At 40.2% G+C, this 1,153,433-nt stretch overlaps 5 protein-coding genes, 1 long non-coding RNA gene and 1 pseudogene across 16 annotated transcripts; 4 read left to right on the forward strand and 3 right to left on the reverse strand.

Moving 5' to 3' along the window:
• Positions 1–81,869: 81,869 nt before the first annotated feature.
• CHRM2 (cholinergic receptor muscarinic 2) lies at positions 81,870–83,309 on the forward strand. Its single transcript, XM_028106429.2, has one exon. It carries the CDS (start codon positions 81,909–81,911, stop codon positions 83,307–83,309), a length of 1,401 nt encoding a protein of 466 aa, XP_027962230.1. The 5' UTR covers positions 81,870–81,908.
• A 25,012-nt stretch (positions 83,310–108,321) lies between these two features.
• On the forward strand, positions 108,322–108,537 carry LOC148162546 (signal recognition particle RNA; annotated as a pseudogene).
• Positions 108,538–229,793: 121,256 nt separating this feature from the next.
• PTN (pleiotrophin) lies at positions 229,794–326,627 on the reverse strand. Of its 2 annotated transcripts, none has more exons than XM_028106364.2 (5): positions 326,378–326,627; positions 251,927–252,042; positions 250,883–251,056; positions 248,309–248,470; positions 229,794–230,515 (listed from the first exon to the last, which is right to left on the reverse strand). In XM_028106364.2, exons 2-5 carry the CDS (start codon positions 252,039–252,041, stop codon positions 230,463–230,465), a joined length of 504 nt encoding a protein of 167 aa, XP_027962165.1. In that variant the 5' UTR covers position 252,042; positions 326,378–326,627; the 3' UTR covers positions 229,794–230,462. The 2 variants fall into 2 exon arrangements, with proteins under 2 accessions (XP_027962165.1, XP_027962164.1); XM_028106363.2 differs by having other exon boundaries at positions 229,794–230,518.
• Positions 326,628–364,339: 37,712 nt separating this feature from the next.
• On the reverse strand, positions 364,340–815,649 carry DGKI (diacylglycerol kinase iota). Of its 6 annotated transcripts, none has more exons than XM_088018200.1 (35): positions 815,246–815,649; positions 665,319–665,427; positions 651,373–651,468; positions 629,713–629,787; positions 628,290–628,346; positions 619,593–619,658; positions 602,157–602,228; positions 598,812–598,928; positions 589,807–589,881; positions 589,162–589,260; positions 579,641–579,723; positions 577,709–577,769; positions 568,749–568,862; positions 567,167–567,304; positions 563,493–563,571; positions 546,980–547,035; positions 545,967–546,029; positions 536,051–536,124; positions 534,506–534,617; positions 516,416–516,615; positions 486,989–487,100; positions 476,810–476,814; positions 475,201–475,253; positions 468,888–468,967; positions 466,613–466,657; positions 451,885–451,954; positions 449,675–449,685; positions 448,617–448,744; positions 446,211–446,333; positions 419,741–419,766; positions 393,556–393,593; positions 390,023–390,143; positions 379,747–379,783; positions 377,972–378,071; positions 364,340–373,647 (listed from the first exon to the last, which is right to left on the reverse strand). In XM_088018200.1, the coding sequence occupies exons 1-35, from the start codon at positions 815,647–815,649 to the stop codon at positions 373,531–373,533; spliced, it is 3,216 nt and encodes a 1,071-aa protein (XP_087874326.1). In that variant the 3' UTR covers positions 364,340–373,530. The 6 variants fall into 6 exon arrangements, with proteins under 6 accessions (XP_087874326.1, XP_087874322.1, XP_087874324.1 ...); XM_088018196.1 differs by lacking the exons at positions 475,201–475,253; positions 476,810–476,814 and adding exons at positions 510,583–510,645; positions 590,149–590,271 and having other exon boundaries at positions 449,675–449,715; positions 487,000–487,100; XM_088018198.1 differs by lacking the exons at positions 475,201–475,253; positions 476,810–476,814 and adding an exon at positions 510,583–510,645 and having other exon boundaries at positions 449,675–449,715; positions 487,000–487,100.
• Positions 404,486–406,864, forward strand: LOC148162547 (uncharacterized). The gene is made up of 3 exons (XR_015766708.1): positions 404,486–404,517; positions 405,587–405,688; positions 406,751–406,864. It is a non-coding gene; the product is annotated as an uncharacterized LOC148162547 (long non-coding RNA).
• Positions 815,650–841,571: 25,922 nt separating the features above from the next.
• On the reverse strand, positions 841,572–951,141 carry CREB3L2 (cAMP responsive element binding protein 3 like 2). Of its 2 annotated transcripts, none has more exons than XM_028106362.2 (12): positions 951,032–951,141; positions 887,359–887,575; positions 872,251–872,426; positions 871,071–871,158; positions 867,208–867,392; positions 865,253–865,399; positions 864,123–864,181; positions 862,773–862,841; positions 850,633–850,732; positions 850,241–850,364; positions 848,653–848,869; positions 841,572–847,140 (listed from the first exon to the last, which is right to left on the reverse strand). In XM_028106362.2, the coding sequence occupies exons 2-12, from the start codon at positions 887,486–887,488 to the stop codon at positions 847,065–847,067; spliced, it is 1,371 nt and encodes a 456-aa protein (XP_027962163.1). In that variant the 5' UTR covers positions 887,489–887,575; positions 951,032–951,141; the 3' UTR covers positions 841,572–847,064. The 2 variants fall into 2 exon arrangements, with proteins under 2 accessions (XP_027962163.1, XP_027962162.1); XM_028106361.2 differs by lacking the exon at positions 951,032–951,141 and adding an exon at positions 950,460–950,991.
• Positions 951,142–986,787: 35,646 nt separating this feature from the next.
• On the forward strand, positions 986,788–1,027,890 carry AKR1D1 (aldo-keto reductase family 1 member D1). Of its 4 annotated transcripts, XM_028106375.2 has the most exons (9): positions 986,788–986,880; positions 998,270–998,437; positions 1,001,484–1,001,600; positions 1,007,369–1,007,446; positions 1,011,188–1,011,310; positions 1,016,775–1,016,884; positions 1,017,873–1,018,038; positions 1,025,777–1,025,859; positions 1,027,848–1,027,890. In XM_028106375.2, exons 1-9 carry the CDS (start codon positions 986,788–986,790, stop codon positions 1,027,888–1,027,890), a joined length of 981 nt encoding a protein of 326 aa, XP_027962176.1. The 4 variants fall into 4 exon arrangements, with proteins under 4 accessions (XP_027962176.1, XP_027962177.1, XP_087874825.1 ...); XM_028106376.2 differs by lacking the exon at positions 1,011,188–1,011,310; XM_088018699.1 differs by lacking the exon at positions 1,001,484–1,001,600.
• Positions 1,027,891–1,153,433: the final 125,543 nt, after the last annotated feature.

Consider the following 1,153,433-nt stretch of genomic DNA (forward strand, 5'->3'; position numbering starts at 1 on the left):
TGTACCTTAGTTCCTTCCTTTTATGGCTATTAGTGAAATAAATTGGAGGAGCATAACAAAGTGATTAAACGGTTGACCATGAATGTTTACAAGTGACTCAGACTTTGAACTCAAATGAGACTTCACATCCATTTACAGAGCTTCAGAATGTAGTGTGTTCATAATCATTATGATGAGGAGCTCATCAGCTCCACATTGTAGGCCCACACTGACCACATCTGTGAGGCTCTACATAGCATTTTGAAACTTCAGCTTTCAAGGGGACAGTGTTAAAGCCCTTCAGATTTCTGGGGACAGTGTTAAAGCCCTGCCCCCCTACTGCCCTTATAGACGAGGATACACACCCTTCACACACTAAACCCTGAGCATGTGTAAACTAGGTTTGCATATTAATAGTTTTGGGGAAAAATAGGGTCAACCTTCAATTCACCACACCTTAGATCTCTGTCATTGTTTCTCAGAGCCCCTGCTGCAATATCCTTCCCTGTGTTCACACTCGTGGCCCTCCGTGTTTCCTCGCCCCAGACACAAATGCCTCATCTGCCCACTTCTACCAAAACTTCCCTCCATCCCCTCCACATTTCTCATTTCTGTGATGAACAATTCTCCTTCCGCACAGCTCCTTCCCTGAATACCTCCCCATCTTCACTGACGCCTTACTAGCCCTTGAGGGCACCGCTTTCCTTGCAGCCATCTCAAATGGAGGCTGTGTACGTTTTCACAGCCCAGGGACCTCTGGAGCTGGATGTGGCTGTTGGAATCCTCTGATCTCCCCAGTGAATGCTTCTAGAGCATTACTTCCACACAGTGACATAAAACTCCCTGCTCCCCTGGGGCTTGTGCTGCTGCAACACCAACGCGCACTCTTCTCATTACTCTTACCTGCCAACCTCCAGCTCACCCTTTCTCCTTCAGTGAAGCTCCAACACCTGCCCACGCTCTTTATCTCCACTTCTAGTCTCTTAGTCACCCTGGATGGCTTTAATGTCCACCCACCTAGTAATCTGGTCTCTCAGCCCCTTCTTCTTGTTGTCTCCAGTGAGGTTTGCCTTCACTCATTCCAAGTCACCCAAACCCACAAGACTGTCATCATCTGGAACAGTTCCATCACCTTTTAAAATCCTAAATTCAAACATTCCACACTGTCTACAAGTTTCTGTCCTTCTAGTGCTTTTATTCTAACTACGTGCACTCCTCAACACTGTAAGGACCTTCAACAAGATTTGCCCCTCACTTAACCATATTCCCAGCTTCCTTTTCTCTTCACTACTTTTTCTCACTGATTGCAGTTTCACAACCCATTACTTCAGTGCTACTCATTCCTTCAAATCACTTTCCCCACTGCCTTCAAGTCATGCTCATTCAGGAATATCCCCTTTTTTAATAAAAATAAGTCTGCCTTCTTTGATGCTGTATCCTGTCCGCTACCGACTGGTGCTGTAGACATGTCCCTTCTGTGAAGTTTGGGACCACATAATGTGATGGTCTCTGGTCTCAGCTGGGCCCTTGGAGATGCTCAGGAGTCTTGTTTCCATAGTCAGGGTTGTTATCTGTTCTAGAACTCTCCTAAACCTCATTCACTCAATCACCAACTTTGGTGTCATCCTTGACTCTTTGCTTTCTTTCATGCACCACACCTCATCAATCAGAAATTTTACTTCATAAACACAATATTACTTCTCAAATGTTTCTGCATTTGCACCTTAGTTCATGTCATGTTTCCTCTAGATTATCCTAAGAACATTTTTTTTTTTTTTTTTTTTTTTACCAGTACCTCTCTGGTTCTGCTCTTCTCCATATAGTAAGTAGTTTGATCACTTGGCAATGCACATATGTCCACTGGCTTAAAGATGTTCTTCTTGTACTTCTTAGTAAAAAGCCAAATCTCCTTCATATAACATTTTTCATCCTGTGGGATCTTCTGCCATGGATTATGATCCCAGTTTATGTCTCTCCACCCTCTCTATGTCTACACAGTCCATCTACAGCTCTTCCTGAACTCTGCAGCCATCTTGTTCAGGCTTCTCTCTGTATTCCTGGTGCTCCCCCATGACTTCCCTTGACAGGCTTGGATAATGGCAATGTATCTTTCCATTGTTGAATTTGATGTCATTCCTCTGGGATGCAGTCCTTGACTCTATTCAGCAACTGAGAGCAATTTGAGAGTTTTACTGGCACTCTGATTTTATTACCAAAGACCCTGTATGTTGAGTTGTTGTTTCTTCTCTCCTTGCATTTTTATGCTGAGGTATAGCCTGACAGAAGATCCTTTTTTTCCAGAGAAAAATACCCTTTACAAAATGATGAAAGAAAGTACTCTCTCATATACTTGCCAAATCCTCCAAGTCTCTCTTTACTTACCTGTTGAATAGAGATTATAATAAGATGTGTTAAGAGGAGCACTGTTAAGATCAAATGATTAAATGAACTATCACATGTTAAATACCTGGAAAATATTAACCCTTCAATAAATTGTAATTGCAATGCCATTTTGTAGGTTTGTAGAGCAGAGGGTTTTAGATCATTATTGCAAATCTGATGCCAGATTGTATGTAAAATGTTTCCTTTGAGACATCTTATTCACACATCTGGTAAACACAGAAAATACTAATGGTTCCTAAAAAACTGAGGTCATAAATGATGAAACACACACACACACACACACACACACACACACACACACACGCGCGCGCGCGCATGCACACAAGCAGGTTACCATTTTTTTTCCCACTATGATCAGTAAAGATGTGAGATCTCCAAGCCAGATTTCGAGTTATGGTGATAACAACAGGCACATGTGAGGTCCTTACATTGTTCCAGGAATGTGCTCCTTGCTCTGTCTACACAAACTTATTGGATGAGTCAGGTGTGAAAATTCCTGGTCAGTCAAGCAATTGATGAGTTGTTTCAATCTAATCAGTTGTTTATCTTTAGTCAGCCAGAGTTAGGTTCTGAGAGATGGGTGGATTCTTCAAAGGAATTGGTCATGAATATAGACTCAACACAAAGAGGCTTGCATTACATTAAGGAATCCCCAAAGCTACGTGGTAGGGTCTATGTGCCAACATCTCAATGAGCATGTGCATATACTGTGTATCCTCATGATATTTTCACTAGTGTTGCAACTGACTTTCTCATGTTTTTACTAAAGAAAGGCTTTCATAATTTAAAAAATGAAGTGAAGGGGATTGCATTTTTTTCAGTATTCTCATCTCCTGAAAATTAGGTAGGTTACAAGTAATTTCTCATCTGTTCACCTGAATACAAGGTTCCTAAAGGAAAAATGTGGGGAGGGCAGGGTGTGTGTGTGGTATGTATGTGCGTTATTTCTAAGATCCTATGGATTCTGCCCCATTAATACTTTAGCAAGAGATTCTAGGTTTACCATTACTTTTACATGCTGGGATCAGTTATCATAATATCATAGATTTATCAACGGAATTAACCCAATCAGTTATGTAGGCAGACTCCCCATGCGATGTGGAAATTCCCTCTACCAGCCCTGACCAGTGGTCATCCACGCCATGTCTGACCCCTTCCATGCAGTTTGACCTCTGTGCACCTTCTGCTTCAGGGCCAATTATTATGAAGCTCCTTTTTATGGCAACCCAAATTCTGTTTTTCATAGCTTCCCTCCATTTGTCATGTTTCTGCTTTCTGGAATAACATGGACTATTTGAGAAAAATTCATAACTTTTCACTTATTTTCCTCCAGAGCTATATTGTGTATGGGTGCTATAAAGGGATATAAGGTACATAAGACATGATCCCTTCCTTCAGGTAGCTAACATACAAGTCAATCTATGAATGTCTCTCTTAAAATGTGACAGGCTGAATGGAACATAACCCTACAGATATGTTCTGAGCAAACCCTGCAGATGTGTTCTGAGCAATGAAGACTACAATAAGACTGCTATTTCTCATGATCTGAACTCCTTATTTCTATTAATGAAGTCTTTGTTTGTCTTGGCCTTATCATAGCTGTGTCAGATACTGGGTTTCTGGTCAAATAAAAACTCAAGTCTTTCTTTATCTCAGCTGGCTGAGCAAGGTGCTTTTCATAAATTATGTTTACTCAGGTGTGATTAACCCCATGTTACTTAAGGGGAATTGAAAGCTCAGTAGAGTCGTGCAACATGCTCAAGGTCACAGAACAATTAAGTGATGAGAAAAAGGAAACTTAGCTTCCCAATGGGGATGTTCATTGATGACTTTTTTATTTTTTCATCAAAAGTGGAACAATCTGAAAGCATAAACAGCTTCAAAAAAGTTTGCTATTTGTAGATCCATAATAGAAAATACAGGTGTTTGGTGAAATAGCCTTTTATGCCCCTCCAACATTTTCTAAGTATGGCAGGATTCTTTCATTGACTGGGTGTTGAGAAGCTTATTGTTGGCGCTTCCTGAATCTGCAAAAATGTTCAGGGTTTTTTTATCTAAGAGAGTTCTTGCTTCACTTTCAGGTCTCCTTGTGTTTGGTTCATTGCACTTCCCTTTCCTCTCTTGATTGCATTCCTGACACTGAGTATTTATCGTGACCTAAAACCTCTACCGACTTCCTCTACACTGATGCTTGCCAGATGTAGACATGTCTATTTGCTACCTGGGAGGTAGTTGCCTGCAACTTTTAGATCCCAGTTCCAGGCCTTGATCTGGTTCTGCTAGCTCCTACTTACAATTCGACTCAGATTAATTTACTCAGGACATATTTTTGAACACCTACTATGTGTCAGACAGGGATAGACTGTTGCTCATAGACAGGTAAAGTCATATACACTTTGGTACCATTATTTGGGATGGGATACTGAGCAGTATCTGTCCCAGTGTGGAAATCCAGGCTTTCTTTCCCATTACTTAAATCTGTCCTTAAAATTATCAGATCTTGGACTCTGTACATTTGAGTCTTTCCAACTGGATATTTAAGGTAAATAAGTGAAATAAGGAGCCCCATTATTCCATGTCTCTTCACTGAGGCAGTGGAGTTCAGATTGCCTATAAATGTTGTAGCAGGAAACATTTCAGAGAAAGTGGTGGGAGAGGCCTGAGTCCCAGGAGTCTGTTTTCTCTGCCTCGTTCCTCTCTAGACTTTAGTCGGGACTCTGCTGTGAGCCTTCAGGAACAAGGCAGTTAGTGCGTTTGCAATGCCTCCTGATGGTGTTCCTGCTGCAGCTGTCAGATGTATGGAGACATAATTGATGAAATCCTATTTATACCCTGGGATAAACTTAGAAAACCAAGCCATGCCGCCTAAACTAGCATATTCAGTGGATCCCCTTGCTGCAGTCTCTACCGTTCAAGTGTCAATGCTATACATTTTCTATTTGTCTCAACGTCGCTAATTGGTACATACCTTTGAATACACTAATAGTGCAACAGGGGTGCAGCTTCTGATGTCAGCAGGCCTGGGTTCAAAGTATGGCTCGATTCAGGGTCATGATCGGTGGCAAGTCTATCGACTTCTTCATCAGTAAAATTAGAAGAACAAATAGTGTCCACTTTACAGTTTGGTAGTAAGGATTAAATAGGCCACATTGTGCTAAGATCTTAAAACAGTGCCTACATACACAGGAAGCATTCAAAATTAATTGTTATTTTTATTCTCATTATTACTTTACCTCCAGTTCAGACACAGGAGTGGGTACTATGCCAGAAGGTGACCTGGATCAGGAGCCAGAATACCTGGGTTATGATCTCAGGTGTGCTGCTGGCAAACTATGTGACTGTATGACCTTGGAGAAGTCATTGAGCTTCTCTGAGCCTCAGTTTCCTTGTGTGTAAATAGGTGTATGATACAGTGTTTTAAATGCTAAGGTTCCTTTGAGCCCCAAAAGAGATCATCATCACCATCAGTTGATGGATCCCTAGATAATACAGCTTTAAAAAAAAAAGATAAATATTATTGAGGAAATTATATTTTTAAAGACTCCTCAAGGGAGCATTAAAGCCTATAGGAAATATTTATGCCAGAATATACAAATTATAAAACAAATAATGCTGCAATGCTGCCCCTCTGGGTAGCATTTCCAAAATTATGTTTTTAGTCAGATGACAAGCTATTTGCTGTCAGTGTGGAAAAATGATCAATAGACTTCCATTTCTTAGAAGAATCAGGTAACCCCCCCCCATTGTCACTCTCATCACTAATCAGAAATTTAAATACACGTATATGGCTGGAAATCCTAAATTCTATGCAGAGAATTTCATCATGTCACAGGGATCTTACTTTAAGTTGGTTACCCCTAGAAAGTAGGCTTATCATATCAACCCTGAAAATAGGATTGTGAATTTTGGGGTATTTATCTGATACGCTATAGTGTTTGTGGCACAAAAGATGTCTGTTAGTCTAAGCAGAAATTAGGGTTTATATTCCACATCTCAGCTCTTTTCCCAGAAACAAAACTATTTCTTGTTCTGTGGTGTTGCTGGATAGAACCTTGCACCATGGGGTAGATCAGGGAAGGGAAAAGGAAATGTGTACGAAAAACAACCACAACAACAAAAATAGTCAAAAGGAGAAGAAAGAATAAGTTATTAGTTGCTATAATGGTTAAACCTAGAATCAAATCCCAGCTTACTGAATGTGTGACCTTGGGCAATTTAATTAACCTCTCTGAGCCTCATGGTTCCCGTGAGTAGGTTGAAGATAATAATATTTGGATTTTAAAGTAAATGAAATATGTAAAGTGTCTAGAATAGAGACTGGAAAGTAGTAGATATTTAATAGCTTGTAGTGATTATTTTTGAATATTAAGGGAGAGGTTTGTACACACTATGCTGTGTTGATCCTGGAGCATAGTCACATGCTTCATAATTCTTCAAAACATCAGAAGAAGCTATGTTTTTAATATTCACTCACTTCACTTGTATTCATTGTAAATAATGGAACTGATTGCCTGAGTTAGCAATGTGGCTATTCCAGCTGCTATTTCCTTTTAAATGAGATTATTTAGTAAATATTCTTCAGAGAAGAATTCACTCATGATTTCAAGACTGTAGAGCAAAGGGACTGTAGCTAGACCATTTTTGGCAATGTTATATATTGGTAGGGGCCCATGATTCTGTGATTCAGATACTTTGTTTGAATGCTAACTAAACCACTTACTGGCTGCTGTTTCAGGGGTAAGGCATTTAACCTCTGAGAATAAGATTATCAACTGGAGGTGGAAATGGAAACAAAAACAACACCTATCTCAAAGGGCTGCCGGGAGAGTGGAGTTCAGATAGATGTGGGTGTATTTCTTGAGGGAGTAGAGTGCTGTAAACATTGATGTTGATTATTGGCCATGTCTGACCCAGGATCACAAGGAATAGAGTTTCCCATCCTCTTAGATTCTATTGTGTGCATGCAGGAAGAAGTGAAGGACACTTCTTTCTTCTTTATGAACTGTTTTTACTCCTAACACTTCTGTGGGTTTTTTTCCCCACACCAGCCAGTTCTCTCCAGGTACCAACTGGGTGTCCTACAGTTCAATTCTGACACTACCTCCCCAGAATTAGTGCAGGCTGCACGGGCTAAGGGCTCAGTGTTCAAAGACTTCCACCCACTTCAGATGCTAATCACAAGTGGTAGGCCTTCTGGACCTCTGACCACCTGGTCATAAATCGGGGTTCCCATGACCCGCGCCTCAGGTTCAGTAATTTGCTCTAATGATTCACAGAACTTAGAGAAACACTGTGCTACTACTGGTTTATTATAAAATATATTTAAAAGGATACAAACAAACAGGCAGATGAAGAGGTACATGGGGTGAGGTCCCAAGGATCCCAAGTTCAGGAACTTCTATTCCTGAAGAGCTGAAGTATGCCACCCTCCCAGCATGCGGATGTGTTTATCAACCCAGAAGTTCCCAAACTCTGTTGTTTAAATTTTTTTTTTTTAATGGAGGTGTAATCACAGGCATGATGGAATATTAACTCAATCCCTAGTCCCTCTCCTCTCCCTGGAGGTTAGGAAGTGCTGATGAAAGCCCTAGTTCCTAATCAACATTTGGTCCTTCTGGGTACTAGCCCCTAAGCCTGAAACTATCTCAGGACCCACCAAGAGTTCCCTCAATAAAACAAAAGATGCTCCTATCACCTCTATCACTTAAAAAATTTCAAAGTTTTTGAAGTTCTTGTACAAGGAACTAAGGACAAAGATAAGAACTATGTTTCTTACTATATCACAGGATCATCCCTTTTTCCAGGATCAACAGATTGAAGTATAGAACCTTTAATCGTTTTACTTTTTTCCCCTACCAATTTGTTCCGTGAAAGGAGCCTCAAATTTACTAATTTAAATTTAATAATTTACTGTATTTAATAAATTTACTAATTAAGCCAAACTTCTTAATTTTTTCAGCTTTATCGAATGGAAATCAAGACCACAGTGAGAGCTCATCTCACACCTGTTAGAATTGGCTGTTAGCAAAAAGACGAGACAGCAAGTGCTGGTGAGGATGTGGAGGAAAGAGAATCTTTGTGTACTATTGGTGGGAGTGTAAATTGGCGTAGCCACTGGGAAAACAGTATGGAGGTTCCAAACATCTTAATTTTGGACCACATTAAAAACTGTGGAACTCTCTCTTTGCCTCCAAAGGCACGACAGTTTTTCTGAATCGAGCAAGGAGAAATGTGTATCTTGTCTCCTAATTTTTGTAGACACAGCTGTTCATTTGAGAAGGAGGTTATATGTTCAATCTCAGCCCACCCTTGTTTTCACTGCCAACCCAAAGAAGCTGGAGGATATAAAGATATATAGTAGCTGCTTCCTCACCTCCACCAGGTTACAGGATATCCTCCTTCCGGAAGTTCCGATGTCAGGAAGAAGAGGGAGTCCCACTTCTGAGCACTGCTGCTTTTTCTAGCCCGTTTATTTCCTTCCTCCTTCTTGCCACTCTGAGACTTATCCCTCCCAGACTAGAGCTTCCAAATGGATGGAAGATGATAACCTGTAGGTTAGTTGAACAAAGAAATCTTGGATTATAGAGAGAAGATATTCAAAGAGAATGTAACAGTTGTGGAACTGAAGCTCAGAGCCAGGTGGGGGAGGAGTGGAATATTTGGTATTCTGTTTTCAAAAGGTAGAAAAATATGTTTCTGTTTATTGAGGAACAAAGGTTACTAATTAAGGAGAGGTAATGAACCTCCAAGTTAACAAAGACAAAAGTAGAATGAATAAAATATTCATTAAGTCAGCAAAAATAAGAAAGAGGATAAAGAAGAAACCACAAAGGAGAATAAATAATAATCCTGTAAAATGGAAGGATTAGTACCAAGTCTGTTAGTCATTACAATAAATATAAATGGGCTGAGTCTTCCTTTAAATAATGGTTGTCAGGTTGTATTTTAAATGAAAGCTCAGTACATGCTCTGTATGAGAAACTATTAGAACAAACAAATAAAGGTTGATGATAAAGCGTGGGCACCAGTGGTAGTGATAATCCAGCTGAATTTTAATATCCCATGAGTTATTTCTGTCCATATATCATAAATTTAAAGGATACAGCCTAGGCCAACTGGACTATAGACTTTCTGAACTATATGGTTTATATTTTGCATTGATTTTTTATCGTTTTATTCAACAAATAGTGACTTCCACCATATAGTGGCAAAACTGCATATTGTGACCGAAAGCCTTATTTTATCAGTCTAGGAGATACTTGTGATTGGTTTAGACTCTCAGATCACTGCACCTTTCCTCTTTGTCTACTGCTCTGGCTGATAAGTGAAGCTGCAATCCAGTTGTGTGAGTTGATATGATTTGTTATGTGGCAGTCCCATCGTCTGTTCATTTTTGTGAATCTTATGTTCAATGTAAAGAGTCTGAAATGCATTTTGAATGAGAAGGGACATTATTAATTCAGTAATTAAAATTCCAGATTATTTGCTAGTTGCTTTCTTTTTATCATCTTTAACTTTAGGGCTATAATTTCCTTTTGGTATTTAAAAAGGAAAAACAACTTTTTTCTATTGTCCTTTTCCGAATTGCTATATGCGTGTGCCAACAGCAAAGGTTTCAAAAGGATCTTATTGTGCTTCAACTTCATCTGGGTCCTTTTTGCAAATGCAGATGCTCAGACCCCAGACCTTCTGAATCATAGTCTGCATTTTAATAAGATTCTTAGCTGATTTATTTGCACATTCAAGTTTGAGAAACACTTTTCTAGGAGATTTTTGGGGGCTGATATATTAATTATGCAACTAAAATTATCATTGGTCACACAGTAGAAAATAATGACCAGAAAGGTCTTTATCCCACATTCCCACTTTGCTTTATCTGTAGGAGTCTTGGGATTTAATAGGGTGTTCAGTCACAGAAATTATCTTATCCTGTTTTCTGGTATAATCATTTCTTTATTTACATTACTGGGATATTTTCATTTATTCTTGGTTTCAATGACTGAGATGTATACATGGCTAATGTTTATAAACATCTTCAGAACCTTTTTGGAAGTGGGTATAAATGACAAATAGAAAAAAAATTTAAATGTGTCTTTTCTGATAAGAGAATTAAAGTATGTTGGAAAGTGACAAAACTCTAGCTTTCCGTTCATTTGAACTACTTTGGGCACAAAGACAGAAAGGGATTTTTGTTCCAGCAAATGCACAGCAGGAACAGCTGAAACCCAGAGAGAGATAATGCACTAAGTATAGCAGTTAAGTGATAAAGATTTTGATTCCTAAAGTGGCAATCTCCAAGCATCAAAGCAGCAGGAACAGCTTAAGACAGCAAACAGAAATGGCAAGAATCTCCTGGAGCTATGAGGATGCCTTTGGGCACTGTCAGAGAGGAGGCCAAGTGGGGTACATCCCAAAAGACAGATGATTACAATTGGTGATTATTGATTGTAGATCATGCAAGGCACCGTGTTGAACTAAGATATCAAATGCAAAGATCTTTTCAAAAGTATTTCCTGTTTCCTCTATAACGTTCTGCACTCCTGGACATTCCTATTTTTCCTTCCTTGACTTTGCAGACCTGACATACACTGTCCAGACTTGCCTCCTTGACCTGATACTTCTTTTTAAAAAAAAAAAATTATTTATTTATTTATTTATTTACTTATTTATTTAGAGAGCTGGGGGAGGGGCAGAGGGAAAGGGAAAGAGAATCTCAAGCCGACTCCCCTTTGAGCACGGAGCCCAATAGCCCAACACAGGACTTGATCTCACAATCCTGAGATCATGATCTGAGCCAAAATCAAGAGTCAGATGCTTAACTGCCCCTGAACTGATCCTTTGAAAGCTGCATTTTTTCTTTCCTAACCACTTAAATGTTTTATTTCAATTTTCAGTTCAGAAGTGACCAAAAAAATACATTTCAAATCCAGACATCCAGTTGCTGAAACAAGAATATCCTGGACACACCTAAAATTCAGTAGGTTGGTCAGAAACAAACAAGCAAAAAACAAACTTAATGATGCTTAGCCCTGCATGGAAGACTTTCAGATTGTGTCTGTAGAGTAGTCAGACTTTTTTAGGGTTGTCTCAGGAGCCCCTACAGGGGACAAGGGGGACCATGCCACTGAGGTTTTTGGAGGAGCTCCCTCTTTGTCAGTTTCATATATGTCAGTGGTGCCTCCAGTGTTGACAGAACTGTGACTGTTCAGTTCTTCCCATTACCGGATTCAGGAAAGGAATCCGAGGCCAAAACATTTAACTTTACTTTGAAGTTAAAATAATTTTTTTTTTCAAAACTTTAAGTCCGGTCATATTTATTTCTTTAAGAAGTGAATGTAAGAATACTAAAGTAAAAAAACGATTAAGATAAAGAATTAAAAATGCTTGCTCAGCAATGATTAAGCATCTTTTTCATTTTGGTATTGTACTAAATGCTGGGGATATGATGAATCATAAAGCAAGTCTGTTAGGAGGAATTTACTGTTCACTTAGGGTGATGACATAATCTTTATATTCAAATTTCTGAGAAATCCACTGAAAAACTATTAGATCTGTAAATGAGTTCATCAAAGTTGCAGGATATAGTCAGCACACAAAATAATTGTATTTCTATACACTAGCAATGCAAAATCTGAAATGAAATTAAGAAAATAATCCATTCACAATAACATCAAAAATGATAAAACATTCAGGAATAAATTTAACAAAAGTTCAGAATTTGTACTGTGAAAACTACAAAACATAGTTGAAATAAATGTAATAAGACTTAAATAAATGGGAAGCAGGTAGCTCATGTTCATAGATTGGAAGATTTAATATTGTTAAGATGGTGCTTCAACATAATCTCTATCAGAATTTCAGGTATCTTTTTGCAGACATTGACAAGGTAATCCTAAAACTCATATGGAAATGCAAGGGGCCCAGGATAAGCTAACACAGTATTGAAAAAGCAAAATATAGTTAAAGGACTCATTCTTCCCAATTTTAAAATTTATTAGAAAGCTAGAGTGGTCAAGACAGTGTGGTACTGGCATAACGATAGATACATAATCAAAGGGAATGCCTTTTTGTGATCTTGGGTTAGGTAAAGGTTTCTTAGTTATGACACACACAATCAGTTCCTACCATTTTCCCAAGGCCCAAGCTTTCATTTTTCATCTCTATCATCCCATTGGCACTTAAGTTGTATAGACTAGAGTTGAAAAATGTCTTATGTTTATATGCTCAGACTCTAACAAGGTTCTTAACCTTGCCTGCACATTGGGATCACTGGGGAGCTTCAAAAAATACTCCCTAGGTCTCACGCTCTCAAACTCAGAGCTTCTAATTTCATTCGTATGGGGTGCAGCCTGAGCATCAAAATATTCTAACAGTTTTCCAAGTGATTTTAATATACAATCAAGTTTGAGAAATTTGCCCTAAGTGAACAGTAAATTCCTCATAACAGATTGCTTTATGATTCATCAAATCCCCAGCACTTAGTACAATACCAAAAATGAAAAAGATGCTTAATCATTGCTGAGCAAGCATTCTTTATCTTAATCATTTTTTTTTTTAACTTGAGTTATTCTTATGTTCACTTCTTAAAGAAATATGACCAGACTTAAAGTTTTGGGGGAAGAAATTATTTTAACTTCAAAGTAAGGTTAAATATTTTGGCCTATATTCCTTTCCTGAATCCAATAATGGGAAGAACTGAACAGTCATAGTTCTGTCAACACCAGAGGTACCATTGGTTTCCCATGATCCAGATTGGAGATGTCATCATTGATGCTGGACATCATTGGCTTCGCAGTCATGCCTGATTCTGTCAACTTTTTCTTCCTGTGCTACGCAATGTGGGAATAAGAACACATAAGAAATAGCACTTGTCTTTGAAGAGCTTGCAGTCTACTAAGAGATAGAACTCAATGAGCTAGGGATCTGGAGGCTTTCTGTTTCAGAAATTACATATGTAACACTAGAAGTCTTTTCTTTACTACTGGGAATGAAACCAGGATGTTCACTGTCAATCACAATTGCTTTGACAATGTATAGAGTTCCTGTCCAGCATTATTGAACAAGAAAACAGAAATTAGAAGGTTGAGGCTTAAAAAAAAAAGAAAGAAGAATGAGGCTTAGACAGTAGTAAATAAAACTTATTATTTACAAATAATGTAATTTTTTTTTTACACAGAAAACACAATACAATCTCCAGATAAATTACTAGGAATAATAGAATAGTTTATAGTATGGTGGCAGAGCAAAAGGCTAATATGCAAAAAGGAAGTTGCCTTTCTATGCCCCAGCAACAAGTAACCAGAAACTATAATTGCAAAGAGCACATTATTTACTGTAGTATCAGAGATTATCCATAATCTAGAAATAAACGTAAAAAATTACAAGATGCAAAGGAAAAATCATGGAACTATAAGAGATGTTAATGATATAAATTAATGGAGATTCAATTTATATTCCAGGTTAAGGAGACCGTATTTTAAAGATACCAATTCTCCTTTAGTTGTACTTCAGATTCATTGAAATTCTAATTAAAATCTCTGATAGGAATTTTCATGGAACTTTATAAGCAAGTTCTAAAATTTCCGTGGAAAGATAAAGAGCCAGGGAAACTGGAGATTTCTGCCATACCAGATATCCATCACTGCAGACTGCCAGTCATAGCTAAATCGTTTAAGATCTTTGTGTTTATGTTTCTAAGTGTTATGTATACATCAAAATGAAGAACTGAAGTAACACAGAACTTAAGTACAATTACTACTGTTTTTATTTTTGTTTTCCCTCTCTGCATTTTGTAAACTTTCTACAATCACTTTTTGCTACCTCATAATCAGAAAGAAAATCAATTCTAGTTTTCACATATCTGCAACATGCTTATATAGGTTCTAATAGTGCATTTGGCATTTTCTTCTATAGTACCGCTTTATGTCTCTACTTGCTTTTTTTTAGAAGTTAAAAAGGCTCTAAATTGAGGTGTCTGAATATAGCTGGAGACTTTGTGTCACTGCTCTTCTATAATCTGCTCAGTTTCAAACAGATCAAGGTCACACATGCCTTCAAGCCCCAAGATCAAACCATTTCTATTCAGCCAGTCAACATGAATAGAGTTTCTTATAAGCCCAGTGATTTAAACTAGAAGTACACTGCACTTCATTACATTCTGAATACTAATAAACTTCAGCTTTTCTTATTGTCTCTTGGCCCAAAGACAGAGGTTTTGACTTGAATGAAGATAGGTAGAATTTGATGTTGTTTTTGTGATTTACTCAGTGATCTGTAGAAAGAATGATCATAGTTTTCAATGGCCATGTAAATGAAGGTATCATCCTCATTGACTCAAACATACAGGTCCAAGACAGTTAGAATAACTTTAGAATTACAGAGAATTTAGGCTCTTATAAAAATTCATTTTTTCTCACTTTAATTCCTAGGATAGTTTTCAATGGCCACGTAAATGAAGGTATCATCCTCATTGACTCAAACATACAGGTCCAAGACAGTTAGAATAACTTTAGAATTACAGAGAATTTAGGCTCTTATAAAAATTCATTTTTTCTCACTTTAATTCCTAGGAATGAGCAAGAAGCCCAACTGAACGTAAGAATTAATTTCAGAATTTAGTAAAGCCGTGTTCTTTCTCAATAATTTTTTTGGATACGAATGACTTTTCTGAGATCTATCTTGCATGTAGATTCGCTCTGTTATATAATACATTCATTGATCGTCACCTTTTTTACTCAATAAGCTAAAAATAAGAGATGAGGCAATGACTGATTGCAGTGGACTCTAGCTCCCAGGGTAGAGTCTAAGCAGTTTGAATTGACATTTGTGTCATTGTCAAAAACCAACCGCTTGCCATATCCATTGGTGTAAAACATAACATCTGGTTCCATATAATTAGGTTTTCAAGTTAGTTGATGAGAAAATGAGCCTTGTGCACTTATCCAAATGAAGAAGCATGAAGAATTTTCTTTTGATTGACATAAATATATGATACGAGGTTGAAAAATAGAGAAGCAGGTCTTGGAATCACACTCGACCTCAAACATGACCATTGAGTAGCACTTAGGGAAAACAGAGGACAAATTTTCTTTCATCACCATGCACGTGCTTGGTGATGACATTTCGGCATGAAGTGTCATGGGGGAGGATCTCCTGGGGTTGTTCTCTAGTTGCGTGTTTGTCTCAGAAATAAGAAGGAATCAAGCCCAATGGCTTCACGATGTTGAGTGCAGAAGCCTCGGCATTGGCATGGGCAGGGCTAGGAATGTCACTGGACCACGGGTCTTCACTGTTTGGGAGAGGGGAGTGGAGGGCATCGCTGGAGCTGGGAAGTGGCCCACTGGGCAGAATGGAGTTGAGTGACCTGGCCCTTGCTTCTGCCTCTTGTCAGGATCTGAATACTGTCTGCACACTACTCTGCAATAATCCATTGCTTGGAACGTGGCTCTGTCCTTAGAGTAACCCTGTGGAGCTGTTTAATGAGTAAATTCCAGTTCTGAGAGCAGGACCACTAGAGACAATGATTTAGTTGTGGGAAACTGCCTCCCTGGTTTCCTTTCACAGCATTCTCAAGTTCTGCTCCCATTTGAACTACACTTACTTGGCCATCGGCCATCATAGGCATCCACCTCCTGGTCCCCACAGGGAGGGGGGCGGCAGGAGAAGGGAAACCACCGCACAGGGCCTCTTAAAGAACAATGCAAATCCCATGACTCTTCCCTTTATGAGAAGGAGTCCTGTTTCCTTTTAGAAGAAGGACTATTTTCTCTCTCCTTTTCTAGATTTACACAGGTGTGGAGCCTATTGAAGTGTAATTTCATTCAGAGCTTCACTGGTTTTAATAACAATAATATGTACTTGAGTTAAACAGACTTGAGCTCAAGTTCTAGTTGTGCCCTTTTCAAGTTATGTAGATTTGGGAAATTAACCTCTTTTCAATGTTTCTTTATCTGTAAAATAAAGATAATATTTCTTTTCCCCAACTAATGGGTTGTGAAGACTAAATGGGAAAAAAATGCAAAAGGACTTTTTATAAGGTAGCATTCTGTATAAATGTTACTACATTTTCCTCTTTAAAATACAATTATGGGATTGAAATATCAAGTAAATACTATTAGACGTTCTTTAATTGGACTCTAAAAAAAATCAAAATAAGTATAGCAGGACTAACTACCTACATTTTCCAAGTGAGGAGACAGAACCTCATTAAGTTAAATGAATTAAGAAAAGGTCGTGCACCTGGTACAGTGGATGACTAAAGCTCACATTTTAGTGTATTTTAAATTGGCATTTGGGGAAGTTTCACAGGAGAAATTATACTTTCAGTGAAAACTAAGAATTGTGAAATGTAATATTTATTTAAATGAGTTCATAGCCAGTTATACAGCTATATCCACAGAACGTTGACTGTGTATCAGTGTTTGTCTAGGAACCAGGTCATTAGTTGGGTTTTGTTCTGTACTTGGTTCTTATGCTTTTTAATGCAGTTATTAATGGCTTAGAAGAAACCTAGGGGGAAAAAAAAACCTCAGGAAAAAAAATGGAATAGTTTTATAATTTGGAATCAGAAATCTAAGTACCACCAGTAGGTTTAAAAATGAGCCAAAACTAGATGGTATTCGAGATAATAAGTATAATATTTTACATAAATATTCTAAAAATAAACCAAATAAGAAGAAGTTTATAGCAGTTTGTATGAAAGAGTCACTTAGTTTGGTGACAAAACTCATCTATCTGTGGTGTGATTCAGATGCTATAAAGCCATGAGTACAGTCTTAGAAAGTGACCTGAACGAGACGCCGTAACAGACCACTCCCCGAGAGGGAACCTTGTGTGGTGGCTAAGGATATAGATTCTGGAACCAGACTGATTGCCTGTTAAATCCTAGCTCTGTGACTCTCTTCCAGTTGGTGTGACTTTGGGAAAGTTACTCAATCTGCTTGTGCCTTAGTTTCTTCAACGGCAGAATGGAGTAAACAACAGTACGTGGCTTACGGAGTTTTAAGCATAGCTCAGGTGCTCAGAATGGAGCCTGGCACAAGTCTAGTTAACCATTATGATTACCAGTGCTAATTCTGAATCGCAAACTAAGAAAAGCACTCACAACCTGGAATATTTCCAGAGGAGACAGATAGGATGGCGTGAAGATAATAATTCAATACTATTTATTAAAGATTTTTTAAGCTCCAAATCATGAACTAAAAGCATTTGTATTTAATCCTTTCAAAAACCTTGGGGGTTAGGTATTATTATTTTTACATTGTGTATGAAACAAAGTGAATTAGAAAGGTTATATAACACAACCAGGAAATGATAAGATGTCTGCTTGACTTTGAAATACCTCTACCCGTTAAGTAATGCGCATTTGAGGATCAGCTGACACACGGAGGAAGTTTAACCTGGACAAGCTGAAGGGCTGTCAAGTAGAACAGGGGTTTGACCCTGCCCAGCTAATAATACAGTCCTACAGAAAGGCTCCAGGACAGGGCTCTAGTTCATCTCCTTATCTGCTCAGGCCTGGGTTTATTGCATTAACCTCTTATCTGAACTTCATACCACTAAGCTTTTCTTAGTACAGTTCATCCTGCATCCTGTTATGAGATTAATCTTCCAAAAATACTACCACTATTATATCAGCCTCCGGTTTAAAACCCTTCAGTGCTTCCTCCGTGATATGCAAATAACGTCCAGATACCTTAACTTGGCATTCAGAATCTTGAGCTGCTTTCAACCAACATCTAAAATTGTTTACTTTTTTCATATTTTTAACATTTAAATTTAAATTCTTTAAATTTATTTTTAAAATTCTAGTATAGTTAACATGCAGTGTTTTTTATATATATATATATATTTTTTTTTTTTAAGATTTATTTACTTTAAAGAGAGAGCACAGGGGAGGGGGCAGAGGAAGAGAGAGTTCTTAGGCGGGCTCCTCGCTGAGCACTGAGTCTGACACAGGGCTCGTTCCCACAACCCCGAGATCACAACCCAAGCTGAAACCAAGAGTCGGATGCCTAACCGACTGTACCACCCAGGCACTCCTGCAGTGTTATATTAATTTCAGGTATACAGTATAATGATTCCCCAATTCTATACATTACTCAGTGTTCATCACGACAAGTTTACCCTTCACCTATTAAGTGTACCCTCAATATCCCCTTCACCTATTTCACCCATCTCCCTACACTCCTCCCCTCTGGCAACCACCCATTTGTTCTCATGGATGGATCACAGTTGTTCTCACAGAGGGTATAATGCTAAGTGAAATAAGTCAGTCAGAGAAAGACAAATACCATATGATTTCACTCATGTGTGGAATTTAAGAAACAAAACAAGCAAAGAAAAGAAGAGAGAAAAGTATCATTTACTTCTAAGACCAAAAGTTGCCTAAGGCATAATGTAACCTTGCCCCGTGATTATCATATGAGGAAAATTTAGCTCCCAAAAGTTACAGCTAATTGAGAGAAGAGGGCAGATGATTATCCAGTTTCTATATTATTATTGCAAACAAGATGTTCAAACCAATGACAGTAACTGAAGCAAAGCAAAAGTACATTGACCTGGACAATATGGTAAACTTTCCACATACATTTCTTCCACTCAGAGAGAGGTTTGTCTTTTTTCCCCAATTTTAAAAACTTCATTTTTTAGGAGCAGTTTTAGAGGCACAGCAAAATTGAGAGGAAGGTACAGAGATTACCTGTAAGTCCCCTGCCCGCTCCCATGCATAGCTTCCTTCATTATCAACCTCCCCCTCCAGACAGCACCTTACAATTGATGAACCTGCACCGGCATATCGTAATCACCCAAAGTTCATGGTTTATATGAGGGTTTGTTCACTGGTGGTGTATATGCTGTGGGTTTGGGTAAACACATACAGTTACGTATTCACCATTGTTGTATCATATAGACAGTATTTTTACTGCCCTAAAAATCCTCTGTCCACCTATCTATCCCTTAACCCCTACTCCCCAACCCCCGCAAACCGCCAGATTTTTTTTTTTTTAAGATTTGTTTATTTATTTTAGAGGAGGGGGAGGGAGAGAGAAACCCAAGCGGACTCTGTGCTGAGCACAGAGCCTGACGCAGAACTTGATCTCACAACCTTGAGATCATGACCTGAGCCGAAACCAAGAGTCAAGATGTTTAATCAACTGAGCCACCCAGGTGCCCCAACCATGGATCTTTTTACTGTCTCCATAGTTTTGCCTTTTCTAGAATGTCGTATAGTTGGAATCATACAATATATAGCCTTTTCAGATTGGCTTCTTCCACTTAGTAATATGCATTTTAAGTTTCCTCTGTCTTTTCATGGATTGAACTTTGTGCTTTTACAATCTGTTATTAATGCCTTTCTGTAGCTTTTTTTTGAACCTATAAATACGTCTGGACTGATTTGCTGAAAACATATATATGTAACTCAAGGCAAAGTCAAGGTAAGTACCATGTTTGAGATTTTTTTTTTCTTTTTGTTTGATTTATTATTTGTCATTGTCATCTTTGAGCCCAGGGTAAGGATGGAGAGGTATCCTAGCAGTAGTGGGTGCTTCTCCACAGTTGCCAAAATACACTCATAGTTTAGAGAGACAAGTGCTGGTCCTGGAATCAAACAGTACAGTTTTAACACCTTGACTCTGTCCATTTCTAGCTGTGTGACATTGGGCTAATAAGTACATTTCTTTGAGCCTCACTTTCCTAGGCCTAAACTTGGACCTTTGTAGCTTACTTTTTTTTTTTTTTTGGAATTACTTGCCATGTTTTATTTGTTCTAAACTAAAACTTGCTTGAGTTTTCAGTTCTCCTTGTCTATCTTATTTATCTACTTACTTATTTAGTATTGAAGTATAATTAATATACAGTGTTATATTAGTTTCAGGTGTACAATATGGTGATTCAGCAATTCTATACATCACCCAATGCTCATCATAACGAGGGTACTCTTAATCCCCTTCACCTGTTTCATTCATACCCTTAATCCCCTTCACCTGTTTCATTCATACCCCACCCACCCCACCTCTGGTAACTGCCAGTTTGTTCTTTGTATTTAAAAGTCTGGGTTTTTTTGCCTGTCTCTTTTTTCTTTGTTCATGTGTTTTGTTTCTTAAAATCCACATATGAGTGAAATTATATGGTATTTGTCTTTCTCTGACTGACTTTATTTCACCTAGCATAATACCTTCTAGGTCCATCCATGTTGATACAAATGGCAAGATTTTACTTTTATGGCTGAGTTATTCCACAATATACATATAAACACATCTTTATCTATTCATCTATATCCATAGAATGCATCTATGGATGGACATGGGTTGCTTGCATATCTTTGCTATATAATGTTTCAATAAATATAGGGTTGCAGGGCACCTGGGTGGCTCAGTTGGTTAAGCGCCTGCCTTTGGCTCAGGTCATGATCCTGGAGTCCCGGGATCGAGTCCCACATCGGGCTCCCTGCTCAGTGGGGGGTCTGCTTCTCCTTCTCACTCTATGAGTACACTTGTGCTCTCTCTCTCTCAAATAAATAAATAAAAATCTTTAAAAAAATAAATATACGGTTGCATATATCTTTTTGAATTAGTGTTTTTGTTTTCTCTGGGTAAGTACCTATTAGTGGAATTACTGGATCATAAAGTAATTCTGTTTTTAATTTTTTGAGGACCCTTGTACCTGTTGGTGGGAATGCAAATTGGTGCAGCCACTGCGGAAAACACTATGGAGTTTCCTCAAAAAATTGAAAATGTATCTTACTTTTTTTTTAATTTTTATTGTTATGTTAATCACCATACATTACATCATTAGTTCTTTGTATCTTACTTTTTGAGGCTTGTGAGGTTTTATTGAAAAAATGAATTGAAAACACCTATTTAGCCTTTAGAGGCTGAGCTGAGTCTCAGGAGGAGGTGTCCTTGAGGGTACAAAGAGTCCAGCTATCCTTTGTAGCAATCTTTATTTTGAACACCTCGTATAGGTCTTGGCACATTACCCTAGTGAGATAATGACATAAAGAAATGCAATATTTAAGGTCTGTTGTTTTTCTCTCATCGGGACCCACTGTCATCTTCCTGAAGGTCCTCACCCTCTGGAAGCTGGAGCTGGAAATTTCCATGAGAAGACCCCCGTCCAAATACACCACAGCAAGCTCTTTCTAACTTCTGCTTCATGTAATGGCAAAAACAGGCTCTTGCATCCTGGCAGCTTCCCGAAGCTCATCTTCCTCCATGCCTTAGGAAGTGCTCCTGGCCACTGGTCCTAGAGGACCAGCATCAGTCCTGTTACTCAAAATCAGTAACAAACAGGGACCCCTGCAGGACTCAGTGTTCAAAGTGCCTATTTTGAAAGATAAAACACATTTTAGTCAGGAAGCCCAAAGTGCCTCTCTCTCATTCTTCAGAACCCACATCCTTTCTCTGTGATGTCTGGCATTTTTAGTTCTCTTGTCCCTTTACCCTTTCATTTAACACATCACTCCTTGACAGAGGCTCACCTTCACTGTCGGGGAAGAATAACCCCAGGGCAGGCCGTTTGCTCATCATCCTCTGTAGGGAAGAGGAATGCAGAGAAATAATTTAGTTTTTCCCAAATCTCTTTATCCTCTTTGATTTTTCTCATGCTTTGCTGGTTTGCAGGCACTCACTGGGGCAGCCACAGACAATGCACTGGAGATTTTTGTTGTTGTTGTTGTTCTTTTCTTCTCTCTCTCTTTCTTTTTTTCTCTCCCTTCAAAATCTGTCTTTGTCCTTCACATCATTGTCTAACCTCTGTCAGAGTCTTCATGCCCAGCTACGAAACGCGATGTGTTCACATTTCCATTTTAATCATAGCCTCTGAGGGTTGGAAGGGAACTTGGAGGTCACCAAGCCCAGCTCACACAGGGTCTGTCTTCAGCTCATGTAACAGACAGGCATTTAGCCTTTCTGTGGACACTTCCAGTTTCGGGAAGCTCACTGTTTTGTACTGCAGCCCATCCCATTACGGGAGCACACCCGTCATCAGGGATCTTTCTTATTTTCAGCTGTCATCTGTCACCTGGTGACATCCAACCATTCCTGAGGTTGTATTGGAGCCATACAGAATAAATCTATCACCTCTTAGACATGTTCTCTCTTTTCATGTGCTCTTTTATTGTATGCTTTCAATGATTCCTGATACAGTGTGGCCTCCTGATTTGTTTCTTTAATTTCTGGTGGAAACAGTTTAGCTTATGAATGCTGTTATTCCCCCCAAATTGAAAACAAAGTACACAATAGGAACATAAGTGAGATAGAATTTTTTGTTTCTTTTACTAATGCAGCCTAAGACCCTTTGCATTGTAATATGAATTCTTCAGTTATGTTGCTCTATGCATCTATGATACAGGCTGTTACTACTAGGCTAGAAACAGACCCCAAGTTAATATTTCATTGACCAAAACTCATTTCCTCAATCAGTGATCTTTAACTTGGTATCTTCCAGGAACAAATATTTTAGGGCAAGAGGAAAAGAGTTTTGTGAAGACCAGCCCCCCCCCACAAAAGGCAGCAGTAAGAACCAACAAGCTTTTCAAGGTAGTATCATGTTTTAAATTGATACAGTGTCAGATGATCTCACAGGAACTCAGCTAGAGAATGGAAGAGATTAAGATGGTCTGTGTGCTTACTTACAGAGAACCCAAGATATCTCAAACTACATTCCACAAAAGGAGAGAATGTGCATACTCACAAATACAAGCAAAAACATTGGCTAAGAGACTTCTTTTAGAGAGTTTAATACATATAAACAGCACCTTTTCATGTACACAAAAGGGGATATCTGGACTCCTATTTAAACACAAGGGCAGGACCAAGTTGAAAATCACACATAGCTCTGTGGCAGATAGGACTCTCAGGGTGGCAGAGTCCTCTCAGGGATGTGATTGTGGGCTTAGCAACCATGGCTACAGTAAGAGGACCAACATGACCCTCCAAGTTGGTTTTTTTCCATGGAAACAGGGGCCTCTGACAGCTGGGAATGAAGGAAGCTGGTAGAGAAGCAGTTGCACCTGCCAGACCACCGAGTAGGCTGTGCATTGAGAGATACCTGTGGGTAGGCATGGATTTGCGGGTACACATAAGCACAGAGAGAAGCTCAGAGAGAAGTATGCACAGAGTGGGCAGTGCAAGAAATGGTGGACATGTGGGTAGGGAGGGCTGGGCAGGAGAGAGGACAACTGGAAGAAAGGGAAGAATTAGGAAAACAAAAACATAACAGAAACCCCAATAAACCTTGACTTTGGTATCAGTCACATGTATAGTATGGAGACTCTTCCCAGAGACCTTCTCACCTCAATTTTTTAAGAACATTTTTCCTTGTTTTTATTAATATTAACTATTACATTTCAGCAAACATTTATTGGGCACTTTGTTGTGGACCTGGCTAAAGGCTCGTTTATTTCCTATAGTATCTCAGTTAATCCTTAAAATTCGGTAATCCATTATGCTTTTGTTAGTGAAGAAGATGACAGAGAGCAGAAAGGTTAAATAATTGTCCAAGATTATGCTTCTAGTAAGTCAAACCCAGCTTAGAAATAAGATCAAAGGAAAAAAAAAAAAAAAGAAAGAAAATCAAAGAGTTTAAGCACCATGACATGATGATATATGCTTATTCTTTCATGTTAACCCAAATGACCTCCAGGAGTCAGCTTAATTCTTCTGATCTTGCACAAATTGTATTATATGGAATGAAAAATAGCAATAGGTTGACATGGAAGGAGAACCAGAGTGGGAACTTTGACAGAGATTGTTGTCCCCTTCCTCCTAGCTAAATTCCTCTCAGGTAAATCGTTCAACTCTTAGAATCAGTTGTCTCAGCCAGCAAATGGGAATAACAACCTATCTCAGGGGTTTTCCTATAATCGAGTCATAAAATGCTTGTGAAGGTAAAAAGTAATGTATGAATGCAAAGCATCTGGGTCATGTAATCTCTCACAAGGCCAACAGGAACTTTGAGATTGGAAGCAAAATCCATGATATAAACTGATAAATTATATTAAGTATTGACTTGTAAAGCATTTTTGGAGCACCCACAAATCAGGTGTTGTGCGGAGCAAAAGGAGATACAGAGATATATAAGATATAGCTCTTCCCTCAAAAGGTTTATAGTCTAATAAAAAGCTTTTACTGGTTTATAGCAGAATTAGCTGCTATATTTCAGAAAACTAATTTTATTTCCAGCATGTGTTTGTTTATGTGATAATAAATAGTACTAGTATTCTTGGATTTCTTGTGTGTGAAAACACAGGAAACTGAGATTTTTGGTCTTGGTTTTGGTTTGGTTTGATTTTTATCCACTCTAATACAGAGTATGTACCTTAGCTCAGTACCTCTACTTTTTCTGCTGTATTATATTCAAACTTACTACAAATAGAATGATGGTACTCATTTGTAAATATATCTATAAATCATTTGAATCTGGAGATGCATAGCAATTTTAAAATACTCACATAACAACCTACATTCAAGTTAAAGGCAGAAAGACGTGAAAATTTTTCTGGAGGAAGCAATTTTCTTCAAAAAGGAAGGAAAAGACCTCAAGGGCCACTCCCTGACTCTGTAGAACCCTTTGCATCACTCTTACCAGCTTCTTAATTTTTAGTTACAGACGCAGAGAATGATAAGCAGTAAAATTATTAGAGTTACTTTCCAAGATGGATGGTATGCCCAGGGTGGCAAAAGGTTTAATCACTAGACTCCTATTGAAATTCCTGCCCAAATAAAATCTGCCATTTTATGTCAGCCTAATGGTTTTTGCTTCTTATTCCCAGTGAAAACTTGAGCAAACCATCATTGTCCCAGCAGATTAACCTGAGGAAGGGTTCAGCCCATCTTATGTCTAAAGCCAGAAAGTAGCTGGAAAACCGTGAAATTACTCACTAGAAAAGCAGTTGAGGAGGATTTTTTTTTTTTTTTAAGATGTGGAGGTGATTGAGAAGGAAAAAAATGAAAAACAGACATTTGATCAGAAAAAGGTATGTGTATGCCTCTTTTTCTTAAGTTCTACCATTTTCTCATGATCTAGGTATGGAGAGTATTAGAATGGTAGAAATAATGTTACAAATAGGATGTAAAATTGAGGAGAAAAACAATACAGTATTTGAGGTATTGGAGGTTTTTCTACTTGGATAATAACAACGCTTAATGTAGACATGCAGTAAAGTGATTATCAACTTAAGTAACAATACAGTCTTCTCCATGGAAAACTTACTATAGTTTTTTCATCATTGCTGGTTTGGCCTTCTGCCCAGGAGGTGTCTTCAATTATGTCCTATACCAGTTAACCTGTCTAGAATTTCTGCTAAGGAGCTCTTCTTTTTTAAAGAAAATCATTTTTCCCCAGGATATTATCATTTATAATTTACAGATCAAGACACAGAGATCAAGGACCTTGAGGAGTCTGGAGTTGATGGGATCTGGTGGTGGGGTTGAGTGCCGAGAAGAGGCTTTCTGGCACAGAGTCAGGAGAAAAGATTGGGTATAACTGGAGAGAACTCAGTAGGTGGTGAAGGTGGATGACTAGGGCTTTCTCTATAGCCTTAGTTCCTGACAGTGTAAGAGACTAGAGACAATCATTAGAGTTTGGGGAAATTTGCAAAGAGTAGTGAAGGTTTGAAACAGCTATTGAGAGAGTTTGGATGGAGAGCTGATTCAGGAGAACCCTGGTGAGGTTGGGATCTTGTCTTACTCATGGTTCCAGTCCTCATGGTGGGTGATTGTCTGCAGCAGGGCAGTAGTTAACTCTGCCACGGGAGCAACTGGGACATTTCCCAAGAAGGATTCTACAGAATAGTAAGGAACGAGTGATCCATGTCCACTAGTGGGTAAAGAAACAGACTATGGAGTATTGTCTAGATAGGGATGGAAATGAGGGAAGGAGGTTAGGGAGAAACTTATTAATTAGAAGGAAAATAGAGGGTCTAGTACGGATCTCTCTATAGTTAAGAAGATAGTGCATTGGAGGGAAAGGTAGTGAGCAAGAATACTAAGTTGGAGTCAGCGGAATATTAAAGTTTAAGATTTTAAAGATAGAATAATTCTGAGTTTTAACAAGTTCAAACTTGTGCCAAAGGGAATGGATCACTGAAACTAAGTGGAAATGAGGGCAAATGGAGTTGAAGAGGTCAAGGAAATGTTAATCTAGGACATTGGGTGGGTTAACTGTGTGGACATTTAAATCCCTCAAGGGGCTAGTGGGATCCGAAGTGTAGAAGAATATCATGCATCTAGAGCCAGAATCTTCTGAAAACATGGTCGGGTGTGCATGGATTTGGCTAAATGGAAATAGAAGGGTTAAATGGCAAGAATGTCAAGTTGTTTCTATTTGGTTATGAGTCTGAACAATGAAAGGAAGTGAGAAGTCTCTCCCACACACGCGCACAGAGAGGGAGAAGATGAACAGTCTACAGTGGATAATCCAGGGAGGTAGCATCCTTGGAGATGGGAAGCAAAGGCTAGTCAGTTCACATGGATCCACGGAGTTTGCAGAGCAGGAAGAGAGGGGAGGAGAGCCATGGAAAGTAACAAAGGTGAAATGAAAGAGGGTGGTAACTGGAGGGACTCTGATTTGAGTCAGCGATGAAGGACATCAACAAGTGGCAGGATAGGATTAGCCAACTGGAACAGTGATTTAAAGATGTGTCTGCACTTAGTCACACAGAGACACTGGGTGGTGTCCCCAGCAAGATGGCCTTTGTTGTCTGTGCTGCAAAGAGGCCTATATTACAGAAGGTAAAGAAGACAGATACGAATATTTACTGCACTGTAGACAAATTATGTCATCTAATCTTTATAATAACTCCCATATGTATGCATAATTATCCTCATTTTTTAAAAGATGAAGACACAGAATCTCAGGGAGGTAAAATAATTCTTTCAAGGTTATTAATGCCAACAAGTGCTTAGTATAAAACTCCAAACACAGGTTTGTCTGAACATTCTTTCTCTTGTACCAAGAATTAACATCTAGCTCTGGATCCATACTTTGCTCCAGATGAATCAGTTAATTTCTAAGTCTGATTCTTTATATCAAAAAAAAAATAGCAATAGTATCAACTTTTTCTAACACTGACTTCTTAAATGATCAAGAGAGATACTTGTAAAAACAGTCTGAAATAAACATATAAAACTATACACGTATATATTAACTCCTTCACTCATGAGTGTACTCTTTTTTTTCTATCCTTAAATTCCTATGAATATAGGGAAATAACTCATTTATTCACTAACTTTAAGTGTAATCATGTTTCTATAGTATAAACCCCGACTGAAGAGTTACTAGATGTAGAAAATAGAAATGTTCACCTTTATAAGACTGAATTATTATTTTTTTTTAAGATTTTATTTATTTGACAGAGAGACACCGAGAGAGGGAACACAAGCAGGGGGAGTGGGAGAGGGAGAAGCAGGCTTCCCGCTGAGCAGGGAGCCCGATGTGAGGCTTGATCCCAGGACCCTGGGACCATGACCTGAGCCGAAGGCAGACGCTTAACGACTGAGCCACCCAGGTGCCCCAGACTGAATTATTTTCTAGAAGGGAAAATATCTCCAGCCATGTAGAAGGGATCATGTTCATGCACATTCTTTTGAGCACTTGATGTTGTAATGTTTTGTTGGTGGTGCCAATCTAGTGGTGGTAAAATGGTTTCTCACGGTGGTCTTCACTTGAATTTCTCTGACTGCTACTGAGCTGAGCATCTCTTTCTTTGTTCATTGGTTGTAAATGTTTCCTTTTCTATGAAATGCCGGTTAATATTTTTGCTCATTTATTGCCCTTTTCTATTAAGACCTTCTCATTTCATACATGTTGAGTTTGCAGCAAGAACATGAAATAAGGTTTCCACAGCCACACGGTAAATTGGTGTAAGAGCTCAAGCTAGGACTGAACTGGTCCAGTGCTTTGACACAAATCATGGTCTCCTTTCCACTGAGATCCCTCCTCCTGAAACGAGAGGGAGCACCTGAGTGAGGCTGTTAGCATGGGACCCTGTGGGATATCCAGCTAGGACGGTTCTTGTTACTTCAGCTTTATTCTTCCAACAGAAATGAAACAAAATGTGCCAGACACATCAATATCCAGGGAACCCTGTCAATTTTGATGATACATGGAATTTGTTGTAAAGCAACCACCGATACAGAAGTCCCAGTCTGGAGAGAGGTGGGGGTCAATGTAGATATGATTTGAAGCCTCGTGTAAGATATATGATAGGCATTAGACCAATGACAGTTGGAGCCACAAATATAAAATGTGACTTGCGAGAGAGGCTGGCCGGCTGGTCAGCGTTAGGTTTTATTACTGCAGCCTACTTCCCCTTTGTCTCGTGGTATTTATAACGTCCTTGAGAGTTTGTCATTCTCTCTGTTCTCACTGTGTATGAGAAAAGGGAGAGTGGGGAATTGGCATATGAGGAGACAGAGGGAAATGATTTTCTGTCATTTCCTAATGATATCCTCAAATAATAATTTGAGATCTGGAATGGAAGAACACTGTACAAGTGGAATATTTTAGTGAACTCACTCATTCCTCAATTCATTCATTCTCTCACTCCTTCCCACCCTCCTCATTCATCATTTTAAGCACTAAATCATTTTGCTTGAACAATATGCTGAGTTGAGCTAGAGGGGATCATGTTTTTCTATTGAAATGGCATCCTGTGGTCTATACACATTCTTTGCCTTCCCACCTGCTATCAGTTTCTTGGGTTCTGCCCACCATCTTTCTTGCTTGCTCATTTCTTTCTCCTCCTTATTCAGTGGCTCTTAGATTGGAGAAAATATAGCATCCATGGAGCTTGTTGCATGCAACTGAGGTAATTCTCCTATGAGATACCCAGGGTCTGTGTCTGGGCTGACACCATGGATCTTCAGGGTGGTGGGAGCAGAACACTAGTCCTTGATAAGCCCCAGCACATGTTCTGTGAGATGAGCCTCATGCTGTGGGCTGATTTTCATGCCACGGGCAGAAGTAGATGTGAGGGCTTGTGGGGATGTGGAAAGAGAAGAGGGCGGACAGCCCACGGCAAACTTCTGAAGACATTCATTGATATCTTTCCAATATTTGGTACAGGACAAATAGTTCTTTGTTTCTAATATGACAGCTTAAAATACAATATTTGTAACTGTGCCTTGTTCTATCACTGCAGCATGCAAAATATTCCTCTCAAAGCAATACTTTAATTATCCTACCTCTCTCGTTTTTAATTCTTCATCCTTCCCTCCGCTGTTATTCCCAATTCTCTTTATTGAACTAGTATGAAGATCTTGTAATCCAGCCCTGTCATTCTAGAGAAGAGAAATTGGGGGCCAGGGGCTTTGTTCAGCTTGCTTAAGTTTTTAAATCCTGAAGCTCTGGTCTTCTGTCTTCTAGACTAGTATCCAGTACTCATCGTTTCCAGAGTTGATACTCTAGGAAACTCCCTTGCAGATGACACCTCCAGCAGCCTTGCAGACAGGCTCCCTTTTTTGTTGTCGTTGTTGAGTATTTGGAGACTGAGCTCCTAAATGCCCCAAGGGTTGTTGCCCCATACTGCTGACTTTATGGTATGGACACATGGACCTCGCAGAGACCTTATAGAGTCCTTATCCTCTGTGATATCTTACCAGAATGCAACTCAATACAAAGATAGCTTTTCTGGTATGCTTATTTTCTGGGATTCTCCAAAATCACAAATATCTTGGTTATATGAGGGGTTTACTCTATTTTACCCATCCTTAGGAACCCATATTTAGTAAAATGTCACATCAAACAGGACATTCAATTATGCCACATGCACAATAGTCCATTCAACAAATGCGATCTCTTTGAATACCAGTCATGCGCATTCAACTGAACGGCAGTGAAAATATAGAGGACAGATATGATTTTTATCCTCAGAGAGCTTATAGGCAGTGGCAGAAATGGATATGTAAACCAAAGCTTCAAACCCTGTGCCAGAGCAAGCATCATATATCCTAAGATTTAAAGAATGATCCAGTGTTTTCAGGCAGACGAAGCAAGCCGTAAGGCACGGCGGCATCAGAGAGGCAGTGCCTCTTGCTTGCTGGACCGCTCAGCATGGGTCCATCCACACTGCCCACAGGTGGTGGAGGCAGGAAAACTGAGGACAATCTAGGAAGCAGACTACTGCCTCAGGCACACACAATCTGCCTTTTCCTCTATCCAGTGTCCCACCCAGCCTCTCACCATGACGATGAGAGGGGAGCTTGGGCCGGAGCTGAACTAGTCAACTATGTAACAGGAAACAGATTGTGGTGGGGAAATGGCCTCTTGAACACGGGAGGGCCTCTGGAGCTCTGCTACTTGGGTAAGTCAGAAGCTCGGTGTTCTTCCTTGATTGTAACTCAGTCTGTGGTAAGACTGGCAGGTTCCTAAACTACCAAAGTGGAGGAGGGAATGATGCAAGGCTATCCAGTTTGTCTCTCGTATTCTTTATTATACCCACATCTACATGTTTTCTCTCAGAATGTCATTAGTAAAAGCTGGTGACCTGTCTGAGCAAGTAAGCCAAGTACACGTTTAGTTTTGTGTGAAATCTCAAACTTTCAGCATTCTTTTACTTTGTGTTCATCTTACTTCTAGAATCAAAAGAATCATTCCACAATTCTGCCAGTTTCTCCCTCCATATTATCTGTCTTTCCATAAGATCCTGTAGACTTGTGTATCATCATCTACTAATTCAGCTTGTTTTATTTATTTCGACTAACCCTCGTGCACTTTCCTCTTCATAGTCAGTGGACTCCCTATATGAAGTCCCTTTCTGATTATTTTTCCCCATGAACCACAATGAGTTCATGGAACTCCAAATGACACAGGAAGACTGGAATGTAGGAAAAACACAAAAGACTTGAAAAGATAGGTGTGTTGGATATATTTTATTCTCCACTCTTTCACCTTACTTGGTGCTGCAGGAAGCTGCACCATACGGACCATCTCCATGGGTTCTCTGCTGCCAGTTGGGTTCAGCCGATGGGAGGAACCAGAAGATGATCAGAAGGCAAGAGAAGGGTTAGATTAGGGTATTCATTCCCTCACCTCTCCTCTGCCAGGTCACTATAGATTGCTGCATCCCTCTACTGAAGGCCAAAGTTCCAGTCAGGCAGCCCTTGCCACAGAGTTACATCGTGGTTCCACAAATCTCTTTCTTCTCTTCCTCCTCCAGGCCTAAGGATGTCAATGGACCCTGCTTGTACTGTACCCTAAGTACTGCACTTTCCTTTCTTGGTTCTCTTAGGGCATTCCCATAGATCTGTGTTGTAGGTGGTAGGATCTATGAGCCCGAGGTTCAGAATGGAAGTTCTAGGATAAAAGTATAATTGGCAGTTGACGTTGGAGATGGTGTGCAGAACAGGAAAGGAAAACGGCTGAGGAAAGAAGGTTAGAAAGTGCTCAGAGGTTCTCTAAGGGATGTTTCTCAGTGTTCTTGCCATATTATCCTCTCCCCTTTTTATCCATGAGTATTTCTGCCATTCAAGAATATATATACAATGGCCAAATCATAGCCATGGAAGAAATGAGTGATACTGGGGCGCCTGGGTGGCTCAGTTGGTTGGGCGACTGCCTTTGGCTCAGGTCATGATCCTGGCGTCCCGGGATCGAGTCCCGCATCGGGCTCCCTGCTCGGCGGGGAGTCTGCTTCTCCCTCTGACCCTCCCCCCCCATGCTTGCTCTCTCTCTCTCTCTCTCAAATAAATAAATAAAATCTTAAAAAAAAAGAAGAAGAGATGAGTGATACTTTAATGGGCAAAAATAAAAATCTTTATTTTTTTTAAAGATTTTATTTATTTATTTGAGAGAGAGAGAATGAGAGACAGCACAAGAGGGAAGAGGGTCAGAGGGAGAAGCAGACTCCCCGCTGAGCAGGGAGCCCGATGCGGGACTTGATCCCGGGACTCCAGGATCATGACCTGAGCCGAAGGCAGTCGTTTAACCAACTGAGCCACCCAGGTGCCCAAAAATCTTTATTTTTTTAAAATTTTTTTAAAGGTTTATTTATTTTAGAGAGAGAGAGAGCAAGAGTGGGATGGGGAGAGGGACAAAGAATCTCAAGCAGACTCCACACTAAGCATGGAGCCTGATGAGGGGCTTGATCCCATGACCCTGAGATCAGGACCTGAGCTGAAGCCAAGAGTCGGACACTCAACCGACTAGGCCACCCAGCTGCCCCAAAAGTAAAAATCTGTAAAAAAAATTTTCTTTGATATGTGACAGTCATGGCATATTTGAATCTGTATAATAACAAGTTTTATTATAAATTCTTTAACATGTGCTGTGTATTTATAGAAAGAAATGCTTTAGCTAGACTACTTTTCCCTAATAACATTTCTCACTGGCTGCTTCAGTTGTTTTCTCCTTTTTATGGCACATTAATTTAAATGGAGCAGGCCCTGCTCTCTACGATAATTGTCATTTAGTTGGATGTTAATTATTTTCACAGGCAGAGTAACCACAGGATAAACCATTTTTCACAGTTTCCTTTATTGCTCCAGGAGTCCCAGTTTCCATTTAGCCATGAAAGTTTTAAACGTTTGTGATTTCTTTAATACTGACCAACTCCCCTTTTGAGAAAAACATTCACCTTTCCTCTCAATTTCTCATGACCAAATTCTAAAAATGTGCCCTGACTGCTTCCTTCACTAGCCAAGTCATTTGATACTCCAGTTTTCATAAATTATGTTCCTGGCCCAAATAATAATAATGTGAGTGAAAATGGCACTTTTCGTTACTTTTTGTTTTTAATGTTTCTACCTGGTACATGTTTACTTCCTTGGAATATTCCTGCCTTTAGTCTCTCACCTCCTACTTGACTCATTATTTCCTCAATGGCAAAGTCTCAGTTTCAATGGTAGAATAAAATGGGACACATTCTACTGAATGTAGCATGTCATTCATCAAATTTAAACTTGAGTTGTGTATCCACAGCCGTGATGGAACATGGTTCAGCTTCCCCATTTCACCCCCATGAGGAGTGTCTTGGCCTTTGTTTCCCCCTGTGTTCTTAAGAAGGCACATTGGCTCTGTCAAAATGTTAGAGTCCTAGAAAGTATGGCCACCGGTCTTAGCAGTTGGTTTTGTACACACACCAATATTTGGGAAATTCTTTATGCTCTTTGGTGCTTAGTTTTTTTATTGTTTTGGTTTTTAATATTATCATGAGACAAAATTGGTAACAATGAGGACCTGCTGGGGTGCCTGGATGGCTCCATCGGTTAAGCATCCAACTTGATTTCTGCTCAGATCATGATCTCGGAGTTGTAGGATCAACCCACATCAGGCTCCTCGCTCAGTGCAGAGTCTCCTTGTCCTTCTCCCTCTGCCTGCCCCCCCCCCCGCTTGCTTGTTTGCTCTCTCTCTCTCAAATAAATGAATAAATAAAATCTTTAAAAAACAACAACAACGAGGACCTGCTCTTTTGATGCCTGAATTTCAACTTGGCATGTTAAACATATGTTATCTATGCAAAGTGTTATAAATCACCATATGAACACTAACTATACTTGTATGCATATAGAATGAGTTTTTATTTTATATTTTATTGTAGTTGAATAAATGGGGATAATGCATCAACTGATGATTATTGGGCACCTATTCTCATCCCTATACTGCTCTTGGTGTTAGAATTAACTCAAAAGGAAAAATGTTTGGAATCTCTGTCCACTCTGATGTAGATTTTTGGTGGGAAAAGGAGAGATTCTATAATTGTCATCATAGAGAGTAGAACTTAAAAAGATTTTTGAACAAGGGGGTGAGCTCGTGAAAAGAAGGAGTCTATTTCAGGATTCTGGAATAGCATAGAATATAGCATATGGCCTTTACGAGAAGAAAGAGAAAGGATTGTTAGTCAGTGGCTTTTTGTTTTGATTCTTCCTTAGTTTTTATGCATTCTTTTTATGTACTATTTCTTTTCTGTTTGAACTATTTTCTAGATTATCCTTAATATAAATGTACTGTTTAAGGGGAAATGCCAACTCTTAGTCATCTAGAAAAGCTGTTTCACTCTGACCTAAGATTAATGGGTATAGATAGTAACAAGAAGCGCAGATTGGAAATAGATCTGGTTTTGGAGTTCTCCATTACAGAACACCAATATATTAAATAGATATAAGTGGAGCTTATCAGTTGTAAAGGAGACAGGAAGCCTCTACCCACACCCCACCCCCTTGCCCAGTGGGTTTGAAAATTACTGATGTACTTCTTTTCTGTTGTTAGGCCATCTTCATATTAGCCTTTGTTATTAAATAAATGGGGACTGCTGACACATGAGCCTCAACTCAGATCCCTTTGCTTGTGGTTATATAGTTAGTTGCCAGGAGGGTTGTTTAATGTAAATGGAAGTAACAAATCAATGCAGGCAGGGAGCAGAGAGAGGGAATGGGACCATAAGAAGTGTTTTTCTTTTTCTTTTGTTCTTGCCACACCCATTTTACCAGAAGATATGTGCAAGCAGTAGCATGATGACCCCTTTTCCCACTGACCCTTTGGCAGACACTGGACATGTGCTACTTGGAGGCTATGTCTGGATGATGGGGGCGGTGAGCCCCGCGACCCACTGCCCAGGGGTTTCTCCATCCTCCAGGTCTCCTCACAGAGCACGTAATGGAAGAAGTCAGTATTTCGGCAACCATCTTGGCTGGCCCTATAGACCAAGTGCCAAAATTCCACTTTAATTTGTACTGAGTAGGCAAGTACATAAGCCAGGAACTCATGGGGGCAGGAAGCCAGGGCTTTGAATGGCCACTTCTATGCCTTTTCCAGCCCATCTTTGGAGGTAGCCCATTCCTGTCAACATGAAGGCTGTCATTGTGCTTCCCCCTCCCCCCGCCAAAATAGCTCTATTAAGTAAGGAACCAGGTAGTGTCACTATTGGCATGGCATTCAGTGGGTTCTGATTTCCAAGTTGTTGACTTACTACTGGTCCACTGATTTGATACTCTGCAAATGAACCAGAAGTACAGAATTAAACAAGCTGACAGAGACATAAGTCAGAGAAAGAAAATAAGTAAATTTATTTGCTTTGCAATGACATCCTTAATATTATGAAAAAACTGGATTATTCTTTTGGACTACCGCTTAGTGACACCCAAGAAATGAGTTAGGATCTCTGATGAATGAGGAGCTACCATGGGAAGACAAATATTTATCGGAGAAAAGCCACAAGGCATGTACCAGGACTGAGAGTCTCTGTATTTTTTTTCTTTGTAAGATTTATTCATCTATTTTGGTGAGAGAGAGAAAGCAGGAGGGAGGGGCAGAGGGAGAGGGAGAGAGAATCTCAAGCAAACTCTGCCCTCAGTGCAGAGCCCGACATGAGGCTCCATCCCACAACCCGAGATCATGACCTGAGCTGAAACCAAGAGTTGACACTCAACTGACTGAGCCAACCAGGTGCCCCCCAGTGTCTGTATTATATTAAACATCTAGTGTCTCATCACCCCTCAGTCAGTTGAAAAGGTTTTTGTTTGTTTGTTTGTTTGTTTACTGAATATATAAGATGTTTTGTAGAATTCTGAAACCAATTTAAAAATATTATGACCTCTCAGCAACTTTGGTTACTGTGTAAGAAATCTTCCTATCTAGATTAAAATGTCAAGATTTTATGAAAGCCCCATCTCTAATTAATCAAAACCTGTTATCAATTCAAGGATTAAATCAGTTCACTAGGAAATCAGGTTAATTTTTGTTATTTAATGAACAAAGCTAGACGTGTAATAACTAAATACTTGCCATTTGATCACCTGGTCTGGAAAAATAACAATTACTCCTTGTGGCGGCTTGATATAATGCAGTCTTTCAGTCTGGGGACACATCTTGAAACTGATGACACTGGTGTCATTTAAAAAAAAAAAAATTCTTCCATTTTTTTCTAGTGAGAATTTGGCAAATGATTAGTTAACAGCCTATTTGCATGCTGATGGGAATGAGCCAGGAGAGAGGGAGGAGGGAAGCTAGCAGAGACGTCCTGAGGTAGGTGAGCAAAGGTAGAACCTGCTGAACTGGGGAGACGTTGCCTGCAGCTGGAACACTGGGACTTCATCTCTGGTAGCAGCAGGCCAGGCAAAGCGTTGGGGCCCTGAGGCTCCTAGCTGTAAATGGCACAGTAGGAGCATGTGGACCTGTTCTTTAACTCCTCTGTGTTTTCTCATTGTAAGAACAAGGGACAAGGTCATTGCTGAAAGTGAGAACAGGTGAGGAAGTCCTGGGGCTCAGAAGAGACACGAATGACATGAAGTAGTCTTCTAATGGACATTAGATGTAGATGAGCCACCTGTCGTGTCCTTAATGGCTCTTCGATTGGCAGTAATGTTATTATTCCCAAGATGTAAGAATCAGTGTGTCTGTCTAGTCTGTCTAGTCTCCGTTGTTCCCTTGCCTTTGAAAGATGTCTGGAAAAGGGGCCAAGAGACTGTTTTTATGTTTGTGCTCTGGAGACCCTGAACCTCTTCTAGGGTAGGTGCTGACGGCACGCGAACCACACTGACCCAGGTCCTCGTCTGCCTTCCTCTCATCCCTTTCCTCTGCTCTTCCCTTCGCACCCCCTTTCTTCCACCTTCCTCTAAACCTCCTTTTCCATACGCCTTTCCTCGTCTTCCTCTCACAGTGTTCTCTCTACTTATCTTTCAGCTAAAAATAAAATTGAGATTTTACCCACCAATGAATTTATGTCACTTATAAATAAATCAATATACATCTACTGCTGGACTAATTTTTACATTGAAATATATCCCAAAGTGAATAAATAAAATATATCCCAAAATACAAATTTTAAAGGGGCCTATACCCTTCTGCCCGGGATAAGTGATTTGGGTGAGGGAGTAAAAAGGAATATGTTAAGATGAGGGTGCCTGAGGATGTGGGTCCCAACATCAGTTTCTAGGATTGCCAATCCTACAGGCTCCTTCTGACTCCCTCAGAGTGAAAATGGGGGCACTGATGACGGAGCTGTTAGGAGATCTTCACGGTGTCCCCGGAATGTGGAAGATGTGCTTAAACATGGGGCGCCTGGGTGGCTCAGTCGTTAAGCGTCTGCCTTCGGCCCAGGTCATGATCCCAGGGTCCTGGGAATCGAGTCCCGCATCGGGCTCCCTGCTCGGCGGGGAACCTGCTTATCCTTCTCTCTCCTTCTGCTTGTGCTCTCTCTGTCAAATACATAAAAATCTTAAAAAAAAAAAAAAAGGATGTGCTTAAACATGGTCAGAGACACCAGTGGCACATTTTTCTGGAAATTTTTTTGAAATGGATGATAAAGGACTAGAGCAAACAGTGAAAATGAAATTAAGGATGGGGGCTACCCCACCCCAGTTCCCGGACGCCTCATGTAGTAGAGTTACAGTCCCGGGGGTTCCGGAGCCTCCAGGTGCAGGAGAAGAGACAGCCCCCGAAGGACGGGAGCCGTGTGGCTGTGCTGGAGCCTGGCTCCCAAGCATCTGTGCCTCAGCCTGAGAGGAGTCGAAGGAGTGAGCTATTGCCAGTGGCCGAAGAGAGACAAAACTGCTTCTCTGCAGCTGGGTCTTAGGGGACAGCAAGGGCTGGAATAAAGTGGCTCACTGCCCTAGAAAACCACCCACATCACCCACGCAGAGACTGCCGTGTTAACCACAATCATGTCCACCATGTTGCCAGAAGCCCATGGAATGAGCCGGAAGCTAGGACTGCTTCTTACATAGTACAGGTGTAAAAAATCGTGCAAGAGGATCTCCTCCTCCCTCCTCCCCTTCTTCTGACACCCCCCCCCCCACCCCAGAAGAGCAAGACTCAGGGCAAGGTGGGAAACCACGTCGCAGAGCCACAACACCTCACCCACTCTTTGCAAGGTGCTCGAGTAAGAAGGAGTCAAGTAGATCAAGACCCCACCCTACTCAGAAACTAGAGATACGGTTCCTGCTGGTGATGAGGGAGGTCTTCAAGTAGAGTGGTCATAGGAACTGAAAACATCTGGGATCTCCCTAAGATAACATTAAAGAGCAATTTGGCCAAGCATGACTGAGCCAATGGTTAACAAGATATTGACAGTTTCGTGTTTAAAGCTCACTGTGTTATGCTCAATAAACCAATCACACAAGCACACACAAGCATACAAGTAAACTGAGCTTGGAACCAAACCTTCAAAATGACCGTCCTTTAAAATGTTACCCCAAGATACTTTCAAAATGATGTGTCTTCAACCAAGTTGCTTCCACTAAAAATATTTTCATTGTCTGTTTTTAAGGAAAGCAAACATGTTTCTGTTCAATTAATAAATATAAAAAGCGGTATTTTAAGATACTGTTTCTTTTATTTTTTCATTCTTTTAAGATTCACGATTTGGAGTATATTTTAATGTAAAATTGAGGGCAGGAGTAGATGTAAGGCTAGTCATTTCTTTATAAATTATATAAGTTTATTGGTGAGTAAATTCTCAAACTTTTTAACTGAGAGAGGTATCTAGATACATTTTGTTAGAGGAAAGGCGTAGGAAAAGGAGCCTAGAAAAGGAACACGAGAGGAAGTAGAAGGAAAGAAATGTGAAGATAAAGCAGAAAGGAACTCAGAGAAAGGCTGGCCAGTTATGGGGGAGGGAGGGATGGGGCAGGGAGAAGCAGAGTGAGGTGGGGAGAGGAGGGGTAAAATGAGGGTCACCATTGTTCATGTGACATCAGTACCATTCCCAGAAAAGGTTCAGGGTCCAGGGCACTCTTTCAGACACCTGTAGTAGAAGAACTAGAGGGTCTCAGACTACACTTAGGGGCATATAGCCACGTTTTAAAAACTTTGGAGTAACAATATTATTGTCAATTGAATGGGTGGTAGGGGATAGAGTGCTAGGGGAGAGGGGAAAAAAAATTTTAGGTAGATTTAGATAATCTCTAAATAAGAACAGAAAGCCAAGCCCTGGTCTTGAGGGTCATCCGTTAGGCCATTCATATTTAGAATGTGAAAACATCCTTGCGAGTCAAAGTTCATGGAGAAATATAATTTTTGGAAGAGTAAGAATTTCATTTACTTAGAATCGGTTTGGAAAATAACAGTACAAACTCACAAAGATATGCTTCACCTGCTAGAGCTTGGTATTGTACTGGGAATAAATAGGAGCACCTGGTTGCGAGATCCAGTAAAGGGCTCGTGAAAATCTACATTTATGCAAAGTAGTTTCTGTACTCCTGAGGGGCCGCCTCAAAGTGACTCAGAGTTCATTCACAGAAAAATAATTAAACCCCTGAAAGTCGACAAATATTTATTAAGGACTTGAAAGTATGCTCTATACTGTAGTGGGAATTATGATGAAGATACAGTCCTTAAAGATCTTATCCACTTGTGGGTAAATTGAAGATAGAAATGGCAACATAGGTGTGATACAGTTATGATTAAGAACTTATGCTAGTATTTACAAAGAGAGAATGCTAGCTGAACTTAATACAACTGGATGAATGAGAGAAGGGAGCAGAAGTGTGATGGGGAAGAAAAGAGAGAGAAAATTACTTTGAGGCAAAACATTGTCCAAAGAGGAGCGAAACAAAAATAAACAGGAGGGGAGAGAGCAGAAAGTTTAGACCAGAAGAAAAAAAAGAAAAAATGAAACAGGAATACCCAGAGTAATGGAGACCCCATGTGCCTAGTGCTCTTGCTTGTTCTCTTTACATTTCCCCTTAATTAATACATTTATTGAACAAGCATGCATCTCATCAGCACCAGGCATGGTGATAAAGAATGAAAAAAGAGAGTTAAAGAAAACATTTTCCCTACCTTGGAAGAACTTGCAATGCAGGGGAGCAAAGTTAGTAAAGCGCCGGTTACATCACAGTGGGTGACGGTGCTTTGCCTGAAAAAGGCAAATGGGAGCTCAGGAGGAAGTTAATGGACCTGCAAGATCCCTGTGCTCCAGGATCTCCGATGTTTTGTTTTCAAGGATGAAAACCAAAGGAGGAACATGCTGAAATTAATGTATGACACTGACTTTTCTTTATTCAAGACACACTTCCCCACTAATCTAGTTTAGACAGATCAGCTGTGGTTCATCTGTTCTTACCTAGAGGCACGGTTTTGCTAATGGGGGATCTCAGCCCTGATTTCACAGAGGAATCACCTGACACTGATGCCTGGATCCCACGGCAGAACAATTAAATCAAAGTTACTTGGGCAGAACCTGGGCAAAGGCATTAATTAAAAAAAACTTCTCCAGATGATTCTCATGTGTTTCTGGAGTTGAGAACCAGACACCTACATATAGACCTGAACAGACTCCTGCTATAGCAGTTTACCCAAGGTTTATGACTTGGTCTCAGATGCTATAACGGAGACAGTCTCTTCTTTCGGTGGCACTTATGTCCTCTCTTGAACTTCCCCTTGCATACCGCATTGTTTGGTTGAGTCCATATGACATTTGGTCATTGATGAAATAGATTTTTTTTTTTTTAATTTTTAGGGTGCCTGGGTGGCTCAGGTAGTGAAGTGTCTGCCTTTGGCTCAGGTCATGATCCCAGGATCCTGGGATCAAGCTCCACTCCCTGCTCTGCAGGAAGTCTGCTTCTCCCTCTCCACTGCCTCTCCCCCTACTAGTGTGCGCGCGCACGCTCTCTCTCTCTCTCTCTCATAGGTAAATAAAATCTTTAAAAGAAAAAATTAAATAGATTTTATTTGTGGAAAATTCTTGTTTTAAAAGTTTGGTTGTTTGCAGCTAGGCCATATATATTGGCCAAAATGTGGCTAGCCAAATAATTCTTTCTCAGGTGTATTTTAAAAAAGTAAATTCTGGGGTGCCTGGGTGGCTCAGTCATTAAGCATCTGCCTTCGGCTCAGGTCATGATCCCAGGGTCCTGCGATCGAGCCCCGCATCGGGCTCCCTGCTTGGCGGGAAGCCTGCTTCTCCCTCTTCCACTCCCCCTCCTTGTGTTCCCTCTCTCGCTGTGTCTCTCTGTGTCAAATTAATAAATAAAATCTTTTTTTTAAAAAAAAGTAAATTCTGACAGTATGACATCTTCATGAGAATATAATTTTCAAATAATGTATTAATATCTGTTAATTACAATCTCTAAGAAATGGATAAATATATCTATATGTCAATATATATTTTTAAAGAGGATTTAGGAACAAATTGAGAACATTTCAATGAAATAATCTATATATCATTGCTATTTAACAGAAAACTTCTTCTCCAGCTTGTTCTCGTGCAGATTTTAACTCTTTCCCCTCTACAGATTTTAGAGGCAATGAAGACTAACCCAAATTGTGACATTCTATGACCTCTGTAAGCTTTTTGAATGCTGCCTGCATGTTTTGTATTGCGGTCTTCTGTCGGCGTTGGCAGCTGAAGGGCTGGAAGCAAAACTGTTTTCAGTTGTCTGCCTGCAAAAAATACCAGAAAATATTACGAGACTAGTGAGCATTGTTAAAATGCTTTCTTCTTTCTTTGTCCAGTCTCCCACAGGAAATACAAGATTCCCACCTGCTTTTCCTCCACAGTTAGGAAACAAAGAAAAGAAAGGAAAAGAAAGGAGCTGAAAAGTCCACAAAGATAGAATTGCCCCTGCCTTCATGGGGCACTTAATCCGAGTATCCCGTCCATAGCGGTCTGCGGCCCAGGCAGCCGTGGACCTAGTCTCTTTTCTGTCTGTGGCATCTATTCAGTTTTTTTTTTACCTCTCCTTTCTGACTAATGGAACAACTACATTTAATAAAATAAGTGGTCACGGTTTATTAAAAGTGACCAAAACTAATCACAACTCTCTACTTAAAATTAAGCTCTTTTCCCTTCTGAAACATATATAATTGGAACAAATTAATTCCTAGGTATTATAGAATCTCACAGATATTGAAAAACTTGTTGAGTAGGACTCATGGCTGATCCAATGCCACAGAAGTTATACCTTGTTTAAATAAGACAGGTGCAAGATGAATGGTGGACTTCCTAGGTCAAGAATTATATTAAAATAAATGCAAATATTAAATAATTATGTTGTATACCTGAAACTAATATAGTATTATATGTCAGTTATATGTCCAAAAAAGGAATTATATTCACGTATAGAAATTTACAAATTAATGCAGAGAAGCATTGTGATGAGCCTTTAACTGATGACAAATGAATAGCGAAACAAATTTTGCTATTAAGAAAGCGATACCTTTCTTAATCCAGGTATCCAAGCTGCTATAAAAAGAACATATATTAAGAACGAAGGAATTCAAACATCTACATATTGGTTAGGACTCGATTTCTGCTAAATGGAAATAATCTAAAAGGAAATGTCTTGTTTTACTGTCAATTACATAGTTCAGAAGTTGGAATGGAATTGCCACTCTGGATTTACTTCTCATTGACAAAAGCAAATTGACAGGTGAAATAAAAGCAAAAAGAAATGGTCAGAGACAGTGGCCATGCCATTTTATTGTGCAAAGGAAATTTCAAAACAGAAGAGGCATTGGTAAAATTTCACGTCCAGATACTCTAAAAGAAGGAATAGTTCAAAACAAATGGAGGGGTCCAACAAATAAAATGAGAACACTCTAAAACAGTTGTGATGAAAAAGAAAGAGAAGTTCCTACAGACACACAAATGAATGCAGAAAGAGCTTTCATCTGATTATATCACAGCGCAGTCCTCTGAAATCAGCCCCCCAGGGACCAGCCACCAAAGCTGTCATTACAATGAGTTCATGTTTCGAAGGGAACTTCACGATACATATGAACTAGGATGTGAAGCACAAAAGCAAAAATAAATACAAGAGAATGACATGTCGGAAAGATAGGAATAATATTGGGAGGGAAAATACCCAAATGCACTAAGATGTGTTTAAAAAAAAAAGTGTGGCGCCTGGGTGGCTCAGTCCGTTAAGCATCTGACTCTTGATCTTGGCTCAGGTCATGGTCTCGGGATCGTGCGATCCGGCCCCGTGCTGGGCTCTGTGCTGAGTGTGGAGCCTGCATAAAAGATTCTCTCTCTCCCTCTGCCCCTCCATTCGTGCTCTCTCTCTCTCTCTCTCTCTCACTCTCTCTCAAAAGCAAAAAGAGAGAGAGAGACTGAGGCTGAAGTGGGTGACAAAAGTAACCTTAAGCCTTCGTTTGGAGAAAGCTGAGGGAAAAGCCGGGTCCCCTGCCTTTAGAATATGGTATAATTTTCACAGATTACCAAGGAGAAGTAGGACTTAGAAAATATTGTCTTGCTTCCACATTTTTCTAAGGAAAATATACTGCGAACTAGAAAGGGCAGAAGAATAATCGATGCCAAAAAAGGGAAAGTTGGCACAGGAGAGTCTTGTGGTTTGAATCACTGGCTTCTAAATGTTTGTCTTCTGCAAAATGATAGAATAATAATAGTGAAACAATTTACTTGAATTTATTTTATAAAACTCTGTTTAATTTAAAGGAGTGTCTTTTATTCTGATATTTTCTTCATTTAGTTCTTTTTTTTCAGGTTTCACATATTTTTGTTTTTGTTTTAAGGAAATGATGGCGATGGTGTGTGTAAGTTAGTTGTCCTTATGTCATGAAATAAAAAGTTAGCAATGTTACGTTAGCTCCTGTTAAGTTTTATTGGTTCACAAAATTCAAACCCCTGGGAGTCCCTAGAGATTCTTTTTTCCATTTAAAAAGTTCCTTTGAATAAGGAATAGATGCACATGGTAGAAATTGAAACGGTTTGTATACTCATCCGGTGTTTTGCCTGCCCTTGTCTTCCACACTTGTGCCCTCTCAGTTTCCCTCTGGGAAGGCAACCCTTGTAACTGATTCTGTGTGTAATGCTGCACAAATCCTGGAATTTGCATTAAAATTGCTTGTGCTTTTGACACAAATGACAGCATATACCACTGATCTATACTTAGCTTTTTCCGCAGACTATATATACCCCAGAACATGGCCACCACTATTTTCATTATATTTGGAGTTGAAACTAAATCTAGGTACTAAAATAATTTATTGATATGTTTGTGGAATCAGTATCAAAAGTTCTTGAGAAGTGCTGTATGATGAAAGAAGTGTCATCACACAGGAAAGATGAAAATGTTGGCTGGAGATGTCACAAAGCAGCAAAAGAGTAATTTAAGAACTTACCGGTGAACCTGGTATCAGTAGGAGCAATCTTTGTGCTCAGAGTGATGACTTATGCACATTTGAAAATTAGGGTCCTGTGATGACTGAAACTTACAGTCGTGAGACTATGTAAACAAAAACCGTCATCAAGGTTTCTGAACTGATACAAGAAAAGAATGTCATATATCTTGTACATTTTGATTATAAGTAACCATCTGACAACATTTTTCAAGACCTGTGTTTGTGGCTCTGGAAGGTAGGGAGGATAAAATACAGGATAAAAAAACTGATTGAACGCTTTTATCCAGAAGGGGTTAATTACTACCCCTTGGAGGGACCTTAAAGGTCAACTTACCCAATTAGAACGGTGCAGGGTTTTGCCTATTAGCATTTTATCTATGCATTGATGACAAAGCGGGCATGATTAGCAAATTTGCGAATAATGCAAACAGGGAAGGAAAAATGAATGGATATTGTAATGTAGTCAGAATTTAAAGAGATCTTCACATTATGGAACAATAAACAAATTAGACCAAAATTAAATTTTAAAGAGGTTCAAATATCAGCTGTCTCAGAGCAGGGAAGTAGATCTGGCTTAATAATTTATATAAAGAAAAGCTGTGCATTTTATAAGCTAGCTGCAAACACATCCTCCTTAACACACATCAGTGCCTTCCAACTTGAAGATTGAAACTTTATTTAGATCTAGAAATCTTGTTTTTCTTTTCTTATTTCTGCCTTTATTTTTGTTCTGTGTTTCTGTAATTTCCATTAGACTTTTGTCTCTAACCTTCTCTCTTTCAATTCTTGGGCCCCTTTACACTCCCTGTGTTCACGCTGTGAGCTTAGAGTTGCCCTACACTTATGCTCTGAGTAGTCATATCCTGTGATTTCCTTTCTTTTATGATATGATCCCAAATACTTCTGTCCTTTAAGAATTTTGTAAAATGTGGGGCGCCTGGGTGGATCAGTCGGTTGGGCGGCTGCCTTCGGCTCAGGTTGTGATCCCAGGGTCCTGGGACCGAGCGCCGCGTCGGGCAACCTGCTCAGTGGGAGCCTGTTTCTCGCTCTCCTCCCTGCTTGTGATCTCTCTCTCGCTGTCTCCGTCACCCTCTCTCTCTCAAATAAGTAAATGGGGTCTTTAAAAAGAAGAAGCATTTTGTAAAATGCTGGTACTACTGATAGCTTTCTAGCGCTGCTGTAGATTTCTCTCTCTCTCTCTCTCTCTCTCTCTCTCTCTCTGTCTCTCACACACACACACACACACACGCGCGCGCGCGCGGATAATTATGTTACATCATGGGAATTTGAGAAGGATAAACATCATGTTCACTGCTCTATCTTTATCCAGTATCTATTAACATAAACCAGTAACACCAAATGTGTCAGATGATCACATGAGAGTTAATGGAAATATTGTGCTCAGGAGAAGGGCAGTAATGTACTCATCAGAGCCTATTTGAATATTATATTCAGTTCAATGTATAATAATAGAGAATCTAAGTTATATGAGGAATGTTTGAAGAAAGTAGAGATGTTTTGCTTATAAAGAGACAAGATAGTCATCTTCAGTTATTTGAGGGGATGTTATGTAGAAGTTAAACATTTTAAATATTTGCAGAAAACAGACATAGGATCATTTTTTAAAGAACAAGGTGGTGGACTTTATTTTAGAATAAAGAATAACTTCTTAATAGTTAGGCCTGTACAAAAGTAGAATGAGCTACTTTCATAGTTGAAAGTTCCCCAGTACTAGAAATGTTCAAAGACTGAGGGATGACTTTTCATATATATTTTAAACAATAAAATCGTTATTTATCTACTAAATTTATCTATCTAAATTTCCAATCCCAAATTGTCTGTTTCGTTGTTCCGAATAATCTAGCTGGCCCTGGATTAAGGTTTGTTTCTCTTATTGGATCCATCTGATTCCTAATTATCTACCTGGTTGCTACCTTGCCTTGAACTCTGATTTCCATATGCCTCCAAATTCTTGACTCACTACTTACCCAGTTTTGACCCTGTGCCTTGTTCACCTCTAGACCTTGAAAGCATCCCATCTCAGATGTCCCACTTAATTCCAAAACCTCATCCCCAAGACACCTATCAGGTTTTGTGTATTGTTTTGATTACACCGTAGCCTCTTGCCTGTCTTCTGCTCAGAGCTTTCTTTCATGTTCTGGTTCCCACAAATATTACATCATCTCATTTCATTATTACAAGAACCTTCTAACTGGGCACCGCCACCAATCTATCTTCGTTCTGTTTTGGGCCTCCTTATTTCCCATAAACTAACACGCACCCTTCCAGTACATTAATCTTTCGAAAAGCTACTTCCAATTATTGCTTATCTTCCCAAAACCATTATCTCAAAACAAATGTTTCCCACTAGCTGTGGGATGAAGTGTACATTAGTCAGCTTGGGCTGTTATAAGAAAGTACCACAGACCAGATGGCTCAAACCATATGCATTTTTTTCCTCACAATTCTGGAGGTTGGGAGTTCCAAGATCAAGGTGCCCACCAATTTGGTTGCGGATGAGGATGGTCTTCCTCGCTTGCAGAGAGAAAACAAGCTCTTTTTTGTTTCTTCTTATAAAGGTTCTAATCCCATCATGAGGCATGAAGGCCCCACCCTAATTCCTTCCCAAAGGCCTCATCTCAAACAACCTCACTTGGGGGCTAAGGCTTCCTTCAACATAGGAATTTGGGTGGGAGGGAGGACACAAACCTTCAGTTCAGATCAAAGTGTGTCTTTATGGTCTGGTTCCAACTCTCTTTCTAGTTTTATTTCTTTGTTTGCTTTACATAATTCTTCTACAAGTAAGTCTATTTATTTACCCTTTCTTCATGATACCGTTCCTGCTCTCACAACTCCCCTTGCAAGGTACACCCTCCCCTATTTCTCAAATCCTACCCATCTTTAGCTTATTATATTTCTTCTATTATTCTCTTAAACTGTTTCAACGCTCTATTTTATTTGACCTTCACATGGTGACATGTTGAGGGGGGGATAATTCCTCCACAACTACCTTGTAATTCTTACTGAATTTAGAGACTGTGTCTTAGACTTCTTTGTACTGAGCACACGGGTCTCAAAAAAGATAAGTTTTGGTTCGATTTGCTTTCACTCTTCTATTCATTTGACAACACTTAATGACCACCTACTTTGTGAGAGCAGGCTAAATAGAATTCTCCACCATGTGAACTGAGTCTCAAAATTTTTTACTGTCCCTCAAACTTTCATGTCAATATCTCAGAGAAAAAGGCCATTTCTCTTTTTACCTTTTTTCTTTATAACTTTACAGTTAGACTGCCTTCCTCACCTGCCTCACTGGTGACTCTCAAGAGATATTGCTTGTGCCATAAGCTCAAGATAGCTATCTTTCTTTCCGGTTTCTTTTGGAAAACAGGGAGAGAAGGTGAATATAATGTCCTTTTCGCTTCCTCAACTTTCAAAAGATCTGAGGAAAATAAGTTGAAAAAAATAAGCAAAAAAAAATAATTGCTTTTCTTCTCCCTTCCCTTGGTTAGCCTTAAGCATAGCCCAGTGTCTGGCAATAATAAGCCCTGAAAAAATAGATTGAATGTTGAATGAATTAATTCTCAAGACAATTGCTGATATCTGCCAACAGAGAAGCCAGAACTAGAATTAGGACCAGATCTCAAAGATCATCTAGATCGACTTGTTCATTTTCTGGACAGTGGAATAGAAGTCCACAGAAACTAAAATGTCTGTCTGCAAGTCACACACAGAGTAGCCAACCTGGATTAGAACTCTGATTCTGCCCCATTCCAGCACTGTTTTAACTGTATCTCATGGTCTAGACCACATGCTTCCGTGAGTCTAGGTGGATGACTTAAAGGTATGCTGAAGAAGTTCAGGGAAAATATGACAGAAAAGGATAGTTATAAAAAGACCCAGGAAGAAAAATATAAAATGGAAAAGGATAGATTTACTTTTAAAAAGAAGCACTTGGTGATTGCTCTCTTTTCTTCTATGACTTTGATCAGGTTCTGTGTTAGAACCAAAAGTCAGACTAAAAGAATCTTGTGTTCCTTACAAGCTACAGGATCTTTCTTTTCCATTTCCTTTTTCCCCGCCCTGCATCCACTACTTGCACCTGTATTTTTGGTGTTAATCTCTGAAAGGAAGAGACCATGGTTAAAATCTCCAAACTCTCTGCTTAACTATTGGAAAACTCCTGCTTTGTTTTCATGATTCTAAAAAGGGAAGGATGGTTGGACTGTCCTATTAGTGATGGCTCTGATATTTGGACATTCTGCATTACTGAGTCTTAGAGAAAAAGAAACACAGTCATTTTGGGGAATGTCAGCATGACTCTTTTTTACCCTGGCTTCTTTCCTAAAGTTCAGTAAAGGCCATCTTTCCAAAGCACATAAATCCACTTACAGATAAAACAAAACTAAAGGAATTACTTTCTTTACATGAGAGTAAAATCCTTATTTATTTCTTAAATGCCTCTCCTACTTCCACCTTGGGGGAAGCTTCTGGTATCTGTGTTCATTTTAAGCCTATGTCATCTCCTCCTTCTTTGAATCTCTGCCTTGTTTTGTCCAACCTGGAGGATAACAACGTCTATTGCTTTATATATCTTGTTTCCAGAAACAATAGCCTGTGGCACTTCCATTATTTATTCTCTCTCCTTCTGTCAGTGACATAATGGTCTGCTGCTTTGCCAAAAACTCTGCTTTTCCAGGCCAGTGATTCCATTCCCTCTAGCATTTTCTCAGATTTAATTTCTTGTAAAAGAAAAAAAATATGGCTGGTAGTTCTGCCAAATGGGAACTCAGTTTTGAATGCATTAGGCCGGGCTTTAGCATATGCTTGTGGCCAACATTTGAATTGTTGTTGAAGGTGTAGTGGTGGTCATGATGGTAGTAGGTAATGGTGGTGGTGGTGATGATGGTAGCGATGGTGGTAATGGTTGTGCTGGAAGTGGTGATGGTGGTGATAGTGGTGGTTGTGATGGTGGTGGTAGGTAGAGGTGGTGGTGGTGATGATGGTAGTGATGGTGGTAATGGTTGTAATGGTAGTGGTGATGGTGGTGATGGTGGTGGTGATGTCTACTTGTTGGTCTGCCTTTCCTTCTAAAGAGCTCATTGTTCTTAGGATGAGTTGTTCCCATTGTAGAGTAATAGAGAAACAATATATAACAATAATTTAATAGTCTAACATGACAGCCAATAATTTATGATCACTATTACAATATTTGTCTCATTCTCAAGAATGGAAAATCATTATTACCTTTCTTGAAAATAAAACATTTAGTAATATTATTATTTACTGTCTCTTTGACTGCAGTCTCACACTTTTGTTGATTTTTTTATATGGGAGAGCCCATAATATAAATATAAAAAGTAAAACTGGAGCATGTCTTATGTTTATGTCACCTGAATGAATCTGTTTCTTTATCAGAATGTACTTAATAAGCTTCTTCAAAACACTCAGCACTAATTTTGGGACTGAGTGGGGTATCATGGTCTTTGTTTTCAAGTCAATAGATTTAGGTCAGAAGATATGATATTCATTTATCCTATAATATTTACTGAATACCTTCTGTGTCCCAGACGCTGTGCTAAGAAGAGATGCAATGCTTTCCCCCACACTAATTGAGAACAGAGAATTGCAAACACTGTTGCATTACAAGAAGTTTGTTAGAATGAAAATACATTAAGTATCCTGAAAGTCAGAGGACAAAAAATCAGAAGTTTCACTGGAGTGGTCAAGGAAGGCTTTATCTGAGGAGGAAACATTGTAGGCAAGACTTGGAGGGAAAAATTAAGCATTCAAAGAGAAGGAACAGAATGCATAACAACATACCAGCTTGAATGCAGCTGCCTTATTACAGTAACTTCAGCTACTTTAGTTGTTGCTTTAGTGTATTATTCGGGTAAGAGTATAATGTGGGAGGAGATAGTACTGACTTGAGATGAGGCTTAGCAATCAGGCAGAAGCCATTGCATGAAACGTCTTGTAGGATGGACCATGTTGGGGTTTTATTCTCCCCCAATTACTTTTCAACAGCAGATTGGCATAATTAAGTTGGTAGGTTAGAAAAACCATTGAGTAGAGGGTATATTTGAGTAAGACTGAAGGCGGGGAAGACCCATCAGGGTGGCCTTTGGGGTGAGAACTGATGAGACTCTAAACTAATATAATGATGGTAATAAATCAAAAGCGGTGACTAATACAGAGGGCATAAAAGAAATAGTATCCTAAGGAGTTAATTATTTTTTTAAATGTGGGAAGATTTAAGGATGGTTTCCGTGTTTCTGGTTTATGATATGGGACAAACAATGCAAGACAGTGTATAATTAGTTGCTAAACTATGCAGCTTCGGAAATAAGTACTTTAAAGCTCATAGGAGTAAGCATTAATTGAAGATGACTCCTAGCAGAAGGTGTCAGGATGTAAGCTGAGATATCAGAAAGTAGTACCAAAAAAAAAAAAGGTAGTACATACAGCACTCTGTAAGAAAAGTAATTTTCTTAAGTGACTTAGAATTTGCTTTCTTGTTTCCAACTTGTGTTCTGGAGGGTCACTTGACTCCCACAGAAGAAACCCTCTTCTCCCCTCCACCCTTACTCTGAAAAAGTAAGGTAAATGGTCCACAGCCCTTTCCCAAATAAAATTAAATGTCTAATTAGAAACATAAATTTTCTATCACAGATCCCAATAGGGAAGGACAGAGGAGGAGGGAAGAAAGAAGAAAGGAGCTAATTAGTAATTATTTTCAGAGATAGGGGAGGAGTCAGAGAGTTACTTTTTAGGTTGGGAAAAATTAATCCGTAGTGCCCCAGTAAAACAAAATAAAATCCAACGATAATCACATCAGCATTCTCAAAAATTAAAATGTCATTTTTCACTGTTTCCAAACAAGGTCTATAATACAAAGGAGAGATATTTTCTACTTTATTAGGAGTGCTATAATACTTCCATTTATTTTATCTCTTCCTTAGGCTTTATTTTCCTAAGTTGGGGCAGTGTTTGGGAAAAAAAGCATGTAAGATTAGTGCCCATAATAGAAGAGCCAAGGTACAGAAACAGAACAGGAAAATAGAGTAGGACAGCATATCACCTTTTCCAACAATACTGTAGGTAAATCAGGAAGTTGTAGTCCCCTGAAGAATGAAGATTTCTTGGAAATGTACATCAGCGCGTGCGCGCATGTGTGATGCAGTGTTGTTTTGTTTGGTCCAGAAGATACAGTATCATGATCAAAGAGACAGGAGAATGATCTTTCCAGTGAAGTTCCACTGGACAAGACTCTGAAGAAAGGTTAGAAATCGACTAGTTAAAAAGAAGAAAGAATATATTATGGAAAGGGAACCATAAGTACAAAACCTCAAGGTTAGCCTAAGAGCTAAGCATGGCTTGGGGTATACATAGGAAGTCTCCAAGCTGAACTTTAGGCTGAGTATCAAGGAAGAGTGGGATATGAAGTATTACATGAGATAGACTATTTTCAGGGGTAGGAGTTTAAACTTGGGAAGATCTTAGAAGGTTTTGAATAGGAATAGTGAGTGGCGTATTGCTTTGTGAATGATAATATATTAACATTATTAATACTAATGAGATTAATAATAGCTAGCACTCAGTGCTTATTATAAGTGCCAGACGCCTAATAACTAATTGAATCCTGATCGTACCCGGTGATGTAGACAGTGTTATCCTCAACCCTGTTTTCCAGATTTGTACACTGAGAAAGTGACCAGGCAGCCTGCACAGATGCCACAAGTAGCACATGAGAGAGCAGGTCTGGCATCTTCATCTCTGCCTCAAGTTGGTTATTTGTAAGATAGAATGAAGGGGAAAGCAAAAGCAGAGAAACCACCTTAGGAGCCTATGGTCATCCATCAGGTCTGAGGTTTTGAGGTACTGAGCTTTAGTGACTACAGAGATGAGATCCATACATGAGTCTTTAGTTTTACTTTTACTCGAAGCAAGATGACCGTTCAAGTCAAACTGAAGCTTATTTAAAGAGAGAAACTCTTACGCCCAATTGCAGAGATGGATCTCACCACAGCCCTGAATCTACTTGGATCCTGGAACAATGCCCCTAATTCTCTAAAGGCAGCCTCTAGCAATAGCATTTTTCCCTCAAGGACATCCTTAATTCCATTCATAGAGCTTTGTCTCTAGAAATGTTGCAGTCTATTGACTATGTAAATGGTGTAGTTGCTTTTCCATGAAAATGCATAAAATTCCTATTGTACTATGTACTACTATTGGCTCTAAGGGGGAAAAAAATGCAAGTAGCTCTGCATCATTGTGGGAGACAGAACATCTGTTTGCTTTCGAATCCAAGAGAAACTCTCCACATGGCTTCCCTCTAAAGCAGATTAGTAAGGGACTTGTGAATAAATTATCCCAAGGGCTTTCTTGTCCACGTGAACGAGCGTCTAATATCCCCTAGAACCGATTCCATCATTTTAGCGGTTACATGATAGCCATTTTCTCTGGGATAAATTTCTAATGATAAAGAGAAGCTGTGGTTTCCTCTGATTCCCTAAACCTCTCTCCTCAGGATCTTATTATGTTCTTCCTGATCAGCCCAGTGTCTCTGAGGATATGCTTCCCTGAAATGTTTTTTTGTTTTTCCACTCATCTGTTTACCAGATATTAATTTATCAATTCCATATACAGGGTTTTAGGAGAGGCACTAGGTTTATAATAGGCAAAAAGTGCAGCCAGTTCCTTCAAATAAAAAAAAAAAGAAGTAAAAAGTTGTTAAGTGCTAATGCAGCACTAATTCACAGTATTAAGAAATATCAGAAGAGAGAGACACCCCATGCAGTCTTGAGCTATGAGGAAAGGCTTCCCCCAGGAAATTACTTTTACGATGGGACTTGAAAGGTCTTAACCATCATAGGGACAGGGCTGGAGAGCGAGTGGATTGCTGATGAGAGACGGTCATTCCAGCAGAAGGAACAGTATGTATGAATGTAAGGAGGTATGAGAATTATTGGAATGTCCAGGAAACTTCAATTATATTAATAATTCAAATGCCCCATCAAGTTATTGATTCATTTAGCAAGTGTTCACAAACTGCATTCCATGGCATTTTTTAAAAATAAGATGTTAATATGTATCCTGTGAAAAGAAATGTTCTCTGGTGGAAGAATTTTGAGAAGTATTGAAATAATCTAAATTAATGGTTTCTTTACTGCAGCATTTTTAATACACCCGTGTAAATAGTGACTCACCAAAACAAGAATTGAGGGTGCAACTTTTCCCAAACTTTTTTGACAGTGAAATGGTTTGTTGTACAGAGTGTCTTTTAGCAAATCATGGAACTTGTGTTCTGTAGAACAAACTTTGTAAATAATGGTTTAGCATCATGGTAAGGTGTTGGAGCCCTGACTCCAAATTTTCAACACAGAGTGTTGAGGTGAAATCTGCAGCTGTTAGAATATGTGCATTTCAACCATATGCACCATAGGAGACTGCTTAGAATTATGTTTGGGAAAACCACCTCTTGTATCTGCAATGTCCTGAATCATGACATGGAAGAAACCAATGAAGTTGGTGTCAGCCTAAGATAGGATATCATTTCAGTCTTCCAAGAATGATTCCAAGGCAGAACCTAAATGAGCATCTTAGAGACAGTTCCATGGAGCCTAAACTTATCTTTATACTCAAGACATATTGTAATGTGAGCATTTTCTTTAGTTCTCTGGAGAGGACCAACAGTAAGGTTGATTTGCTGAGCTATACAGAAGTCAATCCAGAAGTGCAACCCACTTTGGATGAACATGTATGGTTACACCAATATTTTCCATATTCATTTGGTAAAGACCAGCTTTCACACTGAGGTCATTTTTAACCAGTGTGTGAGGCCAGCAAAATCTAAGAGCTTTTCCATAGCACAAAGGGTTGTAGAGGGGGGATCTGGAGGAGAGATGACACCTCCTCTTTCTTCTCTTTGATATAAATGGATGGATCCTCAATAACGACATCAAGTGGCTCATCCCTCCCCCATTCTAGAAATAGATGAAAATATAGTCAACTGATTTATGACTCATGTAAGCAGTGATAGAAGTGGAGAGGAGCCCTGAACCAACCCCATGCCTATTTTTTTTTAAGTTGAATCCATGTCTGTGGAAATACCAAAGCACTTTCTTACTTGGGTGGTTTAAAAAAAAAGTAAGTATGAAATAGCCTACCTTTTTTTTTTTTCCATTTCTCTGGTTACTCCATTTTTTTTTTCCCTTCAAAGACTAGGTTATTTATATTGATACTTTCCTACTCTGTCATTCACTCTCCAAAAGGTCTAAGCAATGTGCACATGGACTCCATCGTCTTCTCAACAGATTCTGAGCTACAAGCTCTCACTCCAATATAAGAGCAAAGACAAGCAGAGTATATATTCTGATTCCCCAAGGTCCTGATGGCAGGTTAGTTCAGTTCATTGTAAACTGCTTAAGTCCCTGCTATAGACCTCCTTCCTTCTCATCTCTTTCGTTCATTCATCATGGGTTGGGGCACTTAAGATGAGCCACTTTTGCCCTTCCATGGTTTGCCTGGTCATAATTTTGGTAATGCATATCTTGTTAAAAATTTTGTCTGAATGTCCAAAGATACTCAGCTAAGACAGTGTCAGTAATGCTTTCCTCAGCCTCTGGGGCAGGTCTGTTTTTGATCAGGTTCAACCAGGAGCACCTGTGTAATACTTTATCTGGGCTTCCCTTCTCTGCAGCGACCCTTCCTAGTTGTAGAGTAAGTAGAGGTTTTATGTTGTTCAAAATCTCTCCGATTATATATGAAACACACCCATTATATATTGCATTCAATATGTTTATGAGGACATTCATTCATTTATTAACTTAAATTCTGCTTGTAATCTTATGCAAAATATCTCACCTTGTCTGGAATAAAACCAAACAGGCAAAACCAGAACAAACCAAACAAAAATGGTTTTCTCTTCTACTTGAGAAAATGTACCTTCAATGTCTTAGATGCAGTTCCCAAAGGCTTTCAGGTATTCTTTCTTATTTCTCTTTCTTTTTCTTCACCTCCTTTCTCCTGTCCTCCTTTCCCTGAAGTCCAGGTTCACAGCCTCTCTCCTGCCCTGCTCCAGAGCGGCATCAGGGAACTGTATTAGCACAGGCACAGGAAAACCTGGGTGGCTCAGTCAGTTGAGGCTTGATTTTGGCTCAGGTCCTGGTTTCAGGATCATGGGATCGAGCCCCACCTCAGCATGGAGCCCGCATGGGTTTCTCTCTCTCCCTCTGCCCCTCCCCACCCCATGCCTTTGCTCTCTTCTCTCTCTCTTAAAAAAAAAAAAAAAAAAGCCACAGCCCACATTCAAAACTTCTTTCTTTTGCATTAGACAGTCATTCAGAGGTCCCCTCTCTTGCTTCAGACACATCCTCTGACACAAATCCATCTATATCTTCCACCTGGCCAATTAGAGGTCAGAAGATGGGTCTGGAGAAAATGTCTCTTAAAGCTGTGTCCAGTGTCCCTCCTAGTCATTTGATTACCTTAACACCATTTATTGCTCACTGAGTGTTTACCTAGCATGAACCTAGTGGCTGAAGACAAAAACTCTCAAAGATTCTCCAGTGAGTATATTTGCCACTGCACTTTATAGTGACTACAGCTTTGCCAATGGCCTGAGGTTGGGCAAATGAATGAACTGTACATAGGCATGAATTTATTAATTAGGGCTACTGATGACCGTTTCCAGAAGACTGGCCTCTTAAATTTGCATTCCTCCTTTTTTAGCCATAATCGAATTGCCCTCTTCCAGGCCATGTAAGTGTTCTTTTAAAACATATTCAGGCTTCATTTAAGTCTTTCTCTCTTTCAGGGACTACGTGTAACACTCTTTATTGATCTCAAAAGTTCCAACATTTTTTTACGAGCAAATAGGGAAAAAAAAGGGGGGACACATTAGTATTGTATTAGTATTATTTTTCCCTTCTAGAATGAGAAGAAATACTGTGTCTATAAATCATACAGTTTTTTAAAAAAGATTTTATTTATTTATTTGAGAGAGAGTGAGTGTGCACACACATGTGAAGGGAGGGTGCGGGGAGAGGGCAAAGGGAGAGGGAAAGAGAATCTCCAGCAGACTCCCCACTGAGCATGGAGCCTGATTCAGGACTCCATCTGACAACCGTGAGATTATGACCTGAGCCAAAATCTAGAGTTGGATGTTTAACCAACTGAGCCACCCATTCACATAGAACTCATCACTCTGAAAATGCAAAAAAAAAAAAAAAAAAAAAAAAAAAATTGAAAACAATGTATTATCTTCTGGGAAAGTTTCATTTATAGACAGATAGACCCAGAGAAACTCAGATGTAGTCAGTCATAGTGGTTTGCCATTAAAAAGAAAAGAGGAAGGAAGAAGAGGAAGGGGAAGTCATGGGAGTGGAGGGAAGGGAAGGCAAGGAAGTAGGTTGCATGACAGAATATAATGTGATCGTCTGTAGAAAATGGGATTTTAGTGAATAATCAGCACTTTGTGTACCAATAGCTACCATTTTTGAGTGCTTACAATCTGCTGACCTCTAGCCTCTGCACTCTACATGCATTATCCCGTTTAATACTTAGGACAATTTTTTAATTCCTTCATCTTGTAGAGGAGGTAGCGGAGGCCTGGAGAGCTTAAATAAGTTGTCCAGGGTTACTCAGATCTGAGTTAGAGTCCAGTGGTACCGTCCACCTCAGCCCACACTCTTTACAGCCTCTCTTATAATTGCAACAGTAAGTAGGCAAACATAATTTAGTGGGCAATTAATTCAACTCTGTCCTGAAGCCATTGCTTCCCTGAGAAGAGCAGAAAAGAGAAGTAACTAAATATGTATCTGTATACATTTGTATATGTATATAAGATTGAATATCATTATAGAATACCTTATATATATATGACTGAACTATAAGTCAGCACGATTCTTGTCTTCAAAATGGTTGTGGTTCAGCCAAGTAAATGTCTATATATACATGTATCATATATAGAGAGAGACATAAATTTATGTATTCATAATAATAATTAACACCTATTTGGGACATATTAGGTTTTAGGAAATAATTCAAAACACTTTACATTTGTCATTTCACATAGTCTTCCTATCAGACCTGATGAGCTTGGTACCATTTTCCCCATTATATAAAAGAGAAAATTCAGACATGCAGAGGTTGTCTAACCATGGAGGTCACACAGTTAGGATATGATAGAGCCAGATCTCATCGTCCTCATTAGTCTGACTTGGGGCCTCATTCTCTTGACCACAGTACTATAATGACTCTCCATTTTACTAATTTATTTCTTTACATGTTAGGGGAAAATCTATGCTGGAGTAAATTAATTATTAAGGACTCAATAATATTTAGTTTTATAGTTTTTACTTTCTGCATCTTGCCTTCATATATCTCCTCCCATGTAATAGATCTTCTTTATTTTTATTTAATATTTAAAGAGATGAATGTTAAATTAGTTACTTCATTTCTTCAAGGTTACACAATGATTAATGACTGAAGTGGAATTCAGACTTAGGCCTTGAGGATCTAAGGGCTCTTTCTCTGTGTGACACATGGTAAATGCTAACCTATGCAAATCCAGATGCTTAATTGAGAAACAGTTTACCTAATGAGAGTACAATCTGTCATGTCCTTCAGGCTCACTGCTAAAGATACACATCAGTAATATGCACGGTGGTCTCATTAGCCTTTTGTAAGGAGTTCAAGTCCCTCTGCTTGTTTGAGTTCACACTAATGATAGAAATGTATCTGTTATCTCTGATGACCCCTTCTCTTCATCCCTCACTTCAATCACACATTTTAAAGCCTAGCATCCATTTTCTGGCCCCACCACTTCAGACTGGGTCTGTTCTTTGCCATGGACCATTGCTGTGATCCAGGTACTGGTCTCCCTGCTCTGGGTCTTCTCTCTTCAATTCCAGCCCCTACACAATGGCCTCGTAGATCTACTTAACATACACATGTATTCATTGGGCTGCCTTTTATTTTGACCCTCTTCTCATCAGATCACCACCCGCTATAGCATAAAGTCTGAGTTTCTTTAATGGGGCATGTGAGTGCTCCACAGGTTAACTTCTTTCTGACTCTCAGCTACCTCCTTTGACCTCTCCCAGATTCAATCTTGCACTCGCAGCACCACTGAACTTAGATGCACTGCAATTTCTTCCTCTCTAAATTTGCTCAGACTGCTCCCTTCCACATTATCATGATCATATTTAGTCTTTACAGCAAATTGTTGAGATGGGTACTATAATTATTCCATTTCAGGACATTGCCAGGCTTGGGTTAGCTTTCTGTAGCTACCTTCTAGAGGCCTGGAGGAATGCTCTTCTTCAAAGACATTTATGCAGATGCACAGTCTTCTCCTGGTTTTCTTTTTCTCTGATGGAAATTCTTCCTCTGCCATGTCTACCTGATAGAGTGATATGCATAATCAGTTTTCAATGATGCCGTGTGAGGGGAACGTAGCAAATGCACTGTATCATGAAGGCAAACTATAGTTGCTAAAATAAGTCATTTTACAGACACAAGTTTAAGTTGCTATGAAGTCACAATAATGCTTTGAAGAGATGGATATGTCAGTTCAGATTGAACATCAAATACTATTATGATTTTAAAAATGGCAATTAATCTAGGTTGTCATGTTAGGATGTTTCATTAACTTCAGCCTGAAGAGACCAACCACAGACCAAAGACAAGCTATTTGTTAAGATGTATCTGCTATTCTAAGTCAAGTTGATTCAGCTATCACGAAGAGGGTCCACACACTACCTGAAGCACGTTACTGACTATGTCAAAATGTTCTGAATTTGGACATTCTTCTCGCAGTTGAAAAACAAACCTCTATTCTGATTAGTTCATAGGCTCTTGATCTGTTGACTACTTAAGAGTCAAACTTTGAGTCCTAAAGAAGGAGGGATTGTGAGGGCAGAGGAGGCCAGAGAAACATGTCCCAGAGACTAGCATATTGGTAAGAAAAAGGTAGGAGAGAATGAAGAAGAGAGTAAGACTGACACTGACAAAACACCATTTTAAACACTTGTATTCTGGCTAAAAAAGTTGTAGATCACAGATATATGACAATACATGTATGTTTACATTCTAATTTATGTATAATAATAATGATACGTATGAAATCACATATATAAAGCATGGAAAACTTTCAGTGAATACTTGCCTTACATGCAGTGCTCATAGTTGATAACTGGTAAGAGAAATGAAAGAAACAACACAAATCAATTTATTTGTATGTATAAGCATCTGTTGGCACAAACCAGTGTAAGTCGATTCAGTATTCTCAACAATCAAATGCAACCTGCCAACCATGATTTTGAACTTACATCTAACAACTTGAAATATTTTCCTCATATAATGGGCTAAACTGTAATAAACACAGGTTCAATCTCTCTCTCTGTTGCCTTAATTCAGGTGCACATTTGTAATTATCAAATTAATTCCAGCAAGCTCTACTGTTAAATTGGGCACAATGTTGATATTTTTCACGAGGCTTTCATTTCATTTTCTATCCGGACTCAGTTATTCATAATTAATAAATTAAAATGTCACTCTATTTGGAGTTGTGTTGATATGGTCATTGTATCAGTCAGGGTTCTCCAGAGAAGTACAACCAGGAAGATGTGTGGATATATGTGTATACAGTTGATATACATTATGTGTGGATTCCGTATTTGTGAATTGACATACTTGCTAAAATTTAGTTGTAATCCCCAAATCAACACTTGTGATATTTTCATGGTCATTTCCACGCATGCACAGAAGAGTGAAAATTTGGGTTACATGACATACATGTTTCCAGCTGAGATCAAAGGTGATGCTCTGTCTTCTTGCGTCCTTTTTGTGGTCCATTTAGTGCCACCTGTTTCACATTTTTGTGCTGTCTGTACGTGATTTTGCTGCTTAAAATGATCTTCAAGTGTAGTGTTGAATTGCTATCTAATACATATAAGCACAGAATGCTCTCATGTGCCATATGGAGAAAATATGTTTGTCAACCGGGCATCATTCAAGCGCAGATATAGTGCTGTCGGCTGTGAGTTCAATGTTAACAAATCAACAGTGTATGTTAAATAAGATGTCTTTAAGCAGAAACACATACATACTTAAAACAAGGTTATAAATTGATTAATTGACAAAAATGTTGTGACCAGAGGCTTGCAGGAACCCAACCCTGTATTTCCTCTAGGAGCAATGTGTCAGTATTCACTGATTTAGTGTTCATGTGGACTTTATAGAATATAATTGCTGCAGATAACAAGGATGTACTGTGTATCTTCCTCTATCAATCTATTTATCTGTTCATTTAAATTCATTTGAAAGGATTGACCCATGTGATTGTGGAGACGAGCAAATCTGAAATCTCTAGAACAGGCCAACAGGCTGAAAACTCAGACAGGAGTTGCTGCAGTGTTTTTTAAATTTTTATTTTAATTCCAGTATAGTTAACATACAGTGTTATATTAGTTTCAGGTGTACGATATTGTGACTCAGCAATTTCGTGTATCGCCTGGTGCTCATCAAGACAAGGCACGCCTTCTTCCCCATCACCTATTTAACCCTTCCCCCCCACTCACCTCCCTTCTGGTAACCATCAGGTTGTTCTCTATAGTTAAGAGTCTAGTTCTTGGTTTCTCTTCCTCTCTCTCTCTCTTTTTCCCTTTGCTCATTTGTTTTGTCTCTTAAATTCCACATATGAGTGAAATCATATCTTTTATTGATATGAAATCATATCAGTCATTATCTTTCTCTGATTGACTTATTTCATTTAGCATAATACTCTCCAGCTCCACCCATGTCATTGCAAATGGCAAGATGTCATTCTCTTTTATGGCTGAGTAATAGTCCACTGTATTATATATATACTACCTCTTCTTTATCCATTCATCTATGGGTAGACACTTGGGCTGCTTCCATATCCTGGCTGTTGTAGACAACGCTGCTATAAACAGAGAGTGCATGTATCCCTTTGGATTAGTGTTTTTGTATTCTTTGGGTAAATACCCAGTAGTGCAATTGCTGGATGATATGGTAGTTCTATTTTTAACTTTCTGAGGAACCTCCATACTGTTTTCCACAGTGGCTGCACCAATTTTCATTCCCACTAACAGTGCACGAGGGTTCCTTTTCCTCTACATCCTTACCAACGCTTGTTTCTTGTGTTTTTTATCTTAGCCATTCTGACAGGATTGAGGTGGTATCTCATTATAGTTTTGATTTGCTTTTCCCTGATGGTAAGTAATAATGAGCATCTTTCCATGCATCTGTTGGCCATCTGGATGTCTTCTTTGGAGAAATGTCTTTTCATGTCTTCTGCCCATTTTTGAATTGGCTCATTTATTTTTTCGGTGTTGAGTTGTATAAGTTCTTTATAGATTTTGGATACTAGCCTTTTATCAGATATGTCATTTGCAAATATCTTCTTCCATTCAGTAGGTTGCCTAGTTTTGTTGATTGTTTCCTTTGCTGTGCAGAAAGAAACTTTTTATTTTGATGTAATACCAATAGTTTTATTTCTGCTTTGGTTTCCCTTGCCTCAGGAGACATATCCAGAAAAATGTTGCTATAGCCAACATCAGAGAAGTTACTGTGTATGTTCTTCTCTGGGATCTTGATGGTTTCTGGTCTCACATTTGGGAGTTACTCCAGTTTTGAGGCAAAATGTCTTCTTCTCCCAGAAACCTCAATTATTGTTCTAAAGGCTTCAGCAGATTGGATGAGGCCCACATGCATAATTGAGAGTAGTGTCATTTACTTAAATTCAACTGATTATAGATGTTAACATCTACAAACTACCTTCACAGCAACATCTAGATTCATGTTTGATTATATAACTGGGTACTATGGCCTAACCAAGTTGACATTCAAAATAAATCATCACAGTTTTGATAGATATTGATGAACTTGTAGTGAGCCCAGTTCACTGGTGATTCTGTTTATAGAGGCAAGTTAAAACTGTATTTTCACACATGCACACAAACACAGAGAGAGAAAAACAGCATGTTCCTGCTCTGACAGGTGAGAAGTTTGCATGATCAGAAGTCAAAGCTTCACCATCAAACCTCCTTGGCTTCAAGTCTGAGCACCACCATTAGCTGGCACTGGAAAACTTACTTTCTTGTATCCAAAAGAGAGGATAACAGTAGTACCACCTGTAACATTGGGCTCGTTCTTTTTAGATATTCAAAACATGTTAGCTATTGTCAGTCCTAGCTCCCTGTGAAATGTGGACAGAGCAGTTAGACTGACAGGCACAAACTCCCTTGAAGGTGAAGCCATCGCCCCTTTGCAGGCACATGGAGACGTGCCAGGGATGGCCATCAATGGGAAAGCAGCCAAATGGCTTTCTGCTTGTCACCAAAATAAGGCCAAGCTAAGAAGAGCATGGGAATGGGGTAGGTGCAAGGTTTGGACCGTCTTTCATCAAAAAGAAAAGCTTTCACGTATGTTCCCTGAATTCCAAAGTTCTATGATGGGAAATAAGTAAGCAGAGGGAATAAGTGTGGTGGAGGAAAACAAAGACCCTAAATGCTTTCCATACCTGATTTTTTTTTTCCTCAAAAGAAGAAAGCCCTCACAAAATCAGTCAACAGAGAAATCACAGCCACAGTGAAAAATTCAGTCACTGAGCTTGTAGGCTTGATGCTAAAAAATGGGTGTGCGGATGTTTCCACCACTTGGCCTAAAGGTTGCTCGCTTCTGTGATGGTTGCAATGCCATGTAATTGCAGAAGACTCGAAGATTAAAGGTGAAATCAGGACCTTGCTATTCCAAATGCTCTCTCTGCCTCTCTGAGTGTACCTGCTGCTGGGCTCCAACCCCTTCCCTGACCTCCCCATCACAAAGTGACAGACCTTGGGGAGAATGAGGGGACATTCTAAAACAAAAATAAACCTGTCATTTTTATAGTCAAAAGTGTCAGAGCTCAAACATCAATGGTGATTCAGAAGAGTCAGTAATGTATTTTCTGTCTGCGTCTACTGACATTTAGCGCTTATTCCACCTGAAAGTTATTTGCAAGGTATTCTTGCATTGCCATCTAATCAATATTATTTCTGTAGCTTCAGAAATACAATTTCAACCTTCCTAGACCACACTACGTATGTCACATCAATTCCTTATTTAAGACAGAGGTATTTATTTGGTTATACAATAGTCACTTTCCACAGTGCTTTGTGCTCCTTTCCAACAAAGAGACCCTTAGCTTTATTGTCTTTACACAGATAATTGTCATAATTATTGGATTATTTTTCAAGTTATATATGATTGCAGCAAATGTATTAAGTATTTTATGTCTGAATTTTTTTATTTATAAAAAATATATTTATAAGTATCTTAAATTTTTGGTTGCAAACCAACTTTTGAGTGGGACTAGATTTTATGCAGTCTCTGCTAAATTATAAAGTGAGATAGTTGGTTTAATCAGAAGGACGGACTATGCAGATTTATTTGCTACATTATTTGGGGGGGGGAACCTTTTCAGTTCTATACAGAATAAATTGGGAGGCAAGAAAATAGCCACCAGGTTATTATAACAATCCTTATTCATAGGTGAGAAGGCTGTGGAATAGTACGAACTTCAATGAATATATAAGCATAATTTTTAATTAATATATGCATTATTTGTACATAGAAAGTGGCCAGATATAAAATAACAGCTTTCACATTTAAATATATTCTATTTACATTATGTACAGGTGGCCAAATACAAAGACTACAGTTCATAGTCTATATGAATGATATACATTTTTTATACATCAGAATTAGAAATATAGTGACAATAGTTCCATTCATTGTGCGACTATAAGTAAGATTAGTCTTAGCAAGATATATACAATATACATACACCAACAGGTCTATAAAAATTTCATGTTAGATATATATGAAAAGAACTGCAAGACATCCTAGAGGAACAAAAGACAAAACTGGAATGAATGAAAAACCTTCCTTGCTGGGAAGACTTAATACTAGACAATTGTTAATTTTTCTCAAATTAATTTATCAGAGTCCGATAAAAATACCATAAGGAAAAGGAGTTCACAGAATATTCTAAGGTTTATGTAAAAATAGCATGAAAATACAATAAAGATAATTAAAAACAGTGCACTAACTAAACACATTATACAATTAAAGTAGAAGAAAATGATGTTGCTGGTACAAGGAGAAACCAGATGAAACAGTGGAATAGAATGGAAAGCCCAGAAATAGATGCAGGTTTTCGGAAATATTTAGTAGATGATAGAGTTAGCTTTTCAAATTTGTGGAGAAGGTGTGAATTGTTCGATACATGTTTCTGGAGTGATTTTCAAACTATTTGGAAAAAAATCAATATTAAATCACTTCATACCTTATTTTAAAATACAGTCTGATAAATTATAGTTTCAAGTATAAAATATGTGAAATAGTTAAAAGACATTATCTTAAACATTAACTTATTTGGAGTAGAGAAAGTCTGAATGTTTGAATATGATACCATAAAGTTAAATATTAATAGATACAACACATATCCAAAAGTTTCCCTGTAAAAAGGGCAAATAAAAAATGCCAGTGGTCAGTAAGATGAAAAATGTAAAACTTCACAATCAATAAAATGATAACCAAAACTTCTAACAGAATATTTTACTTAACTGATTTACAGTGTTCTTTAATAACAATTCATATTTTGGTTAACGGCTATGGGAAATAACATAATGATCCACTTGTTGGTGGGATTTTACTATCAAAAGTAGCAAGTGTATATAATTTTAGACAATGATCCAACTTTTAGGAATTTATCCTAGAAAAGCAATTAGCGATCTATAAAAGGAAAAAAAAAAGATGCAGAAAGAAGTTCTCTGCACCATTCTCTGTGAGAGTGAAAAGTGAAAAATTGGAAATGACTTCTGTCCCAAATAGAGGATTATTTAAAGTATAGAATGGCTACAAAATTAAACATTATTTACCCATTAAAATGATGCATTAGAAGATTATGTAACGTCTTCAAAAAATGCCCATGTTTATCTTTCTTTGAAAATGTTATCAGCCTTTCAATGCCAAAGGTCATAAAGCAGGGGCCAACAGGCCAAATCTGTTTACACAGACATATTTTGCTTTCTTGTCAGTATTTTGTCATGTTGAGCCAAGATTTAAAAATTGGAAGAACACACATGAAAATCCAGATTTCCAGCGTATGTTTACAGTTCGGAGTATCTGACAGCTCTGTCCACAATCCCACCTCAGTTGGAGCTGAATGGTGGAGTAACTGGCAGCTACTCCAGTTCAGCTACTCCACCATTCAGCTACTCCAGTTCAGCTACTCCAGTTCAGCTACTGCAGTTCCCCACCTCTCAGAGCCTCCTAGCCACGCATCTCGCCCTTCTCACTCACTCACACCCAGCCTGCTTCCCTGTTTCAGTTCCCTGCCTGACCTCAAGCAGGGAGACAATGGACTGATGAATACCACGTGATCTAAAACTTTTAACAGATGTAAGAAGATAGACAACAAAATTTCAGTAGCCATCAAAGCCACAGGTTTCTCCATCCATCCATACTATAAAGTTTTTGACAACACGAAGCAAGTGAACATTGTTCCCTTTTTTATCCCCTGAAGTTTAGTCAGGAGAAAATTATCTGTTGAATGGTCAAGCAAAGTAAATAGCCCCTTTGGGTCAACTATGAATGATTAAAAATCCGGTTTCTCTTGGTTTACTTTTCTAATGTTCTGACTTGAAAATCATAAAGACAATACACAATAAATTTTATTTTCATCATCCAAGGGCAGAGGGAACTGTGTAAGGAGAGCAAAAATATATCATAAACAAATCTCATGTATTTTTGAAATGAAAAAGATAAACACACCATTCTTAGTGTGTTTATCTTTAGAGACTTAACACAGAAATCTCTGGCACCGAATTCTGCTCTGTAACACAGAACATAATACAAGAGCCAATTTATTCTTGTTTGATTTTGTAATTTTGTTTAGACTTCAGGCTTCCAATGAAAATTGTCAAAATACCCTTCCTTACCCTTTGCAAATTGTTGCATGTCTCAAACACACCCGCTCCAGGAGCCTCATTTCACATCTCGGCCTCCTTGCAGGGATACTTAGGCAGCGATTATAGTAATGCTATAAAACCAGCATGCAAGTCACTGGACGACTATTTCTAGTCCGTCCACTAAACAAGTCCAGGATAAAATCACTGGCACAGAGGTGTCAGCTAATTGAGGAATCAGACAGCCGGAGAGACCAGGCTGGGCAAGAAAACACCCTTATCCCAAGGACAAACCTTTGCTCTGACATTGGAGAGAATACACAAATGAACTTGCCAAGTAAATTGCTTTCCTGCTCTAATATATGATCTCTTGCTCCAGTGCTAACGCCACTTTTTAATGAGTTGGTAGGTAAGTATGGAGCTAGATTGAGAGAATTAGTTCATGCTTGTACGTTTTCAATATTGTGAGTGAAATGAAAATACAGATAGCAATTTGAATCTAATTTTCAAGCTTGCATGGATGAAGGGTCACAGAGGGAAGCTGAGGCGTACCAAGATATTGCGGGTGGGAGACATAGGGATGGTAACAAAGAAAACCAGCTGACACAAAGCAGAAGCCTCTCCAGCAAGTACAGCAGAGCCCCAATAGTATAAATTCAAGAGGGAAAGAGAGAGCATTTTTCTCTGTAGGTATACGCAGTTCAGTAGTTAGGAAAATATAGATCTAAGGCAGAAGTTAGTGACGATCATCTGTGACCTCTCAGTTGGCATCATATGGATCCTAAGAGAAATAAAATTAGAATTCTGGAATGCTTTTAGAGCCAAGAGAGACAGAGGACAAAAATCAAACTCAGGGAGGTTAAATACCAAGTCCAGGATGAGAATGCAGGTGATTTTAACAGCCCAGACCCCTGCTCTTTGTGCGAGTGTAGACCAACACTGCTATCTAAAAACAAACTGATGCTGTGAGAAATGGGTGTGGGTGGAGGGTGTGGTTGTTGGAGGTCCTGAGGAAGACACCATCTTGCACAATTAAACATTTTGTTTTTGAGGTGAAACAGATTCAAAATAAAAGCCCCTCCCACATGGCACCCCCACAGTCCTAAATTAAAAAAGAAAACACACAAACACAGCGACTCAGGCTGAGAAAACAATGGGACCAGCTACTTGTGAGTTAAAAGAGAGCAAAATGGGTGGTTTGCAGGAAAGTAAGGGGAGCAGGGATGTCTCAGATTCGTTCTGCTGCTGCTATCAGACAGTGTCAAGTCCTAAAATTAGAGGAAAATACTCACTGAGATAAATCGATGATTTGGGGCTAAGGCTTATTTCACATGGTAAGTGTGTTTAATTTAGTCGCTAAGTTGTCCCATGAACATTCTTCTATATTCATATCTCCCTTCTCCCATTTGTTTTTCATCATACAGCTTAAAAATGTAAAGCATTTCAATCACCATTAATAATGCCTTTTACTATTTATCAGCCTTCAAAAATGTATTAAAAAATGTATTCATAGTTAAACAAAAGCCGTACAGGACTCCTTTAAGCTCTCGATATTCACAATGTGATGCAATTTGCTCTATTTAACAGGATATGTAGGCAGAGCACCCAGCACTTGCTTGCCTTCCCAATATGTACACTGCGCTGTCTGGCAACTCAGGATCAGTTTCTGATTAATGTTCGTGAACAGGTAACAATTATTAGCATATTTATTTATTATAAACTTGTACAGAGTTGAGTAACAAATGGTGATTATTTGAATGTGAGAGGTTGTGACTTCATGAAAATTGTTCTCGTATGGGAGAAGTAGAGGAACTCTTTGTAATTCCTGTGAGCTTAAGAAATGCAAGAATATATGTTCTAAATAACAACGTCGTCAAATGGCAGTTCCAACAGACCTACTGTACAATTAACAGTTTTACCTACTGTGAAGGTAATTCTCTTTCCACTTCTACTTCCAACCTAGCAAGATCCTTTACTTCAGCCTTTACTGAAGTCTGAGCAAAGGCTGAGAAGCCCAGACCAGGCTCGGTTTAAATCCTTTTGCGAGTATTATTTCATTTAATTCTTGGAATGGATCTACTTGGCAGGTGGTGTCACTACATAAGCAACGAGAAAACTTACTCTTGGAAAATTTAGAAAATTGCTAAAAATCTGGGTGGGCTTACACGCCTAGACTGGAGTTTGTGTGTTGCCAAAGCAAAGACCCTCAACTCATGGTCAGAAAATCAGGTCAAGCGAGGGCTGAATCCAGAGAGAGACAGTGATTGAGACAATGAGGATGGTTGATTTGAAAGTGAAATCCGGTGAAGGCTCTTTGGTAATGAGATGACTCTTAATACCAGCTTGGTCCATGACATCAATAGTTTGTTACAATGTCTGACTTTAAGTGTTCTTCACTGCCATGGGGTTCTGTTTCTAAGACGCCTGAAGTCCTCTGCTGTAACCTACCTTCCTCAGACTCAGTAGATAGGTTTAAAAAGTTTCCTAAACAGCCTGTTCCTTGGTATCTCCCAAATGAATCAAATCTACTGTCACCCCCACCCCTTCCCTCCTCTTTGCAACGCTAACTCTGGGCCATTGTCTCCCCATATGCGCTTCTTTTCTGCTGCCATCAGCTCTTGCATCCCCAATGACACATTGCTCTTAAATCTTGAGACCCTCAGTCGGCAGGGTTTTCTTCTCTTCAGGTTGTCATCCCTATTTTTTTAAGCAACCAGACCAAAAATTTTCAAAGGCCTCTTCTGTTTCCTTCAAATCACCTTTTTTTTCCCCCACTTTGCTTTACCCTTGGGTTACAAGATAGGTGTCTGTCTGTCCAGCTTGCTCCGGTTATCTTTCCAAACACTGAGCAGGCATGAAAGTACACTGCGTGATTTCTTATTCTCTGGGTTTTATAACCAAAGAATTTCCATTTTATTGAAAGTAATTAATAATTTTCTAACTCATTTAATCTCAGCATATGAAAATATTGTTTGGGTTCTATAAATAGGAATGTGCAGTTCATAGTAAGGATAAAGGAGCTAGCTATAGGTTGGGTGTTTAAAAATTTGAAATTATATCAAAACAAATTAAACTCTATTTGAATGGCTGCCTGGTGGAAATCTGAGGTTGTCCCGGGTATTGCTTCAAACATAATGAAAGATCACCCCACCCCACTTCACAATCCCTGTTCCCCCACCATGCCTCCTGATTTTGTCATTTCAGTGGTCTAGCTACTTTCTGCTGCTCCCCTTAGACAGGGCTGTTTCACTGCGGATTTTCTGTTTTATGCACAGTCATTAGTTATTTTAATAACAATACCAAAAAGAAAAAAAAAGTAGCAAAGTGGGTCAGGCTGTCACCTTTCAGCTTTACACTGGGCTTTGAAAGCAGCCAAACAAGGAAAGAGCCAGAGGCAGGCTGCTCACAAGTTACATTCCTAAATGCAGACACAGAGCTGAGGATGTTTTAACATGAAGAACAGAGACGAAGAGGCAGCTGACAAATGAGCCTGTTCTTAACACTTTGGCTAAGTGTTCCCATTCCAATAGCCATACAGAAACCAGAGTGAAGACTGACTGAAAGATGCATAGACCTCATATCTAGGTTCAGGATGAGAATAGCCCCGGGGCATGCTGGAGAGGGCCTGCTTGCGTGGCAGCCTGTAGTGAGCCCTCTGATCCCCAAAAGACTGTCCGAAGAGTAGGTCCAAATCCCTTGTCCTGCTATGGCAGGTCAGGCCTAACCTCCACATGACCCCTGGATTCTAAGATGATGAGGCCACGTCTCTTGTTTGTGGAATAATATTTCCAGATAAAGGTTACATAGTTACCATATCATAAATAAAGTTAAGTGTCTTACTACTAGCCAGTCATGGCAGAAAAGGAATATGACATTAGAGATTAGGAAATTGACCTCTTCTGGGGGTTACATTAGTTTCAGGTACACAGCCAAGTGACTCACAGGTTTCTACATGATCCTGTGCTCACTGCAAGTATAGCTACCCTCTCTCTGTCAGCATATAATACTGTAAAGTGTCAGTGCCTGTATTCCTTATGTACAACAGGAATTTTAAATGGAGGTTTACTTGTCTTTGACCGTGTGACCTTTCAGTTAGGAACAGAATTAGTCACTAACTCTTAGACTGATCTTCCTTGAAGTTTAGATCAAAGATTCTTACCATCTTGGCGTTAAGAATCAGGATACCATTGGGACACCTGAGTGGCTCAGTCGGTTAAGCGTCTGCTCTCGGCTCAGGTCATGGAGCCTGGGGTCCTGGGATCGAGTCCCACATCAGGCTCCGTGCTGAGTGTGGAGTCTGCTTGAGATTCTCTCTCCCCCTCTCCCTCTGTCCCTCCCCACCTCCCATGCTTTCTCTCTCAAAAAAGAACCTCACATTAAATGATAATGAACTTAATAATCCTGACTACTTAATAAGCACCTGCTGGGGGCCTTGTGTATTATATGTATTTTTAAAAAATTCTGAATAGTAAATTTTATTTTCCACCTCTCTCAGATGTGGAAGGGGAGTCAACAGATTTAACTTGACGTAACTAGAAAGTAGCAGAGATAGGTTTTGGTCTCAGGTTTAACACCAAAGCGTTATCTACTGTATCCAGAGAGCCATCCTGGTTATCTGTGGATAACTCATACAGAGAGAAAAGCTAGACCACGCTTACAGGGCAAGGAGGCCAGCCTTTCTGCTTGTATGTCTCTTAGAAGGGTCTCCAGGCTGGTGGGCCTTTGCTGCTGTCTTCCTCAAGGGGAAGTGACATTCATGAAAGAATTTCCCTAGACTTAGATCTTCTTAAGAGCAGAGACATTTTTCTTTCTTTTCTTCCTCAATGTGTCATTATCCCTTCTGCATGAGCTAACACTCTTGGCACACACTTGCACCCACAGTGGTTAGGTGAGGGAGTCCAGGGAAAATTCTCTCAGCTTTCTATTTCCTTTCATTTTGAGTTGTTTGGGGGATTAATTAACCACAGAATTCTACTCTAACATGTTCTCTTCGAGGTCCAGCTGTGCATAAAGTCCTGCCCCGAGAGAACACAGACTAAAACTGCTTTGCTTTGCAGACTAAAACTACGATTGTACTTGAAGGAAAAACCTACCACCCAGCAGATTTGTGCACAAGCCCCCATCCATGCGTAGCCTGTCTATCTGACCCTCTCCCCTTCTCATGCGTTGTTCAGGTACAGACATGGTATTTAAATATCTCAATAATGTGAACTGCTTGAAGTTTAGCTACTTTTTCTTAGACGACAAGGTGGAACACGTAAACTATGCTGGGGATATTTACTAACCAAGACACTGTAATTTGAGAAAGGAAGTGTCATTGTCATGGCTCTCACGCTGGGTGCAGTCAACAGGGAGCCTGCCTCCTGGGGAAAGAGAAAGAACAGGGCTGGCAAATCCAAGCTTAGCCTGAATGAGAGCTCTGATTTTCCAAAGTGTTGAAGAGTCGGAAGGGGTGGGGGAGTGGGTGCTTAAATATTGAAATAGGCTTGAGCTAATGGTGCCTGGAGAGGGGAGGGGCGGGTAGAGGAAGAGAGTAACTAACTACACTACAGACATTCAGTATGGCGCAGTTCCCGTGGCTACCACCAGGAAAGCGGTTTCCTTGCAAGCAGGTAGAAGGATTGACTGTCCTGATTTACCACATAAAACTTGATTCTCTCCGACCAGCTTGCTTGAACTCTAAATTAGTGCTTTAGATACAAAAATCTCTGCTGAGTTGGTGCAGCTTTTTGTGTGTCCCCATCTCATTGCCATTAAATCATTTAGTAAAGACTTGAATCTTCTCTGTGCTCTCATTTCTCACGTTTTCATGGGATAACACGGTGGTCATTTTGCTCCGTTCTAGAAATAGGCTGCAATCAGACTCCGAGGAAACAATCATTTTGTCTTTCGACTGGAAACAATTAAAACGGTTGCCGCGCATTACCCTCTACACTTCATTACTATTTTATTTTTATAGCGTCACAGAGTCTGATGTGAGTCACAGGCATATGAGGCCTGTGTCATTTCTGTCATTGAAAAGCTGAAGAACCCAGATTTACCCTTATGAAGGTGAATTCATTTCTTGGGACTCCGTACCTACCTACATTCTGGGTGTTGCTACCAGAAGAATGATTCTATCTGTTAAGCTTACGCTTACGGGGTACATTTATTTAAAGAGGAAAATTGTGTCTATAAAACGCAGGACACTTTATTTTTCATATGTGTATTTTTATGAAAAGAGCCACACACGCATTGATTTTTTTCCTTTTTGCCCTTAAACAATATAACGTTAAGTAGAGACATGTTTACAATAAATATAGATTCCTAAGTATGACCAAGTGTCTTTTTCTCTACTTGCCTGTTATAAGATGTGTCATTTAAATTTGCATTTTTTTTTGTACTCAGAAGAGAAATTAACTTCTGTGTGTGCCTCCTAATCTTTCCACAATTTCTGGTCCCATTAATTCTTAGCTATCTGAATCTACTCTTCAGAGGAAAAACATTAACTTACAACCCTTTTAGATTCTCCCTGACCCTAAACTGATTCTTCTCTTTTCAAAACTGTCCTTGACCTACTATCCAAAGTTCCATGTTGCCTTGTGTTCTGTCTCAGCTTTTAGTGGAAGGCACGTGCGCCGTTGAAAAGGATCCAAAGGAATGCATTGTTTGCAATTGCTCAGCTTCTCTGGAACAACAGCTTTCATTCTAGAATTTTCTGTCAGAGTCATAACAAGCCTCAACTCCTCTGCAAATTTGATTCACATGTTTAATTCAAAGCAATGAATTAACTAATTTAGAGTTATTAAACCAGCAGCCTGCTGACTTTAGGGAGAAAAAAAAAACAGAACAAAATTTTTAAAAAGCCGACTATACAAATTTCCAACTTCTCAAGACGATGAGAAAGACACAGACATCAACTCAAATACAGCTGCCTAATCATAAACAACTTTCAGTAGCTCTCTGAGGGTTGCATCCATATTCCTTTCACTCTCCTTGTCAGGGCATGATAACCTTTAGACGGGGGCTTTCTCTAGCTTTGCAGCTGTTGGCCCTACAGCACACTGTTGGGTCAGCACCATGTAGGAGATTACGTTCGTCATCGATACTGAGTTCGGTCAGATTCCTAGGGTGCTCCAGTGCTTCCTCAGATGGAATTTCATTTTGAAAAGTCAAAAGAATGGTTTATTCCATAGTGCGTTTCGTTTAGAGTTGTCCAGACCTCTTTTTCTTTTTGGCAGGAGGTACATCGTGTGGAAAAAATAACTAAAATGCGCCACGGACACAAAGGCAAGGACTAGGGTACTCGTTCAACCACTGTAAGGTCTCTTTCCCTCTTAGTCATGACATATTTCTAGAGCAAGTGTTGTTTAGGATGTGTTTTAAGAACGGAAAAGATAGTTTGGCGAACAGGGAGTGGAAGTCTGTCCAGCATCACTAAGAATAGTAGGTTTGACAGGCAGCCAAAATTGTGAACATGTGTACATTGTCATAAGGGCTTGAAAGTTCTTTAAGGTTTTTACATTGGAAAAATTCATGAATTCTCTTGTATTTGTACTGATGTGGGGATCAGATTGCTGTTTCTGCTACTTTCACTCTTTTTCTACCCTTTGCTTTTACATTTTTTCTTTTTTTTTTCACAAAAGTACAACTCACATATAGTGAAGTGCACAAACCTTAAGGATTTGATAGCTTGATAAATGCAATTTGCTTTAAGTGGTGGTCTTTTTTCAGATATTTTACATCATGCATATCCAGTGAAATCTGACGTTCTGTGCTGAACTTTTCTAAATGAGAACAATTCTACACATTGCTTCCAAAATACTTTTGACATATCCTTTGAGATAGAATTAAAAACCCAGTGTAGGTGAGTTCACGGCTAAGTCTTACTCTGTGTCTCAGAACCTACAGCTTGACAGGCTCAGTGCCCTGGAGTGAACACCCCCCATGAGCTTTTCTGAGAAACTTAATATAAGTGCAGAATCTTGAGAACATATATAAATACATATTTATATATGTTATATTTATATTACATATATTATATAACATATTTATTATAATATATTTATATGTATATATATTTATATATGTATTATAATATATAAATGTCACACACAAACAAACAGTGATGGGAAGAAGAAAAAGAGAAAGAGAGGAACGATAGATCTACTCGGAAAGGTATCCAGGAAGCCTTCTGATTTTTTCACCCCAATCTGACCAACCTTCCTGCATAGATTCTGAGTCTTGACATTTACCATTATATTGGCCCAGAGTGGTTTCCGGTGGCTGGAAACCCCATCCGTAATTTGTGTCTCCCTGAGAGTATAAGCTCCTTCTGGACAAGAATGTGTTCAATTTTGTTTGGTCATTCATTCCTCCTTCACTTCCATCCTCTGAAGCCCTTGAAGGCAGATGCAGATCTGTTCACAACAGAAATTTAATGTGGTATTTTAGAATGTTAAAAAAAAGAACAGAGCTAACCCCAGTTTGGAGCAGGACCCCTGTTGCTCCAGTGGCCCCCACCCCACATAGTGAAATTCAGGAGTCATGAAAAAATCTCTTGGTATGTGTACTCCCTTCGTAATGTGTCCTTTGGCAGGGAAGCCTGATTCAAATAAGAAAAAAAGCAGAAATTTACTTCCATTTCTGCCTGATGTTGTCAAAGTACCAGAGGGTGGAATGTCAGTATTCAGCTATCAGAGCTGCACTGTCCGCCGAGCCCCAGGCCAGAACTCTCCCTTACTTGTAGATAAAATTGAAAGACATTCAAGATTTGTAGGGGTCATCATAATATAAGCAAACCTGTTCTCTACTCCATTGGTATCAAAATTGAAACTTTCTACAAAGAAGGGGACTTTGTTGCTCAGACTTCCTTAAAATCTCTCCCGATTTCTGTTGCCTTTCTTTCTTTTTCTCTCCACCACCATTCATGGTAGGCATGATGGATCATTGATGTAGGAACAATCCCAAAGCCTATGCTATTTGTAAACTAGTGGGATTAATTGAATGTGTAAAAGATCTAGAACAAAGGCTCTATGCCCCAGTGGTCATCTCTCCGATGTCAGGGTAATTTTTATAGTTAATACCTCATTCATCAGATTATTATACAATATATTTATTTTTAAATATACAAATTAAAAACAAATAAGCTCCATTTGCTTTCTAACTGGTGATAACACAGGGTAAACTGACGACATCTCATTCTTCAGGCAGAGAGGAGATGATGGGAATGTCTCCACTAGCTCCTCAGTAGTAGGTAGTCTTCCTAATGAGAGTCTAAGGTTTCTCTAGAACACTATATTGTTTCATCCTTACAGTTTTCATGTTTTCTGTAGTAGCAGTATTTTGTGCTGAAAGCTACATAACTCTGCATAATATTATTGAAGTAAACTTTTAATTATCTTAGAATAGACTGCGTGTTTAGCCCTTATACATACAATTTAAAAAGCTGCCATGGGCCTTATTGCTTTATCCGTTGAAGGACATTCAGGCAACCCTGGTGAGGCTCATGATTTTATCCCTCGTGTCTGCTCAACAGTTAGGCTGCGTCTCAGAGCTCAGTGTGAAAGACATGGACAGAGAACACTCAGAACACCCTGCCATTTTTGGTAATGTGTTCAAATAGCAGCAGAAATTAGAAATCTATAAAAAGTAATATACACCAAGATTACATTTGAAAAACAAAAGTTAAATAAATATAAACAATTACAAAGTCAACTTCATGTGACTTCCTCTTGATTTCTTGTTCTGAAATTTTGTTGTATAACTATATATCTTCTCTCTGGATTCTAGTTATCAAACATGGACCTCTGTTTTTTTTCTGACTTTTCTTATTCTTCTAGAAAACTTTTTTTTTTTTTTAATTCAAGTTTCCTGTCATGGGTGACATAGTGGAGTCAGATACCTAAATTTGAACCATGGCCTCAGTACTTGCCAGCTCTCTAATTGTCATCTATAAAACTGGAAAAGACGATAATTCTTTACAGGTTATTGTGATAATTAAATAAAATAACATGCAGAAAATTCTAACACCTAGGTTAGAACTCATGTGTTGATAAATTTATGATTAGCTGATTATACTGTGGTTGCATCTATGAAGATATCATTATATATCAAGCATGCTGCCTGGCTTAGGCAGAGTGTGGGGAAAATCCCATTTTTTTAATTTAATTTCCATTGTGTATCTAAATACATATCAGAATTTATTTTTTAAATCAATTTAATTAGCATTCTTTCTGTAACTTCATAAAAAATGTTACTGAACTTCTTTGTGTAGAACTTCTATATAATTGATATGAATTCTTCAGGGAGAGGTTACATATTAATTCACATGGTGACATATTTTTACGGTGATTGCTTTTAGGAAAATGTTTTAAATCTTAAATTATATGCATTTACATAATCAGGAACCTTACTTACTAATCTGTATCTTACTATGAACAGCTCTTGCCCAAAGTCACAGTTTTAGCCTGGACACGATGATCCTCCTTTGTCTAAACCAAGGACCCAACTTGAATTTGGGGTAAAAGGCTTAGTCATGGCAGGTTAGAGGAATAAATATTTGGGGCACACATTTGCTGCCAAGTAAGATTGCTCCTCAGACAAACAATAAATATTTGTAGCAGAATCTGGAGTCAGGCACTCGGGGTTTGAATCTCAAATAATTTAATTCTTTGATCTTTTGTTCAGGAGTTGCTGTGAAGAGCAACGTGCTCAATACCTATTAATTATTGTCACTATATTGTCATAGATGATTTAATATTATTGCTAACTTAATATCATGGATAAAGATAATTTAGTATTACCATTCCCACTACATCTCTTCACTCTTAGTCTACTTCACCCCCCCCACACACAGTTTCCTGTTAACTATTAAGAAAAGTGATTAATTCATACCCACTTAACAATTTAAATATTAATGGCACTTACTTAAGGTTAACATTTATAGATCATGGTTCAGAGACATTATCTCACTTTGAACTTTCCCACAGCTCCAGAAGAAAAATGGGGTTATTATTATTCTTGTTTGAGAAAAAAAAGAAAATTAAGGTTCATGGACGTTTAGTGACATGATCAGACTCTCACAGCTAATAATTAAGAGCAGAGATTAGCACTCGGAACTTTGCAAGGATAATATTAAACCATGATGCATTCCTCGCTGCTATGTATAGAAACTCAAGTAGTAAAGAAACTAAGGCCCGAAAAATGTTTTTCTCATAAGTTTCCATAATAGTCTCAAAACTTAGTCATATGCTAACATTGTAAAACACCAAATGGGTTGTTAAACACGTGCCATATTCAGATACTGAATCCTGAAGGTCATCTATTGAATCCTGAAGGTCATCTTCATTGTTTACTCTGTTGTGATTGTTGTGATTATGTTATTTCATCACTGATGTCACAGTTTTTGCTTTAATAAAACCCTACGATGCCGCACCAGAAGCAAAAACTTTTTCAGTATGTAAACAGCAGAGGTGGGAAGAGGGTGATGAAAAGACGCTGTTTTCTTTAATAGAAGAGCTGCAGGGCCTTCCATACCTTGTTCATTACATGGGGAGACAGGAACGCCATCCCTCAAACATTTGTGCTTGCCTCTGAGTGAAATGTTTTCCATTCTTACATATGGCCTTAGTATAAACGAGCAAATATTAGAACTCTAAGAATTTAGAGGAGATTGATAGCAACGAAGTATATTATTATATAAATTTGCTATGTTCTACCTGGGTAAGAACTCCAGGTCCCCGAGATAGAATGTGGCTTAGCTAGCAACCTTTGGGTATAGTTCACCATTATACAAATGCTTAACAATTTCACATGGATAAAGTATAATTCTCAAGTGGAGAAGGGAAACAGAGAAAGAGTATCTAACTCAAAGGTAAGGATGTTCATTTTAGTGGCAGACTTTTCGCTCAGTAGCCTTGAAACGGAGAGTGATCACTTCAGCCTCTTTTGTGGCTTCAGCTTCTGTCTTCAGATCAAGGGGGTGATAGGATGTGTTTACATTTTAGAATTGTTAATATAAGATGAGATAACAAAAGTTTGAGTGTCCAAAGACTGGATTTTCTTTTAGCTTTTTGGATTCTTTGTTTTGGGGTTTTTTGTTTGTTTGTTTTTTAGCTGAAATGTAATGCATGTTCATTGTAAACAAGAAGAGGGGAAAAGGAGGAAGGAGGAAAACAAACTAGCAAATAAATAGAATCATACATCACTATATTAGTGTGATATTTTAGAATAATAATAGGTATTATTCTTAGCACAAGCAATGGCAAAGGCCAGACGACTATGGACAAATCACTTACTCTTACCCTTTCTTAATCCACAAAACAAGAGATCAAACTAGTTTATTTTTTGACAAAATGTCATATTCATACATTATTCTCCAGAGGAAGTCACCAGAAGGCTTTTAAAATGAAAATAAATATAGTCCTACATTTTATTAAAATGAATGTGAAGAATGAAGTGTCAAACCAGACATTCAGAAAGTAAATGTTTGGTGTTTTTCAATCAGAATTTATTAAAATGAACAATTTGTGAAACATAAATATAACTCAATTAAAAAACTGTCAATGAATTTAATGAATTGTAAGCTTGCTTACAAAAGCAAGCTTATAAGCAAGTCAGGATTCTGTCTTACAGTTACCTTAGCTAATAAGGAATCATTGGAATCAATGATTGGATTAGTGAGATTGCTTTGTTCAAATAAATTTCATGAATAAACAGCTGTGTGAATCATGACCCAAAAAAAGTGCTGTTAAAGAAAAACGTTATTGGAAAAATTCCCCTGGGTAAGTAGAGATTGAATTAATAATACTAATTGTTAATCCTGTTTTGATTCGATAAACATTTTTGAGCACCAGTTACATTTGAGGCAGGAAGCTGGATGGTAGAGCTAGGAAGACTCAGAAGCCAAAATTCACTGCTTTTCCAGTGGAAGAGGAAAAAAATCCTAGATAAGTGTATCAATCAGTGTCCCAGGGGGCAAGGTATGAACAGAGGATGGACGTGGAAACCTAAGGCCTACTAACTACAGTAGTCCTCCCTTATCTGCTGGGGGATACGTTTCTTTTTTTTTTTAAAGATCTGATTTATTTATTTGTTAGAGAGAGAGAGCATGGGCAAGAGAGAGTGAGCGAGAGAGAGTGAGCAAGGGTACAAGCAGGGGGAGCTGCAGGCAGAGGGAGAAGCAGGCTCCCTGCTGAGCAAGGAGCCTGATGCGGGACTCGATCCCAGGGCACTGGGATCATGACCTGAGCCAAAGGCAGATGCTTAACCGACTAAGCCACCCAGGCGTCCCTGGCGGATACGTTTCAAGATCTCCAGTGGATGCCTATTGTGTTACGCGTTAATAAAACCAAACTCTTCATAATACCCAGTGAGGAACAGAATATTGAAGAAAGTGTTTCCTCCTAAATGTAATACACAAGAGACACTAGGAATGTTTATGTGATGGGTGAGGACCAAGACCAGAGAAATAGGTTGTGGTATACAAGGTGGGGTTGAGACATAAGGAACCAAATTTTAAAAGAGATAACACAGGAGAGGTTTTAGAAATGTTTCCTAACATGGCTTACAGTTCTGAATCCGGAGGTCTGGGGTGAGCCTGGAAATCTGCATTTTGTTTAATTATAAATGGATATATTCATAATGGACGCATTGGGCGGTATTCTGAAGCATCTGATGTCAAAAGTAAAGGACACTTTGTAAGACCCTTTTTCTCTGCGTGGTAACTGACACCTCATGTATGATTTTGGAAGGCAAAATGGTAAGTTGCACTTCATTAACATCATTTCCTTGAGTAAACTCTTCAGTGTTTCCTCAAGACCTACAGATTTGTATCATATTTGTAATCACCTTTCTGCTTAAGTAGAACTCTATTCTATAATATTATGAGTCTTGCTTTGATCATATCATCTTCTAACTGTAATTTTCCACAACAATGCCAGAACACATGTATCTGCTTCTTTGTTTTAACAGCTGCATACTATCCTATAGTAAGAGTATTCCATAATATATTTAACTAATCCTCTGTTGGTGAGTCGTTTTAGTATTTCTAAGGTGTTTTTTTTTTTTGCTATAACATTTCTGAATGAACATCCCTGAGTAGACCTCTGTGCACATTTGTATCTATAGCTGAAATAGAACTTCCTATATGCAGTCTGTCACCAGACTTGGACGATATTGTCTGAAAAATGATAATTATGTTTTTATTGAAACTCGGCAGGGTTTGGCAGCAGAGAGGACACTCAAGTTTCATAAATGCTTCTTTGGCAACCCATGGCTGCCACCAGAGCACATAGATCTCCCATGCAGGGATCTTGTCTTAATCATCACTGAATACCCAGCCTATAGCAAATGCCTAATACAGAGAAGTTGCTCAGTAGGTATGTGAGGACAAAGTGAATGAGTAAATTCTCGAGCAAACTGAGGTTTGTTCATAGTCTTATCTCTGTGATTGACTCGATATGTGACCTTATATAAATTACTGACTCTTTCTGGGCTTCAGTTCCTTCTTCTGACAAACAAATATAAATCCTAGCCTGACTGCATCAGGTTTGGCAGGAAGAACAGCAGAATAATAAATTTGGTAGTGACTTGAAAAGTAAAACATTCAGAAAATTCACATAATCATTGTCAATATGCATTTAATAAATAACTTCTTTTGCAGGGCATAGAATATTGGAAATGCTAGCTATATGATGCTAACTCTTAAGTGTAAAATGGAGATCAGAGGAAAAAAATAGTCTTTGGGGGAAGGGTATTGGCTAATGAATTATTATTATCTTTGTTAGTATCGATATCAGTATCATTATGAGAAAGGCTTAAAGCTTCCAAGTGGAAAGGTGCTATTGACTATAAAAGTCACATACTCAATATTTTAAGTTTTATGCTTTCTTCCTCCCATCGGCTTATTAATTTTTATGTACATACCAGAAACCTCTTGATGCTTTGGAAAGTCTTAGGTGTAACTTTAGTTCATTCAGTTTAATTCATCAATAGTATACTCAGGGGCGCCTGGGTAACTCAGTTAAACACCCGACTCTTGATTTCGGCTCGAGCTCAGGGTCATGAGATCGAGCTCCACATCAGGCTTTGCGCTCAACCCAGGGTCTGCTTGAGCTTCTCTCTCTTCTCTTCCTCTGCCCTTCTCCCCCCGACTCATGTTCTCTCTAAATAAATAAATAAAATCTTTAAAAAACTTTAAAAACTAGTATACTCAGTTAAATTGACTGATACACAGACAGATAATCATATCTAGATATGGACATATTCAAAATATTATCAGATTTCAAATACACTGCCAGCCTGAAAGGATTTTTTGAACCCTCCAGTTAATGTCTTTGTCTTTTATGTGGGGAATCAGGGCAGATAGGCACAATAAACATAGAGGGGAAGGAATGAATATTTTGGAGAAAAAACTGTGGTTCAAAAGGAAGAAAGCTGATATATCTTAACGCAATGATTATATTATATTTGTTAATTTTATTCTGTTTCCCTGCAGGTTTGAATGTGTATTTGGCTACTTGGCTACTGATTAGAGAACACAAAATGAATAACTCAACAAACTCCTCTAACAGTGGCCTGGCTCTGACCAGTCCTTATAAGACATTTGAAGTGGTGTTTATTGTCCTTGTGGCTGGATCCCTCAGTTTGGTGACCATCATTGGGAACATTCTGGTCATGGTCTCCATTAAAGTCAACCGCCACCTCCAGACCGTCAACAATTACTTTTTGTTCAGCTTGGCCTGTGCTGACCTCATCATTGGTGTTTTCTCCATGAACTTGTACACCCTCTACACTGTGATTGGCTACTGGCCTTTGGGACCTGTGGTATGTGACCTTTGGCTCGCCCTGGACTATGTGGTCAGCAATGCATCAGTGATGAATCTGCTCATTATCAGCTTTGACAGGTACTTCTGTGTCACAAAACCGCTCACCTACCCAGTCAAGCGGACCACGAAAATGGCAGGTATGATGATTGCAGCTGCCTGGGTCCTCTCCTTTATCCTCTGGGCCCCGGCCATTCTCTTCTGGCAGTTCATCGTAGGGGTGAGAACTGTGGAGGATGGGGAATGCTACATTCAGTTTTTCTCCAACGCTGCTGTCACCTTCGGTACTGCCATTGCAGCCTTCTATTTGCCTGTGATCATCATGACCGTGTTATACTGGCACATATCCCGAGCCAGCAAGAGCAGGATAAAGAAGGACAAGAAGGAGCCTGTGGCCAACCAAGACCCAGTTTCTCCCAGTCTGGTACAAGGCCGGATAGTGAAGCCAAACAACAACAACATGGCCGGCAGTGACGATGGCCTGGAGCACAACAAAATCCAGAATGGCAAAGCCCCCAGGGATGCGGTGACCGAAAACTGTGTCCAGGGAGAGGAGAAAGAGAGCTCCAACGATTCCACCTCAGTCAGTGCCGTCGCCTCTAACATGAGAGATGATGAAGTCACCCAGGATGAGAACACAGTGTCCACTTCCCTGGGCCATTCCAAAGATGAGAACTCTAAGCAAACATGCATCAGAATTGTCACCAAGACCCAAAAAGGTGACTCATGTACCCCAACTAATACCACCGTGGAGCTCGTTGGTTCTGCAGGTCAGAACGGAGATGAAAAGCAGAATATTGTAGCTCGCAAGATTGTGAAGATGACGAAGCAGCCCGCCAAAAAGAAGCCTCCTCCCTCCCGGGAGAAGAAAGTGACCAGGACAATCTTGGCTATTCTGTTGGCTTTCATCATCACTTGGGCCCCATACAATGTCATGGTGCTCATTAACACCTTCTGTGCACCCTGCATCCCCAACACAGTGTGGACAATTGGTTATTGGCTCTGCTACATCAACAGCACGATCAACCCCGCGTGCTATGCACTTTGTAACGCCACCTTCAAGAAGACCTTTAAACATCTTCTCATGTGCCATTATAAGAACATAGGCGCTACGAGGTAAAACATCTTTGTAGAGAAGGCAGGTGGTGAGGGGAGCTTGGGAAAAAGAAAAGGGATAAAAGAGCTCCCAGTTTTAAAAAATCTCTGCCATTGCACTTTATAGTCTTATTATGGAATGTGCAATTAAGGAGCCTAACAGTGACACTTTTGTCACGCCGATGCTCCGGTTTGAGAAACCTGCACCTTATAAACCCTGTCAGTTTAGGAGCAATGAGACCCTGAAAAAGACATGTTGGAGTAGTGGATTGAAGGGACAATCTACGCTTTCTTGTACTCTCTTGAAGAAGGGCTTCTGAATCTACAATTTTATCTCTGCACAAGAAGAATAACCTCGCTCCTTTTTTTCCCTTTTTTTTTTTTTTTTTTTTGTTGTTGTTGTTGTTCCTGTGTGTCCATACAAGGATGAAATGCCACGGTTACAAGCTAACACGGAGACTTAAACATAAGGAAATAGACATCACACAATGGAGAAGTGAAGAAAGAGAATCAAAACAGGATGTAGAAATGGGCTCCAGAGTGTTAAGCATCTATTATTCTTTTGTTACAGTTTTATTTGGAGAATTGCAACATAATAAATGCTCTTTCCCCTTTACCTTTCCCTTTTCCCACCATCAAAAGAAAGCAAACAAACAAAAACCCTAACTAGATCAGATCGTTATTTTTCTCATTATACCATCGGCTTTTGTACTTCCCTGTTGTACATTGTGTAAGGGCAAAAATCTGCAGGATTTCCAGGAAATACAACCAGACACAGCCTTGAAAGTGGGCCTTTCACCCCTGCCCACTGTGTCGTTTGCATACTTTGGGGGGTATAAAAGCCTATAAACATTTAGCTGGCTTACGATCCTTTGGGTGAAATGTTTTCACCAGCCTGGTTTTCTCCTAAACGAGCTTCTTATGTGAACGGAATAGCCTACCTAATACATAAACATGCTTGAGAAACCAAAGTCATTTTTTAAACTGAGGTTTGGTCAAATTAAGGAGTAGTCATTTTTAGTTGGAGAAAGTTTACCGAGGCCAGATGAATTTTGCAAAAGGCAGATAGAAGGCTGAGAGAATTCTGTTTCAACGGGAATTTGCCTGACCTGTGTATGAAATGCAAACTTGAAAAACATGACCTTCTGGCCTCTGTCAGCCGGACGAAGCTGCTTTACTCGTTCGGAATCCTAAGTAGGATTAACGTACTCTCATGGCACCAGTGACTTCTGCGTCAGTCCCAAGGGAATAAGACCTTCTCTTCAATGCCTGCTAGCAAATGATACTCAATTCATAGTCCGGTGAGGTTGTTTATAGCCATCCTGTGTCCCAGTGGAGAAGGAAAAAGTTCATTAAAAAACATTTCCTGAAACCACCTGTTCCATCTTCCTCAAATTGTCAATTCTCCCTAAAATTTCTTAACTTCAAAATTCTGTCCATAGAAATATAGTAATCTTTGTGGCAGACATGTAGTGGATAACTAACGGAGGCCAAGTGAGATCAGCAAAAGCTGAAGAAAAATGTAGGTAGCGGTGCCGGTGTCACTTCTCATTATTTCTTTAATTCTAGGCCATCAAAAGTCAGATCAGGAACTATTACCCAAATGGTGGCTTTCTATAGAATCTTGTCCATGTAGAGACTTTTTATTTGGTACCCCGGATAAATATCTCATTGTATTGATTCACATTTAGCTATTTTTAATCCCTCAACTTTTCTTACTATATGTGCTATAGTCTTAAAATCAGATTTTCTGAAGATGGTCCAATCAATAGAAATCAAACTTATAAAACTCACTTCAAATTTCCTATTTTGCATTTTAGATTTATGGGCTTATGATATCTTGACCAGTAATATCAATGTAAGTAGCATGATTAATTTTTCAGTATTAAACCTTAGCACTTCAGAGCTGTTTTGTGTGACTTGCCTCATCGATGGCCTCTCAACAATTTTGAAAGTTAAATAAAAAGCACAAGGTAAACAACAACAAAGAAGAACAATTAGTAAGAAGCAAATTGCCAACAATAGTTGTATGTAACTTACCCTTTATAAAAATAACTTTCTGTTTGAATAACTATAGTCATTTCCCCTGAATCTCCTAGGTGTAAACACACAGCATCAGTTTATACAGATTCCTTTACTCTACAGTTACTTCAATGTAAATGTTTACTATTTTAAATCCACATTTACTTTGATTTTATTTCTTCAAATCAGTGAATCAGTTGAATGGAAGGGACATCAAGCCAATGGGCTGTTCGGTTTGCTATAAATGGAACAATCGACTGGCCGAATATTTCACTTATTAACTTGTTGTACTATTATGATGTAGATTCAACTTTAGTTGGGATGAACTCTTTGGATTCAAGGATTAAGGAGTCTGGATTTGGGTGTTTTCTGGTCCACTCTAACAATTCAACTCACCATGAATCAAACAGCCTGTTGCTCTTCATTGCCATTACATCCTCCCTTCCTTCCTTCTGTTCTTGATCTTCGCCATAGCCACCACAACCTTGTTGAAAGAGAAACCATCATGCATTACAGCAAGGACGTGAATATAGACTGACACATCATGGAAGCTTTGTCAACTGGAATCAGAGAAATGAGAAGAATACTGAATGTAGTAGATGATTAGAAAGACACAGATTATATTCAAAGGTTTGCATTAACTGTTGCTGGGTTTGTCTATTTCAGTGGCTCTCATACAGGAACTATTTTGCTCCCCCGGGGACATTTAACAATGTGTGGAGACATTTTTCGTGGTCACAACTTGGGGGAGAGCTACTGGAATCTGACAGATAGAGGCCAGGGAGCCTGCTAAACCGCTCACAGTGCACAAGATAGCCTCCCCCTCACACACACAACTAAGAATTCCTTGGCTCAAAGTGTCAATAGTGCCAAAGTCGAGAGACCATGGTCTATTTTAAGGAATTCTGGAGCTTACTTTGTATACATGGGAAAATAATCCTGTATCACTATTAGAATATCAATGCAAATTGCTCACCTGTTTCAAAAAGGTAATGCTCACCAATTGTGTATCAGACACACTGTCATCTGTGAGTCTGGTGTATTTGTAAATCACAGATTGGGAACACGGGGGACATCGACATATCCAGAATTAACAGACCATGCACATAGCACATTGTCTCCAACATCTTCATGTCCCATTATGATTGCCACAGAGTCCAGTCAATTGAAGTTGCTGGTAATTAGCCATTAAAATGATTGCAGTTGATATGGTCAGTTTCTATCGGAGCTGCCACTTTTCCTTTCAAAAACATTGAGAGCATCTTTCAGAAACAATCTGATTCATCTCCTTTATTTTCACTGAAAAGGTGAATAACTGTCAAGAATTTCTTCTCTCCTCATAGCAATAATGTAAATACTCCAGAGTGGTCTTATAAGAAGAGGAGATTAAGAATGTCAAAAAGCCAGTTCATTTCTTTAAAAAAAAGAAAAGAAATGATTCCTCTTTTACCAGTTTGCATTAATTTAACATCAACTCCCAAATGTTAGGACAAAGTCACCAATATAGGAAGTCACATGGGATAAGTTTTCCCATTTGAATGTGGAAACTGGAGGTCCCACATACTTCTGCTCCTTATCCATTCACTGCTTTTTTGATCCTGGAGATCTGACACTGGGGAAGACTGAAATTCAAAATGGTGGCAACATATACTTAGAAATGCAATCTACTTTTATTTTCTCTTACTTAGTTCACTGGTAGTTGCCTTTCCCCAGTTTGATGATACACCTTTCAACAACCACAGCACTGGTGTTACAAATAGATTAGGGAAGCACCCAAAGCTGGATGAATTGTGCAAAGTGTATTTTCAGCATGTACATATGATACCATGCCTCTTAAATATGCTTCTTTTAAAAGGGTGCACGCTGCAGCATGAACTGTGTGCATATTTAATGTATCTTTCTGGAATATGCTGTATGCTTAATATACATATTCTATAAATAAAGTAATGAACTGTATCATAGAAATACATATTTCTGTATGCAAATAAATATGTTATACACAAAATCTTAATATGCAATATGGTATATGTTGCTTCAGAGAGTAACAAGACTAAATTTCATATGCCCATTTTTTTAAAAGTAGTACTTGCTTTTGAAGGAAGAGGTTTAAGAACAGCCAAAATCCTACCCATATTACGATGAAACCGTTTTATAATCTTTGAAACCATGGCACTGATTTTAAGTATCTCGTGGAGGAATATATTAATAAATCTTTGCTGGTGTCAGCTCACGTGACCAGAATGCTCTTTGCTCCTGTGCTCCCGACTGGCCTGTGACTAGAATCTTTCTGGCTGTTAGTGTTCCAACAGCTGTGTTGCTCTCACGTCTGATTGCCTGATGAGATTGCAACCAATTCATTGACATACAGCTTTGCTCTCCTCCAAATTAACTGATTTTTGTCAAATAAAAAATAATCATACAAGGAAAAAAGGATGACCTTCAGAATGTTTTTCATTCTGAGAAGCAAAGTAAAAACAAAAAAAGTACAGCACTGTATTTTATAAACCATTCTTTTTAGTTTGAGTCCAATACAGCATCCCATACATTAAATGCCAGAAATTTCTAGTGTAGTATAGTGCAGGTTTCTCCAAGAAATGATGAAATAGGTGGTTTGCTTCTGAACGCCCTCCATTTCCTCCATAACACTTCTCTTCCTCTGCTTGTTGCCCACTCAACTACCCACATTCTCCGGAACATTTTCTTTGGCTCATTAGCATGAGTTCCTAGTTAACAAATATTGTTATGATTTTTGTTGATATGGGGCATGCCATCCCAAGAGATACTTGCATTAAAAAAAAAAACAGAAACACTAAACAGCTCCAAGATCCCTATTAGTCTTTAGTTACCAAGGTAGTCAGTGGGAAAAATAATTTTCAGTGAATTCTAGTTTTCTATGCAAATTTTATAACATGCTTCACTGTCTGTCCACTTCCTAAATTTTACCTGTATGTCACAATCCAACCTTGTGCATTGTTATCTCTTATCTGGACCAGAATCATTTCTAGAAAAAACAACTGAAAAAAAAAAAAAAAACAATTGAGTTTTCTATCAGTTCTCTGTTAGTTTCTTATTGGTCTAGTGAAATGTTCTCATTTCATTTTTTAGAAGTTGACTGAATACTCTATCAATGGATTGCCAAATGTTATTCCTGACTAGGTGGCTTTAAATACTGAGACAGGAGAAACATCTTGCCATCATAAAGGAAGAATTTTCCACGTTATAACACATACCAGTCTTTTTCAATCAAAAATTGAAGAAACAGAATGTGGTAAGTTGTGGAATATAGATATTTATTAAATAAGTGACATCCTATACAATCTGTTCTTTGGCTTCCTAAACACACACACAGTAAGTCATGGGAAATTACAGAGGCAAAATGGCACCCATCTTCTGAATTTGCACCACTTACCTAGCAGCTCATCCTAATCCTTAAACTATACCTTTACTGTAAATGTGCATATCTTCAGAGATTATATTGAAGGATTTTTTTTAGAATGAGTATCCTTTTTGAAGTCATCATTATAAGATAAGGGACAGACGGGGTTAGTGAATAAATTGTGTCTGTGTCCAGGAAGAATTACAATGGATTACTGAGGTGGCCAGTTCAAATCTGGATAATAGTTGAACTAGTTGCACAAAAAGACAAACATTGGGGTGCCTAGGTGGCTCAGTCGTTAAGCGTCTACCTTTGGCTCAGGTCCTGGGATCGAGCCCCGCGTTGGGCTGCCTGCTCAGCGGGAAGCCTGCTTCTCCCTCTCCCACTCCCCCTGCTTGTGTTCCCTCTCTCGCTGTCTCTCTCTCTGTCAAATAAATAAATACAAAATCTTAAAAAAAAAAAAAAAAAAGACAAACATTATGATTCACTCTGTCCTTAAAGTAATTTTCTTCACATTGTAAGTTACTGCCTTTGGATATAGAGCAGGTGCCTACATTTGTGACAGTGTGAGTATCTTTGCCAGGGCCATATTACATTATGCCATGGGTCAGTTGTTCTCAAACTTCAGCCTGATAGAGAATCACCTGCAGATTATTGGGCCCCATCAGTGGGTCTGACGTGAGGTCTGAGAATTTTTAAAAATTCTCAGTGATCCTGACGTGAACCACACTTTGAGAACGACTACCTTTTACAGTCTAATGAAAAATTTCACCAAAGCATTATGATAATTAACAAGACATGTGTTACAGACAGTGAAAACTTGACATTTAAAACACTATCCACAGGAGAGAAATTTTTTTCTTAGACATAAAGTTTGTTGCTTACTTACAAATAGGCTCTTCATATTTTCTGTCTCTTGGGAAATTTTTAGTGCCATGATCTCAATGCCAGAGATAAAAAATAACCATATTGATAAGTTTACTTGAAGAACCATTAGCATATCAAAGTTTAAAGACAAATACAACAGAAGCTTGAATTCTGTGATATCTCCAATAAAAGATACTTTAAAAATACATTTTATATTGTCTCCTACATCATATATTTTTGCATAAAATATATATGCAAACGCATTCTCCTGTGAGTATTCAAAATGAATCATTCCATTATTTTGTTTAGAAGCAATGTTAAGTAAAAAATATTTGCATTCTAGAAGGAATTCTTCAACTTCTTAACACACACTCAGGCACATAAACATATGCACACTCACATACACGCACATAAAATTGACACAAACAAAACATACATGCACATAAACACAAGTTTCACCTTATATACCTTGACGGTGCCCAGAGGCACAACCTTTCCACTACTTTCAAAAGCCTTTGGAACTCGGCTAGAGAAGACATTGAGCTCACATCAGCCAAGTGGTACTGAAGAAAAAATTCTGTACTTTGATCAGTAAATTGCAGAATGTTCTCAAAGCTGTTAGGATCAATACATTTTAGCTTTATGTCCGCCACTAACACATCCCAGTCATCTAAAGACAATTTCTCTGAAGGAAGCAATTACATGAAGTCATGGTGAGAAAACACTTGAAATCTATCATAACACCTGGAAGACATATCTACAAATACATGTCTTCATGATAGGTACCCCCAAACACTAAACAACTATACAATATGCTGCTTTCAACCTCAACCAGACTATATGAAGAGCTGCGTGCAAGGAAAAAAGTCATGATTTCTCAGCACATTTCTTCCAAAATCCCTCTCAGCCATTCTTTTTAGGTTTATAGCTCTTTATACCTGTGGATGATATAAAAACACGAGTGATATTTACTCTGAATATGCAACAGATGATCGAACAGTCCAAATGTCTGGTATCCTGAAAAACAAACAAGAAACCAGGAATGCAAGTCTCATCTTGCAGAACAAGTAAGATTACCAACCAGATCATGTTTGCTTTTCTGGGGATTCCCCCCCCCATTCTGTTTATTAATGAAGAAGTGCAAGAGATCATTTAAAGGCCAGATATTAAATGGCTGAATAAAACTATTTTATTTTTTCTCAACCCAGTTGGGTAGCTTAACCTACACAGAAATAATAATCTGAACAACATTGTATTTAAGCAGAAAAGATAACCGTAAGGATAAAATTAAGAATAAAACAGGAGCAATACAAACAGGACCTCCCAGTGAGGAAAAAAAACTCACCCCCAAGCTCTCTCAAAGAAATAACAATAAACATTTAATAGAACTTCTTTTCTTTTTTCCAAGTTCTTTCTATATTTTCCTCCTTCTCTTTTTAGTATTTTTGCTAAAGCCTTTACTACTGTTGTTTTAAAAGTAATTTTTGTAAACGTCCCGAGTGTCGAACACAAAAATGGATGTTCCCCTGGAGCTTGCTTTAAATTTTGTCGTAGTTGACATTGCTACTCCAGAAAGCAAAAGGCATTAAAAAAAAAAAAAAAATACAGCTGCTTACAATGGCATGTGTTTTAAATATCAAAACAAAACAACGTAGCAAACATCTGGACAAAGGGCAAAAATATGGCTTTAAACAACAAAAACAAAAAATCTGTGTACACGATGGCTTCCAAATGTAATTATTTCCAAACAACATGGCATCAGTTTCCTCTGTGGGCCTCCCCGGCACTGTTCACAGCATGGCGGACGTCGGTCCTCGATACCCTGAGAGGAGCTCAGGGCATATCAACATGCTGCTTGAAACCAGGCCCTGTGGGAACGTGAGTGGCATGATCATCAGCTGGGAACTTGTCATGATTAAGTATCAGACCTAAACCAAGCAATTCAAGCCTATTAAGCCCTAGTTGAACCTGCTGTGTGCGAGAAACCACAGTATCACAAACTTGAGCACTGAGGAAGAATAGAATAATTAGAAGTTTCAGACATGATGGAAAAGGGAGCTAAAGCTGATGCTCAGGGTACCCACATCTGTTAGGAAGCACATTGTAACAGACCCTTTAACAGATTCCTTGGCCATGTACGGGTGAAATATTTTATGTCACTGAAAAATTAGGATGATAAGGTTATGTTAGCTGTTAACGACTCCTAAAAACTTGTCATGACAAAGGAACTTGGTATCCTCCTTGTTTCCACTGCTTTGCTTTTTATTGAAGTAAGTAAGAAATACAACATTCATTAGAAATACACAATAGTGTAGAGTCCTAGTCTTTTTAAAATCTTCCATTAAAAGACAGTTATTTAAATGTATGTGAACTTGATAGGCTCTTTAACGATAATCTGATTTAAATTGGATTAAAGATATATATATATAGTATTGCTATAAATTACATATATTTATACAAGTCTTATGCATTTTATTTATAAAAGGAAAGAACGTGTTTAAAGAGATGGTAGTAGGAATTTAATGGAAAGTGATTCACGAATGCAAGGAATGAAGTATGTGCCAGTGGAAAATACTCAACATACCAAAGGAGTGTTGTCTTGATGATCCATGGGTGCAAAAACATTCCAACTTCCTGATTCAGTACGGAGGACATAGTTGGAAGATGCTAATGATGACACGCCATGTCCTGGGATGTGTTTTGGCCAAGGTGTATTCCTAAATAAAGCATTATACCCGTCAGAAAATCCAACAGTAATTTTTTTTTTCAAATACTTCATCATGTCTAGAACACATTTGTGAGCATTTTGGAAGACAGACTCTAAGTACTCCTGGGTACTCTTTAGGAAAGAATACCAACTGGTACAAAGTCCTCTTTTGAAAAAGTACTAATTTTAATGCAATGAGCATGAGCTCTGGCTCTACCCTTGAAAACTGTCACTTCCCTTTGTCAGATGAAAAGTGTTCCAGAGCACTCTTTCTATCCTCTGCTTCCCATTTCTCAAATATCTACTGTATCGGAGAGAGAGATGCCAAATTTGCTCAGGTTTCTATAAATATTCGGTGGGCTAGGTGTGTAGGGAAGCTTTTCTTTTTGTATACGATTTCCCCAAATAATTGACTTCGAGACATTGATCTGGAATCCCTTGTCTCCTTCCAAACAAAGGGAAGCAAGGCAAAACCCACACAAACTAATGCCAAATGTCCTCAAACTACATGAGCCAGGAAGTACCATGGTCAACGAGCTGAGAAGTTACTGTCCTTGCCTGTGAGATAGTGCCAACCTCAGCCAGAGGAAAGGATTTCCTTCAGATATTTTCACACTCAAGCTTCTGGTAAACTTAGATTATTTGATTCTCAGCGTTGGTCCAATGTCATGTGCTACCTATTCACACCTCCATCTAAAAGCATGAATTCTCTGTAGCCTCCACGATGGTCATAAACGCTTCGCTTTATGCCATGGGCAGTTTAAGTTCCTCAAGGCTCCATACTCATCTCTCTCTCACCTCTTTATTCTCTCCTGACCCAATCCCATCCATAACTTCAGCTTTTATTATCATCTTAAATGTGACAAGATGTAAATATCATCTCCATCCCAGTCTTCTCCACCATCTACCTGCACTATTCTCTGTCTACCTCAGAACCCCTCCTGATACCTCAAGTGTACCGGAGGCTTACCATGTCCAAGCTCACATTCACGATTTCACCCACAAAATTGGCCCCATTCTGCTGGTTCTTAGTCCATCACCTACTACGTGCACAAAATGGACACTATGCCATCACCCTGGACTTTCACCACAATCACCCTTCAAGTCCTCCCAATTTTACCTCCTAAGTGTGAAATGTGTCTAGTCTATCCATCAGCTTCTCCCATTCCCACTAGCACCGCTGCATAACACAAGCGACCTCACCGATCTTGCCCCATCCACTCTGCTCCCATGCCATCCGTCTCATACTTGCAGCCACAGCGAGCTTTTCAGAAGACAAATCAGAACACATCACTCCCCTGCTTAAAAACCTGTTAGTGAGTTCTTTTGGCCTATCCACATACCTTTATCTGACTTGTAAGCCCTTCATGGACTGAGTCCCTCCCCCATCTCCATCCTCACCTTCCAGCACACTCCCAGATGATTTCGTTGCTCTTGCCTCATTGCCACAAGCCCCATTCGCCCCCATCATGCCCTCTCCTGCCTGAAGACCTCAGCACAACTTGGCCAGGAAAGCTCTCCTCCACCCCTCACTATCTGGTTAACTCCTAATAATCCTTTAAACCTCAAGTCAAAGACGACACTTTCAGAAATGTCTCCCCTAACCTGTCTGACTACATCAAATCCTCCACGATAGCTCCCATAGCATTTTGCACAATTTCAATTTTATTTGTGCTTGTAGGATTATTTGAATAAATTTTTGTCTTAGTTTGTAGACTGTAAACTTTGTAAGTACAAAAACCACGTTTGCATCTGTCTACCTGAGACAGTGCCTGATACATCGTCACGTTCTCTCTACGTAACATTTTTTTCTCCCCTTACTAGTTACATGACCTTGAGAAAGTCGTTTAATTTCTTCAGATATAGATAATCCCTATTTACATGTATGCAGTATTGCTATAAATTATATATACTTATACAAGGAATATTTAAAAGATTAGAAGTAACCATGTATTTCCTAGCAGACTGCTCAACAAAGAGGGGTACTCAGTAAAAGCGTGTATTTATAACACTTCTTATAGTGAAAAGCTGTGATAGAGACAGAAGATGCCAGGCTGCACTTTGCTGAGCCCTAAATGTCCCGTCAAGCCAATCAGTGCTCTACCAAAACAAATGAGGCCTCTGGACCCTCAGGATCTCCTCTTCCAAGTAGAGAATGAACTTCAAAACACCCAAAATGCAATTGTTCTGTTCTTCAGAGACATGGCTCAAATTCTGTAGTGATTTTTTTTTTAATTTTATTATGTTACGTTAGTCACCATACAATACATCATTAGTTTTTGATGTGGTGATCCACGATCCATTGTTTTCGTATAACACCCAGTGCTCCATGCAGTACGTGCCCTCCTTAATACCCATCACCAGGCTGACCCATCCCCCCTCCCCCCTCCCCTCTAGAACCCTCAGTTTGTTTCTCAGAGTCCATCGTCTCTCATGGTTCGTCTCCCCCTCCGATGCCCCCCCTTCATTTTTCCCTTCCTTCCCCTAATGTCCTCCATGCTGTTCCTTATGTTCCACAAATAAGTGAAACCGTATGATAATTGACTTTCTCTGTTTGACTTCTTTCACTTAGCATAATCTCCTCCAGTCCCATCCATGTTGATGTAAAAGTTGGGTATTCATCCTTTCTGATGGCTGAGTAATATTCCATTGTATATATGGACCACATCTTCTTTATCCATTCATCCGTTGAAGGGCATCTCGGCTCTTTCCACAGTTTGGCTATTGCGGACATTGCTGCTATGAACATTGGGGTGCATATGGCCCTTCTTTTCACTACATCTGTGTCTTTGGGGTAAATACCCAGGAGTGCAATTGCTGGGTCATAGGGTAGCTCTATTTTTAAATTTTTGAGGAACCTCCAAACTGTAGTGTTTTGCTACATATTGTAGTAATAAGATTATTGGGGTCTTAAGGGATCTAGTTCATTTTATGTGCCAGGCATTTTGTTACTTAGATCTGGCGAAAAATCACATGAAAAGCTATGATTATACTCATTTTATAAACAAGGAACCAGAGGCCCCATGAAACCAAGTAATTGCCCAAGGCCATAACTGGTGTTGGTACAGCCAGGACTCAGATCTTAAAAGTGGTTTATCAAAAGCAGGAAGCATATAGAAGCAGCCTGACCTGGTTTCCTGTGTCCAGGCCTGGTTTACACTGACTGCCTGATTAATTAATTATGCATCCTCCCCCACCCCCTGCAAAACTGCCAGCTAGGATAATAAGGTATGTGCTTATCCTTTATTTTGTTGGAGTGGAGGAACCCTAGGGCAGCTAGCAGTTGGAGAATGGTTTCTGATCCTAATTCTACCATTTCTTAGCTATAAAATCTCAGGAAGTCTTGTTTGTTCGGATTAGCCAAAATATCATGTTAACCTAAGTGCTTTGAAGATTAAGCAAATTACTGTCAGAAATATTTTATGGAGGTTAGAATTGATGCTCGGGGTTGATATCTGTAGTCCATGGATGCTTTAAGCAGCTGCCAAGAACTCGTCTGATTTGAGGATTTGAAATTTATCTGTGTGTATCGGTGTTTAGAGTGGGTACACCACTAGGAGAGCATTTCTGAGAATTCGTGCCGTGGAGAATCTTTTCTTTTGTGTAGTAAGTTGAAAGATACATTTAGACAGTTAAGTGGAATGTTTCCTAGAGTAAATTCATTCCTCTTTTCTGCTAAAAATATGACAGAGGCAACATCTAAATAATCTCTAAATAAGTATGAGAGTCTCAAGTAAACAAACAAAAGAGGATGAGAAATGAAGGTAAACTCATTTTGCACTAGATACAAGGAAAAGCAGAGCAATGCACCATCTCCTATTTCAACCAAGACTTAATTTCAACCTCCTAGTTATACTTTGCTGTGTGAGATAGGCATGTTTTGCCCAAGCTTCATATATCTGTTTTCAGGAAGTTTGTGTGTCGGTACTGAAAACAGAAATATAAATAAATTATACAAGAGAGAAAAAAAAAAAGAAATATATATATAGGAGGGACGCCTGGGTGGCTCAGTCAGTTAAGCGTCCCACTCTAGATTTCGTGGTCATGGCTGTCGAGCTCATCATCGGGCTCACGCTGGGCATGGAGCCTGTTTGAGATTCTCTCTCTCTCCTTCTCCCTCTGCCCTTCCCCACTCTTTCTCTTAAAAAGGAAAGAAATACATATTGGAATAACAATATATATAATAATCACACACATGGGACTATCTACCAGATCCCAACAGTTCTTACCATCAGGATCAACACGTGTGGGATGGGACTGAGGGGCAGAGGGTGCTAGGTGGTAGGTCTTTTCCCTTTGGGGCTTTTTGGGTTCCTGAGGAACACAGCTGGGGAACATGGGGACGGGTTGAGGGCTCTTAGGAAAGAGAAAGAGTTCTTACCCCACTAGTATTGCATTCCACAGCACAGTTCTGAGGAGTCTGAAGGTTTTGATAAGGTAGAACAATTATTTTTTTTTTTCCTTTTTCCCCTTAAACCCTCCCATGTGTCTTACAGTTACTGAAATTTGGGGAATTTTTATTAAGATTGTCAGATATTCTGATATTAGTCTTCAAACAGCACAGTTCCTACTAACTTCAAACAAAACAGTGGAAGCATCATTAGTGGAACAAAATGTCCCTTCATAAAATGCCTACTGACTTTTTCAGGGGACGTGACGCATCTCACCAAGCCAATCCTTATACCTACTATTGGAAGCAATCACTGTTATCCCCTTTCCTGGATGAAGAATATGTCAGTTGTGAAGTTAAATGATTTGGCCTACACCAGTTTGATCACCTTTAAATAAGGAAACAAATTGCTCTTTCCCACTTATAGAGCACACTTCAGGCAGTAGAAAATTAGGAGATAATAGCTTTCATACATACCTAATGATACCATACTTTCCTTCCCTAATAAATTTGAGTTTGTAAGGAAAGTCTTTCAGGGACTACTCTCAGGTATGAATCAAAAATTTCAGGATATTGTCACAAGGTAAAGCAATTTGAGGTCATGTCAGTGCAGACCAGTGGGCTATGTCATCCCCAGATGGTGCTGGGTGGGGCCAGCTATAGGTTCCATCGATTTAAATTTCTAATTTATTTCCAAATAGTGTTCCCAGCCAAAGGAGTACTATATTTGCTTTTCAAAATTGTTCAAGAATCATTAAGATCTGTTATGTATTTTCATTAAGATCTGTTATGTATTTTCCTAACTAGAATCCAACTTGCTGCAATTAAAAATCTTTCCTTTTTATTTTTTGGAGAGGTGAAAAAAAATCATAATAATCTTTAGTAATATTCTAGGATAAATTTTGAGAAGCTGCTTGAGGCTTTCAAATTAAATGATTGAATATGAAAGCTGAGACTTTAGTTTTCCATCTCCCTTCTTCGCTTTCAAGAGTTCTAATCATGGTTCTTACACTAACCGCCTTAAGAGTCAGACACCATTTTTCGATTCAAGGTAAAGTCAGACTTGCAAGGCAAGTCCGGTTGAAGAGAGAGCTCAGAGCTGATGACTGGAGCTAAGTGCCCAGAGAGATCCCGTGAATGACTGACACAGAGCCAGAGCAGATGGTTGAAGAGAGCAGCCAATGTAAATCTCTGTCAGGTAAGAGGTTGACCTGTTACGGGAGGCACAGGAAGAAGGAGACTTTATCACTGGTCATTAGGCAAAGTCCTCACACCTGGACTCCTGACAGCATTCAGCTTACGTGATATCTACAGATATCTTTCCGTAGCCTCTCCCAATCCACTCCTTTCCCCATCCTGCTCTGTGGATTCTGAGAAGCTGACCTGTAGGCATTGCATTCACATGTCTGTTCCCTTCTAATTTCTAGTTGGAATGAGTCATCCAGGGGACCTTGCAAGAAGTCAGAGGGTAGGAGGAGAGTGAGATCATAATAAGTGTTTCCCTGAGCTCCCTTCCATTTGATACACCCTAACTTGGCTGTGTCCCTCTACAGGGTACCATATGGGTAGCCTCTCTGGATTCAGTAAGTTACCCACCCTGCACCTTGTTGTTCCAGTGTTGGGGTGGTAATGACTCTTCACCATTACTACTACCACTACTAGAAGACCCGGGGTCGTGTACTAATGTCTGTTGCATTTCCTAAACACCATCCTTACCTTTATATGTAGTGCCTTTAGTAAACTTTCCTCCCAGTATCTGTTGTTAATGGATTGTCTGTTACCTACTGTGTCCCTAAGTGATAAGCACTGGATATTCATTAGAGTAAAAACAGAGTAAATGTCTTTAATTTCCATGAAAGGAATAAAAGTGTAATTTAGGATTCCAGTTCTTAACCAATGGATTCCCAAGGCAGAATAGCCAGACAGGGACTAAGGAATGAGAATCACTGGGTATCCATTGTTTTTTAGAACTATGGTCTAATTTGATGGATTGGCCAAACCAGGAGCCAATTATTATTAATTGTTCCATTTATTCATAATCTCAGTTATTCAGCAAATATTTATGGAGTGGAAACTCTATGCCTCATCTGTATTAGGTGCTTGAGATCCAGAACTATACAGAAAAAAGACAAATTGGTCTCTTCATCATGGAATTAGTATGCCTGAAGTAGAGAATGGACAGAAGTCTGAGAGATGGTCTGTGGAGGCCCTTGTCTATGGAGATGTTAGATAGACCATACTGAAGATTTTCAACTTTCTCCTAAGCTGTTAATGGGTTTTGAGGAGGGATGGCATATGATCAGATTTGAGATTTTAAAACACTGGTCTTATAGTGGTGTAGACAGTGGGTGGTAGACACAGAGAGATCAGTGAGGGGATTATTACAGTAGTTAAGACTTCTGCCTTGAACAAGGGAGTGATTGGAAGTGCTATTTGCTGACATAGTTAATGTTCTTTCTTGTGAAAGTTTGATTTTCACAGACACAGCTAATATTTAATCACTAACCATGGTGACTTTAACTCTCTCCAGCTTGTGCCAGAAATATATTACCTCTAAGAAATAAAATGGTTTTTTTAAATGTTTTGTTGTTCTTGGCATTGTTTCTTGTGAACAATTTTTAATGAAATATATAGAAAAGGAAAAGTTTAAACAAAGTGTCAGTGATTATCAATGAGACTATTTGGAAATACTCATTCACCGTTATAATCTCAAATCACGAAAGTTTAACCTATCTTCCCTAACACAGAAGATAAAGAATGTATTAGCTCTAAACAAACAATAACAATGAATAGAATGAAAGAACAAGGGAAGCACCATTCAAATTTTCCTAAAATGTCTATTGGTGATCTAAAAATCATATGATCAGCTGTTTTGATTGGAAAGTTGAGCAGAGCGATGAAAACCGTAAGAAACCACTGGAAAACTCATGTTTTGAGAATTTGAAGTTATTGCATTATATAAGCAACACATTGATGGTCTCTTAAAAGCCAAACACACTTATTATCCAGTTCAGCAACTATACTCCTGAACACTTAATTCCAGAGAAATGAAGACTTGTGGTCTCACAGAATCCTGTACATGAATGTTTACAGCAACTTTGTAATGGCCCCAAACTAGAAACAAGCCAGATGTCCTTCAACAGGTCCCTGGTTACACAAACTGTGGTATGTCCCCATCATGGGATACTACTCAGTAATAAAAGGAATGAACTATTCAAACACCCAGCAATCTGGATGGATACCCAGAGAATCATACTGCCAGGAAAAAATCTAATCCCAAAGGGTTATAAACTCATGTTTATATAACATTCCTGAAATGACAAAATTGTAGAAATGGAGACCAGGTGAGTGGTTGTCAGGGTTTAAGAAGGAAGTGAAACAAGGGGAACCCTCTTACACTGTTGGTGGGAATGCAAGCTGGTGCGGCCACTCTGGGAAACAATATGGAGATTCCTCAAAAAGTTGAAAATAGAGCTACTTTATGACTTAGCAATTGCACTGCTAGGTATTTACCCAAAGGATACAAACATAGTGATTTAAAGGGGCACCTGCACCCCAATGTTTATAGCAGCAATGTCCACAATAACCGAACTATGGAAAGAACCCAGATTTCCATTGGCAGATGAATGGATAAAGATGTGGTATAAATATACAATGGAATATTACTCAGCCATCAAATAGTGAAATCTTACATTTGCAATCATGTGGTTGGAACTAGAGGGTATTATGCTAAGCAAAATAAGTCAGTCAGAGATAGACAAATACCTTACAATTTCACTCATATGTGGAATTTAAGAAACAGAACAGATGAACATAGGGGAAAGGAGAAAAAATAAAATAAGATGAAATCAGAGAGGGAGACAAACCATAAGAGGCTCTTAGCTATAGGGAGCAAACTGGGGTTTACTGGAGGGGAGATTGGTGGAGGGATGGGGTAATGGGGTGATGGGCATTAAGGAGGGCATGTGATGTAATGAGGACTGGTTGTTGTATGCAAGTGATGAATTACTAAATTCTAACCCTGAAACTAATAATACACCATATGTTAACTAAATTAAATTTAAATTTAAAAAAAAAAGGGAAGGAACTAAAACAGGGGAGAAAGTGACAGGACTATCCCAGGGCAACATGTAGGAAAGTCATGGGTGTGTAAATGTTCCATCTTGACTGTGTCAGTATCAATATTGCAATTGTGATATTGTACTACAGGTATTATCATTGGGGGAAACAGGGTAAAGGGTACATAGGGTCTCTCTATATTATCTCTTAAACTGAATGTGAATCTAAAACTATTTCAAAATGAAAAGGTTACATATGTATTTTTTTCCACAAACATTAGTAGGTGAAACTCATTTCTTCTCTCAGCAAGAGGAAAATCAGTGGTAAGCACCTAGGCCTCTCTTCCACAGTCTATCACTTTAACCACCTGGTCGCCAAATATCGATTTCACTTTCCCTTCCTTTCCTAAAATCGACCAACTTCTTCCCCAAGGAGGACAATCATCCCTTTGAAGCAACTAGCTCAGTGACAAAGATCTCTGCGTGATAGGTAGTCCTTCCTTCTTTATCTGGCAACCTCTGAACCAAAAAAAAAAAAAAAAAAAATCAAATTACCTGCACCCACCTGCTTCAGACCCCTCTCTGCTTCACACATCACAGGTGCCAGGATGGAGTAGAAACAAGATAATCACCACGGCATTCCTGGTAAGTAGGAATGGGGGTGAAGGGGAGGCCCACAGCTATGCTGCAGTCCCCTCGGGCAGCATAAAGACCCTATTGTGATAGAGTGCGACATTCCTAGATTCTGTTCTAAGGGAGAAATTCTCCTGGGCGTTGTTTAACAAGGTACTGGTTCCATCTTCAGGGATGGGCATCCTTGTGTGCTATTTTCCATGGCCTTGTGTAAAATGGAGATGAGCCTGCAGAATTTGTCCTCCCGGGAGCCCGTCTCCTGCCAAGATAGGGAGCTTAAGTTTTTATGTTTCTGTTTTGCATGTCGTTTTGAACAAAGAATTTTTGGTCTGGACTCACAGCCTCTTTGGAAATACAATTCATTCAAACAATGAAAAGGCCTCTCTTCTATGGAATAGTCATTTCCATGGCAGAGTCACCATCCCTGGCATTCTTTTCAATACATTATAAACAAATCTGTTTCTTTTTTTCTTTTCTTCCTTTCTCACTAATGTTATTTTGTTTCTCCATTAAGTCACAGCTAATTTTAAGCCACCTGGGAAAACACGTGAAAAGATCACATCTTATCTTTGTCCTGCATCACTTTATGCAGGTGAGACATTTTACCAGGACTTCACCACTCAAAGCTTTAAGAAAAATGTATTTCTTTTTCCCATTTGGGGCTCTAAAAGCAGCCAGCTTTCCCATCTGCAAAGTCCTGAACTTCTATTCCTTTTTCCTTTCATTTTCTTTCTTTTTTTTTTTTTTAATTTTATTTATTTGACACAGAGAGACACAGCGAGAGAGGGAACACAAGCAGGGGGAGTGGGAGAGGGAGAAGCAGGCTTCCCGAGGAGCAGGGAGCCCGATGCGGGGCTCGATCCCAGGACCCTGGGATCATGACCTGAGCCGGAGGCAGTCGCTTAACGACTGAGCCACCCAGGCACCCCTCCTTTCATTCTCTTACGCACTGGCCAATTCCTTTTGGGCTCACCTCTTTCTAGAAATACTTCACCAACATCGCCAACACACACTAACTCTTTCTAGATTTCCCCTAGAGCTGTGAATTCAAAACATGTGCTTTCTGCCTACGAGTCACTGTAAGCATCCGTTGTTCTCACTGTTTAATGTGAATGTCCCTCTTCCCAGCCCCTGGTATTGGGTTTCCAGCCACTCATGTCTAAATGACTAAATGAGTCAACTGACTTGTATAACTTTATTTTGTCCTCATAATAACCTTTTGGGGTTGGTACTGTTATCCTCACCTCACATTTGAGGAAATTCTGGCTCATCAATATTAAATAGCTTGGCCAAGTTCCCTTAGCTAGTAAATATAAGAGCCAGCAGTCAGTTTCATATTTGTATGGCTTCAGAGAGCCTGATTTTAGTTAACTGTTATTTCCTTGGTCTTCTGAGGCTTAACCTTGAGCTTCTCCATTTTCTTTTCTTGCACAGGCCTTAAAGAATGTTATGTTCTCTCTCTCTCTCTCTCTCTCTTTTTTTCTACACGTCCATTCAATAAGAGATACTGTGAGAGTCTTAAGAAATCACGGAAAGTAAAGGAGAATATAAAAAATATATTTATTATATATAAATGCTAGATAGAAAAGTTTTTCTACATTTTATACGTTTAGAGCAGTATTGCTACATTGATTGTATCATTCATTTGTTTTTTAAAAAGCCCCATAAGGACTAGTTAGCTTATCTCAGTATCATCCTTCCTGGGTTTATTCCAGGACCCACACTTCTTGGTTCTTTAATAGAAGTTTGATGTGGAAAGCCCAAGCAAAGAGAAGGCACTAAAAATACCGGCCCTCAGGGCGCCTGGGTGGCTCAGTCGGTGAAGCATCTGCCTTCGGCTCAGGTCATGATCCCAGGGTCTAGGGATCAAGTCCTGCATCAGTCTCCCTGCTCAGTGGGGAGCCTGCTTCTCCCTCTCCTCCCCACTCGTGATCTCTGTTGCTGTCTCTCTCTCAAAAATAAATAAATAAAATCTTTTTAAAAAACAAACGAACAAAAAATACCAGCCCAGAGAGGTAGCACATCACTTAAAGGTAGCTTAGCAATTAATTACATTGTATCTGTTAATAGGGACAATCTGGCATCAATACTTTGCTGTCGCTGACTTGCATGTTTGCCCTCATATTTACCATCCCTTATCATCAAAGTTTGCTCAAATTTTATAGCTTTTATTTTGGGGTGCAAACATTTTTATACATTGACATGGCCTCTGCCTTCACATTATCAATCTGTAGTCACCAATATCTTTGAACTCTGACTAAAAGTTCACTTCTTTCCAAAAGATTTTTCCAATTACCCACTCCCTTCTGAATATATTGTGCATGCCCCAGGATTTAAGAAATAATCCTCAATTTATGCTGTAACTTTTTGTCAGGTTTTTGCCTACTTTGATATCATTGTTTTTTGTTCCCTTAAGGGCTTGTGTTGACTTTTGTCACTATTATCTATACTATTAGGATTCAACAAACAACTCAGTCATTGCAGAAATAGCCTCTATCGATCGATCTATCTATCATCTTGTTTGGAAGGAAGAAGTATAACATTTTTATCTTCTGTGTCCCTGAAATATGTGAAATTAAACTGTATGTTTTGCAAAACTCAGACTATACACAGATTCTTTCTGCAACATTGTCTAATTTTCTCTTCTTTCTTTGTCACCTTTTGATCTGTGATGGATGGTTGGTGTTGCTTTTTTAAATCCCTATTCACTATAGAAAGTATTGCTTCACTACACTGCCAAATACCTCCATGTCTCAATGCCATTATAAATATTTCATAACGTCCTGTGTGTACACACACTCTTACTCCTTGTCTTATTTTAGTAACCTCCAAAATGTCTGCATGGTTCTCTTTGGGACAATTTTTCTCCCATTTTCAATTTTCTTTCCTACTTTCTACCTACATATCATGAGATCCACCCCCCCCCCCCGAAAATTGCTTCTGTGTGGAAGATCTTACTATCTTGGGTAAAATGGTCAGAAAGTACAAACTGCAATCTGGTCCTTTCTAAGGGGAGATCTAATTACCCAGCTGGTGCTGAAGAATACAAACATTTTCACTCTGGACAATGCCGATCTGTTTTTTGCAAGTACATCACTTTGGAAAGCTACTTGCTCAGCTAATCTGTAAGTGTCATGGAAATGTAATTTTTCCCTCCTCCAAACCAATAACAGGCACCTGGTACGACTGCCTTATGCACCCGAGCATTCAAGTCTAACTGTTTCCATGGAAACCTATAAAACTCCCTCTGCAAGTTTCCCAGCATCCTGCCACATGTCCTTTCTCTCTACTCTGCTCTATCTCTCCATTACTCCAGTGTACTTGTGTGAGATTACATTGCTTTGCAACATCCCGTAATAGACTTCTTTTCCATTCTTGCCATTGTCAGTGATTCTTCCTTGCCATGTTGGAAGGCAGAGACTGAGTCTTTTTCAGATGTGTAGCTTCCTCACAACTTGGTCCTGTGCCTTAGACTTAATGGGCACTCAAAGCATATTGGTTGAATTGCATTGGATTAAGGGCTTATTGTCTTAGTCAGTTTTACTTTTGTGGTATCTGAAACACGCTCACTAAGAGCGTCCTCAGCAGAATAATTGGAAAGATAAAAAAAAGTCTGCTGACTGAATACAGAGTCTAAACCACCAATTTATATAGTTATAAACTAAACATGAATTTTCAGCTCCTCTCAAATCTTGAAAAATTTGTCTATAAAATTTAGAAATAAAGGAAAGCAAATTAATATCTGTTCAGCAACTACTAAATATCAAGCATTTTAATTTTCCTCTCCCTGTGAATTGAGTATTACCATCCATAGGATCTGATTAAAATTTTAGGATGTGCAGCACATGCAATTTATGTTAGGATTTACTTACTTAACCTTATGATCTCCTTAAATATCCATGCTGGCACTGAATTTGTGATCATGTATTTGTAAATGCTTGGGGTTAAGAATATTAAGGGGAAAAAAGGAGTATAAAAGGGGGGCCTTTTTGTATGAAAAGATGAAGCAGTCTGAAGAGATATACTGAAAAAATTTTTAAAGAATTTACTGATAGCAGAAACTATGAAGTGAAAACAGACATTTAGGAGAGACTACCTTAAATTGGAGGTACACCAACATGTAAGAACAATAATTACTACTCGGAAGTGTGAAGCAACAACACACAAGAATGTCCATAATATTGGCAAAAGATGATCGGGGTCAAAGCATTCTAAATCACTAGTATTTATAAGAGAAGGCTCAAAGTAATGATACTGATATTGAAAAAGGGAGGATGATTTGAGATGTTACAACCCCGCTGCATGTTGGGAAGACCATGCTGGGAGTTCCACTTGCACTCAGTAGTAACAAGCATAGTGTCCAAGGAGACCTGGTGGAGGGTAAGTGTTTAGCTCTGCCCAGGGGCAATAAGACCACCTCCTCTAGGAAGCGTCAGCAGATACCACACAGAGAGGCTCTACTTTCATCCCTTCAATGGTAATGAGGTGTCCTTCTCCTTCCCTGCAGAAGGAGTATCAGAGGACACCCAGACCTAGTGGAGAGTCAAGACTTTCATCATTGCTCAGCAGTAGCAAGGACCCCCCCAGGATGTTAGTAGAGGTTAGGTGGGGAAAGGTAATGAGGCATCCCCTCCTAGGCGGATTGGCATTAGTGGAAACCTCACTGGAGCACGAACTCTCAGCCTCACCGAATAGTGACAAGAAGTCTCTCTACCTCAGATGCCAAAAGAGGTTGTGGAGAAAAACTGGACTTCCACCCCCATCTAACATAATGAGGTAATGAGGGGGTGCCTCCCTTCCACCACAGGGGCAGTGTTAGAGGATGCATGCTAAAACAGAATATTTCAATAAAATCCAGAGTCTGATAACATAGTACCCAAACTGTCCAGGTATCAACTGAAAATTACTTGTTACACCAAGAGTGAGGACAATCTCAGAGTAAGAGAAAACAATTAATGGATACCAACACTGAGATGACCGAGATGTTAGAACTAATGAGAATTTTGAAGTAGCCATCATTTTAAAAAGTCCCAACAAGCAGTTATAAACATGTTTGAAACAATTTTTTTAAAGCTCTCAGCAAAGAAACAGAAGATATAAAGAAGGAAAACTAAGTGTCAATCTAATAAATAAAAATGTCTAAAATTAAAAACAAACCAAATATTGGCAAGAAAGCAGAGAACCTGGAATTGTACTGCTTATGGGAATATAAAATGGCACAACCACGTTGAACAAGAGAAATCAAATATTCACCCAGAGATCTGACCATGAATGTTTCTACCAGCTTTATTTGGACTAGTATTAGAAACAATACAAATGTTCATCAACACAGGAACAGTGCATTGTGTCGGTGTCCGAACAGTGGAATACTACTCAGCCATAAAAAGAACCTGTTGATATACACTACAACATGGATGAATGTTAAGATAACTCCGCGAAGTGAAAGAACCCTGACAAAAACAAATACATACTGTACAGTTTCCATTTATATAATATCTGGAAAATGCAACTTCATATACAATGATATAAAACAGATCAGTGCCAGTACGGGAATGGGAGGAAGGCACGAAAAGGTGGCACAGAGAAAGGCTCTTGGTGCATGTGTTAGTTCTCCACGGACCATTTGTGCTGCCCGCCCGGGAAGGCTGGGGTGGTTGTTTCCGGGACGGACCAGTACGGGTTCTGGGCGGGCTCCTGCGGAAGTTTTCAGGCTCCGCTGGGAGGGCCGCCCAGGCGCCTTTTCGCACTTGTTGCCGAGGTCTTCTTCCGGAGCCGGAGCCAGACCAGAGCTCACAGTGGATTCCCGCATGGTCTCCTCAGTGCCTGTGTGGCCTTTCGCCCCGGCGATGTGGCGACAACGCCTGACTGTTGTGCCGGTGAGGTCTGCCAGTCCTTAGTGAAATGTAGGTCTGGAGTAGAAGAAAGATTGCCCCTACAGAAATGGCGTCTGATTTCACGAAGTATTTATTGTCCACGTCATCCTACCTTAAATCTTCAAAGACCCCAGTTAAGCATATTACAGCGTTGTATGGTGACAGATGGCAGCTACACTTGTGGTGAGCATAGCGTAGTGTAGAGATGTTGAATCCCTGTGTTGTCCACCTGAAACTAGTGTAACATTGTGTGTTGATACTCAACGAAATTTTTTTTAAAAAGATATCATTCTGGCAGTTCTGCTCTCTAACCTTCCTTTTATGTAAATTGAAACTTTCTTCAATTACACAAGACTACCAACTCTTAAGGAGATTTTGGCCAGGGAGATTAGCTCCCAGAGTCTTTAAAACTTTGATGTCTCCTACTAGGATCTGCTGTTGTGGGTGACTTTACAGCCCAAAGGACTTTTGATCAGTGGAAATACATACTTCACCTTTGTAACCATAAATGGATTGTGCCTGACAGTGTGTGGGAGATGAGTGATTATATCTAGTTTAGCGAAAATTAGAATTAAAGCCCACTTAGTTCAAAGGGCCTTTGCAAAGTTGGCACCCAATTTTGACAAGCTTGTTGAAAGCTTCCACTTATTGAGGGTTCATTTGGAGAAATGGCATTTAGAGCAACAGATCTGAAAGTGACAAGCGTTACAGAAAGGGCCTGCTTGTGAGCTCATTGTCTACAAGAGCAAATTCAAGAGCGTGAGGAGGAAGTGTGCAGAGATGCCAGTGTAGCAAGAGCTATGCCCAACAGAAGCACAAGGTGTCAGGCAAAGAGAAAATTGACCAACTTCAAAAAGGACTTCTGCTTACTCAGTTAAAGTACCAGAGGGTCTTGGGATAGTTAGAAAAGGGGAACAAAGAATTTTCAAGAACTAGTATTACAGAAAAATGACAAGGGAATCCATCATGGAAAGCTTACAGAATCTTTGATTGATGTATATTCTTGAAGTTCTTGATGTTCTGTCTGATTTTGATGGCTGCTGTAATATACAAGATCATCTACCAAGGACTCCTGTGGTTGAACTCGGGAGGCTAAGGCAGGAGGACTCACTTGGGCCCAGGAGCTCTAGGCTGCAGTGTGCTATGTCTATCAGGTGTCTACTAAATTTGGCATCAGTGTGGTGGCCCCCAGGAAGTGGGGGACCATGGGTTGCCTAAGGAGCAGTGAATAGGCTCAGGTCGGAAAGGGAGCAGTAAAAACCCCCTGCTGATCAGTAGTAGGATTGCATCTGTGAAATCACCACTGCACTCCAGTCTGACTTAAAAAAAAAAAAAAAAGGTGGCATGAGGAAATTTTCTGGGGTGATGGATATGTCTTCGTTGTGGTGATGGTCTCATAGGTGTTTACATATATCAAAACATTAAATTGTAAACTTTATAAATATGTGCAGTTTATTATATGTCAATTACACCTTACCAAAGGTACTATTTTTTCTGTGGCTATTAAGAGCCCTAATTTTTCAATTTAATAAACTAATTTTTGATGAGATCAATTTGTATTCTGTCCTTCATATAGCCTTATTAAAAGATGTCGGAAGGGACCTTAATTTGGAATGATTCCATTGTTTAAAAACTTCTAACTCATCAACAAAAGCTTGATTTTTTTTTTTTCATTCTAGAGATTATCTTTTGTTTCTGTTCTGGGGCTCCACTTAGGTATAACACTGCAAAAATCAAAAGTTCCTAAAAGAGGCCATTGAAAATGAATAGCATCTTGATGTTAAACTTTAATTTTTACCAGAATTGACAACTTTTGTGGCCATAAAAAAAAAAAAAAAAAACACAGGAAGAAAAAGCTTGAGTTGGGGAGGATAGAGAGGGAGCTGATCTTTAAAATTAGAATTAACTCGTGTTGTCTGCCACCTGATGGAAATCTCCAGATGGTCAGACCATGGTATCAAAGGCCAGATTATTTTTTTAAGATTTTATTTATTTATTTATTTGTATATTTATTTGAGAGAGCAGTGGGAGAGGGATAAGCAGACTCCACGCCCAGCTCAGAGCCCAACATGGGGCTCCATCTCAGGACCCTGAGATCATGACCTGAGCCAAAATCAAGAGTTGGACACTTAACCGACTAAACCACTCAGGTGCTCCAAGGCCAGATTACTTTAGCCATCAATGGGAATAAATAACCAACTGACACAAATCAGAATTATAACCAGAAACAAACTTAACCAAGATGTATACTTATCATGGTAGGGTTGAAGTATTGAATTACTGCTCATGAGACTTACCAGAGGAGCCAAGGGAAACTGAGCCCCCGGAAGTGCACAGTTTTATTGGCTGCAGTGTTAGAATTCAGGTCAATATTGCTTTAGTTAAAACTCCAGAAATAAATTATCAAAGGGCCACTCAGAGATACTGAGTTAGTTATATGCATGGTAATAATTTATTTATATAGAGGATGGAGGACGTTAAGCTGCCATCAGTCAGCAAAGGCAAAAGCAGATAGATAAGGAAAAGAAAGAGGGGAAAGCCAGTCTGGGAAAAGTTAGGTTTGCTTTTATGTATTTGCAGCTAGCAAAGAGATCCTTTAGAGCAGAATGATCTTGAGTAGGCTGGCAAGGGTCATCAAAGGAAGACATTTCAGTTCTTCATGGATTCTTCAGGAAGACTTGAGAGGTTAGCTAGAACACGATCAGTGGAGATACAGTTGGTTCTCCTTTGAGTGGAAGATGAGAGCCTTTTTTTTTTTTCTGCTAAGTTCTATATACTCAGTGAAATATAGGATAGAATTGCCATCTGAAGATTGGCTTATGAGGTGAATGCCATAGTGGAATGTAGGGAGAAATTTGATTAGAAAAGGGAAGGTATGAAATTATCATCTTATGAAACTGAAAAGCAGGCTCACTACAGAAATAGGGCAGGATGGAACAGAATTCCCAAATGAATTATTTTTTTAATTCCAGTAAAATTTTTTCTTTATCCTTAATTTTACTGTGAAACCTGTATTTTCCCCAGATATGTTAATTTCAGCTATAATTAAAAAAAAAATCCCAACTATATATATAATACAAATTTCACCATTCACAGTGTTTTAATTCATGTGGTAAGAATTTCCTCTTTGCATCATCCCCTTTATCTCCTGCAACCACCTCTTTGTAGTCATTACCCTGTAATTCTCCTTTTTAAAGGAATCTGTGGCCGTGATGGACCAGCTCTTTCCCATTCCCCTTTATACTGACTTTTTTAAATTAATGTTATATTATCATGACTTTGTTTTTCTTTTTAAAGTAAAGTCATATTTCATAAGTATTATAGATAATTGGTAAACACTTAAAATTCAAATAGGACTAAAATGTGTTCAACAAATGTGAGATTCCTTCCCATCTTTGTCCTTCAGTTTTATCCACTATTCTTAGTTTCTTATTATCCTTCCCCAAACAAGTTGGGAGCAAATATGTACTTGTGTTTGTGTGTGTGTGTGTGTGTGTGTGTGTGTGTGTGTGTGTGTGTGTGTATACAAATAGTCGTGTTTATATAACAAATCATAACATACTATATATAATGTTTGGCATCTTGCATTTTTTATTTAAAAATATATATAAACCCTCATCATAACGTGAGTAGAATACAAATTCAATAAAAAAAAATTCAGTATTGCATGATTAGGGGGTTAATAAAATGACTGGGGTGACACTATCCAGATCCATCTTCAAGGAATAAGGACCTAATCTTTCCTGGTCTCAGTTGAGGTTTCCCCTGCCCTGGTGACAATTTTCTATTTCCACTTAAATGTCTAAAGGAAGATTCTAGGCCCTGTGGCCGGCTAAACTATTCAGTAAAGTGGTAGGGATTCTAGAAATTTTTGGCTCCTGTTTTGTCAACCTGGTCCAAAGGGCTTTGGCCAAGCAAACATAGGGACCAAAGACACTTACCCTCTGCTTTCCAGACTTGAGTTTGCCTGCCTTATCTGTAGCAGGCCCTACTCTCTTCTCACGTCCTCCTCGCTAAGATGGGAAATTCAGTCCACCCATTTTGGGCTGACAGGAAGCCAATAGCTAACAGCCAATCAAATTATATACAAATTACATTTTCCCAGGGCTGTTTATTATTGTTGTTGCTATTTCTAGCTTATCAAGCTTATTATTTAGTATCAGTAAATATAAATACACCTCATTCTTTTAATGGCCACATAGTTCTCTATTGTATAGATGTAGAAAAGGCAGTCCACCAGATAGATTTGTTTTACTTCCCAGACAACATTTCTGAGGCTGATCAATAATGTAGATGTTTTTAATGGTGCAGCTTCTCCAGAGCAGGTTGAGGCTTTTAATATGCCATGTGTATTGTTGCTGGAAATTTATGGATGAGCTTCTCTAGTGTTTAACTTAGAGCATCTATAGTCTGCATTTTGTCAATATTCACAATTATTTCCCTCTCTCTTCCTGTTCCTCTTGAGACCGTTTTTTCTCTAGGCCTGATGTACAGTCAGTCGCCATCTTTAGACCTCTCTCTACCAGCCTCTTGAATTGGATTCATTCTTTTCTGCATCCCATTTCTCTTCAGTTTTGGGTTTGGTAAATGCAATCTCTAGTATCTTCCTAAGGAAAGATTCATGGGAAGATAATTGTTTAAATACCTAAATGTCTAAAAATATGTTTATTCTGTCCTCATACATGATTAATATTAGTTGGATTAGGTATAGGATTCTAGATTGAAAGTAGTTTTTTCCCCAGAATGTTTAAAATACGGACCTATTCTTTGTTGTTGGGTGTGGTCAATTGGCATGTTTATTTTATATTTTTATATTTTTAATTATCTTTTTTTCTTTTTTTAAATAGGCTCCACACCCAGCATGGAGTCCATCATGGGCCCTGAACTCATGACCTAGATACCAAGACCTGAGCGAGATCAAGAGTTGGACACTTAACTTACTGAGCCACCCAGGCGCCCCATTATCTTTTTAATTCCATTTTTATTTTTACCTAAGCACTGCCTGTACATAATAACATATATAATTTTATAAGTCTCCTAACAAAAAAGAGCATTCCCCCACTCCATTCCTGCCCCACCTATCTAATTCCTGTTCCCCACAGTCAACTACTTTCAATTCTTTTAGTTGTTTTTTCTGGTATTTATAGAAACTTCCCTACACTGGGTGGTCTCAGGCTTTTATGTTTATAAGGAGCAGGGAAAGCAGTTCACTTAGGACTGCAATAGTCACTAGAAGCCTGTCAGGCATTGCCAAGGGAGTGATCTTCAATGGTTCCTAATTAAAGAACCAGCTTCTACGTAGATATTAGTTGGTGGAGAAATAGAAGAGGCAATGTAACACAAATATGCCTACACTGATTTATTTAAACACACAGGGAACTGAGCTAGAGAAACAACAGACTGGAGCATGCTAGAAATAATCCAATTTGCATGCTTGGAGTTCTATCTTTATTAAAAACAACAGTAGCAATAACAAAAAGCTCCCCTTTTTTCCATTATTCCTTGTATTACCTCCTCTTTAATTTTCACTGCTACCCAAATGGTCTCATGGTCCTGCCACTTTCATGACTAAATTAGGTTCATTAATTCTCCTTGTATCACCATATCATTATTTCATTGGTTTGTTTGTTTGTTTTTTGGTGTGTGCTAACTGGTTTCCTTCCAAGCTTGTGCAAGCCAAACTATACTTCTATAATCCAAATAATGCAAAGAACTGAATATATAGCTTCTGTGATGTCCTGTAGACACTGGCTGGTTTTAAATTGTCATATATTTTTTCACTGCTTTTGCTGCTGTGTTTAAGTGCAAATATGTCCCTCCTCGTTTGTTTTATGGTCAATTTTTACCGATTTACCATTTTATTATCCAGTGTTCATCTAATAACTCCTATTTCTCAGGCTTAGATATTATCTCTTAATGTCCTAATATGAAAAATGAGAATTTAGAAGCTCACTCCCTATATTCAGAATATAGTTACTGGACCCTTTGGTTATATCAGTATTTACTGTTTATGTTTGAATAACATATAACTGTCGGCTTTCTCTGGTCAGCTGTGACAGTGCCCAGTTGTAGATCTTTTTATCCTTCCTTTCTACATCCCGATAGGATGCAGAGCTCATGTAGAGCAGTAGAGCCATAACTAGTGATGTGGGCTAGGCCTTTGTTACAGAGATGAGGTCTTACACAATTACAGGAGCTTGCGAACATGCCTATGGAAGGCTGCTACCTGTGCATCTCCCAGGGTTGCTGACTTGCTGCAGGCCAGAAGGGCTAGAAGTTGGGAAGAAACACTGAAGGAAAAGCAGAAGACAACAAGGACAAACTTGAACCCTTGAGGAAAATCCATAACCTGATTCTGATCACCTCTGGCCTCAATGACCCATCTGCTGCAGAAGAGCAGGTACCTTTTGCCATACTGCAGATGAGTCTGGCCCAGGACTTAGAGAGTTTGAAGAAAGAGATCTGGCAAAAAACTGGAGGGTCTGTGGCTCAGCAACCACGATTAGGCAGCAGATAACATTTGTGAGCTGCACGGGGTACCCTATACTGATCAACACTAACCCAGGACAATAGAGGAAAGGGAATTCTGGGAAACATAGTTACAACTTAGATTAACTGACAATACAAAAACCACTACAGATATTTGGAGAAACCCCCCCAAAAAATAAAGGATCCATGAAATACAACATAACATTAAAAAAATCAAAGAATTTATTTAAAAAACTTCAGAAAAATAACATGATAGATTTTTGTAATTCAGTAGAATATAAATTTTAGATGTAAAACTCTTCAAAAGAATGGAACAATAAAAGAGAAGAAAAATGGGAGTGAAAAAAAAGATAGAGGATCAAACTAAGATATCCCAACAATTGAATTTCAAGAGAGAGAACAGAGAAAATTAGGAGGAGGAAACCCTCTAGTCTTCAGACAGGAGAAACCATTGACTCCACTGACATTCAAGACCTTACCTCTGCAGAGACAGGGAATTTTGAGTATAAGAAATCTGAGAAATCGTGGAAATCCAGCAAGTGCATTCCCAATTGGTCTGACTGCATAAAAGTCCAAAGAGCTATACCTTTTGCCAGCTTCTGTCTTAGGAGAAGATATGCTCAACTAATGTGGATACCTGCCTTTAAGAAGGCAGACACCATAATAACAAGCAAGCTTAAATATGAGTGTTTCCAGCTACACAATACTGGGTTACAACAATGGAACACAGAAAAAGGAAAACCATAAACAACTCCCCAGCTGAGAGCTCTGCAAGGTCCTTTGTGTAAGTCAGTTAGGACCCTGTGTACTCAACCTTCGCTCTTGGCTATGTTCCCCTTGATCCATAGTTTCCATTACTTGCCGTCAACCTCAGTCCAAGGCAGATGATCCTCCTACTGATGAATCTTCAGAAGGTCAGTAGTAGCCTAATGGTAGGTTGCAGTGCCTACATCATTGACCTGACTTCATTTCACCACACAGGCATTTTTATCATCTCATAGCATTATAAGCAGAAAGGTGAGTACAAAATGAAGATCTTTTGAGAGAGAGACCAAATTCACATAACTTTCATTACAGTATATTGTTAAAATTGTTCTATTTTAGGTATTGTTGCTATTCTCTTACTGGGCCTAACTTATAAATTAAAATTTATCATAGGTAGGTATGTATAGGAAGAAAACAGTATACATGGAGTTCCATCCTGTCAATGGGTTCAGGCATCCACTGGGACCCTGGAACATATTTCCCACAGGTAAGGGGGGGGGGACTACTGTGTTATAGTCTTATGAACCAACTGGTCTTCACTAGCCTCGCCATTCTTAGGATTTCTGTTACCTGCTGAATTCCACATATTTCACAGCAAACTCCTAGTTTTAATCCCAGTGTTCATCAAGTGTGTTCTCAATAGATGGTATTTTTCCAGGCTGACTTCTCAGTTTGTCCCCTCCTGAAGGCTCCTTGGAGCCCCATCACCCTACACAGTGAGCCAGCCCTTTTCCAACTCTCAGAGAACGGGATGGTACCTCTACCTCAAGAATTGATCCCTTGCTTCATGACTAGAATTTTACATGGACTCTTTATACTGAGAGATATATGTCAGAATTTAGGATTTGTAACTCATCAGTTCCCTGCCTGAATTCTAATGGAATGCCACATATATTAATGGCAACTAAATGCTGGCCCCTTCATCAGTGGGGAGGATAACCTGGGTTTGAAGGGAAATGAGACAAATAAGGACATTTAGTTAGCTGGCCACAAATTAAATTTATCCAATTTGAAGATTCTGAAATCATTTTCCCAATTTCTGTTGTAAGATTGCCCTCATTTTATGAAATGATAGAAGTAGTGGTTGGTTGAAATGACCTTATCTGGCTAAATAAAAATTCAGCTGCCAAAAGAGAAAAATAAATGAGCCACCACATATCATTTTTCAAGTATCAAATTCGAAGCCCTGGCGACAGTTGGTCCCCCTCCCCATGACAGGAAGAGCCATCTATTCCTGTATATTATATTTCAAAGCTGAGTGTATTTTTTCCCAAAACTACACAAATTAATCTTAAATATAAATTAAAGTCTGAAATGTAATTGGTTAAAAAGGTATATATAAAACAACCAGGATTTGGACAAGACTTTGTTTTTCAGCTTAAAAAATTCTGTAAGAGATTCTATCTTGATGAACAAGTTATATTTTGTCTTGTTTAGGTAGGGAGAGCCACGCAGAAACCCAGCCTTTAGGGTCTGGCTCTGCCTCTTCACCAGCCGGATTTGGGGTCAATCTCCCCTATCTTCATGAAGCAAAAAAGGCATGGGATTCCTTTCATGTTCTTGAATATACCAAGATCTGTCCCACTTCAGGGCCTTCGCAGAGCTGCTCAGTTTTCTTGAACTACATTTTTTTTTTCAAAATTGTATACTCACTTTCTAGCAGTTTTCCTGTTTCATAATAGGCATATCATAATTGTTTCTTAAATGAGTAAATGAATTGTGGTATATGTCAAGATACGAGCTAGACGACTGATCAGAGGGAAAATGATGATGGGGTTTCAATGGTGTCAGACAGGAAGAGATCAACTATAGGATTATTTCTCGTGTAAATAAGGGTACAAGGTATTATTTACTCTCGACCGGAACAGCTATTGCTAGAGAGAGAGTTTGAAGATTCCCGGCAGATGGGCTGTTTCCTCCACATTTACATATTCTGCCCAGAACCCTTTTAGCTTGTTGGAATTTCTTCTAAGAATTCCAGTTTTCCAGCAATGGTTTTCCAAGCCCACAGTTTTTGCTAACATACATTATAAATACTTTTAATGCCAAGCTCTCATCCTGAGCTGGTGACAATTCTACATCTCTAATTCTGAGTCAGATGGAGGCATTTCACACGCCTGTGTGGCAGCAGTGGGTGTCCAAGCTGTTGAGCTTACTGATCCTTCAGCATTTATCTTCTTATGGAAATTTTAAAAAGCATGAAAATGCTGAAAAAGCCAACCTTTAGGTCTAGCATGGTGATTTCTAACCCCAGATCTGACAATCATTTGTGCCAAAGATTATGGGATGAATTGCTAGGGGCTTTAAAAAGATTGGAAACTTGATGAGTCCCTAAACCTTTCTCCTGGTTTCACGATGAGAATGAGAAGAGGGCACTTTTCTAGGAGAAATTTCACAGCACCCCTAAAGTGCCACCACTTTAATTAGAACAATATTTCAAGTGTCAGTGGATATGACTACGAAATAAAGCAGAAGGATAAGCTGGTGGAGGTGAGAAAGCCCTTGAAGGCATTTTAAGCTCTCTGGAGAAAAAAGAAATGCGTAATATACATCATAGGAGGACAATTAAATATTATTTATATCCCTAGATCTCAATATAATCAAACGTCATCTTATTTTTCTCACTAACGGACTTCTGTTTTGTTTTCAGGGATTGTGTTGACAGTGCATTACATTTTGTAACAGGCAGTGAATTGTTTAGCTTATTTCTTTTTTACATTACCACTTTCCCCACTGTACCTTATGAGGCCTTTAGATCTAGTCCATAGACACGGAAGAGAGATGCTGTTTGCTCTGTGTGGAATATCCTTTCCTCTTTCCTCTACCTGCTGCTTCTTCACCAGGACTAAATCTTGCATGTTCTTTGGAACTCAGCTTAAATCTCCTCCACAAGGTCTTGTTATAATACTGGAATTGTCCTCCCTCAAAATGCCATAACCACAAAGTTTCTTCATGTCCTACGACTTGATGAACTAGGCTGCTCTGTTTATTTCTGAGTTTCTCCCAGGAAGCTCTACGCCCCTATATTGTTGTAGTTAAAAGGTTGGACTTCAGAGCCAAAATAGACCTGTACTGTTTTCTTTGCAGATACCTAGCTCTGTGACCTTGGAAAAGTTACTTAACCTCTCTGCTTTAATTTTTCATCTGTCAAATGGAAAAGATAGCGGTGACTATTTCATAAGGGCTGTCACAATAACAGAATGAGGTAATGCACATAAAGAACTTAATACAGTGCTTGGCCAAGTAAATGGCCCAAAATGTTTTCAGTATTTTTACTATTATCCTTATTTTCCATGAAGACAGGAATGGTGCTTTATACTTAGTGCCTGGCTCATAGTAAAGGCCTGTGACTGTTGAATGAATAAATAACATTTTTTTCACTTCCTATTCAGTAAATAAAAAAAAATCATTTGAAATTAAAAAAAAAATCCCAACAACTAAAAGCAAAGAAAAAACCCTTCCCTCTGCTTCTAGCAAGTTTGAGAATAAAATGGGTAATATATACATAGAAGACACTCAAGTTAGATAGATGTACCTTGCATTAATGTCAATGCAATGAAGACCATTCTCATAAAAATTTATAAAAAGGATCCCTGCCGGGAGGTCTGTTTTTAGGTCATTACAGTGCAATGTCTATATCGGTTGGAATTATTAGTGCTTTCTGAAATATTTCATATACCTGCATTCAAATATGCAGACAGCATTGTAAAGTACTCCATATTTTAGATTTTCTATTTTCTGCTTTTGTTGCATGAATAAATTCTCTCTCCTCACAAGGAGAATCTGTCTGTCCATGACAGGCAAGGCATCCGGAAGTTCTGAGTCATTACCTTAGAGGTTGTTTGTAAATCAGTGATTGCGCTCCTAGTTTGGATACTACTGTGGAAGAGGTATACCTATTTGGGAGGAAAATTGTTTACCAGCAAAAGAGAAATGAATATAAGATTTCCTGTAGCCTTCCTTGTTGTCAGTATGTGAAATTTCCTATTGCTTAGTGCGTTAAGTCTCAGGTTTACCACCTGGTTTTCAAAACCATAATGTTAGTGAGAATTATTTTGCCTTCCATTCACACACTGCTTTGCAATTTGCAGAATTTTTAACAGCAATCAGTTCATTTTCTCTTGGCCTTTCAGCCTGGATGGAGACAAACCATCATAGACCTGCAGACCTAGTGTGGCATCATTGGTCCTGAGAGAATTGCTTTGGATGTATCATGATGTAGCACAATCAGGCTCTGAAAATGTTGGTAAGTTGTTGAGGAGGGTATGTCGGTCACTCTAACAGAATGTTCTATTTTGGAAGACCCACAGAGGAAACTTCTCACTACCATAATCTAGGGGAAAACTGCTTCTCTGGAAGCATATAGACATTGTACACTATGAAATTGATCAGATGCCCTTCTATGTGTTAACTGAGAAAACGATCAAATCCAATTTTGTTGGAAACGAGTAGCAAGGACATAGGGCTTACAGTAGCTGCAATCTTGGTTATCTTACACATCTCCATGCTTTCTTTTTCTCATCTATTTCAAACTTATGGTATCTTGCCACATTTAATGTGTCACTATAAACTACTTTAAATCCTTTTTTAAATAAGGCAGGACATACATTATTAAAGTGTTTTCATGTAGAATATTGTTTGATTCTCATATCAGCCCTGTGAGGTAGGCCTAATACTAACCCAATTTTAACTATCCATCCACGTTTCTCACTATTTTTCCCCCAAACAGGCATTTTCTGCAAAGTTTGAGGCTGACAGAGCAGCCCTGGATCCTGCTTTGTATAATAGATCCCAAATGTAGGCTTATGCAAGCAGGCAACCCAGAATCTATGCCAGGAGTATGTCTCTCCAGCACTGATTAATTCCTGTGTCTAAAAGCCATGTGTTCATTGTGGATGATAAGCTTGTTGCACAAACACAAGCTAACCACACTGAGGAAGTTTGGCATTAGTTCTGCACAAACCCCAGTGAGGATATTTGCCAAAAGGAAGGAGAAAAGTCCTGCCAATTTAGGCATGAATGAAATGTTTTGAGGCATCTGTAGACTTTTACATACTAAATAGAGAAACATACATTTATAACACTGATTAAAATTTATTCAACCAAACTTGTGCTGAGGAATCCCAGATTCTAGGCTTGGGAAGTGGTCTAGACCTGTCCTTAGAAGCAGATGCACACACATACAAATAGATACAAAATCAGTAAAAAGTCAAAACATGCTGCTATTCTAATTCTGCTCCAAATAATCATATACACAGACAATGACACTATTTTGCAGTGTACTCAAATGAGAATTTTGTGGATGTAATAATGGAAGCCTAAAAATTTCTGAATAAACTTTCTCCTCCTTCAGAAGGGAGGGAGGGAAGGAGGGAGGAAAGAATTAAGGAAGGAAGGAAGGAAGGAGGGAGGGAGGGAAAAAAAAGGAAGGAAGGAAGGAAGGATGGCCTTCGTAGAGTGGATCACCTGAATAATCACTCTGTGTTCTAGTTTTACTTTTTGTTTTAACTTAGGACAAATTCTACCCTTTTATCTCTCAAAGAAGATTTATTTTCATATATCTGGAGATAAAAGATGAAGTGAGGCCATGTGTATATGGCCCCATTAGAAACATAGAGTTTAAAGCTTTTGAAGGACTCCTTGAGATTATTTATTGGATCTTCTCACCTGGGGCAGAAAGTCTCCCTGCTGCATCTCTCACATATGGTCATTGAGCTGCTGCTGGAAAACCCCAGCCATGAGAGACTCAGCACAGCCCCACGACCACCACCACCATGAGGGAAGAGGTTTGTCTACCCTACACTACCATCGACAGCCTTTTTTTTACACATATAGAAGTTTTTATCCCGGCCACTTTTGTTTGTTCTTGTTCTTTGGAGCATCAGAGGACAAACCTATCCCTTCTGTTGTGTGACAGTCCTTCAAAGAAATGGAAGAGCTGTAATGACTGCCCTACTGTATTCCTAAGATAAATGTGTGTGTTTTTCTTCGTCTATTCCACATGTAGTATGATTTCCGGAACTTTCATCAGTCTCGTCAGTGTCCACTGAGAAGAATCAACTTGTTCATGTTTCCTCTAAAATGTCATTCTCCAGGTGGGAATGGGTCAGTTCAGGCCTCAGTGGGACTGTGACCTGTGATTAAGTTACACAGTGTCTATTGGTAGCTTCATCAACATTATCTGCTTTTGTGAGAATTAGAGTCATGTAAACTCCCTGAAATGTCTACATTTTCCCATATAAACATTTTTAGTCAATTATAGTTATTTTTTTTACCAAATAATTGATGGGGGGATCGCATGCTAAACGTAATAAAACTTTCCAGAACTGCATGTCAACCAAAGCCCCACTGGCAAGCGAATGCTTGTTTTTCAGCAACAGGTAAATTATCCAGACTTTGTAGATATGTCTTATTTTGAATCATCTTTGTGTGTCCTAAGTATTTCTATGTAACTGAGGAATCTGGGACTGGTGTCTTATTCACACACGGTAGCAATAGTCATCCCTAACTATAATATGCATGTAACCAGGATGTTGAGCAGGGATAACAATGTGAAGATGTTTTCTTTTTATTTTTCTTCATTATTGCTTTATAAACTTCCTCTAATGAATACCTCTTTCATGTCCTTGACAACCCCTTTGACAGCTTCCATAACTTCCCTGTCAGTTTCAACTAATACACATCCTCTTTAAAACACCTTGACACTCCTACTTAAATGTCATCTTCCCTCCCACTAGTGCTGCGTAGGCCTAAGCCTGAGGGACTTGGAATGGGCAGGATGTTTTTTTATTCCTCACTTCTTGGGAGGGGAAACGATAGGAGAGGCAGGGTTGAAGAGGGTGTGGTCTGATTTGGGACACTGATTACCCCCCTGTATCAGTGCCTAACTTCTCTGGTGTTGAGGGCTATTATAGGGAATGATAGAGGAGGAGGGGTGCCATTTACATAATTTCCCATGGTTGTCATTTCTCTGCCTGACATTGAAGCCACATGATGCTCCTGTGAGGCAAGTGTCTACGGGCTGTATCCTTCAAAGAGCACTGCACAATTCCTTCATGTCATGTGGGAGATCTATGTAGCTCAACCTGTTTCACCATGACTTCCTCAGAGATGCCACCATATCACACCATCTTAACTCTTCGCATGCCCTCACCTAGCAGGTAGTCTTCTTGGGTGTGTTTACAGAATGGCTGTAAGTAAGTTCACTCCCCACTTGAACCCTGGAAACATCCTACATCCCTCGTGTGCCAAAGAACAAGCAAGCAGGCCATCTGTTAACAGCTCCCTCTTAACACAGCAAGCCTCTCTCCGGTTATTTTCTAAGGCCTGTTCCTCATGCACTTCAGCAAGTATGTTGCCTGATATAGGTCTACCTGGAGAATGAGAAGCCAGTACCATCTGCTTATAGACATCTCCAATCTTGAGTAAAATTTGTGAAATCTCTTCTCCTTTGATTTGGGAAGGAGACAGCCTCCCCCCCCGCCCCCGGTTTCCCATTGGGAAGAGAGATTTGTCTTCGCTGTACTGTATTTGTCATAAGGACCATGAACTCATGTCTCTCTTGTTTGCTTCTCTCTTATTGTCTACGTGTATAATGAAGGAAGTTCATTGGAGTCATGGAGGTTATTCTGATTTTCTGTGTGTGTGTGTGTGTGTGTGTGTGTGTGTGTAGGGTGTGTCTCTCTTAATCATGTGAGTTTCTCTTTGGGTTGTAAGGTACATATCTTTTGATCATCATCTGTTAGTTCTTCTTGTTAATTCCAAGGAAATAGAAACCAATCAAATCTGCCTGTTCCCTGTCCCAATTGAGCATAAGAATCTGTCATTGCATTTCTTAAAGAAATACACATTTACAATGATTCTAATTCTGTGGTTTTGAGTGGGTCCCAGGAATATATAAGAATTTTTGCTTGCATCTCCACCTTATGGTTCTGAGAAATGTAAGGAACTGTGCTGTGGTAAGCCATTTCTGCTCTACATCTCCTGCTTCTTGGTAGATGCAGGGCAGCTTTACTCCCTTCAGTCTCCTTTGCTGTATCCAGAGAACCCAGGCAAAGACTCTTTTGTCTTCAAAACTGCAGTCTTTGAAAGAGTACTACTGGTATTTGGACAAGTTGTACATGGTGTCCTTTCACAATTCTTTATTTCTTCCATATTTCATATTGGTCTTCATTTTCATACCCAGTCTTGAATATCTTTGTTGTTTGTCTCTTGCTCTCTCTTTTCCTTTCTCTTCCTCTCCCCCTTCTCTCTCCTTATTCAGATCATCTGGATCTGGATAATGCCAGTGATTTAGAAAGAGACCTGTCTGCACTTGAAGGAGCCTGGGGAACTTGTCTCTCAGGCAATCAGAGGGATAAAGCACAGAAGCATCTAGGACTGTGTGTGGTTGAGCACATCAGTTGTCTGTGCTTATGGACTTAGGATACATGCTCGCAATTACAGGCATATTTAGTCTCATCATACTGATTATATTATGCTTAATTTTCAAGAACATATATGAGCATCAAGTGTCTTCTTTAATAAAAAATGTCAGGACTCAGTTGTGTTTTTGAATAATCAGAGCCTAACTTTCTATATGGTTAATTCCTCATCCCGTTATTATTTATTTTCATTCAGTATTTGATAGGCTGTGTCCCTACGTACTGCCTCATCTCCCACAGACAAAAATAGAAGAGGAGGGCATATCTGTGAACATATTTCTGGGCTGTGCCATGTGTAGAGATAGTGTAGAGAATTCTCGTTCACCCTGCAAGTTGTGTAGACTCTTCCTCATTTTCCTCTGACAGCTAATGCTATGTGAGGGATGGTCTGATCTTCACTCAGAGCTCTCTGGTATTGCTCCTCTGGCAGGGGAGCCCTTCTCTTTTTAAACCCTAACGAATCTGATGGACACTAATGGGAGAAGAATGCAAAATATTGACTAATAGGAATAAGAAAGAAGACGTAGCCACAGATACGGAAGAAGTTATAGGTTTAATTGCACATCACGATATCACATGCAACTGTGTTCCAACCCATAGGAAAACCTAAAGGAAATAGTTTCCTAGGAAATTATTATTTAGCAAAATTGACCCAGGTAGAAATAGGAAGCATTTTTAAATAAATCACTTTCAGATAAGAAATTGGAAAGGAGATTCCGATTAGGATATCCATGCCAAGATATACTCCCTGCCAGAACTATCTCCTTGTAGAAAGTGAAATCATTTACAGAGAATCATGCTACAGTAAAACTCTGCTTATGTACAATGAGGCTCTTTGAAATGGAACATCTAGGGCTTCAGAAACATATCCCTCTGTGTGCATTAGCCACAGAGATATTTGAATAAAGAGAGTGTTTGAGATAACCAAGGTTAAGAGTCTCTTAATTCCCTAGTTTAAGTAAAAAAAGCAAGTAAATAAGCTAAGTGTTTCCCTTTTTGGAATTTTCAAGGAAAAAGAAAAGTAGGAGTGTTTATAGTTTGGAACTAGTGAGAAATTGTTACTTGGTGTTTTCTCTAAGAGGTTTTTATATATTTATTTTCTTTTTTAAAGCTAAGTAATATGAAATCCAATTGTTTTAATAAATATTAAAGATTAAATTTTAAGATGAGCTTGCACATTTCCAAAAGTAGCAATTTCCTTTGGACGTAATATGGCACTTTGCTTTAAAGGGTTGCACAGAAAGATATCAAGACAGAGAGCATGAATTTGTAGAGATAGAATTTTCCATGTAAAGCTAAGTGAAAGTGGTAGAAAAGACCAGGACATCCTTCAATTGTCTTTTAATAGGGAAATAATCTTATCTCAGTCACTACTTTTGCAGTCCAACTTGTAAATCAGTCATGAAATGCTTGACATTATCATAGCCTGGCTACTAAATCACCTCTGCCTAGACAGTCCTGCAGAAGCACCTTAGTCTAAAGCCATCTGGGACTCAGTACCGGTCCAGAGCAGATCTGGGTGTGAATTTAATGCTAGTTTGCTCAGGGAGTACCCACCCATCAGGGCTGTTTGCAGCTTTACCCATGTTGGCCACCTCTGTTTTTCTTATAAATCTGTCTGAGGTATTTTATTATTTATTTATGTATGTATGTATGTATTATAGTGTATAATTATAATTATTATCAGTACAGAAAATGTAAGGGAAAACATAACATTTATAATAGTAAAAAATTTTATAGGAATTAACTTAGCAAAAACATGTAGGATTTATCCACAAATCTGTCAACAGAAAATAGCAGAAGATATAAAAGATGACTTGATTGCATGTAATAAAATAAATTACTTTGAATGGGTAACCTTACTATTCTAAATATAAACTTTGGACTCAGATTTATGTATACATTATGCAGTCCTAATCAAAATGTACATAGATTTTGAAGAAAGGTGTATTTGGCAAAATGGTCCTAAATATCATAATAAAATTTAAATGAATAAAAATAATCGGTAAAATTTTGAACAAGAAGAGGGACATACCCAACCAAGCGTTACCAAATATTGCTACAATAAATAAAATCATGTGGTGTAAGAGAAGACAGGTTAATGGAGCAAATATATAGAGGAAAAAAATCAATGTGCATTATGCTAGGTCCTTCATGACACTTTCCATCTGGAAACATATCTTTCAACTCAAGAAATTTTTTTTGAATTATTTTGTTAATAATTTTAGCTTCATTTTTTCCTACTCAGTTTGGAAGTGCTTTTAATTATATGTTGGATCTCCTCTACGCTTCCTCTAGCTTTCTTTTATATTCCCTCTTATTTTCCTGCTCAGCCTTTTTTCCCCTCTACTTTCTAGGTGATCAACTTTATTTTTCATACTTTCTGTTGACTTTTGGATATCTGCTATTATGCATTTACTCTTAAAGAGCTGTTATCTTATTTTTCAATATTCTTCAGTGTTTGTAAAAGCATTCTCTGCTTATTTCATAGTAACAATGTCTTCTTTTGCCTGTCTTCAGATTCAAATTTCTCCTCTTAGATTTGGTTATCCACCTTAACCAAGTGATCAAATTTAACATCATTAATTATTCTTACTGGAGGACTGATCTAAATTTATATGCTCTTCCAACCTGGTATGTAATAAGAACACAAAATATCATCTATAGAGTAGACGTACTTTGAGGACATACAAGAAATAGGGAAATAAGTTAAACGATATCATGATGAATCAGTCAAATCCCGATTATAGAATGTTCTATCTACAAGACAGCTGACCTGGACTCCTCAAAATACTAAACATCACTGAAAACAAGAGAGAGGGACTGTTCTTCAGTAAATGGTCTATAGAGACCCAAAAACAAAATGGAATTTATGAAATCTGATTGCATCTTGGAATAAAATGGAAGCATCAGTAAAAGTCACTTATGGGTACAATGTTGAAGGTCAGTGATAGAGAATTATTAATATTTCTACATGTGAAAATCACATATAGGGCAAGCCCCTCTTTTCAAGAGCTATATGCTGAATTATTTAGGAGTAAAATTTCATGATTCAGCATTTGAGAGAGAGAGAGCACAAACATGGTAAAATATTCATTGTCCCATTCATTCAGCTTTTCTATAGATTTGATACCAAGATAAAGTTGAGGAAAGGGATTCTTTTCCTGTGAAGTCTGTTTCTTCTGTTACCTCTTTTTTTCTGTCTGTTTTCTGTCTTTCATGTTTAGGATTTCCTTGGGTAGCAGGTAAGCCCTGCTTGTCTGCGCCTGTTTAAGAGTAGAAGAACGTGCTGATCATGAACTGTGAACGTGGGTGGGGCTAGCTTACTATGACTGAACTACTGCTTTATCTGTCTGGGCTTGTTTGTTGTGGATGACCATATTGTAAATATTGTTATGGATTTCCTCATGGGCTGGCCAGAATCTCTAGAAGATAGTTTTTCAGTCTCGTATCTGAAAGGTTTAAGCTTGGGTGCCTGGCTGCTAATAAGAAAAACAAGCCAAGAATCTCAACATGTGCCAAGGACATCTGTCCCCCATCCCCTTACTGCAGAGACCCTCCGGTTATCCTCTTCAGAGCATAAATCTCAAGTAGGGAAGAGATTGGGGGGGGAGTTTTTGAGGGGCTCTAATGGACCAGCACAAGCCTCTGGCTATGGTTCCCTCTGTACTTCTGGCATTGTCAGTCCCTCTGCCTACCCAGGATCCCCATTGCCAACTACAATTTTGCTTTCTTGTATTTGCTAAATCAGTTACCACTCACCCATCTGCTTTCAACTTCCAAAAATTTGTTGCCTTTGCCTCTTTTGCAGCTATTTTTGTTCTTGTAGATTCCTGATGCCTTTTAAAAATCCCTTCACTCTCAGTGGAATTTGGAGGGTAGGCCAAAGTACATATGTGTGTATAACCCATCATCTGTAACCAAGATCCCCAAGAATATATGCTGATAAAGAAAAGCATTGAAGATAGATCGCTATGAAAAATAATATATCTTTTTAATTTCCCAAGTTGCCTACAGTAGTCCCAGTTTTATAAGGTTAAGTTGTTTGTGCTTAGAAAGAGTATTGGAAGGACCTACATCTAAATTATAGAGATTAAAAATTGCTAGGGTAGGACTTAAAGCAAATTTTTATTTTATTTCTTTTGCTTATCTCTATTATTTTTTACAGAGACAAATATTAATTTTTTAAAAAATGAAAAAGGCAAATGAAAACTGCATCATAACAAATAGCAAATAACCCATACGTTTTGATGGGTTTCTTAGTAGATGACCAGAATGCCAGAATTCAAAAATTACTAAGAATATGAAATGGAGTTCGTATAATTTCAAGTAATGTTCCCAAGTTTAATTATAAGTTTGTTGTTCCTGAATGACAAGTCCCTTCTTCATTAGGGAATGTATAATATGGTATGACTGTAGTAGAGAACAAAACTCCTCCATAACTCCATTCTAAGAATGACTTGCCATTACCCATCATGTAAACAATGCAAATGTCTAGTCTAACCAGGAAAGCAAACTTACTGTCCATTCCTTAATGGGCAATGAGCTTTTTGTTTTATGCAAACTACAGCTTCCAAACTGTGGCTGCCAGGTAGACAAAAGCTAAATCTGATTTTGAATAGATCTCCATCCATAACGAATTCAGCAACACACTTGGAAGGAGGAAGGGAATCATGAGACCTTTATGTAAAAATTTCAAAGGGCTAATGGCACCCAGTTCTGCTCTCTGATTGTCTGCCAACAAAAGGCTAATCCCAGGGGACACAGAAGTCATGTTCATTTGCCCTCTCACCTGAGCAGAGATGGGCAGATAGGACATGCAGTTTCAAGAACTTGCTGCTGTGTTTCATTATTTCAAGTCTACATCAAAATCTGATAATGATGTGACACTTGGTGAATTGTAAATTTCCAAGAGGAGAGGGTGCCAGGAAATTGAGCTTTCAGATAGCTGGGAGCATAGACTGTATAGAGCTGTGTCAAGAACTACCTTGCTTCCCACCTTATTGCCCTTCAGAGTTAAGGCCGGATGTCCCTGTGGATCTCCACTTCAGATGATCTGACCCGGAATGAGGGAGTAAATCTCTGACTCACAGACTTTTCAGCTTAGCATCAATTTCCATTCTTCCTCTTGATGGCCTGTGTTTTCTGCTGAAGCTTTTTAACTAGTACCTGACTGCTTCTTGCTCCAGATTTTCTGCAAGGCTGCTGATCTTTTAGTTTCCATTCTCTTCCTGTGGTTCCCATTCTAGGCCACCATTTTCCTATACTTTGGAAGTCATGCCGATTTAAATTCCTTTCATCTACCTCTTTCTCTTAGCTGCCTTCTCTGAATATAATCCTAGAGCTGTGTTGTTTACTGAACCATGGCTAAAAGTGACACTCTCTGCCAATGACTTTCTAATCAAGCCCCAAGTTCTAGTTATCTTTGGACATTCCATGTACAATCCTTATATATAAACTCAGAAGAGAGAAGGCAAACATCTCTTTCCTTAGGGCAAATAAACTGGACCAATTCTTATACTTGGATTCCCCTGTTGTAGGTCTTTGAATCCTGCAGCTTCTAGAGGGTAGTCTTTATCAACTGTGTCTAAGCTCTCTCACATTTGGGTAGAATATAGGCCATAAGTCGAACCTGTTGGAGAAGCACTCCATGCATATCCTTGAAACCTTAGCTCAGTTAAGTTTTCAGATTAGGGGCAGCTGGGTGGCACAGTCAGTTGGGCGACCTACTCTTAGTTTTGGCTGAGGTCGTGATCTCGGGGTTATGGGATTGAGGCTCGAGTTGGGCTCCGTGCTCAGCACGGAGTCTGCTTGGGATTCTCTCTTCCTCTCCCTCTGCCCCCCCCCCCACTTGTGCTCTCTCTCTCTCTCTCTCTCTCTCACTCTCTCAAATAAATAAATAAATCTTAAAAAAAAGTTTTCAGATGAGCTATTCTCTACAGCTTTTCCTTATTCGGGACCATGTGGGATCAAGAATACAATGACTGTAGTTCACCAGGAACAAACACCCATCTTTCCAACATCCTGTTGAGTTAACCATATGCCTTACCCCCCTTCCCCCACCCTACCCAATTACCTTCAGTCTTAAAAGTATCCTGATTCAGATAATAAAGTATACAATAGCGGTGCCTGGGTGACTCAGTTAAGTGTCTGTCTTCAGCTCAGGTCATGATCCCGGGGTTCTGGGATCAAGCCCCATGTCAGGCTCCCTGCTCAGTGGGAGTTGGCTTCTCCCTCTGCCCCTCCCCCTGCTCATGTTCTCTCTCTCAAATAAATGAATAAAATCTTTAAAAAAGTAAAGTATACAATAAACTCTTGTTATAGAACCTTATTTTCAATTCTCCGTGTAAATATCCAAAGGCTTTGTCTTTGATCATTGAATCTGAACTCTGATGTATGACTAATCTTGCTATGCCTTAAGAATAAGAAAAATTTATTATTTGAATAAATCAGAAGCCGGGGGGCTCTTGGGTGGCTCAGTTAGTTAAGCGTCGGACTCTTGATTTTGGCTCAGGTCATGAACTCAGGATCATGAGATTGAGCCCCAAGTAGGGCTCCTCGCTGGGTGTGAAGCCTACTTAAGATTCTGTCTTTCCCTCTCCCTCTGCTTCTCCCCCTGCCCCCAACTCCCACTCACACATGTGGGTGCTGTCTTAAAAAAAAATCAGAAGCTGAGATTAGCCTTTATGATATGATCTGGAGGATTTTGGTTAATCAACAATAGATAATTGTTGATGCTTCTTTCAACATATATTTGAAATATTTGTAATGTTCAAAGCAGTTTTCAGAGTAATGAAGTGTTCTATAAATATAAAACAGACACAGGCACACTAATAAGGGGCTAGTAGTCAAAACATTACCAAGTATTTACCAGGATAAAATAAATACTCACTGTACTTATGATTAATACCTTTCTAAGTGTCAGGAACCCGGTAGACATTATCCTAGTTCTCACTACAAACCTGCTAAATAAGGAGTGAATATAAAAAGAGGTTGAGTAACCTAAACAATGAGTACCCCTAGAACATGGTGGAGAGCAGATATACATCTATGTCTCTTTCACGTCAAAACCAGAGATTTTTGATGATTATTAAAAATACTGATTTATAAAAATGTATCAAATACAGAGATGCAATAATAAAGAAAATTAATTGTTCAGAAGACCTTTTCATAAAAAGCCACATTCTCCTTTCCCTACCTATCTCTATCCCAGTTCCAGTCTAATTCCTGTCTTTCCATAGTTTTCTCTGTACTAATTTAATCCTGTATAGATATATAGATAGATAGGTTTCTACTGTGTAAATACTCATTTTGCCAAAATGGAAAGATCTCACAGACTATTTTATGCACCTTGCTTTTCTCACTCAACAAATCTTATAGAAGTCACTCCAGATCATGTAATGTAAATATGTCACTTCTAATTTCCATAAAATATTTTATACATAAATGTGACAACATATATCCAGTAATTCCTCTGTTGGTGGGCATTTGCTTTGTAACTACTTTGACTACTGTAATAAACAACGCTTCTGTAGTAATCTTCAAATACAGATATTTGGAAATTATAACTTATTTTTATGAAGTAGATTCACAAGAATGGAATTATTGGATCAAAATACACGTGTTATTGATGTTAATAGATATTTCCAGGTACTCTTCCAAAGACACAGTAGCACTTCTTTCTTTCATCAGTGAATAAAATTACATATGCACATACTTCCTGGAAATATGTCTTACAGATTTGTGTATATGTTTTGCCAGTATGATATGCACAAAATAATATATTATTTTTCCTTCTATTTCTTTTTATATTTTATTTTTATTTTTACTTTTTCAGAGATTTTATTTATTTATTTGACAGAGAGAGACACAGCGAGAGAGGGAACACAAGCAGGGGGAGTGGGAGAGGGAGAAGCAGGTTTCCTGCAGAGCAGGGCGCCCAATGCGGGGCTTGATCCCAGGACCCTGGGATCATGACTTGAGCTGAAGGCAGATGCTTAATGATTGAGCCACTCAGGTGCCCCTCTTTTTATATTTTAGAGCTTTATTCTATTATATTGTTTTATAAAACAATATATCTGTTTTAAATCTGTACTCTTAAATGTGTAATTATATTGTTTTATAATTTAAATTAATTTAATTTATATTTGTTTAATTTATATTTGTTTTATAATTTAATTTAATTTATATTTAACATAATTACTCATTTAAGAGTACAGTTTGATCAGTTTGGTAGATGTATACAGCCAAGCATTTACCACAAAAGCAAAGTTCTACCTGGGACCAGCTACATCGTTTGTGGGTCCCAGTGTAAAATATAGGCATCTTTGTTCAAATATTTAAAATTTCAAGATGTTGACAGCTGCATGAAACCAAAAGCAAAGCCCTTATGAGCATGAGACTGCCCAGGTCATACCCATGAAGCTAGCCCTGCTTCATCACCTCCAAAAAAACTCCCTTACTCCCTTTCAGCTAATTTCTGGCAACAGGCAACTACAGTTCCACTTTTTGCCCTTATACTTTTGACTTTTCTTGAATTTCATAAAAATGTAATCATATAGTATCTAGTCTTTTGTGTCTGGCTTTGGTTTCATTAATTTCCCCTATTGTTTGTCTACTTTCTTTTGCATTGATTTCCTTTATGATGTTTATTATTTCTTCTACTTCTACTAAACTCCTTAGGTTTAAAGTTTGTTTACAGCTTCTTAATGTAGATGCTGAGATCTTTGGGTTTTTGTTTTTTTTTGTCTTCTAATATAAGCATTGAGAGCTTTAAATATCACTGTAAACACTGCTTTAGCTGAATTTCACAAGTTTGATAAGTTGTGTTTTCATTTCCATTTAGTTCAAGATATTTTCTATTTCCCTTGTGAATTCTTCTTTGACCTCTGGTCTATTTAGAAAATGTGCTTGCTGTTAAAAACTTTCTATATATTTGTTGATTTTCCAGGTTTCTTTTGTTATTGATTTCTAGTTTAATTCTGTTAATTTCCAGAACATATTCCAAATATATTTAATCTCTTTTAACTTATTGGGACATCTTCTCTGCCCTAGCATTTGTTCTATACTGGTAAATGTTCCATGGGTACATGAAAAGGAACCTAATTTACTGTTACTGGGTGTTTGATAGATATGAATTAGGACAACTTGATTGACTGCATTGTTCAAGTCATCTATATGCTTTTTTTTTTTCTTTCAAGTCATCTATATCCTTATTGGTTTTCTATCTACTTGATGTGTCATGGGGGGAGGAATATTAAAATCTTCACTGATTGTTGTCAATTTATTTTTTTTCCTTTTTCTATTCCATTAGCTTTTGTTTCATAAATTTTGAGCTTTTTGTTAGAAGTATATGCATGTTTAATTGTTATATCATCTGCTGTATTGACTCATATTGCTATGGAGTGTCCTTTTTTTGTCATTAGTAATATGCCTTTTCTTAATGTCTATTTTTCAATTTTAATATTGCATATCTAGGTCTTTTATGCTTAGTGCTTTTATGGTATTTTGTCTATCCTTTTACTTTCAAGCTATACTGTTTTTGATGTTAAGCACATCTCTGATAGAGGTGTATAATTAGTCCTTGCTTCTTTAATTCAGTTGAACAATCTCTTTTTTGATTAGACTATTTCGGCCCTTCACATTTAATATTAGTGGTAGTAGTATTATAGCTATATTTCTATTTACATCTGCCATTTTGCTATGTATTTGTCTATGTAAAAAATCCTCAATATGTTTATAAAGGTCACAAGATACAAGATCAATATAAAAACAAGATGCTCAAATCCATAATAGTCAGGGAGATAAAAATATAAGAAGTGACCTTACTTCTGGCAGCTTGATAAGGGTGGGTGATTCTTTTCTGCAAAGAAAAAACATACCCAAAATTACTAAGAATGACCATTGAAGGACACTGGAAAGTGGTCAAATACAGGCAACGGTATGAGAAGTGTTTACTCACTTTTAAACATTAGCAAACTACTGTGTATTAAGCAAAAATGTCATTTGTGACCTACTCTTGGGGTGTTCTCCTCATCCCCAGCTTGCTGAAGGTGGCAGGTTCAGGTCATGGCTCATGGCACTAGGGCTGTTAATGTCAGGGGCAGACTTTGGAAGCTGAGATAACAGATACTCCATATTTCTGGCTGGCTGATACATTATGTGCTCATGTAAGAGATCCCATGGAGCCTGAAGAAAACCTGAAAGTCTGAGGAATCTTACAAACGTTCCATGTCTTTGAATCTGTTTCTTATCAGGCAGCAGAGATGGATACTGTAATAGCTTCAGGTATCTGAGCTATAAAGTCAAAACAAGCAAAGGAAAGAAAGTAAGAATTAGATAGTTGCATGCTGCACATAAGACAAATGTCCCAACTGAATTAAGTCAAGTTAATTGTGTGTTATTCCAATGTCAAAAACCAAAACCAAAACAAACCACAAACCCTCAGAAAAATAAAACAATCCTTAGAGTAAATGCAATATATTATATACCTTAATTTGCCTTCAACCAAAAATTACTAGACATGCAAAGAAACAGGGATTTGGAACGCATACATCAGACTTGGAGACACTGCATTCCTCATAACATTAAGGAAGTAATACCTTCTTCAATTACTTGGAAGGAAATGATTAAATGTGTGTTTTTTAGTTTTCTTTTGTTCCCTAAATTATTTCTGATTCCTTCCAGTATTTTTTGTTTCTTTGCTTAGTTTAGTCTTTCTATTCCATGTTTCTGGCTTTATTCAAACATCTGGCATTCTTTGATCATCCATTTATGTTCAAGAATGAGGCAATGAAACACTGACTCTTGGCTCTCAAATGAAGATGCTGCTCTTTCAACTCTACCCCACCATCCTATAATCTGTATTTATTGATACCTAAGCTCATAAGAGTCTTTCTGGACTTCAGGTTCATGATGATGATAATGGTCAGTGCTCTAGTCTGAATCATTGTGTCCATCCCAAATTCACATATTGGAATCCTCATGTCCAATGATGGTATTAGGATGTGGGGCTTCTGGGAGGTAATTAGGTGATGAGGGCAGAGTACTCAGAAATGGGGTTAGTGCCCTCATAAAAGAAGGCACAAGAATGTTCACTTGCCCTTCCTGGCATGTGGACAGAGCAGGAAGTTTATAGTATGTAACCCAAAAGGGGGCCTTTACCACAACTGGACTGTGCTGGCACCCTGATTGTGGAATTCAGCCTCCAGAACTGTGAGAAATAAATTTCCATTGTTTATAAGCCACCTAGTCTATGATATTCTCTATAGTAGCTTGAATGGGCTAAGACAGTTAGGTAATACTTAAATGGTGGGCAGAGCTGGGAATTTTTTTTTTCCCCTAGACTTTCAGATAACAGAGAAATTGCAGTGTCAAAGACCATGGACTCTCAAACCTAGAATAGATTATCAGAGACAATTTTTTTCCATCCTGCAACTTTTGGGCAGATTCGTTTTAGAAAGATAAAATTTTGTTCTCTTCTGAAAGATATCCAATTTAAGAATTAGTAAGAATAAATGGATTTCATCTGAAAAAGGTTATTTTTTTAATGGCCAAACTAAAACAATATATGGTATTTAGACTATGTATAATTTATCAGTCTTGAAAAAGAAATTACATCTTCCAGTATCTAAACCAATAATTTTTTCTGAATGTAGCTCTCAACACTTCCTGCAGTATATGCATGTGTATTTAATATAGTTGTACTTTTAAAATGGAAGAAATATCTAAGGGAGTGATTCTTCAAAAATGTTTTGCAGAAAAGTAATCCCAGGAGATGATCCTTGAAAGAAAGAGTTCCCTAAGCAATTTACTTTGTTTTTCTCTTGGGACTCACAACGCATACTAACACACTCTACTTAGCTGTCAGTAAACAAACTTGTATCACTTTTAAATTCCTTTCCAAATGGCTTGCCACAATAATCATTTTCAAATGAAAACCCATGAATATGTTTTAGGGCCGTAATATTGAATAGGATTTTATGAAATGCAGATCTAAGTTCATGCTGTGTCCTCGTAAACCAGAGATCTATGGAAACACACAAAAAAGCACAGTTATTAATTATAGTACATGTTGCCGAACAGAAGTTTTCAAAATTTAGGTTGTTTTCGTCAAATCATGTGGAAAAAGATTATCAAAGTCTTCAGCCAAAGCTTCTTGTACTCAGACCCTTAATGACTCAGGTCCTCACTCCCATTCTTGAAAAGAATAGAATTATTTAAGTAATATTTTAAAATCCACAAAAGAAAATAGGCTTGCCAAAATATATAAGAAAATGGACCTTTATTTCTTTAGGAGATAAATATTTTGCTGTCAAAATATCTGCCTAAAATTTTGCTGTTTTATGAATTATAGACATTTTTTGTTTAAAAAATGTGTGCCTGGATAAACATGTCTAAAAAGTGATAAAGGTGAGAAGTGCTCTAGTGAGATATATAGCAGTGAACAGGGCAGCTGGAAATAGTTCTTGTTAAAATAGGTCCTGGCGGATCTAGTTTTAGTATAGGAAGATCGTCTCTAGAGCGGGAAATGGGATTAAGATGAAAATGTCCATTGATGTTCACACTTACTTTTAAGCACCAATACCAGTATTTTCAAAAGAATTCTTACTCAGAATTCTAATAGTTAAAACTGATCAAGGTTGTGCTGGACTGACTAGAGTTAAGTGCCCTCTAGGCTCCTTTGGCTCCTAGCAGCTCCTGCTTCACCCTAAGTCATGGTCCAACAAAATCATCTAGAGAAAACTTTCAAAACTAGAATTCTGCACCTCTTCGGAAATAGCCCTAGGAGTCTGAAGGAAAACAATGGGAGTGTTTAGCGTAACTTGATTTAATTTCAGAAATCCTCTTCTCTTGAAACATTTCTAATATTTGGCAACCTACCCTCTTAAGTAATATGATTTTAATGCTTTCTCCTAATTTGCGTAGTGTAGGTTCCATAGCTGCCGTTCTGGGGGCATCCTCTGGGATGCCTACCTTTAAATGCCAGATTCTTAGACTACTGCAGTAGATTGTTCTGTGCCTTTATGATGTCATTGGGGATTCCATTTGTGCTTCACAAGGACAAAAAGAATGTAATAGCTGTAACAAGGACTACCTAGTCTCGCCTTCAAGAAATCTTCTGCTAATCTCTCCGCCAGAATGAAGTTTAATCATTCTTCTTTTCTGTTTTATCCAGGTATAGCTTATGAGCTCCATTTTTCTTTCATGCTGTTGGGTATAAGCAGTTAGTATCCCCATTAGGTCTAGGACATTCTTGAATATAGAACCAGGCTCCCTATTTCTTTTACATCTTTCAGAGCACAGAGTAGAAAAATAACAGCAATTCTGATTAACTGACATAGCATTGCAATTAGTCTAGTGTCATAAATAGCTCCATTAATAGAAGGAAGATTACATGGGAGCCATAGGATTAGAAAGGTTTAAGATCCAAGGAAATCATCTTTTAAATGGAAATGTTCCTGAAAAGGTTCCTCTCAATTAATCTGGAACATGAAATTCTATTCCAAGAGCACCAGGGAATTCAACTCAGTAAGGAAGACTTCTAGAAAATCCTTATGAAAAGTAACCAAGCCCCTCTGTTTCATTTTGGTTATTTTGTATTTTCATTCTTCAGGATTTTGTTAAACCAAAACCCATCTTTTCACAGCAACTGGAAAGAAGTAGAAAAAAAGAAGGACTAGAAGTGGATTGTTCCTTCCGGTAATAACATAATGAGATTAGAGATTTTCTTCTTCTTGTTGTTTTGTTTTTAATGAGAACATTTTGATTCTGGGCTAAAAGATTCTTCATGACACTAATTGTCTTCTCAGCATGAGAAAATGAATCACTTTCATAAGAGAGAGAGAGAGAGAGAGAGAGTGTGTGTGTGTGTGTGTGTGTGTGTGTGTGTGTGTGTGTGTGTAATCTGTCCCTGCTTGTCATGCCACAGTAAAGACTTTAAAACCATAGATAAAGTCCTGGAAGCAATTCCAGTAAATAATTAGAAAGTGCCCATGTTTACCCTTCAGGGGACAAGAATTTCCAGAGCACCTAGAGACTATAGATCAAGTTGAATTAAAAAGCTGATACTTTAAAAAATTCTTCCTTGTTTTCAGAGTTTTGTATTTCTAAGATGGAAGTTCTCTTCCTGTGGGAAATGACTGAGCATTTAAGTTCTATTTCATATATTTTGCACTTTCTGCATGTCTTCACTCTTGAGGACTCAGCTTTGGTGCCTGCAGGCTTTTTTGAATTTTGTAGGCAGATGTATGTACCTCCATGTCACAGTTACACAGATCTATGTAAATGCTTTCAACTGGCATTTCATATCATATTGTAGTAATCTGGCTTTCTCTGAACAACTGAAACAAAGATCACTGAATAGCACATAGGCGGTTCATCACAATTGTTAATTGTCAGATACTAAGAAAAATGGCATTTTATCTTTGCACATCTTGTTTTCCTAAGAGCTTGTACATTACATTCCCACTTAATTTGTTTGCCATGTGGTGTGATTAGGAAGAGGGAAAAAGGGCACAGTGGCTCTAGAGCAAGAACTAATCACTTCTACTTTCTGTGATGCTTACCTTTGTATTGCTATGGATATTTAATGAAGTTCTCTGATAGCACAATTACTCTGGACCTGAATGCTTCACAAGGCTTACCCGTGTTCTGTTTCCTTTTTCTCTTAAGTACTTCTATTGTTACTATGGTGGGATTTAATGCTCATGATTTAGTATCAATTTCTGATATTGAGTTCTACTTACTGTTGGAGTATAAGCTCCAAACGCTGCCATGACTAAAACTAACTCACATCTAAATCTGTCAAGCTTCTTGTGAAAGCCTTAACTAGAAACAGCTGCTGTTTGTTGAACACTTTAGGCTTTTGAAACAAACAAACAAAAAAGGGATAAATGATTTAAAAACCTAATCACTAAAATGTGGTACTCTTGAGAGTTGAATGTAAGAGGTGGGGTAAATATCTCAGCTGTCAGCTGTTGGGTGCTCCAGAAATCTGATGATGTCTGTCAACTTTGAGAACCACAAAAAGGGCTAAAGAAGGTCATTCACATAAACAATATTTTTCTGGGGCTATATGAGTATCATTTTCAAATAAAGATAGTACACAGCATCCACTGTGTCTGGCAAAAAACACACGGGTCATAATATCTTTATTAAACCAATAATGAAAAAAAAAAAGCCAAGATCATAAAAATGTCCAGGTGCCAAATACCAGTTTAAGAAACAGAATTTGTATCTCATAATTACAATTATTTTTACCTTAATGTGTAGATTCTCAGAACTTGTACAGTTCTTTAACAGGCAGGACTTAGATATGAAGGCTGAGAGGGAAAAAAAAAACCTCACAAACTCAAAAACAAACAAAAAAACCTCACCCCAGTGACACTCTTGTAATAATGAGGACACCTGCTACTCAGATCTTGGCTTCTAAAGACCATATTGCAATAAAAGAAACCAGAGATCCTTGGAGGAATGGAAGATTCTAGGGCTGCGGCATGGAAAATACAAGATGTGCCTAGAGATTCTTGTAATGCCAGAAAGTAAGAAAATGCCCAAGCAAAACAAAGCAAACAAAAACGAACAAAAATGGGGCATATCAAATTGACACAGGAACCAACTTCAAAGTGTTTCCAGTGGCCCACACTGAAACAATCTGAGCAACAAAATAAATACTACTAGTATTATATTAAATCCCCAAACTAAAATAAGTATCCATGCGTCCATACTGATAAAAATAAACAACCGAAGGAATAAATGATGGAGAAGGAACGAATCATCCTTCCAGAAGAATTCCAAAGATAGTTAATTTCCCTCCTCTTGAGTATGAACTGGATTTAGTGACTCAATTCCAGAGAATAGAGTATGGGAAGGAACAAATAATAGTAGTTAGAGTAGGGTGCCTGGGTGGCTCAGTTGGTTAAGCAACTGCCTTCGGCTCAGGTCATGATCCTGGAGTCCCAGGATCCGGTCCTGCATCGGGCTCCCTGCTCAGCAGCGAGTCTGCTTCTCCCTCTGACCCTCCCCCATCTTGTGCTCTCTCTCTTTCATTCTCTCTCTCAAATAAATAAATAAAATCTTAAAAAAAATAGTAGAGTAGAGAAACCTGACATACACCACCTTAACCAAGCCATCAAGTTAACATAATCAGTGATCAGTCATGGTGGTAACATATGCACTCTGATTTGGTGCAGTGAAGAAGAAAACTCACTTCTGTCGTTTTCTTATCCCAAATCCATAACCCTGGTCTAATTATGAGGGAACATCAAGCAAAGCAAATCAATATTGAGTGTGTTCTACCAAACACTTTATGAGCACTTTTCAAAAGTGCCGAAGTCATACAAAACAAGAAAAGACAAGACACTTTCATAGGCGAGACTAGGAAGATGTGTTGATTAAACGCAAAATAGTTTCCTGGATTCTAGCCTGGAACAGAAAAGGGACTCTAGTGGAAAAGTTGGAGAAGCCCAAATTAAGATTCTTATTTAATTAATAGTATTGAAACAATATTAAGATAGGAGTTTTGACAAATAATATTATGTTTAAATAAGATGTTAACATTAGGGGAATCTGGGAAGGGCATATAGGATGTCCCTATTATCTTCTAACTTTCTGTTAATCTAAAATTATGCTGAAATAAAAAGTTAAAAACAACCTTAAGATAGTATTCTTAAGCAGATTATATTTTTTAGTTCCATGTTAGAATAAATGCTTTCCCTATGAAGTGGGAAAGTATTTGCTCTCTCTAGTAACTTTTATTCCTCCCCTCCCAGTTATACTAGAGGACACATATTCCAAGGGCAAGACTGATGTTTATGGTCATAAAAAGGTTTACAAATATGAATAGGTCTACAAGGACTGAACCAATAACCACAGCTAATAGTTCTCAACTCTTACTATGGTTCAGCACCTAGGGTGCTTAAAAAAATACAGAGACTGGGACCACATCCTCAGAGGTTCAGATTCCATTGTTCTGAGGTGAAACCTTAGTATTATTTTAAGATCTTCATAGGGGATTTTATTTTGTAGTCAGGTTTGAGACCCACTGTATCTAATCGATTGAGGCATGTAGAAATTGGGTTTCCAAAAAGATGAGTGGGAAAAAACAAAACAAAACACAAGATACTAGATGTTATCCTAGATCCCTGAAAGAGCCATTGGTTAATTTCAAGGGGGGGGGGAAGCCAAATATGATTGTTCTACTAATAGACAAATTATGCATATATCACAATTACAGGATAAGTATGCGAAGGAGCAGGAATATCAGGATTGCATATAGAACTGTCCTCATAAATTGATGCTAATTTTTCAGCATCGGGGGGGAGAAAGTGAGTCAAAGCACAGCAGAGGAGATGCATGAAAATGAGAATCTATCATTTATTTTGCCCAAGGCTCCCTTATTAGCCTCATCCAATCAGGGTAACTGTCTTTCCTTTATGGCTGGTATCCATTCAGATTAGTATTCAAAGATGGCATTGTTATTGGTAAGTGACTTTCATAGCTTATTAGCTACTACACATACTAATTCAGAGTGATAGAGAAGTGTTAATGTCAGAAAGAATTTGCACTTGTGTTTTTGCCATTTCCAGCTAACTTCATGTGCCTCTGAATATCAAGGACTAGAGAGGAGAGAGAAAGGGGCAGGGTTGGGGAAGGAGGGAGTGGAGTGGGAGCAGAGAGAGAGAGAGGGAGAGAGGAGAAATAACCTAGTTTTTTGGGGGGGGGCAGGTGGAACAGAAATCTCATATGCAACCTTCTGTATTCCTAAACACATATAAATCAGATATAATGGATTTGTTAATAGAAAGGCAACTTTGCTTTCCCTGTGTTTTACAGCCCAGAATTTATTCACTTAACAATTAATCTGGATTAATTGTTAATCTGCTTAACAGGGATTGGGAATCCTTACAGCTCAAAAAGTGCTTTGGTTTTAACCACTGACTTGATGACTTGATCCTAGAGCTTGATGACAAGGTATTTTTTTTTTTAAGATTTTATTTATTTATTTGAGAGAGAATGAGAGATAGAGAGCACGAGAGGAAAGCGGGTCAGAGGGAGAAGCAGACTCCCTGCTGAGCAGGGAGCCCGATGTGGGACTCGATCCCGGGACTCCAGGATCGTGACCTGAGCCGAAGGCAGTCGCTTAACCAACTGAGCCACCCAGGCACCCGACAAGGTATTTTTTTTAAAACACGTTTTGATTGGCTGTATTGCATGTGTTTCATAGCTATCCGACAAATATTTCCTGAGTGCTTGCTATGTGCCAGGCCCTATTCTTAGTCTAGGGGGTTCGGTAATGTGCTGAATAGACAAATTGTTTGTTGTCATGGATTCTGACAATCAGTAGATATTTACATTTATAAGCAAAATCAAATAAAACTGAAATATTCAGTTCACACAATGATTATCAGTAATTTCAGAGATACCATTTAAATGTTTTGCTCTAGGATGACTGTTTCAAATGATCGCTTTCTATATAAAGGCTTTCTTACAGAATACTCATTCATTTATTCGTTTATTTATTCATTCATTTCTTCATGGTTACCATGTGTTCATCAAATATTTATGGAGCTTCTACCAGAGGAATACAAGCTTCGTTGAAGGCATGGAGTATGCTATACTTCCCATTCTATCGCAGTGCATGTCACAATGCCCTTTATATTTGGAGGTGCTGAATACATATGAAGAGGTCGAATAAGAGGTCGAGTATTTACTGGATTAACAAATATGAAGGCAGGACCCCAGCTGTTTGGGCTTCTAGCCTTAGTTAACTTTCATTTGTTTGAGTCTCTTCTCCCGCATGGGTATTTGTATTTCCCTCCAATTATATTGGTTTTTTTTTCTGCAGTATTATTTTCAAGTACTCCTCTAAGAAATTCTCTTAAGTCCTGTGAATGGTAAGAATCAGTGAGATTGTTTTAGTGGGAATTTAAAATATAAACTACAGTCTGATGTTATGAGTCTAATAACCTATTATGGTAGGGTTTTTTTATGAGATTTTATTGAGGAATCATGTTTAATCTGGGTTGTAACTAATATGTCTTACATATATGCTCAGAAAGGAGATATGAGAAGCTCCGTGCTATAAGAAGTTACCACTTTAATGCCTGGATTTTTCCAGAATTTAAAGGTAGAGAGCAATGTCTTTGGCCTTTGATACTGAGATAAAGGGAAGCAGGCATTTAACCTAATTTTAAAACACAGCATCATTGTCCTGATTTTGTTCCTTAAGGAGTACAGCCATTTACAATTAATTTTTAATCATAGCTGAAGAGTTTACTATGAGACTCTCATGCTTGAAATGTAGGGTTTTCCCATTATAGCTGAGGGCATTTACTTGAAAAATCTGAGCAGAATTTTCATCCAGAGAACACTGAAATCTGTAGAAAAAGTTCTCCTTTATGAGTTGTATAGAGTCAGATCCACATTTGGAATATGTGTATAGTTAGAGTGTAGAGGACAGAAGGAGCTAGGTACTAGCATTATTTCCATCTGTCATAGTAGAACTTTGAGGGAGGCATTTAACAGTACCAGCCACTCTGTTTGAAATAAACTTCATAGTGCCTTTGAAGAGCAGATCTGCTCAGAAAGGTGTTGAGGCTTATGTATCATTTAATCCAAGCACAACTGAAGTGTTTATGTTTGATTATGTAATTTTATTTTTAGGGCCCCATGCTTCTGATTTCTTGGTTAACACTGAGTGTGTGAGGTTATTTTGCGTAAAACTGTATGCTGTGTTCTTCACAAGAGTGGTAGAGAAGGTTCTGACACGCATGATATATCCCAAACTCCACAACATCTCTGGATGTCAAGTTGAATATCTCTGAGCAGTTGATGTCTCTGAAACATCCTTGGTTGATAACCTTGACCACCCTCACCACCCTTACTTCTAGCCAGAAAAGAAGGACCTCCAAGAAGGCAACTAGGCCCCTTGATCCAGAGCTGACATTCTGAAGTGCCCTTTCTGAGGAGTCCTTCATTCATATAGTGAATGATTTTGTGGGGACTGCGTATCACAGGAAACAGAGATAAACCCTAAGACTATCTCGTGATACCCCTTGTTTTCTCCCAGGGATGCTGTTAAAATAGCCCAGAATGGAGGTGCCTGGGTGGCTCAGTCGGTTAAGCATCTGCCTTCGGCTCAGGTCGTGATCCCAGGGTCCTGGGATCGAGCCGCACATTGGGCTCCCTGCTCGGAGGGAAGCCTGCTTCTCCGAACTCTCCCTCTGCTGCTCCCCCGTTTGTGTTTTCTCTCTCTCTCTCTCTCTCCCTCTCTCTCACTCACACTCTTAGTCAAATATATAAATAAAATCTTAAAAAAATAGTCCAGAATGGTGATCTTATTTTCTGAAAGATTCAGGGAAAATAATAACCTATCATTTATTTATACCAGGATCCTATGGTCTTGAAATAAGTTAGGGGATTTTTCATTCTGAAAAGAGAAATAATGTTGGCCAGTGCTTCCCCACTATTTTAACCATGTGTTCTTTCCTTCTCTGCTTCCTTCCTTAATTTATCCTTTCCTTCATTCATTTCTTTCCAGGAATGAATAAATGAATGCATTTATCAATCCTTTCTCTCCCCTATTTCTACTTCCCTTCTTTTATCTTTCATTTTCATGCAGATAGGAGAGAGACAGAAAGAAAATGGCAGCTTTGATCCTTCATAAACTTTATGTGGTTCATCTCTGTCTCCCATAAGCTTGCCTTTGCTTCTTGTGTATATCTATGAGATATGAGCCCTTATAATAAATTCTCCATCACTTAAGCTAGCTTGAGGGGGTTTCTGTTTTTTGACAATAAATAGTAACCTATAACTAAGATGATATTCCATTCTGCAACCTGCTTCTGGTTGCTCAAGAAACCAATGTGAACCCCTTTCCATTTCAAGGAAACCCCTCTGGGCTGTAATGGGATAGTACCCCCTTTTATGCATGCATTGTGATTGCTTTTCGTAACAGTGTTTTGTATGATTTAAAATTTTAAATATGAAAATATGTTCCCAAGTAGCACAAGGGAAATACTAAAAGGAGCAAAGAAAATAAAATGCTATCACAATTTAACCACCCAGTGCCCCATTATTAACATGTTGGTATATTTCCACTCCCATTATTATTGTTATTGTTTGTTTCATTGTTTTAGTCCCCACAAGTAATACATTTTCTCTCTTTAAAAATTTAAACTAAGAGCCTTAGAGTCCCCATTAAACCACTCCCAATCCTGATTTTTCAGTCATTAGAATGAGGCCATTTTATTGTGTAATCTTCCAGAATAATTCCCATACATTAACATACATATCCAGGTGCTAGTGAAAGTTGTAAAATATCATCTTGTCTGTGTGTGTAACATATTTGCAAATATATTTTATTCCGTGCATATTATTTTACAACTTGCTTTCTCACATATATTTATTTCATTCATTTCTTTAAATACCTACATAACAATTCATACTTACATAGTTAATGTTGCCTTCCCTGTTATTAGATATTTATATTTTTAGCAGTTTTCTCAATTACAAGTAACAAAGCAATACAATTCCTTGCACATGCCTCTGTATGCAAATATACAAGTGTTTATCTCAGTCTGCACTTACGAGTAGGTCTTAAGATAGATATATTTTTACTTTTAATCACCCACTGTGAAGGTACTTTCTTCAGTAGTTACAGTTTACATTTCCCAGCAGGGAATGAGTGGAACAATTTCCCTGTTTCCCCTCAACACTTTAGATTTTGAGCTTTTACCAGTATAATATGCAAAAAAGATAGAGTGTTATATTTTAATTTCCCTGATTGTTATGGAAGTTGGATGCCTTTTCATAAGTTTCTCAGTCACTGTATTTATTTTTATCCTGGGCCAAGTTTTGTACTTAATCTCTTGTGTTTTTCTTAATGATTACTAAACTCTTTAAATACTCTGGATTCTGATCCTTGGAGTTTATATATGTTGCAAATACATTCTTCCAAACCAGGGCTTGTCTCAACTTTTCCTTTGTGTGGCTTGCCTTCTTGTCTTTCTGCTCTTGTCTTAAGCTTTTAGCACTTGTTTAAAAAGTCCTTTACTGTCCCAATATCATAAGGATATTCTACACTTTTTTCAACCAAAATTTTATAATACTGCTTTTATTATTTAGATGTGTAATTCATTGGGATTTTTTTTTTATGATGGAAGGAACCAATTTTTCCCATACCTCATTAATTACTTATTGAATAATCTGTCTTTTCACTTATGATGTGACATATACCTTTACTATCATTTTATGTTCATATATATGGATCTGTTTCTGATTCTCAACTATTTTCTTTTTTTTTATTTAAGATTTTATTTATGTATTTGACAGAGAGAGACACAGCGAGAGAGAGAGAGCACCAGCAGGGGGAGTGGGAGAGGGAGAAGCAGGCTTCCCGCCGAGCAGAGAGCCTGATGCGGGGCTCGATTCCAGGACCCTGGGATCATGACCTGAGCCGAAGGCAGACGCTTAACAACTGAGCCACCCAGGTGCCCCTAAACTCTTTTCTTATACATGTACCATAATGTTTTAATCACTCTTTTATATAATAAGTCTTGATATTAGGTAAAGCATGTGTGAGAGGGAATGGCCAGTTACTCATCAATCTAAATCCTCTTCCTACAAACACTGAGAACTAAATTTCCAAGTCCCTCCTGGAGTTTGATTTTGGCCACATAGACTACTTTGAGTCAATGGAATGTGGAGATTGTAACAAAATCTCTAGGTGATTCTTCTACATTAGAATTTGAGGAATATAGAATTTGAGGGATACTGATGTACCCTCTTTCATATCTGTCTGGAAATTCTCCTGCCGGATCCTTGACCCTCTCTTTCTGTCCACTATCCTTATGACGGAAATTTTATGACTCTGAATTGGTGACATGACAAATTAGAAAGAATTTGCATACTTGAGTCACTACTTGGAAATGAGCTGACCAAGAGAAGTGCCCAGCGTACATTTGCAGTCTTAAGCTACTGAGATTTACAGCAATCAGTGTACCTTGGAGTGCAGGCATAAAATATGCCTGAGAAATATTAAGCAATCAATACTTATTTTATTATTATTGTTATTTTTAAAGTACGTTCAGAGTCACAGGTTGTTTGTGATATCCAGGGAAAAAGGTGTTGAACTATTTCTTGCCTTAAGAGTTTCAGAATTAAATTATTTTAAAATCAGTTGTACTGAGGCTCCAAAGCATTTCTTCTTTCTCCCTTACCATTATCCCTGTTCCCACCAACAGCCCACGGAAACCACTCATCAGCATCCTATCACCATAAATGTGTTTTGTCTTTTGGATTATTTCAAATAAATGAAAACAATTTCAGCTCTTTTGTGGGTAGCTTTTTTAACTGAGCATAATGTTTTGAGACTCATCCAACTAACTGTATACATATTGGTAATTTGTTCCTTTATTCTTTTTGGTTCTGATATTATCCATTGTTGAATATACCACAACTGGCTTATCATTTACCTGTCTGGAAAAGTTTGGGTTGCTTCCAGTTTGGGCTATTATTATTATTAAAGATGCTATGAATTTTCGGGTACAAGTTTTTGAAGATATGCTTTTATTTCACTTGGGTAAATATCTAGGAGTAGGGTTCCTGGATTGTACGGTAAGTATGTGATCTACTTTTTAAGAATCTGCCCAACTGTTTTCCATAATGGCTGTAACATTTTTGCATTGCCACCAGCAATTTGTGAGTTTTGAGAGCAGCACTTCTTCAAGACTTGATTCTGTCAGTCTTTTTAATTAAGACCATTCTGCCTGTGTATCATGTTTTTTTTTTTTAAAGATTTTATTTATTCGACAGAGAGAGACACAGGGAGAGAGGAAACACAAACAGGGGGAGCGGGAGAGGGAGAAGCAGGCTTCCCGCGGAGCAGGGAGCCCGACGCGGGGCTGGATCCCAGGACCCTGGGATCCACACCTGAGCCGAAAGCAGACGCTCAGCGACTGAGCCACCCAGGCGCCCCGTGTATCATGTTTTGTTAAGGTTGTAACTTGCATTTGTATAATGACTAAAAGTTGTAAACATCTTTTGTGTGTTAGCTATTTGTATCTTTTTTAGCAAAGCATCTGTGCAAGTCTTTGTCCAAATTTTTGTTGTTATTAAGTATACGTATTCTCCTTACTGAGTTGTAAAAATTATACATCCTGGATACAAATCAGATCAAACTATTACGGATATTGTCTCCCAGTCTGTGGCTTCAGCTCAATTTCTCAACAATGATTTTGGAAATTCAAGAGTTTTAATTTCACTGAAGTCTAATATAACATTAATGTTTTGTGCTTTTAGCTTAATATTTGTTCATCTCAAGGTAGCAAAGATTTCCTTACTATGTTTAGTCTAGAAATGTGATAGTTTTAGATTTTACATGTATGTCCATGATCTGTTTGAGTACTTTTTCTGTATGGGGTATATGTCACAATGTTCTCTTTTTTTTAAGATTTTATTTCTTTATTTGACAGAGAGAGAGAGAGAGAGAGAGCACAAGTAGGCAGAGTATCAGGCAGAGGGAGAGGGAGAAGCAGGCTCCCCACTGAGCAGGGAGCCCAACATGGGGCTCGATCTCAGGACCCTGGGACCACAACCTGAGCCGAAGGCAGACACTTAACCGACTGGGCCACCCAGGAGCCCCATCACATAATGTTCTAATGACATTTTTGCCTTATGGATATTCAGTACCTACAGCATGATTTGTTGAAAAGACGGTTTTTGCCCATTGTAAACTTTATGTGAAACCAATTGATAATTGAAAGAGTTTACTCTTGAGATATATCATTCTCTTTTATTGATCTATAGATCTTGATGATTCTAGTTTTATTGTAAATCTCGAACTCAGGCAGCATAAATTCTCCAACTTCATTCTTTTTAGAATTTTTTTTTTACCTATCCTTTGTCCTTTGAATTTACATATAAATATTGTAATAATCTTAACTTATATAAAAATTCTGCTGAGTTTTAAAAATTAATTGTGTTAAATTATGGTTCATTTCCACATGTTCACAGTCCTCTAAAATTCTGACAAATTGTCAGATCCATAGGCTTGCTCATTCTCATGTTCAGTCCCTTCGGTAATACTACAGGTGTTGTGTTGTTTGTGGTTTTTCATCAGGAAGCACATAATATCTCATTCTGTTTTTATGGCATTAGCAGCTGTTGAGTTTAAATGCTTACATCCAATCCATTGGGGTTGCAAAATAGTGATACTGTAGTTTAATAATTAGTTTTATTTCCTAATTAAAATACTTTATAAAACATGTTTACTCTGTTTGATTACAGAATATTCGTACCAGGAAGGTAAGATAAATACTTTGTTTTGCTTTATTTCAGTTTTCAAGTTAATGAATTGGTTCCCTGTTATCCTCTAAACACAATCAGTTAGATTTTAAAAATTGTGTTATTAATTCATGTATTTAAATATATTTGATGGACTTTAACAAATTGAATTTTTTATCCTTTTTGAAAAGCTAATACCATCCTTGGGTATTTATTTTATAATAAAATTAATTTCATTTCACAATGTGAATTGTTAAGATGAACTACCCTGAAGGAGATAATTGTCAGAAATTTACAGTTGTACATGGAGTCACTGAATCCACTGGTTAAAAATATATCGTGGTAAGGGGTGTGTGTTAGTGAGACAAATGCCATAAATTACATTCCTGGCAAGAATGCGTTATCACTCATAAGATGGATGCGAGGTTCATTTTTGTTCTGTTAAAATGCTTCAGAAAGAAAGTGGTCTAGATACTTCCCGGCACCAATGCCTTGTGGATTTTTTAATGCTGAATGTAAAGGCACACTTTTAAGTCGTTTCCACCTCAAATCTTATGGATAAAAGAGACAAAGAAAGAAAGAAAGAAAGAAAGAAACAAAACACGCTTGTTATCTTGAGACTGCGGATACGAGATTCTTCTTTACCAGTGTGTTTCTGTTTGCAAGCCAAGTCATGGATGCTATGAAATGCCTATATTTCAAATAACTGCAGATATTTTCTGCCAAGAGAGCAAAAGGAGAAAGGAACAATATGTTGAGAAGAGTCAATGATATTGCCCTGTAAATAATGACAACAGAAAGTCTTCCCTGGCGATTTCTGATTATTTCTACTTTAGACCTTCAGACTAGATGGAACTTCTGGTACTAGAAAATTCACACTTCATGATTCTGATGCCAGATATCACCTGTGGAGTGATGATTGTTATTTCACAACTTCCCAGGTTGGGGGGGGTCACACATTTTTATAAGCTAAACAAATAAATAGAAGTAGAGAAAATGGAATACATTGTAATATGTCTAGAGATGAAGATTATTTTGTGCCCAGAACACTTCTAATTTCTGAAGTCTTAAACATTGTTATTTTTTCAATATCTTTCTAGAATTTCATTGACTTCAACCTACTGCTCTTATGTGTAGATATTACTTCATTTCATCCATCCATCAATTCACCCATGCCTAATTATCATTCCAAATCCATACCAGTTCATAGTTTAATAGTTTTGAAAGCACAACACTATTTTCTGTTTTTGTACCTATGTTTATATGTGTAGTTTTGTGTCTGTGCATGTGTGTTAACCTCTTGGTATTTGTACGTATATTCACTTGTATGTGGGAGTTAAAATGAGTGTCCAGCTGTCCAGAGTCTAATTATATATGTGTGTATATATGTAAATGTATTTTCTATTGTATTTCATGATGAATGCACATATGTTTTTAAGTAGATATATACACACATGTACAGAATAAAATCAATATAGCCCTTGTCCCATATCTAACATTATTTGTCCATGCATAGATCTCTAACTTTATTGGTATTATTTAAATTTTTACTTAATAATGAACACCTATGAATACAGTGCCCAAACTAAGAACTAAAATATTACCAGTTACTTATATCTACCTATGTGCTCCTCCCATGACACATCTTATATAACCTTCAACCAAATATTGAGTTTATGACCTTTTCCACTTCTTTTTAGTTTATTCCTCTTCCCCCCAAGTTTTTATTTAAATTCCAGTTAGTTAACATTCAGTTAGACTTTTTTACATCATAATTTATAGAGAGAGTTTTGCTAGTTTTGGAACTTTACATAAAGAACCTCCTATTATATGTTTTTTCTAAGGCTTACCTTCTTTACTCAGCATTACATACTTAAAAGTTTTTCTGTGTTGTATGTAGATGGAGTTTATTCATTCTCAATCCTGCATAATATTCTAGTGGGTGACTGTATTAAACTTATTCATTTTCTCTCAATGGACATTTCCTGTTTCCCAGTCTTTTGCTATTATGCACAGGGCAAATATGAATTATTGTACACCTGTGCTAATGTTCAGTTGGGCAGGTAGGAAGGGGAGAGATACCAGGTCACAGTGAATGTTCCTTTTAAAGGAGAAAATCTGTACTTAAACTTCCTATGAAAACAATAACATGCAACAGCACTTGTATTTCTTCCCTTCCAATCTTTATGCCCTTAATTTATTTTATTTATCTTATTCCAATCTCAGACTTCTAATACAGTGTTAAATATAAGCCGTAAAGTTGGGAATCCCTTTCTTGTTCTTAAATCTAGGGGGAATGATTCCAGTGTTCCCCATAATTGCGCATATCGTAGAGGGGGTTTTGTTGTTATCTTCTATCAAGTTAAATTAGTTTCCTTCTGTTTTTAGCTTATTGAATGAGTCTTTAATTTTATCACATTTTTTTCTGTATCAAGATGAGCATATGGCTTTTTCTACAATCTGTTAATGCAGTGAATTACATTTATACATTTTCTTATATTAAAATATTGTTGTATTCCTGAGCTGCATCTAGCTTGTTTACAGTGCATTTTGTGAGGGAATTGAGTTTCTTTTGCTAAAACAGGCATACCTTGGAGATATTGTGGGTTTGGTTCCAGACCACTGCAGTAAAGTGAATATCACAATGAAGCGAGCCAAATGAATTTTTTGGTTTCCCAGTGCACGTAAAAGTTATGTTTACACTATACCACACAACACTATACACTATGCTGACATAATACAAAATAGCATGTCTAAAAAAATGTACATACCTTAATTTAAAAAAACCTTATTACTAAAAAGCATTAATCATCATCCAAGCTTTCAGTGATCACTGATCATAGATCACCATAACAAACATAATAATGAAAAGGTTTGAAATATTGTGAGAATATCCAAACTGTGACAGATGAAATGAGCAAATGCTGTTGAAAAAATGGCGCCGATAATCAGGAAAGGTTGCTGTATTTTGTCAAATGCTTTTTCTGCATCAATTGAGAGGACCATATGGTTCTTCTCTCTCCTCTTATTAATCTGTTCTGTCATATTGATTGATTTGCGAATGTTGAACCACCCTTGCATCCCGGGGATAAATCCCACTTGATCATGGTGGATGATCCTTTTAATGTATTGTTGGATTCTATTAGCTAGGATTTTGTTGAGGATTTGGGAATCCATATTCATCAGGGATATCGGTCTGAAATTCTCCTTTTTGATGGGGTCTTTGCCTGGTTTGGGGATTAAGGTAATGCTGGCCTCATAGAATGAGTCTGGAAGCTTTCCTTGTTTCCATTTTTTGAAACAGCTTCAGTAGAATAGGTATTATTTCTTCTCTGAATGTTTGGTAGAATTCCCCAGGGAATCCATCAGGCCCTGGACTCTTGTTTTTTGGGAGGTTTTTGATCACTGCTTCAATCTCATTACAGGTTGTCAATTTCTTCCTGTTTCAGTCTTGGCAGTTTATGGGTTTCCAAGAAGGCCTCCATTTCATCCAGATTGCTCAGTTTATTGGCATATAGTTGTTGATAACAATTTCTAATATTTGTTTCTATTTCCTTGGTGTTAGTCGTGATATCTCCCCTTTCGTTCATAATTTTATTAATTTGGGTACTTTCTCTTTTCTTTTGGATAAGTCTGGCCAGTGGTTTATTGATCTTATTAATTCTTTTAAAGAACAAGCTTCTGATTTCGTTGATCTGATCTACTGTGTTTCTGGTTTCTAATTCATTGATCTCTGCTCTAATCTTAATTATTTCTCTTCTAATGCATGGCTTAGGCATCGTTTGTTGCTTTTTCTCTAGTTCTTTAAGGTGTAGAGTTAGTTTGTGAATTCGGGATTTTTCTATTTTTTCGAGTGAGGCTTGGATGGCTATGTATTTCCCCTTTAGGACCACCTTTGCAATATCCCATAGGTTTTGGACCAATGTGTTTTCATTCTCATTGGTTTCCATGAATTGTTTAAGTTCTTTGATTTCCTGGTTGACCCACACATTCTTGAGCAGAGTAGTCTTTAGCTTCCAAGTGTTTGAATTTCTGCCAAATTTTTTCTTGTGATTGAGTTCCAGTTTTAAAGCATTGTGGTCTGAGAATATGCAGGGAATAATCTCAATGTTTTGGTATCAGTTGAGACCTGATTTGTGACCCAGTATGTGGTCTATTCTAGAGAAAGTTCCATGTGCACTTGAGAAGAATGAGTATTCTGTTGTTTTAGGTGGAAAGTTCTGTATATATCTATGAGGTCCATCTGGTCCAGTGTGTCATTCAAAGCTCTTGTTTCTTTGTTGATTTTCTGCTTAGATGTTCTCTTCAGAGTATAGGAATATCATCCTCAATGGGGAAAAGCTGAGAACCTTTCCATTAAGATCAGGAACACATCAAGGATGCCCACTCTCACCACTGTTGTTCAACATAGTACTAGAAGTCCTAGCAACAGCAATCAGACAACAAAAAGAAATAAAAGGTATTCAAATTGGCAAGGAAGAAGTCAAACTCTCTCTTTTTGCAGATGACATGATACTTTATGTGAAAAACCCAAAAGACTCCACCCCCAAATTACTAGAACTCATACAGCAATTCAGTAATTTGGCAGGATACAAAATCAATGTACAGAAATTAGTTGCTTTCTTATACACTAACGGTGCAACTGTAGAAAGAAATTAGAGAAATGATTCCATTTACAATAGCACCAAAAACCATAAGATACCTTGGAATAAACCTAACCAAAGAGGTAAAGGATCTATATTCTAGGAACTACAGGACACTCATGAAAGAAATTGAAGAAGACACAAAAAGATGGAAAAGCATTCCATGCTTATGGATCGGAAGAATAAACATTTTTAAAATGTCTATGCTACCCAGAGCAATCTATACCTTCAATGCCATTCCGATCAAAATTCCAATGACATTTTTCAAAGTGCTGGAACAAACAATCCTAAAATTTGTATGGAATCAGAAAAGACCCTGAATCACCAAGGAAATGTTGAAAAAGAAAAACAAAGCTGGGGACATCACGTTGCCTGATTTCAAGCTATATTACAAAGCAGTGATCACCAAGACAGCATGGTACTAGCACAAAAACAGACATATAGACCAATGGAAGAGAATAGAGAGCCCAGATATGGACCCTCGACTCTATGGTCAAATAATCTTCGACAAGGCAGGAAAAAATATGCAATGGAAAAAAGACAGTCTCTTCAAAAAATAGTGCTGGGAAAATTGGACAGCCACATGCAGAAGAATGAAACTCAACCATTCTCTAACACCATACACAAAGATAAACTCAAAATGGATGAAAGACCTCAGTGTGAGACAGGAATCCATCAAAATCCTAGAGGAGAACATAGGCCGTAACCTCTTTGACATCAGCCACAGCAACTTCTTTCAAGATACATCTCCAAAAACTAGTGAAACAAAAGCAAAAATGAAGTTTTGAGACTTCATCAAGATAAAAAGCTTCTGCACAACAAAGGAAACAGTCAACAAAACAAAGAGGCAACCCACAGAATGGGAGAAGATATTTGCAAATGACACTACAGATAAAGGGCTGGTATCCAAGATCTATAAAGAACTTCTCAAACTCAACACCCAAAAAACAATCAAGTCAAAAAATGGGCAGAAGACATGAACAGACACTTCTCTGAAGAAGACATACAAATGGCTAACAGACACATGAAAAAAATGTTCATCATCATTAGCCATCGGAAATTCAAATCAAAACCACATTGAGATACCACCTTACACCAGTTAGAATGGCAAAAATGGACAGGGAAAGAAACAACAAATGTTGGAGAGGTTGTGGAGAAAGGAGAACCCTCTTACACTGTTGGTGGGAATGCAAGTTGGTACAGCCACTTTGGAAAACAGTGTGGAGGTGCCTCAAAAAATTAAAAATAGAGCTACCCTATGACCCAGCAATTGCACTCCTGGGTATTTACCCCAAAGACCAGATGTACTGAAAAGAAGGGCCATATGCACCCCAATGTTCATAGCAGCAATGTCCACAATAGCCAAACTGTGGGAAGAGCTGAGATGCCCTTCAGCAGATGAATGGATAAAGAAATTGTGGTCCATATGTACAATGGAATATTACTCGGCCATCAGAAAGGATGAATACCCAACTTTTACATCAACACGGATGGGACTGGAGGGGATTATGCTAAGTGAAATAAGTCAAGCAGAGAAAGTCAACTATCATATGGTTTCACTCATATGTGGAACATAAGGAACAGCACGGAGGACATTAGGGGAAGGAAGGGAAAAAGGAAGGGGGGAAACTGGAGGGGGGAGATGAACCATGAGAGACTATGGACTCTGAGAGACAAACAGGGTTTTAGAGGGGAGGGTGGGTGGGGGGATGGGTTAGCCCGGTGATGGGTATTAAGGAGGGCACACGCTGCAATGGAGCACTGGGTGTTATACGAAAACAATGGATTATGGATCACCACATCAAAAACTAATGGTGTATTGTATGGTGACTAACATAATAAAATTAAAAAAAAAAAAAGAAAGAAAAAATGGCACCGCTAGACCTGCTGGACGCATAGTTGCCACAGACCTTCAATTTGTCAAAAATGCAGTCTCTTTGAAGTGCAGTACAATGGGGTGTGCCTGTATTCTGTTTAGGATTGTTGAGATCATGAGGAAAATAGGCTATAATATTTGTTATTTTATTTATTTTGTTTGATCTAGTTTTGGGTTGTGTAAGTCAGGGTGTATTATGCTGTGCCACAGTAAGAATGCTCCTAAAATTTAAGTGACTAAACCATCATAGTTTCATTTATTGCATATGCTCCATGCTCATCTCACATCAGTCACACAGGTCTTATGATGACAGAGCTTTCACCCTCTGGAACCTGGCCAGTCACCAGGGAAAGAGGGAAATAACAAAGCATGTGCTGACTGTTGAAGACTTATTTTCTGGACGTCACACAAATCATAACTACTCATGTTTTCTTAGCCAAATCCAGGTCAAATGGCCATGGCTTTCCTCAAAAGATTGGGCAACTGCCATCCTCTCAGGCTTGGAAAAGGGGAATAACTAAAAGATTGGTAAACAGCTCTGATATAGTTCATAGTTCACAATTCTGGTAAGAAAATATTTAGTCCTCTCTCTACCCACATACAAAATATGCAGCCCATCCAAGGGAAGCAAGGCAGAAGTTCTTCCTAGTCATGACATCAATTCCACAACCCAGAGTTTCTAAGGAATTTGGTGGTTTTGTGCAGTATCTTGATGTTAGGTCTGGATGTGGCTTTTCTTGAATTTGAAGGCCTATGAATGTCTCCAAAATCTAATATGCAATAATGGAACCAGGACAGATAACTTCAGAAAACATTCTGGCAGAAGAAGAACTGGGGCCACATAGTCCCACGTAACCCAGTCTTCTCTGTAGCAGTTCTGAAAAGCTTCTTAAAGACATATTAAGGATTCCCCCCAATACCTGGCAGGGAATGATTCCTTTTTTTTATTATGTTATGTTAATCACCATACATTACATCATTAGTTTTTGATGTAGTGTTCCATGATTCGTTGTTTGCATATAACACCCAGTGCTCCATGCAGAACGTGCCCTCTTTAATACCCATCACCAGGCTAACCCATCCCCCCGCCCCCCTCCGCTCTAGAACCCTCAGTTTGTTTATCAGAGTCCATAGTCTCTCATGGTTCGTTTCCCCCTCCGATTTTCACCCCTTCATTCTTCCCTTCCTGCTATCTTCTTCATCTTTTTTTTTTTTAACATATAATGTATTATTTGTTTCAGAGGTACAGGTCTGTGATTCAACAGTCTTACACAGTTCACAGCACTCACCATAGCACATACCCTCCCCGTTGTCTATCACCCAACCACCCCATCCCTCCCATCCCCCACCACTCCAGCAACCCTCAGTTTGTTTCCTGAGATTAAGGAATTGTTTGTTGTTTCCAGTTCCATCCACATCATTGCAAATGGCAAGATTTCGTTCCTTTTGATGGCTGCATAATATTCCATTGTATATATGCACCACATCTTCTTTATCCATTCATCTGTTGATGGACATCTTGGCTCTTTCCATAGTTTGGCTAGTGTGGACATTGCTGCTATAAACATTGGGGTGCATGTACCCCTTTGGATCACAACATTTGTATCTTTGGGGTAAATACCCAGTAGTGCAATTGCTGGGTCGTAGGGTAGCTCTATTTCCAACTGTTTGAGGAACCTCCATACTGTTTTCCAGAGTGGTTGCACCAGCTTGCATTCCCACCAACAGTTTAGGAGGGTTCCCCTTTCTCCGCATCCCCGCCAACATCTGTCATTTCCTCACTTATTAATTTTAGTCATTCTGACTGCTGTGAGGTGGTATCTCATTGAGGTTTTGATTTGTATTTCCCTGATGCTGAGCGATGTTGAGGACTTTTTCATGTGTCTGTTGGCTATTTGGATGTCTTCTTTGGAAAAATGTCTCTTAAATAGGCTCTAGTTCTCCTCCTTGGGAGTAGCTAACTTGTCCAGTTTTCTCCCTGGATTCACACTCTATATAAATCTTTTGTTTGTTTGTTTTACATTATTCAGATACATAGCTGTATCTGAATTGGACATCAGCAATAGGTCTTCTTAGAACCTGGGCAACTTTCTCAGCACACTTCTTAACCTGTATACAGTTGGGAGCCCCAGGATCTTTGTAAGTATCAAATAGTCGTGGTTTATTTTAGTCTGGGTTGTTGATTCTTTGACAGCACAGTTCTCTAAAACATATTTTTGGATTTTCTATCTTATTGCAGTGAGCTCTATGAGGAATGGCTATACCCAAGTTTCTTTTTTAAAAGAATTATTAAGATTTGGGGTGCCTGGGTGACTCAGTCGTTAAGTGTCTGCCTTCGGCTCAGGTCATGATCCTAGGGTCCTGGGATCGAGCCCCACATCAGGCTCCCTGCTCCGCAGGAAGCCTGCTTCTCCCTCTCCCACTCCCCCTGCTTGTGTTCCCTTTCTCGCTGTGTCTCTGTCAAATAAATAAAATCTTTAAAAAAATTATTAAGATTTTATTTATTTACCTGGGAGAGAGAGAGAGAGAGAGAGAGAGAGAACGAGTAGGGGGAGGGGCATAGGAAGAAGGCCAAGCAGATTCTTCGTTGAGCAGGGAGCTGGACGTGGGGCTCCATCCCAGGACCCTGAGATCATGACCTGAGCCAAAGGCAGATGCTTAACTGACTGAGCCACCCAGGCGCCCCCCAAGTTTCTTTTGAGTCACAAATCTTACTGATTATTTCTTGGTTTTCTCTTCCCCTTGCCTCTTTCTTTTTCTGCACTTAGCCACGGATACTTAGAGCCTGTATGAATGCCTCATCGTGCCTGTTAAGTAGTTGTTGCTTTTACCAAAAATTTAACCACTGAGTAATTCTGACCCTCACTCTTCTAGTCTATGATAAATTGTCCTCACGATCTGCCATATAACCCATGAACCCAAAACCGCATATTTAAGGTTGTTTTATGGCACTCCCTATGACAAGGTACCAGTATTTGTATCAGTCAACATGAGCCTAATTTTGCTGTGGTAGTGAACAATCCCCAAATAGTAGTGGTTTAAAATAAGAAAGTTTTATGTCTTGCTTATGATGTGGTATTGGTTGAGACTCTTCTCCACATCATTTTCACTTGGAGATGGGATGAAGAAGGCATCACTAATCACTCTGACAATGGAAGGGGAAGGTTGTAAGTCACATGCTGGCTCTTAGTGGTTTTCACTCTCAACTAATTGGCTAAAGGGAACCATAAATGCTTATGTCTAATGCCAACAGGTGGGGAGGTATAGTATTACCATATGCCTGGAAGAAGAAAAGAACAGGAGAAATTATCATGATGTCTACTATATGTATTAACTTTTTTTTAGTTGAAGAGGCATGGGGAAAAAGAATTAGATGCAAATGTTGACTGAGATTGTTCTAGCTCTGACCATGCTGAAACCCTCAGGCTAATATGAGCATTTGGTCCTTCTGATAGATGGGGTCCTGTCGTAGAGATGGGAGCATCAAGGCATTAGGCCTGATAACACCAAACATTCTCAACATCACACTGACTCATTTTATTTTGATTCATCCTCATTGAATTTCCTCTAATAGATTATCTTTCTATGAAGCTTGCTCACAAGGGGAAAAAAATGCATCAACTATGGAGATGTGAACATTCTGTCCCTTTATGGTCATAATTCCCAATGAAATTTAGTAAATCAGCATTCTGCTTTTATGTTTTGTGTGAGATTTGTTAAGCATGGGTTGGCATCACCAAATCTTTTTTTTTAATTTTATTTTATTATGTTAATCACCATACATTACATCATTAGTTTTTGATGTAGTATTCCATGATTCATTGTTTGCGTATAACACCCAGTGCTCCATTCAATATGTGCCCTCTTTAATACCCATCACCAGGTTAACCCATCCCCCGCCCCCTCCCCTCTAAAACCCTCAGTTTGTTTCTCAGAGTCCATAGTCTCTCATGGTTCGTTTCCTGCTCCGATTTCCCCCCCTTCATTTTTCCCTCCTACTAACTTCTTCTTCTTTTTTTTTTTAACATATAATGTGCTATTTGTTTCAGAGGTACAGGTCTATCATTCATCAGTCTTACACAATTCACAGCACTCACCATAGCACATACCCTCCCCAATGTCTATCACCCAGCCACCCCATCCCTCCCATCCCCCACCACTCCAGCAACCCTCAGTTTGTTTCCTGAGATTAAGAGTTCCTCATATTAGTGAGATCATATGATACATGTCTTTCTCTGATTGACTTATTTCACTCAGCATAACACCCTCCAGTTCCATCCACATCGTTGCAAATGGCAAGATTTCGTTACTTTTGATGGCTGTATAATATTCCATTGTATGTATACACATCTTCTTTATCCATTCATCTGTGGGTGGACATCTTGGCTCTTTCCATAGTTTGGCTGTTGTGGACATTGCTGCTGTAAACTTTGGGGTGCACGTACCCCTTTGGATCACTACATTATCCTTGGGGTAAATACCCAGTAGTGCAATTGCTGGGTCATACAGTAGCTGTATTTTCAACTTTTTGAGCAACCTCCATACTGTTTTCCAGAGTGGTTGCACCAGCTTGCATTCCCACCAACAGTGTAGGAGGGTTCCCCTTTCTCCACATCCCCGCCAACATCTGTCGTTTCCTGACTTGTTAATTTTAGCCATTCTGACTGGTGTGAGGTGGTATCTCACTGAGGTTTTGATTTGGATTTCCCTGTTGCCGAGCAATGTTGAGCACTTTTTCATGTGTCTGTTGGCCATTTGGATGTCTTCTTTGGAAAAATGTCTATTCATGTCTTCTGCCCATTTCTTGATTGGATTATTTGTTGGGTGTTGAGTTTGGTAAGTTCTTTATAGATTTTGGATACTAGCCCTTTATCTGATATGTCATTTGCCAGTATCTTCTCCCATTCTGTTGGTTGTCTTTTGGTTTTGTTGACTGTTTCTTTTGCTGTGCAAAAGCTTTTTATCTTGATGAAGTTCCAGTAGTTCATTTTTGCCCTTGCTTCCCTTGCCTTTGGCGATGTTTCTAGGAAGAAGTTGATGTGGCTGAGGTCCAAGAGGTTGCCGCCTGGGTTCTCCTCTAGGATTTTGATGGATTCCTGTGTCACATTTAGGTCTTTCATCCATTTTGAGTCTAATTTTGTGTGTGGTGTAAGGAAATGGTCCAGTTTCATTCTTCTGCATGTGGCTGTCCAATTTTACCAACATCATTTGTTGAAGAGACTGTCTTTTTTCCACTGGACATTCTTTCCTGCTTTGTCGAAGATTAGTTGACCATAGAGTTCAGAGTCCATTTCTGGGCTCTCTGTTCTGTTCCGTTGATCTATGTGTCTGTTTTTGTGCCAGTACCATACTGTCTTGATGATGACAGCTTTGTAATAGAGCTTGAAGTCTGGAATTGTGATGCCACTGGCTTTGCTTTTCTTTTTCAAAATTCCTTTGGCTATTTGGGGTCTTTTCTGGTTCCATACAAATTTTAGGATTATTTGTTTCATTTCTTTGAAAACAGTTGATGGTATGTTGATAGGGATTGCATTGAATGTGTAGATTGCTCTAGGTAGCATTGACATCTTCACAATGTTTGTTCTTCCAGTCCATGAGCATGGAACATTTTTCCATATCTTTGTGTCTTCCTCAATTTCTTTCATGAGTATTTTATAGTTTTCTGAGTACAGATTTTTTGCCTCTTTGGTTAGATTTATTCCTAGGTATCTTATGGTTTGGGGTGCAATTGTAATTGGGATTGACTCCTTAATTTCTCTTTCTTCTGTCTTGTTGTTGGTGTATATAAATGCAACTGACTTCTGTGCGCTGATTTTATATCCTGCCACTTTACTGAATTCCTGTATGAGTTCTAGCAGTTTTGGAGTGGAGTCTTTTGGGTTTTCCACATAAAGTATCATATCATCTGCAAACAGAGTTTGACGTCTTTGCCGATTCAGGTGCCTTTTATTTTTTTTGTTATCTGATTGCTGTGGCTAGGACTTCTAATACTATGTTGAATAGCAGTGGTGATAGTGGACATCCCTGCCGCATTCCTGACCTTAGGGGGAAAGCTCTCAGTTTTTCCCCATTGTGAATGATATTCGCTGTGAGTTTTTCATAGATGGCTTTTATGATATTGAGGTATGTACCCTCTATCCCTACACACTGAAGAGTTTTAATCAAGAAAGGATGCTGTACTTTGTCAAATGCTTTTTCTACATCTATTGAGAGCATCATATGGCTCTTGTTCTTTCTTTCATTAATGTATCACATTGATTGATTTGCAGATGTTGAACCAACCTTGCAGGCCAGGAATAAATCCCACTTGGTCGTGGTGAATAATCCTTTTAATGTACTGTTGGATCCTATTGGCTAGTATTTTGGTGAGAATTCTTACATCCATGTTCATCAGGGATATTGGTCTGTAATTCTCCTTTTTGATGGGGTCTTTGGTTTTGGGATCGAGGTAATGCTGGCCTCATAAAATGAGTTTGGAAGTTTTCCTTCCATTTCTATTTTTTGGAACAGTTTCAGAAGAATAGGTATTAATTCTTCTTTAAATGTTTGGTAAAATCAAGTATGGATTTTCTTTTTTTTATTTTTTTATTTAAATTCAATAGCCAACATATAATACATCATTAGTTTCAGATGTAGTGTTCAATAATCCTTCAGTTGCATATAACACCCAGTGCTCATCACATCATGTGCTCCCTTAATGCCCATCACCCAAATACCCCATCCCCCCACCCAATAGCCCTGTGAAAATGAGTTTAAGGTAATCCTCATTGGTAATCTTCGGTTGGTGTAAACATATTGATGTGAAATCATCAGAATGTTCAGGTATCTCTAAGAATCATATAAATAATTGTTACTGAACTAAGTTACAATGCTAATTATAATACTTTTAGATGAAAAGTTTAAAAAGTTAATAACGCTTCTTTTTTAATGAGCTTTTCAAGCGTTTGCTTAAAATTTCTTAACCATGAACTGTTATGCAATGTAATGTTTAAATATTAATATAAATGTTGTAATGAAATTCTATACATATTAATTATGCATTTTCTATATTCAGGCTTTAAGAATTTTGGATGTTTTATCTCTTTTCACCCCATAAATATATTGAGTTATTGCTGCTCTGAGAAAAAAAAATAATAAAAATAAAAAATAAATGTTTGGTAAAATTCCCCTGGGAAGCCATCTGGCCCTGGGCTCTTGTTTATTGGGAGATTTTTGATGACTGCTTCAGTTTCCTTAGTGGTTATGGGTCTGTTCAGGTTTTCTATTTCTTCCTAGTTCAGTTTTGGTAGTTTATACATCTCTAGGAATGCATCCATTTCTTCCAGATTATCTAATTTGCAGGCATATATTTGCTCACAATATGTTCTTATAATTGTTTCTATTTCTTTGGTGTTGGTTGTGATCTCTCCACTTTCATTCATGATTTTATTTATTTGGGTCATTTCTCTTTTCTTTTTGATAAGTCTGGCCAGGGGTTTATCAATCTTATTAATTCTTTCAAAGAACCAGCTCCTGGTTTCATTGATCTGTTCTACTGTTCTTTTGGTTTCTATTTCATTGATTTCTGCTCTGATCTTTACTATTTCCCTTCTCCTGCTGGGTTTAGGCTTTATTTGCTGTTCTTTCTCCAGCTCCTTTAGGTGTAGGGTTAGGTTGTGTATTTGAGACCTTTCTTGTTTCTTGAGAAAGGCTTGTATTGCTATATACTTTCCTCTTAGGACTGCCTTTGCTGTATCCCAAAGATTTTGAACAGTTGTGTTTTCATTTTCATTAGTTTCTATGAGTTTTTTTTAATTCTTCTTTAATTTCCTGGTTGACCCATTCATTCTTTAGTAGGATGCTTTTTAGCCTCCATGTATTTGAGTTCTTTCCGACTTTCCTCTTGTGACTGAGTTCTAGTTTCAAAGCATTGTGGTCTGAAAATATGCAGGGAATGATCCCAGTCTTTTGGTACAGGTTGAGACGTGATTTGTGACCTAGGATGTGATCTATTCTGGAGAATGTTCCATAGGCACTAGAGAAGAATGTGTATTCTGTTGCTTTGGGATGGAATGTTTTGAATAATCTGTGAAGTCCATTTGGTCCAGTGTGTCATTTAAAGTCTTTATTTCCTTGTTCTTTTGCTTAGATGATCTGTCCATTTCAGTGAGGGGGTGTTAAAGTCCCCTACTATTATTGTATTGTTGTCGATGTGTTTCTTTGCTTTTGTTATTAATTGGCTTATATAATTGGCTGCTCCCATGTTCGGGGCATAGATATTTACAATTGTTAGATTTTCTTGTTGGATAGACTCTTTAAGTATGATATAGTGCCCTTCCTCGTCTCTTATTATAGTCTTTGGTTTAAAATCTAATTTGTCTGTTATAAGGATTGCCACCCCAGCTTTCTTTTGGTGCCCATTAGCATGGTAAATGATTTTCAATCTGGAGGTGTCTTTGGGTCTAAAATGAGTCTCTTGCAGACAGCATATCAATGGGTCTTGTTTTTTTATCCAGTCTGATAGCCTGTGTCTTTTGATTGGGGCATTTAGAGCATTTACATTCAGGGTAACTATTGAAAGACATGAATTTAGTGCCATTGTATTGCCTGTATGGTGACTGTTTTTGTATATTGTCTCTGTTCCTTTCTGGTCTATGTCACTTTTAGGCTCTCTCCTTCCTTAGAGGACCTCTTTCAGTATTTCTTGTAGGGCTGGTTTTGTGTTTGCAAATTCTTTTAGTTTTTGTCTGTCCTGGAAGCTTCTTATCTCCCCTTCTATTTGCAATGACAGCCTGGCTGGATATAGTATTCTTGGCTGCATATTTTTCTCGTTTAGTGCTCTGAATATATCATGCCCGTCCTTTCTGGCCTGCCAGGTCTCTGCGGATAGGTCTGCTGCCAGTCTAATGTTTCTACCATTGTAGGTTACAGACCTCTTGTCCCAAGCTGCTTTCAGGATTTTCTCTTTGTCTTTGAGACTTGTAAGTTTTACTATTAGATGTCCAGGCGTTGACCTATTTTTATTGATTTTGAGGGGGGTTCTCTGTGCCTCCTGGATTTTGATGCCTGTTTCTTTCCCCAAATTAGGGAAGTTCTCTGCTATAATTTGCTCCAGTATACCTTCTGCCTCTCTCTCTCTTTCTTCTTTTTCTGGGATCCCAATTATTCTAATATTGTTTCATCTTATGGTATCACTTATCTCTTGAATTCTGCCCTCGTGATCCAGTAGTTGTTTCTCTCTCTTTTTCTCAGCTTCTTTATTCTCCATCATTTGATCTTATATATCATTAATTCTCTCTTCTTCCTCATTTATCCTAGCAGTTAGTGTCCCCATTTTTTATTGCACCTCATTAATAGCCTTTTTGATTTCGACTTGGTTAGATTTTAGTTCTTTTATTTCTCCAGAAAGGGTTCCTCTAGAATCTCCCATGCTTTTTTCAAGCCCAGCTAGTATCTTTACAACTGTCATTCTGAACTCTAGGTTCCGACATCTTACTAATGTCCATATTGACTAGGTCCCTGGCAGTTGGTAATGCCTCTTGTTCTTTTTTTTTTTTTTTTTTGAGGTGAGTTTTTCCATCTTGTCATTTTGTCCAGAGGAGAATAGATGAATGTGAGAACAAAATGCTGACAGGGTAACAACGACCTCAGAGAAATACACACTAAACAAATCAGAAGAGACCTTCCAGAAAGTGATCAGTTTTTTTTTTTTTTTAAGAGAGTTGCTACTATTCTTTTCTTTGATTTCCTCTTGAGTTCATAGGTGTTCAGAATGGCTTGATACCTATCTGGATGAATTCCTGGGGACAGATGAAATTTAGATCTCCTACTCCTCCACCATCTTCCTCCTCCTTCAACTGGCATCACCAGATCTGATCAGCTCTGCTATACTGACTTGATCAAACTCAGAAAAGTGGTAAAGTCTAAGGAAAATTGCTAGCAAATCCAGAGGCAGAGAAAATCAAACTGACATTTTCCCCCTCAACTGGAGACCACATGGAACTATTTCTAAAAAACAAAAACAAACAACAAACACAATTTTGTAAATCTTTTTTTTCTTCAAAAAACTCAGAGTGAAAACCATAAGAGGGAATCTTGAAAGGAAGAAGCTTCAAACTGTGGTTGGTACAGAATTGGCTAGAGGCATCTGCTTGCAGGGGAAAAGCTGGACCCTAGATTGGGCACCATAGTTAAAAAATAAAGTTAGAAAACCAACACTAGTACAAACCATAGTGCTGAGTTGCTGAGTCCAGTGAAAATCAGACCAGGCTGATGGAAGAGGCCAAGAGAGGACTCAGAACAGACCTTAGCAGGTCTCTACCTTACAGCAGAGCACACTGCATGGTCCCTGTTCCACTGGCTTTTTTGCTGGTCCTTAATACACAACAAGCTCACCCTTACCTCCCAGATTTTGAATTGATTATTACCTCTGCTTGGAATGCTTTCTCACCAAATTTTTCACCTTAGGTACAAACCTGGCCAAGAGATGGGAAAGCAAATTCTGGCTGTGCTGGCAAGATTCTGTGCGTTCTTGCACCATAAGCGTGATAACGAATGTTCAACACTTATTGAATGAATATGATAGCAAAGAATGGCCAAATCATGTTTCTTTGTTTAGAAGAGCAGGCTGAGTGGTTGCTAAGCTCTTATTAACACAGCATATTAGCAGAAGAGACAGAGGAACAAACAGAAACCTACAGAGATAATATTTTTCTAGGTCAGTCTTAGTGAGCTTAATACTGTGGTAAAACAGAACAAAAAGTAAGAGGCAGGAAGGTCTGAGTTTGCTGATGTTGGTCAGTAGATGGGAAATCAATGCTTAGTGATCACATAAAATACCTCCTATATGTGTGGCTTCACGCAAGTGAGGAAAATATTGCTAGCCTGGAGCAGCACGTGTATCTGGAGCAACATGAGATTGAGGATGAATGTGTGTTCTAAGATGTCAGTCTTCCTGTATTCTACCACTAATTTTTTTTTTTAAGGTTTATGTATTTATTGTAGAGAGAGAGAGGTAGCATACGCAGCGTGGGGAAGGGCAGAAGGGAAGGGAGAATCTCAATCAGACTCCCTGCTCAGCACAGAGCCCAACTGGGGGCTCAATCTCACTACCCTGAGATCATGACCTGAACTGAAATCAAGAGTCGAAGCTTAACTGACTGAGCACCCATGAGCCCCTCTACCATTAGACATCTATAACCATTCCTCACAAAGGGCAATCTCCATTTAGAAGTGAGAAGAAACCACAAATGGATGATCTTTCATGCCCATCAGACTCAGAATAAAAGAAAAAAGAAATATATCAAAAAGAGAGAGGTATATTGCCAGGCATCTGAAAAGTGTAGACCAGTGGTTTTTCACAAATAAAAAGAATTTGTTTAAGATACGAAATTTTTAAAAAATTAAGAAATAAAGAAACAATTGCCTTGGAGAAAAAAGAACTCAACACACCCGAGCTCTCAAATAACAGATAAAATAAGGAGATAAAAATTTAGCTTTCAAATCTCAGAGGAAAAAATAAAAGAGATAAAAAGCACTTGTTACAGAAATGGAAGTGACATTGGAAGGGGAGCAAAAAAGGAACAGAGTAGTTAAACTTGTAGTTAAAAAAAATTTTTTTTTTTAACAAGGAAAACCCCAGGCCTAGATGGCTTCACTGGGGAAGTCAGCCAGTCATTTCAGAAAGAAATATTCATTCCATACAAACTCTTCCAGAAAGCTGAAGTGACAGGATGCCCCTTGTGTTAGTCTGCTCAGGCCGCCATAAAAAATACCATAGACAGGGTGGCTTAAATAACAGATACTTATTTTTCACAGATCTGGAGGCTAAAAGTCCAAGGTCAAGGTGCTGGCGAGGTAGGCTTCATTCTGAGTCCTCTCCTCTTGGCTTGTAGGTTGACAGCATCTCATTGTGCATTCATGGGGGGGAGAGAGAGAGAGAGAGAGAGAGAGAAAGCACACTGGTGCAAGATCTCTGGTGTCTCTTCTTGTAAGGGCATGAATTTCATCATGAGGACCCTACCTTCATGACCCTAATTACCTCCCACAGACACCATCTCCAAATACCATTAAACTGGGGGGTAGGGCTTCAACATATGAATCTGGGGGAGGAGGACACAAACATCCAGCCCATAACACCTCCCAAACTGATTCTATAAAATCAATATTATCCTGATACCAAACTACACAGACATGTAAGAAAAGTACAAATAAATATTCTTTATGAGCATAAATGCAAAAAATTTAATCAATTGGGTCTAATAATATATAAAAATATAATAACATCATGATCAAGTGGAGCTTTCCCAGGAATGCAAGAGTTTATAATTCAAAGGCTCCATCAATGCAACTCACCATACTAACAAACCGAAAAAGGAGAAAATGTCTGATAATCCCAATAGATGCAGAAATGCATTTGAACAAATTCAACTTCCATTTGTGATAACAACTCTTAGCAAGCTAGAACTAGAAGGAAACTTCTGCATTCTGATAAAGGACATCTACGACAAACCTACAGCTCATTGTTATGTGTTATGATTTCGGCTCTGACTTCAGGACTGTATCTCATTACCAACATTCATCTAACTGTTCACTCGAAATGGGTGGATTTCATTTTATATAAATGATACCTCAGTGAAGCTGGGCAAAAGTCATGTTATAAAATCTCTCATGCAGAATATTTTACACCACTTGCTTGTAACTATTATCTGGTCAACACTTCCATATTTCCATTGAAAGTGTCTTCACAAGCACACAGACACAGAAATGATTCCATTTTAAAACAACACAATCATGTTATTCTTTCATCAAGACAAATAGGTGTCCCTGTAGCTTCTTCCTAAGAATCTTCATCCTGTTTTCTTCAGTGACATTGTCCTGCCAACAGTTCATCATATTTTGTTTTAAGACCTTTCTCAATGTGATACATCTTTATGCCTCAACAGTGTTATGATAACTCATTTCTATACATACTCCAAAACTTTCCTCCTCATTATTTTATTTCTTCCTCAATAAACTCAATAAACAAACACCCCTCATAACTTTCAACTGCTCTTCTCCTGGTGAGTTTTACCCACTTGAGTTACACTGCCTCAACAAAATGGTTAGCAAGACTGTCTTATCATTATTACATGATAATGTCCCCACGCAGAACCTGAAGTCTTACTGGAACTAAAACTGGCAGAAACTATTGATATTTTTATCCAGTTGTAGGTGAGACAACAGAGAGATGTCAACAGAAAGAGCTGACGAAGGGTAAGCTGGACTTGTTCATGCAACACAGATGGAGAGTCAAGAGTATAGTCACTGGTACAACAAAAGTAAATAAATAAAAACCAGAGGCTTAGAGGAAGTGTTATGAAAGCCAGGGAGAGAACTAACCTGAGAATGGAGGAATGCAAATAAGACCAACCAAGAATCATGGAGCAGTGTCTACAGAAGTAGAAGAACGTGGGACTGAGAAGTCAATGAATCACTGGAATCTTCAGAATCATACAAAAGTGAAGAGAATGTACTCCCAGGGATTAAGTTTGGGACTGTGTGCCTGGATAAAGGCATTATTTTCAGATAATTCCCCCCAAGTCTCTGTCCACAATCATGAGTTTTCATGGACTATTACTCCTACATGCTTGAACTCACATAGGTCATGCTGACCTCGGAAGCCTTTGGACCACAAAACAGGTGACAGATTATAGAACGAGGGGAGGAGAGCCAGGACAGTATCATGAAATCAGTCCATCCAGTTTAATCCTCATGCCACCCATGTCCAAATCAAGTATCTTTCCTACTTTCAATTTTTGCTTCTACCCTACATTGTACCTATTGTTCTTGGTACCACCTTATGAAACCTTGTTATTGGTTCTCACTTGCTCCTCTCTTGATTCAGTTCCATAGATGGTAGAACCTTGCATATCCTTGACTTCTTACTCAGCCTAGTCCTTACCTCATGGTGGCTGCGGACATCACACTTTGACAAGATACATTGTTTGGAAGACCTTTCTAACACCTACAGAAAGTGCTTGGGAGAGGTATGTCTTCATTGTTAAAAATATTTATTTGTTATTTTTTAAAAGATTTTATTTATTTGAAAGAGAGAGAGCAGAGGAAGAGGGAGAAACAGACTCCCTGCTCAGCGGGACAAACGTGAGACTCCATCCATGGACCCTGGGATCATGACCTGAGCCAAAGGCAGATGCTTAACCAACTGAGCCACCCAGGCTCCCCTGCTGTTAAAATTATCATAAATACAGGAATCGAGTTTTAATAGTATGCCAGAATCCAATAGAATACATTTAGACAACTGGGCTAAGAGCTCTTGTCAAATTGGGTATAGAAGTTTGCCCCAGAATTCACTTGAATAAGACGAAATTCTGAGTACAATAGAAGAATGTGAATTAGGACTGGAAGAGAAGCTCTCATTTGAGAAGCTGTAGAGAGTTCAGAAACACTGAGAAGCCTCAGAGAACATTTGCGTTCTTTGTTCTCCTCCTCACTCCATGATGTACACCTAAACTTGGCTTAAAATGCCATCGTTCATCGCTCTTATTAATATTTTTCCTATTTTGCCATTTGTATGAGTTCTAGTCACACTTAATCCTATTACAGAATCCATTGGCTGGTAGGTTGTTCCAGTTGGGAGGGACATTTCCTTGCAGTTAGTTGAGGTCACTGTCAATACCTGAAACTCAGCAGACATGAGGATTAGGGCCCATTCCACTGGTCTTTGTGCAGGCACGTGCCTATGAGGCCTGTTTATTGAATTGCAGCCCCTGTGTCTAAGGAATGTGCTTTCTGATTAGATGAAAGATAATATTTCTTGGTCTCCCCCACACCCCAAACATACTCAGTTTCCATGATAAAGGTTCGGTAAGACAGTGTTTGGATAATATAGAAGGCATGGGTGTAGTATAATACTGAGCCCATAATAAATGCACAAAGTGCTTCATGGTGAATTAGTCACGAGAGACCCTGCCTCCTGTATCTGAGGGACATTTTTGTAGTTTTACTTGTAAAAATGAAAAATATATGCAGTGGATAGTGAGCTGGAACAGATATTTAAAGGAATAATTTATTTCCATCAAGGGACAAAAAAAAAAAAAAAAAAAAAAAACCCCAGCTAGGAGGCCACAATATTGTTCCTGCCTTTTAATTCCAAAGTCAAATGAGACTATCATATAGTAAATCTATTTGTGATAAAAAATATATATATATACAGTGTTGCTCCGGTTCCACTATTAGTTCCACTAAAAGAAGTGATTCTTTTGAAGGGAGAAGGTAGGAGAGAACCATAGAGAGGAACATTCCAACCTTAGGAGAGCAAAGGGAAACACTGGCAGTAATCTAGTTATTACTCTATTTATGTCTAAAATAAATGCATTCTTACCAAGCAGCGGTCTGTGATAGAGCTGGATTGCAGTTGTAAAGCCTGATGCTGCCGCCGGTCTTCCCTATTCCATTTCTAGAAGTTGTGTTGTTATTATGCCACAACGCTCACAGATGGTTCTAGAGAGTATGGTAGGAGTTAGTTGAGTATCAGCCCTGCCTCACTTATCCCTTAGAATAACCGCAGAACAGAAGCCATGATTAGAGGGTGGAATTCAGTGACCATTATTCCTGCTTGTGTTATTAATTAGGACACTCTACATGTAACCAGATGTGCCGAGGAGCCCGTGATTAATGTAACAGAGAGATCCTTTCAGGATCTGCAAGTTACACGCACGTCAGTTCCCAGTCATTCCCAGAAACTGTTAGAACCCATGGTCAGATTTTTCTCATTTCCCATCCTCTGTGCAGGGCGTGCTGGAATGAGTTACTGAGGGAGCACCGAAGAATAGTAAAACTATTAATTCATGCATGCATAGCACGCTTAACAGCTTATAGAACACATACATACACATTACCTCATCAGCCTTCACAACCATATGAGACAGATCACTAATATTACCACCATTTTTTACAAGTAAGAGAAGGGAGGCTTAGCAAGCACAAGTCACTTGCCAGGGCTCCCCGGTTTTTAAATAATGGAACTAGAACTACAATGAGTATTTTTTTATTGCAAGTTTGGGGGACTATCTACACCAAACCAAAAAGCGACCCGCTAGCTGCACAGCTGGGAAACACCCGTCTATTATTAGGCAGAGCCCTTTCCGAAGGGCACATTATCTTGATGGAACACTAGCTCTCCATCCGTTTGAGGCAGGGAAGCAGAGGGCATTTGGGGCCTTTGCCGTTTCTGAGAGCCACACTCCCCAGAACACGGGCCACAGAACTGGTGCTGGTCTGCTGTTTGTAACTGGTCTGCAGTGTGATAAGTAGCAAAATTGAGAGTAAGCGTTTGGAAAATTTTATAGCAATTGGACAGAGTAATCTTATGTCTGTTGAATAATAAAGAACTGAGACTTGACTTTCGAATGTCCTTTAAAAACAAGTTTTGTTTTTCTACTCATTTGTGCTTATTGTGTCTTACAAAAGGGTGAGTCCGCAACTGATTGTGGAGGAGACTGGTCCCTCTCCAGATTTTGGCTAAGAATCACTGCGTTAGGGAATGCTCACTCTGCCCTACCCCAGGGCCTGTCTGTGTTCAAATTCCTGAGGGCGTCCTTAGCGGGCTCGGCTCCACTCTGTTGAACTGGTTTCTCATGGATTCTGTCTGAGGGGTCCCTTGTCATTGTTTTCTGAAGAAATCTGAGTTTATAGAAGCACATCCTGCAGGGTCTGTAATAAGAGTGGTTGTGTTTTCTATCACTACATCACAAATTAGCACACATTTAGTGGCTTAAAACAACACCCACTTACTATCTCGCAGTTTCTGGAGGTCAGCAGGCTGAGCACCACATAACTGGGTTCTCTGCCCAAGGTCTCACAAGGCTGATAGCAAGGTGTTGGCAGGAATGTGGGCGCCTCTGGAGTGAGAGGCGCTCTTCCAAGCTTGTTCTGGTTTTTGGCAGGATTCAGTTTCCTGTAGGACGGAAGCCCCTGATTCCTTGCTGGCTGTCAGTGGAAGTCACCGCTGGCTCCTAGAAGCTGCCTTCAGATGTTACTTGGGTGGCCCTCCTTCACAGGCCATTCACAACATGTTTGTTTGCTTCCTTCCAAACTGGCAGTGGGGTTTCAACATTTGACTTTCTTTTAAAGGGTTCATCTGATCAGGTCAGGCCCACCCAGAATCATCTCCCTTTGGATTAACTCAAAGTCAACTGATTAGCGACCTAATTACTGGATTGCTATCCTGTCACGTTCACTGTTCCCACCCACACTACAGGAGAGAGAATTGTACAGAGCATGTATGCCAGGGGTGAGAATTTGGGGGTCATTTTAGAATTCCGACAACCACGATAGTCAACACACTGTAGAAAGATGCAAGGAAAACGCATTGCTATAAGGACTTCTCTTATTACTCTCTTTAAAGAGTTTCCCTGAAAATATTACTAATTAAAATGTATAAGATGCTGTTTATGTTGCATTACACCGATTCCAGGCCTGCCTGTGCCCTCATTTTCACAGCAGGTAGAATCATCTGTCCTGAGAGGCATTTTGATCTTCAAGATAACAGAGCTCTCTAATGCCTTCATGCGGCAAATCCAGACCCCTCAATGTTTTCTACTGTGGCTCTGCCAGATTACTGGAAGTCTGCTGACTACAGCCGGTAGTTATGAGACTCTGGGACTACAAATGGAACAGAGCCCATAATCTTAGGATGAGGTCAGGAAAAGTCAGGCTCTGAAACTAACAAAATCAACACCCAGTCCAACCACTCATGACAGCGTCTGTGACTCAGCCTGACGTGTCATTCTTGAGAGAGTTTCCCTCTGAAACTAAGGCACCAAAAATCAAACACAGGAAAAATGAATATAACACAAGCTGCAATCATGGCAATTGCAATAATTTTATCATGAGGTAATGCTATAATGACAGAACACTTTGTTTTGCTCTTTTCCCCATCTTATGTATGTATATATGTATTTCAAGTATAGTTGACACATAGTGTTACGTTAGTTTCATGTGTACAACATAGTGATTGGACAACTCTATATGTTATGCTATGCTCACCACAAGCATAGTCACCATCTATAATGACAGAACACTTTGGACGCTGCTGAGAATGTTGAAGAAGCAGTCATTGAAAATAGACATTTTCTTTCTGCTTGCAATACTACTTAAAGATAACAAAGTCCAAAAATTACTGCCCTTAAAAAATCAGTACCTGTGGTGATTACATCTGCGATGGGAAGAAGTATCACCAGAGTTTTGACGACTGTTCTCTCAATACCATTCAATTTTGTTCATTAACAATAGGAACTAACATTTGTATGGTACTTCCAAAAAACCTCTTTCATTATTTCATAGACATAGTTTTATTTATTCTAAACTTAAAGTCTCAAAACAATCTTCTCATTATGGTTAGTTTTGTCAGGTAGATTATCCTAATTGGAAAAAAAAAAAAGATGCTCTGGGCAATAATCAGAAACAAAAAATTATTAACTAAAATAAGCAAAAAGGGGGGTATTTATTAAGTGGCTAGCAAAGGATAATTCTTAAAAGGGGATAGAACCATGTCTCTTATACAGATAGAATAAACAAGTCAAAGATTTTATTTAACTCCTTAATTAAAGAGGGAAACAATAGCTGTTACAACTGGTTCAAAAGGGAACTCAGAGTACCACGTATTTATAGTCGTACAAAGAATCCTGACACAAATTTAGAAGTGTATGCAGTTACTCTTAGATGAACTGAATAAATGGAATTTTTGAAGTGAGCAACAAAACCCAGACTTCTTGTATTCTACCAAAGTGTAACCAGTTTGTGAGATCCATACAGAAAGAAGGTGAATTATTTTACATGAACATTAATGGGGATTAATTGCATGATTAAATCAGCAATGTCAATGGGCTGGAGGTAAAGGGGGCTTTACAAAATGAAACGAACTCTGTTCTATCAGTCTAGGTTTTGCCAGTTCAGTGATCTCATATATATTAAAGGTTGGATTTTTCTGTTTACTATTTGGTATGCAAACTAGACTTCAAACTTTTCTTTAACTTCCTGACTTCATCCTATTGGAGACCCAAATCAATGTATCTTTTCACCCAGCCTTTGCCTCCCTAAAGACAGCCTTCCTGTTCCAGATTTGCTAACAGAAGGGGACACTGTAGGAACATCTTGATAATTGAGACATCGTTAGTCTAATTACTTATATCACACCCCTGCTTCACCTTCGCCCTCCCCTATTTCTTGGAGAAGCATCTGCTAAATGTCAGTAGTTAAGATGTGTCAGACAGAATCCAGAACTGTATAGCTTAGTTTGTTGGGAGGCAGCCAGAGAAGAGAAGAGGAAGAAAAATATTTCTTTCAAATTCTTTTTTCAGTTGTCCATCCTGATTGTTTTACAAAGAGAGAAGGGTCCAACAAAAATCTAAGGAGAGGATATTTGTGTGCCTGTGTGAGTATGTGTGAGCATATTGTGAGTGTGTGTGTGCAAAAAAGAGAGAGAGGTTTGCTAATCAGCCAAGGGTAAGGGTATACACATATGCTGGAAAAAGCATGACATCATTGGCATGATTTATGTGCCAGTTAATGAGTTAAAGATTTAATGGCTCTTTAAATAGGGTGGAGAGAGGAATACATATAAAACTCAGCATACCACTTATGCCCTGATGGATCAGACACTAAAATCTAGCTACTGAACTAGAGGTCAGTCATCTGTATGTCTGACTATTTGGGGAGGATATCTATTACTAGCTGCAGATAGTCAAAATTATGTATACTATCAATGAAATGCAAAGGTGATATGAAAGCAACAATTCTCTCCTGTCCAATGAGTGTTTCACCCAGTCTCTTTATGTGTGGAATGGGGCTACCACCAACAGTAAAACAGGGATTCTCTCCTCAGCCCCACAGAGGAACGGCTATTTCACAGAAGCAATCAACATTTCAGTATCTGTGGAGGTTTAAGTCATTTGAGGAAGAAAAATCTGTTTGTTCAAACATCACCACTTTATTTTGTAAATAAGAATGTCATCTGCTTGGGGCACCTGGGTGGCTCAGTCGTTAAGCATCTGCCTTTGGCTCAGGTCATGATCCCAGGGTCCTGGGATCGAGCCCCACATCAGGCTCCCTGCCCAGCGGGGAGCCTGCTTCTCCCTCTCCCCCTGCCCCCCGCTCATGCTCTCTCTTGCTTGCTATCTCTCTTTCTCTATCTCTCTCAAGTAAATAAAATCTTTAAAAAAAAAAAAGAATGTCATCTGCAATCATTCATATGTGTTTCAGTCCCATAGATTCTCAACTTGGGGTGCCCCTAGAACCATATAATTCCATTTCAGCCCTACTATGTCAAAACACCCAGACGGGAGGCCCATTTAAAAAAACCCCACAGCTGATTCTCATCTATGCTAGTTTTCAAGAACCACTTTATTTATTTTTTAGTATTTTATTAATTTATTTGAGAGAGAGAGAGAGAGAGAAAGAGCACAAGCAGACGCTTAACCAACTGAGCCACCCACCACCCAGGTGCCCATCAGGAACCACTTTAAGCCAAGATGTCCATCGACAGATAAATGGATAAAGAAGATGTGGTATATATATATACAATGGAATATTATGCAGCCATCAAAAGGAAGGAGATCTTGCCATTTGCAATGACATGGATGGAACTGAGTGAAATAAGTCAATCAGAGAAAGACATGTATCATATGACCTCACTGATATGAAGAATTCTTAATCTCAGGAAACAAACTGAGTGTTGCTGGAAGGTGGGGGGGGTGGGAGGGATGGGGTGGCTGGGTGATAGACATTGGGGAGGTTATGTGCTATGGTGAGCGCTGTGAATTGTGCAAGACTGTTGAATCACAGATCTGTACTTCTGAAACAAATAATGCAACATATGTTAAGAAAAAAGAAAAAGAAGAAGATAGCAGGAGGGGAAGAATGAAGGGGAGTAAGTCGGAGGGGGAGACGAACCATGAGAGACGATGGACTCTGAAAAACACACTGAGGGTTCTAGAGGGGAGGAGGGTGGGGGGATGGGTTAGCCTGGTGATGGGTATTAAAGAGGGCACATTCTGCATGGAGCACTGGGTGTTATGAACAAATAATGAATCATGGAACACTACATCAAAAACTAATGATGTAATATATGGTGATTATCATAACAATAAAATAATAAAAAAAAAAAGAACCACTTTAAAGAAGATTCAGATTGCCATACCTGTAAGATCAGTAACCATAGCTAGCAAATAGACTGGTGTGTTACTAGATGGATACATACATAGGGAAGAAAATTACTTTTGGAAAAATAATCCTTAAAATACAAATCATAAAAACTTTATGATTGGATAGAAACAAAGACCAAAGAAAGGAATATAAATAACTAAGTACACATTATAACCCTCTGCCTAGCTTATAATTTTGAGCAACACTGACCCTTATTTCTCCTCACCAGACTGAGCACGAAGCACTCTATCTCAGTGAGGTCAGGGGCTTTGCAGTACTCTGCCATATCTTCATAGTTCAGAACAATCTTGAGCACAGTGTGTGGACTTAATAAATAATTGTTGAATGAAAGAATCATGTTCTTAGAGTCAGAAATCATTTGGGGATGCAACTGCTTGACTGCTTTTGTTTTTCTGATGCAGGAACATCACTATTCTAGTCACTGATTATAGCACAAATACCTTTCACACCTCACCTCACAATTGCCTATAGCCAGGGCCGTATATGAGCTGTTTTGGTCCAAAAACCCATTCCTCTGCCTCTTAAGTCCAATATCCCCCTGCGTTCCCTAATGGGAGAAACTTTTCATCAAACTGATGTTCCCTGCTCCAAGATCTGAATTCTGTTTTCAGGGGCCAATAACAGTAAGAAAAAAGTAAACTAAAACTGGTTAAATGCACCTTGTTCCTGTCACCATACCTCTTTAATATATTTTTTTCCCATTAGAAAGAGGTTACTTTTGGCCATGAAATCACCCGCTTCTCTTCTACAACTATAGCAGACATTAGCAAAAGTGGAGTTTTGCTTACTTCTCTGGTTTCCATAATTTACTATTTGGCTCAGGCTTTTGGTTGAAACTGCTCTGAATAATTAAAGGGAACAATGTGTTTTCCTTTCTCTAAACATTTTGCATTTAATAGAATAAACTTACTCATTCACATAAAGCTATGTCTATGAACTATAGCTTGATCTCACTCCTAACAGAAAATTAAATTACTGGTGACTCAAGATGCAAAAATCAAATATTTTTAGAAGAAAATATAGGTCATGATTTTTTTTAGTAGATGCTGAGAAAAATCCTTTTCTAGGGCATGACAACAAAAGTAAGGAAATTGTTGAACATTCTCCTGTTTTTTTTTTAAAGATTTTATTTATTTGTCAGAGTGAAAGAGACAGAGAGCACAAGCAGAGAGAGTGACAGAGGCAGGAGAAGCAGGCTTCCTGCTGAGCAGGGAGCCCAAAGCGGGACTCAATCCCAGGACCCCGGGATCGTGACCTGAGCTGAAGGCAGATGCTTAACCGACTGAGCCACCCAGCCGTCCCCATTCTCCTAAGTTTTGAAAGAAGAACAAGAAATCCTACATGGCATAAAATGGCTTAAGAAAGTTAGGGTACAGTTGATAAAATGGAAATATATGTCTTCAACATAATTTTAATAATGATATATATATAACGATATATAGCTACTCTTTTATTAAAATTGTCAAGTGATCTTTGAGCATTTATATACATCAAAATCTATGTATATAACAATTATAGTACTGATTTGTAAGATGATTACTATATATTTACATAAAAATTCATACAGATTGGGCGCCTGGGTGGCTCAGTCATTAAGCATCTACCATTGGCTCAGGTCATGATCCCAGGGTCCTGGGATCGAGCCCCGCATAGCGCTCCCTGCTCCGCGGGAAGCCTACTTCTCCCTCTCCCGCTCCCCCTGCTTGTGTTCCCTCTCTTGCTGTCTCTCTCTGTTAAAAAATAAATAAAATCTTAAAAAAAAATTCATACAGATCAACAACAAGCAAAAAAAAAAGAAAATGTCCCATAGAAAACTGGGTGAAATAGAACAAGTGCTACCTTCTCTCTCCCTCTCTTGCCTACCCCCAACACAACTTTACCATTCATATGTCATCATATACATACAAATTGGCACTAAATAGTAAATAAATAAATAAAAATCTTCACTAGCAATCTAAAACCAAAATTTAAAAAAATTGAAAATGAAGTTATTACTTTTTATCCATCAGACTAACGAAGATTAGGAAAACTATATCTATTTTGAAGATAATGGGAGACATAGTCTCACTGGTACTTTAGGTAAGTATAAATATGTATATTCTTTTGGAGAGTATTTTGGGAACATCAAAGTTTTAGTTGTGTATATTCTCTGGCTCATCAGTGACATCCAGGAATATTTCCTAATTGATGATCAGATAAGCATGTAAATATATAAGAGAATATATAGAGAATTCATCACAGTGTTAACTTACGATATTACAAAGACTAGAAACAATCAGAATCCATTATTATCACATCGGTTAAATATAGTACAGCCATATACCACGGTATTCTTAGCTTAGTTCCAGTTCGTGGCTGGTATCCTGTCACGATTAGAAATTGTGCCCCCTTTTACCCTTAAACTGTCTCATTTTAAAAACTAAATTATAAGATCAGTCGGCTTAAGTATTTTTTTAACCAATACAGTTCTTCATAGTCATTGGAAATGATATTAATCTGTATCATCTGACATTAAACATCACATGTAACACAGTGTTAAGTAAAAAAAAGCAGTGTATAAAACATGTTACAAAATGAAACTACTCTGGGGCTCCTGGGTGGCTCGGTTGAGCGTCGCACTCTCGATTCCAGCTCAGGTGATGATCTCAGGGTCGTGAGATCGAGCCCCACAAGAAGCCCTGCATTGGGCTCTGCGCTCAATGGGGAGTCTGCTTAGGATTCTCTCTCTCCAGATGAACCATGAGAGACTGTGGACTCTGAGAAACAAACTGAGGGTTTTAGAGGGGAGGGGCGTGGAAGGATGGGTTAGCCCGGTGATGGGTGTTAAGGAGGGCAGTACTGCATAGAGCATTGGGTGTTATACGCAAACAATGAATCATGGATCACTACATCAAGAACTAATGATGTAATGTATGGTGATTAACATAACAATAAAAAAATTAAAAAAAAACTAATGTATGGTGACTAACATAATAAAATAAAATTTAAAAAAAAGGATTCTCTCTCTCCCTCTGTCCCTCCCTACCTCTAAAATAAATAAGTCTTAAAAAAAATAGAACTGCTTTATATATATGTATATATATTTGATGCATACTCTATATTTGCTAATAAAATACACTAATAACCCTGGTTGTTGGAATTCAGGAGTATCTTACCTTATCTTTTATATTTCTATAGTTTGAACTTTTATAATAAGCATGCATTATAATTAAAAATGAAGCTATTTTCATTTGGGAAGAAAAGCAAGTCACAAAAGTATAGATATTTGATATGTCAGATAAATAATACACAAAAATAGTAAGTTAAGCAAGTTGCTTTGTGCACCTTAGATATTAAAGTAAACTCTCCAGGCCAAACATTATTTACTATTTTTTTAAAAGATGTATTTATTTATTTGAGAGAGAGAGTGTGGAGTGAGAAGCAGAGGGAGAGGGAGAGAATCCTCAAGGAGACTCCATGCTGAGCGCTGAGCCTGCCACGGGACTCAATCTCACAACCCTGAGATCATGACCTGAGCCGAAACCAAGAGTCAGTCATTAACTGACTGAACCACCTGGGCAGCCCCCAAAATTATTTACTATTAATATCAAAGAGAAATATTCTATGAAAAAAATACAAAGGCTTATAAAATTCAACAAATGCTAGTCTAATTACTAATATTAAATAAAGAGATAGATATATGGATACATAAGCAATGGTTCAAGAACTAAAGTTACCAAGAACTTCATCAAGGGATATTTTGATCATTGTCTTGGGACATTAATTTCTGCTATTTCATAAGCCAGTCTTAAGTCAGTTACTAAATACCAACTACTACTAGATCAATGAAAGCTCTTTTAAACTGGCACTGGTTTCTGCTGTTTAGCTACAAAAGAGTTGAGCGTGGCAGTAGTCTCCATGGAAAGAAAAAGTGAGATAAGAACCTACTCAGATCTGCCTGAATTATCACGCTCCTTTGTCCTGCACCTACCATCAGTGCTTTGGAAATGGTGACAAGAAGGAAATTCTTGAACGGAAACAAAGAAGGACAGGACTGAATTAATTCCCTTTTAGTGTTGCATGCCTAATTACTACTTTTTCCTTTTCTCCATGTACTAGTTTTTTTTTTCTCCTTTTCTTTTATAGAAAGTAAATGAGAGCAGGTGTTAACGTGGAGTAATATGCAGAAACAAAGCCAAAATCATGGCTCTGGCTTTGCCTTTATTACCATTGTTTTTATTTTAGTTTGTTTGCCTGCCAAGTTTTACTTGGAAAGAGCATCATTCCTCAAGGAGAACTATAAAAGTCACCAGTTTTGCAGAATCAGAGACAGTTAGCTCTATAAAAACACTGTCTTTAATTCATTAGTTTCAGTTGGAAAATTTGATACGCAATCCTATTGATTACAATTAACATAAATAGTATCCTTATGTACTTTGATGGCAAATAGGACACATTATTCCTATAAGGTCTGTATTTATAAATTTAAGTGATGAAGGGTCATAGCTTGAAATAACCTAAAATTCTCATGTTAATGCACAAGTTTATATTAAGAGGATTTTCAAAACTAAATATAAACAATTAAACTGAGATGTTCATCTTATAGCAATAAATACATATTTAGCTTACTTGATATCTAACAGCCTAGTTATGATACTAAATGTTATTTTGCAACCTACTTCCCCTTTCGATGCCAGCATTTAATGTTCTGATCTTTCATTTATATTGAAATATAAAACCTCAGTGAAACAGTCAAGTAGTCTCTCTAAAATGTTATGATTCTGTGGTTCTGTTGCAAAATGGTTCTATGACTACATATGGTCCTTTGCTCAGTGCAAATGGAGGAAAAAAGCTTACAAAGTAATTTTTATCTCCTATGAGTGCCTAGCGGGTGTAGGATAGACACGCAAATGCTTGTCTACAATGTTTCCAGCTGCAAGATAAATGAGCATCTATCATGTGCGTTGCCTGACTTACTTAACCAGAAACATCAGCCTTCACAATGAAAAACCATAATCATTAAACTGGCATTTGTTGGCTTTTAAATTTTCAATATGTTGTGGTTTCCTTTCCTTTTCTAAATAAATGCTCATTTTTGTGTCTAATTGGTAATTGTTTTAGTTTGTTTGGCTGTTAAACAAAAATACCATAGACTGGTGGCTTAAAAACATTTATTTCTTAACAGTTCTGAAGGCTGGGAAGTCCAAGATCAAGGCATGGGCAAGTTCTATGTTTGGTGAGATTCCTCTTCCTCATTCATAATCCCATTCACAAGGAGATTACCCCTCGACCTCTATCCTCTGTCCTTATGACCTAATCACCTCCCAAAGGCCCTTCACAACAGAAGGTAGGACGTATGAAATTGGGAGGAACACAAACATCTAGTCCATACAATATTTAAATGTTTCACACCCCATAAAACCTGGATGCTTTCTGTTCCTTTCTACTAATATATCTGTGAGATCCCATGAAACAGTGTATGAGTTCACAACACGATAAAACTGAAGCCACGATTTTTTCCACTATTCTTATAGTTATGAAAAATATAACTTGTACCAAACAGCCACTAAGACACTAGACAGAATACAAGACTTCCTGACTGAATTCTGCCACCTTGTTTGTCCACTTGAACAGTAATCCCCAGAAAGTTAATCAGAAATTTCCTTGTTACATGACGTGGTTTTTATGTTATCAGAATGCTGCTTCCCACCTTATTCAACCCAAATCTGTCTTTCAGCTGGTGGGACACAGTTTCTGGACAACAGTTAAGAAGGAAGTAAGGGGAGGGTGGACAGTGTATTTTGAGAGACCATCAAGAACATCAGGAACAGCCCTCACAGTGGAAAATTCTAGAGATACTATATTTGGTACTTGATCAGTTTGAAGCAGGGAATCTAAACCTGGAGGGTCCAGAGATCCATTGTATGCAAGGAGATGACTGAGATCCAAAAAGTTTATGAACTTCCGATATGGAGAAGAAACCAGGAAGAGAGGGCAAGCCATCACACGTAATGGTAAGAGTAGAGCGTAAGGCCAAACAGCTTGGGTTGGGATCCTGGCTCTACCACTTACCAACTGAGTGATCTGAAAAGGTTGTTCAGTCTCCTGTTCTGCAATTTTCTCATCTCTACAACAGCTACAATAATAATATCTACCTCATAGGGCTTTGGGGAGGGTTGAGTGACTGAAAGACGTAAAGCTCTTGGAACAATGCCGGGCGTATGGTAAATGCTATGTATTTGTTAGCTGTGATGGTGATGATGGTGGTTGTGATGGTGATGATGAAATTCTGCCAGGCACTTGGAACAGAGTTTAAAACTTCTTGCTCCCAACTATAAACCAAAATAGGGATTTGACTTTTTGAAGAAGGAATCGAGATGAGGCATTTTGCTCCTGAAAAGAAAAAATTATCTGGAAGAAAACTCCTACTATTAGATAAGGGGATGGAAAATTAAAACAACAACAAACAACAACAACAACAACGCCAAAAACAAACCCCCACAAACTGCACATGGATACTATAAAATATCAAGCTTAAAAAAAGAGAATTTAAACTGAAATAAACTCAGAAGAGAACATCCTCTAAGATTTATGTGTAGCCAGGAGAAAAAGAAAAAGCAAAAAATGGTGTTTAATTTTCTGAATTTTTCTTTTATGTGGCTTCTGTGAAACAAGTAAGAAATCCAGGAAAAGTCATGAGCTAGTTTAAAGACAAAACAAGGTACAATGTATTAGAAATGAGGGGGATAAGAAATAATTTCACGGACATTAAAAATACAACTGAAAAGAAGAATATTGATGTTCTTCCACAGCAATAAGGGGCAGAATCAGCGATACACCAGACAAACTTGAGAAGTTCCCATAAAGCAGAAGGAAAGGATAGGACAAGAAAACAATGAAGAATACAACAGATAGAAGAATAATGAAGATACTAACTCATAGTTATTCCTGAATGAACAACAGAATAATTGGATCCGAAACAATAAGAAACAAGATTAACGTTTCGTTAGTGAACAAGCAAACAGACAATTAGAAACACATGAGTGTGAAGACAGACTTGGATGATCATATGCTGGAGAATTCAATGAAAAAAAAAATCCACACAACTCTCTTCCTTGTACTTACAATGGCAAAAGAGATTTCTATAGGTATTCAGGATTAAAAAAAAAAACACTAAAAGCAAATGTTAAAAATAGAAAAGCTGGTTATGTTCGAAGAACACAATCTGCCGGTACTTAGAGTGCCTTCTGCAAAATGATGTTAGAAAGCCACAAAGCAAACTCAGTTGCAATTTGAAGATGATAAAATGTGTATCTGGAAACCCAGAAAACAGAAAATGGATTAGGGAAAAGAGAGAGAGAGAGAGAGAGAATTCAGGAAGCAAAAGGGCAGCAGGATGGCCACCCCAGGTTTATCCCATTTTCATTATGGTTATGTATACTGGTTAACATGCCTACAGAATCACTGAAAATTGGCCATACTTTTTATTTTAACTATATTTGGCATTATCAGATACCTCTTCTCCCCACCCATTCCCTCTAGCAATATCATATGAGAAACCAAAATACACCCTTTTTAAAGAGTTCTTGGTATGTTGACAAAGACTGATCATACGCTTTCCCTCAAAAAAAGTCTCATCAAATGTGAAAAAGCAGAAATTATGTCATGAGCTTTGATAACGAGATCATAAAACTAGAAATTAAACCAGGATTTGAACCAAAATAACAACAAAAGCATCTAGAAACTAAAATAAAGTAGTCCCCCCTCCCCCCTTATCCACAGTTGCAATTTTGGTGGTTTCAGTTACTGGTGGTCAACTAGCCTGCAAGCAGATGATTCTCCTTCTAACTGATTGTCAGAGGGTCAAGAGTAGCCGCACGCTGGGACGCAGTGCGCTCGTCATTCACCCCGCTTCCCCTCACCATGCAGGCGTGTTATCACCCTACAGCATGACCAGAAGAAGGGTGAGTACAAGTACAGTGAGATATTTTGAGAGAGAGAGAGAGAGAGAGAGTGCTCACACATTTACATAACCTTTATTGCGATATATTCTTGTAATTACTCTATTTTATTATCGTTGTTAATCTCTTCTGTGCCTAATTCACAAGCTCCACTTTATCACAGGTATGTGTGGGTAGGGAAAAAACATAGCATCTAATATATATATAAGGTTCAGCGTTATCCTCTCTTTCAGACATTTCTTGAGGTCTTGGAACGTATCCCTCTGCAGATAAAGAGGTACTACTCTATTGCTAAGTAACTCTTGTAATACTTCAAAGATTCAAATATAAACTGATGATAAAATCTGCATGAGGAGAAAAATATTCCAAACTGTCTCATTCTCAAGAGAAATGTTTCTGGCCAGCCACCAGCCTCAGCATATCCTCTCTCCTCGGGGATTAGACAGGGCTCTGGCTGGGGTGCCTTCCTTGTGTCCCTGCCAGGTTAGTGATTGATTACACATCTTCATTACCTAATCAGTTTGTGCCCTGAATATGGAATGGATCCAGCAGCCAGAGGAAGAAGTGGAAAAACAAGGTTAATAATTATTTGGGATGTGATAGGACGTAGGTAAAATTTCTGTTTCAAGTCCATAGCAATCTTACTTGGCTCTCCAAAGAGATGACTTCTCTTCCTTTAAATGTGATGCAGAATGCCTAAAACTGAAAAGCGTTCTTTGCAGAAAGATCAGCAGCCAAGTTATCACCTTTTCTCAGATGTCCCCCATAAGCTAAATAGAATGGTCTCATTAACAGAAAACAGTTTGATTTCCCCCTTTCCCTTTCAAAAGGGGTGATTTTGTGCATTACTGAAAGCCACGATAAGCAGCAGTCTGAGAGAAAGGATATGGCAGAATGTCCATACAGCTGGGGAATAAAGTTAGAAAACTATGTTTGGTTGTGTTTTTCCAAAGAACGAAAGAGTAGAAAACTGGTTGTGTTTTCCCAAGAACACCCAAGGCCTGTCACAATGGAAGCTCAGCACTTGGCCTTGGAATGGAGACTATTTTAATAACTGCAAGAAATGGTTGTCAATAGAAAGGATTTAGGACATCAGTCCTAGATCCATAAGGACTATTCCTCACTCCTCAGCAAACAGTGAGATTACGTCTCTTAAAAAATAAACATCCTGAGAGGAGGGAGAACAGAATGTGAAGGAGAAGCATACACTGTTTCCTGCTCGACTTCCCTAGAAAGATAAAAGGAGGAAGGGTTCTTGGAGAGGGCTGGGGGAGAGGGAAATGGATAGAAAGCCGGAATTGGATTTTGGAGAAGATAATTTGTTGCAGGCCACCAATAAGCTTTAAGTTATTCTGATGTTTTAGTTCTGAAGGGTGACATTTGACATAAGAACAAAGATGATCAGCGGGCTAAAGAGATGGCACAGACAGGCACCTGGTGACTGTCCTGAGGGGCCCCTCCTCTGTTGTACTTTAAGCTTAACTCTGTGCTTGTTCCTTAACCCACTGTAATGTAGTAGTTTGAGTATATGCCTATTTCCCTTAGACTCAGAGGGAGGCCACCTGCCTATCTGTTCGTTGTGCGGTGCGTGGTGACAGTAACTGCTTGTTGCAATGACATGGTTATAGAGATGAGAATTAACGCTCCTCCATGTAGCCAGACCTCCCAACTGACAGCAGGCATGCCCCTAGAGCTGGTAATTCAGACTCCTTCAAAAAGCTTCAGTGACAAAGAGCTCATTCCTCAGGTAATCTAAATCGCTGGGCGATTTAATTGGGTAATTTAGATTAATAGGATGTATTAAATCAAAATCTCTCTTCTATGGATTTCACCTTACAAAGCTAAATGGAATATGTGTTCCCCTCTTTAGAATAGAAACCCCACTAGCATCTCTCCCCTTTTGTCGGTATTACCATAAGTGATGTACAGACGCAGGAATCGAGGTTCACATAACTTGCCCAAAGTCAGAATACCAGGTTATTGGTTATTCTGGGGCTTGAACTCAGTTCTTTGATTCTGTCATCTGTGAGCTTAACCACTCTGCTATACTGAAAATAACTACAATTCCTTAAAAATGGATCTTTTTAAAAAAAAAAAAGTAGCTGCTATAGCACTTACCATCTCAAAATGCTCTCTCCGTCTACCATTTAACTTGTCACTGTCTCTCTCAGAATGGAGCCCCAAGATACACGGTGTGTCTCAGGTGTTACCCGGCTAGCAAAGAGGGCAGTGGGACAATGACCAAATTCGATTTGGGCCCGACAGTTCCACTTGAGTAAAATAAAATTGCTTTTGTGTTACCATACTTATATTTGTTTGGTGATAAACAAAAATTCCAGATTTTTAAATATGAATTGCTTCCAAGAAAGGTCTCCTCAATCCGGTTGTAAAGTTCACTGTCTTGACTAAAATGAAAGATCATTAATCTTTGTTAAATGTCATTATTTTGGATTAGGTCTGCCACAATCATTTTAAAAGTTGGTTCTGATATCTGTCATATTAGCTGGCCTCCAAACTTTATGTCATCTGCACATTTGATAGCCATATTTTCTTCATTTAGTCATGTCATTGCTAAAATATTAAAAGGACAAGATAAATCCCAGAGTTTAGCAATATTACATTACAGATGCCCCTGAATATCAAAGAACTAAACATCTCTGGAAAAATTTCTCATTAGTTTGCAGGACAACAATTCAGACTATATTTTACCATATTATTAACCAGGAAATAAGAGTAACCTTTGTTTAAATGCCATGTAGAAATCATTATACCCCACATGTCAATCCTATTAAAACAGGCTAATGTGTTCTGACAAATGCTTAGTGAATCCACATTGGCTCTCGGTAATCACACAATCTTTTCTAAAGGCTCAGAAAGCATACAGTTAATGATATGCCCCGGAATTTTGCAGGGAGGAAATATCTGTGTGTTTTGGGGGGTTCTGTTTCTGGAAAAGGAAAACACGGATCTTTCGGTGAAAGATATGGTGAAAACAAAAGATATTATTTGCAGTACCGTGTTTTTGGATGAGACATGATTAGCTCCCATTTTTCTCAACACACATGCCCTGGTCATTTCAAGTATATGAGCCTACATCTTATGTGTCTGAATATTTTGAAACTCTTATGTAAAATCATAATATTATGTACAATGTTACAGTGTTTTGAAACCAGAAGACATACTGTGTATAGAATCATCTTAGAAATTGGGTAATATTGCCAAAGCAACTTGCCATTTGGAAGACATCTTGTCACTTCAAATCTTCCTGATGACTGATTATACTGGCTTGAATATTCTCCAAAAAGACGAACTCATCATCTCCTCACATTTTATTCAAAATCTCTTTCTCCTCTTACAGTAAAGATTGCTAACAAGTTTCCTGGCCCAAAGTATGAATTTTATACAAAATTATTCTTAAAGCTTTACCATGTGAACCCTGGTTTCAGTATGCCCAGATCTGTATGAGACTCCATTTTACATTTTATGATTTCATTGAATTTGATCATATATTAATCTAGTTATTTTGGTCTTTCTTTTACTTCCCTTGAAATAGTAACTGGCCTTCTCTGAACCTTCTCTGGATCCTCTCGAGGTTGACTGCACCTTTCTTAGGTGTGCTGAGCAGGCGTTCTTGAAGTTTTCTCCCAGTCGGGATGCACTGATGACTTGGTCACTTGAATCCCCGTGCCCCCCCGCCCCCCATGCAGTGGGGACGGAAATCTCACTGCAGTTCCGTCAGGTTCCACATGATGGGGGCCTTGTCTCCGTAAACGGGACTTCAGGGCCCTCCGTGTGCTGGAAGTGTATTGGCCTGTTTCAAGCTCCTGCAAGAAAGCAGCTGTCTGCCCTGCTGAAGGGCTGAGGTTTTCGGCTTGGGATCCACACCTGCGGCCCAGACGCGGGGATGGTGGGCTGTACGAGGGGTACGGAAGAGCAGTGGGAACACCTGAGCACTCTCAAGTGCTGCTGCTTTACACAACTGTGTTTTGGGTTTCATTTTGATTTTTCTGAGGAATGTTTTTCTGGCCCAGTTCAAATTTTGAGGGTGGTGGATGAAGCTGCATCGTGAAAACACGTAATGCTACAGTCTAAATTGAGACCTGCCCTCACTGTGAAATACAAGATTGCAAAGATTTAATATGAAAAAAGACAATATAAAATTATTCTCATTTAAAATGAAAATCATCATAATTTGGCTTACATCGGGTGGGTTAAATAAGGTATATTACTAAAATTAATGTCACCAGTTATTACTTTTTAAAACGTGGCTACTGGAACATAAGAGCTAATATTAATAACTAGGCTGGCTTATACTTTTTAAGCATCTACTAGATGTCACAAACAGTGCCAACTACCTTTCATGGATTATTTCCCAGGAACTCTTTGAGAGGTAATATTATTGTCACTGTTTTGCTTATAGGGAAACTTGGGTTTACTGAGGTTAAGTTCAAAGTCACAGAAGAATTGATTGAAGAAGCTGTGACATTCATCCACGGTGTCTAGTGGCACTATTCCCCAGTCCACTGAGGATAGTACAAAGAAAATTAACTTTCCCTTTTTTATAAAAAGGGAAACATCTCAATCCAAAATGAAACCTCATCAAGGCTCAGAACGAATGCTTCCTTACCTTATGAAATAATTGAATTGACCTCCCAAAAAAGGAAAAAGAGCACTCATCATCATTGCTTGCATAGATTTTTCAGGAACAAGTTACTTTTTGTTTTTAAATTAAAATAGTTTTATTTGCCAAATATTTTCCAAAATTATTTGATCTTGGTTTCTTAAAACATGTTAGTTTCTATAAATTTTAATTTTTTAATTTATTTTTTATTGTTAGTCACCATACATTACATCATTAGTTTTTGATGTAGTGTTCCATGAGTCATTGTTTGTGCATAACACCCAGTGCTCCACGCAGAACGTGCCCTCTTTAATACCCATCACCAGGCTAACCCATCCCCCCACCCCGCTCCCCTCTAGAACCCTCAGTTTGTTTCTCGGAGTCCATCGTCTCTCATGGTTCGTCTTTCCCTCCGATTTCCCCCCTTCATTTTCCCCTTCCTTCCCCTAATGTCCTCCGTGCTGTTCTTTATGTTCCACAAATAAGTGAAACCATCTGATAATTGACTTTCTCTGCTTGACTTATTTCACTTAGCATAATCTCCTCCAGTCCCATCCGTGCTGATGCAAAAGTTGGGTATTCATCCTTTCTGATGGCCAAGTAATATTCCATTGTCTATATGGACCACATCTTTTTTAAAATTAAATTTTATTTTATTTTTTTACTAACATATAATGTATTATTTGTTTCAGGGGTACAGGTCTGTGATTCATCAGTCTTACCCAATTCACAGCGCTCACCATAGCACATACCCTCCCCAGTGTCCATCACCCAGCCACCCAATCCCTCCTATCCCCCTCCACTCCAGCAACCCTCAGTTTGTTTCCTGAGATTAAGAGTCTCTTATGGTTTGTCTCCCTCTCTGGTTTCATCTTGTTTCATTTTTCCCTCCTTTCCCCTATGATCCTCTGTCTTGTTTCTCAAATTCCTCATATCAGTGAGATCATATGACATTTGTCTTTCTCTGATTGACTTATTTTGCTTAACATGATACCCTCTAGTTCCATCCACATCATTGCGAATGACAAGATTTCAATTTTTTGATGGCTGCATAATATTCCTGTGTGTGTGTGTGTGTGTGTGTGTGTGTGTGTGTGTATCACATCTTCTTTATCCATCTGTCAATGGACATCTTGGCTCTTTCCATAGTTTGGCTATTGTGGACATTGCTGCTATAAACATTGGGGTGCACGTGCCCCTTCAGATCACTACATTTGTATCTTTGGGGTAAATACCCAGCAGTACGATTGCTGGGTCATAGGGTAGCTCTGTTTTCAACTTTTTTGAGGAAGCTCCATACTGTTTTCCAGAGTGGCTGCACCAGCTTGCATTCCCACCAACAGTGTAGCAGGGTTCCCCTTTGTCCACATCCTCACCAACATCTGTCGTTTCCTGACTTGTTCATTTTAGCCATTCTGACTGGTGTGAGGTGGTATCCCATTGAGGTTTTGATTTGGATTTCCCTGAGGCCGAGCGATGTTGAGCACTTTTTCATGTGTCTGTTGGCCATTTGGATGTCTTCTTTGGAAAAATGTCTGTTCATGTCTTCTGCCCACTTCTTGATTAGATCATTTGTTCTTTGGGTGTTGCTTGATAAGTTATTTATAGATTTTAGATACTAGCCCTTTATCTGATGTGTCATTTGCAAATTTCTTCTCCCATTCTGTCTGTTGTCTTTTGGATTTGTGGACTGTTTCCTTTGCTGTGCAGAAGCTTTTTATCTTGCTGAAGTCGCAATAGTTTATTTTGCCCTTGCTTCCCTTGCCTTTGGTGATGTGTCTAGGAAGAAGTTGTTGCAGCTGAGGTCGAAGAGGTTGCTGCCTGTGTTCTCCTCAAGGATTTTGATGGATTCCTGTCTCACATTGAGGTCTTTCATCCACTTTGAGTCTAATTTTGTGTGTGGCGTAAGGAAATGGTCCAGTTTCATTCTTCTGCATGTGACTGTCCAATTTTCCCAACACCATTTGTTCAAGAGACTTGCCTTTTTTCCATTGGACATTCTTTCCTGCCTTGTCGAAGATTAGTTGACCATAGAGTTGAGGGTCTATTTCTGGGCTCTCTATTCTGTTCCGTTGATCTATATGTCTGTTTTTGTGCCAGTACCATGCTGTCTTGGTGATCCCAGCTTTATGATATAGCTTGAAATCAGGCAACGTGATGCCCCCCAGATTTTTCTTTTTCAACATTTCCTTGGCAATTTGGGGTCTTTTCTGGTTCCACACAAATTTTAGGATTGTTTGTTCCAGCACTTTGAAAAATGCCATTGGTATTTTGATCAAGATGGCGTTGAAAGTATAGATTGCTCTGGGCAGCACAGACGAGATCTATAAAGAACTTCTCAAACCCAACACCCCCACAAAAAAAATAATCAAGTCAAAAACTGGGCAGAAGACATGAACAGACACTTCTCCAAAGAAGACATACAAAATATCCAATGGAAAAAAGACAGTCTCTTCAATAAATGGTGCTGGGAAAATTGGACAGCTATATACAGAAGAATGAAATTCGACCATTCTCTTACACCATACACAAAATGAAATGAATGAAAGACCCCAGTGTGAGACAGGAATCCGTCAAAATCCTAGAGGAGAACATAGGCAGTAACCTCTTCTTTCAAGACCCTTCTCCAAAGGCAAGGGAAACAAAGCAAAAATGAACTTTTGGGACTTCAAGATAAAAAGCTTCTGTACAACAAGGGAAACAGTCAACAAAACAAAGAGGCAACCCACAGAATCGAGAAGATATTTGCAAATGACACTACAGATAAAGGTCTGATATCCAAGATCTATAAGGAACAAGTCACTTCCAAAGTATATGAGTCACAGGAACAAATACCATATATATATATAGATATATATATAGATATATCTCATAACTTTAATCAAAAGATGAAGGTGTTATATCCACAAAGTTTTCCCCATTCCTTCACCTTTCCCTTTTTGTACTTCTATTTCTTTCTTCATCCCATTTTCTGCTTCAAGAAGGGAAAATCACATGGTGCGTGCTTGTCCAGGAACCCTGGCAAGAAAAGAGTAAACCTATTCAGCCCTGGATCCCAGTAGGTGACCACCAGATAGGAATGGAATGCCTTAGAAAGACTAGGATGGAAACAATGCAAAGATTGAAATCCCTGAGCCAAAGTGACTCCATGAGGTCTGAGGCTTATGTGGGCACATCCCTGAAAAGGCATTGGGTATTCCTGAGACAAGCCATTCTACCTTACTTATTCTTCTAACTCTGCTTTGTGAACTGGGACAAGACCAAGCAAATGCACAGGAGACAAATGTCCCCTGAGAAAATTAGACTTTTTATTTTGACCGTACATCAGGTGTGGATGGAGTGAGGGTCTGTGGCTATCATGTCGGGTTCATATTTACGACTTTTACTGTGTTTTCACAATTTACTATGTCTACTTAACCTCCACGAATAGGACAAAACCCCACTTATTCTTTTTTTTTTTTCCCTCATTAAACTTTTGTTTTAATGGGTCTCAAAATTCTGTGACAGATTTTTGGTCAAGTTGTTTCCATTAAAAAGTACTGATTTTAAAAACTAATAACTTAAAACTGCCACACACACACAAAAAAAACATGGTCCACAAAACATTCTCCTTTCCTTCTGAAGGTTTTACAATGCATTGTTATCATTAACCAGTCTTTTACTATTAAACTTAAATGGCCAATTGACACAAACAGTTCTGAGACCGTTCTTCCACCACTGATTAAGACTGGGGTGGCAGGTATTGGGGATAATATTCATTTAGCCTTCTGAGCTTTCTGGGCAGACTTGGTGACCTTGCCAGCTCCAGCTGCCTTCTTGTCCACTGCTTTGATGACACCCACAGCAACCGTCTGTCTCATGTCACGAACAGCAAAACGGCCCAGAGGAGGATAGTCAGAGAAGCTCTCAACACACATAGGCTTGCCAGGGACCATATCAACAATGGCAGCATCACCAGATTTCAAGAACTTGGGACCATCTTCCAGCTTTTTTCCAGATCGACGATCTATTTTCTCCTTCAGCTCAGCAAACTTGCAAGCAATGTGAGCCGTGTGACAATCCAGCACAGGTGCATATCCAGCACTGATTTGGCCTGGATGGTTCAGGATAATCACCTGAGCCGTGAAGCCAGCTGCTTCCATTGGTGGGTCATTTTTGCTGTCACCAGCCACATTGCCACGACGAACATCTTTGACAGATACGTTCTTGACATTGAAGCCCACATTGTCCCCAGGAAGAGCCTCACTCAAAGCTTCATGGTGCATTTCAACAGACTTTACTTCAGTTGTAACATTGACTGGAGCAAAGGTGACCATCATCCCAGGTTTAAGAACACCAGTCTCGACTCGGCCCACAGGGACAGTACCAATACCACCAATTTTGTAGATGTCCTGGAGAGGCAGACGCAAGGGCTTGTCGGTTGGACGAGTTGGTGGCAGGATGCAATCCAGAGCTTCAAGCAGTGTGGTTCCACTGGCATTCCCATCTTTACGGGTGACTTTCCATCCCTTGAACCAAGGCATGTTAGCACTTGGCTCCAGCATGTTGTCACCGTTCCAACCAGAAATTGGCACAAATGCTACTGTGTCGGGGTTGTAGCCAATTTTCTTAATGTAGGTGCTGACTTCCTTAACGATTTCCTCGTATCTTTTCTGGCTGTAGGGTGGCTCAGTGGAATCCATCTTGTTAACACCAACAATTAGTTGTTTTACACCCAGTGTGTAAGCCAGAAGGGCATGCTCACGGGTCTGCCCATTCTTGGAGATACCGGCTTCAAATTCACCAACACCAGCAGCAACAATCAGGACAGCACAGTCAGCCTGAGATGTGCCTGTAATCATGTTTTTGATAAAGTCTCTGTGTCCTGGGGCATCAATGATGGTCACGTAATACTTGCTGGTCTCGAATTTCCACAGGGAGCTATCAATGGTGATACCACGTTCATGTTCAGCTTTCAGTTTATCCAAGACCCAGGCATACTTGAAGGAGCCCTTTCCCATCTCAGCAGCCTCCTCCTCAAATTTTTCAATAGTTCTTTTGTCGATCCCACCACATTTGTAGATCAGATGACCAATAGTGGTAGACTTGCCCGAATCTACGTGTCCAATGACGACGATGTTGATGTGAGTCTTTTCCTTTCCCATTTTGGTTTAGGTTGAGCGGTGGTTTTCACGACACCTGTGTTCTGGCGGCAAACCCATTGCGAAAAAGCAAAACTCCACTTATTCTAAATTAACAGTTCTCGAGTAACAAAACAACGTTTATGACTACTAATTCCTGGCCCCACACCATCTGATTCGGATTCAGTTGTTCTGAGATAGGTCCTGATATTACTATTTTTGTTTGAATATTTGCTTGCTTTTGCTCTCTAGGTAATCACGATGTGCAGCTAGATTTAAAGACCACAGGTTAAGAAAAAAAAAATACGCTTACTAAGATTTCAAATAATTATTGAGGTGAAGACTAATTTTCTATTGCTCAAAAACTTCTAGTTTATATGGCAAACTAAGCACATATATAGTGATCCCCATTATTCATGAATTCTATATTTGTGAATTTGCCTTCATGCTAAAATTTATAATCTCCAAATACACACAAACAATTGTAGCACTTTCGTGGGCAATGACAGACATGCACATGCTCAGCACGGTGACAACTTTGCCCAACAGGCACATTCCCAGCTGAGGGTGAACAAGATGACTCTGCTGTCAGGTTTTAGCTCTCATACTGTAAACAGCTCTCAAACTTTTAACAGTCTATTTAGTGCCATGGTTTTCACATTTTTGTGCGTGTTAAAAATTTTTATTTTTCATTTTTTTAAGATTTTAATTCCAGTTAACCTACAGTTCTTTGTCAGTTTCAGGTGTATGATAGAGTGATTCAACACTTCCACACAACACCCGGTGCTCATCACAGGTGCACTCCTTCATCCCCATCACCTGTTTTACCCATTCCCCCACTCTTCTCCCCTCTGCAACCATCAGTTCTTTATAATTAAGAGTCTATTTCTGGATTTCTCTCTTATTTTTTTTCCCTTTGCTTGTTGGCTTTGTTTCTTAAGCTCCACATATGAGTGAAACCATATGATATTTGTCTTTTCCTGATGGAGTTATTTCACTTAGCATTATACTCTCTAGATCCATCCATGTTATTGCAAAGGGCAAGATTTCATTCTTTTTTATGGCCAAATAATATTCCTCTGTGTGTGTGTGTGTGTGTGTGTCCGTCCGTCCGTCCGTCTGTGTGTATATACACCAGCTCTTCTTTATCCACTCATCAATTGATGGACACTTGGGTCACTTCCATATCTGGGCTATTATAAAAAACACTGCTATAAACATAAGGGTGCATGTATCCCTTTGAATTTGTGTTTTTGTATTTTGGGGTAAATAGTGCAATTACTGAATCATAGGGCAGTTCTATTTTTTGAGGAACCTCGATACTGTTTGCACAGTAGCCGCACCAGTTTACATGCCCACCAACACCGAAAGAGGGTTCCTTTTTCTCCACATCCTTGCCAACACATACTGTTTCTTGTGGTGTTGATTTTAACCATTACGACAGGTGTAAGGTGATATCTCATTGCAGTTTTGATTTGCATCTCCCTGATGATGAGTGATGATGAGCATCTTTTCGTGCATCTGTTGTTGGCCATCTGGATGTCTTCTTTAGAGAAATGTCTGTTCATGTCTTCTGCCCATTATTTAATTGACTTACTTGGTTTGGGGGTGTTGAGTTGTTTAAATTGTTTATATATTTTGGATACTAACCCTTTATCAGCTATGTCATTTGTCAAATATCTTCTCCCATTCGGTAGGTTGTCTTTTTGTTCTGTTTCCTTGGCTGTGCAGAAGCTTTTTATTTTGATGTAGTCCCAATGGTTTATTTTTGCTTTTGTTGCCCTTGCCTCAGGAGACATATCTAGAAAAATGCTGCTATGGCTGACGTCAGAGAAGTTACTGCCTGTGCTTTCTTCTAGGATTTTTATGGTTTCAAGTCTCACATTTAGGTGTTTAGTCCATTCTCAGTTTTATTTCTGTGTGGTATAGGAAACTGGTCCAGTTTCATTCTTTTACATGCTGCTGTCCAGTTTTCCCAACACCGTTTGGTATAGAGACTGTTTTTTCCCATTGCATATCCTTGTTTCCTTTGTCAAAGATTAATTGACCATATAATCATGGGTTTATTTCTGGGCTCTCTATTCTGTTCCATTGATCCATGTGTCTATTTTTGTGCCAGTACCACACTGTTTTGATGACTACAGCTTTGTAGTATATCTTGAAATCTAGGATTGTGATACCTCCAGTTTAATTCTCCTTTCTCAAGGTGACTTTGGCTATGCAGGGTCTTTTGTGGTTCCACACAAATTGTAAGATTATTTGTTCTAGTTCTGTGAAAAATGCTGTTGGTGCTTTGATGAGGGATTTCATTAAATCTGTAGATTACTTTGGGTAGTATGGACATTTCAACAATATTTGTTGTCCCAAACCATGAGCATGAATTATCTTTCCATTTGTGTCATCTTCATTTTTTAATCATTTTTTTAACCAATCAATTTATAGTTTTCAGAGTACAGGTCTTTCACTTTCTTGGCTAAGATTATTCCTAGGTACATTATTTTTTGGTGCAATTATAAATGGGCTTGTTTTCTTAATTTCCCTTTCTTCTGCTTCACTATTAGTATATAGAAATGGAATGGACTTCTGTGTATTGATTTTTTGTATCCTGCAACTTTATTGAATTCATTTATCAGTTCTAGCACTTTTGGTGGAGTCTTTTGGGTTTTCTATATACAGTAATCATATCATCTACAAATAGTGGAAGTTTTGCTTCTTTCTTACCAATTTGGATGCCTTTTATTACTTTTTGTCTGATTGCTGTGTCTAGGACTTCCAGTAATATGTTGAATGAAAGTCGTGAGAGTGTACATCCTTGTTTTGTTCCTGACCTTACAGGAAAATCTCTGTTTTTCTCCACTGGGGATGATACTAGCTGTGGGTTTTTCATATATGATCTTTATTATGTTGAGGTGTGTTCCCTCTAACCCTACTTTGTTGAGGGTTTTTATCATGCATGGATGTTATACTTTGTCAAATGTTTTTTTCTGCATCTGTTGAAATTACCATATGGTTGTTATTCTTTCTTTTGTTGATGCAATGTATCACATTGATTGATTTGCACATACTGAGCCACACTTGCATTCCAGGAATAAATCCCACTTGGTTATGATGAATTATTTTTTTAATGTATTGTTGCATCCAGTTTGCTAATTTTTTAAAAAGATTTTATTTATTTATTTGACAGAGAGAGAGACAGCGAGAGCAGAAACACAAGCAGGGGAAGTGGGAGAGGGAGAAGCAGGTTTCCCACAGAGTGGGGAGCCTGATGTGGGGCTTGATCCCAGGACCCTGGGATCATGACATGAGCTGAAGGCAGATGCTTAACGACTGAGCCACCCAGGCGCCCCAGTTTGCTAATATTTTGTTGGAGATTTTTATGTTTATGTTTTTTAGAGATATTGGCTTATATTTTTTTTCTTGGTTTCTTTATCTGGTTTTGGTATCAGGGTAACGCTGGCCTCATGGAATAAATTTGGAAGTTTCCTTCCCTCATATATATTTTTGGGAATAGTTTGAGAAGTATAGGTGTTAATTCTTTTTTCTTTTTTAAATTTTATTTAAGCAGTCTCCACATTCAATATGGGGATCAAACCCATGACCCTGAGACCAAGAGTCACATGCTCTTCTGATGGAGCCAGCCAGGTGACCCTATATTAATTCTTCTTTAAATGTTTGGTAGAATTCACCTGTGAAGCTCTCTAAGCAGTCCTTGCTGGTAATCTGTCCATTCAGATTTTCTATGTCTTCCTGATTCAGTCTTGGGAGGTTATATATTTCTAGGAATTTATCCATTTCTTCTAGGTTGTCTAAGTTATTGGCATATAATTTTTCATAATATTTTCTTATAATCCTTTGTATTTCTGTGGTATTGGTTATTCTCTTTCATTTCCGATTGCTTTTTAGTTCTCTTTAATGAGTCTGGCTAAAAGTTTATCAATTTTGTTGATTCTTTCGAAGAGCAAGCTGCTGGTTTCATTGATATATTGCTTTTTTTAGTTCTTATATCATTTATTTCTTCTCTAATCTTCATTATTTGCTTCCTTCTACTGATTTTGGATTTTGTTTGTTGTTCTTTTTCTAGCTCCTTTAGGTGTAAGGTTAAGTTTGATATTGCTTCTTGAGGTAGGCCTGTATTGCTATAAATTGCCCTCTTGGAAGAACTTTTCCTGCATCCTAAAGATTTTGGACTAGGGCGTCTGGATGGCTCAGCTGGTTAAGCGACTGCCTTCGGCTCAGGTCATGATTCCCAGAGTCCTGGGATCGAGTCCCACATCAGGCTCCCGGCTCACTGGGGAGCCTGCTTCTCCCTCTGACCCTCTCCCCTCTCATGCTGTTTCTCTCTCTCTCTCTCTCTCTCTCAAATAAACAAATAAAATCTAAAAAAAAAAGATTTTGGACTGTTTTCATTTTCATCTGTCTCTAGATATTTTTCATTTCCTCTTTGATTTCTTGGTTGACCTATTCATTGTTTAGTAGCATGTTATTTAATCTCCATGTATTTGTGTTCTTTCCAGATTTTTTCTTATGGTCACTTTCTAGTTTTATAAGCATTGTGGTCAGAAAAGATGCACAGTATACATTTAATCTTTTCAAATTTGTTAAGACTTGTTTGTGACCTAATATGTGATCTATTTTGGAGAATGTTCCATGTGATCTAGAAAAGAATGTGTATTCTGCTGTTTTAGGATGGAATGTTCTGAATATCTGTTAAATCCATATACTGTCCAATGTGTCACTCAAAGTCATTGTTTCTTTGTTGATTTTGTTTGGTCTAACTATCCATGTAAGTGTCGTGTTAAAGAATCCTACTATTATTGTATTGATTAGCTCCTTCATGTTTGTTATTAGCTGCTTTATGTATTTGGGTGCTCCCATGTGGATGCCTAAACATTTACAGTTGTTATATCTTCTAATTTCATTGTTCCCTTTATGGTTATATAGCATTCTTCTTTGTCTCTTGCTACGTCTTTGTTTTAAAGTCTTTTTTTCACTATAAGTATTGCTACGTTGGCTTTTTTTTTTTCATTTCTATTTGATAGATGCTTTTACATCTCCTAATTTTCAATCTGCATGTATCTTTAGGTCTCACATGAGTCTTGTAGGCAGCATAGAGATGAGTCTTACTTTTTTATTTATTCCATCACCTTATGTCTTTTGATTGGAGCATTTAGTCCATTTGCATTCAAAATAATTATTGATAGGTATGTACTTATTGCCATTTTGTTTCTTGTTTTATGGTGGTTTTTGTGGTTCTTCTCAGTTCCTTTCTTCTCTCATGATTTGCTGGCTTCCTTTAGTGATATACTTAGATTTCTTTCCTTCTCTCTCTCTCTATTTCTCTCTTTGCATATCTATTACTGGTTTTTGATTTGTGGTTACCATTTGGTTTATATAACATCTTATGCATATGGAAGTCTGTAGTAATTTGATGGTTGCATTCTAAAAACACTAAATTTTTATTCCTCTCCTTTGACATTTTAGGTATATGGTGTCATGCTTTACATCCTTCTATTTTATGAATCCCTTGACTGAGTTTTATAAATATACTTAATTTTACTGCTTCTGCGCTTCCTACTTTTCTTACTCCTGCTTATGGTCTTTCCTTTCCACTTAAAGAGTCCCCTTTAACATTTTTTGTAAGGCTGGTTTAGTGGTGATGAATTTCTCTAACTTCTGTTTGTCTGGGAAACTTTATCTCTCGTATTCTAAATGATAGTCTTGCTGGAGAGAGAATTCTTGGTTCTAGTGTTTTGTTTTGTTTTTTTCTTTCTGCACTTTGAGTATATCATTCCACTTTCTCCCAGCCTGCAAAACTTCTGCTGAAAAATCAGCTGATAGCCTTATGGGGTTTCCCTTGTATGTAACTGTCTTCTTTCCTCTTGCTGTTTTTAAAATTCTCTCTTTAAGGGGCACCTGGGTGGCTCAGTCGGTTAAGTGTACAACTCTTGATTTTGGCTTAGGTCATGATCTCAGGTCGTGAGATCAAACCCCACATCAGGCTCTTCACTCAGCAGGGAGTCTGCTTAAGATTCTCTTTCCCCCTCTCCCTCTGCTCCTCCCCCACTCATGCTCTCTCTAAAATCTTTAAAAAATAAAAATAAATAAAATTCTTTCTCCCTACTTTTAGCTAGCTTAAATGTCTTGGTATGGACCTCCTTGGGTTGAATTTGTTAGGATCTCTCTGTGTCTTTTGGATCTGGATATCTGTTTCCTTCCCCAGATTTGGAAGCTTTCAGCTATTATTTCTTTAAATAAATTTTCTTTTCCCTTTTTGCTTCTGAGATCCCTATAATGCAAATGTTATTACACTTGATATGTCACTGAGTTCTCTTAATCTATTTTCATTTCTTATTATTTTTTCTCTCTTGTGTTCAGCTTGATTACTTTGCATTACTCTGTCCTCCAGGTTGCTGATCCATCTTTCTGCTTCCTCTAGTCTACTATCTGTTTCCTCTAGTGTATTTTTAATTTCAGTTATTGAGTTCTTTATCTCTGTTTGGTTCTTTTTCATGTTTTCTGTCTCTTTGTTGATGATCTCACTGAGATCCTCCACTCTTTTCTCAAGTCCAGTGAGTATCTTTATGATCATTACTTTAAATTCTCTATCAGGCATAGTGCTTATCTCCATTTTGCTTAGGTCTTTTGCTGTGATTTTGTCCGGTTCTTTCATTTTGGGACATACTCTTCTGTCTCCTCCTATCCAACTCTCTCTGTTTCTATGTGTTGGGAAAGTCAGCTATGTCTCCTGCTCTTAAAAGTAGTGGCCTATGAAGAAAAGGTCCTGTAATGCCCTCCAGTGCAATGTCCATTGTTCATCAGAATCTGGCACTTCAGGGTTTCTCCTATGTGTGTTGCATGGACCCTTCTGTTGTAGCTAAGCTGCTTTTGCTTTTAGTCCAGTCATCTGCTACAGCTCTTTTTGCCTGTTGTGGGCAGGGTGTGGTCCCTGTGTTGCTAGTGGGCCGGTCTGAGGCTGCCTTGGGATTGATTTGAGTCAGACCAGGCATTTGCCAGACCTACAATAGTACCAAATTTCAGGGCACTCTCCTTGTGTTGTCCCCTGGGAGGCTTTTGTTGGTGAGTAGTGCCTGCAGTCAGAGCAGATGTCTGCCCCCAGCCTACTGTTGGGGCCACAGTGGGACTGGTGTGTGTGGTTATTTTCCCCTATCCCGGGACAGGAATCACGTTGGAGTGGTGCTGGCCCCTGTTGAGGTTGCTTGCACACTGTCATGCTTGTGGAACTCCTTTGGATGGACTACTGACAAGGCTGAGTTGGAGGGGGCAGGTCCACAGAAGAGCACAGGGGTAGGGCATGTGGTGTTAGCAATGTTTTAGTGAGTCTGCTGTGGGGGGAGATCAGGAGTCAAGGCCTAGCTGGAGGGGGTGGATTTGAGGAAGTTCATGGGGGTAGGCATGTTGTTAGCATGCTAGGTGGAGAGTGTTGGTGTTGTGCTGGTTCCCACTGGTGTCCATGTATCTAGGCTGGGTGATGAAACATGGAAATGGCACTTAACAGTTCTCTTGTTCTTGGAGAAGTCTCCCATTGATCCCTGCTCCTCCAGAACATGCTCTGAGAGTAGTAAACAAATGTCCCCCCTGTATACCTTAGGTGTTTTTCAAACTGCTTTTATGCTATATCTCAGTGGGGCTGTTTGTTATGCTGTTTCTTTAAGGGCATGGATTCAGTTTCCTTTTGCCCTCCAGCTCTTCCAGAGCTGAACCCACTGATTTTAAAGTTCCAGGTGTTAAGCCCCACTGATTGTGAGAACTTGAGAAGTTAAACCCCTTTGGTTTTTTTCAAAGCCAAATGTTATGGGCATTTGTCTTCCTAGTGTGGGTCCCCTGTGCCTGGAGTATCTGGTGTGAGGTTGGCTCCTCTCTCCCCTCTCCATGCCCAAGGCACCCGTCACTCCTACAGACAGTCCTGTGGGTCCATTTGGTTCCCAACTTCATCTCTGTCCTTCCTACCCTCATTGATGTGGACTCTTCTCTACATTTAGCAATGGAGAATCTGTTCTGCCTCTCTTGGAATAATTATTTGGGTTATTTACACTGATGTGGGTAGTATCTAGGAGTATCTGTGGGACAAGATGAGCCCAGGGTCCTCCTACTCTGCCATCCTTCCCAGAAGTCAAATATAAAATAATTTTTAATTTTTTTTCTGGATATTATGCATATTATGACTGGATTCTGTTACAGTTTCCAATGAGGATTTTTGTTTTTTCTAACTTAAAGCTAATCATCTTGCTTAGACGTAAGCTTCCAACTGTCAGGTGGCATCTGATGTTTTATATTTTTTTTTTCAAAGATTTTATTTATTTGAGAGAGAGAGTGGGAGGAGGAATAGCAGGGAGAGGGAGAAGCAGACCCTTTGCTGAGCGCAGAGCCTGACATGGGGCTGGATCCCAGGACTCTGAGATCATGACCTGAGCCAAAACCAAGCGTCAGATGCTCAACCGACTGAGCCACCCAGGTGCCCCTGTGTCTGACATTTCAGTACAGGTCTTTGTTTTTGTTTGTTTGTTTTGTTTGGTTTGGTGAAATGTTTTGAGTCTACCTGATACATGATTCAAGCTTTAGCCAGAGACTTGGGCAGAGATTTACTTAAAGCTTGAGATCCCATCTCTCTGGCTCTTTTCTGTCTAGGTTTTCTCCCTCATTCTTCATTGGCTGTGGTTTCTCAAAACTCTATAGGCTAAAATGAATGTGGATTTTCTAGCAGAGGTTTTGCCATTCTGTATGGTGAAGACTGTGACCTGCCCTAAGGCTAAAAACTATAATAAATGAAAAATTTATCCAATGCCTTTCTCTTCTTTCATGTGTTGTCACCCCTCCCAGATCTCCATGTTTATGTTCACTCTCAAAGGCCTTCAAATAATTATGTTTTAGGCTTTGACCAGGTCTTACAACTGTTGCCTGATGAAGGGCTGGTCCCATGTGATCTTATTCAGTCGGGAAGGAAGTGGATTTTTCTCCCAAATTCTCATTACTTGTTTTGTAAATTTGTGCTTTCTCCCCCTTTAAAGTTTGATTATTTGCTAGTGATTCATTCATGTTGCTTCTTTTCCACCTTCCAGGATTTTTTTTATTAACTTGATGTTAAGTTTTTCTGTTCTCTATTCATTTTTTAAATCTTTAATTTTTTTCCTTCCTTGTGCTTTCTTTTTATCTTCTTATTCTTTTCTAGTTTTTATATTAATAATTTCATTTTGTTATTTTTTAGTTTTTATGTTGATTTATTTTTAATTTTTATTTTCACTGCTGTAACTCTTTAGTGCTTCATGTTTTCCTTTGATTATTGCTTTAAAAATAGCTCCTAGATTCTGATAATGTCATTGATCTGATTTCCATTACTATTATTTTTTTAATTGCTGACATCGTCATCATTCAAGAGTTGTTTAACAAAACTTTTTGAATTTCCAGATTGTATTTGGCCTCAAGAGAAATGTGTGCAAAATTTAGAAGGTGGAAATGAAGTGGCCATTTTTATGCTCAGATGGGTAAGTGAGGAACTTAAGGTAATGTGGTACACATATGCAGTCCCTCATCTTATTCAGCTGTTGACATGGGCAGCATATAACCCAGCTCCTCCAGCTCCCATCAGATCTTCTGGTTTGGTTTCTCAAATCCTGGTGAAGGTGCATGTGCCATTTTATCATAAAAGGTACCAGCTTTTCCTACAGGTCTCCAGCATCATTGAAGTAGTTCAGAGACAGACTCTGGTTCCAGTTTGTCTTTATAGATTCTGGTGCATTTCCACAAGTTACAGATTGCTCTCCCTGTTTCATAACTATGTCAAGCCCAACCCAGCCTCAGAGGTAACAGTTTGCATAGATTTGTCCACAGGTCCCACAATTGGGCATTGTCTATTATTTATAATGTCTTGTCCTATATCACTCATAAAGATAGCTTTTCTGATAAAACCCTGATTTCAAAAATTGGTACTGGAAGTGGTTCCAGAGGAACAAGAATCTTGAAGACGGGTTCTCTGAATTGATTCTGTTATGTGTATATGTTATTTTGTTGTTGTTGATGTTCTGATTAGACTGAAAATCATTAATAATCTTCTTTCCAGTGGTCAAGGAGACATTGATGGTTCATGATATACATTAGCAAAATAGTTACTTATCACCTGTAGACATCTGTAATGATATGCCTGTAGAAGAAGCACAAGTCTGGTAGATCAAGCAATTGCTGCCATAGAACATGTTAGAGAAAATAAGCATAATAAAGTTGGTTGATTGGTTATTTCAATGTTAGTTGAAGAACTTGGGGAAAGAAAATACCTAGTTCAGGTTCTAGTTAGGGGCCAGAATGATTTTATTACATAGCTAACAAAAGTCCCTTATTTTCTGTAGCTTCAAGGCATAGAATTCTGAAAACCAAACTTGATGTTTAATCTTGAAAGTGAAGTAATAGTGACACAAATTGAATTTCCCATCATCTATGGTCTCCTATGTTAAAGTTAGGCTATTAAATGTGAAGGAGGGCTCTCCTACAGGCAGATTCTGATAAAGATGGGGGGCTTTTCCTGCTTTTTGCCCAGTATCCTTTACTCATAAAAGCAGCCACTTATGTCCAGTCAGGGGAGCTGGTCTCCTAAAGAACCTGCAATGACCTACTTTGATCAGAATAATTTCATAATTCCACAAGCTCAGGAACTTATGATCCTCCATAGGAACTGCCCCCACCATGTCTCATTGTTTCTAGTCCTTTAAATAGACTCAAATAGTAGCAGTCCTTAGAGTATAAAGTACTAAGTGTAGCCTTTAAGGAGGTCTAATACACATAAAAAGAATTGTAGATATTTGCAATTAGGATATACTGTTGGATGGGATCTAATATATTGCTATTAGTGAACTAAGACACAATTAAGTATTTAAAACATTGGCATGGGTGATTGGCATGCATCCTAACAGTTTGCTTGCTTTGGTTGACTAAAACTTTTATCCAATATAATGAAGATGAAATGCCAGACTCTCCTTGTTATACTGTTTAAAAAAAGAAGGGGGGTATTCAAAGGTTTAGGAAGATGGAAGTGCTACAGTAGAGTAAGGCTTGCCCATCTACTCCCTAAGTGTATCCCCCAAGAGGGTCCAGAAGATACTTCCCTCACTCGAGGTGGCATCTCGTGGCTCTTCTCTAGAGGCAGGTTCTGTGGTGGGAATGACTGCTGACAAACTGGCTTGTCTGATTTCAGTGATGATGATGGGATTCCGTGGTGGCACTACTCACCAAAGGCAAGAAATATATGAATAGTGGAATGACAGGCAGGGCCAAAATCAGTACTAGGAACAGTCTCACCGGCAGAAGTCTTTGGTATTAGCTAGTAGATCCTTCCGTCTGTAGAACTGATCTACATGGATAGCCTACTAATGTTTTATTTCCTTTGTATAAGTAGAAAGCTCTAGGATTGGTGAACAGAGGACTGAATGAAATCATGGCAGTTACCAAATGGAACAGAAAGTTTAACAGAACCAGGACCGTAAAGGCACCATTCCCAGCTACCTCAGGTTAGGAAGTACCTCTTGTAGTAATGATGTCATGGGGATCAAAACAATCTGCAATTGAAATTAGAAAGCAGTTGCAGAAGGGAACTATTCATGATAGAGCAAAACCCCACACTGGTGGAAGAGCTATTCATCTGGTGGACAAATCATGTCTCAAGGTTATGAGATGGTGCTGCAAATATTACTTATCATGCTGGGTCTGTGAGATCAGGAATTTCTTGGGCATTGCATACATATTGGAGGTCCTGCTGATATGATTACAGACAATGCAAACGGAATATTGAGCAAACTGAAGGATATTAGGAATGGTGGAAAAGACAACATATCTAACCTCACAATCATTGTGGAGCGCTAACATCAGAGACCTGCTGCTTTTGAGGTTGTCAAAACTGCCAGTAAATGAACATTTTCCAGTTGTAGTCTTGGTGAGGACTAGCCCTACTGAGATTTCCCTGTATCCTGATAAACCTTAGGTTTTTTTCATGTCTAATAAATCTTCTATAACTCTTTGAGTATAACCACATGAGTAGTGATTGAAAATTCATTGGAGAGGTCTTTAAGATTTTTCTCAGTATTGAGTATGTATTAAGATCTGATTTCTGTTGAGCCCAATTACCTGATACTTTGATGTAATACAAAAGGTATCAAATGTGTAGTTATCATTATGCAGAAATTAATCTATTGTGGCTGTTATGGACTGCATGTTTGTACCCCCAACTCCTAAAATGCATACGTTGAAACCCTAATCTCCAATGGAATGGTATTAAGAGGTGAGGGCTTTGGGAGGTAATTAGGTTCCAGTGAGATCATAAGGGTGGATGAGATTAATAGCCTCATAAGAGAAAGAGAGGAGAGCCCCCTCCCCTCATGTGAGGATATAGCAAAAACATAGCTGCCTGAAATCTAGGAAGAGGACTCTTACCAGACACTAAATCCACCAGCACCTTGACCTTGGACTTCTCAGGCTCCAGTACTGTACAAAATAATTGCTCATTGTTTAAGCCACCCAGCCTGTGGTAATTTGTCATAGCAGCCCCCGCTGATGAATACAGCAGCATAGGTCATGCTTTGTTCTGTTGGAATATTTATTAAAATAAATAATCACTTAAATAAGAAATTGAAGACAGGATAGTTCAATTTGAGTTCCTGGATAGGAGAAATATGTGAGAGATTTTGCTGGAAAACCCAGAGAGCCAACTCACATTTTTGTGAGCTCTACCCAGTTAATCAAGATACTGACAGAAAGACCACATCTCTTACATATTTTCTACATTGCCAAGATATTTTATTCATTACCCATACTTACTATGCTTAGTGTATATTGGAGTATCACTAAAAATGAGTCCATTATGCAGCAGGATGACAGAAAGAAAATAAATCTCCCTCTGTTGCATGTTACCCATCTCTCCCTACTAAAGTTTCCTTCTCAAGTTGACATTTTAGGTAGCCAGAACATGATCAGACACTTTGATAATGACACAGTCTGTACCCACATATCTATGAGCCTTTATACAGCTCATATAAATACTAGAAGAAATGCCATTCCAGTCTCAAAGATTTTTCTTGACATATAAGAACTCTCCTCTCCCTACTTATCATCTTGAAGTCTCTCTTTTCTCCACTCTCATAAAATGTGAGGAGAGGCTTCTTCCAGAAGATATTGAAGTTTGTTTTGCAGTCCACTGGTTGGGAATGAGATTTCCTGGTGATTTAATTTTGATGTGTTTCCTAACTTAGGTAAAATTCTGTTCATCCCAATAGATGTCAGAGTAAAGAGGTCCGTGTTACTATGACTATGTATTATAGTACTCTGAAGTTGATGATATTTTAAATAATTTAATACAGAGCATTTTCTACTCTAGTAAATTTAATGACCCATATCAACTGTAGAAATTTCGAGAACAGTTGAGTGAAACAGAACTATCACTTGGAAAAGGCAAGCTGTGCACTAGATGTTATCCCATGGGGCAGCATCACACTGACTAATAATATTTCATGGTTCAAGGCTGACCCCAACTGACTCAGAGATGGAGTTATCAGCATACTAATAATGGATACATATGGCAGACTGAACTCAAATTAACCATGTTAGAGAGCTGAAATATAAAATCCTGACCGCCATGTATTAATTATAGTGGTAAAAATAAATATATCTCAGGCTGCAATACTCCCTTTGACATGGCATTGATTTTCTTCCTGTATGTAGACCTAAATTGGGTATGGATATTTCCTCAGTAAGTTCTGGCCTATCAAGTCAGTGGGGTTGGGTGTGGTAGGTAGGTGTTTTTGCTTACGTGTCTCCCTCCCCTGGGCATGCTCATATGGCAATGCTCAGCTCTCCTTTCCCTACACTGACCATCCCCTCTCACCTCCCCCACCACCCCCAGACTCCTAGTTCTGATCAACACACCCTGGTGGGTGACATCAGTCTTGTACCCCTCAATTCCTTGAACTTGTAGCCATGCTTTTTAAGCTGCCTCTGCATGTGCCCAATTAAAACGCTAACTTTGTCGCTTCACTTGCAGATGGTAGGCATTTCTTTTTAAAATATATTCTGAATTTCTTGGAAACTGCCTCTCTGTAGACTCTAACTGCTAGTAATAGGTAAAAATAACTTTACATAATTGATTAGAAATTGAAATATGGTAACTTAAAGTCTGAAAAGGGAAACAACTAGGAATTATAAAGCAAAGTTCATGAAAGTTAGCCATTAAAGAAGCTGAGTTCAGGGTAGATGGCAGGAAAAAAAAAACCATTATCATGATTCTTGGGAAGAATGTGGCTTCTTTTTGGGAACCACACATTTATTACTAAAACTAGACAAAAGACAGAGTATAAAAAGTGAGAAAACCATATGAAAAAACTTTCCCACCCTAGTACTAATTTCTAATGGGGAAAATAAGGGCATCTCAAGCTGGAATAATCACTTTGACATGGAATTAATTTTTCTCTTCTGCAGAGATTAAGATCTATTTCTTCAGACTAAACTAACTTTATCCATCACATAGATAGTAGCTGTGAGCTCCTTAAAGTCTGATGGATAAGGGGCCAGCAGAGCCCAGGGGACTATCAAGAATCCTATTCCAGAGAAGAAATCTTCCTGCTAAGTGGAAGAATCCTAGCCCCAGAAAGTGGACATTAAAACATAAAAACAGGCATTGGGAGGAAAAGTAAAGAATATAAACATTCACCTATGATTCCATTTAATATTTGAATAGAATTCTTTTTTTTTTCTTTTTTCGTCAGATGCTCTAGTGTCCTCTAGACTTACATATCGACATAACCAAGTCCAGCAGCACAGGCGAGTAATCTTCAACAGTCCTGAAATTCATACTACCTAGATTTTTATTTACTTATTTACTTCCTAATTACTTAGATATCTTTCTCTTCATTTCTTTTTCCCCCAATTTTGCCACCGGAAGGCCTAATCTCAAGAGTTGAAATACTATCACGCATCTTGAGGTATCTAAGGGAGAAGTAATCAACAACAAATCATTACAAGGTATCAGTTGGGTAAAGGTTATGAAAACTTCTGAGGCTTCCTTCCTTCCATGTCCTAAACATCTGTTTTCCCTGATTTTTAAAAATTACTATTTTGAGTCAAAGGAACTTTGGATCTTAGCTAGTTTGTCTCTCTCTCTTAACTGCTATCTACAACAGGTAAAGATGCTTGGAAGATATGTTTATTTTCTATTTTTTTCTATATATTATGAAATTGCATAAAAATAATCAAATTTATATTCATTTCTTAAGAAAATCCAGAAGTTTAACAACTCCAAGCATTGACAAAAACAGAGTAATGGAAATTCCCATTCTCTACCAGTGGGGATATAAATTTTGTAAACTGAATCTGCAAGAATTAAGTTGCTTCAGAATCTCAAGGGCCTGTCTTGCAATTCTTCCCCTGGGGTTTGCAATAGCAGCCTACAGTGGTGTGTTTTTTTGTTTTTTTTTTTTTCTCACTGCTGACATACATATTCAGGGCCATACTTTTTGCTTGATCCTAATGCTCAAGCTTCAAGGCTGCTTCTACCAAAGCCTGGCCCTGTTGCTAAGGCCTTTTCTAAATAAGGTTCCGCTCAATGTTGACAGTTCTGTGTCACCTGGTAGATGAGCCAGAGCCGTGTGGAATGTTTTATAAACTCCATGACCCTAAGAGGAAGACCGGGCCCTGTGCTTTCTTTGTTGTAGCAAATGGAAGCTGAAGCCATTGAAGTCTTTTACTTTAGAGTGGTAGATATCCCAGAAGCCCCCTCCCAGTGGACCCCTAAAAACTCCACCAAAGTGTCAGTTCCCTGAGTTTTCATAGGGCTTACCTTTCACTCTCCGGAGCACGAGTGCCTCACCAAGGTCTCCCACATATGAGCCTCCTCTTGTTCCTCCTGCCTGATTTGCAGGGTATCATTGACATAATAGATTGGTTTGATTTATATATATATATATATATATATATATATATATATATATATATATATATAATTTATTTTGACAGAGGGAGACAGTGAGAGAGGGAACACAAGCAGAGGGAGTGGGAGAGGGAGAAGCAGGCTTCCCAGGGAGCAGGGAGCCTGATGCGGGACTCGATCCCAGGACCCTGGGATCATGACCAGAGTCGAAGGCGGACACTTAACAACTGAGCCACCCAGGCACCCTGATTGGTTTGATTTTTGTGGGCTATCCAGGTGGCCCCCATCAGACTACTTCATGACAGACTTCAATACAGTCCTGAAGCAAAACTATGACTGAAGAATGTCAAAGCCATAAATGCAAACTGTTTGATTATCTTTTCGGATTGGAATCAAAAAGAACACATTTGCCAAAGCAGTGGCAGCCCACAGTGTACCCGAGGCATCATTCATCTGCTCTGACCATGATACCAGGTCTGACACAGCAGCTTCGGCTAGGACTTCTCCTTGGTTAAGATCACAATAGCCTACAGTAATTTTTCAGGAGCCATCCTGTCAAAGGAAGACTGGCTAAGTACCACCACCCACTGTATACTTCAGGTTTCTAATGGTGGCACTTATCTTCACTGTCCACCCTGAGGATATAATATTGTTTTTGACTAACAATATTGGCTGTAGGAGGAGGGCAGGGTCAGAGGTTTCCTGTGATACCTTTTACTGGAGGTCAGCGATGCAACATGGGGGTTACTGCCATTGCTAAGTATGTCGATTCCAAGTATTCATTCTGGAATTGGAAAAATGACCACCGGATGGGTCTTGAGATGGAATGGGCCCATTGTGATCTGATTTTTATCCAGGGAACCATGTTTTCCTTGTTCCCTTAAGCCCCCACTCAGGCTGGAGTAGAGGGCTTGATGTTGATGATTTAGATCTCTAAGGATCAATGTCAAGTTAGACACTTTGTCAGTATTTCTCAAAAATGTCTGGGTATTCTCTTATCCTCAGGGTAAAGTCAACCTTTTAAGTGTCTATAGATCCATTTAGGGAAGGACTAAAAGAATCATTAAAGTATTTTCTTGGCACAGTGTTGGCAGAATCTTTCCATCTAGGACCTGGATCTGTCCAGTCGTTGGGTTCTGAATATTAAAATTAGTTCAGATGTAGTAACTGAACAAGGAATCATAACTACTTTGGGGGCAAATGCTCTCAGCCTCCTGCTTTTCTATTCTTACCTTTTCCTGGTTGTAGATATTTAGCATCCCCCTTGTTGACTGCCCTGTCTTAACCATTTGGTCTCTAGGAACACCAGACTCCATTATTATCTCTCAAACTCCCTGAAGGTAAAGTCGAGTTGGCTGTCCCTCTAGCCTTGCTGGCCATTGAGGTAATTGCAACCTTCAGGCTACTGGCTTTTAAGCATTGACATCTGGCCTCTACTACTTGGAGGCCTCACTATCCTCTTGATATTAACCAACCCAGTCTGTGACCAGTGCTAAATCTGGTACCTTAGATGTCACAGAATTCAATGCCAAAATTCCAGAGGTATTGCCCCCAAGCTTGCATATTAGCTGAGATTTAAAAAAGCCATTCCAAAGTTCTGTTGGGCCAGCAGCTTCTGATAATGCTGTTTTAGGACCGACCAATGGATCCTGTGGTCACTTGCCTATTGCAGTGCCTTTATTTTGGCTATAAAGTGGGCCTTTGTATGAGGCAATATTCTGAGGGTTGTAATTCTGGCACTCTGTGAGCCCTTGCATAATGAGGGTGACTGAGAAGGTGAATGCCTATCTAAAATGTGAATCCATCCCAATGAAAATGACTTGGTTATATCCTCCAGGATGTACCGTTTCAATCTTATCTGCCTGCATACTTCAGAGCTGCTGTATATATATGTACACAGAGAATATTTTGGAAGAATACATATGAAAATGTTAACAGTAATTACCTAAAGAAAATATTGGAGGTTTATTAATTTTTCCTAATATATTTTCATTTTGTTCAATTTATGTTAAAAAATGAGAACAGAGCTCCTACAAAGAATCTAGCAAATGTTTATAATACGTTGATAATTTTTTAGGTAGGTTTTCTTTATCTTATTTCCCTGGTCTGCAGTTCCTGGATTAAGCTGATAAAACAATCATTGCGAGGTGCCTGGGTAGCTCAGTCGTTAAGCGTCTGCCTTCGGCTCAGGTCATGATCCCAGGGTCCTAGGATCGAGCCCCGCATTGGGGTCCCTGCTCTGCGGGAAGCCTGCTTCTCCCTCTCCCACTCCCCCTGCTTGTGTTCCCTCTCTCGCTGTGTCTCTCTCTGTCAAATGAATAAATAAAATCTTTAAAAAAATAAAACAATCATTGCTCTTATTGTAATAATAATTTCAGGATTTTGCCTCATCATTTAAGGGAAGACTATTCCTTTATATTTAGAAAAGAGAACAAAAATATTGATAACAAAGTACACATTCTTAACACAATGAGAGATAATACAATAGAAAATATAACGTGCCAAAAATTAGAGCTGTGTAAAAATGTGTAGGTTACTCCTCAGGACCAACTGAGTGTTGGTATTTGCATTTCACCTACAGAAGGCCATTGGGGGATTTATCTTCTTGTTGTTTTATGGCTTTTACTCAATAACTTCCAGAAGTAATTTACATACAAATGGCAGAATGGATTCCAGTGGTCCTTATTTAAACATGGCTAACTATTATAATATATAGCCATATAACTTTGAGTATATAGTATTTTCATTTCATATAATGGGTAGAAAGTGGCTAAAGTGTAACTTGATACAATGCTTTTGTTCTTTAGTACTGTCACTGAACAAGTTATTAACCTGTTTGAATCTTAGTTTGACTATGAAATGAAGGTATTAATAGCCCTTCTCTCTCAGAATTGTTATAAAGAGATAATCCACAGTAAGCACTTATAACAGTGTTTTGCATGTAGTAGGCACTCAGTAAATCAAAGTTATTAAGACTGCTTTCAAAGAGTTCTACATTTTCAAATCCATTACAAGATTTGATCTATAGGAAAGGAAAATTATTATTATTATCCACCTGGCAGAGATTGCTGTATCTGCAAATGTGCACAATATATAATTGTAACTACTAACTTTCTCTCTCTTAAAAAAGGCTGAGCCTGAGAAATGTTGTTATCAGAAGTGAGTATTAAGCAATGAGATGGTAAAGTACAAGAGTGTTAGCTGGGGAATAGATTTTGAATCCAGTCTGGACAGACATGTAACATGCCTTTTTTGTACACTTAAAACCTGTTTGTTGAATTAATGAACAGATCCGTGTATGAGTGAGAGAGTAACAGCTAAAGAAGTGGGAGAGAAGACCACAGTTCCACTGTTGCAAGGAGGTCTAGCATCACACTCAGAAGAAGCAGCAGGGACCCAGGCACCAGGGAGAGAGGATCCAGTGGTGTGTTCGCAGGTTGGCAGGAAGGGCAGCCTAGCTTTGGAGAAGAAAGGCCAATCCTAGCCTGATAAAATAGTGAAAGGGCCACTTTAGGAAAGAATTGACTACAGATTTCCAGCAACACTCGGGGCTTGCCTAGGATTGTGACTTCCATTGGAATAGGGTTCTTAACTAATGGGTACCTGAAGTAAATTTGGGGATCTGTGACATAAACAGGAAAAAAAATCCTGTTTATTTTCACACACATCTCTGAATGGAAATTTGATATTTTCTTCCATGGCAAATATGGGCAACAAGCCCCAACAGCATTAACAGTATTTCAGACTGTGTCACGAATAGAAAGCACAGATTGTCTCATTGTTCCAGCTTTGCAGATATCTACAAGTATCCTTTGTTATGTATCATGTTAGAGATTAGACTGAACTCTCAACCCTGTTATTTAATGGATAAATAGTGAAGCAAACTATTTCTAAATCAAACTTTTTAGTATAGTTACACTGTATTGCAATATAATCGGAATCATTTATAGTCCAAGGTACTTTATTTTAAGCCTAAAAACACTGCTCTGTGAGGGGGTCCATAAAGCCTATGCCAAAGGAGTTCATGGAACAAAAAAATGTTAAGAACCCTAACGTGAGAACAAGCCTCTTGGTTTTAGTGGTCTCAGTGCTCTATCACATTATTCTCTACCAGTCTCCTGGTAAAGGGCTCCGTCCATGAGCTCTCTTCTCCAGGATGCTCACGTGATTGATAGCTAGCACAGCTCCTGTTGGTGCCTGTGTGGCTAAGATAAGGTGTTACATCACCTCTTCTGTTGTTTTTGTACTCTGTCCTGTGCCCATTCTCTTCCATTTAAATGATTTCCCCTATCTTAGCACACACCCGGAGATCAAGGGGATAACGTCAGGCAGGTAGGGATGATTCAGAACGGCTTAAATCTGGAAGCAAAGATCTCCACACAGGGATGGGAGCTGCTGAAAGGAAGGGAAGGAAAGGAAGGTGTTGGGACAGGAGATAGGAGGAGGAAGAGTCCAGCCCAGCAGACAAAACCCAGCACTCAGCGGACAGAGACTATAGGTGTAGGCCACAGGTTGGCCAGAGGCTAGCATCAGGGAAGTCCAGGAAAAAAAGGGAAAATGTTTGCTGAAATGAAGCCCAGAGAATATGGTAGCAAGTACTCTAAGACCAGGCAAAATGCAGACTCCTACCCTAATTCACATCAGACAAGTCTGTCCAGATATGGTAAGAGATTCAGAGCAGGACTACATCTGGATGGTGATGGTGTGGTTGGAAGGGGAGGGTAGAGTTAAAAAAACAGAGCCTAGTTTATAAAGGCCAGAATACTGGGCTGACTTCAAGGGAGTCCATTAAGGACGTGGTGGAAAGGGGTAATAAATTGGAGACTTTATCTCAGGTGTAAGGCATGATTCCGTGTCTTACCCATGGGACACAGTGTGAGTGGCTTGCCGGTGAATATCTTAACTGGTGAATCAGAGGACCGTTAACAAGGTTCATATTGGGACTAAGTCCGCTGGTCAAGGTGACCTCATTCATGCTAATTGGAACGGAGGGCTATGAAATCAGAGAACCAGGAAGTTTGTGACAACCGGTCAGCTTTCTAAATCTGCCTTATTCAGTAAGGGATGGCTATCTGACATTAGGCTCCCAGAGCATGAAGCAAAATGTGTTATTAAATCAGATCTCCTTGGATCACAAAGAAAATAACAAGGCAACAGTGATAGAAGAGAAAAAAAGAGAAAATGGGTGGCCAGAGGAAAAGTGTATGACAGATCCAAGTGTGGCCTTCATTATTTCTCAGTTGGAAAATTCCAATAACTTCCTAAATTTTCTCTCCATCTTAAGTGCTTTGTTATTCAAATTTATCTTATAAACCACTTCTAGGTGACAGACTAATATCCTTCAAGTGTAAGCACTGTTACACCAGTCTCCTACTAAAAATACAAGGAGCTCTTCGTTGTCTAACAGGCTCCTTTTCTTTGCATTCAAATTTTTGTACAATGTGGTCCCAGCCCACGTCAGTGATTAGTTCCTGGTATTCCTTGATTTTAATGGTTTAATATTAAACATAATGAAAATAATTTATGAAAATAATTCTTTTAATGCTTCATTTTTAGTATTTCCTTTTTATTTTTGGCAAATATGCCCATCTTAGAATAATTGCTCTACCTCATTTTTGTGTGCTTCCAATAGGCTGCCAGTCTGGAAACTCCAACATAGTGGGAGTGCCATGTTGCCCAGGTTGGGCCAACCAGAGTCCTGTCCCAGGAGGAATGTCCCATGAATGCGGGAACATAGAGGGACCAAAAATGATTGGAACTGAGTCATGTGAGAAACTCTCGGGCTGCTCAGATGTTCAGAATATTTGTCTTTTTTGTGTTTCTAATGCTCCTCTATCCTCTACCCATCCCTAGCCTCTTCTACACAATTCTTTGAGCCACTGATTATCCTTTCAAAAATTTTCTTTGCACACACACATCTCATTCAGTTTAAGAACAGCAGTTTCTCTTGCTTGCAACCAAAGAACACCGAACGATGCAGAAATTGAGAACGAGAGCATAGGGGAGGCTGTTAGGTGTAGAATAGGGTATAGACCCTTGGAGAGGCTGGAAGTGTGTAGAATTATCAAGCTGAAATGTCATAAAAAGCAATTGAATTGTCATTAACATCCTAAGCTGGGAAATGAAGGGTCCATGATAGAGAGTGAAGAGCTGTTAAATGAGCTTATTGAGGGGACGCTGTGGCTGACACTTTTAGGAACAGGTGGCTTTTGCAGTAGACCCAGCTAAATTAAACCAAAGAAATGATGAGCTGAAATGTTAACATTTTCATTTTGAGGCATGGACTCAAATCCAGAGTCTTCCTGCCACCAAGCATCTCTTACTAGTTGTTATGGGGCTGGGATTGATGAAAACCAAACAGAGATGGGTCATTCAGTTCATTAAATTAAATCAGGTCAAGGGAGAACTTTGCCACATTTGTTATGTGAATCTTGACAATAATGGGATAGGAGTTGTTCAGCAGTTATGTTGGTAAGGATTTGAAGAATCTGAGGAAACCTGAACCTCCAAAGCCCCTGCCAGCCTTTCTACTTTGCCTTCTTGGTTGAGGAAGCAGGGACTCTCACAGGAGAAATTAAACAATTCCTCTGGCACCCACGCCTTACTGGTACTGCCCTCATTCCTGTTACTCTGGTGAGTTCTTCCTCCTTTTCCCTTGGCTTCCTGCATCCACAGGCTCCCTGCTGTTCATGGAATGTGCTGGAAACATCCATCTGGAGCTTTGCACTGGCCCCTTTACAGAGCTCTCTCTGCCTGGAATGCTTTCCCTGCAGGTAACCCCATGACCTGCTCCCTCACCTGCTCCAGGTTTTTGCTGGCTTGAATGTCCCCTTCTCTGGTCACTGTATTCCAAATGGCAGTGTTTACCCAACTCTATGTATTGCCCTTCACGGTTTTATTTTCCTCCATGGAACTTAACACCATCTAATGTGTGTTTTTACTTTTTTGTATATTTTGCGCCCGACGAGGTCCCCAGTGAATCCTGTTTCCTGGGATTCACCCCCTGTGTAGATGCCACCTCTAGAATCTGAGCTGGCCCTGACTCATTTTCACCATTAGAATGGGGCAGAAATGATGCCTGGCCAGTTCCAGCCCTAAGCTTTAAGAAGGCTTGGTGGCTTCCAACTTTGAGCTTTGGAGAGTTCTTTGCTGCCAGAATACCACCATAGTCATGGTCTGGGTCCTCAGCAGGTGTGTAAACTCCATGAAAATAGGTTTTTTGGGGACGGATTTGGGGGTTTGGTTTTTGTTCTTTGCTGCATCCCTAACACCTGTAACAGAGCTGAGCACTTAATAAACATGCTTAATGAAGGAATTCACAAATTAGTTGATGAATTTAAACTAGTCATAGCCTATGGGGTAAAATGTATCATCAGAATTTGGAAGGGACAATATACCCAAAGAGGTTTTCAGGAATTAATTAATCTATATAAATCTATACAAGTAACAATAGTATTTCTTCAGATGCATTTTAGAGATGCACTTCATAGGAGAATGGAATCTGATTTTGGATATCGTTAAGTGTCTTGATAAGGATGCATTCACCAGAAAGGCTGAATTCAATTTCACCAGCACTGGTTAAGTTTCCTAGTTTAATTAATATACACCTAAACCAAATGCTCCCCCAAGAAAACTACCTTAGATGCCCAGGTATTTTTTAGCTTAATGTAGAGGTAAGGAATTCAGAGGTTTCAGAAATGCTTGATGAAAGCGATTATACACATCTTGCCCACTCTTCTGGACACCTCTCAGAACAGGCCTCTCCTCTCTCTCCCTTCGTCCTTGGTACCAGATAGTAGTTTTGCAAATCTCTAAATTGGTAAGAATTTTAATTATTAGTTGTGACTACCCTTAAAGGCATACTTTTGGATTTAGAAGTCTGAAATTCATAACACTCATTGCAAGCATATCAATTTGTTGGTCATTTATCGTAACTATTCATGTAATTCTCAAAGAATCTCATAAACTAAGATGCTCGAAGATGATGACTTTGTCCTGGGCTTAATGGATCTGACAATCAAAAGACAGGAAAAAATAGTTCTCTGTGATTATTATTTTATGTAACCTTTGTATCTCCACTACGGGTAAGTCGAGTGTATGAATATAATCACTATGCCTGCATGGTCTCTAAGGCGATCCCTCTTTCGCAGAAGTTTAGGAATATAATGTCAGGATTTTCTGTTTTCATTCTTTAATGTAAAATGTATGGCTTCCATGCACATTAAAAAAAAAATATGTGGTGATAATCTAAACACGTAATCTTCACCAACCCCATGGGTAACTTAATACAGCAGTTATAATGGTTACATACGTAGGAAGTACATTGAGCAATGCTCTACCTGTTAGGGTTTTTGTCCCCTAAAAGAATCCTTTCACAGAAATCAGATATTGAGAGCTAATTGGATTTTATTGTTCTCTTCAAATTAAAAAAATAAACACATGTAGGAAAAAAGTATCCTCTTGCATTCTTTTTTTTTCTTTAAATTTTTTTGTTATGTTAATCACCATACATTACATCATTAGTTTTTGATGTAGTGTTCCATGATTCATTGTTTGTGCATAACACCCAGTGCTCCACGCAGAACGTGCCCTCTTTAATACCCATCACCAGGCTAACCCATCCCCCACCCCCTCCCCTCTAGAACCCTCAGTTTGTTTCTCAGAGTCCATCGTCTCTCATGGTTCATCTCCCCCTCCAATTTACTCCCCTTCATTCTTCCCCTCCTGCTATCTTCTTCTTCTTTTTTTTTTTCCTTAACGTATATTGCATTGTTTCAGAGGTACAGATCCGTGATTCAACAGTCATGCACAATTCACAGCGCTCACCATAGCACATACCCTCCCCAATGTCTATCACCCAGCCACCCCATCCCTCCCACCCCCCCCACCACTCCAGCAACCCTCAGTTTGTTTCCTGGGATTAAGAATTCCTCATATCAGTGAGATCATATGATACGTGTGTTTCTCTGATTGACTTATTTCACTCAGCATAAAACCCTCCAGTTCCATCCATGTCGTTGCAAATGGCAGGATCTCATTCCTTTTGATGGCTGCATAATATTCCATCGTGTATATATACCACCTCTTCTTTATCCATTCATCTGTCGATGGACATTTTGGCTCTTTCCACAGTTTGGCTATTGTGGATATTGCTGCTATAAACATCAGGGTGCACGTACCCCCTTGGATCCCTACATTTGTATCTTTTGGGTAAATACCCAGTAGTGCAGTTGCTAGATCGTATGGTAGCTCTATTTTCAACTTTTTGAGGCACCTCCATACTGTTTTCCAGAGTGGTTGCACCAGCTTGCATTCCCACCAACAGTGTAGGAGGGTTCCCCTTTCTCCGTATCCCCGCCAACATCTGTCGTTTCCTGACTTGTTCATTTCAGCCATTCTGACTGGTGTGAGGTAGTATCTCATTGAGGTTTTGACTTGGATTCCCTGATGCCGAGCGATGTGGAGCACTTTTTCATGTGTCTGTTGACCATTTGGATGTCTTCTTTGGAAAAATGTCTGTTCATGTCTTCTGCCCGTTTCTTGACTGGATCGTTTGTTCCTTAGATGTTGAGTTTAAGAAGTTCTTTATAGATTTTGGATACTAGCCCTTTATCTGATATGTCATTTGCTAATATCTTCTCCCATTCTGTGGGTTGTCTTTTGGTTTTGTGGACTGTTTCTTTTACTGTGCAAAAGCTTTTTATCTTGATGAAATCCCAATAGTTCATTTTTGCCCTTGCTTCCCTTCCTTTGGCGATGTTTCTAGGAAGAAGTTGCTGCGGCTGAGGTCGAAGAGGTTGCTGCATGTGTTCTCCTCAAGGATTCTGAGGAACTCCTGTCTCACATTTAGGTCTTTCAACCATTTTGAGTCTATTTTTGTGTGTGGTATAAGGAAATGGTCCAGTTTCATTCTTCTGCATGTGGCTGTCCAATTTTCCCAACACCATTTGTTGAAGAGACTGTCTTTTTTCCACTGGACACTTTCCTGCTTTGTCAAAGATTAGTTGACCATAGAGGTCAGGGTCCATTTCTGGGCTCTCGGTTCTGTTCCATTGATCTATGTCTCTGTTTTTGTGACAGTACCATACTGTCTTGACGATGACAGCTTTGTAATAGAGCTTGAAGTCAAGAATTGTGATGCCGCCAGCTTTGCTTTTCTTTTTCACATTCCTCTGGCTATTCAGGGTCTTTTCTGGTTCCATACAAATTTTAGGATTATTTGTTCCATTTCTTTGAAAAAAGTGGATGGTATTTTGATAGGGATTGCATTAAATGTGTAGATTGCTCTAGGTATCATTGACATCTTCACAATATTTGTTCTTCCAGTCCATGAGCATGGAACGTTTTTCCATTTCTTTGTGTCTTCCTCAATTTCTTTCATGAGTATTTTATAGTTTTCTTAGTACAGATCCTTTGCCTCTTTGGTTAGATTTATTCCAAGGTATCTTACAGTTTTGGGTGCAATCGTAAATGGGATCAACTCCTTAATTTCTCTTTTTCTGTCTTGTTGTTGGTGTATAGGAATGCCACTGATTTCTGTGCATTGATTTTATATCCTGCCACTTTACTGAATTCCTGTATGAGTTATACCAGGTGGAGTCTTTTGGGTTTTCCACATAAAGTATCATATCATCTGCAAACAGTGAGAGTTTGACTTCTTTGCCAATTTGGATGCCTTTATTTCTTTTTGTTGTCTGATTGCTGTGGCTAGGACTTCTAGTACTATGTTGAATAGCAGTGGTGGTAGTGGATATCCCTGTCGTGTTCCTGATCTTAGGGGGAAAGCTCTCAGTTCTTCCCCATTGAGAAAGATATTCGCTGTGGGTTTTTCATAGATGGCTTTTATGATATTGAGATATGTACCCTCTGTCCCTACACTCTGAAGAGTTTTGATCAAGAAAGGATGCTGTACTTTGTCAAATGCTTTTTCTGCATCTATTGAGAGGATCATATGGTTCTTGTTCTTTCTTTTATTAATGTATTGTGTCACATTGATTGATTTGTGGAGGTTGAACCAACCTTGTAGCCCAGGGATAAATCCCACTCGGTCGTGGTAAATAATCCTTTTAATGTATTGTTGGATCCTATTGGCTAGTATTTTGGTGAGAATTTTTGCATCCATGTTCATCAAGGATATTGGTCTGTAATTCGTTTTGATGGGGTCTTTGGTTGGGGATCAAGGTAATGGGGCCTCATAAAACGAGTTTGGAAGTTTTCCTTCCATTTCTATTTTTTGGAACAATTTCAGAAGGATAGGTTTTAATTCTTCTTTAAATGTTTGGTAGAATTCCCCTGGGAAGCCATCTGGCCCTGGACTTTTGTTTGTTGGGAGATTTTTGATGACTTCTTCAATTTCCTTAGTGGTTATAGGTCTGTTCAGGTTTTCTATTTCTTCCTGGTTCAGTTTTGGTAGTTGATACATCACTAGGAATGCATCCATTTCTTCCAGATTATGTAATTTGCTGGCATAGAGTTGCTCATATGTTCTTATAATTGTTTGTATTTCTTTGGTGTTGGTTGTGATCTCTCCTCTTTCATTCATGATTTTGTTGATTTGGGTCATTTCTCTTTTCTTCTTGATATGTCTGGCCAGGGGTTTATCAATCTTGTTAATTCTTTTAAAGAACCAGCTCCTAGTTTCGTTGATCTGTTCTACTGTTCTTTTGGTTTCTATTTCATTGATTTCCTCTCTGATCTTTATTATATCTCTTCTGCTGGGCTTAGGCTTTATTTGTTGTTCCCTCTCCAGCTCCTTTAGGTGTAGGGTTAGGTGGTGTATTTGAGACCTTTCTTGTTTCTTGAGAAAGGCTTGTATTGCTATATACTTTCCTCTCAGGACTGCCTTTGCTGTATCCCAAAGATTTTGAACAGTTGTGTTTTCATTTTCATTGGTTTCCATGAATTTTTTAAATTCTTCTTTAATTTCCTGGTTGACCCATTCATTCTTTAGTAGGATGCTCTTTAGCCTCCATGTATTTGAGTTCTTTCCGACTTTCCTCTTGTGACTGAGTTCTAGTTTCAAAGCATTGTGGTCTGAAAATATGCAGGGAATGATCCCAGTCTTTTGGTAGTGGTTGAGATGTGATTTGTGACCTAGGATGTGATCAATTCTGGAGAATGTTCCATGGGCACTAGAGAAGAATGTGTATTCCGTTGCTTTGGGATGGAATGTTTTGAATAATCTGTGAAGTCCATTTGGTCCAGTGTGTCATTTAAAGTCTTTATTTCCTTGTTGATCTTTTGCTTAGATGATCTGTCCATTTCAGTGAGGGGGGTCTTAAAATCCCCCAATATTATTGTATTGTTGTTGATGTGTTTCTTTGCTTTTGTTATTAATTGGCTCATATAATTGGCTGCTCCCATGTTAGGGGCATAGATATTTACAATTGTTAGATCTTCTTGTTGGATAGACCCTTTAAGTAGGATATATTGTCCTTCCTCATCTCTTATTACAGTCTTTGGTTTAAAATATAATTTGTCTGATATAAGGATTGCCGCCCCAGCTTTCTTTTGGTGTCCATTAGCATGGTAAATGGTTTTCCACTCCCTCATTTTCAATCTGGGCATGTCTTTGGGTCTGAAATAAGTCCTTTGCAGACAGCATATTGATGGGTCTTGTTTTTTAATCCAATCTGATAGCCCGTGTCCTTTGATTGGGGCATTTAGCCCATTTACATTTAGGGTAACTATTGAAAGATATGAATTTAGTGCCATTGTATTACCTGTAAAGTGACTGTTACTGTATATTGTCTGTGTTCCTTTCTGGTCTATGTTACTTTCAGGCTCTCTCTTTGCTTAGAGGACCCGTTTCAATATTTCTTGTACGGCTGGTTTGGTGTTTGCAAATTCCTTTAGTTTTTGTTTGTCCTGGAAGCTTTTTATCTCTCCTTCTATTTTCAATGAAGCCTAGCTGGATATAGTATTCTTGGCTGCATATTTTGCTCATTTAGTGCTCTGAATATATCATGCCAGTCCTTTCTGGCCTGCCAGGTCTCTGTGGATAGGTCTTTTGCCAATCTAATGTTTCTACCATTGCAGGTTACAGATCTCTTCTCCCGAGCTGCTTTCAGGATTTTCTCTTTGTCTCTGAGACTTGTAAGTTTTACTATTAGATGTCAGGGTGTTGATCTATTTTTATTGATTTTGAGAGGGGTTCTCTGTGCCTCCTGGATTTTGATGCCTGTTTCCTTCCCCAAATGAGGGAAGTTCTCTGCTATAATTTGCTCCAGTATACCTTCTGTCCCTCTTTCTTCTTCTTCTGGAATCCCAATTATTCTAATGTTGTTTTGTCTTATGGTATCACTTATCTCTCGAATTCTTCCCTCGTGATCCAGTAGTTGTTTCTCTCTCCTTTTCTCAGCTTCTTTATTTTCCATCATTTGGTCTTCTATGTCACTAATTCTCTCTTCTGCCTCATTTATCCTAGCAGTTACAGCCTCCATTTTTGATTGTACCTCATTAATAGCCTTTTTGATTTCGACTTGGTTAGATTTTAGTTCTTTTATTTCTCCAGAAAGGGTTTCTCTAATAACGTCCATGCTTTTTTCAAGCCCAGCAAGTATCTTTAAAATCATCATTCTGAACTGTAGTTCCGATATCTTACTAATATCCGTATCGAGTAGGTCCCTGGCAGTTGGTACTGCCTCTTGTTCTTTGTGTTGAGGTGATTTTTTTCTGTCTTGTCATTTTGTCCAGAGGAGAATAGATGAATGAGAGAACAAAATGCTACCAGGGTAACAATGTCCCCAGAAAATATACACTAAACAAATCAGAAAAGACCTGAAACCAGGGGAAAAGAAAGTGAAGGAAAGAAAAAAGAAAAAAAAAAGATAAAAAGATAAAAACAAACAAAAACAAAACAAAGAAAACAGAATATGATCAAATATGATCAGGCTGGTGCATAGATCAGTGCCACACAGTAGATTTTGGGCATATTTTGGTCTGTTAGAAGAAAGTGCCTCCCAAAATTTTAAAAATGAAGAACTTATATATGTACAAAAATAAGGGTTAATATGATGAAGGGATGGAATATGACGGTAAAGATGAAAATTATAAAAGATTTTATAAAAGGAATTGATACATTGGTTGAGAAAAGAATGAAGAGGATTTAAAAAAAACAACGGCGAATGTGATCAGGCAGGAGACTAGAACAAAGCCATACACTAGAGATTTAGGGTATATTTTGATCTGTTAGAAGGAACTGTATCCCACAATTTTAAAGAGAGACCAACTTATATATATATATATAAGTTATATATATATATATGTTATATATATATATACACACATATATACATATATATATATACACATGTGTGTATATATATATATATATATATACACACACACACACATACCACAATAAGGGTAACTACTACGAAGGGATAGAATATGACTCTAAAAATGAAAAATAAAGATTTTTTTAAAAAGGATTGATAAGTTGGCTGAAAACTGGAAAAAGAAAAAAAAAGTTAAAAAAATTAACTTTGAAAGACTAAAGAATCATGGTAAAAAAGCCATGGATTCTATGTGCAGTATTCCCCTCGTGTTGGAGTTCTGCCTCTCATTGATCGGTAAACTTGGTCTTGGCTGGCTGTTCGTGCTGATCTTCTGGGGGAGGGGCCTGTTGCCGTGGTTCCCAAATGTCTTTGCCGGAGGCGGAATTGCCCCGCCCTTGTCAGTCCGGGCTAAACAAGCTGCTTGGGTTTGCTCTCAGGAGCTTTTGTTCCCTGCAAGCTCTCGGTACAGCTTTGGAGGACGAGAGGGAAAATGGCCTCCCAATCTCCACCCGGAGGAGCTGAGAACTCGGGGCCCCACCCCTCAGTGCGCCCCCAGAGAAAAGCAGTCAGTCACTCCTGTCTCCCCCGTCTCCGGCCGCACTCCGTGCTCACCCGGCCTGTGACCGAGCGTTTCTATCTCTGGCACCCGACCCCGTGTGGAGTCTCCAAACCCAGCAGATCCCTGTGGTGCGCTCCCGCGCCGCTCCTCCCGGGGGAGGAAGTGGAGTCTCCCCAGCTCTGGGGCTTGTTGGGTCCCTGCTGGAGGAGCAGTGGCCCGACTGGGCCGCGGATCACAGTTTATGGCCACCCCGAGCTGAGAGCCCGTGCCTCGGCTCCGTCTCTGCAGCCGGCTTCCCCGCTCCGATACCTGGGAGCTCTGCCGCACTCAGGCACCCCCGGTCTTTCTGTGACCCCAAGGGTTCCACCCCCCGCTTAGGCACTGGAGCGACGTCCCTCCGCGGAGCCGACTTCTAAAAGTTCCGATTTTGTGCTCCGCGGCTCTATCACTTGCCAGAAGCGGCCAACGGAGGCCCCCTCCCCCGCCGTCCATCCTCCCGAATATCGCCTCGGACTCACTTCTCCGCACGTCCTACCTTCCAGAAAGTGGTCGCTTCTCTGTTCAGAGAGTTGTTGCTACTCTCTTCTTCGATCTCCTGTTGAGTTCGTAGGTGCTCAGAATGGTTTGATCCCTATCCAGCTGAATTCCTGAGACCAGACGAAATCCAGGTCTCCTACTTCTCCACCATCTTGCTCCTCCTCCCATTTCGATCATCTGGTTTTTATCCTTTCTCTTATTGATGTGATGTATCAGGTTGATAGGTTTGCAAATATTGAACCACCCTTGCATCCTGGGAATAAATTCCACTTGATTGAGGCAAATGATTTTCTAATGTATTGTTGGATTTGGTTTGTTAGTATTTTGTTGAGGACTTTAGTATCTACGTTCATCAGAGATATTGCCCAGTAATTTTTCTTTTTGTAGTGTCTTTATCTGGTTTTCTATCAGGGTGATACCTCATAGAATGAATTTGGAAGTTTTCCTTCTCCTCTAGTTTGGAATAGTTTAAATAGAATAGGGGTTAAATTTTAGGTAGAATTTGCCTATGAAGTTGTCAAGTCCTGGACTTTTGTTTTTGGGATTTTTTTTTTTAATCAGCCTGCTAGTAATCAGTCTGTTCAAATTTTCTTTTTCCTCCTGATTCAATTTTGGTAGGTTATGTGTTTCTAGGAATATATCCATTTCTTCTAGGTTATTTAATTTGCTGGCACATAATTTTTTGTAATATCCTACAATTGTTTGTATTTCTGTGGTGTTGATTGTTATTGCTTCTCTTTCATTTGTGATTTTCGAGTCCTTTCTCACCCTCCCCCCACTTCTTTTTTGATGAATCTGTCTAGCGGCTTATCAGTTCTGTTGATCATTTCAGAAACCAGCTTCTGGTTTCATTGATCTGTTCTATTTTTTTTAGTTTCTATATCACTTATTTCTGCCCTAATCTTTATTATTTCCTTCCTTCTGCTGGCTTTAGGCTTCACTTGTTCTTTTTCTAGCTCCTTTAGGTATAAGGTTAGATTGAGATTTTTCTTGCTTCTTGAGGTAAGCCTGTATTGCTATAAACTTCCCTCTTAGAACCAATTTTGCTGCATCCCAAAGGTTTTGAGTCATTGTGTTTTCATTTTTGCTTGCTTCCATGTACTTTTTGATTTTTCTGGTTGACCCATTCATTATTTAGTAGTATGTTATTTAACCTCCATGTATTTATGATCTTTCCAGATTTTTTTCTTGTAGTTGACTTCTAGTTTCATAGTGTTGTGGTCAGAAAAGATGAATAGTATGACTTCAGTCTTCCAAAATTTGTTGAGGCTTGTTTTGTGGCCTAATATGTGTTCTATTCTGGAGAACGAATGTTCCGTGTGCACTTGAAAAGAATGTGTATTCTGCTGTTTCAGGGTGGAATGTTCTGATTATATTTATTAAATCCATCTGGTCCAGTGTGTCATCCAGAGTCATTGTTTCCTTGTTGATGTTCTGTTTGGATGATCTGTCCATCAATGTAAGTGGGGTGTTAAAGTTCCCTACTATTATTGTGTCACTATTGATTTGCTCCTTTATGTGTGTTATTAGCTGCTTTATGTATTTGGGTGCATAAATATTTACAATTGTTATATCTTTTTGTTGGATTGTCCCTTTTATTATTATATAGTGATCTTGTCTCTTTACAGACTTTGTTTTAAAGTCTATTTTGTCTCATACAAGTATTGCTACTCTGGCTTTTGACATGATAAATGTTTCTCCATCCCCTCACTTTCAGTCTGCAGATGTCTTTAGCTGTGAAATAAGTCTCTTGTAGGCAGCGTATAGGTGAGTCTTGCTTTTTTATCCATTCCATCACCCTACATCTTTTGACTAAAGCATTTAGTCAATTTACATTCAAAATAATTATTGATAGATATGCATTTATTGCCATTTAACTTGTTTTTGTAGTTTTTCTCCGATCCTTTCTTCTCTTTCTCTCTTTCATGGTTTGCTGGTTTTCTTTATTGATATACTTGGATTCCTTACTCTTTATTTATTTGCATATCACTGTTTTTTTGATTTGTGGTTACCATTTGGCTTATATATAATATCTTCTGCATGTAACAGTCTATATTAAGCTAATGGTCACTTAATTTTGAACTCATTCTTTATTCCTCTTCCCTCCATATTTCAGGTATTTGGTATCATATTTTTACATCCTTTTGTACTTCCCTTGACTGATTTTTACAGATATACTTTATTTTTTTGCTTTCATGCTTCTATTTTTATTTTCACTTAGGGTCTTTTTTTCTAGTCACAGAGTCCCCCTTAACATTTCTTATGGGGCTGGTTTAATGGTCATGAATTCTTTTAACTTTGTCTGCAAACTTTCTCTCTCTCTCTCTCTCTCTCTCTCTCTCTCTCTTTCTCTTCTGAATGATAGTCTCGCTGGATAAAGTATTCTTGGCTGCAGATTTTTTCTTTTCAGCACTGAATACATCATGCCACTCTTCTGGCCTGCAAACTTTCTGCTGAAAAATCAACCAATAGCCTTATGGGATTTCCTTTGTATATAATTGCCTTTTCTCTTGGAACCTTTAAAATTCATTCTTTATCACTATTTTTTTTTTTTTTTTTTTTGCCATTTTAATTTCTATGTGTCTAGGTGTGGATCACCTTGGGTTGAATCTGTTGGGGGAATCTCTTTACCTCCTGAGTCTGGATCTCTGTTTCCATTCCCAGATTTGGGAAGTTTTCAGCTATCACTTCTTCAAATACATTTTCTGTCCCCCTTTCTCTCTCTCCTTCTGGCATCCCTATAATGTGATTGTTATCATGCTGAGTTCTCTAAGTCTATTCTCATTATGCGGTATTTGTTTGTCACCTGTTTAGCTTGATTGCTTTCCATTACTCTATCCTCAGGTCCCTGATACATTCCTTCGCTTCCTGTAGTCTACTACTTACTCCATCTATTGCATTTTTAATTTCAAGTATTAAGTTCTTCATCTCTGATATGTTATTTTTTATCTCTTTGTCAGGGGCCTCATTGATGTTCTCCATGCTTTTCTAAGTCCAGGGAGTATCTTTATGATCATTACTTCAAATTCTGTATCAGGCATATTATTTGTTTCACCTAGACCTTCTGCTCTGATTTTGTCCTATTCTTTCATTTGGGACCTACCTCTCTTGTCTCTTCATTTTGTCTAGTTCTCTGTGTCTGCTTTTCCTGTGTGTTAGGTCAGTCAGCTATGTCTTCTGCTCTTGCAAGTAGTGACTTTATGAAGAGGTCCTGTAGTGCCCCACAGGGCAGTGGCTTCTGTTCACCAGAACCTGGCACTTCGAGTCTCCTACTTGTGTTGCTTGTGTCCTGCTCTTGTGTCTCAATCCCATTACCTTTCAGGCCAGATGTTTGCATGGACTCTCTGTTGTGGCCAGTGCTTGCTCTCTGTGATGTTCGTGAGAGCCAAGCATGTAGGGTCTCAGGAGGCGTGACCACAGAAGGACTCAGGGGCAGGGCAGCAGTGTTAGCAAAATTTGCACTGAGCTGCTGGTCCCAGGTTGTATCCCCTGCAGCCTGGGGGCTGCCCCAGGCAAGTCCTCAGAACTCACGGGCAGAGCACATTGCTAGTGAGGTGGGTAGCAAGTGTCTGTGCCGTGCCACCTCCCTGTGGTGGCTCTGTTTATGCTGGGGGGCGGGGGAGGAAGATAGTGCCTGCCAGCTCCTTTGTTCCCAGAGAAGTCCCCCCAGCTCTCTCTGAATTTACTATAAACAGATCTCCCTCCTGGGGGTTATTTTATGGTTTGTTAGGAATCCTCCTCCACGCCCTGTGAATGAAGGGGATGCCGCGATCATTTACAGGGCTGCTTTTCCTTTGGGAGATTTTGTTCTAGTTTACCTTAGCTCATTACTGATTCATGAGCTGCTATTTTGGTTAAAGGATGATGGAGGAGCAATATTAGGTGAGAGGCTAACAAAATTTGCTACAGACTCTTCCACTATCTCTATCCTTATGGGACTTGCTATAAAAAAACCCTACTCAAGACTTTCTTCTCCTCCATCCCTCCCCATGAGTGCTTTTTTCCTATTAAGGTCCTCTTGTAAAAGGACTGCATTCACGGTTCATGCTTCTGTCATTTGCTCTTTACAAGGTACTCTGCTTTTATTAAGCACCAGTCCATAAAATGTTCTGGGTTTTTCTATTCCCCAATGGCAGTTGATTTTGACTTAGCGGGGAGATAGGAAGCCCCTCAACATTTCTAGCTCAAGTGGAGTCTTTGGTTAGATGGCAGAACAGTTGAGCTTTGAAGGCTCTTTGCTGCATCATTAGACTAGTTTGTAATTATTTTATGGTTAATGCAAGGTATGTTGAAACCATTATTTCTGAAAGTGGACTTGGAGGTTATCTTGGTAGATAGGTGTTTGTTTGAGTCTTATCACTTTGAAATTAGAGGTGGCTTTTTCAAGTGTAATACTAGCTAATCATCTCAGCTGATTTCTGAGGTGTTATTTCTCTGAATAGAAGCATTGACTTATTTAAAGACTGTACTTGGAACCCAGCAGATAAGGGAGTTGCACAGATAGTCCTTGGTAGATACTTGGTACATATAGTAGATAATAGAGTAGGAACTCTTGGCTTATGGAAACCAAGTACAAACTACTATTTTGCATGTGTTACTCTGTTTCTGATTTGGATTACGCGAGCCCACGCAAATTTATTCAATATAGGAGGAGTGTTTGTTTTTCTGTTCCATCAAACTCTAGATTACTTTGGGACTTTTGTTCAATTCCATAGCACTAAATATTGATAGTTAAAAATGTATAGATGTACATCTATATACCTAAACTCTCTATAACTTTTGTGCCCAAGAGTGGTTTTAATTAATTTGTATGATAGCAGGTTGACTGGGGGGAGTGTAGGGGACAGAGAAAGAGGGTTACAATATCAAATCACTGCACACAAAAGCACCCTTTTTCAGCATCACCTTGATTTATTTTCCTAGTCTTTTTTTTCCTCAGAAGGAAAAATAATTTCATCACGAAAACAAATGTTCCTGCCAAAGTGAAAGAATTTCTTTTAATGCTTCTCTTCAAAAAAAAAAAAAACAACATTGAATTAGAGCATGCTGTGCCCCCTTCCCCATTTTGCTGACCAGTTGTTTTTTTTTTTTTTTTAAATCCACTGGCAGAAAACAAGATAGATATTTTCCTCAGATAGGATTATTATATTTTATTGCTGCTTTGTTTAGTATATATTTTTCTCAATTGGGAAAAAAAGTCTAGGTGAAAAAATTAACAAGAAAAGTAGTTTACGTGGTCATAACACATAAATTGCTGCCAAAAGAAAAAAAATGTAAAAAAAAAAGATTTTAAATGTAAAATATCACATAACTTCAAAAAACTTACCTCAATTTTCTACCATGTATCATGTACTATAAGTCAACTTTCTAAATAGGATTACAGTCCTTTATTATAAGTCCCTAGTGGTCCTATGGTATACATTTAAAAAAAACGCTACTACAAAATTTTTCTGTTCTTTTTGTTTCTGCCTATTGTGTACTTAAGCTATAGATAGATAACTTTTGAATAAAAAGCCTACATAGGTATAAATGCAATAGTTAACTGATCCTGTTTGCTGATGTCCTTGTCATGTTCCACAGAAGGTGGCATCGATTAGTCCAGCATCTTCTCCTGTTTCTTCCCTTCCTTTTTCTTTTTCTTAGATTCTGCTGTGATAAAAAATAGAAAAAGAAGCATCGCATTAGTAAACAATGGGGGCACTTTTCTTATACAGTTAACCCTCGAACAACGCTCAGGTTGAGGGCGTCAACCCACCATGCAGTCAAAAATCTGCATGTAACTTTGTACAACCCCCAAACTTAACTATTAACAGCTAACTGTTGACTGGAAGCCTTACTGATAACATACATAGTCCATTAACACATATTTTATGTATTATATACTGTATTCTTACAAAAGAGCAAGCTAGAGAAAATAAATATGTTATTGATATAGTATTTATAAAAAAAAAAAATTCACATCTAAGTGGACCCATGCAGTTCCACTCCTCATTTTTCATGGGCCAACTGTCACTGTCCAGGAATGAAATGATTAGATGGAGAGACAAGGTACAAGTGCATGCCAGGAGAGTGCCTAGAATAGGCAGGAGTAATACAGCCGTCCTTCATGTGAACCTCCTGTAGATGCCTGTCATCTTATTGGTTGCCCCCATCTGATAGAAAAAATACTGTCTGAGGGTCCTACTTAGAAAAGAAAAACAGGGCAGACCTCCCTGAGAGAATACACCAGGATACTCACTGCTCAATGGAGAGCTATAAAAGCTCTGCTTAGCCCCTCACTACCCATATGCCCTTTCCATGGGGCTGTTGATTGATAAGCATTTTTCCTGCCAGTTTGAAAGTGCCTCCTCTCCTGATTCACCCTTTGCTTATATATCTGCCAGCTATTCATATTTGAAGGACCAGCTATGAACCACATGGAGCTTTGACTCTATAGAGTCTCCTAGTCTTGGAGGAAGCAAATGGAATGTACCAACCTGGGCTACACCAGGTAAGTAAAACCATGAGGATTTAAATCAAAACATCCCATCCTTTTCCATTCATTGTGCTGTCTCCCTTTTCCTAGGCAGAGGAGAATGCAGTGTAGAATTGGACATGTCAACTTGGGCTCCAAAGATGAGAATGGTCAGAATCGCTAGGCTACCAAGTGAAAGGATGTTGCTAAATGTTTATAAGATCCTTCCCCCTGTTTGGCCCGCAGTAGTGGTAGAAACATAGGGGTTAGTACAGGCTCCGGAGTCAGACGGCTGGCATGTAAGTCCTAGCTCCATCACTAAGTTACTTTGAGGCTTCCTGAAAGCCAATTCATGTATTTGTGTCTCAGGTCTCTCACTTGTGAATGGGCATACAAATCGTACCACTTTATAGAGTCAATATCCACATTAAATGAGTTGTAGAAAATCGCCTGAGCACAGAACATGGCAAAATAGCCTGCGCTCAATAAAGTTAGTCTATTATCACACTAATGAAACCTGCTAAGAACAAGAGGTCATTTCTCTGTATAATTAATATTCTTCATCCCTAAGACACATTGAGCAGGTCCCTGAATGTGCTGAAAGACAGAGGAATACTGGGACAATGATGATGGCCAGCAGGGATTGTTTACTGGATCACAGGGCCTGTGTCCAAGAGAGGCCTATGGGATATAAATGCCAATCACGTATGTTATAAAAACGCAACCTTATACTTGGGGCAGAGCTTGAACCTTTTTTTTCTTATCCTCATCACTTCTTCTGATAAGTTCGAAAGTCCATTATATACCAGTTGAAATAGTATTTCATACAAAGTTAATTGTCCTAAGCTCCCTTTACTCAAGCTTCAAGAGTACACTGTACACAATTACGTCAGGAGTTGCTAACATCCTGCTAAACCACTGTTCACAGAAGACTGTATCATCTACATCTGTGTCTTCAGTGCCTGGCACATAATAAGGGCTCATGAAATACTTGTTGCATAATAGTGAAGAAATGAACACTTGGATGGGAAACAGTCAATTCATTAGTATATAATTCATTAGTATTTCTCAAGAGAAGTACGAGTGTAAATTCAGTCAAGATCTTGCCATATTTCAGTACTTCTTTAAAGATACTTTATGAAGAAAAAAATTACACATATCCATGAACATTACCAAATTTCTCAACCCTTTTCCTTGTCTTTAAATAAAAGACTGAATTAACTGTGAATAAAAGTTATGTCCCATTTTAGTAGCCTATCAAGCTCACAGGGAAATCTGCTGTGAGCATGAGGGTCATGAATTGGCCTGGAGCAGGACTATACCAGCATAAAGCAAGTAGAGTCGAGTCACATAGCGGCTTTGTAGTAGAGTCACATAGTGGCTACTCTCAAAGGTTTTCAGAGCCATTGTGATCAGTATCCTGATGTCAAACAGTAGGGCACCTTGGTTCACAGTGAAAAGAGCCAAGGCAACGGAAGGAAGTGCACTCATGCCACGCCACATGTCACTCTTCCCCACAGGGATGGAGGCTGTGAAGCTCCAGTGGATACAAACAGGAAGGGAGCCATTGTGGAAATGCAAGCACAAAGGGCACCTGCTGGAAAAGTGTCTGGTTTTGTTCCCTTGGATGATCCCTACTGCGCCATCACTGCATTGAACACTCACGGTGGTACTCTTCATGTGTTTTAACCTCCTGGATGTATAAACCTTCATTCTTTCTCTGGCCAGTTTTTGAGGTGGTGGAGGATAGTATTCATCGTTCTCTCCTGGTATGTGTGTACCTCGTATTACTCGGAAAGAAACAGGTTGTTTTGTTTAAGATATATTTGAAAGTGTTCAGAAAGTCCTAAGACTTAAGAAGAAATACCCTAGAAAGGATCCAGGCTCCTCATATTGCTACGAACCACCTGGAGGGCCATCTTGACTGTATTCTATTTAGAAAACTCAAAATTTGGCCAAGAAAATTCTTGCAGTGCAGAGCATAGTTCTGATGGGAGAGAAAAGAGGCAGTAAGAAAACATAGGGATTAATGTGAGTCATGCTACAATAAATTCTGAACCTATACATTTAAAAAATTCTGATTAGAAAACAAAATCCTTAAGAAGTGGCATATGGCCCTCTGTTTAGTAGGGCAATGAGGAAACAGTGAAATTCTCCTAAAATCATACTAAGAACGAAGTCCTCAAAGAATTAATTCTAATCCAGATCTTCCATTTACCAGCCCTGTGATGTTGGGCAAATTGATCATTTTGCATCTGTTTCCTATAAACTGGGGATAATAACACTTAGTCTGCCCTCCTCAGAGGGCCATCATGAATATCCTGTGAGGTTACCACCTCTAATATCCTATTTGACCACTACTGTTCAAAAAACACTCATTTAGCAAATATGCCCCCATATCCACTATATACCTGGCACTGTTCTAGATGCTGGAATATGATGGCAAACAAGACAAAATTCTGCTTTCATAGAGCTTACAAGATTTCAAGACTGCTGTGAGAGTCTTTCAAAATTGTAAAGTACTCTAAAAGTATGTATTTTTTTAGAGTCATGGCTATGTGACAGCTTATTTTTATGACCTGAATGCCTATTTCTCCTCTTCCTTGTTGACTGTGGCATCACAGATGCATATAGTGTTAAGAGAGTATCCACAGGGACAATTACCAGGGAGAAAAAGAATGTCTATCGGAGAGTTAGCCTGAAGGTAGGACCGACATTCTTCTTAAAAATATTACTTTTCTGGTTTTAGAAGTAATACGGGCTTATATAGAAAGTAAAGAAACAGCTATATGTTAACAGAAATTGCCCATGTTTTCACAATACAGAGATAACACTTTCCACAGTGGGTTCATATGTGTTTCCTTTCAAGGAATATACTTTGAGTAGGTATATATTGACAGTTGATAAAGTATTTTATACTAAAACTTGTTTTTTCCATACCATTGCATGTACTTTGCAGCATGCCCCCGGAGGATTCCTTGGTGACATTCCATTCCACTTGTAACCTTCCCTCTTTTGCTGGTGAGGTAGCTTGTTCTCACTTTTTGTTACCATAAATGATGATGTAATGCACGTTCTGTGGACAAACCACTATACTGTCAAGTGTTGGCTTAGTACAGATTACTGGAAGAGGATCTGCTGGACCGCAGGGCATTTGTAAAAAGCTCTAGATATGTGCTGAGGAATTTCTTTCTGGAAAGGCAGTACTCACTGAAATTCTTAGCGACTTATATTGGATCCTATCACAGCAAACTTGTTCTCAAAAGGCAAATAAGCAAACAGCACGCATCATCTCTTTTTCATCTATCACAGGCCTTTTTAGGAACAGAATTGCCATGCAGTCAGTACAAGTAAACACCTGCTCCCATTTTCAATATTTGGGAAAACTGAGAGAAAGTTGGGGGGGGTGGATGTTGGAAGAAAGATGACAATATAAACGTTTTCAGAGAACTCGAGGGAGATGTTATTTCAAGAAGTAGAGTTGAGAATTCTGGAATAAACTTATCATTTTCTTATCAAAATGTCTTGGTTTGATTCGTTTTTCAGATGGCCTGCCTGTGCCGCCAGAAAACATAAAAAGGGAGTGAGAGGCGAAATTTGAGTGAGTGGAGCCTGGATTTTTACTAAAGTGAGTTCAACTCTGCTACTGACTCCAGTGAAGTAGCTTTGGGTCATTAAACCAATGGCAGGAACTACTGATGTGAATAGAAAAAGATTTGCACCTTCTCACGGGCAGAATTCATATAGGAGGCAGCTATGGACAGTCAGAAACGGACACTGTAGATTCAGAGAGCAGGAGGGCAGGGCCAGCTGGGGCCAAGCCGGAGAGACCACGGAAGCTAGCCTTTGGAGACTCGTGCAAGAAATCATGAAAACTGGGGCCCCTGGGTGGCTCAGCTGATTCGGCTCAGGTCATGATCCCGGGGTCCTGGGATCGAAACCGTGTCGGAGGCTGCTTCTCCCTCTCCTCCCTGTTCCTGCTCTCTCAGCCACTCTCTCTCAAATAAAATCTTTTAAAATCATGAGAACTGAGTGAAGGAAAAGGGTATCACTGTCAAACAGTACACTTACAATGTAAATATGCCCAAAAGGCTGGAAACCACCCACATCCTTTTACTGTTTCATGAACCTATTTAAAAGAACTTGCCTGTGCTTAAGAATTAGCTGCCCACCTACCTGAAAATAGCTAATCCCTCACATCACCTAGCTGTTCCTCAGAACTGGTAATAAGGCTTGTTGAATCCTGAGTATGTAACTCAGTGATCTGCCTAGAATTTGCCTAGGTACTAGATGGCTCAGCTCCTTCATTAAATTTCCCAACATTTCAGTTTAAAGTGGGGTGGCATGTATTAAGTTGCACAACATAGGAAGAATTTTCTATTTAAAAATCAAAAGTATAATCTGTACACTTTTTTTCTTAAATCATTCTCAGATCTCTTTAGTCCAATGTCTGTGCAATTATTCTGTTATTTCTTCTTCGATTTCTTCTTTTGTAATGCCATTTGCTTTGTTTCCTCTTACTGACTCAATGCATTTACTTCTAGGATTATGTATGGAATTCACACATACAAACAACTGCTCCTTGATGCTGCCCACACATTAATACCTGTTCTTTCCCTCACCGTCCATCTTCCTTTTCACTCATCAATTGTGTTGCACAACAATACCTACCTCTCCCACTCAACCATCTGTCCTCCTAACATGTCCTTTCTGCTATCAAGTAGATAGGGCGGTACATGCCAGATAGAAGATAGGATGCATCTGTCTAGACACAGGCTAAACATGTCTGGACTCTGCTGGCAACCTCTGTCTTGCCCCCACTTACTCTGAGACGTGACTCGGCATTTAACTGCATCTCCTCAAAACAAAGTTTAACTATGAAAATGCTGGTGGGTGCTAGAGACTTAACTGCACGTTTAGTGGATTATGTCATCGACCACACAGAGGAAGCTTAATAAAAGTCACTAACCATGTCAGTTACTTTCCAAAGCAACTCACCCAGTATTGGTAGAGTAAACCCCTCTCCCTTCACCCAAGACTCCTCTCTGTAGCCTTTTCAGCCTCTGAGATACCTGTTGGCTTCCCCAGCCAATCATGAAAGGGACCCTTGTTAGGATGCACTTTCTTTACTCAATAGGTCATGAGTGTGTGGGGGTCACTCCCTGATCTGACCTACATGTATGTGATACCGGGAAGAAGATCATCAACATGCCTATGGTATCCTCATGTATTATTAGCTATACCTACTCATTGGTTTGGAACAGCTGAACGTGGGTGTGGATTTTCCCTCTGAGTCACAGGAGAGAAGAGCAGTGAGGAAGGGGATCAGAAGTGTTTCATCTGTAAGGCCTTTAATCCACAGTGTTCTCACTTCTATACTGTTAGAGAAGGAAAACAAAAGCTGTGTGTGGTGGGTGGGGGTTGAATTTGATGTTCACCGGCTAAATTTTGTTTTTAACTACTAAATAAGCCTGAAGAGAGGGAACTATAACTAAGGCAAGGGAAACTGCATGTGCAAGGCGTGCATTTCTGATACCGATGTTAGGGTGTGTGCGCACATGTGCAGTTGGTGTCCCAGTCACTATATGTTGTCACACCTGCTGCTAGTGGGAACTCTAACTTCATTCTCATGTCTTTCAAAGTTTGAAGAACTCTACGGAGTTAGGCAGAGTGATATACGTACATAGGCATGCGCATACACACACACACACACACACACACACACACACACAACCATGGAGGGAGAATTAACTTTGGGTTTCCTATGTTCAGCGAAAGCATCTGCCCCTTCCTCAATCAGTACACCACTCTGAGGACCTTACACTTCTTCCCTGTGACCTCCCCAACACAGATCCACTGACTTCTTCCACCCCCACCACAGGAAAGATATGATATTTCTGCTATCATATGTAAATGTTCAAAAGCTTGTTTCTGCAAGAATGAGGGCCCAGGTAGAAAATCTGTCTTATCAAATCTTATAAATTATATTGGTACCCTAAGCCAGAAATGAAGTGTATTATTAGCACATCATTACTTGCTCTTATCATACCCAATGTTCAACATTACATGACTGGTGCTACTGGAAAATCAAATTTTGATTTATGTCAAAGGGGAAAAGTTTGAAGTCTAGAATATTTAAAATTTCAGTAGGTACAGCTCCATAAATGATTTATTTGCTTCTCCAACTGATTTTTTTTCTTTTGGTCCCAACTGATTCTATGTATCAATTGCTATAATGGGCTGAATTATGTCCCCCTCAAAAATTCATACTGAATTCCTGACCCTCATACCTCAGAATGTGAATATACTTGGAGAGGGTCTCTATAGAGGTAATTAGGTTAAAATGAAAACATCAGCATGGGCCCTCATCCAATATGACTGGTGTCCTTAGAAGAAGAGGGAATTTGAACACAGACGTGCACAGAGCAAAGACTATGTGAAGACACAGGGACAAGATGGCCATCTATGAGCCAAAAAAAAAAAAGAGGTCTGAACAGCTCCTTCCCTCACAACCTTCGGAAAGAATCGACCCTGCAGAAACCTTGATTTCAGCCTTCCAGCCTGCACAACTGGGAGAAGACAGATTTCTGTGGTTGAAACCACACTGGCTGAGGTACTGTGTTGTAAGGAGTGCTAGCGAACCCACACATCAGTGAACTAGTTTTCACGCTTGCATTTCTGTATAGCTTTCAGAGTACCCTCATTAATTACGGAAGTGCAAAATAGATGTCAGTTTACTGTGTCTTAAATGTGTCCCTCAGAATTTTAAATATACATCATTTAAGTACGTGACTTTGGTAGTATGCAATATAGGATTTTATGCCCCCTTAATAGTTTCACGGATGCTCCCTGCAGTCGCCCGTTCACCCATCTGCACGTGTGTCCTCCAGATTTCCCCACCACCCAGTTCCTCTCGCCCCCATGCACCCGGCACTCTGTCTAGGCAGCGGCCAAGGTTAGACTTGAAGAGGTGCCCCCAGACTTCTCTCTCTTCAGAGAGAAGCCTACACAGCAGCTTAATTTAGTGCTTTTCTGCATCTGGGTGAAGATCTGAAAATATGCTTTTCTATGAATGAAAATAATATTCGGAAGCCTTGCAAGACCCGCTCCGGGTCTTGTCCCCTATGTGCCCGAGCAGTAGGACACCAGGAACATTTTTACCTGCTTTCTGCTCTTTGCATTTCTAATGAGCTCTTGTACAAATATTGTTTATCCCTCTAGAAAAAGTCTGTCGTTCTTTTTTTCTTTTCTTTTCCCTGCCTCTTGTGCTGAGCAACAGCTAGCCTGCTGTGATTTCCCTGAGGCTTCCCAGAGGCCTTGCATCAGTGCAAAGCTGGCTGGAGTCCCTGAGAGTACGTGAAGCGTCTCCCCTGGTTCCCAGGACAGCAGAGCCTCAGATCCTTGTGAAGCACCAGAGTCGCTATGACCCTCACCACACCAGGGCGGCAATCCTGAATCCAGCTCAGGGCCCGGCCTGGGAGGCTGCTGGGTAGCAGGCTACGCTGCACTGCTCTGTCTTACTCTACAGGAGTGTAGCCCCTTTAACGGACTCCAGCTTGAGAAATGTAGCACTAAAGGTTATTTGCTTTAGAGCACTTAGTACACAGAGGCTTGAGCCAAAAATGATCTAACACAACTCAATCATCAATGACCCCGAACATGTGTTTTAGGATTACTGTAGAAATACAATCCAAAATTCTTAATTTCTTTCAGAATATCCAAAGAGATGCCATACAGAGCACTCAGTCTGGGAAGCACTGTTATGATAGAAAGAACTCTGGAAAAGGACTGTTCTGAGCTCAAGTTCAAACCTGACCCCTCTCTGGCTTGGTGACCTTCTGCACATTGCAACCTTCGTGTCCTGTTTGCAAAATGGGAATGAAACTCCTTGGAGCTGTGAGGATTGGGACAATGCATGCTAACAACTGAGTGTGACGACAGTCACATCATAAATCCTCAACGGGAACGACTTTGATGTTGCTCAGAAATGCTCATGATGAGCGCTACAACTTAAAACGCAAAGCACACGTTCTCAGTCCAGAAGAAGTCAGAAGGGAGAAATGCAAAAACTGCAGGGGGCAAAGAGAGAAGGTCCCTCAACCCAGGAACTCATTCGTGTGACTCATCCGCTCTTCTATTACGCAGCCTGCCTTCATACTACGATTCTATAGCTGTTGCGTGTGTGCACAGCTCATGAGCCTCTGTGCGTGGACTTTACCAAGGGAGATGCAACCAGACACCCAGAGTGAAGTAAACCCAACAAATATAGTTCCTAGTTCTCACATCTGTCCCAGCTATGAGGACTCAAAATCCTTTCATAAGGATGGGAGTAAAACACCCAGGTGACTCTTCTTGCAGGTGAGCAAACGGTGCCCCAACAGTGATTTCTCTGTCGGTTCGGAGCCAGTGAATGAATGATGTGCTCTAGTGAGCCCGCCCAGGACAACTGGGTCAGATGCTTCAGTGACTGATTGACTGATTGACTGATTGATTCATTCATTCATTCAAATCAGTGCTATTCATTGAATTCCTCTCATGGACTAGGGACTACAAAGGTGAACAAGCTGTGACTCCTGCCCTCAAGAAGTTCAGGGCTGAGAGGCAAAGACACACTCACTACAGAGGAATGGATGAGTATCTTAACAGAACAGCCAGGCCTGCAGAAAGGCAGCAACCTAACACTTGGGAAGGGAAGCCTAGCAAAGTTTTAACCCTGATCTCTTTTCTAGTCCTTGAACAAAACAAAGTCTGTTTGGCCTCTGGGACTTTGAACTTGTCCTTGTTTCATTTAGAAACTAGTATGGCTAGCCCCTGCTCTATATTCAAGACCAAGTTCCAGACTTACTCTCAGAGCGGCTTTCCCTGGTTTCTCTAACTCAGCCGCCCTCCCCACCCCCAGCCACTCGAACACTTGGCTCTTCAGTTTGTAAGACCACTTACTCCAATACGGAGTTATCCTTTTAGTTCGTAATTGTCTTTGTCACTATTATCTACCCACCACCCCCGCTAGAACATAGCAGTAAGAGGGAAGGAAACCTGCTTCATATCACCAGCACCTGACATACTGCCCACTCCACTGTGGTGTGGCTGGGGCAAGGATCAGGCGAGAAGCCAGTCAGGTGATGCCGGAGCATGGTGCGCTTAGGAGCCAAGGTCTGATTCTATTGCTGATGGGAAGCCAGGACGGAAGAGGGAGTTTAGGGCTGGGTCTGAAATTCATTCTTTCTTCGATAAGAAACTGAGATACCTGTATTTGTTTGTATTAGCTGTACAGCCTCATGCAAAGCGTCTAACTTCTCGGACTCAGTGTCCTCATATGTAAAATTAGGAATGATGATGGTAACTATTTCACAGAGTTTTTGTGATTATTCAATGACACAGTATATACTCAATATACTAAAATATCCTCCAAACATACAAGTCTCTCAATAAATATTAACTGTAATTACTACTGTTGTAATGGCCATAAGCTCTTTTGCCTAAAAAGGTATGGAGGGCAACACCCACCTCAAGATTTTCATTTGGAAGAAAGGAAATAGTTTTAAGAATACTGCACATTTACCAAGCATCATTACATATTCACTCCATCTTGACAATTAATGAGGTATTCATTGTAGACTTTAGTTTACAGAAGACAAAACTGTTAGGCTAATAAGAAAGGGGCAGAACTAGATCTTCTCACTTCAACTACAGTATCATGAATGGGAAATACAATACAGATGTTGAAAGACATTTCCACAGCAGAATGAAAACAAAATCAAACCTTAAGACCAAACGGAGCAAGGGTTTCCCTCTGATGAAGAAGGACAAAATTCCCGCAAGGTTCCCGAGGCTCCTCTTTCTGGTCAGATACAAGGGCAGCAACCACCAACCCTGTCGGGGTCTCAGGAGGAAGGGAGCCCATCCCAGGCTCCCCCCACCACCCTCAACACAGCGGAGAGTCTCTCAGCCTAGCAAAATGCATCTGCAGAGTAGTGCCATGCTCCTTGCTAAGGGATGGCAGAGCCCAGAGTCTAGAAAGAAATGTTGGGAACTTCTTTTATCTTTAAAAGAAGCAACAACAACGACAAAATCTCTTGAGCAGGGGAGAAATGAGAATGCTGCGGATATCACTTTACTGACCCCCTTTCTCATTTATAATCAGCTGCCAAGTGCTATGTCCTGCACACAGCTGAGTCCTACACTGAAACAGTTACTGTTCTTTTGATCTTTAAGGATGAATTGTCAAACCTAAGAGAGGGCTAGGCAACTGTCCAAAAAAAAAGAGAGCAGCAAGATGGTAAAGCTTTGAGAAATAGCTGGGAAGAAGTAAAAGGAACTGGGGTTCTCAGGAGCAGGGGAAATGTAACAAGGATCTGGTGACAGTTAATAGTGAGACCATTAACACGGTTCCCTGGCCCACCTATAGCACAGACACACATTCCATTGCTGCCACCTCTTCCTGTCCCAGGCAAACCGGGAGGCTGACACAAATGCCATGTTCACCCATCAGTATCCAAAAAAAAAAAAAAAAAGCACCACCCCTCACAATACCCCTTATTTATGTATCTTGTTTAAATAATGACTAATAATTTCCATTTCGACAATAACTTAAGATTCTAGAATGTTCTAAGATAATCATTAGGCCACATCTTCTGTAGTCCCTAGGAAAATCTCAGCTCGTACAAAGGCCTTCTGCACGAGCCCTGATTCAGCCGCAGCTTAGACTCTGCACACCCGCGGTAACTCCCAGAAGCCTGCTCCACTGTCCTGCACCTGCTCACTCAGATGGGACTGCCTGGAAGGCCACGGCTCTCCCACAGGTGGGCCGTGTTTCCAGTTCCTCTTAGCTTGGCCGTCTTCTCATTCTGTAGTGAGCCCATCCTCCAAGGGCACCACTGAGAGACACTGCGGCTTAGAGACCCGTTCTTTGCCCTCTGAACAGTTCTGTGCTCTAATCGTTTATGCAGCACTTTTGGCATAGACTGGCCATAGTTCCCACTTTCTTCACTTGTCCACAGCTCAATTATCCCTACTTCCCCTCCCCCCAAACTGAAAAGACCATAATGACTTGACAAAAACAAAACAAAACAAAAAAAAAAAACACCAAAAACAAAAAACAAAAAAACTACCGGTGGTTCCAACAAGGAGAGACCTAACTCGCTCTACAGTGGAGGAATTGTCCCGATATGAGATTACTCTTGGCAACTTCTTTTCCAAGAAATATCATCAATGCCTCATCTAGGCAAAAGGAGTAAGGGTTAGGTCCAATGAGGACTTCAATACATTCCAACATTCCTGGACGCTTTCTGGCCAATTGCTCACTACCAATTCAAGACCCACTCGCCTGGGTGGGTCTCTCATATTTATAGGGCGAGTTCTGAAAGTTAAAGATGCATTTCCCAGAGTCCCTCGCAGCAGGATTTTATAGGTGCCCTAGTTTCCAGCAAGCAGGCACACTTTGAGTCTTAGAGGTAGAAGTCAGCAACCAGGAAAAAAAGGGCCAAATTTGGGGAAATTGGGTATTTTGGCAAGAAGGGAGGCAAAAGTTTCTAGTTTCGAGGGAACAGGTATGGTGTTCAATTCTTAGCATATGTGCTGAACTGTGGGTAATTTTAGCAGCAGGGTTTCTGCTCCATCAGTCAACATTTGGCATGATTAGACATTTCTCTTGGATCTGTTGCCTTCTGCTGCAATCCTGCTGGATCCAACTCAAATCCTCTGGCCCTTCTGGAGATTCTGCGAGCTATATAATACCCCTGAATAACCCCTTTCTGCTTAGCTAGCTAGAGTAGACCTTGCTGCAACTAACAACCTGGACAAATACAGGATTTTCTTAATTAACAGTTGTAATTAATACTCTCAATCTCTTTTCCTGAAAAAATTAAAATCTCCAGTGTCCAATGCAATTGCTTGCCAATTTATCCCTGGTAGATTCTGGCAGCAATGAAGCAAATTCCAGTTGCAATCTTTCAATCGCTGACCTCTCCGGAACAATCCTGTCCCCAACCCCAGGAAACCTGTATTCTAGTGAGGCACCTTTCAATTCTTATGTCTACATAAGAATATCAATATTCTCTCTTCTCTGGGTATATAATACTAAAACCTCTTCTCAGAGTAAGTGGAGTTTCAACACAGGAGAATCTTTAGGGAAGAGTTTCCAACTTGATATCTAGTGTCACTGAAATTGTACCAAGGCTAGAGTGTGGAGTTTCTGCAATATTGACATAACAACAAGAAGAACCATTTCTATCCAATGGACTGGAGTGTGGTGAGTTTTAAGGCGATTTTTAACTAAAGCAGGGGGGATAGTTAGTAATCTCCCAGAGTTCAGGTGCCAACTCCGGATATTAAGTGCCCTCTCACCCCCAAGCAAGTCTTTTAAACTTTTGGCCTTATTAGGAATCAAGTCACAGTGATATTCTCCAGACTTTTCTCAATTTAATGCTGGGTAGTCACAGCCTAATCAGGCATCTTAATGTTCCACTCTAAAATTTAAAGAGCATTTTTTCCACCCCAAACGTTATGTCATTTGCATATTAAGCCATTACCATTTTCCAAAACAAAAGAGGACAGAAATCAAACCAAAAAGGTGTATAAAACAAACATACACATAAAAAAAAAAAAGCAGACAAAAGACCAGAACCTGATGATGTGTTTGGTGAGAAGGATGACGATGGAAGGCAAAAAGGTACTTTCTGGCTATGAGCTCAGGGACTGGGTTAAAAAGGCAGAAAATGGCACTGAAAGACAAGAAAGCCCAAAACTGATTCTGCTCCTAAACAACAGGATGGATTTAGGTGAGTCACTGATGTTCTCTGTCCTCATGTATTCCATCAGGGTTACATCAGATGGCAGCAAGGTCCCCAGAAGCTCTACTATTTAGTGATTCTGGACATCAAGATTTATCTAACATGGCCAAAGTTTCATGGGTGTATAACACCGAGACGCAGCACAGTGCAATAGAAAAGGCAGCGGGTCTTTGCTGTCAGTTTGACTCTGAATCTGAATCACCACTTACAAGCCGTGAAGCGTTAGACAAGTTGCTTACCCTCTCTGGGCCTGTGCTTTCTCAAATACAAACTAAGATAAATACATTTTAGTGCACAGAGTTGCTTTGAAGCTAAAATGAGGAGCACCTATCATATCATAGTGCCTGACTCCAAATTAGTGGGTTCCCTACCTCCCTCTTTCCTGAGTTAAAGTAGCTTTAACTCTGATGAGTTACTCTTTCCTGAAGAAAGGGAAAAAATAATTTATAATTGTGTAACTGTATGAAAATATTGCTTAAATGACTTCTTTACTGCAGCTTCCACCAGACTATGATAAATTTAATGTGTGAAACCTTTTTTCTTTTAGCATTTATTTTTTATACATATTCAGCACCTGCTACTCCTCGTTCCAAGCAAAAGGGATGCAGTAGAGAAAGGCACAGGTTAGGTCCCTGCCCTCCTGAAACTTATACTCTGGTAGATGTCTTCCAGAACAGTTTTAGAAATAATATTCGAGAGAGCACAGGCAGTAATTTCTCTAACATCAGTCATAATGACATTTTTCTAGATATGTCTCCTGAGGCAAAGGAAACAAAAGTGAAAATAAACTGTTAGGACAACATCAAGATAAAAAGATTCTGCACAGCAAGGGAATCAATGAAATTAAGACAACTTACTGAATGGCAGAAGATTATTTGCAAATGACATATCCAATGAAGGGTTAGTATCCAAAATATATAAAGAACTTCTACAACTGAATGCCAAAAACCCAAATAATCTGTAAAAAATGAGAAGACATGAACAGATAGTTCTCCAGAGAAGACATCCAGATGGCCAAAAGACACATGAAAAGATGGGCAACATCACTCACCATCCGGAAATGCAAATCAAAACCACAATGAGATTATCACCCCATACCTGTCAGAATGGCTAAAATCAAAAACACAAGAAACAACAAGTGTTGGTGATGATGTGGAGAAAAAGGAACATTCATGCACTGTTGGTGGGAATGCAAACTGGTGTGGCCACTCTGGAAAACAGTATGGAGGTTCCTCAAAAAGTTAAAAACAGAACTACCCTAAGATTCAGTAATTGCACTACTGGGTATTTACCCAAAAAATACAAAAACACTAATTCAAAAGGATATATACACCCCTATGTTTACTGCAGCCTGATTTACAATAGCCAAACTATGGAAGCAGCACAAGCATCCATCCAATTGATGAGTTGATGAAGAAGATATGGTATAGATACACAACAGAATATTATTCAGCCATTAAAAGGAATGAAATCTTGCCATTTGCAATGATGTACATGGATCTAGAGTACAAGGCTAAGCAAAATAAGTCAGAGAAAGACAAATACCATATGATTTCACTCCTATGTGCAATTTAAGAAACAAAACAAGGGGAAAAAGAAGAGGCAAACCAAGAAACAGACTCTTGACTATAGAAAACAAACTGGTTACCAGAGGGGAGGGGTGGGGGGGAGGGTGGAAATAGGTAAAGGTAGTAAGAGTACACTTGTCATGATGAGTCCTGAGGAATATACAGAATTACTGAATCCCTGTATTATACTCCAAAAACTAATATAACACTGTATGTCGCTGGAATTAAAACTTTTAAAAAAGAAGAAATCATGCTCTAGAAAGTGTCTTCCATTTGGGAGTCACCTTTGCACATGGTGTTGGGCTTTACCTAGTGCTGTGAAATACAGAACTCACTCCGGCTAATCCATTTTCAATTAATTATATACCTTAATTTCTGATATAGAAACAAATGACAGAATGTTTACCCACTTGAAATATTTTTACCACCATTTGTCAAGGTGAAAGCCTGACCAGATGAGAAAATGTAAAAAGTCAACAAGCTGCTGGACCAGGTCAAAAGAAGTCCTCACTTAATGTCTTCACCAAATACCCTGAAGGCTCCTTCTGAATCATGTCCCCAAATTGTCCTATTTATTCCAAACTTTTCAGCCCTTTCCGTATCCATCTAGCCCTACCACCACCCACCACCTAATCCCTCTCTTATTTTTTTCCTCCTTATTCATTAGACTGCAGTTTCTCTCACCCACTGGCGAGAACCAGAACAGATTTGTACACGTGTATGCACGCATGCAGGCGTGTACGTGTGTGTGGTCTCTATGAGTTTCATACTAGCACAGCAATTCTTGATTCTGACTGATACTGAAATCTTTTAAGGAACATCTTAATTTTCAAAGCTACTGAGGCTGAGTCAGTTGGTCTGGGTTATGCCTGCGTACTGGGATTTTTATAAGTTCTCATAGGAAATTCTAATTTGCAGCCCAGGTTGAGAACCACTGTGGTAGAGCATGGGGACTTCTTCAATTCCTTTTCTTTCCCATGCTCTATTTATGCTGAATATTTTGGTTCTCTGACTGGCTGAAAAATATATTAATTTGAAAACTGTGTATCTCTGAGTTCTTCCAGTTTTGGAAATGTCCCACTGGATGAATATGGCCGCTAATTTTCATTAGATCTGTATAGTTGTCTTCAGACAAGTAATACTTACAAAGTTGGCCCATACATTCATATACTGACCCCACATCATGCCTTCCAAATACACACTGCAACCAGATTTCCGTGATCTGAAAAGGGCAGCCTGAATCCTAGATGTGCCATCTGCAGGTCTAGCCTGCATCTGGCCACCCTACCGCTGGGGGCAACCATGTCCATGGACAACTCCGTCAGAGACTGAAGAGCTTGGTCTGTGAAATGAGTCCTTTCTGACTATCAGCAGCAAGCCAGCCAATCCTTCTGATTTCTGGAGGTATTTTTTTCCCTATTTTCATTTATTGTGGGCTTCATGTTCATTTTTTTCTGAGTTTCTCCTTATATTTAATCTGGATGGTATGGATTTTCCAGTCCCGTATTCATTTGCAAGAGCTGCCATGCCCCGTACCACAGAGCGGATCGCTTCAACAGTAGGAATTTACTTTCTCAGAGTTCTAGAGGCTAGAAGTCTAAGATCAACTGTCAGCAGGGTTCATTTATTCTGAGGTGGGTCCCGTTGGCTTCTCGATGGCCATCTTCTCACTATGTGTTCATATGGTCTTCCCCCTGCATGTATCTGGGTCCTAATCTCCTTTCTTTCTATGCCAGATTGGCCTGGGACCCACTCATACAGCTTCATTTCACTTTAATGACCTCTTTAAAAGCCTTATCTCCAAACACAGTCACATTCTGAGGTACTAAGGGTTAGAACGTCAACATTTGAATGGAAGGATGGTGGTTTAACAGCATTCAGCCCAGAACAACCCATGAAATAAGAGTGTAATACCTCCTTGTCTTCCCTCAAGTGGGATCCTATTTCTGTGAAACCATAGCCATGCTATTTGTTTCTGGTTCCCTTTCTCTGGCAGGAGAGCAGAGTGTAACTTTCTGGGAATGAACAGAAAGCTCTACATAATTTGAAAATTCATGATGAATGCAGTTGGTAAAAAAGCTAACAACAACAACAACAAATATATATATATATATATAAAAGGCTGAAAGAAGTGGAAGAAATATAGGACCTATCAATTTATGCAGTGGAGAAAGGAAAAATGTAAAATAATGTAGCTGACTTCATGAAAACTGTGTTTGTTGGATAATCTAGGAGAGACCTGATTTTAGATTTTCTGCCTCATGATCTTCATAAATTTGTTCCTACTTGTCAGGATGCAGTCCCAATTTAGGGCTTGGAATATACAGTCACCATACAACAACTGTCTTAATTGGCCTGTTCTGCTAAGTTGTTTATTTGTGCAAGGAGACTGTTCCAATCCCCGCCCCCACGCCCCATCTGTGCAGAGGACTCTGATTTGAACTCATCAATTGCCTGCTGAAAAGCACTGGTGTGATGCTCAACATACAGGGCTTGTTCAATCCCTTTCTTAAGGTAATTCACCTAAGATTTCCTTCCAGAAAATTCGAGTTTCCACATCTGAAGATCCTGCGTGAGTCCATCAACATTTGCACCTGAAAACTGTGGTATAATGACAGGAACCTACCTTGAGGTTTGGGCTTAGTCAGCTTGCCACAGGGCTTGGAGATGGTGACTGTCTTCTGGCAGTCGGCATTGTGGAGGGCTCGCTTCAGACTTCCAGTTCTGGTTTTCAAGGCGGTATTCAGGTCGCATTCTCCCCAGGCCTGAAACTGGTATTTGCACTCCGCTAAAGGCAGGGTAGGACCAAACAGAAATCTTTGAGTTCCTCTAGTAGTGCCATAAAGGTAGACACACTTCTGTTTTTACCTTTTTGTAGAGTCCCATGCAGTTAAAAGAAATAATATGGAAGATCCCTATATCCTTCACCCTATTTCCCCTCAATTGTGATTATCTTGTATAACCAGAGTTCCTGAGCACAACCAGGAAATGAACAGGGATACATCCCACAGAAGTGATTCAGGTTCTGCCAATTTCACACGCACTCATTTGTGGGTATGTGTGCAAGTGCGCATTCAGTTCTGTGCGGCGGCGTCACGTCTGTAGGTATGAGCGAACACCGACAGCATTAATGTGCAAAAGAGCTCCAACACAACAGTCCTTTGGGTTAATCCTGTCATAGCCTTGGCCGAGGCACCTTCCTCCCTTCCCATCTGCTTGAGCCCTGGCCATCACTCATCTCTTTTCCATCTCTATAATTTTTGTTATTTTAAGAATGTTATATAGGGGAGCCTGGGTGGCTCAGTCATTAAGCATCTGCCTTCTGCTCAGGTCATGATCCCGGGGCCCTGGGATCGAGCCCCACATCGGGCTTCCTGCTCCACGGGAAGCCTGCTTCTCCCTCTCCCACTCCCCCTGCTTGTGTTCCCTCTCTCGCTGTCTCTTTTCTGTCAAATAAATAAATAAAATCCTAAAAAAAAATGAACGTTATATAAATGGAATCATGCATACAGTATGTAACCTCTAGAGATTAGCATTTTTTTTTTTCACTCAGCATAATTTCCTGAAGGTCCATCCACTTGGGTGTTTCAACAATCAGTTCCTCTTTATTGCTGAGTCATATTCCATGGTAGGTATGGATCACCGGTTGCTTAACCATTCACCAGATGAGGGATACCTGGGTTGTTTCCAGCTCTTGGCTGTTACAAGTAAAGCTGCTATCTGCTATTCGTGTACAAATTTTTAGAGGAACGTAAGTTTTCGTTTCTCTAGGATAAATGGCCAAGAATGAAACCACTGTATTGTATGGTAAACAGATGTTTATTCTTATTAAAAAAAAAAAAAAACCCTGCCATACTCCTTTTTAATGTGGCTGTACCATTTTACATTTCCATCAGCAAGGTATGAGTGATCTAATTTCTCTACCTCCTCTCTAGCATTTGGTATTGTCATTTTAGCCCTTCTGATAGGTATGTGGTATACAGTGACAAGTCCCCGGTTTTTATTTCCATTTCCCTAACAGAGAACAGATGTTCAACGTCTTTTCCAGTGTTTGTCACCTATATCTCATCTATTGTAAAATATTCGTCCATGTCTTTCACCCACTTTCTAACTGGATTCTTAGTTTTGAGAGTTCTTTATATATTCTAGGCATTCATTCTTTAAGACACACTTTTAAAAACTTTTTGTAGGTGGGTCTTTAGGGAACCCATATATAATTTAAGACCAAATGTATCTGAATTTCACCATGGGCTTATAGAACTTACTACCATTCATAAAAAGTACCCCAAAGATTATAGAGAATGAAAAAGATACAGTGTGTATATTCATTGTCCTTCTTTACTGGCTTATAGGTCAGAATACATTTCTGCCAAGAATAAGAACATTTGGGGCATTGCATACCACCATGGCCAAGAAAGACAAAAAGTCTGGAACGTGGAAGAAACAGGTAATCTGGGTGTTCAGTAGTGGGTTTCAAAGTTGGAAGTGTTGAAGGACTCCTTCCCAGACAGGCAGAGGACGCCAGCAGGAGAATGACAATGGTCAGCGAGAGAAAAGTCTATGAAAAGGGACTATAAGCAGCCTTGCTGGATTTGATAAGTAAATCTATTAACCAGTGTGGATGGTGGGGAAAGATCAAAAGAAAGGGGGGGACTAAAAGTCCCAGAAAGATGTCTGGAGAAGGAGGAGAATAAATAAGAGAAGGGGGAAGGAAGAAAAAAGGAATGAGAACTAGAAGAGGGAGAGAGAGGAGAGTAGATCAATGCACACTTAGGGAGGGATCAAGGGTATATTATGTCGCGAAGGGTACAACAGTGGTTCTCGATCTAGGACTAGTTTGACGCCAGGGATCATCTGGCAATATCTGAAGACATTTTTAGTTGTCACAGTTGGTGGAGATGGGGAGTGCTACTAGAAACCAGTGGAGAGAAGCCAGAGATGCTGCTAAACATCCTACAGTGCACAGAATAATATCCTACATTGCTCTCCCCAACAAAAAACTACATGGCCCCAAATGGTAGTAGCACCAAAGTTGAAAAACCCAGGGGGTAAGGCAAGATATCTGGTTATTCGCGATCTGATAAAATCAACTTATTTAAAATAAATGGTAGTCAAGCTCAAAAAGTTAATTGGTGGAAGAATGCAAGCATTATCCCAGAGTGGAAGATTAAATTAACAGGACAGTAGCGGTGGGAGTTACCTCCAAATTGCTTTTTCCAGTTGCAGGGGATCTTACATCTCTGGGTCTTCATGGTTTGCTTACACTCAGCTCCAGTCCGGGTGCCCTCCCGGGTGCCCAGGCCACAGTCCCCACTGGTGGGCACGCACACACTCCACTGCCATTCCCCACAGTCAGACTTCTTCACTTTTTTTTCTGGAAAAAAGAAAGGCACCGCAGTCAACCTCTGGGAAACCCTGATTCCTATAACAAACTTCATGCCAGGGCACCGTAATTGTGGGGTCTGTGCTTTTGACCTCTGTCTTCACCGTCCAGTGAATCGTAGCACCTTGACACATGTTAGCCAAATGACTGAGTCGGTGAATGATCAAGAGAAGGGAGAAGGAAAACTGAAGGAGACAGAACTCATATTAATTTAACTCTACGTGCTACGGACTGTATAAGGGATCTCATGACATCCCCTTTTAGAAGCAAACACTTCTGTTAAAGACGTTCAAAAACAGTGAAACATGAAAAATAAGGCAACGTTCTTTTAGAAGTAATGGTTGTCAGATTAGCATTTCATTGCAAGTCAATGTTCCTTTCTCTGTCTTGGAGATGGAATAACATAAGCTAAATGTGGTGGATCACAGACGTAAACAGACTCCCAGCTCCACAGCCTACTATTTATGACACGGGAGTGACATAGAAAAGTGGCTGTATCGCTCTGAGCTTCAGTTTCCCCCTTTGTTGATAGGAGATAAAACAAAATTTCCCTGCAGGACTCTTTTTTGAGGAAGAGACTCAACATAAGTAAAACACCTGCTTGCTCATCAGTGTTCTGTACATAGTAGCTACTAATATGATTATGTTAATAATCATCATCTATATTTTAGGACTTATGGCGGGGGGATCAGGGGGGAGGTCACTTAGGTTCCTCTAAGGAAGTAAAAAAGGAAAGGAGAGAGGGAGGGAGGGAGGGAGGAAAGAAAGAAGGAGGGAGGGAGGGAGGACAAAAATCAGGCAGTTTGGATTAGACGGACATTAATCCATGAACAGTCTTGCCTTCATAACCCTACAGCTTACCTGGCTTCTCTTTCTTCCCTGCTTCAGCAGTGTCCACAGCTGCCAAGATGAAAATGAATGCCAGGAAGGCAGCTGCAAATTTTCGACGCGGCTGCACGTACTGTTGGGACTGCATTCTAGTAATAAACAGAAACAGAAGAAAGTGGTGTCAACCTAAGTCAGAGAGGAAGGCTGGTGGAACTCTTTAATGAAGGGTGCCATTTTCCATTTCTGGAATAGATTTTCGGAAGATGTCTATCAGTGCTCTTGGGCAGAGTTCTTTTCTCTCCAACAGCCACTGAAGTAAGTGTTCTTCTGCAATTAGTCAGGTATTCACTGAACAAAAATACAACAGTTCTCCATTTAAGAACTTCACACACAATCACTTGCTACGTATGACTCAAGAATTATGGAAGCAAAAGAATTTTTATGGCATGTTTTTGAATGGACTCCTGCAGTTGATCTTGCTGGTGGGGACACACGGTAATGTCAGTAGCTATGGTCATTCTTTGCAACTCCTGACACTTCCTAGCAACAACCTTGGTGTTGTAGTCCACATGGATAATTTGAATGGACACAGTTAATGGATTATCTGTGCCAGTGTATGGTTTGCCTTTATCTTTAGATGTGTCATAATAACCAACATCTCTGACTTTGTTTCCCATGATCATGATTATTTTATCATCACTGTTCCACCAAAGAGGGAAGCACAAGACAGAAGCTGAACTGGCACACTTTGATTTATATCAAATACATGTGTATGTGTACGCTCACATAAAATCTAAAAATCTTCTCAATTCTAGGATATAAGAAAGAGATTACACTCACTCATAATTTGAAATTATCCACATTTGATATGAATCAAAAATCCCAGAATAACATTAGAAAGACTCCCCTGGAACTTGAAGTCACTCATGACAACTAACTGTCAACACGGTTACCCATGGTCATTAGCTCTGAGGATTTTTTTTTTTTTTCCAGAAGAGTGCTTCACATTCCCTTGAGTGTGAACAATAAAACCTCTCTCACACACACACACACATACACAGGATTGAGATCATTCTGTTCTATAATTTCTCTCGTTCAAAATCATCTATGAAGTGACATCCTTGTCAGTAAATTTGTCTGCCTTTCTCTGTCATGGGAGTGCCATTCTTTATTAGTTTTTTTTTTTTTTTCAATTGATGACTTTGGATTCCATGGTATAAATGAAGCCTATTTCATTTACTAATTAAAATGAATATTTTGGTCATTTGGTCCTTTCACTGATTCGTAAGTCCTAACTAGCTACTCACCAACTCCATCACTTTCTAAAATCTAATACCGGATGCTTTGTTAATCCTCCTAATGCTAAATTTTTATAACTATACCTCACTGAAACGTTCCTATTGATTCTGAGACTTTTCCTCTGCCTTTCCTTGGGCATGAATGATATGAGGAGCCGGTCTAGACTTCCTGGCTGGCAAGACTTCTTGGTGTTGACTACCCTGGTGCATTTATACTGCTATACATTATCATATATTTGAATATCATGTAAAATTAGTAGGTATAAAGTGAATCAAAGTGGAGGTCTTCTGTTGTTTTCTTCAAAGAAGTCCGAAAACCTACTCTCAGTGACTAACCGCTTTAGAGGCAGAGAGTTTTGAGGGTTTTTTTTTAAGGATTTATTGATTTATTTGAGAGAGTGAGAGCCTGCATACAAGCGTGCAAGTGGGGGGAGGGGCAGAGGAAGAGAATCTTCAAGCAGACTCCCCTCTGCTGAGCGCAGAGCCCAATGCGGGGCTCAATCTCAGGACCCATGAGATCATGACCTGAGCCAAAACCAAGAGTCAGACGCTCAACTGGCTGAGACTTCCAGGCGCCCTCATTTGAGTTTTCTTAAAGGATAAGTTAACTTTTAAATTCAAAACTTTTAATGTATTTCTTTCCAACTTAGAATTTGCCTTTGCGTTTAACAATTACCTATGAATACCTGAAGCATTTACATTGTGATTTAGAGTCCTTTGAGAATTCAGAAGTTCCCACTGAGAAAGCACAGCTCATGAGTGAACTTTCTGACCACACAATGGGCTGATCCTTGTAATGCCCTTGGAGCCCCTCTGAAGAACCTTGGCCATCTAGGCAGACACAGTTATTAATAGAAAGGTGCTGTCACGGGCTAATTTTAACCTCAGCATCTCTAGTTTTACATTGCTAAGTTCTTACTTTTATATTTATCTTCAAAAAGCTTTCTCGTACTCAAGTTAAATTCACTTATAATTTCAAGGGGAAAAAAAACCTCACCCAGGGCAGAATGTCCTAAGGATACACTTGTTTTGAGTCATGGGATTATTTTACCCATAGTGGGAGCAGACAGGAAGGAAGGAGAGAGAGGAAGTGGATGAAAGTTGGAGAGTTAGAATGGAAACGTGCCCTCTCTGCTTCTGATATTAATTCAGAACAATTCAGAGCCTGAAGAAGGGGATGAACGGTGCCTTTCAGGTTTAGATGCACTAAGGAAAAATGCACCCTAGTCCCCGTGCACAGAAAGTCGCCTGTGTACCATGTGCCATCAGCAGCGGGGTTGAGTCGGAGTCTTTCTCCTCACCTCCTTCTCCCCTTCCTCCTGCTTTGCTTGCTATCCTGCTTGAGCCTGTATTTTGATAGCTTCGATTTTTCTGGCTGGCGAAAATGAACAAAGATTATTTAAGAGAGTAAGGGGTTTTAGGAAAGGGAGGATTAAAATTAGCCCCAAATTCCAGTGTGCCCAAACAATGCCCAATTAGCACGCTGATGCCTCTGTTGCTGTAGTAAATACTTGAGTAATTAGTACTTGTGTAGCTAACAGTTCCCCGACCTGTGGTATTTGCATCGCTGATTGTTTATTTGGCCTCAGCATCAAGTAAAGGCAGAAGCTCTCTCTGTAAATAGTTTAACCCTGTCCGCTCTCCAGGGGCGTGCTAGATGAACAGAGGCAAGGACCTTGATCACGGCTCATTTTTTGCACTGAAGGAAATAAAACAGGGGAAGACGACGACTTGCTAAATCAGCCGTTCTTCTGAATCATTTCCTTATCTTCACCTCCTCTTACTGCCATTCTTCGTTTGGCTTGCCTGACAGATTGAATTTCATCGGGTTGAACAGTCAACTGGAAAACTGCCATCGATGGATGGTGGTGTCTGGAAATTCCTGTGGCGTTCATCTCAATCAACTAATAAATCTAAAGCTCAGAGATTAAAGGAAATTAAGGTTAAAGAAACCAACTGAATGGAAAATCCTCGTCCCTTCCCTGGAGAAAAAGCTGATGAGAAGGAAAAAGAGAGCTCCCCTTCCATTAGCATTTTAAAAGGCAATCAACCTCTGGGGTAAACACAAGACAAGGATGCTGGAACAGAAATTGGCCCCTTAGCGATCTGTTTGGAAGGACAAACGTGGGACCCTGAGACAGAAGGCTTGGCTCAAACTTCAGCTCCCCCACCTAATTTGGGGGATGTCCTCAGGCAAATCACAACCATTGGCACTTCTGTTCTGACATCGGCCAAGTGGGAGGGATTGTAACAACTACTTGAGAGGCTTGCTGTGAAAATGAAGATGTAGACATACAGCCAATCCAGAATATGAAGAAACGTATTATTAGTTGCTGAATAAAGTTAATTCACCCTTATACTCGTCTTACTTACTACAAGGAAATACTTCCCTTCAGTTTTTTAAATTGAGGTATATTGACATATAGCATTATATGAGTTTTAGGTGGCCAGCATACCGAGTCAATATTTGCATTACGAAACGGTAATGTTGCTTTTTACTGAGAAATTTCTAACAGGCGTCATGCTTTGAACTATCTAATATTATTCAAAAGCAAAAGACAAAACAATGAAACAGAGAAAGAGAGAGAGGGATGATTTGATTGTCAACTAAAGACTTGTTCAGCATTATCAGGGCATAAATTCATTCTGCCCTTTGACTTCTTAGGTTAAAATAAACTCAAGGCCCTTTAACCCCAGTATTTTTCTGGTTCATGGAAGTCAAGAGGTTCCATGTTGAGAATTAGGGAACATGTCAATGCAATTTAATCTGTATGAAATGGGGGGAAACAAATCTCACTTTGCAACGGTACTTTATGCCCTCTGGTTGGAAAAACCATTCCAATCCCCTCTTTCTGTTTTAAATACCTAGGCCAGGGCCCCAGCCCATCGTAGCTGCTCAGTAAACCTTTTGCTAGTGAAAAATACCACCAAAACATGATATCAAACAGAGGAATTAATATGCATGCTCAACTGATTTCTCCATCCTTTGTCTAAGCCAGGGGATATGAAATTTACTGAAGAAGTTGGGCTGGAGACCACAGCCAGAATCTAAAGCAGAGTCATACGTAATCAGTGTATATACCTAGTTACATACTCAGAGTCATCAGTGAATGATGTGTAATGTTTCTGTACCATGTATTACACATCACTAGGCCTTTCTAGGCTTTTTGTGATCTATTTGCCCAAACTCCTGGGAGTTTTTTTTTTTTTTTTTACCTTTTTTATTGTAAAACAAAACACGAGGTATAGAAAACCACACAAAGCAAACATATAACTTAGTGAATTATAAGATAAATTTCCCACTCATATCCAAAGGCTTTACCATGTTCCCCATCCCCATTATAGCCCTGTACCTCCAATACTAATAGGCAGTAATTACTTCTTTGCACTTCTTGAGGCTTTGATTTGAGTGAGCTTCCTTAGACACGTCTAATTTTAAAAACTGATGTCTTTTATTTTTTTTAAACATTTTTTTTAAGATTTTATTTATTTATTTGAGAGAGAGAGAGAATGAGAGATAGACAGCATGAGAGGGAAGAGGGTCAGAGGGAGAAGCAGACTCCCCACTGAGCAGGGAGCCCGATGCGGGACTCGATCCTGGGACTCCAGGATCATGACCTGAGCCGAAGGCAGTCGCTTAACCAACTGAGCCACCCAGGCGCCCAAAACTGATGTCTTTTAAATTGCTTTTATGACGTAGGATTATCCTTCAGCCCCCCTTTTTCTTCCCTTTTCTTGCTTTTCACTTTTTACAAGAACCAGGCCATTTAATCAGCAGTATCCCACATTCTGAATTTTGATGATTGCAAATTCACGATGAATTTCAACATTCCTTTGTTCAGCTGCAAATTGGCAGCTGGACGCAGAGGCTTAATCGGACTCAGGTGTTACCCCTTTGGTGCGACTCTAAGTGGCACTGTGCTGTTTCACCAGGAGCTGCAAAATATTTGTGTTTGGCTCTTCTGTGACGGTAACAGCAATGGGTACTCTACTCAGTGATCACTGGTGGGCTAGTATGGACTGAATATTTGCATCCCCCCAAAACTAGTATGTTGAAGCTCTACCGTTCCTCATCCAAAGGTGGGGCCTTTGGGAGGGAATTAGGATCCAATGAGGTCATGAGGATAGAGCCCTCATGAATGGGATGTGTGCCCTTATCAGAGTCCTAGGAGAGTTTCCTTCCTGTCTCTACTCTCTGTGTGAGGTTACAATGAAAAGCTGGCAGTCTGTGACCCAGAACCCAACGATCCTGGCACCCTGATCTTGGATTTGCAGCTTCCAGAGCTGTGAGAAATAATAATAAAAATAATGAAAAAAAAATCTATCCTGAGTGTTGCTTTAAACCTTGTCTTTAGGTTGTAGTTTTGTTATCTGTCAAGCTGCCCCATCTGTATTTGTGTGAGGATTCAAGAAGGTTCCAAAAATGTCCTGATACCTCCTTCCTCCCCACATTAGCACATTATTTCATTAAGCATCTTTGGGACACCTACCTTATGCCAGCCATTGAGCTACATTCTCAGGATACAACAATGACCAGTGATAAGTTTTTGGTTGTTCTCACGAAGCTTGCACTCCAATAAAGTTTATACTGTCAAATAGCCAATTATGGTTCACTATATTCTGATAAGAACTACAAAATGTCATGAAGTATAAGGGAAGGACAACTCTTCTGCATTTCTCTTTCTTGAAGGTAAACCAAAGACAGGGATTCAGTTGAGGCCAAAGATTTAATTTCCTTTAAGTTCCCCATAAAGCAAACAAAACCACTGATGGTCAGAAATTCTGTTACAGAGTATCAACTATTAATCACGTTCTAGATGATTGCAGTCATAGAATTAAATGTCTATGTTCTTTTATCACAAGTAACTTTAATTTAGAATGAGGGAGATCAGTCAGCTCATATTAGTCAGGAAGATATTCGTTTAGTTAACAAGCATTTATTTATGTGCAAGGACCTGTTTTAAGTACTTTATAAATATTGACTTATGTTAATATTAACTAATACTTGGAATATCACAAATGGTGTATCCATTTACTCAATTATTCAAAAACTCTCTGTATGTAAGAGTTGCATCCTTCATAGCGTAAGTTGGTCTAGGCAGTGGTGACAAGGAGTTGAGGAACATGGACCAGAGTATTGACCCCGTGGGGCTTACACTTAGTGGGCAAAGTCAGAAGATAACACATAAGCAAACAGGCAAGTAAATAAGATAATTTCTGACTGTGGTAAATTTTATGAATAAAATAAAAAGGTGATGTGATAAACTGAGTCGAAGAGGACTAGTTAGGTAGGGTGGTTACAGATGACTGAGAAAGAGCCAGAAGAATATGGTATCTCTTACTGATAAATATTTTGCATCAAGGCCCCTAGTTATCATTTTCACTACTCATTATTGTCTTCTGAGATGGAACAGTCTTAATAGCTTTTATAATTCTTCTGGAATTCAATAATCAGCCATCTGATCCTCTTGACTGACCTTGTTCTCCCCACTCTGCTGCAGTCTCTGGGTCCACTTATGGTTTGACCAACAATCAACCATTTCTCACTCCTGCTGACTTACTAGTAAGCAGTCCAGTCTAAACCTGAAATCTTACCAGCATATAATCTGTATGAATATCTAATCTCATATTTCAAAAAATAAAACCAACCAAATCATTGTTTTAAGACATGTTTACCTTTCCCAAGAAAAATAATGATCACTGTTTATTTAATTTAAACATGATATTCCAGAGTGTTCTTTCCTCCTGTTTTCTGACTCGGTAATATAGCAGGAAACCCATTTTGACTAAAACCATGTAGCCCTCTCACGTATGACCCTTATTAATCTTTACAGGGATGTGTAGGTGTCTTGAAAATGGGTTTCTACTTCAAATTCAACTCTAAATACACAAAAACATTCAGGGATGAGAAAGGAAAAAAAATCAGTAAACTGAAGCAAGTATTCAATGGAAATCCATTTGGTTACCCTTCATGATATGACAAGTGATGTGAAGGTATGCTTATTCAACTATTTTTTGGAGCCACATATTTTTTGGAGCCGCAGAGTTCAAAAGCGACTTGGGTTAGTTGTATTATTCCTTCGCTGCTTTCATTTGTTATAATCAAGAGTAACTGGAGATCGACTTTTAGAATTTTAGGAGATTCTAGTTTCCTCTCAATCCTTTTCGTATGCGTCTGGGGCAATCTGATACAGAGGAATAAGTTAAGGGTTTTGTAGTAAGTCAGCCCTCAGTTAGAATCCCAGCTCTGGCCAGGTAATGAAGCCCTACATTTAATTTCTCTGGAACTTATTTTCTTCAGCTGGAGGCATGCCTGTGAAGCCTGTCCCACCGTGTTCTGAGGTGAGAGAGGAGGCATGAAAAGTTAGCACTGCACTACCTGGCACATGGCAGACCCACCGTGCCTTCTGTCAGGAGGCTTTCTTAACTTCTGTTGCAGCCCCCTTTCCCCTTCATCCTTAACGGTATTGGCGTTTTGGGTGGGATTTTCCTAGAAGAGAAGGTAAACCACTGAATTTCCACTGGGCAAAAATGGCAATCCAATTCTCCTCAGAGCTGACTGTACTACCTCGTAATTCACCTTCTAGCACGAAGTGGCCTTTCTTGCTTCCTTCTGATCTATACTCCCGTAAAGCCAAGGTGTAGACAGAATATCTAGGACATTTGCAAGTCTCTCCTTTTCACAGGAATTCCTTTCACCTGTGCTCTCCCTTCTGCACCCAATGCATGTGTCTTTAGCCGGAAAGACTTCTAACTCTCTAAACTCAAAAACACTGTTTCAGTCAACTGATCCTTTGCTCCTGCCATCCCATACAACTAGAAGTTCTTTCCCACATCTCTCTACCCAGCAAACTCTTATCACCTCCCAAGGTTCGCCATAAGAGATTTCACCTTCAATGAAGCCTTTGCCAAGGCAACATTGTCCTCTTTACCTTGGGAGCTCACTGTGCCATGTCCGATCCATAGGCTCTGCTCACTCGCAAACCCCGAACGTCGGAGTGGCATATTACTGACTCTATAAACGGAAGCATACAAAACTGAAAAATATCATGAGCCCACTACACCATTATATTTAGTAACCATCACTTTGCAAGGCCCCTCTGACTTTTCTTTTGTTACCATCAGTAGCAACTGACTCCCTCTTACAATTATTCCTTTCTTAAAAAACAAAACAAAAAGATACATTCTAATTGTAATGCACAAAGCACGGAGAGAATAAAAAAACTGTAGTCACTGAGCAGTCAATGGAGTCTCCTCAGGTTCCTCACTAGCTAGTTGACTCGCTCCCACACACCAGCCAGGAAGTAAATGCTCGTCTTTGGAAAACTGCCAATGATACAAGCCATGACCCTTCTGAGGTCCTATTAGAATGACTGACATTTAGAATATCCTCTAACGCTGAAGTTCTATCAAAAGCCTTAACATCAGGGGTGCCTAGGTGGCTCAGTCAGTTTAAGCGTCCGATTCTTGCTCTCAGGGTGGTGAGTTCAAGCCCAGCATCGGGCTCCACGCTGGGCGTCGAGCCTACTTAAAAAAAAAAAAAAAAAAAAAAAGGGCCTTAACATCTAGTATAACTTTCGGTGTGCGCATGTGTGATTGAGACTGTGTTTGTGTATTTGTGTATATAATTGTGTGTGTACACAAACTGTATGCATTTTCCTCCAGGAATCCATAGACCTTTTAAGGGATAGGACACTATCTTTTCCTTATGCTCATTTATAACGTTTAGAACAGTGTTTGACACAGAGATGTCACTGATATATTTGTTAAATGAATGAAGAGAATCACATAAATAAGAGAAAAAAATAGCCCGGTGTCCAGTAGGATAACTCACGCCACTGCCCAAAATGGCACCAATTTCACACATGGATGTTCCCTCACCTGGCTTTACATTTTCCTTGGCACAAATCCATGTTGGATGTATTACGTCTTTATTTGTGTTTGCTAATTGTCTTCTCTCCCAAGACAGCAGACCTCTGGAGAAGAGCAGTAGGTTCTGGCCACTGAGATCATACTAAGGCTGGGGTGGGGAAACACACAGAAATGTAAAGACATCCCAGCGGATGTGCTGAGCACCGGGTGTTATCTAGGTGCAATAGTAACAAAAACACATTTGAATTCATGTGTTCCTTGAACAGCTCAAGACCCTTGATTTTGGAGTAGTTTATTATTCTTTAGTTAAGTCAGCTTTCTCCACCTTGCTTGTGAAATGCGGAGTATTCATTAGAGGTAGTTGACTTCTAAAGTTACAAAGACAAAGGCCCAGCTAGACAAATACACCATTGTAAATTTATCTTTCCACATTATACCTGTACTTAATAACGGTGATTTCTTCTGTCTCCTATATTTGAGAGAGATTTGTTTCCACGGGGGGGATTTAGTGTTTTTTTGTTGTTGTTTTTTAAGTATTTATTCATTTGAGAGAGAAAGAGAGAGCACGAGCAGGGAGCAGGAGGGAGGGGAGAAGCAGGCTCCCCACTGAGCAGGGAGCCCAACATGGGGCCAATCCCAGGACCCTGGGATCAGGACCTGAGCTGCTGGCAGAAGCTTCAGCGACTGAGCCACCCAGGCACCCTGGGAATTAAGTGTTTTAATTTTATTTTTCCTTACTTATATGTTCCCTTTATTTTCAGTAACTTTTCTTCAAGTCTAAAATCATCATATTGATTTATTCTCAAATGGTTTGATCATTGCCTCAGATTCCTAAAGTCTCACATAAATAGGCATTATGTCTATAATGAAAGCTATTACTAAATCAGCCCTTCATTTGGGCCTTGTCAAGCTGTCTTATTTAAATACTAAGCCTTGAAAAGAATGTGTCCCAAGCACATGCATGCATAACTTCAGGTGTACTCTGCTCACAGCACAGAACTAAATTCAACAGCGTTCCACCTTTGATTTTAACTAAGTGCATATCAATTAGATTGCTAAAGTAGGGCATTCATTTAATTTTGCATAACTCAATGCCTCAAATACAGGGAACTTTCAGGCCAAAATATTTTTATGGCGTGGTGGCACCTGCTGAAGAAGTGTGATATTTTAGGACATTTTTGTTAGATATCTATTTGCCAATTTTTTAGAGCACCTGCTAAGGGCCGGGTCTCTGATGGGCATGGGAATATGAGAAACGAACATGATATAGCCCTTCCTCAAAACAGTTCTAACTGGGAGAAAAGAGAGATAAACAAGCATGATGATTCACTGTGGTAAATAATGTGGAAAAATTATACACACAGTGCTATCTGAGGGCATAGGCCCAAGTAATAATTTTGCTTAGCAAGTTTGAATGAGGTAGACGGTTGGAGTATTTTTGTCTGTTTTTTGAAAAAAAAAATAGTTGAAGCCTTCTAAGAAAGGAGGCAAAGAAGGGAACTTCAGGCAGAAGAAACCACATAAGCAAATGTGTGAAGATGTTTGTAATATCTGCAGGGGTGAAAAGTGATTAGAATATAGAGTATATGGTAGCAGGTAGCAATGGATGGACCTCAAGAGGAGGGAGGGACAGGAAATGAGTACATCCTGGGAGCTGTGAGAGAGGAATATAAACAGAGTCACTCAGTAGTCTGGAGAAGAGAAGCAAGGGAAGATCACAGAGTGAGGAAAGGCTGCTTGTTGTACAAACATGGCTGAAACTGTAGGTCACTGCCAAGGGATCAACCGCCACACTCAACAGTCCATCCAGATACTCTTTATGTGATCATTCTTTGGCTGTGTTTTTTTGTTGTTGTTGTTGATCAATTTCTAGATGTTTTAGGGACTTCATTTTGGGAGGTTTATTACAAAGGTACTATAATTGGGAGTCAAGAATAAGATCTAAGACTCAAAAACACACACACACACACACACACACACACACACACACACACACACACACACACACACACACACACACCTCCTTCTGATTTTCTTTAGGAAAACAAAGCTGGGCTAAAGCAGTGATTTTTTAGAGCACTGGGGCTTCCACAGAGAGGCATCAAAGGCTGGTGCAAGGCGTTAAGGGCATCCTGAGCAGGTCTGCTGAAGCCTCCCACATCCCTCACATTTATCTCTGCTTTGGCTAGAGCAGCTCTTCTTTCACGACTTTCCTCACTGGTTTCCTTGTAAGTTTCGTTAGTCAAAAATAAAAAATGAATTTAATCATCACCTGTCTAGCCAATCTCATGTCTACACTGGAGGGGATATGCCAATAATACAAAACTATTTGTTTAACAAAAAGAACTGAACAGATGTCTCAAGTATGGTGATGGAAATATTAAATATATTCTGAGTATTCAAAATACCTTGCTTGTGGTATTAAGAGGAATTTATGTAATTCCTGTATGTAAAAATAGAAATTTTACAAGTGTATGTTCCAACTATTCCATACTTTACAAGAATTTGACAGGATTTTATCCTCTTATCAAAGATCAAACACACAGTCTAACAAGTATGATCATAATTATGAGGATAATATAAGAGGAAAGTCATATGGCAATAAAAATTTTGTTTTAATACTATGGAAAGAGAAGAGGCTTTGGAGTCAGCAAGATTTCCTCCACATTGACTCCGTTGTTTATTATATCAGTGATCTGGACAAAGTAGTCAATCTTTTACACTCAATATCCTCCTTTATGGAAACTTACTATGTAGGCTTACGATCTGTTTGAAGATTACAATGAGATAACGGATATGACAGGCACCTTAGGTTCTCCATCAGTGGTAGCTCCAGTGGTCCTTAGAGGAAGATAGTGGGAGTGGAAGAGAGTGTATCTTTGTGAAAGGATACCAGGAACAGCTTAATAAACAGGATGGCAATATGATCTTTTAAGGTGGTTTGGATTCTGATAAGTAAATCTGGAACAAGAGCATTCCAGTGAGAAAAACAGAATTAGCTAAAGTTTTAGGTGGGAAATCAAGAGACCAATTTCAGTAAATAGTTCAATTTACAAGCTATAGTTTACTGTAGTTTTGTAGTAAAAAGAAGAAAGTGTAGTGTAGATAAGCCAGAGTCACAGCAGGCAGAGGTCTGAAAGCCTAATTATTAGTAGTAAATATTTAGTGACCACCTATTACATGCAAGATAATAGGCTATGTTATAAGGGAGATGCAGATGTGAATTATACCTGATCTCATGAACCCTACAAGATTATTAACTCATTATAGAGACCAACGCAATAAAAGTATAGACCATATTTTGTGTGAGATACAAAAATGCTATAGCTAAAAGCAAATGTGTTTATGATAAAAGAAGAATGTCTAATGTTCTTCCAAAATCTCTTCTGAAATAGTTAAAAGGACACTTCTCAATTTGGGGCTGTAAAAATCAAAAGAAAGTCATCTGTATTGATGAACTGAGTTAATTTCTCAATAGTATTAACAAGTCATATAAACAAACGTCCCATGTTGCCTGAAAACATACTCATTCAGCCTAGCTCAGCAAAGCAAACACATGTTCTTGACCTTGATCTGAGCAGTGGTTTCATGGGCACACACATATGCAGAGATTTATTGCAGCTTTCATGTTACTTAAAAAAAAAAAAAAGAGAGCATAAAGTCTCCTTAGGTTAAATAAAAAAGCAATATCCACAAAGCAATCAAAGACAGTTCATTCCAACCTTACACAACTCTCCCAGAGAATAAGAAAAATAAAGAATATTCATTAACTGATATTATGTGGCCATATAACCTTCACGTCAAGACCAGACCAGGAAAATGAGGAAGTAAAAGAGCAGGCCCTTCTTATGAACAGAAATGAAAAAATTCCAAAACAATGTACCACCAAAATCAACCAGGAATTATCATGCTGGGTTTGTTCCCAAAAATGCAAGGTGGGTTTAACAGTCAAAAATCAAGCAACATGATGCCACATAAGAGATTTAGAAGAAAAAAAAAAGTATAAAGATCAAGATCACTACCGTGTTTTCATACTCTTCTCAGTGGGTCAGCACAGCTTTATTAACCACTGAGTTCAGATGGGATCTCTAAGACCTGTTTATTTGTCCACATGAAGTGACTCAATTAAAAACATAATGAACAAAATAGCATGCAGATTTTCATATTCACTAATATACCACTAAACGAATGAAGATTATCCAACAATACTGTGTATTTTGGGGAGGTAAAGAATAAATATCGTATGGCTGTGTGAGGCAGAGAATTCTCAGGGCAGCACTTAGCACCAACTCAGAGAAGAAGCTCTTCTACATTTGCCAAAAGTCAAACACCTAATGAAAGTGCCCCACCTGGGAAGTGAGACTTTTGAAGAGGGACCTAAATTTGTTGATCAGTCTGTCACAGACTATTAAATCCGTACCAGAAAAGGAACTGATTATTACTTTTGACTGCAAAGAATTTACGGAAAATCTTTATCCAGTAAATCTTAATTGTATCTCAAAGGCTGTACCGGGTTTCTCAACTCAAGAACCTAGTACTACACAAGAGCCTGCAAGAAGCAGGATTCTATTCACAATTCAATGGAATTACCCCAAAAAGCTACCAGGACTAACAAGTGAGTTCAGTAATATTGCAGGATACCAGATCAATATACAAATACCAATTATATAACTAAATATTTGCAAAATATGTATCTACCAAAGGAAGTTTATCTAGACTATACAAAAAACATTTACAACTCAGTAACGATAAGAAAATCCAATAAAAATATGGGCAAAAGAATTGAACACTTTCCAAAGAAGATATACAAATGGCAAATAACCACATGAAAGATGTTCAATGTTACTGGGAAAACTTCCATGTGATACTCCTACACACTCCCTCAAGTGACTTAAAGACTGACCAATAGCAAGTGTTGGAAAATGTTGAGTAACTTTAACTCTCTTAATCTTCTGGTTGCAAGCACTTTGGAAGTCATTTTGGCAGTTTCTTAAGAATTGAAACATATACCTACCATACAAACCAACGACTCTACTAATCGGGCACTCTCCCAAGAGACATGAAAACTTAGGGCTACACAAAGACTTATACACAAATATTCACAGAAGCTTACTTTATTTATAATAGCCAAATTGAAAACAACCCAAATGTCCATCAACAAGTAAACTGGTAAATAAACTGCAGCATACCCATGTTATCCTACTAAGCATAAACAAAAAATAATTGATACATGCAACATGTATGAATTTCAAAATTGTGCTGAGTAAAGGAAGTTATTCAAAAAAATAATGTGTACTGTACAATTCTATTTTCATAAAATTCTAGAAAATGCAAATTTATATAGTGACAAAAAAACAGATCATTACTTAGATATGGAATCTGGGGGCATTGGGAAGACCATGAGAAAAAGATTACAAAGAGGCATCAGGAAATTTTTGGAAGTGATGGGCATATTAATTATCCTGATTGTGATAATTTTGCAAGTATATACATAAATCAGAAGTCATCAAATGAATAGATTAAATGTGCAGTTTGTGATATATCAGTTAAATTCAATAAAACTTTAAAAACTGCACATGCCAAAGAATTGTGAAATAGGGCATAATTAAGAGAAACTGCAGTCAACAGAAATAGATTCCAAGCGGCACCTGGGGGCTCAGTTGGTTAAGCATCTGACTCTTGATTTCGACTCAGGTCATTCTCTTGGGGTCATGAGATTGGGCCCCGCATTAGGCTCTGTGCTCAGTGGGGAGTTTGCTTGGGATTCTTTCCCTCTCCCTCTCCGTCTGCCCCTCCCCCTGCTCACACTCTTTCTTTCTCTCTCTCTCAAATAAATCTTAAAAAAAAAAATAGATTCCAAGATGACATAATGTTGGAATTAACTGAGAAGAGCACTGTAGATATATTGTCAATGGTTCCATGAGTAGAAACACGATAATGAGGAATCTTAGCAGAAAAAAGAAAACTGTAAAAAAGGATCAAATGGACATTACAGAACTGAAAAAATACATATGCAATGTTTGCTGGATGGGTTAATGAAAGATTAGATACAGAAGAGAGATTCACTGAACTTGAAAATAGATCAATAGAAATGATCTGAACTCAAAACTTGAGGCATAAAAAAAAAATTAGTGCTTCAGCATCCTGAGAGGCAGCATTAAACAAACAGTCTACCATGCTCCAGGGAAGGAGCCCCAGAAGTAGAGAAGAGAAAGAATGTGGCACCACAAGTATTTGAAGAAATAATCACTGAAAGCTTCTATAGTTTGATTAAAACATCAACCCAGAGAACTAAGAAGCTCAGCAAACCCCAAGCATGATAAATATAAATATACCTCACATAGGCACTTCATATTCAATCTATTGAAAACAAAATTTAAAGAAAATGAACAAAACAAAAAAACCTTCCAAGCAACTACGGAGGGAGGTACACGATGCCGACTCGAACAACAAGGATGACTTTCTGATTTAAACACAGGAAGCAAAAGACAGTGGAAGAACATCTGACAGAAGAAAAAAAAAAATCACAAACTGTAATTATATTTCAAAACTGAGGGCAAATAAATACATTCTCAGGAAAAAAGCTGAAAGAATTAGATGCTGGCAAGTTTTCTTTATAATGAATTCTAAATGCAGTTGTTCAAATTGAAGGGAATAGTCTACATATGTATGTATTACAGATGTTAAAATGTATGTAATAAGTAATTATAGCCATATATATTACATATATGTTATAAATATCATACATTGTAAATAAATTGTAGGGTTTACAGCACATGTATAAGTAAAATGTATGACAATTAAATAAAAATGAAGGAAATGCAATTATACTGTTTTAAGGACTTCTGCATTTTACGTAAAGTGATATATCTGTTCATTTTAAATAGGAAGTTATGTGTCAAAGATACATATTTTAATTAGCCCAAAATAATCAGGAAAAGAGAAGCAAAGGAATAAAGAACAGATGGGATAAAAAGAAATAGCAAGATAGTATATTTAAACCCACACAAATAATTGCATCAAATACAAATACACTAAATATATTGACCAAAACACAGAGATTGTCAAACTAGATAAACAAGCAATACTGAACTGTATGCTCTCTACAAGAGACACATTTTAAATATATACATTTTTAAAAAGGTTGAAAGTAAAAAGATAGGAAAAGATATTCTACCAAATTAGTAATCATAAAAAGGCTGGTGTCTGTAGTCATATTAGTCAATATAGACTTGAAGAAAGAGACAATTAAAATAAGAGGGACATTTTATAATTAGAAAATATATATTAATCTATAAGACATACTACCAAATGGATTTGTACCTAACAAAATTTCAAAAAACATGAATTACTCAATTACTCAGAACTAAAGAAGGAAATAGACCAATCCAGAATCATAATCTGAGGTTTTAAAAATCTGATTAATTAATATAATTAGGAAAAAAAAATTCAGTATAAATGAATTTTACTTGATACCAAAACCTGACAAGGACATTAAGGAAACTGCAGACCAATATTCCTAATGAATATAAACATAAAAATATTTTTAAATACTAGTAAATCAAACCCATACATCAAATATTTAAAAAGCCAATAAATCATCACCAGTGGTGTTTATTCCAGGATACAAGGTTGTTTTAACAATTGAATGCTCATGTATTTCACTGCATTAACAGGAGGCCAGAATAATGGAGAAAAATCATAGGATCATTTCAACAGATGCCATGAAAGAACTGAATCAAGTCCAACACTATTTCTATGTGTAAAATTACGATGCACTAAAGTTTAAAAACTGCTGTAATCATTTTTTTATGGGCATAAAACAGTTACCTAAGTATGTTCAGAGATTTTAAGAAAAACTTCCAAAGAAGATTAATTTTGAGTTTAGTCCCAAATCACAGATGAGGTGAGGGAAGGAAGAACACTCAGGCACAGGCCAGCAGATCTGAGTAAGTGTGATATATTCCAGGAATCAACTATTAGTTAAAGACCGCTCGAGCGTCAGAGAGAAAAGCTTGGAAAAAGAAAAGGAACTGAGAGAAGCCACATTTCTGGGTGTTTCTTCCTTGTGTATAAGGGTCCCGTGAGGACGGCAGTGATGTTTTACCTTGGGACATGTGGAGCTCCGAGGAACCCTCAATCAGCTGTGGTTTCTGAGAGGGCATCCCGTGAGCCATCAGCACAGTGACTGAAGGACACAGGACTGGAGTCAGGGAGGCTGAGAGAAGGCCATCTGACCGAGTCCAGGTGAGGCATGACAAAGGCTTAAAACTGTGACATTGGAAAAGGAGTGAAGGGAGAAAGAAAAGGTACTGAAGAGCTAATACTGACTGGATTTATCAAATTAACTAATCTCCTATGGATGAAGAAATCTCGGCCATCTCCCCAATTCTGATCTTCAATCCAGAGACAGGTGCCAACACACAGAATAGGGGCTCATAGACCCCTTCCTAAGGAATACGGACTATGACCTATTCTAAGGACAGTAGTCTAAGCCTCTGACATGGATTAAATGTGACTGAATTCTCAGCAAATACAATTTAGTTTCTTTTACTATCATCTTGACTTTTCAGATCAGTCATTAAGGCTTAAAGACGTTAAGCGACTAAGGTTAAGAAGAGGTAGGAAAGACCTGTTTGGACATGTTCAGTTTGAAGTGACGGGAGGACATCTGAATTGAAATCGATAGGGGTAATTGATCAGGAAGAGAGCTCTGGTCTGATCAAAATGAAAGTGGAATCAACACAGGCTACTTGAATGAGTGGGAAGCCTTGGGGCTGCGCAGAGACCAGAGAAGAAGACGACACAGAGTAAGAACTGAAGAGGTACTCAAAACGTGAAAACAATTCTAGATTTTATGTAAGTCGGGATAGCAGCAGAAAGGTAAGAGTAACGGGAGTAAGCAAAGGGAGCTGAATCACAGAAACCAAGCAAAGAGGAAGTTTTCAAAAAGTAAAAAATGATGAGCAAAGTCAAAGTCTACAGAGAGGTGGAATTAGCAGTAAGAGGTCACTAGCAATGTCACAGAGATACATTTCAGTTTAACTGTGAAGTTAAAAAAGCAAATAGCTAACTCAGAAACAATCATTAAGTTAAGATAACATTAGTTGAGAGACCGTTTCTGGGCCAGGGAATATCCTGTGTGACTTTGCCAAGTTATTATGTTAGAAGAGCCTAATAAATATTCACTGCGACATAATGAAAGGCTTTGAGAACCGATAACAATATAATGGAAAAGGCTGTCCAAGAGTCAAGGGACCAAATGCCTGCTAAAGGAGCTGGTGTGACTCAAAAGGATGGCGAAGACAATGACTCCTGTTAGAAAGAGAATCTGATGAGACCCTGTCAGGTAAATTTGATTAGAGAGAGGATGCTTTTACTCATAAAAGAATAAGAGAAATAAGAGATCATCCCACTGCTTTTGGTTGTGATTCGAGGAGTCCTAGCACTGGATACTTTGTGTTTTTATAAAGCTCTAAAGATGACATCCACACCCCGATTCTGAAACCCTTACTGCACAAAGTGCTACTGTAGGGCCACGTGGCATCCACCTCACCTGGGAGCATGTTACAAAGGCAGATTCTCAAGCCCCGCCCCAGAACTTGCGAACTAGAATCGACATTTTAACAAGGTCACGATCCCCAGGTAAACTCCTACATAGATGGAAGTTTAATAGACACCTCTTCTGAACCATCATTTCTTCTGAAATAAAAAACTGAATATTGGGGTGCCTGGGTGGCTCCGTCGGTTAAGCGACTGCCTTTCTCAGGTCATGATCGTGGGATCCTGGGATGAAGCCCCACGTCCCCAGCTCCTTGCTCAGCGGGGAGCCTGCTTCTCTCTCTCCTCGCCACTTGCGCTCTCTCTTGCTATCTCTGTCTCTCAAATAAAAAAATAAAATCTTTTTAAAAAATGGAATATTTGCTCTTCTTCCTTCCTTCCTCCAGCTTCTTCAAGTTTAAAGTAGGTTTTAAAGATATATACATTCTAGAAAGATTAAAAAATAAAAATAAAGAAAAAGGCTGAGGAAAAATAAATGTAGGGAAAGATAATAGCCACCATGGATTAAAGACTTTGCCTTTGCTAAGAGCTTTATCTGACTTTTATCCGCACAACTTTAGAAGGCAGTCGATATTACTCCAATTATACAGGTGAGAAAATTTAAGTGAGAAAGTTGAGATAACTTGTCCTAGATCATGAAGTCTGAGAAATGGGGTCGGAACCTAGACCAGTTAAAACCAAATTAGACAGTGCTCTTTCCCACAAAGTGACAATACAAACGCCTGTGACATACTCTTTATGTGCATGCAAATGATTTACCCTGTATTTGGCTCTACACTTTCTAGAAGCTGATGTGAAGGCAGCATATAAGAAGAACATGCACAGAGTTTGTATTTAATGCTTTATCAAAATGTAATATGGTGCAGAAGAGAGCTATCACTTTTTTTTTTAGAGGAGCTATACGTCTTTGTAATAAACTGAAATGCCTACTGACTTAAGGTCCTGTTTCTTAGCTAATATGTATATAAAGTATATCCAGAGAAATGTTTAGATTACAGGAAAATCTTGTACAAACTTTAAATGGATGACTGGTAATATATTATTCTGAACTTGACAATGAGGTGGGAGGCAAGCTGTGGTACAGAAGTAGAACACAGGGTCAGGAACGAATTCCTGGCATCCACTATATTCAGAGAGTCTAGAACCAGAGGCTTTTTGGAAGTCTTCAAAAATGTTTGAAATTTGGAGAAAAAAAAAAAGTCTCTCTAAAACAAGGAAATAGCAAATAGCAAAAATTGCAATTAGTGTTTAATAATGGCCACAAAATAAAGCATGATGTCAACTTCATAAAGTATAATATTTAGCAATAAAAAAATGCACTATGCTTGAAAACCATCTTGAGATTAGATTTTCCAACTTTGCAGGAATTCCTGGATATACTTGGTCTAGAAACGAATTACTTGCAAGCAAATAATTTTCTAAAGCAAAATTACAATTAATTTTGCCCCTCTCCCCACCACGTGTGTATATATGAAGGCAGATATATATCTGAGATATATGTATATACCCATCCCCTGTGAGGGCATTAGAGGTCCCTGCCCTTGGCATAGGTACCAAAGTGAATGGGGCTGCCTGATTTACAGAGCTCCGACTTTCCCCTCTGTCTGTAGTTTAGGCCCTGCGCTAGGCTAGGATGGAACCGGAAATATCAAAGAACATGAGGGCTACCCAGCTTCCCCCCAACCCCATGAGTCAAAGAAAATCCCTTCCTCCACAGTTCCCACACTACCAGGAAGTGTCCACATGGGCACTAAGACACCGCTAGGTAAAGACGTGATGTGTATTTTCTTGGGTTAGCTTGCAAGAGCTGGGTTATTAACGTCTGGTTCCATACTAGGAATGAGTCCTAGGATAATCAAAGAATTGCCCAGGAAGCCATTTGGATTGAAGTTAGCCTTTCCTTCAAGAACGGAAGAGCCAAAACTTGGCCGCTTTGATTTGCATGCCTTTCAGCTACTAGTTCCAGCCAATTCAGTTCATACAACTCCAGCTTTCATTTGGGGCTGAGTTCATTGACTAAAAAAATAAAGAAGAATGGGGGGAAAAAAAGAAAAAAAACCTCACAAGAAAAGAAATCAAGGAAAGGCTTAATTGATTATGCAGAGTGTTGCTTTGGGAAAGGGGAAAATCTTATTAGAAGGCTGGCAAACTCACTTCATTAGGGACCTAGTGACATCTTCTAAAACCAGAACATTACATCAGGTTAGTTTAAAACATCAAATGACCTTGTAGTTTGGTCAGGATACCCCATCCCTATTCATTCTGCCTGGTTCATTCTTTGCATTTTTCATCATACTTTTATTGATGGCGAAAAGGTTGCTACCAAATAAGCTGAATGAAATGGGACTTATAGAAATTAGAAACACTAAAATCAGGGATTGTGATTCTGCTCGCTCACTTTGTCCCCTAAAAGCCCACTTTCTTTTTCTACTTACATGATCATTTGCCCCTCTCCCCACCATCCTTCTCTCTCATACATAGTCCCACTCATTCTCCTTGCACCTGATGATTCTCTGTGTGCAGTGTTGAAATAGATGCAGACATGAGCATCAGATCTCATAAGGGTGTGTGAGAATCCCCCGAAGTGTGCCTGCGTGGTTTCCACACCAAAAAAGGAGGTTATTTAATTGTTTCCTTCCTCTCTTTGGGAGCATCAGATGCCCCACTCATTGAAACCCTCCTGCTTCCTAGAAATAATTAGCCTAAGAGATAAAACTACCATTGCAATTTCTAAAAGAGGAATAAGAGATCAAGATGGTTCAGTCATGCCAAATAAATCTTATTCAGTTATGTGAGAAAGTGGCTAATAATAGTGATCTCATGGCCAGTTTTATTTACCTGCAAGTAATCCCTATCTTGGTTTCAGGCAACATTTGACACACAACTGAGAACATACTTCTGAGTAAGACAATGAAATTCGAATTAGACGGTAATGTTGTAAGGCGGGTACACTTAAAATTTAGGTAACTTCCACTCTGGAAAAGTCAACTGGAGAGATACCTACAAGAAAGTCACAGAAGATTCTCTCTTTAACCTTGTTCTGTAAAACATTGTACGAATAAGCGAAATAAAAGTTAAATGTGCAGGCTACTTCAAATCTGAGCAAATATGAAATTATTTTGATGACAAAACTCAAAATTATATGCTCAAAGTACTGTACCAACTTGAAATAAATTAAAATAGAACAGTGAAGACTGTGAAGTCCTGCATTTGAATGTATTTAAATCAATAACTGAAGCCATCAAAGATAACTTGCTTCATAGTGGTTCACAGGATACCAGGAAGGTTTTACTGCAACCACAAAATTTATACAAATGGTACGTACGAGTGGGAAAATGAAGCTAATGAGCAAATCAGTACATTCCATTTTTGAGAGGCTCCAATTGTTAAAAAGTTCTTCCTTATATGGAGCTGGAATCTATTCACTGTCAATTTCATTTAATTTTTCTCAGAGAGGAATGAAGTTGAGTTCCTGGTAACTCAGATATAGACACCAGGATATAAAATTAACTCTGATTATAATAGGTCTAAATGTGACTATAACAGCAGGGAACAACACTCAAATGGATTAGAGATTATTACCTTGCAGTTGCAAATTTGAACTAGATTTTGAGTAGTTGCAAACCTAGATCATATTTATTTCCTTAAAAACCATACAATAACATCTTATTTTATTGGCATATAAATCCAGCAACTTCATATTTCTAAAACACTATGTCCTATATGTCTTTCTACTCCCACACTTACTAAAGTACCTAAGTACTTGGCAAATATTTAGTGAATGAATGAATAAAATTTAAAAGACTGACCAGCCAAACCTAATGAAACAATATAATGTGGTGGATTCCCTTAGGGAATTAATCACTATCTTTTGAATTATACATGTAATTCTGCAGGCTTGGCTAATTGGTTTTCAGGCCTATAGTAAATTGGAAGGAAAAAAAAAATAAAGGCCATCATCAACTATACTGGTATCAGCATAAAAATAAAGGAAAATAGGGAAATTTTTTAAAAATTCATATGCACATATGGGTCATTTAGAGTAGAGTCAAATAACCCCCACCAATTCAGTTTTCCCTGATTAGAGTGCCCACAGACATCACAGTACTGATAGATATCAGACAGCATCAAGGTACACTTAGGTTTATAAGGCATCATGTGATCAGCAACATAGGAAAGTATGCACGAAGTAGCTTTACAAGACTACACCCACAAAGTTAATAAGTTGAAAAAATTAGTACACAAAGGCGTAAACCTTCAGCTCTCTAAAAATACTCCAGGGCGCCTGGGTGGCTCAGTCGTTAAGCATCTGCCTTTGGCTCAGGTCATGATCCCGGGGTCCTGGGATAGAGCCCCACATCGGGCTCCCTGCTCCATGGGAAGCCTGCTTCTCCCTCTCCCACTCCCCCTGCTTGTGTTCCTTCTCTTGCTGTCTCTCTCTCTCTCTGTTGAAAAATATATAAAATCTTAAAAAAAAACCAAAAACTCCAGACTCCACTACTTGCAGTGACTTGCTTCGCCTGAGCTCCTGAGAGCATCAGTTTGATGACATGTCCAGCAAACCTCCTTAGCAACTTCCGTTATCTTCCAGCAATTCCTGCTTTCACCTCAATTACCCTGACAGCTCAGAGTGGTAGAATGAAGACATTATATCCAGTTTATGGATATGCAAGCCAAATTAACACAAAAGAAAGTCAATCGGGAGAAAGTGAGGCTGGTCTACTCCTCAAACATCAAGATTTTGTTTTTCACTTAATCATTCATGTAGACAGAAAACATTTATGATGTGGATGTGTACTAAATTCTAGACACCAGGCTGGGTGATGCACGTGTGGAGCTAAAGCAACTCTCTTGGGAAAACAAACATATAAATAATTGGAGGAAGAGTTGAGAATGAGTTAAAAATCAGAAGGCCTGATAAGTTTAAAATACCATACACAGTACTAGATGTTTTTCTTTAAAGCACTTTTCCATTTGAAGCTCTAATTAGACTAAGTAACCATTAACTACTTTTCAACCCCAAAAATGATGTGATTCTATCTTGTTCAATTTCACAAAATCACTGTGAAATAACCAATTCAAGCATTGCTAATCTGCAGTTAGTAGACTATGAAATTGAAGATTTTATAGATTGCATAACTTACCCCAAACCACACACCTAGTTAACAGTGAAGCCAGATAAGAAGCTAACTTGATTTGGATCCTAATTAATTATCCTATTATGTAATAAGTGTCATTCATTCATGTTTTATGATAGGAAATCATTACCTGTCCCATTCCATAGACTGAAATCTCACTCTGGTGTTATATTTATGATAAAGCACATCGAATAAATGAGGCTTGTTCCCCGAATGGTGGATGATTTGCTGTTTCGCTAGTAAGGTTTTTCTTTTTCTCCTCTTGGCATTCCACACGGACAATTTGTGTACAAATCCACTGTTATCTCTGCTCATAGTGCTTCTTTTAAATAGCTACTGCTTCCAGAGTGCTTGTAAAAAGCTTATGAATTGCCAAGCTTCATTACTGTGTATATGTAAAGCTTGTCAGCTATTTTGGGGAGGCCATGGAGTTCTTTTCTACTTAGGGTCCTTCAGGATGTGATCTAAGTACAAATAAAATGTGCATTTTTTTCCCGGAGAATTTTAGAAAGAGGAGTGACCTTAAATTGATCCTTCAGCTACTCAATCATCAATGAGAATTTATTTAGTGCTGATATACACAAGATCCCGTGGACATAAAAACAAATACGTGACCTTCATCCTTAGAGAACTTAAACTAAAATTTGAAGATTTTCATGAAAATTTAAGCGTAGTTCCTTTGCTCGATATGACAAGGTGTCCCACAGATTTAAAAGCTTATGCTAAATGTGCTTCTCAAAATGTTTATAGCAAGCACAGTCCACTGGTAAGCCAGGGAGATCTATTAGATGACTTCTTTATTGAAAATTTTCCAAGTTATAAATGGTGGACATGGTAATTAATATCAACTGTGGACTCCCCGCACAGAAGACCAACCAAAAAGATCTACTGACTAAGCAAAGCTAACTTCACTACATCTACAAGAGTAAGAAAGACTGTAACCTTGACTGTGTCTCAGTGTCTCAGGAAGAGTGGGTTCAGGAGGCTATTTTTGGGGCTTTGGGGTCTGATCTCAAGCGGTTGAAGTTCAGTCTTTCAAGGCAAGGAATTGACCAGGAATGAGAAGAGTCTCAATAAGTGAACTGTTGTTTAGTAAGGAAATTGTTTACCCAGGTAAGCAATCTATTGTTCTAGTAGGAGAACAATTTGCTTAGATGAGTAAACCGTGTGTTTGGATATATTAGCTCTCAGGAATTTAATGAAGCAACAAAGTTATGACTTGGTTTTATAGCCCTATCTTCCTGGCCAATATTTTCTAGGATGATGGGAGCTCTGCATGGGTCAAGTTTTTGCCTCACTTCCCATTTTACTTACATGTAAATACGATTTATGATTATTGTTTATACTTTAAAGGATATTCAATCACATTCTAGGGGCCTCCAATGAAAATAGCACATGCATTTATTATCAAATATATTTAATGTTTATTGAAAGCCAATTTTTTTTCAGTTTTTAATTTAGTGTTCTGTATATACTCATTTGCATAGAGGTGGAAAGAAACATTTCTTTGGGGCAAACAAAATCTTCATTGGGAGTTTGCCAAGTTTGGGCCTACTGTTCTTCAAGAAAGCTAAAAATATAAATTACATATTCATTAAAAGTGATATTAGTATGGGATATCACTTTCAGTAAAAGCACTAAAAAGGCAGAGTCAGCCCTTGCTGGTTGGTGGATTTAATTTTAAGAGTCTAAGAGAAAAAAATAACCTAAATCTGCAGTTTCTTTGTTTTCCTCCCCACTGAAGCAATCCTGAGATTGTTATTCATTTTGCACTTAAATGCAGGTGCCCTACTAAAGCTTGTTACACAGGCATTCTTACTTCATAGTCAGACCGCCCTTGTCAAACAGGTAGCATTCACCATTTTACAGGTAGAAAATCAACAGAATCAAACAGAGGACACATGTTGCCCAACTCATACAGGTGTTGGTATATTTGAACTTTGTATATCTGATTTCTTTTCCTTTTTTTTTTTTTTAAGAAAGGGAAAGGGGTGGGGGAGGGGCAGAGAGAACCTGAAGCAGGTTCCATGCCCAGCGCAGAGCCCAACACGGGGCTCCATCTCACGATCCTGAGATCATGACCTGAGCTGAAACCACAAGTTGGATGCTTAACCAACTGAGCCACTCAGGTGCCCCTGTACATCTGATTTCTAAGCCTGTTCTGTTGGCCTGCTAAGAGGAGGTTATCAACATGAAGTTAGAACCGCAGTAATGAAATATCATCTTCCAGCTCTCTAGAATGCAGACCTACTAATGACTCTTGCACTGGGGTGGGGGTGGAGTCTCTTTATTCAGAGAATAAGAGCAGTCCTTTGAATCACTGGGAGAGAAGAACCCTGGATTTGGGGGGTGTGGTGGGCAGAATACTAAGATGTCCCCCAGATTCCCAGCCCCTGGGTACACATACCTTCTCCTAGTTATTCAAGCAAACAGTAATCTAAGTGTTGCTGCAGAGGGATCTCACAGATGCAGTCAGGTCCTACAACAATTGACCTTAAGATAAGGAGACGATCTGGGTGGGCCTGACCTAATCATACGAGGCCACTAAATTAGGGTCATGCGGTCAGAGACCAGGGAAGGGCCACTAAATTAGGGTCATGTGGTCAGAGACAAGGGAAGTGTGAGAAGTATTTGGCACAAGGGACATTCTCCTGCTGGCTTTGAGGGTCACGTGGCCAGAAAGTAGATGGCTTCCAGGAGCTGAAAGTGACCCCTGCTGACAGTGACCCCTGCTGACAGCCACCCAGGAGAGGCAGACCTCAGTCCTACAGCTGCAAGGAACTGAAGATGGCTAACAATCTAAACGAGTTTGGAAGCAGATTCTTCCCCAGACCTCCCAAAATAAACACAGCCCAACCGATACCTTGATTTTAGCCTTAAGAGCCCGATGGGGGAACCCGACCACATCACTGCCCAAGCTGACCTGCAGAAGTGTGAGCTAATAAACCACAAGGTTTATAGTAATTTGTCACATGGCAACAGAAAACAAAAACAAAGGGCTATACAGACTTCTATAAAGCAAGAGTGTTAACTTGTGATTAGAACAGTAATGAGCACTTCTGGTTAGTTTGAAAGTGAGCTTGCCTTATCTGCAAGTAGTATAACCAATTTTCTACAAACACAGTTTCAAGAAAACATCATTGCTGTATAAACAAATGGCAGGTCCATCAAATTCCTCTGGTCATCTAACCATGTGCACATATACATAATAACAATAATATGGAAATAATGATTTGGAGTGTTCAATGTATTTCTGCATTCCCCGTATCATTTGAGCCTTCTTATAAATCAGTGGAGCAGACAAATTATTACTATTATTCCTCCCTATAGCACAAGAAATGAGCATGTAGAAAGGGCAGGTGACTAACTCGAGATCAACCACAGGAATTCGGCGGCGCAATGCTGTGGCCAGTAGGTGACAATCAAGGTCTTCTGATTTCTCTCAAAGCCACATTTCATTCTCAGGGCCGACTAAAACATTTTGGCAAAACAAAGAAGTTATGCTCTCCTTTCCTCTTCTGTTTTAAGAAATAGAAGAATAACTAGATAATTTTATATTTGGAATAATTGCTTTTATTCCCACATCACCTTTCTTACCTGTCACACAATGTGGGTTATTAAAAAACATTTTTTAAACATTTATTTTTATGTCGAAAAACATCTTTGTTCAAAAAAAATTTTTTTACTGTTTTAAAAGAAACAAACTGAATTTGTAAAACTTTGAACTATGCTTCAAAATGATTCAAGCTGTAAGGTAATGATAATTTTTCAATAGCCAATATGGGATTCATTAAATGTGTCTGCGAAATGAAATTCTATGTTCCCATTAAAGTGAGATCTACAGGGGTGTCTGGGTGGCTCAGTCGGTTAAGAGTCTGCCTTCAGCTCAGGTCATGATCCTAGGGTCCTGGGATCGAGCCCCGCATCAGACTCTCTTTTCAGCAGAAGCCTCTCCCTCTCCCCCTGCTTGTGTTCCCTCTCTCGCTGTGTCTCTGTCAAATAAATAAAATCTTTAAAAAAAAATGAAGTGAGATCTACAGTTATCCACATGAAAAATGATATATATTCACACAAGAAGTTGTTGATTCCCTTTGTACTCTACAATCCTATTTTGTAAAAAAAAAACAAAAAACAAAAAAAACAAAAACACACAGGCACGCATCCACACACTGATACATACATATACCAAATTTTTGACAGAGGTCATCTGTGGAATGGAGGCATTTTAATGCTTTTCTAAATTTTCTGCATTTCTTCTAAGTACCACATTTTATAGTGTATTTTTATCCAAAAAAAAAAATCCCACTTTCATTTTTTTACAAAATAATTTGCTTGAAACTCTCAGTCTAGTTGTATTAAAGCAACACGTTTATGATAAAGTATTCAGGAATCTTTATGAAGGTTGGGAATTAACGCTTTGTTCCCATGACCCTAGCTGGGTGTGCTCCCAGACACCCCCCGCTCAGCAGCTCCACCTGCAAGCACGGCTACCCGTGGTGACCGAGTGGCAAGGGCCAATTACCACGGCCAACAGCATCAGAGAGCCGGCCAGGAGCCCCGAGCAGGCAAGTGAGCCTGAGGGAACTCCTACTCCTCCCTGACTCCATGTCTTCAAGGCTCCAAGTGAAGTAAGCCGAGGAGAATTTTCTTCCTTCATTCTCTCCTTCATGGCCTGTGGAACGCCAGACTCTTTAAATGGGGCTTTCAGTCAGGGTTGCACAGACCTATAAATCTGTCGCCAAAGGCAGTGGGATGAAAACGACTGCGAGTTCTTGTGACACACTTAAAAAAGTAGGGGTAACTTGGCCGGGGTTTCCACCAGCCCCTCGCACAGGGACTGCGTCCTCGAGCCCCCTCCTCTCGTGACCTCACGTCACTCAGCCCCCGTGTCCCTCTGTGTCTGAAGAACAAAGCTATGATTCTAATAAAGCGTGGAGACCCTGAGTCCTCCTTTCGCCTGCTCTGAACCGATGAAAATGTACGTGAATTTAATGGTTTTCTGTCCACTGCCGCCCCTAGAAAACGTTCCACTTAGGGTCAAGGGGCTGAGTTTTGGCATCTCGGGAGGGTCATCTTCAAAACAGGGAAAAGAAATAATCACAATGTGGAATAAAACAATAGTTTTTAAAATGTGAAAAAGAAGAAAACCGGATTCCTTTGTCCTGACACCCTACCAAAACTACCGTAATGTTTAATTGTCTTTGGTACTTTACCCAGCTCCGTATTTACCGTCACACAGTCGCCATCTTGGGATACTCACAATTTTTCATTGTTCTCAAAATTTAACAAGCCGTAAGACTTTCTCCATGATTCCAGGTAATATCTTAACTTCTCTTTGCAAGAGGCTGCCATCATTCCTCCCAAGTAGCTGAACCACCGTTTGATACACCAATTGTTTCTCCAAAATGAAGATTCTTGCCTGGATATCAGGCAAAGATGGGCGGGGAGCAAAGTCCCATCATGTGGCCCCGCTCGGGTCTCAGACTAGCTCTGCTCATGTCGCTCCCAGGGCTGCCCTGCTTTCCCAAGCTACTTCCGGTCCTACAAACGGGTTACCATAAGCTGGATCTGACTCACGGGACCAGAAATAAGTAACTGAAACTGGTCTGTGCTGACACGGGGCCGGCATCCTTCCACCTCCCAAATAGTACAGCCACTCACTGGGGAAAAAAGCAAAACGCAAACTCTCCTAAATATATCTACAAGCCATTCATCATGCAATTGATAAAGTTTCTAGGCTAGCATACTTGAAGTGCTAGTGATCAAGGGTGCATTTCTTTGTGCAGGGTGCCAAGGGAAGATAGAAATATTTTATCTTGGGAAACGAAGCTTTGGATGAATCTACCAGATGCAGCACCATGAAGAGGGCAAACTAATGTTCTGAACTTACTTTCTAAATTGAACGATGTTATGAAAATAGAGAGCATGTTAAGAAGGGGCAAAACAATTTGCAACGATGTGGATGGAACTAGAAGGTATTATGCTAAGTGAAATAAGTCAATCAGAGAAAGACAAGTATCATATGATCTCACTGATATGAGGAATTTGAGAAACAAGACAGAGGATCATAGGGGAAGGGAGGGAAAAACGAAACAAGATGAAACCGGAGAGGGAGACAAACCATAAGAGACTCTTAATCTCAGGAAACAAACCGAGGGTTGCTGGAGTGGAGGGGGGTGGGAGGGATGGGGTGGCTGGGTGATGGACATTGGGGAGGGTATGTGCTATGGTGAGCACTGTGAATTGTGTAAGACTGATGAATCACAGACCTGTACCCCTGAAACAAATAATACCTTATATGTTTTAAAAAAAAAATAAGATAGTAGGAAGGGAAGAATGAAGGGAGGCAAATTGCAGGGGGAGATGAACCATGAGAGACTATGGACTCTGAGAAACAAACTGAGGGTTCTAGAGGGGAGGGGGGTGGAGGGATGGGTTAGCCTGGTGACGGGTATTAAGGAGGGCACGTACTGCATGGAGCGCTGGGTGTTATATGCAAACAATGAATCACGGAACACTACATCAAAAACTAATGATGTAATGTATGGTGATTAACATAACATAATAAAATTAAATTAATTTAAAAAAAGGGCAGAACAAGGAATCCTAAGTGTTATTTTTTTATTAGGTGTGATAAGGGTATTGGCAGTATGATTTTTATAAAGCTTTTATCTTGGCAATTTCAGATGAAAGAATAAAACGTCTAGGATTTACTTTAAAATACTTAAGGAAAAGAAAAGCCTTGGCACACCATCCAAGCAAAAATGTTGACAGAGCATTACATGTATATCTTGCATCTGTTCTTTATACGTGTACTTACAGAGTTTCATTGTTTTTTCCTTTTATTTCCTAGAAAGAAATAATAGTCACTCATATTTAGACCAGCTTCAAGTATATTAGGGGCTTCCATATTTTAGAGTTTAGTTATAAATTGCTTTTTCATTACCATTGTTGTTATTTATTTACTTTTTTACAGCTTTCGCAGAAGGGAGCTCTTCCTTCTAGCCATGGCTTGAGTGTTGAACGTGACTACTTAGGTCCTGGAGGTGGCCACCGAGGCTCCATGAAGTGTCCTTGTCCAGAATCTAACAAGGTTCCACTTCCTCTGGGTGAACACGAGCCCCCCCTGCAGGGAACACTGGATATGCATTTTGCTACGCCTGGGTTGGGTGCCTTTGTGCAGAGCACAATTTTGCATCGCGTTGCATGACGTGGAAGAGTCCTGGTCCTGAACACTTAGGGGTTTTTTGGTGTTGTTGTGTTTTGTTTTGTTTTTTAGTCTCTGGCTGCTTGGCTTGGCAGTCAAGTATCTAGTCAGAAGCCAAATTAGGATCACTTGCTCCCCAACGGGACATCTCACGCCCCACCAAGAGAGGTTGGCCTGTTAGCAAGTTTCTCTGCCATCCACCCCGGCCACCAGAAAACAGGCCAAGTTGTAGTTACTGAAAAGCCTATTATCTATTATGTGTTAACATAGCCTCTCAGTGCTTCCAGTTATGTGTGCTGATAGTATTGTACGTGCGTACCTTTTGGAGAAGGTGAGGAGGGCAAATGAAATCTATGCCATTTTCATTAGCCAAATTATTTGGAGTGTGAACGAAGGTAACGGTAGTTGCTTTGGCTAAGTAAGCACGGGAGACGGGTATTTCTGCCGTCTTGTTTCCTCTTTTATAAGGGGACTCAGAGTTTTAAGTTGGAATTCAGGCTTCCAGAGAGCTGGCAAAGAAAAAGAAAAGAATTCACCCCGGGTCATATATCTGGTGACTTAGGTTGGCCACAGAGTCAGTCTTAAATCCCAACAACCTATACCCACCCTGTCTAGCCCAAGAGCCACTAGCCACATGTGGTTGCTGAGCCCGCTCTTCCATGGGGGTAGTCTGCACTGAGATTCTGTGTTGTCAGTGTGAAACGCACACCAGAATCTGCAGATCCGGTATGAAGAAAAAAACAACGTAAAACTATCTAAGAGATAGTGATCTTATTCATTTCATCGATAGTTCCTTCATTCATTCAAGAGCTGGGCACTGTGCCAGTCATCAAAAATAGAGCAAGAAATAAGACCAGTTCAGTCCTAGCCCTCGTGAAGCTTCAAGTCTCGTAGATGTCACGGGAAATTCTCTTCTCTCAGTGGTTGGCCATTCTCATGAATACTAGGACTACGCTCCTGATATTCTCAAAGCAAACACCACAGTTGCCCCACCGCTATGTCAAACACAGGGGTGCGTGCTAGGGGTATGTGCCCATGGCCACCCAGAAAAGGCGCCATTTCTCACTGTTCAACCAAACAGCCACTCCTCCCAAGCGAACGGCTGAAATGTCACTACTCTGAATTTCCACATGCTGGCAATGTAAAAGGCACGTGGGATTTCAAGAACAGGCTGAAAAAATAATGAATATCAACTATTGCCTTCCTATTTTGTATTGATTCCATGATGAAATGATAATACTGTGTATGTGCTGGATTAAATGAAATGGATTATGAAAATTAATCTGACCTGTTTTTTGCTTTTTTAAAGGCGGTTCCAAGAGAAACGAAGAGGACTGTGGCTCACATAGTCATCTGCGCTTCTCTATATGGATATTTTTCCACTCCACCAGTGCAAATAACCAGCCCAGCCGGAGCTTCGCCCCCGGGGAAGCTGTGGAACCACTGATGGAGGAACTTGATCTAACTAGGGTGCTATAAGCTGCCTCCGTTTTCCCTTCTTTTATTTTCTGTTTGAGGATACCTATACCTTGAGTGACTAATGGAGGCAGTGCGAGGCAAGGGAGAGGTACTAGTTCTCAATCAGAAAACTGACTCCTTCGGTCTCAAGAGTTCTTACTGAAAAATCAAGAGCAAATCCTGAGATCTTGCAGAATTCCCATCTCGTTAGGGATAAATATAAAAACAATCTGTCCTATGTCAGATAGAATTGTAGTCAGTGAGATAAATGTATATGAAACCACCTGATAAACCATAACCCATAATGCCATTATCATCATTTATAATAAATACACCCATAAAGAAGAAAATTTTTGAGGTAGAGAAGATTAAAATGCCTTCATTCTGGGAAAATCCCAAAACAAAAATTCAAAGAAAAATATTACAATACTAACGTTTCAGTAGTAAAGTTAACAAGGGCAGAGGTGAGTTAAAGAGGTGGGGACCTCGAATGGAAGCATGTCCAAGAGTTGGAGACAGTTTGGTTTCAGAGCTCACATCTGTATCAACTGCCTGATTCCAAGAGATCACTTTGATATTATTTGCCTTTTGAATGAAAATTCTCTTGTATACACTACTGATTAAAAACCAACCAACAAGCAAACTCACCCTACTTATATTGTGGCCAACTGTTGGAGTGTTTCCGCAGTAACAAAGGTGGGCGGTCAGCCTCTGATTTCACACTGCGTAAGTGGAAGCTTGTTGAAACAGAGGCCACTTTGTACAACTTCTGGCTTAGCAATGCCAGGCACCACACCACTTAGCCCATAATTGCACATGAGTGAAACACAGAGACGTGATTATTTTTCCTGGCGTCTGAACTGGTCCCAACATTCCTGGTCTCCATCAAACCCTAAAAAATCAAGGCAGATCCAATGGCTTCAGAAATCCTACTTTGGTTGTGCTTGCTGCAGTCTAGGAAGCTTTAAACAAAACAAAACAAAACAAAAAGCCCAAACCTGAGTTGTTTTATGCCTGGCTGCACAATAGATTCAAAAAGCATTCCAAATCAGAGCTAATTTGAACCAGTAAATACATTTGCCAGTGCGTATGACAAAGAGGTTGATATCGTGGGGAAATGTATAGAGTTGAAAGAAACAGATTTTTCCTAAAGAAGCTTCCAAAAGACATGATTAGATCATATTGAATAATATTTTTTTAATATACCACGTTATAAAACAGCACATGATCATTTTTTCCAAAGAATCTGGACCATCACTTTCCTTCAGAGCGGCCAGCCAGGGGCACACGGTTAAGCTTGGGTCTAGTGTGGTTTTGTGGCATGAGACGGCGTGGGACACCACACATGTGGAGGTAGGAATGCCACAGCAAGGGTGTTTAAGACCCAGCGAGCAAACCCGTCTGAGGGAACAGAGGTTTCACCTCACGGCATAGCGGCAGAGCAAGGAGAGTCTCAGGAGGACGCAGACGGCGGCATGCTCAAGTGGGTTCTTGGAGGAGAGTTTAATGACTTCATTGTTTAAAATGATGCAAGGGGCGCCTGGGTGGCTCAGTCGGTTAAGTGTCTGACTTTGGCTCCGGTCATGATCCCAGGGTCCTGGGATCGAGCCCCGCGTGGGGCTCCCTGCTCAGCGGGAAGCCTGCTTCTCCCTCTCCCACCTGCTTGTGTTCTCTCTCACTATCTCTGTCACTATCTGTCTCTCTCTCAAATAAATAAATAAAATCTTTAAAAAAATAAAATAAAAAGTTAAACCAAAGCAAAGGTGATACTGAAACATACTAGGGTGAGCAACGGCAAGAGAGGTTTATACCATTAGGTCTAGATGGAAAGTAGAAGGGATTAATTGTCAGAGCCTCAAGAAACAGCGAGAGCTACAGGAAGGGACAGGCCAGAGTCGATCACACTCTGGAAACTCACAAATGAGCAGAGAAGGAGGGACAGAAATAAAGAGCCTGGACTCATTCTTTTCCCCTTTTATGAGCCCTTGACAGTGCCTCTGTGGGCCAAAGCCAACCAAAAGCCAGATGGCAAAGCAATCTGGTTTTCCATGAAGGTCAGCCTCCTGGTATTCAGAGCAGAATAGAGAAGATTGGAGAGGGGGCCTGGAGGGGGAAAATGGAACATATCCCAGAGAGCTGATAAGTTCAATCAAGAGGATTTCGTGGGGCTAGAAGCTTCCCTATGGCTGGCGGGCTGGAATGGGGGAAATGTGCATTTCCCATCTACCCACTCCTGTTGTAAGCTTACCCTCATTCTGGTTCCCATTGTCCAGGAGCTCGTGCTGCAGGCAGCAGAGAACTGGTACAAGCAGCTATTCTATGGGCGTTCAAGAGGAAATACCTACATCAAGGATTAAGGTGCAAGAATGAACAAGAAATAAGTCCACGTGCAACTTTAGGAATATAATAAGAATTCTTAGATATCAAAACATTATTGCTTCTAATCTTGAGCCTTCTACAATCCTGAGATTTGGGTTAATCCAAATTTTGATTAAATTTTGATTGAACTAATCCTAAACTCTGTATTCATTAGCTGAGCAAATATGCTTTGGATTTTCTTTTTCCTGACTTGGCCAGATATTGATCTGAACCGCCTAAAAGCTTACGGAGTCTCTGAGTAGATATTAAACAGAGAGAAGAATCCTAGTCATTTAATATAGCAGATTCTTTAATGAGAATTTTTTTGGTTCAGATTTTCTGATCCTTCCACGGGCTTTAACATAAAAATGTTGGTAATTAAAGAGTTCTAAACCTCTTATTATAATTCACGTTAATAAGTACATGGTCTCTGGGTGGCTGGTCAGGAGACACCGTGAGACCCAGTAAAAATTCTGTGCATACTCTTGGTGGCTCAGCACACCGTATTAAGAACAGATTGTTTTAATAGAAGCCCTGCTTTATTCCCAGCCCTGTTGCCCATAATTATTGTAAAGCAGGACTATTTCCTGCCTTCCTGCCCAAAATAGCAGGAAGCATCCAACTCTTTCAACCCACTTTGCTTATGGCATCACCTCTCTGCAGGGGTTAGGGTTCACTGCCAAGAATTTCAAAAAAGCTAACTCTGTTTTGGTTTCTTATCCAGAACTTAGCTTGTGAGCAGAGAAATGAAGGAGGATCTGTAATATATCCAGGGGTTTAGAGAAATCACATCGCTCCAGGCCTGGTTCAGCGCCCCGAGTAATCGCCAAGACAGCAGCCCTGCTTTTTTCCAGATTCACTGTGGGAATCAGTTCCAGGTGACACCTGGTGAGCCTCTGGCTCATGAGAAACGATTGGGGAACTCGACAGAGTTTCCAGTGCAAAGTGCAAGGCACCAGGAACCTCTGAGCAGTCTCCGAGGGACATGTAATAGCCTCGTGCAGCACAAAAAGTAGCATTCCCAAGGAGACCACCAAATACGGTGGGTAGTTATCTTCAAAGGGGAGGCAGCCCTAAAGAACTCAGCTTCTGACTCTTTTGCCAGAGACCCTATCCTGGCTCTAGAATCATAGTGGCCTCCAAGTAAAAGGTACTCGTTATTTAAAAGGCCAGGGAAACCCCAATTTTACCCAAATCCTCAAAGTCCCCTTCATTAGATCTGAGCTGAAAGTCCTTTTGCAAAGAGACCAGGCCCTTTTACCCTAAGTCTTGCAGTGGAGGCAATGTGGGGACCAAAGACCTCAGGGGAGGTGACTGCCCCACCCAAGGAAGCAGCGTCCCTTCTTCTCTAACCCTTGAATCCTCTTTCTTTCTAGAAAGATGGATAAATGGACGGATGGATGGATAAAACAAACGAACAATGATACTACATAAAAAGTCACTGTTTAAATGCTTTTGTATCTTCTACCCCATTTGGCTCAGAATTTTGTGATCATCAGAATAGCCTTAGGGCTTAAGACACAGGTTACGAAAACAATGAATTGTGGATCACTACATCAAAAACTAATGATGTGTATATATATATATATATATATATATACCACATCTTCTTTATCCATTCATCTGTCAATGGACATCTTGGCTCTTTCCACAGTTTGGCTATTATACAATGGAACATTATGCAGCCATCAAAAGGAATGAAATCTTGCCATTTGCAATGACATGGATGGAACTGGAGGGTATTATGCTGAGCGAAATAAGTCAGAGAAAGACATGTATCATATGACCTCACTGATATGAGGAATTCTTAATCTCAGGAAACAAACTGAGGGTTGCTGGAGTGGTGGGGGGTGGGAGGGATGGGGTGGCTGGGTGATGGACATTGGGGAGGGTATGTGCTATGGTGAGCGCTGTGAATTGTGCATGACTGGTGAATCACAGACCTATACTTCTGAAACAAATAATACATTATATGTTTAAAAAAAAAGAAGAAGATAGCAGGAGGGGAAGAATGAAGGGGGGAAATCAGAGGGGGAGGTGAACCATGAGAGACGATGGACTCTGAAAGACAAACTGAGGGTTCTAGAGGGGAGGGGGGTGGGGGGATGGGTTAGCCTGGTGATGGGCATTAAAGAGGGCACGTTCTGCATGGAGCACTGGGTGTTATATGCAAACAATGAATCATGGAACACTACATCAAAAACTAATGATGTAATGTATGATGTAATATGTAATATTACATGTATATATGTAATGTATAATGTAATATGTAATATTACATGCTGTAATATGTAATGATGTAATATGTAATAAAAAAACTAATGATGTATTGTATGAGGACTAACATGACATAATAAAATAAAATTAAAAAAAAAAGACACAGGTAGCTGATTGCAGCAGTAAATTTGAGAAGCATAAAAATGCATCAGCTATTTCCAGTGAACTTAACAATTTGTCCCTTCTTTCTTCATGCATTCATCTATCACCAAGGGCTTCCTAGATGTCAGCCACTGTAGAGAGCAGAGGCACAGAGCCAAACACAGCACAGTACCTGCCCTCATGGAGATCACAGCCTGATGGAGGAAACTGACAAATAAGTCAACAAAAGCAGAGAGGATATTGGGGCAGTATGGAAACAGAAAAGAGCACGGACCTAACTCTTCCTTGGGAGTCAGGGGTAAGTTAGGGCAGGTGTTTCAGAGACAGTAAAGCCTGGTGGACTCTGGAGGGAATGAGGGGTCATTAGCATTGGCTGATCTCACGGCAGAGACTAGGAAGTTCGATCAAGAGGATATCGTGGGGCTAGAAGCTTTCCTATGGCTGGAGGTGAACCAGCTGGCAAAAATCTGGACTAGATGTTTGAGAGAGGGATAGTGAGCATATTGATCAATCAGATAAATAAGTAATTAATAGAAGGATCCACAGTTTCTCTGCAGGATGCCAAGAGCAGCTGAGAATTACAGACATAGAGTCAATAGAATTGTATAGCAAGCCTGCCTGGGGGCAGAGTGCCATGTGTCACAGAGGTTTAAATTTTGGATTCTTGTGGAAATGTACCAAGGACCTCCCTGACAGATGCAGAATAATCAGAACTCCGGGAACTCAGATTAAAATGAACAAACAAACGAATATGCAAACCATTTTTTTTTTTTTTGTTCTTTGAACTCAACAGAAGTGTGTTTGTCCTGTTTTGTTTTTTCAATGTCTTAATTGAAAAAAATTATCTTAGCATTTGAAGATCAAGACCTAACAAAGTAGGGGGCGCCTGGGTGGCTCAGTCAGTTAAGCGTCCGACTCTCGATCTCAGCTCAGGTCATAACCTCAGGGTCGTGAGTTCGAGCCCCAGGTTGGGTCTACTTAAAGAAAACAAAAACAAAAATGACCTAACAAAGTAGAGGTAACCCCCCAAACCCTTTACTCTGGATTGTCAAAAATCCAGGGTAAGAATCACAACATGAATTACATGTCCCTTAAGAGTTCTAGTAATTTATCATTTTTGTTAATTGGTTTTATTTATTTATTTATTTATTTGACAGAGAGAGAGAGAGAGCGCGCGAGCACAAGTAGGCAGAGCAGCAGGCAAAGGGAGAGGGAGAAGCAGGCTCCCCGCCGAGCAGAGAGCCCGGTGTGGGACTCGATCCCAGGACCCTGAGAGCCGAAGGCAGACACTTAACTGACTGAGCTACCCAGGCACCCCAGTTGGTTTTTTTTAATAGTAAATCCTAAAGGCATTCTTTTTAGAAATATGTATTATATTATACATATTATAAAAAATTTTTGTCTGTGTAAGATAAAAATTATTCCGAGGTTTAAGAGAAGTCAATATGACACAGAAAGAAAGTAAAACCTAATCAGTCCCTACACTGATTTAGTAATTTATGGTTTGCAAAGAATGTGGTACATATTTTCTTATTTGATCCCAGCCATTGTGTGAGGCAAGCAGGGCCATTTATATTATCCCCATCTTCCAGAGGTGAAACCTAATCCCCAAAGAAACTATCAGGAAGAAGTTAACACAGCTAGAAACACAGCAGAGGCAACAAACTTTATCTGCTGATTCTTAGTTCCCCAAAGGCCTGAATGTTGTCCCTACTGTAATGTAGTTTTTAACTACTGGTAAGAGGAAACATTTGCTTGCTTGTAAAATGAAAATAAACAGTTCTGGCAGTCAGGTGAAAGTCAGTGAAAAAATTCCAAAGACAGACTAGATAAAGCAAAGAAAATGCGAATCAGAAATGGATTCAAAGGAGTTGAATTTCCCACCAACCAGTGCCAGGCCTCACGTGGAGTTCTACTGGACCCCAGGGCCCGCTCCCTCTAAGCGCTTCTCGGTTTGCTCTGCAGACTGACATTTTTGACAAAGAATTTTAAGAGGTATCCCTCACTGCTGACTAAACTTTGTAGACAGGAATGCAATAGTGAACTTCAGCTCACACTTACTTGGTGCTTATGATATTGTAAGGCGCTTCCATTTGAATGATCTCATTTTATTGTCTTGGTAGGTGGTTGGAATATATAGCATCAAAATGTCTCAAAAAGCCTATCAGTTCAGCCCTGCTCTCCCTTCCATCAGTAAACTATATACAATGCAGTTCCTTCGTGAAACAATAGCTATTACTTATATGGCCTCAAATAGCGAGCACCTGATGTTCATGTTTATTCATTGTATAGTATTTATTGTGATCATATCAATAAGGCACTGTTTCTCTGGGCCAGCTGCATGAGACACGGAAACAACTTTGTTTTATAACATTCTCTTTGTATTTGTTGTTGTTGTTGTAATGGAATTTGTCATATATGGTGGCTGTGAATTCTACTATGGGTTTCAGACTTGGAGAGTATATTTCCAAGACTCATTCCCTCCTTACTTTCCCTGTGCTGTGATAGCAGTTTCCAAAACAAGTCACACATTGGAATCACAAGTTACAGAGCCCAGGAAGAATTTTTACATTCCCCCCCCACCAAGTGATTCCGAGGACTTCCCAGATTTTAAAAGGACTGTTCTACAGAACATGCTTTTATTTTGTTGTTGATTTGAGTTGAATCACTGTATTCTGAGGATTCCATCTGATTCTTATTGTATTATTAGCATAAAAACCTTTCCCCAGACAAAACTAAAGCCTAATCATATGAAAACCTCCCTTAGTAAGACTCTCAGTTTGTACTTGGACCATTTGCTATAGGCCAAGTAATATCCTAGCATATAAAAAGTGTTTATGATGTCCAAGAAATTCTTAAATCCTCCTTACCGTCTATTCTTTCCACACACAATCACTGAACGCTGCTGAGGTTTGTACTGTGAGCAGAAAGACAAACAGGATGGAGACCAAGCCCTTAAAGTCAGTGGGAAAATTACGGCTTGATTTTGTTGTTAATCCATTTCTCAACAAAATTAAATCTGGAGTGGTACATAGCACCTATGAGTGAAAAACCAAGCAAGTCTCATTCGCTGAACTACTTCTATAAAATTTCTTGCAGTTTAGCCATGAGACAATCACTAACACCCTAAAATAGGCACACTTAAGTGTGTGCATATGTGCAATAGGACACGAATGGCCTCTTGACTGCTGGTCTTGCAAAGTCTCTAAGAAGGGACAATTTAATTTGTAGAGTAACCTCCCACCTCCCAAAAAAGCTTTGATGTTGCACAATAGTTTGCTACCTAAATAGTTTGGAGTAGAGTTGTCTCTAAGATTGGAAGGCTGTAATCTCCTCTGTATAGACTGCACGATATATACCAGGTCCAACCCTTGAGAGGATATGCAGGGCAGTATGAAGCATAACACCTCTTGTGTGTGGAGTCACCAAACACTATCTTAAAAGGCCCTGCAGATATGTTAGCTGACTCCAGGGTCTGCATTCCTCCCCTTCTCTCTGATCTTTCCCTCCTTTTTTTCCTCCCTCCCTGTGCTTTGAGCCTTCTGACAGCTAACGACTTGCAGTTACTTTGGGTTACGATATGTTACCCCCAGTGGAAATCAGAAGCTTTAATTCAAAACGTGACCACTCTTCACCTCTGACCCCAGTGCCTCCCACCCTGCTGCTCCCCTCCATTTTCTGTCTCCATGGAACTGAACAGCCAAGTGGAAAAATGGGAGCAGGCAAAGTCTATAGCTATTCACAGACCACCCCGCTCCCCGTTCCCCTCCCCCCCCAAAAAAAGAGAGAGAGAAAGATGAATGAAACTCATTCATCAATAAGCAGGAGATGAAGAAGAAAGCCTTATTGGCTGAAAAGCAAGCTAAGAAATAGGGAGGGCAAAAAACAAGGAGTGCCAGGAAAGAAATAGAGAGGAATAAGGAACCAGCATGGACCGCAAGTCGTGAGATCTCAAAAAGAAAAACCCCAAAGATGAAAAGCAGCGTTGCACATTTTCTTCCCCCAACTGCGTTATCTGTGAGGGGCCAACTGTTCCCAAACGAATGCCTGTCACTCGCATCACACCTTCTTACAACAAAAGCGCCCAAAGAAGCACCAAAAGGAGAAGGCGCAGTCTCTGGGACTGTCTTTTCTCTAAGCACCGTGGTGGCACCCTGGGGCAGCTGGGAGATATGGAAAGAGAGTACCTGCCAGAGAAAGGGGAACCGAGAACTCCCCTCCAATCCCACGCTCATTCAGAGGAAGAGTTTTTACAAGGCAGAAAGCAGGTTATAGCCATGACAGCTGATGTATTCTTTGGGTTCCTTATATAGTCAATCTTTATTTCAACAGTCATGTCTCAGCAACTGGATGTGCCCAAGGTCAAACTGCCACCTAAGGGAGTGATCCAAATGAGACTGACCAATGGCCTCCCCATCAACCAACTTGCTAACAGCACAGCGGTCAGCAAACCCAAGAGCATTTCCTCCCAATATAAGAACGTTAGATGGGGGTGGGGGGGTGGGAATCAGTATTAAATTCAGGTCAATCTCAAGATAATCTCAAGATAGAGCTTGATATGTCTGCAGCATTCACCATATTTCTCCTTCACCCATGAGAGAGAAACATTTCCTCATATATTAATCATCTGAAGAGCTGTTTTGTTTTTCCCATGTGAGTGCTAAGCTCTGAGATTAGCCCCCCAAAAGGTTCTCAATTTCTGCGCATCGGATGTGAGGGCGATCTGGCTGCGACATCTGTCACCCCATTGATCGCCAGGGTTGATTCGGCTGATCTGGCTGGCTAGGCGGGTGTCCCCTTCCTCCCTTACCGCTCCATGTGTGTCCCTCCCGAAGCTGCGCGCTCGGTCGAAAAGGACGACCTTCCCCGATAGAGGAGAGGACCGTTCTTTGGTCAAGGGTATACGAGTAGCTGCGCTCCCTGTTAGAACCTCCAAACAAGCTCTCAAGGTCAATTTCTGCGCATCATGTGCAACATTGGGCAAGAAGATGTTTCCATCACCCCTCAGTTCATTCCTCCTCCACCAAAGGGACCTTGGTCATATCATTATAGCTCGAAAGGCAGGAAACAGTCTCCCTCCTTCTTCATGGGCAGAGTCCAGCTACTTTCTAATAGAATTCTAAAACTATTTTGCCAGAAAATTTCACCTTAGTCCTCAAGAACTGTTTGCATGCCCCTCGCCACCTTTATTTTGATCTCTGGTGATGCTTGTCTAGCACTGTCAGATTTGAAGCATGAGAATGTGCATGAAGGAGGTGAGGTATTGTCACAGGGAAACAAGAAGGATGAGGCAGATAGTAAAAGTGGCAAATCTACATGAGCTCGAATCATCAGGTGAAAGTTCATGCGCTTCAAGTTCACTAACTTACCACTATGAAGAGCAAGGACCCTGAGCATCTCCGGAAGTCACAAAATGGGACGTAGAGATGAGTGTGGAAGAAGCCCTCACTGAAGAAGCACCCAGAGGCTCTTTGCACTGTCACCAAAGGACAGAGATGACCCTGCGGTAAGTATTGGGGTGGGTGGTTACCCCTCCCCTGGGCTGTTCCCTTACCTCCTCCACTTCCAATTCTGCAGCTTCTCATGAAAAGCAGTGAAATGGGGACTAGAATGCAGAGGCAGAATGGATTCAATTCCTTTTGGGCCTCTGCCAGATTCTCATTAGGTCCTGGACATGTGAGCCAATGCTGATTTCCATGGCTGATCTACCCTAAATCTGCCCTTCCTGAAACACTAGCCTTTGTCCTTCCAGTCACCGTCTCTAAATGGGGATTTGGGTGAGAGCAATACCAAACGGACCGTCATTATACACCCATTATTACGAAATTGATGGGCTCTAAGTCTCTCTGGCTGAAAGCTCTGACAGGGTGAGATCACATCAGATTGTAGAATCATGGCTCTCCCTGGTAAATCGGGTTACAAATGAGAGCTAGAATTGGGAGGGTCAGTAGGAGGATAAAGGAGGAGTGTTTTTCCTCAAATTCACCACACTTCATGCTGGAGTGAGAGGCCATCCATACTCACGAAAAGCTAATTATATAAATCAGATGCCCTGGCTGAGTTTCCAACCCCCTGAGAGCAGGGAGAGCTAGGAATAAATGAGGTCCTCTGCAAAATGAAAGAAACCCTTTGAAAAAATGCCAAAACCAATGGTTATACAGCTTAACTCACAAAAATTTTTTTAATGGAAAAAAGAAAAATCTGGACCAAGGATAACAAAAATAGCTGAGTTTTCATTTTCCAGCAGATTTGGAAATGTACTCTGCATTTGTTTACCCCATTGCCAGTATTTACCGGTCTTAACTTTGGCATCACTAAATATGACTCCTGAGATGCTTAGATTTCTAAATACATGCTCAAAATGAAATCTGACTTGTGTCTTAGGAAGATCACATTTATGTGATGGTATGTCATGGATGTCATGATAATAAACCATTGTTCAAGGAGGAGGCTAACTGTCGTGGGAAAAATCACAGCACTAAGAATGAGGGCTATCAACCTTTAAGTCTCTGCCACTCACTAGCACGCCATCTTGGGCCGTCACTTCCCTTTCGAAGGCCTCAGATTCTACAGATGAAAATAATGGGATTGATGTACACTAGCAACTATCACCACTTAATCTATGATACTAAATATCCATATAGGCCACAAGTTGTCAGCGCTCAGATGAACAACTGAAATTGAATCCAGGTATCAATGGTGCACATGCCACTTAATTTGAATTTCAGGTTTTAAACTGGGGCTTTGATGTTGACATTTACCTTTCTCTATGGATAGTCTCAGCCTGCATGAAAGCGCATTCCTATTCTGTTGCCAACTCACCGACATGGCGTTCTGCAGCATCCACTGAGGTCCAGTGTCTGAGAGCTACTTAATTCCTGACAATGTAAGTTCCTTTTTAGGGCAAGACAGGAAAGATGCCTGGATTCCCGAGCCTGGCACCTAGAAGTCACTCAATTACATTCGTTTATGAACAGAAAAGCCACTTAAATGTTTTTCAGAATGCCTCTAATTGGATGGAGGGCTTATTCACACTGGTTTTGCTTTCCAACAATCCATTTTCCTAATCTTTATTTCTGACCAGATCAACTGATTAAAATTAGTTGCCTGATTAAGAACTCAGACTAAACATATAAGCATAAGTTGTCAAAATCATAGTGATATAAAGAGTGGAACAGATTACAGGGACCATCTGGTCTATCCCATTTTTCAGAGCTACAAGGCTAGGAGAGAGGAGATAAATTTCTTGCTCAAAATCATACAATCATATATATGGCTTGTGGTGGGGCTGAAATCAGAATCCATACTTCAGGATACCTAAGCCAATTCTTTTTCTATCGTATCATATCCTGATTCTATTATATGTTTCTCTTATTTGAATATATATTTATATACAGTGTATATCTACTCAATGTACACGTATAGAGCTTTAATATGTAGTTAAAATATATATTTAACATGGGCCATCCAGGTTGGTGTTTTCTGTGTGTAATATGGCTTATAATTTTGTGATTACCACTCCCAGTGTGCTTTAACATATAGCATTCCACCTGATAATATCAACAACACTGCCCAATAGAAAGAGATGCTGAATAACTGGGCAAGGTCACTGATAAAGGACAGAGTCAGGGCCAGAATATATCTGTGACACCCCTCACACCTCCCCCGCCTCCCCCCACACACAAATGCCCTGCACAGCCACTTCTACTCCTGCCCTTATCCCATGCACAGTGTCAGGGGCTAGAATGAAAGGACATTGCAAGGTTTGCTGTATTCTTTGGAAGTGAGAAATAGCTTCATCTGTTCATGGGATCTCTCAACCATCTAGGATTATATCTTCTGCCCTCTTTTCCTCAAGTTACAAAATCCCTACTGAGAGACACACCTATGTCTTAGCAACCCTTCCCCCTCTGACTTGCTTTTCTTATAGCCTATAAAATCTTTATCTAGCCTAAGGGGAAGAAGCTAGGTCTTCTTCATTGTTCAGTTAATTGTTATGGTTACAACTTTTATGCCCTGAGTCCCCCACGGCTTTCTTTGAAAGCCCCCAAATTGACTGCTACTCAAAAGTCAAAGATTTTGCTCTTTTCTCATGATCTGCTATAACCACTTCCTCTTGAGGGTTGCATTATGGTTTCGTGTGGCTGCTCAAGGGAAAAAGGGATAAAAGAAAACTGGATTTACAAGTAGGGTAAAAATTCAGCTGAGAACTAATTCTTCCATTGTACGTCATTACTTCATAGAAATACATACATACTTATGTACACTCATATATCCTACCAGTGGTGATTAGATTCTCAAATCAGCTGACCAAAGCCTATCGAAATGTCTAGAGAAAACAGCCATCTGCCTCATTTCCTTTTCAATGGTAGATTATGCCCAGTTGCTCATGAGTTCTCATGCTCAGACCTTGGGAAGGCAATATTTGTTAAAGATATCACCATAAGGGCTCTCCATTGGGATGACCAGCTCACGATCACAGTTTATATGCTAAGATAGGTGAGGATTAAAATTTTCGCAGCAAACAGAATGGCCAAGGATAAGATACTCCCAACCCAAATTTCATCTTTCCAGTTCTCTCTAGCACACTGGCTTTCTGTAAGTTCCCTGGAACTCAGACACTATTCTGGGAGTTATAAAGATTAGGGAAGAGCAAGAAAGTTTGAATCAATGGGCTATCTCTACATTTACTGGATTACCCTGAATTGTCTGAGAATGGTATCCTGCCATCTAACAGGCTTGGCTGGGAATTAAGTTACCTCTCCACCTGGGAGGTTGATTTATTCCATCAATTCAAATGGTCATAGGAAGCTGGGACTGAAAGAGAAAGTAAGATGACAGGACACAAAATAGACACTGAAATACATCCTAAAGCAAAGTGAAGAGAGTTGGATAGTTTCTCGGGGAAATGGATGGTTGGAATGCCTAAGGAAACCAGTTTGTATCACTGATTGGCCATGTCACACAAAAGCAGATGGACCTGGTTTTCAGATGTAGGTAGCAACTCTGAAGCTCTAAGAAATCTTTAAAACTTACCAGACAACGCTGACAAGGGAGAAGTGCGATGTCTTCCAATCTGAAGGACGGTTTATTAATTATTGTCTATTTTGGGTGCCAACAGTTTTCAAAGCCAATCTTTAAATTATACTGTTGCAATCATTCTCCAGGGAAAGTGAGGTGTACAGCCATGAGGCAGCCAAATGAATCCATCCCTTTCTTTTTGGGGAGTCTCTGCAGTCTACACTTCTGAGGAGCGTTTCACCTGAAGGCACTTTCCTTGCTTTGCTACCAATGCCAGAGAGCAGGGTAAATGAGACAGGGGACTAGGCTGCGGGATGCCTACCAAAATGGGAAGTGGAAGATGCTCAAAGACAAATACTGCTTGGTTTGACAGTATGTTTGGTTTGTGCTGTATACTGCTTTCCTTTACCTTCTGCTTAGTTATAATCTCTGCCCACTCTTTATCCCGGCTTTCCAATTCAATTTCACTACCTGCCTTCGGAAAGGTTGTGGCAATTGAACTTGCTTTAAAAAAAAATAAAAACAAAAAAACAAACTCCGCCACCCCTTCCTCATATTTAATGAAAAATAGAAGCTATTAACATGAGAGAGATTTTCAACATCTGGTCCATGAGGGAGACCAAAAAAAAAAAAAAAAAAAAGTAGGGTTAGGAAAGGGCTAGAAAATTGTTTCTTTTTATAAAAGTTTTAAATATTAAACTTCAAATAGACTCATACCCTGGTTTAAAATAACTTACCACAAAACAAATGCATAAAAGGCCTGAAACTATAAAACTCCCAGAAGAAGACAGGCTGTAAGCAATTTGACATTGGTCCCAGCAATATTTTTTTGAAGCAGTCTTCGCAAAGGCAAAAAAAAGTTAAAATAAACAAATGGGATTACATCAAACTAGAAAACTTTTGCACAGCGAAGGAAACCATCATAAAACCAAAAGGTAACCTACAGACTAGGAGAAGATATTTGCAAATGATACATCCAAGAAGGGGTTAATATCCCCAAAATATAAAGAAGTTACACAACTTAATATCAAAAAGGAAAAAAAAAACCAACCTGATTAAAAAATGGGCAGAGAGCTTGAATAGACATTTTTCCAAAGAAGACATGCAGATGGCCAACAGACACATGAAAAGATGCTCAGCATCACTCGTCCTCAGGGAAATGCAAATCGCAACCACAATGAGCTATCCCCTTACACCTGTCAGAATGACCAACAGCAACACAAGAAACAACAGGTGTTGGCAATGATGAGAAAAGGGAGCCCTTGTGCCCTGATGGTGGGAATGCAAATTAGTGCAGCCACTCTGGGAAACAGTATGGAGGTTCCTCAAAAAACCTGTACCCTCTTGGAGCATCCCTCTCCTCAGGACTGGATGTTCGTCATGCCCTCTCGTACTGGCCTGGGCCCCAGGCAGATCTGCTGCTTGTCTCTTTAATCAGCTGCTGGATGATGAGCAGCAGGTGGGAAATCACACTATGAAGGCAGAAGAATATCTACTTTGAGGTCACTATCTTTCAGCTATACAACCTAGCCAAAGTTTTCAGAAGGCTATATAATGCCCTAAAACATACAAATCCTAAGACATGCTCTCGAGAATAACGTCTGTACTGAGTACTCCATTAACTAAAGCAAGTTCAGTGGTATCATGGCCCACTATTCTTCTCTACGTTTCTTGACCTACTCTGTTCCATGTCACCATTGAGATACCCACCGTCAATGAAAGATGGACATGTATAAAGATATTTATAGCAGAATGCAAAGTTGGCATTTTAGAAGTGGACCACGTTGTAAGAATACAGACTCTATCTCAGGAGATTTAATAGGCTTAGAAGTCCAGGGCAATTATATATACAAATGTACGATATAAACTATGCCTATTTTTCTCTCTTAGGTCCAAACCCAACCTTCTTTATGCTGCTTTGTGATGCTCCAGGATTCCTTAGTGTTTTATTTTCAGTTATCTAGTTAACTAAATTTATACATAGTTAGCTAATATTCATATTCATTCTGTTAAAATACTTGGTACAGTTTCTCTCTTGGCTGGTCCTAATTGATACAGAAATTGATAGCAGGCGTGAGCTCAGGAATCAGATCCTCATAGGCGGCCTTTAAGATTGGTTTGGTTGTGTCCTTGGGTTTGAACACAGTGATGGGCTCGCCGCCAATGAAAAAGAGCATGCTAATAATTATGTGATGAGACGGCATCACAGTTACTCAAATGAACACCTGTGGAGGACTGTGATCAAGTGCCAACTGAAGAAAGGTCTTGAGGGCCCAGAGGTTGCTGTCCTTGACTATTATGTCATGGTATGAGCACTGTGATGCGAGCTGGATTCTTCTGAGTTCTCTGGAGAGATTACAGAAAGAAGTGATAAGCTCAATTCTAAATTCATATCACAAATCACTGAAGAGAACCTATCTAGCAGCCCTAAAGACTCTTATCTCTTGTAAACTCTGGGCTGATCTCCCTGAAAATCAAGCACAGTATCTACAAGTGTGTGTTACAGAATGACAAACCATGTTGAAGTTAACAACTTGACCGATTCTCTCACGTGCCAGTCAGGACATTATTTGGGAAGTAGATTTCCCGAAATTTGAAAAGAGGAGATCTACCTGGGCTCTGACAAAAATACCCAGGCTCTTGAACCTCTGAGTTACTTGGAGCTTCCCTTTAGCGCCCCTCATTGACAGCTTCACATGGAGCCTTACTGGCAAACAGAAATGTGGTCTGCGGTGTCCCAGGCCCAGAATCACAGGACAGAGCGGAGAAGGGTGGGTGCGGAGCTGGGAGAAAAGAGGGCTGTACCCAGAACGTGTGAGCAGCTCCGCCGTTACGTAAGTAAGCCTGTTCTGCAGTTCTGTGATCTTAAGTCAGTGCCAGCCTCTGTTTCCACATTTGCATACTGAAAAGAAAATACTGGACTCTGTGGTAGTTTCACCATGGTTGTAAGTAGTAAAATCCTATCTAGAACTCTAATATATAAAACGCATAAAAACAAGCTGCTCTGATTAGATCTTGTACCAAAACAGGAGACTCGTGCCTTGCTTCCCTCATCTACCGAGGCTCCTCTTCAGAGCCCTACACCTCTACTGCATATAATCAACTTCTGAAGGACATAATCTCTACAACAGGTAACTGAGGCAGAGATTTTTCTCTTCACGTCTAAGGAAAGTATTCTTAAAGTGAGGTCCTCAGACCAGCAGTGCGTGACCAGGAGGCTTGGTAGAACATGCTCAAGGCCCTGAACTCCAAAGGCCTCTGCCCATGGCTCAGCCTCCCCGCTGGCTTGCTGTGTACCCTCGGGGCAAGGTGCTTACCCTCTGGCTTTCTATCCCTGAAATTCAGATCTTGAAGGCCTGCTGCAGAGGTAGGAAACACAATTCACAGAAGAAAATCCCTTGGGGGCACAAAGTCATGTTCCTGAGAAACTGAGAGCGAGGCCTTTTCCACGACTCCACATGTCAGGTGACGCAAGGGGAAAAAATGTTATAAAGACAGCCCAGGGCCAGCTCGCATTAATAACGGGATTGGGGGGGGGGGCCTCGAGGCTTTCAAACAGGAGGGGACTAATTTCAAAAATGACCGCTGGCAGAGACCAGAGGACGGAGAGAGCCCCCAAGGAGAGTGCAAAGCACTTCCTTTGCTGTAGAAACTGGCCGGCAATTCAGCAAGAACAATAAGCAGGAGACTAAAGGCCTCCTGGGGCACGTGGGGTTGCACAGTGGGTTCCCAAAGCATTACCTTTTCTACAAATGAGCCAGCTGCCAGATTTGGTAAACATCGTAAATCTCTAAGAACAGGGCTGCACTCAGGAGGTGACCCAGGTGTTTGATCATCGAGGATGCTGGAATATGCACGGCCAGCGCTGCTTGTGCCAAACGGGTCACAGCCGCCCCTCTGTGCTGCCCCGTTTCCCAGGCCCCTGCATGGACCGGCTCACAATTCCCTGCTTTGTCTGTCCCCAAGCCCGCCTCTCCACCGGACAGGGGCTTCCTCTCAGTTTGGTGGACCCTCTCCCTCCCGCCCACACGCCTAGCAGCCTTCATCAGAAATCCCATCAGTCAGCTCCAGCTTTCTTGACGCCGAGCGAGCGCATCCATCACTTGCGAGGGGACACCTTACTACAGTGAAATAACTGTTTCTAGAGCACCCAATATATATGTAGCGATGCCTTGTGGGGTATCGTGCTATAGGGAAATTTTTAAAATAGGCATATAGTTTATGGTCTTTGCAGGAAGAGGCATCAACTGAGAAGGTGAGTGACATAGCAAGTGTGGATAAGGGTCGACATGGTTAAGTACCCTTGGAGCTCAAGGAATGGACGGTCAGGTGGGCTGGAGGGTTTAAAGATGACTTTCTGGAAGACATGGACTTGACCCTTTGTTCACAGGAAGTAATCTAGTGGCAGAGAGCCTGCTGGAGATAACATCCTCAACGCGCCAAGAATTTCAGCAACTTGTCCTTCCCAATTTCAGCGACTCCAGACACGTCCAACAACTGGATAGTCAGGGAGAATTACAGATTCCTCTAGATAGCATTTTATCACATGTGACTCCACATTCAATATTAATTTTTATATATATCGGGCTCATCATACATAATTTTAAGGCCACAAATGATAGGCTCTACGCCTTTTAACTTTGTGTTCCTTTCCGGAGACCTGACACGTGGATGTGCGTGCTCCGAAGGAGTGAAGGAATGGCCGCGGGTGTTTCTGGAGGGTGAGCTCCTCCTCCGCCTCTCAGGTGTTTGCTTTCATTCATCCTGAGGCTGGAAACAGCATGGATTCTGGAGTCAGACAACTAGAGTTCCAAATCTAGCCTTCGCCAAGTACTGGCCAGTGATGGAGAAAATGACCTGCCCTTTCTGAGCCCTCATTTTCCTTATGGATAAAATGGGATAGTACCACCTCGCGTGAATTAAGGGACGTGAAGGCAGAAGCAGAGCATCCAATGCTTAGAACTAACTTGCCTCCACCAGCACTCAACTTGGTTCATTCTCTGGTATGTTAGTGACTAGTGTCATTTGTCTCTCTCTTTTGATGTTACGGAAAGGAGACCTTTCTGATCCACATATTTATCAATTAGCTTCCCCCACTAATGTCTAAGCTACAGATGGTATGGATGTCGCGTGTTCCAGAGCAATGCACACACCTGCCATCCAACCTCACCTACTAACCCAAAGACCATGTGCATTTTACTTACTGGCTCTCAGCCTCAACTTTCTCATCTGTAAAATGGGACCAACGGGGTCCCATCTTACAGAATTACTGTCAGGATTCGCTGAAGTCCTATGCATTTAAAGGATTTATCAGAGTTCCTGGCTCAAAAAAATGTTAGGTACTACGAAGGTTAGCATTTCCTCCCTTCCATTTCTTTGCAAGCTGAAGCCTCCGAAGAGGGCATGACTTGAATACCTATAACCAGAGAGCTTTCTTCTGAGTACCTTCTTAAAATTTGACATTGAAGCAAGGCCCTCCAAGGGACTGAAAGCAAATATCTCTTCCTCATTTCACCAAGACAGCAGTGGCCCTCCTCAAACAGCTCACAGGTTTTTTTGTTTTTTTTTTTTTTTTTTTTTTAGCTCTTCAGCTTCCTCCGTAGTGACTGAAATGGAAAACTTCAGGATTTCTCCCCTGTAGGGTTTTGTTTGCCATTTTATCAGAATCTGACTGAGATCCCAGACTGTCCTCTTGGCATCCATAAAGGGTATTCAAACCTGCACAGATGAGGAGGACAAGCCGCCAAGACTGCAGGCCCCAGAGCCTGGGCTCAAGGTCTGTGCTACCTTGAAGCAGGCAGGACACACACAGCCGGTTCCCCAGCCTCTCCGGGTCTGCTGGGACTCAGTGACATTGTAGCTTTCTATATGTAGGGTAGGACTTCAGTGACATCAAAAGGTCAAAAGGGCCGTTAAGATGGTCTGGGCCATTTTTCCAGTCTGTACTCAATACTCCTGGCTTCCTTGATAGGCCCCCTGAATACACTTCCCACCCATTGAAAATCCACATGTCCGTGTGCCCACGATACTCTAAGAGGCAGAAAACAAATCCATCCCTCTTTTCAGCTCTGAAATTCCCTTGCATACCGTATGTATCCCCGATATGTGCTTGCACGCTTGGAAGACACAAACATATGTATTCATATTTGAATGACAGCTTTTGAGCATCCTCAATTTTACTATTATTATTTCATGCCACAGAGGAACAACATAGTCCTCTATTTTCTTTTTCTACTCATCGTTCACTGACATTCACCCATGCACCCCAACACCCTTGCTCACTTGCCTGATAGAAAATTAAGAGCCACGCATTGGCGTGTAAAATCTTTCTCGAACATTTTAGTGTCAAATTTAAAATGTGGACTGCATTTCCTAACTATCCTATCCACTGTACTCAATTAGCAACTAGACCATTTCACACTTCTAGGAAATTTCACACTGCTATTTTTCTCTCAGTGTTTAATACCTGTCTCTGCATTAATAGATATGTATTTATTATAAAGATTATGACCACGTTCACTCCTTCTCAGGCTTAAAGCTGTAGTAGAGAAAGTAAGGGGGGGGAATGTCTAGAAGATGTTTAAATAGGATAAAGAGCTAATACATAAGTGGGGAGTCCTATAGAAAAAAATATGATGCTGGAGACTGAATTGAGAAAAATAAGCAAACTTTTATTACACTATGGGTTGTTGTTTTTTTTCTAGTTTGCACTATACACTTTCTCTTGGTTTTCCAACATGAGCTTGTCAGTTGAATTTTATTCCTAACAGCAACAGCCTTACAAAAACCAGCACCCTGGCTTCTCTGGTCTGTCAGCCCTATAGCCAACCTGCCTCACAGGAGACCTTGTTCCTCTTTGGAGGCCCTGATGTGGCCATTCATCTTACGGAGCAAGCTGGGATTGGGGGAACCCTCCATGCTTTAACTTCAGGCTTTATTTTTCAAAGACTCAAAGTCAGCTTTGAGGTGAAGTGTATGTGCTCTGACTCTATAGTGAGTATTCAGCAAGGCCCTTAGAGTCCACAGGTGTTCAGGGCATCCAAGCTAATGGACAGTTAAGGAAACAATCCAACAGCTGGTGGAACTCCCTTGCTATTGCCAACCTAGTTTCCAAGCTCCAGGCGGCGCTGAATTATGGGACACGTGCACAACTCAGCCAGCAGAGATGCTCCCCGCTCACGCTCTCCCCGCCCATGCAACTCCAAGGTTCATACCACTCATCCAACTGGCTTCAGGGCAGGCTTTCTACCTGCTCACAGCTTGGCTAAGAATCAAAGACATGTTGGTTTTGTCAAAAGAAAATCCTTTAATCAAAATGTGGTTTGGATTTCTGTTTGGCTTCAAAATAGTTCTTAACCAAATACTTTTATATATTTTAATAGATTTCTCTAATTGGTGAAAAATATATATGTTACATATAGTATGTATTCTCAGTATATTTTATCGTTATATTCTCTCTGTATATATTCATATGGTAACAGTGGCAAGATTTCTCTTATCATCAATGTTTTATCATTGATGCCAAGTTCCTAGATGACAGGTGATAAAAGATATTAAATACATGAATTTATAATGTCTCTGAAACAATATTATCTTTGCTAGATATTGACTAAAGCTTCAGGGGTTCTTTTTTTTTTTATGGACATCAGAACATGGTTTCCTCTTCTTGTCCAAACACTATTTAATACCTATTTCTCAGTTGAAGTATGACCACAGCCTTTGGAATTCCAACATAGGATCCAAGAATTCAATATAGGTAATCAGCAGAAAGAAAATATTGTCTAATGCTTAAGTTATGCAAGAAAAAAATTTCATAGTTCTAAGTTAAGGTTCTATTTACAGATTTATGATTTTTTTTATTTGTTTTACTTCAGAGAGGCCACACATGACTAGGATAAGTAAAACAGTATGTTTATTAACTATTTTCATAAAGATATTACACTGCAAGTTACAGAATAAGAAATTTGGACTCGGTCACTGAAACTGAAGGAGATAAAATGTAACAGTGGTTTCATCCCCGCCCAGGGACAGCGTGTGCTGGAAACTAAATAGGCTTCTAGACACCCTCCTTCCCTGGCCCAGGCACCCTCATAATGCGTCTCATTCCCCTCTTTGATTTTCTTCCTAACCCCAACATTAACTGAAATTGCATCTGCTTATTTGGTTCTTCTTCCTTTATCCAGAATGAAAGCTCAGTGAGAGCAGGCACCTCTTGTATTTTCACCCCTGTTTTGCAAGGATTAGAACAGTATGTGAGCATCCTATAAATATTTGAGAAGCAAATAAATGGATGGATGTTTTCAGGTGGTGACCTCTACTCTATTTTAAAAATACAAAATGCATCATCTCATGGTTATTGTTCAGAAGTGACACATACACACACATAGGTAGGCATGGCCTGGCACAGTAGTGCCTAAGTAAAAATGGGCATGCAGACTGAAACCATGGGAAGCAACCTTAATAATCATTAGGAAAAATTATAATTCCTTGAACTTGGAAAATTTTCACCAAATCATTACATTATAAATGCCCTGGGAAATAAAAAATACAGCAAAACTAATAGCATACTGTCATTTACAACGTTAGCAATATTGAGATTTAAAGTGTTTCATCGTTGTTTTTGTAAAATACTTCTCAAGAATCCTCTGAAGAGCTTGCTTTCCTTTTCTCATTGTCTAAATCACAATACAGAGCAAGCATCTTTTCTATGTCTTGGCAAATGTCTGCGCCTTTCTAGGCTGAGATTATTTTATTCTTTTGTTCTTCAGGTTTTCAAGTCTTAGCATCCACTGGAGAATTCCATTCAAGTGAGTTTTTGGCCAGCATCAATCACTTTGGCATATTTTCATCCTGTCTTATCCTTGTTTATATCAAGTTTGCGATCACCTCGTGTTTTGGCTACATATGTGTGGTCTCTCAAAAATGGCAGCATGTCCACATTCCCACCTCCCGTTTCTTCCTATCTCCATTTGGGTGTCATTTTAATTTCACTTCCAGTGGTAAACCACTTTTCATTTCTTGCCCACACTTTCAACGTTATTGGCCAACTTCTTTTTTTAATTATCCATTTTTGGAAAATGTCATGTGGGTTTATACTGGGAGACAAGGAGGCAAGAAGACTACCTTCTTCACTCTCCTTGCAGAATGTGAATGACAGACACAAGGTGACCAATCCAGACAAATGATCAAAGAAGTGATGATTGGTCACCGATTAGAAGGCACATCTGTTACTTATGCAGTGATTTGTGGACTGATGAGCTGGGGTGAAATTGATACTGTGTACAATTACTTATGGTTAATATACTAAAATCTAAATCATGTTATTGGGGGATTAGGGTTAATTAACTAACCCGTAGTAACCAAAATTCATGCATACTGGAACCATGCAAAGTAAAAAGTGCCTATAATTGAAAATTTCATTCCTCTGCCAAGCTTTCCTGTACCCTCCAAATACCTGTGTATGGGAGAAGCTACTTTAGAAACATGGGGAATTGGGGTTTTACCCTCAGAAGTCTTGGATTATAAAGAGAGATTATACTTTTCTTAATGTCTTTCCCTGAGAAACAGACAGCAGCATGTAGTCACAGCCCAGCTCTAGGAAAACAAAATGTAATTATAGAGCAACAGATTTGCATTTACTGGCCAGGATCAGAAATGCTTACACTGGTGGTTCTTAAGTTTGATCATGTATTATAATCACCTGGAGGGCCTATTAAAACACAGCATGCAGACCCCACCCTCAGAGTTTCTGAGTTAGGTTTGAGGTGGTACCTGAGAATGAGTCTTTTCAGCAAGTTCCCAGGTGAAAGTGACGCTGCAGATGAGGAACCCCAATTTAAGAACCACAGATTTAAACATAGTCAGAGGGCTATTCCATGGGGAGAGAGCAAAGTCTCAGGAACCAAAGTCTGGTAGGAGCATAGACATTGAATCCAAGTGCCTAAGGGTATCTTAGCGATCCTTTGGTTAAGGCCCCCTATTTTACAATTAAGGACATGAAAGCCTGCAAAATTCAAATGATTTAATTAAAATATGACGTTAGCCAGTCTTAGAGTCTGGTCTAGAACCTAGAATCTATTTCCAATAATTTCTGGAAGACAGCCAGCATCATAATAGACCCTATTCTCAATAGACATATGGTGATAATATCACACACACACACACACACACACACACTCTCTCTCTCTCTCTCTCTCTCTCTCAAACTTCACTGACTATGAAATGGCCTGGCTAAAAATTGCCGTGCCTAAGCCCTCATCTAAAGGTTCTGACTTCACAGGTGGAGGACGAGGTCCTTTTAGATTGCAACCCCATGATTCAAATGCAGGTGAACTGTTCAAGAAACATTGGCTTACCCAATGTTTTAAGCCAAAGAATCTACACAGAGCAAAGAACAGAATATCAAATGTCTTTGAATTTTTTTTTTTTATAAAATACTTCCCATAGATTATGAAAAATTCCCCAATTCTCCTACAAAGTGGATGAGGTAACATCAATTCTTCCTTCTTGAAGAAACTTTGGACAAGTCTTCCCCTTCCTACAGCCTCCTTTTCTTCATCTGTGTAAGGGATAAAAGTATCTTTTTAAATATTTTATTTATTTATTTTGAGAGAGAATGCAGGGGTAGGGGCAGAGGGAGAGAATCTCAAGCAGACTCCATGATGAGTGTGGAGCCTGACTCGGGGATCGATCTCACAACCAGAGATCATGACCTGAGCCGAAATCAAGTGTTGGATGCTTAACCCACTGAGCCACCTAGGCACCCCAAGGGGTAAAAATATTAAACCTGATCTCATACAACTGGTCTGAGGACAAAATGAGATAGGACCTATGAAAGCAAATTGCAAAGGGTAAAATATTATCGAGATATTAGTTGTTAGCTTCATTACAGAGAAGCCTAAAGAGTACGATTTTTTTTTTTTAAATCAAGTGGGATATCTGTAAAGTGTTTTTTTTTTTAGGATTTTATTTATTTATTTGAGAGAGAGAGAGAGATGCAGTGAGAGAGAGGACACAAGCAGGGTGAGTGGGAGAGGGAGAAGCAGGCTCCCCGCGGAGCAGGGAGCCCGACATGGGGCTCGATCCCAGGACCCTGGGATCATGACCTGAGCTGAAGGCAGACACTTAACCGACTGAGCCACCCAGGCGCCCCAAAAGATTCTTAATTGTATTATAATTGGCTCATCCTGGCAGAAGCTTACTGATTGGCCAAAGGGAACACGTGGCAAAATCTCCATGAAATCACGAGATTCCACCCTCAGAAGCCCCACATTACCTGGCCCAGAATCTGCAGACTAACCTCTAATCTGGAACAATTTTAAGTATAATATATGCAGGGCTACATGGCTTTCTTTGAAAATCTCTTGTCTAATCTCTATCCCCAGGCCATTTCCTGCCTCTTCTGACTCAAACTGGATTGGAAACCAGACAATTGTGACTTTCTGAGCTTTCTTTTCTTTTAGCCAAGGTGCAAAAATAATTTTTAAAGCAGAAAAACGACAACGATCCATTTACCTCCACTCTGCCCTCACCGTGAAGAAGATCCCCGGGGTTGGGTGAAGAAAATGCCAGAAAGGAAGGGAGAGTGCTCCTATCCTAGCAGGCTGTGTGGAGGAAGAGGTGCTGAGTGAGGCCAGCGGAGCACCCATCTTGGTACAACACATCCTCCCCCACAGGAGCCCTTTCAATAAAGAACACAAGAACCTTTCTCCCTTTGATAGCCTGGCTCTTGTTTTTCTCCACATATTTTCATCAAAATGTGTTGAGGCCCAACAGTCTGGCTTTCACGGTTCTTCTGCTATTGCATGTCGGGCTCACCTCTTTCTTCCACTGGCTGCTGAAGTGAAGACTCTACCCAGGACAGGCACAAGATCATACATTTGAGGAAAGGAAAATGAGCGGTTTCAGGCAGAGTGGGCATCTTGGTATGAGTGACCGGTGCTCATCTCAAAGGTGGTTACTTGAATTACAGAAAGCTCTTGGATAACAACCGATCTTTTTTAGAAGATGTGGCTTCAAACCCATTCCTTATGAAATGCGTAGGCCTGATTACAGAGCCTTCTTGAAAGCTGATGCATCCAAGGAAGATTTAAAGCGAGGAGCGAAGGAATCAAAAATATTCCCCAGAAAGTAAAATTGTTAATGGGGTCTTACCTCATTGTAGCTAGAGTGGGTTCCAAGATTTCCTGGGGCAGAAGGTACAGGAAGGAGCCTGGTTACTGCTGACCCCGTGTGACACGCCTGGAGCTCGTGTGCATCAAAAGGCCTCCCCAGACACTGAGGAGGCTCACAAAATTCAGAGAGTCCTGGGACGCGAGGGTCCAGCTCATGCTCAGGTCTGGGGGTAATCCCATCTTGCCATATTTTCTTCAGACCCAGGACATCCACCTCTTCTCCCAAATCAGCCCTTTCTCCAGATGTCTTCTTTCTATCCACGGCACCAGAATTCTCCCAAACTGGTCAGCTTCAATGTCCCATTTTCCGATCACCTTCAAATACCCACCTTCCAACCTAACATCTAGACTTCAGATCACTCTTCTTGTCTCCAGAAAGGATCCCTCCCAAGTACCTCGTTACGCCAAAGGCATCAGAAATTCATTCATTCGGTATTGTGCCCAAGCATTGGGCAAAGAGCTCCACAGATAAGGAAGGGACGGTCATTTAAAAGTAACTGTTCAAGACAAGAATAAAATCAGGATTCACACTATTTTCTCTACCTAGAACGCCCCCTTTCTCCCTTATCTTCTTCAAGCTTTAAACACAAGTCAGGAGACGTGATCTCCTAGAAGCCTGCTTTGAATCCACCCCCAGCAGACTTAGGTGTCCCTCCTACGGACTTGCAGAAGTACGGGTCTAGATCACTGCACGGGCGCTCCACTGATTTGCGTGCCTGTCCCCCAGCCAGTCTGCGGGATGTGAAGACAGAGACGGGCCGTATTCATCTCTGCACTCCTAGCACTTAACGTAGAGCTCAGCACACGGTGTTCATTGCATGTTTTTGAATCAATGAATGAAAACTAGAAATCATAGAAAGTTGGTGAACAGAAAAAGAAGTATTCATTTCAACTGGGGCAGTAAAGACAATTTTCATGGAGGAGATGGTATTTAAGCAAAGCGCTGAAGCATGAACGGGATTTCCAGAATGTGAAAAGATCAAGGGCTTGAGGGGGAGGGCTGGTAACACAGAAGATTATTTTTTAAAACCTAACAGATTCTCTCCGCCTCTAATCTATTACTTTTCTAAAAATCATCTTTCTTATACTCCACTTTTTTTTCCCCCCTTCCTTACTGGTGGACAACCTTCAGTGATTCCTTTCTGTCTAACACAGTGCAATTCAAGCACGTTAGCTTGCATTCAGGGGTCTTGCTCTTGCTGCCCTATGCTTTTTTTCTGCTCCTAACTTTGGTCCTCTGGCCACCTGTGTGCACACATCAGGCCCATCTGCAATCAGTCCCCTGTATCTTGATTTTGTCATCTCCTTGGCTGTCCCCTTTCTTCACCCCTCACCTGGATGCTTCCCCCGCCCCGCCCTTCTCCCACTCTCAACAGCACTCTGTCTTTTTGCAAATCCTACCTCCTCATGTAGCCCCCCTTTGCGGCTCCAGACCAGAACACTTTCTTCCTCTAGGTAACTTGATCGAACTCTTCTTTTACCAATTCATCATATGCTACACTGTATAGTTTTCTAACTACAAGTCTGCTGTGTCCCTCTTAGGAGGACCCAGACAAGGGACCTACAGGCTAAGACAATGGATGGTGTCCCTCTGTAACATGCACAGTGTCTCAGACAAATACTCTACCGGCTAAAAATTCTCACTGAATTAAATACTCCTCTAAGGATCTATGAGGGGTCTGTAATTCGGGCAGATACCTTCTTACTCAGCTACCAGTGGATAGGGTGTTTATGCCAGAAAATTTAATTTAATGAGAATAAAATTCTATTATTCGTTTGTTACGAAATGACTAACTCTGTCTCTGTTACAAAATGAAAACTTCCCACTTCTCTCTTTTGTTGATAAAATTACAGTCACAGTTACTCTTACCTTGTCTACACAGCCAAGGTAATGCCTTTTTTTTTTTTTTCATACTGGGTGACTAGCCCTTTAAGACAGGTGCATCCTTCCCACTGTTTTCATGCCAGCCCTTGTAACTGTGGGACTCCTTCATGCTCTTCAGCCTTCCAGGCTTTGTCCCGAGTCAAACCACATCAATACCAGTCTCAGACCTTAATCATGAAAGATATCGGGAGGCAGAGGGCTCAACATGTCATCCCACACAACAGGCTGTGGGGCATGGAGAATCCATCACCTAACCCTTCCCAGCCTCTGTCCATCTGGGCTCCACTGTTGGATGTCCAGGCTTGACAGGGAATGCTTCCCAATGGGGAACTGTAGCAGGATTTTTTTTCCCCCGTCCTTTGGTCCCTTTGTGTGTTCAGCTGCTGGAGCTAGCTGCTAATCAAAGCCAGAGGCTCTCATACACAAACACACACTCCCCCAGGGCTAGAACACAGCAATCCAACGAACAATTTAGTCAGGCGATAGCAGGCCCAGACAGAGCATCTCCCGGACACCCTCCTGCCTGTGTTCCCCTGTCCCTTCCTCAGCACAAGCCCCTTGAACCACCAGGCCGGGCCAAGTGATGCTTGGGGAGACAATGGAAAATGAACCAATACGTGATAATATGCAGCCAAAGAGGTCTAGCCTAATGACAGACTTCTTTGTCCAAGGGAGGGTATTCTCCCGATTGGAGGGAGGTAGAAATAAATTACACAGTACAAGACCTTATTTCTGGACCCTGGTCAGGGGAAAGAAGGGAATACCGAGCCAAAACCTCTTCAGATACTCACGGGACCCTTGTCCTGGACCAGAGGGAAGGAGGTGGAACAGCATGCTAAGAGCTCTGTGGTCAGAACTATTCGGACTACGATCTTAATTCTACCTCTCACTAGCTTGTGATCTTGGACAAGTTACTTAACCATCCTGAGACTCAGTTTCCTCATTTTTAAACTAAGAAGGAAAAGAGTCTTTCTCCCACGGGGTTGTTGGGAGTATTTAATCTGGAACTGAATGTAAAGTTCTAGCACTGTGTCCCACACATAGAAAGCACCCGACAAAACATTAGATAGCATTATTCGAGCTGGTGGATGGTGCTCAGAAAGGAAAAAGGGGACAAAAATCACACAAAGAGCAAGGTCTGCAGCTTCTAGAAATCACTGATGATAAGGGACAAAGTCTGGCCCTGGACGTTCCCAGAAACAGCACCTCAGAGGTGCTGGCAGGTCCTGAACTTGACTGATTGCCATGTGCCCCCAGAGCACAGCAAGGGAAGTGAGGGATGCCAATGGCCAGCATGAAGCCTGGTTAAAAAGATGCCTCGTCTAACAGCAGAAGGCAGGCCTCTGGGTGTCTGAACATTGAGAGTGGAAATATCCCTGAGTATGAAGGATCGAGGGGAAAAGAAAAGCTGGAGATGCCAAGGAAAACAATTGCTCAGGTCACAATTTGCGGCTAGGGCAGCCAAGTAATATTAAATCTTGCCAGGGTTGGTGGTGGGGGAGGGCAGTGGGGATGGGAGCGGGGGGTAGAAACTAGGTAAAATGTTATCCTAATTCTATGCAGCAAAAATGTGAATTGAGTACCTGGCTCTATGCCAGTTGCTATTTGGGCAGTAATAAAGAGAAAGAACTAGAAATTATTACCCAGCAATAGAGTTTTAGAAAGATGACATTCAGTGACAAGACACATAACCCCTGAAACTCAGAATTAATATAATGATTTCCATTAAATACAAAGGACCAACGATCCAAAATGATTTAACAATTGAAGCATCTTCAGAGGCGTCTGAATGGCTCAATCGGTTAAGCGTCTGACTCTTGATTTCAGCTCAGGCCATAATCTCAGGGTCATGAGATCGAATTCCACCTCGGGCTCCATGCTCAGCAGAGAGTCTGCTTGGGATTCTCTCTCACCCTCTGTCCCCACCTCCCCATTCATGCACACCGGCACACATGCCCTCTCTATATAACAAAAAACAAAAGCTTTTAAAAAAAATGGAAGCATCTTCATATGGAGATCAACAAATGGAAACTGTATCAGATGTTATCTTGAGGAACAGGTCCTAAGATCTGCAGATTTGTTTCAAGAAACACCAGTCAATATTTGTACGTCTTATCCTTTCTAGTATGTACCTCAAGTGTCCCTCCTTGAAGCCTTACTAATTGGTCTGTACTTCGCTGCCACATTTGTTACTTCTTCCAACTCAGAGTTTCCTGGCCTCTCTGCAGGTCTCACGGATATCCGGACCTCACTGCAGCATGATGAGTCATAACAGATACAAATATTTAACACTCTCGAGGGACAGAGTGTGATTTTGTTAAAATTGCACCAAGAATAGAGATAAGCAATCCCTTATCACTCTGGAGTCCATTCCCTTTTGAGAAAAACAGCCTCTAATACTTAGGTTGATCTTCTTCACCAAAGACACATTTAAAATCACAGTAAGAAGAGTAGTTACACTTTCCCCTGATTCTATATTGGTTTTCAAATGTTGCTCAGGTTCTACTGGATGATAATAACCTGGGCCACACCTTGGTGTGAACTTGGAAATCAGATAAGGAAGAGGTCAGTTGGAGGAGGGAAGCAGACAAGGGGATACCAATTTATTCTTTCACATAAAATTGGACTTTTTAATAGAAAGGGCCAAGCCTAAACTTTATTTGATTTAAACAAGATACTTAACATTACCCATTACAGCTGATAAATGGAAGGCAAGGGACAAAACCACCCCAGGAAGCTCAATGGCATGTGTGCAGCCAAGCCATGGGCCTGGAGGATCCTGCTGTGCTCCAGGGCATGAAAGGAGGCCTCTCTGTCTCCTCCTTGATCCCCTTTCATGATCCCTCCTGAGGGTGGAGAACACATGGATGGAGACAGTGGGCTAGAGGACGTGCACCTTTATGGAAGAGTTGGCTCCAGCGACCAAATGGTCTACCTCTCGGTCTTACACCCGAGATTGCTCAGGTCCTACTTGAGACACTGGAATTGCTGCTACTGTTTTGTCTTCAAAAGCTTCCTCTGAGAAGAACAAAGAGGGGCCACGGTTGCTCCACAGAGCTTGACTTCATGGTGTCTTTATAACAAGAGGCATCAAGAGCCCAGGAGATTGGGAAAGCAAACAAGACCAATCCAGCCCAGAGAAGCCTCCTAACAAACCCCACCAGAGCCAGTGGGCTCACTGGCTCCTCCACAGTGAAGGAAACCTCAACTTTATCTAATAGAATTTTCTGGGAGGCCTTAAGTTCCTCTCCCCAAACACAGGGCTTCCGACTATCAGGTTTAGGGATGTTTTCCCTAAGATCTCAAACCAAGTCCACTTCCATTTCTTTTGTCTATTGGTTCTGCTGCCTTTGAAGTTAACCACTCTCATTTTAACCACTTTCAAGAGCACATCACTGGATGAGACGTGAGACACCCAGAGTTAGGCTGCTTTTTGGAAACACGGATCTATTTTGAGAGAAATTTGTTAGAAATCCACCTCTAACCACTAACTCCTGCTGAATTGCTTCTGATCTACTTCTCCAAACCAAATTCATTTATGACAGCCTTGAAGTTACATCTCCAAATCCCCAGATATCACATATCAGAGGGCAAACTCTGTGATCCCTGTCAGACTAAAACGGCTATTTAAAAAAGGCTAAAAATCATTTCAGGCTCAAGTTGGTGGGAATCCCAATACTGGCATAGACAATCAAAGCGTTTAACTACCGCCTGTCCTCTCCAATCAGGAATGCGATGATCAATCGCAAATTTGATCTGACTCACTTTCAACTAGAGCCAATTTGTACCTTAGTCATTCCAAATAACAACAGAGCAAATAAACAACTCCCCACTGGGTACCAACGTATCAAAGAGCCACAGGCTTCAAAAGGTTTGCTGCCCCCGCAGGTTACCCACCTGCAGTGTTTTGGGCTCAGCCTCTCAGCCCCAGAACAGCCCAGAGGGCGCCTAGCCTCCTGGGAGCAGCTAAAGGAGTTAGATGGGCCCTGGGCAAGATCAGGCAGCTGTGACCTCCCCGGGGAGACTTTTACCACCACCCCACCCCCACCCCCACCCCCCGCCCGATATGTATCTGGAAGGGTCCTTAAGGATAGGAATGGAAGATACTGTTTACTCAGCTTGACCTTTAATTGGCACACGCTAAATTCCACAGGATTACTAAATTCCACAGGATTACCTGTTCTCCTTTAAACAGTACATCCTTTGCTGGGACAAAGATTTTGTTTGTTTGTTTGCTTCCAGGGATTATATTTGTTTTCATTTTTCTACTTCCAACTTTATTAGGAGAATCTGTAATAGTAATTGACTAGGCTTTTTTTTTTTTTAGGATTCAAATTTCCCCATATCAAGCTAAATAAATTGAATTTCCATCTTAATTGGCCTACTTAGTAAAAACAAATGCACATGAATGTGTGTAAAGCTATTAAAAATATAGCATGCATTAATTATAATGTTGGTTTTTAAAAGACATATAATTATTCACTCAACTATTTTTTAAAGTTCCATCAGTAGATCCTAAAACTGTAGATGTATATCAGAGTGTTAATAGCAGTATCTCTTTGAAGCAAGTGAGTTTTTCTTCTTTATATTTAAGACTTTGAGCATCTTATACCATGAATATACATTTTTCTAGGAGGAGGAAAAAAATGATGTTTGTTTCAGGTATATATTTCTGTTTTTTTTAATAACAAATATAATAATGAAAAAACTTCATTATTTTTCATATGATTAAAGTGAAGCCACCTTTTCACAAGTTTGACATGCATGGAGCTATATTTGAGATTCTGAATATTGCCAAAGACACTGAATTTAATAGTTAAATGTATGTTGTAAATTAAAAAAGAGGATAGGAATAAAGGCTCTTGTTACAAAATTTAAGTACCTAAATTCGTTAAAATAATCTAATAAACTACCTGCTTCCCTTCCTAGAGCAGTTCAGTCTTCCTCAGTTATACCCCTTGGACCATACATACAGAAATATATTGCACAGAGAAGGCAACATTTTTTTTTTTGTAGAAAATATTTTTTGAACAACAAAATTGACCCTTGCCTAAGAGTCTCCAAAGCTGCAGGGTATTTCTTTTAAGCCAAAGAGCCCACTTCAGGCTTAACATGGACGCCCCATAGGCACCAGCTAGCACATACCCACTTAGAACCCCTCTGGTGTTCTTAGGATCCCAAATGAAGACCACTATCTGCCGAAACTTCAGGGATGATCCTTGAATATTATGGGCAAGAATCCCAGGGCTAGGTTTAGAAAAGCCTACATTATTAGCAAACAAGGAAGGCCAGTATGAAAATATCATTTGAAAACTGTGTGTGGTCTCCATTTGTTTTAGCTTGAGTGAAGATTTTGTTACCCAAGAATGGTACTGAGATATGTTCCTTATTGCTTAAACCTGGCTCTGAGGCAAAAATCTCTGGCTCCTTCTCTGGGGAGCCCAGCGTCTTCTCGGAAGTCACAAAGATGGAGGACACCTGCTCGACTTCCATTACGGTATGGAAGGGACAAAGAGAATCATACTCAAAAACTGAAGCAGAGAATATTCTAGCACCAAGAAAACAAATGATATCCTTTTCATACTAAGAATGAAGTTTCCTAAACACGTCTCACTAGCTTTTAAGGCAAATTAAGGCAGCAGGATTTGGATCACTTGTCCACTCCAGGGAAAGCACTGGAAGGAGACACTTGTACACACCTGGCAGGGGGCCTCTTACTGTAAGGGTCTTCAGCTGAGGCAAGTAGGAATTCAGATGGTGATTGCAAATTTTTATAAACAACCAAACACTGTAAATATTCGGACATGAAGTATAGGCATGAGTAGCTTTTGCATGTAGCAAGAAGGGTTATTGCCCATTACCCTCAATGTTTGTATTAGGCTGTGAATATCATGACCGGAGAGTTCTGATCCCTCTCCGATTCTCTCAAGTTTGTTGATCTCCACCCTGGTGGCTGGCTACTCAAAGTCAGGTCCCCAGGCCAGCAGCCTGGCTATTGCTATCGCTGTAGGAGATGTTCAGGCTCTAAGAGTCTGTCGAATGCCTGCTAAACCAGCCTGCATTTTGGCAAGATCTCCAAGGGACTGAAATGCCCATGAAAGTGTGAGGAGCGCCTGCTACAGTGTAAACAGTGTTGCTATTCAATTGCAAAGACCTAAATTTAGAGAACATAACCGACTGAAAAATTTGGTATGTCTCCTTGACAACTCTTAGGAAGAATTATAATATTTAGTAAAAGAATGCAAAACCATTTCAGTTTAGCCTTTTTTTAGGATTGTCTTCTTGCTTCCCCCCCCCCCCCGACACTCTGACTCAGATTTTTGTTTCTTCATACCCTTCACACATTTCTCCTCCTTCTCACTTCATCAGGTCAAACTTACCTTCGGGCACCTTAAGCATCTCTAGGCATCCTCAGAAAGTGACAATGACAAGCAGCAGAATCGAGGAAAAAGAAAGAACTGGCCCCACAGATTTTATTACGAACCGCTCACATTTAGCGTAAGAGTTTACAGTTTATAAACGTTGGATTGTCACAATGTACCTTTATCACCGAAGGCAAAGCAAGTGATACCATCACCATCCTCACCGACATCTGACAGCTAAAAAATCCTGAGGTTGCATGAGATTCCGTGACACATGCACCATCCCACACTGAACAACAGGCAGAACTGCAAGGAAACCATGTGGGTTTCTGCAGCTTCACCTGGACTCCTTCCTCTGAGCTGATGCTTCCTTGGTGGCAGCAGGAGTCAGGGAGAATGCGGTTATGGGCATCCCCAGTGTCAGCAGTGGGATGGGTGCATTGGACCAGGGGGTGCCCTGAAAGCACAATGCTCTCCTAGACGCTACAAGAAAGGCCACGGTCAGCAGAAGCCTGATTTGGAGACCCCAGACCTTAAGCATGACCACACGTTGCAGGTTTCTTTTCAGAGGAAGGGAATTTGGGAGCTGCCTTTGCAGAGAATGATCTGAGAGTGTGGGGAACAGTAGAAGGGTCTCACCCAGGTTTCAGTCTGCCTGTTTGAGAACCCAACTAGGCCTGAGAAATAAAAGCCGTGGGGGAGCACGGTGTCATTGGGCACAGTGTCATTGTGTCCCCCCGTAATTAGTACCTTCATCATCCCCATCCAACACTCCCGAGCCATCAGACTCTGGGTTCAGGCCTTCATGTTCATTTTCTAGATTAATAGTCATGACAATCCTACAAGGGAAGTATTTGTGCTCCCATTAAAATGAGAAACCAGGCAATTGAAGGAAAACCATGGCATCCGCTGATGGTCACAGAGCTAGTAGTAAGTATTGCTGTGGTTTCTACCTTGATTGCCTTGACCTTGGAGCTCAAATACGGGCGTGTTAGAACTGATATATCTACTGTATCACCAGCATCCAGGTGGCCTGTCACATGTCCAGGTTCCTTGATTCCACCTCTCGAGTCAGAATCTGTAGGCATGGGCCCCAGGCATCTGGAAGCTAGGACATGACTCTAGTTATTCTGATAAGCACTGAAGACAGGGAACCACTACCCTAGGTTATTTGGCCTCTTACTACATATACATTGGAGTTTAGGTTTGATATAAGAGGCAACTGGGACATAAAAATTAATTAGCCAAAGGAAGAAATGGCATTATCTTATAGAGGAGAAGAAAATACCCAAAGTAGGAATTTTAAAACCTTTTTTTTTTTTTTTTTAAGATTTATTTATTTGTCAGAGAGCGAGCGAGCATGAGCAGGGGGAGAGGCGGAGGGAGAGGGAGGAGCAGACTCCCCACTGAGCAGGGAGCCCGATGCAGGACTCAATCCCAGGACCCTGGGATCATGACCTGAGCCGAAGGCAGATGCTTAACCGACTGAGCCAACCAGGCACCCCAAAATCTTTGTTTTAATACTTTCATGGCACTTACTGGGGTCACCTTAACCTCTCTAAGCTTAACTGTATCTGTTTGAAAAAAAAAAAAAATCTTGCTCAGTCTAACTAGAATTGTTACAAAAATATAAAAAAATAAATGTAAAAAGTTCTGAAAAGCAAATGTTTTATAGCCACATTGGAGTTATAATGAAAATAAGTCTCCAAGTGATTAGTCCTATAGCTTTGAATTATATGGTCTGTTAAAGAAGAGGTAAGTCAGATTTCTCTCCCCATTATGGAGGTAGCCATGAGTCAGAGACCATTCAAGGTTTGGGCATAAAGTGGACGACGGGGAGTATGATTAGGAAGACAGGCCACAGAACTGGCAGGCTTAGATGACCCTTGGAATGAAGGAGGTGAAGAAATGAGAGATGGAGAGGCTTTTTATAGAGGTTCGAGGCTGAGAATGGGGGTGCTCAGATTTAAATAAGAAATTGGCACCAGGTGATGCTTAGAGGGATTATGTATAGAGAACAGATCATCAAGGTCTTTGGAGCATGAGAGGCAGAGAGAATGGTATTCAGTCATTTACTTTTTTCACTCATTTGCCAGGCATTATTGGTCATTTTCAATGGTCTGGTGCTAGATATTCTAGGGTTCTTGAGATGAATGGGAGAGAGTCCCTGGCTTTAAGGGCGCATGGTGTGGGTGGGATGGATCTTGTGGTAATGGTGAGTAACTATGACAGGAGAAAGATGAGCTCCTCCAGGGTCAACCCTGCTGGGAAAAGCAAGAGTTAAAAGTCACTTGAAGGGGAGAAGAGAAGAGCAGGGCAGAATCAGAGCTCCACCTAGAGGACAGATTTGCCTGGGAAACCCTCCTTGGGTGCCTTCAACCTCTGACTCACAGTTTCATCCAAATTTCACAGCTGACATGGAGGATTTGCTTTTTTTCCTCCATGCATAGATTTCCACTGAAGGACAGTCATCTCATGTCTGGTATATATTTTCCTGAAGAGGCCATCTACAGCGATGCGTCAAGTCTTTAATATTATATTTATTCCAAATAACTCCAAGTGAATTCTCAGATGTCACTTTCAGTCATTTCCTATCTGCCTTATCACATGGCCAATGTGAAATGAAACCACAAAGGAATCGAGAGTTCAATTTCTCTTCCAGAATAAATGGCAATGAAGTAACCAAAAGACAGTGATGATTCTGAAATAAATATTATCACCTTCTCCGTTTAGCCTTTTTGAGTTAAAGTTCCTCTTTTCTCATTAAAATGTTTTTTTTTAAATTACTTTTTTGCTGGAACTGCTTAGGACAAAAACTTTGTATGTACATATCTTACTGTAACTTGTGTGTAGTTATTTTAATGGTATTCACACATACACTGAGTGGCCCATAAGCTATTTGAAGGCCTATTTATTTTTGTATCCCCTATCACACTCCCTGACATGTAATGGGACAGTCGATATGTGTAGAAGTCTGTTGGGATTAAGAATAAAATAACAAGAAGTCCTTTGCCTCAATCTCCTTCCCCAACTAGGACTGTGCTCAAAGCATCCCCTTTAGTATTCATTTAAAAAAAAATTTTAGGTGTGACACCAAAACTCAATAGAGAATGGAGAGATTTGAGAGTTCTCTCATGAAAATTGAAGTAGAAACTCAGAGTCATGATCAATACTGAAACATCTGGAGAGAGAGGGAGGGGTAGGGGGCGAGATCTGAATATTTGGAAATGAATGTCCACATTTGGAAGTTGAGGGGAAAAGAAGCGGAAAAAAAAATGCTGAGAGGATTGGCCAAGGAAGTTGGAAAAAGTTAATATGTCAGGGAGGTTGCAGTAAAAGATAATCAGATAATCATAAGAAAGCAGTGTTGGCAAGCCATTTGTTTGATGAAATGACCTGTAACTTTTAAAGTGTTTTTCCAGAGATTGGGGGGGGCGGTATAAATGGATTTTCATTGTCTGACATCTCTTTTAAATGTATTTGTAATAAAGGATTTCACAAGTTAGCGCCATTTCCATATACAAATGGAATTGTAAAACTGTAAGCCTTAGAGAAAAGAAACTGTTTTATTTCTTGAGTATATTACATTGTCTAGCACAGTATTAGGGAGCTAGCATTTATATAATCAAAACTGTTTATTATGGTTAAATTGACTCGCCATAGGAGCAAGAAACATTGCATTGCTGAGGGAGGACCTGGGGGGATGGAGGTGAGTAATCCTGGCTCCACTGAAGTTGAGAAACTAGGGGAGAATGAAGCCAACACCTCTCATAGTGACAAAAGCATAAACTGATCCTAGCCAGGGTCTTAATCAAAAGGGAAACAAGCCAGGGGAGTCCACAGAGAGCACATTGGGCCAAAAAACAGATTTCAGTGAACCAGGTCAGAAAAATGTGAAAATTTCAGCTGGAAAGGCCCAGCCTTCCATGCATCCCAAGATATGGGCAACCCTTCCCGATACACAGGTCCATGAAGGTGTATACACCACCACAGATATGGTGAAGGAATTGGGAGAGACACCCTGGGACTTGTCAAATGGGAAATGATGGCGCTGGATGAATAGAAGGGAGTCATGAGAGGCCAGACGAGGGGGATAGGGAAGTGTTAAAGTTGGAAGAAGTGGAAACAAAAGGTTAGGAATACAGCATATGCTATTTGCCTTTTAAGTGACATTTTGGTTTGTACTAAGCACAGTTCTTAGAATTAAGAGTCAGTTACGATGACTCACTTGTTTCAAGATTCATATACAAAATTTAACTTTTTTTTTTAACTAAGTATGATGTTTAGGAATCTAAGAATTCTGCTTTTAGGAAATACATCATGATTTTTTTTTTGATATGTCACTTTACCTAAACCCACTGTGAAGAAATGGTTAAAAAAACAAATCCTAGAAGAAATTAAATTTTATTTCTCAAACTATCTCAAGCATCAACTATTCACTGTATTCTTTGCCTATGCTGAAGAAATAGGGATTCGTGGTGAATGTGATCTACATAATGGAATCCACAATGTTACCATAAATATAACACCCTCTGACGATGTCACATTATAGCTACTCTTTTAAACTACAGACATTTTAACTTTCTTTTTTTTTTTTTACCAAATATTAAAACAAGGCGGAACGAAAGGCTTGTTATATTTGACAACCAAGAAAGATCGTATGACAGAGAACTCTGCCACATACAAGACTGGCATGAAGTGGGTGGAAAAATGGCTCGATGGATGGAAACTTGAATTGGCCATAAACATCAGGAATGAAGAGCAACTTCCCAGAGTCAGGCTGTGGCCCAAATCCCACTTAGGCCAGTTGGGTCTGAATGGAAAAAAGCCGGCCCAGCTCATAAAGAGAAGATCCATATCTGAACATTACTTTACCACAGAGCAAAGGCATGGCCTTGTGCCAAGAGGAGACAGAAGTTCTTCTGATTATTCATTAGAACAGCAGCCTTAACCTTTCAAAGAAGCCCCATTCAGCATCCCAGCAATGGAAGGGCACAGTTGGAGAGCCCGGACTCCCCCCAGGGCTCCAGAGTAAGCCATACCTTAAACTAGACTCCAAGGCACTCAGGTGTAGACCATGCTTGCTCTCTGATCCCCCTGGGTGCTCTCAATGCGGACATGACCTTCAGGAGAGAAGTCAAGGACCACTCCCCATATCCCTACGCTACCATATTAAAAGCAGAAGGGGAGAACTTTAATATATATTCCGAATTTTGACTTCCGGACTTCAATCTGCCGTTAGCTAACCACACATACCATTTAACTCAGTCTCCTGAGAAAATTTTGAAGAGCAATAAAAAAAACAAAAAAAAAACCCCACCACATGTGAGAAAGAGGATCAGAATCCACGAGAGATCATTTACATGAGAAAGCGAGAGTATCTTCAAAGGGGGGAAAAAAGCATTTAAACCTAAAATATTTCATTCCTAAGATTGATTTTATTGATAAAAGTGATTAAACTATTTGGGGACCTTATTTCTCTCAGGTTATTGCCAATTATCAAGTTTCGTGAAAATTCAAACAAGGCAACTGGCTTTACTAGAGGAAAAAAAATGCCGATAAAAAAAGTGTCCTGCTACATATTGCTGTATGTAAAGACCAAATGAGGTGCATTGAAGCTCTCAATAAATTTGCAAATTTATTACTCCAAATATCATGCAAAGAGGTCTAGGAAACCACAGAACTATGTATTATTATATAATATATATATTCTATGTACTGTTAGATTATCCTCATTCTCTGTAATACCTCATTTAAACATCACGTAATACAAGGTATATATTAACAAGATGTTAACTGGGCATTAACACTGCTCCCTCTTGGAAAATACAACGCGGGGAGCCTGGCGGCGCAGTCCACTAAGCAACCCCACCTGATTTCAGCTCAGGTCCTGATCTCAGGATCGTGGGAATGAGCCCTGCGTGGGACTCTGTGCTCAGTGCAAAGTCAGCTTAAGACTCTCTCCCTCTGCCCCTTGCACGCGCTCTTTCCCTTTCTCAAATAAATCAATCTTTAAAACAAAGAAAATACAATGCAGTTGTATCCCCACGTGACCAGCTGAAAGAGAACACCTCCTGTGGTCCTGTATGGCTTCAGGTGGGCACTCCTCACAGATCTCACTCATGAGAAGAAAACTGTCCTAAAGGGGGCCTGGGAACAGTAGGGGTGGGGGTGGGGGGAGATCACCTTCTGAGGATGTAAAGCACAGTTAGAGAACTCACAGCACAAAAGTTTCCTAAAGCACAGAATAATGGAAGTAGGTTATTGTTGTTGTTTAAATAAAATAAAAAAATCTCCTCCTCTAGTTTCAATGAGAAACTACAAGTATTGCCACTCGAAAGGAACCCATAGCCCAAAAGGGGAAAAGAACTAATACCCGCTCTAATTTCCTTTGAATTTAACTGGACTGTGAGTGTTTTTTAATGATTTGGTCTTTAAAGTGCCTAATTTACTTAAAAAGGCACATAATGAAGATGGAAAATGCATGCTTTATTTTGTGCTGGGAGACCCTTCTTTTGTTTCGCTATCAATACCTTGAAATATCTCCACATATCAATTAGTCCCCGGTAATCACGGGGCTAAATGGGCTCTACTGTTTCATCAGCTTCACATTTGCCTGGAATGAAACTGCTTCCTTATGTTACTAGTCCAAAAGCTCTTCTTGGTAGCTCCTCAACCTCCTCCCAGGCCCTTGCTCCCACACTCACAGGCACATACCACCTTTCTCAAGCTGCTAAAGCAACATGCCCACCCAGACGAAAGATGCTCAGAGGGAAACTTTGATGTCCCACCCATTGTTCATTCTCCCTCATCTGCCTCCTCTCCGCCCCCCCGCCACTCCTATTTTTTTCAATGTATCCCCAAACTTACAAAGCAGCTGTTAACATAGATAACAAGAGTTAACAGCAAAGTGTGTATAAACTGGAGGTGTGTGTTCTGTTGTTTTTGTTAAGGAGAAAGAGGTGTGTCTGTGTGTGTTCAAGAGAGGAAGTTTGAGGTTTTGCATGGGAAGGAGGTGAGTACGTTCCTTGCTTTAAAAACGTTAATTTCTTAGAAACTAAGTATCCGGCAAATTAGTAATAAACATAGCCCACCTTTATGTACGTGAGCTGCGAAGTTCAAGTGCCTGCGTCCAGGGCGGTGATTAAAGGTAGCGGTCAAATGAGGAGACGGGTTTAAGGTGTGTCTTTTAAACTTTGAATGTGACCCTTTCTAGAGCCCCTCCCGGTCCGGCGGGCAGGACCAGGAGTGTTGCGGCTCCGTGCGGGATTCTCGCTGTCCCCCGGCCCTCGGAGGAGCAGCCCCCCGCAACGAACCCACGAGAGCCAGCGCGGAGGCCGCCACTAGCAAGCCCAGGTGCGGGCGGAAACGCGGAGAAAGGCCGGGACCCCGAGCCCCGCCGGCTCAGGCGCCGCAGACACACCTCCCAAGGCAGGTTTTACAAAGCGCGAAGCCCCGGCGTGGTGTCCGGCTGGAAGCAGGCGCGCGGTGCACAGGCATGCAAGGCATGACCCAAGCCGCTTCCCTCCCACTCACCTACCCGCACCCTGACTCCCAGACCCGACTCCCCCCGCTCCCCCCGCTCCCCGGCCAGCTATGCCTCAGTTGGCCTCCGGAGCAAATCCGTTTTGGAGGCAGCCCCCTCGCAAGGACTACCAGGCAGCCTCTCTGCCACTCGTCCCGCCATCAGCGGCTGGCACCCGGACAAGTGGGCGAGGGTAAAGGAAAGTCGCCCCGGGCCGCCGCCGAGAATCGCGCGGCTTCCCACTTACTTGGAGTTGCAAACGCCGCACGCGCTCGGACTGTCTTTGTTGAACGCGGCGAGGCTCTGCGCTCGGTCGGTTGCCGGGTGGCCGCTGGCCGCGCGCCGCTGCTGCGCCCTCGCTCCCGGACGGTGACGGCCCGGGCTCCCGCTCCCCTGTGCCCTCTTGGGCTCGTCCTCCGCGTGGCGGCTCCCTCGGCGGGATTTGGGACGGGCAGGCGGGGAACCCGATCCAACCTCGGCCTCCGCTACGCCCTGCCGGGGAGGGAACGGAAGGGAAATGGAGAAGGGGAGGGATGAGCGGAGCGGGCAGGGCGAGGACGCAGGCTGGGCGAGGGAGGGAGCGCGCCTTTCCCTCGCGAGCTGATTGGGAAGCTCATTAAAGGCAGGAGTCTCCAGGGCCGCTTTCTCCCCGCAGGAGCGAGCACACGGGTTTGAACCAAGAGGCCCGGAGATGAAACATTGTTTTGTTGGGAGCAGAGCCCCGCACAACCTTTCTTGTCCAAACTTTCGGCCTGACCTGTGCTTTAGGTGGGTGCGCACCCCGGCTTCACAAGGGGGATCGCTTAAATGGACAGCTGATAGCATTTTAGGATACAATTTGGGCCCCAGGCTTTTTTTTTTTTTCCAAATGATATTCGGGATGAAAGAGCCCAGTCTTCAAAAGCAGCCTCTCATTCCTCCCCACGCGCACACACCCTCCCCTGCACCCAGCTCCAGTTCCTCCAGCTGTCAGTCCCATCCCACCTGCGCGTCACAAATGTGCGAAGTCCTTTCTTGCTCTTGTCAACAAGAGTGACAGATGTCTGGAGGTTCCCAATTAAATGCCACTTTCCTTTAGGCGGTTCTTTCCTTTCTTGGCTTCCTTGGTGCCTTGAGTGACCTACTTAGTGACATGCCTTTGACACCCAAGGGTTTAGAGGCTTAATCAATGTAGCTCAGACTCTGGTCTTAGTGAGACTCAGAGGCTGGGCTGCGTGGCTTTCTGGATTTCCATTATGTTGACTTGAAAGAATGCTAAGGTAATACGGCTAGGGTTGTTTGGATAACCTATAGATGTTTCTGATACAGATGAGATAAAAGTATCGCATAAAATAATTGGGAAGTATAAAACAAATTTCCCCAAACATTTCAAAAAGTAAGTTTTGAGATTTTCTGCTACTCATCAGTTCTTTTGCCTGCTGCCAGTCTTCCTTTTACTTCCTTCCAATTTATCATTCGATGGCATCCTCCTGCAAATGGTTGCAAAATAAACTTCCATTTTCCACAGTTCTGAGGTTATATCCCTTCAATTCAGTTTGGTATTTACCAAATATTAAGTGCCTTAAATAACTCTGAAAATTTACATTTGCTGAGAACCATACTCAACCCCCCAAATTAGAAGCATTGTTTTGTGGCAAGTAGTTCTCAGAGATTTGGGACTCTTATGTTGACTGCTACCTGGACAAATGTCCCAGGAAGGTACCCCCTAGCATCCAAGAGGTGTCTCTACAAGTAGACCTTCTAATCAGTCAACCAACCATTTTTTTTTCAAAAGGGGAGGCATCAGAAATTCACTTACAAACCTCCCATCTTTCCCTATACCCAAACTCTTCATACACATGCCACATATCATCCTAAAGCAGAAATAAATGAATAAGGAGCTGTGTCCCCTCTACTCACAGACTTCATGTGACTTCTTTCCCCCTTGTGATTCCATTTTCCCAGTGATGAAGCAATATTTGTTTTAGTGTGATTTCATCTGTATAAATTAGGGAGGAATGCACATTGTTCTTCATTATTTTTATTTTGCCAAAGCTCTTTTCTGAAAGAGACTCCTCAACATTCACTATCCCTCCTGAAGGGTAGACTTTCTAGGCCTTTTAACCAAGGGGTTATCCATTTTCTATTTCTTCTTCAACTTTATCTTAACATTTACAAATGTAACATGTTGCTACCGGTCATTATGTGCTTAGACTACAAAGGGTTGAAAAAGTAAGCATGATATCCCCCATGATTTCCACTCTATTACATGTCTTATATCAAAAATATGACCCCTTATTCAAATAGGAATATATGAAAATTACTGATATCAGTGGTTCTCAACCAGGAGAGTGTTGCCCTCCAGGTGACATTCAACGATGTCGGGAGACATTTTTGGTTGTGACAGCTCAGGGGAGGGGCTTGCCACTGGCACACCGAGCATAAGTAGAGACCAGGGATGCTGCTGATCACCCTATGATACACAGAACAGCCCCCACAACAAAGAGTTATTTGTCCCAAAATGTTAATAGCGCTGAAATTAAGAAACCCTGACTAAATTATTAACTATCGTACTTTTAAAATATAATGGAAGATTAGAGTCGTTTTAAGGAATGGCAATCTCTGAGGTTGAGATTAGACATAATTTACTTCGACCCAGCATTTACACCAAAGTTCAAATGGAAGATGTGTTCAACTGCACCCCAAAGTGTTCACTCCAAATCCAACCTTCATCCTGCTGCCTCATCATGGATCTGCTGATTCAAGATTTCAACTCATTCTGTTCACTTAGCCAATATCCTTTGAAGACTCAAGTTTTTGAGTGAATAGAGCCATGAGCAAAAACAGATGAAAATCCCTACTGTGCTAGAGCTTAAATTTTTGTTTACATAAATAGACAAGTTTAAGTAGCTAATTAAATTTTTAAAAGATGTGAGGAATGCCATGGGGGGAGGGGGAAGGCAATGAAGGAAGATAAAATTGCCAATTTGGGAGAGGAAAAGCTCCCTGGGGTGAAATTTGAGTGAAAACCTAAAAGAATTGAGGGAGTTGGTCAAGTAAATATTTGGGAGGAGACTCACCAGGCAAAGGGGTCTGTGCAAAGGCTCCGAGGCCTGAACTTGCCCCACGTGTTAGAGGACAAGGAAGGATGCCAGTATGGCAGGAGCTCGGTGAGTGGAGATAGGCATCCAGGCCAGATCATGCACAGCCTTTGTCTAATGTAAGGAATTCCACTTTTGCTCTGAATGAGGTGGGAAGCCTTTGAGAGTGAAAAAAATCTGACTGATTTACTATGGTCCCTCTGTGTTGAATAGACCACAGGTGGGCAAGGACAGAAACAGAGGTCCCAGATAGGAGGCTACTATAGTAATCCACTGTCTGAACTTCTTCTCCCTGTTTCTTGGTGAAAAATAACTAACTGCAAACACCCTTTCGCACTTTTCTCTGCCCCCCAGACCTGCCCCAGTGGTTGCTTCAGCTTACTAATGCTCGCCCTCCCTGCCAGGGACCAGCCTCTCTAGGTGTAATTAATGAGCCCCTGCATGAGGGCTACAGGTGAAAATATAACCCATGCAAGACAATCTGAAACCACAGAAATTATAACATGTCCTAGAGGTGTTCTGAAAATGAGGCCACTGATTTTGCAGTGACAAATACAAGAAGTGTGAGCAGCATGGAGTGAAAAAATGTGAAGGAACTGGATGAAAAATTTGTCGTGTGTCTCTTGGATTGCCTACTTGTCAGGATGTTTAGATTCTTGGTTATCATTCCGAGCGCTGCAATGTCCCTAGAATGCAAAAGGACAAGCCATCAGGCTCACAGAGTTCGATAGAAGTCCCATTAATACACTTCTCTTCCTCTCTCTGAAATATTCCAAAGGTCATAAAATAAAACTTTATTGTTTTGATCACTGTAACTAGATTACAAAATGTACTTCTCTATTAGATAATTTTTGTAATGCTTGTGCTTTTTTTTTAACCAAAAAAACACAAAATTCAACTAAAATGGCTTAAATATTTTGGGACTTTATCTCAAACAAGACAGGTTGGTAAAGTCAGCATTTCAACGTCTTCAAGGACCCCGGTATTTCCACCTTTTGACTCTGCATCTTCAGTTTGTCAACCAAGGCTTTTCAGGATGGTTTTGAGGAGCGTCAGGCATATTTGGCTTAAAGTAAATAAGGCCCAGGTGGGTGGGGGATGGGGCCATATGGTGATGGGCATTAAGGAGCGCACTGGATGTAATGAGCACTGAGTGTTATATGTAACTGATGAATCACTAAATTCTACCCCTGAAACTAATAATACACTATATGTTAACTAAATTGAATTTAAATAAAAAATTTAAAAAAGAAAAATAAAGTAGGCCCAAACCCCAGGGGAGAGTAGATCTAGCCTCCCCAGTCATGTGGCCACACAGACCATGCCAGCAAAAGGAAGAGGTAGACCAGATTTGGGAAGCAACCAACAATGCTTATAAATTTTATAAATTTACACTTTTATCAGTCAAGCTGCTATGAGTCTCAGTAGCTTGACTTAAGCCCCTCAATCTTGTCTCTCTCATCAACAACTGTTAAAATAACAAGGTTCTCAACTGGCCAAGCTGAGGAGCAGGCCTTGAGCCTCCTCCACACTTTCCCAGCAAATCAGGCCTGAAATACCCAAAAGAGTTTGATTACAAGAGTTACAAGAAAACGAAGTCTGCAGACCAATATCCCTCAGGAGAGTAAATGCAGAAGCCCTTAACACATATCATCAAATCAATGCCAGTAATGTGTAAAAGAATACGGCTGTATATCACATTGGGTGTTTATCCCTGGAAAGCAAGTTTGTTTTCCATGCAAAAATCATATAGCATAATTCACTATATTAGCAGACTAATTAGAGGAACAAAAAGAATACGTTTGTATATAGAGGAAAAGGCATTTGAAAACATTCGACACCCATTCATGATAAAAACTCTCAGCAACTTTAAGATTATAACTGAACAACATCCTTGTTCCGATCAGACCTTACTCTGCAGAAAGCGCCCAGCTACCATGGATACTTACTAGTGAAAGTGAATGCTTTCCATCAAAGATTAGGAACAAGGCAAAAATCACCATTGCTATAACTTTTATTGGATATGTACTGGAGATCTTAGCCAGTAAAATAAGGCCAGAAAAAAGAAATAAAAATAATGGCAAGAGGTAGTTTTTATTCCCATATCGCATGAGTGTATATACATAGAAAATTGTAATTTATGGAGAAGCTTCTAGAACTAGGTGCCCTTAGCTAGATACAAGTTCAAATTAAAAAACTCAATTTTATGTCTATATTCTAGCAATTAATCATTGGAAAAACAAATATTAAAAAATGTATCTTGAAAGCATGAATAAGTAGTGAGATAAGTTTAAGAAAAATGTCCAAGACTTAGACACTGAAAAGCACCAGACATATATGATGGAAGCTGTGGAAATAAGCGGGAGAGATTCATTATGTTCATCAATCTGAAATTTTAACACTGCTAAGATGTAAATTCAATCCATATTTATCTAGAGATTCGGTGTAATCCAAGCCACATGCCAATAGATTTTCTAATAGAAATTTACACACTGGTGCCAAAATTTCTATGGCAGTGCAAAGGATCTCAACTAGGCAAAACATTCGTTTTTTATAGTTATTTTTTAATTTTTTATTGTTATGTTAATCACCATACATTATGTCATTAGTTTTTGATGTAGGGTTCCATGATTCATTGTTTGTGCATAACACCCAGTGCTCCACGCAGAACGTGCCCTCTTTAATACCCATCACCAGGGTGACCCATCCCCCAACCTCCTCCCCTCTAGAACCCTCAGTTTGTTTTTCAGAGTCCATCGTGTCTCATAGTTCGACTCCCCCTCTGACTTACTCCCCTTCATTCTTCCCCTCCTGCTATCTTCTTCTTTTTCTTTTTTCTTAACATATGTTGCATTATTTGTTTCAGAAGTACAGATCTGTGATTCAACAGTCTTGCACAATTCACAGCGCTCACCATAGCACATACCCTCCCCAATGTCTATCACCCAGCCACCCCATCCCTCCCACCCCCCCACCACTCCAGCAACCCTCAGTTTGTTTCCTGAGATTAAGAATTCCTCATATCAGTGAGGTCATATGATACATGTCTTTCTCTGATTGACTGATTTCACTCAGCATAACACGCTCCAGTTCCATCCACGTTGTTGCAAATGGCAAGATCTCATTCCTTTTGATGGCTGCATAATATTCCATTGTGTATATATACCACCTCTTCTTTATCCCTTCATCTGTCGATGGACATCTTGGCTCTTTCCACAGTTTGCCTATTGTGGACATTGCTGCTATAAACATTGGGGTGCACGTACCCCTTCGGATCCCTACATTTCTATCTTTGGGGTAAATACCCAGTAGTGCAATTGCTGGATCGTATGGTAGCTCTATTTTCAACTGTTTGAGGCACCTCCATACTGTTTTCCAGAGCGGCTGCACCAGCTTGCATTCCCACCAACAGTGTAGCAGGGTTCGCCTTTCTCCGCATCCCCGCCAACATCTGTCGTTTCCTGACTTGTTCATTTTAGCCATTCTGACTGGTGTGAGGTGGTATCTCATTGAGGTTTTGATTTGGATTTCCCTGATGCCAAGTGATGTGGAGCACTTTTTCACGTGTCTGTTGGCCATTTGGATGTCTTCTTTGGAAAAATGTCTGTTCATGTCTTCTGACCATTTCTTGATGGGATTATTTGTTCTTTGGGTGTTGAGTTTGATAAGTTCTTTATAGATTTTGGATACTAGCCCTTTATCTGATATGTCATTTGCAAATATCTTCTCCCATTCTGTCGGTTGTCTTTTGGTTTTGTGGACTGTTTCTTTTGCTGTGCAAAAGCTTTTTATCTTGATGAAATCCCAATAGTTCATTTTTGCCCTGGCTTCCCTTGCCTTTGGCGATGTTTCTAGGAAGAAGTTGCTGCGGCTGAGGTCGAAGAGGTTGCTGCCTGTGTTCTCCTTTAGGATTTTGATGGACTCCTGTCTCACGTTTAGGTCTTTCAACCATTTGGAGTCTATTTTTGTGTGTGGTGTAAGGAAATGGTCCAGTTTCATTCTTCTGCATGTGGCTGTCCAATTTTCCCAACACCATTTGTTGAAGAGACTTTTTTTCCATTGGACATTCTTTCCTGCTTTGTCAAAGATGAGTTGACCATAGAGTTGAGGGTCCATTTCTGGGCTCTCTATTCTGTTCCATTGATCGATGTGTCTGTTTTTGTGCCCATACCATACTGTCTTGATGATGACAGCTTTGTAATAGAGCTGGAAGTCTGGAATTGTGATGCCGCCGGCTTTGCTTTTCTTTTTCAAGATTCCTCTGGCTATTCGGGGTCTCTTCTGGTTCCATACAAATTTTAGGATTCTTTGTTCCATTTCTTTGAAAAAAGTGGATGGTATTTTGATGGGGATTGCACTGAATGTGTAGATTGCTCTAGGTAGCGTTGACATCTTCACAATGTTTGTTCTTCCAATCCATGAGCATGGAATGTTTTTCCATTTCTTTGTGTCTTCTTCAATTTCTTTCATGAGTATTTTATAGTTTTCTGAGTACAGATCCTTTGCCTCTTTGGTTAAATTTATTCCTAGGTATCTTATGGTTTTGGGTGCAATTGTAAATGGGATCGACTCCTTGATTTGTCTCTCTTCTGTCTTGTTGGTGATGTCTAGGAATGCCACTGATTTCTGTGCATTGATTTTATATCCTGCCACTTTACTGAATTCCTGTATGAGTTCTAGCAGTTTTGGGGTGGAGTCTTTTGGGTTTTCCACATACAGTGTCATATCATCTGCAAAGAGTGAGAGTTTGAGTTCCTCTTTGCCGATTTGGATGCCTTTGATTTCCTTTTGTTGTCTGATTGCTGTGGCTAGGACTTCTAATACTATGTTGAATAGCAGTGGTGAGAGTGGACATCCCTGCCGCCTTCCCGACCTTAGGGGAAAATCTCTCCGCTTTTCCCCATTGAGAATGATATTCGCTGTAGGTTTTTCATAGATGGCTTTTATGATATTGAGGTATGTACCCTCTATCCCTATACTCTGAAGAGTTTTGATCAAGAAAGGATGCTGTACTTTGTCAAAGGCTTTTTCTGCATCTCTTGAGAGGATCATATGATTCTTGTTCTTTCTTTTGTTAATGTATTGTATCACGTTGATTGATTTGCGGATGTTGAACCAACCTTGCAGCCCAGGGATAAATCCCACTTGGTCGTGGTGAATAATCCTTTTAATGTACTGTTGGATCCTATTGGCTAGTATTTTGGTGAGAATTTTTGCATCCATGTTCATCAAGGATATTGGTCTGTGATTCTCCTTTTTGATGGGGTCTTTGTCTGGTTTGGGGATCAAGGTAATGGTGGCCTCATAAAATGAGTTTGGAAGTTTTCCTTCCATTTCTATTTTTTGGAACAGTTTCAGGAGAATAGGTATTAATTCTTCTTTAAATGTCTGATAGAATTCCCCTGGGAAGTCATCTGGCCCTGGGCTTTTGTTTGTTGGGAGATTTGTGATGACTGCTTCAATTTCCTTCGTGGTTATAGGTCCGTTCAGGTTTTCTATTTCTTCCTGGTTCAATTTTGGTAGTTGATACATCTCTAGGAATGCACCCATTTCTTCCAGGTTATCTAATTTGCTGGCATAGAGTTGCTCATAATATGTTCTTATAATTGTTTGTATTTCTTTGGTGTTGGTTGTGATCTCTCCTCTTTCATTCATGATTTTGTTGATTTGGGTCATTTCTCTTTTCTTTTTGATAAGTCTGGCCAGGGGTTTATCAATCTTGTTAATTCTTTCAAAGAACCAGCTCCTAGTTTCATTGATCTGTTCTACTGTTCTTTTGGTTTCTATTTCATTGATTTCTGCTCTGATCTTTATTATTTCTCTTCTCCTGCTGGGTTTAGGCTTTATTTGCTGTTCTTTTTCCAGCTCCTTCAGGTGTAGGGTTAGGTTGTGTATTTGAGACTTTCCTTGTTTCTTGAGAAAGCCTTGTATTGCTATATACTTTCCTCTCAGGACTGCCTTTGCTGTATCCCAAAGATTTTGAACAGTTGTGTTTTCATTTTCATTGGTTTCCATGAATTTTTTTAAATTCTTCTTTAATTTCCTGGTTGACCCATTCATTCTTTAGTAGGATGCTCTTTAGCCTCCATGTATTTGAGTTCTTTCCGACTTTCCTCTTGTGATTGAGTTCTAGTTTCAAAGCATTGCGGTCTGAAAATATGCACGGAATAATCCCAATCTTTTGGTACCGGTTGAGACCTGATTTGTGACCTAGGATGTGATCAATTCTGGAGAATGTTCCATGGGCACTAGAGAAGAATGTGTATTCCGTTGCTTTGGGACGGAATGTTCTGAATATGTCTGTGAAGTCCATTTGGTCCAGTGTGTCATTTAAAGTCTTTATTTCCTTGTTGATCTTTTGCTTAGATGATCTGTCCATTTCAGTCAGGGGGGTGTTAAAGTCCCCCACTATTATTGTCTTGTTGTCAATGTGTTTCTTCGCTTTTGTTATTAATTGCCTTATAAAATTGGCTGCTCCCATGTTCGGGGCATAGATATTTACAATTGTTAGATCTTCTTGTTGGATAGACCCTTTAAGTAGGATATAGTGTCCTTCTTCATCTCTTATTACAGTCTTTGTTTTTAAAATCTAATTTGTCTGATATAAGGATTGCCACCCCAGCTTTCTTTTGGTGTCCATTAGCATGGTCAATGGTTTTCCACCCCCTCACTTTCAATCTGGGGGTGTCTTTGGGTCTAATATGAGTCTCCTGCAGACAGCATATGGATGGGTCTTGTTTTTTAATCCAATCTGATAGCCTGTGTCTTTTGATTGGGGCGTTGAGCCCATTTACATTCAGGGTAACTATTGAAAGGTATGAATTTAGTGCCATTGTATTGCCTGTAAGGTGACTGTTACTCTATATTGTCTGTGTTCCTTTCTGATCTATGCTGCTTTTAGGCTCTCTTTTTGCTTAGAGGACCCCTTTCAATATTTCTTGGAGGGCTGGTTTCGTGTTTGCAAATTCCTTTAGTTTTTGTTTGTCCTGGAAGCTTTTTATCTCTCCTATTTTCAATGACAGCCTAGCTGGATATAGTATTCTTGGCTGCATATTTTTCTCGTTTAGTGCTCTGAAGATCTCATGCCAGTCCTTTCTGGCCTGCCAGGTCTCTTTGGGTAGGTCTGTTGCCAATCTCATGTTTCTACCATTATAGGTTACATATCTCTTCTCCCGAGCAGCTTTCAGGATTTTCTCTTTGTCTCTGAGACTCGTAAGTTTTACTATGAGATGTCGGGGTGTTGACCTATTTTATTGATTTTGAGAGGGGTTCTCTGTGCCTCCTGGATTTTGATGCCTGTTTCCTTCCCCACATTAGGGAAGTTCTCTGCTATTATTTGCTCCAATATACCTTCTGCCCCTCTCTCTCTTTCTTCTTCTTCTGGGATCCCAATTATTCTAATGTTGTTTCGTCTTATCGTATCGCTTATCTCTCGAATTCTGCCCTCGTGATCCTGTAGTTGTTTCTCTCTTTTTCTCAGACTCTTTATTTTCCATCATTTGGTCTTCTGTATCGCTGATTCTCCCTTCTGCCTCATTTATCCTAGCAGTTACTGTCCCCATTTTTTATTGCACCTCATTAATAGCCTGTTTGATTTCGACTTGGTTAGATTTTAGTTCTTTTATTTCTCCAGAAAGGGCTTCTCTAATAACTTCCACGCTTTTTTCAAGCCCAGCTAGTATCCTTAAAGTCATGATTCTGAACTCTAGGTCCGACATCGTACTAATGTCCGTATTGAGGAGGTCCCTGGCTGACGGTACTACCTCTTGTTCTTTTTGCTGAGGTGATCTTATTCGTCTTGTCATTTTGTCCAGAGGAGAATAGATGAATGAGAGAACAGAATGCTAACAGGTTAACAACGTCTCCAGCAAATATACTCTATACAAATCAGAAAAGACCTGAAACCAGAGGAAAAGAAAGGGAAAGAAAGAGAAAGAAAAAAAAAGAGAAAAAGATAAAAACAGAAACAGAACAATACAAAAAAAAACAAAACAGAATATGATCAAATATGATCAGCCTAGTGCATAGATCAGTGCCACACACTAGATTTTGGGCGTATTTTGGTCTGTTAGAAAAAAGTGCCTCCTAAAATTTTAAGGGAAGAAAGACTTATATATGTACAGGACAAGGGTTGATACAATGAAGGGATGGAAGATGACTGTAAAGATGAAAATTATAAAAGATTTTATAAAAGGAATTGATAAGAAGTTGTTTGAAAAAGAAAGAAGAAGATTTAAAAAAGAAAAGAAAGAAAAAGGGAGAGAATGTGATCAGGCAGGAGACTAGAAAAAGCCATACACTAGTGATTCAGGGTATATTTTGATCTGTTAGAAGAAACTGTATCTCAAAATTTTAAAGAGAGAAGAACTTATATATATATGTCAAAAATAAGGGTAACTACTATGAAGGGATAAAATATGACTCTAAAAACGAAAAATAAAAAATGTTTTTTTAAAAAAAGGATTGATAAGATTTTGGTTGAAAAGGGGAAAAAGAAAAATTAAAAAAAAAACAGTTAAAAAAATTAACTTTGAAAAACTAATGAATCATGGTAAAAAAAGTCATGAATTCTATGTGCAGTATTCCCCTAGCGCTGGAGTTCTCCTGTTCTCCTTGATCGGTAAACTTGGTCTTGGCCTGCTGGCTGTTCATGCTGATCTTCTGGGGCAGGGGCCTGTTGCCATGGTTCCCAAATGTCTTTGCCGGAGCTGGAATTGCCCCGCCCTTGTCGGTCCGGGCTAAGCAAGGTGCTCGGGTTTGCTCTCAGGAGCTTTTGTTCCCTGCAAGCTCTCGGTACAGCTTTGGAGACCAGGGTGAAAATGGTGGCCTCCCAATCTCCACCTGGAGAAGCTGAGAACTCGGGGCCCCGCTCCTCAGTGCGCCCCCAGAGAAAAGCAGTCACTCCCATGTCCCCGGTCTCCGGCCGCACTCCGTGCTCACCCGGCCTGTGACCGAGCGTTTCTATGTCTGTGACCGAGCGTTTCAGACATAGAAATGCTCGACCCAACCCCGCGCGGAGTCCCCAAACCCAGCAGATCCCTGCGGTGCGCTCCCACGCCGCTCCTCCCGGGGGAGGAAGGGGAGTCTCCCCGGCTCTGCCGCTTGTTGGGTCCCTGCTGGAGGAGCAGTGGCCCGACTGGGCCGCGGATCACAGTTTATGGCCACCCCGAGCTGAGAGCCCGCGCCTCGGCTCCGTCTCTGCAGCCGGCTTCCCCGCTCCGATACCTGGGAGCTCTGCCGCACTCAGGCACCCCCGGTTTTTCTGTGACCCCGAGGGTCCTGAGACCACACTGTCCCGGGAGGATTCCAACCCCCGCTTAGCCACTGGAGCGACGTCCCTCCGCGGAGCCGACTTCTAAAAGTTCCGATTTTGTGCTCCGCGGCTCTAGCACTTGCCAGAAGCGGCCGACGCAGGCCCCCCCCCCGCCCCGCCATCTATCCTCCCGAATATCGCCTCGGATTCACTTCTCCGCACGTCCTACCTTCCAGTAAGTGGTCGCTTCTCTGTTCAGAGAGTTGTTGCTACTCTCTTCTTCGGTCTCCTGTTGAGTTCGTAGGTGTCAGAATGGTTTGATCCCTATTCAGCTGAATTCCTGAGACCAGACGAAATCCAGGTCTCCTACTCCTCCGCCATCTTGCTCCGCCCCTCCTAGGCAAAACATTCTTAAAATGAAGAACACAATTGGAGGATTCATACGGCTTGATATCAAGTCCCAGAAAGCAAAAATAATCAAGATTATTGTGCAATATTGGCATCAAGATAGACTTTTAGATCAATGGAGAACAAAACCATCAATTTACAAATAAACTCAAAACATATTTCACGGGGAAAGGATTGTCATTCCAAATGGTCCCCCGAGAACTGAATAATCATGGGGAAAAAGTGAATTTTGACACTGTAGAGAAAAATAAACTCAAAATGGATTGTGGCCCTAAGTGCAAAAGTAAATGCTATAAAATTTCTAGGGAAAATAATAGGAGAAAATCTTTGTTACCTTGGAGTAGGCAAAGGTTTCTTAGATAAAATATGAAAAACACGTAAATTGTTATTAAAACATTGATAAATTGAATTTCATAAAGATAAAATTTTGTTCTTTGAATGCTACCACTAGAAACAATAATAAGGCAATCCTGAGAATGCAAATAAATATTCTCAACTACATGTCTGACAAAGATTGTGATCCAGGAAATTAAAGATTTCATGTAACTGAATAATCAATCAACCCAATTTAAAAAATGGTCTCCACAGACACTTCACAGAAGAAAATCCACAAATCCCAATAAGAATACGAAAAAATGCTTTGCATCATTTTCTTTGTCAAGGAAATGCAAACTAAAACCCTAAGGAGATACCACCACATACCTACTGCAGGAGCTAAAATTAAAAAGACTGACAATTTCAAGTGTTGATGGAAATATAAAATGGTACAACCACTATGAAAAACAGTTTGGCAGCTTCTCATAATTAAACATACATCTACCATCTGATGGAGGCTTTTCCCTGTTGGCTATTTACTCCAGTTAAATATATATATATGTGTCCCACACAAAAGTGTACACATAAATGTCCATCACAACCTTATTTATAATTGACCCAAATTGGAAATCCGTCAGTTGATGAATTTGTTAATAAAATCTGGTTGATCCATTCAATGAATATTATTCAGAAATGAAAGAATAAACGTTGATACATGCAACAACATGGATTAACTGCAAAAACATTACACAAAACAAGCCAGACACTTCCGAACACATATTGTATGATTCCATTATATGAAATTCTAGAAAAAACCCACTTAATCTACATTGACAAAAAACAGATTAGTGGTTGTACCTGAGACTTCGAGTTGAGGTTGGGGAGAGGTTGGTAGAACCACCAAATATTCTATTGATGTGGTGTTTACATAGAAATATACATTTGTCAAAAATCATCAAGCTGTATATGTGGGTACATTTTATTGTATGTAACTAAAATTATTAAATGTACCTCAATAAAGTTGGCTTACAAAGTAAAATAAAGAGATAGTGTGGTATAGTGTTTAACAGCATTACTTGCTAATGAATAAACACTCTACCATCATTTGTTACATTAACAAAGACTCTTTAAAATCGCCACACTAAATTCTGGGCTAGACCCTGCATTAAATTGGGAATAGATCCATGTCAAAACAAACTGTATCTTAAGACTTTCAAAAGCCAAGTCCTTTATTTTAAGACATCCATTTTTCTTTGCTTATTTTCCAAAGTAGATTGCCAACTGCTGTTATTAATAGATATTCAGTTGATAGTTAAACCAAAAGGATGTCTGCAGTGCATTGATGCCTGACCAGGCAACTCTCTGAGATTCTGCCTCAGGGCCCACTCACTCACGCAGGGCAGCTAGGGATACACAAACACAGTGCCATGTGTGAAGACGTGTCCCCTGTCCTCAAAGAGCTTACACATACAGCATCACTGATAAAAGTATAGGAGTTTATAGTAATAGGTGGTTTTTCTCAGTTTAGAGGAAAAAGGATCCACATCAAAGGTTAGGAAAAGAAAAAAAAAACAATAGAAATGGAAGGATGTATCTTTGGGTTTTGGAGAATGGGTTTAAAGAAGTGTGGCTGGTGGAGTCAGAGACAGCAATTATTTCAGCGGGTGAAGCCCATGACGTCCAGCAAGAATAATGGGTATGATTCGTGGACCCCTTTGGCTGAAGCAAGGGGCTAGGTCTGGGAGCAAACCTGAGCTGAAGTGAGGTTCATGTGTGGCAGATCTGGAATTTGCCTTTGTGGTGGACAGGACAGAGACGTGGGGGCTTCTAAAACAGATGGACATGGTTCGGGTAATATTTACGAAGAATGATGTATAAAGCATGGAGGCAGCCTCAGTGAAAGAAAGTCTACGAAGAACTTGTCATCTTGTCAATCTCTCATTCCAGAGCCTAAGCTCTGATAGCGTCCGGTAAAATTTATTTGAAAGGCATCCTCTGAAATTTGGCCTTTAATAATGCACTTGATTTCATATTGTCTCCAATGAATTATTTCTACTGTAGCCGGGTAGTTGTCCCCAGTGCTCTCTGTGCACAACGTGCTGCATGACGCCTCATGGGCTCTTGCTCTGTTCTGTAAGATAAGGTCTTCCCTGCTCTGCATTCACTAACACCCTACCCTCCTGCCAAGTTCCTCCTGTAGCATGAAGCCTTCCAGAATGACACAGCCACACGGAGCTGCCCCATCACCATCGCCACCTCTCTCAGAGTTCATAGTTCATTTATCAACAACAGCAAAACCCAGCGAGTTGTCCTTTGTAAGGAATACAGATACAAGAATATGGGGTTAAAGTGAAGAGTGAGATGCCCTCCAGCTGCTGCTGGTTAGTTTCAGACTTCGGATAAATCATGGATGGCTCTCGATCTTGATTTTCTTATCCCTAAAATGTAGTAGGACCAGGAATCTTCAAGCTTCCTGCCATTCTGGGTGTGGGATTAGACATTTTATTACAATTTTTGGAGTTTGGAAGCCCTAACCTGTATTCACAGGAACAAAATCCATCTTTATTTTAATTTCCCCTCTTAAGCAGTGCCATCCCCAAGTGATACGCAACTTCACCCCCTTTGAATAATGTAAGTTTCACGAAGTCTTCCACGTGTATTTTCTCATTGGATACACGTCAGGAACCCTATAAGGATGGGTATCATTGTTACTACTTTATAGCTGGGGAAGCAGAAGTTCAATCCAATAACAAGGAGAGAGGAGGGTGACAGCTTTTCACAAAGACATTTATATATCTTCACTCTCCACCCTTCACTGACTCCCTCTGCCACTCAACTGGTTCGAGAAAATATACATATTTCATATCTGAGATTAATTTCTCACTAATGACAGTTCTGTAATATAACGAAAAGCTTATGCACATGTACCCCATTTAGACCTTCCTTAAGACTTTAATACTTCCTTTCTTGTATCAAAAGGGTTTTTCTTTTTTTTTTTTAGACGAATCAGGCAAAGAGATGTGAGCCTGAGTCATTTTGTTATGATATGTTGGGGCTCTGTGGTTTATTTTAAGATCAGTTGCTATTTAGCAATTCATAGTCCTAGTTTTATTTTGGAAATGACTTTCAGTTTCCATTGCATATGAATATTTAAGACAAGATGATTATTATTTGAGACCAAAGTTTACTCTTTGGAACTCAGCAGAACATTTTCTGAGATTCAAGTAGAATGTGGCTCTGGGACCTATTAGTACGGATGGATTCTGCCAAGCATCCACCACCTACCCTCGGACAAGTACACGATTATTTGCACACACACAAAGAAGGAACAGAAAGGAAAGCTATACACGCAGGTACCCACAAACACACATGTCTAGAAATGGAAGGAAATATGCCCGCAAGTTCTATTTACGAAAATTGCTGCTCCTTGAGATGAAATTTCAGAAGTCATTAGTTCATTCGAGAGGGAGAAAGCAAAAGAAGCCTAAAGATACTGAATACGTTGTTTGGCCAAGGTTAACCCACAGTATCTTATGTCTATAAAGCAATTTTCCTTTCAAGGACACACCAGACTATCCATTTCCTGCTCAATGTGCATAACGAAATAGATACAGATGTTGGATTGCTGAGTTGGAAATGGAAATTTTCTTCTTATTCCAAGGGGTACCAGAGCCCCGAGTCCACAGTCATTTCTGCTTCTGCCCTCCCCCGCCCTGGACCCCCACACGGGCTTGGGTTGTGCATGAAAAGGGAGATTCTGTGACTAATATCAATGAGACAAAGAAATGAAAGCTCTCTAATCCCTGGGCCTGGTGCCAGTCGTCCCCACTATACAGGGCCATTGGCCAGAAATCCCACTGTATGCTGGGCCCAAAGCCAACCAGGATTGGATACAATGAATTTCACAGCCACCTTTTCAGAGCTGACAGCAAATGTCGGGGCACCAACAGCCTTTGATAAGAGCTCCAACTTTCTCTCTAACATTTCTACCCAATAATAATAAAGCTTTTTTTATTTATAAAGTGGTACTCTCTTGAAGATTGCTTAGTGCTTTTAGAGACACTGACTCATTCATCTTAATGCTTATAGTGAGAAGGGGTGGGGCTGGTGGCCAAGACTGGGAAATCAATATTCTCTTCCTGTTTTGAGAGAGAGCAAGAGAGAGAGAGAGAGAGAGACATTACTTTATGCAACAGTTGATGCTATTATTGAAATTTCTAGACAAAGTCTCACATGAATATTCTTCCTTAAATTAAATGTGTTGCTGTGTGATTCTTAATGAGTTGTTTACTTAGAATACCTTCTCTCCTCTTAAGACTGGGGGCTTTTGAAAGGCCAAACACATACACAAACCAGTTAATGCTGGCGCCCTTCATGGAACTTTCTGGCTGTTTCAGATTTAAATATTGATTTCTTTCTCTCACTCTCCCTGTCTCTTCACAATGGCAGCAGCTGTCAGGAAGTTGGGAACTTCGTGCCAAGAAAGTACCCAGGAGAATATGAACGCCATTAAAATATTTTTTACCTTTTACCGTATTGTTGTTTTCCAAAGCTCTTGAGTAGCTCGCCAGATATCGGGTAACCAAGAAGGGCTGTGCTTCCACTGGGGAAACATTGGATCTGATTTCCATTAGGGATTATGAATTATTTAGTGGGACTCGAGTGCCCCAATCAGCTGCTTTCTGAGTAGTTGCCTCACGGCATTCATTCACATCCAGTGTGTGTTGAGGTCTTCTCTTGAAACCAGAGCATTCACAACTGGTCACTGCTTCATTTTCATTTTCTATAGTGTAGGAAAAAAACCCTTACTTTCTAAGAATTAGGTTGAACACAATACATATCTTGTATGCAAAGGGAGGCCTAGATTATTGAAAATTTGAATAATTGCGACTACCTCACTTAATCACCACCTCCTTCTCATTTCCAAATCCTGTCATAATGTATTCTGGCGTGTAATTTCCAGATTTTGCATTCTTTCAAACTGTAAACGGATAGTAATTGCTGTAAGAAGTTAAATTCCTAGCCCTCGCGTTACCTTGCTGACTCATCCTGTTGTGTTTAATGGGTTGACATTTCTGATTGACACCAGTAGAAATTCTGGTGGAAATCCAGACAAGAAAATAAAAGGTTGGGTTGAAGGGAGAAGCCAATGTATAGGTACTCATATAGATAGATATCCCTTTCTATTTCTTGTTTGTTAGAGAGAAATCAAAACTGAGACACAGCAACTGACTACTTATTATATATAGATTTGCCATTTTTAAAATACATAGCATGCTTAGAAAGAGACTATAGCAAACATGTCTGATGAGATGAGCTTGGGTCAGGTCTACGGATAACCTTGCCAACATTCATATGGAAGTTAGAGTTTATTGTATTGTTTTAGGCATTCCTTGGTATGTTGTGAGCTAAGAAGCACCATGTATTGGATTTCCATTTTAAAGGTCTGGTTCTGGCTGCCTGGACAAGGGGGAGTAAAGATGCCGTGGGGATATGGGTAAGGATAATGCAACTGGGAAATCATGGTGGTTGAATAAGTAAGCCAGCAATGATGATGGAGGGACAGCAGATTAGAAAGAAAATAATGGACAAGAATCAGTAGATGACTGGCTCTGGATGGCAAAAGGAAAAAAATGATCAGAAATAACCCCTAGGGGTCACAGAGGGACCAGGGGCGCCTGAGTGTGGCAGAGCTCCCAGGTATCGGAGCGGGGAAGCCAGCTGCAGAGACGGAGCCGAGGCGCGGGCTCTCAGCTCCGGGTGGCCAAAAACTGTGATCTGCGGCCCAGTCGGGCCACTGCTCCTCCAGCAGGGACCCAACAAGCGGCAGAGCCGGGGAGACTCCCCTTCCTCCCCCGGGAGGAGCGGCGCGGGAGCGCACCGCAGGGATCTGCTGGGTTTGGAGACTCCACACGGGGTCGGGTGCCAGAGACAGACACGCTCGGTCACAGGCCGGGTGAGCACGGAGTGCGGCCGGAGACCGGGGACACGGGAGTGACTGCTTTTCTCTGGGGGCGCACTGAGGAGCGGGACCCCGAGTTCTTGGCTCCTCCTGGCGGTGAATGGGAGGCCACCATTTTCACCCTGGTCCTCCAAAGCTGTACGAGAGCTTGCAGGGAACAAAAGCTCCCGAGAGCAAACCCGAGCATCTTGCTTAGCCCGGACTCACAAGGGCGGGGCAATTCCGCCTCCGGCAAAGACTTTTGGGAACCACGGCAACAGGCTGCTCCCAGAGATCAGCACGAACAGCCAGCAGGCCAAGACCAAGTTTACCGATCAAGGAGAACGGGAGAACTCCAGCGCTAGGGGAATACTGCACATAGAATTCATGGCTTTTTTTTTACCATAAATCATTAGTTTTTCAAAGTTAATTTTTTAACTGTTTTTTTTGAAATTTTTTTCCCTTTTTCAACCAACATCTTATCAATCCCTTTTTTAAACAAACATTTTTTATTTTTCATTTTTAGAGTCATATTTTTATCCCTTCATAGTAGTTACCTTTATTTTTGGCATATATATATAAGTTCTTCTCTCTTTAAAATTTTGAGATACAGTTTCTTCTAACAGATCAAAATATACCCTGAATCACTAGTGTATGGCTTTTTCTAGTCTCCTGCCTGATCACATTCTCTCCCTTTTTCTTTCTTTTCTTTTTTAAATCTTCTTTCTTTTTTCAAACAACTTCTTATCAATTCCTTTTATAAAATCTTTTATAATTTTCATCTTTACAGTCATCTTCCATCCCTTCATTGTATCAACCCTTGTCCTGTACATATATAAGTCTTTCTTCCCTTAAAATTTTAGGAGGCACTTTTTTCTAACAGACCAAAATACGCCCAAAATCTAGTATGTGGCACTTATCTATGCACTAGGCTGATCATATTTGATCATATTCTGTTTTGTTTTTTTTTTGTATTGTTCTGTTTCTGTTTTTATCTTTTTCTTTTTTTTTCTTTCTCTTTCTTTCCCTTTCTTTTCCCCTGGTTTCAGGTCTTTTCTGATTTGTATAGAGTATATTTGCTGGAGACGTTGTTAACCTGTTAGCATTCTGTTCTCTCGTTCATCTATTCTCCTCTGGACAAAATGACAAGACGAAAAAAATCACCTCAGCAAAAAGAACAAGAGGTAGTACCGTCAGCCAGGGACCTACTCAATACGGACATTAGTACGATGTCGGACCTAGAGTTCAGAATCATGACTTTAAGGATACTAGCTGGGCTTGAAAAAAGCGTGGAAGTTATTAGAGAAGCCCTTTCTGGAGAAATAAAAGAACTAAAATCTAACCAAGTCGAAATCAAACAGGCTATTAATGAGGGGCAATCAAAAATGGGGACACTAACTGCTAGGATAAATGAGGCAGAAGAGAGACTCAGCGATACAGAAGACCAAATGATGGAAAATAAAGAGTCTGAGAAAAAGAGAGAAACAACCACAGGATCACGAGGGCAGAATTTGAGAGATAAGCGGTACGATAAGAAGAAACAACATTAGAATAATTGGGATCCCAGAAGAAGAAGAAAGAGAGAGGGGGGCAGAAGGTATATTGGAGCAAATAATAGCAGAGAACTTCCCTAATGTGGGGAAGGAAACAGGCATCAAAATCCAGGAGGCACAGAGAACCCCTCTCAAAATCAATAAAATAGGTCAACACCCCGACATCTCATAGTAAAACTTACGAGTCTCAGAGACAAAGTGAAAATCCTGAAAGCAGCTCGGGAGAAGAGATATGTAACCTATAATGGTAGAAACATGAGATTGGCAACAGACCTATCCACAGAGACCTGGCAGGCCAGAAAGGACTGGCATGAGATCTTCAGAGGACTAAACGAGAAAAATATGCAGCCAAGAATACTATATCCAGCTAGGCTGTCATTGAAAATAGAAGGAGAGATAAAAAGCCTCCAGGACAGACAAAAACTAAAGGAATTTGCAAACACGAAACCAGCCCTCCAAGAAATATTGAAAGGGGTCCTCTAAGCAAAAAGAGAGCCTAAAAGCAGCATAGATCAGAAAGGAACACAGACAATATAGAGTAACAGTCACCTTACAGGCAATACAATGGCACTAAATTCATACCTTTCAATAGTTACCCTGAATGTAAATGGGCTCAATGCCCCAATCAAAAGACACAGGCTATCAGATTGGATTAAAAAACAAGACCCATCCATATGCTGTCTGCAGGAGACTCATATTAGACCCAAAGACACCCCCAGATTGAAAGTGAGGGGGTGGAAAACCATTGACCATGCTAATGGACACCAAAAGAAAGCTGGGGTGGCAATCCTTATATCAGACAAATTAGATTTTAAAAACAAAGACTGTAATAAGAGATGAAGAAGGACACTATATCCTACTTAAAGGGTCTATCCAACAAGAAGATCTAACAATTGTAAATATCTATGCCCCGAACATGGGAGCAGCCAATTTTATAAGGCAATTAATAACAAAAGCGAAGAAACACATTGACAACAAGACAATAATAGTGGGGGACTTTAACACCCCCCTGACTGAAATGGACAGATCATCTAAGCAAAAGATCAACAAGGAAATAAAGACTTTAAATGACACACTGGACCAAATGGACTTCACAGACATATTCGGAACATTCCATCCCAAAGCAACGGAATACACATTCTTCTCTAGTGCCCATGGGACATTCTCCAGAATTGATCACATCCTAGGTCACAAATCAGGTCTCAACCGGTACCAAAAGATTGGGATTATTCCGTGCATATTTTCAGACCGCAATGCTTTGAAACTAGAACTCAATCACAAGAGGAAAGTCGGAAAGAACTCAAATACATGGAGGCTAAAGAGCATCCTACTAAAGAATGAATGGGTCAACCAGAAAATTAAAGAAGAATTAAAAAAAATTCATGGAAACCAATGAAAATGAAAACACAACTGTTCAAAATCTTTGGGATACAGCAAAGGCAGTCCTGAGAGGAAAGTATATAGCAATACAAGGCTTTCTCAAGAAACAAGGAAAGTCTCAAATACACAACCTAACCCTACACCTGAAGGAGCTGGAGAAAGAACAGCAAATAAAGCCTAAACCCAGCAGGAGAAGAGAAATAATAAAGATCAGAGCAGAAATCAATGAAATAGAAACCAAAAGAACAGTAGAACAGATCAACGAAACTAGGAGCTGGTTCTTTGAAAGAATTAACAAGATTGATAAACCCCTGACCAGACTTATCAAAAAGAAAAGAGAAATGACCCAAATCAACAAAATCATGAATGAAAGAGGAGAGATCACAACCAACACCAAAGAAATACAAACAATTATAAGAACATATCATGAGCAACTCTATGCCAGCAAATTAGATAACCTGGAAGAAATGGGTGCATTCCTAGAGATGTATCAACTACCAAAATTGAACCAGGAAGAAATAGAAAACCTGAACGGACCTATAACCACGAAGGAAATTGAAGCAGTCATCACAAATCTCCCAACAAACAAAAGCCCAGGGCCAGATGACTTCCCAGGGGAATTCTATCAGACATTTAAAGAAGAATTAATACCTATTCTCCTGAAACTGTTCCAAAAAATAGAAATGGAAGGAAAACTTCCAAACTCATTTTATGAGGCCACCATTACCTTGATCCCCAAACCAAAGACCCCATCAAAAAGGAGAATCACAGACCAATATCCTTGATGAACATGGATGCAAAAATTCTCACCAAAATACTAGCCAATAGGATCCAACAGTACATTAAAAGGATTATTCACCATGACCAAGTGGGATTTATCCCTGGGCTGCAAGGTTGGTTCAACATCTGCAAATCAATCAACGTGATACAATACATTAACAAAAGAAAGAACAAGAATCATATGATCCTCTCAAGAGATGCAGAGAAAGTACAGCATCCTTTCTTGATCAAAACTCTTCAGAGTATAGGGATAGAGGGTACATACCTCAATATCATAAAAGCCATCTATGAAAAACCTACAGCGAATATCATTCTCAATGGGGAAAAGCGGAGAGCTTTTCCCCTAAGGTCGGGAAGGCGGCAGGGATGTCCACTCTCACCACTGCTATTCAACATAGTATTAGAAGTCCTAGCCACAGCAATCAGACAACAAAAGGAAATCAAAGGCATCCAAATCGGCAAAGAGGAAGTCAAACTCTCACTCTTTGCAGATGATATGACACTGTATGTGGAAAACCCAAAAGACTCCACCCCAAAACTGCTAGAACTCATACAGGAATTCAGTAAAGTGGCAGGATATAAAATCAATGCACAGAAATCAGTGGCATTCCTAGACATCACCAACAAGACAGAAGAGAGACAAATCAAGGAGTCGATCCCATTTACAATTGCACCCAAAACCATAAGATACCTAGGAATAAATTTAACCAAAGAGGCAAAGGATCTGTACTCAGAAAACTATAAAATACTCATGAAAGAAATTGAAGAAGACACAAAGAAATGGAAAAACGTTCCATGCTCATGGATTGGAAGAACAAACATTGTGAAGATGTCAACGCTACCTAGAGCAATCTACACATTCAGTGCAATCCCCATCAAAATACCATCCACTTTTTTCAAAGAAATGGAACAAAGAATCCTAAAATTTGTATGGAACCAGAAGAGACCCCGAATAGCCAGAGGAATCTTGAAAAAGAAAAGCAAAGCCGGCGGCATCACAATTCCGGACTTCCAGCTCTATTACAAAGCTGTCATCATCAAGACGGTATGGTACGGGCACAAAAACTGACACATCGATCAATGGAACAGAATAGAGAGCCCAGAAATGGACCCTCAACTCTATGGTCAACTCATCTTTGACAAAGCAGGAAAGAATGTCCAATGGAAAAAAAGTCTCTTCAACAAATGGTGTTGGGAAAATTGGACAGCCACATGCAGAAGAATGAAACTGGACCATTTCCTTACACCACACACAAAAATAGACTCCAAATGGTTGAAAGACCTAAACGTGAGACAGGAGTCCATCAAAATCCTAAAGGAGAACACAGGCAGCAACCTCTTCGACCTCAGCCGCAGCAACTTCTTCCTAGAAACATCGCCAAAGGCAAGGGAAGCCAGGGCAAAAATGAACTACTGGGATTTCATCAAGATAAAAAGCTTTTGCACAGTAAAAGAAACAGTCCACAAAACCAAAAGACAACCGACAGAATGGGAGAAGATATTTGCAAATGACATATCAGATAAAGGGCTAGTATCCAAAATCTATAAAGAACTTATCAAACTCAACACCCAAAGAACAAATAATCCAATCAAGAAATGGTCAGAAGACATGAACAGACATTTTTCCAAAGAAGACATCCAAATGGCCAACAGACACGTGAAAAAGTGCTCCACATCGCTCGGCATCAGGGAAATCCAAATCAAAACCTCAATGAGATACCACCTCACACCAGTCAGAATGGCTAAAATGAACAAGTCAGGAAACGACAGATGTTGGCGGGGATGCGGAGAAAGGGGAACCCTGCTACACTGTTGGTGGGAATGCAAGCTGGTGAAGCCACTCTGGAAAACAGTGTGGAGGTTCCTCAAACAGTTCAAAATAGAGCTACCATACGATCCAGCAATTGCACTACTGGGTATTTACCCCAAAGATACAAATGTAGGGATCCGAAGGGGTATGTGCACCCCAATGTTTATAGCAGCAATGTCCACAATAGCCAAACTGTGGAAAGAGCCAAGATGTCCATCAACAGATGAAGGGATAAAGAAGAGGTGGTATATATACACAATGGAATATTATGCAGCCATCAAAAGGAAGGAGATCTTGCCATTTGCAACGACGTGGATGGAACTGGAGCATGTTATGCTGAGTGAAATCAGTCAATCGGAGAAAGACATGTATCATATGACCTCACTGATATGAGGAATTCTTAATCTCAGGAAACAAACTGAGTGTTGCTGGAGTGGTGGGGGGGTGGGAGGGATGGGGTGGCTGGGTGATAGACATTGGGGAGGGTATGTGCTATGGTGAGCACTGTGAATTGTACAAGACTGATGAATCACAGATCTGTACTTCTGAAAGAAATAATGGAATATATGTTAAGAAAAAAAAAAGAAGAAGATAGCAGGAGGGGAAGAATGAAGGGGAGTAAGTCGGAGGGGGAGATGAACCATGAGAGACGATGGACTCTGAAAAACAAACTGAGGGTTTTAGAGGGGAGGGGGTGGGGGGATGGGTCAGCCTGGTGATGGGTATTAAAGAGGGCACGTTCTGCGTGGAGCACTGGGTGTTATGCACAAGCAATGAATCATGTAACACTGCATCAAAAACTAATGATGTAATGTATGGTGATTAACATAATAAAAAAATTAAAAAAATAAAAAGAAATAACCCCTAGAATTCAAGCTCTGTGGATCGTTATGACAATCTTTGAGACAGGGAACAGGATTGGGCAACTAGAAATAAGTCCACTCTCAGAAATGCTATGTTTGGAGGTTTATGTGAGATTCAAGAGGAGACTGCATGGTTTAAGCAGATTTAAAAGAAGTATATACCTATACCATGGCACAAATTGAGAGTTTTAAATTCACTTTTTATGTATTTTCAAAGCATGATCTAAGCCTCTGGACCACTCACTTTGATTAGTCCATTTAGAATGCCTCTCTAAATCAGTTCATGTAAGAAGCTCTCAACCCCGTAATAAAAATCTTCCCAAACTAGAGTTTGTCCTTTAAAAAGGGGTGTTTAATTTTCAATGCTTCCATTTCTGAAGTGAAAAGGAGAACCTTTGCTAATGACTAATTCTTTCATTTCACCCCTACTTGGAAGCAACCATATTTTGGAGGTTCTTTATATCGGAATGATTAGAGAAATAGGAAGTTGTGTCTTTGTTTAAATGAAAATCTGGTTATCTGCTACATAAGGGACAAATTTGGTAGCTTAACTAAGCCTTATTTTCCACCCCAATTCCCCCTCCCTGAGTGCCCTGCTCTTTTCCATTTAAACAATTATTCTCATGAACATTTAGTACATTTGTAACCAGATTTTTGCTATTGCCCAAGGCCTATAATTTCAATGTCTTAAATCCTACTTGCTTCCTACTTTGTTTTGTGTTGTATGTTTGTGAGTCTTCTTTCTCGTCATATTGTTGTTTTCTTTTGTTTTGGCTCTCTGTGTACACAAGTGAGAGGATCAGAGCCACCCTAACTTCTGCTCCATTCCCCTACCCCAGCTCATTGACATTTCTTGGGTATTGCTTTTATGTGTGTAAGGCTGGGTATCTCCGGTTCCTTTTACGTAGCCATCTTGCACCTTGTTCTCCAAACTTCCCTTATATGACACTAATTTTGGTCCCATCCTACTCAGATGAGTCAGGGAGAGGTTGGTAAGAAGAATGCGCTGGTTGACTTGTGCATAATATCTAAAGTCAGTCTACTGACTACTCAGGAGAAAACTTGGCACCAATGGGAATTTTATCAAAAAGGAAGAATGAGTATATTTAAGAAGTAGATACAGAATAAAGGTTTCCTGAAAAACTGGAAAAGTACAAGTTGATATCAAGGAGATGACTATAAAGTTGAACATTTATTTTGCAAATTCAGGAGTATGTAATAACAAGCCATAATCATCTTCATCTTCCAAGCGCTGAGGTAAGCAATTTACAAAGACCACGTGTAATTCTCACGACAACCCCACGAGGTAAATGACTCATTATTCTTATTTTTCAGATAAAATCACACAGCTTGAGGTGGTCAAGTCGGGGTCTGAGCCAGGTCTGACCTAGAATGTACTTGGACCTTCTTTGGTCATCATCTTCCCAGACTTTTCGTTATCTTTTTGCCGTATTACATAACATTTTGATCTGTGGGAAATAAATCATTATGGTTATTTACCTTTTGAAACTAAACTGTTAGAGAAAAATCATGATGGAATTCAGATGAGAAGATACATTCCTGTCCTAAAGTGTGGCCTCCATTTTTAGGAATAGTTAGGAATGCTTTCAGCTTCAGATAACAGAAAACCTGTCTAGCAATGTCTCACATAACAAGACTTCTGGAAACCTGTGGTCGTTGGCAATGGTTCAGTGTCTCCAAGATTTCAGAGCCCATTTGGTGTCTCTGCCACGCTCTTGTCCTGCATCTCGTGTCTCACAAGATGACTACCTCTCAGGAGTGGTGCTCAGCAGAGGGTCTCTCCTTGAGTATCTCCTTCATGTGGGGAAAAAAAATAAATCCAAGGCCCCCAGAAGACCCTTCCTTGCATACTATTAGCCATGACAGGGTCAGATGTGACCTTTCCTGGAAGAAAGATGAGTAAGTTGGAGATACGATTTTTTTTAGCCTCCATAATGGGAGGCAGGCAGCGGAGATGGAGTTTGCAGAAGGCAAACAGACATCTGCACCAACTCTTCCACGACACAGGCAGACTTTTTCCCCTCGGTATGACGAATAAACTGTAATCACATGATCTCTTCCCCCGAAGACCAAACACTGTTACCTGCACTTAACCTGGGTTTTTGTTGATTTGTTTTAGTTTGTTTTTCTAATGCTGGATTTCAGCTCCTTTATCTGTACTAAGTTTTAGCAACATTTTAATTTCCTGTTTTAATTACCACACGCTTAATAAAAAGCTGTTGTGTGGGAAAATAGTTCTTTTCCTCTTCATCTCCATCAGGTTACTTACTTCTGCCTGTGCAAACAGTCTGTAAGCAGTTCTGTTCTTTTCCTTAGACTTTTCATTTTCTATTTCAGTCTCTTTAGAGTTCTTTGTTGATCTCACCATATAAACTCAGAACTCCTTAGCAGGATCTGCTGAGAACTGGTTCATGTTTCAAGCACTTTTTCTGTCATAATGTTTAGAATAAGAAAACACTTAGAGCTTAAGATAGACTCCCAATAAGTGATACTAATGCCTCATTCAGCCAAATATTTTATCTCTAACAGTGGCACAAAAGATGTGTGTGTGGCCAAATGTTATTGAAGGAGGAAGTTATGCTAAAGAAGATTCTTTTTCCCAACCAGCCGATCATATATCTCTTGTTGATGAATTTTTAGACCCCAATTGTTCCAATTCATAGTTCTTTTCCACTTCCTGGGTGGGAAGACTTGAGGAACAACATGCGATGCCATCCTGTGGGTTGTGTCCTTCTAGAAGCCATAACAGGAAGCCCACTAGTCTTTCCATATGAACCACATTTCCAATATCAGATTTATCATTAATAAAAGCAATATTTTGGGCTCCCATTTGCTTTGTCCTGCTTTATTTGTATTTATTTATTTTTAATGTCTCAATTGGCTTGGAACTTAAACAGTAAGGTGGTGTGTTATTTAATGACTCCTTGAACCCCATCAATAAACAACTTATGATCATAATTCCTTTTCTTTCATACAATACCTATCTGAATTTATACAAGCTACTTAAATCTTAAACCTTGGTTTTTCTCATTTATAAAATGGGATTACTGGTAGGTACTTACTCCAGAAGGTTGTAATGGGGATTAATAATGAAAAAATGAGTGTAATATGTCCTCAGAGCAGATCATGGACTGTAAAAGACATTCAATAAATGGTCATCTCTTCCTGTCCTTTGTATCAGAAGCTGAATAATGCATATAATACAATTAATAAGTACAGGAGGGCCTCATTATCTGAGCATAATTAGAACCTGGAAAATACCTCTTTAGATAAGTGACCAACATTTCATAGTAAATGGGGATTGTTATATTGAAGAATAAAATGAAAATATTCATATTATTTAATAAATTTAGGTTATAATTAAAAATACACACTAATTATTAACCCAAAGAATACATCAAATGTTAATTTATTTTTTACATTTTGTTTCTGTTTTTCCAGCAAATTGTACCACAATATAATATGCCTCATTTCACATTTTAAATCTGAAGCATGATTTCATTTACAATAATTTGTAAAGCTTTCATCAATTTTCCAAGATTCCCCCTTATTCTTTGCAATTCAATTATTCTCACTTCCAGAAACTACACTGCCATTGTTCTATATCTTTTAAAATGTTTGTGATTTATTTTTATAATTTATTTTCCTTGTATTATGTTGTAGCGTTAAGATATCACAACATTCAAAAAATCAGTGAGAGACTGCCCAATAAGATGTTGGTTCAACAGTTGAGGGGAGATGCTAAGTAGAGATTAATTTTGTTAGTGATGTCTTCAAAAGCTAATGGTTCTATGCCACCGCAACTTTTGATCTGTGCATTTGCAACCACAGGAACCTGAATAGTGAAGTGTTGAATAACTAGGATATTACTGGTCAACTATCTTAAGTTTATTGTAAACTGGATAAAATATGTCATAAACAGTTGGGTTTTCTTAACCTCAAAGATGTATCTTAAGAACCTACAGTACAGAATAATTTTTAGTAGCTTTTCTAACCTCACGTTTTGTGATTCCCTTGACCCCATGGCCAGAGGCTTATCAGACCGGCATACCTGGGGTTTAGAAACTCACAAATGATTAGTGTGCACTATCTTCCCCAAGAACCTAAGGTAGCTCTTCATTAGGAGCCAAAAACTCCTCCAAATCATTGAGTGGCTTTTTATAAAAAGAAGGAAGAGAGGAATGTAGGAAGGGAAAGAGAGAAAGAGAGGAGTAAGGGGGAAGGAAGCAGGGAAGGAAGCAGGGAAGGAAGGAAGAAAGGAAGGAAGGAAGGAAGGAAGGAAGGAAGGAAGGAAAGAAAGAAAGATGAGAGGAAGAAAACAAATAAGTTCAAGTGCCTTGAAAGCATGGGACTGCAGCTCCTTAAATGTCCATCAAGATCTGAAGCAGAGTTCTCAAATCAGGGGTCATTGAGGCTGAAATACCATATTATGGAGTGACTGCAGACACAGCTGCTTCTTTATGAAGTGAGAAAGTGGCTGGAAGCTATTTTCCTACTGACAGTTTCTCAGTCCCCTTCACCTCACCTTTCGTCTCAAAGACTTGATTATCAGCATAAACTATGTCCTCTGATATGGATATAGCCATAGATCTGATAGCGTTAGATGAACATTAGCAGAAAAAGTACAGTAAAGCAAACAAATTAATTCACATTAATTTAGCATTAACTATGTTCCAGTGTTGTTAACAGTGGTCTGTGTCCATGAAAGTGTTGGAAACCACTGGAGTCAACATAATGCAGATACTGGGAGAATCATGAGGCTTGACTTCTATTCCTAGTTTAACTTTTGTGGACTCCAGTTTTGTTTTGTTTTGTTTTGTTTTGTTTTGTTTAATTTTCAAAGTGGAGAGTTTGAAAATACAAATAAATACCAGGTGAGGACTGTCCAGCTCCATAATTCTGATTCTATAGTGTGGTATGGGCCACTTCAACGCACAAATTCAATTATTGGTGGGCTAAAAAAATCATGTAACTATTCCCTCTCCTGTCTTCACTAACATAAGGGAATGGATCACAAATGCTCAAGCCAATTGGGCTGTGTCATTTCAGAAGCTGAGACTCTGATTCAGTTATCCATGGCTTTGTTTCAAACCACCCCAAACTTAGTGGCTTTAAAAATCAGCATTTATTTGCTCATGATTCTGCAGTTTGGACTGGACTCATCAGGGCAGCTCTACTCTGCCACACACTGGGACTAGCCCATCCGAGATATCCTCTTCAATCACAAATTGGATGGATGCCTCCACTGGGGTGGCTGAAACAGATCAGGGTTGGCTAGACATCTTTCTCTCTCTGCATGTCTCCCCATGTGGCTAAGTTGGGATTTGTCATAATGGTGCTGGGTCCCCAGAAAGAGTAGACCAGAGGGACAAGCCCCAGTGGGCAAGTGCCTATGAAACCACTACTTGCTTCACACCAGCTAAAAGGGACATTAGCAAAAGGGACAAACCCAAAGTTAATGTGGAAGGGGATTATACAGGGCATCAAGATCAGGAGGCGGGGTTCATTGGGGCCATAAAATAACAGTCGACCAGAGATACCAGTATGGGATCTCTGGTTCAATTTATACTAGTGAGGAGACTGGAACAGCTTCTGTCCAGGCACCCACAGCCTCTGTTTTATTACTTGAAAATAAAAATTACAATATAACTAATAAATTTCTGAAAGATTCATTTTTCTTGAGTGGAGCTAATAAATCAAGTGACTAGGACATTATTCTAGCACGAACCACATGGATGATATTTAGTATTTGTTGCCCATCCAACCTTTACTCCCCATTTCTTTTTAGACAAGATAAATAGAATGAAAACTATGAGTTGGGTTTGGGTTAGAGCAAGAAAATTCCTTTCCTTCAGTATCACCCTACTTGTGACAACCTAAATGGCTATTTCGCATTTGGTAGTTAAGCGTGTACTTTTTACCAGAGGCTACTGCTAACAGAGTTGAGAATCTCACCCCTGATTGCCTCTGTCAGAGGAATGAGTATATTGTTGGCAGACAGAGCAGCTATAATCTCTTCCTGCAATGAGCCAGCCACTCATTGAGCTGGCGCAAACTGCTGCTATTGATTTTTCTATACCGATAATTAAAAACAGCTTGTATGCCTGTATTTCATACCCATCATCAGTGACAATGAAAGGCCTTAATTCCTGCGACTATATCATGGTGTTCATTGCAAACCTTAGGTTTGGGCTGAAGAAGCATTTTCCTTTCTGTGGAGTACAAAAGAAACCAAAACCAAAACCAAAACAAAACAAAACACACACACACACACACACACACACACACACACACACACACACACACAAAACCAACCACAAAACCCCCAAAACCCAAATTCAGAGGAGTCAGACCAAATGTAATTCCAAAGCTGAGAATAAAAGTTACGAATAGAGGACATTTAAAGAGAGGCTCCAGGCAATGGGGCTAGACACAGAAACTGGAACTGAACCCTATGGGTAGTCTGGAGAACATACAGAATATCTCCACAACTTACGCATTGGCAGAGGTTTCAATGTTATGAAAGAACCTTCCGAAGTTTGGCTCTATACCATCTGAATCTGGAAATTTGGTGATTCTCAGAAGAATAAAGACAGTTTTAAAACAGGCAAATTAAAATCAGGAAACTATCCCACGACCTAACCAAATTGTTAACAGGGTTATGTGTGCATGCATATTAGAAGCGACAGCACAGCGGTTTCTTCTTAAACAAACCAGCAATGCCCACAGACTGACATCATATGGAACTCGACTTAGGACAAGCCTATGAATGTTCTTTTCCGTTCTCAGTTCAAGCTTTTGGGTCTATTTATTCCACACTTCTCCCAATTTAAGTTTTCAGAATTGTACCTTATTTATCACCATCAAAGTCTGTATATCTTTAATTTTTAGGGCACCTTTACAAGCCAGAGGGAGTAAAAAGGATTGAGGCAAACTTTAGATTAGGAACTTCCATGTCAGAGTAAACACGATTAAGTATACTAAGTCATCTAAGTTCTGTACAGGCCCTCTCCTTTCACCCATCCCCCACCCCACAGTGCAGGGAAAGTACAAGAAATGTGATAAGCATGTCATCAGTGTTATTCTCCCCAGCATATTTTCATAGGTACAATTGATTGAGCACTTACTATGTGCTAGGCGTTCTAAGTATTTTTCCAGCCAATGTCTCATTTCACGTCCACAAAAATCTATTTGGTTGGTGGTACTGTTTTCTACAATTCCGATGAGGATGCTGAAGCTGAGAAAGAGTGTTACATGACAAAGCTCACCCTGTCTGTAATTAGCAACATAGGTGTCAAACCCAGGGCTGTCCCCAAGGATTCAGACAATGTTAAGCAGAAAAGAAACCCCATGACCTAACTGGATTGGTCAGTGAAGGAGAAACATCCTTGTTATCATTACCATGGCTGCCATGTAGTTATAACACCTAATAGTTACAAGCATTTGTGCTCCATGTAAGTTCTGGTCCTTTCCATCTGTATAAAACCGAGCTAATTATCTTTACACCTCTAACGTGATAGAATGTAGAGTCAGGGAGCTAGCCACCTGTGACTCACTGTACTCATCCCTGAAAATAAACACACATAAAAATTCTCAAGGGCTGGAGCCATAGATATCTTATTAAAAAGGCATTTGTTTTAGATTTTTAAAATGCTGACCAGTTATGAATGCTATGGCAAATAGTGCTCAAACAATATATTTGGGGGATAATTTTAGGAATGTTTTCTGAAGGGAGGACCTTGAATGGAGATCATTTTGAAGCTTTTTCCATCTTTATAATGACCTTCCATTAAAAGATCCTCTTCAGGGAGACCTGAGTGGCTCAGTCGGTAAGAGCCCAACTCTTGGTTTCAGCTCAGGTCATGATCTCAGGGTCGTGGGACGGAACTCAGCATCTGGCTCTGTGCTCAACCTGGAGTCGGCTTGAGAGTCTCTCCCTCTCCCAGGTCCCCTCTCCCCCCACTCTCTTTCTTTTTTTTTTTTTAAAGATTTTATTTATTTATTTGAGAGAGAGAATGAGATAGAGAGAGCACGAGAGGGAAGAGGGTCAGAGGGAGAAGCAGACCCCCTGCTGAGCAGGGAGCCCGATGCGGGACTCGATCCCGGGACTCCAGGATCATGACCTGAGCCGAAGGCAGTCGCTTAACCAACTGAGCCACCCAGGCGCCCTTTTTTTTTTTTTTTTAAAGATTTTATTTATTTATTTGAGAGAGAGAATGAGATAGAGAGACCCCACTCTCTTTCTTTCTCTCTCTCAAGTTAATTAAATAAATAAAATCTTAAAAAATAAATGCCCTTCAGAGCATCTTACTACTTGAGAGAAGAAAGGGGCCCTCTGGAGACCATCAGTTTTACAGGCTCATTCTACCAATGAGGAAAGTTGGACCCAAGAAGAGCAAGAAACATAGCTTCTCAGGAGCAGAGCTGGGCTGAAATCCAGTGCATTCTCTTTGTTTCACCCCAGTAGCTCCTTCAGGCGGCATCTGAAACATTTGAACATGCTATTGCAATACGAGTTGCAAATGGGGAGCCCCTGAGCTTTGGTGAAATCTCCCTGTCACAGTTAGCTATGTGATCTTGAGCAGAATTTTTAGTCTCTTTGAACCTTGGTTTCCTCCTATGTAAAATGAAGTTATTCAACAGGCTTTCTAGAGTCATTTTGCTCCCATAACATGTGACTCTGTGATTTGAATGTATTGGCAAGTTTCTATTTTTCACAAAGCACATGGGCCTTCTTTTTCCTAAGATTCTCCAGATTTCTAATGAAAAATATCACAATCGGAATCCCAAAGTCAGACAAACTTTAAGTAAAAGACGAAACAGCCATTTTCAGACATGCAAGAAGTCAGAGAATTTATTTCCCTAGTGCTTAGTTTTAAGAAGTAATTTGTGACTATACTCTAGCAAATCAAGAAACTAAGAAATATGTGAGTCAAAAGTGATAAGACAAATGCAGGGGCACCAGGGTGGCTCAGATGATTAAGCATCTGCCTTCGGCTCAGGTTATGATTCCAGAGTCCTGGGATTGAGCTCCACATCGGGCTCCCTGCTCAGTGGGGAGCCTGCTTCTCCCTCTCCCTCTACTGCTCCCCCTGCTTGTGCTCTCTCTGTCAAATAAAAAATAAAAATAAAAATAAAAAAAATTTTAAAAAATGATAAGACAAATGCAGAAGTCCAAAGAAGAAAAGCTTACAGTGCTAATTGTACAGCATGACTAGGTTCATCAAAATTAGAACAGGAAGCCAGTGGACTCCAAGATGCCTTCAGAAGAAAGAATGAAATGGACTCCAGAATGACAAGGGAGATCGATGATACTAGAGACATAATGAAAAAATTGTGTGTGTGTGTGTGTGTGTGTTGTATCTTTCAACAAAAACAAAGACAACCAACACCAAAAGAAAGAAAAAACAGTGTCAAAATGTCCAAATATGAAGCAGAGCAATCTAAAAAAATAGTAAGAAAAATGATTTGATCTGAATGACAGAAACATTGTCTTTCATTGGCATTGGGGTCCTGGCCTTGAAAAGCTTCAGAAAAAAATGTAAACATAGCTTAATATTTGCCTCTGAGAAACACATTAACCTGCCATGCTAATAAATGTCCATGTCCTTAACTTTCAAATCTTAGAATTCAAAAAATTGACATGTACAATTTTTAACATCAGTACAAAATAGAATGTAAAATGTATATCTGTAGACTATATCAAAATAAACAGCTTCTGCACAGTGAAGGAAACAATCAACAAAACTAAAAGACAACCTATGAATGAGGAAGATATTTGCAAATGGACATATCTGATAAAGGGTTAGTACCCAAAATATATAAAGAACTTATACAACTCAATACCCAGAAAATAAGTTACCCAATTAAAAATGGACCAAAAACATGAACAGGCATTTATCTAAAGAAGACATCCAGATGGCCAACAGACTCACGAAAAGATGCTCAGCATCACTCATCATCAGGGAAATGCAAATCAAAACTACAATGAGATAAAACCTCACACCTGTCAGAATGGCTAAAATCAAAACACAATAAACAACAAGTGTTGGTGAGAATGTGGAGAAAAAGGAACACTTGTGTACTATTGGTGGGAATGCAAACTGGTACAGCCACTGTGGAAAACAGTATGGAGGTTCCTCAAGAAATTAAGAATAGAACTACCTTACAATCCAGTAATTGCACTATTGGGGGTTTACTCAAGGAATACAAAAAACTAATTTAAGGGATATATGCATCCCTATGTTTATTGCAGTATTATTCACAATAGCCAAACTATGGAAGCAGTGCAAATATCCATCAATAGATGAATGGATAAAGAAAAGGTGGTGTGTGTGTGAGTGTGTGTGTGTTTGTGTGTGTATATGTGTATGAAATATTATTCAGGATAAAAAAGAATGAAATCTTGCCATTTGCAACAACATGGATGGAGCTAGAGAGACTAATGCTAAGCAAAATAAGCCAAAGAAAGACAAATACCATATGATTTCACACATATGTGGAATATAAGAAACAAAACAAAGGAAAACAAAGAGAGAAACAAACCAAGAAACAGACTCTTAACTATAGAGAACAAACTGGTGGTTACCATAGGGGAGGTGGTGGGGGGATGGGTGAAAGAGGTGAATGGGATTAAGAGCACACTTATGTGATGAGCCCCGAGTGATATATAGAATGGTTGATTCACTATGTAGTACACCCGAAACTAATATAATACTGTATGTTAACTATACTGGAATTCAAAAATGTAAAAACATAAAATAAAATGCACATCTGTGACAGGGAATATAGTTAACAGAAGTTGAGAAGTGGAAGAAGGGAGATGAGACAGGATGTGTTAAGATTCACACGAAACCCTTATGGTGATTGCCACTGTGGCCAGAATGGGGAGGAGAAGGGACCAGAGTAGGAAGCAGGAAATTTGTAATGTTTTGTTAAGAAATAAAAAGCTGTGGCCGAGTAGATGGTAGGGGTGCCGCATGGCTCGTGGCAAAGGGCATTATTCCCAGGCAGGTGTGAGCATTGGTCATTGTTCCTTCTCAGCATTTGGGATGGTTCTCCAAAGTCTGGGTGGGTCTCTCTCTGTCTCTCTGTCTCTCCCTCTCTTTCTCTCTCTCTCCCTTTCTCTCCCCCCCCCCCCCACACACTGGCAAGTGTTTTACTGAATACCTAAGTGGGGGTCTCCGCAGATATGTGGGGTTCTCTGTGCACTTTCCTGATACTCCGCTCTATAAGCTCGAGTTGCCTTGGTCTCCCCAACTCAAGAAATCTGCCAGGCTCTCCCTGAATTACCCTTCCCTGAGCCACTGTCTGGAAACTCCAAAGTCTGTAAAATGGTGTAATCATGCAGCCATCTCTTAGGGATCACTCTCTTTTTTTGCCTAATGCCTGGTGTTTTAACAATCACTGTTTTATATATAGATGTTCTTATTTCAGGGGGGAGGGTCAATCTGGCTTCTATTAGTCCATCTTGAAAGAAGAAATATTTTTTTTAACTTCTGCCTTGTCAGGGATCCCTTTTAGTTTCTTCCTTGTCTAACAGCCAATCTTTGCTTAGTTCCTGATATTGAAAATCTAACTTACCCACCGTTAAGGACAGTACTCATACCATCTACGTCTAGCAGACAGTAAGAGAAGAAAGGAAACTAGTTATGTTTCTTAATTTTTATTCTGTACATTTCCACACAATTCACAATACAGAAAAAGTGTCCAAAAAGTAACTGTAACTAGTCAATTTCGTTTTCAGAGATTAGTTCAGTCTCCCAAATTAATTCCGTTGAAAATCTCTGTAGAGCAACACAGTGATCAAGATACTTTATATAAATAGGAAATGCAAGAAAATTAGGGAAAAATACTTTATGACTTTGTTACAAAAAAAATTCCATTCTTCCCTTCCCCCCCTCCCCCCCTCCATTTCATATTCTCTGGATCCCACTTCACCTGGAAATAAAACTTCATCAACTTACTGCCACAGCTGCTACTTTTTTTTTTTTTTTTTTTTTTGGATTCCACCTGCCAGCTGGCAGCTTTGCAAAAGCATGGCTCTGGGATGTGATAGGGCAGAATCAGAAATCATGAAAGAGCCCTTTATAATGTGACTGCAATCCTTCATACAGATGTAGACTCTGAGAGTGAACTACCCACAGCCAAGGGTACTCTGGGTGCCTAAGAATCTTTTCCCACTCAGAAATCACATTCAACGAAATATATTCATTTGTATGGAACTGAGATCGTCCTCTGTTCCTTAACTCTTTACAGGAATGGTTTGCCCCACTTTCAATCAGCTGTGATCCATATTATATTCAGATTCATGGTTGTCACTTAACCATTGGTAATAAATAAATAGTAATTAAAAAAAGACGAGCTAACCTTTACTGAGACTAATTCAGACTCTACCTTCACAAAGATGTGAGTTGCAAAATATTCTATTGTGCTAGAATATTTTATCAAATATTCTATTGTGCTAGAATATTTTGTCTATGAAAGTTCTGAATCTCATTTCCCAGGATAGCAAGAAACCCACACTTCCCAGCCCACAATCAGGATGTTAGCAGGCATAGAACTGAGTTCTAATCGCATTGGAAATTAGGCATGTGGTCAGAGCCTCAGTCCAACCAATAAGGAATGGAGGGCAGGGAATGAAAAATTGAAGAGTTAATAAAACCCAAAAGGTCAGGAATTATTTGGATTCCTTATACAAGGTGCAGTAAATATCAAGCTGGATAGTATCTTAAAAATGATAAATCTCACCAACATATCTCACAGAGTTACCCATAAATTTAAAACAAAATATAGGGTAAACCAATTTAGAGCTGTCATTGATTTATTTTTACAAGTAAAGACAATTTGTAAACATCTCCTATTTTATAATTTTAAGAAGAAAGGTTATATGTAACCCCCAAATAAAAAAAAAAAAGTTAGTCTTTGAATTTTTAAGGATTGAATATATTTAGACTTATGAAAAAACCCTAAGTCGTCCTTATTTCTCTCAAATTTTACCATACAGGATCACAAATCTGTGGACAGGTCTAACCTCCTATAAGCACGTAGAGAAACTCCTTCAACAAACAACCCAGTCCTGAGGAAAGCTCTATTAGATAGTTCTATTATAGGAACTCTCTCCTCCCCTAAATTCCACACATAATTCTTCTAAGCTGCATAGATTGAAAATTTCATGATATTCCTTGAAGCCACTTTGAACAAGTTCAATCTTTTTCTACATCTTCTGAATTTGCTTTTCATGAGGATCAAAGTTTGCTGAGGGTATATATTATTTATGTGTGGGTTGTCATGGCAATTTGTGTGAAGACTGGAGCCTTATTATTGTACTACTCTTGAGAATCTTTTTTGCTCATATCTCTGCTCTTCCTTTACCTTCAGGGGCAAGAGGTGGGGGAGAAGGTGGAGTGGGAGCATTTTCTGAGCAAGAATCCAGATAAGAGTCCATTTTTTAAGACTATCTCAACGGTGCCTTCCATCAAGCCAACCTGAAATCTAGGAACTCAGGTCTTATTATGGAAGAAAGGGAGGACAGGCAATTTAAACTGTAGTCCACAGGGCCCGTGGGTGCCTCAGTCAGTTAAGCGTGGGACTCTTGGTTCGACTGGAGTCGTGATCTCATGGGTTGTGGGACTGAGCCCCACATCAGGCTCCTCACTCAGCGGGGAGTCTGCTTGAAAGAGTCTCTCCCTCTGCCCCTCCCCCAACTCATGCACGCATGCTCTAAAAATAAATAAATCTTTAAAAAAGATTTAAAAAATGGGCTTAAAAAAACTATAGTCCACAAACATTATAGCAACACTAGTCTAGTGATATAAGATTAAGTCCTACCTAATGGCAATAAGTTATAAAAACTGTCTCTATGCCTCTTTACCAGAAAATAGAGATCTTCTGCCCCTTCTCTAAGTCCCAGCCACAACCACATACCCCAAGCAACAAATGGGTAGAAAGTAGGAAAATGGGCACTAGATCCCTTTTTTTCTCTTTGATTATTGAACCTGTGACTGTTCTGCCTTAGTAGAAACACATATCTTACTCAGGAGATTTGGAAATTGGCTAGCAACAGACAAAGAGAGTTTGTGTGTGTGTGTGTGTGTGTGTGTGTGTGCACGTGTGTGCAAACGTGCAGGTGTGTATGTAAGCAAAGCAAATTGTTTTAGGGTCATGAAATACCTGCTTCTCAATGATCTGGGATATATTTGCAATGGCTGGTGTTTTTACAAAAAAGCTTTAATTGCCATCTCCATGGCAGGAACCTAGAGAGGCTTAGGGTTCTAAATGAGTTCTGCTTGTATCCAAAATCACAGAAATCCAAAACTAGAAAGTATCACCGAAGTCTTTTAGTCTAAGCTTCCTCACAGTTAAGGAAGGGCTTTTTCCTGTTCCCTCATTTGGTTAATTTTCACTGAAATACTAGAAAAAAACCCTAGCTGCAGTAAGTCACTTTGTTTTTCAGAAAGCCCCATCCATTTTTCTGGATGTAATGTTTAGGAAAAAAAGAAATCCTTCTAGAAGTAATAAGGCCACCTCCTTTTCATTTCTGTTCTGAACTCTTCTGTCCTTGCTTTCTTCTGCAGATTGTCTGCCCTGGAGAACTCGAATCTCACCATTCTACTTGACCCGTCTCCTCCAGACATTTCTGTTCCTGATCTAACTTTGTCCTCTTTCCAGATCAAACATCCTTCTTCCACACAGTCACTGATCTGTCCGTCGAGGTGCCTTATAAAAGATGAGAGCAGGAATTGAAGAATCTCTCTGGTCTGCTTATTCTTCCCATATCAAGGTCAACAGAACTTCCCACAGGTGTATCAGACCTCTGTGTGTGTGACGGTAGGACAGACATAGCTTTGCATGCCCACCCGCTTAAAGCAAAGAGATCTTGAATGGCAAGCCCATTTTCAACACCTTTTGGTACAGAATTCTAAAATATCATTCCAGTAGTGACTTCCAAGGAGAGAAGACAATACTAACATTTTTAAATGTTGAGCCTCATAGAGAAACCAGGAAGTCATCCTCAGTATTAGCTTCTCGTGAAATCCCCCCCAGCACCAAAACATTTGACCTTTTTCCCCTTGAACTTTGCCCAACCTGATAAGCTTCTGATAGCAAAAACTGATTTTTAACTTCATATTTTCCCTCAGTTCTACCCAACTCTTACTGTGGGATACTAAGTCATTATCTTTTCAAGGAGGCACCTTCTAAATTATGGAAATCTGCATGGTGTAAAACAGCAGTGAAGGCAAGGGTGGGAAACTGTTTACTTAGCCAACATCTACTGTGGACGTGTTAGTCTGCAACAATGTAGAGATGTCAGTTCTGGCGGCATTTCTACCATTTACTAGATGAACCTGCGCAAGTTGGATACACTGTGTTGAGATTTGGTTTATTCATCTAAAATGATCTGCATGATCCACCTCATGGGTTTGTACCGAAGCTCAAAGCTGTCACAAGGGTATTGAAATGTTAAAACACTAAAATTTTAAAAATTACTGAAATTGTAATAAACAGTATAATAACAGTAAGCAGTATACATTCGAGGTGTTTAAACTATTTTCTATTGAAAGCTGTGTTTCACTAAAAGACTGAGAAATAAGATCGTTTCAGTTGTTCCCACCACGAAGGGATCCCTTTCAGATGCCATTTGGCTCAAAATATGAAAACTCTGGAAAACATTCAGAATCATCACTTATCTCCATGGGTGAGTGCTCCCTAGCAGTTATCATGCCCGCCGCAGAAGCAAAGCCATTTTCCATGATTGCCTTTTGTGTCTGTTACTTGGATCCCAAATACCTTTTAGGTAAAATTTTCTTCTGTGGTTACAGATTACATTTAATTGTGAGAATATCAAAAACCGATTTCCAATATGACTTAAGAATGCCTAAGAATATTCATCAAAATCCATGATGCTTCCAGAAGCATTTTGGAGTAAGTTAGACCCCTTAGTATGTTTGCTTTGCACTGTCTCTTAAATTCAGGCTTAGTTGGTTTAAAATTTTTTTAATGATAACCAAAAGTCATTCTCTCCCAGAGTTTTCCTCTCAATGTGTTTTAAAGATTGAAAATCAAGATTTTCATAAATTTAAAAAATGAAGGCCTGCCATTCATCATTTAAAAAAAAAAAAAACAACAACAAAACTTCAAAAACTCACAGCGTCTGATTCCAGCCCCTTGGATAAAGGTCCCTAATCACAGCAACCTTCCAGGTGGTCAGGAAGTCCCTGTTCAAACAGTCCCACGGGCTGAACACATGGAATTCTGTAAGGGTGCCTGCTCCACTATTGGACAATATTTATACTTCATTGTTGTATTCAGTCAAAACCCACTGCAAATTTTGCCTATTGCTTCTAGTTCCACCCTTGAGAAATAGCATGAGTTTTAGCTCTCATTTGAGTTGTATTTCTGTCTCATCTTAAAGTCTTGCTCGCAAATACCTTTTGAAGAACAGGACCAAGACTCTTAGGAAAAGGAAATGCAAAATATCACTTCTTTCATATTCATATTCTCATTTCATATATCATAGAGCCCAAACAGTGCTGGCTGAAGAGTGACTGGCACGATAAAGGCCTGATGGATTCCCCAGGGCACGCTTCCCTGGTACCATGTGCATTTCCCCTAGGTTGCCAGCCCTGTGAAGTCAAGAGTTTTGGCTCTTGCATTCATTCTTAGATCCTTAGCATGTTGCCAGCATCAGAGTAAGGGATAATTTTTTTTAATATAAATGATTAAATATATGAATGTATGCTTGACTCATGAACATATGATTGCATGCAGAATGCCTGAATACATATATAGACTCTGGAATCTGTCTACTATGAGGATACCATTCAATATTCAAATCTCTACTTCAAACGACAATGCTTCAACAACCTAAGAATTATTTCTCCTGCTTTCTTTTTGGGACCAGGTCAGTGCTATGTGTCCTGGGAGAGCAGGTTTTTCCAAGGGCACTTCTCCTTGCTTAGTTCTTATTTTTAGGCTTCTCAGTAAACTGTGGGGAGGCAGCCCAAAATCCATGGATGGCCACTAGGGGTATAACACGTATCTAATCCAGTCATCTAGGTGACTTAGGGGAGTATATGGTTTACGTCACCGGATGTGGAGGAAGCTGCCATGATTGTGGACACCCACGGTGGAACTGAGACAGATGTGTGCTAAACCTCTCTGGCAGATGGCTTCTCAGAATAAGGCATGTTGTAACTCTGTAAGATGATCAAAGTCAGTGGACATCTATTTGTCCTTCAGGCAAAATGGATACTTCTCTCAGAGGGCAATTTCATTCTGATACGTTCTGAGCAGAATACCTGGGGAAGATCTGGGTGTCTGTATGACAAAATGACTGAAGGTGGTGGCTGAAAGTCCAAGAGGACTCTTGTGATGGTCAGAAACTGGAGGGACTAGAGATGAGTCAAGGCCAGGACACAGAAAGGGACGGGGCCAAAGTCCATCTGGGAGACCAGACAGAGAAAAAAACTACAGCAATCAGCTGAACACGGAATTCAGAGAATGAGAAAGTAGACAGACTCAGAGAAGGTTCTAGTGAGACCTGGGCAGAAATGACTTTATACAAATAAATGTTAAAAATCAGTTAGAAAAGTCTCTCCTTTAATAGATGTTCTACTTTTTTCTTACCTAAACTGAAAATAATCCATTTGAGTAGAGCAATTCGTTTTATTTGATGGCTATGATGCGTCATTTCAACAATGATCTATCTTATTTTTAAACAGCAAAACTGAATAAAAGATGGTGCTGTTTTCAGTGATTTTTCATGAGCTACTCCTATTGGAAGGAAGCCAAGCTCCTCAGACCCCGGCCCGTACCCAAGTTCCTACACCTTCCTGGCAGTAGCTTGCCCTCATCAAATATCATTAGGCAATGTATGGAGTGTTAGCCCTGCAAACTCAGCCTTGTAAAGTGGAATGAGCATGACAGAGAAAGAAACTCTCCATCTATGATCCAAAAATAGCACAGACAAGTCTCTGGGCTCAGGTAGGTCTCATGCTTCATGGAAGGTAACATAAAAAATTATAAGACCTCTTGGTCATGGATTTTATGACACAGGCAATAGCAAACACCATGTGTAATTGGAGTGGCTGCAATAAGGGAACTGAACTTAGCAGCAGTAAAAACAACAAAGAATAAATGAAAAATTCCTGTTAGCCTGTCTTTGCCTGTTGGTGTTAACTATACACAGAGAGATGATTAGCATGCCTCTAAAATGTTTTGTCTACTGGAAACCTATGCAATAACGTATGTATATATATTATACATTTGTATATTATGTATACAAATAAATACATTTCTATATGTGTGTGGGGGTGCTGTGTGCACAGAGTCTTTCTGACATAACATACAAGCAACAAAGCTGATCAGTGTTAACACTGTTTATCTCTGGGGTGTGGGACTCAGGTCTCTACACGAGCGCAGAGGAACATCTTGACCTTGCCTGTGATTCTCATCTGTGCTATTAGAACTTTTTTTTTTAATAAAAAGCATGTTCTATCTTTATGATAAAAAATCTAAATATGTGAAATAAAATTGACATGTAAAAAATTAAAACTGCTGCCCCACATATTATAAAACATGGATATTACGAGAAGTCCAGGAAATACATTTCAGAAATCCTTTAGGCAAAGAAATGGTTACAAGGTCCAAATGCAAACTGCCTGTTGAGTATCTCCCAGTGCAAACACATCTGCCTAATTGCTAAGGGCAGCTACTACGATGGGCTAGGGGGGCTGTCACTAATGTCATGGCTGTGTACTTGCCAGCTAAATTCTCTTCTTCAGAAATTGCATGGGTTTTAGGTTATAGCCTCCACAGAGGTAACCAGAACTCTCAAAGTGAGATTTGCGGCCATGGTATTTACTTCCTTCTTGGCTTCTGGTTTTCTTAAACAGTCCTCGAATGTGATAAAGCACAGCCTAACTAGGTGAAGCTGGGTTCTAAACTGGGTTCTATTTCATTAAATGTGTACTCCTGGAATATAGGGCTCTGAAAATGACTACCTTTAAGGTTCTCTCATGTGGTCTTGTAATAACTCTCCATTTCTCATAACCCTCCCCGTCAACCGAACCCACAAATGGAATCCCAGAGCAGACAGCACCAGCCCATGAGGGGCTCTTCTGAGCCAAACACAGAGGATTGGCAGCTAAGCCAGCCATGCTCCAGTACTGTCCCGGGAGGTTTTGCAGAAAATGGTATTTCTGTGACTATACAGTTTCATGTCTTTTAAATTAAACGTTTGTGGGTTTAAAGATCCAGACCAGGGCCAGACCGTTGGCTTCTACCCTTTCTGATGGCCCATTAAAGGGGAGACTCTATGCTTGAGCTGAGCTGGAAACTCTTAGAGCATATGGCCTCAGCTCTTTCTGAAGGCCAGGACTGTCCTACACAGTGATCAATTTTAAAAAATGCTACAGGAGGTAGGTTTAATATTGAATCCATTAAATATGTAACCGTTCCGTTCATTTTTGATGTCCTTTCCTCGGAAACCCCAAGGCCTGAGGGTGTTTGCTTTTTCAAAGAGATATTTGCTTGGTTGTACATGGTTTCCCATCCATAATGTAGAACTTTTTTTTTTTTTTTTTGGCTTGGAATGATTTCCAAATGTACCAGAACCCCTACAGTAGTCATTACCTTATCTATTTTCATACCAGGAATTTACTTGTGACTTCAGTTGGACCTATTTAAATTGGCCTGTAGCCATCTATACCCTAAGTTTTCTCTGGGCTGCTTTGAAGCATCACAAAGAAATATGAGATGGTAGTTGGTGAAAATAGTCCTTTATCCCAGAAATGGCAGCTGGGTAACTGACTGTGTGGCCAACTGTTTGGCTTAATCTAGGGAATGGAAGGCACCATTCAAAGCCAGATTCCAGTCTGTTTTAAGGATTATATTTCTGTCATCACAACATCTCTTTGACAGTCCCACCAACTGAAAGACTCCCAGATGAAGCCCAGTGATTAAATTCTCCTGGAGCCTATTTTTTTCCAGTTTCTGGAAACAATCTATTGCCGTCCTCCTTACCTCCCCATAAAACCCAACAGATAATTCCATTTCTAAGACTGATAGATGGAAGTGAATTACTCATAACCAACCTATTCTCCCCCCGCTGGAAATAACACCAACAGTTGGATTTTGAAAAGGCTAGGGAGGTGCTTCATCCCCACCCACAGAGAAGCTCTTCCTCCTTAATACAGTACTCATATCTGTCCTCTCAAAATGATAGGTGACCAAAATGCAATTCAGGTAAGCAGTGTGTCACCACTGGACCTTTAAAGTAAATGCAGAAAGAAATACGATCATTTATGTGTTCACATGCAGAGACACCAGGGAAGCACTTTGCTTGTGTCTAAGAGCAAAATGGAAGAAAGCTCAGAAGACCTCAGCTTTAGTCTGAAACAACTTTGGATCACCCACTTGTGTTTCTGACTCCTACGCACGTCAAGTAGACCTCTTCACTGAAAGTTAGGAGCCTTTTCCTCCTGCTCTTTTAGTTATCACAGAGTCCCTACTAGAGGGACCTGTAAGTACCAACTGATCCGTGGCAGGATTCGAAGTTGTAATTCCAACGCCAGAGACACATTTCTGGCTCAGCTCCCACAGTGGTTTTGTACTAAGAATTTCCTGGTAGGGGGAAACGGAGAAAAGATTAGACAACCCCGTACGTAAGAAATGGGGTTACAGTGCTATCAGGTACAATCTTGGGACCTGACAAGTAAAAGGTGAGGTGTCCATCGGGAAGATCCAGCCGTCCTGGAAATCCAGCAGTGGAACTCATAAAACAAGGCTTTGTCCTTGGGACAAGGCTTACTCGGGGTAATGAAAACCAAACACTTAGAAGGAAAACCTAAAATGGGCCCCCTCTCACCACTACACCCAAGAGTCTCTACTTATTAGCCTCTGTGCAACATGCCCGCCAACTGTTTTCTTGCTTAAGTGAGTTATTTTGACATATGTTGCTACTTTTGCATTGGCTGTTTTATTTCAAGTCAGTTAGCCTGCTTTCTATTATCACTTGAGAAAGTCTGGAAGGGAACGCAGTCACAGTGCTCCATTTCCTGGAACCACAGTCCCCACACGTGGTTTTCTGCTCAGCACCTTCAACTGCACTTAAAATCCAGCGGTTCCACCAAACCAGCCGAGGGCCTTCGTTTAATCCTGTGTTGGTCTCTTATCGTCTACATCGCAGCAAAAGGCAAAGATGGCTACACGTAGGCAGTATGGGGCTGTGCAAACAGCCCAAGCTGAACCAGTCCTTCATGGCTATCAGCAACAGCCCTGCCCCCAGGGCCGGGCCCTGGGTCCCCTCCCATGCCACCTCACCATACCTCAGAGGTACAGCACACAAGTTGACATTATCCATGTGGCACGTCCCAGCTCCTACAGAATGACAAGGGATGAGGGGGGAGGGCAGGGGAGACATGCAAACAGTCACTAATAGTGTCGGTATATTTCATCTTGGAAACAGAAGCAGCTTTACAGTTGTGTTTCTGCAGGACATCCAGAGGGTTTTCAGAGACCTCCAGCGTGTCTTGTGGTCTTCAAAGGCTGAATGTAGAGAGAGCAAATTGTATTTACTTATTTTTTTTTTTTTGAATGATGGGTAGTTGCAGTAGAATTGTGTGGTACAGAGGAATCGTGAATGCATAGGGGGAGGAGGGAGCAGTGCCATTTGTATGAACATCCTCTGAATCTCGAAAATAAATTATACAGGTGAACACAGAAGTTCATGCTACTTGCTGGAAGCAATAAGGATCAAATTTTGTGGAATGTGTATTCCACAAATCTCCGGGTACCCTGTCTCTTCCTCAGTGGGCTATCGTGTTCTGTTGGACATCCTGGTAGCCCTTAATAACTGGTGGCATGGTCTCAGATAGATTCTTGCAGAGAGAGACAGATTTGTGGATTCCATCAGCTTCTTCCAGGGGAGCTGCCCAGTCGCCGGGAGAGCACAGGTGATACACTTGCTCAGGTTCTCTTTGCAATCTACCAGGGTCAAACAGCAGTTTCCAGGTCCTCGTGGCCAGTGATCTTATAGTTCTGGCGGCTTTCTAGGTATGCAGCCAAATCTGGGTCTCCAGCCTGCTGTGCTCTGTCTTGAGGTGTCTTCCCCTAAAGGTGACAGTGGGAAGGAAGGAGACACAAATACATGGAATGAGATTTATTTTTTTTAAATCATGGAGGTATTCAAAGATTACTCATGAAAGGATTTTTCCATGCTTATGGTTTTAGAGTAGACAAGACGCTTTCAAATCTATTGTCACATTAAACCCATGAGGTAGGTAAGTTCGAGAGAAAGACACGATCGCTTGACAGGTGGGGCTGAGGAAAAGGGGGTTCAGAGTAACAGCAGGAAAGAGTGTGGCACGGTGAGTTTGGGAACCCCAATTCTTTCTGGGAGAAGGGGGATAGAAATCACTGAAGAGAAAAGTAGGAAGTAGGCTTTCGGATGCCCAATGGCAGACTCTTCCTATTACACTAAACACTAAACTCTGGGAAGCAGCAAGCAGAAAATGAGAGGACCAGATGGTTGTAAATGATCTAAAGATGTTTCTTTGCTGGTTTCAAAGTGTTCAGCTAAGATCTCCCAATTCAGAACTATCTCATCTCTCCAAAAAGTGAGTTAATTTCTGACTACAAAAGTGATGGATGTTGATTAAACTTGGAAAAGCACAGAAGTGTAAGGAAGAGAATAAAAATCACCAATAATTCCTATACTACACTAAGATAACTGCTGTTAACCTTCCACAGAGTAGCTATTTTGTCTTTTTCTATGGCTCTACACATAACAATTTTTGTAAACAGAAAACCATACTATGGGGCACCTGGGTAGCTCAGTCGGTTAAATGTCTGACTTCTGATTTCAGCTCAGGTCATGATCTCAGGGTCATGAGATCGAGTCCCGTGTTGGGCTCCATGATGAGTGTGGAGTCTGCTTAAGATTCTCTTTCCTTCTCCCTCTGCCCCTCCCCCTGTTTGCATTCTGTCTCTCTCTCTCTCAAAAAAAAAAAAAAAAAGTCTAAAACAACCCCATACTCTGTTTACATACTATTATATAACACACTTTTTCACTTAACATATCAAACCTTTATGTCATTCAATGTTCTTCTACATCATCTTAAAGAATTGTATCATTTCTTACAGCCTACTATAATGCCGTATGCATGTTTGTACATACACATGATAATTTTGGAATAAGGTCAACGAATAGAATTCAGTAGTAGAAGGAAGGAAGGTCTCCATTCTTTTGGATGCATATAGATATTACATAACGCTCCTTGAAACTTCTAATTTTTGTTCAGTGATAATGGCTTTATCTATTTAAAAAGTAATATAAGGGGCGCCTGGGTGGCTCAGTTGATTAAGCGGCTGTCTTCGGCTCAGGTCATGATCCCAGGGTCCTGGGATCAAGCTCCACATCGAGCCCCACATCGGGCTCCTTGCTCGGTGGGGAGCCTGCTTCTCCCTCTCCCACTCCCCCTGCTTGTGTTCCCTCTCTTGCTGTGTCTCTCTCTGTCAAATAAATAAATAAAATCTTTAAAAAATAAAAAAATAAAAAGTAATATTAAATTCAAAAAGATGGAGGCATGAACATTGTACCAAAGAAATAGCTCCATGTATAAATGCACGCGAGTATTATGAAAATTGCTGAAGGCTTCTCAGCCTGCATCTGAGTCACCGCAATGGAGAGTGTCAAGCTCAATTAAGCCTATAGCTTACAAGGGTATGTGGGTAGAGAATAAAAGGAAAGTAACAGTGGCTCTGAATTCTTTCTAAAATTTTACTTATTTAGCTGGGATTTAATATTGAACCACTAGCTTAAAGTTCCTATAGTAAGTTTTTCCAACTTGTTTATAGTATTAGTAGATTATCTGATCTTCAATATTAATGAGGTTGGAATTACTAGCTTCCAAGTATTCAGAGAGGTGGATTGGAGTGGCCTTTGAGTTGATTTTTAAAGGAACTGTTCTCCATCAAGAGAAATTCTCAAGATACTGCTTCTCCCCCCACCCCCCCAAAAAAATCTAGGAAAAGATCCAGTCATAATTATCATGTTCTGCTTTAACTTAGCATAAAATTACAAAATGGAAAAATTAACAGGTCTCCCAAAAGGATGAAGCATAGACTATTTCATACAGTAAGACCTCTAGAACACAATGTTGGGGGAACATAAGCATTCTATAATAGCATGAATAGTATGACTTCACCGACTTAAAAAAAAATGAGAGAGAAAAACAGGCACACCTACATGTGAAGAGAGATCGTTAAAATTTTAATAGTATATAGGTCTAGAGTGTGAGATTTCTAGTGATTTTTATCTTTTTAGATATTCTTTGCATTGCTTGAGTTTTCTATATAAGAATGCACTGTATTTATAATCATAAAATTAATGAAGCTGTGTTTTGAAAAAAAAAGCACACACACACATAACACAAAAGAGGAAGCAATCTCAAGGCATGTTGAGCCCATTTATCTGATTCAGCAACTTAGAAAGAGAAAAAAGAGCATTCTGCTCAGGGGCCAGGTCTCCTGCCCAGTCTTTTGTTTGTCTCTTTCACGTTGCTCCTCCTATTCTTTTGATTTCCTGAGGTGAGCGTGAGAGCAGTCTTTTGGGTAGTCAATAGGCAATTGCCACGCTGGAGTGTGAGTTGGCCCCAGGCAAGCCAAACCTACCTGAAATCGAGGCCTCCCCTCATCCTGCCTATAGGGTTTGTGTTCCTCCATCGGGTTACACGACAAAGAGTTTAAGCGCAAATATCATCTGGGAAGAATATCACACGGAGCACTTCTCTGCCACTTGAAATCCTATACCCACTTAGCTAACAAGGTAACAGACCAGCCTAACATGTCCCACAGCCCTAGGGAGGAACCCAGGTGGCCCGGTCCCCCCTCAGAGAGCAGGGATCCGACGGGCTGCAGGGGTGTGGAGATGCATGCAACTGGCTCAGAACTGGGGTCGAAGGAAAGAGGTCCACGCAGGAGATAAAGTTATTTTATGGCGCTCACTGCAGTTGGAGGAACCCCAGGGTGAAAACTGCACATAAGCAGTTGCTCGTCCCTTAAAGAAGTCTCATGGGGAATATGTCTGTGTTCCTTGGCTACATTCATCGGCCCCAAACTTAGGCTATTCAGTGCCTTAGCTTAATGAAACACTCATCTCTATATTAAAATTCTTCTCTGCAACCCTCCACAGTTAAATGGTTTGTCCTTTCTTAGCATCTACCCAGGGTGGTTTCTCAGAGCTGCTCAGGCTCCCCTGTGGCACTGAGGTTCTGTATTAACAGTCCCACCCCCCCCCACCCCCCCCCCCGGCGCCCTTCCCTTCTCCTGGGCTGCAGTCCCCGGGCTGCACCACCGAGCTCCACCTCTTCCCTTGCTCCAGCTTTCAGCCCTTTCCTCGGTGCTCTCTGTAAATGAACAATTCACAGTGCAGCCTGATCTCAGGTCTCCTGAACAGAGTTTCTCCTGATGCCTGACCTCTACCTGTTGGCGTCTTTCCGGTCAAGGTCGGCAGGTAGGTCGCGCTATCAGTTTCTGGCCTCACCGCCCTCTCCTTAAGACATTAACATACTTTAAAGCCAGACTGACATGCCTTTTGCTGCAGGGGAACCAACCACATTTCAAGTCACAATGCTGTAAGTACCACTGTAAGGCAAAGGCATGATCCAAACCATTCGAGAAAAACCCACTTCATGACTTTGTTGCCACGCTTCATCCCGTTGGATCCAGGGGGGTGTTCTGTCACCACAGGAGAACAACTCATCTGCTGCGCTGGGTGTCAAAAGAGCTGAATTTGGATTTGGGCTCAGCTCCTGGTCTAAGGGTACAGAGCTTTCTTTGGGTTTCAGTTTCCACATCGATGAGAGAATTCCCACCCTAACTTCAGGGGTTAACTTTCAGGGAAAAATATAAGAAAATAAGTAGGAAGAAACTTCTAAAAATAAAAAGCCAACGTATGGGCACCAGATTTAAGGCTGTTAACCTCTCCAAGTCCAGGCTGACCATCCTGACAGTGACGGCTAATCAATCACCTGGGCACCCATAAACCACAGATCGGGAAGCTACCCCAGATAAAGCCACTGAAGGAGAAATTCCAAAGCAGGCCAATGTCTTCTACGCCTCTCCTAGGGCTCTGAACCTCACCTCCCCACAACTTGGCTGCTGGCATTCGGCAGGACAACCCCAAAGTCCCAAGGCCAGCACATTCAGAGGTTTATAAAGTCCCATAGGCAAGCACACACCCTTCCCTTTGTGCTTATACATTTAAACTACAGTTGCTCTAAATGAAGCACTTTATTTTTTCCTCCTTTTTCCCCAAAGCCCCAGGCACTTCCATAAGCACAGAAAGGATGCCTTTGCTATGGGCACAAGTGAAGGCGATGGTGCCGGTGATCCTGCCCAGGGGGAGGATGTTTGCACTCACTCATCAAGTTACCTTGGAGTCCGTCTTTCTCAGAGATGCCCCCGCATCCACCAGAAGCTGGCACACGGCCCGGTTCCGCTGGCAGGCAGCCTTGTGCAGGGCGGTCTCACCCCTAAAGCAAAGAGGAAATGGGAAACCACCCATAAAGGGGTTGGGGGGGGTGGGAGTGGGGGTGGGGCTGGAGGCTGCAGGGAGGGGGTGAGGGTAGCTTCCTATCCCTGCTGCTGAGGTTCTGGGCTCATCCGCCTCCTTCGGGATCTGCAGCTGAGATCCGGGCACATTCGGGGGGGGGGGGGCGGCAGATGAGGGGGTGTCTAAAAATGCCTTCAGTTAGTCATCAGCGAACCAGAACTCCAATCGCTTGTCTCAACAGCGTTAACTAGGCTGAGTGATTTTGTTTTCAACCACCGATGATGGATTTAGGTAACACTTCATGGCACTGTTCAACAAACTGATGTGTAGAGAGATGGGTCTGAGCACGGTGGAACGATTTTCTCTGTGGACACATGTGGGCAGAACGTAGGGGCACCGGATCAAGTACACACGGGGCAGGGATGGAAAAACCACAGGCCCCAAAGGCACCTCACACGGTTCTTGGCTGACCACCAACTGGCCCTCAGTGGAGTATCTCTGGGGGACTTGGCGTGGAAGGACCAGGTCAACACAAGCCGCCCTACCTGCTGATTTCATGCAAATGGCAGGTGGGAGGGTGCGGGCAGCCACAGAGGACATCTGGGAGAGCTGGGAACACAAGCTGTCCCCTGTTGGCCATAGGCCACTCAGTATAGAAGAAGGCAAAGCAAAGTAGCCATTCCTACCCCCTCTAATGGGCAGTCTAGGGAGGAGGAGGTCTCCATTCTGTGTCCAAAATTGAAAAGATGCTTAATGCCAAAGCGTATGGAAAATCAAATGCAGTTCTTAGAACAAATGGGTTAGTGACAACTTTGCCAATAGGATGTGGTATGTGGACAAACTCTCTGTCATGACAGTGTCTTCCCTGTCTAGTAAGTCATAACTATAGAACTCCACCCTTCCCACTCAGCTTCCATTCTATTCATTTCTACTTTTCCTCCTCCAGACCTACTTAGCTACTCCCCATCCATCTTTATCTCTTTTCAAATGTCTTTGAAGTTTTATAGTGCTTCCTATATGGCTTTCAGGGTGCGATGGTTACCCTTTCTTTGTTCCTACCTGGGGAGTAGGAGCTATTTTGCTGCCCTAGGAATAAAAATGTTGAAAACAAACATTATCAGTTTGGGGACCACCCCAGAGAAGAAGACTTTCTCAACTGGAGTTTCTCTTCTGAGCCACAGAACATAAAATGATTGGATTTACTATATTCTTAATTCTCCAATGGTTGTATATACCTAGTTCCATTCCAGACCCGGTATAGAGGTTTCATTACTAACAAAGGATGCCGTAGGGTATTAGGACTTAATTTTCTCACAAACTCCAGTTGAGAAAGAGTAAATAAAAAGGGTAAATGTATTTATTTAGACTTCTCAGTAGTCCAAGATGCATCAGTGCAAAACTACCTTGCCTCTAGGAAGCTCTAAATGATGAATAGCAATGACTGTGCATGCAATCATTATGATTCTTGTCATCAATTTTTATTGGGTAATTTTTGATTTAGAAGATTAGCCCGGCACAGTTATAAATACAATTGAAAGTGAACTTCTTATCACTGACATTTAAATTATCTGTTGTATGCTCTATAGGCTACGTTCTTCTCCCAGATATGTTCTAAAGAAAATAATCTAGACTATGTAATGAAAGGAAACACTCACGTTTCGCTGTCTGCCATATCCAATAACTCGGGAGGTCCTAAATAAGAGGAAAACAAGATGCCATCACAAGTAAGTTCAGAAACTAAAACATTAAGAAAAAAATCTATAGTCACAGAATTAAAACACGTTGGAAAGCTGAATAAAGTAGAGTCATTTGGTGAAAGGGATATTAAGACCACCTCCCCTGCTCCGCCCCCCCCCAAAAGAAAGGATTTCTCTATTCCCACTCACCAACCTCCCAACCGCCACCAACCGATATGTGTGGAATGATACAGCCTATGCTTTTAAAGCAGCTTTCAATCAGGTTGAAGAAATAAAATTAGTCAGAATAGAATAAGTGAGAAATAACTAAGTTATTTGGGGAATGGGGACACTTCAGTGGGATTTAAGGATTGTTTATCATTCCCCAGAGGCAGGTTGTTTAAGATGGGGTTTTATACAGTATAATTTTAAAGCTACAAGATACCAGAGATATCATCCAGTCCAATATCTATGTTTTAGAAACAGAGTAAAATTATATTTTTCATAAAATTTCCCTTCCAAGACCTGGAAGAAATGTTATGCATAAACACCAAATGATTATAGATGCCTCCTTAGGCACTGAGATGTCTGATGAGTTTGTGCACTGATGATATTCTATTTGTTCACCAATTAAATCATTCAATCTGCAAACAATGCTTGGAATGACCACCTTTCCACCTTCTGCACCACTGATTCCTTCCCCAACCCTCCTGTACTCTAATCAGTCTGCAGGTATCAGCTGAGACACATTTTCCACAAAGCCCTCTACAACCCCCACTCCAAATACTGCATTAAATGTCCTGCCTATGTGCCCCGTCATTTTGTACACTAACCGTATGTCCTGTGGTTGGGAGGGTAACATAATTTATCATCCAAATTGAGACTGTCCCAGACAGGTGGGGATATGTAATTACTTTAGTGATCATGACATTTAAACCATAATAAAACCGCCTGTGGATTTGTCTCTCTCCATAACTAGACTGTGGTAAACCCCCTTGAAGCTGTGGCCTGTGCCTTGTTCACCACTACATCCTTCCTTGGTGCCTGGCATAGAGCCTGGTACCAAGCAGATGCTTACATGTTTGGTTGAATTAATGAATAAATGTGCTTGGACATGCCAAACACAGTTCTAGGTATTGAGCATTTTAGTCTTTAGAAATATGATCCTGTTGATTTGCTGTCTTATTGGATATCATTATAATTGAAAATTTGGCTTTTATGATTTCTTATTACATAAAAAGAAGAAAGGGGAGAGATTAGGACTTCCCAACCATGAAAGTCACTGGCCAAGAAGATGACTAAGATGCCATGGTACCTTCACAATCCTCCTGGTCATCCAAGAGCTGCCTCCTCTTTCCCATCTACTGGTCGTCTAGGCCAGCTGAATCTTCCCTTGCACCCTCTGCCCTATTCGTCTCTCCTCTTTGTCCTATTTGACAAATAGGCTTCCTTATTAGTCTCTGCCTAGAGCATAATTAGCATTCAGAAACAGGTACTAAGAAAAATGAAAAGGTCTCTCATCATTCAGATTTCCAATTCAGCATATTGACTGCTTACTCCCAAGTATTCAACCATGAAAGTTTGCAGTCTTTCACCTGGAATTGCCCTTCCTCAATGTGTTCCAGGTTCCGTTTCTTCATATCAGCTGTGCCATCACCCGCCATCACCAGCTTCTCTCCGGGGCTCTCCCAGCTCAGAGAGCTTCTTCCCTCCACTCCCCCAATCCAGAACAGCCTTCCCTTTTCTAGCCGCATACCTAAATCTGACCTGTCCTGTAAAGTCCAGTCTGTGACGAGGTCTTCTGAAATGACCAGCTTTGACAGAGAGACTCTATCCCTTCTCTCAACTCCTTCTCTCATAACACTTACTTGGTTCCACCCTTGTACTATGTATTTGCTTTTCACTCATATGCCTTGTCTCCCTAAATGAATTATACTAAATCCCTGCCGTGTAAGAATATTTATTATTTTTCTAGCACCTATCCTACATAAAGGATTCAACAAAGACGTAAAGCCTTTATTTTTGTTCCTCAGTCTTGTGGTTCTAAGGAAACATGCATGATAATGCCCACAACAAACACCCAAAGAAGTGCAAGGCAGTATCGTGTAGTGATGGGTACTAGAGCTGAACCTCCTTGCTTCAAAATTCTGGCTCTACCTGCCACTTACTGGATCTCGGGCCAGTTCATTTAATCTCTCGGTCTCTTGATTGCCACGTACATTAAAGAAGGATTGATAATATGTATCTCACAGGATTCTTGCGAGGTTTCATAAGTCAATATAAGTTATATGCTTAAAATGGAAGCTGGCATGCTACATGCAAGTTTAGATTGGAAGTGTCCTATTCTCTGACTTAAGCAGGTTACGCTAAGTGGAGATGTGGAGCATCAGTGGAGGGAGGAAATGTACTGGGCTCTGCACTTATCTCCATTCACTTTTGAAGCCACTTGTTGACTCAAATTCTATGTCCTGAGAACCAATACTCCAACCCCTTCAACTGTTGGCAGGGCATTCTCTACAAGGTCAAGAACAAGGACGCTTACAGTGTCCAGTGGTCCCCAAAGAGAGTGCCTGCCACCTTCAGCCAACCCTTGGAGCCATTCATTTGCACAGGAATTCCAAGAATAGGAGCAGCCCAGCCCCACTCCACTCCACTCCAGCAGCTCTGTTCCCACCATTCACTGCTAAGTGCATGCTTATCTGGGCACCAGAGGCCTCACCCCCTTCCCCCTTCATTCAGCACTCAGAGCTGCACCCACGGTGGGTCCACCAACTCCAGGGTCCATGCCGTCATGTAAGTGAGAGGCTGTGGGACCAGCTACATCGGTGCCAAAGCCGCCATTGTTTGACACTCTGAACATGGGGACAAGGAAGAGAAGGGACCTTGTTCCTCAAGTGTCTTACAAGAATCACCATAAATGCAGCCAACCCAGAGCAATGACAGAGCTGATTATCCAATTTATGAGTCAGGCATGCCTGTATAGCTGCTTATCACCTTCCCCTTCTCTCCTTTTAATCCTCGGTAGCTGACAGAGGTGAGCGGAAGAGGTGCTGCTCCTAAAATGAGACATTCTTGCTCTTAATTAAAACCTAACAAAACTCCAATTACAGGTTTCAGGAATGGAATGGGCTCTGGAGTGATGGACTTAATTAACCCAAACTTTCCTCATCTGCCCATCAATACATATAATCACCAAAGAGCAGAACGTTTTGAATGCTGTCAGGCAAATCGCCAATGAAGAGGCAAGGGTGGCAGCGAACTGATGATAGGCGGGAGTGCGGAGCTATTTTTAATAGTACAGGTACATTTTCTAGTAATGTTTTAACCTGCTTTAAAATAACTGTGTTTGCATAATACTGGCGAGAGGGGGTTGGAGAGGAGGAAATAAGAAGAGGCCTGAGTGCCAGGTGCAGCCCAAGAACAGGGTGGAGGTTCCCTCCCTTCCAATGATCTGCTGGGAGCTCCTTCAATAGTATATTGTGCTGTTTAGTAGTGCTCCGTGCGGGTTAGTAGCATTGATTATCCAATCTTACAATCTGGAGAAAGGGGGCATGGCTAGAGAGACAAAAAAATAATCCTCCCAGACCTCACAAGTTCTCTTTAAAGGAAAAAGTATTTTAAAAAAAATAGCATCTGTGATTTTTGGAAAGTTAATTTGAGTCTCACTGTTAAGGGAGAGCCCAAGAGAAAGAAAAGACGATGGAATTCTTCCAGTTTATATCCATGGTGAATATTTGGATCTAAGGCTTATTGCATATTTTAGGTATGCATATGGTCTGATTGTGGATATCATGCCCTCTCCCTTAGGGAACTGGAATACCATGACTTTGTTAGCAGTGAACTCACATTTATTCCCTGAATATAAAAGCACGTCTTGGTTCTCTGTCCCTCCTAGGGTTTATTACAATGTCCACACTCAGTCCCACAGTTGACGTACACCAGAAAACAACTGTTAAGTCCTGATTGAAGGGACACGTGTGCAAATTTCTCCATGAAACTTGCGATCGATCACGGCCCCTCCACAGCTCTGCACCAGTTGTCACTGGAACCCTGCATATAATACTTCTATCGATCTACCCTGCATTGTGATTGTTTATCCGTGTTTCATTGCCCTCACCAGGTTTTAGAACTATGGAGGGCAGAGACCATATACTACATACAAGTCTTGGCAAGTAACCTAACATCACTATGCTTCAGCTGTCTCCACCTGTCAGATGGAGATAAGAGAGCTCACCATGTGGGATTGTTTTAAGAATTACATATGTTAATACATACAAAGCAATTAGAACCATAAACGTTAGCAGTGACTATCACTATAGTATTTTTTCTCCAAAGTTCATGGGGGCAGAATTCATTTTTTTCTAATAAATGAATGAAGACCTTTAAAAATCAATGTGGATCCCGGCCAGCATCCTGTTTTTTTCAGAGAAAGATCCATAAAGGTACATGGATTCAAAAGACTGTGCTACATAGGGAAATGGTCCTAAAAATAAGGGGGAAAATGTACTAAGAGGATACACACATCAGTATTCGGGCGAAAGCCAGGGAATGCGAGAGGCAGCCAAACTTCACAGAGCTCCCAAAACGAGAAAGTGAACAGCATGGTTAGGCAGTCAAGCCTTCCAAAGGCAGCGAGTTTGCTGCCCGGTGCTCATTCCACTGGCTCTCCCACTGGACACCCCAGCTTTTGCTGGCACAACCCCATCGTCAATACTGTCCTTGTATTCTATATGATGTGTCTTTTGTCACGTGCACCCTTTAGTTTGCTTCCCACATCAAGGCATCCAAATCCCCTTTGCTATTCCTTCCACCTCTCCATGGCCTCTCTCTCCCCGGACCTCATTTCCCATTAGTCTCCCAGACGCTGCCAGCAGACCATTCCAAATCCTCCTCTGCCCCAGGACAAAAGCCGCACAGATGTGGGGAGAGCTGGCTCTGGGAACTCTAACAGCACCGTCATCCTGGCCCAGCGGGGTGGTGGTCGTTTCTCTCGGGGACCAGAGGCTGAAAAAGGGGGGGGTAAAAAAAAAAGAAAGAAAAGAAAGACTAGAGACAGAAAACGAGGGAAGACAAAATAAGCCATTGAAATCAAAAAGGAAATGCATGAGTGAGATTTCTATCAGGACACACGGTAGGGGGGCAAAGGGGTGGGAGTGGGGAGAATAAAAACAAAGGAGCGAAATGTGCGGGGTGGTAAAAGCCTAAAACAACACAAAAGTCTCTTGGAGGGGTACAAGGAGGGAGGAGGGAGTGGGTAGAAAATATGGTTGAAAGGAGCTGAAAAGCAGGAACCACTGGGGGACCCCGGCTGGAACCCCTCGGCATCTTTCCCTCTCCACCCTGTCCCCATGGAATTTTAGCTCTCTTCCTCCTCCATTCTCTCTGCAACCCTCCCAAGGCCCAAATTCCAGTTTTTCATAAAGGAAAACAGCAGGTTGTGCATTGGAGAGAAAGTCCCAAAGAAGATGCAGGACAGAGAAAAATTCAAACTGCCTGCGGCTTGTCGGAGTCTACCACACACTCGTGCCCCTCGCCCCACAGCCTAGTTATAAAGAGCACTTAGATGAGAAATACATTGCTTAGTGTGGTGTCTAGGAAGACAACTAATCTCTCACGACTCCTGTTCAGGGGGCGCCCTCCTGACTGTGGACCCCACTGCTCACCATAAATAACCAGTGAAGAGGGGGGCAAAGCAGAGGGATAGGGGCTCCTGCCTGAGCAAGAATGCAGGGCGCAAACAAGCCCCTACACTCTCAGGCATCTTGAAAAGGGCCCACAGATTTCTCAGAACCCTTGTCAGGAAGCCATCTTTATAGTCGGGGATTTGAACAGATTTTACGATTTATATCATATGAAGCCACAGGAAAGACTTAAACCAAATACAAAAAAAAAAAAAAACCAAAACCAAAACCAAAACCAAAACTAAAACTTCGAAAGATTTGCAGCATTCGAGATCAGGAGGAATGTCCCTCTCCATCTTTGGCACCGTGTAAAATTGTACTCTTTTCCCATTTACATGAGTTCAAATTGATCAGACTTGTCTACCACAAATCTGATGCTGGTTTATAAATACATTGCCACGGGCTGGGATTCATCCTGAATCCCAGCCTCATGGAGGCCTCTTGGAAAAGGCTATTTTCCCTGTCAGACCAAGGGGATTCTAGAGCTGCCATGACATAAAATTGGAGAGATTATTTCGCTGACCAGGGGTCACGTTAAGAGGATTGTTACAGAGCAGAAAAAGTGTTGTGTTTCCTGTGAACTTGTCCCTGCCATCAAGAAAACTGTAATTTACAGGGGTTTCTGTTATTTAAAAGAGACAAATTTTTCTGCAAAAAAAAAATAGTTTACAATCTCAACATGCACAGGCTAATATAAATTGTTATCAGCGACTATAATGTTAAACAGCAACAATGAAAACAGGGGAGCTTGAAGTGCTTAGCTCTTGGGGAACCTGCTGACTTAGGAGGGCTATGTCAAAAGATTTGCATGCATATTCCTGAGTAAGTAGAAATAATGAGATCAATGTTAAGGCTGAAATCAACAGTGCCTATCAGGTTGATAAATGCTAGTTTCAATAAAAAATCAACTGCAAGTTAGTTCTCATGATTTGACTAGAGAACTGAAAGGCTAAAAACTGCCATCCCTCAAAACTGCAGTGATTCTTGGACTGGAGAGCATAATAAGATTTTATTTTCATATAGAAAGATGGAGTGTGCTTCATATCTCTAGTCTCTCTTTCAGGTTTGTACTGGCCAGTGAGGTCCTGGTGAGGCAGGGAGGGAATCAGATGCCTCCCGTGACCTTGACCTTGACCGTGACCATGGGAACTGCTTGCCTGTGAGGGAAGTAAAGGTGAGTGCAGGAATCTCCAGTTGTTTTTCTCATTATCATAAATATTAAACCAACTAATTTATTAAATCTAGCCCCCCAAAAAACTGGAAAAATAAACACTCCCTCCCCCCAAATTAACAGATTGCTTCATGTCCTTCAGTTTTGATAGAGAGAGAGCTGTGTGGTGTGATTCACCCTTTGCAAGAGATGCTGGGGATGGAACAGAGATGATTTTAGTATCGGAATGTCAGGCTTTGGTTATAGCACTAAGACTAACATACCAGCTTGATTTCATGCCAGGCAAAGTACGTGTGCATCAATCCACAGGTGGGGTTAGAACTTGCAACCTTTTAGAGGCCCTATTATTTAAGGCAGTGGAAAAAGGAGTGGGGGAAGTGAACATCTGTGATTTTAGACTAATATCATCTCACGCCTCATCACTCATGCCCCTGGGGGCATGCAACTGAGGACAGGGATTTTGGTTTGTTTTCAGTATAATTATGTCCCAAACATTGCACAGGTCATAGTTAGGCTTAAAAAGGGGGGAAATTGCTGTTGTTGAAGAACTTGCAAATTTAAAGAATTATTGTCGCTAATCAGAACCAAAGGACCCAGAACCAAAGAAAAATATAAAAGCTGAGGTCCAGGGGATTCTAGGTGGGATGGCAGTTCAGGATACTGAGAAGGTAAGTTCATGATTTTCAACTGAAGAAGACAGAGGATAAGGGAGGATGGTAGGTTAAATCTAGCCACAGATTATTTGCAGCTCCTTTCATGGGGCGGTGGGGGCCATTTTGCCCTCCTTTGAGTCAGGGCCAACTCTGTGACCTATTTTAGCTAACAGAATGCTGCAGAGATAATGCAGAACTTTCCAGCCTGGCCTCAGGACATCTGGAAGCATCTATCCTCACCCATCTGGAACCATAGGACTACCATGCTGTGAAGAAGCCTGGGATAAAAGAACAGGTAGAGAGAGAGGCTCAGGTGTCCCGGGCATTCCGGCCATCTCAGCTGAGAGCCCCAAATGTGTGGGGGAGTCCATATTCAAGACAGACTCAATCACAACTGCAGCTCCCTGCAGCCTGGTGAGTGAGACCGAGGGAGACACCAACAGGGGACTAATACAGGGAGGTTTCCAGAACTGTGTGTGTGGGGGGGGGGCACTAGCTCTTCGGGAGAGGTAGACAGAGAGAGAGAGAGCGAGAGAGAGAGAGAGAGAGAGTTCCTGAATGGTGTTAGCACTCAAATAGATGGCCAGTGTCTGATCTAACTCGGGAGAGGGTCTGTGGGTATTGAATAGGTTAAGGTATGCGAGCAAACATTCAATCTCATGGGGTGAAGGACAAACTAGGAAGAAAGGATTGAGAATGGTCAAGAAGACAGCAACCAGGAGTACTTTAACCCAGCTAAAAACAACTAAACTGACAGTATGTATATCTAAAGCTCATCTGCATTCTGGGTGGTAGAAATCCTGAGATCTTTTTGATTAAGAGAAAGATAATCATAGAAGCTCTGTGGCTTTATTCATAGTCTGTGGGGGCTGGATTCTAACATTTGGTTTTGCCTCTCACCAGCCTTTGGAGAAGTCACTATGGGAAAGAAAAAACACCTATGGTTTTTTTGTTTTGTTTTGTTTTTGTTTTTCACAAAGGAGGCAAGCAGAACTTATGCGATCATTGCTTTGTAAGTCTTGCTCCCCCCACCCAAATTCTTTCATTGCAGTGGGTCGAGTGGGTAGGTGAACAGCAGGTGAAAGCACCAGGGAATACAGCTCACCACCTGAGCCTTCCAGCACAGACAGGCTTGGGACTGTCCAGCCCAGCCTACAAGGGGGAAAGAGATGGTCTAATGATCTCCATCCTGCTTTCACATGCTTTCCTTTTCCTAAACTGTTCTCTCCACCATAACTCAGGCCAAGGGTTCAAGCAAACTCATCACGGTGAGAAGGAACTGAAGACAAAACAAGATGAGTCAAATGTACCTGATAGTCTAATACCTACCTTGCAAGGTCCTTGTAAAGATTAAATGATAGGATGTTTAGTATAAGCATCTGAAAATATAGTAAGTGTGTGACAAATGGTAGCTATGTTATCTACCTGTGGCTTTACAATAGGAGTTAAAACATCCATATAGAACCATTTTCAATTTAATTCTGCATACGATTATATGTTTTTTAGCCTCAATTGCCTGAAAATAGTAACTGTATTTTGTGTGTGTGTGTGTGTGTGTGTGTGTGTGTGTGTGTGTGTGTGTGTGTACACACCGGTCTATAACAGGTAGCTCCTGTTAAGCACTCCACAAATATGTGCTGACTGAAAGACATGTTGAAGTGAATAAAAAGAGGAGTGGGGCGCCTGGGTGACTCAGTCGGTTAAGCGTCTGACTTAATTTCGGCTCAGGTCATGATCTCAGGGTTGTGAGATTGAGCTCCATGTTGGGCTGTGTGCTGAGCATAGAGCCTACTTAAGAGTCTCTCTTTCCCTCGCTCTCTTCCTCCTTTGTTCATACACGCATGCTCTCTCTCTCTCCCTCAAAAAAAAGAAAAAAAAAAAAGAGGAGCAAAAAGGACTGTGCACGTCTACAAATACACTTACTCTTTTCAGCCTGGAGCTGGATGCCACAGCTTCACTGCTAGGGCGCAGAGAAAATCCTCCAGGATCTCTGTGTACCTACATCTAGCAGACCTAGAGGCTGCTCCAATCCTTTCCCCCTCAAAGATAGCCAAGCCAGGCAGGTTTTTCCCTTTACTCCCGTTCTTAATTCCTAGAAACACTATGAACATGGGAAGCTGAAAGTACTGGTCAAGATATGGGATCTATCCGTGTGTTTATGCCTCCAAAGGACCATGAGAGAAATATGCTAAGGTACATGCTAGTTCCAGCAACTGTCTAACCACGGAAGATATGGGAGTCCCAGATGTTTTCAAAGAGAATGAAGCATGGCTTAAGTTGAAAAGATGAATGAGATCCAAGCAGAAAAAAAAGAGAGAGAGAGAGAGAGAGAGAGAGAGAGAGAGACAAACCAAAAAACTGGAAAAAACCGTGCTCATGTAATCCTCAGAATGATCAGCTACGAACATGGATTTGGTACCTGGTGCCAACCAGGCAACTTAAAGCGCTTCCCAAAACAATCCAGCATATTATGTCAGGACGCATTTGTTTTTGTCTTTTATTTTTCAATCAATCAGCTCACCAATATCCTGAGAAGACCTGGATATGAGAATTATTTCTAGGAGCCGTTCAGTCACAGCGACCCACATGGGTCAGCGGTCTGTGGTTCCGTCTGCCTCACATCAGCAGGGGGTGTCAGCTCAAAGGTGGGGAGCATTTCTACTGTTCTGAAGACAGCCGGGTTGAGAGCCCGCTTAGACGGTTCAGTTGCTTTGCGGATAAGTGCCCCTTGGTTCGCTGCGCCTACTTACCGTGGTCCAGGATATACTTCACGATCTCCCCGTGGCCGGTTTTGGCTGCGTGGTGGAGGAGGGAGCAGTGGTCCGGCCCCTGAATTAGCAGACTGCCTCCATTTTTATAGCTTTCCATTAGCTGAGAAAGAGACACAGGAAAAGCAGCTCAGGCAGAGTCCGGAACAAGGGAAAGTACAGCTAACCGGTGATAAAATAAGAGTGATGTAGCAAACCACAAATGTTTCTAGCCTCAGAGGACGCTGAGAAGTCAAAGAGATGAAGCAACGTTCCTGCACTGTGTTAGCACTCGGATAGCTGGCCAGTGTCTCCCCTCCCTCTGGAGAGGGTCTGTGGGCACTAAAATGTGGAAGCTGAAACGTGCTGAGTGAGTTATTTCTTTTCTGTTTGATGTCTTTTTCTTTTCTGGGCACTGGTCGCTGTCCTAAGAGAGTGAAGGGCAGCAAAGAGAAGAAACACTTTCCTATGTTGGCTCGGCTTTCTCTGGAGTGAAAGAGTAATTAAGGCCGGAGACAGGAAGAGCTTGGTGTCTGGTAGCTAAGCTCCTTTCCGAGCCTATGGTTTCTCTCCAACCTCTAATGAACCTAGCTACCAAATACAGAAGCTCCTTCCCATTTTCCCGTGGGAGATGGTGGTACACGTGTGTACAGCCTCTTTCTTCTTCCAGATCTGCAACCCAGCCAGCACGCCTTCTGTTAATCATCCAATCCATACCCAGTGAGGCTAGAGATGATCCACAGGACGAGAACCCAAAGGATTCAGAGAATGTGGCAGGGGAAACCTAAAATACCTATATTGTGAGAACAGACTGGAAAATGACCAACAGATTTTGCAGCCCAAGAATCACGTGGCAAAATGAGGATGTGGTCTGATTTCATGAAATACTGAACATTACAGAAAGTGTAAATGGGTCCCTGTTCTCCAAACTGCAGTATAGGAGAACAAAAAGAGTCTTTCTGGAACTTCTAAAAGGTAGTTTCAGGACAAATAAGAATACAATAACCCGGCAGGTACCAAGCAAAAGGAATGGATCTATCACCAAGAAGTTAGAGGGCACACTAAAAAAAAAAAAGAAAAAAAAAAAAGTAAGCCTCTCATAAGGTCACAGAAAGTAAACTCATATCCAGCCATGGAACCGCCATGTGGCAGATGCCAGGGAAACAAAGATATAACAGGACTTGGTCATTGGCTTCAAGACCTCGCCATCCATGGGGAAGACAGACGTCACAAAGACACATACAGGAATGGAGAGGAACATAAGGAGGTTCTCACAGGGTGAAAAAAGAGTCAGGGAAGGCTTCCTAGAAAATAGGCCAAAAAGGACTAGTTGAATGGAAGTAAAGAACATATGGGGACTTTTTCCTTAAACTACAAGGCTATAGGACAGCAAGAGGTAGCTAATAGTTTTCCAGAAAGAATCTAAGCCTATCCAGTACTGTTCAACCTTAGTCTTACACTGACACTCCCTCTCTTCATAGGCAGATCCATAAGGGATTTGGGCTCAATGGAGAAGCACAGACCCAATCCATCAGCTGCCTGGATGCTGCCTTTCTGTGGGGTTTTTGGGACACTGCGGACATGAAGTTAGTCCGTGGGTATCTCATGCAACTCAGGTGCACAGCAGACGCTCCCAACAGCCTTCACACTGGATGGCTCCTGGGGTCTTCGGTTCTCTGCTGTCTGCTGTGTGCTGTCTCTCTTACAGACACACACACAATTTAATATCTAATATTTCTTCTGCTTTCTGCATGGTATGGAATAGACAAACAGAAGAAGGTGGAAAGGAAGAAAGAAAAGGGGAAGAAAAACTTGGGAAGGAAAGAGAAAAAGAATGAGAAAGAAAAACTAAGTCACTGTATTTCATCTTTCCATAAATAAGGTTAAGCAATTTCTTAGGCACTTAGGAAATGATTGTAACAGAGAACGTAATAAGACAACCTACTGAATATGGCAATTTCCCATATTTCAAATAATTCTCTATTAAGTACAAAAAAAGTGGGGTTGTATACACCAGGGACCCAAAAAATATGCTGCCTAGACTAAAAGCATATGTAAAATGAGATAAAAAGATGTCAAACGTACAGTAGTTTGCACATTTTTTTGGCTTAGAAGCTCTGCAAGGGCACGAATCACGCCTTACTGCCCAAAGCATCTAAGATAAGGCCTTGCAGGGAATCTGGGATAATATTGGTTCAATCCACTGCTTGGCAATAGCATCAAACTCCCAGGTACACTGCTTGGAGAGTACTTTTGTCTTGTGGGTGACAATTCTTCGATGTAGACTGTGCCACAGGCACCATTTCCAGAATTAGGTGTCTAAAGATGGCAGTTTATCAAGAAGCTTGCAAGCTTCTCACCATTTCTTTCCTATGAGTAACCTGATAACATTGTAGCACAGAGGTTTCTCAGTTGATTCAACAGACGGGCTTCAAAAAAAGTTGCATGCAAGGTCAGTGCTTCTCAGCTCTCTTTTAAGGCTTTTGGTTTCTCGATCTGCAATGGCACCATACTCCAAAGGCTGGTGAGTAAGGCAGAGCCTCTGTCCCTACACAGCTGCTGATATTATAGAGCAGATCGATGCCAATGTGGGTTATACAGGGATATACAGGCAGTCACGAGTCCCAATGCCTGAAAATGACATGAGACCAAATATAGCTTTTAGAATACTCATGGACTATACTATATAACAAATATTTGCATCTCCACTATGTTTATTAAAAAAACATGGACTAACACTACTAGCTAGCATTTTAGAGTCCCTTCTATGGAATAAAAACAGTCTTAAGAGGTTTACATGTACTGTTACGGTTGATCCTCACAACAAAGGAGAGAGGCAACATTATTCAAGTTTACAGATGAAGAAACTGAGGCACAGAGAGAATCAGATAATTATACAAAGTCACACATACAGTGAATGGCAGAGCCAAGATCTGAACCCAGGCAGTCTGACTCCAGAATGTGCACTCCCTCTAGAGGCAGCAGTGACCACTTCCTTCTCTCTGAACTAAGAAAACATAAGCTTGAATTAAAGTGTTCGAGGGAGATGAGACGGAGCATGTTCTTTTCGTTTAACTGTGATCCCCAGAGTACAAAACTGTAATCATGTTGGAAGCTGTAGGCTCTGGCCTGGAGAATGTATTTCTGGGTGTTGTCCAGATAATACTTACAGATGCACTCATTTCAAGACCTGTCTAAAAAGAAACCTTTAAACTGCAAATATCAGCTTCTAGAGAGCAGGAATTCCCGACACTGTGAGCACTGCATCCAGGGAACGTGCAGCCCATGTTAACGAGTCGAGACAACCAGCATGGTACCCCTGCATACATTCTCCACTGCTGGGAAACGTGGAGATGCTGTGAAGACTCCTCTGGCCCTCCCTGCCCAGTCGTCAAAAGAGCATCCTTCCCCTTCCAAGTCATTTAGCACAGGCAGGGGGATGATACATGACATACGAGAGATCATGAATATTTGGTGAGAAACGATGTTAAAGTTCTTAAAGAATCACCAAAAGTTTGGGTAGGAAGATATCTTACCTTCATAAGATCACCAGCTATTACTGCCTGCAAAATTGCTGTGGGAGACAAAAGAGAGATGTCCCATTAGTAGAAGACCCTCTCATTAAAAAATCCCCAAGGGCTGGATCCATATTTTGTAGAAATAGTCTACATTTGGGGCAGGAATCAGGGAAGGAGAAGCATGCCAAAGGTTGCATCTTGCAACAGGCTAAATAAAGCCTTCTCTTCATCCCTTCGCTACCCGGGCACCCATTCTATCCTACCTGGACACCCCCTCATGAAACTTGGAGCCACAGAGATTAGATTCAAATCTTAGCTCTGACACAAGTTGTGGGTGAATCATGGAAACCCTCTGAGCCCGGTTTCCACATCTGTCAACCAGCAAGTCTAAATCTTACAGAATGACTAAAATGGTCGATGAAATCGTATGGATGTTCTCAACTCATCTGGGAGGTGGACTGGGTGCCTAACCGTGATTGCTTCTGCTCCCTTCTTTCCAGTTCCTTCCACTTTGTCCTCTTGGGGTTCCAAAAATCACTACTAATTTTGCTCTGTAGTGAGAGACAAACACCTACCATTATGGAAATGAAGAGGACTGGAGGTAGTGAGGAAAGAACATGTATGCTTTTTTATGTTCTGAAGAAAATAACCACGCGGTCAGCATCTAATCCACTGGCGACTCTTACGGAAAGAACTCAAAGACTTAGGAAACCTAAACTAATTGTAAAAACATGTAGCTCCAGGGGCAAAAATCGAAGCGCACATACAAGTCACTTGGGAGGTAAAGGAGGGGACTCTCAGAGAGGGCAGGATGTGCGAGCATCTAATGACAGTGTTGGTTCCTGAACGGAACATGTGCATTAGGTTGGAAATGGTCCTTTAGAAAAACAAATACCCAGGTTCTAGGACTACCGAAGAAATAGATTATTGTACGGCTTGAATAGCACAAAATTTTAGAAGTAACTTGAATCTTATTTCTTAAGGTATCATTTTATTTTTATCTTTTTTATGATTTATTTGTTTATTTTAGAGAAAGAGAGGGCATGAGTGGGAGGGGTAGGGGGAGAGAGACTCTAAAGCAGACTCCCCGCTGAGCTCAGAGCCTGACTTGGGGCTCAGTCTCACCACCCTGAGATCATGACCTGAGCCAAAATCAAGAGTTGGACGCTTAACCGACTGAGCAACCCAGGCGCCCCAATACAGTGCCTTTTCACAATACTATAAACTTGATAACCTATAAAGACTATTTCCTTCCCTTTTCTCCAGGCCTTACAGAGCTAGTGGAGCTCTACTGGACAGAGGCCTGGACTGGACACAGGGACCCGCATTATGGTGACAATCAGGCCGCTCACTTGCACACGCATGTGTACTCTCTCTCTCTCCAAATAAATAAATAATATTTTTTTAAAAAGGCACTGGACTTAGAGTCTAATTCTAATCTCTAACTTAGCAGACATGTAAGCTTAACAAGTCAATGTTTCTGAACCAGTTTTCTTATTTGTAAAATAAACAGCTGTCTTGCTCATCTCTCTATCATAAGAACAAAACCGACAAATGAAAGCTTTATAAGTTCGAAACAACAGAGTGCTTACTTTTTCAAGATTATATTGAAACACTTCCCAGAAATGAAAAGAAAAAAGAGAAATAGAGAAAAGAGAGAGAAAAGAAGAAAAATGAGTTCATTAATTTAAAGCACTTCTGCAATAAAATTTGGTGTATATAAGCAGCAAATCAAGACAATAAAGGAATTCCCCAGGACAAAGTCTATTTGAGGAGCAGCAAGAAGAGAAGGGAGAAAAGAAAAAGAAAGGAAAGGAAAAGAAGGGAGGAAGAACGAAAAGAAAGAAAAAATATCAGAAGTTGGGGGAAAACTTATTGGTTAGCTGTGGAGTTCAAAGATTTCTTGGAGGAGGTGAAGTTCAAGCCAACTCTTCCGTGGTAAGTGGAATTAACTAGCAAAGAAGATTTGGAAAATCCTTGCAAGAAGAAGGTAGGATCTGAACAAAGACATGGAAGTTAAGTTGTGATGTCTAAGGGAACCTTCGAAGAGCTGTATATCATCCTCCCTGGGGTGGGAAGTGGCTGCAGATAAGGTGCTGCGGAGTCGGAGGGAGCCCCCCGCCCCGCTAGTGAGCACCTCTTCTGTCAAGATAAGGCACTTGGAGTTTATCCTGCAGGTGGTGAGGAACCATTGCAGAGGTAAAAATACACCAGAGAAGCATATAAATGTCAACCATGCCAGTTTGATCCCACCCTCCCCACTCCTGGAAAGAGAATTATGACCTGCTCTCTGCTCATTTTCTCCGGATTGCCCAATATTATAGCCTCTTTAAATGTCTACCTCAGACTCATTCACAAATACTACTATGTTTGTTGGTTTCCAGCAGCCTCCCGATTTAAAGTCCCCATGAACAGGTAGAAGATCATATAACAGAATCATAACCACAAATAATTTCCAATTGTACTGGAGATGGAAAGCGGGGATATATATTCTGTAGTCAAGCAATACACCCAAGGGTAGCTATTATGCAAACATTATTAGGCTCAAGGCTCACTTCTCTCTCCTGATTAATGTCCTTCCCCATGAACACTGCTGTTTAAGATTTCCTCTGCATAAAGAGAGCTTGAATCTATTAGTATTCAACTCCAGATAATAACCTTCTGAAAGATCAAGCTTCAAAAACAAATAATGAGTTGTTATGATTACAGTATTATTCTTTATTATTTCTTGAGCTCCAAGCTTACCTTCCTGCCTTTTCCAAAACTCTTTCCAACTGGGGAAATCATGATCCCAAATGCAAAGAAGGGAAGTCAAATTGCTGATGGGACGTAAAGGTAATTGAGTAGATGGATAGTAAGTTTCTTGGACAATTAAATCATAGAAACTTATGTAGTTAGGCAGGAGAGTAAGGGAATGGAGAACTGAGAGATCTGTCATTTTTAGAGCTTAGAAGCAGAACCATTAATTCATATGAAATGGTTGATATTTCCTTCAGTGCTCTGCCTTCCAATACAGTGTTATCCAGTAAACATCTTGGGACTGAGAAGTCAGGATTGCCAGAAAGGAATCCCCCATCTTCCTTCTTACTCTCTCCCTCTAGGACCTCGATTCCCAACAGTCTGGATATCCTCAGAAATTGTGCATGAAGGCACAATGGCTATGCACTAGAATCAGGATAGGGACAAAACAATTCATAGGGTCACTGGCTGGCCACCTGCTCCTGCCCTGCCAGGCCCTGTTTGAGGTTCTGGGGATACCTCCGTACCAAGCAAACTCCATCCTCTTAGAGAACTGGCATTTTGGCAAGAAGTCCAAATTAGGAAGGGATACATCATAACTGAGCCAAGAATCAGACTGCCTGTGAGTCCCGGGGAGCACCATGAACTGGCTGTAACCTTGGGCAAGTTACAGTTTACCAACAGTCAGTTCTCTCATTAGAAAAATGAAGATAAAGTCAATACTTTTGGGACTCTGCCTTTCAAATCAGCTCAAGGAACAGAGGACTGACTATTACAGTCTCCTATGTAGAACACCATGGAATCCTGATATTTTTGACCTCATGACACAGAAAAAGAACCATTTCTCACCTATGAAATGAGAAGGTTAGATTAAGGCAATTACAACTGTAGAGTTTGCCATCTGATTACCTCCAAAGGGATAGTTTAAGGTTGCGGTTTTTGCTATGCCAATGAAAATATTTAATAAAATGTATACAGGGCTTGGCAAAGTCACGTATATGAGCTCCCAATAAATCAACTGAAATAACTACATCATATAGTCTCAACTCTGAACACTTAGGTCTATTTTAAAAGTTTAAGCTTTCATGTTATATCTCAGTTCTTAAATTAATATTCTATTTCCAAACTGCTTGTCACCTACTAATAATAGCAGTCACTTAAATCTTTTTTTAAAAAATTTATGGAAGAAAAAAATTAAAAGTACAAACCACCACCATCGAACAAAGAATAGCTTGTAGAGCCCTGGGTTGGGGAAGAAATCAGTTGCTGCACTGAGAAGCATAAATATATATCTGGCTTTGCCAAGTTCTGCATACTTTTTACTCCTAAATATTTGATCCGTGAAGCAAGAAGCACGTCCTAGAACTGTCCCTTCAGAAGCGGTCATATTCTACATTCCAGAGCTATTTTGGGTCCTAGCCTAAACTTCTCATTTCATAGATGAGAAAACAGTCTTGAGAAGTAAATGGACTTTTCCAAGGTCACACAGATAGTTAGCAATCCAGATGACAGAGAGACTCTTATTTTTTTTTCTTTGTTTCTTTTACATTTTCTCTAATGTTATTGCATCTGACCCCTATGTTAGAATTCCTTCCACCATGCTGTTTCCCCTTGAACCTGGAGCAAGGCGGGCAAACACTAAAACAACCCCAAATAAAAGTTTCATGAATGCATCACATGCAAAATGAAGTCAATTTAAGGCTTCAAGGTCCAACACCTTTTATGCCAAAGGAGACACTGCATATCGAGTGCACCCAGGGCAGATGTTGCATTCACAATCCCATTGATCTGATCATGATGGGCATCTTCCTACTTCTCCTTTATTCAGAGTCACTTATTGCTTAGTCACCGGATGGCTTGCATTGTCAGCTGCTCAAGAGCCTACTTCTTTTAGACACCTACTTCTGCAGAGCTTTTCCTGCATTTTCCTTATCAGAAGTATTCTGTCCAATTTTTCTACTCTGTAAGCAGTCAGTCATGGGACATGCACAACAAACAGTGAAGGCTTAGCTCCCCAAAATGGAACTGAGTACAATCATCAGATACAGCAAAGGTAACTAACACTCATTTAATGGTATGGGTAACTACTGTGAATTATGCTAATGAGGCATAAATGAGAAGCAGCTCATGAAAATGACTGTAATTAGTATTATTTTACATAGTCATACACAACAAGGTGAGGTGAGAGGAAGGAGGAATTAGATATTTTGAAAGACCTCTGCATTTTAATATGAGCCTAGAGGAGGTTTTGACAACTGATAATAAGCTATGTGCCAAATTATTTGTTAATAGCTAAAATACTGAGGGTTTTTAATATATTGGAACAAATTCAAGATTATTCTTACAATGACGCACAAATCTGCATCAGCTCTCCATGACTGCATAACTGTTAGGCAGTCACAGAGCTGCATCATCCCAAAACATAGTGGCTTCAAACAAAACAATTACTTTTGCTCAAAAGTCTGCTATTGGGGCCAGGTTCAGCCAAAAGTGTGTCTTCCCTCCACCTGGCATCAGGTGGGGCAGCTCCATTGAGAGCTCAAAGACCCACTTTCAAGATGATTATACACGACAGGAAACTGGGTGCTGGCTTCAGCTGGGAGCTTTTGCTCCCTGAGCATGACATTCCATGGCTTCTTGGGCTTCCTCCCAAAATGGCGACTGGGTTTCAAAAGCAACCATCCCCGGAAAGCTTCGTGGAAGTCACCTCTCCTTGGAAATCATGGGGTGTCACTTCTGCTACAGTCTTAATTAAGTCTGCCCATATTCAAGAAAACCCAGACCCCACATCTCAATGAAAATAATGTCAAAGTCATACTGCAAAAAGAATGTGTGGGATGGGAGCTCATGCTGTGACTGTTTTTAGAAAATTCAGTCTTTCACATCATGCGCTTACATTGTGATGTGCTTTGAGTAAGAGGGTTGACACTGACTTTTGGTTAGCATTGGGAAATGGCCATGAATGGCCTTTGTTACCTGTGTCCGCTATGGACGTGTGTTTTGCATGCAATATCATCTGTTTATGTCACGAGTATCTCAGTAGAAAAATGCAAAAGGCTGACAACTGCTTATTCAAGGATCAGCTTTTTGGAGCAGGAGGAAGAAAGGCGAGTAGATGATGATGCAGACAACAAGTGTTTGTTGAGTTGAATTAAGAATTCTATCTAAGGTAAGCTTTACCCTGAATCTCTCTTTAATAATCAGATGTAAGAAAAAAACACTGTCTCTCCTCTTTTTCCTCCTCCAGTCAAGCAAGCACTCACTTATCTAACTCTAGCCCCATATCCCTCCCACCTGGTCTACCAGCTTCTCCTCCTTTACCAAAATACAGAGTGGAGGACTCAGAGCACACACTTCCAGGATCTCCTCCTCATTGGGATTAATCCATCAGCGGCATCAGAAGGCCATGAAATGCTACAATGGTCTAATATTCAACCACCACCTGTGCCAATGGTGCTCAGAGTGTGTAACCATAGATGGGAGACTTAAATAGGTTTTGTTTTTCTCTAATGACAGGGTTAATCCTCAAATTGAATTAGTCCCTGCTAACTGAATACATGAATGCCTATGGGTTCTTTCCATCTGCTGCAGCAATCCTTTTGAAGCTACTATTGGCATGGAAGGAGTTTCCTGTTTGGAGAAAAAACAAACAGCCCCCTATCCAGTGTTCCCTCCTGGCAGAAAACCTGCACCTTGCTGCCAGAGGACTGGGACATGCTCCTTTCCGAAGCAGTTCGTTCTATTTCTCTTATTTCCCCCCTAGAATTAGCTATAAACAGCGTGGGGACCAGATGTCTCTCCCCGACAGCCCATTTGTTTACCTGTGGTTGTGAAATTGTTCTCTGGTTGTTGCACATGTGGAAACTCCATTTCTGCCCTTAAGCCACAAGCACAGGGGCTGTGTTTTCACTTTTTTTTTTCTCTTTGTTTTATCTACATCCCATCTTTCAATAAAAGCTCTAGTACAAGAAATACATGAAGTGCTTAATAAATACTTGGTTGATACCTGTGGTCTGGTGATTCTGTGAACTATCATGCAATATTCTTCCAACCCCGAATTAAGGAACACATGTTAAGGAATGGAAGAAAGCCCATTTTACTGTCCCCTGCTACACCCGGCAGTCAATTTTGGAGTTGGGAATATTCTCCTATCTTTTCAGGTATCTAAAAGTGTTTATTAGATGCAGCAAAACAACATCGTAAGTATCTCAATAAACCAGAAGTATTTATATTATGGGTCAAATCAGAGCCCTATACTAAGCAATAGTTATTTCCTAGAACATCAGCCGTAAGCCTTGGATCAGTGTTAAGAGAAATTTCATGGGTTAATTTGCTTTGAGCACTGGGCTAGAGAAGCCAAGTTCACAGGTCTTCCTTGGTCTTCCCCAGTCACGGTAGGTTACTTTCAGCCAGCTGAAATATATGCCAATAGTCACAGGAGGGATGAGAGAGGTTCTTGAAGATATCCTCCTGAGAATCTATGCAACTCAAAATTAATATGTTCTCTAGTAATGACATATTAATACTCTGATCTTTGGATGTAGTAGCCAACACTTTTTAAAAAAATAGAGTCCACCTTCTAAAGTAATATCCAAGTATTCCTTTAAAACTAGAAAAATATCAATTCCTTTTTAGTGTCAATATTACAGAATCCCATCAACTATTTTTGTCCAATAACTATTAAGCCTCCACCAACAGGGAAGATTTTTCACATATGTAAAGGGTTTTAATCTGGTTATACTTTATTAAATTCATATTTATGAACCCCAAATAATCATAGTACATAACACTCTTTTGCCTTCTTAACATTTGAATAAAGTAGTACATATTAAAATCCATAGTACACTATATCTGTCTTAGTGATGGAAGAGATTAAAAGAAAATTCTAGCCTTTTCAAAAGTCCCCCATCTCTAGAATGTCGAGAGAATTTAACTTCAATTGATGAAATTTATTTTTGCTTTCCTGGCATTTGGATGATAAAGCTATAACCCTGAGAGGCTAAGAGAAATGGAAGAACTAATAAATAAGGTCCTCCTTCACCTCACAGGTGAGAGGAAGGTGCCAAGTAGAAGCTGGACGTTGTTCCTAATGACTCTGACTGAGGACCTCAGAGATAGCATCAGCGCCTTGGCTTCATCCCACCTTTCAACGTCGGGCCGCCTTCTTCCTACGAGAGGTCTCCTTGAATTCATCTGATATACTGTAGCTGTGTCCTTCAGGACCTCTAAAAGGAACTTAGGTTGAAAACCTGTGCTCATATTTCATTCCGTGACAGCAGTGAGCAGATCTGACGTGGCCTGAAAGTGATGGATGGTAATTGGTTGTAACCAAACATCAAGACTGCATATGGGAAATAGTGTGTAAGGTCAGGATCCAAGTACAACTGAGTGTGCTCTGGAGCTCAGAAAGATGATGGGTGTATGGGTCATCCGGTCATTGGGATGCACAGTAAGTACCTTATCACTGCCTAGCAGCACACTGACCACTCTGGATAAGGAAGGCCTTTTGAACTAAGGACAGGTTTAGCCAAAACACTCCTCACTGAAACACAAGTAAAACCAGGGAGGAGTTAACACAGCAAAGGTCACTTTCAGGGACAAACACCAGCAAAATGCACATAGAGTAAAAGTGTACAATTTTTTTTAAAAAGATTTTTTTTAAAAGTCTCTAGAGCCTGCTTCACTTTAAGTGTAAATATAGACAATTGGTACTTGTAACTAAGTTATAATCAAATGCTAAGTTTGAACCTTCCGCAGATTAGCATAACACTAACTGAAAGCATAGAAAAATAAAGTATTTTACTTCAGAGAAATGAACAATAAGTATTAACTTTCACTTCGACATTACACTAAGTTGACCTAAGCAGTATCACACCTATGAGTAAGAATTCTAAAGTCAATGGTTAGTTCTGAAGCTTGCTCGGAAGATACAAAATAGAATAGGCTTCAGTATATGGACAAATCTTCAATGATATTTACTAAAGAACAGATTTTACCAGTTGCCATGAAGGGAAGTAAAAACTAAACCTTCATTCTTCTTAGGAACTCCTATATTCTTTTTTTTTTTTTTTTTTAAGATTATTTATTTATTTATTTGACAGAGAGAGACACAGCGAGAGAGGGAACACAAGCAGGGGGAGAGGGAGAGGGAGAAGCAGGCTTCCTGCTGAGCAGGGAGCCCGATGCAGGGCTCGATCCCAGGACACTGGGATCATGACCTGAGTCGAAGGCAGACGCTTAACCGACTGAGCCACCCAGGCGCCCCAGGAACTCCTATATTCTTAAGGAAGAAAAAAGTGATCTAGAAAGTAACACGTGTGTCCTTACACATCCACACGGAGCCCCTGACTGCTAAGGAAAGAGAGTGGTGTATGGAATGATGTCTTAGGGAAGTTGTAAGAAATTGTCCATAAAGGGAAGATCTGCATTGGCAGAAAATACGGATGGAGAATTTTCTGTGGAGACGTCCAGCTGGCTGAGAGGCATGGGTAAATAAGTGATAAGCAGTTTCACTTGATAAAGTGGGATGTCAAAAATGGGGGTAGGGAGAAAGGAGGCAGGGAGGGAGTGAAGCTCCCAGGAGAACAGCTTCTAAGACACAGAGAGTGATGTGAGGCCAAAAACTTTTTTTTTAATGTCACTGAAAATCACTCACCAACTCCATTTTCAGAATCCAACTTTGGCCAAGATTATCACTCTCTTTCTCAAATATAAAAGAAGCTTCAATAGAAAGACCCCTGGGAAATCAGAGCCCAAAGAACATCTTGGGGTGAGCCATCCTTTCTGAGAATGAGAAGGAGCCCAGAGAGTTAGGGAAGATATGAGGCCCAGAGGGGCACGTGGTCTTATAAAACCCCACCTCTAATTTTTCTTTTTTCTTTTTTTTTTTTGCAATGGCTAAAATAATTGCCTTTACTTAGTAGGGCACAAGAGCGGACGGAAGTGTCCCCGGACTGCACAAACCTGAGTGGGCTCTGGCTGATTACAAATCCCTTTTTCAATAAGCCCTGGGGCCTCACTTTGTCAGGAGAAAAGCTGGAAACTGCATAATTAAGTAGTAATGTATTTTGTTACCTTGTTAAAGAAAGCTACCAGTGTGAAAGCTGCCTGCAGCACTTATGTACTTGCAAAGCTGATTTTCTCTCTTTTCAGGAGGCGCGTACCTGGTGAGGTATGGAAACAGCAGGGCTGTGTGTGTCATCACAAGCAGAAATAGTAACAGACTGGCACTCCTCTGCAGGCATCCATACGCCTGCCCCATAGAAAGCAGGACATGGGTGTCTCCCAAATACCCTTCCAAAACTGAAGGTGACCTTTTGGGGTTCTCCTCATGTATCTCATTGCCCAGGATTCTTCCGTGCCTCAGAGGCATGAGTCTAGAGGACAGAAGAAGCCTTAAATGGCAGCCAGCTCAGCCTGCTCTCTAAAGAGACCAAGGCCTAAGGGGAAACAATCTGCCCCAGATTCCCCCACCCTGCGGAGAAGAGAGCCAGGGCCTGGCCAGGTCAACACTCTCGTCCTTGCCCGACGCTACCAACCACACTCAAGTGTCCACTGCCCAGAACAAAATGAGTCACTCTGTGCACTGGACTGTAACCTGAAGGACATGTTTGGTTCCAGCAAAGTGAGAAACCAGTACGCTTGAAGAATATCCTAAGTCCATGCAAATATGACATATCGGGTCTATTTATAGAAAAAAGATATTCCCATTTTGGGTATTTGACACTGATAACTTCTCCTGCTCCCTTTGGCACATCTACTCTCCAGCTCTGTCCCTTTCTTTTGTGAATATTTGCAAGTAAACTATGTGCCAGGCATGGAGCTGAATACTCTCGAAATTAATCCTGATACAACTGCTAGATCTGTACTGATAACTGTCATCACCCCCATTTCAGGACAACAAACTGAGGCTTTGTGGGCCGCCCTATTGCCTGGGAGAAGGCACGCTGTGTGTGGCCGCGACCGTGGTGCCCCGACAAGCAGAGCCCCCGAGTGCACCCAGAAGATGACGACTGACTCAGAAGGCTGGCCAGATGAGGCAGCATTTCGTTGACCTCATTAGCTTGAAGACAAGCTGACTGATGGCCATTTCTACAGCTCCAAGGAGCTAGCGCAGACAGTGTGGACAAAAATTCACCCAGAAAAAAAATGCTTCCAACTGGAACATGCCAGGATGGAACATAATACAAACTACCCAAGGCTAATCTTCCAGGAACCGACTGAAAAAGTGTTTTGCACCTGGTAAGCATGATAAGGGAGGCTTGGGCCAAGACCATCATTCAGGGAAAGTGGTGACCAGTACCCACATAGTTCTTTGTGGGAGGAAGGCATCAAAAGAACAAATAAGCTTTCGGTGGAGCTCACTGGGGAAAAAAATGTTCATTGGATCCTGGGGTTTCTCTAGTCAAGTAGGCAACAGACAAATGGAGTAACAATGACACTACTTTCAGGACGGGTACTACCATCACTGTCAATGTATCTGCCCCGCCCCTTGGGGACACGGGTGTAAACACAGCTCAGATCCTATCATCTCATACACTAGAAAGCTTAAGTAAACATAGTATACTTTAAAGAGTAAGCACCATTCGATTCTTCGTTTCTGCTCTTATACATGACTACTTGGAGACCAAGTCAGGCACCTGCCAAGCCCTTTCACACACTTACCTGGGGGACAAGTGACCGATCCGCAGGCATGAAATCTGTGATAGCTTCATCCCCGGCCAGACACACAACCTTCTTTGATGACCTCTTCTGACCCATCCGCGTACAAGTAAACCAGGGGGTTAGCCTTCTCCCCGCCTCTCTCCTTTCTTGTCACTTTCTTATTTCGAGATGTTGTAAAGACTTAGAATATTCTCTGAGGTCAGAGAATCTCAAGCCAAGTTATAGGTAAATCTCAGTAAAGAGCACTCTTCCTCCCCAACACATACTCATCTCTAATGAGGCTTCAAAAAATAATTAGATGATGATCACCAACAAAGCCCTCCAAAGAAACCACAGGATCAAAGGATTATGTGATTATAGCCAACAGTGAGATTTAAGAAAGGGGTAGGAGAGAGAAGAGCAGGGTCAGGACCCACAGAAAGTGATATAACCTGATTCTGGAAAGCCCAGGGGCTTGGGTGTTGTTTTGTTTGCTTGTTCTGTTTTCTTTTGTTTTTTAATCAGCAGTGACTGTCTGTTTTCCCAGGAAATGTGAAAGAAGGCTAGCCAAAGAAAAGCATGCTGTCATTTTTATGCCTTCCCTTTCACACAGTTTTTGGGGAGCACCCAGTGAGACCACCATAAAAGGCCTTTTTTTTTTTTTCAGCACATTACGAACTGAATTTCTTTGGAAAAGGACCAGGACTAACCTATCTTCGACAACAGGGAACAATCTTAATGAGGCTACAATGGAATTCAAAGACGCGTAGTGAGTTTCTGTTTGCCAACCCCACATACCGCAGCGAATGTAACAGTGAGATTTGTATAGAGAAAATCAATTCTGTGCCCGGGCACAGGATAGAATGGGGCAACATCTCTATTCACTGGGTTCGTAGTCAAATAGGAAGGCCAACACCACCCATGGGGAAAAAAATTTGGAATACACTCAAAAAAACAGTAAGTGAATAGGGAAGGGAAAATCGTGGGCATTTGAGTTGTCAGGAAAATTCATCATTGTTTGTCCTTAGAATCTGTGGAGGTGGTTCCAACACGCAGGAATTAATGAGCACCAAAGAGGGGCTTGAATGAAAGACAATGAAGGTGGTCTGCCAGGGAGATGGTAGGAGGTGATACAAACCATATGGCTGGGTGAATATAAAGGAGATGAACCTGGAGAGGGGCCCACAAGCAGGGGAGTAGAAATAATTCACTAAAGCCACATGAACTAAACCAGGGTAAGAAAGGGCCTCAAAAGCGAGCACTAAAATGTTTGAATCTAATTAAAAAGCCAATGGGGGATTCCATAGTCAGAAACAGAACATGGGGCAAAAAAGAACACTCTCGCTACTTAGCATTAGCTAGCCCAAAGTCATTGCAAAGTGACATACTGTGATGGCCGACACTGAAACCTCTTCCCAGAGAGGCAATTCAAGATCTGTGAGGTTTCCATCTGTATCATCAGTTGAGTTTACTTTACTCATTGCATTTTACTAATAAACAACTTATAGAAAATACAGGGAAAAACATCTAACTTTTTAAATCTACATTACTATTCTGGTCATAATATTGTCTTCCTGTTTGTGATATTTCCTTAAGGAAATAGCTACCTTTCAAGAATTCTACCTTTTTAAAAATGGATGTTATTGACAGGAAATTGTTTCCTGGATTAGTTTCCTTGATCAAGGAAATGGTTTCCTTGATTATGGAAGTATGAGGATAGAAGTGGATCAAGAACACACCTTTGAATTGTTCTGTGGAAAGGGTATTGGTCACTGATATGAAAAAATATATATACCTCATTTTTAATGATGATTTACTGCCTAATAATTAGGAGATTTTCATTCAACTGAAAGAATCAAGATTTCCTACTACATGAGCTCAACCCTTCACAATGCTATTGAGGGACTGTATGGAGGAGTGGCTGAAAATGGGACCTGGATCTAGATTACCCGAGTGTAAATCCAAGTTCCAACCTTTACCAGCTGTGCCTGGGACCTTGGAAAATCACCTAAAAGGTCTGTGCCTTAGTTTCCTCATCTGTAAAGTGGGAATTGTAGTATTACTATGATTGTTTTGTAGAATAAATATATCTAAAACATCCGGAGTAGTTGGTTCAGTATATACTAGTTTGGTGTGACCTAAAAGAAAGCATTTAACCTCCCTAAGTCTGAACAGAACATACCTTAGGACAATGCCTGGCACTGATTAAGTTTTAATAAACACTGACTTTTTTTTAAGTTTTAAGTACGTCTAAGAGTATATTAACCCACATAGTTCCAAAGGAGTAGTTGCAATTATTTTGCTGAAACACAAGGACCCAAACCTTAATTAATCCCTCCATTCTGAGTTTCTCAAAAATAAATTATTCTTGTTTTAATTTTTCAATCTCAGGAGATAGCAGAAATTTAAAAATATATATAAGTTCCAAGATGTTTAACTTTTATTTGAATAAAGATGAATATAAGCATCTCTTTTTGATAGTAAGCGGAATCACAGACACTAACCTTCCCTAACAATTTAATCTAAGATGATGGATTTTAAAAAATCAGGAAATATGGGAAGGTGGTGGTAATAGTTGCAGCAGACTTTTTTGTTGTTTCTTTTTTGTCTTTTTCTGAAGTTTTTATTTAAATTCCAGTTAGTTAACATACAGTGTAATATTAGTTTCAGGTGCAGAATTTAGTGATTCATCACAATAAGTGCCCTCCTTACTGCCCATCTGGAACTCCACATAGAGAGGCAGAGAAACTCGGTAAAAGAACCAAAACACATGGTCAATCCTTAAAAGGAGGTAACAAGATATCCTCATAAACTTTAAGATTACAAATGGCTGGGGAGAGGCCATTAACAGCCCAAAGACCTGCATTCTCCCAGTGTCTGCACAGGGAGGCAGTGGGGTGGCTGATGCACCTGACGGCAGGAGTGCCACAAAATAGCCAACAGGTGGTCGTGGAAAAGTCCAGGGCGCCCGTATGAGAACAGCCTCAGAAGCTGTTCCCATTTCCTTGACAAATCCATGCAAGGAGCCCCAGTAAAAACTAAAGTACCCAGAGCATTGCAGCTCCTGGGAACTCTCAAAACTGACCACCTAGGACGCCCCTTCAAGACAGGACCCAAACTGAGGATGAATTTCTGAGTGGAATACACACTGAGCTGAACACAGCTAATAGGAGTAAAGGAAGAGGTCTGGATAAAAGTGAGGCTATGGATCAAAGCCAGGAAGTCTGAGAAAGAAAGCCATCACCTTTCAACAGGACACAAAACCAATAGAAAAAAGAGCCCTCTGAAGTGAGAATAGCTAACTGAACGTATTTTTCTTCCCACAATTCAGAAAAATGAATTTCATATAAAAATAGCAAAGAAAGAAGTAAAATCTCCTATGTAGTTATTTTAGGAAAGAAAAGAATAAAGAACAGAATAAAATCTTAGACGCATGAAAGTGTACCACAAAATCTTGCTCAAAAAATAGTAGCATACTATTTCAAATAAGCTTAGTGGCATTAGTAAAGTGATACACAATATCAAGAATAGCATGAATCAGAATAATTCAGAAATGAGGTGCTGTCATTCAACAAAGAACTAGAAATAAGTGAAAAAATCATTTTCCAATGAAGACAAACTAGAAGAACACAGAAACAAATAAATTCAACCAATAAAGTCTGAAGAAAAGTAGATAAAGAAACTTTTAAAAAAATAAGGAAAGGGGCAAAAAGAATGTGAGAGGAAATGACAAATGTTAAAGATACATAGAGAAGATCAAACATACAAAAGGAGCTCCTGCAGAAGAAAACCAAAGCGAAAGAACAGAACACATAAATACTTTATTCAAGAACACTGTTCTGAATTTCAAAAATGAACCACACATTTAAATGGTGTATCATGTATCTGAGAACAGGAATGTCTCAAAATGATCTACACCAAGGTATATTTTCGGAAAGGTCTTGGATACTAAATAAAAATATCCTGGGGCATCTGGGGGGCTCAGTAGGTTAAGCGTCCAACTCTGGGTTTCCACTCAGGTCATGATTTCAGGGTCATGGGACTGAGCCCTGCCCACATTGGGGAGTGGACTTGTGGATTCTCTCTCTCCCACTCCTCTGCCCCTCCCTCTGCTCATGCCCTCTCTCTAAAATAAATAAGTCTTAAGAAAATATATCCTTTGGGTATCTAGGAAAAAAGAAAAGAATTTTATAAGGAAAATATCCAGACTTTAAAAGCAATGCTTTATGCCACATGTGACATGATGAGTCTGTATGGACCACAACTAATTTTTAAGGGTAAAAGTCCCAGAAAAGCTATTACATGAAACAACTCAAAAAATAAGGTTTTCAAGAGATTTCCCTAAGGGATCTAGTGGAAAATGTGGTTCAGAAAATCAAAATAACCAGAGAGACTTCAACGTAATGACTTGTGATGAGCATTAATTAGTTACTTTTGCAACTAGGTCAAAAATGAAAAAAGGGAGAAATTATAGTATGCAGTGGCTATATGATCTTAATCCCAATATATCATAAATCAATAAAAATGCAAGGAAATATGTTTTAATTCCTTTCAGTAATTCTAATTGAATTGTGTGGGCTAAAATAAAAGATTGAGCACGTATATGTGAATATATACACACATACAGACACACACACACATATATATCCTGAATGCAAATATAACTGTCTTATCTCTGCTCAACCAGAAACAATGAACTAGTAGTATCTAGTGCCCAAATTGTGGTCTTGAAACACTATTTTTCATTGGAAGAATCTAAGAGGTTTTAGAGAAATGACATCTAGGGCAAGAAGCAAGAACTACAAAAGATGAGCCTGAAACATCTTGTAATGCTGGGTATCAAGGAAATTATCTAAGAATATTAGGACAATGTTAGGAAGACTTAGAAGTCAACATGAAGGGACTGCCTTCTTGCCAAAGATAGAAAAATTTAAACTTCAATAAGAATAATAACTGCAATGCACTGAAGCCCATGAAATGTGTTAAAATTCATGGGGTGCCTGGCTGGCTAGATCAGTAGAGTATGCGACTCTTGATTGCATGAGTCGTGAGTTTAAGGCCCACACTGGGCATGGAGCCTACTTAAAAAAAAAAAAAAAAAAAAAAAAAAAAGAATTAGGAATTCATCAAGATTTTTGAACTTGGTCATTTTTTTACAGTGATAAGGAATCAACTAATTATCTTGATAACCAGATAAATAAAAGGACAGACTTGAACATTTATTCTGTTTTCCTGTACGGGCCTGTTTCACTGGGTAATCAAAGAGTAGAGGAGATGAAGTAGCTCTTTATAAAATGACAGAAGTGGAAAACTCCCAAAGGTAGCATTACAACAGCACAATTTTATAACCCCAATTAATAAATCTAGGTACTGGACATCAATTAAACAGTGAAATCCAGACATCACTTGCCCTTGATCAAAGAACACATTCTCACCAATAGACTTGACAAAGAGATCAGACCTGAGTTTGATCGAGCCCCTGTGCGTCAGTGTTCACTCACTCAGCAAAATCCCCCGTGTGAAAGTCTGTAGTTCAAATGGCCTGAGCACTTCAAAGATAAGTTCTAAGTAAAAGAAAGGAATAGATGGAGAATGTGTGTTTGAAAGAGACCTAAAAGACATACTATATTTTTTTTAATGGGCAAGATTAAACTATAGTATCTAGAGTGTGCTAGATAAAATTAGAGTGAGTGATAAGATTTTATAGATATGCAAAAAAAAAAAGAAAAGAAAAGAAAAGAAAAGAAACAAAACAACACATAAAAAACCAGAAGCCAAGATAGTGGTTACTTTTAGAGGCCTGGAGACATGCAATTAGGATGGAGACACATGGAAGGAATTCTGTTTTTTTGGCCTGAGTGATGGTTATGAAGGTATTACCATTATAATATATATATGCCTATATATATATATAAATATAATATGCCAAGCTATATATTGTGTTTCATTTTACAACGAAAATAAAGTAAAGCTCATCATACACACTCACTCCCTGCTCTTAAGAGAGACAGTAAGGAATCCATAAATCCATTAAATAAAGTGAATCCACTGACCCTAGCAGATGAGCAGGTACCCAAACTACCTGATACCCTAAAGGTTTCTGCCACACGCTGAGGATTTTGAGACACTCTTTGATGTCTGTGTGAGACATGGGATACACAGAAGATAAAGCCAGGAACCTGCCCAAATAGAACCCCACATAAAATTGTGCCCCTGAAGAGCTAAATCAGTATAGATGAATAATAAATAAAGCCTATAAGGGATCTAACAAGAAAACTTGATGTTGTGTGGGCATAAAACCAAAAACAAGGAAACTCACGTGAATTTATTGCCATCAACTGAATACTATGCACTCTGAATTAATGTCTCTGTGTTCCCTATGTAGCTTAAACAAGAAACAAACAAGCATACACACACAAACTCACCAATGGAGAATTTAATTTAAATTAATCAAGATTGGTAGTTTTCTTTGGTGACTGGCAAACCTCTCTGAAGGACTTAAAGAATTCTGGTGCATGAAGGTCCAAGGAAATGAGTGGCTCAAAGAATAATCTAAAACATATAAATACAAATCAGTAAAAAACAAGAAAACAACTTTGAAGGAATTATCTAGGCTGCATTCCAGAGAAACAAAGAGAAATAAAATATAAGAGAGAGTAGGACACTTACAGGTTAGCATCAAAAGGTCCATCATGCATCCAAACAGAATTTCAGAAGGAGATACACAGAGAAGAGAAAGCATTCAGGTAACGTTTGTATACTTAAATTGTCTATGTTGGGGGCGCCTGGGTGACTCAATCGGCTAAGCGTCTGCCTTTGGCTCAGGTCGTGATCCCAGGGTCCTGGGATCCAGTCCCTCGTTCGGCTCGCTGCTCAGCGGGGAGCTCATTTCTCCCTCTCCCTCTGCCCCTCCCCGCTGCTCCTGCACATGCTCTCTCTTTCTCTCTCACTCTTTCTCAAATAAAAACCTTTAAAAAAATAAAATAAATTGTCTATGTTAGAAAAAAAGTAGAAAAAAGTAGAAAAATAAGCCAAATGATTAGAATAAAGGAAATTATAAAGATAAGAAACCAATGAAACAGAAAACAAATATATAATAGAGAGGACCATGAAGCTAAAAAACAGTTTCTTGAAAAAAGCTATAAAATAATGAGAGCTCCAAGGCTCTGTGGGGGGGTGAGGGAGGGCAAAGACACAAAAAAAGAGAAGCAGGCAAAAACAATATTAAAAATGAAAAGATAGATGTAACCTTAGATCTCACAGAAATTACACAGATAACAAGATATAAAAAATTTATGCCAAAAATGAAAAAAACTTTAATAGATGAATTCCGAAAAAAAAAAAGTTACCAATACTGATTTAAGGAGAAATAGAGAATCTGACTAGCTCTTTAAACAAATACTATGAATCTGCGATTGAAATTTTCCCACCAAGGAAATGCCATCCCTAGATAGTTTTACTGATGGGATCTTCCAAAGTATTCCAGAGATCGATAAACCAAGTGCTATACAAAGTCTTCCAGAGATTAGAAAACAGGGAAACATTCTCTAATTCCTTTTATGAAGCGAGGTATATCATACATGCTCTGTACAATAGAAAGGAAAATGGAAGGCCAATCACACAGATGACCATGGATGAAAAAATTCTAAATAGAATAGGAGCAAACTGAATCCAACAATATATAAAGGAGATAAATATAATAACCAATTTGAATTTATCTCATGCATATGATACTGGTTTCTACTAGAAATTGAAGCACACCATAACACCAAAGGAAAAAAACCAGTATCTCAAAAGATGAAAAAAAAGTATTCATTTAAATTCTAATGCCTGTTGAATCTAACACATTTGGATGAAAGGGAAAATCCTTAAGAGGCTATCTACAAAATAGGGCTGTTCACCTCCCAGTGAACTTCACACTTATTGGTGACTTATGGATGGCAGCCACTTTGAGATCAGGAAAAATCGATGATGCTGACTCTCTCTACTTCTATTCAATACTGTACTGTTCTAATCAGCACAGAAAGGACCAGAAAGATATATAACAAAGCATAGTCACTGGAAAGAATGAAACAAAATTCTCATTACTTGCAGATGATAATGCCTCTGCAGAATTCCTTCCTCACAAAAGACACTTGAAGTAAAGTTTATGAATTTAAAAAGTTTAGCAGGAGGCTTGACTCAAGATTTTGAAGCAAGAACCTTGAAACAAGGTTCCAAGTGATTTTCACTTTACTGTGCCAACAACGATCATTCAGAAAATACAATTTTTAAAATAGAAAAGATCACCAAAAAGTGTAAAGTGCCTAGGAATATATTTAACAACAGAAGGCCAAACCCTTCAGGAAGAAAATTATGAAATTCTATGGATCATAAACATTTAAATGTAAACAGATATGGTTTGAGATGGAAAGACTTATTGTCATAATATAAATTCTCTTTACACTGATTTTTAGATTCATGCAATTTCCATGAAAATTACAACACAAAACTTGGTCAAGGGCTTCTAAAATGTATAGGAAGGAGCAAAGATCCAATTTAGACATTATTGAAGAAGAACAAATTTTAGAGTATGTGCTCTCCCAGATAGCAAGATTTATACCAAAGTTAGAGCAATTAAAACAATGTGCATTGTACAGGAATTGACATATGGATCAATAAAACAGAAAAGAGAATCTAGAAACTCACATATAGGGGAAGATAGAACAGGCTTTGCAAGTCAGTGAAGGAATTAAACAATAATGACTGGTTATATACATGAAACAAATCAAAATAAAACTGGATGTTTACCTCTCATCAAACCACAAAATCATTTCCAAGATAATGAAGACACAATTGAAGGTGAGCACTATAAAAATAGTAGAAGAGATAATCGGAGAATATCCTTAGGATATTCTATCCTACGAAAGGATTTCTTTAGAGAACCTACCAAAGGTAGACACCATAGAGAAAATACTAATAATTTGATTACATTAAATTAAAGAATAACTATTCCTCAAAAAATGTTTGGAAAGATAAACCACAAACTGGAAAAAATTGCAACACACATAGTCAACAAAAAACCTTTACCTAGAATCCACAGAGATGTTTATGAATCATTAAGAAAAGACAATCCAGTGGGGGGAAAAATGGGCAAAAGAAATAAAGTGACATTTCATAGAAAGGTAAACACAAATGGATTATATAAAAAATGCTTAATCTTATGTGTAATCATTTGACACAAATTAAAACCCCAAGATACCATTTGACACTCCCACTAGGTTCGCAAAATATTTTTCATTAGTTAACATCAAGAGTTGGCAAGGATGTGGGTCAACGGGAACTCTTCTTAACTGCAGTTGTGAGAGTAAACTAGAATGATTACTCTGGAAAACAACTTGTCATTATGTGATAACTTAAATAGGTGTATAACCTACCACCTAACTTTGCCATCCCCAGGTTTAAACCCTAGAAAAATGCTTACATGTGGAAGCTGGAGGAGTTATGAAAAAGAATGTTCATAATGATATTGTTTGCAATAGCAAGAAAACAAACAAAACCAAAAAACCTGGAGTCTATACAAACATTCATCAGAATTTGGATAAATAAATTGGTATATATTATTCATACAATAGGATACTATACAACATGAAAAATTAATGAAATAAATATGGCACTCAACAAGGATACATCAGAAAAACCTTTTGAACAAAAGAAGCAAATCACAGAATTTACAACAGGATTCAATTTATGAAAGTTCAATATAAGCCAATCTATACACACACACACACACACACACACATCTGGAATATATATACACACACATTCATATGTGGAATATATGTATATTCAAAAGAAACAAGGAAATTCTTAGCAAAAAAGCAGAATAGAGGTATCTCCGCAGGAGAGGGAAGGTAATGTAAACAGAAAGGGAAACATGAAGCTTCTAGAGGACTACAAATGTTTTATTTCTTAGGTTGGGGGCTGGGCAAGCAACAGATCCTTTTGGTTATCATTTAAACTGAGCTGGTAAATGTTCTGTACATTTTTATGAATATTATCTATGTCAGTAAAATTGCATGCCTATATATATATATGTTTGTATTGTAGAAAAAAAATCAATCTATGATTTTGAGCCAAGAGATAGTTATTGATATATTAGAGAGCTTTAGGCCACCGCACAATGTGTCGTTTGGGGGTTTTATTTTGTTTTTGTTATTTTGCACAACTACTGCAAAGTAAAACTGCCTCCAAGTCCGGTAGGAGACTCCTCTTTGGGCACTTATGCTAGTGATTGTGGTCGTTAAAATTTTATTCCCGATACACCTGCTACTCCCACCCTTGTCCACTGTGTTACTGTTGCAACAAAAAAGCTACCATATAATGTGAGAGCCCTGTCACTACCAACAGGTCTAGGAGCGAGGACAGGAAGGGGATGCCTGCTTCAGACTGCCAGGGGAAGCAAACAGATGGTTGGCACTGCTGGGCAAGAGTCAGTGACTGTCCTGTATTTGGGAAGTGAGCAGACATTAGCTGGAAGATAATCTTCCAGTGCAGGGCCATAGGTGGCAGGTGGCAGAGAGACATTCTCAGAGGCCCCCAAATAAGCGGGCTAAGATGACAGAACAGAATCTGAGAGCTCAGGCAAAGCAGCCTGGGCATGGGACTGGCTCCTGGGGCCATTTAAATGATGAGGTGATAGGCACTAAATGCTGAGGAAACTCCTAGGGCAGGGCAATCAGTCACTGCCAGGCTTATCTTCTGACAAGGGGTAGGACTCCAGCTTGCAGCTGTAACATTAAAACGTAATGTTTCCACTGGGATTTGGTGTGGCAGGTTTCCCTGAAGCTTCGGTTTCACTCAGTTAACTAATTATGAGAGAATGTGACATTGGTATTTACTTTTTCTACAGGAACAAATCATTCCCAGCAGGAGAGACAGTTTGTTATTTTTGTTCTGTTTTGTTTTGTCATTAAAAAGAGATTACTTACACGGTAGTAAATAAACTCTTGTTAGAGGGAATTTTTTTTTTTCTCTATAATTCTATCACTTCACCTTAATGCTGACAATCATTCCTTTTGGTTTCCAGAGACCTGGTACATAAATGAGCAAGAGGTGGGTATTAGATCTGGGTTTGAAAATTAACTCTACCACTTACTAGTGTGATCTTAAGCAAGTTATTTATTTAAGTACCACGAGCCTGTTTAACACATCTACTGTGTACTATTTGTTCAAGATGAAATGAAGTAACATAGTTGAAGTACTTTAGCACAGTGTCTCTGCATAAAAAAAGTGCTCGATAAATTTTGGCCTTAATTCTTAATGACTCTGATACTATTTTATACAAACAGGAACGTTTTACATTTCATTTTTGCCTTATATGGTCAGTTTTCTATAGGACCTTGCATCTAATCATGAACTGTATCTTCACTTTGTCACTTCAAGCTGCACTGTGTATTAACCATCTTACTCCTCCTCATCCAGATATAAGAAGGCTTCCAATGAAAACACAATATTTAATGGATAACATAGAAGCAAACAGTTTTCTACCCCTCCTCCATCCCCAGTACACCTTTTAACTTCTCAAAGACAGTAGGCAATGCTGAGCAAACATCACTAATCAACTCACATCTCCTCATCCACTCCCTGGACAATAATAGCATTGTGTTTGGGGTGCTTTTAGCAAACTGGAAAGATATTGCACAGATGATCTCCCACTTGAACTCATAATCCCATGAGGTAGGCAGGGTAGGTATGATGAGTTCCACCTTACAGATAAGTGAGTGGTCTAAGAGAGGGTAAAGGACAGAGCCATGACATCCAAACCTATTTTCTGTGAAAGGTAATCTGTGGGAACTGAGAATGCTGGGCATATTGGACTTCAGAAAATTAGATTTTCTCAAGAACAAAGTCTGTTTTGAAGGTAGCCAGAGCAACCGTTATTAGAGAGAAAAGTTAAGATCATTGGTAGTAAGCTAACAAAACAGAAAGTCAAGAGGCATGGGGCTTTATATCGCAATTTCACTATCCCTTTGCCCAATGAGCCTCAGTTTTTCTATCGCCAAATTGGAGAAAGCAAAAATGTTACTTCTTCCAATTCTTGAAAGCACACATACTGTAATATCATTATTGCTTACAAATGTAAGCTTGATAGACTATTCAGGAGGTTTAACGAGAATCACAAAAACATGAACAATTAAAAATGTATAAGCATGAGAAAACATATTTTAAGTGCTAGTAGAAAATCTTGGTGGTAAAAGAAAAGGATAAGAATATTTTACAAGGATACATGGGCTAGAAGCTGATGGGAAATTAGTAAGATTAGACAAGTCAGCACTGAAATTTCACATTACATATTTGAGTAATTTTTGGAATTTGCAGAATCAAACCTAGACGCATGGACATGTAATAACTTCTGAAGCCATGAAAATATAAAAGCCCTCAAATTTGGATAATGTTTCTTTAACTAATCATATATACTAGTTCTTTTTTTTTTTTTTAAAGATTTTATTTATTTATTTGAGGGAGAGAGAATGAGAGACAGAGAGCACGAGAGGGAAGAGGGTCAGAGGGAGAAGCAGACTCCCTGCCAAGCAGGGAGCCCGATGTGGGCTTGATCCTGGGACTCCAGGATCATGACCTGAGCCGAAGGCAGTTGCTTAACCAACTGAGCCACCCAGGCACCCCTATATATACTAGTTCTTAAAATAATTAATTTGGACAGGCTATTCATACTGAGCAAGTCTTTCTGGTGATAGGCATTTTTCAAGGACTTCCAATGATGCTAGCACCTACTCACCGATAGCTCATAATCCCTTAAGAATTCCTAGCAAACTAGAGAATAACAGTTCAGAAGTACCCCCTGCCCCACCCCTTGTTTGGGCACAGGGGACAAGTTCTAATAGATTGGAAGGCCAAAGCAAACAAAAGTCTTTAGGGGAACCATAGATCAAAATAAAAACAAAACACAAGTTTTGAATCAATGGAACTTGGAAGCCCAAGGATCTCTAAACATGCAATAAAAAAACCTAGTCGTACCAACACTGATGAGCAAAAGAGCATGGCATAATAGATCATCATTAGGTGGTTGGTTACCTAATTCTGACTTAATAGGTCTACACATGATTTGCCCTATGATCTTCAGAGAATGTGATACATCTTCATGTCAGTATTATGAGAGATTTTATGATATGGCAGAATATGCCTGCCTAAAACTCCCTCTCTTTGTCCTTAACTCACTCACTTAACAAGCATTTGTTGAATGTTTGCTATTTATTTGTTGGGATCTGTATCAAAGAACTCACAGGGGAGACAGGTAAATCAAGCATCAAATTTATGTGTTAAATTCTAGAAGAAAACTATTTCATGCAAATGGTAAGTGGGTCAGAAAGCTCTCAGAGAGGATGAGATGATTAACAAGGTCTCAAATGGTAAGTGTAAACCATGTATATCGCAAAAGGAGTAGCTTCCTGTCACAAAGAACAGCATGGATAAAAGCAGGAAACGTGAACACATGGTGAGTTCCAGAAACTAGATGCAATACCACATGGCTGGAGCATTCAGCATGGGTAGGAGAAGGGGGAAAAGATGCCAAAAGAAGCAATAAGCAGTAGAAGTAAACAAAGATTCCATCATTTAGGATTTCCATTCCACATTAAAATACAATATTGGAAATCTGAATACAATGATTGGTCTATTGATAAGATTTCAGCCCACAGGCAATGGGAGTAGATTTTTGCTGTAGAACAGTGTGGTGTTATCCAAGTGTACAGTGAACTAGAGGATAGAAAACTAGGGTATGGACACCAGTTTTAAAACAATCTTAAAATCCAAGTAAGACATGGAGAGGTCCTGAGCTACAACAATGGGGGTGGAAAAGAGACCAGAGATAAAAGATATATAAAAACCAGAGTTAATAAAATTTAGTGACCAACTAGAATGAGGGGACGAAGAGGGAAGCTTACAGCCAGCTTTCCTGTGTTATACTTAGCTGGCTGAATGCATAATGGTGCCCTTCACTATTTAGGGACAGCATGAAGAGGAATGCAAGTAGTACTCAGAGTCCTGGTGTATCTCTCTTTTATGAGATTAATCACATTTCACTTTATATTGCAGGAGGTATGTGTCATTCAACCACCCCCTTCACCACTAGACATATAAAGCTCTTTGAGCGGGGAAATTCTGTCATATACCACATTGTCTCTGCGGATGGCCCCAAAAGCGTATTTGTATAACATGATTACATAGTATCACGGACCCACTGTAGACACTTAGTGAACGTTTTGGATGAGTGACTGAATAAATGAACTCCCAAAGTTAGATGTGACAAAACTATTCATTTTATCCTTTGAATGAAATAATTACGTCTTAACTGAATAACTCACCTCAGCTGGGTAACAATTCATACCACTACTGACCAGGTTCATTTCAGTCTTCTAATACTTTTGGCAAATTTCAACATCCAATCTTGAAGGGACTTCTGGGAGTATCTACTACAAACTCTCATTTTAAAGATGAAAATCTATGATCATCCAGAGAAGTTACACGGCTAGCCCCAAGTCACAAAAAGTATCCAGTGATGGGACAGAAATCAGGTAGATACATTAAGCTTCAAACTCTCTGTCAACCAAAATGGTTATAATAGATTTGAAGATACTACAAGATACCACATTTAGCTAGGATTCACTGAGTTTTCAAAAGTGCATGACATGTCACACAAAAAAAATACAAGGCCAATGTCTTAGAAACATTTTCTTGAATAATTCTTTCCTCTGACAGTGAAATGCAAGGAATGGAGCTCAACTTTTAATCTTGAATTAGTATAAGTAAGACAGATTCTTACCGTGATCTTCTGAAGAAACTGGTGACCTAAAACGAGATAATAAGCATGATAAATGTTTTGTAAATGATACTGATAATTATAAATGCAATAATGATCAAGGATAATCTCCTAGAAATAGTACCCCCCAAGTTCAATTAAATAGAAAGTCAATATAGTAGAGAGTGTAATTAATTTGTTGGTCGCATGGTATATTCTAATTGATCACTCCCAAAGCTTACCTGGATTTGTTGGGTGGTTGGGGTTAATAAAATTTCAGTCCACTGCACCATGTCACAGGACTGCAACAAACTTAATTAATTCTGGATTTATGACACACAAATAGAAGTCATAGAAATGTGGTAATGGATGGAATCCTGTGATGTCACCAAAGGCCAGGCCTCCAGAAAATAATAAATAAACAGTGTTAATAAATAAATAGTGTTTAAATAAACACTAGATTGAGTGTAAGTAAAAAGAAACCTACTTGGACAGTAAAAAAATGAGACAGAAGTAAAATAAATGATGTGTACCCTTATCATTATTGTTTTTTGTTTTCACTCTTTGTGGAATTTAAGGTTTAAGTGAGCATGACATAGACCCTCTGTGTGCTGGCCTCATAGCTCTATACCACAATGAGGCAAGAGTGCAACCACTGGAGTCCCACAGAACTTTTATAAATCGATGACTTTTGCACACCATTTGGGGCTCAGCTCCAATTATGTTAGGAAGACACCGATGAAGCATCATATCAATATCAATCAATTTTCACAATAAAAAACCTTTCTTTCTTCCTCAGCTGACCACTAATTGAGTTACTCTGAGCAATACAGATACAGCCTTGAGGATGAATTCCCCTCAAGCTTGAAAGACACAGTCTTGACTCTACCAGCTCATTCTTTCCTTGGGATAAAGTGAGATATATAATTCTGTACTAACAGGTGGTAGAATTTTGAAGGGAAAGGCAAGAAACCAGCCAGGAGGCAACTTCTGTTCTAAATGATCTGCCTGCTGGGGACCATAGCAGGAGGATGACAAAGGGAAATGCCAGAGTTTAGTAATATGCCCATTAATGTAACTAGTGTTGGGGCAAGAATGATTCCATGGATGCACAGCAGTTGAAGGAAGATTTTAGCTACTTCGGAATGCTTGAGAATGCTTTACTTTATCTACTGATCTGTGATATTTTGTCCATTATGTGACTTATCAGTAAAGTATAAGGACACAGCAGTCATGGTGGGAAAGCCTTGAACTTTCCTTAGTGGCAAATTGTCAAATCATTTCAACCTTACCAGTCTCTTCAAGTGAACTTTTGCATGTGAAAACAACAGAGGATCCCCAGATTTGGTAGGGAGAAAACTGGCATCTGGGTGACGGGCACAGGGAGCCCTGAGAGGGAACCTGCCGCAGGCGAAGTCATCCCTGTGGTGTTGGCTGCCTGAGAAGTGCCACTTAGCCTCCCCAAGTGGAGCAGATCTGGACTCTCTTTGGGATTCCCCTGTTTCACACTATCACACACCCCTCCTCCCCACTGGGCTGTGAGCAAATAGAAAACTAGGACCACTTCTTACGTAGTACAGAATGGGCCTCTGATTAACGTTTGTTGAATTGAATTAATGTCAGCACCACCACACTGGTGTTTAGACTCAAACGCATTTTGGAGCGCCTCAAAAAAATCATCATGTTACCTTCAAACCACACACAAGACAGGTTTGCCAAGCTCCTAGGCCAGCCATGAGGGAAGGGCCTAGGGAGTGAGACAAGCTCCAGGGTAGGGATAATGTAAGCACTCCCAAAGCCAAAAGACATCCAATACACCCAGCAACAGAGGCCCACAATCTGCCCTCGTGGTTAGGAAAAAGAAAGGGGCAGAGAGTGCTGAATAGAAGTGAATGGGATTGAAAGGTGAGTCTAATGAGAAACATATATTTTAAATAAGATCATTTCTTAAGATGCCTAGGGCATAAAAAGAAGTCAGCAACAAGGTAACATCTTCAGCCCTGGTGTTTTCTGATGGGAATTAAGCAGAAACACATCTTGGATTGTTGGCAATTAATTTCTCACAGAGCTCTAGGAACAAAGAAAAATCCATGCCAACAGATAACTAAATGTCTCAGGTAGAAGGCTTGCGAAGCAAGGCTTTTGGTGCCTTTTGTGAAAGCAAAGCACTAATATTAAATCTGAAAAATTCCAGATGGCTTCGTTAAAGTCCCGAGAGGATGCAGTTGTCCAGGCAGTGGGGAAGAACTATCCATTTCAGAGTGTTTGCTAAGGATTAGTCATGTTGAGTGTCTGTGCGGAATGTTTCCCACATGCCTGGATTTGTGGAATTTTAAGACATATGGAGTATTTCAATCCTCACTCAGTATTTCACCTTTCACTCTAGCGAGTCACTAAATTACACTACTGAGACATGCACATCATCCATTATTGCTGTAAAGGGGCATAAAAAGTTTTACAGAACTTAGCCCAGGAGAGAGGAAAACTCATGAAATCAGCAAGAGAAGTAGTTATTTTTAAAACAGAGGTTGAACCCCAGGAACAGATAATCTTCCTCAACCTGACAACTGAGGAATGCAGGAGAGTTCACTGCTCATTCCTCCCACTGTACCTGCAAGACTTGTGGTTCTGTTCCAGGCTGTTTACTTCTCCTCCATCTACACTTTATTTCAGGGATAGCATTGTTCTCATAATGCAAATTACAACCAGCATTCAAAGAACCCCAGGATTTAGAGTTCTCGCCTCTTTCCTCAGTACCAGCCTTTTATGACAGTCTATAGAATATTTACACTTGATTCTGCTTCATTTTGTTTTGTGGGTTTTTTTTAAAAAAAATGTTTTTATTTACATTTCATTAAAATTCAGCAAATAACAAAAACAAAGTCCTGGATTTTAAAATCTCTCTCCTGTTTTAAATCTTTCCATTTATGTTGATTCAAACCTAAATAATAATGATTATTTGAGACCCTATTAGGTACCAGGCCCTGTGCCTCGTGATGCGGATACAAAGATGAACAGCTACCAATTTCAAGGAATTCAATCTGGTGAAGGAGAAAAATAGGTAATGATTATAGTGAAAAAAAGTGTAATCATCAAAATATGTATGAAGTGAAGAGGGAGCATGAGAGAGAGACCCATTCTGTTCCAGAAGAGTGGGAGAGACTTCAGAAAGCAAGAACCCTGGGAACTGGGCTTGGAAGGAAAAGCAGAAGCTTGTTAGGTAAGTAAGAAAGGAGAAGAATGCCAGGCAGAAGCACCAGGCATACGACAGGGAATGTGGATAGGAAATTTCATAATACGTTATCAGGCAGACAAGGAACTCAGTGTTGCTAAAGCATAAAGGAGTGGCAAGTTAGGACTGGAGACAGAAGAGGCAGGGGTTGTTTCATACAGGGCCTGGCGGGCCATTTTGATGTGCTGGTAATTTACCTTCTAAGCTAAATGAAGTGAATTTTGGAAACAGTGAGGTCATACATTCTCATTGGTGCTTCTGACCAGGCAGGCTGTGCAGATTAGAAGAAAAAAGCAAGAATAAAGGCAGAAGATAAGTTAAAAACTATTACTGCAAAGCTTCTGTTCTTCTTTTTGAAATTCATGAAAAGTAACAGGGCGAATGAGAAACAGAAAAGGAAGCATCATCTTTGACTAAGCTAGAAGATACCCATAAACCGAAATCATCTATAAAGAAGAGCTACCAAGTGCAGGAAAAACTGGGCCAAGTTTCCGGGAAACAGAGAAAGCATATTTTGATCTGAAAAGATATGAGCTACACCGTGCACCCTAAAATCTAGCAGAAAGCCCTCCACTCTGAGCCAGGTGTCCTGCTAGTCAGAAGTGGAATCAAAACCCTAGAGGTTAGTGCTGTTAAAAAAGAGTTTGAAAACAGACCCAAAGTCAACTTCCAGCAACACACAAACCCACTATCCCTAATTATCCGTTCCAAACTAACAGTTCCAAAAAGAACTCCTCCAAAACAAATATGAGTAATAAAGAAAAAGGAACCAGCATGCTATCTACATGAAAATACTCCAAGAAGAAAGCAGGGTAAGGATCTGCGGACAAACAAAGCTTACAGTAGAAGTACACTAAAAAGATAATGGTGGGGGCAGGTGAACACTATTAACAGACCTCCATGAAATTTAGAAATGGGAAAAGGGAAGGAGGGAAAGAAGGAAGGAGTAAAGGATGGTATAGGGCCTCTGTGACCAGAAACATAAAGAAGAAATACAGTGGTTACAAAATAGTCCTAATACTACAGCAGAAAAAAAGAGCAAACGTTGGTCCAGAGTCTTAGACTCAGTAAATTATAGAAACAGTTTGGTCCATATATACAATGGAATATTACTCAGCCATCAGAAAGGACGAATACCCAACTTTTACATCAACACGGATGGGACTGGAGGAGATTATGCTAAGTGAAGTAAGTCAAGCGGAGAAAGTCAATTATCATATGGTTTCACTTATTTGTGGAACATAAGGAACAGCACGGAGGCCATTAGGAGAAGGAAGGGAAAAATGAAGGGAGGTGGAATCGGAGGGGGAGATGAACCATGAGAGACTATGGACTCTGAGAAACAAACAGGGTTTTAGAGGGGAGGGGGGAGGGGGAATGGGTTAGCCCGGTGATGGGTATTAAGGAGGGCATGTACTGCATGGAGCGCTGGGTGTTATATGAAAACAATGGATCCTGGATCACTACATCAAAAACCAATGATGTATTGTATGGTGACTAACATAACATAATAAAATTTAAAAAATTAAAAAAAAAAGAAAGAGCTTGAGGACTCTTTCTGCTTTATCACCACTGCATTGGGAAAAGACTATTAAGAGGAGGTAAAAGATCCATAATAACTAAAAATGTATTAAGATATAAGCCACTGATTTATTCATCCATTCAAGTAACTGCTTTGTAGAAGTGTCTTGCTGTTTTTCAGTTTGATTTACTTTTCTGTGAATTTTTTTTGGCTTTTTAAGTTTTTATTTTAATTCCAGTTAATTAACATACAGTGTTATATGAGTTTCAGGAGTACAGATATAGTGACTCAGCAATTCCCTACATCACCCTGTGCTCATCACAACAAGTGCACGCATTGACCCCCATTACCTATTTACCCCCTCCTCACCACCCACCTCCACTCCGTAACCATCCCAGTTTGTTCTCTGTAGTTAAGAGTCGGCTTCTTGATTTGTTTCTCTCTCTCTCTCTATTTTCCCTTTCCTCATTTGCCTTGTTTCTTAAATTCCACACAAGTGAAATCATATGATATTTGTCTTCCTCCAACTGACTTATTTCACTTAGCATTATACTCTCTAGCTCCATCCATGTTGTTGCAAATAGCAAGATTTCATTCTTTTTTACAGCTGAATAATAGTCCATTGTAGATATATACCACTCCTTCTTTATCCTTTCATCTATCAATGTACACTTGGGTTGCTTCCAATAGTTTGGCTATTGTAAATAATCCTGCAATAAACATAGGGGTGCATCTATCCTTTCAAATTAGTGTTTTTGTATTCTTTGGGTAAATACCCAGGAGTGCAATTACTGGATCATATGGTAGTTCTATTTTTAACTTTTTGAGGAACCTCCATACTGTTTTCCAGAGTGGCTGCACCAGTTTGCATTTCTACCAAGAGCACACGAGGGTTCCTTTTTCTCCACATCCTCTCCAACAACTGTTGTTTCTTGTGTTTTTGATTTTAGCCATTCTGACAAGTGTGAGGTGGTATGTGATTGTGGTTTTAATTTGTATTTCCTGATGGTGAGTGATGTTGCCCATCTTTTCATGTGTCTCTTGGCCATCTGGATGTTTTCATTGGAGAAATATCTGCTGTTGTCTTCTGCCCATTTTTAAATTAGCTTATTTGTTTTGGGGTGTTGAGCTGTATAAGTTCTTTATGTATTTTCCATATGAAACCTTTATTGGCTATGTCATTTGAAAATATCTTCTCCCATTCCATAGGTTGCCTTGCCTTTTAGTTTCATTGATTGTGCAGAAGCTTTTTTATTTTGATATAGTTCCAGTTTATTTTTGCTTTTGTTTCCCTTGCCTCAGGAGACATATCTAGAAAAAAGTTGCTACAGCCAATGTCAGAGAAGTTACTGCCTGTGTTCTCTTCTAGGACTTTTATGACTTCATGTCTCACATGTAGGTCTTTAATCCATTTTGAACTGATTTTTGTATATGGTATAAGAAAGTAGTCTGGTTTTCCCACCACCATTTGTTGAAGAGACTGTCTTTTTCCCACTGGATGTTCTTTTCTGCTTTGTTGATGATTAATTGACCATATAGTTGTAGGTTTATTTCTGGGTTTTCTATTCTGTTCCATGGATCTACGTGATTGTTTTTGTGCCAGTACCATAGCGTTTTGATTACTACAGTTTTGTAAAATAACTTGAAGTATGGAATTATGGTGTTTTGAGCTTTGTTTTTCTTTGTCAAGATTGCTTTGTCTCTTGGAGGTCTTTTGTGGTACCATACAAATTTTAGAACTATTCTAGTTTTTTTGAAAAATGCTGTTAGTATTTTGATAGGGATTGCATTAAATCTGTAGATTGCTTTGGGTAATATAGACATTTTAATAATATTCATTCTTCCAACCCATGAGCATGGAATGTCTTTCCATTTCTTTGTGTCCTCTTCAATTTCTTTCATCAGTGTCTTATAGTTTTCAGAGTACAGGTCTTTCACCTCGTTGGTTAGGTTTATTCCTAGGTAACTTATTATTTTTGGTACAACTGTAATTGGGATTGTTTTCCTAATTTCTCTTTCTGCTGCTTCACTATTGGTGTATAGAAATGGAACAGATTTCTGTACCTTGATTTTGTATCCTGTGACTTTGTTTATCAGTTCTAGCAGTTTTTTTTTTTTTTTTTTGTGGACTGTTTCAAGTTTTCTATATGTAGTACTATGTCATCTGCAAATAGTGAAAGTTTTAATTTTCCTTGCCAATTTGGATGCCTTCTATTTCTTTTTGTTGTCTGATTGCTGTGGCTAGGACTTCCAGTCCTATGGTAAATAAAAGTGGTGAGAGTGGACAAATTTGTCTAATGATATAATGTATGGTGATTAACATAATAAAATTAAATTTAAAAAAAATCTCTACATTTTTCCCATTAAGGATGATGTTAGCTGCGAGTTTTTCATATGGCCTTTATTATGTTAAGGTATATTCCCTCTAAACCCACTTTGTTGAGGGCTTTTATCATGAATGGATGCTATACTTTGGCAAATGCTTTTTCTACATCTATTGAAATGATCAGATGGTTTTTACCCTTTCTCTTATCGATGTGATGTATCATGTTGATTGATTTGTGAATACTGAACCACCCTTGCAACCAAGAAATAAATCCTACTTGATCATGGTGAATGATTTTTTTAATATATTGTTAGATTGGGTTTGCTAGTATTTTGTTGAGGAGTGTTGCATCTATGTTCATCAGGGATATTGGCCTGTAGTTTTCTTCTTTAGTGACTTCTTCATTTGGTTTTGGTATCAGGATAACACTGGACTCATAGAATGAATTTGGAAGTTTTCCTTCCTCTTCTATTTTTTGTAATAGTTTGAGAAGAATGGATATTAACTCTTCTTTAAATGTTTGGTGGAATTCACCTGTGATGCCATCTGGTCTTGGCCTTTTGTTTGTTGGGAATTTTTTGATTACTATTTCAATTTCTTTTTTGGTGATAGGTCTGTTCAAATGTTCTATTTCTTCCTATTTCAGTTTTGGTAGTTGATATGTTTCTAGGAATTTATCCATTCCTTCTAGGTTATCTAATTTGTTGGCATATAGTTTCTGATAATATTCTCCTATAATTATTAGTATTTCTGTGGCATTGGTTGTTATTTCTCCTTTTGCATTTGTATTTTATTTATTTGAGTCCTTTGTCTTTTTTTTTTTCCTGATAAGTCTGGCTAGAGGTTTACCCATTTTATTGATCTTTTTCAAAGATTCAGCTCCTGGTTTTATTGATCTGTACTATTTTTTTTTTTTTTTAGTTTCTATGTCATTTAATTCTGCTCTAATCTTTATTATTTACTTCCTCCTGTTGGTTTTAGGTTTTGTTTATTGTTCTTCTTCTACCCCTTTTAGGTATAAGGTTAGATTGTTTGAGATTTTTCTTGATTCCAGGCCTATATTGCTATAAACTTCCCTCTGAGAACTGCTTTTGCTACATCCCAAAGGTTTTGGACCCTTGTGGTTTCGTTTTCATGTGTTTCCACGTACTTGTTAATTTCTTATTTCCTGGTTGACCAATTCATTGTTTAGTGGCATGTTATTTGACCTTCATGTATTTGTGGTCTTTCTAGATTTTTTTCTTGTGGTTGACTTCTAGTTTCATAATGTTGTGGTCAGAAAAGGTGCATGGTATGACTCTAATCTTGAATTTGTTGAGGTTTATTTTGTGGGCTAATACGTGATTTATTCTGAAGAATAACTCATGTGTGCTTGAAAAGAATGTGCATTCTGTTTTAGGATGGAATGTTCTGAATTTATCTATTAAATCCATCTGGTCCAGTATGTCCTTCAAAGCCATTGTTTACTTGTTTATTTTCTGTTTAGATGATATGTCCATTGATGTAAGTGGGGTGTTTAAGTTCCTTACTATTATTTTATTATTATCAATTAGTTCCTTTGTGTTTGTTATTAACTGTTTTATGTACTTGGATGCTCCTATGTTGGGTGCATAAATATTTACAATTGTTATATCTTCTTGTTGGATTGTCCCCTTTATTATTTTATAGTGCTCTTGTCTCTTGTTATAGTTTGTTTTAAAGTCTATTTTGTCCAATATAAGTATTGCTACTCCAGTTTTCTTTGACTTCCATTTGCACGGTAGTTGTTTCTCCATCCTCTCACTTTCAAACTGCAGGTGTCTTTAGATTTAAAATGAGTCTCTTATAAGCAGCATTTAGATGGGTGTTTGTTTTTTTTTAATCCCATCTGTCACCCTATGTCTTTTGATTAGAGCAGTTAGTTCATTTACATTCAAAGTAATTACTGATAGCTATGTATTTATTATCATTTTATTATTTGTTTTGTGGTTGTTTCTGAAGATTTCTCTGATCTTTTCTTCTTGTCTTTCTTTCATGTTTTGCTGATTTTCTTTAGTGATATATTTGGATTTGTCTTTATTCTTTGTATATTTATTAGTGGTTTTTAATATATGGTTACCATTACATTTGTATATAACCTCCTCTGCATATAGTAGTCCATATTATGTTGATGCTAGTTTAAATCTGAACACATTCTTTTCTCCTCTCATCCCCATGTTTTAGGTATGTGTTGTTATATTCGACATCCTTTTATTTTGTGCGTTCCTTGACTGATTTTCTTTTTTACAGAAATACTCGTTTTTACTGCTTTTGTTTCCTACCTTTATACTGTCACTTTTGGTCTCTCCTTTTCACTCAAAGAGTCCCCTTTAATGTTTCTTGTAGTGCTGTTTCAATGGTCATGAATGCCTTTAGTTTTTGTTTATCTGGGAAACTCTTTATCTCTCCCTCTATTCTGAATGATAGTTTTGCTGGATAGAGTATTCTTGGCTGCAGATTTTTCCCATTTAGCACTTTGAATATATCATGCCATTCCCTTCTGGCTTTGAAAGTTTCTTCTAAAAAATCCCCTGCTAGCCTTACAGGTTTTCCCTTCTAAGTTACTGTGTTCTTTTGTCTTGCTGCTTTTACAATTTTTTCTTTACTGCTATATTTTTGCCATACAATTTGTCTTGGTGTGGATCTGCTTTTGTTGATTTTGATGCAAGGTCTCTGTGCCTCCTGGATCTGGATATCTGTTTCCTTCCCCAGATTAGGGAGGTTTACAGCTATTATTTCTTTGAATATATTTTCTGCCCTCCTTTTCTTTCTTCTTCTTCTGGAACTTATATAATGTGAATGTTATTACATTTGTTGGGAGTCACTGAGTTCCCTAAGACTATTCTCATTTTGCATAATTCTTTTTGCTCTCTTTTGTTCAGCTTGATGACTTAACATTACTTTGTCTTATAGATCATTAACTCATTCCTCTGCTTCTTCAGCCTGCTGTTCATTCCAAGTGTGTTTCTCATTCATTTATTGAGCCCTTTATCTCTCTCTGTTATTCCTTATCTCTGTGTTAAAAGTCTCACTCCTATATTCCACTCTTTTCTCAAGTCCAGTGAATATCCATATGATCATTGCTTAAAATACTCCATCAGGAATGTTACTTACATCTATTTCACTTAGATATCTGGCCATGGCCTCATCCTGTTCTTTAATTTGGGATAAATTTCTCTGTCTTCTCATTTTTGTCTAAGTCTCTGTGCCTGTTTCTCTGTGTTAGGAAAGTCAACTATATCTCCCGTTTTTGTGTTTTTTTTTTTAAGATTTTATTTATTTATTTATTTAATTTATTTATTTGAGAGAGAGTGCTCGGGGGAGGGGCAGAAGAGGCGGGAGAGGGAGACAGAATCTCAAGCAGATTCCATGCTGAGCCCGATATGGGGCTCCATCCCACAACCCTGAGATCATGACCTGAGCCAAAACCAAGAATTGGATGCCTAAAATGACTCAGCTGCTCAGGTGCCCCTACATCTCCTGTTTTTGAAGAAGAGGTCCTGTAGTGCCCTACCATGTATGTCCCCTGTTCTCCAAGGCCTGGCACTTCCAAGAACGTCTCCAATGTGTGTTGCCTGCACTCTGCTGCTTTGTCCTGGTCACCTTATCCTTCAGGCCAGTTGTCTGCAGAGGCTCTCTTTGCCTGTTTTGAGCACTGTTTGGTCCCTGGACTGAATGTGGCATATTTTAAGTAGGTTTGCTCGGTCTGTTTATGAAATGAGACCTGTCACCACTACCCCCAAAACTGAGGCTCTGCAAAAGTCCCCTGTTGGGAGACATAGTGTGAGTAGGGTTTTAGGCTGGTCTTCTGGGGGTAGGGAGGCCCCCTGTGCTGGGACTGAGGAAAGTGTGACTGGGAGGGGCAGTTCCAACAAAGGGCAGGGCTTGATGTAAGCAAGTTAGGCAGTGAGTGTTTGCCTTGCACCTATGCTGAGGGATGGGGAAGGGAAATGGCGCTGGCCACTTTGTTCCCAGAGGGGTCTCCCTTCGAAAGCTGATCCTCTGGGACATGCTCCAAGATGAGTGAATAACCTCCCCATTGTAGGTCCTAGGTGCTCTTCAGATTACTGTTTCCATGCTGTATGTCTGCAGGCTGTTTGCTCTGCCTTTTCTCCAAGAGCAGTACAATGTTCTCCAGGCTCTATCCCAGCCAAGCCTGCTGACCTTTAAAACTTCAGGCTTTAAGACCTGCTGGTTGCAAGAACTCATGACATTTGGCTCTTCTCGCTTACCAAGCCAAATGCAACAGGGATTCATTCTCCCCATGCACTCACTCCCTGTTAGTCTGTCTCTTGCCCTTCCCCACAACTGTGGCTCCCTCCTTTCCACAGAAGCTATGTGTTTATCTCCCAAACTGTGTTTCCTACCTTCTTCATTGTGGCCTCTTCTCCTCCTTTAATTGTGGGATTTATTCTGCCATTCTTCAGGTCAATTTCTGGGGTATTTAGGATGATTGATAGTTATCTAGTTACATTCATGGGACAAGGCAAGTCTAGGGTCCTCCTACTCCACGGCTATCTTCCTGGGATTACATCTACTTTTTATAAATTTTGATTTGAAGGTTTGCTGGTGAAAGTCCTCTTTCCAATGTTAACCATGCTAAGCAGAATATTCATACTGTTCTCTCCTTTTAAATGAAGGTAACACTTCTCAAACTAGGATATACAAAGGAACTTGAAAATAAGGGAAGCCCCCAGGAAAAACAACACACTAGTTTTAGATGAGGGATTATATAATTTAACTGGTAAAAATTAAAATATTTTTTATTGAAATCGGCACAGACATATAGAGTCCCAAAGCAAAAGTCACTTGACTTCTTAAAAATCAAACAACAAACTTAAAGAAAAAAAAAATCTGTGTTTGAGGCAGTTAGTCTCAGGCAATGTCTCTAAGGCCTCAATGGGGTGAATTTGTTCTCCACCAGAATAGGAGTGTTTCCTAGGAAAAAGTCTGAAAACATGAAAATATACAGAGCTATAACATTTTGGAATAAATCATTTTATCAGATTAATGTATGTACATATTAAGAACCTGAAGGAATGAGATATCAGGCACACATTGGCTAGCTGCTACTATATTGAACAGCACAGCATAGAGTCCCTGTCGTCAGTCACTAAAACACAAGGAATCTCTAAGAAAATCAAAGATAGTTATTTAGATTGCCTTCCATCAGCAAGTTTCCCTTCAAGGCCTCTAATCTTTCAAGTAGATCAATTGCAAGGCTTAAAGACATTGGAAAATATGCCCAGTTTTCAAAGAGCAAAATAACACGTAAGAGCCAAAGAGTGATATATTTATGAAGGCAAAGTCTTTAACAAGTACTACACTTCTTGTGATGTCTTGTTGTTTTAATCAATAAACCTAGAACTGAGATGATGAGCATCATAACTACTCAGCCTGTAGGACATGGTATGATCTTTGCAATACATTTCAGATGAATGTTTTTTCTTGGCGACCTCCATGAAATGCTCTAAACCTATAAGCTCATCCTAACACAAGATCTTTTTATTTGACTAATACTGTCCTATTTTTTCAAGCCTCCTTACAATATTTTGCTTTTATTTTCATTTTGTGGCTTAAATCAATAGCATCCATGGCTTTCCTACTTGGCCCTTCCTCAGAATGTCTGTATCGTTTCCTTCCTGGGAGGTAGGTAGGAGATCAAGACTGTCTAGTTTAGATGAAGTCTTTCTTAAAGACAGATGGGATGAATATTGGGGACCCATGTACTTTTTGGAGAGAATCATTCACAAATAAATGTCAATGTCCCTTCCCAGTGTCCCCAACCCAAATACCCTCTACTTAGCATTTCTAAACCATCACCTGATGGAGAGTGGGCCAAGGGATAGGGTTACCAGACAGAGGTGAACATGGAATAAACAAACAGAACAGGTATAAGAACTAAGTCTCAATAGACACAAAGGCAGAGATCCAGATTCTGAAAATACTCAGCAAGAGAATATTTCTCTGTGGACGGGGCAAGGAAGCTCTGACATATTCATACCAACTCACAGGCCTGGCCAGAAGAGCCAGGGCCCCTTTATTTCCTGGTTACTAACATGGAATTATAATAGAAAGCAAACGAAGAATGGCAGGTTGAACTAGAAGCTCTGCTACCCCACAGTCCACTCGGCACACTACGAATAAATAAACCGTTTCCTGGATGTGAAGTCCTCATGGGGAAGACAGCCCATGCCCTCACATTGAAAGCAGCTCTATGAGTATTTTGTCAATGTTCCTTTTTCTATCTGCCTTCCCTCTTTTACCCTCCAGCTTTAGGGATGAGGACCATAGCAAAAACACCACCTTCAATAAGCAAAGGTGACCATCCATCCTACTCAGGAAGAGGAAGAGAAAATCGAAGTCTCTGGTTTCTAGCTATTTATATCAATTCTGAATGTTCTTCCCCTCTCTCTTTCATCATTCTCCTTTTATTTCTCTTTCCTTCTCCTTACTGCAGCCCTGAGCGTCCCCTGGGTTTATCTCACCCACCTTCCTCACACTTTGGTAGAACCCAGTCTCTCTGTAAAACAGCCTCCCATCATGTGCTAATTAATGCTCTTGTTCCAACTGAAGAACACCAGGAACATTCAGGTGTGGGCCAAGTTCTCTGGGTCGGATGCTGTTTCCTGCCTGTTCCAGTACTGCTAGTTGCCTGTTACCAAACTCCTGAGAAGTAGCCTAAATGGAAACTGATTTCCCAGCTGGATACCTCTTCCAGGCACATTTCAAGAGTCTACATCACTGCTGCAGAAACACCAACTTTATTTTTCCATAGTTTTACCTTGAAGTAATGATGCTACACAAATTCAATTTGTTTCCTGAAACTGTTGATAGATAAAGAATTTTAAGTAAGCCAAGGGATGATTTAATGTGATTTGAAAGCATGGGTGTAGATGATCATCTCTGGCAATAGCTTTTCTCCCTTGAGATTCCCTCAAGGACATGCACTGCCTGGAGTACTGTTATGTCCACCCTGTGACATCACTGAGAGCTCGAGGGAGAAATAATGAGATCACAGATCTAGGTGACAACTTCATGACCATTAACTCTCACACCAGAGCATCCCTAACTAGGTAAAACAGAACCAGAAATCCCTCAGGACTGAGAATCTCCATCAAAGAAACAATCCTCTTTTTGTTTGCTTTTCCTCCCTCTAATTATGAATATTGCTTTTAAGACAATAAACAAAGCACATACAGTAAAAGAGCTACGGAGAATGGGAGCCAGAGAGATGAAAGTTACAGCAACCATACAAAGTGGCATTGAGATGAGAGAGACAAACCCATTCTCTATTCAAGTGGTCACAAACCCATTCAGGGAATGCCAAATAGCCTCAAAGGTAACATTCACCACAAATGAGGTGGGGGTGTGTGTGTCTGTTGGGGGGGGGTTGTGCTGCGAAAAGAGCAAAATCGAAGGAAGGAGAGAGAGATGGGTATTTGTGTGGAGGTAACGAAATAAGACCCAGAACCTAAATAATAAAGGCTGTTTGGTAATTTCTCCATTTGATGTAAATTTCCTCTAATTCCCTTCAGGCTTCTAATTTCCTATTCTTTGAGAGTCTCCTAACCAAATATATACCCGATGATCCCCACACGAGCTGTACTTGAAATAATTTCTGGGTTTTTTAAAATAAGTTCCTGCATTTAGTTGGCATTTAAAAAATACCACTGTTTTACCACTGGCTTGTAACGATTCGATTTCTCCTACCCATCCTCCACAATCAGTTTGCTGAGGAGGAAGCCCCTAAGGGCCCTTTGAGCTTGAAATTGTACTGCCACCTAATGTTCGTGCCTGAGAACTGCAACAAAATGAGTGGAAAGGCTTTTTGAAATCTGAGGGGAAAGATGAGGACAAACGGGCAAAAAGTGGGCAGTAGACACAGGGAAGAAACAGATAGAGATGGTGTTGAAGAAACCAACACTGACCAAGTTCATTCAGCATGAAAACTTGACCATCACACTTTGTTACCTAAAATATGAACATTCCTGGGAAACATTTTAGCGTTTTTGAAGACAAGAAAATAATTGTTTATTAGACACAGCGCAGCCGTGCAGGTACAAAAGATGTGATACTTCACATTAGAAATCAGTTTTTGCAATATAGTTGCCTGCTTAATTTTTTAAAAAAAGGGGGAGGGAGAGTAAAGGAACAGAAAAGGCATGTTATTCTGAAATCAAACCAAAGGAGATACACCTGCAGAGAGCCAATAGGGAGTATCAGTAGGGAGAACCTGTTAGCAAAAGCCACTGGCTTGGGCGCCTGAGGGGCTCAGTCATTAAGCGTCTGCCTTCGGCTCAGGTCATGGTCCCAGCGTCCTGGGATCGAGGCCCGCATCGGGCTCCCTGCTCCGCGGGAAGCCTGCTTCTCCCTCTCCCACTTCCCCTGCTTGTGTTCCCTCTCTTGCTGTCTCTCTGTCAAATAAATAAGTAAAATCTTTTTTTAAAAAAAAAGGCCACTGGCTCTAGCTTAGTGACTCAATGAATGCTGGTCAACAGCTCCTGTTGAAGCACAACTGACCTGGAGTTTTGTGAATGTGGACTTTTTTTTTTTTTTTTTAAGTGTAAATTGAAATGAAGCTCTGGGATCTGAAGGCAAATTGTTTAGTGTTAACACAAGAAACTTCCATGCAAGGCTATCTCACATATAACAATATTCAGGAGAAGCAGTATCTACCTTGTGGGGTCAAGTTAATTGGGCAAAGGCTTACTCACAACTAATTTTTATTTTTATCAAATAAGGACTTCTGAATCCAGCTTTAGACAATGGAAGAAAAAAAGAGGTGGGGTTGGAAGCTGCTTTGGCACTTCTGAAGATAACTGTGATATATTCCAGAAGTTTTCCTATCAACATCTCCCACCTCACCTACTTCCCAGAAAAGGGAATTCATGTTCAAGATACTGGCATGGGAAACAGAATCTGAAAAGGGTCTGTCTCCTCCCCACGCTTCTGTGTCCAAGGACAGGACAGTTTCTAGGTAATAATTACAAAGAACCCAAAATAGTAAAGGAACTCTATGAGAAAATGAAAAATTAATACAAATGAAGCCCAGCAAAAATGAGAACAAGAAGTGAAAGTGGGCTCCACAGACTCTATCTTTGAGAATAATAAATTCCATATGTGAATATCAGTCATGGCTATAAACTTAATTCCACTCCGGGAGTTGTCGGAGATAGAGAAGTTACATTTTATCCCACTTTTAAAGAGACTCTAAGGGATTTATGGAGTGAGACTAACATCAAAGAGAGAATTGGAGAAACTGTAAAGCAATGCTGTTGATGTTCTTATGCTTGGTGATTAGCACAAGAGCCAGAAAGGTTAGGAAAAGGGAAAACGTAGTCCTTGTCTCCCTGAATTCCAAGCAAGTAGTTTCTCCATGTTACAGAGTTGTTTCTTGTGCTGGTCTCCTCAGGGCTGTGGGCTCAGGGGTCCCCAGAGGTTCATGAGAGAAGTTCCACACTCTATACCCACCCCTTCATTTCCAAAAGCAATAAAGCGACCCCTTCTCACCCTGACCCCACACCTGCACATACCAGGCAATTACTAGTCAACATCCCTCCGACCTGAGATTCGTGGGCAAATATTTTTGGAAGGATTTCAAATTTATCACTCCTACTTTAAATCAATTTAATCAAATTACTCATCTAAGGCAGATGCATTGAGAAAAGAAGAGCTTGGGTGGCGGTTTGAGAAAGAAGCAAAAGGCTGAGCAGGGTAGTGTGGAGGTAAGTAAACAGGAGGCGGGTGAAACCTTGAAACGGACCCTTGAACACTGCAAGCCGTGTCCTCGGAAGGAGCAGGACAAATGGGGTGAGGAGGGGAAGGGCAGGAGGCTCGCTAGGACTGCCCTGCTCTCCCCAGCCCCTCTCCCTCTGTGCTGCCTGAGTGCTCTGCCCCTCTGTGGAGGTAAGGAGGAGGGCAAGAGGCAGCCAGTACTGAGCTGACTCCTCAGGGACCTTCAGAGGAACGAGGGGAGGAGGGCAGCCGGTGGTCAGGACAGAGGACTTACCTGCATCAACACTTCAGGTCATGGGTAGGTGTACCTAAATCATATTCAGGAAAAACTACAGCCTCTTCTCTCTACTCCGATTGTTAAAATTAAAAACAAATATTTAGGGGCTGAGTCGGTTTAGGCATCTGACTCTTGATTTTGGCTCAGGTCATGATCGCAGGGTCGTGAGATGGAGTCCCACGAGGAGCCCTGAGTGGGACTCTGTGCTCAGTTCAGAGTCAGCTTGAGATTCTCTCTCTCTCTCCGCCCCTCCCCCACTCACGCACGTACGTGCCCTCTAAAATAAATTAATTAATTAAACAAATATTGAGTTCCGATCTCATCAGGCACCCTTACTTGTAAAGTGATCATCTACGGGAAAGTTGCCTCCCACCTTCCCTCCTGTTGCCAAAACCTGCTATGGATGCCCAAGGATGCAGCACACGTCCCAGGGAACAAGGACTCCACAGGATGGGACCCTCTGGGAATAACGTGACAGAAGACCCCACTCTGGATTCTGCACCCTTCCTTTCACAAAGGAAGAAGAGATCACCGAGAGAGTCCCCAGACACTGTACAATCGCCTGACAGCATGGACATTTTCCCAGCAGGCTCTGGGAGACGATTCTTCTCATGCCTGATTACATTTTAATCTTGATGCTTAGAAAAAGTGGGACCTCAAGGAGAGATGTGCCATCATTTTGTAGGATTAACATCCCCTACACCTATGTCAGTTGTTTTTTGTTTGTTTGTTTGTTTTGTTTCGTTTTTGAAGCTTGGATCCCATTCAACACACCCTAAATCCCTCCTCTACCAGACTGATGAGATTTCAATGTCAAGCCCTTAAAGAAGATCCAGGGACTGGTTCAGAAAAGAGAGGACCAACTGAGCAAAAATGGACTGAGTAGTGAGCCAGCCACGAGCACACAGCTACTCCCAGGGGACACAAGACAGAGGAATGAGAGAAGATTCCCCCTTGCACAACGGTCTCCATCTCTGGCACAGCCCCTGAAAACAAAGAACAATTCTCATTCCTCTATTGGCTTAACAATACCTGCTCTCACTTTTGGAGCACAGAGGGAGATGGAGTTATTTCCCTAGTTTTAGAATGGTAAGTGCTTTTGTCACAAAAGACTGTCACCTTAGACCAGCTTTCCGTAAGGCCCTAAGGCAGAAGGTATTGTTGGAAGGAGAGAGAAATCTCCTTTGTTTTGTTGAAGACTGATGATTTCCTGAGGTCCTTCTAACTGCTCCCTGCTTGTTAAGGGAACTCAAGAAAAGTGCTTTCCTTCTGTACATCTTGCCCCCATATTTTCTCATGCTCTGGCTCTGTCTTGTCTCTTTGGGTTGGAAATCCTTAGGAAATCCCAGAATTCTCTTCCATCCATAAAAGTTGATGCTTTATGGTTTCCCACTTGCCAATGTTCTTCCCCTCCATCCAAAGAACATCCAAAGCCTCCTCAAGTACTCAACTTACTGATATAACCCAAAGAATCCAGAGATCTGACACAGGAAACATGTTGGCATCTCAGTGCACGGGGTTCTAGATGGGGTTCTTCCCTGTCACCCCCTGTCCCCATCTCACCTTTGTGCTCATCATCAGTGCCTACAATTCTCTATACTCGCCATCGTTGCCTTCTAGTTTCTCACTTGTAAAACAGCAACCTCTCTCTGAGTGAGGGAATTTAAGGCATCTTTATTATTTTAATGCAAATTCCCTGGGTCAAACAGATCTATATTAAAATTTGAAATATATAAATGGATTCCACAACCTAACAAAAACGTCTAACATTTAATGTATCATTTTGTTACATTTGTGGGTGTGTATGTGATTAGAACTGGGTTTGCTGCAGTATTATAAATAGACATCTCTATTTTCATTAGATAGAGTACCCTCTCTCTAACATCCCACATTCACCCATTCATCCAACAAGCCTGCCTTATGGACATCTGGTATACCAGCTACAGTGCAAAGGGCTGTGGATGTGGAGTGAGCAGTACAGTTTGTCCATCCAAGGAACTCAGATGCTTTAAAGAAGGATCTGATAAACTTTCCCTCATTCACCATGTTCCTCAAGCATGAGTAGGTAAGGCCACCACATCCTTTACAAATGAAAAGAGAGAGCCCTTCAAGTAATATTTCCTCAGATTGTAATCACCGACCAAACCTGAACTCATCAGAATGGAAGGGCAGAATTTCTTGGCATCATTTTAAATCAAATGGATGTTTAATATTAGAGCTTATTTACCTTAGCAAGATTTTTCTTCCAAGTGGGTCAAAATGAGATATGATATCTAAAGAATTCTATTCTGGCGCTGCCCCTAACTCGGCTTGGAAATGGAACTCCGTATCTGACAAAAGGTTTAGGACCCCCATATGCCTAACTGTTTGAGGAGCAATTATAAGAAGAGAGCAAAATTTCTTATTAAATATTTTGCACACCCAAAGGAACAGAGTTATCGTGTGCTTGGCTAAATAGGGTGGGGAACAACTGGAGGGAGGTAGGGCAGGGAGAAAAAGAAGAAAGGAAGATGTATGTCAGATAAACTGGAGCTCTTCCAGCTTCAGTGATTAGGCAGGGAGAACAAGATTTAGACCAAAGGTAAGCAGGATGGGAACCAACCATCTTAGTGAAACAGACGCAAGGGACTCCATCCAGACAGCACTGATTTCATCTCTAAGACAGATTCCAGCAAAACCCACATCCCACTAAGATTAATTTTCTCCCTCTTATCAGATTGTGATGCTCAAAGAATATTTCCACAACCCAATCACTGCCCTATGGTCTGTCCTCCTGGTGAGAATTTGGAGCCGTGACAATAAGCACAATTATCCTTTTTATTAGAGTCAGGCCATCACTGAATGTTCCCAAAGAAACTGGGTAAGGGAAATAGTTGGGAGACAAGAGGGGAATCTGAAGCTCTTACTCCTTCTCACTCCGAGAGTGACTCTGAGTTTGTGTAAGGGGGAGGTTTCAGGATAATCTTCTTGATATGGTGATTCAGAATTTTAGACTACCTGAAAAAGCCAATTTTTTAAAGTATTATTAGGTGTTTCGGATATCCCTAAATAACTTGCTACTTGTACAAACTTCCTTAAGCACACATCAGGTAGAGTGATGCTAAACTGAGTACTGAGTACATTAAATTATTCAGGGAGCATTTCTGGTTATATAATGGTGAAAAGCAGATACTTATCTGCTCATGTACAAAGGTGGAAGAAAATAAGCTTGGAGTCCTTAAAAAGCCTCTTTCCTTTAAGGCTAAATTTTCATTATTTCTTTAAATACTCATTCTTTTCATATTAAAATAAAAAAGTGAAATCTGGAGGCAGCAGCAAACCCTATTCCTCTTGTTTCCAGAATACTTTATGCATCTATCCATTACAGCACTTAGCAGAGAGAACTCTAATAATTGATTTGTGGAATATTTCCCCTTTGAATGTAAGCTCTTCAAAGGCAATAATAATTTCTCGTTGAGTTGTATATCTTCGGTGCCTAGGTATGTAGGAGAGTGTGTATCTATATATACATCTAATAGATACACAGTTCCTACCTAGAAGGTGCTCAATATTTATTTGCTCAATAAATGAATGAATGAATTCATTCACTCAACCTGTTTCTTGGAATCCTAATGAAAATAATCAGACCAGATAAATTATAGTTTGATTTTTGATAACATAATCTCTTCGAGACTGCAGATCATATAAACCCATTAGCTCTGCTTAGCTGATCAGGTAACAAATACTTGCCTAGACACAGATGTCTGGATGGAATGTCTGCCTTCGGGTGGTTCTCAACACTCTTCCCCCTTGTCTTAGTCCTGTGACAAGATATTCTCTTTTCACCTGTGTGACCTTTATCTTAGTTCTTTCAGATTTAGGATTTGGAGACACTAAGAAAAAGTGAATCTCTTTCAGTTAGTTTCGGGGGTTTCACATAAACAAACAAAAAAGAACTAGAAAAGATTATTATTTTTCAGAAACTAAATACCTCCCAGTCCCTTTACCTGTTTTCCCTTAACCCATCTGACTCAGGTTAAGTCTGTCCTTCTCAAAAAATTACTTGTTAGGAATATACTAGAGTTTTCAGTCAGTGCTCTTTTTTTTTTTTTTTAAGTCTCAAAGATCCTGAAGTTGAGAAAAGTCTGCCTTAGGACTGAGATTCTGTTTACTAAAATTTCAGTTAATTCCTCCCTTACAAATCTTCTGCCAAAATGAAATACAGGCTTGTCACTAATTTTGGTGGTATAATTAATGATGAGAGCAAACGTGTTTCTAGAATATTATTTTAAGTAGAATTTTCTTAAACACGGAAAACATTTTTGAACCTAAAGACAAATTCATTATGGTTCTAGCATTAGTAATACGAATCAACCACCTCTTGCCAATTTATCTCAGAATTGGTTCTTAAAGATTGTTTTTTACTATGTTCACAGGTTTTGAAGACTGTATATGTGTGTACATCCTTCTTTGGAATGATACTCTCTCTTAGAGGCCTTGTGTATAATTGGACTATCATACCTTCTTTATAAAATTATGATGTTTCTAAATGGAGTTACAATATAAAGGTAACCAGTTCCAGTAATAATAGAAATCTAATTCATTCTCTTTGTTCATTCCATCTCACTCTCCCTGAAGTAGAAGGGAGGGTGATGGCTCTTAGAAATAAAAGTGAAAATGAGGAGAACTCTGAGGAGACCCCCAGGGGGTTGGGTCATATAGAGTTTGGAGGGGAAAGGGTCACCTTGAGCAGGTGCATACCAGGTGCTGTGGAGGAAGAATGAGGTAGTAAAGCATTGCAATTACATTCCTTTCTGTTTCCCATATTTACTATTTTTAAAGTCACTCTTCTCAGGATTTTGTCTCTTACCTGCCTTTTTATTAAAGAATCGATATTTTAACATTTGAGTCTCGGTTAATCATTTCTTTGTTTTATTCTCCTCGTCAGTGATTTCTGTCTTTATTATTATTCTTCCCTCTTGCTTCTTTGTTTTCTACTCTGGGATTCTTTTTCCAGTTTATGAAACTGAATGCTTTATTTGTATGAATCATTTCTCCTTTGATAAGTGAATTTAGAGTCATAAATCATCCTGTGAGTAAGACGTTAGTGGTTTCTGCAGACTCTGATAGTTGTTTTCCGTTTTAAGAATTTAAAATTTCCCTTTTGATCTTTTTATATAGTGAGTTATTTAATATTGTGAACATGATGTTAAACTTGGACCTTTCCTATCTCCAAGCTGACTGGAGCTTTAAAGCTGAAAGCAGCAGATGCCGGTAGTATCTGAAATGTTAACAATAATTCTTCAGGTCTTTTTTTTACATACTTGTTTTTCATATTCCTGCTGGGAATATTAAGCAAAGTTGAAACTGCACATACACCCTGCAACACAGGACCCATGCCCCAGGGTATTTGCTGCATTTTTTAAATAACATTAGAAATCGCTATCAAAATCGAGAAATAAGTTATGGAGTATTAATGATGCAATATTCTATACCAATTAGAGTTAATTAAAAACCACATATATCAATATGAACACACTTTAAAAATATGACCGTTGAATGAAATGGCAAGTCTGAAAAGCGTATACATTGTTCAATACAGGTAATGAAAAGTAGAAAGATAATACAAACAAAAAAATCCATAAAATATATATATATATATATATATATATACATATTTGTATGTTACTGTATGTTGTTTATGGACTGAAAGACCTAGTGCAAATAATAACATAAAACAACATAATATATCAGGGTGTTTGGCACATGAGTACCCTTCATATAATTTTTTACAGATTTATTTAAATTCCAGTTAGTTACCATACATGTAAAATTAACTTCCAGTGTACAATATAGGGATTCAACACTTCCACACAACACCAGGAGCTCATCACAAGTACCCTCCTTAATCCCCATCACCTGTTTCACCCATCCCCTCTCCCACCTCCCTTCTGGTAACCATCAGTTTGTTCTCTATAGTTAGGAAGTCTGTTTCTTGGTTTGCCTTTTTTTAAAAAACTTTTTTAAGTTCAATTTAATTAACATATACTGTAATATTAGTTTCAGAGATAGAATTCAGTGATTCATCAGTTGCCTACAACACCCAATGCTCATTACATCAAGTGCCCTCCTTAATGCCCATCACCCAGTTACCCCATCCCCCACCTCCCCTCCAGCAACCCTCAGCTTGTTCCCTATACTTAAGAGTCTCTTATGGTTTGTCTCCCTCTCTGTTTTCCTCTTACTTTATTTCTCCTTCCCTTCCCCTATGTTCATCTGTTTTGTTTCTTAAATTCCACATATGAGTGAAATCATATTGGTGTTTGTCTTCCTCTGACTCATTCTACTTAGCATGATACCCTCTAGTTCCATCCACATCATTGTAAGTGGCAAGATTTCATTCTTTTTGATGGTTGAGTAATATTCCATAGTGAGTGAGTGAGTGTGTGTGTGTGTGTGTGTGTGTGTGTGTGTGTGTGTGTATCTCACATCTTCCTTATCCATTCACCTGTCAATAGACATCTGGGCTCTTTCCATATTTTGGTTATTGTGGACACTGCTGCTATAAACATCGGGGTGCACATGCCCCTTTGGATCACTACATTTGTATCTTTGGGGTAAATACCCAGCATTTGGCTGGGTCGTGGGGTAGCTCTACTTTTAACTCTTTCAGGGAACTCTATACTGTTTGCCTCTTTTTTTCTCCCCCTTTGCTCTTATGTGGAATTTAAGAAACAAAACAAATGACCTTTCGAATAATTTTTGTGCTTATTTAGATTGGGGCAAATTTAATATATATTTAATAATTTTTAAATAAAAGTCTATCTTTTTAAACATTTCAATCTCTTTTTAAAGATTCCCCAGACACTTTACAAATGCTAAAATAAATAGAAGCCAAGGTAAACCTTTCTTGGGCCATGGGGCTGTAGGCACCATGTCTTTGCACCAGCCCTTCAGGAAGATAGTACAGTATGGTCAGAAAAAGCATGAAGTCAGAAGTCAAGCCAACCTGACTCAGACCACAATTCCCACTCTTGCTGTCTTGTGTGATCCAAGATGAATATTTTAAACTCTGTAAGCCTCAGTTACTCACTGTTAAGCAATGACAAGATTTAAAAGTTGTTAAAAGAATTAAAGATAATTTAGCTATGATACAAAGCAAGTAGGAGACATTCTATCTAGCTATTACTAACATGGTATATAATATCCATGTATTATATAATTGAATTATTCCATGACTGCAATTATACCTCTTTGCATCAGAGATGATCTCTGAAGGAAATAAAGAGATGTTCTTTCTAAGGAATTAATGGACACAGTAATAATAATAAAAAAATTAAAGAATTAATGTGCAAATTGAGGTAGGGTACAGTACTTACTTATTTTTAGTGATTTAAAACAACTCTTTTATTATGCTCCTATATTCTATGAGTCAGGGATTCAGGCAGAACTTGGGGGGGGGGTGACTTGTCTCTATTTCACAATGTGCAGAGATTCAGCTAGACAGACTCAGAGGCTAGGGGTGAGTGTTTGAGTGTTACTTTGTTTTCGAGTGATTTGGCAGGAAAAAATTTTAAAGTTAATTGCTCTAGTGCACTAAGAGCTAAGGTAGTATAAATGACCAAGACCACTGACAACTGCCAAGTAAAGATCAATAAAAAATTAAGAGAAATCTCTGAAAGGGTAATAGAACCCAAATGAAGAATAAGAGTTGATTTTTATATAGAACATGGCTATTACATGAAGTAGTATGTATATTTGTGATTTGGGAAGAATATTTATTACCTTACACTTCACATATCATGATATATACTTTAATATACTCCACACAGAAAAATCAGGGAACAGGAAACCAGAGCGAGATCACTCTACTTTTTGGAAATGGCTTGTCTGTAAGAACAACTACAATACTCATCTGGTTTGTCTAGGCATAATTCCTATGTCTGGGGCACCTGGGTGGCTCAGTCATTAAGTGTCTGCCTTCGGCTCAGGTCATGATCCCAGGGTCCTGGGATCAAGCCCCGCATCGGGCTCCCTACTCCACGGGAAGCCTGCTTCTCCCTCTCCCACTCCCCTTGCTTGTGTTCCCTCTCTCGCTATGTCCCTCTCTGTCAAATAAATAAATAAGGTCTTAAAAAAAAGTCCTCTGTCTGTGTCTAAAGTCTAATTTTTCAAATAAATCTGCCCGCAGCTAGGTGGCCACATTTTTAGCCATCAGTGGGTGGCTGACTCATTGTGGTTCATAAGCAACAATTCCATATAAAAAAGAAATGGAAAAACACCCTGAGTTGTAAGCGATCAAAATGTGATCAAAATCTAACTTGGTTTGATTAAAAAGGAAAATCCACAGTAATTCACTTTCTCCTTTCTACTCTTCACACAACAAAGTAAGAGGTAGTACAGAGAAGCAATTAAAATGAAATTGCCTTTTGCCCCTGGGATATCTGAGTAGAACCTTCCCACCAATGAAGTATTTAGCTCCAGATTTCTCGCTTTTCCCCCCTTTGCCATACCAAAATTGCTGTGGTCTTCCTTTAGAAACAATGTCTATTCGGTTAACCCTAGGCTTCTGAGACTCTTAATCTTTTTATTTTGTAAAAATTGTAAGACTGCGCAGAAACAAGGCCCTATTCAGTTAGGACCTTGGATAGGATTGGAAACTAGCCTAATATCATGAATTGCAACAAACTTGTATAACCTCTGAAATGGGGTGAAAGAATGTATCCATGACCACTGACCACACCTAGAATCTGCTCCTGCAAGGAGATATCACAGGAAGAAAAGAGTGTGCAGACATAAATGTGCCAACACTGTTGCAAAACTCCAACATTCACCCTCCTTTCTGACCATGGTCAGACCTCAGAAACAAACACACTTACTATTCCGACCTACGAACAAAAGCTTCATCACTTACCCAGAGACCCTGAGTCAGGTGAGCCCCTCCACTTTAGCCAACAAAACCACCTGACTACTACAGGACTGGAGACCATGAAACAGAATTGTACCAGCAAGAGAAAATGTTGCCACAAATGAAAAAAACTCTATGTCACTTCCAGACTCTTCATGATCTCTCTCATGCATGTCTTCACAATGCAGCAAACACAGGGACATCTAGTAAATACTGGATTCCAGTAAAGCAAACAATGGTGAGCTTCAAAGTATGTATAGATACACACGTGCAGTCTCAGTGCGGCTCGGGAGCAGAAGAAATGGAAAGTGAGGCTCCATTGGGAGCTTGGGGCTGGGAAAAGTGAGCCAAGTGAGGAAGATGGGGGAGCACAGAGCGGCACAAGAGACAGTTGGGAGCACCACTGAAAAGGGACCCCTCGCCCCTGGTGAGGTAACCCGGCACTCCTCCCCCGGCGATCACAGGGTCACAAAGGACAGAGAGAGCGCTCTTACTGTAGCACACGGGAGTGGCTGAGATCTCTCAAATCCGAGTCCTCATAATGTGGGGTTATCGTTCCCAGCCCGCTGTCGCTCAGCATGCGCTTCCGTAGGGTGGGATTCCACCAGTCGGACATTCTGGGAGAAAGCAGGGCACCAGGCATTTAGGCATTCAAAGCCAGCACGGCACTTACTCTGCTCTGTCTCAAGATGATTCTTGTCTAGATGTGAGATGGCAAACTAATACTAAACTGGGTATTTACTAGTTACCTCTTCACATTCGTTATTTAATTTTCTCAAGTGTCATGAACTATTTGTGTGCTTCTGCCCTCTACAGATGAGAAAACTGCCTTTCCAGATTAAGTACTTTTAGGGGCGCCTGAATGGCTCAGTCAGTTAAGCATCTGCCTTCGGCTCAGGTCATGATCTCAGAGCCCTGAGATCAGCCCCACGTTGGGCTCCCTGCTCAGCGGGGAGTCTGCTTCTCCCCCTCCCTCTCCCTCTGTACATGCGTGCTCTCTCAAATAAAAAAATGAAATCTTAAAAAAAGATTAAGTAATTTTAAATGTGATGTAAATAAGAAGTAATGGGACCTGATGTAGAAATGGAAATTAGGAAATAACAAAGCCCATCCTTTCTCACTGCTTTCCTGTCCTTGTTCATTTCCAAAAGGGGCAACTGACCAGAAATAAGAAAGGGACTGATTGAAGTGCTAATGGATTTTCAAGCTACTTTGGGCTACTTTATTTTTGGAGCTAGGGCTAATAGAGGATTAGCCCAGGATAAAGCCATTTCTTTTGGTCAATTATTGATATAGAGAGAGGGCAAAGAGCAGGGTGAGTGTGGTAGAACGGGTTTACTCTTTACCAGATTGAAGACTGCAGCCAAGATCATGTTGGGCAAGAGGACAGCAAGACTCTAATGCCCACTGCCCCTGCAGGATGATCCAGCATCTCACTAGCTTTCCCCACAGCAGACAGGCTGGATTTACAGACATGGACTGTGAAGATGGGCTTCTCCACCACCTTCTGGGACACCCGGGGATACACATTTGATATCACTAGCTCTGGCTTTCCTAAACGCCGCTATATACCTGCCCCATCCTGCCACTTTTGTCTTCTCTGGACTTGATACATACCACCGGTACCAGCCGGCCTTGGCAGAGTGAGAAATATTCAGAAATGGCAGCAATGACCAAATAAATTAGTGCACAGGGGTAAACAGGCATAAGGTTACCTCAGGTGAACATGTCTACGTGTGTGTGTGTGTGTGTGTGTGTGTGTGTGTGTGTGTGTGTGTGTGTACACAATTCGCAAATGCTATTTGAGTGCCTGTGTGTGTGTGTGCTTTCCAGGGAAATCCTTATTTTAACTATTTGGCCTCCATATACCAGTAAGACAGCAAAATTCATCAGACTTTACAAGGGCAGAAATTTTCATTTTTTTATTTTTGCACTGTTGTTTCCTAAGGGCTGCTACTAGTAGCTGGCACCTAAAAAGGTTTCTAAATAAGTATTTTGGAATTGCTGAAATAACCTAGAAATACTAATAATATTTTGGTGGTTCAACATAGTGATTAAATGCACGGGCTTTGGCATAAAACCTGGGACCAAATCTCAATTTTGCCATTCATTTTCTGTGCAATGGTGGCAAAGTTAAAGAACCCTCTGAGCCTCAGTTTTGTTATCTGTGGATTTAGGATAATAATAGTACCAGACATGCAGGGGCACTGTGACAGGACAGTGATGATGATGATGTTTTAATAACACCATATTGAATGAGTATCTACCAAGTATCAAGAACTATCCTAAATACTTCACACGTATCAACTGATTTAATTTTCAAACAATTCTCTCTGTAGGCTTCATTTCCATTTTACAGATCAGGAAATAAGCACAGAGCACTTCCAATGACAAGGTAACTATGAAGTGGTGGTAGGGATATAAGACAGGCATTTAGGACTCATAGTAAGTGCTTGGTACGTCATAGTTATTATTATATCATCTATGTCTCAGGCTGCCTGGATATAGCAAAAAAAGGGAGGAGGAAGTGGTAGAGAAGAAAAGTAAGAGTCAAACCACCTGTGCCCATTTTCCTTTAGATGATACAAGCATTATAGATATATATGCACAAATGCAAATACTCATACTTTATAGTTTGGTAAGAAGTATGGATGTGGTGGTTAAAGAAGGCTCAGACATGGTACAAATCTTGGTGGGAAAGAGTAATTCTATGCAGCCATTCAAAAGACAGACACAGAATGGAACCAGTTATGCTACACGCTAATGAAACCCAGCAAGAAAAAGCTGTATTTCAAGATAGTTCAATGTCATTGGAAATGTCTACTGCAAAGCCACATCAGACACGGATGTCACGCTGTGGCCAGCCTCACTACCACATCACCAAAGAAGGGCGCACTCACCCTGAGGCTTGCTCCACCACCAGGTCAGGCATTCCTGGAGGTGTCCCCGCCTGCTGTGACAACACCATATCTGGATCCAGAATAAAAATCTCGTCTTGGGAAATCTCCATCACAAAGTGCAAATGTTCCTAAGGAAGAAAAAAGAAGTCTGTCAAAGGATGGACAGGATGCTCAAATCTATCATCTGATAAGTGACAAAACAAAGCATCCTTGGTCTTGAGGGATAATGAAAGTCGATGGCATATCCAAAGACCACAGTGTATTTTCAGAGGCCTGACCAGTGGATACCATCCCTGAAGCGACAGGGTAGCAAGAGGCTGGTGAGGGGAAGAGGAGAATCCTTCTTGGTTTGGGATTCCTACTCGACCAGGATCTTGTCAGGTGTAACCAGAGATGGGCTTCCCTCTTCTTCCCAAATACTTTCAAAGAAGCGACACCCCACTTGTGGCTTCGTTCCAGCATGAATTGTGCAGTAAGCTGGACTTGGACCCCCAGGATCCGGCCAAAGCTAAGCGGCATGATTAACTGGTTTTATCACTGGATTCCATGCTGTATTATTATTTCTTCTCCTTCTTCTTCTTCTTCTTCTTCTTTATTGCAGGAGAATTTGGACAGTAGGAACATTTATTATCATTGAGCAGAAGCATTTTTTTTTTTTCTCATTAGAAAATTCTGGGAAGTGATGAGTTGGAACTGAGTAGCATAAATATACACCTGAGGTGTCAAACTTGCTAACCAAAATAAACTGAAAAAGCCATAAAATGGACCTAGGAAGTAGTAAAAGTAGCAGTGTGCGAGAAAATTTAGAGTGCAGGCTGGTGATAACATCTATAAGCCTAGTTATTTTCTGTACTCATTTGCAAGGTCAAATCTTGAGTCCACAAATCACAAAATGTGTGAAGACAAATAAAAAAACTCATAACTTAGGCTATGAGTACCATTCCGGAATGTGCAAATGTTTTAGGGTTTACATTTGAGAAATGTATAAGATTAGCTACCAATAAAGTCTATTGATTTGGGAATTTTTCTCTTTTACAAATAGGCTCAAGAAAGCTTACCTGAGATCTGTCTATTCGGTAAAAGCGATCAGCAGAAGTTGCTAGGAAAGAAAAATGTATATATGGCATTCAGAGTCCTGTGATCTAGCACCAAATTTACAACCTTCTCTCCTATTATACCACTCAAAATCTTTGCATTCCAGGCGTGCCAGCCTGCTGGCCAGTTCCTAAATTTAGAAAAACTCAGAACTCCCATGTCTGCTACGGCTATGCCCCAGCTTAGAAAACCCTTCCCCATTACATGTCCCTAACTAAATCTTATTTGTATCTTAAGGACCAACTTAAATGCTGCCTCCTCTGAGAAACATTCTTCCATCCCATCTTCCCTACTCTGGATAGAATTCATTGCTCCTACTTTTAGGCATATTCACATTTTTTTATACTTCTTGTAGACACCATCTTCATAAATAACTAGGAGACAGAGATATCTGCCTCTTTAAAGGTCTGTGTTTCATCTGCTCTTTTATGCCTGCAGACATTAGCACAGGACCTTAAACAGAGCTGGGACTCAGTATGTATTTATTAAGTAAAGAAAGTTGTTGTTGTTGGGCGGGGGGGGGGGGGGGGGCGGGGGGCGGGAACCTGTAGGTAGCCAGACTTCCCAAGGAAGTGATTCTCATTTAGAAAAAAAAGCTTGAAGATGCAGAGCCAGGGACCACATCTGGTACTGAAGGATTCATTTCACTTCAAGACTGAATTCCTAAGCCATGTCTAAAGAAAGCCAAAACAGTAAAAATAATTATTTAAGCATTCCTAAAAGGAACTGGGTTGCATCTGTGGTTTGGGGGGAAAAAATTGAGAACTTTGGGTTTGTAGACACTATTCTGATTATTCTTAATACTCAAAAGAATTATGTTCCTCCTCACTTAAATCTATCTAACAGAGTCCAAATATTATAAAAAGATTTTCTACAAAGTACATAGTCCTAGAGGGAATAACTCAAAATGCAAATAATCATTCAAAAATCATAACTATTTAATGAGTAGCTTCTTTCCAAAAGGAAATGAGCTGAGAAACAAGACAATCACGGTCCCTCCCCGCTAAAAGCAACAAAGGAATAAAATCTGAGGACTTAAATCTACTTTCGTTCTTTTTAACCTTAAGTGTGATCACTTTTAAAGGTTTATCTATCTATAGAATATAACTAACATCACACTTGTAATTTTATCTAGGAATGTATATAGAACAGACTGTATATAGAACAATTCATACAAACTTCTAAGATTTTCTCAAATATAAGTTGTTTCCCTGTGAATTCAGTAAAAAAACACATGATTGTGCTTTCCATCACAAGGGAATAAAGGAGCTGGAGGAAAGTAGTGTCAATTATCTTCAGAGTAGGTGATGAGCTACTAGTGAAAACCTAGGTCATGATTCACTTGGGTTAGATCTGACATAAATACAAGTGTTCATCTTCATAGTACTGTTCACATACTCACACGTCCTGTTGCACTCTTGTCCACATTTATATCTGCATCCCCAGATCAACCAAAGAAATGTCTACAGTGAAAACCACATGTCCACATAGACAAGAGAGATACCGGGTAGTTGATACACTGGGCAGTAGATAAGCAGGAATGTACTGTAATATGGTTAACTAACTGATAGAAAAACAGGATTAGGCAGCATCTAGGGAGTGAGGGATGCTTGCAATGGAAAATGAACCCATTAACCAATCAGAAAATAACTGAAATACATTCAATAGGCCATGCTCAGCTGAGCAGATCTGAATGCAACTGAAAATTTCTACATTTTTGCAAAAATGTATACTCATACTGAAATGATGGCTAATGGAAATATACAAAAGTTACAATAAGCAAACAACAGAGAATTAGCACCTGTCCGTTGTGTACTGTATCCATCTACTGGCCTGAATTTAAGATAAGCCCTCAACATTGTTTCAGGAAAAGTGTGTGTGTTGGGGGGGGGGGGGGCGGGCAACAGAAAGGGAAATGTCAGTTTGAGCAATTTGATGCTGAGTTCAGCCCAAGTTAACCAACTTTCTCTGAAAAACATGACTTCAGGAAAGTATGTTGCAACATCAGTGAGTCCGCATATTTTGAGATGCAAATACCAGTCACACAGAGCCACATAAAGGCTTTCTGAATAATCCCTTGGAAAATCAGGGTCCACTCCACCCCATCGATCAGGGCATTGTTGTCCTGCTGCTCCTCAATCCCCACTGTTCCATGAAATAGAGAAACACTCACCATCTAGAAAGCACCACCGTGGGGAGAGTCTCTGAGCTGAGAGCGCCCTGGGGAAGGAGGTTTCGTGGTCCTGGAAAGAGACACATACATCCTCCTGACTCCATTTGAATGACCTGAGGGATTTAACCTCACTGTACCATATCGACTACTTCTAAGAGTGAGCATCCTTTCCTAAACCAAGCACTGGTGAGAGGCCAAATCATATTCTTACTAGAAAGAGAGGCTGTGCTTTGAAATAAATTACTTCACATGGAACCTTCTAAAACAACTCCCACATACAATTTCCGTGAAGTTCTCAACTACTCTATTAAGCATTCATAAATGACATAACTGGGGACATTTACCTCGTTTAGGGAATTTCTTTGCTTTTGTGAGGCTAAGGAAGTAGGGGCAGCTGGCTGTCATTTACACTTTGATTCCCCACATAGGTATCAGGAAGGCACTAGCACAAAATGGGAAGGAGTTGAGCCTCATCTACTGGCCAGAATGGACTCGCAGCATTGAAGAAACACAAGAGGCCATCCAGCTGCAGTGTCAAATCCCCATAACTAGAATAGCATCTGTTATACAAGGCAATTTGTCTGCATGAAAGCAAAGAAAATCAGCATCACATATTGAGGCCATCATTACCTCAACTTATCCACTGAACCTGACTGCAGAGCCGCGCACAAAGAGGGAGAACGTCCTGCCAGGCTGGCTGGTGACAAAATCACCTGTCCAACACGGACTTAGCCAACGATGTACTCATCCGCCTTAGCATTCTCCAGCTCTCTAGCTTCTAAGATGCCCGATCCTTCCCCCCCTCTTATGTGTGAACTCAAGGCCATCTGCTAGCCTCCATCTCCTCTCCTTTAGCCTTAGATAAAAAGGATTTTTTCCTATTCAAAGCTAACCACTTCATCTAGTCTCCAGATTACTCTCTTCTTCCCTTTCAAACTTTACTTCCGTATTCTTACTGAAATCCTCTCCTCTACCTGGAAATTCATTAATTTTTCTGCTTTCAATGGCTCCCCCTCTCTAAAACAAATTCCCCTCAATTGATCTTGTTACATCATCTGAAAATTAATTTTTCCTTCCTTGCCCTGCCAAATCCCTGAAATATGCCTCTAGTATCTCCTGCCTCCAACTTCCCCTTAGCCATTTTGGCCCGAGCTCTAGAAGGCTGGCTTCTGATGCATCATTCTTCAAAAGCTGCCCTTCCAAGAGATCACCAGGACTGGCAACCTTCCTGATTTAATACTACTATCAGTTCCCAAGATTTCCAGAAGTCTCCTGAAACTTTTACTTCTTACAAGGAATTAAGGCCACATCACAGAAGAACAGACTAGGGAACTGGCAGATTGAAAGCAGAAGGGATTATCTCTTTATAATTCCCAACTTTCAAAAACTGAAAATCTCCCCTAAGAGAAACTCTGTCAATGATAATTTAAAAATAAAAAGCGCATTCTAGTTTACAACACATGACTTGGAGCATTCTAGCCCTGGCTTATAATGAAATTGAAATCGTTGACAGAAACAGGACAAATGAGGAGGGAGGCTAGGTCTCTGTGGGGAGGGCAGTCGTTTGACCCACATTAGGGATTTGAGATGTTTTAACATAGGTAGCATCCCTAGAGTGCAGCCGGGTGTGGCTGATCCGTGGGTACCGGAGGGGGACAGGAGAGGAGCTAGGAATAACATAGGACAAACAGTAAGAGAAATAATCAGAGGTTGCACTGACTTCTTTGGGGTTTTGATCAACACTTCCTGAGGCCTCACTTGCTCCTCAGGCAAAGCCTATGCTTAGATCAGCGGGTCTCAAAACGTGAACCATGGAAGAGCAGCATCGGCTAGGAACTTGTGAGAAATACAAACTCCCCGGCACAACCACAAGTTTATAGAAACCCTGGGAGTGGAACCCTGTAATCTTTCAGGTGAAGGTGATGTACACTAGAGGTTTAAAAGCATGGACCTAACAAAAGGGATCTGTTTTATTATAAGAAACCTTGACTACATGGAATTTTTAATATGAATGGATTCTGCAAAGTAAATAATTGAGAGAGAAAAAAACTGGTCTCGGGTCTGGCACCAAAAGTTTATATTTATATGTGTAGAATTAATATAGCTATGGATAGGCAGATAAATACATATCTCTATGGATATTTATGTAGCTGTGAACACAAGATATTTCTCTCTTTTCTGAACTGGCTTTGCCATCCTGCTGGTTGCACTAAATGAAATCGTGATATGTGCTCAGTACCTATTTGTATGAAAATCACATGTCACATTTCAAGAAGTACATTTTGACACATGATATACTGTTTTAAAGAAACTTAAGGTTCTTACTGTATTTTTATAAAACATGTAAAGTCACCAACATGTCCGTTTAGTGTCAAATGTAAGTCAGGAGATTCAAATGGGATTTGAAATATTTAGTGCCAACTATGAAAGCTCCTAAATAAAAATACTAAACAGGACCATGGCTGTCTTCTCTAGAAATAAAGACGGCTTAGACACCAAGGACAGTTTCTGAAATCTGATGTCAAATGTGCTACAGAGAGCCCCACACACAAAAATGAAATTTCCCTAGGTAAAAATCTACTCTGAAAGAACGCAGAAGTGCTTAATTTATCATTTTAAAAACCTAAAGCTTAATAATGTTATTGTTGGAGTATTCAAATTAGAGAACATCGGATATTGTTTAGTCTCGTTTAATAAAATGCAGATTGAAAAAAATAAATAAAATGCAGATTGATATACTGCCTCAATCATGTCACTAGCTTACCACAGGATGGCAAAATAATATTGGTATAATTGTATACATTTTTATGTATGCGTGTTTGTGTGTCAGGAGAGTTTTATGGATGGGCCTAACTATTTATTTTGTATATTTTCTGTTTGTTTATTTTCTCTACACCTTAATTCACAGGCATTTGCTACAACTTAATTTCCTTAAAGAAGTTTTATTTAAAGAGAATGTTACCAGTTTGCTCTGTGAAAACACACTGGCTGCCAAAGAATAGAGATCTTTGAAACACTTCAAATAGGTCCAAGTGGACCCTCGACTAAGTTCAACAAGCCTTAACTCCCTGAAATTTTATGCTAAATTCAGTGTGTCTAGTGGAGGTGCATGTTTCACTGCTTTCTATAGGTTATCAAAGTGATCTGGAATCCCAAGAAACTCATGAGAAAAATGTCATTGAAAAATAGTTGGACCCTCTCTTGGTCACGTGCAGATTAACCCGGCGTCTTAGGAGATGGTTACAAGTGCACAGGGAGAGCCCTAACTTGTCTGATGTAGCTCCCCTGAACTAGGTTTGCATCCTCTCCCTCCTTCTACAGAACTCCTTCAGCCTTGTTCATAAAAAAATTGTCAGCTCTTAAAAAGAAAATTATTAATATAATGAAGTCCTATGTTAAAAGGCATTTGAGGAGTGCCTGGGTGGCTCAGTCAGTTAGGTGTCTGTCTTTGGCTCAGGTCATGACCTTGGGGTCCTGGGATCGAGCCCTGCGTCAGGCTCTCTGTTTAGCAGGGAGTCTGTTTTATCCTCTCCCTCTGCCCCTCTCCCTACTTGTGCTCTCTCTCTCTAATAAATAAATAAATAATTTTTTTTAAAAAGGTATTTGAATTCCAAAATAAAAATGCAATTAGCACCTACACCAATCCGGGAAGGATTTATAATGCAATGCAATTAAACTACTTATTTCAAAATTTTACATGTCAAAAAGATATATAAAAGCAGTCAAGTCTCAACAAAATTTTCCCCTTGGATCTAATCTAGCCCACACATATATATGCAGATGAAAGGATCTCACTTGCATTAGGACCCTACAAGTTGGAGATTACCTATAATCAGTGTTAAAATGATGTTTCACTGCAGCAGATGGACGAAATGTAAAAACATACCCACAAAATATAGCAACAATCTATAAAATAAGACACAAAGAAATCCAGCTAATCAGCACAGCTGGGTGCTAGGACGACATCTAAAAGATCCAGGGGAGAACAGGAGGTAAAGAGCAGGCGAAGGATGGGAAATCTGGTGGTGGTTGAGGCTGTTGTATTTCACTTGAGCTGAAAACAGAGCCAAAAACACTTTTAATGAGAAAGTCTGCTTTGGAAAACTGATTTTGTGTGTGTGTTCCAATACAAGTTTATTTATGGACACTGAAATTTAATTTCATATAATTTATGTGAATTATAAAATATTCTTTGGGTTTTTTCCCAAACATTAGAGTATCTGAAAACCATTCTTAGTTCACAGGCTGTGCAAAAGATAAATAGGCAGCACACTAGAGGTGGCACTTGAGGTATAGTTTTTCAGATCTGTGGTGTCAATCATTACAAGAGTGCTTGATTTGTGATTATATTACATTTAGATCTAATAGGAGCTGTGTTCCCCAACAGGTCCATGTTTTTTTAATCTGATCTTGTGAATTATCATGTCATTGCTGCCCCATCAAAGGTTGCTCTGTTTGAAAATTTTGTAAGTGGAACTCAGGAAGAAGACATACTTCAGCTAAGAAAATCTCTTATGCTGAATCTGGTCCATATAGTACCAGGAGCTTTTCACTGGTAACCCTTCAGTGATGAAACCCCAAAAATAGCAGTAGATAATCACACTATAAATTCTTAACATCTAAAAGTTAAGTCAAATGGCGTAGGGGTAGGTTTTCTGGAAAACTCATATTTTTGTAGGATGACATCATCAGACTAAGAAATGAGATGACAAGAGAGTCTCTGTCCTAGAGGTGTTTAGGAAAGGCAGTTCTATGGATGAGAAGGAATAACAGTGCAATCGATGGTACATGATCCAGCCTCAAGTATCAAACCCAGAGGCAGCAGAATTCTGGTGGCCGAGAAGACCAGCTTGTGAACAGGACAATCTTGGGGCTTCACCACCTACTAACTGAGATTTTAGGCAAATTTCTTATCTACTCTGTACCTTGGCTACCTCATTTGTAAAATGGCTACCATGCTATCTCTTATAAAGGGTTCTTTTGAGACATAAGTGAAAGGACACGTGGAATGCTTAACCCATGTGTTGGCACACGTAGATATGCTGATATTGTTATGCTACACAAATAATGTTGGGGCATCTGGGACTTTTTTTTTTTTTTTAACCTAAAACAATTATGACCTTTAACCACCTTTGGGGCTCACAGAACATAGGCCACATTTCGGACTGGATCATTCAGATGGTGCTACACCAACACAAAACTATTTTATCCATAAACATCTTTGTGCTCAGAATCTGGATTTCACAGAAAACAAATGGGACAGATTTGTATGCACGGACACAAAAAAGAAATACAGCAAACCAAGACGGAACTCAAGCCATTGTTGGTTTGGTGCTTGCACCCAACACCTCTTTTCACACTATCAGATTCTAGATAGTTGCCTTAAATACAGGGTATTGTCTTCAAGGCTGAGTGTCTTCTGTCACCAAAAGCAATATTTTTCAGGACACTGCACTTTACTGTCCTCTTCCCATTCAATAATATTCCCCATTCAATAGTAACTGTGCTTGATATTTGCTTAGTTTCACCAAAATTGCTATCTTTTCTTTTGCTGACTTGGATCGTCAGGTGTCACATTGCTACATATTACTCTTATTCCTTTGACACAATTGTATTTAGTCTTTTCAACTAGTATTGATTGGAGCTAATGAGGTGCAAGGCATGTGATGTGAGGGTCACAAAGAAGAACAAAGCACGGGCCGTGTCTTCAGAGGGTATCTACCTCACTGAGAACCGCCGGGGTGCTTACCTTCTCACCATTTTTGGAGTTGTTATAGGTCTGATTTACCAGATTTCAACATTTTTTTTTCAAGAGACGGCTATTTTAGTTATGATTTTATTTCCCAGCTATTGTCAAAAGCCATTGATTTGGGGAAAAGGATCCTGAGTCGGCTCCCCACAGAACGGGAGCCTGGTAAGGAAAACAGCAGAAGATATTAATAGCTCGGAAAGCACGTGGAAGGGTCAGCTCACATTTAAGAAGGCCCTTTCGTTTCAAGTCTGAAATGTGGGGCTAGCAATCTTTGGTCTGGGCCAGCGGTTTTCAGGTAGTCCTGACACTGATGGAGAGCTAGGACGTGCCGATAGGCACAATCCTGAATCATGCAATCCACTTACACAAAGGCCAGTGGCCAGGATGTCAAGCAGAGCAGCAGGTTGCTGACCCTTGCTCTCCTTCATCCCTTCCTGCTACGTTAAGTCGTCCACCTACAGCTCCCGCCCAGACTCATCTCCATTGTCTGGCATTAAAGGATATGGAACAATAATCTCAGCAAGCTGTCAACTACTCAGGGAGTAACAGTGGGTGACTGGTAAACTTTCCTTCCTTTACCTCCTTTTATAGTATGCTCCTTTTTTACTTCTGAGAATTTTCCATAAACATAACTCTATTTCCGCATTCCTTGGTGGTTCTGTATTAAATAAAATTTAGACCACCAGTCTTTTTATGTTATTGCATCTACTTAATATTCTATGTTGGAAAAAATATCCCCTCGAAGCCTATGTATGGGAGAGATTACGATCAAGGTTCACAGAACCATCTCTCTTGGATTTAGGGTTACCCGGCCACCACCACAGAGTTCAGTTAGGAATATTAGGCTAACATCCTATTTGGTAGGTTGATTTGAAGCCATATTCTTATGGCATATCCATTCTGTCATTAGAAAACTACATAATCTAGCTCCATCTACCTCTCCTTAATCTATCCCCACTATTCTTCTTGAACTTCTTCTCCAGCATCTAAAAGTGAGCCATAAATGAAGAGAAGAGGCTTTGGGAATTTAAGTAAACTCTCACAAGTATCCAGCCTAGTGCTGGGGTCGCAATTCAAATGCAGGCCTCCTTTACTTCAGAAGTTATGATCGTATATACTCAGTTTTATAGATTCTTGAGGAATCAGAACCAGTGGGGGGTTTTGAAGGATGGGTGGACTTTGTGTAAGTCAAGTCAGGCAGAAGTTGTTATTTAACTCAGCTCAAGCAAAAACATGAAGAAAGCAAAAGCTAAAATAATCGTAATGGTTAATAAAACCTTCCTTTGCCTCTGGCATTCAAGGATATTTCATAGTTTCAGTTTTCATTAACTGTCAAACTAATCTTCCATACTTCTTATCAGAGTTCACAGCCTGGTAAATCAGAATTTTCCCTCTCCCAAATTCTCCAGTTACATTGCTGGCACACTTTCCCCTCCCATGGTCCCATCTGCTTGAGAATCCCACGGGAATATGGCAATCAGTGCAAACAATAGTGAACCACAATTCAGAGTAGAGAAACTGAAACGAGATTCATATAAATTCTGATTACATAAGTTTAAGATAACTTTGCTGTGTTACACGGTTACAATTCTCAACTCCATACAAGTGACCAAGTTGTTTAGCATGTGATGTGATTATCACTTCTGTTACAGCTTTATTTTCAAATCTGCACAACTATGCTTACTGCAATTTTGTTTAGACAAACAATGGCAAAAAGTGCATATAACGTAAATGTCTATCCAGAGAGACAGGGTTAAATATATACCACAGAGTAGAGCGGTAGTTTTAAAAAACTGAGTTAGAGCTTCATTTATTAGCAAAACATAATCTTCATGGTATATTACTATTAAAAATGAGTTGTGGTATAATATATATGTAGTGAGTGTACAAAGGATGCAAATCCATTTTTATTAAAAAGAAAAAAAACAAATGTGTATCCATGTATGTCTTTATGTATAACTTTTACAGATTTGCAGAAAGTTACCAAAAGGTACACACTAGAAAGATGTCGTCCTAAGGTCTACTTTGAGTGGGGAGTTAAAAACCAAAGAGAAGTCTAGAATTATACACAATTGGAAAATTAAGATAAGCCAAGATTATAAAACCTGGCAGACTTCACAACACAAGTGGCTAATGAAAGGCAAGAGAAGTACCTCAAGGACCTTAATATCGAAGACAAATGCATATGTGGATGGATTAAAATTGGAACAGGAATAAAGAAAAGATTATTGAAAAAGAATTCACAGTGACTTAAAGCCATGGTTCATAAAATCCCTTATATACTGACATTTTTAACTAATGATGACCACATAGGTGATTAGGTGACCAGGGTTCATGTACTTCCTACATCTTGTCTCTCTATGCCCCTTTCTCTCCTACTCAAAAAAAGAGAATCAAAATATGAGTGACGGTGATGTCAGTAGAGAGATACTATTGATTGAAATAATTGTGTTTTAAATAACTGGCATTGCTAGCACACTGTGGGTGATGTACCTCCCGTCAGGTAAACAGCTGACTGTCTCCTCACACTGGGCCTGGCACACAGGGAGAGTGGGTGACCCCGGCCTTAAGGGATCCTGGATTCAGGGGTGGCAGGAGGGTCACGAACAGTGCAGCGAGGACTATGAATCGGACTGGAGCTGAAAAGGGGAAATGAGAAAAAAAGAAGAGCCCCTCACAGGAAACCGAATACTGACCATCCTTAGCTTCGTGGACCGCTGGGGTGAACACAGCAACATCCATGCCACTAAGCAAGAGCGGCTGGAAGTGTTTGCTTTGCAAACACTGCACATTAAAATAAATGTAAGGAGACTTAATTTCTGATGGAACCAAAAATGAGCCAAAAAATACGCACCTTTCAAAAGTGATCTGACTATAGACTTAAATGCACTTGTGTGAGCGCACCTGGGTTGCAGGGGGGAGTTCACGTCAATAACTGAGCCGCACCACTCACAAGGACACTGATGCTTTCGGGGCTAATTTAGGGCTCCCAGTCCCCTCAGTCCTCTCAAGTTACATAATCAAATCTACAGTCCACCAAAGAGATAGAATACTTGCTCATTTTGTGAGCTGTTATTTTTCTTCATATAAATGGTGTGATTTAGATGACTACGACTGTCCTTGTTCTATAACATAGGCAGAATCATGTATCTTGGACAGACCAGGCTCCTTTCCATTTTAAATATAATAATCATGTAAAACTGCATGCTCTTTAAATGAATACTACTAACAAACTTATTTCAAAAATCCGTGATATGTGAATTTTTTTTTTTTACCATATGCTACTGGAAAATCAGTTTCTCATGCTAAAAATATAGCTGCACGCACAAAAGCAAAGCTGTTATTTCTCATATATATTTTTTAAAGGCAACTGGCATCAACTCTATGTAATTGATAAGGAAATTATCTGAACCACTATTTGGCACACATAAGCCAAACTTGCCCTTAATTTACATTCAATTACTCATAGCTGGTGCACACATAATTTAATGAAAGCCCAGCAGCTCCATTATACCCTCCAGTAGGTAATTCAATTAAACAGTATTCACCTAGCATTTAACTATACCATCACTGTGAATGAAACTTTTTTTCTTTCATAAAACTGAAGGAAGATGTAAAAGACAAGGAGGCAAAACAGAAGTCCCTTTGGATTGGGAATCCCTGCTTCATTCAATAATGTCCAGTCAGTAGCCACTTTACTTTTAAATTGATCTCTTGTTTACCCACCCACATTTCTCATCTGCCTGCCCAACCCATCTATTCATTTTGTTTTCTTTCCGGTCATCACCAAGTTGTATAAACATCTCTTTATCCTTGGTGAACAGATCCACCAGGGATGGGTAGAAACTATGTGTTTACACATCTCTGTCCAACTATAAGCCTCCTTAAGAGACTTGCTGCTATTGTTTTTGTCTTTCAAAACTCTTTTTCCTGAAACCTACTTCACCACCCCTAACTCCCGTGGCAGCTGAATATAGAAATGGGATGCCCATTTCCAAAAGCAGCTCTGAAAAAATGAAGAAATAATGATAGTGTAGTAAAAGATGAAAATGAGAGATAGTATGCAGTTTTAGGAACTCTTGTGTGTGAGAATGTCCTCTATCAACAACAACCACTCTGTGTGTGTGTCTGTGCGTCTGTGTTATTAGCAGTAATGCCTTCACTTGCAACAGACCTGGCCCCAGGCAAGTCTTCTTTTAATTCCTTTTCTGATCCATTTGATCCATTTCTGACAGCTCTGATCTAGCCCAAAGGAACAACACTCTACTAAGTTCCTAGCTAACCCCTGTCCTTCTCTGAGACAAGACAAAGTAATTCTTGGGACGACTCCCTTAAACTTGTTTCAACCCATTCACTGAAAGACTTCGAAAATCCAGGAAACAAATTAAGGAGGAAGAGGCTACAGAGAAAGAAGAGAGATGAATAAGGATAGTCAATATGAAGAGAAAAGAAATAGATCAAGTATTTATGAGCAAATGCTGTTTGCCGAGGACAGCACTCTGATGGAGTATATAGATCCATCTCCCAGAAGATCAGGTCGTTATGTAAAGTAGGGAAAGGGATCAGAGGATGAACAAATTGATACAGACGCAGATCTGATCAGGAGTTTTTTCTTAGGAAAGACGTCTCTAAAAATGGAAGAACTTTTTGAAAATGGTCTATCTATTTTGAAATACCCCAGCCATTCTAGTGTTAGTTTTAAGTAAATAAATTCTTAAAGGAGAAGAATCACCTGGATGGATTCCTTTTTTTTGCAGCTACCATTGAATCCTACTGTGGTCTTTAAAAGCTCAAATTCGTAGCTCATCATATTCTGGAAAGCATACCTCTGTGTGCCAACTACGTCAGTCCTCCACAGAGCAAGCACTACACGGGGGAAACAGGGTGTCCACAAAAAACCTTACCTGCTCCTGGTTCCATTATCCCTGGTTCTCTGTTCTTCTCTTCTGCCCTAGCCACAGATGCCTCTGTTCCCCTGCACTATTTTTTTCTCATCCTGCTCTTCCCTCTATGCCTCTCCTCATCGAGGACTTAACATCTGCCTGTGATCCTCAGGAATGTCTTGAGAGCCATCAGAATGACTCAGGTTCACAAGGCTCTCACTATTGACATTAGGGGGCTGGATAATTCCTTGCTGTGGGAGGGCTGTCCTGTGCATTCTAAGATGTTTAGCAGCATCGTTGGCCTTTACTCAACAGATATCAGGAGCACTGCCTCTCCTACTTGTGACATACAAAAATGTCCAGATTGCCAAATGTCCTATATATAGGAGCAAAATCTCCCCCCTCCCCCGCGCCGTTGAGAATCCCTAGAACAGTTGTACCTGCTTCTACTCCTTAACTTAAAGACTTGGGGTGAAAAGGGGATATAATGAAGACCAGAGAGGGAACACGGAAAGAATTATCTTATTGTAGATGGCCTCAAGAAGCATTTCTATCAAATAGGGAGGCAGAGTCCAATTTCTCTATGACTTCTACCTTATCTGTCAAGCTTCTCAAGAATATCCTGAATCCGCCAACACAGTGCATTTATCAGTTACAGGTTACAAGAGATGCCGTTAAGATCGAGGGGCCTTTGTATTTTGACCTCAGAGGTAGTGTAGGCAGGAATTTTCAGCAGGCTATAAATATCGAACGCATTCTTGTATAACCCGTAATGCCTTGTTAGGTTAATATAAGGTGTCATTTTAGAGCCTTAGTGCTTTGTTGGCAATTCACTATAGATTTGGGAAAGGAAGAAACCAAAGCAATGACATGCTTAAATGACTAGGAACTGCCATATGGCTCACTAATAAGGTGACTTGGGCCCTCATACACCTTTCTAAATACTGGTTTTCTCTTGAGTTTTTTCTAGCCTTAGAAAACAGTCAGCTAAAATGTCAGCCGCCAGTCAGTGAGCTGATAGGAATTTCTCAACTTTTTTTCCCCTTAACTTACTGGTATTTATTCATGCCATCGCAGTTAATTCTCCCAGCTTATTGTGTATTATCCCATGCACAAGAAAGTCCATTTAAATGCATTTAAGGCACTTTGTGGTCCGTGTTTCTGACAGGTCTTTCTCTTACATCGCCCCCAAGCCCCCCACGCCGAGACAGACTAGAGAGTGTGATATGATCGGTTTCTGCATGAGGAAACACAGATTTAATATTAAATTTCCTGCCAGTTGGTTTGGTCACTTTCTTTGTAAAGCTAATAGCACTTCTATGCTATGGTTTTTCTATGCGTCCTCAGAATACTACAGAATTCAATCTACTTCATCTCAGCCTCTCCACAGAGCTGACACATTTCACTGCTTCCTCCTCTGAAATACATTTCACTCTTGGCTTTCATGATACTACCTTCTCCTTGATTTCCAGTTTTCCTGCTGCTCATCTCAGTTTCCATGACCCTTCTTGACTGATGGTTCTCTTAAACTTGTGCTCTTTTTGACCCATTAGTACAAGCAGGTGTGACTTCAAGCCTTCTTCATTATCTAAGCTCTCCCTGGGTGATTGCCTCCAGCCTTATAGTTTTAAGTACCATCTACTTCCTAATGACCCACAAATTTCTATCTCCAGACCTGAATTTTTCAGTGAGCTTTAAAATTCACAGATCTCATTTTCTACACACCAAAACCTCTTGGATCTAATAGGCATAACAAAATTAGGGTGGCTAAAACAGAATTCTCTATTCACCATCCCTCTCACTCACTTCTCCTCTTCGTGACTGCCCAAGGTCCCAGCCATATGTGAATGTTTATCTTCCCCCAACTCCTTGCCTCAAGCAGCTCTCCTTTGCTCCACTCAGGAAATTTCCTCACCACCCTCTTTCTACTCCGTGGCCATGTTAATTCAAACAGTCTCCTTCAGGTAAACTTCTTATTACATGAGCAGATCTTGGGCTGCCCTAGATTTCCTTTATTCCATTCATTCCTTAATACCCAAAGGCCCCTGTTTTTTATACCTCTGCAAGGAGGGGTGTGGGCACAGTAGTACTCCTGACACTCAGGTTTGGTCACTGAATTGGTTATCCTATGTCTCAGTACATAAAACCTTCTGACATGACATTTATAATGCAGCAGTTTTGACACCAAAGTTTGACTTGACTGCAAGGAACCCAAAAAAACACAATAAGCTTTTGATATAGTTAGATAAATACCACAAATTCTTCTGCATGTTTCTGTTACAAAATAACTATGGAAACGAATACCCTTCTCATATTCTGGAGTCTCAACCATCTCCTGATCTCTGGGAAAACATGGACAAATATGGTATAAAGAAAACATGGTACAAAATATCCACCTACCAAAACTCTCACACCAAAATGACAACATCAAATAAGCCAGAATAATAAATAGATGTATTAGTTTCATAAAACTACTTAGAAAAAAATATCTGAACTGTCTTGATAAAAATGCAAAGATGCAAAATGTTCATGAGTGAAGAATAAAAACTCTTGAAGAAACCAGACAAATTCATAACTCTTATACACAATAGGGTCAGTTTTCAAAGACTAGAGATCAGCCCCAGCCTCTAAAAGTACCAAACTTTTAAAAATAAAATTAAACTTAGTGGCTTCAGGTAAATATGCAAATAACCAATGGGAGGAATGTTGTGCTCTATCTAAAAAAATAAAGTGGAAATTAGTCTTTTAATGGTTGATAAAAAAGTCTCAGAAGTAGAGTTTACTTTCTCAGTGTAAACAAACCCTAAGTGAATTCTTATCCTTTTTATTGTGGCCAGACGGAAAAAAAGATTCTTGACTGGTGGGGTATTTTGTTTGAAACATAAACCTACAAACAAGTAAGAACACCAAGGCTGTTCCTGTCGTTAAGCCTCAGGATAATGAGGCTGCCTTGGCTGAAGGTGTAGGGTATCCACCAGCAGACAGAGAAGCTACCTAGAGGTTACAAGATAAAGTTTCAAAAAATTGTTGTTTAAAAAAAAATGTTTTTTATACGAGAGGATGCTTAGGGTGTAGCAAAAAAGAAACCAAAAGCAAATGTGAGGTGCTAAACCAGGATTCACAGATTGAGACATCTTTAAACACCTGTCCCCCACATGGAGATATGAAAGGGTCTAGGACAGGATTTATTTATGGAGGGAGTCTTGGCATGCTCTGACTCCCACACACCTCTCTAGTAGGGGAGGGAAATGGCTTCTCAGAGAAAAGGGCTTTACTGGGACCACTCAGAGCTTCATGTTTGCCCCTTACAGTTTGGGGTAGACTGTACACCGGGATCTGAACCATGCCTGAGAAATCTAATTTGTAAGAGGATGGCTAGAGAGTGCAACAGATTCAGGACAGGGAAGTGGGGAGATAATTGTCCTCCCAAAGATTGTTGGGGCAAAGGATATCTGAGTGTTCTCCTGAGGACTTGGTGTGGGTCACGAGAGGCAGGCTGGATTTCTCAGATCTTGTCCAAAAGACCAAGATGTGCTAGTCAGACTGCATTTTAGAACAGTTGCTTGATGGTTGTGGGAAACAGAGAACTCACTTTTCTGGATGTGAAGAAGAAACATGCAGCCCTGGTTACTAATGGTAGCCATCTTGGGCACGGAAACATCTAGTTCAGAGGTGAAATTGACAGACAAGGGGAACAGAGCAGAAAGACCAGCAGAAAACTGAAGCATGAAGCTTGACCAACGGTACGTAAAATCCACCTTTGATCTGAACTTTTCGCTGATGTGAACAAGTAAGACTTTCCCTGTCAAGCTAGTTTCAACTGAGTTTCTAGTATTTATCATTGAAAGCACTTCATTTTGTAATCTTTTCTAAATGATCTGGGAGAAAATCCACAGTCCAAATTTGTGCTAGAGTAGTCCAAAACCAGGAATATATAAAAGAATCAGAATGTCCACTTCACTCGGTTCTTCATGTGAACTCTATCCTTAGGGAAGATGTGGCCTCTAATCCAAATGAAGTATTGATTGAAAGATGGACCTTCTTTTTGTGGGGGAGCTAAGAAAACAACCACGGGGGGTCAATTATGTGTTACCTGGTAATGAACTCTCTGGTAGCCAGAAGAAACTGACTGCAGGTCCTAATGAGAAAATGGAAAAAAAAAAAAAAATCCATACCTTAAGATTAGTTTGGACAAGCTGTCTCTATAACTCTATCAACTGAACCCCCAATTTAGTATTATTAAACTCATCTAGGAAGTATCTATAACTCTTTCAAATTCATCAAGCTGAGACAAAGAAGATAATGCCCAAAATAACAAAAACACACCAACCTGGAATGAGAGAAGAAAGGCCATTTAGCTACTGAAACCTATATATCCTAAATAGTTTTAGAGGTGAGTGATACAGTTTCAAGGATCAAGAAGACCAAAAGTAAAAACCAGGCAATTTCGTTTTAATAAATGGGGCCATATTTAATTTGCACCTGAACTTTTGGCTTATGAAGAAAGCTTCTAAAATCCTTTTAAGTACTTAGAAAGAATTTATTGATCTTAGACCAAATACAAACTGTCCAAGTAATTGTGTTTCTACTGCTATGTGCTTGGCAAACACAGGTTTTCATAGATAGCCAAGAGAAAATCACTGGCCACCTCTGCACGATCATGAAGTGCAAATTAGTAGCGTTGAAATTAATGAGGTTTTACTGGCAGATTCGGAGAGTCTGGCTCTCTTTATAAAGTTTTATAACTAAGTTGTCACCATGATCATGTCCTGAAGCCTTCCTTGTTAATGAGGGTAGTGATTCTATTCACAGATGTCAGCAATCCTGGGTACCTTTGTCCTCATACCTGCTTCCCACAGGGCTTTACCAACCTACTCTCTGTGCCCAACTTAGTTTTAAAACGTTTCCTCTTTGAGTTCATTCATTCATTCTTTTTTCTCTTTTTTTTAAGAATCCCGCTTTTAGTTGAATATTGATATTACATGCATGCCAATAAGTTAGTTTTCAACAAAGTCAATTCATCAGTCATGTCATGCACTACCGTGAAATCTTAAGTTACCCAAGAGTTTAAAAAAAAAAAAAGGTTTTGTATCATTTATGATTTGCCTTTTTATTGCAGGTTTTTTGGGGGAGATTTCACAATAAAACAAAAAGATTATTTGGAAAAATGAGATACTGTGGTATTCGAGGACTATCGATTTGACCCTGAGTCACACACTACTAAGTCCACAAATTTTAACATGTTAAAGTGTCTTTGGGAAAAAAAAAAAATCCATATGAAGCCACAAAGTGTAAAATTTGCTGATTTTACTTCTCTCACCCATATCAGTATTCAAAGTTTGGTCTCTACCTCAAAATATATTGTGTTTACAATTCCATCTCTATCCTTAAAAATGCTGAAAAGGAAACTTAATAATTTTTCATATTACTTTATGTCTCTTACCTGAATTTATTGCCACCAAGAGAACTAGAATTTCATGTTTAAAGCTAAGTGGCTACAACCTGATGGTATTTTAAGCATTATATATCTTCTTTATTTGTGGTATTTACTTATGGAGAACGTGTCATCTAGAAGAGAGTTGTTCATCTTGTGGTATCTATAAGAATTACCCAATAGCTTAAAAAATACAAATGTCTAGACCACATCCAGGAAAAAATGATTTTAATCTTTAACATCTTTCATCAAGAAAAAATGATGAAGAAGTGGCTATTTATGCTTTTCATCATTTGTAAAATGAAGACAGAGAATACTCCCTCTCAAAGTTTGGCAAAAACAATCAATAACCACCACAGTGATGGGTCTGGGTCTCCTGACTTGGCTGGTGCAGCTCAAATTCGTGGGAATGGCATATATGAGGTCTCTTCCATTGTCTTTCTCTATGGTAAACCAGACTGAGGAACCAACTAGTGTATTCTTCTGTGTTCGGACACACATTCCTAGGAAGGATAGAAGGTCTTTCTTTCCTGTGAAAGTTATATTTTTAAAAAATGTAGTGATCTCTGGCCGAAGTCTGTGGTAGATACAAAACATTAAATAACCTAACTCTCTGTTCTCCTTCATTATTGATCAGGACCCTTTGAAATTTATATAGCTCAAAAAACACTGGATGTAGTCTGGCAAGAAGACAAGAAGTTCCAAGCTATAGTTATGGATCACACTAGAGCAATGTCCTTTCCCATTTCAACCACCTGAGGAGGGAAAATAGCAGTGGGGGTCGGGGAGAGAGATGTGGTCAATGCTTAAAGGACAAGGACACCACGCTTCCATTTTCTCCCCAGATGCAGCATTTCAGAAGTAAATATATATGGCTGGTAATTGTTTATAAAAATGGAAAACTGAAAATAAATAATTGGCTAAAGAAACTCACCTCCTGTAGGCGGTCTATGTACATACGGCAAGTCTCCAAATCACAGTCTCCGCGCACAACTAGAATACCCAGAGGGATAGCTAAGGGTGAAGGAAAGAGAAAAGTCTAAAATAACATATTTGATTTTTCTAGATTGGCATAAATGTGTTTCTTAGGGTTAAAAAAGTATCTCATAAATACTATTAGTGTTTTGGACATTTCAATATCCAAAATTCTCCTCAAACCTCCCCTGGGACCCAAACTCTTTACTGTGAATGCTTTCCTTGCATGAGTCATATTGTCCCTTGCCACCTGGCCAGACTTCATTTTGTCTCAGTGGCCCTGATATGAAGTGTAATGTCATGAGAACAGTGAGACATGGCTGGGAGGCGACTCACAGCCAGCTAATAATTTATGCCTGCATTTTCCATAGTCAATGTACCGCCAGAGAGGAATTTAAGAATCATGATTCTGGACCCTTACTCCTTTCCCTCCTGAATGCATGGGGTTTAATCTTTCTGTCAGTTTGCAACGGTTCCCTATTTAAGAGACTTGAGCTACTCAAGGCACTGTTGCTACCTGGTGGCCAACACCAGAACTAACTAGGCATGAAATGTTTAAAATAAATAAAAGCTTCTAGAAGGTTTGCAGCTTAAAAATCCCACTGACTTTAAACATGGTCAATGTAAATGTGGTAGCAGCAGGGCTTCAGGGAACAGTTAGGAAAAGCTGTTACGTGTCTTAAATACCCTCTATTTAGGTGGTGGTAAACGTTCCACAATGGCTTTAATGGATAGAACTTCCTAGGTCAGAGATCACTGGAAGATTCCTGAAAAATTGTCTCCTTCCCAAAACTTCAAAAAATATATTGCCTATTTCTAATTGTAAAAGTACAGTTGTACTATTAAATCCATAATTTAGCCAAAAAAAATACCCTTTGAATTTCTGAGTTATCCAACTAAGTCTAGCAAGCACATGACAGGACAGTGGTGTTCACTAAAGATTTTCTGAAATCTTTCATTCATTGAATTTTTAAAGTCTCATCATCAATAAATGGGTCTGAAAATGCAAAATGCATTAAAATTAATAATACAGAGCATAAAATACATATAAAATGCATGGAGAAATCTTGGGGAACTCACGAGGAACTCATCTTCATAGAAAAGATACATATAAACAATAATAACTGTAGCATAGGCTACATTAAATGTATGAGCTTAGTCATTTGAAAACTATAGGAGAGAGGGACTACTTCTTGCCTGGAGGGCAATTTAAGCCTCTCTGTAAGATATGAGGTCCCACTGGCTCTTTTACTTAGAGAAGTGAGGATAGTCTGAAGAAAAATAGTTTCTCATTATAAGCCTTGGATTGGCAACCTAAAGGAACAGGGTATGGTATTGATGTCTCTAATGGAAAACAAAGTCCTACATACATAAAGCTTGAAAGCATCCATCGTTGTGTATAACTATGTAAACATGTGCATAAGTGTGGACTCTCTCACCAAGAATGTCTTGTTTACCTTCACAACCATAATGTCTGATAGAGCAGTGGTAGACCGTCAATAAGAGTTTGTAAAAAGGGGGAGAAGGGCTTAGAGTGTGTTCAAGTGTCAAAGAGAAAGTACATCTTCAAGGGCTAAGTCAGCTTTCCAGGTGAGGCAAAAAAACAAAGGTTTGGAGCAGGAGACAGAGCATGCTTTGGATTGGAGTAAAGGGGGCAGTAAGTAAAAGGGTAAGGAGCCCTGCAAGTGTTACGTGTTTAGTTTAATAATCTGGAAAAATAGTTTTTCTCTTCTTTTTGAATATAATCAGGAACATCAAAAAAGTCATCAGTATGGTAATCACGCATCTTTAAAAGGAATGGAAAGGAAATTCAGTGAGATTCCTAAAAGTACTGATTAAAATAATCATCCTCAGCTAGACTTCTACCTAGACACAAATAAGGTTATCCACTGAAGTAAAGAAAGATTAAAGATTTCTGACACTTAAGGAATGAGTAGGAAAAGCTAGAATTTTGGCCTAGAAAGTCAGTCAAATGTTGTGGAAATAGAATATAACTAACATGAGAGCCCATGTTAGAATCCTACTTAGGGATGTTTAGTCTTAATTTCAAATGTGCCAGTGTAGAGAAATGAAACTTGATCGATACTCATCTATTTACTTAAATTAGGAGACACATATCACAGGAATCCTGTCAACATCTCTGATTTCCTTCTATTATCAATGCTTGGAGTTAATCTGGTCATAAATTCCATGTACTTGGTAGCAGATATTTTAAACTACAATTAAAGAATAGATATTCCAGACCTAGAATCAAGAAGGTAGAGCTAGGAAAAAGTTTTCAAAGACGAGTCATACATTTCCTACTATAAGTATAAAATCAGCTACTTTGCAATATTCCTCAAGAAGTCAATTAAGAGAAAGAGTGCTTTTGATTGATGTTAGCTATTAATTGGGCTTTTAAAAAAGCATTCTCTACCACAATTTCATATCATGATTACTGACAATTGCTGTCAAATCTATCCTATGAAAGTAGCAGTATGCAGTACAAAGGATTTATAGTCATTCTCTCTCGGATCCAAATCCCAACACTGCTTTAATCTTATGAATTACTCACATTAGCTCTTTGGTCCTGTAAATTACTCAATTCCTCTGATCCTTAAAGTGAAGACTATGGTATTTAGGATAGGTACCCTCTAGAATTTTGTGAAGATTAAATATAACACTATATTTAAAAATGAATAACCAAAACATCAATGTTCTTTCTCCTGTACTCCCTTTATTATCTTTTGAGCAACTTCAGCTAGAAAATGAACACATCTCATCATATATCTTTCAGCTTATCATAATACTGTAAGGATTAGCTGGTAGTTCCATAAATTATATTCCTGTTTTCTTAAAACAAACTTCTACTCTTTCTGTGATTAGAAAAATAACTGTAATATAAAAATACTATGATCTGACAGTTTCATTTGGAGCTTGACATGGCAGAGAAAGCAGAAATTTGTGGAAAATTATCACCTTCCTTTTACAATAGTGACAATTACCACTTCAGTGAAGTTTCCTTCATATTAATTGGGAACAATGAAAGTAGTTGTCACTTGAACGTTAGCATCATTATCCCCGATCCTGATGACTCATCTTATTTTGGCATTAGAGATATTACTTGATTCCCATAAGCAACAGCCAACACTCAACCTTCATAATGGAACTTTTATTGCAGGGATCAAATGGAATTTATAAGTTCTAAGCAATAAAGAACAAGCTGGTTTCCTAGTTAAGATGGCAGATTTAACACCTTCTTTTCTCTTACCAGAAATACTGCTAAATTACACTAAATGGATTTTTTAAAGACATAAACCAAGAAAAAAGAGGAGAAACAGTGAGCAGACAGTAACAGATGAAGCAGATAGAAAACTGGTAAATGACCCAGAGCTCCTATAGAGTCCAATCCTAAACCATGGGTGGGATTGATGAGAACCAATACAATTTATACAGCAAAACTCTCAGAAGTCTTGCAAACTGGCAGTATCAGATGCCTCACAAACTGAGGATGGAGGGGGTAGCCAAAATAGATGACTAGATTCCACCAACCACTCTTGGCAGGTGCAATTACTTTGCAGACAATGGGGATTAACTGACCATCTAAAGAATGCAGAGATCCCCAAATTTCTTCCCTCACTAGGCTCTCCAAAAGTTGGCAGCCAGAGCCCTACCTTTTTGGAAAGCGATTTGAAGCCTCTTCTCTAGGGAATCCTCAGAGAGTTAAAAGAAAATATTCCACCCATGAAATATAAACAGAGTATATAAAAGAAGATAAAGAATATGAGGAAGAAAAAGGAGAAGGAACATCATTCAGATGTTTTTTGTCTCCTCAGACAAAAAAATTCTTGAAAATAAAAAAATTGATAGAATAAATAGAGTTTAATAGAATAGAAGACAAAGTTGAGAAAATCTCCATAAAAGTAGAGCAAAAATAAAAGGAGGCATAAAATACGAGGGAAACACAAAGAAAAATAAGGCTGGGCCAAGTGGTCCAACATTCAAATAATAGGAGTTCCAAAAACCAGAGAAAAGAGAAAGGAGTAATTATCAGAAATAAACAAAATAAAAAATATTTCTTAGAACTGAAGAACATTCGCTGCAAACTGAAATTGCCCGGCAGCTGCCCAACACAATAACAATAAAACAATAGGAAGACATTTTATTTTAAAATTTAAGAATACTGGGGACAAAGAAGCGTCTATGAATTTCTAGAGAGGAATAACTGGATGACATATAAAGGATCAGGGATTAGATGGTTTTAAGTGGTACAGGCAACTACACAGTCATGCAGGCAATGAAACAAAGCCTTCAACATTCTAAGACTTTTACACATAATCCAAGCTTTCAAACAATTCCAAGCATTGAATAAAGGACACACCTTCTATCAAGAAGCTACTGTAGTACTTCCCCAAACAAAAGTTGAGTTTGCAACAAGGATGAGGAATGCATGCAATATAACATATGGGGAACGCAGCAAACAAGAGGAGCAAAGGAAACTTCCAAGGTGGGCTAGACAAGCCTAGGACGACATATGCAATGAGCTGCCAAACAATATATACAGGAGCACTGTGACTCAAGAGACTGCTATGTGGACAGTTGTCATCATTGAGATATTCACAATACTTGGAGCTTTTTTTCAACCCAAGGATACAACCCAGGCAAGTCCTAACCAGTTTCTTATATATAACAACACTGTATCACCCCAGATATACTCTTCCTTAACCTGTCTCTGAGAGCAAGAGTCAGGTTATGATGAAGCAGAAAGTTCAGAAGTTCATTCCCTCTAACCCTATTTCTGCTTGATACCTACAACCCACCCTGTAACACCTTGACAAATGTTTCTCAGAATTCAATCACTACCTGGCCCCCAAAATCCTCTTAGAATGGGCTCATGTGCATTCTCAGGGAAGCTGAAGCCAGACATCAGTGCAGAGACTCTTTTCAGCTCTCCTGAGAGCCTTCCTCTAAAAGTGAAATCATCATCTTTTCCTTATATGGGGAGGTTTAAGTCAGTCAGTTTGTCTCTATCTCTCTTTATTACAGTGTAATTCCTATTAGAACAGGACTGCAGCTGACTGGGGCTGCTAACCTATTCAAAACACAAACAAAACTATCTCCAATGGGATCATTAAAAGAAGGTGTGTGACCTTAGAGAAAAGCTTCTCAGAAACTGCAAAGATTTGCAAAGACTGGGTTTTAAGCTCTAAATATATACATAAAAATGTTAGAATTGCCGAGTCTTGAGGCTGACTAAAAACAATGTCACTTCCTGAAAAGAATAAATCAGAGTTAAAAATTCCTAAAATAGGGAAGTATTTTGAACAATATGGTAAATCATCAAAAATATAATCTTAGAATGAATTTATTTTATGTTAACACTATTAAAAGATACCCTTTTTAAAACTTAACATTTCCTTAAGCATCAATTGTAGATTTACTGACATAATCAATAGGGTTTATGTCCAATACTCATTCTCTTTGTATCAACTTATATGCAGTCTTGAGAAACCAATAGGCTGAAAAAAAGAAAACTGTTCCCTGGAAAATAACACAGGTGAAAATCTAGGCAAGCCTGTGTTTGGCAATGAACAGTTGAGGTACAGCACCAAAAGTGTGATCCATGAAAGAGAAAAGTGATAAGCTGGACTTCATTGAATTAAAACTTTTGCTCTGTCAAAGACACTGTTAAGGAAATGAAAAGACCAGACAGACCGGAAAAAAAATTCTTTGCAAAACGCATATCTGATAAAAGACTGGTGTTCAAAATATGCAAAGGACTCTTAAAACGCAACAGTAACAGTCAATTAAAAAGTAGGCAAAGATCTGAAGAGATATCTCACCAAAAAAAACCACAAAGATGGTAAATAAGCACATGAAAAAGGTACTCAACATCATATGTCATTAGGGAACTGCAAATTAAAACAATGAGATACCATATATACCTATTAGAATAGCTGAAATTGAAACAAACAAACAAATAAACGGACAACACCAAATGCTGGTGAGAAGGGGGAGCAACAGGAACTTTTATTCATTGCTGATGGGAATGCAACATGGTATAGCCACTTTGGAAGATGGCTTGGCAGTTTCTTACAAAACTAAACAAATTTTTTAAAAAGATTTATTTATTTATTTATTTGACAGAGATAGTGACAGCGAGACAGGGAACACAAGCAGGGGAACTGGGAGGGGGAGAAGCAGGCCTCCTGCCGAGCAGAGAGCCTGACGCGGGGCTCGATTCCCAGGACCCGGGGATCATGACCTGAGCCAAAAGGCAGACACTTAACAACTAAGCCACTCAGGCGCCCCAAAACTAAACAAATTCTTACCAGCAATAGTACTCCTTGGTATTTACCCAAATGAGCCAAAAATTATGCCCCCACAAAAATTTGCACATGAATATTCATAATTGGCTTTATTCATAATTGCCAAAACTTGTAAGCAACCAAGATGTCCTTCAATAGGCGAATGAAAAACAAACTTAACATCATATGATGGGACGTTTTTGGCAACAAAGAGAAGTGAGTTTTCAAACCACAAAAGACAATGGAGGAAGCTTAAATGCATATTGCTAAATAAAAGAAGCCCGTCTGAAAAGGTCACGTGCTGCATGATTCCAACTACATGGTGTTCCGGAAAAGGTAAAACTATGGGGAGTAAAAAAAAAGCCAGTGGTTGCTAAGGGTTACAGGAAAGGGATGGATGAATAGGTATAGCCCAGGGTGTACTTAGTGCAGCAAAACTACCCTGAATGATACTGTCATAGTGGATATGTGTCGCACATCTGTGAAAATCCATAAAACTGTAGAACACAAGCATGAATCTTAATGTAGAAATGCGGACTTTAGTTAATAACAACGCATTAACATTGGCTCATCAATTGTAGCAACAAATGTATCATGCTAAAACAAGATGTTAATAGTAAGGGAAACTGTATGTGTGGCTGTGCGGGGGCGTGCATTGAGGGGATATAGGGAACTCTCTATACTTTCCACTTAAACTTTTTGTAAACCCAACAATGCTCTAAAAAATAAAGTCTACTAATATAAAAAATAGAAAAGCAAAAGAAAAGAAAAAACAGGCTCTGAGTTTCCTATAGACAGATATTTTGCTCACATCTGAGAATCTGCTTATATAAAGAAAAACAAATGTTACTTACTTTCTTGGCCATAGTTTTAACAAGAAGTCATAAGATGATGGGAAGAAGGGACTAGAAGTAAAAATCAGGGTGGGGAGGCAGGAGACTAGAGAAAGGAAGGAAAGTCCTAAGGAGGATGGGAGGGGGCAAGTGGAATTTTCTTATGGTCCTCATGAGTTTTGAATGTGTCAGGTTGATCAGGGAACTAAAGTTCTAACTCGATGGTTGACAATAATTAGAGAATGAGTTGGCAATGTTTAAATCCAACCCCCCCCCATGTGACACAGGTCCATTTTACAACAACTTGTCATCATTAACTGCCACAGCTCAATGGAACCAACAGGGGAAATTAATAGGTATATTAGCATTCAAAAGGATACACAGTATCCTAAGAACTTTATGCTGCACCACACCATAGCTGGGGTCTGTAAAGGGTTTCATGAACCCTGGTTCTTGCTATTAAAAGTGATCCTAGAGTTTGTACTCCATAGCTTGAGCCAAACCTTCCCATAGGTTGTTCAAAATGTCACCCACAACATAAAAGTCAAGTAGGTAGTTTTCACTGCATTCTATATGAGGATAGTATTTTGGAGGTGTGCTTTCTAGCAAGTAGCAGTTTCTCTACAAATCCGGGTTTCAAAGCACAATCAAATTCTGCTTCTTATCCTAATAGTAAACTAACTGGGAGGGCAACCCAAGGGACATCCAACTCACTTTTTTAAAAAATCCTCTTAAACGCTTTGTCATTTTTAATCTCAAACAACCACTCCTGGTATTCATTTTCACTTAACTGGGCAATTGTGTTTCAGATATATACATATATAAGGAATTGTACAAAAATACCTCAGGTCTACAAAGTCATCCACTTAATCATCCAGCACACAAGTTTTAAGGATTTTCTTGTGCCAGAGACAACTGTAGTGCTAGGAGACGAGGATGCAACACTGAGTAAGACCCAGTAACTGCCCTCAAGGTGTTACAGACCGGGAAAAGAGGGATATTAAAGATACCCTCTTGATTATATACCTTGTGATTGGAATTCAAAGATCCAATACTCTTATAATAATAGAAAACAAAGGTCCAGATGAAACAGTTCTATGAAATGACATAATCTTCCAACTTAATATGAAAGTTTACCAACAATGATGTAAATTTCTAATTTTGATGGAGAGAACTTCATTTCAATGAAAATTCCTAATGTCACATTCAATGAAATTCTTGCACAACAAAATGTGTTATAAAATTCCTTGGGATTTATTCCCAGGGTAAAACGTAACAGCAACTTTCAATGGTGAGGTTCTAGAATGTACTTGACAAGGGGCACTGGAAAACAGAATTTTTTCCCAGGTGCATTTATCGGTAAGGTAGTATTTGCAAAATGCCTACATATAGAGAAGAACCGCCAGTGATAATTTACCAGAGTCAGTGCTCTAGTAATTAGGAGATAACAAATACTTGGTTATGACATCAGAATCTTGGCTACATGGCCAGCCAAATAAATATGAAAGTCAAAGGTAATATTAAAGGCCCAAAAGCAAAGATTCACAACTGTACCCAAAACTTAAATACTCAAAACGATGGTTAGAGACACTAGTTCAAATACTTTTCTACAATTTCAACATCACACTGTGTCTCTGCACCATTCGGTGATGGACAAGGTCATCAATAGATACGGAGGACACAATCAGTCATGCAGCTCTGAATTTCTGAGTTCATTGGATACATGTAGAGAATTAATGACAGAAAGATTTCCTAAAATCTTCTGAAGAGGCCTCAATCTCTTTCTGTAAGCAAAAAGAGTAAACAAATTACATGTAGACAGCTGCCAAGTAGAGATGTGAAGCAGAGCAGATTTAAGCAAACACATCCTTAGAATCTGACAACCCAGGGGACTCTCTAATTCTGTTTATCAGTGATTCCAGAAGAGTGCCATGGATCAGTGATTCAGGAAGCCCACTAAGTATTAAGAAAGAATGCTTTACCCAGTATGAACTATGAAAAATCTACAGCTTTTCCTTGGGTTGGGAGCACATAAAGTTGTTATTCCGAGTCAATCTGTAAAGAGGTTATTTTCAGATTAGCACACATTTCTGTCCTTGATTCTATTCAGTTCAATATCTTTACCAATAAATTGGAAGAACACATAAAGAAATGTCCACCTTGTTGAAGATCAAACTCTGGAGTTGTCTCTGACTACAACATCGGGCTAGAAATAGCCTGAAATTTAGATTGCCTTGCATTCATGTTTCCAATTTTAATCACTCAAATTCCAAGTGAAGAATATTTGGCTTTAATAATAGCTCATGTCGAAAAGAACTTTTAAGAAAAGGTCATCATTAACATTTTGAGTTTTTTTGGCTAATTCTGACACATCTAAAGAAGGTAACTGATATTCCAATTCCCTGAATTTGGAATAGTAGGGGGGTCAGGTCAAAAAAATACAAATTAAAATTTGGAGGCTAGTGGTCATATGAGTCTAATCCCTAGCACCTAGAACAGTGCTTGGTACATGGTAGGTATTCAATAAAGAGTTTGCTTCCTTCCAGGTGACAGCCTGACCTGCATCTAACAATCCTTGCTTCCCCTGGGATAACCCTAAAAGGCCATCCCAGATGCAAATGTCCCTGTGGGAGGCGTCTGTTGCAACTGTATTACAGCTTGACATCTTCCTCTGCCCTACGCCGATGCTACTTTCCTCCCTCTTCCCAACTGTTGTTCCCTCTTGGAGAGTCCCCAACAAACCTCCTACATAGAAAATTCAATAGCCTCAGATTCTATTTCTGAGGAAACCCAACCAATAACAAAAGCTATTATCTTAACACACATTTCTACAAATGCACAGCTATGTCTTTACAAAGAAGTAGACCTGTGTATTAGGAAAGTGCACTGGATTAGGAGAGAGATGTAAGCTCCTAGTAATATCCTCTCACAGCAATGTGACCCCGGTGAGGCAATCTTTCTAAGTGTCCCTGTGATAACAAATGCATAGAGCATATATGAACGCCCTCTGTAAGGCATGAAGCAGTGTGCGAACACTAGGTGTTTTAATTATGAAATATGATGCTTTGATTGCAGTTGCTGACCCCCCCATCACTCACATGTTAACACGATGAATAAAAAAGCAACAATTTTATACAAGGCCCCTAGCAGGAAGTCTTTAAAGTGAAACCTAACTGCCATCTGAGTTGATATGCTAGAGTCAACCTGGGAAGGTACCAACAAAATGAACTAGGTTGGTGTACAAACAGTAAGAACTGGTCATTATTGTGTGTGCACAGAATAAACTAATGAAAGTGAAAACTATTCCTCTGGGCAGGGACGTGAGGATAGACCTACAAAGGGTGGTTCTCATTACCAAAAGCTGAGTTTTACAATGAAAGAAGGATCAGATATCAACACTTGAGGCTTATATCCTTTCTGAGACCTATCGTCATCAGCATCTAATTCACCAAAGCTCTGGAAGCACGCATTTTCTTGTAAACAAAGCAAGGCTTTGGATCATAAACAGAATTAGGTTGCAAAGGGACTGATGTTTAAAATAAGATCATCATCTTCCAGCCCAATACTCTCCTGGCATCTGAATCTTTGAAGCTGGAAAGCAAGAGAGTGTACTCATTTGTAAGTCAAGACCCTTAGGAACTGACGGGTCAGGCTCTACGCACTTACGAAAAACCAGTGAATTCAGTGATCCATATCTAAAGTGCTGCTCAGCAATTCTGCCTGGGCTGTGATTTGTGTTGCTCTTCAAATTGATTATTTCCAACTTTCTCTGCTCTTCCTGAACACTGATACCCTCCTGCCCTGCTGTGAGCTAGTAGGCTTGCTTCTTATTTCACTGAGAAAGTAAAAGTCATCAGAATAGAACTTCTGCTTCTCCCTAGTACCCAAACCCCCAACTCACCTGTCTCTCTATCGTTCCTCTGCCTTTCGGCTCTGTGCCCTGCAGAGCCTGCCCCCACCCCTCCACTGGGCATTGGGTCCCATCTCTACCCCTTTCAGAGGCATCACCCCTGCAACTGACCCTCTCTTCTGAATTGAGTTCTCCCTCTCTAGGAAATGGGTCCCGTCAGGAGAGACAGCTATACTATCTGACAAAGTAGAAAAAAATCCTCCCCAGATTCCATGTCCCCTTCCAGCCACCATTCCATTCTCTCTTCCCCTAAAAAGAGCAACCTCCGCAGACTCACTTCCTTCGCTCCCATGTTCACACGTGCCCATTCTATTCACCTTCACCTTTTCACTCTTCAACCTCTTGTGCTGTGACTATCACCACCCTCTGCCCAAATCCGATGACTAGTTCTTAGCATGCAGTCCTCACTCCACTGCTCCCACTCTGGGGCATTTGGCAGAGTTCTCACTGTTCTCGCATAAAACATTTTTCTTCTCTTGGCTTGCAATCAACAGGCTCTCCCTTTTTTTCCTAGCTCACTGTGTGCCACTTCTTGGTCACGGTGGGTCCTCTACATCTCCCTACCTCTATTTACCAAGTTGCTCAGGCCAAAACCACAGAGGTTTTTGGGAGGATTAAATTATATGACAGGAGTAGAAATGTTAAGACATTTCCTTGCTCACAATAATGGTGCAATATGAGTTAACTGTTATTTTATTACATTTTAAATAAAAAATATACAATACAGACAAAAGATAGGGAAGAACAGTAGGAGAAACTAAACACAAAACTCTGGATAAATGTCAACTCATGAAAAACAGGAAAAGACAAACACGCTCCCAAAGGGATGGACAGTTCCCTTCAGAGAATAGACTGACATCATTTAACTGCTCAGACAGATTTCAAAATGGAACACCTACCTCCACCAAATGGAGGCCTAATCTCTACTGAACAGCCCAGTTGTCAACTTGTTAAATGAGGGGGGTAAGATTCAATTTTAGATGAAGCAATCAACAGGAAAAAAAAATCAGTACTTACAGCAAATTCATGAAGCAAAATGCATTTACACAATTTTCTAATGTTCACACTCGTTATGAGCGATGCGTGTGCTTTAAAAACTTCACTAAGGAAATACGTCAGGAGGAAAAATGTTAAACCCTAGGTAATTTCTGTAGGACTAAACATTTATTATAATATAGTAGTTCTTAGGAAACACCTAAGTTAACCACTGCACAGAGCAGATAAGGCAAATGAAGCCTGAAGAGGATAAATGTATTGCCCGAGGTCGTACCACTAATCAGTAGTTAGACTGGCTTTTCTCATTCTTGCTTATATATTCCCATCCCTTTCTTTAGTCATTTAAGTGATGTTTGCTAGGAAAATACATACCTAGTGTTTCCATAGCCCTATTGGAATTCTCATCACGTGAGAAAAAAGCTCCAGTGAATCAGGGACTATTTCTGTTTTCCCCCCACCACCACTGTTTGCTAACAGTAAGTGCTTAATAGTTGTGTACTGAATAATTGTGTTAAATGTCCCAGTTTCATCTTCCAATGCCTACCATCTAACGTGGTATCTAGCATATAATTGTTGCCAGTATATAGTTTTTGGAAGCATGGATGCATCTGAGTGAATGGCTCCACTTTGACATGTGTTAAATTAAATTCACTTGAGGTCAGATATGGAAACTAGAAATGATGAAAACCCCAGTGATCCACCTCCTCCTCTGTTTGAAGATGGGCTAAACATAGTGACTCACAAAAAACAGCATCGGGAAAGGAAAAAAATTAGTAACTTTACAGTGGAGAAACCTAGCAAATACAACCTTAACCAAGTGATCAGGTTACCATCATCACGGATGTCATGTGGATATCAGGTTACCCCTGATATAATGGAATAAAAAAGGAGACCTCACCTTTCCAGTATTTTTTTTTTCAAGAACCTATAACCCCACTCTTATTATGTGTTAAACAGCAGACAAACCCAGATTGGGGGATATTATACAGGATACCTGGCCAGTATTTCTTAAGACCATCAAGGTCATGGGGGGAAAAAAAAAGTCTCAGAAACTGCCACAGACAAGATTGGGAAGACGTGCCCACCCGATGCCATGTGATGTCCTGGATTGGAATCTGGGATAGAAAGTCCAGAGTTTAGTTAATAGTAATGAAGCACTATCTGTTTCTTTGAAAAAGTTAGCACAGGAATATAAAATGTTCAACAATAGGGAAAACTGGGTGAAGGGTACACGGGAAATCTCAGTAGTAACTTTTGTAGTAACTTTGTAACTTTTTTAGAAATCTAAAATTATTCCAATAAGGTTTTTTAAAAAGATGTATTTGTTTTATTTTTAAAGGTTTGATTTACTGATTTATTTTTTTTAAAGATTTTATTTATTTATTAGAGAGAGAGCACATGAGAGGAGGGAGGGTCAGAGGGAGAAGCAGACTCCCCGCTGAGCAGGGAGCCCGATGCGGGACTTGATCCAGGGACTCCAGGATCATGACCTGAGCCGAAGGCAGTCGCCCAACAACTGAGCCACCCAGGCGCCCGATTTACTGATTTATTTGAGAGAGAAAGAGAGAAAGAAAGCATGAACAGGAGGAGAAGCAGAGGGGGAGGGGAAAAGCATCTGAAGCGGACTCTATGCTGAGTTTGGAGCCCCACTGGGGCTCGATCCCACAACCCCAAGATCATGACCTGCGCTGAAGCCAGGAGTGGGACAGTCACTAAACTGACTGAGCCACCCAGGCACCTCTTCATTTATTTATTTGAGACAGAGAGAGAGAAGGAGAGCACGAGTAGGGGGAGGGGCAGAGGGAGAGAGAAAGCAGAGCGTGGAGCCTGACGCAGGCCTCCTGGGACCCAGAGATCAAGACCTGAGCAGAAACCAAGAGCCAGACACTTAACCGGCTGAGCCATCCAGGTGCTCTTAAAATAAGAAGTTAAAAAAAAAAAAAAAAATCAGTGCCGAGTACCAGATGATGCACATAGGAGGCTGTCTTAGGACTGAAGAAAGCCACGTGCAGATATGTGGTCAGATCACCAAATATGGGCATTCAGTGTTCACACGTCTCACAGTTTTAAATATCCTGCCATCAGAGCCGTCTCTTGCAGGGGCAGACAAAATACATATAAATTAAGTGATTAATTATGTTCTCTTCCCATAGTCTTCCTGTGGTATTTATCAGTGTTTTCAACACTGCTTTTGAAAGTGAGAACGTGAGTTGGAAGGTGGTAGCAGGTGTACTTGGAAGTGAGAGCCGTGAGTGGAGGAGGTTGGCTGGCTTCGGGACCTGCAGACCGCAGGGCAGCCAGTGTGCCTATAGTGTGTCTTCAGCAACAGCAATCACCACAATCCGAGCTCCCGCTTTTGGGGAGCATGCTAGCATGCCAGACTTGGCCCCGGCGGTTTCATCTACGAGATTACATTTCACCCTCTTAGTCTAAGAGGCTGCAATGATAGTCTCATTTTAGAGGTGAGAGGTAGGATCATCAGAGAGATGAATTACTTGGTCAAGGTTGCAACTGTGATTCAAACACACACATTTCTGACTCTTTCACCACGTCAGTAAATAAAAGGCACCTCTTAATATCATTCATCTTTGCCAGAGAATAATACACTGAGATATTATATATTATACATTATATATACCTCTAAATATCCATATAATTCCCATTACACTGAGAAAATGTAAAAGTGTCGTTGAACACTATATTTGATGTACAACAAATGTTAGTCCTCTCCTTCCTTTATAGGCTACACCTATTTTCGATTAGTTCCAAACTGGTTTTGGCTTGTGTTTCAGGGCCTAGGCTTGTGTGAATTATCAGGGCAATTCAAAAGCGCAGAGTAAGCTCACGCCAGAAGTCAATTTTAGTCCGTTTACATGGGATAGAGTTAAATCTTGGCCAGGATCAAGTTTTTCTAGATATAAAAATACATGTTGTATCAGTGAAACTCCTTTGGAGTTAGAAATATAACAGATTTTCAAAAACTAACCACCCTCTACCTAGACTATATGATTACGTGCTTTATTAAAGGCTCATTTATATACTTCATTCAGATTATGGGAGTGAGTTTCTGCTATCATTATGGATTGACTTTATGGATCTTTTTAAACATTTCTCTTTATGTTCTATCTTTTAAGCTGAATAGACTTTCTTCTTGGACATCATAACCATTATCCTGAGGGTTAATAATTCATAAAGCCAGTGATGAGAGCCTAATTATTTTGAGTAAGTCTGAAATTTACTGGCAAGCGCTGGAGGAAGGGACTGGCAAAGACTAACCCTCTTCATGCTATTATTTTAGGGGGAATTTCCCCGGGCAAGTTGGAGCTAAATGGAAGGGGGATGGTAAATCTTTGAAATAGTGTCGTCATCTTTCTCTATGCTAAAATAAGCAAGGTAATTAAAAGGGCTGCCATCCTGTAATTACCAAGGAGTCCTGCCTTATGGACGGAAGTGGGGCTTTGTTAGACAACAAACATTCGAGCTTGTAATCTAATATGAATAATGATCCAGACACATGAGCAAGATCTATTAAACAGTGATGGCAAACAGCCACATGCTGCCTGGATGAATCACTCAGTGCATCATCCAGAAAGGGAACTAATTTTTTTAAGCCCAGTAATGCAGTACTGCTCTGGTTTAGGGTTTGTAAGGTTGACAATCAATAGATGGCCTAAGAGGATTCACTCCCTTTGGGATGCAGGTCAGAGTGCAGTCCTCAAATCCCTTCTATCTAGATGTGTCCTATGCATTTTGTTTAATTAATGCTTCTGAAATAACAGATCTATTTTGGCATTGAATGTCACATATGGACTTGAACTGGTTTTTGTCTTTATACTCTGTTTGAGCTCTGCCAGACCTGCCTGTGAATGTGTAGTTGGTTGAAAGTTGGAATCAGACAAGAGAGCAAAGGTAAGAATCAAATATATAACCCTGAAGGACAAACTTCCCCGAGCAACCACAGTTTAGAAGCATCACAACTATATATTAAATGTGGAATGCCTGACTTGGCCATCTTTACTTCTAATTAATATATTGTTTCCTTTGGACTCAATCTTTAGAACGAGCTAACTCCTTGATTCCCTCTTTGAGTGTTTCTTTGTCTTTCTGAGACCCAAAGACACTGCTGAATTTACTGGATTTATATTTATACCAAGTCCCCTCCCCCAATTTGATATAAGAAGTTTCCTTACAGAGAAGTTTTATCACGTAAGATACGATGAGTAAAGCACTTGCTAGGAAATGTCATCTTCTTGTAAAAACTCAAATCACAATTACCTCTGGCAATGGTGGACAGATAGTGCCATGGAAAAGATAGAACAGACAATTGAAATCCACCAATAAGCCTCAAATCTCATTCCAGCCCCAAATTTCAAATGCTTCCCTACTCCCAACTGACTTTCTTCAGAGTCGAAGGTATGCTGAAAAATATGAACTGACTTGAGATACATTCGTTCTTTTTTAGTTTTCAAAAATTATAAGCTATTTGTCTATAACTTTGAGATGAGAAAAGATATAAAACACTCTTCTTTATAAGTAGCCTTTAAAAAGTCAGTTTAACTCACACTGTAGCTACACATCCCAATGCAAACATGTATGTCCATCATGTTATGAGTTAAATTAGATTTTGTGCTAGTCTGTAACTTATAATCTCATTTATATTAGAAAATATAATTGGTCATTTATAGAGGGGAGAAATGTAGAGGTTCAGGGAATTGCTCCTTCCCCACTTCAAAGTTTCCCACCAAAGGAAATGAGAGAGAAGAACAGATAGGGGTAAGGCAGGGGAGCAGCTAGAAGGTACTGATGTTTAAGGAAAAGAACCAGAAGGGCTAAGGAAGCTGAAGCTGCAGAGAGAATTGAGAGACAGGAAATTTCACACAGAATTCTCTGGGCGGTTCAGTGATTGGGCTACCAGGGAAATGGACCCTTCCTCATTGCCACATCCAGATCACCCTGCCCTCACCCCTGAGACTGAGCCTGGATTTCAGGATTTCCATCCACTAAACCCATTCCAGATCACAGGTCAAGAATCAGAGCTTGGAAGTCATTATCCCAGGAATGTGTCCCTTCTCAATTCCTGCCAGTTTTAGCCATTCGTGTCTTCCACAACACTAGATAGGTCCATATTGGAACCGGTTGGTGGTCTTAAGTTTATAAACCTCTGGTTCTCTATCAAACTCCTCCTGTTCTGTTGGCATCCCTGCCTGTGCCCTCGGATACTGGTCCTGATTTTCTCTGACTTTACTGCATTTGACTATTGGCCTCCACAATTATGACAGAGGCCAGAACCCTAATATCTAACACACCTGCAGTCTTAACATCTTCTGGCTTACTTTACCCAGTTACCTCATTTATCACAGTATAGACAGGGATCTAACTTAGTGAATGGGATATAAAAAGTGCCCAATAAATACTGAATGATAGATAAAATGAACTAAAAATCAGCTATGCATTTAAAGAAGCATATGGAAAATATGAACATTGAGAAGTATTCATATGTGGAGTCGATTTAAGATTTCAGGAACCATGTCACCTCATCAGCTGTGAATCACTTTATCATGACAGTGAGTATTCCGTGGGCCTGATATTTATGCAATCACATAATAGCTAGATGTGTTGGACATGTTTTTTGCGGATAACTCTGTCACACCTTCAGGAAGAATGAGAAGAGTATTTGGTAATGTAGACTCCAGGAAGAGACTTGCACTGTCTCGAGAGTTTTCTAGACATTATGATACCTTACGACATTCGCCAACTTTCTGCTTTCTCATCTTAGGTAAACCTGAGACAAAAGTGGTTAATAAACCAAGAGATCCTAACTTGGCCTCTTCAGCATAATAATTTTCTTCTGCTGTTTTCCTTTGCCCAGTTCCATTTTCTTCAGTCCATAAATCATTGCTTGGGGTTCACATGGTTACTATGCTTCCCTTCATTTCCCTAACCATTGTTTTCAGACACAAGATGAATCTATCCATCAACCCAAGGAGGATCAAGCAACTGAAGATAGGCTGATCACATGAGATCAACCAGGCACTTCCAACTTACAAGCTTCCCGAAGTTTCTCTTTGTCATAGTGGAATCCTTCATAGTCTTGTAAACTGATTTTGTTCACCCGGATCCTCAGGCGGTCTGGGACAGACTGGGGACTGCAAAACAAGAATCGAGTAGTCAGACAAATGAGTGAGTGGAATTGCGAGTCACATGCACCTGGAAGGACTAACGGCAATAATGTCTCTTCATGCTTGGAAGAAAAAGTTCTCATTTAAACCAGAATTGTAGGTTCTTGACCAGAATACGGCCATTAACTGGAGAATACATCCCCAGAAACCTCAAGTTTCTGGAATTTAGGTAAGAACGTGGAAATGGGCAGAAAAAAGCTTCTGGAAGCTATGCATATCCTGTTTACTATTAACTTATTAAAAGTTCTAGTAAGATCATGTGTTTAGCTTCACAATAAATTAGACACAGTTAATCTGAAACAGTGAGACATGGCGTAGAGCTGTAAAAAACTGCTCTAGGAAAATATGCCCCTATCAGCCAAATACAGCAGTTTGACCCTCAGAAGAGACAAAAACAAACAAACAAACAAACAAATAAAAAAACCTTCTAAAAAGCAGACCAAGAACTGAAAAAGCACAGGATTGAGATCGAAATACCTCTACGTATCCCAACAGTCTGAGAGCACCTCTCAAAGCTTATGACGCCTGTGACGGTGATTTTGAGGGCCTCAAAATGATGAAAAAAAATTTAATATATGCATGATGTACTTTCTTTAGAAAGGGAATGAAGTTGTAATTCATTTTAAAAAAAAGTCAATCCAAACTGGTTCAGGATACATGTCAAACAATTAAAAGAGGGTGGCACCAAGCTTTCTGAAGCATCCTGTTCACTCACAGAATGTCCATGGATTGTACAAAATATTTTCAAAATAGTCTAATCATCAGCATTAGTTGAGTGAAACAATTTTCATCATCACCACTATGGATCAATGCATTTCTTCAATGTATCAATATAACACAATCCCCACTTGTCCTTCAGTAGTATTACCTTATACTTAGATTTCATTGGTTCAGATAATTTTAGCAAAAACAGGATTGCTTCTCCTTTCTCATGTTAATTGGATAAAAGTCACTATTGACCAAAGTAGAAAGAATAGCATTACTCTTCTATTCGTTTCAGTAAAGGAGGGAAGGACTGGAAGAGGGAAAAGGGAAAGAAAGAGAAGAAAGAGTGAGAAGGAAGAAGAAAAAGATAGATGGCACGAGGGAGGGCTAAGATACTGTCAGGACCCCCACCTCAAACACACACATGTGTGAAATTTCACTGCAACTCTGAAAGGAGGGAAAAATAATTTAATCTCATTCTCTTGCCTAACACCTCATCTTAGGGCAAAGTATAGTAACTCCCTCCATATAGACTCCCACGCTAAGACCCCCAAAACAACATATAGATCCAACTATGGATGCATATGTGCACACCCGTACATACTTCTCTTCCTCCTCCCACACAAAGATATTTAGATACAAGTGCATAAATTCTAAAAAGAGATGGTGGACAAATAAAAATGTCTGAGGTTCACTGGGTTAAAAACTAAGCCAATACGAAATACAAGATGGATAATTCTGAGGGAAAGTTTTGAGAAGACAAATCAATAGACTAGTCCATTCAAAGTGTGTCTGTGGGGTGTCCACTTTGTATTGGGCATTGTACCGGACATGGAATAGGCGTTGATAAATAAAATGGGCATAAGCTGTGATGGGAAATAGGATTTGAAGGCATGTTTTGAGTTAGTGTTAACTATAAACCTTAAATATCACATGTATCCTTACATCATTTACAGACAGGGAAGCTGAGGTTCAGAAAGGTAAAGTGATTTTATGGTCACATAGCTGGACATAGTGGCAGAGCTGGGAGCAGAGTCTCAGACTCTTCACTCATCAGTTTCATGCTTGTTTTATTGTATGGTGCCAAGAATCCCATGGATTTGACAATAAAACCACAGAGCCTGAATTAACAAAGTCAAATGATCTCTATGTGGTGTTCAGACTCCTATCGATAAGCAATCAACTGGGGGATAGTTAAGTAAACTGTGGTACGCTGAAACAAGAAAACACTGGGCAAATATTACAAATGAGTGTGTAGATCTACATCTTTTTAGAGGGAAGTCCCACTATAACATTGTGACATTGTTCAGTGAAAAAAAAAAAGTCATGGAAAATTATATCTGGAATAATCTCCTTCATGTAAACTGTGGAATTTCAGCATTTGTATATGTACACAAGTGTCTAGAGAGAAATTCGGTGAGCTATCCCAAGCAGTTATCTCTACATGACGGGATTTAAGGATTATTTTACATCGAGAATCATCATTTTTAGAAAAAGATCTTAAAATTATGTCAATATGTAAATAAATGATAACTCAGAACCAGAGTAAAAATAAGAGTTACAGCAAAGAATGTTAGGTATTAGATGTGAGTGGGTAGGAAAGGATAGGAAAGAATTTAAGCAATTAACGGTGACCATACAGTGTACAAGATGCTTATCCTGAAATTAAGAGGGTTCTGATCCTTTTATTTTCAAGTTCACCCTAGTGACCTGAAAAGATTGTAATTAAGAAATATTTCCCCACAAGTACATCAGGTAAGAGGGAAGCGGGAAGCACAGAATGTGGTGGCCCACCATACCCTCTGATGGGAGATGGGGGGAGGACAGAGGTTGAAGGAGCTCTACTTCAATACATTTTGAGATGACAGTAGGTCTAATGACAGTGAGCTCTAGCATTCTCCAGCGGGCTAGAGACATCAGGAGTAAGACCTGGTTCCAGCAGTAGCTGTAGAGTAGAAAATAGGGTTCAGAGAATGAATACAGACCAGTCACTGTACATCTTTCTCCCAGGAGCTCCCCACTAGCTAACCAGTGCGCACCGCCTTTCTCACGGTCCGTCCGTGCCCGTTCCCTGCCCACATGCTTCTACCTCCCAGCTTTGCATCTGTGCCCACCAATTCCAGACACACACTGCTGCCTCCTGAGCCACAGCCTCCACCAATCTTCCTTACAGGTGGCACACCATGGACATACAACAGGAACTGTCATTTGAATGGAACTTTCCAGAATCCAAATGAACTCATGTACTATCGCACTTCACCTCCAGAGCGATCGGCTAGGTAGGAGACAAGAAAACGGAGACTCAGTAACTGCTTGTCACTCTCCCCCATCCCACCTTCTTATACACTCACTCGCTCGCCCTCAGCGCCCATCTGTTCCTGGCGACCAGCAATGCATCCCATGTTCCCACCAGCAGCAGCTGGCTTAAACCCACTCTTCTGATGAGGGTACCTGGTGTTTGGCCTGCTGTCAAGTGTTGGGGCCCATCCACAAATTTTAGGGCAATCCCGGGGTCCATGATGGAAATCTCCTTCAAATTCTTTTGGATCCTGGTGTAAAGACTAGGCAGCTCAGCAGAGTGCAAGAGCTCAGGCTCTGAGTCAGATTGCCTAGCCGTGAAGTACACTTCTTCCACCGGTTAATCAGGAAACCCTGTGCTTCAGTTTCCTCCTGGGTAATGTAGAGATAGGAACAGGATCCACTTCACAGAGATACTGGGAGGATGAAATGAGTCAATACAGAAAAGTGCCTGGCACATTGTAAGTGCTCAGTAGACACTAGCTATTATCAGGACAATCATTATTCTGAAAGCTGCTCCCCTAACATACGGTTCTGCTAATAAGCAGTAGCATCTGCTGCTGCCAGGTAGTGGGAGAAGTTTAGGGTGCGTGCTGGGGCCGCCCTAGGCCTTCTGACCCACTGCTGGGCTTCCTCAGAGGAGAAACGGTCTGGTCTGGACAGTGCCATCATTCTCCTGGACCTTCTCGCATAGGTATTTTACAGGCCAACCAATAACATGAAAACAGACAACTAGAAGGTGGGAAAGATAAAATACACAGATACTAAGTGAAAGCCAAGTAATTCAATTGGGTCCCTTTATGTCAAAATATATTAATGTCCCATTAATGGCTGAGTGGAGGCGGATGATGACAAAGCTGTTCCTTGGAGTCTGCGGAAGAGCAGTGCCACTAGTTTTCTAAAATTGCATTTTCCCAAGAAAGTTAGTAGAGCATAGAAGAGATGAACATCCTGGATAAAAATGGATTTGCCTCCATGCCAACATCTACCACCAACTATCCCGATACTGATGCAGGCTCTGTAGCAGGGGTTCTAAACCAGACTTCCTTGGAATCACTCAAGGTTCTGAAAAGGAACTCAACAATCTTGGAATTCCCTTTGAAATCAAGACAGTGACCTCAACCTATCACTTCCTCACAAATTTCCTCTGAAATGTCAAGACTGAGTTTTTTGTGCATGATGGAATTTCATGGCTCTGGACATAACTCCCAAATGTCCCCATGACAACTCCCTCAAGAACTACCATAAAGCATCTCATTAAGTTCACGCACTTGGGCTCCAGACCACACCTTCCCATATCCACATTACACACACCTGTTACCTTGAGGTGCTGGAGGGGCAGGGGCGAGGTGGAGCATCATCCAGACAACTCTCAGAACACTCACTGCTACTCAACTTACATCTTCCTTACTACACAGGTTTCTCTCAGTCCTCATAACACACTCTGCTCATTCCAGCCTTCTCACATGGATACCCGTTACGGACCAAGACAATGAGTTGGGGGCTTTTGTTCCCCAAGGTCACTTCACAGCCAGCAACACCACATTAATTCCCTCTTTTCACTGGAAACATGAATCACCTGGGAATAATATCCTTTAATATTAAGACACTAAAACACAGTGTGTAATGCAAGACGCAAACTCAGAAGAATCTTAGTTCCAATCCGAACTCTGTCAATTAACACATGGTTGACATTGAGAACTCTGAAGTTACCTTGGCTAAACTATTTTCTGATCTGAAAATGGAACTGATAATAGGAATATGTGAGCATTAAATGGGAAAATACATGTAAGGCAGTTAGCATATCCCTGGTAAATAGTGTTAAGTTATTGTTGTTCTATTTTTATTAATACCCTGATGCTTCAACTTCCATAAGCCTTTTTTAGAAAATTTAATCCTAGATAATATCATAGCAGAAGGCAGAGTTACAGTTGTAAGTAGCAGTTAGTAGATACCAAACCTTAGCAGAATGACAGTTTGATGACACAGGCAGGGAGACAAAGATTCAGAGTTACGTAGCCATCTTATAGTCCGTGGGATGAGAAAGCAAGTGGGGCCCGCGAATGTTGACAAGATATCTTAAAGATACTGAGAATATAAATCCTCATTCATGTTACAGGAGGCCCTTAAAATTCTATAATTACTCTACATTTTGTACTTTGTAAATGTCCAATTTTCATTAACATTTTTAAATGCTTCAGGGTAAGATCTGCCCCTTAAAACACTCGTGTAGATTCACTGATTTTTATGATGAATTCTAATTTAACCAGGAATTTGCTACTCATATATAAAGAGTTAGTTTTCCTTTGCAAGGCAGAAAACATCACAACTTTGTCTGCCTTTCTCCTTCCAGGCCTGATTTAATCGGGATACATTGCTTTAATTTCTTTCAAGCAATGTAAATGTGAGATTCTATCTGATCATAAACTTGATGTAATAAAGTATATTTCTAACTAATCTTTAATAGGATTCATTTGAACGGGCCCTTGTTTTATGAATGGACTTTAGTGTGAAGTCATGGCACAAACCACTATTCCTCTTCTTTACAACTCCAGCACCTAAAAGAGTCTGGCCCATGTTGTTTACAATAAATGTTTTTAAATAAATAAACGAATGAAATGCAGGAAAGCTGAATTCCTCTGGGACAACACATGGCCCTTTAGCACAGTTTGACATCATCTGAGCCTCTCCACAACCGTTTTTCTCTTTGTGAGCCCTAGGCAAACCCTGATTGGGTTGTCCATTTCTGTCCTTTTTCTGTCCAGCTCTCTGAGATCTGGAGGTAAATCCATGCTGGATTATGCTCCTTTGCATCTTATCTCTAGGGGGATCTGCACAAATCGAAAAGAACATACAAATGGTAGATGTCCCTACCAGAAAAGTATGTATACCATTTCAGGACTGCCTGTTCTTCAATTAAATAACAGTGAACCAGAAACATTTACCACAACCTTTCATCAGCTATCAAGCTGGGCCTTATTTAGATATAATTATACTCAATAGCTTCCTTTAGCAACTTCCTAGAAATTGCTGCAATTTACCCTGGGACATTTTCAAGCTGCCACTGACAATAACCTATCCAAAAACACATCCAAGTGGGCCTCTTTGCATTGAGCAGTAAAATCAAATTGAATCAAAGCTTCTGAACAGAGATTTAAAATGGATTTCTGACACCTGCCGAGTTCACAGAGAACTCTTATAATTCAGTTGCCTTCTGCCTAGAGTAGAGAACAATGCCTCTGATACGTGAAAAAAAATTTAAAGGACTTTTTGAATTTGGAACCAAAGATAAGCCAAAATCACACTAACAGCAATCATGAGTTCCCACTGTCCAACATGTTCTGCTCCAGAAAGTACTTTTTTCCCCCACTTCCAAAATAGAGAAAGTACTTTTAAAGGTTGTTAATTCTTTTTCAATAGACGTTGTTGGGGTGCCTGGGTGGCTCAGTCTTGATTTCGACCCAGGTCATGATCCCAGGATCCTGAGATAGAGCCTGGTGTGGGGTTCCGCATTCAGCAGGGAGTCTGCTTCTCTTCCTTTCTCTGCCCCTCCCACCACTCACAATCTCTCTCTAAAATAAAGAAATAAATCATTTAAAAAAAGATTCTCTCTCTCTCTCTCTCTCTCGCCCTCTGCCCCTCCCCCGCTTGTTTGCTCTCTCTAAAAAACAAAAACAAAAACAACCCTTAAGTTAATTAAGTTCTTGACTTAAGACATCCATTTGTGATATGTCATAGTTACAAATTATTTGAGACAGCTATCCCTCTAGATCTCTAATAAGATAATGGAATTAAAGCATTGCAGAGTTGGGAGAAAACTTAGATGTTCACTAATTCACTATTTGCTATTCTATCTGATTGTCCATTACTCTATGATTGCATCTATGGCTGTTCCATCTCTGCTTGACCCTCCTCAAGTGTGGAAGGTGCAGGATAGAAGTGCCCTATTCTTTGTTTAGACTACTGTAAGCATTTATAAATTCTTCCTAAGGAATCTGTATCTCTCTCCATAATGTATTGACTTTTCTTCTACCATTCAGGTCAGAATTGGGTTTTAAGTCACTGGGATAATCAACCACAGACACTAATGGCAAAAGAATGTAAACCTGAAGCACCAAAGCTAGACACCTACTAAAGAAACCATTTGCCGATTTAGTGGCTAATAGATTAAAAACAGGTTTTAAGTTCCAAATATCAGAGAACTTTTATGCAATTTGTGGAAACAAAAAAATTTTTTTAAGTTTTCTGGAGATCTTCAAATATATACTAACACACACATTTTCATGCTTTCTAGTGAAATACATTTTTATGTTTCTGAAATTGCAAGAAAGGAATATGCAGCAGAGTGAAATTAGCATGTGGTCATTACAGACAGTCTCTTCTGCTGGGCGTGAGGTTCCTGGCATGCCAAGGAGAAGCAAAGACAAAGAACTAGTAGTGGCTTCGCTTGGTGGCACCTGCAAACAGCTCAGCAAGTAGAGCAGCTTCATTTCTGCTTGAAAGGAAAAGAAACAGGCCAATGGCCTTGGTCGAGATTTCAAGGTCTCCTGACCATCCAGTTCTTTTTGTGATAATGAACGTCACAGCTATCACTGGCCCAGTCATCAACTCTGATGTGACTTTTATGTGCCCCCGCATATATATAACGTTACAACTTCTAGGTACCAGAAGCATAGATTTATTTTTTAAGTTGCAGACCCTCAAACTTTCCTCTACATGAGATCACACTGTCCCTTCACCTTCTCCTTTCCCTCTATTCATGCTCATTAAATCCACTTCTCAGTCCACACTCAAATGCCCCCTTCAGTAGCATTCCTCACTCTGGTTAACTCCTGAAGCACTTTTCTCTGGATTTCAGCTCAAAAGACTCTTCTGACTTTCCACCTGCTCCTTCTTTCTCCCCCCTGTAAGTCATCCTCCTTTAAATAGTGTTCAACTATGTATGCTTCTCTACCCCCTCTGGAGCACCCCCACAGACCAAGCTACTATCATCTTGTACCTAGACTGAGTGCTGTAGACTGAGCAGTCAGTGTGAAATGTAAATGTGCTCATGACATCGTGATTTTTCCCCCATTAAATCATGAACTCTTTGAGGACAGGATGCCCAGCCATATCTATCTTTGTTAAGCTGCTGCTCCCATATGGACTTACTAATTTTGAAATGAGAACTATTTTCCATGACAACGAACTACATTCTTCATCCCACCCACCTAATCATGCGTGCATCACTGGCCAGGATGGGGACCAGTCAACAGAAATTGCTTCAAGGGAAAAGTCAAATCCCATTACTGAACAAACAAACAAACAAACAAACAAATCTCAAGGCTCATGCTATCCTCACACATGGGGTTGATTCTCTGGTTTTCCTCCGGTTAATACAAATGGAGAAAAATTTCTACTTGTCTTTAGATACAACCTACAGGTTTAAATCTCCCGAGAGTCTCCTATCCTAGTATTTGCTGAATTTTCAGGCAATTAGAGATGACAACCGTTCAGAAAACTTTACAGGCGCTTCAGACCTTAAGTTCCCACTTACACTCTTTTTATATTGTTTTGTGTTTAAAGAGTATAGGAGCTGGACAAATATCATGATGAAAGGCAAAGGAAGCAAATACCCCCAGGAAATACAGAGGGTTAGAAATTAGAGGTAGAAAATACAAAATGCCTTTTTGTAGAATCCTGCAAATTCAAGCTGCTGAATGAAGAACAGTCAAGAACAGCTGGGATGGGAATAAGAACTCAAGGCTGGTCTTTCGTCATACCAGGCGAGAATCATTTCTATCTCATGAGATAAGTCCATTTAATGGAGGCTTCCTGGCTATTAAAAATGACTAAAGATTCTATCATAAACTACTAATATGGACTACTTTTAATAGCATAGCCTGCAGTGGCTTGGAGAATTCTTTTGCTGCTCTGATTGTACAGAGGTCCATTAATTACTATCCGCAGTGGAGTAAGGCACCACTGGGCCTGAACCAATGAGACAGAATCGGATAATGTTACTCTCAAGCCATCCAAATGGCTTCAGAGCTCATGTGCTCAGAAAGAGAGACTTTTTTTTTTTACTTCAGGTTTCAATTTCTACATATCAAACAAAAGGAAAATCCAACATTTATTGGCTGTTTAAATGCTAAAATCTTCCTTTGGGTTTGCAGTCACAAGCTGTTGGAATATCCTGTTCTTATCTGGAACTGATAAAGAAACTGACTTTCTTTGCTGGAAAGGAGTGTAGAGCAAGTACTGGGATTTGTATAGTCTAAAAAGTGTCATTTCAGGGCACCTGGGTGACTCAGTCGTCAAGCGTCTGACTCTTGATTTTAGCTCAGGTCATGACCTCAGGGTCATGAGATCGAGTCCCAGGTAGGGCTCCACGCTCCGCGAGGGAGTCTACTGGAGATTCTCTCCCTCTCCCGTTGCCCCTCCCCCCCCACTCAAATGCTCTGTCTCTCTCAAATAAATAAATCTTTAAAAATTTTTTAAATAAAAATTAAAGTGTCATTTCACAAAAGAAAACACTGCAGCCCTTCACATATATCATAAAGGACTAAAATGGGCTACAACTACTCGCATATTTGCTCATCTTCTAGGAACCCTGTGCACTTTGATGAATAAAGTTGTGGTATTTGAGTGAGGGTAACATTTATTAAAAAAAAAAACAAATCCTAGAGTACATGTAATTTTTAAATATTGAACACTTATTTCACCTCTGATCCTATAGGAAAAAAATAAAATTGAGAATTTTTTTTAAGGAAAAATAACCAACAAAGCAGAAGCCAAAACTGCATAAGGCAATAATGATGTGAAAATAAATGTGGCCATCTTATTAAGGTGGAGAGACGTAACCCGACTTAATCTGAGCAAGGACCGAACACATGAACTACCAGATGTGTTCCTACTGAAAACCACAGAGCAAAGGAAGTGGTTCTGCCTCCCCTAGGAAACATGCTCGGTAAGAAGAGGATTCCATATTTGGTTCATATCAAGAAAATTAAAAAGTAAGTATTGGCCTAACAATAAATGGCATTACATAAGAAATGCTTCCTTAAATGGTTCCAGCTTTCTGTATAAAACATTTTACGGAAGGACACAGATACTTTCTTAAAATCTGGGGATTTAAGAAAATTCACAAAACCATTTTTCGTATTAGGTATTTGGTATTTTATCGTGTTGCATTCTGACTCATGTTCCCCTCCAGGTTGACCGTGGCTTGCCAAGGTCTGGAATACTCCGTGGTGATGCATCCGGCTCCCAGGAGTGGGGGGGACACCACCTCTTTCCTATTCATCGGCGCACCGCTGGGGGAAAAACTACATCCCCCACTCAAAGCACAGATGTGCTCCTGCAGCCTCCTGCTTGCTTGTCAGAGATCCATGAACAAATCAGAGTCCCCAAACCTGACTCCCCTGTCCAAGTCAGTAAATTTAGCCAATTAGGCAGAAACTGTCCTCACCACTCTCTAATACCTAACCCAATAACGAAGGGAATTTTTTGTTTTTTAATCATTCTTCTTGTTGGTGTCAAAAATGGACAGAACAAAGGGCGCCTGGGTGGCTCAGATGGTTAAGAGTCTGCCTTCGGCTCAGGTCATGATCCCAGGATCCTGGGATCGAGCCCCGCAGCGGGCTCCCTGCTCAGTGGGGAGTCTGCTTCTCCCTCTGCCTCTCTCTCTCTCTGTCTCTTATGAATAAATAAATAAAATCTTAAAAAAAAAAAAAGGGACAGAACAAAGACACCCTGCTAGAACAGGACTTGTAAAAATCATATAGTTCTATCCCTACAACCTCTAGTCAACAAAAATAACTATAAGATTTGATAGTAAACTTGAGGAAAAAAAAGTTCCTTAAGTTATACATTTAGTGCTAGACTAATAAATCGCTTGGGTGATGAAGAGCAAACACAAATTAGTTAAAATACTAATTAGTTACCAAAACTAAAAAGAAAATAATGGAAGAGAGAAGAAAAAGGATGGTTTCTGCAGAGAATGTCATGATAGAATAAGAAAATAATTCAGGGTACTTTTGCTGGGGTACTTTTCCCTCTCTCCTCTCACTTACCGTCTTCCAGAGCAAGCGTCTACCGGAGGCAGTATTTTAACATTTCATAAGCCAAGAACCTCTCATCAAGGAAACATTTAATTGTTTTACTTTGCCTGAGCAACAAAATATCATCAGACCGAAAGATTTATATCCCAATTAAAGAACATAAATCACCTCTCTTGAGAGCAGGAGAGTCTACATGATGAAGAAAAAGAATATCCTTACGGTTCTCTATAATATAAAGCTGAAAACTTTGGCCTTTTTGTTCCATTTATAATCCTTCCAACACTACTTTCATTTCAGTCAAATATCTTAGCTATAACTTTGGAACTTGCTGAATTCATGTTTAGAATTTCATTTTCTGACACAAAATTTGGTAAGTTCTGGGGACTAATTAAGTGTAGCATCAACAAGGATTTTCCCTTTCTGCCTTTAACAATGTACTTCCTTTTTATTTCCTGTAAGTGTTTCAGGGCATTATGACAGATTGGGAAGCTAAAATCACATTGGTATAATTAAATTAAAAATCTACAAATGGAATGTGCATTGCAATTTATTATTACCTCAGCAAAACAATCCAAAATAAATACCCTCTTGGACTGCTCCAAAGAAATGTCTAGATTTCTTGGTTTTTGATATGTTCTTCCTACCCTATGGTGGAATAGAATATCAGTTATTATTGTAATACTGGAGTAAAAACTGAAATGTTTCTCTTTTTCTCTTTGAATGCAGTAAATCCATTAATAACACCATAGATTGCAGTTTATCTAAGATATAAATAACTACTTTCCAGAAGTATTTAGGGTTTTTTCCCTACATGGAGTGTCCATTTGTAAATAAATCTTTTGTTCACAAACACTAGCAAAATTACTCCCTTCCCTTTCATTTATAGCCTGTATTTCTATAGTTGCTTTTATTACAGTAATACTTTAGAAATTCATATATGAACAAAAATTTAAAGTTCATATTATTTGATCACCTTATTTTACAGAAATTGGATTTGGGTCCAGAGAGGTCAACAACAACCTTATTGCACCCAAATAGTTAATATCCACACTCTGCTATAAATAAAAGAGCAATACTCTTTAGCCCTTCTCGTACCTTTTAATAAAAAAGATTTTAAAGAATTAAACCATACATACAAGTCATATACACAAAGTTCAGTCTTCACACAGTTGGTGACAGGAAAAGAAATAAAACTAAAATTCAGTCAAATTTATCTAGTATGATGCTGTTATGGGCTGGGTTGTGCACCCCCCTCCCAATTCATATGCTGAAGTCCTAACCCCAGTATTTCAGAATGTGCCTGTACTCGAAGACGGATCTTTAAGGAGGAATGAAGTTAAAATGAAGTCGTATGGTGGACCCTAATCCAATCTGCCTGGTGTCCTTATGAAAGGAGATTAGGACAGACACACACACAGAAGGAAGACCACCAGAAGACAACCACCAGCTATAAGCCAAGGACAGAGGCGTCAGGAGAAACCAACCCTGCCAACACCTGGATTTCAGACCTCCAGCCTCCAGACTGTGGGGAAGTAAATTTCTGTTGTTTAAACCAGTCAGTCTGTGGTACTTTGTTACGGAAGCCCAAACTACACAGATGCCTACTCAAGAGACTCACTAGAACAAATACATTTTACTTTTGTCCTACAACTACTGATTATAAAAAGATCACATAAATAGAAGAATGAGGAATCTCATTTTTTTACTTTCCCAAATTCCTACCTGGCTTAGAAGTCTCTGCTGGCTTGATGTTACTGTTTAGGATATTCAGACCTTAATTTCTACTTCTCCTAAAACTCAAGGTACATAGAATAATCTAAAAAGTTAATAATATATATACATATACACACACATATATATACATACATATATAGTTGTGTTATTGAACTAATATTACCTCTAAAGTCATTTTTAAATTTTGATTTCTTAAAATTTATTTTGATTAAATAAACAAAGAAATTCATAAATTTTCATACATTCATAAATTAAAAAAATTCATAAATTTTCTTCCTCCTTTGCCCTGCCCAATGGGCCTGGAGCACACACTGTACCTGAACCTTCCTACAAACTCGCCCCATGCCCCTGAAGCTGACTTGTGCAGTCGCCTCCTCAGGCCCTGCACCTCAAGCCAACAACACCTGAGTAAATATTCCCTTCAGTTCTGAGGTGACCTTTTACTCTACGAGAAGTGCTGACTCGTAAGTGTAAGACTGTTTCTACACCTACGCAGACATGAATAATTCATCTCCAAAAATAAATTTTAAAAGCAACGAGATATAATTTTAAATGTTGAGGGAGTCCTAAATGTATTTTGCCTTACATAACTGTACCAGACGCTGTCATCTGTGTTTACCTTTGCTAAGAGAAGAACACAGGCTCCATCCATCCACCATAGCTGTGGGCATGACCCTTCCTTAGGAGCCACGTTGACAGACCAAACACCATTACGAACAGTTTCAAAAGACTCCCCGGGTCCTTTAGCTATACTAGAACTTATTTTTAACTGGGGTTTGTCGTTCTGACATTTTTCTTATAATAACACTTGAACTACAAACCTGTACTACTAGAGTCACAAGTTGAAACACTCAAAACTGAATTCTAAGTTATTATTTCTAAGTTTTCTTAAAAAAGGAAGAAGTTAATCTAGTGTGACTGAATAAAATATATAAATCATATATGTGAAAATAAACACACATACAGGAAAATGATCAGAGGTTAGATCAACAGTGGCGTTTAGGGTCTTAAATGCCATCTCCAAAGCAGAAAGCCCTGGGTGTGAACTTTATCACTTTCTGACATATACTCTTAGTTAAGTTTCCTAATATTTCTTATTCTCAGTCTTCTCATCTATGGAATGGGAATAATGACAATTGTTACCACAAACAGTTACTGAGATACGAAATTTGATCACAAGTCAAGGTGCTGATTAGTATAATATCAGACACATACTACCTTTCTGGCTAAATGAAAAAAATCCACTTGGATTCTTATGGAGAGCGAGGAGAAACAGCAATTAAATGTACTAAAGCAGTACAGGGCCTGGCTTCCCTGATCAGTCCTAAGGATAAAGGATGACCCTGTCACGTGCCATGGTAAGTCTTGCCTGCTTCAAGTCTTAGATCCCTTTGGGGCAGATTTTCATATACCCTAGGGTCATGTCCTGAATTTTAGCATAACAGAACTTCAGAGCTGATAGAAATCCAGGGGAACAACTGCATTTCATTTTTAATATTTGAAAAACTAAAATGCAAAGAGGTTAATACTTGGTTAATGTCATACAAATGAAAGCAGAGCGCCCCCTAGATCCTCAAAACAGCAGCATGTTACCATGGGAGTGCTACAGAATAAGGAGGAAGACACCCCAGTGAGATATCTACATCTGCTCCTGATACCCCTTTTCTTTAAGGGCCTAGACCCCTGTGGCCATCTGAATGGGGATAAAAGCTCAGGTGGATTGGGGAAACTCTTAGGGGAAAGTTGCAGAGCATAGGGGAGAAAACCACCATCATTCCTGTTGTAGCCTGGGCTCAAGTTTGAAAAGTGATAGGAGATGAAGCTCAAGCAACTCTTACCTACTTTTCCTTGGAATTCTCAGTTCGGTATATCTGTTTTATGCAACCAGGAGAGAGGGTGCCATAAGAAGGGAGGAAAGCATGACATTATGACATTATTAAAGATCAAGAAACTGGACAGTGGAAACTAAAATCACTAGGACGGTAACCCAGAAAATGTGAGAGTTGGGAGTAAGAGAAAAGAAAGAAGATGGGTTAGCAGTTTCCTCTGCTCAGTGGTTGAGTGAACAAATGGTTTTGTATTCCAGCCAGCCTGAAGCCAACTCTGATGTTTCCTTATCTGACTCTGAGCTTCATTAAATGCCATTTTTTTTCTGTTCTGTGGATATAGCCATTCTCTCCTGTCCTTTTAAAAATATGAACTTCTACTTTTCTCCCTTTATGGAAGTAATGCATGCTTACTAAAATCAATCAGAAAATACAGAAAGCCTAGAAAATATTATCCATAATCCTGTTACTCAGAGATAATCACTCTGAGATACAATAACAACGAAAACCTTAACAAGACATATATTTATAATTTCCTGAGTGCTTAGACACTTTTGGTATCCTTGCAATTGATCTGGGGGTCTAGAAACTATGACCTAAAAATTGTAATCTGTGAATCAGAATCTGAACAGATTTCTGCCCCCGACATGAAGCAGTCTTTTGGAGGCTCAAGAGGTCCGACAGGAGTGCTTTTCATCCTGCCATTCTCAAGAAGGTTTGTGTGTTAGCCACCATCAGCTTTATTCATTCTCAGGCAAAGTAAGTATGATGGATCTTCTTGGCCACTTTAGAGGTAACCTCTCACAGTTTACAGAGGCATACATGTAAATTTCTACTTTGGCAATGTTTTTGCTACTCCCAAATAGTGTAGCTTGTAGTAAAACAGAGTTTATAGATAAAGAACAAAGGAAAAGAGAAAGGACCCGAATAGAGCACATCAAGTCTTACTTTCTAACTAAAGGGCCAATATTAAATAAACGAAATAAACAGACCCTTGACAGCACATTCGACAAATTCATAAAAATGTTAAAACAAAAAATTATGTGACTAGTTGGAGAGTAGAATTACAGCATTTTTAGAAAGCACTTCCAAAGATCAGCTAGTTTACTTTGCTGGCCAGCACACAAATGTTAAACTACCTATGACCAGTTTGTGTTTTCTTCAATCATGAAGACCGAAGATTCTGATAGTTTCTCAATAGTAAACTTCTTAAACTCAACCCAAAATGGAACCATTAAAAAAAAAGACCTATCAAAAATACTTCTCTTTCTCTTACTAAAACTCCCTCTCTTCTTGGAACAAAAATCAATGTACTTTCATCCTTTACCATGAAGACTTCATTTATGGAAACCAATTTTAGAGTGTTGAATCATATTCAGCTTGTAGTCAAACATGACAGTTTATGCCTTTTTCATGGATCCATGTCCAACTCTACCTTTCCCAAGGTAACAAGCAAATCTGCACAACTTAGCAGTGGGAAATATCTTGTTTATGTTTACGTTGTAACAGTTGTGAAAGATGGCATATTACATTGAACATATGTTGATTGTAGTTCAAAATACAGTGGTTTCTCTGCAGATTTGTTTTGCTGAGTTTAGCTATAGTACTAAACTACAGTGGGAGAGTAGCGGATACGGTGTCATAGTTCTCTGCTTTTAAAAGGCAGCAGAGAACTTCTGGTTGTGGGCAAGGTAAGTAAGCACATGCCATTCTTTCTCCCCCCAGTGAATGCAGTTATAAAGTCTGGACAGGATTCATAAAGCAGCTATTTGAGAACTCTGAAAAGTAAATGAGAGCAGAAGATTAGAGAAGAAGATCAGAATATAAAATACTGTCAAATAGGGGTGAGCTCTCTCTTCTTTTTCCCTCCAGTAAACCCTGGTGTGGACTCCAGAGAAGCACAAAGCCTGAAATGAACATCAAATGCAGGTAGAGAAAGCTCTAAGAGAGCCCTTGAGCTCTGGCTTAAGGAAAAGAAAGGGATTCTGAATGCTCAGAAAAATTCAGATCTATCTTCCCCTTACCATTTTCTTACACCCCAGCATTCCCCACAGCAGCAATGATAAATGCCTTCAGGGACTTAGAATTGTGATGGAAGAGAGCTCTCCTCTCTGATAAAAGAAGCGGTCATCCCAAGAAGATGGGATAAACCAACATTGCTTTTATTCCCCCTCTTTCTGTCATATCATTGCTTGGTCCTGGACATGAACACAGTTGCAGGAAATATGCAGTAGAGCAAGGTAACTAAAACCTTAGATTTCTGGCTGAAAGACCAAAAAAGGGAGCCCTAAGGAACAGCAAAGGCCTGGGATGACAACAGAGAAGGAGGGGTGCAGGAAAACAGCCCCATAAAGATGCTCATGAACTCTCAGGTCCATCTTTAGGCTGTAAATGGGTGAATCTGGCCCTAAATACCTGTACAGTAGATGTTAGGAACTAAACTACAGGATAGTACAACCCAGATCCCACATTGGTAACTTGATGGTGCATACACACCAGACAGAGATATGAATAGCACTGCAAAGACTTTGAAAACAGAATTAACACTGTAACTGCAACTTTCAGAAGATGAGTCATAACTTGTGGCCTGAACTCAATTGAGTCAATTGCCTACTTAAATAATTAAGCTTCTCGGGGCACCTGGGTGGCTCAGTCGGTTGAGTGTCTGCCTTCGGCTCAGGCAATGATCCCAGGGTCCTGGGTTGGAGCCACAAGTCAGGCTCCATGCTCATCAGGGAGTCTTCTTCTCCCTCTCCCTCTGCCCTTCCCTGAACATCTATATGTATCTCTCTCAAATAAATAAATAAAATCTTAAAAAAAATTAAGCTTCTCCTTTAAAGAACTGGGGTGGGGGGGGTGGGTACAAAATAAGCCCAAAGCAAGCAGAAAAAAAATAACATAAAGACATAAATCAATGAAATAGCAATCAGAAAGATAATTGTGAAAAATCAATAAAAACAAAAGCTGATTTTTCAAAAAAAATTAATAAAATGGATAAGCCTTTACTAAGAATGACAAAGAGAGAAAATCCAAATTACTAATAATAGGAATAAAAGGGAACTATGAATGCAGACCCCAAAGACATTAAAAAGATGAGAAACACTACCAATAATTCCACATATATTAACAACTGGAATAAAATGGGCAACTCCTCAAAAACTTCAAAAAACTACAACAACAACAACAAACCCACTGAAACTCACCTACAAAGAAAGAGATAACCTGAGTAGTCCTATAACTCCTAAAGAAATTGACATGGTTAAAAGGGGAAAAAAGAAACCTTGAAACCCAGATGATTTGTTGGCAAATTCTAACAAACATGTAGAGGACAAGTAACTCCAATTCTTCCTAATGTTTCCCAGATATCCTAATAAAGTACTTTAACAAATAAATCTACAACTAACAATCATACTCCATGGTGAAAAAATGGAATGGTTTCTCCCTAATATTAGAAGCAAAGCCAGGATAGCCACTGTAACCACTTCTATTCAGCATCATACTAGAAATCCTAGCTACTGCAATAAGGCAAAAGAAAAAAATAAAAGGCATATGGATTGGGAAGAAAGAAAACCACTCCTACTCACAGTTAACAAGTGTGACTATTTAGAAAATCCCAAGGATGCAACCAAACTCCCAGAACTAAAAAGTGACTTCAGTAAGGCCACAGGATACAAGGTCAACACATGAAAATCCATTGTAGTTTTATATACCAGCAACCAAAATTGAAAACCAAGACATATCTAACAGATATGTACAAGACCTGTATTTTGAAAACTACAAAACAATGATGCACAAAATAAATAAATGGAGAGACAATGCAGTATTCATGGATTGGAAGTCTCATAATAGTAAAGATGTCTACATTCCCCAAGTTGATCCATAGATTCAACACAATTCCAAAGTTCTAGTAGAATTTTTGGAGATATGGCAAGCTTATTTTAAAATTTATGTGGAAAAGTAAAGGAACTTGAATAGCCAACACAATTATTTTTCTTTTAGCCAACACAATTTTTAAAATAAAGAATAAAGTGAAAAAATAACACAGCTAGATTTTAAGATTTAAAAGTACAATAACCAAAAGAACATGGCACTGACAAAGACACAAATACATAGATCAATGGAAAAGAATAGAGTGTAGAAATCGATACTTATCTATCCATATATATCCATCCATAAACCCCCAAATATACATCCAATTGATTTTTGATAAGTCTGTAAAGGCCATTCAACGGAAAAAATAGTCTTTTTAACAAATGGTGCTGGAACTATTGAACATCTAATGCAAACAAAACATTAACCTAAACCTCACATCTTATACAAAAATTAACTCAAATCATAGAATTGAATGCAAAATGTAAAACTCTATAACTGCTAGAAGAAAGCAAAGGAACAAATATTTATGACCTGAGATTAAACCAAAAGTTCTTGAATATAACACCAAAAACACATATACAGAAAAATTTGATAATTTGGACTTTGTAAAGAGAATGAGAAGACAAGATATATACTGGGGAAAAACATTGGCAAAACACATCTCTAACAAAGGACTTGGATCCAGAATATATGAGATACTCTCAAAACTCAACAGGAAAAAGCAAACAGCCCAATTTAAAAATAGGCAAAAGACTTGGGCAGATGCTTCATCGAGTAGTATATAATAGATGGCAAATAATGAAAAGACACTCATTAAAATGATTCAACGATTAAAATTTTAAAGGGCTGGCAATACCTAGTGCTGGCAGGGATGTAGAGCAAATGGAACTCTCTCTCATACACTGTTAGTAGAAATGCAAAATTTGCACTCTAGAAAATGGTTTGTCAATTTCTTATGAAGTTAAACATACACTTACCATATGACCCAGGAATTCCCTTCCTAGGTGTTTAACCTAGAGAAATGAAAATTTATATTTACACAAAACTTGTTCATCAATGTTGATAGCAGCTCTATTCATAACTGCCTAAAACTGAAAATGACCCAGATGCCCTTCAACAAGTAAATAGGTAAATAAATGGAAGCATCCATACAATAGAATACTACTGAGCAATAAAAAGGAACATGTGATTGATGTAGGCAACAACTCTGATAAATCTCAAAGATGTTATGTTGAAAGAAGTCAGTTGGAAAGGGTTACATATTGTATGATTCCATTTATGTGGCAATCTCAAAAATACAAAACTATAGCGATTGGTGGTTGCCAGAGGTTGGGATGGGAGATGCAGGGGTCAGGCAGCTTTCTGGGGTGGTAGAACAGTTCTGTATCCTGATTAGGGTGCTGGTTATATGAACCTATACCCATCTTAAAACTCCCAACTGCATACCAAGAAAGTCAATTATTGTATGTTAATTTTAAATACTAAAAAAAAAAAAATAAAACAAATGTAATAAATACTTAAATAGTCATTCACATGGAAATACAACCAGAATCTGTAGTTGGATGCTTATCACATGGCATTGTGACTGTATTGCAAGTAACAGAATAGGTCTATCCCTGGCATGTCCATTTCTCTAGGACAGAAACCTTAGCTTTACAATCTCTGTATCTCCAGGATCTCACAGAACCCCTGGTATTTAAAGAAGGCACTCAATATTTTTTCAAAGATGAAAAACTGACTAAATTAGGTATAAATGGTTTACATTATTTCATTTGATGGAGAACAGGCATAAATTGGAATTTAATAAGCAGTTAGTGAAGGATAAAAGTTCTAGAAAGATATTTTACAATTTTATACCTTTGTTATTTTTGGCATTAGCTGAACAGGAGCTGGTAGTTGGAACATTTAGAATGAATATTCATGATTTTATAAAATTTATAATATTCATGAATTTATAAAATTCAGTGTGCATAGGTGCCCTTCAGCGAGGACTTTACTATGAAGTCACTTAATTATAAAGATTTTTTAATTGAAGTATTCCTCCAATAATCCATTAAGCTACATGCACAAGATTTGTGGTGAAATATTCTATTTGTTTAGTTTTGTTCTATTGGATAAAGCACTAAATAGTTTTCAATAAAACTCAGGCTTTGTATGTGGTCATATATGACCAAAAATAAAATTTCAGAATTCTTTGTATAAAGATGAAATTTCCCACGTGCAGAGACACTAGTAGTATGTTGCAATTCCTAAGAACCCATACGTTACATTGTTACTGCCATGACCTTCTCCCAACCAAAAAAAAAAGGTTTTAGAAAGCTAGAGAGAAAGAAAGACTGTGCAAGTTGCTTTAAGAAACCAACATTTACTACAGGAACAGGAGAAAGAGGGGCTTCTCCCCAGAAGAGATCATCTATAGAAGAATTTTTCTGAGCAGAGAATGGCTGACCAAGAGTCAAAAAAAAAAAAAAAATCAGACAAGCTGAATCCAAGATACTGGGGTCCTGACTTTCATGAGGACCAAAGCAACATTAATGTGATTATTAAACATTGCTGAAAATAGCAAATAGCATGAGAGGGGGTCAAAACTCTAAACCACTGCTGTAATATGTAAAGACACTGCTTGTTCTCGGGTTTTTCTCCAGGCTCCTTCACAGTGTTTTCCTTTTTTAAATAGTCTAATTTAGGGGCGCCTGGGTGGCTCAGTTGGTTAAGCATCTGCCTTTGGCTCAGGTCATGATCCCAGGGTCCTGGGATGGAACCCCACATCATGGAGCCTGCTTCTCCCTCTCCCTCTGCCTCTCCTACTGCTTGTGTTCTCTCACTCTCAAATAAACAAATAAAATCTTTAAAAAAATAAATAATTTAAAAATTAAAAATTAAAATACTCTAATAAGTTTTATTACATAAATATTTCAGAGATATGTAAATATAAAATCTATAATATGTAATATTTAATATATCATATATAGATATAAAATATTTTAGATCAACATTCAAGTTTTAAAGTGGCCACACCTAGGTGTTCTGCCTGTTACACCTTATCACAACAGTGACAGTTTACCTTATTGTAGTATACACACCTGGAACCAACAAAGAAGAGCCTTGTTTAAATTATACAACTAAAACTGTGATAGAAATGAGACAAATTCCACATGCATCTCTATTGTTGGTATTCTCGATTCTTTGAACTCTATCAATATAGCCTCTGAAAATCACTGAAAGCCATTCCTTGGGCTCCAATTTACTGAACAGGCCTTTTGTAGAATGTAGGATATACCCCCAGAATAACCTCCAAATTGAAAATTAAGTGTTATTTTCCTATTGATTTTCTGGCCAATTTTAAGTTCCATGAAGGCAGCTCTCTATTGTGCACAAAATGGTGGACATAGAGCAAGTACAAGATAATGTTTTTGAAAAATGAATGAATAAATGTGTATTTGAGAGACTAGGACTGAAAGTAGATTATATGATTGAACTTCAGGAATCGTTTTGGCCTATTCCTAGATGATAGACATTGCACAATTCAATAAGACATGTATCTTTCATTCCTTCATTCTGCCAACCAATGACTCCGTTTGGTTTCAGAATACTTTTTGTTAAGATCTGTGATCAGGGCTGGGGAACACAAAAATTCCATAAGAAGATATGGTCATTGGGTGCCTCGGTGGCTCAGTTGGTGAAGCAACTGCCTTCGGCTCAGGTCATGATCCTGGAGTCCCAGGATCGAGTCCCACATCAGGCTCCCTGCTCAGCAGGGAGTCTGCTTCTCCCTCTGACCTTTCCCCCTCTTGTGCTCTCTCTCTCATTCTCTCTCTCTCTCAAATAAAATCTTTAAAAAAAAAAAAAGATATGGTCATTGATCTCAAGTAGCCTAAGTCTAATGCACAACACACACACATAGAGCTAATGTAATTAATACCAGACTATTAAACCTTGAGAACTATAATAAATGTATCAATAGTGAACTCCAGTGAGAACATAACTAATACGAAAAGAATCAACAAAGAATTCCTTGAAAAGCCAATGATTCAACTAGGGCTTAAGAGATACATAGGTTCCTCATAGGTGAAAGGTGGCAGAATGTAAATTGTTAAAGGTGTGAACTTTGAAGCCAAGCCATCTGAGTTTGCCTCCCAGTCTACCCCTTGTTAGCTGTGTGACCTTGAGCAAGTTACTGAACCGCTTTGTGCATCAGATTCCCCACAAGACCACGGCTGGAGATAACAGCAAATGTGCCATAGGGCTGTTGGGGGAGTAATTAGTTAAGCAGTTAATGTCAAGCACCTGAACCAGTACCTGAACCAGAACAAAAGCTAAGCATCGGGAAGAGAAAGAAAGGGCAAGACAGAGGCAACAACTTTTTTATGTAAAAGAAGTCCTAAAGTGCTAAAGCAATTCTTTTTCACCAGAAAAAAATAAAAACATAGAATACATTAAGTACAAATTATTAACTACGGATGAAGCGTGTTTTGCTGACTCAGAGATAGTTTTCGGTCATTCATCTTTTATTACAATCATGGATTCTCCACCCAAATAATGCCCGGATGCATGTGCATGCACTCAAAACTCCACACATAATTTTTGGGGTCCGTTCACAAAGCAAGGACAACAGGCACCCTCCTTCGACCTCATCCCTGAGTTACATGTAATGGAATGGTCTACGGCCATTACAAACATTCCATAAGAACCAATGCTTAGTATGGAGTTTTATACAACCCCATGCGATCATGGGCCCTAAAGTAACGCATCAAAAACCTACACCTGAACGCTTAGAGGACTGAGACAGATAGAACACAAAGAACCAGACAGCTCCATCTCAAATGACGGAGGGACAAAGAAGGCAGTTAGGGCTGGCGGGTCCTTGTCTGAGAAGCAGACCTGTGAGGGAAAAGGAGGCGGGTAGTCTAACCCTGAGGAGGACAGGAGGGTGCTAGACAAAATGGAGAAACGGACCGGCTTTGTACTCACGTGGTGAAGGAGCCCGGGGGAGCAGACACTCTCCGCAGGTCGGCAGCTGCCACCTGATGGATGCTAGAGGCAGCAGGGAATGAGCAGCGAAGACAGTCAGCACAACAGCGTGGACAGACAGGGAACAAGCCAGGAGAGAGAAAGAGAGACACACAAAATTTAAACAGAAATTAAATGAGCGCATCACCAAACAGTGAATGAAAAGAAAAGGAAAATCCAGCCAGCCACGGACATAATCCAAAAAGCCGGTGACAGTAATGAAGCCAACAGGACACATGGCGAGGCCTGGCTCTAAGGCAAGCCAGGGACCGACCCGCAGGGCAGCGTGGGGTGCGGGCAGATGCGGCGGGAGTGCAGACACCGGGCAGGGCTGCAGGCGGGCGGGAGCACCCTCATGTTCCTCTCTTGCTCTAGGTCATCTGAGACGTCCAAGGAGAGGATGCGTGCGTGTACACACACACACACACACACACGCACACACTAGAGAGGAGTAGGCTGGCATAGTAAACTCATCTTTGAGAAGAGTCAAGGTAAATTTAATCCTTTAACATAGACCTCTTGATTCCAGAGCTCTGTAGGAAATTTGTGTCAAAAGACAGCCATCTTGAAAAGCGTGGCTCAACAAAACCTGTAATGACTGCAGGTAATACCAAGAAAGCCTAGAGTCATCATATGACGCCACAATTTCACTCATACTCCTGGTAGAAAAGGGAAGCCATAGACTTCACCCTTTTCTCTCTTCTTTTATAATGGAAAAAACCGGAGCACCTGGGTGGCTCAGTCGTTAAGTGTCTGCCTTCCGCTCAGGGCATGATCCCAGGATCCTGGGATCGAGTCCTGCATCCAGGCTCTCTGCTTCTCCCTCTCCCACTCCCCCTGCTTGTGTTCCTTTTCTCGCTGTCTCTCTCTGTCAGATAAATAAATAAAATCATTTAAAAAAAAAAAAGAACCGTCAGTAGCTATTAGAAAAGGTGAAATATAAAATTTAAGAAACTAAATCCAAAATGTGTTGTCACATTTACAGAATTATTCTCTCTCTCAGAGGATTTGAAGAGCTTCACTGTAACTGTAATAGGCACAGCACCCCTATCCCTCTTTTTTGCTGGGTATGTAAGTTCTCACATAAAGTCACCCATGAATCAACTCCTTGTTTTCCTCAAAGGACTAGCAATTCCAGGATGACGGAATCCAATCAACGAGTTGTCCAATTCAAAGCTTACCAACTAGAAATCTTGCCCCTGAATAATATGATTGCCCTTCACCGTGTAGTCTTAATTACCAGTGAGCTCAGGATTTCAGCTAGCTTAAGATCTCCCTAAGCACCTGAGAAATTTTAAATTTCTGATCTCTTTCAAAGGTGCCTTTTGAATAGTATCATCAAATTTATGTGGGTACCATGTTACTAGTACATGAATATGAACCTAGGCAAAACTCTTCTATTACTTTATGGGGCAATGATAGTTACTGCAGCTCTTATTTTGAATAGATTCATAAGCCATGATAAAATGAGATATGCTCTTGTCCCAGTAGGGTGGGGGTCTAGTGAACACAAGTCTAGCCCTTCAGTTTCTATATAGTAATAGCAAATGGGATTATAGACCAAGAAATATATTTTTTTGGAAATAATTTTTTTTTGGTATAAATGAAGATGTAGTGGCATCATGAAGGCCTACTATTTAACCATTTCTCATGGGATTTCCCCCACCTATCCAATCCATGTGAACCAGATCTTGAAATTTTTAAGTATGTATCTTCCATTTATTCCAAGACATCATCTCCATTACTTTTATATTCATGGATTTTAGATCTATGTTATTTTAGATGCAATCTCAGAGCAATGTTAACAGATAGAGGATTATCGATCTGATCTATGTTCAAGCCACTGATTCAACACATAATCATGTCTTAGACGTACTGGTAGGCACTGAGGACCCTAAGAGGAAAACTCTAAGCTGGGAGGAGAGACAAGTAAACCAAGAACTATATTATTCTTGATAAATGGTGTGATGAACATAACCTAGAACACTAACAGGAGTATCTAACAGCTAGAAGTAGATCAAAAAGGATTCTTAGGGAAAATGATATTTCAATGGGGTCTTGAACTTGAGCAAGAGTTAACCGACAAAAAGGCAGGAAGGAAGGCAGTGCAAAAAGAGCAAGAGAAGTGCCAAAGAGTGAGGATGCACGAGGCAGGCCAGTGCTCCAGACGAGCAATGATCTTTGGGGCGCAGGAGGACGACGACAGCAATGATCAAAAAGCTCTGCAAAGCTAAGGAATATCAGTTTAACTTTTCGAGAAAGATCCTTCTAAGTACTAATTACTAATCTACTGGAAAAAGCATTGTGTGAAGAGCAGTGACGCAGGAAGCAAGGAAACATGAGCATAATTTAGTGATGCTGTGGTGAGGTAACTTAGATGGCCTTTGGACACAGGCTGTATTACTAGCAGAGTGGGTAGGTGGCATGAGTCAAAGACACGGGAGATAGGGGCACCTGGGTGGCTCAGATGGTTGAGCGTCTGACTCTTGGGTTCAGCTCAGGCCATCATCTCTGGGCCATGGGATCAAGCCACATGTCGGGCCCAGCACTCAGCGGGGAGTTTGCTTGAAGATTCTCTCCCTCTGCCCCTTCCCCCACTCTCTCTTTCTGAAATAAATAAATAAATCTTTACCCCCCCCCAAAAAAAAAGATGTGGGAAATAAATAGAAGGAGCAGGTGACTGCAAGGACTCCATGGCTGGAACATGGTGAATGGGTAGATGGTTCCATGCAGACAAATGTGAATGAGGAGGGCTCACTGGCCGATAAGCAGAGAAAGCAAAGGGAGCAGAGTTAACAAGCCCATTTTCAGCCTGCAGTCTGAGGTTGTTGGGGGTATCCAGGTAAAGATGTCAGCTGAGATATCTGGATATGAGTCTCTGGCTTTTGGAAGGAACGCCGGGAGAGACGACACAGATGTGAAATTTATTCCCTTATCAGTCATAGATGAAATCTGGGGTACAGATGTGATCTCCCAGAGAAAGGCAAACCTGTGAGGAGCACCACTGCTCGAGTGGAAAAGGAAGCCAGTTGTTTAGGGAACCACAGTACTTGATTCTCAGATATTCACAGTTAACTCCCTCCCCCCACCCCCCAATCCTCATCACACACAGAGGTTTCTAAATGAATTCTCCAGACATTTTAAACCAGTTCTCTTTCTTCTGAAAGAAGATGGGCAAATGGAACAGAAGTAACAGTCGCAGAAAACAAGGACTGCTGAGAGAAAGAGAGAGAGAGAGAGAGAGAGAATGAAGGAGGAAAACAGGGAAGGAAGGAAGAAAATAAAGAAATATCTTTCGATTATCTCTCTGCCTTGGCTGCAAAATGAACTTGGCCCAACCGTGGCCGAAACAGAAAAGCCTAGAGGACTTAGAAGGTTGAAGAAAACTTGTGGAAAGGTCTTAATGGCCAGGCAACCCTCAAACTAGAAACTCCACCTGGAAATCCAGTGGAAGAAGTCAGATTTCAAAACAAGGATTTCTAGTAAAATAGAAAGAGGAAATCTAATTGCAGAGGGTGAAAAAGAGCAGTCAGGGAGAGCAATTGAGGTGTAGTGAACACACGTGACAAGATAAGTGGGTGTTTGGTTTTCCTCTGAAAATGTGGTATCTGTATTGCTTTCCTAAAAAATATAGTGTTTTGATAGTTATTCATCATCAGTAGTAATAAATATCTTTGCTAAGTTTTACAAGTGTCCTTTTTGGAACTGAAAAGCACATTATTGTCCTTCAGAGGTTTCCTGAGGCCAGAGGCTGCTTAGGTGGACGCACCACTGCCCCCTGGTGGGAAGGAACTATTTTTGAGTTGAGGCTGTTTCCTCGAACACCCTGCAGCTAAATCTATGCCACCGCATCATCTATCTGCCATATGTAGTCTAAGTATGAAAAGAAAACAACTATTTGTATTTGTTTTTATATGTGAAGAAGGCCCAAGTGAATTCTTAAGAATACAGTTGCCGACAATGAATCATGGAACACTACATCAAAAACTAATGATGTAATGTATGGTGATTAACATAACAATAAAAAATTAAAAAAAAAAAAAAGAATACAGTTGCCGAGCAGATACAAACTCTTTCTCACTTCAAGGGCAAGAGCTGTTTGAAACTAAGCACCTGGAAACAATTTCGTGTCTGGTAAGGTTATTAAATATAGCACCACCAGGCAGGAGGACGGGAGCTCTTTGCCTGCAGATATTAAGAACTTTTAGTTTTATTATAGCTTCTTAATGATCTACAAGTGGCCCCAAACAACCTGAGCTACCATACTATCTCCAAGGTAGCTTTTCATTTAGTTCAGAGCTTTCTCCCTGACCACTGGTTCATGGATTAACACTAACATTTCTAGAGAGCATATGGTCAACCATATACTGTTGTTGACATCCTACCTTTTTAACATAAACTTGCCAGCTGTATATTTAGCCTAATAGAAGCTAGAGGCAAGGAGAAAAGAAAACCATTGGGAATGAACCAGGAGTTTCACTAGCTGCAAAATGTAAACAAAATAAGGAATACAACTGAACAATGGATAATGGTCTGGGGAAATGGATAATGGCCTGGATAATGATCTGGGGAAAGTGCTGAGCGACTCTGATGTCCAGAGAGACTCTAGGAGAGGAACTCTCACGCCAGCTTCAGACTTAGAAGTGGATGCCAAAAATGCAAACACTTTAAGAGCCCTGTCTAATGCTATTCCTCAACATATGCCATCTCAGAAAGAGAGGTAAAGTGAGGTTCTGGCAGGGAGCTACGGCACCTCTGTCACTGGTCTATTCTAGGCACTTCTGTCGATTGTAACAGTGACTCCATAAATACGTGGCAAAGCATGCCCTGCTTCACAGGCACCGCAGGAAGCCAGCCATTCAGGACATATCAGTAACCATGCACCACAGGCCACAAACATGAGTAGCACCTTGGGGGGGGGTCCCTCGCTGTGACAGAATAATGACCCGAGGCTGAGCCATAAATGGCCCTATCTTGAGCTAGACCAGGCATATGGGCATTATATACAGAAGATACTCGGAAAGAGGCCCCAAATCCCCATTCTTCTCCATCCCTTTCTCCAACCCCAGATAGACATCTCCATTTAAAAAATTAGATGAAGGGGTGCTACAATGAACACACACTCTGAATATCTAGTTATTATCTCCTTATCTCAAATCAGTTTATCAAAACACCTAAGAAAAGAAAGGGTCCAAGAGGGATACATCTTATTTAGATATTGAATAGTGAGCTAGGTTGTATCTAGACAATAGGATGCCACTCAGAATGGCAAAATTGAGTTGAAGCACCAGAGTCCATGGGACCCCAATGTGGGGGCATCAGGAAAGTGATAACTCACTAACAGGCAGAAGGGGATGCAACGTGGAGAGAGGTGAGCTCCGAATATCCAGCTCTGCCAGCCTCCTGCTATTGGGGAAACCAACACTCTCCAAGTGACCTGGGTAAAAAGGAGGCCAATAGCATTCCTTCTTAAAACACAACAGAACATATTTATCTTGATGTGTTTTATGACCCTAGAATCACTCTAAATGATTTTCTCTTGTTCCCAATAAATATAGACCAAAGTGGTCAATGAAGAAGAGTTATCTCATATACAATACGGTAGTTATTTCTAAAAGAAGAGTGTGGTCACTGTGTAATAAACATGAAGAAAAGTATGTCAGAGAGACCAAGGAACTCCTGTTTCTTGGACTTTGTTCCTTTCTTAACACAGCAAGGCCCCTAGACCATGCACATGCTTGGTGTTCTCTTCATGGTCTTTGTGTTCACAAAGGTAGGCAAGGGGCAGACTCACTCATTGAGTAAAGGCATGGATGTTCTCCTCTTGCTCTTCTGTACCATGTTGGCTTGATTCCTCAAGGAGATCCGAATCATAGCTGGGGCCAACCTACAGGGCTCCCCATCCACTTGCATGGGGATGGATTTGTAAGTGAGCAGCATGACCTCCCGACACTGGTGTAGCCTTTCCCCGTGGCCTCCAACTTGCAGTGCAGCCTGTGAATTCAAGAGTCCAAAGGAAGCTGGAAGTTAGTTCTTAAGAGTCAGGAAAGCTAGAATCCCCAAGTGCACGCTGAATAACCCAAAGGCCTTTGATAAACATAGTGAAATTTGCTAGCCAGGAGTAGAATGGGAAACCTTGGGTAAATCACCTTAACAAAAATAAACTAAAATTTCTCAACTTTTGATGAGCTTGGCCAAAAATTCTCGATAGCTAATTTTCAGTGTTACGTATTTTCAGTCTTAATTTAATCACATTACTTTAATACAGAAGTTGTTCTCTGTGCGATTTATTCCCATAGAATAACCAATATAAGGAGGAAAAAAAAGACTATAAAAGACATAAAGCACAGTTTAAAGCAATTTTTGTACTAATTTAAATATAAATATATATTATATATTATTTAAATATAAATACATAATATAGTTACACAACATATATATGTATATATAACATATATCTTATATACATACATGCTATCATATGTAACTATATATTACATATGAAATTATATTTAAATTGGCAGCGCACTCTTGGTTAATTTTCAAACTTGGGCAGGTTTCTCCTTTTTACCAAAAACCTCCTCAAGCTACTTCTAATCTGTATAAGATCAATGAAATGCAAAATAATATTAATTACTCAATTACAAACATTATGAAAGGTAAAGCAAAGGATCAAAATCAAACACAGAGCTCAATCCACCACGGTGGCCACAAAATGGAAAAGTCAATCTAAAATGAAAAGCCCGTTGTTAAGGACAACAAATTAACATAACTTTACTGCATTAGTTAAAACATATATGTATATGCACACATATATATTTATATATGTTAAATTAATACACTATACATTTTTATGTTGTGTATGTTATTACATATTTAGTATCATTTACCTTTTAGGGATGAATGGAAATCATACACATTTGGTTATAAAAGAGTACACAAATTATACAACTTGATGAGTGTCTTTATATACATATGTGAATCACCATCCAGATCAAGCTTTAGATAATTTATAGTTTTCCACGTGCTCCTTCCCAATCTTTTCATACTCCTCCCACAAGCCAGTTAGCAACCAATACTCTGACTCCTATCACCACAGATTCAATTTGTTTGAACTTGAACTTCACATAAACCATAGTAGATAATTCTTTTGTGTCTGACATCTTTTGTTCATTACTATTTTTTAAGTACTATATAGCAAAATATATTTAATTGCTCTTCTGCTGGTAAACATTTGGTTGTTTCCAGTTTGTAGCTACCGTTGATGTAAACTTTCTTATAAATATCGCTTGGTAGATACTCGCTTGCGTACGTACAATGAGAAGAGTTGCTATGCCATTAAGCTGAGATGTATAATTAACTTGAATAGATACTGCTAAATAATTTTTCAGCAAGGTTATATTATGTATTTTGAGTTATCAATTAGCTTACAATAAATATAAAAAAAAGGAGTCAGGTTGTAACTTGTTCAAAATCTAAAAGATTAAAACATACTATCAACCTGTTTCCGTATGTCTCATTTCCATGAATGAGGAATAAACTTTGTTAACTGATATTTGTGAAGCCAACCTCCCCTTATTTGGTTGCCAGATATTTATATTTATCCGAGGCGTTGCATTTCTTTTTTTGTACTTGCATTAATTTGAACAAAAGAAACTTGATTATCTATAAATGCAAAAAGAAAAGAAACACAAAGGGGCAAAAGGGACAGAAAGAAAAAAGAATAAAAACTGAGAAGAACTACTTATTGAACACCTGTAATGTTGAAAGCATTCCGTTGGGTGCTTTACATACAATTTTAAAGATTTTTTTTATTTTTATTTTTTATTTGAGAGAGAGAGAATGAGAGATAGAAAGCACGAGAGGGAAGAGGGTCAGAGGGAGAAGCAGACTCCCCGCCGAGCAGGGAGCCCGATGCGGGACTCGATCCCAGGACTCCAGGATCATGACCCGAGCCGAAGGCAGTCGCTTAACCAACTGAGCCACCCAGGTGCCCCTACATACAATTTTATTTAGTTAGTTGGGAGAACAAAAAAGCAGAGGAGAATGCAGTGAGAATTTACTAAAATTCTTTTTGGCCTATTCCCCGATCCTCTGTTATTCAGCTGAAAGTTTTTCTTGGCTGTACTCAAATGATCCACTTAAATCCATTAGCGGATCCACTTAGATTATGAGCCACTATCTCATGTCCACTAAGATCCACTTAGATTAGAGCCACCGTCTCATGTCCAGAACTTTTCTAATATATTTCCCTCGCCTGCAAGTACTTCTCAGCTGAGAACTCTACCCCTTCATCCACTGTTCTGGAAATACCATTTCTTCTTCTCCCCCTCAGCCACCTTTGACTAGGCCCAATCACAAATAAAAATGCAGAACCTGCCAGGTGAGAACTTCTTCCTTGGAGTTTAACAGAACTGAAAACGGTTTTAAATACTTTCCAACCCCTTGGTATGAGAAGGCGTACACGCTACTGTAGAGCACTTTTAAGTCATCTTCCCAGCCTCAAAAATACAGCAACAGCAATACCACAAACATGTAAACAGCTGTCCCGTTGGCATTTCAAAATCAATCCAAGATCACTGCGCAGGCACAGGAGGAATTACGGTAAATAGCTTTTCAGGGTAAAGACAGTTCTTCTATTGTTAGCATAGCCGCAGTGTTTTGGGAACAAGTTAGAATAAAGGTAATTTTTTAAATGCTCATTAGAAATACTTATTTTTCATCACTCAGGGTGGTCTAGGCTTAACCACAAATAACCCCAAGATTTGCTAGAAGGAATCATTTACTGGTAATAATATGGTGATTTATTAGTGACAGAGATTCAATTATCTGTTCAATCTAGGATCTATTACTCTTGTGAAAATTTCAAATATTGCCTTTCTGATAGCATGGGCCCTGATAGGAAAACAAAGACATCCCCTGAACTAAGTGCATCCACTGCCATTTACTGCCCTGTTGCCCAGACCACAACTTCCCTTCATGTCACAGGTGTGGCTTGAGATCCTGTGACTTTCCACACTCTACTCCTCCCTGTGGTACTTGTCTCCATCTTCCTCCATGCCTCATCCTCTTTCTTACCACTCAAGCCCCTATTCTACTTGCTGTCAGATGGGAAGGATGGACAATCCTGGGTTGGTGGGAGCGGAGAAGAAAACATAGAATAGTTAGGAACAAAATCAGCAAAGGGTATGCAAGAACATGAAAACCAGGCTGAAACTATGAAATATAAAACTTTGCTAAGAGAAATGAAAGAACAGCTAAATGGAGAAAGACATAGTTGTAGATTGGAACACTAAATACTGTTAATATGTCAATTCTCCCTAATCTATAGAATCAAAGCAATCCCAATTAAAATCCTAGTTTTTTTTTTTTGTCAACACAGTCAAACTGATTCTAAAATTTATATACAAATGCAAAAGACAGAATAACCAAAACATTCTTAGAAGGGCAAAGTGGCATAATTCATATTACCAGTTTGAAGACTTACTATGAAGCTATAGTAATCAAAACAGTGTGGTACTGCCATAGGATAAAGAAATAAACCAATGAAACAGGATAGAGTCCAAAAATAGAGCCACATACAATCGAAGGGCAAAGGCACTAAGGTAATTCTATAGCAAAGTCTACTCAACAAATAATGCTGGGAAAAATTGAAAAAAATGTATTTTTAAAAAATGAATCTTCATATGTCCTTTACACAATCCACATAAATTAATTTGGACTGAATTAAATACTTATACAGAAAGCTAAAACTATAGATCTTCAAAACTCAAACACAGGAGAATATTTTCCCAACCTTTCTTGGAATAAGGTTTCTTAAGAAGGGCACAGAAAGCCCTCACATGAAATAAGCCTACCTCATAGAATTGGAATTCAGAAGAATGTTTAAAGTTCTTCTTTGACAAATGCTTGTCAAAACAGACACTAAGAAAATAAAAAATCAGAATAGACAGAGAATATATTTGCACTAAATATATCTGTCAAAAGACTTGTATTCGGAATATATAAATAACTCCTGAAATTCAACAATAAAAGACAAACAACCTATTAAAATATGCAAAAAACACACCTCAAAAAAACAAAAAACCACACAAGGTAACAATAAAGTTGAACAACAATGTGTCCTTACTCTCATTTTTTGCTGTTTAAGAGGACATCATGGGATGGACAAAACAGGCATGATTTCTTTCTTTCTTTCTAGGGATGAAATTTTATTCTCGTCTCTCCTTCTGTTTCATCAGGTGTAATATTTAATAGCTTTTTGTTTCTATCTGTGAACACATTTCCAGCACCTGTGGGATATTACTTCTTAACAGGTATTCATGCACATTGCTGTTGGGCAAGTAAACAGAACAAAATTTCTAGAAAGCAGTTTTATAACTGTTATTAAGAGGCTTTAAAATATGTCATTGACAGTAATTTCTTCTGTGGGGATATGTCATCGGAAAGGATTTTGAAATATGAACAGAGGTTTATGAGCAATTATTACAGGATTATTCACACCCACCAAACATCCAAAAACCTCAACATTTCATAAAGGAAGCTTTTCATAAAGGAATAATTATTATATAAATTGAGATATTTATATATGAAAGAGTAGTCAGCCATTTGTGGTATGGGTTTTACTTATAATACGATTTCCTATATGTTTAAAAACAGAAATAAAGCAATTGGAAAAAAACACATCAAAATATAAATAGTTACAGATTATTTAACTATGACTGATATTTTTACTTTTAGTTCTTATGTGTACTATCAAAATAAGCCCACATTTAATATTTTTTCCTAAAAAAATAAAGAATACACTCTCTGGTATGTATAAAACCTCAGCCCTGGGAATTTCCCCATGTGATTTTTCTCACCAAATAACATTTAGCTTTTCTAATTCATAAACATAAAAGAGCTTACATATTTTAATTTCAATGAACATAAAGAAAACTGGCTCTACTTTCTTTAAAGTTTAGGAGACTGAAATCTCTGGATTTCATACTGCATAGCAAATTTGGTGACCAATGCCTCAATCTGTATAATGCTTTGGACTGTCTTAAAGAGTTTTAGATTACTTAGAAACAGACTCAACATGAAAAGACCTTCAAAACCATACAGGCAAAAAATTGTGGCAGAAATAAATACAAATTACAGTGTCTGATTATGGTCTGCATAGAATCCAAAAAGGTAATCAGGGGGCGCCTCGGTGGCTCAGTTGGTTAAGTGCCTGATTCTTGGTTTCAGCTCAGGTCATGATCTCATGGTGGTGAGATTGAGCCCCTGAGCCCCTGTCAGGCTCGCACTCAGCAGGGAGTCTGCTTCAGATTCTCTCTCCTTCTTCCTCTTCCTCACCCTCTGCCCCTCACCCCACTTGCTCACACGTTCTCTCTAAAATAAATAAACAAAATCTTAAAAAAAAAAAAATGGTAATCAGGTTACCAAGCACCCAGCGAAGAATCATCTGAATTTGTAGGAATGCATTTCAACCAGGGAAATGAATTGAAAACTACTGTTTTGAAATTTGCAATCACAAGATAAAGAGTCTAGTTTCAAGAAACATAAACACAAGTCCTGGAAATGAAATTCTTTCTTCTAGAACAATAGTGCACTGTTATATGAGCAGTCAGGTAAGATGTGAATGAGAATAGAGAAACATATGCCCATATTCTTCAGAGAGCATAGGATGTTCAAAACTGTGCAGTATGCACTACATTTAACTATGCTTTCTTGAAGTAGAATTTTTTTTAATCTTGGAAGCAATCTAAAGTCATTAGAATCTGAGATCCACATTTGAGGCTAGCTGCTATGCATTTTTACATGATTCATATATAAAGAGAAAAAATAATTGACATAATTTTAGTATTCCATTTTCTCTTCGCCAGCTTCCATCAACTATTATTCTTTTCCTTTTCCTACCAATGATGGGACGGGAGAGAAGGAAATCTGATAGACCCCCAGAACCTTCTCTCCCAACCTGGAAGGATCCCGTGAACCCTAAACATGTATTTCAAATTGCCTCTATCTCCCTAGATGCTTTACAGGGGTTTCAAATTTAACTTACATAAATTGAGCACTGGGTAATATATAGAACTGTTAAATCACTATATATTATGTTTTATCTAGAGAGAACCATTAAATCACTATATATCTATATATCACAATATATAGAACTGTTAAATCACAATACATAGAACTGTTAAGTCACTATATTGTCCATCTGAAACTAACTTAACACTGTATATTAACTAGACTGGAATTAAAATAAAAATTTAAAATATGGTAAAAAAAAACACAATTCATTTTTTGGCGATATTATCTTTCTTTTATATTCCCCCCCCCCACAACGTATTCACCATTTACCTAATGGCCTCCGCTAGCCAGCCAGGGTTCATGTGTACTCCTTTTTCACCCTTCAAAATAAGTCACCGTGTCTGAATAACTCTTGAACTTGCCTATCCCCCCACCTTCATTACCACTTTCTTCCCCGGATTCCAGGCCTCCTCATTTCTGCACCTGGACTTCGGTACCAACATCTTGCTTTGTCTCTGTGCCTCCAGCAGAGAGATTCTGGTCACCTTCCACCCAGACATCCAGGCCATCTTTCTAAACCACCATTCTGATTCTGTCTCATTCCACCTCTGCCAACCTCCCTGCTTCACAGTTACAAACAACTGTTCCTGGCCTCTCCTTTCTCCACACCAGTGTCTTTCTTCCCCGTCTGTGTCATCACTGAGCCACCATGAGTGCTCTAGGATACCATGCTCTCTCAGGTGATTCTCCCACAGAATGGACGCTCACAATCGCATCCGTAAGTACTCCTGCCTCCTCTGCGCAATTTTTGCTGATTTCCCCAATTTACAAACACTGTTTGGTTTCACTTCTTCTTCCTATCTCCACACATGCCTTTCTCCTAGAATTTATGATGCCAGACCGCAATTGCCTGTGTTTTTTGTGTCCTCGCATAACACTGAACTGTGGGCACCCTGAGGACAGGGCTTGTCTCTGGGTCCATTTCATAACTGTTTTACATAGCAGAGTGCCATTTCTGAATTCAGTATTTGTGGGTTCAATAAATGTTCAATAAATATTTATGACTGACATTAAATGAATGAAAGCAGGGAGACATTTTAAATTATGAATATTATCTGGAATTTATAAAATTCCTATTAATTAGAGACCATCAGTATGACCTGTATTGCCCATAGGCTGCATGGCCTTTCATGATCCAGAACCCCAAGTTACCCAGGGTCACTTCCACTATACCAGACTTGCCAAGTATTTGTAAGCCCACCCAGATTCGAGGGGAGGGTACAGAGACCCAAACTTAGAATGGCAAGTGTCCAAAAAAACTCAAATCCATTTAAACCAATGATCACCAACAGAAGATGCTATTACTTATTTTGAAAACATATAAATAAAAATAATCTGTTATCCTGCTTTCCCTATACCAATTATGTAACCAAGTAGCCAAATAATAGGTGAAATTACTCTTTATAGAAATACTCCAGTTAATCAGTGAAAAGGGACAGAATTAGAATATGACTGCTCTGCCAACCTCTAATGATCACTGGATCCAGACAATGCTCATCAGGGACTATTAGTCAAAAAAGAGAGACAACGAGATATTACCTATCCTCTTTTGGAAGAAGAAAACACTACTCACAGAGTAGATTTGGGGGACTGGGGAGACAGAAGTGCTGTATCTACATCCAACTATCAATTTAAAGGAAACAGCAAGAGAGAAGAGCATGCTAATTGACACTTCCGGAATATTATCAGCACAATTCAAACGCAGGGAAACTTTACAGGATGAATAGCCTGGTTTCTTCAATAAATAAATGAAGAAGTTAAAGAGATGGACAGAAACCTATAGATACATAAGAGTCACATTAATCAATTACAGTGAATAAATTTTATTTGGATCCTGGTTCAAACTCACAGAGCATAAGAAAACAAAGGACATTTGCAAGACAACTGGAAATTTGAGCACTCAGTAAACAGTAATACTCAGATGCTACTGTCTTAATTTTTTCAGATATAAGGCATATAGCTATGTTCATAAAGGTCTTATCTTTTAAAAACACATTCAGAAATATTTATAAGTGATAAAATGCCAGAGATATGCTTCACACTAATATAAGGGATGTGGTCATAGGTGGGGACAGATAGAAGATTGCCCAATCTTCTATCTATTGAACATTATAGAAGCTAGGTAATGGCACATGAGGGTTCAATATATTATTTTGTCTATTTTTATATTGGACTTTTCTCATAATAAATACTTCCTTAAAAGCACACTTTACTAATTCCCCAGTGACCCTGGAATAAAGTCAAAACCTCTAGACAAATCCTGTAATCACTCCATGATCTGGTCCTTGCCTACCACTCTCAATTTTCACCTCCATAAAATGAATTACAGTTCCCACGGAGGACTAGAATCCCTCATACCGCTGAGCGTATGTACATTTCTCTTTCTATAGAATGCCCAATCCCATTCTTCTTCTCCTGGCAAAATGCATTCACTCTGCCACGTTTTCTCAAGCCAGCTACTTGTATCAGTCTCTGCTATGTGGAAGACACACATTGGAGTGATGGATACCCACGACCTGCCACTCCTGGCTGGCACTACATCCTTTCCTACCCTCCTTCTTGCCCTGTGAGCCTGACCCACTCAGACTATATCAGTAGCTGCTTGTCCCCTGGCTTCTGGTCAGACTTCTCCAGAGGGAGGCACCAGTGGAAGATCTACTGGGCCAAGAAGAGTAAGGTAACTATATCTAGGGCTCTGGCTCCCTCCCTGACAGGTTGGCACTGGCTCACTGCTTCCACTTAGCAAACACTACCCCTATGAGGTAGTCCTTCCCAAACAGTCCTTCTTCGGGTGCAGGTGACTGCTTCGTTACCTCTGCACCTTCAGCTCAGGAATATGCCACCATCCATCGTTCCTTCTCAGAAACCTAGTTCACTATTTGTCAAGTCCCTCCACAAACTCTCCTCCAGTTATTGAGTGTCAGTCTGCTATCTCTTTCATGTCCAGACATTGTGCAATTGTCAACAAAAATAACCCAAGCAAGACTCTAAAAAGGACCTGACATAGATATGGGCTGAGAAGTTACAGAAGATGGAGAGTCAGAGAACATTTTAGAGAGAAAAAGCATGTGCAACGGTCCTGTGGTGCAAAAGCAACAAGAGATGTTCCAAGCTAAGCTTGACTTGAGAGGCTACTTGAGCTAGAAAGCAAAGAGGGCAGTGGAAAGGCTAGAGAATCAGAGAGAAACTCAGTCTTGCAGGCCTACATTTCGATTTTCATCCTGAGAGCAATGCAGAAGAATCTAATATTCTCTTTGCTCCCCCCCTCCACCCTCCCCCACCCTGCCCAAGCCTAGGTGAAGGATCATCTTCTCCTCCACATTCCCTGACAGACTTCTGCCACATAGTCAGGAGTAGGAAGCTCTGGCACACTGGTGAACATTCAATAAATGTTCACTGAATCCACGAATAAATGAATGAGTAAAACACATGTGGCCAGATTTGAACCTTTTTTGACTGCTTCCAAGAATTCTTCCTTGCACACATCCTTCTTGAGTTTATTACTACATTTGCTCTCAGCTGAGTCTTTGCCTGTAATTAGCTAACAGACCTTTGGAAAGAGCAGGACGTGAACTACGACCTGAAAATTAGATCAATCCCAGACCAATCTTCAACACTTAACAATCATTTCGTCCCAGAGAGGGCAGATTTCATTAGCAGCATCACCATATCAGGTGATGGACATTTGCCACAATCACAAGAGGCTATTCTCTCTGATCTCAGCAACCTGAGGTGATTGAGGAAAAGTCAGTAGGAATCCACAGGATGAGTGACCAAGAGAGCTGCTCTGGCTTGTTTAGAGCAAGAAATGCAACCTTCTTACCCTCAAGCATAAGGTGTAGCACAAACCAAGTGCTAACCATGGGTTGAAAGGAGATTTTTTTAATTCATTTTATAAACTGATAGGGTGGCCTGATTTACACAAGATGATAAACATAATTTTTAATTGGTTTCCTCATCATTCAATAATAAGTTGAAATACATAGCTAAAACCTGCTTGAGGAGATTTGTTTCAGTATGTGCTGGGCAAGAGGGACTCTGGGCACTAGCTCCCACTCTGTATTGACGCCCTTTTATCTCAGTCCTCCCAACAACCCCTTGTTATGGGTTAGCTTGTGTCCTCCAAAGAGATATATTGCCATCCTAACCCCCAGTACCTTAGAATGTGACCTTATGGATGTAGGAGCAAGATGGCGGAGGAGTAGGAGACCTGGATTTCGTCTGGTCCCAGGAATTCAGCTGGATAGGGATCAAACCATTCTGAACACCTACGAACTCAACAGGAGATCGAAGAAAAGAATAGCAGCAACTCTGAACAGAAAAGCGACCACTTTCTGGAAGGTAGGACGTGCGGAGAAGTGAATCCGAGGCGATATTCGGGAGGATAGACGGCGGGGGAGGGGGCCTTCATCGGCCACTTCTGGCAAGTGATAGAGCCGCGGAGCACAAAATCGGAACTTTTAGAAGTCGGCTCCGCTGAGGGACGTCGCTCCAGTGGCTAAGCGGGGGGTGGAACCCTCGCGGGACAGTGTGGTCTCAGGACCCTCGGGGTCACAGAAAGACCGGGGGTGCCTGAGTGCGGCAGAGCTCCCAGGGATCGGAGCAGGGAAGCCGGCTGCAGAGACGGAGCCGAGGCGCGGGCTCTCAGCTCGGGGTTGCCATAAAATGTGATCCGCGGCCCAGTCGGGCCACTGCTCCTGCAGCAGGGACCCAACAAGCCACAGATCCGGGGAGACTCCCCTTCCTCCCCCGGGAGGAGCGGCGCGGGAGCGCACCACAGGGATCTGCTGGGTTTGGGGACTCCACACGGGGTCGGGTGCCAGAGATAGAAATGCTCGGTCACAGGCCGGGTGAGCACGGAGAGCGGCCAGAGACCGGGGACACGGGAGTGACTTCTTTTCTCCGGGGGCACACTGAGGAGCGGGGCCCGAATTCTTGGCTGCTCCGGGCAGAGATTGGGAGGCCGCCATTTTCCCTCTCGTCCTCCAAAGTTGTGTGGAAAGCTTGCAGGGAATAAAAGCTCCCGAAAGAGCAGATTACTTAGCCCGGACCTGGCAAGGGTGGGGCAATTCCGCCTCCGCAAAGACATTTGGGAACCACAGCAACAGGCCCCTCCCCCAGAAGATCAGCAAGAACAGCCAGCCAAGGCCAAGTTTACTGATCAATGAGAAACGGCAGAACTCCAGCACTAGGGGAATACTGCACATAGAATTCATGGCTTTTTTACCATGATTCTTTAGTCATTCAAAGTTAATTTTTTTAACTCATTTTTTTTTAATTTTTCTTTTTCCCTTTTTCAACCAACATCTTATCAATCCTTTTTTAAAAAACATTTTTATTTTTCATTTTCAGAGTCATATTCTAACCCTTCATAGTAGTTACCCTTTTTTGTGGTATATATATACATAAGTTGTTCTCCCTCTAAAACTTTGAGATACATTTTCTTCTAACAGATCAAAACATACCCTAAATTCTAGTGTATGGCTTTGTTCTAATCTCCTGCCTGATCACATTCTCTCCCCTTTTTTTTAATCCTCTTTTTTCAACTTCTTATCAATTCCTTTTATAAAATCTTTTATAATTTTCATATTTACAGTCATAGTCCATCCCTTCACCACATTAATCCTTATTTTTGTACATATATAAGTTTTTCTTTCTTTAAAATTCTGGGAGGTACTTTCTTCCAGCAGACCAAAATACACCCAAAATCTAGTGTGTGGCACTGATCTATGCACCAGCCTGATCATATCTGATCATATTCTGTTTTTTTTTGTTTTGTTCTGTTTTTGTTTGTTTTTATCTTTTTCTTTTTTTTCCTTTTTCTTTTTTCTTTCCCTTTCTTCCCCCTGGTTTCAGGTCTTTTCTGATTTGTTTAGTGTATATTTTCTGGGGACATTGTTACCCTGGTAGCATTTTGTTCTCTCATTCATCTATTCTCCTCTGGACAAAATGACAAGATGGAAAAAATCACCTCAACAAAAAGAACAAGAGGCAGTACCGACTGCCAGGGACCTACTCAATACGGACATAAGTACGATGTCAGAACTAGAGTTCAGAATGATGATTTTAAAGATACTAGCTGGGCTTGAAAAAAGCATGGAAGTTATTAGAGAAACCCTTTCTGGAGAAATAAAAGAACTAAAATCTAACCAAGTCGAAATCAAAAAGGCTATTAATGGGGTGCAATAAAAATTGGAGGCTCTAACTGCTAGGATAAATGAGGAAGAAGAAAGAATTACTGGTATAGAAGACCAAATGATGGAAAATAAAGAAGCTGAGAAAAAGAGATAAACAACTACTGGATCACGAGGGCAGAATTCGGGAGATAAGCGATACCATAAGATGAAACAACATTAGAATAATTGGGATCACAGAAGAAGAAGAAAGAGAGACAAGGGCAGAAGGTATATTGGAGCAAATTATAGCAGAGAACTTCCTTAATTTGGGGGAGTAAACAGGCATCAAAATCCAGGAGGCACAGAGAACCCCTCTCAAAATAAATAAAAATAGGTCAACACCCCGACGTCTAATAGTAAAACTTATGAGTCTCAGACACAAAGAGAAAATCCTGAAAGCAGCTCAGGAGAAGAGATATGTAACCTACAATGGTAGAAACATTAGATTGGCGGCAGACCAGAAAGGACTGGCATGATATATTCAGAGCACTAAATGAGAAAAATATGCAGCCAAGAATACTGTATCCAGCTAGGCTGTCATTGAAAATAGAAGAAGAGATAAAAAGCTTCCAGGACAAACAAAAACTAAAGGAATTTGCAAACACAAAACCAGCCCTACAAGAAATATTGAAAGGGGTCCTCTAAGCAAAGAGAGAGCCTAAAACCAACATAGACCAGAAAGGAACACAGACAATATACAGTAACAGTCACCTTACAGGCAATACAAAGGCACTAAATTCATATCTTTCAATAGATACCCTGAATGTAAATGGGCTAAATGCCCCAATCAAAAGACACAGGCTATTGGATTGGATAAAAAAACAAGACCCATCAATATGCTGTATGCAAGAGACTCATTTTAGACCCAGAGACACCCCCAGATTGAAAGTGAGGGGCTGAAAAACCATTGACCATGCTAAGAGACGTCAAAAGAAAGCTGGGGTGGCAATCCTTATAACAGACAAATTAGATTTTAAACCAAAGACTGTAATAAGAGATGAGGAAGGACACTATATCCTACTTAAAGGGTCTATCCAACAAAAAGATCTAACAATTGTAAATATCTATGCCCCTAACATGGGAGCAGCCAATTACATAAGCCAATTGATAACAAAAGCAAAGAAACACATCAACAACAATACAATAATAGTGGGGGACTTTAACACTCCCCTAAATGAAATGGACAGATCATCTAAGCAAAAGATCAACAAGGAAATAAATACTTTAAATGACACACTGGACCAAATGGACTTCACAGATATATTCAGAACATTCCATCCCAAAGCAACAGAATACTTATTCTTATCTAGTGCCCATGGAACATTCTCCAGAAAAGATCACATCCTAGGTCACAAATGACGTCTCAACTGCTACCAAAAGATTGGGATCATTCCCTGCATATTCTCAGACCACAGTGCTTTGAAAGTAGAACTCAATCACAAGAGGAAAGCTGGAAAGAACTCAAATACATAGAGGCTAAAGAGCATCCTACTAAAGAATGAGTGGGTCAACCAGGAAATTAAAGAAGATTTAAAAAATTCACGGAAACCAATGAAAATGAAAACACAACGGTTCAAAATCTTTGGGATGCAGCAAAGGCAGTCCTGAGAGGAAAGTGTATAGCAATATAAGCCTTTCTCAAGAAACAAAAAAGGTCTCAAATACACAACCTAACCCTACACTTAAAGGAGTTGGAGAAAAACAGCAAATAAAGCCTAAACCCAGCAGGGGAAGAGAAATAATAAAGATCAGAGCAGAAATCAATGAAATAGAAACCAAAAGAACAGTAGAACAGATCAATGAAACTAGGAGCTGGTTCTTTGAAAGAATTAACAAGATTAATAAACCCCTGGCCAGACTTATCAAAAAGAAAAATGACCCAAATCAACAAAATCATGAACGAAAGAGGAGAGATCACAACCAACACCAAAGAAATACAAACAATTATAAGAACATATTATGAGCAACTCTATGCCAGCAAATTAGATAACCTGGAAGAAATGGATGCATTCCTAGAAATGTATCAACTACCAAAACTGAACCACGAAAAAATAGAAAACTTGAACAGACCTATAACCACTAAGGAAATTGAAGCAGTCATCAAAAATCTCCCAACAAACAAAAGCCCAGGGCCAGATGGCTTCCCAGGGGAATTCCACCAAACATTTAAAGAAGAATTAATACTTATTCTTCTGAAACTGTTCCAAAAAATAGAAATGGAAGGAAAACTTCCAAACTCGTTTTATGAGGCCACCATTTCCTTGATCCTCAAACAAAGACCCCATCAAAAAGGAGAATTAAAGACCAATATCCTTGATGAACATGGATGCAAAAATTCTCACCAAAATACTAGCCAATATGATCCAACAGTACATTAAAAGGATTATTCACCACGACAAAGTGGGATTTATCCCTGGGCTGCAAGGTTGGTTCAACATCTGCAAATCAATCAATGTGATACAATACATTAATAAAAGAAAGAAGAAGAAGAACCATATCATCCTCTCAATAGATGCAGAAAAAGCATTTGACAAAGTACAGCATCCTTTCTTCATCAAAACTCTTCAGAGTATAGGGATATACTTTTATGATATTGAGGGTACATATCTCAATATCATAAAAGCCATCTATGAAAAACCCACAACAAATATCATTCTCATTGGGGAGAAACTGAGAGCTTTCCCCCTAAGGTCAGGAACGCAGCAGGGATGTCCACTATCACCACTGCTATTCAACATAGTATTAGAAGTCTTAGCCACAGCAATCAGACAAAAAATTAATAAATAAATAAAAGGCATCTGAATCAGCAAAGAAGAAGTCAAACGCTCACTCTTTGCAGATGATATGATACTTTATGTGGAAAATCCAAAAGACTCCACCCCAAAACTGCTAGAATTCATACAGGAATTCAGTAAAGTGCAGGATATAAAATCAATACACAGAAATCAGTGGCATTCCTATACACCAACAACAACCCAGAAGAGAGAGAAATTAAGGAGTCAATCCCATTTACAATTGCACCCCAAACCATAAGATACCTAGGAATAAATCTAACCAAAGAGGCAAAGACTCTGTACTCAGAAAACTATAAAATACTCATGAAAGAAATTGAGGAAGACACAAAGAAATGGAAAAACATTCCATGCTCATGGATTGGAAGAACAAATATTGTGAAGATGTCAGTGCTACCTAGAGCAATCTACACATTCAGAGCAAGCCCCATCAAAATACCATCCTCCACTTTTTTCAAAGAAATGGAACAAATAATCCTAAAATGTGTATGGAACCAGAAAAGACCCCGAATAGCCAGAGGAATGTTGAAAAAGAAGAGCGAAGCTGGCGGCATCACAATTCCAGACTTCCAGCTCTAGTACAAAGCTGTCATCATCAAGACAGTATGGTACTGGCACAAAAACAGACACATAGATCAATGGAACAGCATAGAGAGCCCAGAAATGGACCCTCAACTCTATGGTCAACTCATCTTTGACAAAGCAGGAAAGAATGTCCAATGGAAAAAAGACAGTCTCTTCAACAAATGGTGTTGGGAAAATTGGACAGCCACATGCAGCCACATGCAGAAGAATGAAACTGGACCATTTCCTTACACCACACATAAAAATAGACTCAAAATGGGGGAAGACCTAAATGTGAGACAGGAGTCCATCAAAATCCTAAAGGAGAACACAGGCAGCAACCTCTTCGACCTCAGCCACAGCAACTTCTTCCTAGAAACATCGCCAAAGGCAAGGGAAGCAAGGGCAAAAACGAACTATTGGGACCTCATCAAGATAAAAAGCTTTTGCACAGCCAAAGAAACAGTCCACAAAACCAAAAGACAACTGACAGAATGGGAGAACATATTTGCAAATGACATATCAGATAAAGGGCTAGTATCCAAAATCTACAAAGAACTTCTTAAACTCAACACCCAAAGAACAAATGATCCAGTCAAGAAATGGGCAGAAGACATGAACAGACAGTTTCCCAAAGAAGACATCCAAATGGCCAACAGACACACGAAAAAGTGCTCCACATCGCTCGGCATCAGGGAAATCCAAATCAAAACCTCAATGAGATACCACCTCACCCCAGTCAGAATGGCTAAAATTAACAAGTCAGGAAACGACAGACATTGGCGGGGATGCGGAGAAAGGGGAACCCTCCTACACTCTTGGTGGGAACGCAAGCTGGTGCAGCCACTCTGGAAAACAGTATGGAGGTTCCTCAAACAGTTGAAAATAGAGCTACCATACAATCCAGCAATTGCACTACTGGGTATTTACCACAAAGATACAAATGTAGGGATCCGAAGGGGTACGTGCACCCCAATGTTTATAGCAGCAATGTCCACAATAGCCAAACTGTGGAAAGAGCCAAGATGTCCATCGACAGATGAATGGATAAAGAAGATGTGGTATATACACACAATGGAGTATTATGCAGACATCAAAGGGAATGAGATCTTGCCATTTGCAACGATGTGGATGGAACTGGAGGGTATTATGTTAAGTGAAATAAGTCAATCAGAGAAAGACATGTATCATCTGATCTCACTAATATGAGGAATTCTTAATCTCAGGAAACAAACTGAGGGTTGCTGGAGTGGTGGGGGGTGGGAGGGATGCGGTGGCTGGGTGATAGACATTGGGGAGGCTGTGTGCTACGGTGAGCGCTGTGAATTGTGCAAGACTGTTGAATCACAGATCTGTACCTCTGAACCAAGTAATACATTATATGTTAAAAAAAAAAAGAAGAAGAAGATAGCAGGAGGGGAAAAATGAAGGGGGGGAATCGGAGGGGGAGACGAACCATGAGAGACGATGGACTCTGAAAAACAAACTGAGGGTTCTAGAGGGGAGGGGGGGTGGGGGGATGGGTTAACCTGGTGATGGGCATTAAAGAGGGCACGTTCTGCATGGAGCACTGGGTGTTATACGCAAATAATGAATCACGGAACACTACATCAAAAACTAATGATGTAATGTATGGTGATATAACATAATAATAAAAAATAAAAATAAAATTTAACAAAACCTGCTTGAAATTGCCCTTACACTATAATTCACAATTTAATGCAAGCAAACAAAATTAAAATGCAAAGGTGATTTCAATGCTATAGCAAATGAATATTCATCATTGTCACAATAATGATGTCTTTCTTTATTCAGGTATTTTGTGATAATGGAGATATCCACCTCATTTTTAAGTAGGCAAGATAAAGATGCATACAAATGACCACCTTCCTTTCTACCTAAACAAAGGTAGGTCCTCAGTGAAACAAAAAGGTATCAAATGGCAAGGTTTCTGCATTAATGCTGAGGTATTTCTGGGACATAATACTCTTTAATTTCCATAAAAATGTTGCATTTTGTTCTGGTAGAAAATTAATCAGGAAAATTAACAAATAATATTTATTTTTGAAATTCAAACAATTGTGCATCAATTTCCTGAGTGACACAAAGAATTATCTTCTGTTCTTGTTTTCCCCAGTCAATTCTATACTGCATAAAGTTTATAAATTGGTAAAATAGGAGAGAAAATTAAAGGCCAAAACCCAAAAATCTATGAGATGAATAAACTCTGGAACTAAAATGTATTTCATTTCAATAAAATATTGCATTGCTCACCAAAGATGCCATAGTGAATCCAATGACTTCAATATAACCATCATCATGACGCTGAGGTTCAAAATCATGGTGATCTCCTGGGTTCCCCCAGGGCATTGTGCCAGCACAATATCTGCAAGACAAGATTAAAAACAGAATTAAATTTATTCCATTGCTCTCCCAATTGTCATAAGGTATTACCTTACAGTGAGATCCAACATGTATCTCACCTAAGATCAGTTTTCTATTCTTGGTGCACACCTTCTGATAGAAAAGAAAATGGTCTTATCATTTCCAAATACCCATCTGTGAAAATGGGCCACAACTTTATAACACAAGCGTCTCTTGGTGCCCAACTATCCCCTAACTCATTATTGTTAACACTTCTCACTCAGTGATCCATTATGTCTGTTTTCTATGACATGCCATAAGTTACCCATAGGCGGTTCCAGAATTTGGTCTTGGAGGAAGACGTTGCATTCCAGCAGAAAAGGGCCAAGAAACCGAGGTGGGTACACAGTGGTCATTATGTGCATAACTAAGATAATAAATAACCACCAGGAAGGTAAGCAGAGAAAGGTAGCTGAGGAAGAGTGAGAAAGCTATGAGGAAAAGATAAGAGATGAAGAGAAAGAAGTAAAGGAAATTGGAAAAGGAATGGAGAGACAGGGAGCAAGAAGAAAAACAGAGGGCAAAAAATTAAAGAAGCTAATGTTTCCTGAGAAAATAATGTTTCCCGAGAATCTAGGTCTTTTATGGAAATAATGAAGATGAAAATCCTTCTGGAATAGGATTGTAGGTGACTACCCTGAGTACTGCCAAAAGTAATCAGGAGACTATGTTTTCCTAGCCATAGATTTACATACAATTCTCATTTCAATTAAATTCAGTCTAAATAGAACCTATCTGCAGATTTTGTGTCTTGAGTCGTGTGGTTTGCAAGTAACAAAGGGTCATAGATTCATCCCCTCGAAAATCTTGGCTTGGGAGCCCAGACTCTAATTTTGTACCACTGAGATAATGTGCTTATTTTGAGTCTAGTTAATCTTAAATATCCCTTTCTCCTGAGGAACATAATGGCACCAAAGAGAGTTGACATCCTGGCTAGAAAATACTACTCTAATTGAGCCTATTTTTTCAAAGCAATCATCTAGCAACAATTTTGAATGAGTTCCATGCTAAAATCAGGTTGGATGGTTTCCTAACAGCTTTTGGGAAACTGAGAACAGGGATTTATTCAAGTCTATTATTCTTGGGAGGGAGAGGGAATCAGTAAATAAGAATTATATTAAAATGTTCCAGTAAATAGGGGCGCCTGGGTTTCTTAACGATGGATAAGTGTATACTACGCATGCCACATTGGATAAAAACCACCCACCCACCACCTGGAACACTAAACAAACTGAGGAGGAGAACAAAATGATCAGACCTGGAAACCCCTAATGAGCCAGTAAGATAACTTACTTTCACTGTTTGTACCCTGGACATTTTCTATAATGAAACCCGATAACCTCAAGTCAAACGGAGTTCACATCAAACCAAAGAAAAAGGATGAACAGAGCTTACCTGGGTATATTTAAAAATACTATACACTGGAACTTCAGTTCCTGAATCTTTGGAGTGAGATCTGTTCCATCACACTGCAACAATCAAAGTAGAAAAAGGGTTTTGAAGTAGTCACAAGTCTAATATATATTATGTATTATGCATATATATAATATATAATATATATCCTGGTCTTTCCCTTGCCCTCAACTCGCTTAAGTGAATGCCTTATGACTAAAAATGCATTCTGATTATAACTTTAGCAGACCCAGGGTTCAGAGCATGGTTTTGTTTTGGTATAAAAACAAAGCTGCCATTTGACCAAAATAGTTTTTCTCTGGCTTTATAAGCAAAGGAACTGCCATCATTCTTAACCTTGGAATATTAGATATTTTAAATTGTAGTATCAACCTTAAAAGATTTATGAACATTTAAAGGAATAAAAAGTTCAGGCAGTAGGGATCTCCACCACAGTTATCTGGGATAGTTACTTGCTTTCTGAGATCAATTTTTATTTTGAAAACACCAAACATAACATTTTGAAAACTGTTTAAGAGGACTATATATTGCAAGCTTTTAAAAAACTATCATAAATCAGTGGTATCTCCATTAGGGATTTGCTCTTACACATTTAATGTCTTACAGACGTTGACTGGTCCTCTGAGATAAACTGCTTTCCTGGACCTGGACGTGACCCTGGGTGTCTCAAGGGCCTCAGTCTGGCCTGGCCTCAATACCTCTGTATGGAGCTTCCCTCACCGGTTAGCACTTCCCTTGAGCATACTCTGACTAATCAAAGAAAAGGCTTTCATTTCCCTTTCTCATTTCCCATTGGTGACAAAAGTCAAAAGAAGAAAACTCTAGTCATGACTATAGACTTCTCAATGTCAAAGGTGTACTTTTGTATTTGCTCTCCCCAAACCCTCACCACAGAATTCCCCATTATCTTCTCTTTTGGTGAGCGGAGTAATGCATTTCCAAGCTTCCTGCAAATTTTTAAAGACTTCTTTAAAAAGAGTGTTCAGGCTAAGAACAGTGAGTCTCGTTGTTTTCCCAGCTCATCTTAATGAAGTCCAATTTTCATGAGTATGCTCCAAAAATGTTTCCAGGAAATAATATAGCCCCAAATAAACAAATTACTTTAAAATGTTACATAGAAAGGAATCAAATTCTAGATATTGATTGAAGGTGTTTTTACAATATCCTCAGACACTAAGAAAACATGCAGTCTCCCAATTTAAGCACTTGGAATGAGTTGATGGATGACTATACCAAGGAAAATATCTTAAATTACCAAAATTGAGTGTTGTAACTAAAACTTTAAAAATAGGATGTGATATATGAAGAGCATACAAAGCAGTACTGTTTACCTTACAAAAAAAGAAACTATAAAATTATTGTATTTAGAACAGAAATCTTTTTAAATTTTCTACTTTTTCTTCCTAGGAAACATGTCAGTGATTCTGGGAATTTATCAAATTATAAAAGAGTGCAATACACCATGTATCATGCTTCACAGAGTTTTCTTACATATTACTGCCTTTAAATTTTGTATGTCTTTAGAACAGCACCTGGGTGGCTCAGATGGTTAAGCAACTGCCTTTGGCTCGGGTCATGATCTCAGGGTCCTGGGATGGAGCCCTGAGTCAGGCTCCCCGCTCAGCTGCGAGTCCGCTTCTCCCTCTGCCTCCTCCCCCCTGCTCCTGCTCGCTCTCTCTCAAATAAATAAATAAAATCTGGGAAAGAAAGAACAGCAGCTTTTAACCTTTCTCCTATTTCAAACACATGAAGGAAAATATCTGCACATAAAATATGTTCCTATACACAAGCTCATGTATTAACAAATAAAAAGAAGAAAACATAGGAAGGAGGAAAAATAATGCTGTACAAAGGATTTTGTTATTGTCCTATGCTTTTCTGATGTAGTATTCATACAAACTACGTTTATGTGAGAGATTAACTACTACCTCAGAAACACTGACTTCACACTGTGGCAAAAATGAGATGGTCTGTTGTTATCTATACATTGAATTGCTCTAGCTAATCTACTGTCCGTTCCATTTCTCACTCAAAAAACATACAGTGATGTCCTTATAGAAATATCCTGTGTCCCTGCGTGACACATCACATTATTATTATTATTATTATGCCTGTTTTAAATGAGGAAAGCAAACTCTTCTGAAAGGTTACATGATACCCCCAAAGTCATATACCTCATAAAGGTAGACCTAGGAATGAATCCTAAATATTTAGATTTTATTTCTAATGTTTTTTTTCTCATCTCACACACACACACACACACACACACACACACACACACACACACACACACACACAGATAGGATTACACAAACCAATTCACCTGAAATCTTGCCTGTATTGGCTGATACCAAGTCTTTCCTAGTTGTCTGGCAGCCATTTTGGCCTCTTTGCATTTGGATTATTAGATATTTTGACTTGTAGTATCAACCTTTTTTTTTATTATGTTAAGTTAATCACCATACATTACATCATTTTTAAAAATTTTTATTGTTATGTTAATCACCATACATCATTAGTTTTTGATGTAGTGTTCCATGATTCATTGTTTGTGCATAACACCCAGTGCTCCATGCAGAACGTGCCCTCTTTAATACCCATCACCAGGCTAACCCATCCCCCCACCCCCCTCCCCTCTAGAACCCTCAGTTTGTTGTTCAGAGTCCATCGTCTCTCATGGTTGGTCTTCCCCTCTGATTTCCCCCCTTCATTCTTCCCCTCCTATCTTTTTTTTCTTAACATATATTGCATTGTTTCAGAAGTACAGATCTGTGAGTCAACAGTCTTGCACAATTCACAGCACTCGCCATAGCACATACCCTCCCCAATGTCTATCACCCAGCCACCCCATCCCTCCCACCCCCCCACCACTCCAGCAACCCTGTTTGTTTCCTGAGATTAAGAATTCCTCATATCAGTGAAGTCATATGATACATGTCTTTCTCTGATTGACTTATTTTGCTCAGTGTAACACCCTCCAGTTCCATCCACGTCGTTGCAAATGGCAAGATCTCCTTCCTTTTGATGGCTGCATAATATTCTATTGTGTATATATACCACATCTTCTTTATCCATTCATCTGTCGATGGACATCTTGGCTCTTTCCACAGTTTGGCTATTGTGGACATTGCTGCTATAAACATTGGGGTGCACGTACCCCTTCGGATCCCTGCATTTGTATCTTTGTGGTAAATACCCAGTAGTGCAATTGCTGGATCGTAGGGTAGCGCTATTTTCAACTGTTTGAGGAACCTCCATACTGTTTTCCAGAGTGGCTGCACCAGCTTGTATTCCCACCAACAGTGTAGGAGGGTTCCCCTTTCTCTGCATCCCCGCCAGCATCTGTCGTTTCCTGACTTGTTAATTTTAGCCATTCTGACTGGTGTGAGGTGGTATCTCATTGAGGTTTTGATTTAGATTTCCTTGATGCCGAGCAATGTTGAGCACTTTTTCAACATCATCAGTTTTTGATGTAGTGTTCCATGATTCATTGTTTGCATATAACACCCAGTGCTCCATGCAGAACGTGCCCTCTGTAATACCCATCACCAGGCTAACCCAACCTCCCACCTCCCTCCCCTCTAGAACCCTCAGTTTGTTTCTCAGAGTCCATAGTCTCTCGTGGGTATCAACCTTCTTTTAATCCCTGCTATATAGCCACCCATGAGTGAGATATTCATCATCGGGGGACTGCTAGATGCAGGAGATAAGTTGTTAGGGAGTATACAGAGGTTAATTTCACTGCAGCTGATTTGAACAGTAAATGCCATTCAACATGGCATTGACCCCTGAGCAGGTGCCACCACCATTCTTCTCAATGTGAAAAGACTGTTGAATCACAGATCTGTACTTCTGAAACAAACAACGCAACATATTTTAAGAAAAAAGAAAAAGAAGAAGATAACAGGAGAGGAAGAAAAGGGGAGTATGTCAGAGGGGGAGACGAACCATGAGAGATGATGGACTCTGAAAAACAAACTGAGGGTTCTGGAGGGGAGGGGGTGGGGGGATGGGTTAGCCTGGTGAAGGGTATTGAGGAGGGCACGTTCTGCATGGAGCACTGGGTGTTATGAACAAACAATGAATCATGGAACACTGCACCAAAAACTAATGATGTAATATATGGTGATTAACATAACAATAAAAAAATTAAAAAAAAACATATGGATGGAAAACAAGCACATGAAAAATATGCTTAGCATACTTAGTCATTAGGGAAATGCAAACAAAAAACCATGAGATACAATGGCTAAAATAAAATATAAAATATAAAAAGAAAAAAAAATACTGGAAAAGTAGGGCAAGTTTATTTTTGGTTGGGTTGCCAGCAGCTGAAGAAACAGGGAGGTTGCCGTTACTTTAATAGGCATAATTTTATCAATAAAAGACCTTCATAGTTCAGGGGACCACTGTCTTTCTTGCCTCCAGCTTTAAGAAAGCAGTACTTGTGCTTTCAAGAGTCTCTATTACTAAAAGATGCTTGTTTTCACTGCAATTGTATGAGACCTGAACTACCTGAAAGCGATGCCAAGGGTTATTGACACCGGTGGTAAGGGCCTCTGTCTCTTCTTTCAGCTGAGTCAGGAGATTGATGTCTCACATGTGCTTTACTAATTGGTGATTACACATTTTTCTTACTGAAGTATACTTCACATACAGTGTTATTAGTTTCAGATGTACAATGTGATGATTCAATATCTCTGTACATTACTCAGTTCTCACCCAGTGAAGTCATCATCTGTCTCCAAATACCATTTTTATAATCTTACTGACTATATTCCCTATGTTGTCCTTTTCATGTCCATGACTTATTTATTTTTTAACCGGAAGTTTGTACCTCTTAGGCCCCTTTATTTCGCCCCTCTCCCCACCTACTTCCCCTCTGGTAACCTCCTGTTCAGTCTCTGTATTTAAGAGTCTTTTGTTTGTTGTTTTTCTTCATTGTTCATTTGTTTTCTTAAATTCTACATAGGACTGAAATCATATGGTTTCTGACAGACTTATTTCAGTTAGCTTTGTACCTTCTAGGTCCATCCATGTTGTTGCAAATGGCAAGATTTCATTCTTTTTAATGGCTGAGTAATATTCCATTGTGTGTGTGTGTGTGTGTGTGTGTGTATGTATGTACACACACACGTATACATACATACATATATGTATACCCCATCTTCTTTATCCATTCATTTATCAATGCACACTTGGGTTGCTTTCATATCTTGGCTATTGTAAATAATGCTACAATAAACATAGTGGTGCATATATCTTTTCAAATTAGAGTTTTCGTTTTCTTTGGGTAAATATCCAGTAGATCCAGAATTACTGGATCATATAGTATTTTTATTTTTAAATTTTTGAGGAAACTCCATACTGTTTTCCACAGTGGCTGTACCAATTTGGATTTCCACCAATAGTGTACAAGGATTCCTTTTTTCCTCCAAATCCTCACCAATACTTATTTCTTGTCTTTTTGATTCCAGTCATTTTGACAAGTGTGAGGTAATACCTCACTGTAGCTCTGATTTGCATTTCTCAGATGATTAATGATGTTAAGCATCTTTTCATGTGGCTGTTGGCCATCTGTACATCTTCTTTGGAAAAATGTCTATTCAAGTCCTCTGCTCATTTTTCAGTTGGATTTGTGTGTGTTGGGTAAATTCCTTACATATTTTGGATATTAACCCCTTATCAGATATATCATTTGCAAGTATCTTCTCTCATTCAGTAGGTTGCCTCTTTGTTTTGTTGATGGTTTCTTTCACTGTGTAAAACCTTTTTATTTTGGTGTAGTCCCAGTTTATTTTTGCTTTTGTTTCCTTTGCCTCAAGAGACATATCTAGAAAAATGTTTCTATGGCCAATCTCAAAGAGATTACTGCCTATGTTTTCTTTCAGGAGTTTTATAGTTTCAGGTCTCATATTTAGGTCTTTAATCCATTTTGAGTTTATTTTTGTGTGTGGTGTAAGAAAGTGGTCTAGTCTCTTTGGTATGTAGCTGTCCAGTTTCTCCAGCACTATTGTTGAAGAGATAGTCCTGTCCCCATTGTATATTCTTGCCTCCTTTGTCATAGATTGACATATAAGCATGGGTTTATTTCTGGGCTCTCTATTCTGTTCCATGGATCTATGTGTCTATTTTTTTTTAATTTTTTTATTGTTATGTTAATCACCATACATCATTAGTTTTAGATGTAGTGTTCCATTGTTTGTACATAACACCCAGTGCTCCACGCAGAACGTGCCCTCTTTAATACCCATCACCAGGCTAACCCATCCTCCCACTCCCCTCCCCTCTAGAACCCGCAGTTTGTTTTTCAGAGTCCATCATCTCTCATGGTTGGTCTCCCCCTCCGATTTCCCCCCCTTCATTCTTTCCCTCCTGCCATCTTCTTCCTCTTTTTTTTCTTAACATATATTGCATTAGTTTCAGAGGTACAGAACTGTGATTCAACAGTCTTCCACAATTCACAGCATTCGCCATAGCACATACCCTCCCCAATGTCTATCACCCAGCCACCCCATCCCTCCCACCCCCCACCACTCCAGCATCCCTCAGTTTTTTCCTGAGATTAAGAATTCCTCATATCAGTGAGGTCATATGATACATGTCTTTCTCTGATTGACTTATTTCACTCAGCATAACACCCTCCAGTTCCATCCATGTCATTGCAAATGGCAAGATCTCATTCCTTTTGATGGCTGCATAATATTTCATTGTGTATGTGTCTATTTTTGTGCCAGTTTGATATTGTTTTGATTACTGCAGCTTGGTAGCATATCTTAAAATATGGAATTGTGATAACCCCAGCTTTTTTTTTTTTTTCAAAAAAAAAGATTTTATTTATTTGAGAGAGAGAGAGAGAGACAGAGGTGGCAAAGAGAGAACATGAGCTGGAGAGGAGGGGCAAAGGGAGAGGGAGAAGCAGACTCCCCACTGAGCAGGGAGTCAGATGTGGGCTTAATTCCAGGACCCCTGGGATCATGACCTGAGCCGAAGGCAAATGCTTGACTGAATGAGCCACCCAGGTGCCCCTAGCTTTGTTCTTCTTTCTCAAGAAAGGCTATTTGGAATTTTTTTGTGGTTCCACACAAATTTTAGTATTATTTGTTCTAGTTCTGTGAAAAATGCTGTTGGCATTTTGATAGGAATTGCATTAAATCCAAAGATTGCTTTGAGTAGTATGGACACTTTAACAATTTGGTTCTTCCAGTCCATGAGCATGGAATATCTTTCCATTTGTGCCATCTTCAATTTCTTTCATCAGTGTTTTACAGTTTTCAGAGTGCAGGTCTTTCCTTTCCTTAGGTGCAGTCGTAAATGGAATTGTTTTCCTAATTTCTTTCTGCTACTTCATTAATGTATAGAAATGCAACTGATTTCTGTATATTAATTTTGTTTCCTGTGACTTTACTGAATTCATTAATCAGTTCTAGTAGTTTTTTTGTGTGTGGAATCTTTAGGGTTTTCTATATATTCATTATGATGTTATCTGCAAATAATGACAGTTTTACTACTTCTTCACCAATATAAATGCCTTATTTCTTTTTTTTTTTTTGTCTGATTGCTGCAGCTAGGACTTCCTGTACTATGTTGAATAAAAGTGATGAGAATGGATATCCTTTTTTTGTTCCTGATCTTAAAGGAAAAGTTCTGTTTTCACCATTGAGTATGATGTTAGCTGTGGGTTTTTTTGTATATGGCCTTCATCATGTTGAGGTGTGTTCCCTCTAAGCCTACTTGTTGAGAGTTTTTACCATAAAAGAATGTCGTACTTTATCAAATGCTTTTCCTGCATCTGTGAGATGATGTGATTTTTTCCATTTCTCTTGTTAATGTGATGTATCATGTTGATTGATTCATGAATACTGAACCACTCTAGCATCCCTGGAATAAATCCCACATGACTGTGAATATTTTTTTAATGTATTATTAAATTCAGTTTGCTAATATTTTGTTGAAGATTTTTGCATCTGTGTTCATCAGAGATAGGAGCCTGTAGTTTTCTTTTTGTGTGGTATCTTTGGTTTTGGTAACAGAGTAATGCTGGTCTCATAGAATGAATTTAGAAGCTTTCCTTCCTCAACTATTTTTTGGAATAGTCTGAGAATAGTATTAACTCTCCTTTAAAAGTTTGGAAGAATTCACACCCCGAAGCCATCTGGTCTTGAACTTACGTTTGTCAGGAGTTTGATTACTGATTTAATTTCATTGCCAGTAATTGGTCTGTTCAAATTTTCTCTCTTCCTAATTCAGTTTTAGAAGCTTATATGTTTCTAGGAAAGGATCCATTTCTTCTAGGTTGTCCAATTTGTTGGCATATAATTTTTCATAATATTCTCTTAAAATCCTTTGTATTTCTGTGGTGTTGGTTATTATTCCTCCGCCTTCATTTCTGACTTTATTTATTTGAGTCTTCTCTCTTTTTGTCTTGATGAGTCTGGCTAAGGGTTTACCAATTTTGTTTATCTTTTCAAAGAATCAGCTCCTGGTTTTATTGATCTTTTCTATTACTTTTTTAGTCTCTATTTCATTTATTTCTGCTCTAATCTTTACTATATCCTTCCTTCTACTGGCTTTGGGCTTTGTTGTTCTTTTTATAGCTCCTTTAGGTGTAAAGTTAGGTTGCTTGAGATTTTTCTTGGTTTTTTTTTTTTTTTTGAGATAGGCTTGGCCTCAATTGCTATAAACTTCCCTCTTAGAACTGCTTTTGCTGCATGGTGATTACAAATTTTAATTTGTATTCCTCTCCTGCTCCTCTATACACCCATGTATATTTTTCTGTATTTCTGTCTTCTGATGTATTTCTGTTGTTCTGTCCCCTCTCATCACATATTCTATTCTTTATCTATGCTATGATAAATTCAAGCATTTCTATATCACATTCCTTCTACATCATATTTTTTCTTTTTCTTTCTCCTTAGACTATAATGTACAATAGTCATGTTTGCTCCTTTTAACTTGGTTGCTATAAGGAAGCATTTTATGTCTTTCTTAATAACTAATGATACGCTATTTTATTTTTTTAAATATTATTTATTTATTTATTTATGAGCAAGAGAGAGAGAGAGAGAACAGGCATGCATGCAGAGGGGCAGAGGGGGAGGGAAAGGGGAAAGGGAGAGAATCCCAAGCAGATTCTGCCCTGGGCGCAGAGCCTGACTTGGAGCTCAGTCTCATGACCCTGAGATCATGACCTGAGCAGAAGCCAAAAGTCAGGTGCTTAACCAACTAAGCCACCCAGGTGCCCCTAAAGATATGCTATTTTAAAGTACAGCTCCTAGAGGAAAGGTAGTATTCCCTCTCTCAGTGTGTGTCTAAAAACCTGGGATAGAAACCCCAGAAGAAATAGCACCAAAAACAAACAAACCATTCAGTGGTGAAGAAACCTGGCCAGCCTACAGAGTGAATCAGCACAAAAAAATAAAATTAATGCATTTTTCTAAAATGGAGAGTCCTCAAGTAGCCATGAAATAAAGATATTTGTTGGGTGAGCACCTATTTCTATGTCAAGACCCAGCTCATCACTTCTTTGATGTAAGTTTCCCTGAACCCACCACAGTCAGTTTCCATTTCCCTCTTTGTGCCACCACCATACAGTGTACATAGTCAACAATATTAACTACAGTGTTATGCAATGACTTACATGCCTGTCTCTGCGATTCAACTGTGAGTTCCTTCAGGAATGAAACTAGCTGTCTGTCCATCCCCAGCAACTAAGACAGTTGCCAATACAGGTCTATATTCTCAGAAATGTTGGCTGAATGAACTACATTAAATGATCTCTGGAATTAATGCAACCCATTGATTAATCTAAGTACATAAACTGGTATTTGGTGTATGATTTTTGCAGCATATACATATTTATATTCAAATGAACTGAGTCAACACGTTCAATACTTACAACAACTTTAACATGTTTGGATAGATCTCTAGAACTTCTCTGTAGGAAATCAGAAAAAGCCGCCTATACCACAAGGAAATAAAGGGAGAAAAACCAAACTTAATCACATGGTTATGCCAAACCCTTGCTTCCATATTATAAATAGTTCCTAATGCTTCTAAATTATTCAAAATACAAAGAAGTTCTTTTCTTGCTAACTGCAAAGCAAAATGCAGTGCCTGTCAAGTTGAAAACTCTCTTTGTTTTCAAACTATAACCTATAATAAAATTTAAGAACACAGTAGAAAAGTTAAAAAGTAGGTAATTCCAAGGGTCAGTTGGAAGATTTATTCTGATGACCTTTCCTGACCTCCTACTTGACCATGGGGTGCTGATATCATCTTTAACTTGCCACTAAGAATGTCTTGCTTCACCTCTCCCCTTTTATTTCAGTTCTCTCTATCCAGTGGTCTAAATTTAAACTACACTTTTTTTAAATCAGTAATTTGGAGGCCTTTCTACATACCTCCCCCCCTTTTCTAGCCATTCATCCCCAGGGATGTCCCTAAGGAGAAGGAAAAAAAGACCTCCTTTACTCACATATATGCTTCCACAAGAAACTGCCCATTCTCTGCCAATTTCTCCTCCAAACACTGATGCGTATGTACTCCTGTACAAACCACATTCTTACCCAAGACTTTCCATACATCTTTCGGTCTGCCTAACTCCCCCATTCTCTAGATTGCCTTTGATGTTTCTCTTATCACTCCTTGAATATCATCCCCTCCGTATGACAGGAAGCCTTAAAACTTTAAAGTTCAAAGATGATGAACACCAGCTCCCTTTCTACCAACTTAAATACCTCTTAATTGTAAACCAAGACATTAAACTGTAATCATACATAGAAATATTTAGAAACATCTGAGATGGATAATGATTTTTCATATAGTTAGTATCCTTATTACCACTGAGCAATTAGTATTTAATTAGTATTAAATAATACATAATAATTATAAAATAGAACATATACTTACTCCTGCATAGAACATTTTATTTCGAAAACGACTGTTGAATTTCTCAGGATTTGCTTCTGTGAAAGGAAACAGGTAGTTTTGTTATGGAGACCTCATTAAAGGTAGTGACTTCCATTAACACTCTTCTTCCCCCTCCCTCCCCATCCCACAGATCCAATAGAGTCAACAGCCTTATTATCATCTTTCCCTTAGTTACAGGCCAGTTGGTATAGTTGTCCAGTGCTACAAAAGTGTAGCCCCAAAATGGCAGCATCAGCATCAACTGGAAGTTTGTTAGAAATGCAAATTATTAGCTCTATTCCAGACCTGCTGAATTATAATGTATAGGGGGTGGTGTCTAGGAATCATGATTTAACAAGCTCTCCAGGTGATTAACATTAAAAGTTGAGACACTCTGGACTCTATTCAGAATAGAGGGCTGGCAGGGATCCAAGGCAAAGTTGACAGGACAAAGGAGGGTGATGAGGGGTGATTATCTGCTTTGACCTCCATCGGGCACATCTCCTGTAAACTATATATGCAGCTTCCAAATGTAATTAAATATGGGAAATTTGGATAAAAATTAATAGAGAATTTGCTTTCACATTTTACCAAACCTCTTAACTACTATCTGTGCTTTTGTTGGTAACAGGCCTTAAAAAATTGATTTATTGGATTATTTGTTCTTTGGGTGTTGAGTCTGATAAGTTCTTTATAGATTTTGGATACTAGCCCTTTATCTGATATGTCATTTGCAAATATTTTCTCCCATTCTGTCGGTTGTCTTTTGGTAGAAATTCAAATGGCCAACAGACACATGAAAAAGTGCTCAACATCACTCGGCATCAGGGAAATCCAAATCAAAACCTCAATGAGATACCACCTCACACCAGTCAAAATGGCTAAAATTAACAAGTCAGGAAACAACAGATGTTGGCGGGGATGCGGAGAAAGGGGAACCCTCCTACACTGCTGGTGGGAATGCAAGCTGGTGCAACCCCTCTGGAAAACAGTATGGAGGTTCCTCAAATAGTTGAAAATAGAGCTACCATACGATCCAGCAATTGCACTACTGGGTATTTACCACAAAGATACAAAGGTAGGGATCCGAAGGGGTACGTGCACCCCACTGTTTATAGCAGCAATGTCCACAATAGCCAAACTGTGGAAAGAGCCAAGATGTCCATCGACAGATGAATGGATAAAGAAGATGTGGTATATATACACAATAGAATATTATGCAGCCATCAAAAGGAAGGAGATCTTGCCATTTGCAACGACGTGGATGGAACTGGAGGGTGTTACGCTGAGCGAAATAAGTCAATCAGAGAAAGACATGTATCATATGACTTCACTGATATGAGGAATTCTTAATCTCAGGAAACAAACTGAGGGTTGCTGGAGTGGTGGGGGGGTGGGAGGGATGGGGTGGCTGGGTGATAGACATTGGGGAGGGTATGTGCTATGGCGAGTGCTGTGAATTGTGCAAGACTGTTGACTCACAGATCTGTACCTCTGAAACAAATAATGCAATATATATTAAGAACAAAAAAAGAAGAAGAAGAAGATGGCAGGAGGGGAAGAATGAAGGGGAGTAAGTCGGAGGGGGAGATGAACCATGAGAGACGATGGACTCTGAAAAATAAACTGCGGGTTCTAGAGGGGAGGGGGTGGGGGGATGTGTTAGTCTGGTGATGAGTATTAAAGAGGGCACATTCTGTTTGGAGCACTGGGTGTTATGCACAAACAATGTATCATGGAACACTACATCAAAAACGAATGATGTAATGTATGGTGATTAACATAACAATAAAAAAATTTTTAAAAAATGATTTACTGGAGATACATAAATATACATATATGCAGGTGAAGTGCTAAATGGACTCAGGGCATATGACAGCAAAGGCTGTGGGTGAAAAATGGTTTGAGTATGGTCCTGTTTGTTATATAGGTTGAAGACCACAAAAAAGGTTAAACAAGAATCTGCATCAGAGAATGTTCACACAAATATAAGGGATTATAAAATCCCCAAGTGAAAAATTACTTCCTTACATTCTTCCTAATAGAATTCCAAGACATTCCAATGGGACCGTCAATGTTTTGCCTTCTGCTATTTTATCCCGTATGCTCATTAATCCCCTCTTAGGGCAAGGTCTCTCTTCAAATTGTTTCTCAACAGACAGCTGGATGACTAGCTGAAACTGTTCAAGTCCTGGCCCTATGTTTGAATGGCAAATCTCAACAATTGTCTAGATGAAGAAAAGTAGCAAAGAGCTCCTTCACTAAGATGCCGCAGAGTAAGAGCTACACAATCTCAGGGAATAATCCTAGACCTAGGATCGTTAGATTACTTTCATGATTATTAGAATATAATATTAGCGCATAACATGGAAACTGGGTGAAAGCTTGCAAACTTTAAAAAAAAATAAGGTCGTATGTTGTAATTTGACTTGAGTTTTTACATATTTAAGTTTCTGTATCTCATACCTCTCCTTAAACATTCCCTCTATTCTATTGAATTAAGTACTCTGAACCCTAGAAACAAAATCAAACAAAAGTTAAACGTTAATTTATAGGCTAGACTAAAAAAAAAAGGTGATAAAAGTGGTACTTAGTGCTCTATCTCCCTGGTCCCCATTTATGGACCCAGAATTCACCATTTTTACAGTATGGGCCTTTAGGATAAATTTGGCTGCTAAGTAACATTTTTTGTTTGTTTGTTTTTTAACCTTTCTTAACCCAAATTTGGCTGGGTACCATTTTCAGTTGCATTAACTCTTGCTTTATGGAACCAGAGGCAAAATTAGAATTTCTGTTGCTATGCAATTTATCATGGGTACATAATCCCTATTTAAAAAAGAATGAAAGAAAGAAGGTCAGATTTTGCTATTGGGCAAGTTATAATAAAAAAGTGGAAAATGGCACCCACAGTTCTGGCATAGAACTTTTTCAGGGCACTAACATCTGTAGCTATCAAGTGAATCATGCATCAACTATTAACATGTACTTTTTAGAACATTACTTTATGGTTTGGAAAAGATTCACATTCTTAAGGGGTTTTCCTATGAGCCTAAGGTTTTTTTTTTTTTTTCCCCTTTAAAGAAATAGTTTTCTCTCAAGAGATCGAAAATGTTTTGTAAGAACCAAAAGAGTAGAATAAAATAAATAAACTGAGTTTTTGGTGATTTTACTGACACAGCTGATGAAAACAGTCACTTCAGATGTAATTTAACTAGATAAAATTCAATTAATAAAACTAAACAAGATTAAGACACTAGCATTTAGAGAGGTGTCAGAAAGATAACAATGTAGGAGAGTCACACATATTCCTTAGCCCTGAAAACAGAAAAGATGGAGGTAAATTCTGTTATCTCTGCTAATAGTATAATGGTATTATACTCCTGACTCCCTGATTAAGGCTGCCTTGATGATTAAACACTTTTTCCATTTTAGTATCTACCCTGCTCCAAAGAGCCTCAGAAACAAAGGTTGACTGGAGCTGAGAGAGATGTTGGGTAGTATTAGAGCTTTCCTACTCCCAGCAGACGCCAGTCCCTAAGAAAGCAAGGGACAGTCTGCAAATAATAGTACTTAATCATTCCTTATTGGCTTTTAAAATGTTGAGTGGCTGAATATGTCTTTGTGTATGTATAAGAACTGACAGGTCTTTTTTCTTTAATTTTTTATTGTTATGTTAATCACCAGACATCACATCATTAGTTTTTGATGTAGTGTTCCATGATTCATTGTTTGTGCATAACACCCAGTGCTCCATGCAGAACGAGCCCTCCCCAATACCCATCACCAGGCTAACCCATCCCCCTACCCCCCTCCCCTCTAGAACCCTCAGTTTGTTTTTCAGAGTCCATAGTCTCTCATGGTTCGTCTCTCCTTCTGATTTCCCCCCCTTCATTCGTCCCCTCCTGCTATCTTCTTCTTTTTTTGTTCTTAACATATATTGCATTATTTGTTTCAGAGGTACAGATCTGTGATTCAATAGTTTTCCATAATTCACAGCACTCACCATAGCACATACCCTCCCCAATGTCTATCACCCAGCCACCCCATCCCTCCCACCCCCCCACCACTCCAGCAACCCTCAGTTTGTTTCCTGAGATTAAGAATTCCTCATATCAGTGAAGTCATATGATACATGTCTTTCTCTGATTGACTTATTTCACTTAACATAATACCCTCTAGTTCCATCCACATCGTTGCAAATGGCAAGATCTCATTCCCTTTGATGGCTGCATAATATTCCATTGTGTATATATACCACCTCTTCTTTATCCATTCATCTGTCGATGGACATCTTGGCTCTTTCCACAGTTTGGCTATTGTGGACATTGCTGCTATAAACATTGGGGTGCATGTACCCCTTCGGATCCCTACATTTGTATCTTTGTGGTAAATACCCAGTAGTGCAATTGCTGGATCGTATGGTAGCTCTATTTTCAACTGTTTGAGGAACCTCCATACTGTTTTCCAGAGTGGCTGCACCAGCTTGCATTCCCACCAACGGTGTAGGAGGGTTCCCCTTTCTCCGCATCCCCGCCAACGTTTGTCGTTTCCTGACTTGTTAATTTTAGCCATTCTGACTGGGGTGAGGTGGTATCTCATTGAGGTTTTGATTTGGATTTCCCTGATGCCGAGCGATGTGGAGCACTTTTTCGTGTGTCTGTTGGCCATTTGGATGTCTTCTTTGGGAAACTGTCTGTTCATGTCTTCTGCCCATTTCTTGACTGGATCATTTGTTCTTTGGGTGTTGAGTTTAAGAAGTTCTTTGTAGATTTTGGATACTAGCCCTTTATCTGATATGTCATTTGCAAATATATTCTCCCATTCTGTCGGTTGTCTTTTGGTTTTGTGGACTGTGTCTTTTGCTGTGCAAAAGCTTTTTATCTTGATGAGGTCCCAATAGTTCATTTTTGCCCTGGCTTCCCTTGCCTTTGGTGATATGTTTCTAGGAAGAAGTTGCTGTGGCTGAGGTCGAAGAGGTTGCTGCCTGTGTTCTCCTTTAGGATTTTGATGGACTCCTGTCTCACGTTTAGGTCTTCCCCCATTTTGAGTCTATTTTTATGTGTGGTGTAAGGAAATGGTCCAGTTTCATTCTTCTGCATGTGGCTGCATGTGGCTGTCCAATTTTCCCAACACCATTTGTTGAAGAGACTGTCTTTTTTCCATTGGACATTCTTTCCTGCTTTGTCAAAGATGAGTTGACCATAGAGTTGAGGGTCCATTTCTGGGCTCTCTATGCTGTTCCATTGATCTATGTGTCTATTTTTGTGCCAGTACCATACTGTCTTGATGATGACAGCTTGGTACTAGAGCTGGAAGTCCGGAATTGTGATGCCGCCAGCTTTGCTCTTCTTTTTCAACATTCCTCTGGCTATTCGGGGTCTTTTCTGGTTCCATACACATTTTAGGATTATTTGTTCCATTTCTTTGAAAAAAGTGGAGGATGGTATTTTGATGGGGCTTGCTTTGAATGTGTAGATTGCTCTAGGTAGCACTGAAATCTTCACAATATTTGTTCTTCCAATCCATGAGCATGGAATGTTTTCCCATTTCGTTGTGTCTTCCTCAATTTCTTTCATGAGTATTCATGCCACTGATTTCTGTGCATTGATTTTATATCCTGCACTTTACTGAATTCCTGTATGAGTTCTAGCAGTTTTGGGGTGGAGTCTTTTGGGTTTTCCACATAAAGTATCATATCATCTGCAAAGAGTGAGCGTTTGACTTCTTTGCTGATTCAGATGCCTTTTATTTTTGTTGTTGTTGTTGTTGTCTGATTGCTGTGGCTAGGACTTCTAATACTATGTTGAATAGCAGTGGTGATAGTGCACATCCCTGCCACGTTCCTGACCTTAGGGGGAAAGCTCTCAGTTTCTCCCCATTGAGAATGATATTCATTGTGGGTTTTTCATAGATGGCTTCTATGATATTGAGGTATGTACCCTCTATCGCTATACTCTGAAGAGTTTTGATCAAGAAAGGATGCTGTACTTTGTCAAATGCTTTTTCTGCATCTCTTGAGAGGATCATATGATTCTTGTTCTTTCTTTTGTTAACGTATTGTATCATGTTGATTGATTTGCGGATGTTGAACTAACCTTTCAGCCCAGGGATAAATCCCACTTGGTCGTGGTGAATAATCCTTTCAATGTACTGTTGGATCCTATTGGCTAGTATTTTGGTGAGAATTTTTCCATCCATGTTCATCAAGGATATTGGTCTGTAATTCTCCTTTTTGATGGGGTCTTTGTCTGGTTTTGGGATCAAGGTAATGGTGGCCTCATAAAATGAGTTTGGAAGATTTCCTTCCATTTCTATTTTTTGGAATAGTTTCAGAAGAATAGGTATTAATTCTTCTTTAATGTTTGGTAGAATTCCCCTGGGAAGCCATCTGGCCCTGGGCTTTTGTTTGTTGGGAAATTTTTGATGACTGCTTCAATTTCCTTAGTGGTTATAGGTCTGTTCAGGTTTTCTATTTCTTCCTGGTTCAGTTTTGGTAGTTGATACATCTCTAGGAATGTATCCATTTCTTCCAGGTTATCTAATTTGCTGGCATAGAGTTGCTCATAATATGTTCTTATAATTGTTTGTATTTCTTTGGTGTTGGTTGTGATCTCTCCTCTTTCGTTCATGATTTTGTTGATTTGGGTCATTTCTCTTTTCTTTTTGATAAGTCTGGCCAGGGGTTTATCAATCTTGTTCATTCTTTCAAAGAACCAGCTCCTAGTTTCGTTGATCTGTTCTACTGTTCTTTTGGTTTCTATTTCATTGATTTCTGCTCTGATTTTTATTATTTCTCTTCTCCTGCTGGGTTCAGGCTTTATTTGCTGTTTTTTCTCTAGCTCCTTTAGGTATAGGGTTAGGTTGTGTATTTGAGACCTTTCTTGTTTCTTAAGAAAGGCTTGTATTGCTATATACTTTCCTCTTAGGACTGCCTTTGCTGCATCCCAAAGATTTTGAACTGTTGTGTTTTCATTTTCATTGGTTTCCATGAATTTTTTAAATTCTTCTTTAATTTCCTGGTTGACCCATTCATTCTTTAGTAGGATGCTCTTTAGCCTCCATGTATTTGAGTTCTTTCTGACTTTCCTCTTGTGACTGAGTTCTAGTTTCAAAGCATTGTGGTCTGAGAATATGCAGGGAATGATCCCAATCTTTGGTACCGGTTGAGACCTGATTTGTGACCTAGGATGTGATCAATTCTGGAGAATGTTCCATGGGCACTAGAGAAGAACATGTATTGGGATGGAATGTTCTGAATATGTCTGTGAAGTCCATTTGGTCCAGTGTGTCATTTAAAGTCTTTATTTCCTTGTTGATCTTTTGCTTAGATGATCTGTCCATTTCAGTGAGGGGGGTGTTAAAATCCCCCACCATTATTGTATTGTTGTCAATGTGTTTCTTTGTTTTTGTTATTAATTGCCTTATATAATTGGCTGCTCCTATGTTAGGGGCATAGATATTTACAATTGTTAGATCTTCTTGTTGGATAGACCCTTTAAGTAGGATATATTGTCCTTCCTCATCTCTTATTGCAGTCTTTGGTTTAAAATCTAATTTGTCTGATATAAGGATTGCCACCCCAGCTTTCTTTTGGTGTCCATTAGCATGGTAAATGGTTTTCCAGCCCCTCACTTTCAATCTGGGGGTGTCTTTGGGTCTAAAATGAGTCTCTTGCAGACAGCATATCCATGGGTCTTGTTTTTTAATCCAATCTGATAGCTCGTGTCTTTTGATTGGGGCATTTAGCCCATTTACATTCAGGGTAACTATTGAACTATATGAATTTAGTGCTATTGTATTGCCTGTAAGGTGACTGTTACTGTATATTGTCTGAGTTCCTTTCTGGTCTATGTTGGTTTTAGGCCCTCTCTTTGCTTAGAGGACCCCTTTCAAGATTTCTTGTAGGGCTGGTTTTGTGTTTGCAAATTCCTTTAGTTTTTGTTTGTCCTGGAAGCTTTTTATCTCTTCTTCTATTTTCAATGACAGCCTAGCTAGATACAGTATTCTTGGCTGCATATTTTTCTCATTTAGTGCTCTGAATATATCATGCCAGTCCTTTCTGGCCTGCCAGGTCTCTGTGGATAGGTCTGTTGGCAATCTAATGTTTCTACCATTGTAGGTTACATATCTCTTCTCCCGAGCTGCTTTCAGGATTTTCTCTTTGTCTCTGAGACTCATAAGTTTTACGGTTAGATGTCGGGGTGTTAGCCTATTTTTATTGATTTTGAGAGGGGTTCTCTGTGCCTCCTGGATTTTGATGTCTACTTCCTTCCCCAAATTAGGGAAGTTCTCTGCTATATTTTGCCCCAATATACCTTCTGCCCCTGTCTCTCTTTCTTCTTCTTCTGTGATCCCAATTATTCTAATGTTGTTTCATCTTATGGTATCGCTTATCTCTCGAATTCTGCCCTCGTGATCCAGTAGTTGTTTATCTCTCTTTTTCTCAGCTTCTTTACTTTCCATCATTTGGTCTTCTATATCACTGATTCTCTCTTCTGCCTCATTTATCCTAGCAGTTAGTGCCCCCATATTTGATTGCACCTCATTAATAGCCTTTTTGATTTCGACTTGGTTAGATTTTAGTTCTTTTATTTCTCCAGAAAGGGTTTCTTTAATAACTTCCATGCTTTTTTCAAGCCCAGCTAGTATCTTTAAGATCATCATTCTGAACTCTAGGTCTGACATTGTACTAATGTCCATATTGAGTAGGTCCCTGGCAGTCAGTACTACCTGTCGTTCTTTTTGTTGAGGTGATTTTTTCCATCTTGTCATTTTGTCCAGAGAAGAATAGATGAATGAGAGAACAAAATGCTAACAGGGCAACAATGTCCCCAGAAAATATACTGTAAACAAATCAGAAAAAACCTTCCAGAAAGTGGTTGCTTTTCTGTTCAGAGAGTTGTTGCTATTCTTTTCTTCCATCTCCTGTTGAGTTCGTAGGTGTTCAGAATGGTTTGATCCCTATCCAGCTGAATTCCTGAGACCAGTCGAAATCCAGGTCTCCGACTCCTCCGCCATCTTGCTCCCCCCAAAACTGACAGGTCTTTGAGAAGGTCCAAGGAACGTGGTCCCCAACTATATCAAGAAAAGGGGGCTTACAGAATTGGGAAAGGACCAGTAAGAAAGTTTAAGCATTCTTGTTCCCTAAGGAAGTTGTATTTGTTAATTGGTATGAGGTCAACTATGAAAGGCCATTCTCAAGGAATGCCAATAATACTCAAATTATCCCAAGATCCCAATAGTGGAAGCACCCATGGCTTACTGTTACAGTTCCTCTATTGCCCATCTTCCTCTTCCACAAAGACAGGGTATAACCAAGTGAAATCTAAATGCTCACTGTGTATGTCTAGGCCATTAGCCTATTTATAATCTGATTGGACACCAACATTAATTGTATTTGTTTTCTATTCCTGAAAACGTGGCAGCTTAAAACATCCATTTATTTTCTTATTCCCTAGGCCAAAATCTGGACTGGGCTCTCCTGAGTCCTCTACTTAGGGTCTTCCAAGGCCAAAATCAAGCTGTCAGCCTGCAGGACTCATCTCTGGGGGCTCTAAAAAGGATTCACTTTCACAGGTGCCTGGGTGGGCTCAGTTGGTTAAGCTTCCAACCCTTGATTTCCTCTCCGGGCGTGATCTCAGGGTCATGAGATCAAGCCCTGTATTGGGCTCCACACTCAGCAGGGTCTGCTTGAGATTCTCTCTCTCCCCATCTTCCTTTGCCCCACCCCCACTCACACATGCTCTCTAAATAAATAAATAAAATCTTAAAAAAAAAAAAGGATTCACTTCAAAGTTTATTCAGATAGTTGGCAAAACCTATTTCCTTGCAATTGGAGAAGTGAAGTTCTTTTCCTTGCTGGCTGTTGGCTAGGGTTCATTCTCAACTTCTCGAGCCCTCCTGGAGTCCTTGGCTTGGGATGCCCTCCACTGTCAAAGCCAGCAGGGGCACATCAAGTGCTTTTCACACTTCAAATCTATCTGACTCCCCTTCTGCCACATCTCTTTGACTTCCTATTTAACTTTCCACTTACGCTTTGAAGGGCTCATGGTATCACATTGGGCCCACTCAGATAACCCAGAATCATCTTCCTGTATAAGGTCAGCTAATTATTGACCTCAATAACACTAAAAAAAGTCTTTTTGCCATGTAAAATAACCTAACCAACAAGAATCACACCAATAGCAAAGGTCATAAAGGCCAAAATTCTACCTACCACTGCCCACCATCTGACCCCTATGATTCATATCTTTCCCATATGAAAAACATTCATTCCTTCCAAGGTCCCCAAAGGTCTCATCCCCATTAGGGCATCAACTCAAAACCCAAAAATCTCACCTAAATCTTATTAACACAAACTTCCCAAATCTCATCATCTAAATCACCTAAGTGATTTGGCTCTAGATATAATCCAGTTATGATGATGATAATAAGGTTCTGGATAACTTCCATTCCATTGAGTTAATATATTAATCCTATTTTTATGTACAACACAATAACATCTGTGCCATCAGAATAGGACCCTAAACTCTACTTTTGTCTGTCATTGGTCTGGCATATTAGAAGAGATATTCATAAATACAAGTTCAACTCTATGTTTATAAAAATCAATAAGCAATTTGAACTGCACAAAACTCACATTTTCCACATTCCTCTGCATTAGGTATGTACCTAATCTTAAGACTTCAGTTATATATACATAAACAATCCCAAAATCTATGCCTACAAGTAACAATGCCACCTTCAATTCAAATTGTATATATCCAAAAAAAATCTTATCTTCCAACATCATCTCCCATTAAGGACAAATAGTTTTACAAACATTATCCATTTTTCTAACACCGTTGCAAAACTCTTTCATTATGTATTAATTGGTCATCCCATCTTTATCACAAGCTCATTTGTCCCTCTATACTTTGCTGTCTGAAATGCCCTCACCCACTTTACTTCTTTTCTACATATTTCACACTCCTCCTTTATCTCTCAGCTCCCTCTTACCCTTTCTGGAAAATTTCCCCTGATAGGTTTTCCCTGCCAAATTCCTATATTATTTACTGCCTATACAACTAATCTTAGCCCTACTATATATTCCTTTCTATTGTTACCTTTTATATTATATATGGGGCCTATCCTCTGGTTACACTCTCCATTACTGTAACTTACACTTATTGAGATAGCCATGGACTTGGCAAAGGGAATATAAGAAGATATGGTGTTGCTCAGTTCCTTCGCCGCCCCAGGTCCCTGACTCTCAGAGGTCGACAAGTGGCGCCCGAACAGGAACCTGAAGCCCCCATCGAGGAGTGATCGGCCAGCGATAGGAACCCTACAGAAGGTGATGGATCCAGTCGAGCAATTTGGATACCTCTTTGGCAAGTCCGGCCCAGGAGCGGTGATAAAACAGAAGAGGTCTTTCAGCCACTGCAGGGATTGACCACCCAATCCCCTGTCTGAGAGATGGCAACACTCTCCTTGAAGAGACCTTAAAAATGAAACTTGCCCCCAGCAACACCCTCAATTTGGGGGCAACTGAAGACCCTCACTCAGAGGGTGGAGCGAGTCCTGGAGATGACGACCAGATCTACCAAAAGCCCTGAACATTTGTTCCTGGCTATGTTAGTGGTGGTGACATGCGCCTCTGCACAGTATGGATTCCATCCTTCTCCAAGCCCGTAAGGGGGTCTGGATCCCGTATACTGTACCCTCAAACAAATGAATGCCCAAAACCTGCATCAGAGTGCTTATGGCAGCGGCTAATTTGAAAAAAAAGGGGGAGCTGTAGGAAACAGAACTCCACAACAACCAGTGGTGCATTCGCGCAGACTCCGAGATCTCTGAGAAAAACTCGAGATTGCAGGGTTAAAAATAACCCAAAGGATCAGAGTGAAATGCCCTTAGAACTGACCACACACGTTCCAAAGTACGCAGAAGATGTTTAGTAGATAGGAAGCCAGCTGTTTGTAAACAGCACACAGTGCACTCCCCTCTTTGTTAGCTTGTCCTGTAAATTGTTTCAAAGATTCTTACGTGCTTGACTACTCCTGTATACATGGGGGAATGTGCCTTAACTACGCCCCTGCTGTAAACCATTATAGATCTATATCGCTGTAGAAAGTATACAAGAGTATGGAAAATAAACCTCTGTGCCTCAGGCTGTTTGCTCAGGGTCCCTTGGGAAAAAAAAAAAAAAGAAGAAGATATGGTCTTTTGCCTGCATGAGTTTAGAGTGGAGATAAATTTGAAAATCAAAGAATAACATCCTTTTGTATGTGCCATACAAAGATGCCTATATCAGATGAAGTGAGAGTCACACATAAAGGGAATGATCAAAAGTGTTCCAGAGGCAGGTACACTTAAATCTTGAATGAAGGGTAGATGCCATGCAGAGGTTCAAAATGGAAAAAAAGTTTATAGACAGAGAACCTTGGACCGTGAGAGTTTCTCAAATGTTTGAGTCTCAGTACCTAGACCTAAGACTGACAGTGTGTCCTTTGCAGTGATGGTGATGATGAAATTTAGCAAGCCACTGAAACATCTTTTTAAAGAAATCTGATCATTCTCCATATGAATCATGAAACATTCATAATCCTTGGAAATATGCTGATCTGCATGTCTCTGTATATTCAGTGAAAATAGTAAATTTTAAATCAAATTTAAATACTGCTTCCTCAAGAATCATAATTGTATTTCCCTGACCTTGTAGTGTAAGGTTCAACTCCTCTGAGTGAGTAATTTCAGCGAGGCAGTAAAATTTAAGCATCCAATCTCAGGCTAAATGTTTGAGGTGCTTAATATCGTTCATGTCCAAAAAAATGACAATCTAATTCATATAGCTGGCAAAGTGAGACCTAACTTTGCCGCCTGATAACCATAATCATTGTCAACATGGCTATACATTATTAGATGGGAATATTTTCAATGTACTTGCTCAAGCACTGTCATAATGCAATAATTATTAAAGTTCTGGGCAAGACTCCTGCTGAAAATTAAATTGCCAATTCTGTTACGTCTCCAAATCCTGTTCCAAAAGATTGCACTTTCTGATATGCAAGCAACAGTTCAACCATGCATGGTTTGGCCACTTTAATAAGAAGAAAGCATCTCTATTTTCTAATCAAATGAACTAAACCTACTTTCTGATCAAATATAGAAACCCAAATTATTCAAATGTTTGCATTCTTTTTATACAAAGTCAATCAAAATGTTAAGACTATCTTTACTCCTCGCTTGATTTTCTACTGGTAATTCTAAAAGTATTTAAACAGTAATACCACCAATAAACTATCTCAAATGTCTTTAATTGTCCCCTCTATTTGATGGGCTATTTCACATCTATGCCAAAAATTGCTTCTGCAATTACATTTTTAAAGATTCTGCCTTAGTGAGATTTGTATTTATTACCCCCTTCATATAGATAGATTAGAATAATTCCCTAAGTACACACACACACACACACACACACACACACACACACCCCTTTTATTAATACCTAATGGGGGTTATTCTATACAAGCTCATTTTTTTATAATGGCTCTCATGAGGCTTTTTTTATAATGGCTCTCATGAGGTCACCCTCTAAGTATTTCATGGCAAATGATACAAGTTTTGTCATGATGTCTCAAACTGTGAGTGTCTGCATTTGAGAACAGTTTGAAGTGTTCTTGGCTTGAGAATAGCCACTTAATACCAAAAGGAATAAGTCTGCCCCTATTGAAAATGCAGCCATACTATCTTTTCCCTTTACAGGTGAGCTTGAGATTTCTTGATTATCCAGGTAAAAATATGGGGAAAATCCAAATAAACAGAAAATAGTAAAAGGAAAAAAAGAAAATTAGCTTGTGTAATTTTACTTTTCATCATAAATTAATGCAAAGTGAATAGATTAACAGGTACTAAGAAGTCCACACCTCTGGTATAGGCATATCAACCAAATCTGTTTCCAACATTTTGGAATGTTGGAAATACCATCTTCATGAATATTGCAGCTATTAGTCTCAGTCAACATCAGTTTTCCCTTATCAGCTCTTCAGTGACTGGTTTTCCTCAAGGGCTCTAGCTTACCTGCAGGCCAAATGTCTGCAATTCCATTTCATACTGCTTGAAAGCACTTACACTAAGCCTCAACAATAATCTACACAAAGACTAATGCTTTGCATCTTTTAACCAATTGTTTTATAATCACACATATATTATACTATGTGTGTGTATATGTATGTGTGTGTGTGTGTGTATATATACACACACAACACACACACACACACATATATATATCAGTTTGCATATTCCTTTTCAAATGAAATAGTCCCACAACTTAAAAAAAAAAATCACTTTCCTTCAAGAATTCTCTTCTAAGCCTGGTCTTTTCCCCTTGATGTCTCTCTGTGTTCCCTTCACTCTGAGACACAAAAGTTTCATCATAGTACAAGGAAATGTATCATTAGGAGATTGTCAGATTAAGTAGACAAAATATTAGTCTCCCTTGAATGAGCTCATTGTCTGCCACTTACTCATTTAGGCCTCTTTTCATGCCAGGATGTCTATTTTGGAAGATGCACGCATTGGTGATAATTATAAGTATTGTTAAGAAACTAAAGGATTTTGGGTGCCTGGTGGCTCAGTTGGTTAAGCAACTGCCTTTGGCTCAGGTCATGATCCTGGAGTCCCGGGATCGAGTCCCACATTGGGCTCCCTGCTCAGCAGGGAGTCTGCTTCTCCCTCTGACCCTCTTCCCTCTCGTGCTATCTCTCATTCTCTCTCTCTCAAATAAATAAATAAAATCTTAAAAAAAAAAAAAAGAAACTAAAGGATTTTATTAGGAAGCCCAGAGCCAGAGTCTCCTGAAGAATATGAGGGGAAAAAATGGGTTAAGAAATGAGGAAAGTAATCTCCATTTACTTCCCCAAATTAAGTCTCCTAAAATATAGGGAGACCAACAGACTATAAATGTGGGCCCTAAAGTAGGACTCCCTGAATATCTACCTCTAAGAGCTGTCCATGGCAGTGAAATGGGAAGGTGATGGTGTTTCTGATCTGGGTATTTGATATTTGTGGTTCTGTTATCAACCAGCCTTTCAGAGGGAAAAGTCAAACTATGGCTTTCTCTTTGATCAGCATCACTTTTATTTTATTTTATTATTTAATTTAAATTCAATTAGCCAACATACCATTTACATCGACATGGATGGAGGATGGAGAGTATTTTGCTGAGTACTGCTTTTATTTGACACAGCATTTGACCCTCAAAGCCTTATGAAAGCAGGAAGGCAAAGCCTACCAAAATTGCTGATCTCAGTAAGAGAATTACAGGTTTGGACTTCACTTATATTTTGTATTCTAACACCCTTAATCCTACTACTCCACTCTTGACCTTTAGTGCATAAAAGTGTTATCAGAATTTCCTCTGTGTTATTACTAGAATCTGGACATTTGAATTCTAACTTTTAGGTCTCTACTTCAAATTCCAGGAGTTAAAACCACTGATGCTCTTGAAGAATCTGGAGGAAAAGATGTAAAATAATCCTCTCATGTATAGACTTTTATCTCACAACACACTCACTAACCTACTGCCCGGCATGATTTTGGTTATATATTAACATTCACAAGAGACTAGGTACAGAGGTAGATACAGGCAAAGACACAGATGTATATAGTTACATTAATAAGAGATTTTGAGAGATGAAGAGACACCAGGTGAGTGAGCATGAACACAGAAGACTGGGGCTTCAAAACCTAAGCCCAGATCCTAAACTTTCTCAGCTCTGAATGGCATAAGAAATGTTGTGATGAAGTATATAACTGCATGCCATTATTTCATCTTATTTCTTTCAAAAATGGTTTTGTTCCCCAATCTTGCCACCATCTCTTTTGGCCCTTGACATGACACTGGCTCTCATTCACCCCTCCAGCTTGTCCGATGGGCATTCCCAGTACCTCCACCCCCAATCCAATCACCACCCTTTCTTTCCACCTAATGGGCATTCCCAGCACCTCCACTCCCAATCCAATCACCACCCTTTCTTTCCACCTAAACCACCGATCAGCTCCCCTACTGTTCTAAGATGACTGCTGTCTCTTTTCTGCACCCAGGGAGTACTTGTATGTTTTTGTTGCCAGATTTCAATGGCCCTGGTTTATAAAGTGCTGGACTTTAACAATCGGTGGTTCAAGAAGCTGTAAATATCCTAATGACTCAAATGAAAGAAACTTTATCACTTCCTAGTAGTTCACTAACCTCAAAGTTTCTAGTCAAACTTAAAAATTAGCAGTCTGAGACCTGGAACATCCATCTGGTGTCATCCTTTACATCTCTGAGACCCTAAACAACTAGGTCTCAGGGTCCTATCTGTAACAAGTTCCTATCTTGTCTAGCTCCCAGGGTCTTCACAAAAGTTAAAATGAACAACACTGATGCACACTGTCAATATACTTAAGTGATATGCAAACAGAAGGGAACATGCAAAACACCTGCTGGAAACTTCCTCCCTGGGAGATGGGAATGGGATGTTGTCCTCACCTCTGGATTCATGGAACTCCAGTGTGACGTGGGCATCAAATCCAAGGCTGAAGTAATTATTGAAAACATTCAGAGGAAGCTGCAATGAGGAACAAAGTAGAGGTGAAGTGGTGCGTAACCAGGCAGAAAGAATAAAATGAAGCCTAACACCAGACACCTTCTCTCAGGCAGTCCCTGGGAAAGAGATAAGTCACAGCCCGAGGCAGAGGGTGTTTGCTGAGAAGGAACAGGGGATTTTTGAATTCATTAGTGAAAGCTCAAATCAAATAACACTCCCAAGAATTTTAAGTAGTATAGGAAACAAGTGATGCAAATACAAATTATTAAATGGGAACTATTCTTGTGGATATTAATAAGAGAGCCCAATTTAGCTGAGGGAAGCACATGCCCAAAAGTTTCAAAGAATGACTCACTAAGCAAACTTAGAAAGTCAATTCGAATGGAAGGATCATGTGTAAGCTAATCAGTGAATATACATTTTGAGAATTTATGTCCAGCATATTAATATTGCAACTCCAAATGAATAATATTTAATATGTTTACCCTTCCATTTTTTAAAATATATTTTTGACATAAGTCATAAGCAATAGGGCAGAGGGAAACATTTGGCTACCCCTGATCTACAAGGGAAAAAAATATATATGTGTATATACATATTTGTCAGTATTATTCAAATTTTGATTTAGTCTATCAGACTTTGTATCTTTAATATGACCATGAAATATGTAGACATAGATGCGGGTACACACACAAGCCTTCCTAGAGTCCTCTGGGTCCCTGGCTGTTACCACTGCAAGCTTAGTAAAGGAGAGGACTATGCAACCTAAAATCCTTCATCAGAACTGCAAAATTCATGTGCTTTTAAGGCTTCAATGTTAGAACAATGAGAAAAGCCCATGGAAAATGCTAGAGAGGAAATTGTGGCTCTTCCATTTTCCCTTCTGCAACTCAGGTTGGAAGGTAAATATTAAACTAAATAGAGAAGCAATTTCATCTCAGCTTGGATAATGTTTCCAGATAATTATCAGGCTTAGCCTCCAGATAGAAATCTACTTCTCTTCTGTTAGAAGTACGTGTTTAACCCTCAAGATCTCAAAAGTAAATTTATTACAGGGTTTCATATGCGCCTTGACTAGTAAGATTTTGTTTGACTAGAGTGAGGACCTCAACCCATTAAGAGAGAAATGAAATGAGAGGGAGAGTAACAGAGAGATGTTAATACAGAAGGAAAGAAAACGGATGGCCTTAGTTTCCAATGGAAATAAGGAATGAACCCTCCATGGAGGCCCTGAGTCAGAGCTTATCATGAATTCGGAGGTCAAATCAGCCCCCTTTAGAAATGTTTACAACTGACTGGAGAACAGGAGAGAAACGAAACACAGAACAATGCCAAAATCATGTCTCATTCTCCTGGTTTCATATTTGAGAATGTCCAGTTCCTGCACTTTAACAAAATACCAAGCCTTAGTAATGACAGCAAGGGTTGGTGATCTTGCCAAAAGCACAGATATGTTCATCCCTACCATTTATGTTTTCTTGGCTACAATTCTAACCCATTTCTTAGCATTCACTGATAGCTTTAGAACATTTGGTCACCATCCCCTAAATAATATCCCAATTTAGTCTGTTATTAAGTTCTTACTCATATTTTCCAGGAAAAATTGCCCAATTTCCTACATATCTCCTCAAAAATCCAATTTTTCAAAGCCCTTTAATTATCTGGATTAATGTTCCCTGGCTGTACCAAGGAGTCTTTCCATTTCTTAAGCTGTTGGGAAGAGATTTAAATAGAGATTTCTACTGAGCGCCTAAGCATTCTTTTTTTTTTTTTTTAAAGATTTTATTTATCCGACAGTGAAAGACACAGTGAGAGAGAGAACACAAGCAGGGGGAGTGGGAGAGGGAGAAGCAGGCTTCCCGCGGAGCGGGGAGCCCGATGCGGGGCTCGATCCCAGGACCCTGGGATCATGACCTGAGCCGAAGGCAGACGCTTAACGACTGAGCCACCCAGGCGCCCCGCGCCTAAGCATTCTAAGTTTGGTGGGGAAAGGACCTTAAAATTTCCATATGGTATAATTCTTTTCACTTTGACTATATCCTACCCAGTTTCTGTGGGTCGAACACATCAGAAAGAAGTATATCCCAAGATGATACCTGTGGTTTCAAACAACACTGTGACATTATAAATGCAAATCTACTGAGCAGTCACGATATCTAACAGAAACCTTGTGATTTCTGGATTATTGTTTAGGGGCAAAATGTGAAGACAAGATAAAACATGTTTTAATCTATTTTAGCCAAATAATAAACTTGAGTGTTTATCATAATCGGTCAGGATCATGCTGCTAATGAATAACTGGTTTTGGTTTGGTTTAGAAGGATATCTGGTTCAATTTATTTTAAAGTGAAAACGCCCATGACAATGTTGGCTCACTCAATGGCATAATCCAATAAAGCAGGGATGCCATTTATTTTATTATTATTTTTAAAAGATTTTTTTTAAAGATTTTATTTATTTGTCAGAGAGAGACAGAGCACAAGCAGGGGGAGAGGCAGAGGCAGAGGGAGAAGCAGGCTCCCCGCTAAGCAAGGAGCCTGATGTGGGACTCGGTCCCAGGACCCTGGAACCATGACCTGAGCCGAAGGCAGCCGCTTAACCGACTGAGCCACCCAGGTGTCCCTTTTAAAATCTTTTAAAAGATTTTATTTATTTATTTGACACAGAGAGAGAAAGACACAGCGAGAGAGGGAACACAAGCAGGGGCAGAGGGAGAGGGAGAAGCAGGCTTCCTGCAGAGTAGGGAGCCCGATGTGGGGCTCAATCTCAGGACCCTGGGATCATGTCCCAAGCCAAAAGCAGACGCTCAACAACTGAGCCACCCAGGCGCCCCAGGATGCCATTTAAAGTACAGATCCAGGGCCTTAACCCTGCATTTACTTGATCAGAATCAATGGGGACTGGGCCCCATAATCTGCACATGAATGTTCTTATGCACGCAAAACTTTGAAAACACTATCACAGAAGAAAAATGGAAAGTAATATGCAGGAAATGGCTACTTGGCAACGTGTCAGATTTATCTGAAATTGAGATCAGAACTTAGAACCAAATGTTCTGCTGAGGCTCTGCACTAATGTATGTATAATTGGTCTCTTGATTTGTCTTGGGTGGAAATGAAAGCTCAATCACTGAAGGAAAAATACTAAGTCAAAATATTTATTTAGGCATCTTCAAGTCCCAACCCAGTGATGAAACTGACTTAGTTAAGTGTCACTTCCTACACATAAGAGATATTTAGTAGGAGACTACAAATCTCAGGAGGTTATCTTTCCATTGAAAGACCATATGCCTAATGCTTCAGAACATTCGTATTTTTCACCTTCTCATGGGTTATGAGTTTGCAATGCTTGAAAGATTAGAAAATGAATATGTTCTTTCTGGTGTGGAAGTTGAGGATGAAGAACAGCTCCCTGAGCTCTGGAAGCAGGTAGGAAGTCTGTGGGGCAGAATCACGGAGTAGTGTTACACTTGTAGGCCCAGTAGCCATAAACTCAAACATCATCCTGTGATCTCATAGGAAGCAGTCAGCATATGATCCTCCAGCCAGGAGTGTGTTTCCTGTGGCTCAGGTACATGCTCCAGGCTTCCCTTCTGTGGAAGAAAGAACTCTCTCACCTTACAGACGCCATCTTCAAGTTCTTCTGGAGGCAAGTCTGGGTTTCTTTCCACATGGAGGTTCCAGCGATCTAGCTGTACAATTGTCCCATCTTCCACTTGGCAAAGGATCTTAGAGACGGGTTCATCAGTGTAGCCCTAAGGAATCAAAGAATATATGCGTTGCTGCCTGGAGCAGTGAACAGATTAACCAAAGGCATTTCACGCAAGCAAGAGCCCTTTTGCTATAGCTCTCTATTCATTTTGCAATTAGCAAGGCTGGGCAAGTAGATCGGTTTCCTTGCAGTACTTGGAATCTAAGACAACAGTCCCAGGTATTGTGCATAGAAATACTGCTCTAACTGGTTTGAGGTGAGGAGTAATTTTCACCAGCACCAAGAACCAACAGTCACTGGTAGGCATTTGAGGGCCATGCTGGAGGGTCGCTTCTGTCAAAATGAAAACAGGACTCCCCAGGCCTCCTACTAGAGGAATCTGACAGATACAGAGAACAAGTGTATATGGAAGAGGAGGAAAAGAATCATGGTGGCAGAGGATAGACAACTTTTTCTATTAACCTTCCACCTCATTCACCTCTCCTAACCTTGTAGAGGGACACTACTAAGGCAAGTCTGTCTGAGGCACTGCCCTATTAGGCAACCACTTACTCCTTAAGCATGTGTTATTGGCAGCATGATTATTAAGGATAGTCAAGTCACTGATGTGGAGGAGAAGAGTTAACAGTGATAAACATATTCACATGAAGCAACTAATGTATTATCATTTCTACTATGCCCACTTGAAAAAATAAAAAAGACCTGTAGGAGGTTAATTCACCCAATACCGAATGAATATCTGCTAATATCCCAAGATAATTATCACCCAAGGGAGGTTAATTCACACAAAGGTCAAATTCATATCTGCTAATAGCTGAAGATAATTTTCATGGAGCCCAGCCCAATCTCTCCTATGAATAGATAAAAAGCTGGTGGGGCCGCATATGTTAGCAAATTGTGCCTTCTTACTATCTTAACACTGTAAGAAAAAGTTAATAAAATGGCTGGTTAGTGACAGGTAAACTTCTTTCACTAAGCTTGCCTGAAGTTGGCTCTCTGGTGGAAAGGACAGCTGGCTACCTGTGTAACAAAGCCACGATGACACCAACCAGAAAAACAAAATGCTCCAGAAAAGCCATAACTCTCCCAAAGTAAGGATTATGATCTGAACCAGATTTGCTATTCTGGCCAGGGGCTAAGGGTCAAGATCAATCAGGTCTTTACACGAAGACTTGAGGCCAACCCACCCAACTGCCTCTCAACGGAAGACTTGAGGCCAACCCACCCAACTGCCTCTCAACGGATACCTCAAGAAGCCCCAGGCCTATATACTAACCCCCATTTTTATACCACACTTTCTTCTCTAGAGGATTCTAAGTTTAAACTGAAAAAGGTCCCAGATGAAATCGTGATGCACGGGCACCCTGATCCTCAATTCTAACTTATTCTTTGGACAACAGTAGCATATTGCCCTTCCATTAGAACATCTGTGGGTTCACGGCTCCTTCTGCCTGACGGTCCAGGCAGCCCCTGAGAGCAGTTCTTACCCCTCCCCAGTTGAGAGTTCGAGCCAGGTCATTCCCAGTCCCCAGAGGAAGGACCCCGACGGGAGGCTGAGGGCTCAGCTGTAGTTCATCCAGAATAGAAAGGATCCAGCCCACCTACAGACATTTCGGGGGCCAGAAGAGACACAAGAAAGATAGATAAGTGACAAAGACAACCTGAGAGAAGAAAGCTTTAAACAGCAAATGAAATGGTTTGATTTTTCTTTAAAACATATATGTTTTAATCTCGTGGCCAGGAAACAGACCACTTATCTGAAGCAGTTGCAAAATGGCAAGTCTCTTGTAGGGAGAAGGACCGTTTTGCGTCTGCAGTCATGTAAGCAAAACTAGACCCACTCATCTGTATGTTTAACTTGAGATCTACCTTAAAATTTAGAACAGTTTAAAATTTTTAGGGAGGTTTATAACATAGGCACTGGAGACAATACAAGACTCAGAATCAGACTGAATTTCAATTCTGGCTCAAATTGGCTACATAATCTTATTTAACCTCACCGAGATTTATTTACCTGATTTTCAAAATGGAGATAATGCCTACCTCACAAGATTGTTTACAGATTAAATTAAAATGTATATAAAGCCCTTGATATAGTCCCTGTAAGCATTCATTAAATGGTTACCCTCCAAAGCATCATCGTAGAAATTAGTAGCATTTTCCTAAATATCCCTATATTCTTCTTAATGAAACATTAAGAAAACATAATTATGGATGGTCCTAGTACTTATTATAAGTTGAGGCAGAAAATAGATACTTATATACTAGAATCATATTCCCACTCAATCTTTTTCTAAGATAAATAATACTTTAGGTTTGGTCTTGTGACTATTTAGAATTTTCACCCCAAACTTGGAAATAGCAAAAAGAAACTTGCATATCCTCACAATGTCATACTAAAGTAGTGTTTCACAGGCCTAAGAACTTTATGACTGCAGGTTAACAGGAAGATTTCTGTCCTGTGGAGATACAAATGTCGACAATAGAAGATTATGTTAAAGGTTTGGTTTTATTCCCCCATAAGGCGATAAACCGATTATGTCTCAAATATAGAAAAATTATTTTGGTATAAACTACATAATCCTTTTCCTCTATTTCTCCAATAAATCAACTTTATCCTCTTGCTGGTTCCTTCATTAAATAGCTAAATAAATTTGACATGCATTTATTTATTCTATATTTGTATGAGTCCTATTTAAAATCTTTTTTTAAACTGTACTTTAACAGTACATTTATTGAACACTACTACATATAAAACACAGAACTAAGCAACTGAAATAAGATGAATGAGCTGGTCTAAGATAAGTAAGGTAGATGGCTGCTTTCAAGGAGCTTATAATGAACAAAGAGAGGGATATACCATTGCTTTCTAGGTGCTGATCCCTGAGCAAAGTTCTGTAATTATATTATTAAGGTTCAAAACAATTCTGTAAGGTAGGAATAATTCTCCTCTCCATTTTATCAGTAAGGAAGGCAAAACTTGGAAGATTCAATGACCTCCTTAATATCCTATCATTTATGCAGTACAGCCGGCATTCAAAGTCACGGATGCCAAACACCAAGGCTAACCTCTTAGCCACTCTGGTGCAGGGAGCCTTTAAATAAAGACCTAAATCCCATTCTGGATATTGCCTGATCATGCTGGAGACAGCGGTATGTACTTTTGGAATCTTTGGAATGCTGGAGAAACCTTAGAAATTGCTCAATCAAATTCAGTTAATTTGCATATTTCTTAACTTAGGTGCAAAGAGGTCATGAAATTTTCTCAAGACTAAATAACGAGGAGTGTCAGTGTCAGAATCATATCGGGTCTCTTGATTCCATTTAAAGATTCCATCGTTTCTCCACCACAATATTTCTTCCCAGGATGTAAAACTTGCCCGTGCATCAAGAAGCCTAAAATTGCATTTACCTTCTAGAAAGGCATACCACCATGGTCACCCAATACGATGAACTAAAACTCCAGATCTAAAGAAGTATCCAGAAGTCCCTCAAACTGGACAAGTCACTCCTAGATGACTCCTTAGATTCTGACCCCACATGTTCTTAGTTTTTACAGATGGTATTAACAAGGCTTGCTGTTGAAGTGTAGGTCAGATGCTAAAGAGTTCTGATGCCTTTGTTAGCCCTGTGCTGCTAAAAACACAAACTGCACACAGAAGTAGATCCCCTCTAATAAACTACGACAAGACATGAAAACTCAGCAACCCCAGCAATCAGGGATCACCGACTACAGATGCAAACAGCCCTGCATAGACCCAGAGACTCTCAGAGACACAATGGAACTCAGTGGAAATGGAATCCAACATCTCCTATAAAGAAGGTAATCTCTTTAGAACTCCTCCAAGAGATGAACCCTCAGTCTCCCCCTTACGAATTGTACTCACAAGTCAGTCTACTTTCTTTCAGGTGGATTTAAATTCGAAATTTTTTTCTTATGCTCAGGTGAAACAGGTCTCTCTTTTCCTGGTAAAGATAATGCCATGTGTTCACATTTCCAATACCCACTGCACTCTAGGCACAATGATAGGAAAAATAAATCTTCAGGGACCAGAAGCAAACCAAACACAAAATGGCAAGCCGATAAAGCCAGGAGTTCAGCTTCTGTCTGATAATAGGGAGTAAAAGGTCACACCTCCCGGCAGGAGACCATGTATGAATGAGGCTCCCTGTTGTCCAGTAGGAGAGAAGCTGGAAAAGAGCGTGAAGGAGCCCTGCCCAAGGCCATAGCCCAAAGACAGTGGAGAGCCGTTGAAGCTGGAAGGAGGAAGACTCTTGGTGGGCCCACCTTCCCACTGGCTCACTGACAGACCTCCAACATAGGACATATCCCCAGGATGGGTGCCTGAGTCACCTAGAGAAAACCCACTCGAGTCACAGAGTCCTGGAAACCATGCAAACGATGAGGAAGGAATAATGAAAGGAGGGAGACAAAGTAAAGGGAAAGACAAAACACAACAGAATAACTTCCTCCAAAGAGAAGCCTGCAAAGAAAACTTCCAGATTGCAGGAAGAACGCTAATACCAAGGTGGATGGGAAGGTTAGGGGATTAGTCCACAGTGCAGGAAATACAAATACGTTTCAAATGACTGAAATGAGTGTCCTGTAACTCCCATGAATTGATGAGGTATCTTCCAATAATCCTTTAATCAGTATAATAGCCTTCATTCAAACTTTCTGAAGGGGTTCCTGTTTTCTCAAAGAAAGTGACCAAGAATCCATGTGATCCTGTGCCATGGGAGGCAGGAGCCTCAGGACACCTGGACTTCTCACCCTCTCTCTTTCTCTCACACTTGGCCTAAGCAGAAAAGGAAAATGTATAACTGATTTGAATGAAAGGACCTTCCCCTTTCTTAGCAATTGATTTAAGAACCACATAAATATATTCTACCTTCTTTTTCCAATGGCCAAATATACCATTTTTCCCTGAATACAATCAGGTAGGTTTAGTATTCCATCATCACATAACCCTGGAGTCATCAGATGTCACCTGCCTTTCATAGCCAAGATGTGTCGTGAAATTCTCTCAAATGCCATCAGTGTTAAACTAATAATAGTTCTTTGGCAGAGGTGGGTCTGTTTCTTTGCACCATCCTTAAGAGTTTTTCTCATCCAAGAGATATATGACTCAACACCAGCTTCCTCCAAAGGCAACAGAAGGTAGGGCTGAAGAGGGAAACAGAGCCCATCACACACCGGCTGGGCAAATTTAAGTAAGCCACTCAATCTCTCCAAGTTCCTAAGACTCTTAGGGTTATGTTATCAGTTAAATGACACGTAGACATGACAGCATATGCCTTACAACAGGAAATGCTTAATTAACATTAGCTGCTATGATTAAGGTTTAGTTTTCTTCCTCTTCACTTCCTCTATGAAGGTCCAGTTTCCAAGTAGCAAAATGCCCTCTTCCTGCCTCTCCACTTAAAGCTGAACCTCAGGGTCACAAATCAATGCCACCTTTGACTGCCATCAATCACAAAGTCTTCAGAGACTATCCAAAACAGAAAAGCCAAGCTCTACTGAAGCAGAAAAGCACTAGAAAGAGAAAGAGAAAGAAAGAGAGAGAGAGAGAGAGAGAATGTAAACAAATACATCTACAATAGCAGGAGACATAAAAGATCTTGAGTAATAACCTATATCTGTCCTTATAAAAGCAAAACTATATAAAAGATCTTCAGGCCCAAGACTGTTACTGGGGCCTCTCCCTTACCAGAAACCTGTTCCTTCAGGAAGCCTGGGCTTCAGGTTCGTGGCAGGGATTGTGTTTGCTGGGCTTTCGCATTTACCCAATTCATCTCCACCAGCTCATCCAGCACTCCTTCAGTTAAATGTAATTAATTGCAAAACACAGCACTTGGCATTTTTTCCACCAAAACTGAAGAAAACGATCTAGACTGGGTGAAATCATTTCCCAGTTTGCAACGTTTCTTCCTGCCTTTGTGTTAGAAAGAGCAGGCCTGCCAGATCTGTAAGGCCAGGCTCCTGGGCTTTGTCCCCGAGCCAAGCAGCCTGGCCGGTGAGTGCTGCCCACAGCTGGTGAGTGCTGCCACCACCTGTCCACCTGTCTGTGGGGCACCCTAGCCATCACCCAATGTTTGCCCGTTACGTGCTGAGCAGTATTTTCATTCTGCAATGTACTAACATTAGAGGTGGCTGAGGGGTGGGAAGAGCAGTGAATTGACACTTTCTTTGAACAGACCAGGTATACGTTGCATCGCCTTATATGCTGGCAAAAAGTGAAGGATGGGCATATTGAGAAATCAAAAGGAAACAAGGCTAACATTTCTGAACTGAAAGATCATCAAGATAGCATTTAATGCCTGGGTGTCCCTTTTGAATGTGTACACTACGATTCTTCCTTTTGATACTTTAATTTATGTTTGTACTTCATAGCTTACAAGTCGCATGTGTTAAAAGAAATGTTTAAAGTCAGCCCTAAAGAAATCAAGATAGAAGGTGAGGGAGATGGGGGGTGGGTAGAGAGATTGAGATAAGCTGAGGCTTTGGGAGGAAAGGGGCTTGGAATGATGTGCTTGCCACTGTCAGTTAAAGGGAAATACCACTTTCTTCCCTGTGGTGGCTGTAGTAAGTCAGGGCACAGAGATGCCTACTGTTTAGGGTGTATCCTCACCTAGGGAAGCCAAGTGATCAAGAAATAAGCATGAAGTGGATGGCCAAGTAGTTTAATTCCAGGCCTTCGGATAGACATTAACATGGTCAAAGGAGGACCAGCAGATCCAGCCCAGTTACCAAGGTCAGGAGCCAGATAGGTCGGGATCACATTACACCTTGAGAAGCCATCAGGAGGGGAGGGTTGCCTCTGGGGTCTTGGTTCACATACCCTTCAATATTTAAGCAGAGGGATGGCTATGGGGAGCCGGACAGGTAGCAATGTGGCCACGGAAGGGAAAGAGTATACAATCGCCACATGGCCAAAAGGCAACTAGTTTATAAACATGAAGGTCTGAGACCATTCTTGAGTTAGGGGAGTTTTCTTTCAGCCTAGAGATCAAAGGTGAGACAAGCCCATCCAATAGCTGCTATGTGACCACCTTAGGACTGTGCTAACCAGTTCCAAAGAGACCACACCTGCACTGTCCGCTAAAGCATCCACTGGCCACAGGCAGCGATTGAGCGCTGGAATGTGTCTAATATAAACTGGAGATGATGGAAGTAGAAATATATGCCGGATTTTGAAGACAGCACACATTGAACACAAACTATCTCATGAGTGATTTTTCTATGATTGCATGTTGAAATGGCAAATGTATCCCTTTGCAGACTTAGAAGGTCTCAAAGGAGGGTTAGAAATCTGCTGAAAGTCACAGAAACACAGGCACCCAACCAGTTCCAGGTGCAGTGCTGGGAGATGGGTTATTTAAAAGTGCAAGGAGGCAGAGCGACACAGAACTAGCAGCGAGGCCAAAGAACTTGTTTCCAAATTAATGCGAGACATCTACACATGAAATAATACTTTGTGCACAAACTAATGCCATTAAGGGTTAATATATCCTCCTCCTAATCAGGCAAAAAAAAAAAAAATTCCATTCCTGATTCTCCCTGGGACCTTGTCACTATACTGACAGAATTCTGACAGCTTCTACGGTGATGGATATGCTCCCCGGGTAAAGGCTGAATGCCTTATGTCAAATGTATAGCTGACACTCTCAGGAATTATTCTTCACTTGCCTCAAGCCAGCAAGCCTTCTTCATAAATCCATCAGGAGGCCTCGCCTTTATAGAAACTCTGTTCCTACTCAAAATTAAAAGTTTCATATTCTAAACTAATCAGATTAAAAATATCAATCACTTACCTAGAGAAACATTTCATCAACTCTAGGCCTCTTTCACAACACATCCATTTTAACCAAGTAAAGTAAAATAAAATAAAACCTGGTTTCATATAAGGTACAAGATAAGCCAAGCCAAGTCTTGGTTCTGAGTGATTAAACTACAGAGGTTACCATTGAGAAAATAATTAGTACAGAAGTATGCACCAAGCCTCGGGTATATCTACTACTTTCCTTAGGAGCATGCCTGTTGCAAGGGACCTGAGTATAAATGTCAAGTGCATTTGTAAATTATGTGGAAGGATGTGAAAACCAAGCCAGGAACATAGATACAGTCCCTTGGAGGAAAAACTACCTAGAACATAAAAGAAAAGTAATATCTAGCCTTGCTGAGTACCTATTAATTATGGTATACTTAAAGAAAGGAGGCTAGAAAAGACAGGCTAAGTAGGAGAACTAGGTAGTCTTCATGTCAAAAAGGTGTTATTAATGGTACCAGGGCATATTCACAGATATCCAACACCGTAATTGGGTCTGGTCTTTAGGATTCATTAGCCATCTACCAAGTCTCACTTGCTTGTCATTCTGGTTTTGTCCCAGACACGCCACTGAGATGGTTTTCTTTAAAAACCACTAGTTATCTCCTCGTCTCCAAAATCAACGATAATTCTCCAGTCTCTCCTTCAAGATATAACCACTGCCTCTTTCTTGAAACTCCTTTGTATTTTGTTTTTGTTTTTTTTTCTTGACAGAATAGACTACAAGGGGTCCTTTCTACCTCGATCTTTTCATTTTCCTTTGGAACTTTGGCCCGGATTCCCTAATTGCAGCTGTGTCACAAGTGTCTGGACTCGGTTCTCTTCTCTTTGTCCTTCAGGCTTTAAAACCCCAGGTTTTCAAATACTTCTCTAGTTGCAGAAAATGCCTCAAAACCGCATAACCTAGAACGTGCTTTCTACACCTTCCCAGTGAGTAAAGTAAAGGAAAAAGAAACGAGAAGCGAGAGGGAGCTGCCAGGAGGCTCCGGGAGGATGCAAGAAATTTGGAAGGGGTGGCACTCAGTCAATGGTGAAGCCCAAGATGTAGAGATGGAATGGGAAGTGGACGTGGGTTTGAGGTCACGGTCACTTTGGTTGAGCCATGAAGAAAGGCTAAGAACCATGAATTCAGGACAACAGGCATAGCCTCAACTTCTCTGCTATCACTGTGATTGAGAGAGGGAGAAAAGATGGGAGCAAATCTGAAGTCATATAGAAAGATAAGGAGATTCTAAAATCAGGAAAAGAACTGTAGTAAAGGGTCACAATAAGTTTATATTTTAAGATAACTAACCTGGGGACAGCTGAGCTAAGAACACTGTGTGTGTGTATATGTACGTTACACATAATAAATATACTAATATACATTTAATATACTTACATATGCAAATATATATATATATACACATATATACATACACACACATACATGCACACATACTATTTACTAAATACAAATATATCCCCAGAGGAGGATTTGTTTTGATATAATTCTACTAAAAAAGTTGGGAAAATTCCAAACCAGCCTATCCCTTAGTATATCTCCCTAGAACACTACAAATGATTGAACTTTTAATTGGTATTGTGGCAGAAAATATTCCATGGTCAAGTAGTTTTGGAAAACACTGGGTTAAATAAAGTGAAACAGGTTTGGCTTCTCAGCTGTAAAATTTTATAATTAATTTCATAAGCTAATAATGTGCATTGTGAATCTTGACAAAGGTAAACACTATTTTCCCAACTGAAAAATGTTTTCACCTTCAGGGAGTAACTTAAGGGACCAGTGGAAACTCTGTTCTGTTTTTTTCCAGTTGCATTTATTGGTATATAATGTGTATCCAATGCTGCATTAAGTGCTATGAGAGGTAGTTAAAAGATTTTGTTGCTACCTTCAAGAATAAAACATTCTAATTAGGGAGATTAGAGAAAAGCCAAAGATGATTCATAATAAAAATTCTAGGTCTTAGAGAGCACACTCCAAATACAGAAGAAAAAGACACTGGGCAGCAGAGTCTAAATGTCATGGCTCTCACCAATTCTTTGCCTTTGCTAAATATACCAACATAAGTAGAGGGCAAATGGGGAAACAGATGAGACAAATAGAGGAAAATGTACTCATCATATTAAACTTCAGCACAATTTCATCTTTTCTTCAAAAATGAATGCAAAGGAAACCAATCAATGATCTTTAAGGTAAACCCCTGCCAGTATTCTAAGTTTTATCTCCACTCATAAAAGAATAAATGCAGTAATTTTGTCCATATACTTCCCCTTAGTGACTGTAACCAATTATTAAGAACCAAAGGAAATAAGTTATTATTTAAGTTAAGAACTTAGTCATCTATAACCTTCATTCTAATGATCTGACCCCTTCTTACCTTGTAGAACAGGAAGGGATACAGTATGGCTGAGGGAATAGAACATAATTTAAGAATCCATGAGACAATAACAACATCTCTTCTAAGGCTTTGTGGGCTATGATTCTCATGACAGAGACCTAGGTCTTAGGGGACTGGAAAGAGGTGAGGTGGGAGTGAATAAAGAGAACTGTCATACGGAGAGCAAAAGAAAGATGGAAGAAATAAGGGAGAGAGCTTGATTCTATCTCGAGGACCTACCGTTCCATCCCCACCACAGGCCAGAATTCGCAGATTTGGTACTTTCCTATACAACTCAAGCCTGTAGAGGAAAAAGAACATGAAGTAAACAAAAGAGCTCATCACTGGCCATCGCAGAGAGAAAACATGAGCAAAAGAGGCGAGGGGATGTCCGCTGGAGAAAATGTATAATCATGAGGATAATGATGTCATCAAAACTAGTTACCAAGTTATCACAAGGGGATGGACCCCAACAACTGGATCAGAGGTTGGCAGCAAAAATCATTTTTAAATGGCCGGCATTGGAATGGGATTTCAGGATGTCCCAGAGTTTTATTTCCCATAATCCCTATTAATGCATCAACTCACACGGTTTTCCTAATGAATTTAGACTTCCCTTTCTTTTCCCATCATACTCCTTCTTCCTTTCTCAAAGAAAATCCTCATTAACTGGTAGTCAGTAGTCATTATATGTCTCCTCCTTATTTTTTGTCAGCTTTTCCTGGATTTGCTTTTCAAACTTATACTTTCCACTCTTAATCCCAGTAAACCTTTTCCGAGAGACGGGGTGGCGGGAGGATGCCCAGCATTACCACACACTTACAATTCTAGTTCTCTCTCCACTCATTCACTAACACTCGAACCAAATTTATACCCCTCAGCCCAAAGAGCGAAGATTTACTGATTTTTCTTTATTTAAAATTTGTCTGCTTAAAATTAGATCATTTTTCATGTTGTCTTTTGAGAAAACACAACTATAGCACCCCTGCTAAAACATTTCCTTAAGTGAAACTGTCAATGCCTCTGTTCTCAAAAACATCATCTTCCAAAGCAAGCATTTTTTTTCTGGAAACATCTCCTATCTGGCCACATTCTTTAGGATGACCTATGAAGGCTCTGCCTAAAGCTTAACCAAAGTGATAAGATTTTAAGGAAAGCATCTAAAAGGGCAAAAGCCAGGGTAGCAGATTTGCCTTAGTCCAACCGAATACAGAGAAAAAAAATACAGAAGTTTTATAGCGAACTCTAGTGGTGAAGAAGTTCATAGATTAAAAGAATGATGGCAGAAATGAATTTTTATATTTAATGTTCTCCTGAATGCTTCAAATATATGATTTATTAATTCCATACAGGAATATTATTTCTCTAGAAATTATCTGAGCTGGTTACTTTGCCTTTGATATTGTTACTTATTTAAAAATAATTAGTATCCCTTAAGTTCTGCTTATCCAATGACATCCGAACTATGTTAATACATGGGTTTTAAAAAGGGAATCCAACAGTAGCAGAAACAGTCCTGCTCCTTCCCACCACATACAGGACCACCGCCACCAAAGGGAAGATACAGGATACATGTCACCTACGTCTAAACTTTATTTTCAGCACTTCTAACAAAAACAGAATGAAACTTCTGAGAACTTCAGAAAAAGGGATTGAGCAGGAATTAAAATGTCTTCCCATTCTGGTGTGGAATCTATAGACATAATCAATTAATCTGTCTCAAATGGACACAGGTGCACACACAAACCTCTTATTCAAATACACAAACACATTCATAAACAAATATGGCCACTCTCCAAAGATATACTTAACATTCTCACTAATGTACATCTCCCAAGCTGTACATGCATAAGTAGAAAAAGGACAAATCCTTTCTCAGTGCAGACTTGTAAATAATCTACAGTTGCATGCACATGAGCAGCAAACACACAAGAAGTATGCCCTAAGTTAACAACTGCGTAGCTAGTTTGGAAGGGAATTAGCCCAAAGAAGAGTCGGAGGAGAAACATCAGATGAAGGTTTAAGGGAGGTGACTACAGTTGAGAAAGTCAATGAGGGATGGTCAGAAAATATTTCACAAGGTAATCTAATAATGAAGCTTGACTTCACAGCAGAAGTCCTTCTTGCTTGCCTAAACCAGTGTGGACCACAGGGGGTTATTTGCAGACTTACGCATCTTTGGGCCCTTCCTGAGAAAGATCAAACACCTGCCGTGGATTCAGGTACCACATGAACATCTGCAGGACTTTGGTTCCCTGTAAGAAAAAAAAAATTTAAAAAGACAATAGAGATTTCCAAATATTTGCTGCTCGTTGAAAAAATAAAAACAAATCCTCTTATCTAAAATATCACCTAATTATAAATAGCATGAAGTAGTAGTTAAAACCATGGGCTTTGGCCGCTGATATACAGGTTGAATGTCCAGAGGAGGCCTTTGTCCAACCTGCGTAACTCTGGCCAAGTTCTCCAATTTCAGTAAGCCCAACTTCCTTCTCTTTAATGTGGAGATAAGAATGCCTCCTTCACAGACTTGTTGCAAGAATTTTTGTTTGAGGAGCACGTCACAGTGCTTGGCATGCAATTAAGTGCTTACTGAACAGTATCTACAGGTTTTATGATCACTCAACATAAAAACCCATGTAGGGAAGTTATTAGTCAGTCCACGTCATTTAACATTAATTTTAACTTCACTGTGAAGATTACTTTTATCTTTGCATGATAGGAAGATAGACGGTATGTGCTAAGTGTGATTTTACTGAAATAATTTCTCTTAACTGAAGCAAAAGTCTCACAGGCTCCTCATTATTTAGGATAGATACATGTAACTTTCCTAGTTACAGTGTACTTTGACTTTGTTTCAATTTCCATGTCTCTAAGTCAAACAGTTCTCACATGAACATTTTTGGAATGTTTTAAGTAATTTATAACTGGCATTTGTAGAACTGATCATCATGGAAAACACAAGGCAGTTCTGGAGATCATTTCTTTTCTTTTCTTTTCTTTATTTATTTGTCAGAGAGAGAGCATGCCAGGCAGAGGAAGAAGCAGGCTCCCTGTTGAGCGAGGAGCCCGATGCGGGACTCGATCCCAGGACCCCTGGATCATGACCAGAGCCGAGGCAGGCAGACGCGTAGCCAACGGAGCCACCCAGGCGCCCCTGGAGATCATTTCTTAACAGTGAACTGAGCAAAGAAGAAATGAAAGAAGGATCATTTCATTAAGCAGCATCAAAAGAGCTTTAAAACTGCGTAGGGTGCCCCATTTTAGGTCATTATCAGCCACAGCAAACGACGTTTGATCAGTTGGGCAGTGCTTATAGCTTATATTAATAGTTCCCTTATTAGCTATCCTGAGTGCTCTTCCTTAAAATATTCCTAAGTTTGTACACCTACTATGCTGTGTCTGAGAGTCATCCCAGGACAGCAGAAATAGCCTGGTATTTGAGTCAGTAATAACGTGGGTGTTCTCATTAGGTGATCGTGAGCATTTATAATCCTGCAGAAATCCAGCATATTAAATAGGAGGGCAACATCTATGTTCCAGGGGCATAATGAGAATTAAATGAATCAGTAACAGTTATGGATCTAACACAGTATGTGGCGCAAAATAGGCCTTTGTAAAGGTTAGTCCCTTTCTTTGTTGCTCCTTGTTAATCTATTCAGTAAATTGCACTTGAGGGCGTGAGGGCTAAAGTGTAGCTTGTAATTATCACATTGTTATGCCGGTTGTTACAGGGCCCGATGCAGGTCTTTTGTTCCACATTTCATCCAAACCTGTAATTTAAAAGTTCTGCTTTATCATGTGCTTGCTATAAATTTAGGAATAACAGTCTATCCTTAATTATTACAACTAATCCTTCAATTTCACCAAATGACATATTTTGCTTCCTATAAAATTCAGACATAGATTTGGATACATAATACTAACTAAATACTGGATCATTCTCTTCCCATACTGCGCCTTGCTATCAAGTCAGTTGCGGGTTATGTCAAGTAATCTTTGATGCATAATTGGTAACACCAGAGTCATTTTAATGACCGATTTATAAAAAAATTTCCCACTGACTTGCTCGAAAATTAATTTTTCAGTTCTAAATTCCTAGAGCAATATGAATGGTTAATGTTAATTACTCCTTTCCATTTCTGGCCACAGCTGAATGCTCGTCTCAATTTCAGCTTCTATGATGCCTATGATACCAGGGAACGGACACCTTTCAAAAAATAAAAGGCATTTACAGGTGGTTTTTCCTAAACTAAAATTTCTCCAAAAGGTTTGAGTGACCACACCATTTTGGTTTTGCTCCTTTTAACTGTGTGTTCATGGTGATGCCCAATCATCTACATTTTTCCTTTGGAGGAAGGGGAATTCGGGTTGGCAAGTTCGCAGTTGCACCATCTCCAGGAGGCCCCATCGGCACCGCAGCCTATTGGAAGAATGCCCTCGGAGCTGTGCAGGGGTAACGCGCAAAACCATACACGTCAGAATGTAATCAGAGGTTACATTCAGGTGTGAGAGAATTATTTCTTTTATAATGAGTCTTTCTAAAATATATGCATTAGCAAGACCGGCAAGGGTCTGAAAAGTACTGCATTGTTTTAAATCCATCATGGTGGGTGGAGAAAAAAAAGGTGGTCCAACACATTGAAGTCAGTTCTCTTACGTCTGCTGTGACCTTTAGGATGAGCTACTTTAAGGCTTAGGTAATTCATTCAATAGAATTGAATGGCTTGAGAAATGCCAATTCACCAGGAAAAGAGTCATTTCTTTCTCACTGACAGGAGGAAACCAACTCAGACAGGGGCACCTGGGTGGCTCAGTCGTTAGGTGTCTGCCTTCAGCTCAGGTCGTGATCCCAGGGTCCTGGGATGGAGCCTCACATCTGGCTCCCTGCTCGGCAGGAAGCCTGCTTCTCCCTCTCCCACTCCTCCTGCTTGTGTTCCCTCTCTCGCTGTGTCTCTTCTGTCAAATGAATAAATAAAATCTTTAAAAAAATAAATAAATAAACCGACTGAGACATTTACACAGCTAGAGAGTCCCAAACATGCTCGTCATTGTCACCGGCCAAATGCCAAATCTCAAAGCTGAGGTTTTTTTTGTTTTTGTTTTTGTTTGTAGGCTATTGTGCCAGTTTGTTTCTTCCTGCTCTTTCTCCTCCCTGCTCCCGTCATACACCTGCCTTTCCCCCTCGCTTTCACTCCCTCTCTGGGCATGCAAAGAGCAAGCCACTATGTTAAGCCCCGGGACTACAAAGATAGAGGACATGAAACCGCCTTAGAGTTCATCAAGATTTAGGAGGAAAAAAAGACACAATGTTTAAAGAACATTGAACATAGAGTCCTCAGTTGCTTTCATGTTAAGGTCCTATGGCTAGTGAGCAGGAAAGGAGGTGCAGTCTCCATGGGCTAGAACTTTCAGCTTTGGGCTTTTGTCAACCTCAAGTCTAGGTTACTCGGGGTTTTTGGTTTGTTTGTTTTATTTTATTCTTGAGAAAAGCTGCAACTTCTCTGCAAAAGTATTCTACTTTTCTCTAAATGGAAAAAACAGGCTGCATGTCAATTCTAACACACTCCAGGAGGGTTCTCGTACACAGTTGTAGCTGTATCACCTCATTGACTATTGAACCTGTTAAGATATGGTGAGATTGGGTATTCCTGTGGAGTGAGGAATAGGTTCTTTCTGGCTCCAGGTGTTGGAGAACAGGCTGGGAGAGGAGAAAACAATTTCCCAGAAAACAGGTAGATTGTTCTAGAGGGAAATAAACAGGATTCATCAACTTACCTACTAGGTGCCAGACACCCTGTTGGGTGGGGAGAGAGAGAGATGGGCAAAACAGGGAAGATCCTGCTCTCCAGAGGAAGTTCTAGGCATTATGCATAAAAGAAAATACGATAATGACTTGGGGGTATGGAGAGTCAATAAAGAATGAATCAGCTCCAGCTTATCAGTCTTCATCGAAGCCTTGTAACTCTTCGATAGCCTGAAACATGCTGGTGGGTTACTGAGCAAGCCTCAGTTTATGTCACAGAGGGATTATCTAGATCATGGCAAAAGCTGCTAGGAAAGTCCCGAGGAAAATAAAAGCTAGTGAAAGGAAGAGATTAAGAAATAATTACTTCAAACGGGCTTCAAACAACCCCAAAGGAATACCTAATTTACTTAAAAACACATATTAGGCTCCTACTCTGTACACATGGGTACACTCAGGAAGCTCAGAAAGAGGCAAATACAAAATGAGTCCACTAAAGATGGTTAATGCTATTGTGGAGATACCTACTGAGCAGTAAGAGTGGCCGGAGGAGACACTCTAAGCCCCAGTTTGGGGATTAGATGAAGGCATCCCATATGTGATATCTGAACTGTTTCTTGAAAGACGAGTAAAGTTAACCATTTCTTTACACGTGGAGAAGAGAATGATGAGGCACCAGACGTGTCAGGGGGACACTGTGTCCTGTTTAGTCTCTGAACCGTGAGGCAGGAGCGGTGGGAGACAAAACTGAGTTGTGGATTAAGTTGCTAAGGGGCCTGGGCTTTGTTTTATAGGAAATGAGAGTCACTGAAATGTTTTAATCAGGGGAGCCAGACTGACATTTTGATGTATCAGTCTGGCTATAAACTAAGAAGCTAGAAGGCCCTAGACCTATCAAAGGAGGGGGGGCCTTGGGGGAAGTGGAGCCCTCGTGAATGGGATTAGTGCCCTTATAAAAGGGACCCCAAAGAGCCCCCTCATTGCTTCTGCCACATGAAGACACAGTGAGTGGACACAGTGAGAGACGGCGCTCCGTGAACCTGGAAGTGGAACCTTACCAGCTCCCCTATCTGCCGGTGCCTTGATCATGGGCTTCCCAGACCCCAGAACTGTAAGGAATAAATTCCTGTTATTAAACCATCTGGTCTCTGGTATTCAGTGAGAGCAGCCTGAGTAGAGTAAGACAGCTGCCTGCCCCCCACACTTCCACCAGTGTTATAACCGAGAAAAGGGACTTTCCACAGATTTGTTGTTTTGTTGTTTTCATTCCATCTGGTGAGGTTGGCCTGACAAGAAGATCTTGAGCGTGGACTTTGACATGTGTGATCATCTGCTGCCTGACCTTCTGCCCTCTCCCTAGCCTATTCTAGGCATTGGGAGCCTAAAATTTTATCCAAACATCCTGATTCTTGATTTATCCCCAAGTTGTACATCACAGAATACCATTGAGGTTTTTTGCTCAAGTATTTAGAAAGTCTGGGGACTCAAACATTTGAAGTTATTGACTTTTATCTCCTTCTGCCACCTTGGTGGACTTGTCCCTGTCTTAGGAGGGGTGGCCCTGGGGTGACGGTGCATAGATCCAGCCATGGGATGGTGGTGAACTCAGCGAGAGCCTGCCCACAAATTGGACACCCCCTTCCTCTTGCCATCTACTGATAAAGCCCCTGGGAAGTCAGATGCAGCTCATGCCACCCCTCAACCCTGGATTTCACATTGAACAGTGTGAAAAGCCAGGGTCCGGACCCCCCAACTGTCAGGACTGACAAGTTAGAATCACTCTAGGGGTCAGAACACCTGCTTAACCCTGAACATACAACCTAAGTTCCTGGAAATGAAGTCCTGAGAGGGAGCCTTCAGGAGAGATCGTGTGAAAAGTCGGAAATATCGAGAGATATCAGAAGTGTCTATAAGACTCAGGGAGAAAGATGCTAATGAGTCACGGACATCCAAGAAAAACACTTAAGTTCTGAAGTTAGAGCGGAGGTTAAGTCATATAAGGGAGGGTGGCTATTTCTCGAATCCTCAGGTTTTCAAACACAGAGGAGGGGCCTGTACTGGTATAAACTCTATCTCCCAGGTATTACATCTTCTCCACAGGAGGAGAAACTCGAAGTTGATCTTGTGGTCCCTGATTCCAGTTCCTGTTCCCCCAAAAAGAGCACTGCCAACCTATAAAACTTTCAAAACACCCACTATCATCTCCACCTTAAGTGATGGAAGAACAGAGACAATTATTGTGAAATAACTGTTTAAAACAAATTATTGTTTAAAAGGTACATAGAAGCAGTTCCAAATGTTTTCATCTCAATGTACTCCTGAAAAGTGTTGGAAAATTTCTACATACGAGAAAAATACTGTTTTTTAAAAAGCTATAGGTATTTTTCTTGCCAGAAGGTGGCGATAGAGTCTAGCTATTTACTTAAGAGAAGCCCAAGCAAGTTTAAATAAAAGTTTGGTAGGCGAGAATTCTACCACTGAGTTTGAAGCCTAGGCTTCAAATAAGGAGTGCTTTCTATCTCCCAAAGATAAGCAAAATAAATCAGTCATTAAAAGGCAAAAAACAGGATTGAACAACAACAGCAGTGAAGTACTTCTAGTCAGCCCTTGCTAATCAGAGTGTGGTCTTTGAGTTGCAATAACAGTCACCTGGGAGCTTGTTAGAAAAGCAGAATCTCACTGAACATAATTTAAAAAACAAAAAACACTTGCTGAATCTATAGAGTACCAATGGCAGGATCTAATTCATGATTGCAAGAAGCATCCAACCTGGGAAGGCACCTTTATTGAATGACACCATCCAACAGCACATTTAATAAGCTCAAAGACAAACAACTGATTTAATGAATGAGCTTGACTCTTCACCCTTGAGTTTATGAAAACATGGATGTTAAAAAAAGAAAAGAAAAGAAAAGCAGAATCTCACTGAACATAATTTAAAAAACAAAAAACACTTGCCGAATCTATAGGGTACCAATGGCAGGATCTAATTCATGATTGCAAGAGGCATCCAACCTGGGAAAGCACCTTTATTGAATGACACCATCCAACAGCACATTTAATAAGCTCAAAGACAAACAGCTGATTTAATGAATGAGCTTAACTTGACTCTTCACCCTTGAGTTGTATGAAAACATGGATGTTAAAAAAAAAAAGAAAAGAAAAGCAGAATCTCAGGGCCACCTTCCTGGGGTTCATTTGCCCTGTTTTCACTGCCATCCTTAGTCCTCCTTTGACCCTTTAGTCTCAGTGAAGGTTGGGCAGGGGAGGGGGCAAAATTATGGAGGAAACAAGATTCAAGGGAGCCAAGGAGTGAGAAACTTCCACAGTTCACCCTCCGACTCTCCATCACACAGAATCTCCCCTCTTCTGCAATGTTAAGGGCATAGACAGCCACAGCACAGGAAAAGGGGGGCCCTCACAGAGGAATTAGGTCATCTATGACCATGATCCTTCCCTACTCCATACAACTGGGAATCAAGCTGTGCCTTCCTAAGGAGATCGGTTTGAAAGATTGCAATTATACATAGGTATTTGGATATCTTCAAAGTTTCTCAACATTTCATACTGTGCCTAGAAGCAATGCTCATTAGGCTTAGTAAAGAATTCTATTTTATAAAGAAAGTATATAGAAATGTAAAATTACACAATATTCATTTTGATTTGGTTAGTCATACTTCTGAGAATCCTAGATATTCTAGAAGTAATCTCATAAGCCAAAATGCATAAAATGAGAGCAAATCATTAAAGCCTTTTGTCTCTAATAACTGGGCATTTTTAATTTGAATATCTCACAGTCACTTCCAGTACCTCAAACACATCTCAACTTCTTTTCCAAAATAATTCTTCCCTTTCCTGAATTCTTATCAGTAATGAAGCCACTGTCCAGATAATCTGCTGTAAAACCCTGATTGCTTATTATACAATTCTTTGTTCACTTCTATAGCCCACGTACTAGAAATCACAGGTTGAAAGGTGCAGCCCCAGGTATTATGGAGCCTGTTTCTTAGCAGAACCCCCATAGAACACTTACATTGCAACTCACAAAATACAGGTTTTGTGTAAATAGCTCCCAAGTGCTATGGGAGCACAGCGGACAGTGTGATTCATTTTGAGAAATGGTTCCAAGCCTTAAAGGATGAACAGGAGTTTGCCACCGAGAGAGAAGGAAAGGGGCACTGCTCTCCCAGCTTTCTCTCTCTGCATAAATAAGTAGTGTCCATCTTCAATTCAGCCATTTCCATGACACCACCTTCTTACCACTACCACTGCTCTGAAATTCCAGAGCAGTCTCGATTTGATCCACTCAATTTAGAACTCACATATAATTAATGTTGCTTGATTTATTTTTCCCATTTGCCCCTTTGGTGTCATTAACAGGATGTCCTTAGAGAATTTACTTAAGCTTTCTTGTTTTCTATTTAGAGCAATAGGAAACAACATCAGATCATCTCTGAAGTCCCTGGCATTACTAATTTACACAGAGATCCCAACAAAAATGGGTTCCATCTTTACTGGCCTGTCTGCTCCTGAAATCTACAAGTTTCTAAAGGCTCTAGGAAAAAGGCTTATGATTTAATGAGTGCATCTGCTAGAATGACCCTCATGATAAAATATACTGGGAATTAGCATGTGATACTCAAGTGGTCAAAATCAATGGAGTCCACTGCATCAGCTTTGCTCCGTTCTGTGGTCCCCAAATACACCTCCAACCCTCACTAGGCTCTAGGGAGACCAGACCTAGGGAGTGACTATGGTTCAGGGCACACTGAACCTCACTCCCAAAAAGCCCCTCTAGTGACAGTCTCAGGATCACCATCATTACAATATCGCCAACATCACTCACCAACTTAAAAAAGCAGGATGCTGAAAATAGATTTTCCGCTCATGGCACATTTCTTTTCCCTGTTCTCTTCAACATTAAAGATTTTTAACACAGCAAACTATCAAGAATTTTAAAGAAAGAAATGGAGAGAAAATATTTTCTGTAAATCACAAGCTCTCCTAAGAGAAGCTTTATTGTAATTAATCCATTCTGGAAAAATGCCCCTTATGCTTGGTACTAAGAACATCAGTCCTAATTATACGACTGCCCTCCTTATGTGGAGTTAACTAGACAGTTTCAAATCTGTCATTGTTAAGTGTGAAACTTCAAAGAATCTCAACTCAAAATATAAAATGTGCACTTAGTGGACAGAGAAAATATTTTATCATTTATTCTCACATGAAGATAGAGAAAAATCAAAGCCAAAGAAGAGTATGGATAAGAAGCCTCAGGGTAGGAACAGAAGGTTATGAGGAGACAAAGACCTAGATTCCAGAACAAATTCTGTCCTTTAAAGAGCTCTGTCACTTCAGGTATGTCATTATCCTTGAGTGTTGTTAGGCTGTTACTTTCTCCTCAAATGAGGTCGTGATTAATTATGCTACAAGATTTGGGCTCAGACCAAATGAAACATTTAGAAGGTGATATTTTTGATAGCGTTGGTGGCATCTGTTGTTAATGATCATTGGGAATGATGAGTCATTGTTCTCGCTTTGCTCTGAGGATAGGGATGAAAGCAGTCAGGTCTAACTTACAAGGGGAAGCCATAAAGAGAAGTCCATAAAGAGCTTCCTAACAGTTAAGAGTTAAGAAACTCTGAAACATATTAACTAAGAGATTTTGGGATGACCTTTTTTGAAAATCTGTAAGGAAAATGTCAGCATTTTTGGAGTGCCCCTGGTATAGTCTTGCTTGGAAGCTGAGGGTTAAATCATAAGACCTCTAGGTTTTGCCTAACCTTGCAGTATATAAGGCTATGCCCTACATCAATAACCCTGTCCCTGAGAAACTGGTTGTCTTTCAATGCTTGGGGTTCTAGGTGGTGCCATTTTAATCGGTGTTGGGGACTGTTTGCAAGAAAGCACTGAGGCTTCCAACTTAAACTCATGAAAAATGACTTACCTGGTTGCCTCCACTCTTGGGGTTCACAAACACAAGCAAGGGTTTCATGAGAGGAGAAGAGATAGGTTTTATCACAAAAGGACGACCTTTGTTTTCCTGCTAAAAGAAGAAAGCAACACCATTGAGACATTCATCCATGACTTGGACAGGTAGCCCAAAAGCGATGGAAGGGAGAAACTATCAACACCCCACCACCGGTAACCCTTGATCCCCCCAAATAAAAAAGCTACATCTTGTTTCACAGGGCTTACTCTTTGAAAGATAGTCCAGATAATGTTTAGAAGAAAGGATCTCAAGCTATAATTTGCCTTGGAGAATAAGCCATGTTTTTTTTTTTTTTTTAATTTTATTCTGTATGCTCTGAGCATTCTAGAAATGTGAGGTCTTCATCTTCATCATCTTTGGGATAATACTTCCATGGACGAGTGCAAATGCTCTCTGATCCTGAAGTAGCAGGAGGTTATACATATACACATTTTCCAGAGACAGAAAGGAATTCCAGTGTGTGGTTTGAGTGTAGTGAAGGAGGGAAAGGGGGTTGAAAATTTATCAGGAAAAGAAGCTTGGGCCAGATCAAATCACCCCGAGGTGACCACGGTCAGGAGGATGTAGCTGCTTACTGGGACAGAGTCCTGAAACACTTACTTCAGTCCCTCTTTTACTGGCTTTTCTTTTAAAGCTTGTCCTCTTCTTCTTCCGGTTTGAAGCCTTCAGCGAGTTCTGTAGGGAAAGAAGGAAACAGTGAGCTCAGAGGCAGACATCCCCCGAACTTCCCATGCAGACCCATGTAGGAAATGAGGGCAGCGCATGCTGTTCCCCCGCATGCTTCTCATGCTTTGACACTTCCAAGCCACCGTTCATGGGTAAGCCACAGACAGAAACCAGTCGAGTGCTTCAGAGTGAGCGACCGACTCCCCACCACACGGAGAGGCAGGGAGTTAGAACCCTGGAGGCTCTCATGGACTCACATAACAACACAAGTTATACCTGCCAACCCTCCCAGTAAAAATGGAAGAATCCCAAATTCTCTGAGGGGCTCCAGTCTCCCGCCCAACCAGGTCCGTCTCCCGCCCAACCAAGTTCAAGTTCATCTCCTGCAATGGAGATCACCTATGTGGAAATGTAAAAAAGGAGGCCATTTTTCATGTTTTTCTTTTCTTTTTTTTTTTTTCTGTTTACTTTTTTTGGTAATGACCTTTCTACTAATAGTCATAAAGTGGCTTGACCCCTGTGGAACATTATGATCCAACTATCCTATCAGCCCTGGTGGCTAGGTTTTAAAATGCAGAGATAAGACTCACTTTAAGTTACTTATATTAGTAGAGGTCTTTCTCTAAAGACCTATTGGTTTAAAAAGCCTTCCCTCCCCCGGTAGCCTTGATTTGTTCTTCTCATAGATGTGCCTCCAACTGTGGAACACAGTGACCCGAAATTTACTTTCCCTGTTTTTCTCTTTCTAGGAATTTTATGGACCACAACTTTGTGATTACTTCAACTAACCATTTACTCTTAATATATGATACAGATGCTTTGAGAAGAACCTCTCTTAGGGGACAGTCACAACTCACTGGTTTAATTAGTGGAGAGTCAATAATTAATTAGATTGCCATCTTCACAAAGGCAAGATGTTACTATCACATCATAGATGTTTAACAAAGTGTTGAAAGCCTGAAACACAGAATGCTTAACTTAAAAGTTTATATAAGCATATACACATGCATTGCTTGAGCAGATAAAGATTTTCAAACAGTTTCAAGAAACTTAGATATCTATTCTTTTAGGTTGCTGCGTGTTTTTTCTTACCTCATTCAAAATAAATCTTAGTCTCAAGTACATATATTAACACATTCAAATTAGCAAGATTGAAACTTTTTAACTTTTGATTTTACTTTCATTTGGACCATAAAAACGTATGTTGCTCTGTAGCCGGTGCTCATCAAGGATGAAGGAAACTTTCTTGAACCACCATTTGTCCGAAAGCCTTCTTCCCCCATCAGATTAAAGGAGTTTTCAGGTTCTGAGTCTCACCAGAAGAGAGAAATCCAGAAGCTCAGAAGCTCATGGCTGCTCTAGACCCCAGGTTATTTCTTACCACTCACTGTGGACTATACTTCTCCTACAAAAAGATTTCCAAGTTTCTGAATTCCTCTTTAAATTGGTTTATTACCATGTTCCACTTCGGGGGAAAACTTTTGCATTATTAAAGTATTTCCTACGTGTGAACTACTTTGTTTAAAAGGGAAGAAAAACTACCTGGAAACTGCAAACACTTAATCAGCCAAATGTCCCAAGAATAATGTTAGAAACTCTTAGGATGGCAATTAATGATACTGAGTGGTTCTCAACCCATCACTACACGTTGGCCTCACCCAGAGCTCTTTTAAAAATGCGAATAGGTGGACCCCCGAAAATTCTTCGTTTGGAGTGAGGCCCAGGCAATGGTACTTTTTAAAAGCTCCCCAGGCAATTCTAGTGTGCAGCCAGAGTTGAGAGCCTCTGAACTCAAAGGGAAATGTGAGGGAACGTACATACTGCACGAAAGCATCATTTCAATGGGATAAGGAGCATGAGCTATGGAGTCGGACACACTGGGTGGTAATTCTGGGTCTTCCCGTTACGAGATCTGTGACCTTGGCCAAGTCAGTCAAGCTTTTGAAATAACAGTTTCTTAATTTTAAGATGAAGGTGATAATACCTACCTCACAGGATAGTTGTGAAGTTAAAAGGAGGAAAGGTATGTGAAGCAGTTAGCTTGGTCTCGGCCCATGATAAGCGCTTCCATAAACGTTAGTTGCTTCGTTCACAGCTGTATATCCCCAGCACCGAGCACCAATGCCTGGCCCATAGTATGCACTCAAATCATTGTTGAAATGAATCAATATTATAATTCACAACACTTACTAAGTTCTTCCTGATTCTGGAAAGGATCTTTTGGAAGTGAATGCTTGTCTCCTAACTTTTTTGTTGTTTTAGTTCATTTATTGCCAAGAGCCATGCAGGGAGCCAAGTGCTTTCAGGAACACACGATAGGCCTCGGTTCCTGGCAGGACTCGATAACTAAGCTCTAAGAGATAGTCTAATGGATCGGGCTAAGATCGTTCCCTAAACTTGCCTGATCACAGAAATCCCAGTTCTTTCAGGCGATTCTGCTGATCAAGCATGTTTGGGAAACAGAGTTAGAAAAGCACATCCAAGGAAGGCTTGATGTCTGAAAACAGAGCAGGCAAGAAACTCAACTCTAATAGGGAACAGACATACAAAATGGCCTTTTCACACAGATGTAGCAAATACAAAGGCTTCTGAGCCTCATGGAGCTCAATGCCCTTGAGGTCTTCCTCATCTTACAGAACAAGAAGAGGGCTCAGATGAAGCACGGTGGCTGACTTACAGTCCCTGGATGCTTCTATGTGAGCTCGGAGTAAGCTTACAGCCCTATAGTCAAATAGCAAAAGATAAGCAGTATGGGATTTCACAGCACACCTCAAAATTATCGAGGCTTCCTTCTGTTCATGTGTAAATATGTATATCGGTCTCAACACAGAACTCCTTTTAGAAGGTATCATTATCCAATGAGGAACAGATGGATGTGGAAGCAGATTTGGGTTGTGTTTCAGCCATGACAAGACGAGTCAGCCAGTCTTGCTAATCTAAGATATTGCTCAGCCTAGCTGGGTCAGTCTTGTTGTGAGAATTAAAAGAGCATGCTTTTCAAGAACATGAAAATTATTCCAAGAAGTTATTTTGTAGACTTGCTGTGGTATTATTCAAGAAACCGTTAATAATACTTGTGCTGTGTTCTACAACAGAGCATCCCTGTTATCAAGGGCAGCTAACTCAGTCATACAAAGGGTTTGCTTAGCAAGTTGAACACCATCCCAACAGTGAAATGTTGTACCCTCGTGTGGATCTTTGCATTTTTCAGACTCTAACAACATTTGGCCCCTGTACATTTTGTGCCCACTGTTATGTTCAAGTCCTAAGAATAGATAAAGGCCTTCTGTTTTTTTGGACCAGGTATTGGGCAGTACTACTTTACTACAGAAATAATCCTACCAAGAAAGTCTCTATCATAGTCAGGACCCCTTCCTGGGCTGTTTAAAAAAAATGCCTATGGGTAAGTCACTCAACTGGGAATAAAACTTAACTACTTCTTAATACTCTTTAGGGCTTTTCCCAGGTTATGGGATCACAAAGGACTGGTATAACAACAGCTCTAAAGAGAAGATATCTCACACTCCATCATCCCAAATGAAGCCTTTCCCCATTGTATACCGGAAAAAACTCTGATGGGTAGTAGGAGAGGCATGGACTTCGTCTACTAGTGAGTGTTCTCATGCTGCCCTGCTCTAGCTGCACCACTGGGACAAAAGTTCTGAGGATAGGCAAGCAGAGAAATAAAGAAAACTACTTCCAAAAGATAAGGACAGGGTCTCTGCCATTTCTCAGGCATATTTGGTTAAATCATAGCAAGTACTGCCTAACCTTTAGAATTGACCAAAGGAAATGGCTGGAGCAATTTTGAGAGATATGGTTGATCCTAGCTATTATATATCCTGGGTCTCCAGCATTTTCACATTATCCAATCATAAGGAATAAGGACTAACATGGAGAGAGCCCACACGGGCTAGGAAGGAGTTGATTGCAGCATTTTTTATAAGTAGACTATTAGAACCAATATAAACCTCCACCAGTAGGGAATTGGCTAAATAAACTGTAACAAACTTATAGTATGGAATATACACACACACACACACACACACACACACACACATATATATATATATATGTTTAAAAAGGAATTAAATCTAGATGTAGTAATACAGGCTTCTCCCCAATATTTTTTAAGCTAGGAAAGCCAAGTTTTAAAGTATTACGTGCAGAGTGATGTCATTTATTAAAAAGACACACCTCTAGTCTCCTATGACTTGACCCCACAAAAATTCATGTATCATGGGTCATTCTCCATCAGCTCTAAGCACTTGCACTACTATTTCAACATCTTTAACTTGTTTATACAGTCAGAATAATATCCTCTAACATTTTCAGTCCAGAGGAGAAACACTGACATCTGTAACATTAAATATAACTTTGTCTTTAAATATATGAACAGATTTGTGCTTGATTCTTAAAATTTGGTTCTCTTTTAATTCTGGACTGTCATCTAAATTTCATCATCTCTTATTTTCTAGGTCTCTCCAAATAATTTGGTGATGAAACCCAGCAAATCATCCAGACCAGCCCTGGTTCCCCTTACCATCCAAGCTTCACACAGCGGGTGCCAGAGCAATGATCTACTCAGAACCAGCGAACTTTTAACAAATACGGAAAATATACGACTTAATTCCACCTCTTTACAACCTGCTTTTCCTGACCATTATACACTCAAGTAGGTTTCTTTCTCTTTAGAGTCATTTTTTAGACACAAGCATCACAAATAAAGCTGACTTTATTTGGTGATCCACCTTAACAGTTGTTCTCAGAATGTTCAATAAACTTGCGTTGTCCTTCTTCAACCATCTTCCCAGTGAGTCCCCTCACATCCTTCAAGACCAAGCACAAACAGCATTTTCTGTTTAACCTACAACGATCTCCACCACCAAAATTGCTCAGTTCTTCATATTTCTACCTCATTCCTACATCTCGGATCACACTCACCACTCAATGCCTTAGAAATGTTAGCCTCTCACAGACCATGGCTGGTCCAACCAACCTGTGGGGCATCCTCCTATCACCACCCTGTGTATATCTGTCCTAAAAGATGCATGCTGACAACCAAGGCAAACCTTCCAGATACCTGAAGACCACTCTTTTTTTATTAAGGATTTATATGTGGCTGAATTCCTTTTCCAGAATCCTATGAACTTCCTGCCCAGGGATTTAGTCTGTTGTATCAATTTTCTCCCATAAGGAGGATATTCTTTGTGGACATCAAATGAACATCTGTTTAATCTGTGGGCCTACCTGCTGCATCGAATGGCATCTGTGAATGGAGTTAAATGTCTACGTCATGCAGTTAAGAATATCTTCTTGTTTTTAAGCGGTGTCCTCACATACAGAAAAAAATATACATAAATTCTACAAGTAGGAAAAACATTTTGTCTGCTGTTCTCCATCTAATTTCCAATTTCTTTTTTTAGCCTTTCTCCATGTCTCCAGTGAATTCTTGAATCTCACTGCTTCCACGCCATCACTAACAGCTTGCCACCCACACTCTACAAACTATAGTTTTGATGGTCATCAATGCTCTAGAGCCAAACACAAAGACTCTTCTCAATCCTTGTTATTTTTTAATGCCTAGAGAATTTAACACTGATGATTTCCCTATATTTCTTTCCATTTTTCATAATGAAACTCTGTGCTACGAGAGGCCGCTCCCTGTTCTGCAGGATTCTCTACCTCCTTTCACTTTCTGGTTGTGGATGCTCACGGTGTCTTCTTCGGTTCTTCAATTCAGTAAATGAATAGCTCTTAACTCTCTGCCATGGGATAAAGATCATGCTAGTGAACACACAATCCCACTACAGTGTAAAATACAACAGTTACAGTGGCACAGGTTGAGATGCCACTTGAGAGCACACCTGACACCAGGCTGTGGCCCCTACTCTGCCTCTTTCCCCATGAGAATCCTTCTCTCCCCTTATTCTCTCAGTGTAATACAGATGGCTCAGGGAACAATAACTTCTGTTATTGGTTTTCATCTGTTGATGTAGAACTTCATTTGATACCCTGTACTCAACAAGGAAAATAACAAGAGCTAACCTTTGAGTTTTACAATGGGCTAGGTGCTGTTTTATGTGCTTTATTTTTATTTTTTCAGTTCATTAGTCCTCATGAAAACCCTATAACTAGGTACTAGTATTTACACTTTGCAGATGAGAAGCTGAAGAGTTTAAATTCTTTGAGATTATACAAGTCATTAAACAGCAGAGCCAGTTTAAGGATCTAGGCAGGCTGGCTCATAAGCTAGAGCTCCTAACCACTGTATTGTCCCCCACGCTCATCATATACTGGCTTTCAAATGGAATTTAATTAATGTATTAGATTATTTCTTTTGGGGGCCCATAGGAGGAGGGACTACAAAATTTTTAAAGGTATGTGACTCAACAAGGCTTGCTATAGTAAGACAGTGAGGCAGCAGGACATATCATTAAGAACTTGGTTTCCAGAATCAGAATTCCTAGGTTCAAATGTCACCTCAAACTATTTAATAACTATATGGCCCCAGGTAATTTATTTGACTTTAATTCTCACTTTCCTCACCTACAACATAGGAATAGGATACCTGCCTCAGAGGGTACTTGATGGTAAAATGAGATACTGAATGTAAAGTACTTAAAATATTTCCCAATACATATAAAAGCATTCCATATGTGTTAGTTTTTCTTATTCTTATTAGTACACTTTTCTGAATCAGAGAAGGACAATAAAAAGGTGTGTGTGTGTGATGAAATCAATATGGACTTTAGCATCTAGACTGTGAACTGTAATACCATTCACCATTAAAAGTAACCAAGATTCCTCAGAGAAATGGCTGCTTCCAGGTATAGGCAGGAAATACATAAGATGATCCTGGAACATGGTATGATTCCTGAAACCAAGGAAGTCATCAAAACCCTCATGGCTCATGAAAAATGGAGACAAGAGCCATCTGAAAGGGGGTCTTACTGGTCAAAGATAAAACAATATGAATATAAAAATGATGCCAATGGATTGAAATATCATATATTTTATATATCACATAAGGTAAGTTGACACTTCATAATGATATGCTCTGAAAACCACCACCACCACCCTTAGCCAACTAATAACGTTGCTAAGGTACCAACTTATTATTCTGAAAATTTACAAATAAAGGTAAATAATCAAGCATCTGTCATGTGTTAGCTTTATTTTTTAGTTCCCTTATTACCAGCAGGAAAATAAAGAAGAGTAAAAATCGGGAAAACCACCTCTTGGTAACCCCTAATAGAATAGATTTAGGTAATAATCTTCAATGGATAAAATGGTGAAAGGCTGATGGACAACTTTATGATAGATGGATTAGAAGCATAGCTCCCGAACTCACTGATCAGTCTTAGAACTAAGAGTGAACAATCTGCTACCCCATTCCTTTGAAAGCAACATCACAGAAATACACTACCACCCATGTAGTGTAAACTAGTCTCACAGCTTCATGAATATAATTTTGGACACAGCACCCTTGCTCATGCCATTCTCCTGCCTGCTATTTCCTCTCTTCTCCATCGATCTACATCCCACCCATCTCTAAAGAGGTAGAGTAAAATTCACCTCCTTCATGAGGTTCTCCTTGATCTTTCCTTAAGAAAACTACACAGTTCTTCAGGACAAGGATCATGCATTACATCACAATACCTAGGAGCTTTCTTATTACCATCAAGGTTTTCAGTGAAAACATGTTGATTTAACTGAGTATTTAATATAACACTCTTAGAGAGATTACTGAATTTTAGGGGTTGGGGAACCAAAGAAGTAAAAAGGTTAGAGATTTTAAATTAACGGTAAGTTGGAATTGGTACTTGAATTTCAAATGCAGTACTACACTTGCTATCACCTTGGGCCACTCATTTAACAGCTCTAAAATGTAAGATGAAAAAGCTAGGCTCTCCATTTTTTAATGAATAGATATTGCATTTGCCTCTGGAAGAGATTTCCCAAGGGCTTTTGTGGACTGTTAACTAGGAAAGCTTATTACTAAATGTTACTCATCAACAGAAGCTGAACTTTATGTAAAAACACACAAAGCAAAACAGTGTCCTTGATCCACCAGTTTTTTAAATACAGCTGAGTCAGTGAGAATAAACCGCATGATGATTTTGAAGACCGTATAAAGTAGGACTGCCATATCTTTTAAAGGTATTACATTCAATAGGCCATCATACGGTAGCTGCATCTCTAGGAGAGGTATCATCTTTCCCACCATCGCATTACAAGTCTGCCATCCCATAACTTGGAGCTCAAGGTCTAAGATGTATGGTACGAAGGTAGAAATTTGGCTATCAAAGATTATGACCTTGTTGAGAAACCGCTATGGTTTCCCAGCATATCGCAGAGATGCTCTAGGACAGAATGTACAACAAGAATTGAATACAGAATGAGATTAGGTATTAAGAGGATAAATTCTACTTTGCCTTAAGAAAAGAGTGTTGCTCTCTGGGCAGGCCTTGTGTATTTAGGAAGGTCATGACCCACAGTCTGCCGTTCAGGTTGGAAGTGGTGGTAAGCTCAACCAAACAATGAAGCCTGCACAGTTTGCCCTCACCTTCACTCCCTGGGGATGCCCAGGCTGGAAGAGAAGAGAGGTGTGTAAGAATTAGCTGCACCCACTACTAGTCTTTAACAAACTTAGGAGAACACCCAAAGTGAGTACCATTAGCACATAAAGGGGAAGGAACCATTCCTGCTGTGGAACTTGGATTTCTTCAGGAAAGGGAGGCTGGTTCCATGAGAGAGCCCAGCTGCGGTAAAGTGATGGGCTAATGGGATGAACTGGGGAAGCTCAGCATGGGGCTGTGGGGATGAGAGAGCAGAGATTTTCGGAACCCAAAAAAAGAGTCAGGGCAAGAAAAGCAAGAAGCAGCAGTTCCTTTTTCTCTGTACTGGTCCAGCAGCACCAGGGGCCCAGAAGTTACCTGAGGTTTCTTCACCTTAATGATCCAGGTGGGCGGGACAATTACAGCAGCATGAGCCCCCAGGGAGCAGGGTTCCTCAATGTGATGCAGCATGAAGCAGGTCACCTTATTGTGAAACTGAGGAGAAAAATAGGCCAATAAACAATCCTGGGCCAAGGGCACCGCTAAAGCAAGAAGGAATTAAGAACATGCGCACACAGGCACTCACCCAGCCTTGCAGACACGGAAGACACATGCTCCTTATCACCACCCAAACAGCCCCAGAACTGAGAGACCAGATTTGGAACTCATTCCACTTTATAAACCGATAAAGAAATCAATCTTGTAGGTCAAGGCCAGCTAAAACTTTATAAGCTTTTAATGGGATATTTATATAACGAGGTCTCGAAGGGTTCTCTTAATCCTAACCCTGGCTATAATTTTGTTGCACTTGACTTGCACTTGTCACAGACTTGATGTGGGATAATGCCGGGGAGGCAATGGAGGCAAGCGGAAAGGCAGGCTCTCTCACCTGTCCTTCTTTTTTCTAATCATAGGTGTAAATCCATCCCAGGTAGTCCCTCTAGTTTAGGAGACCCAGGAAAGCAGCAGCAGGTCTGTTCTAGCGAGTTCTTAATCCAAGAGGTAACGAAGAAATTGCCTCTGCTGGATTTGTCTGGGGCTGCTAAAAAATACGATGACCCTAACTACACTTGGTAAGTCTAAAAGGCTTCCTGTTTTTGAAAGGAAGAAAGTAAATGTAGACTGATGATCATAACAATACCCCAGAATTAGTGGTTTAGCTCTGTACCAATGGACTGAGTGACCATCATCTTTTGTGTGTAAAGTGATAATGATGTGTGGTAACAATTTTTTCCTAGTAAACAAAATCCACATTATACAATAATTGTGGGCCTTAAAGTTTTAATCAGTGATTTTTAAAAACTTTAACATCCATTTCTACTGTATTATACTTAGTGGAACCATACATTGTCATCTTAATGGGAACAATTTTAAGAATGAAAGGGAGCACTGCTAATAATTATGTTGGAACAACAAACATAAATTAGGTCTGTCTCAGGAAACCTGGCAAATATGGCCACCCCAATTATGTCACAGAGGGAATTTGTCTTCATTTCTGCCTATCCTCACATGATCCCATAGCAAATTACTAATTAGGTATGAATGCAAAATAAGTCAGTAATTTCCCCTATGGCCAGTTATTTGTGATCTGCAAACAGTGACATACTAGAAAATATTATTTAAATTACCTTCTTCAAAAATTGATTTTCTTTTAGCAATTCAAATAAATCCCTAAATGGATGTTGATTGCATTTCTAAAATGGTGAAGATCCCCGAGATGACCCATTTCAATTGTCAACTTATAGCCGAGTAATCGCCAATCTAAACAGACTAAGAGTTATGTCCAAAAGTGCCTAACTTTTACAAGGTGGAGTCAGAGCCTAAAGCCCAAAAAACCAGCTCTTGAACACATTTTTTTTCCCCTGCTGCAGAAAGTGCCTATAGATAGCACTTGTTTGACATCAGATATCCTAGAAGGGATTACCTGGAGGGTTAAAATATATCACCAATGTAATTTGTCTTAAAATGTTTTGTATCTTTACTTCTTGCAAAATCACCTACAATGTGGTTCAACTGAACTATGAATTAATGACAAGAGAACATGTGCACCACGTAAAGTGGGAGTGAGTTCCCAAATTAACAGACCCTGGATAACCTATCTCATCACAGCCTGGTAGCACAGGGGTGGAGCAGACGAAGTCCATAGGAGCTCAAACCACCAGTGATGCTCTCCCACAGGTGTGGCCTCAACAGATCAGGGAAACTAGCAGCACAGATACTGTCAGGGATACCTGGAACCTGAATTAGCTTCTTTCTCTCCAGGTGGACACACTGCCTTGCTGGTATAGTTTCATTCAAGGACTAGGATGACCTCACATTTGTGAGCATGTTCTTGAACAGAAGCACAAAGATTATTTATGTAAAAACTAACTGACAGGAGATGGAAATGCCTAGAAAATGTGGCAGGAGAGGGATACAGCGAGCACTGAGCTTTCCAGACCAATGCATCCCTATCTAGCAACAGTAGGTTCTCCTGAGACTTGGGTGCCTAGGGAAATTATGCTAGAGAGATTAGGTCAAACTTTATAAAATTCCCCAAATTCAAAAGTTTTTGACCCACAAAAATGTTAATTTTATGTGTTTCAACTAAATGTATCTGCTCCTGCCCTATGGGCTGTTTTGGCTAGTTAAATCTGATGTGTGTAGAGGGCTGAAGTCTTCCTGTAAACCCTTAACTTACCTGGAACACCACAGCCCTTTTTTTTTTCAGGCTGTCTGCGCAATGAGTGAACTCTATGTCCCAGTTATACAGTCATTCAACAAAGTAGGTGAACTGAGAGATTAGAGCAAGGCTCCACAAACTTTTTCTATAAAAGGCCCACATAGTAAATAGTTTAGCTTTAAGGGGGCCATACTTCCCTGTTGCAACTACTCAACTCTGCTGTTGTAATATGAAAGAAGCCACGGACAATAAATAAATGGATGGGCATGGCTGTGTTCCAATAAAATGGTATTTATAAGAACAGGCAGCAGTCAGATTTGGTCTATGGGCCATAGTCTGTCAACCCATGAGTTAGCACTGTCTGGTTAAAAACAAACAAACAAACAAAAAAACAAAAAAACAGGTGCATAAGCAAACAAGAAAATGAGCCATCTGGTTGGAAGAGAGGTGTTAAAAAATGGACAAAGGATAGATAAAAGAGGAAAACAGGGAAACTACCTTTGGATCCTAATGAATATATATGCTCAAATGTAAAGAAGAGTTACATTTCAATGAATATACATACAGCTGTAATAATATCCAAGCCTAAAGAAGGGTACGAGACCACTCCTTACCCCAACAGCACACCGTAAGAAAGTCACCCATATCAAAAACAGAAGAACCAACATGGCTGGATTCTGGTGTTAGAGGGATTATCTAATGTTGCAACTTTCAACCATAGAGGAGTTATCAACAATCCAGTGTAGGGGAAGAAATACAATCTATGGGGTGAGAAGTCCTTGATTCTAGGCCCAGGTTAGAACCAGGGGAGGATTTCCCAGTCTCTGATCCTAGGCTCCAGTGTATATAAATGAAGGGGTTAATTGATCTCTATAGTTTCTGCCAGGTCATATAGGCTATAGTTCTATAGTTTTAATCTTTCTTCCTCAAGGATCCTACATGAGAGAAATAATACATAAATTAGAATAACCTTCCACTTATAGATAGCAACTTGGATAATGACAAAAGTCTACCGTGATAAAACATAAGCCCATTTTGTTTCACTTTGTCCCCAAACTTACCGCCTGCTTGCACCAGGAACAGCTGATAGCCACAATCTCTTTACTGTGGAAGGAGAATTTTTGCTGGAAGCCCTGGGATTTTAGGACAAGAGATAGAGAATTTAAAACGGCTTCAATCACAGCACGCATTTGCCCTCCTGAAGTCCAATGAAGCGAGCAAGGCCAAAAGCGGCCCTACCACTCAAGGTAACTCAAGTCCTGCAAATGCCACATTCAGCACTTCTGTCCTCCACCCTCTGCCATCCAAGAACTTCCCACTCCTGAATCATCTGGAGCGTGAGAGGAGGCACCAGTATTTTCTGTGCCACTAACTACTCAAAGTCAGCCACAAAAAGAGTTGTTTCTTTTCCCCATATGAATGTGGTTCAGATAGGATTTTATTATAAGCAAAGGAAAAGCCGCTATTGGGTCACGTGGTTCTTTGGAAGGCTGGGCATCCATCTCAGAGGGGCTGCACAATGTTAACATCTGAGAACCCAGAAAAAGAGAAATTAAGTATTAGAGTTAGGACCTAGAAGTCAAGGTCTGGGAAGAGTCCAAGGGTGTTGTAGGAAATTCAAACACTTTCACCATCTCCTTGGGACTCAAAACAAGCAGCTTTCCCAATTTTCATCCTTCACTAGCAAGCAGCAATGAGATTAATGGAAGAGCAAACACAATCCTCTTAAATGAACAAACAGAATTACTTTTCCATCAAGAACGGAAGAGATGCTTTTTGGCGGCTGTTGTCCTTAAATAATTACCAGAGAGAAGTGGGCAGTAATACTCAAAGAATTTTGTTTAGCCTTCCCAAAGCTCATCCATTTCTATCTGCCTGTGACATCTAAACCCAAATAAACTAATGCAAGACAATAACAAAAAAAAATTGAAATAGGGATTTTGTAAAGTGATCAAAAGAAAACAAAGATGCGATGGGCAGGGAAGCTTTTAAGGTGCTGGCTGGAAAAGTCTTGTTTTAATGTGTACAGATCATTTTAAGAAAAAAAATCAATTTACACATTACTATAAGAATTCCCAATGGCACTTTTTTGCAGTCCCCAGGATTCCTACCAATCTGTAGCACTGTACAATGGAGCACTTCCTCCATTTTGAGCCTCTCCCTTCTCTTGGGTTCCTAAAACACATGTTCTCCATCTGCTTCTCTTGTCTCCTGCATGTGACAGAAGACCAGGACCACTTTCAGCCCTCTGGGCTCTGTGGTTCCTCCTTGAATCCTCTTCTTTTGTCCCCAACTCAAACCTCACTTCCAGAAACATGACTTAACATCAGATTCCTCTGGATTTTGAAACATTGCTCCATCAATACCCCTTTCTCAGCAACTGAAGTGCTAACAATCATTCCAAGTGCAGAGGAGTTAACCAGCAGGCTGGAGACCGCTCTCCTTACAAGGTCTGCTTACAAGGTTGGCCCTTGGCTGCCATCTAGAAACTTGGATTTCAAGAGGGTTCCCCTATTCCCCCAAACACTTAAGAGAGGCTCACTGCACCTAAAATGTTGGTACAAACAATGTGGTTTATGCTGAACCCCTGCTTTCCTTTTGAGAGTCTGGGATTTGGGTATGTGCCATGCAGAACATGCTTACGTAACCAGTCCCCAGTAAAAACTCTGGGCACTGAGCCTCTAACGAGACCAGTAGACAATATTTCACACGTGCTGTCACAACTCCTATCAGAGGAATTAAGCACATCCTGTGTGGCTCTGTTAGGAGAGGACTTTCAGAAGGTTGCACCTGGTTTCCTCCAGACTTTGCCCCATGTGCCTGTCCCTTTGCTGATTTTGCTTTGCAGCCTTTCATTGTAATAAACCACAGCTGTAATACTTCCTTGGTCCTAGGAGTAATCCTAGCGAATCTTCAGAACAGGTGGTCTTGGGGATCCTAACACGCTCACCTCTCCCCCAAACAATGCTTCCTTCTGTCACCGATACTGTCGTTTTCCACAGAAAGGACACACTGTTTGCAAAACACACATGGACTGAATTATTAGGATAGGGGTGGTGGTCGCTGCTGTGTGGCCAGCAACAACCCACAATCCCCAAGCACCGGGAGTGAGAACCGCCTGACAGAAAGGGCTCACAGAGAGGACACAAAGTCAGGGGGCCAAAGGGTTAGGTAGCCCGGCCCTTTCAATTCAATATGGGTCTATGTGGTATAAGATGGAACCAAGTACGAAGGCATGAATTCACAGGGGAGGTGTTTGCCAAGTTCACCATCAACTCTCGGGCCACTCTTGATGGACCAGGTGAGAGAGAGATGAATAAAGCTTCTCTTTAGGGCCATAGCAACAATTTGTGAGTGTGTGAGGAAGGAAGCTGTAGCGAACAGCAAGTACACTGAAGCGGGTGCAGTGTCTGCCCAGGGACCCCCGAGGCAGCATGACCAGGTCCCCCCAGCCTGCTCCTCCCAGCCAGCAGCCCTCAGGCCCCACTGATGGGTCACTTCACATCGGGACATCCGATAGAAGCTGATGGAGAGATGGCAAAGTTAGCTCCATTTGCTAACTTCTTTCTCCCGGGGTAGTCTGTTTCCCCCTGGTTCTTCAGTCTATCCTGGGCGCAGCCACCAGGGAAAAAGCTACTTCTTACGTATCAGTGTCTGTCTCAAAATACCCAAATAACTACTTTCTTCAAGATTACAGAATCAACTATCATACTGGCATTTAGAGCCATCCTTAATCTTCCCAACATTTGTACATCAATCTCCCAACCCTCACTATTGTAAATTCTTGTTTAGTGGGATGGATTTAATTATATTTCCAACATGCTCTATTCATTTCCATGTTTTTGCCCATTTTTTTCCTCTGTTATCCTCAAGCCATCATCTAGAATGCCTACCACTATTTCACATACAGCATCAGACTTTACTTCCACTATGAAAATCCATGTCTTCTAAGATCCCCTCGATTCACTGTGATGCTCCTGCAAAATTATAAGCCTTCCCACCTGGTCCTCCCCTTAGCATTAATGAACAGGTGCCCTAAGTTGCTGGTTATTTTATATGCACATGAATTATCTCTCCAATGGAATTATGAACTCTTGGAGAGAAGTCCTTGTAGTATTTCTTTTTTCTTTTCTTTTTTCTTTTCTTTTCTTTTCTTTTCAAGTAGGCTCCATGCCTAGTGTGGAGCCCAATGCACAGCTTGAACTCATGACCCTTAGATCAAGAACTGAGCTGATACCAAGAGTCGGACGCTTAACCGACTGAGCCACCCAGGCAGCCCATAATATTTCTTAACAGGTCTCTACAATTCAGCATAGTTTTTTGAAAATCACAGGCATGGTATATTTTCTAATTGAATAAGAAAGTCACTGCTACCACAATGTGATCCAGTTATAAATTTTATGCTATCCAGACCTTAAAAACTTAACCCAAACCACCTGAAAATATGTGCCTTACTGCACCTTCCTCCAACCCCTATAGACATGGCAAGCATAGTAAGATTCTGATTTTCATTTTTTAAGTCTGTGACCTCGACATGCTGCATGGCTGACAATCAGTATCGTAGAATTGGTGACGTCACAGCAGTAGCCACAACTGGAAGTCTGAATGTTGCTGGGTCAGATGTACTGGTGAAGAGAGTCTTAAATGCTATTACACAGCCACTATTCTATCAATTCAACACAGCAGGTGATCGAAGATCAAATAGAAGCTGATGGAGAGATGGCAAAGCTGGGAATAGTTCTTGGACCTGTTAATTATTGGCCTGGTGATTGGAGGCACATCACTTAACCCTTCCAAATTTCTCCTTTCACCTGAAAATGAGAATAAAAATACAAACTTCTCCTATACCACAAAATAGTTTTAAGTATCAAATGAGGCAGTGTACTGGAGAGATATTTATAACCCAGGAAATATAAATGAAGCAATACTTTTATTGCTAAGACCTATCAACAGGACTCTGTCCCACCACCTTGCCGACGGAGCCCTCCAGTGACTAATAGGACCAGCAATATTCTATTTAATGGTACAGAGCATGTGTATCAGCCCCTCCCTCTACTGCATTTGGCCTTCTGGCTTCAGCGAGAAACAGACACCGTCCACTGTCGTCCCGGCAGCCAGGCAGATAGCAGAAACAAACAATAAGGCCATCGACAACTAGGGCTCTGGGCACTGTGCTCATACGGAATTGTGGTGGGTCCCTTGGAAACGAGGTCTGTGCTTTGTTTTGGATGCTAGTCTGGCAGAGTCACAGGAGCTGTGGCTTCAGGGTTATTGTCTAACATAGAGACATAAATAGAACCACATCAAAGCCTTCATGAACCCAGTTCCCACAGACCACCTGCAATGGGGAGATTTTGGCCAGGATCTCAGCACAGCAAAAAGAGCCAGATTCCTAATTACCCATTTTTAAATGCTGGCCCAAGTCTAATATTATGGTACTGACAGATGCCCTTACTGAATATCAGCTGACTCTGATTTTTAAGGACTATTTTGTTCATCACTATCAAAGAGTAAAATAGGAATGTGAGGTCAGATGCTTTGGATCTGACTTCAGAATTATAAATGCCATGAACCCTGAGAGATAAGGTCATTTTTTTTTGGTTGAGTTTTTTAATAAAATTGAGTCCTTGGAATAAAGTTTAAACAACATTTATTCTGAGCAGCTAAAGCTTTGCTGTATCTTTTTCTTCTGCAATCTAGAGCATATACCAAATGGCCCTCAGTTCTATAGCCTTGGCTTAAACTAGAAAAAAATGGGGGGGAGGGGGCTTTACTTGAAACAAACAAATGATTTTACTGTTTATGTATTTAACTGAGGTTGGATAAGGGAATCTCCTGACCACTGCCTGATTCTGTTTGACTTCACTTTATCCAGCAGAATTGTTGATACTGCTCTTGCCTCCAAAACTTTAAACAACAAAAACAGAATAAACTTCTGCACATCCACTCCCATGTCCAAGACTCACCAAGTATTGCAAAAGGCAAAAACCCAAGGGGATTATAAGACTAAGTCAATATTTATCTCCAGAGAATCTGAAGCATATTTCCTCAAGTTCCTTCTATAATTTTTGAAAAATATGTGTACTTTTACACATTCTATATCTAATATCTAAAATGTTCATCAGATGCAAGTTCATTATTTCTAGAAAAATAAAAATGAAATTTTAAAAACTTATACCACTCGTAAGCTTATCCAATGGAATATAAATACCACAGCAATTTAATACAATGAGAAAGGAAATGTTTCCAATCAGAGCAGAACCTCACTAAAGATCGCAAACTGGTTGTGCTGTTTCAGTGCAAATGCTTTTAACTTAACTAGTTTAGGCTCACAAACAACCATGACATTTGAGCACCACCAGCTGAAGCTGATAAATAACTAAGACCTTTGACCCCAAAGTAGACCCACACCAACCTAATTGAAAACATCTTTTTAGCCAATAAAAAATGTCACTTGTTTGACCTTTGAGTGACCCAAGCATGGACCCACACCAATCTAATCTAACCAATCTAAAACCTTTTTCCCCACTAAAAAAAAGTGGCACTTGTTTTGACCAACTATCAGTAGACTCATAGACCAATTCTGCCCTATCCAGAGTACAACCTTCACTCTTTAATTAACAAAACCACCATAAGTCACCATCCAACATACAAGTTGTTGATTTTTCTTCTCAACAAACTTATTTAGTCCAGTCTTCCACATGTGTACCCTTGCCTACAATGTGAATCAGTAGATATTAGGCTATTTTTATAATATGCCTTTTTTCTTGGTCTTCTCACAGTGAAAATTTAGTAGCATTGATAGAGGTACCCTTATGGCTAGTGCAGCTTTATAATAGCCAAGATATAGAAGCAACCTAAGTGTCCACTGATGGATGGATAAAGATGTAAACACACACACACACACACACACACACACACACACACACACACACCACAAATAGTCAGAAAAAGGAACTCAGCCATAAAAAAGAATATGAACTATTACCCAGCCATAAAAAAGAAGTTGCCATTGAGATAACATGGATGGACTTAGAGGGTATTATGCTTAAGTCAGAGAATGACAAATACTGTATCATCTCACTCTCTGGGGAATCTAAAAAACAAAACAAATGAGCAAACAAAAAACAGAAACAGACCCATAAATACAGAGAACTGGTGGTTGCCAAAGGACAGGGGTGTGGGTGGATGGGCAAAACAGGTAAAGGGAAGTGGGAGGTACAGGCTTCCGGTTAGGGAATCAATAAGTCACAGGAATAGAAGGTGCAGCATAGGGAATACAGTCAATGATTTGTCAATAGCGTTGTATGGTAACAGATGGAAGCTATACTTGTGATCATATAGACTTGTCAAATCACTATGTTGTGTACCTGAGACTAATACAACATTGTGTCAACTGTACTTTAGTAAGAAACCAAAAAATACTAAAAAAAATGGCATCATTAATATTCTAGTTTATGCAACATTAGAGCTTATTTACTCATAGAAAATCTAATTTACCTGAACTTCCTAAATTTCCTACCTTGGTTTTGCTAGTCTTAAGCTAAAATTTGTATGAATACCAAGATTTTCAAAATGTAAATCTACGTGGTCATCTCAAATGAATTATAAATGAAGTCTTTCTAAATGAAATTGTAGGAAGCAATGTTTTTATAACTTCTGACAGTGCTGCAAATTATGAATCTACAGTGGCTTTATTAGAATTACCTTCGAAAAATCTTAAATTCTTGTCTCTTGGGTTTAATTATCATACAATTTACAGCATTAATTAAAGGCTCTGAAAATTTATCAATGCCTTTATTGTCCATAATATGCTCTTGCTCTGGGATAATTGCTGACTTACACACACAGATTGACACTTTATTATTTTTCAATAAAACATTCTGTGTCCTTCCATTCTAATGTTGCTGGTAATTACAATGTATTAATCAGAGCTAGTCTTCTTATCCTCATAGTTTCTGCTTTTTCCATTAGTTTATCTGAAGGCCCCTGCTATAAACTACAGATCATAAATTGAGGAAGCAAAATTTGGGGCACAGTCATCTTAGTAAAGTTAACATTGCTACCATGAACTTGTCAGACTGTATGGAGAGTCTAAGATGTGATTTCCAGAATTTAGTCATTTCAGAGACAGATGACTTCATGGAAGCAGACGGCTTGCAACCCAGGACCTTGCAATTAAGGAATAATTAAGATTAAGCCTATAACAATGGCTACTGATTTACATTTTAATTTACATGTTAACTATTTTTAACTGTGATATTTATAATTCATCTTTTTATGACTATTTGGGTTCTAGGACAAAAATGTTTTATACAGATACTTACTGTTATACTCAATATGGCCCAAACTGCATATAAAACATTAACTGTTGGGTCTGTATCTTTGTCCTAGAATACCAGGGAAGTTCTTTCTATGAAAGTATTTTCCTAATGATATAACCAGCTACAATTATGATAATGATCCATGAAAATTAATTTCATCTGATTGTCCCATGATTGCTACTTACCAATAAAATTATAACACTGATTCACCAAGCAGGTTGTTTTGTTTAAAAACAACTTTCCCCAAAGATAGGACTGATGTTACTACAGTTACCAAATACAAATCATTGCAGCTTCTCAGAGAAGCCATATAATCTATAATCTTGCTGACAGTATGACATTCCAGGAGATAATTGGCTGTACTTTTACCCTTAACTGAGGAAAATGCTCTTCTGCTGGCAGAACTAACTACGCTTTCTTTTTGTGCAAATTTAGGCTATTTTGCTATAACAGCCCCCGGACAGCTGAGAAAGAGACTTACAAAATTTGCCAAAATTCTCAAATTGCGCCTCTCCTGGTTTCATAAATTTATGTCAAAGTAATATCACCATATAATGTATGCCTTTAGAGAAAGAAAGGATTCTGCTGTCTAGAAATAGTTATGACTCCATTTTAAGGGTTTAATAGTCAACTGATGGATTTTCCAGCTATATCTAATAGAGCCACTGTTTCTGTGAGATTTTGATCGTCTCTTTCTCTATCACAGCAATTCTGGCATTTCTATTCGACTTAATGAGGACTGTTTTTTTTGTTGTTGTTGTTGTTCAAGTTTTCAAACACCACCTAATATTACATTACTCTTCCTGGTAGTATTTCAAATGGCCTAATAACCTTTCACATCAACATGCTCTGCCAGGGTGGTATATAGGCACTAAGAAAGAACAGACTGAATCTCAAAAGATCTGGCTGCAGGACATACCCAATATGTAGCAGCTGGAATAGGAAAGTATATATGGGACTGCATCCTGAGGGTTCAGAATAAAAGGAGGCAGGACATCAAGTTGGATAAAGGAGTCTCTCAATGTGGGATCACTCCTCTATAATAGTGCATTTAGTGCATTATCAGGAACCCCAGAAGATGATGCTAACACTCAATGGCATTCTGAAAACTTGAATAAAGAGGGTTCATATTAAGTAGAAATTTTAGAATTGCTGTGATAGAAGTGATGAAAATCTCACAGAAATAGGCATGATAGAGTTGCTGTATTAGGTACAGCTGGAAAATCCATCAGTGACTCTGTTCTGCAAGAGGATGCAAAGGATACTCCCCTTACAAAAGCAGTGAAAAACTGGTAAGGACACCATCATTGTTGAGAAGCTCTCCTCCGTAGGTTAGATCTGATGATAGGAAATGCCTTATGGAATGAGCATTCTGACAGCAACTGGGATTCCAGAATCCCCAAATAATAGGGACCATATGACAGCACTTAACCACTGAAGCAAGGTGAGTACAATTACTACAAGATTGAAGTTGCAGCCAAGGGGGCTTGACCTACAGAGAGCTATGATATGGTCAGTACAGCATGACCTCCCTAGAGGTAAGGTGGATTATCAGATAAAATGAGTATTGCTCAATCCATACAATGACAAGAAATTAAGAACGGAGGATCAAGAGATATGAGGACAAATGCTCCCACAGAGTCATAATCTTTTGCCTCATTTCTGGACTTAAGCCAGTTTTCAAAGATAAAACACACTGATTATAGAGAGCAAGTCCACAGGAGAAAAATCCTGCAACATCATAGCAAGGGTCTATGGCAACATTTCCCCAGCCTCTAACTAAAAGGATCTACAGACATTTACTCGGGTAGTTATACACTGGGGAGGCAGAAATGTCTAAATAATCCAAAGACTACTGGACAAGAGTCCAAGTTGATATGCATACCCAAGTACCTGTGTTTGAAGAAACATCTTGGCGCCCTGTTAGAGTAGGGATGTAAAGTAGGGTACAATTTAAAAAAATAAAGCCCTGGGCCTGGACAGGTTCACAGAGAGTCTACTGGCTCCACAAATCCACCAGGATTAATTTCCCTGGTCCCTCATTGTGTAATTAGAGTGAACATATCTGGTATATTTGGCAGAACTCCTATTATTGGTTTCTTGGCCTATTGTGCAAGAGCTGACATAGGGAGAAAGCCCAAGTGAAACCATAAACCACCCTCCCGGTCATATCTAAATCAAAACCAATGTCACATTCTCAAAAGTAATGGGCACTAGGTGATATTAAATGATTAATTTTTAAGTTATGACAACGGTATGTGTTTATGTTTTTTAAAATCATTATCCCCTTTTATGCCATCCTTAAAGACTACAAGAAGCCATGGTAGTGGTCCCCAAAATATCCCCATTTAATTCACAAGCAGAGCTCTTATAAAACCAGACATTATACTGGAGAATAATGCTGGATTACCACAAATTGAACCCAGTGTATCTAAATGCAGGGATCTTCTGACCTTGAGTGTATGACATAGGGCCACTGACTTGGCAAATTTTCCATTCCTTTCCGAAAAGAGAATCAAAAACTGTTTACATTCACCTGGTAGAGTTAACAGGGCTTTTAACTCCTCAGCATCCTATCCAAATGTAGTGCGAAGGGACATGAACCATACGAACATTCTGCAGAACACCACTTGGTTTACTGTATCAATGACATCATGTCTAAATGGATGGCAAGAAATGGCAAATACATTGGAGGTCTTAATAAGACTACAAAAAAAGAGAGGTCCCACACATCAGTGAAGCTTCTAGGGTTTAGTGGTCGAGGGCATGAAGGAACATCCTGTCCAACCTAAAGGAAAGATTATTACTTTTCACAATTTGACTACTAGCAATGATGCACAGCACTGTGTATTTCTCTTTGAATTCTGGAGGCAGGATACTCTACACTGAGGAATACTGCCTTGATCCATTTATTGGATGACATTAAATGCTTCCAGCTTAGAGTAGAACCCAGAGCAGAAAACAGCCCTGCACCCAGAGCCAGTCTGCAAAGAAAGTACCCCTATCACTTGGGCCCTACAACCAAGATGGCTCCATGCTACTAGAGATATTGTGGAGGAGGAAAGATGCCCTGTGGGGTTCATGGCAAGCACCAGTGGGAGAATCACAACATGGACTGGATTCTGAAACAAGGTTGTGCCATCTGCAGGAGAGAACCACATATCCTTCAACAAACAGCTCCTTCAATACTCTGCTCTGCTGGAAGAATACCTGACTACAAATCACCAGGAGGTCATGACCTGGGTTCTGTCAGATCACCAAGCCATAAAGTTGGGTGGGCCCAGCTGCAATCCATCATTATATTTAACTGGGACCATCTGGGATTTGGCATGAGCAGTTCCAAAGACCACAAGATGTCTGAGTAGATAACTCAGACTCCCCATATCATCCACTCTTACGTATAGTACCAGGCCTCTCATTTGACTCACACCTATGGAAATATGGAGGTCCCTAATGACCAACTGACAGAGGAGGGAAAAGCTGAGATTGGTTTACAGCTGGGTCAAGTTGGCCTATGAGTCCAGGTCACAGGTGGCTACACAGGAATGGCCCAGAGAAATATAAGTAGGAAGAAATCTTCCCAATGAACATAACTTCAGGTAGGGCAGCTGGTCATCTACTTTGTGTGAAAAGATAGATAGCCTGATATATGAATATATAATGACTTACAGGCAATGGTGAACGGCTTGGCTAGTTGATCAGAGGCTTGGAAGGAAACAGGGAGGTGTGGGGAAGAGGCACGTGGATGAACATACGAGAGTAAGTACAAGGAGTGAAGATCATTGTATTACATATTAATATCCACCAGCGAGCTCTCACTTTATAAGAACTAAAAACTTAGACATAGTAACACGGACTCCACACTGTCATGAGCCATCCATGGCACAATGGACTCCTGTGGAGTTGCCATGATAGCAGCGTGAATGTTGTTTGGGTTCAACAGCAAGGGATTTCACTCACCAAAACTGAGCTGGCCACTGCCCCTGCTGAATGTCTAGCCTGCCAGCAAAAGATACCAAGGCTGAGCACCCAGTATGGCACCATCCTTCAAAGGGAATAACCAGCTACTTGATGGTAAATTGATCTCACTGAATCCTTTCCACTGTGGAAGGGGCAGCAACTGATCTTGACTGGAATCAACACACATTCTGGGTATGGGCTTACCTTTCCCTGCTGCTGGGTTTTGGTTGGCACCACTATGCAAAGGCTTACAGAGTATGTGACCCACCAACACAGGAGTCTGCATAACTCTGTGTCGGACTGGAGAAACTATTTTACAACAACAGAGGTGCAGAAGTGAGTACACAGCCATAAAATATACTGGTCATATCACATCCCACACCATCCAGGAGCCACAGGCCTAACAGAGAGTTGGAATGGCTTTTGAAGATGTTAATAGAATCTAGCTTTCAGAAAATACCCTATGAACACCACTCTCCAGGCTCAGCGTACTCACTAAATCCATGGTCGTTCCACAGTGCTGTTGTTTCCAGGGTAAAATACGTGGATGTAGACCCCAAGGAGTAGGAACAGCCCTGCCTTCCATCATTTCCATTGGCCCACTTGGGGAATTTGTGTTTCCCATCCCCAGAACTCTGGGCTCTGGGGGTCTGAATCCCAGATGGGGAACATCTCCACTGTGGGACATAACAGGAGGCCCTTAAAAGCTTAAACTACCACTAGGCCAGTTATTTTGGGATCTTTGTGTCAAGAGAGTAGCAGGCACAGGAAGGAGTCACCATCTTGGCAGTAGTAATTGCTCCTGATCATTAGGTGGAGGTACAGTTGTTATCTGACAAGGCAGGCAAGAAGAATCTATTTGGCACCCAGATTACCCACTGGGGCATCCTTTCTGCAGTTCAACTCCTCCCTCTGCACCAACCTAGTGCCTTCACAGTGAGGCACTTCTGAAGAAAGAGCAACAGGGATCAGAGTGATCAGAGCACCACGTGAGCCGTAACTCCCAGGACACTGACCATGCCAAAGACCAGGGAAAAGTGGCCATACCAAAATGGATCTACAGAACTGAGTGAGAACTGAGTGACTCAACCCCTGGGGACTGAAGTGCAATGCTTCTGAGCCCTCAGCCCTTGTTCCCTTTCTTTTTCCTTTTTTTAACCACTTTATGGACGTAGGATTGACATCCAAAAAGCTGTACATATTTAATGTGTATGACTTAATGAGTCTGGAGATAAGTATATACTTATGAAGCCATCACCATAACCTATGCCATAAATTCGTCCATCACTTTCAAGCGTTTCCTCCTGTCCTCATTAGTTGTTTTTTGTGATAAGAACCTTTAACATAATATCTACCCCCCCCTCAGCAACATTTTAAGTCTACAATACAGTGTTGTTCACTACAGGCACTCTGTTGTACAGATCTCAAGGTTTCATTCATCCTACCCAACTGAAACTCTGTACCCTTTGACTATTACTTCCCCGTTTCCCCTTCCTTGGATGAATGTGAAGGGCATTATGATCAGTGAAATAAGCCAGACACAGAAAGACAAATACTATATGATACCACTTACATGAGGAATCAAAAACAGTCAAATGCATAGAAGCAGAGAGCAGAATACTGATTGCCCTTGTCTCCTTTCTTGATACTCAGCCAAGGACAGAAAGGAAAGCCGGGCTCCCAGGAGCTATGTTGGCAGAGGCTTACTGGAGAGGCTTGATGTCTTTGCCCTGGTTGTGTTACCCACTCTACACCTCCTCATTGATCCTCTTGAGGTTAAAGGCAGAAGATTCCCCTGTTATAGCAAACACACAGGCAAATAACTAAACCTGCCTAACCAGTGCATAGATCCTCACTCTTGAACTTCCGTTCCTTGCTCCTAACCTTGCAGGGTCTCTTGACAGCTGACCCCAGGGCACACACATTTTCAGATTAGTGGAGAATGGTGCTTTAAGGTGGTGAGGGAACATGTCTCATAATCCCAGGTCAGTATGCTCCATTATTTTCATTTTACCTCCATTATTTTTCTCTAATCCCTTTTCACTGTTCATAGAATATCTCAACCATACCCTATGGAATGTTTTTAGCCACTTTATTGGTTTTTAGCAATAAAAAAAAACTTTTATTTTTATTCTTTTAGCAATAAAAAAACTGCTATTAAATATACTTCCTTTAAATATATATATTTTAGACATTATACCATAAATTCACTTTAAATTAGTTGTTAATAATATTCTTTATAGTAAAGAGTAGTTTTGGGGTGCCTGGGGGGCTCAGTCGTTAAGTGTCTGCCTTCGGCTCAGGTCATGATCCCAGAATCCTGGGATCGAGTCCCACATCGGACTCCTTGCTCAGCGGGAAGCCTGCTTCTCCCTCTCCCTCTGCCTGTCTGCCGCTTCCCATGCTTGTGCTCTCTATCTCTGTCTTTGTGTCAAATAAAAATAAATAAAATTTTAAAAAAAGAGTTTTGACATTTTCCCATTTAATTAGTGCTACGCTCTTTAGTTTAAACTATATATAATAGCATATATGTTCTACAGACAAATAATTCAAAATGATGTAGCATGTTTGGTTAGAGAACTGGAAGCTACCAAAAATGCAGACCAAAGTTTAACTACGTATTGTTGTATTAAAAACTGCTTTCAAGATTTGGTGTTTGGAAGTTTATAATTCTGAGTTTCAAAAAGCCAGCTCATCTATTTTTAGGACTCTTACATGTGTTTCCAAATGAAGAAATAAAAGATAAGGGCTCAAATTATGATTTACAAGCATATTTTCACAATTACCATACAGCTGGGTTTGGAGGCTTGGTTCCTTCAAAAATGAAAGGTCAAATTAGCCAGAATCATGAGTATATTTTTTCTTTGCATATTGATTTTTTTAAAGTACTGTGGATAACTCAATGTTGAGTGAATTTTGACTGAATGAATGTGTAGATGTGGTGCAGATCAGTAAGAGATAGGTTTGCGGAATAAGTACACATCCTTCCTTTAATCACTGACTGAATACAGTTTTGTGTTAAGCAATATGTGCTAGATCAATCCCACCGCCTCTCCAAATCCACTCTCTTTCTTTATCCCACATCTCATTGTAAAAAGTTGACTTTCATGGGTTGCCTCAGCAATGCCCCTTGTGGTCTGGTTTCTGCTAGATTTGGCCACTGGAGGTACTGAAGGTAAGTGAAGTTGGGGTATTTATTCCCCCAGCTGGTAGGTCACCTAGGCTGACCTTGTGACTAAAAGTTACAGCTCCTGTGAAGGGGCTCTCTCCATCTCCCCCCTCACCTCTTCAGACTTGACTTGGCCATGGCTCCTGCTGAGTTCTTCACTATCCCTTGTAGTTTCTCCATACTCTGCTCACACATTTTAAATCTTCTCTCTATTAAACACTCATCAAATACATGATTTAAGTTTGAGTATGCTACCTCTTTTCTGCCTAAACCCTAACTCTTATGTAATACAAGACTATGGATGAAAACAATGTGAAATTATATAATGTTCATAAACATGGCAGCTCATGGTAGTCAGCAAATGTTAAAGCAACTGAGCAACTGAATCACGAGCTCTCTCATCTGATATCTTTCAAGTGCCACACACACTTAGCCAAACACATATTCAAGGCTCAAGAGAAATTCAGTCCAAATATTTACTTTATTCTGATTTTTAAAAGTAGAACTTGAAATCACAACATCTTTAACTATAAACACTCCCTAACAACCCCAAAAGTTTGCAAACCAGCAGTTGGGAAAAAAAAGTTTTGTTAAGTGAAGTGATTGTTTTTCACCCCATCCCAATGGGTAAATTATGAATAATGTATATAGGATATGTGTGTATGTGTGTGTTGGAGGGTGTGTGATGGTTTAGAATCCCTGAATATGTAAGAATGTACAACCCTACTTATGAAAATTAAGCATAGCAGCAAAGTTTGAAATGAATTTCCAATCCCTTAATCTATAAAATGGAAATAGAGCCACTAGCTTTCCTCTAATCCAGAGTACAAGCCAGGATCCAAAGAAGGATTATTTACTGTCCAGCAAGAGACACAGGTCTAAGACCATCCCACCCCATAACTGCCTGAGTCTCTGAAAAGCTGTGAGCAGCTGGATTATACACAGGGGATGAATATAGTAATACATTATTATGGGAACATTATGTGAAAAGTTGGGAATCACTGACTTCTCAGCTAATAGCTATGATGTGCAGAGAGCTGTGAGCACGCCAAGATTGCTGCCTGAGAACAGAGGAAGCAAAGGAGACATGGTCACAGCAACTCAGGGTACAAACAGTCCAGTTTTCCCCCATTTGGTTGACCTTGCCAACAGAAGACAAGGCCAGAAAAGGGAGCATAATGTGACACTAGGGGATACCTGTCACAAAATATGTTTATTGATTTTCTTTTAATAAAATTCCTCCAACTCTATTATGGCTTAAAAGTTACTGGGGGTGGGCGCCTGGGTGGCTCAGTTGGTTAAGCCGACTGCTTTCAGCTCAGGTCATGATCCCAGAGTCCTGGGATCGAGTACCACATCGGGCTCCCAGCTCAGCGGGGAGCCTGCTTCTCCCTCTGATCCTCTCCCGTCTCATGCCGTTTCTCTCTCTCTCAAATAAATAAAATCTTTAAAAAAAAAAAAAAGTTACTGAGGGAGCGTCAGCTACTAGGCTGCCCAGTGAAGATATGTTTGCAAGGCAAAGAGCTTGTTTGTCCAGATCCTTCCTACCCTTCCCATCTCTAACCTCAAAGCTAGATATGCCTAAATACCTGTTTCTTCTATCACACACACACTCTCTCTCTCTCTCTCTCTCTCTCTCTCTCTCTCATGGGAGAGTTGAAGAGAGTCTACAATCTACTAAGTAAGAGAAAGTCCACAAGCCCCAAGGCAACACCAGAAAGAGTAGGGTAGATGGACCCAATGAAGGAAGACCACATAAGACTAGAGGGCTGACTTCCTTCTCCCTCACCATGTAAAATGCTAGTAAGAACCGTTCCACTCCCCCTTCCTCCTTCCTCCTTCTCCTCATCTTCCTTTTACCTCCTTCTCCTTTCAACCTATTTCATCGGTCCTCTTTACAGGCTAGAAAGGAACCAACTAAAGGTCACTGTGAACTGAGGAGATAATACCAGTTATAATGGAAGGCCATTCCCTTGAAGCAGAGATAGGTAGCCTTCCAAAGAAAAACTTGGTAACTGATGCTACAATATGATATTTTCTTTCCAGCACTGGTCAAAACAGCAAAATTCATGAAACTTTTTCTAAGTCTCACTCACCCTCAACACTCCTCAGATAGCCAATATTTCCTTGCACCTCTCTATTGTCAAAAATGCTACGCTGGTCAGCTCATCCCAGTGCTTGATCCAAAAAGTCAGTTATCTTATGAGGAATATATTCTTCCAAATTGTCTTGCTTTACCCAATCAAAACTTCCCTTTACTGAGCCCAGCTTACTATCAATTAAAAAAAAATAATCTTTGTAGTGTGATTCACCATCAGTTTAACCTTCCCACAGGGTCCTTATATCCCTAAAGTAGGTCTTTGTACAAAGAAAAAAGCCATAACCCAAATCAATACCATGTCAGTAACATGTAGAATCTATGGGGTTTCATAGCATGTGGCCTGAGGACCCACCCTTTCCCCCACCTTCCTTTTCTCAGTGGCCCTGCACTCCAAGAGGACTTTTACCAACCGGTCACACTGAGAGAGAGAGTAGACATAAACAGCCATAAAATGAGGAGGCCATCTCTTTCCAGGAATGGGATAGTGTCCTAAGAGAGCAACACATTTCTTGCTTCTTGTGTTGTCCTTTCTCTGTTGAGTTCTGCTCAACCACAATAATGTGTCAACAGAAGCCGAGCTGCTCAACAGCCCACGAATTTGCTGCTGCTGAGCCAGGAGTGTGACCGGCCAGTAGTCCTCTGGAGGGGGTTTTAGCAAAATAAGCAGTGTTCTTTTTTTAACCATCGACAATGAAATTCACCAAAACAGTGTAGCCATCTCTCTTAAAATGTGCTCATACCTGGATTAAGACCCCTGCCTCTCGCAGTGAGTTCTACGACAACTAAAACACCTCCTGAGGAAAGGGACCTGGAGAAATAAGGCCTTTCAGAAAGGGAGAGACGTACTGAGCGCTGGATTCGGGTGAGAGGACTCATCTACCTTGGGTGCTTGCAAAGGCCTGGGGAGCCTCCCGCGATGGCCATGGGCTGCCGGGCCCCTTACCTTACCACACTGCTTACATTTTCCCTCCTGTCGACGCCTGTGTACCCAGTGATGACGCACAAAGTTCTGTGGGAAAACAAAATTAAATGAGTATGTTTAAATTTGTCAATCCCATTATTAGTTTTTTTTTAATGTTTTAAGCATATAGATTTCCATAAACCATAATCTAAGCCCCTATTAGCACAAAACCAAATACGTGTCTGAGTGATTTGTTTAACAATAAACATGAATCTGCTTGGAAAACTGAAGCTACTCCCATGCCCAGTGATCTTTGGTATTTGTGGAAGCCTTTCATTGAGTCCTCCCTCCACGTCTTCCTCATGGCCACACCATAACGCCATTTCTCTGCTTCCTTCCTAGTAGAACCCTGTGCGGATGTGGGAGGTCACTGAAATCCCCTCAGAGAGGTAAAAAGGTGAGGGAGATTAAGATGGAGCAACAATATCCATTTTTAAAAACAAATATGTATTTAATGCTTTATATACGCCAGACACCAAACATCTGCACTAGAAAGAACTTCAAGAAATTAAGTTCTCAGAAAGAAACAGATCTCCTCATTCAGGACATACAGGGTGAGGATCTTTCATTAGCGAAAAGTGAAGGGAAAGAAGAGCTGAAGGAGAAAGATGACAGAGGCAAGAAATGCGGGCCCATCGTGATGTTCGTACAATGACATTGTGTTTAAACTGTCCTTGGGTTCTAGAAACTAGATCCGCTTTCAAAGTCTATTCTGGTCTTGGGCCATAGGAAACACAGAACTTCCTTTTCCTCCCAAATAGACAATCAATCCTTGGGCGGGGAGTTAAGGAGCCCCATTACCACTGCTCTTAGGATATATTAGAGAGAGAAAGTTGTCTTCAGGCCCAATGGCACAAATAAACTTCCATACAACTCATCCTTCTTAGACAAATATACAGAAAATATTTCCTCTTTTTTTCTCTTGCCCTTTTCTGAGAAAACACATCTTACCTGACACTAACGTGTCTATCATCAGGCCACAACCCATATTTCCCTTTAAAAGGTCCTTTAATATATAGCCAGTCATTCAGCAGATACTTACTAGATGCCTACTACCTGCCAGGCCCTGTTGTAGGTATACAGGTATACAGGAAATAGATCAGCATTGAGGAAAAAAAAAATGTTCTATCGACACATGAAATTCAGAGTGACGAAAATACCTCTAACACGAGCATTATCTAAAATGCTACCTCCATTTCTCCTTATAATGTCAAATCAATTCAAGTTAAAACTAAACAGAGATCCTGGAGGAATAATGGTCTTTTAACTATAATAAGAAATAAAGAAGCATAACAGTCCCACTAATTAGTCTAAATTTTGTCTTGCTTTTCCCACTGAGGCAGTTTAATAAAACAAGGACACAATTCTTATATTGTTCTCAGAAAGAAGCTAATAATATTTTTGAGTACTCACTGTGTATCAGGCACTTTTAAGAATGCTTTAAAGGTAATAATTATTTTAATTTTCCATGAGAATTTTTATGAGTAGAGGTGCTATTCAGTCAGCACGTACCAGAAAAATCCCATGAGTTGTTAAAATACTGAAATATTTCTATACTGGTTGATAAATTAGTTTAGTTCCCCTACGATCCCCCTGGCTCCTCCCTAACTACCATAGCACCCCACCTCACCCCACCCCTCAACATTGGAAATCATTTCTATCCCCTCATTATTAAGCAACTAGAATGTTCATTTTTGGCAGGTCCCTGGGATTCTGTTCCAATGAGCTCTCTTTCAGAAACAAATCATGTTGCCTGAGCAATGCCACTGGGATCCCCCTGGCCCAGCATACTCAGAAGATTGGGCTGTGCCCAACTGGTGGTTGTTGTTCGAGTAAGTTTAAATATCATACAAACAATGCTGTGTCCCATGGCCAGCTGTGGCTCTCAGAACAGTGGCAGCAAGTCAGAAATCTGCCCAGTTATCAGGGTCCACACCACCTCCTGGGGATAAAGTTGCTGGACCCTGTGCCTCTGTACCTCACAGGTGAGGCTGATCACTTCAGCCTTCCATCCACTCAGGTGATGAGAACTCTAGCCCACTGCTGGCTTAAGAATGGAACTAGAGGGTATTATGCTAAGTGAAATAAGTCAATCAGAGAAAGACAAGTATCATATGATCTCACTGATATGTGGAATTTGAGAAACAAGGCAGAGGACCATAGGGGAAGGGAGGGAAAAATGAAACAAGATGAAACCAGAGAGGGAGACAAACCATAAGAGACTCTTAATCTCAGGAAACAAACTGAGGGCTGCTGGAGTGGAGGGGGGTGAGAGGGATGGGGTGGCTGGGTGATGGACACTGGGGAGGGTATGTGTTGTGGTTGAGCGCTGTGAATTGTGTTAAACTGAATCACAGACCTGTACCCCTGAAACAAATACAAATAATGCATTGTGGTTTTTTTGAAGATTTTTATTTATTTATTTGACAGAGAGAGACACAGTGAGAGAGGGAACACTAGCAGGGAGAGTGGGAGAGGGAGAAGCAGGCCTCTCGCCGAGCCGGGAGCCCGATGTGGGGCTCAATCCCAGGACCCTGGGATCATGACCTGAGCGGAAGGCAGATGCTTCATGACTGAGCCACCCAGGCGCTCCACATTATGTGTTAACAATAATAATAAAAGAAAAAGAACAGGGCTGGGGAGGACCGGGCCGGCTGCCAACTATACCATATCTCAATTCACAATGTTTTAGGGCACATTATCAGAGGGTTTTGCTTGAATTATCATTATCATCCTCCTTTTAGAGATCATAAAACTAAGGTATTGAGCGGTGACTTCTGATATAAGGGCCAGAGCAAGGAATCAAAGCCAGGCAGGCTGGCAACGGAGCCTACACTCTGAACCCCTGTGTCACTATGCCTTTCCTCTGCAGTGAAAGCTCGGGATAAAGCTCCTTCAGGAAATGATTTCAATGACAGTCAGTAGTAGAAAATTGAATATACAAAAATGTCAGACAATACTATAAGAGAGAAAAATTTACTGTAATTGCTGTTAGCTCAGCAAAAACTGTGGGAACATGAACAATGTCATTGATGATAAGGGAAATTATCTGCTTATGGAGATTATAAATCACCTAATGACTATCAATTGAAGGAGGGAAATGTTGGAAGAATTTGATGCAATTGCCTATGAAATCAGGGCTGACTCATAGGGTTATTTAGCTAGTGACAGCTCTAATCAAAAGATTAAGCCAACAATTTCCAGAAATCAACAATTATTTAGAAATTATAAGACTGACTTAATGAATCATTAATGTTGCAATATGTGTCACTTGGTAAGCAGATTTATAATACCATGTAGTTTAATCTGTTCAGGGAATTGAAGGGAACACTTTTAAATTGTTTATTTAAATATTACTATATGACTCAGGAAGTTGTTAAATATTTTTAATATCATTCTTCCTAGAAATTGGGTCACAAATTAGGCACAGAGAAAGTGAAACAAAAGCACTCCTTGAGAAGAAACTGAGCAACTGCCTCCCATATGGAGATCTGATTTGAGAGGTCAGGCATCCTTCTGTGAAAAGATCTTCTTAGGCCTAATAGAAATTCTTTCTATCACTGCTTTAACAGTTTGAACAAACATCCAATAAATGTGTGTTGAGTGGAATGGAATTCTGAACCTAATTTTTTTGATGATCAACTCAGGTAGGTATCACTTTGGAGGAACATCAGTTGCCACAACAATCAGGGGGAAGAACCCAATTTCTACGGAATCACTGCTGTTTTCTGATCCTTACTCCCAAGCACTTTCATTTTTCACACTCTTTCCTTTTGACTATTATTCACATCTCCTAAATTGTGGAGCTGAAATTAGACTCGAGATCCTTACACTGCAAATGTGAGTGTTGACACACTGCTGTTAAGATAGCAAAGCAAGGCTTCTAACACCATGACATCTTTTTATTGTTCATCAATAATCTCTGAATTATTCATATACTATCTTCAAGTACTGGGCAAGGAAAGGGCTATTACTTATGGGTGTTAAAATCTCAGTGATACATTATTTCAGGGTTTATACTCAGTATTGTTAGCAGAAATACATAACACACTTGCTCACTTATTTTCAAACGGCAAATTCAATTCCTAATATTACTCATAAAGTGCATGAAAGAATCTTGAAATTATAACCTAATCTATAGAGCTTATGTCTTGGAAAACCGAGGTCCAGAAAGATTCCACCTGGAGGAGTCCTACCAATGTTCATTAACAAACTTCCACATGTCAGACATTCCACAAAGCACAAGGTACAGCGATCAACAATCCCTGCTCTAGATCCCTGCACTGGAGATACCAGAAAGTGGAAAAGCGCAGAGGTATGATTTAAACCCAGCCAAATTATTTCTAAGGTGACTGTTCTTTCACTGACATTCAGTAAACTACGGAAGGTCTCTTAATTAAGAATCTCAAGTGAGTCATAGCCTTCCTTAAGTTTCATCTTCAGACTGTCCTCTTAGAACAAGAGTTCTTAGGCATTGGGGGAGAAATTAACTCCTGTATAATTGCTTTCAGTCAACAGACAGTCAACAGATCACATCCTCTATGTCTTGGTACAGTGAGTTTGGGACAAATTCCATGAGTGACCTCCCAAAGCTTACACTTCAGGGGGACAACAAGTGAGCAAATGAGTAATACCCGTAAATAATTATGACATACAAAGTGCTCTGAAGGGGCAGAACAAGGTGCTTTGATAAAGAACAATGTGTAACCTACTCAGAGGAAGTCATCAAGGTAGACCTTGGAGGGGATGATATATGAGCTGAGGCCTAACTCTAAGAAACAGCCATGAAGAGGTTTCTAGTACAACAGTGAACTACATAAATGTCTGAACGTGGGGGAATACCTGGATGCATGCCTCAAGGACTGAAAGAAAGTCCATGCGGCAGCTGGATGGGTCTGGAGAGCTAGGCTTGGGCAAGACTATGCAGGGCTTTTCATGCCATGACAAAGAGTTGGGTTTTACACTAAGTGCTATGAAAACTAATGGAACATTTTAGGATGAAAAATTATAGGATCTGATTTCTGTTTTAAAAATCACCCTCTTAAATCCTGACGGATTAAAAGGGGAAAATTAAGGAATCATAAAGAAGCTACTGCCGTAGTCAAAAGAGATCATGGTGTCTTAGTCTAGGGTGCTTGTTTGACAACAGAAATGGAGATGAGCAGGTGATTTGAAATATATTTCATAAATAAAATTGATAGGCTGGCAAATGAATTAGATGTGTGGAATACATGAGAGAGGGAATCGATGATCCCCCAGTTTTTTTGACTGAGGACCTGGATCAAGAGTCATCTCATTTTCTGAGATGCAAAAGAATTGAAAAAAAAAGTTTTCATGGTGATGTTCATAACAAGTTTAGTTTTAATGTGTTCGGTTTGAGATGATCACGATGCATTCATGGGACATGTCAAATGGAACGCCAAGAAGTGTGGACTGGAACTATGAAGTTAGGAGTTATCAGCTCGGACATGATTTTTAAAGCTATGAAATTGGATGAGCTCTCCCAACAAGAGTGGACAGAGAGAGAATATGACCAAGTACCAAGCTCAGAGGATTCTGTACGAATCAGGGGGAGTGAATGATGAAAGAGAGTGGGAAGGACTCTCTAAAAAAAAAAAAAAAAAAAGAGGAAAATTAGGAAAGATGTCATGACGGGAGAGATAGTTAAGAAGGGTGGAACCTTGAATAATTTGAATATATTTGAAAGATTAAATAAGAACAGAAAAATATCTAATGGGTTTGGTATCTGGGAGATTTTGGCAACATTGAAAAAAGCAATTTCAGTGAATGGACAGAGTAGAAACCAGATGAGGACAGGTGAAAATGACGGGGAGGTGATATACTAAAAACAGTGATAGAGACAACACTTTGTGGAAGTTTAGCAATGAATGCAAAACTGAGACTTGAACAGCAGTTAAGACACAGTTGGCGCCTAAGAAATATTTTTGTTTGTTTATCTTTTAAGAGGGGAGATGTCAGGGCATGTTTATGGTGATGGAAATAATCTAGAGGAGGGGTGGAGAGTTGAAGGTGTAAGAATGGAAGAAATTATCAAGTTCTTGTTGCAAAGACAAGAGCAGGTGTTCAAAATACTTGTGGAGGAGGGTCTGGCTTCACGGAAGAGAAGAGATACTGCTACTAAAAACTGAAAAACATATATAACCCTTTGCATTAGAAAATGGCCCACACAAGCACAACTATCTATCTATCTAGAAAGAGACATTAAAGGACAGGGAGCTAAACGTGGACATATGGATCCCCAGGTGGAAATTCACTCAGTTCATCTTAAAAACACAAAACGATTCTTTCTATTTTCTCCTTCATTAGGGCTCTGAGTTATCTTCTGGCCAATGCTGTTGTGCACTTGGGCGGCACTGAGGGTGCCCACAAGCCTATCATTTTTCTTGCACTTTCCTCACCCTATGTATAGCCCATCACCTTCCTATTGTTGACATAATGGCCAAACGCAGTGGGAGAAGACAAGTGACGGGGACAACTATTTTTCCTCTCTCCACAATGTCCACTCCCAAACTACCCTCCTTCCACGTTTTCTCCTAATCTTGTATTGGTAACAATGAGATCATTCTTTTTTCACAGTGTGTTCTTCATTGTCATTAAAACGTCAGTGACCCTCTCTGTACTGACACAACTTCTCTATTCCTTTTCTACACATTCATCTATTCTCATAGCTTTACTAACTATCTATATATGTGCTGATGATTCCCAAATGTCTTCCCTCTAACCCAATCTTCTTCATAAGCTCCAAACTCACATACCCACTCAGCTTTCTACTGGGCATCTCCACCTGAGGCCTCAAGGACACCACACACTTGAAAATTCTACAACTAAACTCATCAGCTTACCTCCCCACCCTATTCTCAAATCAACTCATTCTCTAACATCTCAGCAGTTTTCCAGGGCAGAAGTCTGGTTTAACTCTGGGCTCCTCCATCTTTGTGTCCAGCATCCAATCAATTATTACATCCTGTCAATTTTATTGCCTTCAAATTCATATGTACCAGTTATCTCCACCCTCAATATTACTCATAGTTCAGATCTGCCCTAGAAGAAGCCCTTAAATTCTCTCCATGCCTCCAATATGGCTGCTCTTGAACTATATGGTATTTCCTCCACATTGTAGCCAGAATAACATATTCTACTTAAGATAGTTTAATACTCCAGGGCACCTGGGTAGCTCAGTCGGTTGGGCATCCAACTCTTGATTTGGCTCAGGTCATGATCTCGGGGGTCGTGAGATAGAGCCCCGCATCAGCAGGGAGTCTGCTTGAGATTCTCTCTTCTTCTTCCTCTGCCCCTATCCCTACCCTTCTCTTTCTCTCTCTCCCTCAAATAAATAAATTTTTAAAAAATAGTTATTGCCCCCCCCCAATTACCATGATGATAAAACACTCAGCTTGTAACATGGCTTACAAGGACCTTCATGGCCTAGCCCCTGCTTATCGCTTGGATTTCACGTATTTGTTATGTTCTCTCTCATTTTTGCGCTTGGGAGCATGTGCTTTTTCTGTCTAGGAGACTGTCACCTCCTGACTACTGTCCCCCCGAAACACACCTTCACTTAGATAACTCCTCTGGGTCTCAGTTTACTTGCCACCTCCTCCAGGAAGCCCCTTCTCTGGTATCCTACCTCTCTCGCCTATTCATCAGTGCACAGAGCTAGTCTGAGGAGTGTACCAGCTGGGAAGGTTTCCAAGGAGCTAAATCTATATGTGGAACTGAAAATAATCTCCCTGGGAATGTAAATGAAATGGAGAACGTATATTTCACAAAAATGACACCACACTTTCTCTTAGGGAGCGCACCCTACACAATGGTAACACCTGGGCGGCTAAACTGTGTTCTAAGACGGATGGGGTCTGTTCATTGCAGCCTTTTGTTTTGCCAACTGAAGAGTGCCATCTGGGACCTGGAGCTAGACTATCCAGGATAACACAGGAGCGCTGAGACCCTCAACCAACAACCTCACCTTCTCTAACTTTTCCATATGTGCTCCATTTCCTCGAAAAAGAGCTAAACGAACCCATCTGACTAAGCGCAGCTCTCCTCCTGTCCTCCCCACTGTTTACCACTAACAGAGCAACTGCTCTTCGCCATGACTTCCTGTTTACTTGTTCGTCTTCACGGCTGGGCCGTGAGGTCAAGGACTGAGCACTGAATGTAGTTCTTCCATCTACCTAGCTACCAACTGACTTAGCAGATAAAAACATTGCAATTCAGAAAGATGAGGTAAGATGCCTCAAATCACACAGCATCTAGACAGGTATGGAAACCAATTGGCTCCAGTGTCTATGGGAATACTCGGGAACTATGCTGCCCCCTGAATAGTTTCTATCCACTCAAAATTGAAAAATGGAGTCAAGATGGACCATAAGACAAAAAGGGCTATTTACTTCTTACCTCTTCAATTCTACCACTGCCTGCCTACCTGCTCTTTAGGACCTTAGCTCCCCAGTGCATTTCATTAGAATAGTAAAGGGCAGTACACACATGCTGAAGAGACTGGGAGATTTTACTCGTGGTATTTATTGATGTATTAACAAGAAACCGATGTGGCTTGGAGGGAGCTAGACTTCAGTTTTTAATCCCTGGTGAAAGTCTGTTAGCCCAGTGCAACAATGGGAAATAAAGGTATTTGAAGCCAAGCTCTGAAACACTCACTTCTCTTGGTGATCTTGAGCCCCCTTCTCGAAATGTTGGCTTACATCTGAAATTAATCTGTCATTTAAAAAGAAAAGTGTATTACATTAGGGATAAGCACCGGACTAGATTGACTTACCTGAACAAAGCAACAGTGACATATATGGAGACTACAAAACAACCCAAAGAATAAGGAACACAGTATAACACTTCAAATCATCACCCTAGACAATCTATAGAGACCCCAGGTGATCCTCTATCTCCAATCCATGTCTCTTCATTCTCATTGATGAAATCAACATATCTCTAAACAATATTCCTCTCACACTGTAAATTTGAGAAAAAGAGATAAAGAGTAAGAGAAAGTATGTAAGGCAGCTGAAACCACCCAGCTATGTTTCAGATTTTAAAAGTAGGACAACATAAACTTGAGAAATATTTAATATGATGATGATGATTCACACACTGAAATTGTTCTTTAAGTCTTCAGTACTGCCTTTCTTTTAGATAGGCAGGTCTCCCGGTAACATGCCCATCTTCTTCAGTTACTTGATAAGGTGAAAGGAGTACAGAAATGAAAGAGGACATCAGTAAGTGGGATTGGAACAGCAAAAAGAAACGTATATATGATGTTAGTAGTCATCCCTACAAAATAGCAGTTGGCAACAATCGGTAATGTGTTCATGAAAATAATGTATGTTGCAGGGAATGAAAACATTTCAACACATTCACACATGGCAGCTCAAGAACACAGATAACACAGAGACTCACGCGTGGAAAGACAGGAGAAGCAAGAAAGAGAAGGCGGCAGACGACACATTCATGGCTGGAGCCTCTGCTTTCCTGCAAGTGACTGATCCATGGACTCTGCAGAATCTACTTCTTCTGGAGGCAAGACACCACGAGGATGTCACCTCCAGCCCACCCACACATTTGTGCTGTGCAAGCAGAACGCTGCCCCCAAGGAAGAAAGGAGAGCTGCCTTCTGACCTGGCTCTCTTCCTTGCAGCCACTTTAGGAAGAAGAAACTCAAAAGGTCAGACCAATCTAAATAATGATTTTAAGGAGCTATGGATTTTCTTTTTCTTAAAGAAAGAAGATTTTTCTTTAAGGAAAAAAACATCTTGCGGAAAATTCCGTGGGTGAACAACAATGTTTGTCATTCTAAAAAAAAAAAAAAATCTCGTGTACCAGGTTTTTCTAACCTTACCACTACTCCTTCCAAGAGGCAACATAAAATGATGCCGAATTATCCTTCAGCAAACAATAGGACGAATTAACCTGAAACACTGGTTTTCCATTGCTAGTCTGGTAACGATGTCGGTCTTTCAGTGTTTTCAAAGGGCACGGTTTTGAAAAAGTTGGAAATAGCAAGTGACAGCTTGTCTTAGAAGCCCAAACACTTGCAATGTAGCCAACACTGCAGCAGGTGGCGCTGTCTCACCTTTTCTAGCTGTTCAATGCAGGCGGTGTGGACGACGATTTTACAGACCGCACACTTCCTCCTCAGGGCCGATTTCTACAACATTCAATTCAAAATACAAGAAGAAACGTTAACAGGCTGCTCTGGAGAGCTCCCTGGCATTAAAGAGAGTATACATAATGAAAGCAAACATAAGCAAATTTAAAACACCATCTTAAGCATTTGAAAATAGGGCAAACTTTAGTCTTTTGACCCACCTCCTACCTCCGTATCTCAATGACTTAGGGCGGCTATTTTTTCTCCAAAATAGAATACTTATAATAGCTGCTATATACTGAGCATATAATATGAACCAGGCTCTTTACTCTGTCGTTCTTAAGTTTTATAACCTAACAACGTAGGCATTAGTCGCCTCCGTTTTTATGGTTTTTTGTTTGTTTTTGTCTTTTTACATTTTTACGCCGGTAGGTAAGCAGCGGGACCAACATGCAGAATCAGGTCTCAGCTCAAAACAGGCACTCCTTCCCTACTGCCAAGAGCCGACATCTCAAGGGGCCAATCACTTTAGGCTTCCATCCCAGGCAGGAATCTCTACGAAGCTACTTGGGTCTTCCCCCAAATCTACAGCAAAGTAATAAGACAAGCCTCACTCTTCCACCTGGTAATAACAATCAATAGTAATAATAGCAGCAGGAGCAGCTAACACGAATGCCGGACTCGCTGTGAGTCGGGCACTCAGAAGCTCTTCACAAATAGTAACTCATTTAACCTTCAACAAAGCTAAGAAATTGGTAGTATTTTTACTCCCATTTCACGGGTCAGAAAGTTGTGGCACAGTAAGTGACGTGCATGAGGTCTCGTAATGAGGACACAGCAGAGCCGGGGAGGCTAGTTCTGAGCTCATGCTTGTCCACATGACACAGTTTGGCCTCTTGGATGGTCAGTACTGGTTTCAATGCACAATAAAAATACTTTTGGAGGTGTATCTCTCCTCTAACAATAAAACAAACAAACAAACAAAAAAACAAAAACAAACCCAAGCAGCAGGGTGAAAGAGGAACAGGGAGAATCTTGATCCTGCCCATGCCGGGTAAAATCCAAGGGAGGAATGAATGTTCAGGCCTCCCCACAAGGCACAGGCTAGAAGGTAGGTCTGCATGAGTAACTCTGGGGCTTGAGCACTGAAAGCAGCTTAATATAACAAAGCTAATCTGTGAAATAGTGAATCAAATCATCCAAGTGTGAAAGGCCTTGAGTCCTTATTCTTAGGAAAGGTACTAGTATAGATTGCTGGCAAGCTGCCCTCTTCTGATGTGTGGTTTCCCCTGCGGAGATATAACTTGGGAGCCAAAAATTGAGGTATTGCTGCTACCAAAGAAGATTAGAAGGACGGCAAACCACCCCCTTGGAAGGGGTGGTATCGGGAACGCAGCTTCAGCCGGCTCCCTCCCAGACAGTTCCACGCATTCAATATGGGGTATGCAAAGAGCTATCTGCCTCCCATGAGGCACCCAGAACCCTCCAGCAACTCCACTTGCAGTCTAGACACCCGCTGACTGAGGTTTAGTTACCGGCTTGCAGACGGCTCTCCTCTGCCTGAGGAAAGAACATGGTCTGGAACATTAAATAAGTTTGACAATCAATTGATTTTGCAAAGAACAAAGGATAAGGGAAACTCAAGCATCTAGCCCCAATCCTGGAAAGTGTCTCAGCTCTACTACTGAAAAGGGTGGGAGAGGGAAGAGCGAGGAGGGGCCCTGGTAGAAGCGGCGGCAGCACTCAGGGCAACAAGATTCTAGTTTGCAAATTTTCACAAGCACAATGCCCATAAGCAAATTGAGGTTGCTCTCCTGTTTCCTTCGCATCTCTGGGCAGAGATCACTGAGGTGGCACCACCTGCAGGAAATACATGGGGCATTGGAGTCACGTGGCCAGTCAGAGTTGCAGTGATGCTAAGGAAACTGGAGTGGATTCCAGTCTACTTGTTATCCACAAAACCCCTGGTAGATTACACTGCAGACAAACAAAGCAACTCTACTCACAGTGGGCAACCCCTGATGGGCTACGGTTGTTTAAGCACACCCAACAAGCCTCCTTCCTTATCAACAAGTCCTGCTCCAGTCTGGCTTTGCACCTGCAGAGCTCCAGGGACTCTCCGAGCCTCCTAAGAGGTCACTGGGGATGGTAGGAAGAGCACCAAGCTGGTGCGGGGACCCAGAATACCTCTTCCTTGCCAGGATTCTAAGTCAGAATCTCTTTTGAATAAGGGATCTGAGCTCACAGTAAGAGTTTGAGAACCACAAGGTTAAGCTATGTTTTCTCTCAGCTTTCCAGGACAGCATGTAAATATACTAACATCGTTCACAGGGAGCAATTCAAGTACAATGTTCTCCAGATGATAATGTATGAAGTAAAGTCCTTTAAGTTATAAAGCCAATTTTATTTAAACAATACTGAATTTTAAAAGACCCTCATAACATATATGTTTTCGTGACTGTAGAGCTAGGATATATAGACCATAATCTGAATTTTTCTTCATAAACACTATAACACGATGCATTTTACTATGAAGAAAGTTACTTTTATTTTCTAACAAACTAGATAGTCTTTCAGTGTTGTTGTGCCTGTCTCTTGTCGCCTTCAATTTCTTCAACGACAGCTTCTAAACCGTTTATAATCTAAGAAATCAGATAATTCAGGTTTATGATCATATGCAAAATTAAGCAAATTCTGAATGAAGGCCTTTTTCCACAGTAATAAAATACATGGGTTTCAGTTCCTCAACTGATAAAAACTGTTACAGTGAATCAGAAATTTTAACTGCTGACTTCTTGGTTTATGACTATGTTTCAACTGGTCAAAGTTATTCGAAATTGCTGGATGATAAGTTTCTGTGGGTAGAAATTGCTCAAAACAAAGAATTTTTTGTGCTTCGTTATGTTACAATTTTTATTTACAAGATTTAAACTAAATACAAAGTTAAAATATCAGAATCTAGACTGTATTAACTTTTTTAAAAAACAAAAACAACTGAACTCCTATCTAAACCGATGCTTCCTTCACTATGAAAAGTGATGAACCAAAAATGTCATTAGTTCCACATATGTTTACAGATTAAAATTTAAAAATTTTAAAAACTCACTCTCTTCAATGAATATAAGGGCCAGACTTACTGTTTTAAATATCAAGTAAAGTAACTTCAGTGTTCTTACTAAGTTCTTACTAATCAGTTTTCTGATTGTGTTAGTATCCAAAGGAAATCCATTAGTTTGTCAGTTGTGTGAGTGTGTGTGTGTGTGTGTGTGTGTGTAACATCTATGAAAAGTAAGACAATATAGGATGTAATACGGACCATATCCCACACACCAGGATCAACATTTGTTCTGTAACAACAAAATGATAGGCTGTACGTCCAGTCAGTGGGCATAATCCCACTAGCAGACTCATGGTGATGGTAAGAGAAAACATTCTAAGTTCTGACTTTGCCCTCTGTTTCCCCATGTAGCAGGCACTCTGGCATTCAAAGCAGTAACAGCTCCTCCCCCAACTTCAGCTCCTATCAAGCACAGAAGTAAAATTATCACAGCCTTAGACCACTGGAACTGGGACAGAAGGATCCAAGGCAAGCAGGGGTAGAAAGTGTGTTAATTGTTCCTGACAAAGAGTTTAAGATCTAGTGCCCTCCCACCCACCACCTCTGGTCATAAGTCCCGGATCCATAGGCACCCAAGAAAGCTGTATTTTCTTCCTCTGAGCCAGAGGTGTGATTTTCCCTAAGCAGCAATGAATATCTGGTGGTAGTTAACAGAGTTTGACAGAATGAAGAGAGGACAGAGGAAGGAGGGAAGGGAAGCAAGACCCAGCTGCACAGGCCTATGATTTGTAAAAAGGCTGGGGCTTCTTAGTGTCCAAGGCAACTGAATTGTTACCCCTAATAGTGTGAACTGTGACCCCCAAGAAACATGTACAACAAGGCTGGCTGTGCCCCTTCCCGATAAGGCATATACCAAACCTTATTTCTCCCCGAAGATGAAGCAACTTATCTTGCCTGCTGACCTTCTCTCTCCTGTAAGGATACACCCCCCACCCTCATCCCCACAGACATCCACAGGTTTAACCACCAGAGATCAGAAGAAGAGGAGGAGGAGGAAATACTCAAGAATCCTCAAAGCTGGCAGGGCAACACTTTCCTGGTCTCCCTGCTTCAGCAGAACTTAGAGACCAGAGCCTGCTGCTGGCCAAACACAGTTTGGGCTCGCAGCATCTCTCCCCAGACAGGGTTCCCAGGCTTGGGCTCACAGACTTAATGCAAAGAATCACTGCTTCCATTAGCTCCATCTCTGCAATAGAGCCACAGTGATAAAAGGATGAATGGCCGGGGAAGGGTTGGGAACCCAATCCTGGGAGCAGGGAAGGAGGCAGAGAAGGCAGTCTGGGGAAGGGGCCTGATGGAGCAGAGAGCCAGAAAAAGATGGGGGGAGGATGGGGCTGGGGGAATGGGCATCAAGTTCTGGCCTAGCTGTCTTCTTCCTACTGATTGCTTAGCCCCTTGGTTGATCCCAGATTCAAAGAATCAGGCCAAGGAATAGAAACTAAGGAAGGGTTGGGAATCAGGCAAAGGGCAAGTAAGGCAAGAAGAATTGCATCCTCCCTTCTTGCTCCCTTTCAGACACAGAGCTCAGTCTACAGGGCATGTTGGTAGGAGGGAGAACTGGGAGAGGCAACAGGGCACAGGTAAGGCCATCCTATTTTCTTCTCCAAGGGTGGGAGAATGGAATGCTCAGTAAAGAGGAGAGGAGGAAAGCTCCTAAGCCTTTGGAGTGTCTGGAATTCAGTGTCCTTTCAGTGGGGATTGCCTCTATGGGCAGTGTGAACAAGAACACTGTCGCTGTATAATCCAAGGTAAATGAAAACAAGAGTTCTTTGATTTATTTAAAAACCTAACTAGAAGAAATGACAAGCATACTTGGCAAGTTCTGCTTCTCTGGGGAGCCTGGGATACAATCTGTAAATTGGTATTAGGAAAAATGAAAAATGACATTATCTGGAAGTTCCACTTATGTGATTTTCGGATCAAACAGAATACAGGACACTTTGGACAAACCAGGAGGGTGGCTAGCTGAAGTCCCACTGCACCCCTATTGTGGTTCCTCATTACATCAGTAAGTCTCTCTATGACAATAGGATTTCAAAATCCCGGATGAAGGAGCAAAAATGCCACACATCTGGAGGAGTCTGCGGCTCAAGTATCATCTCAAAGCAGCCTCACAGGGTCTGCTGCAGGGAGATCTCCCTCTGTGGTAAAGGGGCCAGCCCTCAGCCCCTTGTCCTCAGACTGTTGGCCTATATCGGAAGCTCACAACCTTCATATGCCAAGGTCCTATGTGTTTGCATGCTGTGTCCTCTGGACAGACAAGGACTTGGTGAGGGCTAAACTCCTCTGAGATAGCCCCTCACCATCGACACCCTAGATTCTAAGTGCCAGAGATACCTCAGAATATCTGAAATTTCCTCACGCAGCGCTCAAATATATACCAATACACCTAAACCTGCGCATGCCCGTCCTCTGGAGCCATGATGGCCTGAGGTGCCTTACATAAACGAGTTTTCCATGTGGCTGAAACAATCTGTTAACCACCGACTTGTCCAAAGCATATTTTTAAGTATTGAGTCAATAAATACTTTTAGCCATCACTCTGAAGATAAGGCGATGCTAAGTGCAGTGCAGGAATTAGAGGAAGGAGCTTCTGTCTTTCCTAGGAAAAGCTGGCAAGCCACTTGTGAAGACAAGGACTCGGGCGGGGTGAGGGGGAAGTTCATTAACAGAGAAGGCCACACATGGCTAAATGCTAAATGAACAGCTTAGACAATGAAAGCCATCATTCAGGGGAAGGTAAGACCTCAGAGGCTGAGTCAGTAAGAAGGACCTAACAGAAAAGCAAATTCTTGAATCGGGCCTTAAAAGATGTATTTATTTCAAAAATTGAGGGCACTTCAGTGGCGTACAGTCCAAAAATCTCATTATGTAGCAGACGCTGAGATCTCCTAAGGCTGGCTTTGGTATATTCAGCGGGGCACAGAGTCACTGGGCTCACAGGGGTCCACTGGCATGGGTCCTTGGGTGCCGGGTTGAAGCCTGGAGACTTCTACGTGTGTGCCTGGTTGGAGAATCAGGTGGGATAGGGCATCCACAGAGATGAGGAGTGGGAACAATGGCTGTGTTAAGAAACCACAGGAGCTGGATCACAAGGGGCTGCAAACAAATGGCAAAGCAGAACTATTCCCCAGAGGTCCCAGGGTTAAAAATTGTAGAGTGACAGGGGTGCCTGGTTGGCTCAATCAGTTGAGCATCTGACTCTTGGTTTTGGCTCAGGTCATGAACTCAGGGTCATGAGATTGAGCCCCACGTTGGGCTCTGTGCGCACGCGCGCGCTCTCTCTCTCCCTCTGCTCTTCCCCTCACTTGTGTTCCCTAAAATAAATAAATCTTTAAAAAATTATAGAGTTACAAAAAGGAGATTCTTCTGTGTGTTTCTTAAAATCCAACACCAAGTATACTGCCGGACACATACCAAGAGCCCAGTAGACGTTCTGGAAGGGAGGGAAGGAGGAAAGAAGGATTTGCAGAGAAGGGCTTTCTCCCTTTCAAGCCCCCAACCCAGCCCCAATCTGGAGAACTGGTGCCTTTGGGATCATGAGACAAAACCGCCAGTAGGACAGAGGCAGTCTCACAGTCGGCAGCCCCAAAAGAGAAAATGAGGTACCTCACAGGGACAGAAGACCTCTACACACAGAAGGAAAACACGGTAGAGGCTTCATGGTGATTACAGCTGCACTGCTTTTGTGTCACAACAGTAGGGGAGGAGCCTTGGGGACAGTGGATGGGAAGGCTACTGTGCAGAAGACTGAGGTCTTATGTCAGAGGGTAGAGTCAAGAACAAAAAGTCTGTGTTCCTGCTGCTCGTGTTATGCTACCTGTATCTACAGGCTAGTTAAATCGGAATCTGTACTTGGATAATGGTTGTGGGGGTGGGGAGGAAACACGCTGGACAAAATTGGGGCCAGCAAGTAGGCCAGTCTTCCCAAATAGAAGTCCCGGTTAGGTGATGCTGATTGGGCCAGAAAGTGAATCTAAGACTGCTCAAGTCCTTAAATCTAGGCTGAGAAAGACAAATTTTAATCTAATCGGCAATGGAACACTGACAGAGTAGTTGAGATGAATGTGGCCAAAAATAATCATTTGATCTGGTGGCATGATGTGGCACTATCTGAAAGCAGAAGGAAGACAAAAGGAGAGGAGGAGGTAAAGGAATTTACTAATTCAATCAGTGAATACCAAGCACCTAGTAGGTGCCAAGCATTGGGGATAGAGCAGTGAACAAAACACCAACAAAAAAAATTTTTTTAATCTCATGGAGATTACTTTATCCTAGGAGAGACAGGCAATAAACATGATAACATAAATATAACGTATAATATGTTGATAGATAGAAGTGCTAAAGAGAAAAATTAAAGAGAGAACAAGGAATGGGCGAAATACTAAGAGTAGAGGGGGGTTGAAATTGGCTAGGAAAGGTCCCCATGAGAAGACACGTTTTGAGGAACACCAGCAGGAAGTATAGGAGTTTGCCTTGCAGTTATCTAAGGGGAAAGTATTGTGGGCAAAGGGACCAACAGCAAGTGCAAAGCCCAGAGGCATAAGGGCCTTGGGAGGTTTAAAGAGGGACAGAGGGGCCCGTGTTGTTGGAGTAAACGAGGTAGAGATGAGGCCACACAACAAGAGCAGGCCAGATTATAAGGGGTCTTGCAAATCATGGTTAAGACACGCTCCTTTTCTGAACGAGATCAAGTTCCCAGAGGCCACAGTGGTAACTCACGTATTAGGCAATTAGGGCCTGAACTGGAGTGACAAAAACAGAACAGGAGAGAAGGCAGAGACGCATGAGTGTTTTAAGTGATAAAGTAGACCCCTCTCCAGTCACATGCTGGCCTCCATTAAGTGTAACACACATGGCTTCTACTTGGACCGTATGTCTTCCGGTAGCGTCACTGACCGCCAAGGACGGCCTGGCTCCGACAGTCCGGCCAGCTCGCTGCTGTGTGTACCCGCTCACTACACAGACTACAACCTCATACTGTGTTAGGGCTGTGATTGCCTCTAAAGTCCTGCAATAAAACTCACCTCATATGCTTTTCAAACAGCCTGTTTTGGTGCGTTCTGAAGAACACGTTATCTGAAGCAACATGTAACATGTGAAGCGTTTACCTTTCTAGAGACACCCTCCCCTGAGTAACCTCAGATGTGCTGATAAATCGGGAGGGTGGGCAGGATCTACCTGAGCTAAGGCACAGAGGGGTGGATTCCACAGCTTCCCTGGAGACACAAAGGAAGAAAGTGCCTTCTCATGACTATTCCTGCACAAATACAAGTTTCATATTTCTTCAACAATCGATGTTTATTTTTCATTTGAAGAGAAAGAAGACCCAAATCTTGGAGCAGAAAACTAAGGGGAGGGGACAGACTTGGCGAGCTGAATGTGAGGACTAAAACATCTCACGAAAACCTTTCCTCCTCCCATAAAGTGGGCAACTGGGGCTCACGAGAGAAATAATTTGGTAAGAACCAAATTGCTAGAAATCATGTCAATTAAAAGTTAAATTCGATGGGTGGTTATGAAGAGTGATACCTTGTCATATTTTTAACATTATATTAAGGTTGGTAAAAGCTATGGTCAGGATGGCACAGGGTTCACTTTATGTGCGGGGGGGGGGGGAGCGGGGGAGGGGGCGAGGAGGAGATACTTGCCTAGATCGTAACAGCTCACACTCACAATCAAATTTGTACCAAATTCTCCTAGAGTGGTGTAAAAGTGGCTTAAGCTAGTGAATTCAAGGCATTTTTCTCTAATGAAAAAAAAGTGATAGGTGCTGATGGATTGCAGTAGAAAGCTACAAGAACATCTTAGGAGGAGTCCACATCTTGGAACTCAGTTGAGTTTAACGAGCACTCCCCACTCCTTTTCCAGCTCTATGTAAAATGCAAGTGCAGTTATAGAGATATGAAGCAAATACATGCTGCAGTTGTCACTTATGGAAAGTGTGGTGAGAGGCCTGATAAATCTGCACAAGTCTGATGGAAAGATACCAACACGGCGCTGCTCTGAGAGACTGCTAGGCCAGGGGGTGCGTAGGGTGTGCATTCATTGACGGGCACGAGACTACTAGGCTACTTACGCATTCGTTCTGCCACCTCCTTCATGGTCCTGATGCATTACAAAAGGATTTCAGCCTAATGAGCTAGAAGAAATCTTCAAAAATCCCTAATGCTATTTCCCATTCTTGGTTGTCATTTTACCCAAGGATACTTCATATTTCCACAACTATTATTATTATTGACTTTCTCTGTACTTTATTGCTCTCATCTCTTTTTACTTTTTTTTTTTTTTTTTTTTTGCTTCTGCTTGCTTGTCTTTTCTCTTATTTATTTCCCCATGCATCTCCTCTATGCTTCTCAGCTTAGGTGCCTGCAGGTCCTAGCTTACGTGATCAAAGCCAGTCAATGGCTTCAACTTTATTGTGTGCTATCTTCTTATTTTTGGTTCTTTCCAGATGATTTTGTGGCTGCTGCCTGTTGAATTTTTAGACTCTTTTCAAGTGATCTCAAGTCAAAGTTGCCATGCATCTTACAGATTAACTGAAGTGTTAATAGATGTGCAAAAAAATGTATGGGAATAGGATTATAAGTACACAGACACTAATAATTTGATATTTACACAATGAGAGCCCTACACACCCAAAGGGATGTACATTTATGAATTTCAAGCAGATAGATATGAGAATGAGCTGGACGTACTACAGAAGTCAGAATAAAAATTAACAGGAAATGGTGTGCCTATGCCTCTCTCTTAATGCCTCTCTCGAGTTCTGAGGCAGTATGTCAAGTGTGTAGAGATCTGAGGCTCAGTATAAACTAGAAAACACCAAAGTTTGCCTTTTAATCTTTGCTGGTGTGATAGCACACCATGTACATTCCCTAACCTGCAGCATGAATCCTAACATGTCCTCATTATCAGTTTATATTGTGGAAATAGAGGATTTCTTTTTTTGTTGTTTTTTGTTTTAGTTCACAGCTTGAGATTTCTAAAAAATAATTTAGATACATTTGCTTTAACATGGAACACTGTACCTGCTTAAGAAGCCATATCAAGCTGTGGTAAATAAGCTATTCTTCCATTGCCATTTCCTACATCCCAAGCTCTTAGCCAGTCTAGTCCAGGGAGACCACCATTTCCGCCACAGTTCACCCAACACTATATTCCCAATTAGCAATGTGGTTCTCACTCACATATACAATCCTACCCATACCATTTTTCAGTGAGGACATCACTACCAAACACAGTATTTAGCAGTGGGGCTGGTAGTAGGATATACACATTATGTACGATGTAAACACAGCTCACTTCAATCACGCAAGGTGGTACTTCACCCATTTTACAATTGAGGAGCTGAAACCCTATGAGATGGAGCAACTCGCCCAAGATAGATTAGCTAGGAGTGAAATCCAGGTCTTTCTGGCACAAAGCTATCTTTCTATTACAACTTACTACTTCCCTGTCATTTTCCTCACTAGTGAAGGATTAGGGGAACAAGACTGATGAAGATAAATATATTTGATAGCCAAACTACGGAAAAAGCCTGGATGTCCATCAACAGATGAATGGATAAAGATGGGGCATATATATACATATACATACACACACACACACACACACACACACACACACACACACACACACACTGGAATATTATGCAGCCATCAAAAAAGGAAATCTTGCCATTTGCAACGATGTGGATGGAACTAGAGGGTACTTTGCTAAGCGAAATAAATCAATCAGAGAAAGACAATATCATATGATCTCACTGACATAAAGAATTTGAGAAACAAGATAGAGGATCATATGGGAAGGGAGGGAAAAATGAAACAAGATGAAACCAGGGAAGGAAACAAACCATAAGAGACTCTTAATCTCAGGAAACAAACTGAGGGTTGCTGGAGTGGAGGGGGGTGAGAGGGATGGGGTGGCTGGGTGATGGACACTGGGGAGGGTACATGCTATGGTGAGCGCTGTGAATTGTGTAAGACTGATAAATCACAGACCTGTACCCCTGAAACAAATAATACATTATATGTTAATAATAAAAAAAAAGATAAATATATTTGACATTGCTTCAGATGATCCGATCTCATGAGAGCCCCATGGGGATGGACTACAGACCATCATACCATAACCACCTGTGCCAAGAATTTTAAATACCAGTCTTGATCCTCCATGAGAATAAAATAAGCTGGGTTGCCATAGGCATGACACCAGCTAAACAGGGCCTAAAACCCCACAAGAGCCTACTAAGCAGTGAGTGGTGAATCTACCGGCTGAAGACCCTGAAAAAGAAGGCAGGAATTCAAACATACTGGATGCTAAGTATGATGTTACTTAATGGCAGGGTTTGATCTGGTGACAGGTGTCCATGTGTGTATGTGTGTCTCTCTCAACAATCTCATCACTGAACTCATTCATTCCATGAAAAGTGGCAGGATAACTACTCACTGCCATCACTGTTCTCAGTGCTGAGGATCCAAGACAGTACAACACAGGCCCAGTCCCTGAGCTGCATGGGACTTATATGTTCTAGAGTAGAGATACAGGCAAGGAGGTGAGTGATTTTTTTTTTTAAATAATAGAAAATGATCTGTGCTATGTAAGATCAAGAGAATAGAGAAGGGCCATAGAGTTGAGGGATGGCTAGTTGTTTCACATCATGAGATCCACTCTCTTTTATTCAGTGGGAGACACGTGCTGATTATAAGGCCCTCCCTCCAAGGTTTGTACTCTGGCCTTGCCTTTTGACAACCCATTGTAGCCACTTCCATGGAAGGAGGAATGACTGTAATGGGTGATTTTTACCATGTATTTATGACTTGCCATGCTGTTAACTGCTGTATATGCATCATCTCATTTAAGCTTCACAGCAACGGTAAGAAGCAGGTATTGTCCACATTTTTTTAAAGATGGGAAACCAAGGCTTCAAGAGGTTAACACAATGACCGACATCACACAACCAGAAAATCCCAGAGCTTGGATTCAAAGCCAGATCATCACTTGATGCCCAAACCCACATGCCTCCTCAAATGAAGGCATCAAAGCAAGCTTTTCCATCTCTGGGTGTTTTTCTGGCACTGCCCTCTGAAATCTCTGTCTGCCTGGTCTATGAGGCAGGAACCAAAAACAACAACCACCTCCTAACAATCAGACGCAGTGTCCACTTAGGAACTGATAGTAGTTCTGAGGGACATCTGAGGCAAATAATGCTTCAGCCAAGACGGGGGCCCCTGAGCAACAAGAATATTGGTTAAATTCTATTTTCTGGGTCTCTGCACTGAGGAACAGTGGAAAAAGGGAAAGCATTTCTGTATACCTGGGCATTGCCTAAGTGAGATGTAAACCCTATGTTCAGTCAGATACAAATTATTTTTATTAACAGGGCTGTGCCAGTATTAAATAACAACAAAGCTCTGCCCAAACATATACCCACATACAAACATACCCTCAATCTAAAATTATCATTGCAGAAGAGATGACAATTATTCTCAGAGGCTCAAACTCTAGGAATAAAATACATGTGCATGCATGCACACACACGTACACTTGGCTTAATGAAAGTTTAGTATAAAGGCAAAGTTGCAGAAAGCTAAAGAAAAGGTATGAAACTCTGGATGGTGATTAAGCTTCTCTGACGTTCCTTCACCTTCAAGTGGGAGGAAACTGCCTCAGTGACCAGCCCAAAGGGTTATTGTTATTGACTAACATTGCCAAGTCCTAGGAAAATGGCATTATGTGAGCACTTCTCAGTTTTCCACTGAATACTGAGAGCCCACAAGATGCCAATAGGTGTTCTGTGGGAAAAATAATGGATTCAACAATCATCCCTTCCCCTGAGGAAAAAAGTAGGAAATCCTGCACACCTTAGGTCTTTCTTATTAGAGCTTCATAATACATATTTGTATATCAAAGGTATTCAGTGTTTTCTAAACTTATTTGGTCATAAGTCTGCTTTAATGAATACCCCATATTGTTTTTATAGGAGCTTAGCGCTCTCCAGAACACGATTTGTTAAAAAAAAAAAAAAAAGCAGACTGTGCAAAAAGCCAGTGATACTGTTGATCCAGGGTGGTCACCTAGGAGTAGAGAATCCTAAAGTTCCCTGGGCTCTATAACCAATCACTGTCTCTGTTGCATAAAGTGGGCAGGATCAGTATGATACTGCCCTCAAATGTATGGACAGCACTCTGTGCCAAATAATGACACTAATAACAATGATAGCTAGAATAGTAACAATGGCTAACATTTACTGAGGGCCTACCACATGCCAGACACAGTTCGAAGTGTGCACTTGGATGATCTCATACAAATGCCCAACCATCTGGCCGGACACATATGGAGTACCATCACCTGCACCCACGGGAACACCCCACTCCCTTCCTCCACTCACATCCACTGACCAGGGGGTCAGGAGCAGAGAATCTGTCTATGCAAATGCTTTTTCAAAACTATTTCTGTTGATGGCTCTGCTCTCCCTGAATCATCCTGATTCATTAGCTCCTCAATATCCTAATGGTGGGAGAGACCTCTGGCAGACAGCAACTTTGGCAGCTCCCTAGAGATGGTGTCTTCAAGGCTGGCACCCAAACAACAGAAAGCTGGCTTAGCCTCCTGGGCTTTACTTCCACACTCAGTTTCCTCTGACAGCCCACACTCCACTCAGCCAAGCCGCCATCTGGGGGTACGGCCCATCAATCTGCCATGCTGGACAACTGGCATGTGAGGGATCAGCAAGCAGGCAGGCCTGATGCATTCTGAGGCTCGAGTCCAATGTTGGTGCTCTGTGGTATACACCTACCACACCCAAGTGCACAGATGGGCAGAAAGGCCCCAGCAACATGTGCTGGACCCTGCTTTGTCTATTCACCCACAGCACAGAGATGCACATGAAGCAGCATCTGCACAGGCTGCTGTCCAGTGTAATCATACTCCAGAGATGGAATAAACAGTGTGTGACCAGGTTCTGCATCTTTTTTTTTCTTCTAAGCAACAAAAAGCTGAAAGCGAACGTTTTTCAAATAGGGCAGGGAGCCACTGCACTTGTACTCTTACAAGGTTCTTCCAAGCATCCAGTGAAGTGGCCAGCCTCCTTGTGAGTGGATGCTGTGATATAGCAATGAGGCTTCTGGTCTACCAATAAGGAGACACAGCCTAGAAGATGTTTTCCGGAAGAGGTTACTTCGATTTGCCACACTCAGCTGGTCCCACCCATGACCTAGGGAGACTATGGATATTACACACAGCAGCAAAATGACAGGTAAAAGTTTAAGTCTCAGTGTTGGGGTTAGCAGAAGAATCCCAAACACCAGGTCTTGTTGAGAGCAAAGTCCAACCAAACTACTCATTAGCTCATTTAGCTCAACGACATTGAAATATAAGTAGGGACAGGAGAAAACAAGAAAGGATATTAATGTTTGTCGACTAACTTAATCCCTCTACCAATTCTGAGAGGCAGATACAATCACCGCCATTTTACAGAAGGACCTGGGACTCAGAGAGCCGGGCAGAGCTAGGATTTTGATCGACATCTATTTGTCTCTAGATCTTTGTGATTCCTCACTCGCCACACCCCCCACCCCCACATCACATGGCCTCCCTAATGCAATTAATTCATTTACTCAAGAAAACTCTATTTCGGGGTGCCTCGGTGGCTCAGACGGTTAAGTGTCTGCCTTTGGCTCAGGTCATGGTCCCGGGGTCCTGGGATTGAGCCCCGCATTGGGCTCCCTGCTGAGCGGGGAGCCTGCTTCTCCCTCTCCCTTTGCCTGCTGCTCCCCCCTGCTTGTACTCTCTCTCTCCGTCAAATAAAAAATAAAAAATCTTAAAAAAAAAAAAACACCTCTATTTGTTAAGCTTTCAGCAATATTGGAAGACACCTTAGAATAAAGGGCAGGTGGGGGTGGCCATTTTTGCCAAACTTTACCCACAAGGAAAAGATTAAAGCAAAATGCTTGAACAAAACAGTAACAAAAGGAAAACAGTACCTATTAGCCTACCCACAAACACAAGGTGACATAAGCCCATTTAAAAATAGAAAAGATATCTGGTAACAGCGCTCTGAAGTCTGACAGCTCCTTTTTTCTCTCACCCAACCTACACGTTCTCACTCACCTAACGTCTACTCTTCCCCACAGTTCTCAGCTGCGGGCGCCTCCCTGCCTGTCTGCTCACTTACCCAGAAAGCCACAAATGTCTCAATGAAATCTTCAGCCAGGGATGTTTGCAATAGACCTCTGGGTGTATGCCCATCTGTGAGCCTTGCGGAGGTATCCATGTGGCCAGATTAGTCGCCTTATATAGGACAGCTACAGCCATGTGTTTCCTGGGGGTGCCCTAATCAAGTCCCACAAAGTGGGTAGCTTAAAACAATGGAAATATATGAGCTCACAGTTCTGGGGGCTAGACATCTGAAATCAAGGTATCCACAGCGTTGATATCCTTCTGAGGACTCGGGAGGGAGAATCTGTCCCATGCTTCTCTCCCCATTTCTGATGACAGACAGACTGCAGTCCTTGGTGTTCCTTGGGCTACAGCTCTCACTTCAGTCTCTGCCTCCTTCCCTGTGTATCTCTGTATGTCCTCCTCTTCTTAGAAGTCCATTTGTCATACTGGAGCATGCAACTTAACTAATCATCTCTGCAACAGCCCTATTTCCAAATAATGTCATAATCTGAGGTACTGGGGATCAGGACTTCAGCATCTTTTGGAGGTACACAATTCAACCCATAACAGCCACTATATACCAGTCCCCTTCCCTGGGTCCTGACATTCTTTATGAAGTAGAACAGGGGCCTTCTGCACCTATGTATGACAGCAGAGAGTCACCTATAGAGTTATTTTGTGGTTTTAACATATTCACACCCTACGCCACCCAAGAGATTCTGATGTGGTAGATCCAGACTGGGATCAACCACTTTAAAAAATAAAAAGTGTTTATAAGTTCACAATTCTCATCCAGCAATAAGAACCAGTGAGGCTGATCTTAATGACAATACTTTAAATCAGGAAATGGAGGCAAAATAGGTGAAATTTGTCCAAAGTTCACTCTACACAGATGGAACAGCAGGTTTTCAAACCCAGGTCAGTCTCACAAAATCCATTTCCTTCCCATATCCCACACTGCCTATCTCCGTCTACTCCTACAGAGGCAGGTTGTGGACCGTGACTACAGTTGTCGTGTGCATCAACATATCAGTGTAGGCAAGTGTCATTTCAGTGTAAAAATAGGTGTGCACTAGTATGTGCTCTATTGATGAATGATAATGATTAGATTAGATTATTCTAATTTCTTTAGAAGCCAATATCTGGCTCAACATCTTTGTATATACTATCAACAAAGCACGACAAGGGTTTCTACAGAGTGTACCTACCGAACTGTGATACTGTCATTTTCAATTAACGGTCACTCTCAACACTGTCTACAGTTTCTGAGACTGGTACCCAGCCCATAACACTTACAGAATAAATGAATGAAGAAATGTCGACCTCAACAAATAGCACCAAACGAGAGTGGTCCTAGTTGGAATTTTCAGTTTTATCCCCCCCATAACTGTGTCGGGAAACAGTGATCCTTCTGCTCCAATTTCATTACTGCTGCATCCCTTTCTCCTCTAGAAAAAGAAACAGTTACTAATTTTGGGACTGTCACTGATTTAGGAACAACTTTAATCCCATTAAATTTCTGCTCACAGACGTTCTACAGTATTAAATGTTGCCACCAGAGAAATGCAGAAGATGAAGGATTTTAAAGGTCATCTGGTTCAGCCCCAAGGCTTTGAAGCAAACTCTCCTGCAAATGTCTTTGTGTCCTATGACGTCACTGCCTTGCTTTCAATACCCTCCAATACCAGTCCCAAATATCAGTCCATATGGCAGCAGGAAGTCCTGGATTTGCAGGACAGCTTTGGTTTTAAAGAGACTATTGCAATGTCCCTATAAGTTAGGGTGACTGTCTCAGTGTTCCTGATGCAGTTCTGGTTTATACTTAATGTTATGGCACCTTACTATCAGCAGCTTCTTTCACCCTCAAAATGGTCTTGCTTTAGACGATTTATTATATGGCCATGCTTCCTAAGCACACAGGCATTTATAACATGCACTCCAAGTTTCAGTTTGGAAGACATGGACGCACACTGCCCCCATCTGTCCTTTTTTCCATTCTTACCTAGCACATGCCCTCTGGTGTGCTCATGCATGTCTGATGATCGCCTCTTCCCTTGTTCAACACTTGTTCTGGTCTCTGAGTTTGCTAATCTTCCTCTCCCTTCCTGAATGTTCTCCTGCCTCACTCCACTTATGTAAATCTTACCCATCTTTCAAACTGTGCTCAAGCCCCACTCCCATGAAGCCGCCTCTGTCTACCTCAACCCACACTGATTTCTCCCTTCTCTTAACTTCTACCCATGACATTTGCTTTGCTAAAATAAGGTGAGGAGGGAAAGGCACATCTTTGGTAATGGACTCACTCCTCCTCCGAATGCTCTGCCTGCACATTGTTTAGAAGCCTGCAGGTAGTACCTGGTAAAGGTAATTTGGTCCTTATCTCAACAGGTTGGCTATCTTCAAAGGTGCTTCATTAAAAGAAAGGAGAATATAATGCATAATCCATTTGCACATGCTTTCTTCTTATAAAATGGCTGTTCAACTAAGAAAGCTGCAAATAGAACATTTAAACTGGAGGCTGTCTTGGAGATTAACTTGCCTAACCTCTTGCCCAAAGCAGATGTGCACCCCCACAACACACAGCATCCTTGAAAGATGGCCATCCAACTTGTTGGTAAACACATCGTTTGAGCCTCTCTCTCCAGAAACCTTGATCTTTTGCTGGACAGCTCTGGTTGTTAAAGCCCTTCCTTATAATAGAGTATTTCTCAAAGTTAAGTCTGTGGACCATCTGTACCATAGTTATTTGAGGTGCTTGTTAAAATCACAGATTCCCAAGTCCAACTCTGGCATATTGAATTAGCATTTGGAGCAAGAAGAGAAACAGTAATCTACATTAACAGGTTTTCCAGGTGATGTTTATGATACATATAAGATTCACTGCTAGAGTCAGTGGATTCTATATCTAGAATTTAGTTCTACCTTCCTAACTATGGAGAGCAAGACCCTTCCCTCTTCTTCAAGGCAGGTCTTTCAACACTGGAAGAGGTCAGTTCTCTACCTCCCCTCATTAATACTCTTTTGCAATCCAGGTTATTTCACTCTTCCTCCTACTACAAAGTTCCTTACCCTGAACCAAGTTGAGCACACTCCTTCCGGTGTTTTCCTTCTTGCCAATGTCTCCCTTCCCCCACCAAATATGATGCCCAAATGAAAGAGAGCGAGCTAGATTTGTAATGCTTTCACTACCTACTGACAATTTTCTGAAGTACAGTTGACCCTTGGACAATGGGGGGGTTAGGGGCACCAACCCCCGGTATAGTCAAAAATCCACATATAACTTCTGACTCCCCAAAACTTAATTACTATAGCCTGCTCTTGACTGGAAGCCTTACTGATAACATAAACAGTCAATTAACATGTATTTTGTATGCTATATACTGTATGCTTATAATACAGTAAGTTGTAGAAAATATTTTTAAAAATCGTAAGAGAAAATAATTTACTGTATTTATAGTACTATACTGTATTGATCAGACATATTTCACATATAAGTGCACCTACATGGTTCAAACCCATGTTGTACAAGAGTCAACCATGTATCAATTTATACTCCTACCAGCTGCCAATGAGAATACCCATTTAGGCTTAAACTAACCAGCAGGTATTATCATTTTGTAAATCTTTGCTAATTTAATGGGCACATGACATTGACTCCTCATAGTTGTTTTATTTTGGGTGCCTTTTAAAAATATTTTTCACATATATATATTGGCCATTGGTAGTTCTTTTGTGAATTGTCTGCTTCTCTCTTTTCTGTTTTCTTTTCATTCTTAATTCATTGTGTCAGTTGCTATGGCAAGTAAATCCTTTCAATGCATTATCTCATATAATGCTCCAAACACTACCCCCACTCTATAGGTGAAGAAACTGAGCCCTCAGGAGCCTATAATGAGGAAACAGATCTTCTGCTTCCTCACTGATTCATTCCTTCTTTCAACAATCTTTTTTTGGAGGAGAGCTCTTCATCTTCCAGACATTTTGTAAAGTGAGTTAATAGAGCTGAGTATTGGAGATGAGATTTGGAGAAAGATTCAGAGCACCAGGAATATTCACAACTCTGTTGTCTCCTACTTATACTCACAATTTCCCTTATTCTTTGTTATTTTTCCTGGTGTAGAGATAATGGTGACCAAGTTATAATCAGTTGGTGGATAGCGATGCTATTTAGGAGAATACATGTATCTGCGTATATATTTGCCGAGAGGTAATATGTGGCTGACCCTAAAAGACTACCAGGAAAGGATCAAAGGGAGTAATTTGGGAATGACGCAGACCTCCATTACAGTAATGGCAGAAATCGTTCAAAAGCATAGACAAGTAAAATTGGCTTTCATTTTTTCCATTTTATATTATCTGATATCCCAAGACCAGTGTTTACGCAATTAACTGAGATCCTAATGTTAATCCATTATTTATAGCATTTCAGTCCAAACAGCTGAGCATCTCTTGGTTTTTGATTAATTTAATCAAATTTTATGCAATTATACTTTAATTCAAAATACATATGCATAAAGTTGAAATCCTGATATTTAAATCAATTGAATTTATAAGATTAAGAGAAATGCAAACACCCAAGTACAGATCTGAGTTAGAAGCAAAACTTAAAAAAATTTTATTCTACTCTCTTTTTCTAAGAAGGTAGCCAGTGCCCAAAGGACAGGAGTTCTCAGTATCACACAGTGATTGCTAACAGGGAGATTCAAACTGAGGCCCTGTACAGGTGGGCCTTTCACTGATCTCTATTCCTAATTTCACTCAAACAAACCCTGGTCCTCTAAACTCTTACGAAGGGTTCCAAACAAAAACCTATAAACCAGTCATCAGAACAGCTAATGCAATTTTTAAAGTTTTGTTCCTCTAGCTTTGCAATTCCAGCCAGACTGATAAAAGTCCTTGAGGGCTAGATTTTTCTAAAAGCTTTAGCAGAAACTCAATTTCTTCCTTATTAGTCACTGGTAGAAACATATTCATTTGTAATTCCAAAGCCCTGCATTTTGCCCCAAATCTTTCTTTCATGTAATAAACAAACATACTGAAAAAGAAAAAAATGTATTAGATGCCATTTACAAGGCCCATTTCCCCAAATATAAAAGAACTCATTTTTTCTTTCTTTTTTACTATTCTAGGTTTCCCATTACTCTCTTTTCAAACCAGTAATTTTGAATTACACAAAAATGTTAACTTCACTTTGTCAACAATGAAATTTTAGTTCCTCACAACTTAATGCCTGGCAACCATGCTCTTTTCACAAAACATAAAGACAACCTTGACATTTAAACTGATGGTTCTAAACAAGGATACAAAGCAAATTTTAAAAAGCATGGGCTATTCCAATGTATCTGTTAATTGTCCAGTTTCTAGAATTTTATCCTCCACACTTGATCCGAATTGCAGGCATACCTCAGAGATATCGTGGGTTCAGTTCCAGACAAGTTCAATAGAGTATCACAATAAAACGAGTCAAATGAATTTTTTTCGCTTCCCAATGCATAGCAAAGTTGTTATTTACACTACTCTGTAGTCTATTAAGTGTGCAATGCCATTATGTCTAAAAAAAAGTACAGACCTTAATTAGAAAATACTTCATTGCTACAAGAGCTAACCATTAAATCTCTGCTTTCTGCCAGTCATAATCACCGATCACAGACGACCATAACAAATAATAATGAAAGAGTTTGAAATACTGTGAGAATTGCCAAAATGCGGCACAGACACAAAGTCAGCAAATGCTGTTGGAAAAAATGGCGTCAAGGCAGGGTTGCCACAAACCTTTAATTTATAAAACAAAACCAAACCAAACCAAACCAAAAAACAAAAAACCCAAAAATGCAGGGTCTGCAAAGCCCAGTAAAGCGAAGCACAACCAAAGGACCTATGCCTGTATTTGCTGGCCGGAACCCACCGCCACCTAGGTGTGTCACCTTCCCCATTTTCATGCACCAGGAACACCCCCCCCCCCCCCCCCCCGGCCATACACACTCCTCTCTCTACAAGCGAGTCACCCCCTCCCACCGATACGCTTCCTCCACACACAGACCTCTCCCCACGCAGACACCCCCTCCAGAAGCAAACACTCATGCACCTTCACCCTCTCCCCGACCCCCAACACACAAATAAAACCAACCCAAGGAATCATCAGAAAATAGCACATTCTACCAAAGTTTAACCTGCAGAGCCAAGCCCCGAGGCCATTAAAACCAGAAGCCACGTTAACTGTCAACTGTCTCACAAGGGACAGGCTCTTTCAAACCACTCCTTGGAGATTCCGGCACAGTGGCCCCTCAATGCTGCTGGAAGACTCAGCTTGGCGGCCTTCCCCGGGCAAGGTGAGAGCCCAGAGGTCCGAGGAGCACACTCACTGCAAATCTGACTTGGCAGTTCTCCTCTCCCAGGTAACACAGGTCTCCTGAGACGTTGGTCTCCAGCCACAGGTGCTCTCCGTTCACGGCATTCTCCTGGAAGGAAAAGACCCACCTGACTTCAGGTTTCTTTTCAGGCATAAAGGGGAAAGATCTCAAATTTAGATTTTTGGATGCAAGAAAGTAAGTGCGCCCACAGAGTTTAAACCCTTCTCATTTCACCCCTGAAAATACGGCTGGTGTTGGGCCTATCAAAATTCTAGAAACAGAACAGGTGTTTAGAAAAACTTTGTCTCAGTCATCACTAAAACAGACACGAGGCCTATAAAAGCTTTATCCACAGTTGCGGTAATCTGTGAAACATATTAAACAAATGAAAAAAAATCCCTCCCTCAAATTGTTCAATGTAAGGCCATATTTATCCAGGCCCAACACTGCAGATTCTGTGACAATCAAGACCAAAATGCTATTAAAGGTTGCCTTTAATTAGCTAAGAAGGATAGTAGTATTAACGTACTTTAGAGACTGTTTGAAGACATATTTATATCAGTAACGGGTAAGTTATATTCTAAGGCAGAGGCTTCTTAAAACTTACTCTAAGTCACTGTATACTCAAAGCATAAAAAATTGCTACTAATTCACACTTTTCCTACTTCAGTAGGGCTTTCACCCATATAACTCTCAATTTCTCAAATTGAATGATTTCCCTGCTTCTATAAATAGTCACAACTGATGGCAAACAGAGGTGCTGTGATGGGTGACATGAGTGCAACCACCTGATGTTTAGGAACGCATAATGTTTCGTTGGGGAGGGTGGGTGGGGAGAGTGTAATGCTTCTTAAACAGGATCTGGCACACTACCTTAGAAACCCGAGGGATTTATGTATTAATTGTGTATTTTGCTCATTTGCTTGAAAAGGACTCTGCGCTATTAAGGAAAGCACTGGACTGGACTGGGTTAACCACAAAGAGATGAAGTTTACTGAACTTAGAGGAAAATTGCTCTTGTTTTTATCTGGTTCATCTGTGGGGCATATCACTTTTCCATGGGGGATGTTATAGACTGAACAAATTTGTATGTTGAAGCCCTACTCCTCAGTATTTGAGGATAAAGCCTTTGAGAGGTAATTAGGTCATGAGGGCAGAGCCCTCATGATTGGGATTAGTGTCCTAATAAGAAGAGACATGAGAGGGATCTTGCTCTCTCTCCATACATGCACCAAGGAAAGGTCATGTGAAGATAGAGGGAGAAGGCAGCCATCTACAAGCCCGGAAGTGGGTTCTTACCAGGAACCAAATCTACCAGTGCCTTGATCGTGGACTTCCCAGACTCTAGAACTGTGAGAAATAAATTCCTGTTGTTTAAGCCACCCAGTCTATGGTGTTTTGTTAAATGACTTCAATAAGGAGCTTTATAGAATAACCAAGTAATTTAGAAGTCCATCTTATATGAGTCAACTTTATAATAACTGACTCCAGAAATGTCCACATGACTGCCCTCTGAATCCCAAAGCTCAACATGAAGTAGCAGAAACATATACCAAAGAGAAGCTGAAAAAAATACAAAGTGTCATCTATTTCATAAAATAAATATATTTCTTCAGATTCCAGTACAATACCTTTCCTTTCAGAGCCTATAGGCACAAATGATTTTCAGACAAGAATAACTAAAGGTTATAGATACTTCACAATCTGAGAAAAGTGACACCAACTCTTAGAAGAGTGAGAGTGAGAGGCAGGAGAAATTTCATGAGTTCTGTAGATATTGAGGGATCAGGAACAACGCACAAGGAGACTCTAAGGTGGGGGCATGCCATGCATGTCTCAGAGTGCTTCAAAACTATTCCAGAAAAGAAAGCAATGCTAATAAGAATCATCACCCTCCATGTCAGAGAGTGACTGACCAACTTTTCACCAAAACTCTTTCTTCTCTATTGGTCATTTTTCCCTGTAGAAAGTCATGTTGATTTGTTTTTTACAGAAGTCAATGGGAAAACAGGATTCACCTCCCAGTCAATCTTGCAGAAAAACAACAGAAGCAAGAGAAGAACAGCTATAGGTTTAGACCCTAAAAATTTTCAGGTAGGAATAGACAAGGACAGTATATATATTTATTTACTTATCTTATACATACATACATATATATATATATATACATGAATACATATATATATGAATGGCCTGTCTTTGTTAGGTATCCTAAAGAAATTGATCCCCACGATCTAAAACAGTCTATTACTGGGAACTTGATATCCAGCTTTAGTTTATAGCCATTTATAGAATAAAATCTTTTTTCATTCTGTTGTTCTTTAATTCATTCAACAAACATTTATTTATTCCACACCACTGGTGCCCGGCACTGGGTTAGTGGGGTAACCCGTGGCATAAAATCTACCTGAGAACATGAAAACTAAACACGTAATTACAGCATCAAATGTTAGGGAAACCAAAAGAGCAAAGATCCTGCCAACAGTTTTAGAAAATGAAGAATAAAATGTTGCAGTGGGTCAAATGGTCAAAAATCACTGACAGTAAATATCAAACTGATAAACCTTGAGTCAGATTCAGGCAGAGCAGGGCCACTAGCATTCGCTAACCTCATTCTTGAGTGGAGATCTGATTAGAAAGACTGTCCCTGTAAGGGAAGAGGGAAAAACAGACAAGAAGCTTCCTGCCACAGTGGTTCTGACCCACTGGTTCTCAAATTTGACTGCTCATTAAAATGAACTGGTGAGTTTTTAAGAATACCTGGGCACCATCCCCAGAGAGTCTATTTTAACTAATGTGAGGTAAAACCTGGACATCATGAGTTTTCAAAGTTCTGAAGTGACTTATGTGTAGAGAGTCTGAGACCCCATAATCCAGCAGACCCTGCCCTGCCCCCTCAAGTTAATTGAGAATAGATTCTAGAACTTGTCTATGACTGGTCTATTAAATTTGATACTTTTCTGTCCTTGTACAGTCACCAGAGAAAAAGTAAAAGAGGAAGAGAGATGAGGATGCATAAGGTAGCCCAGAGAGATTTTAAGGAAAGAGACAGGAAACCACAGATACATAGTGAGAAGGCTCAAAGTTCACAAGATAGATCCCGGGGATAAGGGAAAAGTCAATGCACAAGCCTTTAAGGAAGCAACAGAAGAACTTAAAATGTTTATACACTTACTAGTAATCTTACTTGAAGAACGTACCCTCAGGAAATAATCCTAATGGAAGAAAAACTATTGACATCAAGAAGTTTATTTCTATCTTGTATAATCAAAAATTGGAAACATCACAAATGCCCAGTGCAGAAGAATGTTTGGTAGAATAATACATGAAATGGAGTATTATAAAGTCATCAAGAAGTACAATTATGAAGATTGGCCATAAGAAAAATGACATGATGTAAAGTCAAATAAAAATTACCTGTATATTATGATCACAACTCTGAATATAAATAAGAGCTGAAAAAACTGTTATTTGTAGCTTGATTTCTGGATCCACACATCCCTATTAGTTATTTCTACTTGTTCTCCTTTCCTGGAAAAGTTCAAGAATGAGTTTTCTTTTTTTGCTGCCTCTACTTCTTTCCACTCCATTATTTCTTGAACCCAACTCCATCAGGCTTTCTTCCTTCTCATTCCACTGTAACTATTTTTGTCAAGATCATCAGTGATTTTACATGGCTAAATCCAATAGCCAATTCTCAGTCTTTATCGTAATCAACAGCTTTTGATACAGGTGATCATTCCTTTCTTTCAGGGACACTTGCTTCCTGGAAACACTATACTCCTTTTGTTTTTTTGCACCTCAATGGCCACTCCATCATAATCTTCTTTCCTGGACCTTTCCCAAAAATAATCCCAAACTCTAAACTAATATTAGAATGTTCCGTAGCTCATTCTCAGATCTTTACTCTTCTCCATCCACATCCAGTCGTTAGGTTATTGCATTTAGTTCTTGTGGCTTTAGAATCCATCAATTAATTGTTGCCTCCCAAATTATTCATACAGTACAAAACTCCTCTTTGAACTTCAGATTCATAAAAAAAAAAACTGCCCTCTCAATATCTCCACCTGAAACCAATAAACATCTCAAAATTTTAGTCTCAAAACTCAGTTTGTGATATACTCCTTAAATCTGCTCTTACTCCAATCTTCTCCCTAAATTTTCAGCAAGTGATATTTCCATTCTTACAGCTGCAAATATATACTAAAAACTTTGGGGTCATTCTAGATCTCTCTTTCGCACTTCTACCCATCTCTAATGTTACTGACTCCAGTTTCAAAATGGGCATGAAACTCAATTACCTACCACTTCAACTGTCACCACCTGATCTTCCATAATCTTTGGCTTGGAATGTCCCAATAGCCCCCTAAGTGGTGTCCCTGCTTCAGTCTTGCCTCCCCATGGTCTGTTCTCCACAGAGCAATGAAAGTAATTCCTTTAAAATGTAAATCTGACTAAGACACTGATCTGCTCAAAACTCTTCAAAGGCTATCCATGAACTTGGAAGAGTGCAAAGTTTTTCTTTCTAGTCCCTGGTGCCTCCCTTACATCCTGTCTGTCTGCAACCTCATTTCCTGTCCTGGTTTCCTCACCTTCTATCATATTCTGTCTGAGTCACTGACTTGCAGTCACACTCCTTGCTATTTCTCAAGCAGGCTAAAGAAGCTCTCACATCAGGTCCTTTGAATTGGCTGTTCCCTTAACTAAAAATTGCTTACACGAGATACCTACATTGTGCCTTCCTCATTTTCTTTTTAGGTCTCTGTTCAAATGTCCCTATATCAAAGGCTATTCACAGCATATGCTGTTTAGTATATCCAGATTGTTCACTCCTCTCCATTTTGACTCTATGTGGTTAATTTCTATTCACTTTCTGGTCATCAGATCAAGTGTTACTCCCTCCAAGAAGCCATCACTGACCCCAAAGTCTAAGTTAAGTTATTTTTTTAGTTTCTCTCATAAAACCATGTACCCTTCCCACAATTTATCTCCGTTGGTAATTATCCATTCATTGGCATGATTATTTGATTAATGTTTCTTCAAAACTCCACAAGAATATTGAATGTCCAGAACTTAACTTAGTGCCTGGAAAATGGTAGATGACAAATAAATTTTGAAAAGATGAAAGACTAAGAATCAATGAATAAATGAATGAATGCACTTTTTTGTTATATGCAACTCCAAGGGGTAGAAAGGGATAATTATTTTTATCTGTCCATTAGTCTAGAGTCATAAACTATGAGAAGTAAACATGGATGCCTAATTAGAAACATGACAGTCTTCTAAAATCACAAACAGAAGAAAAGCCTTTTTAAAAAAAGTCATGCAAAAAAATGAAGCATACCTTTTGCTAGACTACATTTTCCCCATGCCTCATCCTTTTCTTGCACATCTGTCTTGTCTGATACCTAATAAAGTACATTTATAGTAACCTTACCCAAAGAGAAATCTGGACTTTGCCCTCAGCTCTAGGAAGGTCATCTCTCTAAGTGCTTGGAATGCCCTGCCTGATAAGAGTATATGTTTACCTTGGGACCTTGAGCCATGCCAGATAGTCTGAGAGAACTATGATTTATGGTGGGGCTTAGAGCCATATATCAGCTCAACCTCCAGAGGGGCTAGAGATTAAGGTCAGCCAGGCAGGAATCAACCATGTCTACATGACCAAGCCACAACTAATATTCTAGACACCAAGGTTCAGATCGATTGACAATATGCCCTATGTACTGTTACACATCATTGCTAGGAGAGGTTAGCACTGTCCACAAATCCATTGGGAGAGGATAACTGAAGCTCCACCTGTGGAACTCTCCTGGACTCTGCACCATGTACCTCTTCCCTTGGCAGATTTGAATCTGTATCCTTTCACTGTAATAGGCCATAAATGTGAGTATAACACTTTCAGTAAATTCTGAGTCCTTCTAGTGCCTCATCAAACATTTTTAGTATGGTCTTGGGGATTCCCAAACCTTCAGCTGATGTCAGAAATGAAGGTGGTCTTGAGGACTCCCAAATTCTGCAGAAAGGTATCCAGCTCGGGTACATTCACACAAAAATAGAACAGACAAATGAACCATTGTGGTTTTCTTCTTACATTTCTGATTCATCCTTCTCTAGCTCAATATTAATAAACATGAGATAGACTTTCCACCTACCAGCTATATGACCTTGGGCCTCTCTAACCTCCCTAAACCTCAGTTTTACTCACCATTAAATTGTAATAATAACTCTACTTCACTCACCAGATCTTAGTGATATTTAAATGTGAAAAATGCATAATGTTCAATGCCTTGCTTACAATTAGAAGTTAATAGATGTTCAATATAGTTTCTATTATTATTACTGTGGTTACGTTTGTGAAACTGAATAAAGGACACCTCATTTAAAATGGAGTCAGGAGGTCAGATGGGGAAGCTGTCACACTCTACCACTCATCATTAATTGCAGACCCCCAACAGGAAGAGACTTACCTTGCATTCCCAACAGGAAGAATCCTACTTTACTACTCCAGCAGGAGGAAAGAATTTCTCCTTGCCCAGCAACAAGCTCAGCCAGTAAAAAAAAAATACCAAACTCAGCCAATGAGAAATCATCACCTCCCTGAATTCTTGCTTTCCTTCAATGGTCTTCCATTCAAAGCAGCCCCTCCCACCCTCCTCCTTTTCTCTATAATGTTTCTCTCCTTTGATCTCCAGACTCACCTATGGTTTGCCATAGCTTGCATGTCCCAAATTGTAATTCCTCTGCTAGTCCCAAATAAACCGACTTTGCTGGTAAAATAACTGGCAGTTATACTTTTAAGGTCATACTTTTAAGGTTATACTTTTAAGGAGGTTATACTCTCCAGTTTTCCTTCCCTTCTAACCCATAGATGTTGGTATTATCCAAGTTTCTTTCCTTGGTCTTTGTAGCCAAGACTACTAGCCATTCACCAAAATTATTTTTCTTCTTCTTCCTGGACATACAATTAGACCTTATTACCCAGCCTCCTTTGCAATTATGTATGGCCATGTGACTAAGATCTAATCAATGGAACATAAGCATGAGTGACAGGTACCGTTTTCAGGCTTGGCCCATTGAAACCTCCCACAGGCTTTCCTCCATGCTCTTTTCCCACACTGGATACTTGAAAAGCCAACTTTTGGGATGATTTCAGAAGCCATCTGGTGAAGATGTAAGAGCAACTGTCTGGGGCATTGAACAACTATGCAAAATAGGACCCACCTCCCACCCAACCTACCTGGAACAGTCCTGGTCTGTTACATGAGGGAGAAATATACTTCTCTTCCATGGTGTTTATATGTTTGAGTATTTTATTTATTGCAGCCTAGTCTATACCAACTAACACAGGCCTCATATTTTTGCCTGGATTTCCTTTCATTATCTACATCTACCCCCAAGTTACTTACCATGTACTGAAGAACATGTCTAACCTGAGTCCTGGTTTCTTCTGCTCTGAACTCTAATTCTGACATTCTCTCTGATATTTTACAATGCTGCAAAATTAATTCCCTTAGAACATAACTATGATTTTGCCTCTCTCTTGCTCAGGACGCTTAAATGATGCCCTATTATTTATAAAATGAAATCCAAATTTAATCTCACATAGTAGATCTTCCACTAGTGATACCAATTTGTCTATCCTTAACCTTCCTTGTATTCACCTTTGTACGTTTTCTTCCATCATCGCTCTTCTCTAAATATAGCCATATCTTCCTTCTTTGGTGCCATGTTTTTTTGTTTTTTTTCCATTCTCCCCACCCAGGAACCTCTTTCTCTCTCCTCTACACATCCACCTTGAAATACCACCTCAAACAATACACAACTCAGAGTACCCATCTGTGCCAGACTGAAAAAATAGTTCTCCCATTTCTAAATGAAGACAACATTTCTTCTGTATCTGTGAGTACTGAGACAAGTCTCTATAGATATACACATGTTTATATAGCTTGATCTGTATAAAGACGGATCTAGCTACCTAAGAGTAGAGATCCATCTAGGTATAGATTTATAGATACAGATATGATTCCTTGCTCTCAAGTTCTACTAAAGTCCTAACAATGGTTATAGGTAAAAAGATATGTGTGTATATTGGTGGGGAGAGGTTTAGAGACTTTGAATAACACAGAGTACACTGACACTAGAGCAAATAATCTACACAAAAGGAAGACACTTGCTTATAAAAATGTTTTGAAACAGTAAGGAAGTTATAAAGATATATCTCATGTAAATGTCCTTACAAATTCAGAAAGGAAAAAGAACTCTGAACTGTCTCTCCCTGAAAATCTTCATGATAATAATAGGTAGAATTTGTCTAGGATGGTTTAACTGTGTGCTGTCCAAGAAGCATATGGCTATTGAGAACTTGAAATGTGGTTAACACTAATTGAGATGTCCTGTCAATGTAAAATTCACAGCAGACTTGGAATACTCAGTATGAAAAAAAGAATGCAAACCACCTTACTGATAGTTTTTATATTGATCACCTGTTGAGATGGTAATATTTTTTGATACATTCAGTTGAACAAAATATGGTACTAAAATTAAAATTACCTATTTATTTTTATTTTTTTCAATGTGGCTACTAGAAAATTTAGAATTAGTTTATGGCTCACATATATTTCTTATTGGGCAGTATTAGCTTGGTTAATCACCTGCTTAGAGGCAGAAGTTTAGACCCAGTCACTTCTCAATGACCTGTGAAACTGTGGGATTCTGTGATCTCTCCCAGCAGCCAGTGTGACTTAAAATTCTCACAATTTGGTGAGCTAAAGGACTATGACAGTAGATGAAATCATGCTTCATGTGTCCCACTATTAACACGGCTGAAGAGGGCCAAGGCCTTCACTGATTTATAGTTGGTTAGCTCCTCCTGACCTCTCAGCCAACAGATGCTTTGATCAACCTGACTTAACAGTTTTTGAAATAGGGATGGGATTGGGGAAAATGTTGAGGTGAGAGTCCCTATCGGGGACAATACCCAAACCCGAAGGTATAAGAGCTAAGGCCTGAAGGCACAGGTTTGTTAGGACCTGCCACCTGAAATAAGACTGAAATGAGAACATGCACACGCACGACCCCATACATACCTGCCTCCTCCTGGATCTTCATTCAAGGTTTCTAAAGATAAGCTGACCTAGTTTCATAACCCAGTTTAACCCAATCCTGCGTGAAGACTCTGTTTCCCTAATCTTGTCCCTGAACAAAGTGGTGAGGTGGTGTATAACTGTGTTATGTTTCTACCTGCCTAAGAGAAAGCACTGCTTTTCTTAGCAACTAGAGGAAAGAAAATATGGTCTGGATTTAGAATCTGGCTCTGTTTGTGTTGAACCTATTTTCCACAGCCCTCAGGATTGGAGGAAATTTTCCAAGGAGGGAGGGAAAAAAATGAACTGAAATTAAAATCGACATTAAAACCAACACGCCCTTTAAGAAAGATCTGGATGGCTTTTCCACCATTACTTTGAAAGTTGTTTTAGGCAGTGTAATGGGCAAAAACAAATTATGCAACAGTGGAGAGAGAGTAAGACCCGCCTCCTTTCTCCCTGCTATCATACTAAAAAGCAGAAAGAAATCTCTAAGTACAAATTAAGTCTCCACCGTAGAATCAGGCATGTGACATTTAAGATAAGACACACATTATCTATACAACAGACATACTTCTGAATGATCTAACTCACTCTAAACTGGAAACTTGGATTCCAGCCCAGGGGATGAGAATATTTTTTTTTCCTTTTTGAGTATTACTCCCTTTCTGGCAATTTAGCTTGTTTTCCTCCAAACTGGCTTGGCCAATGTTCATGACATGGTGTCCATGGGAGTAACCCCTGTAGGTTGTCACCGTGAAGGTGAAGAGGGGGTAAGTTGGGAGGAATGAGATCAGACCACTGTTGTGCTTTAAGACTTAACACAAAGCATCATACCAGGAAAGAGATTTTAAAAGAGTTACCTGGGATTCAAATAGCATAAACCCATTTATTTTTCAAAAAGCAGCTTTGGACTCTTTGTCTACCAATCCTTTCAGGAACTGGAGATTATCTAAGGCTGATCAACTCCCAGTAAAATGTCCCCTTCTCACTGACTGAACAGAAAAGCTGCAATCAATTTGTCCCCTAACATCTGCAGCCAGATAGCAGGTAGGGCTACGATGCTGTGCTCTCCACTGTGAAGAAGAAAAGCCAAGCAGAAAACACTGTCCCTTCCTTCAAGGAGCCTGAAATTGAACTGAGGACCTAGAATAAGAAAGCAACTAAAACCCACTAATTTGGTTCTAAGGTTTATAAGACAGTGCACCGTGGGTAGAGGTACTGTGAGGAAACAAAGCAAAAACTGAGTAAGATAAACAGAATTAGTTCAGTTGAAAAGATGAGCATGACCTGTCACAGAGCAAGAGAGAAAATCTCTATAGGAAAGAGCAATTTCCACGTGTGTCTACTATTGTCAATAGAAGGCTCAGGTGCCATAGTGAAGACTGATTTGGCTACTCTCCACACATCAACATTCAGGGTTCTATCCCTGACATGCATGGAGGGGCAGGCTTATGCTCAGGCTGCTGGAGTGCATGTTCATGAAGAGTCACCAAGAAAATGAGCTCATGTGAGACAGAGAATCTGGTAAGTCATAATAACTATTTGAGTAAATCACAGCACTGACTTTGAGAACCAGCTAAAAATAAAAGAGGGATAATATATATCACTAAGTAAGGAAATGAGAATATAAATACTTTAAGGAAATTAAGTCTGTGTACCCAACACATCAAACCAATTCCTACAATAGTATACACCTGGCCAAAGTACACAGGTGCCTACAGTCTAGGCTCACCAAATCAGCACCCTTTGGTGTCTCAGGCACCCCCACCAGTAGGCTGCTCCTCAAAGCCCTTTGCACAAAGATATTTAGGAAACAGCTGTGCCCCTTTCTGAAGACTTTGGCATGAAGTCAAAACAGGACCCCTTTGGGATTCTACAATAAGTATAAATGTAGGGACTAAGGTTTCATTCCAGCTTTTAATTCACCCTGAATTGTCTTGCAACTTCAGATGCACCATGAACAGCTTCGGTATCTGCTTTTTCACGGGTGAAATGCAGAGAGGGGAGGTGACATAAGTCAGGGGGTCAAAGTCCTATAGACCTTTGAGATGATCCTCATTCCCCTAAGCCCTCCCCCTCATGTGGGAGACACATACAAGGCTCCAAACCAAATCAGAGATCAGTAAATAGTAAGAGTGAATAAGTGAAGATTGATCATTTCAGTGCCTTTAGTCCAGAAGAGTGGGCTGATGGAGGCGGAGAGGTGGTCATGCTGTTTTTCCACAGGGGGCCAGGCAGGGGGTGGGATGAGGGAACAGCAGAGACAGATCCAGCCAGTGGCCTGGGCTTACACTTTTCATCAGAACAAAGAAAATCCTGGTTCAGCAACTTGAACAGACCAGCAAACCTTAGGTGACATAAATGAAACTGGTGAAAGCACATTTGTTAGGAAAAGCCAAAAATTGTGAAGCAAGGGCAAGTCTTAGCAAAAAAAAAAAAAAAAAAAAAAGCTTTAAAATGTTTTAGGCCATCTGCTTCTTCCTCTCTTCTGAGAAAAAATGTTTTACATGATCATAATAAGGAACTGTAGTTGTTGGTCACTGTTTGGCTTCGGTTCGCTAACAGCAGTATCAGCCCACAGTTAATTTTTTTTTTTCATTGTCACATCTTTAGAGCTCCTTGCACGTCAGATCTTCAAATATGCCCTCAGATGGAGTGTCTTCAGAGAAGGCTTTCAGCATTCCCTCCATTGTTAAATATCCCCAAAGTGTTTCCTGCCATGCCATAATTTCACTGGGGCACCATGACAGGGCGCCCACCATCAAAGGAGAGGGAGGAAGAAAGAACTCAGTTCTTACTTGCTCTTCCCTTGCTATGTAGTGCAGCCTCCCACCACTAGCCCAAAATACCATTCTGATGAAATATTAGAGTGCATACATCTCTACGGGAATCAGAAAATAATACCTTCTTGCCAAGCTTCGGCCCAAGCAGGACACTTCTTTTTAAAAGCCTTTTCTGATAACTATTTCCACCGGCAAATAGGGATGGAGCATCCTTCCTGGTGCTCCATGACTCTGGGCCCCTCTTTTCCAGGTGCCACCACCCTATATGCTTGCTGTTGACTTCTTGTCTGCCACCTGCTTCCCAAGCTTCTTGAAGGCAGAAACCCCATCTTCCTCCCCTCAGAATCCCAAGGAACGAACGCAGGCTCTAGCACAAAGCAGGGACTCAAATGTGTGATGAATTAATGAATTGACCCATTATTTTCTTTCTGACTAAATAAATCTGCAGGCTGCACCGTTTACAAAGAACTTTCACACTTACTGCCATGTTTGATCCTAATAACACCCAGGAAGTCTCCCTTAGAGAGGGGCCACAATTGTCCCCGTCTACCGATGAGGACACTCAGACTGAAAGAAATCAAGTGACTTGACTAATGTCACACATGGGGCAAAAGGATTTAATGACTTTTTCTATGTCAACAATTTAAACTATCCTTCATTAGAATCCTGCCTCTCAGATAGGGTCCTACTACTTTAGGTTAGAGGATTGTTTTGGCATCATGAACATTAAATCCACTGGTTTGGGTCCCTGACTCATAACGTTCTCATAACTGGACCAGGAATGTTGCTCTTTGATCTTATTTATCTGCTTGTTTATACATTTAATTCTTTTTGATTATATAAACACGGGTATGAATATATTCTATATTCCATTACGATTTAAGAGTTTACCGAGTAACTGGCCTGGAATAAAGGGAAACTCCAGGAAACGAGCATTCTTCCTGAGCACCAATGCAGCATGTGCAGGTGCCACCAGAGCATTCTCAAGACTCTTATCAAGGAAGAAGCTGCATCTCAATTAAGTCCAATCTTCTGCCAGGTACTTCATAAAGGTAGGCAGCATACATTGGCATGTGTCCAGAATGTAAAATAAGAATGTCAATTAAGTACGTGCTTGAGAGAGAGGAAGAATTATTTTAATATAAAAGGACATTAAATCATGACATATGGGCTAAAAAAAATTTTAATTAAAAAAAAAAAGCAACTCTTTTCCCACCCTGCCATGCTCTTTCGTATGGGAGAACATGAATTATCCTCACTGTTCAATTCAACCACAAACGCTAAACAAGAATCACCATCAAGACCAGACTGGCAGAATTTTAGGGCAGCCCTACTCTACCTTCAAGCTGCTCCCTACATTCATCCCTTCAGGAAGAGACAAAGCCTTTCAGTCCATAGTGATAGATGTCTTTGATCAAGAACTTGACTCACTGAAGAACCTCAATAAATGTATTCTGATTGATTTAAGAACTTCAGAATGCAATCTTCAGCTCACGTTAATAGTTTCTGTGGATGTCTTTTGGTTAAAATTGGCAACTATACCCAAGCCACTGATACCAGACCCATCTCCCTTTGTGTTGGGGGCAGAAGCGTATCAGACAGGAGGGCATGAAGTACCTAAAATGTAAAATGAAATCATCTTCTGTCAGGGAAAAACAAACAAACAAACAAAAAACCCCAAAAACCAAAAAGCAAGCTCCTAAAAGGAAAAGAAGGCAGTCTGAGCTGAGGAAATTAAGCTTAGATGACACGAAGTTGCTAAGGGTAAGCTCTATTCATCGTCAAGTTGGCAAGAACAATAGAGCATGTGCACAGAGATACTTTTTATCTCACAGCTGCAAACCCAGGCAGTAGCACCTCAAACGATTCATGGAGTTTTTATTCTAGTCTGAAATGCATCCAATCTCATATACAGGAGCTATGTTGCTGGAGGTTTGAGAATGGAACTATGGCTTAGGTATCTGAAGATGGGTCGGTGAGCAATATTGGAAACGATTAAGTCTTGCTTTGTAGCCATAGGGATCCTGAGAATGAGAGAGACACACATACAATTGAATTACATTGAAATGAAAAAGCCAACACCTACACTCCAGTCCAGAGTCGCTCTGGGCTCCTTCGCTGGACCATTTGCCACAGGAAGGCTGAGGGGATGTGCAGGAGCCAGGTGCTGCAGGCCTGCCCGGGAGATTGCTTTCCTGCAGCCAGAAGAAAAAAACAAACAAACAAACAACAAAAAAAAAAACACACAAAGAAAAACCAACATCAGAAGGTCATACACAGCGAAAAATTTCCCTGGGGTAAAAACAATGCCTGAATTAGTCTTCCACATGCAAAAACCTTTGCAAATGTATTGGAATCTATGTCTCTGAAGTGCATGACCAAGATAGAGGGTGGCAAGTCTCAAAGATGGGGAGATTGAGGGGACCACTTTGGGGGGGCAGCATTGTTTCAGAAATAGAAATTAAAATGTAAGCCCCTATTCAGGGTAGAGGGCAGAATGCAGGTCTCTCTGTTTACAAAAAAAAAAAAAAAAAAGACCAAGGGCCTGGTGGTGATAATACTTGGACAATTTTAAAGCTGTCAGAGGCTAAAGGAAAGAAAAGCAGGCTCCTGGGGTCTTCTATTGAAATTCCTCCATTTCCCAACAAAGTGTTCTCCAATCGGGTCACAGCGCCAAGTTCAGTCTTGCTCCTCTCAAGAACATCCTTAAAGTTCCAAATGGGAAAAGACTGATTGGTAGCTGCCAAGAAACGGCACATGCTGAAAGAACACTATCTTACCAAGACCCACGGAAAGATAAAACCAAAACACGTGGCTTAGATTAGGTTTGTAACGTGGAACACAACAGAATGCAGGTCAGAAAGGAGGGAATGAATCAGGAGAGGTTGAGAAAGTCAGTCCTGACCTTGGTCTGCAAAGATAAGAAATGAGAGGAGCTGCTTTAAGCAAGCAAATATGACAAGGGCAGGGGGAAGGGAAGGGAAGGGAGATGAGAGCCTGGTGGACTGAATGAGAACAGCAAGATGGAGGAAGAAAGCAGGGAGATCTTGTGATACCATCATTAATAATGTTAAGTTCAATTTCTGCAAAGCTCCATGAAAAATGCCAGACAAGAGTCTCAAGCTTCAATATAAGTGTTGATTAATGAATTAACTAAGTGGCTCCCTGGAAAGGAGAGGGGGTTTTCCCTCCACAGGACTGTCCACGTGTGCTTTGAGAATCACCTGAACTAGAATCAGGTGGGTCTTGGGACTCTGCAGCTGAGCCCTGAGTAGGTCTGAGACTGCGGCCCAGGAATCTGCATTGACACATGCTTCCCTCTGTAAGCTAACTTTCAAACCGCTCTATGGGAGTGTGGAAGGACTTTAAAGAGGATATGAAATGGAGAATCTCCCATATGCACCCTCAGGAAAGTGAAATTTAAGAACTTAGAGACCGATTTCAGGTTAATGCCTAATTTCCAGAAGACTAGAAAGCTATCCCTCAACCAATGAACATCCACCAAGATCGTCTCCCCATCCTCAAGCCACTGAACTTGCTGCTTGGACTCAGGCTAGACTCCCCGCTCTTTGCACTCCTGGCCATAAAAACAGCCCACCCCAAATTGTTAATGGACTTGCCTGGGGCTTGCTACAGTTTTTGTGTCCTGAATTGCAACTCCTGTGCTATTCTCGAATAAACTCAATTTCTGGTAATTCGAGCTTGCCTTGGTTTCCCTCTTTCTTTAGGTTGACAAGAGCAAGTACATTTGGGCAAGTGGGGGAGTACTAACTTACCCAGGTTCATCAAGGGGGGGGAAGCCCTGAAGGAAAGCATCGGCAACTTCATTATGTACTTTACCCCCATTAGCTCTCAGCATCCTATATCAGAGGATGTGAACACTGCAGTAAGAATCTGCCGTCTCGGACACTGGACCTGCAGACACACAGGGTTCCCAGGGAGGCCCAGATCCTCAGACTCCTTCACCCATCTCACTATACAGAGGAACAAGGCTGCAGACAGGTAGATGGGGGAAAGGAAGGCAGTGATGGCCACATGTACAGTGAATCCCATCAGGACTGAGCCCCTGAAGGGAAAGGAACTTGCCCAGGAAAGGGGGAGGAGAGCAGAATGTAAAAGCTCCATTGGAATCTAAAGGCAGATAATCTCTCTGTTCTGTTCACTGATTTCTGCAAACTCCACCCAGAAATGGGATTTGTAATTGACCAAGATCAACAGTAACCCCAAAACCCAAAGAAAGGCTGGGTAGAATCCAGAAAAGAATCCAAGATCATGCAGCCACTGATTAATGGTCAAGTATGTCTAAGAGTTCAGCAAGTGCCCACCCCTTTTATCCCCCTCTCTTATATTCCCACACAGGAAGTCTCAGAAATAACATCAAGGTCTTTAGTAGTTGGAAGTAATCCCATCGACTTGCCAGTAGCCTACTTTCAGAAACTCCCACTGGGTCACACACAATGTACTTGCTTTATGTAATCCCCCAAAGAGTCATTACAAGTGTGTAGACCTTTAATGAAGACATTCCGATGACACAATCTTCTCTTTCCTCACTTCCATCAAGGCAAATAATTAACATCAATTTTGGCCCCTTCACTGACACCAACCCTTTTGGGTTCCCAGAGCCAATTACAAAGTTGGCAGACAGGTGGGGGGTGGGGAGTGGGAAGTGGGGGGTTCCTCCAATATCAAGCAATTCTCAGACACCAGCAGGGTGTCCCAGAATTCAACTTAATTCTGACACTATCTAACCAGAGCTAGCATTGGATTCCATAGGCTTAGCGTTCAGTCCTACAGGACCACTCCCCACCCCCACTTCAGATGCCAGTCACAAGTCCCAGGCTGTTACCTGGGCTTCTGGCCAACCAGCTACAGATCGGAGGTTCCAATGACCTCCTCCCTAGGTTTGATTCATTTGTTAAAGTGGCTCACAGAACTGACAGAAACACTTAACGTTTATCCATTTATTAAAGGAGATGATAAAGGATATGAATCAACAGTCAGACAAAAGGGATACAGAGGGTGAGTTATGGGGAAGGGGTGTGGGGCTTCCATCCCTTCTCCAGGGGCCTCATCTCCCAGCACCACCACCTGCTCACCAACCTGAAAGCTCTCTGAATCCCATCCTCTGGGTTTTTATTGAGGCTTCATTATATAGGCACGACTGATTAAATCATTGGCCATTGGCAACTGATTGAACCTTCAGCCTCTCTCTCCTCCCTGGAGGGAACGAGGGCTAGGATGGAAAGTTCCAACCCTCCCATCACAAGATCGGTCCTCGTGGCAAAAGGCCCCCACCCTTGGGTGGGGTGCAAAGCCACCTTCATTAACATAATGAAAAACACCTCTTTTGCTCTTATCACAGGTTTCAGGAGTTGTGAGCAGAGGTCTGTGGATGAAGACCAAATACATCCAGATTACCAAATATAAATTGCTTATAAATCACAACATCGTAGCCCTTCACCCCAAAGTATATTCTGTTCCACTGCACAATAAGCCAAGAACACTGGAAGATTCTTATATGGTGCTCCTTCATGGCCCATGTATTTTTCTCCACCTAAGTTCAAGAACTTGTGTAACGTTTTTCTTTAGGACTTTTCTCTGGCTTTGAAGGAGGGTGTATGTGTGGTTCTGAGTCACGGCTTCCATCACAAGAAAATCAGATCTCTGCAGCATCAGAATTCTACAGGTCCCACCTTTGATTCCTTAAAACACAACATAAGGGTCAGTGTTCTAACAAAAGATAACAAACAGTGCCTGATCACAAGGCCTTGGAAGGGCTGAAGAATTCCTAAATCTTGGGTTACTGAGGAAAATACAAGTCCCTCATCTTTTCCATGAATAGCCACAGAGAGTTGTGGCCAGAATAAAAAAGAAGGGAGGGAATAGAATTCTGCTGGCCCAGTGAACATCACGGGGCAAATGAGCTGAACTCTCCAGAAGCTGGAGACTCTGACCACCAAAACCTGTGTCCCTAATTAAAACCACCGGGAGGGACACGCTGCCGAAATAACCAGATTAGGGCATGAGGGCTGTGTGTGTCTCCAGAAGAGCAACGTGGCAATAAGAGAACATAGCTACCAACCTTCGACCCTGACTAAGCCCTGCAAGAAAAGTACAGTCAAATGGCACTCTTTCCCAGCCAGTTGAAGAGAAACGATTAAGTAAGGGCTTTTGCTGCTTATTTATTCCTCGTTGTCGGTACAGATTTAAGGGTGGTTTTCTGTAACATGAATAGGGGACAATTGTATACGTACGACACACATAAACACTTACTAGAAGGAAAATAAGTAAGAACCATCAAAGCGGTACCGGTTTATAACTGTAAAGGGGCCTCACAAGAGGTTATTACATAACAAGGAGAATTGGAGAAAGGTCTGCAGGAACTACAGCGAGGTAGGAGGCGACTTCCAATTACAGCTTTTTCCATCTTTATAAACAGCCGTGTGAGAACATTCTTTTCTCCAAAAGCTCATGTATATATACACCTTTTGTTCCAAAATAAGAAAGCAATTTCATTATTTCTCAGACCTCAAATAAAATTAGTGTAAGTTAGTTTTCTATGTGGTTCATCTTGGTTGTAGGAGATGACATTTCAGAGTGGTAGAATTTGGGGTGTGTTGAGGTGGCAGGGGTTTTATGTTACAAGATGCTCCGGTAAAAAAAATCAATGGAGTTTCAACTTCTCATTTTTTTTTCCTCCTGCCCAGAATCCTCCCAAACCTACAGTCAGTGAGACAGTGAGATCCTTCCTATTAATTTTACAACAGCACTTTGTTGGGATGGCTGTAATGGCAAAAGAATCTTTGAAAAGGACAACTGCGATACTAACTGTGAAACAGATACGAAAAGAAAATATTCTATAATGCAGTTCCAGCCGCACCAAGTCAAGGTTAATGTCAATTACCTGCCATGAAAGACCTCAAACATATTTAAAGTATAAAAGCCATCATACATTTTAAATAGCAATCTATTATTTCCTTTACTTCATTCAATAAGACTACAAACTCCTAAAGGACAGGGCTCAATTCATCTACTAATCTTATTACATTCTAGCCCCGGGGTAGACACAGCAAATATACTATAAATGCTTTCTGAGTTAATGAATGAACTTGACCAAAAAGCTAAGCAAAACAGCTTGCTGATTAGATCAAGGGTTGAGAAATCTGATTAGGAAGATTTGAATTATATCCCAGCCTGTGCATTTCGGTGATACACTTTGCAGAGAGGGCCAGAAATCCTTCAAAGCAGCCCTTTAAAGAAAAAGGCAAAAGAGGTAGAATTCAGGGTTAAGAAGCCTAAGAGACATAAAAACGGCTTTGTGATCAGCGTAAAATAAAATCCTATTGCAATAACATTTGTAAAGGGCATAGGATAGTGTTAATATTTTTATAATGTATTTATTGAAAGAAATGTGTGGCATATACTCTTCACAAAGAGAATTTTTTAAAATCTATGGGAAAACACCCAAGTGGTTATTTAGCCAGGATACCCTCTAATTATCCATTTTGCAATTTTCTCTCAATTTGCTCTGGTTCCACCCTGGTTCCAAGTTTATAAGGCAATCCATCCCCATTTTGCCAACTCCCTTTCTGGGTGATTCTATGAATAGAATAGAATGAGGACCCCGCCTGCTGAGCAGAGAAGCACCAGAGAATCAAGAGTTTCCCTTAGCCAGGATGTCTCCTAAAAGAAGCAACTGACACATTAGAGATTGGTGAACGCATCTCCTTGTTTTAGAAAAAGAAGCAGCTGTCTAGAAAGATACTCCATACCTTGGTTTAATTCTCCAAGTGCCTCAAAAGGGATCTTAATCACTGTGTATGTGTTGGTGTGCTTTCCCCCATATGCTATTTTGGTACTTTGTTTATATTCAAAGCAGCCCACAATGCTCCTTGGTTGATCTAGATGAGCTGCCTGCACTGTTAAGGATAGTCCACATGCTTAAAAAAAAAAAAAAATTGTCGGGAACTCCACATAAACTCCAAATATCCCACTGGAGATTTATTTAGGGCAACAAACCTTGTGTAATTATTTGAGCCTAAATCCTAATCCATATTACATATGAACACAAAGTAGTTTTTGACCATTTGAATGTATACTGAAATTTTTGAGAACGTAATTATTATTGAAACAAAGGTTGTTTTTATTTTCCTACGGGTTGTAAGTCATTCAAAAAATTGCTTCTGGTGTTGAATCTTCAATACGGTATGCCTGTATTACTCATGTTTTCAGCTGTTACTTTCACAGTGATTCTCCGAGAGCTGTGCTCAACCTTGGTCTGTGGTGGAGCTTGACATCAGTCTATTTAAAAGTTTTCCAGGTATTTCTAATGAGTATCCTGGGTTGAGAACCACTGTTCTACATAGATGTGCAAGCATGTGACTACTTCATTACATCTGCAAATGTGACTAAGCCCTGGCATTTACACATTGAAATATATTCATTCATTCAATGATGTATTTACTGAATGTCTATTTTATACCAAACACTGTTCTAGACGTGTAAGATGCATGAATGAATAAAACAGATATAAATTGCTGCCTTTGGGAAGCTTATATTCTAGCAGGAAATACATTTTGCCAGGTACAGAATCATTTTACAGATCTTACATATCCCTCACAATGAGGGAGGTACTTTTATTATACCCTATTTTATCATTTTAAAAAAATGATACTAGAAAACAGTTGTATGTCCAAAATCACGCAGAGAGGAAGAGGTACAAGTGGGATTTGAATCCAGGCATCTAAATCCAGATCGTACTCACCTAACCATGACACAAACCCACACTTTTATGAAATTTTGACAGCACACATGTACGTAGCAAAAAGACATACAATACTGCTTGACTCTTACTATGCCAATTTCCAACTGCCTCAATTATAAATGTCCCATCTCCACAACAAGAACCTAAGCTTCTCCTAGGAAGAGGCCAGTCTGGGAGGCATTCAAGTGTACAGATTAAGAACCCACTTGACCTTGCCAATCACTAGCTATATAGTCAAGGTGCTTGAACTCTCTTAGTCTTGGTGTCCATATATGTAAAATAAGAACATTACCCAACTCAGAGGCAATTTTAAAAGAAGTGTGCAGGGGGCACCTGGGTGGCTCAGATGGTTAAGTGTCTGCCATGATCTCCAGGTCCTGGGATCATGATCGCCGGGTCCTAGGATGGAGCCCCACATCGGGTTCCCATCTCGGCGGGGGGTCTGCTTCTCCCTCTCCCTCTACATCTCCCCCTGCTTGTGCACTCTCTCTCTCAAATGAATAAATAAAATCTTTACAATAAAAAAAAAGAAGTGTACAGCATGCTTGGCACATAGTAAGCAGAAACAAATATTCACTACCATTATTATTCTCCTACATATATGCAGCCCCACAGCATCTAACCAAATCTAGGTATGTGGTAAATCTCTGAATACATATATGCCTTTTATTTGATTCCGGTCAAATATTCCAAGTTCCCCGGACACTTCCGTTCATTCAATAAACATTTAACAAGCTTCCATTATGTGTCAGATAGTTCAAAGGGGTTATTCAAACAGAAGGTTCTCCTTCAACTCATGGTAAATAATTCCATGATTGCCAAAGGAATCATTTGTCCCCCACAACCTGCCTACCTGCCCAATGAAAATTAAAAAGCACCATGCTCTCCCCTCTGACAAATTTACCAACGTGTTTTTTTAAATGTCATCCAAATGCCATTAAAATTATTTAATTATATTCATGTAAATGAGATCAATACCAAAAAAGGCATTTTTTTTGTTGTTACTGAACCTGTAAAGCACCCGGGCTGCTAAATGCCCCTGAGAACTTGTGAACTCATCTGTTAAACAGGATTTATTTCCCAAGCCTAATTCGTCATAACTATATTCCTACAGCAAGGCCAGCATTGGCTTGTTGTGAGATGTGGCAATAAAACTCACTTTAAAACAAGGAGAGAGATTTCCCAACTGGGATTCATCAAGAGTTAATGACATTCTTCTTAAGGTATCAGTTGAGGGGAAAAAAGTAAACCTTAGGAATGGAGAAAAAGAATCATACTGTTATGGGTTGAACTGTGACCTTATTTGGAAATAGGATCTTGACAGAGGTAATCAAGTTAAAATGAGGCCACCAGGGCAGGTCCTAATCCAATATGGCTGATGTCTTTATAAAAAGGGGAAATTTGGACACAGACACACACACAGGGAGAACACTGTATGAACAGGAAGGCAGAGACTAGGGTGATGTGTCTCCAAGCCAAGGAAGGCCAAAGGTTGCCAGCAAACCACCAGCTGCTAGGGGAGAGGCCCCAAAGAGATTCTTCCTCACAGACCCCAGAAGAAACCAACCCTGCCAAGCCCTTGATCGCAGACTTCTAGTCTCCAAAACTGGGAGACAATACATTTCTATTGTTTGAGCCACTGAACGTGTGGTACTTCATTACAGCAACCCTGGCAAATACACATACTTCAAAAACAGACCCCAAGTTTGGATATAATATGATAGGGTTTGGCTAACTTCAGAATGTTGACTTCTCTTTTCCAATTGCCCCATGGAACTTTGGGTACCTTCCTGTCATAATGCTACCTTGCAGAAACTAATAATATTCAAACAGAAACACATTACTATGAAAAACCACTGTTAAAAACAACATTCTCATACAAATAGATAGTGAGCATCTGACAAAGTTTTATTTAACTCATTAAGGAGGTAGCCAACAGCAAAGACAAATGCAAAATCAAAGCGTGTATAAGAAATTGAGATTTTTGATAGTCAGAAAAGAAATAGCTAAAAAGATTGTAAATAAAACAAATGAGCAAAGAGGAAACAAAGAGAGAGAGAGGCAAACCAAGAAACAGACTCTTTACCATAGAGAACAAATTGATGGTTACCAGACGGTAGGTGGGTCGGGGGAAAGGTGAAACAGGTGATGGGGGATTAAGGAGGGCACTTGTAATGAGCACCGGGTGATGTATGGAAGTGTTGAATCACTATATGGTACACCTGAAACTAATATTACTGTATTATTAATATTGCTGTATGTGTGAATTTAAATGAAAACTTTTAAAAATACAAAATAAAATAAAATAATTGCTAAATCAGATGTAAAATTAGTTATCTTTCTACAGGTTGATAAGAACTTAATTCATGTGGCACTAACTTTTCTTGTGGTCTACAAAATCACAACTTATCAGTTTTTCATAGGTTAACCTCTTGTATCTTATGGGAATATAAACTGTTCAGCACCTCCATCAGTTTGGGATTATTAATCAAATATACAGAGACAATGAAATTATAGTGCCCAGAAGTATCAGGTAAGAGTCACGCAGTAATAAGGTCCTACTTCTACTGGAGCAGGCTAATTAGAATATGTTCTAGTAAGATAAATAAATAATAAACTTAAATAATTTTTAAAAGTCAAATAACCATTTTTCCACTGTCAAAATTTGGAATAATTTTCTTTTCACTACTCATGGTTAAAATTATTATATAGAATTCCTGTGTAGTTCTACACGTGTCTGGAATATTCTAGAAAATCTCCTAAAATAAATTATCTCACTCCCCAAATAATAATAATAACAACTTATTCTCTATCTTCTTCAATTTCCATAATTTTGGCTATTTTCTCTTAGCTTGGAAACTGATTCTGAGATGGAAGTGTTCAGGAAGTTTACTGGAGAGTTTGTGGGGAGACTTTGTGAGGGAAGCAGAACTGGCAGTGAGAAGCTGAACTGTGATGCACTTGCCACAAAGTCCGCAGCTGATTGAACGTGAGGTTCTGGAGCTGGAACAGCCCTTCAGAGCTGTTCTAATTTCAGGCAGAGACGAGACCTTGCAACTCCACATCCACCAATCTTTGGGTATGGGCCTCCCCTTGGAGAGCATAACCACAGGCTAGAGATTCTCTTACACAGGTGCCATGTCTGAGAAGGGGCGCTGCTGTAGACCATCGGCAGCCAAGGCTCCCGGAAGCTGGAAAGAGGAGCAGTTTGGTCTTGGGAAGGCATGTGGGCAGCAAAATAAGCACCACTACACACTTCTAATACTCATGACAAACTTAGGAAATGGGTAATTTTATCATGCCCGTTTTGCTAATGGAAAAACTGACATTAAGCAGTTGGAATAACTTATATAAGCCATACAGCTAAATAAGTAATAAGACCAAGACTGGAGCCCAGATGTCTGGCTCCAAAGGCTCCATCGCTCAGCATACCCTCTGGAAGGGAGAGAGAGAAGAGAAGAATCCAGAGATAGTGCAAGATCTGGGTGTGCAATGGACTGAAAGTGGCCATTGACAATGCCCTGGTGTCACGGTGGGTGAAGGATATTTTAAAAATAGCATCTAACGTTCAAATGGAAGTTGTTGAATGCTGTGATGGAAATGCTTTCTCTGTCTCCTCCATATTTTCCACCTGCACCTAAATCTTCAGGGAAGTCTACTCCTTGTCTTAGAAGCAGCGGAGTTTTATGAATGTGGAAATTGAAGCAGCTGAATTTTACATCTAGGTCAATGAATACAGAATAGATGTTGCCTACTGGAATAGAAAGATAATCCAAAATTGAACAAATTTAGAAAAAGCATGAGCCTGAGAACAGAAATAACCTTAAGAACATAAGCCCTCCGGGAATTCACAGAAATTTTAGGGGAAGGGATTTGGATTTCCATAGGGCTCTTCCCCGTAAAACTATCAACAGGAAAAATTTAACGTTGGAGCCTCCCTCTCCATTTCCATGCTAACACTCCACTCCCTACCCCCTTCCATTTCCATCATCCTGCACCTACAATGCCTCAAACACAATCTTGCTCAACTTGTGGTATCACTGAATAGATCACCCAAAACAATTTTGTCACCTGAAGGGAGTTTAAGATATGTCTCTCATAAGAGTATCTGCATTCTCAAAGGAGACTCATAAAAATGCAAAAATTTGCATGACCCAAAGGAATGGAGTCAAATGACATTCAAAGTAGTTAAAATAATTTTCCTAAGGCACAATCCAGAATATTGTAAATACAAATGAGGTATGGGGTGGGAGGTTGGGGTTAGAAGCAGAGACCTGCTTACCTACTTTGAGGTCAGCCCTAGGCAAAACGGATAGGTTTGCAGAGAGACCCAAGAGCATATCTATATGTTGAGAAGACACTGCCAATTTGTATCAGTAAGGGAAGGGTCCTGGCAAAAAAACTGAAGATTTTCCTCAGATTGTTCTAATAAAGAGACTGTAATAAAGCTACTAGTTAAAGATAGGATTAGGGAACAAACCACTACCTAATCTCAAGACCTACAATAAAGCTAAAGAAACCAAGAGCATGTGGTATTGGAGAAAAGGGGTATCAAGGCACCATGAAACCAGAGAACAGGTCTATGGTTGTCTTGGTGCAGTAAGCCAGAATTAGTATAAAACTAATCCAAGTCTTAGCTTTCTCTTTAGCAGACCAAAGAAGTCCAGGCACATCAATCTGTTCCCATATTTCTTATTTTTCAAATCTTTTAGTCACATTTGCAACTTTACTAAATTCTGAGATAAACTTGGCTCTCAGCTGTATCTCTGAGTGCTAGGTGGACAGCAAAGTGACTTATTTGAGGTCAAATAGCTAGTCGGTGGCAAAGCCAGAAATAGAAATCAGGTCTGTTCATCCAGCCCAGTTTGTCTATATTATCAATGTATGACCTCTGTCCCTCCCATCCAGTTTGGCCTGCAGGTATACATTTTCATTTCTCTGTCTCCCTAGCAACTAACTCATCATTCCCCAAATCTTCATGTTTCATATATGTTTTGCAGGCCTACTTGCAAAAGAAAAAGAAGGAAAGAAAGAAAGGAAGGAAGGAAGGAGGAAAGAAGAAAGAAAGAAAGAAAGAAAGAAAGAAAGAAAGAAAGAAAGAAAGAAAGAAAGAAAGAAAGAAAGAAAGAAAGAAAGAAAAAGAAAGAAAGAAAGGAAAAGAAAGAAAGAAAGAAAAAGAAAGAAAGAAAGAAAGAAAGAAAGAAAGAAAGAAAGAAAAAGAAAGAAAGAAAAAGAAAGAAAGAAAAAGAAAGAAAGAAAAAGAGAAAGAAAAGAAAAAGAAAGGGAGGACCCGGCAGCCATCCATAAAAGGAGGGAGGGAGGGAGAGGGAGACAGAGAAAGAGAGAGGGAGGAAGGGAGGAAAGAAATGTAGAAAGAAAGAAAAGAAATAATGATAAAAACTTTCAACAAACCAGAGAGAGAAAAAAAATGTCCTCAATGTGATAAAGGGTATGTATGAAAAATCTACACATAACATCATACATGAGGCTAAAGATCAAACCCTTTCCCCCTAAGATCGAAACAAAGTAAGGATGTCTGTTCACACCACTTCAGTTGGACATTGTACCAGAAGTCCTAGCCAGTGTAGTAAGGGAGTGAGAGAGAAAAAAAAAAAGTAAAGAAGAGAAAAAAGCATATATGCCGAGAATAAAAAAGTAAAACTGTCTTCATTTTCAGATTGTATGACCGTGTAAATTGCTAATAATCTACAAAATCTACCAAAGTTAATGTGTGACTTTACAGTCATAGTATATGGAAGCTATATTCAAAATTCAACTGTATTCCTATACATAAGCAACTACAAATTGAAAAATAAAATGTTCAAAATATCATTAACAATGGCATTCAAGAATGTGAACTATTAAGGGATAAATTTAATAAAATATGTATAAGACCTTACACTAAAAGCTAGAAAACATTATTGAGAAAAATTAAAGCAGTTGTAAATGAATGAAGGTATTATATTTGTGTATGTAAAGACTCAATACTGTTAAGAAGTCAAATTTTCCCAAAATGATACACAGATTGAACACAATCCCTATCAAAACCCAGCTGATTTTAACATTTTATAGAAATAAAAAAATGACATAAATAGTCAAGTAATCTTGGAAAAAAAGTTGGAGAATTTTCACTACCCAATTTCAAGACTTACTACAAAAACAAATACATCGAGAGTATATGATAATGAAGAAAGAACTGACAGAATGATAGAAAAAAAGAGAGATTCCAGAAACAGACCCACACATGTATCGCTTCAAAAGAGACACTGAAATCACCAGAGAAAAGAATATCCTTTTAACAAATGGTGCTGGAAAAACTGATTATTCATACTGGGAAAAAAAATCTTGACCCCTGCCTCAAACTATATACAAATAACGCTTCAGGAGGGATCACAGATATAAACCTAAAAGCTAAAACTATAAAGCTTCTAGAAGAAAACGTAAGAAAATACCTTCATGCATTGGAGTAGGCAGTAATTTTTTTTAATAGGATGCAGAAAGTTCTAACCATAAAAGAAGAAATCAATAAACTGAACTTAATCAAAAATAAAAAATGTACTTATCAAAAAACATACGAAAAGATACTACTACTCATTCTGCCTTTCCCCTTCCTGTGCCAGAAATTCTGAAAAGCTGTTCCTTTGTACAAGTGGTAAGAACACTGGCAAAGTTTGTCAAGATTATTTTTTTTCAGAACTCTGGAAATGACCACTTGAGTGGAAGAGGTTGACAGCAGCCCTGGTCTTGGCAAGCCACAGGGCAGGCTGAGCTCATTGTCTTGAACTCGTGGGAGCTTCGGTACACTCCACTGACCAGGGGCTTATGCCCGCATGGCTCCCTCAGCACTGGCTATCCTGACCAAGACCTTGTCATATCTTTCCACTGATCCCAAGATGTTAGTAGCATCATGCAGTCTTCTCCTAACGCATTAAGGTTTTGTTGTTGTTCGGTTTGCCTCCAACTCACTCAAAATTGTGATGATACTAACAAGACTAGATTCCCCTTTTCCCCAAATAAAGGTTTCTAGTACTTTGGGCCTTAAAGCATGGGTGGGACCAATCTTCCAAAATTTGCAGTAACTAAGAACTTGAGAGAACCCCAGCTTGTGCTTCATTGGTGCCTGGCAGCATCCCACCAAGACAACTTTTCACCATTTCTTCTCTTCTACTGGATAGCCATACGGCCAAGTCCACGAGCTAAGCATATGTGCTAATGGGAGTGGAAATGTCTATTGTACCTTCGGGCAGACATCCTTAACTTGTATGATCATTCTCTTTGAGCCCTCTGACTTTAGCCTTAGGCATAGCTACAGAGTGTGGGAAGCAAACTTTCCTCACTTACACTGTATTCCAGATAGAGCAACATCTTCTCTTCCATCTTCCCTTTATATTACACTTGATTTACAAGAGTGGAGGTGAAGGCTTTGTGGAATAATTTTCTGGTCTCAGCCTTCCCAATAGGTGTCTGGCCTTAACCACTGGCAGCTCTCTAAACTTAGAATGTGGGACACTTATGATGTTTATGGTCTTCCTCTTTGGGACTTGGCTGTAATTCCAAGATAATAGGAAAACTCTACTCAATGAAGTTTTTAAGAAATGAGGAGGCAGTGTATTTAGCAAAAATGAGTTTCAGAATCAGACTTTCAGGCATTTAATATTTTTATTCAGTGCCTACTCTGTTTCAGGCTCTAAACTAATTGCTGGTTGTGCAGAAGTAAATAAAATATACATCATCCCTCTTCTTGTTGGGCTTATGATCCTGATGAAGAAAACAGACATAGATAAATAAGTAAACACCTGACATGTGGCTAATAGATGTAACCACTATGAAGGGTACGACAGGAAGAAGTGGTAGAGAATGGGCATGAACAGTGATTAGGACAGGCTACGCTGAGCAGGTTAACAGAGATGGGATTTCAAGTAACCTGGACTGGAAGCCTCACTCTCTCACTTAATAAATACATACCTCTCTATTACTTAATGTCTCTTAGACTCAATTTCCTCATCTATAAACCAGGAAGAATAATTTGTACCACATGCGGTTATTTAATTAAGTAAGAATATTAAAGCAACTTTCTCCTATTACTTTCTTAGAACACAGTCAAGGTTTTTAAAAGGCATCTGTCACCATTAAATAGAGGATTAGCATTGGAAAGGGGAGAGTGAACTGGACAAAAACAAGATTCAACACTTACTAACTTCGTAACTCTGAGCAAGCCATGTTGTACCTGCTCTGAGCTTGCTCTTCCTCGACTGTAAATGAGAGCAGACTGTACCTTACAGAACATAAGACTATGAACTACCTTATAAAATAAAAATATTTATTTGTAAAGCTCCAGGGGTCCACAAAAAAAAAAATCTGTCTTGAATATTGGCATTATGTGATGGAAGAAAATAAAGATCTCCCTTGGATATTTGACTACAAGCTAGCCTTTACATGAGTTTGTTCCTGGGTTGTCCAAAAGACTTCAAATATTTTGTATAAAGTAGCCATGTTTTTTGTTTTTGGGGGTTTTTTTTGGGATAGGGAGCCAGAGGGAGGGAGAGAGTGAATCTTAAGCAGGCTCCACGCCCAGCGTGTGAGCCCAACTTGGGGCTCGATCTCACAACCCTGAGATCATGATCTGAACCAAAATCAAGAGTTGGACGCTTCACCGACTGAGCCACCCGGGCACCCAAAAGTAGCTATGGTTTAATAAATTTCCCTGAGTACTTAAGAAGCAAATACAAATCCTCCCTAAAGAAACCAATTTGCAAACCAGGTCTCGGAGAATTCTAAAAAAGTACCAAGACACATGAAATCTTCATCTAAAATCTCAAACACAGGAAAATAAAAAGGACTCAATAAGTACAAGCCAGAAAAAACAAGACTCTAGAATACTAAAACTGTCATAAATATAGAATATAAAAAAATTATGTTGAATGGTTTTAACAGAATAAAGGATGAGGTTAAAATTAAAGAACAAGAGACTATAAAAACTACTGTTTAAGGAATAAAAATAACTTTTAATAAGGAAAACTAAATTTAAAAGGAAATAATAAATGGGTAGATGGCATATAGAAGCAATAGAAAAGAAAAATTAGTAAATGACAATGCAGATCTAAAGAAATGACCTGAATGCATAATAAATAAGAAATATGAAAGGAAAGGAAAATTAGGAAACATAAAAAACTGTGAGAAAGTAAATCTAACACATGTCTGTTAGAGTTTCAGAAAGAGAAGAGGAAGAACTAAGCAGAGGCAATAGTTAAAGACATCAGGAAGCCATTAAAGACACCCAAATAAAAGGAGAGCTCTGTTCATGTGGTGGAAGACAACGTTTTAATGATGTCAGAAGAGCAAAGAACAAGACTAGCCAAGACTCCTGGAGAACCAGAAGTTGGAAGTAGGGCTATCGTGAACAGACAGCAAGTCTTGTTACAAAGAGCTAACAATTAATACAGAGGCAGCAATAGACAAACCGACCAATGGGAAAAAGAAACCAAAATATATATATGAAAACTTGACTTATGACAGAACTAGCATTGTAGAAGAGTAAGGTTCATTTTTCAATCAATGGTCCCAGAAAAACAGTTTATCCTTATAGAAAAAAAAATGAAATTGACCCTACCTCAAAGAATACATAAAAATTGATCCAAGGGAGATTAAAGATGGAAAAGTGAAATTAAAACCTATGGAACTTTTAGTAGATAATATAAGAAAGTATCTTTTTTTTAATAAAAGTGGAAAGAAGCATTTGAGAAATAAACACACACAAAAATGCACATATCCTTAAAGGAAGGATTTATAAATTCAATTAAATTAAGTAATTCTGTTTATCAAAACACTACGAAGAAAATAAAAAAGACAAGGCACAAAATAAGTTATTTCCCACAAATATAACTGACAAAGAATTAATAGAAACCAATAAGAAAAAGAATCCCCCTCTGCAAAAAATGGACCAAAGATTTTAACAGGTACTTTACAGAAAGGGAAACCCAAATAGAAAAAAAAAAAAAGTGAAAACATGACCAAATTCATTAGTAATCAGAGAAATGGGAAATTTACTCCCTCTTCTCCTTCTCCACCCCATTCTCCCTGGTGGTCTAGTGGTTAGGATTCGGCGCTCTCACCCCATTTCTCTCCCTACCACTTCAAAACCAAGAGACTGGTAAAAATTCAAAAATCTGACATGGAATGAGTTAATATACTGTTAGAAGGAGTGCTACATGGCACAATCACTTTAGGAAACAAACTGGTGTTACATAGGAACGCTAAAGGTGCACATAGCACAGGAATTCCTAATTACACTCCAAGTTATATATCGTAGATATCTCTGGCACACACGGATGAAATGGTGTCAGAAACATCATATCAGCACTGTCTATTATAGAAAAATATGGAAACAGCCCAAATGTCCAATGAAAGCAGAATGGATAAATACATTACAGTATATTCATACAATAAAATAATACTCTTTGGCAATGAAAATGAATGAACTACAGCTCCACAGAACAAAACGGGTGAAACTCCAGAACAGTGGTGATTGAAAAATGCCAATTACAGAATACTACAGTTGTATTTCACTTACATAACATTTAAAAACACACACAGAGCTATAGTATGTTTTGTTTTGTTTATTTTGTTGTGTTTTTTACCTGTATGCATGAATGTGTGTGTATGTGTATTTAGTTCTACACAGTTTTATAACACACATAGGTCCACGCACTTAGCAAGTCAAGATAAAGAAGAGTTCCATCACCATGAAGATTCCTTATGTTGTCCTTTTATAAACATATTCACCTCTCTTCATCTCACTCCAATCCCTAATCCCTGGCAACCTTTAATCTGTTCTCCATTTCTAAAATTTCATTGTTTCAAGAATGTTATAAAAATGGAACCATACAGTATGTAATCGGTTATTGGCTTTATTCACTTAACAGAGGGAATTCCCATCCAAGTTACTGAGTGTATCAACAATTTGGTCCTTTTTATTGTTTCATAGTATTTCATGGTACAGATATACCACAGTTTGTTTAACCATTCACCCTTTGTTGGACATTTGGGTAATTTCTGGTTTGGGGCTATTACAAATAAAGCTGCTATTAACATTTCTGTACAGGTTTTTGTATGAACATAAATTCATTTCCCTAGGATAAATGAGGTTGCTAAATTGTATGGTAATTGCATTTTACTTTTATAAAAACTGGCAAACTATTTTTCAGAATGGTTGAGACATACATTACCACCAGCAATATATATGAGAGATCCAGTTTCTTGGCATCCTTATGAAAATTTGGCGTTATCACTATTTTTTATTTTAACGTTCTAATAGGTACGTGATATCAATATTGTGGTTTTAACTTACATTTCCCTAATGTCTAATGATATTGAACATCACTCCATTTCCTTATTTGTCAACTGTATGTCCTGCTCAGTGAAATATCTGTTCATATCCTTTCTGTTTTCTAGTTGGGTTGTTTTTTTTTAATTTTTTATTTAAATTCCAATTTAATTAATATATACTGTATCATTAGTTTCAGAGGTAGAATTTAGTGATTCATCAGTTGCATACAACACCCAGTGCTCATTACATCACATGCCCTCCTTAATGCCCATCACCTAGTTACCTCATCCCCCCACCCACCTCCTCTCCAGCAACCCTCAGTTTGTTCCAATAGTTGAGAGTCTCCTATGTGGTGAAAAAAAATAATGAAAAACAAGGGAATAAGTAAAAATTTCAGGCCAGTTAGAGGAGGCTAAGGATGGATTAATGAAGATATCTACATGGACTTCAGAGGTTATGGTAGTACCATTCATTATTAAAATGGATAATAAATTCTCAAGTATTTGTTGGTTATTATTCCTTATAATTTACATTTTAAAAATAGGTTGCTGTATTTTATGTCCTCTCTCTTCAATAAAAAATATTTTTAAGCCTTGTAAAATTAGAAGCAGAAAAGTGATGGGTGACTCTTTACACGGTCAAGTTACTACTGTCCATTCAAAGTTGCCACTCTAGAAAACATGCACAAAATTTCTCTCAAAAGCAAATTGTATTTTCCAGAGATTCTAGTATCTTGTTCAAAACTTTAGAGATTCCTCTTTTTTGGAAATGGCTTCTGAACCTGCAGCTGTTCTTTTGAACATTGTGAATGGTGACAGTCCTTATCCTTTGAGGATAGATTTTATTTTAGTCAAACAGCAACAAGCTATTTGAAATCAAGTTTGATGGATGAGATGGGTGATTTAGCTCTATAATAGATAAGTGAAATGACAATGTGTTTCATAAAACAGTTTCTCAAAGTAATTCCAAAGAATAATAGACTTTCAGCGTGAGCAAAGTAATCTAATCCAACTTTCCTCACAACTCAGGAACTAGTTCTGCCAAGAATCCTGACAAATGGCCAGACAGCTTCAGTTTGGAATTTCCAAGTAACACAAACTACAACAAAACACCCTAGACCACTGGTGTTGATGAGCATTAATACTTACCAATTAATCTAATTGCTACCTTTTCCAAATGTATAATCTTTTGTTATATTTTATGGGTTGTTATTGGTCCATTGTTCCAGGTAAAGATACCTAAATCTGATTTCCATCATCATGGTATTAGCACTAGTTCCCAGAGGAGAACAGGTACAAGGTGAAAAGTTGATAAGCATCCATGTATGATTCACCTAAGTCATTAATGAAAGTAGCAACCAGGACATGACCAAGTGTAGAGCTCCTACTCAAATAGAAACAGCTTCCAGCTTGGAATTAATTAATAATATTCATGGGGATGGTTTCCATCTTGATCATAGGGAAATCACGTAGAACTAACTATCAGATGCATTGCTGAAGTCTAGATACAATTTATCTTTGGAATCTCCCAAATCTATCACTATCGTAATCTTTTTTTTTTTTTTAAAGATTTTATTTATTTTTTGAGAGAGAGAGAGAAGGACAGTGAGAGAGTACAAGCAGAGAGGAGAGGGAGAAGCAGGCTCCCTGCCGAGAGAGAGCCCGATGCGGGGCTCGATCCCATGACCCTGGGATCATGACCTGAGCCAAATGCAGACGCTTAACCGACTGAGCCACCCAGGTGCCCCTATCACTATCGTAATCTTATCCAATAAATTATATGAGGCTAACCACATATATTTCTTTAGGGAACGCTTGCTAGCTCATTGTGATTTTCCTTTCTAAGTCTACATAAAATATCTGTGTAAGGACTCTTAGGGGAATTCTGTAGAGAATTTTGCTATTAATCCTATTAAGTTATAAATTCGCCTGCCCAATTTTGAGAATGAGAGTATTTTCCTATCACCAGTCTTCCAGAAACTCTACCATTTTCAGTATTTCTCAGACATTATTGGTCCTTTGATCAAATTTGTCAGCTCTCTCACTATCTGTGATGTGATTTATTTGAGTGTGAAAAGCTTCCCTCTTCAAAAAAGTGGGTTATTCTGAAATATGTTCTTTCTGATCTTGGGTTTTTCATATTATCTATATTTATTCCTCTCTTCCAGTTTTAAGATAATTCTCCTTAATGGAAATATCTGAAGAAATAATGGGCAAAAATTCATGTCCATTATAAATCTAAAATACTAATATTATTTTCCTTAGAAAGGGCACAAAGAATTAAAAACATCCAACACATGCTTGCCTTTAAATATGTATTTTAAACTGTATTGTTTGTGCCTTAGGACAGTGTGTATTGACAACACAGTCAATTTTGGCATTGTTATGCCTTAGGACAGTGTGTATTGAAAATCTTAAAAAAGTCAGAGTTCATAATTGCTTCTTAATTTTTCCTCTATTCCTTTGCACTGACGTTTAGACATTTACCCTAGAGAGAGAGTAACAAAATACTTAGCATAGAAATGGAGACAAGAAAGTGAAAAGAGTCAAGAAAAGCAGGGATATGAAGAGAGGAAGGTGGCATGGGTTGCCCAAATTCCATGTTAGAGATTGGTTCATCTTTGGACATGCAAAATGGGAAGTAGTCAGCATCTCACAACTACCACACAAGTTGGTCCTGGACAAAATCCTTCCATATTACCATTCATTTCAGTTCATCCTGTTATGGACCAAAAGTTTGTGTCCCTTCCCAAATTCAAACATTGAAGTTCTAACTCCCAATGTTATGGTATTTGAAGGTGGGGCCTTTGGGAGTTTTAGATGAGGTCCCATGATGGGATTAGTGTCCTTATAAAAAGAGTCTTCGCTCCCTCCCCACCTCCCATCCTTGTGAGAACGCGGTGACACAAGAGAAGGCCATTTTGCAAGCCAAGAACACTCTTATCAAGAACAAATCAAGGAGCACCTTGACCTTGGACTTCCCAACCTCCAGAACAAAGAGAAATAAATTCCTGTTGGCTATGCCACCCAGTCTATGGTATTTGTTTTTTATGCAACATGAGCTAACTAAGACACACCATAACCATAGCAATAAGATAACTTATTCAAAGGAAACGCTATCTATAAAATTAGTCCCCTGCTTAAAAACAAAGTAACTCTGGGTTCTTTCCTACATTAAATCCACACCCAGACTTTAAGTTTCCCTGCCCACAGCATCCCTGCATCCATTCATGCAAGGACCTACCTTGCTAATCCGCATACTTAGTCTTCCGTCAGCGGAAATAAATCGTTCATTTCCATGCCTTCACAAATACTAATTCTACCACCTGGAATGGCCTTACCCTTACCTTCTTGCTGTTCATATTGTTATCCTTTATTTCTCCTTCCTACAGAAAACAAAAATTGAAATAACCATGATAAAAACTAAAACTACTAAAATTAAGCTTTCTCTGTGGTTTCTCATAATAAAATCACCCCTATCTTTTTACTGCCCTGCTCCCTTCCATGTCTTGTATCTTGGTGGAAAGCAGGAAGAGAAAAATCTTAAATCAGTGGTTTGGTTTTAAAGATCCTGATTTAAATGACGTGGGTAGGATCTGGTCCTTGATATTTGGAAAACCTCCCGTGGGAATCTAATGTGCAGCCGGGGATAAAAGTCACTGTGGGATCAATGCTCCTCAGTCCAGCTGTGCACAGAGCCTCTAGCCAAGTTTTGGAAACATGCTCTTAATTAGGAGTCATCCACAGACCTACCAAATTAGAAGCTCTGAGGCCCAGGCATTTGTATTATTAAACAGCTCTAGCCAAGCCTAGAATGAGAAACCCAGGCCAAAACAGTGTGCTGGTCTGATGGTGGAAAAGGGTGGAAAGCTATGAGGCCCACTGCCCTCTTTCCTCCCATTTTGAAAGTCCGAAACATTGCCCTTTTAACATCATCCAAAACATGTGGGTGTTATATAGTGCTCTCCTGGGTCAGTATTAAAGCCCCAGCTTCATTTAGGGTTGCACTGGAATATATGACCAACATAATAAGCAAGTGTGGGCACATGCAAAAGTGTCCCGTTTTGTGCAAAAAAAGGAGAGGAGTATACAAAGCAACCAGGAAAAACATGTGTTACTCAGAAACACTCTGTACTCCCTGAAAACTAACCACGTAACTGTGATACAACCCCCAACTCGTTACATTAGCAGTATGGCTAGTCTTCAAGGACCACAGAAGAGTGAATTCCGCCGAGAGAGGAAGCCGGGAAGGCTTCAGTGAGGAGGTGGCATTTGAGCTCAGCCTGAGAAGAATCTCACCAGATGAAGAATTTGGTTCAAAGTTTGCTATGAAGAGGGGAAAGCATAGCCATGGCCCAGAGCTGTAACAGTGAACGTGTTGTGCTGGTTATGGAGTCACTCATCGTGGCTCACGTGTAGAAAGCATGAAGGAAGGAAACAGCATAACGCCGGGATGGCTGAGGGCAAGAGGGTGAAGTCCTGAATGGCCTACTAAGGAGGTCACAGACAATGGGAATCACTAAAGCTTTTATGTAAGAGAACCCATTATTACTCTGGTCTCTGCCAAATTTTTATTATTAATAGAACTTCAATAGAACCACAACAGAACGGTCAATGTTACAGTTTCCTGGGAACCATGGAACTGTCTTGTAAGTTTGTAACATCTTCAGACAATCTGAACATTCATGAAAAGGTTCACTGTCAGAATAAAAACTGCAAGAAAGGAGTTTAAGTGACTGTAAAATTTCCTAAGGAAAGCTTGCACACTATTCAAGCTCATGATCAATGCCCACAGGTATCCCCAACTGCTATCACATTCAGTTGCTCTAACAACCTGCCACTCACTTCTGCTTTACACCAATAACCCAAAGACAGCTGGATCCAGAATAGGTTAACTCAAACATAAAGCACAAGATGCCGGTGGAGGAAAAGTCAGCAGGGAGGTAATTAAAAATGAAATCGCTGTTCTCTTAATGATCTTTAAAAGCAAACGATACTATAGACTCTTGGATACATATGCAGCACATGTTGAAAAACTGAAGGGGACACTGAGAGTGAACACTTCATCACTGACCAAGAAAGTTTCTCTCCTCAAGTCCCAAACTTCATCTCCACCCCCTACCCACCCCTGCCCCCCAAAAAAGGCTCTGTGCAAATTCCCAAAAGTCAAGTGGATTCCTCCTCAGCTTTAAACATGCCTCAGCCCCATCCCTGACCTATTTCTTTGCCTCTCCCTCTGAAAAACAAACACAAACAACAACAAAAAACCACCCAGTTCTATCTCCCAGCTTAAGCTAAATTTTCCAGCAATGTTTTTATTCTGCCTGCCTTTTGCAGAATGTTATGTCAACATCCTTTGCTCACTGCTAACTTGACTCTCTCCTTCCAGACTAGCTCGTATCTTTTCTTGTGGCACTCATGCTATTCCACTGATACTATAAGGGCAGTTCACCTTTTTTAGCCTTTCTTAGTAGATGACAGAATACTTGAGACAGGGACTTGTCTTATTTTGGGACATGAAGTGACCAGCAAAGAGTGGGGGGGGGGCAGTATTTATGAATGTGATTGGAATTACATGAAGGAATTTTGCCCTGTACACAGAAAAACTCCAAGAGGGTTGCATTCTTCAATTTGGTGGTTTAGAGCCCATGGGATATGGGAGGCCCTACTACTTAATCATGGGCAGAAATGTCTCAGACATGCTTTTTTGGCTCTCAAGAAGGAGAAAGAAAAGAAGGAGTATATACTTCTTTTTTTTCTTTCTGTAACTTAGAAGAAGAAACCAGAACTCTATTTAAAATGAGTACTTGGCATTTTGGCTGCAGGGAACGGTTCTCAGGAAAATGAAAAATGAAATAAAATCAAAGAGTAGACAAGCACATTTTAGGTGACATCAGCATTTTATAAGAGCGTCTGCAAGCCTTGACGATATGTCTTTGCCTCATTTATTATCAAATGTGGGTACCACTCAGTAACAGCCATACCGCGTGTGTGTACACGGTCATGCAGAAATACCCTTTATCTTCTTATTTTTATTTTAATTTTAGTATTCTGCATAGATATTTGGAAGTGTTAAATTTCCATGAAAATTAGGGAGAAGAGAAATATTATGTGGGGTAGAGATGAGGCATGCAGGAGGAGAAGATGAAAGTCTGACAAGAGACTAGGACGAACAGGGTTCACACTTCCTTTCACACTCCATGAAGCCTTCTCACATAAAGCCTGCTGTCCAATGGCCATTCCTGGCTGAAAAATATCTCCACACATACTTATCAAACTGTTTTCATATATACCACCTCTGCTTTAAACTTCCCCCTTACCATGGTTTTTGTAAATTATGTAACCTACCAGTATGACAAGAAATCATGAGCTCGACTCCCTTCCACCAAGAGAGAAGTGCTCCTCAGAGGCTGCCTTCTGAGAACGTGCTCAGAGTGCAGCCCTACCCAGGATGAGGAGAGATGACTCAGCCCAGTGGTGCTGCCCAATCGCCGCACCTCAAGTGAATTAAAGTGAGAAACAACTGGAGTGGCCGATCACTCCTAGCTTTGTAAGGATAACAGTGATGAGCAGTTGAGGATCTACTTTCTAGCAGACAACATAGGAGGTTTAAAAAACAAAACAAAACACTAGGGAGTAGTATTAATATTGTTAGAGCAGCTTTATGTATGAGTATGATGCTGCCCAGGGAGGTTACACAACTTGTCTAAAATGGCAAGCGAATAAAGGATGGAGTGGGGATTTGAACCCAAAGGACGGTCTCTTGGAGAAGAGATGCACACCCTGCCAGGAGGTGCGAATGCTGGCAGGGGACGCTGAGAAAGGAACCAAAACCTGTGAGAAAGAGGCACTGTACCTAAAAATGTGAGGGTAATGCCAAAGACTTCTATCTGACTCAGGACCGGTCTGGGGACTCAAGAGCTTTGTCTATAAAACACACAAGGTTCCAACCAACACAGCTCCAGTCACAGAATCACTGCCTCGGAAGAACAGGAGACTTGCTGAGGGCAGCCATACCCCGGCAGACAAGGAGGGGAAGCCCTCTGGAAACCCCGGATGTCCAGGGAGAGCAGTGGAAAACATGTAGGAGAACCCAGTACCAGGAGGCTTGTCATTCCTCCATGTGCAAACAGTGGTCTTCAGGACTCTGGTAAGCGGTTCCCCCAGCCCTAAGCAACGAAGGAGAAAAGAAGCTCCTAGTGGAGGCACAAGGGACTCTAAGAGCCCAGAGCTGGACTATGCTATGTAAGATTAAAGGCGATCTGACAGAAGAATCTTCCTGTTGGAGGGACTGGTAAATGAATGGGACCAAAATGAAAAAGGACTCGATTTTTCAGCAGGTTGGATTTCTTGTATATAAAATACGCAAGCGACATGGCCTTTTACTCTGTCAGTATTTCGGTCAGCCGAAGTTTCTTGGTCTTGACACATAATATGTTAATGTCTTAGACAACTAGATTTCCTGCATCCATATGCTATCTTTACTAGATTTTAAACAGAGTATAAAACCTGAAATCCATACCAAATGTGCCCTAAAAGGCCCCTAACTGTTGTTTGCAGCCCAACTAGGACTCTTGGCAGTCAAACGCTGTCTGTATTGAAAAGTATCTACTGTCGGATCCCTTGACGGACTTAACAGCTGCACTGGGTGACGTGGGGACAGAGCAGCTCCTCCCGTGAGGGACCCCCTCCTCAGCAAGCCTCTCACAGCGGCCCCCTCAGCCAAGAATCACAACTGTCTCAACTCTTTCAGGATTCTCTCTTAAAACCAGATGATTTTCTTGCTGAGCCCTGCTGTATTTGACCAATAGATCACAGAGTTTAAGAGTTACATGTCTCCATTTCCCCCTGAACACGAATCCATCGCTTTCTGAGTTGAGTTCACCCGGGTTTTCCAGTGGAGCCCGCTCCTCCACAGACCCTGAATGGAATGGTATTATAGAAAGGCTGGGCAAAGCAGGTCTTGACAGGATTCATCGGAGGCTGGTTGGGAAGGCATCACCCCTGAGAACCAAGGTCCCCAAACTATTTCCATTAGAATCACCAAAGGAGCCTGTAAACCAAAATTTCCCAGCTCCTAGGTGGAATTCTGGCCCAGTGGGGGATGGCCACAAATTTACATTTCCAATAAACTCCTCAGGAAGTTCTGATGCAGGCTATCTACAAACTACATCTAAAAAACACACTGCCCTAGCAGGGAAAAGCAGGTGGCCAAAGGAAAGAATGAACATTTACTGAATGCCTAGTATATGGAAGTACTTACATATACTGACAGATATATCAGTTCACTCAACCCTCAGACCTGGTCTCTGACATGGACAGTATTATTAATCCCATCACACACATACAGAAACTGAGGTTCACGTCAGTATTGTAACACGCCCAAGTTCACACATCCAGTAAGATACAAGTAGCAATTGAACCAGGTTTGTCCATGTAATACCCAAAGTCAAGCACTTTCCCCCACACAGCATGGGTTTCCAGGAATAGCAACTCCACAGAGAGGTTGAGGACTGAGACCTAAAAGAAAGTACTGGAGTTTAAATTTGGGGATAACTTAAATACCCTACACTCTTAGAGATCGCTGCACTTTATATTTTTGGGTTACTTAAACATCCAAGTGTCTGTTTGTGTAACCTCAGGAAACAAGTAGACCTCGGACAGCTATTTTCCCCACCGGGGTACACTAAGTGTCCCACCCCCTTTTATCTCATGCCACCCAGCATCAATGTTCTCACTGATTATGACAACAGGTAGCAAGACCAACCAAGAGATCTCAAGAGAGAAGAATCTCTTAGTGAGAAGCCGAAGAGAGAAACTTAGAAGTTTGTGCATTCCCCAGAACACGAGGACCCTAAGCTTCATTCTTGCTTCTCTCTGTATTTAAAATGGCATAAATCAACATTGTCTTCAGAGACAATTACACTGATCACGCTGACAAGGCCATCAGAATGTTAGGACTTTTGTCTCTGGAAAGATTATTAGAGAGAAGTGATTATCAGACAGGATACTTATTTTTATTTTATATTTATATGTATATATGTATTACACTTTCAATTGTTTAAGTTTGAGGAGAAAAAGTATTTTCTAATACTGGAACTTGCCTTTAACTTGCCATTCCTTTTACTCAAGACTAATTTTAAGGTTTTCTGACATCCATATAATGCCAATAGTGAATTTTATTACTGCCACCATAAAATTTTCCAGTTCCAAGCTCACCTAGAACCCAGGCAAGTTCTGAAAAAAAGTCACCAACCTGGTCCTCAAGCATTTTTGTGGAGGCACAGATAAGGAGGGCTGGTGAAGTCTGCCCCTTGTCAAAAGACCACGATTACTTTCAGAATAAGAATATGCAGAAGTCCAGAATGGCAAACTTGATCTCATATTCTGGACGTGCTCACGCCATTCTTCTTCCTTACAATGCATATTCATTTTGTAGAAGGTTCTCCCGTCTCGGTGAACAGAGCAAATCCTCAAAGCTCCACCAGCAGCGGCACATCGATGGTAGGACACTGAGCTCCTCACGCTTTCCAAGGAACTAATATTATCTTAGAACTGAAACTATAATCTAAGATTCATCAATCTTAAGAATTTTCACACTTGAGAGAAACTTGAGTCCTCACTGTCATTTGCAAAGTGGAATTTCTGGTAAAATTATGAGATGCTTCAGGTTGCTGTGATGGTATTTCTAAATCCAGCTCTTTTCTTTCAAATCTTAATCCTGTGTGCCCTTAAGGTCAATGAAGTATACTCAAATGCTATTAATTTTATATTTACAATTTTTGTTATAATTTGTTTATCCTAGAGTTAAGAATTTCATATGCTGCCCTTCCCCCCCACACTATTTCAAATCCCATATTTATTACATTCATATTTAATTTTGCCTTGAAATTTATAATTATGGCTTAAATTTTTCTGGTGTCAGAAGCTTTTAAATAGAAAAGTAGTTATAAACTAGCATATGTCTGCTTTATTCCCATTTAACTGTCACTACATTATCAAGTCTCCCATGATTTATTTTTTAAATTTCATTATTTTAATAGTTAATTCCTACAGATAAAAAATAGTACAAAAAAGTAAACTTCCTTACTACTATTACCCTTCGGTCGTCCAATCCTTTTAGAATTTTATATAAAATCTTTGCATTAAAAGATTTTATGTATCCTTCTAGAGCTGTGTTACACATTTATAGGTATATACTTGTGTGTGTATGAACAGGTTTTTATAATATAAATCATAGCATACTAGTCACTGTTCTGAACCTTTTTTTTATTTAACAATATCATCTTGCAAATCATTATTTATCAGTACATGAAGACTTACATCCTTACTTTCTAACTGCTGCATCCTATTTCATTGTTTGGACACACTGTAACCCCGTAATTAATTTGCCAGTTGCACTAATTCAGGGAGCCCTCCACATTGTCTCCTCTGTGAATGGCAGCCCTTGGAGTCATGCGAGGCCCTGCAGTGTTCCTGTGTCTAGTTCAACTACAAACAGTCCTACGATGAAATATCCTTATAAATAAGGTCTGTGTACATGCACCAGTAACTAGTCTATCTGTAGAATAAAACCCTAGAAGTGAAGTGACTGATTAATTGGTCCCTCTAAATGACACCAACTACCTCCCTTTTCCTCACCCTGTCACTGAGTCCTATTGGTTCAACCTCACATCTGTACTACCTCTCCACGGCCTTTTCTAGAACAGGTATTCATGACCCCCTTCTAGAACTGTTGCAAAACCTTTCTAACTGGTCTCCGTGCCTTCCACTTGGCTACCTTCCATCCCATCCTCTACAGGACCACCAGCATGACTATTTAAAAATGTAAATCTGTGCACCTAACATTTCCACTTAAAATCACTTAATGTTTCCCCTCATCAAAGGCAAGTGTAAACTCCTACAGCCTACTGGCCTCCCCAGTCTGGTCCTTGCTTAATAACAAAGCTCATCTTTTACCCTCTTGCATGTCTCTGTCATGTCCTCAGTGGAACTGGTCATGATCTGGTCCTTGGCATATATGATTCCATTTGCCCAGAACACTAACTCCTACCTAACTGCAACCTTCCTTCTAGTCAGATACTCCTCTAGTCTGTCCTCAGTTTAGACCTATAGCACCATGCTTAAGAGCACAGGCTCTAGAACTAGACTGCCTGGGTCTGCCTCTATCAGTCACTAGCTATAGATCTTGAGATAAAATAATCCACTTTTCTGTACTTTGTTTTCCCCATCTATACAATGGGACTGATTATCAACCCCATCGATTTGTTGTGAAGATAAAACTGGTTAGTGCACACAAGATACTAAGCACAGAAGATGGCTCATAGTAAGTACTCAGTATGTGATAGATAAGATTACTGTTACATACTCTCTAGAGGTCTTCATGGACCCTTTAGACAAGTTAGATTCCTTTGCTATACTAACCCTGCCATAGTGAATGGGCCGAAAGAGCAGATGAAGATGTATTGGTAACTAACTTACTAACATGACTTTATCCATTTACTTAATTATTCATTCACTTACTCAACACATATTTATATGTGCAAAATCTGCTCCAGGCACCATGCTAGACACTTGCAAGCATTGGGCAGACTCTCCCTCTTTCCCAGGGCTGCCAAAATAAGAAGTCACACACAACAAATCTGACCTCCCTGGTAATTGCTTTTGCTAAGTCAGCTAATATTTATAGAGCTAATACTCACGCTTCATGTGCGGCCAGTCTTCTGAATATGAGACATGAAACAGGAAAGCCAGACCAAGCCCCAGGCTCACAGAGCCTGGATAGAGAGTCAGACAACAGAAACACACACTTTTAATGTCGAGTTAAATCATAATAGCAGCAGCAGCAAACAAGGATGAGAATGGAGTAAGAAATGCTGTTCTAGATAAGGTGTTAGCAAAGTCCTCTCAGAGAAGGTGACATGTGAGCAGAACCTTAGAGGAAGCGAGAGAGAGTCAACAGAGCTCCAGGCAGACAGAAGGTCAGGTGCAAAGCCCCTCAGATTTTTGTCTTGTTCAAATAAGTCAGTAAGCCTAGACCTGAACGAGTGAGGCAAAGTGACAGGAGGGCACTGGTGTAGCATCTGGGGTCAGAACATGAAGAGCTGGGGTGCCTGGGTGGCTCAGTCGTTAAGCGTCTGCCTTTGGCTCAGGTCATGGTCCCAGGGTCCTGGGATCGAGCCCCGCATCGGGCTCCCTGTTCGGTAGGAAGCCTGCTTCTCCCTCTCCCACTCCCCCTGCTTGTGTTCCTGCTCTCGCAATCTCTGTCTCTGTCAAATAAATAAATAAAATCTTAAAAAAAAAAAAAAAAGAACATGTAGAGCTTCCTAGGCCATAAGGAGGACTTTGGATTTCCTAAGTATGAAAAGAAACCATTAGAGGTGTTTGAGCCAGGGAGTGCTATGTATGGAACTATGTTTTAAAGGACCACATTGGCTGGTGTGTGGAGAATAAATCTGAATGGTGTGGAAGGGGACAGGTGTGGCTGGAGAAACCATTTAGGAGATTACTGCAATAGAACCAGACAATGGGACCTTGGATTAGAATGGCAACGGTACTGGTGGCAGGAAGAGGTAAGATTCAAGGTATATCTTGAAAGCAGAGATGTCTGTTAATGGACTGAAGGTGGATTGTGAGTAAACAAATAAACAAAGAAGCCAAGGATGACTGAAGGTTTCAGGACAAATGGTACATTTCCTGAGATGGGGACACTGAGGGAAGACCAAGTGTTGGAGACGTGGAAATCAAGCATTTGGTTTTGTACAAATTTAGTCGAAGACACCTGTAAATCATCTAGACAAAGATGCCCAGTAGGTAGTCTGCAGCTCAGGAGACAGATAAAGACTGGAGACAAACATCCCGTTGTCCTCAGCATATAATGGTCAAATCATTGGGCCAGATGAGCTCCCAGTGGGGAGCAGCTGGAGACAGAGAGGAACAGAAGTGCTAATACCACACCTGGGGCTCTGAACAATTTTAAGTTGGAAAGGCAAGACTGTGCTAGCAAAAGAGGCTAAAAGGAACAACCAGTGATAGAAGAGGAAAATCAGAGTGGAAAAAAGTATTAGTATTTACCAAGGTTAAGAATGGGGTGAGAGGTGAAAAGGAATGAAAAGGATTCCTGAAAAATCTCATCATAGGTATCCGGCTGGTACCGGCCCCTCTCTGCTCTTTAACCCCACTCCCACCCAGAGCCTATGGTTTCTCTTCAGTGCCTACTCCCTACACGTTTTCCTCCCTCCATTTTTGCTGCAGCAAATGTGTGTGTGTGTTTGCGCACACCACAGCCAAGAACTAAGAGCTGGTCAAAAAATACTCAACCTAGAGGAGAAATGATAAATCAGTGGGATTGTGCTGTGTGAGAAATCTACAGCTCAAGATATTTGAAATATATTCTGGGCAGAGATACAAGCAGGACCACCTCAGCAAATGGTCAAAATAACCAAATTTTCCCTAGTCCCATCAATCTTTCCCTGATGCATTAAAATCTTAGGTCTGTAACATCCTCCCTTTGGTTTTTCCTATTATATCACATGTCCCTGAGGTGACCTGGTGACATCACAGGACACCATTCAAGTCTTGAGGCTTGCTGGGAAACTTCCTCTCAGCCAGAAAAAGAGACTCTAACAGACGTATTTCTCTTTCAAATAACTTAAAAATGGTTGTGTCATTAAAAAAAAAAAAAACACTTTTGCTACATTGTCCTCATTATAAAGCAGAAATAGATTTAATTAACCTTAGCAAAACAAAAGTGGTGGTAAAGCAATCTGCTTACTTTCTCTTCCTATGCTTTTGTTTCCTGACTTCTGATAACAGTCTCTCTTTCCCATTCAAACATGAATTTCCATGTAAGTCAAACCAAAAGAGAAAAAAATGAGAAGTTTTAAATTTCTCTTTGAGCCTGATTCTCTTATTCTCCTTAATTCCATTGACAGATTTTTATTGGACCTGACCTGATGTGTTTCTTTGTCCTTTTTTGGGGGGGGGGGTGTTATCAAGTATATCATCTCTTATTTTTATAGCTGTCACATAGTGCCTAAAATTAGTTATTAAATACCCAAATCCTCATTGAATGTCAGTTGTTGTAACTGGTCGTATCGGTGGTCCCACAGACTTTTAAGCCCCAACTCACAGTTTCCGCTGTGTGCAGTGTCCCACTTTGAAGATCCCTCATGTCTACCATGCCCCAAACAACGTGTGGTCCTTCCCTGTCTCAGTTGATGACCCTTTCATCCCCTCAGTTGCTGGGAGTCCTCCTTTAGGACTCTATCACCCTCAACCTCCACAATCAATTATCATTAAACCTGGGCAATTCTATTTCTACAACATGTCTTGAAGCTCTCCATTCCCTATACCTCCTCGGCCCCCACACCAATCCATGCCATCCTCACCTAGGTTACTACAAAAACCTCCTAACTGGTCTCTCCTCTTCTATACTTTCCCCTCCCAGTCTGAGTCCAGTCTCAAAATATTTTTCTCATGGACACCATTCTGAGAAATATAATCAAGTAAGATAACTCCCCAGTTACCAAAACCAGCTCCACCAGACCAAAATCATTCATCAAAATATAATGATACTGAATTACAATGTTAATTGCTAAGAAGATCTGAGAATTCAAAAAATCTGAGAAAAAAATGCAGATTCTAATTTAATAATTCACACATGATATGGTAATGAGCTTTCTTCTCCTATGAGTTCTTCCATGTAGGGGTCAAGGATTCACATATCAGCCAAATCATCAACCACCCTTACTTCTTAAAGAACAAGGTGATTTCTAAAACTTTATGCCTTTAAAAAATATCTTCTAAGGTTCACAAATTGTTGCTATATTACTATCGACCTCTACCATGGACCATACAGATTTAGGAAAGATGAGATGGTATATCACTTCCTCTGTTTTAATTTCCTCAAAATATTCTTCTCTTAAGCATAGTGGTAAAGCTTTTATGACTTCCCCTGGGAGTCTATTACCCATTCCTAAATGACCTTTCCACTTTGTTATTACAGGTCTGATGTAAACTCTGGTAAAACAGTTCTTATATATTTCTATTTTATGTATCAAAGCATCTATTTATGCATATTGCCAGTTAAAGGAACTATTGTTTTCAAGATGTACAAAAGAAAACAAAATGTTGTCTCACGAAGAGGAGATGCTGAGCTCCCAAAGATCCTTCCTAATGCCATTTCCATGGAAACAGGACTTTTTTCCTTACCAGAGATGACATTAATAATCAGGTGTCTAAAGGCATACAAAAGGGAGAAAAGGGGACAGAAATTACTAGCCAATCTTTCCTATGCCAATGGGGAACACAAGGATTATGACCCTTATCTAGGAGAAGAGCAGACTTCAACAAGTTAATATTTCCTCTTATTTTCATTTCTAAAGACATCCTATGACAATAACAAAAAAGTTGTCACCCAGGAAAGATTTTGTTCAAAGCTGCACAGTGAGGCAACAACCACAGGGCCCAGACTTGACCCCACTGCCTCTCTGCAAAGCTGCTCCATACCCACCACATAATGGCCAGAGCCAAGCACACAGGGCATTCTGATCAAATGCCAAAGAAAGGGATATTTGGGCAAAGAATTACTTCTCTCTCTCTCTCTCCCCCTCTCTGAAGGGCTCTGTTTACATAATGACAAGGGAGCAAATAAAGAAAGTAGGGAAAGAGCTCAAAAGAGTCAAAACAGGATGTTTATAAATGTGTGAACTTCTGGGGGCCTGGGCGGCTCAGTCAGTTGAGTGTCCCACTCTTGGCTTCAGCTCCGGGCATGAGCTCAGGGTTGTGAGATGGAGCCCCACGCTGGGCTCCGTGCTCAGCATGAAAAATGCTTGGGATTCTTTCCCCCTACTTCTCCCTCCCACTCTGCTCCTTCCCTGCTCCGCTCTCTCTAAATAAATAAATAAATAAATAAATAAATTTTTTGTAAAAATACGCAAACTTCTCAAAATGTACACCAAACACTCAAATAACTAAACTAACCCCCCCACACACACACACACATGCTCATTGTCATGTCAACAGCCTTGAGCCTTAGGAGTGAAATACTTTGCAAACCATGAGGAAAACTGCATGTAATTTTTCATAGCAAAAACTTAAAACATTTTGTTTGTGATAGAAACTAGAGGTCTAGGAAGTTATCTTGTTTAAACCCTTTGATTAAGTTATCTTCATTAAACCCTTCTCTACCCACCTCTTTCAAGATCTGCAAGACAAATAATCCATCACAGCAGAATTGAGGGCCGAGAAAGGGGAAGAGGCTTAAGGTTTATCATCACAGGACAATCCAAAATCACGTGAATAAAATTCTGTGCATAAAGAAACTTACAAAAGTTTGAAGCAACTCTCTATAAGAAACAAAGAAGAAAATCTGAATACTGCCTGAGGAAAAAATGGCAAATGTTACTCTTTAACACAATTTTCTGCAGAATGTCTGGTCAGTAAGCATTCTATATTAATTGGGTGTCTTCTTCAAAATGGTAATTTTGGGGGAAACTTTAAAAGAAAAATTATGGCAAGTCACAATGTAGTCCAAAACACTGACAATGTTTCCTTCAGATATACACCCAGGAGTAGAATTGCTGAATCATATGGTAGCTCTATCTTTAATTTTTTAAGGAAACACCAGACTATTTTCCATAATGGCAATTTGTATTTCCCCCAATGGTGTATAAGGGTTCCCTTAATCACTCTCTGGAAGAGACAGCTGTACCCCCATGTTTATTGCAGCATTATTCATAGTAGCCAAAACACGGAAATAACCTACGTGTCCTTTGACAGATGTATGGATAAAGAAAATATGGTGTATATATATATACAATGGGATATCACTCAGCCATAAAAAAGAAGGAAATACTACCATATGTGACAACATGGATGAGCCTGGAGGGCATAATTCAAGTGAAACAAGCCAGACAGAAAAAGACGAAAACTGTATGGTATCACTTATATGTGGGATCAAAAAAAAAAAAAAAGTCAATTTCATAGAAACAGAATAGAATGCTGGTTGCCAGGGAGTAGAGGAAGGGGGAAATGGAGAGATATGGGTCAAAGGGCACAAATTTCCACATGTAAGAAGAATAATTTTAGAGGATCTAATGTACAGCATGGTGACTGTAGTTAATAGAGTATTGTATACTTGAAAGTTGCTGAGAGTACGCCTCATGCATTCTCAATACGCATGCACGCGCACACACACGAGTTAACTATGTGAGGTGAAGGGTATGTTAATTATCTTGATCTTGGTCATCTTTCCACAATGTATATATATATACCAAATCATCACACCGTACACATTAAATACATATAATTGTCAATTTTCCTCAACAAAGTTGGGAGAAAAGATAAAACCCAAACAGTGGCAATGCCAAAATTTGTTCCTACCAGGGAAAAGTCAGAGCTCAGAGTCCTGCTGGCCAATGTCGCAAGAGTCTCAATCAATCCTCATACTCCCAGGCTCAGAAACCAGACTTTGTCAGCACATTAAAGAATCCTTCTCCCACAGCTGAGACTGAGGGATGAATCCAGATTGCCAGTATATTAATTTCTATCAAGAAAAGATCCACACAGGGACTTGAATTGTCAGTCTGTTAGAGAAGCAGTATTTTACCCCCCAGCACTATAGCATTCTCTTCCTTCTTGGAAAGCTAGAAAAAAAGAGGGTGGAAAGAGATGAAGGCCCGCTGGATGCAGTAAATGTTGGTTCATACAGCCTGGCCTCTCTGGCCCAAAACACCCAAAACACTCTGCTAGTGTAACCCTAGCCCCCAAAGACATGCTTTGCCAAGGTTCCTTGTCATCTAATCATTGTTCAGATAGGCTCCACCAGGTTTGCCCCATCGGCTTCTCCATGTTCCCTTGGCTAATCAGCTTCATTGCTCATCAAATGTTCTTCTATTAGACATACTAATAGTTTTAATCAATTAAAGTCAAGTCTGGCTGGCAGGGGAGCCATTCTGAATCTTTCAAGTAACTTTGTACACTTCTCTCTTACAACAGCTTTTAATGTCCAATTTCTGTGGGTAATCTCATATCCAAAACCCTTCACATTTTTAAAACATTTTTCGTTACAACTTTCTGAGGCACAACTGACGCCAATAAATAGCACATACTGGGAATGTACAATTTGAGGAGTATTAACATACATCTACATGCATGAAACCATCACCATAATCAAGATAATGATCATATTCATCACCCCCCAAATTTCCCTTGCATCTCCTTGTAATCCCTCCCATGCAACCTGTATGTGCTCTAAAATCAGACCTCCTGGGTTAACAGCCTCCTTCCAAAACTTCAAAGCTGCTTTTGGCAAGTCACTTAAGTTCTCTATGTCTCAGCTTCCTCTCTAAAGTAAAAAGGGGATAATAATATTACCTATCTCGTACAGGTGTGGGGAGGATAAGCTTCAAAATGCTTAGAGCAGCCTCCAATGCCTTCCCATGTCACTAGACTAAAAGACAAAGCCCCTAAAATGACCACCAGCGAGGCTCTGCAGGATCTAGTCCCCATCACCTCCTGCCTCACCTCATCACAGTTCCTTGTATTTGCCAACAATCGCCTGCTATAGGGGCTTCAAGCCTGCTACTCCCTCTGTTCAAAACATTCTTCCCCAAACTCATCGGGCTTGTCCCCATACTAATATTGTACCTTTGTTCAAAATCCCAGGCTTTTCCTGAGTATCCTACATGAAATTATTCCCCCTTCCCCTGCCCTGTTCCGTTCACTCCACTTCTTACATTTCCCAAAGTGCTTATCATTCTCCAATCTCTTATATATTGGCCTATGTATTATTATGTGTCTTGCTCCAATTAAACAATCTTCATGTAACAAGAACTTTGTCTATTGTTTTTTTAGCACTAGACACAGACTAGGTACTAAAAATATTTGTTGAGTTTGCAGCACCTGGCACACAGTACAGATCCAAGTAATGGAGATGTTGTCAGTACTGTGATCACGATCATCATCATCATCAGATGTGCCCTAGCACATACCAAGTAAACCTCCAACTCTAAAATAAACTGTGGGCCAGTTCCTTTCCTCCCAAATTCAGACCCACATCTGTATTCTGATGTCAATGCCATTATCTCAACTTATATTTCTCCTCAAGTCCTTGACCTTGCCTAACCTTGATTTCTGGCACTAGCTGTTCCCATGATGCTTCCTTTCTCAGCTTCCTATGTCTGGCCACTGAATAAACCACAGACCTTCTATGTGGAGTTTGGCCCAAGTGACCCTCAAGGATCTGCTGAAATTAACCCCAGAGTTGCTGGTCCCCCAAATAAAAACCCACACCATAACTCTACTGTAAACTCTGGTTGATCAGGCCTTCCCTGCAACAGATGCTTGTGCTCAAGTTGGACCATGTAACTTTAAACGAATTACATGTTTAAGAAACAATCTTTAATTCAATCTTAAAAACCTTTCATGTCTTAGTAAAAGTTTCCATCTTCCAACATACTTGAAACCTATTCACAGTTCTTGAAAAACCTGCAGTTCTGCCATTTGTAATTTCAATTTATTTGCCTACATGGCAAATGCTAAGCTAATGTAGTTATGTAAATACTAGCTAGTAAGCCAAATAGTGATCTAGCCTCACAATAGTATGTATAATCACTTTTCAATAGATACTTGTCAATATATATTTTGTATGCCTCTCATACTATGGAGACAGAGCTCTTCAATGAAGATGTTTTAAATTAAGTTTGGTCATGTTGTAGAACCTGTGTGATAGAGCTCAGGTACATCATCCTGGGTCTTTTTAAGCCTTGCCTGATTTGCAATGTCTGAGTACTTTGCATACAACATATTTGTTAGAGTCAAATATTCTAATTCAAAGGCTCTCACAAATATCATACGCGAGAAGAATGATCAATCGTTTATTCACTTCTATCAAAGGCTTTCACTATGATAATTGCCTTAGAAATAGTGGTGCTAACTGCCCTAACCCAATGACTTCTTTTCACAGTGCAGTCGAGCTTAGTCTTAAAAGAAGTTCCCGCGATCTGACAGACACCAGTCTGAATGATGCAGACTGGGTAAGTCATCCGAAGTCACCATACTATTTGCTTCAAACCTCCCCATGTACCACATCTCTAGCTATTTGGAAAACTAGGACATTGTTTGTGTGAAAGGGTGGCATGAGAGGTTGCTTCAGTATCCTTCCTCACTTTCTCCGACCCACTTTTTGTATTATTGTTCATTTATGATTTAGTAGCTATATCTCCAAGTGGCCTTCCACCCTTGTACTGATTGTCTTCATAACATACACAGGCGCGTGCGCGAGCACACACCAAGTTCTTAGCCATGTCATGATTTTTTCTTCTGAAAATTTTCCAGTAAGTAATTTTGAGAGGGCATCTTTCAGTTGCTGAATAGAGAATTACCATAAATGAGTTCTACATTTCTGTCTTGGTTTTGTTAGTTGGAAAGAAATTGTTTGACTACTGAACCAAAACAAGCCATAATGAATTACGTGACTTCACCTTCTCTGGATGCCTTGAGGTCCAGTAGAGAAGAAGCTTGTTCTCCAGCCTAGAGTAGGCTCACGATATTTTTGCCTTCCCTAAAATGACTCAATCCTGGGACCCTAGGGGCCAATAATTCCTACTGACAGCAGTGCTAGTTGACAATTGATTGGAAACATTCAGTTTTCTCCTAGAGGAGACCCCTCATGGTGTTATCATTCCTTAAGAACAACAGAATGTTGTCCTTCCTTTCAAAGCCTAAAGTCCCGATGAAAGATCCCGCTCTGATATGCTGCCAACCCAGTGGTGAGTGTTGAACAAGTTACTGTCCCTTGGCATGGCTTCTGCATCCAAGCAAATGACTTCTCAGAGGGGAAGAGCCAAACCCCAGGCCAGGAGTGCTCTTGGCCTTGGAGAGAAGCCAGGAGACACACATTGGCACAGGGCTGTACACAAAATCCTGATTGGCCTCTGTGTGGGGAGGCCTTCTGGAAATCTGATGTTAGAAACTTAGGATTCATGGCTCTGGAGTGTCTTGTGTATAGGAGATGATCAGTAGTACTGACTTGAAGCACTCGCGCAAGTCCTGGGTGAATGACATCTACTCAAAGAATAACACCACCCCAGCTTTTCTTTCTGCATTATTTTATTTTACTCCATATTTCACAAGTCCACATGTATGACATTGTGTCTTATTTTAGTTTTTCAGAGCTTAAAAAATGATAGAAAGTAAAAGATATGGGCTTGTTTTCTGTTTATCATCCGATCACCAAACGAATTTGCAAAATAAATGTTTTACCAGCAAAAAAACAAAAAACAAAACAAAACAAAACCTGCCACTGCCACTACTCCCAGCCTCAAATCTCACTCATCCTTTGAAAAGAAGGCTCCTGCATCTTGCATCCCCCAGCTTCTCAACCACAACCAACATACAAGGAACTGTGATGAGGTGAGGCAGGAGGTGATGGGGACTAGATCCTCAACCACTCCTCAACCCACTGCAATCTAGGCTCCTTCTCTGAGCATCCCACTGAGCCTGCTCTCACCAGTGGTCTCCATGTTGGTAAATCCAATAGGAATCTTGGTGCTTGTCTTACTTAGTACCTCTATAACTGAAATTTTTTTGTGGTAAAATATATGTAACAGAAAATGTACCACTTCACCCATTTTTAAGTACATTCATACTGTTTGTGCAAACATCACCACCATCCATTTCCAGAATTTTTCATTTTCCCCAACTGAAACTCTCTTACCCATTAAACATTAACTCCCCATTCCTCCTTACACTCAGCCCTGGGCAATCATCATTCTCTTTCCTATCTCTGTGAATTTGATTACTCTAGGCACCTCAGGTACGTGGAATCGTCTATTATCTGTCCTTTTTGTGAGTGCCTTATTTTGGCATAATGTCTTCAAAGTTCATCCACATGACAGCAGGTGTCAGAATTTTCTTCCTTTCTAAGCTGAATAATATTCCATTTATGTATGTACTACATTTTGTTTATCCATTCATCCATCAGTGGATACCAGGACTGCTTCCACCTGTTGGCTTGCATATTGTATCTGAGGAAAATTGTATCCTTCCTTCCCTAACTATTGTCAACTATACATCAGGTACTCTACTCAGCACTGAGGATAGATCGGTGTACAAAAAGAACTCTGCTTTCATGGAGATTGCATTCTGGTGAGCAGGGAGGGACAGACAAAAAACAATAATTAAGTAAAGCGTTAACATGCTAGAAGATAAAGAGAGGTAGGCTATGAGAGTGAAAAAAGAAGAGCTACAAGTTTAAAATGATGAGTCAAGAGAGACTTCATTGAAAGGGTGTCCTCTAAGCAATGATTTGAAGAAGGTAAGGTGGTCATCACTTTGACAGTTGCATATGCCACCCATAACATGATTACCACCCCCTCCCCAGTCTACATCTCCAGTACCTGCTGCTGTCCACTTGAATAGTTAATAGTTTACTTATGAAACAGAACTCTTCATTAGCCCCCTAAAATCTCCTCTTGCAGTTGAATTCCTGATCTTCGTTAATGTGTTGCCTTCTACTCAGTTATGCAGGTGTGATAGGCAGCCCTTAAGGTGGCCACCAAGGATTCCTGTCTCCTGACATCCATGCCTTTGTGTAATTCCCTCCCTTTATGTATAAGCTGGACTTATGGGCTTCCTCCTAACAAACAGAATACAGGAGAAGTGACAGGATGTCATTTCCAAGATTGGGACTGTAGTTTCCAGTATGGGCACTCTTTCTTACACGTCTACTTTTGGGGAATCGGCTGTCACGTTATGAAAAGGACTCATTGGAAAGGCCCCTGAGACAAAGAACCATGGTTTGCCATCAGCCTCCTGAGTGATGATAGAAGCAGATTCTCCAGATCCAGCTATGTTTTGAGATGACTTGAGCTCAGACAACAGGTTGACTGCAACCTCATGGGAAACATGGAGACGGGGATCCCCAACTAAGCCATTCCTGGATTCCTGACCCACAGATAGATTTTTTCCAGCCACTATATTTTGGAGTAATTTTTTTTTTTTTTTTTACCTTGGACCCTTTGAATATTATGTTATGAGATGTTGGTTCTTATTTGAATCTTATGGAACATGATAACGTTTAATGGGCAATCAACCTGATTAGACTCATACCCCAAGTTTGTGTCTTCTGTGTGACATGATTCAATGTTAGTTCAGTTGGTTCGGTTTTCAAAATAATTTGCAGGGCTAGCTGGACCTATCTCAAGTGTGTGCCATCCAATGGCTCTTCTGAAACTTGAATGGTGTTCTGTCTGTGAATTCAGTTCTCACAGACTTTGGTAGGCTGACTAGGGTCAGGAACATTCATTCATAGCTTGTGGGTGAGCCTGGTTGTTCATAAATAACTTTATGGCATTGCTTTTTGAAACTTCTCCCTTTCCATTGTCTCCTTCTTAATATTTTCTGGTTATATGGGGTTCCCTTTTCCAGATAACTGGCCAGAAAGCCAAAAGTTTAGTTATCCTGCTCTGCCATGCATGGAGTAATTTCTTATGAAGCAACAGATAACTCATTCAAAAGGGGAAACCTTACAACCATTCTCTAGATTTTTAGAATTCCAGATTTCTGGACCTTTAAAGTGCCTGGCACAAAGGAGGTGATCAATAAATATACGATAATTCTCCTTTACACATCACAACTAATCATCAAGACCTGTCAAAGAGCCTTTCTACATAATATGAAAATCATCTGCACCCCCATTACCAGTACTTCGGTAGGTCCTTTCTCATCTCACATAACATCTATCTCTAACTGAGTCTCCCTGCCTCTACTCTAGTTACTGCCCCTGAAGTCCACCCTTTACACCGCTAGTAGAGTTATCAACATGAAAAATGTATCTGTCCTATCTAAAACCTTCAGGGGTGCCCAGTTGCCTGAAATAAACTTCAAGCTTGTTGGCATTGCATTTTAGGGCTCTGTATCAGGACTTCTAACGATATGTGTAAACCTATCTTCTGCTGTTCTCCACCACATACTTTGTGCTTTAGTGATCTCCATCTATTTTGATTTTTGCTTTACAAGCCATCACTTCATTTTTCCTGTCCTTTGTTCACACTGTGCCCTCACCTGAAAACTCTTTCCACCTTTTTCTACCTGGTTAAATTTTACTCATTCTTCAAGACCAGATCAGGAGTCCTCCTTCCAGAAAGCCTTTTCTGAATCCTTCAGATTTCAGGGCCAGGTGGCCCTTTCCATGCTCCCCTGGGACCCTGATATGCCTGTGTTCCAGCATTTATCACTATGCACTTATAGTATCTCTGAGGTAGAGGGGTTTTTCCTTTAACCTTTTATCTAAGAGAAATTAATTTTTCTTGGTAGGACAAAGCCACCTCTTAGGTATTGAAATGTCGATTGAGTAGCAAGCCATTTTCTTGGGATTAGGAAGTGCCACTATGTAAAACTGGTCACTATGAAGAAGGTGGGCCAAATTGCATATGAAGCCCCAAGGAATTCTGGGAAGGAGGGAAGAAAACCCTAACCCCCGGTCCTGCAAATCTGACAGTAAGGATACTAGTTGGGACAGACCAGTGGTCCCTTCCAAGCCCAGCAACAGGAAGGCAACAATTCCTGAGAAATGAAGTGACTAGGAGCCCAGGATAGGGGCCCATGCCCAGCAGCTGTGCTGGCTGCCATGCGCTGTGTCAGTGATGCTGGACGCTCTCCTGGACCCTGCCTCCCCAGCACCGCAATCACACCAGGAGACAATGGCTAAAATGAGAGGATGACCATGTCTGTGCACACGACACAGAGCTCTGCCCACAGACCATATTTGCTGTGCGCAGAGCTGGTCAACACTGGGGAACATGTGTTTGTTTAAGCGCCCTGCCCCCCCACCCCCCCCACATACCCACACACACACACCCCCACACACACACCCACACAACTTCCTCTTCTCCTTCCCTCCCTGGCTCCTTCTAACTTCTCCCGAGATAAGCCAAGGCAAAATTCAGAGAAGACGTCATTAATTTGGCCTCACTCTCTTAATAAATGTCCAAACAGATTTTGCAGCCAGACCAATATAAATGCCGAGAACATCAATAAACCATTTCCAATATTAAAACAGAATATATTCAGCATGAAATCTCTGTCAGGCTAGGTTTTTGTACGAGGTAGCCTACCTTAAGCAAGGGTTTTGGAGACAAATGAACCTGAATTTCAGACTTGGCCCAATCTCTTACTAGCTGCTTGACAGTGGGAAATTATTTAGTTCTTCTGCAGCTTATTTTTGAAAAGTTAAAATGGGATTAATAGTAGTCCTTACCTCATCAGGTTGCTGTGAATAATAAAGGAGAGAACACATTAAAGCACTTGGCAGTCAATAGATTTAACTTTTAAAATAGTCAGCGGAAAGAGAAAACACTTAAAGCCTTTTCATAAGAGAAGGTCAAACAACAAACCCACAAATAGCATCCTGCTTGTCCTAAGCAAGACAAACATCTGGGAGAAATACTGGAAGCACAAAGAGCTTGAGATTGACCATATGGGATCTTCTTCAGGTTATAAAAATAGCTTAATTTAATCAGAAGCCCCTAGCTTCCAAGAGGCCTGAATGAACATGAGGAGGAAATAGATCTTGTCAATCAAGACCTTGTGTCAGGCCCTCAACTGTTTGATGCAGAACTGGGATTAAATTAATCGGAGGTCACGTGGACCACAGGAAGAGATAAGCTCCCTATCCAGTTTTTTTTCTAATATCTGCCCTCACCTCATTAATAACAATGGCTTTAAATGATCTTTATCTGTTATCTCTTGTAAGTCAGGATGAGCCAGAAGTTGGAGCCATCTGTGAACTGACTCAAAAAAAAAAAAAAAAGATAAATAAAAAAAAATTTTTTTAAAGATTTTATTTATTTATTTGACAGAGAGAGAGAGAGAGCGAGAGCAGGAACACAAGGGGGGGGAGTAGGGGAGGGAGAAGCAGGCTTCCCGCCGAGCGGGGAGCCCGATGCGGCGCTCGATCCCAGGACCCTGGGATCGTGACCAGAGCCGAAGGCAGACGCTCCACGACGGAGCCACCCAGGCACCCCGATAAATAAAAAAATTAAAAGAAAAAATCAAGCCTCATCAGTTTCAAAGACTTGGGCTGGAAACCACAACTGGATGAACGGGATGAGATGGCAGGAAATGTGACAGTGTTTTGGAAACGTAAATCCCAAAATGCTTAGTTTCCTACATTGGGCATGTAATGTGTACACTCACGAAGCGGTGGTAGATTTCCTTGAAAATATTTGGATGGGCCTTATCCTAAGGAAAAAAAAAAAACAATGCATGCAAATTTTCAAAGCAGAGACATTAGAAGAAAACTATTTGCGTTAGAAAAGATTCTTGATTTACAAGAAATATTCATGGAAAGGTCCCTCGGAATATAAAGAAACACTATTTGCAGAAACTGAATCTGCATTCTATGATATAAGGTTGTACCTGTATCAGTGCATTTAAGGAATTGACAAAAATCACTAACACATTAGTACCATAAAATATAAAAGCAGGAAAAGAGCTTGAGGATCACAGAGGCTAATCCTTCACTTTAAAAAAGGGGGTAAATTTCAGCAGGTGAAGTCGTATCTCCGGTGATCTTGGGCCTGCAACCCAGAATCCCTGATTTGGTCTTTTCTTCAGGCACTTCTCATCAGGCCAAAACACATCTCCTATTTCCCTACACACGATCTGGAGACTGTATTTTGAGATACCTCTAAACAATAGCTGTCAATTTTTAAGAAGCTAAGAACCAGAGCTCAAGCCCCCTATAGATTACCATCTTTCGGTGAGGGCAGATCAATCTGGAGTTAAATGAAGTGTGACAGAACAGATAAACCAACTGCACAAAAGGCCCAGCCACATGGGAGCTAATTTCGCATATAACATCATTGGCAATCTGAGGCTTCACTGCCGTGGAGCTATGAAGAAATGAGACCATTAATTTATTCAACCAAATGTTTGTCTATGTGCCCCACACTATGGGAATAACTGAGGGAGTAAGACAGAAATAGTCCCTTACAGTTCCATCAACAGTAGCCACCCATATTTCTACTAAGGACTTCCAGGTTCTGGGCATGGTGCTCAGCAATCACAGGGATGACCTCATGTAATACACCCAACATACAGCCCTATGAAATATGTCCTAGGATGACTACCGTTTTACAGACGCGGAATGAAGCACACAGAGATGAAGTAACGTAACCGGGGTCACATAGCTGCTAAGTGACGAAAGTGGCATTTGAAACCAGACCTCAGAGTCTGAACCCTTAGCCACTGTGCTATCCTGACCCTAAGCTACTGGGGGGGACACGCATTAAATGCATACCTACAAATAATTATTTACATTATAAGAGTAATGAGTTATACAAAAGGAAATGTTGGACTACTCAAAGATCATTCATGTGAAGGGTCTAGTCACTGTGATGCAGGGCTATTTTCACTACGAAAGAATTATTTACTACTTGTAAATGTTACAGTGACATTTACCTTCCGATATAAAATGTCATATTAGTAAAATGCATTTGTAGTCATGTGGCTGGAGGGGGGTTATGTTTATAAGCTTTAATCATCCAACCACTGACACCAACCCGACTGTCCATTCAAATTCTGGCCCCCAGAGAAAATCCTCTTATATTGATATAAGCTTGGAAAAGAGTTCTTCAAATTGACCAGCCCTGTCTTGCATGAACACTCTTTTTTTAATACACTGAAAAGGTGAGAGTTTTTTTCCTTTCCTTTTCACATCCAATTCGCTAGATATTCATTGTGAAGTTTGCCAGACTTTCATTCAGTCTCTTTTCTTTGCTCTGATTTTGAAAATGTCCATCAGCAGTCAAACCCACACAGGCAGGCCTGGTTTCATCTTATTTATTCATGCCTATCACTGCAAAAAAAAAAAAAAAGAAAGAAAGAAAGAAAGATTTACCCCCTCGTGCCCCCGGTCTGCTTGATTTATGCCAAATGAGGGCAATTAGCAGACATATGGACACTCTCATCTACCTGATGGAAAGCTGACTCCCTCACTTGGTCATGTTTTCCATCCAAATCTGTTTTAAATGAACTGGGAAAATGATGCAGAGCCACTTCGTATAGTATGCAGTCAGTGCATCTCAAATAGGGGATCAGGACCTCAAATCCGCCCTATCTCAGTCATCTAAGCCATGTGCCCCACACGGTTCTGTGTCCATCTGAAAGAAGGGTATCTTTGCCTTTGCACAAAGACATCTCAGCTTGCCAAGCAATGTGCCCTAAAGGCTGTGTTCTCGCATGGTGCGTTTTTTTTGTAAATTCACACCAGGTATTTTATAGACTAGCTGGGACCTCAGCATTGTTCAACCTTGTCAAAGTCATTCACATCTCCCTGGGTCTCATTTTCCTCATCTCTAAAATGAAAAAAAAAAAATGAACAAAATAAGTTCTAAGCCTCCTTCCATGTTTAAAACTCTAGGTAAGAACAAGCTTAGTCTTTCCTGGATTTTTCGGAGCGGCAGTGTGACTTAAGAGGGAAAAGAAAAACAAGCCAGCAGGAAGTAGAGATCACAGAGGCTTCCTGTGGGACTTCTCTGTGGACTGAGCCGTGGCTCTCCTGCGAGCTTCCCAAGGGGCTGCCTTCAGATCTCCTCCCTCCTTACCCATCTGGCCAATACATGACAGAGTCAGAATGGCCAATGAGACGTGGCTATGAACTATGAACATTCTGGGCACGTGTAAAAAGTGCTGTGTTTTGACATGAACATGTATCCTAGCTCCTTCCCGTGGCGCTTCCCCGCCAGACGGTCCAGAGGAAGTTAGTTGGGGTCATATGCCTCCCAAGTCCCTCCTTCCCTCTTTTTCCTATTTACCCGTAGAGCACATGAGCGTGAACAGCTGCTTTCCAGTCTGTGTTTGTGACTTGTGGGACTGAACGCACAGTCCAGGGAAGGTGACACTGAGGTCTCTCTCTGTCTAGTGACTACCACTCTAGTTTTGGATGATTCCTCCTGGTGTTGCCCAGTGGTTCCACTCCACCACAGCTTTCGAGGTTGGCGGAGGAAAGAAGCAGCATCTAACTGCCACAGACGGCATCCACCAATCAGTTGCTTTGGGATAAAGTCGAAGAGCAAACCCACCACAGTATGGCACAGCCAAGTTGAATCTGGCTGTCGCCTCTCCTTAAAGCCCCGTGAGAGAATTTAGAAATTAAGGACTCCGAGAAATCAAAGCCCAAATTCTGTTTATGCAGCCTGAGAGACACACTGCAGAAATCCACAATCTTGGGAAACAAATTGAAAAGATCTTGGTTTATTAACTCTGGAGGAAAGACCAGCTTCTTCTATCTCCTGCTTCTGATTTTATCCACATTATTCTGGGGGCGGAAAGGGAGACTGAATCAGTGCTGTTTGGCATGAATGCAAGATGTCTGATGGGAGGAATTTCCACAGGGAGGACGCCTGAGGTCAGGCTGCATAAGGAACTCCCCGGGGCATCACCGGGCTGCCCTGTGTCTCCGTTTCAGCCCCCAGCAAAGAGTTCAGCAGCGACAGGGTGTAGAGGGAACATGCATCGAGCTGTCTCCCGGGATTCACCACCAACACTCCTCCCTGCCTCAAAACTAGAGAATCAGACAATGTCTCACTGTAGGTAATGGAGACTAGCAATTACCTCGACCGGCCCAATCCTTCTCCCCCTTCACAACAATCGGCCCCAGGTGTGGTTGCTCAGTGTGCTCAGAAGTTGTGCAAATATTTCACCAAAGAAACAACTCTGGAAAGCTCCCGTGACTTGCTGGCATCGCAAAGCTCAGCCTATGACTATAATTTTAAATACCCATCCAACATCAACTAAATCCACACAGAATAAGGCTGCTTTCATGAAGAAGCTGACCGGACCCTCCCACCATACCCTGTTTGTAGGCGGCTATGACGGCGGGAGGAGAATGACCTTCGGCGGTGGCTCTGGGTCCAAATTCTAGTCTGTCACACTCTGTGTCATTGGGCAAATCAGTTAACCTCTCTGAGCCTCAATTTCCCCATGTATAAAAAGGGCTAATAATCATCTCCCCTTGAAGGGTTATTTTTAGATAGAAAAACACACTTCCACAGGTCAATGAAGAGTCTGTCCCAGGGAGGTAGGACATGACCATCACAGCCTGCTGCAAGCCATTCAGCAATCCTTTCTTGCCTCCCCGCAATCAAAAATACCAAAAAGGAGAAAAATCAATTCAGCAAGGTGCTGTGCACATCAAAGGTCTTACTGCACAAGTCGTCTTGATTTTAATTAGTAAAAGGTAGTACGTGTGGGAAAGTCAGTTTGCCATGGGCACTCTTGTCTGCACAGAAATATCCGGGGCATTATTCATGCCAGCAGCTTCACAGATGCCTCTTCACACAAACCTGACATTTGCAATCGTTAGAGCAAATGCAGATGGACAAGTGAAATGCTGCCATTTGAAAAGAGGGTATGTAAAAAAAAACATTTCCCAACTTAAAGAAGAAAGTTAATCCCACAAGATTCCTACGGGCTTATCCCAGCTTCTGATTCTTAATACGTCACATCCCTCTGTACACGGACTCCTTCTTGTTAGGATCACAGAGGGGTCGTGGCTGATGCAGGAAGATTTCATCCAAAAGCACAATGCGCGGTGCTCCATGAGGCATCTGTGCATGACTGGTAAGACCAAACAAACCACAGGTGTGGAATCTATGTGGCACCTGCTTGCCAAACATGACCACCTGTACCCAAATCACCATTTGAACCCCTGAGAGTGAAGGCCTTTATGGGCTCCACAGTTGAATCTAGTTATAACTCTCTCGACAAGTTTGGACGCTCATTCCAATTTCATGAATTTGCGACACTGGGTGGTTTGGGATAGCACAGTCACTGGTTAAAACAAATAAAACCCTCCTGACGCTAGCACCACCCCAAACGACAGGGCTGCTATCTAGTAGCAAAGCTCCAGGTTTGGTAGTGCTCTTACATCTGCTGAGACAATGCATAAGCATAACCTGGATTCCCATAAAAAGATGGCTGTCAAGAAGTTAGATTTGCCTTATGGATAGCTGGAGAAAAGTTATCCGTGAACAAGGTCTTAGTGGCCCATCTCATAATCTCACCGAGCCTGTACTGATTGAAAAACCAAATATCGGTTCTCTATTAATGCTCTCCCATAAATAGTTCCTGGCTTGAGTCAGATTTATAGCATAGCTCCTTCAAAGGAGGCAGAGACAAACTCTCTCTCATATTGTTCTTATATGCCAAAGGCAGTTCTTTGGCTCGGAGCTTGTTCCCAAACTGATGATTGCCACCCCCACCCCCCTCACCCACCTACTGCCATTCCAATTCTGTCAGCTCTGGCAGCACTGGGTGAGCTGTTACCTCCAAAAGGGGGGGGGGGGGAAGAACTAGAACTTTAAAATCCTTCTTAGTTGGGGTCCCCTTGCATTAGGAGCAGCCGCAGTGAATGTGAGAGTCGCTCTGGGCAGAAACAGCTTAAATTAAAGGAGATCCAGGGAACTGGTCTGGGACCCAGGGTCTCGGCCACATGCACAGAAGAACTCCCATGGGAGGCGCGCCTCGTTGGCGCAGTCAGTTGAGCGTATGACTCTTGGTTCTGGCTTAGGTCCTGATCTCAGAGTCCTGGGATCAGATCGAGTCCAGAGGAGGGCTCCCCGCTCAGCGGGGAGTCTGCTTGAGATTCTCTCCTTCTCCCACTGTCCCTCCCCACCCCGCTGGTGCTCTCCGTCTCTCTCTGGAAATAAATAAATAAGTCTTAAAAAAAGAGAGAGAGAACACCCATGGAAGTAGGAATCTCCACTCTGCCCCACAGTCACCCAGGACCTTCACACACAGATCCACCTGCAGAAACAGGCCGACCCAAGTGACAAGATTGTTAGGCAAACCACAAACATATGCTCATTATGAAGACCTAAGTATATAAATAGCTTATGTTTTACTCAATATTACCACAAGAAAGAGAGTAAGTTACTATGAAAAGAATGAAGTTGAGAAGGAAAAATGGAAGTGTGTGAATTAGCAGAAAGGGCTTGACCCCAGAGGTAAACACTAGCAAGACTAAAATTTTATGTATAATAGAGTTTATTAAATAAAAGAATGCAGGGAAAGACAAAGAAAGGAAAGAGTAAAACTGTTTCATCATAATCATAATACCTACTGTTAGGGAGTTCTGGTGGGAACTAAACTAAAATTGACATGAGGGGCACCTGGGTGGCTCAGTCGGTTAAATGCCTGCCTTCAGTTCAGGTCATGATCCCACATCGGGCTCCTTGCTCAGCGGGGAGCCGGCTTCTCCTTGTCCCTCTGCCTGCCGCTCCCCCTGCTTGTGCTCGCTCTCTCTCAAATAAATAAATAAAATCTTTTTTTAAAAATTAATTAAAATAAAATAATAAAATAAAATAAAATAAAATTGACATGAAGCTGTAAAAACATCCATTGGTGGGATTCTGCCTTCGAAAGTGAAGAATGTATTGTTTGGTCTTTTGGGCAGAATTAGTCTTTCTTACGGAAAGGATTATCTTGGTGAGCCTTTCATTCACACAGATGGAAAGCAACAAGTACCTTCCCATTCTTCTTGGGAAAGCCTGACTCCAAAGAAACTAGGGGTAAAAACTTCAGACTAACATATTAGGTATCTATTTAATAAGGTGAATTGGCTCTATTAACAGAACTGTGTCCGTAGATGTAGAATCGTTTTTGTTTTTGTTTTCCCAAAGTTTGATTTAGAACTGATCAATCCTTGAAATTCTGCTTTGCTCTTGATATACCATGCTTGGGGCTGCCTGGGTGGCTCAATGGGTTAACAATCTGACTCTTGATCTCAGCTCAGGTATTGATCCCAGGGTCATGAGTTCAAGCCCCATGTTGGGCTCCATGCTGGGTATGGAGCCTACTTAAAAGGGGGGGAAAAAGAGAGAGAGAGAGAGATACCATGCTTGTATTGTCCAGGCACCTGCTCTCAGGAGATGGAGCTGAAGCTAGACTATCAGGAGGGAGGTAAAGCCCATCTTCCCTCCCCAGTCCCTGAAGGAAAAGCCACAGGAAGGTGATCCAGACTTTATCAAGCACAATCTGGATAGGGTGTTGGATTCCACAGTGATGTGATTTGAATGCAAATAATCCAGATTTGGACTGATGCACTGTGAATTATTACATATTTTCAGGGCTATGAGGCCAAGCCACACTGTGAAATCTCCCCCTGGAGGGAAATGAGTTTCTCGCTGGCAGTCATCCTGGGAAGAATACACTTTTTTGTTATTGTTAGTTTGGGGTTTTTTTACTGTCTTAAAATAGGGCAGGGAAGTCTTCCTCGCCCTCTCCCCAGGCCACGAAGGGTCTGGAGTCTCAAGCATGTAGAGGCTTGAACTAGTCCCCGTAGTGGGGGAGAGGTGGAATGAGCCCCAGATTAGCAGAACAGGAGCTTCTGAAGTTAGGTTTTGGTCTGAAGCTCCATGAGTCCAAACACGTCTGGTAACGAATATGAGCTATTCTCTAGGTCTTGCTTGCTTTAACCTCAAGGCTTCAGTAGGGTCCTATGAACTGAGCCTCATGGTCTAAAAGACGTCTCGGAAAATACCCAGGAGCAGGACCCTGAGAACCCCTCAAAATCACTGAAAGGTACTTTGTGGGGCGCAGAGTTATTTCTAGCAATTTGGCACATAAGGTTCCTTGGCATAGTGATTTAAGATTAAAAAACGGAGTGGGCGCCTGGGTGGCTCAGATGGTTGGGCGTCGGCCTTCGGCTCAGGTCGTGATCCCAGGGTCCTGGGATCGAGTCCCGCGTCGGGCTCCCTGCTCCGCGGGGAGCCTGCTTCTCCCTCTGCCTCCCTCTCTCTCTCTCTCTGTCTCTCATGAATAAATAAATAAAATCTTTAAAAAAAAAAACGGACTGTATTCTTTTCTTTTCATCACAGGCTGGTGAAGTTTTGGATTATACCAATGTTTGTTGAAGTTACTGTTATTAGGCTCTGTTTTAAAAACTAGCAGTGCTCACCCATGCCTGGGCCTCCTTTTCTTTCCAGGTATCCGAAAACTTGACTTCCAGCCCCTCTCCTTAAGTGCAGCGCTATGCCGAGATCTACCCAATGACATGTGAGAGGAGATATCTAATGTGGGACTCTGATGTCAAGGCAGCTAAGAGCTGGGTGCCATCACCAGAACTTCTCCTTTGCTGCAGAGACATTAAAGATCACATGATGAAATAGGAAGGCGGTATCACAAGAAGAAGGTAACCCGGATCCTGAGTCATTCGAAAGAAGAGAGCATTCCACCCCCGCCTCCTGCGCCCCACCTCCCAGACTTGGCTCGGACTTGTGTGAGTGAAATATACTCTCATCGTCCTAAACCCATTCAATTCCAGGGTTAATTTTTTTTTTAAAGATTTTATCCATTTATTTGTCAGAGAGAGAGTACAAGCAGGGGGAGCAGCAGGCAGAGGGAGAGGGAGAAGCAGGCTCCCCGCTGAGCAGGGAGCCCGATGCGGGGCTCGATCCCAGGACCCTGGGATCATGACCTGAGCCGAAGGCAGATGCTTAACCAACTGAGCCACCCAGGCATCCCTCCAGAGTTTATTTTTTATGGCAATATACTCCTGCTAGCCTAGCTAACAAATGCAAACCCACATTATGGACAAGCTAATAAGATTTATAAAATACAAGATGCTTTTCCAAGTTCACCTAATCTAGTTCTTTAGGAGAGAAAAAAAATCAAATTTGGGTTTCTGACTCCAGAATCTGAGCTCTTAACTTTGCCTATACATCATCAGCTCATCCTCATCATCCAACAGTGACTATCTGCACCTAAGTGAGGGTTCCACAAATACAGTTCTATAGACGGTGAAGTAAGGCCCAAAAGGAAAGTACCAACTTCAGATTTCTTAATCACCAGGAGTTGAAATATAAACAAAACATTCTTAAATCATTCCATATGTAGTGCTATTTTCATTTTTTTCTTCTGAGCCCTCGAAGAACTTCTGAATATGAATGCATCTATGGTTGGAATGAAAAAAAGGGACATACAAAACTGAAATACAGAATATGATTCCAAGATGTAAATGCAATTATTATATAATCTTCATACATATGTATGTAGGAAAAAAAAAAGACTGGAAGGAAATACACAAAACAGTCAGTTATTCATTGCACAAATATTTACTGCATGTCTACTATGTGCCAAGCTCTTTTTGGCATAGAAACAGAGTGTAAGACAGGTAATATCTCTGCCTCATCTCCCCTTATGTTCCTGTATTATTTCTTGAGGAAGGGAAAGCCATGGGGAATTTTTATTTTCTTCTGTATGTTTTTCTGTGTTCTCAATTTTCTCAAAGGAATATACTCTTTACATTCTATCAGAAATTCATTTTAAACCCACCATTCCCAACCTAATCTCATCATACAAATCATGATCCAGTTCTTTAAAAACCTTTAGAAAAATATTAGTCAGAATTGAGAGAGGGCGTCTTTTTTTTCTTTAAAGATTTATTTCATTTTATTTTAGAGAGAGAGTGTGTGCACACAAGCGGGGGGAGGGGCAGAGGGAGAGAATCTTCAAGTAGACTCCCCTCTGAGCACAGAGCAGATACCGGGGTTGATCTCATGACCCAAAGATCATGACCTGAGCCTAAAACCAAGAGTCCGACACTCAACCGACTAAGCCACCAAGTTGCCCCAAGAGAGGGCATCTTAAAGACACCTGGTAAAAGAAGGAAATTATGCCTGGGATTATAAGCCTTTTATGATTTATGAGTTCCTAGTTTCTTCCAATAAAATTGCCAAAGAGATAATGATAAAAGTCGAGTTGGATGACAAGATAATTTAGTATCATGCCTTGTAGATAATAATAGCAACCACTGATTGTATTTTCTGAACCAGATATTGACATGCGGGTTATGACGACAGGATTATTTATGGAGACAATAGAATACATTATTTGAAATTGGCATGCATGGTTGCCAGATCCAGAATGATCATCGAATATTTATTAATTTAATCATCTTTTCCAGCTCTAGCCGTTCTATTATCAACAAACTAGTAAAACAAGATTCTTAAGTTCACCTAAGATAAACTCAAGCAGCTCTCCTGCCTTCTCTTTCCATGCTCAAACCATAAAATACGGGTGCTTCCTCCATTTGTAAAAGGTAAGAGAGCAGAGCAGGAAAACAAGGTGAGGAGCCTGGAGCTCCCTGCCCTCCCACACCCTTCCCCTCAGCGGTACACCCTCCATTGTTTCTGTGGACAGTTAATTTTCCCCCAAGCAGTCTCCCCACTCAAACCACTGGTGAATCCCGAATCACAGGCGTCAAAGGGCTGTCACTTCTACTACATTATCCAATAGGCCCATTTTATCCAGGATCTAGAGAATTCCTGTTTTTCTCTCTCTTTCTCTTTTCCTTCTTTAGGTTACCCGAAAAAAAAATCCTGGTCATTTTTATAACTTTAATTGAATATAATAATGAATCAGCTGCAGGCAGAGGAAGTAAGAGAGAAGGAAGTGAGAGAGAGAGAGAGAGACCGAAAAGGAGAAATTTTTGAGCTAAAGAGGATGGACGTTTGAGCTAAAAAGGATGTTTATCAACTCCAAACTCATCATGTGGCATATGAGGAATCAGTCCCTGGTTCTTCATCAAATTCAACCCTGATTCTTCATCTGCAAATATAAGATCTATGAGAACAGGGATTTGATCTTCTTCACCATTACATCCCTGTCTAGAATCATGTCTGATAAACATTGTTAAATGAGTGAATTAATATGCAGTGAATAAATACCATCCCAGAAGTGGAAGGAATGTGACAAAAGTCCTGATTGCAGACAGCAAGGGGTTGAGCGGTTCCCCTGAGGTGAGCTGCCCCCGGGTGGGATCTGGAGCCAGACATGCTCAGTGGGGTTGGGTAGGAACCAGAAAGCTGGAGCAGAGCAGAGCAGAGCACCACACAGGCCAGCACAAGGACACACAACTGACACCAAGGCCCCCTAGAAAGAGGCGACAGGAGAACCTAAAAGGGGAACCTAAGGTCAAGCAGAATTAGTAGAACCAGGAAAGAAGGCAGGGAGGAGGCCCTAGTCCTAGAGGAACCAGGGTGTAGGTATTCCAGAGACAGGGACTCGGTTTACAGGGAGATGAGATGAGGAGCAAAGAGACGCACAGAGTTATGGAGATGGCCAAGAGGTAGTGCTGGGCTCAGACCCACGCCTTCCTACCCAGGTCCAGCAGCACCTCAACCTGTCCACATTCCAAGCTGCATCCCCATGAAAAACACTCTCCTATAGTGAAGCACCCTTAAATGTGAGACCCACATGGGGAGGATCCTTGTCTGTTTAGACCACTGTTGTATCCCAAGTGCCTAGAACAGAGCCTGGAATATAGTAGGTGCTTAATAAACACTTGTCGAGTAAATAAACAATGAATACTAACTGGCAGTTCATGGAAGTTCAAGCTCTCCCCCATTATTACCTGTGGGTCACTTTCTCAGCTACCCTCACCTGCCCTCCTCCCCACACTGATAAACCCTCATGTCGGTGTTCCAATCAGCAGCAGTATAAAACAGAGGGCATCCCAGCAGAGCAGAACACCCAGCCCAGCTTAGGAAGGTCTGTCTGCCCGCAAGTAGTCCCGCAGGGCAGCGGGGAGCAGGGACAGTACTAAGGGGCTTTATCAGTACTTTATGCCCCCATCTGTGATTCTGGGGATTTGAGAGGACCACGAAAAGAACTGACATGTTAATGAAGGTCTTTAAGGCCATAAAGACCTCATGCTGATAATTTTGAGAGGTTCTCCACATCCCCAGAGAATCTGGCTTAAGAATTAGAAAGAAAACTACAAGGAAATTTAGTAAAGACCAGGAAGTCAGAAATCCTAGGCTCCAGAGACAATTTTATACAACTACCCAGATCTCTTAGCCTCAGTTTCTTCAGCTGTAAAGGGCGTGGACTATTAGTAGATGATCTCTATGGGTCACTTCTCGGTCCAGGCTAACTTTGGTCTTAATCATATTTTTGTCCCTATCTAAGACCTAAAAGGAGGCATCTCTGAGTCTATTATAACTGTGAATCTCATGCCAAATAACTGGCTAAGATTCCTCCTATTTTGTCTTTGGAAAAAAGTAAGACTCCCTCTACTATAGAAGCAAAGGTCTATTTCAGTGAACAGCCGCAGACTACAGGTAAGGATCTCTTTTACTGATATAAGAAGCAATCATCATTGTCATTTCCTAATTTCCATTCCAAAGTTTCTACCTACTAGACTGGGCTATAAAAGCCATTTTACCTCCTTGGAGTGCTATAACAACATGTATTTTTCAATAGCCACTATTAGAACCTGTCCGACACTCCAGTCATGTTAGCAGATTTCTCCTATTAGATAGTTAACTCTGGGAATAGGACTATATTCTGTTCACTTGAGTATCTCTGCTAGTCTTGACAGGCTACTTGCACTGGGTGGGTCCTGTAAATACTTGCTGGGTATCTTTTCATATATTTTTATCATACATGTTCTTATACGTTTCAGGTATATCTTTCCTTCTTTTTTGATCAGTTTAGAATCTCCTTGAGTAGAGATAGTACTCACTCCTCCATCAAAGACCTCTATTTAGTGTCACTGTAGATCTTTTGAAAGTATGTAAAAGAGGAAATCAAACCAGAGCATGGGTCAAATACTAAGTATTTTAGGCTTTGGGGGCCATAGAGTCTTTGTCACAACTACTTAATTCTGCAGTTGTAGCACAAAAACAACCACAGACAGTATTTTTACATATATATGTGTGCTGTGTTTCAATAAAACTTTATTTATAAAAATAGGCAGTGGGCCAGACTGACTATGGGCTGCAGTTTCCAACTCCTAAGTTAAATCTTGGAACACAAAAACAGGCATAAGAACAATTTATTATCATTTTGCCAATCTCAACAGGAAAGATTTGGTGCTATATGGATGCCTAATGAGCAAGTTAAGAAAAGAGACAATAATAATATGGTAATAACAACAACAACAGAAAAAGCGACATCTCTTGGTTTATTGGTTATGTCTAGGAGCTAGCCAATCATTCAATTGTATTAATACAATGTACATATGTTTGACTATGGATTTAAATACATAGCTACATACAGTTTATCAATATGTTGCAAAATCATAAGCCTTTGCCACAATAACCTTCAGACTAAAAATCTGGCTATTTCCAAAACCTATCCCCAGAACAAACCTCCCCTAGCCAGAAATCTTCAACTAGATCTCCCCCTGGATAATAAAAGCTGGGGGAAACAATGGAGAAAAGTTGGGTAAATAATAACAATGCAAAACTGTGGGTGGTGAACTACCATCACTCAAGAATAACATCATCAACAATTAAGAAAAAGAAAGCTCAGATCACACAGTCCCACACAGGTATAAATATGGGGTTCTGGTTCACAAACTTCAGTCTGTGAAGAGGAAACAGGAAGATCTAATATTTGTCAACTAAATGTTTTGTTATAACCTAGAACAGAAACAAAAAGGAGGAAGTTCCTCTTTACTTACCAGCCATGTAAGGCCTCTGACACTGGTGTTGTGCACCTCTCTTGGTTCCTGCAGCTTCTGCAAAAGAGATCCATCCATCCTGGACTCATCTTTCCAAGATAGTAGCACTCAGGGACTCACGTGTATGTTACTTGTGCACTAGTGTGCGCTTGAGTGCACATGAGCATGCGTGTGCACACGCACACACACACACACACACTATCCACCTGGAAGCTTGGTGCTCCGTACTCAGAGTGATTATCTCGACTCCTCCCCATGAAGTCCCTAAATAATAAACCAAGTTAAATTTGAGTGGTCTGACTCCCAAGAAGAGGAGAAAGAAAAAGATAGGGTGGCTCTGCCAAAAGGTAACAAAGGCTGCAAACTGATCCCCAGGAAGCTGGAGGAGGTTTAAATGGCACCAGGATACTCGAAGACCCAGACACTCTCTGGCGCTAGACACTGGCCTGGAAAGTGGATTAGCTGGGCAGATGGTATTGGAATTGGAGCCGGGACCCCTGGGAGAGGTTGCCAGGGACCGTGCAGTGCCCTCCACGTATCGTTAGGAACCTCACAAGGAGTCCAAGGCCTTGCAGAACCCCGCCGCCCTGTCCCCCAGGAGTCCGCAAGCACACACCAAGGGGACCGTGTAATCCCTCAAGGTCAAAAGAAATGGAAGGGAAGCGGGAAGAAGGAAATTGCAAAAATTTAGAGAGGGATGGGGTATAAAGTCTGAGCCAGTTTATACCTGAAATCAAGGCTGATAGAATGTTCAACAAATTCGCTTTCCATTCTCTGTGACTGGAACTCAGTCTTCCTCTCATTCAGATGCCAAGTCCAAGGTGGGCAGAGGGCAGGGACGGAAGGCCGATACTGAGGGGTTATAGAAGAGAAGCCCCCCTCCCCGCACCTCCAGGAGCAACTCAGTTCCTGGGTCAGCACTGTCAGAGTGGCTGCCGCCCCAAATTGCACCTGCCCCTACAGCACAGCCCCCAAGGAGTGGCGGCTGACGAAGAGGACCACGCCAGGGCGGCCAGTCCCACTGAAGGGGGGCAATCAGCGTGTCTGTTACAATATTTAAAATGCAAAAAAAAAAGTTGGAAGAGGAGAAACTGTTTCCAAAAATGGAACCTAAATTGTCAGTGAGGAAAAACAAAACCACAGGAGCAGCAAGAACAAGAACAAAAACAAACAAACAAAACCTAGTCTGGAATCCAAGAGGTCAAAGGGAGGGTGTGGGAGGGAGGTGGGGGGCCAGTCTTGTTGCAGTGCCGGCGCCCCTGCGGAGAGGCACTCCTGTCTCTGTCCCCCCCCCCCCCGGGCGGCTGCCTCTCAGCAGAAATGCTCCAGGTGGAAGGCAGGGTGCCCAGCCCCCGCCTGGCCCCCCTCTTCCCCCACCAGCTTCTGCACTGGGGCCTCACCCCCACTCCTCAGGGCACCGGAGAGTGTAACAAAATGACCTCCTCAGGAAGGGGGTCTCCCTGTCTGCCTCCTGCTCCCCATGTTTTTCAAATGGACTTTTCAAATGTCAGCAGACACAGGTGAGAGGCCGGAGTGGGAGTCGGCTCAGGATCTCGCCCCCCCGCCCCCCCCCCCCCGCCCCTGGTCTGGAACCCTTCACGGGCTTTGAGGCAGCAAGGGAATGTCTATTTTCCCCTTGTCCTCTGGGGCTGTCCCCGCGTGACCCCCGCCCCCTCCCTCTCACCTCAGGGCACCTGCCTCAAATAACTTCCCTGGTGTTGTCAGTCACCTCATGGATAATTGATGGCACGTCAAGCTGATGCTAAGAAAAGAACAAGGTGGTTAGACGTGGGCCTACTATAAATAGACCCACGACATGACCAGCATTTGCCAACTTTTGAGTGAAGAATGGCAGAAGCAGAAACGGCAGCTTCCCCCGGGTCCTTGGGAGAGCCGGCTTCTCCTCGGCCCCCTCCGCCACCGCAACGCCACCAAGCCACTCCAGTGTTCAGCAGAGGACTGGGAGGGCCAGAGGACCAGGCACACGCCTCGCCCCATCTGGGAGCAAAATTAAAAATACCACACGTGCGGGAACTTGGAGGCTTGTCTGACAGATGCAGCAGCAGAGCTCAAACAACACATGTTTTAAAACGTTTGCCTTCTTCCTCCCATATTATCTGTTTTCTCTTTTGTGTGTGTTTCAGGCACTTTATTTCTGTATTCTGCTCTCAAGGGCATCTCTGGTTATAAGCTTTCATATAGATACACTGGCACAAGTAAACAAAAACATAATCGGCACCCGGGTGAGGTACGTGTTATGCGCTGCAGATACAAGGAGGAAAAATAAAATAAGGCCTCCAGCCTCCAGAGGCGGTCATCAGGAATCCGTTTGTTACAAGTAGCAAAAATCCATTCAAAACTGAAATGTAGATGGAACAAATTATAAGGACGCAAGGCCTTTCTCAACACCTCCAACTATGAGCTCCCAAACAAGGGGGACAGTCCCGAGCAAAGACCGGATGAAGGGTGGTGTCTTCCCATCCAAGCCTGTTTTGTTTTGTTTTGTTTTCAAATGGCCTCAAGACGGTGGCCTTTAATTTGAGAGAGACACGGGTAGGAGGGACAGAAGACAGAAGCAAGTGGACAAAACTTTTCAGGCTAAAAAATTACTTCGATGTGAAGATCGAGATCTTTGGCTTGGTTACTCACATATGGAACAACCTGGAAACGAATCGATCTGAATGCTTTTAAATCTTTGAGAGCACTGAGTTGCCAAATAAACAAGTCTCGTCTGGAAAATCCCATTCCCCAGAGTAACCCCAGCTTCCCCAAAGCTCCACCAACAAGAAGGAGGCAGTGAAAGTTGTACAAGCCTTGGGAAGGTGCCCCTCTCCCGTGCCCACTTCAGGAATGTCCTGGAGAACAGTGGGGGAGGAAGAAGGTGGACAGCAATTGTAGAAAGAGACAACTGACTTCAGTCTCTGTAAAGGAATACACTCTAAGTGTTGGGGTGCACAAACAAGGCAGCAAATTGGAAAACACTGGACATCTGAAGGAAAAGCCTTGGTCCAGTTCCTAAATGGCGGACTGAGAACACCCCTGACCTCCTCCTTGCATCGGAGGGTCTTAGGAAAGGTAGACTTCAAACCAGACATTCACCAAGTACATCAATTACACAAGATGAGAAGTTCTTCCTTTACCCAGTCATCAACCCTAAGTAAGAGGGAGGGATTGGAGCTGAAAACACAGTAGAATCAGTAATGTACATATATCACCAATAAACCTGTTTCCTGCAGAGGCCGTAATAACCAAGCAGATAGGAGATCTCTCCCCTGTTTCTAAGCAGAGCATCTCATCAATAATCCAGACAGGAGATAATATGCCAAGACCTGCTGTGCCCTCCCAGCCAAGTATGACCCGAGGGGCTCCAGGTTATCATGCCCCCATTTCACGCCTAGGAAATGATGGAAATATACCCTTGGCTGCACAGGCTTTTCTGATTCATTTGTAAACTACACTAATAATCCCATGATGCAAACACAGGAAAAAAAAAATCATTCGGGAACCGTCAGAAAGGTTATTTTTGCAAGACATAAGGGAATGATTATAATGATTTATTAAAATCTTACAATGTGAGAAAGTAAGATCGGCAAACAAAATCCAATTAAGGAATTCACCAAATAAAAAGGAATTGAACTCCTCCAGCCTGAGGTTGACAAAGAAGCCATTCAGTGAAGAGCTTTATATGCTAAACTTAGCCGGGTAAACCTAGTTATTTTCCACGCACTGCTGTTCTTAAAAGAGCTATTTAACTTCATCCATCTCTAGGATCTAAAAGACTAAGTATTCAGACTTGTGGAGGTTTTGTTTTGTTTTGTTTTGTTTTGCTTTATAATTTAAATTCCAATTTTAAAATGAACTCCCTTGAGTAGATTTAAGAGTTGACTAAATACAGTGTTCATCAGGCTGACTCCTCAACGTCGCCTCCACCTCCCGCTTCTCTTCCCTTACCTACGACCTATGACCCCTTCAGTGTTCAGCTCCTTTTGCCCAGATAGGTCTACCTACCTTCTGTCTCTCTCAACCATGTGGGCTCCATGTATTTTTAATGTGTCTCTGCATAAATAATCTGGTATTTTTTAATATTTCCCTTTTGCATTTGTTTCTCCTCTAACTTTTATCAATAAACATACTTCAGGATCCCCAAGACAAAGGCAGGAAAGCTGTGCTTTGACACTTCAGACTCCCCTTACCTGGGTACCTACTCCATTTGACACCGGATTCGCTCCTGCGGAGTCCTGAGGGAGGACTCTCTCAGGCTCCCACCTCTCCACTGGAGGGACACCTCTCACCAAAGCCACCAGTTCTGTCCCCAGGACCAGATTCTACCGACGTTTCTCAGTCCCATCTGCAGCCACCAACGCTGGTACCCAAGTCCTCCTTTGGCTTCCGGACACGATGCAGTCCTCATTTTCCTACCCCATCTCCTCCCCAGGCTTCTCGTTCTCCTTCCTCAGCTGCGGTGTTTCCTCGGTTCTGTGCCCAGCTCAGTCCTCCTGTCTCCTCCACATCATTTCCCACCCTCAGGCTCTGGCTCCTCCTCTATGCTGCGGGGTCCCAACATTTCATCGCTGAGACCTTGCTCCTCACCAGCTACACATGCACAGCTCCCATCCATTACCTGTCCCTCCACACCTGCCCCCAACACCTGTTCCCTCTGAGAATGAATCCAGCAAGCCAGGACAGCAGCTCAACAGGCTTCACCTTCTGCTCTTCTTCATTCCTTACAGCTGGGCACCAAACCCAGCCGGTCCTGCCTCCCCTCTACTGATACCACAATAACTTAGGATGTCGCCCCTCTCACCTGGCTCTTTCTGTTTCCGGTGAGGCTAGACACGCTGCTCCCACCTTAACGTGAATTAGTGGCTCCATATCAACTACAAAGTAAATCCTGAGCCCTCTGATGTGTCCTTACTCCACATTTCCCTTTCTACTTTCCAGCTATCTCAACTTATCTGTAGTCTCCCAAATGCAGAAAGTCATCCCATCCCTTCCCATCCATTCCTTTTTAGGGGGAGGAATGCGTCCCCTTTGTCCTTTGCTTGGGTAACTTTTTAAAATATAGTTCAATTGTCATCTGCTCTATGAAGGCTTCTGTTATGGACAGGATGTTTGCGTCCCCCCAAAATTCACATGTTGAAGTCTTAACCCCCAGTGTGCCTGTATTTGGAGGTGGGGCCATTAAGGAAGTAATTAAGGTTAAATGAGGTCATCAGGGGAGGGCCAAGATCCCAAAGGATTAGTGTCCTTATGAGGAGACACTAAGGAGTCCCCTCTCCCGCCCTCCCTCCCTCCAACACGCATGTGTTGAGAAAGGGCCATGTGAGGACAGAGCAGGAAGGTGGCTGTCTGCAAGCCAGGAAGACAGCTCTTGTCAGAAACCAAACACTCTCAATCCTTCATCTTGGGTTTTCCAACCTCCGGAACTGTGAAAAAACAAATCGCTGCTGTTTAATCCACCCAGTGTGTAGTATTTTCTTATGGCATCCACAGCAGTCTCATGGGCCTCCCTTAATCCCCTTCTTTCTCACCCTAGAGAGTTGATGATGCTTTCCTGTAGCTTGTACAACGACCCATCTATTATAGCTTCCACCATCCTGTGATACAACCCCATGTTGGTGGGTCTTTCTTACCTACTAACCATAAACTCCCCAGGGCGGAAACGTCTCACATTTCTTTGTGTTCTTTCTCTCGGTCTAGCACAGGATCCACCTGCAGAAAATGTTCAGGAAATGCTTGTGAGGTGAATGAATGAATTCGCAAATGAAATGGGCAAAGCTGAATTTCTTGTTTGCATCTGGGTTTACATGCGGGCGTTTATGTGTGCAGGCGTGTGTGTTTGTGTGTGCATGCGCGTCTATACAGTGAGATGATTTATTTGCAAGGGGTGACGGTGTGCGTGGATCAATGCGCTTCAGACTCTATTATAAAACCATCTTTCCCTTCCCTCCCAAAGTCCTCCTGAATCTTTCTATTGCAGTTCCCACCCAAAAGGGATCACCTCATATCATTTTATAACCATGCCTTCCTTTGGTTTCCCTCTGCTGGGAGCATTTCGCCAGTTACCTCCCACTGCATGTGGCTCTATTTCCCTTGGCCGGTACTGACAACGTGAGGCCAGACTGAAGTCACTAGTTCTGGAAATCCTTCTGAACTGACGAAATCTCAGTGTAGAACCCATTCCCCAAGGTGCTGATAACTCTTCGCAACACTGCTGAACAGATCTACACGTTTACGAGTTATAAGGTAGCCAAGAAGAACAAGATGACTATATCTACCCGGCAGAAGACAGTTTTTCAAAAAAAAAAAAAAAGCGGGGCGGGGGGGCTGTAGCTTTAGGCTTATAGCAAAACCAGAGAATTGTGCATACTCTTTCCAGCTTTGAGAAAGATCTCTGCACCCTGGGGAAATCAGTCCTCTCTCTGTTTTCTCTTCTCACAGCTATTTATGACAGCTTGGAACAAAGAGCTTAAGTCCTATGTGTCTTGTTTTAACCTCTCTTTGTGCAAAGGAACCTTCTTTTTCCAAAGGCTTGGGCTATACATGCTTCTTTGGAGAGAAAGAGATTAGGAAATGGATATGAATACACTCTACCACCTCCTTCCCAGTCAAAATTGCAAAATCTTCGAAATGACAACTGTGGCTCCTAAACCTACAGCCCCAACGTGGTTCCAAGAACCCCTGGGTGACGCGTCGGGCTCCAGTCCCCCTGCGGTTCCCTCGGCACCTCAGGCCATGGCCCATTCCGCAGTGAGTCTAGCTTTTATTTCCTGAGGGAGAAACTTAGTTGGAAAGGGAGGAAGGGAGCGGACTCCATGTTCGCAAATCACTATGGTTTGTTTTATTTTTTATATATATTTTATTTATTTATTTGACAGAGGGAGACACAGCGAGAGAGGGAACACAAGCAGGGGGAGTGGGAGAGGGAGAAGCAGGCTTCCCACTGAGCAGGGAACCCAATGCGGGGCTCAATCCCAGGACCCCGGGATCACCACCTGAGCCGAAGGCAGGTGCTTAACCAACTGAGCCACCCAGGTGCCCCCGCAAATCACTTTAAATGAGCCTAAGAGAAAGTCTGACATGTGTGCCCTCAACAGGGCGACTGGTACTATTTGGGGTGAGATCTCACTGGGGTGTGATGAGGAGATACTTAAGCTAAAAGCATCATTTGTTTGGGACCATGGCAATTTCTTACATTTTCCCGTTCAAGTGCTTTGAGCTTACCCAGAAAGGACCTGCGTTCACATATTATAAAGCATTTACATTCTATATGGATAGAGATTCTCAAGCAGCTATAGAAGTGGTTGGCTACAGAGCAAGGACACAAGAATTCTAAGAAGTTTTTAGATAATGACAGGCCTGGGTTGGGTGAAGAGGCCGCATTAATATGAATTCACAGGAATAAAAGGTACAGCGTGAGGAGTATAGTCAATGGTCACGTAATAGTGTCGTGTGGGGACAGATGGCGGCTACACTTGTGGTGAGCACAGCATAATTTTGAGAGTTGTTGAGTCACTACGCTATGCACCCGAAACTCAAGTAACATTGTGTCTAAAAAAAATACGAACTCACAGACATACATACATATGCACGCGTGCACGAATGCATGCACACACACAGACTGTGCCGCCTCAGGAAAGAGTCTTGAGGGGCTTATACCTCATTTGTTTACAGGTGGAAAATGTGATATCCTGAGAAGCTAACAGCAAAAGGCATGTTAGTTTGTGCCACCTTCGCTCCCACAGCATGAATGATGATGAAATGTGACAGGATAGTGCACCTGTGCCCAGAAGACACAGGGGTAGACTGAGGCACCAAATACTGACTCCCCCTACTCCTCTTCTGTACCTCCCGGCAGGAACCTTGCTTAGTCCTTGGGGGTTAGTCCCTTTCTTTGAATCAGCTGGACCCATCTCAACTGCTGATCTTTCCTGATGATCGCCCTCCTTCCCTGATTGCCTTTCCCTTCCAGTCACTGTTGGTGACTAGGGTGATTTCTGTAACAGCCAAGGGCCCTGAGGGAAGAAATGGCCTTTTCCAAAACTCTAGGCTTATACCCAGCCAACAACCTCCACCTCCCCACCACCTCCCTCCCTCTTCCCCAAATCCTGAGTGCCTTAGCCAGAAGCCTGTTGTCATGGTTACTCTAATCTTTATCTGCTTTGCTTGTTAAACAAGCTGAGTTCACTCCAACCCACCTTCTGGTCACCCCCACCTCCTTGTCCTTCATTGTTTCCCTCCCTCCCCATGCTCAGGTCTTTTCTTTCCTGGGGCATAAAAGGAAAATGCAGTAATCACTTTTGCCTTCCTACCCTTCCGGTCTACCAGATCTTATCAGGAGGGTCTTCTGTGATATTCCAACATGGAAAAGTGCCACTCATGTCAGAAATAAGCAGTGAGTGAAAATGAAGATTCTACACAAGTTCTAGAAATGGAGGGGGAAAGGGAGGAAAAGGAGCAAGAAGGGATAAGTCCAGTGAAAACTATTTTGGTTGGCAAAAATAGGCTGACGTCTCGAAACGTTATATGCTAGGCCTACTGAGGTCCAGTAATGCCAGCTCCACCCACTGAGCTCCCCTCAGAGCAAGCCCTTGCATCCTACCCTACAGAGACCACCCCTTTCACCTCCTCCCATGAGATCCCCCCTTCCCCCAGCTCAGAGGGATGACATTCCCTCCTCTGGTCCAGAGCAATTCTCTTTAGGCTGCTCTGGATTCTCTGACCTCCTGCTTCCTTAGGAATCTCTTTTATTTTCCCAGCTTAATTGAGAAAAAAACAAAAATTGTATACATTTAAGACATGCAACTCGATGTATAGATATTTGAATACATCGTGCAATAATCACTACAATCAAGCTAATTAACATATTCATCACTTCACATAGGTAACTATTTTCTTTTCTTTCCTTCTTCCTTCTTTTTTTTTTTTTTCTTCCTCTTTGTTTTGTTTTGTTATTTGTTCATTTGTGCGGTAAGAACACTTAGGGATCTAATTCAACCAAAATTGCTCAGGCTCCTGAACCGTAAACCAATTTCTTTCTCTTTACTCTTCCCCTGCAGCATATAAACACCATTTCCCATCTTAGAACAAAATCCCCTTTGGCCCCATTACCCTCTAGGTGAGGCCCACTTATCTTCCTTCCCTGGTCTCTACTTCGTTGTTATGTATCAGCACCCCCCCCCCGCGCCCCCGACCAGTGCCATGACAGAGCCCTGATCTTGAGGAACTTCCCCATTGTTAGCTTCCTAGCTGTTGTACTCCCCAACAAGTGGTTGTGGTGGTTAACAGATAGGACTCTGGAACCCTTTTACTTATGTTCAAATTTGGGCGCTAGCATTTGTCCACTGGGTGATTTTACCCAAGGTATGTGACCTTCCAATTGCCTTAGTGTCCTTCTATACCACTCAGGTAATGACGTAGGGAGCTACCTCAATGGGTTATTGTGATGGTTGCATGAGGCAACACATGTAAAACAACCAGAACAGCGTCCCCTTGTAACAAGCCCCGAAAATAGCAGCAGCGGCATTCTATAATCCAACAACAAAAGTCAGGACACTAGGTCACACATCTCTCTGTTCTGGATCCCTGCCGTCGATGACCTTTGTAAACTGGCTCTGCAGGTTGTTTCATACCCAGCCCCCATTGCTCCTGGTCACTACACCATCATACATTCTGCTCCCCGAATGTAGAACACATGCACCCCCACATGGATTCCACAGCCAAAAACTTCTCATCTACCTACTCCAGGAGAACTTGCTTGGTTGAGGAGCTCCCCCAGCCTTCTTGGGGCTCACTGCGTCCATGCTCTTCCAGCATCCTGGGTCCACCTCCACCAAAGCACTGTTACGGGATACTATCTGTGCCTTGTTCTCCCTTCTATAGCTGTGTGCTTCCCAACCCCCAGAAACTAGTCCAATTCTTGGCAACCAGGGAACTTACTATTGATGACTAAGTGACAAGGAATGACCTCAGTAGGATTTAGCTCCACAGTTTCAATTGTTCGTATCTGTTTCAAACCCACTCATCCAAAGTATTCACTGCAACTTCAGATCACCTAAAATTTTGGTATCATGTACTCTTTATCTCCATCTATGTTATGATTATAAAGTTTCAAATATGGACCCAATGCACAGAATCCACATGAGAAATCTCTGTGTCCTGTGAAGCATTGTATGTAAGGACTCAGGAGAGTCATTCAAATGGGGATGATGTATTTGACTGTCCTTTTACACAGCTCATACTTCTCGATCTTGTCCAGGAGGTTTGGGGTGTGAAATGACCTGACGCAGGTACTGTCAAATGTCTTGCTGCACCCCAGATAGACCATATCTACTGTACTTAACTCTATTTACGGTTTGTAACTCTAAATTTCTTAAAAAGAAATCATGCTACCTGGGCAAGAAGTTCTCTGTGAACCAGTATTTGCATTTAGGCTCAACCTTTCCTGTCCAAGTACTTATGAACTGTCTGTTTCATAACCTATTCAAGAATGCCTTATAGAAATGATGTCAGACTCCCTCATCTACAGTCCTCTCATTTTTGAAAACCTAGAAAATGTTTGCCTAGCTCAGTTTTCCACTTCCTGTCCCATTTATTATCCATGATTCTCCAAAGATTCTCAATAGCAAAAATAGCTTCTCTGCATTCCCTAGAATGTAATTCATCCAGACCAAAAGCCTTGGATCGTGTAGCTCAGGCCCATGTTTACAGAGAGAATCCGGAAAGGGACTAGGACTAGTCTTCTCATTTGGTTACTAGGAAGTCAGAGGCACAGCCTAACTTTCTGTAATTTCCTTCGTAGACTTAGACAAATCAATCATCCATTGATTTTCCAAAGCAGAATGATGTAACTACACAACACACACACACACACACACACACACACACACACACACACACACATTTTGGAGTCAGATAGACCAAAAGTAAGAATTGAAGCGTCATCACCTAGCGGCACTACACCCGTGGGCAAGACAATTAACCCTTGAGTCTCAATTTCTTCATTTTCAAAATAAGGAGAACAACAATTCTATCTTTCCGGATAGCTTTAAGATGTCAGTAAAGGCTCATAGAAATGGTGCATGCTCCCTCAACTGCCACTAGGCTTTCCTTCAAGCCACAGGAGTAATTTTTGGCATGTAATTCCTGATGTGAAAGGGTCCAGCATTATGTCAGGAATCAAATGGCAAGAATAATTAAAATAATCAAGCACAGCGATGCAGGACTTCCCCAAAGGAACTGCTGAAAACCACTTATCCATGGCTCTTACTTTCCTTACACATTTGATGTGACGTTCACAATGAATGCCTAAGAGTAAGGTAAGCTCCCTTGTGTCACTGGAACGCTCTGCAGAAAATAAAGCAAAAACAACAACAATAAAAACAAACAAAACAAAACAAAAAACGAGCAACATAGACTACATAGAATGGAGTTAAGCAATGGCAGAAGGAGACTGTCAGGATCAGACCTTGCTAAGAGCTCTCAGATAAGGCCAGAAGCCAAGTCTAAAGAACAGGTGAACTGCATAGAGTTCCTGGGTCAGTAGGCAAATCCTGCTGTACCCACTTCTTATTTTACTGGGTGCGATCACCTCAGCCATGCATTCCCAAAACACTGATCCGCCCATATCTGAAGGCATCCTAAGGAATGTCTATGATGGAAACGCTCAAAGCTTTCTTCGCCTTCAAGCACTGTTTCAGTTTTTAGACACAAAAATAGCTGAGGGGCGCCTGGGCAGCTCAGTCGGTTAAGCGTCTGCCTTCGGCTCGGGTCATGATCCCAGCGTCCTGGGATCGAGCCCCATGTCAGGCTCCCTGCTCAGTGGGAAGCCTGCTTCTCCCTCTCCTCCCCACTTGTGCTCTCTCTCGCTATCTCTGTCACTATCTGTCTCTTTCTGTCTCTCAACTAAAGAAATAAAATCTTAAAAAAAAATAGCTGAAATGTATATTTGCTCCTACTCAGGTGCCCAGAGCTTCAGTGACCTTACTTCTTAATGAGCCCATGTCAGGCTGGATCAGCTAAAGCGTGAGATACAGGAAGGAATGTGAGTCCTCACAGAAATCAGCTTGTCAGCCATTATGTGGGATGGACCCTTAGTTCTTAAACCTTTCTACGTGTCTATGGTTGTCGAGATATATTCAGGTTTCGGGGGGGGGAATATTTTTTTTTTTTTAGCCTTCTGAAATAGGAACTATATTATAATTAGCCTGGGAATTTTGATTTGCCTTTCATGGGGAATTATTTTTCCTTCAGCAAATTTGACCTTTTTCTTTAATTTCCCTTCATATCCTTTCTAGGCTTCGAGATAAAATCCTTCTGTTTGAAAAACTAGAAAGCATAGAATTCTTAGGTCCAGCGTCACCCATTCTCAAGGGGAGACCTCTTCTTTCTCAAGAAGAGTCACTTTTGCAAGTGAAAATGAAAACCAAGAGAGGATCACTTGGGATGTCCTAGACGGGGGGAACCCTGCCTTTTTACAAGGTCCACTGCCTGGTTCTTGGGCACAGTCATGACTTAAATCCTCAGTGGGAGAGAAGCTGTCGGGAGGAAACTTCTCCTCGCGACCTGCTTGGATGCTTACCTTCCTCTTGAGGCAAACACCAAGGTGCCTACCCATCCAAGAGGAGCTGCTCCTTGCGTGTAAACTGCTAGCAGTTTACTGTCTGCTCCTAGTCCCCAGGAAGCCCTCCCTCCTTCACGAAGCAAATGTCAGTCTCCCATAACAAGGGTAAAAGCAGGCTGTCCTACCTCTAACAGGTGAGGACAGAGTAGCCTGGGCCTGAGAACCAGAGTGCTGAGTAAGTGACGGGGTGTCTAACTGCTTTGGCGTTTGCTCAGTGTTTGCACATCATCATAACATTTATTTTAAGCCTGTAAAGGTGCCAAGTGATGGCTCCTGGGCTGACTTTGATCAAATCCTATCACAGGTCCAGCAGATAGTTAACAAATATGTTTTGCTGCTTATCCCAGATGTGAATGGTGTCACTCTGGAACACAGGATGTTTCCTAACATGACCCAGCCCTGGGAATCAGCGTTTTTAAGAAGCTCCCTGAAGCACACCAGAATCATTGTTCCAGATAAACAGACTCGGACACTTCAGTTTCATAATTCAGAAGGAACGGTCTGCCCTCTTTTTGCCAAATATATACATTTTTAAAAATCAGGAGAGGGCCAGGATGGTTTCAGTTCAACTTGTTTCCTGCACCCCCAACCGAGCATCACTTAGATAGAGCAGGAGTTAGAGAGGATCTTAAAGTTCATTTCGCTCATTTCCACCTACAGTAGAAGCGCTGGGCCCTAACCCAGTGTTCCTCCAAGTTCCGCTTAAATGCCTCCAAAGGCAGGTCATTTACATCCCAAAAGGCAGTTTTCCCCTACCAACAACACCCATTACCAGGATGGCCTTTCCTCCTGGTTGGCCTGGGGTGCCCTTGACAGACAGGTGACAGTAGCATACAGTAGCATTTGGAATACAGCTGGTATATTCGAAACTTAAGAAGCCTCCTTTACCCTCAAGTGTCCTAGTTTGGAAAATAATAGATGGGACGACCTTATAATTTACATACAGCCCAGGATCAACTTTAAATCCCTTATCCAGCAATACAAAGATGTTCACAATCTCATCCCCACCTCCTACCTCTCCAGTCTCATGCAGTCCTTCCTGCCATGCCCATCCCCACTCGCCCGGCACAGAAATGCTCTCCCTTCCCCATTTCACACCCAAGGCAACTGAGGCACAGGCAGCAACTTGTCTAGAGTTTCATAGCTAATAAGTAGACAGTTTTCTTATCCATCTGCATATACTCAGTTCCATCAATGGTTTCTCCTGAGACACACTGATGCCAGAGCCTTGGGCTCTTCACTAATTGCTCTTCCCTGACAAATTCTTATTTGCTCAATCTAATCAAAGGTACACCAGCAAACCCAAGTCTCCAGGTGCCGGCTCACCACTGAAGGAGGTGTTTCTTCCTGGGATCAATACATTATGGTTCCATTAATACAGCTTTTTAGTTGCCTCCTCAGATTTAGCAGCTTATATTGAGCTTTTAGTCAAACAAAACCTAAATGTCTTTTCTCTACCAGAACTACTGCCAGGAGATTTTTTTTCTCCCATCATTGCCATTGATTTTTTTTTTTTTTAACTTCCAAATAAGATTTTACATTTATCTCTTTGAAATGTCATCTTGTTATTTTTAATCCAGCATTCCAGCATATCCAGATCATTTTGAGACCTATTTTTGTTATAGATTACATTGGCCATTCTTTCCAACTTTGTGCCTGTTACAAGTTTAAGAAAACACGCCTTTAGTGTCTTCTTCCAACCTGCTGGCAAAGTGACTGCTCCGGGCGAGCCCCGGAACTAGGAATTTCAAAGTCATTTTACTGATGATATTCCTCATCTTTTCTGTGCCATCAGTCTTCCAAGGAGCATTCTTGCAGAAAGCACTTTCTTATGGACGTTTAGAGCCATCCCACCCCACCTCTCTGCAACGAAATGTGAACATGGGCGTCTTCCTAGAAATGATGGAGCTGAATCACACCATTGAATAATTCACTTTTTTTCCAAGAAGCGCCTGAAGCCCCAAAGCAGTCCAGCCTTCCAACTGGCTAAGGAGAGAAAAATTCATTATTGGGAGTTTTATCCTCAAGGCCTCATCCATGTTCCCAAAAGAAGTTACAATCACACCTTAAGCTGATAGCCTATATTCGTACCTCAGTATGAGACAGAAAGGTTTTCAGAGTACATCTTCGAGAGGAAAAGGCCAACAGAAGCCTATTGCACGAGTTTCCCTGAATGTTGGATCTAATTCCTGAAACCGGACTGTCCGTCCCTTTCCATTTACAGATGAAGATCTTTAGAGAAAGAGCTAAGAGATCACAATCTTGAGAGAAAAGAAAGAAAGGTAGAAATCAAGAAAACTCAACAAGGAAGGAAGAAAAGCCAACCCACCCCACTGTTTTGAAACAATTACTTTGGGGTTCTCCAAACTAACAGGAAAATGAAACAAATTCAAGAAAACACTTTCTTTTTCAATCATGATGTAATCAGGCTTCCATTGAGCGTGGCTTATCAACATGGTATTTATCTCTGCTCCCTTCCCAAACTACAATATAAGGAAAAGTAAAATAAATTTAAAAAGTAAAACTCCACAAGGACTAAGAGAAAAGGAAAGGTGGTAACAGTAAGAAAGACATTCAACAGCCTTCCAGAAGATGGAAACTGAATAAACAAGGCATCACTTACGTATTGGAACAGAGAAAGCTAAAACTCTCCAAAAGCAAAGTCAAAGAAAGACAAGCCAGTTACTACTGTGGGTCTTTGAGGGACTGCAGAATTAGAAGCAGTGCCATGAACTCCCTCCAAGGTGCAAAGAAGCCTCCAGACCCCCTCCTGCTCCCCCCTCAGCACGTGACCAGGCCTTCCCCAGCAGAGCAGAAGAGGAGGGATTTTCTTTCTACGGAATTGAAAAAGCAGTCCTCAGGAACTAGGGACACAAGTGGCGAGGGTGGTGCAGTGGTAAATGTGAGCCTGGAAAGGGAGAAATGAGTGAAAGTCAACACACATGAGTTTTTTTCTGGCCCCTGCTCCAAACTTGGCTCCCACAACCCCTGCAGCAGGGACATGTTCCCAGGAACAAATCTGGAAGATTCTGTTCTGGAGAATCTGACCTGCCCATGGGAAAAGCTTCCAGATGATAACTGGGGATCCTCCAACGGAACAGATGTGGGTCCTAGCTCACTCGGCAGTGAGATGCACTGGCTGACAAGCCCGGGCCACCCTCAGAGTGTGCCCCTTCAGCTCTTTAAAGCCTCTCTTGTCTATGTGAACTGATGACCACAGGTCTCCGGACACTGGAGGAAAACCACTCATACAGAGGACAAGACCAAAACACAAAGTCAGGAAGAAGAAGGAAAAGAAAAATAAAGAAAGGTGCCAAAAAGAAACATCACTGGATGAAAAGCCAACAGAAGAGTCAAACGATAAAGTTGAGGCAATCTCCCAGAATGTCTACCAAAAGATAATGAAGATGTAAAGATTAGAAATTCAGAGGTTTAATTCAGGACACACAACTTCCAGCTACTGGGAGTTCTAAAAGGAAACAAATGAAGCCATAGTGAAAAAATTGAAATGAAATGACAGTAAATGAAATGAAGCTTTTAAAAAAGTGATATAATGCATATGGCTATGCTTAGTCTTGATAAAAACCTAGTAATTTACAGAATATGGCAGTTAAAAGCAGATTCTAGAGCCAGATTTACTTTGCTTTGAAGCCTGCCTGCCTCCACCAACTACTACCTGTCTGACTTCAAAAAAGTTATTTAACCCATGTCTTAGTGTCCACATATGCAAAATGGAGAACAAGAGTAAGTTCATAGGTTGTTGTTATAATTGTAAGTTGTTATAAGTGTTGTTATAATTTTAAGTTCATAGGTATCAAAAGCTCTTAAACAGTGCCTTGCACCTAGAAAGTCCCCAGTAAGTGTTAGCTACTATTTAAAACGTTATATAATATCACAGTACAAATAGTACAATCACTAACTTAACCCAAAACTTTGATGCACGTATATGAGGAACAGAGAGGAAAAGGAAGTATATCAGATGACACACGGGGATGTTAGTCTAAAACCATATCATTCAGAGGGGAAGGCCGTGTAGAGCGTCTACACCCGGCAGGCAGATAAGGGAACAGTGACAAACACGATAGTCAGGCTATGGACTCCGAGAAACAGACTGAGGGTTCTAGAGGGGCGGGGGGTGGGGGGATGGGTTAGCCTGGTGATGGGTATTAAAGAGGGCACGCTCTGCATGGAGCACTGGGTGTTATGCACAAACAATGAATCATGGAACACTACATCAAAAACTAATGATGTAATTAATGTATGGTGATTAACATAACATAATAAAATTAAGGAAAAAAAAAAGAAAAAGAAATGCAGAGGTAAATGAATACCAGAAGGAACAGCCAGAAGTGATAATTGCTGCCGGGGAGATCAGGACTCGATAGTGGGGAGGGGGTGAGCCACATTATTACGAAGAGTTTATTTAAACACACACACACACACACACATATTTAAGTAACCTTATCACAACCTTATCTGAGTTGGAACCAGAGGGATGACAAGAGAGGACTTTCATGAAGCAGCTTCTTCAAAAGCTAAGCACTGACTCAGAGCAAAAAAATATCTTTCCAGTTGCTTCAAACAAAAAATAAGCAAAGGGCATGTTTCCAGGGGAAAGGGAGGGTCCAGACCTGGTGTGCAGGCCCCAGGCAAAAGTCCTGCTGTGTCTTCGTGGGTGAGGTGCCCTGACTTTTCCCTCCCTCCTCAGGACCTGCCCTGTGTTCTTGCCTTCCGCCTCCCAAACCGGACCTTCCCTCAGTGCCTCCTTCCCGCCGAGGGACAAGAGAATGGCCATGGCTCGACTGAATGGCCATTAAACTGTGCTCTCACGTCTTTTGAGTTTTCTATGAAATGGCCCATCTGGTGGTTTCATCAGCGAAACTAACTCTTGCAGACGAAGTATTCCTTTTATAAGATTAAATGTTGGGCACTCTGTCTTTTATCTGAGAGGCACATTGTTAATAGTGAAGAGGTGCCCAGCAGATGAAAATACCAGTTAATAGAAGAGATTTCTGAAGAAGTCAGGGGGGCAAGAAAGACAATTTTGTCGTCTTCTAAAAAAGATGGAAAATGGGTCAGGAAATTCTGAGAAAAGGCAGCATTTATGTGGAGGGATTACTCATTCTGATTATGGGGCCCGACTACATAATACTAATCACACTTTCTGCTTCTGCCACTTTCAAGGGAGACATCGAGATCCAGTGCAGAAGAAGCCAGAGCACGTTAAATGTGGTAAATAAACTTCGGCGGAGGGAAGAATCCAGCTATGGCGATTGAGGACAAAGTTCTGTGAAAAGATTTTGACCCCAGACGTACCTGAAATTTTGGAGCTAAAATTATCTCAGCCAAAGACATGGGTTTAAAGTGAGCTGTAAAGAATGGTTCTAGTCAGAGAGGATAAAAGCAGTACCAATCACTGGTTAATAAAAATTAAATATTAGTTTTTAAAAGTAATAAATTACACCCAGGTGGATTTTAATAAAATATTTTTGGAGTTTATAAAGTTTATTTATTTATTTAAAAATTTAATATCACCAGAGAATCTTGGAGTTAACTGATAAAACACAATCGCTTACTGCGCTTGTGACGGACGGTAAGGCAACCCGTGAATGAAAGCAGTAAAGGTTGAATCCATATGATCATTAACTTCCATTTTGGTATAATTCTACTTTTTATTCCCAAATCTGAGTTTATGCTTTAGCTTTGAAATTAATGAAATCAAAGTGTTTCTTTTTGCACAAATCAAGCTCTTCCTTAAATCTCTAACAAAGCATTTCCCAGCTAGATAGTGGAAACAAGAGTCCTGGCGCATAGTACACATTGCAGATATTTTTAGTTTTGTGGAAATCACAAACCCATAAAATTAAGTAAGCCAAAGCGCTTTTTTGTACAAACGTAAGTAAATTTCCCTCGAACAAGACAGAGGAAGAGATAGACACCACAAAACATGAATCTTTATTTGAATGACATTTTAATGATATCTTTCAGTGCTATTTCAAAAATCAAAGTGACTTGGTACGCTCTGACGATATGCAGAGTGATGCTGCTTTGCTCTTTGTTCATTAACTGCTGAACAATCTGATAGATTGAATTAAACGTGTCTAACAGACCCTGGATGGGTTTGGAAGCTTTGTCAGGAAAACCAGAAGTACCTATAGCACCCAAGACAGCTGCTCAGCTTGCCTCCATCTCAAGTTAGAAAGACCTAATAATCATAAGAAGCCATTGTTCCTGCGTGCTCCAGACTCACTGAAAAGCAGTGGATACCTCTGGGTGTCGACACAGGAATCGGCAGCCGAGTGCTTTGGGAAATAAAGAATGTCCTGGTACTGACACAGTCTTATTCCGAGTTGTGATTTAGGGCCCCTCTACACTGTTGTTCACATAAGCCAGAGACAAAGGAGCAAAATAAAACTTGTGACTGGTTTTATGCCTCTTTCATTCATTCTGTGATCTTCCATGTTGGGGAAATGAAGATAAAATCTCATCTGTTCTTTTTCCACCAAAAACAAAACAGCGATCATTAGAACACTGGTGACATAGACTCACCATAAAGATAGAAAATTTTTAACTATGAATAAAATGTCTGGGGAGGAAGATACTTAACTTCATGGTTACCTCTCTGTAAACCAGAATCGTATTATTTAAATATGCCTCTGGTCTGTTCTGTCTCTCCAACTAGACCGTGAACTCAGAAGCAAGAGCTAGTCCTTATTCGTCCTTAGGCTCAGATGACCAGCACAATGTCTGGCACAAGGCACTCAATAGATTTTACTTTAACTGAACTGAGCCTACTTAAGGGAGGTATCAAAAAAAAAAAAAGTCATGCATACATCTGATCAAGAAATGTGCAGAATGGTTTCTAATAAAGAGCCTAAATCCCCAGACCTGCTGCTGCTGGTCCTCCTGCCCAGAGGGAACCACTCTTAACTGTGAGAATTTGTCTTAAGGTTCCATCACATTTATTGCTAATGAAGAAGATGAAGAAGATGAAGACGACGAAGAAGAAAACAAGGATGCCAGTTTCAAATTATTCATGTCTCTTTACTTAAATAGGCCAAAAATATTTGGGAACACTGCCAACAGTGGTTCCAAGTTGTTGTATTCATGCATTCAACAAACATATATTGTTCACATTGAAAGTGGTGGCACTTCTGTTTTCATACTTTTATTAGCGAAGACCAGCTTTTTCCCGCTCAGGGTGCAGAAGGCAGAAGTCAGTGCAACCCTAGAATTAGGGGGGACAGAACACATCAGCACCAGACAATGGGGGTGGAGAGGAAGGGTGAGTCAGTGTCATAATGGGATAAAGTGCTCGGAGTTCATGCTGCGGGATGGGGAGGACTGCCAGATGCACAAATCTGCTCCCCATTGTACTTTCTCCAGCAGGTGCCATTCTGTACACGATGGAACCCACAGGGCAATGGCACTGGACCCCCATTTTACATCTGCAAACTGTCTACTGCAGCAGCTCCACGGTCTGGGGAATGGTCCTCTTATTTTGAACCGGTCAAATAATCGGCAAAATCCCTTGGAATTATTTATAATGGGGTTTCTCTGACATTAGTAAAAACAAAAGTAGGAGCATAAAACGATGCCACATGTATAGCACATAACAGTAGGAAACCCTCTGCAAAGGCATGACAATTTGGGAAAATCCTCACTCCGATCAGAGTGAATAAATATGATTAACTGGCAAAGACGCTATTAGGCTATTTGCCAGAGAAACAGATTACTGCTTTACGGAGTCAGCCTGATAAGGTGACCTGACTCCCAGGAAATGCTTGAGCCCTGAAATGGTGACCCTGAGGGACACCCCTGTCATGGTGCCTCAATAGATCCCATGGGGCAACACAGGAACTGGGAAACTAGATCTTGATCAGAGAGCTGGGCTGAATAGGTGGCTATTTGTTGAGAAAAGGCAAGAGACCAGTTCAAAAAAAATTCTGTTAGCAGAATCCAGATTTCGATACTGCAGACAAATTACCTTCTACCTAAATTGGAGAAGAAATCCAAGGTTCAGAAAGACAAACAGACAAATAATAACAACCAAGGAACAAGAAAAATGGTGAAATAGATGTTTTCTATCTAAATGCTTAGTATGAGCCAAGATTTTATGGAACTAATCTGAATTAACCCTCACTCCAATGCAAACCTGTAGGCAGTATTTTCATTTTCTAGATGAGGACACTGAGGTTTACAGAGGCTATGGAAGTGATAGTGACTTGAATCCAAGACTGTTGGACACTAAATCCATGTTTTTTCTATCATGACAAAGAAGATGTCTAGAAGGTGAGAAAAATCAAATCCCTAAGTGCATAGACATTATGTATAGTAACACGTCCGAGGTTTATAAACTAAGTCTGCCTCCGTGAAACTTTGCCAAACTTTTTTCAGTCACTTAAATTTACTTTCTTACCTGAGTGCCTTATAATATTTCCAAATGGGTGACTCATTTGGGCCAATGTTTTAATATTCTATTAGAGCGGCACCTGGGTGGCTCAGTCGGTTAAGCGTCTGCCTTCAACTCAGGTCATGGTCCCGGGGTCCTGGGATTGAGCCCTGCGTTGGGCTCACTGCTCAGCAGGGAGCCTGCTTCTCCCTCTCTGTCTGCCTGCCGCTCCCTCTGCTTGTGCTCTCCCTCTCTCAAATAAATAAATAAAATCTTAAAAAAATAAAATAAAATTCTACTAGATTCTAATTAGAGGATCTTTGATATTTAACAGCAATTTTAGTTCTAAAAAAGTGAACTTTGCTTTACCCAGCGTTTAATAAGAACATGTACGATTAAGTCTTCTGGTAGATCCGGGCCCTGGGCTGGCGCCTCCAGACATCATTTAATCAGAGAGGTGAGAACACGCACTCATCTACCCCTTAAAGACAAGTTAACGAGGAATGACCCAGAGCCTGACACAGCACACTCAGCGGACGCATCTGCTAAGATTGTAGGGGAAAGCAATCACTATTTCAAACAAGACAAATACCGCTTTTTATGAAAACAAAATAGTCAAGCACACACAGCATTTAAAGTGGCCTGTATGCGGGCTGTATTTAAATTCTCCAACAGATTCCATATTGAATCAAAAAGAAATGATGGTCATAATTTGGGCAATGTGAAAAGCACATCTAAAGCAGCTTCCCTGTTTAAAAAGGAGGAATTCGTTTTAGCTTCCATTTTCCAAACTGCTTTTTTTTAAAAATCAAGCTTTGAAAAAGGTCAGTCAAATAGAGAGTTATTTCAGACAGTTACATGTTGGTGAAAACAGAGTGAAACGAGGAGCTTCAAAGCAATTTCCACTACACCAGATCTTCAACTCTGAAGGGTTTCTTCCCCTACTGTAAATAAAACTAAAATGCTCACCTGTACGTACATGAATATAATAAAATCACATCCACTATTCTGCTGCGTGTTCATGCATCTGCAACAGATACACTTACCATTACCCTCCCCGCAACGCCCCCCCCAAAAATAGAAACAAAATTGAACTCAACCTTCCCCCCATCCAGGGGTGTTTTTCTTTCCAGCGGTCCCACATGTCGGAGTTGCTGGTAGTAACCGAGTACTCACGGGTCACCTTTACCAAATGGCGCCTCCTCCAAAAAAAAAAAAAAAAAACACCTGATTTGCGAGGGAAACTGGCCTGCCAGGGAAGGACAGCAGCTCCACCTGCCTTACTCCCTCCTCTTCTCTCCCAACCCCCTTGTGCTCAAATCCTATATGATAAGGAAGTGGGATGGGCTTAGTAAGAGAATGAGAAGGACCAGCAGGAGTCAAGATTTCTGTGATGTCACGGAGCAGGATTAGTGGCTGCTAACCATTTCTGAAAAGACATCAGAATTCGCCATCAAAGTCTAAAAGCTATGCTCAAATCTTTCCATTCAGCAGTTTTTCCAGGCAGGTCTCTGCACACAGCTTTGCTTTTTTTCTTTCTTTCTTTCTTTCTTTTTTTTTAAACACACTAAGCTGACTCAGACACACAGGCAGAAGTTCTCTGACTCACTTCTCTCTTCCTTCCTTCCTTCTTTCTTTCTTTCTTTCTTTCTTTCTTTCTTTCTTTCTTTCTTTCTTTCTTTCTTTCTTTCTTTCTTTCTTTCTTTCTTTCTTTCTTTCTTTCTTTCTTTCCTTTCTTTCTTTATCTTTCTTTTTTTTTTTTTAATTCCTTGACTCCTGAAAATGTATGCTTCACTGAGGATTAGTTCTTCTCACATAAGGGAGGAAAAGCAGTTGAAAATCACGCAGAGCAGTTTGTGATCTTTAATGCTCAGAAAAAAGGCAAACACAAAGTAGTGTTGGAAGGACAATGAGGAACAACAGTAACACTCAAGAAATGTTCTCCAAGTTTGATAGACAGACACTCATGCCAGGCAGGTGAATCCTGACACTTCTCTGCACCTGCAGTCTTTCCTCTTCTCCCTTACTTTCTACACAGTTACCCCTGCCATTCCTAGCTCTTGCTTCCCTTGCTGCGCCCCTGATTCGGGGTCTGTGGATGCATAAATGCTTGGGTACACACACACACAGAATTTAATACAAGGTTGATATATAAGATTACACCAGTACAACCATACCAGTTGTTAAATTATTTAAATACTTCCATATCAATTTGGAAACAGAAATCCTATGCTTACTGAGTTTACAAATCACTCAAGGACTCTGTCCAGTGGTGGCCACAGAGGCAGGTGACTGGGCCAGGGCCCAGAGATCAGCAGTGATGAGACAGTGGAGCAAGCAGTCTCTAGGATGGCACTTGACTGGGGGCTTAGACCGCAGCTCCCCACGTCCGTGCATTCAGGTCCATGCCCAGCCAGCTTCCAGCTACAACAAAACGCTGGGCTCAATAACCCGATGCTTATCAATGCAATGAGTAAATTGTGGAACAGATTCATGTGTTTCTCTATTTCAAATCATGGTTCATATAGCACTATCACTTAGCTGCAGACAGCTCTACCATGCCAACTTTGGAAATTATCATAATGATTTGATGAATGATTTGCCCTCTAACTTATAACTCTTGGCAGTCATATATAGTTAGTATGCTCAGAGAACAGAACATATTTTTAAGTGCTGAATTAAATATATTTATTTACATTTCCATACCAGTAGGCAAATATTTTCATCATTATCTTGCTATATATAAGTACATGTGTGCATTCATAGATGCTTAGAAAAAATATGGAAAGACATACAACACAACAAATGGTAATGTAGTTACCCCTGGGGATGGGGGAAGAGGTATATTTGGGGCAGGTATATTTAAAGGAGAAACTTCCTATTTTTACTCTCTATTATCTATTCTATATGAATAATACATCTGTTGTTTTTGTAACTACAAGTCTTTTTTAAACAGAGCATACACCTCCATACACACTTACAAACATGCAGTCAACTATTTATGATCAGTGCAGGTGAACTTAATGGATGAAGTGGTGCATCAGTGCTGTAAAGTGTGATGAAAGGAGAGGCTCTTGTAAGAAAGGGGAGGCACCTGAAGGTCCAGGTGTACTGTGGGGAGGCTTGAGGGAAAAGCAGAATGAACACAGAAAGGTAATCTTCACAGATTAATCTAAGGGGAGAAGAAGGAAAAAAATGCAAGAGAAAAGGGGGAATAATGAGATCATTGTTAATTACAAAGAAAGGCCTTTGAAAAATTAGGAGAACTTTCCAACTTAGTTGATGTGCAAGATGGTAATATGGAAGACGGTGGCATCATTTAAAAAAAAATAAATTTAAGTGGAAAAGTCACTGCCCACCAAAAATAACTTACATGAAAGCAGTATTTTAAATTGGGATTCTACCAAGAAAGAATCCATTTAAAAGTAAATAATGCCTATATGATTATGTAGTGGAAGGAAGGGAGGGAGGGAGGGAGGGAGGAAGAAGGAAGGAAGGAAGGGAAGGAAGAATGGAAAAGGAAAAGAGAAAAGAAAAGAATAAAGATGGATAAGTCCAGGTAATTGTGCAAAGATTTTGGTTCCCTGTGTCCCACAAGAGCGTCAGCTATGGTTAAGCTTCTGTCAGTGTTCCCTCTATCACTGGCCGACTGTGAAGATGAAAGCTTCAAGAGGCTGCTTTATTTCTGGTCATTATCAGTCTTTTTCTTTGTGTGAACAACACTTTAAATCATATCTCAACAAGTGAAATGTTTTGCATCATTGGCTCTTTATTTTGTCATTGCTTTCTACTCATAGATATCCTTTATTCTCTTTAAATATATATATTTATAAATATAAAGTTATATATTATAATGATATAATATCATTATATTATATAAACCACAGTACTATACAACATTATTATTTATATTTATTGTTTTTGTAATTAAAGCTAAAACAAAGAGTACAAACCCACATACACACTTACAAACATGCAATCAACTGTATATATTTTTATATATATTTTTTGCTCTGGATATATATATATTGCTCTAGATAATTGAGGTATTTCTGCAGTTCTAACTTTATCTTGTTAATTTCACATTGGCATTTAAATATCCAGATCCATGAGCAAGAGGACTGGAGAAAATATTTTGGGATAGTCAAATACCTACAATTTACAATGCAACCATAATTTAACTATATAATCCATCCATCCTCCTGTCTTTCCTTCACATGAATGCTAGGTGATGGGTAATCAAACATAAGTAAGACCTTATTCTCAAGGACCTCACAGTCTTGATAGTTGAGGTGACAAATAAGTGACTGAACAATTACATACAAATTGACAAGCTTTGTGATACTAAAATATAACAAGAACAATGGGAATATAAGAAAGCATGAGTAACCCAGTTTGAGGAAGTTTTTCTTAAAGGTTGATACTTTGAGCTGACTTTTAAAGGACCTTAGTAGTTAGCCAGGCTATGAAGCTAGAGGCATCTGAGGCCCGGACCATGATACCTGCAAAGGAGGGGAGATTTTTAAGGGAAGGGTATGTCTAGGGAATGCCAAATGGTTCAATAAAGTCAGAAAGCACATGGGATAAATACAGATGAATCCAGAAAAAGAAGATGGGAAAACAATGAGGAACAATGAAAGCAATGAGGAGCCACTGATGGGCTTTAATTTAGGGAATGGTTTGCTCATGTTTGTTTTTTTAAAAAAGATTTTATTTTTAAGTAATCTCTACACTCAACATGGGGCTCGAACTCACAACCCCGAGATCAAGAGTCCCATGCTGATTGAGCCAGCACCCCCTCATGTTTGCACTTTTGAAAGCTCACTCTGGGGACCGTGGACAAGTAGATTAGTTGTAGGTGAGAGGGGAGGCAAGGAGACCATTGTATGGCAGCTGACAGGGCCGTCTGCTCCTAATAGCATAGCACCTTGGGCATAACAACTGATAACAATGACACTGATAACAATGACAAAATCTGGACAATTAAAGAAAATATTACTCAAAAGCACTGAAAAGTAACCAAGGTCAGGTAAAAACTTGGAGCAGAGATAACCAATAAAAGGCAATGGATAAAATGTGCAAATTTGCAAATTCTTGCCTGAGGGCACTCCCAATCCACACAAGGCTGGGGCTGCAGAAAACCACAACTTCCTTTCTTGACCAAGATGTCAGATGATTTCAGGGAAGGCAGAACTGTCAGAAAGTTAGGAGGAAATGTTGGAAGGGAGGAAGTCACAAAGGGAGTGAGCCCTAAAATCTGCAAATAAAATCCCCCCAAATCCCCTGGCTAACCAATAAACTATGCATGTAAATTAACCTATTGATTAATTAACACTGATCATAATCCCAGGGTTTTTTTGTTTTTGTTTTTTTCCCAGCAGGGCTTTTTAAATAAAAATTAACATGCTAATTCTAAAATTTAATTGGAAATATGAGTGTAAAGAATCTAGAACAGTTAAACGATCTTGAAGAAAGAACACAAATGGGAAACTCCGAAACCAAAGTAATTCCATAAAGGAGAGTCTTTTCAACAAATTATGCTGGAATAGCTAGATACCCAGGTGTAAAAAGAATGAGCTTCAACTGCTGTCTCATACTAAGCACAAAAATTAATTCAAGATGGATCACAGATTTAAATATGAAAGCTTACATATAAAACTTCTAGAAGAAAACAGAGAATATCTTCATGACCTGAAGATAGGGTAAAGTCTTCTCAGATGAGATATAAAAAGCAATACCATAAAAGAAAAATTAAAAGTATCTGCTGATTAAAAATAACATTAGGAAAAGGAACAGGTATGTATCAGATGGGGAGAACATATTCACCAAATATATATCTGATAAGGGATTTATATCCAGAATTCTTTTTTAAATCTTAAAACTCACTAATAAATTTTTTAAACAATTAAAATATAGGCAAGAAATGCTTGGACAGACTCTTCACAAAAGAAATTACATGAATGTCCAATAAGAAATAGTGCTTTACACTGGGGAGGGTATGTGCTATGGTGAGCGCTGTGAATTGTGTAAGACTGTTGAATCACAGAGCTGTACCTCTGAAACAAGTAATATATTATATGTTAAAAAAAAAAAAAGGAAGATAGTAGGAAGGGAAAAATGAAGGAGGTGAAATAGGAGGGGGAGATGAACCATGAGAGACTATGGACTCTGAGAGGGGAGGGGGGGTGGGGGGTTGGGTTAGCCTGGTGATGGGTATTAAAGAGGGCACGTTCTGCATGGAGCACTGGGTGTTATACGCAAACAATGAATCATGAAACACTACATCAAAAACTAATGATGTCCTCTAACTGCCATCTTGCATCCCCACGTGTGTGCACCTAATCTCAGCTGGTCCGCCCGAGACCCCCTGAGCACCAACCCTATTCCCCTGCGCGGTCCCATTTCCCCTCCAACAAGATGAAAGAAACTATCATGAACCAGGAGAAACTCGCCAAACTGCAAGCACAAGTGAGCATTGGTGAGAAAGGAACTGTCCGTCAAAAGAAGAAAGTGGTTCATAGAATGGCTACAGCAGATGATAAAAAACTTCAGTTCTCCTTAAAGAAGTTAGGGGTAAACAATATCTCTGGTATTGAAGAAGTGAGTATGTTCACAAACCAAGGAACAGTGATCCCCTCTAACCACCCCAAAGTTCAGGCATAGCTGGCAGGGAACACTTTCACCATTCCAGGCCATGCTGGGACAAAGCAGCTGACAGAAGTGCTACCCAGGATCTTAAACCAACTTGGTGCAGACAGTCTGACTAGTTTAAGAAGACTGGCTGAAGCTCTGCCCACACAATCTGTGGCTGGAAAAGCACCACTTGCTACAGGAGAGGATGATGATGATGAAGTTCCAGATCTTGTGGAGAATTTTGATGAAGCTTCCAAGAATGAAGCAAACTGAATTGAATCAACTTCTGAAGAAGATAAAACTTGAAGAAGTTACTGGGAGCTGCTATTTTATATTATGACTGCTTTTTAAAATTTTGTTTATGGATCTGATAAAATCTAGATCTCTAATATTTTTAAGCCCAAGCCCCTTGGACACTACAGCTCTTTTCAGTTTTTACTTATACACAATTCATTCTTTGCAGCTAATTAAGCTGAAGAAGCCTGGGAATAAAGTTTGAAACAAAGTTAATAAAGTTCTTTGCCTAGGGAAAAAAAAAAAACTAATGATGTATGGTGATTAACATAACATAATAAAATAAAATTAAAAAAAAGAAATAATGCTTGACATCATTAGTCACCAGGGAAATGCAAAATAAAACCACAATGAGATACCATTATGCACCCATCAAAATGGCCAGATTTAAAGACAGTGAATATCAGTGAAGATGTGGAACAGCTAGAACTCTCGTACCTTGCTAGTAGAAGTGAAGTGGTACCTTTGGAAAAGATCTAGCAATTTTTTTTTTTTAAAGATTTTTTATTTATTTATTCATGAGAGACAGGGAGAGAGAGAGAGAGAAGCAGAGGGAGAAGCAGGCTCCCAAGGAGCAGGGAGCCCGATGCGGGACTCGATCCCAGGACCCCGGGATCATGACCTGAGACGAAGGCAGACGCTTAACCATCTGAGCCACCCAGGCGCCCCAGATCTAGCAATTTTTTATAAAATCAACATTATTCCTACCCTTTGATCTTCAAATTCTACTGTTAGGTATTTATTCAAAAGAAATGAAAACATTTTCCCACAAAAAGACTTCAAGACTGTTCAGGGACACAATATGCAAAAATTTTTAAATGTCCACCAACAGAAGATTCACAAGCAAATTTTAGTTTATTCATATAATGGAATAATCTTCAGCATGTAGTTCAGGCATGAACTACTAATACAGGCAGTGATATAGATGAATCACACATGTATTATGCTGAGTGAAAGATGTGGAACAGGAAAGAATATATGCTGTATTCCAGGTATATGAAATTCTAGAACACACAAAACTAAACTAAGATTTTTTTAAAAAATCGAGTGGTTCCCTCTGACGGGCAAAGCTGGACTAGAAAGGGACTGGGAAGGAAGGGAAGAAGGAACTTTCTGGGAAGATGTCTCTTCATAAAGGTATAGGTTTTATGCTATGAAGGATGGGTTATGGATTCATGAATCCAAACTGTACATCCAAAACTTATTCCCTTCAGTGTTTATAAATTTTACTTTAAAAAACAAAACCTGTAAAATCATCATCATCATCATCATCAAGTAGGAAGTAGAAAGTGGGTTGATAGCTGTCAAAACTAGGTGATGGCTATATGAGGTTTCATTATACTATTTTGTATACTTTGTACATACTTGAAATGTTCCAATACAAATTCTTTTAAAAATTTAACTGAAACAATTCAAGTGACAGATGATGAAGGCCTGAATGAAGAAAGTAGCATTGAAGTGAGACAAGATGAAGTGAGTCTGAGTGACTGGGGACTGAAACTAAGCCTATGTGAGAGGTAAAAGAAAAGTGGAAATTCACAGATTCCAAATCACCCAAAATAGAAAGGTATTTTCATAGCGCTGGTTTCCATAATGGTCCTCTATGTTTAAAAACATCATTTTGAAAAGTGTCCATAGATAGCACTAGATTGCTGAATGGGGCACTCATGGTGCATAAAAGCTTAAGAACTTAAAGACGACTCCCAGGTTTCTGATTTGAGCAATTAAGTGGATTTTCTAGGTGCCATTTATTAAGACTAAAGAGAAATTACATGAAAATGAATGGGTACTCAGGATGAACAGTGGAGTTCATGGTAATGATGTGAGTTAAGTCTCTAACATTTTCATCAGAGAAGCCCAGTAAGCTGTCAGATATATGGTCTGCATCTCAGGAAGAGGTCTGGGCTGTAGAGAGATTGGGAGTCATTAGCATGGAGGAGATCGGCCTTATAAACTGAGCTCCTGTGAGATGCACAGCTTCTCACTTAAGGATGCCCTGTCCATGTGGAAGGTACACACGGAATCCTCACAAAGACTACCTGGTTCCACCCTCATCATGCACTAAATCCACCCCGGAAGCAGCCAGTCCTACCTCCGTGTAACAAAACTGTCTCTACAACAAGATGGGAAATTTAAAAGAAACAAGGAGAGAGTAGTAATATATATATGCACAAAAAGATGTTCCGACGAATATTCTCTCTGAGACTTCAAGAAAAAATAGATAATACATTTTAAAAGAGGATGCTTGAGCTGTCTCCCATGGAACAAGGTGTGGGCTATGTGCTAGAGACAGCCATCTCAGGATTGGCTTAGACACTATCCAAAAGATCACAGCAGAGTGTAGCACCTTGGTGCTACCAGGATCCTCAGGGTTGAGAAAACTGTAGGCAGGAGAGCAATGCATTGCCCTTGTCTCAGGGAACTGCAAATATGAGATCCTCAGCAATGAGGGCGGGAAGACTAGGGAGACTCCACAGAAGAACTCCACAAAAGCCAGCTTTACATATCTGCGAGATTCAGAGAGCACTAACAGTAGAAGGATAAATCATCACAAGCCAGGTAGGGGCTTAACTGTTTCCTCCCTCCTCCTCTCTGCCAGCCCAACTCCAGCTTGAGAGGAGTCTGCAGCTGAGGCCAGCAAACAGGAGACAAGTGTGAAAAGGCACCATGGAGAAAGACAGAAGAAGCTGACCCATCTCTTCTCCCCGGACTGCCAGCAGTCCTGTGCAGGCCCATGTTGGGGGAGGGAAGAGACCTCAATTCTAAGATGAGAGTTTTTATTAGTGCCCAGCTCTGGAAGTTTTAGTTCCTGAATTAGTACAGTGACTTGCAGTGCAAAGGTTTTTTATTTCCTAAGAGTGGCCAGCAGAGCCAGGGCAGGGCATGCCCCACCATGCAGGTTTAAAGAATGAATACAAGGAGAGAGGTAGGCTGTTTTATGATTAAATCCCGTGTGTTGAGTTTAGAAATCCCAGGTGAATCTTGAAGAATCATGAACCTAATGACTCTACTTCTCTACTAATGACTCTTCTACTTCTTTTGACTCTACTCACATCAATCCTTCAGAATCTTTTTTTTCAAATTATTAATCTTTTACTCAAAGTGAGACACCATGTTAGGCATTGTGAGGATATGAAAATGAGCAGCTCCTCTTCTGGCTGCTTCCCTCTCACCCACAAGCCTCTGATGATACCCAGGTCTCTGGCACCTACCCACATTTCCTTTACTCTTGGACCCATATTACCAACTGCTTACTAGACAATCCAGTTTGGTGGGGCTCATCTTAAGCTCTCTATGTCCCAAGAGGAAACTTGCCATCTTTTCAAATCTCCATGTTCAATCCAATCTGCTCTTACCCTTCATTATCTACCATCCCACCCACCACTAACAGAAAGATCTTCCTAAACCAGAACATTCAAGTTGCTACTCTGAATTTTTCAATGGCTCCCAGTCTCCAAAATCCAACCTCCTAGACATAACATCTCTTGATGGGTCTAACCCCTACCTCCAGACTATCCCAACACCACTCAACTGCATATTTTTTAAACATCTCCTGAACACTGCCAAGGGTTCTCTCACCACTCTACTCCCAGTCTTGCTGGTCTAGAGTTGTTTGGAATGCCCTACCCATCCCCAGAGCCCTAAACGGAAAATGCCATTTGTCTTTGAATCAGCCCAAATGTTGCCTCCCTTGCAGAATATTTCCTCTGATCTCCAGGTTGGAAAGTTAAGTAAGTTACATACTTCTGTGTTAGCATCGATCAAATTTTATTTTAATCACCTTAGTGCATAGCAGTTGGCCCTTCCCTGTGCCACCCAACAAAACAAAACAATGTTTTTTGACCAAAACCCCTGTTTTTGTATGCCAGCATGATGCTTGATATAGCATATGTCCTCATAAATATTTATTTAACTGAATTATAGTGAAGTGAATTAATGACTTTAAGGAATTTGTAATTTAAAAGAAGAAATGAGAACAGAGATTCTGTCTTACTCATTTCTACCACAGAGTAGGCCTTAATATAAGAGTGGTGAAGAAATGAATAAAAGATCAGATAGAAAGCAGGGTATCCTTACAAATGGAGCAGATAAAGACTACAGAAATTTAATGGAGACAGACAGGACACCCTTTTTTTTCTGTTCATTTCTCATTCCAGTACCCTACACGGCAAAGCTTAAAATAAATGAATGCAAATGGGTTGGAAGTGGGAGAGATTTTCTTAAAAAAATAAAATAAAATAAAAATAAAAAGACTACCACCCACTACCCATGCTACCCTCCCACCAGAATGACTATAGTTTTAGCATCCATAATAGGATTGTTGCAGTTTTGAGAATGTTGCCATGGTAACCAACCTCAGCCCTTCCCCTAATATAAGATAAAATTTAGCAAAAGAAATAAATAACAGACTCCCATAGAAACATTATCAGACCTTTCCATATAAATAACCTGGGTAATTAAATGTTTCAAAACAGAATATTTAAAGAGCCGTGAAAAAAAAAAAAAGATTCTACAAAGTTTATTTTTAAACAAAGGGGGAAAAAAATCACAAAACATCAGCTGGAATACTTGGCTCCCTACATGGTTTCAAGGAGTCACAATTTCCAAACTTGCCTGGACAAGAACCACAGAACAGAGAATCACAAGTCTCTCTTTTGTTGCACAAGCAACATTCCTACCAGGAACTCTCAATCCCTATTATGAGGGAATAACCAAGAGAATTCTCCTGTTTGGATTCCCCCAAATAAACAATGGCACTTGCAAAATATTAACTGTAGCAGACCCTCACCGTACTATGGCCTAGATAACATCCATGCTCCCTTTTCCTTTCAAGAATTCTCTAGGTGACTTGTTATCGAGAGCCGGGGTCCCAGATTCGTTATGTAAAGGGCCAGTAATAAGTATTTTAGGCTTTGCAGGTCATACGATCTCTGTCACAACTACTAAACTCAGCTGTTGAAGTACAAAAGCAACCACAGAGAGTACACAGTGAATAAGCACAGCTGTGTTCCAATAAAACTTTATCTACAAAAACAGTCAGGGGGCGCCTGGGTGGCTCAGTTGGTTGAGCAACTGCCTTCGGAGTCCAGGGATCAAGTCCCACATCGGATCAGGCTCCCTGCCCACTGGGGAGTCTGCTTCTCCCTCTGACCCTCCCCCCTCTCATGCTCTATCTCATTCTCTCTCTCTCAAATAAATAAATAAAAATTAAAAAAAAAAAAACTACAAAAACAGGCAGCCAGATCAGGCCCAAGGGTGAGAGTTGGCTGACTCCTTAGTCACACTTACTCCTCGTAAACTTTCAGTTTCTGTGTATCACAGGAAACATTGTCCCACCTTCTTCAGCCGAGCAGGACAGCCAGGCCTGCACAGTATGCAGCACTCAAAGGGAGGAGCAAAGGATTGTTGGAGTGATGCTCCTAAGACTGATCTGGAAATGACTGCAATAAGCTCTGTGAGAGCTTCTTATTGTGTGAACTTCCCTCCTAGAAAAATTTTAAAAGCCAAATAGAAAGCCATCTGTCAGGGAAGGGTAGGTACAACACTCCCTACAACCAACTGGATGCTGTTCTACTTTAAATGGATAAGAAGCCCGACCGGCTGGCATGGGGCCCAGTGATGCATCTCTATTCAATAAAAGCAAATGATTATCAGTCTGAAGCCTGGAGCAACTTTAACCAATTTGCAAATCTGGATGATTTTCTGAAGTTCCTTTAAGTTCTAGAAAGAGACTTGGATACAGCTGGTGAAACAGAAATTACCGGACTCAGGAGACGGATGGTTATGGATTTCGGCTTTTCCTTCAAGTAGTTCTGTTACCTACCAAATCCCTGAATGACTGTCATCATCTGTAGATTGGGGGTAACAGCGCCTGTTGCTGGACTTGCTGAGGATGAAACTAGGTAACCTATGGAGAACATGTGCTACAGAGTCAAGGATTCAACTGTGTTACTTGCATTCCCTTAAAGAGAGCAGATGAACTTCCAGCTTTTGGCTTAATTTTATTTGTTCTTCCAGAGAGAAAGCACTCTCGGGTCAATGTTGCCAAAGTCCAAAGGATAATTTTTTTTTTTCTCCTGGCAAACTGCTGCAGAAGGAGCTAGAAGCAATACTTAAACAACTCATTAGCACAGAAATCAGTCCAAGTGAGCAGCAGCATGTGACAAGCATCTCATCTCGGAAATCACAAGTCCCCCCCCCTTCTCCCTATCCCTCTCTGCAGCTATAGGCATCTATCTACTTCTGAGTGCATATTTTCCTCTGTTCTTTTCCTTCTTCTAATCCATTCTATTTCTCCCCCTATGTTTCCTGCCTCGCACCTCTCTCAATTGTACATGATAGGAAGTATATTTATTTAATGATTTCATATTCCCTCTCAGATAACCTAAATTAGGTTGCTCTTTCTTAAGGGTGCCTGATTAATCTTTTTGGTGAGTCAGTCACCCTGATATAGATTTTCTACCCATGTTCAAAAACCTTTGTAGCAAATCTCTTCCAAAAGGCTTATTATTATTAAGCATTAAAGAAAAGACTGGTTTAATGGCAAAAGGCAAGCCAACTTTAAATAGAAGTATCCAAAGAAATCAGAAGAGCTGGACTTCAGGTTTCCATAGACTTTCAAGTGAAACTAAGTCCCTTAAAAGTTGTAAGACCCTATAAGATTCCTTGGTTATGAAAATCAGCCATCACCATATGTGGAAACTGCTCTTTTCTATCACAGAGATTCTCTGGTGATACATGAAAAGAACCTTCAGCTTCTTGGAGAGAGATGCTAGGTAACTCTATTTTACTCTCCAACTTGCCATCATATGGTGATAGGGGTGGGAAAAGTTTCTGACTTTTGCTCAGGAGAATATTTTATCTTAGTGGTGGGTGAAAAAATAGAAGTGAAAATGAACCAGTCAATCCTTTCCCCCTTACTTCAATTATTCTGTCAAATAATCATGAAACTTCTAGAGATTCAGGCTTATGCACAAATGTGCAGTTCCATGTATTTCAGCCACATGAAATAGAGGACTTTAGCCACAACTCATTAATTTGACTTCAGTCAAATCACACTTCAGTGATCGTTCAGAGAGGACAAAGTATTTAAAAGGACTGGATTACATATGGTAGAGAAACATGGGTATCTTTCTCAATGATAGCAGTGCTTTGAGGTGTGAGCCACAGGTTTAGAAGACATTTGTTTACCAAATAACACACACATTTACTGAGCATCTAATATAAAACACAGACAGACAGGGAGAGCTGGCTTCTAGGAATTATGAGTATAGAGATAGGAACCATTGGTATGGGAGTAGATAAAGAAAGAAAGACAAAGAGATAAAGTTGGTTTGGAGAGCTGAAGATGAGAGATAAATAACCACTTTTCTCCAACCCTCCACTGGGGTATAATATTTATAATAGACATCAACAGTAAAATGTGACTTTATTTAGAATCAATATTTTTGGTTCCTACATTGACAAATATTTTAATTCCCATTCACCAAACATTTATCTTGTGTCTATTACAAAAAAAAAGCATTGAGTTGGGTGCTGATTTTGAGGAACAGAAGCGCTACTTGACAGCACCAGCAGGTCCCTTCTTCCAGGAAACAATAGCTAATAGCTAAAATTTACACTGAATGCTTATGCTGCGCCAGGCATTTACCTAGGCAACTTATAAGAATTAACTCATTTAATTCTTACCACTGCCTTATGAGAGTGGTAAAGAATAGTTGTTGTCACTACTATTATTGTACCAGGTGGTTTCTCTCTGTCCTCCTTTCTTCTTTCTCTCTAATGTAAGACCCAAGCTGCTTGGTAATATTTCTCTCCTTTATAAAACCAGGAACTTCCAATAGCTACTACCCTCCGTCCTGTAGACCTTGGTCCACATCTACCTGTCTTCATCCCTGGATTATGAAAACACCTCCTGGCTGGTCTATCTGACTCCATTCTCTTCCCATTCCAATCCACCTGGTATTATTTTAATCACTGTCAAACCCCATTTTTCATATGTCTTTTCCCTGTCTAACATCCTACAACATACAAAAAGTTGAAATGTGCTGCTACTGTCTATCATTTTTCTCCAGCTTTCTTTCTCCTTAATGCGTGATTCCCATAACACAGTCTCACTCAAACCTATGCATATCTAGAATAGCCAAGAAGATTTTAGAGGGCTTTATTTTCTGGAGTTTGAACATAGTTTTTTAAATTTTTTAATCATTTTTCTAATAACAGCCCCAAATAAGCCTCCTTCCACTTCCACATGCCTTATCCAACAAATTTCAATACAAACTCCTACCTAGTTTTCAAGGTCTCTATCATCTGCCCATATCCTAAGCAATCTGTATTAACTCCCATAATTCTTATATAAATTCTCAACTCCAGTGAAGCTAATCTTCCCACTGTTTAGTTCACAAAGAATTTATAAAGTGCCTACTCAATGCCAGTCACTGAGGACGTATGGTATGAACAAGACATAATCTATGCCCTCAAAAATTTTACAATTTGAAGATCTATTACATATGATAGATAATCCCCACCTCTGTAGGCTGGCCCATATTCTGTCATCTACCTAGCACGCATTCACCTCCTTCCCTTCCTTTCCTCAAAGTCCAACTCAAATAATGCCTTTCTGGACCACTTTAGCTCACACACTTGCTCCCTCTCTGAGATTCTTGAAGCTCAACTCTTTATCTTCACCATTAAAAAAAAAAAAAAAACTGCAAGAATGATAGACTGCGAAAAGATTGGTATTCTCTGAAGTTTTAGGAAGGCAGATGACTACATCTGAGATTTAAAACATGAATGAGATGAGGCTAGCCAATTACAGGAATCTTCCCAGGACAACTACATAAAGATGTAAATATGCTATAGGCATGTACTTCTCAAACTTTCCTGTGTGCATAAATCACCTCGTTAAAATGCAGATTCTGATTCAGCAAGACTGGAGTGGGATCTGAGAGTCTACATTTCCAGCAAGCTCTCAGGTAGTGCTGACACTGTGGTTCCTAAGTTACACATCAAGTAGCAAGTCAACAGCAGGCACTTCTCAAGGGTCCCCAACCAACAGCTCACGATTAGCCAGTCAACTCTGTTCTGCCAGCTTTATTAGGGTTCCCAGCTGAGACTTCCACTCAGACCTTATTATCAGCCAGCAAGTGCCCCTCCTCCTCTTTTGTGATCTCAAGACTTAAAGGAAATATCTCATCCTGGTGGCTCTTGTACACAGAAAGATGAGGTACAACATTCCCCTAGAGACATAAATATCAATCTCCCCAGAGTGGAAACAAGTACCAGGCTTAATCATCCAGCTATATCCTTCTAGCACACCCATTTCCATTTTTCTGGTTCTGTACTCACCAAACAATGTTCTGGTCTGAAATCTATGTCTCAAAAGCAGCCCTGATATCAAGGTCACTCAGGAAGAAGAAACACTTCCAGAGTGGTGCTCCATCAAAGCAATGAGAGCAGTGGCAAAATAGTCAAAATAAACATTTTCAGAATTCTGTAGGTTCACCAAAGGATGGAAGGAAAAATGGCTATTTCTCTAGAAGAACAGTGAGCTACGTGGCATTTATATTTGCTCTTTTCCCATCTCCCTCTCCCCAGCACTGCAATAGCCTTGAAAACCAGCAACTGTAGAAACATGGCAGCTGTGAAAAACAGTGGTCTGTCAGCTATCTGAGAGAGTAAAAGAGGTCTGGAGCTCCCCAAAAAGCCCCGTCTTCAGAGAATTATCACTATTATCTGAAAAGTCCCATCCATGGGATTTATCTTTAGTTGACCTAACTCAGATATTATTAAGTGAGGAAATCCCTATATCCAGGGTGTGTTTCCAAAAGAATCAGGAATTATTTAGCATCATGGCTGCTTGAGGTGGTGAAACCAGTTGAGGCAAACAGGAAGCCAACCAAAGAAACTTGAAATAAATATCTGGGAAATGAGACGTCCACAGAGGGCTTTGGAAAGTTCTGAATTCCCCGGGACTCTAGAAAGCCATATGTATGTGCAGCGATGTGCATATTCTTGGGAAAGACCTAAGAAGGCCCTCATCTCTCACCTATGGCTGGCCATGCAGGAGATGAAGACTATGGCAGAGTTGTAAACTGCCAGAGCATTGAAGGCATACCCCAATTCACACACATATATCTGTAGCAAAAGGGTGGGAATTTTTTTAGTTAGGAATTTAAGGAAATCTATGCCAACTCCTTAGCTGACCACCACGCTAATCAAGCAGAGACTTTAGATGCTGCATACAACAAATACAGACTTTAAAAATTAATAAAGTCACTAATCAAACAAACAGCACTGATAACAACGGTTACAGTGTACTAAAAGCAACAAAAAAAACCAGGTGTTGGGGCATGGAGACAATCTGATTTCCAGAGAGGTTTCATGAAATTATTTTAAAAATCCAGTTTTCAGCAACCAAAAAAATGGCACACATAATGACATAGGAAAGTATGGTCCATAAATAGGAAAAAAGAATCAACAGAAACTATCCCTGAAAAGCTCAGATGTTTGAGTTACTACACAAAGTTATAAATGAGCTGTTATTAGTATGTTCTAAGAACTAAAGGACATTTTGCCTAAAGAATTAAAGGAAAATATGAGAATGATATCTCACCAAATAGACAATATTAACAAAGAGATACTATGAAAGAGTCAAATAGAAATTTTAGAGTTCAAAAATACAATCATATCAGTGAAAAGTTCATTGTAAGGGACCAACAGCCCAACTGACTGGGGAGAAGAAAGAACTAACAAACTTAAAGACAAATCAGTTGAGATTATCCATTTTGAGGAACAGAAAGAGAAAATAATGAAGAAAAACAAACCAAGCCTCAGAGACTGGGACATGAACATCACACCAGACTATCCCAAAAGGAAAGGAGGAGAAGGTTAGAAAGAATAGTTGAAGAAATAATGACTGAACATGTCCCAAATTATGAAAACATTAATCTACACATTCGAGAAATTCAGTGAACTCCAGGTAGGATAAACTCAGAGACCCACATCTAGATAGTCAGAAACTGGCAAAAGCAAAAAGCAAATAGAATCTTGAAAGCAGCAAAAGAAAAATGACCCATCATATGAAGCAATCTTGAATAATATGAACAGCTGACTTCTCACTGGAAAACGTAGAAGCCAAAAGCCAATAGGATGACATGTTATTAAAAGAGCTGAAAGAAAAAGATTGTCAGCAAGAATACCAAATTAGTGGGCGCCTGTGTGGATCAGTCAGCTGAGCGTCTACCTTCGGCTCAGGGTCCTGGGATGGAGCCCCAAGTCAGGTTCCCTGCTCAGTGGGGAACCTGCTTCTCCTTCTCCCTTTCCTTCTGTCCCTCCCCACCGCTCGCTCATGCTCACTCTCTCTCTCAAATAAATAAACAAAATCTTAAAAAAAAAAAAAAAAGAATACCAAATTCAGCAAAACCAACCTTCAGTTTGAAGGAGAAATGAAAACATTCCCGGATAACTGAACACTGAGAGAACCCATCACAAGCAGACCTACCCTACAAGAAATACTACAGAGAGTCCTTCTGGCAGAAATAACAGGATGTTATACAGTAACTTGAATACACATGAAGAAATGAAGATTACCAGTAAAACTAACCACATAGGTAAATATAAAAGAGAATACTAATGTATTTTATTCATAAATCTTTATGAGATTTAAATGGGAACTGCATAAACCAATAATTCCAAGATGGTGTTAGTATGGCTATAATGTATAAGGAGGTGATCTGTATGATGATAATAGCACAAAGGAGAAAGGGGGAACAGAGTTGCATATGAGCAAAGTGTTTGTAATACTATTGAAATTGAGTTGGTATTAATCTGAACTAGATTTTTTAAGAAAATATTTTAAATGTAATCCCCAGAGCAACCACTTGAAAATAATTCAAAAATATTTCATTAAGAAGGGAGGTAATTAAAATAGTACATTAAGAACTGTATATTTAACAAAAAAAGGCAGTAATGAAGAAATACAAGAACAAAAAAATATAAAGAAGGGTCTCAAACCAATAATTTATCTTCCCACCTTAAGAAACTAAGGGAAATATATATATATATATATATATAAAACCCAAAGCAAGCAGAAGGAAAGAAAGAATAAAGTTTAAAGCAGAAGGAAATGCAATAGGGACTAGTCAAATAACAGAGAAAACCTACAAAACCAAATGTTGGTTTTTTTGAAAAGATTAATAAAACTGAAAATCCCTCAGCTAGGCTGACCAAGAGAAAAGGAAGAAATTGCAAAAAGCAGGAATAAAAGAAGGACATTTCTGCTAACCTTACAGAAACACAGAGAATACTATAAACAACCCTATGATAGGGTTATTACATAACCTAGATGAAATGGGAAAATTCCTAGAAAGAAACAAACTACTGAAAATGACTCAAAAAAAAAAAAAACCCAGAAAATCTAAATAGACCTATAACAAGTAAGGAGATTGAATTAGTAATTTAAAAACTTCTCACCAAAAAAAAAAAAAAAAAAATCCCCAGCCCCACATGGCTTCACCGGTGAAATTTACCAAACATTTAAAGAATTAACACCAGTCCTTCAAAAACTAGATGACTAAGAAGCACCTTCCAACTTATTCTATGTGGCCAGTTTCACCCTGTATATTAGTCAGGGTTCTCCAGAGAAACAGAGCCAATAGGAGATATACAGATATAGACAGTGATATATACAAATAAATAGATTGTTAAGGATGTGGAAGAATATAACCCTCATTCATCGCTAGTGAGTTTATAAAATGGTGCACCACTTTAGAAAACAGTCTGGCAGTTCTTCAAACTGTTTAACATAGAGATCCAGCAATTTTACGCCTCAGTTTAAACCCAAGAGAAATGTGTCCACAGAAAAACTTTTGTATTAATGTTTATAGCAGCATTATTCATTATAGCCAAACAATATGTAGAATATCCATTCAATGGAATATTATCTGACAATTAAAAGGAAGCAAGGTCTGATACATGCTACAACATGGATGAACTTTGAAACCATTGTGCTAAGTGAAAACAAGCAAGCTACAGAATACCATGTGTTGTATGATTCCATTTATTCCAAATGTCCAGAATAGGCAAATACACAGACAGAAAGTAGATTAGTGGTTGCCAAAAGCTGCAGGAAATAGGGATATGGAGAGTGACTACTAATGAGTACAGAGTTTCTTTGGGGGATGACTAAAATGGTCCAAAAATAGATAGTATGGATGATTGCCCAACTCTGTGAATATACAGTACTAAAAATCTACTGAAGTGTACACTTTAAAAGGGTAAATTTTATGGTATGTAAATTGTATTTCAATAAAGCTATTATAAAAAAAGCAGCCCAATTCTTCAGAAGAACATATTGAGTTCAGTTATTCTGCCTATAATTTATTCCTTTTAAAAGCAATCATTTTGACATTATGGTTCATTAGTCTTGGGCTAGACTGGTTAAGAAGTTGATCACCTACTTTCCTAAGGAAAAATGATCAAAATACATTTTGAAACCTCCAAGAATTAAAGCCAGAACATGAAAGCCCAATATGAAATAGTAGGGCAATCAGCCTCATCCATCTCAGTCAAGGCATGCTTGAATAAAAGAACGACCAAATGAGAAATTAGTTACAATACCTCCCATACAATGTAAGTCCTGCCTGCTGTTCCATCAGATGGGTCCATTTTGAATTTTTAACTAGCTTTTAAACTCCCTGTGGTTATGAACCATATGTTTTAATTTTTTGAAATTTCCCTCTGTAGTGATTAGTTCCTTACTAATTTTCAGTGTTCAGTGACTTTAGAAATCACCTGTTTCAACTGTTTAATATGCTTATCTCCAGATGACTGCTGGGAATAAAGCAAGAAGAAACTACAAGAGACAACAGGAGTACAAGGCATGGTTGTTTTAGATAAACAGTTCCAAAACTTTCTAAGAGGAATGAGAAACCTCAGGTACCCAAGAGATTGGAGGGTGACAGTTTCTCCACTGCAGAATGTGACAGGATAGGAAGTGAGGTTGTCTTGCCAACAGAATTGGCAAATATTTACTACATCCTCAGAACAAGCTGGGGTGACACTCTATCCAGGGGGCTTCTCACTGGTTTCAGGAAAAAAGATGAAACAGTTTGGTGCTCATTTTTAATAGGCATAAAACTAGACCCAGACAAGATTAGAACAGTAGAGATTCAATTCAGACGTTCTGGCTTCAAAGCTTATTGATACTCAAGTCTTATTTCCGGATTGTATGCTCTTTGATATCTGCCCCCATCCAAGGTTCATGATACCTAATCAAGTGTCTGCAAGTCCATCATCAATAATTAAATAGTTAGTGGAGTTTGGTAGTTAATCATTCCATCAGATTCTAAAGCAAGAATTGTGTATAACTTGGAGCAAAGAATGGCTGCCTCGTCTTAGACCATATTCAATTTCAAGGGTTTCATCCTAAAATGCACACCTTCCGGCTGCTATCTAAGTACTGATGCCCCTTCTGTAGTACAACTATCAATACTGTTTGCAATTTTTCACTTCGCAGTCTTTCACTCACTCCATCTAATGAAATCTTATACTTCTCCTCTATCATTCGTACCCAGTGATTTGTCGTTTTTACTCCAGGGCCCTGGGAAACTTTTGAAGAAGCATGACTCATGGATCAGGGAGAGAAGAGAAGGAAGTACCAGCTGGTGCTTAAAAAACTGGAAGGGCAAATGTCCCACTAACTTTCAAGTCAACATTCAACTTCCTTCATCTGTGCACTTGTACATTCGTAACTCTCCCACTCACAGGGAGGTATATCTTCTCCTTATCCTTCAAAGATATTTTTGTTGTTGTTTTGAAATACAAGAAGGAAAGCAAAAATAAATGAAACAAGGAAGAAAAAGAGCCATGGTGCATGGATGGATGAGTAACAAGAGAATGCAGGAAACCACCACCTCTCCCCATGCCCACCTGGGCTTGCCTATTTCCTACTCCCTGCTGTTGGAAATGGGGTCAGCTTTTCTGAATCTGATGATTCAGGGGGGGGAAATCACGATTGGAAGAAACAAAGGGACTGGACACTGAAAAAATAAACAACAGTGTCCTTTGCATCATAGCTATGAAGCATATGGCAAAAACAAACAGCAATAACAACAAAACATGAGCCCACTAGGACCAGAGAGCTATGACCCTATAGTTCCCAACCATTTGCTTTTGAAAAAGTCAAACTGTAAGTTTCAGCACTCAGTTTCACCAACCACAAAATGGATAATAATTATGACTGACTATATTGTGAGCAAAGCTATCACCCTTTTGGCCAACCACTACACACTGTGATTTGAGTCCTCACAGGGAGTCCTATGAATCAAATGAAGACCATTCTCTTTGATGATGGGTATTATTTCTAATCCTGAATGGTAGAGAATGGAATGTGTTTACATGCCCAGCCATGCACCCCCTGGGGGTGAGGGCAGGAGAAAGAGCATTATTAAATATTCTGGAAGAAATAAATATGGGTTTGCAGCTGAGAAAAATGCTATCTGGAAGAACTGTAGGCCTCAGCTCTCTCTCTGTGGGGAAAGTTTTCACTTTAGGATGTGCCCCTTGTCCCTGCACGGGAAACTTGATGCAAAATGTGTTTTCGGAAAGAACTCTGTTTTAGCTCTACATTTACTACATCTCTCCCTTTCGTTGCTGACTTTAATCCTTTGTTCCAGTTGTTTTCACACCTGAGGTCATAATAATACTCTATCTGCGATACCATAATTGTTGCTAAGTAACCACATGTGCTGCCATCAGTAGAGTTACAGCTGTAGGGGGTTAAGAAATGTTCCCAATGAGGAGGAGCAAGATGGCAGAGGAGTAGGAGACCTGGATTTCGTCTGGTCTCAGGAATTCAGCTGAATAGGGATCAAACCATTCTGAACACCTACGAACTCAACAGGAGATCGAAGATAAGAAGAGTAACAACACTCTGAACAGAAAAGCGACCACTTTCTGGAAGGTAGGATGTGCGGAGAAGTGAATCCAAGGCGATATTCGGGAGGATAGACGGCGGGGGAGGGGGCCTCAGTCACCCGCTTCTGGCAAGTGATAGAGTCGCGGAGCACAAAATCGGAACTGTTAGAAGTCTGCTCCGCTGAGGAACGTCGCTCCAGTGGCTAAGTGGGGGGTGGAACCCTCACGGGACAGTGTGGTCTCAGGACCCTCGGGGTCACAGAAAGACCAGGGGTGCCTGAGTGCGGCAGAGCTCCCGGGTATCGGAGCGGGGAAGCCAGCTGCAGAGACGGAGCCGAGGCGCGGGCTCTCAGCTCGGGGTGGCCATAAACTGTGATCCGCGGCCCAGTCGGGCCACTGCTCCTCCAGCAGGGACCCAACAAGCGGCAGAGCCGGGGAGACTCCCCTTCCTCCCCCGGGAGGAGCGGCGCGGGAGCGCACCGCAGGGATCTGCTGGGTTTGGAGACTCCACACGGGGTCGGGTGCCAGAGATAGAAATGCTCGGTCACAGGCCGGGTGAGCACGGAGTGCGGCCGGAGACCGGGGAGACAGGAGTGCTTGCTTTTCTCTGGGGGCGCACTGAGGAGCAGGGCCCCGAGTTCTCAGCTCCTCCGAGTGGTGATTGGGAGGCCACCATTTTCACCCTGGTCCTCCAAAGCTGTACTGAGAGCTTGCAGGGAACAAAAGCTCCAGAGAGCAAATGGGAGCAGCTTGCTTAGCCCGGACCGACAAGGGCGGGGCAATTCCGCCTCCGGCAAAGACATTTGGAACCACGGCAACAGGCCCCTCCCCCAGAAGATCAGCACGAACAGCCAGCAAGCCAAGACCAAGTTTACCGATCAAGGAGAACGGGAGAACTCCAGCGCTAGGGGAATACTGCACATAGAATTCATGGCTTTTTTACCATAATTCATTAGTTTTTCAAAGTTAATTTTTTTAACTGTTTTTTTAATTTTTCTTTTTCCCTTTTTCAAACATCTTATCAATCCCTTTTTTAAAAAACATTTTTTATTTTTCATTTTTAGAGTCATATTTTTATTCCTTCATAGCAGTTACCCTTATTTTTGGCATATATATATATAAGTTGTTCTCTCTTTAAAATTTTGAGATACAATTTCTTCTAACAGATCAAAATATACCCTAAATCACTAGTGTATGGCTTTGTTCTAGTCTCCTGCCTGATCACATTCTCTCCCTTTTTCTTTTTCTTTTTCTTTTTAAATCTTCTTCCTTCTTTTTAAAAACAACTCTTATCTAATCAATTCCTTCTATAAGATCTTTTATAATTTTCATCTTTACAGTCATCTGCCATCCCTTCGTTGTATCAACCCTTATTTTGTACATATATAAGTCTTTCTTCCTTTAAAATTTTAGCAGGCACTTTCTTCTAACAGACCAAAATATGCCCAAAAGCTAATGTGTGGCACTGATCTATGCACTAGCCTGATCATATTTGATCATATTCTGTTTTTATTGTTTTGTTCTGTTTTTGTTTGTTTTTATCTTTTTCTTTTTCCTTTTTTTTTTTTTTCTCTTCTTTCTTTCCCTTTCTTGTCCCCTGGTTTCAGGTCTTTTCTGATTTGTATAGAGTATATTTGCTGGAGACGTTGTTAACCTGTTAGCATTCTGTTCTCTCATTCATCTGTTCTCTGGACAAAATGACAAGACGAAAAAAATCACCTCAGCAAAAAGAACAAGAGGTAGTACCGTCTGCCAGGGACCTACTCAATACGGACATTAGTACGATGTCGGACCTAGAGTTCAGAATCATGACTTAAAAGATATTAGCTGGGCTTGAAAAAAGTGTGGAAGTTATTAGAGAAACCCTTTCTGGAGAAATAAAAGAACTAAAATCTAACCAAGTCGAAATCAAAAAGGCTATTAATGAGGTGCAATCAAAAATGGGGGCACTAACTGCTAGGATAAATGAGGCAGAAGAGAGAATCAGCGATATAGAAGACCAAATGATGGAAAATAAAGAGGCTGAGAAAGAGAGAGAGAAACAACTACAGGATCACGAGGGCAGAATTCGAGAGATAAGCGATACGATAAGACGAAACATTAGGTTAATTGGGATCCCAGAAGAAGAAGAAAGAGAGAGAGGGGCAGAAGGTATATTGGAGCAAATAATAGCAGAGAACTTCCCTAATGTGGGGAAGGAAACAGGCATCAAAATCCAGGAGGCACAGAGAACCCCTCTCAAAATCAATAATAATAGGTCAACACCCCGACATCTAATAGGAAAACTTACGAGTCTCAGAGACAAAGAGAAAATCCTGAAAGCAGCTCGGGAGAAGAGATATGTAACCTACAATGGTAGAAACATTAGATTGGCAACACACCTATCCACAGAGACCTGGCAGGCCAGAAAGGACTGGCATGATATCTTCAGAGCACTAAATGAGAAAAATATGCAGCCAAGAATACTATATCCAGCTAGGCTATCATTGAAAATAGAAGGAGAGATAAAAAGCTTCCAGGACAAACAAGAACTAAAGGAATTTGCAAACACAAAACCAGCCCTACAAGAAATATTGAAAGGGGCCCTCTAAGCAAAAAGAGAGCCTAAAAGCAGCATAGATCAGAAAGGAGCACAGACAATATAGAGTAACAGTCACCTTACAGGCAATACAATGGCACTAAATTCATACCTTTCAGTAGTTACCCTGAATGTAAATAGGCTCAATGCCCCAATCAAAAGACACAGGCTACCAGATTGGATTAAAAAACAAGACCCATCAATATGCTGTCTGCAAGAGACTCATTTTAGACCCAAAGACACCCCCACATTGAAAGTGAGGGGGTGGAAAACCATTCACCATGCTAATGGACACCAAAAGAAAGCTGGGCTGGCAATCCTTATATCAGACAAATTAGATTTTAAAACAAAGACTGTAATAAGAGATGAAAAAGGACACTATATCCTACTTAAAGGGTCTATCCAACAAGAAGATCTAACAATTGCAAATATCTATGCCCCTAACGTGGGAGCAGCCAATTATATAAGGCAATTAATAACAAAAGCGAAGAAACACATTGACAACAATACAATAATAGTGGGGGATTTTAACACCCCCCTCACTGAAATGGACAGATCATCTAAGCAAAAGATCAACAAGGAAATAAAGACTTTAAATGACACACTGGACCAAATGGACTTCACAGACATATTCAGAACATTCCATCCCAAAGCAACAGAATACACATTCTTCTCTAGTGCCCACGGAACATCCTCCAGAATTGATCACATCCTAGGTCACAAATCAGGTCTCAACCGGTACCAAAAGATTGGGATTATTCCCTGCATATTCAGACCACAATGCTTTGAAACTAGAACTCAATCACAAGACGAAAGTCGGAAAGAACTCAAATACATGGAGGCTAAAGAGCATCCTACTAAAGAATGAATAGGTCAACCAGGAAATTAAAGAAGAATTAAAAAAATTCATGGAAACCAATGAAAATGAAAACACAACTGTTCAAAATCTTTGGGATACAGCAAAGGCAGTCCTGAGAGGAAAGTATATAGCAATACAAGCCTTTCTCAAGAAACAAGAAAGGTCTCAAATACACAACCTAACCCTACACCTGAAGGAGCTGGAGAAAGAACAGCAAATAAAGCCTAAACCCAGCAGGAGAAGAGAAATAATAAAGATCAGAGCAGAAATCAATGAAATAGAAACCAAAAGAACAGTAGAACAGATCAACGAAACTAGGAGCTGGTTCTTTGAAAGAATTAACAAGATTGATAAACCCCTGGCCAGACTTATCAAAAAGAAAAGAGAAATGACCCAAATCAACAAAATCCTGAATGAAAGAGGAGAGATCACAACCAACACCAAAGAAATACAAACAATTATAAGAACATATTATGAGCAACTCTATGCCAGCAAATTAGATAACCTGGAAGAAATGAGTGCATTCCTAGAGATGTATCAATTACCAAAATTGAACCAGGAAGAAATAGAAAACCTGAACAGACCTATAACCACTAAGGAAATTGAAGCAGTCATCAAAAATCTCCCAACAAACAAAAGCCCAGGGCCAGATGGCTTCCCAGGGGAATTCAATCAGACATTTAAAGAGGAATTAATACCTATTCTCCTGAAACTGTTCCAAAAAATAGAAATGGAAGGAAAACTTCCAAACTCATTTTATGAGGCCACCATTACCTTGATCCCAAAACCAAAGACCCCATCAAAAAGGAGAATTACAGACCAATATCCTTGATGAACATGGATGCAAAAATTCTCACCAAAATACTAGCCAATAGGATCCAACAGTACATGAAAAGGATTATTCACCATGACCAGGTGGGATTTATCCCTGAGCTGCAAGGCTGGTTCAACATCCGCAAATCAATCAATGTGATACAATACATTAACAAAAGAAAGAACAAGAATCCTATGATCCTCTCAATAGATGCAGAAAAAGCATTTGACAAAGTACAGCATCCTTTCTTGATCAAAACTCTGCAGAGTATAGGGATAGAGGGTACATACCTCAATATCATAAAAGCCATCTACGAAAAACCTACAGCGAATATCATTCTCAATGGGGAAAAGTTGAGAGCTTTTCCCCTAAGGTCAGGAACGCGGCAGGGATGTCCACTGTCACCACTGCTATTCAACATAGTATTAGAAGTCCTAGCCACAGCAATCAGACAACAAAAAGAAATCAAAGGCATCCAAATCGGCAAAGAGGAAGTCAAACTCTCACTCTTTGCAGATGATATGATACTGTATGTGGAAAACCCAAAAGACTCCACCCCAAAACCGCTAGAACTCATACAGGAATTCAGTAAAGTGGCAGGATATAAAATCAATGCACAGAAATCAGTGGCATTCCTATACACCAACAACAAGACAGAAGAGAGACAAATCAAGAAGTCGATCCCATTTACAATTGCACCCAAAACCATAAGATACCTAGGAATAAATTTAACCAAAGAGGCAAAGGATCTGTACTCAGAAAACTATAAAATACTCATGAAAGAAATTGAAGAAGACACAAAGAAATGGAAAAACGTTCCATGCTCATGGATTGGAAGAACCAACATTGTGAAGATGTCAGTGCTACCTAGAGCAATCTACACATTTAATGCAATCCCCATCAAAATACCATCCACCTTTTTCAAAGAAATGGAACAAATAATCCTAAAATTTGTATGGAACCAGAAGAGACCCCGAATAGCCAGAGGAATCTTGAAAAAGAAAAACAAAGCTGGCAGCATCACAATTCCGGACTTCCAGCTCTATTACAAAGCTGTCATCATCAAGACAGTATGGTACTGGCACAAAAACAGACACATAGATCAATGGAACAGAATAGAGAGCCCAGAAATGGACCCTCAACTCTATGGTCAACTCATCTTTGACAAAGCAGGAAAGAATGTCCAATGGCAAAAAGACAGTCTCTTCAACAAATGGTGTTGGGAAAATTGGACAGCCACATGCAGAAGAATGAAACTGGACCATTTCCTTACACCACACACAAAAATAGACTCCAAATGGTTGAAAGACCTAAACGTGAGACAGGAGTCCATCAAAATCCTAAAGGAGAACACAGGCAGCAACCTCTTCCACCTCAGCCACAGCAACTTCTTCCTAGAAACATCGCCAAAGGCAAGGGAAGCCAGGGCAAAAATGAACTACTGGGATTTCATCAAGATAAAAAGCTTTTGCACAGCAAAAGAAACAGTCCACAAAACCAAAAGACAACCGACAGAATGGGAGAAAATATTTGCAAATGACATATCAGATAAAGGGCTAGTATCCAAAATCTATAAAGAACTTATCAAACTCAACACCCAAAGAACAAATAATCCAATCAAGAAATGGGCAGCAGACATGAACAGACATTTTTCCAACGAAGACATCCAAATGGCCAACAGACACATGAAAAAGTGCTCCACATTGCTCGGCATCAGGGAAATCCAAATCAAAACCTCAATGAGATACCACCTCACACCCGTCAGAATGGCTAAAATTACCATGTCAGGAAATGACAGATGTTGGCAGGGATGTGGAGAAAGGGGAACCCTCCTACACTGTTGGTGGGAATGCAAGCTGGTGCAACCCCTCTGGAAAACAGTATGGAGGTTCCTCAAACAGTTGAAAATAGAGCTACCATATGATCCAGCAATTGCACTACTGGGTATTTACCCCAAAGATACAAATGTAGGGATCCGAAGGGGTACGTGCACCCCAATGTTCATAGTAGCAATGTCCACAATAGCCAAACTGTGGAAAGAGCCAAGATGTCCATCGACAGATGAATGGATAAAGAAGATGTGGTATATATACACAATGGATTATGCAGCCATCAAAAGGAATGAGATCTTGCCATTTGCGATGACGTGGATGGAACCGGAGGGTGTTATGCTGAGTGAAATAAGTCAATCAGAGAAAGACATGTATCATATGACCTCACTGATATGAGGAATTCTTACTCTTAGGAAACAAACTGAGGGTTGCTGGAGTGGTGGGGGGTGGGAGGGATGGGGTGGCTGGGTGATAGACATTGGGGAGGGTATGTGCTATGGTGAGCACTGTGAATTGTACAAGACTGATGAATCACAGATCTGTACTTCTGAAACAAATAATGCAATATATGTTAAGGAAAATAAAAGAAGATAGCAGGAGGGGAAGAATGAAGGGGAGTAAGTTGGAGGGGGAGACGAACCATGAGAGACGATGGACTCTGAAAAACAAACTGAGGGTTCTAGAGGGGAGGGGGATGGGGGGATGGGTTAGCCTGGTGATGGGTATTAAAGAGGGCACATTCTGCATGGAGCACTGGGTGTTATGCACAAACAATGAATCATGGAACACTACATCAAAAACTAATGATGTAACGTATGGTGATTAACATAACAATAAAAAATTATAAAAAAAAAAAAGAAAGAAAGAAATGTTCCCAATGAGTTGTATAAGCTCCTGTCTAAAGAGGGAGATATTCTCCCTCATGAGAAGAGTGAAGGTGGTTTGTGGAGACATGCCGATTTTCCATTGTAAACTTCGTGTCAGTGCCAAATTACAGAAGTACCTTCTTCTCCCATCTTCCTCTCTCCTCCAGCTCCTTCCCTTGCTGGAAAGCAGTTTATCCACAAGTCAGAGAGAGCCTGATGCCTGGCTGTCCTGACAGCACATTCCACTCTGGCCTTATTTAACTGGGCTTCATTTAACTAATATCTACTGATATTAACACAACTTGTAAACTCTGTGCCAGATGCTACAAAGAATAAAAAGAGATGGAAAAAAAAAACCCTCAAGAAACTTATAGTTTCAGAGGTAAAGCAAAATGAGTACAAATAGCAATTAACACAAAGCAAAGCAATATAAGGATCACTAGGTGAATATCAACTCTTCATACAGGAGTCCAAGGGAAGGCCGGTCAGGTCACTTGCAGTAAGGAAATATTGTCAGCCAAATCATCCTGGAGACAGAGTGGGTGTTTAAAACATTTTCACATTTGGAGAGAAAGAATGGAAGGGTCCTAGCCAAGAGGAACAGAGGTGAGACAAAACAAAATTCAGGTTATAGTGAGGAGATGAGATTTTTGTGATAGGCAGATAAGGTATTCATACAAGGAAGTGCCAAGACTGGAGCTCTATTTTATGATTCTATTATCAGTGAGTATATTAAATAGATCCTCAGAGGAATCCTCCTCACTGACTTTGAATTTTTTCAAGAGTTATGTATACTATTTCTATCACCAGAAGTTTATTCGTACATTATTTTATTTCTTTTTGATACCATTTTTCTCTCTGTGGTCTACCAACTAAGATAATCCACCTTTCACAGTTATGTGTCTTTGTCTAATAGACTTAACATCGAGTGTCACTTTGAAGAGTCTTGACATTTTTCCCTGAGCAAAGTGATTCCCCCCACTTACCACCTATGAATTGCTTACACAAATGCAGTTTCACCTGCAGGATTTTATCATAGGAAACAAACTGAGGGTTGCTGGAGGGGAGGGGAATGAGGGGTGAGGTAAATGGTGATACACTATATGTTAATTAATTGAAGTTTAAAAAAGATAAAAATAAAAATGGAAAAATTTTTTTAAAAATACAAATACTTCTGCAGATATAACATACCAGGTCCATATCCAGTATCTAGGAAAACTCAATAAGCATTAAATATATAGGAAAAGAACAAGGATTGAGGGCTAGACATAGCTCAGTCCAGACCAAGGTTCTAACACTCATTCACTGGATGATCTTAGCTGTGTGAGATAAATAGTCTGAGCATGTGCTTTTCAGTATCTGAAAAATAAGCTAATAAGCATGTCCACTTTGCATGATTATCTACTGTGAGGCATGACTGTGATTTCCCTTTGTGAGAGTACCTGACAAACAACAAGCATTCAATAAATGCTTTGTGAAGCACTCGGTTCTTTTTCTCTTCACGTCTCCAGTCGCCATCAAAATGTGTGGCATATAGTAGCTGTCTAATGCGTAATTCTGATCTTGTTGTCAAAAAAGGGAGCAGTGAGGCATTGGCGTTGGACTTCCTCCCGAGGGGATATGGGAGCTTAACCAGTTACTTAGCTTCTCTGAGCATCAGCTTCCTCTCCAAAAATGGAGAAAATTACCACTTTACAGTTTTTGTAAAGAGCTTCTGTAAGAAAAGTATGTGGAATGTTCTGGGCATATAAATAAAAGTAAGTTGTATCTATTTTAATAAGATTTGGTAAGATTTCATTATTGGCTCTCTGCCCTGTTTCCTCTCTGGAAGAGAAGTCCCTCACTTATTCTGTCGTCCATGAGTCTCTTTGGCCCCCTACACATCCATTTAACATAAATAAAACCACATCTGCTATTAGAAGTTATCTGTAAGAACAAAAGTGGGGCAGTTTTAAATTCTTCGCAGAAAAAAATTAAAAGATTTAAACTTTTTTGGTGTTTCTGTGCTGGGTGTTTTAGCATTGATACAGGCTGGGAGAAGACATGGAGGGACTCCTGAGTTGAGAGCCTGAGTAGACACAAGGAAGGAGAAAAAATGAAGTATATTTTTCTTTTCATAAGAAAGCCTGCATTTAAAAAATTATTCACAGCATAGCTTTGCCTACCCACCAGAAGAAATGGAAAATGCTATTTATCCTTTGAGAGCAGAGTAAAATTTCTATTTAGCCTAATCTTACTTTGTAGGCTTATGAAGTCGAATAGATATTCTTTCTGAATTTTCATCCACGTCTCCTTTTCGATGTTCAACTTAAATTACTCATTTTCTAGGTCTGTGTTTTCAGCTGTGTTTCCATCAACTCATTCTCAAAGAGAGCACGTTAAGACAAACCGCAGAAGCAGCTGGGCTGTGTATTACCTACTTGTTTATACATCCCTGTCATTAAAAACTACGGGTTGACACACATGGATGACTCCACTATTGTACTGATGTGTATTGAGCGCTGTTTTGCCAAGATGCTTTAAAAAGATAATTTCACTCTGTATGCCTTTTCCTTCATTTTATTTATGTTTTTTAACATAATAGGTTCTGGTTTGTGTACATCTCCAGTAAATCCATCTCTTTGTCTCTCAGCTGTGCTTGGGGGAAGCTAACGCTGACTCACGTCTGGTCTGACATCTCTACTGAGCATGACGGCATTCTCCTCACCTGCCTGACAATCACCAGTGCCGTTTCTGGTGTGGGAGTGAATGGAGAGAAATGCCTACCATCCCCTCTGGTGTCCATGGCAGGGAGGAGAACAGGTCTTTGGACAAAGAGGAGCCACCAGGAGTCATTATGAATTGTTGAGCAATCTGCTGGCTTGAGAGCTTCCTGGACAAGGATCCAAAGAGAAGCAGCCGTGGTTGCTTTCCCAAGCAGACGTGACACAATGATTTGTGACAATACAGTATTGTCCCCACCAGAAACAGTGGAAAAAACCATGTTCTCCAAGGCCAAACAAGGGCAGGGCATAAGCATGCAGCCAGACAGACGAATACAGAAACCTGCCATGAGCTTCTCCAAGCCCCAAAACTGAGATGATTCACATTTATTCTTGTCCTCATCTCCAGCGTTTCCCCCTTGAGGGCTCCCCTTCATCACATTAATTCCACTTGCTCTCAGATGGGCATAATCTCTCCGAACTTTATAATTGGAAGTACCTTTGAGATCACAAAGGCTCATGCTCTCATTTCAAAGATAAGGAAACTGAGGCTAAAGAAGGTGAAGGAAATTGTTTGAGTCCATACAGGTCAGTCAAGGCTAAGCCAGTGTCAGCACTGTGGCCCTGAGTTGGGGTGAGCTAAACAAAGCATGAGAAGATTATTTCTGTGATGCTAAGTGATCATACAGGCAGGGCTCAAGTTGAGTAAGAGCCAGGGAACAGGGTATTTCATTTCCTCTTCTTGGCCTCTACTGTGAATCACTTGTGAGCAGGAATAATTGCTCAGCCTCCCCTTTCTACCTGCCCTGCCCATTCTTCTTCAGCATTCGAATTTACCACATAAAGGTCCCCACATAAAAGACAGGTGAAGGGATGCCTTTAGAAGACAGAGCAGATGATAACAATGAATACAGCCATAGTAGCAGCTCTCAACAATGGGGAGGATATGCCAAATGACTTGTGAGTTGCATTTCATTTTTTAGAAGAGCCCTCCGAGTCAGATTTGTTACCCCTATTTTGCAAATGAAGAGATGGAGTCCTACAGAGGTTAGGTAACCAGCCCAAAGTGATGGAGACAGGATTTGATGATGGGTCTGGCTGATTTCAAAGTCAGTGCTACACTAGACTGGGAAGAACCAGATGCTAAAGGTTTGCATCTGTGCTCAGGACTGAGATGAGTAACAGAGCCAGTCTTCTCTCCCGCCCCCTTCCACACCAAGCATGACATTGTCCAAGACAGTAACCCAGCTGAGGACAAGAAGCGGAGTAAGAATTGTATAAAATGCCTAAATCTCCACTCCCACACACCAATCATCACCACCAGCCAAACTGACAGAGGGCATAGGGAAAGGGGAAGGAATAGGACCATGCAGGTACTTGCTTCCCCTATCCTAGAAACTGTAGGAAGAAGTTCATACAGTACAAGGCCCTGGATCAGGGAAACAGCTTGCTATGGGTTAGGTGATTTGTTCTGTTTAATGAAGAGATGCATTTCATTTTTGATTCCCAGGTCTGTCTGTGAAGATCCAAAATATTGTGCATCATGCAGTACTGAAGGTATATCAGTTTCTAAATACTGGTTTTCAAATATTAAAACCTCTTCTTAATACAAATTATTTCAAAAACCTTCACTCAAGACCTGTTTTCTTTTAGATTTGGATGCCTGAGAAACCACATGATGATGAAAAACTACTAAGAATCAGCAACACTTCCAAATGAATTTTGCATTTTTTCATAACAGCATCTAGGTACATCTGGAACAAAGAAATGTTACATTTATGCATGAGCTACAGAGCCTGGGCAGTTTTCAGACTGCGTTGGACATGCAGATGGACTTATGGACCCCCTGTAATGATCCAGCAGGATCCAATAAAGTCAAATTCCTGAGCATCCTCTAGGTCATTGCTTCTCAAACTTTCATGTGCTCAGGAATCATCTGGGGATACTTTTAAAATGTAGATTTTAATTGGGCAGGGGGAGGGGAGGCTAGGCCTGAGATTCTGCACTTGTAGTAGGCTCCCAGGTGATCCTGATGCTGCTCTGTGCCGACACACTCCGAGTAGCATGGCCCTGGCACGCTACTTATCCCACGCAGCCCAAGCTTTCACCTGCCCACCTGTTTGCTCTACCGTATTTCCTCTACTCATCAAGCCACATCCCCTCCTGCCACCATTTTTCCTAAGGGGTGAATATGGGTATGTGTGTGTGTGAATGCAGCTTCCAAAAGGGTGAATCTTGTCTCTCAGGCCTCACTGATTCCCCTTGCATTCCCATTGCACTTACAGCCAGCACTGTGATACACGGCCAGTCAAGCTCTCTGCCTATGACCGCCTCACTGCTGTTTGCATGCGTTTGTGTTAATGTCGGTGGTGTTTAGTTATATCTCTTTGGAAGCAAAGATGAAGTAGTATATATTCTCCATAGCAACAAATATTTGCTAAATAAATACTTGGGAGTTGAAATATTATCTGGATGAGAAAAACACGCATCCTGATATGGGTATGAATGTGCAGACAATTCAGGATATGAATGAAAGAATTATATATATTGACTAATTGCTAAACAATTATTTCACAAAAAATGATAGGTGCCATTTATCGAGCACTTAGTAAGAGTCAGGCACTGGGCTAAGTGCCTTGTATGCTCTCATTTAATTGTCACAGGGCCCTAGGAGGGAAAACTCCAAAACTCATACTTCAACAGAGCTCTGCCTCTCATTAAGTGCCCACCAGGTATCAGAACTCACTTAAAATCTGGGAGATCACAGAACAAGGCGTTCTCCTGCTCTCCAGGAAGTTGCAGGCACAAATAATGAGGCTGCCCTATGACAAGTATACTAACGCAGGTCAATGCACAGAGCCATGAAAGGAGAGAGACAACCATCCAGTAACGTTGGGAAAGGCCTAAGAACTGACATTTAAACTAAATGTTAAAAAAACATGGACCAAGCAGAGAAAGGAAGAAGGGCATAAAAGGAAATGATAAGGCATATGCAGAGCAAGGCGGTATGACAGAGCTGGGTAAGGTTGAGGAGGCCCCAGAAGCTGGGAACCCACACTGCATGTGGCAGCATGGTGGAAGAGCAGAGTGGGGGGCAGTGGTTCTATCTGGGGTCAGTTGCGGGGGATGCTAGATGTGGAATCCACCCCAGGAATGTGTCATGTCTCCCTTCTACATCACCCATCAACTCATCGGCATATCTTGGGGAAGAGAGTTTGGGGATGGAGGGTTTGACCAGATCCCTTAGTGATTCCAATATGGCTACCATGGGTGAGAGCCCCCTGCCGGAGAAGGACGATGCACGCGGGTTTGCGGGCTTTACCCCCTACGCACTGGAGGCCAGAGGGCTTTGGAAATGGGGAAAAGACAGAATCAGATCTATTTTTCAAAGATGCAGAGGATGGACTGGAATGTAGAAAACAGGGAAACAGGGAGAACAGGAGGCTGACAAAACAGCAATAATACAGATACACAGGTAACAATAGCTGTATTGTTCTAATTTAATAGTGCAATCAACAGATTGGAGAGCCTGATCTGTAGTGATGTCAGGAGAAATGGAGAGAAGCAATTGCTTCAAGAGAGATCTCTGATTGGGCAGGATATGTGCTGAATGTTATAAAGAATGATATTTTGTCCCCAGGTATCAGACTGAGGTCTTGGGCTGTCCTAACCCATGTCCCTTTTCCTCTCAGCACTTGGGACAGACATCTCAGATGTGTCCTAATGGGAAGAACTTTAGAGACAGGGCTCTCTAGGGTCAGAGTTGAAAGTACACAAATTTGAAATTTTAAAAAGGTGAAATTTTTTTTCCCTAACTGGCAGCAGTTTGGGTACTGTGTCCTTGGCCAAAAAATGGTGCCAGATTTAGGGGATTTTCCTGCCTGGGTGAGCACGGGTCCCCTACATTTCCTGGGGTTGCTGAGCTTAGAAGGTGGAGATGCTCTGTGTTGCTCCCTCCAGAGAGGCAACTGCAGCTACTGAGAAGCCAGAGCAGGGCTGCCTGTCATCAGGGGAGGCCTGAAAATGGAAAATGGTATGACTTCCAGTCAAATTAATAAAAGGATAATTGGCAACAGTAAGTTCAGAAAGAGTAAAAAAAAAAAAAAAAAAAACCTTCTATAATGCTAATGGTGAGTTCCCTTCAAATTAGTGGATTTGCGTATAAATGCATTTATCACTCATTTACTGAGTGGCTGCTCTGTACCAGGCAAAATAGTAGGGGCTGGGACAAGGAGATACAGGAAAAAAATTTTAAAGAAAAAGAAAAAAATTACACTATGAAGCAAGCTTGATTGCCCCTAAAACATTTATTATCAATTTCTCAGACTGCTAGATGGACTTTATGGTAAAGGTGAAACAGAGAAAGGTAAAACAGGCACTCATATATCTTGACCGCTCACCCAAAGTGCAAGCCCTTGACTACGGATCATTGCATTAGTTGGGATGGAGCGGGATATCCTGTAGGCACATAACAAATGTCTCCTTTGTTAAAATAACAGCAGTTTATTGCTAGTCCGGGCTGCCTGTCTATAAAGGGTTGGCTGGGGTTCTCTGGGACCAAGGTGACAATGGAGAATGTTGCCTGTATCTGTGGCAGAAGGAAAAGAGATCCCTGGATAGGCTCACATTAGCAAATAAACCTTCCAGCCCGGAAGCAGTACATCACTACTGAATGGTGTACAATCACAACATATTGTCCAGAATTCCTTATGTGGCCCCACCCAAGTATTTGAAAAGCCAGCAAGTACAACCTGCCATGCGGTAAGTTGACAGAGTGGTAAGAGACAGAATATTTGGTGAACAGCACCAATGACTACCACAGACATGGGGCAGAGTTGGCCCCATTTGAACTGACCATAAACCCAAAGATGGAGCTCAGGCATCAGCCTTCATCAGACAATCTAACATGTTTATTGTCAACAGATAAATTAAAATTGTTGCTGAATTTCTGCTTCTGAAACAATGGTGTGCTACCCAAAGATGAAGTGATAAATAGATCTGTAATAACACATGAAATTGAGCTTGAAGTGATTAAACAGTAACACCGCTGAGCTTCTCCTTACCGACTGCTGTCAGGAGGCTCTGTAATGGCATTACATTGGGAGCATTACGGGTTTCACAAATGGCGAAATCTACTCTAAGCTCCATTCTGACCAAGAACGGACAAAAAAGGATTTAATACGGCCCCTCCCATCACCATTACACATAATCATAGCCCACAAAACCTAGCTTCCCCCCAAATAATTTCCTGACCAACCTCAGAAGGAAACAATCACAAAATACTCTGTTAGAAAGACCGAGAGGTGCCAGCATTTTTGCAAAGCCTATCAGAAAGAACTGACATTTGTCATGTAAATTCCTTGACATTGAGAAAGACTGAGGCTGAGTATAAGGGTTGTGTCACAGCCTCCCAGACTGATCAGACTGTGCAGGACAAGAGTAACATTTGCACCCAGTTTGAACCAAAATCATTCCTCAAGTCATACAGCTTAATGGCAATTGAGCTCCAGTTCCATTGTGGAGAGAAATGGAGACTAACCTCAAAACGAACTGCCCCACCTTTATCATGTGCATTAAACATGTATATGAAATGAAATCTTCATAATTTCTGGTTGCCCTGGCAAAGCCAGGTAGGGAGAAACTCTTGAAGTACCTACCTGTTCTTGCTTTGATATGTATTTTACTTTGTTTTACATCTCTCACACAACCTGTGCAGTAATTGTTTTCTTCAGTATACAGATGAAAACTCTGAACTTCAGGGAAGTTGAGTGCCTTCTTCAAGGACCAACAGCTCATAAGCAGTGGATCCCAGAAATATTTCCTTCTCTTCTCATTCCCCCAGGCTTCTGCTTTGAAGGAGAACCAGTCCATTGTTGTAAAAGAGGCAGTTTACAGTAATGGTTAATAGTGCAGACTTTGGGCAGATAGACCTGGGTATGAACCCAGCCCCAAGGCTTTGAGTTGCAGCTTCCTCAACTGTAAAGTAGAGATAAGCCTCCCACCATGTAGTTTTTATGAAGAATAAATAAGATTATATATAATGCCTAGGATGGGCCTGGGGCATCAAAAGTGTTCCATAAATGTTGGCTATCATCATCATCATCTAAGTCCCATGTACTATAAAGGGGAGAGGCACTTAACTGTAGCAAAAGTTATTCCAAACCTCTTAAGCAGTTTTACATATATTTTCTTGGAGTCAATAAACAGTAAGGTGTCAGGGCAAAATGAGTGATGAAAAAACCTTGCTCTTTCCATTTTTCAATAACTAAAATTTGATACCTTAATCTCTGAAAGACACTATTCCAAGCCCTTGGTATGTACTAATTCATTGAATCCTCACTCACACTAACCCTCTGTGGCAGACTCTATCAACATCCCCGTTTTGCAGCTAAGGAAATTGAGGCCAAGAGCACCTAAATAACTTGTTCAACCCTACACACCTACCCACCTCCAAAGCAGTAGAATCAAGATCTAAATCTAGGAGGCCTGACCTCAAAGCCTGTGCTCTACCCATTATGCCAGGCTGCCTCCATGTAATATTAATTGGGTGTATAATAATATTTGAGGCAATAACAATAGGGTTGTGTGATGTGTGCAAAACAAAAGACTGAAGCTTCTTAAGTTGTTGCAAGATGAATTGAAGCATAAGTTGTGAGACCAGTAGAAACAATCAAGAATTCAATATGGCAGAGCCTCAAACAATGACACGGTGAAGGTATGGCAGGGACACAATTTAACACACAATCAAAAGGAAGGGAGTTCCTCTTTTTAAGCCAGGTAAGTAGACCAATGATGATGCTAAGAGGCAGGATCCATCCACGTAAGAACAGACTTTGGGGAACCAACTACAGTGCCCCTGAGTGATGATATTAATGCTCCCAGCTTTATCAGCATTGCTAAGACAGAGAAGAGATCATTCTCAGGTGCATCACCTAGGACAATAAAGAACAACTGCATATGGGCCCACATCAGTGAAGGGACTGAAAACCAATTCTTAACTTGGCCTTTGATTTCTTATTTGCATTTGGCACACTCAGAGGCTTCTTTGCATGTGTAAGGTTAGACGTGTAAGGATGAGTCCAGTGCTTATATTTCCAGAGCAGACTCAGGTCAGGAGGAAAGGATAAGAAGTAACCATCATCATCACTGTGGGTCATGTACATTGGAATATGTGTGGCTGTGGGTGCAAACACTCTGGGAACCACCCTCTCGGGTGTGGAGTGTGCTGGTGCTGACCTGACAGTATCAGACATCAAAGACATCTACCATTAAAGGAACTAAAACAGAAAGAAATTGACCTCCACTCTACTTCATCCTCCACAGCAAGGACAGCTCCCAAGGACTTAAAATCTTTATCATATTCTCCAGTTCCAGACCACTTTGCAAAGATGGCAAAGTCCTTAGCTATAAATTTCAAATGCTAAAACAGCTCTTACCATGGGACAGATGGAAAATGCATTTTTGGCAATATTCTAACCCACTCAAATGTAGTGATTTTTCTCCAAATTGAATTTTAGAATTTTAAGCTGCATTTAATGCTGGCGAAATACAACTTCCTGGTTCAAGATATTTAATAACTCTAATAGTTATTGAGTGAGATACGGACAAATGAGACTAATATATGGATATAATTTCCCTTGAAATAATCTCAGAAATGAAAGCCCAAGGGAAAACACATTTATAATGAGGCAGAATTGATTTTTGCTAAATACAAAAATAATGTAGGACACATTATTAAACCCCAAAGGGCAGCTTTGCTGCCTCTTTTGATCGATTCTTTCAGTGCTCTGCTTTCAAAGGCTCTCCATGGTGGGATGAAGGGGTGGTATGGAGGTGCATGAAGGATGGAGGGGAGGAATGAGAAGAAGCCACCAGTGAAACATGAGGACTCCCACTCACAAAAGCCTTCATGAGACCTTTTCTAATAGAAGGGCTTTCAGTTTAAGAATTAAGAAAAACTTCTCAGCGCTGGAATGGAACACTGTCAAGTGCTCTTACAAAGTGGGGAAATGCCAAGAAGGGTTAAAATTCCTTCATCAACTTCATCCCTCTTAGAAGGGGCGAGTCCCTTGCACTCTTGAGCATTTGACAGCTTCTAGCTTCTTTGACTATAGGGATTTGAGCTATTCCAAGCAACCTGGCATTCAAGTTGAGGCTTGGAACTACAGTAAGAAGTGCCCTGGATTCCCTAAGTATTATTAAATAGTATAAGCCTCCCTAGAGAACAAGTATAGAGAGAAATCAGAGCCTACAAATATTCCAGAGGCAGAACAAACTATGTAGGTGTATCATTTATACTTAAAAACAAATGGTATGATGGTTTGAGGTCAAATAAGCATATAAACTAAAATAAAATACATTCCTTAAGCAGCAATTTCCTGTCTCCGGATTACTCAAGATGTCTCCAAATTTGAACAATGGAAGATAAGCTTCTCCTTTGCTAGTTTGAATCCCATTGCAAACATGGAAATATCAATAATTACCCAAAAGTTCTGCTCTTTTTTTTGCCTCCCGGTAATAAATAGCACTAAGTAACACTAGCTTTCGGTTCATAAAAGTAGAATTACTTGTTTTATCCTTATTTTTCTTGGGTATTTACAGAATCTGCATTCTTTCCCCTAAATCTTTAAAAACCCATCCCCCTATTTCGCCCTGGAGCAACTAAAGAAAAGAACACAATCCCGTATGCATCTGAGAGCAAGGAGAATGTAAGAGCCTTCTCCTCCATTTGTGAAACCAGCACATCTGATCCCTTTTAGAAGATGATATTTTTTTTTTGAGTTGTCGGGCCAGCTTCTGCCAACGTCTATGGTACCGATCTAACTATGGTACTGATCTAGCTAATTTCAGATACTAGCTAACTGGTTTGCTTAACTGGGGGTTGAGTCCATTGTGAAATCAAGAAAAAAAAAACCTAACTGGTCTATAAATTTCTTCTTCTGATGTAGGTTAAAAAACAAATTTTCTGAAATGGTACATTCATCCTCTCGTGAAACATTTCTAATTCATGCATTCAATATCATCTATCTATTGAAAGCCTATGACTACACATGAGCCACTCAAGTTTATACTAGGGACATGGATAACCATGAGGATCTAGGCCTAAAGAAGCTTATAGGTGGCTTGCATGACACTCAAAACATTAGCAATTGTCTAATGCCTCTATAATATCACTTATCCCATTGTAAGTAAAAAATAACAATGGTAGAACAGAATGAGAAAGAAAGAATTCTACAATGGAGAGGAGAGACTTCAGACTGAAGCTTGCATCTAACACAGATCTTGAGATCTGACTCTACTGCTGTTTCCGTTTCCTGTGTGGGCTCCTATGGGCCCTTTTATGTTGATGTGACTTCAAAGTGTCCCCCACATCCTCTTTCTACTCCTCCTATAGACTATCCCTAGACAATCGCATTCATTCTCATGATTTCAGCTCCCATTGCAAAATCTACACATCTAGCCTAGACTGTTCTCTTGAGCATCAGATTCCCTTACACATCGGACTTCCTCATCCTGTTGGTACACAGAGCCTTTGCCTGCAATATGATTGACATTTCATTCATCCTTTTCCCCGTCCAGTGTAATTCATCATCCTCTACTCTTTATCTGAAGTGTTAGCTCCACTAAGCAAGCAAATGCGAAACATGGAAATATCAAACTCACCTTTGATTCTTCCTTCATTCCCAATAAATTTCACTCACTTAATCACTACGTACTCTTCACTTTAAATTCTGAAGACCTCCTCCATCCCCGCCATCTCTTAGCTCTGTCCTTGCCCAATTCCTTTTACCTAGACTGGTACAAGATTCTCTATTGACCCATCCACTATGCAGTCATTTGAATAATCTAACTGAAGACAAATCTGAAAGATGCACTCCCTTATTTAAAACCTCTCTGTAGCCACCTGTACCAGCCACAAAATGGCAACAAATCCTTCATTTTTAGTACTGGCTCACTGCCCTTAGCATCAGCCTCCACCCTAGCATCAGCCTCCAGGGCCCAGGGCTTCCCAGGAAGGACCTCTCCCTCTGCATAAATTTCTCACAAGACTTTTCCAGCCTTTACCTCCCAACTCTACTCTTCCAAACTTTCTATTTTACTAACTGAGTTTGACTTAAGTCCTTGCTTCCAGACATGGCTGTACCTATAACTCAGACTGGAAGCCTCCCTTGCTTCATCTTCCACCACCAGACATCGGTTCCAGCCAGTGTCATGTCAGCTCCAGTTCTGGAGACATACCTCAGACAAGAGTGTAGGATAAAATGTCAAGACCCTTTTGGGTTCAGGACTGGCATAGAGCTGGCACCCTAGCTCTCCACTATCACCTACATCTACCTGTTGCCCCAGTTGGAACTGTTCTCTGCTGGATGTGGAGGAGATTGAACATTCAAAAACAGGGCCCCAAGCTCTCCACATTCCAGTATCAGCAGCCCCCACTGATAACAAGTGCAGCCATCTCCCTTTCTAGCCCCTCCTCATAACCTATAGTGCCCTCCAATGTCAGGAGGTCTAACTGCATGTGAAGAAGGTAACTCAGAACCCAATGTGCTCTGCCCCATTAATAATCCCAATGGCCAGTGGTGAAATGTACTAAGACCCAGAAATCCCCCACCCCTTTTCTCCATAAGGTGCATTTACACCAGCATTCACTGAGTTCCAGATTGTAGCTCTACAATGGGCAAAAGGAAAGAAGAAGAAGGAAGCAAGGCTGTCATCCTCCTTGTTTCTAGGTAGTTGACAGCAGTAACCACCTGCCATCCCAGCAGTGCCACACTAGGTCAGCAATGTTATCTATGGAGGTCAGGTTCATGACCTTCCACGAAACATAGGTTGGGGTCCTTACACAGGAACTAGAATGAAATGACCTAGCTGTGTGGCCTAGTTCTGAGAACTCCAGAGCCACCGGGTCAAGAACCTTGTAGATGCAAGCAGTGAGCAAACCCACAGTGATGACTCTGCCTAGAGGTTGCCTCTGAGGCAAGCTGTCATCGCAGTTATCTCTGTAGCTCATTCCTGACATGGAAAATGGTCTGTAGAAACTTCTGAGGGGCCTATGTCAGGCGTACTGCTCACCATTATGTCACTATTTAAGGCACGATTTTTCTCAAGCCTGGCCAGGATTGTCTTGGAGGTCAGGGCTCACTGTATTCCCCCCCTTAAATAAGAGCACCCTAGTCAAGAACTTTGACCTAGCTGGGTCTTGGACACCCTCACTAGGGTAGCATACTCCATTCTTTGCAAGGCACCAACTACTCACCCTCTCATTTCTATCTGACCTGGCATCTCTGTTTTGGAGCACATTGTTTGAAACTCTTCAAATCCAGTTCACGAGCCCCTACTCACCCCCCACAGCATACTCAGACTAATAGCCATAAAGAGCTTGTGTGAACACACAAAGATCACATGAGGTGTTATTCCTCCCTAGCACTTGCCACTTCATAATCTTGGGAAAATATTCAAACTCTCTTTCCCAGGTTCCTCATATGTGGAATGGGAGTCATTATCATGCCTACTCCCTAGGGTTGTTTTGGGAAATAAATGAGTTAAAATACATAAAATGCTTAGAATAGTGCCTGGGATATATATATAGTAAAAATAAATGTTAACCACTATTATTATTCCAATACCACAGAATCTGCATCTAACTTGCTGCACGTCTCCATCCAAAACCCAGAGATATCAAACTTTTCCATGCATTTGCTTATGTGCCCCACGCTATTCTAGGTTTGGGAGATATAGCGGCAAAGAAATCAAAGATCTCATCATGTTTATACTTCAGTGGGGGAGAGGCAGATAATGAAAATAAATAAACACATCATATAATATCAGATGGTATCAAAAAATACAAAGAAAATAAAATAGGGATAATAGAGAGTGACAGAGAAGAAAAGGCAAACTTTTCTATGACAGGTGGGGTGGCAAGGCAGTGCGTGAAGAAGTGGCCTTGAGCTAAGACTCAAGACCCTAGAAGACTCTGAGCTTGAAGCTAAGACTCAAAGAAGTCTTTTGAGCTAAGACTTGAATGATAAAAGTCAGACACGAAAAGGTCAAGAGCAGGGTTGCTCAACCTTACTGACTGACATTTTGAACTAGATAATTCTTTGTTGTGAGGGGCTGTCTTATGCATTGTAGGATGTTTATCAGTGCCCCTGACCTCTAACCACAGATGTCAGTGGCATCCCCAGAATTGTGACAAAATCACCCTCATTGAATAACAATGAAATGACAATTTAAATGACAACATTTGTAACCATCTGGTCTCATTTCTTGACCCAAGCCATCACTTTACATTCCTGGATTACATTTAATTTTATAATTTTAGTTTTATATCCTGGATCACTTTTAATTTTCTATACAATCATATCATATCTACAGCCATGTTTCCTCATGTTGACCTCTTGACCTCTGTGGAAAACCCTTCCCACCCTCTTCCATTGAATAATTCATCACCCTTTTTTTATTTTTTATAGATTTATTTATTTATTTTAGAGAGAGAGGGAGAGTGGGGGGGGGAGAGAGAGAGAATCCCAAGCAGACTCCTTGTGGAGCACGGAGCCTGGAGCCCAATGTGGGGCTTGATCCCAGCACCCTGAGATCATGACCTGAGCCAAAACCAAGAGCCGGATGGTTAATCAACTGTGCCACCCAGGTGCCCCTTTCCTCATCCTTTAATACTCAAAGTATCCCATTTTCTAATTCCATGTGCATATCTCTATCACTATAAGATTTGTGCTATAATTATCTATCTACGTATTTATCTCTACCTACTCATAAGTGAGATTCTTGTGGTCTGGAAATGAATCTTATTCATTTATGCTTGATGCCTAAAACACACACTGGGTGCCTGACACACCCCAGGTTCTTAATAAATGTTTGTTGTATGAATTAATTGCTGAGCCCTCAAGGATACTACGGTCACTCAGAGACCAACAAGATATATGTAGACATAACTCAAATAATGCCAAAACTAATATGTGACATAAGAGAAATAACAACAAAGTGTCATTAGAGTTAAGATTCAAGAAAAAATTACTTTCCACTATTTACTCATTTGCATAGAAAAAAGCAAATACTGTATGTTGTTAAATTGTGACTCCCTCAAGCCCCCAACACAGTCCTGTAGTCACAGACCATGGTCGTAATTTCACTAGTGGTCAATAAAGGCCTCACAGACAAGATGTGAGGATGTTTGTGGTTCGTACTATCACTCCCACTGGAAAGCCAACCTGCAGAATCAGCGAAGTATTTCAATGCTAAGAGCCCTAAGAATGTAGGGGACCCAAACTGTGTGTCTGAATGAAGCCAGTGCTAAAAGGTATCTTCTGATGCTCAGTCTCTTTAAGATATCACATCTGCTAAGTTGTATTCCTGTATGTGTGTGTCCCACACCTCTTGAGCCACAGCTGGGGCGAACATCAGACAACGTACACTGGAATGAAAGTATCGGTTGTCCACAACCATGTGTCCACACTTCACTGCTTGTTCCATATTTTGAACATCCTTCTTGCCTACATCCATATTTGGCTGTCAGACCATCAGTGACACTGTCTCAGAACATGAGAACTGAACCACACAGAAATCGTTTATCCCTTTCGTTACAAAGATGAGCTAACTGGAGAGTAATTTGAGAAAACGGGCAGGCTAGTGACCAAGAAACTCTTAAAGCAAAATTGAAGAAAATACACCCAACTCAAAAGCAAACAGGCAACTCAGAGATTGGGAACTGCTCTGGAGTTAAGCCAAAGTGTTCGTCATGTGGTTTCAGAAAATAATAATCCCCTGGGGTTTAAAGTTCAACAAGCATAAACTAACACTTAGGAGTCCAGGAATGTGTCATCAGCCACACAAGTGCATTCCTAAAATGGCCCAGCTGGAACACTCAGCTAAAGCTTTGTGTGTCTGTATGGTTCACTAAGTTAGTTCCTGCAATGCTGTTTTTTACACATATTCCCAACTCGCTACCCTAACTCCCACCAGATTCCTACTCTAAATATGAACCCAAACTCAAGAGAAACTCCTCACAAGTGTATTACACAAAAATCACGAACAGATAACTTTTATTTCTTTGCTTACTGATAACTAGTAATAGAATTAGAAATAATGCTAAAGTTTTAAATAACTTTTTTCCCCTCGAATGCCCTAAACCACAGTAAAGTCATTATCAAATACAATTATTCCAAAACAGAAAACAAGCAAAAACCCCTTCTAACCATGCACAAGTGCCATTTCACATGTGGCAATCCTGAAGCACAGACAGCAAGGGCTTTAGCCAGGGTCAAAATCACGATCAAAGGCTAAAGCAAGACTTGGACATTTATTTATTTATTTTTAAAGATTTATTTATTTATTTCACAGGGGAGAGATGCAGAGGGAGAGAGAGAATCTCAAGCAGACTTCGCACTGAGTGCAGAGCCCAACGCAGGGCTTGGTCTCAGGACCCTGAGATTAGGACCTGAGCCAAAACAGAGTCAGAAGCTCAACTGACTGAGACACCCAGGTGCCCCAAGACTTGGATATTTAAACTCCAGCTTAACTCAAAACCTGGAGCTCCACACCCCACTTCATGTTACCTCTTAATATAGCTATTGAGTCCAGCCCACATTTAAACACCTACTCACAGACGTTATACCAGATAACACTCCTCAACGAAGCTGTGTTCCCAGACCCACATCTTTGTACCCACACAGAGAATCCAAGAATTTCAGACTACAAGGGATCTTCATCAAGCCCAGCCTCCTCACTTAGTAAGTTATCTCAGTTCTCCACAACCCACCATAGCGCCCCATCACCAGTAAGGTGAGGTCCAAATTCTTTGGGCGAGCAGCACCCTCCATCATCTGAGCCCATCTATTTCCAGACCCACAGCCTGCCAGGCACTTGGCACCTGTGCCCCAGGATCAACAACTTCCCTTTCTAGAAGACACCAGGCTTTTTCAAGCCACGATGACTATGCTCTGATCTCTCTAGAGCACACTTTCATTTCTTGTCTGGATACAGAATCGAGCTCTGACAATCTGTTTGAATGTCACCACTGCTATAAAGCATTCCCTGACCCTTTCAGGGAGCATTACTGGCCCCTTCCCCCCATCATCTGTGACACTTTTTACATGCCTCTGATGTAGTGCATCGCTTGTGATGTGTAAATCTGTCTTGTTTGTATATCTGTCTTCTTCCACTGGAAGGTGGGTTCATTGAAGAGAGGGACTGTATTTCATTCATTTCTGTCATCTTTGCATCAAGACTGGCACCCAGTGTGTTCTTTATAAAGGCAGAAGAAATGAGATAAAGAGAAATAGAAGAAAAGGCGGAGGGTGCAAAAGTCAGGGAATTTAAAAGATTTGCTCAAGATCACCCAAAGAGACCCACGGATTCCACATCCAGGGGCTCCAATCAGTCACAGCCCTGGAGACACAAAGTCACTTCACCGTCTATACAACAGCCCCCACCCACCCATTTCCCTCCATTTTCTCTCTACCAGAGTGGAGTTTCTGGTTCCGAGTGTAGTTTCCACCCGTGGCTCTGCCACAGTTCTGGTGGGAAAACTCTTATGTGAAAAGGACTGTGAGAAGGGTGAACCTTCTAGGAGCCTAGAAGAGCAGCGGATGAGGGCACTCAGGTAAACGGTTTAGTGGGTAAGAGTCTTCCATGCAAGACCGGTGGGCAAATGCTTAAGAAGAATAGACACACTCCCTTCTCCCTTCAGTTGCTCCTGGAACTGCTACTCCACCACCCAACCCCAGCCCTGTGACCTTTTAGCATACCAGCCCCGGGGACAGTCTCTAGGGACTGTGGGTCTTCCTGGCTGTCTCTCCATTGTCTGGGAAAGCCCCATGACTGAGCATGGCCTCTCCTACTTGCAAGAAAATCCAGCCAAGAAAACTAGCCAAGAGATTAGCCCCCAGCCGGGAGTGGCTCTAGGGGTGCGGCTGTGGGAGCCCCAACCAATCTCCCAGCACTGTGCAAGGGTGTCCTGTTGCCAGGAATCAGTCTCTCCAGCCCACAGCCAGCCTCCTCGGCAAGCGTCATAGCATCACAGCGATCCACCCTTCCCATGGGGCCTAGCCCAGGGAGAGCCAATTTACACCTCATTAGCAACAGCCTCTCCCCACTGACAGTCCCTCCGAAGTCCCAGACCGAGCACCTCCTTGGTGCTAAATGAACTCTGGGTGTTTGGGGAGGATGGCATCTGAGCTGCTAGAATGACAAGGCTCAGGGCTTCCCAGAAAACCAGGAGAGCACAAGCTACAGACAGGAGGCAGAGAACATTGTGTCTGGCAGAGACCAGTGGTTTGAGGTTAGGAGGTACTAGAAATCAAAGGGACATTTTGTGACTTGAGTTGCTGGCAGCAAGGCTAATGGTGAACTGAATGAATGTTAAGTGGATTGTGGCAAAAATGCCCCAGGAAAGTGACAGGAGCTATCTCCTTTACTTGGATGCTTGAAAAATAATGCAAAATTACCACCCTTTCCCATGTCACAGAGAGTTAGGACAGACAAAAGGCCTAAGGAAACGCCTTTAGATGAACTAAAAACATTATTGCCTGTTCAAAAGTTCTAAAGAAATACACCGATTTGTCAAATTTCCTATTGTTCTTACTGAGGAAGAACAGAGTGAGCAACTTCTAGTTCACCGTGGTGAGTTGGACACATATCTCCATCCCAGCTCCCTCTGGAAACTCCCACTAAAATGAAAGTAAAGGAAATAAAAGACATAATTTCACAAGAACAAAGAAAACAGGTAAGATGCCAGCAAAAGGGATGACGACAAGATATTTGGAAGCTGGAGAGTGAAATGAGTAGAGGTGATTGAGTGCAGGCAGGACAGAAGATGCTGGAAATTAAGTATATCAAAGAGGGAGAAGCAAATGAGAGGTGGATTCCCCGCCCCCCAATCAAGTGCAGAAAAGCTCTGGATTAGAGGTGTGAGGTACAGAGGAAGGTGAGGCTGGGGGAGGGGCCTGAAAGTGAGCTAAAGGCTTTACAGAGACTCTTTAGAGCCCCACCCTCAGCAGCCTGGTGGCTACTCCTGCCACACACAGCCAGAAGGGTGGAGATTTAATTCCCAAAGAGACCAAACCAGAGAGACCCAGAAACACCAACCACACCTGGGTTTGAGTCTGACCGCCTCCACCGAGGGCCGAGAGATCCACCAAAAATCTATACACTGAATAGTAAAAGTTCCAGTCCCAGAGAAGTAACAGGTGTAAACCTCTTAAAAGGAAAGTAGAGCATTCTCCTCAGAGAACTGAACAGAAAACATTAATGTTTAAGATTTTCCCAGTAAAGCAAACCACATCCCCAACCAATCACTCCATAGTGAAGCTTAGTGGTCTCACAAGTGACATACATGTGCACACCGAGCTTGCATGCAGCCTTTTGGGGGCCTGTCCCTTAAATATGGATGGATCATCAGGTATTTGAATAGAAACCCCAACATGAAAAGAAGGTACTAACATAAAAAGAAAAATAGTTTTTTTGAAAAAGAAAACAGAGTTAATATAGGCCAAAGAAAATGTCCAAAAATTATCATTAATATCCTTAGAGAAATAAGATATTAAGACCATGAAACAAGAACAGAGTACTGTTTAAAAAAAAAAGAACTCTGGAAAATAAGAAAGAACTCTTAGAAATTACAAGTAGGATCACAAAAAATTAAAAACCCAATAAAAGGATGTAAAATACATGAGGAAATCCCCCAGAGGGCAGATAAAAGGAAAGGAGAACTTTTAATAGAAAAGAAAATTAGGGGACTATTCCAGCAGATACAAGTAGCTATATAATATAAATTCCAGAGAAAACCAGTAGATAAAGGGGAAAATAACACCAGAAAATTGCTTAGAACTAAAAGTTTTCAGATTGAAGAAATCTAAAAAGTTCCCACACCATGAACATATACACCTATGCTAAGGCACATATTCTCTTTAACTATAAAGAGAAAAGAAATTAAACCCATACAGCATGAAAACAAAACAAAACAAAACACCAAAGTTATTGAGAACCAGGTGGATTTGGACTTCTCAACTGCAACTCTTGGAAGCAGAGCAGCAACCCAGAAACGCCCTCACCACTCTGAGGTAAAATTATTTCCGATCTAGAACTCCATACCCTGAAAAACTCTTGATCAAGAGTGAGGGCAAAAAAAAAAAAAAAAAAAAAGAAGGTATTCTCAGACATGAAAGGACTCAAAATATCCACCTCCTATGCACCCTGTCCGAGGAAGCCACCTCCTGGGGAACTTTTTTCCAGTTGGTCATCTAAAAATATGATGGGCAAAATAAATAAATACATAAAATATAAAGAAATAAATAAAAATATGATGGGAAAGAAGCTTATCCAAGAATGTGGTGGGTCCTGGTGCTCTTGAAATTGTTGTATGCTCCACCAAATGAGGTATAAACCAAAGAAGGAATCTAGGAAATTTAGCAAATGGGGACAAAAGATCGCTGTGGTACCCACCAGCCCAGACAGGAGGGGATGGGAGGGAACCAGGACAGCTTGTCTACTCAGGAACAAGGAACCCGATACATTACCTGCTCTGCATACACACCACAGAAGATGGATGGTTCTTTTAAGAAGTGTGTGGAAGAATTAGAAACTAGTCCACATAAAAAAATTTTTTTTTAATGAGACCGATAATACAAGGAAGTAAAATTGTGATCTGAGCACACTGGAAAGATGAAAGAAGAGGTGCACGCAGATGGGACAAAAGAGAATGAAATCCTCACCTTCTCATAGGAAACAACAGAGAGAGATTACAAAAACACATCATTTATAAACAGAAATGTGGAGTCCAGAAGAAACAGCTAACCCGCCATAGCAGCTCTGGGGAAATGGGAGTTGATGGGAGAAACACAGAGAAGGGAATCACTGCTCTGTCATAAACCTGTGCTGGTTAACTACGAACTATGCATTAAGCTATACTTACATACTTACCTTGATTTAAATAAATGTTATATTTACGAAAGAAAACAAAAGTCAGTTCTAGTTAACTATGAGCTAGGCATTAAGCTACAACTTATGTACTACCTTGATTTAAATAAATATTGTATTCAAAAACTAAAACAAAATGTTGGCTAATCCTCACATAACCTGCATTGGCACATCTCCAAAATGATGTGTACCATTGGCAAACCTCTGTTCCAGAGCTGTCGTGAAGAAATGTAATTACCCTGAGAAGTTCACAAGGTCTTCACATCATTCCATGGCAGATGGCACACACGTGATTTAGCATGGTGGTAGGGTAGTCATAGCTTGCGTTTAGATAGGGTTTACAGTCTACAAAGTCTACAAAGTGCTTACGTCATTCCGTGCAATCTCCACCATCATGCTGTGCAGTAGGTATTACCAGCCTCTTTTTTCAGATGAGGACACTGGACTTCAGAGAGAGTGAGACCTCTCCAAGGGCTAGCAAGCGACACACAAACAAGGTAACCCCATTTTTGAACACACACACATGCACCCACGGTAGCAGTATTTGCCAACAGGGATAAAGAATGACACGTTAACAGACTTATTTTCTAATTTTATTTATGCCTTTGTCGATTTAGGACAGTGAAGAACAAACATTTTTGAAAGAAGGCTATTGGGGAAAAAAAACCTGAGGGTCGCTTTTTTTTCCATTTAAAACAAAAGTGGCTTCCCAGAGTAACGTGGAAAGGAATACAAAGTTCTGCATCTTAGAGTTGACTATTATCAAATCCAATTATGACATTGTTTGGTAGTCTCTACATTATGAACAAGTGGGTTTGTTGAAAGGTAGACAAAGAGAGTTTTCTCATCTTAATCCTGAAATTAGTTTGCAGGCTGCGTCCCCACATCAGACAGGTCACGTGGGGCTGTGGGCCCAAGACTACTACCACTCATCACTCTGGGTGGCCTTGACCCAAGCTCCTACTCCTTCCTGCATGCTAATATTGCTTTGAGCTCCAAGTTGCTCTCTCTTCTACCCAATTTTTCTCTATTTTCCATTTATATGAGAAAAATGATGATTTTCCAGAATGCAGACTGTGGGCCAGCTCTTAGGCCTTGCAGTGCAACGTACATAATGCAGAGAATGAACTGGGCATTGTCCTAATCCTTCAGGAGCAGGCATGAAAGCCAGGGTCAGAACGGGTCACACTGACTTCCCACCACAATGCTGCACTCCATTTACGGAAGATTAGGTCTAAAAAGAGTGTGCAGTTTGCAGCTGAAAGCAAATCTTTCCTGGTGGCAAAATTATCTGTATTTCTATTAACTGGTCCAGCCGATCCCTATTCATGTAATAGTGTTACGCAGTAACACAGTCCTCTGACAGCGAACAATGTTTAAGCTGCTCAACTACTATTTTCTAATAAATTCAGAACACATATTTCTCTATTAATTTGTTCAGTACTTTCTAGGTATTGGAATCCGGGAAAAAACTTTCTACTTCATTAACAAAATTTCAATGATGTGATTTGGGGAGTTTCTCCAAGCAGATTAGGAAGAAAGTTCCCAAGGAAGGTGGGTGGGGGGATGAGGTTTAAGAAGGGCACTCATTGGGCGCCTGGGTGGCTCAGTTGGTTAAGCGACTGCCTTCGGCTCAGGTCATGATCCTGGAGTCCCGGGATCGAGTCCCGCATCGGGCTCCCTGCTCAGCGGGGAGTCTGCTTCTCCCTCTGGCCCTCCCCCCTCTCATGCTCTCTCTATCTCATTCTCTCTCTCAAATAAGTAAATAAAATATTAAAAAAAAAAAGAAGGGCACTCATTGTGATGAGCACTGGGTATTATATGCAAATGATGAATCCCCAGATTCTATCCCTGAAACTAATACTACACTATATGTTAACTAACTAGAATTTAAATAAAATCTTGAAAGAAAAAAAAAGAAAGTTCCCAGCTCTAAGACACCCTAAACTCCCAAATTTTCTCTATGGTTTACCTGGTTAGAACTTAGGACAATATTGTCTAGCTACAGTATTAACTAACGACATCAAATCTAACTACTTATTTACATGACTTTATGTAAAAATGAGTTTAAGTTTCAGGCTCTGAGTACATCTCACATTCTCCTTACTTGATCTTTCCCAGATTTTCACGGATTTGGGATTCACCCTCCTTCCTTGTGTGCTCCTCCTCCTTCCTATTGTCCCAGAGGCATGAGAGGAGCATGGCTCTCAGCCACAATGGCCACTGCAGAGAGAACAGGGATCTCCCTTCCCTCTTCCTGCCCTGAGGGAGGGAGGGAAGCTTTTCTCCCCTCGGGGAAGGTTTCATGACCCAGTAGGGAACAGGTGTCACTTTCGCCACAATGGCTTCTGCAGAGGTAACAGTGTCTCCAGAAAGAGGAATTAGCAATGGATCCAAAAGAACAAGGACTTTTCCACATTTGGAGCCTCACCTCTCTGCCCCAAAACCTCCAATGGCTCTCTGTTAACTACAAAATTCAAATCCTTCTGATGGCATTCAGGCTTCCTGTAATGAGCACTGACGTTGCTTTTCTTGCCTCACCTTTCACTACGTATCTCCAAGCTCAAAGCAAAATTATCCCACAATTCACATGGCTGCCCCAGTATATTATTCATTTCCACCCCCCAAGTCCTTTCTCATACAGTCCCTCTGCGCTACTTGTTTTCCATACCTTCCCTCCGTGCGCCCTCTCTTCTCTTGTTGGAATCCCACCAATCCTTCGAAGCAACTGTTTCAAGAAAACTCCCAAACAGAACTAACTTCTCTCCCCCTCTCTGGTGTTTCTACAACCCAGAAATGATCATGTACATCACTTTATACCTGCTGTTTACCTTTGTTCAAGCTGCTGATGTCTAAGAGGTAGAGTAGATGTAACTCCTAGTAAAGATCCTTCATGCGTGGATTTCTAGGTAGTGGAGCCTGTTGAAAGCTTCCATTTCAAAAAATTCAAATGGCTGATTTCAGGGGCTGTTGAAAAGAGAGCAGAAGCAAATGGAATGTGTTCCAAAATTCTGCTTCTAGTTTGCCATTTGGAACTTAAGGGTATGTTTCCTCCATTGAATCAGGGATATGAACAAATTCACTTAGCCATCCCCTCTTCCATCGTGAAGGGATGTTTAACCGTTTTCTGCTCTAGAAGATCTTTTTCCACTCTTCCATCTGATGTAGGTCCCCTTCCTCTGGGGCCTTCTGACCATCCCTCCATCTTGTACTTACTACTCTGTATTGTTACAGGTCAATTCCCTGCCTCTCCCACACTAGACCATAAATTCTTGATAACAGAACTTCTTACATCTCTTTTATTTCTAGCACTTAGCATAGTATTTGCCACACAGTAAGCACTCAATACATTTTTATTTATTTCCCCAATAAGTTATAATCAATTTGAATCAACTTTAAGGTAGAAATCATATATTATTCGACTCTAGATTCCTCAGCAAGGGCTTGAATAGTGATTTGTGCATATAGCATGGGAATATTCCATAACTATTCCTATAAAATGGGTAAGTTTTTGTCCAGGGAACTGCTCATGTTATAAAACATAGGTGAGAAAACCCAATGATTCTCCCCTTGATGCCTTTTTTTAGTACTTTTTCCTGATTTTCAACATCAAGACTTCAAAGAAAGCACTTGATGTGTGGGAGAGCCTCAGAGACCAGGGAGATTCATGTATTTCATTTCTCATGTTCTAAAGCTTCTCTTCTTTTCCATTTCTCATCATCCTCACAAATTATCTCATTCCCTTCAGCTGAGGATGCACATTACTCAGGTTATTTTTAGAACACCCTTGTGTGCAATATTGGCAGTTCAAAGCACCAGAGAGAATCCACCAAACACACAAGGAGTCTCCTGGGGTTTTTGCTTTGTCCTTGAAGCTCTTTTCCTAGTCTCCTAAGGTCTTTCCTGTAAGAACCAGGTGAGCCACATTAAAGGTTCAAGTCCATGTATTCACGTCCATGCCTCCCTGGCAAATGACAATAAATATTTATTGAACATGATAACTAATGTTAAGAATAAAACAGGGAGCATAATAAGCAATTTCTGTGACACAGAACCTGAAGCTACACATCCATATTCCAAGTTCATACCCTGAATCTAGGAAATGCCTTGCCAAATTTCAGGAATCTCCTGATGGAGAAGCAGTGATGCTCTTCCCCCACCCTTCACTCTGGCTCGAAATACAACTACAAGCTGAGCTAAGCATTCTTTTTTTATTTTTTTTTTTAAGATTTTATTCATTTGACAGAGGGAGACACAGCGAGAGAGGGAACACAAGCAGGGGGAGGGGGAGAGGAAGAAGCAGGCTTCCCGTGGAGCAGGGAGCCCGATGCGGGGCTCGATCCCCAGGACCCTGGGATCATGACCTGAGCCGAAGGCAGACGACTGAGCCACCCAGGCGCCCCTGAGCTAAGTATTCTTGATGGCAGGACAGCCAGTCCACCCAAAAGCCATAGAACTTGTTCTGTCCTGCACAGAGCTCTGTATTTCTGGCAATTTGCAGGAGGATGAAGCTTACACAGAAAAGAGAGGACAAATTTCCTGTCCTTACCCTTATGGAAATCAGTCACCACTGTAGTGAGGAGGGGAGGAACATGTGACAAGCAAAATGACGGAGAACACCCAGAATGACTTTCCTCTTTCCCCTGCCTCCAATGTTCTCTTCTTCCTACTTACACCTCTGAAGTATAACTTCGTAATTAGAGAACTGGACTTCTTAATTCAAGAACTATATCATTCAATGTTGTCATTTAAGGATGACTGGCTAGAGGTTTCTAGGGGGTTGACAAATTAGTGTCTTGCCACTAATCTCTTAAAGAAGCACTGTTCAATAGACCTGTCTTCGGTGACAAAAATGTGCTGTTCACTATGGTGCCTACTAGTCACCGTGGCTTTTAAGCACTTAATGTGTGGCTAGTGTGACTAAAGAATTGGATTTCAAATTTAATGTATTTAATTTCTTCTGCTAGGCACATGTGGCTAGTGTCTACTGTACTGGACAGCCCTCGTATCTGAAACAGTAAAATGCTATCCTCTGGACAAATAGGTAATTTTTTGGCCCCCAAATAGAGATTTAGTCAAAGCACAGACGGATTTCTTTATAAGCTCTGTGTCAAAGCACTAAAAGAAAGTTCACCAGGGGCACTTGGGTGGCTCAGTCAGTTAAGCCCCTGCCTTCGGCTCAGGTCACGATCCCAGGGTCCTGGGATCGAACCCCACATCAGGCTCTCTGCTCAGCGGGGAGTCTGCTTCTCCCTCTCCCTCTGCCTGCCACTCTCCCTGCTTGTGTGCTCCCTTCCTCCCTCTCTTTCTGTCAATTAAACAAATAAAATCTTAAAAAAAAAAAAAAAGTTCACCAAAACCTCACAGACAAAGAGCTTAAGCCAGCTTTAGAAGGGTTGACCACAGGCATTTCTCCATCAGCAGTAGGGTCAAGGGGAGGGTGATGCAGGCATAAGCCTGAAAAATAGAGATAATAGTAAATAGTTCTTAAGAGAGAGCTTGACATTTCTTATTTAGGAAAGAAGAGAGAAAGGGACTGAGGGAGGGAGGGAGAGAGAAAAGGAAAAGGAATCTGGAACATTCTAGAAGTGCTTGGTGTCTGAAATAAATATAAAACATGCCAAATAAACATTTAGCCAAACTGAAATGACAAACCTGAAGTGAGATGGCTGCAAACTAAGCAAGGTGTTGGAAATTTCATCAGTAAATTATCGAATTAGCAACCTGGATATTTGGCTTTTGGAACAAGTTTAATAGCATTTGGCCTGAACCCATGTGAATCCATATACTCATGGCAGCCAAAGGCCACAGCAAGGGAGCTAAGTCCCTAGAGCCATACCCATATATATGGAGGTTGTGCCCTGCATTAGGACACCCAGAGGAGGAAGGCAGGTGAAGACTGAAACCCACCCCTAAGTGCTAGCCACCACATGCTAAATCCTGGCTCTGGGGCTGACCGAGCTCAGGAGTAAGGGAGGATTTTTATTAACTTGTCATTTAGACTTGAAACCTGTTTCTAATTCGAACAAAGACACCACATGTGCCAGTGACGGCCCTGGTTAGACCACATTTTTAATTTACTGCTCAATTCTTATGAAGAAAGCCATGGATAAACCAGGATGCTGTCCAATTAGGGACAGACAGAACAGTGGGTTTGCAATCACCTTTAGATAAGGGATTAACTGAAGAATAAAAGTGGAGATGCTTTAGTCTAAAGAAACAGGGCTACAGAGAAATGTGATACCTAACTTCACATACTTGAAGACCTATCATATAGAAAAAAAGGGAAGGGTTAATCTGAATATCCCCCAGAAATGCAAATGTAATGCCACTAGGCAAAAAAATAAAGGAGTCGGGTTTAGCCTCAACATGGAGGCAGCATGGTATCATGGGGAAAAATACTAAACCTTGGGTGACTTAGAACTGAGTCTGAATCCTGATCCCATCAACTAATACCTCTTCGACTTGAAGCAAATTACTTCCTTCTGTGAGATTCAGTGTCCTCATTTGTAAAATAGAAATCACTAATTCAGACAGTTGTTATAATAATTAAATAAGAGAATAACAAAACAGGAGGCACAAAGTACCTAAGTCATGCTAAATATTCATTAAATGGTAATACCTTATTTTTCCCTATAACAAAAACTTTACAACAATTAGACGATACATCACTCTCTCTAACGTAGCCAAGAACTCCTGACATGGAAGACATTCACCAGCCTCTGCTCGTGGATCATTTGCCAGTGACACTTTATCAGTTAGGTATTTTTTTTTTTAACTTAAACAAAGAGGAAGTTCATTGGGAAGATGTTGGATTGTTCACAATTTAATCGAAAGGCTGGGGGATCCATGCTTGGAATGGACAGCAGCAAGGGCAGCAGGAACGGTCCTACCAGGGCACTGCTAATGGATATGAACAAACTTGCACTCCCTTTGACAGCCTTTAAGAGGTCAAATCCAAAAGAGTCTGAATGTCCAGACTCGGGTCATATGCCCTAAGATACTATCAGTGAGGTAAGAGGAAATCAGCCATGACAGCTTCCAAAGACCTCACTGGCCTCCATGGTGCAGAGCCAGGTACCTTGATGTACAATCCCACAAGCCTGCACACAACAGGAGAGAGGTGATTCCCATGAGGAAAACAAGGTCTATCTATACATTCATACTGGGATATAGCACACAGCAATGTTTAAGGGCACTGGACAACGAGTTCTTCTGACATTCAAATCCTGGCTCCATTGCTTGCTAGCTGTGAGGTCCTGATATGGTACTTCATTACCCTGTGCCTCAGTTTCCTCTTCTGTAAAACTGTAAATAGTAATAGTACCTACCTCATAAAGTCACCGTAAGAATTAACTGGAATAAAGTATACAAATCATTTAGCACAGCTCCCAGCACATAGAATAAGTTATTGTTGCTATTGGTAATATTACTATTAGTGATGCTGAGGATACACCACCGAGCACCTCAGAAGTGCTTTTTCTGAAAGACACGGAGGCTCTTACCCTTCTGTGTCTTCATGCCAGCAGAGACATCCTCTCCTTTCCAGACCTCTTGACTTGATTTCCCCATGTAGATAACAATATATACATAGATACTGTGTAGATAACAATAACAATTTCCTCTAACACCAGAACTGCTTCACTAAAGCCATTTTAAGTAATTGTAAAAAGTGCACAATGAAATGTATGAGAAGCACCGATTGCTGGAGAGATGCTAAAAACAACTATACTAATGAACCCACACCACAGTGGGAATAACTGTTCGCCATTTGTGGATTCATCCATGTATTATTTCTTCTGAACATTACTTTTAGTTCCTGGAAGAGGTACTTTGCCATAAATGGGAGGGCAATTTACTGGAAGTTAAAGACCAGCTTCCAAGCATCCCATCTGCTCCGGGAAAGAGGTACTTTCTCTCAAATGGCTTGGGGAGGGGACTGGGGGAGTGGTGGTGTGTAGCGCACTCTTAGAAAACAACAAAGTTTGCTCCCTTAACAACTCCCATGAAAGTGTTTGCTAAAGAAAATATATATGTCTAGATACACATAAATTTCACAACAGTCTGTATAAGCTAGGGCAGAGATGACAGAAATGCCTAGAAAAGCAGGGCCATGGGCTTCCACACACAGATCTTGCAGCCTTCAAAATTAATGACAGTGCAATCAGAAAAAATATATCACCTGACAGCTCTGAAATTTGACAATCTCCTCTTCTCACACATTACTATAGAAGAATCACACACATCCATGTCTTAGATACATGCCTTCCTCTATACTCATATGCTTTTTGCCGATAAAACTAAACTCGAGGACTTATGCTAGCCATGTACAGTATTTTATCTTCATTTTTAAGAGCCTTCAGTTGCCAGCAAAATCTCAATACAATGAAATCTTGCCCACGAGCCAACTCCTCGCTGCAACCAAATTATATTCTATGTCATGTTACTCCAAAAACTTCGAATTCTAAATTATCCAGAACATTTCATGGAGATGGTCTCAGTTAACGTCAAACACGCCCTCAAAAGCGTACCTGTTTGGCAGTCGTGTTTTCTGGAGACACTTTCAAATCCTTAAAAGTGCAAGGAGCTTGTGGGTGTTGTGCAATCTTAGTCACAGATCACGGGAGTTTGGTTTTTAGGTGATCAGCTATATGGAATTCTCTCCTCATATTCAACGAATGTGTTGAGGTGTCCACTTCTCCCCTTAAAATCCCTGAGCCACAGGAGTATATGCTATATGGAGACATGAAATGTTGCTGTAAAAATGAAATGCTATTCTTGGAATACTTCTATGTCATTGCTCGAACTGAATCTCCTTTACAATGAAATGGCTTCTGCTTAGCAACTAATGCAAAGGAAGAACCTGAATATTTCTCTTCCCCCCGGCCCCGCCCCAGAAGAAGGAGTGTTAAACATTAACCATTCCACTGGTGGTTTCACGTTTTTGAATCTATGGAAAGAGTAAATGAGGTTGACAGTGAGATCATCCTCCTTGTCGATGTGATATGGATGTGATATGCCACCCAGCGACGGATTCCAACTTTGTCCATTGTGATGAACAATGGAGACAAATTCAAGTAAATAAAATTAACCAAAACTAACCAACCAAAGAGATGTTGCTGTCGACCTTCCCAGAGAGTGGTGCACGGAAGCAGCACCCCAAAGTGAAAAGAACATGGGACTTCACATCCAAAAGCCAGCCTAAGCCTGGCAGTGCCCCTCACTGGCCCGTGGCTTTGGGATCCTCACTTAGCAGTCATGCCTGTTTCCTGAAATGTACAACGGTTATAAAACCAGCACCTACTCCACCTGTTGCCTAAGATTGTTCTGAGAGTAAAATTCGATCAAGTACATGAAAGCAGTTTATAAATGGTAAAGCCCGAAGAGTGCCACACACATTTTTATTATAAGGACTTAAATTTAGTCGGTATTAACAGTGTAAGAAATCTCCAGAAATCTGTCTTTAAAAAAAAAAATCCCTTAGATTTTGTTATAATTCCACACTGGCTCATAGAAAGCTTCTGTTTTAATCTTTAAATAGCTTTGTCGTCTATTTTTGAACTAGAGATTTATTTTGCTAAGAAATTCTGAAGGTTTTCTTCAAACGGGAAAGAATGACTCAGGTTTTTAAAAATCATCCTTTGAAACTTTCTAGGTGAGTATAACAGCACACATGCAAATACTTATGAATTCTGAAGGGTGTTGTTCTGAATAAACTTATCCTGCAAGTACTTACAGCCTGAATAGGCCCTCCAGTTAAAGGTGAAGACTCAAGTCTCCTAAGAATACTTACACATAAAACAAAATCCAATGGAGCTACTGTGCCATTTCAACCACATAAGGTACACATAAATCAGTGCTAACTTCTTTGCTGGACCCCAAGCCATTGTAGCGTTAACCCCTCCCCTCAAGTCCCACTCTGCTTCCAAAAAATCACAAGGTCTTGTACTGGAAGTAGAATTTGAAGGAGGGCGCACGTACTGGCCTATCATCCCTGCAAATCACTTCCCTGCCCCAGGTACCTGGATTTATTCCCCCATCTCAGGCAATGGAAAATTCATATAGTTGTACAAAGAGCCACCAAGGAAAGCTCAATCTCGGCCCCCCTACAGTTGCCGGTAGCACAGAGTTCTTCACAGAGCTGAGTCCGCAGGAAAGGAATTCCTGCTCTGTCGGCCCATCAGCCTGTCTCTATGTCCTGTGTCAGGACTGGCTGGACCCACCAAAGTGATGGGCCTCACGGGTCTCTCCTCTCAGGAGACCGTGAGTCTAATAAACCATCAGATGGTGAAAATAGGGCTATTGGCACCCAGGGAGTGGGAAAGGGTAAAAGAAGAACCAGGGTGAAAAGCTTCATTAGGAAAGTGATAGGCAAATAGGGGCATGGATCTTAACTCTACCATTTCACTAGCTTTGTGACCTCAGGCAACTTGGTTAAACTCTAAGCCTTGATAGCCTTATCTGTAAAATGGAAGTAATGATAGTTCACACTTCAATGAGGTGTAAATGAAATACTATCTATAAAAATGTTTAGCAGCTCTTGGCACCGAGTAAACAAGAAAATCAGTACCTTATACTCACTAATAGTCACAAGTGGGTAGTTAAGTAAATTAACACTTGCAGTCCAAGTCTGAACCCTAAGAAGAGCTTGTTTCTTCTCTTAAGTGAGCTGCACGAAAGCTCTGCAAGTCCATGGGCTGTCTTTGCTGCCTTGGGGGAATGGTCTGTCAGAGGCCACTAGAAAGGACAGGGACAAGTGGTGTCTGTTTGTTTGGGGCCCCTGTGAGAAAAGGCAGGATAGACTAGGAAGGCTCAGCGGCCCCATGGGTGTTCCCTCTGCCAGGGAAGATCATGCTCTGAGGCTGCTGGGGTTCAAGGTTTTTCTACTTCCTGTCTTACTTTAGATGCTGAGGACAGTGCTTCAATTGGACAGAGACAAAAATATGCTATAGCTTAGTCTTTGCATGGAGAGGGGGCCGATTTAAAAGGAAGAAACCGTTTTAAATCAGGCTCTTTTCTCAAAAACCCCTACAGGGAATGCTCTCCATCTCAGAGAGAGAGAGTGCCTCAAACCCGGTTACATACATAAGGACAGTGATGAAAACACAGTCCTTTCAGTTTGAAGAAGGCTCCAGAAGTTTGTCTCCAAAGTGATACATGGAACCCTCTCCAACTGCTTCCGCACAAGCTTATATAAAGCCCCCTTTCATCTTTAAACAAATTGCTTTCAAGTGTTTTTAAAACAAAAATGTATTTTTCCATAGGATTTTTAACATCTTTCTGACATACAAAGAAATGACACATTTTAAAAATGTACTTTGGATTTTTTAAGGAGTCTATTTTCTGGCTATTTCCTGAAAATGTACACTATACACAAAAGCAACCAAACTGCCTTTCCTTTGCCTTTTGTAGGAAAAAAAAAATGAATTAACTTCCTCAGTAATTATTCCACAGTCCTGAGCTAGTTCTATTTGTTCAACAAATATTTAATAATCACCTACAATTTTAAAAAGTAAATTCTGTTGTTTGGCCTAGTTGAGAAAACAGAACATCCCAGAAGGCTGAGCCTTCCACTTCTGAAATAATCCAGGACAGGTAGCATCTGGGAAGCTTTTTTTTTTTTTTTAATTTTTTATTGTTAGGTTAATCACCATACATTACATCATTAGTTCTTGAGGTAGTGTTCCATGATTCACTGTGCATAACACCCAGGGCTCCACGCAGAACGTGCCCCCTTGAATACCCATCACCAGGCTAACCCATCCCCCCACCCCCCTCCCCTCTAGAACCCTCAGTGTGTTTTTCAGAGTCCATCGTCGCTCATGGTTCGTCTCCCCCTCTGACTTACTCCCCCCTCATTCTTCCCCTCCTGCTATCTTCCTCTTTTTCTTTTTTCTTAACATATATTGCATTATTTGTTTCAGAGGTACAGATCTGTGATTCAACAGTCTTGCACAATTCACAGCGCTCACCATAGCACATACCCTCCCCAATGTCTACCACCCAGCCACCCCATCCCTCCCACCCCCCACCACTCCAGCAACACTCAGTTTCTTTCCTGAGATTAAGAATTCCTCATATCAGTGAGCTCATCTGATACATGTCTTTCTCTGATTGACTTATTTCACTCAGCATAACACGCTCCAGTTCCATCCACGTCGTTGCAAATGGCAAGATCTCATTCCTTTTGATGGCTGCATAATATTCCATTGTGTATATATACCACATCTTCTTTATCCATTCATCTGTCGATGGACATCTTGGCTCTTTCCACAGTTTGGCTATGGTGGACATTGCTGCTATAAACATTGGGGTGCACGTACCCCTTCGGATCCCTACATTTGTATCTTTGTGGGAAGCTTTTTCTCCGATTGCCAGGACAGGGCAGCCGGCCATTATCTGGACACACAAAGCAGACATCATTGAGCCAGCCCAGCAGAGAAATAACCTCTGTCCTGCAGTCCCTGTGACAACTCTATTTCTAGGACCTCTGTCTTTATCTACTTATCTATTCCTGACACTTGAAGCTCTCAGAACCCTGTTACCCAATCCCCCATGTCTGGCTTCCTGTTCCCAAACGACTGGTTTGGGGGTGTGGGCCACTGTGGCTCTGCACACTCACAATGCCCATCTTCTCTGACCTTGTCTTCCTTCCTACTCCAATTTCCACAGCACTCGGAGGCAGCTTGGTCCCCTTCACACCCTCTGGTTAAGAGTCAACTCATTTTTAATAAGTTGTGAGAGGCAAAGTACGTATTCTATACCTCGGTGAATGCCAAAACCTATAAACTAAATGTTCAACATTTTGAAAAATAAAAAACAAATCTCCTTAATTGGACTTAAGTATGAAAGACACCACTCAAACACTCACAGCTTACTTTGTGATGAGGAACATTATGAGTATCAGCCTCCCAACAATCCCACAGGCTGGGGTACTCCTACCACTACTATTTTATAGATGAGGAAATTAAGGCACAGAGAGATTAAATAACTTGCCTGAGGTCACACAGCAGGCAGAGATAGACGGAGAACTGAACCCCAGTAGTAGGGCCCTGGAGTCAGGGCTGTTAACCACAATTCCACCTGCCTCTCATGACATTGGAGAGTAAGAACAATGAGATTTGGTTGCCGTTTAACTCTTCCTATTTTGAGCTTTGATCGTTTCCCCACTCCATCCAGCAAGTCAGACCATTAATGTTATAGCTTAAATCAGAATTGGTTCTTATCAGAGCATTATTTATGAATCTAAATCTACCAGCAAATCTCCACTTAACGCAAAATGCAGGGAGGTTAAGGACTACAGAAGTCCCTGTCAGAAAGCTGTTGCCTTTAAAAAACAGTATTTGCTCCATTTCAAAGGCTGATAAAACCTCAGGGCTGGAAGGGAAGACCAAGAAAATTCATCTGTGAAGGCCCTTCTTCCCACCTCTGCCCAAGCACAGCCCCCTCCCTCAGCCTGACGATTTGCTTTTTCTCTAGAAGACCAGAGCAGTGCTCACGCCTCCTCCCTTTGAACGCTGTGGTGTCAGGACACTAACCAGCCATCCTTCAAGTGCTCTAAATGTACGTGAATAAAAAGTAGCTGGTGCTTTTTTGAAGGATTTGTTATTGCATTGAGTGAAAAACAAAACAAAAGCTCAGAGTCACTATGTCGACAAAGGAATTCTCCCTAAAACAACTTTTCCACCAAAGTCGATCAGGTGAGCTGCAAGGACGGAGTGAGGTAATACAGCACGGAGGTCGCTGGAGTCACAACCTGGGGCTGGCCAGGCAGCTGTCAGGACCAATTCCAGAAACGTGGGGGTAGCCATCTCTCTGCTGTCCTAAGTTCTAATCACAGGAAAAGGAGTCCACGGAAAAATTCCCCAAGAGGAAATCAATGATGCCCCCTTGGAAAGGGATGAGACAGACAGAAAGAGAGCCAGAGAGCTAATTAGTGCTGCTCAGAAGGCAAATTAAGGCCTTTTCTTTGACAAGCTGCAAATAGCTGGTTAAGTCAGAGCCCTGCCGCCCCTCCCCAGCCTCCGACAGCTGGCTAAACGGCTGATGCAGGTACTCACACAGGAAGTTGTAAACAGAAACAGAGTTCTGGGCTGTTGGACAAAGTGCAAATGAGAAAAAAGCAAACCTTTCTTTCAGTAGAAAGGAAAATCACAACTGAGACGGACAGGGAATGGTAAGAGAAGTCATTTATTTAAAGAAGGCAATTAAATTCCTTCATCCAATAGATATTTATCCAACACCTACTGAGTAATAAGAACAGGATTCAGAGAGTCAAATGGTTAAGGTGCAATTGGCGTCTTCAAAGGAGCTAACAACTTAGTAGGGAATAATAATAACTGGAAAAGTGAACTCTGTGCTGAGTCCTCTCCATAAAGTAACTCATGCAATCCTCATCACAAACCTTGAAGGTAGGTATTATGATTACCCCATTTTAGAGATGAACATGCCAAGCCTGAAAGGGGTTACAGGACATGCCCAAGACCAGCTAGAAGGCTCCGGGTTCAAATCCTAGTCTAACTCCCACACCAGAAAATTACAATGAAGTCTGAACACAGCTTTTTGAGAAAGTGCCACGTGAGGACATGGGAAGACCCACCACCTATCACAGAAAGTGGACACTTTGGAGCTTACTCCTCAGAAGGAGTTTGCCTGGTAAACAAGCCAGAGAGGAATTATGGGAGCATTATGTGCAAGCAGACATAACTTGGCATTTTTAATTTCTTTAATCTTCTTCTACATTGCATTGGTTTGTTAAGCTTTGCAGTAGGCATAACATTCCAACCAGTTCAAACAATTCCAACAGTTCAAATAGTTCCAGCCAGTTCAAACAATGTGAAATTAGTCCATTTTTATAGTTATTTCATGCAAATTAAATTTCAAAGAAAAAAAAAAGAAAGAACTCTGCAGCTTAGACTTTGTTTCGCTCCTTACCTTCATCCCCCAGTTATCCACCATTAATTTGGAGCATGCCAAAATAAAATTAAAATTATAAGGTCTATAAACTAAAACTAAAATTATAAGGTCTCAGAAAAAGTAATTAGGATCAGCGTTATCAACATAAACCCAAGTAAGAAAGTAAATGTCATGTCAACATCTAGGCAATGGTCCTTCCAGATGCTTCCAGTTTCACGCAGTGAATGCCTCTGAGCCCACTCCAAGAACAACTCAGGGTTGCCTGAAGGATGTGTATCCCAGAGCCCAGCCCAGCTGGACAGGGAAGGTGTAGCCAGCCTGGGCCCTCACTGGGAGTCCTCATTTTCTCATATTAGGAGAGGGAAATGTTCCAAAGAGTTAGCTCTACTCTAATTTAATTTGTCCCTATGAGGCGATGTTGTCATTGCCACAGCAGAAATGAACACCAGCAAAACTCCCTTCAACTCCTCCTCCCTCTGATGCCACACGGTCCAAGGCTGTCACTCTCCCATGGTAAAAACCAAGCCTCTGGAAGATCAACTAGAGCAGATTAAGTACTCTGGACAATGGTTCAAGTGCATTCTTGCCTAGTTGGTGTCCTGATTGAGGAAGTCAACACTTAGCCAAGTCCTAAGTAATTATTGAGGAAGGAAACATTAAATTAGAACCAGTTTTCATCTGATCCTGAAGCCTCTAAATAGTGAACAAATGTATAAAACATAAAAGAAATAAAATTGATTTACAAAGGAGGATGCCGCACACTGATATCCAGGAGAAGCAAACTTCCCCCCCACACAACTGATTCTTGTGCAAAAAAAAAAAAAAAACAGGGCACATGCAGTCCTATTTGGCTTTCTACATCCCACTGGTCTTTCTTATAATCACATAATCTTGCTTTGAAGGACAAAACAAAAATGGAAATACTATGTTCTTATCATCAACCTGCAAAGAATAATAAATCATTTTTTACCGAGTTGTCTAACCTAAGGACTTTAATCCATCCTGCTGGCTCCTTCTATCTCATACCAAAATGTCCCTGTAAGGAGCGTTTGGCAGTACCATTCTGGTGTAAAAGTAGAGACGCTGAAGCATACTATCAACATCTTAAAAGTAATGGTAGTTGAACATCTTCTTACCAGTGAAATCACGCCCCATCGTTTATTTTGGGCTGCTCAAGGAGGTACACACAGGCCAGTTCTTCACTGGATCTAGGTACACCTACATAACATCTGTGCGATTTTTATTCAAAGGCATATAAAACTCTAACATGGGTATCTTCATAATGATGGCAGGTGTCATGTAGGTGGTTTTGCTCTACGAAGCAAAACTAATATATGTTTTGGTGATCATTCATTTACATTCATTTTCATTTCTGAAATAAAGGAGGGATTCCTTAAAATTATATAGCCAGCGTGATACGACCCAACAAGTGTAAGAGATAATATATAATGATGACCCATGGCATATTACAGAGAAGGTGAAAAGACAGATCACACTGCACACACACACACACACACACACACACACACGCACATGCATACACTTACACTCCACACCACACAAGTCTGTGGAGAGACTTCGAACCTGAAATGAATGTCTAGGTCTAAAGAGAGAACCCTTTAGAGTCAGATCTGGGTTTCCAGTCTGCCTCACACCCAAGCTCTATACCTCAAGTTCATTGTCTATAAAATAGAAATAACCATAATCACATCATAGGACTCTCATGACAAGTAAATAGGATGGCATATGCACAAACAGTTACTTCAGTGCCTGGTACACAGAAGACAATAAACATCAGCTACCCTCTCCTTCCCCTCCCCTGTGTATTTCTGAAAGACTTTTTTTTTTTTACTAACTTAAATGGGAATTCTTACAGCAGTTAAGAAAAAAAAACACCAGTTCCTACACATTATATAGTCGTTGGCACGTATGTATCATGTTGCAGCACGATAATTTGCAAAGAAAAAGGAAGTAGTAATTTTAAGAGAAAAGTACCAGCTCACTTGCACTGCCTTCTAAAACCTTTAGCTTCACAGTCTACAGAGACTATTTGCTCTAGGGGAGCAGAATCTGACATAAAGGAAAATTCCTCATGGGAAAAATGGTTCCCCCCCCCAAAAAAAAAAGCCAAGAAAGAAAAGATAATGAGGGGAAATCTAGGGGTACATAAAGGAGTTTATTTTACTTAACAAAGTAAAAGTCAAGCAAAATGAATAATCTGCCTCCAGAAATGGTTATTTAAAGGCTTTTTGTAAAGGGCTCTAGTTCCTAAAAAGACAGGAGTCACTGCATATGCCCACCCACTCCTCATTTATTTTTAAAATCTAGCTTATATGTTCCTTAGCAACAGAAGGAGCAGATGAGACCCCCCTACACACACGCACACGCACACCCTCTCCCCAAGCCCCCTTCTTCTTTCCTGTCAAGTGTCATTCTGCAAATACCCATGTTCTTCAAAAGATATTTTTTACCTACCTGCACATCTCCTCTTCCCCACCTCAGACGACCCCCCCTTACACAAGCATCCATATTTCACTCTCCAACTGAACCCCCTGGCTCAGGCTCCATCCTGTGAGGTATTCCCAACCTCTCTCCACAAACTCCCACCACGCCCTGTCCTTGGGTGGCCCCGGGAGTGGGGTGGGGTGGTGCTCCCTGAGGAGCCAAGGCCCAACTCCAGCCAGACTTGTACTTTCCTCACAGACCACTTACTAACCCACTAACAAAATGGTCAAGGCCCCAGCTACAGCTGAATCAAGCAGGAATGGCTGCCATGGCGAGTGGGGAGGCCGTTCACCATGACTCTTAAAAAAATAATAATAGTAATCAAAATGGAGACCCTCTGAGGGTTACCCAGGACAAATGTGGGCCAGATGAAATCGCCTGTCTTTTCACTCTCCTTTCTCTGACTTTGGGACCACCTGGCCTTGTTTGGCTGGGCACTGTTTATGAGCTCAAAGATCAATTGTTTAGCCTTTGGGGAAAAACAAGGCAGCAATCCTCAGATATTAATGTGCTTAAATATTGCTTGAGGAGACTGTTGAAAATTCCCACCCACAGACTGATTTTGTAAGTCTGGGGTGGCAGGCATTTTTAACCAGCCCTCTGAGGTGATGCTGATGCAGGTGGTTCCCTGAATTGGAGATTGTAAAGCTTTATTTAAAAGGAAATGTTCACAAAGTGGGATCCACCTCTATGGATTGTAAGGCAAATGCAGTATTATTATTTTTATTTTATAAAAAAAATGCTGTGTCCAAGTCTACGTTTGTGTGCACACACTTACGCATGCATGTGTGAGCGTGCAATCCAGAAAGCCTTGTCCCACTCACACAGTACCCAGGTCCAGGAGAGAGATGCAGAGGATGACCCCGGCCAAGAGGCAAGCTGAAATGATTTCCCTTGCAAACTTGGGCTTTGCAGCCCTACCTAGTGTAGTGAGGAATCTGATGAATACCAGGAACACATGAGAGTTTCTCAGCTCAGGAGCCCAGACCCACAATGTGCTTAATGTAATCAACTGCCCTCCAACTCACAGTTCCTAAATTAGGCTGAATGTAGTCCCTGTTCCCCTAAGGGCCAGGCAGGCCATCATTACTAGGAAGTAGAACTGCCCGTGTCCTAGCATACCTCCCTAGAGCTACCCCACTCTCCAGCACCTGTCTATTTTTAGAAACCAGAAAATATAAAGAGAAAGATTCATTTGATCCTGATCTACGTGAGTAACTAAAAGAGCAAGTCAAGTGGGAAACTCCCTCAATGTACAGCGAACAAAATGCACGCGAGGGATGCGGGAGCAAGAACCTCACCCAGAAGACCGTTTCTGAGTCATTAGAAGCCAACCAACACTTAAGACACAGAGCACATGCCATAGTGCCTGGGGCTTCCTGTCCAGGCAATGCCTATGGGGATCCCAGTGATTCACACACATGCCCCCATAAATACAACACACACCCTCACAAACCCACACACCTCTGTCATCTGCTTTTGCTTACATAACAGCACATGGTGGGGCAGGCTTAATACTTTATATGGGCTTCTGGAAAGGACTGCTGGCTCAAGGGAGAGGGTCACAGTAATGTTGTTATTGACCCCTTTTCAAGAAATGCTCAGAGCCCTAGCAAGTGTAAATTTTTGTAATTCTATGCTTATGTTTTTTTTTTTTTTTTTTTTTTTTTTTGGCTTTCAAACTAACAAAGCAGTAAGGGTAATCTGAAACTCTCTGAACCTCTCAAAATCTTTATTCTTGCCTGGGGATGGGGGTCGGGAGGAGCAGCGGAGAACCTACTGAATCCTCATTTCTCATATTTACATCCTGAGACAATGTGGGGTAATCCTTTATCATAATCTGGTGGCCATTTACCCTACCCTGTTCTTGTCTCACAAATGTATCCATCCCCAGGGGCAAGCGTGGTCCCATTCTCGCACTCACCCCTGGCTTGCCAGTGGGTCCCTACCTCCTCCTGCTGGGCACACCCAGGGGAGGGGAAGAGGGCACACGTACAGGTAACCCCCTAACCAGTTGGGTATCTACAGACTTCGATCCCCATCGACCCTTCCTTCATGGGAGGTTTCGGTGCAGGGCCAACTTCCCGTAAGGACTTCTCTTCAGGACCGTGCTGTTCTATCCCGCCTGTAGGGCGATCTCAACTATCAAGTTAGTGCCAAAGGTTCATCCAAGGAAATCTAGAAGGTAGGGGGAGTGGTTATAGATGACACCGGCTTAGGGACAACTTTGAAGACTTCTCTCAAGAAAACTAGGCATCTCCATCTGTGTCTGCACCCCGCCCCCGCCCCCGCGCCGGCGCGCACACGCATTTTTTGTTGTTGTTCTGACCTCAGGGACCCAGTCTTCTGTCCTGTTCCAGAGGGAAACCGGGCGCACCTAGCTTCCCTCCAGCCCAGAAGGCTGGGATGAGAAGAAAACACATCTCCCCACAAGGGGGAGAGAGGAAGAGAGAGCGAGAGAGCGAGCGAGAGGGAGAGCGCGCCAGGTGCCCCCAACTCCGGGGAAGCGCCTCGGTGAGGGGCAAGAGCGGGTCTCAGCCCCGCGGCGGCACCTGTCTCCCCGCCGCCTCGGCTCCCGCGCCTACCTGTAAGAGACCTGCTTCCGGAAAGTTAAGTTCCTCAGCTTCTCCTCCAGCGCCTCGTCCTTCTCCTTCGGGCCGGCGGCCGCGGGCTCTTCCAGGGCAGCGGCCCCCGCCGCCGCCGCTGCCCCCGCGCCCCGCGGGTCCGCGCCGCCCTCGGCGCCCAGGCAGCAACTCCCGGCGCCGCTTCCGCTGCTGCTGCCGCCGCCCGTCGCCCCCTTCTCCTCTCCCGCCGAGGAGCTGGGGTTCATGGCGACCGCTCCGGCGGCCGCGCAGGGAGCCGAGGCGGCGGCGCTGCAGAGGCCCGGCCGGCTGACGGCGCGGGCGGCGGCCGCCACTGCAGGAGAGCGAGCAGGTCCGCGCGCCGCTGGCAGGGGCAGCAAATGGCAGCCCCTTCCCGCAGCATCCATCCGCGGCTGCACCGCACCGGGGCATTGTGGGAAACTCCGTGCCTCCACTCCCCCTCCCCGACCAATCAGAGGCCACCTCCCTCCGCCCCCCTCTGCCTCCCCTCTGCCAACCCGCGCTCTCCAGCCCCCCTGGCCTTTTCCTAAATCGGGGGCACGAGCCAGAGCTGACCCTGAACTCTGCCCTGAGGCGTCGGGCTGCGGGAGAGGAGGACTGAGGGAGGGAACGAGGAGCCGCCCGCCGGGGCGCGGGGCGCGGGGCGCGTGGCACGAACCCAGACATCGGGAGAGGGGAGCCCGGGAGGGAAACTCAGAGGGAAGCGTGCCGCGCCCTGGTTAATACACGAGACGGCTGGGACCGGGACGGGCGAGGTGCCCTGCCCAGGCAGTCAGCCCTTGAGCGGTAGCGCCCACCTTGGTCCCAGGGCCCTGGTGTCCAATGCCCGATGCCCCGGGCGGCATTCTCTCCACCACCGCTCGCGGCTTGTGCGGAGCTCGAGCCAGGCAGGAGCCGCCCCAGGCGGGAAACCTTTGGGGGATGTAGGAGCGTGTTCGGTGCGAACCCGGGAGAGAATTCGTGCGCAGGGTAAAGTAAGCGGTGACGGGGATGTCAAGTTTAGGATACGGACGAAGCGCCTCCCTCCTTTCTCTCTGGGCAAGGGCTGGGACCCCTTCATGCCTGCATCCCCCAGCCAGCCCAGAGTCTTCCTTACACGTAGCAGGCTCTCCCTAAACAGCTGTTAATTCGACTGAATGGAATGGCAGGGGCCCCAGGGAAACGGAAAGGCTGAGAGAATCCAGGAGACAAAAGTGAGGATGGGAGCGCAGGGTGCTTTTGCCCGGTCGAGCCAGGAGAGGAGGAGGAGCTCACCCAAGGAGGGGCTTTGAACCACGTCAGCCCCCACTGCTAAAAAACAGCCCAAGCTTGCAGTATCTACAGATTTAGTCATCCACTTCACTCTGAGTTTTTCTTTCTAAGATTATGCAAAGCTCTATGGGGTTTGAATGATGCACTACAAAGTGTGTAAGCCAGATTGTTTTTCCAAATTGGAGTTTCCACCCAAGAAATCGCTGCTGTCAACAAAGAGGAGAAAGATCCATACTAAAGGCTAAGTGTAGTAACCAAAATATATACCTACATGTACCTGTGATAAAAGAACCAAACCAGTGAGGAATTTCAGGTCGGCACTGTGCAACCACAAACGATTGTTTGATTTTTTTTCCCTTTATTTTCTCATAACTAGAATTAGGAGATTGAACAAGAGATCTCAAATCTCTCTGAAATTCCAAATTCTGTAATTCTCTCCATATGCACATTATAATAAGCCAAAGATCAGGACATTTCTAGAGTGGAATGAGGGCACGTAATACTAAAAATGATAAAAACAGCTAGTGGTTATTAAGCCTTCATTTTTATAAGACAAGTGATGTGCTAAGTGCTTCACATGCCTCTCTCTACATCTTCACAGCACCCCTCAAATGTTAGTAACTTCCCCCATTGCTCAGACTCATGCAACTAGAAACTGGCACAGCCACGAATCATACCCAGGCTGTCTGGTTCTGGGTGGTTGCTCTTCACCCTTGTGCAGTGTACCTCACCTTCAGAGGGGACTGGGAGAATTCAGTGCTTCCACAGTAATGTTAAAGGAGATCTACGAATATCTAGTGTATCTCTAAGACCGAGGAAACATCATCTTCCCTGAATTACTGGACAGCCTCCTAAATGCTCACCATACCTTCTCCAATCAATTCTCTAGCTCAACGCCCTAAGATACTTCTGCTATGTTATCCTCTATCAGAAAATCTTCCAGTTACTTCATACTGTCATGGCAAAGTTCAAACAACCCCTGAACTGATTTCCAAGGCCACATTAGTGGGTGGAGGGCCCACCCTGCCACCTCCCCTTCCTCCTATCCTGACAGTGCCACTCTGAACTGGACTATGCACAAGTCCCAGGTGCCTTCTGTTCCCATCTCTACACACATAGGTCTGCTGCCTCCTTTTCCATATTCTTCCCATCCCTAGTGTTCGCCTAGCTAACGACTATACCTGCCTTAGATTTGAGTTTACAAGTCTCTTCCCACTAGAAGCCCCATTGATCTCCTTCTGGACTGTGATGGGTGTGCCTCCAACAGGTTCCCATTATACCATTATACTAAACTTTGACCACTGTAACAGTTGGTCATTGGTCTGTCTCCCCCATAGGTCTGTGGAGGCTATATATTGTTTATCACCGTATCTCCAATAAGGAGCATAACAATTATGCATAGTGTAGGCCGTCATTAAGTGTTCGTTGACTTAGACAAGAAAAACAAATGGTTTTGAACATATAAACATTTGCTCAAATTCACTCATTTTAAAAGAAATTCAATTTTAAACTATAATAAGATGTCATTTTTTAGAATAAACAGTCTGATAACAGTATTGATGATGGATTAGGAAAACCAACACTTTCTCAAATTATTGGTGCAGTTTCATACAGTCTCTCTGATGGGAAATTTGCCAATATCTATCAATACTTGGAATGCACAACCTAATTAACCTAGGAATTGCACTTCTAGGAATTTGTCCTCTGATAGTCTTATAGGTGTACACCAAAAATTTAAGACTGAAACAACCTAAATGTTTGTTAAAATAGGACTAATTACCTAAATTATTATTCATCCAAACAATGGAATTTTCTGTAGCCATTAAGAGGAATAAGGCAAAGTGATATTTAATAATATAAAACAATCTCAAAAATGTTAACTAAAAAAAGAAAAACAGTGGAATTTCAGAAACAAAACAGAGGATCATAGGGGAAGGGAGGGAAAATAAAATAAGATGAAATCAGAGACGGAGGCAAACTGTAAGAGACTCTTAACTCTAGGAAACAAACTGAAGGTTGCTAGAGGAGAGATGGGTGGGGGGATGGGGTAACTAGGTGATGGGCATTAAGGAGGGCACGGGATGTAATGAGCACTGGGCGTTATATGCAACTGATGAATTACTGAACTCTACATCTGAAACTAATGATACGGTATATGTTAACTAATTGAATTTAAATAAAATAAGTTAAAAAAAGAAAAACAGTTCAGAGTATTTAATATACTATCATTTACAGGAAAAAAGATGATATCTATAGATACAGTATTTCAGAGAAAATGTATAAGAAAGCAGTGACACTCGGGCAGAGTAGAATGGTCCTAGTAGAAGGTTGAGTTTTTATCTGATTAAATCAATACATACCGACAGGAGACAGTATGTCTCCCAGGCTAACAGGAATGCTCCCAGCTAACAGGTCCCAGGCTAACTGGACCAATAAGCTGTATATTTGCATGTTTAAAGAGTGTATCAACAGATGAATGGAAAGAAGATGTGGTATATATATACAATGGAATATTATGCAGCCATCGAAAGGAATAAAATCTTGCCGTTTGCAATGACGTGGGTGGAACTCTAGGGTGTTATGCTGAGCGAAATAGTCAATCAGAGAAAGACATGTATCATATGATCTCACTGATATGAGAAATTCTTAATCTCAGGAAACAAACTGAGGGTAGCTGGGGGGGTGGGGGGTGGGAGGGATGGGGCGGCTGGGTGATAGACATTGGGGAGGGTATGTGCTATGGTGAGCGCTGTGAATTGTGCAAGACTGTTGAATCACAGATCTGTACCTCTGAAACAAATAATGCAATATATGTTAAAAAGAAGAAGAAGAAGATGATGATGATGATGATGATAGCAGGAGGGGAAGAATGAAGGGGTGGAAATCGGAGGGGGAGATGAACCATGAGAGACGATGGACTCTGAAAAATAGACCAAGGGTTCTGGAGGGGAGGGGGGTGGGGGGATGGGTTAGTCTGGTGATGGGTATTAAAGAGGGCACGTTCTGCCTGGAGCACTGGGTGTTATACGCAAATAATGAATCATGGAACACTACATCGAAACAAAATAGAGTGTATCAACAAAGATGGGCTGCTAAGCAAAGGAAAATAGGGTTAGGTAAATGGTCATTGTGTGGGTGCCCTACAAACAGATCTCTGAATTTAATAGAGAGAAAGAGAGAAACCCTACACCCAAGAGGTACAAATAATTCCAGCATAAAACAAATGAATTGTTGTAGGTGGCCTTCTAAGAAGTTACTTAAAATAGCAATTATTCTTTTTAGACAGTGTATTTTCCTTTTTGTTTTTCAGTGGTCACTAGGCAACCTTGTAATTACTCATCAACTTCTTGGTTACCTTGACTCTAAAGTGGAATCCTTGGAAATGGGTCAAAAGCATTCCAATCACAGGAAAGGAAATTATCATTCAGGTTTAAAAATGCATCTTGTATGATTTTGCATAACATAAGTACATAAACAAGAGAACAAGCTTCTCTGGGTATGTTGAAACATCCTGCTTCTAATCCTAGACCTCACCTAGACAATATCTCCATCACTGAACCCAAAGCCATGCCCCATTAGGTGGGCTTCTTATTTCACCTTTCTATGATCAATTCCTGTTCATTCAAAAACAGGTATCATCCCCGTCCTAAATATCAAACTGGAGTCTCCAAATTCTAGCCTGATCAAAAAGTCTTCAAGCATGGAATTTTAGAGAAAGAACGATTTTTTTTTTGGAGTTTAAAGTAATAAAGTAATAAAGAGAACATTATAGCTAACATTAAAAAAAAATGTTTGTAGTGATTGGGAATTTTCAGGAAATAACACAGAATCATTTCCTTTAAAAAGCAAGTAACACACATAAACCACACACACACACACACACACACACACACACACACACACACACACACACTTAGGATCTCAGTTATGTATAGACCAAACTAAAGATAATAGCGCTTTTGAAAATACTGTCACCAAAGGGGAAAAGCTGAGTTAAGCTGATGTGTGTAGGCTTATTCCTACCTTCCAATCTTAACACTTACTACTTGTGCTGCCTGGAATGTTTTACCTCAGAGCTTCCTAAACTTTCTCAGTTCACAGGACCCTTAGTGTCTCAGTAATTAATTTTCCTGGAAATCCCAGGCCAAAAGAAGAACCTAACATTTCTGTTGATTAGGCAGTTAGGTGCTAACAATTTAAGAAGCATTTATGTCTTAACAACTTTAACAGCTGTTTTAAAAAAAATAGTACACGTAAATTGAAAGGAAATCATGATATTTGCATCTCATTCTTAAATGGCCAAAATTCCTTATCAATGGGATAGTAACAGGCATGGCACAACTTCTCGAAACTTGGAATCCCATTAGATACCACCACTCTCATTTCCTGTACCTGGTCTTGCTTTCTATCAGAGCAAGCACTGAAAATCCAGCTTTGCCAAGATAATGAAATCATTGAAAGAAAGCAGTGCTGATATGGTGTTGAAACTGTCAACTACTTTGAGCTAGTACTTTGCACGGCATCTAACAGATGCTGAATATCTCTGTGTTTCCCTTGAAAATTTAAAATGTCCTGAAATGCCCCTGTAAATTCATTGCAGAAACCTGAGCACCTCCACGCACAGTTGGGAACCATGGCTCTACCCCCCAAATGTTTCCATGATGTTTGTTTTTGTGTGGGTGCCCTAAAAACAGATCCTTATGTAAATCTCACAAGCCAAGACTTTATGGGGAATTATAATCCCAGCAGTTGATGAAGGGAAAAGAGAAGAAGGCAGAAAAAGAGGGAAAATAAATTCAAGATGGTGAGTTATGAATGACTGCATCCTCACAAATAAACACACCTGATTGCTTGGTCACCAGAACTTCTTCCAGACAGGATTTACATCCTCCTTGCAGCTGGGAACACTCTGTCTGCAGGAGAAAGAAGAATTTCGCTGCCACTTTCTTCTTGTGTCCTGTCTCTCACTGGCTGAAGTTTGTCCCTTAAGGAATAACTTGCCCTCACTCACTGACTGTGTTACTGGCTCATTATGGCAACTGCTGGGGAACTCAGACCCCTGCCCCACAGCAGGACTCTTCATCCCTTCCTGGAAGTGATGGGAGGAACCTCTAAGGATAGATACCGGTTGGACCTGAGCACCATGCTGTGGAATCTCCTGCCAATACCATCTCAAAGGAGGCTGTGCCAGAGTTCAGCCCACCTTGGAGGAGACTGAGAAAGCTGGCAGAGGTAGAATAGGAGACAATGTCAATGTCAATGGAGGGGACTCTCTGTTAACCAAAAGAATGAACAAAGGGGTAGGAGGACAAGTGGGGCCAAGCCATTCTGGAGAGATCCTATAAAGTGGGCCCTATATACTCTGCTTTTTCTCATCACTCAGGTTTTGCTTTACATATCACCTTTTCGGAGAAGCTTCCCTGACGCTCCCTAAAATGACTTTCTCAGCCCTGGCTAACATATAACTTTTATTTTCTTCATGGCACTTCCCATTGTCTAAATTATGTTGTCTATTTACTTTTGTCTTCCTCCTCTTATTAGAACATGAGCTCTATCGTAGCTAATGTGTTCAACAAAACTATACTAGGCACATAGTAGATAGTAACAAATGTTTACTGAATGAATGAATAAATATTACCCAGCATTCATCTGCCTAGAAGGAAAATCGGAGAGCCAAGCAGGAAGGTTCTGGGGGTTGTAAATTTACCAGCCAATAAGGGAAGAAGGGATCAGCATGAGGAGTGTGTGTTAAACGCCAGATTCTCAGGTTCACACCATTGCCATACAAAATATGAAGCTGCAGTGGAAACCTGATGAATTAGAATGGAGAAGAATCTTCAAGGTTCTACTGATAGGAATTGGTAGAAATTTCCTAGTACATCAGTCTCTAAGCTAGAATTAAATAAAGGTAGAACTATTACATTTCCAGGATGGAAGGAGTCTTTAGAGCATTTGGTTCCGGGCTTCCATCCTTGTATGGTGCTCCAGGAGCATCCCTTCATGTGATCTATTTTAACCTTGAACAACCGAAGTTACAGGGCCATCAACCCAGTCATTTTCAATAGGCTATTTCATCAAATTCTTCCATTTTAAAATTATTATTCCTTATTCTAATTGTTGGTTCACCCCCCAATAATATAATTTATGATGTCCCTGTTCTTGAGCACCTTGTTTGAAAGCTACATTGAAGGAATTAACATTAATTTCAATTAAAGATCCTCTTGCTATGATCTGACCATGATTCACCATCTAAATTCTTTGGAATCTCAAGTCTGTCATTCATTACATTCACAATCCCTCTTGGCTCCTTAGCAAGAGCAGGTCCGATCTGCAATACTGTGAATTCATCTATAAATTTCATAAAAAGGATAAAGTTGGGAATGTGTGGTGTACTCCCAGAAACCTCACTCTAGACTGACTGTCATTTGTATTACAAACAGTTCCTAACTGTCTCCATGTGACATACACCATTCCAGGCACTTAGTGATTCATCAAGGAAAACCTAAAGACTCTGCTCTCTTGGTGCTAAATATTCTAGTACTCTAATCAATAACTTTTATGAAGAGTTATTAAACCCAAACTAAGACATCAAGTTGGATTTTTACTCAATCCATATTTCCCTATTTGTGTACAAGTTCAGGTGAAGGACTATGTCCAATGTCCTATGACTCTATTTCTATGGCATTTTCCCTAATATCAGACAAGAAACCATATTAAAGAAATTGAGGCTAATCTAAAATTATTTTTTAATTAACTTATCCTAAATTCCAGGGATCAAATCTTTATTTTTCAACATATTGCAAGCATTTCTTGAGCCTTTTCTATATGAACATTATGCTAATGCTGAGGATTTGAAGATGGATTTGATAAATTCCCCAAACGAGGAGCACCTGGCTGGCCCAGTCGGTAGAGCATGAGACTCTGGATCTCGGGGTTCTAAGTTCAAGCCCCACGTTGGGTGGAGAGATTACTTAAAAATAAAATCTTTGAAAAAAAGTTCCCTGAACAAGTTTGCCATTTAATTATAATAAATGAAAAGCATTTATTTTTCACTGAAAATAATAAAAGTAATGCATCAACACCGTGATCTTTTTACTCAAAAACCACTCATATCCCCCTTTCGCCCTCATCTTCCTAGACTCCAAAGATTTTTAAAAGATAAAATACTCTCTTTCCCAAACTGCCCTGCAGTGAAGTGTGACTATGTGACCTGGTTCTGAACAATGAGATCAAAGCCAGAATAACCAGATGGGGCTTCTGGGAAAGTGTCTTATTAGTACAGAAAGATAATATGCCCCTTCAGTCCTTTACCCTTCTTCCTTCTTCAATTCAATGCCTAGAGGTATAATAGCCATCTTGCAACCATGAAAACAAAAAAACATTTACTAAGGGTGGAAGAGTCAGATGTGATGGTCCTTGGTCCTCAGTGACTTCCTTGAGCATTTGCCAGCCTAGGACAGCTAGCCTACCACAAGACTTTTCATTCCAAGAAAAAATTAAACTCCAATCCATTTAAGCCACTGTTGACTGGGTTTATTTTTTTCATTTGCTTGCAGCCAAATGCATTTGTAACTTCTAGCTGGCACAAATGAATCCAGAAAAAAAATTAATGTATTGATTGAAATATTATAATAACATAAATCAAATTGGGTAATTGCGCTATACCCCCCAAAATTGTACTTTTGCAAATAATTTCCAAAGGGAACTACAAAGTTAACAATATTACTCTTTACCAAGTAATTCCACTTCTCAAATGGATCCCAAGCAAAAGTCCCTCGTATGAAGTTTCTGAGTAAAGGAAGATATTTGTTGTAGAATTGTTTATATCGATGAGGAGGTAATCTAACAAATAACAATAGGAAAATAATTCAGTGAATTTTCCAATGCCCTCTGAAGGAATATTATGCAGGCCTCTAAAATAATTATGAGTCAATGTAGAAATGATACAAACTGCTGATGATATGCTAAGTGAAAACAGTAGGATATAAAGTTGAATGACATCATCATGGAAATTAGATAAAGTATGAGTATATGAGACAGAAAAGGAATGCACAAACAGGAAAATAGTTGGTTTTGAGATGATTTTTAATTTTTTTGAAGTTATTTATATGGTCATATTATAATTATAAGACATTTTAAAGATAAATATTATTTTATTAAATACCATGTTCTTTCAAAAATATCTTTTTGCTTCTCTACCAAAGAGATAGAGGTACCTTAAACTTTTGATTTGGAGTTGCTAGAAATATAAACAGAGCTGTATATTTAATTTAAATAAATAACATAAAAGATTCAGTAAAGTTTTGAACATTTTTAATATCAGGAAAGCTCATTAAGATTAGACTGATCCTCCTCTCAAGAATGAACATGAAATGCAGAGTCAAATGAGTTAAAGAATTTGGTTTGGTTTTTGTCTTCTTTGCAAGTCATGGACAATAAAATTATGTTAATGATTAGATTGTCTTTTGCACAAATAAAACCAGCAATAATAAGATGTCTGGGCTGGAAAGGATTTGGGAGATTATCTGTTCCCACCTTTCATTTCACAAATGAAGAAACTGACACCTAAAAAGTTAAATGACTCACTGAAGGTCACATATGTAGTTAGTGAAGAACAAGGAGTATAGTTCAGGTTTTCTTTAATGTTATTCATCCCTGAGAATAAATAATTATTCATTAAGTAAGCATTTATTAAGTAGCTACTCTATACTACTATGTACTGGACAATGTTAGGCACTGTATTCAGATAAATTGGGGGGACACCTGGGTGACTCAGTCAGTTAAGCGTCTGCCTTCAGCTCAGGTCATGATCCCAGGGTCCTGGGATGGAGTCCCACACAGGGCTCTACGCATAGGGGAGCCTGCTTCTCCCTCTGCCTGCCACTCCGCCTGCTTGTGCTCGCTCTCTCTCTGACAAATAAAAAAAAAAAGATAAACTGGGGACACATACCACTCTTCCAGGGTCAGAGTCTTGTGGGAGGGAACAACGCTATAATAATTACAAGACATATTGACATAAGTGCTTATGTTCTACTAGATTCCAAGTACCTTAGAACATGACCTTGGAGGACATAACAATTTGTGTCTGAAGAGTCCCAGGAAAGAAGTCACTTTTGCTTTGTTTCTGAAGATTGGAGTAGAATTTCACCATCCAAAAACAACATAGTGCAAATGCACAGCAAAACGAAAGAAATAGGTATGCTGTAGCATACCAAATACTTTGCTATGGGCACAGACTTGGAATGGAGGAGCAAGGGAGAAGCAGAGGTAAAGGAGGAGAGGAGGGCAAGTTAGAGACCTTAAGAACTCCTTTTATTCTGTTCTGAGGATTTTGAACTTTGTGAAATAGGCAAATAAAAAGCACAGGTTGTTCCTAGGCAGGGAAAATGGTATGATTACATATAAATTTTAAAAAGCTATCTAGGCATAGAGGACAAAGCTGGGCAGGAAGAAGCAAGAAAACAAGTGATGAGGTTATTGAAACAGTCCATGCAAGAAATACCAAGCGCTTGAACTAAGGCGGCGGCAGTGGGCTGGAATGGGGATACAAATTTCCGAAATATTTGAGAGACATTACTGAGATGGAACCAAAGGCATTTAACAGATTAATTGCAGAGAGTGAGGGAAATGGTAGAATCAAGACTGAATCCAACAAGTAGTTCTAGGAACTTTAGGCAGACTCTAATAACACAAAGAACCTAGCAAAACTTAACCTATATATCATAAATACATGCTCAAAACTTCTATAGCTGGCATACCAAATGCCTGCTCATCAAACACGAGTTATGCAAGGGAGAGGTCAAATGAAAAATAATTGTTACATTTACCAAGACACAATCATAAAAAAATAGAAAATCTGATCAGACCAATTTAGTAATGAGATTACACCGATAATCAGAACATCCTCAATGAAGAAAAACCCACAGACTGGAAGACTTACCAGACATTTATTTCTCACAGCAGTGGAGTCTGGGAAAGCCCAGATCGAGGGGCTGGCAGTTCAGTTCGTGGTGAGGGCCCTCTCTTAGCTTGCAGACAGCCTCCTTCTATCTGTATTCTCACATGGTGGACAGAAGAAGCTCTAGTGTCTGGAGGGCACTAATCCAAACACGGGGGTTCTATCCTCATGACCTCATCTAAACCTAATTGCCTTCAAAAGGCCTGGCCTCCTAATACCATCACATTACGGGTTAGGGCTTCAATATGTGAACTTGGGGAGAATACAAACATTTACTCTGTAACACTCACCTTACAGCATATACAGTAATTAACCCAAATGGATCAAAGACCAAAACATAAGACATATAACTCTAAAATGCTTAGAAAAAAACAGAGAAGCCTCAGGACACAGGATTTGGCAAAGATTTTCTAGATATGACACCAAAGTACAAGCAATAAGGGTGAAAAATTGACACACTGATATAGAAATAGCCAATAAGCATATGAAAATATACTCAACATCACTAGTCATTAGGGAAATGCAAATCAAAACCACAGTGAGATATCACCTCAACCCATTAGGTTGGTTACTATGAAAAAAGCAAAACAAAATACCAGGAAATAATAAGAGTTGGTGAGAATGTGGACAAACTGGAACACATGTCCACTGTTGCTGGGAAAGTAAAATGACACAGACATTATGGAAAATAGTGTGACAGTTCCTCAAAAAAATTAAAAATAAAGTTATCATATGACCCAGCAATTCCATTTCTGTGTATGTATCCAAAAGAATTGAAAGCAGGACCTCAGAGATATTTGCACACCCACATTCATAGTAGCACTATGCACTACAGCTAAGAAGTGGAAGCAACCTAAGTGTCCATTGATGGATGAATAAATAAACAAAATATGGTGCATCCACACAATGGGATATTATTCAGCCTTAACAAGAAAGGAAATTCTGACACATGTTACAACACAGATGAAACTTCAGGACATTCTGCTAAGCAAAATAAGCCAGGCACAAAAAGACAGATACTCTACAATTTCACTTATATGATGTATCTAAAGTAGTCAAATTCATAGAAACAGAAAGTAGAGTGGTGGTTGCCAGAGGCTGGGGGTAAGAAGAAATGAAGAGCTGTTGTTTGATGGGTACCAAGTTTCTGTTTCACAAGATGAAAGAGTTCTAGAGGTTGCTTGAACAGTAACGTGAATATATTTACCACTACTGCACCATATACTTAGAAAGATGAAGCCGATAGATGTTATGTTATACATTTTTACCACAATAGAAATTTTTAAAAACCCAAAAACTCATGGAAAGCATCTGAAACAAAGGTAAAAAACAAAACAAAACCCCCCAAAACCAAAAAACAATGTTCTGGGAAAAAATAAATAAAAACAAATTTATGCTAAGAAGACAAATTATTGAGGTCTGTCTGACTTTAAGTCTTAGAACATGAGCAAGAAAAATAAATTCTCCTAAGACGATGAGTCCAAAATGAATAGAAGCCAGGCAGGGGCAATAGCAAGGCAAGGGAGCAAACAATTTCTTGATGGAATTGTCTAAACTGTGGTGCCAAGCCCTGCACCAGATTTTCAGTGTGTTGCAGCCTGCTCTTCCCTTTTCATTAATCAAAGATAATGCAGTATTACAGGGTGGAATTACTAGCCAAGGAGTTTTCCAGTTTCTGCCACTCTGAGGTAATGCTGTTTGGAGTGGGAAAAGTTCCCTGAGGACAAACGCTCCTGCTCTTAGGATCAGAGTTTGGCTTGCAGCAAAAATGGAGCGCTCAGAGGACTGCTTTTGCTATTGTTATTCACAGTCCCTCTGGTGAGCAGAGTGCAATTAGCAAAACTCATGCAGGCCAATCCACCATTATGGAGCCGCACATGAGAACATGTGCATTTCCCCTTTTGTTCCAAGTGAGTCAGGACTTTAATTGAATTGCAGTAATTTAACCTTTTTCGTCCAACATTGCTTCTGCTGTCCAAGAGACTTGAAAGCAGTTCCTATTACATTTATTTGAACTCCTGTTTCCACAGATAGTTTATAGGACTGTTTCTCATTATAGACTGTTTCTCCATCTTCATTCACATCCTGAACTCCCTCGAAGGAAAAAAGATTCTTACAGACTCCTACTGGTTCATTCAATTATCATTTTAATTGTTTTACAAATACAATGCCTAAAGTCCTTATATTAGTTACATAACCATAAAACCCCAATAATTTTCAAATACAATGCAAATGTACACAACCCAAATATTCAAAAATCACATTATTAATATATGATGGATGATGTTGTTTTCCTCAAACTGAATCACCACCTTCAACAAAAATGTGGTCCTGTTTGCTCCAGAGCAAGCTCTTTTGAGATGGGTGTCTTGAGTATGCACAGTTCTCCGGTCATATTTCTCCACTGCGGCTACTGCAAAGCCTTTGCTCTACAGCCTGTCCTGAGGTCATTTGGCCTTACTTAGCACAAAGGCATCATTTACATAGTAATCCCATCTTTATTCTTTGCTCATTAGCCCACAGTCACAAAACAGGGCTACTTGGTGATCAGGGTAAATAGGGCTCCTAAAATCACAGGCCATTTACCATTGAGAGGATAATCTAGGTCATTCAGAGTTGACATATACTATATTAATTTTTTAGCTAACCTCATAGATAAAAGCAAAAATTTTAATTTTGAAGAGAAATATCAGAAGGTCTAGGTTCTTGGAATCAGTTGAGGGATGTTACTCTCCACCACACCTTCCTTAGCATCTACCTCATACTTAAATAAAATATTTCATTGTTTCCTATTTATCTCTGCCTCCAGTGTCAGTAACTTGAGGGCCATAAGTCTTATGGTTCTATGACTTCTCCAGTAGCATCCAGTGAAACTACACCCATTGTCATCAATTATAATTGACCACTTGTTTCCTTGCTTCTGAGCTTGCTGACAGATTAAGATTTCCTGAGTATTTACTGCTTTCGAGTCTGCATCAGTTAGTTCACTGGGTTAAAGGAGATATTCTTTTTATTATTACTGTGCCTAGGAAATGGCTTCAGTTCTGTTTGACTCACCACAGGTACTGCTCCATTCAGACCATGACACCTGAGTACCTACACTTCCTTTCACTCAACTAGAGTGCTTAGCTAGAAAATGGAAACTGGATTTAAAATAGGGCAAATCTGGGAGCACCCGGGTGGCTTAGTCAGTTGAGCAACTGAGTATTGGTTTTGGCTCAGGTCATGATCTCAGGGTTGTGAGATCAAGCCCCACAGGGGGCTTTGCGATCAGCAGAGAGTCTTCTTGAGATTCTCTCCCTCACCTTCTCCCTCTGCCCCTTCTGCCCCTCTCTCTCTAAAATAAATAAATAAATCTTAAAAAAAAAATAGGGAAAGCCTGGGACAACCTACACCACACCTTTCACAGTCAAAGCCCCATTTCAGAAGGACTTTGTAGTGGAAAGAATGTGGGATGAGAAAGCCACACCCTGCCTGCTCCACTTTTATCATCAAGTGGTTGTGTGGCCTCAGGCAACTTCTATAATGATTCTAACTTCTATAGTAATTAGTTCTCTTATTTATAAAATGAAAGAGTCGGAACAGAAGTTCTGTAGAATCCAATACCTATGAATGAGGTAGAAGCCAGAGAGCTGAGGTAGACTGCCATCTTATCAAATATTTTATTGTCCTACAATAGCCTGAGTGACGCCCTTCCTACTCAGTTGTTTCTCTCGCGCGTGCTCTCTATTTCTCCTTCCCTCTCTTATTCCTCCCTTGTTGATCATCATCAGGGAAGAACGGGGAATGGCATCAAGAACACTTTTCAAAGGGTATAGCTGCAGAACTTTTCAAAGATACCAGTGTGTTCCCTTTCTCTAAGGAAGAGATATGGATCCTTTCGATGTTTTTCTGTCTCAGGAAGTAACTTCATGAGCATGTTTGCCAATCTGCACATTGAACTCTTTCCAAAAGATCACTTCATCAAAGCTAATGGATAAATGAAGTCTGGTAGTCAGGAGTTCACGGATGTGTTTCCTGCTCCATTACTCAATAAACATTAAATAAGAATAACAGAAATTATACTATTAAAACCACTCTGGATAAATTGTTTGAGACGGGAGGAAATAGAAGGGAAGAGGGGAGAACGCATTATGAAGAAAGTTGTAACTCACACGAAAAAGGATGTGTTTGTTCCTCACAGCCCTGGAGTTGCCAAATGGACTTGGTCATTTACTTTGAATCTGTGAATGCTGATGGTTTTTAGAGTGTTACCACAACAGCTGATGAGGTGGAAGCTTCTGCCTTCCTGTAGGGATATGTAGTCACATTGAACACAGTAGCTCCATGGGGCTGGTTAAATTGTCATCACTCTTCAGGAGAAGATATGGAGAGATTGAAAGAGTTCAGGGCAAGTAATAAAGACTCCCAAAAACATAAAAATAGGGAAATGAACTGAAAATGGTTTTTGAGTTTGAAAAGGATAAAGTTATTGGCCAACAATTACTACTTCATGGGAATGTCCATAGAATTGTCAGGGGACAAAGCAAAAGAAAACAAACATTCTTTATTTCTCCAAGAAATTTTTAAATTCAGAATTTCTTTTGATTCCAGAAACTCTAATTTGTTCTTTAAACAAATATCCTGCAGAGCTGTCATTACATTTTATTAACATTGTCTTCAGCTCTTCCATAGAAAGTACCTAATCTCATTATTTAGTCTGAGTTCCCTTTTTCAAATATCTGTGTCTCCTTAAATGGCTAGTGATGCTTCTTTGCCTGCTTGGTGCCAGTCAGCCCATAGTAATCCTCAACAATAGTGCAGTCAGGCTGTTGGGCCTCTCAGATAGAAGTGGATAGTCAAGAAGTAAAAGGTAAGGATATTATCATTTCTCCTTCCAGTGGGTTTGCAGCAAAAAGGCTGGTCAAGAAGGGAAAATTCTAAATGCCCCTCTGATGCTGAGAGTTCCTGCCAGAGTAAGCAGGAAAAGGCAGCTTCCTTCCTAGCCAGCAAACTTCTTCAGCCTCTGCTCCAAAATGGTCCATTCGCTCAGCCAGTTGGTTGCTCAAGGCACCTCAGAGGATTGCAGGCCTCCTTTGCAGCTTTCTGGTCTGGGGATAATCCCACCTGGTAGAGCTGTCTGGACTGTTCATCAGGTTCCTGATTTGAGGAATCATCCTATATGGACTGTCCACCAAGCTCTAATGTTTGGCCACAGTTATTTCAGTGGTTGAGTTGCCCATGCAAAAAGCAGAAAGATCAGGGAGTCTGAAATCTGCACTCAAGTTATCATATCCCTCAAACCTCCTGGGGCATTAATTTAACCTAAAGCTTGAGAAAATGCTGGGGAAATGCTACAGTGGGTTTGAGTAATTCTTCAAACCCCTAGTTCATTTACTGATTTCTCTCATTCTCTGTTCTACCCGAAATTTCACACACCTATTTTCATTTCCTGGTGCTTGACTTGTACCACTTACTTGTCTATTAAACACTCATTTTTTCATGAAAAAAACAAAAACAAAAACAGCCAAACCAACAAACAAATTATTTTCCTTACCTGCCCATTCTTTTGTATATGTATAACCATTAAGCTGGACAAGAATGTTTACATGTTTTAAAGTGTGTCTCAATGGATGCATGTAATAAATACTGATCACTGACTTCACCCCAGACCAAATTATTCAGACTCCATTGGAATGGAGCCCAGCCATCAGTATTTTGAGGAAAACTTCCCAGGTAATTTCTTATGTATAGCCAGGTTTGAGAACCATTGATCTGGAAGCTTGTTGCTTTCTCCTGAGCTCAACAATCTTATGGGCACTTGGTTTTCCAAGGACCTTGCAGCAGAACCAATGGTTGTTATAGCTGTTTCCAGAGGGGAGAGATTTCTGCTGTATCTGGTGATAATGGAGTCATTAGGGAAAATTTTGTGGCATCTGTGAAAATTCAAAGAAGGTGTAAAATTATAGGTATAATTCTCCTACACTGTGAGGTATCTCTATCTAGAAATCTTACATACACAATAATAATAGGTAAAGCAAACACCTAGAGTGAATACTATGTAACAATCACTAAAATATTATTTATATTAACTCACTCTGTAGTCACAATAACCCAAAAGATAGGTACTATTTTAATTAACTATTTTACACATGAAGGCACTGAAGCAGAGAGGTTAAGAGACTTTCCCAGGACAATATAGGTAGTGTATTGCAGAGTAAGTACTTTGAACTCTGGATGTCTGGCTCCAGGATCTATGCCTGAGGTAACTGTAAGATTGTAGGTATATCTCTGAGGCAGAATGCCATTATGGAACCAGTTAATTCATGTGTGATTCCTTAAGCCAAGCTAAACACTTCTTCTTTTTCATCTTTGTTTATGGGTTCTAATTTTGCCTTTTGAGGACAAATCTTTTTCATATAATGAAGAACTCATGTATCTAGGATTATAGGATGTTAGGGCTGGAAAGGCCTCATATATCAACCAGTGCTGCTCTTGCATTTTAAAGATGGCAAAACTGAGGGCTAAAATGTTTGACAGCTTTCCAAGGGACACAGCTAATCGCCTTCATTCCTGGCCATATGGTAGACTAGCTGTCCAAAGACATTCCCTTGGTACAAACCACCTACGAACCTGGATAAAATATAGAAAACATTTTTAAAATAAACGTCTGATTCACTCATTAAGCTGAACCCTTGTTAACTAAGAGTGGTTGTTTAATGGATTGTGGAGTTGGAGGATAGAAGATGAAGCCTAAATAGGGTGATAAGTTGGACTGAAGACCCACACATACCTAAGAACCTGAAGCATTGCATTCACAGTGGAAGATCTAGGGAAAAAAAAAAAAAAAAAAAAAAACAACCCACACCACAGGAGATTGGTAGGATTGATTGCAATGTGGATGCTTGGTGAGCAACAAAATACAATAAAGTAGGTGGAAGACAAGGGAGAGGAGGGAAGGAGGAGGCCAAGGAGAAGGAGTACCAGTGGCAGTGGCCGTGAAGGAGGGAGACGAAGGAGAAGAAGATGGTAGGAGAGGAAAGGGTGAAACAAGAAAAAAGTGTCCTCAGGAAATTTCTCATTACATTTGTGTTGATTTGGGGTGAGAATTTATACTAATTATATGAACACAGCTAATTATCTGATCGCAAACACTCAGCTTAAAGTAGTGCCAGGTAGGTAGAGTCTTGGAACCTGTGAAATGAAAGCAGATTTTCTTTAGAGGCACATAGTTTAAATCTAGCCCTTAAAGAATTTCCACCAATGGAGTTTCAAAAAAGATGAGTTCATGATCAAATATCGCAAAAGCCATAAAAAGGCAAGGTACAGAAAAACGTACAGCAGAATCATCTTGCAAAACAATTCAGATCTGGGAAATATAAAAACAGAATATAAAGTCATTGTGTTTAATATGTTTAAAAATAAAAGAAGATATTCAAAGTGTGATGTAAGAACAAATGACAAAACAACTAGGCATTTTCCAAAAAAAACCACAACACAACACAAATGGAGGTGCAGGAGAAAATAATAATTGAAATTAGAAATGCAATGGACAGATTAAACAACATGTGGTAGACTCGAAGATGTGTGCTCAAGATTCCCCTTCAAGGAAGGACTTATCCAAGTGCAAGAAGTGTGGTCATCAGATAGCCTCTAGGGGTCAGCTCCTTCAGAGTTTGCCTCAGGTGCCGAAAGCTGCCTTTCCCAAGGTCAATGGAGTAGCCTGCATCCAGTGACAGAGTGATGAGGTATACAAAGACCCTGGCTGTTTCATCCCAATGCAGGACAGTTCTGGTGGGACATATTTACTTCAGAGCTCTTCAGTGGATTAGCCTAGGCTTTGTTAGGATGCCATTGCTATTTGCCTTATTCCTCCATCCAGCCCTGCTTTGTTCTCTCCTTTCATAGGTTTTGATCCCTAATAGACAGCCTATACCCCAAACTCAGTTCCAGCATCTGCTTTCAAGAGAATCCAACCCGTGACACAGCAGATTAGACACAATTATAAGGAGATCTGCTAACTTGGAAAATAGATCTGAAATGATAGCCCACAGAAAGAAAATTTGCAAGTTAAGAGATATTGCAGCTAGAACTCTGGAATAAGAATAGTCAGAATTCCATAAGGAGGTAAGAGAGGCAAAGGGGAAGAGGCAATACTTGAAAAGTTAATGGCAGAGAATTTCCAGTAGTGATGAAACACACCAATCCTCAGATTAAGGGAACACAATGAATCCCAAGTAGGATCAATAAATACATCAAGTTTATTATTAGATAAAGATCATAAAGCAGCCAGAAGAAAAAGCCAGATTATTTTCAGATAATCAAGAACTAGAAAAGCTGATTTCTCAATAGCAAATCAGAACCCTAAAGATAGTGGAATCAAAATATTGAGAGAGGATAAATGACAATCTAAAATCGTCAAAAGAAATGGTAATTACACGACATGACAGAGGCGTTAGCTATTGTGATGATGATACTGCAATATATATAACTGTATCAAAACAGTGCATTGTACATGTTAAACTTATACAATGTTATATGCCAATTATATCACAACAAAAATAAAATAAAATAAAATAAAATTGTATACCCAGCAAAACTATCTTTTAAGAATAAGGAAGAATAAAAGACAACTATAGACAAATTCAAGACAAGACCCTCATATAACCCTCTTCCTGTGCAACATTTAGGAGGTATTTTTAAAAATCTTCTGTAGCCTCCTGATCTACAGCACCTGCCTCTCCTGCAAATTTAACATTTTCGCACCTTGCAGCTTTTTGAAATGTGTGAGCCAACAGCACTAGCTGAGAGGGGTTTAACATTATCCTGACCCTAGGTAATGTGACCATAAATTTCTTTGGCTTTCAACTTCATAACAATGCTGTCCACTATGCTGTGTTGTTGTTTTTTTTAAATCAACCCTCATCTCATAAATCTAGAAATTGAGCTGCTTTTCCATCTTTTGAATAGCATCGTTATTCATTACAGATATTACTTAAGCACTTTCCAGAACAACCTCACATACAGATCAGGATTTCCTCTTCCTTTTTCTGGATACACTATATTGTATATACACATACATATATGTATAGAGACTGTCCCTGGCTGTCTGGTACTGGGCCCTGGGATGACTGACAATTGGCAAGGGGCAATTGGCCCCTCAGGGTGGTTGGGCTATGGGCTCTGGATTGGTTGGTTTGCATATGAAAGTTGGGCTTGTAGGCAAGTCCTTTACTGTCTGAGTTTTAACTCAGATATATATATATATATCTCCCCCTAAAGGCCCCTGTCTCTATAGAGAGGGGAAGAAAGGGAAGATGGCTCATCTCAGTCATTTCCTAAAAAATAATCCAAGCCACCGTTTGAGAGGCTGGTTACATTTGACCCCTTGTTATTTGGTGGGGCTGGGCAGGTGGCACAAGTTGATGTTGTCTTCCAATGGGCACAGCTGCTGCTAGATCTTTTGGCAACTTGAAAGAAGTGTTCTGGCTCCATGAGGATACCATGTGTTCTCCTCCTCCCTCTGTGCTGTTGTTTTTAGACGGAGGAACAAAAATAACCATTGAGGAATACCATGAAAGCTGCCAGAAAGGCTGTTGTGCTCTTCTCCAAGAGTCTGTTTCAAAATGTTTAATGTTTCTTAAGTGAAAAGTATTTGGGAATTGGGGCTGCCAGGGTGTTCATCAGTAATGTCCTCCCCAGTATTACTGCAAAACAGATGGCAAGTTGAGTTTCCTGATGGGTGCATGAGACGTTCCAGGTGCTTGGGCTAGTTCAAAGAAAAACCCTCCCTGAGACAAAAATGTAAAAATACAACCACCTACATATTTAGAGAGCACCAGGACAGAAAAGGTGTCCTCAATCCCCAAAATATTTCCTTTCTCGACTTAGTTATCATTTAAATACCTTCAGTGGTTGATACAGCTTTTTATCCTGGTTTGTGATAGTGTGAATGGTAAGTAAATGCAGAAAAGAAAATATAGTTGACACGGTATGTGCAGTATTGCACATGTAATTCCATACTATCAGCCTTCCTCAAAGATCTGAATGGCTAGTGTCCATTCACATGCATTATGATGTACAATGATTAGTTATTCTAAATTTGGGAGTCAGGATAAGGGGAGAGTCATTTTCCTTTAGCCTAGTGTTCTTCAGACTGAGGGGGGAGGGGTTGGGAAATTGATTTAGTGTGTTCTGACCAACAATTTAAAAAAGAGAAACAGAATGGAGTGGAATAGAATGGGATGGGATGGAATGGAATTGCAGAGCAAAATAGAAAATAGAATGTATCTAGTAGAGGTTAACACTGTTCCATGTAACTTTAATTTCAGTTGTGTATGTGTGTGTGTGTGTGAGTATTGTCTTGGGTTATAACTTAACAGATATCTTTCTGAGGGTCACAATAAAAAAGTTTTAAATTCTCAAAAAAAAAGCATTAATATCCTCATTGAATTCTCTCTCTGTACGGAGATAAATGACAAGGTAGCTTTTTTTCTGTTACAATTCCCAAAGAGTAGCATATGAATAACTGGGACCATTCAAGTCTCCCAAGAGCAGAAAGTTTCAGTCCTGCCTGGGAGATGTGACTGTATGCAGGTGTTCGCCGATCAGCGTGGGGAACAGTACCAGGAAGAGTCCGAGTTTACTTAATCCTCCTGTTTGGGCCCCATGCCTCACTTCTGCTTTCTTCTGTCTTTGGTGGCTTGAGCTGTGTTTTATTTGGATCATCTCAAAGAACCTCCAAGAATTTTCTAGATGACTTAGCACTTGCTCTCACCCCACCATTGCCCAATTGATGTAGTAAAAGACTAGCTAGCACCAAGGACTAGCAATGAGTGAGTCTTTCTCTCCCTTGCCCCAACTCCATCTCCCTCTGTCATTGCTAAGCCTTAGTGGTCTCTCACGCTGTGTTCATTGCGCTAGAGGTGTCTGAATTTTTGCACAAAGGCAAAATAGCTCTGCATGTCTAAAAGTAAATGCTATTCATACTTAAGAGCTAGAGCTTCTGGCACAAATTTTAAAACAATTTTCAAGCTGGGATAAAAAATATATTAGAAGCTGAACATATCCTGGGTTAAAAGGGGGAGAAGATAATATGGGAAAGAGGGGACCTCCCACCAGGACTGCATTGCATGTCACCCATCCTTGTAAGCTTTACTCCTTTCGCCTTTCTTGGATACCTGATTGCCCCAGCTATGCAGGCAGAACTAAGAGGTAAAGTGCGTGGCAGCAGGTAGAGGCGGATTACTTGGTGTATGGAATACTTATTTTTTGGTCCAAAACTTTACCTTTCTAATAACAGGTTCAGGGAGCCCTGGCTTTGCAATGTGTCTCAAAGTTTCTGTTCATACATGAGGATGTGACCGTCATGAAGTGAGTGCAGTAAGTACCCGCCTCAAGTCATAGGAAGCAAGTGTGCATCTACCCTGAGTTAATTCATATGTCTAGTATTCCATTCAGTTCTAGCTACCACATTTTCAAAACGTGTATCATAAACCTTCTTAGGTACTGCCAAACTTTTATCAAAATGGTTTTATCAGTTTATTCTTCCACCACCAATATATGTGTTCCTGCTTCCCGATACTCACACCACTGCTTGATTTTTTTATTTTAATTTTTGCCAGTCTGATGGGTATAAAATGACACTTTGTGGGTGTTATTGTTTGAAGTAGAATACACTGCTTCTGTTTTTTCTGAAGACACTATTTTAATTCTTTTCCTGCACATTTAACTTGAACATTTGAAATTAGTATGTTTACTCTCCTCTTGAACAACCTACAGACCTTCACATGCTTTAATTCTGAACAGCTCTTCTGTTTTCATTCAATTTCTGTGCAATATTTTAGTTGTAAAGTGGAGCCTCACTATTCACAGATACCTTGTTTGTGAATTTGCTTACTCATTAAAATTTATCTGTAACCCCGAAATCGATACTCACAGCACTTTCATGATAATTCATGGACTTGCACAGGACAGCAAAAAATCTGAGTTGCCTGATGCAGGTTCCCAGTGAAGATCAAACAAGGTAATACTCTGCCTTTTTGTGTCAACTCTTGTACCATCAACAACTGCCCTTTTGGTGATCTATTTGGTGTTATTTTTTCCTCCATTTTTGTGTTTCTGTTGGTAATCTTGCTGTTTAAATGGCCCCCAAACATAGTGCTGAAGTTGTCTAGTGTTCCTAAGTGTAAAAAAGCAGTGATGTGCCTTGTGGAGAAAGTATGTATTAGATAAGCTTCATTCAGGCATGAGTTATAGTACTGTTGGCTATAAGTTCAATGCTAATAAATCAACAATATAGTATAAAAATCTTCTGTAGCCTCCTGATCTACAGCACCTTGTTGTAGCAGCAGCTGTGCCCATTGGAAGACAACATCAACTTGTGCCACCTGCCCAGCCCCACCAAATAACAAGGGGTCAAATGTAACCAGCCTCTCAAACGGTGGCTTGGATTATTTTTTAGGAAATGACTGAGATGAGCCATCTTCCCTTTCTTCCCCTCTCTATAGAGACAGGGGCCTTTAGGAGGATATTAGTTATCTGAGTTAAAACTCAAACAGTAAAGGACTTGCCTACAAGCCCAACTTTCATATGCAAACCAACCAATCCAGAGCCCATAGCCCAACCACCCTGAGGGGCCAATTGCCCCTTGCCAATTGTCAGTCATCCCAGGGCCCAGTACCAGACAGCCAGGGACAGTCCCTATACATATATGTATGTGTATACACACACACACACACACACACACACACACACACGTATTATATATATATATATCTGAGTTAAACCCAATCCTGAGAATTCTAGGGAAAAGAATATGGCAGTAGCACCTTGAAAAGCAATCCCCATTGGAGGGGTCATGGACCACTTAGACAGCTAGCATGTCACCTGCTCAGATGAGGTATAGCCCGGCTGCCTCCCTACTCAGGCCTTTCAAGTCCTGTCCCTTGGGGTGAAACTGACTGCCCTCCCACCTCCTAGTCCTGTCATCAATACAGCATCTTATTCTTGATTCCCTTTCCTGTCAATTCAGATGACAGAAGGACCGGGGAAGCGACATAAATGAGTGAACCAGGCTAGGCGTAGAGACATGTGGCCACCCACAGACAACTCATTCTATTGAATGCTCCCATTACTCAACATCCAAAGCTGGCGGGTCCTCCAGCCTTTTAAGAGAAAATGGAAATCTGGCGTTATGAGAAATCTTTGAATGTTGAAAGGTTAACCAATAATTTTTAAATGTTTGAAACATCATGGGACCAAACCAGAAATATTAATGCACAAGCTGAAGGTCTGCAATCTCTGATCTAGGCTAACTCCTGTATTTTGTCAAGTAAAAATCCCCAACCCCTAAAAACTGCACAGTGTAGTTTGAAGACTCTGTACTCCGAGTCAGAGAAGATCGGGGCTCACATCTCTCATCTGCAGAGTTTACTGTATGATTTTGCGTAAGTTTCTTAGCCTTTTTACATCCTAGCTTTCTCAATGATGAAAGGGGGAAATTATATATCCTTCATAAAGTTTTAAAGGAAATAAATAAGATCATTGATAATACATAAAAATCACCTGGTGCATAATAAGTGTTTAGTGTCTCCTTTTCCCTCACAGCTAGCAAGTTGATATAACTATGCAAGAATCCATAAACGTTTATCTCCTGAATCCAGCCGGGTTCTTTTCCCCACTGTATTCCCCACTGTTTCCTTACCTCTATGGCTCCCATTTTCAGTTTGTTACTCACAGGTCCCAAGAGGGAGCATACCATGCCATAGTGGCCACATAGGGAAATGCCATGGTCGGTCAAGAGGCAAAGGGAGTGAGGAAATATCAGCAAGAACCTCCATCGTAGTTTCCACAGGAAGGAACGAGCAAGACAAGGTAAGCAGGTTTAGGATTGGCTAGTTTGAATGATCTCAGTGGGCTCTCTGGGTATAGGGACTGTCCCTGGCTGTCTAGTACTGGGCCCTGGGGTGACTGATGGCAAGGGGCAAGTGGCCCCTCAGGGTGGTTGGGCTATGGGCTCTGGATTGGTTGGTTTGCATATGAAAGTTGGGCTTGTAGGCAAGTCCTTTACTGTCTCTAGGAATTGGCTAGCCCTGGGAGGGGCAGTCCCTCCTGGGTCTGCAAAGCCCCAGATGCCAAAGCATTAGGAATACAGAAAACATAAAGGCACGATTAATACAGAACATTCTCAAATCAGTGAGTGTTTGCCCCCTCCACTCGTCACTGGACAGATACCAGCATGTCGAAAAGGGGGCTTCCATAATAGGCTCCCAATATAAGGAAAAAAGAGGGAAAATGTGTTACTAAAAGGTTTTACAGGGAGAGGCCCCCTTGTGTTTGAATAGAAGAGAAGGTCAAGGTGCTTAGAGGGGAAAGTCAGCAGGAGATTAATGCACCCTTGAACCCAAAGCAGGGATAGTCATGCTGCTTTAAAAAAAAAAGAAAAAGAAAAAAAAAAGGTAGTTTTGCAGATAAGTGCAGTCCATGGCCTTCATTTCTGAATATCCTGGGTACTCTTTTTGAGGCTAAATGAAGCCCCACTCTCTGAGTGGAGAAAATTAAATTTGAACACTGAAATTGCAATGGAATGATGATGATTCTGCTTGAGTGCATTGACCTTTATCAATCATTTCATTAGAATTTCTGGAGCACAACGCTGGGCTAGGCTTTCCCTGCAACTGTCCTTCTGAAGAAAAAGCCTTCTCTCCTGGCTCCAGCCCAGACCATCATTCCCCAGCATCCTGAGATGGGGAAAGCAGTATCAAATCGGAAGAATTCCGTAATCTAGTTAGCGCATAGTTATAGTAGACAATGAACATAGCAGTCAGGCGGCAAAAGTCTCTAGAGAACGCTGTTTTTCTTCCTGTGACTGACTGAGAAAACAATAACATTTCTCAATATTCCTCCAACGGAGGCTTGGATTTCAGTCCTAGTATCAGACAAATTGCCAGTTGGAGGCTCTTCTGTCAGTTCAACTAGATAATCAGAAAGGAATGGTTAGGCACACATATACAAAACCATGTTCCTCAGAAAAGCAAAACGCTTTTAAAACCAGATTACCAGGATTTTAAAGACTGGACAACATTTTACTAATTAAGAAAAAATATTTTTATTCGCAAGAAATGGAAATACAAAAGCATAACAATTTCAGTTCATTTTTTTTTCCAAACTAAGTACAAGTATCCTACAAAGATTTTTTTTTTTTAATTTTTGGCATTTACTTAGCTATGATAAAGAATAAAAGGCCATAAAAAAAAAAAACAACCCAGCACAATATGACAGGTAATAGACTCACAATCCATTTAGCTTAAACACTGCTAGTCTATAGAACTATTACAAAAGAGAGGAGAGGTCCAGCCTGTCAGCACAGACATTAAAGCTCACGGTTGATTATAGTCTAGGGTCTGCTCAGCATTGTTTGAATAGGGTCCCTCACGATTCGTCAAGGTGTGCTGGTGTTTTCCATAGACTCATAGAACATTTTATCTGCGAGGGAGAGGCTTTAAGCAGTGCAGGTCATGGGTCCGTGGTGCAAAAAGTTCACGTTCTCACTTAGCTGGTGAGCCAAGACAGGAAAGAAGGAATGGAGCTAAAACCCCAGTTTTTTCTTTTCCAGGATGCAAAGCCTGCTAGCTGGAATTCACAGAAGACTAGATGAACAAGATAGGACATGAGCGTCAGGTGGATACCTCCAGCAGGAAGCAAAGAACTAACGTTGCACAGTGGGCCCAGCAGATGGCATGGACACTGTGTTTCCGGCCTGGACAACCTTACAAGTTCCCGGAAAGTTCTGCCTAAACAAATCCACAAACTGCACTTCCTATACCACTTAGTGGTTTATCTATCTCCTAGTAGCTAGTTGCCCTGTTTTCTCGATAAAATTAAAAGCCAAAATGTATTAAGCACAGTACCCAGCACTTAATAAGTGCTCAAGAAATATTATCTCCCTTCCTTCCCAAAACCAAGACAAAAATAAAGCGTTCCTGAATTATGATGGCCCAAAAGGACAAAATGAAACAACACCTAGATTTGTCCTGTGCTAAGTGCAGGCTCTTTGGCCACAGAGAGAAGGAGCATCAATCCCCGAATGGGCCAGATTCCTTGGCCCTGAGAACATGTTCTGCCATGAGGATTTATAATAACTTTAATCCAGGCTGGCCAGTTTTTGATGTGACTGCAGCTCTACAACACGGGATTTTCCTAATGGACAAAACCTCATTTCTTTTCTCCCGATGTGCAAATCTGATCGTGGCTCACTTTTAGGAAACCATTTTCGGGCCTCTGGAAAAAGTTCTTTCCCCACACTCACTTCAGTCTAATACTACAAGGCTATCCGTAACATCTCCCAGGGACAACAGAACCTTCAGTTATCCTGGAGGATATATAAAAGGCACATTGAAGGCAGATGGGTGTTTGAAACAAGGGGTAAATTTGTGTGTGTGTCAGAAAGAGGGGGGGAGAGAGAGAAGAGAGAGAGAGAGAGAGAGAGAGAGAGAGAGACCTAGCTCTTTTGTCTTTTGAATAGCTATTGATTGATGAAATCTCCTCAGACCCCTGACTCCCCAACAATCCCTAGGGCTCCATGCAGAACTCTGCCTCAGTAAAACTGAAAAGTCCTAGGACTGACTGACGGACTGATGGACTGACTGAATGGGAAATGTGAAATCCATCTCTGGCTCCTTCACAGCTTCCCACTCGCTCCTGTAACTGGCCTCCCAGAGGGGCTCATGCTATCACATTTCTCCTAATTGTCTCAGCGGAAAAGCATTCAAATGAAATGGCTCTCACTAGAGCACTACCTGCTAATGGTTTCACAGGTCCCGTCAGCACTGCAAGCAGGAGAGCTGGTGTCTTTGATAAAGGTTTTGCAAAGGCTGGATTTGACAGAACCAAAGCAGTGACTCATGCAGACAAGGGGGAGGCCAAAAGCCCTTCTCCTCGGTCTCCAATCTCCCCGATGTGAGCAAGACCAGCACTGATGATCCATTTCCTCTGCAAAGAGCAGGGAGGTCTCCATTTGTGCGTCATACTCAAGTACACGCCCCGTAGGACATGTGTGCTCAAGAGCGGGCCCCAAGATGCCTCTGATGCTCTTTGTGGTTTTGCTTGGTCTGAGGCCATGGAGGAAAGGAGCCATAAGTGTTGAAAAATTTTAATGAAACACATGTGACCAAAATTCTGGACACTGCCTCAAGGCTAGAATAAAGATGAATCACTTCAACACTCCCGCTCTATGGGCACATGAGATTCACTGCCCTCTTTTGGCATCCAGGCTAAACTGAGAGATTTAGGAAGAAAAAAAAACATGGTAATTATAGTTGGTTTGTAAATAAGTTGAGCTAAAAGCTGCTCTCACAACCTACAAATTAGTTCTCCAAATCAAAATCATTTTTATTAGCAGAAAGGTCATCTAATTTTGCCTATGCTGGTGTCAAACCTCACCCCCCCACACACACACACAAAAGGAGCAACCTAGTTCAGCTGTCAGATTTTTACATAACACTCTCTTTATGTGACCGAGGCTCCAGAGTCCTAACACTTCACAGAAATTCTTTCTTAAACTGGCACTGAGGCCTTTCATCTTCAGCATCCATTTCTAAGGACAGAGTTAAGAGCTGTGGAAGGGCCAAGCTGGGCGGCAGGGTGGGGGGGGCGGGGGGGCGGTCTGGGTTCCTCGGGGCTCAGCCAGTGAAAAAGTGCTTGTTCTTGGAATGTTTGCAAGACATCTCCTTCACCAGGGTAATCAAAGATAGGGAAGAGGAAATGCTGTTTACCTGATGAAAAACAGAATTAATGTCTTTATGAGTAGCCTATTTATTATTTATGGTTTACTAAATGATGATGCTAACAGTCTCATAGTATTCAAAACTGAAGTTTGGAGGCCAACATCTGCCTCTATTTGAAATCTTCAGGGTTGACCAGCATTACTGGCTGGTCTATGGGACTGCTCTATGGCGGGAAGCAAACCCAGTAACCAAGCACACATCCCTTAATTACTTGGCATTATCTGACTTTTCTGTGTCTTCTTGCCCCCACAGCATCCTCCTAAAGGGATATGTGTTTAGTTCCCTTGACTTGCCCAAAGAGGGAGTGGAGGGCAGAGGTTTTTCTCAAAATAGCAGCAAGGCTGATTCTTGGAACCCCCTTAACATGGCCATTTGAGCTCCCAGGCTGATGTCTCCTGTCTCCAGATAGAGCTTCAGTTCTGGAAGAAGAGCTTCCCAGAGAAAAGAGCCTGCTGTTTGGAGGTCCAGAGAGGTGGATGACAAGCAAAGGCAGGTAGGGGAGAAAATAAAATCCTCAAGGTACTAAGGACAGGCACTGGACGTTTGCTGGCCCGTCCCTTCTCCCACCTCATTCAGAAGAGCAGGTTTCCCACCCCCGGCTAATCCAGGAGCCTTCAAAACCTGATCTGGTTCCACTGCAACAGGTGGGTAGGCTGACCCATGCTCACACTTCTGCCCTTAAATAGAAAACTTTCCTTTTTCATTGACCAAACACTACTTGAGTTCATTCTTTTTACCTTCATAGGCCCCCACAGTGCCTGTGCCTGATACTTACATGGCATTTTAAAGAGAAGGATGGGTCAGCAGCGGCCCGTGGCTACCCGACACCAGCCAGGCCCAGGAAAATCTAGAGCTGAAGAGATGGAGGGAATGGAGAGGAGAGAAGCAGGGGCAGGGGGCACGTTAGTAAGCCCTCTTCCTACACAGCTCACACAGCCCCTGCTCTCCCCTGGCCAATGTAAGGGGCCCTGAGAATGCGGCATCCCTGATCCAGCTTTACACATGGCTGAGAAGACACTCTTGGCATCTCCTGGTCTGCAACTCTCTCCATCACAGCAGAGACAGGGAGAGAGGAATCACTCACGGGGAGCCCCAGATGTACCTAGGCCGACAAAGCAGGGATCTGCTTATGAGGTATGATGGAAAAATGCTAATGACACCAAATCCTGCATCTACTATGGAATGGAAGGCCCAGGTATGGGCTTAATCCCTTGTAAGTACAGTTTCAATGACAGTGTAGACCAAAGAGAGAGAGAGAGAGAGAGAGAGAGAGAGAGAGGAGTTAAAGCGAAAGGTCCTTCAGCTACTACTAAAAATAAAATACAAAATGTAAGCAAATTTCTTACACAAAATCTTTCACAAGCTAGGGAAAAACACTTAAAGTGAATCTTCTACATTATACAATGAAAAGGCAATTTCCATTTCTTATTTGTATGAAAGAAGAAAGGATTTTTTAAACTACAAAAGTTACTTTTAATCATTAAACAAACAAACAAAAAAAGTAGGTTGGGGGGTTAGGTTGTATCTCTTTGGGTAAGCTGCAAAGTAGCCAAACCTGACTATAAAAGCTAAGACTATGGATACACAAATGTTACCTACTCCAACCCCAGGCCTCAGGCCCCTGTGTTGAGGCAGAAGAGGAGGGTAAAGCAGAAGTGGGGTGTGGGGGTGGAGAGGAGGGGGCCAGGAGCAGGTGTGAAGAGGCAAGCCAGCAAGGCTGTCCGAAATGCCTGTTGTCAGGGACAAGGACTCCCTTCTCTTATGGGAACAGGATAGAAAAAGCCTCTGATCACAGAGCCGCAGACCTGATTAAGGCATTTCCCTCTGACTTCATTCTGTAGGAGGACACAAGCTTAAGGGGACTTCCCAATTATAATGACAGGCCTCCAGGTGAAGAAGGAGGAGGAAGAGGAAGAAAAAGAAGAAAATGGAAAAATAAAAAAACAAAAACAAAAACACCATCTGGAGGATTGGGGATCCCAGAGCTTAGGGTGCCCTCCTCGCTCCAAAGGCCACTTTGGAGGGAGGCGTCGGATCTTTTCAGTGTGGTTGCTAGTGGGGAAGCCTCAGCGAGCTAATAAATACTATTTACAAATGGGGAGGAGAAGCCAGGGAGGCAGACCTATGGGTATGTGGGGACGCAGGTTGTGGGGATGCCCTACAAGCAACAAGATGGGGCAGGTTCGCCTGGAGTAGAAAAGCCTGATTCTTTCAGGCATTGCACTTGCGGCCTGAGAATGGGGAAGGGGGAGCCCTCGCTCCAGTGCGGGAAGGACAATCTGCGAGGGCTCTGATGGCGCAGGGTGTCAGGGGTGCTCACTGAAGGCACGGGCACCTCCGAGGCTGTCGCGGGCAGGCACACCGGAGCCCCAGGCGGAGGAAGGCAGGCCGTCAGTCAGGGCTTTGCCAGATCCCAACAGGCATTCTGGTATTTTTGTGGCTGGAGTCTGCAGTCTCACAGGAACAAGAGTCACCTCTTCTTCAAAGAGGTGGTCACACCCCACCATGAAAATCAGGCAGTATCTTTTTGGCACTATTGGTAGAAACGAGCCTGCTTGTCCCAGCCACGATCCTAAAATATTTTCCTATGGCAGTACACAGGAGGGAGGGAGGGATGCCGGGCTCCCCTCTTCAGGGGGGAATGGAATGGAGGGGAAGGTGCTCTCTCACCGCAGGTGGAAATCCCAGGCTGTCCTCCCAACCAAAGCCACGACCGCTCGCCCATGTCTTCATCCAGATCAAAGGCAAAAAGGAAAAGCTTATGACAGAGGTGGTTTGGGGACGGGAAAGCAGAGTGAAGAGAAAGAGGGAGGTGGAGACAGGCTCTTCAGAAGGTGGCGTTCACTCTTCTGTCGAGTTCTACAACTTTTAGTGTCTCGTTCCCCTCCAGTTTGGCGCTGACCCTGGAAAGATACCAAAAGGAAAGAGTCTTAGCCACCAACTGACAACTACGATTCTCAGGCTTGGGAGTACAATACAATCATTCCACCACTGCAACTTTGTCAACTTTGTGGTGGGCCCAAACGGGTTCTCGTTCTAATTGCTTTAACTGAATGTATCTACAGAGGATGGTTAGCCTTATGCTAGACTCTAGAAAGAAGAGAATGAAAGGATAAAGCCTGATCCCTGGTCTAGAATACTAATCATTCAGATAAATTTAAAAAAAAAAGCTAAGTTGAAATAACACTAAACATATAACAGAAAATAAACATGTTATTAAACTGTGTAACAGCCTAGAAAGTCTCTAGGCACTCAGAGGGTTGAGGGCTTTGGTGTCAGGGAGACATCCCAAAACAAGTGAGGGTTTCAATGGGTCCCTGAACAGTTCAGCCAAGAGGGGAGAATACTTGTGGCATGAGCCACGCAACCAAGCAGCTGAGTCTTCCATAGCTCCCAGTGGCACCTCTACAAATTTCTCTATAATGGAAATAATAATACCTAGCCTCTTAAAGTATTTAAAAGGATTTATAGATCACATCTGCATAGCACTTAAGGTAGTAGCTGCCAGTAAACGTCCAATATGCATGTATCATGTAAACATATAAAAGTACATGTAATCATGAACCTTCCCCACAGCTTTAGGGGAAAAAAGCTGCAGAATTTGAAGTAGAATCTTCAAGTGGGAGTACCTGCATTGGAATAGCATCGTTTCTGGGAAGCACAGGGGTGAGTTCAGCGAGATCCCCACCCACGCCATGCATTGCCAGGAGTGTGCACGCAGACCCTCCTTCCTGTGCTGTTTGGCATTTTCAGGAACCCTCCTGGCATAATAACAGTATCTGGCCATCCCATAAGCCTTTATGTTTCCCAAAAGACTTTCCCCCTAACGATCTAAAAGAAACAACTCATGGAGAATTGGAACCCAGTGTTATTTTCAATACAGAAACATATCTATGCACAGTGCCCTCCTCTTTACATTGATGTCCCTTCAATGTAAATATATAATTATAATTAATACTTGTTTATTTACATATAAATCATAAAACTCTATATTGGCAAACAGCATAAGATATATGTATCTCTAGTTGGAAGGACTGTAGGGCAGGTGTCCTAAGGCTGCAGCTGCATGGCAAGCACACTGCTAAGGCCGGGCTGTATGTTTACTTACGAGGCTTTGAGGGGAGGAAAGAGGGAGTCAAGCCCTTTGCCCACTTCTTGGAGCCACCGCCTCTCCAGTGACAAAGCAGACATGGGGGCAGCTCATCCTAGGTCCCCCCCGCCCCCCGTCTCTGCTAAGGGCAGCTGTTGGCAAGTAGTAGACTCTCCAGAGTCCCAGGGTCCCAGAAATAGATCCTGAAAGAGCCCAGGGGCTGGACTGGGCCTATGGGAAAGTCTACACCCCACATTCCAGGTTGCTGACTCACAACCCATCATCAGTGCATTAGGGGAGTTGCATCTGTGGGTACTTGACTCACAAGTGCTGCTGTAGCTCCAACAGCACTGATTTCTCCAGGCTGGTCTCATTGGAGATAATGAAATGGGGAAGATCCACATCAGGCCTGGTCTCCAACCCTGATGCCCTGAGCAGAGAGGACCCTCTGTCCCAGTGCCCAAGCTCCCCAGCCGAGGCTGGGCTGGATGGCTCCTCCAGGGGAGAATGTTCTTCGTAGATCAGCAGATTCCTGGATCTCACTGAGGACAGAGCAAAGTAACAGGTGTTAGGGAAAAACCATAGGGTTTATCCCATCCCCTCACTCAACGCCCAGGGCCGGGAGCAGATGAGAATTTGTGGGTTCTTTTGCCCAGAACTGAGGGTGCCAGCTGGAGTTGGCTTTCCATAAAGGCTTCAGGGTTTCAGAGTTGTGTGCACTGAAAAATTATACCAATTATACAGTGCTGGAAGAACAATAGAAAAGCAAATAAACATGAAACAAACTGCCACTCCCACTGCTTTGAAACTAAAACTCCCCTCCTTGCCCACCCAAAACCATCTGGGGGAAACAATTCATGAAGAATGGGAGTAAAATGCTTAGAGATGTCCAGACCAGCTAAAATAAGAAACATTTCCAATGAGTTGGTCTTGCATGGAGAGAAGGTACAAGGGCAGAAAATGGCATTTTCATTTAGAAACCAGAGAGAAGCCACAAAGCCAAAGCCATAAATCAAATGAGAGAGACAGTTTCTTTGTTTGATAGGATAGTTGCAGAGCTAGATAGCTCTGCAGCAATTTTCTACAACATAGAAACTCTGCTCTCGTTGGCTTCCATTTAAATTTACAGATCTATTCCCTTATGGGGAAAAAAAAGAATTTCCCAAGAGATCACTGAAATTATGTGGTTGAAATGTTAGCATTTCTGTCATAAACCTGGCAGAGATATAACCACCTGGTGAAGACCAGAGACCTTTCAGATCTGCAAAACTGTGCCTACCCCAAATCTGGTACCCCCAACTTCACACTTGTTCTTATTAGTGTATATGTGTATTCATGTATATATTATGATCCCCAAAGGCCACTTCATTATTTCCTACATACCTAAAAGGGACCATTGATCTAGGTGAGGTTATCACACCTCTAACACTTGAGTCTCTAAATTCTCTAGATCTTGGTCATAATGTTTTGTAAGACAGATTCACTTCACGAATTCTTACTATGGTAACATATAATTCCACTAAGTAGAAAATGTCATGGAAAGCTTAATGCCCCCCTCCATTTACTCCCCCCCACCACCAAATCCACATCCCTCCCCCTTATCAGAGCTCAAAAAGGAGACCTCAGATTTTGCCAGGGAACATAGTTTAGAGCAAGAGTTTGGAAACTGTACTCTTCTCTAGAGAATTCCCAGTGGTGCCTCAGGCCAGTGGGTGAGGGGTACAAGAAGGGGCCCAGACGCCTAGGAACCAGACGCCCCCCGTGTCCTTCCCTCCCTTCAATAGAGAAGCTACACTTTTACCACTTTTTAAAGATAAGACTTTCTCAGAAGCCTTCCTTCAGAAAGTTGAGCTTTCAGAAAGCTCCAGAGAACTGAAACAAGATGCTTTATAAGTTGCCGAGTGCCATCTTACCGACAGAGGCTGTATACGGCTCCTGCACAGAATGCTGGCTGGGCAGAGCCATCTTGGTGGCAGAAGGATAGGGCCCGTAGCCCTGAAAGCTGCCAAATGCAACAGCAAAGCATAGCACAACCACCTGCAGGGGGAGGAGAGAGCACAGGGAGCTGTCAGTTCCACGATCTGCAGAGCAAACCTCTAGCCCTACAACACCCAGACTCCCCTTCATCAGGCCAGACTGCATCAACAGGTCAACCCCTGTAACATCAGAGCAAAGGAACTGCCTCAGAGTGAGCTTCATCGCTCCTCCAACCCCACTTGGACGTGGCAAGTTGGGGAGAGACTGGAGACTCGGGAGCAGGGGGGGCAGCAGGGCACTTGCGGCGCTGTCCCTTTGGGAAACTCACCATGAGGCACGTGCCAGTCTGCGTGCCCGCCAACTTGCAGGTGCGTGAAACCTTGCCCATCACCAAAGTCTGAAGCTTCTGCAGTTGCTGCAGGAGAGTTCTGCAAACACAGCAAATCAGAGCCATGAGGAAAGTCTGAATCAGAAGAGAGTGCTTTCAGATGATGTCTGCCCCCGTGTCCCGGGGAAGCTGCTGTAGGTTCGTGTCTGAATTTGAACACACAGAGCCTAGGGAAAGTCTTGTTTGGAGGGAGATATGGACACCAGTGCCTTTGAGCACCAGTGGTGCAGAGCTCCCCAGAATTTGGAATGAGTCCCCCCACTTTAACAGCCTGTCCAGTCCTGTGCTGTTCTGAGTAAGAGGTGAATGCCCCAAATTATCCCTCACATGCTGGGACTCATCTGTCAGCCACTGAGACAAAACAAACAAACAAAAAACAAAAAGAACAATTCGATGGGCAGGTGATGGTGGTACAAGAACTCATTTACCTACGTACGAGAAGGGAAACGCTGAAGAAGATGTAACAAAGGAGAAAAGCAGAGAACTGAAGCAGTGGCCAGAGGTGGTGGCTTTTATTGGAAACGGTGGAAGTATCCGTGAGCCACAGTCACTCAGACAGCAAACTTGAGGAGAAAGAGAGGAAGAACAAGAACGGCAGGGGAGGCAAACAGCCAGGGGCACCTCACACCCGTGGTCTTTGTGGGCTCACGGCATCTCTACAATCAGAAATGAAGCCAAAATATGACAGAGCAAAGAAGTCTGCTCAACTGGACGCATGCTCAGAGCCAGGGATCTCGGAAACCATCCTCCCTTACAGACTCTGATCTTTCTCCAGGAAGAGACAGGGAGCAGGAGCAAAAAAGAGTTGTTCTCTCCCTAAAATTGGACAACTGTGCATACCCTTAAAAGGGAAGGGTTTGGGATGAGAATCCTATATTCTGGTCTGTGTGACATCAGGTCACAGAAAGAGCAGATGGTGACATTCTTTGCAAATTCTGAACACTGCAAGCCGCAGAAAAGGATCTTACAACACAGCCTCCTGAATCAGAGCCTCTGGGATAAATCCGTGTGAGCAGCCTAGAGCTGAAGCTCCTCTTTGTCTCACTCCTTTCCCCAAGCCCCATGCACATGGCAAAGTGGAACGATTTTATAAGCAGATGCTTTTTCTTGAGTCTTAGAAATTTTCAAAAAATTCATGCTGTGATGTCACATCAGAAAGCCAGACAAGCTCATTGGGAAACATCAGCAAATCACTCATTTGCATTATTCTGGGCTCTCCCAGAGAACCTGCCTCTAGACACAATCTACCTCCTGAAGAGCTTTCAAGTACTACAAGGACTAGCTAGTCTTTCCAGAGTTTGCAACTTCCACCCTGACAAGTGCCAATGACACGAGTTCTCCTGGGGGTTAAGCCAAGCAGGGACAGGTTGGCCATAGGATGACACTGCTGTCAGCAGCTAGCTGGCTAAGAGTGGGGACAGAATTGGGGCAGCCCACAGCACTTGGGGCAGAAGCCTTCTGAACTAAAAAAACAAAACAAACAAACAAAAAAACCCCCCAAAAACCAAAACAACAACAAAACAACAAAACCAATACTGTATGGTCCTGGTGAACTTATGCAAAACAAAATCATTCACCCCATTAATCAATATCATTAATTTAAATTCTATTAATATGGAGCTCTTTTTAGTACCTTGTTGTACATTTTTTTGTTCATTGTTATCTAGAAGTATAATCACAGTTGTTTGGACCTGGTTTCTGTATATTCAGGCAACATATTCTTTAAAAGTGTTCTGTATGTTGCTCAAGGCTGAGAAATACTGATAGTATGATTATTTTAAATTCCTCTTGCAGAGAGCCTGTCATCTCTGACAATATGGATGATGAACCTGGAGGGCATTACACTAAGTGAAATAAGCCAAATAGAGAAAGAAAAACACCATATGGTATCACTTATATATGGAACCTTAAAAAAAATTATTATTTTTTTAAGTTGAATTCAAGAGTAGAAAAGTAGTTGCCCAGGGCTGGGGTTTGGGAGAAATAGGGAGAGGCCGGTAAAAGAATACAAACTTTTAGCCATAAGATGAATAAGGTCGCAGGATCTAATGTACAACATAGTAACTCTACTCTGTCACGCTGTATGGGATGATTGAAATTTGCTAAGAGAGTTGAACTAAAATGCACTCACTAGAAAATTAAAAACAAAAAAAAGTAAACATGTGAGGTGATGGATGCATTAATTAATGTGAGGAATACTTTCACAATGTATGCATATATCAAATCATGTACGCTTTAAATATCTAACAATTTTGTCAATTATACCTCAATTCTGAGAAAAAAGGGGAAAAAAGAGATCATATAATTCAGCAAGTTTTTTCCCCAGCTCTTTTGAAGAGCACTCCATTCTCAGCTACTAGCATAGCTGTCTTTCCAAAACCGGGCGCTAAGTGACCTAATGCACACCCACTTCCTGGGTGAGCATTCATTCTCACAGTGCTAATATGTGGCTGGCAGTAGCTTACATTTTACTGACCACCATCTGTGGTGCTGGCCCCAAAGCCTTCACTGGGTTCTCTCTGCTGTATTTTGGGATTTCTAGAACAGATACAGGTGAGCCCACAGATAAGACCTGTACCTGACCATAGGGCACAAACCCTTTTCTCTCATATTCTGGCCTCCTTCTGTGGTACTGATTGTTTTTGTTGCCTGCTAGACTATGGAAAGGGGCCTCCCAGTTTCCTTGCTTGCTGCTGAGGAACCATGTCTTGAAGCAATGGCTACCCCTTTGGCAGGGGGGTGGGTGGGAGGGCACCTCAACTCCCACAGGGCACCCCTGCTGCCTGAGCTGGCAGTCTGAGGTGCTCAAGTTCAGCTGTGCTCTGTGGAGCTTTCCAGATGTTACCAAAGCCATTTCCCCTTGCTCCAAAGTCCTAAGGTGATTTTAAAGTGAAACCCAATTCCCTATTTTACCAACCAACCTTATTCACCCACGACCATCCCACACTTCCTTCCTGCCTGTTCCCTGCTCCTTGCTCCATCTTTAGAGTGTGAAACACCAAGAAAACCAAATCCACAAATTACTTGGAATCACGCCTCCCTTCAAATTTATGGTTGAGAAAACTAGCCCTGGTACCACCTGCCCTAGGCTGAAGAGTCTCCCAGGAGGCTCCATTGTGCTCCCTGAAAGCGGACCTCTAACAGACCAGACACACCTAAACACCAGCAGCAGGATGTCTTAGCCTCAAGTTGGGACCCCTAACTATGGAGGCAAAGTATTACAATTTGGAAGAAGGGCCATTTAAGTAGGGCTGGGTGAGCAGGAAGGCTTGACATTTTCCAGTTGTATGGCAGTTTCCATGGCATTCAGCAGCACATCTTCTCCAAACTCAAGATAATTATATTCTGAATCCACTGCAAATGTAAATAGTTGTTTAATGGTCCCTGATTTCTAACAGTTTATAATCCCACTCTTTGAGATAAGCAAACATGTAGTTTTAAAATAGATTTTTTTTTAGCTTGAAATGTTGGTGGAAAGCAACAGTGATTGATCATGTGTTATTTGCTGCTTCTCCTCCTCAGATCAGTGAAGGTGAACTGAGCTGATGGTGCAAATGATGACATTCTGAAGTCCATCCATCAGCAACTCTGAGTGATTTCACCCAGGGGAAGTGATTGAGCTCATCCAACCCCAAATCTAAACAGATTTCTACGATCCAGTCAAGTCTGGGAAATTCATATATATTCATTCATGCAAAGAAACATTCATTTTTGTCATAAGGAAAGGAAATTAACAGTGACTGAGCACCCACTGATTGAGTTCTAGGAACTCCATATACTAAGGTACCAAACAACTGTCATAAGTTGAAGACCTCATCTGTAAACTAAAACCTGATTCTGTAGTTCATGGACTTTCCAATGCATGACAACATGGTACCCTCATTGATAACCTAATAAAATCAATAACCTAAATACCTCTTAGTTAGGTAGATTTTTCTTAAACCTAGGGACATTAACATCATATCAACAACAGCCCAATGAAGAGATACATCCACCATTAGATAAGACAAGGTTACTATGGGGGGTGCCTGGGTGGCTCAGTTGGTTAAGAGTCTGATCCTTGATTTCAGTTCAGGTCATGATCTCAGGGTCATGAGATTGAGCCCCACATCGGGCTCCACGCTGGGCATGAAGCCTGCTAAAGATTCTCTCTCTCTGCCTCTCCCTCTGCCCCTCCCCCCATACACTCACTCTGGAGCTCTCTCTAAAAGAAAAAAAAAGAAAAGGTTACTCTCAACAGGGGCCTAGCCACAGATGGCAGAGCCACAATAAAAATCAGTCCAATGGCAATGAGGTCCATACTAACAAAGTCTCTGTGACAATGATACAAATAAAACAAGGGCACATGAACATCTCCTGGCACATCTCCGGCCATACCAAAGATACAGTGTCAAGTGAGAGGTAAAAGAATCAAGGGTGCTCCTTGCCCTATGTCAGGTGTCTGGAAGTCAAACCTGGGCTTTGTTCAGGAAAATGGAAACTACAAGACCTGTCCCTCTGTGAGACACTGGAGGAGTAGATGAGATGGCTTTAGGATTGGTGTATCTGCACCGGAACAGGGGATTGGCTGAGTTTAGATCTTGGTACCACTGCTGCATACCTTTGATAAAGTTATCTGGGTCCTAAGTTTAGGTGGCTAATCAAAGTGAATTCCTGTGACCTCATCAGCTAACAAAAGAATGAGAGAATCCCCCCTCCCGGAGTACTCTGGGTTTCTTAAAGCAAAGACACCTTTCAAGAGTACTTGCTGTCCCTTTCCACTGATGACTGATGAAGCCAGCCCTTTACAGGGAAGCCTGGGGCCTCCTAACTGAAACAGTGGTCTGAGATGGTGTGGGATTCTCCCCGATGCCACTGGGACAGATGCCACGGCCCGCAGCACTGGGAGGGTGGATAACAGCTCTTACCCTGCTTGCACGAAGGGCTGGCTGAAGGAAAGGCAGCCATCAGATGAAACGGAAGAATCATTTTAAAGCCAAAGCTATAAAAAGCCACCCATAGGACAGACTCAACAGTGCATTCAAAGCCCAGGATAAACTTTTCCTTTATTACTGCGTTTTAAATCATCAGTGACCATGGCTAATTATGGCTTAATGAATTCTTGGGCTTCCGGGAGCAAGGTCTCAATTTAGAGAAAGGAGTACTCGTAGCAAACATTTATCTGGGCCAAGAGATTTTTCACAACTTGTTAAACTGGAGTATCCAGCTCTTGACTGGAAATGTGGATTTTGTCCTGTGGTGAGATGTACAGATAAACTTAGTGGCTGTCCTCACACAGGTCCTTGCAAAAGAGTAGTCAAAGGCGGTGGCAGCCTTGCCCAGCATAAAGCATCACCCTGTATCGCGGGAGGCAGATCAAGGGACATTCGGCAAAACACTGAAAAGCAGCCAGGAGGGCGAGACCTACTCTTAAAACAACTGGGAAATATATCACCAGCCTCATGGTTTTCTTTGTCTTTCATTTAGTTTTGTATTCTACTGTTTCCTTTATGTATTTATTTTTAAAGATTTTATTTATTTTTTGACAGAGAGAGACACAGCAAGAGAGGGAACACAAGCAGGGGGAGTGGGAGAGGGAGAAGCAGGCTTCCCGCCGAGCAGGGAGCTTGACGTGGGGCTCGATCCCAGGACCCTGGGATCATGACCTGAGCCGAAGGCAGACACTTAACGACTGAGCCACCCAGGCGCCCCTGTTTCCTTTATTTCTGAGAGACAGAGAGGGAGAGGGAGAGAGAGAGAGAGGAAATGGTCATATAGTTATTGCATGTTATACGTGGAACATCAGGTACCTGATTTCCCATTGGAGTAACAAATCAGAACCCAAGAAAAATAATAAACTGGGGGTTCCCAATTACTTGCTGTACCAGAAGCTCCAAACCAGGACCTCTTGATAGATGTACTTTCCAACAAATCTTGTCACACACCTTACTGAGAAATGGAAGTAGCTGGGCTACATTGTGTGTGTGTGTGCACACGAGTGTGTGTATAGAAACCACTCTCTGGATAAGTCAGCCACCTACAGAGATGCAGAACCTTTTTTCACCTTCTCACGGAACTATCAGAGTAGTATTTTCCAACTTCCCAATCATGATCCATTAGTGGGTTGTGCAAACACTTGGGTTGTCAGTGGTGAATTTTTTAATGAAACAATCAACTGGAACACACGGTTATCAGAGGATATCATGCATGGTAAATACGCATTCAGTTGTGAAGCACTCATACTAGTTACGCACGTGGTGTATACGTCCCTGTGGGTTGTCTGGGTCACTACATAAAATACAAAATGATTATAATCAAAAAGCTTAGCTAGTGCACACATGCAAAATAATTATATATAGGTGCATATCAGGTGGCTTCATGATGGAAGGGCCAAGCATCCGTGTCCTTCTGAAGAAGAAAATCCCACACGAATCCCTCCCCAACCCCACGCCCAGTCTGGTCTTTTAGAGATATTGTCTCTAAATTTCTGAGGGTTAGGAGGAGGGTGTCCAAAAGCTAAACCACCTACTTCAGAGTCCTAGGGTAGATTTGGAGAGGTGCTGGGATACACACCTTTGTGTAGATTTGGAGAGGTGCTGGGAACACAATTTAAAGTTCCACAGGCTGCATCATAAGATGTAAGGAGACTCGAGAACCATCTCCCAAGACTTTTAAATACTGAAGCGTGACATATGAAAATAAATGACAGTCACAGGGTGCTAAAACCCTAAACTTTGAATAATATTTATTTATGATCTTTTACTTAAGCTTTGAGGGCTGTTTATGGGGCTTTGGCCTAAATGCAGGGGGGAAAAAAAACAAGGATGCATTTTCTCCTTCCTCTTTCTGTGTAATTGCTGTATCACAAAGGGTTTGTTTTGCAGGGACCAGAGGATACTTCTGAAATATTCTATTACCAGGACCAGGAACAAGAGAGCTCTAGAATGTTTTCTGGGGCTGTGGAATGGCTGACTTAACCACAAAATTATACTGAAATGCCCTTCCAGTCTCTCTGGGGAACTCTGTCTGGTCTCCAAAGATCCATTGGAGTTTGAAATATTTTCACCTGAAAAGAAAGCTTATACTCCTCACACAACCAGAAGTAACAGAAAATGGAGAAATGAAAGCGAATGGAAGCAAGATCAAGGTCTGCAGAGGGCTAAGTTGCGTCATTCACTAGTACTCCAGTGGCCTCTCCGGGTACAGCAGTAGGTGGGATCAGCAGGGACGGTCAATCTACAGAGAACAGGGCAACCCAGGGAAGAGGGTAATAGTGTGTAGTGCAAACGGGCACAGCCATAGGGGCCAAGTAAACACATGAGGAGAGGCGGGACACAGTGAAATCCCAGCGCACTTAGCTGGAAAGACCTGTACCAGGAACTGTGTGTAGATTCCAAGAACAAGACAAGTGGAGTTAGAGAGGATTATAGCTGAGAGGACCTGATACACCATGCAGGAGTTCAGGCACACAGCAGCCAAGGTTCAAACTCCTGACACACCCCCATCAGCTTTGGGGGTGCCCCCCTGGTGGCTTGGTCTATCCTTCCAAGAAGAGACTTGGGGTAGAGATCCACACAAGCCCTGGAGATGGGCCAAGGCCCTTGGGGCAGGGAATTCCAGAATCCCAGGTACCAGGGTAGGGTCTGAAGGGGTAGAGTGAGAGCTCCACATGTAAACATCGCCTTGGACCTGCTGACTACTCTTTCCGTAGAAAGACGTGTGGCTAGAGGTGAGCCACAGTGGGGTCCTCGAAAACACAAGTCCAAAGCAAGGCCCTCCTATTCAGGTTGAAGTTAGCCTCGGGCTGGGGAAAGGCAGTGGTCCTTGAAAGAGAAAGGGGCACAGCAGAAGAAAAATCAAGGTATGCACCAATTTAAAACTGAAAGTGGCTGAGGTCTAGTCCCTGTTCTACCTCTAGATGTTTGGATGACCTGAACCCCACTGCACCTCAGTTTCCTCTTCTATAAAATGAAGTGAGTAGAAGTCAAATCAGGCGGTCTCTGCTAACATACACGTCTAAGCTCCCACACACAGCTCCACACATCAGGGCGGGAGGAGAGGACCTGTGGCTCACAGCCCTACAGAGGCAACAGAGCAAAATACGAAACGAGAGGAGCCACATGAAACACCAACACCTAAAACTGCTGGGCTGAGCGGTGTGTGTCACCTGCGCAGGATTTCTCTGGAATGGGACGAGGGTAGGGCTGTCGAGAGAGCCTGCAGCTTAGAGGGGTGAGTAATGAGCATGGGAAAGCGTGATCGTCCAGCTGTAGCACGCGCGCGTGCACACGCGTGCACACACACACACACACACACACACACACACACACACACGGGCCTCACCTGGACTTTGTAAGTGAAAATGTATTTCCTGATTGAGCCCAGGAAGACAGGCCCCCTGGGAAACTGTCTCTCTCTCATCCCATACATTTCCTGATGGCACGCAATTAGGGGATCACCTTAGCAGAGCAAGTGTGAAGGTGCTTTCACACTGCTTGGCTCTGCTCCGAGAGGCTCCCGGGTAAGGTTGCAGAAGTGTTAAGAGCATTTCTTCATTTTCTTTCCTGTCCTCATCCCCCTCTAGCTTCCTGAGTGCAAAAAAAAAGGGGGTCTTTACACCCAGAAACCAACAATACGCTATGCTAGGTGGTGGCTGCTAAGTCAGGACTGACTCAGAATTAGAGTGCTCATTTTCATCTAGAGAGACAGAAAAGTCCCTCGTGGGATGTAACACAGAAGTGGTAAAATGTAAAAATAGTCTTCCTTTAATTTGGTCAGCGAGGAAATATCCCCTCACTTTTCCCACCATGTCATGGTGCCCAAGGTCTCCCACCCCACTCTAGTGACACAGGATCTTGTTCATGACCAGCTATTTTATGTCTGTCCAGCTACCGCCGAAGGACAATAACCCAAGAAGCATGGCCAGGAACACAAACACAGGTGTGTGTTCATTAGGCCCAGCCCTGTACTTAGTTCAAACACCGCATCACTGACGCAGTGTTATGCGAGCAGAGGGACCCAAAGTCTCCCCTGCCACATGCCCAAACCACCAACTCCTCATGACAGGTGTAGGGTGGGAGATTGCCAGGGTTACACAGCAGTCATGGCAGTTGGTGCCATGTCCTCTGAGCAAGGGGAGGCTCTCGAGGAGGGGAAGACGCCAGAGGGAATGCAGACCCACCTTCCCTGTCCCAACAACAACAGCACTGTTTGCATTTCTTGACCTCTCCGCCTAAAACACATTAAAAATTACTTAGAAACTGTAACACCCCAGGAGTCCCCTGATAAGATTATCTGTGGGAAGACTACAGATCAGTCGCCTGTCAGCCATTACCACCACAGAAGAAGGGTTGTCTGCCCAGAGAGGTGAGTTGTGAAGGAGGAGAACACACACAGGCCAGGCAAGGAACAGAGCAGGATGCCAATAGCATGAGGTAGGTTGTTTCTTCAGTGGAGGTTCCAACAGGCTAAATGCTGGAAAAAATTTCCACACAGTCCGTGAAGAAGTAAAGAAGAAAATCATCATTGACTCCCAGGGAAGAACATGAGATACGCTGACCCCAAGCTCAATACCGTATGTTCCCATAACACATATTCTCTCATAACCAATATCATTGAAATCACTATGGCCATTATTTAAAAAGATAAGAATAGGGGCGCCTGGGTGGCTCAGTTGTTAAGCGTCTGCCTTCGGCTCAGGTCACGATCTCGGGGTCCTGGGATCGAGCCCCACATCGGGCTCCCTGCTCCGCAGGAAACCTGCTTCTCCCTCTCCCACGCCCCCTGCTTGTGTTCCCTCTCTCGCTGTGTCTCTCTCTGCCAAATAAATAAATAAATAAATAAATCTTAAAAAAAAAAAAGATGAAAATAATTGGCAAAACACGTTGTTACACAGGATCAGATGTACCTTATGTCAGTGTTCCTCACGTGATAGCTCTTTATCAGATTCTGATAGAAATAAGGATTCTGTAGAAATACACTGATATGAAAATATGTCCAGTGCATTCTTTTAAACGGAAAAAGTTCTTAACAAAAGAGGATGTGTATATATATATATATAAATACATATGTATAAAATATTACAAAATATGAACATCTCTGAGTGAAAATATTGCAATTTTTTTAACTGCAGTTTCTGATTTTTTCTGCAATGAGGAATATATTACATGTGTGGGTTTTTTTTTTTAAGTTTAAAAAATATGGGGGAGCCTGGGTGGCTCAGTTGGTTAAGCGTCTGCCTTTGGCTCAAGTGGTGATCTCAGGGTCCTGGGATCAAGTCCCTGCTCAGGGGGAGTCTGCTTCTCCCGCTCCTTCTTTTTTAAAAAATATGATACAGCACGGTCAGCCTGGAGAGGGGAGGAGAGGCCTTTCCCAGGAGAGGCGGGGAAGCAGAGCACTTTTAATCACAAGCAGCCAGTTCCCCCAAGCACAGTCCGTACTGCACCTCTGCTGCCCCCGTGTGATTGAGAGAAGACCTGGCACCCAGCACCCCGAGACAAGGAGGAACTGGGACCAAACTCCAAGGTTATCTTGAATAAATTCCTCTTTCCCTTTTCACCAATTCATGGTGTAGATTTGTCCCACTCCTGATCATGGGGCACAGGGCTTCTGCAATGCCAAGTGCTAGGATGGGCATTCAGGATGCTAACAAGATGGACACAGACTCTGGTCGGGGTTCAGGACCCAGAGATCCACTAGGGCAGGAGTGAAGTTGGAAGTGAGAAGGGGCAAAGCCTCGGGAGACCATTAACTACAGGGAACCAGGAAACTAGAATCCTAAAGCGGTATTGGAAACTGCCTCCTTTACCGCAGGGGATTAAGGTGAGAGCACCTCAGGCTGGTGGTGTTTACTTCTTCTGCCATCTGTCAGCGGAGCACCTGACCTGCTATTTGAGCACAGACATTCCCAGAAATGCAGAGGGAAGCCCAGTGGGGTTACTATGTCCAATGTTCCCACTGATGGTAGTTTTAACTTATGAGAAGAAAAGCCTGCTGCCTGAGCATCAAACCATGAAGATGGAAGCCAAATTTAATGTTATTATCAAATGACAGCCAAATATATTTAACCTGATCCCTTAACAACTGCAAAATTATTATTAGGCATTAATGCTAAGACTTAAAATGATTAAATAATATTTTTCTTACCTAAAAGTCTATTTTTCTGGGCTTGCATTGTTGGATCTATAACAACTAAGGGCAAGAGGATCCCCTCACTAATGAACATTTTAATTTTTAAAGCATAAGTAGGCGCTGTGCGCGCACACACACACACACACACACACACGAATTCTGGATTAAACTCCCCAACTCTTAATCCTATACCTTACCCCCCTTTTTCTTAACCATATACCTCAACCCCATATCTGCATATTACCCAGGATAATACTCAATATGTTTCTCCTATATTGAGGCTCCAGAGTCAGATTGCCTGCATTCAAATGCAGCTCTAGCATTTACTGTGTGACCTTGGGCAAATCACCTAACCATTCTGAGCCTCAGTGATCTCCTCTATATAATGGGGATATTAATAGGCTCACCTCATAGGGCTGTTGGAAGGTTAAAGGAGTTAATATCTGTGATGTACTAAAAACAATACCTGGCAAGAAAGTGCTAGAAGAGCCCGTTAACTCACTCTGTCCTATAGTTACTTTTTTAAAATGGGTTTGAAATGTCATTAATTTTTATAAGCAGTAATTTAAAAAGCAAACCTGGTCTCTTTTCTTTTCGTGAATAAACACCATTTGTTACTAAAATTGGGTGACGATGAAGAGGCCAGTCCCTCCCTGTCCACCTCTAAAGTTGAATGTCATTTTCAGAAGAATCAAACTTACCATCCTTACTCTCCTCCAAGCTTGATGCCATGTATTTTAGGAAAAGTAAAGAACGTGTGTGTGTGTGTGTTTGTGTGTGCGTGTGTGTGAGTGCGTGTGCAAGCGCACGTGTGTGGCAGGAACAGGCGGGTGGAGTATGGCCGTCCCGAGCACCTTTGCACATCTCTGCTGTCCTCCACTTTCCTCCCACTCTGGTCCTGGATCTGTCCCCCCTTTTCTCCCACCTTCCATTAGGCAGTTTGAACAGCTCCTTACTCCAGCGACACTCACCTGTTAGTGTTCTCCAGAACCTCTACCTTCTTCCGAAGCTCCAAGTTCTCAGTTGAACAAGACTCCACCCTACAGAGGAGCAAGAGAGAAGAAAATTAGTTGTATCACTTGAGCAAATGCGAAGCCAGGAGCTAGGGTGGAGGCAGGTGGGGTTTGGAGAAGGAGGACTGGGCATCAGCTACTCTAGGGAAATGAGGGAGAGAACCTGGCCAGCCTGAATTGGGGAGAAAGGTAAGAAGACAAAAGAAAAAGAGAGAGAGAGAGAGAGAGAGAGATGAGTAACACATGCCCCAGGACCAGAAAATGAATAGGGATGGTACAAAATGCAAAGTCCTTCCAGGGTGTTCCAACCTCGATTTCTTTCACCTCATCCCTATTGCTCTCAGTGCCCATCATTCATGTCCCCCATACTATGGGGGTCTGGATGCTGCTGGCTGTAGTCTTGGCCAGAAGGACTGATAGGAAGCCAAAGGGCTTGGGATAAACAATAGGGGAGGACAAAAACCCAGCACCTCAAGCCAAGGAATCCAGCTGCAGGAGCATGCAAGCCTCCAAGACCATCTTGACCCTGAAGCCTACAGAAGATAATGGAACGGAACGGGACTACTTCATGCTCAAGTACCAAGACCTAAACTAGGATGTAGAGACACGAACTTTCAGTAGGAATGTCAACAACCAGCCAGGATCCACTCCTCTCCCCAGACACGTGGGAAGATTCATTTCTGGGTTGGGGGCCTCATTTCCATCTTAAATGATACTCGTTGGCCAGCCAGAGAACTATATTCTAAGGCTAAGACAAAATTGCATTTCATTCATGTTTTTCTACTAGCCCTCCGGATATTTTGGACTATTCAGAACAAAAGGTGCCTTTGAGTGTTTTTGTGGGAAGTTGCTAGGCTGCATCATGAATTATAGTAGACGGAATGTACCACCAGTCGGCACCAGCCCGACTCACTGTACTGCGAGCGCTCCTTCTCTAGGGTGTGAGGGATTAATTAGCACTGCTCCCTTTGGCTGAAACAGTGCCTCTCCTCTGAGCAGAGTTCCAGGAACAGGAACGAATGTTACTATTTGCACTTGTTTGAAAGGAAGCCTTTGAGGACTTACTCTGGTTAGAAATGGTGTGGTACCAATGCCTGCTAAGATAGAGTGTATTTTTTACTTAAGGACATACTTATAAGGGCTCCCCTCTAAAAACCACTAGGTGGCAGGCAAAACATAGCTGATGAACCAACGGGCTTTAACGGTGGCCAGAATGAACTTCTACTTCTGGAAAACAGAAGCTTCGCTCACTCCCGTTTCCCTATGCAGACTCCCCAATAAACACACCCAGTCTCACAGAGGCCTTACTTTTTCTCCAAGCTGTCCATGTATTCTTTCTTCTTTCTCCTACTTTCCTGGGCAGAAATCTGAGAAAGAAGGGGAGGAGAAAGGATTAACTTCCTGCCATCTCCTAAGTCAGTTATGTGTACGTGGAAGAGAGGAGTCTGTTAGCACACAAATCACCAGGGTCCTGCTCATTTCTGTGGCCACTCTTCATTTAGATAACCTGCTGGCTCATCTGTGAGTCACCTCTTCTGACCTCCCTGGTTCCAACCAGCCTGTGTGGTCACTGCTAGTTCACCAAACTGGGCCCCACGTGGGAAGCATGGCAGGCCTGAGTCAGAACAGAACACGTGGGTCACAAACCATCTGTGTGGTCTTAGATAAATGATTTCAACTCTGTGGGCCTCCGTTGGCTCAACTATAACTTATACACAGAGAGGGTTGGGCTTGGTCAGACATAAGCCCCCTACTGGTTCTGCACATGGACCAAAAGTGGTAACTGAACTCTTCTTTCTTTCTCTGCCTCCTGCCTTCTGGCCTGTCTGTGCCCTAGCCATGCCCCTCGGCCTCACCAGTCCTGATTTGCAGCGTAGGGACCTAGGGCTAGGAGACTCCTGAATCCAGGTATACAACAATAGACTAGAGAATTTTTTTTTTAATCAAAAACCTAGTAAAGAAAAAAATTAAACACCCATAATGCATTTATATTTATTTATAAATTATGTACATGCCCACTAGAAGGAAATACTGTGTACATCATAAAACAGAAACTTAAAAGGCTGAGATAAAAAAAAGTAATGGGAGTTCTAATGTTTTCCTGTCAGCGCTGAATGGATCCCCTTGGGCACCAAGGAGTATGCACCCCCAGTTTGGGAGGAGTTCTAATGTTTTCCTGTCAGCGCTGAATGGATCCCCTTGGGCACCAAGGAGTATGCACCCCCAGTTTGGGACCCACTGACCCAGAGGATGGGCAGAGGGACTGGAAGAACACAGTCACCACTGAGGGGAAGGGCAAGGCTGAGCCTTGTCCCCCTACCCCCCCGGCCATGAGATGGGCCAGTGTTGGCCACTGGGAAGAGGGGGAGTGGGGGCACGCAGGCTTAATTCTGGTCATGGTCTCTGTTCATAGAACCAACTAGATTTGAAGGGCTCACCTTGTTCTTGATTTTCCTCCGAATTTTCTTCAGAGCCTTCTCCTCTGATTTTGTTAGAGGCAATTTGGTGGGGATGGGATAGCCCTCGGCGATCAGGGTCCTCTTCTCCTCTTCTGTCAGGACCAGTGGGCCTGATCCTTGAAGTTTCTGTGCAGATCAAGGGGCAGAAAAAGGGTCAAAGCAGAACAACTGGGCATATTCAAGAAACTTGGCAATGTCTGAGAGAAAAGGATGCTCGTCTGCTTCTGGTGAGAGATGAGTAGTTTGAAGGGGAAACAAAGACAGAGAACACACTCTCATGTGAAGGTTACAACCCAAGGATTATCATTCAAGGGAAAGGGTGAAGAAACCTCCACCCATCAGTTCCCAGAAGGTACCCCACTGGCTAAAACATCAAAAGTAACATTACAGGATTCATTTCCCACATCTCTTGAGATTTCATGGCCTTGGAGTGATGGCGGATTCACTTGGAGCTCTGTTGATGAAAGAGTTTCCTTGTTCTATGAAAACACAATTTTGCAAGATGCTCTCCACACACCAGGGGTCACTTCTTGTCCCCCACTGACAGCTAAGGGGCCTGGGCTCCCAGAAATACACCTACAGGCACATCCAATGGAAGTCTCTGGCTTGCAACAGTCCCAGATGGTCCATCATCAGTGAAGAAGAGGACTGTAGCTCATCTCATTCAGGCCGTAATAGAATGATGTGTTTAATACATAGTCAAAGAAGCTGAGCGCTGACTACATTTGAGCCCCACAGTAAATGTCACGGAACACTCAAAACAAACTGCATCTCTCGAGTCATAGCTTGTGATCAAGATTGAGACTGAATTAATACACATGAAAGGCTGAGGGCAATTAAATGCTACACTGTAATATCAACTCAAGGTGCATTCACAATCTGGGGAAAGAGACACATGAGTGTGTGTGATAAGGAAAGGCTTAGGGTAGGAGAGGACACTTGCATTGGGCCTTTTGAAAGGAAGGGGATGATTCCCATAGAGAGGAGGGCATTCCAAGCCAAAGGCCGTATTCTGAAAAGCACTTGAAGATGCTACTCTGTCTAGAATGGATAAGTTCTTGAAATAGGGAAGGGTCAAGGCGCCTAGTACTGAGTAGAGGTATTCAGATTTGATACCTAGAGCTAATTGAGAAACACAAAGAACACACTATGGGGATGTGACATTGGGAGGATTTCCTAACATGGCCACAGATCCAGAACTCTGGGACACACTGACTTTAAATCGTCAAAATTATATTAATTGACAGATGGTTCTTATAGAATTTTTAAATATCTCATTCAAATTTTCTCTATGTGATATAAATTCAGTAAGGTTGATAATAATTTTATGATTTTTCAAATTTCACAGAAATCAATGAACTCTTCAGAACAGTAAAATGTTAATTATCTGTCCCTATTTTTATTTGGAAAAAGGTGCCCTTAAGGATGACTCATGCTCTAACTTGAGTTTCTGCATTGGGAGTCGTACCACAGGAAAAAAGGGTTAAACTATATTCTTGAGCTTTCAAAAACAAAACAGTTAATCTCAAAGTTTTGAGTTCATCAAAGATTGTTTATTTGAAAAACAAGTTATTTCCTATTTTAGGCCATAGGATCATCTAAACTGATGGTAAGTATTTGGGGCATGATTTTGAGGAGGAAGGCAACACAACATTTTTACCCCTCATGTTTCTGGCTGTGTAAAATAAAACATACAAGTAGTAACTGGAATGTGCACAGGAAAAGGAAGAAGACTGTGTTAAACCTGGTGAGGTTATAGGCAGGTCTTAAAATAATGTTCTTTAAGATGGCTAGCACCCTGTTTTAGCAATTAAACCTAAGACCTCCTTACAAGAACAAAAGTCAAGTGGCCTTGAAGGGCACCCACTCCTAGTGAAGCTCCAAGTAACCCAAGGGAAAGGGTTCAAGCCCCGAGCTGCCCTCAGAATACTCACGTGAGGCGCTGTGAGGAGAGGAGAGCTGGACAGGGCCGAGGGGGCCCGGGCCACGGCTCTGGCGGGGCTGTGGGTCTGAGGCAGGCCAAAGGGGTGCAGGCGCGGGTTGGGGCTCAGGCTGCCCTCTGAGTCACTGCTGTGGCTGCTGGGAGGGGTGGGAGGTAAGTGCAAGTGTTCCACGGAGGCTGAGGGAAAGAAAGCGGATTTCATCCATCAGACAGCAACGAAGCGGGACTCAGGGGCAGTTAAACAGCTGGACGTCCACACGGCTGAACTCAGGTCAGCCGAACAAAGGGATGAAGATTCTGCATGTGCTGATTTGGAAAGATCTCCGACAGATATTGTTGGGGGAGGGGGGCATCAAGGTACAGAACCGTGTATAAAGCAGCCCTCCTCTTGTAGGAAAGAGGAGCGGAGGTGAATACAGACTCATATTTGCTTGTCTCTGCATAAAGAAATACTGGGAAATATATAAGAAATTAATAAAATTGGGCTGCCTGGGTGCCTCAGTCATTGGGCGTCTGCCTTCGGCTCAGGTCGTGATCCCGGGGCCCTGGGATCGAGCCCCACACCGGGCTCCCTGCTCAGTGGGAACCTGCTTCTCCCTCTCCCACTCCCCCGCTTGTGTTCCCTCTCTCGCTGTGTCTCCGTCTGTCAGATAAAAAAATGAAAAATAAATGAATAAGTAAATAAATAAATAAAATCTTTAAAAAAAGAAAAAGATAAAACAAATTAATAAAATTATGACCTCTTGGGGGCGGGGGAAATTAGGGTAGACTGTGGTAGTGCCGGCATAACTTCTCATTGTATTCACTTCATATCATTTATATTGTTTGACTTGTAAACCATGTTAATGGATTAGGTACTTTAAAAAAAAAAATTGCAAAACTTGGGGCCCAAGAGCAATTCCAATGGCTACTTTGAGAAAAGCTCATTTGTTTCTGAAGGAATGTGCATGGTAGGGCCTGTAGGCAAGACACCAGACATTCTTCCTTCAGAAAATTCTAAATCCATCTGTAGATAGGTAGGCAGACACTAGAAAAGAAGTGTGTGTGTGTGTGTGTGTGTGTGTGTGTGTGTGTGTGTGTGTGTGTGTGTGTGTGTGTGTGTACATGTGCGCGTGGGCTTTGCTGCTCCCTAGTCCCCTGGCCTCCCCTCAGGGAGTCACAGACACGCCGTCTGCTGGAAGCAGGGAGCCACAGTCGGTGTTACCAATCACACATCCCCAGGGCAGCAGGGATGGGCTCCAGTAGGGAGAATCCACTCTGAGCTCAACCTTTTTGACAAAAGAGCTCTCCATTTTCTGGCCTCCTTTCTATTCCCGCTAAGCCGAAATGCCTTGAGCGCCAGCCACTGTTACTGAGCCAACGGGCATAACCTTGGGTGAGCCTTTCACCCCACACCCCCAAGGGGCACCCAAGACAACTGAGCCCTTTAGCACAGAAGCTGCAGCTTGGCCGGAGGAGTGCTTGGGGCCACAGAAAGGCTTCGACCTCTTCTTTTCTCCTGTAACCAGAGACTGCCTGAGGTGGGAAGCGTCTTCTGAGGCATAACTGACCTAGCAGATCCCACCCAGAGCTGCCTTTGCAGGTGACAAGCAATGACCAGGTGGCTCTCTCTCTTGAAATACCTGAATATCCGAGGTAACAAGTAATGTGCCTTCCAGCCACCCTCCCTGCTATTCACACCACACAGCTCTTTCTTCTCTTACTCTCTTCCTCTTTTTCTACCATAGTACCTTTCACTAGATGCTTCCCTTTTTCTCTGACAAAGTCTTGCCAAAGAGCTCCCTGGGTTTTTTAGAGTCTGTGGGTACTCCACAAGCTAACGAATATTCTAAAATAATCCTTGTATCTCTAGTGCCAACATCTCTGCCAACAGTTCCGGGGGCCTCAAATATGTGCCCCCCTAGAACGGAGTCCTGAGAGTGTTAACCAAGTAGCAAAGTAGCAAAGTCTCTCCATGAGCTCCCCTTGGTGGAACATTCCTAACCCCTTCTGGTTCGGCACTGCCAATTTGAATACACTTTTGCTCAAATAAACTCCTAAAAATCTTAATATGCCTCAGTTTATCTTTTAACAATGGTGGGAAAAAAACAAAACAAAACAACCAAACCCAAGAGCAAAACCTATTAGGGGCTCCCGTTGTCTGCCACACTGTGCTGTCATATTCTGGAGCAGTAGCCAAGTGTACCTAGAGCTTACTTGTCCCTTTCACTTAGCACCGTCCAAATTATTCTAATACTTTTCTCCTTTCCAAGCAGAAGGTGCTCCACAAAAAAAACAGAAATGGCATGACAGAAGTGAGGGAAACTCGAATCCCCTCTTTCCTGCTTATTAAGAGCTACTGACCTCGCTCTTGGTGCTTCGGTATCAGATTTCTAAATATCATTTGAAATGCTAGTCTCAGATTACTTGAAAGGTCTGGGGACAATAAGCTACTTTGCCTAGAAGCTCCACTGCATACAAGGATATTGAATTTCCTCCTCTCTGTTTATCTAGGATAATGAAGGACTGCCTGCCACTTACTTTACTCTTGAAATGTTTCTCCTCCAGTGATCCATTCATTGTTACAGTTAGGACACTTTCTGAAGCATACTGCAACATAAACTAAAAGAGCAAGATGTATTTGATAGTGTTCATGAAAATGAAAGGAAATCCTTGAGAACAGTATGTAAGCTGAAAGGCACTAATGGATAACACTCGGTGGAAAGAAATATTGTCTCTATATGGATTCTAGTTGATATTGTTAATTTCAAAAATGTATTGTTTCTTACTGATAATAAAGGCAAATACCAACCCTGATTAAATTGTCACAGATAACATCCTGAGTTCGTTTCTAGTGGAATGAAGGAGGTTATGCTTTCATGAGAACTGCTCATTTGTAACACCCATCCATTAAGCATGCACCATAACACAGAGGCCTTTTCTATGACAAACGCATATACGAATTTCTTATTTGTTGACCACACTACTGAACTGTCCTTCTAACCTCATCCTGAAGACATAAATAAAAAGGAAGATGACAGCAGGCCTGAAGCCACAAAATTTAAAGCACAGGGGACACGCAGGGGTATCTCAATTTAAGAAAAAGCAAAGAAAGCTTCCTTCGACTCTATGACACTTGGGGGGTCAGTTTTCAGGATTCCTACTTATGGGCTTCATCTGAGAACAAGAGGGAGAAATCAGAAAGAAACTGACACAGAGAAAGAAAAGGCGAAAAGTATGACAACTTTGAATATGACATTATTTTGTTCTAAATGGATGGCAAGATGCCCAGTGAGATGCATGAACTAATTTATAAATAGGGAAGAGGCTCCTTGTAACTATTGTCGCCTAAAATCAACATTTAAACACACTGAATGATCAGACAAATTGTGAATTCACTTTACAAAGGGCAAGGTGCTTTTGTGGATGTTTGTGTCTTGGCCTCTACTGCTCACCACAGCAGCACAGAGAATGGGGCTTGATTCACACGTTCACACCCAGAAAGACAACACTTGCCTTGTTCACCAGCACCCAAGTCATAGCTGACTATAAAGGTTGGGAAAGGTTTGGAAAAAAAAAACAAACAAACAAAAAAAAACACCCCTGCTGGGAGTAAAAGTAAAATACAAGATTTAGCATAAAAGTCTTAAGCACATACACCTATTTAGATAAAAGATTTAAGCATATAACATAGATGGGAAGTTAAAATTTAGCTTTCGACATCTGTACTTAGAATCAAGGTTTTAAAGAGCTGAGCTATTTCAGAAAGCAGGTGATGCCTACAGTACAAATTAATCCCAGCACTTTCTCCCACATTCCCTTTCTCCATGCATGGATATCTGGGAATGCTAAGGAAGGCAGGGAGAGTAGACAGACCTTCTTTAGGAGAGAAGTTGAGGAACTGATCCACTTCATGAGGCTCCAGCTTAATTTTAGGAATAACGGTCTGGCACAAGGAATCAACCTAGAGGGAGAATTTCAAACACAGTGTTTAAAAAAATAAAAATCAGCAAGAAAGGTCAGGGTCTTGGGCCTTGCTCCACTGGAGCAGCAAGGCCCAAGACCCTGACGTTTCTTAGTTACATACTAAAAAGTCCACTGGACTAACATCTCGTGGGGCAAGGAGACTAAGACACGCTCTAGGAGCCCAGTGCAATGAACAGATCCAGGCAGCGAACGAGAATGGCATTCTAGAGTGCAGCTGCAGAGGGGCTCTGTCCACAGTCCCCCATCTTTTCCAAGATGGATTGTAAAGAGCGCTAAGAACGAGTGTGCGCCAAAGCTTTGGCAGCTCTGCTGCTTCCGTGCGACCTCTTCCTAAACAGGTACAGGTAGATAGGACACCTTGCTCAGAGGAGATCTGACTTAACATCAGTGGAGTCACTGTTTATAAACCTTTGGCTCCGAACTTCAGGAAACTCAGGTCTGGCTTCCAACATCTGGAAGAAAATGTCCACATATGATACCTGGTCCATCACTGGACACTAGAAACACCCAGAGAGAAGGTGGGGTAGGCATGTAGGCATGGAATCGAACAAGGAAGAAATGCCCAATTTTGTATGTTTTCCATGTGTAATACAATAAAAGTTGGTTGGTGGGAGATCCCCAAATTGGGTCAGGGCAACTCCACACTGCACAAGGAAGGGAAAACATTACACAGGACCGACACTTCCATCAGCCCCGGCATTCGAGCCAAGGATCAAATTATCATTTAACCCTTCTCTTTCCACTGGCCTAAAAATCAATCCCATGGGGACTTTGGGGTTTTTTTAACCACGGATATCCATCTATTTATCTTAATTTTATAACAGCAATCATTGGAAAAATGAAATCAGACTTGTTACCAGTTTTCTGAGCAATGCCTTTAAAGGAAGTGGTATAATCAATACTGATCCCAAATCAACATAACCTTGATATATACATACATACATATGCAATTACATATTTGGAAACATCTAGAGCCACTAGTTCCAAAAAAAGGTTAAATGCCTTATTGGAGAATGAGGATCCGTGTCTTTTGATCCAATGTATGTGTAGGGAAGAAAAGCGAGTATACCCCAGTATTCATTTCCAGGGGGGGTTCCTCCTTCTCAAAAGGGGTGGAGATGGCAGTGATGGTCAGAGTGACAGAGGGAACAAGTCCTGGGGGTGGCTCCTCTGTAATTGGCTCTGTCTTGATGGTTGTTGATGGAAAGTCTGTAGACAGGTACCATTTCTCACTTTCCACTTCATCTATGGGAAGAAGACAAGCACACGTATGAATCTGGTCAGGGGTATCAGACATAAGTAAAACAAATGACCACTGATCTTGCTCCTCAAAAACAGAGCTCCAACCAGGAGTTACTGAGCAAAGAATAAGAGGAAATAAAGTGAGGATGTGAGAGAGGAGATCAATGGATAAAGAAATGAATGGCCGAGTATGAATCCATACTTGTATTTGCCTTGAGTGTATGTATGCCTAAAGGAACCTCAAGGGTCCATGCAAAAGAAAGAAACCTGCCTTCCTGGTCAGAGCAGGAAAGAGACTGGGTGGACAGGCAACAGGACAGGAGGGAGAATCTCAATGTGTGATGCTTTACACTTTTTGGTTTTCAAACCAAGTGACTGTGTCATCTATTTAAAAATAAGTAAGTACACTTTTTAAAGGTGTATTTATTTATTTGAGAAAGAGAGAGAGCGTGGCGAGGAGAGGGGCAGAGGGAGAAGGAGAGAGAATCCCAAGCAGACTCCCCGCTGAGCGCGGAGCCCAACACGGGGCTCGCTCTCACGACCCTGAGATCAGGACCTGAGCTGAAATCAAGAGTCGGATGCTCAACCAGCTGAGCCACCCAGGTGCCCCAATAAGTACATTTAAAATTAAGAAACAAATGGTGTGTAACCAGAGTCTCGGGGGAGAGGACTGGGGACCAGGGTGAGGCGGGCTCTATTCTTCTCCCAGTGGACAGTTTGTTGGTTTTCTTTTTTTTAGTTTCTTCTCACTCCCTGTTTTTGTCTTCGTTTCCCTATGACCCCACTTATGCCTTAAGCCTGACCTAGACCTCCAGAACTTTACTTAGCCCTCTGCGAAACTTCAGAGTTTGTAACAAACATGTGCCTTTACTGAAAGGAACCAAATATCTAGAGAAAAGAGCTGGATTTTGGCAAGTGTAGATCTTGGCTCGCTACTGGCTTTCATGATGATCACAGGCCTGGGGATCAGGACAAAGGAATAAGAACAGACAGAAGCACCTCTACACTTAATGCACATTCTTCTAGGAGCTTACATCCACCTGTTTCTTACCAAATTACTTCAGAGCTACTAGCCAAGCACAGCCCAAAAGGAGGGAGATGGGCAGGAAAAGAAAAGACAAGGAGATTGCAAACAGATGTAGAACAAGAAAAAAACAAGTCAGAAATTCCCCAAGTCAGCATTCCTTATCTGAAACCATGTTTACTAAAATGAAGCTAAAATAAAGCAAAAATACGTTCCTCACTTTATGAAAATGTTTAAACACACACACACACACACACACACGGTTAGTGAACCATTACTGTACAAAAGAGCAAAGTCGTTCCCATTAGGCAATGATTTTACACTCAAGAATTGGACTCAAGCTTACTTCAGGAAAGGTACATGAAGATCATTTAGAACTGCTAGAGATGGGGAAAGAGTGGGCATAGAAGCTAAAAACCAAAGTTCACAATTACTAAAATTGTGTTTCCTAAGCAACTTCCTTAAAACCCAAGAAAACATTAGATTCACATGTACAAAGGAAAATGATTTGCCCCCCCCAAATCTAGTTTATAATTGACTTGATTCATTATCCCAGCCCCGATTTATTTCTTGAGGCAAAGTAAAGATGGGCAAGACTTCGGTTGGTTGAAGATATTTTGCTTTTGGAACTTGTTCTATAAAGCTGCTGAGTGCTACGGTGTGATGGTAGAATTTCCATCATTTGCGGGGTGCACACCACATCCTGGCTGAGGGGGAGGGGGAGGAAACAAAGGGCCTTTTGATGGCGGCCAGAGGAGAGAGACCACACCATATTTGACACAGAATTCTGCTGGCTAGATGGGCACCCTGCTCAACTTAGAGAGGCAACTGGATGAAGAGCCAAGAGAAGATTCTAATGCCTCTCCCAAAATGAGCTTAAGAACTACAAAATTCTGTTACCAGCAAGGAAGACACACTCAGGACAGATCCGGGAAGAGCTGGAGAGACGGAGTACACAGATTACACTTTCTCTATTCAGCAATGACATATGGATGCCTTTGCTTTGTGAAGTCAACACTTACAGCCTGTCCACACTGAGCAGTATTTATCCCTGCCAGGGACTGGAAGAGAGATAGTAAGATGCAATACAGCCTCAGTATATATTAAAATTAACAGTAAGGAGGCATCGTTGAGAAAAGGTCACACCAGGAAATTGTGAGATGAGGCCAGATCCCCAGGCTGTGCACTTATATGACTACTGTAATGAAGCTTAATTCACAGGGGGAAAATAGAGGAAAAAATAAAAACAAAAAGCAATACAAAACTATAAGACAAAATGAAGACAGGTAATGCAATCAGTTCTTCCAGTGTAGCTAAGCAATCCTCAAACATAGGACAAGAGAGTTGATATTCTTAATGCTCAGTGTCCTACAAGCCTATTTTAAAATTATATATATAATCATTGCTATATCAGGAATGGAGACTGAAGGATGAACAATGAAACTTAAAACTACGAAGCAAAACCTCCTCTCTCAAAGACCCTGAACTCTTCCAAGTGAGAAGTCCAAGGAAGTTGCCTCTCTTCCCGTGACTTTTGTTGAGGACAAAACACTGGTGTTGCCTTTATGCTTCCACTCCGATAAAGTAATTTACTTCTCTAACTTGAGGATGATTTTTGAATCGGAAAGAAGTTGAAGGCCATCAAGCTCAAATACATCATTTTATAACAAGGAAATTGACACATAGATCCAGATCACACAGTGAAATTGTGGCAGACCCAGATCTCTGCACTTCCAACCAGTAGTCTTTCTGTCAAAGAAACAACTAAAAATGTAAATAAGGATTTGTGCACAGATATGCTTACTGCTGCATTATTTATAATCACAAAACACTGAAAATAACCAAAATAGTAGAGAACAAGGGCAAGGTGAACAAATTATGATGTATCCATATGTGGAACATTTATGCAGACAGTAATATTACACATACAAAGTCTTTTTAATAACAAGGCAAAGAAAGATTTATTATAGACTATTAAGAAAAAAATCGGGATATTAATTTATATACTATTAATGAAGAAAGTGACAGAAAAAAGGCTGAAAGGAAGTATATCAAAATAGTAAAAATATCTCTGGAAAAGAATTCAGAACATGAATGACATTTTTTTTTCTTTAGATTTTATATGATTTCTAAATTTCCTGTACTGGGATATACTGTCCCTGGATAATCGCACATGGACATGGCCTGCTTCTACCTGCTCTATTTTACAATGATTTATGATGGTAATTATTATTAGATAGAAGCCCCAGTGGCTCAAGGGGGGCCCATTCAGAGTCCTTTGACTCAACAAGAGTCAGTGAGTACTTTCGTGTTTATTATAAACTGCATAATTGGCTTCAGGTCTATAGTCACCCCTCTATCCATGTCCATTGTCATGCAATTTTGCAGTGCCCTCCCACTGTGGACTAATCCCCACCTCGGATTGGCTACATGACTTGCTTTGGCCTAAGGGATGTTAGCTTCCTAACACAAGTAAAGTCTTAAAATGCACTTGCACAACTTGTACTTTCGACATCCTAATGAAAAGGATGTGCCAGGACAATCTACTGACCCCGGGAGAAGGAGGGCAGACATGTAAAACAGAGTTTGCCCCCCAAATGAGCCTGACCAAGATCAGTCAACTCCCAGCCTTAAACATGGGAGTGAATCTGGCTGAATCTAGGAAAATTACTCAACTGTCCTCCACCTGAAGCAGCCAACCTCCAGCCAAGGCACAGACATATGAACTATAACAACAAATGATTGTGGTTAAAGCTAGAGTCTTGGGGTGGTTTGTTACACAGCAATATTGCTGACTTATACAATCTAGCTGAATGTGTAAACAAGAAACTAAATCCATTACATCAGAACCCATTGCAACAAAACAGCCACACCTTGCCATAATAATTCCTCTAAACCATCATTTGTGAACCATATCAATAAATTTATAGATCGACTGATTAGATCTACCAATTACATCATAAAATAATTGACTGCACATGAACAAAGTCAGCCAGTGCGAAGTTTGGTGAGAACAGCATTCCATTGGCAGTTGACATTAGAGAAAAGAGTTTTCATCCTAAACTACTAAGTGTTGGCTTGTCCTCTGTTCCTCACTGTAAATAAATATCAAATCAGAGAAAACAAAATGACAAATGTAACCTATGAGGCAGGGAGTTAACAAAGGGTAGAGTGAAAGGGAGTGAGCAGAACACGTATTACAATTTTCCATGTGACCTTATTTGTGTAGTTTTATTATTTGGGCAAAAAGATCAGTAGAGCCACCATGGCTTAGAATTGGAATTATGCTTAGATGTTTGAGTTATTGGCTGAACTACAAAAACAAAAGTCAATACACTCTACCCTCTCTAGTTTCTAAAACCTGAAGCTCAGATATTGAGTTGAAAAAAAGGGTTTTTTTTTTTTTCCTAAATTGTGTTTACCTGCCTTTTAAGTTTCACTTCAGAAGGAAAACATCACCCAATAAGGTCAGTAGTGCATACCTCGGGGAAGAAGAACAACCCCCATATCATCTGATTTTATTTATAAACAGCTTCCTGTCAAAGGTCAAACTCAACTGGCACATTTCCTCAGCATCACCACTTAACTATCAGCAAGGAAATAAAAACAAGCCCCTGTCTCCTGGTGGTGAGCAAGTCCTTCCCATCCAAGGACAAAATGGAGCTGCTGTGAGAAATGAGGCTAGACTCTAAGACTACTCACACAGCAGGGTGCCCAGAGGGGCTAGAATTGAAACCAATGTGGAGGCAACAGCACAATGCACATCCTCAATCATTTCCATGTGTACTGCATAAGTAACTGCATTGAACAGATCCTGATTCCTCGGGAAGAGGGGAAAGAAAAAGGTTAAACTCTAAATTGGGATTAGGCAGTATCTTTACAAATATGGTACATATATATATTTATATATACATATATATATTTATATATGTATATACACATACGTTTATACAGTGCGTGCGTATATATTCTTAAAAAGTGAAATCATATGGGGCAAATACTACTTATAGGATATATACACCTAGATATCCATTTGCTATTTATATAACAGGGCTAACGTGAAAAGGAAATTTTTGTAAATGGTGTGTAACCAGAGTCTCAGGAGAGAGGACTGGGGACCAAGGAAATTTTTGTAAAGTATGCCTCATCTAAATCCCTCAGCGTTTGATAACCACATTTGCTCTTTGAAATGTTTCAAAGGAATTGGCAAATCTTGACTGATTTTTGATACAAAAAGTTCTTAGAGGAAGAAATGCTAAGGCTGGGTTCTGGAGGCTGGGAGAAGGGCAAGAATTGAGTTGAATGTGTCAGAATCCTATTAAACTACAGCCCACCACATGTGGGAATGAAAGTTAGAGGCCTGTCTGTCCATGGTCCCCTCCCTGAGAGCCTTGACCCTGAAATAACCTTCAGTCATGAGTGATATGATGAAGTGGTAAAAATAGTAAAAATAGCAAACACTCCACTGTGAGTGTTTACTATGTGCTAAGTATTGTTCTAAGAGCTTTACATATATTAATTTAATCCTAAGAGCAGCCAGGTATGGCAGGCACTTCTATTACCCACACTTGCTAGACAAGGAACCTAAGAGATTAAATAACTCACCCCAAGTTGCCCAGCTGGTGTGGGGCAGACCTGGGATTCACAGCCTGTTCTCTTTGCCACCCTCGTATATTGCTTTTCAACAGATCAATGATTAAATAGGTCTCTAGCCAAAAGTGATTATAGTCAATTAATGTGTTTTGAGCCCATAATTAGCCACTACAAAAAGTGCAATATTGGCTCTTGCTATATTTGTATAGAATTCAAATCCAGTGTTCCTGAGGTAAAGATTCCCAGGTTAAGACCAATGAATAATAGCTGAAATGTTTTGATTGTGATGTGCCAGGCACTGTTCTCAAGGTTTGCATGTATCAGACAGACCTCTGAAAGCAGCACGCTTTCTCTCGGACAACTCCCTAACTCCATGTCCTTTCTGTGTCTGCATACAGAGAACCTCTTTCCCCTTCTCCAGTCATTCCTACAGCAGCCAGCTGATGCAGTATATATTTAATTATGCAGTAATCTGCTTAAAGGCGACAATATTTACTTAGTGCTCACTAATTGCCAGGCTCTGTTGTAAATATTTAATACACATTAATTCATGTGATCCCCACCACAGCAGTATGAGGTATGTACTATTATCATTATTTTCATTTTAAAGATCAAGAAAGTGAGACATAAGAGTTGAGCAACTTGCCTAAGTTCACCCCATTAGTAAGAGGCAGGGTCCAGGTTCAAATCTAGGCAATTTGACTCAAGAGATTAGCAGGTGTTCTGCATTGAGCAGCTCTGGTCCTCCTGTAGGATACCATGTTTATAGAGTATGAATTAAATAAATAACTGCGGAACACATGGTTGACTTCAAAAGATTCATTTAATACACACAAAACAACGTCTCCTGTATACTTCTCTTCCTTAAGCAAAGTTAGGACTCTCACACGGGAATATCCAAAGTAATTTCAATTGCTAGATGATGTGCACATTGTGTTCTTTTGCCATTCTAGCATTGCAGGGGTTAGGCAGACAAAGATGTCATTCATTCTTTCTTTCTTTCTTTCTTTTTTTAAAGGGGAAGCCTCATTATCCTTTTTGCCTGTTAGAAAAAGAAAATAAAGGCAATACCAAGAACAGTGATGAATAGCAAAAGAGCTTCTATCATAAGCCCAGGGGCCGGACTCAGAGAGGACAACCACTCCTCTGCTTGTCCAACCCCACCTCTGAGTCTGCAGCCCACCCACGTCAGAGGACCCAGTTCCTCTCTGTGGGTAGATGAGCAACACGACTTCCTTTCTGACCCCTGAATCCATACCCTCTGCAATGGCCCTGACTGATGCTCTTGTCAGTAGCCCGAATGAAATGTGACAAAGATATGGCTGTTTGTTGTCTTTCTGTGACTTTCTTTGAGGTCTCACCTCCTTGGAACATCTCAGTGTCGAGATGTCTTCAACACTGCACAATGCAAACCCAAGTCACCTATCCTTTACTCCGAATACCGGAGACTGTGCTAATCCTGCTGTGAGCTTCATCCAATTTTTTTTTAATTTTTTTACTCTTATGTTAATCACCATACATTACATCATTAGTTTTTGATGTAGTGTTCCATGATTCATTGTTTGTGCATAACACCCAGTGCTCCACGCAGAATGTGCCCTCTTTAATACCCATCACCAGGCTAACCCATCCCCCCCTCCCCTCTAGAACCCTCAGTTTGTTTTTCAGAGTCCATCATCTCTCATGGTTCGTCTCCCCCTCCAACTTACTCCCCTTCATTCTTCCCCTCCTGCTATCTTCTTCTTCTTTTTTTTTTTCTTAACATATGTTGCATTTGTTTCAGAGGTACAGATCTGTGATTCAACAGTCTCGCACAATTCACAGCGCTCACCATAGCACATACCCTCCCCAATGTCTGTCACCCAGGCACCCCATCCCTCCCACCCCCCCCCACCACTCCAGCAACCCTCAGTTTGTTTCCTGAGATTAAGAATTCCTCATATCAGTGAGGTCATATGATACATGTCTTTCTCTGATTGACTTATTTCACTCAGCATAACACCCTCCGGTTCCATCCACGTCATTGCAAATGGCAAGATCTCATTCCTTTTGATGGCTGCATAATATTCCATTGTGTATAAATATCACATCTTCTTTATCCACTCATCTGTTGATGGACATCTTGGCTTGTTCCACAGTTTGGCTATTGTGGACATTGCTGCTATAAACATTGGGGTGCACGTACCCCTTCGGATCCCTACATTTGTATCTTTGGGGTAAATACCCAGTAGTGCAATTGCTGGATCGTATGGTAGCTCTATTTTCAACTGTTTGAGGAACCTCCATACTGTTTTCCAGAGTGGCTGCACCAGCTTGCATTCCCACCAACAGTGTAGGAGGGTTCCCCTTTCTCTGCATCCCCGCCAACATCTGTCGTTTCCTGACTTGTTAATTTTAGCCATTCTGACGGGTGTGAGGTGGTATCTCATGGAGGTTTTGATTTGGATTTCCCTGATGCCAAGCAATGTGGAGCACTTTTTCATGTGTCTGTTGGTCATTTGGATGTCTTTGTTGGAAAAATGTCTGTTCATGTCTTCTGCCCATTTCTTGATTGGATTATTTGTTCTTTGCGTGTTGAGTTTGATAAGTTCTTTATAGATTTTGGATACTAGCCCTTTATCTGATATGTCATCTGCAAATATTTTCTTCCATTCTGTCGGTTGTCTTTTGGTTTTGTGGACTGTTTCTTTTGCTGTGCAAAAGCTTTTTATCTTGATGAAATCCCAATAGTTCATTTTTGCCCTTGCTTCCCTTGCCTTTGGCGATGTTTCTAGGAAGAAGTTGCTGCGGCTGAGGTCGAAGAAGTTGCTGCCTGTGTTCTCCTTTAGGATTTTGATGGACTCCTGTCTCACGTTTAGGTCTTTCAACCATTTGGAGTCTATTTTTGTGTGTGGTGTAAGGAAATGGTCCAGTTTCATTCTTCTGCATGTGGCCGTCCAATTTTCCCAACACCATTTGTTGAAGAGACTGTCTTTTTTCCATTGGACATTCTTTCCTGCTTTGTCAAAGATGAGTTGACCATAGAGTTGAGGGTCCATTTCTGGGCTCTCTATTCTGTTCTATTGATCTATGTGTCTGTTTTTGTGCCAGTACCATACTGTCTTGATGATGACAGCTTTGTAATAGAGCTGGAAGTCCGGAATTGTGATGCCGCCAGCTTTGCTTTTCTTTTTCAACATTCCTCTGGCTATTCGGGGTCTCTTCTGTTTCCATTCATCCATTTTTTTCAAAACCCATTATTTCTTTGCCATGCATGTTACACACCTTCCCTTTCCTCCCTGTATTACTGACCCATTTCCAGGCCCACCTTCCGTGCTCTGGCATCATCAGCCATGCGACATTATTTTCTTCTGCTCTTCCCCCAAACATCATCTGGCTTTCCTAAAAATCTGTTTCGCCCCAAACCCCAAGTCTTGGCTTCCACCAGGCTTCACATTTACCTGCAGCACTGTTCATCGTTAGCTCACAGACTATAGTATTCAATCCTGCCTATGAAAACAGCTCCACAAATTTAGGGTCTCCATACTAAGACACCCTACCCAGCCAACCCTCGCCCTTGTTAGCACTAGAAGCCCAACTGGCTTAATCAGAAGGAGGATAATTATTATTTATGTCCCTGGTCCCACCCTCTCTAGAACCTGGAACAGCCATGGGTACAATTCCTTATTCCACCTGAAATAAAGTTATCTTGGCTCATGTGTGGTAGAAATACTTCATTAGATCACTTCAGTACTCGTATATTTTTTGCCAAGTCTGTTGGTATTTTATGTATGTTTTAATTTTGTTCCTATATCATCTGGGAGGATAGTGGCCATGTCTAGTTCTCTCTGAACAGACTTACTTCAGCACTACTAAGTTTCTTCTTTAGGAAGAAGACTGAAATTGAAGAACAAAGCAAATGAATACCTAGCATCTCAATTTAATTATAAAGGAAGATGACTAAAATAGAGTAACTCATGAAGATACCTTCCATGTGGTAAGGCGCAAGATTTGGTCATTCAAATATAAGCTTTTTTCCTTCAGAGTATAAAAATATCCACAGACATTTTACTTGGATGTTTCTGCTTATCTCTTTATAACTTTCTCTCTCTCTTCCTCTCTCTCTGTTTTTGTAGAACAGAAAACCCTGCCTGGCATATGGTTAACAGCCTTAATCATGGGGAGAAATGAATGAGCTGGATGCAGGATGTCTTTCTGGTGGTTGTGAAGGCCAAGCCCACATTCTAAGGGCTGGTACTTGTGGTTGCTGAGCCCACATGAAGTTCTTTAGCTCTAGTGTCTCAGAGAAGTCTATAGTCAAATTCAGTCCTGAAGATAGATGACTCCTATGTAATCTTAGAAGAGTGTTTCTCAACCTCTTTTGGAGGTGCGGGGGGCATCACAGACTCTTTTGAGGATCTAAAAAAAGGTATAGATGCTTTCACCAGAAAAACTGATGAATGTAGATAGAACCCAAATGTTGTATATAATTTTAGGGATCTACAGTCCATCTGGGTCCATGACAAGTTAATAGGATAAGAGCACTACATATGCCCTATGTAACTGGCCTGCGGTTCAAGGAGGGAGGGAGGGGGAGAAGAGAGAGTTAGCAGGGAAAGAACAAGGAAGGACAAAGAAGAAGGAAGACATGGCAGATGGAAGAAGAGAGGGTAAAGGGGAGAAAGAGGGAGAAAAATCCTAATAAACTAGGACAGGGTCTACTCAAACTGTATATTACTTTCTTTTAGCTTAGCGGCAACTATGGAAGAATTCCACTTAATCTAAGGAAAATTGGACAAGGAGGTATGAATCACTAGTTTTCCCAGGTATAATGAAATAATTTACTCACTATCCGTCCCTAGAAATAAGGACTCCTAGTTCTGCTTAAACTGCTTCCCAGTGCAAGAGAAAAAGAATATTAAATTTAATGTGAACAGCAATTTTTAAAGGCTGCCTCCTGACGCACTTCCTAAAGAGCTATCCCCCTTCTCCAACAGGGAGGGGATCAGCTTGACAGAGCATGTGGCACAAGAGGGATCCTTGGGATTGGTCCTCCCTCAAGGCAGATCCAAATTGGGGTTCAAATGAATACAATAATTCTGTTCCCAAACATCTGCCCCTTCACCCAAAACTCTGAAAAACACTGGAAGCTAAGACCTGGACAAAGCTTTCCCAGGAAAGATCCCCATCTATTCATGTACACTGTCTAACTTTGATTTTTGCACAGTCCAAATGATTACTCTCCTTGTTCATTATTCCCTACTGATACAAGTGCTTTTGCTGGCTGAGAAAGGTGTCTTTAACTCAGAGAAATACCAATATTTGAACATCAACTGTGGATCGGAAACTCTTTGCAAAATATATTTGACCCACTATTAACTGTTCTCAGCAAGTTACTAGCACAGGCCTATTACAGCATGGGATCTATAAATAGAACAAGGCACGAGGTGAGGGCACTAAAAGGTGTGCACTTTGGCCTAATGATAAGAAAGCCTTCCTGGAAAAGACCCACTGATTCTTTTTCCCCAATACCATTGGCATAGGTGGCACTCATGAGTTCCCCTACGTTACATTTCAATCGATTACAATTAAAATATGAAGAAATCATTTCATCATGGAAGAGGACGAGACCCTGCTTTCAGAAACCTGCTTATTTGCAGTCATTTCACTAGAGATCTTGCTTTAGAAGAATCAGTGTCCTTGCCCTCAGGCCTCCCTCTGTTGGGAGTGGCCACGGTCACTGTTCCAACTCTACTCAGTGCTTCAAGGCCCCAGGAAGCTCTGCCTCGTTCATGCAACCTTTCCTATGATCTTCCTTGGGCATGTTCCCTCTGCTCTGAACTTCTACAGTTTCATTTCCCCTTGGGACATTGCTTATATTCCGTCTGATAAAGTATGGGAGTACGTGGCACTTTCACTAGACTCTGAGTTACTTAGAGGTAGGATCTAAGTTTCACTATTGTGTCCTTTAAGTAGGTAGGATGGCGCCTGACACACAGCAGGTGTTCAACAAACATATGTGGAATTGAAGGGGAAGGTCAATCTGCCTAGATCATTGAGGCCTTCTCTAGTCTGCATATTCTAGAACAGCAAGTCTGCAGAATGGCTGCCGACTCCACAGATGCTAATGTCTCACTTTAAGTGTGGCTCTGTGGTTAGGACTCCAGCCACACCACCTCTGCCCTCTGCTCTTGTTGTTTCCTCTGCCTAGAAGCCTCTTCCTGAGACATCTAGTTCTTTAGCTCATCTCTTGCTGATCTTTGCTCAGACACTACTTTCCAAGAAGGGCCTTGGCTCTATCCTATTTAAGATTTCAATTCCTCCTCCCCTGTTTTGGTGTGAATGTTTGTGCTCCCCGCAAATTCTTACGTTGAAATCCTAATGCCCCATGTGATGTATCAGGTGGAGGGTCTTTAGAAGGTGCTTAAGTCATGAGGATGGAGCCCACACAAATGGAAACTGTGCCCTTATTAAAGAGACCCCAGTGAGCTCCCTCACCCCTTCCACCAAGTGAGGATAGCACAGGAAGTCTGCGACTGGAGAAGGCTCTCACCCAACCCTGCTGGCACCCTAATCTGCGACTTCCAGGCTCTAGAACTGTAAGGAAGAAATTCCCGTTGTTTATAAGCTACCTAGTCTTCGGGATTTTTGTTAAAGCAGACTCAATAGACTAAGACACCAGCCCATCTCCCCCAGCAACTCCCTACCCTTTTTTCTGATTTATTTTTCTGTATATCACTCATCACCATCTAATAAACCATATATTTTACTTCTTTCTTTCTTTTTTTTTTTTAAAGATTTTTATTTATTTATTGAGAGAAAGAGAGAATGGTAGAGAGCATGAGAGAGAGGAAGGTCAGAGGGAGAAGCAGACTCCCTGCTGAGCAGGGAGCCCGATGCGGGACTCGATACAGGGACTCCAGGATCATGACCTGAGCCGAAGGCAGTCGCTTAACCAACTGAGCCACCCAGGCGCCCTCCCAACTTCTTTCCTTTTCTTATTTTCTACTCCACCCCTATCTCCTAGAATGTAAACTCCACAGGGGCAGAGATCTTTGTTCATTGTGTTAGCTCTTTTACCCTCAATGCTTAGGACAGTCCCTGGCAGATGCAGTACAAAGTAGTTACTCAATAGATCACTATGAAGTGAATTTTAAGAGTGAATCATAAAGCATTTATAAAATATCTGCTTCTCCATGGCACTCTGTTTGCTTCTACACAAGACAGCTGCTATAAGCCAAGAAATACCACCTGATCAAATGCTCACAGCCCAGTGTATCTGCATCATTAGAGAGCTAGCAATGCATGGAAGAACAGAATAGGTGTCTTCCCTGACACCATCACCAGAGATAAGGAACGTGCTTCAGTCTTCCATACCTTCTCCCTTAACAACTTACTGCACAATTAATTCAACGAAATAACTGTTCATCAGATACCGTCAAAGTGCCAAGCAAGTACGAGGAACCTGTAATCACACTTGCTCACAGCCAGCTCAAAATAGAGAACAGAAAAATAAATAATAGCTGAAATATAAGGACAAGTGTAATAGTCTTCACAAAAATGGCAAAAATGAAACAAACAAACATACAAACAGTAACAGCGCTATGAAAACATTAAGGCTGACAACTTCCAGATGGAAGAGTCGTCTGACTCTGATGACACTGAGTTGGGTCTTGAGGGATCGGTGGGAATTCAACTAGTGGGGCTGACAAGAGGGTGAGAGAAGGTAATGGAAACTCAGAGTAGAGAAAGCAGTGTACGGCATGGAGTGGAGAATTCAATGCCAGAGCCATGCAGACAGGGAGCAATGGGACAAGGTGGGGAAGGGAGGTAGGAGCAGCCCACAAAGGGCCTCAAAAGCCATGCCGTGAGGTCGGCTTCATTCTATAGAACAATGGAGAACTGTTTGAGATTTTGCAATAAGGAATGAATATGAACAAAAGTGAATATTCTTCTTGAATCTTTTTGTATCTTCATCCCATATAACTCCTTGGAGTCCTGACTTTTTGAGTATCCTAACTACTATCCAGAGAAATATTTCCATTCATTAGTCCTAAGAAACCAGCTCCATCCGATTTGTAGTTTGTCCCTGCCCTCTTAAAGATTATAATCTAAAGCAAATTCACTGAATCTAACAGACATATGAAGACTAAACTAACAAAAAGAAAATAATGCCACACTAAGTTTGATGGGAAGGAACCCACTATCATATTTCATTGGCGCACACAGCCTGGGAAATTGAGAAATCCTCCACAAAAACTTCCTGACCACCTAAGGTCCTGCCATCCTCTTATAGTTCCTGGTTTGGAATAATAGTGATTGCAACAGCAGCTAAGAACAATATCCTTACTATGAGTCAGGTCCTGGGCTAGGCGCTGGCATAGATTCTCATGTTTAATCTTCACAACAGGACATGAAGTCGATGCTGTTTTTATCCTACTTTTACACATGAGGAACCTGAGGTTTGATGATATTAAGTAGTTTGCCCCTAACTAGTCACTGACATAGATCTTAAACTGAGGTCTGACTGCAGAGCACATCACCTTCACCACCACCCTTAGCATATTTCAGCATTGTTACTGTCGACTGTGTACATTTCTCATGTTCCCCACATGATAAGTTCTAGAAGAGCAATGTGCACATTTTTTTCTTTATATTTCCTTCAATGTCTCGCCTGTGAACTCAAGAACCACACGGTGAATGAATGGCTATACTTTAAGCCACTGATAATATGTGATAAAGGAGCTCAGACATGGAAGACAGTCACTCTACAGACAAATGGCCAAACAGCTTAATACTCTAAAGCCAAGAAAACTAGGTCTTCAACAAATACCATACTGACAGTATTGATGATGGGCAAGAAAGGGTCACCAAGAATACTAGGAATGCTCACCAAGATCTCATATACATGTGGTCAAGGGAACATAGTGAATATGGGTTAAGAGGATGCCCAAGAAGCTTCTGTGGAGAAGAGTGGTCAGAAAAATTCTTCCTCAGAAAAAAATGACATGACCTCTTAAAACAACGGACGTCCTGGAATTATCAACCAGATAGGCCAACCTGATTTGCAAAAGGATGCTCTGCTGCCCAATCCACAGGGTCAAAGAAAGCAACGACTACCATTCAGAGATAGCAAGTTCCCAGAGGACCCAGCCAGGGGTAAAGAAATGCGCCCCACACCCCTCTGTATTTCCCCACAGCCCAAGCCCTAGGCTTTACATGGAGCAGGTATGTGGCTAAAGTGGGTGCCGACGAGAGTGTAACAGACCCTGCACACCCCCGAGGATCTCAGAGGCAAAGGTTCCGTGGTCCCAGGTGCTGTCCCTGCTCTGGGTTTACCGTCATGGACGCTGTCACCGGTGGTAACGTGGGTGAATGGTGACTGGGCCCGAGGCTCCTCACACAGGGAGTAGCTGTGCTCGGCCTGGATGAGAGGCGCCGGGGACGTTGGGGATGGCTCCACCTCCATCGACACGCTCTTCTCTGAGAGGAAAGGGTCATTCAGGAGCTGACCCAACACGTTCTGGGAAAACTCATCCAGGAGTTCTGAGAAGTGCTACAAGAAACAAAGGAGGAAGAACTCTTAACCATGATCAGATAGTTACACAACATCCTAAGGCAAATACATCGTCTACTGCTTCAGACGAAGTCACTTACATACAATGTCCAGTTATCTACTGCTGTGTAGGAAACTACCCCAAAGTTTAGCGGCTTCAAATAAGTACAATTTATTATTCCACACTCTTCTGTATACTGGCTGGGCACACAAGCTCATTTCATGCGAGCTCACTGAGCTGGGAGGTTGGCTGGGAGCTATGCGGGGCCGGGCCAGCCGAATGCCTGACTATGTCAGGCTGAGATTCCTCACATGATGGCAGAAAGGCTCTAACAGGGAGAAAAACAAAGCTAAATGGGCCCAAAAGTCACACATCAACACTTTTTTGGTCAAGGCAAGTGACAAGGCTAGCCCAGACGCAGGGGGTGGAAAAACAGACTCCACCTCTTGATGAGAGAAATGGCGGAATCACAACGCAGACAAGTGTGGGCGGAGGATAGCACAGCTCACCAGAGGCCATCCCTGTAACTATCTACCATATTTTTCATTGGGAATATTTTTCAATACCCTATCCTGTACTTCTATAGCATGCAGGTACTGTTTATAGCAAGGTGCCAAGTTCAAAGGCATCAGAGGTAGCTTCTCTCTGCTCTCCCACCACCTGGACTCTGTTCCTCTCCAGGTTTTCCTTAATCTCTTCTCATCCTCCATCTCCAATACCACTGACTCCTTAGCCCACACCACGCAGTGAAGATGATACAGGAATGGTCTATACACATATTCACAGGGACTCCTGTATCCCGTGTTTCACGGTCCCACACTAACAGAGGTACAGCCTAATCACTCTCCCTCACTGATAGGGGGATAGTCACGTTACAAGGATGCATAAAACCAGGTTTTTCAGTCTGGGCACTACTGACATTTTGGACTGGCTAATTCTTTGTTATGGGGGGATAGGGTTTTTCTGTGCATTATAGGATGTTTAGCACCTACCCAATGCTAGTAGCACTCCCCTAGTTTGGAAACCAGAAATGTCTCTAGACACTGCCAAATGTCCCCTGGGTTGGGGGGAGGGAGGAGGGAATCATCCTTAGTTTAGAACTACCACTCCAGACTACATTAAAAAATAATAACAACAAAATTAAATTAAATTTGAAAGTCCATTTTGGCACCAGCCACTAGAGCCATTTCGTCCTTCTTAACCTTCCAGAGTCACAGACTAATAGGTGTCATCCTTATTGATTAAATTTTAGGGACATTTCTGGTATAGAAAGAAGTTACAAAAGCAGATACAGCGACAGGAGAACTGATTTCAAATGGTGATGCTTGGGGTAGGCAAAGAAAACTCTTGGGGTCCACACAGATACTAAGTCCTTCCACTGAAATGTCAATGAAGGTGTTCCGAAAACAAATGCACGTTGGGGATGGGGAGGCAGGAGGTTAGAGCTCTAAGATTATGGTAGTTGTGGGACAGAACTTCTCCTTTAATAAAGGAGAGAAGGAGACAACAGGGAAGAGGCCCTTGTAGGCTAGGTCCTCAAAGTAGAGTTAGATTGGTGGGTTTTGCCAGCATCACCAACATGAGAAGTGGCTGCATCTCATCAGAACAGAACACAAGGAAGCCACAGGCCTTGGGCACAGCCTGATAGGCATCGGCCGTCTACAAGAATAAGAGAGATGCTTGGGGGAGAGTTCTCGGCACACAACACATTTAGAACTGAAAAGCCCCTAGAAGCATCGAAGGCAAGAAATCCCAAAGGTCAACTGACTGCAGCACAATCACCAGGAGACTTTTGTTTTAGTCATTTTATAATGAAATATTTAAAACATTCAGAAAAATTATAGAAAACAATATCATGAATAATTATGTATTCGTTCCTTTGGGGAAAATCTTGTTCTTCCATGTTTGCTGCTGCAATGTTTTTTTCTTTACTCTTCCTTTTTAAAGAAAAAACATGGGGCGCCTGGGTGGCTTAGTCGGTTAAGTGTCTGCCTTCGGCTCAGGTCATGATCCTGGAGTCCCGGGATCGAGTCCCACATCAGGCTTCCTGCTCAGTGGGGAGTCTGCTTCTCCCTCTACCCCTCACCCCACTCTCGTGCTCTCTCTCTCTCTCTCTCTCAAATAAATAAATAAAATCTTTTAAAAAAAGAAAGAAAGAAAACATGAAGGGACTATTAAAGCTCCCCATCTCCCTTCCTCCCTCCCAAAGTTAACCAATACCCTGAACTTGGTTATCATCCCCATTCAGGTCTTTACATTCTTACTACATATGCATATTTCCATTATATACATATGAACTTTAAACTTTAAATAAATAGTACCATCCCTCACACATCCTTCTGCAAATTTATTCTCTCCAAAAACATTTTTTAGATTTATTCATGTTTATACATGCAGCTCTATTTCATTTATTTGAACTTCTGATTTGTATTCCACTGTATTTATCTATTTCTTCTTCTTCTTTTTAAAGATTTTATTTATTTATTTGGCAGAGGGAGAGACAGCACAAGCAGAGGGAGAAGCAGGTTCCCAGCTGAGCACGGAGCCCAATGTGGGACTCAATCCCAGGACACTGGGGTCATGACCTGAGCAGAAGGCAGACACTTAACCGACTGAGCCACCCAGGCGTCCCTTTATCTATTTCTTCTTGAGAGATATTTAAATATCTTATTATTATATGTGATAATATAATAAACATTCTTGAACATAATGGTAAATTTTTTTAAAAAATACAAATCCTGTGACCCACCTTCAGAGGCTGTGAGTTGTTCAAAACCACCCCCACCACCTGTGCTTCTAATGTTCACTTCAGTTTTTCAACCACTGAAGGTCGACCCCAACCCCACTCACCTCCCCCACCCCTGCACACCCCACTTTACGATTAGTTCCCTAGAAGCTTACAATGTCCCTAGAGATCGAGATATGCCCAAGTCAGAGGAAGACTCATGGCTATTGCAGCCACCTGTGTTAAACCTGAAACAGATTTTGGGGGTATGAAATAATAAAGATGACAACAGAAAAGCCATGCCTTTCCTGAGCTTGCCATTTAGGCCAGTGCTTCTCATACTTTGATGTCCATGTGAATCACCTTAAGACACAGATGGTGACTCGCAAGTCTAGGTGGACCTGGGGGTCTGCATTTCAAACCAGCTCCCAGAAAATGCTGCCCTTCCACAGACTACACTTTGCAGAGCAAGGAGCAGAATACCTGCAAGACTAAGGTTAAGATCCAGGTTTCCAGACTATAAGATAACCTGAAGTCAGGGTCCAACTCCCTCAGCAGGTCCCCAAAACAAATTAAAATACAAACTCAAGAGCTGAACTCACAATCCCTGTATTTCCCAGCCACAATTCTGTCCCCTGAGCGGCAATGTCAACTCCGGCCAGCTGTGCTGACGCTGCTAAACCTCTGGAATCCTGTTCTACCCTGAGGCAAGGCTCTCTTTGACTGCCCTGCTTTCCCATGGAAGCCGCCAGGTTGGGCTACTCGGCTGACACCATTTTCCTTCCCCTGGGCAGCAGTAATGAATGTTTTTGTGAACATCCCGCAAATAACCAGTAATAAACCTCCTCTAACTCTGCTAACCATCCCTGAACTCCCGTCTCATGAGAGAGAGAGCATGGGAGGGTTTTGTAGTAATTATCACGTTGCCAAACAAAGTAGCCCTAAATGATAGGCAGTCCTGAAGGACTCGCAGTTGTTACTGAATGCATTATGCTAACCTCCTCTCTGGAAAAAGAACCTCCTCAGGAGAAGGGACCAACTGTACCTGACCTCCACCCATACCTCGGAACTTTGCAAGGTGGTGAGCACTGAGTAGGTCCCAGGGGGATACTTGTGATTAAAAAGAGATTGTCCCAACTTGTCCCAACCAGATGCTGTGACTCAGCCCAGCAGATCAGCTCCAGCTGGGTCTCCTTGGCAGCTGTGAGCTCAGGCACTCAACAGACAGGTTAACATCTCACTGCTGGTGCAGGGATGAGGCCAAAACCGGCCCATCATCACTGGCAGCCAGTGAGAGGGGGGCATATGGCCTTGGAGACAAAAAACCAGACAAAGAGGCAAAGTGAACCTCCTCAAACAGGGAGCCTTCCTGGATCCTGCAAAGGACTATGCATGGGAATCCAATTTATGAAATTTTAGTTGACATGGCATAATAGCATTTTACCATTCTGCCTAAGAGTCTAGTCAAGCTCTCTGGATTTACAAGGTATTTTCACAGCTCTCCCCTCAATCAATGCTCACAAGACCTCAGTCGCCTACTGCTTGAGCTAGGCCTTGAACTAATTTCAAACTGACCGAACTTTCCTCACAGTATTGCTCCTAGGAAAGAGGTGTTTGAGCTCCACGGTCCAACTGCATGGAGAGAAGTTCTATTCAGTATAACACCATAAAGCTGCTGCTGATCATCAATGATGATGTGGACAGGACCAGGTGCTAGGTCATCTGGTGGAGAAGTGCTTCACCTATTAGACTCTCAGAATGCAAGCAAGGTGCTGTCCTATAAGGCAGGCACGTGCCCATTTGCCAGTGAGAAAATGGGGGTTCGGGGCAGTCAGGTGCACTGCCCAGGGTTGGGGCCACAGGTTCTGAAGTCCATGCACTCTCCACTACAGAACACTGTCTCACTGAAGTCTGTCTCCAAAGCTGACATGTAGTGGGGGCTGGAATTTCAAAAATATTCATATAGATTTCACCGACAGCCCGTCCACTCATCCACCACAGAGTCTTCCACATTCAGTGTAGAAACGTGCCAGGTAGGTGGGGACCTGGGTGGCTCAGTGGTTAAGCAGCTGCCTTCAGCTCAGGTCATGATCCGAGAGTCCCGGGATTGAGCCCCTCATCAGGCTCCCGGCTCAGCGGGGAGTCTACTTCTCTCTCGGACCCTCCCACCTCTCATGCTCTCTCTCTCAAATAAATAAATAAAATCTTGAATGAATGAATGAAAGAAGAAAGAAAGAAAAGAAAGAAAGAAAGAAAGAAAGAAAGAAAGAAAGAAAGAAAGAAAGAAAAGAAAAGAAAAGAAAAGAAAAAAGAAAAGAAAAGAAAAGAAAAAAGAAAAAAGAGAAAAGAAAAGAAAGAAAGAAAAAGCAAGCAAGCAAGCAAGCAGGCGGGCGGGAGGGAGGGAGGGAGGTGACATAGGGTTGTTAGACAGGAAGGCTCCTAGCATCACACCAGCAGTAATGATAGAGACATGCACTTGCCCTTAGTGTGTGGTGCTGCCAAAGGGTTCACGGTCCCATCATAGAATCTCCAGGTTGGAAGAAACCTCCTGACAGGGCTGAACCCCTGCTTCATGACAGAAGTGTTCCTGGCCCACCTCAGTGAAGAAAGCAACTTGCTTAAAGAACCAATGTCAAGGTCTCATCTCCTCCTTATTTAACGTCCGACATTTAATATCCTCCAGCCTGGCCCCAGCTGTCCTATAAAGTCGTGTCTCCCTTGATTCTAACCCGTGATACTTTCATTCCAACACTAATCATTCCCTTATGACATTGGGTGCTACAGCTCTAGAACCAGACAGCTCTGAGTTTGAATCCTGGCTGCTAGCTGAATGGGCCTGTGCAAGAGAACCTCAGGTCTCTAAATTTCAGTTTGCTCCCCCTGTAACATGACTAGAACAACAACACCAGCTTCCTGTTTTGAGGATTCAGTTAAATAATGCATGTGATACACCAATCAATTTTTTAAAAAGCTCTTTAGGGAAAAAGGAAAAAAAAACCTATAAAAATGAAAACAATAAAATGTTGGCATTTGTACTTGCACACTGGCTTTTCACAGTGTTCTGGCTAGAAGATCCTTTCATTTTCCCATCCATTAGGAAACTACCTAAAAAAAAAAAAAAAGAATCTATTTCTTTTACAGTCATCCTAGACAGACATAGCTTGCAATAGATCTTTTACTGTCCTGACCAACTTCAGCTCTTGGGAATAAGTATCTCTGAATTTGACACATTTTTACTCTTCTTTGATGTCCCTCTCATTGCCAAGTTACTTAAATCCTTTGCCCTTGGGCCTTATAAACTCCATAACCAAGATGTAAACATTTTTAGCCAGCCCCCTCTGAGCCCAGTACAGACCACAGATCATATGCCTTCAACAACTGTCTGTCTCAATTTATTATCCAAACAGTAAACAAATCTCAATTAAAACCTAGGCCTCCCAATTAGAAAGAAGTGCTATCAAATGTTTAAAATATATATCCATGTGTACAGATCAGACAAATTAAGAGAAATACTTAACCTTACATAAATTATTAACTTTATAAAAAAAAGGCTGAAGCACTGACATTGTGTTTGTAGGTCATTAACCAGCTGTCAAAGGAGCACGAAAGGGAAGAGTGGTTTACAATCTGGGCGGCCTCTCGCTGCTAACTATTGCCCCAAGAACTGAGGTCATGGGGTGAGGAAAAGGGAGGAGGAGAAACACAAAGGATTCATAATTCTTGAGCTCAGATAAAAGGACGCATAGAGCTACTGAGCTGTCTTCCTTGTACTTCTGCTCACTACTAAGTTTTGCTCTTTGACAAATACAGTGAGCGGCTATTCTGAGCCAGGTGCCTTATTTATCAGATGAATAAGGGTCATCTTATAAAGAGATCACTGTCCTGAGATGCCATATGAGTTACCTGAAATGGATGTCCTGTGCCCCTATGGAACATGCTCAGAGAGCATGTTCAAAGCAGTTTTGCCCTCCCGAGGTGGGCCGGATGGCATCTTTTGTGCTCAAGCTAACACAAGCAACCAGTCCCAGCCCTGGGCTTCTCTGTGTCACAATCATCTCTTCTGGATTCAGTTTCCTTGTTGGTAAACTCTCGTGTGTGTGTGTGTGTGTGTGTGTGTGTGTGTGTGTGTGCGCGCGCGCGCGCGCGCACGCGCGTATGTGTGTGTTTAGGGGGTAGGGAGAGTTAATGACTGGACTTTGGACTTGATTTCAGTGGTTGCTCACCTCTTCTGATCTCTGGACCCTTTTGGGACTCAAATGAAAGCTTCCTACAGAAACAGGCCCACAAACGCAGATTCCCAGTGGCTCCCCACCTCCTCAAGCCTGTCCAAGCATAGGAGAGGAGGATTCCATGGATCTCCAGTTATAAAACCTCCAGCGGAGTTAATAGTAACAACACACATATAGTTATAGGTCATTGCTATCAACCTATTTAGCTCTAATACCCTATAATTTTCTAAAATGGGTTGCAGGCATACAAAATGCAAAAGCTTTTCAAAACTTAGGAAAAGAGGGAAATGCCCTCTTTCTGCTTCTTGGGTTTGTGTGCCCTGTGTTACCCTGCCTTGGGCAGTGTAGCTGTGGAGGCACAGGAGGAACCCACTGGAAAGCAGCACCCAGCAGCTCCCTCAAGAAGCGGGGGGCCTAAGGCCTGTCCAGGGCTCCAGTGAATGTGCCCAACAAAGATTCTATTCTCCGGGCCTCCTGCCTAGAATGGGGCTGGCTTGGCTGCCCGCATCTGGCTCAAGGCTCACTCTCAGGCAGGGGAAGAAGGGTTTTTAGTGAAAAATTGCAGCTAGGAGCCTTGCCCAGAGCACAGAATGCTTCAAAGACTTGGAGCCACGGACAGACATAGGGGACGTGGTAGCCGCAAGCTGACAACTCCCAAAGCCTCAAAGAAATGCAGAGAAATAATTTTGAGGGCACACCTCAAATTCACTTTAGAAACCAAGGCTTCCCTCCAGCAAAACACAGTTGGCCAGTATTAGACAGGAGGGAGAGAAGGAGGTGGGGGAGAGAGAGGCAGGAGGAGGAAGGAAGAAGGAGGGTAGGGGAAGGAGGGAGGGAGAATATGGGGAGGGGGGCCACCTTCATGGAGAGTAGTCCTTAGACCTGAGTGGATCTTGCCCTGCAAACGGGATACAGCCAGATGCCTAGTAGGAAAAGAAAACTTGCTATTCTGTCAAAAATCACAAGAAAAAAAAATGGCTCCCAAGTCAAACCCTACTACAGTAAAACTTCAAGGGCACTCAATTTTTTGCTGGTACCAATATTCAGGTATAATACATATTTCTCTAAATAAACAAATGTGGAGTTGAACTTTAGAATTCCTTATTACACAGGCAGTTTGAAGGGTTTTTTTTGGGGGGGGGTAGTATTTTCGGTAAAGTGATATATGCTTTACTGAAATTTCACAAGCAGTAGGAGAAATTGTTTCTAAAGAGCCCAAACATCCAACCGTTGGTTTGTAGTATCCAGATGTGGCTTTCTTTGTAAAAAATAAAAGGTATGTGAAATAGGCTAGAAAAGGCATTGGGGGAATGTCTATGTAAAGGAACCCTATTATAAATTCATTGGTAGTCCTGCATCGGGCTCCTTGCTCAGCGGGGAGCCTGCTTCTCCCTCTCTCCCTCTGCTTGTGTTCTCTCTGTCAAATAAATAAAATCTTTAAAAATAATAAATAAATAAATAAATAAATAAATAAATAAATAAATAAATCCATTGGTAAGGTGTATTCTATTTTTTGTAAAAAGAGTCACCCCTAATTTATTTATTATGTAAATATGAATTTTTATGTGATATTTGTTTCCAGGGAGACACACCAATACTAATTCCTTTTAAATGACATACTTTTTCATCATTAAGACAAGTAATGATGCATTTTCTCCAAATGCAATCCAATCTGAATGGTCTATAGCAGGTCTTCTTGCTTAACGATTGAGGTGAAAAAATTCATTATTTCATTTTATACAAACAAATCAGCTAATAAGAGTAAAGGAGAAACACCCTGTGGGTGGCTCCTGCTGGCAAAGGAGACCTCAGAGATTCAGAGTTAACTAGCACAAAGAAATTCAATCAGCCTACTTCTTAGTTCATTTATATATATAACTGCAAATGCCCCAAAAATGTGCTTCTTCATTCTTTTGGAACCCAAACCAGCCTTAGCCTGGTAGAAGGCTTCTCCCTTCATGGCTTAACAGAATCTAACCAATCCCTACAGGAATAAAAATTATAAGAAAATATAATAATTAATAATAATAATATGCCATGTTGAACACATAGTGCTTTACACAGGACAAAACACTTCCACATCATTATTGTATCTGATCTCGACAAGATCAAGAATTACCTAGAAGGTGGGGATGAGGGCTGTGGAGAAGAGGGGAGTAGGTCAGGATTCCTGGTTTCCAGTTCTGTTCCCATTTATTTTCAGCATCGCCTGCTGCCTCCCGAACACTAACACAGAGAACTCAGTAACCAGATTCCTGATTCTCAAATGCTTTTTGAATTGTAATTTGGGCCTGAGACCAGGACATCCCCTCAAATTATGGGAGGAAATTCTTAGGATCCTTTTAGAGCAGGCAGAGCTGTTCCAAAAATAACATATAATCCATATCAGATGGAGTAGTCCTCTTTGATTTGTTTTAAGAAACTCAAACCATCCCCTGGACTCCTTCTCTTGCCTCTTCCTTCTGCCACAACAGACAGCTGAATTTCCCCAACAACAAATTCAAAATCATGATCGAGCCAACCACCCAAGGTGGAGGCAGTACAGAATCGGCCATTTTGTTCTCTCCATCCGTGGTGGAGCCACAGAGACCTGGGATGCTGAGCGGAGCCATCTTGACAGCCATTTCTTCCCTCACTCAGTCCCTAAGTCCAGACTCCGCCTCAGCATTGCCAATGGGAGCACTGGTGACCCAGCAGGGCTTTCTGCCTGATCTATACCACATGCCAAAGCCAACAGGTTTACTTTTAACCTTCCCACACTTAAAATCCCCAACATAATGCAATCTAAGTCCAAACTCCCCACAGTTAAAATAGATTTAAATTTCTTATGCACCATCTCCCAAACTCTCTTGTTTCTTCCTAATTGATGTTTCTTCCCTTGTTGATAATCCTCCTTCTGTGCCTTACCTTCAATTTGCAGTTTCTACCCTTTTATGTTCTCATTATATAATAAGCCTCCCAGCTGGCTTATTTTGGCCAGTCTCTTCTGACTCTGTCTCCTGCCTCCTCCACAGACATAACTCCTCCTCCTCTTAGGTGCCTCCTACTCTAAACGGAAAACAACTCCATCTCTCTACCCCATCACTCACCTTCCACTCTTCACCAAGAAACACCCAGGGCATTCCCTCAGGGCCTTCAACTTTAAGGAAGGCATAAGATAGTCATTGTTTCTATTCTCTTGGGTCTTACCTTAAAACAACTAAAATCTGGTATTTTTCCATTCCAGAAAAACTTCTGATTATGACAACAGGCTCCAGATCAGAGACTGATGAAGCTTGAAGAAATATTGGAAATCCTCTGGACCTATCTGGTCATTTTAACTTGAGAAAACTGAGGTTCAGGGCAATATGTGAAATCTTTACACTCTTGATTCTGTAACCAGAAAGATGGTGACTATCATAGGGATCACCAAACAACTGACTGAAGAATCCCACAGACTTCCTTCATGGAATTCTTTGACTAAGACATACATTTTGCAATGGGACAATTCTGTCTCGGGTTAAGATCCAATGCCAAGGATGTCAGGTGTGAAAAATTAAAGAAGCCATAAAGTTTTCATGGAAAAAAAAAACCCTATTTATTTATGAGCCAGATATGTCATCAGATTACCAAGATCATCTCATCCCTAGAATGCCACGCTAGGAAAAAGGGAAAGTGCTTCAAGAGTACAAGATACTGTCTGTCTTCTTGTTCAAATGCACACAGAGTGACTCACTGCAAGGAGGTACCACTTCACCCCCAGATAAGAGCAACAGGAATCCCACAGGTTGCCAAACTAGGAAACCCAGGCAAGATCTGGCTCAAAGCCACTTAGACTTTTGCTCTGTCAGATCTCACAGGCATGCTCCACCTCCCCGGAACGCTGGCTTGCTGAAATACACCAGAGGCTCTTAACCATGCGAAGGAGTGTTCGTTCCATCCACTGGAGTCATGAGTCAGAACACATATATTCTAGATCAGATCTGTAATTTTTAGCAGTAACCTTGAGCAAATCACTCATGCTTTCTACTCCATCTGAAATTAGGAAAAATACAACCTGCCTTTCAAAATTGTCGCAAAGATAAAAAAAAAAAATTTGTAGATGGTCTGATTCAGATATAATACTGGTGTTATGGCAAATAAAAATTGGCTGAGAACCATGAATGGGCTATGGCCACGAAAGCTACAGCCACCCACATATTTCTTACCTCCTCTTAACCAGCCAGTTAACAACTGCAAATACTGGGAGCATGGCATCTGTTGGATGTCTGGTCCTGCATGTTCCTTCCTCTTATGAAACCCAACCAGCTGAGGTAACGAACCCCCTTCTATCTCCAAATGCTATTAGAATCCAAGAACTCAAGAGCTTGGTCAGGACAGAAATCTTGGGACATGAGAAGTAAAGAACCACCAGTTAGTTAGCTCTCTGTTAACTGTGAGACTGGAGAGAGTTTGGAAAGGTAAGCTCCATTATTTTTTTTTAAAGATCTATTTATTTATTTGAGAGAGAGAGAGAAAGAGAGAGCATAAGCAGGGGAGGAGCAGAGGGAGAGGGAGAAGCGGACTCCCGAGCTGAGCGCAGAGCCCGATGCGGGGTTCGATCCCACGACACTGAGATCATGACCTGAGCTGAAATCAAGAGTCAGAGGCTTAGCTGACTAAGCCACCCAGATGCCCCAAGCTCCATTATTTTAAATAAAGAAGCTAAAGTTAAGAGATGCCAAGTCACATCCTTAGAAGCAAAACTTGATTGTTTATTCACTTGGAACAGTTTCTTTCACTAATAAGAACTCAATAAATGCTGTTTCATTGTTATCATTACTACAGACTTAGCTGAAATTGGGACAAATTATTAAGCATTTCTCTGATCTATCAGGCTATTAACACTATAAAAGACTGTGAGGCTCATTTATTCCTGGTGATCTCATACTAGATCCTAGTTTGTTCATTCACTTACTAAGGGGCTCAGTGTTCAGTGCATCAATTCTTAATTGATAGATCTTCTTCTTCCCCTTTTGAAAACCAGGCCCACATCTCCAGTCTTAAACCCTGATATTCCTCCATAGATCACGATGATGGAGAATCATGATTACATCCATGTTCCTTCCGTAATTCTCCATAGATCATGATTATGGAGAAACATGATTACATCCATGTTTCTTCAGTGCTTTTTCATTTTATCCAGCAAATTTTCATGGAAACTCCTCACTCAAACTTATGAGAGAACTGGTCACAGCCAAACTGGATTATCAAGTGTTCACTTGGTGGGGCACTGACAAGAAAGGCCCAGAAAACCCAAAGTAAGCTGACGAGAAGAAAGAGATCATCACCCAGGGGGCTACTGAGAAGCCATGACAGAGCCAGCAGAAGACAAGAAAAATAGGGCAAGGTGGTTGTGAAAAAATGTCCTGGACATGTTCAAAGACACCTGGCCCTGACTGCCAATAGCAAAAGCCAAAGCTTCCCCAAGATGGATATTTCTAGGTTCTCAAGTCTTGCTCTGGAAATGGACTCCAGGTGCCCCAAAAGGCATCCGTCTATGGGCTTTGGCCAACGGGCTGATATTCCATCACATAGCTACCACCCCACCTTTCCTCTTCATTTGACCTCAGAAGGCTTGGAGAATGTCTAATGAAGGTGAAAAAAGAAAGCCTGCATTCTCTTTCTAAGAAAGACCATGAATGGAATGTAGCGATCTCAGGGTTGTTATGAGAATAAGCAAACTGAAGATATTTTGCAGTCCCTCTGGGAAACAACGTGCGAACACCACATGTGAAAACTTAAACAGCTTAACTGTGTATTTTTCTCCCAAAAGACAATGTAGGGCAACACTTCTACAGTTTTTTTCAGTATTTAACAGGAGTGGATACTTGCTTCCTGAGTCACAAACAGGGTGCATGTGCTCTCCAGTCATAAAAGGTGCTTTTCCCTTATGCCTGAAGCCAACGGTCTCAGAAATTACAAAAGGTTTGAAAGTAATAACGATGCAATGTTTTTGTGGGGGCAGGGAATGTTTTGGAAAGAAAGCCAGCAAAGTTTCATTAATAAATAAAATAAGAAGTCCAAAGGGCAGCTGCTGGGGTAGTAGAAGGAATGCTCTATTGGGAATCAAAAGGTCTGGGTTTAGACCTAGCTCTGTCACAACCTGGCTCTGTAACTTCAGGCAAGTCATTTAACCTCTCCGGGTCTCTCTTCTTAGAATACAAAATAAAAGAGTAAAACCAGCTGGTCTCCCAGGCCTCCTGCAGCTCCGACATTCTGAGATCAGTTATGATGTAGGCGGCCTCTGTTTCCCCTCACCGAGGGTAATAAAACATCCTGAAAACAAATCTTAAGCCTGAGTCAATGTTGCCTGCAACTCCTTCTCTCTGGCCTTTTCTGAGGCTCTTTTGGCAAAGAATTCGTACCCCTGAGGATGACTGAGCTAACAGCTGGACGGTACTTGGCTAATTCCTGCCTTTGAATAGCTGGCCTAGGAGACAAACAACCAGACAGTATTTTATCAGAAAAAATGACTCAACTTTTGCAGGCCAACTATAGATGGAGAGAACTACCTAACCTCAAAAGTGCTGTACTGCTTTTCCCTGGCCCACACTCCCTCCTATGGACCAATATCCTTCCAGCCTTGGCTATGCAGAACCACTCCGAGAAAAGGGGGACAGAGAAAGGACAATTTCTAGGAAGCCCCAGAATAATTCATGGCTCCAGTTTCATGTTTTCTGCTCCATTCCTTAGAAGAAACCAAACACTGTGAAGTGGTGAGAAGTTCTCAACCAGACCATGTTGTTATTTTAGGTAAAAAGATTCTCCATTGATTGGAATTGTCCTACATAACCCAGGGCCCCCGAACACTAAATGCTAGGAGCTTCTCACTCCCCATCATGACAACCCCAAACCCACCATGGATTTCAAAAAGTCAAAGAAGAGAACTTGTGATATATAGACTCAGGCGGATCATGGAGGATGTTTATGTTCATCTGGGTTCTTCCGTGGGTCTGTTTTCATTATTCACAGGAAATGTGGCACTAGGTCAAAAAGGTCTCTTGATGGATGTCTGGGTCATTGAATTATTTTCCCTCCACTGCTCAACCACCCGCCAACATCCGAGGGCCGCTCTCCCCACGAATCCTCATACTCTCAACATTCGCAAAGCTCGGTTTTCTAATAGGTGAAATCTCTAACTAACTTTTAAAGTCTGATCCTTGGCTCACCTTTGTTTAAACAGATTTGGGCCACCAGCAGCCCCTTGGGAAGGGCAAGGGGAAGAAAAACAGCAGCTCACAAAGCTGCACACAGAGTCTGTGTGTGGAACGGAGGGGCCGCTGGGGCACCTCGCTGACTGGTGATGTCTGCAACTGTGCAGTAAAATTAGTAAATCGTGCCAGGGCTAATATTCCTGTCTCAACAAAGTGGTTTGTTTATTAGGGCTTCTTGCTCACAAAAGAGGTATTTAAAAACTTTACCAGGGCAAAACTTGGGGATGGACTAGGGAAAGAGTAAACATAGAGCCCAAGCTTTGCCTTTGCAAATAGCAAGCGCTCCATCAACGACACTGGAGCCCCTCACACACACAGCACTGGGTGAAACCAACGGGATCACAACCACCAGGAAACATGTCCTGATCAAAGGCGGATAACGCTGACTTGGTATTTATCATCTATCTGAAATGTAAAAGAGCTCCTATGAGATTGTTTCCATAAAGGAAGGTGAGTAGGGAGTCTAAGTAAGTAGGTATGTAAAATGCTATTGTAGAAAGCTGTTTGTGAATACACTAAAATGTTAAAAAATATATACATCAAAGAGTACACATATTACAAGAACTGAATGCCCTTTATTTTTCAACTGTAGAGAATTATCTACAAATGCTATAACGTGTGGGGAGGTATCTGACAAAACGTTGACAAGTTTCTGCTTAGTAACAGATGTGTAACTAGTAATATAGCATAACATATGTGGGTTGTTTATTCCTATTTATATTTTCTATGCTGAAAATCTATGAGTTTATAATGGGGGGAAAGCATTTGTTTTTAAAAACAGACTCCATTTAATCAAATTAAGTGAGACCTGGATTAAAGAGTCCTCAGGGAACAAAGAACAGTGAGGAGAGCAGACTAGAGACAGCATGGTCTGCCCAGAAGGCAGATTTTCCATATTTCGTTCCTGATAAAAAAATAATATTAATAACCCATTTGTAGACCCAGGCTTACAAGACCATTCTGCAAAGACAGTAATAAGGGCAGCAATACCCCAACTCGAAGAGTTGGGTTCCCCCCGACACACACACACATGCACTTTAAATGTTAAACACACAGAAATCTCTTCAATTTTGTCCTCCATGTTGAGGACAATCAGGTCCCACAACTGGGCCTTTCTCCAACGAGCATGGCTACCTAGAAGTGAACATGAAGGGTTTGTTTTCAAAAACAGTTTCAATGGGGAGCTCTGTATGCCACAGAATCTCAAACGCTGAACATGAGTTCCCTTTTATTCACCATCCCTTCACTAGGGTGGGCCCAGAACATCTCCCAACTATGGGAGCTTTTATCCTTAGATTGTGTTTAGCAGTGGTTTCTGTTCTCTCGTGAATTAGGGCTACCAGCCATAAATCTCTAAAATGATATGTTCAGTCCTTGCTCTCCAGCCCCACGTCCCCTTCCAAAATTTGGTCTGCTATATGGGGAGAACAGACCAGCACTGGCCACTCGCTCTCTCTCAGCCACCGTGGGAGGCTGAATTCCTGGGCGACCCCAAGATTCCTGCTCCCTGGTGTACACACCCTATAAGATCCCCTTCCCCTGAGTGCAGCTTGTATGACATGAGAATATGATGGCACTCCAAAGAAGGCAATTTTGCAGATAGAATTAAGGTCCCAATTCAGGCAAGCCTTTTCAAGGAAGTTCTAGAAGTCCAAAAGAGATTTTCCTGCTGGCCTGGAAGAAGCAGGCCACCAAGAGTCCTACAGATGCAAGAAACTGAATTCGGCCAACAGGGGACCCAGCGAAATCATGCCCAGACTCCTGACCAAGGGAAACCATGAAAAATACATGGTGCTGTTCTAAGCCAGTGAGTTTGTGGTAATTTGTTATGTAGCAATAGAAAACTACTACACCCACTCATTGGCTATGTGTCTGTCCACTCCCTCGCCCACACTCTTCTTGTCCACATCTCTGAAGATGTTTTTGTGGAGGAAAAGTCAATCCTGAGGAAAAATGCGGGGGCTGGTGTCTCTGTGAGCCTTGCAGGTGGCTTCAAACTGAAGACGGTGGCCCTGCCCCTGACTTGTCCAAGGCACTCCACCCCTGTTTCTTGAACCTGACGCTTTGCTCACCTCCCTCTGTTCACTCCTTCTGGGAAGTCAGGCCAAGATGGCAGCTATGACTTCACACCTGGCCTCCCAGACCACAGATCTAGGTTTGGATAAGTCTCTTTTTCCTGGCCAAGACGAAATTGACTTTTTTCTTTTATAGAAACTTTTACAAGAAAACCAAGAGGAGGAAGGAGAAAAAGTTTTTGAAATAAAAAAATAGACACATTTACTTAGGACCTATTTCTTGCTCTACGTTAACTAAAGGCTAGTCACAGCCTGGGTTGGCTGGTGTCACTTTGGAATATTCATCTCCACATCCGCTTCCCTCCCCGGCCCTGTCTTTGCAGGAGGTTTACAGCTGTGCCAGCTTCCCTCTGGCCTGACTTGCATTTGGATTGGCACCTTAACTAGCTCTGGGGCCTTTCCACTCTGCAGCTTCCCTCCCAGGCCCTCCTGTTCTGGTTTCTGGCTCCATGGGTAACCAGGTACCACCCATCTGACTCCAACAATTCCTCTCCCAGGCTTCACACTGGGGACCTCACAAGATAACACTTTTGTGTCACTCGCTGTCTTTAGGTCTCTTTGCTCCTATGTCTTACCCTTTTCTCTGACCTCCTCAGCTTTTTTTTTTAAGATTGACTATTTATTTATTTATTTATTTGTCAGAGAGAGAGAGCACAAGCAGGGGGAGCGGCAGGCAGAGGGAGAAGCAGACTTGCCACTGAGCAGGGAGCCCGACACGGGACTCCATCCCAGGACCCTGGGTGCACAACCTGAGCCAAAGGCAGTCACTTAACTGACTGAGCCACCCAGGCGTCCCCGACCTCTTCAGCTTTAACTCAGCTAAGATATATTCAAAATTCACTGTGTCAGGCAACTGTGCTGAATTCTGGAGATACAGAAATGCTGTCATGCAGCTCAAGGCCTACTAGGACTGCCTAAAACATGCTCAGTAGTCCATGACTGAGGCTGGTACTATATTATGCCAAAACTCGATTCACGGTCAAACTATTTTTCTCGGCTAATGCCTAAACTACACCTTGCTAGTAGCCAGAAAAGCAGCATAGTGGCGACCAAAACTTACCTGCAGCTTCTCTATCTCCTATAAATATGCACTATGAGTTGGGGGGAAAAACAAATATAATAGGATTTCAGTGTCTAAGTTCCCTAGTAGACTTCTCACTATTAGACTGTCTACTTGTAGGTGCCCATTGCCAGTAACAGAAGGAAATAGAATACTGACTCACCTTGGGGCAACATGAATCAGTAGAGGTAAATATTACCTCTAAGAGGGTTCTCTTGACTATTCAAATGTGTGCTGGGCTCAACACAAGAATTCCTTAGTTTGAATTCTCCTATGGAATCCACAAACATGAATATTAGCGTATTACTGAAAAATAACTTCCTGAAAACAAGCTGACCATTTATTTACCAACCATGCGTCTATCTTAGACTGTCAGCTCCTAGAAGGTATAGCAAATGCATTTTGTTGTCTTTGTTGTGTGACCTGCACAACATGATGAGGAACTGGCCATTCACGTGAGTTCTGGCGATGACAATGAAAACCAGTACGATCCCTGGAAATTGCCCATGTCAGCTTTGTTAACTCTGTCCCAGGCTTAAGCATGGCTATGTATGAGTCATCAGAAATATAAAGGGACATTCACACAAGAATGGGAAAAATATCCCAAACAAGTTATACACGAAGGTACCCCTCTATCTAGTTGAGAAATGAGTCAATAGCTCACATCAGTGTCCAAAGATCACCGGTCTCAGGGTAATCTCAAAGGCCAAGCCAGCAAAAACAAATGTCCCTCAGGGAGATACCTACTATCAAAGTTCAGAAAAAAATAGCCACTTAGACCGGAAGTTTAACATCCAGATTGCTGACCCCATCACCCCAAACACTATAAGCTTCATGGTGACCTTATGAGAGTACTCTAGCAGTTGGGTTCCATCTTGTGCTAATGTCACACAGAAGTTAAAAAAGTAATGCCAGAAACATACACCTACACTGTACAGGTGTAAACTAGATCTCAAAACATTTTATGAAGGACCTATACATTCTGATGTAATTGCAAAATTATCAGAATAAAGGGAATCCTTTTAGACTTCCCTGAAGCAGGCTCAGAGGTTGGCTGCTTGGGAATACCTTATCTAGTTTGGGGATCTTATTGTGCAAGTCACCTCTTTATATTTCACTTTTCCCATCAACAAAATGGGTGCCTGTGTTGCACTAACCTCTTCCCACACCACTTGCTTTAGCTGGGTCTGTGATATCGGCAAGCCTCTTCTACCACTTCATTCAACAGCTGACACATACATAAAGCTTATCAATATCCCAGTCGAGATTAGGAAAAAAATCTAAGGAAGACTTCATGAATGTTTACTTTGAAACATTTATATTTCTTATACTAGGGGAAAGTAATGTGTTACAGAAGATTAAATAGTGACGTGAGCTTAGACACTCACTGATGCAGAAGCCAATGTACACTGTTTATTTGATAATGGTGCTGGTGAGGGTGGTGATCTCCAGGTAGAGTTGCCAAGAAGCAAAGGTCACTGTCAAGATTACTTATTGATTTTCTCTAAGGATCTGTCTCCTTGTCAACATAGTTCTCATCATCAGAGGCATAATGAGGAGAGTGGCTACATATATTATTTTGTTAAAGCTTCACAACAAACGTGTGGGTTACGTGGCTATCATTATTCCCATTTCACCAGTGAAAACATGCCAGCTCAGAGGGGTTCTCTAACTTGGCCAAGTTGCTCAGCTGAGGAAGGGGCAGAGTCGGGAAATCAAAATCAGTTCCTCTGACTGTGAAAACTACATTCTTTCCAACACGCCCCTTGATCCTCCATGGTAAAAATGTGGGTAGGTGGTGTCATGCATTTGTGGGCCATATGACTGCCACTGTGTTTTCCAATGGGGACAGCTATTCTCCCAAGCAGGCAGCTTTCACAAAAGGAACAAGACTCATTCTCTGGGTCTCTGCTGAGGGCAAAACACCAGACAGTCATTTCAGAAAGACAGGTAAGGTCAGGTATGCTTACCATCAATTCATATTCATTTTTTTCTGGGAAAATGAAGGTAACAATGCCATCTCCCTCAGTGGGGCACTGTAAAGATCAAATTATATAGACCACACCAAATAACTTCTCAAATGTGAAAGCCCTGATAAATGGAAGGTGGAATGATTTCCCTTATCCCCCACTGAGACTCAGAGGGCTATTTCCTACTGCATACTTCTGAGCTACTCCCTAGTAGTGCTTTTTTCAGTTTGTTTGTTTGGGGTGGGGAGTGAGGAAGGATTATGAAGGCTCCACAAACACCAGAGAAGCCTGTTGGTACCTTTCCAAAGTGAGTCATTTATGGTTCAGTTAATCATGGCAAAGCCAGTCAGTACAATAGCATACACAGCCAATCCTCATTATAGGCAGATTCTCTATTTGCAGATCTGCCTACCTGCCAACATTTATTTGTAACCCCCAAATCAATACTTGTGGCACTTCCGCAGTCATTCGCAAATATGCACAGAGTGGCAACATTCTGGGTTTACTGAAGTACACATTCTCAGCTGAGCCTGAAGCCCTGCCTTTTTTTTTTTTTTAAAGATTTTATTTATTCATTTGAGACACAGAGATAGAGAGAGAGAGAGAGAGCATGAGCAGGGGGAGAAGCAGAAGGAGAGGGAGAAGCAGGCTCCCCACTAAGCCAGGAGCCCAATGCGGGGCTCAATCCCAGGACCCCAGGATCATGACCTGAGCCCAAGGCAGACACTTAACCATCTGAGCCACCCAGGCGCCCTGAAGCTCTGCCTTTTTGTTCCAGCTCTCATACTATAAGCAAGTGTCCTTTTCATGGACTATTTACTGCCACATTTTTCACATTTTTGTGCTCTTTGTTGGTGATTTTGCTGTTGAAAATGGCCCCCAAAGGCAGTGCTGGAGTGCTGGCTAGTGTTTCTAAGCACAAGAACGCCATGATGTACCCTATGGAAAAAATATGTTAGGTAAGTTTCGTTCAGTCATGAGTTACACTGCTGTTGGCATGAGTTCAATGCTAATGAATTTTTAAAATATACTAAATAAGGTGTCTTTATACAGAAACACACATAAAACAAGGTATTAATTGGTTAATGAAAATATTGGGGCCAGAGGCTCATAGGAACCTAACCCTACATTTCCCCTATGAGCAATGATTTAGTACTCATTGACTTCAGTGTTCACAGCGACTTTATAGAAAATAACTTCCCCCAAAATGAGAATGGACTATATTTAGTCATTAAAATTTGTAAGCACAGAATATAAATTTGAGGAAGTGGGGGAAACTGCCTGCTATGCATTTAAAGAGCCACATATTAACTATCTAAAGTCATATTACATAATGAAGACTGAGAGGGAATATACAAAGTAGGTAATAGTGCCTCTAGGTTAGCAGAATTACAGAAGATTTGTTTTTCCTTCTCCAACTTCACTAATGTTATTTTCACGACTTCAAAATAAAATTCTAAGTGCAAAATAATCCCCCCCCCATTAGTATCAGTGAGAAAAATACAGAAGTCCTTCTTGTCAATTCTATGACTAATCCAACATGAGGCAACACTTCCAAACGTAATTAAAACCATCTGGGGGACTGGTGAGGTTTGATTCACTTTTCTGAGAAACTTGAAAATGATCTTCCTAACATGGACAGAACTTACGGTCCAGCAACATCGAAGGTTCTGTGTTTTGATTTCAATCCCTACTGTATGCTCAGCCTCCTGCCCTACTTCCCTGGGGCTGATAGGACACTGCTCCAAGGCCTCAGATTCTCAGCCCCTCACCTCAAATGTCAGCCCAGAAAGGCAGTGCCTCTGGTCCAGCTTGTGTTGCCTGACCCCTGCCCCCTCCCTAGAATATAGAGTCTGTGTGGCTCACTGTTTGCAGTCACCTCACCCCACCCACCCCCCACCACACCTGGAAGGGCCAGATAGAAGGAGCTCAGTAAATATTTGCTGACTTACTGACACTCGGGTTTTCCTGATTCCTTTTTCTCCTTTGACCCCAAACCAGTGTTCGTCATTTATCTACCCATTATCTTATTCCAGGAGTCTAGGAATATGTCAGTCATTTCATAAGTCCTTTCCATGTATAGTCCTCTGTGTCCCTTGACTCCATCCTGACTAATTTCCTGGGAGACAGCAGGGTGCAGAGTTAGAGATTTGGTTCGAACTCAGTGCAGTCGATACCAAGTGGGATTGGCCACTGGTGGTGTTTTGTTGAAGACCAGCTTATCACTTAGCTGATTAATTGCTATTCCACATCACACATTCCTTCTTCATGACTAAATTACTGCAAAAGCCTCCTAACTTCTCTGCACACACTATAGTCTGGCTCAGGTTGAGGGGCGGATGGAAGAATAAGAGCGTGTGAGACCTGCTGTTGGTTTATGTTAATGTTCTTCTACCAGCGCCAACAATCCCCAACACATGACCCCCCTGAAAGGGAGTTATGCGCAGAGTTGTGGAGGAGGGGAGATTTGGGCTGGTGGTGAGCACCTGGAAATGTGCCTATGGAAAAATCATTTTATCTCTGTTGAGAAATTCTTTTTTCACTTATCTGTGTTTTAAGGCCGTGAAGGGGGTATATATCCTGAGCTATTGGTAACATCGCATCTTAAATCAGAAAGCAGCTGTAATACAGAAAAAATGCTTTACCTAATCCTGTTTTTGTGATGGTTTCTAGGCAACTGCCTGATGCTCAATATGATCCCGGGTTTTCACACAGCCCAGTCACATCACACAGTCATGTAACTTCACCAGGAGGAAAAAGAAGCAGGGGGTTGTGAGCAGCAAACATGGAAGGATAAATGGAACTTTCTTGATGAATCATAAGGAGCAAAAAATCCAGTCACTCTTAATGGAAGAAGATCAAAATCTTGAGAGGCCCCCTATGTGGGCTTCTGTCTGGGATTCTGAAGTTCCAGGAGCATAATGAGAACCTGGCCCTTTGATCTTGAGATAGAGGTTGTATGTGTTCTCCTGATGCATGAGGGATAGCTAAAAATGACAACTAAAATTATGAAATGACCTGTAGCATTGAACAACTTCTGGGGACAAAAGTAGAGGATTTCAGTGTCTACTTAATTTGCTCCAATTGTATATTATTTTCCTGGACAAAAAAAAAAAAAAAAACAAGCAAGCTAATCCCAGGGACACAATTCACAGCTTACAACTATAGCTGCTCTCCAGGTGGGGACAGCTGATAGCACCCAGGAGAAACAGAAGTGGAGCTGGGTGGGAGGGGTCATCTCGGGGGTGCCTGTATGCTCCCCTCTGATGGGGCCTGCAATGGTTCCCGCCTGCAATTTTCATATATGTTCAGCAAAAGGAAAAAGCAATGCAAAGAAATAATCAGGACATCGTGGGTGGTGTCACCCTCTATGAAGACAGTCAGTCAAACTTCAGTCTGAACTACTTCAGCAGCACCTCTGTTTTAAAACACAGATTGCTCTGTTTTGCCCAGCTCCCCAGCTCTGTCATGTGTGGGGTTCACCTGGAATGCTACACAAAAGTGTTTGGGATGTTCACTGTTCTGTGTGGCAGTGAGAGGAGGCAGCAGAGAGCGAGACAGGCAGGGGGCCAGAGGGAGGGTGACCAGCTGCCCCAGTTTGCCCCAAACGTCCCTGGTTTTAGCATTGCAAGTCCTGCATCTTGGACAACTCCTCAGTCCCAGGCAAACTGGGACCATTGCTCAACCTACAAAGAAGTAGAAAAGCGCAGACATTGCCTAAACACAGGCGTACTTAGTCATTCAACACCCTGAGTGACGAGGAATCCAGACTCAGGAAACCCTGCTCTGCTAGTCCAGGTCCCTGCTCTAAAACTGCAGTGAGCCAGCGTTTGGGATGCTGGAGTTTCCCCACCCTGATCCCCACACCTGGGTTCTTCTTTGACACCATATAAACTCTAAAGGGCAGGATTCCTTTGACAGCCGCTGACAGAGACACCAGTCCTCCCCCTTTTTACCCTACATTCAGAGGTGAATGATGGATGGCCATGGTAAACCCGTTGTTGCCTGCTTAGAAGTAAGTGGAAATGAAATAAAAAAGCAGCAATTGTATGAAGTGCATAAGATACAACTAGAAGCGTACAATTTCAATGTAATTGAACATTTTCAATTATAAAACATCAGATCAAAACAGAGCTCCTTCCTGTTCACATAAGCTCTCAAGCCTGCCTCTGCCCCTCTCAGTTTCTTCTATAGTTTCCATCTTTGGGGCCTTGACAATCTATCCACATGCCATGCTGAGCAGCTCTAGAGAAGCCAAAGGCCAGAAATGCCATACTGAAACAGCACAAAATCACAGTGACAATTATTTTAATTTGTATTTCAGGTTCTAAATGTTATGATCAGTATGGATAGCACAATGCTGCACCTGAAAAGTCAAACCATTCAAAAAGTGAAAGAACATTTCCCCAGGGCTAGCTGAACCGAGTCATCTTTTTTCCAGGAAAAGGGATCTGTCACTTGCAGCAAAGTGGCAAAATTCAATGAACCCGGTTGTTGAAAAGCTGCTTTTAGAGAACAGGTTTCATTTTATAAAATGGAGGCCTTTCTAAAACCAGTGTGTGTGAATTTAGTCTAGTTTCCCTCTGTTGTACATTCAAATTCTCAGAATGTTTGTCTCCTTTCTTCCTGCCTATGCACCCACTCGGCCCCTGCTCTGGTCTAGCCAGACATAACGACATGGAGTTCCTCAAACAGGCAGCACTCACTACTCCTCCCGGCCTTCGGATACAATGTCCGGCATCTGGAATTCCCTCCCTCCCTCCTTCCCTCCCCACTTCATTATCCAGCCTCTTCCCACTCACCCCAGGAGTCCAGCTGCTATGCACCCAACATGCTCCCAGAGCCCTAACATGTACTCCTCCTACTGCACTTATCACTTACTTTGTGCATTTTTTATCTATTTCCTGCTCCCTCTCCCTCTGTGCTCTCTCTCTCTCTCTCAGGTAAATAAATAAAATCTTAAAAATATAATAATAAAGAACACGCCTGGAGAAAGATGACTGGGTATAAAAAAAGAATGGCAAATGCAATGACTTTTACCTCTTTCCTCTGCTAAGGTAATAACTGATCCGTAAGTCAAACATATCAGATGAGCTCTTACTAATTTTTGCTGTAACACAGGGTGGAATAATGATCGTAATACAGCATCTCCTCCCAGAAAGTGAAAGCATCATGTCTGACATGCTCTGTAGTAGGCCTGACCCACTGACGTCTTAAGGAGCTGTAAGCCAAACCAATCACTTGTCAGTTTTCTCCTAAATCCAGGCCATCACTATGCCTAACTTCCACGGTCACTGAAAAGCAGGCAGCTCCCAGATCTTTCTTCTTTCTTCCTTGATCATGCAGTTCCCTGGGGTCAGCGGGAATATAGCTGAGTTTAATATTCATAGGCCAGAAGACAATTCCCAAAGTTCCTGTTACCCAAGGCATACGGGCCAAGGCTACAGCTAACAGACTTTATGATCTAACACAAGTTAGAAGAGCATTCATATTTAAAAAAAGGATCCTATTAAGTTTAGGACGTGTAGACAAACCACAAAGATCTCTGGTGTCCGCGGAAGATAACTGGAATTTCTATTCCCTCAAAATAATCAGAAAATAAATCCTTAGCTACTTAAACCCAGCCACTTGAGATCATCGGATGGATTAAAAAGAGTTCAAAACAACTTTATTCAAGGAATTGCCTTATCTGCCTAGCATTTGCTGCAATGCAATGTCTAAGCGTTCCAAGAGATCCAGTTAATTAAGTGGGGAGGCTCTTTTTCCAAACGTCATACCTTCAGCATCAAGGGACAATGAATAAGCTGCTCTTGAGCCAGGGCCCCTTGAGCAGCCTCCAGCCAGGTCATCCAGCTGACTGTCCCTACTCTGCGAGCCCACTGCCTAGATTTGGGTGAGTGGATCTGGTCATGGATGAAACCCAAGGAAGGTCCTAGAGAGTCAGGGTCAATCTCTGGTGCCAGCACGTTACAAACTTGAGCTCTGGCTGAAATATAAGGGAAGTAATAACTTAAGCATCTCTTTTCGGTCTTGAAAATATCAATTCATGAAAAAAACAAAACAAAACAAAAAGGATGAAAATTAAAGCCTAAGAGAAAGAATCTGTTGACTCCAAGGAACTACAATTGACTTATCAACGAAGATGAAAATCATAGAGTCCTCATCTGGGGGAGGGTTGCAAAAATGGTCTCCATACTGTGCAATCCCTTTACATTAACAGGTGGTCTCTATTTCTCTACTTGTTGATTCTGGAATAGCCTTTTGAGTCATTTTGGCCAACAGATTGTGGGGGAAGTGACATTGTCCCAAGTTCTGAAGCTGGGCAGAATTTGACCTAAGAGTCTTTGACACTCCCAAACTCCCTCATGGAAATGAGCTGCCATATGAATAAGCCAGGGCTAGCCTGTTGGAGGATGAGAGACCCCAGGTCCTACACCCTCACATTCCCTTCCTCTTCTGCTCCAGCTGATCACCAGTCAACCTCAGAAGCAACTAGCTGACCAGCAGCTGACCACAGACTCATGGGTGAGCTCAGCTGACATCAGCAGAAGAACTACCCATGTGAGCCAAGTCCAAACTGTTGGGCCACAGAATTGAGGGCTAAATAAATGGTTGTATGTTTTGAGTCACTAATTTGTTATGCAGCAAAAAGTCATACACCATTCCCCAAAACTTTCTGAAAGAGAAGAGATAATCATACGTCCAAATGACATTCAATTCCTTGGAGACAGGAAACCAGAACAATAATTTCCCAAATATTCTACAAAGTAGGGCAAATGAAATCATGATGAAAAATCAAAGTCCTAAAGACCAAATGAAATTATCATTTGGAAAATTTCATCCTTCACCACTGGGTGAGGGAATTGGGTATAATCTAGAAAATTTAAAATAATTTTATTACTGAGCTTACCAGTGCAACAGAAAACAGAATGATAAAATCCTCACCCCAATAACTTTTACTTCCACTCCCTTGCCTTTCTCAGAAGTCTACTTGTCCACGTTGCAGGGTCCTAATTTTTATAATTCCCATCACTTTGTATCCCCATTGTAGTCCTCCAACAAAACAACAGAACAGCAGTAACTTCCACTGATGGAGACCCTTTACTGGGTGCCTTATACACATTATACTGCGAATTGTCACAACCACCCCATTTGGTGAGTACAATCAGACCCATTTTATAGAGCAGTAAACCGAGGCTCAGAGAGGTTAGGTAACTTGCCACAGTCACATGGTCTGAATGTGCTGGAGACAGAATTTAAACCACCATCTGTGTGATTTCACAGCTCACAAATTTTCCATTATGTAATGCAGCCTCTACGGAATAGTAAGTGCTGAGCTCATAACATAGACTTCTCATGAGAGTGCAGGCTTAAAATACAGTGACTATAAATAAATGCAAAAATAAATACACACACACACATACACACACACACACACGGTAGAGAGAAAAAGATGCAGCTGTGCCAACTGCAATTCTGCCCAAAAAGTTGGAACCTTATTGACTTTGGCCAAAGCCTTTCCAAGACAGAGAGAGAGAAAGCAGCAAAAATATAAGATGGTTAGGATTATCTAGTTATCTAATTATCTAATAAAAGACATCACTGGACCAATGGTCTCTGAACCCAAAGCAGACACTTGTGAAGGCATCAGGAGGGGAACTACCTGAAATTCACAGAAATGCAACCCGCTAATTGCGCATATTTGTGAACAGCTTCCTATAACACAACCACTGCTAAAGCCAAACATGGGTTTTATTTAAACCAACAAATAAATATAATCTTATTTATCAATTATTTTAAATTTAAAAGTAAACTGTTATTTGACTTTTATTTAAAAAAGAAATGTAGCCTTAAAAAGTACACCTGTTTTTGTAGGAAACTTACATTTTCAAATTAAATCTTTATGCACTTCATGAAATTCATTTCCTTCTTCCAAATCATTTATAAACCAGAGGAGAGAGATGAGAATTTTAAAATTGCAACTGCCCTTAATTGTTTTGATTTAAATTAATTCCTCCAGTGTCCCTGAGATCTGGCCAGCACATAATTAGGTGGCAGTTTTGGGGGAAAGTGCACTCAGTCCCCTGAATCAAAACTGGGGAAAGACCACCACCATTTTTTGCCAAAGCAAAGCAGAGTCTGATACTCTCTGGTTGGGTCAGCTGTCACTCCCTCCACCCAAGGGCCCTGGAGCTGGGGTGGCCTCTCAGCTTTTTCCTACTTCGCCCTCTCTGGAGGAGATCCTTTCTTCCCACCTTTGCTGTAACGGAACGTTCAGATGCTTCTGTGGACCCAGCTGCTAGGCCTCACCTCTGGCTGTGGTATTCTAGAGTCACTCCTCTGTCACGCCACCCCTCCACCCCATTTCTACACCAGGGGTCCCGCCTTTCTCTCTGGTGAGCTGGTCCCTGGAGCACTGATGCTTTTCCTTATCTTGCCCAGGTGCACACCTCACAAGCCTCTGGAGTGTCACCTTGACTGCAGTCTCTATGCTCTGTCCCTGGAAATTCTCAGGCTCATCCTTTACTGTTTCCCCCCAATGCCTACCAGCCAACACACCGTCCAGGCCACTGTCGCTTGATCTTAGGATGGCACCTTCCTCAGGCTCCCCACTGCCAGCCGCCGGTCCCCCCGAGGCCAGACTCCCTCACTTTTCTGGACTCAGACGACTTCTCCTGTTTCCACGAACCCGTCTCCAGCCTTCCTTCCTCCACTCACCGCCACGCCTCTGTCCCACTTCCCCGTGTGCCATCCCACCGAAAATCCAGGCTAAAGTCAGGAGACTCTTGCTCCCCAAGGGGGAAGAAGCAGAATGTTCACACTGAAAAGAGATGTTGGAGGTTTTTAAGTTTAAACCCGTCTCAATGCAGGGACACTGCATACAGCAACTTCCGAAGATCAAGACCACACAGACCACCGCTGAGCAGCCGGAACTCCTAAGTGGCCATGGGCTGAACGAACAGCTGCCTCCTTTATCACTTTCGCTGGGTAGGTGTGGGTTGGACTTTGGAACTTCTTTGAAGACTGTCAGCACGGACTCTGAGTGTTTACTCTCAGATCTTGTCACACACTTGGATGAACAGCTGGCTCCCAGGCTCTCCTGGGTGGGCCTTCCACCGTCTGTCTTCTCCAGCATTATTTCCCCTCTTCCTCTGACTTACTCTGCTCCGGGGACACTGCGCCTCCGCAGGGTTCCCCTAGGCCCAGCACACACCTTCGGGAACCACCTTCCCCACCTTCCCTGGGTTGAGTGCTGCCTTCAGGCTCAAAGGCCACAATATCAGAGAGGCCTTCCCTGACCACCCCAGGTAATCGAGCCGCCCCACCTGTTCTGTTTCCCATAACTCTATCACCGCCTGAGAAAGTAAGCATGTGTTTGCTTTCTACCTCCCTCACGAGCACGGCAGCTCCAAGAAGGCTGGACCCTTGTCTGCTTGATTCCCTGCTGCAACCCCAGCGCCCAGAATATAGCAGCTGGCACCTAGTAAGTGTCCCATCAATATTTATCCATAAATGAATTCCCACCCCTTCCCATGCTCACCATCGCCATCGCTCACATGCTTGCTTGCTCTCACACTGGCCTGCACGCCCTACTCCCAGGGTGATTTTGAATATGGACTCTGATAGATGAGCAGTCCCTTCCTGCTTTGAGTCCCTTGGGTCTTCAGCCCTCCATCTCCCCTTCCTCAATTCCCTCCTTGACAACAGCCACCTCTTTTCCTCCCCTTCCCTCTCCAGAACCTTCTACCCCAACAAAAGCCTGGATAAGCACATGGCCTATGTCGTCTTCTAGATTGCTGATAAGAAAGATGAACAGAGACAACCCAAGACTCCTCTCTTCTTCGGTTTTAAGCTAGAATCTACATTCTCCTGACTACCTCTTAGCCAACCCGTGCTACCACTAGGCCAGCACCGCTCTCTTCCTATTCACAAAGAATCTGTTCCATAATCAGCTGTAGATGCTTTCCAAATATTAATGTCAAGCTTTTCACTTTTCAAAAATCTATACTATACTCACTTCTCTCTAGTTTTCTTGTAATACATGCTTCATTTTGGAAATCCTTATACTGTTTTTTTTTTTTTTTAAGATTTTATTTATTTTAGAGAGAGAGGAGCAGAGGGAGAGGGACAAGCAGACGCCACACGGAGCGCAGAGCCTGACGTGGGGCTCTATCTCACGATCCTGAGATCACGACCTGAGCTGAAACCAAGAGTCAGGTGCTCAACTGACTGAGCCGCCCAGGCGCCCCCTTACACTAGTTTTTAACAGTCCATGCAACTTTTATATGTGTCCTCCAATAGACACCAATCCTTCTATATTCTGGATATATTCTTTTGCTTTATTGTTCATGGTTTTTTATAGGTTGGATTTAAATTTTCTTCCACCTTCATCAACTATATTTATACTAGATTCCTTGGTCAGGGAGCTTATCTAATTTTTTCCCCTGGATCCTTTGAAATCCTCCTCCCTAAATTTCTGATCCAGGGATAATGATGTTGAGGTGTTACTAGCTTTGTTTTGATAACCTTAAAATAGAAATGGTCATTCCCCTCTTAGTTTTGGTAGGGTTTTTGTTTTAAGCCTATTTTGCTGTGTGTGGCATATCTGTTGAAGAAAGAAAAAACAAGTATGAAGGAATGATGGCAACACCTAAGTAAGAATTTACCACAAAATGCTTTCAGCAGAAACAGATCCCTAGAAAGTCTAAATGTCTCCTTATCCCCTTTAAATTTACCACGTTAAAGAAACCCTCACTTAACCTACCAGCAAGTCTGTCTTCCCAGGCTCCCAAAGCACTTGTCACAACCAAATCCATCATGTTTGTCAGCAGGGGAATGTTTTCTTCAGGTGTTTATTCTTCCTACCACTCTGCACAAACTCTGGAGCACCTGGGGCTATGGACTCAACAAATACAAGAATTCTAAGCCATCCAGAAAAACCAGATCATTGCAGTAGAGGGGAGGAGGGGAACAGCCCTGATATGCAAGGTAGTCGGACACTGAATTATCTAGACAACCTGCTTCCAAATTCTTCCAAGGCTACCCTTTCTTTCCGATTACAGAGATTCACAAACCAGTAGTGAATAAAATCCAGTTCCACCACAGAGATTATCCACTAGGGGAAAAGAGATCGATAGGGAAATGGGCTTTGTGAAGACACTGGAAAAGCAATGGTCTCCAAAACCAGAGACGGGTCAGGGGACACTGCAGTGCACAGCGTCCCACAACAGCTCAGATTGTTGCTGACTCCACCAAGCACACCCTCTTCAGATAATTCACCGGTGCCCTATAAATAGGAGCTTTGAGGAGCACCTGGGTGGCTTAGTTGGTTAAGCCTCTGCTTTTGGCTGTGGTCATGATTCCAGGGTCCTGGGATAGAGCCCCGTGTCGGGGTCCCTGCTCAGCGGGGAGCTGCTTCTCCCTCTCCCTCTTCCTCTGACCCTCTCCCTTGCCGTGCTCTCACTTGCTCTAATAAATAAAAAATCTTAAAAAAAAAAAGAAGCTCCATTCTCCTCCCTCTCTCTCAACACACATCATACACACACACACAGCATGCAAATACATTTATATTCATTACAGGAGAACAAAAGCCATAAAAGACCGAAAAATGTGAAATTGTGCTAGTGTAAGCAATTGGGTTTTTTCCTCTAGAATAATTAAACGAAACCAATGACAAAAGCTACTTGATTCTGAGGCTTTGGAGTCCACAAATGAAATATTAGATTATTAATATTGAAATATTAAGAGAACCCGCAAGTGTTTAGGCCAATTCGAGCGGTTCTTCCTTAATATTTCCTTGGGCCACCTTACAAAGAATCATGTACTCAGAATGCATTGATTAAATGGTCGTTAGAGAAGGAACACGGCCCATGTCCGGAGCAAGGAGCCCAGAACAGGAAGCCCTAGGTTCCCATCCGAATGACACACTCTTTGCAGAGCTTTGGCCCACAACCTCTCTCCTACGGGAAAGTGAAGCTACCGGGAAGACCTCTAAAGTCTCACTCCACCTAACCCTGTCCAACTCTACATCTGAAGGAGGAGCAAAATAAAATGCTGTTATTTATGCCAATGTTGCAACTGGAAGATAAGTCCACTGAATCTAGGCACCTAGCCTAGGGCAGAAATTCTGCACTTAGTCCATTCAGGTCACTATAACAAAGTACAGCTGACTGGCTGGCTTACCAATGACAGAAATTTATTTTCCAGAGGCTGAGAAGTCCAAGATCAAGGTGCCACCAGATTCAGTGAGTGGTGAGAGCCTCCTTCCTCACAGACTACAACTTCTCACTTCATCCTTGCATGGCAGAAGGGGCTAGGGAGTCTCTTTTATATGGGTGCTATATCTTTTTTTTTTTAAGATTTATTTATCCATTTTAGAGAGAGCATGAAGCAGAAGGGGCAGAAGGAGAGGGAGAGAGAATCTCAAGGAGACTCCATGCAGAGCATGGAGATGGACGCCTAGTCGACCTCATGACCCAAGTGTCAGATGCTCAACCAACAGCACCACCCAGAAGCCCCTACATGGGTGCTAAATCTTAATTCACCTCTGGAAGGCTCTACCTCCAAATACTGTTACACTGGGGGTTAGGATTTTCACATATGAATTTTGGGCAGACATAAATATTCAGTCCATTGCAAGCATGTATCACTGGAGGGTTTAATAAGACCCAAATGCCTGGGGCTCACCCCTGGAGTTTCTAATTCAGTAGGTCTGGGGTGGGGCCAAGAAATAGGCATTTCTAACCAGTTGTCAGATGCTGTTGCTGTCCATGGAGCAGATGTTGAGAACCACTGGTCTCCAGGGAAGGCACATGACATTCACTGAGGGGATGGATCGGGGACTTTGGGAACTGAGGTTAGGAGGGGGTACCAGCCAACCAAGGCAAAGGAGCCAAAGAGGACACAGACCAGAGAAAGGGACAGCCATGAAATTCTTCCAGAAAGTGAAAACAGGGCTAGTTGCATCTCCTTAAGTTATATCCTAATGTATATTATCTTATAATTTGTAAAATATATGTTATTTTCATCATATGTCTTGTTTCAATACTTAAAAAAACAAAATCATGTCCCAATAATCTTAGGTTTGTAATTTGATGCTCTTTCAGAAAGCAGGTAAAAACAAAAGCAAATTGAGTCAACAGAGAAAACTGGAAATTCATTGATGCTCAGTGCTCAGGAGAAAGGAGCGCCTGTGACCTTGGTGTTGAATGTGAATATTTAAGAGGTGTATGTTGATTCTAGTTCTGGCTCAGATAAAGAGAAAGCTTGGAACAAGCTAATCTTTTGGAGAGAAGAGGGAGAATGTCTCACTTCTAACTCCCCGAAGTTCAGTGTGTTGATTTCACAGAGAATCAGCAATAACATATTGTGCTTCAGTTTCATGCCTCTAGAGAAAAAAATAATAAAAATTAGCAAATTATAAAAAAAATTGGAGGCAAAAGGGAAGCAACTATGTAATCTGAGAGTTAATTAGAGCTCCCCTGAAAAAGCTTTATATTGACATGCTGCAAGAACTATGGTTCAGGATCATTTTCCTGCTTCCAGATGCTACACGTGAGCAGCACTCTCCTCAAGGTGACACCTCTCCTTACATACAGACTCTGAAATGTCTGGGAATGGGAGCATGGAAAGAGGTTGCCATGGACTGAATATCTGTATCCCCCTAAAATTCATATGTGGAAGCCCTAACCCCCATGTGATGGTATCTGGAGGTGGGGCCTTTGGGAAGTGATTAGGTTAAGATGAGGTCATGAGGGTGTGGTCCTCCTGACGAGATTAGTGCCCTGATAAAAAGAGACCAAGGAGCTCAATCATTGGTGCTTGCTTGCATGCACTTTCCGTCTCTTCCTCGCCCTTGATCTCTTTCTCTCTCCCTCCCTCCACGTCTATCTCCCCCTCTCTTTTCCTCCCTCCCTCTTGATTTCTCTCTCCCTCCCTCTCTCCCTCCTTTCCCCTTCCCTCTCCCCCTCCCTTCCTCTCTCTCTCCCTCTCTCTTCATCTCCCTGCCCCCCCCCCATCTCCCCACATCCAATTGGGAGAAACGAGTTTCTGGTGTTTAAGCCATCCACTCTATGTATTTTGTTACAGCAACTCAAGCTAAGTCAGAAGGGGAGTGAATGTAGGTCAGCCCAGCAGTTTGGGGCTCTGAACTCAAAATCAAGATATCATCACCTACCTAGTGACAATTTATCTAACTTCAGCAAGGTCCCCAGGAAGGAAAGAGGCTTTTTAATATAATAACGTCATCACACTGAGAGCAGATCTAAGACAGAATAAATGCCAAACTTGGTTTGAGTCCCAGCTCCCCCCCCAGAGTGGCTCCACTCCCTACCCCTAGTTCCTCCCTAATGCTAACCTCAAACAAGAGATGCTCTCTACTTGGCTCAGCAGCAAGTCACCCCTGCTATTCACTCGAACCTGATGGGATAGTTTGGTTCTGGCACTTGGATACTCTTCCAGATCCCAAACGCCATGCCTTCTAACTGGAGTTTGGCTTCTGATCACGGTTACCTGCCTACAAGTTCCCAGTGACAGGAGGCCAGCCTGAATTCCATTCCAAAGGACCTTCTTCCACTGAAAGATCACCCTCACACTGGCCACCTGCATGAACTTACAGCCATCACCTACCTACGATTCCCTAATGGCTACTGTTGACTGATCACCAACTGTGTCGAAACACGGATTTTTGCTTTAACATACAATGTGCCTAATCCTCAACACAACGCTGCAGGTGGATATCACTCTTCCCATTTGTAGGTGAAGAACATGAGACTTAAAAAGTTAAAAAATTTAACTATACTCAAATAAAAATAAATAAATATATCAACCAAAAACCAAACAAAGTTCAGTAAGCTTACCAGAATCATACAGCCAGTCAGTACAGACTTGCTACTGTAACCTGCCTGCTCGATTTCAAAGTCCTCGTCTTCCTACTACGCCGTAGCGCCATTTCCACCCCATCTCGGTACACCCCATCCTGTCCTTGTCCTCCATGGCGGAGGCTCCCCCGGACCAGAGCTGGCCCCCCCCTATATCCAACCTCTTAGCCTCATGCACTGCCATCCCAGTCCCCGCCAGTAAGGTCCACAGCTAGGTCAGCCCCCTCACCCCCATCTCCATATACCCCCTTAACCTCCTCACCTGAGCTCTGTTCCAACCTACAAGTGAATCCAGTTTGGCAGCTCCCACCCGCCACACCACCAATTTTCAAGTTGAAGCACAAAGTCTTGTATATATCATATGGGGTGGGGAGAAAGGAAGGACAAAGGAGAGGAAGGGAAAAGGGAAAGGAAGGAGAAGAGAGAATAAAAAAAAAAAATTAGCACTGAAGAAAGAGAAGGAAGAAAGAAGAAAGCCGACCACATGCTGCCCAGTAAAACAACACATGTCAAATAAGGACATTTGTGAGGCTGCTTAGTCAGGAGGGATGGGAAAGTCTGGACCTGTAGCACAATCCCTGGTCTTCCCAGTTCAGCCAAAGCAAACTGTTCCTAGTCTGAGAAGAGAATGTGCCGGATATCAAGAATGACAAGTCGTAAAAGCAATGTTTGATCTTTCATCAGACCCTGGATGAGAAAAGAACCCAGCTATAAAAGACATTTGGGGACAACCGGGGCAATATGAACATGGACATATTAGAAAACAACAGGGCATCGATGTTCAATTGTTCTGAGTGATAGAAAGTTGCTCAGGAGCAGGTCTTTGTTCTTCAAAGAACACCTGCTAAAGTACTTAGAGATGAAATGTCATAACGTCTCAACTAACTTTTCAAGGGTGAGCAACAAAACAACACACACGCATACACATGCATACGCACACACACACACACGCACACACACAGATAAGCTAATACGGTAAAATGTTAACAATTGGTGAATTTCGTTGGAGGATATATGTCTTCATTGCACTATTTTTACAAACTTTCGCAGGTCTAAAATTTTTCAAAATAAAAAGTCTAGGGGAAAAAAATACAAATTAGCCCCAACCTGAGCAATAAAACTTCCATTAGCCTCAGGACATTTCCACTGACCCAATAAGTTCCTCCCACTGATGCTGAAGGTATTATTATGTGGGGATTGAGGGGGCATGGAGCTCTGGATGCCGGCTGCCTGTGTGGAGACATCATATACCGTGGATGAGCAGAACAAGTTTTTTAACCACCTCAAACGTCAGTCTCCTCATCTGTAAAATGGGGCCAAAAATAATACCTAACTCAAGGGGTTAAAGAGTTAAATGAGATAATTCACAATAATTATGAAAGATAATTCATAATAATAATATTATTATTATTGATATGAGAAAGGACAAAATAACACTATCCCCACTTAAACTGCCCAGGTAGAATCCTGAAGAATAAACCGACTATTTTGTTTTAGAATTTTTTTTTTTCTGTCTTCCTCCTATGTAAAACACAGAGAAGCAATTGCAGAAAGATGGCATGTGCCAAAAAACCACAGATATTGGAATGGATCCATATATCATCTCTATAATGGGAGAACAGGGTGACGACTCTCTACCAAACAAAGCTTCCTATATAAATAAATGCTGTGTTTAACTTGACGTTCAGGGTAAAGCACTTGCAGTGAAGAAACAGCAACTGTAAGAAAGAAAACTGAGCCTCCTTCTGTAAGCAGGGCCGTTCATGGAGCATGGGCAGGGGCTAGGTGGGAAGCCCAAAGTCAAAACAGATTCCTTCTTTTGGCAAGAAAAGCTCAGGTCGGGGACCTGGAGGGCTGGCTTCTCCCCTCCCCACAGTAACTGCCCTTGATGACTCGGAGTGCAGCCCAGACAGAGTGCATTCCTTGGGGCTGGAGAGTGGGCGTGGGGCCAGCAGCCGTTAAACACCACTTTTGTATCCTCCAGCAAGAATGTCTGGAACCAACAGCATGTGCCTTGTTCTAAGAACAGATTTCTCCTCGAGCTATTTCTCTAGCGTACAGAAGAACTGTTATACAGCGTCCAGCCACCTATACTGCGCTTACTTTAAAACTGTGTAGCTCAGTGTGAGGTACTTCGGAATATCCATATTTTGTACAAGCCTAGACTAAGACGTGCTTCCAACATCAGTAGGAACGGAGTCCCCGAATTCAGTTAGCAGGAATACCGAAACACACAAATTTAAAAGAAAACAATGAAGCCTACACAGAGGCCCACAGGTGCCCATGTATTCCTGGAATTTGAGTTATATATTAAAAAAAAAGATGTTTTAGAAGACATATAGGTTGTTACACGGGACACAATGGGGAACTGCAGACACTGCAGAACCCGAACCCGCTCCATTGAGGGACAGTGCTCTGACATGTGGGTGCGCACAGAACATAAAGCCTTATGCTATGCGTTCAGAATACCCGGGGCCACCCCCCAACCCACATCGCAAACCACCTGACCCTGTGTTCTTCCGACCTTAATCATGGACTTCTCGGGATAGTCACAAAACCCACGGAATGTTTATAATGTGTATTCTGGCTCTTCTCACCTTTCTAATATTATTAATTAAAAATTAAGCAAACCTATTTAAAAGTGAAAAAAGGTGGGGGGGAGACACCAAAATTCTAACATTTGAATATTAGTTAATACAAAACGTTAAAAAAAAAAGAAATACAAAACATACACACAATGAATACTACACAGGCATTAAAAAGTGATAGGTAAGAAATAAAGAGAGCAAACAGGTGGTCTCCAGAAGGGAGGGGGATGGGGGATGGGTGAAATAGGTGAAGGGCGTTAAGATTACATTTATCGTGATGAGCGCTGAGTAGTGGATAGAATTGCTGAATCGCTATATTGTACACCTGAAATTAATATGATACTGTATGTTAATTATACTGGAATTTTAAAAAAAGTAATAGGTAAACATTAAAATAAGAAAAATGTTTATCACTGGATGTAAAAGAGTATGACAAAAGTTATATGAAGAATATTAATTATGGCTATATAAAAGAAATATTCATAGAAAAATGTCTGAATGCTAATGCAAAAGAAATTTACAACCGTTTTAGGGGGATATAATGAGTTTTTGAGAGATGTCTTTTTTTTCCGTTTCTGTAATGGGGTAGTATTCTTTTTGTAATAATAATAATAGTTATTCTTGACATTAAAAAGGAAAACAATGAATAAGGGCAGATTTCTGATTATGAACCTATAGTTATCTAAGGGAATTAAATACCGTAACATTTAATACAGTCAATAAATACATTGTGCATCAACCAACACAGGGAGTATTTTCACACTAGCAAGTTCCCACATTCACACCCTGGCAACAAAGTTCTATTTGCTTTGGGGAGTGTCCCCAATTGCCAACACAGGGATAGAGGCTTCAGTGCCTCTGCAAAAGTATTTATGTATGAGAATACACGACCACACACACACACACACACACACACACACGCACGCACGCACACCAGAAAGTTAAAGAAATAACCTATGTGAAAGACTAAAATGATTTGAAATTCCTCAGCTAACAGTGGACTTAGTCACAGGGAGCTCTATTCCCATTTTTTGCTTTGTGTAGAAGACTTAGGTCCTCAGGGGTAGAGATCCTGGGTGTTCTCTGAATCCACAAGCTCACAGAGAGTGTGTGCTCAAAATTTTTAAGCTTTTACTAAATCAGCTTAGTACTACACCAAGGAACACACAACACAGTTTTCTAGACAGTGACCCACAGGTGCCCATTCTCTGTGAACGCAATGGAGATCCACGTGTCCCTTGGAAGCCAGAAGAATGCACAGAGAGGGCAAGTTAGTCTACTGTGTTCCTCAGAGGGAGTAAGCAGCCAAAGGTAATAGAAGACGCTTATGGCCAAGAAAGTAGGAGCACAGGGCCCATCGGCACGAGAAACATTATTATGCCCAGAGACTCAATATGGTATATCTGGGACACCATCAGAGACGGGTTATTTTTCTTAATGCAATGCAGGTGAAAAGGAAAAATGGCAAGAGGGGTCTCAGTCAGCCGAGGCTTTACATTTCAGTCTCAAAATCCTCCCCTTAGAAGCCCACTTTCATTGTTTAATGATCCATAGAGAGCTTCTAATTAACGACTCTCCTATCCATAGTCACAGTTTAATTCTCCAGTAGTTAATCAAGCAAGTTTTCGCAAGATTACTAGCGATCTAAAAACATTTTATGAGTTGGCTTTGTATGTTCTGAAAGGCATTTCCAGACCAATGATTGCTCATCATTGACTCTCCTGCAGCAAAGCTAGAATCAGCTAGGAATGAGAAATCACAGAGGAAGGAACTGATGAGAGGCAGAAATACCCATATTATAAAATTAGGAATAAAAGTGAAGAAATAGAAATAATTAGAAAGAAAAGTATAATGCCAAGTATCGGCCTTAAAAAAAAAAAAATCTTGTGTTAAAAAAAGAAAAAGTGAATAAAAAGACCCCATTGGGCTCATCCACCGAACAAGTATTTCTGCATGCAGGGTGCTGGGGTATAATGGTGATGAGAGAAGCAAACAGATCCTTGCTCTACTGGAACTTTCACTAACAGGTGAGAAGATGTCCATCAATCAAAATAATAAACAGAAAATATAAAAATGTTATAATCCCTCTGAAATAAAGGCAACCAGATCTCCAAGAGCAGGGAAAGTTTCCATAAGGCTCAAGCTCAATCTAACAGATAAGCAGCAGTTAACTGGGCAAAGGGAGAGGGGAAGAGTGCTCCAGACAGAGAGAATAGTATGTGTAAAGGCCCTGTGGCAGGAAGAAATAGATTTTAAACACTTTAAAAAGGGAATGGAGTTCTTAGAGCTGGAGCACAGACTGCCAGGGAAAGGCTATACAGAGGTCAAGCCACGAGGGAGATGCAGGCCTTGTTAGGATTTTTTTTTTTAATCATAACAACAATATAAAACCGTTGAGGGGCTTAAGGAATGACAGTGACCCAGGCAGATTTGCATTTTGAAAACATTTCTCCTAGACCTGGAGATAATGGGAAGGAGAAGACAAAACAGATGCGAGGTTATGCAGTAGGTCCTGGTAAAAGATGGGGGTAGCTTTGTCCTAATGAGGCAACCAAGGAGATGGGAAGAAGTGGATGGAGTCAAGACATTTAGGAGGAAAGGTCCGCAGGAGACTAAGTGACTGAATATGAGGTTTTCGGGAAAGGATGTCAAGGATGGCTTGGAGGTACCTGGCCTGCCCAAGTGATGAGTGCCTGCACCCGTCCCTGAGATAGGGAACTGGTTTTAGGCAGAGCCTGGGGGAGAGAAGCATCACAAGTTCAGTGTTTGACATATTTCAGTGAGAAATCTCTGAGATAGCCCAGCGGAGAGGCAAGCTGGCAACTGGACAATCAGGTCTTAGAGAGAGATCCAGGCTCAAGATATAAATTATAGGCCTATCATAATGTAGATGGTAATTGAAGCAACAGAAGTTGCTTGAGGAAAGGTTACAGAGTGAGAAGAGACATTTAGGCATCACGCCCTGAGATACTCAAACCCTTTTAGAAGATTGTCTGACTCCAAGGAGGTAAGGTAGAATAATGTATTTTATAAACTGCAAAGCATTATAAAAAGTAGTTGCTATAAAAGCTGAAAGGGCTGGGAGACCAATATTTCTCTGCATTTTATAGGTGTAGAAAATGAAAGAAGTTACAGATCAGGCTCGACAAGGCCATTAGTTGTGTAGACAGACTGGGCAGGAGTTTAATCCATATCAAAGCTTCAAAAAGTCCAGGAGAACACACTGTCTGAGTTCTCTGTGAGCCTCAGAGGCTCTGGAAAGGGGGCTGAGAGTGACTCATCATCGGCAGGGTATTTCTTTTCGGGAACCCACAAACAAGTCCCACACTTGGGCCTCTGCAATACGCTGGCTGCAGCTCCCAGGGGGCTGGCCGACACACTGTAACCACACATCTGCAGGACTCTTGCCCCATCTCGCTCCCTTAAAGGGCCTTTGTTGTTTGTTCCACAACAGGCTGGACAGAAGGGCCTTTGCCTCTGTTACTCCTCAAAAGCAGCACGAAGTATGGGGAGCAGGGAAGTGAGAAAGAGACTTCATTCTGCACACTTCAGGGAGGACCAGGACCCATGACTCAGTGGGACATAAAACCCGGGCAGCACGCAGCACACTCTCCTTGAGGCACTGTTCTCCTCCTGTTGCCTCAACACTCGATTGTAATATAGCAGGAAAAGAGAGAGGCAGTCAAGCCTTGCACAAAACAGCTTTTATTTTTCTCTTAGGAAAGCTGTTTTAAACTATATCCATTTGGTAGAATGAAAAGTGATTTCACTCTCAAAACAGCGACCTTAGAATCACCCCCAGCTGCACAAATCAAACGCAATTCAGCTCAGGCCATTGAGAAAGACACAGAGTGGGAGGCCGGACCAGATGACCCTCAATGGCTCCTCAGCTCCAAGATGATTCGGGTCCCACATGGAAGAACCAGATGTTCCTACAAAAGAATCAGCATCTTTCAAAAACATCTGTTTTTTTTTTCTCTGCTAATATGTGAGTTAATGGCACTCAGAATTTCAATTAATCAAGCTTGGGTTCAACATGGATATTTTATCAGCCAGGAGTTTGCTCTCACCTACTTTCTCTCTGGGGCTTTCTTGGGGTCCCTTTCCTAAAAATACAGTGGCCACCCAGCCACCAGGCCTGTGCTCGGACCTGGTGACCCAACACTCCTTTGCACAGAACAGATGCGGTCTCTCTCCACCCATCTCAAATATCAGGCCTTGGGTGGCATCGACCCCGAATTAATCATCAGGAGAAGTGCGGGAGTTTTTTTTCCTTCAATATTCTAATCTGAAAAATGTCCATCAGAGCAAAGTTGAAAGAATTCTATAATGAACACTATGTGCCTACTTCCTAGATTCTACCATTAACACTTTATTGTTCTGCCTTATCTATCCACCAATTTATTCATCCATCACCCCATTTTATTTTTTATGTGTTACATAATAAACTGAAGACCTCAGTGTAAATACAAATCTGATCTGGGAACTATTTAAAAAACTCCAACACCCTATCTTCAAAATATTTGACTCAGTTAGTCTTGAGGTGGGGCTCAGGCATCGGTATTTTTTGAAAATCTCCTCAGGTAATTAAAATATGTAGGCAAAGGGATAGGCAAGAATGCATCTGCTTCCCATGAGTCCTGACCAGTGGGAGTGGGACAAACCAGAGGGTGGAGACAAAAGAATTCCACAAGCGCAGCTTGCAGTGCTCAGCCTTCCTGTATGCGCACACCAACACACACAACAAACACAAAGGGCAAAAGATGCGGAGGTGGGGGTTGGAAAGATTTGCTTTTATTCTCTTAGAACTAAGGCAGGGGGAGTGGGAGTGTGGGGGGAGAACTTGGGTCTAAAGACACTCCCTGAACTTGCTTACACACTGGTACATCACTCCTGCCCAGTTGCCTCTCTCCATCTTTGCCAGTTTCCTTCTCCTCCCTACATTGCCTCCTATCTACAGCAGAAGGCTGCATAGAAAGGGGTTGCAGGTCTTCTCAAAATCTAGCAAAAAGAAGAAGAGGATTTGCAATAAAATCTGCCTAGGTTTCTCAGTCCAGACGACCCAGAAGGAGAATGTTTTGGTGGCAGTAGCTGCTGTAGTAGCAACATATCCCTTTTTGCTCAGAGACCCAGAGCACACATATGACGTGGTGATGTAACAATTTCAAGATAAAACTGCAGGGACAAATAATACCTATAGGAGTTCAGAAAAAGGAATTACAAGTAGTGATTATGAGAAGAACCTTGGAATAACCCACTGGGCATCTAATCAAATAATTAGTAGCAATATCAGAAAAGCCTGGATATTAATTTCATGTTGAAGGCAACAAATAGATAGATCAATCATATGCAGCAACACCAATAAACCTTGTTGTGTTTTGTTTAAGAAATGTAGAAGCAGTATCCTGTGTGCCTTTTAATTTGAACTTAACACTTTAGAATCAGGGAGCACTCTTAACATTTTCTAAAGTGATTCCACATTAAAAAAAAAAAAATCTCATTTAATCCTCATACCAACCCTGTGAAGTCAATGGGTATTATCACTCCACTTTACAAATGAAGCAAATGAGGCCAAGATAAATAAAATTAAATCAGAGACTATTGAGCTCCATGAACCCAGATTGTAATTACCTGACTTCTAGCCACATTTTTGTAATCTGAAAGCACTTTACAGAAAAACTGAAATCAAGGTCAGATAGAATAATCTCTCTTAAAACAGAGTGAGCAATGGAAAAGATGAGCTTGAAAAGCAGTCAGGACACAGCAAATAAAATGTCCTGATGCCATTTCTGGTTCTAACTCCAGCAACATTTCAGATGGGTGCAGAAACAGTACTCTTTTTATGAAATGCAGATAAACCAGAACACCGGAGAGCTATGCCTTGATCTGGACAATCTCAGCACAGTTGATGTGTGTTGGAGCATTTGTTAGATTTCTACGGATTTGGGGAGAGTCCACAATTTAACTCTGAATGGCCTATAAAGACATCTACTTTGGGAGTATGGCTCTATTTGCTAGATGGAATGCTGCCTGATTCATGAAATCACTTAACAGAGCCAATCAGATCTAAAAAAAAAAAAAAAAAAAAAAAAAAAAAACCTACTTTATGGTTTTCTGCTTTAATTTATTGGCAGAACATAGGGGAGTAATTTTTTAAAAAGCAAGAGATTCACACAAAAGTCTATATTCCTAGCTTCTTTTAAAGTCAGGTACCTGCCAACTCTGGGTCTAAATTCCTGTCTGTCAGCCTATTGGGGCTGAGTGACTGCTGCTTCCTGGGAACAGGTCCCAAGTTCTCCCAGTCTCTCCAGTCCCTCCTGCTCCCTACAACCCCCCACACTAGCCTCACTCCCTGACAGCTTCACTCTCCACCTGCCTGATCCCTGAGCTCAAGTCAACATGAAGGCTGATGGTCCAGGAAGGTGGGAATGGTCAGCCCCGATGCTATATGAAGGTTAGTAAGTCGTGACATTATTTTCCAATAGCAGGGAATAGGCAAGGAATGCAGGACAGTGGTCAGGCCTTGACACTGGGGAGCAGGAAGCCGAATGACCCAATCCACTGCTATTCCCACCAAATGATGAGGAATGACAAAAAATGAGGCTGTTTGAGGAGGGCAGCAGGGGCATTACAGCTGAGGTGGGGGCTGGGTCCCTACTAGTCTGTGCTTCCCCGAGTCCCGGCCCATTACAGTACTGGGCATGGAGTGGTGCTCGAGAAAGACATGTGGAATGGGGATGTGGATGACAGTCTCAAGAGACAGGAACATTCAGTTGACCGGTTGTCTGAGAGGGCCTAGAAAGAGCGGCAAAATGAGGAGAGAGGTGTTGGTGGTGTCTCAGAGGTTATTGAGAACTCAAAGGTTGTAAAATGACACTGAAGGGTCAAAATACGAGTGGTAACAGATGCTACTCCGGGAAAAAGGAAATGCAGAATAGTTGCATCTTAAGCGCACAATCTGAGGAACTGGCAATGTCTGCCTGGAATGCCCTTTTGAGGAGGGCTAGGGTCAAGTGTGAGCGGCAAAGGGAGAAGAGCAGGGTTAAAAAGCAGGTGTCTGCTGCAGGCGAGCAGGGGGAAGAACACCACGGGTGCTGTGCACCCACCATCTCTGGTCCAGTCATCCCAGCTCTAGAGTGCTTTATTCATTATCTTGAAACTTTAGCTTTTAGCTTTATTCTCCTAGTTCCACCCCAGGGTTAGGGCAGGGCAAACTCTGCCAGGGAGACTAGGCAAAGTGCCACAAGTCAAGGCATCAGGCCAAGAGATCCCAAAGCACATGCTGCAGCCAGTCCCACTGGACCTTAATTTCAGAATAGGATTGCTGCCTAAACCCTTGTACCCAGATGTAGAACTGACCCCCAAGGAGCTCATGGGGGGGCCAAGTCAGTTTCTTGGGCTCTGTCTGGCTTGACCTGGCATCAGCACTTGGTGTGGTATGGCAGGGTTGGGGTCCAATCAGCCTCACAGGAAGGGCAGCAGGACACCTTGCCAGTGGTTCTCAAACTGCAAGGTGCATGGGAAGCTCCTGAGGAGCTGTAGATCTTCAGCTTATCATCCAGAAAGTCTAGAGTAGGGGCTGAGATAATGGGTCAGTGACAGAGTCCCAGGGGATGTGAATACGACTGGTCCATGGACCACACTTTGAGTAGCAAAGCTCCAAGCCAGTAGTTCTCAACCTTCATTTCATTTTGGAATCACTAGGGAAGCTATTAAAATTTCCTGCTGCCCAAACCTCATCCCAGAACCAATCAGTTCAGAATCTCTTGGGGCTGGGACCCACGCATCAATATATTTTTAAGCTGTCTGGTAATTATGACATGCAGCCAAGATCAAAACCATTGCTCTAGGCTGTGGGATGGTCATAGCTGGAGGCTCATAGTTCCACGCGTTCATCTGGCCTGAAGCTACTCAGGGGTGGGGCCAGCCACAGAAGCGACTGTGGCCTAGTTAAGGTCTCAGCCTAGAAGGCCACACCCCAAGGCCTGGATAAACACAACTGGAGAAAAGGGCTGGAGGGGTTGCTGGGGCCCTGGGCTTCCCCCAAGCATTACAGACACCTATAAATAGAAAACCTAGATCCAGATTTCCCAAACAAGGGAGCAGGCTCCTAAAATACATAACTGGCTCGCTCATGTTTGCTCCAGAACTCGTAGAGCAATAGGCTGGAAGTTCTCAGTATTTCAACTGCAGGGGCAGGAGACAAGAAAGGCAAAATTAGGGCAGACGTTTTCCACTGTTCACCAAAACAATTCTTCAGTGGCATGTAAGAGTGACTAGCTCTTCCCTTGGCTACTCCTGCTCCTTACGTCTACATTGGCCCAGTTACTCCACAATGTAACCTCTCCTGGGTCCCAAACTGCCCCATACCTTTGGAAAGTCAACCCTGTAGTTCCCAGTCTCCCCCAAAAGACCCTTCACAATGTACAGCACTATCGTGACCACCTCCAGAACGCCATCATCGGCCAGAGCTCACCAGCCCTTGCAACGAGGCAGGAGAATCTAAGAAGAGATTCTAAACCCCGAGTTCGGGTCCGCTTGCTGTCAGGACTGAGGAAAGCTCTAGAAACAGTGGCAGAGTCAGAGCGCAGTCAGAGAAGAAGGGAAGGGCCTAGATGAGAGAAAGAAAGAGAGGAGAGCTGAGGACACAAGAATGGGGCAAGAGAGACAGGAAGGCGACAGGAAGAAGAGGCCCGGATGGGGAAAAGGAGATGTCCCTCGGGGATGGCGCCCAGGTCAGGAGTGAGCCAGCCCTCGGCTGGCCCAGATTCTAGGAAGGTCTGTGCTTCTAAAATTTCTTCATGTTAACCATGTTTCAAAAATGATTTCAATGGCTTAAAGGAAATCTACAATATTAGGTCAAATAAAATTCAAAACGGATGTAGAGAAGAATTTGTGATGCGGGAGGACCAGGAAGTGGAGGAGAACAAAGTAAGGGTGAGCTAGCTTTAGGACTGGGCGTCATGAATGAATATGTGGGCCGGAGCCCTCCATATATGGTCAGAAAAGACAGCTTCAACTTTTGCCTGCTTTGAGTCAGTATCTTGAGAATACTACGAAATGTCTTTCATAAGTAAGATCTTTTTTTCTCTTTGGCTTATGATGTAAACCACTCATTTTTTATGCTTTCTCCAAAAAAGCGTCAGGCAGTGGAGGGAGGAGTTTGTCCCCCAGAAGACAAAGACAAAGGGTTAGGTTTAAGGGACAAACAGTGCTGCTTACCTGTCAGTGGTCAGTGTCTAATGAGTACCCCAAGGAGCAAGAAGGAGCAGGGCTTCCCTGGAACATTCTGGGGTACGGACAGCAGCACAGCAATGGTTCTCGGCCATGCACACAGGATGTTGGCAGTGGGCACCACTGTGCACAGACCTGAGCCCTTTCAGCCTCCACAGTCTCCAAGACACTAGCTCTTTAACATTTGGGGGGTCATAAATAACTTTTGAAAATGTGATGAAAAACACACATTTGCACTCCACCTCAATAACCTGGAGAGCATTTCAGGAGGTTCCCAGACCCACCTGGGTCATGGACCCAGCTTCAGAACAGCCAGGTGCTCACTTCTCGTAGGTTTCTTCCAGCAGAGAGCACATTGCTCTGGTCACCACCACTTGTCATTTGGGAGCCTCATGAAACTCTAGTGAACCCTCATTGCCATGGACCGACTATGTCACCCCAACATTCCTATGATGTCCTAACCCCCAGTGCGATGGTATCTGGAGGTGGTTGGTCATAAGGGTAGAACCCCCATGACAGGATTAATGTTCTTTGAGAAAGAAACACCAGAGCTCTCTCTCGCCACCAGGTGAAGACACAGTGTAAAGAAAGCCAAGAAGACTAGAGGAAGAATTTGCTAATCCCTTGATCTTGGACTTCCCCGCCTCTGCTGTTTTAGCCACCCAGTCTACAGAATTTTGTGGTAACAGCCCAAGCCAAGACACCTAGAGACTCTCAATGCCAAAAACTGTCTGCCTGCTCCACTGTGGGGCAGGAGAGCCTGAGACACCGGTCTCCTCATTGTGGCCTCCTCTACCACATGGCCCCAAGGCAAGGGTGGAGAATGCCCTCCAGAGCACTAGCAGGATCCCGCGCTGAGGAGACTGGATGGGCCCCCAGAGAAGTGGGCTTCTTCACAGCCCACTCACATTCCGGGCACAGGAGAAGTCAGGGCAGAAATGAAATGTCAGGGCTCCTGGGCGGTCCTAGGAGATGGGGGAAGGGAAGAAGGCTGAAACTGAAAAATCAAAGGGAAAGCTGCTACAGAACTAGTGGTCTTTCAGATACATTCCAATAAATCTGGCTAACTTCATACTAGCTCTGTGAGGAATCCACAAACACGGTTGCCTTCAGGCCGCTCTTCTAAAGAAAACACACGAGGCTTCAGGCAGCCATTAGCAAATGGCTCCAACCAGGCAAATGTTGCTTACTCTCAAACCACTGTTTTTAGACACCACTGCTCTCCACCAAATAGGCCTTTACACATCCCTACTCACGGCCAGTTCCTCCAAACCACCTTCCTGGCCTAGCTACTCTGTCTGCCCCGGATTTTCTTCGTTGTTAGCTTGTGTCTCTGCTTGGTCTTACACATGTGATTGCTCTGGAGGTCTTGCTAGGCTTGGCTCCTCAAGGGCAGGACTGAGCTTCTATTTTTTTGTGATCATTCCAGGAAGCCAGATTCCAGGTTCTGTACTCAGAGGCACCCAGTAATTTCTGTTGGCCAGCTGCTTTTCCTGAGAAAGCATAATCAGACCTTTTGATTCCCGTATACAAACCACCTGTGTCCCTGCCGCTCTCCTCCCTGGTGAAAGGGACTTGACAGCCCACTCACATTCTGGGCACAGTTTATACATCTGGGACGAGCCGCTCAGCCCAGGAGTGCCAAAAAGTACAACTGGGGGTTTTTGGCACACTGAGCAGAGAAGTAGAAAGGAAATAAAGCAGTTCCCTTATCTGTGACATGAAGGGGTTGTGCTCAGCCATGTCAAAGGTCCCTATGAGATCTAAGATCCTCTAAGTTTGGAAAAGTGTTATTTTGTAGTGAGGCAGACTGCTGCTTGGCCACTTGGTATTCATCCTGTCCTCCCTCCTCACCACCAGGCATGCCCATCTTGTTCAGAGTAGCAAGGTGTCTGGCTAAACCACTCACCTTCCTGGATGCTCTGTGACAGGGAGGGATAGCCAGCAAAACCCTGCTGGGACCACAGAGCAAGCCTTGGCTTTTCTAATACAGGTACTACCCCCTTTTGCTTTGCCCTCCCATTTTCTTCCTGCCAGGGAAGCTGACGTAATGCTGGAGGTGATGCAGTCATCTTGCAGTCATGAGGCAATGCCCAGGAGGACAAAGGTCTACCTGCTAAAGATGGCAGAATGAAAACGTGAGACAATCCTGAGACCCACTGGCACTGTTCAGCCACTACACTGGTCCTGGAAAGCCTAACTCAGGACTTCTTGGTTCGTAAAGCTACGTTCATAAAACAAACTAATGTTTAACAGTGTATTTTGAAGCTAAGGGACATATACAGTTCCAATCCTGAAACTTTAGTTCTTGTTCTTTTTTGTTTTTTGTTTTTTGTTTTGAGAAGCAAATTTGGCACAGGTAATAGTTTCTCAAAAGGGCAAGGAAGAAAAATAAAGCTAACTACCAAGATATTTTTCTTTTGGTTGGCAAATACCAAAGAACAAACTTGTCATGAAAGTCGTCTACATCTCGTGAAAAACCAACAAAGGGCTAACCAGTCCACCAGTGGACCAGCTGCTTTGCAGTAATGCAGCTCCACAGAGAAGAACCATCGGGTAACTCATTCAAATTTGTTAGCTTCTACAGCTAAGGATTTTCTCCCATTGGCATTCAGCCCCATTACCAGCAATTTAGTGATGTTGTTGTTGTTATTTAAAATAAAGACATACAACTTCCGGAGAGAGTGGAGATTTGGGCACAGGTTTCTAGCAGCTCCCCCACAAAGCCCTACTGAAATTGCCAAAATAATAACAAGGTCTTATGGGAGGGGGTCCATTCACATGCCGGAATCTCTGGAACGTCTATCAGATAAGATGCTGGCTAGTCCAGATAAAAGGCAGGCAGAGAAGACCGACTTAGAATCTGCTTCCCAAGAACGCAGGCTCAGGGCAGGTTCTGTCGCTCAATTGTCCTTACATCAACTACTCTGGAAGGTCAAAGGCCGTATGCAGTCAGGCCATGGGTCAGAAAGAGAGCCAGTGGCTTATATGCCAGTTGCTGTGACTTATCAACAGCATTTAAATTGCTCTGCCCAGGAAGGGGACAAGCAGAAAGCCCTTCAGGTTTCTCCCCTGTGCTACAGCTGGGCCCCACAGGGCTCCCCCTTCCCACTCTCATGCTAATGGATTCCTCAGCATCTCACAATTAGCCCCAGAAACATTATTCATGTTAGAAAAACACTGCAAATGATCTTAATATCCTCTCATAAATAGTTGCTTCAGGGGATGGCAGGGACAGCGAAGGGGCCAGACCCCCTTGCCTTCCCTCTTGCAACTTGAGAAATGTTAACACCTGCCACCAATCCATCCCCCAAAACCTCCAAACAATTTCAGTTCTGCAGAAGCAGGTGCCTGAAAAATCCAACTGTGAATTTAGTCATGCAAATCAATACCAGGCCTTCACCCTAAAAAGATTCAGATAGGAACTAAAAAAAGTTAAGGTTTTTTATCCCCCGCCAAATGTCTAGTCACAATCAGGCCATATTAGGGTGAAGGGGGTCGAAGGTACAAACTTCCAGTGATAAGACAAACAGGTTCTGGCTGTGTGACGTACAAGATGATGACTATAGTTAACAGCACTGTATTATATATTTGAAAGTGGCTAAGAGAGTAGATCTTAAAAGCTCTCATCACAAGAATAGGAATTTGTAACTATGTGAGGTGACAGATGTTAATTAAACTTACTGTGGTGGTCGTTTTGAATATATACACATATCACATCATTATGTTGCACGCCTTAAACTTATACAATGCAACGTTAGATATCAATTATATCTCAATAAAACTGGAGAAAGTACATACATACATACATACATATAATGAGGTCACATTAGAGGCTTTATTCTGTTTTTTTTCCCCTGACGTTTAAAACTCAGCAAGGATTTTCTTCCTCCACATCCCTGAAATTACTGAAGTTAAAAAAAAAGGAGTACAGACAACTAGTATCTCCTACGCAGTGGCCATACACCAGGCACAGAGATAGACACATTATTCATATCATGTCACTCATCCTTGCTCATGGCCTTGTGAACTAGCCTCGGAAGGGTATCCGAAGTAGGGAATGCTAGCACCAGACTAAGCCCAGAGTCATGGATTCAACTCAAGCAGCGAATATTTTACTGAATAACTGTGCTGTGCTCAGCACTGTTCTGGTAGCTTCCCAACCAGTGTGCCTATAAGGAGTGCCCCAAGCAGAGGATGGAGCTGACAGAGCCCGGGGGCCGTGAGCCGCCTCACCCACTGCTTCGGGGCACCCCGCAGATAACATCATTGTCCGTGAGTGCCAGGCCAACAAGGCTTGGAAGCACTGAATAAATAATTACTTGCTGGCGATAAGGGCTATGAAGTGCGTGCTGACCCCAAATCCCTGCCTTTTCTACTGACACCCTGTCCCCCCAGTGGTTGAGCCATCAGCAGACATCAGGGCCTTCAGAGTCCCACACCAGAAAGAGGAAGTGTGGGAATAAGAAAGCTGAACAGAACATTCATCATGCTCAGTTACTCAACCATCCCACCTCTCAGCTGGGCCAGGCTTAATTTCAGTTTCCTCCTATAAGTGTGTATTTAAATCAGAAGGAAACACTGGTTTTCGACCCACCTCATGTTCCGAATATGTAAACACAGCTGAAACACCAAATGGTTTTCTGGCTGCTATTTTTCTGCTTCTCGTTCTCATCACACACGAAAATGCCCTCGTTCAAGACTTCTGGGGCTGGTGGGCACCTTCCGTGAAAACGCAATGCCCTGGAGGCCAGGGTGGGGAGCAGGTTTGTGTCCACCTGGGCTCGGTCATCCTCAGCCCGGAGCGCCAGGCCTTCCAGCACCTCCCAAACGTGGGTCACGGACTGCCAAGAGCCCTGGAAGGAAAACTTGCAAATCCAGAGCAAAACCGGAAAAACAACCCCTGGCCGGGCCTCAGAAACAAATACCATCTCAGGCTAGGAAGTCAGAAGTCACAGCTACAAAGCTGGGCTTTGGGCACTCTGGTTACAAAAAAATACGGATTTCCCCCAGTCAATCCCACCCTCCTTTCCAAACAGTGCCTACACCATTTGCAAACAGAAAATCGGGGGTGGGAGAAATACCACATTTTAACTTTTTAATTGTATTCTACTGAAATCCATAGGTGTGCTCCTAAATTGTTTGGAGTAAGTTTTTATTAAAACAAAAGAAAAAACTGCCTATACACACACATATACACACACATTTAAGGCCCCTGTGGGCCAATTTGGCCTCTTGTTGGACTACAAAAGGGAACCTTGTCTGTGACTAATTTTATTTATTTTTATTTAAATTCCAATAGCCAACATATTTAAAAAAATAAAAAAGTTAATATCAAAAGCTGCCACAGGTAACCCCAGCCTATGAATCCATATTCCAAAGTTCGTAGCACTGGGATGTCGACAGTGGGGTAGGTTGCACGTGCTGCGGGGAGGGCAGAGGGTGTATAGGAATTCACTGTACCTTCTGGTCCATTTTGCTGTGAACCTAAAGCTATTCTAAAAAAATTAAATCTATTTTTTTTTTAAGTTTGTACACGTAGGTGCTTCCAGCGCACAAGACATTTAGTTACTGAAATCATGGGATGAAAAAAATCAGCCATTTCCCGGTCAGCCAAGAGACCACTCAACCCACACTGCAGCTGAACTTCGGGGGTGGTTCCCAAACTTGGTGTCTCCTCACAGGTGGCTGAGAAGGACCGCCAGCTTCCTCCCTGGGCAGCAGGGGAAGTGGAATTCTCCTTCCTCCCCGCCCCCTCTTCCTTTGGCCCTCCGGCACCGGCCCTCAGTCCTGGCTGCAGAGCGCCCCCTCCCATGCCTGTTCCTCGGGGCTGAGGGAGATGGCAGCACAGTAGAGAACAAAGGTAGGAGCCGGCCCCAGCATGCAGGGGACACGTAGGGGGCCGGGGGAGGGCCGCAGGATGTCCCGCCAGAGTCCCCTTTATAGGTTCCAAAACCCAGGCACTGCGTGTAGCTGCACATTTTCTTTGAAGCTGCATCATTTATTTGAATGTTCCTTCCACTGGAAAACCCTCAGGCTCCTATTCCTATAACAAAACCATTGGTCCTCACCTGCCCCTATTATTATATCATACAAAAATGGAGGCAATTAGCTTATTTTTTTTTTCCTGTTGCATATTGTTGATGTATCTGTGATCAAACCCATATTTGGCCATCAGTGGGCCTACCCAATACTTTCTTCATGGGGAGAGTCAGAAGAAATAGAGAAAGGAAGTCTCAAATCTTACAGGCATTTGGCAAACCCCAACACTCTCATACAGATGTCAGAGTCCAGAGGCCAGTCTTTTACATGCCCCAAAGCCAGAAGTGGCACGTGCACAAAGGGACACATGCACAAACTCGGTCGCCAACCAGAAGGACATACAGGGACAGATGGACTCAGCCTGGAGAGAATGAAGGAAGTACCCTCAGAAAAGGGCATGGGCACCGTGACAGTCTCCAAGGCCAATATTAAGGATTGCTTTCAGGTTTGTACAAAAACAAAGGAAAGAAAGAGACAGTGTTGTCTAGATTACCCACCATGCCTCTTTACTCCTAGTTCCTGTCTGTCTGCCTTCAGCTTCTGCCTGGAAGCCAGGTCTCGGCTCCCGAAGCACAAGGCTGCGGAGTGTGCCACGGGCTCAGACCATGGGGAGGCCACTGTAGCCCCGAGACACAGGTACTATCCTCAGCCGACATGCATGTAGTCCTTGAAGCTAGGTGAAGTGCACACTCAGCCTTTATTTATATTAACCACTCTCTAGCAACGCTCTCTTCTCTTGGATCCTGTGATGGGATTTTCCTGGATTTTCTATACATTTTCCTGTCGGTTCTTTCTGAGTCCCATCTGCAGATGCCTGGCCCCCCGCCCACACTTCTAGGGCCCCCAGGGCTCCATCCTTGGCCTTCCCCTCACTCTTCACTCTCACCTACCCTCCCTGAACCAGCTTCTGCGGGCTATGGGCTTCGTTGATCCCCACCAGACTTTTAGCATCCCCAGTCTACACCTCCAGACCAGACCTTTCTCCAAACTCCAAACCCAAGTTCCCAAATGCCTTTGAAGTAGAGCTCCTGGATGTTCCATGAACACATCAGACTCACTATGTGTGAAAGTGAAGTCATTATTTTCCCCACCAAACTCATTCCTCCTCTCAATTTCCCCTTTCAGGTCACTTGAAGCATGGCCAACTCAGTCTGCCACTTCAGAAAACGGGAGGTCTCCCATGCCCCCTCCCATCCCCCAAGGTCACCAAGTCTCCCAGTCCAGCTCTTAGCCCCTGCTTGATTCATGTGCTCCTCTCTGGCAGGTTCAAGGCCCTATGGTGTCTTGTTCAACCTCATGGATGAAAAAGCCAGCCACAGATCATCTTGCCACCGTTAATTTTACCCTCCAATCCGTCCTTCATAACCACTAGGGTTTCCTTTCTAAAACACATTTTTGTTCCTCTGCCTCTCTTCTTAAAAGCCCTAACAGCCTCCTACTCCACTGCCCACAAAAGAACATCCAAATGGTTAACAAGGCATGCAGATCTTTTAGGATCTTATATCTCCCAACACCCCCACAGAGTACTCTCAAAGTACATAAAACTATTTGGGATTTCTAGAATCAACCATGACATTTTACACATTCCAACTCTCTACTTGCTATTCCCACTGCCTAGAGAACTCCTATTTATACGTCAGGACCCGCTGTAAATATCACCTGCTCTGTGATGTGTTCCCAAACTCTTCACCTCCTTTGGAATTGTGATTCCATCCTCTGTACTCCAGAAATACTTTGAATACAGTTCTAATGCAAAATGTACACCAGGTATTTAATGACTTGTTTATATAGCTTCCTTCCCACTCAACTAGGAGAGCTACAAGGTCAAGAATGTATATCCTCCTGCCTAGAACATGCACAGGTTTAGAAAAGCAGTTCATTAAGTTCCTCAAATTGGAGGAAGGACCAGCTATGAGAGATGTTTCCCCAGGATGCATGGACAGGAAGCCATGGGAAGGACGGAGTTAATATTTCAACCTTTACAATGCTATGATTGGTAACCTTGGATTTGAATTTCTGTTTAACACAACTGGCCAGTGAGAAAGCACTTTCATCACAAATCCTTATTTCCTCCAAGTTTTCTAAAAACATCACCCTATCAGTTTGAATCCTGCAGGCTCTTTCTCAGCCAAAAGGAATTTCCCTTTAAACAAAAACTATTCAGACATTTCCAAGATATGAAATGTTAAAAACCAGGATTTTCCACTCAGACAACTAGGAAACTGTTTGTGGATTTTTTTTCCCCAGACTCTTCTTATTTGCCAAGAAGTCTGAAGTAGATTTTTTTTTTTTTCTGATGTTAAAAAAATGTTTCCTACCTCTGTGCCTCTCTGTTTTTCCATTCTTTATTTTGTCTGGGTTTTACTGAAGCAAGGTCTTAAGTCAGGAAAGAGAGGCTACAGAGTGCAACACAACATCTGCCAACTGAGTTGCCTCAATGATATAAGCAATCAACTAAACTTCTTGTTGGTATTTTATATCATTTTTTAAAGCTGAGAGCCTTTCAAAGGTAGGAGCATGATACCCAGAACAGAACTATGGGGTTAAAAGAAATTTTGGGGCCATGTGATACAAGTGCAGTATTTTACAGCCAGATAAAGGGAGACCCAGAATGTCAAGTAACTTGCAACACAACGAGTTCACACAACAAAATGACAAAGCTCTTCAGTAATGTCAGCACAGTTTAGGTAAATAAATTACTCCAGAACAGAGCAATTCAGAGGCAGGCAGTTCAACGTGAGGCAATTGCAACTGAGCTTGACAGCAGCTATACACAACAGCAGAGTATATGGCACATGATTCTAAGAAGTTATGTCTGATTTTTGCATTGACCTTCCATGCAGTCCTAGAAAAATTTAGACATACCACCCCAGAACACCACACAGTGTTTCCCAAACCCAAAGAATAAGCACAATCCCAGCCAAAACATAGCTTGCATCTGATGGGTGACACTGACTCTAAAAGTGTCCCAGTAATGACCTGTGAGCTGCTCATGGGTCTATACTATAGGAGAGCTGAGTCAGTAAACATTGCCCGAGATAAATGAGGTACAGTGATAAAGGGGGTTCAAAGTTTCCCCTACTCCTTTTAGAGTGATGCGTCATGAAGATTCAAGGATTATCCAGTCAGAGCTTTTCCAGAGCGAATGAGGGCCCAAAAGAAGCTTGGGTCATACCAAAGAGCTCCCACTTTCCGTCAAGAGACAGATAATAGATACAAAGATCTGAGAACCAGCTGTATTGAAGGTGACACAGGAGCCCGGGGGAGCATAAAGAAAGAACACAAGGCCAAGTACCTAACGCTCACATTTAATAGGTGGCAAGGAAGCCAGTGAAGAAGGAAAAGCTGAGCCCACCAGACCGTCATGGAAGCCAAAGCAAGAACGAGTATGAGATGACCTTGTATTCAATGCTGCCAAATTACTTCCATGAGGCCTAGCAGGTGAGGACAGAGAAGAGACTGGATACAGTGGTTAGAGAGAAGTTGGAGGACCTTCTAGCAACAGTGGGAACCAGAACTGACAGGGTGCAGAAGTACGTGGAAAGGAAGGAAATGCAGGCAGTAGGTATTGACTACTTGTTTGAGAAAACCTGGCAGTAAACAAGAGAGAAAAAAAAAATGGGCAAGAGGGGGCAACAGCATCTGGCAAACATGTGTTCAAGGCAGAGACCTGTGTTTACAGCAGAAGGTAGAAGCTGGGGAGGGCAGGAAATGAAGAAGTGTGAGAGAGACTAATAACAGGCCCCCGTGCTTCCTGAGTGATGTCAGACTCCTGAGGTCGGGGCATCTTTTCCCCAGAGAAAAGACAGTTAACTCAGGGGAGACGGTGGAAAAGCGTGTCTATTACGGGCCAAGCAGTGACATGTAAGGTAACTTGCCCAAGGTCACTAGAGAACCAGTGGCCCTTGACGCTGAATCTGCCTGGCTCCAAAGCCCACCCTTTCCACCATGCTGCCCTCCACTCCACACTGGTGGAGACCAGGGTTCGATTGTTCGAAATTCACCCACACTCCCACCTTGTTCTCTATAAACTAAACAAGAAAAGATATTGACACTGAATTACCCAGGTCGCTTTCACACTAAATTTTCAGATTTCCGGAAGCATTTACAAGAATTCAGAGTTTAAAAAATATATTAACAAAAGAGGTCGAGGCCAGCAAGCTTATCCATTCTCCAAGACTGCCTCACTCCACTTAATTAGGCATCAAGCAATTATTTTCTATCTCTGAGCATCCTGCACTTGGCTAAGCATCATGGGAATACAGAAAGCCAAAGTCATGTCCCCTGTCCTCAAGGAACTTGTGTTCCAGCTGAGCAAATGCTGTACTGATCTAGGCCTCAGATTCTCGGTGGATAAAATCGGTAGATAAAACAGGCTAATGCGTCCTATGTGCCTCACAGATGACCTATAGGATTCGATTACAGGGAAAATCGAGGTCACTTAGAATTTCATTTGAAAGAGACGGAGAGCATATGATGAGCAGCAAGGGAGAGGAACAGGCTCAAAGTTGACCCAAAGATCGTGGGTCTCATCATTTTCTTCCAATCCTGACTCTGCACCGACAGGGAACATGAACACTCCCCTCTTCCATAAAATTACTCACTTGGACAATTCAGACATCCGACAGCTGTGGGCTCAAAACCCTACTAAATGCCCCACCAAGGCCTACGGCCATTTGCCCCAAGACAGCAAACAGGTCAGAGCCATGCCAGGCTTAGGCAGGCAGCTCAAGATGCCAAGAGGCACACACGGGCTTATCAATACGTGAATGGCCACAAGCAACTGAAAAAAACAGCTTCTTTTAAAACTGACATTCCGCTTTCTACCTGCTGATTTGAGATTGTGTGGACCTCGAACTAAACAAGTCATTCTTTTCTTGCATGATAAGCATGATTACAGGCTTAGTGAGTTACCTCTGGCCCCAATATCTGACCCTGATACAGACAGGTCAGATAATATAGTTAATTCTACGTTTCCTAGTCAGTGGGTTGGGACACCGCAGCACACCCTCCCTGACAGCCTTTGTGTGCATTTCAGAGAGGCATTTCAGAGGCCCGTTCTGTCTCCATAGTCTTCCTTCACTGGGCGCTATTAGCACAGCTAAATAACACTCTTAGAGCTCTGCAAGTGGCACAGGACTTGGGTTGATCTTTTGTTTCCAAGGCTAATTATTGTGGATTTTAAAACATTTTCCATTTGCTAGCCCATCTCTGTGAGGAAAACAGCCATTGGTCAAACAAACACACTAAAGAAAGGACTGCCAACTTGGACTATTTTTCTAATGATCATTACAATCATGCTGATTGAGCCACCAATAGCTCCTCAATCCCCAAATGATTAATCTGAGCCAATCATGCAAATCCCTTTCCAGCCATTGGTTTTAAAATGGTCAACCGACCCAATCCTTGCTGAGGAAGCACAAAGAGAAATGAGCTGGTGGGTTTCTGAAAAAAGTTTCTTCCATCCTAAAAAGGGACACAGAAAGATTCAACCTCTTTTTCTTCTGGATATTTTTTTTTTTAAGATTTTATTTATTTATTTGACAGAGAGAGAGAGAGCAGAGACAGAGAAAGAGGGAACACAAGCAGAGGGAGTGGGAGACAGAGAAGCAGGCTTCCCACTGAGCAGGGGGCCCAGTGCGGAGCTCGATCCCAGGACCCTGAGTTCATGACCTGAGCCAAAGGCAGACGCTTAGCGACCGAGCCACCCAGGCGCCCCCTTTCCTCTGGATATTGTCATTTTGAATCCAACACCCGAAACTCATCTGGGAATGAGCTGTTTTCTGGCTGCATCCAACCCAAAGATGAAATCTGCACGTAGATGGATGGCATTTAGAGGAGTTGCTGAGGGTACCTGGGTGGCTCAGTCAGGGCCTGCTCCGTGGAGAGCCTGCTTCTCCCTCTCCTGCTCCCCCTGCTTGCTTTATCTCTCTCTCTGTCAAAAGTAAATTTTTAAAAGATTTTATTTATTTATTTGACAGAGAGAGAGAGAGCACAAGCAGGGGGAGTGGCAGAAGGAGAGGGAGAAGCAGCCTCCCCGCTGAGCAGGGAACCCCATGTGGGGCTTGATCCCAGGATTCTGGGATCATGACCTGAGCTGAAGGCAGACCTTAACCGACTGAGCCACCCAGGCGTCCCAGTAAATAAAACGTTTAAAAAAATAGATAGATAGATAGATAGATAGATAGATAGATAGATAGATAGAGTTGCCGAATCAGTCAAACAAGGAGCTATACTTCTAGGCCTCTTACGACATGACATAATAATTTCCTTATTGTATAAAAAGTCTGAATCAGTTTCACTTACAGCTGCAAACATTATAATTTAATTCAATTATTAATCTAGAGGCAATGCCTCATTTGTTGCAAGAGCAACTTCACATCAGACCACCCTGCTTCCATAGAATGTTATTATTTGGGAGTCTTTCAAGAAAGAGGGCAAGTACAAAACTCAGTGCTGTCCTCTCATCTTTCAGGGCTGTGTGGAGTCTACCTTCCCCCAACCTGGGTTATCACCATGAGAACAATTTCAGACACAAAAATATAATAGGTCAAAGAAATTTCATCAAGCCATTGAAAATCCTTTAGATCACAGATAAATTAGCAACACAGGTACCTGGCTGCCTGATGAATAAGGTCCACATATATGGAGTAAAAGACCACTGCGCACTCCCTCCACTCCCCTACAACCAATAGGTATTGCCTTAAGTTCTCCGTTTAGAGATTCACCCTTCTGAGCTGAAGTAATTACTGTTAAATATAAATGCCCATTTAGGGTCATAGGTTTAGCCTTACTAACAGTTAAATATTCAGTGTAAGCTCATCAGATCTTTCGTGAGAGCAAAATTTAGGATGGGGAGTTAGAAAGGGAATACAATTACAGTGAGTACTTGGGGCCCAAGAAGGGAGGAAAACGTGAAAGGTGAAGTGAGGGCCTTGAAGACAAAGTATACTTGCTTTGCAATTCTCCTACTAGAACTCATTACTCATCCTTCAGTTTGTAGAGATCAGGTGACAAGTAATGATCTTCTCAAGCCAGGAGGGGCCCAGGTTCCCCCTCAGAACCTGGCCCGGGCCAACAACAGGAGTTGTCTCCAAGGTGGAACACCGACCCAAAAGCTTCAGTGTCCCATCGGAGCCACATGAGTTGCGGGGCCAGCCAGGAGGAAGGAGGAAGCCAGGAATCTCACCAGCCTGTGAAATTAGCCAACTTCACCCCGACATCAGGGATAGATGTGGAAGCCAGATGACCTTTGCATCCGGATACCGGGCAGGTCGAACATCCCCTTAACTCTCTACCTTCCACTGTCTGGAATTGGTCATTTCACTTTAAGCACCAACTAGATATAAAATTTTAGTGCATAACCACTAAATAACCTTACAAAGTATTGGATTCATATGAATAGCATTGAAAACAAGCAGAACGTCTGTCATTATCTTTGTGAAGACTTCACAGTTCCTACTGTAGAGCTTTTTTTTTTTTTTTACAAAGAATAAAATCATTGCAGGGAGCCTGGATGGCTCAGTCGTTAAGCGTCTGCCTTCGGCTCAGGTCATGATCCCGGGGTCCTGGGATCGAGCCCCACATTGGGCTCCCTGCTCAGTAGGGAGCCTGCTTCTCCCTCTCCCACTCCCCCTGCTTGTGTTCCCTCTCTCACTGTCTCTCTCTCTGTCAAATAAATAAATAAAATCTTTAAAAAAATAAAGTCATTGCAAAAATTTTAAAAAAATCCCTATTTTCCAGATCATTAAACTGAGATATAAGAAAGTTACCACGATCATAAAGTTTATCAGACCCAAACTCACAGTTAATCCTCCATTCTTAGAGCCCCTTTCCACCAAGCACTCCTGCTTCCTCCTCTCTTCACCCAAGGCCTCCACTGACTTGGGAAGTGTTGAACTTTAATGGAGCACCAGATCCCCCCTTCCCCTAGAGAGACTCAAGCTAAAATTACTTCTAGTCCAGTGTTACATGGTGCCTTTAAGCTTTAATTTTACATTTTCTAAATACATTCAGGAGGTAAAAATTAGAACAGTACAAAAGGGATAGTGTATAAATAACTCCCCCACCCTTGCTCCCTCTCTTGACCTCCAATCCCCAGGTTCCCTTGCGAGAAACAATCATCCATTTCTTGAGCATCCTTCTGAATATGAACTGTGTATATAGAAGTAGGTAAAATGCATAGCCTGTTTTGCTCTTTAAATTACAAAAATCCCACAATGAATTCCCAGAAATGTAATTTGCATAGAATCTTAGAGGAACACAACATATGTGTTAGAAATGCCCAACATCCAGGCAGGTTTGGGGTAAGGAACAAGGTTTCTCACAATGATTTCAAACCAGAAAAGAGACATACGCCGCATTTTTAGATCCACCACCTTTTCTAAACCCACTTTTAGCCTGTACATACTCCAGAAACAACAGCGTTCGTAAAAGTACTACTCACTGATTTAAAATAATATATTGTCATCTGTACAGAAACTATTTTTTAAGCTTCAAGAGGAAGCCCAAAGCTCTCACAAGTCAGGACCTAATGAGCAAGTGCATATTCATTCTATCCACGTACTTCATTATTTTGTAGACTTCCATCCTGTCCCTTCTAAGCCTTTGTCCTTCTGAACCAAGAAGTCTTCTTCACAACTAACCAAAAGAGAAAAACATTGCTCCTGATGGTTCACAGAAGTCACCAGAGACGGTACAATCCCAGCCTCAGGCGATCTGAACCTTCTATGTTTTTAAAATCAGGCAGGTGACAGGTTTTGCTAAAACAGGGCATTAGCAATCATGCATGTGCTAACTAAATCCCTATTTAGACCTGGAGGTCAGGCTATTCCACATTTTGGACGAATAGCAATAATAACCAGCTCTGCAACTGGATACCTAACAGAGTTTAAGAAACAGATGGGAAAGTTATCTATTTTCAAATCTCTGCCAAACTCCCCTTAGTTTAGAAGGAATATAATCCAGTCGTCTGTGCTACTAAATCCAATACCTCTTTCAACACTAATTCATATACACAGTGTGTTGGCAATGACTTGTAGCAATGATGAGTGGCATTTTATATGAGTGAGCTCCCCAGAGGAGAGACACATCCCTAAGTGGTAGACATAAAAGTCGTTAAAAAAAAATAAAGTTAGAAGAAAAATAATCACACATCACTTCTTCATCACAATAACCAAAAAACTGAGCCCTTAATACCAAAAGGAATGTAAGGTCTCTACCCCTGAAACTGTGCATAAAGATCTTCATTAAAGCCAGCCCAAACTGTTCTGTCTCGACTTAATGTCATAGTCACAGGTAGCATTTCAAATCCTAGTCCATGATCTCACAAATGCAAGTCACAAATGCAAGAAAGGGAATGTGTATGCCTGCGTATAATTCGTGCCACTAGCTGAAAGACAATCCCAAAGCTGTGGCATCACTGCGGCTGGGTGAGACATTTTCACAGTATGTTTAAGAACAAAAGAGAAGAACTGCCCCCCCCATACACACAAATGGTTAAAATGCAGCCCATGTCAGCAGAAACACCTGGAGCACCCAATTACCAGAAGATATTTGAGGACCAATGTGCTCTAAGTTCTGTACTGACAACAGGAAGCACATCTGGGCCCTCAGTCCAAATGCAGCCCACGTGGTCTCCTCAGGGAAAGCCTCAGTAAGCAAAACCCAGATCGCACTACACATCTGGCTTTTGCCCCAGCACGAACTACCACTCCCTCTCCGCCGGGCACTCTGCATTTTTTCAACAAGCCATTCTCAGCCATCACAAGTGCCTTGGTGGGAATCACAGGGAGGCCTCATCCCATTTCCCAAAATAACGTCAACCAGAGGCAAAGGCCAAGGAGGTGGAGCCTACGGGCCATTTTGCAAAAGTTTCAAATATCCTGGCACTGACCCCCTTAAAAAAATCATGAAAGGCAAACAGGCAAGCTTCTTGTTTTCTCATTAGTGTTCACTCTCTCTCTCTCTGTCTCTCACTCTCTCTCTCATTACAAACTGAATTTATAAGAAACAAAAAAACAGATCTCACATAAAATCATATTAACATTGCTGGCTGTTGGAAACAGAATTTCATTTTGCAAATTTAATAGCCAAAATTTGAAATTGAAACTTATAAAAGAAATGTGCAGTATTCCTGTTACAGTTCAGTCCCCAACGAGGTCCTTGAGGCGTAAGACTGAACAAAGAACTGGTGAGCCGTCCCACCTTCTCCAAAGCTTTTCTGAAATATGGAACTGCCTCAGATTTTCCATACTCTGCTGATCTTCCCTCTGAAGAGAGAGAAAGCAGATTTCTTGGCTGTACAGTTAAAGAAACCAAATAACGTACTCTCTCTCCTAATATCAAAGGGGCTTTCCAAAACACACACACGCGCGCGCGCGCGCGCACACACACACACGTGTATTTCCTGAAATATAAACAAAAGAGAGAATATGACAACGAAGGAAAGAAAATGCCACTTTGTTTAGTTTTTTAAAACCTTCCCACAAAATCAGTAGCAAACCCAACAGCGGCATATTTTTCCCCACTATCTCCCCTTATTCCCCACCATCTCCCCCTTCTGCCTACAGTACTGACAGCAAGAGCAAATGATATTGCAGGTGTGAAAACGACTCGGGAAGAGAGTATAAATTGCCAAAGAAATACAAACTGTCATTACTATTACTGAAACTTTAAAAGGGCCAGCGGCCCACATTTATCTGTTCGGATCGAAAAACCACACCTCTCCCTAGATCCTCACTCCGGGCATGCCTGCCTCTTCCCAAGTACTTCTTTCCCAGGTCCCTGTCCCTAGCTATACTCCCCCCTTGCAAGCCGCGCCTTTCCCGCCCCGCCGAGTCCTCACCGTGTGGTACATAAGAGCCTCGGTTTCCCCGGGCTCTGACAGCTCGCTCAGCTTGCGGTCCCACTGCAGGACGCTCTGCTCCCCGCTCTCCAGCACCTCCATGCTGGTCCGAAGGACGCTGGGCCGAGGATGCTGAGGGCAGGAGGGGAGCGGGCAGAGCCGCCTCGGAGGCTAAGGTCCGGCTCCGCGGGGTGTGTGCGCGTGTGTGCGTGTGTGCGCGTGTGCGTGAAGCTTATGCACTTAGAAAGGAAAAACGTTCTCTGCTCTGCCTGAGGGAGAACTGCCAAGGGCTCCCGTCCGGTGTCCTCGGAAGTCTGAGAACTGCCGGGAGAGACAGGCTGTCCAGGGATCTGGCTGAAGGCTGGGAGGGTGAGGGGGGTTAAAGCAGGGCGCGCATCCAAAATGAAGGCAGGAGATCAGCTCTCATCCCAAGAAAATCCCTTCGCAATAAGCCCACTTTCCACTATCGCTCCAAACACAAACTTTGTGACTTCCCAGGGCTCCTCAGTTCTGCTCCAGGACCCAGCTATGACTCCACCTCCCTCTAGGGCAGAGACCAATCGGATACTCACCTCGCCCGCCCTATCCAATCAGAAGTCTGGCTTTCCGCCCCGTCCCGCCCGGAAAGGCTGGACAGCGGGAAGTCTCTGCCCAGGCTTTGGAATGTGGGCGGGGAGCTCCTTTGGCGTCACCGGGGAACTCCTTCTGCCAGAGCGCAACCAGCCACCGCTCTCTGAGGCAGCGGACCAATGGAGTGCTTGAGTCTGGGAGTGATGGACTGGAAGCGTGGCCAATGATAAAAGGGCGCCTGGGAGGAACAGCCAATCAAATAGCGACAAGAATACATTTCATGGAGAAGGAGGGGTGCACTCGGTACCTTCCCTTAGAATCCACAAAAGTTAGCGCGAGCTTCTGGAAGGGAAGGGAGCCGCTGTGTGGGCAGATTTATATACTGTATTAAATATTATATATTTATATATGGTCTTAAATATCTTCTTAATGTAGATTAGCTCATTTGAGTTTCGAGATTTTTTTTTAAAAAGTGAGTTACATATTCACAAATATAAATATTCCCCATTGTGTGTAAATTTGTATTAGCACAGTTCTAGCAAATTGTCAGTTTGTTCCTCACATTTTCGCCCTAGTTCGGCTCTGCTCCTCTCCTGACATGTTTTAATCACTTTTTTCTTTCAGTTCACTCTACAGACACTTGATAAAAGCCAATGGCTGGCTTTTCCAGGTCCTAAAGAGCTGTGAGTTAAGACCTTGAATTCAGGGACACCAGGTGGCTCAGTCGTTAAGCGTCTGCCTTCGGCTCAGGTCATGATCCCAGGGTCCTGGGATGGAGTCCTGCCTCAGACTCCCTGCTCAGTGGGAAGTCTGCTTCTCCCTCTGCCCCTTTCCCCTCATTCTCTCTCTCTGATAAATAAAATCTTTAGGGGGGCGGGGAAAGACCTTGAATTCACAGAACTTGTATCTCCATGGAGGAGTCAGGCAATAAACAGATAAAGAAATAAAGGCATAATGCAAACCTTTTTTTTTTTAAGATTTTGTTTATTTATTTGAGAAAGAGAGCACACAGTGGGGGAGGAGCAGAGGGAGGACAAGCAGACTCCATACTGAGCCCAGAGCCCCACAAGGGTCTCCATCCCATGACCCCGAGATCATGACCTGAGCTGAAATCAAGTCGATAAATAAAGGCATGATGTAATTTCAGAAAGTGGTAACTGGTATAAAGAAAAATAAAAGCAAGGTAAGACTATGGGGCAGTTCCATGCTATTTTAGACAGCAGTCAGGGAAGTTCTTTCTGGGAAAGTGACATTTGAGCAGGGACCTGAATGAAATGAGGTTTGGGGAAGAGCTGGTGTTTTGCTGACTGACAGGGAGGCCCATTTGGCTGCAGCAAGACTTGCCAGGCAGTGAGTGATGGGAGAGGAGGCCTGAGAGATGGGCAGGGGGACCAGATCACCAGCCTGCCTAGAGTAGGGAAGAGAGAGCTATTCTAAAGTATTTTCCCCCAACACTGTGATTGTTTCTCCCTTTTTAGACTCCTCCTTTAAGGGAAACAAAGTCATTGAAAATATAATTTGCTCATATTGTTTTTGGCCTTTTTAATTAGTTTGCTCATTTTAAATATAAAGGAGTCTGCCAATTGTCTCTAAAAGTTTCTTTCAATGGCACATTCAGATTTTAAGTATTCCTCTCCTTTGCAAGTATTTCTTGGTGAGTGGGGTCAGTCAAAGGTCTTGGGACTCTGTTGCCTTTAAGCCACAGATTGTCATGTGAACTATTCCATTTGTCTGGTCCTATCTCCTGGGACTTTTGAGAATATTTTAATATTTGAGTAGAAATTCCAGTTTATGGGCATGTACCTTCTTTGTGTAATAGGTTTGTCATTTTTCTCTTGGTCCTTGATTTTCATCTTTCAATCTGCTACCTCCTTCACCACATCTTTTTAGCATAACCCTCACGTGAGTAAGTTAGAAACATGTACATCCCCCTTAATGTTGGGATACAAACCTTTATCTATCAAACATTTCTGCTTTTGACAAAGTCAGCCCCTAGTTATGCCCCATGTGGTAGGCAGCTTCGAAGTTGGCTCCAATTATTCTGCTTCTTGGTATTTATACCCTTGTGCAACTCCCTAACCTTCAGTGCGGGCTGGACTTCCTTCAAACACATAGAATATGTCAAAAGTAATGGGCTTTGAAGAAAGATTCTGGCTCCTCACTTGCTTGACCTCTCTTCCTCTCTTGCTTACTCCAAGGAAAACCAGCCACCAGGTTGTGAGCTGCCCTATTGAGAAGCCCACATAGCAAGGAACTGAGGAAGATGTCCAGCCAATAACCAGCAAGGAACTGAATCCCTCAGTCCAACAACCCTTGAGCAACCACATCCTGCTAATAACCATGTGAGTTTACTCTGGGAGCAGATTCCTCCCCCCAACCTCAAGTTGAACCTGAAGATAACTATAACGTTATCAGAGACCCTGAACCAGAGGACTCAGCTAAGCTGCATCCAGATTCCCAACCCACAGACACTAAAGGTAATACATGTATGGGTTTGTTTTTTTTTTTTAAGATTTTATTTATTTATTCCTGAGAGACAGAGAGAGAGAGAGGCAGAGGCAGAGGGAGAGGCAGGCTCCCCGCCGAGCAGGGAGCCCAATGTGGGACTCGATCCCAGGACCCTGGGATCATGACCTGAGCCGAAGGCAGACGCTTAACTGACTGAGCCACCCAGGCGTCCCCATGTATGTTGTTTTAAGCCACTAAATTTTTTCTTCATAAAATAAGTCATATAATAGTTGGAACCCTAAAACGTTTGATGAAATTTACCTGTACTCCAAAAACAGTCACAATCCCTAATGGTGAGTTTTTTCACCCTCCTTTGTTTCATGTTTCCTTCTTCCATTCAGCGTACACAGGACTTCACACCAGCTCATTTCTTGTTCTACACTTCAGTCTAACATCTGTCCCTTTCCCTCTCATTCTTAGGACTTAGCAACTGCATTGGCTTTTTTTTTTCCAGCTTCTCTGTCATCCTTAAAAAGCAGCAGCACTTACTCCCCTGTCTTTTTTCTCTTCTCCTTTTTTTTTTTTTGAGATATAATTGACATATAACATTACATTAGTTTCAGGCGTACAACATAATGACTCAATATTTGTATATATTGCAAGAAGATCACCACAATGTCTGGCTATAATCAACATGATGTATGTTAGATTCCCAGGACTTATTTATTTTATAACCGAGGAGTTTATACCTTTTGACCCACTTCACCCATTCTGCCTACCCACTCTTGCCTTTGGTAGTCACCAATCTGAATACTCTGTATCTATACATTCAGGGTTTTTTTGTTTTTGTTTTTATATCCTACATATAAATGAGATTGTACAGTATTTGTCTTTCTGTCTGACTTATTTCACTTAACATAACGCCCTCAAAGTCCATCCATGTTGTTGCAAATGGCAAGATTTCCTTCTTTTTATGGATAAATAATATTCCATATTGTATATATACCACATTTTCTTTATCCATTCATCCACTGATGGACACTTAGGTTGCTTCCATGTCTTGGCTATTATAAATAATGCTGCAATGAACATGGGGCTGCAGATATCTTTTTCCAGGTAGTGGTTTTGTTTCCTTCGGATGAATACCCAGAAGTGGAATTGCTGGGCCATATGATAGTTCTATTTTTAATTTTTTGAGGAACATCAATGCTATTTTCCACAGTGTCTGCACCAATTTACATTCCCACCAATGGTACACAAGGGTTTCCTTTTCTGCACATTCTCGCCAACATTTGCTATTTCTTGTCTTTTTTTGATCATAGCCATTCTAACAGGTGTGAGATGATAACTCATTGTGGTTTGCATTTGCCCTTTCCTGATGGTTAGTGATGTTGAACACCTTTTTATGTGTGTGTGTGTGTGTGTGTATGTGTGTGTATATATATATATATATATAAAATACAGAGAGAGAGTGTGAGTGTGGGAGTCAGAGGGAAATGGAGAGAGAGAATCTTAAGCAGCCTCCACACTCAGCACAGAGCCTGCTGCAAGGTTCGATCTCACAACCCTGAGATCATGACCTGAGCCAAAATCAAGAGTCACAGATTTAACCGACTAAACCACCCAGGCACCCCAGTTCTTGATATATTTTGGATATTAACCCCATATCAGATATGTGATTTGCAAATATTTAATGCCATTTAGTAGGTTGCCTTTTCATTTTGAGGATGGTTTCCTTTGCTGCACAAAAGCTTTTTGGTTTGATGTAACCCCATTTGTTTATTGTTGCTTTTATCGCCTTTGGTTTTGGTATCAAATCCAAAAAATCATTGCCAATACCAATGTCGAGGAGCTTACCACCTATGTTTTCTTCTAGGATTTTTTGGGGTTTCAGGTCTTATGTTCAAGTTTTTATTCCCTTTTGAGTTAATTTTTGTATATGGTTTAAGATAATGGTTTTGTTTCATTCTTTTGCATGTGGCTGTCCAGTTTTCACATCACCATTTATTAAAGAGACTGTCCTTTCCCCATTGTATATTCTTAGCTCCTTTGTTATAAATTAATTGACCTTATATGCATGGGTTTCTTTCTGGGCTCTCTCTTCGGTTCCACTGATCTATCTGTCTGTTCTTATGCCAATACTATAGCTTTGTAATATAGTTTGAAATCAGGAAGCATGACGCCTCCAGCTTTGCTTTACTTTCTCAAAATTGCTTTGCCTATTTTGGGATTTGTTTGTTCTATGTTTGTGAAAAATGTCATTAGAATTTTGATAGGGATTACATTGAATCTGTAGACCACTTTGAGGAATGTGGACATTTTAACATTATTAATTCTTCCAATTCATAAAGCAAGAAATATCTTTCTATTTATTTGAATTTTCTTTCATTTCTTTCATCAATGTCTTAGTTTTCAGTTACAGGTCTTTTACCTCCTTGATTAAATTTATTCCTAGGTATTTCATTCTGTTTGATGCAATTGTAAATGGAATTGTTTTCTTAATTTCTCTTTCTGATAGTTCATTATTAGTGTATAAAAATGCAACAGATTTTGTATGTGGATTTTTGTATTCTGCAAATATATTGAATTTGTTTATTAGTTCTAACAGTCCTTTAGTGAAGTCTTTAGGATTTTCTATATAAAATATTGTGTCATCTACAAATGGTGATAGTTTTACTTCTTCCTTTCTTATCTGGATGCCTTTATTTCTTTTTCCTGCCTAATTGCTCAGGCTAGAACTTCCAGTACTATCTTAAATAAAAATGGTGAGAGTGGGCATCCTTGTCTTGTTCCTGATCTTAGAGTTTTTCCCCACTGAGTATGATGCTGGCTGTGGGCTTGTCATATATGGACTTTATTATGTTGAGATATATTCCCTTCATAGCTACTTTATGGAGAGTTTTTTCTTATAAATGGATGTTGAATTTTGTCAGATGCTTTTTCTGCATCTATTGAGATGATCATATGATTTTTATCCTTTATTTTGTTATTGTGCCATATCACATTAATTTATGAATGCTGAACCATCCTTGCATCCTTGGAATAAATCCCACCTGATTATGGTGTATCATCCTTTTAACGTATTGTTGGATTTGGTTTGCTAATATTTTGTTGAAGATTTTTGCATCTATATTTATCAGGGATATTGGCCTCTCATTTTCTTTTTCTTTTGTGGTGTCCTTGTCTGGTTCTGGAATCAGGGTAATGCTGGCTTCATAAAATGACTTTGGAAGTGTTCCCTCCTCTTTTATTTTTTGGAAAAGCTTGAGAAGGATTGGTATTAATTTTTCTTTAAATGTTTGGTAGAATTCAACAATGAAGCCATCTGGTCCTGGACTTTTGTTTGTTGGGAGGTTTTTTATAACAAATTAAATTTCTTTACTAGTAATTTGTTCAAATTTTGTCTTCCTTCATGATTCAGTCTTGGTAGGTTGTATGTTTCTAAGAATTTATTCATTTCTTCTAGGTTGTCCAATTTTTTGGCATATAATTGTGCATAGCAGTCTCTTATGATCCTTTGTATTCCTGTGGTATCAGTTGTAACATTTCCTCTTTCATTTCTGATTGTATTTATTTGAGTCTTTTTTTCTTGGGGAGTCTAGGTAAAGGCTTGTCAATTTTTTTTTCTTAAAAAAAAATCTTAGTTTCATTTTTTTCCATTGCCTTTTAAGTCTCTATGTCATTTATTTCCACTGTGATCATTGTTATTTCCTTTCTTCTAACTTTGAGCTTCATTTGTTCTTCTTTTTCTAATTCCTTGAGGTATAAAGTTAGGTTGTTTAGTTGAGATTTTCCTTGTTTCTTAATGTAGCCATTTACTGCTCTTCTACCCATTTTGATGTGTTTTTTTGTGTATGTGTGTGTGTTTTTTTTTTTTTTTCTCATTTGCCCAATGTATAGGAGTCACTCAGCTAGTTTGGGGATTTCTTTTAGAAGAAATTGTTCTGTATATAGCTTCAGCGGGCCCATGGTAGAACGTGAGTTCAGGATTCTCTTACACTGCTATCTTGAATCAGAGCCTCCTGTCTATTCTTGATAAATAAATGGCACTTACCCTTTTCCGACACTAATGGTTAGGGGAAGAAAAGGCCATGTTCAGTCAAATATGAAGATGTGACCCAATGGCAGATGTGTTCCAGTCTGGTGTTTCTCAACCTTTTCTGGAGTTGGAAATTAACTTTGATCTCAAGGTTTAGCCAGTAGATGAATATCACAGCACCTAAGGAAATTTAAGTTGGTGACAGAAAGATATGGTTGTTTTTGGGTCTCTGTCCTAAACTGTGATCTTTCCTCCATTTCCCATGAATCAGAGAAAGAGTTCAATGGCAAGCCTGTTGCCTTTCTTGCTGAGAGGAAAAATCTGCCTAAGCCCACATGAAAAAGCTATGCAGAATAATAAGCAAAAACATCCCTAGAACCATATCCTGATACTGATACATGACACAAGCCTTGAAGAGTTGGTCCTCCCCAGTGAAATTGTATGCCAGAGTATATGTGTGAGACTGGACAGCAGTTGGCTTACAAAGGTCTCCCTCATCAATGATGAGAACTATGTGAAGAGGAGGGGCAGGCAAGAAAGGATGCCATCACAAAAAGGTGCCTAACTCTGTTAGTCAACTCAGGTTGACATAATAAAGTACCACAAACCAGGTAGCTTAAAGCAACAGAAATTGTCTCACTGTTCTAGAGGCCAGAGGTCTTAAATCAAGGTGTCAGTAGGGCCATGATACTTCTGAGACTCTAGATAGAATTCTTCTTTGCCTCCTCTTAGCCTCAGGTGGTGGCTGTCCAACCTTGGTATTCCTTGGCTTGCAGCTGTGTCATTACAATCCTTGCTTCCATCGTCACATGGCAACTTCCTTCATGTGTCTGTGTCTTCACGTGGAATTTTCCTACCTATATATCTCTCTCCCTCCTCTTCTTGAAAGAATACCAATCAGATTGAATTAAGGGCCCACACTATTGTGGTATGACCTTATTTTAACTAATTGGATCTGTAATGATGGTATTTCCAAATAGGGTCTCATTCCAAATTATTGGCAACTTCAACATATATTTTGGGGAAACACATTTCAACCCATAACATCTGTCAAGCCATCATCAACATTACCCCATGAGTTCCTAATGCAAGCACATCCCTTTCTTGATCATTTTAATGCCCCTAAATATGTCTTTGATTCTTTGGTAAAACCATCATAGCCTTAAAAAAAAAAAAAAAAACAGACTTCATTTTATTTAGAATTTAGCATCCCTGTTGTTACTCTGCAAGGTGTATGCTATGCCCTTATACTCCTCTTCTGCCTTCTTTTCATACATGTCATTCAAGAGCTCACCCTAATACTCCCCTAACAAACACCAGGTTCTCCAAGTACAGCCCCCTTGCCTTCTGTATTGAACCATTTGTGATTATATGATCAGATTTGCATGTTTTAGAACTTCTCATTCCTCTTGAGCAGTTTTCTCTTTTATTATAACCAACCATGTGATCCCATCTATCTTGCATCAACATTGTTTTAATGGATTCTGAAGATGCACCTGTCTGTTTTGTTCTATAACACTCTTGGCTTTCTACCATCCTTTGAGAGTTTTCCTTCTATTTTAACATGTTCTATCCTTTGGTTCTAATTTGGAATGGAATCACACCTTTACTATCATTTGACATTCCTTCTTTTAATTCTTCTTGTTCTGCCTTCTGTAGAACAAAGAAAATTCCCAGCTTTAAGGAATTTCTTTCAATTACCATTACTTAACCAGTAATGGTGTCTTTCTATTTCACAGTGGTTTTTCTTTTTCTTTTCTTTTTTTTTTTTTAAGATTTCATTATTTATTTGACAGAGAGAGAGACAGCTACAGAGGGAACACAAGTAGGGGGAGTGGGAGAGGGAGAAGCAGGCCTCCCACTGAGCATGGAGCCTGATGAGGGGCTCGATCCCAGGACCCTGAGATCATGACCCAAGCTGAAGGCAGATGCTTAACGACTGAGCCACCCAGGTGCCCCTCACAGTGGTTTTTCTTTCTTGCATGTAGAGCAGGGAGGAGAGAAGATATCTGGGAGAAGCTACAGTCACTCCCTAGGAGATCCAGGGTTATAAGGTAGGCTTGGGAGTCCTGTTAAAGCTGAGGGATCTGAAATAAGTGGTAATGAGAACTCTGAGCACTGAGATAAAGAACCAAACAAAAGGATTAGGTGAGGGTTACTGCTTCCAACCTCTGAGAAGTATGCCCTGGGCAGACAGTGATCTGGAAGGGGCTATAGAAGTCACAGAGGCCTTGGCTACAGATAGGATTGCTTGCTGATAGAGAATTGCCACTGAGGTTGGTCCCAGATGGGGCCACTCTGCCTGAAAGCCAAGGAAACATGTCTCTGTCCCTCAATTTCTGAGAAAGGGGACTATGAAAGGCCTCAGTTGGTTAAGCGTCTGCCTTCGGCTCAGGGTCCTGGGATCAAGCTCCATATCGGGCTCCGTGCTCCACGAGAAGCCGGCTTCTCCCTCTCCCACTCCCCCTGCTTGTGTTCCCTCTCTCGCTATGTCTCTCTCTGTCAAATAAATAAATAAAATATTTTTTAAAAAAGAAAATCTAATAAAAAATCTGTAAACTCTTCCCATCTTAGCAAGATCAGAGATGGCAGGAGCCACTGTGAACAATAGGTGTTGCACAGGTGTGAGCAGCTACAGCCACATGTCCTTGGCCCTGCTCTACCATTGCTCTCCCCAGAGGTCTTGATCCCCACCCTTCCAGTGCCACAAGGCAGCTTTACAATGATGTTCTGAATCCATATTCATGCTGTTTTGCCGCTGAGACTGAGCCTGCCAATACACTATGGCTCCTTTTAGAATGTTAGAGAATATTTTGAGTCAACTGGCTGTTTGAAAATAAAATTTTATTCAATCCTTACCTTACAACTTAAATGGAAATAAATTTCAGATGGACTAAGGACAAAAGTATAAAATAAAACTATCTAGAGGAAATAGTGATAAGATACTTTTATAATTTTAGTGTGAGAAAGGACTAGACATAATATAAAAGGCAGAAAACATATAGGAAAAACTAATTTATACATAGATTGATGTGTATACGTGTGTGTGTGTATGTGTATCTCCAAACAGAATATTAATTAAAATAGTATCCATGCTCTTGTTAACCTGAGTCTTTTTAAGAGAAGGTCTTTTTTACTTATTTTTCCTAGTACGCCCATCTCATCCCAAGTAAACGGTGTTAATAGCCTAGTATGTACCTTTCCACACATTTCTTTGTGTCTGTGTAATTCTATACTAGTATACAGACAGAGGAGCTTAATCATTGTTGTATTATGCACACTTCCCTGCATTTTGCTTTTCTCACTTAACAATAGAGCTTGAAAAATGCCCCCTAGTCCTCTGATACAAATCTAGTGCATTCTTGTTAATGACTAACTGAAAAAGGACCATTGAAAGATAAACTGAGACATATTAAACATTTTAAGAGTTTATTTGAGCAAAAACCGATTGAATCAGTCAGCATCCAGTCTAGCAAATACAAAGGAACTCTAAGGAGCTGTACAAAATGAAAAACTTTCATAGGCAGAAGGGAGAAGGAGCAAGGAAGTTGCACAAAGCAAAAAAGCAGGTTAGTTATTCAAGGTTACTAACCTTTGGGAGATGGCGGGGGTCTATCAGACAAATTACTAAGAAGTGCTGGTCAGGTGGTTCTTGATTGATTCCATTTCTGGGAGCACTGAAACTGTAATTAAGTTAAAACTTGGTTTGGTGATGTGGGGCTTAGCATAAGCAACTCCATTTTGTGCCTATTTCCTATTTTAACAAAATAAAGCACTTTTGATTCCCCAGTTGACAAGCATTTACTCCATTTCCAAATTTTACTTCTGGAAACATCAATTAGATCACATGGGATAATATGCTTTTATCTTTTGAATTTCCCTGTAAGTGACCTTCTCCCAGTAATGGAAGATCAGGCTCAGGTTGTTGAATTTGACAGCCTATGAGCCCCAAGTGCCCAACGAGTGGAGATGAGGTTCCAGGAGTGGAAGTTAGGAAGGAGTAGGGAGCTGAAGTGGTATGAAGGGCCAAGGAAGGGACATAGACTACAAGGATATTCTTTGCCATGCCACAATTTTGCCTCTGACCAATGTAGGGTCCTCACTTTAGGATACTGTTCACACTGCGTCACAAGAGAGGCCGTAAATTACTTAAAGGAGGATGGAAGACAACCTGAAACTAAAGATCTGAACTAGAGAGAACAGGGACTTAAGGCTCAGTGAGAAATTTGGTCATTTCTACAACACTGCCACCATGTGGCTGTAGAACATTGCAGCTAGCAAACCTGAAGTTTGGGTTGGAAGAGCTGAGTTAGTTATTAAATAGAATTAGTGCTCATGTTCTATCTTAATTTGTCCCTCCCAGGTCAAGGTATAAATATTTCCATCAACCCAAAGAGTGTCGTTACGTTATTTCCAATCAGTACTTCCCCATCATCATTTTTCCAACTGCCATTAGATTTGCTGTTCTTGAGCATTATATAGATGGAATCCTATAGTACATACCCTTTTGTGTGTGGCTCACAGTGTCTTTAAGTTTCACCCATGTGGTTGCATGTAGTGAATTCTTGGTTATTCCTAGTAATGGAATAAATTCTCCACAAACACTGAATTAGTGAATACTGGGTCATTGCTTCTAGGGGAAATACAGCAGTAGGTTCCTGTGAGTCTCAGTCTTAACTCACTTCATTAATACATATAAACAAACATACCAATATATATAAATGTATGTCAACTGATTAATACATGTAAACAAGCAAAATCAAAACAAATACTTTGTGTGTTTCTGTTTAAAGATGCCTTGTTTAATATATATTGTTGATTCATTAGCTTTGAACTCACTGCCAACAGCATTATATGAGCTATGTGCCTGAAAGAAGCTTATCCAACACATACATTTTCTCTGTAAAGCATGTCACAGCCTTCTTGCACTGAGAAGCACTTAGCACTTCAGCACCACAATTGGGCCATTTTGAACACTGAAATCACCATCGAAAAGCTTAAAAATATGAAAAACATAGAACTAAATAGACCACAAAAATAATGCATGTTTAGAGTATGAGGGCTGAAACAGAAAGACAGAGCATAGCTTTATTCAGCCTCACTGGAAACCTGCACTTCATAGTTTTCACTATGAAGCAAGCAATTCATAGTTTTCACTATGTGTCCATGAATGACCATGAGTGCCATACTGATTTTAGGCACACATACATTTCAGCAAATAGGAAAATTCTCAAACATAGAATCCATAGATTATGAGGATCAATTATAGCTATATTTTATTCTTTTTTATCACTGAGTAATATTCCATTGTATGTATATAGCACTATCTGTTTATCCATTCACATAGATGGAATTTTGGGTTGTTTCTTTTTTTTTCTTTTTATTGTTATGTTAATCACCATACATTACATCATTAGTTTTTGATGTAGTGTTCCATGATTCATTGTTTGTGCATAACACCCAGTGCTCCACGCAGAACTGCCCTCTTTAATACCCATCACCAGGCTAACCCATCCCCCTCCCCCCTCCCCTCTAGAACCCTCAGTTTGTTTCTCAGAGTCCATCGTCTCTCATGGTTCGTCTCCCCCTCCAACTGACTCCCCTTCATTCTTCCCCTCCCGCTAACTTCTTTTTTTTTTAACATACTTTGCATTATTTGTTTCAGAAGTACAGGTCTGTGATTCAACAGTCTTGCACAATTCACAGCGCTCACCATAGCACATACCCTCCCCAATGTCTATCACCCAGCCACCCCATCCCTCCCACCCCCCACCACTCCAGCAACCCTCAGTTTGTTTCCTGAGATTAAGAATTCCTCATATCAGTGAGGTCATATGATACATGTCTTTCTCTGATTGACTTATTTCACTCAGCATAACACCCTCCAGTTCCATCCACGTCGTTGCAAATGGCAAGATCTCATTCCTTTTGATGGCTGCATAATATTCCATTGTGTATATATACCATATCTCTATCCATTCATCTGTCGATGGACATCTTGGCTCTTTCCACAGTTTGGCTATTGTGGACATTGCTGCTATAAACATTGGGGTGCACGTACCCCTTCGGATCCCTACATTTGTATCTTTGGGGTAAATACCCAGTAGTGCAATTGCTGGATCATATGGTAGCTCTATTTTCAACTGTTTGAGGAACCTCCATACTGTTTTCCAGAGTGGCTGCACCCGCTTGCATTCCCACCAACAGTGTAGGAGGGTTCCCCTTTCTCCGCATCCCCGCCAACATCTGTCGTTTCCTGACTTGTTAATTTTAGCCATTCTGACTGGTGTGAGGTGGTATCTCATCGAGGTTTTGATTTGGATTTCCCTGATGCCGATTGATGTGGAGCACTTTTTCATGTGTCTGTTGGCCATTTGGATGTCTTCGTTGGAAAAATGTCTGTTCATGTCTTCTGCCCATTTCTTAATTGGATTATTTGTTCTTTGGGTGTTGAGTTTGATAAGTTCTTTATAGATTTTGGATACTAGCCCTTTATCTGATATGTCATTTGCAAATATTTTCTCCCATTCTGTCGCTTGTCTTTTGGTTTTGTGGACTGTTTCTTTTGCTGTGCAAAAGCTTTTAATCTTGATGAAATCCCAATAGTTCATTTTTGCCCTTGCTTCCCTTGCCTTTGGCGATGTTTCTAGGAAGAAGTTGCTGCGGCTGAGGTCGAAGAGGTTGCTGCCTGTGTTCTCCTTTAGGATTTTGATGGACTCCTGCCTCACGTTTAGGTCTTTCAACCATTTGGAGTCTATTTTTGTGTGTGGTGTAAGGAAATGGTCCAGTTTCATTCTTCTGCATGTGGCTGTCCAATTTTCCCAACACCATTTGTTGAAGAGACTGTCTTTTTTCCATTGGACATTCTTTCTTGCTTTGTCAAAGATGAGTTGACCATAGAGTTGAGGGTCCATTTCTGGGCTCTCAATTCTGTTCCATTGATCTATGTGTCTGTTTTTGTGCCAGTACCATACTGTCTTGATGATGACAGCTTTGTAATAGAGCTGGAAGTCTGGAATTGTGATGCCTTTTGGGTTGTTTCTTACGCAGGGCTACTATGAAGTAAGGTTCTAGAAACATTCTTGTAAAAGTTATTTTGTGAAAATGCACACATTTCTCTCTTGGAGGTGTGAAATTACTGTGCATGTTCAGCTTTATTAGAAATTTTCAAACAGTTTTCCAAAGTGATTTACCATTTTATACTCTCATCAGCACTATGAGAGTTTCACGCGTTCTACATCTTCACACTTACCATTGATGGTCTTTTTAATTGTATTTGTTCTGATGGGTGTGCACTGTGGTTTTCATTCATATTTCCCCAATGATTAGTAATGTTGCTCAACTTTTTATACATTTATTAACCATCTGGATATATTTTTTTATGAAGTTCCTTCTCAAGGTTTTGTCCATTTTTAATTGGGATGTTTATCTTTCCTATAACTGATATATAGGAGTCCTTCATATATTCTGCATATAAATCCTTTGTCAAGTACATGTATTATAAGGGGGTGGGGGAATGGGGTAACTGGGTGATGGACATTAAGGAGGGCATTGGGTATAAGACTGGTGAATCACTGAACTCTACCTCTGAAAATAATAATACATTATATGTTAATTAATTTAATTTAAATATATATATATATTAAAAATACATGTATTTTAACAAGTAATGTGACAATTTTCTCCCAGTGTGTGGTTTCCCTTTTCATGTACTTAATGATGACTTGTGATGAGTGGAAGTTTTACATTTCAGTTAAGTCCATTTTGTAAATTTTTTATTTAGGGTTAATGCTTTTCGTGTCCTAAGAAATCTTTGCTTACTCCTAGGTAATGAAGTCATTCTTTTATTTTTCCTAAAAGCTTTATAATTCTACCTTCTACATTTAGGTCTATAATCCTTCTCAAAAGAGATTTTCTGTATGATGTGAGGTAGAGATCAAGGCTGATTTTTTTTTCCATACAGACATCCAATTGCTCTAGTACTGAAAAACCCTCCTTCTTGAGAAGAAACTTGCATCATTAATTTGAGATCTTTCTTCTTTTTAATAAATGTATTACAGCTACACATTCCCCTCTTAATAATGCTTTAACTGCATCCTATATATTTTGATATGCTTTGTATTAACTGTTTAGTTCAAATACCATCCAAGATCCATTGTAAACTTTCCTTTTACCCACAGGTTACTTAGAAGTGTTTCTTCATTTTCAAATATGTTGGAATTTTCTGAATTTCTTAGTTATTGATTTTTAGTTTAATTCCATTGTGGTCAGAGAACATATTGTGTACTTTTTCAACCTTTTGAGGTTTTTTTGAGACTTGGTTTATTTTGGTGAATGTTCCATGTACACATGAATGTGTCTCTCTCCCTCCCCCTCTGTCCTTCACCCACTTGTGCTCTCTCTCTCTCTCTCTCTCTCTCTCTCTAAAATAAATAAATAAAATCTTTTTTTTTTTAAGATGGTAGTTCCTAGAGCACATTGATATAAAGGTATGTTTTTCTCCATGGGGTGATATTTTGGCACAGTGCAAATTATCTTGTTGCCCAATATACTTGGAAGTAGAGACAATCACTGTGATATTCACTTAAATTGATATTTAATGGGAGTAGCAAAATGGTGATATTGTAATTCTTACATGAATCACCTGCGTCCTTCAGTCAAGAAGAGTCATCTCTCATCAAGAGGAGATGAACTGTTATTCCTTGCCAAAGGCAGAATGAAAGTTTAATTATTTTTCTTTAACTACCAATTTCTATTGTATCTTATATAATAATTGTCTGCAATGGTCATCTGTAAATCTTTTCTGCTCTTCTTTCTTTTCTAATAACTTTGGACTTGTGAAGTATTTTTTAATGTTTTTATAATCACTAATATTTTTGACAATCAAATTGCCCCAAATTTTGCCAGTGACAGCTTGAACAAACTGACTTCTGTCTTTTTGATGTCACCGTAATAGTCTTTGATGCTTCCTTCTCATTGGCACACCCAGAAGTGACAAGCCCACCTTATCCTTTCCCAGCCCCAGTCCATATTCAACCCGGTCTCTGAAGAGCCCTAATTCCCTAGAGTGGAGAAAAGTATGTAAATATCTAAATCTGAGCTCCAGCAAGGCTCACTGCTAGAATGTCATTGCTTTTAGATCCTTTCAGTATGCAGAATATATGTTTATATTTGTACTTGAATTTATCTTGGTATATCTAATTCAGATTTAACATGACATGGCATGATTTTATATTTATAGCTCTCCAACACTGAAAATTTTGGTTCCTAATAATTTTAAGATATTTACTTATTTGCTTTATCTTAAACATAAAATACTTTCAAAATTATAATACCAGTATTACTACTAAAAATAAAACTATTGACAGAGGAATAAGGTTTATTTGCAGTTCCCTCACTCTCAGATTCATTCTTTTTTTTTCTTTTATCCTTAATCTATATCTCACTAAAGATGTACAAAGTTCTGTGTTCAAAGGTCACTTGGAATTATTCTTTTTTCTCTGAGATTATGTTATCAAGTGGATGTACAGTTAGGTTCATTTGTTTACATTTTTTTTCTATTTTTGAGGCTTCTTTTTTTACCTTATGATCTAATTTTTGACAAGAAAATACATACCTTTAAGGTGGAAATTATGTAAAAAAAATGTACTCATGAATTTGCTTTTATTCCAAAGCCTTTCACCAGGACTCCAAACTACCGCCATTTCCACTAGAGGGAACTATTTTTATTCATTTCTAGTTTGTCATTCCAGTGTTTCTCTTTCAAAACTTTTTCCTCAGCTTGCATCTTCTAATCAATGAAATGTAGAATATCTGTACCAAGCAATATACATTTTAGTTCTGAGGGTTTCTGAACTTCATAGAAAAGATACCTTTACTATTTGTTGTCTTCTAGGACTCTTTTGGTCGCTCAGTATTCTATTGAGATTTGTGGATGTTGTTCTCTGAAGCTGTTGTTCACTCATTTTCATTGAGGTATACTGTTCCATTGTGTGAATACACTGCAAGTCATTTATCCTTCTGTCAATAGCATTTGGGTTGTTTCTGGGTTTTTTTCCATTAAGTATATATTCTCACAAATATTCTATTTCAGACAAAGTGGACTGCAGAGCAAAGAGAGGCATTTCATAATGGTAGAAGTGTCAATTCTCCAAGAAAATTTAACTCCTGATGTCTGTGTACCTAACAGTTAGACTAAAGTTTTTAACAAAAAAGCCACAAAATACATGATACGAAAGCTGATAGAGCTAAGAGGAGAAATAGACTAACCCACTATTGTATTTGGAGACTTCAACACCCCTCTATCAGAAATGTACAGATCAAGAAAGTAGAAAATCAGTAAGGATATAATTGAGCTGAACAGCACCATCAAACACCTGGATCTAATTAATGTCTATAGACTATGTCATCCAAAAATAAGAGAGTGCACATACTTTTCAAGCTCACACAGAATATTCACCAAGAGCAATCACATTCTAGGGGTGCCTGGGTGGCTCAGTTGGTTAAGCATCTGCCTTTGGCTCAGCTCATGATCCCAGGGTCCCTGGATCAAGCCCCATGTTGGGCTCCCTGCTCAGTGGGGAGTCTGCTTCTCCCTCTCCCTCTGCCCCTTCCTCTGCCCATGCTCTCTCTCTCTCTCTCTCTATTCTCTATTAAATAAATAAATCTTAAAAAAAAAAGAAATCACATTCTGGACCATAAAACACACCTTAACAGTCTTTTTTTTTAATTCAACTAGCCAACACATAGTACATCATTAGTTTCAGATGTAGTGTTCAACAGTTCATCGCTTGCATATAACACCCAGTGCTCATCACATCACATGCCTTCCTTAATGCCCATTCTTTTTTATTGTTATGTTAATCACCATACATTACACCATTAGTTTTGGATGTAGTGTTCCATGATTCATTGTTTGTGCATAACACCCAGTGCTCCACGCAGAACGTGCCCTCTTTAATACCCATCACCAGGCTAACCCATCCCCCCACCCTCCTCCCCTCTAGAGCCCTCAGTTTGTTTTTCAGAGTCCATCGTCTCTCATGGTTGGTCTCCCCCTCCGATTTCCCCAGCCCTTCATTCTTCCCCTCCTGCTATCTTCTTCTTCTTCTTTTTTTTCTTAACATATATTGCATTATTTTTTTCAGAGGTACAGATCTGTGATTCAACAGTCTTGCACAATTCAAAGCACTTGCCATAGCACATACCCTCCCCAATGTCTATCACCCAGCCTCCCCATCCCTCCTACCCCCCACCACTCCAGCAACCCTCAGTTTGTTTCCTGAGATTAGGAATTCCTCATATCAGTGAGGTCATATGATACATGTCTTTCTCTGATTGACTTATTTCACTCAGTTAATGCCCATTCTTAAATGAATAGAAATTACACGAAATATGCTCTCAGACTACAGTGGAATTAAACTAGAAACTAATAACAGAAAGATAGCTGGAAAACTTCTCAAATACTTGGAGATTAAATAATACATTTCTAAGTAGCACATGGATCAAAGAAATCTCAAGAGAAATTTTTAGATATTTTGAAATAAATGAAAATAAAAGTACAGCTTATCAAAATTTGTGAGATGTAGCAAGAGCAGGATTTCAAGGGAAATTTATAGCATTGAACACATATGTTAGAAAAGAAGAAAGATCTAAAATCAATAATTTAAGCCTCCACCTTAGGAAACTAGAGAATAAACAGAAAATTATGTTCGGGGCACCTGGCTGGCTCAGTTAGGGAAGGGTGCAACTCTTGATCTTGGGGCCATGGGTTTGAGTCCCATGTTGGGGGGGGGTGGAGATTACACTAAAAAAATAATAAGAGAAGGCAAGATGGCAGAGGAGTAGGGGACCCCATTTCAACTGGTCCCCTAAATTTAGTTGGATATCTATCAAACCATTTTGAACACCCATGAAATCAGCCTGAGATGTAAGAATATGTATCTGGACCTCTACAAGCAGAAAAGCAACTGCTTTTTGCAAGGTAAGGCATGCTGAGTCATGAATCTGTGGGAAATATCAAAAGATAAGTGGAAGGGGGAGGGAGCCTCCATAAGTTGGCTCCTGGAAAGTGATATAATCCCTGAGTGCAAAATAAGAACCCTTGGAAATCTGCTCTAGTGAGGGACATCCCTCTCTGAAAGAGGCTCTGGAAATGAAAAGGCAGAATTCCAGGTGGGTCACTGTGGTCTCGGGATCCGAGGAGTCACAGAGTGAATGGGGGTGCCTGAAGTGGTAGAGTGCCTGAGCAGTGGAGCTGGGAAGCAGGTTATGGTCAACAAGTCCAGGAGGGGACTCTCAGCTCAGGTGGCTATAAACTGAGAGCTGAGCCAGTCGGTAATCTCCTTTTTCCTGAGGAGCCTGAAAAGGACTGAAACCTGGGGGCCGTTTGGCATCCCCTGAGAGGGGTGAGACAGTTGTGCCCACAACTGGACAAAAGCTCGCAGGGTGGTAAGAGTCCAGAAAGGACATTAGGGCAGCACCCAGACATGATCCAGGAGCTTCAGGGGCATGTGTGAGCATGCGGCTGCTTTCAACTTTAGAGTCACAAAGGGCAGGGGCACTCCTGGGCCCTTGTGACTACCTCTGAGAGAGTTGTAGTGAGCATGCACCACGGGAGGCTACGGTTTTCTATGCATACAGAAGTGGAGACTGTTTGTCCCGGAGGGTTTATCAAAGAGGACAGACTGTGATCTTTCTGCTCTGGGCCAGAGGTTTGATCATGGCCATTTTTGCTCTGATCCTCTGAAGAGGTTTGGAAAGCCTCCAGGGAACAAAAGCCACACAGAGGACCAGTTTGCACTGAGCCCATCTCCCTGACAGGGGGTGGGACAACTCCACCCAGGCAGGTATACCTGAGAAACAGTGTGGCAGGCCCCGCCCCCAGAAGACAGACCAGAAGAACAGCTGGACAACAGCCTATGGTTCCCACAAGACTGTAAAATTCCAATTCCAGGGGAAAATAATATATTGAGCTCCAGGTGTTGCCCCACAACTCATTTATTTTCAGATAAAATTCTCCTTTTTTCTTTTTCTTATGCTTTTTCTCTTTTTTTCCCTTTTTATTTTATTCCAATTTCATTTCAACTACATGCTTATTATACCAACTTATATTTCATAGTCGCTTTTTAACTTGTATTTTTTCACATCTACATTTTACAGATATATGCTTCATTTTAATCCTCTTTTCACTCTATTCAATTATATATATATGTATGTATATATATATGTATATATATATGTATGTATATATACATACATATATATATAAGTTTATATATATATATGTATATATATATATATAAGTTTTTACTTTCCTTGCAATTTTGGGATGTACTGTCTTCTAACATACAGACCAAAATTCACCCAGGAACAAGTGGATCACCCTACTTTGTCCACACTGCAAGATTATATTCTCTCTTCCCCTCCTCCCCCACTTTTCAAAATTTTATTCCTGTGTTTCATTTTGGCTTTGTTTGTTTTTCTGTGGTGACTTCCAACCACTCTGGATTTTTCTAGGGTGCATCTTGCTTGGGTTGTGGTTGATATTTTGGACTCTGTTCATTCGCCCACCCATGTTCTCTGGGCAGAATGACTAGAAGAAGGAACTCACAAAAAAAAAAAAAAGAAAAAAGAAAGAACAAGAGGCAGTGTTCTCTGCCACAGAGCTAATCGATATGAATATAAGTAAGATGTTGAAGATAGATTTCAGGATAACAATCATAAAGTTAATAGCTAAGCTTGAAAAAAGCTTTAGTGACAATATAAAATCTCTAAGGGTAGAAATGAGATCAATCAGGCCAATCTTAAAAATGCTTATGAATGAGATGCAGTCTAAACTGGATACTCTAACAGCTAGGGTCAATGAGGCAGAAGAGAGAATAAGTGATCTAGAGGATAAGCTGATGGAAAGGAAGTTGAGGAAAACAGAGTTAGACAACTAATAGCCCATGAAAAAAGGCTTGGAGAGATTAATGATGCCATGAAACTTCCAATATCAGAATTATTGGGATCCGGGAGGGGGTAGAAAGAGAGAGAGGGCTAGAAAGGATATTTGAGCAAATCATAGCTGAGAACTTCCCTAATATGGGGAAGGAAATAAGCATTCATGTCAAGAGGCAGAGAGGACCCCTCCCAAGATCAATAAAAATAGACCCTGACATATAATAGTGAAGCTTGCAAATTATGGAGACAAAAAACTACCCTAAGAGCAGCGAGGGAGAGGGGGCTCCTTACATATGAAGGGAGGAACATCAGAATAACATCAAACCTATCCACAGAAAACTGCCAAGCCAGAAAGGGCTGGCAAGACATATAAGGGTACTAAATGAGAACATGCAGCCAAGAATACTTTATTCAACAAAGCTGTCATTCAGAATGGATGGAGAGATAAAGACCTTCCAGGAAAGGCAGGAACTGAAAGAATATGTGACTCCCAAGCCAGCCCTGCAAGAAATATTAAGGGGGATTTTGTAAGTGAAGAGAGACCCCAAGAGTAATATAGACTAGAAAGTAACAGAGACAATCTACAGAAACAGGGGCTTTATAGACAATACAATGGCACTAAATTCATATCTTTCAGTAGTTACTCTGAATGTAAATGGGCTAAATGCTCCAATCAAAAGACATAGGGTAATAGATTGGATAAAAAAGCAGGACCCATCCATATGCTGTCTATAAGGGACTCATTTTGAACCTAAAGACACCTCCAGATTGAAAGTGAGGGGATAGAGAACCATTTACCACACAAATGGACCTCAAAAGAAAGCTAGGGTAGCAATTCTCATATCAGACAAATTAGATTTTAAACCAAAGACTGTAGTAAGAGATGTAGAGGGATATTATATCATACTTAAAGGGTCTATCCAACAAAAAGATCTAACCGTTGTAAATATCTATGCCCCCAACATGGGAGCAGCCAATTATATAAACCAATTAATAACCAAAATAAAGAAATATATTGATAATAATACATTAATAGTAGGAGACTTCAATACATACTGGATCATAAATCAGGTTTCAGTCCTTACCAAAAGATTGAGATTATTCCCTGCATATTTTCAGACCACAATGCTTTGAAACTGGAATTCAGTCACAAGAAAAAATTTGGAAGGAACTCAAACACTTGGAGGTTAAAGAGCATCCTGCTGAAGAATGAATGGGTCAACCAGGAAATTAAAGAACTTAAACAATTCATTAAAACCAATGAAAATGAAAACACATCGGTTCAAAACCTATGGGATACTGCAAAGGCGGTCCTAAGAGGGAAGTACATAGCCATCCAAGTCTCTCTCAAAAAATTAGAAAAATCTCAAATGCACAAGCTAACCTTACACCTAAAGGACCTGGAGAAAGAACAAAAAATAAAGCCTAAACCAAGCAGGAGAAGAGAAATAATAAAGATTAGAGCAGAAATCAATGAAATAGAAACTAGAAGAACAGTAGAATGGATCAACAAAACTAGAAGTTGGTTCTTTGAAAGAATTAATAAGATCAATAAACCTCTGGCCAGACTTATCCAAAAGAAAAGAGAAAGGACCCAAATTAATAAAATCATTAATGAAAGGGGAAAGATCATGACTAATACCAAGGAAATAGAGACAACTGTTAGAAATTATTATCAGCAGCTATATGCCAACAAATTAGGCAACCTGTGGATGTTGGATGTATTTCTGGAAACTTATAAACTACCAAGACTGAAACAGGAAGAAATAGACAATCTGAATAGACCAATAACCAATAATGAAATTGAAGCAGTAATCAAAAACCTCCCAAAAAATAAGAGTCCAGGGCCAGATGGCTTCCCAGGGGAATTCTACCAAACATTTAAAGAAGAAATTATACCTATTCTACTGAAGCTATTTCAAAAAATAGAAACAGAAGGAAAACTTCCAAACTCATTCTTTGAGGTCGACATTACCCTGATCCCCAAACCACACAAAGACCCCATCCAAAAGGAAAATTACAGACCAATATCCCTGTTGAACAGGGATGCCAAAATACTCAACAAAATCCTAGCCAATAGGATCCAACAATACATTAAAAGGATTATTCACCACGACCAGGTGGGATTTATTCCTGGGCTGTAAGTGTGGTTCAACATTCGCAGATCAATCAATGTGATAGAGCACATTAATAAAAGAAAAGACAAGAACCATATGATCCTCTCAGTTGATGCAGAAAAAGCATTTGACAAAATACAGCATCCTTTCTTGATTAAAGCTCTTCAAAGTATAGGGATAGAGGGAACATAACTCAAAATCATAAAAGCCGTGTATGAAAAGCCCACAGTGAATATCATTCTCAATGGGGAAAAACTGAGAGCTTTTCTTTTAAGGTCAGGAACATGTGAGGGATGCCCACTCTCACCACTATTGTTCAACATAGTAGTAGAAGTCCTAGCCTTAGCAATCAGACAACAAAATAAATAAAAGACATTCAAATTGGCAAAGAATTAGTCAGACTCTCTCTCTTCGCAGATGACATGATACTTGATATAGAAAACCCAAAAGACTCCACCCCCAAATTACTAGAACTCATACAGCAATTCAGCAACGTGGCAGGATACAAAAATCAGCGCACAGAAATCAGTTGCATTTCTATACAATAACAATGTGACTGAAGAAAGAGAAATTAAGGAATCGATTCCATTTACAATAGCACCAAAAACCATGAGATACCTAGGAATAAACCCAACCAAAGAGGTAAAGGATCTATACTCTAGAAACTACAGAACACTTATGAAAGAAATTGAGGAAGACACAAAGAGATGGAAAAACATTCCATACTCATGGATTGGAAGAATAAACATTGTTAAAATGTCTATGCTACCCAGAGCAATCTACACTTCAAAGCAATCCCTTCCAAAATACCATCGACATTTGTCACAGAGCTGGAACAAATAATCCTAAAATTTGTTTGGAACCAGAAAAGACCCTGAATTGCTGGGGCAATGTTGAAAAAGAAAACCAGAGTTGGTGGCATCACAATGCCTGACTTCAACCTATATTACAAAGCTGTGTTCATCAAGACAGAATGGTATTGGCACAAAAAGAGACAAATAGATCAATGGAACAGAATAGAGAGCCCAGAAATGGACCTCAACTCTATGGTCAACTAATCTTCGACAAAGGAAAGAATATCCAATGGAAAAAAGACAGTGTCTTCAATAAATGTTGCTGGGAAAATTGGACAGCCACATGCAGAAGAATGAAACTGGACCACTCTCTTACACCATACACAAAGATAAACTCAAAATGAATGAAAGACCTAAATGTGAGACAGGAATCCACCAAAATCCTAGAGGAGAATGTAGGCAGTACCCTCTTCAACATCAGCCAAGCAACTTCTTGCAAGACACGTCTTTAAAGGCAAGTGAAACAAAAGCAAAAATTAACTATTGGGACTTCTCCAAGATAAAAAGCTTCTGCATGGCAAAGGAAACAGTCAACAAAACTAAAAGGCAACCCACGGAATGGGAGAAGATATTTACAAATGACATATTAGATAAAGGGCTCGTATCCAAGTTCCAAAAAGAACTTCTCAAACTCAACACCCAAAAAACAAATAATCTAGTTATTTGGGCAGAAGACATGAAAAGACACTTTTCCAAAGAAGACATACAAATGGCTAATAGGCATGAAAAAATGCTTCACATCAGTAGCCATCAGGGAAATACAAATCAAAACTACAATGAGATACCACCTTACACCAGTCAGAATGGCTAAAATTATCAAGACAGGGAACAACAAATGTCAGTGAGGATGTGGAGAAAGAGGAACCCTCTTACACTGTTGGTGGGATTGCAAGCTGGTACAGCCACTCTGGAAAATAGTATGGAGTTTCCTCAAGACATTAAAAATAGAGCTACCTTACGACCCAGCAATTGCACTACTAGGTATTTACCCCAAAGATACAGATGTAGTGAAAAGAAGGGGCACATGCACCCCAATGTTCATAGCAGCAATGTCCACAATAGCCAAACTGTGGAAGGAGCAAAGATGTCCTTCAACAGATGAATGGATAAAGAAGATGTGGTTCATATACACAATGGAATATTACTCAGCCATCAGAAAGGATGAATACCCACCATTTGCATTGACATGGATGGAACTGTAGGGTATTATGCCAAGTGAAGTAAATCAAGCAGAGAAAGACAACTATCATATGGTTTCACTCATATGTGGAACATAAGGAATAGCACAGAGGACCACAGGGGAAGGGAGGGAAAACTGAATGGGAAGATACCAGAGAAGGAGAAAAACCATGAGAGACTCTTGACTTTGGAAAACAAACTAAGGGTTACAGACGGGAAGGGGATGGGGGATGGTGTAACTGGGTGATGAGTATTAAGGAAGGCACATGATGTGATGAGCACTGGGTGTTATATGCAACTAATTAATCATTGAACACTACATTAAAAACTAGTGGTGTTGGGCGCCTGGGTGGCTCAGTCGTTAAGCGTCTGCCTTCGGTTCAGGTCATGATCCCGGGATCCTGGGATCGAGCCCCGCATTGGGCTCCTTGCTCGGCGGGAAGCCTACTTCTCCCTCTCTCACTCCCCTTGCTTGTGTTCCCTCTTTCACTGTGTCTCTCTCTGTCAAATAAATAAATAAAATCTTAAAAAAAAAAAACTAGTGGTGTTTAGCCAACTATATGTTGGCTAATTAAACATAATAAAATAAAAAATAAAATAAATTAAAAAATAAAGAGCAAATTAAATTCAAAATAAATAGAATAAAAAATTAGAGCAGAAATCAATGAAATTGAAGATAAGAAATCAGTAGAGAAAATCAATGATTTTTAAATCAATGATTCTTTAAAAAAAAATCAATGAAAGTGATAAAACTCTGACCAGGTTTACTCAGACAAAAAAGAGAGAAGACACAAATTACCAATATCAGAAATGAAAGAGGGGGCCATCATTACTGATGCTATGGGAATAGATGCACTAGACCCAGATGATTTCAGTGGCGAATTCTATCAAACATTTAGTGAACAAATTGTAGCAATTCTCTACAATCTCTTACAGAAAATAGAAGCAGAGTGAATACTTCCTAACATATTCTATGAGGTCAGAATTACCTTAATACCAAAACCAAAGACATTACAAGAAAGGAAAACTACAGATTAATATATCTCACAAATTTTAATGCAAAAATCCTCAACAAAATATTAGCAGTTTGAATCCAACAATGTGCAAGAAATTATATACCATGACCAAGTGGGATTTATTCCAGGTATGCAAGACCTGTTCAACGTTCAAAAATCAATTAATGTAATTCATCACATAAACAGGCTAAAAAGGAAAGAGTATAATAGATACAAAATAAGTTTGTTTAAAACTAAGCAACATATCTGAACAGACACCTCACCAAAGAAGGTACACAGATGGCACAAAAACTTACAAAAAGATGCCCAACATCATATGTCATTAGGGAATTTTAAATTAAAACAACAATGAGATACCATTACACATGTTAGAAGGCTAAAATGCAAAACACCAACACTAAAGGCTGACAAGGCTTATAGCCACACAAAACCGCACAAGAATGTTTATAATAGCTTTATTCTTAACTACTAAAACAAGCAACCAAGATGTCCTTCAATAAGGGAATGGATAAACAAACTGATATCCATACAGTGGAATATTGTCCAATGATAAAAAGAAAAGAACTATCAAGCCACAAAAAGATATGCACATTGCTAAAGAAGTCAATTGGAAAAGCTTGCATTCTGTGTGATTCCAACAATGTGAAACTTTGGAAATGGAAAAACCACAGCGATAGTAAAAAAGATCAGTGAAAGATCAGTAGTTACCAGGAGTTTATGCAGAGGGTTGAAGAAGGAATGACTATAGTTGGAGCACAGAGGATTTTTAGGGCAGTGAAGCTAATCTGTGGGACACTGCAATGGTGGATACATGTCATCATGCATTTGTCAAAATCCATAGACTGTACAACTCACAGTGAACCTTAACATAAACTATGGACTTTAGTTAATAATAATGTATCAATATTGGATCTGTTATAACAATTGCATTGGGAAAACTGGGGGCAGAGGCTTAACATGGGAAATCTGTACTTTATGCTTACTTTTCTGTAAGCATAAAACTGCTCTAAAAATAAAGTCTGTTAATTGAAAAAAGTTGTAGCCACTTAACCTTCATATTTCCAAATGTTTACAAAATTTATTAATCCACATTAAAATTTTTTTAAATTATATTATGTTATGTTAATCACCATGCATTACACCATTAGTTTTTGATGTAGTGTTCCATGATTCATTGTTTGCGTTTTTGTCTGATCTTATAAACTACCTATATATTATAAAAATCAAAGGCAGAGTTAATCTAGGTTTATTCTGATGATTGATTCTTTCCTGAGTTATTGTTAATAAAATCCATGCTTGCAAACAAGAATAAAAATCCTTTGGTTACTACATAAACCACAAATGAAAAGATTGCTACATATAAAAAATCCATAGGTAATTAATTAATCTAGGGGTAATTAAACAGTGTGATGGTGATGAAACAAATCAGCAGAACAGAATCAAGAGCCCAGAAATACACCTAGACAGATATGGTCAGCTGATCCTTGACAAAGGAGCAAAGGTAAATCAATGGCCAAAGTCTTTTCAACAAATGATGCTAAAAAAACTAGACACCACATGCATGTGGAATTGGAAGGGACAATGAATAGTCACCAAAACAATCTTGGAAAAGAAAAAATTAGGAAGACTCATACTTCCAGATATCAAAACTGACCATGAAATTGACATAGGACACAGGTTTGCCTTCCTTGCTCACACTTCTTCCAAAAAGTGGAAATTTACAAAATACTTTATCTATTGCAATCATTTACCAAACAACAATGCCTCTGTCCAGAGATCACATTTCTTAGCAAAGAAGAATGGCAGTGGGCTCATGTCCACACAAATCATGGTCTAACCTTCAAGCAGAAACAACTGTGGAATGGGGGCGCCTGGGTGGCTCAGTTGCTAAGCATCAGCCTTCGGCTCAGGTCATGATCCCAGAGTCCTGGGATCGAGCCCCACATCAGGCTCCCTGCTCAACGGAGAACCTGCTTCTCCCTCTCTCACTCCCCCTGCTTGTGTGCCTCTCTCGCTGTCTCTCTCTCTGTCAAATAAATAAATAAATAAAATCTTTAAAAAATTAAAAATAAAGCTGTAGAATGGACTACTGAAGACTCAGCTCTAGGGCCAGCAATATAGTCTTTGTCAAGTGGTTCTTTTGCATTTTTTCCTAGTATTTTGCAAATATGAATAATTTATACAGTGAATACTTGTGCACACATAATTTTATGCTTTTGCCAATGTAACTATGGATAGATTCCTGGAGCAGGGATTTTTGGATCAATGAGTAAATGCATATTTGATTTTACTAGGTGATGCCAAATTTCCCTCCATAGGGGTGTACCATCTAGCATTCCCATCATCAAAGCATGAAAATCCCTGCTTCCTCGTATCTCCATAGAGCAATTTTTTTACAGTCTAATATGTGAAAAATAATGTCTCAGTTTAGTTTTAATTTTCATCTCCCTGATTATGAGAGAGGCTAAACAACTTTTAACATGTTTAAAGGTCATTTTAATTTCTTTTAATCTGAACATTCAATTTTTTTAAGTAACTGTGTTGTTATTCTTCTCCAGTTTTTAAACACTGTTCATTAATTAGGAATACTGATCCAATTTAAATGTCTTAAATGTGTGTGTGTACACATATTTTTATTATTACTGTCTTTGGATTTTGAATATAGGAGAGTTTTCTTCTATATTTGTAAGGTCACCAACTCTTTTTAACCTTTTAAGACTAGCTCCCCTCATTCCTGTTCTTAAAGTGTTTTCTTAGCTACTCAGATATTTTCTACATGGCTTTTATAATCAATTTGTCTGGCTACAAGAAAAAAACATACATTTTTGTTATGAGTATATTAAACATATAAAATAACTTAGGCTAAAAAAGATGTAGTTGTAATTATTAGCACATTTTGTAATATTAGTTTGCAGTTTAAAAATGTTGAATGATCACATTTTTTTCTGGTGTGATTTTTGTATATGCTGATATTAGGCACTTCATTTTCATCATGTTTTCCTTTTGACATCTCTCTATGTGGTTTGATTACAATCCTTTTCTGTTGTGCATATTTAAGTAAGATGTTTTCTTATACTTTTTGTCTGAGAAGGATTCTGTATTCAGTATTTTTGCAGAGGGTGCAAGTAAACCAGAATAGTTTTCCTATCTTCACTACTGGGGAAAGCCTCTGTTGTTACCATCAAGAATCCAAAAGTATGATCTCCCTATGAAGCCACTTCTCCAATTCTGAGATCTGCTTTCTCTTGGTCCATCCCACCAATAGCTGGAACACTTTTCTCCCTTGTTCTCAGTGTTTTACTCTACTCCCAGCAGTCTTTTCCTCAAAATATATTTCTGTTTTTATTGAGGTGAGTTTTTCCTAGGTATTGCTGAGGTCCTTAAAGAATTACACTATCTCAAGACTTGCTGATCTTCCTGCAGCCCTTAGGGAGTATTCATGGGCTTCTTGTGTCTACCCACATACCGGATGCTCCATTTCTCAGTTTCAGTGATTATCTTCAGATTTGCTTTCTGAGGCTTCCACTCAGATGTAGGTGCTTTCTTTGATAACTCAAGAGTTTTGGGGGAATTTCTGCATTCTGAGGACACTGGACATCAGAACTTCTCTATCTGCTCCATCCACAGCTTCTACATAGACTAAATCTGAGTTACACAGGATCCTACATTTTTAGGGCATAAAGCCCCACCCACTAGTGTTCTAGCTTTTATGGAGTTTACTTTGTCACCAATTTTGTTGAAGTTGCCTGTTGTCTTTTTTTCTTTTTCCCTCCTAATTGCTCTCTCTCTAGTCTTGAGGACATTTGGAAAAATTCAAACACTATACTGCCATCATCATTTTCTCTTTCTAGAGGTCTCTCATAAAATCTCAAGCAAAATGGTGTCAACCAAGAAAGAATTCACTAAGAATTAAAGTGGGCAGGGTTTTATTTGAGCAATTAGAATTGCAATTCAGGAAACATGGATTTAGATAGAAACTTAAATTTTGTTACGAAGAAGACAAGAGAGGGCAGGGTTATAAAAGCGAAAGGTTACAAGAGAAGTTCTCAGTCAGGTCCATTATACAAAATAGGAATTGAAACTAGGTTAACCAGGATGGTTGAGTTAATATGTGAAAATAGACCGAATTTGTCAAATTGTGTTGGCTTCTTTCAATGGGAAGCATGGGGACAATTCAGGTGTCATGGTGAGGAGGGAGTTAAGTCCAGTCTGAGGGCTTGCAGTTGGCAAACAGTTCAAGGTTCCTCTGATAAGACCATGAATAAGTTCTTTCTCCCTTATGATCTCTTGACCCTATTTTAAAAGAGACTCTTTTAACTAGGCTTGCTTGTTCCATTGTGAAATCTCCTTTTAGATTTCCTCCCTCTGATCAAGATCTTTCTTGACAAGAAAGCATCAATGATCAATCTTTTGGTTTTTGTCCCATTGTGTTGCCAGTGGTTAGTACCTGCTCTGGGTCCATCATGTCCCTCAGAGTGGGGAGTCTCATATCCTTACATATCTTTAAGCCTGGGACTGCATTTGAGTGACAAGGAGACATTTTTGGGAAAGGAGCTTTGGGCTACATCAGTTGAAGTGTCATTTTCCATTGTCAAAGTATAGAACAGATGAGTACTCCTCCTTGCTCAGCTAAAAGATAATCAGGGACTATCTTATTACCAAGAACTTTGGCCAGAGAGTCTAAGGATCTTTGTGGGGCTGCGGTGCTTTAGCCGCAGATTCTGCAATAATTTCAAGAAATACGAAGAAGTTATTCATTATAGCCTCAATTACATTTATACCTAACCAGGGAAGTAAGGACTTAACCAAAGAAGCGAATCCTGAATCATGAACACTTCCTGCTAGGTCCTTTCTAACCTAACAATATAAATTCAGGGATGGGAGTTGACCAATGACATCTCTTTTTTTGCTTTTGAAAGTGAGGGGCAAAATTAGATTTTTCTCCTAGCCTGAAATAAAAGGTTGTTCTAAATTCCAGAGGTCACCTCTGCTTCAGAATGATCTGGGAGATAAAGACTGGGGTGTTATCTTTACAGGCCAATGCCAGAGTAAAGGAAAGGAAAAGAAGGAGAAAGGCTTTCATGTTTAGTTAAAGTATGAAGTCTTGATGCCTCGTCTTGGGCAGAAGCAGTCTACCTCGGTGTCAGCTACTTCTCTTCCTGGCCAATTTGATTTAGGGATCTTCAGCACCTGTACAGGACCAGCCTTTTTCAACTGTGAGATGTGTACACAAGGCTCAAACCTTCTAGTTTTGCAGCAGTGTCTGGTCAGGAGCACTTGATAAGGTTCCTTTCAATAGGGCTTGAAGTCTTGAAGGCTGTCTTCCTCTGATGACATTTCTAAAATACCCAGTCACCATGCTCTGTAGAACAAAGTCTTGAGCGTAAGACATTAGAGACTTAACAGTAGCTGGCCATACTAGCACAAGACAACAAGGGATTGGCGGAAGGTTGTATACTGATAGAATTCCAAGGAGTTGGCAAGATTTCATTACTGTTCATATGATTTGTCCAGTGAAGTGAGAGCCTCCATCACTGGAGACTGTGGAAGGTGCATCCCAGGTGGGAAATACATTCTCTAGCAGGTTTTTTGTTGTGTTTTTTTTTTCCACCAAAAGAACATCAGCCTTGCTGCAGGGGAAAGCTTCAACCCATCCAGAAAAACAAACAAACAATAACAAGAACATCTCGGTAACACACACTAAGTGACAGTTGAAGTCCAGCTGCAAGGTGTTCAAATGGTCTAGAGGAAAGAGGTCTAAGGCTTCTGGGAACAAAAATAGCTTTTCCAGAATTATAGAATGCAGGATTCCAACAACACAGATCAAGAACTGAGCTGAGATCAAGAGTCAGATGCCCAACTGACTGAGCCACTCAGGCACCCCAATCCTTAGCTCTTTTTGAATAAAGATTAATTTTTCTGAGCAGTCAAAATGTGATAAAGTGTCACTGAATAGTGACAAAACATGAAATGTATATGAGAAAGTTATTTCAGGAGTTTGAAAAATAAATAGTAGCAGGTAGAAGTGGAAATAAGAGCAGACCTCATGTACCACTGGAGTCTCTCAGTATCACCCCCCCATCAATCAGAAAGTGGGCACCAGGGTGCAGACAGAAAGTACTGTGGTACATCCAGACAATGGAATATAATTCACCATTAAAACCAAATGAGCTACCAAGCCATGAAAAGTCATGGAGCAACTTTATGTGCATATTACTAAGCAAAATGAACCAATTTGAAAAATCTGTACAATATTCTAAAAAAGACAAAACTTTGGAGACAGTAAAAAGATCAGTAGCTGCTAGGGATTAGGAGGGAGAGAGGGATGAATAAGCAGAACACAGAGGATTTTTAGGGTAGTCAAATTATTCTGTATGATACCAGTATGGTGGATACATGACATTATACATCTTTCAAAATCCATAAAGGAACACTGAACCCTAATGGAAACTATGGACTTTGGTGGATAGTAATGTCAAACAGGTACCTCAATTGTAACAAATGTACCACTCTTGTGGGGGATGTTGATAGTGGGAAAAGTCAGGGCAGCAGATGGGACCCTTCTGTACTTACTGCTCATATCTGCTGTGAACCTAAAACTTCCCTAAAAAATAAAGTCTATCTAAGAAAAAAGAACTCACTGGATGGACTCAGTAGCAGAATGGAGGGAAAAAGACAGAGGGAAGAGTTAGTGAACCTGAATATAAGTCAATAGAAATAATCCAACCTCAAACAGAAATAAAAAATATTTTTAAAAATGAAAAGAGGAGGGGTGCCTGGGTGGCTCGGCTGGTTAAGTGTCTGACTCTTGGTTTCAGCTCAGGTGATGATCTCGGGGTCATGAGATGGAGCCCCATGTCGGGCACCACGCTGGGGGTGGAGCCTGCCTAAAATTCTCTCTCTCTCTCTTTCTCTCTTCCTCTGCCCCCCCCAAATAAATAAATAAATCTTTAAAAAAATGAGGGGTGCCTGGGTGGCTCAGTCATTAAGCGTCTGCCGTCAGCTCAGATTATGATCCCAGGGTCCTGGGATCGAGCCCCACATCGGGCTCCCTGCTCATGGGAAGCCTGCTTCTCCCTCTCCCACTCCCCCTGCTTATGTTCCCTCTCTCGCTGTGTCTCTCTCTGTCAAATAAATAAATAAAATCTTTAAAAAAAAAAAGTAAAAAAAATGAAAAGAGGAAAGTAGCAGAGTAGGGAACTCCAGGGTTCTGTCTTTTTATTAAAAAAAAAAAAACAACTAATGAGCTGTCAAAAGTGTCAGCCTCATTTTTTGCAGAACTTTGGAGTCTAGTCAAGAGCTTAAAACAACCAGGGGTAAGCTTAGTGAAGAAAGAAGCTGCCACTTTGCAGAAAGAGAGAGGGCTATGGTGGTTCAAATGGCCCACTGAACATCCCCCACAGCCCTGATCCATGGCAGCCATGAGGACTAAGCCAGCACTCCTGGTACAGGATGCTAGTGCCACAGGAAGCGATGGAGAGGTTACTCTCAAAGAATTGTCATTGTGAGTCCCAGCCTGTCTGGTGGCTCCGTGAGGGAATATGTAAGTGTTTGCTTTTATTTTGCCTGACTCGAAGCACTCCTAGAACAAAGGTAGCTGCCCAGGAGGCTTTTGTTGTGTGCATTTAAAGACAGAAATTTTAGGGGCACCTGGCTGGCTCAGTCAGTGGAGTGGGCAGATCTTGATCTTGGGATTATGAGTTCAAGCCCCACGTTGGGTATAGAGATGACTTAAATAAATAAACTTAAAGAAAAAGAAAGAAATTTTGGCTCTGGCAGCCTGTGGTTAGTTGGGACAATCAACAGACTGAAAAGCCTGGGAAAGAAGAAATTGGGAAAGGAAATATGTGATGGTGGGGGGTGGGGGCACTTTAATCAAGAAGGCCACACATACTATCAGGGCTAGGCATGTGGTCAAAAAGGCCTGAGAAGACCCTCAGCTTTTATCTCTGACTGACCTTCAGGCTCCATGCAAGCTGGAAGCAAAGACTAAGGCAGCATTGTAAACAATGTGGATAAGCATTAAACTGGTGCCCCGAAGAAGCCAATCTGCAAAGACTAAGAGAATTTTTTTTTTTTTTTTTGCTCCAAGCATTGAAGGAAACTGTCAAAACACCAAGTGACCATGACTGCTAAGTTAGCTGAACATAGCTTTCACAGACTTGCCAAAAATAGTTTAGAGAAGTCAGTAAAAAAGGAAATAATAACAACCCACAAACAAGCAGCAGCAATAAACCCCGAGGAGGTGGGAATATCTGATTTCCAGAACTGTCACACTGTAATATTCAAAATCTCCAGTTTTCAACCAAAAAATTACAAAGCATGCAAAGGAATAAGAAAATGTGGCTCATTCACAGGGAAAAAAAGGAAATTACAAGTGTCCATGAGGACGCTGGGGCATTGGACTTACTAGACAAAGACATGAAATCAACTCCCTTAAATATGCTCAAAGAGCTAAAGGAAGTCACAGCGAAAGAACTAAAGGAACCAGGAAAACACCATCTCACCAGATACAGAACATCAGTAGAGAGACAGAAACTGTAAAAATGAACGAAACAGAAATCCTGGAGATTAAAAGTACAATAATTGAAATGAAAACTAACTGGGGGGTTTCAACTGTAGATTCGAGCCCACAGAAGAATTAGGGAACTTGAAGATAGATCCATTGAGATCATCCAGTTTAAGAAGAAAAAAGAGAAAAGAATGAAAAAGTAAATAAACCAAACTTAAGACACCTATGTGACACTGTCAAGTACCAACATATACATAACAGGAGTCCCAGAGGAAGAAACTAAAAGAGTGTTTGAAGAAATAATGCCCCCCAAACTTCCCAAATTAAATGAAAATTATGAATCCAAATATCCAATAAGTTCATTGAGCTAAACATCAAAAAATTCAATAATAATAAAAATGGAGAAACATATACTAGCCAACATCTTAGCACACAAAGTGCACAATAAGTATTTGTTGGATTGATTTACAAACAATGTTGAAGACTACTATTGCCCATGTTCCACGCTGCCCAAACCTACTTTAAATCATTGTATCTACTGGCTGATCATGTGTATGTAAACAAGAATACAGTCCCAGAGAGACGGCAAGTTAATTATAGGCAAACTTCCGCAAACTTTCACCAACCTGAACACAGTTTTCTTTGAGATCACCAGGTCCAAAGCTCACATTTTATACGCAGCACAATCCTTTGGAGGAATATTATAATCAACATTTGTTAGTTGTTTCTCTACCCACTACTTCTTTCCTTTTCCTTAACAACCTCCAGATTCTGCCCAGATGAGATTAACCCCAACTCTAAATTTAGACATGGCTTCTAGTTGTCTGCAGGTGATCAATCTTTTGTTTCTGCTTTGACCATCATGACTGGCTTAGTGATGCATCCATGAAGCAAGAACGGCAGTGGAGACCAAAAAGACCATTTCTAGGTTGCTGTGTGAGCAGTGGAGTAAATAAAAATCTCTTTTTTGTTGAGTTTGTATCTGGAACCATGTCACTCCAAGGACTGGTCACCATCCTTTAACAATAAGGGTCAAGCCAGTCTGCTGAGAGAGTGAGGAGGCAGACACATGTACTGGAAGGTAAGAAACTGGTTCCAGGCCACATCACTTGTTCCTCTGACCCAGTATTTTCCAAACTTAACAAGGTAATAAAATCCCAGACCTCTTCTCAGTTCTGCTGCATCAGAATCCCCAAGCAAGTCCTGGGAAACTGTTGTATTCTCACCTGAAGCTAGCCCTTATGTCGAAGCTTTCAGAAGTATGAACCAATAAATGTCCTTTATAATTCAAGAGAATTTGAGATCAGCCAGTTACTTGCCAATGAAAGCATCCTAACTGGTAGAAGCCAGCTAGATTTGTTTCTTTTTGGGTTTTTCCTCTTTTCTTTACAGAGAACTAAGCAACAGCTCTCAATGGGTTATGTTATTTACAGGCCTCTGATAAAGTTCAAAGGACAAGCTCAGGCTTTTCAAAACAACCTGGAAAAAAACAGGTTGAGAAATACATCTGCTAATCTCTTCCCTCCCGCTGCTCCTCCCCTGGCTCTCGTTTCTTTGATTAACGGGGCCCTAGAAGATCTTTTCAAAAAGGCTTCTCTAGAGGCATCCAGAATCACTCCTAAAAACTGAAAACCCAGACTCTCTCCAGGATGTACCTCAGCACTACAAACCACCGCATTCCTCTAAGTGATGGAAACAGCATTCCTATCATCGGTCTTGGGACCTACTCAGAACCTAAACTGGTAAATTTCTCTCTCTCTTTCTCTTTTATTTTAATGTTTTTGAAACTTTCCTAGAGCATAATCTTTCATTCATTTTGAGTGGATTTCACTGACTTACTTTTTATACTAATGAAAGTAATCTCCAAGGAGTACTATTTGGCATCCTGAGTACTGAGCCAGAGTTTTAAACTATATCAGTTTATAATTGAAAATTATCTTGGATTAGAAGATGGGACCTTTCTTCTTCCTTTCCTGAAATTTAGCTGAATGCGGATTATTAGAATGAACTGAGTTTACTACTTGTGGGTTTTTTAAACTTATATTTGAGAATTTCCAGTTCAGTCTAACAAACATTTCATAAAAACCACCCAGGTATGAAGCACTCGACTATAGAAGCTTAAATATGAAAAGAACAGTGTCTGTACTGTCTAGGGATTAAAAATCAAATAGAGGAAACAGACTCTTTAATAGCTAATCGTAGAACAATGAAGTTAAGAGTAAATGCTATCCTAGAACTATAAACCATCTCTCTGAAAACACAGACAAGGGAATAATTAAATTTGACCTTCAAGACTGAGTGGGTTTCCATTTAAACACAGTTTCTACTTATAAGAAAAATATCTTTCTGCTTTCCTCATTGTAATTCAAATTTAATGCTGATTACCAGAATAAACAGTGGTATGTGTAGAAATGCTAGCAGATTTGTGTGATTGCATAGGAATGACCTTTGGAAAGCTAACTGTGAGTTAGAAGGCAGAGAGGGAAAGCTGAGGCAGGATTTTTGGGGCAAAGGGGAAGTATAGAGGCACAAGGAGAAATGATCTGTCCGGCAGAGGCCAAGCCCACAGTGGCTGGCATAAGGAATTAGTGGTGGAGGCAACAGCAGCTGGCTCTGGAAATGCAGGTTGAGACTAGATCATAAAGCACCTTGAATACCATGCCAAGGAGTTGGAACTTCACTCTGTATAAAAGGAGGAATTGTGTGGCTTGGAAACAGAGGAAAAGCATCAGGAGATAACTCTGGGGCAGCCTAAAGAATGGAAGGCAGAAAAAAGAAAAATAAGCCAAGAGTAGTTAACTCTCGTAGCACAATCCCACATTCCACTGCAACTGCCCGGTCCCCTTGTTTTTGATAACGCAAAGGAAAATCACTGTTAGAACAATTACAAGGGTCTGAGTCATTGGCCCCTTCCTCTTCTTACTTTGCCCATTGTCTGCCTATGACCTCATTCACAGTCTTGGCTCCAACCACATCCATGCAGAGACACCTAAATCTCTGTTTCCTTTTTTGTTTGTTTGTTTTTGTTTTTGTTTTGTTACATATCCCCATACAACTGTGGACTGGCTACATCAGAACCACTTGGGGATTTTTTTAAAAAATACAGATCCTTAGACCTCACCTCTGGTCTCCTGAATCTGGATCTTTAGGTGTAGAGGCTGCATTTAACAAGCTCTTTGGATAATTCTGTTGGACAGTCAAGTATGTACCCTGTCTTCCACAGACACCTCTTACTCAGTATGACAAAACTACACTATCCATTTCCCCTTCCCCCACCCCCCAAAATACTTCTCCTCCTAGCAAATAACACTACCATTCTGAGCCCTCCAAGCCAGAAGTCTGAGTATATTCCTTCATTCTGCCCTCTTCCTCATATCTTCCCTTGTCCACATTATATCCAAATGATCGCTGTTCAATTTGTCTCAAAAATAGGCTTTCAATTCACACCCTCCTCTTTATCTCCTTTGTCACTGCCTTAGTTTAGGCTCTTAATTTATTGTTAAGCTATTCTTCCAATTTTGTCCCCTCCAATTAATGATCCAAACTGGGGCTGTCAGGATCTTCCTCAGACCCAAATCTGATCATGTCACTCCTGTGCTTAATTTTTTCAGTGGCTCTCTATCAATTATAGGGTAGAGTCCACATTCCTTACCTTGCACACTGAGCTTTCAAGGTTCAGTCAAGACCCATCTGTCCAGCAGAATCTACCACCACTCTTCCACTTTTCCCTCTGTGTGTGAAACATAACTGCCTAAGTTCCTTGAACAACTCTCCCATCTCCATGCTTGTAAACATGCTGCCTTCTACCTGGAACACCCTTTCTCTTGGTTTGTTCAGTTAGCCAACTTCTACTCAACCTTCAAGACTCAGCCCAAGGACACAGCTCCTTAGAATCCCATCCCTCCACCACCACAACTTGCCCCTCTTGCATGTTCACATGGTCCCTTTTACTTGACTCCACTGTAGCTATCACACTGTATTGTAATCCTTGTTTCTCTGTAATCTGCCCCACAAGACTGTGAAATTCATTATGAAAGAGAATGTCTTGTTCAGTTCTGTATTTCCAGGATAGTATCTAGTATGTAATGGGTATTCAGCTGATGCTTTCAAATTAATTAGTTTATAAAAGGGGATCTCTATGTTTGTGAGCATCAGAGGCTAGGGAGATGTAAATAGATACGATAATAACAGCTAACATTTTGGGGACACTTGACATGTGCCAGGAACTCCTTTAAGTGCTTCACATTACACGTATTTTCTAATTTAATCCTCAAGACATTATGAAAGATATACCATTTAACCCCATTTGTAGATGATAAAACCGAAGTATAGAGAGATAAAAAAATTGTCCCAAACTTACAATGCTAGGGAACAGAGCTTGGATTTGAACCAATGTACTTTGGGTCCAGATCCAATGTTCTTTTTTTTTTTTTTTTAAGATTTTACTTATTCATTTAACAGAGAGAAAGCGAGTGCACAAGCGGGGGCTGGGGGGTGGGTGGCAGGCAGAAGGAGAGGGAGAAGCAGGCTCCCAGGGGAGCAGGAAGCCCCAAGCAGAGCTCTCTCCCAGGACCCTGGCATCATGAACTGAGCTGAAGGTAGATGCTCAACTGACTGAGCCATCCAGATGCCCCCCAAATCCAATGTTCTAATCCCTATACTCTATTGCCTGTTGAGAATATATCTAATGTCAATGAAACTGTGTATTTCTAACTATGACTTTCTATGTGTATTTCTATTTGTGAAAGAACCTAGGAATATAATCCTGAAAGTATGTAGAATGTGTGTGTGTGTGTGTGTGTGTATCATGAAACTCAGTTGGGCTCAAAGTGCTGTGCCTAACAATAAGTACTATTAAGTACCTACAATGTATCTAGTAATATTAAATGCTATAGGTTAGAGACATTCAAAATCAGTCATGTGTTATTTCCCCAAAAAAGAGTTATAATTCACTTCAGAAGATAAGACATACACCAATTAGACAATATGACAGAAGAATACTATGAGAAATGAAGATCATGCATATACCAACTACATTTGTGATCAGAAATATTACCAGTTGTAAAGTAATACATGGAATTATTGGGTATGTCTCACAAATCTAATGTAAAGAAAAATATACCACATTTATCTGGAAGGTTTGTTGGGCTGCAGAGGAAGATGAGGAGTGGGAAGAATGGAGTATCTCATATAAAGCAGATTCATGGCTTTCTTTTCCAAGCTATGCAACTGATAACTCCTTTATCATCTTCCCAGGACTGATGAGGCAGAGGCTAGAACTACCGGTGCCCAAGTCAGCCACCATGAAATAAAAGTCCTCAATTAGATTTAATTTCAGAATCAGTCTTAGTCCTTAAGGCAAAATCTAATGCCAAAATTTAGTCTTCTCTACTTGGCATGCCTGAGATTCTTTTCAAATCTTCACTCCACAACAAGGGGTAGAAGGTGAATGCCAGGCTGAGGTAACTCTTTAACTGAAATTCATTTGCGTTTTGTGTATGTGGTCATGTCAGTCACTATCTGTCCTGGGATCCTGTTCACTTTTTACACAGAAGTTAGAGAGAAGGAGAGTGCCAGGGAAAGATCTAGGCACATCTTCAGGGGGAGAAGGATGGGAGCAGGCATGAAAGGCCAAAGTAAGAAAGGCTAACAATACCTCCTCTGACCTCTGCCCCATTTAGATTCCACCAGAGCATGTGGAGACAAGAACTGGGAAAGCAACTTGGAGGAAGAGTACTATGAAGCTGTGTGAGGGCCCCCAGCCCAGGTTCTCCTGGCTTTCAAAGATTTTTCTTTCTCTTAAGTGGGCCCAAATCTCTTATAAAGGTGTTTCATGCCTGTGGACTCAGGGAATTTGAAATGGAACCAAGACTTAGTATCACCAAACACTCTGTGCATTACCCCACCTGATGATAACTAATGAAAACTAACACGTGCAAATTATCCGGGTGACTTTTTTTCCTTTTGAAAGCTTCCCAAAATGTTTTCATACAGGGATGCAATAGTCTATAACAGCTTCCCGACAGATTTCCCTACAACTCCATGTGGGAATTTCTGACAGGTGACAGTTTGGGTGTTATTCCTTTTCTTCAGTTTTGACAGAAGTCAATTCTCTTTTTATGAACAATCAGTCCATGGAGTTAATAGCCCATATTTATCAAAAACTGCAAGTAAAACTCAAGAATGTTACCAGATGTGCAAATGACACAAATCCAGGACCAATGGTAAATATTTTGGAAAATGGGCGATAATTTAGTTTGATAAATATTCATTGTGTGCCTACCATATGCGGGGCATTTTTCTAGGTAACACAGGGATTGAAACAATGGTCTAGAAACAAGGGATTTAAGTAGAGTGACCAAGGACAGAAAAAGAGACACATATAACTAAAATGTAAGGAAAAGCTCAAGTGCTTTAAGAGAGATAACACTGGTTCAAAGTTAAAGTAGCAATGAGCAAATCCAGTTATGGGGTAGATCAAGAAACATCAAGTTATGGGGAAGGAGTGGTCTAAGAAGTAAATTGGGGGTCATAAATGATCCAGTATTCCTTCCTGGGTGGTCCTCGTTGAGATTTCTGTAGCTGCAAGCAGTTTTCACAGTCTGGAGAGTGAGCCAAAGGCTTTGTATCTGGGGCAACAGAGAGGTGAAGTCCAAACCTTTGGTGAGTACCAAGGAGGGAGCCTGAAACATCAAGTCCATTCTGCCCCTGAGCTCGAAGGGGCTGGGGAGCCCAGGCTTAGGACTCCTCAGGATTTTGCCATCCTTTAAAGATCCCTTGCTTTCTCCTCAATGCCCATCGAATCCCCCTCCTCCTCTCAACCCAAGGAACCTTGTTTCACCTTGTTCTTATACCAGGCATGTTTATTATACAATGGGGACAGCAGATTAAGGGAAAAGAATAATGCAATGACGCTTGTTAAAGCATGATAAGGAGAACTTTATTCACGGGCAAGTGCTGTTGTGATAGGTCTAGGAACCACTGTGTTGGGATTTTGCGGGGGGCGGGGGGGGCAGAGAGGTTGAGCTCCCACTCTGAATACAGCATGGGCAAGTGGGAATTTATAGCCAAGGTCAGTGGATGGAAAATTGCTGAGAGGAAACATCAGGGATAAGGGGGGATTCTTGCTAGCCAACTAGACATCGCCTGGGCTATGGTGGCAGATGAGGAACCTGATTAGACAGGGAGGGGGATCAGATACGGAGGGTGGGGGGTTGTTGCTAAACTGACTTATTAGGATTCTTGCTCAAGTTGGATGAGGCAAAGGCAAAAAATCTTTGTCAGAGGTGATGGTGGGTTCTATAACCTCTACTTAAAAAGACCAGGAACCAGGCAGGAAGCACAATTAAGTGTCCTGGGGAACTAAGGCTATTTCTCCATTTTGTCCTGCTTTCCCATTCTGACAGCGGGCATGAGTGCAAGAATAAGCAGAACCAGAGATCCCACTGCCCAGTCCAAGGATAGCAACTTTCTCCACTACAGCCGATTGTATGCATAAGCCAGGGTCCAGCATGGCCTGATTTTCTAACAGTTTTCAGAAAATATTATAAGTAATTATTAATTTCTAAGTAATAGCAACTCATTTATAGTTTTGTAAAATGCTCTGTGGGTTAATATTCTGAAGGTCAAGAATTCAGTTGGTGTTTATTTTTACTATTAGTATAGTATTTATCCTGAATTCTTTCCAGAAGCCTTGGCTTTTAAAAATCAAACACAAAGAAATGACCTCTGCATTTTGTTTTATATATATAAATATATATATATATATATTGCACCCCTTCTATATATATATATATATATGGAATAACAGTATATATATACCCCATTCCGCTCCAGGAGCAATTAGTGCTACACATCAACCTGCAAAAAAATGGTGTGGGGAGGGAGGGCAGTTGGGGGTAAAAAAAAAAAAAATACCAGGGAGTAAAACATAGGTTTATTTTCAAAAATATTAACCGGCCCAAGTTACAATGAATTAAAATGAGAAGAGACAACACATAGAGATCAGGTGAGAAGGCATCTACAAATAAAACAGGCAAAAAAGAACAAAGACTTGAACGCAGTTGATAGCTGTGAGGAAACTAATTTGGCTGGAGCCTAGGAAGGAAGTAACTTGGCTGAAGGCCACACATCATTGGGGGAAGCTCTACAAAGCTGGCAACCAATTGGATCTAGGCTAAGGAGAGCAGATGGTCGATCCAAGGCCAAAAATGAGGCTTTAGTCCCAAGTTCTTCAAATCTAAGGCTTTGAAACTTATTGAGTCACTTACCTCTTATTTTTGATCTACCTCCTTTTCTTTTTTTAACAGTTAAAATTTTGAAAGACAATGGACTTAAGGAGGGACGAATACTTTTATAGTGAACATCTGTTAGCTATAAGATCCAAAATTAGAACATACCAAACCGCAGAAACTCTGTGTCTGCCTTTCTCAACCTGAAAGCCTTCCTCCCTCAAGAGGGGATTGCTCTTCTAATTTTATGGTGACGATTTTCTTGCTCTTTTCTAAGAGTTATACAACTCTAACATACATTTCTATACAATTATTGAACTTTATATGAATAGAAACACTGGATGCATTTTTTCTGCTTCTTTTTCTAAATATAATGTTGTAAATTAATCATGGTCTTTGACCATTTTTATTGCTCTGTGATTGCTTAATTATAAGAACATGCCAGTAACCATTTTACTATTGATGGGCATTTGAATTGCTTCCAGTTTGGCTGCAAAGTCCTACACAGGTCTTATTGTACATATGTATGAGTTTCACTAAGATATACACATAGGAGCAGGACTGTTTTCCCATCCAGTACAGTATCTTCAATTTTAGGAAATGATGTCAATATAAATAATTTCCAAGGTATTCATATAATTTGTACTCCTTCCAACAATATATGAGAGTACCCCTGCTCCACATTCTCACCAACACTTGGCGTCTTTTTAATTTATGCAGTTCTAGTAAGCACGGAATAATCTCTTATTGTGCTTTAATTTCCATTTCCTTTATTCTAGATAAAATTGGCCAGTTTTTCATATTTTTATTAAACATTTTGATATCTTTTGCAAAGTGACTATGCCTTCTGTGCATTTTTCTTTACTGGATTTCTCTTTTCTTATCAATAGTGGATTTGTAAAAGATCTGGGATGAGTCCTTTGTCAGTTATATCTATGTGAAAATATCTCTTCCTATTTGTCTTCTTACACTTTTAATGGTGTCTTGATGAATGGAGTTTCTTGATTTTAATGTGGTCACGTTTATCACTCTTAATGTATCATTAGAATAGTCCTTCTGTAGCTTAAGAAATCCTTCTTTACCCTAGTGTCTTAGGTTGGCCACTCTGGAGAACAGCCTCTGAGAACGAGATTTGCATGCAGGAGGCTTAGTGGGGAGTACTCCCAGGAATCAGACCTTTAGGGAAGTAAGAAAAGTAGGTTTGTTCAGTGTGGAGAATTGCACTGTGATCCAGTTGCTCATTAGTCCCACAAGGAGCTCTGGAATGGTGCTAGAGTTGTGCTAAGTTGAGGTGAGGGAGCCAGGCTGTTATGCCCTGTATCATTCATAGAGGGGATCAGATGTGAGTAACCAGCAGCCAACACTGGTGGCCGCTGAGCAAATGAGTGCCTCTATCCTATGGTACACCATGACAGCCACTACGGTTTACCCCTGGTGCCAACTGAACCTACTGGTTTTGTATGCTAAGTTCACCCCTGAGAAAAGCTCTTCCAGAATTTTGTTTGGTCTCTCTCCTGGAAAAGTTTTTAAAGGGGTAGGTTAACAGGATGAAATAGCTCCTGCCACTAAAGCTGTATTCAAGTTGCAACTTATCTCCCTCCTGGACTACCCATTCTAGATTTCTTTCACCCTTAACCAACATCTCTTCTGGTCTAGGTGGCTTATGAAATATTATAACCTAGATCCTCATCTCTCAAGTTGTCTGAGTCTCTGGTCCACTTATTCTTCTCAGATCATGGCTGCTACTCTTATCCACTAACTATCAAAAGTAGGAAGGGGTATATCGTTGGATGGCCTAGGTGCCCAATGTTTTCCTCCCTGGCTCATCATGTAACAGTGAAGGAACCCTATCTCCTCCTGGGATAAAGTCACTTACCCCTGCCGGTATGGCTACATCTTTCTTCAAATACTGAACTCTTGAAATAAGGAGTCTGGGTTCCCCTGGGAACTAAGGCTAGGAACTAGGATCCACAGAGCCTCAAATTCAGGGATGAGAAGTACTCCTTTTCTCAGTGAGTCAAGGGAGTAATGCTAAGCTGAACCACTCCTACTGTGTTTTCAGACTTGTGTTTTCTACTTATTGGGGACACAACACCATATAATGGATGTTGACCTAGAGTATGTGTTACATCCTGGAAGATGGCACCACATCCTCATAGGACTCTCCCCTTTCTTAAGTGGAGGAAGGGTGCTGTTGATCATTTTTGGAAACAGAATTCTTTATTTCACTGATATCATCCTTAATGGTGGAGTCAAAATTTTGCGTTTAAGATTCTACTATCATATCATTTATTTAAGTCTCCAAATATGGTATTTTTTTATCTTTCTGAGTTTTCCTTAAAGTGAATTTTCTTAAAGAATCTGTCAGAATGTACATACAGTTCTCTTATGCTACATTTAAGAATTATAAAGAAGCATTTTTCTCACATCCACATTTCCAACTAGTTCCTCCATATTGATTAGAATTAAGTCCAAAATAGTAATTCACCTCATTGCTGCTTCTGCCATCTGAGGGAAAATATTTTTAGCAAGCAAAGACTGTATCAGATATTCAGCTTTTGGAAAAGGCTCTTTAATGGTAGCTGAATAATAGAAGACTCACTACGATAACTTGCTTCTGTGCCATGTCTTTATGAAATAAAGCATCATTCGTATGTTACTTCAGGCTAAGGGTCAGTACCACGCTCCTAATTTAGTGTTTGTCTTTCTTATCTTCTTTATCCTAAATGCTCTCCCCTGTGCCTCTTGTCTTGGGTTGATCTTTGAAAATATAAGTATATACTTTAATATGCATTGTTTTGGGGTTTTCCCCTTGTATTAAATCGATTTGAGTTCTATACTTACATTTATCAATTCCAGCCACAAAATCTCAGTGCTATTTCTGAGATTATATTTTACCATTTCATATGAAGCTTTATTCTTTTCATTAATACTATGCAAATACCTGATAATGGAAGTAGTATTTTACTTTTTTTCCCTTAAATTTCTGGATTCTACCCCAAGCCTCCTCTTCCAGTATACTTTTGTCGTCACACTTGCTGTCATCCATAACATCTCATTTTACAGGGTGCTTTGTAGGGCTTTTTGGCCTCAATCTCTATTCAAGCTCTATTAATCATGTTGTCAATTAAGAAACCAAAGAGGTATTTCTGACATTCCTGGAATGTGTGCCTCTTTTCTTAAATCCTATTTTCTAATACCATCTGTGTAGCCAATTTGTTCATTTTTCATACCCTCTTATCTTCTCAATAGTGATGACTTTCAACTGAAGTAGGGAAAGAAAATATAATTTAGGCTTCTAGTGCTTTTTATTTCCAGCCCTGGACTCTAAAGTCACTAGAAATGCAAGAGATTTCTTGTCTCACTCATTCTCAATAAATCAACTTCTATGGGCCAGAATTCACAGGTCTGTTGAGATTTGTCAAGCATTTGGTTAGAACACTGAAGATACAAAGGCAAGCACAAGTAGTTCTCAACATTTGTGAACAAGATCAGAATGATCACCGTCTGAATATGAGGTCAATTGCAATCTACAAATAAGATTAATCCTCTCCTCCAAACACAACCTAAAAGATGATTTGCACATTTTATTCAGCGAGACTAGATGCTTGTCTTGATGGAAATATCCATCAAGGCTTCCATTCTCCTTAAGAAAAAATGTAACTAAAGTGAGACACACTCATGGGTATTTAAAATGTTATCATAACTAAAGAACAGCAATTTATGTGCAGTCTGAAGAACGGATAACTTATACTTGCAGTGTCAAGAGTTTGTCAGGTCTTTTGGTTCTGTCAATGTCCAGGGGAGATGTTATTCTTAGGCTTCATGTAGGTTAATAAAACAAACAAAGATTTGGCTAACAAATTTGATAAAAATAAATCTTGAAAATCTAGCACGCCCCCCCACACTCTTCTTTCCCAGTTTATTGAGGAATAGTTGACATACAATAAACTGTACATAATTTAAAGTATTCATTTTGGTTGAGTTTGACTCATACGTACACCCATGAAGCCATCACTATCGTCAAGATGGTGAACATATCCATCACTGCAAAAGTTTCCTTGTGTTCTTTTGTATTTGCTCCCTGCCTCCATGCCTGTCCTGTCCCCCACCCCAGGTAATCACTGATCTGCATCTGAACTATACATTAATTTCCATTTTCTGGCATTTTATATAAATGGAGTCATAATATATTTTTCATCTGGCTTCTTTCACTTAGTATAATTGTCTTGATGTTCAGCCATGTGGCTATAGCAGTATTTCATGTCTTTTTATTACTGAATGATATTCCATTCTGTGGATGTATCTCTGTTTTTCCAAAACTTTGATTTATAATGGAGCCTTCTTCAATGAACTTGTGCCTTCCTATAACATAGCTGTTATGAAATCTCTTGTCACTGGTAAAACTGATCAAGTTATGTTTCTGAGGCCACAAAGCTAGGGCAGACTTGGTATGCAAGGAGTCCCCCACTGAGGGTGTGAAGGAAACTCTCTGTGAGGTCAGTGTCCTCAGCCTCCAGACACCATCTTCCAATCACAACAGCATGTAATTGGGGATTTGTCATTTTTGTTGCAAAACAATGTCTATGTGCAGAGTATCCTGATGAATAATGATTAAAGGAGGGGCGCCTGCATGGCTCAGTCAGTTAAGCGTCTGCCTTCAGCCCAGGTCATGATCCCAGGATCCTAGGATTGAACCCTGCATCGGGCTCCCTGCTCAGCGGGAAGCCTGTTTCTCCGTCTCCCACTCCCCCTGCTTGTGTTCCCTCTCTCGCTGTGTCTCTCTCTGTCAAATAAATAAATAAAATCTTTTAAAAATTAAAAAAAAATAAAAATAAAAGAATGATTAAGGAAAGATCCACTTCTTCTCTTCCCCACAACAACCCCCTTGCCATTTCAGACCCCTAAGGGGACCTGTGCGAAGTCAGTGAAGATCGCCATCGATTCAGGGTACCGGCACATTGATGGGGCTTACATCTACCAGAATGAGCACGAAGTGGGGGAGGCCATCAGGGAGAAGATAGCAGAAGGAAAGGTGCGGAGGGAGGATATTTTCTACTGTGGAAAGGTAAGATCTTCCCTTCCCCCTCCAACTCCTTATATTAATAATGGGTCTTGTATCACTTTGTTAAAGAATGTTGGGTTCACCAAGAAGAGCGAGTTCTCAACTCCCAAATTCCTCATTCTTACGCAGAATTTAGGGACTGATTAATTAGCCTGTTGAAAGTTAGGGCAAAGCTCCTTCTTCATATGTGGGCATTGATTTAAGACAATATGGGAAGAGCCAAATCTACAAAGCAGAAAAATTGGGAAATAGAGGCAAGAGAGGATGGATGGAAGTGGTTCCTATTACATAAGCATTTGCCAAAGCTTTCTTTAAAAGGGCAGCCTTCTTTTTTTTTTTTCTATGCCTATTTGTCCATAGATCACTAATTTTTTTATTGAGCTGCAGTTCACATACGATAAAATTCATCAATTTAAATCAGTGGCTTTTCATGTATTCACAAAGTGGCATAACCATCACTACTACCTAATTCCAGAATATTTTCATCACTCCAATTTTTCCCATTTTTCCTCCCCCTGCCCCCAGTCGCTGGCAGCTACTGATCTGCTTTCTGTCTTTATAGTTTTCTTATTTTGGACATTTCATACAAATCGAATCATATGATATGTGGCCTTTTGTATCTAGCTTCTTTGATTCAATATAACATTTTCTTGGTTCATTAATGTTATAGCATATATGAGAATTTCATTTCTTTTTTTATGGCCAAATAATACTCTATTGTGTGGATATATGACATTTTGTTTATATCTCTACTTTTGAGCATTTGAAATTTCCAACATTAGAAATCACTATCCACTGAAGAGCAATCAGAAAGATAAAGCATCATGATTAAAATGCAAGCCAGTGGAAATACAGGATGAGTATTTACAGACAGCTTTGCAGAAATAAAGCTGTACAACTTTGGAGAACATGTAATAAATTCTCCTGAGTGTTCTAAAAGAGACCAAGATTCTGCTTCTGACTTCATTCACTCCCCAGACACCCCCTCCTCCCAGCTCCCCACTCAGGCTCCTTGCCAAGCTCCCTAGGAGTTTGTGGTTCCCCAGGTCTCCAGCCACTTACGGATTATGATTCCAAGCGGCCACATATAGCCACTACCCCAAAATATCAGCCTGAAGATTTTTACTTTATTATAGCTTTACAATTTTTATTCCTTAAGATTTTATTATTACAGTCTCTCCTCAGAGTAAACACCAAACCTTAACCTGGTGATCCCAAAAATGTTTCTGGTGAAGAATAATCTTGAACTCAGATCCTGAGAACTTAGGCCAAAGCAACCTGCCCAAAGCGAGAAATATTTTTAACGATTTATGTCTTATCCTAAAATTTTTTCAGACTTTTACATTTCCCCCGTAATATATTCTCATTTGTTTCATTTTGTTTGAATGTAAAAATTGGATTTTTAAGTTACCACCAAGAAAAACAAACCAAAAAACTTTTCTTATCTCCCCTGGTAAACAGTTAACACTGTTGTAATATCTATCATATTGGAAAAATGGAACCAAATTAAGTAATCTATTTCATAAAGTTGCTATGAGTTAACATTTACAAAGCACTTAAACATAGTACCTGGCACAGAGCTAGGACTATATGTGTTTGTTGAATAAAAATAAATTAAAATGTATGAAACAGAATTTTCAGCTGGATGGAAGGCAGCAATAACACACCAAAGGGTCCCACAGTAATGACAAAAACACATTTTTCCACTACTCTTTCCACATTGTTTTCTTTGTGCACTTAAGGCAAGAAAAAAAATATTGTCCAACATAGAGAAAAATCAGATTTTACCAATTTTGCTTGCCCTTCCTTGTGACAAAAGGGGTACAGAAATGTAAGTTTTTTCCCTAAAAACACTTTGAACAAATTTGATGCTCCAAGAAGATGTATTAACTTATCCCAGGGTTCTGAGGATCCCTCAGTACCCTATGCTTTAGAGACCTTGAAGGTACACATGCTCTAGTTTGACAACCTAAGCCTTAATCTTTCATTACCTAACACTTTACAGATAGAGTAATTTCATTTTCTTTCTGTTTTTTTTTTTTTGTTAAGCGAAGTTTATTTTTTCCAGCTTCATTGAGGTATAATTGACATATAACATTTTGTAAACTTAAGGTGTACACCATGTTGATTTGATACACTTATGTGTTGCAAAATGATCACCACCATAGTGTTAGCTAACACCTCCATCATATCACATAATTACCATTTCCTTTTTATGGTGAGGACATTTAAGATCTATTCTCTTAGCAACTTTCAAATATATAATATAGTAGTGTTAACTATAATCACCATGTTTTATATTAGATACCCAGAATTTATTCATCTTATCACTGAAAGTTTGTACTGTTTGACCATCTCCCCATTTTCATCTGTGGATAGCTGTCAAATTATTGACCTTTATTGGAGAGGACCAGACTGTGTCTTCCACACCACTATTTTGGTGACATTACCAGTTTAGCCAGAGCGCCAGTAATTTCTTAGTAAAAACTGGCAGAATTTCCCTGGGGTCTGCATAGGACCAAATGAGAACAAAGGAACAGAAAATCTAAACATTTGCAATAATTTAAAGTTTCACCAACTTCTGTACCACCTGTCACAAGGTGAAGGAGCCAGTGAATTCACTCCCATAACCATATTTCTTGTTCCGCTAAAGCGCATCGTTTATCAGAGTGTCATGAAAATAAAGCACTAAGCCCAACCAGCTAGTCAGATATATGTTCCCTATCTACACAATGAGGAAAAGCAAAAGTGCTGAGGGTCAATTCAGAAATTATCAGGGAGCAGGGCAAGACTTTGTCACCGACCTAGGTACTCTGTGCTTCAGGTGGATCTGCAAGTCTCTGGTACTATTTTTAGATAAAGTATACTCCAGGTGTCAACAGTTATATGAGCTCATCCTATACCCAGATGACACTGCAGCATAAAGATATTTTTGTAAAATGAAATGAGTGAATAATATATATGAGTGCTTTGTTAAGAATAAAGGGCTTCATTATTATAAAAAAAAAACTGTAAATGTTAGTTAACTATCACCTTTTTATTCTTTCAGCTGTGGGCTACAAGGCATGACCCAGAGATGGTCCGCCCAACCCTGGAGAAGACACTTAATGTCCTTCAGCTAGATTATGTGGATCTTTACATCATTGAAATACCCATGGCTTTCAAGGTAAGTTCAGATGCCTAAAGGTTAGGTCTTTGCTCTTTGGCAACCATGAGCCAGCAGCTGTGCATGTGAAGCTATGAAGCTAGTTTATTACTTATCACCATAGAGTGTTAAGGTGTTTTGTTGCTATAAATCAGATAGTACTGACCAACCCCAACAAATGTCTACAAAGATTATGTGTAACAGACTCAGGTCTGGAACCCTAGCTTCTTGATTCATAATCCAATGCACCTGCAATTATGTCTGCTCTTTACAACTATAGTTTAAACTCTCTCCATCAAACTGACATGTAGTTCCCTACCTGTACTCTACATTTTAGTTACCTGGCATTCAGACACACCCTTCTTCCTGTTCACACAGTCATGAAAATGTCCCTGCAGAACATAATGCAACATAATATATACAACTGAAAACTTACTCACCCTCCACCCCCTCCAAAAAGAAATAACCCAAAGAATAGTCAGGTTTTTGGAGAGCCAGGTCCAAGATCAGGGTATCTACGTGATATCTATTGCTCTAGTTCAAATTCACTCCTTCTTTGAACTTTCTCAGTCTATGGACTGACCACCCACCACACACCTGTATATACATTGCTAAAGAACAGTCACTGTTTTAAAATTTCATTGAGGGTAGGAGAGACTGAAAAATAAAATTGGCCACTTGTCCACAAGGTAAATCAGATCCTGCTGCTAGTCAGAAAGAACAAAAACTCTGCCATTACAGTGGCCAGAATTCTTTTATGCAGCCAACCTGGCTTCCCCTGTTCTGTCCTCTGGAAACACTTTCCTTGTTGGCTCACATCCAAGATGGACTTTAGGAAAGATTGACCTTTTGCCTCCTACTTCATGTAGATATAGGTTTGGGGGCTTCACAATGGCCTTGGTAATCATAGGCTTTTATGGTCAGGTTGAGATTTCACCGATAAGGCAATATCCCTTAAAATGTAATAAGCTTTCAGTAAATTCACATTCAGTCAGGTCCATGAATGAGTAATTAAAACTAGAAATCTAATAGGGTCACATTTCCTATATCTAACCTGTGGCCTATGGTTTCTGTCTCTTAGTAAAGAACTTCCTTGTTTTACTCACCTGCCCCATCTTCAGCTTACTGACCTCCATCTGACTTGAAATAATATAAAACAGGCAGGCACAGCTAATGTGTTCCTTGCACCCAGTCTGCATCTCATTGGATGGTGCACCTTTGTCCAGTAGGGCGTCTGTGGTCTGAGATCTTGTCTTCAGACACAACCAGAATCCTTCCAAAGTCCAATATTACTTCCTTCTAGGATTTTTACCTTCTTGCCTTGGCTATCACTAACTTTTCTATCTCCAGAAGGCTCAGATCTCAACTTCTGTCGTCTTGGATGACATCCAAAAGTACAGAGTACCCATTTTAGCAAAATAGCATCTTACCTCTCATCTTATAAGCCCAGTAGCAACAAACACATCTTTCTTCAAGACCTACCTGAAGACTGCAGAAATGGCCAACAAATTCTAATACCGAGTGGTTTTCTACTAAGTCCCCTAAAGCTCCAACATTAGTAGGCCCATTTGTCTGAGTCTCAAGACAGAACAAAGCAAAAATTTAACAGATTCTATGCTATTGCAGAGCAAGGATTGCCAATTCTCAGCTGGAGGCAGGTTACTTCTCACTGTCCACAATCCCATATCGACCTAACCAATTTCCCATTTTTGACCCATTACTCGCCATACCCCAACATCTTTGTATTAGTCAGAACTTGTTATATGGCAGAAATCCAGCTCAAATTGGTGTTAGCTAAAAAGGGAGCTAAGAATTCCAAGGGATATCTAATTCAGGCCCAGCTGGATCCAGAAGGTCAAACTGTGAAACTGGCCCTTTATCTCTGTTTTAGTTGGCTTCATTCTCAAAAATCCTTCTCCGTATGATGGCAAAATGGCCATTGACATGCCACGCCTACACTGTCAACACAACGTGAGAATTCAAAGAGAGACCACGCATTAACCTCTGGAGAAATACTGACTAGCTTTCCTTTGGTCTTGTACCTATTCCTAACTAATCTTTGCTCAGGGCCAAATGGGTGACCGACTGACATCTATGACCAAGAATAAAAGCTGGGTCAGCCCACCCAAACAACATGGAAAGGGCTCCTCCAGAGGAGACAGCATGGGTATGACAGAAAACAAAATAACAGATTTCTACTGTAATTGATTAGAGGCCACTTAGCATAGTGGTAAGGAGCATGGACTCCAGAGGCAAGCTGCCTAGTTTGAGTCCCAGCTGTGTCACATACAAGCCAGATGACCTGGTCAGGTTATTACCTGATCTCTTTCCATATCACCTAAACATGGTACAGTGGAAAAAGTCTGTATGGGCTTTGGAGTCACACAGAAGAGGGACTGACTTTCAGCTTTATTACTTCCTAGCAATAGTCACTTTGATCTTTCTTTTCTTTTTTTTTTTTTTTGGTTCTTTCTGAACTTCAATTTCATTATCAGTAAAATGGAGACAATAGCAACTACCTTGTTGTGAGGACTCATAAAATTATATATGTGACATTACTGGCACAATGTCTAACATTTTATAGATAATAAATGAAAGATAATATTCTGAAATGTTCAGGTGGAAGAGAACCTTAGTAATAAGATATCCCAATAACCTAATTTCACAGAAGAGAAAGTTGAGGACCCAAACAAGGAAGTAACTCACTCAGGTTTAAAGTTCATTAGAATGGGACCAGATGGTGAGTTCCCAGATGCCAACCCCATACTTGTCCTCCCGAACCTAGCAATCCCAATACCCTGTAAACTATAGTGATTTTTTATATTTCAGGTTCTTGAGAGTTATAACCTCAGCCCTCATCCTCACACAACCAACTTCACTCGTGTTCAAATGGTAGATTTCCAAGCTAAGTCTTAAATATTTGGAAAGAGCCTATATCTAAAAGTGAGAAAATGAAATTTACTTCTCTGTGACTGACCAACGATTTGTAAAATCTTTTTGGGAAAGGTAAACAGAGAATTTCCACTGCTATTCTTGGGTGGAATCAAGGCTCAAGGATGCAGAGAGACAGTAAAACTTCTAACAGTGAGAAATGACACAGTATAATGACATTACTTCACACATGAACCTATAATTCCTATAATTGAGAAATCAATCTTTGAAGCCAAAATATCACATGCTTTTTGAATCTCATGATTTTTTTAACAAGAAACCTTTCTTGCTAAAATATTTTAGCACTGAAATTTTTTTTAAATGTCAAGTTAACAAGCAGACACAATTTTAGAACAACAAAATACAAAAAATCACAATAAAACATCTTTAAGGATTTTTTTTTAAAGATTTATTTATTTGAGAGAGACAGAGAGCATGAGTTGTGAGGGGGGAGGGAACAGAGGGAGAAGGAGAGAGAATCTCAAGCAGACTCCATGTGGAACTGGACTCGGGGCTCCATCCCAGGACCCTGTGATCATGACCTGAGCTGAAACCAAGAGTCTGACATTTGACCAACTCCATCACCCAAGCGCCCCACAATAAGACATTTTTAAAAGATGAAGTTACTGCTGAGCAGGAATGAGAGTCAATAGCATGGGTTTCTAGAGGGTTGGATTGTTTTTCTAGCAAGGTATTACAGTAAGGAGCAGGAATAGAGGACAAAGACAATGGGTTTATCAGAATGAATGGATTAGTAAAGTAGACACAGCAGAAACTTAAGGGAGGCATCATAGAAATATTGAACATGGATGCAGGCTTGGTAAGGACTTAATTAAAATCTGGAGAGGTAAAAATTATTTAACAGAGTTCATAATGGAGGCATAAAGCCCTTTCAGAACAGAAGTAAAACTAGGAAATGCGAAAGGTAAGAAATATAGAGAAAGACTGGAGTGAAAATGTGGGTCATAAGTGTTGAGAAGGTCGAAGAGCTTAGAAATCAGAGATAGAAAGGGTAATTAACATGAATGATTATGGGGCATTTAGGAGAAAGGAGACCTTTTCCTGTTCTCAGTGTGACAGGAGGAATTGAGAAGAAATTGTTTTCACTAAAAAGGACAATGGAGAAAATGTTATCACCAGGGGGAAGTTTCATTCAAGTGAGATGACAGAAGGAAAAATTAAAAAAATTTTTAAGAGTATAAATGATTTTGTCCAGTTGCTTAATTTTCAACAAAGAATTCCTATTATCAAGGCCTACAGACTTCCATCCTGTCATCCAAATCTAAAAGATACTTTGTCCCCATATTATTTGATCTCTTTCAATACAGGTAACTGCTACCTTTTTCTTTAAACATTTTCAGCTCATGGTTCTATGATATCACCCTCTCAAGATCTTTGACAGCTTCTTCCCTGTCAACCTCCAAATGTCATTATGCCCAGTACTCTATCCTCAATATTGTCTTAATGGGCCGCACCTTCTCTAAACGTGATCAGTTGCGTGGATTGAATACCAGTTTATATGCTGAGGACTCCCAAATTTGTCTGCAGTCAAGACTTCTCTCTGAGCCTCCCTCAGACTTCTCTGTTAATTGCCTCCTCACATACCCAGTGAATGTCTAATTGCCATTTCAATCTCAAAACATCCAAAACAAAACTCTTGATGGCTAGCCTAAACTCAGGGAATGATCACCACCAGCCACCAAGGAGCCTAGAAATCATCTTTTATTTCTCTCTATCCTGCCGTCTCCAAGCCCGTAACAGATGGGTCCCATTTTTAGATATAGTCAGAAAGGAAAAACCTGAAAACCAATGGTCAATCTTAATTGGAAAAGGATCACCCAAAAACTAGGTTTGATACTGAAACAATTTGTGAAGTAGAAAAACAGATGCTAAACTCCTGGAGGGCTGGAAAGGGAGAGAAGAGAACCACAGAGCAGATTAGTCAGAACTAAGAAGTAATGTGCTGAGTTTTCCCTTATACTTAGGAAGCGTTCCATTCATTAGCTACACTATTCTTAGCTGGTGAACTTCCTCTCACCCTTGATGATGATCTTTGGTTTCTCATCAGAGTAAGAAATTTGCTGTTCTAAACTTTGGCAAGGGTTAGGGTTAGGTCAAAACACTGAGCCTAAAAGTCTTAATTCTCAACTTTTGTTGAGAATTTTGTTATTGTTAGAGTGGCTGGTGATGAGGGTGGCAAAAAAATGTGCAAAGAGTGGAGCAATAAACAGGACAGTGTTTATTCAATCTCCAATGGAAGAGAGAGGCCAGATATCCAGAGAAATGTCAGCCCCAAGTTTCTGTTAGGCTGAGCATTTTAAGGGGTTTTGAAGGTTGTGAAAGGATTATAGCTGTACCCATGGGGTGGGGGTGGGGGGTGGGGAGGGGGTCGACTCTTGGCCAGGTAGAACAAGAGATGGCAGGTTTTTCAAGGGGCTCTGTCCAGGACTCTTCCAGGATGTGGGTTGTGGTCAGGCTAGAGAAGAATATGTTTTGTAGGTGGGGTCTACTTTCCAAAAATGACCTAGAAAAACAGAGTTAGGGCAAAGTACAGACTCCTGTGAGTTTTGTCTCTAAGTATGGCTGGGGTCGGGGTGGGGGGTGTTGAACAGATTCCTTTCACTATGAGAGAACTTCGTGGTTTAAGAACAATAATAATTTGTCAGTAAATAAAGGAAAATGAATGCCAGGGTGAGATAATGAGACTAATGTGTCATATTTATTATATGTAAATATATAAATAATTAAAAATTGAATTGCTTTCCCAGGGCCAGGGTATATGTCATAATGACAACTCAAATTCCATAATTTTAATTCCCAGATATAAATAAAATAAGTTATGTTCATTTTTTTTGTAGCCTGGAGATGAAATCTATCCTAAAGATGAGAATGGCAAATGGTTATATCACAAGTCAAATCTGTGTGCCACTTGGGAGGTAAGTTTAAATGGGCCTCTTTTCTTGAAGGCTGTATTTTTAAACTGTTTTTCCTGTTCAATTTATGGAGAGATGCGGCCCTTACTCCTAATGGAAAGGTATTTCGAAACAGGTATTTTTAACCATAAGCAAAGATGTGTAAAATTCCGCCTTCTCTGCACTGAAAAATTCTTGATTTTGTTTTGATGGAAAAGAAGAATGCCTAAGGAGAGAGAAGTGTAGAAAGAAAAAGAAAGGAAATAAATTCTAATGTAACTGTAAATAAAAATATATAAATGTGATAAATTCACAGATTTTTGGAGTTTCTCAAATTGAATTTATAAAAATCATTACTATGATGTTTAAAAGAAACAAAATGATACATGAAAAACTGAAACAATAATTCTGGTTCCAATTTTGAGCAAGCTGTTGGCTCCTTCCCCAAGATCATAAGATTAGGGAAACGATGGGGAAGTAATGAGAAAACCTGTATGGATTCATGCTGGGGGTGAGGGGTACAGATATCTTGAACTGGTTTCTTTATGAGGTAATATGGCAGCTTTTACCTAGAGTAGAAGGCGGCCCAATAAGCTATAAGAGGATAACATAGGAGAGGACCTTAGAGTTCTTTTGGCTTTTTCTTCTCTCCTGCTATATAGCCTTGGAACAAATATTGTCTGCTCCACACATGCAGAAATATAAGACTCATGTTCAGATGTCTTTAGGAATCAAATCAGAGTAGCACTGAAATCCTGCACTTGTGAGAGGCTGAGAAAAACATGAGTTACTATCTGACCTCTGGCAGTTGTTCCCCTCCCTCTCTCATTCCAAACTCCAGAGGCTGGGAAATTACACTCTAACAAGTACCTCTTTCTAATGGACATCCCCCTTGTAGTTATAGCTGATTATCTGAATTGTGGAGTTGTTTTGAGGGGTGAGGAGGCATTGATTGGGTTTTCTGATGCCTGGGGCTCTCCACTCAAGAGATCATACACTCATTCCTGACCTCATTGTAGATGACTAGGTTTGGAGTCTGGGGTTCCTTTCCAAGGGACTGCCCTATAGCATAGCCTGTATCCCCAGGGAAAAAAAATGTGTTAACAACCCCAAATTACAAGGCATTTATTTTACAAAGAAACATCGTATCTTAATTAGAGATCCAAGCATAAACAGAACAGAAGACCAAGAATTTTTAACTTTTTTAGCCAATTAATAGATTCAAGGAGATAAGGTGTTAGTGATATGAAACAAGAACAAGAATACATTTTTTAAAAAACAAGCAAAAATAATAATTAGAAAAATGTAAAACAGTGCAATCAATGCGATAAAAATAGAATGGATATAGACAAAGAAAAAATTATCAGACTGAAAGATCAGGATGAGCAACCCCACCACCCAATATGAAGAAGGAAAGGACAAGAAAATTGTTTAAATATGAAAGAAAAGCTAAGAGATGTAAAGGATAAAATTAGAATTTCTAGTATTCATACAATAGGAGTCTCGGAAAAAAAAAGAAAAAGAGGTAATATTTGAAGAAAAAAAAAAAGATAAAGGGCATGGATTACCAAAGAGAAAAGAAAACCCTTATCTAGATACATTACAGTGAAATTTCAGAATATTAAACATACAGAGAAAATGTTAAAACTTCCTGAGTATAGCAAACAAGACAATAAAGAAAAAAAATTGAAGAAACAATAAGAAATTGAGGAAAAGACAGGAAAAAAAGAGGGAAAATGAATAGATGAGAAAAATAGAAAACAAAGAGCAAGACAAGAGATTTAAACTCAGTTATATTAATAATCACAATGTATGTAGTCTAAACAACTCAGTTAAAAGGCAGAGGTTATGAGAATATATAAAAAGCAAAACCCCACTATATATATTAAAGAAATCCATTTTAAATAAAAAGAAACAAATGGCTAGAAGTAAAAGGTTAAGAAAAAAAAGTAAAAGGATAAAAAAGATATACTAGGCTGATGGTAATCAAAAGAAAGCTGGAGTAGCTATTTTAATATCAGCAAAGATTTCAGAGCAAAATTTTATAATAATGAAGAGATCAATCCTAAACATCTATGCACTTAATAACAGAACTCCAAAATACATGAAGCTTAAATGAAGAGAACTGAAAAGAGAAAGAGAATAATCTAAAATTACAGTCAAAGATTTCAGAACCTCTCTCTCAATAATTGAGATAAGTAGATGGAAATCTATAGAAGAGATATGAACATTATCAACCAGCTTGACCTAATTGGCATTTATAGATACTTCACAAACTATAACAAAACGCTATTTTTCAAGGGCATGTAGAACATTTAACAAAATAGTCCATTGCCTGAGACATGAAAAAAAATCTCAATACATTTAATAATATTCTTTATGCAAAGTCTGTCTGATAAAATTAGAATTAAATTTGAAGTCAATAACAAAAATCAATCTGATAAACCATCAAATATTTGGAAACTAAAAAGCACACATGTAAATAACACATAGGACAAGAAATAAAAATTGTATTTATATATAAAGTATATGTTAGCAACACACAATTGGAAATTAAATTTTTTTAAATGATACTAAGTGTTTAGAGATAAATTTAACAAAATCAGTGCAAGACTTAAACAGTAAAAACTATGTGATACATTACTGAGAACAATTTATTTTTAAGTAATCTCTATGCTCAACGTGGGGCTTGCACTCACAACCCCAGGATCAAGAGTTACACGCTCTACCAACTAAGCCGGCCAGGTACCACTACTGAGAGCGATTTTTCAAACTTTAAATAAGTTGAGAGATATATCATGTTCTTTGATAGAAAGACTGAATACATCAAGTTGTTATTTTTCCCCAAACTGATTGAAAGACTCAATGGAGTCCCAGTCAAAATACCAAAAGAAATTGAAAAGCTGATTCTAAAATTTATAGGGAAGTATAAATAACATGATAAAAGACTCAAATTACCAAGAAAATATACTTATTTTTTTAAAGATTTTATTTATTTATTTGACAGAGAGAGAGAGAGCACAAGCAGGGGGAGCAGCAGAGGGAGAGGGAGAAGCAGGCTCCCTGCTGAGCAGGGATCCTGACTTGGGGCTCGATCCCAGGACCCTGGGATCATGACCTGAGCCGAAGGCAGACGCTTAGCCGACTGAGCCACCCAGGCGCCCCGAATATATACCAATTTTAAACACATATGTACCATATAAAATATCTTCAAAATATATAAAGCAAAAGTCAGTAAACTATAAGAAGACATTGATAAAGTCTTCTAATATAGTGGGAAATTTCTGACATAGTCCTTTAAATTATTGAGAAGTCAGGAAAAGCTAGACCTAATTTTGCATATAGTGTGTGTGTGTTTATATATGTTGTACATATATATATATATGTGCATGAGAGAGAGGTACAGAGCAAGAGGAGAGATTTATATCTAATAAAAAGAGATATACATATTCACACATGCCAGACATTTATAAAAATGGATCAGGTACCATGCTATAAAGCAAATCTCAACAGATTTCAAGAAATAAGATCACTCTTAAGGGACTGGTATACATTGTGAAAATGCTAGGGGAAGATATGCTGTATAGTATTTCCCACACTAATTCAATTCTAGAATTCCTGCCTCTCTCACTTTTTTTTTCTTCACAGAACGCTTATTAATATACCCAAGGACTTTCCTTCTTAAAGATTCATAGTCACCCTCACAAACATTATCATTTGTTTTGAGGCTTTTTTTTTTTAAACCCCTTGACCTTTCCTCAACAGGCTTTAGAAGCTTGCAAAGACGCTGGCTTGGTGAAATCTCTCGGAGTATCCAATTTTAACCGCAGGCAGCTAGAGCTCATCTTGAACAAACCAGGACTCAAATATAAGCCAGTCAGCAACCAGGTACAGTTTGACGGGAGGTGGGAGGTGAGAGGGGGACTGTGAGGGGAGGGGGAGATTCCAGTATTTACTTAACAGGAGAACCCTGGGCTAGGAGTCAGAAATCTTGTGGTCACTCTACATATATCTCATCATAAGACCCTGAGAACAAGTCTTGTGACACCTCTCAATTTATGTCTCTTAAAAAAAGATTTGCAAGCTCAAAGCCAAGCAAAAATAATCCAAAAAATTTTTTGAAGAAAAATAATGAGGAGGAACTAGATCTGCCAGATATTAAGATGTACAGAGCACTTAAAATTGTGTAAGATTAGTATGAGAACCAACATACAAATTAATAGAAAATAAAGAAATATCTTAAAACAGGCCCAAGTGTAATAAAAACTTAATGTAGAAACAGTAACACAAACTAATGGCAAAGGGATGAATTTTTCAGTAAATAGTGTGGAGGAAACGGCTAGTTATGTAGAAACAAATACAGAAATTTGCCTTGTGTCCTCTTCCTAGTATCTCTTCAACCGGGAGTTAAAGAAAGAGGAAGTCACTTGTGCATACTACAAAACGATTTTAGTTTTCCAGAGCTATAGAGAGAAGATGAAGCCATGAGGGGCGACTGGGTGGCTCAGTCGGTTAAGCGACTGCCTTCGGCTCCGGTCATGATCCCGGGGTACCGGAATCGAGTCCCGCGTCGGGCTCCCCGCTCAGCGGGGAGTCCGCTTCTCCCCTTGACCCTCCCCCGCCTCATGCTCTCTCTCTCTCTCATTCTCTCTCTCAAATAAGTAAATAAATAAATAAAATATTTTAAAAAAAAGAAAATGAAGCCATGGGAAAATTACAAAAGAAACTGACATATTTAATAGCATAAAAGCATTAAATTCTAAAAATATTAGAAACAAAGAGCAAAAAATGGATAATTATAGTTTAAATAGAATAGAAAAGGGGGATCATAGCCTTATGAGTTAAAAGCCTAATAAAAATTAACGAAAAATTCAAAGATAAAACACTAAGGCTCAACAGAAAAGTGAGCAAAAGAACGGTGAACAGAAATTCGAGAAGACAAATTGCAAGACTAGTGAACATATGAAAAATGCTCAACTGCACTAGTAATTACAGAAATTTAAGTATTATTTCGTATTGTATATCAAATTAGCAAAGCTTTCGTTTTATTTTTTAATATAATGTTCCATATAAGCAAGTGATAAAGTGCTGGAAAGTACAAATTTGTTCAGCCTTACTGGAAAGCAATTTGGCAATAAGTGTCAAGAGCCTTAAAAGATGTTCACAGTCTTATATTCCTAAGAATGTATCCTTGTGAAAAAAAAAATCTGAAAGCCTTTATGTGTGTTTGTCACAGTACTGTTTATAAAGGCCAAAAAAAAAAATGGAAAGGAAACAACACACATATGAAAAATTGGGGGAATATTTAAATAAATTATAAAACTCATGTAATGTAAAATCTTAATAAAAGATTATCTTTTGCTCATTTTTGAGCAAAAGAGCAATGGCCATGATATGAAGGGGAAAAACCAGGATACAAAATGTAATTCAGTATTGATGTGAATATATTATTTTAAAACATGCATAGAAAAAATATTGGAAAGAAATATATCAAAATACTAACTGTGGTTATCTCTGGCTATGAAGGACAAGTGAATTTTGTTTTCTTCTTTATGCTTTTCTGTATTTTCCAAATCTTCTGTCATGAGTATATGTTACTTTTATAATCACAACAAAATACTGTTAAATGGGGATGATGATACTCTCTTCACCCTACTTCATAAAACACTAAGAAGCTACATTAAAATAATATTCTTAGGGTAAATATTCACGTATTGGAGTTATGGTTGACTTGTTTGCTTGATTCATTGTTTTTAGTAACTCAAAACTGTCTTGAGTTAATAACAGAAAGAATGAATTATTACCTATCATGACAATAGCCAGCTAAAATAGAAGTGTTGCTATATTTAGAAGTATTACTTCCTAATCGACACCTAAGCCAACACTATACCATATGCTCTAGGAGCAGATAGCAACAACCCTTGACTTCCTAACTGATCTCAATCTATCCCTTTATTCCTACTCTAACCTCACCAGCACGTCTCTCTCCTGCACCCCCAACAATAATATTTTGTTATAAAAAGTTAAAATGACACATGTTCCTTCTTACAAATATACAAAAGAGGATGGAGATTTTTGACCTCAGAATGAAAAATGGAATAAGAATTTGACAGTGTGAAAAAAAAAGAATTTGACAGTGTGTCTCCTCATGCCAAGGAGGAAATACCCTGATATGCTGGCACAAGAATCATGAATAGCTTCACAAATGTACCCTGCAAGGGAAACAAGACATGTCGGAAAATCATATCCCAAGCTTGTTCATTTGCTTCATGGTGAATATACCAATATTCTAGAGATGGTACAGATCCAAGTGCAGGTCTACTGGCCACCAGCCATTACCCTGTGCCCTGGGTACCTACCTCTACTCCAGAGACACAAAATGAGCACCTTTCCGTGCCCACATTCAAATAGCTTTCAGGCAAGGAACATGATGACATATTGTGGGCCTTATAGAGGGTGGGCATATTTTATATATAAGGAATACATACCTGAAGACCTTGCAAAATTCAAAATTCACATATTTAAAAACTAATTTTCCCATTAGAATAAATCTAAAGTATAATTTGCAGATTTTTATATTTTTTCATAGACTTTATGAACAAGGGCACTCTATACTCATTCTCAGAGCCTGAGCATTCCAAGCTTCCTTAGTACTACCCATGATGTCTATCTAAACAAATGTGTCTCCAGGCTCCATCCCTGGCTTAATCTCTCTGAAAGCCTTCCTGGTGGGCAATTTGTCATGCAGTGTTTTCCCAGCCTGATTCAAAGGAGTCTGTGGATCTACCTCAGGCTATTTAATCTCACACACCTAATTCTACTAACAAATGAAGGGAGGGAGGTGGGGAGAAAGGAAAGATTTTCAAATTCTTCAGTTTTTCCTAACCCTATTCACTATGGCCTAAATCCCAGGTGTCCTGATTTAGGAATCAATAACTATTTTTTGAGTTTGATTTAATGAAATGAAAATTCGACACCGTTTTTTACAGAAAGACACAGGATGGGGTTAATGTCTTCCTTCACAGGTTCTGTCCAACTTAACTTTACCTTGTGAGATTTTGATATCTGAAGTTCTGCACTACCAAATAGTGTTGTAAAAGCCCCAGACATGTCAAGACACTGTCAATGATGTCAATTTTACATAGTAAACAAGAAAAAGTAAAGACTGCCTCTCCACTGGCCCATCCACAAAGGGCTATAACCAGTCCCTAGCAAAGAAGGAAGCAAGCGTGCTTAGATATGCTTCTTCTTGGAAATGAGCAAGTTCCTGGGCAATGATGACATCAAGGTACTGTGACAAGAGAAACCATCACTACCTTCCACCTTAAACTGAGCATCCAGTGCCAGCATACCAAACAAAGATCATTCACTGGCCTGAAATGACCCCACCAAGCTGCAGTCCTTATAAAACCCCTCCTTGTAACAGTCTGCAGCATCAGTAATGCTTCCTAAGATGCTGACTTGGTCCTCTCTGTATCATTATGTTTTCATTCAACAGTCATTGAGCACCTGCCTTATGCCAGGCACTTTGCTAGGTTCTAGGCGTGCATGCATACGTGGCTAAAGACAGACACAACCCTTCCTCTCGGAGCACTAGCTATCTAGTGGGGAGCACACAATAATCAAACAATCACAAAATCTATTGATAATTAGAAACTGAGATAAATGCTCTGAAAAGAAGGACTATGGTTCTCTGTGAGTTCATATGCATTTAGATCTTATTAGCTTATCCACTCCCACCCCCAGAATTTCCCTCACTGGTTGTCCCTTTCGTGATATGCCCTGGAATTTTTACCCAACAACTGTCTAAGCAAAGATTTATATTATATTATTTTAAGTTATGGTGTTGAGTTTATATGTTAACTCAAAAGCTTTTGTCGAGCAGATGTTTCTAGTATGTTGCCCAGTGCAACTCTCTGCGTAGTCCTAAATTTCAGTTCATAGATTCAGTTCAGTCACAGATATGTGCATATCTATTTGTTTTATTTCTAATTGTAATAGCCTTTTTACGCATACCTTTTGTCACAAGCCATATGAAGTCCTTTTTCAAAGGGTAGGTTGTAAAACTGTTTGATGTGTATATAAACACGCACATATATACATACGGATATATACATACATACTTCTACATATTTAATAGGCCAGAGACAAGCAACAGCACACCAATCTGATTAGAAAGGAGTCCTTGTGGGAAAATGAAATGTTGTGTTTGGAATGAACAGGAGGGCATTAAAGTAAGGAATTCATAGTTAGTTTCTAAGTAGTGGAATGACGTGATAAAATACATATTTTGGAGAGACTGGTCTACCAATAATAGACAAGATTGGAATTGAAAAAGTAGAGAGCGATGTTGGAAGTTGGAGAGGGTAAAGGAAGGAAACACTAAGAAGTGTGATTCCTGCCTTATTTTAGTCTGTGTGTTACTTTCTAGAATTATTTAAGAAATGTTCCAAGGAGGAGAAATCCCACAAGTGTTTCTTAGGGTAAGGGAACAAGATTATATCAGGGGAAAAAAAGTATGTCAAGTTAGAGAACAGAAAGAAGACCCACCAGGAAGAGGCTCAGTTTACCTTTGCCACTTCATCAGTAGCATATACTTGTGACTTCTAGAAACAAAACTCATCAAATACTCACTCTTCCAGACAATGAAGATAATAAATATATGTTTCAATTATTTTAATTCAGCCTTGGTTGATTTTAATTTAAAAAGGTAAGAAAAGCATAGGTCAAAAATTACCATAGTGGCTAAGAAGAAACTTTGAGAAGAACTTTGTGACGCAAGTATTTTTAGTGCAGGAACCTTGCCAGTTATAAGATACTAAAGATGAACGTAGGCCTGCACCGGGTGGTGTAAAGAACTCTTGGCCAAAACGACAAAATTCATCTTTAGATTTCATGTTATACATGCTCTACCCCTTGTGAAATTATTCTTAGATACTTGATAGCTACAGAGAGAGAGCTTCTGCAACATGTCATTTCTATTTACCAAGACTGTAATCTGAACCTTGAGACTGTTTTTTTGTTATAGAAAATTGTATTTGCTGGAATGGTGACTGTAAATAATTAAGTTTGTTCCCTCAAAGTTTTAAACTATGATAACTTTACGAAATTGAATTTGCCCCCCACTTATTTTAGAATTACTCCACAGATGGTGAACTCACTAACCTTGTTTTACTTAATCTCACCAATAAACAATGAAAATTTCCTTGTTAGGAACAATATTTAGCATTTGCCTCATTATCCATAATACTTGTAAATGGGTTTTATTGAAAAACTTTTTAAAAACTGTATAAAAACTGCATTCCCTACAAGGTTTTAATTTTGTGCTCTGCTCTCCAATGCAACCATGTAGGTTGAGTGCCATCCATATTTCACCCAGCCAAAACTCTTGAAATTTTGCCAACAACATGACATTGTCATTATTGCATACAGCCCTTTGGGGACCTCTAGGAATCCAAACTGGTAAGCAATGCTGTATGTCTCTTCAGCAGTGTTTCCTTTGATATAGAGTATGAGACTAATGTGAATTATTTGATTGGCATGACTATATGGCTCTGTGATTTTAAGAAAGTAACTTAATCTTTTTGAGCCATTCTCTATATCTACAAGTTGGAGCTAATGAAACCTTCCTCACACAGGTGGTATAAGAATTGATTATACTGTATGTATAAAATTACCTAACAGTGCCTGAAACATAGGAAATGCTCACTAAATGTTAGTTTAGGTATATTTGACAAAGAGTCTTCATGACCATATCCTGAAAATTTAGAATTTTTTGATCTCTGTATTCACTTCTGCTGTGATGTGTTCCACAGACTTAAGTAGAAACTTTTCTACATAAACATGACTCGAAGAGTTGTGCCTCTGTTTCTTCCACTTTGGTTTTCCTGCCTTACCCTGCATGCCTACTTCCAACTCAGTCCTCTCTCTGAAACCCGCAAAGAAATACTATTTACCCTCTGAAAGAGGCAGCTCTATCAATTTGCCTCTCTTTTTTTTTTTTTTTAAAGATTTTATTTATTTGACAGAGAAAGACACAGCGAGGGGAGTGGGAGAGGGAGAATCAGGCTTCCCGCAGAGCAGGGAGCCTGATGCAGGGCTCCATCCCCGGACCCTGGGATCATGACCTGAGCCAAAGGCAGACACTTAAGGACTGAGCCACCCAGGTGCCCCTTCAATTTGCCTCTCTTGATCTTTTCTTTTTATTTATCCATTTATTCATTTTATTGAAATGTGACTGACATATAAAATCTTGATCTTTTCATGCTAAAAGCAACTCTTCAACACTGAGTGCTCTGCACTCTGAGAAATTGGTTACAGGGGACCTCAAGTGTCCTGGTAGGTGACCAGGTGGATGGGGAGACAGAGGAGAAGGGTGATTGACTAACCATCTGTTCTTATTACCTGAGCTAAATATGATGCAGGTTTTGATTTTTTTTTTTTTTTTAAGGGTGAATGTATCTTCCCCACCTTTGCTAAAGGATGAACTTCTAAACGTACTGGGGGAAAAGTACAAGAAGACAGCAGCTCAAATTGTTTTGCGTTTCAACATCCAGAGAGGAGTGGTTGTTATTCCTAAAAGCTTTAACCCTGAAAGGATCAAAGAAAACTTTCAAGTAAGAGAACTGCTTCTGGAAATGTAAAAAGTAGAGTTGTTTTGTTTGTTTGTTTGTTTGAAGAACTTCCAGTTCAGATTAATAAGAAACTTGTAATGCCTTCATATTTTATTTTATACCTGCTTCCCAACCCACACTCTGTATATCTGAATTTGAGACAGTTCCCAGCATTTTGGGGATTGCCTCACTGCTCATACATAACCTAGCTCCCTTATTTCTTCTGTTTCCTTACCTTACCTAGACTCTTGGCACTACCTACTCACTTCTCCACCAGAACAGCAGGAATGGAAGGTATAAAAGGTATAAAATTTGAAACTGATAATAGCAAACTTTCTGCCTCCTTAACGTCTCTGGTAAAAGTTAGGAACAAATTTGGAAATTATTGAAGAAGATCATTCGACTTCATGAGTGCTAATTGCCTTTATTTCCTCAATAAATAATCTGTGATCAGCATCATAACTTACAGGTGAGAAGAGGTCACTAGACAAAGGAGTGATTAGTTTACTCTGCTACTACTCAAGGCTAAACTGCTAGGTAAATACAGCCATAGAAAAGTACCATGCAAAATTAATTACTCATCAGTTAATAATCTCAAAAAGTAAGTTGTTTGTCTCAATAATTTTATTTAAGAAAATATGTAAATAAGTAGTTTAATGAGTTTAATAATCTCAAAAAGTAAGTAAATGAGACAGGATTTATCCCCTCAGATAGGAAAATAATCAGAATATTGAATATGTACAAAAACAGGCACTTTCATATACTCCTGTTAGAAACATTAACTGGTATAAGATTTGAAGGAGCAGGATGTCACTTTTCCAGATCCATCAAAATTCAAGCCCACATATCCATTTGACCCAACAATCTTGATACTATATTTACACATACATGCACACATATATGGATATTTACTAGAGCATGATTTATCATTTTTAAAAAAACTTGGAAACAATCTTCAGTAGAATCTTGTAAAACAAATTATAATATATTTGTACAATGAAATATTATATAGCCTTTTAAAATAATGGGGTGAAAATATAAGTACTGCCACAGGAAGATATTCATGATATTAGACAATTTATCTTCAGAGCTTTTTTGCTACCACATGACAGAATGCAACTCAAACTTACCAAAGAGAGACATGATTTATTGGGCCATATAACTGGAACATCCCATGGATAAATCAGGCATGACTGGGCAGGGGTATTCAAATGATTTATAAAAGGACTGAGTTCCCTTCCTCCCTCCACACTCCCCTCTTCCCCCTCAACCTTCTCTGTCTCTACATGGTGGCACAAACAGTCCCTGACAGCTCCAGGCTAATCTATTACTCATACTCAGTGAAGATGATCACAGGTAAAGGCTTCTGCGAGGATCTCTATCAATCCCTGATTGTCCCTTTGTGGGTCATGCACCACTCCCACATTAATCACCGTATCCAGTAAGATACTTTGATTGGCCCCCTGGGCTACAACCGTATTCCTGTGCTGGAAATGAATTCATGTGACAAACAGCGCTCCTAGATGGTGGAAGATAAGTTCATAAGAGGAAAGAGCGGATTCTGTTATTAGCAAAAAGAGGAAAGATTGATAAACAGTTATACCACTACGGACAGCATTTTAACATTTAACAAAATACCTCTTACTAAAAGGGGTTGACACTGTTTTCAGCCATCTTAAAAGAATAAGCTGTCTAGACAGCTAATGTGTTAGTTCATCAAAAATTAAGACAAGTTTTGATGCACCTGAAACAAATATTTTCATGCATTCAAAATTTTACTGTTCAGAAAATGAGAGTGGTTACTAGTGGTCTGTGCAATGGAAGGTTAAAGCCTTTGGACTTTATGTTATTTAGTGAATCACAACTTTGTAGTAAAGGTACAATCTCCTAAATCATTCTCCTAAAAATTTTATCACAACTCTTTCTGTTATAGTCATATAGTCAGTATATTTCCATAGTCCTGATAATAAGGAAATGGAGTTCAGAGGTTCACATACCACAAGAAAATATGAAAGAGATAAAAATCTATAAGGAAAATGACAGTGGAAATCACAGCTAATTTCCACTCTATAGGGTTTAGACTTGCCCTGTAGCCACAAATTTTGCTGGGTATTAAAACCAAGAATTGACAAAATAGAAAATTATTTTCTTTTAGAACTAAGGTAAAGTAAACCTTTAAAAGTATTTTAAAAGAATGGGGAATGTCCACAAAACATAAAGGGTAAAGGGGAAATTAAATATGTTTACAATAAAGGAAAAAAAAGTCATAGAAATAAAAATCATGTAACAAAAAGTTAAATCATAAATTAAAAACAAAAGCTATATAAAATTCAAGGTAAGAATGAAGAAAATTAAAAAGCAGGATATTTTTAACATTAAAACAACAAAAAATCAAATTTTACCACTCACTATCTGCCTTGTTGCCATCATCCACTGACCCCCATTCCTTGAAGGTTACTCACTTTCCCTCTTTCCAAAACTCTCCCCGTCACAATTCTTAGTGAATTCAACATACATATGGATAGTCCTTCCAATAACCTGGCCTGATAGTTCTTTAACCTCTTCTCCCACAATGATCTTGTCCTATATATTTCATCCACTATTCCCATTATTATTCCTTGGAAACTGCAGTTATTAATACCTAATAACCCTTTCATACCCCTCAAAAATTCCCCTCTCTCTCCTGCGTTCTCTCTCCACTACATAACTCCCATCAACATACAAAAATGCTGTAACCTCCAGTCTTAAAAGGTAAAATCCAATCTAGACGTTCTTCTCCAGCTATTATCCAGTTCTTTCTTTCTGTTTACAACAGACCCTTAAAAGAGAATTCTGTTCTCACTACCTCCAAGTCCCTTTCCCCCACTCTCCTTTAAACCCATTGAAACTGAGGTTGCACCCTGACACAGCTCTTGTCAAGTTCACCAATGACCTCCACCTTGCTAGAGCCAATAATCACTTCTCTGTCCTTGTTCTAGTAGATCTTCCAACAGCATTGAATACGGTTAACACTTTCTCTTTCTTGAAATCTTTACTATAAGAGAAGCAGATTGGGGCAGTGGGGGCAGAATATCAGGTACTCAGCTATGAGTAAGTGAATAACTTAGGATAATTTGTGTCATAAAAAAATGAAAATCAATCCACATAAAATAAAGAAAAACATTGCATAGAAAGAATGGAGGGAGGGAGGAAGAATGTGGAAGTTTACCTTAAAATTAAAACCGAGGTCTTGATCTCAGGGTCATGAATTCAAGCCCTATATTGGGCTCTATGCTGGGTGTGGAGCCTACTTAAAAAAAAAAAAATTAGAAAATTATGAAATAATTTTAGTTATTTTATAGTCAACAAAATTTAGGTTACGATTGTATATGTGTACTAAATCTTAGAAGAAACTTAAAAATATGCTTGACAAAATTGCATGATAACAGAATGTGACGCTCTCTACTTCAGAAAGGTTTTTGCTAAGGGATCATAAAAAGAATAATGCTGGTAAAATTTCACAGAACTTCATCTGAAGATTATAAATCCTTTGATTTTTTTTCAAATCACACTCTTGATACATCTACTGAAGTAGACTTTAAATGCATCAGATTCCATCTGAAAAACATTTTGCCTATAATTGAAGCAAACCAAGATCACTTTCATTGACTTCATGAAATCCTGCATCTTTGGCAAGATTTACAACTTCACTTTACATTATATATTCACTGGAGTCAGAAAATGAATCACCAATACTTAAAAAGTGGACCTAATGTTAAGCAAAAAGAAAGTTTGAGTAAGGATTTATTTTATAAGTGATTGGTCATTCATGACTGTTTCCATGTAATGCAAAGTTTTGATTCACAATCTCATAAACTCAATATTTGAATAATAATCAAAGAAAAGCACTCCCTGAAAAGAGCACTTGGACACAACCCATGGGGGAATGATTAGGTAAATAGTGTTACAGCTATACTATGAATGCAGTGATTAAATTAAAGTCAGTATTTTGTCAGAAAAGATCACCAAGACATATTCTATGAATGAAAGAAAGTTGCAGAATAATAAAAATACGATACAATTGTTGCATTTTGTTCTTGGTGTGTTGGATGTTTGGAAGGAATGTTTGGGAAGAAGAATAGGATTGGAGTGGTGGGTAACAAGAGGGCCTTTCATTTATTATTCTGTGCAAGTCCATAGACTTCTGTAGTGTTTTAATTCTCACAAAAAAGCATATATTTATGTATCACTTATATAATTAAAATTTATAAATATAAATTACTAAAATAAAAGTTAAGGGATTACAAGTTAAAACAATACAGTAAAAGATCATTATAGATAAACCAAGTGCTAAAAATGTAAATAAGCTAAAATAAAATATTAAAATGTTAATAAAGGACAATTATAAAACCAGAGTATAAAATGTACAAGCTAAGAAAAAATAATGAAAATGTAATAGATTTAAAAGGTAGAAAACATATTAAAAATGATGAGAGAAATGATTAAAAGAATAAAACAAAGCAAATTAAAAGTTAAAAAAATGCATAAGCAAATTTAGAGACTAGGGAATATTTTTAAAAACAAGTGCACAAAGGCCATAGTCCAAAATCAGAGGTTTAGCTTCTCATCCAGAAACAATAAAAAATTCTTCACTCTTGGAATTTTAGGTGTCCTGAACATATGTTGTTGCAGTGCATTTGGAATGTCCTGCAAGAAAGCCCTAGCAGGAGTGTCTCAAAGACAAAGAGCAGAACAGAAGAACCCCAATTCTGCATGGGGATGTGGCCCCCCAGCACCAGCCCAACTTCTCTCACATTTGCAGATATTCATAATTTTATTTTTTGATTTATTTTTATTTTTAATTAATTTATTTATTTAAATTCAATTAACCAACATATAGTACATCATTAATATTCATAAATTTTTGACATAAAAATCTTTTATGTGTATATCACTAATAATGGAGCTTCAACATAAATGAAGAACTAAAAGGAAATATCTGACAGAACTGAAAGAAACTAACAATTATTTTTTGTATCAATTTTTTATTGACATTCTAGTTAGTTAACATATGGTGTAATATTGGTTTCAGGAGTAGAATTTAGGGATTCATCACTCATAACACCCAGGGTTCATTACAAGTGCCCTCCTTAATGCCCATCACCCATTTAGCCCATCCCCCACCCACCTCCCCTCCAACAACCCTCAGTTTGTTCTCTATGGTAAAGAGTCTCTTATGGTTTACTTCCCTCTCTCTTTTTCTTTTCCATCCCCTATACTCATCTATTTTGTTTCTTAAATTCCACATATGAGTAAGTCATTTGGTATTTGTCTTTCTCTGACTTATTTCGCTTAGCATAATACTCTCTAGCTCCATACACGTTATAGCAAAAGGAGAGATTCATTGTTTCTTATGGCTGAGTAATATTCCATTGTATGTATATATACCACATTTTTTTTTTCCCATTCATCAGTTGATGGACATTTGGGCTCCTTCCGTATCTTGGCTATTGTTGATAATGCTGCTCTAAACATCAGGATGCATGTATCCCTTCAAATCAGTATTTTTGTATCCTTTAGGTAAGTATCTAGCAGTGTAATTGCTGGATCATAGGGTAATTGTATTTTTAAATTTTTGAGGAACCTCCACACTGTTTTCCAGTGGCTGCACTAGCATTCCCACCAACAGTGTAGGAGGGTTCCCCTTTTTCCACGTCCTCGCCAACACCTGTTGTTTCCTGACTTGTTAATTTTAGCTATTCTGACTGGTGTGACGTGGTATCACATTGTGGTTTTGATTTGTATTTCCCTGCTGATGAGTGATGTTGAGCATCTTTTCATGTGACAGTTGGCCATCTGTATGTCTTCTTTGGAAAAATGTCTGTTCTTGTCTTCTGCCCATTTTTTAACTGGGGATTATTTGTTTAGGTGTTGAGGCCTTTATATATTTTGGATACTAACCCTTTATCAGATATGTCATTTGCACGTATCTTCTCCCATTTTATAGGCTGCCTTTTAGTTACATTGATTGTTTCCTTCAATGTGCAGAAGTTTTTATCTTGATAAAGTTCCAATAGTTCATTTTTGCTTTTGTTTCCCTTGCCTCTGACAACATATCTAGAAAGAAGTTGCTATGGCCAATGTCAGAAAGGTTACTGCCTGTGTTCTAAGATTTTGATGGTTTCCTGTCTCACACTTAGGTCTTTCATCCATTTTGAATTTATTTTGTGTATGGTGTAAAAAAGTGGTCCAACAAAACACCATTTGTTGAAGAGATGATCTTTTTTCATTGGATATTCTTTCCTGCTTTGTTGAAGATTAGTTGACCGTATAGTTGTGGGCTCATTTCTGCGTTTCATTGATCTATGTGTCTGTTTTTGTGCCAGTACCATACTGTTTTGATCACTATAGTTTTGTAATATATCTTGAATTCCTGAATTGTGATGCCCTCAGCTTTGCTTTTCTTTTTCAGGTTTGCTTTGGCTATTCAGGATCTTTTTTTTTTTTTTTTAATTTGGGGTCTTTTGTGTTTCCATACAAATTTAAGTATTATTTGTTCTAGTTCTGTGGAAAATTATATATTAATAGGGATTGCATGGAATGTATAGATTGCTTTGGGTGGATTAAACATTTTAATAATACTTGTTCTTCCAATCCATGAGCACAGAATGTTTTTCCATTTCTTTGTGTCATCCTCAATTTCTTTCTTACGTGTTCTCCAGTTTTCAGACTACAGATCTTTTCCCTCTCTGGTTAGGTTTATTCCTAGGTGTCTTATGGTTTTGGGTGCAATTGTAAATGGGATTGATTCCTTGATTTCTCTTTCTGCTGCTTCATTATTGGTGTATAAAAATGCAACAGATTTCTGGGGCGCCTGAATGGCTCAGTTGGTTAAGCGCCTGACTCTTAGTTTTGGCTTAGGTCGTGATCTCAGGGTCATGAGATCAAGCTGGCCTTAGGCTCCTCACTCAGCACAGTCTACTTGTCCTTCTCCCTCTGTTCCTCACCCCCACTCACGCTCTCTCTCTCAAATAAATAAAATCTTAAAAATAAAATAAAATCAAAAGAAAAAAGAAATATAACAGATTTCTGTACATTGATTTTGTATCCTGTGACTTTGCTGAATTCATGTATCAGTTCTAGCAATTTTTTGGTGGAGTCTTTTGGGTTTTCTACATAGAGTATCATGTTGTCTGCAAACGGTGAAAATTTGATCTCTTCCTTGCCAGTCTGGGTGCCTTTTATTTCCTTTTGTTATCTGATTGCTGAAGCTAGGACTTCCACTACTATGTTAAATAACAATGGTGAGAGTGGACATCCCTGTCTTTTTCCTGACTGTAGAGGAAAAGCTCTCAGTTTTTCCTCATTGAGGATGATACATTAGCTGTGGGTTTTTTGTATATGGCCTTTATGATATTGAGGTATGTTCCCTCTATCCCTATTTTGTTGAGGGTTTTTATCAAGAAAGGATGCTGTACTTTGTCAAATGCTTTTTCTGCATCTATTGAAAGGATCATATGGTTCTTATCCTTTCTTTTATTAATGTGGTACATCACATCGATTGATTTGTGAATATTGAACTACCCTTGCAGCCCAGGAATAAATCCCACTTGGTCATGGTGAATAATTCTTTTAAACATGTTCATAAAAAAAAAGAATGCTCATAAATTTTTAAAGGGTTCCTGCTGCTGGTCCCATTCCCTGATCCCAGGCTTGACCCATTTTCTACCTTCAATAATGTCTTTTATTTCTGTTATTTCAGATCTTTGACTTTTCTCTCACTGAAGAAGAAATGAAGGACATTGAGGCCTTGAATAAAAATGTCCGCTTTGTGGAGATGCTCATGTGAGTATGGGGGGACCATTCACCAAGTACTGCCCAGGGGTATTGGATTATCCTAGGGCCATAGAAATCACAAGGGTAAAGGCCAGTAGGCAGCATGTTCTGAGTATTAAACAGGTCTGGGTAAATTACATTTACTCCAGGAACTTCCTATAAGCTACAGTTTTATTAAAAATATTTCTGGCATTTATGACATCTCATGACTTAGGTTAGAGAATGGCAGGCTAAATACCTGATGAGAATTAAGTCATAGTGTATATATGTTAATACAACAGCAACACAAATATTCTAGCCTATTTATTTTTTCCTAAAAGTCAAAGTGATGCACAATTTAGAGCAAAGTTATTAACAAAAAAGAAAGAGACATGGGAACATAGTAGAAAGAATACCACATTAGAAGCTAAGAACCTAGGGCTATAGGCAAATGCTTACCTGTAAGATTGTGGAGCTTCTAACTTCACCTATTAGCTGACTTCCCACAAGCAAAATTCCTTACACTCCTTCAAAATGTTGCTAAATTTGGCTAATCAATTGAAGTAGCCCTTTATTCTCTAAATAGTATAGGGCCTTTAAAATAACAAAAGACTACAGTTCATACATATATGGTTCTCATATATATATATATATGTATATATACACATTTTTTCTTTTTATTCATTACTATTTCCAGTTCTTGAAATCACCTGGATAGTAATCTGTTTGTAATCTCCTCTCTAAGAGAGCATTTGGAAAATGCTCATTAGGGTAGTTAATATAGTTTGAACATTTATTTTATTGTTCCCACTATTTCTCATTAGTCAAAAAGCACACTGACTATGCTAATATTGAATTTCTGAATCAATTTCTGAATTAATACAACAGCCTCCTAATGTGAATTTTCCAGGGCAAAACATTATTTGACATCAAAAGGTATCACCTAGCCTTGGAAATAAAAAGGTAAACACAAACACAGACCTAACCAACACTTACTGGTTAATTAATAGCTCTTGAAGATGAGCTATTACTATTGAATAAATATCATTAAATTAAGAAGAGATAGTAAGAGACAGTCAAACCACTAATGTACTGATTTTTTTTACAGCTAGTTGGTGACAATATTTAGTTTGAAATTTGACATATTTAATACCTAATTACCACAACACTGGGAAAATAACTCATAGGAAATAACTAGAAAAATCAGCAAGGAGAAACAAACAGTAGGCTTCATTTATCAAAAAAAAAAAAAAAACTGTACCATTTAGGAATGGTAGGCCATGATTCTTCTCTGTTTTTCATCCAGTTGATCTTTGACATTGAAAAGCCTTTATTTATTTTGTATTTTAATTTAAAGCTCATAATACTTGCAGAGAACTGAATCTTAGACATGGTCCATGGCAGGTACAACCCACGCCAATCCTTTCTTATTGACTGTTCCATCACTGTTGTTTAAGGGATAGGTTCATTATCATCATCATTATTATGGAAACTTACTTCACTGATCACCTTTCTAGATCTCAGACTTTCAGTTCGCAGGAGGTCCAGTGAGAAGGGCAGGTAAAAACTCCGAGAAGAGAGTGATAATGATGGGTAATAGAAATTTGAAGAGAAATGCTTATGTGGATCATTGACATGGAAGGCAGCCTGTGTCAAAACAGCAGAGGGGAGGAAGGAATTGAGAAAGGGCATGAAAAACCACAAACAGGCATTGCTCTCACCTCATGTGCTTTGGTTCTGAGCAAAATCTTGATAGAGAGGTCTTCCAACACACACACACACACACACACACACACACACACACACACACACACACACACACGCTTACCGGAGGGTGTTGTCTAGGGCTTCAATAAGAGACACTGGCTTGAGGGAAAACAGAGGAGATAGGGTGAGAAACAGGGAATGAATAAGGGAGAGAGGGAGGGATCAGTGAAATTGTTGAAGGAGGCTAGTAACACATACAGCTGTGCAACATTTGCAGTGAAATTTTTCCCTTTGGGGAATTGTTTTGACAGGTGGTGTGATCATCCCGAATACCCATTTCATGATGAATACTGACTTCATAATGCTCCTGAACTGATTTTTCCCTCCCATGCATGCCAGAACCTTGGGCTGGGTGGTTCCCCCAGAGGAAGAAATTTAAAAAGTTTTACTATCTTTAGATAAAGTGGTGATGTTAACATGCTTAAGTTTGACTTTGCCTTAAGTATATGAAGAAAAAAATATGTTTAAATATGAAGAAAAAAATATGTTTAAATCTGTTGAAATAATTGTTTGGAAACTATAAGCTAATATTTTATTGGATCAAGGTCTTTTGGGTTCCAGACAGAAAAACATTAGGCTTTAGAAAAGACTACAGAGGCAATATATGAAGATAAATAACTCATAAATGTGAGCACTGCCATTGGTAGTCTGAGTTCCTTACTTTAGCAGTTAACAGGGCAACAAAGAGGGTGGTGAGCTAGTGCATGCCAGTGTTGGCAGTGACTTTGATGATTTGGACCATCGATTATAACACAGACACAGTCAAGATAAGATCCACACATGCATTATTAAGAAGGAAGTGATTTGCTGCACCCTGTGTAAAGAGAAAGGGCTAAGCATAGAAAAGTCTTAAAATAGAGCTAATTAAACACCACAGTGGTCAGCATAGACATAATGATTTGGTTGTTGTTTTTTCCATCCAATGTGGGTTCATTTAGCTTTTACCTAGTTTGAGGGATGGCTAATTGCTGGTTCTCTCTTGCATGCTTTCAAGGGCCTGAGAATGAACATAACTGGTGATCCATTCTTATACTGCGTATCACTCTTGGCCTACTCCTCATACATCCACCATTATGTGAAGTAGCTTGAGACAGTCAACAGACACAAAACCCTGAATCATAAAATAATCCAAAGATGACTATTTTTTAAGTAGGCTCCATGCTGGGAAACCAGAACTCATGACCCTGAGATCAAGAACTGAGCTGAAGGGCGCCTGGGTGGCTCAGTTGGTTAAGCAACTGCTTTCAGCTCAGGTCATGATCCTGGAGTCCCGGGATCGAGTACCACATCGGGCTCCCTGCTCAGCAGGGAGTCTGCTTCTCCCTCTGACCCTCTTCCCTCTCGTGCTGTCTCTCATTCTCTGTTTCTCAAATAAATAAATAAAATCTTAAAAAAAAAAAGAACTGAGCTGAAATCAAGTCAGATGTTTAACTGACTGAGCCACCCAGGTGCCCCCAAAGATGACTATTTTAAAAGAAGGCATTTAAAAAGGAGGCTTCAGGGGTCCCTAGCTGGCTCATTCAGTGGAGCATGTGACTCTTAATCTCAGGGTTGTGAGTTCAAGCCTCATGCTGGGTGTAGAGATTACTTAAAATCTTTAAAAAAAAAAAATTAAAATTAAAAAGAGGCTTCATAAAATTATTATACTTAGGACTTTGAAAGTGTTATTGGGATAACTGTGAATTTCAAGAAAGTAGCAAGTTTGAAAGAACACTGGTGATATTACTATATGTAAATTTTTAATTTTTAAGTAAGAACATTATTAGAATTATTCAGTAGAGATATACCAATTGTCAATTCAACTGGAGCAATGTATTTTTTATTCATATTAAGTCATTTTCATTGGGCAAGAGAGTTCTTCAAAAATTATGTCTTTCCAAGACCAATTGCTTACAGATAATCTTTAGTGACCTGAAAACATACATTTCTGAGAAATCAGCACTTTAAGAAAATTTGATCTCACTGTATCCACTGATGCTAATGTAATGCTCTTCTATGGAAAATATTTTGTTTACAAGAAATAATAAAATGTGATGATTTATTGAACCACTTGAATCTCCATTTTGTTGCTAAAGGTAGAGGGAGGGGAAGAACAATCTGAATTCAATTCAATTAAAACACTTTTGATTAAGTTCTTACTGTATATTTAGCACTGGTAAAAGGGAAGAAAAAGGGGGTATCATAGTACAAGAACAGAAACTTAAGCCCTGTTCCCTGTTATCAAACTTCTTCAACGTATTTCAGGGGGCTGGTGTGGAGGAGGGACCATACATTTCAAACCATTTTTAAAAGACAGTCATTGGGAAAGAGTCCTACCATTTTTAAGGGGAGGAATATTTCTAAAGATTAGAGGAGGGGAACCCTATCTTAGTTATACAGAGATGAGGGGGAAAGAGTTGAAGACAGAAAACAGGAAGTCCAGGAAAGAGTGACAGTCTGATATGAGCTTCTGCATTTCACCTCTCCCTCTGCTCACACCCCTCACAAGCTTCCCATCTATTTTGGGATGAATTATGTCCTCCCACCCCCAAATTCAAACCTTAAAGTCCTAGCGCCTAGCACCTCAGAATGTGACCTTATTTGGAAATAGGGTCATTGCAGGTCATTGCATATATAATTCATTAAGATGAGGTCATAATGGAGTAGGGTGACTCCAAATCCAGTAAGACTGGTGCCTTATAAAAAGGGGAAATTTGGACACTAACAACATATAGGGAGAACACCATGTACAGATCAAGACAGAGATCAGAGTGATGCTTTAAATTATTTGTTCCTTATATAAAACAATAACATAAAGGAACTCATTGATAATAATACAATAACAGTAGGAGACTTTAACACACCATTTACACCAATGGACAGATCATCTAAGCAGAAAATCAACAAGGAAACAATGGCTTTGAATGACACACTGGACCAAATAGGCTTAACAGATATATTTAGTACACTCTCTCCTAAAGCAGCAAAGTACACATTCTTTTCACATGCACATGGGACATTCTCCAGAATAGATCATGTACTAGGTCACAAATCAGGTCTTAACAAGTACAAAAAGATTAAGATCATACCATGCAACTTTTCTGACCACAACACTATGAAATTTGAAGTCAACCACAAGAAAAAATTTGGAAAGACCACAAATACTTGGAGGTTAAAGAACATCCTACTGCGGGGGGTGGAGCAAGATGGCGGAGGAGTAGGAGAACTGGATTTCGTCTGGTCTCAGGAATTCAGCTGAATAGGGATCAAACGATTCTGAACACCTACGAACTCAAGAGGAGATCGAAGATAAGAAGAGTAACAACACTCTGAACAGAAAAGCGACCACTTACTGGAAGGTAGGACGTGCGGAGAAGCGAATCCGAGGCGATATTCGGAAAGATAGACGGCGGGGGAGGGCGCCTCCGTCGGCCGCTTCTGGCAAGTGATAGAGCCACGGAGCACAAAATTGGACCTTTTAGAAGTCGGCTCCACGGAGGGACGTCGCTCCAGTGGCTAAGCGGGGCAGGGGGGGGGAATCCTCATGGGACAGTGTGGTCTCAGGACCCTCGGGGGGTCACAGAAAGACCGGGGGTGCCTGAGTGCGGCAGAGCTCCCAGGGATCGGAGCGGGGAAGCCGGCTGCAGAGACGGAGCCGAGGCGCGGGCTCTCAGCTCGGGGTGGCCATAAACTGTGATCCGCGGCCCAGTCGGGGCACGGCTCCTCCAGCAGGGACCCAACAAGCGGCAGAGCCGGGGAGACTCCCCTTCCTCCCCCGGGAGGAGCGGTGCGGGAGCGCACCACAGGGATCTGCTGGGTTTGGAGACTCCACATGGGGTCGGGTGCCAGAGATAGAAACACTCGGTCACAGGCCGGGTGAGCACGGAGTGCGGCCGGAGACCGGGGACACGGGAGTGACTGCTTTTCTCTGGGGGCGCACTGAGGAGTGGGGCCCCGAGTTCTCAGCTCCTCCGGGCGGAGATTGGGAGGCCACCATTTTCACCCTGGTCCTCCAAAGCTGTACCGAGAGCTTGCAGGGAACAAAAGCTCCTGAGAGCAAACCCGAGCAGCTTCCTTAGCCCGGACCGACAAGGGCGGGGCAATTCCGCCTCCGGCAAAGACATCTGGGAACCACGGCAACAGGACCCTGCCCCAGAAGATCAGCACGAACAGCCAGCAAGCCAAGACCAAGTTTACCGATCAAGGAGAACGGGAGAACTCCAGCGCTAGGGGAATACTGCACATAGAATTCATGGCTTTTTTTACCATGATTCATTTGTTTTTCAAAGTTAATTTTTTAACTGTTTTTTTTTTAATTTTTCTTTTTCCCTTTTTCAACCAACATCTTATCAATCCCTTTTTTTAAAAAAACATTTTTTATTTTTCATTTTTAGAGTCATATTTTATCCCTTCATAGTAGTTACCCTTATTTTTGGCATATATATATAAATTGTTCTCTCTTTAAAATTTTGAGATACAGTTTCTTCTAACAGATCAAAATATACCCTAAATCACTAGTGTATGGCTTTGTTCTAGTCTCCTGCCTGATCACATTCTCTCCCTTTTTTTTTTCTTTTGTTTTTTCTTTTTCTTTTTCTTTTTTTAAATCTTCTTCTTTCTTTTTTCAAACAACTTCTTATCTTATCAATCCCTTTTATAAAATCTTTTATAATTTTCATCTTTACAGTCATCTTCCATCCCTTCATTGTATCAACCCTTATTTTGTACATATATAAGTCTTTCTTCCTTTAAAATTTTAGGAGGCACTTTTTTCTAACAGACCAAAATACGCCCAAAATCTAGTGTGTGGCACTGATCTATGCACTAAGCTGATCATATTTGATCATATTCTGCTTTTTTTGTATTGTTCTGTTTTTGTTTTTATCTTTTTCTTTTTGTTTTTTTTTTCTTTCTTTTCTGTTTCTTTTTTCTTTCTTTCCCTTTCTTTTCCCCTGGTTTCAGGTCTTTTCTGATTTGTTTAGAGTATATTTGCTGGGGACGTTGTTAACCTGGTAGCATTTTGTTCTCTCATTCATCTATTCTCCTCTGGACAAAATGACAAGATGAAAAAAATCACCTCAGCAAAAAGAACAAGAGATAGTACCGTCAGCCAGGGACCTACTCAATACAGACATTAGTACGATGTCAGACCTAGAGTTCAGAATCATGACTTTAAAGATACTAGCTGGGCTTGAAAAAAGCGTGGAAGTTATTAGAGAAACCCTTTCTGGAGAAATAAAAGAACTAAAATCTAACCAAGTCGAAATCAAAAAGGCTATTAATGAGGTGCAATCAAAAATGGGGGCACTAACTCCTAGGATAAATGAGGCAGAAGAGAGAATCAGTGATACAGAAGACCAAATGATGGAAAATAAAGAGGCTGAGAAAAAGAGAGAGAAACAATTACAGGATCACGAGGGCAGAATTCGAGAGATAAGTGATACAATAAGACGAAACAACATTAGAATAATTGGGATCCCAGAAGAAGAAGAGAGAGAGAGGGGGGCAGAAGGTATATTGGAGCAAATAATAGCAGAGAACTTCCCTAATGTGAGGAAGGAAACAGGCATCAAAATCCAGGAGGCACGGAGAACCCCTCTCAAAATCAATAAAAATAGGTCAACACCCCGACATCTAATAGTAAAACTTACGAGTCTCAGAGACAAAGAGAAAATCCTGAAAGCAGCTCGGGAGAAGAGATATGTAACCTATAATGGTAGAAATATTAGATTGGCAACAGACCTATCCACAGAGACCTGGCAGGCCAGAAAGGACTGGCAAAATATCTTCAGAGCACTAAATGAGAAAAATATGCAGCCAAGAATACTATATCCAGCTAAGCTCTCTTTGAAAATTGAAGGAGAGACCAAAACTGCTAGAACTCATACAGGAATTCAGTAAAGTAGCAGGATATAATATCAATGCAGAGAAATCAGTGGCATTCCTATACACCAACTACAAGACAGAAGAGAGACAAATCAAGGAGTCAATTCCATTTATAATTGCACCCAAAACCATAAGATACCTAGGAATAAATTTAACCAAAGAGGCAAGGGATCTGTACTCAGAAAACTATAAAATACTCATGAAAGAAATTGAAGAAGACACAAAGAAATGGAAAAACGTTCCATGCTCATGGATTGGAAGAACCAACATTGTGAAGATGTCAATGCTACCTAGAGCAATCTACACATTCAATGCAATCCCCATCAAAATACCATCCACTTTTTTCAAAGAAATGGAACAAATAATCCTAAAATTTGTATGGAACCAGAAGAGACCCCAAATAGCCAGAGGAATCTTGAAAAAGAAAAGCAAAGCTGGGAGCATCACAATTCCGGCCTTCCAGCTCTATTACAAAACTGTCATCATCAAGACAGTATGGTACTGGCACAAAAACAGACACATAGATCAATGGAACAGAATCGAGAGCCCAGAAATGGACCCTCAACTCTATGGTCAACTCATCTTTGACAAAGCAGGAAAGAATGTCCAATGGAAAAAAGACAGTCTCTTCAAAAAATGGTGTTGGGAAAATTGGACAGCCACATGCAGAAGAATGAAACTGGACCATTTCCTTACACCACACACAAAAATAGACTCCAAATGGTTGAAAGACCTAAACGTGAGACAGGAGTCCATCAAAATCCTAAAGGAGAACACAGGCAGCAACCTCTTCCACCTCAGCCGCAGCAACTTCTTCCTAGAAACATATCACCAAAGGCAAGGGAAGCAAGGGCAAAAATGAAGTATTGGGATTTCATCAAGATAAAAAGCTTTTGCACAGCAAAAGAAACAGTCCACAAAACCAAAAGACAACCGACAGAATGGGAGAAGATATTTGCAAATGACATATCAGATAAAGGGCTAGTATCCAAAATCTATAAAGAACTTATCAAACTCAACACCCAAAGAACAAATAATCCAATCAAGAAATGGGCAGAAGACATGAACAGACATTTTTCCAAAGAAGACATCCAAATGGCCAACAGGCACATGAAAAAGTGCTCCACATCGCTCGGCATCAGGGAAATCCAAATCAAAACCAAGGAAGTTGTATCGATGAGATACCACTTCACACCAGTCAGAATGGCTAAAATTAACAAGTCAGGAAACAACAGATGTTGGCAGGGATGCGGAGAAAGGGGAACCCTCCTATACTGTTGGTGGGAATGCAAGCTGGTGCATCCACTCTGGAAAACAGTATGGAGGTTCCTCAAACAGTTGAAAATAGAGCTACCATACGATCCAGCAATTGCACTACTGAGTATTTACCCCAAAGATACAAATGTACGGATCCGAAGGGGTATGTGCACCCCGATGTTTATAGCAGCAATGTCCACAATAGCCAAACTTGGAAAGAGCCAAGATGTCCATCGACAGATGAATGGATAGAGATATGGTATATATACACAATGGAATATTATGCAGCCATCAAAAGGAATGAGATCTTGCCATTTGCAACAACGTGGATGGAACTGGAGGGTGTTATCCTGAGTGAAATAAGTCAATCAGAGAAAGAAATGTGTTATATGACCTCACTGATATGAGGAATTCTTAATCTCAGGAAACAAAATGAGTGTTGCTGGAGTGGTGGGGGGTGGGAGGGATGGGGTGGCTGGGTGATAGACATTGGGTAGGGTATGTGTTATGGTGAGTGCTGTGAATTGTGTAAGACTGTTGAATCACAGATCTGTACTTCTGAAACAAAGAATGCAACATATGTTTAAAAAAAAAGAGAAAGAAGAAGATAGCAGGAGGGGAAGAATGAAGGGGAGTAAGTTGGAGGGGGAGACGAACCATGAGAGACGATGGACTCTGAAAAACAAACTGAGGGTTCTAGAGGGGAGGAGGGTGGGGGATGGGTTAGCCTGGTGATGGGTATTAAAGAGGGCACATTCTGCGTGGAGCACTGGGTGTTATGCACAAAGAATGAATCATGGAACACTACATGAAGAATTAATGATGTAATATATGGTGATTAACATAACAATAAAAATTTTTTAAAAAAAGAACATCCTCCTAATGAATGAGTCAACTAGGAAATCAAAGAAAATACATGGAAACAAATGAAAACAGGTACATGATGGTCCAAAACCTTTGGAAAGCAGCAAAAGCAGTCTTAAGAGGGAAGTATATGGCAATACAGGCCTACCTCAAGAAGCAAGAAAAATCTCATATAAACAACCTAACTTTACACCTAAAGGAGCTAGAAAAAGAAAAGCAAACTAAGACTAAAGCCAGAAGGGAAATAATAAAGATTCGAGCAGGAAAAAAAATGATACAGAAACAAACAGACAAAAAACCAGTAGAACAGATCAATGAAACCAAGAGCTGGTTCTCTGAAAAAACTAGTAAAATTTATATACTCCTAGCCAGACTAATCAATAAGAAAAGAGAAAGTACCCAAATAAATAAAACCACAAATGAGAGAGGAGAAATAACAACCAACACCACAGAAGTGCAAATAATTATAAGATAACATTATGAAAACTGGGGCATGTGGGTGGCTCAATAGGAGCCCCAGGACAAGCTCCCTGCTCAGCCAGGAGGCTGCTTCTACCTCTACCTCTCCCTCTGCCTGTGTCTCCACCTGCTTGTGCATGCTCTCTCTCTCTAATAAATAAAATCTTTAAAAAAAAGAAAATGTTATGAAAATTATCTGCCAACAAATTAAACAACCTGGAAGAAATGGATAAATTCCTAGAAACATATAAACTACCAAAACTGAAACAGGAAGAAATAGAAAACTTGAATGGATTGATAACCAGTAAAGAAATTGAATCAGTAATCAAAAATCTTGCAACAAACCAAAGTCCAGTACCAGATGGCTTCACAGGGGAATTCTATCAAACTCTTCTTTACAGAAGAGTTAATACCTATCATTCTCAAACCATTCCATAATATAGAAATGGAAGGAAAACTTCCAAATTCATTCTATGAGGCCAACATTATCCTGATTCCAAAACCAAAGACTCCACTAAAAAAGAGAACTACAGGCCAATATCCCCGATGAACATGGATGCAAAAATTCTCAATAAAATACTAGCAAATTGAATCCAACAGTACATTAAAAGAATCATTCACCACAGTTGAGTGGGATTTATTCCTGGGCTGCAAGTGTAGTTGAATATTCGTGAATCAATCAACATGATACACCACATTAATAAAAGGAAGGATAAGAACCATACGATCCTCTTAATAGATGCAGAAAAAGCATGTGATAAAGTACAGCATCCCTTCTGGATAAAAACCCTCAACAAAGTAGGGCTAGAGGGAACACACCTCAATATCATAAAGGCCATATTTATTGCAGCATTATCAACAATAGCCAAGCCCCCTGCCAAAAGAGCAATAACCAAATTATGGAGAGCCCAAACATCCATCAACTGATGAATGGTAAAAGAAGATGTGGTGTGTATGTGTGTATATATATATATACACAATGGAATATTTCTCAGCCATAAAAAGGAATGAAATCTTGCCATTTGCAACAACATAAATTGAACTAGAAAGTATTCTAAGAGAAATAAGCCAGTCAGAGAAAACAAGTACTATATGATTTCACTCATATGTGGAATTTAAGAAACAAAACAAATGAGCAAAGGGAAAAAGAGAGAGAGACAAACCAAGAAACAGACTCTTAATTATAGAGAACAACCTGATGGTTACCAGAGGGGAGGTGGTGGGGGGGGTGGGTGAAATACGTGGTGGGGATGAAGGAGGGCCCTTGTTGTGATGAGCACTAGGTGTTGTATGGAAGTGTTGAACCACTTATATTGTACACCTGAAACTAAGATAACACTATGTTAACTAACTAGGATTTAAATAAAACTTTAAAAAATAAATAAAAAATAGAAATAAAAAATTTATTTGTTCCTCAGTGTTGGTAGAATTTACCTGAGAATTTCAGCTCTGTCAATAAGGAGACTGAACATTTTCTATTTCTTCTAGGTGAGGTGATATCTCATTGTACTTTTTATTTGCATTTCCCTGATGGTAAGTGATGCTGAGTATCTTTTCATGTGTCCCTTGGCAATCTGTATGTCTTTTTTAGGATCAACTGCAAATTCATCTTCTCAAAATTTATCAGTGTCATATAATTTAGCAAGTGTAAATATATTTGTTCATTTAGTCAACAAAGGTTATTGTGTGCCCCTCTTTGGGCTCTATCCTAGGCAGTTGGGATACGTCAGTAAACAAAAGTCCCTGAACTCTCTGCCTTTACACTCTTGGACTCTTCCAATGCTTTAATTTTCCAAAACCTGTGCTTACTTCCCCCTTTCCATTCTTATTTTGTATGTCTATCTTTTTTTATTTTTCCTATTACCTAATTAGTAGTCTATCAAGTTATTTCTGCTTTCTTCTGGATTTCACTTAGAGCAAATCTCCCAAAGGAAAAGAAAATTCATTAATTAGTTCTGCTGTTCTTCGGTTTCCTAATTCATTAATCTCTTTTTTTTTTTTTTACTGATCTCTGGTCTATTTTTCTTACCTTGTCCATAGACCTCTAACTTCTTAAGTTGAATACCTATTTCACTGATTTTTTTAAGTTTATCTTGTTTAGTAATATAAACATTAAATATAATGAATTTTACTCTGAGCAACTGCCTTAGTTAAAATTTGATAAATCAATTTTGCTATTTTTCTAGATGTTCTGAATTTTGGTTTTGCTTTCTTCCTTGATTTATCCTGGTTTATAAGAGTTCCTGTCTTATTTTAATTTCTAGTGTTAGAGCTTTTTTCCCTAGCTTTTATATTCCACTTTTAATCGTGCTGAGCTCAGATATCATCAATCAATGTTTTAAATATTTTATGGGATTGTGACAAGATACATTCTATTTTAACGTACTCGGTTGGATATAATGGACATACAATTCTGTCTTACACATTTTTATCATCTAGTATTAGAAAATGAATTTTGAATAGTGGTTCTTTCTTTTAACACAGAGGTTCATAACTGGAGGCAGTTTCATCCCATCCTCCCCCTAGGGAACATCTGGAGATATTTATAGTTCTCACAACTAGTAGGAGGTGAATGGAGGTGATAACTATTTAGTAGGTGGAGGCTAAGGATGCTGCTAAACATCCTACAATGGGTAGGACAACCCCCACAACAAAGAACTACCTGAGCTAAAATGTCAGTAGTGCCAAGGTTGAGGAACCCTGCTAATACAAGGGTCTTTCTTGCTAGATGTTACAATGTGCTTATTCCTAATGCCATAATTTCAGGTCATTGTACACGAATTAAAACTAATCCATTTAGGCTCATTTTTTATAGCACTTAAAGTAAACCACCCATCTTTACAGTTCATCCATATTTTTTCTTTTGCATTTTATCTTCCCTCAGATTGTTAAGCTGGTAACAGGTTTCATGCTTTTAGTATTTTAGTTTAGGGCACATGGGGGAAATGAATCCCAGTGAAAATGAGTTAATGCAGGACACAGAAATTTTTAATTATTTCCACAGCATGAGTCATGAGAAATTTGTTCTGATAAATAACAGACTGCTATTAAGAAATAGAAGCAAACTGAAAGATTAGATTAAACCAGTAATCTAATTTCCTTCCTGCCCCAAATTTCTTGAAATAACTAAGCAGAGAGCCAGTTAGATAGACCAAATCCACAGCATCCCTAGAATAAAGACACAGTAATATCAGTAAAGGAAAAATCCTTAAGGAGAGAAAACAAAAGTAATTGGATTGACAAAGAAATAGGAACAGAAAACTGTAGCCCAAAGTATTTGCACAAAGCAACTGCTGCAAAAAGTAACAGCAATTTCAGATATGCTTCAAACTTAGAGTCAATAAAACAAAACAAAACAAAACAGAAATCTGGAGGTTCCAATGACCTCACATTCCATTAGAGCCATTCCCTCCAAACACATGGTTCCGAGGGGCAGACAATAGCTATATTTGTTCTTCACGCTGAAACCCCCTTCTTCCTAATCAAAGTGAATACTATTCCAGGAAAGGGCAGATAGTAACACAATATTGAGACCGGAGAGAGAAACCTGATCACAGCCTGGGGTAACTTCAAAGAACCACACAATAGATAGGATTCAAAAGAAAGAAAGAAAGAAAAGCACAAAGCCAATTCTGGCATTTACTTCCAGGATAAAGCCACGGAGTGGGGCAGGAGAGGAGAAGTTGACAATAGAAGGAGGAAATTGGAGGACATATCAAGATTAAAGGGGTTCCATGGCTCTATAAGGACCAGTGTATTATGACTCAAGGACACCAGAATTTGTTACTCCAAAGGATGCCACTTTGACTAAGAATTATTTTGAGCTGAAGGCAACTGAGAAGAAACAGATAGAAGGAAAACTCTCTGCCTTCTCGCTTCCTAAAGAGAGACATCAATTTAGGAATGTGTCCTCCCTCTCTACCAAAAAAAAACCAGAGTTAATCACTAGAGACAACTTTAGACCCTTATCAGCCTGGAGATGGCACCAGAGGAATCCACATAACACCTTACTAACTAGCCTTTACCTTCCATTAGTTTCCCATATATTTGCCATTCCACAATTTGCTGCCCCCCAGAGACTCAAGATTCTTTCCCTTTGTCATGTCACTTCTCTAAAAATTTATTGTTCCTTTGCAAAGAAGCAATATAAGCCCCAATTCTAACCAAGCCTTTGCATTGCTTATCTCTGGGTACTCCCGTGTGTTACTTGCACAATACACATGAATAAACTTCTGTTCATTTTTTCCTTGTTATTCTGTCCTTTGTCCAGTTTGCATGCTCTGGCCAGAGAATCTAAGGTGGGTAGAGGAAGAGATTTTTCTTCTCATATATGACTATGTATGAACTAATATTATCCTCTAACAACTCCCTGGGAGAGACAAAGAAGCCAAATATGTGAATGTCATCATCGAAACCATAAACCACATCTCTTGCTAACTCTGGACCATCTGGGCAAGGAGCCTCTGAGAGGAAATTTAAACACCAAGACCAACTATAGAAGGCTAAGAAACAAGAACAGCACATAGATTCTACCAGCCACCTGCAAGGAAGACAGCAACAGGGTTTTGCCTACAATGGCCTTGGATGACTGAGAGTCTAAGAGGCAGAACCAAAGGAATAGAGACTCTAAATGCACAGATGACATCCAGAATACTGGGAGCATTCTTCAGAAGTTTGTGGAATGAAGAGGTCTGCCGTTATGCACAGGTGTCACAGCTGTATCTAAGTATATTAGCACCATCACTTTCCACCTCTATTCCCAGACTCTTTTAACAGGAACCTGCATTCTGACCTGGTAGTAGATCCCTTTGGAATACTTCATATATCCCTCAGAAGAAGTCCCCGAAGACAGATTTTTTACTATGTAATGTAAAAGAACAGCTGAGTGCTGATACCCATTGACCTCGCATGTATCCACATAGGCCACAGAGACAAAGCTTGAACCACAGCTGATCCAAGTCTTGGCTGAACATCCTGGATCCTACTAAAACGTGAGTGCATAGGAGGCTTGTGAGGAAGTGCCCTAAGGCCATTTGTCACTCACTTCCCTATCTACCAAGGAGGCTGAAATGAGGCAGTGTCTTATCTCCTCCCAGGTTCTGATGAGGCATGAGGCTGTCTCATCTCATCAGGCTACAGCTACAGGCTAAAGAGTGGCTTAGCAGAAGCACAGGAGCGGCTCCACAGTCGCAGGAAGGACCATTATTCCTGCTGCAATTAGCTGGACCCTTTTGTTTTGGTGTTGTCCTGCACAAGACGTTAAAGAAAGGAGATGGTTATTGTAAGGGCCATAGAGACTGAAAAAAGGACAGATTATGCTGCTATATTCAGAAGAAACTCATAAAATTACTTCCATTTCAATAATAATTTTTCCCTGAGGGTCCTGCTGATATATAATCACATGGCTTTGTTTCTTCAATGGATCAATATTCTTATAAATACCAACATCTCTGTTTCTATTCTGCTGCTTTATCACCATCGCAACTTGCACAAGAGTTGATAAAATTTCCCATTTTATAAATGCAATTTTTTTTCAGGCAAATACACATCTTCACTCCCTCTAGGAAAAATCAATCAAATTATAAGATTTATTAAAATTTAATGGAGCAATTTCTTATTCTAATTATCCAATAGAAATAATATTAATATATCAAATATTAATATAAACATCAAGAGAAACTCAAAGATTTCCAGGGATTTTTTTTTTCTTTTTTACGCTTTAAATGAACCGAGTCTAAGACACAAATGTTTTGATAAAGCAATAACAGGAAAAGTTTTTTAAAAAGTTTAACCATGAGTTCAATAGTTAACTAGTTGGTTACTTGGAAACATGTCAAAAGCAAAAATTATTTTTAAACAACTTAAAAATTGTAATATCTGACACATAGTTATATAGGGAAAAGTTTTATGTAATAATCAACATGATTCCTTGGATAAGTTAGACTGGTTTAATACTTTTGGCTCAGAAATACCTATCTTTTTTCTGATTTTACTAGTACAAAATTAATTTAGCATATTCTCTTGGATTTATTTTCTAATAAAAAGGATAATTAATTTGAGCTTTCTAAATTTCCTCTACTGATTTTAATGGTCAAATAAGCTAATTCATATAAGATTATAAAATATTAAAATTATGTGTCAAACTAGATTATAATAGATAATTCTTTATAAGAAGGATCCTTACAATGCTGTAAATCATACAGACTTAATATGCCAGCATAAATTGTAATACCCAAATGCTTACTTGTAAAACCTTAAACCAATATTAAATTGAGTTAATTATTGAATTATCTTTGAATACCCAGAAATTTTCCAAGTAAGTGTTAAAACGAAGACAACTGGCCCAAAATGGAGTCTCTGACGCCAAGCCTCACCTCACTAAAACAAAACTTAATTACAGTTTTAGCTCTCTCAGAAATGAAATCTTAAACTGGTCAATCAAGAATCATCTGATCAGCACTAGTTAGGTAATCTGCCTCACACATCCCTGCCATCCCGAACCAATCCACTTTTTTGCCTAGTACAACTTTCCTGTTCCTGTTCCCTTCTGCCTATAAAAGTTTTTTCATCTTGTGCAGCTACTCGTCTCTCTGCTAGATTGGATGCTGCCTGACTCAAGAATAGTTGAATAAAGCCAATAAAATCTTTAAAATTTTGAATTTTGTGTTTTGTAACCTAACATAAAGTATAACACATTGGTCACTAAACATCCTTTTAATTTCCCCTTCTTTTTTTACAAAAACAATAGAATGGTCATCAATTAGCGGATTAAAGGATGAAAATGCCTTTAAATGATAACAAGGTCTATTTTTGCCAAGATAAATTTGATAAGATGACAGATAATTAGTACTCATGGACAAACATAACTAGAGAGGTCTTACTTCTCTGCCTTTTAATCTTACTCTCTCAGAAGGATACAGAAGTTGGTTACTATAAGTGAAGATTTCAAAAGCCCTCTCTTGGAAGTCAGATCCTAAATAGATTTTTTTCCTTCCTTAACAGATATTATCACAACCCCCAACCTCTGACAATCTGTAACGATGCTAAACCTCTTTCACTATTCATAAACACTTCTGTTCAGATACAGTTATCTGATACCCACGCATGCCACATGATCAGAGTCTTAAGAATTAACATCTGTACTTAATAGTAGATATTGTACCTTCAGAGTTGTATATGAAGTTGCCATGCTAGGAAAATCAAGGATTTTCCCAATTTCTCTGTGAAATCAAATAAAATTATTGAAAATAATCCACCATCGCCAAAAAAAATCTCATTTTTAAGCTTAAAATCGACGAAGAAAATGCATTATTTATCTCCTACTAGTTTGTACCAAACAGAAACTAAAGCTTTATAGTCCATAGAAAGGCAGTTACTTAATCTAGATTCTATAAGAAAAAAAAACCTTAATTATTGTCAGAATTTTGCCTTATTCATAATTTTTATAAACCCCTAAAAAACTAAAGCTCTAAGCAAGAACTGAAACCTACCTAAAGAATCACTTGAACATTCACAAATTTCATTTTATTATTTCAAGCTTTGATATATCTTTTAATCCTTATTTATCAATAAATATTCCGGTTGAATTGAAGTAGTCTCTTACCAAAAGACTTACATGTTGATACAAAAACTTAATGGATTTTGTTTTCTGCCCAGAAATATCTTTAATATATCAATAATGATGAAAACTTACTTTATAGATAATTTTTTTAATGTATACAAAAGACTCATGTTAAACTGAAAAGCCCACATCATTCCTAAAGCTCTAAGAAGAAAAGGGCACCTTGAGATATCGTGATCTCATTGAGTATTATTATTTAACTTATTTATGTAGTTCATTATATACAGCAGGTGCCAGCTACATATCCAAAAGGGACACCAGCAATACACCTCTACAGACTAGCTAGTCTAGAAGTACTACAGCTTGGATGAACCTTGAGGACACTCTGCTAAGTGAAATAAGCTAGTCACAAAAGACAAATACTATGATTCCGTTTATAGGAGGTTCCTAGAGTAGTCAAATTCACAGAAGCAGAAAGTAGAATGGTGGTTGCAAGGCACTGGGGAGGAATGAGAGGATGGGGAATTAGCATTTAATGGGTATGGAGTTTCAGTATAGAAAGATGAAAAAGTTTTGGAGACGGATGGTAGAGATGGTTGCCCAACAAGGTGACTGTACTTAACGCCACTGAAAAGTACACATAAAAATGGTTAAAATGATAAATTTCATGTATATATACCACAGAGAGGAGAAGGAGAGAGAAGAACTTAAGATTCTACAACCTGGCCATACAAACTGGCTAGAGACGTGACCCCAAGGCCAACTAAAAGGCCCCAGAAACAGACCACCAGCAAAGGAGACAGCTTCCTGTGAATTCTGTAATTCAAGAATATGTTAATCAAGATGACAGCATACTGCCAAGGCCTTCAAATCAAGATTCATAATCAGAATACAAGATTCACATTTGAGCTTATGTTTTATTTGTTATTTCAACTCCTGAAAAAAGGGAGGAAAAAACTTCCTTCCTTCCCTTTTTAGCATGGGTACTACTATAAATTTCCAGTCGTTGAATTTATTTTCAGCCTTCCTGAGTATTTAAGACAAAGCCTAACATAAAACTTTCCAAAAAGGATCTAAGACATTAGAGTTTACTGATTTCTTTTTTTTTTTTTTTAAAGATTTTATTTATCTATTTGAGAGAGAGAGAACGAGAGATAGAGAGCATGAGAGGGAAGAGGGTCAGAGGGAGAAGCAGACTCCCTGCTGAGCAGGGAGCCCGATGTGGGACTCGATCCCGGGACTCCAGGATCATGACCTGAGCCGAAGGCAGTCGCTTAACCAACTGAGCCACCCAGGCGCCCCAAGTTTACTGATTTCTATAAAAATTCTACTCCGATGAGAAGTTTCAAATGCTGATCCATAAGTTAGTTCTGATGATGAACCAAATAAAAACTATTCCATTAAGGCACACGGAAAGTGGCTTATTTAAACTTAGGGAAGTTACTTTTCTTGCCAAACCTTAGGTTCCTGATTTTCTCTTAATATTTATGGTTGTCCTCATACTTTTGTGTCCTTCCCTACTGCCTGATGGCCAGGTGCTAAGATGTTACTCCACAGCTATTCCATTATCCCAAGCTGACATCCATAAGAATGTGTCAAGAAGAGACTAACCCCTTCTGGCCAAACCTGCTCCATTTGGAACTTATTTAACCAAACGTGGGAGTTGAGAAATTCTTCTGAGCAAAGTGGTACCTCCCTGACCTAACTAAGAGTAAAGCTAACAGAATGACCCAAGCAGACATTACACAGAAACAGCTGTTGTATGTAAACTCCCAAATTCTTCTGGAGAATCCATAAACCAATGAAGTTACTAGATACCAATAGTTGGCCTTCTCAAGGACAAAATACCCAGACTGACCCATAGGCTAGCTGCCAAATAGCTACCTGATGGAAAAATGGAAGGATATTGTAATAATATTTGGAATATGACGTTATTTGACAATAGCCTGTTTTGAGTTAAACATACAACCATTTTTAAAAAAAGAGCTAATAAGTTAACAGTGGAGATAAATAGAATTATAAAAATATTCAGTTAATCCAAAAGAAGGCAGAAAAAGAAGAAAATGGGATGAAAGAACATATGGAACAATTAGAAAGCTTATAACAAGATGGGAGACACAAACCTGGTCAATATTCAGAATCACATCTAATATAATTTGAGAATTTAAAAGGCAGAGATTGTCAACTAAATAAAAATTTAAGACCCAACTATATGCTATCTGCAGGAGACTCACTTTAAATATAAATTAGAAAACAAAACAATGAGTTCATTTTATACCTGTTAAATTAGAAAAATTGGGGAACATTGGTCTTCATGAACTGCTGATTCAAGTGTATTCTACCAGCACAGTCATTCTGGAGAGCAATCTGGCACTTAACCAAATTAAGTCTGTGTGTATCCTGTGATCCATCTATTCCACATCTGAGTATTTATCCAAAAGAAATTCCCACCCATGTCCATAAGGTTGTATCCACAAGGATATTTGTGGAAGCATTGTTTGTTATTAGTTGGGTATTAGAAGTAATCTGGATGCCCATGGCGGGAGAGGGTGAGTAAAATGCACGCCATGGAGTACTATGCAGCCCGAAAAAGCAACAGACTAATTGTAAATATAGCAACATGGATCTTTAAAACACAGTACTAAGTGGAGGGGAAAAAAGAAAGAAACAGAATGAGATCCGAAACATGATATAGTTTGCATAGGGACATGTATCCTAAACAGCATTACCCATTTAGAGCAATGCAAACAAAAGAACATGCATTTAAAATATTAGATGTAATTAGAATGGTTGCTCATATATGTGAGGGAGTCAGAAGATAAAAAGGGATAAATGACAATACATAAATACAAATGTATGTATATTAAAAAAAGAAAAGCCTCTCCCACACTAATAATAATGTGCCATAAACTGAAGCATATGATTAACTCAACCCCCTGTATGTAAAGTACAACTTATAAATAATAATATATATAAAATAAAATGTTATGTAGTCAAAACTATTACTATTTTCCTTTAGATAGTCTGACTTTTTTATCCTATCTTAAATTATGTAAATCACCTCTAGTTTTTAATCATCCTAGTTGGCTTTTTTCTTTGTTTTTGCATTTAGATCTTTATGTCATCTGGAAATACTTTTGTATTTGCTATGCAGTATAGTTATAACTTCATTTTTTATAAAGATTTTATTTATTTGAGAGAGTTACAGAGATGGCAAAATGGGGGAGGAGAGGGAGAAGCAGTCTCCCCGCTGAGCAAGGAGCCCGATGCAGGACTCAATTGCAGGACCCTGGGATCATGACCTGAGCCGAATGCAGACACTTAACCATCTGAGCCACTCAGGTGCCCTAACTTCATTTTTTTTTAATGGAAATCCAGTTGTCCCAATGCCATTTATTCAAGGAGCCATCCTTTCCTCCCTGATTTTAAATGCCTCATTTATCATATGCTTAACTTCCATATGTACATGAGTCTATTTCTGGGTTCTTTTTTATTCCTCTGATCTATTTGTTTATTTTTCTAGCAAAGCTACCAATTACTGTTGCTTTATAACATATTTTAGTATGTTAGGTCCTCCCTCACTATTATTCTTTTTCATCAATTTCTTGGTAATTATTCTGTTTGGGATTGCATGAAATATATATATTACTTATATGTGAGAAACATTGGCAGTTTTATTATATGAAATCTTCCCATCCAGAATCATGGTATGTCTCTGTGTTCAGCTCTTATTTTATGTCCTTCAGTAAAACTGTGTAGTTTTCCTCAATGTTTTGCCTTTCTTGTTTAATTTATTCTTGAATAATTTATAAATTTGTTGCTACTATAAATTTTTTTCTTAATTTCCATTTCTAACTGGAATACTATCACAAAGAAAAAGAAAAGTCATTGATTTTTTTACAGTTTTATATCTAGAGATCATTCTAAGTTATCTTTTCATGCATAATAGTATTTTTCAAATTTTGAATATCTTGAATTTTCAATTATCAGAAGGTGATAGTTAATTGTTTTTTTTTTCAGAGTAAGCAGGAAAAAAAATTCAGAGTCAAACTATTTCTATTTTACACACATACAGGTGAGCAGAATGCTTACAATATTGCTTAAAAATTGGAAAATTTTAAAGCATTTAGTTTACCAATACATAAAGTAAATGTTGTATCCAGAAGTAAATATAAACAAATATAAACATAATAAAATGAGGTGTTCAGGAAAAAGAAATTATCTATATGTAAAATTAAACAACTTCCATGAGCCAGGCCCAACAGAAAATGTTGAAGTTTAATGTAGGGAAGCATTGATAATATTAAATTAGTTTCAATAAGATAAGTGCACATAAATTTATACCAATAAAAAACATTACATCAACTGTAGGCAATCCTCCCTTTGCATGTGTGACTTTAGAAAAAAGACCATGCAAGCTGAAACTGCACAGCAATCTTAATAATCAACAGAAAAAATTACAATTGACTGTGATGTTCACAATTTTTGTCAAAACACTACTCTTGATTATAAATGTATCATGAAATTTAAAAAAGGACAACTGATATTTATTTAATATGCCAAAATTTAAAATTTTAGAAACTTTGAGAATTAAAGAGTTTCATTTCTTTGTGAAAAACTTATCAAGAGTACTTTGAACAGGTTTTACCTAATTTATTGACTAACAGTTTTCACACCTAACTTATACAGAACAAACATCTTTTCTGTACTTTGGAAAGCTGTCATATTCCCTTTTTAAGTTTGTATCAGATACCAACACTCTATCCTTTGTGATTTCACCATCATGAGGTATCTCTGAGAATTCTTTCAATGTGAAGTTTTTTGCTAGTGTCACTTCTTCAGACTTTTCCTCACAACCACTTTCCAGATTTATGTCAATAAATTTGCCTTCACTAAGATCCTCCAGCTGCATATCTAGAAGTTCTCACATAGTGACAATGGTAACATTCCCATTGTCAGTGATCTCTTTTATAACTCCATTTATATTTGATTAAAACTTCACTTCTGCATTATCACTTTTTGTTTGGTTGTTGGTTTATTTTCTCCATTCATCTTTGTTGGCCAGTTCCCTATTTTAATTTTCCAATTTTGTAAAATGTTGCATGGGTTTACCACTGGGAAGCAAGGAGGCAACACAACTACATGTTTTGCTGTGTGTGTGTGATGGGAAAAAAGCACAATAACTCATCACGGACTGGCTGATAATGATTAATTATCGATAATGATACATGTCTGTTATCGATGTAATGATTTGTGGACTGAAGAGCTAGCAGTGAAGTTTGTACTTAATGCAATCATTCACAGTTTATTGTGGTAACTGAAATTTGGACCATGTTGTTGGGGGTAATGGTGCTAAACTGTAGTAAATGAAATTTGTACATTTCAGAACCATGCAAAGACTGCCAGTATATCTATATCCATTCATGTTTTTCTATCAAAATATATTCCCAGAGGAGTTAAACAGAGTCAGGAAAGTTCAAATGCATGGAGCCTCAGTGGAACTCTGTTTAAAAATCTTCTTTTAGTTTCTTTGAAGACATTGACAAGCTGATTTTAAAATTCACATGTATCAAGGGATACAGAATAGCCAAAACAATCTTGAAAAAGAAGAACAAAGTTGGAGGGTTCATAATTCCTGACTTCAAGACTTACTGCAGCTACAATAATCACAAGAGTGTGGTACTGGCATAAAGATAGACAAGCAGATCGGTGGGATAGAATTGAGAGTCAAAAAAGAAACCTATCTATCAATGGCCAATTGATTTTCTACAAGATGTCAAGACAACTCAATGGGGGAACATGTCTTTTCAACACAGTGTTAAGACAACTGAATATCTACATGCAAAAGAATGAATCTGGACCCCTACTTCACATTATCCACAAAAATTAACTCAAAATGGATCAAAGACCTAAATGTAAGAGCAAAATCTATTAAACACATAGAAGAAAACACAGACATAAATCTTCATTACCTTGTATTCAGGGGTTGGCTTGGATTGTGGGGACTGGCTGACTATACAAGTCCAAAATCCATAGGGCAAGAGGTCAGGAAAGACAATGGTTTTTTAGATATAAAACCTAAAGCACAAGCAATAAAAGATTAATCAGTTGGACACCATCAAAATTCACAACTATTGTGCTTTAAAAGATACCATCAAGAAAGTGAAAACATAACCCACAGAATGGGAGAAAAAACTTTGCAAATCATATCTGATAAGGGACTTGTATCTAGAATATGGAAAACTATTATAAGCCCTTAAAAAAAAGACAAATAATCTAATTTTAATGGGTAAATGATCTGAATAAACATTCCTCCCCCAAAAATGTACAAATTGCCAAGAAGTTCATGAAAATATTCTCAACATCAATAGTCATCAGGGAAATGCAAATCAAAACCATGAGATACACTTCATACCCACTAAAATGGCTGTCTCCAAAGACAGAAAATAACAAGTGTTGACAAGGATGTGAAGAAAATAGAACCCTCATGCAGCCTAGCAGTTCCTTAAAATGTCAAACATAGACTTACTACATGACCCAGCAATTCTATTCCTAGGTATACATACAAGAGAAATGAAAACATGTGTTCACAGAAAAATGTTCATAGCAACCATTATAATAGCCAAAAAGTTTGGGAAAATCTGTATAAGTCAGAATTCCACCAGAGAAACAACCACTATGTATACATGGATGTTTATGAAGCAATTTATGGCAAGGAACTGGCCTACTCAATGGTGGGGCTGGCTGGAAAAGTACAAAAGCCACTGGGGAGGTTGTGAGGAAGGATAGACTACAAATTCTCAGGCAGAAGCTAACATTGTTCTTCCTCAGAGAAACCTCCCACAACTGATCGTCACACAACCTGAGTATCTATCAATAGATGAATGGATAAATGTGGCAGAGCCTCACAATGGAATATTATGCAGCCATAAAAAAAGAATGAAGTATTGAGTCGTGCTATGACATGGACATGAAAAATGGTATGTTAATAATCTAAGCATTGGGGCACCTGGGTCGCTCAGTTGTTTGAGTGCTCAACTCTTGGTTTTGGCTCAGGTCATGATCTCAGAGTCATGGTCAGTGGGAAGTCTGCTTGAGATTCTCTCCCTCTCCTATGCCCCTTCCCCCACCTAGTCTCTCTCAAAAATAAATAAATAAATGTTTTTAAAAAATAATAATCTAGGCAGCAAAGGCTATATATTATATAATTTCATTTATATGAAATGTCCCAAATAGGCAAACCCATAAAAATAGAAAGTAGATTAGTGGTTGCCTAGGGCTGGGGGATTTAGAGGGAAAAGGAAAGTGACTACTAATGGAGTTTCTTTTGGGGGTGATTAAAATGACTCATACTTCTAACTGGGTCAGAATAGAAGCCAAATTACCTGAAATTCTCTCAACTGATTTGTCTACTGAGACTGGGTCAAATCTCCTCAAAAAAGGTATTTGACTATGGTCCTGACATCATCAATTCTAGTGATTTTCATTCTTTTTAGCAGCATTCCATTTGGGGGGAAAATTGTATTTGGGACCCCAATATATAAAGAAATAAAAGCTATTTTTGATTGACATAATGCAGTTTACAAATTCAAATTTATAATATTGACTTATTATAAAGTCAGTTAATTAAAACAATGAGGCTGAACACCAAAATTTAAAAAGATACTAAATGTTATAGCAATCTCTAGAACAAATTTCTTTTGTTTTTAATTGCATAGTATTAAAATTCTTGACACAATAGAGGAACAGCAGTAAAAACTAAGGGTAATATTTTTCTTATATTTTAACCATTTCATTTATTATGTTGATAATTGCTTCCTCAGCACTGGTAAAAATGACACCAAAATAACATATATAATTTTGAATGCTTAAATTGTTAATGTGAAATCAGTAATCACTTTTTTAATAGCTCTCACAACTGGAGAGAAAGGTAACCTGAAATGTGTATTTCAAAGTTGAATCACTAGCAAAATCTAAATCTGCTTGGTGTTTTTATCACAAATATAAAAATCAAACATGAAGTCCCCAAAACTGAAATTTTTAGATGATATTATCATTGTATAGTATGCTGTATTATTTCCCTACTATTTCATAACAAAAACCTAATGACTGTGAACATTCTCAAGGAATTCCAAGACAAGTGCCCAGAATCTCTATCTTCCATTGTGGAACAATATAAAAGTGTATATAGATATTGCATTATAATTGATGTATAATTTATATTTATGTATTAAAATATAGTATATAAAATAATGATATAAAATTCTATATTTTATATAAATAAATAAAATTTGGACACAATTCAGCATTAAGATGAAATCAAACAGCTGTCCTTTGCCATACAGCACTTTTAGGAGATAAGAGTACTAAAGATTCTGAATGCCTGAGCATTGGTATATTCTAATATTCAGCAACCATTGTACCCAACATTTTGAGTTTGTTGCTATTGCAATATTGTATGACCAAGCAGATTTGGGTAGCAAATTTCCTCTGAAAATAGGACAAAGATTGATCTTTGAGAACGAATGTACATATAGCAGTGTTTCCATGTGAGAATGATTTTTTTAAGAGGGCGTGTGTTTGTGTTTTCCCCATCTGAACCCCTGGCTTAAATGATAATTCTGTAGCCCCAAAATCTTCTGTCAATGGGTAAAATAGCACAAACACCAGGCCAGTACTCTTTCTCTCAAGAACTACGGCCATGATAGCTCCATCTCCAATCTAGGACACCACAGACCTGCTTTTTCAGGCTAAGAACACCAGGTGGCATATGGTGGCTGAATCAGAGCCTTGGTAACCATGGCAACCAGCTACCATTCCAGCTCTGCAGCTGCCATCTTTTATCCAAAGCTGTGTTTTGTGCACACTGGGGGTTTTGCTTTGAAATGGTTGTACTATGTGCTTTTCATTCTTCATACAATCAGGGTTTCTACTTCTAGGGTGGGAATTCCGGTGTCAGAAATAAATAAAATACCTCGGGTCGGTTGCATTAATTTTATTTTCTGTGCATTATTTATTTCCTCTACGTAAAACAGTCTATGTAAGTGATATTTGAGAAGACCACACCTTCCACAGCAGGCTTTCTTTAGGGAGGCTAGACTTCACTGAAGGGAAATGTGTAATGGAGTGAGTGTCTCTTCTCTGGACCCAGGATAAGAACAAATGTAAAAGCCCATCTCCATGCTTGAAACGGTTGTAGGTACAATGACCCTCAGAGCTGCCTGTACCTAAGGGATGTCTGCTATAACTATCACTGATCTGCAGATGGAAGATGTCTGTTTGCCAACCTATTGGAAGCGTATCTTTGACATAAACAGTGTCTTTTCACAAAATGTGTTTCATGTCTGCCATGAAATAATAAGCCGAATATTTATAAATTGGAAACTATCCCTTTCCTTTTCTATTAGTCAAAAGCAATGAGATTCTCTAAGTTAATTGTCAGGCATTGCCTCTGGTGATTGGCAGTATATCGCAAGCTGAGCTGCCAAAAGCCATTCTCTTTGCCATTGGGAAGAAAGCTGACATGAGGAATGTTATCCAAGTATCTTCTGTAAATTCCAAAAAGGTTCTGCACAGAACAGGGACTCACTTATGGACATATCTATTTTAGCATGGTGTTCTTTCTGGCTGTTAGACAGAAGGCCCATATCTCAAATGTGCATTTATTTGGAAGAAAGATCCTTTTCATAGAATTAAAGTTCTGTTAACATTTGTTTTATGTCACATGAAAAATGAAGAATTCACATTGTATGTGTAATGTAATAATATCCATGGAGGAAAGAGGAGAGAGACCTCTGCTTAGAAAATGAAAAAAGTACAATAAATATTAACAGTTATGAGATTTTGAATAGATTTTTTCTATTTTTTCACATTTATGCTTTTTTAGCTTTTAATCAGGAGAATTTATTACTGTGTTATAAATTTATAAAAACATTAAAATACTGTATTTTAATTTCATTAACACAATCTCACTGTTTTTATTTAACTTGTTACATGAATGTAACATGTTAAACGTAAAGCTTTTAACATTTTGAAAAAAATTATTTGAAAAATCATTTGAACTTCCCAAACAAAATTTTAATTCATTTTAATTAGATAAATTATACTATGTTTGCTCTAAGAGAAAAAAAATTGCAAAATCTGTCAATAAGAAACTACTCTTAAATTGAGTCTTATCTGATCTCTCTCTGAATTAAAGGACTATTTAAGGGTATCAGGAGAGAGGAGTTATTGTATTTGATTATATGTGAAACTCAGTTTCCTATTATTTTATGAAAATATCTATTGATGAAAAGGATGATATCTGTATTTATTGAGAAACCTGCTTATAATGTGAGAAAATTCATCATGGAGTTTTCACACATTTACTGGCTTCATGCTATTGCATGTTTTTTCACCTTGTGCTTAAACGGAAGAAAAAGAAGAAAGGTTTTGTTGAATCTGAACCATGAGAGGTAGGCGATACTGGATGATGAGACACAGGCACACCAGGCAGGTTCAATATTTGTCCAGCATTTATCTAAAAGAGCCAGTGTGTATCACTGACTGGGAGAAGGAATAGAGGAGGGTCTCTGATGACAGTGTTCAACTTAGTCTCCTCCAAAGCAGTGCTGTTGCAGTAGCTGCAACTTCTATACCACACACAGCACAGTGGAATTCTGTTGGGCTATTAACAATTACGTCCTAGAAGCATACTTAATAATATGGAAATATATTCAAATTATGTCATTAAGTGAGGAAAAATTATGATATTGATATAGATGACAGATAGACACGCCCTCCAAGTCATTAAGAACCATCATCTCTGTAATCATTTAATTAGTGCAATTGCAAGTAATTAATTATTTTCTGATTTTTTTACATGTTGAAAATATTTTCTGCCAGATTGTTGCTTTTTAACATTTTTCCTGATATCTTTTGTCATACCTCAGTGTTTCACTTTTATCTAATTAAATCTCTCAATCTTCTGTTTGTTTGTTTTTTATTCTGGGTCATATTTCAGAAGGCTTCATGCCCCGAAGATTATTAAAATACTACTAGTTTCTTCTATGATTTTTTAAATTGTTTATGTCTATTTCTTCAATAATGAAGAATGTATTTTTGTATATGCTGAGAGGTAGTGTTAATTTTGCATTAAGGAAAAAGCTATTATTATTGATGAAGGGTATATATAGAACATGTGACCCCAAAAATGCAACTTTGGCAAGTGGATTATTTTGAGCTAAAGGCAATCAAGAACCAGCATGACTCAGAAGAAGCTCTTACCTCCCCCTTAATTGCCTAAAAGAAATTTCCCCATTTGTGGGGGAAATCTACATTAATAAAGGAAACTTCCATTTGAAAGAGAACCTGTACCAGAAAAAGAGCTACCATCAGACATAAATTTTTTTCACCTGAGAGACTGAAATGCATGACAGGGTAACCTTTGTTTACCATACATTCCTTCCTCTCACCTTCTCGTGAATTTCATACTCCCTCCAGCCCCAACTCTTATCCCTTTCCTTAGCTAAGGATGGTATAAAAGTCTCAATCCTCTGGCCACTTTTGGAATCTCAGATCTTTGTGTGGCTCTTACACATACATATGTTATTTGGTTTGGGGTTTTTTTCCTCCTTTTAATCTGTCTTATGTAAATTCTTTTACCAGCCAAAGAACCCCTCCCCTATACCATCGTTATAATGTTATTATTTTCTTAGATCTTTTCTGGATTTTGTTCTTTCTCTAATTCTACCAGATTCTGTGAATCAGATACATATATTTAAATTCTAGTTGGTGCTATAAGGGAATAATATAAGAAGAAATTATCTTTAAGACAAATACAAATATTGCAGATATTCATCTGGTTATTGCATGCATTTGTGGTCAAACACCGTAAACGTTATAATGAAGGAGGTGTGGTGCTGTTTCAAAGTACCTAAGCCAGTTTGGTCATGCACAGTGATCAGTTGTTTTTTGATAGATATCCATGGCTTCCAATAATTAGAGGCAGGTGACAAATACAGGGTCCTCACTGCCAGATGGTATGTTATAATGAAAGCAGTCTCAGATCTCATTCTGACACATGTATAAATATTTAATAATCAGGCCCCAAAACAGTCAAATAAATGGTTTAGTGAGCTTGATGGAGTCTTGGCTTTTTGGCCTTAAGATGCTCCATCTCCACCCTACAGACATTAGAGGTAGGTTTGTTCCAGGTTTGGGGCAGGACTGAGCTAATGCTCAAGTCAGAGTAAAAAAAAATCCTCCTGTTACAGCCCTAGACACATTATAACATTTCAGGCATGGAGAGATAATCCAAAGTGTATAATCTGTTAGTCTGGTTTATTACTTTTTTTTTTTTTTACACCATTATATAAGGACTAAAGTATCCCTAAAAACATTTTTTTTCCAATCCACATAAATTGAAACTCATTTCACAAATGAGAAATCCTTTCTAATCTCATTATGATCATAACAAACCCCTTGGGATAAATATAAGATAAAGATGGTTGAAGCCATAACATGACCCCTTTGGAATGTGGCTTCTGAATTGAAAATTTCAAAGGCTAACCTGCCACGCCTGGAATGTGTTTTCCTAACTAGGGATCTTCAAATGTCAAGTAACCATTCCTAAGAAGAGAATAAAACTGACCGGGACACAAAATACTAGTGTTGGGGAGAAAAATTTCCCTCTTACCCTTCAAGGTTCTTCTGGCTGTTTTAAAAATTAAATTGACATAAGACAGGTTAACAGGTTAACAAGATAAAAACCAAACCAAAGTTTAATTATGTACTATGGGTAATTCACAGAAACATGAAAGATTCCAAAGACAGGCAAAGCAAAATGTACAAAGAGGTGTAGGGGCCTGGGGATACAAAAGGGGAAAAGGCCATTCATAGGAAGAAGAGGAGATATTTTAAAAAACAAAGCTTGCCGTGTTATACAGATAAGTTTCTTAAGTAAAAAGGTAATAGCTCTCATCCTGGTACAGGCCCTGCTTTCCAATGTAAACTTAGGCACATAAGGGAGAGGTGAAGAGATTTCCCTCAAATTGTTGGATTTTTATTGTTAACGCAAAATAACCTTTGCCAAAGTGGCATATTTTGGGGAGACCTGTCCTGAGCCCCTTCATCCCTTTCTTTAAGTGTAAAGATAATCTAATCACAAATGCTCATTTTTCTCTTTTGTTTTATATTTCCCAGTCTGACTTAAAGCAACACAGTCACTACAGAAGATGAGGCTCATTACCTGCCTTTAAGAAGGACATCTTCTTAAGACCTGGGGATCACTAGGGAGCCCAAGTCCTTTTTTGTCTTAAAAACAATACCCTCCTCAATATAGTCCAAGATTCTCAAGAGGAGGTGGGATGTTGGGGAAGGACCCCCCTTCAAGTTTGCTTTGTCAGAAATCCTAAAGAAAAGATCTCTCCATCCTGGTAATACTCTGAGGAGGGAAAACTGCTATCGTTTTCCCAAGCCCCACCCTCTTAGACTACATTTTCATGGGATTCCTCTCTGCATTCAATATTTCACCATCCCCTTGACCCTAATAACAAAGGCCTTTGCAGTCCTACCATCACATTGCCTTCAGCCCAGGTTTAGAAACTCCTTAGCTCCCTTGCGCCCGGGCAGGTCTGCCTCACACAAAAAAGAAAGAGTGGAAAAAAAAGAATATCTTGCCCTAAGCTTTCTTTTGCATCTGTATGCTTGCTGGACTCCGAATCCCTGAAGCAGTGAAAGGTAAATAAGCCTCTGGTCTATTCTTCCTTTGTTCTCTGAACTGGGACTTCACTCCCAAGATTTTCTTCTCAGATTAGATTTGAAGAGGTCTTTTTTCTTTGCTTAGATGATTTGAACTGATAATTTGCATCTACAAAGGGAACTAAGAAATATTGAATGGCTAGTAGTCCTATAGAAGACACTGTGGAGGCACTCCTTATGATAATCTCACCTCTACTTTTAAAAAGAGGAGAGCTCCAAAGTGAATGGAAACTTAAAAGCAAAATTTTAATGCCAAGTTTTTTCTAATATTGTCTCTGGATGACTCTATGGTCAAACAGGCTTTAAGTCACCAGCCTTAAAACCAGCACTCCCTCTCTCCAAGAAAAAGGATCCATATAATTTCAACAAAAATAAACAAAAGCATAGGATGAAAAACAAATTAATCTAGTATAACAAACAAAAATAACACAGAATTACAAGCAATAGAAGAGCAAGATAACAAAGGCTCATGTGAAAATCTCATGCAACTCCACCTCCAATAGAGTTCCTTCATAAAGCATAAGATTTCTTAATAAAATATATGCAGTTTATTCTCAGTGAGGTAAAGGAAGCAATGCTTTCTTTTATTAAGCCAGAATAGACTTTCATAAGAGAAATAATATTACAAAACACACAAGAGCCAAAATAAAATAGACAAAGAGATGATAAAGGTGAAAGAAAAGCAGGCAGTTAGCAAAGAAATCAGAATAGAGCAGAAGCAAAATCAAAGTAATAACACACACACACATACACACACTTCTATCAAAAGCAAACAGATAATGGATTGGAGAGATCACCATGTTATGGGGGAGGGGTTGTGAACAGAAAGCAATGCTCACACATACCTTGGGAATAGTTTTAAATTCCAAAGGCAGCAGGGACTCAGCCTGCAGCTTTCTACTGAAGAATTTATGAGGTTCTTTAGCCCCTTCCTCTAGCACCTAATAACAGAGCCACCTTTACCTGAAAACTCTCCTGCTTCCCTCACAGGCAACCAGCAGATATATTATGAAAGGAGAGCTTTAGGCTTCAAGAAATACCAGATAATGACAGAGGTCTGCAGAAATCAGAAAGTATTAGCTTTGATTTTCTTAGACTGACAATAATGATAGGCATAAGTTACAGTTATATTTAATAAGAAGCTTGCTGGGTTGACAGTACAGTATAAATGAGAAAAAATGGCTAAATATTATTTACCTTCTGGTCATAATCATTAAACAGAAGAAGGAGGAGGAGGAGAGACAAAGATTCTCTCCTTGACTGAACTTTGGTGAGACTTCTCTGAGCCCTCTGTAGTTACACCTGCTGAACTGAGACTTATTTGTCTGTCTTTGAATTGCCTAATTTTCGCAAGAATCCTGTGAAGTCAGTTGGGCAGAATCTCCCACCCTTGATACCTAATTATTCTGTATCTGATCAAATTCCTCATCCTCCTTCAACCCCCCCACCTCTCCTTCCCATCCCCACACTGGGGAATATCTTATCACCCTAGCCTGCCCTCAGTAAGAATCCTGTTAGGTCAGTTTTGGGGTGAATTACCTTCTCTGTTAGTAATTTTTCATCTACAGACCCCCTCACCCCATCCATTTCTTGGCTATAAATCCCCATTCTTCCTGGTTGTATTCAGAGCTGAACCCAATCTCTCACCCCGCTGCAAAACCCCATTACAGTAGCACCTGTACCTATTATGATAGTCCTGCCTTAGTGTCTGTAACAAGTGTTAAATTAGGTCAACAAGGAGGCCATTAGACTGAGGTGGTTTTGTCACCAGCTAGACCCAAAGACCTGACCTTTACTGCCCACCTGCTTCTACCCACTGACCTTTGTCCCACATTTTTCCTTAAGCTCTTCCTTCCAGCTTATCTCTTAATTCAGGCAAAAGACCTGATAGCCATAGCATCCTGTGGTGAAAACCAAAACTACCCTCAGGCAGTAACGACTGCCCTGATGAAATGCTCCGGCAGCCCAAACTAGTATGAGCTCAACTACCAACTCATACCTATGCAAATGGACCATAGAGTGGCAGATAGTTGCCTTTACCTCATTATAATACTAAAATTTCTGCCAAGGAGGAGCACAATCTTCATAAACATAACATACAATGTATGTATAGGCATGTTTCCTTAAGGCTCATGCACCACCTATGCCCACCTCTACACAAGATGACAAGGCTCCCTTTTCTAAATATTCATCCTAGCCCTAAATTCACCCTTGCTCAGAGTCATAGCTCTGGAAGTTATTCCCTGTGATCTCTTTATTTGCTGCCAATAAAATTTTTCTGTGTGACAACTGCCCCTGGTGTAGTTTCTATCTGTAACTCACCGATGAGTGAACTCACATTAGTTCGTTTACAGTTTTAATGGCTTTGTAGCTTACACACGTGTTAGAAGAGGGTCGGTAATGTATCCTCCAGACTGAGAAGGCACTCCCAAGACTGATAGAGGAAGCAAGCCTCTCCATACCACTCACACCAAGTTTTATTCATGGAAACCTACTGAACAGGAGATTGGACAGAGGATCCAGAGCTACCCAGCTATTCTCGATCACTCTTCTCCACCCAGTCCAGACCGCAAGCTACAGCTTTTATAGAGGGAGGGGCATTGTGGTGAGGTCACAGATAGTTATCTCAAGTGGCACTACCTGTGTGCCAGTCATCTTTACTAGTTACCTAAAGTGGAGCCTTCTGTGCACCACTTTAGGGAAAATCAAAACAAGCTTTCTTGGATTCTGGTCAGGGCATACATTAACCTCCACAGGGCCTGGAACACATAGCTCTGAGGGAGGTCATTGTGCAGGTATGAACAGGTTGGAGGGCCAAAGATGGAGTCAGTGTTGCTAACACTCCTATAATAAGCAAACCAAAACCTAATCCTAAAATGCCTGAAGGTTAAGAAATCAAAACTTAAGGACAACCAGTCACAAATAGCCAACTAGGTTTTCCAAGTAAAATAAGCACTTAAGCTATAACCAATCAGATAATTTCCTTGCTTTGCTTCCACCTCTTCCCTACAAAAGTTTTTCCCAGGGTGCCTGGGTGGCTCAGTTGGTTGGGCATCTACCTTCGGCTTGGGTCAAGATTCCAGGGTCCTGAGCTCGAGCTCCGCATCAGGCTCCCTGCTCAGTGGGGAGCCTGCTTCTCCCTCTGCTTCTCCCCCCTCCCCAGCTTGTATGCTCTTTCTCTCACACTCTCTCTCAAATAAATAAATAAAATCTTAAAAAAAAAAAAAAGTTTTTCCCCAACTCCTGTTGTTGGAGCGCTCCTGACCATTTGTGGTTTTGGCATTGCCTGAATCTAATTGATTTTTGTTCAAATAAACTATAAAAAAATCAATATGCCTCAGTTTCTTTCAACACATGTGCCATGAATCATTTTTTTCTTTGGTACTAGGTAAGGGAAAAACATTTCCAATTGAATATGTGAATTGAATACATGTTTGCCTTTCCTTATCTAGACACTTCATTGAAGATAACAGTAAAGGAGTACAAGTCATAAATCAGAAAGAACAAGGGGAATAGGAAAGTTGGGAGGCGGGGGGGAAGATGCCAGTCAAGCTTTGGGAGGTGGAATGAAGATGAAAGATTGGTAACTGGCTTACCAGACCAAAGAGCATTGAAATCAAAATGCCAAAAAGGAATGCGTGTGGATATATGGAAATGGAGAGGAAGCTAATAAGAAAGCTGATTCACAATGATGAAGCCCAGAGAGTCCCAGGAATCTGTGGCAACAGGACCCCCCCCTCTCTTTTAAGGGGTCTAAAAACAAGAGGATTAGTTGAAAGTCTGTTTTAAAAGCAGTTGGGGGAAAATAAATTTTTTAAAATTAATAAATAAATAAAAGTAGCTGGGTAAAAGCAAGAGAGCCCAAAGTGAAGTAGCAGCCTACACAGCAGGCTACTACATGTGGAGTTTGCCTCAGTTGTTGGCTGCAATGCAGTCATGGCTCAGAGCCACCAGGAGATACCTACTATCTGGCAGAGAGCTACCTGGAGATGGAAAGAGCCCTAAACTCCCACTTTGAGCTACTTATGAATGAGAGAGTCTTGGAAAACCACTCACAGATACTCTCTGAGCCCAAGCCCTGCAAAAGGTGTCCTCGAAAGGAAATTGATAGGAAGATTTTATGACCAAAAAAATACAAGCCTGTCTGGTTTCTGTTCCAATATGTAAAGAGCTTGGAAGTCATCACTCCCATCCTCAGAACAAGTAAAAGACTGCACGAAATCAATAATTCTTCTTAGAACCATCACAAAATTGAGATCACAGGGCAAATTCCCACTCTAAAAAATAGAGAGACAGGTGGATCACTGCTTACAAAGAGCAGAAGCCACTGGAGATGAAGCCTGTAAGAACACTTAAAATGTTATTGACTAGTTCCTGGAAATTGAATAAGGACTAGCATGAGAGTTAAAATCTCCTTGGGGCCCAGTCCTAGGATGGACTCTGATACTTTCATGAGTTTACTTCCAAGAGCTCCATCAGGTTCTCATGATGAAAATCATAGAAAAACCTCCTCATGCTTAGGGCAGGAGAAAAGTAACCACTATGAAATGCACCCAGAGAGTTTTGTTCTCCACGAAAAATGTCTGCCCTCAGAGAAAATACTTTACCAGAGCCTAATCTGACTCAGGGGAAGGGCAATTAGACAAAACAGTCCCCTCTAGCATTCCTGTCTCACATGAAAGGAGGGGGAAAGGCTAAAATAAAACTTCTGAAGGTCACAACCCAGGGACATAGTCCCATTTTAAAAAACCTGAGATTCAATTATAAGATTATAGAATGCTTCCCTTCTACAATACTTTGCCACCATATCAACACAATTCTATTAAAACAATAGTGAATTACAAATGACAGAGTTCCAAAAAGCAGCCTCTATTTAAGAAAGAGTTTCTAAGGAAGCCCAAACACAACAGGGTAGACATAAACAAGGACACTAGAGAAAATTGAAGTCTATGGCACCACAGTAACAGCAGACATTAAACACAACCTAACTCCTAGCCAGATAAACATAAAACTTCACACTGAAGATCCATTTATCTCAGTTCCTGTTACCCAATACATCATGTCCAGTTTTCAACAAAAAATTACAAGGCATGGTAAAGGCAAGAAAATACAGTCTAAAGAGAAAAAGCAAGCATTAGAACCAGATTCACATATGGTAGATATTTTGGAATTACTAGGCAGAAATTGAAAATAATTATGACTCATATGTTCTAATGGAAAAAGTGAACAACATGCATGAAGGATAATGTAAGCAGAGAAATGGAACCTCTAAAAAAGAACCAAAAAGCCATGTTAGAAATTTTTTTAAAATGTAACAGAAAGAAGATTGCCTTTGATGAGCTCCCTGGTCGATTGGACACAGACAAGGAAAGTGAGCTTGAAGATGTGAAAACAAATTTCCAAAACTAAAAATGCAAAGAGAAAAAAAAATGGGGAAAAAATAGAACAGAAAATCCAAGAAATGTGGCACAATTACAAAAGGTGTAGCATATGCAAAATGGAAATACCAGAAGGAAAAGAAAGAGAGAAAGGAGCAGAAGAAAATACTTGTAATAATATCTGAAATTTTTCAAAAATTAATAACAATTTCCAAAACACAGACCCAGAAATCTCAGTGAACACCAAACAGGATAAATACCAAAAAGCTATACTTGGGCATACTATTTAAACTACAGAAAACATGACAAAGGGAAGAAAAATCTTGAAAGAAACCAGAAAACAAAATGCCTTACCTATAGGGAAACAAGGTTAAGAATCGGATCAACTTCTCTCCAGAAACCATGCAGATAAAAAGAGAGTAGAATGAATATCTAAGTTATTGAAAGAACAAAAAAAAAAACCTCAAGAGCTTACAGTTCTGTATCCAGAAAAATTATCCTTCAAAAATGAAGGAGAAATAAAGATTTTCTCAAATAAAAACAAGGAATTTGTTGCCTGTAGACCTGCCCTTCAAAAAATGTTAAAAGGAGTTCTTCGGAAAAAAGGAATATTATTTATGTCATAAACCCAGATTTACATAAATAAAGGAAGAACAGTAGAGAAGGAATAAATGAGAAAATAAAATCTTTTTCTTATTCTTACTAATCTGATAGATCACTGTTCATTTAAAATAATAGTAACAACAATGTATTAGGTGATCATAGTGTGTGGATAAGTGAAAAGAATAACAGCAATGTTATAAGAGAAAGGAGGCAGAAAGTGGTACATATATCACTTATGAAGTGATATAGTGTAATCTGAGAGTGGACTTAGACTGATTATAAATGTATTGTGTAAACTCCAGGGCAAATCCCGAAAAATTTTTTAAAAGAAGAAGCATAATTGATTTTCTAAGAAAGGACAAAAAATGGAATCATAAAAAGATAATTTAAAGCAAGAAAAGACAGAAAAACAGGGGAAGACAAAAAGAAACAAAGAAAAAGTACAATGAATACAAAACAGTTATAAATATGGTAGCTATATCAACCATATCAATAACTCTTTTAAATGTGAATAGTCTAAATATACCAATGAAAAGACAGAGACTGACAGAGTAGATATGTAGAAAAGACAGAGACTGACAGACACAAACATAGGTTATATACAAGAAACCCACTTTCAATAGAGACACAAAGAAATTAAAAGGAAAGAGAAGGAAAATACACACCTTGCTAACACCAATCAAAATAAAGCTGAAGTAGCTATATTAATTTCAGACAAAGCAGATTCCAGAATAAGGAAAATTATCAGGGATAAGGAAAGGCATTACCTAATGATAAAGGGGTCAGTTCTCCAAGAAGACATGGCAGTCCTTTATGTGTATGTACTTAACAACAGAGCATCAAAATATGTGAGATAAAACCTGATAGAGCTACAAGGAAAAATAGACAAATTCACTATTATAGTTGGAGACTTCAACACCCCTGTGTATGAGAAACTGACAGAAAATCAGTGAGAATATAGTTGAAGTGAATAACACCATCAATCAACTGGATCTAATTGACATTTATAGACTACTTCATCCAACAACAGCAGACAATACATTCTTCTCAAGCTCACATAGAATATTCACAAATAGGGCTATATTCTGGGCCGTTAAATATAATTCAACAAATTTAAAAGAATAGAAATCATACAAAGTATGCTCTCAGATCACAGTGAAATTAAACTAGAAATCAGTAACAGAGAAGTAAATGCAAAATCCCATAATATTTAGACATTAAACAACATACCTCTAAATAATACATGGGTTGGAGCAATCTCAAGAAAATTTTAAATATTTTGAACTAGATGAAAGTGAAAAGGCATTTGGGTCTCTACATGTCCCTCCCCACTGCCCATACGCACAAAGGTAGGACATCATCCCTCCTCCACCCTGGCAGAAGACTGGAAATTTATTTTCTGGATGTTGCCTTGAACTCTGGACTCAGGACAGCAAGCGTAGCTGAGGGTGCTATAGAATAAGGGAAACTAATAATCTACACACCACTTTTCTGTTTTACTTTTCTGTTCTACTTCCCAAACCCCTTCTCCTACATGTTCTATAGAATAAAGTAACCAGAAATATGCCCCCATAGCAGCAGAATAATGGCCCCCCAAAGATGTCTGCATCCTAATCCACAGAACCTGTGAATATATTACATGGTAAGGGAAAGCTAAGGTTGCTAATCAACCTGGATTATTTGGGTGGGACCAATGTAATGGAAGGGTCCTAATAAGTGAGTGAGGTTGGCAGGAGTATCAGGATAATGAGATGCAATATGAGAAAGACTCCACTGGCCTTTGTGTCTTTGAAGGTGGAAGGGGACCATAGCCAAGGAATGCGGGACAACTCCATTTTAAAGAAGCTAGAAAAGGGGCACCTGGGTTGTGCAGTCAGCTAAGTGACTGACTCTTGGTTTCAGCTCAGGTCATGATCCCAGGGTCTTGGGATTGAGCCCCAACATTGGACTCTGCACTCAGTGCAGCGTCTGCCTCGGATTCTCTCTCCTTCCACCCGTCCTGCTCATGCTCTCACTGTTCCTCTCTCTAAAATTAATAAATCAATCTTTGAAAAAATAAAAAAAAGAAGAAGCTACAAAAAGCCAGAAAACAGATTCTTCCCTAGAGCCTCCAGAGAGGAACACAGCCTTGCTGACACCTTGATTTTAGCCCAGTGAGACTCTTGTCAGACTTCTGATCTCCAGAATTATGTTATAAATATATATTGTGTTAAGACAGACATTTGAGGTAATTTGTTACAAGAGCAACAGAAAACAAATACAGTCCCCCTTCCAGAAAGTGTAGACTTCTTCTCTTGAAAAGCTGACCAGTCCAAGGGGAAATTTTTATACCTACTGACATTTTGGAGTTTCCTAAAAAATAGCCAAGGGCCTTGTTTGATCATCCTATAAGGAAACCCCTCCCTTAAAAAGCCACACTCAGCCATGCAGTTCCTAAATCTGAATATTAATGGATAGGTAAGGATCATTAGACCCTTGGGAAAAGCTTTTAACATGAAAAAGATTCTAACAAATATACAGAAAGAAGGAATTTGAAGGAAATGGAGGCTATGCAGAGATAAAATTCATTTTAAAACAAACATAACTGATATCCTCAAAGAGATAAAATACTGAATCTATGAAATGGGATGCTGAAGTGGCACAAATGATCATCTTATCAAATCAGAGATCTTAAGATCTCAAAAGAATCACAGATTTTAGCCAATATCAAGATTTACTAATGATTCAAAGGATGCAGATAATTATGACATGCAGGCAAAACATGGAAAAGTTTGAAGTGGCCAGGGCAGGTCTTCAGATTCTTCTTGCCACCTTAGGACATGCTTTACCCAGATTTAACAAATAAGTTCCCAAGTTTTATACACAAAGCATTAATTACCACAAAAAAAGCTATTTTATTCACAAAAAAAATCTCCTTTTTATATGCTGACAATTTCATACCAGACCCTGACATTTTCAAGCAGGCTATGCCCCCATATACCCAAATATTCTAAAATTGTTTACCAAAAGCAACACAGCCAGACAAGGTACATCCTGGTAAAAAACATTCCAAAAATGATCATTCTTTCTGCTTATCAATACCATCCCATTGGTTTGTTCACAAGAAGATTTGACACGGTCATTTTTTCCCCTTTCCTCTAGCATTCCTAAGGAAGATTGGATAAGTAACAGACCAGCTGCTAACCCTTTTCCTTCCCAGATGGTATAAAAAGAAACATTCAGAAAATCTTGGAAATTAAGAATATGATAGTGGAAATAATATTTCAACAGAAAGAAAGGAAATCTCCCCAAAGATAGAACAAAAGGTAGGGATGGAAAACAGAAAAACAGCAACAACAACAACAACAATAAAATTAAATGATTGACCTAGGAGGTAAGCCAAGTAATAGAAATTCCAGAGAAAGGAAATAAGTTTTAACATGAGGAGGTGATATTGAAATAACAGCAAGTTTTCTTCCAACCAAGGCAAGTAAGTTTTTGGCTTGAAAGTGACCTCCTAGAGACCTGCACAATGAATTGAGGGGAGAGATTTTTAAAAATCACATCAAGGGTCATTGTCATGACATTTCAGAGTACCAGGGATAAAAAGAAGATCCTAAACCTTCTAGAGGAAGGAAAGAAAAAGTCTCAAATACAAAGGATCAGGAATCACGATGGCACCAGACTTCAATAGGAACACTGAAAGCCAGAAAACAATGAAGCAGTGACTTCAGAAATTCTTAGGAGAAATGATTTGCAACCCACAGGCATAAAAAAAAAAATATTAAGTGTGAAGGTCAATAATAAAAACTTTTTTTACATGCCAAATCTTGAAGTGACTAGAGAAATCCAACCAAACAGAGAATACTACTGAAAATAAGACTTAAGGCTTCATAAACAGACAATCCAGCCCAGAAGAGAGACAATGAAAATTCTGAAAATGATGATGAAGAGACCTCCTAAAATAACTATGAAACAAGAGAGAAAATAGGTCATGCAGAATGGAAAAGGAGGAAGGAAAATGGTGGATTCAGGAGAAACACCTGCAGTGTCTCCAACTGGATGTATAGATGAATAATGGATGGTTGGATGGATGTTTGGAGACAGAGCGAGGGCAAGAGAAAGAGAAAAGCTGGTAAGCTAATTGATATTTATCAAGTTTTGTTTTAAAGGATAAGCTCTGCATTCGTATATATATTGTTATGAATTATAATAGGTAGCACATTCATATGATTCAAAAAAAAAGCAGATGAATTCATCCACCCTGACCACCCCTTCCATATACATAACTATTTTTATTGGTTTCTTGCACGTCCTTTCAATATTCCGTTATATAATGAAGAATTTTATATACGTCACACTATATAAATCTGCAGGATAAGTTCTTTTTTTTTAAGATTTTATTTATTTATTTGACAGAGAGAGAGAGAGAGACACAGTGAGAGAGGGAACACAAGCAGGGGGAGTGAGAGAGGGAAAGCAGGCTTCCCGCAGAGCAGGGACCCCGATGCGGGGCTCGATCCCAGGACCCTGGGATCATGACCTGAGCCGCAGGCAGATGCTTAACGACTGAGCCACCCAGGCGCCCCTGCAAGATAAATTCTTATGAGTAGGAGTTCCAGGTCAGGGAATAAATGCATTTATAATGTTGATAGATATTGCCAAATTGCCCTGCATAGATATTTTAACATTTTGCAATCATACCAACAATGTCTGAAAGTGCCTATTTCCCCACAAATTTGCCAACAGCATGCATTGTAAAACTTTTAGGTTTTTGCTGCTCTGAGAAGTGAAAATGGTATATTCAGCTTTAATTTGCATTTATCAAACTATAAATTATATTTACCATCTTTTCATAAATATTTTCACATTTATATTTCTTTTCTGTGAAGTATCTTTTCCTGTCCTTTGCCCTTATTTCTATTGAGTCACTTTTTTTTCATTGACTTTTGTGTGTGTGAATGTATTGAGAGATCTACTCTTCTGACAAAAGAGTTTGGAAACTAAACAATATTATTTGGGATAGAGAGAAAGAAGGTTATGTGGGGCACAAAGGTGGAAGGGTTCCAAGGGCTTTTCCACAATAGGAGGTCAAAAAATTATACCTAAAAATCGGGGGGGACTTGGGTGGCTCAGACGGTTAAGCATCTGCCTTCAGCTCAGGTCATGATCCCAGGGTTCTGGGATTGAGTCACACATCGGGCTCCCTGCTCAACGGGGAGTCTGCTTTTCCCTCTCCCTCTGCTGCTCCCCGTGCTTGTGCTCTCTTGCTCTCTCTCAAATAAATAAATAAAATCTTTTAAAAAAATAATATCTAAAAATCCTAAGTCAAGAAATAGCATTATTCCCTGTTATTTTAAAATGTGGAGAAAAAACATTAAACAATAATTGAATGAGTTGAAAATGACTTCCTCTTAGGAATGGAATTAGAGAGAGAGCAGAAATAAAGCTGAGAATGACCATGTTTCATTAAGAGATTTAAAAGTGGAGTGATTTAAAAAAATTCTTTTTAAAGATTAGTATTTGTGGGGCGCCTGGGTGGCTCAGTCGGTTAAGCAGCTGCCTTCGGCTCAGGTCGAGATCCCAGAGTCCTGGGATTGAGTCCCACATCAGGCTCCCTGCTCAGCAGGGAGTCTGCTTCTCCCTCTGCCTGCCATTCCCCCTGTTTGTGTGCTCTCTCATGTCCTCACTCTCTCTCTCTGGAAAATACATAAATAAAATATTTTTTAAAGATTAATATTTGCATGTTCTGTTTCCTTAGATACAAAATCCTCTTCCTATGTTTACTGATAGTTATTGAGAATCGATGTAGGTGGTTTGCAAGATATGTCAGTAAAGAAATGTATCTGAGGGTGAGGAGAGGGGTGAGAGAAATGGGTGTTGATAGTCAAAGGTTATAAATTCTGTTATAGGTGAGTAAGTTCTGGGGCTCTAATGTACAGCATGGTGACTATAGGTACCGATACTGTTTTGTATGCTTGAAAACTGCTAGGAGAGTAGGTCTTAAAAGTTCTCACCACACACACAAAAAAAATGGTAACTATGTGAGGTGATGGATGTGTTAACTAACTTTACTATGGTGATCATTTTGTAATATATATGTACATCAAATCATCATGTTGTACACTTTAAACTAGTACACTTTAGGGACGCCTGGATGGCTCAGTCGCTAAGCATCTGCCTGCCGCTCAGGTCATGATCCCAGGGTCCTGGGATAGAGCCCCACATCAGGCTCTCTGCTCAGCGGGGAGCCTGCTTCTCCCTCTCCCACTCCCCCTGCTGTGTTCCCTCCCTCGCTGAGTCTATTTATTTATTTATAAATAAAATATTTTTTAAAAAGAGTAGTTTCATTAAAAAAAATAATAAACTTGTACACTTTAAACTTACACAATGTCATGTGCGAGTATATCTCAATAAAGCTAGGAAAAAGAAAGAACCGTATGTGACAGATCCAAATACAGACACGGGGCAAAGCCTCATTCTTTCACAGTTCTGCATCATTTCATCCAATCCCTCCCATGGACTTTTTTCATTCTACTCTGACTCTCTATACTAGTTTCCTAGAGCAGCTGTAACTAAATACTACAAACTGGGTAGCTTAAAACAATAGAAATGTATTGTCTCACAGACAAGGAGGCTATAAGCCCTAACGAAATCAAGGTGTCAGCAAGGCTCTAGGGGAGGATCTTTCCTCACCTCTTACTAGTTTCTGGTAGTTGCTGGCACTCCTTGGCTTGAAATGCATCAATCCAATCTCTGCCTTCATCAGCACATGGTGCTGTGTGTGTCTCTCTCTCTATGTCTAAATTTCCCTCTCATTACAAGGATGCCAGTCACTGAATTGGGTTCACCCTAATTCAGTATGACCTCATTTTATCTTGATTGCATCTGTAGACTCTATTTCCAAATAAGATGACATTCAAAGGTACCAGGCTTAGGACTCAAACATATCTTTTCAATCCACAATATTGCCCTAGCTAATCTTGTTGTTGATTCTGAAGTTTTTTTCTTTCTCTTTTCCCAAAGACTTCCCCTGGCCCCAGCTTCTCTGAAGCTAAACTAGGCTTCTCTTAGTAATACAACTGATTCAACAAATACCTCTTCTGAATCCACCCCAACCCATCTGCCCCAGGAAATTGTCCACTCCATTGGCCTGACCTAGTTCCTCCAAGTGGAAGCCCCACAGTACTTAATAGTTGTCTATTGGATTTGATATGCAAATGATACAAAGATCCCAGCATAAAAATAGAAGAAACAACAGTGTAATTGAAAGAGTACAGGGTGTAAAATCAGAAAGTCTGAACTCCAATTCAAATATAGATACTTAAAAATACAGGAGCAACCCAGACCTTCTAAATTTTAGTATAATGTTCTTCCCATCATTTCGTGGCTAGACAGTCTTAGATTGCCTGAATGCAGCAATATCACTGAATTGGGAACTTCTGAGGGGAAGAAAGCGGAGGAAAGGGAGGAGAAAGAAGGAAAAGGAACAGGAAACAGAGGAAGAGGAAATAGCAAAATACAGTGTCCACGATATCTGCTTTAACGATTGTTAAACAAATAGAGAAAAATCCCAAAGGCAGAATCTCTCTGAGAGCTTCCCTAAAGATGAATGGAAAGACCTTGGCTGCAACCAGCATGTGCTTCATGCTATTTTGGTTAGTGGGTGAGTCATACATGCTGGGGAGCGAATTTCTCAGGCTTTCAAATTTAAATGGGAGTAAATAGTCCAAGGCATTCATTTCAGCATGGAGTGTTTTCTCCTAATGTTCACAAAAAGAATCCATTGTGTTATGATTAGGTCATGCTTGATCCACCTTAGAAATGTTTTCAGAACCACAGAATATTTATTTCTCAGAGACTTCACCAAGGTTCAAGGAGGTCTGGTCAGCATACTTGCAAAGCCCCTGTGATCTTAAAAAGGCTAAGGCAAATCCTCCCCCTCCTTTGTAGGCCCACTGTTATTGTTACTCCATCTGCACTTGGGTAATGACGCCCACCTTTCCTTTCTAAATATAGAAAAGAGTAATTAATAAAGCCTAATTGCACTGAAAGAAAATCTTGCTTTTTTAAAATTTTGCTTCAGAATGATTGTGCCTCACATGTGTTTCGAACAAAAATTTTAGACCAGAATTTAAGCCTAATATTAATGACAAATTGCCATTTTTTTCTCAACCTATCCTGATTAATAAATACATAAATCTTATCTTCGAAAATTACATCTAAGATTATTCATGTAAATGGATTGTACTTCTAGACAGAACCACTGCATATGGATACCACAAATCTTCGATGCCAAAACTTTCAAGGATTTAGCTCCTAAAAATCAGCAAATCCAGGTCAAAATCAAATGCACTGAACTTGACCGAGTGGCTCTGCAGTCACAGTTTGGATTTGTAACTAACACACAAAAGGTAATTATTTCTTCTTACATTTGTTGCTTTGAAGGGACCTCGGGTGAAAGATTTTGGATGTGACAGAGTGACAATCAGGTATCTGTTAAGGATTAACTTGAATAAGATGAACTGGATGTTTTTCCCATTCAAATATCAAACCACAAAAATGGACATCTTTCTTGAGACAGATAAAACAACTTTAAGGAAAATTTAGGTTTAATACATCAATTCACATTTTCATTGTTTCTGTATAAGAATTTTTTTTAGACAAGAAGTGTAATTAAGCAACATGACAACTGACCTAAAGAGAAATATACATAGGTTTCCTTTCTTTTAATCTTTCCCTCCTTTAGAGGCAGATTCCTTGGCATATAGCAGCTAAATACCAAAAGAAATTAATAACATTGTCGTTGGTTTTATAGTAATCAATAAAAAATATTTAGTGGTGTCTAGGTGGCTCAGTTGGCTGAGTGCCCAACTCTCGGTTTCAGCTCAGGTCATGATCTCAGGGTCATGGGATGAAGCCCCATATTGTGCTCCACGCTTAGTGGGCTGTCTGCTTCTCTCCCTTCCCCTCTACCCCTTTGCCCCACACCCCCCCACTCCTCTCTCTCTCGCTAATAAATAAATCTTTTTAAAAATATATTTAAATTACGGGGCGCCTGGGTGGCTCAGTTGGTTAAGCGACTGCCTTCGGCTCAGGTCATGATTCTGGAGACCCGGGATCGAGTCCCGCATCAGGCTCCCTGCTCAGCGGGGAGTCTGCTTCTCCCTCTGACCCTCCCCCCTCTCATGTGCGCTCTCTCTCTCTCTCTCTCTCTCATTCTCGCTCTCTCAAATAAATAAATAAATAAAATAAAATAGTGTCTTTTAAAAATATATATATATATTTAAATTTTCTGATCAAACAAGGTTCCCAAGGATTATTGCTAACATTATTTTGTTAAACAGTGATTACAAAATAGCTCAGTGAAATATGGAGAAAGTTAAGTGAGACACCACTAATGGACAAACCAGGGTATTTTGGTTTTAGTGTCCAGTGTTTTCCTACACATCTCCATTTGTTCAAAGCATAGCATTGGGCATTTAGTTAAAAAAAAAAGTGAGGGGGATGGGAGAGGAGACATTACGTCTGTGTCCCTATACCAGTTTCTCTCTGTATATTGAAGGAACGGGGAGTGGGAGGATGAACGACTAAAGAAAATTAGTCTGGAGTAGTAAGGATGTCATAGGAAGATGAGTGTGTGTCATCTGAGGGAGCACAGTCTGGAGTTAGAAGGCCTTCTTTGTAGCCCACATCTCCTGCCTGTTGTGGGACACAGCTTCCTAATATCCAGTGTTTTCAATGGGACAAGTGAGTCCTTTATATGGATTGTTCCCATCAATCTGTCTCAGTGACAACCTGTGTCATTCTCAATACCTGTTAACTAGTTAATGATTCTGCACTCAATTCTTGTGTGTGTGTGTGTGTGTGTGTGTGTGTGTGTGTGTTTGTGTGCTTTGAGGAGAGGTGGTGGGGGGAGGTTTCTATACCAAAGAGCAAGTCTCTGACACCAGCTGGGTGTCCTATAATTCAACTCAATTCTGACCGTACGTACCTGGAATTGGCTTCGGATCCCACAAGACCCCTACAAGACACCGCCCCTCACTTCAGATGCCAATTGCAAGTCCAGGCTGTCACTTGTGCTTCTGACAGACTGGCTCTAGATCAGATGTTCCAGTGGCCCACTCCTCGGGTTCAGTTAATGTGCTAGAGTGGCTCATGGAGCTCAGGAACTGTAAGCTCAGTTTACTCACTAGATTACTGGTTTATTATAAAAGGATATAACTCAGGAACATCCAGATGAAACAGATGCATAGGGCACAGTATGCAGAAAGGGCACAGAGCTTCCATGCCCTCTGAGTGCACCAATCTCCCCCAATTGCCATGGGTTCACCAACCCAGAAGCTCTCTGAACCCCATGGTTTTGGGTTTTTGTGGAGGCTCCAGTACATAAGCATGGTTGATTAAGTTACTGTCCACTGGTAATTAAACTCAATATCTAGCCCCTCTCCCCTCCCCAGAGGTCAGGTGAGTGGGCTGAAAGTTCCAAACCTCTAACCACAAGCTTGGTCCCCCCACCCAGCAACCAGCCCCCATCCCTTGGTGACCTAGGAGCTTTCCAAGGGTCACCTCATTAACATAACAAAGACGCTTTATAGAGCTCATCTAGAAAATCCAAGGGTTTTAGGCTTTTTCTGGCAGAAATGGGGACAAATATCAAATACATGTTTCTTACTCTAAATCACAATATCACACTAGCTTACTTCAAGTTATATGCCTCCTAATTTTGGATGGTACCACAGAACCATCTCATCCTGTGTTGGTTCACAAACTGACCCTGCATGCAAGAGGACAAGGAGAGACTGAAGAGGCAGAGCACCCCAAGAGAACTTACTTAGGAGGCTTGTCTTGGGCCCTGCAAGAGGAGTAGACCTTCGTAGCCACTCGACAGGATCTTAAAAGTTTATATAGAAGCCTTAACGAGGCTCAGTCATATATTCAGGCCTCAGAATCCTTGCTCTCTCAAGGTGACCTAAGCCCTTGAAAATGGCTCCCACTGTGGGAACAATGGTCGAAAGCACATTCCAAGGACAGGGGACGATGAAGAACCTCCAATTCTCCGGGTCCAGCTTGCAGGTCACCCAGTGGCCATGTCCTCTCAATGACCTCCTGCAACATCCTGCCACTTTCAAATTAATATGATCACTGCTCTTCTTCTTCACTGGGCTTTTTCCTGGGCTGTGAAGAGCGGCTGGTCCCCACAACTGTTTCACAAAACAGGAACCGGGACCACACCCAAGGAATACACAAGCTGAACCCATGGTAAGCATTTTAAAATTTTAATGAGAACAATAAATTGTTAACATATGTTTAGAATAAGGTTTAAGGAGATAAAAAATTGCTATTAGTTACCTTGCTCTCAATCATAGGATGTTTAAGTTAGAAGGGAGCTTGGTGTTGAGAAAACAGGCACAGAGAGAGGGGTGGCATGTCCCAGGTCACAGTGGGTGGGCTATGGAATCAAGTGAGCACCCAGGTTTCTAGCCTATTTTCCCATTGCTCCCCACCACTCTGCCCTCTGTCCCATCATTACCCTGGATCTTAATCCTCCTCCTGTGTCTTCATGGCTTTAAAGGAAGAAAATAATCTTTTTCCTTCTTATTTAATTCAGTGTTAAAAGCCCACCAAAATCATGCTCAGGTCTTCACATTTAACTATTAGAGTAAAAAGATAAAAGAAAAAAAAAATGGAGACCCATGTGGTGACCCAAGTCCATGCCCGGACATACATTCCCTGAGAAAATTGCGCTCATCTGTACCAGGATACTTAAGAAACTTTTTTGTGTTTTTGACAGGAGTCACACATAACCAATGCATCCTTGGCCTCTGCTTCCACTAGAGGAGACCAGAGGTATGTGCCCAGTTCTGAATCTTGCCACATGTGGATCCTACGGCCTACAGTGGCTACCAACCTGATTCAGGACACATCGGTCTGCTAATTTCAGCTCTTGGTTTGGTAGCAGCCCTAATTACATTCATGATTTGTGAATCCAACTACAACATCCCATCTAGCAAGTAGAGGGGAGCTCCAAAGGGCTATAGAAAGGAGAAAGGTTTTAAAGGCAGAACAAGGAAGCCATCAACAAACTCAGAAAAGCATTATTTTGGTTGAGGTCACCTTCCCATGAAGACAGAAGGGTCTTACTAAGTGGATTACCTCATCTTGCTTTGAGGGATAGAGAGAGCCCCTGTGACAGATTACTTTATTGGTACTGATCAGAAAATTCCTGACTGACCAGTTACAACTACATTTCTGAGGGAGGTTGAAACTGTAATTATGTTAGGTGTTAAGCCCCAGTTTGGTGATATGGCCTAGCATAAGGGACTTCATTTTGGGCCTGTGGCTTTCTTTCTGACAAGGGAGACACATAATCTGGTGGCATATCTGTGGGGGTTGGTAGTGTTGCAGAAATGCCCCAGAAACTATCTCTGACCTCTCAGGCCAGAATCTAGAAAATGTGGTAAATCATGCTCTACTGGCAAGTAATTATAAATGGTCTGTTTGTATTAACTTTCTGAGATGAGGTCTTTTGTTTTTCCAATCGTTAAAGTGGCCACGAGATTGAAAATGCCAATACGAGTGAAATCCTTTGCAGGTATTTGATTAACTATTCATTCCACACATGCTATCTTGGTGATTCTCATAATTATTGTATTATTGACCCCATTTGACAGATGCAGACACAAAGCCTCAGGGAAAGTAAGTGATCCACCAATTGCCACTCGTCCCTTAAATGGGCTGCCCAGAAAGAGAAACAAAGTCTTTTACTTATACTCCTGAGTGTCTTTGTTTTCTCCCTTCATCACTTAATCCATGTTTCAATGTAGCCAGGGCAGCAGGGGTGCCCGAGCACCTGGCTCCAGGGGTCCCAAACAGACCAGGTTCAGCCACTCACCACTGACAAAATCCAAAGGCAGAGAGATGAGTGGTGGTGAAACAAAGGGATTTATTTCATGAGGCCAACACCGGGAAGACAGGGGACTGACATCTCAAAGACTGTCTCCAAAGTGCCAAAAATACTTCCAGGTTTACATAAGAAAAATGGGGGACAAAGTTCAGTGGGTACATGCAGGTGGACTGTCAGTATCGGTCAGGTGGATCATTGTCCTGGAGTCAGTCACACATGGTCCTGGCTCAGGGCAGTCCTTATTGCTTGAGGGGGGTAGTTTCGGTTCCCAACACAGGGTCTTTTTCCAACCTAAGAGATAAGCTGGAAAGAACTTAATTAGAAAGTACAGACTGAGGTCAAAATGGAGGTCATTGAAGTCTACTTTCATCAACACCATTATGTTTATAGTTTACACTAAATAGGGCTTAGATCTAGTAAAACTTCCCTAGAAGCCCCAGCCCCTCTCTAGACTTCAGCCAACAGCTCAGCAAAACAGTAGGGTCTCTCATCTCACTCTGGTTCCAGTTGCACATACCAGACATTGTCCAGACAAACTAAAAAGACTCTGAATAGACCAGGATGATTAAAAAAAAAAAAAAAGTGAGGAGGATGACACAGAGCTCCCCCCACAACTTTTAACATTCATTCATTCATTTCTTTGTTCATTCCTTTTCATTCATTCATTGACTCAAATAATTAACTCAAATAATTGACTCAAACACCTATTTGAAAATTAAATAAGTATAATATTCATTGCCTGTCCCCAAGGAGTTTGCAATCCATCCAGGGAGTTTATGTATATACAAAATCTATTAGCAGTATTGTAACCAGGACCCAAAGGTACAAGAGCACCCTGATCTCGGGGGTCCAAACAGACCAGGTTCAGCCACTCATCATTGACAGAATCCAAAGGCAGAGAGATGAGTGGTGGTGAAACAAGAAAGGAATTTATTTCAGTGAGGCCACAACCCAGAAGACAGTGGACTAGTGTCCCAAAGGTTGTCTCCAAAATGCTGAAAATACTTCCAGGTTTACATAAGGAGAATGTGGAACAAAGGTTGGTGGGTATGTGCAGTTGGGCAATAAAGGTCAGGTTGATCATTATCTTGGGGTCAATCATGCAGGGTCTTGCTGGCTCAGGGCAGTCCTTATTGCTTGAGGGGGCAGTTTTGTTTCCCATCATGGAATGCTTTGCCTGCAAGGTCTTTTGCCTGAGTTAAGAGATGAGCTGGAAAGAACTTAATTAGTTAGAAAAGTACAGACTGAGGTCAAAATGAAAGTAAAGTAACAATTGTGTCCTATCTCAGTATCTTGTACTTCAGAGTGTGTAACATGGAATTTTATTACACATACAGATTATAATTTTTTAAAAAGGATCTTCTCGGGACACCTGGGTGGCTCAGTTGGTTAAGCGTTGACTCTTGATTTTGGCTCAGGCCATGATCTCAGGGTCATGGGATCGAGTCCGTGTTGGGCTCCTGAGCTGGGTGTGGAGCCTGCTGGAAATTCTCTCTCTCCCTTCCCCCTCCCCCCCACCATGCCCCCACCCGCTCATGTATGTGTATGCACTCTCTCTCTCCAAAAAAGAGTCTTCTCAGTGCTATTTACTGAATAATCTTGTGATGCTGTCTTAATCTTAAATTAAATTTGCCTATAATTCATTCATTTTCATTAATATATGGTATTTCCTTGTATATAAATATACCTCAGTGTCTATATTCTATTCAGGATGGATATTTGTGTTGTTTCCAGTTTAGGGTGATTAGGATATAACCCAGTGTTTCCTCTTCCATTGTAGCTCTGATGTTAGGGTACATTGTCCTCATGCCTCTCTCATGCTCACTCTGAAATACCTAAGTGTGGATATTTCATACTATTTTTGCCAGTAATAGAGTCAGCCCCTTAAAAGAGAACCTATTGAATGGTCTGGCTTCCCAGATGGCGCTCCCACATCCACCAGCTGCCCAAGAACACTGGCCCCACTGGAAAGAAGCGTGTCATTGGTGAAAAGCTGTAACCCAGGGGTCCAGAGTGTAGTTAGTGAGTGTGAGGAAGAGCAGACCTGTCTGAGCTGTTTTTGTACAAGGAGATAGAAGACCTCTGGCAGTTGTCAGGGAAATCCCTGCCATAAACCTCTCCAAGCTGCTCTGAAGACAGGCTGCAGATTTTCCAGTGGCATTAACTTTTAACCTCAGTGCCCAACACATCCCAATAAGCTCTGATGTCACAACTATGCATCCTCAGAGACCATACCTCAGTGTCCCAGCCTAGTCTGTCACCAAACCCAAGCTGCCTCACCAAAGAACTCTCCAGATAGTCTAGGGGCCCAGGGCTACTGGAAAATTAATTTAAAGGACCAGTTTGCCTTTGGACTTGATAATTGAAAAACTGCATTAAACCCACTAACTGGAAAACAGTAGCTTGAAAGTGATGGCTTAAATTTGCCATGGCAGAAATATAATATTCAGGTAGAATGATTTATGATTGATAATCAAAGAACATTTCTTTGGTTTTTGATTGTTTGCTGTTTGTCATGCAGGCCTGCAACAAATTTTAAAGGCTAAAATTGTTTGAATTGATTGTTCTAGGGTACAGTTTTAATATACTTTACCAACTAATATGTTGATTGGGAAGTATCATAAAATTCAAAGTATAAAATTTAGCTAGGGCACTGGCTAAAGTTGACATTTTGTTTTGTAGTTCATATCATCAGCTATTTGCTTATTGTATTAGAAAAGCATTGCTGCATTTCTAATTTAGATCTTGTGAAAAAAAGAAAAGACAGCAGGTCCCAAAAAGAGTCACTTGTGCTAAGGCCCACATCACCTAACCAAGACTTACTACCTAACCTAATTACAGTTTCAGCCTCTCCCAGGAATGTAATCTTAACCAGTCAGTCTGGAATTTCCAGATCAGTGCTATTGAGGTGATCCATTTGATAGATCCCTCCTGTCCCCTAAAGGAAGGTGACCTTGCCTGAAATAATCCATCCTTTGCTGGTAACTTTCTTGTCCTCCCTCTCCTGCCTATAAGCCTTCCATTTCATACAGTTTCTGGGAGCTTCTTTCTATCTGCTGGATGGAATCCTGCCTGATTCATGAATCATTGAATAAAGCCAATAAGATCTTTAAATTTATTCAGTTGAATTTTGTTTTTTTCAACAATGTTTAAGTTCTTTAATTATGAAATAAATCATTTTGTAATAACCAATATTCACTTGCCACAGAAAATTCACAAAGTAGTACTTTTAGGTCACTAAATGATTATTTTAGTAGACATAAATTTTATTTTATAGACATCAATTTTAGGTCACTAAATGATTATTCACTGTATATTTTATAGGAAGTGTTTATTATGGAAATTCATCATTATAAAAATAACTCCTATTAAAATTTAGAGTAGCAAGTATATTATTTTGAACTTAGTTTTATTTTTAAATAAATGGTATTTAAGCATTATAAATGATATAAAAATTTTCTACATACACTTCACCACCTTTCCCTAATGTTAACATCTTACATAACCAACATAAATGATCAAAAACAGGAAACTAACATTGATACAGTACTATTAACTAATTAAAGACCTCATTCAAATATTACCAGTTATCCTAGTAATGTGTTTTCCTGGTCCAGAAAAAGGGTCCAATCCAGGATTCTGCACTGCTTTTGGTTATCATGACTCCTGAGTCTCTCAGTACAGAACAGTTTTGTTTTGCTTTGTTTTATTGATTTTTTTTTCCATGACTTTGACAATTTTTAAAAGCATAGGCCATTTACTTTGTGGAATGTCCCATAATTTGAGGTTGTGTTATAATAAAATATATATATATGTTTAGTCTTTGTCCCCTGTTCCTGCCATTGTACTCCTAAAGTCTTTGGATTTCTTGAGAGATAGCAATGTCTTTGTTATGTTAATGTGGTTACTTCTAACCCTAGGATGGGGTTGGTTGCCAAAGAAAACAAAAACAAAAACAAAAACCAACCTTGTGATTAGAGGGTTAGAACATTCAGCCTCTGTGGAGCGGAGAAGATCTGGAGACAGAGATTAATCACCAATAGCCAATGATTTAATTAACCATGCCTACATAATGAAGCCTTGACAAAAAAACTTTTGAATAACAATGTTCTGGGAGCTTCTGGGTTGGTGAACACATCAATGTGTTGGGATAGTGGCATACCTAGAGAGGGTCATACCTAGAGAGGGCACGGAAGCTCTGTATAAAGCTTCCCACCCACCCACCCTTCAATACTTACCCTATACATCTCTTCCATTTGGTGTTTCTTGAGTTGTACCCCTTATATAAAACTAAAATTGTTAAGTACAGCACTTTCCTGAGTTCTATGAGCCGTTCTTGACTGAGCCCCTTAAAACCTATGGGGTCTATGTTAACTCCAGATAGTCAGTGTCAGAATTGAATTGAATTGTAAGACACACTGCTGGTGTCACAAAATTGGTCTTGGAAAATGACATGCAGGGTTATCTGATGTCTCCTCATGATAAATTTAGGTTATGATTTTTTGTAAGATTACCAGAGAAGTGATGTTGAGCCCTTCTCAGTACATCATGTCAGGAGGCACATGACACTGATGTCTCATTACTGAGATGTTAACCTTGATCACTCGGTTGAGGTAGTGTCTTTCAGGTTTCTACACTGTAAACTTATATTTTCCCCAAACCTATTATTTGTGTTTCACATTCTAAGATAAAATATTAAACTATCCACAACTTCTTCCCAGGTGTCAAAAATAATTTTTTTAATTACCAAGGATAAGAAAATAGAAATCCATTAGATAAAATTAAGAAAATTTATTTGTATAATTGAACAACTCTTTGGAGAAAATAGATGAGATGCAAGAGGAAAAAAGAAAAAGATCCAGAATTAATAGTTTCAGCAGAATGTAACATTGAAATGTCACTGATTGGACAGAATCTGAATTTACTTTCTATATCGATGCCAATCATAAGAAAGCAATTGCCATTTAAACTTGAAGAGAGGGGCGCCTAGGTGGCTCAGTCATTAAGTGTCTGCCTTCGGCTCAGGTCATGATCCCAGGGTCCTGGGATCGAGCCCCACATTTGGCTCCCTGGCGGGAAGCCTGCTTCTCCCTCTCCCACTCCCCCTGCTTGTGTTCCCTCTCTTGCTGTCTCTCTCTCTCTCTGTGTCAAAATAAATAAATAAAATCTTTAAAAAAATAAATAAACTTGAAGAGAAAAACCCAAGACTCCATTAAACCTAATGTACTTTCTATGAATGCAAGTACACATCCATATAACTTCAGTATTCAGAGGACTGGTTGATAATTATCCACCTCAAATACAGATAACAAGTTTTGAGGAACATTACATACAAATTCTTCCAAATGACAAAAAAATAGTGCTAAAACTTTTTACTTCAAAGGAGTTTGTATTCTGTCTCTATGTCAAAGTCTTTGGGAGTAGAAAAAAATCAACTGGAGTTTGACAATAGTACAAAGATTGGCAACACTTATCACATGCTCTTAGTAAAGATGAAGAAAATTAAATGCATATCAGAAAGAGTGGTAGGCATTTAAAATTGAACTATGATTTTAAAATATAGCTATAATTATTAATGCTACAAAACAGAAACTATTCGAAAGTAAGATCGAATATCATGTGCAATTGTTAAACATAATACAGATGATTCTTGTTTTATGGTGAAAAAAATTTATATTTATATTTAGCCAGCTGGACTCAACTTAGATGATCCCAATTTTGTTGGCAACATCCAAAGAATCATGGTCAGGAGCCAGTCAAACATATGCCTTCTTATCTCCATCAGGACTGATCAGGGTGTTGACCTTGGCCACATCAATGTCATAGAGCTTCTCCACAGCCTGTTTGATCTAGCACTTATTGGTCTTGACATCCACAAAGAACACAAGTGTGTTGTCTTCTGTTTTCTTCATGGCTGACTTAGGAGTCAGGGGGAACTTGATGATGGCATAGTGGTCAAGCTTGTTTCTCCTGGGGTGGTCTTTTGAAGATATCTGGGCTGCCTTTGAAAACAGTGTCTTGGAAGGTAGGTGACTTGTGGATCTTCTTTATTTTTTTGACTAGACATCTTTTAGCACCACTTTCTTGGCCTTCAAAACCTTTGCTTTAGCTTTGGCTTGGAAGGAACAGGGGCTTCCTTCTTTGCCATTAGCACCATCTTTGTGAAAGGGAGGTGATTCATTTTTGGTGCAGCAATGCTAGTACTCAGATCATCCAAGAATTTTATGAGCATAATGATGGGAATTTTCTTCATCTGGCAGGAACCAAAACAAATAATAATATTGAAGGCAGAACATTTTCTTAGAATCCAAACATCAGCAGCAAATCATATATCATTTGAATTAGGTAAGAAGTGCTAAATATTTCTCACCTATTTTAGATACAACTCCTGATACAAGCTATGTAGAGCAGATTATAATTATTACCAGATTTTTGGATTCCAAAAAGGCAAGACATGTCTGTAGGTGAATATTTTGTGGGTTTGTTCAGTAATGACATGAATAGAAAAGACTGTGTTTTTAATAATGTTGACTGCTGCCGCCCTACAGAAACTTCCAGAATAACCTGTTGGTCAAGCAAAATCAAGCGTATTAGGCTTAAGACAGCAAGGGAGAGCACCATCTTAACAGAGTCTTAGTGTCTCAGCAGGGGAATGCTTTTGGGTCTGGGCTCAGGTAATTTAAGGCAAGTCCTTCAAGGCGGGGAAATGGTGAAGATTGGCCAAAGTCTGTGATGTAATACTTTAGGATTGGTTGACACAGCAGGTCTTAAAACAAGTCTGGATAAACAAATTCTTGTCCTGATAAGCAAGTTGTTTGTGCAGGTGAGCACACAGTTTTTTTGACAAGACTAGCTCTTTGCCACAATGAGACAACTGTTTGCCTTGATAAATTGGTTTGCAGGAATTTCCTGAAGCAAATGATGAAGTTAGTTATTTATTGGTATTCAATCTTATCTTCCTAGGCTAGGATTTCTTGGAGAAAAACAGTTACATTGTGTTGACACAGATAATATCAGTTCTCAGCAGAAGGTCTACAAAAACTGAATTTAGACAAAATAATATGGATGATTAGGGGATATGACAATGCCACAAATATACATGGGAAACATAAGGGATTACAGCAGCAAATCATGAAGAAAATTTACAAAACATTCTATATTCCTTGTTTTATTTAAACTTGATAGAAAACATGCAACAACTTTTTTGGCTTCTGCGTTAGTGTTGATTGAAATTTGAAGCCATTTTTGAAAAAATGATGAGAAAGTCAAGCTGAAGCTATCGTGACACTAGAAACTCACTTAAGGTGGGGGTGCCTGAGTGGCTCAGTCAGTTAAGTGTCCTACTCTTGATTTCAGCTCAGGTCATGATCTCAGGGTCCTGGGATTGAGCCCTGCATCAGGCTCCGCACTTGGTGGAGAGTCTGCTTGAAGATTTCTCTCCCTCTCCTTCTGCCCCTCCACCCCCCCAAAAATAAATAAATCTTAAAAAAAAAAAAAAAAGAAGTAAAGAAACTCACTTGAGGGAAGAAAGCAATGCTCTGTTAGAAATTACTGTGATAGGGCGCCTGGGTGGCTCAGTGGGTTAAGCATCTGCCTTGGGCTCAGGTCATGATCCCAGGGTTCTGGGATCGAGCCCCACGTCGGGCTCCCTGCTAGGTGGGGAGCCTGCTTCTCCCTCTACTTCTGCTGCTTTCTCTGCTTGTGCCCTCTCTCACATGCACTCTTCTCTCTCAAATAAATAAATAAAATCTTTTAAAATTTTTTAAAAAGAAATTTTTGTGACATTAATTGTTACATATTTCTGCAACACAAATGAAAGTTGGTCTTTTTTTTTTTAAAGATTTTATTATTTATTTGAGAGAGAGAGATAGAGAGCATGAGAGGGAAAAGGGTCAGAGGGAGAAGCAGACTCCCTGCTGAGCAGGGAGCCCGATGTGGGACTCGATCCCGGGACTCCAGGATCATGACCCGAGCTGAAGGCAGTCACTCAACCAACTGAGCCACCCAGGCGCCCTGAAAGTTGGTCTTGAAAATAACCAGTTTGCATTTATTTGCTCAGTACTGATTTGGCATAATAGTTTGGGTAAAATTTGATGTTAAATGCAAAATGACACAGGAAAAATTCAATGTACGTGATGCAATTTGTAAACATCAAAGGAATTATACATATTTTGAGGACAAAGCAATAATGTTTATGAAAAATATATTGATACTGAACAAACTGCAGAATCTCTTGACATTGATGGCAACTCTCCTAGTATAGGCACCACCAAAAAGGAGTAAGAAGTGTCAACTTAGAATTCCATCTACAATCCAAAATTCAATTCCAAATTTAATTTTCTTTTTTCTAAACTAGCTATAACAATATTTTCTTCAAAGGAAAGTCTTAAAATGCTGAAAGAATATAATGGCCTCTCAGTGTTACAGATGGCCAGTGTAACCCAAAGAATTCCAATGAATAGGAGCTATTGACTAATAGTTGAAATTGCCTGGTGAACCAAATAAGGGAAATGATACTGATGGGAATTCAACGTATAGGAAACTAAAATCCTAAATTGATTTCTAAAATCTACACTTAGAATACTCTAGCTGAGGTATCGCAATATATTTGCAACAATGATTTACCCAACACATTTCCAATAATGTTTTGTAGCTCCCAGGATAAATTTCACCTTGCAGTTGCAATTGCGAATGGACAATTTTATAGCTTCATGAAAATAAAATTTATTAAATGTATACAATGTCATGAGAAAAACTGTTTCATTTCTTTAGAAAACAAGACACTAAAGCCAATAGGCACTGAAACTGTCATAAAGAATTTTATCTCTGTGAAAGCAAGATGTAAAACTATTTTATAACTAATGGTTAAATCCTACTGGTTTCTTAAGTATTCTAGTGAGTTATTATTATGATTAAAAATTTGTACCTCCTTTATTGTGTGTTCAATAATTTAATTTGTATAATTTATATAGAATGAACTCAGGCTTACTGTAAATTTTATTATTAAAAAATAAATAATATACTATCTTCTAAAAATTGTACTTGAGGAAAAGAAACTAACTGTATTTAAGGAAAGGACACTTTTTTCCTAATTCACACAAAGGCTGCATATGGGTACCAAAGCATAGTCTCAAAATGTTAAAAACATAATTCTTATATAAATAGATAATAAGCCCATATCAAAGATTTTTAAACCTATTAATAAGGAAACCAACAGGATGACAAAAACAGTTCAAAGGAGAGTTTAAGAAACTGGAATTTTTACAGGAAGTGGGGAGAAAAGTCATGTTGAAATAAAATTGTTAATTTAGACAAAGGTATACAGTGGTTAAAATCCTACAGGGTAATAAAACCATAACCTTCAGGTTTATCCTTCCTACCAAACAAAAAAGAAAATCATGACCCCAAATCAGCTTTCAGAATTTTAAAATCTCTGGGTTCTAATGAATTGTATGAACAAGCTTAAGTTCCCAGAGTCAGATGACCCTTAGGTGGGCTTGTTTAAAAATGTTCTTAACATAACATTAATCACCCTTTGATTTATTTCCAAGTTTGGGATAATTTTTCATCACATGGGCTAATGATAGCCTTGTATATTCACAATGAAGCAGGATTCAGCACTGGTGATATCAAAAACAAAACAAAACAAATTTTAACCTACAAATCACAAAGGAATAAAGAAGACTCTACTGATGATTTTGCAGTGACATGGAGGAGAGGGTTACACTGCATATCCCACAGCAAATCATCTTTGAGATCCCAGGAAATACCCACACCCCATGCTCCCATCCAGCCTTCCCACACACTTCCCCTATCTTCTTTTTCCTAATGCAAAGAAATACAGCTTTCTGCAGTGTTGTAGCCTCACACCAAGCAGCCTCTAAGCAAAAAAATGGTATTTCATACTGATGGGGTTCAAGACACGGCACCCCAAAATATGGCACCTTGGCACATTGGATATCTTAAAGTGAAGGAATCTGAGAAAACCACAGAAGCAAGAAGGTCACTGTGACCTCCGCCCCTTCCCCTTTTTCCCTGAAACAGGTCATAAATCTCCCAAGTGAAAGGTCCCTTCCCTGTACCAGGAGGGAGGAGGACATGCTTATCACCAGAGACAGGGAAATGGGGGCTGAGAAATCTGATAAATAAACCTTGTTAAACTAACGCTTATCTTCCTAGTTACTTCTTCACCATTAACCACCACCCCTAGCCCAAGGCTTGTCAATTCCTCACGGATTCATTATTTCTTTGTCTGAAGGTTTAAAGCTCCCTACTCTGGTCACTGCTTTGGGTCTTCATTCTCTCATGAAGGCTCCCATGTACATGTAAATATCCAATGAAATGTGTATGCATTTCTCCTGTTAATTTGTTTTATATCAGTTTAATCTTCAGACCCAGCCAGGGACCCAAGAGGGTTGAAGAAAACTTTTTCCTCCCCTACAATACATTAGGATCCAAAATAAAAAATGAATTTTAAAATCGTTGTTTTCTTTTTGTCACCATTGGTCAAAACTGACTGGCCTTGGGCGCCTGGGTGGCTCAGCCAGTGAAGGGTCTGCCTTCAGCTCAGGTCATGATCCTGGGGTCCTGCATCAGGCTACCTGCTCAGCAGGGAGCCTGCTTCTCCCTCTCCCTCTGCTGCTTCCCCTGCTTGTGCTCACTCTCTCTCTGTCAAAGAAATAAATAAAATCTTTTAGAAAAAAACTGACTAGCTTTGCCTCAAAATAAAGTTAAATTAAAATTAAAAATAATAATTTTTTTAAAATAAGGATAAGATACATTGGCTTGTTTCCAGTCATTATTTCTTGAACACTGACTCTGTATTCCATGCTTTCACACGTTACCTCACTCAGTATGAGAAGGTAGGCCGATATTACTATAACCATTTAACAAATTAAGCAAGTGAGCCTCAAAGAGGCTGACATGTTATAGGTAATAATAAATAGCAAGGCTTAGATAGAGATCCAGGTCCTCAAATTCCAAGTCCAGAACTGATTACTTATTGCTAAACTCAGAAGCTATAGCCCTTTTGTCCTACTCATGTAAATCTATGAATTGATGCTCCATCTAAAGTACTGCTTGGAATCTGTTGACTATTTCTTCTACTGCAGGATTTCTTAACCTTGGCACCATTGACTTTTTTTTTTTTTCCCCAGGAGGCTGTCCTGTGCACTGTAGGATGTTCAGCAGCATCTCTGGCTTCTATTCACTAGATGCCAGTAGCGCTTGCTCCCGGCCTTCCCTACCCCCAGTCATGACAAAATCGGCTCTAGTTGAGAACCACTGTTTCACCCTGTGCTACATTCCTTTGCAATTTGCATCCCCCTGTCTGCCTTTCAGTCTGTGAGAACACATGGTATCTCTGATTTGGCGTGCTGATGTGGAAAACCTCCCTGCCTGCACACTCTACTGGGTCCCTCTGGACTTCCCGTCAGCTCTGTGCCTGCAGTAACCAACATCCTCACTGTGAACCTTTATCCGTTCTTGGAGGGTGTCCAGAACCTACTTACATCAGCTTGATTCTGTGTGCTAGCTCATCCAATCTACTTGATGCAGTGGCTATCCAAGACCAGAGGTTAAAATTGAATTGGCTGCCCAAGAATGATTTACTGGAGGCTTCTGGAAATGTCTCCCACAACTGGATTAACTATTTTGATTAATTTGACCTGTCAGTTTGTTGGGAAGGAAGGGAATAGTCATTTAATTTATTTATTCACTTAATTTATTCAACTTAATAATTTATTTAGGTTCAATCATTTATTTACTTAACTAATATTTAGACTGAGATAACTTGCTTTGGACTAAATTAAACAGTTAAAATGATCTGATTAGGAGTCTTTTTAGACTCAAGCTGAATGCCGCTTCTATTTCAGTACAAATTGTTTCATATTCTTTATTCTCCAGAGAATATAGCTCAGTTAATAAATAATCACAAGGGGCGCCTGGGTGGCTCAGTTGTTAAGCTTCTGCCTTCAGCTCAGGTCATGGTCCCAGGGTCCTGGGATCGAGCCCCGCATTGGGCTCCCTGCTCCGCGGGAAGCCCGCTTCTCCCTCTCCCACTCCCCCTGCTTGTGTTCCTGCTCTCGCTATCTCTCCGTCAAATAAATAAATAAAGTCTTTAAAATAAATAAATAAATAAATAAATAAATAAATAAATAAATAATCACAATTTTCAGAGGCTATTTTTAACCACTCTCTTCTCTTTTTGTTGCAGAGAGGGCAAGATAAATTTTTTCCTTAAATTTCAAAAACTATTTTAAAAAATAAATGTTTGAGAAACACTTGTGCTTGTATGACGATGCCTTTCAAGCAAGAAAGGGTGTCATTCACTAGTATGTACATAGAACTCAGTACAATAAATGTGTGTCATTGTCTGTCCATAGTGGATTTCCTGTGTGATGGAGGGAAGAACAGGAGCAGACAGACCAGAGGGTTCATGTCACACTAGATTTCTTAGGAAGCTCGTAAAAAGGATTTACTGTATTTTGATTAATCCATCCTTCATCCACCTTGAGTGTCTCCATGGCAACCAGATATTTGTTTCCCAAAGATGGGCTTTCAGACTGTGGAAGGTTCATTCAGCTCTATACAAAACCCTCTGTATTCCTGAAAACCACATCTTTGAAATTCAGCCCACATAGACAACCACTCCCAAACCCTTGTCTGTGTTACTAATCCTAATGCTACTATCATCTTATCAATGACCAGACATGATCAATTTTTTGAAGCATTTTCTCAGAACCAACAGGGGCATCTGTTTCACTCTATTCCTCAAAAACATCAAGTGTTTTAAGCTTAGCTTAAAGGAGGCTAGTTGAGTAGTCATTTTGAGGTTTTCATTCCTTACCTGGTTAGAGTATTTCAGAGCACCCACCAATTGATCAATCCTATAAATAAAAATCATCTTTCATCAAAAATTAATGATTCTGGGTGCCTGGCTGGCTCAGCCTCTAGAGCGTGAGACTCTTGATCTCAGGGTTGTGAGTTCAAGCCCCACATTGGTTAAAAAGAATTAATGATCCCTTTCTCAAAACCCAGTTATAAAGTAGAAAATAATTGAAGGTGGACTAACATGCAAAGAACACACATTTTATAATGAGGTTGCACACTAGTTGGAAACCAAGCAGAAATGAGGACATGGAGACCCAAACTCCCAACACACAGCTCTGTATACCCCACAGCAGGGTTGCCTTTCTTCGTTCACAGGGGATCCTGAGTAGTGCCCTGATTACGTGAGATGTGTGAGTCTTTCACTCCATGGGAAAGGGAACCCCTCTGTCCTGCCTTCTCCCAAACGCTCTACTTTTCAATATGGAAAGATGCATCAGTGGATGGATGGATGGATGGATGGGCAAAAAGATCTATGTTAAAAATCTGGAAAACATACACCTTTTTGAAAAAAATTACATATCCAAAAATGGTGTTATCTGGGGAAAATTTCACTTTATGTACCTTGTATTCTTTTCTTTTTCATGACCATGAGTTACTTTTAGAATCCACAAAAACAATAAAAACATTTCCATTTTGGAAACAAAACAAAACAAAAACAAAAACCTCAAAAAAAAATTGTTCTTCAAAGTTCAAAGTCTACTCCAAAGTAAATCTATTTCTGATGTAAAACAAACAAAAAAATACCTGACCATTTATGCCATTGTGATACAGTTCCTAGGGTTTGCACAATTTCTCTCATTATTTTATTTTTTTTAAAAATCACCAAATGGTTTGTAATATCTTTATTAATGAGTAAGGTAATAAAATTAGGTTCTTTTACCCATATTATATGACCAATAATTTAAACTTTTTTGGCACACAAGTAATATTGAATTAGTTTGACACACAGTTTAGGAATCATAACTTGAATTATTGGAATTCATTTGGGAAACCCAGCCTCACTTAAAATTGCTGCTGTCTGCAGTGTAATAAATGTGATCGATGGCCTTCTGCAGCAATGCAGTCTAGCTGCTCCTCCATTTCTGGGAGAGGCCTCTTTGTGTGTGTGCATGTGCATATTTCTTGAACATTCTGCATCTGTTTCCAACAGGAGCTACTTCTGAGCCTCCTGTTCACAGTTATTTAAGAATAGCCTGTTATTTTCCAATCATAATGGATCAATTTAGATTGTCTGTAGGAAACGAATCTCGTTGAAGATTGATGACTTGTAAAAGAGTAAAAATACACACAGAGCCCGTACCCATTCCATCTCACTCAGTTCTTTGTCATTTGGAGCTAGAAGGAAAAACTGGTTTCTGCTGGTACCCAGAACTTTCAGTGATCATCAAATTGGGCAAATTAAAACCAGAAGACTTAAGTTAGTTTCATTGTTGTCTTTTAAGGACTAAATGTTTAAATAAACTTCCAACAAAGTAAAAGCAGATTTTAGCCAACGTCCCCCTGCCCACCCAAACATCCATTCAGCATTTCTGATCCTGGCTCTCCTTTTTCTTTCCATTGTACTGATCACTTCAATTAGTAATTTTAGGAACAAATTATCTGACATACCTCTTGCAATTGGTTACAACATACCTGTGTACAGGGATAAAGCAGAAAACTCAAATATGCTACCTTGTGAGACATTAAGCTCATAAATCAAATCACTTCTCCAAATATGAATATAATAATAAATATAAACATATTTATAAATAGAAATAAATATTTGCAAAGAAAGATTGAACTACACAGGAGCTTTGCCAGGCTTTTATCTTAAATGCAATTGTAAAACCTTAAGTCATAGACTTTTTAATTTGGAAAAAATCTTAGAGAAAATATTTTGTATATGGCGAAACTGGTAGGTTGAGGCTGACAAAGCTGTAATGTGAGTTAGTAACAAATCAGACCTTCCCTGAAATCTTTCCATCCTACTATTCTGCTTTTGCTCAGTTGGGGGGTGAGAGGGGAGAAAGGCATGTATATGACCTTCCTCATTTAACACAAAAAAATCTTACGAGGTGCATATTATTGTCCTGATGAAAGCAGTAAGGAAACTAAGACTGAGAAGTTACATAATTTGTCCAAGGTCACACAGCTACTAATAGAAGTGGAATTTGAACCTCGTTTTTTTTTGTTTGTTTGTTTGTTTTTTTAAGATTTATTTATTTGACACAGGAGAGAGAGCGAGAGCGAGAGAGAGAGAGAGAGAGAGAAAGAGAGAGAGAGAGTGCGCACAAGTAGGTGTCTTGCTGAGCAGGGAGCCCAAAGCAAGGCTCAGTCCCAGGACCCTGGGAACATGACCTGAGCTGAAGGGAGATGCTTAACCGACTGAGCCACCCAGACGCCCCTGAACCTCAAACCGTAACTTTTTTTTTTAAGATTTTATTTATTTATTTGACACAGAGAGACAGCGAGAGAGGGAACACAAGCAGGGGGAGTGGGGTAGGAAGAAGCAGCCGGCTTCCTGCTGAGCAGGGAGCCCAACGCAGGGCTTGCGATCCCAGGACCCTGGGACCATGACCTGAGCCGAAGGCAGACACTTAACGACTGAGCCACCCAGGCGCCCCTCAAACTGTAACTTGCTGAATTCCATGAACAGCTTCTGTCCTTACCCACATGCAAGTTCAGGCTATTGATGAAAGGTATTGAAGAAAAGAGAATATTTTCCTGAAGACTGGGGGAGATCCATTGAAGAAAAGTCACATCATATATCACAGTAGACAAAACTTGATAAAATTCCTTAGATATTTCTGTTATTTTCCACAAAGTTTCTTATCCTCAAAGGTACTGGGTTTCTTTCCTATGATGTTACAAGGGGAAAAAATTATAACTGCTTAATTAATATATACTAAAGGCAAGGTTTATGTGGAAAGATTGCTTATCACCATGGCTGCACACATAGAAATGCTGCAAAAATTTTACTTAAAAAAAAAAAAATAGGGAGAAGGGAAAAACATTGCCTAGCTTAAAGTAAAAACCCAAGGTGCCAAAGAGAGTGAAATTTAAGGCTAAGTAGCACAAAGATACGGAAGCCAAAATGGAGTTCTTAGAGCAAATAGAATCTCAAATGATGGGCCTTGAGGGAGGGCACCTTCTCAGGAAGGAGAGGGCACCCCACACCCTGTGCACAGGGAGCTGGACCAGGGCCATGTGCATTAAGCGAGGAGATTGGGACGGCTGTACCAACTCTGAAATAAAGATTTGGAAACATTATCCAATAAAGTTGAGAGAAGAATATAAAGGAGAATATCTCTGTGACCGAGGTGGGGAGCAATTTCATAAACGATTAAAAAATGCAAGCCATAGAGCAAACTGTTGTTGAATACAATTATATCAAGACCAAGGATTTCTATTCAATGAGGGACACCAGGAGTAAAATTATGAAGGAGAATATGTGCATCTATTTTTGTTGTCTATAGCAAGAAAAGGGTTAAGCAGTAGGTCTACAGTTTTTTTCCTCTCCTTTTATTGGGAGAAAAGAGAGTGGGAGCAGAAATAAGGCAGATGTCTAGGCCTAATCTCCTTGTGAAAATGCTAATGAATATCCTAGGGAAAGAGTTAAAAGTATTTGCTAACAGGGAAGGCCTTATCTTTGGAATGCTTTTAACAGGATGAACCTGGTTGGCTGGATTTCTTATTTTTAATAAACCAGGAATCTATGGATTTACGTGCACAGCCCATGGGAAAATATCATGTAATGGATACACGCCTCTAAGTATAAATTGGAGATGTTTCATGACCTAGATGGCAAAATACAGATTTATCCCATTTCTAATGAATTTAACTTGATCATATAGTCAAGATGGTGTCTATCAAGTTTCTCCACTATGAAGTTACTATGTTCCCTTTGTAATTAATACATACTTATAGGGAGATAAACCTTGAGATTATGTAAATATCCCGTTTGTCATCAAACTTGCCCATTCATTTTAGCCTCCCTTGATGATTCTTCCCTAATATAATTGTTCTGTGGTGGCTGCCAAATGACCATTTCTAACTGAATCATTTGTTCTATATTAATTAGTTGACATTTTAATGTGAAGATGACCTTTCCCCTATTTGTTTATTTCATTATTTATCTATATCACCAGGGACTCATGGATTCTTACTTTATTCCTTAAGTTATGATCTATTATTATTATTATTATTTTAAAGATTTTATTTATTTATTTGACAGAGAGAGACACAGCGAGAGCAGGAACACAAACAGGGGAAGTAGGAGAGGGAGAAGCAGGCTCCCCGCTGAGCAGGGAGCCTGATGCGGGCTCAATCCCAGGACCCTGGGATCATGACCTGAGCCGACGGCCGACGCCCAGTGACTGAGCCACCCAGGCGCCCAAGTTATGATCTATTATTATCATTATTTACTTTGCTATGCAACTTATCCCAGATTTGGCCAGTGGGTGTCCCTTGTTTTTTGTTTGTTTTTATAGTAGGTGAAATTACATAAAAGTTCAAAATAAAGAGAAAAATAATGATGTTTCTAGTAATATATTTTCATAATGTATAAAGCAAAACCTAACTAGGAGCTCAAATCATATAAAGCTATTGGGATTTTTTTTTTATTTAACTCTCTGAATCTGATGGATGAAGCAGACCAAGAGGACCATTATCAAGGGGACAGAAGATGTGAATAACGTAGCTAAGAAGATTCATCCGCTCCATACAAAATACTATACCCAGCAGAAAAGGCACATTCTTTTTGAGGAACCATAAAACACCTTTTAAAACTTTTTATTTGGAAATATTTTAAATATGCAGAAAGTTAGATATGAAAAAATAGAAATAGTACAAAGAACACCTGTATAGCCTCTACTCAGATTCACCTATTGTTAACATTTTACCATTTGTTTTATCATTTTCTGTGTATATGTGTATATAAATTTTTTCCTGAATCATTGGAGTATAAGTTACATACACTGTGGTCATCAACCCTTAAATACCTCAATGTGTATTTCCTAAAAATAAGAATATTCTCTCATAATACCCCCATATGGTTATCAACTTTATAAATTCTTATATTGATACTTTACTGTCTATATTCAAATTTTGTCAGTTGACCTAATAATATCCTTTATAGCATTTTTTTCCCTCCAGCACAGCATCCAGTTTAGGGGTAGGTACTGCATTTAGTTGTCATTATCTTTAGCATATAATGAAATTTTTTTAAGATTTTATTTATTTATTTGAGAGAGAGCAAGCACAGAGGGAAAGGGAGAAGGAGAAGCAGACTCCCTGCTGAGCAGGGAGCCCAGTGTGGGGCTCGATCCCAGGGCCCTGGGATCATGACCCGAGCCGAAGGCAGATGCTTAACCAACTGAGCCACCCAGGTGCCCCTATAATGAAATACTTTAAAAAATTGACCAAAAGTTTTAACCAATACATTTTAAACCTTAGATACAATGGACAATTCTCTAAAAAACAAAAAAATAAAAAAATACAAGTTAACAAATTTGACTGAAAACAGAAGATGAATAAACTAATAAACATTAAGAAGTTAAAAAGTTGTCAAAAGTTCCCCTCCCTGTTCCAAAAAACAATTTTTCAAGATGAAAATGTATGCTTTATCAAGAAAAATACATAATCCCTATTTCATACAACATGTTTGAGAGAAAATAGAGGAAAAATCACCAAGTTCAATTTACACTGATGTCAAAAAGAACATGGACGATATAATTTCACTTATGAACACAGATGCAAAAATACCAAATCAAATTCTGTAGCATACTCAGTCCTCATTATTTGTAGATTCCATATTTATGAATTCTCCTACTTGTCAAAATGTATTTGTAACCCCAAAATCAATACTCAAAGTGCTTTCATGGTCATTCACAGAAATGTGCAGAGTTGCAAAAAATTTGAGTTGCATGGCTCACATGTTCCCAGCTAAGGTTAAATAAGGCAATATTCTGCCTTCTGTTTCAGTAATTTTGCAGTAAACAAGTAGACCACTTTTTGTGGTCTATTTAGTGCCACATTTTTCATATTTTTGTACTTTTTATTGGTGATTTTGCTGCTTAAAATAGCCTAGCACTAAAGTACTATCTAGTGTTCTTGGCACAAAAGGTTGTGATGTGCCTTACAGAGAAAATACATGAGCTAGATAGGCATTATTTGGGCATGAGTTATAGTATTATTGGCCATGAGTTCAATGTTAATGAATTAAGAATATACATTAAATAAGGTGTCTTCAGACCAAACACACATACAATAAGATTATATATTGTTCAGTTGACTTAAATGTCTCCAGAGTCCTGGAGGAACCTAACTGTATTTCTTCTAGGAACAGTGATTCAGTATATACTTATTCAGTGTTTATAGTAACTATACAGACTGTAACTGCAATGGGTAATGAGAATTAACTGTATGTATAATATAAATATGGTGTGTGTAGGTACAAAACATATCATAATCAGGTAAAGTTTCATCGATATAATGATGGTCAACATGAAACTATCAATATAATTTACCATGTTAAATTTAAAAAACAAAAAAGTCGATATAATCTTTTCAACAGATTGAGATGAAAGCACTCAGTAAAACTCAATATTCATTCATAATAAAAACTCAGCAAAGTAGAAATAGAAGGCAATATCAATGGGTTGGTAAATTCATATGCAAGAATAAGAGTCTGAAATAATCCTGGTGGGGCACCTGGGTGGCTCAGTTGGTTAAGAGACTGCCTTCACTCAGGTCATGATCCTGGAGCCCCGGGATCGAGTCCTACATCAGGCTTCCTGCTCAGCGGGGAGTCTGCTTCTCCCTCTGACCGTCCCCCTTCTTGTGTGCGCTCTCTCTCTCTCTCATTCTCTCTCTTTCAAATAAATAAATAAAATCTTTAAAAAATAAATAAATAAATAAATAAATAAAATAATCCTGGAAACTAAAAGGTGGAATACCTAAATTTACTATAGAGTCATATAAATAAAAAGTTTTAAAAACAGAGATCATAAAGAAAAAAATGTATAAATTTTGGTAGATCAAGATTGAAACTTCCAAACAAAATCAATGTCATAAGCGTTGTTACAAGACAAGCCACAAAGGATTAGTATTCAGAATATAAAAAGAACAAATCAATGAAAAGAGACAAAGAGACAGTGGACATTATTGGGTTTTTTTTCCTTAAAGACAAAGAATTGAGCAGGCAGTTCACAAATGAAGAATAACCAATAGACATATAGAAAGATCTTCAACCTTGTTAGTAACAAAGGAAGTACAAAATGAAACATATAGAAATATTTTATATCTATCAGAGTGATAAAATTTAAAAAGTCTTATAATATTAAGTGTTTACAAGGATGCAAGGAAGGGGAAACATAAATTGCTAGGACCTGTTTAAAAAATTCCTGTAGTAATAGCTATTAAATTGAATTTAGCTCACCCTATGACCGAGAAATTTCACGTTTTTAGTGTCTCTGGCACATCTATACAAGGAGACTTAAATATGCTCTATTATTTGTAACAAGGAAAACAATTTTCAAACAACTCATTATCTGTCAGTTGGCAGATGGACAAATTGCGGCATATTTATAGAGTAGAATTGTATATGGATTACCATTTCAATGAAACAATCTATGTGCTATCAGTAGTTCTCAAAAGATAATACTGAGCGATAGATGCAGTTTGCAGAAGCATATGCATGCTGTGATGCCATTATGTAATTTTTTAAATCAGAAAATACAATATATATCTACAGAAAGTGTAAAAGTTGGATTGACTCTACATCAGATTTATAATGAAGAGATGTAGGGGAAAATAAAGTAGAATTCAACTCTCTCTGTAATAGCCCACTTCTTTTATTAAAATTTTTGAAGAAAAATGACAAAACATAAGCATTGGTTAATTCTGAGTAATGGAAAAAAATATACTGGTTATATGGTTCTCTGTACTTGTGTCAATTTTTTTAAAAAATTAATAAAAGAGTTTAAACTAAGTCATAAGTGTTTAACTGAAATTAGACCAAATAAACGTGTACCATCATCAAACTCTGTTTACCTACTCCAACTAAATAAAGTCCTTAATGGTGTCCATAAATATCCCTTACTCCTGTTCAGTTTGGGTTATAAAAATCTCTTGCCTTGTGCAGCTCTTGGAGCTCTTTTCTATCCGCTAGATTGGATGCTGCCCAATTCATGAAACACTGAATAAAAGCCTACTATATCAGTACATTGTCTGTGGGAAATTTTCTTTTAACACTTAATAACTTGATTTTTTTAATGGCATATCCACACAATAAACCGTAAAGCAGTACTCAAAGACAGTTAATGATGTTATTAGTAACATGAAAAATGCTAATGATTCATAGTATTCAGGGAAATAAAGCAAAAATAAAAAATGAATATTTAGTAAATTCTAATTTAATAAAAACACAAGTGTAAAGACAAGAAATTGGAAAGAAATACAATTCAACCAAAGGTTATTTATCTCTGGATGATGTGATTCTCAGATTTTTTGTGTGTGTGTGATTCCTGTTTTCCAGTTTTTTACAGAGAAGGTATCTAAGAATCAGAAAACATGTTATCTTTGTTAAAACAGTTTTTCATAGAACCTTTCAAAATAAAGATTTTTTTTAAGTTTGTCTGTTTTCTTTCATGACCAATATTGAAATAGCATTTTGTTTCTACTGTTACACATAAATGATTTAAAAATTTAGACCAAGTTCTATATAATATTTTGCATCATTCTTCACCTGGGATTCAGAAAATTTAAAGCTTTCAAAATAGAAATCTATTCCAGGGGCACCTGGGTGGCTCAGTCGTTAAGCGTCTGCCTTCAGCTCAGGTCATGATCCCAGGGTCCTGGGATCGAGCCCCGCATCTGGCTCCCTGCTCCACGGGAAGCCTGCTTCTCCCTCTCTCACTCCCCCTGCTTGTGTTCCTTCTCTCGCTGTGTCTCTCTCTGTCAAATAAATAAATAAAATCTTAAAAAAAAAAAAAAGAAATCTATTCCAGAAAGAATGATAGAACATCACCCATTGTAAATATCTGTCTAATCTTGGGACCTTGAACCTGTTTACTGGCTTACAGAGTGGTAGGGAGAGCCAGAGCCCAACAGTAATCCTACCATTCACTTGCCATGAGTAATGACCATCTGCTGGGGATTGGGGAGGACCCAGCTCAGTCAATTAGACTGCCTTGGTTTGCATGATAAAGGAAGGTCGCAGAAAGTCAATACAATTGAGAGCAACTCCCCAGGTGGCAGAGAAGATCTGCAAGCAACTGGCAGAAATGGCTTTTGCATTTTCGAAGGGCAGCTCTCTCTTTGGAGATTGCACTTCTCCAAAAGGATGCTACTTACGAAATCAAAGTGACATTCAAAAACAACACTGCTTTAGACGGGCATAGATTTTTAATTTTTTCCCTTCCATTATTGCATGGAGGAGAGGAGTGAAAGAAATATGTAGAATGTTGTTTTTTTTTTTCCATTTTCTTCAGTTCATAGTTCATTATCACCATAGATCCATGAGTAGCTTTCTTCGATTTAATTATAAAAATATTTTCTCCTTTTGGTTCAAATTCAACTCCCTTAGCCCCTTTCCTTCCTATTCTAATGTGTTGGTTATATGTTCTTAATTATAAGTGTTTTATGAATGAATAGTGAACCAAGTCCTCCACTTTCTCACATGTTATTCTCCTATAACAATTTTCTGAGAATTTTTATAAATTAATGATATTCTGGTGCTTGGAAAGGTAAACCATCCATCTAAAAGTTTGTCTGAATAACAGTATTACAGAGACACTGGGAAGTAAGTTGGAGTGGGAAAGCTCTGCTTACTCTAAGAAACAGCTGGCTTTTTGTAGAGCCCGCCAACAGAATGGTCAGTCAGACAAGAGCAAACGCAAGCACATCATTCATTCATTCAACAAATATTTATTGAGTGCTCTCTTTGTCTGACTGAGACAGGGCCTGGCAACCAACTACAAATCACACTTGCCATTCATGCTCTGCCACTTATTAGCTGCATAAATTTGTGCAGATCACCTAAATTCTCTATATTTAAAGTCTCTTCATTTGTAAAGGGAGAAAAACAAACCCCACCTTATCTCCTTTGTGAGACTGTTTCCAGGATAAAATAGACACATAGTGAAGAGTACCAGAGTATGCCACCCCAAAATATGCGTCTTTATCCTAAGGATTACTTTGAAATATTATTTTGAGAAAAGCAGACAAGGGAGAAGCTCTGAAAACAGAGTAAAGTTACCCTTTGTAGGGCAAATTTATATTTGTAAAGGAAATCTCCATTTACAAAGGAACTCTCCATTCTAACAGTGTTTCTCCCTGGGTACCAGAAAGAGAGCTACTAGCAGAAATAACTTTTTCACCTTTGAGACTTACCTACAGGATAGGGCATACTTTGTTTACCATACATTTTCTCCTCTCACCTTCCTGTGAATTGCCTCCCCCCACATAAAAGCCCCAAATTTCTATCTCTTTTCTTAGTTCAGGATGGTATGTATATAAGTTTCCATCACCTGGTCACCTTTGGCTGTGGCTTATATCTTTGTGGTGCCCCAGTGTGTATATACATAATTAAAATTGGGTTTTTTTCTCCTGTTTAATCTGTCTTATGTCAATTTAATTCTTTTAGCAAATACAGAACTGAAAGAAGACTTCAACTGCCTTCATTTTGACCTCAAACTTTCCAGTGGGGTTCTTCTTTCCAGCTTGTCTCTTAGTTCAGGCAGAAGATCCTGAGGGCAAAGCATCCCCTGATAGGAAGTGAAACTACCCCCTCAAGCATAAGGACTTCCCTGAGCCAACAAGGCCCTGATTGAGTACAAGACAATGATCAATTTGCCTTTCACTGCCCACCTGCATGTACCCACTCAACTTTGCCTCACTTTTTTTTTATATAAACCTTGAAGTATTTTCAGCACTTTGGAAATAGTCTTTGAGACACTAGTCTGCTCTCTTCCCTGTGTTGGCCTCATTGAAATAAATTCCTTTCTTACTGCACCACCACTCATTTTTGTACCTTTGGATCTTGTCAGCAAGTGGTCAAATCTGGTCTGTTTCGGAGCCCCAAAGCCAGGTGCTCTTGCACGCCTGCATCCTGGCTACAGAACCTGAAAGAGTAGAAGGAAATATTTTCCTCCCCAACTTCATAGGAAATCACATTGAAAATGTAAAACACTGGGGTGCCTGGGTGGGACAGTCAGTTAAGTGTCCAACTCTTGGTTTCAGCTCAGGTCCTGATCTCGGGGTGGTGAGATCAAGCCCCCCACTGGGCTCTGCACTCAGCGCACAGTCTGTTTGAGATTCTCCCTCTCCTTCTAACCCTCTTCATCCCATGCGTGCTCTCTCTTTGTCCAAAATAAATAAGCAAATCTTTTTTAAAAAAAAAGACTAAAAAAAAGAAAATGTAAAACACTATAAAGCCAAGTGAAGGGTAGCAGAATATGTCATCCCAAAATATGCCTCTTTGGCATATGGATTATTTTGAGCTGATTATTTCTGAGAAAAGAGAGACAGAGGAGAATCCAAAAACATAAAAGTTACCCTTTTGTAAAGAAAATTTATAAAGGAAATCTCCTTCTGTACATGTCTTTCTCTCTCTCTCTCTGTACCAGGAAAAGAAGGATGATTCTAAATCACAGGAGAATCTTGTCAATGGAGAGGGCACCCACTTAAATCTTCACAACAAACCTTATCCTTTTTCACTGTGCTTTCCTGGAAATTTCCCATAACTAGACTCTCCCCCTCCCCAACATCTTTCTTTTGTCTTTAGCTGAAGATGACTTTTAAGGTAGTGCTGGGGGTCATTTTGGGGACTCTTACTCAGTTTTCCTAGATATCTCCCACATATACATGAAGTATATGTTATTAAACTTTTTGTTTTTCTCTCGTTAACCCAACCTTTAATACAGGATGGAAAGATCTTGGCCAAAAACAATGAAGAGTACAGGGGAAATTATTTTTCCTTTCCTATACAAGTATCACTTGTATTATTTTGCTGATGTTGCCAAAAGAGATAAAGAGTTAAAGTAGAGGCCAAAGTAAGCCAGCTAAGAAGACACCGTGGAGGAATCTTAGCCATTTCTATGCTAGCCAGCTGTGGCCATGCATAAGAAAACTGATAATAGAACACTTAGAAGGGACTGAAGAACCTAAAGAGATGGTCACAATCATGGCCTTGACCACTGATAGAAAAATCATGACTGAAAATGAAATGCAACTAGACGGCAATGAACAGCAGGCAAACCAAAATTTTTTCTTAGCCCCAACTTCAAAATATTCCCTTCTCAGATTTGGAGAGAAGGAACAAGATACTAATGAGTAATGTCACCTGTTCCATCAGCCTATGGTCAAGAACTCTCATACTCTGGTTAGTGTTAGCAAATATTCACAGGAGCAGGGAAAATTGTGGAGTGGGGGTGTGGGGTAGAATAACTCCCATGAAGAGAGAATATACTGTAAATGTGTGAGCCAAAAACCAATTAAATTTTCTCCAAAGGAAGAAGGAAAAAAAACTAATAGGGTTTATAAGCATTTACTCCTTGTAATAAAAGATATTCCAAGCAAAATGAAAGTAGAAAACATTGTTTCTTTGATTTATTTCTATATGGGTAGTAGACAAAACATTTCCCCCATATTAAAAAAAAAGTGAAAATGAAAATAAAAAGATTCATTGAAACCTTGAAAGCATTATGCTGATTGAAATAAACCAGACAGCAAAGGACAAATATTGCGTGATTCCACTTATGTGAAATTGCTAGAACAGACAATTTCACGAAGACAGAAAGTAGATTAGAGGTTACCAGGGCCTGAAAGGAAGAAGAGTGGGAGTTATTGCTTAATGGGTACAGAGTTTCTGTTTGCGGTGATGAAAAGTTTTGGAAATAGATGGTGGTGGTTGCACAACATTGAGAATGTAATCAATGTCACTGAATTGTACACTTAAAATGGTTAAAAAGGCAAATTTAATGTTATATACATTTTACCATGATAAAAAGAATGGGGAGGATAGCCTCATTGCACTAATTTATCTTGAAGTGGATATAGACAAAATAGCAGATCGTAAAAGTGTTTAGAATCCCAGAATTACAGGTACGGGTGATATCTTTAAAGGGGATTGGTATCAAACTGACATAGCCCAAAGAACTGTCTCTAGTTTAGAGACATTTCTGGCTGAAGGACCAGCAGGAGAGTGTGAAAACCTTGAGGAGAGCCTTGTTTTATGGATCTTTTATCTTCATGATAACAGAATAGACTCTGTCATCCAGCTGACACTTAAATGTCTCTTGAATGGGTTACCTAGAATCAAAGCTCTCTCATACATTCATTCAAAAATATTGATTGTGCCTCTTATGTACCTTGCAGGGGGCTAGGTGCTGGGGTTCCAAGGCAAACAAGACTCTCTCCTGCCCTCCAAGCTCTCAGTCCACAGGGAGGGCTGGGTATTAAACAAGGGTGCTAAATCAGGTGCAGAGGTTCTGAGTGGCTACAGGGAAGTCTTAGCTGGGTGAGAGACACTGGAGCACTGGGGGTCTGGAAAGACAGCAGGATGGAGAAGTAATGAAGAGAAAGAACTCAATGTAGAGGGTATGAACTTTATCCAAAGGAAAATGAAAAGGCATTAAAGGGCTTCAACTCAAGGAGTAAACAAATAGATTTGTATTCTGAGAACCCTCTCTGTATTTACCAAAATAGTAGTAAGAGGTACCAAACTGTTACCCAGGAGACTTCACTCAACTTTTACTTAAAAAAAAAAATTTGTCCATTCTGTTTGAATTTGTTATAATAAGCACACAGTATTTTTAGAAGCAGAACAATCAGGCAAGTTCTTTTCATTAAGAAGAACTAGAAGGAAGAGAAAGGAGAGGACATAATGGAGGAAGAGGAAGAAAGCACAGGAAGACCACTGGCTGCAGTGTGAGGAGATTCAGGGAGCCTTTTAAAACCTCTATCAGACTGTGCTATTTTTAGGCCTAAGAGGAAGTCTGAGTAAGAGGAAGTTTGGGGCAGAGGAAGTAGGAAATTGGTAAATTCTGGTTTGAGCACATTGAGCTTGAGGTGTTTGACCCATTTTAAGGAAACAGAACAGTCCTGTGAAGGGGTTCAGAATGAGCTACCCCAAAATGTGTGATTTTGGCATGTGGATAACTTCGAGTTGAAGTCAGTCAAGACCCAAGAGACTCAGAAAGAGCTTTTACCTCCCCCTTAACTGCTTAATAGAATTTAGATAAAAGGCCTGGTCCAGGAAGAGAACTATCACCACAGATAACTACAAAGAATATGGGGTTAGTGTGATAAGCTGGGGGGAAGCTCAGCAGGTCTGGGGACCAAATTCTTTTGTGTCCCATTGTCTGTGTATGGCATGGTGAACATTTGTTTACCAAATATTTGCCCTGCCCATCTTCCTGTGAACTGTCTTCATCCTCTTTGGAGCCACAGACCCCTACCCCTTTCTCCTTAGCTCAGAATGGTTGGCATGTAAACCTCAATTGCCTGACTGCCTGTGGATCTCATATTCTTATGTGGCTCCCATACGTAGGTAATTAAATTTGTTTTTGTCCCATTAATCTGTCTTATGTCAACTTAATTAATAGACCAGCCAAAAGAACCAGAACCTAAAATAATAGAGAAAAAATTTTCCTCCTCAACACCTGCCAGTAAATAGCTCTCTGTACTGTTAAAGAACATAATTCTACTGAGCAAATTTTAAAGATCTTATTGGCTTTATTCAGCATTCATGAATTGAGGAGCATTCAACCTAGCAGATAGAAAGGGGTTCTGAAGAGCTATACAAGGCGAGAGATTTTTATAGACCAAAGTGAACAGGAACAAGGAAGTTGCTTTGGGCATTTGCTGATTGACTAAAGCAGAGTTACTCCCCTCATATAAAGTAAAGGCAAGGCTCATGGCCAGGTCAGGTACCTTGTGTTGAGCAGGCAAATGCTGATTGATTGATCTGGGCCTTCCTTTTCTGGGAGAGTCAGCATAAAAACTTAGTTAAGTTTTGGTTTGCTGACATGGGGCTTAGCATGAGTGACTCTTGGGCCCAATCTGTTTACTTTAACAGTACCAAGATGGAAGAAAGAGAGAAACAATCGATTACTAAGCATGATTAGAAAAAGTCTGGTTCGAATATCACACAATTTTATACAGCACAGAAGAAAGACCAATGAAAAGAGGTGCGTGGGTGGCTCAGATGGTTAAGCATCTGCCTTCGGCTCAGGTCATGATCTCCAGATCTTGGGATCAAGCCTTACGTCAGGCTCCCAGCTCAGCGGGGACTTCTCCCTCTACCCCTGCCTCTCCCCCCCCACCCTGGCTCATGCTCTCTCTCTGCCTCTCTCTCTCAAAATGAATAAATAAAATCTAAAAAAAAAAAAAAAGTCTCTTATCTCCTTAGGAGATAAATGGATGTGCCTGTGAGTATCTCCTCTTCCCTCCTGAGAGATTTCTGAATCAATTTCAGAGGTAGGTTTTTACAGCTCCAAGGATCACAAGGCCCTGATCTTGCATTATAAAACCCAAAGATAAGGGCCTCTTATGGAGCTTTTTATGTGTTCAAGGAGACACTCCAAGGAGGGGAGAGTGAGGTGGCTTCCCTCTTCAAAAAAAAAAAGAAAAAGAAAATTTAACCCTTACAGTGAATACAAGTGAAAATGCTCCATAAGGTGGTGGATATGTGGGACTGGAATTCTGGAAATGAAGTTGGGATACATCCTCATTTGATGCTATTCAAATGTTGGAAACATACCAGTAGAATCTCCCCCTCTGCATTTCTATTTTTAACATCACTTAACAGTCACCAAAAAAAAAAAAAAAAACCTTTTATTATGCTCCCTCCTGTTTGAGTTTTCAAGATTGCACTTATTATTGTTCCATTGTTTTTGAGTATGTAAAATATTTGCTTTGCTTTTTTGTTTTCTTTAGTAGAATCACTCAGAACTATTCTCCAGCATGGAGGGGAAACCTCTCTCTTCTCTTGGATCAATTATACAAATTTGTTACCTTATACAAATTGGTAGAATCTTCCCTGCCCTTGAAGAAAAGGAAATATCTTTTCCATGCTAAAGATTCAGGCTCTTCCTGAGAGCTATTAAGAAAGAAAATAAGTGCAAGGAGTTTTTTCTTGAGAACAAAGAAAGAGTGGGCAGCACCGTACAGGACATAGAGGTGATGAGGGGGATAGGGAGAAGTAGATGGAGGACGAGGGAAAAGAGAACTAGTGGAGTGATCACAGAGCATGCCAAGAGAAAGAACACCACAAGGACACACGTTCTTACCAGCTTCACCCAGAAGCAGAGTTGAGTCTTCCATGGGAGAAGAAACTTCTTGCCCTCAATAGCTATACCCCAAGAACTAGTCACCAACTAGAGAAGCTCCACCTGGACAGAGAGGCTTTGCCCCACTGCCTCTTGCACTCTTAAGAGACACTCTAGGCTTCTCATAAGCCCAATAGGAGTCCTGGACAGACAGCAGAATGTTGAGGGGGTGCTCCTACATGGAGGCATGGGTGGTAGGGGATACAGATGGGCTTAACTAACTCCTTGAGATCTGTGGTGAACTGAATAATGCAACATCCCCCCCTCCAACCAAAGATGTCCATATACTAATCCCCAGAACCTGTGAACATTACCTTACTTCAAAAAAGGGACTTAGCTGATGTGATTGAGTTCGGGATCTTGAGTAGGGAAGATTATTGTGAATTATCAGTGTAAGTCCAGTGTAGTCACAGTTATCCTTATAGGAGGGAGGCAGGAGAGCCCGAGTCAGAAAGTGACATAATGGTGGAAGCAGAGATTGCAGTGATGAGGAAGGGGCCACAAGCCAAGGAATGTAGGTGATCACTAGAAGCTGATAAAGGCAAGGAAAGAGATTCTCCCCTCAGAGGCTCCAACAGCTCTGCCAACATCTTGACTTCAGGTCAGTGAAACCGATTTTGAACCTCTGACATCCAGAACTGTAAGAAAATAAGTTCTGTCGTTTTAAGCCACTAAGTTAGTGATAATTTGTTACAGCAATAACAAGGAAACTAATAGAAGATCCTTCTTCCCTCTTTAACACAGTAGCTATGGAATTTCTCTCACAGTTTACTCATTATTTATTTACAATTTGTATTGAAAGCTTCTTCCTATTAGTGTCAAAGTGTAATGCTCAAAATGTGATAAATACACCATAGAAACTTTGGGGGGATGACAAATGCATTCATTATCTGATTCTAGTGATAGTTTCATAGGTATACATATGTGTCAAATCTTACCGAATTGTACACTTTAAACCTATGCAGGTTTGTGTATGTTAATTAAACCCCAGTAAAGCTATTAGATACACAAAGTTAATGTATATAGAGAAAAGCACAAAAATAAAAGGAGAGGACATTAATTCAATAGTAATGAAGTAAGTATTTTCCTTGGAGAAATAGAATGACCACAATTCCACACTCTCCTACAAAGCAATAATATAATGTTTTATAGGATATGTGGGAAAAGATCTTGTAGATAAAGCTGTATTATACTTCATTACTAAAATATTTGAAGAAGAATTACTAATCACATGCAAAACCAAAAACTGCAAGCTTTAAAACTTGCTGAATTGCAGTATTCAGGAAATGACTGAATTCAGGTGCATAATTTTAAGAAATGTTACCATCACCACTACCTGTGGAAAAACACAAACATTGATGACTCTGAGCTGGAAAGTGTATTAGAAGAGTTAACCCGTGAATATAAAGAGGATTTAGAAATTCTTTAACTAATTGCTTTCACTTATATTTCCCTTTTGTGATATATAATAAAAAGCTATGCCTAAAGAAATCTGAGAGCTCTTTGAATAAATATGAAATTAAAATTATGTATTAGAAAAAATGCTATAAGCATACCTTCATACAAATAGTAAACCCATGTCAATGTTTCAATCAATTCAATAATGAGGGAACCAGCTGGGTGACAATGCAGGTTCTGGGAGGATATGAGAAAGTGGATTAATAAGCGGAAGAGGAATTCTTAAAAATAAGATTGGCAAAATTGGGTACAAAATTGATTAATGAACTACAAGGCAATAAACCCAAACCTTTAGGGTAATCTTTTCTGTAAATACAAAGAATAGCACCTCCTCTTATTGGTTTTTTTTATAAGTTAAACTTTAACTTGATAGAATTGTAGAAAGAGGTTCCAAGTCAACTTGCATTATATTCTCAGAGGCTGAGGACCCTTCAGTGGCTTGTTCATTAAAATGTCATGCAGCTTTCTTCCCAATTTCCAAGTTTTAGATATTCCTGAACATTGGAGAGACATTGCAACCATGTAAGCCACATGTTAACAAAATATTTTCTTCCAACATTTGGTTGGCTTCTTGGAAGCTGTTTACAGAGGTTTATATAGTGAGGTACTTGGTAAGATGATTTCTTTTTTCCTGGCTGAAGAATGGTTATTTATTTTCCTTTTGTGACTAGCTTATTTCACTTAGCATAATGTCTTCAAAGTTTATCCATGCTGTAGCATATGCCAGAATTTCCTTCCTTTTTAAGGCTGGATAATATTTTGTTATATCTGTAATAGCACATTTCATTTATTCATTCATCTGGAAATGGTACTTGGTTGCTTCCACCTTTTGGCTATTGTGAATAATGCTTCTGTGAACATGGATGTACCAGTATTTGAGTCTTTACTTTCAAATCTTTTAGGTATATACCCCAAAATGGAATTTCCAGATCAAAGAATGGTATTTTAAAGATTAGACTTTACTAAGGAAGAAGGAAAGCCATTGGAGGGGTTTGAGCAAGGCAGTGGCATGATTCTGATGTGTTGTAGAAGGACCCCCCCCGGCTTTGTATGGAGATGAGACTCGGGATGGAAAGGGAAGCCGCCAGACCCATCCCAGAAGTCCACGCAGGAAAATCATAGCTCACCCAGAATGGGAGCCCAAGAGAGGTGAGAAGTGTTGAATCTTGATTTATTTCTGAGGTGGAGCCAAATAGATTCGCTGATGCATTTCCTATAGTTACACAAATGTAAGGCATATATCCCTACTTAGTTCTTTGGTTAGAGATGTTAAATGTTTAATAATGTAAAAGGCTATTTCCTTGGAGTGCACATGTTCCTGAAGTTTGCAGAAAAGAGGATCAAGATTCCAATGGAAGTATAATCACAAGCACAAGCTGGGGCTAAGGAAATCATCCAGCCTACAGGGGACAACCTACAATAGGCTTGGCCAACTGAATTCTTAACTTCCTACTTTGCTGATAACTCTTAGCTTTGGAATGGTCCTTTCTTTCACTGACTAGTTCTCAGTACTCATAGGGCCTTCTTGCCCTGACATCCCACACTGCCCTTCTAGGCAATAATCATATAACAGAGAGGTCTCCACAAAGGTCCCAATCCAGACAACAGGAGTCCATATTCTCTTTCTATTTACAGGTGCTGAACTTTAGAGGACTGTAGCCACATCGCATGTGAAGCCTAGAAACACTCTGAAGTGTAACATATTAGTAGTTTAAATTGCATAACTTGGTAGCAAATATTACACAGCATTACCATGTCATTTATATGTTAGGTAAAGTTACTGTGATACCTGGAGGAGATCCCGCACATATCCAGGAGGCAAATGTCAAAGTGCTGGTACTTCTAGTTTTAGAAAATGACCTCACACTAGTTGTAATTCTTTCCATAATTTTTCCATTAAAAGTCCATTTCCATAAGTATGTTCACTTTCAGGTATTAAAAAGTCCAGTGTGGTCTAAATTACGTATTCAATCAGGTGTCCTATCCAAAGCCTCTCTCGTTTTTCTAACTCTAGCTCCGTCCTAACACTGTCTCACCTTTCATTGAGTCTCACCCCCCAGGATTCACACACGTGTGCAATCCCCTCCCACACAAATTATGTCGGACTTGTATAAGGCATACAACTTTCAAGGCCAGGTTGTAGAACATATTTTGGCTTCTGACATGCTCTCTTGATTTGCTTGCTCTGGGGATGCCAGCAATCATGTCTTAAATACCCTCAGGCAGCCTTATGGAGAATTCCATGTGATGAAGAACTGAGGCCTCCTGCCAACAGCCAGCACCATCTCACCAGGCACATGAGTGAGTCACCTAGGAAGCAGATTCTTCAGCCGCAGTCAAGCTTTCAGATATCTGCAACCCCAACCAACATCTAGACTGAAACATCATGAGAGACCCTGAAGCAGTCATACATCCACTTTATTTCCTTTGCTGCTTCTGGCTTCTTCAGGGTCAAGGTAGGTGAGGAAGAATCAGAGAAGATGCAACTAATTACTTACTTAATTGGTGCTATTGTAATTTGGCTGGCAGTGCATCCCAAATACTGGCTCTCTTGTTAGGATGCAGGTTATGAGTTCTTTAAGAGGCTCTGCTCAGCCCCTGACATGGGCAACATACCTTCTGCCTACACCCTTCTAATGCTGCTCCCCCTCAACAACTGCCCAGGGGTGGTGAGACTCACAGTCTCCTTTTGCTGAGGTCCCCTCACCCTAGCAGGCTTCCCTCTGGGACAGGTTACTTAGAAGATCACCACAAACCCAGGTATCACTCTTTGATGTCCATTTAACCTAAGGGAAACACATGTAAACTTGCAATGCAAGGTGGTCACTATGTAGGCAGCTCCCCATTGCCTTCTGTTCTCTAGTCGAGAAGGAAGCACCAGTTTCTAGGCTCACAGATGCTCCCAGATTCCAGGGCACACATATCAGACTCTCCCAAGAACCTTCTCACCAATCTATACACCAGGCTACACCACGAATAGGCTGGGTCCATGAGTTTTTGCAGTTTATTAGTCATCAGGCAGGAGAAGGAAATGTCCTCTTCCCCTTCTTGTAGAGACCCCTAATCTTTCCAAGTAATGTTACTGAAGCTCTCTTCTGTTGGCCTGAAGCAGAGTTAGTAATCCTTCCTTCTTCTGGCTTGATATGTAGGAAAAGATCCTCAGAGACTATCTCTGTTAGAAGTTTGCATGACAGAATTTAGGACTACAGCCTGGTTTGTCTTCAGAAAAGGATTTGTACTCCTACAATAATGCCTATAACCTATTGCCTATAACCTCTTGGTCACTGGTCACTCGTTGGTGAACGTGAATTCAAATGTAAATGGAGTTGAAGAAAACACACATTGTACCTGGAATGTTTCAGGCAATTCATAGATATCACTCTTACTGTTTTGTATGAGGACCCAGACTGCATAGTGAGTTCCTTTTATAAAAAGTATTAAACCAATTTCAAAATGGAATAAAAATACAATAAAATACAAAAATAAAATTTTGTCTTATAATCATGCTACCTTTATAAGATAACTAGATTCTTCGTGTTCTTGTTTTTATTTTGTCCTTCCCAGCTTTGGAAAAGTACCTTTGGGAAGGGAAAATGCATAAGATTTTAAATCAGACAAATCTGGATTCAAAATCTGTTCTCCTTCTTGCTTATTAAATTAACCTCAGTTCTCTGAGCCTCTTGTTTGTTATTTGGAGACAATAAGACCTATTTTGAAATATTTTTGTAAGGATAAAAGATGAGATAAGGGCTCAGAATGGCTTCTGGGAAACACTCAACAAAGTGCAGCTAGTACCAATTATTGTCACTATGAATGTACACAGTTTTTATACAGTTGAATTACAATGCAGGTTAATTTTGAGTTCTAAATTTTTTATTTATCTAAACTTGTTTCAAAACTGTTTTCCATGTGTTCCATGACAACCATGTTTTTTATTTTAATGACTAAAATATTCCAACATACTGATATTTTATAATTTATATGCATTTCTCCATTCCTTAAAATTTAGGGTATTTATAGTTTAACGTGTTTTCATTTTTGGCAGTTTCAAATTATGTGCTATCAACATCTTCATACATATACCTCTTTTTTCTTATTTTAAATTACCTCTTAGACAAAAACTCCAGTTGTGGAATTAACAAAGTGGGTCAGAGTGCATGAGTATATTTATGGCTCTTGATATGTAACCCCTACTGGAATATAGGGCACTGCTGAAATTATTTGTCACTCCCAGGAGACCCTTCTGTTGGCAAGGCATTCTCCGGCTCAGTTGTACATTTAGCAGGAATAGCTGCCAAGGACAGAAAGCACCACCAGGCCATACTAAGTTCCGTCTATATCTGAGGACAGGTTGTCCTTCAAGTGTTATTGGAGGTGTCGGATGCTATCACTGTGACTGGAGCTCCTTCAGGGGAAGATCTAAATTGAATGATGCAGATACAACATCTTCTTGGTGAGGGTTCTAGCATGTGCCATGAATTGCCCCTGTGTACCTACAGGGAAGTAAAAGTGGGGGAGAGGTAAGAGATAGGATTGGAGATGCAAGCAGGAACCAGATCATGCAAGGCTCCCAGGTTTCTAGGCTTGATTTTATTCTGCACATGCTATGGACTGAATTGTGTCCCCCTCCAAATTCATGTCGAAGCTCTAATTCTCAGTATGACTATATTTAGAGATAGAGTAATTAGGAGGTAAGTAAGGGTGAATGAGGTCTAAGGGCGGGGCCCCAATCCAAGAGGACTGCTAGTCTTCTAAGAATGGAAAGCGATCTCTCCCTCTCCAGCTCACTCTCCACACTACAGAGGAAAGGCCATGTGAGGATTTGGCAAGAAGGCAGCCATCTGCAAGCCAAGAAGAGAGCTCTGACCAGGAAGTGGATCAGCTGGCACCTTGATCTGGGAATTCTAGCCTCCAGAACTGTGAGAAAATAAATTTCTGTTAAGCCACCCAGTCTATGGTACTTTGTTATGGCAGCCTAGGTTGACTCATACAGTGTGTCATAGTAAGTTATCAAAAGCTGCAAGCAAGAAAATGTTGGGATCTGATGTGCAGCCAGGAAGTTGCTACCACTGAAGCAAAGCAGCAGATGAAATCAGAAAGGTGAAGGAGTTCTAAATTTATGTGAGACCATGTAGGAGGGTTTTGAGTAGAGAAATAATGGGACTTGACTCAATGGTTGAATAAATTACTCTAGTTAGGGGACCAGGCAAGAGGAGAGGCAGAAAGAAGAGCAGTTAAGCAAGAAATGGTATGGTCTGGACCAGAGAAGTAGCAGATTTGGCACACCTACCCCATCCTCAGGGCCCAAACCCGTTACCAGCCTTTTCTGCTGAGTGGAAACTCCCACACCTTCACAAAATGAAAAGCAAGCTCCAATAGTACACTCTGGATGCTTCATTCACCACTGTTTATCCACTACCTAGTGCCTAGTGTATACGCAGCATTCAATAAATATTTGTTGAATGAATAAACTAAGGAAAAACTAAAGGGAACTAAATGAATAGCCAGAAGATCACCCCTGAGGAAAAGACTATGTCTAACCAGTTATCTGACCCTGATATTGATATAAATTCTGCTGACAACATCTCTATTGTTGACTTTAGATTCCTGTAATTTGCTCCTGGCTTCTCCTTATAACCAGCATGCCCTAGTGTCTAGTGTTTTGGCACAGACACCTTGATTTCTAACCTGATGCCCAGACTTTGCATGTGCATTCTGCAGTCTCCTCCAGGCCTTTCAGTCCCAGCTAACCAACAGAATTAAAGTGAGTCCCTAAATGGCCCGTGATCCTACTTACATCACTGACTTGTCACAAGCTCTCTCTTTGCCTGAAACTTCTTACCTACTAAGCCATCTTAGTCAACCCAACTGACTCTTTAATTCTATTGATTTCCTATAGGAAGCCTTTCTTAATCTCCCTGGTAACATTAGTCGTTTCTTCCTGTGTTCCCTTGGGGTCTTGATCATGGGGTAATTTTCACATGGCCATTTATCTACTCTTATACCTTTCCCTATGACTCAAGAATTCCCATGAGGAAAATACTATCATTTATTTGTCTCTGCATCCCAGAGCCTAGCATGGTATCAGGAACAGACAGGATACTAAAGGAAAGGTTATTGGAATGAATGAATGAGTTTTAACTATTGGTGCAGACCATTATGTAAACTAAGCAGCTAGCAAACTGGAATCTGTTTAAACTAAAAATCGGTTGCAATCATGAGGACCAGATAAAACACTATTTAAGGAAGTGGGAATAGGACCATTTTGAGCTATGTTCAGCCAGATGGTAGCATCAACCCTATATGTGCTGAAATTCTGGCCAGAGGGTTTACAGAACAAGAAACATTGAGCAGGAATTGGATATTGGAGAAGCTGAGGAACCCACTTGGGTAAACTATTGATGGCCTTCACTTGTCCTTTTCCCTAGGAGCATAGAGAATGCCAATGTCTGGCTTCCCAGTTGTCCCCTGGAAAGGGTCCTCAAGATCTTCAGTATCAGAAGTTGTTTTATTTTTATTTAAGATCTTATTTTATTTATTTGAGAGAGCGTGCATAAGAGGTGGGGAGAGGCAGAGGAACAAACAAACTCCCGGCTGAGTGCAGAGCCCCACTTGGGGCTTGATTCCAGGATCCAGAGATCATGACCTGAGCAGAAGTCAGATGCTTAACAGACAGCCACCCAGGGACCCTCAGAAGTCATCTGTTTTAAAGAACTTTATCTCTTACCCATGAAGGTAGAGAACTTCTTTTGCCTTCTCTAAAACAAACAAACAAACAAACAAAAACAAATGTGATATATAACGCATGGACATAAAAGGGCACAAAATGTAAATGTATAAGGTATAAAGAATAGTTAGAAAGCAAAGTCCCAGGTAACTAACAGCTCAAGTCAAGACAGACAACATTGCCAGCACCCCCATCTTCCAAGGGCCCTTTCCTGTTCACACTACCTTTCAACCCCCTCTCATAGGTGATCTCTATCACAACTTACAGCAACCATTTCCTTATCTTTATTTATAATTTTACAACTCATATACCTGCATTTGTTTCCTATTGCTACTGTAACAAAGTACCACAAACTCAGGAGCTTGAAACAATACAAATTTATTGTTTTAGGGTTCTGTAAGTTACCAGTTCAACACCAGTCTTGCAGAGCTAACATCAAGGGCTGTGTTTCTTTCTGGAGACTCTAGGGGAGAATCCATTTCCTTGTTTTTTCCAGCTTCTAGTAGCTGCCCAAATTCCTTGGCTACAGCTCCCTTCCTCCATCTTCAAAATGAGTAATGTAGCATCTCTCTGATCCTCATTCCATTGTCACATTTTCTCTGATTCTTAATTCTTGATGCAAAGGATGCTTGTGATTATATCAAGTCCACCAGGATAATTCAGGATAATCTCTTCCATCTCAAGGTCTATAACCTTAATAACTTCTGCATAGTCCTTTTTCTGTATAAAATAACATATTCACAAATTCTGAGATTAGATTGTGAACATCTTTGGGGGAAGGGGACATTATGCCTACCACAGTAACCATCCCAAAATCCATGGTTTAGTGTTAACTGATGTACTTTACATAAATGGAAACAGTCTCTTTGTATTCAATTGTGTCTTGCTTCTTTTGTTCAGCATTGTGTTTATAAGATTCACCCACATTTCCTGTGGCTGTAATTCATTTTCATTGTATGAATATACAATGAATAAGCATTTGGGTTGTTTCCAATTTAGGGGCCATTATGAACTCTACCATGAATATTGTTATTTATGTATACTTGTACACATGTGCACACATCTCTCCAGGGTACATATGCAAGAATGAAATTGCTGAGTCAGGGGATATGTGCATCTTAAGCTTGACTAGGTAATGTAAAATGGTTTTCCAAAGTGGTCATTCAAAATTACATTCCCATCAATAGTGTCTGAAGGTTCTACTTGCTCCACCTTCTCGGTCAACATATTATTGCCAGATTTTCTGTTTTCAATCTAATGTGCATGTAAGAGCATCTCTTTGTAGTTTTAACTTGTGTTTTTCTAACATTGAGACAGCATCTTTTCGTGTGTTCATTGGTCATTTGCATTTCTTTTCACTAAAGGAATTGTCCAAATATTGAACCCATTTTTAACTGAGTTGTTTTTTCCTTGCTAATTTGTAGGAGGCCATTATACCTTCAAAGTACAATTCTTTTGTTGGTTATAAGTTTTCAAGTATTTTATCTAATTGTCTTTTTTTTACTATCTTTATTGTGTTTTTGATGATCAGAAGGTCTTCATTTTAATGTAGCTTAATTTATCAATTTTAACATTAATGGTTGGTGTATCCCGTTTAAGAAAACTTTCCCAATGCTGAGGTCATGAAGATTTGCTTTTATATAACCTTCTAAAAGCTTTCCAGTTTTGCTTGTCATGTTTGGGTCAATAATCCTCCTACAATTAAATTTTGGTGTGGTGCCATGTATGGATTCAATTTTATTTCATTTTTTTATAGATATCCAATTGTTTCAGTACTATTTATTTAACAGACCAATTCTGTAGTGCCAAGTTTCTCATAAATCAAGTGTTTATATATGCAGGAATCTGTTTCTGGGTTTTCTGTTCTATCTCATTGTTCAAGTTCTCTACCACTGCAGTAACACCACACTATCACAATGACCATAGTTTTATAATAAGTAATGATAGCTGATGACAGAATAAGACTTCCAATTTTGTTCTTATTCAAAATAGCCTTAGCAGTTCTTATCACTTCCACATTTTCACAAATTTTAGAATCAGATTGTCAATATATATATACATTGCTTTGAATCTGTAGATCAATTTAGGAAAAATTGAACTTTAAATATTAAGTATTTTCTTTATTTTTATTTTTAAATTTATTTTTAAGTAATCTCTACATTCAATGTGGGGCTCAAATTCAGAATGCTGAGATCAAGAGTCGCTTGCTCTACTGACCGAGCCAGCCAGGCACTCCAAATATTTAGTATTCTAAATCATGAACATGACATCTCTCTTCATTCAAATAGGTTTCTTTAATGTCCCTCAGTGAAGTTTCATAATCATCCCCATGGAGTTCTTACACATCTTTGTTAGATTTATTCCCAGGCTCAAAATTGGACAGCTATATACAGAAGAATGAAAATCGACCATTCTCTAACACCATACACAAAGATAAACTCAAAATGGATGAAAGACCTCAATGTGAGACAGGAATCCATCAAAATCCTAGAGGAGAACATAGGCAGTAACCTCTTTGACATTGGCCACAGCAATTTCTTTCAAGATTCATCTCCAAAGGCTAGTGAAACAAAAGCAAAAATGAACTTTTGGGACTTCAAGATAAAAAGCTTCTGCACAGCAAAGGAAACAGTCAACAAAACAAAGAGGCAACCCACAGAATGGGAGAAGATATTTGCAAATGACACTACAGATAAAGGGCTGGTATCCAAGATCTATCAAGAACGTCTCAAAGTCAACACCCAAAAAACAATCCAGTCAAAAAATGGGCAGAAGACATGGCCACTTCTCCAAAGAATACATACAAATGGCTAACAGACCCATGAAAAAATGTTCATCATCATTAACCATCAGGGAAATTCAAATCAAAACCACACTGAGATACCACCTTACACCAGGAGGAATGGCAAAAAATGACAAGGCAAGAAACAAAACAACAAATGTTGGAGAGGTTGTGGAGAAAGGGGAACCCTCTTACACTGTTAGTGGGACTACAAGTTGGTGCAGCCACTCTGGAAAACAGTATGGAGGATCCTCAAGACATTAAAAATAGAGCTACCCTATGACCCAGCAATTGCACTACTGGGTATTTACCCCAAAGACAGAGATGTAGTGAAAAGAAGGGCCATATGCACCCCAATGTTCATAGCAGCGATGTCCACAATAGCCAAACTGTGGAAAGAGCTGAGATGCCCTTCAAGAGATGAATGGATAAAGAAGATGTGGCCCATATATACAATGGAATATCACTCGGCCATCAGAAAGGATGAATACCCAACTTTTACATCAACATGGATGGGACTGGAGGAGATGATGCTAAGTGAAATAAGTCAAGCAGAGAAAGTCAATTATCATATGGTTTCACTTATTTGTGAACATAAGGAATAGCACGGAGGACATGAGGAGAAGGAAGGGAAAAATGAAGGGGGGAAATCGGAGGGAGAGACGAACCATGAGAGACTATGGACTCTGAGAAACAAACTGAGGGTTTTAGAGGGGAGGGGGGTAGAGGGATGCATTAGCCTGGTGATGGGTATTAAGGAGGGCATGGTGATGGGTATTAAGGAGGGCATGTACTGCATGGAGCACTGGGTGTTATACGAAAACAATGAATCGTGGATCACTACATCAAAAACTAATGATGTATTGTATGGTGACTAACATAAAATAAAATAAAATTTAAAAAAATGATTTATTCCCAGGCTCATGATACATTGCGATGCTTTTATATTACAGGGTATCCTTTTTCAAATTTTTTTTTCTGATTTTTGCTATTAACACAGAAGTATATTTAATTTTTGTGTATTGATTTTGTATTCAGCCATATTGATAAACTTTGTTATTAGTCCTAATTTTCTTTGTAGATTTAAAAACTTTTCCGTATACACAATTAATTACCTCAAGTAATAATATTCTATCTTATTATCTTATCCCTCTGCTTCCTACTACTTTGTCTTGCCCATTTTCCTGGCTAGAACTGTTAGTATTTAATAAAAGTACAAATAGTATGCTTCTTTGTTTTGTTCTGACTTCAAAGGGAAATTTTTCAATATTTAATTATTAAATATGATTGTTATTGGTTCTTTAATAGATTTTTCTTCAGAATAAGAAGTTCTAGTTTGATAAGTGTTTTTATACTGAAAGATTGTTACATTTTAGCAAATTTGTCTATGTTGATGAAATGATTTTCTTTGAATTTATCAGCATGTGAATTACATCAATTTATTTTCTAATATTAAAACAATACAACATTATTGGGATTATACCCAACATATAATTTATATATTGCTGGATTTGATCTAATATTTTGTTTAAAATACTTTCATATATATTAAAATTATACAATGATGAAAACAATGAAAGCTTTGTAGAAGGTAGACTGGATAAGGAGGACCTCAGGACTTGAAGAATGACAACATAGTAAATTCACTGTGCTGTTGTTTTAATCTCACATACACCACACACTAAGTATCAGAGAGACCTAAAACCCAGAAGCACCAATAGGCATTGCCCCTAAAAAGCTCCAAAGGACTAGGAAAGGCAAAGCCCAATAGAGACCTAGTGGGGAGCCCCATCCCCTGCTCCAGCACCACTCAGCCCAGGCCAGTTAAGTAGCAAAGCCCCAACCATGTCAGCCCCTGCTCCACAATTAGGCATCAGCAGGTGGTCCAATCTGTTTACAGCAGCAGCAGCAAAGCCCCACGGGCAATCACACTCCTTCTCCAAACCTAGAGCACCACAGAGAGTCAAATTAGCCTGCATCAGCAACCATACCAAAGCACCAGGTTATTCCAGCCTCCAGTCCACAACTGGGGCACAGGCAGGCAGACTAATATACTCAACGTAGCAGCAGGGAAGTCCAGACATGCTGACTGTACACCTGCTCCATACCTGTGAAGCCAAAAGGCAGGCCAATCCACTGTTAGAAGGTAGAGGAGGGTCAGTAAAGTGTCCTCCAGACTGAGAAGACACTTTAAGACCAAAAAACAAAGCAAGCCATTCCATACTGTTTACACAGAGTTCTCTTCAGGGTAACTTACCAACAGGGGGCATTGGGCCGATGGACGATCCTGGTACCATGTGGCACTCTCCATGCCCCTTTCTCCACAGCTATTCCCCACCCCAGCTGGACTGCAGGCCACAGCTTTTATAGGGCAAGAGGCATGGTGGTGAGGTCCTGGGGTAGTTATCTAAAGTGGGGTCTTCTGTGCACTGTTTATCTCTATAGTTATCTAAAGTGGAGGTTTCTGTGTGCCACTTTAGGGAAGATGAGAACCAGCCTTCCTGCATTCCAGTCAGGGCATACTTTAACCTCCATAGGGCCTGGAACACATAGCCTCCAGGGAGGTCATGAACAAGATGGAGGGCCAAAGATGGAGTCTGTATTGTCAGCTCTCCTACATTCACCTGTAGGGCCAGTATCAGGCGAGCACTATGCCCACAAGCCCCCACATGCCCCCACAAGCTCTCCATCTGGTGGCATAAAGAGATCTAGGCCATGGCATAAAGAGATCTAGGCCCAATCACTTGGTATCATCATCCAAACAGTTTATAATGTCATCATCCATTTATCCAAGAATTGATTTTAAAAGGAAACCAATTATAAGGCCAGGGAGAGAACCTGGCTTCAGGCTAATAAAAATCTCTAGGTGGATATCCACCACTAATCAATAAATTCTGGGTATGGTTGATTAACCAATTACTAATCTGGCTAAGTGTATCAGCATTCAAATATTACTGTAAGTTATTCACAAGAAAAGAAGGAATTCCTTGCAGAAATCAAGGTGAAGTCCATAAGCAAAATCTTCATTTCTCTACAACCATGCCTATAAATTAGTCAAAGTAAAGCATTAGATGAAGCTGATATGTGTTTTTAGGCATCTCATGTTTGATCTAAATGACTAGTACTTTCTTGTTTAATAATTTTTTAAATAAACTGTTCTCAAATCTTGTTTGGGGTTAATTGAAATGCTGCTAAGTAATACATAACACATAGCATACATTGTGAACATTTAAACATTTCCCATCTTAGATCTTCTTGTCAATTTAATTACAAGTTTTTTAAGCATTCAGAATAGAGTTGAGTGAGGTTTGAAAACTCATTTTAGATCAGCAAGATTCTCTCTTATAATCTCTTTACCCATTTTCAATTTCACTTTTCTCCTACCATCTTGCTACAAACACTCCTCATAGAAAACAGAAGTAAAACAGGATTTGAATTCAAATTTCTTTCTGTCATCTTCCAACTTGATGCTATTGACCTTCAAACAACAGGCTTTTTTTTTTTTCTTAATAGTGATATTTTTCTTCAACATTTTGGACAAATCTTCAGACATCTCCACCCCTTAAACTTTCTAAGAAGAAAGAATTTGATTTTTCAGGCAAGGAAGTAGTGTCTACATGGGTAGAATTGGTAGTGGAGCAGGAAAAGAGACAAACAATAGATTGAAAGAATAGATAAGAAAGCTAAAATCAAGTTAATGTGTTATTAGACCCATGTTGGCTGGTCTCCCTCTGGATTCAGCCAATAAGAAACACTGGCAGGAAACTGGAGGTCAGAAAATGGAGAAAAAAGGGGGAAGCTTGAGTATGCCTCCTGCCTTGTGCAGGGTACCAGAATATGCTGCCCCAAAATATGCCTCTTTGGCGTATGAGTTATGTAGAGCTAAAGGCTATTGGAAACCAACAGGCACAAGAAAAGCTCTAAAAACAAGGCACAGGTTTTTCTTTTGTAAAAGAAATTTACATTTATAAAGTCATTTTCCATTTATAAGCCTGCCTCTTCTTCCATACCAGGAAGAGGAGAACTCACAAATCTTATCAATGAAGAAGGCATGGACTTAAATCTGCCTAGCAAATTTTACTAAACAACTCTTGTTACCAGACTTTTCCTGGTCACCTTCCCTTAACTTGTCTCTCCTGCCCAGAATCCCAAATCTCTTTCTCTTTTATTGGTACTTAAACCCAAGTTCTAGCCACCCTGTTGAGTTACTCACCTCTGGGTACTCCCATATGTAAGCACTATGCACATGCTAATTAACTTTTGTTTGTTTTTCTTTCATTGACTTGTCTTTGGCCAGTCTAATTTAAAGGTCTGGGGGTACCTGGCTGGCTCAGCCCATAGAGCACGTGACTCTTGATCTCAGTGTTGTAAGCTTGAGCTCCATGTTGGGTGTAGAGTTTACTTAAAAATAAAATCTTTAAAGGGTGCCTGGGTGGCTCAGTCAGTTAAGTGTCTGCTTTCAGCTCAGGTCATAATCTCAGGGTCCTGGGATCGAGCCCTCCCCAACCCTGATCAGGCTCCCTACTCAGCAGGGAGTCTGCTTCTCTCTCCGACTCTCCCTCTACCCCTACCCCCACTCCTGCTGGTACCTGCTCAATCTCTCTCTCTTTCTCTCAAATAAATAAATAAAACCTTAAAAATAAAATAATAAAAAAATTTAAAAAAAATTTTTTAATTAAATCTTTTTAAAAAAAGGTGGGGGGGAGCCCAGCTGGAAGACCTAAGATGTGTAGAAGACTCTTTTCCCTCTGCTACAGCTCTCTCTACCCCACTGCAGCAGCTCTGGCAGTGACTTCATTTCTGGGTCTCCAAACATGGCTGCTACAGTTTCCACTTCTACAGGATGACCCCAGTCCATAGAGTAAAAGAAAAATTATACCCCAAACACTACTTTAAAAGAGCAGGGCACATTTTATTTAAGCTACTGCACTGGGGAGAGAGACTTCTGTATAGAACTCAGCTCAACTCCAAGTACAGCAAAGATAGCTGGGGATTTATAGCCAAAAGGCAGTAAAAGGGTCAGTGAATGGAAAAGTACTAAAAGGAACTTGATTAGAATCAAGAGTAGTGGGAATTCTTGCTCAACTGGCTGAACAGGATTTTTGCTAAAGTCAGACCAAGGATTTAGATATCAAGGGTGAAGAATGAGGAATTTGATCAGATATCAAGGGCTGGGGGGAGGGTTTCACTGAACTGACTTGACAGGATTCCTGATAAAATTGGGCTCAACTGGCCAGACATGGGGCGGGAGGGGTGGGGGGCAAAGAAAACTCAAAGGAGTCTGACTGAAGTTCATAATTGGACTCCAATAATATCACCTTTGCACCTCCAGTCTTGGAGGGGTAGTTGCTTTATGTTGTTGCTGATCTCTGAGTTGCCAACCTTTGTTTAGTTTTTAACTCCTCTATCACCTGTGTAATCAATTTACTGAATTAAATTCCTTCCATTTTGTTGTTGTTAAACTTGTTAATAAAGTATAACATACATACAGAAAAGTACAAAATCCTAAGCCGGATGAATTTTCAAGTGAACACATGCCTATATAATTATCACCTCGTCAAGAATCACAATATGAGTGACACCCCAGGAGCCCCTGGCTTGTCCCCTTGCAGTCACCACTCTGTCAAGGTTATCCTTCTAAGGTCGTAAATTAGTTCTGCCTATTTTGTATTTTCTATACATAGAAAAATACAGTTTTGTTTTTTTTTTTATGTGGGACTTCCTTGGCCCAACCTTATACCTGTAAGATTTGTCATTGTTTTATCTATTTGTAACTTGTTCATTCTAGTTGCTGTATAGTATAGTGTTGTGGGAATATACCATGTACCCATTCCATGGGTCATGAACGTTTGAGTAGCTTCCAGATTTGGTCTGGAACAGTGCTACTGTAAACATTCTTCCATGTTTCACCTGGTGAATAGAGTATGCATTTCTTTTGGGTATATGTATCCAGGAGTGCCACTGCTGAATCACAGATGTGCTTATGTGAACATTAGTATATACTGCTAGTTTTACCAAAGTGGCTGTACCAGTTTACATTCCCATCAACAGTAATGAAATTTCCAATCATTCTACATCTTCACCAATATTTGGTATTGCCTCCCTTTTTCATTTTAACCATTCTTGTGGGTATGTAGCCACATTGCACAATTATTTAAATTTGCATTTCTCTCATAACTAATGAGGCTGACCACCTATTTATATGATCTCATCTCAAATACTTATCTCATCCCTTTAGTTTTAAGTACACATCATAGTTGCTTATTCCTGTTTGATGGATATACTAAAATGAGGAATAATGACTTTACTGTTGTTTTTTTCTTTTTTCTTTCCCATCCCTTCTCTACTTCTGATACTAGTCAATGTTATACTTTTAGCATATCTGCTATTTAAAATGCTTATAATTTCATTATTTGATTTGTTGCTCTTAAATTATATGTGTTGACTCCTAGGAAACATAGATAAGGTAATCAATCATTGAACTTACTCTACTTCAGAATTTATTCTATCTCCTCCCTTCCCCTCCTAATTTTCAAAGTGTATACTATTTACATTCTTATCTACAATTCTAAACCTCATATTTCTTTTAGTTTCAGTTCTAGAGTTGAATACATTCAATGTTTCTTTTCAGTTCATTTGTAATAGGTCCCTCAATCACATTTTGAGATGGTTAAAATTTATCTTCTGGAAGTTTCTTTAAGAAAGTTTTGACAGCCATAACATTTCTTGAATTATTGCATGTTACACCATCTTCTGCTTTTAGGCTTGAAAGACAACATGATCAGATTTAAAATCTAGTTTACGTGCTTTCTTGCCATGTTACTTTGAAGATGCCACCCCAATAACTTCCTGTGCTGAATACTGATAACCCAATTTACTCTTCCATTTTAACCTCAGAGACACACTGCTCTATATAAATATGGTGGCTATTGACTCTGTATTCTCAACTACTCTGCTCCCTAATCAGCCTGGTTCCACTAAGGCTTCTACCACCAATTCATCCCAGCTGCTTCACTCATTGCCGAAAATGAGGGATGCAATATTTGTACTTCAGAGTGGGACTCTCAGCATCAGGATGGTGTTATTGCTGGAATATTCTAAGATCTGCCCCTGCTCTATATAAATATGGTGGCTATTGACTCTGTATTCTCAACTACTCTGCTCCCTAATCAGCCTGGTTCCACTAAGGCTTCTACCACCAATTCATCCCAGCTGCTTCACTCATTGCCGAAAATGAGGGATGCAATATTTGTACTTCAGAGTGGGACTCTCAGCATCAGGATGGTGTTATTGCTGGAATATTCTAAGATCTGCCCCGACTAGGCTCTTTTGAAATTCATTCCGCTTCTTCGTTTTCTTTCCTGAGGGTACTGCCAAACTCAATTGATTTTGAAAGCTTTACATGTATTTTGGAGTATGCAGATTTTTTTATGTCTTATAGTGTCACTGAAAATTGAATTTGCAGGGTTGGTTTTATTCTCCTATTGCTTTGTATTATTTTTAGGATTAAAAGGGCACATATGTGACTTAAATCACCATGTTCATACTAAAAGCCCAGAAATAGAGATTTTGAAGGAAACTGAAGGTCAGGTTTCAAAATAAAAAGTGAGAAAAAGGATCTTAACCCTCATCTTCCTAACAGCATGTTAGGGAACCTAACAATGTGTTCTATGAAAAGACAAGATTAATATCTCTAATAAAAAGTCAATGTGAGTTTTTTGGTGTCCTTGAAGGTAGCTTTTTATAAAAAGATTATTCCAGGGGCCATTTTGGCTTTCAATTCAGTATTTATTTTATTGAATTTGCAAATTCAAAACTTAGTTCTTTCTTAGGCTTAGATTTTTAAGTCTTATTATGCTATTTATAAATCCACAAATTTCAACAATTAAGAATTTTTAAGTACTTCATTAATATTGTAATCATTTCAACTTTCTTCATACATTCAATATATTCCATTTTCATTCTAAGTGTTTTATTGTTTTTTTGAATTTAAATTCAATTAGCCAACATATAGTACATCATTAGTTTCAGATGTAGAGTTCAGGAATTCATCAGTTGTATATAACACCCAGTGCTCATCACATCATGTGCCCTCCTTAATGCCCATCACCCAGTTACCCCATCCCCCCAACTCACCTCCCTTCCAGCAACCCTGTTTGTTTTCTATAGTTAAGAGTCTCTCGTGGTCCTCTCTGATGACTTCCCACTCAGTTTTCCCTCCCTTCCCCTATGATCCTCTGTGCTGTTTCTTACATTCCGCACATGAGCAAAACCATATGATAATTCTTTCTCTGATTGACTGATTCTGCTCAGCATAATACCCTCTATTTCCATCCACATCAATGTAAATGGTAAGTATTCATCCTTTCTGATGGTTGAGTAATATTCCATTGTGTATATATATACTACATCTTGTTTATCTGTTGAGGGACATCTGGGCTCTTTCCATAGTTCAGTTATTGTGGACATTGCTGCTATAAATATTGGGGTGTAGATGCCCCTTCAGATCACTACATTTGTATCTTTAGGGTAAATACCTAGTAGTGCAGTTGCTGGGTCATAGGGTAGTTCTATTTTCAACTGTTTGAGGAACCTCCATAATGTTTTCTAGAGTGGCTGCACCAGCTTGCAATCCCACCAACAGTGTAAGAGGGTTCCCTTTTCTCTGAATCCTCACCAACATCTGTTACTTCCTGACTCTTTAATTTTAACCATTCTGACTGGTGTGAGGTATCTCATGTGGTTTTTATTTGTATTCCCTGATGCCAAGGGATGTTGAGCATTTTTTCATGAGTCTGTTGGCCATTTGGATGTCTTCTTTGGAGAAATATCTGTTCATGTCTTCTGCCCATTTCTTAACTGGATTATTTGTTTTGGGGGTGTCAAATTTGATAAGTTCTTTATATATCATGGATATTAGCCCCTTATCTGATATGTCATTTGCAAATAACTTCTCCCATTCTGTAGGTTGCCTTTTAGTTTTGTCGACTGTTTCCTTTGCTGTGCAAAAGCTTTTTATCTTGATGAAGTCCCAATAGTTCATTTTTGCTTTTGTTTCCCTTGCTTTTTGAGACGTGTCTAGCAAGAAGTTGCTATGGCTGAGGTCACAGAGGTTTCTGCCTGTGTTCTCCTCTAGGATTTTGATGGATTCCGGTCTCACATTTAGGTCTTTCATTCATTTTTAGTTTATCTTTGTGTGTTGTGTAAAATAATGATCCAGTTTCTTTCTTCTACATGTGGCTGTCCAATTTTCCCAGCACCATTTGTTGAGGAGACTGTCTTTTTTCATTGGATAAGCTTTCTTGCTTTGTCAAAGATTAGTTGACCATATAGCTGTGGGTTCATTTCTGGGTTTTCTATTCTATTCCATTGATCTATGTGTCTGTTTTTGTGCTAGTACCAGATTGTCTTGATGATTACAGCTTTGTAATATAGCTTGAAGTACAGAATTGTGATGCCTCCAGCTTTGCTTTTCTTTTTTCAACATTTCTCTCACTATTCAGGATCTTTTCTGGTTCCATACAAGTTTTAGGATTATTTGATCCAGCTCTGTGAAAAAAGTTGGTTATATTTTGATAGGGATTGCTTTGAATGTGTAGATTGCTCTGGGCAGCATAGACATTTTAACAATATTTATTCTTCCAATCCATGAGCATGGAATATTTTTCCATTTCTCTGTGCCTTCCTCAATTTCTTTCATGAGTGTTCTGTAGTTTCTGGGGTACAGATCCTTTACCTCTTTGGTTAGGTTTATTCCTAGGTATCTTATAGTTTTGGGTGCAATTGTAAATGGGATTGATTCCTTAATTTCTCTTTCTTCTGTCTCATTGTTAGTGTATAGAAATGCACCTGATTTCTGTGCATTGATTTTATATCCTGCCACTTTGCTGAATTCCTGTATGAGTTCTAGCAATTTTGGGGTGGGGCATTTTGGGTTTTCCACATCAAGTATCATGTCATCTGCAGAGTGAGAGTTTGACTTCTTCTTTGCCAATTTGAATGTCTTTTATTTATTTTGTTGTCTGATTGCTAAGGCTAGGACTTCTAGTACTATGTTGAACAAAAGTGGTGAGAGTGGGCATCGCTCTTGTATTCCTGGCCTTAGGGGAAAAGCTCTTAGTTTTTCCACATTGAGAATGATATTCACTGTGGGCTTTTCCATACATGGTTTTTATGATATTAAGGTATGTTCCCTCTATCCCTACACTGTGGAGAGTTGATATCAAGCAAGGATGCTGTATTTTGTCCAATGCTTTTTCTGCATCAATTGAGAGGATCATATGGTTCTTGTCCATTTTTTTATTAATGTGATGTATTATGATGATTGATTTGAGAATGTTGAACCACATTTACAGCCCAGGAATAAATTCTACTTGGTCATGGTGAATAATCCTTTAAATACTGTTGGATCCTATTGGCTAGTCTCTTGGTGAGAATTTTTGCATCAATGTTCATCAGGGATATTGGTCTATAATTCTCCTTTTTGGTGAGGTCTTTGCCTGGTTTGGGGATTAACCTAATTCTGGCCTCATTGAATGAGTTTGGAAGTTTTCCTTCCCTTTCTATTTTTTGAAACAGCTTTAGAAGAATAGGCATTAGTTCTTCTTTAAATGTTTCATAGAATTCCCCTGGGAAGCCATCTGGCCCTGGGCTCTTCTTTATTGGGAGACTTTTGATGACTGCTTCAATTTCCTTGCCGGTTATGGGTCTGTTCAGGTTTTCTATTTCTTCCTGTTTCAGTTTTGGTAGTTCATATGTTTCTAGGAACGCTCCGTTTCTTCCAGATTGCCTAATTTGTTGGCATGTAGTTGCTCATAATATGTTCTTAAAATTGTATTTCCTTGGTGTTCTTTGGATCTCTCCTCTTTCATGATTTTATTAATTTGGGTCCTTTCTCTTTTCTTTTTGATAAGTCTGGCTAAGTCTCTTTTCTTTTTGATAAGGCTTATTAATTCTTTCAAAGAAACAGCTTCTAGTTTCATTGATTTGTTCTACTGTTCTTTTGGTTTCCATTTCATTGATTTCTGCTCTAATTTTTATTATTTCTCTTCTCCTGCTTGGTTTATGTTTTATTTGCTGTTCTTTCCCCTGCTTCTTTGGGTGTAAGGTTAGCTTGTGTATTTGAGACTTTTTAAATTTTTTGAGAGAGGCTTGCATTGCTATGAAATTCCCTCTTAGGACCAACTTTGCTGTATCCCAAAGGTTTTGAACAGTTGTGTTTTCATTTTCATTTGTTTCCATGAATTTTTTAAAATCTTTTTTAGTTTCCTGGTTGACCCATTCATTCTTTAGTAGGCTGCTCTTTAACCTCCAAGTGTTTGAGTTCCTTTCAAATTTCCTCTTGTGATTGAGTTCAGCTTTCAAAGCACTGTGGTCTGAAAATATGCGGAGAATGATCCCAGTTTTTTGGTACCAGTTGAGACCTGATTTGTGTCCCAGTATGTGATCTATTCTGGAGAATGTTCCATGTGCACTCGAGAAGAATGTGTATTCTGTTGCTTTAGGATGGAATGCTCTGTATATATCTGTAAGTCCATTTGGTCCAGTATGTCATTCAAAGCTCCTGTTTCCTTGTTGATCTTCTGCTTAGATGATCTGTCCTTTGCTGTGAGTGGGGTGTTGAAGTCCTCTACTATAATTGTATTATTATCAATGTTTTTCTTTAATTTGGTAATTAACTGGTTTATATAATTGGCTGCTCCCACGTTAGGAGCATAAATATTTATACTTGTTAGATCTTCTTGTTGGGTAGATCCTTTATGTATGATGCAGTGTCTCTCTTCATCCCTTACTACAGTCTTTGGTTTAAGATCTAATTTGTCTGATATGAGGGGTTCTTTTGATGTCCATTGGCATAATAAATTGTTCTCCACCCCCTCAGTTTCAATCTGGAGGTGTCTTTAGGTCTAAAAATGAGTCTCTTGTAGATATATGAATGGGCCTCGCTTTTTTTAACCAATCTGATACCCTGTGTCTTTTGACTGGAGCATTTAGCCCATTTACATTCAGAGTAACTATTGAAAGATATGCATTTAGTGCCATTGTATATCCTGTATATCCCTGTTTCTGTAGATTGTCTCTGTTTTTTTCTGGTCTGTGTTACTTTGGGGCTCTCTCTTCATTCCCTTTAATGTTTCTTGCAGGGCTGGCTTAGTGATCACAGATCCTTTTAGTTTCTGTTTGTCCTGGAAGCTCTTTATCTCTCCTTCCATTCTGAATGACAGCCTTGCTGGATAAAGTATTCTTGGCTGCATGGTTTTCCTCATTTAGTACCCTGAATATACCATGGCAGCCCATTCTGGCCTGCCAGGTCTCTGTGGATAGATCTGCTGCCAGTCTAATATTTCTACCATCGTAGGTTAAGGAGCTCTTGTTCTGAACTGCTTTCAGGATTTTCTCTTTATCTCTGAAATTTGCAAGATTTGCTGTTATATGTTGTTCTATTTTTATTGATTTTGGGGTGTGTTCTCTCTACCTTTTGGACTTGAATGCGTTTCCTACCCAGATTAAGGAAGTCCTCAGTTATGATTTGCTCAAATATACCTTCTCTCTCTCTCTCTCTCTCTCCTCTCCTTCAGGAAACCCAGTAATCCTAATATTGTTTTGCTTTATAGTATTGCTGATTTCTTGAGGACTCCCCTCATGGTCCATTAGTTGTTTTTCTCTCTTTTCCTCAGTTTCCTTCCTTTCCATCATCTTGTCTTCTATGTCACTGACTCTCTCTTCTGCTTCATTTACCCTAGCTGTTAGAGCATCCAATTTAGACTGCATCTCAGTTAAAGTATTTTTAATTTTGGCCTGATTAGGTTTTATTTCTGCACTGAGAGATTATCTAGTATCTTTTATGCTTTTTTCAGGCCCAGCTAGGACCTTTATAATCATTATCCTGAATTCCAGCTCTGACATTTTACTTATATCCATATCGATTAGATCTGTGGCAGAGTATTACCTCTGGTTCTTTCCTTTGTTGTGAATTCCTCCTAGTCATTTTGCCTGGAGAAGAATGGATGAACGAGAGAACAAAATCAAAATATCAACCACAACCCAACCCAACCGAAATACACACTAGACATATCTGAAGAGTTCAGAAACTAAAAAAAAAAAAGAAGAAAGAAAATGAAAAAAGGAAAAAGGGAAAAAAGAGAGAATATAATCTCCCAGGCAGACCAAACAGGGTGATCCGCTTGGTTCTGGGTGTATTTTGGTCTGTTTGTTAGAAGACCATAAGTCCCAAAATTGTAAAGAATGCAAAACTTACATATATACAAAAGTAAAATTGAATACAGTGAAATGAATCCATAAATGAAGAATATATCTATAAAATGTAAATGTAAAAATGAAAGTTAAAGAACAACTTAAACACAAGGAGTTGATAAAATAAGAAACTAGTTGAAAAGGAAAATAATGGAGTATTGCAGTTCTGTGTGCTTGGTAAACTTGATATTCCCCTGTTACAGCTGGTCTTCTGGGGGAGGGGCCTGCTGCGTTGATTTTCAGGTGTCTTTGTCTAGGCAGAGTTGCACTGCCCATTGCTGGGGGGTGGGGCTCAGTGTAAGCTGCTTCAGGTTCTTCTTTGTGGGTTTTGTTCACTGAAGCCTTTTCCAGTTGCTTCAGAGGATGAAAATAAAAATGGCCATGCCCTGATCTCCAGCCCCAGAACTGAAAGATCACGGCCCCCTCTCTTCAGTAAACCCTCAGGGAAAAGCAATCCTCACTTTTGTGGGTGCCAAACTCTGCAGACTCCTGCAGTGCGCACCCATGCCAATCTTCCCCGGGGAGGGAGGAGGGTCGATGCGGGCCTGCCAACTTGCAGGGCCCCCACAAGAAGAGTGGTCGCCCAATTGTGTGGTCACCCCCCCACCCCTTCCAGGGGAAGGCAGAGGGTCCCGTATTTGTGCCCTTTGTAGGACCTCCCCCCCACCCCACACAGAGAGCAGTCTCTAGGGGTGCTGTGGTTTGTAGTTTATGGCAAACTGAGCTGAGAACCCACTCCCCTGCTTGCTGATCCTAGCCAGTTTCCCTGTTTCAGTGCTTGGGAACTCTGCCAGCTCTGGCACCCCCATTCTTTCTGTGACCTCAGGGATCCTGAGACCACCTAGGATTCTGCCCTGCTTGGCCACCAGAGCACCTTTCAGGCAATGACGTTTCTCACTTGAGCAGTTTTCTAAAAGTTCCAATTTTGCCCTCCGGGGCTATATCACTTTCTGGTAGCCGGCTTCTGGAAGCTCCCTCCCCCCACATTTATCATCTCATATATACCCTCAGTTGTACTTCTCCACACTTCCTGCCTTGCAAAAAATGGTCACTTTTCTATTTGCAGAATTCCAGCCATTTTTTCTTACATCTCAGGTTGAATTCATAGGTGTTCAGAATGATTTGATAGTTATCTAGCTAAATTCAAGGGAACCGATGAAACGAAGTCCCCTACCCTTCTGTCATCTTACCTCCCTTCTCCATTTTAAGTGTTTTAATTGTCTAATAAAAATAAGCCTTCCCAAGCACTTTTATAATCTATAAATCCAATATTGTAAATTTTTATGTATTTGGAATATGAATCTAAATTATATTACATGTACTAAGAAATTGCTCAGTTATACATTTTAAATTGTAATCCCAAGGCTGATATGCAAAATTACTCTCTAAAATGCCAAATAAGTTATTAAAACACTGCATATGCATAGGTAATTTCCAAAACCAAAAATATGAATTGTACTGGTTCAATTTACTTTATCCTCTCTCCATTTAATTCTAAATATTCATGAGTATTTTGTGCACACTAATGAGATACATTTGGCATTACCTTCATTGCTGGCTGAGATTGTATATCAATCAGACATTTAATTGGAACATGAGATGCAAAGCTACAAATATTGGGGCAAATTTAATTGCCCCAATGACTGCCATTTTTAATCCTTTCATACGGTCTCTAAGTCAATAGAGACCCTTAAATATACGTCCTTTGGATGGGATAATCCAGCCCTTCCTCCAGGATTCACTTATATACATTATCTAATCACCAGATCGGATTTGACTGTAGCTTCCACCAAGGTTACTAATTTAAACTTGTTTGGATTCAACTACTCTAGTCTAATATTTTATTCCATTCTGAATGATTTTCCATGTTCTTTCTATCTGGTAAGACAACATTTTTAGATATTTAAAAGACATTGGAATGATCATGCAAATTTCTCATGTCTCTGCATGACTTTGTTTTCACAAATCTAATGATATTCTAATGACATGAATTAAAAGTGACTATAAGGACATGCTTGGCAGTCACTTGGAATTGTATGAGCAAGGGGAAAATAGTCAATTTAAAGGGTGAACCTGAGGTTAAACCATTGCTGTCTATGCTATGATTCCTAAGAGTCCTGGGAGATTACAAGAGGGGAGACAAGTTATTATTGACCATTTTTACAGATATATTTAATTTTACTGCTTTTGTGCTTCCTTCTTTTCTTACTCCTACTTACGATCTTTCCATTCCACTCAAAAAGTTGCCTTTAACATTCCTTGTAGGGCTGGTTTAGTGGTGATGAATTCCTTTAACTCTTGTTTGTCTGGGAATCTCTTTATCTTTCCTTCTATTGTGAATGATAACCTTTCTGGATAGAGTATTCTCAGCTGCAGATTTTTTTCACTTTCAGCACTTTGAATAGACCATGTCACTTTCTTCTCACCTGCAAAGTTTCTATGAAAAATCTGCTGATAGCTGTACCACGTCTCCCATGTATGTAACTGTTTTCTTTTCTCTTGCTGCTTTTTAAAATTCTCTTTATCGCTACTTTTTTCCATTTTAATTGCTATGTATCTTGGTGTGGACCTCCTTAGCCTGATTTTGTTGGGGTTCTCTGTGCCTCCTGGATCTGGATTTCTGCTTCCTTCCCCTGATTCAGGAAGTTTTCAACTTTAATTTCTTCAAATAAATGTTCTGTCCCTTCTCTCTTTTCTTCTGGGGTCCCTATAATGTGAATGTTATCATGCTTGATGGCGTTGCTGTGTTCCCTAAGTCTATTTTCATTTGTTATTATTATTTTTTCTCTCTCTTCTTCAGCTTGATTGATTTCCATGGCTCTTTCCTCCAGGTCACTGACTATTCTTCTGCTTCCTCTAGTCTATTTATTCCTTCTAATGTATTCTTAATTTCAGTGATTGAGTTCTTCATCTCCAATTGGTTATTTATGTTTTCTATCACTTTATTGGGGGTCTCACTGAGGTTCTCCATTCATTTCTCAAGTCTAGTAAGTATCTTTATGATCATTATTTTAAATTCTCTTTCAGGTATATTACTTATCCATTTTGTTTAGCTCTCTTGCTTTGATTTTGTCCTATTATTTCATTTGGATCATATTCCTCTGTCTCTTTATTTTGTCTAACTCTCTGTGTCTGTTTCTAAGTGTTAGGAATGTCAGCTACATCTTGTGCTCTTTAAAGTAATGGCCTCATGAAGAAGAGGTCCTGTAGTGTCTTGTGGTGCAATGTCCTCTGTTCATCAGAACCTGGCACTTCAGGGATGTCTCCTATGTGTATTGCATGTGCCCTACTACTGTAGTTAAGCCACATTTGCCTTCAGTCCAGTCATCTGCAATGGCTCTCTTTGCCTGTTGTGGGTAGTCTGGTCTCTCTGTTGTTAGTGGGCCAGTCTGGGGCTACCTTGGGCCCGAGGTGGGCCAGACCAGGCATGTGCCAGAGATGCAGTAGCACCAAAGTGCATAGCACTTTCCCTGTGTTGTGCCCTGAAAATATTTCATTGGTGGGTGGTGCCTGTGGTCAGATGAGATGTCTGACCTCAGCCCACTGTTGGGGCCACAGTCAACCTGGTGTGTGTGGTTATCTTCTCCTGTCCACAGGAAAGGAGTGACTTTGGAGTCGTGCTGGGCCCTGGTGGGGTTGCTTGCACCCTGCCAGGCTTGTGACACCACCTCGGATGGGATCCAGCCAAGGATGTATTGGAAGAGCTGGATCCACGGGAGAACATGGGGTAGGGTGCATGGTGCCAACAAGGTCTGAGCCAATCTGCTGCAGGAGAGCACCTGCAGCCACCCAACACTCCTGCCAAAGATGCAGGTTGTAAGGAGTGCATCCACAGAAAAATATGCGAGCAGATCTCATGGTATTAGCAAGGCTTACACAGTCTGATGTGGGAGAGGGACCTGGAGCTGAGGCATGGCTGGAGGGGGTGTGTCCGAAGAAGAATGTGTGGGTGGGGCATGCTGTGAGCAAGTTAGGTAGTGAGTGTTGGTGCTGTGCTTGTTCCCATAGTTGTCCCCTGTCTAGGCCGGAGGGTGGAGGAGGGAAATGATGCCTTTTCCTTTGTCTCCTCACTTCTCTAGAAATTGATTATTCCTTTGCTGAGAAGCAATATAAACTCAAGTTCTAACCGAACCTTTGAGTTACTCATCTCCAGGGACTCCCGTGTCTTATGTACGTGACACACATGCTTATAAACTTCTGTTTGTTTTTCTCTTCTCTGTCAGTCCAATGTACAGGGCAGCTGTGGGGCACACGATGGATAGAGGAAGAGATTTTTCCTCCCCTATGCTCTGAAATCAGATACATTGCAAAACGGAATGCTAGGAATAACTTTGATATTTGTTTAATGACCTTGCTTTTCCCTTCCTCCAACGATGATTTTGTCAAATGTGTCACTTCCCAGGGAGAGGACACTGAGAACAAAGAAAATGCAGTAAGGAATAGTGAATGCAATTCTATAATATATTAAGAAGTTATTGTTAGTTTTTAGGTGTGATGATGTTATTGTGGTTATGTAGGAACTGTCCTTTTTTAAGAGATATCTAATGAAATAAATAGAGGAGAAATGATTTGATGTCTCTATTTTACCATAAAATACTTCAAAAAATTAAGCAAAATGGCCAAAAATTAATTATTAAATCCGTGGTGGATATTTGAATGTTTATTATAGATAGTAATACAATGTTCAAATGTCCTGCAGTAGTACAATTTTGTAGAAGGAAACTGTTTTAGACAACCAAAAAATTATTAATTTGACCTCGATTTATTAAGAGCCTATGAAGAAAAAAAATCCTAAAACGCACATTTTTCCCTTATGGCTTATTTTAACCCTAGTTTCCCTTCCTTTTAGGTCAGCAAAGCAAGGTATCTCTAAATTAGTAACAGTAGGTAGGTAAGTAGCTGCTGCTAACTCTCAGGAAGGTTTTTTTGATATTCTTGCTAGTAACTGCATAAATGAATACTTTCAATAAGTAGATCAATCTTTTTGCAAGTCAGATGATTTCCAATTATTCGTTAACAAAATTGGAGGATTTAATTGAGTTGCCAGCTGATAGCTTATCAAAAATAATTTTCAGGGAAGATAACTATATGATTTTTCAAAAACAACTCAGAAGGCATCCAAAGAGTTGATTGGCATTGCTATAACAAAACTCTTTCCATTTTCATCTACATATTTATGTAATCACGTTTTCTTAGTGTTTATTTCTAGAAAGATGAAAAATAGAAATAGGATGCATGCTGAACCCTCTCTCATTCTAGCAATAAGTAGCAATTTATAAATGAAGTAATTGGGGAAGGAGCACCATCTATCTTATTAAGAGATGCCTTCCCATTAATGTTTTATTTTTTATATTTCATTATTATTCATCAGAATATAAAATATTTATGTTGCTTTGATTAATTGTGAATTTATGGTTTTTGCAATAACCCAGTCAAGAAGAAATTTTTTAACATTCAGAGCCAAATTGTCAAGAAGTTTAAAAAAAAATATGTATGTATGTATATATGTATGTATAATGACATGACCAATAAAAGGCTTTAAAGGTAAAATATATTACATTAGTACAAATTCTATGGATAGTCTTGTTTCTCTGCAGACATAGAGAGACAACAAGAGTACACGGAGAAAAAGGGAATGATTTAATATGTTTGACTGTTAAAGAAATGTCTGGTCCTATATTTTTTAAATGAATGCTATGGTATATTGAATTGCAAAAGATGTTTACATTTTATTGGATAGGCAGTTTTTTAAAAGGTAATATAAATGTTCTATTTCAAAATACTAATATATAAAGCATACTGGATTTTTTTTCTTTTCTTTTTTTCTTTTCTTTTTTTTTTTTGCCACAGGAGAGCCAAGTATCCTTGTAGCTGTCTTACCTCAGCTATTGACTAAGGTACAGTGAAGTGAAGAGAGAAGGCACTGCATCACACACCCAGTTTGACACCCTGCCCTTCACCCCCTTCCCTGAGTGCCTCCCGCCCCCAGTGGTGGAGGAGAAAGAACTGAAACAGGGAAGGAGAGAAAGAGTGAAAGAGAAGATCCCACTGCCTCCATTCTCCAGATCCCTCAAACTAAAGCCAGGCTGAAGGAGATACTGCTTTAAATGAAAGATGAGATAGAAGTTTCTATCTGCACTAGACTTGATTTGATAACTGAAATGGAAAAGAAAATTATATGGCCTTTCATGGTATTATTAAGGGACAGGAAAAAAAGGTTTGAACACACTATGGGCAGGATTTTGACTCCACCACATCCATACTGCTGAATAAATTGGTTCCCCAAATATTTACATATACAGAAAAAAATAAAAGAATACACTGAAACATTAATAGTAATCATCTCTGTATAATAGAGATATATATAGACCTCTCTATATAATAGACCAATTTCTTCATTGGTCATTTATATATATATTTAAAGATTTATCTATTTTTTTAAGAGAGAGAGAGAGTACACACACATGAGTGGGGGGAGGGGTAGAACGAGAGACTCTCAAGAGACTTCCTGCTGAGCAGAGTTTGACCCAGGGCTCGATCTATCGACACTAAGATCATGACCTGAGCCAAAATCACAAGTTGGAAGCTTAACTGACTGGGCCACCACACATCCCTAAATTTTTTTATTTTGTTAATGAACATACTACTTTTCTAATGAGAGAAAAAAGTATTTATTTATTTTTATTCCTAAGAAACTCTAATCTTATTTTTAATATCTATACACATGCATCTAGGGCAAATTTTTTTATATTTATAAAAGTATTACATGTAAGTAACTCAAAAATTCAAATCATACTAACAGGTTTATATATAACCCTGCATTTACTTATTCCCCCCTGTCTTTCTCCCTTCATCCCACTCCACAGAACAAACTACTTTCAATGCAATTGACTGCTTCTTCTGGTATTTACGTCCATATTTCCAAATAAAAGACACATAACTACTTGTGTTATCCATTTTCAACAATATCCATGACCTCATATTATAATATTTAACTCATTCCCAATTTCCTTTTCCTCCCCCACCTCTTCCCTTTGTAATTTTTATCCCCATTTTCATGTTTTCCCCCCTATGACTATGACTATGTTCATATTGCTCCCTGGTGAGTCAGAGGTATATTAAAAGTATATTTTTGGGGAGCCTGGGTGGCTCAGTCAGTTAAGAGTCCAAGCCTCAGGTCATAATCTCAGGGTTGTGGGATCAAGCCCCTGCATCTGGCTCCATACTCAGTGGGGAGTCTGCTTGCAATTCTCTCTTTCCCTCTCCCTGTGCCCCACCCCCTGCCCTGTGCTCTCTCTCTAAAACAAACAAACAAATAAATAAATAAATCCTTTTTTAAGTATATTTTCTTTCTTCCACAATTTTCTATTTCATCTGGAATTAATTTGCTAATTTTCTTTGAATGTCTAAATCGTCTTACAATTTCCAATAGTTCTGTAAAATACCTTCAATACATTTTTCATGTGGTTAACCAGTCCCCCCTTTTTTAAAACCTAGAGCTGGCATTCAAATCTAGACTGGTTGTCCTTTAGGGTATGCAGCACAGCTGACATCCCCTTGATTTTTTTTTAAAGATTTTATTCATTTATTTGACAGAGAGAGAGAGAGAGATAGCGAGAGAGGGAACACAAGCAGGGGGAGTGGGAGAGGGAGAAGCAGGCTACCCATGGAGCAGGGAGCCCAATGCAGGGCTCGATCCCAGGACCCTGGCATCATGACCTGAGCTGAAGGCAGACACCTAATGACTGAGCCACCCAGGTGCCCCCCCCTTGACTTTTTTGCACTAACTCCCATGTTTCTTGCATCCTGTTTTTTTCTTGGTTTTTATAGAGCATCTTTCAGTACGTTCTTGGAAAAGTTTACAAAGGAGATACTTTTTTTTTTCAGATTTTTCTACTTTGAAAATGCTTTTGTTCTACCTTCATACCAACTGATAGTTTGGAGGGTGTGTAAAATTCTAAGTTGAAAATTATTTTCACTCAGAATTTTGTGGGTGTTCTATTATCTTTAAGCTTTCACTGGTGGCTCTGAAAAGTGTGATGACATTCTAATTCCCATTTCTTTGTGAGTGATTTTTTTTTTTGTTTTGTCTCCTCTCTAGAGTTTCTGTTCCTTGTTCTCCTTATTGTTTGGGGTGATTTTCTAGTTGAACAATTTGAATATAACAGGATGTATGCAGCTCATACCTTCTTGAATTTCTTTTCACCCTCAGCCCAGGGACTCATGTCAGAGGTCAGCTGTTTCCCCTAAAATCTTTGAACAGCAATGAGAGTGCAGGGACCAGCTCATTTGCCTGGGTAAAAAATGGATGGCATAAATGGAGGCAAGAGAGTGTTCTCCCCGTTCCAGTCAACTTCTGCTGTGTAACTTCTAGAGATTGAATGCTTTTGTCCCCCTTCCCCCAAAATTCACATGTTGAAATTCTAACCCTCAAGGTGATGGTATTAGGAGGAAGGGTTTGAGAGGTACTTAAATCATGAGGGTTTTAGTGCCCTCATGCATGGAACTAGTGCCTTTATAAAAGAGGTCAGAGAAAGATCCTTTGCCCCCTTCTACTGTGTGAGCTTACAATGAAAAAATGCTGTACGAGCTAGGAAACGTGCTCTCACCAGACACTGAATCTGCTAGCGCTATGATTTGGACTTCCCAGTTTCTAGAATTGTGAGGAATAAATTTCTGTTGTTTATAATTCACCCAACCACCCATTTTATAGCATTTTGTTAGAACAGCCTGAATGGACTAAGATAGAAATAAACCACCCAAAACTTAGTGGTGTACAGTAACAATCATTTCATCATGTTCATGATTTTGTAGATCAGGAATTGAACAGAGCAAGTGGGAATAGCTTGCCTCTGCTCCACAATAACTGAATCCACAGATGGCTCAAATGACCAGGGAGAGTTGGAATGGGGTCACATATCTGGGGCTTCAGTTTTGACTGTCAGTTGATTCCTTAGTTCCTCTCCATGTTATGTCTGCTGGAGCTGAATGGCCAAGATGGCCTTCTTCATTCATGTCTAGTGACTGGGCTGGTATGGATGGAACAGTGGGGCATAGAAATATCTCTTTCCATGCAGCCTCTCCATGTGACTGGCTTGGGCTGTCACACAGCATGGTAGTTACAGTTAGGATGAACTTCTGCAGTAGCTGGCTTATCTCAGAATAATCATTTCAAGGTGTCCAGTTGGAAACTGCAAAGCTTCTTATGACCTATGCTCAGAAATCCCAGAATGTCCTTTCTGCCACATTTTATTGGTCATGCAAGTCACTAGAGCTGGCCCAGATTTAAGGGTAGGGGAATTAGACTTTACCACTCAATGGGAGGAAAAACAAAGAAATGTGAGACCATCTTTAGTTGATCATACTCCCATTTAGTACCATAAGCATATTGGAGCATATGAACAATGAGCCAGAAGAGCCTAAGTTTTGAATTAAAAAGCACCAACAGGGAATATCACCACAGCAGCTAGAAAGCAAAGAAAGAAAATACCAAATGGAGGATACCATATTAAAACTGAGAGAATAAGTCTCTGAAGACATATTGCAGGGAATGACATCTTAGAGGACTGCACTCAACAGTACACATTAGGCACCCCCCGGAGAACTTTTGAACAGTTGTGGAGAATTTAAATAGTTCTTAGTATTCTGATAATAAGGAAGGACTCAGAGAAACAATACCCTTTTATTATCATCATGACCTCATTTCACACACATGCGCACACACGCACACAGAAGAGTGGCCAAAGGAAACGTCTATTACAACAATAAGGCATCTGGAGTGACTGTGTAGCTTTACTGCAGAATGATGTTCACATCATGAACTACTCGGTCCCCCTATGAAGAACACATCATATAGAATTGATGGGTCCCATACTTTGCAATCAATGGATATTAAATATAGTAAGGAAATTAAAAATTGATGTTTGTTTTGACATCATTCATACACTGGAGGAGGAATATGCCAATAGCTTTTGCTGTTATAATAAGTAGTTCAGAATATAGCAACTGAAGTCATGCATCTAAATGCCATAAAAAACAAAAGGAAAGATTTGGAAGACAATAAATATCTAGAGATTGCAGGAAGCACATAAGGCCAAGAAGAATTAATTCATTACCTGTATCACTAAAAAATAAATCTTTAAATCTCTCCTTAAATGGATAGAAATTGTTCCTTTTATTTTTATCCTATCTTATGAGAGCTATCTATTGCTTACTACCCTGGCCCCTCCTCACCTTCTTGCTTGGAGAAAACCCCTTTGAATAAACTAAATTCTCCCCACAACTGTCCCATCTTCCTCTCTCAATTTCATCCCCAATGAACATTTCAGAAGCTGCTGTTACACTGCAGACTATTCAACTCTGATGAACCAGCCCCATTCAATCATGTTGATATCACCCAAGTAGCATATGGCAATGAATGACATAATGTGTACAGTTACATTTTTCCAGATTAGAATTCCTTTTCTGGAATGTGACAGGATGGGGTTCTAAATGAAAAGATCTCACCCTGATGAGCCATAAGAGTTTCTGCCTTAAAAGTCCTAGGTTTTTAGACTGTCAGTTCATTTGTTTCTAAATCTTCAGCTCTTTTATTTTCCAACTGTATGGAGAAAAAAATATTGTTAGAAGAAAGGAAGAACCAGACGTATTTATCTCTTTTAATTCCGGGGAGGTTTTTTTTTTTTGATTTTTCCATGCTTCATCAATAAGACCTGGTTCCTTTACATCTGTATTTGGCTTGTTAGTAAAGGATAAGGTATATCTTATTAAATAAGTATTTCTTGTCAAGCAGTGCACTGATTAAGATTTTTTTTCTTCATTTGTAGGTGTTCCAAGCTCTGATAACTAATATTTCTGGAGATCTCAATCCTTAAATAAGAAATGACATTACTAAGTCCGTATTCTTAATCATTGCAGGAAGAATACTGCATGCAATAGTTGCAATAGTCCAAGGACTATTCTTCTACAGAAGTAAATGCTAAATTGTATTCTGAAAAATATTGTCAAGTGTGACTTGAAAAATAAAGATTTCCATGCAGATAAGTCTGGAAAATACTGAGTTAAGCAGAGTTAAACAGGTGCATTTACACCAGGACTTCTCAAAACTTTAATGTGGAATATTAAAGAAGATGCATGAATCTTCAAATGGGGAGTGTTCTATATGGCCTTTCCATAATTTACTGATTTTATCAAAAGTAGCAAAGAAGATTGTATAATTAGTTTTGTTTTGAGAAATGCTAATTTAGAATGGCTGAATAAATAAAAATGGAAAAATTCCTAGGAAAATTTATCCATAATATAACCCACCAGAACCTACTAATGTTGTGAATGATGACTTCAGAACAAATCTATGGAAAATGTTATGTTGTCTAACAAAACATCAGTGTTGTTTGATGGCTACTCTTTCTTTACTCTCATAATTTAAACAAGTATCTGAGGTCTTCAAAGAAAGTGACCACTTCAACTTCATCCCTACGCTAAGTTTAATTTTAGCTACTAAACAGATGGAAATGACAGAAGGGGTTCTGTAAATTTATAAATAGTCTTTCAGTCTCCTAAAGAACTTCAGATGCTTTGTTTTCAAGTAGCTCTAATGAGTTTTCTCCATAATTCTTATTGGCAGAGTATATTGACAGACCACTTCTGACTATTTCACATTAAGGCAAATATGTCAACCTTCTAGCTCTTTATTTTAAAAAGGAATACCCAGAAGCAAATGAAAGAAGAGGGAAAGGGAGAAGAGAAAGGCAAGGAAGAAAAAAGGAAGAGGAGGAGAGGAAAGAAAGTAGTGTGTCAGATTGTTTGCAATATGGCTATTTGCAAAATGTTTTGCAAAAGAACCACAATAAGTCCCCAGATCCCTGTTCCCACCCTTTGCAATATGATTTAGGGTGTCCTCCCATCAAGAGGTAGAGGCTATATTTCTATTCCTGAACATAAGTTTGTCCATGTCATTTGTTTTGGTCAGTGGGCCATCATGAATGTGATGCAAGCAGAGATTTGAAAATTTCTTGTGTTCTGGGGCTTGCCCTCTCTTGCAACTCTGGAATCCTGGGTCCACTGTGTGAAGAAGCCCAGACTAGACTTTTGGTAAATGGAGCCCATGTGGAACAGACAGGAGCCAAATTTCTTGATTTACTTTTAATTATAATTTATTGATTTCCTGCAGTAGTGGATGAAGATTAACCTCTATCCAACCCATCCTTCCCATCAAATTTGAAGAGATCCAAAGAATGTGAAACTGAGACTTCAAAGATGGGACATGAGCATTCAATGTAGATGAAGCAAAGATGTGGGAGGCCCAAAAGCAGGAAAGCATTGGAGCACAGTGAGTAGAGCAGCAAAGCGTATAAGGTGGAATAGAAAAGGTAGACACAGACACACAAGACCATTGGAACATGCGAAACTTTGTAACCCTGCAAGAACTGGATTTTATTTTGGGTACCTTTTTTTCTATCAGATTCAAGGAGGGTTTGCTGTTATTGTTGTTGTTGTTTTTTAAAGTTATATGCAATAGTATTGATACAAGGCGGACATCAGTGTAGAAACTCCAAATAACATAAGCATTTTAGAGGGCGATTTGGCTGTACAAATCAAAGGACTTAAATTTTTGCATGCTCTTTGGCCCAGGAATTCCACATTATTTTAAGAAAGCATAATGGCTGTGCAAAAACATCTTTTTAAAATATGTTCATCTCATTATTTTTGATAATAGTGAGAAACTGGACATAACCAAAATGTCTAATGGTAAATTAATTTATGAAATAAATTGCAGTATCTCATAATGGATTACTATTGGGCCATTAAAAATTACTGTAGAAGTCTGTACATATGAACTTGGAAAACATGGAAAAGGGCAGGTTACAAAGTAGTATATTCAATATAATCCCCATTACCTAGAAAGAAAATTGCAGGGAAATACATGACTGAAAAAATATAGAGCCCAATGTTAACATTGGTTATATTTGTAGACGGAGTTGAGCATTGTATTAGAAAATTATTTGAGGAAAAGTTCTTTAATCCCCGAAGGCCTCAAATCTTGTATCCTCCACATTCGAGCGTGATTGCATCTCTGGTTCAGAAATACTGTACAGAGACTCTTTGTAAATTTGGGGTATTGGGTGTTAAAATCAAAAAAGAAAACTGCGTCAGTCAAAATATAGAGATTATATACAGTATAAATTTAGCTCTGTAACAGACTACACGAAAATGATTAGAAAAAAAATATGCTTGCCAAAAATTTAAACCTGAGTCTACAACTAAGAAAGTACTAAAAGAGAAAACTACTTGCAGTGCCAAGTTAAAAGTCAAATACAAGGAGTCCAGGCTCTGGCACAGATAGAAGGAGATGGGCAAAGAGAGTTCTTCCACATATATGAGGATCCAACAGCTGTCCCTGATAACCTAGGCTTCCACCGTCACATCGTGCACAAATCAAACCCAGTTAAGAAGGAAAAAAACATTCAAGCATCTCAAGTTCTGGTCCCTATAAAGTGGAGCTGCTTCACAAACTACCTTTCCCTCTTCAGGATTCCATGAGAACGCCTTCCTTCCAGGTATGCTCATCTACTTAGGAGTCCCCAAAAGTCATCCAGACTTAGACTTGGGATTTATCTCCATGGGGGAAAATATCTTTATCTTCTTCTGTTGATATTCTCTGGTTAATTAAAGGTGGGAGAAGGTGCGGATTTTTTAAATCTTAAATAAAAAACAAAACAAACAAGAAAAACCCTTACCTTTGTGTATTATTGTCTTTCCCTACATAGCCTTACAGGGGAAAAAAATGTTGTCTGTTATCAAGAAATTGTTGTGATTCTTAATTGAAGCTTTTTGAAGTTCAAACTCAACACTGCTGATTTTATTTTCCTCTTTTTACCTTATCTCTATTTTCTCAACTTTCTTTAGTGAGTATGTAAGTACTTTCAAGGACAGAAAAATTAATGTTATTAATTTTTATATCTCACTACCAATTTTTATTGCTTTATTTTTAAAATGGAAAAAAAAAATCTCAGGAGCCTGGAGTCTCTGGGTTTGAATGCTAGAACTAATAATAAAGGTAGTTTGGCAGTTGCTGTTGCCCAGAATATGAATTGGGTAAAAAAAGTTCTCAAACACACAGATTTCTAACAGTGTTCCTAAGGCCTATTTCCCCTAACTTTATAGGCCCTGGACAAATGCCTGCAATTTTGTAAACTTTCACAAATAAGGGAGAGAATCTAAAGTTCCCATAGAAAATGCAGGAGCAAAGAAGCATTTCCATTTGTGGATAGAAAAGACTATAGCATAGTAAATCAGAATGCTTGAAAAGTGGATAATTGTAGCAAATTGCATTTCCCAAAAATGGTCACAGCATTATCTCCCATTCCTCAGGCTTATCTACAGTGTGACCTTGACATTCTTCCCATCATGAAATGGGTCTGCTTTTCCTCCCTCTTACTCTGGGTAGATGTGTGACTCACTTGGAACATTTGTAACATTCTATTTAGAATTCAGTGGAAGGGATGCTACTTGACTTTCAAGGCTAGATCAGAAAAGGCACTGTGGCTGCCCTGCTCACTGAATACTTGTCCTTGAAGCCTGCAGCTGCCACGTAAGGAGTCCAACTGTCCTGGGGCCCAGACCAGCCCCAGTGAGAGATCAGAGTCAGACCCCAAGACAACAGGAAGAGATAGTTGCCCAGACAGCCCCCAGCTGCTCTAGCCCTCTGCTGTCCCAGCTCCAGCCGCTGTCTGATGGTAACCTCATGAGGGACCCCAAGCCAGACCATTCAGTGAGCCGTCCTGTATTCCTCACCCACAAAAACCATGTGTGTGCTAAAGGAAAAGTACTGAAGGATGTCAAGAGATGTGATTAGGCCAACCAACTCTACTAACTGGCCCTATCCTTCTCAGTAATTACATTAAAAAAAAAATGTCTCCCAAGTCCTTGAGAAAGAAATTGCTGGATTGTAGAAGGTACATATACATCACAAAGAGACAGAGAAAAGATTTATAATAGCAAGTGTTCTAAAGCAGATGCTTAAAGGAGAGGAAAAACAGGTTCCTATCAAGTTTTGGTTGGAAGAAACAGTTCATTCTTTTGGCAGCCTTGAAAATTTCCAAGTTGGAACTTAAGGGGGGCTGTGTTGTCCCAAGGACAAGGCTTTAGTCTGCTGGAAGCCATGCAGAGCTTGGTCAAGTCTGTTAGTGGGGATTCTGAAAGATGAAAAAAAGAAGGCAAACTGCCTAGGGACCTCAGGACTAGAAGAACAACAAAGCAATGAGTTCCCTGGGTTTTCTATTTGTCTCCCATATACCTCAAACTGAGCATTGGAGAGAACCACAGGCTGGACCTGCCAACAGTCATTGATCAAAAAGAAGCTCCAAGAACACCATTCTCCTGATGCAGGTAGACCAGGTTCAAGGAGCTGGAGGGGGTCCCACAGGACGAGCTGAGAGGGTCATTGGCTTCACACAGAATGGAAAGCAAATATGAGCCAGCAGAAGGCAAAAGCAGAATTGTATTGAAGATATATAGAGAGATACAAATGGAGCATCCAGAAGACTCAGAAAGGAAAGGAAGGAGACTCCCCTTGCTTGTGGTCTTGGATTTTTATTGGTGAAGGTGGTCTGGTGCATGTGTCCTCTCAGGCATCCAAGAACTGGTCGAACAAGGATGAGTGCTCAGGTGTCCTCTATAAGTCACTTATGCCCTGGAGCCAGGGGTCTTGGCATCAATTTGGAGTCAGTGGTCTTGAAAAACATTCATAGCAACTTCACCCAGACACTCCTTAGGTATTATCTATTGTGCTTGAAGACTCCAAAGAAATCATTAACTCCTTGACCTTTAGAAGGGGGATATACATTAAGGCATGTGTAAGGCTGGAGATACAGGTCCTAATAAGAGTAAGAGGCAGGAAAAGGAGCAAAGAAAAAAAAAAACAGCTTTTTTTCATGGGTTCCCTTCAGTTTCCCTGTCTCACTCCCTCTGGCACAGGGATCTAAAAAGGGACAGCCCAGCACACAACTGGCAGGGACCTTGTCCATCACTCGAAACCAACCAGCAGCAGGCCAGCACCTTCCTGGTCCTCCACTTTGGGCAGAAGGCAACCCAAGAGTGTCATTTCACAGCCTCTTTTCCCCTGAGGGAAATCACAATACGGCACCCCAAAATATGCCTTTTTGACATAAAAATTGTTTTGAACTGAAGGCTATTAAAAAGCAACAAAGGCAGCAAAAGCTCCCCCTCTTCTGCCTAAAGAAGATTTAATTCTTTCATTGAACATAGACTCCTCTCAGCCCAGAGACAAACCAGAAGAACCTGCAAACAGATCTACTCTATGAGTTTCCTCCCATATATTTACCTTCGCACAATTTGCCACCTTTAGAAGATTAAAAGTGCTCCTCTTTGTCCTTTCTCTACAAGTGCATTCTTTGTATATAAGCTGAAATTAGTCTAAACTGCCATTTTAACTGACTTTCGATTAAGTTTTTCCCACCATGACATGCAGTGCACACGTTAATAAACAATTTGTCTCCTGTTAATTTTTTTGTTAAAGGGTCCCAGTTAGAACTAAGATGGGTAGAAGCGGTTTTGCCTCCCCTATATCCCTGTAGCACAAGGTAAATCAGGTAGGCTCTTCCCTGCCCGAGGCAACAACAGAGATCAAGTGAGAAGCCCACCAATAGCTGGCAGCCCAGAGGGCAGAAGTAGGAAAACACTTTCCCTCCCATGGGCCCCCAGCATCCTCTAGCCTCTGGCTAGAAGCAGTGGTAGGTCCAGGGAAGCACCTTTCACCCCCATGCATGGCACCAATAGGGATTGAGTGGAATCCGGTCAGCACCAGCCAACCCAGGGACTGCTCATTCCTGGGGGCCAGTTGGTGTCTCTCCTGCCTACCTAGCAACACCAGGACCAGAGAAGAGTATTGGGCCTCAGCAGGAGGCACCAGCAGGGACAACGGGAGCCCCAGCAGCCTCAGGTGAACTAAGCAGATAGGAATAGTACTCTAAGAGCTCTAAAAATTAAACTGTCATTGGAACCATATCCCACAAAAGTAAGCCAAGACCTACATCTTAATTGCCTGCTAAAATATAAGATTTAAATAGGATTCAGTCTCCTAACAATATCCTAAATGCCTAGGATACAATAGACAACACTCATCACACCAAGAACCAGGAAAATCCCAAATTGGATGTGAAAAGACAATCAACTGCCAATACAGAGATGAATCAAATATTGGAATGATCTGACAAAGATTTTAAAGCAGCCATGATTAAAAAAAAAATGCTCTTAGAAGCAATTACAAGTTTTCATGGAACGAATAAAACAATAGAAAATATCAACAAAGAAATACAAGTTTTAAAAATGGAAATTATAGGGGCACCTGGGTGGCTCAGTTAATTAAGCCTCTGACTCTTGATTTCAGCTCAGGTCATGATCTCAGGGTTGTCAGATTGAGCCCCATGTTGGGCTTCACACTGGGCTGGGCATGGAGCCTGCTTGAGATTCTCTCCCTCTGACCCCATACCCCCACCCCTGTTCGCATCTGCTTTCTCTTTCCAAAAAAAAAAAAAAAAGGAAATTATAAAACTAAAAACTATAACGACTGAAATAAAAACTCACTGGGTGGACTTGGTAGTAGAGGGCAAATGACAGAAGACAGAATGAGAACACCAGCTACTAGAATTTACTTACTGAGCAACAGAGAGACCAAAGACCTGGTGAAAGGTGGGAAACTAAACAGAGCCTGAGGGACTCAGGGGACAATAACAAAAGATCTAACTGCTGGATCCCCAGAAAAAGAGAAGTAATGGGGGGCTAAAGAAATAGTGGCCAAAAACTTGCCAAGTTTGGGAAAAGACATAAACCTACAGATTAAAGAAGCTGGGCAAATCCCAAGCGAAAGAAATCCACATCTAGGTACATGACAATAACTTCTGAAAACTGAAGTCAAAGGTACTATGGATAACACGGTATCATAGAGGCATGGAAATCTGTAATTACATTGTGGCAACACAATGAAAATCCAGAAACAGATTCATGTATATGATATTTGAGTATATAAATGAGTAGATACATAACCATGTATATATAAATACTCACGTATATGATAATTGAGTGATGAATGTTGGCAGCTCAAATAAATGGAGAAAGGATCAATTATTCAATCTACAGTTGGGGACAATGTCTTCCTAGTGGAGTAACAAAGTTTGATCTCTCTCTCACATCATAACAGTATGATCAAAAATTAATTCTGGTCAGATTAAAATGTTAAACATAAAATGTACACAACAAAACTATAAAATGAAAAAAATTCAGGCAAATGTCTGTCATAATCTTGGGATGAAGAGCTTTTTAAACTTGAAACCAATTCAAAAAAAAACACGCAAAGAAATTTTGTTTCATTCTCCATCTGACAGAAAATGAGTGGCAAGAATAGAGCATTTCTTGAGATTGCTTTTTCGCTCTGTGAATTTTCTTAACACTTTTCCTCAGATAATTTAAAGAGAATTTATCACCTAAATCATGCAACTAGGGTCTTCATATTGAAGTCTTCATGAAAGAGGAGTTCAGCTGCCTCCATTCTGACCTGACTTTCCAGTTGGGTTCTTCTTTCTAGCTGGTCTCAACTCTGGCAAAAGACCCTGCAGACAAAGCATCCCATGATGGAAACTGAAACTACCCCTCAAGCAATAAGGACTGCCCTGATCCAACAAGACTGTGCCCGTGATTGATCCCAAGGCAATGATCGACTTGATCTTCACTGCCCACCTGCACTTACCGACCTTTGTCCCACATCTTCCTTACATAAACCTAGAAGTATTTTTGGCACTTTGGAGACAGTTTTTGAGGTGCTAGTCCGCTGTCTTCTGGTGGTAGCCTCATTGAAATAAATTTCTTTCTTGTTTCACCACCACTCCTTTCTCTGCCTTAGGATTTTGTCAGTGGTGAGTGGCTGAACTTAGTCTGTTTGGGACCCCCAGAGCCAGATGCTTTTGCACTCCTGCACCCCAGCTTCAAGGTGGTTTCAGCCACATCTATCCCTGTCTTAGTCGGCTTGGGCTGCTATAACAAAAATACCATAGAGTGGGTGGTTTTAACATTTATTTCTCACAGCTGTAGAGCCCGGGAAATCCAACATCACGGCAGTGGCAGATGTGGTGTCTGGTGAGAGCCACAGGGCTCCAACTGCAGATGATTATCTTCTTATTGTGTCTTCACATGGCAAAAAGAGCAATACTGCTCTCTGTGGTCTCTTTTATAAGGGCACTGATCTCATTCACCAGAGCTCCACCCTCATGACCTAATAACCTCATGAAAACCTAACACCATCATATTGAGGATTCAGTTTCAACATATGAATTTCAGAAGGACACATTCAATCTGTAGCATTCTCTTCCATCAGAAAAGTAACAGCCTCTATGTTACATCAACCACAACTGACGACAAGATTAAGAAAGTTTAAGAAAGTCAGTATTTGGCTTTCCCAGTCTCAGTAGTGGAAATTGCCATGAACTGTCTGCAACAAAAATTGCAGCTGAAATCACCCCTAAACTGTTGCGTACCTTGGAAAATTAAGCTCTACCCCTACAGGAGCAAGCAACCTGGTGTCCTTTTCTTTTGTAGTCTTACGTTGAAACTCTACCAATGCTTAAAGCTTCTGTTTTCTTTAGAGTTGTAGTTCATTTTGTACTTCATTAAAAGGAAGTTAATACTTAAAATTATAGCCAAGTTGAATCTGTTGATCAAAGATTCTGGGCTCAGCTCCACATACTTCTGTTGCATCATGGTACTGCTCCTCGTTGGAGCCCTGTGGCAAAATTCAAACATGTTGTCTTGCATTTCAATCTTTTTTAACAAAAAATATAAAAACGGGAAAGAAAAGACTATAAAAGGGGAAAGGTGGCGTAGAGCAATAAGAGCTAGATTCTTCTGTAATTTGTCCAGATAGCGAAATTTAATTTTTTTAAAGATTTATTTATTTATTTGAGAAAGAGAGAATGCGCACATGCATGAGCAAGTTGGGGTAAGGGCAGAGGGAGAGGGAGAGAGAGAAAATCCCAAGCAGACCCCCCACTGAGCACAGTGCCTGACAGAAGAAAGCTCGATCTCACGACCCATGATTTCATGACCTGAGCTGAAATCACGAGTGGGATGCTTAACCAAATGAGCCACCCAGGAGCCCCATCCAGATAGTAGAATTTAATATTAGCAATTTCAAAGAACTATAGGGGCAGAAAAAGTTATCAAAATGGTCATATAGTAACACCAATATTCATTTCTTAAATTGTTAATAATAATAAATACCATAATGTATTTTTAGCAATAAAGTAACAAAAATGCCAAGTTGTAAGCTATTCTTTCTCTTTTACTACCTTTCATGAACTAATTTTACAAACAAACAATGAGAGATCTATACCTACCACCTCCATTTCATTTAACTTTCTTTCTTTCTGTCTACGGTATGACTTATTTTGGCATTTAGATTCTCACATGATATCATTACCAAAATGATTCCAGATGGAATAAAAAGTGATGTATAGAATGTCTTATAAAGAACAGTAATTTAAAATGTTTGGTCCCAATACATGAATAAACAAACAGATCAAGAGAACAAAATATAAACTATAGAAATAGATCTAAATGTATATGGGAATTTAGTATAGGATAAAAGCAACATATCAAATAGTAGGGAAAAATTGATTTGTAATAAATGGTGTTGAGATGATGAGAAGCCATCTGGAAAAAAATTAACTTGGCTCCCTATCTCATTCTTTCCGCCAAAATGAGCTTAACATGAATCAAAATTTTAAATGTAAAAATGAAATCTTAAAAGTAGTAGAAAAAAACATAAATTAATCTTGATATATATCTAAACAAGACACAAATCCCAGAAACTAGAAAGGAAAAGATTGATAAATTGGACTCCATAAACACTTAAATTTTCAGTATGGCCAAAAGTACCACAAATGAACTTTAATGACAAGCCGGGAAAAAATAATTATGACATTATTTGGCAAAGTACTCATTTTCTTAATATAGAGAGGGTTCTTAATAAACAACTGTTTCGACACAGCAATTCAGGTTTTGAAAATTTAACCATTGGTGTTCTTGCATATTAATACAAAGACATATTTACAAGACTGTTCATTGCAGCCTTCTATGTAACCCAGTAGACTGGATTCATAATTGTTCATTTTGAGATATTCAGGGGAAAACTGTGTAGCTATTTTTAAAAATGGGCCACAAATCCACAGACTAATCTAGAAAGGTCCCAGGTATATCATTAAGTAAAAGAAACAAGGGGCAGAAGACAGTTTGTAATAGGCTAGCTTTGCTTACAGGGTATACACCCATATGTGTATAAAAAATTGTGTACGTGAGACCCATTGATGTGTCTGGAGGCCTGGGTTGGAAAGGAATCTTACTTTTCATTCTATATTCTTTTTTACTATTTGACTTTCTTTTTTGCATGGGAATGTAATATATGCATGTATTTCTTTTCAAATAAAAAAATCTATGTAAAAATTAATTAAATAGTGACCAAATTTCTGAAGGGAAAGAACTCTAAGAGTAAAAACAAAACAAAAAAACAATCAGGAGGAAAAAGATTGATCAATTTGACAACATAAAATGAAAATCATCTATATTATAAAATACAATAGTTAAGTTGCAAACAAAAAAACTATACACAAGAAATTTGACAAAGTTTTATATCTTAAATATATTATTATCTCAAATAAATTAACATGACAAACACCAAGAACCCAAGGTAAACACTCAAAAGACTTAAACAATTCACAAAAGCACCCGTACGTTTTCCTTCATAGCACTTAGCACTATTTTAATTATTTTTTTGTGTGTAACTATTTGTTTAGTGTCTGTCTCACAAACCTATAAGATCTCTGAGGGCAGAGGAAGTCCGTTTTGTTCACTATGGTGACCTCACAAATGGCATGCTGCTTGACACATTGTGGGAACACAATAAATATTGATGTACTGTATTAATCACGTCCTCTTCACCCAGTTGGTGGGGGCGGGTCCTGCCCCTGGGGTCATTAAAATGGCTAAAGACACAATTCCTGACCCTGGATATTCTCCTTTCACCTGAACAGGTGATACCGACCAGTTTACTAGTGTCACATAATCACAGCCTAGAGAAGGAAGACACACCAGGGAAGGACCACACAGGGCTTGTTCTTGGGAACAGTGAACAACAAGATGCCAAGGGAGGCAGGCTTTGCAGTATCAAGAGGGTGGCATGCCTCTTGGTTCCTGCGAGAGGATGTAATTGGCTTCTCTGGATAATTCCACTCACTGGCAGGGAACTGAAGCCCACTACTCAAGGATATACAGGAACTGTGTCAAGTCCCTCTGATAAGGAAGGTTGTTTGGCTAGAAGACCTTATCCTTGAGAGCAGAATGGAGTTGGGGAACTTGCCCTTAGTCTGTGGAAAGCCATTCCTGATTTCACCAGATTTCAAAGCAGCACATGATGCTGGACCTTAATTTTAGGTCCACATTTGATAGATGGAATACTTAAAACTTGACATGTGTTCTCAGGATCCTGGGATGGAGCCCCGCATCAGGCTCCATGCTCAGTGGGGAGTCTGCTTGTTCTTCTGCCTCTGCCTCTCCCCAGCTCCCCCTCCCTGTAACCTCTCCCTGCCCCCCTCTCCCCGTGCTCCTTCCTCCACCCCTTCGTGCCCCCTCCAGCTCATGCTCTCTCTGTCTCTTTCTTAAATAAATAAATAAAATCGTAAAAAAAAAAAAACTGTCAGAAAACCCTATTAGATCAAGGGGAGATAATTTTATTAGACTCACTGTAATGAGGCAGAACATGACCTTGCCAGAGTCTCAGCCATTTCTCAGAATGGGAGATTAAGGCAGGATATATTGGGGATTTTAGTGCCTGGACTGGGAGATGTGTAACGTAGGCCTTACAAGATGGGGAACTGTTGAGGATTGGGCATAACTTTGGACTGTTGGGTACCATGAGGCAAGGGAGTCTTGATCTGTTGTTGTTGTTGTTGTTAAGACTTTATTTTTAAGTAATCTCTACATCCAATGTGGGGCTCCAACTCACAACTTTGAGATCAAGAATCACATGCTCTACCAACTGAGCCAGCCCCTGATTTGTATATCTTAGTCTTAAGAAACACTTATTTGTTAATTCATAAAGTATGCCCTAGAGCAAGCAGTTAAGTTGCTTTTACTTATTTGCAGTATTAGTTAGCAAGGAGATGAGTATATTCCTCATCCTAGAATTGTTTAGTTCAGGGACAGGAAATACGTTGAGCCTCAGAACTGTTTAACCTGGGGAATGGAAAGTATGCCTGCTCCCAGTACTGTTTAACAAAGGGACAGGGAAACACTTGAATTTCAATCTCACATCAAATATACCTGATTAGTAGACTCTTAGGATAGAGCTTACATAGTCTCAACCCAGGTTTTATCTACACTACTTACTACTCTGGTAATGTGAGACAATGTGCCTTCTTTTGGGATTCTATACCAACGATGTAATTCAAGAATTAAATTTTTTTAAGTGAATAAACTGGTATTCTTCATGCTCAAAATGGACATTGCAATAACGCACTGTGCACTTTCCATTCTTTTCAGCCAGCCACAGGGATGATATTCAAAATTTAATACCCAACAGAGAGTAGGCATTGAATAAGCAGAATGTGAATAGGCTGTAATAAAACCAGTTTGAGTATATTAGGAAAATATCAACCCAGCTATCCCACATCCAGACACCAAATCCAAAAATAGATGGGAAAGACAATTTTACCCTCCACTACAGAATCCTAGTGAGCT

Source organism: Eumetopias jubatus, unplaced genomic scaffold (genome assembly GCF_037043125.1).
Source record: "Eumetopias jubatus isolate StellerSeaLion01/CBP00866 unplaced genomic scaffold, mEumJub1_p1.0 scaffold_14, whole genome shotgun sequence".
Taxonomy (NCBI): Eukaryota; Metazoa; Chordata; class Mammalia; order Carnivora; family Otariidae; genus Eumetopias; species Eumetopias jubatus.

Bases quoted from the DNA above. Each gene is read 5' to 3' on its own strand.
- PTN (XM_028106363.2), bottom strand. From the start codon at position 252,041: ATGCAGTCCCAACAGTACGTGCAGCCGCGTCGAAAATTTGCAGCTGCC. The intron at 251,057-251,926 runs GTAAGCTGTAGG...TCTTTTTTCCAG, and splicing joins AGGGAAGAAAGAGAAGCCAG to AAAAAAAAGTGAAGAAGTCT. The intron at 230,519-248,308 runs GTAGGTTCCTGT...TTTTTATCACAG, and splicing joins GACTAAGCCCAAACCTCAAG to CAGAATCTAAGAAAAAGAAA.
- AKR1D1 (XM_028106375.2), top strand. From the start codon at position 986,788: ATGTACCTCAGCACTACAAACCACCGCATTCCTCTAAGTGATGGAAAC. The intron at 998,438-1,001,483 runs GTAAGATCTTCC...TTATTCTTTCAG, and splicing joins ATATTTTCTACTGTGGAAAG to CTGTGGGCTACAAGGCATGA. The intron at 1,016,885-1,017,872 runs GTAAGCAATGCT...TTTTTTTTTAAG, and splicing joins ACCTCTAGGAATCCAAACTG to GGTGAATGTATCTTCCCCAC.
- CREB3L2 (XM_028106361.2), bottom strand. From the start codon at position 950,561: ATGGAGGTGCTGGAGAGCGGGGAGCAGAGCGTCCTGCAGTGGGACCGC. The intron at 872,427-887,358 runs GTAAACCCAGAG...TTCTTCCCATAG, and splicing joins CGGTGACAGCGTCCATGACG to ATGAAGTGGAAAGTGAGAAA. The intron at 862,842-864,122 runs GTAAGGCCTCTG...GCTCCTCTGTAG, and splicing joins ATGGACAGCTTGGAGAAAAA to GGTGGAGTCTTGTTCAACTG.
- DGKI (XM_088018196.1), bottom strand. From the start codon at position 815,649: ATGGATGCTGCGGGAAGGGGCTGCCATTTGCTGCCCCTGCCAGCGGCG. The intron at 619,659-628,289 runs GTGAGTGTTTCA...GTTTTCCCACAG, and splicing joins GCTCAAGATCACCAAGAGAA to AACTTTGTGCGTCATCACTG. The intron at 451,955-466,612 runs GTAACACATAAT...GTCTCTTTCCAG, and splicing joins ACCAGAGAGTTCATTACCAG to GACCACGAAACCTCCTTCCC.
- CHRM2 (XM_028106429.2), top strand. From the start codon at position 81,909: ATGAATAACTCAACAAACTCCTCTAACAGTGGCCTGGCTCTGACCAGT.